This window comes from Anomalospiza imberbis, chromosome 1, assembly GCF_031753505.1.
Source record: "Anomalospiza imberbis isolate Cuckoo-Finch-1a 21T00152 chromosome 1, ASM3175350v1, whole genome shotgun sequence".
NCBI lineage: Eukaryota > Metazoa > Chordata > Aves > Passeriformes > Viduidae > Anomalospiza > Anomalospiza imberbis.
The window spans coordinates 142,576,400-143,728,118 of record NC_089681.1 but is presented as its reverse complement, the minus strand read 5'-3'; the positions used below and the strand labels follow the sequence as shown (position 1 = coordinate 143,728,118).

Genomic DNA, 1,151,719 nt, shown 5'->3' with positions numbered 1-1,151,719 from the left:
CATCATCTTATATAAAAGACCCACAGAATAAATGCCAATGGTATTGGAGCCAGGCTGTTAGGAACAGTTAAGCCTTCACTGGATTTGTGATGAAGAGAGAAATGCTGTCACCAGAGCAAACCCGCTTTACTAGGGAGACCAGATGGCCCAATCAAAGAGGAAGAGCAGGAACAACCAGAGATTCAGCCAGCAGGCCAAGCCTGAGGTGAGGATTAGTTCCTGAGCTACCTGGGAAATTACTCACCCGCTGTCAAGAAACAGCAATTCAAGCATTTCCAACTTTATCTACAGACATATTAAACATTGGAAGATTGTAAGGAAAATTAACTGTGTTTTTGTATCTTATAGAAATTGAGATTTAGAAGACCTGAAGCTTCCACTCCTACGTGAGCAATATGTGTTCTTTTTAATTTACTGAATTTGAAGTAAACCTAAGGAGGAGATATAGTACATAATTTGTCTCATACTGTGGACTGTCAAGTTCTTTCTTCCAGTTCTAGCAGATGGATCATCAGAAACAACATACACATTTATATTTGCTGAAAAGGCAGGGGAGGGGTGGAAATAGCTTCGATCCTTTCTTGGGCAGAAGTTACTGCTCAGCTCTGAGGTATCTACATAACAAAGGAAGGTCAGAGTAGCCACCACAGCAAAATCTATTTATACCAAAGGAAATTCAGTCTAAAGTAGGCAGCTCTGATGCATGTATTGATCTGATGGGAGTACAAAAGTAGTAATGTGAAGCATACTAGATATAAAACTACTGAAACAACTCTGTGGTACTTTAGACCAGAGAGTGGTTAAAAGACTTCTAGGTGTTTCTCATCCATATCCCAGACAAAATGAGCCAGTGCTGAAGGGGCTGCCCTCAGCCATTCTTAGGACCAACTCAGTAACCCTAAGGGACCTGGTGTAAGCTGTACATGATTTAGGTGTAAATAGAAAACTTTCTCACACTGGTAATGTACAGATACACACACAGAAAAGCAGTAATAAAACCCAGACTTCTTTTAAACTTACATTTGGTGATCCCTAATCCCTCAACATAAAAATTGAGAAGATTTATGAGATTTTGCTCATTTCATGGCTTTTTAGCATAGTTTTAATGCAATTTTTCAGCTCCAGGATGACCCAGTAAGTAACTGGAACCCTGAATGACCAAGGAGGGTTTTATGTGCACAGGGTTACCTCTGAGATTTTCCAGAAAAAAAAAATGTTGGGATATTCAAGCTAATAAAATTCATTAAAATTGTCAAAGATGGAAGTTTCTAAATTTGGAACTGTTTCTCTAGGAAGGTTCCCTCAGAATCTGCCAATGGATTTTAAAGCACTCTTTAACGGTAAATGCAAAATTGGCACCATGCCATTAAATCTAAATTTATCTCACAGCATTTGAGTAGGTGATACCTTCTTTTCAAATCATCCTTCAGCCAAATGAAGCTCGGACTAAACAGAAAATAGGAAGTTATTCTTCCAGTTAGTATGACTACTTATATACTTATCTTCAAGATATTATCAAAGAATTGATTGGATTGAAGCCCAAAACCCACTTTAATATGGTTCCAAGAATGACCACTGACTTTTAAGAGAATTTGGGTACACACACACCACGGTTTACATCCAGCATTGTGACTCAAAAGCCAATTATGGAAGAGAAAAAGAAAGATTCAAAAGTTAAAATATCTTGATCATGGTATAAAAGAAACATAATGCTATCATAATTATATACATTAAGTTTATGTTTTAGGTGATTTTTTTCAGTGTCTTATACGTGGTACGCTAAAGCATAGCAAGAATTGCATTATAACTTTAGAAATCCATCTCAATCAGTCTTGGATATGGATTCAGCTTAAAATATTGCTAACTTATACTTTCTGTTTCTTTGTTTGTTTGTTTGTTTTTTAAGGAGGGTTTTTTTTGGTTCCAAATACTTCCAGCCTGTATTTTAATTGCATCAACCCAGTAACAATAACTCCCCAGCTAAATGCTGTATTATAGCACAAATATATATTTTTTAACTTTTTGAAACAGCCAAGGGAAAGAATTTTAAATCGAAAATTACACTGTCGGCATGAAAAAAGAGGATATAAACTAGTTTAGTAGAGACTTACATAGGTATGTGCTGGACTTTATATATATATATATATATATATAGTCATAAATGTATTGATGAATACATACTCCCCCAAAAAGAAGAAAAAAGCACAATCAAAGTATTACCATTTTGAACAAGCTTTTAAAATTAACATTTTAGTAAAAATCTATACTATTTCTAATTTAAAGTTGGTTCACTTGTAAAAAATTAGGTGAGATTGCTTTCAATTACAAGGAACTGGATTTAGTAATGAATAAAACCTCTTCGAATCCTTAAGTTTCCTTCACTGATGGGAGCCTAGAGTCAGAAAACCTGCAGAGTTTATTATGGTCAGAGGCATAAACTCTGCAGGAGTTCAGTGCTGTCAGGTAAAGGAAGCATAAGTCACATCATGAAGCTAGAACAGTTTCTCTTCCATATCTAGGCAGCATGAAGTGACTGAAAGCTCATTTTGCCTCCATTCACCCTTAATGGGTTTTTCATGTCCCATTGGGAGCATCCAAAGCACTCCTCAAATCAAAACAAAGCAAAACTCACACCACATTGCAGCTTCAACTTGATTAGGAATAAAATTAAAGGTAATATTCAAGGATACGCAGCTGCATCTGCAAGCCAAAGTTCACCTGCTGTGTAGATATGAATGAGGCCAGGGTCATCTGTTCCATGCTGTGTGCCCATGGCTGTTTGGGCTGATTCTTCAAATAGGTATTTATTGGTAAAATTCTGGAACTGTTGTCTGGGTCAATGTTGTTACAGAAGAACCAAAGAACTAAATCCACTTAAAAAAAAAAAAAAAAGTGTCTCTTTCATCAGTCTATATCTGGTTTTAGCCCAGAAATTAGTGTTAGACTCAATCAGCCTCTGAAAAGGGTTCAGCTAGAGTGGATGGATGAAAAGAGTGAAAATTCATTACTTCTCCTTATGGTGTGCTCAATATTTAATTCCTGCTAATCACAATTCTCCTCAAAATCTCCTTTTCAGTCAGTTAAAAAGATTTACTCTAAGTAAATTTACCCTTTGAAGATTTTTCTTAACCGTGAACTCTTTTTTTTTCCTTTCATCCCTGAATTGTTTCCAGACTTTTAACCTTCTTATTAAAATGCAGACACAAGAACTGAAAGCAGTATTCTAGGCTCAGTTTCAGCAATTCTATGAAGAGATGTAAAATCACCTTATTTTATGCTCTTTGTTACAGACCATTTAATCATTACAGAGGAAAACAGCGCACAGATCCAGAGGTGAAAAACATGATTACTTCCCAGAAGTAAATGGAATGTGCAGTTGCAGACACTTGTATCTACTCCTGTCTTCCTGCTGTCAGAGGCCTGACTGTAGGTAAAAGGCTGCCCTGTGGATTTGATTGCCATGTCCACTTACTTCCTTACAGAGTAAAGCCAATTCTAGGGACATTTTAATCCAAATGCTATAGCAATCATTTCCTTTACATACAAAATAGTGGTTACCTCTGAACTTCACTCATACCAACCAGCAGCAATCTGTAATTTCTATTCTGAATCACTGCCCTGCAGATACAGCCCTGTAAAAAGGACCTCAGCCCCTTGTTCCTGGTGCATTCATGGGCTTTTGACTGAATTCAAGCCTCTTTTGTTTTCTGCTTCCCAAATATTTCAGATTGCTCTGTATGATTAGCTCATCTTTGTAATTTACCACTCCTATTTCCAGTATTTGCCAGCATTTTTGTGCTATCTGCCAGTAGCATTAGCAGTGATTTGTTGACCAGAATAAATACATCCTTTAAAAAATGTCATTGCCATCTCTGTGGGATTTTTTTCAGTTCTTCTTACTTTTTTTCCTCATCTTTGGAAAGTTCCTGATGTACTAAGTATATAAAATAATTATCTTCCTGGTTGCAAGTGTTATGTTTGCCCATATGTAATAGGAGTTTGCCAAGATCACGGGTTGGTTCCATGGCAACACCATAAAGGGATTAAAACTTATCCGACAGTGAAGTCAATATTATTTCTGTTAGCAAATAATCATTAGAAGCTTTAATGCTGTTTTACCACTGGCTGAAAAGTAGCACCAAATGTGTCTCTGAAACCCAAGTGTCACAAACAATTCTTCTGTTCTTCCAGGAGAGATGTTCTCTTCACTCTGTGCTTTCTCTTCAGCCGCTGTTTAGTTCCCAGTCTTGAAGTGCCCACGTGGTCCCATTTTAGATGAGCCCAGGCCCTGCTGCCCTTTGGTTCGTTGTGTACATGGCACCACGTTACATCTACACAGAGCACGGGCTGCAGCGTCTGCCCCTGGGCTTTCTCCACAAGCTTTGCTGATCACTCACCTTGTTACTTACAGTGTTTCTCTGTCCTTTCAGAATATTCTCCTTTGATTTGTGGGTCAGTCAACAGCTTGCATTAGATATCTGAGTCTGCCAATCTGCTATTGATTCTAAAAGATGTGATCATGCATTAGCTGTATTATAAATGACGAAATTGCAAATATCCACCCATATGATCAGTTCCTGACTACTTAACGTGGCTGTAATCATCGTCCTTTAAAAAAAATTAAATCATTAATCTGCTGGGCCATCTGTGCTTACTCTGAACTATCCTCAAGCTATTTTTTTGTTAGTTAGATAGTTTTGAGAAATGGAATTTTACCATTTTTGGAGAAAAGAGGTTGCACTGTGAAGTCCCTAAACAATAATAAAAAACCATTTGGTATTAGTTAAATAACTTTTTTTTCTCTAAATTCAGCATCTGACTCATCATGACTAAGATGCTTGTACTGTTAAATACCACATGGAAGACATTTCAAAAATCTATCCAGTATTAACTACAACCGTTTTTCAGTCTGGGTGACAAAAATCACATCGTATAAATTTAGTTTTTGAAAGTAAGCCATGCACCTTTTATGAAGGACTTTTATCCAAAATGCTAGAAATTTTAAAGGAAATTAATCATCTTAATTTCTTAAATTAATAGGTACAAGATTTATTCTTAAATCATGGATACTCCTTTCTAATTAAATTCAAATGTGTTTAATGCATCTCAGGAGTGTTAAGATAATAAGTAGTCCTTTTCTGGAACTTAACATCCTCGATCCCTGTCAATAATTATATTGGGTGACTAATAAAATATGATGCCAGGCATTTTTTAAATCTTTATCTTCCTCCTCTGTCTCATTAGCAAAATGAATAGGTTTGCTCCACAGGCTCCACCTAATCTGAAGAATTCAATGTTGTTCAAGGACACAGCAAATAAATTTCAGCAGGTATTCCTTCGTGCAACAGTCATATATAAAATGCACTTTTACAGCATCTGCCAGTTGCTCATTGCTGTATAAGATTATTGCCATTGTAAAAGCCACCAAAGGCTGGACAACCAAAAAGGTCTGTCAGGTGTGATCTCCTTACTAGGAGAATTTTATGCAGTTATCCCATCAAAGACTATACTCCTCATAGAGCTCCAGTGTCCAGTAATTGATCCACAGAAGACATGGTACCCATCCATTCCACCAGTGGCCTATCAGAAAATGCTGACATCAAGAGATCAAGTTATTTTATAACATAAGACAATACTTATTTTCAGAAACTGGACTTAGATCTAAGCAGGCCTTTTAAGAAAAATCATGCCATTAATGTGAAATTAGCTAATTTGTTCTTGAGAGTTTAATTTCCTTTCTCAAGTAGACATTACATTACAGTAATTACACCTGCAAGTAAGAAAAAAAATGGCAGGATCCTCAGTCCCTGGGATGATATATAGTCCTCTGGCCCTCATATAAAAGCAAAAGCCATCTCTAGTCACTTGGGTATATCTCAGTATTTGAATGGAGGACTCCAGAGATTTCATTTCACTTGACGGTAGGAGGGCAGAACAAGGAATAGGTTGTGATTCATCCAACTCTTTGAAATATTTTCATCTTTCTAATTTTAGGTCCTGTATGCCATACATTGAACTCAAATGATACCCACCCTACCAGTGATTGCAGCTGCAGAGATGCTGCATGCTGATACTCCATCTCTGCCTATGCTACAAGGCACTTATGTGATATTTGACTGCATTTTACATGTGGTGTGTCACCCAGAATCCCAGAATCTTTTGAGTTGAAAGGCACTCATAAGGATTGTCAAGCCCAACTCCCTGCTCCTTGCAGGACCACCTGGAACTAAACCATGTGACTAAGAGCAATGTGCAGATATTCTCTGAACTCCAACAAACTTAGTGCCATGACTACTTCTCTGGGAAGCCTGTTCCAGTGACCAGCCACACTGTCAGTGGAGAACCTTTTTTTGTACTGAAGTCCAGTCTGAACTTCCCCTGACACAGCCTCATTCCATTCCATAAGGCATCCCTTTGAAAATCACTATCACACTGTGCCCCTTGATTTTTTTCCCCATTTTACTGAGTTGTAGTCCTTGGCCTGGGCAAGAGGAAAGGTCAATCTACACAACATACAGAAAAGCATTTAGCTGTCCTACAAAATCTCTGAATCCAAGGTTTGTCTAAAGACTACTGTCCACATACTTCATCTTACTCTGTAATTACCTTACCTAAATTGCAGGGGTAGTACAAAGTCAACAAAGTTTCATAGAATGTATTCATACTGTTTTACATCATGTGTATTGATACCTCAAAGCTTACTTGCTTTTACAGAAACAATATTTTTGGCACTGTTTTTAATTTGCCAATAGCTAAACATAAATTAAAAGAGTACGTTAGAAGTCACTATAAGGCACATGGAAAAACCTGAATACAAAAGAGTCACTTCATCCTGAATATTAAAAGCAACAAACCATGGGAAATAACTCTGCAGTTTGTAGTCACTGGTAAAGCATTGCAGAGGAAGTAGTTTTCATTGCAGTACCATTAATGCTGCATAGCATATGACAGCTTTGCTATTTATGCAGTCATGTCTGTTTCTGTAGCCTGACAGCCCATCTCCCTACCCCACACTCTGTCCTGTCATCACTGGGGGTATCCAAGTGCCAGTACTCTGTGCATATGCTAACCTGACATCATCCCTACCTTTAAATCCTAGCCTGCAGCACCCTTTGGTCCATTTAGAGTCACATGCCCCAAAATTAGCATAATTAGAATATACTTTCAGACCTATTTGCTGTCTCATTGTGTATTAACACCTGGATATTGTCAACAAAGTAAGAAAACAACCCAACTCTAAGTGATAGTTAGTCTGGAATGCATTCAGTCTGCTAGCAAACCTGTTAGGGAATTAATTATTGAACATTGCTCTTGTCCTAAATAACACTATGGGCTATAACCTACAGTCGGATTTTTTTTTTTTTTTTTTTTGTAGTGACAGAGATAGCATGCCAGTGAGCTCATCATTTTTTCCAGGCTCATCCCACAGGCCACAGTAAAACACCAGCAGCACCCTGGTGAGATGAAATTCCAGCCCTGCTCCTTGCCTTGCTCTGTCTTGCTGCCCCACCATGACTCCCATATGTAACACCACCACCACGCAGCAGGATCTGCTGATGCATCCCTTCATATTTTCTCGATGGACCTTGAGTCATTCCAGGCTTGAGGGAACATTAGCTTTCTTGTCAACAGCTCTGCAGGAAGTCTCAGATTCCTTCTCTGTGGCCTAGAGCACCTTATAGAATATCTGAATCAAAAACTGTTTTGTCTATTCAAGTTCTAAAATTTTCACATAATTTGGCACTTGTGAATGAATCCTGCAGTAGACACTGTACAACTCCAAGTTCCCTACATCTAATTGATTTTTATATTACTGCAAGCTAATAATCTCCAGAGAGCCTCTGAAAAACCGAAGTGAGGATTTCATTTGAGCACTTTGTAAAAGTACTCAAGCAAGGACCTGTTGGGCTGTAGTGCTGATCCTGTCCAGCTCTGTTCTTGTTCCGTTTATTCCCACTACCCCTCAGTAGCACTGGCACAGCCATACATGGCTGATCAGACTTGGGGAAAACAACTGAGCAAAAATAAATTTAACCAGAATAAATTCTCTGAGCCAGTTCATTCTACATTCACACAACAGAAGGAGTGCTCTAAACTGAGCACAGAGAGCTACTCCAACCATCACTGTTGCAAGGAGAAATGCTTGGGAACTACAATGTACATGTAAAACAATCACAAATATGTTTTTCTGTTTGGCCAATGTCATTTGTAGTACTGATAGTAATAGAAAATGTGAGCAACTATATTGTCCTTTTGCTTCATAATCACAATCCTCATAAAGGATTTATGAGTCCAGATATAACTACAGACCAATAATTTTCAGACAGTTCTTCCTGCCCTGGGCTATGGAATAACACATACGTATGCAGAATGCCAGCAGGACAAGTTTATTGCACTTTTTAAGAGTTTGTTCAAAGATTCACTCATGCAGTAGATTTTAAAGTGTACATTTTCACATAATTAAATGAATTTATATATTGTATGCATACTTACACATAGTGTGGGTCTGTGTATTTATGTGTCTATGTGTGGTGGTCTTTATTTTAAAATTCTTTATTTTTATTTAAAATTCTCCAAAATATAATATACTCTTCTATAGTACTAAAATCAGCTTGTACATAAAAGATCATTGGGTAGTGTCCTCTTGAGAATTTCTTTACAAGAGCCAAATTACATAATTTGTATGCTGACTTAACATCAAGAAAGGTATGGGTATGAGCTTTTTTATTTTTTTACAAATCATGGTCTAGTGACTTTTCTGAAAATGGTATTTTTGCCTTTACAATGAAGCAGCAGCTCACATTATTCTTTCATGTGAGTTTGTGTGAGTATATATATGAAAGAAAAATGTAGTTTAATAACTGTTGGGGGCCTCTTTATTTTATGATTTTGTTATGCAGTGCCTCTTTAGTTTATGATTTTGTTATGCAGTGCCTCTTCAGCTTATCATTTTATTCTGCAGTTTATATTTTATTTCCTTGAGAAGAGCATTGACATTGGTGCCCCAAGTAAGTTCTTTATTTTAAAATTGACAAAATATTTAAATGGCTGCTTAATATAACATAAGAACGAATAAGCTAAAGTGTTATAAACAGAAAAAAATATTATAGACAAATCTGAAATATACACAAACTAAAGCATTATCTTTGTTCTCTTCCCGTGTTATATGCATCACTGCATGCACAAAGTCATGTAGCTCAAATCAATGTCTTCACTTAAACTATGCTCTGGAAGAAAAAAAGGGAGTTTTGATATATAGAAATATAATAATAATTCCACAATGTGACCTATAGTTTTTACTGACATAAATTAATGGATGGCATGCAGATGCCAAGATTAAACAGAGTAATAACAAAACATTAGTAAGCACTTTTAGTGTAATTAAATTTTTGATGTATTACAATTTTTAGTGCGTAATTATTTTTGAAGGAACTGGAGAGTAATACTGGATCACACCCTTATTCAATCTAGTTACTAAAGAATAAAGTGTGGTGATACTTTTAAATTCTATTGCAGAATAATGGTGTATTGTCCATCACAGATAATGATGGCAAGGTTTTTCTCATCTGATAATCACTCATAGTGATTACCTAATAAAAGGACAATCCTTGGTACTGCAAGAACCTCTGGTCAGTGCAGAATGTAAGCAAGCACTAAGATGTGCTATATAAAGCATCTCAGCTTGCAAGTGACCTTGAATCTGCTTCCTTATTGCTGGAGGTTGGGATTGTTCCATGGCTATGTTCCCAGTCTGCATCAAGAGGCTGCTGATAACATCAATCTTATACACGAGTCTCTAAAACTATTTTTGATGTTGGCCTTGAACAAGTCTAATAATTTCACTTAATCACCTCTGTTTCTACACAAAAACTGGAATCTAGGCTGACTTCTAATTTTTTATTCTTATGAAATCCAGCCACAGGTTTTCTGTCTGCCATCAAATATCTAGAATCATAATTAGCTAAAATATGTCAGATGCCCTGTGACTCCCAGCCATCTTTACGGTATAGAAGTTCACTTTCAGCTAAGAGTAGAATAAATTCTGTTTGACTGAGAGGTCAGTCCTTGGGAAGAAAAATGGGAAGTGTGTTCATTCACATATTCAAACATGCAAATTGAATGCATCCAATTTGCATTATTTGTCTCCTAATGAGAATGACCTTTCCTGCTGATGGGAAAAAGCAATTGAAATTAGACATGTGAAAGGTATGGAAAATACCAAATTCCAATCTTTAAGAAAACAGGTCAGTTGCTTGATCCTGTGAGTTAAAAAACAGTCAATGTCATATTGAACCCCAACTCCCGACGCTTTTTCATCTTTAGGTTCAGTATCTGAATTTTGCTACTCAGATGTATCTCTAATAACACTTCTTGCCTAGCACAACTTCCTTGTCACCATCCTTTATGAAGAACATCTAAACAGTTCTCCCACCACTAATGCAGCTCAGGTTAATATCACAACATCTTTATAATTAATTTGGATAACAAAATATGAAGCTGTAAAATTCAAAGATCAAGTCACCTGCCCAAGGCTACAGAGAGGATGTTACTACATGAGGACTGAAACTCAGTTACCTCTGGTCTTTGGTCCTGTGTAGATCAAGTTTCTTTCAATACCCAAGCTGAAACAGAAAGAAGCCATGATTAATTTACCAAGAAAAGGAACATTAAGATCACATAGCTGGTGTTGTTCTCCTTCTGTGAATGCCAGAGAAGAAAACAAGTTCTGTGTATGGGCAGCTCACCCATAGACAGATATCACCATCACTACTAGTGCCATGCATTAATATGCATTAACTCTCTCCTCTACTAGGAAAAAAAAGGAAATATATATATATGGTCAACTTGCTAGTAATGCTTCTCTTCCTTTCAAGCTTCCTCTTTCATCGACAGAGTTCAAAACCAGGCAAAAGTATCACCACAAAGGTAACAGGTCTTAGAACTGGAACCACTCATGTGCAGGATTCAGGATTACTTAAAGAGCTCAGAATTCAAACCAACACCTTGACATGCCTTAAACACAAGGGCACAGTTATTTATTCTTGTTTTGTTGTTTCTTCTTCATTAGGGGGCCACAGGAGTCCCACATCAGGGATGAGGGACCCAATTGTGAGGATTTATTTAAACACTTAATGAAAATATCACACCTGCAGTTAAGAATTTACAGCTGCAATTATAAGATGAAGAATAAAACTGTCTCTTCAGTTGATTTCTGTAATCATAAAATTCTAAATTATATTACATGTGCCTCAATTTAAATGTGTGTTTTCCCATGATTACTTAGAGGAATAGAATGCAGTAAGTTTAACACTGCCATTCTGAAAGTGCATCCAGACAAATGTATGTTGTCCTAAAAATAGATTTCTTACCTTTGCCACCAGTAAACAAGGAGGAAATTTACACTGAGGAAACAAAAATTCAAGCTGTACAGACTCAGCCAGCTCCCTAGGCACACACATACATTTGTGTAGGCTTTATTCTCAACATTAACTTACTTGTTAGTGTGCTTTGCTTTTTAGAAAATTATTAAGGAGAGCAAAGAAGACAAACCCTTTCATGACAATGTAATTACACAAAAAAAGGTTTTTGTAGTTGTTCCTTTTTTCACCTGTGTTTCAAAACCTGGTTCAGATTGGGCAACAGAAGGGCCAGCTGTAGCTGTAGAATTCTTCCTTAAAGCAGCATGGGAAATAACTCTGACACAGTGATTTCTGTCATCTGCTAATAGTGTAGTTTCATAACTGATTATGAGTGGTCTTGCTCTGTGCTGCTACTAGAAGAAGCTCTCTTCCCTTTCCCACAGCTAGCTACCTCTTTGTGTAGCCGAATCACAAAATTAAGCCAGTCCAATTTAAAAACTTTTTAGTTTCATTCTGATCAAATCTTGAATTTGGTGCATTATGCTGTGACTCCGGGTGTTAACAAGGGGAAATTAATTACCTGGACAAATTCGTGGCAGATTGAGGTCGACCTAAAGTAGCTGTGAAATTGCAGGTTTGAAAGATGGCAATCACTTGAAAGGGGAAGTCATCAAGTGAAGGAGTAGATTAGGGCGGTATCTAGTTTTACATACTGCCAGACACAAACTGTGTAAACACGAGGTTACTTAAGGTCATGTGAGTATGGTTTTGTTTTGCTGCCATGACCTTTGCATGAGTCACCTAATGAGGTATCTGCAAGGCCATTGCCTGCAGCCAAGCCGGTCATGGAAGGCAGCCTTTTCACCTCGGGCTAAGGGAGTCTAAGGCACTGATCATCTTGTCCTGATGCAGAAGCCTAAGATGAATTAGATGAGGGGTTTTTGTTTCCAAAAGTCCTTATTTCACTCCATTTGACTATAAACAGAGAGCAAGGAGACTGGCTTAGCTGTAGGTGTCTGTCTAAACTGAGGGAGAAGATCTCCTTGTGTGTCAGGCTTAGATCAGTGTGGCTCTTTCAGAGTACTTTGAGAGAAGGGTCTGTAACTAGAGATGTGGCAAGCACAGTCCACTGCTGCACCCTGCTTATGGTCATGTAAATAGAGCTCCTGATCAAGAACTGTACCTTAAATCAATACTGTATTATACAGAATAGCATCATGCTTCACAAGAACTGGGATTAAAATATAGAATGGCAGCCAAAATGTATGAATTGATATTGTTTCAGTACAAGGTTGCTGACACCCTGGAAAGACCTCCAAATGCTTCATTGTATTTGGCTCAGACACACATCATATTTTGCATGTTTAGCAAAGCCTCGGGAAAAATGCAGTAAGACTTTTGTTAATAGCTAGGAGCACCTCACTGAGCTGAAAAGGCTGCTGGAGATTGTCTCTGGAAATGATCACCTTACACCACATACCAGAGACAGGGGATGAGAGCAGGAGAACTGCACACTGCTACTGCTGCCACTGCTTCTGTGTCAGTGGCACAGCACGTGCTCTTGTCACTGTCTTCACTCTTACAAGTAAATAAACAAACAAACAGATAAAAGGTGACTTTAACAAAGTAACAGTCTCTGTTAAGTTTAGGGAATTTGTTGAATTCAAGCCTTCCCAGGTGTTTATTCTGGAGTGTCACTCTAAGTGTTCTTTTTCTAAAGTTGCTTTGTCAGAATTAAAGAAATAGCTAATAAAGAATGATCTTCAGGGAACAGAATTCCAACTGGGATGCCAAAGCTAAATAATTAACAACATAGGAGAAAGAACAGAGGGAAAAGGATCCCTTGGTATGTATGTACAGGTTTTTAATGAAAATTGCCTTCTAAATGACAATAGAAGTGTTCATTAGATAAGGCTGGTGTTTAGCACTAAGTCTCCCACAGGGACAATTCTTGGCACAGAAGCTTTGATTATATAAATTTTGTGTGAAAAATGCAAAGTGCCATAATGCGGGACTTTGATCAGTGGTGCTATTCTGATTTACAATTGTTTTTTTTTTTTTTTTTTTTTAACTATGTTGGGCACAAACCACTAATTTTAAAGCACATTTTAGTTGAAATTTACCTCTTCCTTTTAATAGCAAGAAAGTAATCTGATTGCATTTTTTCAGTCATCCTTGTGCAACATATTAGATAATCTCCTTATAGTTTAAAAGTAAAAATGCTAATGGATTGGGGAAATGGGTTTCTGCTTTCATTCAGCATATCTGTCTTTTTTATGCTTGTCTTTTGGATCATTTATCTAAATAATAACCTTTAGTACCCACTCCTTCCTTCCAATGAACTAAAATATATTAATGATTAAAATCAGCGAGTATGTGTCTTTTCCCTACTTGAGTTTTGCCAGCTGAGGTTTCCACTTTCATCTTCTGCTTTTTTGGAGGGGAGGGGGAAAGCTACAGACATCCTCATGTGAAATACTCATGGTTACTTTCTAATTTGTCTCAATCAAACGGCCTAAATGAGCTCAAATTAACGGTAGATCTCTTTTAAGGAGTATCACCAGCGAGCACTGACTCAAATGACATTGATTTCAGGGACTAAAAGAGAGAAATCACATGAAAAACTCAGCAAACAGCTTTCAGTCAGCAAATCTGTTGGGGCAGCCCCAGAGAAGAGGCAGGAATTACAACACCTCAAGGGGAGGTGCTGTGAGTGGAACTTCCTCAGCCAACAAACCTGGAGATACAGAAGGATACACTTGTGTGGCTTTAGTCTCAGAATGATGGAAGGAATTTCATTTTGTACAAAGGCAGCAGAGGGAAGATAAATGATCAGCCCAAGGTTGGGTACAAAGATGATGGACATGTGGGAGAAAGTGCCAGAACAGATATTTTTCCAGACTCTTTGTGTAGTCAGTTTTCAGCATGCCTGGCTAAACTGTCTACCAAGACTGCAGGAATTGCTTAGCACATACACCCTGTGAAAAAAAAAAAAAATCAAAAAACCAAAAAGCCCCAAAACAAACAAACCCTCAACAAACCAACAACCAAAAAACCCCAACCAAGATTCTGAGCAACAAGGATGTATCTTTAAAGCACTACAGAAACCACTTTCTTCACCTACCAATACCTTCTGCAATAGATGGGACTGAAACACATCTGAAGAACCAGCAACTTTGTACTGCCTTGAGACTCTGGAAAATGTTTTCCAGAAGAAAAGTATCCTCCTACAGACAATCTTTCCCAGCAGACCAAATTTCAGTTCTGCTGATCCCAGTGGTGACTATATGACATGGGGAGAGGCAGGAGATATGTGCTAGATACTCATAGCAGAGTCACTTGCACTGTTTGGGGGCTCTCAGTGCTGAGAATAAATTCATTCTGGCAAGAAGCTTTTATTCTGTAGAGTCAGAAAAGGCTTTGATTTAAAGCCATGTGCTTACATTACTCAGGTTGTTTTCTCCATTGATGAGAACAAAGAGCTACCCTTATGAGCTCAGTCTAAAAGTCTTTCTGGTGCTGCTTTGATATTTTCAAAGTGTGGTGATAAATATTCTCAATAGCTGCAAATTACAAAAGAACCAGAATCTACCTATGTGCATTATGTAGTCACTAAGGCACATTTTCATGGCATGTGGGAGGTGATCAGGAGACAATAGCAGACAGGCAGCTGAAGGAACTGTATTCTGCTCCTTCTGCTGAGGGCTGGGAAATAATAATCCATTAATATAAAGTAATAGGAAAGGAAACCTGTTAACAAAGATTATCTCAGCAGGAAGGAACAATTCTAAATGCAGTTACATTTCCAGTGAATCATGCCATTATGCTCAATTTCATTGCACATGTGAAGCCTGCCCTCGTGGCTTGTTCTCTGATGTGGGATCACTGTCAAAACAAAGAACAATTACAAAACGTTCCCTCAACTCCAAATTCCTGTTTGGTAAGTGATGCTCACATGATGCAGAGATCTAAAAGCGAAATTTGTGAAACGGAAACTGGATTTCCTCACTTTTCTGGTATTTAGACAACACTGGAATGCTGGAAGAGTCCTTGGCAGGAGTTTCTAATTTATTCACATTTTAGACCTTAAGAAGACTGTATTTACCAGGTACTCAATGCTAAATTGGTAAATGTAAAATAATAAACCGCAATATTCCGGGATAGGACCTGAAATATTTGTTGCAATGTATTTCTTTTGATATGGCATCGTTAGATTTGAATGTTGGATTAGTCTATTAAGCAGATTAGTATTTCTTTAAATATTACATTTTCTTGACTATGATATTTATATTTTGCCTGAAATACTGTTTTAATTTTTTGAAAGTATTTTTACTTCAAAACAGGTAATAATAGATCGATCCATATATTTTGCAAAAGTAACATGCCTATTTTGACCCAAATTTGGGATTATGGGGTTTAGGAAAATACATGCTCTTCACATTTTGCTTTTGACATGAATTATTGAAGAAGGCAAATAATGGAATTTTCTCTCTTTGAAGACACATGAAATTTCCCATTATTGGAAAGCTCTCTTTCCCTGACTAACAAATTACATTATTAGACACAAGGAAGATGCAAATCTTAGGGTTCTAAAAGCACCTAATATTTTCTCAAATTACACTCAGCTGTATTTATCTTGCATTCTGGCATGCTGCTGGATTACTGTTATCAATAAATCTATAAATAGGATGCAAAATGCATGTGAGCTGTCTGTGCATGAATAAAGAGTGGCCTGGCAATAAATTACAACATAATATATAGTTTAAAATGTAGCAAAAGGAATGCCTTGACAAATCAATGCAACATATTTTGTCAGTGAGGATGAAAGATTCATTATGCATCAGCCTTGAGAAAGCTGAATTTCTGAGGCATGGGTCACCTAGGACATATGATGTAATCAGAGAATATGGAAACATGCATGGAAAGACAAAAATAATCTTCTGAGTAATAAAGCCATATTAAATTGTCAGGTAAAATGTAAGTCCTGTGCAGTACTTCATTGTCCAAAAGAGGTCAGGAGTACCACGACAAGCAAAATGAAAGCTGACTTCCTCTGGATTTGGCCCCCACAGCAGCTTCAAAACCAACTCTTTTTCTGAAACTGGGTCTTGTGTGCTGGCTTTCATTTGTGTTTTTCTCATGTCTGCTAATGTCTAGGCTCATCTTGAGGCTCTTTGTACCGCCAAGAAATTCTTTCCTCTGCCCGCTTTTCAATGAAACTTGGGAAAAATCAGTTTTGGGGAACTCTAGTCATCTGCCAGACATGAATGGCACACACCCAGCAGGCTCCATAAGCCTGGAGCACAGCAGAGACTAAAAATAAGACTGACCAATTGGCTTTCCTACTGACAGCAGCAAACTGCCATGGGACATTTAATTTCCCCTGATTACATGGATGACAGACAAGCTGTCACCAACTGTGCAGAGCCAGGAGGATGCATTCCTGTTGCAGGGACACAGGCCCCAGCAGTGGCATTACCTTGTCCTGAACGCTGGTGAGGGTGGAAATGCCCCAAGAGAAGTTGGCATCAGTCACAGAATGCCAGAATGGGTCAGGCTGGAAGGGTCAATGGGTCATCTGGGCCAACCTCCCTGCTCAAGCAGGGTTATCCCAGAGCACACAGCACAGGATTGCATCCAGATGCTTCTTGCAGTAAGGGAGACTCCTCTCTCGGCAATGTCTTCCAGTGCATGGTCACCCACACAACAGCTCTTCATCATGTTCAGATGGAACTTCTGTGCATCAGTTCCTGCCCATTGCCTCCTGTGCTATTGCTTGGTACCGCTGAGAAGAGCCTGGTTCCATCCTCTTGGCACCCTCCCATAGACATTTATTATTAATGAGGTCCCCTCTGAGTCGTCTCTTTTAGAGGCTGAACAGGCCCTGCTCCCTCAGCCTTTTCTCATAAGAGAGATGCTCCAGTCCCTTAATCCTCTTTGTACCCCGCACTGGACTTGCTCCAGGAGCTCCATGTCTCTCTTGTCCTGAGGAGCCCAGAACTGCACACAGCAATCCAGATGTGCCTCACAAGAGCTGAGTAGAGAGGCAGCACCACCTCCGTGACCTGCTGACAATGCTGTTCCCAATGCATTCCAGGATCCCATTGATTTCTTGGCCACAAGGAAACACTGGTGACTCATGAGCAGCTTGTCATCCATCAGCACCCCCAAGTTCCTCTATAGAAGACCATGGACATGGATGTTTGCTCTGGCACACGCAGGAAGAGACACCTGAGCTTGGCAGTGTTGGGTGGGTCTTAAAATGTGGGTCTTGGCAGGTGGAGGGGTGGCCAGGGCCTGGTGTCCCTCAGCTCCTCAAGAGGCATCAGCAAGAGCCTCGTGCCCCATGGCAGCCTTGTGACCACAGCCAGGGCTGTGACGGACAAATTGCTCCAGTCCCTGGTGTAAGACAGACAAGCCTTGCATTTCCTTTCTGGAGCATGTTTAAAAACGGGCAACAAAGCCGGTAAAGGGTCTGTAGCATAAATCCTATAAGCAGTGGCTGAGGGGGCTGGGGTTTTTAGCCTGGAGAAAAGGAGGGTTAGGAGTGACCTTATCACTCGCTACAAGCACCTGAAAGGAGGGTGTAGCCAGGTGGGGATCAGTTTCTACTCCCAAATAACAAGTGATAGGACAAGGGGACACAGCCTCAAACTGCACCAGAGGATGTTCAGGTTGGAGATTAGGAAAAATTTCCTCACAGAAAGGGTGACTGGAATGGACTGGCCAGGGACGTTGTGGAGTCCCGGCACCTGAAGGTGTTTTCTTAAGCATTGTACTTAATGCCACGGTCTAGATGCCATGATGGTGTTCGGTCATAGGCTGGACTCCATGATCTCAGAGGTCTTTTTCAACCTAATTTATTCTATGATTCTTAAATACATTCGCACAAACGAGGGCATCTCTACCGACCGAGCCTTCGGCGCGGCACGCCAGGGCCCCGTCCCCTCAGAGCTGCTGCCGCCCGCGCCCAGCAGGGGGCGCTGTGCCCGCCATGGCGGCCGCGCGCCGGAAGCGGCAGCCCGGCCCCTCTCCAAGATGGCGGCGCCCAGGCGCGGTGTGGCTGCGGGCCGGGTGAAGCGGGGGGCGGCCGCCCGCGCCCGCCGCGGCGGGAAGCTGGACCGGCTGCGGCAGGCGGTGCAGGACTACGTGCAGGCGGCCGGTGGCCAGCCGCCGCTGGCCCTGCTCAAAGACTCGGAGAGGCACAACCGCAGGAGCCGCCGGGACGCCAGGAAGGAGAAGCGCAGACTAAAGCGGAGCCGCCGCCGCCGACTCCAACGCGGGGAGCTGGTGGAGGTTCCCACCGCCCCGGCCAAGCCTCCGCCAGCCAAGCCCGCTCCAGCGAAGCCGGCCCCGGCCAAACCCGCTTCGGCCAAGCCCACTGCGGCCAAGCCGGCCCAGGCCAAGCCGGCTCCTGCCGCCCGCCCCGGAGCCCCGGCTTCGCCCGTCGCTGGGAAGCAGCGGCCCAGGCCGGTGTCGGCACCGGCATCGACAGCCCTTGAGGGCCCCTCCGCTGCCGCAGCCACCTCGGCGCGGAAACGGGCCCTGCTGGAAGCCAACGAGGAGGAGGAGAAGGAGATCCGGCGGCTGGAGCGGCAGCTGGGGCTCGGGAAGCGGCGCAAGAAGCAGGAGGGGCCCGCGGGCGAGCGGCTGCCGCAGAGCTTCCTGCGGGACGGGCTGGGATACGTGCTGGGAGCGCTGGGCACACGGGCCGGGCTCAGCCAGCTCTGCGAGAGCAGCGACGAGGAGGAGCGGGAGGAGACCGAGCCGGGGCCGCGGGAGCGCCCGCCGGGGAACGAGGAGGATGGCGAGGACGAGGAGGATGGCGAGGACGAGGAGGATGCTGAGGACGAGGAGGCTCAGGAAGACGCCTCAGACCATTCCGAGGCGGGTGACGTGGAAGGACTTGGGGAGAGCGAGAGCTCGGCCCCTGAGGACGGCGGGGTGCCAGAGGCCAGCGAGCCCTCGGGCGAGGAGGAGGAGGAGGAGGCAGAGGTAGGATGTTCCCCTCAGCTAGCACAGATCTGCTTCCCAAAGCACATCCCACAGCCTGAACATAAAGCAGAGTTGCATCGCCGCTGTTAAGCCCAGGTGTTTGCTGTCCTGTCGGGCCACGTGGAGTGTTGTCCTGGTTCAAAACAGCCGGGCCCAGCGACAGTGTTGACTTGAGGGGTCCGCCAGGTCCTGGAGACACTTGTTAGCCTGCCCGAGTCAGGCTGGTGGCAGATAATACCCTACAGCACAACACACGTTACAGCTGTGTGTGAAATCTGCAAATAAAAGGAGCTGCCCTGGCACTCGAGTGTAAGAATATGATCAAGCCCTTCTGCAAAGAGAGCTTGTGTTGAAATCAGCAGCGGTTGCACACTGAAATGTTACTTTCTGAATGATCTTAGAGGTTCTGCCAGTATTAGGTCTTGTTGAATGGGTAGAGAAGAGGAGGTCACACAGGTCATTTAGCCTTCATGGGCCTAAATGAAACTTGAATAAAACCAAGGCATAAGATGACAGGTTTTAATGACCATAAGTGAAAGAAAGTTAGGGAAGAGGGGCTTTGACGTCGTCAAGTTTGTCATAAATGGTAATTTTTTGCCTGCTTCTTTTCTTCATGTTGTTCCTTTGGTGTTGATTATTAGATGGTAAGATATATCCTTAACTAAAAGTTTGTCACTTTAGTCTTAAATAGAAATGTATATTTGTGTTCAAGTGTTTCAGATACTGGTCTCATCTGATACCTTGTTTTCTTGTTTTCCTCCTAAGAGTGATAATCACAGTGCTACCAAGTATATTCCTCCTCAAATAAGGAAAGCACGGGACACACTAGATGACAAGAAAAGAGAAGAATTGGGAAGACTGAAGAAAATGGTGAATGGCCTCATTAATAGGTAGCGTAATGAGGAAAGTCATTAATCATTTTGGATCAATGTGACAATGCTCATCATTCAAGCCCAGGTGGCAAGGATGTGACTTTTCTCTTCACAAACTGATTTTAAGTTGGCAATCATGCCTGCTATTGTTAAGAATAATTATCTTCATTGGTGTAAATTCTTCAAAGTTAGTCATTATAGATGTTGAAAAATCTAGAAAATAAATTTAAGATTGGGCTGGATTTCACACAGCAGTTCCCTGCAACTGCTAGGTATAATTCAGTAAGTGTCAGTTGGTGTGTGCTTATTAAAAAAAAAAAAAAAAACTCAGAATAAAACAGGTTTTGGTTTGTTTGGAGTTTTTTTTAAATAAATTAAATTTCTCCAACGCTACAGCTGAGGAGGAGCAACCCTTCCTTGGTTAAAGTACTGCAGAATAGAAAAAGTAATTAACATTTGTTTCAATTTTAGAGTATTTTTAAAATCAGAAATCTATTGGCAGTTTTCATCTGTTTCTTGTAAAACCTAGACTAGACTTTGTTCAGTCATTTGAAATTTGATATACCATATATATTAAAGTATGAATTATTTTCATACTTAACGTCTTCACAAACTCTGATATGGCACAGTTAAAACCGCTAAAACCAGTCTGTTTTTGTAATAAATCTGTTCAGTGTGACAGTAAGCAGATTGACAGTGCTTTGTAAATGCTGTTGCTGACATGTTTTTACATGTAATTTTTTTAAACTACACTAGAACTAAATGTACTATACATTTTTAGTTTAGTAAACACAGAAAAATGCAAAAGGTTCCTTCCAGTCATCTTCAATCTTTTCTTCTTAAGTCAGACTAGTTTCTCTAAAAAGATTAGTTGTTTGTTGGGTGAACTCAAAATTGTGGAAGCATGTAAGGAGAAGAAAGAGTGAACACTGGATTTTGTTTCTCCATAGGTTGAGTGAACCAAATTTGTCCTCCATCAGTGGACAGATGGAAGAGCTCTACATGGCCAACAGCAGGAAGGACATGAATGACACTCTGACAGACATTCTCATGAATGCCTGTGTTACTGCAGTTGCCATGCCTGCAAGACTCATGATGGAGCACGTCCTTCTGGTCAGCATCCTTCATCACAATGTAGGAATTGAGGTAATTCTTGTGCTGGGGACAAATTTTGTGTAATAATGCGTATTGTAGAACGTTTTTCTTGACCTTTTGTTTGAACTACCTTGTCAGTTTTAACAATGTGGCACTGACAAGCACCTTTAGTTGAGTTTCATCAGTATTTTGTGACTTCCACAAGTGAAAAGGTCTAAGCATTCTTCTGTCTGTCTTTCTGCATTAGTTCTTAGGACACAGGATTTGCAAGGCTTCCGTAAGTGAAAGGGTCTAAGTCCGTTGCTTTGTCTGATTTTATCTCCTCCATGAGTTACCACTAGTCAGTTATAAACCCATCATTTTTTTATCACAATCTTTCTGCAAGCAGTAATCAAAAGTTTCTAAACTTCAGCTTCTCCCTTTAGTTACACTAATCCATTTCTGTTCTCATGGATACATTAGGGTATTGTTTTTGGACTATGTATATCCAGATAAGAAAAGTGTTGCAACTACAGGAATCCTTTTAAAATGGTGGATAAACTTCTTTTCTAAGCAAATCAGGCAAATCTTCAGTGGAATTAAGTAGTTATAACACGGAATATTAAAAACTTCAAAAAGCATATCAGTTTTTGGAGGGGATTTTGTTTTGTGTTTTTAAGCCTGATGAATGAGGTAAAGTCCTCTTGCCCAAGCTGATGCTGAAGCTCCTGATGTCAAAGGGAATATTTTAACTAATTTCAGTGAAATGTCTGTCAGGAAACAAAGTTGTTTCAGCAGTGTGTTCCTATTAGATGACTCTTTTTTCTTCCCCCCACATCTCAATGTATTAATGCCAGTTTTTCAGTTTGTTATACTGTGGCCTGAATGCTGGCTCTGAAACCATATTAAATATCAGATGGATGCAATTAAAGCAGCTTTCTCCCTGTGGCCTTGGCATTAAACTTTTATTTTGTCACTCTTTGCTGCTTGAAAAGCAGTTCTGACTGCAAATGCAATGTTTCTGTAAAATAAATGTACAATATGCATTACATGAAGTGTGACAGTACAGCTGCACAGAAGATTAGGTTGAGCAATGCAGAAGTTGCCCTGTGTTTATAAATTTGTGCAGCCATTGGGTAGTTAACACCTAAGCTGGGTCAAGGCTTGTCACGCAGGTCAGTACTGCTGCCAGGACTCCTGGTTTTCTTAAGGTCAGCTGATTTTAACACAGTAATAATGGGTGAAGGCCTTCCTTAGCAGCAATGTATTCATTACTTCCGTGTGTTTTAGGGCCTATAGGCTTTCTAATCCCAGCCTTTAGCATCACTTCTCTCTTCAGAAATAAATCTATTCCAAATTTCTTTTCCCAGCTACACCGCTGACAAACATCTAAAAATTATCCCCACTTCAAAAGCAGCTTCACCTTATGCTCAGCAACTGTGAAAACTTGGTATTTTGGGGATTTTTTCACAATATTATTTTTAATCCTTCTGCTAAGGATTTTGTTCTGGAATGCCAAACTCAGGAATGTGTTTGCTTTTTGACATGCAGCTTTTCCTGGATGAATGACTAGCAGTAACAGCATGTGAGTCTGACAGCTGGAAAGATGCTAATATGTGTCCATGAATATTATGTAAATAAATGCTGATGTATGTATATGGTAGGTTCATAATACTTGTTTGTCTTGCACAGGCTTTTAAAGGCACCTGGATGTGAAATATGAAGTGTAAATAACGTAGACTTCTACAAAAATGTCACACCACTTAAATATTTGTGTATGTAAATGTAGGACATCGCTATTGGTTGAAAGGAGCAACAGTATTTCTTTAAAATTAATAGTGGCAGTGACCCAAAAATGAGTTTTACAGATGTCTGTAAAATCTACTTAGAGTTAACTGCTGGGTTTTTTTTGTTTTTTTTTTTCCCTTAATGGAATTGTTGCCAGGTCGGTGCTCACTTTTTGGAAGCTGTGGTGAAGAAATTTGATGAACTCTGTAAAAGTGATGCTGAAGGGAAGGAATGTGAAAATCTGCTTGCCTTGGTTGCTCATCTGTATAACTTCCATGTGGTTCATTGCCTGCTGATCTTTGATATTCTGAAAAAGCTTGTTAGCACTTTCACTGAAAAAGAGATTGAGCTGATTTTGTTTCTTCTGAAAAATGTGGGCTTTTCCTTAAGAAAAGATGATGCACTGGCTTTGAAAGAACTGATCACTGAAGCCCAGAGGAAAGCAAGCACAGCAGAGAAGAAATTCCAGGATCAGACAAGGGTATGTGTTTGTTCTAAAGATTTTATATTCTCAACAGCATGTAATAAGTACTTGGATACAAAGTTTAATTTACAGAAATGTTTTCTGCTACATTCTCTTCAGGTTCTAAATTGCCATTAGTGTGACATTCAGTTATTTACATTATTCTTGTCTGTCTTTCTGCATTACTTCTTAGAACACAAACACCAAAATGCTTAGGATGGGTGAGACAGGACTGGTTTTTGTCTTATGCAATGGACAGTTTTTCTGTTTCATGATACCTTGTACACTTCAAAAAATGGTCAGGTGATGGTTTAGAAGATGAAGCTTGTACACAAATTAATGTAATAGGGATAAAAGTAAACATGTTGTATTTAAATGTTGGTGTATATTGGCAGCTGAGCTGCTTATTCTCACAGAATAGTAATTTCAAAGTATACTCTTCTACTTTAGTTAATAAACCCACAGCTTAGAATTTACAGAACTATTTCTTTTCCCAATAGGTTCGATTTATGCTGGAGACTATGCTGGCACTTAGGAACAATGACATGCGTAAGATTCCTGGCTATGATCCTGAACCAGTTGAAAGACTCCGCAAATTGCAGAGAGCACTGGTGAGAACTCTCTTGGCTGGTGTGGCCTTGTTATTCTTAACCCAGGAGTAATTATTTGTATTGGATTTTAGCTTTCTTGGGGATTTTTTGTTGGTGTGGGGTTTTTTTTGGGGTTTTTTTTTGTGTGTGTTTGTTTGTTTGTTTTTGACAGAATGGGCAGTTTGTCTAGAACAGCCCAGTATAAAAGGGATGAGAGTAATTTATCAGTGCAGGATGTGCATAACAGGTTAAGAGGCCAGGAAAAAACAAGCTAGGTAACCGAGTTCTGTAGGATTTCCTCTCTTAAATTTTTGCAGTCCTTCTGATATTCTTATAGACTCTGTTGTTGAAAATTCTTACTTTGTTCAGAGTTTAAAATTTTAGTTATTTGAGCTGTACAATGCAGAAGGCAGTTTGTTGTGTCATTTTATGTAGTCACAGGTGTTCAAAAGGAATATAATGACCAGATTGTAGGATGCTGCAATGTCAGCATCCTCTGAATTCTAATCAAACTTTGTGATTGGAAAATGTCTACTTTTTAGATTAGTATCTCTTTTTTCAAATAAAAAACCCAAGAGCTTCTACATGTAGATTTATGCAACTTTATACATTTAAAAAATTACAGCATATGGGAAACTTGTACATTCTTTTCAGGTTGCTGATTGAAACAAAGGTTAGGGAGGAAACATGGGAAGATCTTTATGAAGAGATTAATTTATATGTTTAAAGCTTTTGTTTAAAAATAATTTAAAGTAATTAAAATATTTGTTGTTGTAAAAAGAGAGAATAAAGTTTCAAATAAAAGCTTTTGTGTTGGTTTTTATTTTTGTTTCCTTATTCAAGGTTCACAGCAGTGGTTCAGGAAAAGACACCCAGCTGCGCGTGTCCCTGGAGTCCCTCCTCAGTGCTGACCAGGTCGGTCGCTGGTGGATCGTGGGGTCATCCTGGAGTGGAGCACCAATGATCAGTGATACAAAAAGCCAGGCTCAGCAAAAGCTGCATGTAGGAAAGGTAAATCCAAAAGATAAGTCTAAGTGTTTGTGATCTCTTGAAGATTTTTTGTCTGTGTCAGTAAGTTCATTTCAGAGCCCACCAAAAAAAACTTCACGCGCTCTTGTAAGAGGAAGCTTTTGGACTGTAAATTCTGCTCTCCGGGTTTTTAAAACATTGTACTCATGTGCCTCATAAGAGCTGTTACTACAAATATGGTATAGCTTGTTTTTTCTTATCCTGTGGAATTGCTAAGGTGAAAGAAGAGACTTGATTCAACAGTGGATTTACTAGTAGGAATTCCGACAGGTTATGGTGTCTGTCTGTGGCATATATCTAAGCTGATTCCAAAAGTAATGTGATGAGATGGTCATGGTGAATTACTTATGTTAAAAAAGCACGTCTTAAAATTAATTGGCATAATTAAAGTAGATTAAAATGTGTTTCTGTAGTTGAAAAGGCTCCTGATGATGGCTGCGCCTCTGGACAAAAGCTCAGGACCTTTGGACTGGTGATTCATAGTTTACTGGAGAGCTTCACTGATGGTGTTATTTAAGTCTGTACAGAAATAGCTTTTTTTAAGGCAAACAGAAATAAAATAGCATATAACTTTATTTTCAGGTGAGTTCAAAAATAATGGAGCTTGCTCGTAAGCTGAGAATGAACACTGATATCAGGAGAAGTATTTTTTGTGTCTTGATGACGAGTGAGGACTTCATGGATGCCTTTGAAAAACTTCTGAAGTAAGTACAGCCTAGTACAGAAATCAGCCCAGAACTAAAAGTAGGTTGAAAATGCAGCATTTCTGGTCTGGGCTTAAGAACATTCAGATGATAACGCAATTAAAAGAAGTGCATAGCTAGGGATCCACATAGGATAAAAGGGTAGGAGAAGGAACCAGAACCCTGGTGTAAGGATTAATGGGGGCAGGCAGAACTGACTGGTGGTCAGAGGAAAGGAATAGCCCCTGTTGTTGTCACTTCTAGCTGTAACTGTGATTTGCAGCATCTTTTCATGTAAGGAGCCTGTGTCTTTTTGCATTGGAGCTGTGTATCCCAGTAGAGTGGATGGAAGGCTGCTTCAGGCTTGTTTCCTTACAGAGGTAGACCAGAAGCCCTTGCAGAACATCTTGTGGGTTTTTTACTGGATTGCTGTGATTTCTGTACTACTGCCACCACTTTGACTTCTTGCCACTTTGTTAAGCCATCTCTGCCCATACTTGCGTGACCTGGTAGTGTTCTAGCACCTTCTTTGCTTTGGGTTTGCTTCACATGAAGACTAGTTCACTTACCCCTTGACAAGCAACTCTTCAAAAGAAGGAGTGATCAGAGAAGAGCTCAAACTAAGCCATTCCTTGTGTTTATCAGAATATCATTTGTAAGTCTGTAGAAACTGGGAGGGGAGAGATCAGGTCTGAACTTTCCTGTCTCAGCCGTGTAACTCAAGGGTATTGTCTTACCAGGATGGCATGCAATTATTTAATTTGCTTACCCAACCAAAACAGACTTTGTAATAAAGTCAACTAATATTTGATTAAATGCCACTTTTGCAAAACACGGCTTGGACTAGAGACTGTGATGGAGTCATTCCAATATCTTAATATGGCCTGTTCAATTAAAAGAAATTAGCTGCTGCTGCAGCTCTTGCCAAGACCTGGCAGCTCAATTTGCAAATTGGACTTGACTCTCATCTGTACTATTTAAGCTAGTACACAAAGCTGAATACATAGAGGCTTGGCAGAAAATCTCTCTGCAGGCTGCCTGGTGTGTGTTGGTGCTGGTGTTTATACAGCAAACTCAAAGAGAGGAATTCTTAAATCTGCCTACATCTGGCAGAGTATAATGGAAAGTACACATAATTGTCAGTGAAGGAATTAGCTTCAGTGTGAACTGAAGTGTTCCAGAGTGTATGGGAATTTGTATTTGTATGTTTGATGTCTCATGGGGAAGAGCACATAAAGAAATATTTTAACTACTCTTGTTGATTCATCTGCTGCTAGTTCTGTGGCAGAGTTGAGGTGTGGTTAAAGGATGATTTAAACTATTTGAAATCCAGGCTGCTATAGTTTTTCTAGTCCCTTTCCTCCTTACTGCAGATGAAAGTATTAGTTTGAAGCCAGAACAACTCCCTGAAGTGGCTCAGTGATTGCAGAAGTGTCAGTGAAGAGAGAGGGCTGGGAACATCACTGGTGACAAAGAGGAGAGAGTGAGACTGGATGCTCTTCATCAGCCTAAAGGCCACACCTTCAAAACCACAGTTTCACTCAGGAGAGAGAATGAATGCTACTTAAGTTTGATGGAGAGGCAATTTTTGAAGTTATTTTGTAGACATAAAGAATTTGAGAAACTTCACATCTCAGAAAATACTGAGCCACTCATGAAAGGCTCAGCTATCCTACTGGATTGAGATGTGTAATTCAGGATAACTTTGTGTCAGCAAGTTTTTCCTTACGAAATGATTCTCAATTTCTTGCTAAATACTCACTACCAAAGTGAGTGTATATACTAATATAATTTGAAGTGACTTAGAAGGGGATTTAAGAGTTGCTGGTTTTGATCTGAAGTCAGTGATAGTCTTGGGCTTCAGCTGATGGTAACTAACCTACTTGGAGGCAAGCTTCTGCTGGTGACAAATAACCTACTTCAGAGGCAGGTATCCCATTTACAGCAGGATCAAGATATACAAGTCCATGGGAATACTGTAACTCATGTATAATTGAGTCAGTGAGGTGGTTTCACATTCTTTATCAAGAAATATCAGGCTTATGAAATCTACACAGGTTTATGATGACACTCAGGAGTGAAAGACAGTCCAGACTCTTAGATTTTAGGTGTTTAGGAGTTCTAGTTCTGTGAAGAAGTGAAGGTAAGAAGAAAATTGAATATCCAAGTGTTGTCACTTGGTTACAACTCTGGCAACATGAGTATTTCCTAAATAAGCAAATCATGACAGGAGTGATGATGAACGAGTAAAAGGACAGTGTGCCAAACTAGTGATTGCGGTGTAACTTCCCAAGTCATCTATTAAATGCAAATCTGATGCCTGAAAACCTGTATACTTGTAAAAAAACCCTTTTGTTGCTCTGAAATCAGATGGAACTTGGCTGATGGGAGAGCAGGTGGGTTTTGACACACACACAGCACTTCCAGTACAGACCCCTTTTGGAAGAGCAGACTTCTAAATTTTTACTGCTTGTTAGCCTAGAAATCATCCCAGATTTTCCTACTGTAAAACTTTAAATTCTAGGGAGTTTGGGCTCAACACAGAGTTTTCTCAGTTAATCTGGGGTGTTTGTGGTCACATGCAATGCAGATATCTGGAGGTGTGTATAAAGGAAGGATATTGGCATCAAGTAATGACCAACTACCCTACAGACAGTAAGGCAAGTTCCAGTGGAGTCAAACCTGGTTGAAAGTACTCTTGAGTTGTACTAATGCCCTGTGAAATTTGAACTTGAAGCAATGAGAAGAATTTTGTTTCCTATTTTTCAGATTGTAATGTGGTGTATTTTTCATTTTAATTGGTTTTAATGTTGCCAAGCATTTGGCAGCATTAGGAAGTTAAATCATATTATTCACAGACCAGGTGCATTGTGAGTTAGTCACCATTCCATGCCAGAGTGTCTCAGCCCTCTTTTACACTGGTCAGCTGTTGGAGTGGAAAGGCTGCTCAGTCCTTGGCCTTCATACTGAGGCAGCCAACATAAGATGGATAGATACATAGAGGGTATTTTCTCCAGGCTTTTTTTTAAGGTGCTTTGTAATCCCTGACTGTATCCCCTTAGGTTACTATAAAAAAAAATTAATTTCATGTATCATGTAGCATGGATTTAATCCAGAGATTTAAAAATTCATATCACCAAGTAGGAAAAACATTTAATTATATTTTCTTATCCCTACTAAGTAACACAGAAGTGAAGGACCCTGGAAATGTTTCTCCAAATAGGCTTGCACTGATGCAAAGGCTGGTTTTCCTCCCATGACCATGAGTATAAACATGAGATTATCACAATGGGACCCTACAGTTCTTGTTTCACTATTTAGCCTTCGTTTCACTGTTTAACCCTTGTAGTGGTATCTGTGGGTGCAGTGCTACTGCTGGTACCTCTGTGCCCTCTCTTCTGTTCATGGAGAGCTGCAAACATGGAGTGGGATACCTTTCCTTTCCTGGGCAATGATAATACTTTTATCATTCCACTTCTGTTTCTTGAGGCTTACTTTTGCATCTCCTCCTTTAACACCCAGAGTGCTTCAGCATTTCCACAGAGCCATACCAGGATACTTGTTTAGCCAGCACACTTAAAGGTTGGAGTCCATTAGGAGTTTTAAAGACTTCATAGGTATTTTGTGACAAGTAAAATTTAATATGATGTTTGGAGAGGTTTTAAAGTATTACTCTCAGATGTTGACTGTAGCTCTTACTTTGTGTCAGCAAGTTTTTCCTTACAAAATTATTCTCAATTTCTTGCAAAATTTTAGGCTTGGCTTGAAAGATCAGCAGGAGAGAGAAATAGTTCATGTCATCCTTTACTGCTGCTTACAGGAGAAGACATTCAACCCATTCTATGCATTTTTGGCTAACAAGTTTTGTGGATATGAAAGAAGATTCCAGGTAAAGACAAATCTGTTGCTTCATTTTTTGCTTCATGTTTTGTGTCATGACTGTGGTTAGGAAGGCAGTTACTGCATACCTGAGAATGGATGCATGCCTGTTAGGATCTTGATCCCAAGGAAAAATTCTGCTGCTATGGCTAAGCATTCAGTTAGGCATACTCATGGTCAGATCTGAATAGGAAATGAAATGCTGAATGTTTTCTTAGTTCTGTTTTATGCATTTTAAAATAATTGGAACAGTCTGATCAAGCATTTCTGTTAATTAAAGGAGAGCTTATAAAGAATACAAGGTCAAAAGGTTTGTTATGTTGTTGCTCAATTAAACAGCCACTTGATTTGTAGGATTATTTTTTTCCCTTTGACTCTTAGGTGACATTTCAGTTTAGTATTTGGGACAAAATCAGAGACTTAGAAAACCTGTCAGCTGCTGCCATCTCCAACTTGGTTTCACTGCTGGCTCACTTAATAAGGACAAAATCACTGCCACTTTCAGTTCTCAAGGTTGGTGTGTTTTCTTTTCAAATCCTTCTGTGTTTTTCCTGCATTTGCTAGTTCTATGGAAGGCATATTTTCTCTGTTACTTTTCTGGCATTTTAGGTGATTATGCTAAGACAAACTTGTTTTTAAATTACCAAATTGTTCCAATTGATTATGGTAATGCTGTCATCTGGGGAAGGGAACCTGTGGTGACCCAGACATAGAGAAAGTCTACATTTCTTTATCTAGAGCAGTTGTGAGATTATTTCCTTTAGAGTATCCAGAGTTGGAACTGAGGCCCCTTCATTAGCAGCTTTGCCAGTGGTTTTTGTGCTATGGTTTTTAGCTGATGTTATTAGACAAGAAAGTGCTGAGTAGATTTCTTGGATTTCAGAATGGGTAGTCCATAGAATTCTATTAGAAGAGTAACTGGAATGTATTAAACAGGCAATTAAATGGATTGTCCCAGGTACTTAAAAAGTATTTATGTAATTGAGAAAGGACATCTGGTATTCTGGTACCCGTAGACTTCTATTCCTTAGAAGGTTCTTTGCTTTCATTATTGATTGGCTTTTGGAGGCAGCCTTCTCAGGTAATTATTCTGTGCTCAACTCAAGGCTCAGTATATTCAGAGGCCAGTTGATGTGCTAAAAGTTCTTCATTTAGGAGAGAAGACCAGCTGTTTGAAATACTTGAATTAATCTAACTCTCCCTGTCTGTCTGCCAGGTAATTGAATTTAGTGAACTGGACAAACCCAAAGTCCGTTTCTTACGGCAGGTATTAAGCACGCTGTTAACCAAAGCAGATGAGGAAGAAATTACTGACATTTTTATAAGGTAAGTGATCACTGGCATCTCCAGAGAACCCTTGTTGAGTAGTAATTAAGAAGATAAGAAGTTTGCCTATTTTGTTTGGAATTACACTGTGCCTTTTCCACACATCAGCCCTCCATCCCTTAAAATGTGAGCTCTTCCTGGCTGAGTGGGGCCAGTGTGTCATATGTGTGTTGGTACAGGCTCTGATAGAGATGCAACTGTGTTATACAAAATAAGGCTTCCAGATATTCAGTGTATCGTTTTGGTCATAGGATTTTCATGAGCAGAGCTCTGTAATTCCCTGTTTCCCTTATTGCTGTACCACCTGTGTGAAGTGGAATTCACTCTCTGAGCTGTCATTGCTAGGATGTATCTTAAGAAGGAAAACGAAAGTGATACTAAAGAGGCAGATGTTTGGGGTATTTTTAATGGGTTTTTTATCAATGTTCTCTGAAAACCTTATTTTTGATAAGAGACAGGATTGCCTGGAGAGGCTGGGGCATTTCCATCCTTAGAGATGCTTAGGACTTGAGTGGATAAGTCTTGCAATGTCACATAAAGTTTGAAAAAATTAGGTGGTGATGTTTCAGCTGCCATGCAGCAACACAAGGAAGCTTGAAGATGGTGTTTGCTTTGTTCTTTGCTGTAATGTAATTGTTTACATAAAGCAAGCCTTAGGCTGCAATATTCCATTTTATTGTTGAGGCCAGTTGTATGTTGAGTGTTTGGGCTGTTTGCCAAACCAAGGTAGACTTGGTGATTTGAAGGCTTCTTCAGTAAAACCTCTTTTATAGGTTGGATTTTTTCCTACAGCTCTGTTTGAAGAAGATGATAAAATTAAGAAACTTCTGAAACAGGAGAAGACTAAATGATATTTTTGATCTGTATCTTTACAGGATATCTGACAACCCCAAACTGGGAATGCTGCGGGAAGGCTTGAAACTCTTCCTTACCCACTTCTTACTGAAACATGCCCAAGCCCAAAAGAGTGCTGAAGAAGCTGACTTGTTAAAAGAGAGAGTGGAACTAGCAACCAAGGCTTTAGAGGCAAAAGAACCCAAATTGAAGCTATAGTTATGTTTTTTCTAATAAAACATGCAGAAAAACCAATCTGGGGTCTTTCAGACCTAAGGAGGAGAGCTGTGTTACTTTAAAGGATCCATTTTTTTTAATGTAAACAGTTGCTTCACTCTATGTGCTAGTTAGAGGTTTAATTGAAGGGGATACAAGGCCTTTTTGAAGAAAGAGAAAATGTAGTTTTGTCATGTCCCTTTTTGGGACAAGTGCTTCATGTTGATGGTTGGTATCTGGAGGAGAGGGTGAATTTCTCTTCTGTGATACTTTGTCAGCAGTGGCGTTCTGCATTGGATATTCTAGCCTTTCATTTAAAGTAATAAAAGAAACAGCCTTAACTAAAGGCTTTTAATAAGGAACCGTGGTACTCACCTGAAGAAAGGGGCCACTAGATGGCACAAGCACTGGTGAGTCGGCTGGGGAAGAAATCGACTTTTTTCTTAAAGCGTTGGAAGTTATTTGCTAATTCTGTGAATTGATTCCCTGACTGTGGGTCAGGAAAAGATCTTCAGTTGGATTCAAAGCTGTAGCAAAGCAACTTGAAGATCTGTCTTTGCCCAATTATATAGGGTTTAGAGATCACAGCATAATTTTATGGCTTTTTTAGCCTGTTTTTCACAGCTTTAGAAATGGAGTTGCCAAATCACTTGTGTTAATCAGATTTTTCTAGACATAAACAATATCATCAATATGAGTCTTAAGAAGAGAATGCCTCCCTTAAGAGTTTGCTCAGATTTTTCATTTGGATGCTTAAAGAAAAAAATAGGCACATGTCTTTCTGTAACACTCTGTAAATGGTTTTTTTCTTTTGTCACCTTACCACTACGCATTAAACTGCCATTTTTCTAAATGCTTAGGTGTTTGTGTTAGCTTTACTCTGGCTGGCCTGCAAGGAAGGGAATGACCTTAAATTGGGTGGTGAAGGGAAGTGCTTTCTTGTCTGAATGTGCATCTGTGATCTACCCGTGTTGGAATTGTCAGCCCTGTTTCTGTAGCCAGACTTGCCTCTGATGTCCAATGGGCCATTTACTTATGGTGCCTCCCAATTTGCCTTTGATACCAATTGATCTGTCCCTGTTGGGGAATATTATTTTTTAATCAAATTGTTAAATGTAGTATATTCTGCTTACTCAGATCTACTCTTTCCAAGTGGAGAAGTGCTTCCCCCCACAACCAGGGAGCTGGTTTTTTTCACCTTTCCTCTGAGAGGATAGGGCAAGCTTTAGGGGAAAAGGTATCCTGGGAGCAGAGACCCATTTTCAAAATCCTGTGTTACACTAGCAAAGTTACAACCGAAGAGGTTTTTATCAAAATAATAAAGCAGTATGCTTTTTTTCAGCCTGTTTTTTTTCAGCCTGTTTCAAAACACTGGCAGCCTTTAAGTGTACAAACCCTAAAAATTAATTGTGATAAAATTAATTACAATGTTTCCTAGAATTCATACCAATTAACAAAGTGTGGGCAGCAGCAGAATTGATGCTATTTTGGTGTTTACAGAAGTCACAACTTTAGGGAGTGTGTGTAAACATGTCCCCTTACAACCAACCATGCCAAACCTTATACTTAAGGTTTGGAGTATGGTCTCAGGAGAAAATCTGTGCAAGCCCCTAGAAATAGCTGCTGTAGAGCACATGGGACTCTGTGAGTAAAAATTGTTCCCCCTACACTGCAGCAGCCACTTAATTGCCCTTTTTGCAGGAGTTTAGGTAGACCCAGCATGTCAACATGTTGGTGGTTTAATAACACACAAATGGAAGCACATTGCTCTGGCAGGGAGGTGGAGTAAATTGTTCTGCTGGAGATAAATTTTGAATTTATCAAATTTTGAATTTACCTAATTCAAATTGAATTTATCAAATTTTGAATTTACCAGAGGTGCCAGGCTGCCTGTCCCTGCCTGGTGTGAGGGCTTTGCTTGGTGATGGGAGCTGACCTGCTTTGCTGCTGTACCAGCACTGCCAAGTGTTTTATGGGTGGGAGCAGTCACTTGCTGCAGCTGCCTGAGGTGGTGCAATGCAGGTGTTGCTGTGCAATTAGAGGAGATGGTTTTAACCTTACAGTCAAGAATTACAATTGCTTTTTTTTTTTTCCCCACACTGAGACTTGCATGAATGATTTCTCCCAAAGAGCTCATATGCTTTGTTCAAAATTAGTGTTATCAGAGCCATTATTTCTGAAGAAAACAAATTTTACCTGCCTGGGATTTTGCATTCAGCAGATCTATGTATACATAATTTAAAAAAAAAAATAAACAAACCACTTTTCAAGGAAAGCAGCAGAAATATACTGCCAGCCCACAGTGCTGTAGTCACATCAACGCTGGGTTTTGTGGGTGATTCTGCACAAGTCCCATCCTCTCACTGTGATTCAATGAGGGAATAACTGTCTGACAGAAATTTGACAATTCCAAGATATATGTGAATTCCTGCATCTTGAATCTTGTCATATTTAAAAACTTTTTCCGTGGTCCTACTGGCCAGACTGCCACAGCTTGACAGAGGTGGAAGGCCTGGCAGACTCTGCTCTTGATGTACATAAGCACCTGCAAGCTGTTGCTTCAGTGGTTGTTACATTCCAAGGATATAAAGCACGTGTGAAAAGGAAAGCAGAGAGGATTTTGTACTTACTTCTATGTGTATTTATATTAAAATATATATGCATAATGTATTTTAGAGGTGTTCTACATGTATGCTTCCGTGTCTAAACATATATTATACAAAATGTATAATTTTTTGCATGTATCATACTTCTAACCCTGGAGAAAAAAAAATGGCCCAGCAGAGTTGGCCCTGCCGGAGTCTCTCCTCCTTCTAGCAGGGCTGTAAGGTCTCTGTAAGAGCAGCAAGACCAAATGCTGGCAGTTGCCTTCCTGCAGGACTGCACACTAAGCCCTGCCTGCCAGCAGAGGCTGCTGGGGAAGTTACACCTGGCTGGGACACATTTTGCTTTGTCTGCACAGAATAACTGTTCAATAACATACACAAAATACAGCCCATTGAGGTTTCCTCCTGTTGAGTATTAGTCCAGCAGCCCACGTCAAACTCCTGTGAGAAATGGTCCCTGATCATTCCAGTCATGGAGATGCCACTTAAAATGTCCCAAATTCTTCCATGCAACAGGTTTGGGAGAGCTGCTATTTAATGAGAAGAAAAGGGTTTTGGATTGGTCAAAATACAATATGCTGGAAAGCCAAGCAGCTACAGTTGCAACACTAATCCTTACTCCCAGCAGACCAGTGGAAAACACGGTGAGATTTGCTTTAGACGCATTTAACAAAAAGCCGGATGTTTGATTTTTTAGCTGTGTGGCAGAAAATTTCAATTCCCCCTTTAAACAGCACGACCCACTCACAGCTATTACGGCAGCTTTGAATTTTGTTTTCTTTTAAGCTGGACAGCAATGTTTTAAACTTTCTCTGTTTTCTGTATCAAAATTAACAGGGCAGTGAAGTCTGGTTTTTAGCTTTGGCCGGAGTGTTCCGCTGATAAATCACACACAAGTCCTTTTGGCAGGGTTTTAACACCACGCCTGAACGAGCCAAGTATCTGCAGGGCTTTTTTTCACTTGACATTTTTCCATTGACCTGCACGCCGGGGATGAGGGGCTGATGTCAGTCGTGCTCCCAAGGTGCAGACGCAGCGGGGCTGCTGCTAGCGAAGGTGTGCAACCCAATAATACTGTGCTCAGAGCACATCTGGGATCGCTTCATTCCCATTGTTCTGCGGGTGAACTTTGCACATGAAAAGCCACAGCCCGGCAGCAGCAGCCGGTGCACGACAGTGATTTCAGCTTAATAAACATTGAGTCGCAACTCTAATGCTCCCATTTTTGTTGCACTGATCGTAATTGCAGCTTAGTGCCCAGCTACATCCCTGTGTGCGAGTCAATATGTGATTTTTTCCTGCAGTTGATAAAGCAATTTTGTTTTCAGGAGACAATTTGATCCGTAGGGTCACTTTTAAAAGGCTGAGTGTACGTTTTACCCAGGACTTTTTGTGTTGGACTGATTTCAGGGATTGTAGGTAGAGATATGACTCTTTTACTATATGACACTTTTTGTGATTTCATCTCCTGGAGGAACTTTCCTTCACCCTCCAGTAAAGCATAGTTTGAGGCTTGCAGGCATGGACAACAAAGCTGCCTGTATGAAACAGCTGTGCTATCCCCAAATTCTGGTTTGACCTGTAGCCTTGCTTTAAAGCTAATTACAGTAGCCTTCCCCTAATTTAGATGCATGCACAATTCCAAACTGGATACCACGTGGTTTCCCTAATAGCACTTTAAGGAAATGAATGAGCATCTATCAAGGATAAGCTTAGGAAGAGCCAGCTGGCACCAAAAATTCCTTAAAACTTGTGTCCTAGGACAAAACTGTTAACACACCAAAGCCAGCTCACCTTGTGTGAATTGAGTGGAATTCATTTCAAAGTGAATTAAAAGTGTCTGAGTCATGTAACTAGAATGAGAGGTACAGAGCAAAATTAAAACAGAGACCATTTTTGAATTGTTCCTTAATAGTCTTTTATCAGTTACACTGAAATGGTTGTTTCATTTTCATAAGTGAAAGATTTCCAAGCGTTAGACATTTTTCATTAAAAATTCCATTATGGACCTTTTATGGTTCAGATGATAAGAGTACCCTCAAATCTCTCCTGGGTGCAACAGGCCCTCATGGCTCTGGTGTGGAATAGCAGGGAATATTGTTGGAGGCATTGAAGTTCACTGGAGAGCAGCCATTGGTTACGGTCAGGGGACAGAACAATATGCTTTTCTAATATAGAGACAATAACCCAAGAGATGCTTGGTGTCACCTTCAAGAAAAATAAGTCACCTTGGTTGCATTTTCTAGGCTTTCATCTTCAAAAAATTATCTTTCCTCCTCAGCCAAAGCCTTAGATTCTGAGTGGAACTTTTTTTTTTCCTTACTGTGTAGTTCAAATCACCCTTAAAATATTGGCTAGATGGTATTTACTTTCCAAATTTCCCTACCTAAATAATTTGAAACTGTGTGTTGGTCCCTTGGGGATATTTATTACGCCAGGGATTATGCAGGTACTGTGTGTCAGGGATGAGCAAGCAGTGCAGAAAGGCAGGGACAGCACCTGAGAATCCTGAACTGTGCCTGTGATGATAAAAGCTGTGGAGGGAGGCTCTAGGGAGCTCTTCACCAGCACTTCAGAGCTTGAGCAGAAGGCAATAGATCAACTCGAAAGCTGCTGTGAGTTTTGAAACAGTTCAAATCTCTTATCTCTGGTCTGAAATCTGTGTGAGAATCAGATCTAGAAAGACCCTAGACCCATCCATGCTTCTGGGCTGCCCAGTTCTTGTGAAGCCTCACACTGGGTTTGTGAGTTTAAGGAGCCTTCAGACTGCTAAGAACTGGAGGACAAACCTTTATTCCTGGCCAGGTTTTTGACACCCTCAGAGAAGCTGTTTCACACTTTCCCCGAAATGGCCTCCTCCAGGGAGGAGCCAGGGCTGCCCAGGGCTGGTGTGGAGCTGTCAGAGGCACAGGAGTAACAGGTTTTGCAGAAGAGCACATTTATGACTTTTCAACATTATCCCATGTTCATCTGCTACCAAAATCTACCCTCCAATCCAACCTGTAGATGTCCTAATCAGTCCTAGAGATGAAGGTTTGGAGGAATAAAGGAGTGGGGGGTTCAGGTATCTTGCCATCCATAGCTGATGAAAGAGATTTCTTCCTCCCACCCCAAAGCCAGAGGAACCCATGAGGTTTTGGGTTACTGCAGGAGTGGCACATTCCAGAGGCATAGACAGGGCATCTCACCTCTGCTAAAACCTCCACCATGGGCTTTCCATCACCTGGAACCTGCCTTACACTGAGTGGAATCTGAGCACGGAATGGAGAGTGAAAATGTGGATACAATTCACAGGTTTTATTACAGCAAACCACACACTTAGATAGCTGCTATTCCATCTCCTCCGCTGTCACTTATTGATGTTTCCAAGACACACAAATAGGCAAAACAAGGTGTGCAGACCAGCCATTTCCTGAGCTGGAGGCTCAAGAAAGCTTGCACACATTGTCTAAGGAAGTTACCTGCAGAACAGAGCTGAGTGCCCTGATGCTCTGAGCAGATCACTGCCTCACATCACCCAAATCTGCTTCTCCCGGCACCCCCAGCTCACCCTCACAATACCATGTGAAATGCTATTAAACAGCTTAAAAATCCTCAGGCTGTGGTGAACGAGGCCCTTCAGAAAAGCCCGGGAGGAATGAAGGGAGAGAAGAGATCCCTGGAGGAGGGTGAGAGCTGCAGCAGGAGCTGGGAGGGGAGAAGGAGGCAGCACAGACAGCAGGAACCACTGGCTGATTCTGCTGAAGTGTCATCTTAATTATCCCTGGCAAAAGAACAGTGATTAACATCGATGACTGTGGACAACCTTTATGTAATTACTCATTAACATTTCTAAAATTGCACCTAGCTGCTACAGCAATACATGCTTTATAGATCTATCATTTTGAAGTCCAGAAAGAATCATTAGATGGTCTAGGCAGGCCCCAGCACTCTGCCAGCCACTATTACACTGCAGAAATCAGCACCAGCGGCGGCTGGGCGGCTTCTGCTTGGCTTCCACATCCTTTCCAGAAAGGCCATCCAGGGATACCAAGCAATGGACAATCTGCCCCATCCCTTGAGATGTTCTAAATTGAGATCACTCCCCTGCCCCAGCCTTACATCGAAATCCATGCTGGCTGCTCTTTTCATTATTATTATTTATGGAAATGGTACCCACAGCCAGGCAGAGCTGGATGGGGACAGGAATTCTCTGTCCCCATCCCCTCTGTGTGGGAAGAGAGGAGGCAGCTGAGTCAGGAACTTCTGCATTGTGCATCCATACTCCCTCTTCACACAGGAGTCCCACCTGCCAAAAGGTGCCACTGGCCAAGAACATTAACAGAAGTCCTATGAATAATAATTTAAAATAGTGGATTAATTAGAGGAAATTGTGATCTTGCAAATACCCTGCAGGTAGTAAAATGGAGCTAAGCCTTGCAGCTAGAAAATCCAGTGCAAGCCACTGCCTCTGCCGAGTTTTACTAGAGGAAAACAGCGTTGTTCTTTACTCATTTTAGAGACCAGTGCCAGTTAGACGAACTCAGCAAAATGTGGGGTTTTTTCTCCAAAAGGAAGAGGAAAATTAGATTTTATAGTAGCTTGTGATCAGAGAAAAACCACTCTGATTTCCTACGTGTTGCAGGTGATCCCATTTCCATACAGACACTTCCATTTCCACCTAGGACTTAGTTAAATTAAAGTTCTTCTGTCCTCAGAGTGGGAAGAAGACAGTAAATACCTCCTGGATCCACTGCCCTTGTAGAAAATTGTTTGAAAGAGACATTACACAACCCTCAAGGCAAGAAAAATGAAGCAAAAAGTCACAGATGAAACAAAACCACCTCTTCTTAATGTGGGACAACCTCAATCCACCGTTGCTGTGGTTCTGGTTGCATGAGTATTGGTGAAAAATAAAAAATCTGTGTCACAGTTGCTGAGTGATTCTCAGAGTAATGTGCAGTTGGTACTTAACCCTGGCCAGACCAGACCTGACCATTTCTGGGGGGCAGAAAGATTGTAATATGGTCACTACACAACGCCCAAGGGAGACTAAGGAGCTCGGGAGCTTCATCCCTTCCCCTGTTTGTCCTGTGTGCTGCTCCTGGGATTCAAACAGCCGACCAAGAAGCTCCCTGCACCCACAGGAACGATGCTTGGCTCAGGAATTATCAAGTTATCTTCCTGCTTTCACAGCTGAAGCACGGTGTGCTTATCTCGGCGCCCACAGCGCTCGAGGGGAAATCTGGGAAAGGAAGAAGGGCATCTACGATAAAATTCACAGTCCTGGGGCATCTCTGGTGTCATCTGGAAAGCCTTGGTGTAGCTCCCCGGCAGAGGAATCAGAGCTGTGACAGGAGCCAGGCGGGAAGGGTCCACGGGAGCAGCAGGCACACAGTGTCAGCCCTCCCACGCGTGTCAGGCACCAAGAGAGGGAGTGTGAGAGGAGGAGGAAGAACCGCTAGAGAAATCACTGAGAAATAGAACATTCATGCCTTAGTTTTGGATGGACCTAACAGTCTGGACTCCCGAAATAATCAATATAGTCTTTCTGCTAGCGGAGTATTCCATTCGCAGCAGTTTCACGGAGCGTTTGAGGGAGATTATATATTTATGGTTTCCCATTTGAAAGACTTTTAGCAGGTTTACCTCGAACATATGGATCCTGTTTTGGTTCTTTTGTTTTAGCACTTAATGCTTGTGAAATTGCCAGTTAATGACATCCATGCCTAAATCATGTTGCTTTTTAAAGTAAAATGTCTACCAAAGGTCCGTGTTCATACTTACCACTTCTCAAGTACAGCAATGAAAATTTTAAGAGGTTTGTTACCCATTGCGTCTGGGGAGGGAACCGACCGAATAATGAAATTACCAACAGGAGTTTAGATTAAAGCCCTGCCTGTGCTGGGGCTTGAGGCAACGCAAGCCCACCAACACCAGCGGGGCACCCGGGGCTGGGTGTTGGGGCCGCCTGGGATGGGGGGCAGGGAGGCCCCGCGCTCGCAGGAAGGTCGCTGTGGGGGGAGGTAGGCTGGGAGCAGGCGGCTCCTGGGGCAGGGGGAGGCTGCCGGGGGATGAGGCCGGACGCGGGGACACCCCGGAGCTGGTGCGGGGGGAGCCTGCGGGCTCAGCCAGAGAGCGAGTCCGCTCCGCCCCAGCCGCCGGCTGGGCTGGCTTGTGCCGGAGAACGGGGCCCCTTCGACACCTCCCGGCTGGGTCCCCCCGGCCGAGCCTTCCCCGCCCGGGGCGCTCCGGGCGCGGGCGCGGAGCCTCCCCGGGCCGGGCGCGCCGGGAGCGCGGAGCGTGGCGCACACGTTACCGGCTCCGCTAATCACCCCGAGCCTTTGATTGCCCTGCACGTGGGGACGAGCCTCCGCACTTCAAAAGAGCGTGGGAAATCCTGATTAAAAGGCTTTTCTCCCCCGTTGGGACCGACACCTTCTTTGAAGCCTTTCCAAGCGACAGTGCAAACGCACCCAAGCGCCAAAGGACCGTATCTATATTTTAAGTGACTTTAATTTCTCTTCCCCCCCCTCTTTCTCTCTCTCTCCCCCTCCTTTCCTTTCAGTTTTGGAAACACCTGGTAAGTTGTAAAATGATTTACGAAGTGAAAGTGTTAAATGAGGCCACCAGCTGTAAGACTGACAGAGCTTTATGAGTTTTATTAGGTGCCCTATTATGGAAAATAAACTTTAATCCGTCCATAAAAACAGAATCTGAAAAACATATTTGCCCTTTTAGTCTGGAACACTGAAAGTATTCTTGTGAGACGCTGGGCTTTAAAGAGATTAATTTTATTGAGACAGACACAATACACCGGTAGGACTTTGATACCGAGTCCGTGAATAGCTGCCTGTACCCGCAAGGCTGGTTTCCGTGGGGCTGAGACGAGCTTGGACACACACCTCGTGGACATATAGGATATTTCTGGCCCGGTGCGGCACGTCTGCCAGCTTAATTAGTGGGTGTTTAATTGGAAATGAACGATTGAGGGAGGATCTTTATTGTTTGGGGCAGGGGGGGTGATCTCAGGTAGAATTATTATTATTATTATTATTATTATTATTATTATTATTATTATTTTGTTGTTTTATTGGTGTTGTTATAAAAACTATGCATTATATTTAACTTATTGATTTTTTTGAGATAAAAGGTGCCGTCCAGACTGATATGTTTCAGACGTTTTAAAATCTAAGCAAGAGGTAAATCCTGCTGACAGTAACTCGGGCGTGTGGCCGGGATTAGGGTGGAGGAGTCACCGCGGCCCTACGCGGGTTTTGCGCGCTCCTGCCCGGCCGTTCACCCACGAAGATGCAGCCTCAGCCAGCGGCGTGAAAAACCACAGAGATACTAATGCCTTTATTTTTCTATCGCCTTGAAGTCTCCAGAGCCTGTGACCAAAAGAAAATCGTTCAGAAATTTAAATCAGAGCCTCCGATGCGATCATTTCCTTGCAAGGGGTTAGGTATCGGTCAAGCCCGAATCGAGATTATCCTGATCAAGTTTTTTGACAAATGGCATCTGTTCAGATTTTTGCTATATGGTGATTTTTGGCGTGCCGCCCCGGGGCACGGGGTGTGCGGGACCCGTGAGCTGGTAACTACCCGCGTTATACCTGGATGCCTCCTGCAGCCGAGCCACCTGAAGCTCTCCGTGAGGGATAACACTTTTCCTTGGTCAATCTCATCCCATAATCTCACGCATCCGCCAGCCTGTGCTTCACTGGGCGGACTTTTACAGAAACCGCTAAGAGGGGCCACGCTGTGGCCTCACAGGACAGGTTAAGGCGATTTTGTAGGAACTATCTTCATTAAAATCATTATTGTTTTATTTTTAAAGTGCAAGGGAGTGGGAGAGCTCTGTGTTTCAGAGCTCCTCACTCTCATCCTCCGGGGCTAGGAGGGGGAGCGGCGCCCCACGAGCGGCAGGATGCGGGAGCCGGGTCCTTCCGCCCCCCTGCGCGGCCCTACGCGGGAGCGGAGCCGCCCCGTAATTCATTCAAAGGGATGAATTGCCAGACGTGGCCCTGAGCTGGTGGGGATGAGCCAGTGATTATATTTAAATTCTCTATAATTGATTTGGGGAAGAGCCGCGGTGACAGGGATTAATTGATCTGCAAATTTATTGGCGAGATAAATCGCGCAGTTATTGAAAACCCTGCGCTCCACCGCCGCGGGGCGGGGAGCCGGGGGTCCCGTCCTCGGTACCGGGGAGGGCACGGGAGGGCCTTGCTCCTTCGGAAGTCGAGTCGCCCCTAGAAAACAGCGCTGCTCCCACTCCTTTCCTAGGCCCCAGCCCCTTGGGAGGGGATACCGCCGCCAGTCCCCGAGCTCCCAAAAGCATCGCACGGCCAGGAGCGCCGCCGCCGCCCCAAAACCCTCCTGGGACCCGCAGCGCTGTTGCCGGGGTAGCTCGCCCCTGTACTGAGGTGCTCCTCTCGGGAATATCCTCTCAATACAGTCATTACACGGCAGTTGTGGCACTGGACTAAATTCGGATTAGGAAGCGGTCCCCGACTCCCTCCAGAGCGCTTTGGCACCTCCCAAAGTACCGGGATGCCGTGGCCCGGGAGCGGCGAGCATCCTCCCCTCACACAGCGCTCGTACACCTCCAGTAAAAAAACTCCGTTTATTTTCCCCCCATCGCACGGGTGGGAGGACCTGGGGAATAATTTAGCATGCATAAGTAGAGGTAATTTTTTTTTTATAAATACAATATACAAAAATAAAGACAGTATTGAGATTTCCAGCAGTTTTAACGTTAATGTCATCATAAACAGATTTCCCGATATATAGTAAGAACAAAACATTTCCAATACTCAGCGAAAGGAACGCGCTTCCAGGGGGCAGGGATGGGAGGTGGGGGAGCTCAAGTTTTGTCTGGTTTTTCAGTCAATAATAACACTGTATTCACGATAAATCCTCTTCCCCGCCCGGCATGGGGAGGATCCTCTTCTCCATCCCTCTCCAAGCAGGGAGAAATCAAAACAAGGGGAGAGCGGGACAGGTGCCAACCAGGAGCGGCGGGACACCCCGGCGGGACGGCTGGAGGAGCTGGACGCGCGGGGGGCTCACTGGGGCTGCGCCGGGGCTCCGTGCCGGCCCCGCGGCTGCGTGTCCTCCTCGTCCGCCTCGGAACAGTCGGAGGAGTGGTACGGGCAGCATCTGCCGGCCGCCGCCGCCGCCTCCTCTTCCTCCTCCTCCTCTTCCTCGTCTTCAGGTTCGCTGTCGGGCAGCTCCCGCATCCTCCTGCCGGCGCTCTTCTCCGGAGCGGGCAGCAGCAGGTCCTCATCCCCCTTGTCCTCGCCGCCGCCCCCCTTCGGCTTCTCGGCCTCCTGCGCCGCCTGCTCCTTCGCCTTCTTGCTGCGCTTCCACTTCATGCGCCGGTTCTGGAACCAGATCTTCACCTGGGGAGACGGGACACAAACACATCCCCTCATCCAGCGCCCGCCAGGGCAGCCACGCCCGCCCAGCCCTCGCGGGGCCGGGGGCACTCACCTGTGTCTCGGTCAGCATGAGCGACGTGGCCACCTCGAAGCGCTTGGGCCGGGAGAGGTACTTGTTGAGCTTGAACTGGTGCTCCAGCTCCAGCAGCTGCTGGCTGGTGAAGGCCGTGCGGGGTCGGCGGCACTTTCCCAGGAGGTTGGACTGCGCCTGGGCTGGGAAAGGAGAAGGGGGAGCGCGGAGGTGAGCGCGGAGCCGCCCTGCCGCGGCCGCGCAGCCCCCGGGAGTGCGCTGGGAAGCAGGAAAGGCTCAGCGTGTGAGACTGGAGCAAGGCTGGACCATTTTCCACCGGAGCGCGGACCGAGGCGGGGATCGCCTCCAGGCCCTCTGACTCCGGGGTTTCTCGGCTTCCGCCGTGTCAAGAGATCGCCCACAGGGACCAAAAAAAAAAAAAAAATTAAATGAAATCTTTTAAATAAAGGAAAATATGTCTATTGATTTCCCAAGAGGCTAACAAACGCGAGACAATAAACCGAAGCCAGGGATCGCGGCGAAGGGGCACGGGGCTCTCCGGGGAGCGGCAATTTGCTCCATTTAATGTTTTAGTTAAACATGCCGCACTCCCTGCCCGCCCATATCCGTTTAATTAGCGGGATTGCCGGCCGGAACCAGGACCGGGACCGAGCCTGGGGTCCGCTCCGCGCCCTGCGAGTGTCGGCTGCCCCTCGGAGACTAAATCATCAGCGAGGACTAGAAAACTGTATTGGAAACGGGGAAAAAAAAAAAAAAAAAAAAAAAAAAAAAAAAAAAAAGAAAAAGAAAAAGCGTGTTTTCCACATTGAAAAATAATCAAAACTAAGGATTTATTAGAGAGGGGAAAAAATACCAAAACAAACAAACAAAAAAAAAAATTTCAGTCACAAGAAAGCGGGAACTGAGCCTCTTTAATGGCCCGGACACCTCTGGGCATGAGACCTGGCAGCGCTACTGCCCATTTCTCAAATTATTTAGATACTTTGGCTTATTAGGTTTAGAAAAATAAAAGAAATCTAGGAACGGGCAGCTTCTGCTCCCCGGCCACGGTCGGAGACAGCTCGCTAAAGCGGCGGAAAGAATAGGACAGTGTCCGCTCCCGGCCGCAGTGCCCGGGAGATTTTCTCACCGTGGTGCGATTTTCCGAGACTCGTTTTGCTTGGTTATTTATTCCCCTCTGCCCCTTGTTTGAGAGGCAGGACTCTAACAGCTTTCCTAATTATTTTTTCTTCTTGAATGTTCCAGTCTAAACAATCCCAATCCGAGAGAAAACAATGGACTTTTTTGTCTGCGAATGTGTGTGCCGAGTAGGAGAAGGGGGGGGGAAAAATCGCAATTCTTTTCCTGGCATGATTTTCGTAAAACTACACCTCCGGTATTGTTAAACCGGCCATTCCCACCGAGAGCTCACACCTCCGAAAAGGATCTTTTGCTTAAACCAGATGCACGCAAGTTCCCCATCGCCGCGAGGCCTAGAGCTCTGCTTTGCTGGGACTGCGGGGTTGCCTGGCTCCATCCAGCACTCCCAGCCTTTCCTGGGCCCAAACCTAATCCCTTCCGACTGTACTTCTTTCCTATTCGTTATCTCCAGGGGATGCAGAACCCCAGGTTTTTGGCCGATCCCAGATTCTCCCTACGTCCCTTTGCCTAGGAGGAGACTTGACATCATTATTATATGTCCGTTTCCGATAAAGGAGAAATAAAATTAAGAACGGTGAGTGAATGATGCAACCTTTCACCTCGCTTTTGGGGGATTACATTGAGACTGGTGTTTTAGGGACACCATGAGGACCCCTGGCCCCTGACCAACTCCCACCTCCCCTCCCCGGTGGCTTCTACCCACCGGAACGGCGGTAAAGGGCATTTGCAAAGGCAGGGAGCAATTTGTCACCTTCCCGTTTAACCTGCCGTGAGAGGCCAGGCTCTCCGGGGCTCCTCAAGGGCAGGGAATGGCGATGTGACCGCACACCCCCGTTTCCCACTCCTTTCTTCTAACATAAATTTTGCAAAAAATAAAGCGTCTCTTCCAGTTTAAGTCTGCAGCTTGTTTAGGCGGGGCAGGAGGAGGCTTCTGCCCTCTCGGAAGGAGGCAGCTCCCGGTAGGCCCGTGCAGCGGCACAGGGGCTGGCGGGGACGCGGCTGCGGTGAGGAGGGAAGCAAATACTCACAGTTGAAGTCGGGCATCTTGGGCAAGATCATGCCCGCGGTGGAGGCCCGCAGCCACTGGTCCAGCTGGAAGGTGCCGGCGCTGAGCTTGATGGGGTCGGCGGCGGGGTGGGAGGGGTGCGCTCCCTGCACCTGCGAGTAGGGGTAGGAGAGCGCCGGGTGCTGCCCGCCCAGCGCCGAGTACCCGTACACCGGGTGCCCGTAGAGGGCCGCCTGCGCCGGCATGCCCGGCCCGCCGGGCGCCGCGGGGTGCAGTCCCAGGGCCATGCCGGCCGCCGAGGCGTGGTGGTGCGGGTGCGAGCCTGTGCCCGCCCCGGGCAGGAAGCCGGGCTTGGGGACCAGGGCGCAGTGGGCGGCCAGGAGGCGCGGCGGAGAGGGGCTGTCGGTACGCAGGCAGTCGGCGGGGCCGCCGGAGGGGTGCTCGGAGGAGGATGAAGAGGAGGACGAGGAAGAGGAGGACGAGGACGGAGGGCTGCCGCTCCCACTGCTGCTACTACCGCTGCCGCCCAGCGAGGTGACCAGGGCCAGCGGCGCGCTCTGCCCCGCCGCCGCCTTAGGGGGGTCGACAGCCAGCAGCGCGTCGATGCGGAAATTTTTGGATTTTTCCATGGGAGCGCCGGCGGGAGGCGGCTGGGGACCGCGCGGCTGCCCCGGGCCGGCCGCGTCTCCCGGCGGCGGCGGGCGGCAGTGCGGCCGCGCTCCGCGGCGCGCCCCTTCAAGGGCCGCAGGCGGCTCCCATTGGCCCCGCGCCGCTGCGGCCTCGCTCGCCATTGGCCGCGCCGCCCGGCCGTCACCGCCGAGCGCCCGCCCCCTCCGCGCGCCCCGCGCTGCGGGCGGCGGCGCCGGGGGACACCCGGGACACCCATGGGGGACACCCGGGATACCCACGGGGGACACCCGGGACACCCATGGGGGACACCCGGGACACCCAAAGGGGACAGCCGGGACAGCCATGGGGGACACCCGGGACAGCCATGGGGGACACCCGGGACACCCATGGGGGACAGCCGGGACACCCATAGGGGACAGCTCGAGACACCCATGGGGGACAACCCGGGACACCCATGGGGGACACCCGGGACACCCATGGGGGACACCCGGGACACCCATGGGGGACAGCCGGGATACCCATGGGGGACACCCGGGACACCCAAAGGGGACACCCGGGACAGCCATGGGGGACAGCCGGGACACCCATGGGGGACAGCCCGGGACACCCATGGGGGACAGCCGGGACACCCATGGGGGACACCCGGGACACCCATGGGGGACACCCGGGACAGCCATGGGGGACACCCGGGACACCCAAAGGGGACAGCCCGGGACACCCAAAGGGGACAGCCGGGACACCCATGGGGGACAGCCCGGGACACCCATGGGGGACAGCCCGGGACACCCATTAGGGGACACCCGGGACACCCATGGGGGACACCCGGGACACCCAAAGGGGACACCCGGGACAGCCATGGGGGACACCCGGGACACCCAAAGGGGACACCCGGGACACCCATGGGGGACAGCCGGGACACCCATGGGGGACAGCCGGGACACCCATGGGGGACAGCCGGGACAGCCAAAGGGGACACCCGGGACACCCATGGGGGACAGCCCGGGACACCCATGGGGGACAGCCGGGACACCCAAAGGGGACACCCGGGACACCCATGGGGGACAGCCGGGATACCCACGGGGGACACCCGGGACACCCATGGGGGACACCCGGGACACCCAAAGGGGACAGCCCGGGACACCCATGGGGGACAGCCCGGGACACCCATGGGGGACACCCGGGACACCCATAGGGGACACCCGGGACACCCATGGGGGACAGCCCGGGACACCCAAAGGGGACACCCGGGACACCCATGGGGGACAGCCCGGGACACCCACGGGGGACAGCCCGGGACACCCATGGGGGACAGCCGGGACAGCCATGGGGGACACCCGGGACACCCATGGGGGACAGCTGGAGACACCCATAGGGGACAGCCCGGGACACCCATGGGGGACAGCTGGAGACACCCATGGGGGACACCCGGGACACCCATGGGGGACACCCGGGACACCCATTAGGGGACACCCGGGACACCCAAAGGGGACAGCCCGGGACAGCCATGGGGGACAGCCGGGACAGCCAAAGGGGACACCCGGGACACCCATGGGGGACAGCCCGGGACACCCATGGGGGACAGCCGGGACACCCAAAGGGGACACCCGGGACACCCATGGGGGACAGCCGGGATACCCACGGGGGACACCCGGGACACCCATGGGGGACAGCCCGGGACACCCATGGGGGACACCCGGGACACCCAAAGGGGACACCCGGGACAGCCATGGGGGACAGCCGGGACACCCATAGGGGACAGCCCGGCACACCCATGGGGGACACCCGGGACACCCAAAGGGGACAGCCCGGGACACCCATGGGGGACAGCCCGGGACACCCATGGGGGACACCCGGGACACCCATAGGGGACACCCGGGACACCCATGGGGGACAGCCCGGGACACCCAAAGGGGACACCCGGGACACCCATGGGGGACAGCCCGGGACACCCACGGGGGACAGCCCGGGACACCCACGGGGGACAGCCGGGACAGCCATGGGGGACACCCGGGACACCCATGGGGGACAGCTGGAGACACCCATAGGGGACAGCCCGGGACACCCATGGGGGACAGCTGGAGACACCCATGGGGGACAGCCCGGGATACCCACGGGGGACAGCCGGGACACCCATGGGGGACACCCGGGACACCCATGGGGGACAGCCGGGACACCCATAGGGGACACCCGGGACACCCATGGGGGACAGCCCGGGACAGCCATGGAGGACAGCGCGGGACACCCATGGGGGACAGCTGGAGACACCCATGGGGGACAGCCCGGGACACCCATAGGGGACAGCCCGGGACACCCATGGGGGACAGCTGGAGACACCCATAGGGGACAGCCGGGACACCCATTGGGGACAGCCGGGACACCCACGGGGGATCGGCTGCTCCCCGCGGAGAGAACTCTCCCAGCCACGGCAGTGCGCGGCTCTCCGCCGGCCGCGCTGGCTCCGCCGTGTGTCCAATGACAGTTTTCCACCATTCCTGCACCCGGCAAATATTTGCCGTAAACGCGCCGCCGGCCGCTTTTTAACGAGTCGGAAAGAATAAACACCTGTGGGTCAGGGAGTCACCCTGCCACCAAATCCCGGGTCTGTCAACAGCCTTATTGCACCTGCTTATCTGAGGCAAACAGCCGCGGACAGAAAAGGGAAAGAGCGGGGCGAGGGGTCTCTCCTTACCAGGGTCCCGCTTCCCCGGGGGGGCCCGGCCGTGTGAGCGAAAGGTCAGGCTGCGGCACGAAGCACTGCCAAGACAAACATGATCTCCTTTCAAAAGTTCTCCCCCGTGGAGAAGGGTCTCGGCTGTGGGAAATGCCCAAATCGCGGCTCCATCACCGTGAGCCCCCCGGGAGGGGCCGCTCCGCACTCCTGGGGCGGCGGGACTGTGCCCCAAGGGCGGCCGGGGCCACCACAACAAGAGTGCGCTGTCCCTCCCGGCCCCTGCCCCTGGGGTGGGAAAAGTAACAGCAATGAAAAGAGAAGGGGAAAAGAAAGGGAGAAAGGGAAAAAATGGAGAAAAAAACTGAGTCCAACACAACCAACAAAATATCTGACAACTTTGGCCCTGTCTCCTTGCCACTTCCCCGTGGGAGGGAGGCCCGGAGCACCTCTCACACGTGCACACATACAGACAACGAACCCTCTGCTCAGTGCCCTCGTATTCCCCTTTTCCCCTGCACTTTTCCCCCACCTTGACCTCACTAGAGCCTCCGGACACACACGCACGACAGACACACAGACACAAGCAGGACAGGCATATGGACACTATTGGTCTGGCACGATGCACACGCGTGGCACAGCAGCGCCACACGCACACACACAGCACCCGCACACGGGCCCCGGGGAGCAGATGCTCCCAAACAGCCGCTGCCGCCCGGGAAACCCCAAAACGCAGCGAGCACAGCCCGCACCCGCCGCGGGGGCTGGAGTCGAGCCTCGCAGCTGCACAAGACCCCAGTGCTCCCCGCTCCCTGGGATGAAGAGAGGGACACCAAATCGCAGGATCGTTTTAATGAGCCGCTTCGGTTTTGTCCGGGCGCCGAGGGGCTGAGGAGGCTCCAGGAATGGACCCGGGATCGCGGCCGTCGCCCCTGGCATCCCCACCGGCCCCACGTTTCCCATTGACCGTCACTTTGGCCCCACGCACGGGCAGCCCCAGAGCAGCGAGTGGCCGGACCAGGGGCTTGTCCCTGTGACAGATTCCGGAGGAGGAGGGGGGTGATGGACCCGCACCCGCCTCCTTCCCTGCGTCCCGGCCCCGGCAGGCATGAGGGCCATCCCTCTCCCAAGTGTGGTGTCCAGTCCGCTGGACACGGGGACGCGGCTGTCACCGGCCGGGAGCCCGGGCAGAGCCGGTGCCGGTTCCCGATGCCCGGGTCGGGGACACCGGGGCTGCGCGGGCCCGTGGCGGCTGCGGATTGTGCCGCACGCAGGGACACTGCTTTGGGTACAGCGTGCGGCCCCTCCTCGGGGCAGTTTTGGGGACGAGGGACCGAGCTGCAGGGGAAGCCATCCGGTGTCAGCAGGGAGCCACGGACACAGGGCTGCGCTCGGGGCCCCCGTGGGGACGCGTGCCCGCCGCCGGAGGGATGCGCGGCTGGCAGCGGCCCGCGGCGGAGGGTGGGCGGTGCCGTGAACGCTTCTCCAGGCGGCGATGGGGCAGAAGGCGAGGCCGGCTGGTGGGGGACGAGGACCCCGACCCCGGTCCATCACCGCCCCGGGGGCGGGCTCAGGCCGGCCGCCCCGTCTGGACATCCCGCGCCTCCGGCCCGGGTGTCGCATCTTTTGGCTGATGGATATTTAGTGCTTGGAGAAGGATTTCGATTTTCAGACTTTTTTTTTTCTTTTTTTTTTTTTTTTTTTAAGGGTACAATTTTTAAAAAATCCTTTCCTTTCCTTTCCTTTCCTTTCCTTTCCTTTCCTTTCCTTTCCTTTCCTTTCCTTTCCTTTCCTTTCCTTTCCTTTCCTTTCCTTTCCTTTCCTTTCCTTTCCTTTCCTTTCCTTTCCTTTCCTTTCCTTTCCTTTCCTTTCCTTTCCTTTCCTTTCCTTTCCTTTCCTTTCCTTTCCTTTCCTTATTGTTTTTTTTCCTTTTTTGTTGCAATTTTTAAAGCCTTTTTTTCCTTCCCCCGCACCGTTCCGTTCCGGGTGTTTGTCCCCACAGGTGCCGCAGGGCATCCGGGCCTGCTGAACTCCCCGCGGCTCCCGCACCTGTGTTGATCCAGTATATTGCCCGGGAGCCAACAATGCGCGGTTATCTCGGCGGAGATAGCGCAAGGAGCGCACTCCCCCGACACCTCCGGGTGGTCCCTTTCAGCAGAGCCCCGCTGCCCGGCCGGGGCAAACAGATGCCTATCTCGCCTTTTGAAAAGCCGGGGCGGTGCACGCAGGGGGGCGGCGTGGGGCTCTGGGGTAAATCCCGGTGGGAACAGCGGAGCGCCCCGAGCCCTGCGATGGGGGTGTCTCTCATTTTTCCGAATTAACTCCCCCGCTATCCCCAAAGCCGCTACAAACCGCAGGCGCGGGCCAGCGTTATTGCCAAAAACACATATTACACTGCGACATTCTGTAAATGAGATAATGATACATAAACCTCCCTGATAAATGTGACATCGTCGGGATGTCTCCTCTAAATTAGCCTCTTGCATTGACTGCTAATAATGGTGAGTTTATGAAAGCAATTTCAGTGCAAAAAGCACAGGGTCTTCTCGGTCTAATCAGCTGCCTCTCCTAATGGATGAGGGGGTCAGGCGGAGAATTATTGACACTCTGCTGCCCTTAACCTGTTTCCCAATAAAGCTGATTAGTTTTTGTCAATTCATCAGCTAACCACTCTCGCCGGGACTGCATCAAAGCCTTATTTGCTCAGGGGAAATCAACAAGTCACAGATCAGATCCATTACGGAGCGGCCCCGGCTGCCGGCGCCTCCCGCGCCGGGGCCGCTCCTGGGCCGGGGGCTGCCCCAGGCCGTTCTGAGGGGGAAATGAGCCCCTCCGGGTGCTTGGGCTGGGACGAACAGCCTCAGGCACTTGGAAAATGCCTCTGCGTTATCAAACTTTTTCCTTTCCTCCGGCAAAGAGGTTGGGGGTGCCGGGAGGGCTCCGGGCAGGTCCCAAAGGCGGCTGGGTCTCCACCAGCATCTTGCCCCTCCTGGAGTCTCGGGGGGCGACCGCCTCCGCCGGTTCCTCCCGGGGAAAGGGCATTTCATGCACTCCAAGATCCCCGAGCTGCAGAGAGGGGCCGGTCTGCCAAAACCCTGCCTTCACCTCAGACCCCATCTCTGAACAAAAAGCTGGCTATGACTTAGGAGGCCAGGATGCCTTTTCTAGATGTTTTTTGGTTGTTTTCTTTTTCTTCTTTCCTACAAGCCATTTTCCAAAATTTTGCCTGGATTGCTTTAGACTTGCTCTTCAGATAATGTGAAACAAAAATTTAAAATTTATTCCTGCTACCGCTGCAATTCCCGCAGTCGGGGTTTGTCCGGAATAATGGACGTTGGACAGTTTTTGTTCATCCACAGGAAAACAACAAAAAGCCCACCCAGAGTGTGCTGCCCCTTTAAGCCCGACCGACAGCCTCTCAGTCCACCCCCCTTCAATTTAATTTCATTAAAACAGAGCATGAATATTTCTATTAAACCTAAAATGAAATATGAAGCCATTTAGACTCTGCCTGCACCAATCACCCAGATTTATGACTTTTATTCATCACATCAAGAGCTGGGAAAAATGAATTTTCTTCACCCAGGAAGGAAATAAAAACCCTGCCTTGGTCATTTCCAGAAAGCTGTTAATTTGCCCGTGTGGTAATTACTTTCACAATTAACTAAAATACAAATCAACCTGACAAATTGGGTTAGTTTATATATTAATTAGCCAGTTTAAATTTATTCATTATAAAAAGACAATTTAAGAGGACCTCGGGTGTCTGTTTTATCGCAATAAATTATTGTTAGGAAATGGGGGCTAATAAAACATCACCGCATCTGAGGGCACCGCGCGGGGCTTCCGCGGGCCGGGGCGCGGCTCTGCGCGGGGGCGGCGATGGGAGCGGCGGCCGGAGGAGCGGGAGAGGGGCCGGGGCCGTTCCCCGCCTCCAGCTGCGCTGATTTAACACTCCGTCGATAGGATCATTCGATGCCTTTTAGCTTGTGATCTTTATAAATGTCCCGCTATTAAATTAGAAAATGATTCTCTCCTCGTTTAATTGTATTCTTTCGTTTCTTATTTCCAATTAATTAGTCCTATCGACGTTGCAATATTTTAAGTGACTGGAGTCCGTTTACAGTTTAAAATATATGGGTCAGCGCGTGCAATTTTAGACTAGGCAGAACTATATAATGTGGGTTTTAACTACTCTTCTCTCATACGTCTTAAACATCTGGCTAAACGCATCACTGGGAAACACCGCGCGTATTTTGCGCGCTGGGGAGCGGCCGCCCCGCGCTCCCTTCCGCGCTCCGCACGTGGCCGCGGTGGCTGCGCGCAGCGCGACGCTCTGAAAATCGCTTGCGCTGTTCCTTCCGCCGTCGCTGCGGGCAAACAGGGCTGTCTAGGGGGAAAGCTGAGGGCTTGCTTTGTTTTGCTTTGTTTTCCAGCGCAGTTCCGGGGGCTGCAAAACGCGCTTGGGGCTGCCCCCGTCCCCGCTCCTCTGGCAGCCTCCGCAGTGCCGGCAGCTGAGGGGCTGTGCAGGGACACCTGCCTGCCCTGCTGCCTGGCCCGTGTAGGAGCCGGGGCTGGGAGCTAAAGAGGGAATTAAATACGTATCAAATGTAAGTAATGGGGTGGTAAATAACCAGCCCTCTCCTGGCTGGGGTGACCTGCAGGGCCCTCCCCCAAAGCACTGCCCAAGGGGTGGGCTGGGGTTGGAGGGGGATGTGTGTGTGTCCCTCCTGTGGCAGAAGCAGCTGGGGGGGGGCTGGTGAATTTTCACCTTCTGCTCCCCTCTCCTGTGCAGGAAAAACCCCTGGAGCTGCCCTAAAACACAGGTTGGGCAACATGGATGATCTTGTTTAAGTCCTTCCCAGGTCATCCTACCGCAGGTGCAGCCCCTCCTCCCTGAACAGCCACAGACTCGATGCGGTCCCACCTTCTCCATGAGCTGGGTTGGCTCTGTCCCCGTGCTGTGGCACTTGAGGGGAGCCCATGGAGGCACCTGAATATATACAAGGCCAACAGAGCAGCCCCCCAGGAGCAGGGTGGGTGCCGGGAGTGGTCTGCCAGAAACGCCTGTGTGGGCAGGTGAGCATGGCTATGACAGGGCTGTGACAATGTAGGACTGTGGAGGACACGCTTTGTTTCCTGCTCCCTTGTCCCCCTGGGGCTCCCCCTTAGTGCACATGGACATGAACATCCCTGGTCTCCTACTGCTACATCCCTCAGCTGATGCCTCCTCCCTGGTCCAGCCCATCCCTTGCTACCCTCCAGCACCTGAGGGCCACTGTGGGGCTGACACAGGCGTCTGAGTGTCAGACACCTGCACACAGTGACTGGGACATCCTGCGCCTTCCTGGCTGGTGCTTCACTGGTTTCTGCTTGAACACCACCACAGAGGTTGTCTCCCACCCACATCTGGGCTGATGCCAGACCTCTCCATGATCGCTTGGGCAAAGAAAAGCTGTGCAGAGTCCCTCCTGCAGCAGGCAGAGCTGTACTTGGCTGTCACTGGTGTCCCTGCGCTCTCCAAACGGGAATGTGGCAGGGTCCATAGAACTTGGAGGCTGCCTTCAGCTTCCATATTTAGGTGGTTCCCATCTCCGTCTCCAGCCCTGCCTTCATGGGACCCTCTCTCCAAGCAGGCAAAGCCTCTTGTAATTATTTTAGAGGAATTTGGAGAAATAAGAGATCCATGTGGATGGAGAGTGAGACACCTGCCACCTCTCCAGGATACACATGAAGCCTCTCTTCACCTCCAAGCTACTCAGCTCTGGGACTCTTTGGGCATCCAGCGTGCATGTCAGAGGAACATAAATGCCAGGAAGGATAAAAGATGAATCATAAGGGTAGATTAATAATGTGGCAAATACTATTGTTTCCTGGCCAGGGCTCCAAAGGTCCCTCCTATCCATGGTGGGCTCAAAAAAGCACCGAATGTGGTAAAACCTAAACGTGAGCTGCTCTCACTATTGATGGCACCAAATGTCATTGTAGTAACATCAATCACAGCGAGTTCCTCCTGTGATTCAGGAGATTGTAATATGTGATTCCATGAGACTCTCATTGTGATTTAGAATTGATTAATATCCGTTCATAAAATGGTATAAAACTTACTTCTCTTCCATTGGAGAGCCCCAAACCGCATCCCAGCCAATAATTCAAAACCTTGTTAATGTAACTGCTAATTTCAGAGGGTGATGAGGATGGTTATGGTGTACATGGGCTTGTGCTGAGGGGTCTGCAGTAGGGGCAGGAAGAGGTTAGAAGAATAATTTCCAAAGCAGAAAATTGCTGTCCGGTTTAAATTATTTTAGGTGTTACATGGTCATTCTGCTGTGCCTTCAGATTCACATCAGAGCTCCTGAGGATTTAACCAGCACTTTGAAATGCCTGACTCTAAATGCTGAAAAAAATAAAATTATTTTGGTGATAAGCCCCACAGTATTTTTACCTGTGGCTTCTTGATTTCTGCATAGAATTTGGCCACCTTCCACTCCCAGTGAACTGGCTGCTCTGGAGATATTCATAGATACTGTTTGCTTTCACTGTTTTTTCTGGAGGTAGGAGGCTCTGCTTGGCACAGGGCCTAGTACAAAATAGCTCATGCCTTTTATTTCCTTTTCTCTTCTCTTTTTAAAGACACATACCAGGGATTGCAATGTGCATGCATAATGGTATGTGAGCCAGGAATCATTCTCTTGCAAAAAAAAAAAAAAAAAAAAAAAAAATCACATTAGTGGAGTGAGAAGCAGACTGAGTGCCTAGCAAAATGTTTAGAGAATTAAAAAAAAAAAAAAGGCTGAAAATTGACATCTGGATGAAAAACAATATGTAATAGGAAGTTGAAATCTTGGTGCTTTAATAGAAATAATTTTAATAGACAACAGAGAATTCACAGGATTACTTGATGGGAAATATATTGAAAATACAATTTTTTTCTTTGCAAAATGTATGCAATAATTGCAGTTTTGGTTTAATAATAAATGTAACTTCAAATAATCATTTGATTCAAACCTCTGCTTTTCTAATGGCATTCAGAATTATTAATATCTGTCTAGCCAGCTAAAGAGGTTTTTAAGAGAGTATGCTGTGTGTTCTGCAATTAGAGTAGCCATCTGCCCTTTATTAAAACTCCATTAACCTTTACATTAAAATACATTTAAAATGCAGACACACTGAGAATATCAGACACAAATAAAATAGATAAATCTAAGTGGTTTCTTAGTGGCTTATTTGTGCAGAACCTGTCAACTTGTTGTGACACCTAAAATTTTCTGGGGACAGATAACAACCTAGAATAAATTTTTCCATGTTAAGGACAGGAAATAATTACAAGGAGGTAATGGAATTAAAAACATCTCTGATGAAATTTTCTATAGCGTGATCTTGTTTATAGAAGGCTAGAAAATGGTTTGAAGTTCATACTATTAACTTCAGAATAAAATGCTTCATTTTAAGAGCAGAATTAAATTGTTTTTCTTCTACAGCTGATTACACTGCAGTAATTTTTGTGGTAGAATGACTGATGCAAACAAAAAGATTGACAATTTTCTGAAAATATTCATATGTATTGTCAATATAAAGTCCAACAGATGCTGCACTGTTCATTGAGCCTCATACTGGTGACTCTCTTAGGAGTGAGAACGGTGCTGTATTTCCTTGTCTGAATTATTATTGCCGTTAGCAGAGCTGCTGACTTTATCTGGAAATAAATATTCCTAAAATACCCTTTCTAAGACCCGTTTTTACTTGCTCCCGCTTACACACATTTGATCAGAGTGGACTGAAACTCCCGAATAGCTGAAATATCTGCCTGCATTTTTTTTTTTTTTTTAACAAAAATGGCTCAGCCATTTCGAAGACCCAGGTTAAGAAATAATCTCGTTTTTCCAGCCGCTTTAAAGTCTCCCGGTGAGGGTGTCCGCACAGCCGCTGAGCCCTGATTTACAGCCGCGGCTGGCCGGGATCAGCCCCCGGCACAGGGCGCACCTCCGGTCGCTGATCCACAAACCCAGCCTTTGGCCAAGTCATAAAACTTTCCAAAGCGGCTCCTCCGTGAGCCGCACATCCTGCTTAGCTGCATCTCCCGGGGGCTGCCCTCGCTCCTGGCCGGGGTCTGAGCAGGATTTCCCGCCCTGTCGCTGGTTTCTCTGCCTCCCGTGGGCTGCAGCAGCCGGTGCGAGCGGACTGAGCGGGGACAGCGGGAGCCGGTCAGGGATGCTCCCGAGCCCGGCGGGTACCGCACCTGCGGGGCTGGCAGGAAATTCAGAGCTGAGGGGACCCCAGAGACAGAGATGCTGGAGCTGGGGGGACCCCAGAGACAGAGATGCTGGAGCTGGGGGGACCCCAGAGACTGAGATGCTGGAGCTGGGGGGACCCCAGAGACTGAGATGCTGGAGCTGGGGGGACCCCAGAGACAGAGATGCTGGAGCTGGGGGGAGGGACGGGGTGCTGGGAGGTGGGGAGGGACAGGAGGGGCGGCAGGGCAGTGAGAGGCAGCGCCTGCGGGGCAGCAGGCAAAGAGGAGGAGGTCAGCCGTGGTCAGCGATGGTCAGCAGTGGTCAGTGATGGTCAGTAGTGGTCAGTGATGGTCGGAAGTGGTCAGCGATGGTCAGTAGTGGTCAGTGATGGTCAGCAGTGGTCAGTGATGGTCGGAAGTGGTCAGTGATGGTCAGCGATGGTCAGTAGTGGTCAGTGATGGTCGGAAGTGGTCAGTGATGGTCAGTAGTGGTCAGTGGTGGTCAGTGATGGTCGGAAGTGGTCAGCGATGGTCAGTAGTGGTCAGTGATGGTCGGAAGTGATCAGCGATGGTCAGTAGTGGTCAGTGATGGTCGGAAGTGGTCAGTGATGGTCAGTAGTGGTCAGTGGTGGTCAGTGATGGTCGGAAGTGGTCAGCGATGGTCAGTAGTGGTCAGTGATGGTCGGAAGTGATCAGCGATGGTCAGTAGTGGTCAGAGATGGTCAGTGATGGTCAGTGATGGTCGGAAGTGGTCAGTGATGGTCAGTAGTGGTCAGTAGTGGTCAGTGATGGTCGGAAGTGGTCAGCGATGGTCAGTAGTGGTCAGTGATGGCCAGCAGTGGTCAGTGATGGTCAGCGGTGGTCGGTGATGGTCAGTAGTAGCCAGTGATGGTCGGAAGTGGTCAGTGGTGGTCGGCAGTGGTCAGTGATGGTCAGTGATGGTCAGTGATGGTCGGAAGTGGTCAGGAATGATCAGCGATGGTCAGCAGTGGTCAGTGATGGTCAGCAGTGGTCAGTGATGGTCAGTGGTGGTCGGTGATGGTCAGTAGTAGTCAGTGATGGTCAGTAGTGGTCAGTGATGGTCAATAGTGGTCAGTGATGGTCGGAAGTGGTCAGGGATGGTCGGAAGTGGTCAGGGATGGTCAGCGGTGGTCGGTGATGGTCAGTAGTAGTCAGTGATGGTCAGCAGTGGTCAGTGATGGTCAGAAGTGGTCAGTGATGGTCAGCGATGGTCAGTAGTGGTCAGTGATGGTCAGTAGTGGTCAGTGGTGGTCAGCGATGGTCAGCAGTGGTCATTGATGGTCGGAAGTGGTCAGTGATGGTCAGCGATGGTCAGTGGTGGTCAGCGATGGTCAGCAGTGGTCAGTGATGGTCGGAAGTGGTCAGTGATGGTCAGTAGTGGTCAGTGATGGTTGGAAGTGGTCAGGGATGGTCAGCGGTGGTCGGTGATGGTCAGTAGTAGTCAGTGATGGTCAGCAGTGGTCAGTGATGGTCGGCAGTGGTCAGTGATGGTCAGCGATGGTCAGTAGTGGTCAGTGATGGTCGGAAGTGGTCAGTGATGGTCAGCGATGGTCAGTAGTGGTCAGTGATGGTCGGAAGTGGTCAGTGATGGTCAGTAGTGGTCAGTGGTGGTCAGTGATGGTCGGAAGTGGTCAGCGATGGTCAGTAGTGGTCAGTGATGGTCGGAAGTGATCAGCGATGGTCAGTAGTGGTCAGTGATGGTCAGCAGTGGTCAGTGATGGTCGGAAGTGGTCAGTGATGGTCAGCGATGGTCAGTAGTGGTCAGTGATGGTCGGAAGTGGTCAGTGATGGTCAGTAGTGGTCAGTGGTGGTCAGTGATGGTCGGAAGTGGTCAGCGATGGTCAGTAGTGGTCAGTGATGGTCGGAAGTGATCAGCGATGGTCAGTAGTGGTCAGTGATGGTCAGCAGTGGTCAGTGATGGTCGGAAGTGGTCAGTGATGGTCAGTGATGGTCAGTAGTGGTCAGTGATGGTCGGAAGTGGTCAGTGATGGTCAGTAGTGGTCAGTGGTGGTCAGTGATGGTCGGAAGTGGTCAGCGATGGTCAGTAGTGGTCAGTGATGGTCGGAAGTGATCAGCGATGGTCAGTAGTGGTCAGTGATGGTCAGTGATGGTCACTGATGGTCGGAAGTGGTCAGGGATGGTCAGTGATGGTCAGTGATGGCCAGCAGTGGTCGGTGATGGTCAGTAGTAGTCAGTGATGGTCGGAAGTGGTCATTGGTGGTCGGCAGTGGTCAGTGATGGTCAGCAGTGGTCAGTGATGGTCAGTGATGGTCATTGATGATCAGTGGTGGTCAGTGGTGGTCAGTGATGGTCGGCAGTGGTAATTGATGGTCAGTGGTGGTCAGTGATGCTTGGCAGTGGTCAGTGGTGGTCAGTGATGGTCAGTGGTGGTCGGCAGTGGTCATTGATGGTCAGTGGTGGTCAGTGATGGTCAGTGGTGGTCGGCAGTGGTCAGTGGTGGTCAGTGATGGTCAGTGGTGGTCGGCAGTGGTCATTGATGGTCAGTGGTGGTCAGTGATGGTCAGAAGTGGTCAGTGGTGGTCGGCAGTGGTCATTGATGGTCAGTGGTGGTCATTGGTGGTCGGCAGTGGTCAGTGATGGTCAGTAGTGGTCAGTGGTGGTCAGTGGTGGTCAGCAGTGGTCAGTGATGGTCAGTAGTGGTCAGTGGTGGTCAGTGATGGTCAGCAGTGGTCAGTGATGGTCAATGATGGTCAGCAATGGTCACTGATGATCAGTAGTGGTCAGTGGTGGTCAGCAATGGTCAGTGGTGGTCAGTGATGGTCAGTGGTGGTCGGCAGTGGTCATTGATGGTCAGTGGTGGTCAGTGATAATTGGCAGTGGTCAGTGGTGGTTAGCAATGGTCATTGATGGTGAGTGATGGTCAGTGGTGGTCAGCAATGGTCATTGATGGTCAGTGATGGTCAGTGGTGGTCGGCAGTGGTCAGTGGTGGTCAGTGATGGTCAGTGGTGGTCAGTGCTCTCCTCAATCAGCTGCTGCTGCTGTGCTCCGCGGCCGCCCACAGAGGAGTGAATTCCTGACGTCCTGGGATTAAATAGACTCATTTTCACTGCAGAACCAACTTTGCAAAAAATTTGACGTGGCAAACCATTTAAATCCACACTGTAAGAAAATGTTTTTACTTGGCTTGACAGAGTATCCTCAAAGCTCCATTTTCTCAGAAAGCTGTACAACACTTGCAGTTTATTTTTATTCAGAATAAACACAAATATCAAAATTACAGAGTTTCCCAAAAACCACAAATGCTGCTTCCTTGAAGGCTCTGGTCGCAGTGATCCTTGGGTATCAGATGGTACAATTTAAGTTCAGATCCCAGTAATGCCCTTCTGATGACAGAACAGTTGATGAATTAAATAATATATTTCCATGGACTATCATGCTACTTTTGTGATGGTACTTTCAATAGCAGAATCCACATCTCTGTAGATTGAAGGATCATCTTGGAAAAAAAAGCTCAGCTTTCAAACAGGTTTGTAGTTTTTTTAGCTGGGTTTATATATGATCTTTATATTGACAGTAGTTTTTGATTAATATAGTATATAACATTCCTTAATGCATCAGTTGAATTAATTATGCAGAAACATTTGGCCACCTGGACGTACTATTGATGAAATGACATTTTATTGACAAAATAACAATTTAATACTGAGCTCTCCTAAAGCTCTCTGCTGAATAGATTATTTCAGCTAGTAGAAGAGGGGCTGTGGGCAACTTGGAAGGTCCTTTTGTTTCCCCCAGAGTTTCTCAGTGGCTGTGAGTAACTCAGGTTGCTATCGGAAGTTAGTACTAGGCTGCTTTGTGTCCTCAACCCTGGGCAACCTGGTCTAGTGGGTGGAATCCCTGTCAATGGCTGATCTTTAAGGTTCCTTCCAACCCAAACCATTCCATCATTCTGTGATTCCATGACTGACAATGGGTAATACACAGAGGAGTGGTTTCATCCACAGCTTCTGCTGGCTGAGCTCAATGTAGTTTTCAAAAAGGTACCTGTGGGTCATGGCTCCAGCATCCCCTTTTGGCAGGGGCCCTGCTCTGGCTTTTTTTGACAGTTCAAATTATATTGGTAAATGAGTGGAACTGAGGCCAGGTGACAAACATGGCTATTAAAAATTAAAAAGAGCTGTCTCCACCTGCAAAGAGCCCAGGTTCGTTGCCCTACCCACATGTGAAAGAGTGGAGTGCTCAAAACTTCCCCTTCTCACCACTCTGTGCACAGTATCATCTTGCTTTGTGGTCTCAAAAAAACATTGTTTAGCTTTTGCCAGACTGTAAAAACAAACTGCACTTCTAAATGATAGATTTAAACTGGGATTTTCAAAAAGCTTATGAGTGACTTTGGAACAGGCGTCCTATGAAATTGCTGGGGTCTTCCATCATTTGGGCACCTTTAAAAAATCATATTCTTTATCAGGACCTTAGTTTAACTTTCTTAAAAAATTGGAGTGTAGAGGTGGTCCTGATGATGGAGAATAATATTGACTTTCTGTAGCTGATAGCAGAGATGTGAGTGGGCTGGGAGTTTTCCAACCAGATGTTTTTCTCTTGGAAAATGCTGATTTATTAAAACTGAAACTTTTCATGGGAACATATCAGTACTGATTAAATTTTGTTGAGAGAGATTGCTAGGGCCTGAGCCAGAATCTCTGACTGTAACAAAAAATGAAATCTTTGAATGGGGAATGGCCAGCAGGTCAGGGCAGCCATCTGGAGCCTGTCTGGGTCAGGTAGAGGAGCTGAAGGGCTGTGAGTCTCTCACATAACTGACAAACCCCTTGGGCTATTCCTTACTCCAAGGATCATCTACTGGTTTGTCATAAAGCAAACTTAAAAACCTCTCCAGCTTGTTGCTATATGCAACAGGAAGAGTATTTCTTGCCTAGGTTGTCGTGAGAATTAAATGCTTGCAGTGTCTTTGAAAATCTGAGCTATCAGATTATTGCTATTGCATTATTAATACTCATATAGAGAGGAAAGTGCACTGCAGGGTACAATCATCAGGAACACTTTGAAGAGGATGGGTGAACGTCAAGTCCAAAGACTCAATGCTCTGGAAGCAAATTACTGGTAACTGCATTATGGTGAGTTAATATCAGTAAATGTTATTAGCGTGAGGGTTTCCTCCCATGTCAAAATGATGTTAATACAATATTAGTGATGCAGGTCTTTGGTGTCAACATAAGAATATCAAATGCAAGTGGAGGAAAATTGTATTGGATTGTGGAGATGATGGCAAATCAATGACACAGAAAATCTATGGAGAGCAGTTCACAGTGACACAAGAAAGCAGTGTCTGCATAAATCAGTGCAGGCCAATGGACACTGAAAAGAAATTTCCAAGCAAGATTAAGTGGACATAGTTATCACGTCAGGACTACATGAAATAAGTGCTGCAAAATGAGGATACTGTGATGCTGACATTTAGACCAACCAATGCCAGCAGAAACTGCTCTCATGAAAAGAAACACACAAGGCTCCTCCAGTACAAACTCTGACAGCAGCAGGAGCAGCTACTGGGCTCTATCAGGCCTGGGAGCTCCTGTGGTGGATCAATCCCTGCAGCATTTGGTGCTGAGCAAACACAGACCTGCACAACCCCTCCTGGCTCAGCAAGCTGCCACAGATGGGGACAGCAGACATCTGTAATGGGGACATGGCAAGGACAGTCCAAAAGACAACACAGGCAACGTGGGGGCAGTGGCCTCTGCCTTGCTGAATTTTCTGTGTGCAAAGGAGAGAGGTGAAGGATGATGCTCTGGGGACTCATGGGGTTACAGAGAAGAAGGAGAGGGGGCTGGAGAACTGGAGTGGGAGTTGGCAAGCTGATGCTGATGGGAAAGAAAAGCTGATGTTGGAGTCCCCCAACACCTTTTCTAACTAGGTGTGTGTTTAAGAAGGTAATCAATATGTTTAAGGGAGATGAGTTGATATGTCCCATCACCTTACCTCCCTGCAGTGTGACATTTGGGGAATATCCTTGACTGTGTCCTGATCCGCCTGTCCATCCAACACCGCAGCCCAGCTGAGTCGCTCTGTCACACATCCACTCAGACCAGCCTTAAGCCCAGAAGGGCATCACAAAATGTGGAACTGGGTGACAGAACTCACAAATATTTGTGAGGCAGCTCTCACCCGGCTCAGGTACTGCAGGCACCTACCCTGGGAAGGAATTTGGGCAGGAATAAACCCTGCTCCAAACACTGCACTTGTGTAAACACCTCCTCGACGTCGCAGGCTCAGCCCAGCCCGTGCATGGTCCCGTCTCCCAGCAGGTTCCCTGTGTATCTTGGACTCAAGGTGTTCTCTGCTCTGGGTGGAAGTGAGTCTGCATTTTCCACATTTAGTGCACATTTACTGTACATTTACTGTACATTTATTGCACATTTATTGCACATTTGTTTAGTTGAGGCCCAGTGAACTGGGTCTCGGGGAATTCAGTGGGAATTTTGCCACCAGTTTGACAGCAAATAGGACCAGGCCGTGTGTCTGCAGAGCAGTGTAAGTGTCCTAATGTGCTTAAAGTGTTTATAAAATTACTTAAGTCAGGCACATATTTCAGTCCAGCCCATTAGCCTTTCACATGTGTTTGTGCAGAGCACAGTGCCCAGGCAGACTGGCGGCTTGTAAATGTTAAATCAGCATAAATATCACAGCCTCCACCAGGCCCGTTCATGTGGCAACTCACAGCATGATTAACATAATGCAGGGAAAGAAAATATTGACATTTTATAAATCTGTATCTCCGTAATGCTGCATGAAAAGTGGTATCTGCGATACTAATGGACACCTAATTAATGTTATTACAATACTTATAGCTCACTGAGAAGCTGATGAGAATAAAAGAGATAAGATTAAAAGAGAGAAGAGTAGCAGTAATTTCAGTGACATTTCTGGCAGCAAGCTCTGGTGCAGTTCTTGTTTCAACTCCTGCTGCAGTCACTGCTGGCATTTATGGCTCTGTAGCTTCAGGGCCTGCTCCTGCAAGGGTGCTGGGTGGTAAAGGGGAACAGAGGGTGCTGAGCAAGAAAAGTCAGATTTGGGAATGAATCAGAGAGATTTTGTTGCTGGTGACATTAGTGGCTGATGCTCAGAGCTGTCTTGACAAAGCAGAGGGAGGAGAGGAGCTCAATGACAGTGATTGTGGCAGCAATGCTACAGGGAAATGCTCAAGGAGGAAAACACAGAGTCTCCTCCTGCCATGGTCTCTTGCAAATGTGAGGTTCACAAGGTTTTGTGGGGTCCAGTTAAGTTTCTGTTTTCTTGTCTAGTTAAGTTTCATAGCTGGCTTCCCAGACCTTGCCATTAGCCAGCAAATTTGGTTCAATCACAGTGGTGACAAGCAGGTATTGGCTCAGCCTTGTGCTGATCTGGGTGAGGAGCTGCTGAGCAGCATCTGAAGAAGCATTCCTATAACTTGGAATTGTGTTACTCCCTGCCATCCTCAGGGGCTGAGCAGGGGCATCTTGGTGGGTCAGGAAGGCTCCAGCTGTGTCAGCCTGGGCTCCAGGCAGACAGGGAGGAGCTGGGCCTGGCATACCCCATCCACAGCAGGAATACTGGGGACCTATCAGCATCACAGGACATTGTGGTGGGGTGGATGGGAAAATGAAAAAACAACATTGAAAGCCACCCTTGGGCTGAAAGACTGGCAGTGGTCAGAAAATGAAAGCTCAGGATGATGCTTTTTGTTGCTCTGCTTTTTAAAAGTGTTAAAGTTTTATTTTATAGTTCTTTTGAAAGTTTTAAAGTTATTTTAAAAGTTTTCCATGCCCTCTGATGTTTACATATTTCTACTGGAGTTCACACTCACTGTTCATGTAAATAATGATTGTTTTGCATTCTTCTTTGTGGGAGGAGAGAATTGATGGACTGTTGGTTTGCCCAGTGTGGTTGGAGAGGTGGCAATTTCATCCTCCAATCCACTGTCACTTTTGGAACTCTATGTATTGCGAGGTCAGAAATAAAATTGGCTCTTTTTCTCTTTTGAACTTACCAAGCTTCTGTGTACTCATTTTGTGTCTGATAGCGACAGCTTTTCTCTAACAGAGCTGCAGCATTTGTAGTTACATTGATTTGTCTCTGGGACATACAGACTTGCCTTTTTTTCTCTGCTGTTTGAAGGATGCGAGTATTTCCTGGAAGTGTAGCAGGTACATTGATATTGACTGTATTCCAAAGAGGGTCTCCATCCTCCAGCCTCTGGAGGTCTAGGGCACTGGTTGAAATGCTGACCTTGCTGGAAAGCTCAGTCCTCCTGCGGCGAGGCTCTCTCTGCATTTTCCTGCCTGCACACACCAGCCAGAGTGCCACTGTCAAAAAGGACTCTGCCAGGCTATTGCAGGGGAATACAAATAACACACAGCAATGCAAGAACTGCCTTGTGCCATTAAAGGCAAATCCTCATGTGAAATTACTGTGTGCACCAGGAACTCTTAGTACCTAATGACTGGTGTGTGATTTGCAGATACCTGCAGACACTAATCCTCCACTGCTTGCTTGTCTCCACCTCCAGGGGTGTTGATTCTGCTTCCACCACATTCGAGCAATTAGTTTTAGTGGCTAGGACATCATTTGTATGTTGAATAGCCCAAACTCTTTAATACAAGGCTGTTTGCTCCCAGAGGGGTTTAGAATTTTCCTAAAAGATGGCAAAGAGCCACTATGCTATCTTGAATCACAGTCTAGTTCCAGAACAATCAACTCTAAGTTGTTTAAGAAGGCTGGGTACATTAAAGTGGCTGTAAATCAGCATAATGAAAACAACAGTACATACAGAAATTCATTACATATCTGATATGCTGGGGTGTTATTTTTTTATTTGGTTCATTTTGCTTTATTATTGTTTTGCAGCATAAAATTAAGCTGATGGATGTGAAGTTACAAACGGCTTCCACCTCTCTCACAGTAAACAGAAAGCATTAAATAAATAAATAAATAAATAAATAAAAACCCACCTAAATGTTTTATTATAATAAAGTTACTTGAGGCCAAGAGTTCAATAAGGAGAATTTATAAACATATCATTTCAGATCTTGGAAGGATTTCAACATAATTTGCTTGTGGTATGGTTAAGTGAGGTGAAATCCATCTACAAGTCTCTCTGGAGTAATAAATATATGGAAGTGTCTTTTTATATTTGCTGTGAATTTACTGTAGCACAAAAATGCCCTAGACTATCCAAATCAAATATGCATGACTTTTGGGCAAGGAAGAAGTTCTTGATGCACTCTATTCTTATATAAGTTAGATTCTATTTCTCCACAAACACAAACCTTGCTCTCTCTTAACTATTTTGACTCCAGTGGTGCTGCTCAGAGGGTAAGGCTCTGAAGAACCAGCCCCAGGGCCCCAGCTTTCAGCAATATTTTTGAATATGTTGTCATCTAAGCTGACAGTGTAAATAAATTATAATAATTGAGACTTCATTTTATGTCCATTTGTAAATGAACATAGATTTTTCAATTTATCTAAGTAATTAACCTTTATCAGCACTGCTGGCTGTAATGCAATGACCATTTCATACACAAACAGCCACAGGTATTTTGGGCTTGGTAACCAAGCTACTTCTGAGCAAGTTCTCTGTTGTGCAGGTGGTAGGTATGGCTGAAGAGTCACCTACGGCACAACTCCCCATCACTGTTGGCAGCTGCCTCTGCAGGACAGTGAGAGATGGGGCTGCTGAAGGGAACAGCTCTCCTAGAGGAGGACAGTTTCTCACTTAGTGGCACTGCTGAGATTTTCACCTTTGCTGCCATTCACCACTGGAATTGAATAAACCTTTATTTAACTAAACACAGGACTTTTAAACCTTGCATAAGGAGTAGGAAAAAAAAAAAAAGGATGGCCATTCAAAGCTTCTGGTGAAATTTTATCTAGGGGAGCTGTTAGTCAGTAGAGGTTATATATCCCTAGTCCCACTCCAACAGAAATACTGCCTCCTGTCCAAATATCTGGTTTTAGGCTCATTTCCTCATTGTTCACTCCAAACAAATTTCCTCACTTGGTACAGAGAGCCAATGCCTCTTCAGTCCTGCAATGTCATCTCTTTCTGTCCCACCCATATGAAAAAAGGTCAAGAAAGGTAGTAATTACCAAGGCCAGCCCTTTTAGATGTTTCTTAAAACTTTCGAAGTTCTGTAGTCAGAACTTCTGTAGGTGGCTCCTGGGAATGGGACCTGCTTGCAGACGTCCAGGCTGGGAGCAAAACCACCCCACTTTTCATCTGCAGTTTTGCCATGATCTGGAGGCTTACCCAGCAGTTCAGATAGTTTGTCTTTGAAAAGGTTATTGATTTGTTGCTTGTATGATCTTTCAGATTCAACAAACCCTTCTGTTCTGATTTAAATATAAAAAAAGTTTGAAAAAAGTTTAAATAATACTAAAGAGTAGATCTAGTCTTTATACATTCAGAGCCCTCCAGTACCAACACTGAACCATAGAGGAAACACAATTACATAGCATCAAATAAACATATTTCTGGGAGTTACACTTTTGTTGAATGAAACCAAAGCCTTAAGAATAAACCTTCTACAGCAGGTATACAGTAAAGCTGGAACTGAAGGTGATGGACAGATCCAAACTTTGATCCTGGACTGGGCTGTATAAGGAAGGTCAGTTCTCCTGCATGAGCAGCCTGTAAAGCATGAAGAGATATATCCAGAAGCAGGAGGGGCTTGAAGTCTAATGCAGTAAAATATTTTTTAGTAGATCTGGCTAACAGAAGTTCAATCAGAGATTATGTAGGTATTTTTGATCACACCCTGGGGGCTGAATCAAGGGCTTCTCAAGGACTTTGACAATCCTATTTTCTAAGATCTGAGAGCAGTTCCAGGCTGAACTGCTAAAAATCTGCTATGTAATATAATTGATTTTAAAATGAGCTATGAGTTATTCTGGCCAATCCAAGAGAGAGAAAATGTCCCTTCTGTCCTCCTGGCTTACAAATCATTAGCTAGATAATAAAACACAGATCATGACAGAATTGCTTTTCCCTCTGTTTTGGAAACGAATGACTTTAAAACATTGGCAATCTCCTCTTGCCTACGAACTCCCAAACCCATGTTTAAGCACATCAGGTTCTTTCCATTGTGCGAGGCAAGGTAAGCATTTAAATGTTTTTTTGGTTTTGGCAAGCAGGGAAAGAGAATAATCAAACCCTCCTATTATTAAACTCTTGAGAAAGCAAGCAACACAGTCAGCAAAAAGTTGCAGTGAAAAGGAGCCACTCCTGAAGAGGAGAAGCTGTGGCAGAAGAGGATCACTGAACTTACTCTGGGACCACAGGGATCAAGAAGATGGCTCTGCGCCAAACCCTTAAAAAGTGAAGAAGGTCTGATGTCCCATCAGGCCGACAAGTGGGAAGGGTGGAAAGAAAAAGAAGGGAAGGTTGGCAATGGCTGAAAGTATGCATGAGAGAAAAAAACTGCAAAAGCTTTGAAATCAAATCCCTGGAGAAGGATGGTTGCACAGCCCTGTTTACCAAGTCCAAAGGATGAAGTGAAAAAACTCCAGTTTGATGTGATTAACAGTGGAAGTTGCTGTTTCAATTAAGAAGAGGAACCAGAGTACCTTTTTCTGGACCTCTGATCTCAACAACCTAAACTTTTAATTTTCTCTTCAGGGACAGGATGGTGTGTGGCTTGTGTCTGTGGAGGAAGTGTGTTTTCTGCCCTTCTTCTGAGTCACCACACGATGGTCAGCTATTGCCAGTGGGATACCTCCTTTTCTTTACCAAAACTGGCCTTTCCTGAGAATCATTACATTTGTCTTGCTCAAGGTTTCATCTTGTCTATCTATCAGCCATGTGGCACATGTCAGAGAGACTAAATACTTCATGAAAAATCACTATACAATTTGTGAACATGAGCTGAAACAGCTGACCTAACTATGTAGTGACAGCTCCCAGGTAAATTCTGAATGATCTTGCAAAAGAGTAAAACAGAAAGTTAAATTTATTCAGCAAAAGACTGCCTACAAATCCTTTATGCTCTGCAGAAATACCCTCTGTAAGCACAGTGGATGTTACCTGTGACTGTGGCAGGCCAATCTCATGGCTGCTCTTTGTCTCACTTGCCTTATCTTGAATCAACAGCAACTTCATGATTTGAAGTGACTTGAATTAACTTTCCTATATTTCAACGGGTTTGGATGGAATCCCATGAATTTAACATGCCTGATGGTCCTCATGCTATCTCAGGTGACATTGCTATTGCTTTACCAGTGATTTATACCCAGCAGTTGCCTCAGATATGAGCAACAAGTCTCCTCCACAGCCCTTATTAACCAAACCTGGCAGCTGCCAGAAGTTACTTGGGTGAGAGACCTGGACCCTTTCCCCTTGTGGCAGGTGAGTCCTGAAATCAATCTTTTTTGTTCCTCTTTCTGGCCAAAAACTCCAACCAGAAGTGAGGAAACATTTTCTTTTAAACTGATGTGTTTCTGTAAAAGACTGCCCTAACTGGAAAGGATTTAATTGAAAAGTTCCTGTTCGGTTCTGGTGCATCCTGACACCAAACTCAGCAAGAACTGGGGCATGCACAGACCCAAACCAGAAGGTTACAAACTGGTGCAGTCCTAATCATTATAATAAATTCCCTTATGTATTATATCAGTTGAGCTAGACAGTTAAATTGACTTAACTGAGCAAAAGCAACAACACAACCTGTGCAAGAGTCAGGGGTTGTTCTTTTGTTCTGCTCACACTGCCTGGGGTAAAGCAGCCCTTTCGTCTTCCTGTCAGTGTCAGAAATTAATATAAAGTGAAGACATATGGATTCATTCTCCTCCCAGCTATTGTCAAGCAACCTGGGAGCAATTCAGCTAAAATCAGTTGTTATGGTCTAAAGGTCAAAAGCTCAGGATTTTTATAAAATTTGGTCTGACAAAGAAAGTATTTCTTTTGTCCCTGGCTGCTTCTGATTTGCTGGGTTGTCTCTGTGGTGCCTACTCCAGTATCAATTAATGGGTTTCTCTCCAGACATTTTCTCCATAAATTTCAGAATATCCCTACTGGTTTATGTTTTTAATGTGAGCTGGATGTTTGGTGGCTGGGAAAAAAGTCTCTGCTGCAGAAGAACGGTGGACAATTGTAATGGGAACATAAAATGTCCAGCTTGTGATTAAGGAAGTACCCGTGTTCAACACTGGGAAATATCTGACTCTCACTGAGTTTTAATAAAAATCAGGCAGTCAAAAATGGTGACATCTGTATGTGATCAGCGACTCCCATATCCCTGATGAAGTCAAGTCCATGACCATTCTCTAGTGGGGAAATGGGGGTAACCATTGGACTTGGAAGTGAGTGCATTTGTGGATCATTAAATTTGTGGAGAGGAGGGGTGACTGCTGCTTCTGAAGAGAAGTTATTCAAACCCTCCTGCACGAAGGACTTGATTTAAAGCCCAGTGAGCTGGACTGGGAATGTTTCTGTAGACTTCCCTGGACTTGGCCCAGAGCTCAGAGCAAGCAGGATGTGCCCTTTCTTGGGCTCTGTTTCTGAAGTGCCCACACATGGAAACTTCTTGGCACAAAACTAGAATGGGCCTTTCCAAATACTACCTGAGCCTTTGGCTTACTCCAGGCCCTGTGCTCATCATGGGCACGCTTGCACAGCAGCCTTCTGCTGACTTTGGGGGGAAAGTGGGAGAGGTGGAGGAGTGACCTCGATGAATGCTCCCAGTGTGAGCACCAGCCTTTGCTCCCCACGTTTCACCTGGAGATCCATTTACCTGCTGTTACAGCTGTGTATGAACAGGGACACTCCTCCATGCTGCTTCCCCTGACCTGGTGAAGTTCTCAGAGGGTTTCTGGAAAAGCTGTTGACTTTTGGTAGCTTTTGACTGAGAGGAAATGTTTGCACTGGCCAAGGCTTGTTCTTGTTTGTTCAAAACTTAACCCAGGACTCCCTGCAGTGGAGAGAGCAAGTTTGCTCCGTGCCTCAGTGTTGGCCTGGCCATTTAGCTAGGAAGAGTAAAAAATGTTACAGCCCACCTGGCCAGCATCTGCCCAGGGAGGTGATGGAGTCACCATCCCTGGATGTGTTTAAAAAAAGACTGGATGTGGCGCTTGGTGCCATGATCTATTTGAGGTGTTAGAACATGGGTTGGACTCGATGATCTTAAAGGTCTCTTCCAACCTAGAAAATTCTGTGAATTCTGTGAATCTACCCCAGGCTTGATTCTGTGAGAATTCACTAAAGAAAGCTACTAAGCCCAAGCCCAAGTGGATAGAAATACCTTCTAATGCTCTCAGACGTGGTATTTATTTCAGGATACAGGTCTTTACTTCAGGATACAGATACAGTGTACTCCTGGGGACACCTTTCTGTGGGGTCTGGTTCAGTCCTGACATTTGGATGCCAAAAATGAAACCCACGAGGCTTGCCCTTACCCTTCCACTGTGATTTAGAGAAGTCAGGTGAACCTTATTTCAACCTTGTTCTTGGGTTCTAAGTGGTTGTTTCATTTAGGACATTTGACTAAAAGCCCTTTTCGTGGAACCAGCTCCTGCAGGAAAGATGCCAGCAATTAATGAAAGATGATAAAATAATAAAAGAAGTAATACATTAATTATATTATCCTTGCACATTTGGGCAGTCTTTTTCATTATATCCTCTTTATGGATATCCTCCAGCAACAATTGAAGAGCTTCTTTATTGCTGTTCTGTGACTGTTTTGGTTTCTGGACATTAACAGGTTATTTAAATGCAAAAGTTCTCTTTTGCTCATCCATTTCCTACAGGAAGATTTGATTCAAATAGCAAAACAACCCTGCAACATGTTGCATTTATACAATTTCGGTGTGTGTAGGAATACTCATATCAAAAGGAATTTGGATCTTTGACTTTCTTCTTTTTCTCTCACCTTCCTGCAACATGAAGAGATGCAAATATTCCTTACATGCAGGTGTATACTCTTCTGGCTGAGTAGCACAGTACTGTGTAGCCCCATTGTTTTGACTACTGAGACAGGATTTTCTGGCCATAGAAACCAGAGTGGGCCCAGCAGCCCACAGGGCAGTGATTTCTCAGCACCTTGGAAACTGCAACCTCTATCCCTCCTGGGCGAGGTGGGAATCACGCTGGCACTTATGGGCAGATTCCTCTCACACAAATTCCAAGGCCCACTAACTCCTTGGTGCTATTTCTTCTAACACCAACACAATGGTTTGGAGGCACCATTCAAGGCTTGACTCTGCTTTTGTACAGAACAGAAATAGCTCTCCAGGCAATTCTGACTGCTGGCATGAAAACAGCATCTGGTGGAAATGGCTGGTTTTGGAGCCCAGATTTAACAGGCAGGCTGGATTATTTAGAACCAAGAAAGGTAGGTTTGGCCAAACCCAAGGAGAAAACTGAAGGGGGATTGCCTAATCTTGAATGAATGTTATTCATTCATTCTACTTCCCCCAAATGCCTTCTGACTGCTTAAGAAAGGCCACAGCAGAACCAGGTCTGGGAAGAGGGGAAGAGGTGACTCCTAGGCTGCCTATGGACCACAGCTCTGTTTGCTGCAGAGTATGTTTGTGTCCTACACAACAATCAAATGTTGCATCTGATTTTTCATTCTGCAATAACCCTGTGGATACAGAGGTTGGTGAAAACTGCAAAGGTTCTAAATGTTATTTTTATTCAGCCTATTTTTACCCACCTGCACTTCTTCCAAAGGACTTCTTGCTCCAGATCCATATATAGATATTTAAATTCTTAACTATCAAACAGTGGAAAAAGAATGTCAATGAATTGTCAATTCTTTATGTTGAGTAATTGATTAATTGGCACACCTATATCTAAATCAGCAGCAATAAATTCTATCATTTTTAATCTTGACCTAAAAGTACTAAACCACTCCTAATTGCCACTGAAAAATGGCAATTCTTGTTGCTGCTGAAAAATGACTGATTAAACTGCATTCATATCATGATCTTTGTTGCTTCTGAAAAGTCTAATTGAAGTCACATCAGTGACTCAGTGCCAAGAAAGGAAAGGACCTTGCTTTTGCTTTCTCTCGGGAATTATTTGAATGGGAAAACCTGCTATTTCCCCCTGTCTGTACTGGACACTGGCCTCTGATTTTAATTATTGTTTTGATGCTATTTATTGTCTGCGTTGAGTTCCAAGGTGCTGGGTGTTTCACAAACCCAAGACAAGACAGATCTAAGCCCGAGAGCTGAAGAAGAATATGGAGAAGTAGGTAAGCACAAAATCATGATGAAGCACCACAACAAATACCAGTTCCAGAGTATGAGAACTTTCACAAAGTTTTCACCAGTCATCAGAGCAAACTGGAGTTTGTGAGGAGACACCTAATTTTATTTTGCAATTTATGCAAATATTTTCTAGTAATTCACCATCACAAAGACCCTAGAAGTCAGCTTTAGCCTGACCTTTGTATACATTCCTAGGAAAAGGGATAGAGCCCAAAATCCCAGTGTTATGGTGAATCATAAATCCTGGGGGCCACAGGCAGCTGGGATTAATGAACAGTTGAGTGGCCCAAGGATTAGGATGAGCATGTCCAGGTTTCCTTTGTTCTCCTGCCTTCTCCACACTGAACACAGCTCAGCTTGACTGGCTAATCCAGCCCTCTTGTACTATCATCATGTACAAACAGGATTGGAGAAGTGGTACTTTAACCTTGTGAAAAACGGAGTTTTCTGACAAAGAAGCAGAACAGACCAGGCCTTCTTTGAAGCTGAGGAAGCTGAGGATGTTTTCTGACAGACAAAATACCTCCACCCTTCCTGTGTGAGTTATGCAAACTGCTGAGAGACTTGAGTGGCAGCTTCAAGTTGTAAAACCCTAAAAAAAAACCCCAACCAACAACCCTAAAAAGAAGTAAAAATAATAAAGGACTCAAATCCTGCTGGATTAAGCTGAGGCCCAACTTCTAAACTTTTGGGAACTAAGTCAGCATAAAACCCATCTAACAAAGTTACAATGCTTTCCATCCCAGGCTCTTGGATTCTTGTTCTGGTTTATTCATTATCAGCCCAAGTTCTGTAGCTGCAGCTTTATTATCATTCTAATTCCACATATAGTTTGCAGGTGAAAAATTTTTGAAACTGTACCAGATGTGATCTGAAAGAAACAGAAAAAAGAAGCCCAGACCACCATAATTCTGGTGAATTTAGATTTTGCAAACTTTTAGCCTGCTTATTGCATTTGACAGCGTTACATTGTAAGGGGCTCTATGGCCTCAAATAGAGAGTCTCCAAACCTGAGAAGCCTTGTTTTATTACAAAATTGATTAAAGGAATCCAAAACAACTAGAAAAACACCAAACTAACCAAGACCCAGCATGAGCAACATGAAGATTCCTTTTGCCTCCTTATTACAGCTTCCCATGATCCCAAGGACAGCACAGGGAGCAGCTGAGTTCTGCAGGATTTCTGTAGGTCCTGGCAAGGCAGAATGAAATAGGAGAGGATGGCCACAGCTCTTGGCATGGGTTTCTCTCACCAAATTCAGGGCAAATGCCTGTGGGTGCAGATTAGCCATAGGTGTTTTTAAATACAGGGGAGTGAGAACACAGGGGATGGGGACCTGAAAGACGGGGGGATGCTCATCTCATGGACATCTGAGGTCTGAAAGGACAGAACACCTCCTTCCCATGCTGGGGAAAGCCCCACATTTTGCTGCTTCATGGTGTGGGTACTGAGTGGAACGCAAGTGCAGTGGTGCAGTGTAATTCTGCTCCTGGGGGTCAGCACCAGAGTGGCAGAGGGCTCTGGGTGAATGCTGACATTCACTGCTGGTTTTTGATGTTTTTGAATCAGTGAGGAATACAGTTAAAGCTTTTAAAAAGTATTTTAGGTGTTGGGGTTTTCTTAGGAGCGGGTCTTGGGGTGTTTCTCCTCTGCCATCTTCGGTTAATTTGCAGGGAATTTCCCAGCTACAGCACTAGCAAATGGTGGGCAGTGACTGAGTGAATGGGGCAATGAGCTCAAGAGGAAATAGGGCTGTGAAGCCAGCCAATTTAATCTCCTCCATGTAAAATCTTGTAGATGAGAAGGAAACTCCAGCTGATGGCCATCTTTCATCAGACGTTTCTCTCATTAGAAGTTTCCTCTATGAGGATTAGAAAGCATAAAAGTATGGAGTATTAATCACAACTGATTTGATTGTTAAAATGACCTCTATAATTTCTTTAGAGTTTTCTCTGCTTCCAGAACATCCAATTACTCCATCTTGTGCTTTAAAAGCAACATGAAAATTACTCTTAGGAACAGTTAAAGAGCACTGAGAGAATTTGTCTTGTTTCTTTAATAAAAGGTTCCTTCTACTTCATTATTGCCTCAAAATTAGCAGAGATCGTTGGTCATTTCTGGTTTTCCTAGATGGGGCTGGGTAATTTGGAAGGTGTGTGCTGTGATTTCTCTGATCACAGGTGCCAGGGTGGGAGTGATCTGTCTCCAAAGGAGAGAGTTGATGTCTCATACACCAAGCACCTGAAACTGCAATGGAACAACAGTGGAAACCAAACCCACCAAGGGTCCCTGGAGCCATCTGGCAGATCATCTCCACGGCTGCCAGCCTCTTGCCTCTGGGGATGTCCTCACTCACCAGCTGCAAGGCACCATGGATTGCTGACCCAGCCAGGAGCTGGCTAAAGTAGTCTGAAAAAAATAAATAATAGCATACCCTAAAAAATTTTCTTAAAAAAAAAAAGCAAGTTCAGTTTAAAAGAGAAAATCTCAGGAAATCTTTGTGTAAAGGGATAATTCCTTAACTGGAAGAAGCCACGGTGGGACTTAGTGAATTTTTGGCACCAGCCCCTCTGCGCCATGGAGTGATTGTTCATGGAAAGGAGTGGGATTGCTGGTGGATTTCCTTGGGTTTATTTCAATGGTCCATTGAAATAAATATTTCAAATCCATTTCTCATGGTGCTTTTGCCTTCAAACCTGTGGCTGAGCACCTTCACCATGGCCCTGGAGCTGCTATATGAGGTTGCTGTGTTGAAGTAGCAATGATGGGTTCAAATCCCTGCGGGAGGATCCTCCCCATGGAAATGGAGGAAGATGTTCCTCTGAGTCACTCAGAAAGATCTCTTGAAAGACCTTGCATGGCTTAAAAGGTCTAACAAAACCCATGAATTGTTGAGAGCTTCTTATGGCTAGAAAATGATCATCCTTGCTTGATTTGAATTTCAAGTTTTCTCCAGTGCCGTGGGAGCTGTAATTTTGAAACCTGGGAATCACACAGAGCCACTTGCTCTAGGACAGGGCAGGGAGACAGAAAAAGGGCAAGTCTGGGGCTCAGACTGCAGTGATGGGCTGTAGCAGAGGGGCTTCTTTGGCTAAGAGTTTAAAACTCAGTGAAATGCTGAATCACTCAACTGGCAAAGCTCAAGTTACTCCTCTGATAAAATCTGTTATCTCTGCTGTTCTCTGTGTGGATTGTCGTGGAAGAATACAGTTCTTAGCTTATTCTTCACAAGTAACGAATACAAAACCAATTTTGTGATGCAGTATTTGCCATGAAAAAACTTTATTACCAACTAATTTTGAAAGTAATTTTTAGCAGATACATTTTGGGAAAACTGTTATATGGCAAGCTCTGGAATGTGAAACTGTGGTGACTCTATGAAAGCCAAAATGTACACATTAGTAAACCTTAAAATAGTCCTTGTCCTAGACTTTAGAATAATCTACAAATGGATCATTTTTCAACCTACAGAGCTCAGAAACTACCTTTAGACAAATCCAAAGAAGAATTTTATTTGCCAATAAAATTTTCCAGAGGAGATGTTTCAAAAATGGTTAGAACATAATGTAATGGCTTTATCTAACATTTTCATCTAATGGTTTTAGTTTCTTATGACTAAGAGTTTGGGACAGTGACATCTTATTATTCATGTATTAGAAAACAATTTCATTCCTATTTTAAAAACAAATGTCCATATAAACTCAAGTGCTGGGCTGCCTTTTAAATATTTGTCATCAAGTCCATTAATCCTCCAAACCCTGAGTCCATTTGTGATTAATCTGTCACATTAGACAGCATCCTTTCTAAAACAGTAATCAGTGGAACATTAAGTGCAAACACCCACATGATGACCTGCAGATTGCAGAGGCAAGGCCCAAAAAGATATTAGTGAATGAATTTTCAGTCTTTCTCCAAATTTATAAGATTTTTAAACTGCCAAAATTTAAAAATAGCATACTGCCAATGCCATGAACATAATTAAAAAGGAACAATAAATCCATGGAATTGGAGATGCTACATTAGCAGATTCACACAACTGGAATGTGCCTTCAGTCTTTGTTTTGCTACAGGACAGTAGCCAGATTTCACAGCAGTAAATCCCTGAAATGCATTTTTGTACCTTTAACAGTCCTTTTCATATGGATGCTTCAGTGCAGGGTAAACATGTACAAACCCTCTTTAAAAAAAAAAATTATATACAAAATCATCTGATAATAAAAAGAAAAATAATGAAACCCTCAGAAGAAAATTTTGATTTTCTTATATTATACAAGCTGCTAGACAAATGCATTTGTAAATTTTCAGCAAACTTATTGTAGTTAACTGCAGCTTTCTGTAGCACAAAAATAACTAAATTCCTGTTTTAAGGGCATCTCTCAATTCAACTGTCAATGGAGAAACATCTTGGTGGTTTCACATTAAATGCTGCCTCCAAAACTCCATTTGTAATCTTGTCATAGAAATCAATTGTACAAGACAAATAATATGAAAATCTTTGATTTTTTTTTTTAGCACAAGAAGAATATTAACTGTAAAGGAATGAAATTTGAATAGCTAAATGAATGAATCCAGTTTTAATGTTAAATATTGAAGATGAATATTGTACTTTTGGATGATGAAAAATTGCACCATTTGTTAGCTATGGTCTGATACTAGGAGGGGTCAATGTTCATAACAGCTATGAATTAATTTTATCTTAATACTGTCATCTCTACAGAGGCAACAGAATTTATTTTTCTGTAGGGTTGTTTTTTTTTTTTTAGTTAGCTTCACTTGAGTTATTCTGTGAACTAACATTCAAATTATGTCCATATTGTTCTGCATTTACTCATTTCTCCAGCAAAGATGAGTTTTGTATTTCACGGCACTCGTAAAAGTTGATATGTTGAGCAACTTCATTCCTAGGGAACAATGAAGTAGTTTGGACTCCTAGAGGATTTGTAAGGCCTTGGCTGAACAGAGCTGGTCTGGGCTCACGTTACCTTGTGACTGTGTAAGAACTGAGGGTGGACTGGGCTACTTTGGCCTCTTTACCCCAGTGGCCTAATCCAATTGAGTTCAAGACATTATCCCTCTAAATTAAAAGTTTCTCTGTGTGGATTTGATTATGACTAGAAACTACGTTTCAATGATGACATCACCTAGCTTTGCTGTAAATACCAGCCACCTGACTATTTTCTTTTAATTCCAAAAGTATTTGTCACTTGGTTGCCTGGACATGAATAATCAGAGCTTTTTTGAAGCTTTTTTAAAATTGAAAAACAATGAAACACCAATTTCAGGAAGCCTCTAGATGATCTACCACCCTCAAAATAACTTCAATTCTTGACAGTTCTCCCTCTTGCCTTGTTTTTCCTCACCTATCACTTTGTATGTTTTTACTTTTTGTTTCCATATTGCAGCATCTGATCCTGCACATCGTAGCAGTGCTGGCCATTGTGAGCATTTCCTGATCAACCTTTGCTACAGTGATCTGCTCATCATATTTCATTATGAAATGCCAGGTAAAATACATTATATAGGCATTGTAGGCAGGAGACTTGCAAGGTTAATGCAAGTACAGAAATAATTGCTCCTTGAATGTAATTATACTTTCTTTGCATTCACTCAGCTATTTTCTTTTCCTAGAGACCAGGGTTATGCAATGGAAGGTGTTACTTTCCATCAGGCCTTGTTATTGGACTTCTTGAGATTAATGTTCTTAAAATCAAAAGACAATCTATAGAAGATGTTATGTCTTGGAAAATTGTTGCCAGAGATTCAGTAGATTAGATATTAGATATTTAGTAAATTAGTAATCAGCAGTGACACATTGCTGTAGCGTATCAAGCACAGCATAAGACTGCTCTGCAAAACTGCCATTTGAGCAGGCACAGTCTGAAACTAAGTAAGAGTTTCCTTGAGTTCAAAAGTTAAACATATCCATAAAATTTGGTTCCCTTGTCAGTTTTGCGTACTAGATAGATAGTGTACAGTGCAGGGCCAACAAATCAATATCAAAGGCTGTATAATTTTTTGCATCCCAGGGTGTTTTGTTTGCTTCTGTGGCTCCTGAGGGCAGGAGATTTACCTAGGAATTATGGCAGTTTGGTGCAGTCAGGAAGAAAAATCATCATGGCAGTTTCTAGAAATAACTTAATTACAGCTAACAAGTAGCTAATATTCAAGATCTCATTATTCTATCTCTATAGTCAGGTAAGTAAATATCTGAACTTTATCTGTTGTGTAGTACCTGGTGACTTCCAACCATGTTAAACACACCATGTCATTGTGACTTAAGAATAAATCAAGTGGAGGAAAGGGATTTTGCTGGCTGCCAAATAAAGAACAATAAATAGCATACACACCTGAAAATTATTAACACCAATTCTAAGCAATAAGGAGATCAGATGCACGGCCCAGTCTCCTTTTGAAACAAATTCGTGACCTTCTATTCACTGAAAGTTAACTTTCAAATATACTTTTCCCAGGAAGCCTTCCAACAGCAATCTACCCTGGAAACAAACCCAATTTAAAAAAACTTCACACAAACAAATGAAAATGGCAAGAGCAGTACAGGAATTGACTGCACTTAACCTGTATATTTTTACTTTTTTTTTCCAAATTTTCCCTCCTGTTTAGGCTTTACGCAACTTTGGATGATGAGGAAAAAACTCAAGGCCAAGTTGTCTGACATAATCTGTCTGCTTTGCAACATTGCATTTTCCTTAAGATTACTGTAATCAGAGTTTAGTGAAGAAAAACTTCAGTGGAGCAGAAATTGTCTAAGCTGAGGAGTCACCAGAGATGCTCTCTAGTGCCTGTCCAGCCTGGGGCCTGCCTTGTACAATTTTTCTTTCAATGACCCTGACACACACATCAGGAATTTGCCAAAAGTAAAAAGCTGAGAGGCACAGTTGATACTGAAAGGGATCTGAATATCCAGGACAAAGAAACTACTGAATAACCAAAAGTGCTGGAATCAAAAACTGGCTCCAAATTTCATTGTGCTAAAGTGTTCTGCTTTAGGGGAGCCATCAGAGGGACTGATGCTGTAAATTGAGCTCACCAGCTGAGAATGTCTGAGGAGAAGGAAGATCAGGATGTACCAGTGTTATGCAGAAATGAGAAAAGTGAATGGAAATGCATTCACAGAAGTACTTCAAAGAGCACAAGGAGAGTTTCAATTTGACAAGGGAGACCTGCTCTGCAATTTGCCACCCAGCTCTGGCCAGATATCCTGACAAAAAGTGTGAAGGGTTAATGAGATGATGCTGGGAGTGCAGAGCTGATCTTACAACAAGACACAGTGGCTCCTAACAGAGGCCTGAACAAGCCTGGTTTTGACCACCTGTCAAACTGATCCTGCTCTCTAAATCAGTAGAAAACTCTTTGTATTCTCTGATGGGTTATTTTATTGATCTAATCACCTATTTTACTTATACTGATTTAATCACCTACACTGAATAGTCAGACAAGAGCCAGAACCAGTTGCACAGGAAATATACACATGGATAGGAGAGAGAAGAGGAGGAAGAGGAGGAGGAGGAGGAGGAGAAGAAAATCAGGGATCATCTTTCATCATCATCTTTCAATAGCAAGAAGCTGATAGATTGACTCAGCCTGATCCTGGCAACGTCACCTTGCTCAGCCTAGAAAAACTCGACAGGGCAGAAAGGAGATTTTGTCTACCAACATTCAACCAGACAAGACAGAAGCCAGTGCTGTTGCAAGTATAAATGGACATAAAATGGCCATGAATAGAGCTGGGCTGCAAGTTAGAAGAGTGGTTTTAGGCTCCATACCAGCCAGATTCTGCAGTTTCCATTGGGATTAGTCAGGAAAATGGGAAAGAAATAAACACTGAGGGACACCCAGTTAACACTCAAGTAAAAAACTTAGAACAGATGGAATTACTTTTTCACTATCAGAGCACTTATAAGCAGCAACAGGATTCTGCTGTTGGAGGATTTTATAGAGGCCACAAGGATAAATGGGCTCAAACAGGGAATGGCCAAACTCTTGAAGGGGAAACACATCAGTCTCTGCTTCAAGTAGTCTAAGTGTTCTTAGGATGGAGCTCCATAAATTTGTGCAAAGGATTATATGTAAGGAATGTGAGGTAGCAGGGGACCAGAGTGCATGGTGCAGGATGCCTTTACAAGTCCTGATCCAAAGTGTATGGATCACTGCAGAGGAAAATGAACCAAATTCCATGTGCTGTATTTCACAAGAGACCAAATGAGCATTCTTATCTGGCCAAAATATTTCCTTGCTTAAGACTAGGGTATTGGATAGTGCAAAACAAACACAGCTTGTAGGCAAGTTTTCCATTTCTCAGTTAAAAATATTTCACTTTTATTCTCCAACATCCATCACTTTGCTGTTATTGATTTCAAATGCTGTAGAGACTAATTGGTAAGCATAGAAAATTGAAGTGATAAAAGTGAGTATTTAATTAACAGAAAATCCAGTTGTGTAGATCTTATATCCATTATTTTATTCAAATAATTTAATTTTCATATTACAGGTTTGTGTTCCAGAGATGCATAGTACATAAGATCTAGCAAGTGGTTGGACCTCTGTGGTTACAGAGTTCCACAAAATGCCTCTATTGCCAAACCAAAATATTCAAAAATTGTGAATGAGATCCCAATAACCAGGACACATTCTTAAAAATGCATTTCAAAAGGAATCAAGAAAATTCTGATTAATACATTAAAGTCAATGACAAACCTTTTGTAAAGTCAATGATGAAATCCATATGGGATTAGTTTTAATTGCCTTTTGTTTTTTATGAGCCTTCTGGACTCACCTACTTGCCATTTCCAGTCTCAGTAATCAAAAAATTAATTTTTCTCCTTAACTGTCTGATGGAGTTTTCCCATAGTCTAATAAGTCCAGGAGTTGAGGCAGTAAGAGAAGGATAAGTTATCATAAGGTTTGTGCTCCAATTAAGTGTCTCCAGTCAATTGGAGAGCAAATTTTTCTTGTAAACTTATCCTGCAGAAAAGAGTAGTGTCTCACAGGGAGATTTGATGAATTGGACAGGAGTGCCCCGGAATTAAGGGCTGGGAGCGTGGTCCAGACAACTCCGAGAAGGTGGAAGGACCAAGCTTGGAGGGAGAGTGGGGTGCAGCTGAGCTGTCCTTGCCATTGTGCCTCAGGGGAGAGGTGGGTGGAAGCAATGATGTCTGCTCTTGGGACTGTCCACCTCCTTCCTTGCTGCTGCCACCTTTTCTGCCCTGCAGAGGCAGGAGCTGCTGGTCCTGTTCTGCAGATGGCACAGGCAGGGGTGCAGTGGGAGCAGAGCTGTCAGCTTGTGACTTCATCTGTGCCTGGTGTCACCCCAGATTATTGGGCTGCATGTGGGATGGAAGGAAGCAGAGGATTACCCTTGGAAATATATAAAGCCACTTATGTTCAGTTCAAGCTTGACACCTCAAACAACGGCAGTGGATTGATGAAATTTACAGAATATGGATTTATCTCATGCTCATGGTCACTGACTTTATCTTTTAGATTTGACTGACTTCATTCCAGGGAGCTGCTTCATACAGGAATGGTGACAGTGGAGCAGTGAAGATCTCTCTTGAGGCTGGAAAAAACCCATGGAAAATAGCTGAAGTATCTGCTTGGAAGATAAGAGCTTAGCCTAAGAAGGGAAAAAAACCTCAAATCTGCAAATCTGAAGAAACAAGAATGACGGGAGGTGGCCAAGAGGGACAGAAACATTTTAAACTAAAAATAAACCTCAATTCTGAAACTTAAATATATAAAGCTGTCGGTTAAAAAATAGTACCAGATTACATCTATACAGAGCCAAATAATTAATAACTTTTAATAGCCCTAATAAATTTGGATTTCATCAAAATCTTGTTGCATACCATTGACTGTTTCAAGCAAGGACTATGAGTTCTTAAGGGAAACCAGCACCTGTGTTAAAATGTACAGTGCTGACATCTTTCCCAGGTACATCAATTATAATTAAAGTGTAATAAGGATGCCAGGATGGACTTCTCAGGCACTTTCATGCTGGAGCCCTAGCATTTAAAATTAAATCCATTAATTGTAACTACTGTACATTTGTGATCTCTCAGATAGCGTACAAACTAATTCATTGCTTTTGCAGCCATGCCAGTCTTTGTTAATTAAGGTTTGTGATTTATTTAATTTGAGCAGGGATGTATCAGAGTGCCCCAAACTAGACTGATAAAAGTTCATTAGTTTGTACTGTTTAAGACAATTTGGAATCTGATAATGAAAAATGTTTCTAGGCGCCTGACAAAAATTGATTAGCAAAATGGTCTCTAATTGTTTAAAGGAAAGCTCCATATTTTCTTCAACCCACCCTTCTGAAAGTTCGTATGTTAAGAAGCTCTTCTCACTCTGAAGTGGCTCTGAAATACATTTGAAGATAAAAGGCTAATTTTAAATTATTGTTGGCATTGCTTAGGGGAGGAGGGAGCCACTGTGCTGTCATCCTCTGGATGGCCTTATTTCTTCCTTCTCTTTCCTTACACAGCAGCCAACACCACAGTCCCTGAGTGAGAGTCAAATATTAACAAAAGTGTTCCTCCAAAAAAGTATTAAAGTAGGAGTTTCTCTGCTTTGCAAATGTGAGAGAGGGCTGAAGAGTGTGGGACTGATATGACTAAGTTGTGGCTTAGAGGAGACACCCTCTAAGCCACACTTTGTCATCAGAAAGATCTCAGCAACAGAGCAATAATCCTGACCACAGACTGGTGGGTCTCATTGTGAGGTTGGCACTGGAAGAGTCACAACAGTGGTCCCAAAAGGAACCCAGAGCAACCAGATGAGATGCAAACAACCACACACAGTTCACTCGGTGAACTGAGACACAGAGTCAGAGAAGAGCGGAGGCTGGAAGGGACCTGTAGACAAAGCAGGACAACAGATTGCTCAGCACACTGTGCAGCGTAGGTTCAAATGTCCCCAAGGATGGAGGTTTCACAGGGTAGTTCTCTGGGTCCCATCCAGGGTGTTTCACCACCACCAGCATGAGAAGTTTCTTCCTAATATCCAGCTGAAAAGAATCTAATTTCCCTTGTTGGAACTTGTGTCCATTGCAACTTGTGTCCTCAAGACGAGTTTGGCTCCACCTTCATTACACAAGGCTGAACAAACCAAATCCTTACAGACTCTCTTTGCATCACACATTCCAGTCCCTCATCGTGCTGTTGGTCCTCTGATGATTTCCTCCAGTGTTCCAAAATCTTTCTTGCCCTGAGGAGCCCAGAATTGCATGGAGCTCTCCAGATGCACTCTCAGAGAGAAGAGAGTGCAAAGACTGCAGAGAGAAGTTCCATCAAGCTGCTGGCTATGCTCTACAATACAACCTGCTACACAGCTGGTTTTCTTTGCTACAAGGGCACATTGGCACATCTTCTGCTTCTTGCCTAGCTGGAGCCCAGCCCCTTCTGTGCACCGTTGTTTTCCAGCTGGCTTACTTGTTATGATTATACAGAAGGTTAGTGGAAGTGCTCAGAGTTTAAACTACAGCTCCCAAGTCCTGTGGCACCTTCATCTCTTCCTAGTGGCACTTTGAAAATCCAAATTTACTGCAAGAGATCAAAAGAAAAATGTCATTTTTATGTCTTTTTCTAGAGTAGATGTTAACTACAGTCTTCAGAATTGGTAAAATGGGAATTATTCAGCAGTCTCTGACACTTTTCACAACATCTTTCTGTGACATTAATAATAATCCTGAATAATTTTATTGCTCATTTGTCATTTAGGTCTTAAAATCTGTTTAGAAGAGTCTCAGCATCATTGCTCCAACTTTAAGGATAAAGGATAATTTTTTTTTTTTTTTTTTACTGGCTTGTTTTCAGTCGCATGGAAAGTGAACTGGCTCCAGCTATCTTTAGCCTTGCACATGGCAAGTGCCCAATCTCATAATGAACTTTCAGTCAATCAGCACATCCAGTGACCTGAACCCCTTGTAAGGGAGGAGTTTAAAAGTGGAAGGAAGCGACTCCCTGTGTGGAGAAGTCTAGATGAAGAGGAAATGAAACAGAGTGAAAATTCAACAAGGTAAAAATTTATTTAGATTTAAGTGAAATGTGCTGCTTTGAGCTTACTAGCATAAGTAAAATATGTTGTTTAGTCTAGTAACTCTGTAACACTAGTAAAACTACCCTAGCTAAAGAGAAAGAATGTGAATTTCCAAGCTGAAGAGATAGGAGAAGCTCCTCGAACCTTAAAGCAAACAAGGCAAAGTAACCCAGGAGTTCTTTCTCTACTTTCTAATAAAAAACTAGCTACAAGTGTAACTAGCTGTAAGTGTAACACAAAATCAGTAGAATGAATAAGCATGAACCTATTGGAAAACACTATGCATATGTAAACTAGTAAAAAAGGGTAAAAAGAGATCAGGAGTTCTCAAGGGCATGCATGTCCTTTGAAGGGGAACGATCCCCACATGCATCCAATGCTGTAATAAACATACCGTCCCTACAAATCTTTATAAGAATTGTAGAATTTTTGATGCCAATTTTATGAATTGTAGAATTTTAGATGCCAATTTTTTAGAAATTTAGATGCCAATTGTAGAATTTTAGACGCCAAATATTTAGACAGCTAAAATTAGATTATGCTGATGTCACCTATAAAGAAATGTAAGAGTAGGTAGGAGTAAAATTCAGGAACTTTATTCTAAGGCAGCATAAACTGTCTTTACTCCTACTGAATTCTGTGCACCTGTGATCATTTTTATCAGTGGCAAACCTGAATGAATGGATCTGAGCCATGCAAAATCTAAACTCAGAGAAGAACCTATACCACTCATATAGGACTAAGCTAAAACACCCATGCAGAAAATTAATCTGAACAACTTGAATGATACACACATGTAAATCAGAACAATTGTTCAGGATCCCATGGCTAGCTGTAGTAAATTCTCCAGAGTAAATTTAAATATCAGAATACTGTTGTTTTCCCTTAGTTATCGAAACTGATTTCTGTGCCTTTTTTTTTCCTTTCTTGTAATTATTTTCCACCAGATCATAATTTGTGTCCCTTAAATACTTCTTGAACAAGTCTTCAGAACATGAATTTACGGGCTGCTTATAATTTCAAGCTGCTTCCAGATGAAGGCCAGTTCCATCTCATAAAAAGTTGTTAGGGAAAATTTACTTTCTGAGTGGACATGGTATTAACAGGTGTTTTCATTTTTTTTTTCACTGTTACAGGAGCCCAGGCCTTGTGCAACAAACAACCCATCTGAATGTTCATCCTTAATGAACAGAAGTTGGGGTGTACTAGGATCTTCCTCAGACATTCAAGACTGTTAACATTTGTAATTATGAGTAATTTGTTATGAAGGATCTCTTTAAATTATTTTGTGAATTCCTGCATGAAAACTCATCCATAAATCCTTGTATCAATACATGCACATGTCAGTATGCATGTGTGTATGTGCTTTTTTGGATCACAGGGAAGCTCAGGTGACCTAATTTAAAGAAATAATCTGGTCTGTATTTTCTCAAGCCACATGAAAGATTCGACTTCGACAAGGTTCTTGTTTACATGGGCACCAAGGGAGGGTGAAAATACTCCAACCAATTTAAATAGGAAATTAAATGGGACATGTTTTAACAACAGCTAGATGTGTACTCGCCCATAGCATATGTTTCCCTCAAGATAAAATCAACATGTTGGAATGGCTTGGAATGTCAGTTTTTATAATGCTTATGTTTAGGGAAAGTTTCCAGGTCTATCAAAGGTGAGCTAAAGATAGTAAGGTAAATATGAAGTTATGTTTGTGTTCACTTGAGGGTAATTATTCTTTAAAATTGGACTTTCAATGACATGTAAGAATCCTGAATGCTCCCTTCCTGTTAAAATAAATACTTTGGGTTATAGGCAGACTTGAAAAAGATGATCCTCATCTTTACTATTTAGCTGAACATCTTTGCAGCAATACCATTTAAATTAAATATGTTTATATTTTTAAACCCTAGAAAACAAAACAGAATTTATGGTTAACTAACACTTGCCAAATAACATCATAATGTCTTACAACTATAGCTCTAAAACTATAAAAAGCTTGTACCTCCAGTGCTCCTCAGAAGACTGGATTCTGAAAATAAATGATCTTGCTTCATCAGAAGCTGTGAATGAAGTGTAGGCACCTCTAGGGGGTAAATTTTGTGACATAGCTATTATAAAGGAGCTGAGACTACAGGCTAATAAATTTTTCATCTTAGTAACTGTGGATATAAGGTTCCTCATTTCTTCAGCTCAACATGCCTTTAGAGGAGTAAGGTGTCAATACTGAGAAAGGAACCACTTGTTTGACTTTTTTACATCCTTAAGAGCAGGGACAGCAGGCAACCAATTGATATTTGTAGATTTTTAATGGAAACCCCCAAAATCTCACTGAACCAAGCCAACAAAACATGGAATGATGGCCCTAGACTGGAATCCAAATGCATCACTGTAGTTTGCTGATGTGATTAGCTCTGTAGTACAGGATGGAGCCTGTCCATTTTTCAAATCTGGGCCAAAGCCTTGAACAGTTGTTTTGGTAATGTAGATGGGCCTTTAGGTCTTAATAGTTCCTACAATTACTGCTGAATCTGGCCTTGGCTCAGGAATAAACTCCTTGTATTGAAAAGATTTACTATCCTAACTATATCTGTATCTCAATTTAATGAAAATGTTAAGGATAATTTGATGGTCTCTTGCCAGTGTAATTTTAAATAAAATGTCTTCATTCCTTGGCAGTGTCTATTGGCACTCAGGTTTAACTAAAGGAAGTGCTTAAGTGAAGTGCTTTTTACATTACAGTCTTGCCAGTATCTTCTCTGATAGAATAGATTTAATTTTCAGTATTTTACCCAGAGTAAATAAATTGAAAAAAAAAATACCTCCCACCGTCAATCCATATGGCAGCAAACCTTACTAAAAGCATTACTAAAAATCAGATATTGGCCTATCGCATTTGGACTAATCTCAAACCTCATCTCTTGTAAATTAAAGCATTTCTAACTTATTTACTATTCATTTTTTATGCACTCTTGTAAAAAATCTTTCTGTACCTTGGAAAATAATATAGCACATAATGAGGCACTGTCAGTGCATCTTAGATTTTCATGTGACTTCATCAAGTCAGCAAAAAAGTTTAAGACACTTTATTATAATTGCATAGGGAACAGAAACTAATGGTGGGGTGGTGGCAATTTGGCCATCATACCCTACAGAACTGAGCAATTGCCAAATACAGTTTTGATTGTTTACCCTGTCTAAATCAGGAATGTGTGTACAGAATGAGGCCAGAAGGACAATGCATCAGAACTTAAATTGTTTGGGGATAGTCTGAGAATAGAAAAAAGATTGTAGATATAAAACAGTGCTCATGAAAAGGGTAAAACATGAGTAATATTTATTTTCCATCTAAGATTTAAGTGTCATTGATTTGTTTTAATATGCAGAAAGAGTATTTACAAAAATAAAAAAATCTCCCTGGCAGAGGCAGAGTGTGCTGCTACTTACATTAAGGTACCAGGAGCCCATAACTTTAAAAGTTTGTAAGCCACCTCTGTAATGTTATCCTTGGCACCCGACCCAACAACTCAACATCTTTGTCACTGTTGGGAAGGAATAATTTTTCTTGTTATTATTGCTACCCACCAAATCTTCAATCCTCTTTTTCTTCTGCTCGACAAGAGACATTCAGAAGTCGACAAGAGACTTTTAGAAGATGGCTTTGCTCTGAACCACTCACAGAGAAAAAGGAAGATCTTATGACAGCCATATGGGTACCACAGATTTTTCCTGTCCCTTGGCGCCTAGAAGCAGACCCTGGAGACACCCTATAGATAAGTTTCTCTGTAATGTGGATTGAAACACAATTTACCCATGTTTTCTACAACTGTGACTACCTTTGTGTTGCTGTTTTAATTTCTCTGGTGTGCATTTACAAGAAAAAGATGGTATTTGCACACTCTTGGGAAACTTGATTTCAGGAAGTGAAGAAAATGTTGAGGAATGACATCTTTTTAATAGACTACATCTGACAAACAACTGGACCGAGCCATCTGTACCTGGGAGCATGTGTGCAGAGGCAAAAAGGTACAATCACAGGGCAGAGAACTGTGACTAGGAGAACACAAAAAATCTTGTGGAATGTGCAGTAAAGAGATGAGAGAGAGGGGAAAGATTGCAGCAGGTGAGGCAGATGGGTTAGCACAACACACATACAAGAGCAATATTCCTACATCCTTGAGTATGTGTTTGACAGGGCCCTGGATTGCCCTGAACAGCCACATCTGGGGTCCCCACTCACTCACCCCGCTGCTCATCGGTCCATCTAGGCTCAGGTGGACCTGTCTCCAGCCCTTCCTCCTGGATGGACCTTGGACTACATCATAGAAGTGTCTGGCCTCTCAGGACTCATCCACTCACCCTGCCTGGGGCTGAATCCTGTATCACCACTGCCAGGCTCTGCCCTCTCTCTCTGGATCCTGTGGAATTATGTCCTGACCTGGGAGGGCCTGTGCTGGGGGCATCCACTTTGCTTCCTTCATGGAACAACGTGTTCTTGCTGCTCCCTGAGAATATTAAACCAGTCACAGCCTTGAGGGGCATATGCAAATCATAGAACGACAGAATGGCTTGGGTTGGAAGGGGCCTTATAGACCACCCAGTTCCAATCCCCCTGCCATGGACAGGGACACCTCCCACCAGGCCAAGTTGCTCAGAGTCCCCATCCAAGCTGTCCCTGAATACTTCCAGGGATGGGGCATCCACAACTTCTTGGGCAATGTGTTGCAGTGCCTCACTGTAGGCACACAGTTTGTGGTAATTGGGAGTGGGGCTGGGCCCAGCCTCATCCCCAGTGGGCACAGCTGTGAGAAGCAGGTGAGCAGCACTGACAGCAATGAGCCATGGAGCGCCCATGGAGTGCCCTGACCAACCACCAAAGGGAGCAGAGGGCACACAGGTGCAATGCATCAACATGAGGGGTAGAAAAGGTTGGGCTAAAGAGCAAGAAGGGCAGATGCTTGCAGCTTTCTGATGTGGTATGATGTTACCCTGTATGGGTTGAAGCTTTCTGAGATTGTATGGTGACACTCTGTGTGTGTCATGGATGTCTCAACTGTGACATGTGCTGTGACATCTCACCACCCTCAATAGAAAGACTTTTTTTCCTAGTATCTAATCTGAGCCTACTCTTTTTTTGGTTTAAAGTCATTCCCCTTTGTCCTGTCACTACATTCTATGGTAAAAACTTTCTTTCCACCTTTCTTGCAGTCTCCTTTCAGGTACTGGAATGCCACAATGAGGTTGCTCTACAGTGTTCTCTTCTCCAGGCTGAACAGCCCCAATTCTCCCAACCTTTCCTCATAGGAGAGGTAGTCCATCCCTCTAATCTTCTTGGTGGTCTCCTCTGGACTCAATTCAACAGGCTGATGCCCTTTCTGTGCTGGGGATGCCAGAAATCACCAAGACTTCTCAGGCACTCATCAGCTGGGCCTGTGTCATTTACCAACCGCTTCTGCAGAAGTTAACAGCCAGGGTCAGCAGATGATCTTGTGTCCTTCTGACACTGAAGCTGGAACACGTCAAATGTGTATCAGTGAAAACCTTACTTCATAGAAACTCTGCGCTCTGTAGTTTCATGTTTCTTTTGCTTCTTACCTAAGGGGAGATTGCATCCCTAATCTGTCTTTGCTACTGATGAAGATGGCACAAACTCATGACCTAAAAGATTTCTTCCATGCTAATGAAAATTAATTAACTGCTAGAGGCACCTAGACTAGTCCTTTTTTGTATGAGACTTATAAAGTTTATCAAGGCCAAAATAAAATTGAAAAGAATCTTGTCATGTTCGGAAAAAACTTACTATCACTTCAATACAGAGTGGTGGGATATTTCATCAGCAATGCAATGTGTTGAAACTATGCACAGACATTTGACATGGTATTTCACAATATCCTAAACCCCATCTGCATTTGTAAACAGTATTTAGGGAGGCCAGGCTTGCTTATACTGAGACGATGTTATCTGGGGAAATGCCAGGCTAATGCTTACTCTTGCTAAGCACCCATTCCCTTATGAGAAACCTGAAATTTTAAAACTTAGACTCTTCTGAATCCTCCAAATCCAATGAAATCTGAACAAATATTTCATTTGCCAGTCAGCTTGACAACAATTAAAGAGCATTGTGCTCTTGGTATGAACAGCTGCAAAGCACATACATCCTCTCCCGACGTGGGTGCTTGCCATTTGTTTGTTGTGATATGCCGATGTGAGAATTCACGAGCTAGAGCTGGTGAAATCAGATTTCCACTGAAGGGAATGAAAGCTGGATTTGGGCACCTATATTTATTTACTACCTTGAGTTGCAGACTGAGTAACTGCTTTTCGTTACTGTTGTTTGCGCTGTATCTGGAGGGATGCAGTCACCACGCTGGAAAAAATGGAGAATGGGCTAAGAAATGTAAAGCAGCCTCAGGTGTAGTTTCACTGCTTGGGTCTGCTGCTTTTACAGTACAGCCTTTTTCTTTTTCCACTCCTCATCAGCTGCAGTCCCATTCCTGAGCCCGCCTCTATCATGGGCTTTCCCAAGTGTGTTTTCGTGGCTGCACAGAAGCCTGGCTCGGTGTGTTCAGTCTTCACCCCGATCACGAAGCCTTTGCAATGGGGTCATGTCCATCTCTTCCTGGAGAAGAGGAGGCTCAGGAATGACCTTATTCCCCCTAAACTCCCTGAAAGGAAGGTGTAGCCAGGTAGGGGTCAGGCTCTTCTCCAAGCACAGGACTCAGCTGACACCAGGGGATGCTCGGGTTGGACATAGGAGGGATTTTCCCCAGAAAAGGCTGACTAAACATCGGAATGGGCTGCCCAGGGAGGTGGAGTCACCGTCTCTGGAGTTAAGAACTGGATCCGGCACTTAGCTGATGGAGGTGTTTGGTGAAAAGTTTGACTCTATGATCTCAGAGGTGTTTTACAACCTTATTTATTCAGTGATATGCTTTGCTACTAAAAGTACAAATTATATACATATATACGTGTGTGTGTAACAAGTGTGTTCCCATAGCCAAATGACGCTGAGGAGGGCAGCCCCATGCCAAAGCGCGGCTGGACCCTCAGCTCGGTTCTCGCCCTCAGCGCGGCCCGTGCGGGCAGGATGCGGGACACAGCGCAGGCCAGCCCCAGCCGGGCCGGCACAGCGGCAGGCAGCTCCCGCGGAGCCCGGAGCAGGGAAGTTTCCCGTGGAGCACCCTCAGCCGGGACAGGCCGGGGGCGGGGCGGCGGGCGCGGCCGTGTGTCGGGAGCGCGCCCGGCGGGCGGCGGGCGGCCGCCATCTTCTCTGCGCGGCCGGCGGGAGCGCTCCCTCTGCCCCCTCCTCCGCTCCCTCCTCCTCCTTCTCCCTCCTCCCACTACGCTCCGCCGTCGCCGCCGGTCAGGAACGGGGCGACCGGGATAGCGAAGGCCGCAGGGAAGGCGGGGGACGGGGGAGCAGCCCCGCGGGGGCGGGCGGGCCGCGGGGCGCCAGCCCGGGGGGTTCGCGCGGCCCCGCCGCTCGCCCTGCCGGCCGGCCGGGCCCCGCTCCCCATGGGATAAGCTGTAAACATGTTCAGCTTTGAAGGGGATTTCAAAACAAGGCCCAAGGTGTCCCTCGGAGGAGCGAGCAGGAAGGTAAGGAGCGGCGCCCGGCCGTGCCCGTGTGTGTGTCGGTTCTGTCGCCCCCCGCCCTGTTATCGGTGCTTTTACTGTCGGGCCTTCGGAAATGGGAGCAGCGATGACTAAGGTTTAATAGAGGAGAAAAACCCTCCCCTCCTGATGGATGATGTGTTTATCTCTGATCTCCCTGCCTCACTGTTATTATTATTTTTTGTATAATCAGGCCACACCATCCCAGGCTTGTAGTGTAGTAAGAATTGTGGGAAGCGAGGAAATGTCTCCTTGGCTCGTCCCCCCGCAGGCGATCGATCGATCCCGGGTGTCGTGGCCGGTGGCACCTCCCCAGCAGTCGCTCTCCAGGTCTTCCAGGGGGAAAGGACTGGGAGTCCTCCTGTCATTTCTCTCCAGTGGGAATGTCTGGCGTGGACCTGCCTCGCGGCGGGGATGTGGGACACACACCGCCTCGCACAGCCCGAACTGCCCGGGGAGGTTCATCCACGTGAGCCGGGGCCGCCGGGTTGGTCTCTGTCAAGTTTAGGTTCAGCCAATTTGTCGTGCGCAGGGTTAGTAGCAGTTAATTGTCAGCTCTACCAGACTGTTTGATCTCCTCAAACAGTGTTTATTGATGGGAAAGAAGCAGAATGATTTATTCAGATCTTGCTGATTGGCCTGGGTAAGCAAATGTTTAGTCGAGCACTGAAGGGCACAGGACTTCGGAAGAACGACAGAAAGGACAAAGTGTTTTTAGAAGTGGCCTGGTCTGTAGGGGTCACTTTAATTCCCCTTTAAGTCTCCCCGTTGTCATTGGAGATGACTGTGTGGGAAGCTAACGACTGTTTCCATTCATATTTTTGAATTTTAATTGGGTAAAAAAAAAAGTCCTAAGTTTTTATTACTGTGCACTAAAAGCAAGTTTGATTCTTGGAAACTTTTGAGAGGTTTGGCAGTACAGTGAGGAAATGAGGAAAAATACTGCAATATGTGATAGTAAAATCACAGTGAGGTTTGCATTTTGGCATAATAAAAGAGATTACAAGAGATTGTGTACAGAACTGTATTTAGATTATGCAGCTTTTCCTCTGATTCATCTTCTGTTTATCTTAAGACACGTCTGTTCATTAGGCCATGTAAACTGGCATTACATGAGTCAAAATGCCATAAATACTCTGCAGCTTAAGTCGGAGCTGGCAGAACATGCCCTGGTCCTCAGCTGTACACTTCAGGTACTTTGTAACTTTTGACCCTGACTTGCTCATAGTGTTTCTTGCTGAACATGTTGCCTCCTACAGAAGTAAACAACTGCCATAACATCTTCTTTTACACTTAGCAATTAATGAAAATCTATCAGAATTATGTCTATTTTAATTATATGGGACATATTTATTAATGTTATGCAGGCATAAATTTCCAAGGGCAAATATTAGCATGTAGAGGACGGGAAACTGAAATTGATGCATAACCTTCACTGTGTGCAGTAGAGGTTGTGGTTCATGACGAGATTGATACTGACTGGTGCACAGATTTCATGATTCTACATCAGTTCACCGAAGTGCTTGTGCTGCATCAGTGCAAATCGCACGCAGCTTTGGGCATCGTGGTTACATAGACATCCTGGAGTGTCCTTGAAAGAGCTGCTGATTTTCAGAAGCTGTGTACAGTACTAACGAAAGAATTTATTTAAGCAGTACTAAAAATTACTTCTAAATGCAGTTTAGCTGAACATCTGTGAAAATGTACTACAACAGAGATTGCTGTGGGAAGTGTTTGTGGGTTCCATGTGATGCCTTAAGATTTTAGCTTTTGTATTTTTCAAATCCTACATTGCATTAGTGCATAGCTCTAAACTCCATATAAAGTGTAGTTAACTGTCTTCACATTTTGGTTAGACAAAACAATCCCTCGGGGCCTGTTACCCAAGGACACCCTACAGCCTCAGGCCCCAAAAAGTATAAACAAAAATGATTTGGGGGGAAGCAAACTGGGGGTATAGGACTTCATTACCTAAAGCTGTAATTGGAGGATTAACCCCCTGATATGTAAATAGACCAAACTTATATCTGTCTGAAAAACTCATGACCATTGTCTATTTTGGATGTAGCCCCTTGGGGAGGTTTCATCTGCTCTTAATGTACCTGAAGGCCCTTCATTACATATATCTGCTTTTATCTTTTAACTTTGTCTGGTCTCTGTTTCTAGGTAAGCCTGAATTAGGCATCATGTGAATTTCTCATTTCACATCATAGGCTCTTTGGGATCATGTTTCTCATACATATAAGCTTCATTTTTACAGAGAGCTGAATTGTGAATTATTTCCTTCCAGATTTTGGTACACATACAAAAAAAAAAAACACCCTCATTTTTTTGACAAATGCCCTTGCCCTCCCAAATGGTGTATAACTTTGGAAGGATCAACACTGTTCCTCTGCCATGCTTTTGGCAGCTAGTTGCATACTTAGTGCTGCCTATTGTGATTCCTTTGGTGGAAGAAGGCACCATTCCGAAACACTGGGGCCATGCAGGCTGTTTAATGCTAAGAATAACACTGTACCCAGTGTAGGGAAGTTTCCCAAACGTGGTTGCACCACTGCAGAGCAATGACAAAACCTCCTGTTTGAGGAGCCAGTCAGTGCTAAAGGTGCCAGTGGGGCCTGATGTGAATACAACTACACCGAAATAGTGATCAGCAACACTATTAGAAGTGTGGTTTTGCTGATGGAACTGCAGCTGCAAACAATGACTGTGTTGGTCACACTCACATGTGCTGACACCTGTCTGGCACTGCCATGTGTGTCTGTAGTGTTTCCTTAGGCCTCACAGGGGCTGACTTCAGTAAGTTCTATCAGTAGGAGCACAATGACAGAAGAAAAATTGTGGACTTGAATAATTGTGGCAGTAAGGTACTGAATCTAGTGTGCCTTCTCATGACTAGCTTGTATGGCATTTTTGAATTACAAAACCAGAGAGCTTTGGGTCTGTTTTTGAGCTGTTTGCATCTTATATTCGTGTGTGTTCTGGTCTGAATTGTGCATGCTCTTGAGAGGCACTTCAGTCCACCCATATCAAGCATCACTTGTTTTTGTTCTAGTCACAGGCTGCAAATTAATGTTCTCAAACTTACTACCTCAGTGGCTGATCCTTTTAGAATATTACTGTAGCATTATAATAATACATTGTACAGAAGTGCAAAAATGTAGGTGGTATTGTCAGTGCTTGAACTTTTCCTTCCATACCTACTTTCAAGAATCTGCTGATTCATCTGAACTTTGTGCCCTGTTGTATGTGTTTGAAGGTGTAGATACAGGATGTTATCATTATTTACAACGTGATAAACTTATTTTGGAGGGTTTTATTTATTTATTTTTATTTTTGGGGTAGTTTATCTTCACCTTTAAAACATGGTTCTTTGCTTTATGAGGCTCTTCAAAAGAAATTTTCAAATTTAATTTAATTGTAACTAGCAAACCATATTTGTGCTTCTTAGGTAAAGTAGCCTCCAAAAATGAGTGCTGTTATTGGAGTTCAATATGGGAACATCTTGAATTACTCATGGACATTTTGCAGAGGGCAGTAATTGCTGCCTGGAAGGCTGCAGAGAGTCTGGGGTGTGTTAGGCAGGAAATGCAGAGCTGTGCATGAAGAGTTGACTTGGGATGCAGCTCAGATTGGCCTCACCCAACCCAGCTGTGAGGGGACTGGAGCAGATGGTGCCTTCACCTGGCTGCTTCCCCGTGTCCCGTGCAGTGAGCACATTTCTGCTAGGTGGAGTGTCACCAGGCCTTTTGGGGACAGCTGTCAGCTTTCACTGATTTTAGCATGAGGTTGAATGCAGCGCAAAATTGGTTTAACCATGGCAGCCTGACTTGGGACAGTCAGGCCTAGTGTTACTTCATTCATTTCAGTAATAATAAGAAAAATTTGAGGTAGCAATGCTTTAGTGCATCCATGCAAGGGATCCCCAGACCAATGCTGAGATGTACAAGGGGCTCTGTAGCTCCTCACTCTTTGATTACTTTGTGAAATGTATCAATGACACCGTGGAAGTCCAACAGGAAAAATGGGTAAAAGAGTATTAAGTCAAATGTATCGTACGGTATCACTTGAGCTATCTAAACTGTGCTTTTACAAATCCCAAGACTGTTTAAAATAGAGTATTTTTAAATTATAATGCATTATGAGATGATTTAAAAAACCTTCCTTTTTAGCATTTGTAATACAGATGAGTTAGCAGGGTCATGAAAGTGAAAGTGAAAACAAGTTCCTTGAGTTTGGGGTTCTTTTTGATCTTTGGCTTTTTTGTGGAAGACACAGAAGCTTACTAATGAGCAAATATTGATGACTCCATCTGTATTTTAAAAGTCTTAGTAATTTCTTTTAATATGGACACTTTACTAATCAGAGATATTCAATTTATAAAGTCTGTTTATATTTTAATTTAATAGTTTCTGATTTGTTTTCTTAAATTAGTAGCATGACATTAAGCATTAGATTCTTGTTTATATTTCCCTCTCCTTTCAGCTGAAGTGCAGAGGTAGAACTCCAGAAGCACCTTGTTTGCCCTTTGTTGTCTGTAGTCTGCACATGAGAGAACTTCTTGTGGAATTAAAATTAAAATTTTACAAACAGTAGGCTGTAAAATTGCCAGTGCATGGAGCGATCTGCCCATGTTGGGATTGATTGTTGTGGTAGATGCCTGTAGGATGTAAGCATTGATGGGACAGTTAAAAACCAGTTTTATTTCTCTCTTACTGATGGATTGAGGAAAATAGTTAATAATTCTAGGAAGGAATCTTTTCTATTTTATTATAACTTATTTAACTCTGCACCATGCCACAATGGAAGTGAAATGATGGTAAGGATTTATAGTATGGGAATTCTAGATTACAGTTACAAATTGAATATTTATTTTTTAATGGAAAGAATTGCAGTGCTTGGCTCCCCTTAAGACCTTTGTCCTGTCGGGCACATGGCGTAGCTCTTTGTGGAGCTACACACCTCACTCTGAGTCAGCTTGAATCTTGCAGTGTCACAGCCTAAGTCTTGAAATACTCTTGGAAATTCAGATCTGTGGTGTGGAAGTATGAGGAGACCATTATGTTGTAAAATAATGACTGCCTGTCAGTAGGAAACTACACAGTTAATGCATCCCCGATTCTTAGGCATTTTTTCTCTCTGTAACAAATGAAATTCTCCTCATTTGAAAGCAAGCTACAAAAGATGGAGTTTTACTTAGCTGACAGCAGTAATTACGCTGTTATTTTCAGTTATGTGCTGTTTTTTCAGATTCAAATCAAAATTTTCTGCTTTTATAAATACATTTTCCTCCCTTGTTCCTGAGAAAATGATGAGTCACAGAGTGGTTTGGTTGGAAGGGACCTTAAAGATTACCCAGTTCCAACCCCCTTGCCTTGGGCAGGGACACATTCCACTAGAAATCACTCACTTACAGCTCTGTGGACACTATATATCTTAAAAATCATAAGAGGGACAAACTGAGCGTAAATGTAAAAGCAGCTTTCTTGCATTCCAGTTGGCCTCTAGAGTCTCCAATCAAATTCTGGTTCCCCCATGTGTGGTTTTGTGGGTACCGCGTGATGGAAGAGGTTCCAGATGCTCCCTACATCCCAGGGTAAATTTCAGCTAAAATGCTGAGGTGTTTTCTGGCAAGCACTGTGACATGGACTTCAGTGAGGCCAGGCTTTGCGGGGCCAAATGCCTCTCCTGGGTATAGTTCAAACTCCCTTCTTCTGCAAGATTGTCTGCTCTACGTATAAACGTATCTGATTATTTACATCGTTATTAAGAAGAATCACAAACTGGTTAAAAGCAGAGTATTTCAGGCTGCTGAACATACTCAGACATGTTCAGTGGAATTTAAATTGTTGAGGTGCAGTTCAAGGCATTGTTGTAAGCCTTTTAAAATGCAAATTTCTTTTACTATTCAGATTAAAAAACCCACTTGGAGTTCATCTTGTCTAAAATAATGTCAGGAGATAGAAACATTTTTGAGAAGGTGGGGGATATTTCCCAGTGGCCACATTTATTCTGTAAAAATAAATGTTAAAAAATTTTCCATTTATTTGCTGGAGTTACTGAATACTTGTGTTGAAAGGAATTTTATTCTATAAATTGCTTAGGTCACTTCATTTGTTTTGGGAGTTGTTACTGATTTTTATGTGGTTCAAGTTAAATTCAGCTGTAAAGTCATGTTCCTCATTTTAGGGAAAGAAAAAAAGATTCAAGTTCCTGGATTTTGTAGATGAAAACCACACAAGTTTTTATAACTGTCCACAAAAATTAAAAAGGTCAAGTGTTTGTTTTTTAAAGAAAATTTCATAAAAAGTCATGCCTTGTACTTTGCACGACCCCTTGTAATGTGAAATACGAAGCATTCTCAGCTACTAACCAAAATAAACCCTCTTCATTTATAAAGAAGCATCAAACATTTATTAATAATACTAAATTTTTGTTTCAGTGTGTTATTAATTAAAAAAAATCTGTTTAGCTAGTACCTGAAAATAATTCTTCAGTTTAATCTTTGCATCTGGGAATATTTAAGTTTTAAATTTATTTGCTAAAATACAGCAAGTAAATAGCTGTCCAAGAGTGTTCAATTTCAGATTTTACGAGTCAGCAAATATTAGAAGCATTGAAGAGGATTTAATTATATATACATTTTGTTTTTCTGAACCTGGATTTTGAGCCAAGAGGGCTGAAAGTTTATTTCTCTCAAGACAAAGTGTTCAAATGCAGAAGGAAAAGAGTAATAGTTTCTATATTTGTGTAACTTATTCAGTCTTTGGCTAGGATGCGTGAAAGCTAGGAGTTCTGCAAACATACTTCTGCAACCAAAAAGTGTATTTCAGCAAAACAAGGGTAAGAAAACATCTTTAATTCAATGTTCTTTTTTCGTTATGGGTTGAACTGCAGGTTGTGAAGCACTGACGTTGACATCATTCCACTGTCAGGTGTGGTGGCTGTTCCCAGCTGCTGCCTTAGAGCAGTTCTGCCACCAGGAACTTCGCTGTGATGAATAGCACAGGACATGGAAGTATACTTTATCTCCATGTACAAATGAACGTTTCAAATGTTACTCAGCATTTCTTTGGTGGCAGTCACACATTTTCCTTTCTGTGTACTTTCCTCCATCTGCTTCTCTGTTTTCACCTCTTCCTTCCTGTCTTACCCTCGGAGTCATTTTTGTAATGTCACTCTGTTTTGCTGTCACATACACGGAAACATTTCTTGTTTCTTTGTGCCGTGCCCCACAGAAAACTTCTGAATTGGGGTTTTTCATGGTGCTGCAGCTCACATGCTAGAGCAGGAGGTTGTTTGTCTTTTCTGTGTTGGAGAAAGCATCAGGCAGGACAGGGACAGCCAGATATGTCCTACATTGCGTGGAAACTCACGGACGGTGTATTCCCTGTTCTGCACTTGGGAGGGCAAGCCCTGAAGGAAAAAGACCACATCATAAAAAGTCAGGACACTGTGATTCAGGGAATGGCTTTTCACTCCTTTTAAGTTAGGGGTGACAGAGTCAGGACAAGCTCATGCTTCGTTCAGCCTACCTTGAAAGAAAGACTCAGCACCTGATGTGTGCCTGTCTGGCAGGTGAAGAAAGGTGATGGCATGAGCAGCCCAGGGTCAGGGCAGGGTGGGGAGTAGGAGCGAGCCAGCTGTGATCTTTGGGAGTTCCTGTGGGGCCATGCCCTGCTCTGAGGAGCTCTGGCTGTGGGCAGCAGGAGAGCTGCTGAGCTGCGGCTGGCTCTGGCTGGGAGTTGTCAAACGGGAGTCTGGCTGGGAGTTGTCAAACGGGAGTCACTGTTGTCGTTCACAGCCAGCCGCAGAGCAGCAGCTGCTGAGTTCAGCTCCTTTTCACAGTGCTGGCTGTCAAGGGCCACTTCAGGGAGGATTTCAGAGGTGACTGCAGTTACCTCTCTTTAAGAAATGGTTTTGATAGAATGCCCTTTGTATTGGAAGAAGATTATTTCATGCTTCTTTTCATCTCTTTCCTATTGCAGGTTTATTTTCTTTTGCACATGCATGGTTACTTTTTAATTTCTGAAGAGACAATGTATTCCATCTTGGTTTAATAACTCTTTAAGGGGATATATTTTTCTTTAATTTAATTTAAATGTGTTCTTTAGTCATAGTTATGATCTGTGTATATTTTGTGAACATGAGTAACAGTATTATTTTACCCATAGTAATTCCTTAAAGGTGGGATGTACTTATACCTGAATATTTTATTGTTTTAGGACAGTTATTTTAATTTATACTCTAACAATTTGGCATTTTTCTTTGCAAGTACTCAAAGTCAGTATGTGGCTGACTGAAAACTTAACTTTTGATAGTTTAAGAGTGGATTGGATTAAAGGCTGATTGCTACAAAGAGACTCAGTTCTTCATCAGTGAAAAGCTGGTGTTACACTAAGGATATACTGCCCTTTTCTATCTCCCTCCCTCTTCAAATGATTTAAGTTTGTTTCTGATAAACCTTCTGGCCACTTATTTTCCTTTATTTACAAATAATTTGTATTTTCTGTCTTTGCTTGTGTTTTTTCATTCCATTCTCTTCTCTATTGACATGTAGCATTTTATTTTCCTGTATTTTGTTCTGCTTTTTGTTTCAATTTTCTCTGAAGTATAAGGAGAAATTACAAAACATTGTTTCTAAGCAGAAATGCACTTTACATGGTGCTTTATGCAGCACATTCATTTCTAAACTGAGACATGTCACCAACTTCTTTAATGCATCAGGTATCAGCTGTTGAAAAAGTCCTGAAACTTTAAGCTATTTGTTGGTTATTAGTTTAGTATCTTGTTTTGTCTTTGTGTGTGCCTTTCTGTACTGCTTGAGTGGAGATACATCATCCTTATGTATGGATTTCCTTATGTTTGTTTGTCCTGTGTTTAACACATGGAGCAAACCCTGTCTTTAGAGGGCAATAGCTGTAGTTAGTGGTGTCTTTGGCCATAAGAACTGTCTTTAGAGGAAAGATGGTTAACCTTCTTGTGGGCTTTTTTTTTTTCACTCTCTTGGTGGTCTGCTAGAGTATTTTCTATCCCAAAGAAACCGAGGGAATCGTGACTTTCCTTCCTCTGTATCTTCAAAAAGAAGTGCTGAAGACTTGTGTTCTCATTCTTGTATCTGCTGATAGACACTGAAAGTATTCCAGCATAGTTGTTTCAGCTATACTTAAATATTTTATAAACATTTGTTTGCCAACTTCAAATTGATTTTTCTGTATTAAAATACAGTACATTTTCAACTTGAGTGTTTTTTAATTTCTTCTCTAGGCTAATATGGGCATACAGAGAAAAACGAAGCTGTCATTTGTGTCATAGTGTCAAAAAATGAAAATCGTTTTCTTAAATTTGCTGTGTGTTTTAGACTGGATTTGGGAAGGTGCCAGGGTGCTTTCATCTCCTGTTGTCTGCAGTGGAAACTGAATACTGTACACCAAAATTGAGTTATTTTGTATATTTCCTTGGAAATGACCCAGAACCATCCAGTAAGAGACTCTTGCAAATAAAGCTTTGTTTATATATTGTAATCAGCGAGTACTTGTGTAAGATCGTGGTTTAAAAGCGAATGCATGTTTTTTCTGTTGTAATAATATTGGGTTTTGAGGCCTCATGAATACTTTAGTATTCTTGTCTTTTTCCCTGTTGGTGAGATCACTGTCCTGAAAGTTTTGATGTGTAGCCTTAATATGGGTGAAGAGTTCAAAATTTAAAAAGAAAAAATTCCTGCCATTTATGCTGTGTATCTCTTGACATCTTTTCTGGACAAGCTTTGAGAAAAAGGATAAGCAAATACAAGAGCTTCATGGTTTTTTATAAGTTAGACAAAAGCAAGGGGCTTTGGAACAGGATGTGATTGCTCTGAATGTGCCACAGCTTGCTGTGTGCACCTGGGCCGGGGATTTATGTACCCTCCAGGCAAGGAAAACACTCAGACTTCTGCTATGATCTGGTGGGACTGGGACCTTATTGTGCTCCAGCTCTGCCATTTGTAAATGAGATATGTTTGCCAGGGTAACTGGGATGCTGAGAGCACAAATATGGACAGGGATCAGTACAGTTTGCTGCTCTTTGCTGGTCCCTTTTCATAGGGACATAACTTCTCTCCATCTCTGTTCTTCTGGGAGGGCTGCATGCCATGTATTTGTGAGTTCAGAAAATGATTAACACCTACTTTACCCTGTGTTTTATGTGCTATGCATTTTGAGCAATCCCTGAAGTCTGCATTAAATATCCTGAACACAGTTGAAGTGGGTTTGAATGAAAATGCAGTAGTATCTTTATTTGTGTCTTACAGGAAGAAAAGGCTTCTCTCCTTCATCGCACTCAGGAAGAAAGGAGAAAACGAGAGGTAAAGTAGCTAGTAAGCGTTGGCCTGCCCGCTGGATTTCCCTTTGGTGTTACATTTACAGTGCAAAGTACTTCTGCTGCAGTCATATTTAGTTCAGCAATGTTTTCTTTCAATTTGCAAGTTCTGTATAGTCCTAAAGTATGCTTTAATTGGCAAAAGAATTTGAGTGCTTTAAGCTGTTCCTCAGAAGTGTTTTTCATCTCAAAAGAAGATAAGCATGCACTGGGTGCATAGGGAAACTTCTCTTTTATTTTGGTGTTTATTTGATCTAGTCTTCTTTTGAGAAAAGGATTTGGCTAGTGAATTAAGAATTTTATCTTATTATTGCCTTATTTATGTAATCTATTACTATGGGTTAGTCTCAGCAAACTTTCTTCTGCTCCTGGATCTGCTATGGTTTCTTGGCTGACCTTTAGTACTTCACTTCTCCAGTGTGTACCTATGTTCTGTGAAGGTAAAATCAGAACAATGATTCTTGAATAAGCTCAAGTGCTTTGAAATCACCTGCTGATGAAGGACCAGTGAGTAGCTGAGTTGTGATGCTTTAAGAAACCTTAATACTGGTTTATGATGAGAGCTTACTGCTCTGGAAAATTCAGGCTGGAATAATGCAAAGGAGGAATAGGTACTGAAATGAAGAACCCAAAATTTAGTAGTATGGAATTTGAGTCAGTATGTTAATTTGTAATTTTCCCCCTACCCCTCACATATAAGTAAAAAAAAAAAAAAAAATGGTGTTAAATACTGATTAAAAAATGTAACTATGCAGGTTTCATGCTCATGAAGAAAACAGTTCCTTGGCTCTTAAAGGTGTGTTTGACCCATGCTAGATTAAGCTCAAGTTCTGCAGCTTCTGTGGACAGTTAGTGCTTTTTTTTTCTCTCCAACATGGGTGTGTAGTTATGGACTAAGTTCGAGTAGGAAAGTAATAGGATTTCACCCATTAGTTCAGAATTCCATGCCATGAATCAGCTTTATGGTCAATAAGTTCTTAGTAACATATGAAAAAATTCTTCTTTGTGGTCCATAAACCCATTCAGTTGCTTGTCTGTGTTCTTTGCAAAGTTTGTGCAGAGCCACACACTCATCCCAGTGCAGGTACACGTGTGCACACAGTGATTTGCTGTGGCATGGAGCACATTTTCACAAAATGAATGACTCCTCTGAGAATAAAATCAGCTATGGCTTTTAAAAACTGCCTGTAGCAGAATCTTAGCAGTGACCTCAGACTTAAAACCTTTGCAGTTAAGAGTCTCTAATTGACAATTATATGTCCTGAGATAAAACCAGTATCTAGAGAGGAAGAGAAGGTATCTGTGTTTTAGTTGTGCCTTAACATTATGGTTATGAAGAGACACTGTCAATATTTTGGAGAGAGAAACACCCTTTAGCCTATCAAAATTTTGATTTTGGTCCATGATTTAGAGGCAGTCTTCAAGAATCTGCTTATTCAGATAAGTTGCTTAAAGAACCAGGGTTATCCAAGAAAAATAAAATTGGCTTTGAATAGCAATTTTGTCTGGTGTTCTCTCTGGTCAGTTCAGGTAGTGCTTTTAAATTGGATGTGTCTTCATAGAACAATAAATTGGAAATCAAGGTTTTGGGACTTGAAAGTTGATGTGAACTTTCCAAAAGTATTTTAATGAAATTTATGAAAACATTTTGATGTTTTATTTTGTCTGGTGACCCTCAGAATTATAGGTTCAATATAGTTTAAGGATTGATCAGGTTAAAATTTCTCTTTTTAAAGCAGGCTTCTTGATCCTTGTACTTTTCCTTCAGCCACTGCTTTGTAGCTCTAGGTTCATGAGCAACTCTTTATTTTCCCTCCTTTTATTCCTTAAGAAACCATATGGACATTGTTAGAAATATAATTACAGTAGCCACTTCCCATAGATATTTATTGTAATGGCAATATGCCCAGGGTGTTGTCAGGGAACCCTCCAAGAGCTCTTTCCATAGCATCTCAAGCAAACTGGCTTTCAGTTCCTTAGAGCCATTGTAAAGGGTTGATTTTTGCTACTCTTTCCACTTTCTGAGGAAGATGTCATAAAAGGATTCATTAGGTATGTCTGGTTTGGAAAAGAGACTAAGAATTTTTATTCATTTATATATTTTGCTTCTGGGCCACAATGAGCTTTAAGCCTCATTTTCCTTTTGACAGAGGTACTATCTCCAAATAACTGATTTTTTTTATTGTTTTCCCCACATCTAAACTGTGCCAGCATCATAATGCTTTTATATTATTTGAGTGAAAGCAAATAAGTGGGTTGTCAGTGTTTGCTGCTTTATGCAGAAAGAGGAATGATGTAAGTGAATTTGATGAATCCTTCAACATTTTTCAACATAGTATTAAGTCTTTGTCTAATAAAATGCATTAACAATAAAGTGATGCAAAGTAATAAAATATTTATGTTGATTTCTGTAGTATTACATACATACTGAGTATTGAAGATTATTTTGCAATATTTAATGGTAAATTTGCTTTTAAAAACATAAAAAGCATTCTCATTGATTTATGTCTATTAGGTACAAACATTAAAATAATTTATTTGACTAATGTTTACTGCTTAATTTTCATTAAATGGCCATATTGAATACAAATTTATTTGATAAAATAGTAGAAATTAGAGTCAGTCCTATGGTGTTGATTTCAGTTTTCTTGCTTTGTTTTACAGGAAGAAAGGCGGAGGCTGAAAAATGCAATAATAATCCAGTCATTTGTTAGAGGGTACAGAGACAGAAAACATCAGGTCAGTACCTGATTATTTAATTAGAAATATGCTAAATAGTTTTGCTGAAAATGAGACTTTCTTGTAATAAATAATGTCACTGAAAAATCGTTTTGAGTACTGGAGAAAGCGGAAGTTCTTTTTTCACTCTTGGCATTTTCGTTTCACACTCAATATTTTAGTAAACAGATATATATTCTGCGAAGCATGGGTGTGACTGGACCTGAGTGGGATCCTGCAATGGTTTTTTAGTTGAAAAATTGGATAAAAAGCATTAAGTAGTAACAACTTTCACACACCAGTGGAGCTTTTATTTCTTTTTTTTACAGTATTGAGAAGGTGGTAGTTTGAGTCAAAAAGTTGTTCTAAGTTGCTGTTGCATAGATTCTCCTAAGAAAGAGTTTGTTTAAATTCAATAATTTGAGTAAACTGGACTAAAGTGTTTGATGTGATAATGCTTGATAAGCAACAGATTTGTTGCAACTGTAGTTTCTGAATTACAGAATGGAGTTACGACTTCAACTATGCTATTGTGTGTATGTTTTGATCTCTGAACAAATATGTGTTGTATCTGTTTTACTGCTTTGCAACCTCACTGGATGGGAAACTGAAATTTTGGTCTGTTTTAAATCATAACCGTTACTGACGTATTGATGCGTGTTTTGTTTTTAAGTACTCTATCCAAAGAAGTGAATTTGATCGTTGTGCTAATTTGGCTCAGTCTGGAGGAACCTTTTCCACTGCTAATGGAGCGAATTTGACTCTTCTGGTTCGCCAGTTACTCTTTTTCTATAGACAGAATGAGGATTCAAAGCGTTTGGTGAGTACTGGTACATACTTTGATCTGTAGTACTTGCACTTCATGCACTTTTAAAGTAGTGTTTCGCTTCAAAGTGCACTTTTCACTGCACTCTGCTGTTTTTCATTTAGTCACAATAACTTAAAATTAGATTTTACAAGTGCACGTGCCCACACATACATAATATGTAAAATGAAGCCTTGAAAAATCCTATGTATATTATTCACAGAAAGTTTTTAAAAATACTATACTTATATTAGGATTTTAATTTTTAGACAGTATTTCTGTCCCCATGGTCATTCCCAAGGTGTTTGGGTGGTATTTTTTAGCCCCATGGTCATTCCCAAGGTGTTTGGGTGGTATTTTTTAGCCCCATGGTCATTCCCAAGGTGTTTGGGTGGTATTTTTTAGTCCCATGGTCATTCCCAAGGTGTTTGGGTGGTATTTTTTAGCCCCATGGTCATTCCCAAGGTGTTTGGGTGGTACTTTTTAGCCCCATGGTCATTCCCAAGGTGTTTGGGTGGTATTTTTTAGCCCCATGGTCATTCCCAAGGTGTTTGGGTGGTATTTTTTTTCTCACTGTTCAGTATTGCTGGCATATCAATTGCAAAGTCACTGCCAACTTCCCAAATACATGAGAGAGTGTGATTCATAGTGGCTGTTAATAATGGACAGTGAAGAATTATGGCTTGTTAAAAACAAAAAATTACCAGATGGTGTAACTCAGTCTTAACTTTGAAAGTTTAGTACTTAATGGTCGTGGAGTTTATAATGAATAACATTGTTTTTTCTCAACTGAACATGATTCAGTCTGAGTTTGTGTTTTGTAAGTCTTCCAAAGGTATCCATAACAGCATTGAAATATTACTGTCTGAGTTGTCATAGATGATGGAACTTGTCATTATAAACTGCAAACTTGGGCATATCTTGTTGCAGGTATGGATGTGTCAGAATTTAATTAAACAGAGTTCTCAGTTTGTTAAGCAATTGGATGGTCCAGACAGACTTACTTGCTTATTCCAAATAAAAAGACTGTTGGGGCTGTGTTGCAGGTAATTTCCTTTTTTCTTCGTGTTACTATGTAAAAAGTGTTCAGAAATTATGCTGGGCACTTTTTTGTTTCTTTTTGTAGCAAGTGAAGTATTAAATGTACATTAATTTTATGTAGAGGACTGTTTATATTATATATGTGTCGGCCATGGTATAGGATACCTGTTCCCATGTAGAACAGTCAAATGTTCTTAAGTTCTGTTGACTTTCAAGTTCAACATGTGCTTAAGGGAAGCTCTCCTAGGATGGGCCTGAGTATGTTCTTACATGTTTTTGTATAGTGATATCATTGACAGTATTTGTGGAAACCAGGTTTGCTTGGGAACTGATAGTGTTTAGATGTTATTATCTGAAGTAGACCAAGGATATGCTTTGGACAGATGTTGTTTCAAAACTAATATAACTGAATGTGGCTTTCCTCACACTTTATTTTGAACTGAAGGCACATTGAGCAGTTACATTTTTGGCTTCAGCATTAAATTTATTATTTGTAGTGGGAGGGTCACAGGAAGGTAAATCTGTTAAGGTGACTTGAATATCTGACAGCTGTTGTTATTCTATTATTAGAAAACAATATATTCTTATCAATAATAGGGACTAGTTACACTCTGCAGAGCTTTAAAATACTTGTTTTTTAGAAAATTGTTTCCTTTAAGTTACTAAAGCTTGTGTTCTTTTAAGTGTGGAGAGGATGTATGATAAACAGTGACACCAGATTCTAAAGAAGACTTGGGTGGTGGGCTTTGAAGTCCATGTGCAGTGGGACACAGATGTGGTGTCACTGCATGGAATTGTACATTTTCACTACAGTGGAAATTGTGTTTTTGTAAATGCAGCTCTTAATATGGATGGGGAAGAAAGCACATTGTTAGGACAAGTCAGTCCATATACATCTCACACTAAAAAATACTTTGAATTCTAAACAGGCTCTTCATCATCATAAGTTCTGTGGTTACTGGTAGCTGTTACATAAGCAACTTGTTAAAAGGGTGGGAATGGTTCTATTTTTAATATTTGAGTCTGTAATCAAAGACATATTGTGTTAGTTATGCACATGATGTTTCCTAACGCCTGTTCCCAGCTCGTGTTGCTCTGGGGCTTTCATGGCTTCATTTGTAATATGGTTAGTGGTACATGTTGGTAAAACATGTATTATTCTTTGCTTCTCTTCCAGTTTATGCAGTAGACCTCCAAATTTTCAAATCACTCAGAGCAAGAATTTAGTAGGATTTAAAGGTAGAATGCCATATTCGTAGATACCCTAAAATCAGGAGTTACTATTATAAAGATGCCATCAAAAAGATGTAGCTAAACCACTGAGAGCACCTGGAAACCAGGTAGATAGAAATAAGTTACTTTAAGGTGAATGTGTGGTGAAATATGAGAAATCTCTTGTTAAATAATTTTAATTTCATTTATAGGCTACTGCAAAATTGCAATGATGACAGTCTGAATGTTGCACTTCCTATGAGAATGCTTGAGGTATTTTCATCTGAGAATACGTATTTGCCTGTTTTACAAGATGTCAGCTATGTGACATCATTAATTGAACAAATTTTGCACTACATGGTTCAAAAAGGTGAGTAGCTAGTAACCAGAAGTTCTGGGAAATAATCAAAAATTGAACACCTGAAGCCCATATTGTTTAATCAAATTTTTGTCTTTACCACAGACAAGATGAATAAAGTGCTGCATACACTAACCTATGCATTCGGTGGATATTGTCTTTGTAATGAGGTCATGGCTTGAGAAATTGCTGCTTGATTTCTTTGGAAATTCTCTTTATAAGTTGAATATTCTACTAAGTTATTTATATAGAACTGCAGCACAGCTTTTGGGAGTAGGTGGATACTGCCTAACAAAAGTTTTATTCCAGTAGATGTTTAACACTCTCATGTGGACACACACACTGTGGCAGATCTAAGCTTCAGTTGTGTAAAAGTTGGTCATCTTATTGCAGTACTGTTCTCTGTAAATGTTAATATTCATTATTATTCTAAATTGGTATTAGCTTTTCATCCTGCCAGCACTCAGACACCTTAGCAGAGATGGTAGCCTGGCTTTTATTTCTCTCCTACCATCATCAGCAAAACTGTTTGCTAAACTGCAGTCAGTGACACCTGTGCAAACATACCAAAAGTTAATGAATTGGATAGTTAGCACCAAAATGGTGTTTAGTTGCAAAGAAACTTTATTACTCTGGGAATGTCCAAAATAAATATATTATTTGGCCTTCTTGATATGGTGGCTTGAGTTTGCAAAACTTGTGGATCATGAGGAAAGACAAAAACATTTTGAAATAAATCTCTTGGATTCAGCCTCTCTGGTGTAAAATGCAGAAAGAGCATCTTCCAATCATTGGTTATTGGAATATTTCTGTATAATATTTACAGTATATTCAGTGGACTTGACTACCTAATCCTGTTACTAAGGACTGTATGTTGAAGTCAATATGAGGAAAAAATTTACTCTTAATGTAGCACATTTATTTTACTTGCCTTGGCATAACAAAAACTTTGTTTGTCACATTGGTTTTTATATAATAAATATACATGAATTTATTTTCAGTATAATAGTCTGTCCTCACAACTGATTACATGAAAGTTTGAGATTATAGAATCATAAATTTTTTACTAAAATTTATCTTTCTGATTACTTATAATGAAAAAATAAAGAAGTGGTTTTGTGCAACTGCAGATGTTCTGTCTCCTATTAAGTTTTGATGCTGAACTTGTAAAGAATCTGTTACCAGTTTTCATTAGTGTATGTTTTTGGATATAATTTGCCTTCCATGTGTGTCTGGTCAGCATTTCTAAGTCATTTCTTTATGAGGACTTCCACTGTGACATGTTTGGTGGTCCCTGAGAAGGGTTCTTAGACTGGACTCTCAGTGATGTGACACTGTTTATGCATTTACAGTGTTCCTGTAATTGTGGAACTTGTGTCTTAGTTTGGGAGTTCATTGAGCATGAAGGAAGTTGGTTTAACAAGAATGAAGTCATGTGGTTCCGTTTGTACTTCAGTGAGACAAAAATAAATTACTCTCTATACATGTCTTTATGGCATGGTGATAATGCATTTTATTACTGTCTGAGAGAGCCCTGCTCTGGAAATAGTGATTGTATTCTTCAGCTTGCTAAGGCAAGGTGGTCACAGAATTGGGACATTCTGCCAGCAGGCCTCTTGCCTGTATGATGCAGTCGTGTTTTGGAATAGAGTAGAAAATTCTTCATTTCTGGAAGAGTGAAAGGACAACACGACTAGAGTCACTCAAAGGAGAAGAGAACATCTTTGTCATAAATCATTATTTTAAAAATCAAAGTATTCACTTAATCAGCAAGAGCTGATTGATCTTTCAAAATCAAACTGACTCTGAATATGGTTACCTTTGAATGATTTTATAATGTGATGTTTCCAAAGAGATTGCTGATATAGCCTGTTAATTATGTGAATGTGGCTTGGGCTATTGTAAAATGTCTTCCTAAGTCAAGCTTCATGTAATGAATTAGAAGGTATTTTTCAACTTAATTTATATTGTTTAATATAGAAAATAAGAAAAATAATGCTGTGTTTAAAAGTGATTTTTTTTACTTGCAGGCTACTACAGGTCGCTTTATTTGTTAATTAACAATAAGCTTCCCTCGAGTATTGAGTATTCTGATGTTTCTCGTGTTCCTATTGCAAAAATACTTCTGGAGAATGTTCTGAAGCCATTGCACTTTACATATAGCTCCTGCCCAGAAGGTGCAAGGTAAATAAAGATAATATGAAACATTTGTGTACTCATTTGCTACAGACAGAAGTTTGTTGTTGTCTAGTGTCCAGCCATTCTTTCAGTGCAGTTTGTTGATTTATTTGTATAGTAATGATTTTTTGGTAACACTGTACATCACTGAAACAATGTAGTTTCAGGTGTTTTTAAGAAAAAGGCAATAAAATGCTGAATGCTGCAATAAACAGAGCACAGAGAATAGCAAGTATCAGTACACAGGAATGAGGGTGTGGAAAATTTAGATGAGAGCAGAGATGCAGCTAAGGGTAGATGAAAAGAATTTTAGAGTTCAAAAGAACTTTGTGACAGATGAGCTGAGGTTTATGGAGAGAAATTACTAAGGCAGCTTACAAGCAGAAAGAGTCAGGTAAGTAGATAGAGGGAAGATGAATTCAGGTTGTATCACATGCAGTAGTGTTTTTGTTACAATAGGATTTTGTGTAAAAGGGGTTTTTTAGATGTATTTTTTTCTTCAGTATTATAAAAAATGTATTTTATTTCAGAATAGTTTTCTTCCAGTTCATGAAAAGTTTAAAGGATAAGATTGCATGTAAGATCATTAGGAAGAGGATTTAGTATAAGAAGTTAATTTTTGAGAAATCTGATGTCCTAGGATGGAATTAATGGAGCACATCTTTGCAGTCCCCTTGATGGATGTGTTCATATTTGTAAAATGATCTATTATTCCATTGGTATAGTTGTGGGAAATTTTGCCTGTATTTTCTATAGCAACAATTTTTCTTCCTTTCAGGCAGCAGATTTTTGCAGCCTTCACAGAGGAGTTTCTGGCAGCACCTTTTACAGATCAGATATTCCATTTCATCATTCCAGCGCTTGCTGATGTGCAGACCATTTTCCCTTACGAACTCTTTCTGAATGCACTATTATTAGCAGAAAGTGGATGTTCAAGAAGAAGTGATCAAGCCCCATGGCTTTTCTACTTTGTGTTAACAGTTGGAGAAACATATTTGGGTGAGCAAGCTGAGTGGACAATTCATTGGTTTCTTCATTTTGGAATTAATATGTTACATATTTCTTCATCATGGTTCGTTGCCAAGTAAAAAGGACAATTTGTGGATAAAAGTGTTGGAGAGATCTGTTCTGTTACCTCTTCTTACCCTTTTCATTATAAAAATGCACTAATTTGGTAAGATTTGGTATAACTTGTTTTGGTCAGGTATTTCTGGTAAAATATTTTTTATAGCACATTATGATCTCACTGATGACGTTTTGTTTCTATGTATGTACTCTAGGATCCCTTTCAGAGGAAGGACTTCTTGTGTATTTGAGGGTACTCCAGACTTTTCTCTCTCAGCTGCCTGTGTCTGCTGCTGGTACAAACTGTCAAGATGCAAACAGTGATTCTGAAGATGAGGATGAAGAGATCAGTAAAATGACAGCTACACCGGTAAGCAGTGCAGAATTCCTGGGAATGGATTTGTGCTGCAGCAGCAGCAAAGATAGGCAAAAACATGATCACTCTAAGTCCAGTATTTTTCTATAGGTGTAGAAGGGAGCCTGTTTGCTTCTTAAAAATTGATGACTGTTCCCTGCAAGCAAATGGAGCTGATTGTTTACATTAAAGCAAACTCCCTACTATAATAATAATCTGAAACTGTAGATAACATGTCTGTGAAAGTGCAAAGCTTTTATTTAAAAAAAAAAGGCTTAATATTGCCTTCTTACATTTGTATTTTACAGAGATTTTCTTACTCTCTGTATTCTTTAGGTCCACAATGATGCTGAGATATCATGAAACAGACTGATACTCCAGCTTAGTGTTTTCATTTTTTTTTTCTCACAGAAATAACTGGTCTTTATCCTGTAGAACAGATCAGTATATGCCCACTAACTCAAAAGCCCTCAAAGGGAAACCAACACCTGCTTTCTGTAATAGTACATTGAGACACTGTTATACATAGAACTTCTTCACTACAGTTTAAACTTATAAATAGAATAAATCTGTGCTGACTTTAGCATTCTACTACTCATATAAAAGCTTTGAATAACCAAAGTTGGACAGATGTAAATTCAGCAGTTTCTAACTGGCCTTTATGTAATCTTTCAGAAGACACAGCCATTCACAGGACATAGTGTGCATGCTTTCCTTCTAGAAAGTGAGAAATTTCACCATGTTTAAAGTCCATTAAAAAAAAAAAAAACTTAGGAAGAACCATGCTGCCAGGGAGTACTTGCAGCCTTTTACTTGAGTGTTTTTAGATGCTGCATGTTACTGTCACACCAACATCTTTACCAGTGTAGTGTGAATAAAATACTTTCTTTGCCAGGCACACACACTGTGTGCAATGTAAATATTGGCAGATTCTACTTGTGGCTTAGAGATTGGTGATACTTAGGAGGTGATTAGGTCAAAACAAAGCAGTAATTTCTGTTCACAGATAATTTACACTAATTCATATATTAGTAAATTAGAAAAATATACTCTGAGTAGGCTTTATATAAATAATATTATTTATTGCAATATGGTTTTTCGTGTGTTTCTCCTGTGATTTTTTTTAACGTATTCTGTATTTTCATGCATGCCTGTCTTACCATTGAAAAAAAAAAAGGTGAGTGGGTGGGGAACTCCTCTTTCTTAAAAAAATTTATAACTGGTTAACTTGTGTCCTTCAATGAGCCTGACAGCTTTGCTCAGCTGGGGGCAAGATAAAGACAGGAAATTAGGAAAAGGTTGAGGTGGACTCAGTTGCATGCCAAGAGAAAGCATTCCTCTTCACACACTGCTGGTACTGACCACCCTGAATTTTGTTGTAATTTTTTAACCCAAGAATTGTGAATGTGAAAATACTACTTATAAAGGAATTTAGAGTCAACATCCATTTCTGGGTTTCATGTCCAACGCTGACTGATGTCAGCAGAGAAGAGATGATTCTTCACATGTTTCATGCCAGTTAGAGATTTTGCCTAATTGTATGCAAGTGTTACAGAGCATACTTACAGTAAAGGCAGTATTTCCACTGACCTCAGTGAAGAATGGATGCCAAAGCTCAACACTTAACCTGCCTGGGGCTTTAAGTTGGCTCTTGGATCTAATATTTTAAAAACTGGGATATACATATGTGCTTCTGTTTTATTTATTGGACAAGAAAACTTCATTCTAGTTAAATTTGGAAGAAGTATTTTTTAATTGAAAAGGGGATATCATTAAAAAGAATTAAGAGTAAACTTTCCTTGGATATGTTTGTAGGGTGATGGGAGAATATCAGTCCAGTACATAACTGAGGAGTGCCTCAAGAAATTGGACACAAAGCAGCAGACAAACACTCTACTGAACATGGTTTGGAGAGATTCAGCCAGTGAAGAGGTCTTTACCCTGATGGCATCAATTTGCCACACACTAATGGTACAACACCGAATGATGGTGCCAAAAGTCAGGCAAGTAGAAATAATAGTCATCTTGAGCTGTAGCATATCTAAAATTAGTTTTCTTAGATAGACTTGTTTTAAATTCCTTGTGGAGTTTTTATGTGTTTTCTTTTACAACTAGCTGAAATAAAGTAGAATTTCAGAATTTAAACAGTAATTCCAGGCAAACCAAAGAGTGGATTGTTTCTTACTTTTCTTGCTATTCACTATGCCCTCTCAAGATTCTTCTGAGCAATTTATCTGTTCCCTTGCTCCTACACAGTGTGAGTATCATTCTAGTAGATATTGGACTACCTTGTTTTTAAAACATTCAGTGCTCTGAATTCCCCAGTCTCTCTGGCTAGCTGAGCACTGAAACCAATTAGTTCACACCCTTCTTTAATATATGCCAAAATCTATTGCTACAAATCAAAATAATTCCTAACTATTGAAAATCGCTGTTGTTTTGGGAGGGTTTGGCACCTGAGAGGAAAATAAAGGACATGTTCTTTTGTTCAGTATTCTTTTACAAAGATTGCAAACCACAAATGTCAGAACAATGGAAGATTTTTGACCTTTTTATTATCAGACTGAGACCCATAAGTATTAACACTGTTCTGGTGCATGTAGTTTTGAGTACCTATGTAGTTGCTGGTAGTAAAGTAAGTATTCAGGGAATGTTGTAAAAATAATTCAAACTGCATTGTAAACAGTGATACAGAAAACTAATTAGGTGCTATCTTAGCCCAATGGTGTTTATAGGTGCTAGAGGAAGTAAGATGTCAGTGAAACTGTGATTGCTCGATTAGGGTAATTAGTTCTTTGTAGACTAATTGCATTAGAGCAGGATGTGAGACCTGAAGATCATAGCAGCAGTTGAATTAGTGTGCCAGCTTTATTGTTGCAAGTAGTACATTGCCTTGGATAGTAATTACTGAGCTTAAATGCATCACTGCTTTGACTGGAGGCTTGCTGGTGAACGGTGTGGAAAAGGGTGTTTAATGAATAAAGAAGTCACCAAAATTTAATTGTATGAGTATGGCATCTATTTCCTCTGAGAGGCTCTGTTGGGTCTTGGCAATTATTTGTGATAACAAGCTATTTACACATTGGATAAATTCAGGAGTTATGAAAGTTCTACTCAGCATCTTCTAGTAGAAAATAATTTACAAATCGTGACTTTTGAATAGCTGAATTTTAGAAATGAGTAGTAGATACTAAGATTTCTGTCAGTAATACCAGTGCAATTACTTTTGTGGTCAAAATGAACTTAAATTACACAGATATTGGGTAAATTAAAGTAAACATTTAATTACTAGTTCTGACTTAGAAGTCAGCTGTAAGTGCTGAGTTTGCCAGGGATCATCATTTCAGCAACTGTCAGTCTTTTGTCCTATTCTCAGTGCATTTTAGACCTGGCCTAGTTTACCAAGCAGCTATTCTAAACATAATTTTTGAGTGTTTTTTGAAGGACAGATGATGCTTATTTGTGGAATTTAAAAAGATAATTAAAAGACATTTTGTCATTAAGTTTCACTTTTTTAATTTGTCTGGTGATTTTTTTAAATGTCCAAATAATTTTATCAAGTTTAATGATAGTCTTTTGAAAGATGCTACACTTACTTTGAAAATTTAAATTACTTAATATCCAGAGTGAAGTATATCTACTTAATAAAACCATACAGAAATAGTTATGCAAAAATAATTTATCTCAAATTATTTTTAGTCTATGCTAAGAGCTTAATAATGCTCTTTTATTTTGTGTTTGAAATCATACTGGGTTGAATGGTTTAAAATAGGAGTTGTTAAAAAGACTTAGTTTATTTAATAGCATATGCATCTGTGATATAATGATAAAAACAGAAGCTTCAAATCTGAAAAATGGGATGATAAATACAGTAATGATTGAAAATAATTATTCAATAACAAGAAGATTGGGCTAAGATCAACACAGGCTTTAGAAGGGAGCAAGTAACAAATATCTCAGTATTGTTTTAATAGTTCTGAGGTTTTTTCCCTTCTTGGACAATGATGAGAATTTCAGAATATAGACTTGTGTCACTCTGTTAAAGCTGAATGCTTTTTTTTTTTTTGAGGCTTCTCAGTACTTTTATAGTTTGGCTGATAATGGTGATACTGTGTGGTGTTAGGAACATTGGTTTTGCTGAATCAACTCAGTATTTTCCTTGGTTTTGTAACAGAGACCAAGACCTTAACAAGATGCCCACAAGTATAATGTAGTTTTGAAAGGAGAAAGCCTGTAAAGTTATTTTCTGATGCTCTAGACAGGGTGGTGGGATCCAGAGGTGGATAGCTGAAAAAACACATTGTTTTGGGTTAGTTATTAGGAATTTTGATGAACTCTGAAATAATTCTGGAAATAGACAATCAAGCCAAATTAAAGAAGGTCACAATACAAGGAAAAATGTAAAATGTAAAACAAAAAACCTATAGCCTGTGTTCAGAAGGCTGGATTAGAGGGGTAAAATCAAATCCTGATTGTAAAGGAGCCATTGGGAGTTCTGCTTGTTTTCAAAAAGGATGTGGCTTTAATCTTTTCACTATGAAGTTGTTACATATTATTGGATACACTAAAAAAAAAGAAAACTTGTGTCTTGGACTGTAGTTCTTACAGAGAGACTTGTGAGACTTTTTCATCAAACTGATGCTTTAAATAAGTATATTCTGTTTCTGTAAGGTATTTTGGGGTGTAATTAGCCTTCATCTTTATTTCAGCTGAGTGCTAAATGGTGGTGGAAGCTGTGCTGGTGCTGGGACGTCAGTGGCTGTCAGTATCTGGCCGGTGCCCCAAGTTTGTTCCCCTTGGGTTAACAGCTCCACAGTCCCTGTTCTCACTGCTGCTTAATGACTGAAACTGCTCATCTTGGCCTGTGGTTCAGCATTTTTTGGCAAATGCCGCTCTGGTGTGATCTGAGCAGCATGTCTTCATATGTGTGCTAAGCTACCCAGGCTTTACTTGGGGCTGTTGGGGTCATTCCTTGGGCAGTGTTCTGACACTGCTGTGTTTTTCCTAAAGCCAAAATCATTGCATATGCAGTTTTAATCTTCTTTTTTTAAGCATTGCTTTATGTTCGTGGTCCAATACAAACAGAGGTAGAATGATAAAGCAGCCTAAAGATCAGGACAGTTTATTTACCAGTGACTGTACTGCTGTCTCATACCTGTGACACCTCACAGTGCTGCGGTGACAGAATCTGCTGCCCCAGCAGCAGTGACCTGTCGCAGGCTGTATGAGCTCCTCTCATTCTGCTGTATTCTCTTCATTAACTTAAATGGTCTCAGTGGGAAACTGAGCCCAATTTATGACCTAGACTGAAAATCTTGCCTTTAACTAATTAACTTGTAGTGGTGCCTCAGCTAAATTAAGCTTAATGGGTCATTTAATCTGTCCCACTGCACAGGAGGAATTTGACACTTTTTTTAAACCAGAGGTGCCCAAAATGTTAATCTGGCAAGTAGACATAAATCATGTGGCCTTTGTGGACAATTAGATACCTAGAGAGAGAAACAAGGTTCTAAATAAATGATCGTTTTGTACTTACTTTTGGGAACAGATAATTTAATTTGGTATGATTAAAATTGATACTTAACAGGAATCACGGAAGTGAATTTAACTCTGTCACAGCCTGAGGTTGAGGCATTGTGTGTTTTTCCACTTGAAAAAAGTTTATCTGTTCTGGTAGCAGAGAAATGTTTCTTTCTTCCAGATGACTGTGCTAAATCTTAATATTGGACTCTACAGAAAAATCTATTAATGAATCCATTATATAAAACATGTATAATGATCTCATAATAAAGAACTTGGTGGCATTCGATGAGATTTTCAAGAAAATGCAAAACCTCCGGACATGAAGAATTTAAATTTTAGCTGTTTGGGTTTTTTAGACCGATGCAAATATTGAAAATGAAACCCCTGAGTCAGATTTTACAGGTTTACATAAAAGTCAAAATGTCTGTAATCTTTTTTATTTCTAGTTCTTTTTTTGTTGGGTTTTTTTTTTTCTTTAAAGGAAAAAATGGTCAAGACTGTATGGACACCCAAGCTTTATATTAGCTGATCTCTAAACTTTGTGGATTCATAAGGCTTTTTCCTCAGGATGTATAGGCCATCGCTATACTCTTCTGCAGTTTATCAGGAATTTTTGCACTGTGTCATTTTAATGTAGCTCTGCCTGCAAAGGCTGTTTTTAAACAGATGAACATCTTTTATCTGCCAAGGAAAAAGATCAAATAAGGTAGATTTAGACGTGTTTTGATTCTCCAAGGATTTTTTTTTTACTTAGTTGTTTTTTGTTTTTCACACTTTTTTTTTTGTCAGTGTGAAACCAAAAATTCTGAAACTTTATTACAGCTGATTTTGTGTAGCTAAATGCATTTTGTGGTAGGTTTCTTTTTTGTATTTTTTTGGTCACAGTTGTGATTTTCAACTTTGAATGCCAATTTTTGTACTTGGAGTGGGAAGGTAGCTGGTTTTTTCTGCCATCTTTACTTTTGCAATGGGTTAAATTTCAGGTGAATCTAGCGATGCAAATCTCTTTTAACACGTGGCCCAATTCACCATTCTGTGTTCAGTTTGCTGTTCTGTGTTTGTTTTCTGGGCACAGCACAGAAACTTTAGAATGGAAGCTTTAGAACAGATGAATTCATTTGCTTCATATTTACAGTTATTTCATGTTAATGAAACAGGCTGTTGGTGCCATCTTCTACCTAATGTGCATTTTTGTACTTAACCAGATTTTCAGGAAAGGGAAGTGTGAAAGTTGAATTAATTCAGCATTTCTGGAAGTGAGCCATGAAACAGAGCAGTTGATACAATTGACTGCCTGAATCACGGATATGGAATAAAAATGGCTAAAACTTAGGCAAAGGTTATTATTGTAAGCTCTTAAGGTTTGTCCTTTTTTCCCCTTCATTACTGCTGAATATTGCTAGAATGAAAAAATGAATTACATTATGATAGGTTCATTGTCCATAATGTTTGTTCATTTCTGCTCAAACTGTTACATAATTTCCAGGGATGATTGTGAAATTAACAAGTTTTTCCTTGGAAGCTGCACGAGACCTGAAGACAAGGTGCAAAATTACTTTTCATTTTAAATATGAGGCTGGAAACTGAAGGTCACTGAGGAAATTTCTCATTTTGGAAACTAAGCCATCTGAGCTATCATTCAGATATTTAAACATTAAAATACAAATCCTTATTCTAAATTAGCTAGGTATGATAAGGTTGTCCTTACATGTTAATGCATAATTTTCACCAAATGTCAAAATAATGTGACTTTAGAAGGGAATAGAATTCTCATGTATCAAATTCAGGTTGAATTCTTTCAAAAAAACCACATAGTTAAAGTAGAATTTAATGTAACAGCAAAGCTTATCTTAAACTGGCATTATTTACAGTTGCTTCAGATTTGACTTGGACTTGGTAATGTTCCCAATGTGCAATTTCTTTGAAATAAGTGAAGCTCCCAACTCTTTTTAAACATAGTGATCTGTGCATTTAAAATTCAAAGAGGCACACTGCAAACTCAAGGCTGCTTGTTTCGTTTCCCATTTTTCTGCATGGCCCTAGTCTATTTCCAAAACTCCCCTACCTGTGAAATGATCCTGTGTGCTCAGTGAGGAGTTCTGCCTGGCTCATGCTGCTTTATCCCAGCACGGATCCTGTGTGTGCAGGTGCCTCTGGGGGATGCAGGTGAGCTGGGAGCCCGAGGAAGGGACCGGCTGTGGGCTCAGCATTGAGGCTGTGCTGGTGGGAAGGCAGCAGGAGGAGCAGCCAGCCAGGACTCAGGAGCGTTTGTGAGAGGCTGTGTAGGTCTTCTTGTGTGGGAGTTAAACCATTCTCCAATGTTTTCAAGCCTTTCTTGATATTTTACTTTTTTCTTTAATGAAATGTGTGCTTCTTTTCCTTTTGCCATCTGGTAAAATTTAATTTCCACGTGGTCCACAATAAATACTTAGTTTTCTGGCAGCGGGTAGTCTCCCCTCCCTGCTCCCATTTCCCAGCCTCCTATCTCTTCTATGCCTGGTCACAGAGAATTTTGATGTTGCAAAATTATTGGGCACTGAGAGATATTATCCCAGTATTTGTTTAACTTACTTCCTAATAGGAATTAGGAGACCTAGGAAAGTAGCATCTAGAAAAATTAACTGAGTAATGTTCTTTGATACCTGAAAAAATGACTGTTTAGTCAGTGAAGTCCGGTTTGGTTCCTAGAAGACATTGTTCCAAATGATTTTGTCTCATATGTTGTTTCCTACAAGGGGAAGAAAATATGCTAGGGATGATTTTTAGTTTCCAGAAGCCTTTTATTTCTCATTTCTACAAAAGGTTTTTGATACTGTAATCATGTCTGAAGTAATGTGGTTAAAGTCAGTCCTGTGTATAACTGGCTTGTGAAATTACACATTTACTTTTACAAAATAGTAAGAAATTTTCAAACAATAAACAATTTTCAGTCTGCAGATGGGTTAGTGTACATATAGCAGTCCTGACACTGTTCCATTGATGTTCTATTTCTCTCTGCCAAGCTGAATATATAAGTAAAATTGCTATAGTTCTGACATAAATTAAGGTATTTTAATCTACCTTTTGCAAAAATTTACTATGTTTGTTGCTATCGTAGGAACCACAGAAGTGACCTGTTAACTAGTTTGGTGTTATTTTCTATATTAGAATTTAAAAGGTACCAGATAATCATTCAGTGTTATGTTATTTTTATTAATATATGTTGAATTCAGCGAAAGACTGGAAATGTGGGTTTATATTGTATGTTTTGTTGCTGAGATAATCAAAGCTGTTATTTATATTGTATGGTTTGTTGCCGGGATGAGGAAAGTTGTTTTCTTTGGTATAAGGTTGTATATGCTTGGTTGTCAGTTTTTGGGGCTTTCACCACATTTGATCAGAATGGGACCTTTCATGTGGAAAAAGTTAATTTAAATTGTTAATTTCTGAGAAATTCTTGACTTGAAAAGTTCTCATAGAAACATTGTGTTTTGTGAATTTTGAGTATTTTGGAAGACCCAATTAATTTAACTTCTTCTTGCAGGCTTCTTTATAGTTTAGCCTTTAATGCCAGATTCCTGAGGCATCTTTGGTATTTGATATCTTCAATGACTACACGGATGATTACAGGGTATGTATTGTACCATTTGGAACTGATTCTTTGTTAAAATAGAACTGATGTCTTGTTAAAATAAAGCATATCTAGTGGAAATGGAATGGGACAGCTAGAGGTATGGTTACTTAACTCCTGTGATTTCACGAAACTGAGCAAAATCTTGGAAACTGGAGAGGATACAAAAAATACTTATTTAAAATGACTTTAATACTTTGTAGTTCTTACAAGCATCAGTGTAACAAACACTGAAGCCCCGGGTGGGTTTCAAGTGCCAAGTGTGTGGGTGTTATCTCGCGTGCTCTGACTAGTCCAGAAATAGATGGTAGCAGAAGCATCTTAGGAGCTGAGGCACTGGACCTACAGATGTGTTCAGTGCTGGCATGCAGAGAATTATTCTCTTTGCTTTGTGTCTCCAAAGTATCTGCAGTCTGTATTAGTTAATGCCCAAGTTAATTTGTCATGGGGACGCTGAGGTACCAGTGACAAGAACTTGTGAAGAGTAACCTTATTTTCCAACAATTGGAAATAATAGTTCTTTAACTGAAAACACCATTGTTATATTGCTGTTGGAGCTACTACCACATTGTTTAACTAGAAAGCTGAAGGTATTACTGTCATAGAGTATTTTATTAATCCTCTCTTTTACACTGCATTTTGTATTTTAAGGTCTATGGTGCCACTCCTTCAAGTGATTTCAAGAGGCTCTCCAATGTCTTTAGAGGACTCTAGCCGAATTATCCCTCTCTTCTACCTTTTCAGTTCTTTGTTTAGTCACTCACTTATTTCTATTCATGATAATGAATTCTTTGGTGACCCAATAGAAGGTGAGTTTCAAGCATACTAAATAGCAGTGCTTTGTAAAATGTTTTTGTGTGAGGCTGGAGAGCTCCCTGGGCAATGATTTGCTGACATCTGGGAGGAAGGATCTTCTGGCCTGGCTTGCTGATGGTCCCCTGAGCACTCAGCTGTCAGCTGGCTCTTTTATGGTGATTGCACTTAGAAAAAAGAGAGAAAAATTAATGGTCTGCACCTTGGGAACCCTAGCTTTACACAAGGTCTGATATGGAAGTTCTTAATCATGATAATTTTTAATGAGTTAGTGAAGAGAGCAAACTTCTACTGAACCTGCAGTTTAATGTATAAATTTAACATAGCAGGAATCACAAAAGAGATCAGGGGGATATTGTAATTAAAATAATTGTGATTACACACAATCCCAGGATTTGATCTCATTTCTAAATGTTTACTCATTCTTTTTTTGGGTGATGTTTCTTTTCTCTAGATTACTTGTGTGAATATTAAAGTTGAATTAAATAATTAGGGTTTTTAAAAGTAATTTAAGGAAACTTAAGCTTGTGTTTCATATAGTTGTAGGTCAAAGACAATCATCAATGATGCCTTTTACTCTAGAAGAGCTTGTAATACTCTCCCGCTGCCTTCGAGATGCATGTCTAGGAATCATAAAGTTGGCTTACCCAGAAACAAAACCAGAGGTTCGTGAGGAATATATTGCAGCATTTCGAAGTGTTGGAGTAACAAAAAACACAGAAATGCAGCAATGTATACAGACAGAACAGAAAAGGTGGATTCAGTTATTCAAGGTAAATTGTGTTAATTTTCAGAACATAGCTGAATAAAATTTTCATGATTCTGCTGAAGATATGAAATTAGATATTTTTCCCCTCTAATTTTATTGCTGTTGCAACAAGGAATATGGATTTGGGAAGATTGCTGTTTGGCATATATGCTAAACTTCAAGTAACTAAATTCTGATAACTGTAACAAATTTTTTTTTTCCTTCTGTCAACTCTTAGTTTTCTTGTTTGTCTTGTTTATAAAACAATTACTGTGTAAAATGTGGGGTTTAACTTGGACTCCCATTAACCAAGGTGCTTAAGCATGTTGTCATAACTTTGTATAGATGTGAAGTTCTAACAAAATCTAATGATTACTCAGGTACTTCTGTATTAGAGACTTCACTGTACTGGAACCATGCTGTATTGATTTTTTTGGTATTCTCCTAAAACCTGTTGGTATTCCTCATTTTGGGTTTGCTGGGATACTAAAGGGAAGGTGAATCTGGCTTAGCAATTTAATGTGTGTTCTTTCTGGGTATCTACCAGTGTTTTTCTGCTGGTTTTATGCGTGGCATCCTAGCTAAGATAGGAGTTAAGAGAAGCTGAAAATAGCAGAAAAAAAAAGCCTCTGATATAACTGTTGCTGAAAAAAAGGAGTGCTTGACTTGTCATGAAAATTCTGCAGCAAACACATCTAGTCAGCTAAAATTGCTCATTAAAGAAGTGGGAGCAGAAGAAATGCATTTTCCAAATTGAATGCTAGATTTACAGTCTGTTTAATACTGGCGACCTCTCGCACACTAATGTTCAGTTCGAGTCATCAGCTGTCCCTTCAGGTCTTTTATCACTGCTTTTGTCAAGCTATCTATTTAATTGAAAGAAGTTAATTGAATGAAAATGATCAACTAAGCTTGTATTAATATTGCTAATGGAACTTTCTTCTTGGCCATGTTTGGAGAAAGATGTCATGCTAGACTTTAGGAAAGGCCCATTAAGGCTTGCACTTAACCTGATGGGCTAATTAAGGAATGCTTATTCATTCTACAAGTCTAAGGTAGCCTCTATCCAGCCTATTCTGCCTGATTTTACAACACATTTCACTTATGAGCATAAGCATTAATAGCAGTGAGAGTAACTGATAATGTTTTGATTGCGTTGAATACAGTCCTAATGCACCACTGAACCTGTAATTTGCACAGATTGATCTAATATATGTTTTCACAATGTAATTTAATTACTTGTCTTTAAATTGCCAAATAAACTTTTGATTTAAAGGTCACTAATGAAACCCCCAATATGTCATTTTTTCTGAGAAAGATGTCAGACCGGGGGTATTTTTATGCATGCAGTTCGTATCATGCCGCCTCCTTTTCGTTTGCTTTAGTTTGTTGTGCTTAATCAATCTTTGTGTAAGTTGGTGTATTTCAGGTAAATTTGATCATATTTTGCTGTCATTCACTCTAAGTTCAGAGTTACTTTGTCCCACTTTGGCAGTCTGAAATGAAACTTGTAGTGGAACTGTCAAAACTGGGTGTCAAAACTCTTACTATGTTCAGGAGCCAGGGTTGTCTTCCATCAGCTGAATTGGAAATATAAGTCTTGAGGGTATCTGGAAGGCTCCAGTTCTACCCCAAAAAGAAGATAATAGCAAAGCTTTCCTTGTTTACTTCTTCAGAAGCATATTTGTTGTTACAGATAAAATTTGAATGTGGCTAAAGTTAATGTCATCAAGAAGACTCCTGTGTATAGCACTGAGACTTTCCTGACAGCAGCTTCAAAATTGCTTCTGCCAGTAAGCAGGCAGCAGTACCTTCTTCCAAATCATTAAAACGAAGCTAAAGTAGTTAGTTATGAATTCAAGTAGAAAATGCTTTTTCTTTCTTTTGCACTATGTCAAATATATCTATCAAATATATGGGATTTATCTTTGCTAAAGCTTTTGCAAGATGGTGGTGGAAAAAAGGCACAGTACTCCGTTATCATCTGTGCTTTTAATTTCTCTTTTTGCTTTTAACTCCTCACTTCTTTTGTGTATTTCCCATGTCTCTGGTGTCTAATGAAATACATATGTGTATATATGAAGTGAATGAAATTATACATATATATAAACACACACATACATACATGCAAATACAGGCTTTACTTCTGCAAGGTAATGGTAGATCTGGAAACAGGGAGGCTGCTAACAATGATGTGCATATTTGCTAACAGATTGGAGGTCTTTGGTAAGATGTACATGTGCAAATGTCTTCATTCAACAGAATCCCCCATTTTTGGCTTGGTAGAATGATGAATAGTATAGTCAACTGTTACAGATTCCACAGAAAATCTGAAGTTATGAGGATATGAAAAGGGATTTTGTTAAACAAAATAATTATTTCACTATCTTGAGTTAATCCTGTGAAATCAAGTTTCTAATTTTGCTGAATTTTAGTTTTAAGTATTGCTTGCACTGGACAGTTTATTGGAAAGAAACCTCCATTTTAATGTTTTTTTTATTGTGGTACATCTTCCCTTTCCATGGAATACATACTTAGGAAAATTTTACAAAGGAATACTGAGTTGGGGTGGCAGCTGGGTTAGTGTTCTCAGTACCCATACATTCTGCAGGAAAAACTGCAGTTTCACCTAATCTGATTCAGCTTCCTTTAAGGTTTCTTGCTTGTAAAATATTGTATTTTCATGGTCTTCATGTAGATAGTCTTTTCTGATTTAATTTTCATTTTTAAAAATGTTTGCCTCACTTACAGTGGTAATGGGACCAGAGAGCTTCAGTGATTCATGTATAAGGGAAATTTTATAAGGAAAAGGTGATGAAAATTCCCATGTAATCAGACAGTTCACTTAATAGCATTCTTTGTTCTGTCTTGAATAAAGACATTACCTTAAAAACTGGATGTTAAAAGCTCTTTTGTTTAACATCTAGACACAGAATCCTTTAGAAGGCCCGTTGAACTTTGTTACTGTTGACACCGGTCTATTAAGACTGTCTTTTAGCAAGATTATTTCAGAAGAGTGTACACTTTTTTTCTTACTCATTTTTCAGGTGCTGTACTTTGAAGTTGCCAAACAGATGGCTGTTCATTGTAGCAGTGATAATGTCTTTTTAGCCTAGTAATTTACTATTGTATTGATTACACTTAATTATGTTTTATGTACTGGTGGGTGAACTTGATTCAGCTTTGGACAGAAGGCATGCAGCGGAGTATGGCAGTTCTGCTTGAGGTGGAGAATTTGTTAGCTTGGTTTCTCTACTCACTTTTATTTTTGTTTTTCTGTATTGGAAGAAACTGCCAGGAAAAACACTAAAATTGCAAAGATACCCTAGTGACCCTGATAACAATTTTTCTCAGCCTCTCAGTTTTGCTAGGAAGTTAAAAGAACATTATATACATACCTAATATACATTGTGTGTATACTTGATTTGGTGTAATTTATTTAAATAAGTAGTTTAATGTTGATAATGATTTGTTTGGGTTTCCTTGAACTGGCATGCAGCAATTTAGGTGTACAGTACTACTAAATCCTATGTAGTCCTGGTTCCTAGATTTTGAATTGAGACTTTCATAAGCCAGGGTTTTTGATGTCTTGCAAGTGAACCATGGTTACTTAATTTCATTCTAAGGTATTTAAGTCTAACAGCAAGTTTTTGTGAGCTAAAAATAAGTGGCAATTTTATATGTAACTGATTTTTTAAAAGCAAGCTTTTTCTTTGTGAATTATGTAATTTCATTCACAGTGCTAAATGTATTCTGAATGTGTGTGTTTCTGACACCTAGGTCATCACAAACTTAGTGAAAATGTTGAAATCCAGGGATACAAGGAGAAATTTCTGTCCACCAAATCACTGGCTCTCAGAACAAGAAAACATTAAAGCAGATAAGGTAAGAGTCATATCCTTTCCCACAAAGCCTTACAGGTGCCAAATTTTCAGTGGTGAAGTGTTTGATTCCTGACAGTATTAGTGATGTTGATGTTGCACAGATTATATGGTTTAAAACCTGAAATAATATTGCTTTTCTCTAATGTAAGTCTGGCATCTGTTAAGAAATTTGTATGTTAAAGCACATTTCCAATCCATAAAGGGGAACTTGCCCTACAGTGTAAGAGTGTAAACCATTGGCATTTATAGCAGAGGAAAATGGGAAACCTGGTAGCATTTAGTTGCATCTTCTCATAGTAAAACTCCTAAATAAAGTAATTGCTGTATAGTAGGGAAAATTCTTTTCCAAAATAAAAGAAAATTAAGCAACATTTTCTGTACTTACCTCACCTAGAAATGACTTTATTTTTCTAAGGGCTTTTGAAAAAAATGACATTGATCTCAAAAAGTGTGCATGTGTGTGCAAAAGAAAAAGCTGATACCTGCTAGATTCCTTTGGACTAGATTCCTTTGAATCATGACACATGCTAAATACAAAATAAACAGAATATTTGACATCTCAAAATTCAAAGTCGGCTTCTCTAGTGTCCTAAATACTAGAACTGAATGTAACATTGTGTGGTATTTTTAAATACAGGGGATTTATATTTTACTGTTGTTAATTGTGCATCTCTCCTGCAAGGCAGAGTGTAAGGATCAGCAGAAATGAAGATGTTGAGGTGTTCAGACACTCCTGCATGTGACAACTCTGTGTGTTTAGTATGCAGCAGTAAATTGTAATGTGTAATTAGATCCTGTTTAACTGTGAAATCCTGTTAATTTGTGAGGTCACCCAGCTGTATGTGCCATCAGCCAGACATGTCTGGAGAGTCAGGAGGATGGGGAGAATAGGACCACTGCAGTCTACTTTGGATGGTAAGACACTGTCCATGCAATTTCAGCTGTGCTAAGTCAAAATAAGAGATTGCCTTATGCAAAGAAATCTGTCTTTTCTAGAACTCAGTTGAGTATTTTGTAGTAAAATCTTGCTAACCAAAAGCAAGACAGTCTTTCATAATTTTGGTTAAGATATTTTTAAAAATTGTGTTATTGTATGCATGTGTGTATATCTTTATAATATGTCATGTTATTTAATTTAATAATTTCTTTGCCCAAGCTTCCGCTGGCATTGATGAGGGGAAATGATGAGGTGGAGAAATGATGTGTTATTAAAATAATGTATTAATATGTATAAAAGGCAGTTGCATAGAACAGAAAATTAATACAGTTGCAGAAGATGTAAAGCATTGAGATTTTGCTTTTACTGTATAATATAAAGAAACCTTTTTGTTATGTATTAAACTGTAACAAACTGGCTTTGCATGGTAAATATTAGTTCCTGTTTATAAATACTGTGTCTAATTAGATAAGGCAGAAATGTAAACCTCTGAATTACTCAAAATATCAGGATTTTATGGAACTTGCAGAGAAAGATTAGAGAGTGGGACAAACTTAGCAGTCAGGGTAAATTTACACTAGATTGTTCCAATGTGCTTTCTCATGTAGACAGTCTGTTTCTTCCAGCTCTTCATACCTTTTCAGCTTCACTATTCTAGAATTTTACCCCTCTGTGAACAGGTAAAAGAATCATTAAATCACTGGCACTTGTGCAGAATTAATAATGAATTTTAAATGGAGCCTTTAAGTAGCAAAATGATTAATCTACAGGAGACCTTACTCTCTTTCAAGATGATGCAATCTGCTTGAGTTAGTTTAGCCAGATCCAGTAGATCATGGAGAGGCTGTAGCCTTTGAATGCTGCTGTAGGGTTGTACAGAATTAAGAGCTTTGGCCAGGGTTGAAACCTAAAGACTTCTAGTGATAATTTTTATTTGAGTAGCCATGATGGTAAAAACTTGTTTTGATTACCTTATTAGTGTAGTTGCCAGATAATAACTAGTTGGCTCAGTTCAAGTACTGCTGAGAATTATTGATTATATATTTTTCCAGTTTAGTTTCTTTCTTTGGAAGTCACCACTTCTCCACATCAGCAATCCTTGTTTCTTTCTCTGACCTACATGATTCTCCACAGCTGTTTATACTGTCTGGATGTTCTCCACTGCCAAACCTATTCCACATTTATCACTTCCACATTCTCCTGCTCTCCTTGCCCTCACACGTACACTACCTTGAGCTCTCTGCCAGGTCTTTCTTCCCCAAATGGCCCTAGTTCCCTCCATTTCATGCTTCTCCTGGTGTGGGGAGTTGGGGGATAAGGAGTGCCTGTGCTGTGCTGGTGTGAGCAGCTGTGTGTCCTCCTTTTCCTGGCTGGCTCCAGGTGAGCTGGCACACTGAGCACTGCTCTTCTGGCTGTGCCTGTATTCAGGCTAAAGGAATTTCTCCTCTCTGGCCCATTGAAAATTTTCACAGCACTTGGTATTTTTGAATCTCCTATTCTCTGTCAAAGTTGAAGTTCAGCTGATGAACTCAAGAGGTGTGTTGGAGGCGAGATGGTGAGGAAAGATGGCACAGTGTGTTCATGTAAATGTGATTTTCATACGCAGTCAGGCTAAAAAGAAAGTGCAGTCAACATGAATGTGTGAAAACAAGCAGGTAACCATGTGCACATGACTTGTTTAATCCCTCTTGACTCCATATGGGTTAAAGCCAATTAGCATGAAAGTACTGCTGAATCACATATGGTCATGTTTATTTGTGCTTTTTCATTTACTTAAATGGCAGACTTGTGAGTTCTAAATGCCCTCTGTATTGATGACTCCATCCCATATTTCTCTTTAAAGAAAGAAGCTGTGATGGAGAAATGCAGATAAAATTGACTAATTGACTGAAATAATTGAACTGTCGAAGTCATGTAGTAGTTTACCTTTGCTGTACATGCACTTTTCATTTTAAATGATTTTAACTGTTAGCTTAATAGGCTTCATACATTGACTTTAATTAAAAATGTTTACTAAGTAAACTAAAGGTAATCACAAATCAGCATTTTATTAGAAATTCCAAAGGCTTGCAATGTTGAAACCTGCTCCCAATAAGTATATATCAAGATTAGTGATGTTTAGGGTCATATCCTATTAAATTGGTCTTAAAATATCCCTACTTAAAGTGCTTTGAGGATTTAAAATACAAACAAAAAAAGAACATTGAAGTGTTCCGTCCAGAAGATTGGAGAAGATGCTTGTCACCATGGGTAGAAGCCAAAGAAAAAACCTTGAAACTGTAAACAAAAACTTGCAGGCAGGGTAGTGACATGAAGCATTTACTTATTTGGTAATACACTCTATGTGTCTAGACTCTGGAGTCTTTTTTCAGAGGTGGTTATTAAACATGAAAATGAAACAACCAAGGAGCTGTGGGTGTTGTTACCTCTGTAGACTGAAGTCAGGTGGACCTTTGGCCACAGTGGCTTGTCAGTGAGCAATACTGACTGCACTGAATTAATTTACAGTCAGATATGTACTCACCGACTGAGTTTCCTCCCATAAAGTTAGAGCAGGATTGTCATTTCTACTATGCGTCACCAAAAGTTGAGTTGGTTCCTAAAAATGCCCTGTGAGTTCAAAGGAGCTGCGCAGTATTTTGGGAAATGCATGAATGAGATTCTCTTATGTGGCTACTTGAATTCTTGTCCAAGATTTTTGTCTTAAATACATTATACAGGTTCTTGATGCTGTTTTCATTGTTTCTTCAGTCACTGGGATTTAATGTGGTCGCTGTGACTTTGCTGTTAGGAGAGAAAACTCATTTAAATAAATGTTATCTTTCTGTTAGTTTCCTTAGATTGGTTTAATTCTTAAGGTTTTTACCTAAAATGACTTGACTGAAACTAGATGATGTAACTGAAAGCACAATAAGTATAAGCTATTCTGAGCATCAGAATAGGAATATTGTATATTTCTGCAATGAAAATTCTAAATCATCACAGTTGCTAATTTTCTTATATCATGCATTTTTCCTAATTCCTAATCTAAAATGTCAATAAGAAGATTTTTTTTCTGAATAAAATAGAGGTACAGAAATGCATGTTTTTATATGCATTTTGATTTGTGTGTTTTCACTTCTTATATTTTAGTTTGCCTGTAGCAGATAATGTTTAAAGAAAGTTAAGGCTTTGAGTGAGTATGTAGTAAATAAACTGTTTTAATGTATGTATTTTATACAAAGTAGATTGAGTCACTTGATACAAAATAAATTGTTTTTAAAAATGTTCTTTTGAAAATTTTTAAAATTATTATTTCTATTTTAAGTGGGTTTGGAACCAGCACCTCTTTCTGTATCTGAAGAACGACAGCTTGCAATTCTGACAGAGCTCCCTTTTGTAGTTCCTTTTGAAGAAAGAGTAAAGGTACCTAATTTCTAATTTAATACGCAATTGGTGTTTTTAGTTTTTTGTTTTGAGCAAGTGTAAAAAGAGCAATTAGTGAAGTAGAAACTGGATGGATTCTCTACAGAAGGATATGACAGTCTGCACTGGTTTTCTGCAGTACTCATGCAGCAACTGAACATGTGAAGTTACTGACTTCTTTCTTACCTTCCAGCTTATGTTGCCCTTAATAATATTTGCATTAAAGTTAGGAACATTTATTCTGACAGCTGAGAGCAGTTTGCAGTCCCGGCAGAGATGGCTCTACATGATTGCACTCTTGTGCTGGCACAGCACCGGCCAGTTGTGTGTTGTACCAGAGTGCAGGGTCACAGCTGGAGACTCGGGAGCACTGGGTGGGTTTGCTCCAATGAGGTTATGGATCTCCATTTTAGGAAATTAACACCTAGAGATTAAGTTCCTGCGTTCATAGCTGAGTAGCTGAACTTTAATAGAGTGTACAGCTTAAAGCTTGCAAGATTCTTATACTTGATTGATTGGATTTGCTTTTGAATGTTTTTGAGATTTTATATGTGTAATTGTTAGTTCTATTACCTATTTCAGTTTGCATCATAAATATTCTAAAAGCTTTTTTTTCTGTTAAGCACATTTTTTTAAAAACTGGTTTTGTTTTCAACAATATCAATTATTTAAAAATTGCTCCCTAAATTGTCTTGGAAATGTTATGTTTCAAGACACCATCAAGGGAATGAAGAGTAATTCCAGAGGGAAAGTCAGTCTTTTTTTGTCAAAACAGACAGAGGCAGCTTTGGTAGAAAATGTGTGTTTTTTTCTCAGGCTTTTGTGAAACAATTGTTCCAAGAAAACATCTTATTACTTTATGGCAATCCCTCACTAGGATTACAGGGAAATGATAGGAAATGATAGGAACTGATCTCAAGCAAGGATCTCTATGTCATGACTTAGTCACTGCCTTCCAACCTGTGGACTTCTTAAAGCTGTGTTGAGATGCATACATACTATGTTTTTGGAATTCATAAAGCCTTTTTTGGTGCAATTGGAATTCATAGAACCTTGTGTACTTTTATCACAAAAACTGAAGTAACAATGGCATGAGAGCTTGGAGTTAAGAATAAAGCTGCAACTGATAGTTCTGTAGTTCAAAGAGGAGATCCTGCTACACTGTGTTTTGGAAGAAATGTGTACAGTCCTTTTTGTATAATAGTGGGAGTCAGCATTCCTTGGAGTCTCCCACTGCCTCTACAGAGCAAGTTGCAATAAGGGAAGAAAACACCATGACCATAATAAGGGTTGTTTTTCCTTTTGGTCAGTCGCTGTTTATTGCTCTGTAATTTAATATGGTAAGCTCAGTGCTGCTTGTGTGGGGTTGTTCATATGCGCTTTCATTTTCTGACTTCTTCATGCCATTTTTACCTTGACTTACCAGATAACAGATACTTTAACTAGCAATTGCAGAGTCCAGTTCCATGGTAAGCTCTTCAGCTTTCTGGCCCCAGGGAATGTTTTCCCCTTCAGCCTTAAGGCACATTGGGGTGCACCTTTCAGTCTGTGGGAGGTAATGAATCCAATTTATAGCAGTGCCTTGCTTCTCACCTCCTTTGGCCATAGTTTGGTCAGCTTGCCTGTGGTGTGTGCTTCAGTCAGCCTTGCTTGTTTTTCTCTATTTGTCTGAAGTCATTGCAAATGCTTCAGTTGTGCATCAGAGTTCACATTTTCAGGACTAACATACCCATGAACACTGGGTTATGTAGGGAGTCAGTACCAAAAAGTTTTGCTATGAGATGTAATGTCAGGTGATTTTTTCCATCTGGAGTTGGGTAACAATAATTAATAAACTGTATCTAGGCCTGCTTCAGGAAGGAGAGTGGTGGTGAGCATATTCTCATGCTCTGTACATAAAAAAGGTGCCTGTGACTACATGTCCTGATGGTATAAAACTGTAGAAAATTTAGGCCAGAAGGGACCTCTGGAGGTACTCTAGTCCACATCTTTCCTCACACAAGAATAACTTCAGACTTGGGTCAGCATGCACAAGGACTTGTCCAGATGAGTTTTGACTGTCTCCAGAAATGGAGATTTCACAAACTCTTATGTAGCCTTTTCCAATACCTAATCACTCCCATGATGAACTTTTTTATTTGTGTCCATCCCTTGTTTCTCTTTCTGCAGCTTAGGACTATTTTCGCTTGTTTTCCTGCTGTATACCTTAGGAAAGATTCCTGCTTTGTCTGTACTGTAATCTTCCTGGTTGGAAAGTATCTTCTCCACTAGCAACAGTTGCACATAAAAACAGTAGATTTGAGACCTTACTCTGTTTGCTGTGGTCAGATTTCCTCTTTCATGGTAAATTTGTTGTTCTTAAAAAACCCTGCAGGACTCTTACTTAATCTTTTTCATTAAAAAATGGTCTGACTTACTACTGGGAGATTATATCCCTTGGAAAATGTGCAAGACTATTTATTGAATATGAGAATGATGGCAAGAGAGAATATACTAAACTTACACTCTCTGGATAGAGGGAATATTACTATACATTAGGCAACCCCCTCCCAAGCTATCTTGGCATAGAAACACAGTGAGCTGCAGTTACTCTTCAGGGGAACAGGTTCCTGTTGTGAAGACTTGAAAATGGACAGTGTGAAGTTCAATTTGTACTTCACCTGGCATAATTATTTTGAATTTTTATGATGCTCTGGTTCTTTTTTTTTAATATGGCAGTAATATCCATGATTTTAATCTGAATTATTTATTCACTGCTTATACAAGGGGAAGTAATACCTATTTTCTTATTACTGGGAATTTTCCTGACCATTGGAAACAGCAACAAAAAATTATTTACCAGTATTGAGAATAACCTCTGTGTGTGTAAAATACTCATGGGACATTTTTCATTTATTTTTGAATATTTTGCATTTCAGAACTCTGAAAGTTAGGGAGAGGAAACTGGAAGCACTGGCACAATGTCTGTGGATGTGCTTCTTTATGTAGAAAGAACTGAGGATGTTATCTTAGCACAGAAAAGTTCTTTGCATTTCTGTCCCCCTCCTCCCCTTCCATGGGTCATGGCTCTGTATTAAGTTTCTGCAGCTCAATGAGAGAGAAGACAACTTGAAAGTGAGTGCCAGAGGCAGCTCAAAGGATAGTAACAGTAGTGAATAACCATCTCTCATTGAATATTTAGATCTGCACAATGACATGATTGCTCTTTTCACTCATTTAAACAGATTTTTCAAAGACTGATCTATGCTGATAAACAAGAAGTTCAAGGAGACGGGCCATTTTTGGATGGAATTAATGTCACTATCAGAAGAAATTATATTTATGAAGATGCTTATGATAAACTTTCTCCTGAGAATGGTAGGTTAGCAGTTAAGTTATCAGCTTGTTACAACACTTTATTGTTCTTACCATGGAGTTCCATATTTGCTTATTTGACTGGTATGCTGTAGGTATATCAGCTCTGAGATGTGAAAGTTCTTAAAAGTTAAATTTCCTTGTTTTTACAGAAGTAATTGTCGCTCATATTATTTCTGATTATTGCAGTCTAAATGATCTCTTACCACTTATTTTTGGTGCTTTTCTTTCCATTTTCTTGTCCAAATAATTGTAATTAGTATATTTTTCTGTGTAATTAATTAGATATTATCTGCTTTAGTAATCTTGGCCAAGAAATACTTATGGACTGAAGAGGATTTGCTTGATTGAATGTGTCTTATAGTATTGCAGGGCTCCTTTTGATAATGGGATGTAGTACTGTAAATTTTACTACATTAAATTAAATCACATATTCATGTGAATCTGTGTGATCTTGCACGCACAGTATTTTGTATAAATACAATTTTCAAGTTATTCCTAGGTCTCAATATTTGTTGGATATTTTTTCTTTCCCTACCTATGGTATTATCCACTTCTTTTTTATTTTTGTTGACTCTTAAGACAGTATCTTTTCTACAAATTGAGTGTTTCACAAACTGAATATTCCAAAATTCAAGCTAGTAATAAGAGTTTTGCTACTGTTTACTAGGTCAAATTTTATTCTAGCATGTATGGTTTGTGTGTATAGTTACATGTGTTTTTAGCCATACAAAACTGAAGCAGACAATTACATTTGAGTTTGTCCCTCTCCTTTCCCTGCAGAACCTGACCTAAAAAAGCGCATTCGTGTTCACTTGCTTAATGCACACGGTCTTGATGAAGCTGGTATTGATGGTGGTGGAATTTTCAGAGAATTTCTGAATGAACTCCTCAAATCAGGATTTAACCCTAACCAGGGTTTTTTTAAGACCACCAATGAGGGACTGCTTTACCCTAACCCTGCTGCACAGATGCTCGTTGGAGACTCATACGCCCGACATTACTACTTCCTTGGGAGAATGCTTGGAAAGGTAAAAGCAGCATTCTGTAATGCAAAGCTATAGCAGTGCTGAAATTCTTCAGTAATGTTTTTTCTAATTAGGAGGAGTGGATGGGAAAAAACAAAGATTTTCCCAGACTTGAGAGACAGTAACTTTCACATACTGGGTATGAACATTACTACTAAATTTCTGGTTGATTTTAATAAATTATATACTCGGGGGGTACAGGAAATTCATGTTATCCTTGATTTTCATTCTGGAGCTTTTAGGAATATGACTGCAATTTACATTTCCATCATTTGGAATATATGAAATGAATGTTTTAAACAGTTACTAGTTGTATGAGGTATACAATTTGTGGTAGCATTTAAAATTTGCCATCAGCATTTACCATACTTAAGAGGCACATGCAAACTACTTTCCACATATTCTGTTTGGGATTTTGTACATTTTGCATATTTCTTGAGTTTTAGTGCTTGATAATTCGGTGATATGAATGTTCAAAGGCTAATAGATGCTTGTTGAACTAGATGAAAAATGAAGGGAGAGGAACAAAGACAGAAACCATTACAAACATTAATTACATTCAATTTTCTTTTATGGTCAGGTTTAATACAGAGGCTATTTCATTCTAAGCACTTGAAATAATAATTTTTATAAAGCTAATAATTGTGAAACAAAATTTGGAATACAAATTCCATTTCAGAAAAAAGTATTAACTGCTACTTAGCTGTCTAATACTGAAGGTATTTAAGATGTAAAAGTCCCATTTAACTGCCTGCAGTATTTTGGAGGCTAAAATCCTACTGCTGCCTTGCAGTGAGGTTTGATGTGCAGTTGGATGTCTGTGTAGTGTAGCTGGAAGCAGTTTCAAGGGACATTGTTGGCAAACAGTGAATTGTTGAATCAGTGCTGTGCTTGGGAGTTGCCAGTCAACTGATTTAGATCAAACTGCCTCTTTGTCAGCAAATACCCTGCTAATGCATCCCAGCTACTGCCATATCCAAATTTCTAAAGAATGGAAATTACAAATTGGCCATTTCAATAAATAATCTTGGAGTGATATTCCCACTCCTGTTGGGAGATGGATTCAGTACTAATACAACAGCTGGTAATTATGTCTGATACTATATATCCAAGCTTCATTTTCTTTCTGCATGTATAGATTTTTGGAGTGGGAAAGCAAACACTTGTGGTATTGTTAAGGGGGTTACTTCACCACAAAAATGTTTTATGTATATCTAGGAAGGGCTCAACTGTCAGGGAAAGCTTGAAACATTAAAAAAAAAAAAAGATTGTAATTTTGAGTCTTCATTTTTCTGTATCAAAACAACGCATTGCCTTCTGTAATTGAATTTCAGATATTAGCATAGAGACAGAAGTTGCAAAATATGTTTAATCTCACAGAGTGCTACAAGTAGAGTTTTTTGTTTTTTAAAATCAGAGAATCTATTATTTAGCATTTTGAAAGCATAAATTGTTTTTGTATTTGCAGTATGTGTAGATAAGGTAAGAATTGACAGTGCTACTTAATTACCTTTGCCCAGGTGCACAGACACCTTTTAGTAGTGTATTTAGAGACTTGATGAATTCAACAGAAAGATAAGGCACAACCATACTATTCAAAACCTGCCAGTATTGTGATCTTGGCTAGGTTATTGAATACCCACTCATCCATTTTCAAAAATGTGTCCATTTTATGCTTTGCACAGTGTTATTTGTGAGCAATAGTGAATTATTAAAAGCCCCTTTGCAAACAAAGTAGATATAATGCAACGGAAGCAATCAGGCATCCACAGCAATTTCTTATTTGTGGAAATAAGTATGTAAAGAGTGCTGCCACCAAGAACTCTCACGTAAGAAGCTTCAATGTTATCAGAAAACAAATACATTAAAATATAATAATTTATAGAAATTCTCTGTCTCTTGGTAACCACTTCATACTAATATCCAAATGCATTTAACTTTCAGCACCATAAAGTTACACCTAATTCAGTTTTTCTTCTCATCAGGAAGTTTCTAACAGCTTGGCATCTTCTTTGTTAATTGGTCAGTTCAGAAGCAGAAACATCTGAAAATATATAACATATACTGAAAACTGATACATTTGAAAATGTAAATAATTTTAATCCTGAATAAATTACTGACTTTTGCGTATCTTTCTAGGTAATGAAGAAATTAAAATCTATGTACAAAATGCATAGCTTGTTCATGCAGCTTTTGTAGTCACTGAATGATCAAAAGGTCTTGTAGAAATAATACTGTGTGATCATGTAATTGCATATGTTGTTTGAAATCATCCTTAAAAAAAAAACAGAAATGAGTTTGCTTAAACAGCAGCTACTCAAACACTTCCAAAGTTTACATTTCTCAACTGTCAGTGACTTTACTCTGAAATGTAAATATTACCTTAACACTGGTGCCTTTTAAGCCTTTTCCTTTCTCTTCCTTAAAGCTCAGCTTGCCGTGCACACCTTTGGTAAGAGTCTCCTACAGCCAGAGGGGTTAGAGACTTGAACCTCTCAGTGTTGCCCACTGGAAGCACAGCTGGCACTCCCCGAGCCCCAGGATTTGCTGAAGAGCCAAGGGTGTCCTGGGCTGTCAGGAATGTTCAGGCAGAGGAGTTCTAACCCCAAACCCTCTTTGTTTTCCTCTGCAAAGTAAAGTCTTCTTATCCCAAGTGGTGTCCCAGAAGGATGGGTGTGATCCTTTTGCTCTCTTGGTAGTTTTGGGCTGTGGGCAGGCTCCTGGTTTGGTTCCACTTCCTTTCCAAGTGCAGTAGTTGTTGTTCTGGCTGCACTAAAAATCTCTCCACGTGCAGACTCTGCTCCTGCACCTTTGGGTTGTAGTGGAACTGGCTCAGGAGAACACAAAAAGTGCTTTTTTGACAGGCTGCCAGGAAGCAACAAAGCAAGGAAATTTGGAAGCAACACCTGAGAATATTAAATGAGGGTTTTCTCCATGCTGCTTCTTGAGTGGTCTGCTGCAAACCTGAAAAGGGGGAAACACTGGTTAACCATTCCAGCAGAAACAGTGTCTAGGTAGAAGAACAGTGACAGACAATTAAAATCTGACCTTCGCCATGTTCTTACCTAAGCCCAGTCTAGTATAGAACATACTTCTCCATTTCCAGTTTACATTTGCATTTTTTTTCAATGATGTTACTGTGACAGATGTTGTTGAAAAGGACATTATTTACATTTGGAATTCTTTGACATCAAGCTGCTAATTCTTAGGATAATTTACTTAAATTTCATGAAGTATCAGCATTAGTTTAAGAATATGGCAGGAAATCCATAGATAGATTAGTATGATAATTTTTATGGTTTCCTCTTCTTCCCTTTTGACATAAACCTGCTGGTTCTTGCATTTATTTTGTTTTGCAGTGACTGTCTTTGCATGTTAAGCAGAATGACTCTGACAGTAGAGATTTTTGTATAATACACTCAGTGTCTTTGAATTTACTGAATTCTACCACCTCTCTCATTCCAGAATATTAAATAACATTTGTGAGTCACACATTCATGTTGCTGAAGAACATCTATTTTTGCAACATAATATTAAGTCCCCTTTTCTAAACAATAGAATATGCAGTCCTTGGGAGACACTAAGGTTTTCTGAAAAGATTTAGATTTGTTTTGCCAAGACCCAACTTCTGCCTTAAATGATTGGGAAAGCAATATGGAGAACAAAATGTCTTTTGAGTTGTTTTTGAACTGAGTCCTTCCTTTGTGGAGCCAAGTAAAGAACTTTTATAGAAGAAGCAGCAAGGATTGAGAAAAACGAACATCTTCATTTTAAATTTTAGCATTATTTTGATGGTGGATACAATCTAGGTTTTGTTCCTTGAACATTAATATTTAATGGTATAGAGGAGGTCAGTAATTTGTATGGACTTGTGGATATTATATTGATGAAATATTTTTATTTTCCTATGAGTTTTTGTAGTTTACTGATTTAAGATCTAACAGACTGGTCTTTGCACACATCTAAATGTTATTAAATATATATAATTGGAAAAAACAATTACAAAATAAGTCCTTAGGCAAAATGAAGCTTTTGAAGAGTAATAGTAGATCAAATACAGATTTTATTAGACTACAAGTAAATGTGGGGCCTAATTATTGATTAGATTTTTTTTCTGTGTATTGGAGAGTGTGCCTTATAGTTACTGTTATGGTGACTTTGAGTATTGTGCCTGTCTGGAAGGTACAATTCTGAGATGAGCAGTGTCTGTAGAATCCATTCTGCAGAAAAACTAAAGTAGTTCTTAATCATTCTCAGGCCTTATCTAGGAAGTATTGATTCAGGGGAGTCTTTCCACAGCAAGATCTGCATCAGATCCTAAACTCTTAAATTATAAATAAGCTGCATGGATGGAGTTAAAACATTCAAGGAAATGTTTCTAATAACATATTTGAGTGCCATTCGTGCACCAAAAGCTTGTGGAAAGAAAGCAAAGCAAGCAAACTGTACAGTGAGAGCTGACTTCCATGTACTCGATTGTTGGGTAGGATGGTGTGTCAAGCATTGCACTGCCACTCTCACTGTTGGAGAGTGGTGCTTTTTTCCTTCTGATTTTTAGGCTGCCCTTTCCCTTTTCTTGTTGTTCACTTAATTAGACCCACTTTGGCTTGATTTAAGTCAGTACACCCTTAATTAGTTTGTGCTGCAGCCCCAGTTGGTACTACTAGTACCTGGAATGGTAGGTATGGGATTGGTGATATTGATGCAAAGAGGAGGTAATTGGTATAAACTCTTGGGTTTATTAATTTCAATTACCTCTCACATGATTTTGTAGATTCAGCATTTTGCTTAAGAGCAAATTAACTGATGGTCATTTGTCTCAGAAAATCCTGAATCATCTGATATGGAATCAAAACAGGAATTGACCATGGGAAGTAGCATGGTCCTTTAATGATAAACTTGCAGTGCAGAAGCACAATCCTAAGACAGCAGAACTGATACCTTGTGGAAGTTACTTCATGATTTATGAATTCAGATGTAAACCAATTTGAATCTATTTTCTGACATAGTTCTTCAGCTTGACAAATCCTTTGTGTACTGGTGCATTTAACAAAACCAATTATCTTTTGATTACAAATAGCTATGTTAGTAGTAACCGTGTAAATATATGTCTAGTGCTAAAAGACTACTGAAATGGGGTATTTTAGCTCTAAATCTTTAGGGAGGAAAAGTGTTCATTGATGGATTGTGATATTTATTGGGTCATAATGTATTTAAATTTTCTTTAATGCATATGTTAGTGATTGTTTACCGTGATAAAGTGCATAGAGGTCTCTGCAAGGAGTTCTGCATTGAAAGAATTACCTCATGTCAGTGGTCACTCCTCAATTAAAAGTTCCATTAGCAGATGATTCCTGCTTCTGGTTTGTGTACTGATTGCATTTTATTGCCTCTAAATCAGGTTCCTAGACAGGGAATAAATAAACAGAGTGTGTGGTAATGGTATCCTGATCTTTTTTCACAGTTGGGAACACCTACATCCATTTCAATCAATTAGGTTTGGAATATTTACTGAAATCCTTACATTGGTTTGAACTTTAAAAATTACTAGTTTCACTGCTATTAAAATACAGATTTATCTTAGGAGCATATCCAGAGGTTAGTTATATAGTATTAAATGTTTCAGGATGTCAAAAGATTAAACTTAAATAAGGAGAAGTTTTCCTTTTATCTTCAAGTTCTTCCTAAATTATGTTTAAATTTGAGACAAGAAAAATCTATTAAGCCTTTACTGGAACTTCAGTAATGAATGATAACTATCAGTTATCCAGTGCATCCACAGGTATCCATAGTGCTTTCCTCTCTCATCCCTCAAAACCCCCCAAATGACATTGATAGCAATTTAAATCCATATTTATGGCATAAATTACAGAGATAACTGTTCCTGTTAAATGAGAAAGAAAGTATCAAGCTGATGAGATGGTAGTTTTCTGCACGTGCTGGCATTTCTGAAGCCCTCTGTTTCAGTAATAAACATTAATGTAATTACAGACATCCTAAATTCCTAGAATAAAAATACTAGCATGACTTTCCATTTTTAAATTAAAAATTAACTCAAGGTCATTACAGTTGATATGATCCAATGAAGTCTTTGGGAATGGATCCTTACATTTTCCTGGTCCTGTGTTCAGGAGTTAGGTCTGTGCTGCCACACCCCTGCCATCCATTTCAGGGATTTGCAGCACCTGTGACAGGCAGATCCTTTACACCTGAGTCTTGCCACCTCAAATCTCTGAAACTTCTATAAACTTGTACTTACTGACCTTCAGATTCACACTGAGTGGGAAATCTGAAGTAAAACCAATTTACAAAAGGCTTTCTCTAAAAAAACAATAACAATAATTTAAAAATTCAATTATGTTGACACTGCTGCAAGGGCTATTACGGCTCGCAGAAGCCTAATTACAGGCATCAAGCTGTGGAATTTTGGACTCCTGTTCTTTTAAAAGACAGAGCAAAGGCAAGCTACGAATTTTCACAGTAATACAGGGAAGATAATGCACCAGAATTTCCATTTCTATGGTGATACAAATGCATCTAGACATCTGCTACTGCTCAGAGGCTTGGAAACAGTGGCTTATAGCTCCAAGGTAACAGGACACATTGCATTGAGACACACACCTGAGAGAAATAATTTTATTTTGCTGTATTGGCTTTAAAATAATATCATTTGGGTATTGCTCACTTTTAAGCACATTATTAAGCATATCTTTAAGACGTTATTTTGTCTAGAGATTACTAAATGTTAGATCTAAAAATGCTTCAAAATATGAGTACATGTTGATTTTAATTTAACGTAAATTTTTAGTTTAATCTTTTTCATTAGGGTTGAAAAGTCTCTGCTGCCCCCAAAAGCTTTGTGAGTGTGATGAAATATTTCTAGGATATAAATAATACTGTAGAAGGAAGTTCTAATGGTTTTGCTATTTTTCGTTCATTTTTATTAATGGTTCTGTACAGCTTTGAAGATCTATTGCACTCTGTAAGTGCTAAGTATTATTTAATAGTAACTGTTTAAAATTACTGAAATAGAAGGGGCTATGGTCTTGAGGACTGATTATGGAAATAACTGAATTTAAGTCCAGTCATTTACTGCCTTATCCCAAAAGCTGTGCATCTTTCTAGGGATATGATTTTAGCATTGTTTATGCTTTAAAATACAGTTCAGGGTTGTGAAGGATTAATGGAAAGTAGAAGCAGTGCCTGATTATTTTTCTTAAGAAAGGTTTTTGTTGAAGTAATAAATGAGAATTAGTTTTAGACCTGAAAGTGTAAGTAAAGGCACTAAAGCTGCCTTACAGGGAGGGAGGTTTAATTAGTTCATCTGTGAATTTGTTTATGCAATTTGTTGAACCTTATTCAGCATTTTCAAGTGCTCGTGTAACCTCTACTGTTTATTGCTAATCTGGCTGAAATGACTCCAACAGCTTACATTTTGTCCAAATCTAAAACATGGTGTGAAACCGTCTCTTTCTGAAGAGCAGTTTCCCAATCTTGGGGTCATACCTGAACAATACCTTGTGTGATTATGGAGTACTTAAATTGTATCATGATAGTTACCATCTGGAGTCCCTGTCAGGCAGTATTGTTATTTTGTTGAAAGAAGAAAAGTCCTCCTTGTCCAGAGAACTGTCATCCTTCTCTTTTTGCCACTGGGTACAGCTGTCCCTCAGCCCAGATCCTTCTTCCATAATACATTACAGATACTGATTGCATGCCTGTATTCTGAAGGGTGCTTGCTTTAAAGAACTGTTTCTTGTTCCTCCACGTCACAGATGTGTAGTGAGTGCATTCAGTATATTTGTGTCCGACGATCATATTTTTCATCACTTCAAATGCCCACATTGTGATCTGTGTCACTGAACTGAGTAAAGGCCAATCCCTGTAGCAATCAATTACTGTGGAACTACGCAGTAACACAGGTAGCTGAGATTATTTAAAAGAGGAACGACGGCCTTCAGGCTGCAGGTGAAGTGAAAACTACTAACCACAGTAGGCTTTCTGTTACTTTGGTGGTTTTTAATATTCTAGTGTGTTCTGCAGGCATTCTTACAAAGGGGGAGATAGGTGGATGAAGTTCCTTTGACTGAATACTACTTTTTCCATAGTAAAGTAATTGCTCTTGGCCTTTTAACCAGAAAAAAAACCCTTATTTTAACCATCTCTTCAGAAAATAGAAAAGGCTTGACATAATTAGAACACTGGGTTGGAGAATACTAAAAATAATTCGGGTTTTTTGTTTAGTCATTTCAGAAGGTTTTAAATTACTTTTTTTTGATATCTAGAGATGTCAGCTTTTAACTAAAGAGCATTCCTAATCTACATGAGTTTGAAAGAGTGCTGGGAAATCCAGGCTGGCCTTTTCAGCAGACATTACCTTTTAGCTACTTGGGAATGTGTCACCCTGTGAGCATGACAGTGCTTGTGGGATTGCCTGTGATGTGAACATCACTGTCTCTGCTTCAGACCAGCCTCTTACCCCAAGCTTGTACCTGCAAATTGCCCTTCTGTCCAGCTGGAGTGTTAATATCCCAGCCTTTCAGGGAGGCAGAGCTCTCTAGGATGAGTTGAGGTTGTTGGTGTTGACCCCCAGTTCTGAATGTTAGAAGCTGCAATTCTGATGCCATCCATGGCCACCAATTGCTCCTTTCAGGACTTCCCATCTGGACTCTTTGCCTTCCATAGGCCTGCTGCAGGCTATGGGCTGCAGGGTGGAGACAATGGGGTTAGGGGCTCAGATGGGAAAGCTGGGAATGGGAACTGTCAGAGCTCATCATAGAAAAGCATTGGGGATTACTGCAGAATGAAAGGAGACTTGGGAGAGGGTGAGAGTACTTGAAGTTTGAGAAGACATTAGTTTTTAAAATGTGCATTGGTTAAACTTGCTGCTTTGAGCTCCTGGAACAGTGTAGGAACAGGAAGCTCTGATTTTGCAAACAGAAGTAGACATCTCTGTCCCAGAGCAGGCCAGTTTCTGCCATCAGTGCTGTTGCTCATTGGCTGTGAGAGGAAGAAAGAGGACAAGTTCTGTGTGGAGAGCATGACCATATATTGTATTAAAGGACTGTCTAGGTATACTCTAATGATGCAGCTTCACACTGCAGCTGATTAATTTGGCAGCTGCTTTCCTCTGGTAGAGGTGGTCACCATTCCCTTGCCTGTTGCTGATGCTGGGCTTCTGCCTCCTTGACGCTGATGTTTGCAGAAAGCCAGTTCAGAGAGTTCAGACAGGCAAGAAACTAAGCTTAAAACAGGGTAACTTAGAGCTTCCCAAGGCAGTTCAGCATGGAAAAACAAGGAAGGAGGGGAGTCTCCCTCTTGGCTCTTAGATTAGCTTTAGTAAGAAAAAATCCCCATCAGGGTGGGCTTCCATGGGCAGCTGGCAGGTGGAACGTTGTGCTCCTGGTAAAACCAAATTGTCCTGCAATTCCTACCCCATTTCAGCCATGGCTGTGAGCTGGATCTTACTCTTAATTTAGAAGAAGCTTCAATGTCCATGCTGTGGCCACCAACACACACCCACTCTGCAAACTCCAAATCCAGCAGCCCAAAAAAAGCACAGCACAAATAATCTGCAACTTTTGAACCTTACTCAGGTTGTAATGACCCTGTAGCCTCTACTGTACAGCTGCTCTGCTTGCAAACAAACCCAGGGGAATCAGCAGCTGATGCTTTTGTTGCCCTGGCAGCAATGTGTGGAATCACATTTTTTAACAACAGCAGGTACTTTGATCAGTTGATGCTGACTGAGAAACAGAAAAGTTAGATGGAATCCAGAAAATAAGGTTTCAGTTTATTTACTCATATTGTACACAGCACTTCTTAGTATCTCTGCACAGTGCTGGGGCTGTAATGGTGGCCTTCACCTCTTTGAACCAAAACCAAAGTTCATCTTGACTTTATTCACCAGAGTTTTAGTGCATTTTTATTGAACTTTATTAGGATAGCTTGACTTTCAAACTAATTGAAACACTACTGTTTGTCTTCTTTCCAAAAATACTTTATTTTGAATATTGCAATCACTTAGCTAAGAGAGGGTGTAATTAAAGTTATTCTCAAGTTGCACAATTTAGTTTATTTAAAAATGCTTTATATAGTTTTTAGATGAAGTTATAAATGTTCACTTTGGAACTACCTGAAGATTAATAGTGATGCATTTGAAATGCATTATTTTTTTATTGATTCTTAATGTAGTAAATTACTGAAGTTATTTGGCAGCAAACAGAAATAGCCAGTGATGTTGTTCACATTTATTTTCCTGATAGCATCACAATTTGCATTAATTGCATTGCAGCTGCACTCACTTATATTAAAAAGCTTCTACCATAATTAATCCTTTTTATTTCAAATCATTTTGGCACAATTTCTAGCAATAAACACTCATAAAAGACAGACACTTGAAAAATAACATACAAGTTTCTTCAATATACCTATTGCTGTTTTTTCCCTGACAAGGAATTATTGATAGGCTTCTAGGATCAAGTGTTGCAAGTGGTGAAGACTTAAGACCAGTTTGAAAAATGCTAAGTGGATTATTTTGCATAAAAAATAGACAGGTTTTGAATTTGTGTAATTAACCTGTGTTTAGAAAATACCTTGATTTATGTCTACATTTGTATTTCAGTTGCATACATTATGGAAATTTAATTTATAATCCATTTAGCTGATGTGATCATAGTTTTTAGTGCTATCATTTATTAGTCCTTGTATATTGAATGCTCTAAAGGCTTAAACCTGCCTTGTGTAAAAAATTACACCTCTGCATTTACATTTTATGAGTCACAGATGGAATTCCATTTTAAATTCGGGTAGCTTTGATATATTTAAGGAATTACAATAGCTTTATTGTTACTAATGCAGGAACAGCAAACACTGACCTTACACATTGCAAATTAATGATTTATCCCTCTAGTTTGCTTTTAAAGTCAGCTATACAAATGAGGATTTTGACTTCTACACCTTGAATAAATCATATGGCTCTAAATATAATGCACCCTTTGGCTTTGAACTCGTTATTCTCAGGTTTTTTTTGCAAGGTCTAACTCACCTCATAGAAAAATGTTCTTTCAAAAGTTTAAGGAATTGTGTATATTTTTCTTAAAGTCTTTGTTGGAATATAATTGAGTGATTAGAGCTGCATCTATTAATCTTTTTTCAGTTTTTTTTCCCCTCAGTGGGATTCCTTTTCTAAGTTTGCAGCAGATTATGGAGGAATTAAGTAACACCAAAACTCTGCTCTTGGAGAGTTAAAATGGAGCAAACAATGATATTACAATGATGTTATTTTGGTGATGCCTTGTCTGATCAGCCTGGCAGGGATATTAATGTTCTGTAAAGATTTGGTTGTCATTGGTAGAGATGCTGATATAGCAAACAGAGTGGACAGTGAGAAAGGCAGCATGTGCCAGGAATGGGTCTTTTTAAAGCAAGGTCCTTTATTCAGAATAGCTCTGAAGGCTACACCTCTCATTCTTCTGTGAGCTACCATAAGTACTTTTTTCTTCCAAACAAGCAGATGTTACTGACTTAATAAAAAACAATGCAAAGATTCTTTGCATTACATGGAAATGTGCCCATACAGTAGATGAACCTAGAATGGTGCTGCTGGAGTTTGAAAAGTCTTGGGGATAATTTGAGGTTGCAGTCAAAAGATTTGAGTTAGGTACGTGTTCGGTTCATTAATTTTTGACATCTGTAACAGGGTCAGGCACAGAAAGGATTGGACCTGTGTCGCAGCCAGAACTGGTAAACTCTTGGCTTGGGAACGAGGACGTTTTGACTGTGGAATTCACCAAACATGCAGCCATGAATCTCTGTAACATGCACCAGATAGTTTTTATTAGTTTAAAATGCACTGGGTTTACAGAGTTATTTTAAGGGGATGAGGGGGATGACAGTTCTGCATGTAGTGATTGATGTGGATGGAATAAATACTGAGTGTGCTAATGGTGCTAATGGAAGTAGAGGTGTAAACTTATTTTGTAAGACATTCTTGATGCAGTTTTGTTGTCCTTTAGCAAACCTTCCTTTTCCTGAACATAATGCAATTTGGATTAGGAGTAATGACAGATAAACAATGACCTTGCATTTTAAAACACAACATAATTAATTTGTGAAATTTGGGACCTTGCTATTTCACAAAAATATTCACATTTGAAATTTTGGATGAATATTCTTAAATTTATGCAATATTTGAGCTATTTCCATGCCAGAAGAACCTACTCAGGCTCCAAATTAAGACAGAATTACTCAAAAGTTGAGAAATAGACAATAACCTTCTGAATTCCTGCATGTACTACAATAAAATCTAATGTGTTTTAATTGCTTTATTTTTCAGGCTCTTTATGAAAATATGCTGGTGGAGCTGCCATTTGCTAGTTTTTTCCTCTCAAAATTATTAGGGACAAGTGCTGATGTTGACATTCATCACTTAGCTTCACTAGACCCAGAAATGTACAAAAATTTGCTTTTTCTAAAGAGCTATGAAGGGGATGTGGAAGAACTTGGACTAAACTTCACCGTGGTCAATAATGACCTTGGGGAAGCGCAGGTAAGAATGGCTTTGAGTTTTTTTTTCTTTAAGCTATGACTGATGAATCTTTACTATCCCTACTTACTATTTTTTAAATTTAAATGGGATGGGAAGCAACTGTTAAAGGTGCTGTGAGGCATCAGTTGGGATTCTGACTCAATATTTGGAGTAGAGAATAACTAACTGTGTTATTGTTTTGATGATTACTTAAAAGTCTGGTCTTCTAAGGAGTAAACTGCAGTGATTGTTTTCTAACAGTCATACATATAAAGTTCTGTTGCCTGAGAATGTTTCTTGAACAAAAATTTGTTGTATTTTCAATTGAGCTTGTAATAATAGCAAAATTTAGATGATGTGTAAACTACAGAAGTACTGCCTGGTTTTAGAATTACAGTTAGCAGTCACAGAGGTTTTAAATAATACTGATAGTAAAGACCCTTTATTGTGAGATAAGCATTGTCTTCTATATCTGTAATTTTCAAAGTAAGAGAGCCTGAAGTTTGACCAGCCTCAATTTTTTTTTCACCCCTGCCCTTATTTTTTAAGGGTTGAGATACCAGATTAGTCAGAGGGGATAAATGGTGTTCAGTGCTTCTGAAAAACAGTCCTTAAGTCTAAGTTTTTAATGCAGTTGCACAATATAATTTGATTACAGCTTTTATTTGCTCTGTTGTGTCTACTAAAGATCACTCATAGTAGAAAATAAACATCACTAGAGCTCTAAAAGCCTGCCTTAGTGTGCTAATGCAGGTAACCTCCTAGGTAATGTCTTTTGTCATGCTTCCTCTTTCAATTTTGAGGATTTAAAATGGAGGATTTCAAACTTACACTTGATTATGGCATATAATTGGATGAAAAAAGTAGACCTGACCACATTGTGATGAGCAGCAATATCTGAATTCAGCCTCCTGTTAGGCAGAAACAGAGACTCCAGGAGGGGGTGAGCAGTGCTCTGGGTTTGCTGCTCAGGGGGGCCAGGTCTGTGCACATCTCCAGAGCAGCAGCACCACTGAGATGCAGTAACCTGTCCTGGAAATTGGGAACTTGAATTCTCTGAGGCTGCTTAAGTCATGGCAAGTTTGCTGGCCAAGACTTGTGCTTGAACAGTGCTGGGCTTGGATTTTATCTTACTCTTCTGTCATCAGTTTTCTGTCATTTTGGAAGATCCTAAAATCTGGATTGGATTAAGTTTTAAAATAGTACCCTCAGGTTTGGGATTCCTAAAGCACACTACTGGGGAGAGGCAACAGTTGCTGATATAAGTAACGTTTGATATTAAACATGTGCCATATGTCATTTTCCTCCCTGGATTATACTCCCTATATGAAAATATCTGACCTGCACTGTCTTCAGAAAAACACTCAAAAACTTGAGATAAAGATGTGATACAGATCACATCTTAGCACAAAACTTTTCCAAAAGCACATTCTTGGAGTGCCTGTACCACGTGCTGGTACTGAACTGAGGTCTGTAGCACCCAGAGGTTGGGTTCTAGGGAGCAAAGCACACCAAGTGGCAGTTTCCAGTATTACCCGGCATTTTTAACAGTGGGGGGGAAAGTCTGAATTCTAAAACTATTTCTTCAATTCTGCTTCAAGTAATAGCTTTGTTGGTCACAGCTAACACAAATCCAATTTACTATCTAAAATGTGGGTTATGGCTGCTATTCTCAAGACTTCTGATTTGTAGTTGTTTGGCATAACTTTAAAAGGAAGATTTAATCTATTAGTGAGTTGCTGACTAACAAGATGAAATGTAAGTTAAAATAAATATTCTGATGCTGGTTTGCTGTTTTTATACTTGAAGAGAGGACATTTTACCCACAAAGTATCTGCCATTTTTATGAGGCTCACTGCCTGTTAGGTGTAGTTCAACAGAACCCATTGGTTCTTGTCACTGTCTTCTGCCTTTCAGTGCAACAAGTCTCTTTTTATACTTCATTTCATTACCTTAATAAACCTCATATGGATAAATACATTTTATCTGCTATCTGACTTGTAACCATTGCATACTAATTGATTGTGCCAAGGTAAGGCTAATTCACTTTGAGAAAAGAGCTTAATTTGCACTCCTTATGTTGAATGTACATTATTGTAGTTTTCAGCTAAACAACCACTTTAGTGTTTAATAAATTAGTGCCCAATAAATGCATCATAAATCTATCATTGTAAATAGCTCTGCTCATGACAGTGTCCATCCACCAACTGTGCCACAGAAGCATTATCTGCAATGAAAGACACATTCAAAAGGGGCTCTATTGCCTCTGTCAGTAGTAGAAGGTGGAAATTCTATTATCAGTGTATTGATTCCAATCCTGTAATGTGCTTTTAGACCCCATTAAACTATTGTCAAAGTGCATTCACCAGAAGTTGAAAAAGGTACTTAATAATTTGCACATTAGACCTGCTAATTAGGGGAGCTATGCCATCAACCTTATCTTCCAACCCCAAATAGCTTTTGATAAAGATCTATCTAATGCAGTGATACCAGCCTGCATTTCAGCTGTTGGGTCTCCTGCAGAAAATGGTGGCCAGTAGCAAAGTCTCAGAGGAGGTCAGCCTGTGGTTACAGGTCTGTATATTGATTTAGTTTTTCCTTTTATCTTGCAGATGAGATGGTTATGAAATGTCTGTAAGAATAAGGTTAGCAAATTCAGGAAAATACCTTCTCTTCTCAGACCTTCCTCCCTCCCCTTCTCTCAGTGAGGAAGGCAAGTTTTGTGGCTGTCCAGGGCAAGAGGGAGATGTATATACTCATTCCTCTTCCTTCAGAAATGTTGGATGCTGTACTCCAGAAACTCTGCTTGAGAGTATCAGTCTCAAACACTGATACTCGAGAGTACCTGGATCACAAATTGAGTGTGATCAGAAGAGTCCATAAATAAAGTGTAAAAGCACAAATCCACAGAGAAGCACTATGATATATATGGCAGCAGTTTCTGTGAAATCCATAACATACAGAACTTGGTTTTGGGACACCTTGTGCTTTTTAAACAGGTGTGATTGCCATTGCTGTCACTGAAAATATGCTGACTCACCAAAGGGGACTTCTTTGCTTTTACATTTCTTTGGGGGAGAATTTTGGAGCCTTAAAAAGAGTTTTGAAAGCTTCTGTCTCGACAACTTCTTTACTAGGATATAGTGGCTTAGCTGGATGATTTTAGAGGTTTTTCAGCAGCAAAGTACTTAAGCTGAGGCTGAGCCCTCTCAGGCAGACTCATAACACTAACAGAAAATGCATTCTTAGGCATTCATATGCAGTCTTTTACCTGGAACTCCTGCATGAACCTCTGGAAGGCAGATGACAGGGAAAGGGGAAAAAAAACTTGACTGACTTCTGTAGGGGTCAGAAACTGAACAGGGGGCTGAAACTGTAGGGGTGATGTGAACAAAAGTGATCAGAGCCCAAGAGAGAATATAAAAGATTCTCATCTTGTAGGAGTTCTTGAATATCTATAAGAGCTGTATGAAATTGCACTGGAGGTTCTGTGATTCTGTGAAGAGATAACGTGTCTTATGTCTTCATATGAGAGTTTTCTGTCCCCTTCTGATATTTCCCCTTCATTATGAAGATGCACTTTGTGAGTAGGGAATCAAATTTGTCTGAACAATCTGAATGCTTACCTAAATATATCTATGGTTTGATCGCCTTTAGTACATGCGATTTTGATTACAAACCAAGTTGAAATGCTTTTTGTTTGTTTGTTTAAACTTAGATCTGCAGAATAGAAAGATGACACAGGGCTGTAGTATCCTCGTGTGGCCGTCCCGGGTAACCTGGGTTATTGTCGTGCTCCATCTAGTGGCCAAGACCGGAGGGATAAAATAAAAATGAAGCTGAGAAAGTGTTTATGATCTATTAAGTAGTGCTGTGGCCTTTTTGAAAAGGAACTCTTCAACAATCGTTCCTGACTTTTAGAATTAAGTGGGAATTCTACAATAGTTACTTTAATGCCATGAAAACACTGAGTGCATCTAACTTTACTTTAGTTTTATGCTTACCAAGTGTTTCTGTTTTACATTCTTCTTAGTCATTTTGGCATAATATATTTGTTATTTGTGATCTGTTATTCCTTTTGTTTTGGTCTTGGATGATATTTTGACACAACAGTGGTAAAATTAACCTCACACTGACAACTCTGAAAATGGATAATTTAGTCTCTGGAAGACCCCAGGAAATGCACTTAACTGTACCTGTACTGGAGGCAATGCAGGGCTCTGGAGAGGAAGGGGAGCTACAGAAATGTTGCTGGATCAGAAATCAATATTTGCTACTTAAAAATACAAAAATGAAAGGAATAATAGGATTAAAAAATACCAACAAAACAACTTTGTCCTGTTTTATAAAAATAGCGGTCAGAAAGAGTGCAACATCTTTTTTTTTCCTTTGTTTTGAAGGAAGAACTTTACGGGGAGAGAATAGCTTTTTATTATAGAATGAATGCAGCTTTCCTGACATCCCTACAGCACTGTGGAGCCAGTGCTATTACAATGCAAATGTAAATTAATCTGTGTCCTGATTTCTGTTTGCTGGCCTGCAGGAAAGGTCAGACATTTTACTTCACCTAGTGCTGGGATGAATCTTAAAATACAGAAGTTTTCTAGAACACCCTGCCAGTAGTTCCCTTTGGCTATTTTAGGAAGGAGGTCAGTTCAAGCATCTTTTAGTGTAAATACTGAGTTCCCAGAAATTGTTGTATGCACATAGAATGATATCTATTAGTGTATTGTTGGTGTCCATAAGAGATGCTTGATGAGTTAGGTGATACAAATACACTTGAATGTACTTTACTATGGCCTAATTCAGTGTGTCCATACCTCAGAGAGAAGGATTGTATTAAATGGTGTCAAAAACCCAAGGGATTCTGCAGTTCTGCAAAACAAGTAAAGAAGGTTTGTAAGTGGGCATTTAGTGAAGTATTAGGTAATATTGAGGTCACAACACTGATCTGTTCATGTGGAATATCACTGGTTGCTCTGATCGTGTAAAGCTAAAGAGGACAAGAATTTAAGAAGTGAGAGAAAGCTTTCTGGTCTTGTTAGGCTTTGTAAAAGGTATTTTATAGGAGGAAATTAAATGAACTGTCTTTAGTTCCATGTAAGAGTCTCTGGGAAGATTAATGAAGTTGCTGCCCTGAAGTTACATCATGGATATATTTGAGGAGGAAGGAAAGAGCTGATTAAGCTCTTCAGCACTGAAATAAGGACAGTGGGTATGAAGAAACTTTACCCACTGGATTTGAAGTGAAAATTAGAATGTTTCTTGTCAATAATTGGATTAATCTGATGATTAACTTTCCAGCAACAGTAGTAAAATTACTACAGTGGATGAAACACAGCTCAGCAGTGCAGGGGCCCCTTCTCATCACCTGTTTGCACTATGGGATGGAACATGTCCCACACTTCTATTAATACTCCATGTGGACTTTACCAGTAAAAATGCCCTCACCCTCAGGCCAGCCAGTGGCCCCAGGCACTGGCCTGTACCCTCTGGAAATGGTCCCTGGCTGTGTCCCAGGCCAGCTGCTGCGATGGGTGGATCCCAGAGAGAGCCCTCCTGGCTCTTGTGTCCCTGGTTCTTGTCAAAGAGAACAAGATAATGTGTACAGGCTGTGAAATGGTGTCACCTGCACTGGCACTTCCCTTTTGCTTAACTCTTGCAGGAGTAGGGTTTAAACATTATCAGTACCTGCACCCAGGCATGGTGGAGTGTTGATGAGTTTTTTTACTGTAGGAAATAAAAAAAGCGAGAAGCTTGCAGCTGAAGGATTAAAGTGGGAAGTAAGACATATTTTTAACACCTATTGTAATTCAGGTTGTGGTAGCTTATCAAAGAAAGTGGTAGATACACCATCACAGGATTGCCCGTCTCTAAAAATGTGCTCTAACTCATCTGTGGATTTATGGAGTTACATACAGGAATCTCTGGACAGAACCCTCTGGCCTGTGTTACCTGGGAGGTCAGAATTCACAGATCTTAATGGTTCCTTTTGCCTTAAAGAGCTATGAATCAAGAAAAAATCTGAATGCTTAAAATCACGGTGCATTTTTAATCATATCATTTTGCACATTTTGCTTAGGACAATAACAGCTCACAGTATTGGGTAGCATGTTAGAAAAGAAGCTACTAGTGTTTAATTCTCTATACTCTAAAGATGTTGTCATTACCACATATTGAAGTGCACTGTTGGTTTAAATGAAGAAATTGCTGACTCCAGAGTGTAGAAAAAAACCAACAGTGTTTGGAAAAGTTCAGAAGGTGATGGTATTTCAACTTTTTAGGTTTTTTTAAGTTCTTAAGTACTCTAATAATACCTTCCAATTGGGCTGCTGCTTAATAAAATTAACCTTATGTAGTAAAGAGTAGACTATATGAAGGCCTATAGCGTTCTAATAACAACCATCTTGGAACCTGGTTTATATCTTAATGCAAGTACAGTATCTTTAGTTTTGGGGTTTTTCTTTAAAAATTCTCCCATACTGAGGTACATTGGTGTACTTGAAGGACAAAACTTGAGCTTCCCAGTAGAGAAACACTTAGGCTTGATTTGTTTGGGTTTTTTTACTTTCATTGAATATACTGAGTATGTATAACAGGACATTTTCCACAGCATGAATTGTGAATGCTGAACATCTGGAAAATCAGGTTTTTGTCAGACTTTGAATTTTGACTCAGCGGACATTGCTTTTACCACAATGTGACCCTGCAGAATTCACCAGCAGCAGTTAGGGAAGAGCCCAGCCAGTCAAGCACAGCTTGCCTAATCCAGCTTTCTGATGATAAACCATGGGGGGGGCTGTGTGATGAGCTGCATTGGCAGCTGCAGGTCTGGGTGCACAGAATATGCTCTTACACATAACCAGAAAAAACACCTACCTTTGCAGCTCCTCACAATCTTCTGTCTTCCTTTGAGGTGAATATTCCCGGGTGTGTTCTAGCCAACTTCAAACAGATACATCACTGACTAGAATGTTCTGCAGCCCCATTTCACAGTTAGAGCACAGAGGTGCAGTTGGCCAGGTGATGAGAATGGCTGTGTTTGTAGGTGGTTGAGCTGAAGCCGGGTGGAAAGGACATTCCCGTCACCAGCGCCAACCGGATCGCGTACATCCATCTGGTGGCAGACTACAGGCTGAACAAACAGATCCGCCAGCACTGCCTGGCCTTCCGCCAGGGGCTGGCCAACGTGGTGAACCTCGAGTGGCTTCGGATGTTTGACCAGCAGGAAATACAGGTACTTCTGCCTGAAGCTGCACAAAGCAATTGCTCTAAACAGAAATAATTGCTGATTTCTGCCTGTAATGTAATGGTCTAATTTCCTTTGCTGTTAGGTTCTGACTTCTGGTGCACAAGTTCCTATCAGTTTGGATGACCTTAAATCTTTCACAAACTATTCAGGTAAGCATATATTGCTTAAGTAAAAAAATCTATTATGGCTAACTTGGGAATAAGTGAACTTGCTTTTTATCCTACCTTTTTAGAAAAAGTTGCAGGTCATTCTTGTTACCTTTGGCCAAACTCAGAAAATTGGCTAAAATTACAACCCAATTTTATAAATGGTGGGAAGTTGAGATACACGGTTTATTTTTTTCACATGCTTAAATGCAAGTTTATAGCCAGATAATTTGCAGATGTTTCTTTTCTAAATTAAAATTAGACTGTATCTGATTGATCTGAAAATAAGATTGCAAATTACTTTGGGATAGTAGTTTCTACTACATCATTTAGATACTTACCATTTTTCAGACAGTCTGAAGAGAGATATCATATATTTTCCTTGTGAGAAATGCAAGGTATCATACTTCATTTTTCCCCTGCATTTATTGTGAATGTAATCAAAAAGTAGCTACCAAATAATCAGTTCCCATCTGGGCTTACCTCATGGTAAGTGGATTCATTCCATAACATCCTGGGTCTTGCAGATTTTGCACACTCTTGGAGTGAAAGGCAATAATCTGAAGTTAGTAGCCAAATGCTAAACTAAATAAAATTAATTTAAATTAGGCTTCAGTGAAGAAAATTGCATTTGAGAAGCTGAGGGATATAGTAGCCATAGGTAAGCAGTGAAATTTTGGTGATGACAGATATGTAGGTACTGGAAGTTAGCAATACAAGCCTGATGGCTATAATACTTTCCCCAAACCTTCAAGATTGATGCTAGGTTTTCTGTAGAATTTATTTCTTACATAAAACTATTCTAGCTGTAAATAATTACAATCTCTTTGCAGGTGGCTACACAGCAGACCATCCTGTAATTAAAATATTTTGGCGGGTTGTAGAAAGCTTCACTGATGAAGAGAAACGCAAACTCCTCAAATTTGTGACGAGCTGTTCTCGACCACCTCTTTTGGGGTTTAAGGTATGTCCTCTGACTTCCTGGCAAGCTTTTAGAAATGCTGCAAATGTTGGTCCAAGTTTTTCTTGTCTAGGAATCTACAATTTGAGAATACTCATCCATGACTACAGAAACAGCTTCAATGTTTGCATTTGCATGTCTAATAAGTACAGTTTTAAAATATGTAATGAAGTGTTCTGTTGTTTTCTGTTTTAACTGCAAAATTTGATAAGCCTCTGAATCACTGATTAGAGCACTTGCTACATGTGATGGAAGACCTCTGCTGCCATTTCATGTGCAGAAGGAGAGTTGCTACCAATTTCAAGAAACAGGTTGAGTTAAACCTAGTGTCTTCTGAGTCAGGCAAAAGAGAATTTAGGATATAAAAAGCAATTATTAAATTTGATCTTCTTAAATTAACCATTTGAAACAGAACACATATTTTCTTTTCTTCTAATTCCCATTTATTTGCTTGTAGCTCACAGCTCATTACCCTTAGCAGCAAACTACTTAGCTGCAGTCTCCAGATTGCTTTTTATGGTGGAGCTTAAGTATGAAAATTTGCTGTATTACTGATAAAACTAAAGAGAGACCAAGGCAAGGTGAAGACATTTTGAAACTAAATTCTGGGGTTGTTCTACCCATGAATTTAAGTGGACTACAAAATTTTGGCTAAGAACCAGCCATCACATCATTTCCTCTAAAACGTGGGTACATTCAGTGCTGTGTGGTTGTGTTACCATGGGGATGGGCAACATCCTCCATCTTCAGTATCTGTAGTCTATAGCTCAGCTGCACTCCTTTTATAGACATCTAGGATTGGAGCTGGATTGCCGACTTTCAGTTGGTAATTGGTCTGACTGTTCCATGTGTCAGCTTCAGAATGAAATGAGTCGTGTCTCAGACTCCCCAAAACATGCTAAGCACATCCCCTTTAACAGTAAAGAGTGTCCATAGATATGGATATGGAGACAATGGACATGGCTGTTGAATCACATGAATCCTGTCTCAGGTATTTGTCTATTGATTTACATGATTCCTTATTCAAATGTCTGCAGGCCTTTCTCCTAAACCCCCCACATCCATGCAAATATCACTGTACAGTACTGTAGCAATAAATAGGATTTTATAGGACAGCAGGAAGAGCAATTGGAAAACTCCAGGATGAGACCAAGATAGAGCAGTGCATATCAGTCGCATTAGGAAGGGAGAATTGGGAAACAACTGGGAAACCAAGTTAGCAGAAGTTCCCATTTGTTGTCATCCTCTTTAATTACAAGGGGAGAGGAGGAAATGCAGATGTAGGTACCCAGCTTTGAGGTATCCGGTGTGACATTTGAAGAGATGGAGGAAGTGAATCAAAAGTCTAAAAATATTAAGGCTGACAGTGACACACTTGAAAGAAGCTAAATGTGGAAAGCTGCAGTTTGTGTGTTCATCTGGGAGATGGTCCACAAACTGCCTGTAACAGGCATGGCTAGGAAAAAATGGAAGCAAATTAGTCCCCAGATTTTCAGCATGAAAGCAGTAAGTTAAAAGATGAATTCACTGTACAAGGGGCTTGCATGCTCAGCCACATGCAGCAGTGTTGGCAGAGGAAAGCAGCTGAGAGGGCGTTCGAGCCGCTCTGCTGGGCAGCTCAGAGCGGGACCTCAGCCGTGGTGGCTGCAGCAGGACCTGTAAACAGGGGTTTACCTCCAAACCAGGGGCTTGCCAGCAAGTGTCTGTCAGAAAAGGCAGTGGGTGACTGGTATTATCAGCAGGAATGTCTTGGTAGCCCATAGCACTGCATTGTTTGGAGCTTGGAAGGTGCAGGAGTGCTGAGTATTACCAGCCAAGTAAGCATGAGAACGTGTTTATGTTGATGGGAGACATGAACACAAACAGTCTTCAAAATCTGTTTGCACTTTCAGTGTGTGGGCTGTATTTTTCTGACAGAAACACAATTTTTGGTTCTCACTCTGAAGTTTTCTGTGTATTTCTGGTTCTCACTCTGAAGTTTTCTGTGTATGCATTATATTGTGGGACCAGTATGTTTTCTTTAAGTTCGTGCATGTTGATTTAAGATTAGGAAACACCTTGATGGTCGTAGCTTATAGATAACATTGTCTAGCTTTGATAATTTAAAAATTTTCAACTTTCATTGCCAGAGTCAGGTTCAGAATAACATTTACTAAAGCTAATTAAAGTTTAATAAGTTTAATAAATGTGATTGTTACAGACCAAAAAAAAAAAAATCATTAAAGTGCGGTTGAAAATTGTTAAGTTCCAATCAGGTCACATAATAAATTGATGATACTTTTCCCTTCCAAACTATTGCAGTTTCCCGCTGTACAGTATTTAATTATGCAACAAATGGTGCCCTTGCCGTGACATTTCAATTTAGAACTCCATTTTTCCATTTTTAAAGTTAGAGTCGGGGAATTCAATTAGCATTTTGAAAGGAACACTAAAAATGCAACATTTTAGCCATGAAATACTTTTAAGGCCTCCATTTGAACAATAATTTAGCTTAGAATCTCATTGACCTTTTGCCTTTGAAGCTGGAATTTTTTTCCAGTTTCTAAAATCAGAAACTTTTTACCTCAGGCAAGCTTTTGATAAAATGAATACTGTCTTGCCAGCAAAAGCAGTGATTTGGATGTAACAAATAAATATATTTTTCACTGTACTACTTTTTGGAAGAAGAGAAATGGGATATTATTAGAACAATTAAATACTACATACAAAATGTCTTTAAAGTGTGTTCAGATCAGTACTTAATGCATCAGAAGAATAGTCAGGGTTTGACAAGTTTTTATCATTACAGACTCACTATGCACGTTGATATTATGTTTGTGTAGCATTGTGAATTTGTACCATAGACTGTATGAACAATAACAAATCATTGTATTTTCCTTAGAATCACATAAATTGCTTTGTGTATTCCAAATTAGTGGATCTTGTTGGGACAAGGCAGAGGGAGACACTACATAATTCAGGAGTGGTTTTGATGGTATGAGGAATGAAAGAAATGCCATTTGAGTGTCATTGTGACAGGTTTTCATCTAGTGATTTACCTTGCAGAGATGTGTGCCAGCTGCTAGAGGGTAGGTTTTGCCTTGTATACCTTTTTTTGATATGTGTTTGTTTTTTGTCTTGGTTGCATCTTCAGGAGTTATATCCTGCATTTTGCATTCACAACGGAGGATCTGATTTAGACAGGCTGCCTACTGCCAGTACCTGCATGAACTTGCTGAAGCTTCCCGAGTTTTATGATGAGAACCTGATGCGAAGCAAGCTCCTCTATGCCATTGAATGTGCTGCTGGATTTGAACTCAGCTGAGTCCAACCCATGCTTATCCGGATGATCTGCAGAAGAACGAACCAGTGCCTACTCTATAAGCAGCACCCATACCCAAGCAGTTTTAAGGGAATTCTGTCTACATTTCTGCAGCTCTTGTGTCTTACCAAATGCCCTCAAATAGGTTTCATTTCTAAACATGATTTCTTAGTTAGCTTCCATTACTGAATATTGCATTGACACTGCTTTATGACTCAAAACGGTGAATGCTGTGTGCAGCGTGGCTGATTTCTGTGTTTATGTGAAGAAAGAGCACATTTAAAGAACAGTGACATCTCAGTGAAATTAACCAAAGATGAAGCTTTGGCTTTGTGCTGTTCAAACATAAATTATTTTGCAAACTGGCAATAAAGTTGTGTACTGTGCAGTGCATTGGGATGAGACAGGGCTAACATCCTGTAATTAATCTTTTAGAAGGAAGGCAAACAGATGTTTGCAGATATCCCAGAACTGAGAGGATGAAAATGCTCATTTCTGACAGCCTAACATCTTAACTTATATTGTAGTTGTTTACAAATCATAGAGAGATGGGCAATCCCCAACCATATGAAATTCAACCAGGGCAAGTGCTGGGTTCTGCACCTGGGACAGAGCAGCCCTGGCTGTGAGGACAGACTGGGGAATGAGAGGCTGGAGAGCAGCTGTGGAAAGGGACCTGGGGGTCCTGGTTGATGGCAAGTTGGACACGAGCCAGCAGCGCTCTGGCAGCCAGGAGGGCCAGCCCTGTCCTGGGGGCATCAGCGTGGCCAGCTGGGCAAGGGAGGGGATTGTCCCCTCTGCTGTGCACTGGGGCAGCCTCACCTTGAGTGCTGGGGACAGTTTTTGGTGCCACAATATAAAGAAGACATTGAGCCACTAGAGAGCATCCAGAGGAGGCCATGAGGATGGGGAAGGGCCTGGAGGGGAAGCCATGTGAGGAGTGGCTGAGATCACTTGGTCTTTTCAGCCTGGAGGAGACTGAGGGGAGACCTCACTGCAGTTACAACTCCTCGTGAGGGGAAGAGGAGAGGCAGGCACTTATCTCTGCTCTGTGGTGACAGGGATGAGACCTGAGGAAACAGCATGGAACTGGACTGGGGAAGGTTCAGGTTGGGTATCATGAAATGGTTTCTCACCCAGAGGGTGGATGGGCACTGAACAGGCTCCCCAGGGCAGTGGTCACAGCCCCAAGTCTGCCGGAGTTCAAGAAGCATTTGAACAATGCTCTCAGACACTTGTGACTCTTGGGGTGTCCTGTGCAGGACCAGGAGTTGGACTGGATGATCCTGATCAACCCCTTCCAACTCAGCATAGTCCATGGTTCTGTGATAGTTGTTGCAGAACTGATTTTTTATACTGCCTTCCCTCAAGATGATAGACACTGAGATAAAATGGGTGTAATATTTCATTTGTGCTTTCTGAAACACTTTGAAGAAAATGGATTTGCAGTATTTTAAGTTCAACCTTTGCTGCATCATTATCACTTGGACACTGTTCTGAATGGATGTGACTTTTCCAGGTTTTCTCTGTCCTGTTTCTGTCTTTTGTGCCTGTACAGGTTTGTTGATTGGTTGGTTGGTTTTAAATGAATCAGTCTCCTATTGCATACAGTACATATAGAAATCACCACTTTGGAAAAATATACATGTAATAATTATTAAAGTTATTTGAACCAAAGTTATCAGGCTTTATCTTTTATATTTGAAGCCTGTGGTGTTCACATTCCTTTACCCTATCATTTCTTTCCATCTTAAATGCCATATGTGTGCCGTAGACACTAAACAGATTAACTTTTTTTGTGATTAAACAGCTTTTATATCCATTTCCCTGCAGTATTTCTGCTGAGAAAAGTAAGTGGGAATATGCTGCTTAATATAATTTGATATCTGGGTAAAAAATTGCTCTCATATGGAAGGAGCTGATCCTCCAATAGTAGGCACATTGTAGGGTTTCGTATGCAAACTCCAGTGAGTTTAGAAAAGGAATGATAGTTCAGACTGTAAGATTCATCAGTCCATCCCTGTAAACTTCACTTTTATATTTTAAATCATCAAAAATTACAATCAAATTTGTATTCATCTCTTATGCAAAAAAATATTTTGCTGTTACTGGAAACTCTGCTGGATTTCCTATTTAATAAGCAGTAACCAGCAATATCCTTTTAAATGTGGGGAAACTGAGTGGTTTTAAGATGTTTACTAGTAACCATATAAAAATGTATAATTTCTTAATTTGGGTAATAAATGAAGTGTTAAAATACTATTTGTAGTCTTGATGTACAGAAATAAAATTATTGGTTTTCTTTTTGGTTTTGCTTTAGGCTTTTTATTTATGTTAAATGTTACATGTTCAACCTATTCTTTATCCCAAATTCTTTTCTTGTATATTTTTCTACATAAATTATGAAACTTGTAAAGAAGTTGAAGAGATCAGTAATAGTGAAACTGCCTCCTCCTAATTGAAAACCTGAACACTTCTTTTAGATAGCATTATTTATTTTAGAACCTAATGCTTTAAATATTTTGAAATTATTTTTCAATTCCATTATTTTGCTACATTGAGTAGTGTTGTATCTGTATTTTGTAAAATTAAATTAAATTTTTCTATTAAATATTTGTATTTTGAAGATTGTGTTGGAGTCATGCCAAGTACTGGTGACTGGTACTGTCCACTTTGTGCTTTTGAAAAGGAGCCAGTGCCCACTATTGCTGTCTGTGGCCAGGAGAGCAGAGGGTGCCACAGGGAGGGTAGGCTGGGAGAAGTGTGACTTGCACAGAGCTGTAATTGCAGCAATCACAGAGCTGCAGAAACCTTCAGGAGAGAACTTGAGTTTGCTGGCAGTACTCAGATGTTTTATTTCTTCGTTCTGCAGCACTCAGTGATGTTTGTGTATCCTGTACCTGAAGTGTGACACTGGCACAGGCAGGGCATCAGAGCAGCTGTATTTCACTCTGCACAGGCTGCAGGTCTGTGCAGCTTCACCACCTTCAGAATCCAGGCTGCAGTCAGAGGAGAGTGGGGCTTTCCTTTGGCAACCAGTGCTTCCAGCTCTGCCAGTGTTTTCAGACAGGCAGGATGAAGCACGAGTTCCTGCTTTTCAGTGATCTGGTGCTGGATATTTTGAGGAACAGGAGATAAAGGTGTGAGAGGTAACAGTAATGTCTTGAGGAGCAGGGGGGTCGAAATGATCTCTTGTAGCAACAATTGTTTCTATATGAAACTGGATTTTCTGGTTTTTAAAAGAAGAGCAAACTGTCCCCCGGTGGTGATGCTCCCAGGTCTTAGGCAGAGGCAGGAGCACTCTGCATGCAAGCAACCTGAAACTTTATTGTAGATTTAATCATCAGAATTATAGCAGTAATAATTATGAGATTGGGGTTGGTTTCTGTACAAGACAGCCCTTCCATAAAGTAAGTTTCTGTACTACAGTGTTTCTTCCTCCTAGTTCAGTACTTGCTTTTTGAAAATGCAAGCAAATTCTGATTGGTTTTTATTTTCATGTAGGTTTGGGTTTGTAATTTTGTAACCTGTTCTACAAACATTTTTGTCAAGGTCTGTATGATGGAAGAGTTCACAAATTTTTCATCTCTACAAAGTTAAAAGGTGTTAAAAGTGGAATAAAGAAATAAAATTAGCACTTGGGTCTCTTTCTTTCAATGAGAGCTTTTCCAGATGGGAGTTTAGGCCTATTAGGTGGATTGAAAAAAAAATTAAGCACAGCAAACCAAACCAGGAATAATTGACCTTGTCTTTAATCTCTGTTGTCTTCCATCATGGTCCTGAAAGCCAGACTTGTATAAATGTTACAAAATTGATTTCTAGGGAACATTTATAGGAAAGATTTTCCTCCAGTTCCCTGTGTAAACACGGAGCTGACAGAAGTTTGATTTGAATGAGGAGGATATCTTCAGGTATTTTTTGGGGAGGTGCTCCATAAAAATAATAAAACCCGAGCTTCCTGATTCTGTTAGTAGCAATGTTGACTTTTTTTTTTTTTTGGCATCACTTGAGTAATATAGCACAAACATCCTCATTTAATCGTATAAAGGGGTTTGGAATTCAGAGAAAACACTTTTGAGTGCAGTGAGTTCATACATTTCAGTTTCTACTAAAAACTGTTAGTGAAATACCAATGAGACAGCACATACTCTTACCACCACTAAAAAACACTACAGCACAAAAAAAAAATGTTTGTTGGACCTGTAATATTTGCTCATATACATTAATCTGTGTTAATAATGGTTTGTGATGTAAATGCTTGTTACTTTTTTTTCACAATGCTTTTGCTTGTCAGGGAGAGAAGAAATGAACATGGTCTGTAAAACTGATTAGGATATCTATATTTTTATTGACTTCTGCTTTTGTGAATAAAATAATTTGAGTTTTCTTGAAACTCTGCAGAAACACTCTTTCATTTTTTTGCAGTAAATTGGGCATTCTCTTGTTAAAAACTGATGGTACTAAATAGGTTCTTAAAGAATGTAATATTAACTGCTTGTTGGTCTTGAAGGTACTACTGTTGGAACTGGCCACCCAAGGCAGTGATGGAGTCACCATTCACGGAGGAATTTAAATTTCCTGGAGTTGTGTCACTGAGGGACTTGGTTCAGTGGTGGGATGGGCAGTGCTGGATTAATGGCTGGACTCAGTCATCGCTGTTTTCCAGCCTAAACATTCCTATGGTTCTGCTGCTTTGGGACGGTTCATACCCTTCAGCTTTTGATTTCCTGCTCCACCAAGGAAGCTGCAGCTCTGAGGTTTACCTGTGTTTCAGGGTGTCTTTCAAACAATGCACTTGCTCTGATTTGTAAAAACTTGTTCAGAATCTTTGGAAAGAATTAAACTCCATGGATAGAAGTCTGAGAAGCTGTAATTGATAGTGAAGAATGCTACTCTTGAGTAAACACAAAAATTTCTCTTGCAGCTGCTTGTGGAGTTCTAGCACAAGTGGGCTCCTTTAAAGGTGCAATTTAGTTTTATCTCCTTTGATAATTAGACTTATCTGCTTCCCTTTGCTTATTTATTATTTTCATTGCTAGATACACTTTTTGTTCTACTTTAATATTTGTAAAGTTAGTATTGTGCATATTTATTTTTTAATGTTTAGAAATAGCAGCATATATGCTTCAGCTTACCTGCTACTAAAAATGTGGTAGACATAAAACTACAGAAAACTCCTCTTGTAGGGCATTTCCTAATTTGTAACATTAATAAAAACACAAATGCCCATGTATCTGAGCTGTTTTTCAGTATGTATCTGGTAGTCTGGAAAGGGCATTTAAATTTCTCATGTGTGTAGAGAGACAAGAAGTGATCATGACAAGGCAAGAAGTGATCATGAAGTTACAGAAATTGAATCCTGAAAACAGGAGGAATGTCTGGAGATCACCTACTCCAACCCCCAGCTCAAAGCAGGGTCACCTACAGGAGGTTGCAAGACCTTCACCTGTGGAGTTCTGAAGGTCTTCTTGGATGGAGAATCCACAATTTCTCTGGGCAATCTGTTTTCAGTGTGCAATTAACTTCACAATAAAACCTTTTTAATCAGGTTTAAACACATTTCTTGTATTCCAATTTGTGCTCATTGCCTCTTGTAGTGAGGAATCTGAGCCTTCTCCAGGCTGAACATCAGCTCTCTCAGCCTCTCCTCGTATGACACAGCCTCCAAAACCTTAATCATCTTTCTCTGCCTTGTTAGTGACCCCAGCAGCATCTTCAAAATACCTTTTGTGGACTTTGATGTGACTGGGGACTGAGTTGAGTGACAATAAATCTCTTCCTTGTCAGATTCCTGTGGTTGTTAATCAGTGGCACTTATCAGGTAAGATTGGATTTAAGATTTTGTGGCTTTGCTTTTTCAACTTCCAGTGCTGCTTTGACTTCTCAAGGATTTTGCAAATCTCTTATCAATGTAAAATAGCAGACTTGGTAAAAACTGAGTTCTGAATTATTTTCACTAATTTTCATAGATAGGATGCTAAACATTGATATAAAAACCATAGGACTAATGTTAAATCATCTAAATGTATATTTGCTTCTGCCACCAACGGTATCAAACACCCAAGTGCAACCTCTTGTGCAAACTCCTGTATTTTGATTGTCTTCTGAAGGTTGAGTAGCCCAGAATTCAGCAAATCACATCAGACAGTCAAACAGGAGAAACATAGGAATTCTGACTGGCAAAAAATGGGACATAAAGGCAGGCACAGATGTCCTGCAGCTTGATTTCACACTGTCAAGGGATGAGCTCTTTTTGTGTGATGGTTAAATCGTTGCTACATTTAGTGCCAGAGTTGCTTTCCAGTCTGGGACTAAGCTTCCCTGTCCACAGCTCTGCAGAATCATAAATTCTGTGTCCAATGTTGGTTCATGTATTTATAGGAGCAGCATGCTCAAATTTCCTACTATATTTAACATCATTCTTTTCTGCATTCCCAGAGCAGCTGTTTGTTCATTCTGTGTAACATTTAACTGAAAAGTAGTTTTGCATGATTTCAATTTTATTCCTTGTTTATAGTTACACATAGTTCTTGATTGCTGAAGAAAGAAACAGGCATTCACCAGATGGTGTTATTTCAGATCCTCCTGCTACTGCTGCTTGCCCAAATGTTAGACCTGGGAAAAGCATCTTTCCTCAGTTGCTATGTGGTTTTGCTGTATGTTGTCAAACAAACCTCCTGAAGGAATTGTTTCTTTTAGCCCTTGTATCTTTACTTAAGAATTATTTTCATTACAGTCTGTTTTTCTTTTTTTTCCCTCTTCACTTTTCAGGCAAAAAGCAGCAGAGCTCAAAATTCTGCAGAGATATTTTAGGTATAATTATCTGGTAGATCTATCTGGCTATTGATGAAAAATTACATGGAATTAACTAATATTTCACATTGTCACATGGATAAAAAAAGCATATCCCTGATCAAGTTAATGAACATAAATGCTGATCAAGCTGTCCTTGCAAAGAGTAAGCACTTGGCATCAGCTGTGAGATTGTCTGACTGCCCCCAGTAGTTCCTGGGTTGTTGTGTGCAGACCCCAAACAATCAGCAAAATGCATCTGATATTTCAGGAGGAATTGGCAAAAACATCAGCTATGCTGAAGTGGTTTAACCGCTTTCAAAAGCATTCACTTAGCTCAGGTTTTTGCACACCAAGAAGAGTCCAGATAAACTTGCAGCCTCTAGATTACCTAAGACACACTGTACTGATGAAAACTGAGGTTGTGCTCTGCAGGAAAACACTGGAGAATGCAAGGGAAAATGGGTTCTTTTGTGCTTTTAATTCTTCTACTGAAAGTTTTAAACTCTAGGTGTATTGCACACATTTCAAGTCTAATTGTTTCTGATAAACTATCAGGAAAAAGTTAATGCTTATATTTAATTAAGTGGCACTTTCCAGAATTACTTTGCCAGCAGTACTATAATTAGATGATGTGAGAACAGTCTTTGATACATATGCTCATATTCTTTGTTAACACCAAAAATAGAATCTGTAAATCTGTAAATAGAAAAAGGGGATGCATTAAGCAGCAGGGCAGAGCAGCAGGCTGGGAAGGCTACAGCCATTACCACCTCAGGAGGATTAATATTAATGTCTCTCTAATGCAGCATTTTTAAGCATTTCTTGTGTTCTGATGGGCTTTATATAATTGACCTCTATAAATCATAAAAGATGGTTTTAAAAAAGAATCTGGGAACTATGTGAATTGCCAATACCTCCTGGAATGCTGCCACATGATTTCCATCATTAGGTTATAGCTACCAGTTAGGCCTGAATTCATCTCACTTAACTTCAGGCATCTGTGAGGTGGCACTTGGGGAGAAAAGGCAGCCCTGGGACAGAGCTCGGGTGGGCAGTTCCTTCTGTACTGAAACACATCTCCAAAGAGGCTGGGAGGAACTGTGCCCCGGAGGTGCCCTCTCCTCCTCTCTTCACAGTCAATGGGCTCAAACTGGATGTCTGAGACAGCTGAAGTTGGGTGAGGTGACCAGACCTTTCTCTCATGTTCCCAGAGGAGAGCTGACAGTTCTTAAACAATTAAGATTCTTTGACAGCAGCTTTACTCTGACTCAATGACTCAGCACTTGGATATCAGCCTGGATCTCTGATACCAGCTTTAACAGACCCACCAGACCTTCTTTTGTTATTGGAATGTTGATGCTCAGCCAGCAACATCAGATTTAATGTCCCTTAACACAGTACTCCAGGCTTCTGCTGCAAGCAGCAAGCCATAAAAACACAGGACACTTTGACTTCTTACTTTTGCAAATACCTTTGAAGGTGTTCTGAATCTGAAAGCTTTTCAATTTTATTAGTTCTATAAATAGAACTAATTAAAAATGTTAATGAGCCAGTTATGTAATCCTTTTGGATTTCAGTAAAACGTTCAATACTGTCTCTCCCATGATGCTTCTGGACAAAATGTCCAGCACACAGCTGGATAAACACATCATGGGATGGGTGAGCAATCGGCTCACGGGTCAGCACAAAGGGTTACAGTGGATGGGGTTACAGCAGGCTGGTGTCCTGTCCCTAGTGGGGTTCCACAGGGCCTCAGCCCTGTGCTCTTCAACGTCCTCATGGATGCATGGCTTGGATACTAACTAAGTTTGCCAAGAACACTACATTGGGAGGAGTTGCTGACTCCCTTGAGGGAAGAGAGGCCCTGCAGAGACCCACACAAATCAGAGGGCTGGGCAACCACCAACCATACGAAGCTCAACCAGGGCAATCCTGGATGTGTGTGCTTCAGCATCCCCTGCAGTACCTCTTCTGGTGGGCTTTGCCACGTGCTATTTGAATTGAAATCACCTGCCTTTCCCTGTAACAGAGAACAGAAAATTAAATATCATGTGCACAATACGAGCAAATGTTTAAAAAGTAAATAATTCTTGTTATTGTTCAGTATTAGAGATAATCTGAGCTATCAGTGATCATAAGTTAAAAAAAAAGAGGTGCCCTAATAAATGATATTTGTAATTGATGGCTCTGTAAACTGCCCCTTCTGAGAAGTCGTGGGAAATGTCTTCACATCTTCTTCAAAGACAAGCATAAACCAACTAAAAAATATTTTTGATTTTTAAAAAAATAATTCTTTTATTTTGTTTTAATCTATAACTTTGTTAGGAAACATTTATTAACATTCTCAGTGTTTTGCTGTAGAAAATGCCAAACTGCCCCGCCCTCAGCTATGAGCACTTTACGTTCTCATACCTTCTTTTCTCCAAATGCAAAATTGGTCTCTAAGCCTTCCCAAATATTATTCCTATATCTGAAGGATGCTAAAGCAGGGCTGTGCTGTTTAGAGTCAGAACAGCGTTAGAAAATTGCTGGGCAGATTAATGTAATGATAACAATTGTGTTAAAGAAGCCGTGGTCCTGGTTGCACCGATGCAGGCAGTGTTTTGATTCCAGCCCTCTAGTTCCATATGGAATCATGCTTCTCTGCCATGTTCTGTTTGCTTGGCTAAACAGGAAGTTTTATGGTCGGCATCCATCATACTTTAACTGTAAATATAAAATCTGCTCTTTAAATTATTAAAGCAAAGAAACTTCCTCATGCAACTTTTTTCTTGTTCACTGCAGCTCAGGTTTTAGGACTCTTGACTTTTTTTCTCCCCTGTAATTGTTAACGAAAGGTTGGGGGAAAACCATTATTTCAAGAACAAGAAATGTTTAAAGGATTAAATCAAAATTTTGTATGGTCTCCTCCCCCACCTCACAGTACTGACCTGCCTTTGCATTTGCCAGGCTGTGAATCCTCAGAGGTCTGAACCTCACCCATTAGCAAGAGCCACCTTTGGCTCTTGCTACTAATCCTAACCTACTAATCCTTTGGGTTTTTTCTTTCCAAGTGGACCAACAACTTGGACTTCACAGCTACTTGCTGATGAGAAACTAATAATGGAGTGAGGTGTCTCTCTGCTCCAATTTTGAAGAATTGTTTCTATGACCACACCTTAGCATCAACTATCAACAATGTTTCTTTTGAAGCTTGCATTTCCCCAAAGCATAAGCCTTTATTTAGGGTTGTCCTACTACTTGTCCTGCTGATTTGTTTTAAGTTTTCCTCTGCCTTATTCCAAGCTGACTTTTGTCTTTTTGAACTGACCCCACTCCCACACAAACACTTCCTAAAGAATGAGTAGCCTTTTAATTGACTTTATTTGGGAAGCATACATTTTAGGCATGGAAACTCTCTAACTTCACTTTGGTGATCTATAAATTAATGCCTCCACTTTTTAAATAAGGGGCAAGAAATATAATTTTACAGCAATTTAAAGCATGGATGAAGTCCACATTTTAAAAATAGAATAATAACTTTGCTGCCCTATACTTTGCTTTCAGCCATGGCACTCAGAAAACCACATACTTGAATATAACACAAAGGATGCTCCCACACATTCACCCAGTGCAGGGCTGTGTTCAGGTGCTACATGCATGGAGAGGAATCTGACCTCAAAGAAATTGTGTGCCGGAGTTACAACTTTTGAGACTATAACTTTAACACACAAGGGGGAAAAATTTTTGATATCTCACCTTGAGCACCCAAGCTCATCTATTCAAAGAATGTTTCTTAAAATTATTGTTTTTTCACCTTTTCCTACAACACCACACCCAGGCATCACTTTTTGCACTTCCCCTCACAGAATCCCAGAATGGGTCAGGCTGGAAGGGTCTATCTGGTCCAACCTCCCGGCTCAAGCAGGGTCACCGCAGAGCACACGGCACAGGATTGTGTGCAGATGGTTCTGGAATATCCAGTGAGGGAGACTCCACAGCTCCTCTGGGCAGTCTGTTCCAGGGCACGGTCACCTGCACGGTAAAGGAGTTCTTCCTCGTGTCCAGTGGAGCTTCCTGCACCTCTGCCCGCTGCCTCATCTCCTGTTGCTGGGCGCCACCGAGCAGAGCCTGGTCCATGCTCTTGGCACCCCCAGTTTTTGCGAGTAAAGAGACAAAAGGGGAAGAATTTTTGTCATCTCACTTCTAGCAGCCAAACTCAGCTATTCAAATAATGTTTCTTAACATTATTCTTTTTCTTTTTTCTTTCCCCTCGGCTGCACACCTGGGCATCGCTCCACCAAATCACATCATCAGTTAGGTTGCAAAAAACCTCTGAGAGTCCAGCCTATGACTGAACACCATCATGCCCACTGGAGACACTGTGATTCTGTGCAGCAGGGAGCAGACATGGCTCTTGGAAACATTTTGTGCGTGTTAAAGCAGCGCGGTGCACGGCCACACACTGACCCTGCCTGGAGCCTGGACCCAGGGCCTGGAGCCCTGCCCTCAGGGAGCCCCGCCCCTGCCCTCAGGGAGCCCCGCCCCCGCCCTCAGGGAGCCCCGCCCTCGCCCTCAGGGAGCCCCGCCCCCGCCCTCAGGGAGCCCCGCCCCCGCCCTCAGGGAGCCCCGCCCCCGCCCTCAGGGAGCCCCGCCCCCGCCCTCAGGGAGCCCCGCCCCCGCCGCAGGAGCCCCGCCCCCGCCCGCAGGAGCCCCGCCCCCACAACCCCAAACCCCGCCCCGCGGCCGGCCCCGCCCCCGGCCCGGCGCAGCACCGCCGGCCGCCGGCAGGGGGCGCTCCCCGCTCACACGGGACACCCGGCGGGGCCGTTCGAGAAACTTCCGGAAGCGGCGGGGCGGAAGTGACGGCGCGCGCTGGCGGCGCTTCCTGTTGGCGGCCGCTGCCGTTTGTCCCGGCGGGAGCGGCGGGAGGGGAGCGGCGGCCGCGCTGAGGAGGAGCCACCGGCGGTGAGTGCGGGGCGGACGGGCCCGGGGCTGCCCGGCCGCGGCCGTGCGGGAGGCAGGGGCAGCGGGGAGCGGGCGCTTGGCCGGGCCGCGGTGCTCGGCAGCGGCGTCCCCGGTAGCGGGGCCTCGCGGCGCGGCCGGCGCAGGCCCCGCAGTGGTGGATCGGCGCCGGGCGCCGCGGGGCTCTGCCTGGCCTTGGCGGGGATCGCAGGGGGCTCGGGGAGGGAGCGGCTGCCCAGGGCTCTCCCCGGCACTCGGAGCGGGACAAATCCCGGGACGTTCGGTCCCAGCCCGCACTGCCGCGCGTTCCCGCAAGGCAGAAAAAAAATCCGCATTTCCATTCCTTGCTCACAGTGCTGTCAGTGCCCAGGGGATGAGGGCGAGCCTCGTTTCGTTAAACAGACCTTGTCCTTGAAGCGCTTTTTGTCGCAGGGTACTGCCTCGGCGGCTTGGGGCGTTATTGTGTGCTCCTTTCTCAACAAGTCCCTCCCTGGAAGGAGACGGCAGTGAGCTGCGGGCCGCGCTCTTTGGCCGTGCCTGCAGTGCGAGGACCCGAGGATGAGACCCGGGGGGAGATTCAGATTAGATAACGTAAAAAACATTTCACGTTTAGGGTGGTCGGCCATTGGAATAGGTTGCGTAGGGCGGTGTTGGAGTCACCGTCCTTGGGGCTGTTCGGGAGCGCCTGGATGTGGCGCTGGGTGGGTTTGTGGTGAAGGGACACAGGGGCGGTGCTGGGGAGGATGTTTGGCCTGGGTGATCTCAGAGGCATTCTCCATCCCTGATGATCGTAAGCCAAGCGCGCTGTGATTGTCCCCCGAGGGAAGCAGTTTCGTTACCTTCCGCTCAGTGTTGATTTCTCGGGGTACGGGCAGGAGGGAGGTTTGTTGTGGGTGAGGTGGGCAGAGGTCGGGTGTTTTGAGCTCGCTGTTGCCAGGTTCCGAGCCGAGGTGAAAACTGACTCTGCCAGGTAAGGAACAGTGTTTGTCGTCAGTTTTTGTTGCACTTCAGAGGGGACTGTGGGCTGGGTATACGACTCACGTTCCTGTTTGCACCAACACTTTGTGTTGTGTTGCGTTGCTGTCTGAGCTCTGCTTGGCTGCTGAAAACATGTGCTTCGGCCATGCTAACAAAGGTGCTAGAAATAATTCCAAATACTGAACAAATCTGTTCTAAATTGTGGTAATAATAAACTGCTATTTATTTAGACACAGTAACATGAAATCTGCATTTATAATGTGCAAATGGTTAGACTTGTGTCGTTGCCTAGTCAGTGATCAAACCCAAGAGTTTTTAGAGTATAAAGTGTCAAAAAGGGATAAGAACAAGGTGCTGACACAAAGGGAACAACTGGGATGAAGCAAGGCTCTGCCTCTCCGGTCCTGCAGCAGAGGTTGCAGTCACAGCTGCCTGCTGACCTTAATTTTTGTTTACTCTTTGGAGATCCTTGTACTCCAGTTAGGGATTTTATGTTCAGCTGGTGATCAAGAGCCTAGTAGTGAAAATACCATTTAGTTTGATGGATTATGTTGTCAAAGAAGATTTGTTTGGACCAATGAGTAAGTGTATTTACAGATCTTGTCTCTGTGATTACTTTTTTATTGCAAACAACCAGAATTTTAACTATTGCACAACACTGGGCTAACTTTGTACACTCCCCTTGGCTCCTGTGCTGACTTCTCAATGGCGAATAAGAGTGTGTTGAAAATACAAGTTAAATTAGTATTAAATTTTCTTAAATAATCTCTATTGGAGTAGAAATTTAAATTGCTGCTTTTATTGGCAGCACTGTTCAGACTGCAGTGCTCCTAATAATGTAAACTAAATCTGTAAACTGCAGAGTTCGAACTACAGCAGATTCTTACCCAGACAGCTTCTTTCTGGTATTTTCTCTGTCCTTCCCAGATCGATGCCGTTTGCTAATTTATCTTGGCTGGGCTTGGGAAGAAGGCATGCAGGGCTTTACTTCCATGCAACACTGAGGTTTTAGTTAGAGGGCTAATGTGTTTTGGTACTGATTTTTTTAAATAGATAAATAGATTTCTTTACGAACTGTATTCTTTCTTTTATCCATTAGAAGTTTTGGAATGTATGCGGGGAGAGGGAATAACTTACGTTAAATCATCATCATCTTATGTAGGATGTAAGAGTTCCTAACAGTACACGAGAAATAAATACCAGCTTTTTGGTCTGTTCTGCATCTGTGCCGAGCTCGTTGGCGCAGTGAGCTCTGTGAGCTGAGCTTGCGTGGGCCGAGGGCGGCGATTGCGGGGTGCCCGGTCCGGAGCGGTGGCCTGCGATGGACGCGAATGTCGGCGCGGGCCGAGCGCCGGGCGCAGCCGCCCGTGCGAGCCGGGGCCGCTCCGCGCCGCTGCTGCGGAGGAGATGCAGCGCGGCAGAGCCCGAGCGCTGCACTCCAGACTGCTTCTGGAGCGTGGAGGGATGCTTTGAAGGGAAGTCGTTGCTGTAATTTTCGACTTAGCTGTGTGAGGTTTGTGTTAAAGCGTTGTGCTCCTTAAGTAGGAAGTGCTCCATTTCTCTAATAGCATTTGTAAAGAACCTCGTCAGTTGTGTCCTGGAAACATTTCCTGACAAAGCTTTTCCTTTGTCTTATTCAAGCAATGGAAGGATTAGTGAGAAATTATTTAGCTTTGTCAAAACTTGTTGGATCTTGCATATATGATGCTTATTTCTTTTAGGATTTAAAATAAAACTGTAGTTGAGGGTATGAGTAGTTTAAATTATATTTTCTTCTGATTAAAATACATTTGAATGGATGTTAGATTTTCTTTACTTCAGACGTAATGACATCATTCTGCTTTATTTATTTAACTGCTAGGGAAGAAATAATTAATGCATATACATTTCACTACTACAGTTACTAGTTGCACGTTTTATGTTTTCTGTTTGTTCTGAATACTGAAATCCTGCTGGTATTAGTGAGGACTCAGTTCTTAACAAGGATCTTAAAGGCCATAAAGTAAGTCTGAAGCCATTCATAGCTACATTGTAGCCAGTTTTTATTAACACTTTAATTTTTCTGATTAGAATTTTTTTCTGTCTTAAAATGTGGTGTGAATTGGTGACAGCCTATCAACACTCTGAAAAAGATCTTGCTCTTTGCTTTAATTAAGCTTTTTTTTTTTCCTTTTTTTTTCTTTTTCTTTGGCCTAAATAAAGTTATCATGACTAAAAAGCACTTTAGGGGGAATGTGTAGAAACTTTGAACTGTTTTCTTTTCCCTAAAGGATCATCTGATTGCATGTGATTATTTGCCTAAAACTTTCTGGGCCATGTCTTTCAGTTGAGGCTTTCACTATTTTTAATTGCTTAATCATATGCAGATCATATATTTTTTAAAATAAGACATGAATTTTACTTTGTATAAAATAGCCTTTTATGGTTAGCTTTAGGAAAGTGACAGTGTTCCAGATACTTGTGACACAGTTCCAAATTTGGACACCTGAGTTGTTTTGGAAAAGTGCTCCTTTGCTTTAAGGAAAGATCATGAATAAGTCCCCCTTTATCAGAGATCGGATGGATAAAGCAGGAGAGTCTCAGCCAAGGGAGTGAGGGTGGCCTGTTGACTGATCAACATCCTTCCCTGTTTTTTGTTAGTCAGTTTACATTTCTATCACAGATGAAGAGTTTGAATTTCTTCTGTTTCCATTTTTGGTTGGTTCACTCTTTTTTAATGGTTTCTTACTTGTTGCCCTCTATAGGCTTTCCATGTGCCAGGCAGCAATATAGACCAAGTCCTGTAGTTCGTGCCAGAGTTGTGTCTTGCTGCCCTTGGAGAGGAGAAGAGTGGACAGGATTCTTTGTAGCTTCCTGCCTTAAGGGGTGAGGGTGTCTCTTATTTGGCTGTGGTGGAGTTTTATTCTACAATGGAACATGAACTGTGAGGTAAAGCAGTCAGCCCAGCTGCCTTCTCCCTGTGTGAACTGGTATAATAATAACAACTGTATCCAAATCCACTCTGCTGTCTGACATACAAGCAGGATGTTTGCTGTAAACATGAGATTAAACTAAGCTTTTTGGAATGTTCATTTTATTAAATTCATCTCCCGGGGATGCTGAGGGAGTATTAAAATAATGAGCATGAACGTGGCTATTTAAGTACATTTTATTAATTTTAATTATATGGTAAAGGGACATTTTTCCATGAAACAATAAATTTCTGGAACTGTGAAGTTAAACTGCGACAGCTTTTCTAAGCTTAGGTAAGTAAAAGCTAAAAGTATTGAAGTTGTTGATATGCTTTAGTCTGCACTGCACTGTGCATGTATAAGTGGGAGAAAAAAATTAGTGCTGGTGCCTTGTTTAAATGTCTTTGTCAGGTTTATTAATCACAAAACTTACACAGGTTTTCTTGCTCTGTGTTCTTGCACTCATGGGTAACTTTATTTGTTCCTTAGCATTCTTACTCTTAGGAAAATTTTCTGTTAAACTGTGGGAATTTTTGTGTTAGCACAGTGGATTTTTGAGAGTTCAGTCAAAGTGAACTGGGATTCAGAGCGGGGTGTTTATTCCTCCAGAGCTGACAGCAGGATGCAATCCTTTAGTTAAGTCCATGGAAGGCAGGCAGGTGCTGGGACCTGGGTGGCTCTGGGACTTGCAGAGGATGTTGATGAATGCCTGCTCTGTGAACTTTGTGAATCAGGAGTCTGGAACTCCATCCTGCTCTCCAGGTGACTGCTGTAGTCACTAAGCTCGAGCTGTTCTGGCATCTTGGAGGACTCTCTGTGCTGCCCATTGCTTCATGGCCAGAAATAGATAACTTTTTCTGACTAAGCTGACTGCAAAGGTCGCATGCCCCTTGCTGTCTGAATTCCCTCCTGGCTGCTCTAAAGAATTTCTTGTTTGGATGCTTTCCCCCTTTCTGTATTTAGTTAGGGGTGCTGCTTTGTCATCCCTGCTGGTTGTTTGTTGGATTACTTGCTTTTCTCTTGTCTGATCCTATAAAAGTTTGGAGCTCTCTACATATCTGTCTTCTGTAATACTTCTCATGCTTTTTATGTAGCTGGGGACTGTGCTGTAAAGAGCATTTATGAGCCAGGTTTTGGGTAACTGTGGTCGAGCGCTGGGCTGAGCTGTGTGGGGAGAGCCTGAGCCTGGTCATGTGGCCTTGTCACTTGCCTTGAGCCAGTAGTTCAGGGCCACTGCTCCGTAAACCAGAACAAAGCTGCCTACTCCTGTGGTGACTGAGAAATCTATAAAGCTTTGGTTCACTTAAACATTGGCCTGTTTGATTTTCATGCCCCAAAGAAGGAGTTGGAGTAGCTGATAGCACACTGTAAACATAGTGCAGTTCCCAGCTCAGGGAACTACAGATTTTTGTGAGTAAACACGAAGGCCATGAAACATCTTCTTTCAGCTGGTTTATTTTTTTTTTTTTTTTTGGCTTGTCTTCTGAAATTTTGAAGATTTTCTGTGGATGGAGGCAGGAAATCAGCTAATGTGGGCTGGCTTCCTCCTGTATGTAGAAAAAACTCTCAAGTGACTAATTAATGAGCCTTGCTTGTATATTTGGAGAAAAATTATTTGACAGATTGCTTGTTCGGAGAAGATTTTTGTCATGTCATTTTGATTAGGACAGTTGGGTGGTTTCTTGCAGGGAGATATATGGTTTGCATCTTTGAAACATTTAGGCATTTTCACCATGCACATTCCTACTAGCCTTAAAAGTACTGATTTTTTTTTTTTTTTAATTGACTATCTTGTATTTTCATAGTCAATGGCCATCCATATTCTGATTTATTATAAGCTGATGGTGGCTGTATTCTTGAGTGGCTATTTTAAATACTTCTGTCCTGAAAAGATTGCAGATAGACATCTTTTCTATTTGTGAATATTGTTGGATATTTTGGGGGAGAGCAGTTTTGTGGGTGTGTAGTCAGTCACAAAACTGACTTTTTGGTCAGTCTTACAGGCTGTTGAGGGGCTAAATATTAGCTGACATTTTTTTTTCTTAAGCTGGACAAAAGAACCTGCAGATAAATTTTTTTCTTGTAAATATTTTTAAAACATTTTATATCCAAAAAGTTCCTATGATAACTGAAGTTTCAGCAGTACAGTTTGTGCTTTATGATAACTAGCAGATAGAAATAACAGGATATCAGAGATGAATGCTTCCTGTCACCTGACTTTGGTGACACTTTGATTAGGAGAATGAAAATATTCAGAATTTGTTTTCTTTAGAAGGTTTGTGGCTTGTTTTCATTCCAGACTTTATACTAGTGAGCAATAACACTCACTAAAGACAGAATATGCAATCCCCAGACATTTCTTTGAAACAAATAATTTCTCTATCTTGAACAAGTGGCTTTTTAGGGTCAGAGTTATCTGTTAAGAGGTGGTCATGTTTCAGGTGCTTCAGCTTTGTATTTTGTCCCAGCTTCAGGCTTCTGTTGTCTAGGATATACCGTGTTTATGTTGAGTCTGAACTTCACAGCTTTGCAGCATTGCTTTTAAATAAGCAGGAAAGTTTTGAAAAAAATACCGTGTTGAAATCAGTATGACTACCTGTGTGCACAAAGTTCTCTAGGAAAAGATGTGATTTATTTCTTACATCTAAGTTGCTTTTCAACTACATGCATTTTCTAGTTAGAAGCTTGAGTTGTAAGTTTTCCCTCTAAGATAGGTACCAGAATTGAGAGGAGAGCTAATGATACTCTTGTATGTAAGAAAAGGAGAATATGGATTCTCCTTTTATAAGGAGCATTATAGTATATGCTCCTGTCCTGTGGCTTCTTGCTGTTTGCCTACTAGTTTTAGGCTGGTATCTCTTGTTAGGAGGGATTCTGACCTCTGGCCTTAAGCTTGACTCATACTGGATTCCCTCCTTCTGATTTCTTTTAGCAAACTATACGTTCCATATATGCTGTTGTTCATAGGGCTGGCTGTGGGATTTGATAACATACTTAACCATACTGACTTTGCTTCTTGCCTCTGTGTTCACAGAGCTGTTCTAATTGTTGTGTGGGAAACAGCAAAACTAGAGAGGCCAGTTGACAGCAAATATCCTGGGGTATTTTTGGTAATCTGTATGTTTACATATTGAAATCTGCCATTAGTATATTATTATTGGCATTCTTAATTTTAATGCAGGTCCCCCAACTTCCTTTGGTGTTGGTCACAGTATTAACTGTACCCTTATGGTTTTTTTGATGTGGAGATTTCTTCAAAGGGCTGTTTACTTCCTACACTTTAATTTTGTGTTTGTGGGACTGTATGGTTAAGTAGATTGCTAAAACCAGCCAAGTTTTAAACACGTGGGCCCTCCAATACCTTTGCTTCTGTAAGTGGTTTGGAGAGGGGAGGAAGCATGACAGGGTATCTCTTAAACTAGTTCTGCCATTTGAGAAAATGTGTGTGTAACCATAATCCATAATTAAAGTTAATTAAGCTTTAACCTACAGCAGGAACAAATTTTGAAGATGTACCAATTTATTTTAAAAGGAAGTACTTTTTCAGTGTTTATGATCCAGGATGTTGAAAAATTCATGTAAAAGTAGTACAATAAATTAATTTCAGAATATTTCACTAGGCTACATCATACTTAGTTCTTTCAGCATTTATGGGAAAGAAAAGGAAACTGAGACTGCCTGGGCTGAAATGAAAAATGCTGAATGACTTGAGGGAGGAAAGGTTATTTCAATGAATTTTTGTTCTTGATGCATAAGATAAGAAAATGTGACTAATACATTGCTGTATTATGTTCTGAGTGTATTTGGGTGACTTTCCCTGCAACAAGTTGATAACTACTGGAAAAGGTCACTGTTTCCTTGTTCATTAAATTAAAACAAACCAGCAGTGGTGGGATGGAAAGGGGTTTGGAAGTTTTGCCAGAATGGAGATTTTTTTTTTAGTGGTGGAGAGAAAGGCAGCATTGCATGAAGACATGAAACATTCTTGAAACATTTTAGAAAGAAACATTCTTTCATCTTAGTGGTCTTTTCGTTGGAGTAATGGTCAGTGTAACTATTCCTTGTAATCATTCTCTGATGTTGACAAGAAACTGTCAATATTTAAATTTCTTTTTTAACGTCTAGATTTCTCAGGACTCTTGTGGTAGCTATTCTTTTATACTAACAAACAGTAGGTGCCTCTGCACTTGAGTTGGTTGGTTACCTTGCAGTTGGAGCAGTCTTGCCTGGTTTTGTGCTTCTCTTGGTAAACTTAAAGGAGGCTAATGGTATTCAATAGCTTTGGCAACATGCATATGTTTTGTCAAACTCTTGAGTACAAGAAAGGCTTATTGGACTCAATAAGATTGAGTTTTAAGTTTCCAAGACCTGCACAAACATTGCTTTTCTAAAGGGAGCATGTCAGTGGAAGTAACATTCTGAAGAACAGATGGGTCCCTTTGTTTATGCCCATATGTGCTTTAGACATGACAGGTGTCATAGATAACAGGTGAACTTTCACATTCAGAGTTATTAATATCTACATCAAAACTGTAATCCAGATGCCCTTCTTAAAATACTGATTGAATTTACCTTATCACTCTAATCTGTTTCAGGAACTGCTATATATTTATGTGTTTGTGTACTGTGTTTCAGTGAGATTAAAGAACATAAAAATCCAAATTAAAGTAATTGTTTGATCTCTTGACCTAAAGAAAAGCAGTTTCTTTTTTCAGATTTAGAAAATTTGAACTTTGTCTTTCTTTGGTCAGGTTTGATACAAGGGAATTCCAGGCTCCTGCCTGACTTTTATGAAGTAGCAGCACTGGACAAGCTTCATTTACAAGTTGTTGTTATTACAGGACTGGAAAGACTTGGCTGTTGTTACCACGAGAACTCCTGAAACATGGTGGATTATTATGAAGTTCTGGGAGTGCAGAAGCATGCCTCAGCAGAGGATATCAAAAAAGCGTGAGTGTCACTGCTGTGGATGTTACGGATTTTAGGGGACAGATACAACGACATGGTTTTCAAATTCACACTTTGTTGTCTTCCCGTGTTCTTTTGCAAATTCCTGCACATGCTGCTTTATCAACTCAAATGTTTGAACTGTGATCTTGGATGATTGCAAAGCCCATCAGCCTAAGTGCAAGCTTAGCTTTGCACCTCTAAGTAAGAAGTTATGAACACTTTGCCTAAAATGTTTCATTTGAGGATAGGAATTGTGTGCAGGTGTAGCTGTCAAAGAAGGCATTGGTTTTAGGGTGTTCTTAGAGCTTTATCAACTTTAGCGTATGCTCTTGATCCTCCTCTTGATGCCTCCCTTGGTTGGTTGTAGTACTGAATAATTACAGAGCTCTAAGGAGAAGCCCACAGCAGAGGTATTTTGGAATGTTTTGCTTAGGTCTCACAGATGTTGATCATCAGAAATGCACAAGAATAATTTCAGCATAAGTAAGGAACCCCAAACCTACTTTCTAATTTAAAACATATCTGAGTAGGTGGTTCTTTGTGTACATGGAGGTTAGTCCCAATATCTAGGTGCAAGATAAAAAGCACCAGGAATTTCTTATTTTGATCCCTGACAACCTGTTTAACCTGACAACATTGTGTTTATTTGTATAACATGTTCTATTATTTCAGAGTAAAATAGTCTTTGTTTTTCTTCCTCTTAGGTACCGTAAATTGGCACTAAAATGGCACCCTGATAAAAATCCAGACAATAAAGATGAGGCGGAACGGCAATTTAAGCAAGTAGCTGAGGCCTATGAAGTCTTGTCAGATGGTAGGTATTTTAAAAGGGCGCTTGAACTGCCTATTTCTGTTCTGGGGATCTCACTGAAAATGTTGATCTATGGTGCTTTGAAGGGATATTGTAATTTTGGTTCACCATCCAACTTGACTACTTCCTTTTCAAGAGCAAGGAAAGAAAAAGATGCTTGCAGATAAGACACAATAAGCAGAAATTTTGAAACAAAAATTTCAGGATTTTCCTAGATACGTAGCCAAAGTAGAAACTGAAATTCAGTGTCTGCTAGAAATTTCTGTGGAGACTTCTGTGAATTCCAAGATCATTTTTTTTTCTTAGGTAACACTGAGGCCAGTGTTACCATCAGTATAGGGGTATTGTTTTTATCCTCCGAAGTCAGGCTAGACCAACTCTGAAGTATTCACTGTTGGGTCTACAGCTCCTAGTTTTTGTAACAGTGAAGTCTTGACAAAGCCCAAGCATACTGTAAACCTTGCTGAAAGTTTGGATTGTATTTGAGTGAGTTCTGTAAATTCAGTCAACTGTGATACTAAAGATAGTGTTTATTTTGAATTGTTTGAAAGAGGTGTTTAGCCTGACCCATGTAGTGCAGGAATGCAGTTTACAGTTCACCCATGTCTTTTTGCTTGAAGAGTATCACTAACTTTTGCCAATGTTCTGACAAAAGCAGCCTGAATAACAACAAAGTGATTTAAGCTACTTTGATTATTTTCCTCTGTAATTGACTGCAGCTGTCTGTATGCTATTTCTGAAGTGTCCTTGAATTCACCTGAGACAGTGAGCATGGGAAAGCTATATTTAAAGCTCTGGTAGCATCTAGATTACCTCTCAGAGTTCAGCCTGATTTAGTGAGCTGCAGTCTTGTATACCGTGTTTCTTTGCTTGGTTTTGATACTTAATTAACAGGGGAGAAAAAGAACTTAATTTATCATTAGTTCATTGTATACTTGTCTCTTAGAGTACTTTATCCTTCTTAAGCTAATTTTTTTGAGCAGGATAAAAATAGGATACTGGTCTGGTTGTTATACAGATCTCTAAGTTCTTTGGATACAGTACAGTGCTAGAATTTTAGAACAGCTTCTAAAAGTGCTGCCAGTTTTTGGATCTATGCCAAATCCTAAGTTACTGGTGTCTTAACAATCATTTGTACAGCAGGGATACCAGAATCCTGAGCCCAGTGGTTGAGAGGCAGTCAAATGTTCTGCAAACTTAATGAAATTTTCTGACACCATTACAGGCTTGAATGATGACAGATTTTTGGCAGAAGAATAGTTTTGTAAGGGATTACATAAGCAAAAAAATACTGAAATTGGGTGATCATTGAACACGCTTCCCCTGTGGGAAACGTGGTTTCAAAAATGGAACATTTTTCAAGATGAATTTTGGTCTTTGTAAGCCCTCAGGGCACCCTTGCTGTTTCCTGCCCATGACAGTTTATCTACCTTGCTGCTTTCTTCTTCATAATTTGATGGCTAGGTTAACCTCCTTTCTTTAAAAACTGCTGTCTATAAAGGCAGTACAGATAATGTATCAAGCTTTGGGGATTTGTCTCCATGTGAACCTATTGCAAGCTATTTGAGATGATAACCATTATATAAAACTTTAATTCCTGTTAGTCAGAAGTATTTTACTTTCCAGCATCTCTTTGAGGCAACTGCATGTTCTTTTAGTGATGCTGTTTAAATTAAAAAAAAATCTTTCACTGAAGAGATGCCACTGGGAAAAGCATAATAATATTAAGAGAATAAAATCAAATGCCCTGATTGGTTTTTGACTGATACTTCCACAACAGTCCAGGTAAAGTGAGCTGTCTGTCTGCCTCCTTAAGGTCTTCAGATTCCCTTCCCATACCAAAGTGCCATCTGATCTTGTGCAGTAATGTAGAGTTCATTTTTCTCTCCTTTCTCATGAATACTGGCTGGTCTGCAGTGAAATTAATAGTCATTCCATGCCTTCTAAAATAATAGAGCAAGCAGTTTGAGTCACATCCTTCCATGGCATTTTGGAACATCACTTCATTCTCCATTCCATATCCCACAATTAAGCTAGCAGAAGTGGTTATAAGTAATTCTAGGGGTTTTGCAATCACTCAAATAAACACTGGTCTTCCTTTCTCATAACTGCCCCACAATGGGCTTGGTCTTGTGCAAGAAAAGGAAAAGAGGCAATGGTCAAGGTTTCCAAGAGGGAGAGAAGGAAGGGAATGCTTGAGCACTGGAACTGTTCTCCACACAGCCTAATCTTACCTAAGATAAGACCACAGAATCTTACCTAAGATCACAGCTTTATTCAGGCAAGATGTGACCAACTTCACGTTTGGACTTGTGTGGAGGAGCAGCTTGAAGACCAGAGGTCCTTCACAGCCTTAAAGCTTTTCATGGTAGCTGTCCAAAGATGAAATCTGCCATATCCTTCTTAAAGGCAAATTTCCATGTGAAGTTTGTCTTTAAACCAAACTTTTTCTCATACATCAGGACCGGACCTTCTACATCTTTCTGGTCTTAAGTTTAAAGTTCAGTAACTTCTTCCTGAACTAAATTGCTTTGGCAGTTCTTGTTTAAGATGGTCAGCAGTTATATGCTAGAACTTCCTTAAATAAACCATCTTTGAGAAGATGCTTAACTGAGAATGCGTTAAGTGTTTTTATTTTTTCACAAAACCAACAAACCTGTTTACTGACATGATGTACAACTTCTCCTTGTAGCTAAAAAACGTGACATCTATGACAGATACGGAAAAGAAGGCCTAATAAATGGAGGTGGAGGTATGTTGACAACCAGCCGTTTTTTGCATTCTCTATTTTCTGTAGCTTTCTTTTCAAGACAGAAATCTGGAAATGCCTGTACCAGGGCCTAAAATTCAGTCTTTTAAAAATCGAGATTGCAATTGTTTTACAGTTTTTCTAGTTATTATGAAAGGTATTACTGTTATCTGAAAACAGAGAAACTATTGTAAAAAGTAATGAAGTAATGTGTGTACTTAAATGATATCTGAAAGAGAAATGTTGGAAATTGTTTATATTTTTAGATGATTGAAATACCCTATAGGCCTGAACTTTCTTATTAGTAAGAATATGTGAAGGTAACTGAAATTTAACTTTTTTCCTTGTTTTGTTTTGTTTTTTTTTTGCAGGTGGAAATCATCATGATAATCCATTTGATTTTGGATTTACATTCCGCAACCCAGATGATGTCTTCAGGGAGTTTTTTGGTGGAAGGGACCCCTTTTCATTTGACTTCTTTGGTAAGTGATTCCCTGGTTTTAGTTATGTGTGTCTGAAGTGTGGCTAAAACTTTGTTCTTACAAAACAAATGTAGCTAATGCAGTTTTAATAGAAATAGTTCTGAAAATGAGGCAAACAACTGGTATTCTGTATTATATTTGAAATCTTTGTTTCATACCTGTTTCTTGGTCAATTTTATTATACAAGAATAGGTATGGCTTGCCAATTAATGTTTTGTTGGAAGGCCTGGTTTGCCAAACCATAAAGTGATGTCTGCAATGTCTCTTGAAAGTTGAAAGGAAATCATATTCAACAGAAAAAGTGCATACTGGAATTTTCTCTTGAGAATTTGAGCAGGCTAACTTAGTCTGTTGATTTCTCTCTTTTAATCTGTAAATAAATTAAAAAATAAAACTTTGAGAGCTTCTGAACAGGACAGCTTAACTATAACTGTTACACCATAACTCTCAGAGTGAACTTGGGTCCTAGCAGGACTGATTTTCTTCTATCAGAATAGGAGCAGTTGCATACATAATCTAGACACCACGAAATTCATGTCACTTGTTTGCTTGGGGTATAGAGCCTTTAGAGATTCAGTTAAAATAGTTGTTGAGGCCTGAATTCTTCATTTAGGAAGCATTCATTAAAGGAAGCAATATGTGATAAAAGTTGTCAAAGTAATCTATTAGCCCTCATGCTGAAGGTCTTCTGGCTTGTGATGTTGCTTGCTCTAGGAAGCAGGTCTTTTCAGAGGTGCTGGGATTCTTATGCAATCTCTGTGTAAGTTCAACTCAGCAAAATGCTGACCTATAAAGCAGAACAGATCCTGTGTTCAGTGTTTACTGTGAGAAAGTTCCATACTGAAAACTGCAAGAAGTGTACTTGAAAAAACAGGCTTTCTTCCTGTTCAGTATGTAGATACTGATTTAGCTCTGTAATAATGTTTGTAAATGTTTTAATATTTTAAAAAATAATCTATTGTCTTTGGCAGCATTAAGTGGGTAGTTTAGCTCAGATTTTAATTATATCTTTCTCTGGTTTGCTATTTCAGGATCATCAGCTGTTAGATGACTAATGAAGGATTAGAAAGGGGGTTAAAGGGCTAGAGGTTGAATGCAGGAGAATGGTAGTTGATTAATTAGATGAGTAACTAGAAGGAAGAATCTGATAGAAGATAGGCAGCTGAATTGGGCCGTCAGATCCAGTGTGAAATCAGCTGAAAGTAGGAAAGGGAAGATTGGAGGAAACTTCTAGCAAAATACTGATGAGTGGAATGGGCTCTGAACTGGGTAGATGCAACTTCTTCACTGTCTGCAGCAGAATAAGAATTTTAGGAAGTACTAGACAAGGATTTCAATTTAGATAAGTGATCTCAGCACTGGTTAGGACACATCTGGAGTACTGGGTTCACTTCTGGGCTCCATAGTAAAAGAAACAGTTACTGGATAGAGTCCAGTGAAAGGCCGCTAAGATAATTACAGGAGCTTCTCTCGCATGAAGAACAGATGGGGAGAATTGCTGGAATTGTTCAGTATAGAGTTCTCAGTATAAGAGTCTCATCAGTGCATTGGGAAGGGAGTGGAGAGATCAGAGGCAATGACCACAAATGGAAGCACAGGAGTCTCTGCCTGAACTTAAGGTAGCACAACTGTACTGTGAAGGCAACAGTGTTGGAGCAGGTTTTCCAGAGGGGATGTGGAATCTCCATGTTTGGAGATAGCTAGAAGGCATATGGAGTGGTCCTGCAAATCCCATTCCAGTTAATCCTTTTTGAGCAGGGGATTGGACTGGATGAGCTCTAGAGGTCCTTGTCAAACTCAGTTGTTTTGTGATTGTGTGGTAGAAAACCTGGAAAAATCTGAGCAAGATGTTGAGTAGGAAGCTAGTGTGGAGGAGCTGGGAGAGAGTGTTCAGTTCTTTTGTTTATTTTTTCATTGAAGATTTATTAAACAAAATAGTTGGTTCTCAATCAAATACCTTTATAGTAAATTGCATAGGTGAGATGCTACTAGTGGGAGACTGACATGGGCTCTGATTGTGGTTGTATTTACTTCATCAACACTAACAGAAGACTTAACTTGCTGTCTCTGAAAATGTCAGTATTCATGATTAACCTTAAAGCCATGAAGTTTAGTCCTGCTGTTAAATAAATGATAGGCTTAAAGAAAGCTGAGGCCCTGCCTTTTGGGTTCCTTAGAAGGAAGGCTGTACAGCCCAGTGCACAGAGCTATCCAGCTTATCAAATAGAGGTACCACTGCTGCCAGTGTTCCGTGGGATGCTGCAGCTGCAATAGCCCCTCCTATAGAGCCTGTGGTCCATCTTGCCTTGGGGCCCCAGTGGACTTCACAACATACCTCTGCACTAGTGACCTAGAGAGACATTCTCCCCCTGCTTAACACACAGATTTATTTATTTATTCAAAAGCAGGTTATCTACTTCATGTATTGATCGCTGTCTTTGTCAGCTGGAAGATACTAGCACTGAAAGCACAGGCTCTGCTTCTTGCCAAGGTTCTGGCAGTGTCAGCAGTGTTGTGTGCACTCCAGTTACAAAAACTAATCATTCCTAAGCTGCCTCTCTACTTTCTGTGGATAGTTGCAGTGTCAGTGACCAGAGGCCTAAAACCCTCAGTTAAGCTTTGGATTTTGAGCATAAGCTCTTGAAATTTTTCTAGTTGGAAGGTTTGAAAGTGAGCACTTTCTTTTTTTTTCTTCCCACAAGTTTCTGTAAAAAGTATTTGAATTAGTCTTTTGCACATACATGAATATTTCAAGAGAGTACAACATAAAAATATGTGTGCTTTCAGCTGAATGTAGTGCATTTTATAATTCCAAAAGCAAGCAGTAGAATTGAATGTATAGCATGAATATTTGTATTGGTGAACTGCAACCCTTATAGATTCTGCTGTGTTGAAACACTAGTGGAACAGTTCTGTCTTGAATAATAAGAGAATTTATCTTCTAAAAATAAGGAGTTTTCAACTTGTTGATGAGTTTTTTGTGGAATTATTAACTTCTTAAGGAGCTACTCAGCTTATAATTGATATTCTAAGCCACTAATAAGTACTGAAGTCATGTTTTCTAAAACTGTGTACTGGTGGAATCAAAGATGAAATTGAATAAATACTTTAAAACATTTGTACTTTTTATGCAGTTTGAAGTGGCATGTAGTGAGGCCCACAGAATGCAGGTGGGACTCTCTGTATCCTGATTGTCATTGAGTGTGTAAAGAGCAGCATCTATATGCATAATTCCTGTAAATTTATGGATGTGAAGAATTTCTGAAATGGTGCTATGAATTGGGTATGTTCAACTCTGCTGAACTATACTGCACTGCTCTTGCAGTTACAGAAAGTCTTCTTTATAAACAGAGGCATCTTTATTCATCTGTAGAAAAGAGGAGAATGTAGATTTTTAAATGATGAGTCCCTTCAGACTTTTCAAATGAAAACCCATAATACTTTTGGAGACAGCTCTGAACACTTCCAAATTGAGCAAATTTAATGTTATGTGCTGTGTGTTACACTGGAGACAGTCCCAGTTTATTTTCACTGTTTTTTCAGGCAAATTCTTTGTAACTCTAGGGGTGCATGAAGGCAAGGACTTTTTAGAACTTGATCTGATGCTATGACAGATGCTTAACTCTTACTCTGCAATTTGTGGGTTTGCTTTTTGTGGCACATGGTTACAGCAGAGTGTGTATTCCTGGTGAGCTCTCCTAGGGGGAGTTTTTAGCCTCTGACATATGGATGCATGGTGATCCTTGTGGCAGGAAGAAAAGTTGGTGCTTCCTATGCAGCACTACACTATGCATTGCAAAGTACTGCCTTGGTGTAGCAGTGTTTGGTGATCTGCTGTTCAGTCTGTCCCACACACCTCTGGCTCTCTGGCTGTTCTTTGCCATGGGAACTCATTGTTTACTCTTAATGTAGGGATTGGCTTCTCATGTCAGTATACTTAACCTTGTACTTCAGCTATTTCCTACTCCATTTATACATGGTGCTTGCCTTGATTTGGTTTGTGTTCCTTGTTCTGTTTATTTGTATTTTTTACTTGTAAACTTTTCAAGGACCTTTTTTCTTCTGTAATTTAACAGTTCACAGGAGGGAAGGATCCCAGTGTTACCGCTGGTAATGGAAGTGCATTGATGAAAGACTGCTGCTTCAGGCTGAGGAACAGAAATTGATGTGGTTTGGTGTAGGCTGGGCTGTGTTTCTGGGCTGTTAAAGAATTGATTTGGTTTTGGTTTAGAGGCTTTTCAGATTCTCACTTCAAGAGTTAGTTCTGTGTTGGAAGGTGTTATCAGTGAGGAGTTACTGTGGAAGATGGAGTTGGTATAATAAGATCATAACATTACTCAACAGAAACTCATTAAGGAGTTGATTCTTTTTTTTTCTAGACTAGAAGCTGCATATGCACTCTAAACCATCTCAGCTGACTCCAGATGTATCAATGATGCCTGAGTAATTTGTGTATGGGCTAGGAAATACAACTCAGGGCCTACAGCAGACCAGTGTCCTCCAGCAGCTGTGTCTACAAGCTTGACAGGATGGTTTAGGGCATTTCAAACTGCTTCCAGTGCCTGTGTGTGTAGTTTAATGAATCCCATAAGGAACCAGGCTTTTCTCCCTGGCAGAATGTGTTTACTGATGTGACATGATAAATTGCTCCTGGTGGATGCCCCTCTAGACTTGGATGTCCCAAGAGAAGTCTGTTTGTGGGATCTCTTTAAACATTGACTGCAGTCTTGACAGTTTTGCTGTGGTTTCTGAATGTACATTTGGAGATGGTAATATATAAATGTCTTAAATTTTTTTTTTTTAGATTGTGAAGTAGAATTCACAATGTACTTTGATCTAATGCATATAAACCCATAGGGATTCTGTGGAGTTTTCCCTTGAGAATTCTGGTTACCTGGTTTATGTGATATTTCAAAATCTACTCTTGGAAATGAAAGGTAAAATGAAACTTAAAACCTTTGTACAACTAGTTAGATACAAATATTTGTCACAGAGAATGTCAGCTAGCTGGTTATCTGGTATGTAGTTTGGTTCCATCAAAGGTCAGAATTACTTCAGATTGACTACTGTGATATTGATTACATAAAAAGCAGCAGGACTGTTCTGGAAAAGTACAGTGAGTTACTTTTAGTATCCAGGCAAAGGAGTCTTAATCTAAAAAGAGAGAGGAAATTTTATGTGCAGTAATCATTGCAAACACTACGTGATAGGTGTTTTAGGATGTTTTTCCTGAATGGGATGGCTTCATCAAACTGCTTGTCTCAAGGACAGAAAGTTGTCTTAATGTGGCAAAAGATTCACATAAAAATCAGATCATGGTTTTAATTTACATGTTATCCCATTTATGATAATTGATTGTTTAAATGTTCTAATGCAAAATGTATTTGTTAGAAAAATGGGTTATTAAAACTGAAAATGGAGGTGGCTTTCATTTAAAGCTGTCTTGAACAGCAGTGTCTTTTTGCTAATTAATCTTTTTGTTGACGTAAATTTGCTGCTTTTGGTGCAATTAATGAAGTGCTCACAGATTTGCATGTGCATTCATTGCTTTGGTATGAATGTGCAGTTTTATTTCATAACCACCAGTCTTAGATCATAATTATCCACTGAATGGTCCAAATCCCACTATGAATTTTTCAGAAGTAACTTGATAGGTTTGAAGAGGGTTTTTGAAACACAGGAACTGTTTCACCCAGACAGCATTATCAGACAGGAGTAGGTAGTGCTGTGGCTCCATGGCCAAACTAAGACATGGTTGGCCCTGCTGAAAGGAGGAGGCCTTGCTCCAAATTCTCATGTTCCTCTTAAAACTTCAATCTTTATCTAATGTCCCATTAGATAGATTGAGAAACTGTTTGATAGCAGACTAGCCAAAGTTTGTCTTGGGAATTCCAGTCTAGTTGAGGTTGTTAGTCCCCAAGAAAATGTTTTGATTTGGTTTTCTTGGAAAGGTAGCTGGCTAAATTGGTCAGAGCACAAATGCTGAACATCACCTAAGGAGAGCAGGTCATACAGAGGTAATGGAAGTTGCCTCCATTTTGAAGGTGTGCCTGAACATTTGAGCATTCATTTGATAAATATGAAATGCTGATTAGTGTACTCCAGCATCTCTGTAATTACCATATAGATGACATTCAAAGGTGATGTTTTAGGTCTCCTTTTCTAGAAAATAACAAATCTCAAGATCTCTGTGTCATTAGAAGGACTTCCCAATGCTTCTTCTGGTAATTTATTAAATGAGCGTGGCAAATGTCTGGTTGATATAAGTTATGAAAGTGAGCATTACAAAGACCATGCTGAAACATGAGGCACATGAAGCAGCAGTGCTTGCAACAACATCTTAGTGTCTCCCCTTAGTAAGGGACATCAACAGTGTGCTTACTTTGTAAGGAAGAAAATATTTCCATGCAAAAGTGCTTAGAGGTTGCTGTGGCCCCTCCAGTTCTCATGGAATGTTTTTTAGCGCCTGAGTGCTCTCCAGGGCTGTAGTATGAGGTTCTATGTATGTTTACTGCAAATTTGCATATTTGAAACTTTTTTCAGATAGGATACAAGGTAGAAAACACCTACTCCAAGAATTCTGTTGTATTCTGGGTAATGTGTCTGTAGCCCTTTGTGTAAACACATTGTTCAGACCTGCATTTGAGACTATTTTCTGGCAGCATGTATAAAGTCATTACAGAATGCTTTTGATACAAAGAAAGGATGGGGCAGGCAGCCTTTGCTTACTGCAACACTGCAGCAATGCTCAATGCCATTGGGTTTGGCTGTGCCCTTCATGGGGGCTGCACAGCATCCTTTATCCTTTCTCCATTATCCTGTGTTGTGCCAGTGCCACCCTCGTGCATCTGCAGCAGGAGCACTCAGCTCCGGTGCTGTGTTTTGGCAGAGGCAGTGGTGAGGCTCTGGTGGTGTAGAATAAAGGAAACAAGGGTCACTGGTCGGGGAGGTGCTGCAGTGAGTGGGGCCTGAGCAGTGGCCCTGCTTGGACAGGGTAATTCCCTTTGCACGCTGTCCTGAAAAGATTATCAGCATCTCTCACTGTGACAGTACATGCATGGGAGAGCATTTGCTGACAGCTCACCATTTAACTCAACACCTTTGATTTTTGGAGGTGAATGATGGCATTGCAGTGTTCTATTGCAATGTTCTATGGCTGAAAGAATCTTCCTGTGCTGCCTTTGACCCTTGGGCACTTCTGCTGCTGCCTGTCTTGAAACCTGCACAGTTGCTTTTGCAGCCACACTGTGAACTCTAGCAAAGAATTGATGTGGCTGAACTTGATTTCATCTGGTGAGGCTCTTTTCAGCATATCAATTCCTGATCTAGTTCCCCAAGCAACAGCCAGGATACAGTGGTCTTGGCAGAAGTGACTGCTATAGGGAATGTGACACTTGTAGTTTATCATGTATTGTAATTTCAGCTAATGCCTTAGATTGCTATAATGAATTTAGAGTTTTAGCTGCTTTGTGGACTGCTTCAAATTGTGGGGTTTGACTCCTTTCCTCCCTTCCCCTGTTGTATGGTGCTTCCCTGCCCATTTTTTTTCCAATACATGAGTCTCTCTGGTGCTGAAAGAGATTAGCTCAGGGGTGCAACAGAAAGTAACAACTCAGTGTTTTCTTTTGGATCAGTGAATTAGTGCAACTTGTTTGGTTCCATGATCAAAAGGCAGCAAATGAAAACAATCACATCTGTTAAGTAGTGTTCTGCCATAAGCTGAAAGGGAAAAAATCCTGTTTCTGTGTTACAGCTGGGGACTCCTCAGAATGGAGGGATCACGACCTGCCTTATTTTGAGCTGCAGTGTGATATTTATTACAGTAGTTGTTGTTATTTGACCTGTTTAGAGGTGAAATTCTTTTTCTGTGACTACAGAAAAACAAGGTAGTATTCCATGGTCTGCAGGGAGCAGGTTTAATGTTTTACCTTGAGGAACAAGACAGTTGTTGCATTTGCTTTGGCAATGTTTTTTCTAAAGAAAGTAAATTTTCCTCTAAACATTACCTCCAATGCAGTTATTTTTAGACACGTTTGTTAGTGTACAGTCTTCTGTGTTGCTGGGGGTTTTGTGTTCCAATCTCCACCTTAACTTTTTGGCTTTTGTAACTTCAGTTTTGCTGCCTAGTAACAGCAAGAGTCTGGAAGTCCTTCATTTTGCCTGGTGTTTTGATGATGGGCTACCATGAGTCCTTTGCATAAGCATTTGCCTTTTTCTAAAAAGTACCAAAATGTCTGTAATAAGAGGATTCATTAAAAAAACCCAGCACCCTGCATTTGAACTGTTTGGAAAAGGTTATCAGGGATGGAAAGGTTCTGCTAAAATAGATTTACAGAGCTGAAATGTTATTATTTTGCTGAGTGGTGCTATTAATCACCTGATTTAGGGAGTAAAAGCGTAAACAGGGTCTGAGTAGCTGTGAGATTGCTGTATTAATGTGTATTTGGTGGTAGATACAACAAATTATAATTCAGCAGCCTCCTGCTGCCTTCTCTCAATATTTTTGGTATTTTTTTCTTTTGCCTGCTGTATTTGGCTGTCAGAATCATAAAGGAATAGTTTTTTCTGACATGTCCTGCCCCTTTTCCTTTCTCAGGATAATCCATCTTGCTGAGCATTCTGCAGTGCACTGCAGAAGAGTGGTTGCTCTGTCTTACTTGAGAGAATTACGGGAAGAGCACTGGAGAATTGTTCCCAGGGCTGCAGACAGCAGTCACCTGACATTTGAACACCTGCTGATACCAAGTGCTGACCTCTTCCTTTGCTGTGCAGGCTGATAAGGCATGGCCAAGTCTTGGTTAAGCTTTGGTGTGGCAATAATCCACTGAGAAGCTGGGTTGATATCAGGGATCTCTAGGAGAGTCCATGATCTTCCCTTAAATAACTTTGTTTCTGCAGCTGTTGTGCTGGGGAGGAGAGATTCACTTGCAGAATAGGCTGACACACTGTGGGAGATTAAAAACTCGGAGCTTACATGATAGGTTGTTTTGTTTTTATTCAAACTCCAGGTAACGAGAAAATTTGGATTATAAATAGAAAGCTTAACAGTGGGAGTAATACAGTATATAGATCATTTGTACACGTGAGTGAATGACCTTCATAATTAACCTATGAGTCATTCCTGTGAGAATAAATTGGACTACAAAACAATTAACTGCAGTGGTACTTGCTGGTTGATATGCTAGACTGACAAAACTGGCCTATTTTAAAAATGGACATAGTGCTTGTTTTGGAAATTATAATAATTCCCATATTTCCATGCTAAGTGTTGGTTAACTTCTGTAAAGATACTAATAGGGCATCTTTATATTGAGGAAAACTTGCTTTACATGGAAAAAAAAAAGAAGTTACAAAACAAAAAGTGGCCAAGGTAGAAAAAAATCTTACCACTTGCTTGCCAGTGTATGTGAGATAAAAGTTTGGTCCTGTGTTGTTTTACTCAATAACTATGGAGGTTGGGAGAGGGCTAGGGGTATTTTTTAGCAGCTGCCCTTGTTCAGCATAAATACATTGTGATGTTTCACATTTAAGTATTTGCACATAAAACAGATGGTAACTTACATATTTTTATTATCATATTGATTACTTAATGGTGCATAATGCATATTGTATTAACTTGGTGATTTATCATAAATCAGCTTGGCTTTTTGTGGAGGTACCAGAAGTGGAACAAATACTGCATTTATGACCTTCTCTTTGTCACTTGTAGTTCTGAACAGTTAGGCAGTCACAAGTCATCCTTGATTTCATACCTCTATTGCTGCTGTCACCAGGTTCTGCATTTTTCATTAAAAGCTTATTCTGAGTTTTTAATACTGAATCTCTGTGTGAAAAACTTGGTAAAATCATTGGTGTTCTCAATAACACTCATTCTGGGAGAGTGGTGATTGTTGAAGTGAGTAGTTGTAGTTCCTAAACTTTTCTGGTTTTAATGCAGGTATTATTTTTATTGACGTTCTGGTTTATGATTGCAATTTTTTTCTCTTCTTTGTCTTGAGAGAATTAGAAAAAAGCAAATTTCTCATAATTCTAGTAAATAAAGACTGCTTGTATAGGTGCTGGTGTTGTACCCCATGGCCTGACACCTCCCCCATCTTTTTTTTTTTTTTTTCCTTTTTGGAAAGAGACTATTGTCTTCCTGGTGGGGATGGAACAATAGCTGTTCTGAATAACATGACAGTGGAACTTGAATTTGAAAATAACATTTTATCCATGACCCCCTTTCTCTATTTTTGCCCTTTCTCTCCTGCTTAGTACAGACCAAGTGCCTCTGTGGGACACTGTGTGTAAACCTCCATCCTTTGCTACTAAATGTGCATCAGAATACGTGTTTGGAGTATCTAATGTGGCAAGTGCTAAATTAAACACTTGGAACACTTTAGGATTATGAGTCATCAATCCCTGGCTGCTGTTTTTAGATGTCAATAATTAATACAACCTATCTGGAAGTTACTTTTCAGATCATGGTGATGCACAATAAATCTTGAATAGAAATAAGCTGGAAAGTTCAGGTACCTGTATGCAATATTTTCCATTAGGTGTACTAGTTTTTAATGCTAAACAGGTAAAATAAGGAAATCAACTACTTTATATATATATGTAATTATTTTTATGTCCAGAAGCAAGCAGAATTTAGACCAGAAGGAACATAGCAATTACCTTCGAGAGAGTCTTACTTCAGTAGCCTCAAATATTTCAAAGGAAGATTCTTATCTGTTAAGAACAAGTTTGTTTTTTTTTTTTAATAAATAATCCCGAAGTATTAAATACAGAATCACTCAGTAATATTTATCTCTTAAATGTTGTCTTCTGTTTTGTAGAAGACCCTTTTGAGGACTTCTTCGGTGGCAGGCGGGGTCCAAGGGGAAGCAGAAACAGAGGTGGTGGTGGATCATTTTTCTCTGCCTTTGGTGGATTCCCTGCTTTTGGAAGTGGTTTCTCTCCATTTGACACAGGTAAATATCATAACATTTAAGAAAGAATGCAATTTTGGGTCATAAAGGATTGCAGTATAATAAGCTGGCTTCTCCATTCAGGCAGTTCTGTGACTGATTTTTTTTTTTTAATTAACCTGCTGTCTGTAAGGTGTAAATTAAGCTATAGTTAAGAGTATTTGGGCTACCTGAAAGTTCAATTAGAGTGAACAGATCTCTAAGAAGTAGAACTTTCTGTTTTCTTTATTTTGGTGCTATAGTTTCTTCATGGCTTTAGAATTCTTTTGTTCTGTTTGCTTTCAGGGGTGTGATGGCTTTTATTACAGGTCCTGAAAAACATGTGCCTAAACCCCATGGTAGTGCTTAGGGTGCTGGGAATCTGGGCATTGGTTGGGGTGTTACTGATACAGGACTTGTTCTGTCTGCCAGCTCAGGGTGTCCCAACATCTGCACTAAAGCTGATGATCAGATTGATTAGAGTTGCTGGCTTTCCCCTGAGTGCAGAGCATGGATAAAGGTTGAATGCCTTTCAGGGGAGGAGTTGACAAATGGTTTTTGGACAATGCTGTGCATTTGGAACTTGAACTGTGGGTCCATATGCGAGAAATGGATGGGGTTTTATTCTCTGGCTGGTGTTAATGCCATCTAGTCACTGATGCTGTGTGATGAAACCAGCTGAGGGCTTCCTGAAAGTAGGATGTAGTCTGAGCGGATGATAAATTTGGATCCCACAGTTATGCAAAATTACATTTTATTCAAATGCTTTCTTTTTCAATAGGTTTTACTTCGATTGGCTCCCTGGGACATGGAGGCCTTACTTCATCATTCTCCTCTACGTCATTTGGTGGCAGTGGAATGGGAAACTTCAAATCAGTGTCAACCTCAACTAAAATAGTTAATGGCAGAAAAATTACTACAAAGAGGCAAGTGATATAAATATATTTATATGAAACTATATGTAGAGACTTGCATACCTATAGTTACATGCATATAAATATACTGTGTCTTTGCACACACACAGATAGTGATACATGTTTTTATGTTTCACTTCTGTTATTATGTTCATCATATTACTTGGATTTCTCTGAATGCTTAAAAACATTTTGAAATAGTTTTTGGGTTCTCTGTCTCTTCTTGACATTGTTGAGTTACTTAATGCTGTAGCTCTTTTAGGCTTCAGAACCTCCTGTGTAGTGCTGCACCTTTTATTATGGTCCTTGACTGCTGTCTGCCCAGTCAGCTTGAACTTCATGAAAGAAAGTGTGCTTGGTGTCTGCTGATTGTAAAGCTTATAACTGGGAATTGGGAAGAATTTTAGTTTTGCAGATGTTATGAAAGATTTTTCCCTAGCATCTGCTTAGTGTGCTTTCCTAGGCAGTGTTTGAGTGAAGTCTTTCTAGTAATTTTATTCTGTCTGTTAAATGAAAGGAGCAACTGAAGCCTGCTTTGGAGAAAAATGTACCGGTTTGTTGGAAAGTGAATTTTCAAGTCTAGTACACAATGTACTTTCTCTCCATTTCATGCTTGTGATGGGGAAATCATTGCATTTGGGAAACCCAAATCTTTGTTAGCTATAGAATAACCTACATGGAATATTGAAATCAATATAGAAGTACTGAACAAATAGTAAAATGTAATTTCACTACTTAATAGACAATTACAGAAAAGTGAGGGAGGATGAATTGTTTTTGTTTGTTAACTTGGGTCCCATACTTGTAAGTGCAAGGTTCCGTGAACTGTTGTACTGGAGAGCTCCTATCATCTTGACCACTTAATAACAGCCTGGTTATTAAGTGGTGTGGTCATGATATTTTTCTGTGAGTGTATTCAGAAAAATCTGAAAACTCAAAAGCTCTTTAATAATCTCTCTTTTCAATCAGAGGTACTTGAATTTTTTAACATGCATGCTGGTCATAAAGTTGGTGTATAGTAGGTCTACAAATTACTTGCTCTGATCAAATGAAAAGTGGATTTAAGACTGTCTTGTGTACAAAACTGGTTGGATCTAGAATATCATACATTTAACAAACATGTAGGGACTAAATGCAGTGTCAAGATTGTGCAGTTATCTGTCAAAGCGTTTAGGCCTAGATAACTGTGTGTAGTGTGAGCACAACTGTGACAATGTATGGGGTAGCAGCTGTGACTGTGAACTCTACATCCTGGAGGATTCCAACTTCCAGAAGGCAATTTTCTGACTAAGCAGTGGGGAAATGCAGATGGGTACTGGTGACATCTCCGGCGCTGGTAAATACCAAAGCTTGCCAAGTACAGTTGCATTAAGCAGGTGGTGCTCCCTTACAGTTTGTTATCTAAACCCGAGGTCTGGTGTGTGTTTAAAACTGCCTGCAGTGCTCTGAAATGGCTCATGGTGTTTTTGTCCTGCAGGATTTTTGAGAATGGACAAGAGAGAGTAGAAGTTGAAGAAGATGGCCAGTTAAGGTCGCTAACAATAAATGGTAAGGAGCAGCTGCTACGCTTGGATAACAAGTAATTCAACGCACGCATTTAACAGAAATTTTAAGCTCTAACAGCCACCATTTGAGGATTGACAGGAACATTTTTTGAAGATTTCAAACGAATTCAACTTTCTGTATATCCGTACTCAATCTTAAGTAGTATAAGTAGCTCACAGAAGCTCGTATTTGTCATAGACTTTTGAGTTAATCGTTGGGACCACATCAATTGGACCATTTTTTGTCCTTAAAATTGTTGTAAACTTCTGTATGCACTTTTCTTTTCTTATCTGTGATCAAGGTGAACCATGATCCTTCAGTAGTGCTAGGGCGAGATGTACACTAACACTAGCATGAATCTTGCTTTTTCCAATTTGAAATGTGAGCCAATTAGTAGTTCAAGTCTGCTGTGAAGTTAACAGTTCCAGGATAACCTTTTTAATAATTTCAACTTTTTTTTTTTTTTTAATGTTTAGTAGTGAACGATGTTAATACATTTCTGGTAATGCATTTCTGGTTTAAATAAATTAAGGATGTTTTCTAGTTGTGCATGAATGCAGACAACTTTAGTAAGTTTTGACAAATGTTTAAATGTGTAATGTAAGCAAAAGGTAAACAAAAGTGAAGCCAGTGAGCTGAGTCTTTTGTCATTTGCTAAAAAAAATTCAAAATGAATAAATGCTGATGTTTGTGGTGCATTCTTTCATGAATGGCATTTGTAACCTTCCTGTGTCTGTGTGTGATTTGGGCAACTTGGGAAAACGGTGCTTTTTTTTTTTTTTTTTTTCCTTATCATCTTTTTCTTCAGTCTTAAGGATGAGGGCCTTTTTTCTTTGCAGATGTTTTCTTCAGAAAACATGATTTTTAATTTCATTTCTAAATCTGTATTTGAAGCACCTATTTTTAAGAAGCATTCAGAAGCTGACTCTCTAACTCCATCTTTTGCCCTAATATGTAATAATTTTAAGTCTAGGCCTAAAGCAACTCTATTTTAAAAAGTTTTCTAAAGTTGTGCTGAGATTTGCTCTGCAGTAAATATAAATATACATTTGATAAATTTATTTATTTATTTAACATTTAATAATTACAAAAAAACTGAGAATTATGAAATTGTTTTGCTATTTTGAGAATAAATAATTGCTTTGAAGATTTGGACAAAATTATTAGGATTATATCTCACTCTTATTTTTAGTTCTCAGCCAAAAATCAAAAGATGGATTAAAGCCCTTTGTTAAATTAATGGAGTGGAGTAAAGTGTTCATTTGTGGCTAAGACCAGATTTTCAAAGTTTAGTGAAAGATGATTTGGTTTTGGTGTGTCACAGAGAAAGCATGCAGGTAACTAATGGTGTGTGTTAACACCTGCCAGGTTCTGGATAGTTCCATGCATAGATCATGGATCTGCAGTTTTCATCTGTGCACCAGCTTTGAACATCTGGCCTTCACAAAACTCTTCAGAGTGTCTTAGTGGTTTAAAAAAAAAAAAAAAAAAAAAAAGCATGGTGTTTTCAAATGATCACCTAATGCCTTCTTGCTGAACACCATCTGCTTTGTACTAACAAATGTGTTGATTATTAAATACATTGAAAAGATATGCTCTTGTTTTTCATGCAGGAAAACATTTCAACTTAAGCCAAACCAAGCTAACAAACTGTTACAACAGAATTTGTATTTGCAGTAAAGTTAGTATATTGTACTTTTGTCCCTCTACCATTAATGCTAATTTGATAGAATTGAAAAAAAATAACATGTAGAAGAAAAAATAAATATATACTTTGGTTTTGGGACTAAAGCAGTTATATACCTTTTCAAGTTCTTTCCAGAGTTCCTGTCACTTCAGTGTTGTGTTTTTGATGTAGAAGCACAAACTTAGTTTAGAACTAAACAGTGTTTTCTTGTTAATGCTGTTTTTTCCCCTCCCCATGTATGTTACGTCTTGATCCAGATAACTAAACATGAAATTTATTTCAAAATTTGGCTTTGTTGTGATGTCTTGAGTTATTAAAAATGTTAATTTATATTTATAGGATGCAGTGTGCTCCTTTAAATTATGTAAATTGTAAAAACTGCTTTAAAATTGATTAACCAAGTCAAATAAAATTAGGACAATCTGGAGTTGAGTTTGAATGCCTTCCTCTGGATACCCATAAGTTTTATATTAAAGTGCCAAACTTCGCCTTCTATTTTTATTCCAAGTCATGATCTTTAACACTTAAATTACCTTGCTTAGGTTAAGAACACAGGGTGGCAGATCTGCACCCACGTTTATTTTCTTGCCTAGGAAAGTGTGATCCTTCTCACAGTGTTACACACAAACAGGTCACATCAGGGTTCTGTAGTGAAATTTTTTAACAATAATGTGCTCAAGATCCAGTTTTTTGGATAGTCTCTGTTCTGCCTTCAGATCCCTGAAGCTGCTTGTCAGAGCTGGCCAAAATGTAGCATTAAAATGGCAGTGCTGCATTTCCTTGGTAGAAACTGGCAAAACACAGGGAATGACTCAGCAGAAGGCAGAATTTGGCAGTAGATTCCTGCAGGAACGAGATAACCACACACCAGCATTTCCATAGGCTGGTAGTAGAACTGGATATGTGGTCTTGGTCCAAATATATCATTGGACCAGCAATTCCAGTTCCAGGTTTAAAAATCTGGAATAATTCACTTGACCGAAACCTAACAGTCTCCATCTCTTTCAGTGTGTTTTTGAAATAGCGTCACATCCAACTTTTTTTTGATGCAACTTCTTGCATCCAGCTCCTTTTTTAAAACACAAATCCACATTCTATGTTACATTTAGAATTTCTTTGCTGAATTTAGTTGTTTTCTCTTGAAAACCCACTTGTTAGGTTGCTTTGAAAAAAAAATTATGTTGTTCCTTGCTAATACATAATTTGCATGGATGTATGAGACCTGCTTATTACAAGTGATAGATCATCAAGGGCAGCACATTTTTTTAAACTTCAATTTTGGCCAATATAGTACAAAATAATTAATAACGGAAAAAGTTCTTGATAGGAAATGCTAGGTACAGATGTACAGTGGGATGAGGCAGGTTTCAAATCCAGGTTCTGTTGGATTAAAAGTGCCATCTTTTCATACATGAGGGATTAATTTTGAATGTTTAGGGACACCATCCCATTTAAATCAAGCATCCTGGAAAAACCAAGATGGAGTTTTTGAACCTGCTAAGTCATTTAGTCTTTCATGCTCTGCTTCAAAGTTCATTGGTGGATACAAGAACTTTGTAATGCTTTCTCCTGCTGCGACCTCTTTGCAGTCCCTTGTGCATGGCAGTAATCCCAGCAGCACACTAACCCCAGTTTCTCTACAGATTGCATGGCACCTACCCCTTCCACTTGGCTTTACTGAAAGCGTTTGGGATTTTGTGTTGGAATGCTTCACGCTGTAAAATGCTGCACTCCTGCAGTGCTCAGTTCTCAGAAAACCTTCTCTGCTGAGAATCAGAGGGGTTGGTTTGTGGTGTAGGTGACAAAGCTGCTCTGCAGAGAATGTGTACGTAGCATTTGGAAGGTGGATCCTGTATCAACTTGTGATTAATTGATGAGCTGAGTTAGAATGCTGAAAACAAGATTGTAAAAGATTTAAAACCCATCATCTCTAAGCCCAGAGGGTTTGTATCTCTTCTCAGCGTTTGTGTTTGGTTATCCTGTTTCCTTGACTCCTGGAGGTTTGTCTTTTGTATTTAGCAGTGCTGTGTTTCACAGCATCTGTGGGATAGTCCAGTGATAAAGTTAGATTTTAATTTTTATTTTTAGAAATGAGAATTCAGGAACTCATCCTGAATCTGCTTCTGTTCTGTTTGAGCAGTGAGCTTGGTATCTCCTTTGCCTGAGTTTAATCTGTGGTTGTAACAGGATAGTGCTTCTGAAGGTGGTTGTGTTGCAGAATGAATGCTACAGCTGTTTGATGCTTGTGGTCACAGAACCTTTGAAAAGGGCTTAGTACTTAAAATACTTGTTAACCTTTTTGTGGAAGTGTTTCTTAGTATTTTTGGAAAATTTGCCTCTTTGGTTGTGATTTTTGGATGTTATGGTGTTAAGGCTTTTTTTTTTTAGTCATGGTATTCTCATGGGCTAGTGGCAGTATGGATATGAGTAATCTGCCAGTCAGCAGTAACCAAACTTTTACCCTTTTTCAACATAAGAAAGCCTGTTTGCACTGTCTGCTCCCTCAGGGCTTGTTTACTTCAGGATTGAATTGTGACCACAGACTTGCTTTGCCTAGTACTCAACATAGTTTGGGGTTTTCTTGTTACTGTTTGTCTTCAAGTGGCTGTCGTAGGTACAGAACTTACCTTCCACCTGAAATGCTGAAATGGTCCTTATGTTGCACTAGGGCTGGAATGAAGAATGTTGACTTTGTTAGTGTTACAAACTGTACCTTTGAATGTGTAATTCTAGTGGGTTTCCTTACTTGGTTTTGAAAAATATACCTTGGCTAGAGTTGCTTGTTGAGTGGAGTGCACTCCTGAAAGGTTAGAGCTGAAGGTGGTTGGTTTATACTCTGCTATATAGGTCATACATTCACAAAATAATAAACCTTATGTTTGAGATGCTGCTGTTAGATTAAAAAAAAAAAACCCAAAAGAATGAAAATCCTGTGATGATCAGAGCCGTAACCCTGGACGTCTGCATGCTGTGCTGATTTAAACTCATTGAAACTTCTCTGAAAGCTCTGTTGTGGCAGATTCAGCACTGCATTAGGTGTTATCTCACTTACAACAGCTGGTGGAAAGTTAATCAAAACCCCACGTGAGTACTTTATGCTCTGTCATGCTGCTGTGGCCAAAAGATAGGCAGGAGTTTGGAGGTGATAGTGCCCAGGCCTGAAAGATGGTGTGAGGTAGATTGCATTAATGGCCTGACTGCTAATTACCTTCTACATAAAGGAAGTGGAAGACTGAGATGTTGTCGGCTTCAAAATGTTGTGGTGGGGATTGAAGTATGTTTAATTGAGAAGATAAGTAAAAATTTTATCAGAACACTGTTAAATACAATTCTCTTTAGTTTCTCTGGCTTTTATAATAAAGTTAACTTTGCAGCATATTCGAGTTAATTTTAAAGTCAGTAAAAATAGGTAATTTTTGAACCTGACTTAAAACTGACAGTCAAGGATATATATTTTTAGAGGCTTCTGGTAATAACTCTTAAAATTTGGCCTTGGCCTATAGCATATCCATACCTCTGAATCTCAAATGAAGGCTCTTCTAGCTCTTTGCAATGCAACCAACTTCAAGTGAATTTCATAAAAATAGAAAAAACAAAACCCTGTAGCTGCTAGTTCACCAGCAGTGAAAGTAAAGCTGAATCCTTTCATTCACTTTTGAATGTTAGAGAGAGATGAAATAGTAACACCTAGTTTGGAAAAGCTCATGTGAGCTTGCTGGTCTGTTACGTGATAGAACAGATAACATGGTACATTGAGAACGCTTCAGTTCTTCCTGCTTTTTGACTGTTAAAAGTCAAATTTGAAACTTCCTACACTGTTTCTTACTTGTGAATTTATTTGAGTTACCAGAATGAGAGGAATCCAGCCTGGGTGACTGGTCATAGAATTCATGTTCTGGAACACACATTTGTGATGGCCAGAAAAGAGAAGTACTTGGCTGTGTCTGTAACAGAGTTGCTTGAAGGTGTTACTAAACCAGCGGAAAATGCAAAGCAGTAGCTCTGGAATCTTCTGTCTTGGTTCCAGTCACAAGCTTGATTGAATTGTGGTGCAGGAGGGGAGTTTACATCCCAATAATAAAAAAAGTCATAAGGCTGCAGAGGCCTTGAGACATCTGGTAGAGAAGCTGGGCATCCTCATCCATCTTTTGGTTTGCCTCCAGAAATACATGTCAGGTCGGTGTTAATCTTTGCAACCGATATATAGAGAAAGATTAACTTGCTAATTTATCACACATTTGCATAACTGTCACCATAGCCACCTCTGGCAAAGTTTTCTCCTAGACATATAGTTGGAGGCTGCCTTTTACTCTTCACAGAAACTAAATCTGCATTTGTCATCCTGTTGTGATATTTGTCATACTCAGCAATGGAAATACTGTGCTTTGCTTTTGTGAAAGATCATTCTGCAGTATCAGTCACTGTCATTCTCCTTCCAGGGGGAGCTAGACTGTGGATGTTTTAAAATAGTTTTGAACTTTCTGTGAAAGTATTTCTGAAGGAAAATGGAGAAAACTCACATGACCAAGGCTCGGCCTTTCCTGCAGCATTTCTTAGCCAGAGGACTAGGCCTTCTGTCTCCAGGGGACTTTGGCCAGACTTTCTGTAATAACACTGCCTCTTGTCAGAAAGCACTTTGGTGCTTTGAGTTATTTGGACATCTCCTGTTAAGCAGTCACTCAGACACCCCTGAGAGTTACTCTGCTAATCTCATTTCTTACTGCTGGGTACCTATGGAAATATGGTCAGGTCCTTATCACCAAATGTACTGCACTTGGATAATGAAAGGGCATCATTTGTCTGTTCTACACAAAGTGGGAGCTGGGTGTCCAGGAGAGCAGTAGAGAGTTAGAAATTCACTTAGAGCTATTTTGGGTGTATCTGGTACTGCCTGCAAGCAGGAGTAGCGTTCACAAGCCTCCTGCCCTCAGTTTTTGACTGAGCTCCTGAGTAATTGCAAGGAGGTGAAAGATTTTTCTTTTGGGGACATTCACCTTGAGAGTTAGGACAACCACCAAAATGTTTCTTTTATTAAGCATCTCTAGTGCTCCTTCTGTATTTTCTGGGATTGGATGGTGTACCCCTGAGAAGAACAGCAAATCTTGAAGTCCTTGAAACCACTAAGGGAGAAGCAGGAAAACAATGCAGCTTGTTTTGTGCTGTTGACATCCATTTCAAGGACTTTTCTCCTCATTTGGCTTTTGCCTTTCTCATCAGGAAAACATGATCACGAGTTATCACGGTGAATGCAGAAGTGGTGGGTGTTTGTCTGTGTCTCCTCCTCCAGTGAACCCTGCCTGTTCTCTGGCTGCCCAGGCTCAGCACTGCTCTGGAGGCTGTTCCCCTGCCAGCACAAGCAAGGGAGGTGCTTCTGCAGCCTGAGGATGGTGTGCCAAATTCCACTTTGATTCTAAAAAAATGTGTACACCAGTTAGAAAAAACTGTGCATATCAAAGGTCGCCTTGTTTGGAAGAAGAGTATAAATATTTGTATCAGGCTAGACAAATTCAAATGAGAAGATAAACACACATTTTTAACACATGGATGATTAACTGTTGGGAGAAGCTGCCAAGAGGAGTAGTTTCTCTGGCTTTCATGTCTTAAAGACCAGCTTTCTGAAAAATATCTCCTAGTGAGAAGGGAGTGCTTGGGCTTTACAGAGAAGTAGTGGAAGCTCTGGGAGCCTGGGGCACAGAGTGAGAAGCGCCGTGGAGCACAGTTTTTCCTTCCAGCCCTCCTCCACGGGCTGTGTCTTGGCTTCTTCCCTCTTGATGTGTTGACATTGATGCACAGGTCATGTTCCCTTACTGTGGTTTTGAGACTGGGGGATACTTTTGTGATGTGGGGGCCACTTTGTTTCTCGGGAAGTGCTGAGGAAGCAGGGGAGCTGGGAAGAGAGCCAACACCAGGTGCATCTGGGGCAGCCGGATGACTATTGCCCTAAAGCATCCAGTTTGGGATGTGTAGGTGCCAAGAGTTGGCTTCATGTGGGAGAAGACATTCTGGATCTGTTCAGGTAAGTTGCTTTATTGTAATGGATGAATTGGATGTTAAGTGAGGAGGAGGAGGAACCAGGGTGAGGTCTGTGATGACTTTGCCAGGGAGTTAGATCTGGAATTTGCAATACAATGAGCCCTTGTGTATGTCCTGTCTTCTCACCAGCTACTGACTGCACACCTTGAGACAGCCTAATTCCAACTCCTCAGTTGAAGACTAGGATGTCTCTTGTTGATCAATGTAATGATACAGCAAAGATCCACATTTCAGAGTAAACTATGCGTTTTCTTGAGTGTTGGCAATGTTTTAATGATCTAAAGTTTTTTATTTTTAGTGTGTGTTAAATCTCATGTGGCTAGCAATACATGTGTTTTGAATTCTAAGTGGCTATGATGAAAAGAGCTGGCTTTTTGTTAATGGAATCACCTTTGGTATTGTGTTAAATGCCTATGACTGCATTATGTCAGATAAATGGTTCTACAGAATAGCCAGGGAAGTATCCTACAGGACTGTGTGTGAAAAACCTCTCTGAGGATGATTTTTTGAGTTGCATTTGTTAGGTTTATTTCTAAGGAGAACTTGAGGAAAGGCAACTTCCTAGAATTATACTTCATCCGCATTTGGATCATACAAGGAACAAACATAGTTTGTAACAAAACTAAAAGGTAAGCTATTGTGTGGTAAAATCCTGGTATCTCTTGAGGTCCTTCCAAATTTTCTGGGAAAGGTTTCCTGCTTGAAGAGCACTGGAACTCCAGAATGTCATTCTCCAATGGTCAAATGAACCATATTTTGAGATCTAAATATTCAGCCCTGAAAATAGCCTTTGTGCAGTCTCTTTTCTGAGCAAGTAATAAAAAGTGTAAGGCTTTTTTCAGTCACCAGCATGGATAGAGCCAGCTGTAGTGACACAAGGAATCTTGCTAATGGAAAAGCAAACAAGTGTACGTGCTGTACTGCTCTGCCCTTTTCTGGCCTAAAAGGAGGCTTGGACAGAAACATTTCTGTAGTTTGCAAAGTGTGTAGCCAGTGCACACCTTGAATGTTCGTTAGCAGTAAATGGCTTCAAAACAGTTAAAAATTGTTAAAATCAATTGTTTTTAAATGTACCAGAACTGGAACTTGTCAAAGCAAAACAATTGCAATCAATTTTATCTGTATTTCCCAAGGACCTTCAAAGATTTGAGTTGCATTCTGTGTGGAACCTATTCCAGATGTGGAGAATGCAGTTTTGTTTGCTGTACAGCTCAAGTCCCATTGTGTTCGTAGACTAAACACCGTTTTTTGAGAAGCAGGTAGAAAATGACAAGTAGATGATCAGTTTTTACCACTGTTAAGTAAAAAGAAAATGATGTGTACTTTACTATGCATACACATATTTTAGAGGTGTTACATATCAAAGTCAGCTACTCCTATATAGTATCTAAACTGCAGGATCTATTGCAAGGGGGGGGTGTGTCTAAATTTCGAAAGTACTTTTGAAATATTGCTATTGCCCTACTTTTGATCTATATTGGAAGTATTAGCCTGAAAGAATTGGAAGGAAGTCCTTTTGGTTAAAGGTTAAAAGAAAGTAGAGTCATTTGTCCTGAAGCTTTCTCATAGCACTTTTGTAGCCATTAATAATTTATTTATTAATAGCTATAATTCTGTCTCAAAAAGTGTCATAGAACAGAAAGTGACTTTTAAGTGGCTTCTAATGCAGTGACTAATTGAGAAGATGCTTCTTGTAATCACACCTAAAAACAAGAAACTCTACTCAGGGAAATAAAACATTTTTCTGAGAAGACACAGGTGTTCAAACCTCCCTGCTCTTCTTGATCAACCAAATTGAGAACATAAGATGAATTGATTACTCTTACGTGGCTTCCACTCTTCCCTCTCCTCTAGCACTTGCTCTGAGATCACATGTGTGGATTTGCCCTCGAAATGTTTATAGAAGGTGATGACTACATCCCTGGTAACCCTTTTTGTGGAATAAGTCACAAAGCCAAGTGCATGCCCGTGCTGCTCTGTTGCAGGGGAGGTGCTTGTTGCCCTGCACAGAATAGTTTCCAGTAGTGGAAAGTTCTTTTAGGAGAGCTGTTTGTGGGGGGGAGTTTTGCCTTGCGCCTCCCAGCTCCTCCTGGAACCAGAAGCCAGCCCTTGGTGCACGCTGGGCTCTAGATCCAGCTCACTGTTGTGTTTTCTGGGTGTGGTGGCAAAATTACCCAAATTGTCAGTGTCTCTGCTCTTGGCTTTGGGCCTGTGAGTGGCACAGAGCCAAGCTGGCAACTTAGAGTGCAGCTCTCGTGTAGGTTAGCTGATAGATTGTTAACAGAGGTCAAAGCCTCTTGGGTTTGCTATTTTTGTGACAATTCTGGCTAATCTTTTAAAATATAGGTCCTCCAGATTTTCAGTTGAAACTGGGGTAGAGGTGGACACTCAGGTCCTAACTGAACTGTCATCATTGTTTATTTATTGCTGTTACAACAGTGTGGTTTTATTTATTGATTTATCTTCTCAATTGAAGTCAGTGCTTTGAAGGCTTTTGCAAACAGATTCCATCTCCTGGAAGGCAATTTTGCTGCCCTTTTGGCTCCAATTCTGTTCCCAGTCCACTATTCAGTCTTGTCTAAGCAACCTTCTCCTTAGAAAAACAGTTCATGATTCTTTTATTTAGTATTTTTAAATATTACTGTAAAAGGAGATTGTTTCTGTAGAGATACCAGGCTGTATCCAATACCAGCAGTTCAAGCAAGGTCAGAATTTTAATTGGAAAGTGACAAAATGTTCTCAAATGTGCAAAATCTGGGACTATTTCTGTCAGAAACTAACTTGCATGATAACAAATATAGGTGAACATCAGCCTTACCTGTTGTGCATTTGTTCCAGCTTTGCTTTCTCTGTCACAGTGCTGACTGCAGGGCATTTCCAACCCTGCAAAGGGAGCCACACTGGTTCACAAGGCTCAGGAGAAATGCTTTCGTGTAAATTAAGTTTGACACCTTCACACTCAGTAAAACTCTTGGCAAATGTTTCTGGGAAGATTCTGAGTTCAAGGAGGAGGTGGAGTAGCTCTGTTGGATGCTGCACTTTGGGCTGCTACAGAATTGTAGTTACACAGCTCAAACCACAGCAGTTTTGATACTTGTTTTTATAATTTTTCAAATATTTATACCATGATATATTGAGCCCACTGACAAATAGTCACTTAAACATTCTTTCATAAAGTTTTCACTGCCATTACACAATTACAGGAGATGAGGGCACATCTTTATGCTGGGTGATTTTGAGCAGGAGCTGGTTATGGCAACTTCAGGTGTTGTTCAGTTGTGCAGTTTTGGTGGGTGCAGCCCTCCCCAGGTCACATCCACTTCACCAAGAGCCAGTGGGCACTCCAGTGTGCATTCCACCCTTCTGGGATGTGGAGCGCTCCAGCTTTTCCGCCTTCATGGAAAGTTCTTAAGTACTGGTCCCCCTTTTTGCTTTGGCCCCAGAGATTGTGGTTGTTACTGTCCTTGGTGCTTCATCCCATGGATCTCAAGGTGTGTGAGAAGAGGAGAAGGTGGGATGGTGCCACTGCAGCCACACAGGATGGGAGCAGCCCTCGCTGGGGACATGGGCAACGCTGGGGTGACCTTCCTGGGTGCACCAGGAGGTACTAATGGCACTCTTCAAACTCTCCTTCTCTTTCCAAAACTCACAAAGCTCTCTTGGTAAAATCTTGCCTGCTCCCACTGGATCTCTGCAGAAGGAGTGTATAAACTGACGATACTGTTTCCAGGCACAAAAGAGAATTGTAAGTATTGTTAGTGTTGGGTGGTAGTCGTGTTCCTGGTTTGGTGTTTGGGGTTTTTTCAGTTGAGAAAATCTTCATTTCTGTGCTCTCTTAATTGGTTGTTTGCGTCACAAGTTTGAGAAGCATACATGGAATAATTAACTTTTGTCTGTTTAAATACCTACGTGTATATGTGTGCATACATTTGCATTTTAAACATTGTTATTGACAGGATTTGAAAAATTAGTTGTATTTCTAAACTGTGGTGGGTTTTAAGGCATAGATCTTGACTATGGGTGGGAAAGGAAGAATGTTTGGAAACTTTGAGATGGATTGGAGATGCCAAACAACAAATTTGGTGCAGCTTGAGAGTCATGTCTCCTCTAAGGCCAATTGCACAGGTTTCATAATTAAATATAGTATTTAGTCAAAACTACCATTGAATGTCAACTTGAAACACTATTTTTTTTTTTTAATTCAGGCTATGGAACAGCAGCTAACAACTTAATGTTCCTGTCATTGGGAATTGGGTTTTGTGATGAAGGTTCATGAAATACTTTGAAACCTACTGAGCCTCAGAAGAGATGTGCTATTACTGTGAGCATGTGATGCTTTCAGGGCCATTTAAAAGATGATGGTCTCTGGAGCTCTGTAAATCAGGGATGTGTGATCACACTGAAGATGGGATTTGCTAGCTGTAGTCCTAGTATTACAGGGATGGATGGATGAGGAATAAATTGTGTGTTGATGGGGTATAATTGTAGAGGGCAGGTATCTCTTCTTTTTTTGGTATTTAATACATGGAACCCTTAGTGTCAGAGCCACTGTGTCATATTTAAGCCTCAGAGTAGAAGGGGGAGTATTTTTCAAATGATTAACCTGAAAAGATGAGGCCTTGCAAACTGAGCATGGACAGTGCAATATGAAACGTGGAGCTTGCACTTACTGTCTCATGTCTGTGATATTTCAACAGCACTAATAACCATTTGATGAAAGTATAAACTTAGTGCATTTGTGCTTTTGCCAAATTACTATGGAAGTGTTGACAAAACAGCTGGGGAAGTCATTCATCACATTTTTTCTGAAGTCACTCATGAGATTCTTTTCTTTTTAAATTTAACTGCATGGATTTTTCTTCATGGATCTTTTTTTCTTTTACGGTAATCTGGGTTTGCTGTGCATTAAGGTTTCGAAGACTGGTTTAAAGCTGATAATCAATGGAAAAATATGTAACACAGCTGTACAATTTGCAAATTAGGGCTTGCTCAGAACTGTTCTGAAGTTGCTCCTTTAGTGAGGGCCACTAATGGGAATATAAGATGACGTCTTGATACTTCAACTCATTAGTTTTTAAGAGTTATAAAGATCTGCTGCAAAAGTAGAAGAGCACTTTTCCTCTGCTTTTGCTGTTTGAAGAGCTTTTTAATTAGAAGCCAATTTTGCTTGACCTGGTGGTGGAAACTCCTAGAAGGGCTGAAGATAAGAAGCAAAGTTCTGTCTTTGAGGGCAGTGAAGGAGCTGTTTCATCTGGAACTGGGAGGTTCTGGAGAACAGGTGTGAGAGGTGTGAAGGTCCACAGGGCTCTCCTTGGGCACAGGGGTGGAGCAGATACTGGTGGGAGGCACCTCGTGTCTGGGTACATGATAGAGGACCTGGCAGGGCTGCATGTAGCTGCACTGTGGAATTTTTATTTCTTTGTTTTCCTCTAGTAATGAGTATTAAGTTTCATTATAAGGGCTGGTTTCTCTTTTTCTTTTTTTTTTTTTTTTTTTTTTTTTTTTTTTTTTTTTTTTTCTCAGTGGGATTTTGGTTTGCACTTCAAATACAATTTCAAAGTGAAACTTGGGCTGCGAGGCTTCATGGTAGAGATGAAACCCACGGGGATTTCTGTCTGAGGTCGAAATATAGCTGAGATGAAAAAACCCTCTTTGTTTCAGGACAATTTGAGTTGGAAGGGATCTTAAAGTTCAGCCAGTTCTGATCCCCTGCCATGGGCAGGGACACCTTTCCACTAGACCAGGCTGCTCAGAGTTCTGTCCATCTGGCCTTGAACACTTCCAGGGATGAGTGTCCACAGCTTTTCTGGGCAATCTGTGCTAGGGCCTCACCACCCCAAGTAAAGATTTCTTCCAAATATCTAATCTAAACCTGCCCCCTTTCAGCTTTAAAGCCATTCCCCCATGTCCTATTACTATCTGCCCTTGTAAGTATCAAACCAAATCAAATAATTTGACGTCAGTGATACAATTTCTGGAGGAAGAGGAGCCATGTAAGAGACAGAGAGAGGTACAGTGTTCTGAGCTCCATCTCAGCCACGAGTTGTGTGAGGTGTGTTGGAGAAAGAAGCCCCAAGAGCAGAAGCCCCTGGTGCAGGTTGTTAAAGGAGTCTGGTCACCTCAATGTAGTGCTGTGCAATGAGACTTGCAGGAAACTGGGGTAGACCTCTGACATGATCCTGAAGAGTGTAGAAAATATAATCTTTTAAGTAATTGTGATTGCTGTTTAAAAATCAGGTTCACTTGGTTAAGCTCTGAGCTTGAAATCTTGCTAATTTGTATTTATATATATCAAGCTGTGAAGCTCACTCCTCATCCTATGCTTCCTTTCAAAATTCATGCAGAAATGAATAAAAGGCCCCTGCTTGATAAAGTCTTTTAAAATTAATAAAATTCCCTTTGAGCATGCAAATTGGGTCATCTCTCTGCTTGCTGGAAATGTGAGGATTCATCTTACCTCCTGCCATTTGCATTTCCAACATCCCAGATCTTTAAGATGAGAGCAACTGGCATTATCCATAACGATGCCCTGGTGTGCTTCAACAGAAGGAAAATAGCTGCAGAAACCTGGGTGTGCCCAGCCTGTGCCTTCACTCTTGCATCAGAAACAACGTACCATTGAGCTTTAAAAGGTTCTGATGAGGAAGTTTTGGCAGGGAGAAGGTAACTCCAGGCTTTCCCAGCAGCTCCCTCTCTTTAGGCCAGGCTCCAGAGCTCGACCTGGTCCAACAGGAGTGGCTGCAGCCATTGATCCCTGATAGCCACCATGGGGAACAGCATGATCACATTTCCTTTCCAAGCAGCACCATTGTTGGTGTGTGCTGAAAACTCACTTTATTTTACCAGTTTGTTGCAGACTGGGGAATCTCTGTGGTGAAATGTGCCTTGAGTAGCTTGTGATGTGCTGGAAATGCAGGATTCATGTTGGTACACGCTGAGCTGAATGCAGGATATAATGGGGTTCTTGGGTGTGGATGGGGGTGGTAGGTAAAATCCACCTAAAAAAATGAAAAATCAAAAGTTTGAACTTTCTGAGGGAGCTGCTGCAGGGCCGGGAGGGTGAGTGAACCCAGCGTGGGGCTTTTCCCTGCTCTGGTCTTTGCCATGGGGGTACAGCTGGGCAGGAACAGTGTGAGCTGGCACTGGAGCTGATGAATACGAGGGCAAAAATAACAGGAGCAAGTCCATTGCCAGCTTTTAAAGCCAGAAGGGCAGAGGGTTGCTCTGAGCATCGAGCAGAAAGCATTGAGCCCTGCCCTTTCCCGGACACGGGGGGTGCTGCAGCCAGGCCTCTCCCAGGACAGAAATAGCGCTCCATCAGCCTGTCCCTTTTCCCAAATCCCACATCCTTGTTTTTTCCATCACTTCCCAGGACTTTGCCACTACCTCTCCTGCCACTTCTGGATTTTTCTTTCCCCCTTGCATGAAACGTCTGGCTTGCACAGCAGGCGAGACAGTAGTGCTGGTCCTGGCCTGGGAAAGGCCAGCTCAAATCCCCTAATTATAAACTTAACAAGAGTTTTTGGGTTGAGGCAGGGAGACATAACCCACATCTGAGTGCAGTGCCATCGGTGCTGAGAGAGCTGAGCCGTCAGAGCCAGTGCAGGATGTGAGACAGGGAGAGGAGGGGGTGGGACACTGAGAGCAGCTTTCTGCAGGGCATGGACTGGGAGCTTCTGGCATCTTCAGTTTCTACCCAGCTGAGCACTCCAGGCACCGCTTTGGATAAATATTTCCTTGAATTCTGCAGGACAGGAGTCTCAGACAGACACCAGGAAACCCTGAATCACCTTGTGTTCTTTGTAACACCGAGTGCATTTGTTCTGGAAGCAAAATAATTGCCAATAATTGGTGAAAGACACTGATCTGTTGTGAGCTGACTCAAAACCTTGTTGTTTGTCCTGGGCTTTGGCTGATAAACGTCACTGTTGAAATAAACTCCCTTTACAGTTTACAAAAGCGACGGTGCAGATGGGGCAGCTGCTCCAGCATTCCCCGGATAGTTCTGAGTGATTTCAGGCTCTTTCAGCTTTCAAAACTATGTGCATCTTTTTAATCAGAGGATTTTAAAATGGCTGCTTTTTCTTGTAAGCATCACATCAAATAGCAAGAGAGAGATTTTTAAGGGCTGTCACTGTCAAACTCAGAGACGTTTTCCAAAGAGGGCTCGATGCAAATTTTGGTTTCTGTTGAGTCTGACAAACCCAGGAAAGCACAGGCTGAAAGAGGCTTTTATAACTCCTGCTAAACGTCACAGTGTTAGTGTTTCCTGGCATTTAGAAACAAGTTTAAGAACAATTAATCAGAAGAACTTGCTCAACATAGCCTCTAGTAATGGTGAAGGAGTATTTTCTTGGCTGAGCATGTTGTCTACAGTTTCAGGAGAGGTGAGGGTTGTGTGTGTTCACGTGGTTTTGGAAAATACCCTGGGCTGGGTGTTTTATAATGAGCATCCGTCATTTCCAACAGGAATTAAAAACTTGATGATTTGGCAACTGTATGAAAACAACTTTCAAGGTGTGGTCCCCTAAATTAGACAATTTCTGTGTATTAGTAGAGTCACTTGGTCTCCTGCTGTCTTTTCTGTTCTATCTTACATTAGATATGGAGCTTTCATGAGAAGAAACAAAAGATCCAGTTATCTTCAGGCTTTTTTCAGCCCAGGGTAATCCAGGCCTGTAGACAGAATCTCATCTGTTAGATGAGTTCTCAGATTGAACTGGTTCCTGTAAAGCCTAAAATTTCCCAGCAACTGTTGGACTTCATTCTAGGAAGAGCTCTGGTAGTTTCTGCCTAGGTAAATATTAATACCAGAGCTGCTGTAACAATGGAGAAGTTAATTGGTAGAAAAATCTTATCAGCAGGTTACAAAGATCACAGTGCAATTGACTTCAGATAAATGTGTTTCAATGGGGATCTTTTTTTTTCCACTTTTGATTGCTCCTTCCATTGCAGTTCAGCTCTCTACGGCAGCGGCGGATGTAGTTGAGTCATCAGAAACTCCAGCATCCTCTGTAAGCACAGGGTAAATTCCAAACCCTTGTAATAGGAGGGGGGAAAACATTCAAGAAAAGTTCCCCCCAGCTTTCTGCACTCTTTGTGATGTCAGCATGCATCAGGAACAGCTCAGCTGAACCTCAGACTGCCCGAAGCAGCAATAGGATGCCTTGCTCTGAGTTTACGCTGCCCTTTAACTTTAGAGTCTTGAAGTACTAGAAAGACACTTCGCAGGCCATCCTTCAAGGAAGATTTGAGTGGAGGAAGCTTCCTGCAAGCCCACTTTGAATGCCTGGGGGCAGGAGCTCAGCTCGGAGCTGTTGTGTCCTTACACAGCCGGATGTCCCTCACCTGGTTCCAGGTGCATCTCCTGGTGCTGCTTACGGGACCAGGTGTTTGTGGCCTCAGGGAAGTGTTCCTTTGGACTGAGCAAACTGGTGCACCTGCTTTTTATTTGGTAATACAGGGGGAAGCCCCGATTCGAGGTGTATTTCTTTGGCGAGGTGTGTAAGAGCACAGCAGGCAGCAGGCGGGCTGCCGTGCGGGAAGTGAGCTGGTAAATGCAGATCAGCAGCTCCGTCTCCTCAGGATGTTTACCCTGGTTTGTTCGGCATAGTTCTGTCATTACTGCCTTGCCATCAATCACTGCTGACTCCTGCTAGGATTTCAGTTCAATTCCTGGACATACATGGATATTACTTAAAGGTAACACTAAATAATAGCAGTGGCAGCCCGTGCAGGACCTGTCCCAGCTCACCTGCAAGGCTCTGCCGGTGTTTATATTCCTGTGTGTTATCTTCATTTGCCAGGATCGCGCACAGACCCTTTGGTGTGGCTGGTGGCTCCCCTAAGCCCCCACCTAGTCGCAGTGAGCGACAGCCGTGTGAAGTCTCGGCGCGGCAGCGCGGCCCCGCTGGGACATGTCGCGACAGCCGACATTGCCCTCTGCCGGTTCCCTGCAGCCGCAGGGAGCCCCGTTTCCCGCGGCCGTGCAGCTCCTCTTTGCTGTGAGAAGTTGTTTTCCAGCCCTTCTTGCTTGGAGCAGAAGGCAGCTTTCAGCCCTAACACAGCTTCTTAGGATGCTACAGCTCCTGTTTGGTTTTTTCCCTCCCTGGAAGCTGCTGTTCATTTCAGAGAACCTGCTGCAGAACAAAACCAATCTTAATTACTGTTTTTAAATGTTACTGGTAATGGCAAATCCGTAATTTTCAGCACTAACCCTTAGAAATGTAACTTCTCCGAACTGGTTTTGCAAATGAAATAACTGCTAGGTTTTTAATTATTGTTTGCATTAGTAGAATACGATCTTTTGCTCAACACCGTAACCTGGATGCTGATTCCAGCCGTCCTCAACAATTTCCCCCTTCCCTGCCCCAGCTGGGGCGGCTGCACGATGAGCTGGCTGCAGGCCCTGAGCCGGGTTAAAAATAAGCCGGCAAAAAGTTATTTTTAACCTGGGTCAGTCCCTGCCTGGGGTCACGGCACGGCTGCCCAGCTCTCACGTGGGTGTGGAGGCACAGGGAACAGCAAAAAGGCGATGCTGGGGGAACAGAGGGCTGTTTAAAGCCTGACAACTCCTAGAAGGTGCTCCTTGGGTGGATATTCCTGCTCAGAACTCGGGTATTCCACACCCAGCCCCCATCCCCAACACCTGCTGTCTTCCTAGAAGCCATTTCTAGGACAAACATCACTGCTGACAAAGCCCTAGCAGGATTTAAGCACTTTTTGGTGGTGATGTCTTTTGTGGCTGACTTCTTCCAGAGTAAATTCTATTCAAGTTTTCTATTTGCAGTGGTACAGTCTGGCTCTAATGTTTCAAATATGTAGAACAGGAGAGAATAGTTGATGCAAATCACACTTTAGTTTTGCTGTGCCAGGTGTGCTAAAGGTGGATGATCAGAGGAAGATCTGACAGCTCATGCCATGCATAGCACTGCAGTCGATTCAGTATTCAAATCACAGCTGATGTGATGTCACACCATTTAACTAATTTCTGCTCTCCCACAACTCATAAGGGGGGAAAGGTTTGGGCAATTTTTTGGGGGTCTACTTGCTGAACTAAAATTTGCCTTTGCTTTGGCGATATGGAAGACTGAAGGACTCTGTTAGGTGATCAAGATGGATTTAATCCTCTCAACTTCTTTAAGAGAGCTGATAAGAAAGATGGAGACAGACCTTTTAGTAGGGCCTGTAGTGACAGCACAAGGGGTAATGGTTTTAAACTGAAGGAGGCTTCACTTAGATACAATGATGAAATGTTTACAATGAGGGTTGTAGAACACTAGCTCAGGTTGTTCAGGGAGTTGGTAGGTGTCTCATCCCTGGAAACATTCATGGTCAGGTTGGATGGGGCCCTGAGACACCGTGATCTAGTGGAAGATGTCCCTGTTTATTACAGGAGGGTTGGACCAGATGAGCTTTAAAGGCTCCTTCCAGCTGAAGTGTTCTGTGATTGCAAAGGTGTGCTGGTTCCCTGAGCGCAGTACCGAGGAGTTGTGTGAGTGTGCCTGGTTGGGATGTCTCTGTGATGCACAAACACACCCAGAGCCTCAAGGATGGCCTCAGCATGTTTCTCATTTCTGCATCTATTTGCAAATATAAATTTTAAACATACATTAAGCAAGACTTTGCACATGAAAAGGAAATCCATGCACTTTGTGTCTCCATGGGAGAGGAGGGATCCCCTATTTCTGGCACACTGTAATTTGTTAGGAAGTGAACTCTCTTGACTGGTTTTTTTATGTGCAGCTGATGTAAACAGGTCCCATGTGCTTTTTTTCCTTAATATTGGCATTTTATGGGCTTCCCTTCATAGGTAACATCAGCCTGATACCTTCTTCAGTGCTGTTTGTATGATGTGTGAAATCCTGTAGCTTCTTATGGCTAATGAGGGCAATTCTGCATCTGGCCTTTCCTGAGCTTTTCCTTGCCCCCAGCCTCCTGTAGCTGAAGTCCTGGTGCCATCCTGGCAGCCCTCTCCTACTGCAAGAAGAACCATACACCCAGGGTGTTACCCTGGCATGATGCAGGCAGGCAGGGACTACATGCAGAAATCCTTGTCTTGTCATCACTCGAGTTTCTGTGGTGTTTGCTTGTTCCTTTGGAAGTGTGGGGGACTCCAGGGTGCAAAAGCAGGAGCATTGAGGTGGGGGTGGGCATTTGAGCACTTGGGAAGGAGCGTCCTCTGCTAACACCCAAGCACAGCCAAGGGTGGTGCTCAGGAGTCCTCCTCTGCCGCAGGTGCCTCACTGCGCTGTGAAATGACTTTTTAAACACACCTTGCCTCCTTTTCCTCATGCCCTCAGAAGCATCTCCCCGTGTACAATTACAAGGTAAAGACAATGCAGCCCGTTGTGTTTGGAAGTGGTGGTGTGGGGCACACACAAAGTGGGGATTCCTGCTCTGTCCTGTCTTGCGTACGTGGTGCCTTTTTCATCTTCAAAGCATTTTCCAGCCATGAACTAAGAGCACACGCATTAGCTGAGAGCACACACCCCTCCCTGAGCAGCTGATGCCGGGCACATCCCAGGAAAAACTTCCAGAATATGACACACCACTTTTGATGAAAATAAAATGATGCCATATTTCATCAGCTCTATTAGAAGTACTTAAGTAATTGACCTAACGAAACTTTAAAAAGCCTTTAAGAGACAAATGTGGTACACTCCTTTGTTCCAAGTCTTTCCCCCTTGCTCCCCCTTATTTTCCCTGTTGAACATCTTTGTTGACTTTTTGGGATCTGTTTGTTTCCCAATGTGTGGCTTTGCTGAGTTTTGTGTGTGTTATGGTAGCTGATTTCTCTGCTTTGCAGCAGTGGTACTGTTACAGTTTCTGCAGCAAAGGAAATTGTCATCCGCAAAACAGCATGAGTATGACAGGAGTATCTCATCTTTCATACCAGTTTTTGCAAACATTTGGTTTTATTTCCATTGTGTGCATTGGCCTGTGCTGTGTGTGCCTGCCTTGCCTCTGGGCTGTGTATACCTCTCACAGCTTCAACATGATTTCTTGTCTTCAGGTGTTCCATCACACATCTCCACCATCCTTCCAGCTGTGATGTCAAACATCTGGCCCCTCTGAACCCATGCTGGCTTAATGATTGTCCCACCACCTCTGTAGCCAGCTTGGGTATTTATCTCTCCTTTCCCTTTATCTTTTCCTTGAGCAGGACAGTCCAGGTGAGGTGGGACGTGACGACATGCTCTGCACAGGACAGAAATCCTGTCAGCTCCCTCCATGTTCTCAGCTCCCTCCCCCTGCCATGTTCTCAGCTCCCTCCCCCTGCCTTTTGGGGAAAAGGGAACAGTGGCACCTGAGTCATCATATCTAGTGGACTTTTTTGGGTGCAGTGACCGGCCACCGATGGAGCTTTCTGCTCCAGACACTTCCCAATCTGCAGATACACAGGACTGTCCGTGACCAACCACGGCCAAGACATGAGCTTTGTGACCCCTAACACCCAGTCTATTTCTGAGGGCTTTTTTTCAAGGCTAAATTGATGCATTCTGGGTGCAGCTGACCTTTCTTGCGTTTGTTGCTTTTTGCAGGGGAGGCAGACGAAGAAGCCTTTGCCGAGGAGTGCAGACGGAGAGGACAACACGCGTTGCCCTCCCAGCCCACCAACCTCCGCCTGCTGAAGCCTCACAAGTCCGGCACCTCCCCGCGCTTTGCCTGCCATTACAATAGCGATGAGGTGGAAGAACAAGACAGGAGCCGGGTTATGAGCAGCTTCGAGGCCCCTATTTATTTATCAGGTGTGCACAAGCATGTTGGTGAGAAACGTGCAGAGAAGGACCCATCACATAGTCAAAAGCCAAACCCAAAAAGCCAAGCAAGAAGTTGGTGCTGTGTGTTGACTTAATGTTAGTTCCCTGGTAGATAATAAATAGCAGCCTGTTTGCCTTCATCCTGCTTTAGCTCTGATCTTCCATTTAGCCTAGATTCACTAACGCCCTGGGATATTTAAGGATCCAGGGCAAATACTGTTGTGCTGCTGAAGTGCCTGTGCTCTTTGTTGTTAAAAGTGAAGGCATTTTAGAGGTTAACTCATCACAATACTTTGCACATTCATTTACTTAAATTGTGCTTGGCTTCCTCGTCCAAGGAGAAGTTCAGCAAGTTGATGCTATTTCTGGAAGCTGCAGTTTTAGGCAACTAAATCCTAATAGAGGATCTGAGAATATTCAGGCAAATGTGGCAATGTGGCAATTGTCCAGGTTATTTTTGGAAGTAATTAGTCCTTTAATATATTTCCAGTCTGTAATTTTTTGGCAATGTAGTCCAGAGGCTATCTTGGACAATGAAGTCCTCATAACTACTTGATTTAATTGGAACCTGTGGTCAGAGATCATCCAGGACTGTGAGGACAGGTTTTTCTGATATGTGGAAGATGCCTTTCTACTTGGATGCCCAAAACAAGGACCCTTCTCAGTAGTGTGAAATCAGGTGAAGTGCTGGGAAGTGTGAGCCTATGAGGCTTCTCAGGGTAAACACAGCACATGAAAAATATGCACTGTATCCCAAAACAGGTGCTCATATACTCCCAGTGCTATACCAACTTCCAATGTGTTTATGAGCCTTTAAACTTAACAATGTCTTTTGTATGGAAGACCTAAAGATATTATGATAGATGGCACATTGAAAAAATAGAATAATTTAGATTAATGTCTTCCTGATAAGTTGCTGTTTGTGTCTTTAAAGATGACCAAGTTGAATCTTTTCTTTAAAAAAAAAATAGCAAAAATTACAGAGGTCTGAATGTGACCTCTGGGCTGATTTCCTGAAGCCTCCCACACAAGGGCTACAGGTTTGGTGTCCTGTGTCTGTGGCTGGCAAAACAAAACCTTGGCTCTGCCTTTGGACACACAAGGGTCTCTGCAATCACAATATTTTGCAATGGATTCCGAGGAGCAGCTGAGTTTGACATGCACCGTGCAATTTTTGGAGCAATTTTTAAGATTGCTTAGGACTTTCTGCTGTGAATTCATTTATGCTCCAAGACGCACAAGTTTGCAATTAAAATTAATTTCCAGAAGTATTAGTGCAATCACAAAATGCTCTCTTCTGCCAGTAGATTGTGAGTTGCCAAAAAAAAACTCAGGGTGAAAACTTGATTGCAGTAAGACTAAGATTTTACTGTTGCTTTAAATATTTTGCCTGCTGTTCCTCTGATGGACAGGGCTGCTGAAGGACTGGTCGAGTCAGTCATAAAAACCTACGTGAGTGTCTTAATCCCTCCCTGGGGAGTGTGTGCACGAGCCCTGGCCATTCCCCTTCATGGGTGTTCACCTCTGCTGAGTGCCTTGCCCAGCAAGCAGCTTCACCAGCACAGCTCTGTAATTACAGAGACCACTTTACTCGCTTGGCTTCTCATGGATCACTGCCGTGCTTACACGGGCCGGCGTCGGGAGAGAATGGCATCATTTCTGCCTTGCTCCAAAGCCCTCTCAATTCACTGGGAAATAGTTGAGTTCAGTGGCCTCAAACCAGGTGCAGTTCCACCTTGAATCAGATGGTTTTGCTACCACCAGCGTGGGGCTCCTGACAGCGGGACCACGCAGCAGTTTTAGATGTTGTCCCAGTTGGAGCATCTCAAGCAAACCCTCAGTCATTAATGATTCACCTGCAGTGAAGTGGTTTTCTTTTCCCAGCTCTAAGAATGGGACTGTATGAATTTTGATTTGTAAGTCTGTAAGAAATTTAAATGACGGAGAAGGGGATAGGTTTCATCTTGACTATGTGGTGGGAATCCCTCTGGACATGGCATCTCTCTAGTGCCCAAGGAAAGGCTGGCCAACTCCTTTATGCTGGCAATATCCAGAGGTGAGATGAATCCTCTCCTTAGTCAGGACTGGCAGTTATCACAGTGGGTATTTAAGAAAAAAATTGAGAGTTTAATTTAATTCTCCATCTACCACGGACACTTTGTGTTTTAGTAGAAATTGCTCTGGAAACTGTTCTCAGTTTCATAATGGCCTTTTAGAATAAAACTTCACCTCTTGTGCTCTGAAGTTGCTGCATATATCACATAGTTCTCTAGCTCGAAAAAGGAATTTTTGAAATAAGAATTCAGATACTGCAAGTGATGTGCTCCCTGATAGTGTGATACACAGCTGACTGGTGGGATCTGAGCCATGTCAAAGTGGTGTTAATGCCAGCAGAGACCTGGGGATGGCAGCTGTTAATGCCAGAGGTAGTGGTAACTACCCCTTAAAAACTACTGCTTTGGATTTAAGAGTTTTGACCTTTATCCAACAAGAATGATTGAAATGTTTAATTGTTAAAATAGTCAAAAAATATGATACCAATTTCATTATTTGGAAGATAATATTGCAAGGTTTGCTCTTCCTTTTCAAAGAAATAGCTTGCATTAACCTACAGCTCACAACATTAATAATTCATTTTTTGCTGCATTTTCATCTGCTGGAATCTGTGAAGAGGAAACCACTCTAAAAGATCTAGCTTAACTAATCTTGATCCTATCCTGGCATGGTTTCCTCTGCTGGAAAGTTGAGCTGTTTGTAGTTCATTTCATCTTTAATTCAGTCTCCGTTCTTTTTACCAACATGCAGTTTCCTGAATTACACTTTACTAACTAGTAACAGTGATGTGCTTTGTTATCCAAACTAATTACTTTATAATTCCATCACAAACTTCGTTTTGGGCATGTCATGGAAAGAGAAAGGAAAGCAAAGCCACTGATTTTTGTGGAGGTCTAATACATGAGGAATGCTGGAGGTGCGGAGATGGAGTTTGCCCTCCCTTTGCTCCACATCCCCTGGCTGTAACTGTGCTAGTGGGATGGGGTAACAGCTGTACCTGTGTGGGGCAGGGGCTGGGAAGGCTGGCTGGTGGATTTGGAGACTGGCTGGTTGCCCCCAGGCTTAGCCCAGAGCTGCCTTCAAGCGTGGTGTTTTAGCTGCTGGTACGAAATCATCCCGTTACCCATCAAAGACAGCTAGGCTGTGTGTGGGAGGGCACACATGGCTGCACTGCCTTGCAAGCTTTTGCTTGCCATTTGGGAGCAAAACCTTGGAAATCTATTCAATGCTTGTGTTACTCTAAGTAACAGGAGGCAAACAGGTGGTACCTGGCTTGGTTTGTTCTTGTGGCAATTCTAGGCAGAATTGGTAAAGAAAACGACATGGTGAGCAAGCATGAAGGAAGGCTCCTGCAAGTTACTAAAGCTTCTCAGTCCCCTAAAACATAAAAGTTGGGATTACATCACCAGATTGGCCAGTGAAAATGGAGAACTCACCCCTTGGATTTAACAGTGTGGATAATTGAATAGTGGAACAGCATACCTAGACAGGGTGGGATGTTTTGTCACCCCAGGTCTTGACTAAAGTTTCCCTCTCCATGATGCTCCGTGGCACAGGAGGAGGAGCAGGCAGGAGCTGTGGATGAGGAGAGGCAATTAGTAGGTCAGGTTGTGCTGTGTGCTGGGCAGTGGCTCAGGCTGAGGGGAGGGGATGTGAAAGTGTAAAGTTGTAATTGCAAATTGAGTCACACATGGAATTATACTCAAGCTGTGATCCGGTGTGAATTTTTACAATGGCATATGCGAGTGTGGTCAGTCTAAAATAACAGAGAGTGGCTGCAACTCACAAGTAAGCCAGCTGCCTTTGAAATAGCAGTTTATGGTTTTGACTAGAGAAGGATTTCTAAGACCAGAAAATTAGAAAGAGCACTACAGAACCCAGCTTGAAAGTGCCTCACTGCCCTTTTAAAGCTCTGTGGGTGTTGGGGCCATGGCTGCTTCCATGCTTTGAAGGAAGGCCACAATCTTAGCAAAAACTTGGTAGATCTTTGAGAACATTTTCTCTGAGACTTGAGCAGAAAATATGAATCCCTCCCACCCCCAGCCTCAAGGTTTCACTCTGGAAGTGGAAGGAAGCTCCTCCAAAGTCTTCACCTTAGCAGATCTTCTATAAAAATCGTGCCATGGCCTTTATTGCTCACTGATATGGGTCAAGCAGCAGCAATGCTGTGTGTTAATTGTCAGCTGTGACTGAAAGCCTTGTTTCCTTCTGCTGACTCCCACACTCCTCTGTGCTGGCAGAAGGAAGGTGGAGCAGACCCGTGGCCACTCTCTGCATCCTGGTAGAGCAGGCAGATGTCAGGCAGGGCAGGAAAAAGTAGGATACCAGAAATGCACTGGGTAGGAGTGCCTTGCCCAGGACACTTGTGCCTTTGGATCAGCCGCCCGACGTGCACACCTCCCTTGCAGTTGCCACCCAAGAATGTGATGAGTTTCACAGTCAGTGACTGAACAAACTCGTGACTTTGGGAGGTGCAGATAGCAGGGAAGTGGAAAGCCAGAAGGAAAGTCAATCTGGGACACAGCAGAGAAGCTTCCCAGTTTGTTTGGGTCCTTGCTGAGTGATGGTTGAAGGAGTTGCACCTAAGTGTTTCTGGAAGTCGTTTTCAGCCTTCAGCAGCTAAATGAAAGCTGGAATAGCTTCTGAATGTGCTCCTTATGGCTCTTCTAGAAGTAGAAGAGAAGGGGATGACATGGAAAGAGTGATGCTGTTTGTTTTAGACAAGAATCATCCAAGTAGTAAAGCAGGTGTAATTCCAAATGGTGTGGATTCCTGCTTCACCCATCTCAGCTCCTGGCAGCTGACAAAAGCAAGAAATACCAACTTAGGGAGATTTCTATCTGCATTTGAGTGAATCTGTTTTCCAAACGTCACAGCTTGGGGAAGCTCTTGGCAACTTGTTCTCCCTCTGCCCCGTGAGGCATTTCTAGAGTTTGGGTGGCTAAAGATTGCTGCTAAGGGTGGAAATCTGAACAGCCTCCTCCAAGGCCAGCACTGTTTGGCTGAAGTGCAACACTAGGGGAGGTTTCTATGGACACTTTGGGATGCTGGCGACTCGCCAGGACACAGGCACACTGCAGAGTGATCAGTCATGGGGCTGCTGCTTTCTAATTCAGATTTTGTTGTCTCATGACTTTGGGGCTAGTCTTGTAACCAAGGCAGCTTTTAATTAGTGCTGGTTGAAGTATTGGAGTGAAATAGACACCGAAGGGTTACTTCTTTAGTGTGCAATTCTTATTTATGTTAGGAGCTGCTTCACTTGTTTGCATCAGGTTTTTGGCTGTTATCACCCAGCATAGCATCACTGGAGCAACAGACTGGCAAAGTTTGACCTATCCTTTCTTCTTAGGTGGGGGTAGAAAAGGAAATGGCAGACAGTGAAATTATTTATCACAGCAGGCTCAAAACAGAAAAGACCTGGCAGTTGTCTCTTGAGGAATACTCTGTGTTTGTGTGTTATCTCCTACTTTGGGCAATCTCTTTCTGTGTGTCAGTGATAACACTTGAAAGATTTCCACTTTTCAGCCTTATCATACCAGAGGCTGGTAGGAGACCATGTTGTCAAATGCCTAAATATCTTCATACAATAATATTTTGACATTTGAGTTGTTTCGTTTATAAGACAATAAATTATGTGGCATTCACTTCAAGTCATAATTTACATTGACTCAGTATTTTTAAGAAACAGTTGCTAGAATTGCTTTCAAAATCTCAAGCATTTGAAGAAAATGGAAAAAAAATATTATGATATAAAATAGCAGCATCAAATGCTATCATGCCTGGATGTGGAAACCTTTTAGAAATACTGACACTATTTTTAGAATGAAAAATGAAAAAAATTATGAAGCTAATACCTGCTAGGGTTTAATGATCCTTTCCCAAATATCTGTGTTATTGTTTCCTAGTTATTACAAGAGCTAGTTCTCATCAGCTGATATGATGCTGTTTTTCCTTCCAGTAAGGGGAGGAATCCTTTGAATAACACCTCCCAGATGACTGATTCTCAGGAGTAAGCACATCTCTTCTGCCTCCCTTGACCTCTGTGGGAAAGGAGGGAAATGCTTGAGCCTTTCAGGGATGGGTGTCTTACTCAGTGAATTGAATGCAAAAGGATCCTGTTTTTGGTGATGTACAGGTGACCAAGGGGCTGACCTGGAAGGAAACTTCCTGGATGGAGTTCTTAGTGAGGAGATGTTCACACAGTGAACAGGGACAGGAGTTTAGCTCAGGGGGTGACAGAGTGCAGGGAAAACCCAGTGTCATCTGCAATTCTGCTAAGCACCGCCAGTTTCTCGCTTCCTTAAACAAGAAAACTGGTTTCCACTCTAACTGTGTGCAGGTTGATTGCTCATGGCAGAATTTCTAAATAAATATCCTGCCTCTTGACTCAGATAATTACAAAAGATGAAGTCATGCTGTGGGTACAGCACAGGAGCTAGAGTGATAACCTAGAACAGTTTTCTGTTGCTACAAGTGAGTGTATTTCCTCTAAACTTTTGATAATGTCTCAAATGGTTTTAGCCAAAAGACTTACCTCGTGGTTCTCCCCAAGTCTTAAACTTAAACTGAAGAACTTCAGCTGTGCTGTGGGCACATCTCTAACTGTGCTTGGGAGGAGCTCTGGTGAGGAGCAAACTGCAGCCACAGCGTGGCTTTGTTCTCCCCCAGCCTCCCACAACTTCCTTTTCCCATCTTAATATTGCTATTGAGAAACTGATGGAGAACCAGGTGCACTGGTGAAACTGCTTCCTTGGGGCCATCTCTGCCTGTCTGCTGACAGGACAGAGGAAAAAAAGAGATTTCCATACAGGCAGAGTTGTGCCTTTCCACAGAGCCATTCCTCTGACTCCCAGCCCTGCCCCTCAGTGGGATTGCAGGGGCTGCTCTGCTCTGTGCTGGTCCTGGTCACTGGACTGTGCTGATTTCCAGTGACAGAGCACCACTGAGCTGAAAGATCCCTCCAGCTGTCTCAAAACATCACAGAATGATTGTCTGAGGGAAATGTTTACTGGCTCTCAGTTTAGATTTCTGAGTGCACCTGGGTAGATGTGGTGGTTCACACAGTTCACTGCCCGTGCAAGCGTGCCAGCAAGTTGGATTTTACTGCAAGTTTGGAGGAAAAGGTGTGATGCCGAGCAACAATGTTTTACACACATCTCTGTGGGGGTAATAAACCATTGGAATGATGATCACATGGCTGGAAGCTTGTGCCTACTGAACCTGTAGCAAATAATTGTTGCTTGAACTCAATGCTTTCATGCACCATTGGGGCTGCAGTCGAATATAACCTGTGGTGCATAGTTAAGCATGAGCAGGCTGATGACCAGCATATAAAATATATATTGGTAAACACTGAGCACCTTCTTATTTACTCAGGATTCTTGGCATTCCCTAGTCTTGAAATGGAAATGCAAATATCATGGTAACTCTGACTAGCGTGAGCAGGAAATGCCAGTACTTAAATTGCTCCTGCTGCATAAGTCTTATTTATTGCTTCCTTTTTGAAAATTATTCTGGTTTTGCATGTGCTCTAATTTTGAAGCTTTTCCTGAATGGCTTTGAAGTATTTTGAAAGTTCTCCAGACCTTTTAAAACTTCAAAGATTGGTAGTATTTTCTTTCTATCCTATGTAAGGGATAAAGTAGAATTGGGGATATAGTGGAAATGGCAATTTAAAGAAAAAACAAACAACACATTAGGAAGCCAGACCTTTTCTTTAATATTCTTTAAACCATTCAGAGAACATATGCTTTTGCTAGAGAGAAAAGTCTGTGAATGCTGTGAAAAGTGTTTTACAAGCCATGTTTCCTCAGGATACAAAGAAGGCAGCAAGAGGAGGAAGCAGAAGCAGAGAGAGGAACTGAAGAAGAAGAAGTCAACCAAAGCGAGTTACTAAAATGGACTTCTCTGCTATGCCAATACCTTTAAAACAATGACAACAACTTCATGTTACCTTCGAGCACACCTCTTTTTTGTGTATATTTTTTGATTGTTCACACTGCTACCAAGGAAGTGACTCATGTTTAAAACTGTACTAAAATTGCACTATGTTATTCCTTTTAGTTTCACGGAGTGGCTTTCTTGCCCGTTCAGGTTAGGGAATTCAGACGAGGCAGGTCGTGGTTAGACGTGTGTTATGTTTGAAGATTGGAAAGCGTTACAGAATTTCTTACCTCTTCCTTCCCTGGGACTAAGGCGACTCTAGTCTAGTGTTTGTTATTTGTCTTGTAGGATATAAAAGGCAAATGCCTGCTTGCTTGGTCACTGGCATCAAATCAGGCCTGTTGAAAGAAGAGTCCTGTTCACTCATGTTGTTGGGAGTGGGACTGAGACGAGCTCTTATAGGGTAGTTTATGCAGGATTAATAAGTGACTTTTATGGTTGGGTTTTTGGTTTTTTTTTCCCCAGGCTGGGCAGTTCTGTCCCTATTAAAATGTTCCCTCATATTAAATTGTAACTTGAAGTTATATCTTCTGATTTTAAAAAATGTAGTGTAGTGATAGTCTCCTGTAAGCACTCCTACTGATTTCTTTAGGCTTAGTTGGCTCCTGATGAATCATTTAGTGAAATCATTCCTTGTTTTAAAAGTTTATTTTCAGAACCTAGAGACAAATGATCCAAGTGCTACTTTAAAACTGCTCTTTGTTTCTCCTGAGTAGGTTTTAGATAACAAACATTTTCAGCATCCGTTTTAGATTTCATCAACTTGTTTCTGCAAAGAACTTATACCTTTATGTATGTAAGCATTTTGCATCGGTTTTATTGCAAGACTATTTTTTTAGCTTGAAAAGATGTCTTAGATTTAAAAGAAATATATATTTCCTGGCAAGATGACTTCCTTGCTTCCCATACTTGTCTCATGTGCATGACACATTGCTTCTCTTAACCTTTTAGTGTGTACAGAGCCCCTCTGTTGCCTTAAGCATTTACCTGCATGTTTCTTGTCAGTGTGTTGTCTCCTTTTTTTAACCTCCAGGTAAGAGTTAGCAGCTTATGGTTTTGTTTTGTTTCTTTTGTCTTCCTTTTGCCAATATGTTGTTGATGTAACAGCCTTAAACCTGGCAATATTGAAAGTCCACAGTTTCTGGAGAAACTCACTCATCCTAACGTTTCAAAGATGCAGGAATGCACAAAATGGTGTAAGAGAGGAGCTAAACAGAAAAGCCAAGTCTGCATTCTAGCATGGTTTGATGTAACAAATTCTGGTGTCTCTGGTATCTGAATGGTTTAGCTTCAATTACCCAATGTAACCCTCTGCAGGCACCATATAACACACAATAACCATTTGTGAACTCTCTTAGGGTCTGTAAATTACGGTTAAAATCAAATAAGGACTGAGTACCTGTTTTCTGTCACTTAAGTACCACTTTTTTTTTTTTTGTGCAGTGTTACTAATATTTAAAAATAAAGAAAATCTGCCTTTATACTTTGTCCTCTTGCACTGTACTGTAGACTGGCATCAGTTGTCTGGTTCATTTCCATTAAAGTTCAGGCTGTAAGCACAGGGGGGAGAGTCCTCATTCACACAATGCCCACAAGCATTCCAGGTAATTCCTTTTGTTACATCCATGAGCAAGTCAATACAGTCCCTGTGTCAAATGGCTGATACTGGAAAATGAGGGTTCTTTCTGGCTGGAAACATCACTATGAGGAGAGTACACTTCAAGCAGAGCTTGCACATTTGCCATGCAAGGAATATTTGTCCTGGGTAATGCACAACATTGAACTGCATCCTGGTTAGGTTGCTTTCCATATTCTAGGAGAAATTCCCTCTATACATATGTTCAAGCTGTTACTGCTCATTATTTGCTGGGGACATGGTGCATGCTTTGGAAAAGCAGCAGAGGTGGAGGAAGGGAGAGGTGACGCCAGCACAGGGCTGTTCTCCCCAGGGCTGTCCCTGTGCTGTGAGCAGCCTCACGTAATGGGACAGAGTGGCTCCAGATCAGGAATATGCCTTGAAGAATTAGAGCAGACAGGGATTTGGTACATAAATATTTCCTTGACTCAATCCCTGTGTTAGGCTTGATGGAGGCGGGTAGAGCATTAATTAGGAGACCTGCAGGCAGGCTCTAAATTAGTGAGGAAAAGCCTGTCTCAACAAAGGCATCCTTCCCCCACTGGAAGGGCGCTGCTGTGCTTGCAGGTGGCCTCCTACACCCACTGGGAGAAACTCCTGGGAAACGGAGTCCCCAGAGGAGGGAGCCACAGGCGTCATCTCTCCCATAACAACCTAGAATCTGTCCGAGCTTGCCTGGAAGTTAAGAGATGTGGGCCCATGGCCATTGAGCCTTGTTCCTTCTTTCTCAGCCCAATTATTTCTGGATTTTAGCTGAAGGGGAACTGCTCAAGTGTAGCGTGGCTGTAGCACTGTGTTCACATGGCTGTGCTGCTTCCAGGACAGCCTGGAGCTGGTGCTGTGTCTGTAGGAACAGGCACATGGCTCTGTATCCCAGTGCATCCATCTGCCACAGGTGAAGGCTGCATGATGATGTGGGTACTTAAATATGTGTCAGGGTAGGAAAAAATGCAGGTGGGTGTGAGACACCGCAACTGATAACAGATGATGCTGGCCCAAGAATGGCTGTGAATAAATACATTGTGAAAGTTGGGAAATGATTCCTGCCCATCCCACAACACTTCTGTGGAAGAGCTGAGAACAGAAACAGAACTAGCTTAAATAGGGGGCCTGATGTGATGCATAAATTGTATTGCAAAATTATTCTTTATGGAGCAGATACCTGGGCTCCAAGACCCAAAATGTATCCCATAAGAAAATAAATCTACTAGGGTAGATAACAGTTGAGTTAGAAATACACTGAAAGGTATCTCTTAAAAAGACAACACTGGAAAAACCCCAGTTTTGAGATAGAGGGGACACAATTGCAAACAAACACAAGGCTGACAGATAAACGTTCCTGCTTCTCACTTGGAAGCTGCCACTATGAAAATGGTTTAAATTCAGTTGTTTTCCCACACCTTTCAGAGATGTGCACTGTCTACTCTTTGAACCAAGATTTGGCAAGACTTTGACCTGAAATAAATGATCTGAGAGTGTGTAGGTGTTAGAACAATAAAAAAGTATTTTTCAAGTTTTTGCCTCTCTACTCCATGCTGGTGCCACCTTCATGAGCAGCTTGCAGACCTGTACATCCTGCTCCTAGAGGTAACACAAAGCTCTGTTTCCTTCTGTCAGCTTGGCTGCCTTTACAGAGACTTCCCTTTCCCCCAAATTTCAAATTATTTCATGAGCCTTTGTATGTATTTCTTGAAATAACACACTGAAAAGATGATGAGTCAAATATCTAGAAAACGTGTAGTAATCATCAGGTAAGCACTAAGCTGCCTGTTTTCCCAACCACATCCGAAATGTGTGACTTGTACCCGCGTGTTCTTCAGGAGTGTTCTCCACCATGTCCCACCAAACCGGTACCTATCAAGTGGTGGGATTAGCTTGTTACTGTATCAAATGTCATTGTTTTATTCTACCTGTAAAGAATTCTATTAATTTCCATTTTCCCCTTTTGTTTTGTGTGCTAGTTACACAGGATTCCCTGGATGCACAGGTTAGTCCTTCCTGCATTTCAGATCCTGGTTATCTTATACAGTTCTCTTTTATGTCCAAGCTGAGCTCACATTTTAGGGCTCTCTCATGTTTCCTTGCCCAGGGGGCACCTTGCTGCCCTGTAACACACACATTGATGGGAGGGTGGGGGTGGCATATTTGCCCATGATTAGCTACATATAATTCTCTTTTTTCCAAGGGGGAAGCTGGTCTTAAGAGACTTTTTATCACTCTTTGCAATACTTTTCTCATTGCTACCTGTTGCACGAAAAACTCTAGGCAAGGCAACTTTCCTCCCCATTGATGAGAATTAATAGAGGGCACTTACAGCCACATACAGATCTCACTAAATGTTCATATTTGGAGGTATGATCGATTGACCTGCCCTGTGTCAGCACACTTTGTCTCTTCACAAGCTCTTCTAGCCAAAAAGGATTAGGTGGGGTATTAGGAAGTGTCAGATTTGTTATGTACCTTGTTGGTGCCCTCTTAACCACCAGCTGTTAGCTCCTGACAGTGAGTGAAGCACTTACAAAGTGGCTGAGCTGATGTGAGATGACATTTCCAAGCATGGGGTAGGTTCTGCTCTCATCATGACAAGAAGAGACTGACCATGTCATTTGGCATATCTTGAACTACAGTTTCAAGTATCCCAGATTTGAGATAGGCAGGATCCTGCCTCTTCCTGAAGGGCTCAAGTTGTCACTGCAAAATCAGCCCAAAAAGTAAGAAGTGAGTGTGAGATTAAAACACTTGTGCTGATAATGAGTCTGAATGCTTTGATTTCAGGGAAACGCCTCAATATCTGCCTGGAAACGATCACGGATTTTCTAGGATGTCTTCAAGGAGGGAATGGGACCTCACTGTGCTGGCTGGATGTCTGATTGCATCTCTTCAGTGTCTGTTTCCATTGGCACACACATGCACCTTTCTACTGAAACAGCAGATGTAATTTTTTCCATCCCTTGTTTGGGAAGTGCTCATCCTTTGGTCAATGCTGAGCAATTTGCTTGTTCTTTAGGCTGCTGGTGGTTGAAATTTAATGAAGTCTTCTATGGCAGGTGGTTTTTTTTAAACATTATTTCAGTATTAGAGATTGCAGCTGGGAAAATTTCCTTTAACTTAAAAAACAAAACTTACTTCCAGGCTTTTGAGATGAAAACAGAGATGGCAAAATCATGTATCACACCAAAGCTTTTATGCACATACACCCCTTAAATGTAATGGGGTTAAACCTATAAAATATGTGTTTCTGCCTGATTTTTTGAGTTCAGACATGTGGCATTTTTGGACAGTTTAATATGTTTAGATGAGCAGTGCTATTGCATATTGCTAGGTCAGACCAGGAGACGGTTTGCAGCCTCCGTAACAGGCTGCACACTCAGAGCCAAGGAAGGGAGGGAGCACTGAGGAGAGGTTTTGGAGCACTAAAAAAACACTTCCCACAGTACCTGGAAGGGACATTCACACAGGTGGTTGACTTGATCCTGGCAGCAGACACAAGCTACAACCTGCCATACGGTGACAACACGGGTTTCACCGCTGCGGGATGCGAGGGGAGGAGGTTCCTGCACTGGAGCCTTCCCTGGGCTGTGAGTCACGCTTTGTACCCATGAAAAGGATTTGTCAGCTGCCTGGCCCACTGTCCTGTCTTTGATAGTGACTAATGGTGGCTGCCTAGTGGAAAGCACACGAACAGGCTAAGCGTGTTATACCTCACCCAAGTGTTTTCCCAGCTGCGGCTCTTTGGGGGTCAGAGGCTCCTGGATCCAGAAATGGCCTTTTTGTTACCCAGTATTTTTTTCCCATTGACTTGTTAACCTAGAAAGCTGCTCAGTACTCATTGTCCTATGACAAGGCATTCCTCACGTGACTCCACTGGGAAATGAGATATGTGCTGTGTTTTAAAACTCTCTCCTACATCTTCCTTTGGCTTCCTCCCCTCCTCCATCCCAGCATGGGAAGAGACACTGCCCACCACGTCCTCACTCACCTTTTCCATGGCACTCATGACTTTACACTCATGCCAGCCTTTGGTTAACTCTTCTATGGCTCAAGAGGTTCAGCACATTGAGCCATTCCTTGCAGAAAGCATTTCCTACCTTTGATCACCCTCTCAGAATGGGGAAAGATGGTTAAACAGTGGCTCAGCTCCATAAATTGTGCTGACCATCTGGACAAGCATGAGTAGCATGCTATCAGCTTGCTAATACTCCACTGACAGGAAGAGAAGTGGGCCATGCACAGCCTGGGATGCAGGAAGGGCAGACCTGGGGCCTGGCTCTGCTGCCCTCAGTCTCACCAGGCTCTCACAGGCTCTGAGGTGCGAATGTATGAGCTCATGGCAGTGATGGTATCTCCAGAGCGTGGTCCCACACACCTTCCCTCCCCCTCAGCTGAAATCACGTCATGGGACATTCCCTGGCAGCATCTGGGATGTGTTCCTCCTGGCTCAGGCTCTGCTCCTGCCTCCACTCGTTGCTCCTCTAAGCGTTCTCTGTCTGTGCCTCTGCCCGGCTGGCAGCACCCGAGCTGGAGGTCTGTGGCCACTGCCAGGCTGCCTGCTCCCACAGAAAGCTGGCAGTGCCTGAAGGATCCCTGCCAGCCAGGGAGATGGGTCCAGTAACCTTGGGAAGGCACCGAGCTCCTGGAGTGACACATCCCTGCAGGCAGTGCCAGGAGTCCGGGGCGGTGTCACTCCGCGTGTCCCCGATTTCTGCAGCACTGCCCGTGGCAGTGCAACAGCTTTTCCACTGCCAACCCCTTGTTCAATATGCAGAAGATATTTCCCATCTGTAGCAATCTGGGCTGTGAGTTTCCCTGTTCCCATCAGCATCTTTTGTGCAGGGACAGCTGCAGGTAATGTTCACTTACTGGGTTTTTGGGTCATCCACGTCACCTGGGAAATCTTAAATGTCTGGGGAAATAGTTATGAGGAAACGTCAGTGACAGGAACAGCCAGAGAGATGGGAGGGCACAGGACAGCAAAGAGTGATAGCTGAAGTGCAAAGGCGAAACCAGCTCATTGAGCTGAGCCCCCAGAAGGTGTCAGGACCTGTCAAAGCCCAGAGTGTGTCTGGCTCTGCAGTTCTGGGTCAGATCCAGCTCCGCTGTAAACGCGATTTTGCCCAATATGTTTTCACCCTGGGTGCAGACAGAGACTCAGGTGATGGGTGACCCCTGCCTGCTGTGCCTCTGCTCCAGCAGACAGCCCTGCTGGGGTGTTCAGGGAGGAGGTGTTTGGGTGCACCTGAGCCCCTATTTTTCTCAGCAGGATTCAGGTTTGGTGGTGGCATTTTCTTTAATCAGTAAAATTACTTCCCTTGGAACCACAGATTTTTCTATCATGATTTCTTAGGAAAATATTATTCAGCTCATGTAATGCAAGTCTGAGGTTGCATTATGAGATGGATGTGATAGAACACGATGGTAATGAGTCACCTCATATCATGTTTTATTGTGATGTGTCAGCTGAGAAGGGCAGAGAGCTATAGGTGTTTCCACCAGCCCAATTATGAAACAACCACTGGTTCATGCAGGAATTAGTAAATTTTTCCTAGGTTAGTTTAGCAGATAGATTTTGGTCTGTCATTTAACAATGTGGTTTTTTAAGTTGCTAACAATGAGCTGCCTCAGAATCTATTTTCCACCCAGAAAAGTCATCAGTCTCTTGCTACAAAGGGTTATATGTGCTCAGAAACTCCAGTCATCAGGATGAGACTGTCTCTCTTGGCAGAGGGGAGAGGTTCTGAGGTGGCCTTCTGCTGGCACTGACTAGAAGGAGGTGATGATGCCATCACCTGTTGCTGCTGAGAAGTGAGACTATGGAGGTATCATCTGGAAAGCCAGGAGGTTACAGAACAGGCCCCTGTTCTTCTCAGTTTAATCCAGACAGTGACAGAGGCCTGCACATAGGCACAAGTGCTCAAGGTAGGCTTTGTATTTCTGTCCCTGCTGGCTGTGGTGGTCATTCACGAGGACAAAGGACATTCCTTCAGGACGTTGCAGAATGAACGTTGAGTGTGAAGTCATGTCTGTGGGATGTGGACGATGGAAGTGGTGCAAACCAATGGGTCTTGGTCCCTCTCCACCACTGGTCTGGTGAGCCCTTCAGCCAGGTGCTTTGCTTGCAGCCCATGGATTTGCCAAGGCTGCACAAGCAAACAGCCTCTCAGCCGGGCAGCCTGGAAGTATCTGGTCATAGCGGAAAAGCATTTTTTTTGGTAGAAGTTTAGGTAAATATTGAGAATAAGGATGTATATGCTCAGCTTTTCTTGTGCTATTTGTTTTGACTACTAGTGGACTCAGTGGAGGGGCCCTGTAGTTTCCAGCCCCTCATGCAGGGGACAGACTTGGGGTAAGCACAAATGTCTCCTCTCCCACAGCCCTGTGTCTTCTCCTGACCACAGCTCTTCTGCAGTCCCCTCCCTTCAGCCCTGTGTCTTTTTGCAGCAGAAAAAGTCGATTCAGTGAAATGCTCTGGGGCTTTTGCTGTGTCAATAAACAGAGGCCAGGGCAGGACCTTTCCCTTCATTTTTGTACAATGGTTTGAACTGCTCCTCTCTAAGTGTTGGTCTCACACCATTAACCCCTTACAGACCTGGTTTGAGGAGAAGGTTTCCTAGTAGGTCATAAATGCTTCAGAGGAGGCATCCAGGGAGGGAAGCTGAATAATGGAAATGTTAACAGACCTTTCATCACACACCCGATACATCATTACTTAATTTCTTTGCTTTTGTCTCCTGTTTTTATAGTGTTTTTTCCCCCCAGTCAATAGCATTCATCCTATTCAGTGAATGGTCTTGATACTATTTTTATGGCATGAAAATTACTGTTGCTTTGACTGGCTCCTATTACCAGGTGACACTTCTTGGCAGAAAACAATGAATCTTCCTATTATTTGGAAAATAAATGTGATTTATGGGAGCAGCAATTGATAGTGGTCTGTGTTTTGCCATCAGCGTGCTTGCTTTCCTGAAATAAGGCTTTTACCTTTGGAGCGTGAAGGCTGTTTGTCTAGTGCTGCAGAGCAATTATAGATATATTTTTTTAACCTCAGCTTTCATTAAAAATGTTAAAAAATATGATAAGGAAAACATCTGTTATCATTTTAAGGGTTTGGTGCCTATGCAGGAAGCAGTTGTGTAGGTGTGGAGTTAAATGGGCTGGCAGGGAAGGATGTGTTCTGGATGCTGGAGATGGTGGAAGGAGGAGGGGAAAGGGAAAAGCTGACCTGAGACCTGTTGTCACTTCCCTTCACTCATGGTAGAGATGATGGTCAGCACTGAGGATTTATTATTAAAATCCCACAATACTAATAACAAAAAATGGACCAATGTAACTGCAGGGAAGGAGAACCTCTTCCCCTAAGAGCTGTGCAAGACATTAGCCAGAAACGTCTGGGGACAACCGTGAGGCGGTTTCTGTTTTTTCTTTCATTCTTGCTCTTTTTCAGCAATCTTTGCTGCCAGCTGGTTGGCCTTGGTTGTCCTGGGCCAGCTCTCCCCCAGCCAGAACAGAAGTGGGTCCTCTCCTTACTAATGCTGAAAATGTCTTGTGCTTCTTGAAGGACAAATAAATGAAGGTCTCACCTATATGGGAACACTTTTTTTTACCTTTCATACAGCAAATGAACTAAGAAATCCCCTGCATCTCTTTGGATTTTTTAAAATTAAAAATAGCCATGGTGTGGTGGGTTGACCCTGAATGGATGCCAGGCACACACCAAACCACTCTGTCCACTCCCTCCACGACTGGACAGGAGAGAGAAAATATAAGGAAGGGTTTATGAGTTGAGATAAGGACAGGGAGAGATCACACACAGATTAACAGCCAGGCAAAAAAGGCTTGACTTGAGGATGTTAATTGAATTTACCCATCAGAATCAGAGCAGGATAATGAGAAGTAAAATAAATCTTAAAAACACCTGACTTCCTCCCTCTCTTAACGTCCTCTCCTCCCCCACTCCTTCTTCCTGGGCTCTCTCTTCCCCCTGCCAGCTCTCGGGAGCTGGGGAATGGGGTTACAGTCCCTTCATCCACATTGTTTCTGCTGCTGCTGAGGGAGAGAGGTCCTTCCACTTCTCCAGTGTGGGCTCTCTCCCAAGGGAGGCAGTTTTCCACAAACTGCTCCAGCTCTTGGGTCACTTTTCCATGGGGCCAGTCCTTCAGGCACAGCCTGCACCAGTGTGGGTCCCACGAGGTCACAAGTCCTGGCAGGAAGCTGCTCCAGCAGGGGCTTTCCAGGGGTTCTCAGCCTTCTTCCCAGGCATGGGTCTCCTGCTAGAGCCCTGCACTCCGTGAATCCCCGTGGGCTGCAGGGGCCATGCCTCTCCATGGTCTCACCAGGGCTGCAGAGGAACCTCAGCTGTGGTGCCTGGAGCACCTCCAGCCCCTCTCCTTCTGCACTGACCTTGGTATCTGCAGAGTTGTTCTTACATATTCTCAGCCTGCTCTTCTCTGGCCACAATTGCATCTGCCCAATAACTCTTTTTTCTCTTCTAAAACATGTTATCCCAGAGGCATTCCTATGATTCCTAACTGGCCCAGCCTTGGCCAGTGGCACATCCATCCTGGAACCATCTGGCATTGGCTCTGCTGGACACAGGGGAAGCTTCCAGAAGCCTCTTCCAGAAGCCCTCCCTGTAGGGTGGGAATTTTCACCTTATAGGAATCAACAAATCAAGAAGTCAACAAGTTCTGTCCTACAATGCACTGCATAAGGGGCCACATTTTTTTTGCAAAATTATTGGTAAAAAACTATACATCCAAAAAGGTTCACCTGCACATTTGTACAGGAAAGGCAGAACACTGAACATACACCTATTACTGCTGCACAAAGGACCAGTGACACAGGGACCAAATTATTTCCCTACACAGAACTGAGCTGCTCAGAAAAACAGTTAAGATATTTTCATTAAGGTATTTTGACAAAGATGAATGTTCCTGGAGGAAGCAGGTTCATCAGGAAGAGTTGGACCATTAATTTTAAGAAGCCAATTTTCTGCCAGGTAAAGTTGTATTTTGGATCAGTTTTGCTACTCCTTCCTGCCAGCCTGCTGGCTGTGCTTTGGGACCAATTTCTGCTCACGCTGAAGTGAATACCTTAAAGTTGTTTCTTCACAGAAATGAATATTCAAGCACACACATCCACATGTATATGGACCTTAAGCATCTTTTGGGATGTTTTTACCTACTTTTATTAGGCCAAGAAGATGGATACTGTCCCAGCAGCTAGGAAGCTGAAGCAACCTGGAATTGCCTTTATCAATCTTAAAGCAATGGAATCAGGAATTTTCTGAATATCTTTGGGCAGAGTCTTTATTTTTCAGGCCTCTGAGTTTATGTTCAGGCAGTGCCAAACACTGGAGGGATCTAAGCCTGATTTGGAATTCCTCAGTGGAACTCCTTTGTTTTATGGTCAAGAGGAAAATATTATGAATATCTGATCTGCTACATTACGTGGGACCATATAATTTCACTTAATGATGCCTGCATTTAAGTTATGATCTCATGGCAAGCCCAGAGTGTATGTCATAGAGGAACACCCATCCACAACTGGAATACTTATCTCTTTTAAGCATCATCCCATACAGAAGGTACTTCAGTTTACTCAGTGCCTCAAACAGCAGCTTCTTCCATACAACAGGCTGCAGGGTCTTTGCACAGGTAGGAGCATCTCTGGTCAGGACTAAATGCAGGGTTTGTCCTGAGTTAGCTACAAGGAATGAGTTTTAGTGGGGGAAATGGCATAAATACATCTTCCAGGGTAGATATAATTACACAGACTTTGATAAACATAATTACACTGTTGTTAAGGGGATTTTGGTGTATTTTATTTCTTCCACTTGCAAGAGCTGGATAAGAGATAGAGAGCTGTCAAAGGGAGTGCACAGTTTTGTTTCCTTATCTGAAATTAGAGCCCCAGGACACAGCTGTATTCTTACACTTTGAAGATTAATTTAAAATAAATACCATGCTTTTTATATCAGACCCTTGCCTTCTGTCTGGGATTTCTGTCACGTGGATGCGTTTCCTGCAGGTGCAGCTTTTCCCACTTTGCTGCCCCTTTTTGGAGGGGATGTATTTGTGTGTGTACTTGTGTGCTCACCTGGTGCAGAACTCAGCGCTGTGTGTTTTAGCACTGAATTTCTAGTGATAAATACCTTGACTGGAATAATGACATGTGAACTTAAAGAGGTGTTAAACATTAATTATACCAACACAGATTCTGGAATTATTTAAGGCTTCATGCATGTAACATAAAGTATTGCTATGTGCATCATTACCCTGAATCTCACTCTTAAGGAATATTTTATTTTGATCAGAAAACAGAGAAGCCAAGTAACAGAAGTACCATGTTGCAACCTCAGAATCCAGTCATAATTTGATGACATTATCAGGATCTGTCCTCTATAAAAGATCCCCAAAAGGTCTTCCTATTTAAATTAAACCCTGTGGAGTGCACAATGCTTTTCTGAATGGAGCTAACCATTCCTTAATTTAGTCCTGCCAGCTGCTGTGCTATTTGCACTAATGTATGCTGATATTCAGAGAATTAAATCTTGATACATCCTTCCAAGTGCAGTGGGGAAGAAATCCCATCAAGGCACTTTACCCTAAAGCAGCCTTCACCAACTGATTTGTATGGCTCCAAACAAGGAGCACTTTGCTGTGATGAGTGAACTCCAACACCCACAGTAAACCCCCAAATCCTGACACCATTTATGAGCCTATAAGGAGCTTTGCTCCACAAAGTTTAATGCACTCCAGTCAGGTTCCTGACTTCATAAATAAAGCAGAGGTCTGCCTTTCCCCTGGGAAGAAGTTGCTGTGTTCCTGACTCTTGTCAAATGGAAACCAGTACTCAAACAGCTTTTTGGCATCAGCCAAGTGCTTTCTGCTTTGTAAGCTACTACCTCAGCCTCGTTTTTGATACAGCTGAATTTCCCAGCATATTAGCCTGATTTATCAGCTTTGTAAAAAACCAGTATCTCTTGCTTTTGAGTCTTTCTGGTTTTCTGCAATTCTTGAGCATTTGGGGTTGCTAAACTTATTATTCTGGAAGAATAATTTTTTTTTTTTTCTGGAGGAATTTGCCCTTATAGACATGAAAATCAAAGCTGAGGCAACAAGTGGCTTGATGTGTGATACATGGCCACATTACAAAAAGAACTCTGTCCTTTACAAGGTGGGATTTGGCGTTAAGAGACTGGGACCCAGAGGGTTTTCATGCAGTTCCTGACTCTGCTCCTGGTTTCTTGAGCTGTTCTTAGAGTGGTTTCCAGTCAGCCTCTCTGTTCCCCCTGTATATCTCTTACACTTCATTCAGTGGATTTAGCTCATTAATTTTTCAGACCAGGAAACAAAAAATGCTGCTTCACAAGGCAAACAGACAGGGAAACAATGTGGAATAATATACAATAAATAGCCTTGTTTCAGCTTATAAAGATGAAATTAAGCCCTGTAGGGTGTTTCTCCTTAGAGCCAACACTGAGACAGCACATTTCTCCCTGTCCCTGAAATCTAGACACACCAGAGAGGGAGATGGGTGAGGTCTGCTAAGTGCCCTGCTCCACCCTCTGCCTGTGGCTCTCCTTGTATCCCCTCTCATTCTGAGTAATTGTATTTGCAGTGCAAGTATTTGTACAGCCACAGTCACATCTGAGGGCTTTCCCAGAGATAAGGGGCTCTATTTCACTTCCATCCACAGCTATCTGCATTATAATGAAATTAATTTATCCCTTGTTTGTCAAGAGAAAACAAAACTGAACAGCTGAAATGGTATTTGGAGGAGCAGCACATTCCTGCCCTTTGGCATAATTCAGCTGTTCCTGTGCCATGATGTCCACCACTCTGGGATGTGACACAGAGCAGCGCTATAGGAAGACACCATCTTGATTTATAGGAAAATTTCAGCACATCCATTACCAATTAAGTCATTAAACTAATTGGTAGTTTAAAAACCAATTAGTTATTAATCCTTCAGTTATTTATCCTCTGTATTTGTGACCTGACCCTTTTGTAGGCACACACATTTTGGGGGCAAGGGTTAGTGCAGAGGCAAAGTTCCCAGCTGTCTTCTGGCTCTCCCTCAGCTCTGCCCCAGCACACTGGATGTGGGTCCCACTGGAGCGGAACAGACCCTGGGACTCTCTTCTCTGAAGGGTTTAAATATATTTTCCTGCTTATTAGACAAATGTAATGGAACTCTAACTATCCAAGCCAACTAGTGTGGTAAAAAGATGCTGCAAAATCTCAAGAATCCAGAGCAAAAGGAGGAATGTTTAAAAAGACCCTTAAAGCAGCTATCTTTAATGGAATTAGATATCTTAGCTAAATAAATAAGAAGCTATTGCTTGTAAAAAACCCCAAAACCTCAGTGATTTCCCTTGAGGTAAAATCAGTAGAGCAAAAGAAGGAGAAAAAAATGGACTAAAAAAAAAAAATCCCTCACCATAAACCCCAAAGGGACTTGTCAGCTCTACAGCAGAAATTGGAGGGACTACTCAAGCAAGAAGAGGATTAGGCTATCTCCTATCAAAGCACCCAGGGACTGGATTTTTACAGCAACTTAAACAGAAAGTGTTGGAGCTTTTGGTTTGGATTTTTTTTATTATTTCCAGCTGTGGCAAAGACTGGAAGAAAAAAATATACACAATATTACCCCTAAAGTGATGTCTTTCTAGCAGGACCAGTGCCTGTGTCCTCCTTCTAGGTCCACTTTAACAATTTTAAAAGTGCTTTTCTTTGCACAGTGACCAAAGGCAGTGTGAAACATTTACACCTTTGGGTAAATCTCTGAGGACCCATGTCCCATGCTGCTGAACACAAGAGTGAGCTGGCCTGGCTGTGAGAAGGACAGGACACAGCTGGTGACAAAGGGTCCCAGATGCTGCCTGCTGCAGGAGAGCTGGAGGCAGCCACGAATCCTTCCTCCTAATCCTCTCTGACCTGGGCTCCTGATGCCAGCCACACCAGTGTTCAGCTATTTGAATCTGCTCAGGCTGCCACAAACACCAGGCATGGCCCGAGCAGACCCCTCTCACACGGCTCTGCCAGGAGAACACGTTCGGAGCTCGTTGGCTCCGTGCAGGAGCCCCACGCTCGCCGCCCGGGCACCTCCCTGTCCCACAGAGAGCATCGCTGCTTTCACAAGTAGCAGAAATTGGGCAAATCATCACTGCAGTGTGAAGAAATGATTCCTTATTAAAACTCAGCACTTTTTCACTATGCCCTCAAGTCTGAGACTGTGCCTGTGCTCAGGTGTCCTTGAGTCCAAGCACTGAGGGAAGGGCATTGGTTGCAGTACTGCTCGGCAGTCCCGCTTGCTCTGGCACAAGTCCCCTCGTTGCTCCTCTCCTTCTTTACAAGGTGCTTCCAGGGACCATCTCCTCTCGGCTCAGCCCAGCTCCAGCCCTTTCTTCTTCATTTCTGCAGCTGCTCAGGTTGGGCTGGTGGCAGCTTCCAGGGACACAGAGAAGTTGGTGCATCCCTTGTCTTTTTTGTTGTATGGCTTCTGCGGTCATTTGACAATAAACTGTGCTAGGGCTGAGGAACCACCTGCCCATCCTCAGACCTGTGTGTTCAGTGACTGGTCCTTCACCGTCCCTCTGTGATTCAGTTCTTTAATCAGTTTTCCCCCAAAGAGAGAACAGATAGGGTTTTAATTTGTAGTCTACTGGGCTTTCAATTTGCTCTTCTGAAAGTTATTAATTCCAGGACAAACACAATTTTCTCTCTCTTTTTCAGCCCAGATTCTGGTGCTGTTGAGGTAATGTGTCTCTGTCTGTCTAGCTTTATATAACTGTCTCCCTTTCTCTTTCTTTTTTCCTTTTTTTTTTTTTTTAATTTTCTTTGCCACTTTATCAACAGCTGGAGAAAAACCTGTTATCTCTTTCCTACGGGCAGGGCATGAAAGAGATAAAAAAAGTAATTCCAAAGCCAAAGCTCGAAGTCTACCTGCCTAGCCTTCAGCCACCAACCCTCCTCGGCTAAATCTGACAGTGTCCAAAGCCTGGGGCCTCACCAGGCTCTCCTTGGAGATTTCCTTCAACACTCCTACATGTTCTGCATTCAGGGACACATTGCCACCAAGTCTGTGCAGCAACCTGAGCTCCTGCTGGGGGTCACCACCAAGGTGCTCCGTGCCCATTCTCAACTTCAGAGCTGGCCCTGAAAAAGTCATGTGCCCGATTTATGCTCAGGGGATGAAACCTCCTGCTGGGGTGGAGTAGTTGCAAGTTCACCTCCCTCAGCTGCCTGAAGGCTTCAACAGCATTATCTGCTGCTCACAAGGTTCTGCAGCTGTAGGGAGAAGAGTAACTGGGCATACCTCAAACAGCAATTCCAGGATTTCATAAATGTAGGAAAGCTTGACCTTAATATCTGGCATCAGCAGAGTCCTCTCCATAGGAGAGCTTCATATGGAAGTGGTGTTTTTCGCCCCTTCCCCTATAACACTTTGTCAGTTTACCTTATCTTGATGCCATTCCTTAAGGTGTTTGACTTACAACAGTGCTTTTTAGGCATTGGAGTGCTCAAGTTCTGCTTATAAATCTAAGTAACTCATCCAAGTTAAAATAGGAATTTATTTTGAAGCTATCAATCTAATTTGAATTTACATCACTTCATTTTAACCTCAAGACTTCTACAAACAATTGCCTCAGAATATGAATATTATGTTATCAAATAATTTTCAAGGATGCTATTGGTCTAAATAGGGCTGTATTAAGGCAAACTGTATCAAAGAATCCATCGCTCATTGCTCAGTATGTGATTACAATGGATTCCATATCTTTACAGGTTTACATGTTTAGCTCCAGGCATTTTATTATGACTGGCATTAATGATAACCTTTCAAAATAAATATAACTGTATGGTTCCATATTGTTAATAAAGTGATTCTAATGCCTACTCCTCCCAGTTTTCCTGTTTTAAAAATTCTTCTAACTGGGATTTTGCAGACTACTACTGTCATCCTTGAATTATTTCAGATTAATAATTTTGATGCCAGGGAAACATTTTACTGGTAACTCCCTCCCTCCATTGAAAACCCATTCATATTTTAAAATATTAGAAGGAAACCAAGAAATTTGCCAGTTCCCAGCTGTCATTTGCTCATTATAGCCTACTTTTGGAGTGTTGACAGAAGCTCTCACCAGTCTGGCTCTTTCAGCATCATGTATGGCTGGGGACAAGAAATAGGCACATGGAAATGACGGCTGCTGATCTCACTATGAAAATGCTCTTTGACCTTGAACCCTGCCTGGAAACCATAATATTGTTAAGTCTCATGTTGTCTCTTCTCTTTACTTCTAATCTGTGTAGGTTTTATTACTAAATACAGTTTACAGATATCGTAAACTCGGAATAAAATCACGCTGTTAGCAGGACACCCCCAAAGTCTGTCTGCCAGGGGTCTCATGGGAGCTACTTACTCTTTGCACAGCCTCAGAACCTTCCTACTGACCCGGCACAGGAGCAGAACTAATATTAGAAAGCCCTAAACTCACTGTTAGTGTAGAATAATTGTCTTTAAAACCATTAACCTAAATCCCAGTTGAGTTCATTTGGCAAAACTTGAGCCCTTGGAGTAGCACAGATACCATTTTTGTGTGTGTGTGTGATAGTACAGATTCTTGCTTAGGAAGATTTATCTGATATAATGACATAGCTGCATTTAGATCATGTGAAGCAGTATGTGTCATAAACTGCTTGAACACTCATTACACCTGATGAATGAAATAACCCTCCTGGGCTGGAGAGACATGTTGCTGTTACAGATTATGATACATCATATATCACATCTGGTTGTTATTGTTCTACCCAGGTTATTTTATGTGCAAAAGGGATAGCACCAGCAGGAATAAGTCCTGCTTATTTTGGAAGAAACAGATGCTCTGCAAACAGGAGACAGAGCAAAGAGCTGAGAAATTGGGAAATTTGCTGGGAATTGGGAGATCTGCTGGAAATATCTCTGACAATCAGAGGAAGTGCAGGAGGACTTCGCTGTATGGAGAAAGCCTGAAGAATATTATTAGAGATCAGTTATTATATTGTGGGTTGTTTTTTTTTCCCTGAAGTACACCAACTTGTATTCTGATTTTAATTCCATTCATTCTGAGTGCTCATCCTCTGGAAATGTTGCCACAGGTGCTGCTTATCCCTTGCTTGGGTCTCTCAGGTTGGAGTCTGGTACTCGATGGCACTGATATGTGTCTCTTCTTCTGTCCCCAGGGTGCACTAGACTGGGGTCCAGATCTGCATTTCAGGGGTTCTTTAAACTGTCTAAGTCTTGGGCAAAGGTAAATCCTCCTGCAATTGCAGGCCAAGCACTGTTCTCTTTGTGTAATCTGTATAAACTCATATTTTTTTATTAACTGGTAGCACAAATCCTCCAGTTCTCAGATTTACACTTTTGGTTGGCCATGTATCTGTTGGCAGGCAGGGAGCAGCTTCCTTCAGCCAGAGCCAATTCACGATGGAGTCAACGGGTTCTGAGCCAGGCCAGCTGCCCTTGGCTGTGAACTGTAAAATAAATATTTCTCTTAAACACTGAGCATCTTGACTATTCCAAGAATGTCTCAAAAGCCGATCTAGGCTATGTCAGCTCTTCTTCATATGCAAAGGGGAAAAATCCCTTCAGAACTGAGGCATGGGAAGTATGTAACACTGAGATGTGTCATTGTCTAAACTCCGGGCAGGGTGGGATGTTAGGGAAGGTTTCCAGGGAACCAGAAAAACTTTCACAAACTTACTGGCTGACATCCATGGCAAATGTCATTCCAGATATGGCAGAGAATTAAGCAGCTCTAGAGCAAAGTAAAAGCACATCCAAAAATAAAAATCATAGCACTTATATTTTAATGTTGAATGCTAAAGAATCAAGTGCTGTAAAAGTCAGTGAGCGTAGGGAAGAGACTTATAATCCCTGCTAGTATTTAAATTAGTAATTTTCTGTGATTATGATCAAAAACAAGTTAAGTCTTTAGATGCATTCACATGTGTGAATTGTTTCCTGGCTTTCAGAGGGACCAGTCTTTAAGTTACATGCAGTGTGCTTAGCTAAACTGTGGTCAAAATTTCTCTCACCTGGCCAGTGATGGGTCATGCTGTGATGTGAACAGTGTCTCTAGATTAAAGTGTCTGGTTTAAATCTAATAAATAGATAAACAAAGCAAACAAACAAACAAAGGCTGCCTTTCAAAGAAGTCCACCGAGGACTCAAAATCTTCTCACTCAGGCTACATTAAATTTTAGAACTAAACATTGTCCCTTACTGATTCTCCTGTTTTACTTCCATTTGCTCCTTTATCATCTCTCTTTCCAATCCTCTCTGGGGCATCACTGGTTTTGATCCCAGTGTCCTCCCAATGCTGACAACATCTGGATTACTGGGTTCCTAGGGTGGAAAGCACCCACAGACAGCTGTGTCCTTGGAGCTACTGCCTAAGCATCTACAGCAGACAGTGCAGCTCTGGTCAGGGCAATCCATTGATCCACAGGAATATTTCCACAGGAATATTGGAGAGCATCCTGAAGTTCTGACCTGCCTTTGGCCACATGATTCCCCCTCTGGGCTCCAGAGCTCACACTGACAGCGACTGTAACAGGGCCCTACACACAGCCACCCTGGCAGATCCCTTGGATTCTGTCCTAAGCAGGATTTGGATCCTACCTTTGCTGCCCAGACTAAAACCCTGGCACTTCTTTGTCATTGGTCAGTTGCTTTTTGCTCAGTTTTTAATCTTTCCTCACAATGTTTCCTCCTTTCCACATCCTTTCCTAATCATGGCAGGTGATAAGGCTGTTCTGCCTGTCACTGAGGCTCCCAGCCCAGCCATTGTATGAGCTGGGATTTGGCTGAGCTGTGATTACTGAAATCTCAATGCTTCTTCATTTCTGATTTCTCTATCAGCCAACCCTTCCCACCAATGCCCACAGGCAAACCTCTCCTCCAGGCGCCCCATTTTCACACTTAGATCCTTGTACGTTTCTTTCCATTACGTTTGAGAAATTCAATCCCAACCTGCTCCTACCCCTGGGCTACAAAAGGTCATTCTCCAGCCTGGATTGCCTCTCACCTTTCTTTTTCCACAATGACACCTCTTTCTCAGATACTGAACATCAGCCTGTTGCCTTGGCTCTCTGGGCACAGCCTGGCCAGCTCCCAGCCTTCTGCCTCAGCTTCCACTGCCTGTCAAGGCACTTGCTGCCAGGGTGCCATCATTCCTGGTCCACTTTTCCAACAAGGACCTGTATAGTTTCTTCCATCGGCCCTGGGGCTCGGGAGAGACATCTTGCAAACAGCCACAACATGACATCATTATCTGCCTTCAGAGCTCTTATTTTAATTATATTTTGGCATAAGGCTTAAGAAAAAACACCCCACCTTTGATATAGTACATTACAGAAATATTTTATTACACAGAATAAATGTAGTTGTTCGTGATTTCTTTGATTTAGTGTATATTTTTTTATTTTTGATTATAAGCTCCTTGGGGTATGAACAGCATTCAGGAGTTTATCATTAGAGAAAACCAAAACACATCATTAGGATAAATTAAGGAGGGTAGTAACATTTTCATTCAACAGAAGGACAGGCCTAAATTTCCTGTTAGTTGGATATTGTGAACTCCCTTAGGACGCGTGAATGCAGACATCAGTTTGCCTCATTCATTGGCTTTTTTCCTAGGGTAACAGAGCAAGGGGTTAGCTTTAGGAGATATGAGAGCACCTTATTTCAGTCAGCCTTATTTCAGCATAAGACCGCAGCTGCTTCTTCAACGCTGCACTTTTTGGAGAAGCCACTGGAGGGAAACCTCCACTATAAAACCAAACTCAGCTCCAGTACTTCCAGTCCCGTCTCTCCTGCTCCCTCTGGGATGGAAGACTCCAAACACAGTTATTATTTTTCCGGTTGCAGATTACTTCTAGTTTAAAATCAAAGAACTAACATGACATAAAGTTATTGGTTCTATAGACACAGGAGGAAAAGAAAGATGGGGAAAATGTTTGTGTCACTTTGGACCAGAGTTAAAGCTCACAACTTTAACAGCGGGGAAACAAGGTTGGAATTCCTGCTCTGGCGAAGCCCTTCTTGCAGGGCACCTGTGCTGGCACAAGAAAAGAATCCAAAACTGAGGGGGAACAGCCATAGATCGAGTCTGCAGCCACCAGACGCATTTAGGCAACCAAATAATCTCTGATGGCCAGGCTGCTCCTCCTGCTGCTGAGGGTTTTGTGAGTGATAGCCACAGCAAAAGTGAAATTATCTCATTCTGGGTCCCTGGAAGCTGCAGAATTTCCCTTTTCCACACCAGGTCTAATCCTGCTATTGCAATCACAGTTTCTCTAATCTAAATAAAGTAGTATTTATGGCTACCTGCTACTTTTCTAGAAAAAAATAATAGCCACCAAGAAAGTGGTAATCTGGGGAAAATATGCCAAATGTATCTAAAACATATCTTTGTGCAAACATGATTCTATTTTTGTCTGAAACAGAAGGCAGGAAGCATTTATATTCCTGAGTACCTAAATTTATCTTGAAAAGAGTATTTATTGAAGTCACCATAGAAACAGAAATTTGGAAGTATTAGACTTATTCCAGTTGTTGCAATTACTATTTCCTCCACAGCAGGATCTGTTATATTACAAATAATGAACAGTTCAAGATCTGTTATAATCTTATTCTAGATATTTTTGCTATTTAGTCGAAAAACCCCAACTCTTGTGGCATGAAAAACTTCCCTTTCACATCCCTGCTTTAATTCACTGATCAAAAAGAGGAAAAAAATGCTTGAAATATTTACTTGGAAGTAAAGATATAAATAAGAAGTTTGCATGTGCTGTGCATAATTTTTGGACAGTATTTAGGAGTGTTTTTCAGATTTAAAAATGCTGTTTTATTTTCTGATTGATAAGCAAGGTCCATGACTGGGTGTACACAGAACAAAGAATCTGCTCAGCCTGGTGGCTCAGTGGTCACTCCAAGTTGTGTCATCAGCTGGCACAGCTGCTGCTTGCAAAGCCATTTTAAAAATGACCCCATCGCTGGCTTGCAAAGACCATTTTTGTAGCTTGACTTCTTTAACCACAGCATCCCTCAGCTGTGACCCAGCCACGAGCTGCAGCCCACGCTCTGTCCAAGCTCAGGACATTCCCTCTGGTTTTCCAAGGGGATTACGCACCGCACGTTCCTGCTGGATTGCCTCACGCTGACCGCAGCCGACACAAGGAGCTCCATTCCAGAACTACTGATAAAGAAGCATCCCACAAATGCCAAACTCCGAAACAGCTGGTTCTGTGTGCTAAAAAACAGCTTAAACCACGAAAGTACAAGGCAGTCTCTGCTCTCATCCTTACTTTGTACGGCCTTCCACACCAGCTCCTCCCTGCAGTGGCTCCTCCAGAGTTTCACTGTTTCCAAGTATGGATGACACAAATGTCCTGTCATGGAAGCTTCACCTTTTCTCACTGGATGCATTTTCTAAAAGCCACAATGTAATCCTGTATGCACAGGTTATATTTATCACAGCTGGCTTAGGCAGCGACAGAATTAATTAGGAAGTGTCTCAAATGTCAGATCATTAAATGAAATTGTAAAAAGGTAAATTGTAGTCGTCAGCAAGTAGAGATCTCAGAAAATGATCCTTGGAACAAATTGCAATTGCTGTAAAATATTAATTTCTTCTTTACAATAAGGACAGTGTATATGGTTCCACATAAACACTATAACTTTCTAATTTGATGTGAAGGTCAGTATAGAGGTCGTGATGAAGAATTTCTTTTAGTCTCTGAGGAATGACTAAACACTGAACAAATATTTAATTTGCATTTTACATTACTATTGAATAGACTTTTCTTCTTCAAAAAATCCCCGTAGAGCTTATTTCAGTTCCTGTCAAAAATTTACAGGATTAAAATGGAAAAAAACCAGGATATAGAACAGCTAACAGTTGACAAATTATTCAGTTTTCACTATTTTAATAACAAAAAAGGTAATGTAATAGTCAAAATGGGAAAATGCAGCATATTTCTCTCTTTCTATCCTAACATGCAAAATTTTCTAGCCTGAAATCAATATTTAGACTCAGCAGTAGAAATACATTTTAAACAGAGAAACTCTTGCAATATAGTTTTAAAACCATGGAGGTGAGGTCTGTTATTTAATGCTCTGCTTGATTCTGGGGACTAACAGGAGATTTCTGTATCAGGATGCCAATTCTCACCCACATTCCAAGAGGTAGCAAATTAAGACAGAAAACAGCATGTGGGGACAACACATTATATTCCTCCCTTCTCCCTCTTCCCTCCCCAAGTCAATCTGTTTGGACTGTGTCAGCTGTGGTGTCAGAGCAGTGTGTTATGAAAAGGGATGCTTTGAAGGGGCAGTTTATTAAATTTAAACACAGCTCCTGTAAAGCAGGGGTCTGAAATATGGCAGGATTTATTAAAGGGTCTTGTTTCTTCTTGAGATTACCCCCATATCCACAGTTTCTGTGTGGGCACCCATCGGCCTGGCCTCACTGTGTTAAAATCTGTGGCTGTTACACCTCCCACACTGATAACTGATAAGAGGGTCTTGAGACTGGCCACCCTCATGGGAACCCTTCCCTGGAATTTCGACTCAGTTGTATGGCTGCAGGGATGGTCTCTACCCCCTCTCCTCTACAGAACAGTTTGGACAACCTGTTCCTGAACTTAGTGATTGCTTGGAAAGTGAAGCCACTTAAGTGGAAGGCCTCCAATATTTTTTCCCTATAAAACATTTTTGACAGCAATGCTGCTGATCCCAGCCTACAGTCCCAGAAGACTTTGGAGTTCTCAGCAGGAAAGTGAACACAGACACCTGTGTTGCTGACCCTGTCTCCTCTGCACAGTGCTGGAGAGGGGAGCTCTTTCCCATCTCTTTTCCCAGCCCTAAATTCAGTAAGTGAGAGATGAGCATGGTCTGGAGCAGAGATTTGCCTCTCCACATCACTCCCTGGGACTGTGCTGGAGATGGCAAGGGACAAAAGCAGCCAGGGGTGACACTTGCAGATATGGAGCTGGATAACCTTGAAATTCAGGTTTCAACGCTGTCCTTGTGACTCATCTTTGTTAAACTGTGTCAGCACATGGACCCGATGGAGCAAGTCCAGAGGAAGGTGATGAAGATGGTCAGAGGACTGGAGCACTTCTCCCATGGAGACAGGCTGAGATATCTGAGGTTGATCAGTCTGGAGAAAAGAAGGCTCCAGGGAGTCCTCAGAGCACCTTCCAGCTCCTAATGGGGCTGCAAGAGAGCTGGAGAGGGACTTCTGACAAGGACATGAAGTGACAGAACAAGGGGGAACAGCTGCAGATTAAGAGGGTTAAAAAGAGATATTAGGAAGAAATTCTTTACTGTGATGGTGGTGAGGCACTGGCACAACTTGCCCGGGAAAGTTGTGGATTCCCCACCTCTGGAAGTATTCGAGGCTGGGCTGTGTGGGCCCCTGAACATCCTGGTCTGAGTGGAAGGTGGCCCAGCCCATGGCAAGGGCTTCAGAACTAGGTGATCTCCAACACAAACCATTCTATACTACTATGATATTGGTCCCCACAGACTCTTATGGCAGCTTCACCTAAGATATCATCCTCAAACTGCTGTAACAGAGAAAGTGTTCCCACCTAGAACTTGGCCATTCTCTACTGCACCACCGGATCCACAGCACTCAACGAGATGGGCAGAACATGGCAGTCAAAATGTCTGTGTCCCTAAAGGGACCCAAAAGTGACTGACCATCAGTCTCTAATCCTCCACCAGTCTTGCAGAAATGCTTTCATTCAATCTTCCTTGTGTTTTTACCTGGTATCGCATGGACTCCATGCATGCTCCTTCTATTGAAAGCACAAGTTTTGGTCATCTGTTAGGAGGGCATAGTGAATGCTACATGAGTGAGTGCTTGGATTTTTTTCTTTGTGAACTGTTAAAGTTGCTTCTGGAGAACATAAATGCCTTTTCTGACTGTCTCCACTCCTCTGTCTTCATTCTTGATGCTGAGGATATTCAAGAAGTACAGGTCATGTTGCATGAGATGTAGGAAGCTTAATGCACAAATCACAGACCTTCTGTTTCATTCATAAAGAAATAATAGGAGATTTTGTTTTCTCTTAAATAAATCTTTTGATTAAGAGGATGATGACAGGTATTTTTTTAAAAGGAGACAGCAGTAATAATAAAAAGGTCTGTTTGCTCTTTGCTTCCTATTATACAGTGATTTGCCTGAAAGAGATATCAATTATATTTGTATAAGAACATTTTTTTCCATTTTTTTCCTCACTGGTTTTAGCCCTGTGTGTTGCACTGATCAAGGGGAATTGATCTTTGCTGCCACACGGAAATGGGAAAACAAACATGAGCTCAGTGGTTGTATAAGATGTGCTCAAGGGCCATAATTTGAGCCAAGAGGAACACTTTGTGGCTCAGACCATGCAGACAAGTCTATCAAATGTACAACGTGTCATATACAGATTTCTGTTCAGTGGACCTTTCTGTCCCAGCCTCCACATTTATCACTGTCTCCCTGACAGGAGCTCTGCCCTGTTATCCTGACTTGTATGTCATTTATCAGTGTTAAGTACAACAAAAGAGTATCTCTTTAAACCCCCTTTACCCTTTCACATGCTTCTACCCTTGAATAATGATATCTGTCTCTGCAGCCACAAATATTCAATTTCATCCTTTCCTTTATATTTTGTTAGTTGCTAAAAAAAATTATTAAAATGGCATTAATGCACTTTAAAATGAAAATTATTATATTATTGTTGGAGTCATGTGTAAGAGAAGAGATAAAAGCATTTGGGTGCTTTTGCCCCCCTTTTTGGCCTGTCAAGGCAAAAGAGTTTTGTATATATATGTACATAAATAAAAACCCCATCCATAAAGTCAAAATTTGTAATGCCACTTCAGCTCAAATCACACAGCCCCAAGCTCAAAGCTGAATTTTCAGCTGTGGGTATAAATAGCTGTGTCCAAAGGAAAAAGTGTAAATTATGACATAAACACAGGCATTAAAATAACATGAATGGTCTTTGAATATACTTTCTCATATGACTATTGCATTTATTTTATTCAAGAACGAAGAGGAAAGAGGTGAAAATAGGCCACAGAAGCCTTACAAAAGCTACACAAAAAGTGTAGCAACACTGAAAACAGTTGCTAGAAGAGATGTTTTCAAGCAGCATTTCATGGCCATGCCTACTGCCATGTTTTATAACAACAGACTGCCTTTATAGGAAGTTGGTAACATGCTGGGAATCATAAGCTTCACAGAATTTATGTTTAGCTACTGCCTTGCTAGACATTTTATAGAGATGTGTTAGCAACTCTCTATAACAGGTATGGTTCAGGCACAGGTTATTAATTATAGCTTGCAGATTCAATTTATAATCAATAAAAAACCCAAATGAATTGTCAGTTTGAAACTTTGCTTCTCATTTTCTCGTGTGTACATACACATAAATCATCCAGTTCTCACACCTCCTGCTCTATTTCCCAGACCTATTTCCCAGTTCTATTTCTGAAAGGCAAAAAACACCTCATCTTTCATGTTTTTCCCAGCCTCCTCATGCTCCTGCACTGGTTGGATGCATTCCCTGGCTCTCCTCATCACTGTGCTGGATCCTTTCAGACACCACTTCCAGGATGCTGGGACCTGCAGTCTTGGGCACAGCAGTGAAGGAATATCTGCAGGGGGAGAGAGCACTGCATGGCACAGCTCCTGCAAAGTGATGGCACTACTCCAGATCTGGATCTTGAGACAGACATCATTTGTGCAACATGTGTCAAAGCCTCTGTGACAAAGAGGGCTAAGTTGCTGTATGGTGAAAGTACCTGATGCTGAAGGAATGCCTAGGAAAGGATTATTGGATAAAAACAGGACACCTGCTCCTGAAGCTGGTACAACACCAGGAATACAAGGATACATGGAAATGGGGGAGACATTTGGAAGGAAGGGTGTCTCCAGGAGCTCCTGATTCCCAGGTGTGGCAGCTGAAAAGGCTCTTGGGGTGTCTAGGAGATGGAGGCTTGTTGCTATCCCTGAGCAGATTTGTCTTTTGTATTTGTATCCTTGTGACCATTTGCTTTCAATGTGGTAATTAAGAGCTTGGCCATATATCCTGCTAATTGCCTTCTCTTGTTCTGCCATTGGGTTTACCTGATCCCCTGCATACCCTGGTCTTAAATACACTTAGCTGAAAATCACTACATTTCTACTGAGCAGAGGAGGCAGGTTCTGGACCAGGTTTTCAGCTGAGGGCAAAAAAACCCCTAACAGGCTTACAAAAAGGAGCACATAATGGTGTTCGCAGCACTTGTGTGCTGGCATGGCACACTCTGGAGTCTGCTCTGTGTTGATGACTTGCTATCACAAACCAGAAACCTGGAAGCAAGCCTCTCACAGAGGCTGCCAACTGGCACAATACATTTTCCAACTGGCAAGCAAGTCCCAACCCCTGACTGTCCCAGGAGCATCTCTGGAGGGCAGTGAGGCAGTCTCCTTTCTCTGCCTGCTCTGCAAAAACACCACCAAAAAACCCATCCTGGTGTTTGACCATCACATGTTTGCAATGCTTTGGATGAGCTCCTCTCACACAAAGCCTTGCTCAAAGCCACTAAGGCAGCAGTTTTTCCAAAATGGGATAAACTGACCTAACAGCCACCTCCCAGTAGAATCAGCGCCTGCTCCTTTCCCTTTCCCCATCTCTGCTGTCTGCTACACACTATTGTCATTGATCACGTGTTAGGTATGTGGCTCTCTGAATCCCTCTGCAAATGGATGCAGCTCATTCACTCACAAAAACCCAATTTTTTGTTCCCTGGTTACCAAAAAGTTGTAGGAGACTGGACTGACAGGCAGCAGAAGACCATGGGAAGGGATTGAGGAGAATAGAGATGGTGCACAGGAGATAGTGGGAGCCATGTCTTAGTGTAGGAAAAGGACACAGGACTCATGTCTGTTTTTAGGGCAGGAGTGAGCTATTAGATGAGGCCAGAAGATCATGACTCTTACCTTAGCTCTCCTAGGAATTTCACTCCTGGTACAGCTGAAGGCAGCCTTCTCACAACTGCCCTGGGGCTGGTGGCTCACAGCTGCCACACAATCAGCCCATGATCTTTCAGTCATTTCCATTGATGGGTGTTATTTTTTGGGTGTTCCAAATGTATCAGTTAATATTTTGCGCCTTGAATGAATTTTTTCCATTATTTCAGTCTGAAGCACCATGCAATCCTTCCTTGTACCCCATATCAGTTCTCTGTTGGGAACACCTCCCAGCTTTGTGCCATCAACACACATCATCAAATACTCCTGGCATTTGTGCCAACTCAGTGTTTGCATTTAGGGTATGTTTTCAACAAACCCCACGGTACTTCACATACCCTGATGGAGTATGGCTTAACCCCATGTTGTCATTTAGTGAATCCTTGGATGTTAAACACCCTCCTGGCAAGATTGTTATAGCTCCCACTCAAATCACAAGGGGTCTTGGCAGGGATGCGAGTGTGTCAGGCCACTGTGCAGAACAGGCTGGAAAGTTTGGGACCAGTAAGTCTAAGTTTTGAATAAAACAGTTTGAATATGCTAATGTTTTTTAGGGTAAATTTTGTAGCTTTTTATTGATCAATACAATGGAAACCCAACCCCCCCCCACCCCACCCCCCCCCCCCCCCCCCCCGCCCCGTTTAAACAAAATTACAGTGAATTGCTCAAAGGCAAAACAAAATTCTCTGCTCAGCTGTTTGGCTCACATTCATCTCCCTTTACTCCTATACAAGTGACATTTTAATTAACTGTGTCAGGTGGATGTGTAACATCTCTGCTGAAAAGCCTGTATCTGCTCAGCTGTGTGTCACAGTTTCTATACCACCAAGATCTACTAGAGGTCATGCTTTTGTGGCAAGAGTATCCAAATTCTAAACAAATACTTCCTAATACATAATCTGTCTAAGCTTTTCTTCTACTTGCACAAATGTATGGAAAGTAGTGATTTACATACACAATTTTTTTCTAAAAGCAAGCAAAAAAAAATTCTATAGCAGGTTCAAAAATCAGTTCTTTGTGAGTAATACACAGTTTTGCATGGGACTGGCTGGGTAAATGGTAGTGATTTTGTTCCTCGAGTGAGTGCTTTTAGCTATGAATACCTAAGTGTGCAAATGTAAACCGCTGCTTCTGCAAATATATGTGCAGCTCTGAGGTTCACTTTCTGTGAATGTTAATGGACACAGAATTCAATCACATGAATATTCAAAGAAAGTGAACACAAAAGCAGCACAAGGGTGGTTGAAGTGAACAGATGTAAAAACGTAAGCCCAGAATCATGGTTCCCCCCCTCACCAGTGTGAGTGCCTTCAACTTTGAGAGCTTTACAGTATTGATCAGATTCAGAATTTTTCAGGTAAATATAATGCAGTACAAGCCATGATACTCCACAGAGTCTTGTGAGGAACATATCAATTTTGTCAGAAAGTCTGATTTGGATCTGAAGCCTTCCTAGTCAACTGTCAGCTTAGACCTACATGGGAATGCTGTGGTGCAGGAAATACTTCTGCTGGGATGACAAAGAAATGTTCAAAGAAGAGGATCACTAGCTTTATGAGAGTCCCTTGTCAACCAGGAGTGAGGGAAATGATGTTGTGAAATTCTATGAAAGGGAAGGGATGAAGGTGAGCAATATTTTTATTATTTTACAAAATAACAATGTATAGTGGAGTTTAAATTGCAAGTGTGTGACTTTAACATCAGTGAACAGGAGGAAGAAACAAAGGAGGAATGGAAATCTATATATACACTTATACATGGACTTGAACATATATTCTCAATCTATCACCTTTAGATGTGCCCACTTAGCTGCAGCTGTGAGTGGGAACCTCTGAAAGAATCACTGAAGCAGGAGTGGGCATACAAATAGAGTAAAACTCCAGGTGGCTGGAGTGCTGCATTTTGTTATTCAGGAACTTTCCTGGTGCATTTTAATTTTACCCATAAAGAAATCACACAGACGCAATCTACAGGGAAAGAACATTGGAGGCTATGAACGAAACCAGTTGAAATTAAAGAGAGGCAATTCAGACCTTTGGAAAGGCAAGTGGCATTTTCCCAAGCACATTGTGAACACACAGTCAGTGGGAGCTCACCACACATCAGTAATGTGAGTAAATGGCAACTCCTCTGGGGAAACTGAGGGGAAACTGAGGCACGTAGGTGACTGACTGGAACTCTGATTCTGCAAAGCACTCAATATATATCCTTGAAACATGGGCCATCCCCACTGATGTCAAATGTTGTTTTCCTGAACTTGGTAACTGTTTGTCTCAAATCCCTCCTCCTTAAAAGAGGGATGATGTGATGGCTGTGCTCAGAATCATTCTATGGTTAGAAGTATGAATCAATTTAGTTTGGTGAGAAAAAAGTTACACATATGGCTGAAGGCCAGGAGAGGGTCAGAGATGGGCTTGAGACAGAAATATTGTTGAGAACATCAGGCACAACTATCACTGGGGTTTGGTGGCAGTGGGAAGTGAGGAAAAGAAAGAACTCAGACTGGAGGTGACAGATGAAATACAAAAGTATGTCGGAAGCCTCAGGAAGATGCACTGTTGAATCTGTGTTGCTGTTTCAATGGAAATTAAATGTAGCGTGCTTACTTACCATGCAGGGTACACAGGAACCAGCCTAGAGCTTCCTAGATAACCTTGTACTGCATCAGCAAAGTGAGGAATTCTGTGGAAAGGCTCATCTGCCCCCATTCACTGTGGAAGATGGGCAAGACTTGGCAGAGCAGAAACCAGCACATTCCTCTTCAGTATATTTCCTTTTAATCCTCTTCTTAAAAACTAAGAAAAACCTGTGCAGTGATTTGTGCAAGCTCTATGCTCAGAATCTTCATTTCTTTGTGACACCTTCATTTCTGCCACACAGCAACTTGTTTCTTTAATAGCTACAGAGGAATGCAGATTATTTATTTAGCTAATAGGAATGCAGATTATTTATTTAGCTAATAGGAAGGGTTTGGGTTATGTAGTCAATCTAGAAGGTCTTGAAGCCTGTTCTAACAGCTAAACAGCTGACAACAGACCCTCGACCCTCAATAATAAAATCTAAATTAATTTTCAAGAAAATTAAATACTACCTTTCATTATACTATCTTATTGGCACCATGTCAACTACTATTTTACTGATACTCCTCCAGAAAAATGAGATCTGATAAAAATTTGCATTTCAGTTTACATTATTTATCAGAATTTTAGTTTAGACTTCATAAATGTCTCATAATGATAATAACTGCAACTCTGCACAGTTGCATGAAGACCTACCAAAACTGTAGCACACAGCATCACTTATTGTCTGTGTGGCTCCAGCACAGAATAACTCCCTCTCTACTCCACCCAGTGTCAGCACCTCCTGCCTCTACTGGAAATGCCACCAAATGATTTGGAGATGGTATAAACGTGACTGAAATCAATTTAATTAAAGGGATTGTGCACATTGATATATGGGGAGAGTCACTGTCGTAACTTACAGAAAATTGTGGGAAAGGCTGGTGCTGCCTGAGTGCTTTTCCTTTATTCTTCAATGAGATGATCTGGTGAAAAAGCAGAATTTGAGTAGGTTGCAACTCCCCTAACTGGAGTAATTTAGGAAGCAGGCACATAGTCTACACCAGCCACGTGGGGTCCCTCTACATTCAGTGAAGAGGAGAGACACCTTCATCCCTCTTATTGTGGCCTCTCAGAGCTTATGCTGAGGGGCCACTGTGATTTTGGCAGTCCTTCTTCAGGAAGACTTAATTTTCTTGGCTGGGTTTTGCCAAAAATGCTGCCTTAAAAGAAAAAATCTCTTTGAGTGTATTTTTCACAAAACCCCGTGTTCTTTGAAAAATGTCTGATCCTTCACTTTGAACAATATCCAAACTGAAATAAAACCTAAACAATATCTAGTTGCTATTTTTCTTTTTCCATATTCCAATACTCTCTGCCCTCTCTCCATTTTTCCTCTTTATTTTCCTTTGCTTTCCCAATTGAAGGAAAATAGAACAGAAAGCACAGACAGTGTGAGGACGATTAAGCTTATTTAACTAACCTGTTAAAGGCTTTCTAAACATACAGCCAGGGATCTGCTTGGGACTCTCAGGGCAAGTATGGCTTCACCATAGGATATTCTCTGCAGAACTGTATGGGATTAAGTGAACAGGGTTACCTCTTCACTTTCTCCTCAGCCATTAGCCCACAGCAATCTGCTCTCCACACTCTCAGGCTGCTCAGAGTTGAAGGGACATGAGAGAATTTACAGTAATGGCTCATTTCTGCTAGGTCTGTGCCCTGGTAGCAGATAGTTCCCTCTTTCCATCAACCTGGTGGCTCAAAGCAGGTAGGATGCTGCAAGTCAAACAGAGCAGCCGGGTTGATTGATTATTCTGCAAATATTTTGCTTTTTCAAATTTGTTTACATACCAAAATATGGGTTTAGCTGATAAAAGCCAACAGCTCCATCACAGTCCATTACAATCTATCAGGCAAATAATACTCAGTAATTTCCAAATTAGCCCATGGACTACAATACATTCAAGTCATCTTCATAATCTCTCTTGTAAAAAAGGTCCACCGTTATAGGAATTTCCTAAACATGGATTTACCAGACAGATAGCTTGCAATGTAAATGACTTGTGTTTGCATAGGTAGAATGCATATCAAAATGCACACTCAAATGAGAGACCATATTGACTGTCTCTGAGTTGTTATGGTCTATTAGATAAATATTATCTTGGTTCAGGATAGTGGTAGTTTTCTATATGCACAGTTTCCTAATAAGCCATATGGACTCTCAGATAAAATTGTGCTTTCAGATTTCAAAAGTGATATGGCTGAATAACTGTAATGAGTATGAGGAGGCTCCTGTTAACCAATTAATCAGGATGTGTCACGGAATGCCCCCTCCCTGTTTTATGTTAGGATGTGTTACAATACCCACCCAGCAAACATGCACTGCTCAGTATTTTGGCAAAAAAACACATGCCAGGGGCATGGCAGCCAATCCCTGTACAAGAATGTTGGTTGTATTAGTATCCCTGCACTTTTGTGATTCCAGTCATCTTTTTATTATTTTTTATCCCATTCGCACAAATGCACACAGACTTACAACCACTGCTCACCAATATTAACAGAAAGAATCTTCATGGTGTCAAAGAAATGGATTTCCATCACACATTGCTTTTTCTCACTTAATAATAATAATGTACTAAACACATTTTTCATCATCAGTGGCAAAAACTCAGTGGATTTGCATTTCATCTACATGGAATGTGAGCTCCAGGGATCCCTGCATGACCTGTAAAGTGTTCACATGAACTAAATAAGCCTGGGACACAAACCAAGAGAAAAACCATTTGCTGAAGCCAAGTCTGAGCTTTGTAGGTGACCCCCCAAGCAACTTCTCCCTACGTAATGAACACGGGGATTTGTCCAGTGCATTTGTACACTGCACTGATGTGGAAAATTATGTTGTGAATTCTAGTTTATTTCAAGTGACTGTGTTTCTTAGAGTTGACTGTTTTTCTCCTGGCTACACCTTGTGAAAGAGGTCTCTTGTTTCCACACAAAAAAACTGTGACTTCAAGAGGACAAAAAAGGACATTATTTCTGGATAAATCACATTTTGTTCAGCTTTTCCTCATCATTATAGAGTAAATTTTCTCCTGAAGAGCAGCACAAAGATGTGTCTACACAGCATGGTTCAGCATTTTGCAGAGATAACCGAGGCAACCTTAGGGTACCACAGGCCTTATAAATGACATCTGGTGTGCTTGCCGATAACTGTCCCCCAGACTGGGCAGCACATCAGTGCATAAATACCTGATAAAAGATTTTTTAAAGATGTTAAAATGGTCTCCCAGCAGAAAAAGTGCTGCATGGCTGCTGTGCTGGATGCTCCCAGATGGCTGCAGAGGAAGGGTGTCACTTTGGGAAGGGGACAGTCCTGATACAGGCAAGGCCATGAGTGCCATGACATTATTCCTCACAAATGGGTTAAATAACTTTTGGTTTAGACCCTTATTTTACCTGCAGACCTCAGAAGCTAAGGCAGCACACAGCATATTATAAAAGTAATTTTAACAGGTGAGAAATGTAACTTCATTTGGTCCTCTGTTCTACAGTTTCCTTGTTATCTTAATATTATTTAAAAGTAGCTCTGCTTTGAATGACTGAATTTGCTCTCTGAAGCACACTGCTGAAATGTAAACATCATACAACTTTGATTTCCTCTGAATAGAGGACACATGCTGTTCCTGCAAAGAACATACAAGATTGCTTTTAGAAATCAAATGTTAATTATGACTGGGGATTGGAGGACACAATAAGCTTTTGCCCATTTATTGTGGCCACAGATAATTTCCAAGCCTCTACAAAATTGTATTTTGCAGGTCTGTTTGGACTCTTGTATTTTATTAGGAGAGAAGTACTTCCAGCCCCTAGTCCTGGCAGAGGAAGCTGTGGCTGCAGGCACTGTCTAATGCTCTTGCCTACCTTTGCAAAGAGGACATCAGCATCTTGTCTGTGCCCATGTTCACAGTCGTCCTCCCATGAAGGAGTGTTAAGATTTTCAGCTTTAAACAGCTCTGCTGTACTGTAAATGTGCTGTTGAAGCTTTTATAGGCCAAGTTGCACAATGATGTCTGTCTTTCTGTGTACATTAGTCTGTATGTCAAACTTCCAATGTGAAAATAACACTATTGTAAGCCTGAAGCATTAAGAGGTGTCAAAAGAAAACCAACGGCAATCAAAGTTGCTTTATCTTCCAAAAAATTTGACCACGAGCAAATGAAGATACGGCCTGGGTTTCCACTAAAACATGTAACTTACCAAACCGAAGTTCCACACTTGGTAGAAGTTTTGGATTCCCTTTGCTTTTCCAGGCTTTCATAGTTTATCCATCTTATTTTAACAATGAAATAAATAAAGTCGGAAAGAGCTGAGCGTTGACAGTATTTTAAAATTCTGTTTCTGCACCCTGTGTGTCAGTGCACCTTTGGCACTGCCAGACTCTGAAGCCAGCAGAGCACTCTGTGGCCAGCCCTTCTGAAGGCAGCCCTCCCTTCCATTCTCTAAGGAACGCAGCTCTCAGGAGATTTCCAGCACAGCCCAGGCTCTGTTCAAAAGGCTCAGATAGGCTTGAATAAACATCTGACCTTCTCCAGGAAGAAAATGTAAACTTCCCTCCTCTCCCTCCCAAGCTGGGATTCTTTTGACGTTCTTTTCTACTATTTGTCTTTATTTATCAAGCAAAGAAAGTATGTTTGACCCTATATAAGAGCAGAAGATCTTCAAACTTGAAGAAGTTTTCAGCTATAAGGAGACAAGTGAAGAGTTCAAAATTGTGAATAAATATAAAGTTTGTGGGAAGGAATTTTTTCATTTTTTTATACTGGGAAGAGTAAAAAGAGTAAATAAACCCCCAGGTATACATCACATGATGAGCCCCATCCCCAGCTCTGGGTGAGAACTGTGCTTGCAATTATATTGCAGGTTTTGGGGGAAAAGTACAGAAATATGTGGCTTGATCAGCCAGGATTTCATGTTTTTATTTTATCAGAGCACTGCTATTTTCAGTGAATTTTAATGTATGCCATCAAACCCCAAAAGTAACTTAAGCAGATGTCGGTTTTCTTTTTTATTAAATGCATACCTTTTCTCTTGTGTTTTTCACTGAACACTTTATGTCCTCCTCCAAATTGTTCTAGGTTCAGCTCCAAGAGAGTAGTGAGGGAAAATCAGGCCATTTAAAAATAAAATAGATTACTTCTGCACAGCTTTCTTTAATCAAAACCATTATAAGTGAAGGCTCAGAGCCTTGATTACACCTCTTCAGAGGGCACCCCTTGATTTTTGCACGACATCTCTGATTATTTTATTTACTTATTTATTTATTTATCAGCTTTTACTTTCAGCATTGATTTCTAGGTCACTGAGTTGAGGCTTTTTCTTGCTTTAAATGGACTTGCTTGTTTCTCGCTGGCAGGTTATTTTTCTTGCAGGGGCTATGAAGTAAACATGCCTCTTTTTCAGAAGACGACAGAAATTCCTGTGATCACATATTCCTGGAGTTCTTTCTCTTTTGCCTTCCCCTAGCCCCTGTGGTGAGCAAGATTGGACCAAGAGTCATTCCTCCCGACCTCTCCCGAGCCCCTGCAGAGCTAAGGGCCAAAAGGTCATTTTCTCAGGTTCCCTCTGGAGGGAGAATCCAAAGGTCATTCCCTCCCTCCCCAACTTACCCCAAGTGCATCTAAGAGACATTTAAACTCCTTTGAAGAGGGAGGGGAGAGACCGAGTCCATGTGCTTTACCTACTGCCCCTCAACAGCCAGGAGATGTGAACCAGGGCTGTGCATGAAATGTTTATCATAGAATCCCACAACTGTTTAGGTTGGAAAAGACCTTTACACCATCAAGTCCAACCATTTTCCCAGCACTGCAAAGTCCACCACTAGACCATGTCTTTAAGTGTCACATCTACATGTCTTATAAATACCTACAGGGATGATGACTCCAACACATCCCTGGGCAGCCTGTTCCAATGCCTGATAACACTTTTGTTGAAGAAATTTTTTCTAATATTCAATCTAAACCACCCCTGGCACAACTTGAGGCCATTTCCTCTTGTCCTAGCACTTTTTGCTTGGGAGGAGAGACCAACCTCCATCTTGCTACAACCTCTCCTGTTGTAGAAAGCGGTAAGGCCCCCCTCTTCTTCAGGCTGAACACCCCCAGCTGCCCCTCAGAGGATCTTGACGCTCAAACCTACCCTGGCCTGGCCTTGGCTTCTAAGTTTAGCACCGTGAACTTCAGCATGGATGGGCAGAGATTGATCACACAGCTGTGACATGGGCCTAACCATTTCTGCTTCCTTTCCCCCAAATCAGCCTTTTCCTTTTCACAGCATCCAGAATCCTTCTTGTCCTCCGAGATCTGGGTTTCACTTGGAATTAACCAGATGCCATTGGGGAGTTATGTTAAACAGCTCTGAACATCCCCATGTTCCTTGTTCTTGGGAATGGGGCCACAGGGATCATTTTATGAGTCCCCTTAGAAAACAACCCCTGATAGACTCCCACAGCCTCACCCAGAGCTCCTGCTGCTGCTGCCTGCTGCCCTGTCATCCGTGAACCCTGTGGGCCAGTTTTGGATTTCCCAAGACAGAAGTAAATAGTTAAGGCTAGCTCCTCTACAATTCCTGCTCATCCCTTTCACGGAAAAAGTCTCTTCATTGCTTGTTCTTTGAATAATGAAGTAAAAGCGAGCAATTTCTCGTGGTTAAATTCTTTGAGCTGCCTGAGGAAGGAAGGAAGGAAGGAAGAGAAGAGCAACACTTATTTCACAAGGTCTCCTGCAGAAGGGGGGCACCAAGGGTCACTTCCTCTCAATGTGTCCCCTCCGAAGGAGAGCAGTCAGGCTGTGTCAATGCCATGGTCCCTTTGTGGCGGCTAGGCAGCCGGAGGTCATCCTGTGCCCCAGCCCCGCTCTCGCTGGGACGCACACACGCTGCTGAGCCCTGGCTTTCTCTCGCACACGGGGGGCAGGGGAGATTAGTTCTTTTTTCCTCTCTCTGCTTTGTGTAGAGGGAACTCACAAGTCACTACCTGGGCCCCTTTAGGAAAGAGACAATAGCAAAAGGGGAGTCCCTAGGGTTTTTTTTTTTTTTTCTGGGGATTTTCCAGGCTGCTGGGACACAGTAGGATTAGCTGAGCCAAGCTTTAAAATCCATTAAAAGTGAAGTGCTGAAGTACAGGTTTTGAGCCACTTGGAGGTTTTGGTGACACTCTCAGTACAGCTGCAAATCCACAGCAAATCCACTGACCTTTCTCTATATATCAGCCCAAAATTTGGGGAAAACACTTCCATGAAGTACTTTAAGAAAGCAATGATCATGTGAAATACACTGAAAAATTTAGGTTCTATGTTGTCAGACAAGAAACAATAAATAAAATCACCCATCCTACTTGTTATTTGGGGTTTGAATTGTTGCAGGTAGCTCTTTTAGAGCCTGATCTCCATCTTTTGAAATAACTCAGATGTTCTGGCTGAATTTCACGGGCTTTGGGTCAGGCCATGACTGGGATTCTGTCCTTAAAAATTAGTCTCTAGGCAGATCTTTAGGGAACTAATGGGGAATTTAGAGTCAAGAGCTACCCTTTCATAGGTATCTTCTGCTCCTTCAAGTCTTTGGGTCGAATTTTGTTCAGATAGGGGTTGCAGTTCCTCCTAAACTCAATGAGCAAGGTTTTGCTGCCTCCAAAGCAGACCCCAGGGAAATAAGCATGGTTTAGCTGCTTACTTTGGAACAAGAATTTGGACCTAAGATGTAACTAGTAAATACTTTTACCTTGTTAAGGTATCCTACAATTTCAGCCTTCACTATTTTAAATGACACAAACAGGAAACTGCTCAAAAGAGATGTGCAGACTCTCTGTGTACTCCTAAGACAAGAGTAGAGAAAATAATTCTCCACTTGCTGAGTAGAGAAACTAATTCAGCAGCACGAGTCAACATATGCCCAGAACCTCCATGCAAACTCATTGGCAAGATTGAAAACTCCTTTTGAAACACTCCAAGACCATGTACAGGAGATGAAATTGTAGTCAAGGTTTCCTTTCCTCTTTCCCTCTTTCTTTCCCTCTTTCTTTCCCTCTTTCTTTCCCTCTTTCCCTTCCCTTCCCTTCCCTTCCCTTCCCTTCCCTTCCCTTCCCTTCCCTTCCCTTCCCTTCCCTTCCCTTCCCTTCCCTTCCCTTTCCCTTTCCCTTTCCCTTTCCCTTTCCCTTTCCCTTTACCTTTACCTTTTTACCTTTCCCTTTCCCTTTCCCTTTCCCTTTCCCTTTCCCTTTCCCTTGCCTCCCTGCCTTGCCTGCCTTCCTTTCTTAAGGCACCCCTGGCCTTCAGACTGCAGTCTGCACATCAGAGTGAAATAATTCAGGACTTTCCCTTCCAGCTCTTGAGATTACACAGAGTTTCTACAGGAGCAGTAGCACTTAAACGTGGAACAACACAGTTTTTATGGCCTAGGTGAAATATCTCTGATGCTGTGAGGTGTGAGCAGTAAATGGTTACAAAGTGCTTCCAGATCCCTGTCCAAGTGTGCAGTATTGTTACTTACAGCATCTCATCACTGTGGAGCTCAGGACTGATGTTGCTCATCAGTGCATCAGAAAACCCCCTTACAAATGAAGATTTTAGCCTTTGCAGATGAAGTGACAGATTATTCCACACACTGTGTTGCAGTGACATAGGTGGGGGTACTCTGCCAGCACTGAGCCTTCCTCCCCACACACGGAGTCATTCAGGATGTGAGGGGGGACAGGGTCCCCTCTCCTGCACAGACTCACTTGACTCATTCAAGCGTGAGCTCCTATTTCCACCTGTGCCTGTGGATCCATGTCTTTGCCCTGAAGCATTCCACACTTCAAATGGAGCATGTGAAGATTCTTTATGAATTGTGATGGTTTTGTTATTGCCACACAGTGCTGTTTGTTAAAAAGAGTACAATGAATTCCACTCATTGCAGTATCCTTTCCTCCCCTCCCTCCCCAAATGCAAATACAAATCCACTTTAAAAGCAGAGATCTTTTGACTTCTAACAGAAACTTTTATCCACATAAGAGGATAAGAAATTCATTAGCCTCACTTGTGTGATTGTAACAGCTCATTAGAGAGCACTGTGCCTTTCACAGTGAGCATGCCTCCAGTCCTACGTAGAACCTGTCAAAGTTAAGGATAAAGGTATGGGACAATTTCACCATCTTGGAAGGCAATTTCTGATTTTTAACTATGCAGACCACAAGGTTCATTAAATTATTTTAATGAACAGTCACAGGCCTGATGTTCAAATCTTCATTTGTGTCTAATTACAAGCAAAATATGAAATTGGTAAATTGATCGTTCTTGACATGAGGAAAAAATTATGGTCATTAATTATGTTTTCAGACTATTTGTTGTTGGTGTTTTTTTAAGCTAAAATAAATATTTTGATCTCAGGTTTGTCTGCTGCAAAATACTGCTGTTAAAATCCTAACACAGCTTCTCTTCAAACAAGGGGGAAGCTGCCACTTCTGAACAGAAAACATAGTAATTAGTCATACCGATTTGTTGAAAGAAAGAAAAGATAAAGAAGAGTTCTCAGCCATTTATCAGATCAAAAAATTTAGTGATACAGTATTTTTTCATTTGTGGAATCTCAGAAGGCATGGCCTTGAGAAGGCAGGTAGTTTGCAACATTTTATAAAATATATGAGGGGAGATTGGAATGTATTTTTCAATCTTCCCCTGGCAGCCTTCACGGCTTTATTCAATTTATGCATCATCTCTTGAAGTTCAATGCAGGGCACTGGGTCCCAAAATGTACTTTGAAGCATCCATAGCAAATCTTCTGATCTCTGCTCTTACTATCTGAGCAACATATGCATTAGAGTGGAATTTGAGATCAGCTTTTAGGTTGAGGGGTGAAGCACTCACTTAGATAACCCACAGTATCTCAGCTTCAAGTGCAGCGTTCAAGTTTAGATAAATGATTGCTTTTCATTTTCCCTGAAGATAAAAGATACAGTTTTATACTAGGATTTACAGACCTCTCTACCCACATGGACATCAAGCGTTTCTTTAAAAACGTGTGTTAAAACCAAATATTCAAAGGCAACGACTTCCTTATGGCATTCTGAGAAAAATGATACTACTTTACAGAACACAGTGGTTGCAGTAAGGTACCACCGTGTGCCTCCAGTGATCAACCAGCTTTTCTGCCTTCACTGCTCTTATTTAATCCAAACAAAGCTCAATCCCTTTCCTGCCCCTCAGAGAAGGGAAATTACACATTTTTGCGTGTGTAGCACTACTACAGCAAAACTCCACAAAGGAATTGCAATCTGCGAGGCTCAACGCTTTCAGCACTTTTTGTTTCCAGGTACAACTCCTCCTACAGCAAATTTTTGGGTTGTTTCCGTCACTGTTCTGTCACTTGCGTTTTTGCTTTGTTCCCCCGTATGTCATCCGAGAGCAATGAGTGTGTCGTGTGATAACACAAGCCACGGGCTTGGAAGGGCAAAGCCGCAACGCAGTGATTGCTGCTGGAGGGTGCAGTGGAGGGAAAAATAATCTGATTTCTAAGCCGATTCTCTGAAAGTGATGTGTCATTCACGGAGTAGTACAGCACGCTCTCGAGGAGCATTTCTGCTTCACGGAGACCAAATTAAAAAAAAAAATCCTGAAATTCCTAAAAATAAACAAACAAGCAGGTAAATAATCCGCTTCCCAGCGCCCAAAGCCCGCGAGTTTCCCTCGCTTCCACCGTTAAGGCTCGCACGGACACACTCCCCGCGCCACGCAATTCCCGCACAACCCGCCCCCCCCGGTGTGTCGCGCCTCCTGATTGGCCCGGCGGCAGCTGTAAGGCGCTCTCGGATTGGCCGGGCGGCGCGCGCTGTTGCCATGGCTCTGTTGCTAGGGAGGCTCTGCCGTCTCCAGGCCCTGCAGGAAACATGTAATGAATTATGGATGCTTGGTTTGCTCAAAGAGGGCCTGATTTGTAATGCAGATGAGCTGCCAGGCCCCCCCCCTCCCGTCCCCCACCCCCCTTTTCTTCTAGGTTCTTAAAAAAAATAGTTAAAAAAAAAAAATCGGGGGTTGGTGGGGGGGAAATCGGTTTTAAATCAGAATGTGCCGTTTGCGCGTCCCCCGCCGCAGCGGTGGCTCCCGAAGCCGATGGCAATTCTCATGCAAAGGCAGGGCCAGAGGTCACTATCTGTTATTTGTTCAGGAAAAGCTTGTAGGATTTTTCACTGAACTCCATGACCTGCTGGGGTATTATTTTTCCTCCCCTCTTTGGTTCGGAGACAAAATAGGATACAAACACCAGAAGTGGCATTTTCTAACAGCTGCAGAGGAAATTGTCCCCTCGGTGGGTGAGGAACGCAGCAGCCAGGCTGGCTTTTCTTGCCTCCTGAAAGATATCTTTGCCCAGACGTGACCCAAGCCCTTCCATCGGTGTGGTTGAGTAGCTCAGGCCTCTGGAAATGGAGCTGGAAGCCTTTGCCTGTGGAGATGTTCCCTGCGAGTGCCACAGCTGTAACATGCCCGCTTCACTGCCAACAAAACTGGACCTTGTTCCCCACAGATCGCTCCCCAGCTGGAACCCCCCCAGCCCTGCTTGAACAAAGCCTCTGGTGCTTCATACCTGAATACACAGGTTGCTACAGTTAATTTATTTCTCCTAATGTTCTTTGAATAAGAAGTATGGTGGATGTCATGCTACAGAAATGATAATATTTGCCTATACCTTATGAATACTGATGTCAGAAGAGACACCTCTCTGGTGCTCATGCAGAGTTTGGTCTTGGTTGGGGTTTTTTTTCAAACTAGTGACAAATTGTTTCAATCCTTTCTGTGAGAAGCCTCCGTGGACAAATGTGACTTGACAAATTCTTAATTCTAGGAAAAATAATGAACCTGATCCTTGTTTAGAATCAGCTGATTTTAGCCAGACTCAGCTGAGAGTGGGCACCCTTGGCTGTCCAAATATTGACCTCAGCAGACGTCTCTTTGTACCTTGAAGGTTCATCAGTGATGTGAGAGATGAGGTACCCCTGCTCCTCCTCAGAGCCCTGTTTTTCAGAGAATTCCACACTAAACAGTTTACTCAGCAAGGAAATTACTGAGCAATTAGATGAATTTCTATGTATTTTGTATTGTGGAATTTTATGCCTTTTGCACCTCAGATCCCAATTGGTTCATGGTTCTTCCTCTGGGAGAAGTAAATACTTGAGTAAGAGCTCTGAGATGGAGATGAAATGTATCCAACCCTCCTGTGATTCAGAGTAGAGTGATGCCTTGTATCTAGGATTGTTAAACAAAATGTTCTGTTGTGTAAAAACCATTGAGCACTTAAAAAATAAGAAAGTCTGTGAAACACTGCATACAGGAGAAGAAAACACTTATGGTGAGCTCTGGCCATCAGGAAGTCACTAAGAGCTTCAGTTGTAATGGTCCTTATGTTTTATGATTTTCTATTATTAAAATGTTTTCTATTGAAGAACATGATTAAGGCAAAACTCTATTGTCTATCCCACCCATTTTTGAAAGAGATTTAATTAAATTTCATTAAAAAAAAAAAATCCAGGCTATATAATTAGAGAACACATGGTGCTTTAAGCTGAGAAGTGTCTGAGATAAGTTTAGCTGAAAACATGGTATTAAAATTTATATATATGGATGTATTAATTTTGTTGATTTTAATTTTTTTAGTGGCCGTGTTTCCCTGCAACATGCACTAAACCAAAAGATATGTTAGCAGTTTGCACTTGCAGGAAATGTAGACCATGTTTTTTTTTTTATTTGAACCAAATAATTATGGCTTACACTTTTTATTTATTGATCTTCATTTTTGTATATAATACTTTATGTCCAAGGCAGTGGAAGATGATTATTCCCACACCCATACATGCTGGACGTACCATGAGATTTGGGATAGCTTAAATAGTCAGCAGAGAGGCAGCAAATGACTTAAGCACATAAGCAATTTAAACAAATCCATATTTCCAGTGCTAGCATCTCTCCCATGCTTTCTTTTGAGGAATCACAAGAAATTCAACCAGCAGCAGCCAAGCTCTTTCTGTAAGTCTGCTGTCAGGCTGTGGAAAGCTCTTGTAATGATGGCTGCAGCACAGCTTTTGCCTTCATGCATCGGTACAAACTTCACCAAAACACTGCTTGAACCTTCAGAGCAGAGACACTTCAGCTCCAGCAAGCCTTGCATCTTCCCCAGGACATTTTGCAGGCAGCTTCTCGGGAGGAACCTTGCTGAGTTCTCCTGATTAAGATTTTATAATTCCCTTTGCTGTGTTTGTGTGCTGAGGGGCGAAGGAGGGGCTGGAGGCCTTTGGGGTATGGACCTACCAACCTGACTCAAATGGATACAATACATACTGGACAATAGTTCAAGTGTGAGAAGGTCTGGAGTCACCAGCAGGGAGAAAAAAATGATGCAGGAAGCTTTCACAAAAGAAGCAGCTCTTAAAGAAAGAGCTGAATGAGGAAAGGGAACATTTTGGTGCTTGATGAGCAGGAGGTTGGTGTGTGGCCAGGGTGGAGCAGGAGGGAATCTTCAGAAAGCAGGAGCAGCTAGGAGAAACAAAGGAAAAATATTAAACTATATTTTTTTCTTCATTTCTGTGGCATCTGATTGAAAAAAAAAATCAAATCTATTTCAATGGAAAACAACAGTTATATTTCCCCCCAAATTTTAAATGTTATTGTTGTTTTTGTTTCAGTGGAAGTTTCTTTCATTTAGAAACAAAGGGCTTATTTCAATTTGCTTTAAAAAATGCAAACTTTCTAATGCTCCTTTTCTATTAGAACTGTATAAACAAAAAAGCTTTGCATTTTTATCAATAATAGTTTTAAAATAGTGCTTTATTACAATCATATTCTTCACAAAGATCCTTCTGTAATTTACAACATTTCTTTCCTGAAGTAATTTCAACCAGTTTATGCTATCAGTAATCTTCATAGAGTTTACATTAATCCACAAACATTGTATAGTGTGATGAAGTTGATGAGAATCAACAAAGGATAAAGTAGAGTATTGCAGCCCAGATAAAGAAACCCTCTGTTTAATGCCAGCTGCTCAGGAAATGTCAAAAGTAAAGTGAGTTTCAGGTCAAGGGCACTGGGAACAGTCTGTTAGCAAACCCTAAGACAGGCAGCTCTTGTTATTAGTATGAACAAGGATATGGTGAGTTCTTTTTAATCTACCCCTGGGCCTCCTTCTGGCTTCCCAGACATGAATTTGTCCCATTTGGGCTCACCTCTGTGGGATTGCTGGGAGTTTTTCAAAACATACCCTCTTTGCTCTCTCTAATGTTCCCCATCAGGTTCGCTAAAGGCCAGGATTTCAGTGAAAATCCTGCTCCTAGGAGATCTGTGGGCTCACTGCCAGACCTTGAAAGTGAACAAAATTTTGGGCAACTGCTCTTTTTTTCACTTGTCTTGACAGCAAGGATTTTCTTCCCCCCTGTTTTTTTTTTTGTTTTTTTTTTTTTTTTTTTTTTTTTGCCGTGTACCTGTGAGTGTACCTCGTTTATTACCACTTAAGGGAGTTTTACCTCTTGATACAACACTAAGTTGACAGGTGGAACGTCTGGGGAAACAGGACCAAATTGTAGGCAGGGTAATCACTGGATGAACTTCTCTACTGGATGAACCTCTCTATTGGTAGCCCTTTCATGAAGGATGGGGCACTCTTTCCTGTGACTAGGGAGCAGAAGAGCTGGTTTGGGAGAATGAACATGGTATATGCTGATGCTGCTTGACAAAATGTCCCCAGCAAGGTACTGCAAAATGAGAACACTGTTGACAACCACTCTGGAATGAACAGCAAAGCAGCTTGGCTTGATGAATTCAGAGCCATAAGAGGCACTTTGCTGTAGATGTCCCATGGATATGCACCAAAAATACAAGGAATTTTGCATTGATTGTTCAGAATTGTGCAGATTAACAGCACAGTATGTCTCTTTTCTTGCTGATTTCTTTAATATTTTCAAATTTTTAGGGATATTTTAAAATGCATATTTAGTTCTTGAATACTGTGTTTTGGACAGAGGAAAAATCCTAGTACAAAACTCTGCAATGTATTTTGTAACATGTTAACTGTAAACATTCTGTGGGATATGACTTGTGCATCTTTATGATACAGCACTAAGTGAAAAGCTTCTTCAGTACAAAGCATATAAGCTCAGCCAGAGCTTATGATGAGGCCTACTCATTTAGAAATTGCCATAATATGCAAATAGGCTCTCACATTTTATTGTTTGAATAGTGGATATTGGGAGATATAGATTGGGAAGAAACAGATGAGTGACTCAGAGACTGCTGGTGCCATAATACTTTATGGTTATTAGAGCCAGACAGTCTTTCAGATTTGGTTCTGTTTGCAGTGTAATTGTCCTGTCAGAAAGAACAGCCAATATGATGCAATCTACTATGGATCCAAACCTTTCTGTCCACAGTGACAGCATTTATTTCATCATGTTAGATATTTAGAGAGGAGAAATTTACAGCAGATGTAGTGAGCCCAGGCATTGGAGATAAACATTATTTGGCACATAATTCGCTTGATCTATTTTGTTCTGTCTTCCTTAGATTGAGACAAGCCCGTGTCCTGGAAGTAAGTGTGTTGGGATCACAAGGCCAAAATGAGTATTTTGTCAGTGTGTTATGGTGATCCAGGCTCTTCAGGAAACTCACTTTATATCTGCTTCAAAAGATCTCTGTGCAGAGCAGCCAGGGAATCAGACCCAGCCGGTAAGGGTTTATGAAATGCAGGCCTTGTTTGACCAAGCTCATCTCCTCCTATGACAAGGTGAGCTAAGTGGGTGAGAGAAAGGTTGTAGATGTTTACCTGGACTGTAGGAAAGCCTTTGACACCATTTCCCATAGCATTCTCCTCCAGAAAGTGGCTGCTCATGGCTTGAACAGGTGCTCTGTTTACTGGATAAAAACTGGCTGGATGGCCAGGCCCAGAGAGTGGTGGGGAATGGAATTACATCCAGCTGGTGCTCCCCAGGGCTCAGTGCTGGGTTCATTTCTGCTTAATATCTTTATCAGTGATCTAGGTGAGTGGAATGAGTGTGCCCTCAGTCAGTTTGCAGGTGACACCAAGTTGGGTGGGAGTGCTGATGTGCTGGAGGGCAGGAAGAGTCTGAGAGAGGGATCTGGACAGGCTGGACTGATGGACCAAGGCCAGTGGTATGAGGTTCAACAAGGCCAAGTGCTGGGTCCTGCATTTGGGTCACAACAACACCAGGCAGTGCTACAGGCTGGGACTGAGTGGCTGGAAAGTGGCCCAGAAAGGAAAGGACCTGGGGGTGCTGGTTGACAGCAGCTGAATGTGAGCCAGGTGTGCCCAGGTGGCCAAGAAAGCCAAAGGCATCCTGGCCTGTATCAGAAATGGTGTGGCCAGCAGGACCAGGACAGGGATTGTCCCCCTGTACTGGGCACTGGTGAGGCTGCACTTCTAATCCTGGATTCTGTTTTGGGCCTCTAACTACAAGAGGGACATTGAAGTGTTGGAGAGTGTCCAGAGGAGGGCAACAAAGCTGGTGAAGGGTCAGAAGCACAAATATTATGAGTAGTGGCTGAGGGAACCGAGGTTGTTTAGCCTGGATAAAGGAAGCTCAGGGGAGACCTTATCACTCTTTACAACTGCCTGAAAGAAGGGTGTAGCCAGGTGGGGGTCAGTCTGTCCTCCCAAAGAATAAGCAACAAGAGGACACAGCCTCAACTTGCACCAGGGGAGGATTTGACTGGATATTAAGAAAAATGTTTTCTCTTCAAGGGTTGTCAAGCACTGGAACAGGCTGCCCAGGGAAGTGGTGCAATCACCATCCCTAGAGGTATTTAAAAGATGTGGCACTTAAGGACTGGTTCAATGGTGGACTTGGCAGTGTGGGGTTAAGGGTTGGACTCAATGATCTTAAAGGTCTTTTCCAGCCTAAAAGATTCTGTGAAACATCTAATGCCTGATACTCTTTGCTGTCTGCCACACAATCCTCTTTCACACAAAACTTTTTTCACAAGCCTGGAAAGAGCCTTTTTCTGAATGAGTCAGGAACAGTTACTCCAAAGCAACTGGTTACTGGCCTCCCCAACTATTTGAGCAGCAGCTGTTGGTAGGATCATGGCAAGTGGAGCCACAGAATCTGCTTTAACAGCAGCTTGGTAGCTGCTTCAGCTTTCCAAGTCAGCTGGCAGCTGAGTTGTGAAGCTGCAGCCAGCCAGCAGTGAGATGTCTAATACATCTCCAGAAATCACTGTGTATTTGCCATGATTACCATAGTGACACGTCCCACTGTTTTGTCCATGCTCTGTGATCAAACAGAATCAGTCAAGATGTTGCCATTTATCCAAAACTGAAATAAAACACTGAGATAAGAGGAATAACAGCACTTTGGATGTGAATCCCACATGCCATAATTCTACTAGATTACAAACAGCTTCTGTTATGTATGGCCTGGGAAGAAAAGGTACCATGATGGATAGGTTCCTTCTGGAGAAAGGACTATGGTACCAGAATTATGGATGTTTCATAGAGAATAAGTGCCTGTGTTGCAGAGATATTGATATGGTAACAGGTGGTGTGAATAAAAGCAGCACAGATAATTGGAGTATAATAGTTAAAACATTACTCAGCTTATTTGCAAGCAAGAGCTCCAATTTACCTTCAGCAATCCTGTGTAATGCAGTAGGCTGCTGCATTGTGCAGTTTGAGCTTTTCAATCAGGTCTTGAACTCATATCTACTGTCAAAGGTGGCATGTTTGAATATCCCTGTGCATATATAGGAATTTTGTTGGCATTAGTATCAAAACTCATATTGTGATAAAAGAAAACAACATCAATCCTTGAATTCTTAAGAGTAATTCCTTCTAAAATAGGAAAGCACCATAAGATCCTCTAGTTTGATCTCCTGTATAATATGGTCTATTCAGTTTTAGTTGGTACACAAATATTTTCATGGTTTAAATGATGGTTTTAGTTAGATTAAATAATTTAAGTCTTCAGGGGTAGCAGTTGCATGCCACAGGCATAACACAAAAAGAACAAGCTGTAGTGCCTCAGTAATGATGGAGAGTTTATTAAATGGGACATGCCTAATTGATCACAATTAGTAAAAGTAGTGCCTTCTCCCATCTTTTAAATATTTTTTTTTCAATTTGACCTGAGACATTCTCTCCAACTTTTAATCAATGTGGTTCTGTGCATTTAAGCCAGAAATACATACATAGTAAGTATCTAGGAACATTTGTCTCTGTCTGGTTAGAAGCCAGATCTTTGGTGCCTTTTTGTCAGTTACAGCAAGTCTGTAATTTTGAAAGCAAACCCCAACCTTCAAACAGTCAAATAAATAAAAAATCCCAATCTCCAAATGCCCAGTCATCTCCATCTGACCAGCTGAGCATGAGAAGGAGAGGGGGAGGGGATCCTTCGTGCCCAGGCTTGCTCTGAGGTTGTATTGAAAGCACATCTTTAGGAAGGTTTGTGGTATTGCCTTGCAACCTCCAGCCAGTAGTGAGACCCTCACCTTTACTGGTAATCTTTTAGTGTTTAATTACCCTGTCAGCCAGAAAATTACATTTTGTTTCAAGGTTGAATTTGTCTAACTTCCAGCTATTCAGTCTTGTTCAAGCTTTTGTCAACAAGGATTGAAAGCCCTTTATTAGGTGTCTTTTCCACCAGGGAATACCTATATAAACTGATAGAGTCATTCTGACGTTCTGCCTCTAAAAATCACTTCCCAACTCTTGCTTTCCCCACATCTTCCTGCCTGAGATTTCTTCATTCTATGTGCTGGATGGTGAGAAACTGACACTGTCTTCTAATAAGAGATGAGGAAAGATGAAGAAACTATCTAAGAAAGAAAGAGGAGAGGTTCAAAAGGAATTGCTTGGAAGAGGCATTTTCTCTTGATTTCAGCTCATTTCTGCAATCCTGAGAAGCAGTGCTATGTCCTAGACCACACCTGGCATAAACCAGCCAACCTCCAGTGGTGGGGTCAGCTCCTATCTGTGGAGCTGTTGCTCTTTATAGCACTTGAAGATGTAAAAAGTGCTTTACAGAGAAGCACATTAGGTTAAGGAGCACTGGCTAAAGCAGGGATAACCTGTGTGGTGCTCTGCAGAGTCATGGTGAAATCACAGAAAACCCCAACCACTTAATTTAGCAAGTCATGTTAAACACAAAGGAACAGCTACAATTTCACTACCAATTTGCTGTCAAAAAGTCATTTGTCACCCTACCCCTCCAGTTATTAATTGATATAATCAGCATTTACCTTTCACATTATGAAAACATTAAGACAGACCTGCCATTGTAGAACATCACTAGATTAGGACAAAAATGAAATGCAGTCCCCATAACACCAAAATGTTGATCTGTAATATTAGCTATTTATACTGTAATATTCACTATTAATAGCTGACCATGTCTAAGCATGTAGTGTTAAAGGAGAGAGGAATTCAAAATAAGAAGGTTAATGCAGCTCTTCCCCAAGGAGGAGCTGTGATTAGAATTCAACCTTTGCTGGTGGTGTAGTTTTTGTGTGTACCCTACGGGTGTAAGTTCTGCAGCAGTGCTTTGTTTCAAACATCTTCATTTTTCCTCTCAGGATGAAGCAAATGTTTTAAATTACAGCTGTAGCATGGAAAAGAGAATTCAACTGAAGCACAAATATGAGTCATGAAAGTGTTTGTGCCTTATTTTCAGGGTAATCACTAAACACCTGCTAAATTACATTTTAAAAAATTACCCAGTATTTCACAGTGGGTTTTATCGTCTTGTTTATTATTTTCTCTCTTAAGCCCCACTCTCAATCCTTGATCTGCGTGGGAAGATTGTCTCATCCATGCAGAGCTCCCAAAACTCAGCAGAGCTCTGCATGTACTGATGCTCTGCCCAGGCAGGGCTGATTACAGGACAAGGACTGAGTTTTGTGCTACTGGGACAAACCTTGGGGCCTTTAGGCAGAGCCTTGGCACAGCACTGGGTACACCAACACAGCATGAGAGAGGAAATCATTACCCAGAAAAAAATGATAGACTTTTTCTGAAAGCTAGTGCTGCAGAAATAAAAAAGTAACTAAAAGTGACTCATACACATTGATTTTGTCTAAACTTTACTTTCCCACAACTTTAGTGCTGTAAAAGTGCCTCGTGGAGGAGAAGAACGTTGTAGATGGACACTCTCCTCCCTGAGATGTGTAGTGTATACTCAGTTACTGAGCCTCCTGGGAACATTGTGGAGGGCACATGCTCAGTTGTCTGTTTTGCTTTTGGTGTTTTCTTTAGTTGTTTTTCAGTCTGGCACTGAGTGGGCAGACAAGACTCTTGAACAATCTGTAATTGCATCGTGTCACAGTTGATGAGGTTACAAATGAGTAAATATCTAGCTGGTTTTAGAGAGGATATTTTTAACAATACTCACTCTACATCTAATAGAGTGCATCTGTGTCCTCTGTGGGCACTTTGCCTTAGATAATATAAAAGGAGAGCAATGGGGAAAAGAGCAGCATAATTATATCTACATAGTCTTCAGCAGAATCAGTTTCTGCAAATACACACTTGACATTTCAACTGTTTCATACCAGTGCTGCTCCTATTGATGCCAGTGGCATCTCTGCCCTTGAATAGGAAAAGGATTGAATTCTGACTGTTGAATCTCTTATGGCAAGAGAGGTGGAAGTTTCCCAGCATGACCTGATTGCCATAGGGAAAGAGAAAAGTTTTATTAGACCATCGTGTCAGTAATTCTTGACCTGGGGTCATGACTGTGTCTTGACAACTTTCCCTTCTTTTGGATCACAAGGAGAGACCAGCAATCCAATATATTTTCCTGTTGTAACATGGGTCACAGCACAGAATAAAATAGTTCCATTAGCCTGCCTCTGCTGGATTGTTACCTGCTGTGTTTCCACTTCTGCTAGCCAAATGTTGGCATCTCAGTGATACAGAGCAGCCTGCTCTGGACAGTATCACATATCTAAAGTCATATGAAATCATACTGCATTTATACCACTCAGAACTGAGGGAAAAAAAACCTTTTAAAGAGTCAAGGGCCACTTTCACTTTATAATGGCAGTGTAGAAAGATTTGTTTGAAAGACTGTTGGATACTGATGCTTGAGGTTCTTTGGTGAAGCAGTTACTGGACACACTCATGGTCATATTTATTAATTATTTGTTTTCCAGTGGCACCTACTAATGCACATGTCTGGTCCAAACATACAGAGTGACATTGCTTGAAAGCCCATCATTTCCAGCTTTCAGGGCAGATGTAGGAACAACCAGACTGACTTCCATGTAGCAGCATCAGCTCACTTCAGCTATTGCTCTACTTTTGCAACCTGAGGATGAGACTCAGGCTATTGGGAACATCCCCTGCCTCTCAGCTTCAACATTCAAGGTTTTGCAAGTAGATTGACCTTGAGCAAATGACAGACTTCCGTCTGTACATTATGATGAAATAGCAAAACTCCCCTCTATAGAAGGATATTATTCCCTGGTTTATAGTGCAGGAAAAATAACTGTTAAAAATACCTCTAGGAAAATAAGACAAAATTGAGAAAAGGTAATAGTACACTTAATTTACTAAAACCAGGGCGTAACCGCAGACCTATTTTCTAGAGTCACTTGCTGAATTTTTGAAGAGATTACTAATAATTTGTTTTTGTTTTCCTAACCTTGCTCTGTCTCTCTTCTTTTCAGCATCTGACAATAGAACCACCTATGCAGTACAGCCGAAATTATCAGGAAATCAGGGGAGTGGTTAGGTGATCTGCCTCTTGAGCAGCCTGCTAAGAACCATCTTTGGAATGAGAAAATTCAGATGCAGAGTAGGAGAAATCCATCAGTGCTTGCTTGCTTTTTCCCTCCTCTTTTCTCTAGCCAAAGGAGACCAAAGTAATCTCTGTCCCCTGGGCCTGTTGTCCTATGGAAGGATTATCCCTTCCTCCAGCAGGAAGGATTATTTGTGTCTTCTTTTCATCTACCATTTACTCTATTTTCCTTGTCTTGAAGTTTTTCTCTCTATTATTTAAACAGTGTTGCTCTGTTTTTGGCAGTAAGGAGTGCAGGACGCAACAGAGCCAGGCCTGCCTTCATCTAAAAGGCAGAAAGAAAAGAGTCCTTTTCCTTCTGGCTTTAACATACTTTGTGAGATCTCTGGCTAATCCTCACCATTCTCTTTCTCTGCCTCTGCTCTTCCTTTGGGCTGCCCACTAAAAAACTCCTCTTGCTACTCTTCCCCCTGCTTGTGATGTAAAGACCTCTACATCCAAGTAATGAATGCTGTCTCACCTCTTTCTCCTCACTCATATGCCTGCAAGGTGAATGAACGCCCTCACAATGGAAGGAGGAGATAAGAAATTCCCCATGGAAATATCACAGATACTTAAAATAATTTGGAGCAAAAATCCCTGCAGGTTTATTGAAATCTCCCTCAACATACAGAGATTTATTTATCTGCTTTACTGCATTTTGCTTACATCAAGAGCTGGATTGCTCCTCTACAGTCCCCTGGCCAGGCACATAATTGCTACATATTCTTTTGTACTGCTGCCACCACCTCCACCATCGGGCTTTTTTCCCAAACAATTGCCTGTGCAGCCTTGGAGCAATCCATCTCCCTGCTGACACCGGGATAGCAGTGCTATGGTATTAGGGGTCTCCCAGGAGCAGGTGAGTGTCTTGCCTCTTTTCTTGAAAATCAAATGAAGTAAATGCAGTGCATTTCCCTTTCCTTTTCCAGATAATTAGCAAAGATGTTAAATAAAGCCAGGGTATCTCTCTGACAGCTCCAGCCTCTCCTCGATGATATCTTGTTGGCCATCGTTTCCAAGCAGACTCACCAACCTGATGTAGTGTCATTTATCTTTACCTTTTGTTTACAGCCACTCAGCCAGTTGTCACTCTGTGTGACAGTGCCTGTATTCAAGCCAATATGAATTTATTTTTCAAGAAAGACTTTCTGAGAGCAAAGCTTATGCCTCACTATGAATCCAACTAAACTGCATTGCTGGCAAGACCTTTTCCTTCACCATCATCCATTATATTCATGATTAAACAAGTGATAGTGTAACCTGGCCTTTCTTTTTTTTTTTTGTTATTTCCTGCTCAGGGTTTCCTACACATGTTGATACTTATCTTTTCAGCTGAACAGTCATTAAATTCTATTCCTATGCATTTTGGCAATAACAATTTTTAGGCATCCTTTGATTTCCTTCACCTGTCTCCAGCTCCTCAAGTTTGGTTTCCTTCTCAGCTCCATGGACATGGGACTGTCAGACTCCATTGGCTGTAGGCAGCTGGAGACCCCAAGAGTGCCAGGACTAACCGTGGTCCCATGTTTTGTCCTAGGAGAAGGATGCCTGACAAATGTGACATCCGTGTGTGTGAGGCAGGGCATAAATAACTTTTTGTATGTTGCTGTAGTCACAGCAGTGGGTTTTGGTTTTGAGCTCCTTCCTTTTCTTCCCTTCCCTTTGGCCTGGCTGTTCAGTGAAGGTGAGAGAAGAGCTGGATGCAGGGGCAGCATCCCAGGGAGAGCTGGGCCACATCTCTTTGTCCTCCCCTTGCCTGCACTCGTGTGGCAGTGTCCAGGTAGCAGCCTCTTTGCCATGCCCTTGGACAGAGGCAGGAGGATGCACTCACCCACTGGATTTCCTGCATTGCTTCCTTCTGGACAAAGGCAAAGCTGGATGGAGACAAAGTGCAGGGACTTGTTTTCCATGGTGCATTCCAGAAGCAGGTTCAGCAAAAGGGTTTGCTACACTGTAGACAAGTAATGACTCCCCTTCCCCTTTTTACTGTTAATGTATTCATTGCCAAAGTAAATGTTCCATTTCCCAGTACTAATGCAGCTCAAGAACCAAGTGCATGTGTATTCCCTTCCCTAATGTCTCTTACCCCAACAGCACATAATATTTAATTGCACAAACAAGGCTGGGGGACTAAGGACATACCTTAAACTGCTCCCAGTCTGTCTACAACTTCAAAACCAGGAACTATATGCGGCCCAAATGCACAACTGGATGAACTATTTTATGCAAAACTTCTGGTGAAACAAGAAGTTTTCATGATACTAAATATTTACTTGTAAAAAAAAAATGTTATCTCACTGTGAATTTTGCTTTCTAATTTCATAGGAAGTATGCTTCTTTGTAAAACTGTCAGGGTGGTATATTTGATTTATTTAGTTGGAAAGTACATTTTAGCTAGAAATGACATGAAAATTTATTCAAAAAATAAGTTCTAAATTCTTAACATCAGATGAAAAATAAAATGTTTTGGTACATGAAGTGTTTTGTTTTACCTGATATAATGATTTTAAAATATTTTTCTGTTTGCAGATAAGTAACAAAGTAGTTTGAAATGAGACGGTCATTTCAACGTCATTTTTTCAGAACCACTAGAGAGATAAAAAATCAATTATCTGTAAAGCTCAGACCAGAGAATCTAAGTAATGAGAGTTATGTTGAAAGAATCTTGTGGTCTTTAGATGGTAGATGCTGGCCCATATAAATAGTATATATGTGTGTATGTGTGTTTATATTTGCACCTATATGAAAGCATGGGCATATATTTATAAACAAGGGCATTGTGCCACAGGGGTTTACCCTCAGATGTAGTGGCTCCATTTAGCTCATGGAGAGGCATGCAGTCAGCATTATTGTGGATATTATTTCTTTACTGCTTTGGACCCAGGCCAAGACTTAAGCACACGGTTATATATATGAGTATATCGATACTTGCATTGAGCTTTGCGTGAAAGTTTTCCTTAAGTCTTTCCCAAAAATCTCCCATGAATACACAGTGTGGGATTTTTTTAGTCACCCTTTTAATAGTCCCCCAATCCCCACATTGTCTTTTGCTTTGGCAACCATCATGATGTAATACATGTGTGTGCTGGCAGTGGTACATAGGATGCTGCGGGCAGTGGTTACACAGCTCTTGGAGAAGGTGTTCTTGCTGCCATCCCTGGCAACATCAGGATAGATAAATTCAGTTTCATAGAAATCCTTCTATGCTGGGCATGGATCCAGCAACCTGGCGCTGATCCTTCACCCTGAGGCCATATCTCAGTTTTGCCTGCCTCCTGAGTCAGGCTGAGCTGCCTTTGCCTTTATCTGTGGACAGAGTGTATGGAGCGAGAGGTGCAGCAGGAGCAGCACAGCCTGCTCAGCCATGCGCATCGTGAGCGCTCCTGGGGCGCAGGTGCCACCTCGTGCTGTAGGTGAAAGGAAAGGCAGGGAAAACAAGCAGAGCAGCCTTTGGCTGCACAGAGCTGCAGATCAGGTCCCCAGTGCCCTGCTCCCTGCTGATGGACAGCAGCGTGTTGTGGAGGCAGTGTAGCATAGCTTGTTTAATGCTGCATTATGGTAATGAATACTGGGGAGCCATTAACATGGGAATCTCAGATTTCAAATATAACGAACCACACACTTCAATGTTTTCTAGCAATGTCTTCTTTGGAGCTGTAAGCGCATGATTTTTTAAAATCAACTTTCGTCCCAAAGCAAATTTTCTTGGCTAAGTACCTCTTTAATCAATCTATTCACAAATATATATATTTATTTATAATAATATTTTTTAATATTTGCCAGAAACATAATGACACTGTTTTTTTCACCCATGGTATGTTCTTTACCTATTTAATGTTATACAGCCTTTCTAAAACCAAATTAAGCAAAAACATTAGCATCAATCCATTGAATTCAGGTGCTATTAAAATAAAGCAGATGTTTTCAAACACTAGAATACATGGAAAAATATTTCCCTGACTGTCAAATTGCATTTCTTTCCCATTGAAGCTAAGTGGGTTAAATTAAGTGATTAATTAACTATGCATCTGCACAGTTAGGTGGGCATTTTTATTTTGTTTAACTTATATATTTATTTCCAGCTTGGGACAAAAGAACTGTAAGAAGACAGAGGGAAAGCATTCCCCATAGCTCTACTGTAGTGTGGTTTTTACTATCATTTCCATTGGAGCGCTGTTAATTACTTGAGTTTGTAAATCAGGCATAAAAATTTGCACAATGGTGAAATTTCTCAGAGAAGATTTTGCTAAGTTTTATTAACTGTTGTTTTTAGATTAGAAAAGCTGAAACAACATCCAACAATAATAACCACCTTTGTTTCAGGTGTTCTGAGTCTCTCCTTGTTGTGAACTGATTTGGTCCAGTCTGGCATTGGGGTACCATTTCCAAAACCATCTCTGGAGCTGCTGCCTGGACCTTTGCCTGTGCTTTGCATGAGGGCAAGGCAAGTGCTGCTTTGCAGCTGAGGAACTACCCAGATGCCCAAGCCAGTCTGGAGCAAAAGCAGCAATCACAGTTTCAGTTTCTTCAGTTCCCCTTCCAAAGTGCATGTGGAGGTTCATAAACCTCCAGCAAACATTCTGTGGAAGAAAGGCACCCAAGGCTTCTCCACTTGGAATGAAGCTCTTCCTTCCCATTCTTTACACTGCTCCCCAAAACTGCAGTGGATTTCTCACCGAATTTCCTCTTGCATAGAAAAACCAGGAGTGCTTTTTAGTGCTGCCATTCACCAAGCCTCCTTTCCAAGATGGTTTTTACCTCAGTTCTTGCCAGAATCCCGGTCACTGGATGATACAAATGCTGTAAATGGACTAATGTGGGCCCAGCAAGCGCTGGGACTGCTGCTTTGAGCTGAACTTGTGAAAATAATGAGCTGGATTGTCAGAGTCCTTGGTCAGCAAGGCGAGAGAATGAGAACCCTGCTGCTTCCCTGCTCAGTTTGCAACTCCAGCTGCTGGCAGTGGCAACTATTCAACTGAAATTCCCTCCAGTGAGAAAGGTCTTTGGCAAGATGGAAATGTTGAGATTTTTTTTCTCCTCCTCTGTAATTTTTGTGGGTTTTTTGGCATCAGATGCCTTGTGTCTTCATACAAAAGTTCTTTTCTTTTTCTCTTTTCCTTTATTTTAAGCTGACATTTTGATTCTGCCTTAATTAAACCAATTTGGAAGCAGCGTGAGTCTGTTTTGGAATGAATTGCACTGGTACTAGTTTTGTGCAGAGGCATATCTGTTTCAGAATGACTACATCCCTTCTGACAGTCCTCCCACAGCTAGCCTACCTTGCCTTGCTTCAGGCCTGCATCAGGATAGGTTTTTTTACCTGCATGAATCCTACTGCTCCACAAGCATCCTGACCAGATGTCACAGGGCACTTTTCATGACAAGAGAAAACCTTTTTTGCTTTTGCTCCTTTGCTTTTCTGCTTGCCTGACAGCCCTCTTGCTCCTTCCCCCCCCCTCCCCTGTTCCATTAAATTACTGACCTAGTGTGGATGTCATGCCCCAGGATTTCTCAGGGCTTTTTTCTCTCCTAGAAAAAGAGCATGTCCAGTCCTCACTGGATCCGTTCTTTGCTGTGACCTCCCAGAGTCTGGGGCAGAGGATGCAGGAGGAAAGCACTTGTGGGGACAAGGGCCAGCACCCTACTGCATCCAAGGATCATGTGTGGCTTTACTGTGATACAAAGATGCTCTTTTGCTACTCCCTCCACCTAAAGTTGTGCACATGATTTTCTCAGGTTTTTAATAGTTGTAAGTAGTGGTTTTTTAAAAGATAAGTGATTTTTTTTTTCTGTTGCCTTTCAAATGTACCCCCTTCCTGCCCTGCTCATATGATGCTCCTACAGCTTTATACTTTAAACAGCTTTGTTTTATTCCAAGTGTCTAATTTTTGCAGCAATTGGACAAATATCCCACATCTCCCTCATGCCCATGGGCTTTATCTTTCTCTGTCTTGCCTCTTCAGAAAGCACTGTAGACATTGAAGTATTTTTGCTTACCAGATTAAAAAAAACCAACAAAACTGGTTCAGAAAAGCCATGAGTGAACTGCCCATTAGGTTTTTTAAACTATATTTATAGTAGAGGAGGTAAATTGCCAAAATTAAACCATGACAACAGGACAAAAACCCATGGGCATAATAAAGCAGAAATTCCTAGACATCCTCTCTTGTGACTCCACTTCCAAGCCCATGAACTCATTCCCACCAGCTGGGGATGTATTTCTGAGACTGGAAAGCACTTTCATGAGGAATTTTTGGTTATTTTTAGTAAAATCCTTGGAAATTTTAACAATTGAGATTCAAATGGTTTATTATTAAGTCTAGTTATTTTAAGGTGCACTTTTATGATCAAAAACCATATGGGAGATCATTTAAAGAAAGAAAATTAGTGCTCAGTTTCTTGCCTGGTCTGTGGAATAATGGACAGCCTCTTCATGGGGCTGAGCACTGTTGATTCAGTTTTTCCTTTCCTTCCCTCAGCAAGGCCTTTCTGACCACCAGCAATGTGAGCATTGCTCCATTTTCCAGGCTTTATAGAACCTTTTAAAGCAATATCCATTTCTATTCTGCAGCCCAACATTTCTAGAAGTGAAAAGAAATCCGTGGAGGTTAAGAAATAATTACAAATCAACGATTAGAATTACAAATATTTTTACCCTGTGCTGTTGCTTAGTGGGTTGAAAATTGAGCCTACTTGGACGAATTAAATGAAATGTGGGAAGAAGACTATTGGGAAGTCATTAGCTCGTCCCTGTGTCCTGGAAGTCTGGTAAGTCACTGCTAGGAAATTCACAGCACCCCTAAAGCCAAACAAGCAAATACTGGATTCACAGGATGTCTTCCTAGGGCCTGCACAGCTACTTTGAATAAATCCAGCTGTACAGTAAACATGAAAATGCTCTTAAACTGGTGTTAAAAATATCCCTGAATGTGTTAAATAAAAATCTTCTATCAAATGCATTCTTTTAGGAGTGGGACAGAACTGAGTAAGGACATGTCAGGCAGAGCTAGGTAATTTCTGGAATTCTGACTCTGTGATCCCTCTCTTGAAAGAGAGACAACACAAGCAGTTTAATTCCAGGAACGGAAGAAAAGCAAATATTTCTGCTTTGAGCAAGCAAAGAGAAGAGGGAAACTGTGATCATTCCCTGCTTTGCCTGGGCTGCAGGGCAGCTCCAAGCTGTCTCCTGTGCAGGGCAGAGAGTGGAATTAGAGCCAGCATAGTCCAGGGCTACTCACTGCCCTACCAGCTATGTTTAGTGGTGGGTATTTTCAGCAGCAGGATTTTGTCTTGTAATCCACGTCACACAGCACCTGACTGGCAGATGTCTGGGTACACAGGGAGGCTGGGAGGAATCAGCCTCCCTGTGTTTGGTTTTCTGGGAGTGCTGGAGTTTTTTTGGATGTGTCTATTTTGATCATATTGTCTTCATTGCAAAAGTGAATTTCTAACTACACCCACAGTTCTGGGTGAATAAAAAGCCAGACCTCACATAAAACCAATCAATTTTCTAAAGTTGTTGAAATGGCAAGATCTTTAAAAATCTGTCAGTTCATTAATATATAATAAACCTACACAAGCTCGCCCTGAAATAATTTAGCAGATAAGATCTCATTTTGCTGATAACTAAATGAGTTTTAGAACATTCAGGGTATTTTTTAAAAAACTTGTTTACATTTACAATTGCTTGTAACTGCTTATATCCATTTAATGACTAAAAAAGCATGTCCACAATCTGTCCCTGGCTGAATTCCTCTGAATAGTTCACTCGTTCAGAGCAGCATTGGCTTAGCACATTGGTTCAGTGACCAGCGTGATTTTTGAATCAATGTAACACGGGAGAGGGTTTACATTACTGCTGCCACAAAATGTAATCAACTGCCTAGCATACTTGTCTGAAGAATTATTAAAGCATAGAATGCAAAGTGGCAGAAATAGAAGTATAATTCTAGTAAAATCATCAAAGGATGCAACAACTGAGTTAGAAAATGCAGTGACAGATCTAATTAACGAACTAAATTACAAGTCAGTCCAAAAATAATTGTCATTAGAAGTAAAATCACATTTCTGTCTGAAGCGTCTCAGCATGTTTGCCATAGTGATTGCTAAAACTAGAAAGAAACCCACTCTCATTATTTTTTTAATGCAATTATTACACACAAAAATCAGTCATGAAATCGAATATGCCAGTTTAGCAAACGATTCTCAGCTCAGAGCCTTCCCTCTCACACCACAAGGTACAGATTTAGGCTGGGGCTGCTGGCTTACAGCACTTTGTTTTTGTGCTCATGTTGGAGTCAACATTATTTTTGGACTGACTCCTTCCTCCTAAAGACCTCTCTGTATTCTGACTTAAAACTACAGACCATTTAATTTTAATATTGACCTAATTGCACATCTGAATCCATTGGAAGCTGTCTAACAAAACAAAAATACTAATAGGACATGTGCCAACTGCAGTTTAAGTTGGGCTGCTTTTAATATAAGCTGAAGAGCTATTGTATTAAGCTCTAACAATGGCTAATACAGCTGCTGAGCTGATTACTTAAGCAACTTCTGGGTATATTCACGCGTCAAATTTGAATTCCAAGTATTTTGCATACTGTTTCCACCTATATAATTGTCCACTGGCCCTTATCATTATTTATTATGCAAAACTGATTTTTTTTTTGAAGCGTGAAGAATGAAGTAATTTAGTATGCAAACAGTTAAAACTCTCATGTGGATTCTGATTTCGTATGTGTTGATAAATTCACTTACGATGACTGACAGTGTGAGATTTTTTGGGGTCATATCGGTCACTCTTTCCATGACACTGATGAAAATGATAAACTAAATGCCAGAAGTGTCCCTGGCGCATCATAGGATGAAATGTGTAAAATGTCAGTGTCTAGCCTGTGTCTATTAATAACTAAATATGATTGTGTGTAATGAGCAGAGATTTTCATGTTGATTGAAGTATGATTTCTTTTGATCTTCCAGATGTTGCTGCTTAGAAATTCATATTGCTCTTTTGCTGCTAAATGCATAATGACCTTTTAAAACCTTTTAACTGTTAAAACCCCTATTATTTTCAACATAGTCAAGTTTCCATCTTTTTTTTTAATGTTGATTGAAAGTTTCTTTCTCTTCCCATCCTCACCTTCCCTTTTGCTTTCTCTGGTCTCCTCTTCCTCTCTCTTTTTTAAACCCTTCTTTTCCTCTAATACATTTCTCTAGCAAAGTTCCTGACATCACACAGACTCCTGTGCTCAGAGGAGCAGACAGCATAAGAGGGCAGGATCCTGTTGTCACTTGTGTCACTTCTACCCCCTACATGTCCCAGGCTGTTACCCAGCATTGCTGGAAAATTTGTCCTGAGCAAAGATTTCAGGCAAACACCCAGGTCAGCTCGCTTCCGAGGTGGAAAAGGAACAAAGGCAGGTGTCAGAAATGAAGAATCATGTAGCTGACGTTGATAGTGGAGTGATCTGTTCTGAAGAAAGGAATTGTGAAGCATTGTAAGCTTTCTGCATGAATAATGCATTTGAGTCGCTCATTTTTGGGCTTAGTCACACCCTGCCTTCCACATTTGGCCCCTTTATGGTTGCACCTGTGCATGAATGGTGACTGCCTGAGAGCCTGCAAGAATAAAACGAGTCCCTGAGTAAAGGCAGCAGCAGTAGCAGCAGCAGCAGCAGTAGTGTAAACATGTCTGCATTATTCAGCTTTTGTGCCAATCCCACGCTGGCACAAGTCTGTCTCTGGCCTGTGTGACTCAGCCATGTGAATGCAGAGTTGCTTCTGCACCCTGAAGGTGTTTCAGGCGCTTGACTGATTCGGTCAGCAAAGAAAGGAATTTCTACTCCTTGCACTTCTGCCAATATGAATTTAGGATACTTCAAGGGCTCTGAAGTGGCTTCACAGTGCTGAGGTTTCCTCCTCATCACTGCACCACTCTAGCACTGTTCACACCAAAAGGGCCTTGGGACACTACCCAGCCTAAACTCCAGTTTCAAGCAGGGCCAGCACTGGCTTGAGACCTATTTCACCCAACCCATTTCAAGTATTTAGGAGGGGTCTGGAAGGAGAACTGCACCTGGCTTGTTATGTTGGGAATGGTGTATACTTAATGGGTCAAGGGCCAGATCCTCTTTATAGTCTCATTCTGGGCAAATGCAGTGTCTTCGAGCAGGACTCCTCTAAAGTGGCATGAGGATAAATCTACTTGAAACACTTCAACCAATTCACTGTAAAAGGACTGTTCTATCCTAAATTCTTCCAAACCCTCCCTTGGGCCCACTAGGAGTTGGTTCAGCTCTTCTCATTACCTGAATGCTGGCACAGGGCCATGCCTCAGGTATTTTGTGTCTTCTGAAATGGGGAGGTGGCTCATGGATTTATTTAAGCTGTTCTGTAACAGCAGGAAAATGTACTACTTCTGCTTGGGCAGTACATAGGTGGAAGAGACAGGAAAGCAAAGTAAAGCATCTAGCAAAAAAATTCCCATTTCACCACGTTTTTTTTACACCTTGTTCTTAGAAATTTTCAACATAGAAAACAAATTATTTTAGTTTGAATTACAGATTCTGTGGCAAATATGACACACAGAGCCAAACCCAAGAAGATCCTAGACCCTTGGAGGCCCATACCAAGTCTACCATAACAGGTAAAGAGTGTCTGTACCAGATGATTATTTAGTGATTAAAAATGCTGTCTGTCATATGGCATCTTTGCAATGTCATTGTGAAAATAGATGCATCTTTTACCGGTGTCCCTGTGGTTTTGTTTGTCCCTAATGCAATAGTGACAGTCCTGGGGCCCTATTGCTCTCAGCTACCTCTGGTTCCTGTGCAATGTACTGTGTCCTTCATTATATATTCTGGTCCCATCTGGTCTGACAAGCCTTCTCCATCCTCAGAAGCGATTACAAATAATAATGATGACAAAACCCAGAGAATTTTTGCTTTATTTTGAAAATGATTGTTTTGTGTTGCATGGTGGAGCTTGCTGCCTCTCTCTGGGGTCGCCTGGCAACCATTTGCTAGCCTCCTGCCATCAGATCCATATCGAGCAAGGGCATCTGGAAGCTCATTTGGGATGGAAACTGCTCCTTTTCACCATCCCTGCTGGCCTTCTGTGGGCAGAGGTGAGGTTGCTCTGCATGCAGTGGATTCATGACCATCACTCTGATAGAGGCTATTTAAGCATATTGTAGCAGTTTCATTTGAGTGTTGCCAAAATATTAAAAGAAAAGCTGGTGATAATACAGTATCAACCACCAACACTGCATAATTAAGCATACATTATTTGCAGTTAATGTTTGTCTGTTTAATAGAATTAAGGGTAATTAAGAGGAAACAGTGGGGAGATATCTCTGCACAATATAGCAATCTACCAAAGCAAGTGAAACAGGGAAAGCAATGTCTCTGAGTAGGATTGCTTACCCTGTGTGGTGTTTGCTCCTTTGTTTCTTCAATGGGTCACTTATTATATATTACAATTATATATTTGTATATGTACATGCATACATACATGGGTTAAGTGGAAAAGGGACAGCTCATGGCTAGGGCACATTAAGATTTTATAAGGGCATGCTCAAATTTTGAGAGTAGAAGCATTTGCTACGTAGGGCTAAGATGGACATATCCCAGCTCTCTCTCATCTGGCATCCTTTCCTTTGTTTTCACTGAGATGCCCTGTGACTGTTCCTGCCTGATCACATTCCCCACTCTCCGCACCCTGAAGCTAACATCTCTGCAGTGGCTGGAGTAAGTCCAGAGGCTGTTAAACACTGGTTTGGCCACTGGGTTTTGCTACAGGAGTGAAAGTGGATGAATGCCTTGTGCCCATCCATACCTTGGTAAGAGCACCTTCTTCTGACATCCCACCTTGGGGCTAAGCCTCCTCCCCTGGCTATGGTGCTACAGATATAAATCACCTTTCTGTAGCTGGGTAGCCCTTTGCTTTAGGTCTGTTCCTTTAAGCAAAAGCAGTAGGGACAGTGGAAGGAGTGTGGCTAAAGTTGTATTTACTTGAAATATCCAGAGCTCTGAATGTATCACCAGCATGGGCCAGAATGGCCTGGGGAGCATCTGTGCTTCAGCTTTGCTCAACAAAGACAAATAAGTCTCACTCAGTGCTTTGTTCTTATGGAAGTTTCCATATCGGTAGAAATAATTCAATGTATCTTGGTAATTCTGTTAAGGCAGGCTCACCAGTTTCCCCACTTCAGATTCAATAGTAATTGTGTTGATAGTACCTGCAGGTATCTTTGTAAGATAATGCTGTTAATGTCACTACTCCAGAAGCTTTATCAATACATTAATTGGTGCAGGAAAGTTGACAGCCTACCCTTACAAGTGCCTGGCTTTGAGCAACCTGAAACTGAAACGATTATTTGAAATTATTTTCATTTTTGAGGATAGTGCTCTGCAGAGGGACAGCAAGAAGCAGTGTCCTTAAATGGCCAGGTTTGCTGAGTGGGTAACTAATGCAATCACTATTTTTGTTTGTTCCTGTAATGAACACATACCCAAGGGCTTTGGTGAGGATTAGGGTCTCTGTGCTCAGTACCATGTTACAAACAGCTTGCAATCAAATGTGGATTCATATATAAGAAAATGAAGCTACTCCCTTTCAGAAAAATTTAATTCCTTTCCCAACAGGTCAATAAGTGACCTCAGACAGAGGTGGTTGAAAAGAAGAGACAGCTGCCATGGTGTGCAGCAGAGCTTCCTGATGAGGGTCCTATATCTCTAAAAGACTCCAGCAAGATGAGTCCCTGCAGTAACAAAGGGCTTTGGGGGAAAAATATGCTCCAAGATAGGAACTTACATCTCTGTCTTCATTCCTCCAGCAGTGCCTTTGCAGGCAGGCAGAGTTGGTGGTTCCCTGTGGCAGCAGTGGCTAGCAGACTGCCTTGCTTGGACAAGGCATGTGGCAAAGCCCTCCCCAGTCCCTGGTCCTCAGTCCCTGTCTGGCCAGTCTCTATTGCACAGATGCTGGCAGATGCTGGCAGGGACAATGATTACTAATTTGTTTCTTCCTCCTCAGCAACAACTGGAGAAGCAAGTCTAGTTCTCCTTCCCAGGCTTCTCCCCTCCCCCTCTCACCTGCTCTGTTTCCACTCACAAAGTTTTCAGGTAGATAGCTCAGAGACAGCTTAGAAAAGCAATCTTCCCCCAAACTGGTGTCTCACAGCTTTTCCTACTGTCTTCCTTTATTTTTTTTTATTTTTGGTTTTGCAGAATTGAATTTTACCTGTAGTAAGGATCAGCCTTGAGCTGACTTTGCACTCTTAAGCTCTGCTGAGAGCTGATCCTGAATTGCAGATTTTGCCTGGATTTTGCAGAGTTCTCTGTGGTCTAGACCTCCTGACACTGCACAAAAAGCCCTGAAGAGCTACCACAAAGGGGTAATGAGCACTACTGCCTGGAAAGGTGGTAGAGGCCCCATCCCTGGAAATAGGGATGTTGACGGGGCTCTGAGCAACCTGATTAAGTGGAAGATATCCTTTCTTATTCCAAGGGGGTTGGACTAGATGAACTTTAAAGGTCCCTTCTAATCCAAACTATTCTGTGATTCTATGGATCTATGAAAATGGCCTGAATCCAGCTGCTCCAGCTTGCATGCATGGTTGAAATTTTAGGGGCCTGGGCAGAAGAAAAAAGAGATGGATGCAGCTACCTAAATATTTTTAGATTTTTTTTTTAGATTGCAGTCAATGAAAAGGCATAAGCAACAATAAAGACTTCCAGAGCGTGCTCCTGTCTCCCAGATTTGTGATGTGTGAGGAAAGAAGAGGAGACTTACTGGAAATGTTAGTTGTCTTCATGCCTTTGAAGTCTGCTCCATCACCCCTTTCTATAAAGGCAGGATTCTAGTACTGGATGGTGCCATTTGTTATGTTATGAACTACATGGCAGCAGTTAGAGCACTGATTTAAGATGGGAATCATCTAGCCCTCAGCTTTCCCCTGATGCAGGAAAAAATGTTCTCCAATTTCCCCGATCTCCAGCCTTAATTTACTGTATCCTGGATGAGAACAATCGCCAACTCTTCTTTCCAAGCCACACCAGGGTACAGCCAAGCTGTCAAGAGTCACATGTAAGAGACAGCAAGCAGGAGGGAACCATGCATAGTCAGTCATCAGGCATGCACAAGTTTTACCATGGCTTTCTCCTAGTTTTTATCCAGTCACTCTGAACTCCACCAGCAGATCTGCCCCAGCATGGTGCAGCCACAACAGCAACAGGGAAATATCTGCACTACCCTGGTGGTATCAGAAGTCCTGGCTCATATGGAAGCTGAGAGCGGGTGCAGGTGCCTGTTGGTCTATGCTTGGGTTGCTTTAGGATCAGTAGCCTCAACCATGCTGCCTACACCAGCCTCTGCAGCAAAGAGTGTGGGCAAAACTGAGGCTAAATCTGTGTGGATTTAGCTGTCATCGTCCAAATATGAAACTGTTGAAAAGGAGCAGTTTTGACAAACTGGACCAGTGTCTGATATTTGTAAACCAGCATGTGTCTGTGTTCATATTTATTCACACCATTCTTCAATGCTCCAGTTCATAGATTGGTGTGAGGATAGTTCCTTGGAAATTAATAACTGTTAGAGCTTTGTGGCTTGGTGAGTTGTTTACTTCCTTACATCATTAATACTATCCTTGTAGGGAGGAGGAGTGCTGAAAATAATAAACACTCTTTCCTTCATTAACATGCTGAAGGCTGTGGAAGCAAAGGCAAGACATGACTGCTAGTTACTGTGGGGCCTCAAAATACACAGCTGGTGCTGGTGCTTCAGTCCATGCTCAGGTCTTTTCTCCTTGCTGTCATAAAAAAGTGATATAATCACACAAGCCCAAGTTTGCATCTTTTCTGGCATGTTGACTGTTCTGCTGTCTGCCTGTCTATCTGTATATGTATTGTATATATGTCACATAGAAAGTATACTGGATTTTACATATTGGGTGTGGGTATCACTCGTTACAGGAATTCGCCCTGAGCACTGGTCCTTGGCGGGGTGCTGGCTCAGTAGGTGGCACTATTTCCTCAGTACCAAATCTGAGTCCCAGCACCATGTGTGGGAGCCTTAAGGCCCAGTTTACGTCAGTTATCAGGGCTGGTTGCTTCTGTGCAGGACATGAAGCAGCACTTCTGGCCATGGGTGAGAGGGGTCCTGACTTTGGCACTGTAGTCAAAATTAATTTCTGTAGTTTCATTCTGATTCTATAAATCTCTTTTGCAAATTCAGCTGGGTATTGCATGTGTTTTTTACTTTACAGTCTAAAAACTGCTGTCTGGTATTCAATATGTTGTAGTAACTCTCTTAAACTTGTCATTACTAGCTACCTCAGAAATGGCTGCATTTCTACAGTAGAAATGTGTCCCTATACATTCCTCTCCTCATAATGTTGAATCTTAATTAATTGCTGCTTATAAAGTGCTTTCAGATCCCCAGAGAAATAAATAAATGGTATGGAAGTGCAAAGTATTGTTAATTGTTATTTTAGCACTTTAAAAGCATGAACCTGGCCCTGAAAACTAGCCACAAAATAATACACTAATTCCAAATTCTGCATGAGAAAACTCGAGGCCACAAGGGAATTTGAAAGGTTCCTAATTAGGCAAAACTCACAAGGCAGACAAAAACTGGAAGACAAAGGTTAAACAAAAGAGGCAAGAATATATTTCACAGGAATCCAAAACACAAGTAGAGAAATGCAGTGATGGACAGATACTTGGTGTGGACCCGAGGCCAGGTGCAGATGCACAGGGGAGATGCCTGCACATTAGCATACATCACTCTGCTGAACGTGCTGGGCAAACCCAGGCCTGAGGTAGCTCGAGCAACTTCCTTGGAGTGACACCAGGGATTTGCTTGGCCCCTTTTGTTTTGCTGATATCACAAGAGTGGAGATGGGCAATTAGACTGGCACTGATAACTGCCTGCCATGCACTCAGGGGAGAGGGTGATCATTTGTGTGCTGTTGGCTCTGCCCCTTAGGGTCTTTGGATTTGGTGGTTTTTCCACCCATATTATTATCTTTGCTATTTTTAGAAAATCCTGTAGAGAAAGAACAAGTTGTTAAAAATACTATCTTAAAATAGTGAGTAAAGGCTTTGGGGCCAGATTTACAAGGACAGATCAGGATACTAACAGCCACTTTATGCTCTAAATCTAAATGTAAATTTTTAAACTCTTTTCTCTTCCCTTTAATTAAATTTATTCAAACAGGAAATGTTTAATTTCCTAAATATAAAAGTTTCCACTGGTCAGTTTTTCCAGGTGCCATGGCCCTGTGCTTGCACAGATAGACCTTCACCTGCAATTTGATGACTCTGAGGTGCTTGACATCTGTTTCACTGACAAATTTTCTCTCTTTCCCAGAGGATTTACCAAATCCTGAAGCCATCCTTTTCCTCCATATCCTTGCATCTTCTCACAAAACACAGCCAAACACTCCTCCCTGCAACACATGCAAACCACAGCTCTTTGAGTATCCCTGAGACAAAATCCCTGCTTTGTGTGTTTTGGGACATAAACTCACAGCCAGATCTCCCCTCTTTATGGAAACTTTCTGCCACTGGGGTACTGACTGAGATAGGATGTGGCTGTCTTGGTCAATCTAATAGGTTGTTCTTAATGTAATAGAAGCCTTTTCCTTTGCATTTGCAACTCAGTATGTACAGACTAAGGCAGCCAGTGCTGCCTCTCCTCCAGTGCAGGTAAGGATCCAACCCTCAAGGCTGCAGAATCAACTCTTTACAGCTTCTTGTTCCCTGTGCCTTAATGAATATGTATGTTTTTATTGCAGCATGGAATAGCTCAGGTCCCATGAGCACAGCAAGCAGGGAAATGTTTGATTTGTGAGCCTGACATAGGGAGCAGCAGTAGTTGAAATTCAGGTGCCACAGGGATTTCTGTATGGGAGGAGAGCCACGGTATCTATATAATTTAGGTACCAAGGAGGTCTGGAAGATGGCTGGTTTGGAAGTTATCACATAGACCAGCAGTTGGATACCTCCAGCACCCCAGTGAATCAAGCTCCAGGAGCTTCATCACAGTATGCAATCCATATTCACATATTTTCATTATTCAAAAAGGTTTTTACCTTGCCTGGAAATGAAGCACAAAGGGCCTATTTCTGGATGTTGCATGGATATAACCCTTGGCAACTATCACTGAAGTTGATCAGTAAAACAGTGTTTCACTTTTGCTTCTTTGAGAATGGGATTTGTTCCATACCTAACCACATAGTTGTCATCAGACTGATCCATACACCTGCATAAGTGTCCCTTGTTTTACCATTGCCACAGCATTTCCTCTTTAGACATTCACTGCATATCTGAAGGCTCCATAGTTTACTCAAAAAATAAAGAGCTACTCTTTCCTTGCTAGTTTTTTACTGATGTTACTTGTGCTCAGGATGCAAAAGTCAGTGTTCATTTCCCATCCCTGGAAATGTTTCAGGCCATGTTGGATGAAGCTCTGAGCAACCAGGTCTAGTGAAAGGTGCCCCAGCCCACAGCAGGGATTTGGACCTAGATGGTCTTTAAGGTCCTTCCCAAGCCAGACTATCCTTTGATTCTGTGATGAGTCTATGATTTTCTTGACATAGGCATATAAGTATAGCACCCTTGAGCGAATGCCAGAAATACTTTATGAAGAGGTACAGCATCTCTCTTTTGGGCTGATCTTTGCTTAGTACATGTATATTTTTAAGGCTAAATATTCCCAAGAAAAGTTAAAGACCAGAGTCAGTTTTCATTTGTTTTCCCCCAATCAGTCACATCCCAGGTACTTAGAATAAAGTTTTGTGAAGCAGCTCAGCCTTCAGTTCACAGTCTGCAAAAATGTTATGTCCTCCCATACAGATCCTGTGGTCTAACTGCTTCTCTTGCATTTGCTCTGATCTTCGGACCTTGTAGCAGCCAGTCTGTATCACTACAGAGAAAAAAACATTAACAGGAAGAAAAGCAGAAATGGATGTTTAGTGTCCTAACTCTACCTATGTGAGGGACATGGTGGTTGAGCACTGCCAGCAGCAGCAGGGGGATGTGCAGGGATAGGGGCTGTACCCCAGAGAGGTGAGCTGTGAGCTTGCCCTCTCTGCCTGTGAAACTTCCCCCTTAGAGGTGAACAAGTGTCATTCCTCTGCCAGATCCACCTCACAAGCCTTCCAGCACAGCTCCCCATCTAGCATGGATTAATTAGAGCACGTTACCATTACACACACCACACAGCAATCTGGGAGGGAAGTGGGAGAGAATACCTAAGAAGTGATGCTAGCTGTGACAGGAGAAAATGGATTGCTTTTCTTCTGTGTTTCAGCCTAATTATTGTACTGAGAGTCTGGCTTCACTGGTGTCTTAGAGCTTTAGGGCTCAGTGCTGAAAGCAGGATAAGTGCCAGTAGCCAGGGAATGGGGTACTTGGTACAAAACAACAAAAACCTCTTCATGAAGGCAGTGACCTGCAGGACTCTAATTAGCTCTGGTAGCAGCAGGGCCCAGCTGTGATGCTGAGCACAGATCTGAAGCTTGAAGAGACTGGCCAGCCACAAGCAGGCTCCATAGCTGTGCCAGAAAAGAAGGGAACAGAGGAAAATTCTGCCACAGTGACATGAAAGAATGCTCAGAAGGTGTCTTGGGCTCCTGTGCCAGCTGGCTCAATGGCTCAGAGCCTGCATATAAAGACCACTTTCTGGGAAATGGAAAGACATCTATGTTTAATATTAGAGCTTGTGACTCATTTTCTCTATTTGCTACCCCAACTGCATAACCAAACAGAGTCTCCAATCTTCCTTCCTATGACCTTCAATCATCTGTTGGAAAGACACGTCACTCGGATGAAATGGAGAGAATTTATTCAGAAATTTCTCTAGGCAAGATGAAGCAACCTCTGTGCTGCATTTGTCCATCTTTCCTTGAGCACCAAAGATGAGGTGGGTCACACAAAAGGCAGGTTTTTCCATCAGTCTGATCTCACAGTACAGTCTCCATATTTTGTTGAATGCAGGAAGCCCATAACCTTATCCTTGTTCTGTTTTCACAGATCTGTGCCTCTTTTCATCATATTCCTCCAGGCAATTCCGTGTCTATTTTGTATTTAACCTCATAGTTTTGATTTGCATAGCAGGTTGCCTATTCCTTTGCGTTTGCACATTTCTTTTGTTTAAGAAAGAATCCCATCCTAATCCCTTGAATTTGCCCATGATTCTGCCATTAATCCCTCAAAAGGAAAAAAAAAAAGGTGCAAAATATACAAAATCTCTCAGAGCCCAGAGAAAAGAGTATCCCAAAGACCATCAGTGTTAAATACTGTTGTTTACCCATACACTCCAAATGCATTAATAGGTTAGAAAATGGAGATGAGTCTAGGTTAAACAGACAGCTTTGTCACTTTGCAGGCCTTTAGACTTACAAGATAAATAAGACAATTCAAGCATGCCTTTACCACTCAACTTACTCCTCCTTATGTTCTTACAAAAGCTTATGCAATTGTGTACTGATGTAAAAGGCACTTTCCTGCCTGTGATTATTTATGCAATCAATAAGAAAAAAATCGTGATGAACTAGACTCTGTGGGTCAGCCTCTGATCATTCTAATTTCAATGTTGGAGGAATGAAAAATGTCACAGGCAGCCAGTATCCTGGAAAAGAGAAGATCTCTGGGGTCGCTGACAGCGGACTGGCAGTGAGATGTCACAGTAGACTTTGCTGGTTATTTGCTGTCTTTCTGTGAATCATCTGTTCTTTTGCTCCTTGATCACAGGCTTAGGCTCCCCTGCATGCAAGGCAGATGCCTCATTTGTGGGTACCAACAGGAGTCATGTCTAAGATGAATGTTGAGCTGCTCAGATCTGTTAAAACTGAGAAACTTCTGGGCACAGCTGAAAATACAACATGAATTGCCTCAGGAGCACTGGTGTTCAAGGCTGTGATGCCTGCAGATGTTTAGGTGCCCCTTGATTTCATGAAGAGATGGGGAGAAATCAGTGGTTTGATGTCTGGCTGATAGCTGGCAGTGAACAGAGCGCTGGACTCTCATGAAATCCTATCTATGCTTTTGTGTCTGGTTTGGGCTCCAGCTGAAGAAGGATAGGAAGAAACTGCAGCAGGTGTAATGGAGGACTACCAAAATAGCACGAGGTTGGGATCTCATGGCTCACAAGAAGAGGCTCACAAGAGAGTTGAGTCTGTCCTGCCTTTTTGGAGACAAGGGTAAGGGACACACTTGTAAGTAAAACCACTTGATGGCCAGCTACAAAGACAGAAGACCCAAACCCTTGCTAGTTCCAAGCACTATAAGAAGGGCTGGGACCACAAAATGAGATTTGGGGTTTCTGTCTGAACATTAAGAAAATATTTCAGCAAGAGGCACAGCAGTGGAAGAGCTCACCAGAAATGTTGTTCAACCTCCATATTTTGGAGTTTGCACATCTCAGCTGCAAAAAGCCACAGGCTGGTCCCTTGTGGATTGAGTAGAATGATGGAGACTAGAGATCTCCAGATGTCCATTTCAACCAGCATTTCTGTGATTCTGTGATCTAGAAAGTTTTTAGCATATTTTGTAGTTGAAAAGCCGTTCCAGACTCCTCAAGTGAGACTAAATCAGAGCAGAAGACTAGAACACAAAGAACGGAGAGCAAAAGTTTTGCTCTAAAAACCAATGCACCAGAAAATTGAAGGAATTGTATCCATATGCTATTGTAATCTGAGGAGCTTTGTGTTTGCCATTACATTGAATGGGCTGACTGTGAGTTTCTCATCACGATGTGAAGAGTTAGGGATAACTTCAGAAGGAGCCTGCTGGAAGGAAATTCTGCTTGCTGGAGTGGTGAAAAGCTGCCTCTCAGCTGACAGCAGAACAAAGTCTTTCTATGCTCTAAAATTATTCTCACACAGACCAAGGAGCGAGTGTCTGTGTATGTGGCCCCTTCTATCTCTTAAGAGTGGTTGTGTCAAGAATAAAATGAATTTTGGAATAAAATGTTGAGGAGAGAGAAGGAAATACCTCGGGGAGAGAAGTTAGCATTCATTTTACTGTTACTGTATTTTGGAGCAAGCAATACAGAATTCTTAGTCTTGCAGATGTGGTGATAGCCCCCAGTTTAGTCTGCAACAAAGTCTGCTGTCCACACACACATACACACACACACACACACACACACACACACATCTGCATCTTTCAAATACCCTCGAGCACCACTCACCACATACTTCCTATGTGATTAACACATTCCTGTTGAGTGGGCAAAAGTAGCATTTCCAGGTTTTGCTGTACTCCAAGTCTTTGACTGTCTGGGCTGGCAGCTGCACGGGGAGCACAGAGTGCACTCCATGTCACCTAATCTCATGTGTCAAACTGAGGAAGGAAATTGCAGCTATGGCAGGCACACAGCGGTGTGCATGAGTATGAAACCTAAAAAAGAAATAAACTTGTAGATCTCCATGGGTCTATTTAAATACAATATTTTATTCCACTCTGTGTAGCTTTTTATACAGTTCTCATCACCATAGCAACAGAGGTCCAGCTCTTCAAATGGAATTTAGGTATCCTTCAGCACCCAAATCTGTCAGCTGGGTGCTATTGCAGACACAAAATATTATTAAGCTTCCACACGCTTCTGCGTTTATTCAAAGTTCCTGGATACAGGTGCTGCCCATAGCTGAGAATAAACTAAGTGGTTCAGCCCAAGCTGAAACAAGACTTAAAGATCCCCAAATGCCGAATTTCCTCACTTCACTATCCAGTACCTTTGAAACTCCGGGAAGATGATTAAATGAGCTGTGGTTCACCCAGTGGACAGCCGAGGGACAAATATGGCCCTGTATTCATTTTTACCTCTGCCAGTCTTGCCACCCTGGCAGGCCCCTCCAGCTTGCTGGTTAAAGAACTGATATGTGACAGGCGGGTTCAAATTTTGCTCTGAATCATTTGATGCAGAGAAATATGACTCCTCTCCCAAACCCTACTTTAACCCTACTGCCAAGCTCTCCCTGTTTGAATGAACATGCTCAAGCAAAAAAATTTCCTCTGCAGAATACCTTCCCCTCAGGGGAATGGTTCAAATTTTGCCTCAAATGAAGCAAAACCAGGGAACTGAGCTGGAGAGTCCTGCAGTGCAAGATTAACAATCATCTGTCATGGTTTGGCTCCATTATCTTTTTGTAAAGGGAGATATGTACGCAGGGGGATTTTTAAAATATACATATTTCTGTGCATATAAATTGTCCCTCCTTGCATTCTTCTACTTGGATGAATAGTGTGTGTGTCCTTAGCAGCATTGCACAGACTTTGCATGCATAAATATTGTTGTGTACATTTTTTATTCCCCCTCTCTAAATAGCTCAATATATGTGGAATGCAGTGACGTTTCTGTTCAGGCAGTGTGCAAGGAAGGCTGTGTGTGGACGTGCCCTGTGTGATGGGGGAAGGGGATCTCCTTGACACAACACTTATTAGTATCATCAATCACTGGGGATGCCATTTCCAAATTCCCTTTCCCTTACCTAATTTGCTAAACCTAATTCTTTATCACACTAAAAAACCCAGCATGAGAAGTGGAAGTGATAATAAGAGATGGCTTGCTCTACTGTACCAAGGCCACGTCAGCCTGGCACCTTCTAGAGGGATTTCCCATTTTCTCTCTCTTTCCATGTAGAGTGCTCTGTATGTGTTCAGCCCAGAGCAATTAGAAGCCCATTGCATCCCTGTTTTACTGTGGCTTTATTTACTTCTGGCTCCTCAGTGAGCTCTTTAGTTGCTGGAGTTCCTAAGTCAAGCATTTTGCTTGATTTGTCTGCTGGTGCTTTCTTGGCTTATTTTGCTAATGCATCCAGTTCAGGACACCTCCAGAATGCACTTCATTAATCTCAACAACCTAAGGCTATACATTTTTTTTTTCCAAGTCTGGCACTAAATTAGCCAAAGACCTTTATCAAAAACTTGCCTTATTGAATTTGCCAGTCCTGTCCTACTTGTGCAAATAATTGCATGCCTGTAAAACTTAGAGAAAAACAGCAAGCCATGTATGGAATCTAAACTACTGACTCAAAACTCCCATCCCTGCCATGGACAGTGCCAGGATCTCATCCTATATGGTCTGTCACATTCCGTACGCAAGTCCTCTTCCTGTCAATGCATTTAACAAACCAGAAATCATTGATTTCCCTGGGTTTGTTCACAGGATTGTCCTACACACAGACTCCTAATGGAATTAATAGATCTGCATCCCGCCCACATAGATTATAGCACTGGATTTGGGCTCAATTATTTATGGACGTGACTTTGTTTCACCAGCAGACCTTAAAAATACACAGCATCTTCTCTCAGGTGTTATAAAGAGGATGCCAGAGAAAGAGGACAGAAACATATGAAAACTGTAATAGTAAGGCAGGTCAGAAACCTTAGGAGGAGATGACCTTCAAAATTTCATGCACATTAAGGGAAAAAAAAACCCAAACAAGCTCTGTTTTTCATAAAGCAGGGAAGGTGCATCCAGTGTGTAAAGCTTTTAACACCAGCATAGAATCAGTGAAGCCTGACTCTTACATTTGATGAGAAATGAGTAAGACTCAGAATACAAAGTTGTCACCAATTAGCAGCATCTCAACTAAACGTGTGAATATTTTTAGAAAACTGAAAGGATTCGAGACATTTTTAAACAAAGAAGGGTTTTAATCAGATGAAGAGATGGATATTATGAGGGATGCTTTACAAAAATCCTTTGGGAATTTGGTTGCTTAGTGCCAGGAGGAATGGTAGTTAACTCTTTTTTTTGGTTTTTTTTTTTTTTGGTCTTTTTTTTTTCACTTTGAAAATCTGTAATTCCCCCAGTGACTACACAGTCCCTTGAGCTAGACCACTGGGACTCCCTGTTCAGATGCTGTCATGATGACATCAGTCTTGGTGGGAGCACAGGAAATATCATTGTGGATCAAGGCACACGAGGCTGAAGATTCACCAAAACCAGAGTGTTTATATGAGTCCAGTAAAACTGACCACATTGGGAAGGTCCTACTCAAAAGCTGAAAAATGACCACTTCAGGCTGAGAGCAGTCAGGATTTACTAGAAATTTGGGAGAGAATGTTTCTGACATGGAAGCTGCCAACACAGGAGATGTGCAATGGGTGGTCTACTTTGCTACCCGAATTTGTGGTGCTGCACCTCACTCACCCTGAGTGCCTTCCAGGCAGTCAGGCATCAAAAGCTTTGTTACTTGAATGCCCCAGGGGCAGCAACAAGAATTCCAAACATGAACTCTGCTATTTGCCCAGGGGTTCTGAGACCCCCAAAACTGCTGTTCCTTTACAAAGAAGGTACCTGTTTGCTAAGCTTCCTCACTGAAAGCCATGTTCAAACAGCAACAGCTGAAAAAAAGAAAAGGCTTAAACAAGGTATTTGAAATTGCAAAAGCTCTTCCGAGCAGGGATTGACTACTACACTTACCCAATGCTCTGCACTCAGTTCTTGGTTAGCTTTTAGGCAGCTCTGTAAAATTTATTCTCCAAGGAAAATATAAACTCTTTAAAGGCCAGAAAATTTCAGTATTTCTGTGTGAGAAGTATCTAACATAAGAAAAACCTCTGCTTGCTACAACCCAGATATTTATGGTAAATGTGCTCTGATCTTGTGATTTCACAACAAAAGGGATTCATGCCACTGCCAAATGTCCAAGGAAAGGCACCATAAATCTCCTTGTGTCCCACTGAATACCCATTAAAAAACCCACCAGATTAAGTCTTTTTTTCTAAGCTGTAAGTACCTAATGGTAATGCCTTTTAACATAGGGAGGCTACAAGGAATGCAGCAAAACTTTGGCACTAAAACCAGTTTCTACTCAATGGCTATTTGCCTCCCTAGAACTACAACTCCTCCCTACAGTAAATGATCCAATATTCAGATTGTCTGAGGAGTATGGGTATTGTTTTAGCCTTTTTTAGAAGAGCTAAAGAATAAAATATTTAAATAAATTTTAAGTGTAAAATTATATGTGATTAGAGAGAGGTAGTAAACCTCAATTCCTGCATATTTTGTGAAGGCTGGGAGAAGTTTTTTTTGCATCAAATCTGCTATAAGAAAACATTTAAAAACATTTCACTAAGTAATGTGGGCATATCTGCCAGAGGCAAAGTTGCAAACCCTATATAGATGGTGAATTTGAGAGCTATTTATCTTAGCTAGACCAGAACAACCAACTGCAAAGACGGACAAAGCTCTTGCCCTCAATGGCTGGGTTTCCACTCCTCCAAGGCACATGGAATTTAGCCAGGTCTCTGTGTTTTTTTCAGTCTGTAGAATATTAAAGATGTGAAACTGTTGCAAAGATAAAACTTTCTTGCATACTGTGAAACTAAACAATATTATATTCCATGACATAGAAATTTTTTGGCAGTTAAGTATCTTACTATTCACATTTGGCCTTCGTCAATCGCTGTAGTCCTGTAAGAACATTTAATATTGTGCCTGGTAAATTTTCTCAACAAGTCTGGAAGATTTGTTGTATTTAGATCAATACCACAGCCATTTGGTTGGCATGTACTAAGAAAAATATTACTTTTTCAAATCCACCAAGTCATGTACTGAGGTGTCATTCAAGCTAGGAAGGTTATGAAGGCAGTTGTCTCAGTCTTCCTGCTGCTCAAATGGCTGTGCAATAATTTTGGCCCAGGAGCCAGCTGTGGGCTTATTTAAAATATCAGCAACTTTCACCTTGGTGTAAGGTTTAGTGAAACTCATTGTTTTTAATTTGCAGCTTTGAGAAGTGTAACCATCTATGTTTTATAGATTTTTCTTTTCCTGTGAGGAAACTCATCAACTTTGATGTCTGTAACTATTGATTCTCTGCATTAAGGGATTGGTAAAACAGATTAACCACAATAGCGTGTTAATTAAGACCATGTTTCAGCTTTCCAAAATTACTCTTTTTTTGCTGAAAGCTGATGAATTGACTGGCATTAGAGACCATCCAGCCCAAGGAGCCAGAAGGTACAGATCACAGGGGAAATCATGCACATACCCAAGAGAAGGTTTGGAGAGAGTGCAATCCCATTTCCACAATGTCCTGTGTGGGTCTGTTGCAGCCAGATCTGTAGTGAAGCTAACAGGATACTCTGCATATGCACAGCCTGTCAGATCTTCAGCCAGGTTGAGACAGGATTTGCCATGCATGAAAATTCTAGGATGAGGGGTCAAGACTAGAAACAGGACCTTGTCCCACAGAAGGATATTCTGCCACACAAAGGCAGTCTATCAGGCCAAGAACCTCTTCAGGTTTTCTGTGTTACCTTTAACTAAAGCCATATTTTGCCTCCTTCTATCATTAACTTTCATGCCTCTTGTGCAGTTAGGCTTTACTCTGGAGAAAGCTTGCGGTGGGTTTGTGCCTGGTCCAGAGGGTGCTAACCTGAGCTGGGACATCATCATGGTAAATACTGGGTAAATACTTCTGCTCTGCTCTTGTGAGATTCCCCCTGGAGTGTTGTGTCCAGTTTGGGGGTCCCCAGCCTTGGAAAGACATGGACCTGTTGGAGTGAGTCCAGATGAGGCCACAAAAATGATCAGAGAGTTGGAGCACCTCTCCTACCAAAGACAGGCTGAGAGAGCTGGGGTTGTTCAGCCTGGAGAAGAGAAAGCTTCAGGAGGACTTTAGGTCTCCTTTCAGTAACTAAAGGGGCATATAAGAAAGATGAGGACAGGTGTTTATCAGGGTCTGCAGTGACAGGACAAGAGGTAATGATTTTAAAAAACAAGGGTGGATTTAGATTTGATATGAAGAAGAATTTTTCATGGTAAGTGTGGAGAAACATTGGCACAGGTTGCTCATAGATGTGGTACATGCCCCATGCCTGGAAACATGAAAGGTCAGGTTGTACAGGCTTTCAGAGCTACCTGATCTAGTTGAAGTTATCCCTGCTTACTGCAGAGGGGATGGGCTTTTAAAGGCTCTTTCCAACCCAGACTGTTCGGCAAGCCAATGATTCTGATGCAGGCTGGTAGTAAGTGCTGCTATTCATTCAAGTTTCACTTGCATTGAAGTGTTAGTTCTGCAAATGCCCAGTGCTCTTCTGATGTATTCAGCCAGAGAATATGATGAGAGTTTGCTTTTTATGCAATGATGTGGATTGCTTTTTAAGCTATTCTATCTGGGAGCAAAAAAAATTGAATCAATGTCCAAGGGGTGTCTCTGGTGGTAGATCAGGCTGGTCCGATCCTCTGCCAGACAGTACCATGTGGGCAGAGAGTCACCTCCAGCAGCAAAACCCCCTCTCCATTTCTTCCCCACCCTCATTACCTAGTGCAAGGATATCCAGCAGACTCTTGCCCCTCTTAACATCATGCAAGCTGGAATGTTTTTTGTCCAAAAAAAATATTGTTAGCACAGCACTTCAAGGTCATGTATCTTGCTGTACCCAGTTAATTTCATTTTCATGTGGATATGTAAAAAAAATTGAGGAACATGAGCTGTACAGCTTTTGAATATTGTTTAAAAATACATCTTTCCTGGGTAGATGGGAGAATGCTAAATATGTGTATCTTTTAGAAAAAGCCTCGATTTTATTATTGCTATGATTTCCCACTTTCACTATTTTCTGGAAGGAACAGAGTTATTTTGTTCAGATATTATTTTAGCTGGTTCTATCCATTTTCCTTCCCCCCTCCCCAGAAAGCTTTCTTTTAATAACTGTTGTTTTTTCTTTGCAACTGCTGGGAAGAGGAGTCCAATAAACCCCTCCTTAGGTTCCTTCCAGAAATAAAATAAAAAACCCATCTTGGCTGTCATTCAGGCCTGCCTTTTCATTAATTCTATTTCAATGTATTTTATGTGACCGTGTGCCTGCCTTTGCAACAGCAAGGAATCTCAGTGGGATGGAGCAGCTTAATCGATCAGCAATCCTGGTCACCCAGAAAGAGTGTTAATTGGCCTCAGTACTTGAAGCATGTGACACTGCCTGACCTAATCATCAGAACTGGAGAAGTCAATAAATTAGAAGAGAAATGCAGATGGATAAAATAAAGAGCCAGCTCTATACAACACGCTGTGAACATCGTTCCTGAATGGTGCTATATGGAAAGGCCAAATTAAGCATTTTCTGGATAAGGCCCAGGAGAGCTAAGAGCAAGAATAATTTCATGTTTTCAGAGTTTCACCTTTTAGTCTTCCATCACGTACACTTGATATGTCTCAGCAATTTGTCTGAAATCTCCTAACTGAACCTGTGAAAATTATTCATTCTCCCACTCTAATAACCAGCGGGGTAGCTTGCCTTGCTCCTGCCCTCCCTGGGGATGGACTGAGGCTGGCCAAGCCAATATGACCTGGTCAGGGACATGCCCAGGCTCACCTCCCTCTGAGAGAGGAGCAGTGTTCCCACAAAATTTGATGTCTGGGTTAAACACTGCAGGTGAGATCTCAGCTCCCTCTGCCACCATGGGAGCTTTGTCACAGGGTCCAGCATTTAACTACTGATGAGCAAATAACTTCAGGCTGCTAATTTAGACCCATGAAGAAGCTGGTGGGAACACCTCCCACAGAACAGCCAGTGAAGGAGAGTGGATTGCCCTTGGAGATAGGGCAATCCACTGTCAGGGCAGTGTCCTGTCAGCCTTATTAAAAGTGCTCCCTTCCCTGTGCTGCAGGTGGAGGACTTTCCTCCCTGGAGCCAGCAGGGATGACTTTCCAAGGAAGTAGCATCTGCAAGCCCAGGCTGTCCCAGTAAACATGGAAAGCACTGCCCTAGTGACTGAAGCATGTGGGATGTCAGCCCAGGCAGAAGCTGGTGGGACAGAAGAGTTCAGAGTCCCAAACCTGCCTTCTTATGTGGAATGGCTGTGTAGGGATAGAACCCTTAACCACCCTTCTGTGGGACTAGGCAGTGTCAGGATTGGATGTGGAATAATAAAGCCCTTTGTCCTGCCTGCTCCAAAGGCAGTGAGTACTGTAGTGTGACCCAAACCTTCTCTTAAATATTCAGAAAAATAAGGAAATCAATATAAATGCCCAGTAAATGTGTCTGTCAGGCAATGAGTTAAAGGGAGGATGGTGTAAGGTGTATCACTGTGCTGGTTTTGTCTGGGATAGAGTTAATTTTCTTCACAGTTTCTAGTATGAGGCTGTGTTTTGGATTTATGCTGAAAACAGCTTTGATAATGCAGCGATGCTTTTGTCATTGCTGAGCAGGGCCAAACACAGAGCCAAGGCCTTTTCTGCTTCTCATATCACCCTGCCAGCAAAGGTGGCTGGAGGTGCACAAGATACTGGAAGGAAACACAGCCAGGCCTGCTGACCCCAGCTGGGCCAGGGGGTATCCCACACCATATGGCATCATGCTCAGTACATAAAGAGGGGGAAGAGGAGGGAGTGGAGAACGTTTGGAGTGATGGTGTTTTTCTTCCCAAGTCACTGCTATGTGTGATGGAGCCCTGCTTTCCTGGGAATGGCTGAACACCTACCACACCCATGGGAAATGGTAAATGAATTCTTTGATTTGCTTTGCACATGGTGTGGCTTTTGCTTTTCCAATTAAAATAGCTTTATCTTAACCCATGACTTTTCCAGCTTTTGCCCTTCTATCAGATTTTCAGTTTCCTACCAGTTAGAACCACCTTGTGTTGGTGGAATCACTGGAGGGGGCTGGTGGGAGAGGCACTGCTGACAGCTGGGTGTGGGGATGCCAGCAGATCCAGAATAACTCCCAGATCCCAGCACAGCCAATGTCATAGCAAAGGGTTGGATCTCCTACACCAAAAATTACATCTGTCCAACCATGAATAAGTGAACATGTGTCTGGTAGGAGTGCTGTGATGCTATTTTATCCAGCACAAATGTCTGGAGGGACATTTATCCATCTGTTGGCTGTCCTGTGCTCTTATTTATTCTCTTTCTTTTTTTTTTTTCTGCTGTTGTTTATTTATGTCTAGATCTGTGAGAGATATATCTCTCTCTAAAACAGCTCCAGAGATAGTTGCACAGATAAACATCTGTTGCAAGGCATGGTCCATAGAGAGAAAATACTGTGTTAGCAAAGAAACCAACACAAAATTGCAGCCAAAAGTCATAGGCACAGTCCTATTTGTTGCAACTGGTCAACAGAATGCATTTCCAAAAGTAAACAGAGCTTAGGAAAAAAATATCAGAGAGAAAGTTAGCAAGGCACTACAAACTCATTTGGTTGCCCTTCAAGTGCCAGAAGATGTTCAGAGACAGCAGAGCTTCTGATTTTAAGTCAAATATGAAAGTAGGTTGGATTATTGCAACCTGGTAGACATGAAAGAACTTAAGGAATAGGAGCAATAAAGTCTCCAGACCAGCCTGGTGAAAAGTGCAAACCTGTCCTGTTCCCTGTGTCCATAGCTCACTTTTTCTCAGAGCCAACAAAAAAATATCTGTAGCATATCCTTTTGCTGCTGGCCTTTCAGTGGGGCAGACAGGATTTTTAAATAACAAGAATAAAGCTTTCCATTTGTATTTTAATAAGGAAACATTTCTTTTTATCAGATTACCAGGCCTGTCATGATTCACCTCTGAGCCCTTTGCTTGGCTAATGAATTTATGCTCCTCTCTCTAGGGGAAAAAGACCTTGTCATTTACAAAATGATGCCACTGTCAGCAAATCTCATGCTGAGGTGAGGCAGGGGAAGAAATCCCTGCTCAGCTTCCTTGGTGCTGGTCTCTCCTTCCTCCTGTGTTTGGTGCTGTAAGAGGGCAGACCATTGTTCAGCTCTTCTGCTCAAGGACTGCTGTCTGGTCTCAGAGCCTTTGGGGTCAGGAGAGACCACAGTGTGCATGGAAAGCCTCACACCTTTATCCCTTCCCAGACCAGGAGCTGCTTATTCTGTTACTGCACAAAAGCTCCTTCATTGACTCAACTTGGGCATGAAGTGAGTGGAACTCCCCTATCCTTCACCACAAGGTTGAATAAGAGTGAAATTTTGGCTGAAACATGGTGAAAAGAAGGCTGGACTGTGGGCCAGGAGGTGATTCTGCTTCTCTGGCATGGGCACAGTACTAACCCATATGGCAACAAAATCCCCCAGATGGCTTCAAACTTTGCTGAAGACAGTTTGCCTTCCATCCCCATCTATTCCTGAGCCACTTCACAGCATGCCAGGGCAGCTTCTCCATTCTGGTTCAGGATCCCAGAGTTGCTGCCTACCACCTTCACTCTCATTGTGGGTAACTGGTGACTTTAACTGTGAAGATGGCTGAAGAGCAAACCTGTGTCTCAGTACAAGGGGCAGACCTACGTCCCGCAACACTATCTGGCATTGGTTTTATAGTCTCTAGCTAAAAGACAAAAACAGATGTATTTTTTTCCCCCTACTTCAAAGTGCCAGTTATTCATGATCTGCACACAAATGTGGCCTATGCAGGGGCAATCCTCACTCTCAGCTTTGTGCTGCAGTCCTCCTGGCACACCAGAGAGGATTTGTGGGAGCTGGGTCTAGCAGCTGCCTGTTGGCATTCCCATGAGATGCAGCGTCCCTGCTCAGAGCTCTGAACACGCTGGGGAATGGCAGCTTTCAGAGGACACCTAAAGCCCATGGCCAGGTGGGAGTCCTTCCAGATCTCATGATGCTTTCCTTCTGCAAGGAAGGCTATTCAGTAATGGCCTGTCTGCCTAATGCCCAGCCTGTATTTTCCACTGGGAATAGTATTTTTCTGCTCTTAGCCCACAGATAATTCTGGGCTAAGTAATTTACCACTGTTTCTTTCTCTCTGCTGATTTGGAAGAAAGCTGAAAGGATTATCTGGGACTACTACTTAATTTTTAGTTGTTTGGATTAGAGGAAGAAAATCCCATCTTCTACACCTACATTACTTAATGAAGGGTAGGGGAGCAGATGGTATGGGGAGAGGAAAGTGTGTAAGTAAATACTGATTAGAGGGTTTAGAAAAATATCTGTTAGTTGTACACTGCTGTGCTCTCACCTCTTGTCTCCTGGAAGGTCTAACCTGCCAGTGTATTCCCTGACCCTGGATTTGGGCAGGAGAAGTTTACCAAGTTTATTCTTATTCTTTCTTTCCTTCTTGCCCAACCCTCTATATCTCACTGTGCATTAAAGGGAAACTCAGACAAGTAATTAAATTACATTTCCCTGACTTAAAATACTTAATAATATTAAATGAGCTTTCACAGAAGCCAAAAGTAAAAGCTATAATAGCATTTTCAGCCAGCATTAAATTGTTAATTAATTGACATACATTAGAAATAGTGTAACTCGTGCAGCATCAGCCATCTTTTCTGAAGAAACATTTAAAATGGGATGGTCTTAGTGACTCACATTGGTCAGCTGCAGCTAGACTTGTATATATAGTTACAGGAGTCTGCTTTAGGAGGGAGGACCAGCATTGGTTATGTATGGCAGGGCTGCTTGTGTCTGCCATTTACATAAGTCCTGCTTTTACAAGACTGGAAATCACCAGAGAGAATTGAAAAAGCTTTTTCAAGCCAGCATTCTGCTAAAAAAAAAGAACTTTTGTGGACATTTATGTGGTTCTGTGCACATTAGATGTTGTGTTGGCAATTTACAGAAAAGAAAGTTAGATGCAGAAAAAGAAGGTCTGTGAAGATCTTCCCGGATAAATACCTACAACACTGACAAAAAATGTGTTCTTTTTTTTTTTTTTACTGAGAAGAACAAGATTATGAGAGACTGGAACTTGCTCAGCAACGAGATGACAGCTCTGGCTGATCACTACAAAGATGTCCATCCATTCCATTCCTTGGTGATGATACAGGAACCTCTGCTGTAAGCTCTCTGCTGCAGAGCAAGCACCCACATCTTTCCTGCAAGATTCTATTCTTGTGCCTCACATCCTCATGTCAGAGGGGAACCAGCCTACAAAGTACATCCATCTCCATCTGGCCTCTTGGCCATGGAGGATACAGGAGGTGGAAGTTGAGCAGGGCAGGAATTTGGCACAACTGAGAATCCAACAAGGGTCTGGTTCAACAAACCGAGCCATAAGAAAATCTTCCAGAACAAAATACCTGGATGTCCGTAAGCCAGTAGTGCATCAAGAAATGTTTTATTTCCCAAGTCAGCTTATTAGCTTATCAAGTTGTTATAGTGTCTTTATTCTCTGAACTGCAGAGAAAAAAATAAAGGTAATTTAACTTAACAAACCCAATCAAAGTGTTTCTTCAAAAAGCTCAGCATTTAGTGCTGTAACTGTAAGGAAAGCCAAATCCTACCTAACTGCTTAGGAACACTGTTTGGCTTGGTTGCCTGTCTTGAGGGTCTTTGTAATGGAAATATATGGCATGGGCAGAAAGGTAATTAATTTCAGATTAACCCTAACAGATCCCAGCTTGTTACTCCAGCTTCTATATTACCATATTTAAATAAAATATATGAAAATACCATGTCTTCTTAGAATGAAGAGTAGAAGAGATGAGAAAGTCAATGCTAAAGACCTTCTGTTCTGCAAGGAACACCTCACTGAGTGAGGTCACTTACCCAGCCCCTTCAACTATGCACAGCTAGACACACCAGATGTTAAATCAATCTCCCTTTTCAAAAAGCAATGTGTATTCCTGCTTATGGAAATAATGTTTAAAGAATCAAAAGGTTTTTCTGGAAAAAGTGGAAGTTTGTTTTTCCCCTTCAGCCACTTACCAGAGCTCTGTTTTCCTTTCAGCCTTGGCAATGCTTTTGTCAGGATCACAAAGCTGTGGGTCCACTTTGGCCTCTGCTCAATAGCTCAGGTGTAGCATCAGGAACACCTCAAGAACTGCTCTTGCAGATGCTCTCTATTGTAATATCCACCTTCAGGAACAAACATTTCTAACTTGGACAATACAAATTAAACCTGTTGGAAAACAGAGCAGACTTCCTGCAAGAAGGAAATGGATGCCACATTTAGAAACAAGGGCTAATGGAACACTGCTGTACACTAGGTTTTATTTTATGTGAACTCATGCTTTTGGCTTTTTTCCCTTCCTTGCCCTCTTGTGTTGGAAAGCAACACAAGCCTCTGGTCCCACACAATGCTGTCACTGGCTGTAAGGTACACAAAGCCTTTTAGTGCTACCCAGCACAAGGGCAGCTCTCCACCTGTGCCCAGCTGTGGTCATTGCAGCACCTTGTGCCCGGGCCTGGCACACACTCAGGTAATGCTGCTGAAGTCACAGCCCTGCCTTGAATCCAGTTCTGACAGCAAAATTAGGGTTTTCAGAAGCTGCTGCCTCTTTTGGACTGGTGGGTCATCTCGGAAACTGCTGTCCTGTCAAATTCCCTCCCATACCTTAAATTTTGGTAGAAGATACAGAATCCAGCTACTAGACACATGATGTGGGACTCAGATCCCTGAATATAAGCATCCAACATCATTTGAGGCACTTCAGGAGATTTCAGCCACCAGCACAGGGCTGGCAAACAAGCCACAAGACCTCAGCTTCAGCCATTTGGCAGGAGTGCTGCAGGCTGGGCAGGGGACCCACAGCATCTGCAGCAACATCAACCACTCACCAGCAAGCACTGAATCCCACCCAGAGGGTGGGATTCAGCTCACGGATTAAGAATTTATTTATAAATCCTTCCATGTGTGCTGCTTGCCTGAATGCGCTCTACAGTGACAACCTTGGTGGTGGAGCCTAGAGAGGGATTTGTCTGCACGAGGCATCTCCTTTTGGGGGAGCTGGTTGGCAATCAATCAGCATCAAGGGAAATTTTAGCGAGATCTTCAAAAGATATTTTTCATAAAGAGGGCCCAGAGGAGTCTGCATCTCTGGAGATACTCAAAATGTGCCTGGGAATGACCCTGAGCTATGTGCTCCAAGTGCTGTGTTGAGTGGGGGTTGCACTAGCTGAGCTCCACAGCTCCATTTTTAGCCCATCCAGTAGCTCTCCACTGACTCCAAAAGGATACCAAAGCTATTTTATTGTGTCCTACTCTGTAAGCTGCATCCACACCCCTGTGTCTAGATCCTGCATAACTGATGGTGTAAAGAGGAGGAAGAAGCAACAAGGCTTTTTCAGGGTCAAGTTGAGTTGTAAAAGCCTCCTAAGAGACTGTGAAAAAATCAGTGAGTTTGATGATGTGTGTGATTATTTTGTATTTAGCTTTCCTAAAAGCATTTGGCAAAAGCTGTCTCATGAAAGCTTCTTACAGAAACTGAGTTGTCATTGCATCAGGGGGAAGTTTTTTGTGGGCTAATAAAGGATTAAAAGTTAAGAAACGTGTTTTGAAGAAAGGGAAAATTTTTGTAGTGATGGTGATTCCCCACTTTAAACAATAGGAAAAAGGAAGAGGTGATACTGAGGTGGCAGAGTGTGAATGACACACATTCTATTACCTATCATTATAAAAACAAAAGTAGCTGTGAAGTGTCATGGAGAGACCTTGTGATGCTGTAGGACTGTGAGGATGGCAGATGAAATTACTGGAGATAAAGTAGTTCATATCATTAAATACTTCTTAACAATAAAGATATAAAGACGACCTGAAGAAAAGCATTTGGTACTGCTGTGAATGAGTGTCTGTGAGCAGAACCTCAATGGTCAGCAGTGGAGAAGGGAAACAACGTTAGATATTGCAAAGAAGAGGAAAATATTTAAAATATCTAAAACCATCACTGTGATACTGGACCAGAGCCTGGCCCCTGTGTACCTCGGAGTGTAGTACAAACAGAATTGGACAAGTTAAGGTGAAGGGTAGCAAAGGTGATCAAAGGCACAGGACATCTTCTGTAAGAGGGGACATGAGTCATCCCTATGGAACAGGAGAAATGAAGGAGCAATAGGATAAAGATGTCTATAAATTCAAGGCCTATAAAATCAGAAATAATTTATCTTTTTCTTACAAGTGATCCAATGCAGTTTTGAGGGAATAGGATTACAATATAGAAATGAGATGCTTTTGTGCTTAGCACATAGTAAAATTTTGATGTTCCCTGTTTCAGGGCAGGAGGTGAATAGGATGAATCGCCTCATGGTGAAGTGGAAGCCAAACCAGGTAATTCCCACTCTAAAAATGCTCTGTTTTCCTTTATTGACCACAGAGGAAGCTTATGATGAGTGGGTGGTTTGTGGAAGTCCATGAAAAGCTGCTCAGAGGCTGGTTAAGATGAATCCCACCTGTACTATATGCTGGAAATGATGGGAGCAACACTTTCCTGTATCTTGGAGAAGTGTGACCAAAGCTACTGCAGGAAAAACCTGGGGCAGTGCAGTACATCAGCCAAATAGCCCAAACCTTACAAAGTCTGACTTCCCAGACTGGTCATCCACATTGAGTCTTTTATCTGTATTGCTGATTTACCTTCATGTAGGGGGCTAACTGGTGCACTCTCAAGGGAGAAATTAATTTTTGACCTAAGAAGAATTTCCCCAAGGACTCAGCTGTTTCAAGCACACATAAACCCAGCCTACCTGCTACCCCTCCCTGTGGCTGTGCAGTTCTTTGCTCAGCATCCAAAACCAGGCATATCAGTACTTGTATTTAGCACTGAGTGCACCTGTGCAGTGTGAGGCCAGAGCAGAACTGCCTGCACGACTGAATGATGCACAACTGGTGGCTTTGGTTTCCCCTAGAAGATCCACAATGCTCCAGTATTTACACAGTTAAACACATTTCTCTTTTTTGTCCTCCATCTGATGTTACCAGAGTTTTCAGAAAGCTGTCTTGGAGATGAAAGACCTCCTAAATTACACCAACAAGAAAATAGGTGTAATGATGCATACATTTTGCTTCCAAGATGAAAGTCACCTTCTTACACTGAGAAAGGCACAGATATTAAAACATGCAACTACATAAACAAGGTTAAAGAATGTAAAATGTTATTATTCTGATGGGAAAAATGCGAGCTGGACCAGGACCACTTTAGGTTTCTGTTTACATTTTTCTAGTGATTTCCAGGTAAGTGGAAAACATATTTTAAGTCTTCTTCAAAACACAACTGAAATTTCACCACATAACACAGGACCCTGAAAACTGCCATGCCAGGGCTGTCTAAGCCCAAACACTGGTCTGACAGCTAACAGTAAGTATTTAATGGGAAGATCCAAAACCTTCATATAATGGACAGTGCTCATGGGAAAATGACTTCCTATACCCCAGGAAAAAGACCCTTTATTGAATGCTGTGTTTGTGTGGTAACCTTATACTCTATTTCTCTTATTTAATATAACAGTGAGAAGTTTCTATTACCTGTTCAAATACTCCTATGAAATTCTACTATTTTAAAACTATAAATCCTTGGCCATTTTGTGATGGTGTGATCCACCAGCCTTCCCAAAAACATTTTTCTGCCTTTAATTTTCCTGAAAGCAGATTCCATTTAATCTGTTTGTTAACTTGTGCACTCTGTGGCACAGGCTCTAGGTGATCTTTTTCCACTTCCTGGCAGTACAAGGAGGATCCCTGGAACTTGGTGATTCTTTTGCCTGCTTCACTTTTGGCCTGAACACAGGAATCTGGCTCAATCAAAATCCTGTAAGGTGCAGTATTAAGGGCCACACACCTGAGCCAGAGCTGGCTGAAATCTCTTTTCAGAGCAGATGAAATGTGCATATCCAAGCCATCTGCAGGGAATTTGTGCCCCTCCCTGTGGACCTCCTCTTCCCACCTTGGATAGTCAGACCCCACCCCTCCAGCAAGAGACATCGGCACCGCTCCCACCCCCCAAATAAAAGCAAAGCACCAGCTGTTAATGCTGTATTCACAATACCATACTCCACAGACAACGTGACTTTATTCACAAATATGATTTTTACAGAGGTAGAACAAAATACTTTGTATAATTTTTTTTTTTTTAAACTATATACATATAAAGAATATAATAGAATGACGAGAAAGAAAAGGTTGTAAACAAAACAATATTATGCCATCAAATACAGTACAAACAGCATGCATGAACAGCTTCAAATGAAATCTTGCTGGTGTAACTATTTTTTTTTCTCATGTGGTAAATGAAAAGTAGTAAAGAGTCATGCTCTAATTGGATTGAGTATGCCACAGCTCTGCAATTTTGTTTTAATTTTGTTTTCTTTTACAATAAACCAACAGGATCACTTTCTTTTCAGTGTGGTGGGGAATGCTTTTGTAATGCCCAATGTAATATTAACAGAAAAATATAATAATAAAATCTACAAAGTGTACTCTCATTAAAAAGCAAAACCATAGAAACTGTACAGTTTTAAAAAGCGAATTATCTCAAATGCTTCTTAAGAGAATTTTCTAAAGAAAGAATAAAATATGCAGAATAAAAATGAGGAGAGCTATTGTTCTGTAACAAAGCTAATCAAATACTTGTTTTCTGTTCCAATAAACAGTTTTTTTTAATTAATGACTATTCTGGAAATTATGAAGTGGGCCAGGTTTTATTAATGTTCCACTTGACTAATAAAGCATGAACTCCTTACAGGTACTATAGCTGTCATTCCCCTGGGAATGGATGGGGATTGGTTCTGCATGCATGCTGGAGACAGGGACAAGGTTTAGTCATGGGTGTAGATTCTAAAAATATTTTGAAATGTGTTAAACATTTAGTAGCTTCTATAAAAATAATCTGGCTTGTTTTGCTACTGGATTGAGATTTGGATTTGTGATTTTCTGCTGAAATTCATTCCTGACCAAGGACTTCCACTGGGATGAGAGTTACCTGGGCTGCAGTGGGTCCCATGACAGTGGCCAACAGCAATGGTTACAGGTCACACCTGAACTCCTGAAGCCAACAGCAAACCCCACACTGCTGTTCAGCCCTGTGCCTCAGGCTGAACCTCAAGGATCTGGGATCTGGGGAATGGTGCTGTCCTGCCTCTCCATTCCTCTGAGTCCCAGCCCACATCATGGCAAGGGCAAAGGCTGGAGAGAGCAACTGTGCTTTTACTCCTGCGAAGCATCGACTCTGGTGACAACCACCTTTCAGTCCCTCCTATCTGGGGACACTGACTGCACCAGCAGGGGTCTGGTCAGGTCCCTGCCCTGCTCAGGGACAGCAGCTGTGTGTGCTGCCTGTGGGAAAACAGGGATTTCTGCCTCTGAGCAGTGAGGAGCAGTGGGGTTAAACTGCCCTCCTGCAGGTCACCCCCTAAAATGTCATTTAAAGGTTCAAGCACACAAACAGAACCTGTACACTCGGTTTGTCAAGAATGTGAGCATGTCCAATATTAAACACATGCTGTTTGTGGCCACGTCAGGCACCAGCCCCAGCTTCAATGGCAATGAGTTTACTAAAGATCAGCAGAAAATTGAACAGAGAAGGATGGTGGGTCTCATTTGACTTTGAGCTCTCAGGTGATCCCAGTGTTCAGGCAGAAGCTCAACTCAACCTGACAGTGAACATGGGGTGCATCCCATGTCTAGTGCAAGTGATGGGGGGTTGGCCTGAATAACATCCTTCACCAGATCACAAGGATTAAGTTAACTGCAGTGAAAATAAATTCCTGCCCTGCATGGCAAATCCATCTCTGTGGCTTCATCCATGGCTTTGGCATCTTCCTGGGAAATGGATAGTCAGATCCCTCTAGATTGCCCTGGTGCAACTGAAACCTGCGTTTCACTAATTGACCCTGCAGCAGATTATCACCCCCAGAAGCAGGGCATCAATTGAGAGGAGTGAAAATTGTGCTATGCACAGATGAAATATTCTGTGTGGTTGTTTATAGTCAACAGAATAAGCCTTGCACCTCTTTGTGGAAGAACTGTACAAAACATGGCTGAAATAACAGGATTGTCGATGACAGTCAGTGGGAGATACTGTAACCCTCTGAGTAAGACTGCATCTTTCTGTTGTGTAAACTGCCCTACAAGGATGAATAAAACAATACATTCCTGCCCCATTAGCCTTGGGGAAGATTAATGCCCTCTAATCTATGCTAAATAAACTCTGAAGCATCAAGTCCCACACTCAGCTGCTTGTGAATTAATAGGGATCGCCCTGAAATTGCTATTATGAAATGCAAATATTTGCAAAAGAACAATTAAAAAATATTCCTGAAGTGCAACGAAAGGCTTGTCAGTCACATTTGTGGTATGCACAGGGACAGTAAGGAGGCAAACACTAATGAATCCCAGGGCAGAAATCTGTGGTAAAACCCCATTAGCCCATTGGCAGTGGGTGATGGCCCAGCATCTAACACTGGAAAATCATTCCACCCAGTAATCAGAGTGCTTGACTTAGGATGCCCCAGTTTTGATTCTTTGGACAGTTTTTTTGCATACACCTGTATTTTCAGAAAGCTGCAGTACATGGCTCACAGTAAATCTACTTCAAACACTTGCTGATACAGCTCAAACTGATCTCATCTGCCCTGATCTGAAATTTTGTGTTAGCTAAAGTAATAAAAGAATCCTGGTAAACCTAAATTATCAAATGAAAAAGGCAATTTTCTCATTTATACTCCATTAGTTTCTTTAGTTATTGCTAGGAAAGCTCTAAAATGCTTAGGCCATAAAATAAACATGTGGCTTAATGTACAGTATGTGTACTTAAGAGGATGATGGCATCTGCAGTAACTGCTCTGCACTGCTGTAGTAATGGGATGCACAAATTTAGCAACAGCATATATCAAGTAAAGCATACAAAAATGTATGGCAAAAAGTAACAAGCCTTCTGCTTTTTTTTTTTTTAAGGAACTCTTTAATTGCTAAAAAGAAGAAATCACCAATATCCACACCTACAACACAAAATTGCAACATGGTTGATTTTGATTGATGCTCATCACCTCTGTGCCAGCAAAACTGTTATTTTTAACATTTCACTGATTAGAAGTTTATGAAAGCTCCCCAAATTAAATTCAATGATGTATTTTCTAGTGCTGAAGTTAAGCAATTAGCCTAATACGGTTTCAAGCACACAATACTAATAAGATTTTGGGAAAAAAAGCACCCCAGATTCTTACGTCACGGAGATGTAGGATAGCAGATGAAAAAGCATCCAAGTATTCACTTTTGAAAATGAAATTAATAACCTAGATCTCTTAGGTACCTTCAGTAATTTTACTCTCAGGCCTTTCATTCAAACATATGAAAGTACTTTCTGTCAATAATGTAAATTCCTTTAGAAGAGTGCCACAACTAAACCTGTGAAATCACAGAAGCAAGATTGCATATCCAAACCATTTACAGACATATTTTAGCATTACTTTGCAACAGTAGGCATTAGGCTTTTGAGAACACACGAATCTCTGAAATTCAATCTTTGTGCTGCTTTACCCCTTCATGCTCAGTTCAAATAGGTGTCCTGCAGAACAAGGAGTGAGCAAAGCCTCTGCAGAGAGCTGCAACAAATGCCTGGATCAGACAAACTCGATGAGAGTCATAAAATGCAGATTGGAAATTTCTTCTTCAGCCAGGCTTTTACAGAAATACACTTTCCTGGCTAAAAAGGTTGGCACAGCGGAGCTTTACAGAGGGAAATGCAAAGATATAAAGGGGAGAATCCCATTTTCTTCCTCAGTAATCCCATAAAACCAACAATCTCTTTCCATAACAGCTCCAGACAATTACCTGACTGCTGACAGGACCTTTCCCATCACCTGAGGGGAGCCTATGCTCTCCTTTTCTGTGCTGTCAGTGCCAGGTACATGGTCAGAGTTGTGCTCATTTTCCCCTGGCTTCCCATTAATGTGACCAACATGTTTTCTCCCCAGTTGCAACAACCATGCAAGCCTCTTTTACTCAGAGTTCAGATTTTCTTCCTCACATGGCACAAAGCTGAAAAGTAAACAACAGTTAAGAAAATATTTGCTTGCCGAAGCCTGGCATGAGATGGTGCAAGCTCACCTTGCCAGAGTCTGGACCTGTGTTTGCTCACACCCACAGCACTGTTTCATGCTTCAGCTTGGCACTGTATGGAAACAATCACCATCCTCTTCAGGCCCTCATTCTTATTCAGCCTTTGAGAAGTTACAAAATACAACAGAACACTGTTTTCTGAGACTATATTGACTGCACTAATTACCCACAATATTGTATATTTGCTATTAAGAACATGAATGTGTGCTTTCAAAGTGTGACATTCAGGGCTTCAAGGATGTAGGAGGAATTAGATGGATTGTTCTGTCACTTAATCCGAGGCTTTGATGTACTTTTAAAAATTTGTTTAAAACCCAAAAAAACCAGAATACACATTTTAACTGTTGAACTTTTACCAGCTAAAGCAGTTTGTAAGGACCCTATCACTATGTGGTTACAACAGAAGATACACAGTTAAGGTCAGGTCACATTTCCAACAACATTCACAGGGACTGAGGATGAGGAAAACGAGGGATGGATTCTGCAGGAACCTTCAGGAGACTGAGCTGCTCACTGGGGAAGGGCCTTGAGTATTGCATTCACTTCCTCTGCCACCGCTGTCAAAGCAAACTCAAACTGCTCCTGCGGAGAGAACAAATGCACACCCTGAATAATAAAACAAAACACTTCCCAGAAAGCTTGGTGCTCTATTCCACAGATGAACATCCTCAAGACATTGTTAAAAATATGAATATGGAGGATGAACTGTACACTGCAGTGGAAAGGAACAAAATGTTCTTGGAGTATTGATGTCATATAACATGTTTGACAGAATCTCGAAGCTGGAGTCATTTTAATGGAGAAAAATGTTAGTAGCAGAACCCAAGCTATTGGGACACGATGATATATTGCCATTGCATGGTCAGAAGGGTTTGGGAGTAGCTGATCACCAGCCATTTCCTCCTGACACAGAGATGGGAACTCTACATTATTGAAATATGAAGTGAGTGGCTGTAAAGCAGAGACTTTGGCTTTTCTCAGGACTGTTTCTAGTTGAAAGAATCTAAAATAAATATCTCCTCTCCTGATATCTATTATATTGAACAATATCTGGTTTTTGGCTTACCTGTCATTGATATTTTTAAACATCTCTTTTTAATGTCCTTTCCACACTCACAAATTACTCAATTTTGTTAAGGCCACTCCTATATAAGAAATACTTGGGAAGGGTTTTCTCTGCTATTAATTTACTGTAACTTCAACACCAAAATGATTTACCAGCTTCTGTCCTGGGTTGGCAGAGGTGTGAAGGACACAGCCATGAATGGCTACTTCTTCTAAGTGCTACCCTAACACACTCCTGAACTGTGTAGTCCTACAGAAGGACAAAGCAGTTTTAAATCCTCAAGGTTAACAGGTGTTGTATTTTCCAAGCAAGTAATTTTTTCTCAGTAATTTAGCTTACTGAAATAATTGACAGGGTGATTTGGAGTTTGAGACTTTCTAGTGGAAAGTTTTATCAAAATATAGGCAAATCAAATACACCAGATAAGGACTGTGGAGAAATTCCTGGGTTTTCTGGAAGTACTCCAGAGGTTTAAGCCAGCTGGGGTCAAGAGCTGTTGAGGAATCGACTCTGAGGATGCAGGTTTGAGATGCACCCTGCAAAGCAGCCCAAGATCACTGCTGGGATACTTTCTGTGTCTCCCATTAGAAAACTGGAGATCTGTACCTCTGGCCTCTCAGTTGGTGCTGCCAGGGGCTGTGTGGGATGGTTACAGAACATACAGAATATCGCCACCCCCAAAAGTGATCACTGAACCAATAACATTAATTTTCCATAGTGTTTCATTTTACTGCAGAAAGGTTCAGGAAGGATGAAAGAACAAACTATAGATGTACAACTCATAGTTCAGAAAGGCAGCTGACTCTTAATTCCTGCAATCCAGTGCCAGTCTTCTCTGCCTTGTCTTACCCAACTGCAGTCAGCTCCCATGTGGAGATGCTTCAGAGAAGCAATGATGGGCACAGTGTCAGAGCAGAAAAAGCAGAATAAAACAGAATAATTTCTCAGCGACACTGCCATTCAAGAATTTTGCTGTCTGCTTGGTGCTGTCAAAGTGGTATCCATGTACACTTGCTGGACTGCGGCCAACAGCTTTTAATCAGACATCAATTCACCCTAAAGAGTAGGACTCATCCTCAGTAGGCACTGAAAATGGTGTGCATGACTGCCCAAGGCTCCCTGCACTGTCTAAGGTCTCTGCAATTAAAGGAAACTCTGGGAATGCTGGGGCATCCAGGAGCATCAATTGTATTTTAACTGGAGCACAATAAGTGTGTGAGAGAAGCTGGAGAGCATCAGGGTCAAAGAGGGCATATATGGGACATTTTGGGGCAGAACCAAACTGGGTTCTTGTACCAGCTCAAAAAGCCTGAGGAAGAGTGTCTGCCTGGCCCAGGGACTGAGCAACAGCAGTGTGACCTTAATTACTGAGACAAAACAATTTACAGGGTATAATCTGCACAGCCAGAGCTCAGAACTGACTGCAAAGGGACAGGAGAGCAGACATGAGATGTGTGGAAACATGGCCTGTCAGGGATGGCCAGCTGAGCTCTTCCCCCTCCATCCTTCTGCATAACACACCCAGGTGAAAGGCAGGGAGTGCAGCTTCCACTGATGTGCATCACCACCCTCCCAGGAAAAGCCTTCCCACACCTTCCACACTTTTCCATGAGGACAACTGCAGTTAGAGCAAATTAATGTCAGTAATTTTTAAAGGAGCTCGGTTTCTTGTTTTGTACAGCTACACTGCCAATTCACATATTCTATTTGTGTGTACAAGACTGCCTGGAGATGAATTTTAACATCAACCTTTCCTAGAAAACAGAGCTGGACAGGCATTCTGTGGTCTCAGTTCACCTATAATGCAGAGGTGACAAGAATATACTTAATAAAAAGTAACTATGGCTATATTTCATTAAGTCTACAGATAAAAATTCCCAGGGAAACAAAGTGAGTCCACATAGCATATATAACAGAGTAAGGAATCTATCTACTATTATAGATTGTGAGAGGATATAGGAGAAAAGAAAAAAAACAAATACATCTTTTTCCTATCACAGAGAATACACTTTTTCCTTCCTTACTTTTTCCTCTCATATGTGACATATCAATTCTATTTTACAATTCCCCTGCAAAAAAAAAAAAAAAAAAAAAAAAAAAAAAAAAAAAAAAAAAATCCAACAAACCCACAAACCCTCTATTATGCATCTCAGAAATGCAGAATGCCATTATGATAATTACATTACAATTTATTACATACAGTGCTTCTGAATTAAAGATCCCTTCCAGAAGACAAAATTCTGAAAACAAATCTTTCCCATGCCTATTGGAAAGGAGGAGCGCTGCCTGCTGGAAACAAAATAACATTGCTGAAGGAAGTTGGTGTTTATTTTGCCTAGGGATATTCTGTAATTGGCATTTCTAACCTGACTTTTAATCCATCGTTTTAAATTACTCCTAGAGTCTAATATTCCTCATTTGTATTCAGCTGGGAAAGCACAGGGGTTTGTTTAAATCCATCAGAAAAATTCTCTGGGGATCATGCATTGCTAGCATGTAACCAGATATTTATAATTTGCAAGACATTAGCTTGAATAAGTGATTTGGGTGGTTTTGAGAAAATGACAATGATGGAAGAAGGAGCAAGAGGAGAGATAAGCAATATCCCAAGAAAATTTTTCATTCTGGATGAAAACACAGGATACATTTGTTTTCTGGAGCTCTTCCAGACAAATGTTTGGAGGGAAAAACCATGTCTTGAGGGAGATTTTCATGGAACTCAGGTAACTATTGCTGAGCTGAGTAGGAGAAGCTGTTCACATAACCTCATTCTTTGGTTCTGGAGCGATGTTTTTTCTTCTGTTGAAGGCAATAAGCCATAATTTCTCTGCCCTGAAAAGGAAACTATAATCTGAGCTCTATGTTGCCACAGAGCTGCTACATATTTTGAATGCATTTGCAGAGTAGGCCAGGATTTGCATTTTACCTCAGAGTAAATATATATGACATTGGATACTGTGTGCTACTTGCCTTTTGTTCCACTTGGAATAATCAAAGCAGAAGAAAGACTTGTGCAATTTTATGTCTTCCTTGCAGATAAAGATTACTTAGTTTTGACTGGCTCATCTTTATTTTTCATGCACTTACTTAATTGGTAAATAATAATTAACATTCCCCAAGCTGTTCTTCAGCAGTACTTTCCCCTAGTTGTAGTGGGAAATAACATGATTGGGAAGAGATTCAGGAAAAATTATGAACCAATGATTCCTGCAACACACATTTATTTCACCTTTGTCCCTCAGCAATTTCAACTCCCTAAATACTGCAGAATTTCCTATCAGTTCCAGCCTGGCCAAGACACAGTGCTGTCACATTGCTCTTGTTACTCAGTTTGGGACTATAAGTATCATTTGATATTTTATAAGGCCATAAACAGATTTATTTCACCTTCGTACCATGAAAGAGTTTTTTATTGTCATATTTGCAGCTCTTAACTTGCGGCACATATCCCACAATATCATTCCATACATCACTGGGATTGTTAATAACAGAAAGTTTCATTTCTAATTTAAGGGACTAGAATTGCACCATCAGCTACTATGTTTAAAAGTTTTACATTGTGGAAAAATGTCAAAACTATTACAACTGACAGGAATTTGAGAGTAAGGCATTCATCTCACCAAAGTGTAAAAATATAGTTGCCATGTTACATCCATAAAGGCTGATGGAAGCTCCTCCATTCAAAGATACTAAAAATTACTTGATTCCCTGCAAAGTTTTATTTCCTTTAATTCAAAACTTCTGAGTTCTTTTTTTCAGAAAAGAATATCAAATGCAGCAGTTACATTCTCTTTAATGAGTAGAAGCTTTAAAAAAAAAAATTACATGCACAGTTAAGCAGAGATATTCTAAGAAAATAATCTATAGTTCAGGATGAAAGCAAGAAAATTCTTTCAAATGCACATTTTCTTTAGCAGGCTATAGATTGTTGTCTTGACTGCCCTTCATATATGGTAATCAAGATAGATGCTGGAGATGTTACAAGAAAGAACAGTAAACACCAAAGAAAGTAACCTAGATAAATCCTCAGCATAAATAAACCTCAGTTGGTAGGGAGCCAAACAGAGTAATCAGCAAGCGACCTGCGTTAAATTAGGTCATACCCTTTCTCTTCTGTCATGAAAACAACTACTGTGAAAGACCTTTAATGTATTTAAAATCCCAGTGGATTTATTGACAGTACCTTTGTCTGGACCATGCCTGGTCTCTGGTCCCTCAAGTGCTCCAGGGTAGCAGCAATATCAATCTCTTTAGCACCTGCAACAAACCACAAATTGGGCTGAGTTCAGAGCACAAGATAATCCATGCTGCATCTGTCAATCTCTTGCTATTGGGTTCCCTTTGGGCTAACAGTCCAATTGAAAATTATTACATCCATCTCTCAGCAGACTTGGCAGGCAGCTGCAATTTTTGTCTTCATATAGAAAAATAAGAGGTTGGGGCACCTTTTACTAACATTAATTCAAAAGAAGCCAGAGAAAAACAAATTCTTAAAAATGTCTCTGCACCAGAGCAGAATATATTCTGTGGAACCTGAGGGTCTGTCATGTCGATGCCACTGAGTGTCCCCTTTGTCACTTCCAAAAGTATGCACTGAATTAAGGGCCTGAACCACACAATGATTAATGCTGTAAAAACAAGATTTAGGTGACCTTTTGCCACCTGCAGCTGGCATCCAGAACACCTGTCTGTGGCTTCCTAGTTCAGGACCTTGCTGTGTGGTCACTGTTTCACCTGGCCAGTCTGTGACATTTCCTTTAGGTTCCACTCCAGGTGTCTGCACACAGCTGCCCTGTAGCCATTGGTAGCACCAGGGCACGTGAAACAGGCACAGACAGCCTGGCTGGGGCTGGCTCCCTGCCCCATGCACACAGAGGAGCTTTCTTTCAATACATGAACTATGGAGATCAAAGCATGTCCTTGAGCCTCTTCCCTTTCTTATAATCCACAAAGATTAGAGAACTGAAGGGGACAGGGAGATGCTGATTTCCTCCTCAATTTCCTCCAGTGACTGATATTTTAAGATCACCCTCCTCATTTTCCTTAAGTGCCTAATCTGATGTTTTATGAAGGGACTGAGGAGGAATCAGGATTCTGGTCCTTCCTGTATGAGCTTCAAGAATAAAAGCCTGTCTGGAAAGCCTTTGAGGTGAAAAGTTCACATGCAGAATTTGGTTTTCTTGAATCTGCTCCCTTCTGCATCTTGCAAGAACATCTCATGGACCAAAGCACCAGGCAGATGGGCAGAGGGTCACCCTAATGCAACTGTAACCACCCCATCCCTGCTCCACTATGCCCTACTGCCCTGGCTGGCTGTTCATTCTCCTAGGGCTGATGTGGGCCCATAGCTACAGGAGCTTGGAAACGTGTTGACCTTAGGTCTCTCCTTTTTTGTATATTCACTTTTGTCACTGGATGGTTTATCAAGGGCAGGGATTGGGCACAATTTTGGAATCTGCTCTATTTTAAGGGATACTCTATTTTAAGGGTGTGCTCTGAAGAAGACTTGTCAACTGCTTCCTGCTGCCTGCTCCTACAAATTTCCTGAGCCACCCTCTGCCAATTTGGGACTTCCTTCTGGAGGCATTTAAATATCCCCAAATATTCACAGGGGTCTCATTGCCAACTTGTGGGCCATGCACATAGAGCATTGCTGCTGCAATGTAACTTGTACGCATCTAGAACACAAACTTGTTGAATTCCCAGAACTGGATTTGGAGAATTGGACCCAACACTTACCACTCTTCCTACAACTCGTGTAATTTAAGGGCTTGTCTACCTATATCAATGCAAACATCATGCACCTCCTCATTTACCCAACTCAGCTTTATAGCTCAGGATCATCTTTTAAAAAATTCAGAAAAGCAATGAATAGTGAATGATTTCATTTGGTCTCCTTGATAAAATATATGAAATTATATTTTAAAATAGTATCAACTCTACAAGAATAATTGATTTGGAATATGTTCTTCAAATAAATGAAGATATGTTCTTCAGCTGTATCAGAAATGGAATGAATTCTTTCAGTAAATATAATAGTGACAACTTAGAAACAGCATCTTACAGACAGTTTTGCTAATTACCATGGGTTGGAGCATTGCATGCCTTTTGTTCCCCACACCTCCCCAGGATTTACAGGAATGAGCTTTGAACAAAAATAGATGGTTTTATTTTAAAATTAAACCCCCCCCCCAAATCTCCTTACAACAGAGCAAAGCAATACTTACATACACTGTAAAGTCTAATAACAGTGACAGTAATTATACCTTAAATCTGTTGCAGGTTTTGCAGTGTCAATTCATCTGGAAAGCATCACTAAAGGTACCCTCTTCACAAACCCTAACAGTGGTGTGACACAGTAGCTCTCTTCAGTGTTCACTCTCACACATACATGTGCAATTACGTGGGATTTTCCTGTTCCACCACAGCTGTGGATGGAAGCAGAGCTATGTGAGTACTGCACATACTTTACAGCCTCACTTGTAGCCTCATTTGATTATCAGGAAACAAAATGTTCCAGCAGCATCTTGGTTCAAAGTAAGAGGAATTCTCCTTTCAGAAATTAAGATATGAGAAATATTTAAGACACTGCTATCCATGGATAAGGCTAACCACAGTTCTGAGCTTCCCAGGTGCCAGCTGCAAGGATGAACCCAGAGATCCTCCCACTGCAGCTGGCAGGCTCAAGTACCCATGACTGTAACATGTATGTCCCCCCACCACTGAGGGATGATCTTTATTTGAAAATACTCTACCCTCAGGACAAAAAGAGAAAAGGTTTATGACAAGACATGGTTACACTCTTTAATGGCCAGACAGGCTTCTGAGTCTACCTTTGAAAGAGTTAATTCCTCCATTTCTGTGATGCAGACTGCAGCATTTACTAGGGAACTGATGTTTGCTTTTTTATCATCATTAAGGGAATGACATGACTAAATAGTATGAACAACACTTGATTAAAAAATCCTGATTTAGCAAAACACCAAAGAATATGCATGCACCGGAACATAAGAACAGTCCTAGTGGACTGGTGTGCTTAATGGGAAGCTTGTCCTGAAGTGTTTTGTCAGTAAAGTCCCTAAAACATCAGTTTTTACTCACTAGTGTCCCCAGCCCATGTGTTGTGATCAGCAGGTCACCCAAAAGCATTTCAGATGTCCTCAGCCATAGGTAATTTTAAGGAAAAGCAGAGCAAATTAAGTGTCTTGTTGAGATGCCATTGCATTAGAGACAATCCAAAGCAGAGACAGGGATTGGTTTGCTACACCATTTTTTCCACCTCTGAATGCCTTGGATACTACGGTGATGGGAAATACGTAAGTGCCTGGAGAGACCGATCAATGAAACTTAGTGCTGCAAAGATAGGACAGTGTTTCAGAAGAAAAACATCTTGGAACAAGAAAATTCACAGGACAGGAGATGAAATCAATGGCATAGGAAAAAGCCAGCATGACTCGTTCTCTCTCTACATGAGTAAGCCTCTCTTCCTCCTCTGCATCTACATGTTCTGCATCTATTCCCTTATTGTGACTAAAACAAATGTGTTTAAATATATATTGCTTGTCCTCTACTAAATCTCATTTTGTGATGAGGGCTTTTTTCTATTCAAGCTTAGAATACTCTGCTGCTGGATTATGTAAATTCAGCTCACTGCAACTGGCGTGTGCAATAGTCTGTAAAAAGTTTTCTGGTGACAGACACAGACAAAGAAAGAGATTTTCAAGGCACAAAGGGAGGTCTGAACCCAACCTGCTTTCACAGGTGAGAAGAGCTTAGTGTTTAAGTGCAGCATGAACTTTCAACTCTCTTTGGAATTATTTTGCTGAAATCTGACACAAATTCAACACTTTCTTTGCCATGCTGAGGCTTTCTCTTTAATCTGGGAGTGTGACAATTGGCATTACATTCTACAGTGCCCAATAACAATTTATTTATGCTTTTGAGCCAACTCAGGAGACAAAAATACAGCATATGCTACATGACATTGGGAGAGAGGGATATTGCATCTAAGGACATTAGGGTCAAGTCATGCTCTTGCTGGGATGGCTGCACAATATCCACACTGCTAAGGCATTTGAAACATTGCTCATCTGGAAAACCCACACAAACTAAATTTGATGCAGTGGTTTAGAGTAAGAACTAGAAGAGCTTGAACCACTGATTCCAAGGATATCCAATTATTGGAAGTGTTTTGCTTAGGCTTCTAAACTATTAAGTTCAATAATAGATACAGATGTCCATTTATTGTCATACCACAAATAATCTAAAGGAAGGTTTAAAAATACTAGGCTGGAGAGTAAGTGACATTTGGAAAGGAAAACAAATCATTTCAAAAATACAGTATTTTCTGTCTTTTCTTCCCACCAATATATATGTGTCTGCTACTGGTTTCAGAAGCTAAAGAGAAGGATAAAAGAAGAAGCATTTATACAATAAAGAACTGTCTTTTTACCTTTTGACTGTATTTTACTTTGCAGGGAATAAATTTGGGTTGTGTTTGAGACAGGCTTTTTCACAATGGATTCCATCGCTTGTTTTAAATGAACATAACAATGTAACTTAGTGTGAGACTGAGCTAATATTGTACCAGCAATATTGTGAAAAATGACTGTGCAATGTACTATTTCTTTAAACAGAACATACATTTGCAGTAATTTGCTGTGAGCCAGATACTGCCAGCCTTCCCCTGCCCCTAGCAGCTCAGTGAGCTGGCTGAGTAAATACCTCTGAAAGCACTTCCACACCAGTGCAAGCCAGATTTTAACTTCAGTAATTAACTATCATCTTCCGAAAGGCTTGAAGCATTCACAGTGAGTGCACAACAACCCACATCAGGAACATTAACTGGATAAACTAAAAGAAAACAGGAGAAGATGCAAGCTGAATGATATTTTGCCCCCAAGGAGAGAAGATGTTTCTGAAGTTTAGGGTCATATCCTTTGCAACCCTTTCTCTCCCCGCAGGCATGAATGCTGGATGCACGCTGGCACTTAACAGCTGGTGCTCCTGATTAGCAGATCTCAAGGGGTTAAAGTGTTTGCCCTTAGACAGTTGTGTAAGTGGAGGATCCAGCATGTCATAAAAACATGGGTAAATTCCCCTTTTCTCCTGCAATAAATAATGACCCAGCCTAATTCTGCTGCAGTAGGCTCCACGAGGTGACCAGCAGCTCACAATATTTAAAACCACCGTGAATTACCTAATGTTAGTTTTATGACTATAATAATGAAAGCTTCCCTCTCTTCTCATTCCCCTAGACATGGCAGGGGTCCTATTTTGCTAAGCACAAGATACATGAGAAACACTCTGTGGAGGATGGTCCCTTCACATTGTAGCAGTACTGCTGTCACTATGATGGCACAGGAATATGACAATGTTTGTCAAGAGGAGTAGCATCTTTAAATGTATCAGCTGGGAAGAAAAAATGAAGGCGTATCATCAAAAAGTTTTTTTCAGGTTCAGCAAACTACAGAGTTTGTGCATCTGAAAATGCGCTGGGTTGGGTTTTTTTCAGTTATAAGAACAATCATCATTGTTACATAAATGCATGAGAAGTTTTAGCTTAATTAAGGTAATCTTTGGGATTTTTATGTAATAGGCTTCAACATACACTGAAAGCAAAGTCAAATCTTCTATTTTATTCAGTATTCATGAAAAGTACAGTGTAGATTCTGTGAGACTGATAGAATTTTATATTAAAGCTCTGTCTTAAAAGGAATATTTTAGATTCTAGATGCTCTGAATTTCCTGTGTATTTATAAAAATGAAATGATGCTTAAATACTTCATCAAAGCAGTTATTTGTGGGGGGTTTCCTTTTAAATAGCCCAAAGTGAAGAATTTTCTTTGTGAATGTTTCACAAATACATTTTGCTCATAAATATTAAATTAAAAAGGATTTTTTAGTTGGGAAAAGCTTCCAGATATACCTCAAAAAGATATGATTATAACTCTGCAGAATGGCTATAAATTTGTTACTGTGAGTCCTAAAGGATGGCTTGGTCATTAGGGGGCTATGTTTAGACAGATTTCAGTTCTCTTCCAGACTGAGAATTTGACTTCCTGCTAAATGATTTAGCCACTTGGGCTAAATCATTAAATTCACCCTATGTTTCACACCATCATTTCTAAAATGAACCATTTTTTCCCTACCTAATGAGTTGTTGTGAAAGCAAATCCATTAATGACTATAAGGTACTTGGACACTAGAGAGGTGAAGACCTAGATAGATCCTCTTTTTCTTTTTTTCAATACCCTTTGCACCTTTCTCAGCTCTCTTTCTATTCTCCTTGACCACCAAGTGATCACAATTCTGAATATATGAGGTAGGAATCATGCTGAGCAGTTGTAAAGGGGATGTTCTTAGCACCTTTACCGTTTCTCCTTATGGAAATGATGATGATCAGTGTGGGAATAAGCATTTATCCCAACAGAAATAATGGAGTACTAAGAGCAATACTAAAATGACCTGTCAAATGCCTTTCTTTTTGTAGCAGAAAGTATTCAGCTTCATTCTAGTCAGATATTACCTGCCTAATGCATCTTTTTATATTTATTATATTGTATAGATTTTGAATTAGGCCTTGAAGGGCAAAGGGACTTGATAGCTAAGATTAAAAACTAGCTTGTTAAAATATTGAAGGAACAGTCCCTACCACACTTCTTTACGCTGTTGTTGCTAGAAGCTGAAAAAGAACCAATTAGTGTTTGCAGGATGCTGCTGATCAGCAGCCTTTAGCCTCGGACCCTGCATGGCTCAGTCTTCCCAGGCAGCCGGGAGTGCTGCGGATGGTACACTTGTAATAATGTGAAACAGCAAAAATACACTTGAGAAAGAAAATGAGGGGGAACAATACAGTGCCAGCGAGGACACTAAGCTGTCTCATCACAGTGTGCCTGTGTTTAGGCAGAATACAAGTGTTTGTCATGTTTGGGTGATGGCCGCATGACTCATGTCTAAAAGTGGCACGTTGCGGTCAGAGCAAACGCGCGCACAGCGGCTTTACGCTGCCTTTCTTCCCTCCCCATCTGAAGACTGACAAAGAGGCTTTCTTTGGTACTGCATTTTCTGGCCCTCTTCTGCATTCAGCTTTGCCACAGCAAGGGGATTGTGAACTATGGAGACCAGAGGACACACAGTAAATAGATCCAGGTCTGTCAGGAGCCTAACACACAAACATACCCATCTACACTTCTGTCTGCCATAGTGTATAGAGACACAAGTGGGCTCTCTGGGGAGTTAGGAGGGTAAATCAGCACTCATGGACTGTTATACTGTCACAGCCACGCTGTTTCCAATGTCTAATGTAGCTGGACATAGCACAGATATGCTGTAGATTTGCAAATCTCCTAAAGCCCTACATGCCTCCAGCTTCCCACTGAGAGCTTCTAAAGGAAGGCTCATGTAGCTGCCCCAGCAAGTGTTTGCCCCATTGAGTACTTAATGTTGCAGCAAAACATTTAATCACACCATATGAGGGGCAAACTCAATCTGATTAAAGAGAAAAGGGTCATAACTAGGGGGAGTGTAACACCACTTCTTCACTGACCATTAGTTTTAATAGCAAACCGATAATATTTACTAACTAGCTTAGTCTCAAAGGCCCAACCTCATCTCATCTACTCCAGCCATCCTTGAAGTTGGATTTGGAGTTAGTCATCTCCTCTCTCAACAGCTAAGAAAGAGAGGGTAAGCTCTGATGGGCAATTCATTTGCCTGAGAATTATCCTCCAGAGATGTATATCGTTCTCCTTGATGACTGAGGAGACCCAGACAACTAGGTTAGGTGAGATTCTTAACACTAAATGTTTTATGTGCCTAAAGTTAGCTGGAATGAAGCTGGGCTGAAAAGAGCTGAGTTTCTGCTCTTCACTTCTGGCCTCACAAATGCTAGAATCTGCTAAAGCTTATGGTGTTTGAGATCTGTTCTTTGTGTCTGTAGCCTTCCCTATTTCCCTTACCTACACATTTGGTGATTTTGAGGGAAATGACAGAAGAAAGGCAGCATGGAACCACAATGAAAAGATAAACCAGCAGTACAGTGTAGTGAAGGCCATGGAAGTGAAAAATGTGTCCTATGAGCAACTGCTGTTTGTGTAGTGGTCTGCTGCAAAGAAACAAGAGTATTTTCTTCCTTCAACTTGCCCACTAAATAAAAAACACTTTTAAGTATTAGAGATAAAAAAGGGGCCTGACCATCAGCTAGAAACTACAAAAATAAAAGCAATTTTCATTTGTAGTTATCTACATGCCTACTGCTGTAGTTCTGCTCTTGGCCAGGAGGATCATTTGATGCTTTTCATGGAAAGAGAAAAGCGTCAGCAAAATCCTAGTGAGGGGTACACTTTTAAAGATAACAAAGAAGATTAATGTATTCAGGTTGGCATTTTCATTATAAGCTTATTCACTCTTTGAGGTTAACCAAATCTGTATGCATGTGTGTGTAGTTAGGAATGGACCCAGCCTATGCCTGAGTCAGTGAACTGTCTGTAATTTCAGACAAAATACATAAGTGCTTCTATGCACCTAACAACCTAAATTAAAATTTCATTACCTTTATTAAAAAGAAAACCAAACAAAAACAACTTCAACAAAAGTACCCAATGGGCAAAGCAAACATGTAAGTGGAGAAGGGAGTGCTTAAAGTAATAAAAGTGAAGTAATTAAAATTATTGTGGCAGTCATGCACACGCAGAGTATACATTACATATATGCATTACATAATGTGTTACTGTTTACACATTTTGTATTAATACTTGAAGACTGCATGTAATAAATGTACAAAAGTGTAATGGCTTTGTCAGTACACAATCCAAAGGAAGGTGACACTGAAGATGGAAGACATAGGCACAATCTAATATTCTAAAAAATTATCCAGGAAAGTAATGCTTCTAAATTTTACACTGATTTTAACAGCCTTGCAGGGATAGAAATTCATTGCTGACATGTCAGTTTTTAAGTTAATATCCTTTGTCAATGCCGAAAAAAACATGCAGAAACCACTCATTGTAAGTGAATGCAAATGGGTGCTAATTTGAGGACCAATCCTTCCTCACTTCCAGTGTGTGTGAGAATTGTCACATCACATTCTATACACGATAGGAATTGTTTCTCTTTTACAATTAGATTTCCTCCACTCTCCCCAGAAGTTAAAAGTAAAATGAATATGCCTAAATTACTACATAAGAACTGCTATAGAAATGGATGCTAATGAGTTTTATTCCATACAGGGTAAAATATCCTATAATCACCTATTGTCGCTGTAGAAAATACCAATTCAACTTACATGTGCATGTGCAGACACACACACATACACAAAGCACATATAGAGCAAGTATTGTGAATGTGCTGTTACTCCCTGCTAATAGATGTTCCCCAGGATCAGCTCCCATGGAGTTTTACACAATTTACTGCTTTTAGTATCTCTTCCAGAAACTCTTGGTACATTACCTGGCAGCTGATCTCCATTTGATGAATCAAACACGAACAAAGTTAAGATGCTTATTGCAAAAGTAAAATTTATGAAAACATGTCTCACTTGGCCTTACAAAAATCTTGAAGTCCCCTTTGGAAAATATGCATTTTCTTTCCAGGAGACACAGAAGTAGCTCGCCTACATAAATCTATTAAATTGTAAGAACTACATTTTACATTAATTTCATTCTACATTGCATGTAGGTGGTAAAGCTCTCACAAGACAGTACGTGGAGTGACCTGAATAAAAGATGCAACTGTTATGGATGCAATCTTTAAACTCTTTAAACAGAGTTTATCCTTAACAGTGACTAAACTGGTCCAGCTATAGAAATTGTTGAATAGTTTTAGCTACACTTTAGCTAAACTTTAGCTAAACTTTACTTTAGCTAGCACACTTTAGCTACCAAATTGTACCCTTTACAGCCAGAAGGCCACCACTGGTCAAATGAACACTCCTCTGCTACATGAGATTAGCTACCAAAAAAGAAATGGTTTTACTCTCTATATAAACTTCCTTTTCCAAACATGTGCCCAGCTGCTTTCAAAGCTGCAGCACAGCACTTCTATGACCCAGCTTTTTCACTTGTCCATATCCTAACCTACCCATGGTGGGAAAAACGCTGCACAAATTCCTTATCTGCTTGTCTCCTCCTTAGTTTCAGTCAATGACCTCTTGTTTTCAAATTAGTCACTATCTCAAGCTGCTTACTGACATCAATACATTTCTTTCAGGGTCTTCCAGTACTCTATGGGTACCTCCCTTTGTGCTCCCTCTCCCAAGGAATAGCCCATGCCTGATCAGTCTTTCTTCACAATTTATTTGCCCTTAACCCTGGATAATTAGGATTTCTTTCTACCATACTTTCCTACTCCCAAGTTGTTTCCAATAGAATCCTAAGAATAGCAAATAACTGAAGAAATATGGCTCTTTTAGGTTAATTCCCGACCACTAAATTATGTAGATATATATATACATAAAAGCTAAAGAAATTGTATCAATAACATGTTTGCTTTTTGCTTGAAATCTTTATATTCTGTAAAGGAAACCACCTAAAAATGCACCTAAAATGCAGACCATACAACATACAGTGGGAAACATCAACCAAGAATACCTTCCCCATGGTCACTAATTCATTTCAGAACAGAAGCTTGTAGAACATGCTACATTTTTATCTTCCTTTCATGAGCTATTAATCAATGACTCCATACAGCCAATAACATGCGAAAAGCTTTAAAGCATCAGATGCCCAAATGTGTTTTTCAAAGGAAATAAACACTACTTTAAACAGCTTTTTCTAAATAGTAAGACTTTGCCGAGCACCTGAGGCTGGACCGTGAAAAACTATCCTATACATTCCCTATACACTTGTGCATGTAGCTGGGGGCCCAGCTCTCATAGTGATTAATTATCTGCTGGGAAAGACTGCAAGAACGAGCACTATTTGCCTAATTGTGTTTCCAGGGTAACTCATTACATAAAAGTTACAATATATAAATGCAGCTCATTGGAAAAACCAGCCTTATAACATACGATATGTTTACATGGACACGAGCAACTTCCTCTGGAAATTGAAACAGCAGCATCTCAGATTTACAGGGTTGGCACTACTGCTGCTGAGAACTGAGGCAGTCTTGTGGACGGCACAACAGTAAACAAAACAAACCCCAATTTTTTGGCTCTGCATTTTTCCTTCTGTGTTCCTAGAGATAATAATCTGTCTCACCCAAATCTCAGAGGCCAGCAATGTAATTAATTCAAATTTAGACCCTGAAAACAATTCTATTTTTAAGTCCTGAATTTTTCTGCTGTAATTTTTTTCCCAGAACACCACCTATTTCTAATCCTACTTTTTGACCCTCTATTATTACCTAAAAAAAAAGGGGAAAAGAAATCTCCTATTTACACTATATATTGTCTCAACCTCTGAAGGAAAGCAGTATGTTAAATTTTGTTTTCATGGGAGAAGATTGATCCTGGACTAAGGAAATATTCCCTCCTTCACCAAAAGCATGTCAGAAACAGTCAGCTCTAGATTTATATCAGAACAACAGAACAATAGAATTTTCTCAGACTTTGCATAAGGACTCAAAAATAAGCAGATTGAATCAATTTTAACATGAGTATGGGCAAGCATTTCTTTTCATAAAATCCTTTCAGAGAGGAGCTAACCCCACAACTTCATTATGATTGTTAAATCCAAACAGCAGATAAGCAAAACCTCAGCAAGGGTTCAGATTAGCCCAAATCATTTGATCGCGATGAGTCAGAAGGCGAATTAAGGAATCTTTTGTTTTGCCTTAAAATGTCACGTATAAACTGCATCTGCTCAGGAGCTGACTCACAAGACCCTCAAACAATAGGGTAGCAGGGGCAAGGAAAGGACTTGGGGAGATAACCTCCACAGCCAGCCCTGGCCAGAGTGTGTGCGCTCATCAATTATAATCCAAGCTTTTGAATGCAAGAGAATAAACCGTTGGTTCGGCTTTGCTAAATCGAATCTTTTTTGCTGGGTTTTAGAATTTGGAAATCAATACTTTAAAAGGATTTTAAAATTCATATTCGCCTTCCTTTTGACTCATCTTGCTTCAGCTAGTTCAAACACAAGAAAATGGATGGTCAGCAAACCCTAAGCAGCTGCTGGCTGGATGAATATCTAAAAATCAAACTATTATCCACACTATCCAACCCTCACAGTTCAGAAAAATGAAAGTGGGAAGACTTTTTTTTTTTTTTTTTTTTTTTGGTGCAAGAAACACTCAATAAAAATGTCTTGCAATATATCACACTTTTAGTCACTACAATCAGCCTGCAGGAAAGACATGAAATGAGAAAATTCTCAACTTTTCTCTAGATCCCACAAAATGAAAAAAAATCTGATCAGCTCATCATTACTGTGAGTTTGGTGTGAGGAAGAAATATCAAGTAGACTAAATCTAAATCATCTTATCTTCCCTAGTAACAAAGGATAAAACTTGTAAATACATCAGGAACATTGAAATTCTCAGCAGAAATCAGCCTCAGGGAAACAGTCCCTATGAAAAATCCAGCAAGCATTGTTATCTACAAAAACAACCCATTGTCATTTTTTGTATTTATTTAAATAATGAAAATACACATGGGTTGAACTAAATCACTTCTCAGCTTCTAACTCAAAACTAAAGCTTGTCCTAAGATGGCTGTCACTGAAATGAGAGGTGATTTGGTGACTGTCTTAAAACTTTAACACCCATGTACAAATAGTTATCATAGTTAAATAGGTACCACAGTTGAAAAAGGTTAAATAGTATTAAAATATGTTACTGTAAGGCCAGATTCAACACTGTTTCATTTTTCTTATTGCCTTGATGGACATAGGATCAAAGTCTCTGCATATCACAGAATCACAGAACACCAGGTTGGAATGGGACCTCAAGGATCAACATGTCTAAACTTTCTAGGCAACAGCATATGAAGCTAAAATGGAAGAAAAAAATATTATCGTAATAAACGACATGACAAATAGCTACATTTATTATTGGAACAATGAAACAAAAGTATCTACTTTGCATTGTAACTTCCAGCTGACATGACACAGGAATGACAGCACTGGACAGACACTGGTGCTCTCTGCCATCTGAGATGTTCCAGTATCTCAGATTATTTCATGTGGATGTTAGGAATAAGTACACAGATGCAGTCATTGCATTTACTGCACCGAAGACAGTGAAATTCATTAAGAACCTCCCCCAACAGCAAATCTGTCCCAGTGCCCCTGTGAGCTCCTGCACATTCTTCCACCAGCTCAATTCACCTCTCAAGTACACCCTGGGAGCATTTCTGCCCTCGTTACCAACTTTTACTGTCCTGCAAGTGCCCTGAGCTGAATTTAAATTTTAAAATTTTCATTCCTCAAAATTCCCTTCCTCAAAGGAGTTGGGGCCGTCAAATTGATGTGGCAGATGTCAAACACAAAATCCTCCCCAACTTGGTTTCTTTTCCCCTGCTTTAGCTTTTAGGAACAGGTCCCTTGATGGTTTTCAGCATCTAAAATAATATGAGGGTTGGCAACAACAGGGTAGTAGAAGATATGAATTTATAACGCGTTTAATAGACTAAGTGTTAGCACTAATTCAATGAGCGGTAGAAGAAATTGTAAATGACAAAGGCATTTACAGTTAACTGCTCAAGAGAATGCAGGGAAGTAAATCATTACATGAAAAAGGAGCTCCTTTGCCCAACCTATTAAAGACCCCACTAAAGAGCCAAGGTATTTATTGATTGCTTTCTACTTTCCCACTGCTGAAACTAAGTACTCCTCTATTTACTTTGATTTAAAAATGCATTATTGTCTACTTTCTATTAAACCAGACCATGGAACAAGAATCTCAAATTATTCTAAGTTTATTCTTAAAAGTCCGTGGTGGATTTTTTTTTTTTGGTTGGAGGTTTTTTTTTGGTTTTTTTTTTTTTTTTTTTTTTTTTTGAAAGACTGAAGGCCTTAATCCTTAAAAGCCTTTTTGAAAGAAGGGTTCCTCGATGCTGGCCCTGCAGCTGGGCCCAGATTGAAAGTGCACTTACATTTTTATGTTCAGCGCTGAAGGACTCTGAAGTTAGCCCTCGCACTGCACATAAAAGCTTTGGAAAGGGCATTCTTTGCCACTCGTGCAATTCATTCTCTAAGAAAAGGAAATGGAAAGAAAGATTTCATGTCCAGGGCTTCAGGCCTTTGATCATTTGATGAACATTGGATCCTCAACCTGGGCCTCCAGCTTCTCAGGCCAGACAAAGAGGGCCCCGGCCGCACAGGCTGGGCCGCGGCTCCCGCCCGAACAAAACCTTTGGCGGCCGCACAGTGTGACAGCCTGGGAAAGGCCCACCTCAGCAGGGCTGAGATGCCCGCTCTGCCCTTTGATCTTTCATTTAAACTCCAGCCAAAGCACCAGGTCAGGGGATTTCGCGTCGCACACCCCCATGGGCAGAGGGGAGCAGGTCAAGAACAAAATGGGGGTGACCGATCTCCAAAAAGCCCTGTGACGCCTTTCTCTGGCCAGTTTCACATGACTTGTCTGGCATTGTGCAGCACTAAGCCCACACTTAAAATGGAATTTGACATTACATGGTACAATAGAGTCAATAAATGGCATTCTTCAGTGCTTTTACAACAAAGTCAACCCTCCCTTAAGTGGCTGAAAGCCTCGAGCTAGAAAATACTCCTCATTTACTTCTATATGCCAATAAATTGCATATACTTTAAATCTAGTTTTCATTATGGCTTCTCGCTGCTGATAGCCGAAATGAGTGAACAAACGCTTAACGAAGGTCCACATTAATTTTACGATGTACCATTGCTTCTATTTTTAAAGTCTAGGTTTTCACGTGGCAAGTAACAAGCATTGGAAATATCTCCATATTCCTTCGCAGAGCAAAAACCTATTTTCCAACGAGCATGAAAAACTAATCTCATCCCACTGAAAAATTTATTTTCAGTACAGCGCAAAGGAGAAGGCAAACATACAACTTCTTTTAGCATCAGTGGCAAGTTCCACATGATGCTTGCGGGCAGAAAATTCAGTCCATGTTTGATGAGACATGTTAACAAAATCTGGAGAGAAAAAAAAGAAAAGCTAAAATCTTCTTTCTAAAGGGACCAGATACCACCATGTCCCAGAGGACTAGAATATTCAGGATGCAACAGCAGATGACTGCAAAGCATGGAGAGTATTTTTAAACTACATATAAAAATATGTCTGCATTAGAAGATATTAAACACTGTAAAGTGATTAGAATTCAAAGAACTAAATATTGTTTCTCTCTATAAATTAGTATGTTTTTACAAATAATCAATTTTCATTAAATACATGTGTGCCCATAATGCCAGATGTGGCTTAAGAACTCAGGTTAAGAATCAATAAAGGCAAATTTCTTTTTTATTATTTGGTCAGGTTTACAGGCTCACTCTCACCCTCCTTCCTTCTGAAGACAGTATCAGCATTAAAAATTTGGTCAGTTCTAACAAAGATTGCTTCCGAGTATCTCAAGTACTTCCCACCATGAACAATTTACCAACCAAGAAAAAAAAAAAGGAATGGTCCCAGTCTCTAGAGAATCTATAGATTGTTCATTTTAACAAACAAGTTTATGTTTAGTTGACAGATTATTTCCCATGTCATAAAATTGCATATCACAGATGAGACTTCTAAGAAACAGAAAATTTAAATACATTGTTCAATATCGGACAGATAGTGCCAGAACTGGCAATGGAGATTTATTTTCAGTCCTCTGTCCTGTTCCTTTTTCCTTGTGAGAAACAAATCTGTGCCAGACACGAGGCCCTGTCTGACACCACACTTCTACATGCGTTGGTGGCAATGGGCAGATCCAAAAAGGGAAATAATCACATCTGACTGTCATGGTGGGGCAGGTAACACCCACGTGGGCAACAGCCGCGAAACAGCCCGGGACCTAGCTCCTGTAGCCGCTAAATTAGGGTTGTACAGCCCCAAGGCATCTCTTGTACAAACTGTAATAACTATTTTAAATGATAAATTTAAAAATTCAAATACTTCTCAACAGCACAAACACACCTCTCATTCATAAAGCATTTGCGTTTGGTATGAAAATAAAACTATAGAACATTCAGGAAAGAGTACAATTTGCCTCTCATTTATTCTCAGATTTTCTGTGAATATTGCTCCCCCACTGTTGTCATGGCAACACAAGCACATACTTCAGTACTGAGGAAGTAACAAGCCTTTTGATTCTCACCTTTGGCCATTTTATTGAGAACCATGTCAATTAGAATGTAGGTTCCACTTCTTCCCGCACCATCGCTGCCAACAGAAAAGGAAAAAGAAAAAATAAAGCCTATCAGTGTGCATCTAGACCAAACATGAAGGTACCTGCCCTTAATGTTACAGTGTTACACATGGTGGGAGAGGAGAGAATGAGGGGTTAAAGGAGGCTACTGAGAGAGGAGAGAAAGCTTGCACTGAATAAACACAAGCTGGTTGTGGAAGATTAACTACTACCCTGCATGGGTAACAGGGCTTTGTTTTGATTTTTTAAGTTTATGCAAGAGAAACATTTTAAACATCAGTGGAAAACCCTAAACCAGGATACCATTTCTATTAAAAAAGTGTACATATAAGTGACCTTACAGTCACTTATATATGAGATGAAGAACTCAGAGTAAATTTGACTAGAACATTATCCAGAACAGTTAAAAATGCTTCAGATTGCATTTGAACACAATGATCAGAGGGAATGCAGAGATCTGCTCAAGAACTAATATTTAATTACTGAAGACTGCAATTTTCTTCACTATATATGAGTGGTTTGTTTTTTGCACTGTATCTTTCCCTATAATTGTTCCCTAGTAACAATGACCAGAAAGAAATATTATCATGTCATTTTAAGAAATAGCTTTAACTTTTGTGTCTCCATAGCCCTTCCTCAGAGATGTGAGACCAAGCCTCAGGAGGGGGAAAGCTCCCTAATCTGAATGCAGCTTGTGTCCCTTTCAGAGAGCAACGGGTAATTGCCAGCGTGATGCTCTTTTAGAGCTGCTGTTAGCAAACATAATTAAGACTTTAAGTAAAAGCTTTTTTTCTTTCCCTCCCCAAAATTTTTACAAAGGTGCATGTGTGACCCATTAGGCTGGTATGTAGTTTTATTAATTAAGCCATTATTTTTATTGATAGCTCAATTTGTATAAAAGAATTAATGAAAGAAAAAAAAATAGAACAGCATGACGCACATTATTGCATTCTGTTTACAGTCAGGCTATGAAACTTAATTTCTGTAGACAGAGATTTTTTTTCTTTCAGTTACTAGATCACTGTTTAGAGAAAAGGAGCTAGTGGTAATATTTTTTTTTCTCTGTCTATGAAGGGAACAAAGACACAATCTTATTAGTTAAGCTGAATAATGAGAGACAAGACAGCAATCAGACCCAGTAAAAACAAAAACTCCTGAGCTCATGGTAGATATTTCCATCCATCACAGTAAGGAAATAGCAAGAAACATGAAGGCTCTTCATTGTGCATCAAATCATTCCTTTCTCATGTTTCCTGAAGGCAATGCAGACAAACCCCCTCTGGAGCATTCAGCTCCTTGCATCCTCACTCGGCTGAGCCACACGTGAGAAACACGTCCCCTCCCTCCTCACTCCCATCCAAAGTGAAGTGCCACATGGCAAACATCCTGCCTCTTAGCAGGGCTCTTTTCTGTCTTCATTATCTATAAGGATATTTTTGATAAATAAGTCAGAACCCCCAGTGGCAAAACCCAGTATTAATGTTATTAGGGTAAACTTTTCCTCTGAACTGCCTGACAGCTTTAGTGTGCATCCATCACATTGTCAGGCCTAAAAATACTCTGTGCTTAAAGAACTACTCAATCTCTGGGCAGGTTTCCACTCCCTGACATTGTCCTCTTCTTACCCTGATCACTAAAAACAAGTAAAGAAGAAATTAAACATAATTGAGTGTTAATAAAATAAAGCAGACTAAACTGGGAGGGCATGCAAAGAACATCTGTAATTTTGAAGGAGATGTATGAAATTGAAGTGCTACTTATACTAGAAAGCGTGGCCATACGTTGTTATGTCATGGCTCAACATCTACAAAGTCATATTGAACAATAATTTCATGATGAAAACAGGTCCTAAGTATTAAACAGCATTAAAACTCAATTGAATTATACTTAAAACTTTTAGCCTACCTCACTGTTTAGTGATTAATGTAAAGCTTTAATTTGCCCACTTTGTTTATATCTATGTTAAATTCTTGCACATACAGATCTCTCTAAAGCTATTTTAGAAATTGTACTTGCCTGCAATGAACAACTACTGGACAAGAGCGACCCCTGTAGCACTTGTTTACTTTTCTGAAATAAAACAGACACAAGAAATTAATTAAGCATATTATATACTGTTTCTGTTGCCAACTGCCAAAAATAAGCAATAAGAAAATACAAATATTACTGTCTTTGAATGAATACTCAGGTTGATAGTTTCCTAATATAACAAGCAGCTAGGTAGATAATCTTTAAAGTTTGATTCTGGTTTGCTGCCCAAAAATCCCAGAAAACATTCCATAATTACTGTTGTCCTGGCAAAACAAATGAGCTATTTTCTCAAATGGTTCATTTCATAGCTCCAAAACTAAGATTATCTTGAGATGCCTTGATTTTGAGGTAAACACTGAGTTCATGAGCTTGCTCAAGGAAATATCAAAGGTCATCAAACTGAATAAAAAATTAAAAAAGACTATTCCACTACACCTTGTACAATGTGTGCTGATCTGTAGCACCGCTTCTTCCCAGAAAGGCAAATGCCAAATCTCCTGAAACACTTCTTAAAAATTCTAAAATGTAATCTTATCATAGTAAAAATAACTAAACCCATCAGTAAACTTTGGTTCTCTTGCAAAAGTGTTATATATTTAATATTTACACATTTTTGTCTTCAGCAGCTTCCTGATTAAACATTTTCAGTGGCAAGAGAATATATATGAAATCAATCAATAAAAGTACAGCCACAGAACAGGTCAGCTGATGTGTAAACTCTATGAAGGAATTAACTAGTGCTGAAGCAAACCAAGATACTCAGTCTAAGAATAGAGCCCACAAAATTGGTTTAAATCTATTTAAATTGCCTTAAAAACACCAAAATCCCAAGCCTTCTCTTTAGCTCTAGGATATATTTTGCATGTCAAGAACATCGCAGGCCAGAAACCCATAAAATATGCACACATATGTTAACAAGGCAAGATGAATAAAGGCTAAAATAGGAAAGCATTGCTTCAAGAAATCAAAACATTTCATTCAAATTATTTGATGAGATGTTTGAGTTTACTGGAGCTAGAAGGTCTCCTATAAAATTATTTCATAGGGCAGCTTCCAAGGGGTGCTCTAATAGTGTAAGTGTGCTCCCCAGCTCAGTGTAAGTGTTACACAGGATCCTGATAACTAAACTAAAGGGAGCTGCCGAAATTTGACAACAGTGGTGTGATGTTATTATGAATTTTAAAGCATAACTAACCTACTGAATCATTTAGTTCTTGGCTGTTCATCTATTCACTAACATCTGTGCTGTGAAAACATGCACATATCTTTAAACACTGCTTACAGTACAGCCTGAAGATGCCTAAACTTCTGACAGGGTGTTGGGATACCTGGAACTCAATCCAAACGGGCTGTGGAGGTATTGGTGATATCCCATGAAACCATGTTTTCACATTCTTATTTTTGTTACTTAAGATTCTAACCAAACTTGAGAACAATATCAAGTTCTTGTTGGGATTCCCTTTAGACATTTGAATTCAGGGACTTTTCACAATTCTTACTCTTTTGCTTACTTATGTAAATCATACTTGCATAGACATTCTGTCTCTATTTATATTCCCAGGATGTAAGTAATTAGTGCAGTAGAACAATGTTCTTATTAAATGAGTGGTAAGTCATTGAGAAGCACATGACCTTAGAAGTTAAATGGACCATTTATATCTCCATAAATATATCTATATGCAGGCAGTACCAAACAAAACTTCAATGACTTGGGCTACAGCAGAGTTTTCACATGAATGAACCATTCAATTCCTGATGGTCGTATCTTGAGGATCAGCTCCTTCTATATGATATAAAGCCTGGGTTGGTGTTTTTTTTTTTTTTTTTTTTTTTTTTTTTTTTTTTTTTTTTTTTAAATTGTACAGTAAATCATATTTGAAATGACTGTACCAACATCTGATACAGTCAGCCTGCATTCCCCAACTTGCAGCTGGTCACTGTCCCCCCCACCCCCATCAAGTGCATTAGTAAAGAGCTGTTTTTCCATTTCAAGTATGAAATAAAAGCTAACCACTACAGAGGGGTATTTACCGTTTCTCTTTCTGCTTGTGTGGTTCCTTTTGTTCCTTGCGTGGCACCACTAATATGATATTTGCATGTTGTGACTAGCCATCTACCAAAGTCCTAATATCATTTCAATGACAAACTCCATCTAAATCTATCCGACCTCTCAGTAAATCAGACAGCCAGAGACACATGTTAGGGAAAGACACCTTATGTTTGTCAGTTTTATTGAAGGCGTTTCAAACATTCTCATTATCACACATTTCAGAAAACACATTAAAACAAAGGATTTCAATCCAGCTGGTTCATAGCTTTGTCTATATATAGCTTATGAAAATATTTAGAAGTGCAGCAACATCTCATTTCATTCTTAGCTCTGGCTAATGAGAGTGAGCTGAAAATTCATCAGTAAGCAAAGTTCTTGAATGTTGAAGAAAATATATATTATATATATATATATACATATACAGGAAGAATTAACTTAGAAAGAATGATTAGTAATACAAACCAACCCTTGGCTCATTGAGTGAAAAAGAAATCATCATGCAAACCATCAGCAAGCAAAGGTCAGAGGTCGTTAGAGGCTCAGAAAAGGGGTTTCCCACATTGTCCCTGCAGCAGAGTCACAGTTTCCAATGATCACTTTTGTGACTATGCAACTGGGCTCATATTACTAGCTGCAACATCACAAAAATGACACTGGCAACCGCTAATTAGCTGGCAAAATAAGAATTTGTCCATTTTTAAAGTGAGCAGTGTTAGTAAATGCCATTGCACACAGCGAGAAGTGATAGCATAATAGATATATATTTTAAGCAAAGCCCTCACATGTGATGCTAATTATCTTTTAGCTTAGCAGTCCCTCTTTAAAGTGTAAATGTGCTCCCTCTGGGCTTAAGAAATATTTAATGACACATATCAGTGCATGACTAACAAGCTAGTCCAGAGCAATAATGATTGGTCTATTGTTCAAAATGAAATTAGGACTCCAGAAGCATTTAAAACTGACCAGTGGTTTCCGTAGTAGCCTCACCTCTCAGGGACTGTCTTTTGTACAGATTTGTAAAGTATATAGAATAATCTCTTTTTGGCAATTTATTCCTACATTATGAAAGTATGATAGATTATTCAGCGAGGTTTAATATATCTGCTAGATGCAAAATCATCTAAATCACTGTCTGATACAGAGTAAGAGAAATGTAAGCTTTCAGTTTTCAAAGAGACTTGCAAAATTTACTTCAATAAAAATGTTTAGGTCCATATTTCCACAGACTCTGGGCAAGGTAATTTTGGGAATCCAATTTTTCTTGGTGATGAATTATAAAAAATAGAGGGTTGGTTATGTATATGCTTAATTTCATATATGTATGTGAATATATAAATATACACACATATCCATATATATATACAAACACACTGAATGCACATAAAAACATAGATAAGATTAAAAGAAATGAGAGCAGCCCCTTCCTAGCACTACCCTACTAAGAGTATGGTAGCACTGTCAGACATTTTTCTGGGGCTTTATGACTCAGCTGTTGTAATCCAGCAGAGTCTGTACTTTCAATAGAAAGCTTCAGGTGCAAAACATGTATTGTGTAAATGAATTCCAAATACATTATTTTAGCAATAGTGCATTAGTTTTTTTGTCATTAAAAAATAATGAAAAAGAAAAAACAACCCGAAGATCAGATGACCAAGAAAACTGAGATTCATAGACCAGCTATTGTGCATGCCAAAATTCCTTTTCAGGCAGAATTTTACTATGCATTCAGTACTATGAGTTCATTGTACAAAATCTGCACGTAGCAAATGATTACAGTACCCTACACTGGACTGTGAATACATGTGAAATGAACACTCAGAATTCAATTAAATCTTAACAGGTTCATTCCCATACTGGCTTAAAATACAAAGAATGGCAGCTCCGCTACTTTTCTCATCTAGTTATCATTTTTCTTTTTCAAAGTATTGCACAACACTTCTTCCACACGGCTATTTAACCCTTACACAATGTCACTCTAAGAGGCGCTTTCCTGGCGGCGTGAACTGTGACTTACTGTAGATCTAATCCTGCAGCTCACGCAGGGACCTCAATCCTTACTGAAACAAGTCAGAGGCGAGGTGCTCTGAACTTCAGATGTCCTGGCTGTACAGGCTCATTTATGCTCTAGTTAGAATTGCTTGCAGATTTCCCACAACTTTGAAAAGAGCAAAGCCGGACGCTGCACCAGCTCTGTGCTGCAGCCTCACACAGCTTAATGGAACCGAGTCACAATTCTCACTACAAAAATTCACTACAGGCAACTTCCTCGGTGCCACAAGCGAAGGGAAATCAACCTACAAAAATCATATTAAAGTTGAACCCAGAGAAGAAAACCTTGAAAATTCAATTACAATTTCAACTCCATCCTATGGCTGTGCTTCCTTGCTCCACTACTGCTTTTGTGTTGTGACTCTGTAGTATATCCTTACATCCTCACCTAGCCATAGCTCCAAGTGACTCAGAGCAGCTGCACTCCATTACCTGACCTGCACCGTGTGAGATGTCTCTCTGCTTTGAAAAGCCTTGCAATACGTACAAGAATACTGAGTAGATGAAGGGTGGCATTTAGCCCTAAATTTTTAAGGGTAGAATTTTGCCAACAGACAACTGTGCAACCAGCTCCTGCTGGCTGTATGCCAGCTCCTCCCCTTGGGTGCAGATGCACAACTTCGACTGGCATCAGTCAGAGCTCCCAGCACTCCTTGAAAGAAACAAGTTTGGATCTTTTGAGTGCTGAGCCCCGTATAATCACTTTGGGGGATTGTAGATAATATTGTAGAGCAGAGAGAACAGCACGCGATCCCACAGGCCGCTGGCGGATGGAGCACCAACTCCCCAAACCTCCTGGAGATTCTTTTCATTAGTCATAAGCGCGTCGCTGTGGATTAGCTGGTACACGCTAACACCTACACGTGATGCACTGGGCACGGTTTGCAATCAAATGAAGATTATTTCGCTCCAGTATTTATCATGCATGGCTTTAATTTTCAAATTAAAATTTAGATAGACACAGCAAACATGAGAGAAGGTGGATGGTGGTGAGGACTTTCACAGCTTTTGCCTTTGTATATTTGTATTTTAAAGCTACACTGACTTTCTTTAAAGTTCCAAAGGGTACGCTTTGTCAACATTTTCATCTGCTTTCTCAAGCTTCCACCTTCCTGCAGCCAAAGGTCTGCAGACCTCGCTGTTGGATCCTTATGAGCAAATGGTACCATGGGAATGACACTATCGCCATACGACTCCATTGTGATTCCTATTTTAAAGCTCACACTTCCTAATTTACTTGTGAGAGTCCTGATATAAGGATCTTGGGGGAGCCACATGAAAAGCCTGGATGGAAGATATGGATAAATACTAGAAAAACAAAGAAATACAGAACCACTGGGATTATACAAAGGGAGGAAAGGTATTGATCTCTAAATGTGAAATGAATATGTCTTAAACCCAGGCAACATCTCTGTGTGAGGCAACGCTAAACGTCAACCTACTGACGATATTTCTCTTGGTTTAGCATTGTGGCATTACAGGCTGACGACCCCACTTTCAACCCAAAAATCTTTAAAGGAAAAAAAAAAAGCACTAGCTCCTCAGACCCGTATGGTCTTAGAAGAAGCGCCATACTTTGTGCTTTACCTGCGGAAATCCAGAAGGGATCTGGTGGAAGCAGGAGCCCTCTGATCGTTCCAGCTGAGGAAGTGGAACTGGGTCACTGTGCGGGTCTCGTTGGTCTGCAGGTTCTTCAGGTAGAAGCTCCTCACGAGGAAATCCTCGCACCAGATGTGCTCAGAGACAAGATTTACCTGCACCCACAGGAAGGAACAAACGGAGATCAGCAATTCTGGTTGCAAGTCACGTCTCCAGGATTGCAGGTGTAAGATTTCTGGGATGAAGGAATGGCATGAAAATTTTATTTTTATTAGCAAATTGGCCAGTATGGAGGGGAAAAAAAATTCATTTAGCAATCAATGTAGCTGTCAGAAAGGGGTTAGCTGCCATTGCTCTTGCATTGAAAACATAAGAAAAATCTTGACCATTTTAATGCAAAAGGAAAATTCACTGAATTAAATCTTTACAACATTATGTGAATACAAAAGATATTTTGTATAGAAAATGTGTTAGACTGGCAGCTTCTTTCTTTTCAGAAGTGCCCACAAATGAATGCACAAATGCCCAGCCCACTCTCAGGGGTCTTAAAAATCTGAGTTGAATTCACATGAGAAGTAAAACTACAGTTCATTTTGCTATGAAGATAAATAAGCATTAAAAAATGCATTAAAATTGCAAAGCTCATCTTTTCAGAAAATGATTTTATTCCCATTTTAGTTTAAATAACAGTATTTCTTCACAATTTCTCCACATTTCTTCGTATTTGGCATTGTGGTATTATTTTCTTCCTCTACACAGCTGGACCACTGGAAAAATCTGACAGTCGTTGTCAATGTTGCATTGCAACATAACTCGTGATATGGTATTTTGGGCTAGAAATGCAAAGCAGAAAATAAAAATATATATTTGTTGTTGTGACTGAGGCAAGAGATAAAAATAGATAGGATTAATTATTACAGCAATATAGAGGTTTTTCTACAAAGATTTACATATGGCTATCCTAAGGCAAAATCCATTAGTTCTAAAAATACTGTTTTCCTATAAAACACAAATACACGCTTTCATATATCAACCACTTGCAAAACCATTCAAAATGCAAACATTATTGTCCTTTTTAATATTGCGATATTTCACCCATTATTTACTATACTTTATTCGGTGGAAACCACCTTGCTGTTAAAGCTGCACTCCAATTTTTTTGCAAATGCAGAGCTACCCGAAGGCACACCAAGCGCATTTCAGAGTCCGCAGCTCGACCTCCGGGTTAGAGCATCTCCAGCATCCTTCTGCCCCGTCTGGAATCAGCCCCTGCACTTACTGTCACGTTTGCAACCAGAAATTTTGTGCAGGTACCTCGTAGATGTGGTAGAGGTTTGACCCTTCGTCTGGCCAATAGTGGTAGCACTGTTTGACTCCGTTTTCCACGAGGGGTGTCAGCATGACAATAACGACACAGCCGTTCTCCCAGACCATCTGCAGACAAAGAAAGACACCGTGGCCACATTGTGACTGCCTAATTACTGCGTGACATGTATAATTACTGCACTCAGACACACAATCAAAATTTATTCCATTCACAGGAAATTTATTTCATTTTCATTAGACACTTTTACTCTGCAGCTGCTTTCAGATCCCTGAATAAACTGGCACCATATTTTGCAGGCGTCCATGAAATATTAAAGAATTTCCTGCGATTTCAATTCAGGTCATCCCCAAAATCTCTCCTGGCTCCCGGTACCATGTTCAACTGCTTTTCTGTCAAACTTTTAGATCCACTAAAGGAACACTGAATGGTGCTTGCAGAACACCCATCTATTTAAGATTTGATATTTAACACTGAAGCAAGCACAGACCTGCTAAAGTCACATGTACTGAAACCTGTTTGTGTTCTCAACCCCATGTCTTTTTTCAGTTTGCCAAGTAGCAAAAGCCATTAAAGTGCTGCATTGCTGAAACGATCATAAAAGTTGCATCTGAACAACAGTAATGAAGAAAAGGCAGAGAAAATTCAAAGCAAATCTGTTTTTCTGGGAACATTTTGGATGGAGAAGTCATCTCTCCAAATACACATTTATAAAAGATTCGTTGCAAATGTGCATTACTTTCTTTTTCCTTCTTTCTTTCCTTCCAGCTTTCCTTTGTCTTCTTTCTTCCTTTGTCCATTTTTTAAAAATTTCCTTTTTATTTTCCTTTCTCTTTCCCTCTTTTCTACTTTATTTTTCTTTTTTTTCTCCCCTCCTCCTTTCTCTTTTCTAGTTCTGTTTTCCCCCTTTCTCCCCCTTTTTATTTTTTTCCTGAAGGTTGAATGAAAGTCCAGCTCGTGCTGCAGACAGTGCACTCACAGAGCACAGGTACAGCAGAAACAGAGGAAAACAGAGTATATTCCTGCCAGCATGATCACTTAATAATTTAGACCAGCCACAGAGGAGGATACAAGAATCAAGAACATCCTCAACTAAAGGATTTCTGGATTTCTCTCACAAACAGCAAACAAGCAGAGATGCTCTGGTCTGGCATATCTCTGTTCCAAACACAGCCCATGACTGAACAAAAAGGCTTCTATGAATTAATACCAAGCAGCATAATCACTAAAAACTGTTATTATTATGCTGTACATTGATGTTATATTTGCATACAACTTTCATTGTCTTTTTGCTAGCATATAAAATTACTAAATGAAGAGTAAACCGCTCTTTTTGTGAAGGGTTATGTTTATTTCACAGAAATATTTATAAGCAACTGTATTGACATGTAAATTTTGTCAACAAAAAAGGCCTTTGTCTAAACTGTGCAAAGATGAGATGATACATTCAATTCAAGGATTATTTTTTAAATTACATATCAAATAAAAAGGTTTCCCATTCATGGATAATGATGTTGTCTTCTCTTTTAAGAATAGCTTGCATATAGAGAAACAAATAATGTTTTTCTTCCCTTATTTCATTTTGCAACATAATTAAAACTACTTTTAAAACAGGCTTAGAATTATTTAGAGAAATGAATCTAGGGTTTACACAGAATAGGGTTATTTATCATTTTGAAAAGAAGTGGGGTAAAAAATTACAGTGGAATTTAAGAATAATATTTTAATGTTTACCCCTTAAAAAAGGTTTTTAAAATAAAAATGTCTGTAATTTCCTCATCCTCATGTTTAAACCTCACAATGCCACAACACCATTTAAACATACTTTAAAATTATAGGAACTTTACAGATAGATGTATATTTACCATTTGTATCTTTTTTGTACTGCATTTGTTTCAGGCCACAGCTGAAAACCTTCTTTATGTGTAAGGAAGATGATACAGATTTCTTTCATTCTAAAATAGTTTCACCTTTTTCAGCCAGCAATCAGACTGAAGATAAGAATTCAAAACATGCATCTTACTTTAAAACTAGCCCCACTAAATCAGTACGTTCATCACATAACGATTTAATGTGCCTCTAGAAGGTATAGAAGCTCATTGAAGCCATTACGAAAATGAGGAGAAACACAGTTTTTATGAGTGTAATAAAAATACAATGATCTAGACCATAAACTAATCATCGAGCACTCTGCTTGTGCCACCCAAGTGTAACATTATAAAAGCCCACTCATTTAGAGAGGAATCCTTACAGTTTGGCAACCCTGCTCATTGGTTCAAAGACAGAGCATTTCATTAGCGAGGGGCTGTCTGCATCTCTGAAGATTTCATTAAGCATAAATCCAAATGAAAGTTAATTTAAACAAACAATTTCAAAGTTACTCTGGGGTATAATATTTCTTTTAGGTCATTGTGTGAAAAGTAGAAGTCAAATCTACTAAATCAAGAAGGCAATACAATCTAGTGTCTTCATTCCTGTTACAAGCAACTGTCCCTGCATCTCCTGTTCTTACCATTGAGATGGGATTTTCACTAAGGCTCATCACCTGTGACTGGAGGACTACAGCATTTTCATTGTTTCCTTGCTAATTGAAATATTAGAACATCAGCTTGGTATCTATTACCATGTATTTCCAAATAACTTGGGAGCAGGATGAGTCAAAGGCAGTTCAGAGTTTTACACTGTCATCTGTTTACCTCCCCATCTTTAAGTAATTGATGGAGTTTTCAGAAGCTGCATCGCCCAGCACTTCACACTTGGCTGTGCTCAGTGTCCAGACACACTCATAAACTACAAAGTGGCCCCAAGAATGTGTCTTGGTAAAGAAAGAACAGGTAGCCCAGACCTGGTCTGCACAATCCCAGCACAGCCTCTGAAAAAGCACCTGTGGTTATCAAGGAGACATTTCAGCTGGCCTTGGAGAATGGAGGAAGAAGTTCAACTGCAAATATGCAGTAAGTCACATATTTCTGAACTTTGTATGCTTGCACAGTGTGATAGAAGAATAAAGAGGCCATCAGGTCCTCAGGGCGGAGGCTTTTCTTTTTATGTAAAGCTCAGCAAAATTAAGCTTTAGACTCTAAGTTTCTACAAAACCTAAATATATATATATATATATATATATATATATATCTCATATAATACACACATGTATATATTTGCAATATATAATACTAATTTTATTTTTTTTTGAATCACTTAGCACAGGCAGGCTCATGTTTGTAATTCATGGTAATACTTTCAGCAGGAGAAGAAATGTTGAATGGAGTCCTGTGAAAGCCTGAATTCTGTACAGGAGTTCACTGTAGAGCCTGCAGTGCATTCTTTGCTGAAAAGGAAGGACACTGCATGATTTTGTATGACATGTCCACCTTCAGTCTGTAGGCTTAGAGAGTAACATGCTAATGATCTTTAATGAGGTTCTGCTGTATGCATCATTCTCAGAACACTTCTTGGACAAGAATAACACCATCCTGTTCCATTTGCTGCAAATTAAAGGCTGAATCCTGCAACCCAAAGATGAGCAGAGCATTTGTGATCCTCAGAATTCTCTGTTGATGAAATCTACCAAGTGTAAAGACCTCATGCTGTGGTTATCCAGCATTGCCAGCTCCATATAAAGGGCTTCCACATTGGGATGAATTATATTTAGTAAGAATTACTTGAAAAGGAGCACAGAATTGGTTTTTCATGTAATGAGAAAAACAAAGTCACAAATAGCAGAACCAGTGTTACAACAATGCCATAAATCTGATAAAACATCAGTTTTTGATAGTTTATAATTTAAAATGTTCTTGTTTACTAGCTTGCAAATAAAATGGTTAATATGAACCCCTTTTATTTTTCAGACACTTCATCACTTTGAAGCTTCTTTTTATAATAAATGATTCTTCTCAAACTCCTTTTTCAGCCATTTCTGTCATTTTTTTTGATGGGAAAATTACAAGATATGAACTCTGCCCAGACACTCTTCACTTAATGGAGACTAGTGGAGAAGTTTCTAAAATGTAATGATTTAAAAGTAGAAAATAGATGGGATAATCAGTTAAATCCAGCCAGTTCACTAAATATAACCTGCAAATCACACCAGCTGCTCTCTGGGAGAGACCTCAAGCAAACTACAGAATTTACTTTTTCAGTCTTTTAGGCTTCCCATACAATTGGTTTTTAACTGGTAAATACAAAGACTTGGAAAAGCAGATGAACCAGCAAAGAGAACCCAAATAATTTCTGATAGTCAAAACTCAATATGAACAAACAGGACTCCTAAAAAACAACACAAGGTGCTAACCCTTGCTGCATCAGATAACATTTATCACATTACACATTGTGAAAATAATTAACTCAACTGTGATGTCTTTCAAGCTTAACAAAAAATGAGGATCTTTTAACTGAAGGAAAAAATTGGGTTGAATTTAGATTTTTGTTACCAGCTAGAGCTTCACAATGCATGCCAGTCAGAAAGTCATACAAACTTTTTTTTGTGAAATATTTTGCTTGTAAATGACATAATTTTAATATGAAATGGGTCGAATCTGACAAGGTGAGAACTGCCATATGCAAAATCACAATGGTGCCTGAAAGTTAAGCAAATCTGTAGATTGAAAGGTTAACGGTCAACAATCTGTATTTCATTTAAAAAGTACCTGACTGCAGCTGGAAAAATGCCTTCAGACAGGACCATATATAAATACACAGTTGTATTGTGTCCCTTTCTGTTGTAGCAACACTTACTTGGAAGTCATAGGGAAAGGCAAATTCAAGATGACTGTATGTGTTGCAATAATTTATCTTTCTGCTTTCTCATACAGACATAAACTGCTCTTATTCTTCTCAGTAGACTCCTAACAAGCCTTATTATTAAATAATTTAAATATGAGCTCTGTTTAGAGCTGCACTGCTGACAAAACCACATTAAGGAGCAAAAGTCCACTAAAATAATTAAAAATTAGCTTTTCCTTTAGTATTGAAAATGTGGAAACTAAACAATAAAGGGCTACAATTTTAAGGGACCATTTCTAAGTACCTTCTCCAACCAGAGCCATAATTAGAGGGAGCATGGTAAAAGCAGACTCCTTCACTGAACGCTTATGGAATTTCTAATGCTATATTTGTTTCTCATGGCTTGACAAGTTACTAGAGCTCTAGGGGCTACTGTTCTGTGCCTATGTCTCCCTTGCTGTTTTTCCTTTATTAAATTAAAATATGCATATTTTACACATTGAATTACTTTCTGTTGGTTTTCATCTGCTCTTCTTTCTGAAGGTGAGAACTAATTAGACATGCAGGAAGTCCCATTCCAGGCAAAGAAAATAAAACTTGGGAATCACAACTGCTTGAAAGCCCGGTGTGTGCACAGAACAAAATGCAGAAGAATAATTTAGTCTGCAAATTAATTTCAGCACTCAAAAAATGTGCTGAACTGGGAGCACAGAAACCAGCATTTAGAGCAGACAAGGGTTTGGTACAGTTGTTCCTACTCAGCCCATGGGCTTAGAACACTGATTTTGCTGGAAGACTCATTCAGCAGTGGGGACATGGTCTCCTGCTACTGGGATTTGTCCTTGGAGACTACTGATGACTAATCCTTTTTACAGAGGAAACAGTCAACTGACAGTATTTTGTATTTCTTTTGCTGAATTCCAAAACTGGAAGAGAGAAGCAAATGCTGCTGATTAGACATGCAAAGATTTATCAAGTCCTCAAGACTGTGATTCAGGAATCAGTTCTCAATATGCCATTGTGATCTGAGAGGAAACCATCAGTCAATTTTTCGGACTGATGCTGATAATTTACTCCTGAACAGGGGTAGAGAAATGTAAAAATAGTTTTAGATTAAGAAATGCAGGACTGGGGCAACAAAAAGCAAATGGCAGTTGAACTGCCTAGCTCCTATTAGAGCTGTGGACTTTTGGGACTTCTGTAATTTACATTTAACAGTCTGGCAATAAAAGTAAAAAATAATCAAGGGAACAGAGATGAGGTTTCCCCAGTCACTGTAGTCACAACAATGCAAACCTCCACTCCAGTGAGGTCTCTCTTTGTTTGTCAGCAAGAGACAGGGAGCATTAACAAGAAGGCTGAAAGGCATTTCCACTTTCAAGACTATTTCATGTACTGACAAGTAGTGGAGGCAAGACTGATTAAGGAAAAGCATGGGTTTGACCCAGAATGTGTAGGATGATGAAGCTTTCCCTTGCTTCCTAGAGGAGCCCCCCAACAACAAAGGGGCAGCGCTTGAAGTCTTCCTTCCACCTCCTGTCTGACTTGGTGATGCTCATGAGTGGTGTCTGCTCTGTAATTCTTGCCAGGCTGAAGCACTGGGAGATCTATTTAGCCTGGGCTACAGATCTGTTTAGGCAAAACCAAAGGAGTTTTCTGGTCTAAACTAGTGGAGTGTGTCCACTACAAATGTGGACTGTATTTAACTTACTCTCATGACTAACTGCTATAGGTGCACTACCTTACCCAGCATTTGCAAAATGAGGAAAATCATATTTCTCTCACCCTGCTGCAGAACTTCAATAATGTTCAGATAATGATTAGTTATGTTCTTCATGGAGGGAGGACATCACAGGAGCACAACAAATCCTTACAGAAGTATATATATCACATATTATTTCATTTTCCAAGGCAACTAAAGCATGGCAGGAAGTGCTTGTTCCCTCCCCCTATTTCACTTAATGTGGTAAAATAAAAAAACGTGAAAATGCACTTCCCTCCAAAAAGAAGGAGGGGAAAGAAGGGCAAATGTGGGTAGATTTATGAAAGAAAGACATTATATGGAGTATTTTTCAGAGAGAAAATTTATCGCCTCCTACAGAAATGTAGGAGATGACGAACCTCAGCAGACATGCAATTTATAAAACCAGCATAATTAAGAACAATTTTTCAGTGAAAGGACAGTTGGTTCTAAGTATCCTAACTCTTAGAAATAGTTTCTTGCATATTATCATCCCTTGCTTCTTAGAATACTTTGCAAGTTAAGACATGTACTTCATGTCAAATATTTTGTGGAATTATAACCCAGCACATACTGAAAATAATAAAATTTTATGCCTCCAGAATTATTCACAACATGGAACTCCTGCTGCGAAAACTTGTTATAGATCAGAAATGTTCTACATCCTCTTTCTTTTGAATTATGTTCAAAGAGATGTTGAATTTTAATAGTGCTATGTGAAAGAGCTGAGTGAAATCTCACTGAAGCTGCTGGACAAAATCATCACCTTTCATTCAAGATAACTGTAAGAAACAAGCAAACTCTTTTATGAAGACTGATAACTGAAATTACAGAAGTTATCATCAAAACCAAGAGAAAAGTGAAGCATATGGACCTGTGAGTTTCTCTAGAAACTGATATGCTTAATGCAGAGAGAGAGCATTAATCAAGGCAAGATGATTAATCCTGATAAGAAGCATAAATGTGTAAAAGGAATAAAGAAACCACCAGCACAGCTCGACAAACTAGCATTGTGATCCTGGTAGAAGAAAAGCTGAAAGAGAGGTTGGGGGTAAAACACTGGGTGAATGAGATTTGGAAAATAGAAGTTATTGACTGTTATTTGATTCTGTCTTTGTTCAAGGAAATAAAACTCTGTTATTTCTTTGTAAATAAAATGGAACTCTATCAAAGCAAAACCCTGTCCTGAGGATGAATTTTCTTTCCAGCTGAGAAGAAAACAACCCACAGACCTGACAAATTGTTTAACCACTCAGGTAAAAATGGATTAATACCATGTGAGGACAGTCATCCAGTTTTCGAGAAAGGGAATAGTGAGGTGGAATTCCCACTGAACAAGAATAGAATCAATGAAAGATGTATTTCTCAGAAATAGTAATTGGTAAAAGATGAAAACAAGACCAGATAAAATTAAAAGAAGACTTAAATCAGCTGGAGGCTTTTTCAAAATTAATTAAAGTAGTGGCTGGAAAATTTCCAGAGTGGTCCAAGAGATGACAAGCGGGTAGAGATGAAATCTCTGCTTGAGCCGCAAACACAGAGCATCCAGACAGATTAAGAAGCCCTGTGGCAAAACAGATCAATGAGATGACTGACAACACAACTCCTGCAGGCTAGAAAGTCTTCAAAGGAAGAGGTAAGCCAGGAAAGTTGGAGCTAACTTGGCACTTGCTAACTTAGAGAAGCTATGCCAAGAATCTAAGGATCTGGAGAAGTAAACCAGAGGGACACAGATAACCATGAAGACTTTTTGCCGTTAGAAGTCAGTGTAAGATTACTGCCTTTTTTATCATTATTTTTCTTACAGTATATACAAATTCTAACACCATTTGCAAATAACCAATATCCAGGCATCTGGACCATCTCCAGCTCAAACATTGTGCCTTTGAAAGAAAAACTTTAATCAAGCTGATCTTTCAAGTCAACTTGGAAACCCAAACAAATAGAAAGTTTTACAGAAAATTCTGAGACTAATGGCCAACTCTAGTGGCTCAAATTAAATGGTACTGCAGAATGATACCTGCTCTTCTTCACCCTACCAAAAAGACATAATCTTCCAAGAAGTGGTCACTAGTGAGATAAATGGACTGGTGCCTCTTCAATCCTATAGTTGTACTAGGCCTGGATCACTCAGATTCACACAGAATCACTGGGTTGGAAGAGATCTTTAAGATCATCAAGTCCAACCCAGCCTTAACACCTCAACCATGGCACCGAGGGCCACATCCAGTCTTTTTTTCAAAACATCCAGGGATGGTGACTCCACCACCTCCCTGGGCAGGCTATTCCAGTACTTTATCACTCTTTCTGTAAAAAATATTTTCCTAATATCCAAGCTATATTTCTCTTGGTGCAGCTTAAGACCTCACCTGTACTAAGAATGCTAAACTAGATGAGCCTAGGCCAAACACCATCAATGTTGTATGAAAAAGCTCTGCCTAGTTTGAGAAAGGAAAGGCACTGAGCTAATTATGATCTTTGTTTGGATCTGGGCAACTTGAATACAGTAAATGGGAATTTGTTTGCTAAGTGTCTAACAGCACTTGCACTAAAATACTGGGCACTGGATCAACATAACAGGTTTTAGAGGGGCCTGCCAGTAAAACTAGAAAAAAAGATTGCCCAAAACTAAATTATCTGTTTGTTAAAACCTACAAAGTATTGTGACATTCCACAAATCCATTCATAGCAGGCCAGACTACTAGCTGCTGTAGAGGTAGTCACTGACTGGTGGGAGAATATAATGCAAGCTTGAGAGAAAGCTGGTTTAGAAACTATATCTGGAATAAGAGCACGAAATGCAGACAGTCAGAACAGATCAGAAGCAGTTTGAATTTCATTGTGGATATCAGCTGTGTTGTGAATGCCAAGAAAGTTGCCTTACACTTTCAAGTAAAACAAATGTTCTGTAGACAAGAGTTTTCTAGAAGTCAGCTTGAAGAGCCTACAGGAGTGGAAACAATTAACCGGTTCTTGCTGGGGCAACCTTTCAGCCAAGACACAACGGAGTGGCTGATGCCCACTGTGCACCCTGACTGCTGGGAATCTCAGCAGCCAAATCTCTGCAAAAATAGGAATCAATACATCCAGTAAATATTGCCATGGAAGGTGATGTCGAGCTCCAAGAGTTTCTGTTGGACTTGCTAAAGCATGACATTGTGCATTTAGACAAGGAACAGCAGAATAGTCCCAGATCCCTCTGGAGTTAGTTGCTCTTCTCCCTATCAGAAAACTGCTTCACTGAGCACAAAAAGGGAAAACAGAAATGCAACTCCGCAACAGCTGGCATTAAGTCGAGGAGGGAGAGGGAGGAGAACCACTGAGAAGATGTATCAGGAATGAATAATTGAATCATTAAACAATCCCTTGTGGCAGCATCATGGAAGAACCATAAACAACAGAAAACTGTATCCAAGTAAATATCAACTGATTGTGCCCTGACAGGAGTTAAGACTATTTTCCATAGCAAGTTCAGCTTTCCTATGCTTTACATTAAAATAGGCACAATTAGGTGAAAATAGAAATTAACTTTTCTCCTGCAACTGGGCATAAACTGCAACATATTCAAGCCACGGCTTTTGATTTGTACACTGTATCTTCTTCATTTCCATGGTCGTGGATGCAGTGATCTGCAAGGAGCTCATCTCTCTTGGCCTGTTTGCTACATCTGGTTGATACCCTGGGCTGTGTAAAAGGTCTGGGACAAGAACTGGCACATTGAATTGTGACAGGCAGGACGTTTACGAAAAGTGGGTCATAGACCAAACCAGGACATTGGCATAGGTAGGTTGTTATGTTGAAGTGACAGACATCATCAAAATAGATGTCAAAAAACACCTTTTCTATGGAACCTAACAGAAGAAATAGTAAAAGAGCATCACATCAGAAATGCACACAACCGCACTCAAACCAAAGCTGAACAACAGCTCCCAAACGGCTTTTGAGGAAACGTTTACAGCAAATCTGGTGGGGAGCTGGAGTGAACTTTCACTGATGGATTACTGGAAGAGAAATAGCAAAAAGAGCAGAAGGAAAGTGAAGACTCTTCCACACAAAATAGCATGAGGAAAGAAAGTAAAGAAAGAGATCTTTTAAGTATGAAGTGGAATGAAGAAGATTGCGCCACAGAACAAAGTTGTAGTCTTTGTGACTGTGCCAACAGGGTGCCTAACTTTTCAAACTGCTGTGGGAGAAGAATGAAAGATATCCTTCATACTATGCTTGTATGATTAATTCTGATTTCTGCAATGCTTACTTAAAGTGGGCTTTTTAAATGCCATATTTAAAAACAGGAACATATATTCTTCAACATGCAAAGGGGCATTTACAGGTCAAAGTACACACAAAGTAGATGTACAAATATGAAAAAAGAAACAATTAAAAACATGGGCCATAGAAATCATAAAATGTCATTAAAGAATAGCTCACGTACTATTTGATTTTGCATGTGTAACTTAACAAATACATTTTCAAGTATCATGCCTGTTAGAAGAAATTCATTTACCAAGCAAAAAAGATCAGTCTTCTCAATTCTTGCTAATTAACAAAGAGTGAAGACAAAAATCACAAGCTACTTGAAAATTCAAGCCAGACCAAAAGCTCACCTGACTTCAAGCAGAAAGCATTTGCTCTGCCCTTCTAGAAAACAGTCTCAAAATATCTTGGACTGAGCACTTAAATATCCACACACCCAAAATTCAACAACTTTTTTGAAAATGTCCCAATTACTCATCAGAAAAATCGTGACATGAAAAGAGTCTTCAATAGGGATCAGTTAATAATTTCTAAGGATAGGTCAAGTGATGCAGATGAAGAGATGATTTCAACAGATGCAAGCTCCTAAAATACAATGGCACTTCTAAAATTGTCACACAGACATTCTCTTATCTTCAAAACAAAAACTTCTAAATTCATAATCCAAAACAAAAAATAAAAGCATATGTTCATGTTGATAATAAGCCCCAGCTGGCCTCCTCCCCAGGCAGCTTCTGTAAACTTTCAGACACAGTTCTGTACTTCCAAAGGAATATGTAACACTTGTATCCATTACACACATCTACCCTGGCAATGTGTGCTGGTCCAAAACTGAGAGCTGCACCAGCACTAAACACCTGCATGCAAAGTAAGCTCCTAATTGTGCATCAATAACTACTCCATTTAGCCCCAGTCCTGCAAAGAATTCTGCCCCGACTCAAATTTATGCAGCTGGGTCGTAACTGCCTGTGGCAGGGGAAATGCATAAAGATTTAAGCATATTGGAGAACTAGGACATGTGTGGAATAGATTTCAAAGGAAAATTCATGGCACTTGGTGTTTGGTCCTTTCTGATGGAGAATGGAGAATGACAGTGAATTCTGGCTACACTCTCCAGGCCCTCTGAAAATCACTGAATCCTTGGCAGTAATTAAGTTACAGAGACCAGGCACTAAAATATGAATACTTTGCCCTGAGATTCTCAGTATAATTTTCAGATAACTATTCCTTAGCAGGGCTTGTTTTACACATAAATGGCTTGAATATCCATGTACTAGATTTTAAATATTTTGAAATTAAGGTTATTCCACTTACAGTGACTCAAGCACAACATACTTTTGCAGAAATTACATTTCAAGAAGTACAGGAAAAACTTGTGACATAAATTCAGCTTTCAAAAAGATGTTTAACTTACCTGCCAGAAGTCAGCAACAGTAGCAGGGAGAGGGCCCTGGGTGGCAATATATGCAGGGTTTCGGGGGTCATGGTCCATCTGGAATAAGGAAGAAGAAGACAAACTGGATTTATTTAAAGGAAATCCCTTGTAGTGTTAGAGACAGAAAGTATGTGAGGGCAGAACAAGGGACTTCCTAAAGGACTGTCATATCCCTCCACCCTTTATTGGCAAGTAAACTGTTTTATTTCTATTTGTAAGCTCAGAGGAGAAGTTTTCCCCCAAGAGACTGAAGACACCAGATGAATATCAGCACACGTGATGAGCAATGTCCCATGTCCTCAATATGCAGAGAAAGATCATTTATGGTGGCTGACAAAGGCATTTATTTGAGATCAGTACTCGTGGTTTCATAGCAACCTAGGAGCATTTTGAAACATTTTTCTACACTGAATGTTAAGAATGCTCCACACATCTAAATATGTTCTCCATTTCCACCATGCCAGTCAAGGGCACATGTAACTAAAAAACAGCAAAAATGGGGAACAAATTCAGTTTCTGGCTTTTTCTGGTTAGCTGATTTATCTAAATGCATGGATTTGGCCTCAATGGAGGAAGTTCTGCTTAAAGACCTTAATTATTACGTTTAATTCAAGGAGCAGAAAATTCACTGAGCAGAAAAAATAAAGAATCTAAGAAACAAAGCCATCAAGAGTAAATAGGATTAGTGTGTTACAATGAATGTTTTTGAACTGATGGGTGGTTTTCTTGGTTCTAAATCTTAGGACCCATTCTGCTGAAAAAGAAGATCTGCTGATAGGATTAAAAAACAAACAAACTCATTCTAACCCTGAACTGAGCAGGACAAAACATTGAACATAAAGAAAAGAGACCCATTTCAGCTCTGAGATGTGTGGGTGTGACTCAGTGACACTGAAGTCGATAAAAGTTAACTCACAGCCATGTAGCTGTAGGCAGAATTTGTCTCAATACACAATTCTATAAGTAAAGATCTGAATAAGAATGAATGTGAGTCACATTTGCATTAACAGGCATCTCCTGAATTTATTCATAGCCTATCAAAATTTTCAGTGATGGTACATGTCAGCGTAAAAAAGGCACCTCATAATTATGTGCAACATAAAAGAGGGAAGAACCATAAAAGAACAGATGTAAGTTATTCTAACAGAACAACAATATGATGAATGCTGCAAAAAGGAAGAGAACACTTTTATGTTTCTAATTTTCTGATGTATAATTAAGCTGGACTTAATATTAAAATTCTCCATGACAACACAACACAGGTAAAAGTCACTGAATCCATTTAGACTAAAAGCTTACTTCTGCTTCATCTCCCATAGTAACAAAAAAACCTTGACCAGGATGTCTGTAATACCATCATTTTATTCCAAGTTTCATTGGGATGCTTCTCTTATCAGCAAATAAATCTTCCCAACAAGCAACTGCTCACAAGAAATGTCAACCTTGCTTTCTTTGCCTTTTGACAAAAGCAATTCTAATAGCAGGACATTTACTACTGTGGGTATTTTGAGACCAGTGAAAACTAGCTTTCTCCAGAAATTAGTATTAACAAAAAAGCCCTTAGGAAAAATTTCAAAACGGCCAACTTTTTTTTCTGTTGTGCTTGGCTTTTTTTTGAAAGAATTGAGACACTGGACTAAACACAGCTGAAAACAACAATAAATGTGATCAAGCAAAGTCAAGCTTAAAAGCAGGGGGGGAATTTTATTCTCCATTACAGTTGAAATGATTTGTTGTTGTTTTGTTTTGAATCCCAAAGATCTACAAGATTTAAATTTGTGGTGAAATGATTTCCTATGCTGGAACTAAAAAATCTTAACTTAGAAAAACTGATCTACACCAAGGAGGATATGCTACTACCAGAGGAAATTGTTGTGAGCTGCATCCACTCAAAAATGATGTCACTTCTCCACAGGCTAGAACTTGGCTTGGAAATGTAACCAACAGTAAATACACCAAACTTTAGAAAAAATAAAATTTACTTTGAATTCTTCCTAAATGTTTTTTTATTTTTAAATGTAGACATGCCAGAAAACAAAGGCAGAAGAAATCAAGGATGATGCAAATAGTGCTGTCATGGAGGAAATATGTCTCAACATTCAGCTGATAAATCAGGAATAGGCCAATCTTGGCATTTCAGCATTAATCAACCTCTGTCACTAAGGTGCTGTTGGAACGTGGCAAACATTACAATAAGCACAGTGGTAAAGTATATCAGCAGTTTAACAATAATTCAAAAGACAATTACAATTATTATATTCCAAGCACATTGTGTTGCACAAAAAACAATTATGAGCAGAAACTCTTCCTGCTTGGAGCAAATAGAAAATGGCAGAAAATGCTATCACACTATTAAATGATCTTTAACTGAACAAAAGTAAGAGCAAAGTTTACACTAATTAAATGAAATTCCTGGTTTCATCAATTTTGTATTACATGCGCTGTTTAAAAGACCGTGGATTTCAAGAAAAGTGTGAAAAATCCCTAGTCTGGTCACATTCAATTTAATATGAGTAGGTGATGGCAAGGTTCTTGAATGTTTTTGCCTTTTTCTTTTTTATTCTCTCAAGGTCAGCAAGAACACCAAGGGCATCTTAATCTATCAAAGTTAACAGAAGTTTGAATAAAGAAATAAAGTCAGTAATGGGTTTTAAACTAACTAATCAAGGATCAAGTAAAAAGCTTTTTTTTTAATGTCAGTAGTCATTTTCTTCTTTCAAGGATCCCTCAGATTTCTCACTTCATGAAAATAAAATAGAAAATGTATTCTCCAGAGAAGAATGGAGAACTCCAGACTCCATACAATCAAGTATTAAAACAAAAATTGATTGTTTGCTAACATTTTACATCAGAACAACCTTCAGAAATCACCCTAATAATAATTTTCAAAAAGAACATGATTTTTCCCTCTATTTCCCCATCAAAGCACCAAGTTCACAAGGCTTACATCAGAATGGGATTGAACAGCCATTGTTGGAAAGAAAAACCTACAATTATTACAACTGTTCCACTATGGTGGAATTCTCATTTTTTGCTGCAGTTCAGCATAGGCAAGTCTGGTGATAATGTTTCAATCTATTTTTCCATGATTTTATATTAGGGTCAAGGGTTACTATAACTGGCCATGCAATTGATTGTACTGATTTTCATCACTACCAGTATCAAAAGCAAATGAAAAGAAAAATGAGGAGCACTGAGATTTCTTCTTGGAAAAGAAAAACTAGAAAAAACTTTAGTGGCACAACTTGTGTTTTCCTGCAGGGCTTTGTAGTATAAGCTGGCTTACAGTACCCTAAAGTAGGAAAATATATGAAGAACATTATCACAACTGGTTGCATCTTGTTAATATCAGACCAGGATTCCACCTTTGCTTTACTGCAGAATAAAAGCTGGTTCTTCCCTCAAGGGTTCTATTATCCAGCTGCCTTGTTTTAAGACTTTGCAAGAATGCCCTGAAGAATGCTGAATTTTGTTGAGCTTTTGATAGAGATTGTGCTGCTGCATGATTTCACTGATAATGCTGATGAAATACAGAAAAATCAATACATTGTGGGAGTAAATCATCGGGAGTGGTACATGTAGATTCTTGTTAAACAGTCTTGTAAAACTGCAAACTGAAGTAAAAGTGTCAATAGGCATCAATGACCATTTTGAAATTTTATGTAAATGATAATACTGATGAATTCCTTTCCTTTACCTTCCCTTTCAGCTTGTCAGATCTTGAATTCCATAGGGTGAGATGTGGTCTCAGTCCCACCATATTTACCTTCCTCTAAAGCCTTTGAGTCCATCTGAAATATTTCTGAATCATGAGATCAGAATGAAATCCAGTGTAGACCAAATATAACAGAAAGGAAGTTGAAATCTGATTAACACCTTAAAAATTTGTATGGATTCAAGCTTCTGTGTGGTTTCCAGACTTAATGTGTTTACAACACCAAGAAAATCTACTTCCATGCATATATTTATTACGCAAAGTATAGACAGTCTTTAAAGAAGAAGTATATTTGTTTTTGCAAAAGAAAGCATATCCAGCAAATGCAGATGAACTTTGTAATCATTCAACTCAGCATTAAAATTAAAAAGGTAGACTAGTCCTCATCTTCATGTTTGAATTAAAATTTAAAACAATTTTTTAAATCCTTCCTTTAAAGCCCCTAATGGAATGAAAGAAGCAAATCTGGTTGCCTATGCCATTATGAATTTCAGAGTCTATTCTTGCTGATGAAATTTGTATGCTGTATTTGAACAAACTGTCATGCTAATGACATTCCTCAGTCTGGTGTCTTCAATAATAAGCAAACTGAGTTTTTAAACGTAGTTGATGGGATTTTTCTCTCTCAGACACCCTATGAGGAAAAACAGAATTTCCCATTTACTTTCATGACCTCTGATTTAAAAGCAAAGATTGCACATTATTTACTACTGGATGATTTTCCTGAAATTTAATGAGGACTAAGTACAAATATGACAGAAGTAATTATCACAGTTTTATTCTGCACAGTCAGGGTCTCCTTGTGCTGTAATTGCAAGCCTTTCATTCAGCTGCCTATACCAGAGTTATTACCATAGTATTTTATGTTATTTCAGAGAGGATGGAAACAGATTTCTACCTCACTTTTATCCTGCAAATTTATCCTAAGGACTCATTTTGCCTGGCCTCATGCTACAGCTAAATAAAAGACATATGGGAAGAACTTGGACTAAATCTTTCCAGATTCTCTTCACCCATTCCCAGCTGCTCTGAGGCCACCAATATAACCTCATTTTCACATCCTGCTGTGAAGCATTGAGGTATTGAGGGGGGGCAGCATTTTTTAAAAGGAAGAAACATGTGGGCAGGTGGCCAACTCATTGTCTAGCATGGGGATTTTTTTACCGTGTGCTGCTACACTCATTTAGACTTCAGTGAAGGTTGAGTGAGCCCCAGCTGGAGACTGGACCACTCACCCAGAATCTGGAGATACCCAGCAACATGTACAGGACTGGCAGCCTCCCTCCATGAAGCTCAAATAGAATTACTTTATTTTACACTCTTCCTGCACCAGACAGCTCCCACACACAGGGAGGAAAAAGCCTCTTCCAGTTCATCCCATACTGATCCCCTGCTATCAATGCCCATCTCACAACAGTGCTCACTCCTCACCCAGGCACTGCAAGCAGCAAATGCACCAGGAGCATCACTGTATTGACAGGATAGTTACTGAGGTTATTTAAGTTGAAACAGTCTGAAGGAAAGAAACGGCAGGATTTTTGCAAGAGTGAGTGGAAGCAGTTGTACTGATACTCCACATCCGCTGTGTGCTTTCACGGACACTAACTAAACGTGCGCCTGCTACCAGGAAAGATCTCAAGTAAACAGCAGTAGCAATAGCACATATGTCCAACTTAGGCTTCACTAACTGTATAAACATGGTAAATATTGCAGAATCAAGTGCCCAGTTCAGTATTGCAGTAGGCATTTGAAGTGGGGAGAATAGAGACTGAGTATCTCTGCCACTTCTATATTCGACCTTATTATATAAAAACTACATCACATTAATAAATATGTTTACACTAATCTGAGGACATTTAATTTGGCTTGAAATTCAGCAGTTTGCAGGGAATCCTTCCAGACCATGGGCTTGCAAAGCAGGGATTTCGTCCTATCAGCCCCACACTGCATCACCTCCAGGAAACACATTTTGATCTATTGCTTTCAAAATAGCAAAATGACTACTGGCTAAATCGAGCAAACTCATGTACCTAACAGGAGCATCTCTCTCCTTGGAATAACAGGTCTACACAACTGTCAGCTGTGGCATTCTCTTCTCACAGTAGGGTCTCTATCCTACCATTAAGAAGAGGAACTTGAAATTTTTTCTTGGCAGTTTTTCTTGGCTATGCAAGTTACTGGGCACTAATCCCAATCTAATAAAACACTTGTGAACCCACTTATTTCTGGGCATAGAGGTATTTCTGTAAGAGATACAAAGACAGCCATAAGAATTTTTAGTTCATCAGTGTGACTTCTTGTATTGAACAGAACTCTTGAGTCTGGGAAAAAAACAAAAAAAGAAATATGTTCTAACCCCACAGAAAGACCCTTATCAAGAGCTGGATGGAAAGGCACATTTACAGCCCTTTGTAAAAACACAAGAGTTAAAGCTGTGGGAGCAGGGACCCTATGCTTGCATGAGCTTTGGGAATCCTGATAAAGCAAACCTCTTCCCAGTTTTGTCAGTGGGATATCCTAGTCCTGTTTCTTCACTTACAACACTACTTAATCTAATACTTTACTCTTAAGTGTAATTAAAGAAACAGTTACACCATAATCCAAAACTACAATTACAACAGACACATACACACATGCAAGAATTTACCCCCTTCTCCAGCCAAAATGGTGTACTAAAAGTAGTTAAACTGTGTCTACACAGACTTTTGGGCAGGTTGCAGTAGTCCAGTAAAAACCCAGAGTTGTACTGCTGTCAACACTGAACCCCACTTAGCACTGTCTACAGATGCTGTAATTCCACTTTGATACCACGTTGTTGCCATGTGAATTACAACCAAGCTCGTACAAGAATACAATATCTCACTTCCAGTTATCACCTCCCACTCCTGTCCTTCCCACAAAACCTCTCAGTTTCTACTATCAGATGAAGGCTTGACCAAACATAACTCCCCAGCTGGGTCCTGAAGACACAAGCAGAGCACTGAAGCCCTGGAGCTGGACCTCTGTGTATGATTTTACAAGCAGGGTGCACATTCCTTGGAACATGACCTGTGATTCCCTGATCCTGGTGCCAGACAAAGCTTGGTCTAGTCAAGAGACATACCTAAAAGCAGTCTAAAAACTCTAATCTGTGCCTATCTACCCTTGTCCTCTGAAATGGAAACTGGCAATCCCTCAACATGCAGGTGCTTTGGTTTCCCCTCTACCCTAAGCCAATGACAAAAACATCCCAAAGGTGTTTTTGGGCTTCTGTGTGTTTTTTAACTCTTTGAATAAAGCACTTTTATGTGTTGAAGAAATGAAGCTTTGAACTCTGCTGAAACAAAGATCAGGGAACACTTTTTATGTAGCTGCTGGGGTTTTTTTAAGAAAAAAAGTATTATCAACAACATTGGAAGGAAGCAGCCTGTAATTTCATGCTGTTGCAAATTGTCAGCTGCCTTGCCCACACAAAGTCATTTAACTGGGGGAGCGATACTCCCTAGGAAAATGAGCCCATAATGGCAAATACAGCCCACTGCAATGAGATCTTATTCTCCATCCTAAGCTCTTTCTCACAGTTGCCCTATAATAACTTTTTGGTGCCTAATTAATGTGCATAAGAACTGTGAGAAAAAGTGACTGCAATACCAGCAGTTCCACAAGGTCAAAGACACAGTGTCTTTTTCCCCCTTCACTGGGATATCCTGACACTTCCATTGGGATGCTATGACAGGGCAATGCCACTGGCATTACTGTACCTGTTTAGTGTCTGCAAACAGAGACCTTTTCTCCCTATCACCTTTTATGGACAAGAAAAGGATTCATATTCAGCTCACACAGTCATGGGAAACGGCAGCTGGGCAGCACTGGAGTATCTGGACACAAAAATTGGACTGACCTACTTTGCAGTTGGAACGAATACTCAGGGGCTAGGGGATCCTGTTCTTGCTTTCAAAACAGCAAGCTCAGAGAAGAACCAGGAGAGCTACAGAACCACCAGACTGTGCATCACTAGGTCAACAGAATAAGAAAGGTAAGAGGAAATGTCACTTCCTAATGCAGAAAAAGCTCAGAAGCCTGTGGAGCTCAGCTCTCCATGCCTACAGAAAACATTCCTCCTACTGTAGCTAGTAGGACAATGCAAAAAAGAACAAGCTATTTTTACCTCTCAGGAGAAGGAAAAGCTCCGCTAAGTAAAACATTGAATTTTATAATCTGTAAATTAATAATATCTAATATGAAGTACAGAAAAACTGACAGTATTACAAGGTAGAACGAGGGTTATCTAGTGACTTTTTCTTAGAAAATAAACTTCAAGGATTGCATGCATATATATTTCTCTTCAATTTGAAAGGACAGGCTGAAGCGCCAGCGTTGTGAGGTGTTTACAACCTGAGATTAGCAGTGAGGTGCCTGGAGTGACCCTATTTTGACAACAAGGAATGGTAAGGATCAACTATTTGGAATACTTCTCATAGGTTACCATACTTACAATTGCACTGGCATTGATGTAGTCTGAATTGTTGTGGCTACTTTCACCTTTCAGACATATCCTGGAATGGTCGTCTGCAAAGGAAAAAAAGGAGAAGAAAGTTTCTATACCAGTTTCTAACATTTTATGATAGACAATTCAAAGTCTGATTAATGTGCTTTTCAAGACAGGAAAATATCAGAAAGGATATTTCCTTCTGACTCCCAGCCTAGCCATAGGGTTGATACAGCCACAGCATCGCAGCCTGACTCAGGAATGAAACAATGGGATATTGCAGAGGCTTGGTATCAAAAAGCCTGTCTTCGTGAGATGGACTGTGATCTGCTACAACCTCTCACAGGAAAAACGAGAATCTCTTCTGTTCAGGGAGATTAAGATTTAAACTAGGCAAATCACTAAACCCCCCCCCAGTAATATAACAAACATTCCTGTGCTTGCAGGGTCATGGAAGAGGGAAGCTGATGGGACTATGTCCACCTGGCTCCTCTAAAATAGGAACAGCAGGGACATGGAAGTACAGCTGAGAGCTGGACAGTAAGTTAATCTGTCCTGGTCAAAGACCAGTGCTGTGTGGTGTTCCACTAGTGACATGGGGAGACAATATGACTTGGAGATGATCACGGGAGAGAGAAAATGCCAACAATTTCACTTTAAGTACAACTGGAGCACACATGGACATCTTACACTTCAGACACCAGTAAAGAAAACAGCAGTTCTGGACATAGGAGACTCACTCCTGTTGTTTGCCCATCTAGTCCTTTTTTTAAATATAATTATTTATACATCAGAACACGTATAATGGGTGGGTTTTATTTGTCTGTACTCAGACAGAGACAATGCAGATATCTGCATCTCTTCCAATCATCCAGACTCACTTTCTGTTATGAAAAAAAGAAATGTTTCTATGTGATGAATCATTTAATTCTGATTTAGCTGTCACAAACAGGCCAAATTTTGTTCACGAAATGCCATTTCTTTCCACTGACTGAAGAAAGAAAGCCCAGACCACACCCAGATAATTTTAGAGATGTCTAAGTCTACATATGAATCCCAAACAACTTGTACCTGATATATAACCAGCACAATTTATACTTCTCAGGAAACCTATCCTGTATATGGTAGAAAGAGGTTGTGGAGCTGCCCTTTCTGTAGCCCCTTCTAGCTGAACATAGATACTGGTGTTTTGAGAGGATCGAGGATCTTTCCACTGATTTTTCAAACCGACAAAAAGAAGAGCACATTGTCTAGTGGCCTGAGACACCACTCAACACCAGGATTCCAAGTTGGCTGTTAAGTACCAATCATTATTTTAATAATGAGGAATAATAAATGAATTAACAAACATTCCAAGGACCATACAGGAAGGTAAAGACAGAGAGTTTGGGCTCTGCTTAGCTTTATTCAACAGTAATGCCATGGCAGCTCAGTAGATGAGCAAGACAAAGGGATGTTTGTAAGACTGTTGTTTATAGTCACTCAATCTCACCCAACAGTGTCAGCAATCTTCTCCTGGAATAAGATTAGTGAGGAACAAGTCGTGTCAAATAACTGAAGAGATATTCTTTACTATTCACATAAAATTTCTTTCCCTGCTGAGGTTTGAGGATGAAGAAGACAAGACAGGGAACATGCTCATGAACATTATTCATTTCCATCCCACTTGGCACCACTGCACAAAAAAATCCAAAATATAAATAAGAACTTTTGACACCTGAGATCTTGGGCTACCCAATTTTTTTTATAGGAGGCTTTGCAAGGAGCAATGTCATAGAGTGCTTGAAGAATTGCAGCTCTGAAACCTTCTGGCTTTGCAGGAGGCACACTGTTACATGCAGTAAATGTGGTGTCCCACATACCTTAAGCTAAGCAAGCACTCAGGATAAGCCCTGTTCATTGAATAGCAAAAGTGTTTGAACTAATCACCAAAGGAAACGTGTGAAATGTTTTCAGAGGATGAAGGAGAGAGAGCAGACAGTGATTCATCAGTACTTAGCAAACAGATGTCAGGGTGACTCTCCAGTAAGAGTCAGGTGTGAGATCAGTAACTTACGGATTTTTTTTTTCAAAACATAGAGTTTTCTCCAGACCCTCTGATTTAGTGTGCCATGTCATTATCTTGCAGTCTTGGAGGGTTTATCAAAGGGCGAGACATGCTAAGGCTTTGGTAGTGAAAAGGTGGTGAAACTTTGTGTTTACTCTTAGAAAAAGGTAGTGTACAAAAAAGGTTATACATGTTTTTCGGCATATTTCAAGAGTTTGCACCCACGTGTGCTTCCGTTGCAGCATCAAACATTCATATTGGCAATGAACAGATTGTGCTTGTCTATGCCTCTTTATCACCTCAAAGCTTCTAGGAACTAGCATAATAGCTCTTCTGAAACAGGCAGGGGAAGAAGAAAAGAAAAAAAAAAAACCAAAATAATACCATGGACACCAGATTGTTATGTTAACAATGAGTAACTATGGGGAAAGTGCTGAATGTACAGCATTTTTTTTTTTTGCAAACTGCATATTGATTATGTGAGAAGCAGGAAAAGCAGGAAATACAAGTAAGGAAGGTATGTCAGAAAAGGAAGATACATAAGATCAATCTAAATAATGAGAAAGAAGGATGAATGAAGAAATAGGAGAGGAGAGGGGTGATAATAAGGAAGTGAGAGAAAAGACAAATGCTGTTACTAGCTTCTGCAATCTGGCCAAGCTACAACTCCTCATCATTTTAAGTATCTACAATAGCTGCTGCTGAATGCTGAGCTGCTTTGCATTTGCTATTGCTCCAGCCAAGCAACAACTGAAAGAAAAGCAAAATGTATAGATGGATACATGTGGCAGACAGAGGCTTCCTAAATAAGAAGGTTAATATTAACCTGTAGCTCCAGAGAAACACAGCACAATGCTGGATTTCATATACTTGTAAAATATAAATCATAAAATATAGAGGATAGAGCATCAAGGACATGATATAAGCAAACACACATGAGTTTGCAGTATATAAATCTTTATTTATAGACTGAAAAGGCTATGTTTTGGTGTCTACACATAAATATCTTCATGTGAGGTGGTTAATGGAGCTTGATTTAGGTGGTTAAACATGAACATGGAGTGTTTGAGAAACTGTAGGGTAGATGAGACATTGAACAAGGAAAACAGATAGGACACAAGACTCCAAGACTTTTACCCTATTAGACCAGCATCTGAAGCTCACACAGGATACACAGTGGCATCCTAAAGCTCTTCATTTCACTATAAACCAAATACCAACTGTGGCCACTGCACAGCTCTCCTGATGTCACTGCACTGACTGGAGCAGGGGCTTTGACACCAGGCTCACATGGAGGCAGCTACATGGAGACACTCATATTCAGGCGTCCTGATCTACAGTCTCACAGACTCATGCCCAGAAAACTTGGTTTCAATGCCTCAGGGTAGATTTCTACTGATATTTGAGGGTCCTAAAGACACTTGGGCTAGCAGTCAGGAGGGTCACAAGTCTCCCACTGGGCTGGTATTATACCTACCAGTTCTGCCTGGGTACCTGAGTACTTTAGGCATCTCAAACAACACTGGATTCCTGTGCTTAAATGACTTAGTCAAGCATAAAATGTCATTACTATCTGAATAATAATTATTATTGACCAATACTACAGTAGTATGTCATCTCAATCTTTTACTTTTCTCTCCGTGGCCCTGCAACTTAACGAAGATAATTTTTGTTGTTAGATGGAGATTGGATGTTTGTAAAAGTAAGACTCACATTTTCCCTCTGTCTTTTGTTTCCTTTTAATCAGATACTTCTGAAGGAATAGAACCAATAAAAATAAGGTTATAAAAAAAGGAATACGGGCAAATTTAGGTTCTCTGAATCCAGGCATAACAGAAGAAGGCAATCAACCTGGCACATCCTGCCTGGATCATAATTTTCTTCCTTTTAGATTTAGACTGATTTTTGTGGGGTTTTTTTTTCATACAAAGCACTACACAAGACTCCACTGAATTAAGAAAGTGAAGAACTACTGAGAAATGAAAGTGGTACAGCCTGAAGATTGTGAAGAATCATAATCTGCTGATTATCATTATTTTGCCTATAGATGATCTGCAGAAAATAGAACTTTTCTTTGCTCTGAACTGCTCAAGTTCATTCATTTCAGAGCACTATTTGCACATGCATCCATAACATGGATAATGCACACAACCCTCTGCTCAGGTGTTCCCATCTCTGGTGCACAACCCCAGGCTGTGCTCTTAAGGCAAACAAGACAGATCTGGGTGCATGTTCTGCCCCTAAATGCTTTGCTCTCCTTTAGAGGAAAGGCAAAGCACAAAGATAAGCAGGTTGCTTAAATATATACCGCGACCCATGGACATGACTGTGGTGGACAGTTTTGGATAGAGGTTCACTGCAAAAAGTTGTTTGCCAAATGTTTAAAATACCTGTATATATTCATGGTGTACATGAATAAAAACATACAGCATTGACTCTGTTGAGATGGGTTTGTTTTTCAGAGATGCAAAAAGAGAAAAAAAAATTGGAAAGCATTTTTGAGCTGCTCATCTATTCATAAACAAAATAGGCATCACTAAATTATAGCACTAAATATAAACACCATGTGCCCTAAATTACAGCAATCTGCTTCTTGATTGGATAAAAGGATACAGTTTTGTTAATCTAGAAGGTCCAGGTAACTTGAATTGTTAGCATTTTTTAAACTAGTAATTAGTTAAGTGCAGGGTCAAGGTGTTCTGCTATCAAGTATTTTAAAAGCTGTTTGTATAGAAAATAGAAAAGTTAGGTACAAGAGTAAGCTATGATAAAAAATTGTGATAATAATTAGATCAGTTATATAATCAGTAAAAAAAATATTACTTCAAGACTGGTTCAGAAAGAAAAACACAAAGTAAATACAACATATTAAAGCTTCTTTGAAGCCTTTCTAAGAGGAAATCTTCTGTGTGAATTGGCAATCTTGTTCTACCTTGTCAAGGTGATTATGAATATGAAAGGGGTAAGGAAACACTAAAAAGTCATTACTCTGTGAGAATACACTGAATGTAGCATAACAGCTCTGTAGAATATCAAAAGCTTATCAGGTTTGCTTCTTCATCCATGGTGAACCAAATCTATGGTTTTTTTGCTATAGTTTTAATATTTAGCACACTTTAAAAAATAGTGGGCACACTGGACCTTCTCATCTCAGTCTAATCTTAGAGTCTAAAATAACCATCACCTTATCAAAATTTAATATTTTTTAAACTCTATGCCATACTTTCCACCCATCAACAAAGTAGTAAGCAGTTCAAACATACATAACATGACAGCTGTTTACCAGTGCACAGCAACTTCAGAAAGTGAAGGCAGATAATTTTGTGCAATTCAGTCAAAAAGGAAAATTCTCAGTGCATAAATATTTGTAATAGAATTTTCCACATTAAAGAAACAAAGCAAATGTATAATTTTATCCTTTTAAATGTATTAAAATAGTTACAGTTAAAACTTCAGAAAAATTGCAGTCACCCTATCCATGTCTAAATACCTTCACTTCACCAAATCACCTTCAGGCAGCACTGATTCAGTCTAGACCCAGATATGGGAAAAACAGGCATAACAACATGCCATGGAAGAAGCAATGGCAGAGAAAAAAAGGCTGCTCAGTGCTGGCTGATACACCCAGAGGTACAATATGATGCAAAGAGACAGACTACCTGTCATCATCCTGGAGTGCATCTAAAAGACAGGTACACGCGGCATTCAGGGATGTGGTTTAGTGGTGACCTGGCAGTGCTGGGTTAACCACTGAACACGATGATCTCAGTCATCTTTCCCAACCCAAATGATTCTATGACACCCAAGTTAAAAATCTCTGCTTTTTAGCACTGTCACAGCCATGATACTTCTGGATTCAGAGGTAGAAAGGTCTAGTCTGAAGGTTTCTATCTTATAGCTCATTGTATCATGAAGACACAGTTTCTACATCAGTCAAACAACCAGCACCAATTTCTGGCAACATCTGTAGCTCCCATGCTGTGTCTGTGGCAGCAACCAAAACCAGTCTAGATTAGTTTATGAGCAGGAACTTGAAATATCTTAAGATGGTCTGACTGTAAGTCCATATTGATAGAAGACTTTAAGCAGGAAGATTAACTTGGATCAATACATATTTTCATGGAAAATTTTCACTGCCAATCTTGTCAGTTAAGTGCTGTTTTTTTTTCAGGATGTAAAAGGGCACAGAAGGCCTGCCCTACTTTAACTTTCATGGTGAATTCTTTAGAACTTCTCAACAAGCCTGATCCCCAAACACATGGAAGTCAGCAAACTGCTGCTGTCACCCCAAAAGGCTTTTGACAAGCACCAAATTTACTCAGGAGAATTAATACTGCTAAATTGCTGTAATCCTCTCCTGAGTAGAAAAGTATTGCAGAAAGAACCACTACATACACAAAAGAGACAAACTCTGCTGAAGCAAATATGCAGGGACCGATGGGCTCAGTTAAATTACCATGTCCTTCCAGAGACTCTTCACTCTAAATCTGGCTATGACATTTACTTAAAGTGTTACCTGTCATTTCCCCATTTCTAAAGGAGGAATACTACTTACTTAAGACTCTCAGGGAAAATTAATGTTTTCAGGGCACCTTAAAAATTAAACCAGCTATTTATGTTTGCCAAGCCATCCAGCTGGATTGTGGGCATGCTGACTGAAAGCATTTTGGTTGCTGTGGACTGTGCATATATTCTCAGTTTCATTTTTGTTTCATTGGTTGCTTAATGAAATATGTTTCCATACATTACCAATGTAATCTATGAGATATATATATGTTTGCACAGCAAAAATATATTACGTTTATTTCAAGCTCAAAAGATGGCTGCTTACAGGAAAGATCAGATTCTAGGAATATAAACATCAGTTCCTTTTTTTAATGATTATTTTTATTTTTGTGTGTTTAGAGAAGCCTTGCAGAGAGAAGCCAGTTTGCAAACTTATCCACTGAAGCCTAAAGGGGCTCCTTCAGTACAGCTGAGTATCTGATAAACAGATTATCTAGCTCTGCCTATAGACTGCTGGTATTACTGCTGGATGGACAAGAGACCAGCTTGTCTTGGTTAGAAGAAGAAACTTCTACTGAATAGCTACGGATGCCACTCTTGTACAGGCAGTATATTCCAGCACTGACAATCACTCTGGCTATGGAATTTGGTGAGACAGCACAGCTGCAGCAGCAGTGTTATGTGGCACAGTTGTGCATTTTTGTAACTATATGTGACTCACAAGGAGATAAACAGGTTCTGATAAGACAACAGGACATGCACCCAGCCCACAGATGTAGCCACAGCTTTCCAGTACACACAGAAACCACTCCACTCCACCTGCCTTCTGCAACTTTCACACCCCTGTGCAAAGAACACTGGGGAGTGTACCAAGAACTTAGAATGGCATGATCAAAGGGAAGTGTACGTACATGGCACCACAGCCCGGGAGCGGTTCTTCTGGGCATTCTCCTCCTGCTGTGCCACGCTGCTGTCGTTGGGCTCAGCCTGGTATGCACACAGAGCTTCCCACTCCTTCTCCAGACGATTCTTGTTTTTCAGGTGATCTTCCATGTAGGACTGGAATTAAAAGAGTACTACATTAAGCAATAACTTAGCTAGGCTGAAAGCTAAGTTTAAAGGATATTTCTCAAAGCATGGGAATCCTGAGCTTTGGGGAAAAAAGAGGCTCAGTTTTAAGGTTCATTTATTTACTTAATGGAGTTAACTCCAAGCTTATTTGTGCTATAAAAAATGAGAAAGACAAAATGTACCATTGCTAACAGAGAGGAAATTTATGAAACATCTAGTCGCTGAGCTTTAGGAGGAAATTATTTCTTCTTCAGTACTCAGAAAACATAAGCCCAAACGTCTCTTTCATCAGGCAATGCAAAAAAAAAACAAAGTTCCATTGACAAAAATTACTACAAACAACTTCTGTCAAAACAAAGAATTTTATAACCAAAGTTCACGCATATATGCATGTCACAACAGTGATAGAAATGTCAAAACAGAATTTAAAAATTGCTAGGCTGAACTGTTGTGGCTTAAGCACTGGGTCATTCAAACTCATCTTGCAGATGAACAGGCACAGAGAGGGCCTTGAACTGAAGAGATGTTGTTAATTAATATTAATATATGTTGTTATAGATTGTACATTACATTCAGTTAATAGTATTGGGAAAAGCATCACCAAAGAAACCTGTCTGTGGCGGGAATGATGGGCCATCCAAGTATCTTGGTGCTGGTCTTCATCTTTCGCAGATGTCCCAAGGCTAGAGCTCCAGTCCAGCAGTGGATAGGAATTCAGCACCAAAGATTTGAGAAAAGTGAACCAAAACCCTTTTCCTTCACCCCATGGATCAGAAGATAATCCAAGTATGTGAGGGGAGGAGAGCAGAAAGGAGAAAGAGTGGGGAAACCCAGAAATCTTCCCTGCCCTTTAGCATGAAAATTAAGAAAGTGATCACCTGGTACTTTAAGCCTACTTATACAGACTCATTATCTTGCAGAGCCTGCCATCTTCTACAACAAGCAAGAGAACCCTCTCACATTACACCTGTTCTTATTTGCAAATTAAACTCAATAATGCCTTTACTAGGTAGGTTGAAATTAACATTCCTAAACAGATTTAAAAAGGACAGACTTTTCAAGAGACAGGCTCAGGGCCGGGGTCAGTAGCAGAGCTTCTGGCCCAAACATCAGTCACAGTGGTTACTGCTGGAACCTTCACTAATACAGCCCAATCTGTAGCAAACCTTGTCTAGAAAAAGCTCCCAGAAAGGATTCACTGCCAAGTATAAAAAGCACTTTAATTGCTTAGAAAACCCTTTCCATAGACAATCTCTGTGACGTCAAATTGCTCTTCCCAAATGTGCTTTAAAGAAGAAAGGCACTCGTGCCCTGTCTACAGGTTTAACAGAAGGTGTAAAAAGCTTGCAGCTTGTCCTCTGCCAAACAGGAGCTCTGCAAATCTGTTGTGCCACTGTGCTTTCCACCTGGCAGGGCAGGATACAGCTCCTTGTTGCAGCTAAAACAGTTTTTTGATGACAAAAGAGCCCCTGACACACAGCTTTGTTTGGTGCAATGTTTGTTGGGCTGTCTTTACACAAGGGTTGGTAAATCAAACCTGGTACTGAAAAACCAATTCAAGAAGCGACGCTTCCAGAAGGGATGTCTTTAAGGACACAGAAAGATATTGCATTAGAAGAAAGGTTTCTAAAGGAGGTAGAAAATAGTGGTGGCCTAGATACAATCAAAACACCTACTGTGTGATTGCTTCTTTTCTATAATGAAGGAAGAAGCATTGCAGTGGACAGAGCTGTGACCTGACAGACGAGGAGCTGGGAGAGCGGCGTGGCCCTGGTGTGTGTCAGGGTGTAGGTCTGGTAACACATTCCCAACATTAGCTTGCAAGTTAACAGGAGGAAACCATCCTCTAGTAGTTTGTTTATCCTTGTCAAAAGGCTGTTGCTACCAGGGAAAGGAGGGAGGCTACAGATCCTACTCTTTTCTTCTAGCAAATCTGTGTCTGGATATGTATACTGAAATCATAGGAAATTAAAAAAAAAAAAAAAAAAAAAGATAATCCCCCCAGAGCAGAGATTTGCTGTTATACGAGAATTTTTATGAGGCAAACGGAAAAAATAGCAAAATCTTACAATACCACCCAGCCAAGACTGCTGGCTTCAGAGCAGCTGTTTAGCATGCAGCAGAGATCAGGCAGTCAAGGACCAGCTTGTAGCATCTTCCCATTTTAAACCACAGTTTTATAATCTGATTCATTTTGACATGCCCATCACCAATGTCCCACAGACTTCAGGGACATTTTATGCAGATAGACAGATCTGCCAACACAGAATCTCTCCAAAATATTGGTAGGTCCACAAAGCTGTAGGAAAAGGACCATGAACATTTGATTCCTGAGGCAGGACTGAATGTAGTAAGGAGCTTTCTGTTGACTCCAGCTTGTCTCTCTGATGATTTCAAGGATTGTATTTTAAAAATAAATTTAATTTTCTTTTTAAATTATCAAATCTGACACAGTTAAGGTAAAGTTTACCATTAAGGTAAATTGACTGCTTTATTGCACATGAACTTTTAAATAACTCAATGTTCTTTAAAAGTTATTACTTTTATCTTCATTTTTCAGGTAATCTTGAGTGTAAAGATACATGAATTTTCAAATGAAAACACACTGAAACCCTCACTTTAACCAAACATTTTTTGTGTGGTTTCAATTCCTGCATCACATGGATCAGGTTCACAGGGCACTTCCCGACAGACCTTGAGGAGGTGTTTGACTATTTGAATGGACCCATGGAAGGCTCTGCCCAATATGAACATCTGCTTTACACACATTTTTAAAAGCCACTGAGAAAGAAGCTTGCTTTAAAACATTCAGGAGCCAGACAATTCCCTCACAGTTAAGTAATCTTTCATTTACAGTCCTTCAGACTATGCTCATCCCCACTTTGCTAAACAGAAGCTTAGTGATTTTGAAACACTCTCTTGGGAGCTGCTGGATGTACATTAAATTGAGTGGAACTTCTGATATTTTAGAGATTGTATGTCTACTCAAATCCACTCCTTAATTAGGATGTTTTGATGAGACATTCTGCAGTGTTTGCCTAGTGCAAAAGAAATCCATTACCAACATGTCAAACACACACATGATTGTCCTTGTCCCAGAGCAGCAGGTAAAATAAACAGAGGTTGTCACCACTGTTATTGCAATGCTCCTCAAGCCTGCTGAAAAAAGCAGAGGTCAAGCCTCACCAATATGGGCACAACAAGAAAAGTCCTGTAATCCCATGTATATGCTATTATTTAAACAAACACCACCTGCTTGCACAGATCTTCTGATGCACCTTAAATTCCATTAACCTTACTTTTCCCTCCCCAGGGCCTCACCTGCAAGGACAATTGGCAACCCAGTCCCTACTTTCTCTTGTTTAGACAGAGGAGATAATCTTGCTACCAAACATGCTGTGGGGATAAGGAGGATGTGCTGATGTAATGAGGACAGAGTGGATGTATTATAAAATCCATTATTACTGTGTGAGACCTGCCACTTGCAAGGCAAAAGGGAAGCTTTCAGCAAGAGGATGAAAAGCTGTCCCAGGGACAATGAATGGGCTGAAGAGACACTGCCAGTGGCACATATTAAGACAGATTCCATGTGCCTGAACACAGGCACAGAGACAGAGCACAGTGACCCAGCTTGGCTTTGGTAGAACATGGCTTTGTTAGAGTTTCTGTGTGCTCAGCTGATGTTGTGATATGGTGTTAAACTACTTTGGTTTTCTTTATTTTTTTCTTTACTCTTTTATCAAGAGGAATGTCCAACATATGCTCTGTGACTAAATAAGGTTAAAAATGTAACTATTAAATTCTAATTGACTGATCAATCTTTAAATCATAGAATCACAGAATCATTTAGGTTGGAAAAGCCTCTCAGATCATCAAGTCCAACTGGTAACCCAGCACTTCCAAGTCCACCACTAAGCCATTTTCCTCAGTACCACATCTATATGTTTTGTAAATACCTCCAGAGACAGTGGTGACCCCACCACTGCCCTGGGCAGTCTGTTCCAGTGCTTGACAGCCCTTTTGGTGAAGAAATTTTCCCTAATAACCAATCTAAACCTTCCCTGGCACAACTTGAGGCCATTTTCTCTTCTCGTATCACTTTTTACTTGGGTGAAGAGACACAATACTTTCTTGAGACAGTATTGCTTGCATCTGTCAAGATATTTGTTTTAAAAATGCCTATTTTATTAGCTGATGTTCAGTTGCCACAATTATTTTTGACAACATACTTCCAATACAGTACTTGAGTAGAAACCCTTTTCTTGACTGAGGATGCACCTTTCAGTGAAAATATGTGCAGCTCTCAAATTGACAGACCTTGACAGGTCTAATCAAATTTCAAATGTCAGCTGAAGATGTGGATGTGAAATTATCTTAATCCTTGTGAATGGTGACTGTTCAAACCCACACTGTTCACCCAACAGTGTGGGAACCACTGCTTTCAAACTACTGCTGCTTTTCCCAGAGATGCAGAGGGCCAGGGAGTGCTGTCATGCTTCCCAGGGTTCCTTAGAAGGAGGAGAGGAAATTCTAGAGGAGAGAATTTGTCTTAGCTATTATATAGAAAATTGTGCAGGAAAAGACTATACTTGGAAAAAAAATGTTTTGTATTCTCGCCAGTTAATTTAAACAATGTGGTTTTTTTGCCTTTGTTCCTTCTAACTCATGGGTTGCATCGTTCTGGCCCAGGATGCCCCAGAATTCTTGCTACTCTGAACTTTTTGTTCTTTAGTACACATTGCATTGACTACATGTAAGAGGAATTCTCTTCTGCATAAATCCAATTTGCTTTCAACACCACATATGGTTTTGTCCTTCCATTTTCTGGCTTAATACCTTATCATTAGTGGCTTCACAGTAAATTTCTCTGTTTCCACTCATATTACTCACAATGTTATAGAATTCAGAGACAGAAACAGCCTATCTGATTACTTGCTTCCAGCTCTTCAAATAATGTCATTTCTTGTACTTCACTAGAATCCTTCTAACATTTGGCTGTTCTGTATCTAAAGCAGAAGCCTAAAACACAGTTCATTACTACTTCTTGGGTCTCCAAATGTTCTGAACTATACATTGTATACCTGGAAATATACAAATATTTTTAAAAAGAAACACTAGTTCTCATCTGAGATATTTTTTTCATAGGGATGTCAACAAAATTGCTTTTCTATTTCAAACTTAATTTGCTACTTATTTTCAGCAAGCCATGTATTTCAACTTTAGCCTGTTTGCTCAGAATATTGCTGTTCTCCATAATTTCTGCTTGTATATATTCCAGTGTCTTCACAGATCATGTATTAATGGATCTATGCAAATTATAGATATGGCTTCTTGTGACTCTTTTCTTCAAAGATAATTTCTTTGTTGTATGTGTTTTCAGGTTTAACACTTTCAATTTTTTGAATTAATCCTCTGTCATCATATCTGTGCAGAACTTTAGACTGTGATGAAAGTCATTGTCACTTCCACTGATTTCCACATCATTATTTAAAAAGTTAAATATAATTGGATCTAAGAGCAATTCCTGTACTCTGCCAGACACTCCTAGACATGACTTTTGATCATTACTTTTTGCATATCAACCTTTTGCCTCATTTCAATCCATATAATTGTCCTCTAAAAAATTGGCATTAATTTTTCAATTAACTATTCATGAGAAAGTGTCATGACTTTATTAAAAGTATGTATAACATCTGTTGTTTTCACTTCATCTACTGGGTTTTGTAGTTTTACTTAAATAAAAAGCAATCAGGTTTGTCCAGACAAGATTTGTTCTTTAGAAAATTATGCATATTCTTACTCATTGTTCAGCTATCCAATGGAAAGGGTAAAGGAGATTAGCAAACACACAAAGGAAAGACTCCAGCCTTCCCCATCCTCTTAAATGACACCCTTACATTTATTTTCCTTTTATGCCCTTGGAAAATCTCTCTCTAGATAATCAGCAACTCCTTTTTTAATATGTGCTCCATTATTTTCTAGGGCTGAAGTCTAGACTCGGGGAATAGCAACAGAAAAGTTAATTTCTCTTCTCTGTTCCTGCTCCCCACTCTAGTTTGTAAAAAAATAATTTTTACAAAATTATCAGTTTATTCTTCTATTTTGGTGCACACAAACTTTTCTAGAACTGATCAAAGAAAGCCCGCTGAGATCAGTGTCACTATTGCAACTCTGAGCCATATTCAGATCCTGCAGAGCACCGCAACGTTTTTCCTATACTTTTTAAGCATTTCTCACTTCCCAGCACAGTTTCATAGCAACACTGAAGTTGCTTTAGGGTCTCGCTTGCAGAAGATCAGTCTTTTTCCCTCAGCTGCCCTGGTGGCCTTGCACAGACAAAAGGCTGGGAGTTCATCACAGGTTTCCATGAAGAAACTTTCGGTGGTGCTGCAACACGGGAGCAGAGCCAAACTATGCCCGTGCTTTCCTACTTTTCTTCCTAGCAAAGCAGACCTTAAATAAATACAGTATGCACCATCTAAACCAATTTCAGTCTTTCCATCAACTAGCATGTTAAGAAAAGAATTTTTTGCCAATAATTAGTTGTTCCATGGGAGTCCCACAGTTGTTTCTGGTGCTCGAATCCAACCAACCCCCAATAATGCAGAGCCTGTAACTGGTACTAAGACCAGCTCCATCTCTGAAGCATCAATCCATAAATATCAGGAATACCAGCTTTAATCTTAAATCTCAAGTTCTCAATATTAACTGCAAAGAAGTGTGACTTTATGGGGGTAGTTATATTTGGCTTATATAGACATATAAAATAAAAATTCTGTTGTGGCAGCTCATTGTCAGTATCTCACAGAACTTGTATCTGGAAGAAATCTCAGTAAATTACCATCTGGCTCTAAAGTCTCACATGCTCTCAATCCCAGGGAGTGTTCTGCATCCCTACTTTACTGGAACCAGGATTTCATCACCTGATTAGTCAGTCATTTCAGGCTGAAGGCTCCTTTCTCTTTTCTAACTTGTCCTGTGCCATCTCAGATCTCCTGCTTACAGTAACCACAAATGAAAAAATATGGGAAATAAAAACTTGGGAATTTGTATTTTCTGTTTGCAAAGGACACTGAGAAATTATTTTTCCTCCTCTATTTGCAGCCATATTACTACCATGATGTGTTTTGATCTAATAGTTCTCATATTTCTCAGGACATGATTAGACCAGTGAAAAAAATAGTTTTGAAGCTTTTCTGTTAGGTACTGAAAAATAATACGGAGCTCTACTTGTAATTTGGCATGAAACACTACTAATATCATACATAATATGGTAGGTGATGAAGGAAAACTTGAAAAAAAAAGCCAGAGGGAGGCAATTCACTGACAAAGCAACTATTCAGTGTGGTTGAGAATAATATCACTAGATTTCTTCAAATAGGTTGTATTATTCAGAAATAATTTAACTTCCATGGTGATACCAGCCAACGATAAAAATGACATTCCATAGTTTCGGTTTCATATTTTTAGATGTAAAGCTCATTGTAGCCACCTAAGCATGCACACAGGGAGCAGTTGTGCTTTCAGCATGCCATCTTAAATAAAGTTAAATTATTTTCCCTGGTTTGCTAGAGAAGTGTCACCTCTGCACAAGAAGTGTAAGGCATTATCTACCAGACTGGACCAGTGTGCAACTTTGGCAAGAAAGGCTGTAATTCACAAGCATGTTAGATGGCAATTGATGTTCTGTTTGCCTAAATTAACACACCCTTGATGCAGCGTACATCACCATCTCTCCCTCTCCTAATGCTCTGATAATAGAGTTTTGTAACTTGTAAAAGGATTACTTCAATCCAATCAGCAGGTGCTGGGATCAGTGTGTGTCACACAAACACTTGCTAATCCCTTTTCTTACAGCTCCCAGCTGCCAAAGGTGTTCAATGAAATCCCAGTGAAATGGATGGATACAACTTGGTCTGGACTGACACAGGTTGTCATCTCTGGAGGAAATCTTGGAAAATACATGTGCTGCTAAGAATTGCTTCAACTGGAATGGTAGAGGCAGGTATACTTTTAAAAAGAAATGCAGCTATGAAGTGAAACATTTAAAAATGGAATGCTCAATTATGAAATATTTACTCTACCTGGCTCTCTAAATATAGCAGAAGATAAAGAAATTCACTCTACAAGGAATCCCTTCTTAAGGAATATCAGCTACTTAATGGTGTCTTCTAGGTCTTAAAATACAACCACCCTCATCTCCTCCTCCTTATCCCCTTTCTTGAAATCTAAATTATGCCTCTGAAGTTTCACCTCTGCAATTACTTTGCTTTAAATAAACCTCAACAAAAAAGAGAAGATGATTGCCATAAAAGGAATATAATTTGCTCCCTTACAATCCCTGTATTTCTATAGCTCCTTCTTGTCCAACTGTCTGAAAGTGCTCACATTACTTCTGCAGGGGAGGCTAGTATCACTGCTGCTTCACAGATGGGAAATGAAAGGGCAGAAACATTGAAATGAATTTCCCAGGGTCACAGAATATGCTCCTAAGCCACTAATTTTTGCAGGAATATTCTTGACAGCTGTTTTTTACTCCATGATCATGTTTATAGACATGACTAAAAGTCAGGACACCTTAATGAATCCATATCGGAGAACATTTTTGTAATTACAAGTAAACCAAATGTTCTGACTGTGATGGAATTAGTACAGATTTTGGGCTGGGGATCTTGTTTAGAAGTACATGGTTTTAGTGTCTGGTGAGTAGATAAATTTATGCACATGCTGAATGCTGTTTATGCAAAGACATGCCAAGGTAAATAATATATATGTTAAAGATTAATCATCCAAAAGCAGTTTCTAAAATTTCTGTACTTCTTATAGTAGATTTCACTATAAAAATCTTAAATAATAAATAGCCTTCACAAAAAAGAACAATATTACTTAAAAAAATTAAGGTCTAAACCTCTTAGCCAAATACTGCTATTTCACAGCATGGGATATGTTGTGACATTTCTTAAAACCAAAAATAAATCCAAAACAAGAAAAACTCAGCCCAAACCTCCCCATTAAAGACAGCTCTGCAGTACAGGAACTGGCACCAAGAAGAGTGTCAGCTGAATTCATCAACTGAGACATTTTGGGAAGCATTTCTGGTAGCTTTGTTAAAATGTAAAAGCACAAGCATGTAAAAACTAGCTGGAAAACTGAACAAAAATATACAAATCAAGTCCTTTGACTCTTTGTGATAAATATTGACACCCAACACCATTCTCACAGAAAACTGCTATTTTCTTCTTACACATTAAATCAATTTTTCAGATCATCCCTTCTCACTTCATTTTTTACTAATATTTTAACACCATACCACAATCCAAGACATATTTGTGATTCCTTTATACGTCTGTTGTGTGTCTGAAATGAAAACTTTAAAAATATATTACTGCACACTAATTACCTGGCTGAAAACACAAAACCAAATTCCCTGGCTTCTGCTCATAGCCCTGCTAACTCAATTAAGCATCTAAATTTGGGTTCCCTGTTGGATACTGTATTTTCAGATTTAAATTTTAATGAATTACAGTCTGTGTTTCTTTTCAGAGCACTTGTACAGTCATCTTCCTTTACTATCTATATAAAAATTACTAAGAGATAAATAAAGAATTCTGAAAACATCATGCTTAAAAATAATCCTCTCTTCAAGCGTGGTCAAGTTCTACAGAGATAATGAGACCAGTAAAACCCAGGCAACCATGACCAAGTATATCCAAGTGATACAGAACATGATGTGATTTATAGATAGTCTGGAAAAATATCACTGTGTTAGACACTTGCCATCTTGAGGGCAGACAGGAAAATATTTCTTTTACATACATAATATCCCTGCTAAAGCAAAGGGATAAGTACTTACTTACTGCTACTCAAAAGTGCTTCACCAGGAAAAAAAAAAAACTCATAAAGGAAAACCCCTCTGCTTTTCAGTGTGGGTTTGGTTTTTTTTTTTTTTTTGGGTGGTGGGGCAAGGTAAGATATTGAACTGAGAGAGTTTGTATCTAAACACACACAGAGGTTGTAGAAAGCTGAGAACGTGCAATATGAAATCCAAGAATTCTTGCAATTCATGCTATACCCACAGCCTAGAGGCAGGCTATGCATATAAGCACAAGTGACCATCAGGTTACCTGAGAGAAAAAGCAGGGAAAGAACAGACTGAATCATCAGCCTTTTCCTTAGAAATCTCCTGTAACAGAGACCAGACACTTAGAACTCCACAAACATCTTCAATGATCACATCCTTGCACTCAGGACCATTTTGGAACCATGTCCACTACCTAGAAAGTTCCATGTTTGCACACAGAGAAGCAACACAATTAGTGAACTGCCAGTCCCATGGATGCAGAGCAAACTCAGTGCAATAGCAAAAACAAAGAGCTTGACTATAAAAGACAGCTCAGAAAGCAGGTTGCATGAAATACTGGTTGGACTTGATATTGGAGGTCCCTTCCAACCTAAACGATTTTACAATTTTATGACAGTAGGAAATGAAGAAACTCTTTTTTCAAAGAAGCCCTTTCAGGACTTAAAAGAGACAGCTGTGGGAGAAGACATTTCTGCCCTACCCCCTCCATGTTACACTCACAGCCACGTTGAAACAACACGGGGTAGGAGAATAAGCAATGCTGACTGTGAGCAAGATGCAGCTGGCATCTACCCAGATCCCAAATCTGGAGGAAGTGTCCCATTTTCCAGGTAACCTTTTATCTGTGCACCATGGGATTTTCAGCTGATGCTGGCCTAGCTCAGTGATTCTCAAATATTTTTCTCATGAAAGCATTCAAAAGGGATTGTGAAGTGATGGTAGAAAAGCTTTAGAAGTGCATGAGCTGAAGACATCCTGCCTGCTCCTGGGACTCTTGGGTTTCCATGGAAGCCAGTAAAGAATAACACTTTAAAGAAGTTTGAGGAACACTGGTCTAATCCATGGATGAAAATATTTGAAGTGAAAGAGGGCAAAATAAGAACAAGGGAAAAACAATGCGAAAGAGGACAGAAGAAGAAGCCAAGAATAGACTGTAGAGGTCAACAAAGAAGTGAAATGATGAAAGAAGACACTATACTACAAAGGAAGAAAGTCAGAAAAACAAAAACCAGAAGACAGCTAAATGCTATGGGAAGAAGCAAATTTTGGTCATAACTGATAACTCAACATTTCCTTGCATGCTGTTTCTTTTCCTTGGAACCCTTCCCTTCAACTTCTGAACAAGGAGAATACATTGAGGGGGTGACAGCAGTAGTTTTGAGTAGACAGTAGAAGTACAGATGACTGTTAAACAGAAAGAAAAAGAACCTAAAATTTGGTGCATGTGCATGATTGCTAAGGATTTAGCAGATTGGGCATATATTCTTGAAGAAAACTGTTATCAATTCAGAAGAGACTCAAAAATGTGTGGAAGGCATCCTTTTCCACCATAGATTTATTTACTATAGACTGCACACCCTCAGTTTGGTTTTCACAAGCTTTTTCAATATGTATTTAATATCTTTCTGTCAGCTCTCCAAATATGGGATATTTTGCTCTTAGATAATGAGGTGAAAACTAAAATGGCAGAATAAATCTGACAAACCCAAGTCCAGAATTCCTTTATACTTTCATGCCTTAAGAAAGAGTAATGAGTGACTTTAAAGGGCAAAATTATTATCTTTCAATACAATTCTTTTTCTGTTAAAGGCAATAGGATGAGTTGTGAGAGCTCAGCACAGGGACACCAGGGAATGGGAGTCTACTCCTGGCTCTGTTTCCAACCTTAAGGTTTGTCTTGGTCTTGGATGCTTCCCGGTCTGTGCCTGAGTTTCCTGGACTAAAAAGGCAGGATAATGATAGCAACCTTTAAAAAGAGCTTTGAATCTACTGATCAAAGTAGTAAATAAGCATTAGCTTATTATTATTTTGGTTACTAGAGTGAGTTGAAAGGATCTTGGTGACTTTAATCAAAATTTCTTTTATCAGGCCCCAGAATCCTACCTGAAGGACAAAGTTTCTCAAAATTCAGTTATGAGACACACATATGCTAAGTCAAATGCTGGTGGATACCCTCAGCTACCACAGAGTTTTCTTGGTACAAGAGAACTTCAAATGAAACAAAAGCCATTTATGGACTTTCATAAGAAGTAGTGTATTAGGCACCATTAGTACATTTACTACAGCAATTAGACACTATCATTATGTTTTCAATCAAATTGGTCCAATGCAAACAAAGACACCAAAAGGTGAAAGGAGGCAAAGCAAAATGAAGAAAGCACTTTTCTCAGGCAGACATTACACACATACACACCTAAGAAGCAGCAGGACACCCCTCTGCTGTGAGCCAGCACTATCCTGAGCATCTTAGCTTGCTGTGTTTAATAAACCCAACCCTTCCAGGTGCCTCTCCAGCAGCAGATAAAGCAGTAGATAAACAGCTGCATCAGAAATATTCCTGCATTTAGAAAAGCTTTGGGTTTGGATTCTGCATTAGCTTCATCCTTGAAAAATTCCATCTTTTAAGTCCACCACAGCCTACCACACTGGCATGGTGACTGTCTCTTATTGCCATGCTCTACACAGTTTGTTATGATTCCTACAGGTTAAAAAGCACCCTTGATGCCTTTGGCCGAACACATAATTACAATACATATAAAACATGATTTTGTGATGAAAGGGCTTCTCTGGTATCATTACTGCATGCTATTTACCAACTGCTGTGTTTAAGCTAAAACTCCTTTGGCACTGTCTGATGAATGAAGTGAATGACACTTCAGGACGTGTCCTGCTGCAACAATACTCCCTCTGCAAGACTGCTCCAAGGAACATTGTAGGACTTCTGATAAAAGGTTAGTTCTGCAACCTGCAGGTTTTGGGGGGAGCCCAGTGAAGTTCCACATGCTCCACACAGAGGTAAAGCTTGGAGTAATCTCATGGTAGAGCAGATACATGAGGGTTTGTTGTGTTGATGGTACTTTACACACAGTCCATCTACTCATGCAAATAATGTCTTAAAGCATTGAAATGATCTCTATCTATTCTACTGGTAAAATTTGTCACTGGCAAAGACATGTGACATCTTTTCCATTAGCTTTTCTCTGTAATGTGACACAGGCAGATTAAAAGGGTTCTTTAACATACATCTCCTCCAGTACTGATGTGGCTGAGACCACTGCAAATTAAATTTTATAAATTATCACTGCTGTGCTTTTCACCATTTATGTCAGTATATATCTGCAATTTCCTCATCCCAAGGAACACAAGCAGCCTTGTCAGCTTCATTTAAACAGTGCTGTAAGAGACAAAAATTGCAAATATTGCAAGGAAAAGTTTTAAAATTTAAAATGCTAACTGGTTTTCCATTAACACAGAAAAGTTGTATATATTGCATCTCTGCTCCTAAATGTTTATCTATACCTATAGAGGATGCCACTGCTGTTCATGGGATTTGTACGCAAGCATGCATGTGGGAATAAAGCACCCACCACTGAACAGTCATCTCGAGGCACATGATACTAAAACCAATATACAAACCCTAAAAATATACCAGTATTTAAAGGCATAAGAAGGCCTAAATAAACATGAAGTAACACTGTGTCATAAATATAACACCAAGATCTCGGGCCTGATTCTGACTGGGCTCCCACCCGCTAATCACTCATCTGCAGACACAGCCGTGGGTGCAATTTCAGCTCTCAGATTTTCCTGCTGTAGCTTTTCTCCCCTTGTTATCTCAGTAGACATCTTCACTTTGGTGAGATGGATATTGAACTACCATCCCGCTACACATTCCAGGAATATGCACACAGCAAGCAGCTCGGCATCAGCTCACACATGAACAGCCTTAGCTCCCATAAAATATTCATTCATTTAAAAAATATTTGCACCCTGCTGTCAAACTTAGACAAATTCATACTGAGCCTCAGAAAATAGCTGTTTTAATGGTAAATGATGTTCCAGAAACCTCTTTCAGGCTAAACACTCTCGTCAAAATTATTTTAATAAGAAAGATTAACAATTTCAACATTAGCTGCTAATCCCCTTTCATTTGAAACTGTGCTGATAAAATTCTTTGCTTGTCATTCAAATAGTAAGTAATAATTATAGATTTGGGGCCTCCATCTCTTGCTTCATTAATAGTAAATTGCATGGAAGTCTGAAGCATAAAGTCAGCTTTGATACATCTCAAAATGCAATTTCCATAGCTTTCCTTAGCTATGTACAATTAATTACAGAGTTAATAAGGGGAATATGTTAATGAAAGGCAAATTATTCACTCAGACCACCTGGTCTTATCAAATTTCTTTAATATGCTTCTTTCTTTCTGTGAATTTGCATGACAGCAAGAACACAAATCATGGTGTGCATTGCTAGACCTTTAGTATTTTTATTTGCAACCAGCTAAAGTCCACTTAAATTAAATACAGAAAGAATGAAAGAAGTAGTCAGTAGTAAATAACTGACTGCATTTGTTTTCTCAAGTTCAGTACCTTCATAATTTTAAAATAAAATTGCTTAAACAGCTTTATAATTACCAGACTCTTTTCAATGCTGAAGTACAAATATAATGCATCCAAAAAGGAGACATTGTAATCTTTTATTTTCCTTAAAGAAATGTGCTGCATGTGCACATATTTAATAAAAGATGTACAGAAATGTGCTTCAATTCACTGCGGTCTGACAGCTACTAGAGCTTAGTTGCTATGTGCAGTGGAGTTTTTGGATGTTCATGGGGATATTTTAGTTGGTACAAACAGCCCAGTCAGAAGGTGGCAAACCTTCACATAAATCATCTTAAAAATAACACAGTTGTGATACATAGAGAAATATTTTTTAAAGATGGGTCAAATCCAGAAACCAACCATCTTCAACAAACCTCGATGGATTTACTACTGACCAGACAGAGGACAAAAACATTTGAGGACCTGGACATCAGCCCTCATAATCATTCCAGAAAGAAAAAGGCCAGAGAATAATTCCTAGAGCATCGGCAGGCTGTGTTTGGAGGAGGTGATGCTTGTGGGCAGTTTATCACTACTCCCTTCTATTCTTAGTTCAGTGCAAAGGTCCAACATACAGCCAGCAACAAGAGGCAGCTCATAATTCTCCCTTGCTATGAATAGGGTTTTCTTGGCCAGCTTGGCAACCTAAAGCAGCATTAGCTCATGAGTTTAGGAGAAGAGGATAAAGGAGACATGACAGCATTGAGGGAGAGCTGCCAACTAAAGAAAAAGTAAGGTATTACTCTGGTCTGAAACAAAAGGACAGTTACATAAAGGAGACAAACTCAGTAAAATTATGTCTTTTATAAAGACATACTGGGGTAGGGATGTCATTTTTGAGGGTGGAATATTTTACCTGGTTTTGACCAAAAAGTAAAACAGTCCTCTTTAATTGAACAGCAAATACAATGTCATCCACTTCCAAGCAAACTTCACAGATTATTTTAATGTTTATCTCCTTATTTAAAAATGTTTCCACAGCTGCGTCGTGGGTGCATATGCAAAATTTGATCATCACAGGAGCATTTTGTCTGTGTCCTACACATCAAATTTTCCAAATACCACCCAAATTCTGTTACCTTACTCAGAAAACACTGCCAAATTATGGTCTAATCCCAGAAGGAGTTGCAGAAAGCAAAGTACAAGTTTTTCATCTTGCCCTGCAGAACTTTGTTGAATCCGACTTTGTTGAATCGCTGGAGGGATTGAACTGTCTTCATTACAAATAACCAGAACATGTTCGATAATTTTTGCTGGCATGGCCCACACAAAAACAAAGGGCTCTCCAAAATATCGATGGGTGTTCCCCTAAACTGCAACTGGCACAGCAGTGCAAAAACACAGTGCCAATATTATGTCTCTTTGGAAGTATCATGAAGCAAGTCCTGGCTTCACCCTGAACTCTTACACATTTTGAGGAGCTCTGAAGCTGCAGTCCCATTTACCACACGTCATTTGATCTTAGCAGTGTGCCATGTCTAGCAACCCATGTGAGCAATTTCTTTACCCCACAGTGAGACAAAACTCACCACCTGCTCATATCTGAAACTCTGCCACCAGACCAGAAATACTCTGTAACATATATTATCATCTTGGGTTTCCTGCCTGAGAAGTCTTCCTGAATTGCCCTCTTTCTAGTATCCTTCTAAACAGCCATTTCCACCTGCTAAATCCAAAACATGATTAACTGCTGTATCTGCTACAATGAGTTATCAAGGATTTAATGCATGATGTGAGCATACACAATAGGAAAAATACAGCAAGAGCACTTCATCACTGAGCATGCATTTGAAGCCAAAAGACAAGATCTCTCGGATAAATATTCATCTCCAGGAGACTCTACGTTTCATGAGACTCTCAGAAGCAGCTGAGTATCCAGTAACATTCCTTGTCTTCAACCTGAAGTATCAAAACTCAGATAATTTTCATTAAATCCTCATCTATTGCTACTTGCTACAGCTGATACTTGTCTTGCCTTGACATTACCTGGATGTCCTCTAGAAATGCAAGAAAGCTGGGTGAAACAGAAAAAAGTCCAGACAGCCACCAAGATTTGTGTCAGACGAGAAAATGATCCTTTCTTTTTACTTGGTGCACACAGTTGCATAACCTAGTTTTGTGTCACATATTTCTCCCAATGTAACACTTTTAAAATTAGTAATCTAGAATATTAAGAGAAATGTTTTCTTCATCTTTCTACTAAAAGCCTTAGGGACTGATGTAAGTTGGATAAAAGCATTCAACCAAAGCAGCTTAAACAAAGCTGGAATAAACACTTTACAGTCAAATGACAGAGTAAGATGTAGTCACAGAAATTTGGTGAGTTATTCCTAATCATGAATGCATTAGGGGAAAACAACTGGCATGGAAGAATTTAGGGAGAAAAAAGGTTTTGAAATCAATTTCATACCATGTTCAAGAGGAATGTTTTTCTTGATTTAATACTGACTTTGCAATTGTCATTATTTCCTAAGGCCCATTCAAAAAATTAATATAGAAAATGGGGAGCAACTTATTATGAAATAAATAAAATGGAAGAATCAAAGGGTAACGTGTTCATGAATATTTTTTCTGAGTTTTATTGATGTAATCTATGTAGTACATACATCCATTTATTAGATTTATGAATCTATTAGTAGAGCTGTTTCCATATGCCACAAGATTTTTTTCACTTTTCTTTGCTGCTTTTCTTTGCTCCTGTATCTCAAGTCCCAGCTTTAAACAAACACAGGCAAATGTTTCGAAACAACTTAAACATTTAAGGAGGGAAAAAAAGATGTAAAATGAAGGGATAAACACTACTTCATCAGCAGAAGATCTTTCAGGAGGCAGCCAGCTCTGCTTGTCCCTAAAAGCATGACAACTCAGGGAGAGATGGGTAAAGATTTTCCCATCCACAGTGTTTATGTCTTTTTGGGATATTGGCTATCCTGTCACTGAGTAACACAATTTATAGCAGCCCTTTCCCTTGTGACTCCTCCTGTCCAACTGTTCATGATGAAATGGCCTTTAGGGCCAAAGCTTTCTTGGGACTTAATTTTGTGAGACTTCTACAACTATTTATACTGGCACAGCTGAAAGATAAGTTGGGATTTAGAGCCACTTAGCACATGTGTAAGGAGTTTATGCTTTTAGCTAAACTTTGCCACTGACTTTTTTCCCTTCCCATGTGAGGGAGGATTTTTTCTTCATTTTCTCAGTCACAAGCTCTTTTTAAACAGGGTATTTATATTCTTGAGATGCATGAAGAGGTAGTAATGTTGGTAGAAGGAGACAGTGGGAAAAAGAAAAAAATATTAGAATACATTTAATAATCAAACAAATGATTGTGACAAAGACCTAGTTTTCCATACCTGCACTCCTCACCTTTGTCTCTGCCAGCATTAATCACCTCTGCAGCATCTGTGTCCCCAGGCAGTGCATTGCGCTCATGCCCTGCTTTGCTCAGGAGATGCTGATGTGTATATGGATTAAGGTCAAGGTGGAAAGTACACCTGCTTCTAGCTCAGTGCTATTTGTCCTTACATGCTGGAGCTTCTCTCTTCATTTAGAGAAGTGTGTTTAGATGCCTTTCGCTCCCAGTTTTATTGCAGCTTTAGGGATAAAATGAAGGAATTTCAGCAAGATGTAATACAGGATCTAGCAAATACCTTTTCTTGTTGCAATGTGTCTTCAGACACTCAGTTCTACACACTTCCATATTCAATTAAAAAAACCCCTATAGCTGCTACCCCACAGAACTCATTTAAAAAAGAATTCACTTCAAAAAATGAGAGTGAGGGGGAAATTGCTAAGAAACCATCAAAAAGTTACTATTCAGAGAGCACAGGATAGCATCAGCATCATCAAAAACCCCCAGGTTCAATCTTGGAAACTATTCTCTCCCTGTTACCCTTCCCAGTCCTACAGCAATCCTGCCAGTGATTCAGCATCAAAAGTAAAGTGAATGAAAATTCAGCCCCTGGGGTTTGCCCATTTTACCAGGCCCCCACCCCATGTCCCCAGACAAGGTTGTGTCACCTTCTGAGACACAATCGGTCCCAGGACTTTGACAAGAAGTTCTCATATGAGGCATCCTTCACTTCTCTGTGGTGAGTGTCCTCCTGGTTTTATAGGCATATTGCCAAAGACAAGGGGATTACACAGGCTGATATCTGTTAGATAAAAGGCCATAGATTTCAGGCTCTAGTTCATCTGTTCCCATCTCCTCATTCAGCCCAAGCATGAAACTTCCTTTTCCTTCTGAAAAGTACATCATCACAAACAATTACATATTATTATTATTTCCAATACATAAAGCAGTTTCACATCCTCTGGGAGAAGACAGCTAAGACTTCAGTTTGCAAAAATACTGAAAAAGACCTTTTGTAAATTCACACTTTCTGAAATTCTAATTTATGTATAATGCTCCAATTTTTGCACATCTGCCTTTACAAGGGAGAAACCTGCAAAACAGAAAATCTTGCAAAACACAGAAAATCACTTCTGCTTCTGCAAATACCATCTTTTATATGCTATTCAGATAACAACCTCGTAATGTTATCACCAAAAGCATACATTCTCTTCTTGCAGTACTCTTCTTCATTTAAAACCTCATAAAATATTATAATTATTTAGACCAAAAAAAGTGTGGTAATACATGAAGCAGATGTAGGTTCCAATCCACCTTGGTGCTGAGCTTGTGCTACAGCACCAACAAAAGAGACTCCTTCATGTAAGCTGCAAACATCAATTGGATTGTGCAGGCACCAAGGCGGCATCTCAAGAGAAATCCACTCCCTGTCTAATTCTCTGGAGACCTTCAGAGCCACATACTCACTTCATCATCTAGAGGGGGAATTTAAGGACTCAACTCAACACCAACACTTCATTAAATGTCTAAAATATAGGAACCCAAGTTAGGGAGACTAAATCTCTCCTGACCACTTTTAAACCCCCTCTGGTTTTCTTGCTGGACTGCAAATGGAATTGTTGCCCTTTATCAGAACTTCTCTTGTCAGCTGCAATATAGACATACGCATGAGAATAAAGTGGGTGGAAATTTAAGTTCCTATTCTTTCCCTTGTTGTGACCTTCTGAACGATGCTTTCTTGCAAAACCAGTGATGACCAAAATGAGGGCACACATCCTGAGTTGTTGCTCCTGCTAAAACCAGCCAGTCAGTGCCACAAACACGACTGCATTAAACATGCTCCTCTAATTACACTTTCCAAAGTGCTTGGATTTTTTAGAAAGACAGAATCAAAATGTGCCATATGCGCCACCCTCCTGTTAGAAATGTGATGAAAAAGACAGTGAAAAGGAAAAAAAAAAAAAAAAAAAACTCTGAATGTTGTTATCGCTGTCCTTCTGGGCCTCCTGAGCCCTCCCTGCTTCCTCCTGCCAACAGCTCAAACCACCTCGCGCTGCTGGCAGCAGTGCAGAGGCATTGCCTTGCTGCACAGGGAAGGGGCAGAAATGCAGGATTTTTCCCTTTGAAGGCTGATTTCAGTCTAAGTGATGACACTGCCCCACAGCCACAGGGTTTGGAAGATTCCTGGTTTCTGCACACTTCGAGCACGATAAACAAGGGGATTAACAAGGGGAAAGTCCTCCAAGAAAACAGTACCTGTGGCCAACCCAAGTTCCAACAAACCCTAAGCTGAGATGACTTAGATACGACTGCAGGTATGACTGATAGCATTCTCCAGCAAATTAAACAGCTTTACAGAAATATTTCTGACCAATGCTACCTCTGAATAAGATTACATGGAGTCATTCAGCAGTCACACACTTCTAAGCTATTTTCATTAAAATTTTATTCTGCTTATGAATCAAAATAAATTATTTCCTGCTACCACTTTACACAGTAATCCATTGTTTTATTTTCTCTAGGGAGATGCTGGCACCTATGAGCAACCAGGACTGAGGAGCCTTAGCTCAGCTAACTACCCCTTCACTGCACATTGTGGAGCTCAAAAACACATTTACAGACTTCTAAGTGCATTTACCCTGCAAAGCAGAGGGTATCTGCCATTCTTACTAGGCCCCTTGCTAGTATTTCTCATGGCTTTTTTGGGCACTGAGATATTTTTCAAAGGAAATAGCTATAAAATTTAAAAGGAAGAGCATTGTGGCAGAGGGAAATGAGAACTGAAAAATGTCTTGTATTGAACGGTATAAAAGTTGCAAAGTGTCTTCTCAGTCCCTCCACTTTTATCTGCAAGGCAAAGGGAGGAAGAGTTCACCTCTGGTGAGCTGCTTCTGTTGCTGAGGTCCAGCAAGCCACAGCATCCCCAGAAGGAGAGAAATTCAGGTAAATAAGGTATTACAGAGATGTGCATTTATTTTCGAGCAGAACATAAACTGGGTCAGCTCTCTGGTTTCATTGTGACCCACAGTGACACAAAACATGAGCATTTCTGATCAAGCCCAATCATCTGCTTCTGTGCTGTAGCTGAGAGATGCTGATCCTTCCATGTAAACCTAACCCTGCTCTGCCTTTGGCAAATCTTGTATTTATGGTTTAACTGCTTCCTTAAGTAAACATCCCACTGCCTGCCTGACCCTCCTATTAGGCTTGCCCTGATAGCAAAGCTAAATGCATATTTTGATGCTAACACATATTTTCTCCCTAATTGTATCATCTGAGTCCATTAAGAACAATTTTCCCCCATCCTGTATGTCACAGCACATAGGCAGACTCCCCTGAATCACTGATTTTTGTTTGTTCAGGTTAGACTTAACAAATTACTGGTTTTACTCTCTCTGTACAGCTTGCACTCTCAAAACCCTACAGCATTTCTTTACCCTCCTTTGAACCCTCCCCATCTAAGATGTAACATCTGCTGTTAGATAGTTAACACATGTATTATTTCATCCAGGGTTAAACAGGATTGACTGACTTATGAACACTGAACACCATAACAATGATCTTGACCAATCTGACTATTATTTAAAGTTTATTTACTGCCATATGAAGACAATTCTTTCTTGCAATTTTGCAGAAATTTGCAGATCCAAAATAAGTGCTTCCCATATGCAACTTTCTCTCCTTTAAGCATGATTTTGAGATTATATTTTTATATTTCCCAATAATATCACTGAAAACAATTTTGCTCAATTTGAAGTAGTTGAAACTGTTTGCAAATGTTAAATTACTATTTCCACCTACATAGGAAATCTTGCTCTTATTTCCATACAAACATATTGCCTAGATATTTTTGAACCTTTTTTGCCTCAGAATCTGTATATATTTTGAGATTGGGCAACTGGAAATGTTTGGGGTTCTCAATCCTCCCCCCTGCCAGCCCCCGAGTATTTTACTTAACTATGAAAGGAAATCAAGTGAATTTTAATTATGGTTAGGCAAAAGCGGAACAGTCAAAACTGTAACAAATGGTTTTCTGTCATGAGAACACCCCTTTCAAACTGCACTTGTCTACCAGATATTAACATAATAATTAATTAATTACTTTTGGAGAGTGATGGCAGTGATGTATTTACTCAGGATGATAAAGTCTAAGGAAGCATCTGGTTTAAAATCCTACCCTGCTTTTGCTCAGTTTTATAGCTGACTCAATCAAGGCTGAAGGAGGTCAGTAACTTGGCTGAGGTCAAATTAGGTTTTTGGGTATTGCCTGCCTTCATTCCTTTCTCCACTATGGGAGGTTGGCTTGTAAGAACTTGAAAAATACCTCAGAAGATAGTACCTTCAAATTTAAGTCCAGAAAAAGAAAGAAGTTTAAAAATTATGACCCAGAAGTATGACATGATGGAGAGAAGTTTCCAAAAACATGGCAAACTATCAACTGGAAAGGATGCTTACTTTAGGTAAAAACAGAAGTCAAATATACAAGCAACATAACACAAGATTTGGTCAAGTTTTTCACCACAACCTAACTTCTACTCAGCTAATGTCAATGCACTCTAGAGAGAGTAAATATTTAAAGAAAGATGAAAATAATGCACGAAAAAAGGAGGATTACTCTACAGCTCTCCCAGCAGGACAGAAACAAGCTCCACCAATCCTAACCACTGGACTCTGACTCTTACGCACAGAAAACTCTTCATGTGTCCATCTTCTTCAGTGATACTGGTCTCAAGCTGTGCTTGGAAGTAACCCAAGATTTCCAACACAGACTCCATCAATGGAATATATTTGGATCATTTCAAACATGAGAAATCCAACTTGGAAGAAATTTATCCAAGGACAAAAAAAAAAAAAAATTCCAGGCAAGGCTCAAAATTCAGATCCCTTTTCTAAGGGTGACAGAAACAAATTGCTCCATATCACTAATCTTCTGTTGCCTTCTCAGCTCAGATACCTCCACACACTGGAGACACATGAGAAAAAGCAGTGAGCTGATCAGAAATTTGGCAGCTTTCTTCAGTTGTCCAAGCTGAGCTAAACATAAATTAATAGGACAAGAGGACACCACAGGACTTTTTTTCTTAAAAGCAAGCATTCAAGCAATTCATACGTTCACATTAAAAGAATGTTCCCAAGAGAAGAAAAATAAAGATATAATGAAAAAAAAAAAAAAGGAAATAAAAATGCCTGTTTTAATTATGCAAAGCTAAGATTACCAATGAAGCTCAGGAATATTTTTCACCTGTGAAAACACATCTTCCCTATCTTTTAAAGCTCTCTCTTTCCAAAAGCTGAGCAGGTGCCTAAAATTCTGTCGCAATTTCTCGTGCCACGAAGACACAAGTGCCTTACCAGGATCATGTGACCGGTGGAGATGTCCATGTTGGATGGGACCGGCTCCTCACACCAGGACGAGGTGCTGCTCCGGGCTGAGGGGCTGGGGATGGGCCCATCACTGAACTGGGAGGAAACGCTGTTGATTCGGGACGAGTGCTCCGGGCGATCAGAGGTTTTCACTGCCATGCGCTGCCGGCATAGCTCCTAGAGAGACAGAGAGAGAGAGAGGAGGAAACAACCTACAGTTAAGAGTAATTACAGGATAGAGTCGACTAAAGACATATGATTTACAATATGTTTCCAGGGCTGGAAGTGTTTTCCCCCTCACTGCAGCAATTTTTGGGCGGCTGTCTGTTCCATTAAGCACAGCTACAAAGGGATGCTCAATGAAATTACTACACGATGACTACCCTAACCTTTCAAAAGTGCAATTATGGCTGCACGCACATCTCCATATAGATAACCAAAAATCATATTTTGGAGCTTGACTCCTCTAGCAGATATATATTTTTTTTCTCCCCCTAATATCGCCCCACATTCTGCAAAGCCACTTTTGAACCACACAACCTCCTGAAGTTAATGGGGTTGCACAGGAGTAATTGAGAGCACTGCTTGGCCCTGGGATATGCAAACTCAGCAAGCTCAAGGCAACTGAATTGATGTGCTCTCCAATGTAAATCCTCGTTGATAGATGCCTCATTTCTCTTCATTAAAATAGCAAACTTGCAACACTTCCTCCCTGATGTGGGGCAGAGAGGATGAAGAATGACATTAACGAAGAATAAAAGCAGAAATCTGTCATTGTAGTGTTTAAGCAGCTTTGGCGAATAAAGAAAATTCAAGCTATCACACACACTAATGCAAGTCATGTTGAAACACCAAAATAGATAGCACTGGGAATACGTATTTTCAGTTGCTCTCATGCATAGAATTCGTGAAAATATACAGAATTCTGGTTAGGTAACAGAAAATCCTGCTGGTGAAACCAGCTCCTGATAGTATAAAATTCTGATTCTAACAAGATGAGCAGACCCACAGCTGCACTGTCATGTTGTAAAGCTGTTAGAATCAGCTGTAGTGGTGAGACCACAGTCATTGTAATAAAATGATCATTTTTTTTAACATATGACTATTGTCCATGAGGGGTCCTTGGCTGCGTGGCAAGTCTATAGGACGTGGCCATATTGCACACACAGTGTGGGAACAAATTTATCTCAGATTACTCATTCTGCACAGACAAGTACTAAGAGCTCAATCTTTTGCCTCAGGCTAACAAAATAATACAGGCTGAAAAATTCATACCATTGCAATGCCATGGCTTCTGTTTTCTTATTCATTGATAATTTAGTTGCAGCCCAAGTGCCATTAGTAGGATGATCTGAAAACCATTATTTATCAACTGCAGTAAAACCTTTTCACACAGGAACTCGAAATATAACTTAAGACTATGTTTGGAGCTTTTTTTAACCTTGAAAACTCTAGGACACTGAAGGGGGATCCTAATCTATGCAGCAGCAAGCATTCAAACAAATTCCCTGAAACCATTGTATAGAGCCTCCTCCTGTCACCACATGACAATGATTAAAGACCCCTTCAAATATTCTTTTCTACCAAAACTTCTGTCTTATTTGCCATTACAGATGCTTATGTGGACTTCTACTATTTGATGGTATTTAATACTGTATGTATACACATAGATACATACATGTATGTATGCATGTACAAATTAAGATACATTGAGATGAAATTTGCATAATTTATAAACAGGATATATTTCACTGTCTATTACAAAAACACAGTCAACAGAAGCTTGGGAAGCAGAGATTACTAATTCTATATGGTGTCAGTTGTTGGAATAACTGTGCAGAAAACTGTCACAAGTGAAACTGCTACCTGACTCCATCCCTGCATTTTTGTATGTTTATTGATTTTGTCTAGGCCATGAAAGAGTTTTTCTAATTTTTACCAAAAGTAGGGGTTTTCTACAGTTGAGTAGTATGTATTGTTAATTGGTACCTTTGCACCTTCCTACTAAACTTAACATAAAAAATATTAGAAAAATAAATTAAACTCAAAAGTATGTTGAATTGAGTCATATATATTGCTGTTAGATAGGTCAGTTAAACTATCAGTATTAAACCCAAGATTTTTAATAAAGGAAAAGATGTCATTGTAGCTCTTATTTTTAAACGTAGGAACAAAGAAAAACCCTCTTTTTCTCCTTTTCTCTCGAGGATCACACTTTATAAGAAAGAACAGCAATAGTCCTCAATGCCTATTACTAACCTCAGAATGACCCTGCAGTAGTGTAATTTCAAATCCCTGCTTTTAGCAGATTTTAGGAAAAAGTATAACAGAGTAGAAGCTTTTTAGACAGAAAAATAAATCTACAAAAAACCAAAAAGCTGCTCAGATGTTTAGACATCAGCCATTCCTAGAGGGAATGGTTTATTGGACTAAGCAAAAATATAATAAGTAAAGGTATAAAACTAGGAAGTCTATCACATAACTGCTAGAAGGATGTGTCTTCTGGCTAGCATGCCGTGTGGTGTTGATATGAATTTATTATAATCTAATAGACATCCTGCCACTTGACTCACTCCAACTCTGTGCTAACAATAGCATTTGTACTCAAACAGGATCTTTGTTTTTAAGTTGATCTGTTCCTGCTGTTCGTATCCTGCCTCAAGTCATAATCCTCTGCTTTTACAAGTGGTTGCTGTGGAAAGGATTATAGACCTCTGTTAACAAAAAAGAACTGAGATCAAGTGATCTCTAAGAAATTAATGTACCATTTTTACATGAATTATAATGACAAAAGAAACAATATTATAGACAATTGATTCTGGAACAGATTAACCTCTAACCAAATGATCTTTTTGGACATAAAGTATTTAATATGTTACTAAGAAATGTTGATTTAAAAATAACATGTTCATGGTCCTCATGGAAGAAGGTGAAGTTGAGAATCATAACAAATTTAAATACATTTTTAAAAAATGTACCTTATCTCAAATATTAACATATTTCTTTCCTGACATATAAAGAACCAAAACAATAATTCCCAGAACTGCTTTTACTGTCAAAAACTTCAAACAAAGCAACCACATCACTGCACTCTGCCGTAAAAAATGTTTAATGTAAACAGGAAGGTCAAATCATAGCTGAAGCAAAAACACATCTGAATTTCTTGATTGGAGTTTTAAATCTCCATGACAATGAGTCTTCCCCTGCCTGTAAACAGAAGATTTTGGGTTGAATTTATTTCCAGATCAGACTGACAGCCCTCGACAGCTCTACCTTCCCCCTTTCCCAGCTAGCCCAACCCTGGTTGAGGAACCTGCCCCATCCCCACACACACATCAGAAGCTACAGCTTCTGCTTCTCCAAAGCCACCTCTCTGCTAGCCCAACCATTCCAGCTCCCACTTGGGCTCCTAGCCTGGCACTGCAGGGATAACATGTTCAAGACCACCACATGTAAAAGCTTTGATGCATGGGGTGTTTTGGGGAGCCATATGGGATCCTCCAGGACATACGGACAAGGGATGTCCAGCTCAAAGCAGGGAAGTGTCTTTATGTGGAATTTGGTCTTGAGATGGGTCATCAGTGCTCCCTTCCTACAGAAGGCATTGGGAGCAGTGGGGTCTCAGAGTGTGGGGTGTTTCACACCATCCCATGGCACTTACTGACCTGGCATCTCTTTACAAATGCACAGAGCCCTGAATGGTTCAGACCCTCATAAACACAATATCTATTACCTGTGCACTTCTCTGCATGCTCAGGTATGCTCTGCCTTCCTCTCCAAAATCTTTACTCTCACAAGCATTTTGCAAATCAGCCATTTACCAAACCACAACTAGAATTCAAACTTGACTAAAACGTCAAAGCTTCATACTGTGAGAATGATATGAATTGTATTTCTGCATTGTCTCAGCCATTAAAAATATTTTCTAAGAATGAATTCAATTTACTGCTGCATTTCTATATTTAGCAGAGTGGCTGAAGCTATTTCTGCCATGCTGCGACTCAGTAATGTCTAGCCATTGTTTGTGTATAGTTTGAGTGCCATTCTTCATTTAAAAACATCATTTACACCTAAAAAAGCAACCATAATGCATACAGTGAAAGATGAAGAAACGATCCTCCTGACCTTCAGGCTATGATCTAATGGATGGGTTGGACATAAACATTTATTTAAAAGGTAATTTGAAGTTTATGACATTATTTCCCATCACATGGGAATTGCTATCATACTGAGGCACTTACTCTGTTTTTTATTTCCCAACATTTATTATCAAACTTATATGGCGGTCACATGCAGTATATAATGGAGAAGTAATATCGCTGTATGACAAAAACTGCCATAAGCAAGATAAATATTCTGTAAATAATGTCGAGTTAAATGAGTCCAAAGTACTGCACCATGATCATCTGCAGTGAGCTTTTTATTTGACACACAATTGATAACCTTAAACAAACCATAAATAGTATTCCTGGAAACCCCTCAATCCTCTTCACAATGAGGTTCTAAAATATTCCTAATACTTGGCTGTCCACACAGAGACAGGGAGAAGCATGAAGTGCAACTATTTCCTCAGGTACAACAAATAGATTTTCAAATCCTTACACTCTACTCAGGAATGAACCACTCTGCAGCATAAATGTAGCTTATCTACATTTAAAGGAGGGCATTAAGAGACTTGCTGCACCTCCTGGACAAAATTGAGAGAGAGTCTTGCCACCGTATTTTGTTAGGTGGGTCTCTGAGCCTGAAAAGGTATGAAACTCTCCTCTCAAATAAGGAGGCATCAAGTCTGTTCAGAAATGAAGCCCACAGATACCTGTCCAGGCTGCTTTGGAGATATGATTTGCTTACCAGCAGAAGTATTAGGCCCTGTCACCAGCCAGTGACAGGAGCTGCATCTTCTGCCACGTGGCTTTGTGACGCACAGCAGCCACTGGTGTCACAGAAGGGCAAGGCAGCAAAAGAGAACTCAGAGAAATTTTTATCTGTCATCTGCTGGAAAATCCACTTAAGGAAATTGGAAAATCCATTGAAGCTACACAGTTTACTGAAACGTTTGATTTTAGAGAGAAATATATGTATATGCCCTGGTAAGGATTATGTCTATAGGTAACCATAGAACTAAAACCAGATGTTGCTGAGGCTAATGGGCAGTATTGAATCTTTTCCCTTGCTTTATTGGCAAAAATGGAATCTGAGAACCTCAGGTGACACAGTACAGGCAGGAGAGCTGACTGGAGCCTCCCAGTTAAGACACGGCCAATGTTCACCTCATCTCTGCAGTCATTTTACATGAGCCATTCCACCTCAAAGCTGCCTCCAGAGAGGATGTTGCAAATACTTTATGCAAATCCTCTAAGCAATACCTTCAGGTATTCCAAGTCCAGCCAGTGATGAATGGATCATTCTCTTCTAGCTGGTACCAGGAACATGATACATGTTCAGTCCAAAGCAAACAAAAATATCTTCGTATCTAAAGCACTGCTCTTTTTTCCCAGCCACTTTCACCTCAGATCTGACTAACTGGAGATCTGGGATCTGAGGGAAATGTCAAATTTTCAGTTTATTTAGAAAAAGAAATATAATTTCATTATGATATATTAACAAAAATAATCTATTTTGTAACTGATCCCAAAATTTGCACAAAACCAAAAATTAAGTCCAGGAAATAGGCATTTCCACACTTTAAAGAACTTTTTGTTTAGCAAATTAAAATGGAAACCACTTGAGTTAGTCCAGAAATAAGTGTGGCAAAATTATTCTAGAATTAGCAAAATATAAGAGAGAATAAAGCTTTCCATGGATAATTATTAAGAAAATGCAGAGACACTAAACAAAAAAATTACTGTTTATTGAAAGTGATAGCTGAGTGTACACCAAGCCTTTACAACCTGACCTGCCTAATATTCTAGCAATCAAGAAACAAATCTGCCTAAGCAGGCCTGATCACAAGAGCACTGTGTTAATTTTATATGTGTGAAACGAACATATTTCGCAGAAATTTTAAATTAAAACGCTGACACTTAATTCTAAATGACTCAAGACTATACCTTTTAATAAAATGCATAATGAAGATTAAGAATATATGTAATCTATACACTAGGTATGGAGGAATAAGACCTTTAAAATACCTTTTTTTTTCCCTCAGCTTTAATGCATTTAATTCAACAGAAGTCTCATTCCCTTTTCAGGAGGTATTATTCACAGGATGAGCTGATGTCTGCACGTACAGCCTGGATTTCAGTGTTCTGCAGTGGATGCAGTCATAAGACAATGAGATTTAAAACATGAAAAAATAAGCTCTTTTTTTAAACAAATGGATCTAGGACTATAAACATCATTATTCTCTAACTAAATTTGCTTAGTGTTTGCTTCACCACTACAGGGTGAAACTAAAGTCATTTGCCTGCCTTTGTTTGGCTTTTGCATACTTGATAAGCTTTCAGGTGTTATAAATTTAACTTTAACTTATTTACTGTATTTGTAGCTTTGGGGATAATTGCAGCTTTATTGCCATTTATTTTTGAGTACTTGAAACATACTTTCAAGCTTTAGCTTCATTTTAACATACTTTTTGTCCAGCAATAAAAGAGCTGTTTACTTATATGGAATATTTGCATGTATATTTTCTATCCTTCTCAGAAAAGGCAACTATATCTGATATCTGTGTCCCTTCAGAAAAGGGATAAAGGCATATGTTGGAAAAATGATTGAGAGTAATATTTTGAAAGACACGGTATCAAATGTATCATTACACATCCATACTTTAGACAATTTGTTTTTATCTAGACTTGTATGTGATAGATCTTGGGAGGAACAGAAACAAAAAAAAAAAAGAAAGAAAGAAAAAAAGAAGAAAGCAAAAGAAATTTCTTTGATTGTCAATGCAGCCTTCATGTGTCCAGTTCAGTTCACTATCTGCCCTCTTGTACCACACTCTGTATATCTGAATATAACTCTGAACCTTGGGACAGGGGGGGATTACTTTGCTTGATTCTTAAATGATCGAAAACCCAGGGATGCTGTTTCTTTTTGAGGGCATCACAGCCATATACAGCCTTGAGAATCATTCTCCTAACAAAACCTCAGTTTTGATTGTGGCTTGTGAAATTTAAAATTTCAATTATTTTAGCACTGCAGGTGTTTCCTGGTGATGACTCATCAATTACGACTCCCCTTTCCTCATGTATACAAAGAAAGTTGAGGCCATGAAGAAAGGGAAAGGCAAAGAAAACATGGATAACTTTAAACAAAAAATGACTTTTCCTTTTTTTTTTTTTTTAATGTCTCTAATTTCTTTGTTTTATTCCCCCTCTTTAAATTCAAACATTTACACAGTCCTGTCCTACCAAATAGAATGAAAAGCCATCGTGGTCTTGTACACATCTCCAGGTGTCCAGCAGATGTGAAAACTGCACAGAAACAAAGGTGCTGTCTGTGCAATACAGCTTGAGAAAATAGTTTTCCTTTCATTCTTTCAGCAACCTCTCATCAATGATGAAGCAATCTGAATAGTCCAGAAGCTCCTGGAGGAGGCAGATATCTCCTACATGGCTCACACTGCCAAGGCAGACATGACAGCAGAGGTCTAATGATATTTCTCTGAAATAATGATAATATTGCCCTGCAATCCATGCCAGGAAAGCACAGGTATCTTTGGGGATATACTGCTTTCCAGAGGGTCAGTAAAATTTGAAGACCATGTTTAGGTTACTTAGCTGGGGAATATTTTCCTATACAAAAGCACAAAAGATCCCTGACTGGGACTGCATGAGTATGACAATTTAGAGCCTTTATTTCTAAAAGTTTTATGAAACAGATGCTGACTAAACAGGACTCCAGCACCCTGGTCTTCACAAACAGGAGATACACAAAGAAAGGCTGTGATTCTTTAGACTGATTTGGAAGAGTATCTTCCTTGCATGATGACATCATGGTGGCTTCCCTAAGAATTGAAAGGGACCACCTGGATGACTCCAAGGAAATCAGTGTCTGTTTTGAATAGGATATATCTGCAAACTATGTACCTGAAGTCACCTGAGATCTACAGGTGTAAAAGCACCCATTTTTTCTTCTCAGGTTGTTCCTGACAATGTCAGAGTTTTACTGGCCTTGCAGTTCAGACAACTGGAACTGGAAGTGATGGTATATCACATTGACCTACCTGCCACAAAAGTGGTTTCAACCAGTGCTGGTTTCCAAATTGCATTTCCCACATTGCAGCTGTGCCTGCATATAATTTACAAGTATATGAATACATGGCAAGTATGAAGCTGGAAGAGGAAAGATTTCTTAAAAGAATAACCAGAGAGATAAAAAAACAACAACTTCACCTTTGCCATGCTTCGTTCATCTTAGCTAACTCTAATACAAGCTCATGAGGGCACAGCTGCTCCTTAATATGAATTGGCACAGAAAATTCCCCACTAGCACAGCAAGAGCCACACAGCACAGTATGGGTTACAAATAAACCATAGAAACAATTGAATTAACCTGAAAGGCCATGCAGAACCACGTGTAAATCCATCATGTATTCTGACTTTGTCTAACCCACCCAAAGCCTGACCAGCTTCCAGCAGATGCCCGTGCTCTTAAAGATAACTGCCACAAATGTTTCCTTTTTCACTCCCAGCATTTATAGTTGCCTGGGGCCCAAAGTGGGCAAAAAATGCAGTCCCAAGACAGCTGTAGTTTCTCAAGAAAGCTATACATTAAGGCTGTATAGTCCACTATTTTATTGCCCTGCAGGACTGAAAATGGAAGATCATTTCTGCAAGAAATAAGAATTCCCAGCAGCCAGCAGGACTCAGTGAGCACTTCCAGCCTGGACAGAAACAAAATAACCACTAGTTTATGTCTAAAAATGTTACTCTGCCCCACTACAATGATTAGTATTTCTTCTCCCTAAATCTGTGTAACTGCATTCATGGTAACAGAGTTTCTAAAAGCAGTCAGAAAAATGGGAAAAGAAATCATAAAACTTCGAAAAATCCCAAATACTTTCTTTTTTTCTCCACAGAAGGCAGACATACACCAGAGGTGATGCAAGGATAAAGGAAGTATTTACCAAAGATGGCCATCATGACAATTTTTTTTAAAAACATCATCTATCATGACAGTTAAAATTGCCAGTCATTACCCACTCCTGATTTGAAAACTAGACTCACTACTTTTTCACCCACTCTCCACTGAAAAAAATTAAATCCCTCATTAGCTCTGCTGGGAAGACCAAATGCAAATTTAGTGCACAAGTGTTAAGAAAGGATCTATAAAGAACAAAGTTGCTACTAAGTCACAGTACGTTATTAAGAGCCAAGTCTTTGATAATACAGAGAAACCCTATTAAACTATGGGAAAAAATAGTATGTATTAATTTCCTTGTGTCTCTGAGTACAGACATTCTTTCTATCACACATCACAAAAGTCTTCAAGGATTAAAAAATGGTCAATATTTCTACACTTTCACTGTACTGGTGTCATAGGAGATACTGGACAAACTAACAGGGATTTAATACTTGGTACTGATGGTCAGAGATAAAAGACCTCATATTTTGGAGAGGACAGCAACAGCAGCAAAAATGCACATTTTTTTCTTGGGCTCTCCCATGCCTCTCTGTACAGCTGTGTACAGCTGGATCAGGGTTATGCCCTGAGAGTGCCTGGCCAGAAGAGACCTGCAGCCCTCTCCACTGTCCCTGACCTGTCCCATGGCACCAGTTCCACTAAATACCCAGCAGCAGCGGCAGCAAGGGGTTAATGTGTGTGTTTGCATTCAAATAAAAGGACTTCCTTGGCCATTACTGAGGTTCCTGCATTTTCTTTTCCCAACCCATGCAAGCACAGGGGGTCACTACTCTTCCTTGGACCTCTCCACCAAGCACCAGTTTTGTCTGCAAGATGCACCATGGGAACAGCACAGGAGGACAAGTTCAAAGTAGGCCCATTTCTTAAATGGTCACACTCATATTTGGATTATTTTAAGAACTGAGGCATGAAGCTACAGGCATTTTCTAAAACATTACTAATAATGTTTTATTAGTATCTTTTATCCCAGAATATTTTTTCTCATGTGGCTCCTTTGGTTTTTGAGATTCCTGCTAACAACCTGTGCATCAACAACATTCTGCAGAAAGTTTTGCTTGTTGCAGTTGTATTCTGCTGATAGCTTTTCTTCTATTTCGTCTAGTCTTTTATTTCACATACTTAATGTAACTGAAAATATTTGTCCTGGTGGCCAAAGACAGAATAAAAGTTTCACTCTTACTTCAGTTTCTCATTTTATATGTATTTTTTTCTATACTACTTGTTAGTGTTTTAGAAGAAATAATCTGCCTTTTCAATCTCTCTTCATATGAATTTTCCATGTCCTTAATCATTCTTGTCACCTTTTCCTTGCTCCCTCCATTTCTGCATTGTCCCTTTGGCGATGGAGTGACCAGCACTCACAGAAGCCCTGAACACTGATTTATACTTAATTAACTTCTAAAGCCCTCAAAGAAGTGAACAGAATTCTTAGTTAACAATGCCTGCAGAGAAATTGGGTTAACTCAGACCTCCAAAAAGAAGATGAAATTCGGAACAGCTTGCTAGGCAACCCTTATGTATGTTTTAACTCCACACCCAAGTGCTTTCCAGTGAGGTTAACTAGGAAATGCAGTTCTTTATTTTGTTCTTGGGGGTCACAATACACAGAATTTACATGCTGAAATTCCCATGTTACTATACATACTGTTACCACACAGTACAGAGGGGGGTGTATGACATAATTTCCTTATATAAGATAAATTTATATGTGTACATTGTTTTGTTCCCAAAAATACATTCAGCTTCATCATATTTCTCCTTCTATTCGATGTAAATAGCCAGCCACTGGCAGCTTGTGCTGTGAGCCACTGCAGCAAAACCTTTCCAGCAAATCACTCCATTTGAGGCATTTTTCTTTCTCAGAAAGCCAGAATGAACTCCATTTGAGAAGCTGAAAAAAGTAAAATTCAAGTTTCTTTTCCCCGCACTGTCAGAAAGGCACCAAGGTAGCGAATTTTAGCTTTTCACCTTTCCCTCATTCTTTTCTTACTAGTGGGGAAGATCAGTATATGTCTCCAACATGGGAAGATTCTCCCCAACACACTTCTGAAGACCAGGGGGATGTTGAGAGCAGCAGTACCAGAGAATGGGTGGTGTTGGTCCTTAGGGCTCTAGTGCAACCCACTTCAAAGCAGGCACCTCTGCTGCTGTCAGTGGGACCAAGGAAAAGCCTTCCAACCTGCATGGAATGCATGGCTCCCCAAGCCAGGCGACACTTGATGAGAGGAGAAAGAGTGATTTCAATCAGCCAAGCTAAGCATGTAATCCCAATACCAAAAGTGAGCTTTATCAGGATAATGTTGAGCTGTTCTCACTTTGGAGAGTAAGATCAGCCCTTTCTGAGATCTCCTGAGAGGCTGTCACAACATGGATCTGCAAAACAACAGCCACCCTATGTAAAAGGAAAAAGCTGGAATCATCAAGAAGCCTGCAACAATGTCAGCTAAACAGGAAAACAGAAAAATAAAAACTGCACTGAAATTCAACAGGGTTTTATCTGTATGAAAGATTTTTTTTTTTTTTTTTTAATTATTGCCCTGGATAAAATCTGTGCTTGTTCAGAATTAAGTCATCCCAAACAACCATCAATAAAACATCACTCGTTTGTCTTTAGTAAAAAGTACAGAAACTGGTCAACAGAGCTAGAGAAAACTTCATGGATTTTCTCCTTTGGATAAGCCACTTCCACTAAATTTGATTTTCTCCTATTCAAAAGCTATTGTCTCTCATCCTCCAAATTAATTTTGTTTCTTTGAGGGATTTGACTTTTAGGAACATCCTTTTACAGTCTCCCTTCTTCAGTCTTGGCTTGGTTGTTTGCTAAGAATACAAGTGATGAAAACTGAAAGCTGCAAACCTGAACTGGAATGAGAAAAGCTGCAGGAATGCCTCAACTGAATTAAAGTACTGGGGAAACAGTGATAGCTTAGAACATGTCACAGAAAAAAAAAAAAAAAAAAAGAAACACAGAACAAAGAAGGGAGATGAGCTACCTCAGTCCTTTATCATGCCTTGCTGGTGTGCATTAGATCACTCAGATTGTCTTTTACATTTCTTTAAACCACTAGAAAAAATTTAGATCTCTGTTGTGCACAAAATTACAAGACAATAAAAATATCTTGGATAGAAGGCCCCCATCCCTGGAGCTGGAGCTTTTTTTCTGTTGAGAGAAAGGAAATTTGGCCTCTTGTCCAGCCAATACAAATCACATCCTCGATGTCTGACTTGCTGTAGCTCAGCACACAGGCCTTCCATGGATCTCCTTGCCCTCACATGTCACACACACTCACGAGGCTGTTTGGGATGACACCTCTCACTTGTGCCTTTATGACTGGAGCATCACGGCCCTAGGAGAGTTCCAGCCTGCTCTACCCAAACTTGTCTTATATCACAATAGAACAAGCAAAACTATTAGTCCATTCTGAATATTCCACTTGGCAACATCCCTACAAGAGTCCCTGCAGGGCTACAGGCAGAGGAAAGTGGAGGATTTGAGACTGACTTTTGTCCATCTGTCCCACAAAGCAGCCAAATCTGTAAGGCCTTGCCAGGGTAAAACCTCAGGTGGCTGAGGTCAGCCTCAAACCCTTCCCAAAGGCAAAGGACAAACACAGTGCAGGAGGGACAAAGACTCTTGGAGGAAGGATGCTGCTGGTTTGGGCAGGACACAGCCCTGCTCTGCCCACAGGGCCAAGCACAGCACAGCTTCCCCGCACACGCGGAGAAGGAGAAAGAAGTGATACAGCATTCCCCATTCCCTTCGACTGCCCACCCTGGGCACTGGTGTGCAGGAGGAACAGATGGACCAAGAAGAAAGCAGTAGGATGAATGCTTTTATATACCTTACAGACTTCAGAGAATAAACTGCAACCTGTTCCTGCTCACAGGCAACATGGTCCTACAAGAACCTACAAGCATCATCTACCACAGTTCCTTATGTACACAAAATTATTTCTACTCCCTTTCAGAGGCCCTGGTATAAGATTTATCCTGAAAAAAAAAAAAAAACCCCAAAACCCCAAGACTTTCCAGTTAAAAACTTTAAAAAATGATTTTTTTTCCTTCCAGTGCAGCACTCTGGAGGAATATGAAAGGATCAGCAAGCCAGATTGCAGTGTTAGCTGAGCATTCAGAGAACATACAATAGAAGAATGTGTCAAATCTGAAACGTGATAACAGAGATGCTGCAGAAGAAAAAGGAAAATACTAAAACAGAAAAAAGGGTAGAAGTGTGTAGGAAAGACAGGCCTGATTATCCTCTACATAACATGGGAAAAAAAAAAAGGCATTGAAGACAGTATAGTTATTCCAGAAAGAAATCAGGACACTTGAGATGATGTACGGCCTGGGACTGCAAATCAAATACTCTCCAGCCCATTAGGCAAGGCTGTGGTTATCTTTGGCTTCTTTATAACGTACAGGCTCTGGGACATAATCAATTTACCAGGGGGAGACAATCCATTGTACTTATCCAGAACCAGCCCACGCTCAGCTGGCAAACAGCCTGTGGCACCACAGGCATGGGTGAAAAGAGCTCAGAAGCAGAATGCTCAGGAGCTGGATCCTTGGGAGCAAGAGCCTGGACCTTGGTGGCCCATGAAAGGAAGTTAGGGCAGATAAAGCAACAGGAATTCTCACCCTCTAAACTCACATGGCTACAGCCAAATTAATAATAAAACTGCCTGTTGAGTGAATTTATTTATTTTTCTTTGTTTGTGCTTGCTCTGCTAAGAAACTGGGGAAAGTTGGGCTGCCTGACCTGAAATAGTGCCAGGACCATTTAAAATATTTACTGGTTTAATTTACCAGGCGAGATGCAGCCTGCAAGTCCAGAGCACCTCCAGCACATTTTCTAAGAAATGCCTGTTTGGGTAAGAACTCTGGATTTCCCAGTAATTAAAATGAGTCACTAACTTAATTTTGCCTCCTACTATTTTTACTTAGCATTTTCTCACATCCTAGATACACAAAAATTATACTGCGACACACCTGGGGCATGTTTGTCGTCATTTCACTAAACACCAAGCTCAAACATTGTACTTTTGAAAAATAAACAACACTGCCTAAGAGGAGAGGGTCAGCATCACCTTCTCTTTGCCACTTTTCTTGCAGAAAAATGGGACAACTACTGGAAAAAGGTAGTTTTAAAATGAAAATGTAGACCTGCATGGCACCTTCTCATCCAAGCACTCCAGGACTTGCATATATGTTCATTTTCCTTCCACCCCTGCAACACCTTTCTCTCACCTGCTCGCTCTAATATAAGGAGTATTTTACTCCCAGGTGTTGCTGCACTGCCACTGCTGCAGCAGCCCGGGGTCTGGGCTGTGAAGGTGAAACCTCCTCTGGTAAGGGCTAGTCCATTCCTCCAGCACTGAGTAATTCACAGAAGTGATTCGTGTAGACAGGAAAAGGCTGGATGAGAGCCATCGGTAATAAGCCCAGCAAGTCCCTTTCCCATGGCCTGCGTGGTTCCCCCAGGGATGCCCCTCGGCTGGGCTGGGTGTGCTGGAGCAGAGGGGCAGAGCAGGGACAGGAGGTGACAGGAGAGCCCTGCTGAGGCACACAGCACAGGCTCCAATAAAGACTTCCAGAAGTACCCTCTGAAATCTCTGCCATCAAGCTCCAGCCCTGAAGATGGGCATTTCTCATTGAGTACTACTTTGAAGTTGATTTTAAATGCTGTGTTAACAAATACACCCCTATTTATTTGTATCCTGATTTATTGACCAAGCAAGTTTGATAATTTTTTGCTGATTTATAAATTCATACAGCATTTTGGAATGCTATTTTGAACACTGCTACCATTTAATTCACTTTTATGGCTACCACAGGAAACAAGGTTGGTGAAAAGCAGAGTCCACTGCACCACAGGAATTGAGGATAGCTCTGAACACTAATCAGATAAAAAATTGACTAGAAGTTAAAGCCAGATTTGTACACATCCTGTTTTGCTTCATTCTGCTTTGACTTGTCTGACTTCAAGGAAGTGTTTAAACATAAGGCAAACTCTTCTTCTAATCACCTTGAAACACTCCCCTCTTCTTCTACTCTCCCAGAATTGCTATGTGTGACTACTGTGAATTCTGTGTAGTCACACATATTTTGTACACTGTGAAAACTGTCTCACCTTAAAGTACAGTGGTTTATGTAACTACTGTACGTACAAAGTATCTGCAGGTTCCTGAGAATTTATTCTGAGACAAAATGCTAATCAAAGAGAGACAAAATTGTTCACATAATACACAATAAGCAGACTTAAATGGACAAGAACAACTCTTCTAATTCATATACCACACCATGTATGCTTTATCACAAACAATTACAGCTTGTCCTGTAGCTTTACATAGTCATGAGATAATCTCTTTTTGCCTCTTTAAATAAGGACACAGGAAAAGAAAAGATTAAAAATGCATTATGCCCTTTGTTTTCCCAGAAGAGAGCACAAGCAAGCCCTTCACAGCATTCTGCCTTAAGGCAAAATTTTCATCTATCCAAAATCCTTACAAAATGTATTCCCGCTGAAATGTTTACTAAATACTTATGTACTGAATAACCTCATCCTCAGTGATATCTTTTGTGCTTAAGTGTAGGAGGGTCCTTTAAAATTAAGTTTTATAAAGGCAGAAGGTAACACTTTATGGCACACATTATCCCCAGTTTACCAGCTTCCCTTGGTACTAAGGGTGATGTTAATAGGAATATTACTGAGAACTTGATAAATAAGAACAGCAAAATTTTCCTTTCCCCCTCCCCCCGCTTTCACTTAGTCCACAAAATTTCTAAGGAGTTGACATACCAGTATTACTATAACATTAAGGACTAATATTATAATAACAAGTTTGCTTTTGAAATTCAGTCTAGAGTGCAAAATATTAAGCCCTATTAGAGGTAATAAGCTATCTGTATTTAAACACACAACCCATGCATGATGGTTAAGTAGAGGGTTTGTTTCCAGCAGATTCTTTCAGTTGGAGCCTTTAAAAATATTTGCAGCAAAATATTTATTGTAATTGTTGCAAATAGTGTGTTCTTAACATCTCCAATAAAAAATACCAGCAGGATCAAATCAGTAAGAGCACAGAGAAGTTCTTAGGGGCTTTGAATCCAGCAGGATCATGTAATTAATAAGACTGTATTTGACAAAGGAATATATAATTTATACATAATACAATACATGTAATAATGTAGAATTTAACATATAATTTACAATTATATGCCTGCCAAATCAAGTTAATTGGACAAGTTTTTAAAACAGTTGATGATGTAATCCATCTGCATGTAACCTTGAATACTTCAGGCAGTTTAAGAAAGAACTTCATTGTAAACTGTTTGGTCTTTTCCTCCTCACTTCTCAAAGGGAGTTCTTTTGGCTGAGGTGAAGGAAAATTAAAAAGAATGTTATTGACATAAAATATTAAAGGCAAGCTTGCTGAAGCCAGCTTCAGAGCATTTTAACTTTTGCCTTTTAATTCCATTATGGGCAAGGTTTTGCTGTGCATTGTCAGTGATGCAGAAGACCATGCTCACAGGAAAGTTCTGCAATGCAAAGTATAAAATATGCTGATGATTTAACATGCACACCCCAGCATTCCCCACACAGGGGTCAAAAGCCAGGGTTCAGCTGGGCTCACAAATACATCACCCTGAATCAAACAGAGCATCCCTAAATCGTAGCAGTCACTACCGCACACTCATTACATTAATAAATTGCTCACTAATGGGAGCAGTGACAAGTGAGATGTGCACTTAGTGGCCCTGTTGGCTGCCTGCTCCTGATGCCTGAATGCCCGTTTTTCTCTGGGTTATGTTCTAAAGTCTTCAGAGTGCATGAAGAAAATCTGCTCAGTGTTGTGAAATAAATCAAAGAGTGTCTGCAGAAAATTCCTAAAACGCTTTCACCCTAATCTCCTGGACCAGAGAGTGGGCTTGCAGAATGCTAAACTTGCTTTTCAAAGAAGATCAAAGCAATGCCAGCAACAATTAAAAGCAGGGGTGCAGGTGCGCGCATGCGCGGGGGCTCCGCGGAGGCACCAAGAGCCTCTTTTTAGTCATCCCTGAATGCTAACGCTCACTTATCTAATCATTACACGTGTGGTTTGAAAGCACAGGAGATGTGTTTGTGAGAGACACAAAAACTGCCCGCCTTTTTGCATAAAACGTAACATTTTATGAGACACGCTGTTTCCATTAATTTTGAAAAGCTCCTCAGCTACTGCCTAATTAAACCAGCCTGTAATTTTGTTGTTTAGTGATTCAAAGATAAATGAAGTTTCAATTGTGCATCTATCCTTCCTCCTGTTACTTAGTCTTTCAACAGGGTTTCCCTACTTCAACACTTTGAGGGCCAGCTGCTTGCCTCACCCCAACACCTGAATAATCAGGTTTGGCAGCTTATCCTGCACTGCAGCAATTCAGTTTGCCTTCTTCAACTTTCATCCAGTACTGGTTGTCCTGCCTTCTTCACTCAGTTACACAAGGAATACTTGTGTTAGTAGCTAAGTGTAAGGAGTCCTCGTGCCTGAGGGAGGGTGATGCTACATGACAAGTGCTACGCCTCCAGTATGGGGGGAGACCTAGCAGCCAACCTGCTATTTTTCCCTGATAATATGGTTTGTCTGTTTTCCCCTTCTCAAGATGGCATTTCACTGCACAAACCAGAAAGGGAAGGAAAAAAAACCCCAAGCCCCGCCAAAAAACAGCCATGGGAAAAAACTTGTCCAAGTTCACAGGATAAGGAAGGAGTAAAACCCTGAATGAACTTTCCTGGCTGAACTGGGTTAGGATGAAAAATGCTTCTACTAAATGCTGAAAATTTAGGTCAGTCTTGTTTATGTGAAGATATAAACAACTGACATTTTGAGAAGCATGTGAATCGAAGTGATATTCTGTGCTCCCTCTGAATCACATTGGGCCACCAGGCCTTTTAATACCAACCAAATTCTCCTCCTTCAAATAAAAAAATAAATCTGAATTGTCATGTCAGCTGTAAGCAGCAACACACTGGAGTATCATGCTTCAAAGCCAAGTGGCAGCAGCCCCTAAAACATTTCATATTTTTAAAAAACATTGAGTTAACTGAGTGGCTACTTGGGAAACATAGAAGAGAACCAAGTAGGTACTGTTTTGAAAGCTGCCTGCCTCTTTCCTACCCCCATATTAATACAGGTTACATTATTCCCCTACAAGTATCAAGAGAAGATGAGGAAAAAGATAGCAGATGCCCTTCTGAGACTTAATTGATGTTATCCAAAACATGCATCACACCAGATATCCATTACACTTAACACAGCTCAACGTAAGGTGATTCTGACAATGTGAATAGGGCTCAATCCTATTTCTCTTCAAATCCATGTGAATAGTTTATTATATTCAGACCCAGCCACAGTGATTCATTTTGATAAAATGCTACTTAGCAGCATCAAAACTGCCTGAGCATTCTGTCTGCCTATACTAGGGCTTCCTACTGCTGCCATTGAAACAAATGGCAAAATTCCCATTTACTTCCATGGGTGGAGAGCCATGCTCTTAGAAACCTTTGTTTTTAAGGAAAAACATTTTTCCTCCCACTCATGACTGCAGTTCTCCTGAAAACCCAATGGAACTGTTTAAGAAGTCAGGTGGTCAGGAGCAGGCCCAGAGGTCAGGAACAAAGAATATTAATACAGTCTTGCTATTGAAAAACTGAACAGCAACCTCGAAGCATTGTTGTTGTTTTCAAAACAGAAAATTACATTCTCAGATCTAAATATGAAGATTTTAATATATATATAAATCTGTGAAGAAAAAAGGAAGTACATATTTCATTTAATGTCTGGATTACAGATTCTTATTAAACAAACCGAGCTCATTATAAAATCAATATCAACCACTACACTCCCAGGAGAAATGGCAAAAAAGGTCACTCCAAGAAATTCAAACAATTTTCCTGCTGGAAGGGCACGATTTTAATTACAGATACTATTAATTAGAGCTGTCCTGTTAATTATCAGAAATTCAGTTTCAAGTGTGGTTTTGGAACCTGGAGGGCTTTTCAAAAAAATTAAGAATTCCTGTATTCACAATTAACGGAAGAAAAAGCCTACCTATTGCTTCTGTGTTTTAAATAAGCCAATAGCTAGTCACCTATTAAAATCAAACAAAAATATTTATGGCCAGAGTCTCATTGGCCAACACAACTGATAAACTGTTGTTTTATTCACACTTTATCCCAGAGGACACTTTTTTTTTTTTCCCTACAGGAAATGCTCTTGCTCTCACTTTGTCTTGCTTTGGAAGTCATTAAAGGCAAAGATGTAATTTAATTTCTTTTTTAAAGTAAACATTTCTTTAAAAGTGAAAACTGAAACCATTCCTGAAGATACTAATTGTTACAGTAACATTCATATTTATTATTCTGTACTTAATTCTCTCTAGACCTAGCCTGTGGAGATATACTTATACACTACATCTTTAGCATCTAAGAGATACAGACAGGCCCAAACTTTGTGAGGAAATATGAGTTTATTCCCATAATACTCTCAGCTGCCAATTTGAATCTATCTCAGCTCCAGGATACAGAAAGTACAGAATGTCTGATCCTAAGCAGAACAAGAAAGTAAAATAAAACTTGACAAAAAAGAGCCGTTAGCGAGGCCCTATGGGTGCACAGCAGACAGAGATACTACAGAGACAATGTTTACACATTCTCAGATTCTTTTTCCTGGTCACACTCCAAATATTTTTGGATAGCAGACCAGGGCTGTCTGGTATATGACCATAACACATGCACTACCACACCAATAGCACATCAAGAAATACGTGCCATATGATCTGAAACAAACTTCAGGAAGATGCAGTGTCTCTCCACCCAACACTTTTGAAACTGAAAGAGAAAGCTCGAGGTTTCTGATTTATTTCTGAGAAGCTGAGTGCAGTCCTTCAGCATTACTGGGTACACATCTGCTATCATTGTTCTCCTAGAACCAGTCCTGGTTTACCTCCCATCTATCAGCATTAGATTTCATTTTATCTGAATAATGGCAGAAGGTGGCAACAGATCAGGTCAAAGGCTCTTTTCATATCAGACCCTGAAGAAGTCAATTACTCAAAAAGAGAGACATCTTCAGATAACCGTGCAATCCATTCCTCATAAATGCTAAAGATTTTTCGTTATTAATAGTGGCAGGAGTGACAGATTATGGATATTAATGTTATTTTTCGGAGGATTTCAATGGCAAGGGCTGGTATTTTTTTTTCTTTCTTTTTTTTTAATGTTTCTAATTAGGCACAAATTTACAGCAGCTACCGGAATAGCCAAGATTAATACCCAGTAGTAAAAAGCTGCTTCACCGAATCCGCGGGACTGTGAATGGAACGGGGGCGGGGGGGAAGCGTCGGAAACAAACCCACCCCCGCGACTCCCAACGCGAGAAGGGCCCCCGGGGGTCTGCCGGGCAGCGGGGCAGGGCCGGAGGAGAGCTTGGTCCTTACCTGGTAAGCAGTGGGCGCATCGGAGCCGGCGTCAGCCCCCAGGGCCGAGAGCTTCTCCTTCAGGCGGTGGTGGGCGCGGTGGCGGAGGCAGTAGGCGACCCCCGACGCCGCCAGGACCCCGGCGATGCAGGCGAGGGAGAGGAGGGTGAGGAGGAGGAATTTCGCGGACTGCGCCTCTTCCCCGCGCTGCGCGAGCGGCGGGACGCTGCTTTTCTGCAGGGAAGGAGAGAGAGGCAGCGCCTGAGTTGCGCGGTCACGGAGCAGCGCGGAGGGGAGATCCCGTCGGGGGGAACACCCGGCAGCCCTAACTTTCGGCCGGGGAGGGCGGCAAACAGAGGGGCAGGGACAGGGCTGCTGCCGTGCCCCGCTCCGTGCCCTCCCCTCCGCCGGCTCTCGCTTTACCGAGAGGCGGGGGCGGACCCGCTGGATGCGCGCAAGCACCGCGGAGCGCCCCGCGGCTCCGCGCCCCGCTCGCACCGCATCGAGGGCCAGGGGCTGCGAGGGGCGCAGCAAGGGAAAATCCGGTACTGTTTGTTTCTCAGTGAAAAATAAAACACAAGAGAGAAAAAAAAAAAAAAAAAAAAAAAAAAAAAAGTAGGTGGCGATCCTTCCTTTTGTCTGTTGTAGAGGGAAGCGGCTTAAAAAAAACCCCGATAGTTCCAAACTCCTCCAGATTACTATTATTTTTGCAGCAATAGGAGAGAATCCTTCTAGTGCATTTCACTTGTCTCCATGTGCTAAAAAGTTGTACAATAATTTCCCCTCATTAGCTTCATTATAACCTATATTAGCAACAATTAAAAACGCAACATGAAAATGAAAAGACCAGGCGCGCAAATTGCAGCAAGACTCATTTGGCCTGCATTCCCCCTTTCACAATTACCAGGGAAATGAATTGAAAAGCACGCCCCTGCCTCAGTCCTGGTTGCTACAAGACGAGAACAATTAGCAAACTCCTTTCCACCACCTAATTTCGCGTGGTAACAAAATGGATTTTTCCCCATGAATGCCTAGCCGGCCTATTCATTATCTCTCCTCTATTAGTAATTTTCTGCTCCGTATTCAGCTAGCCAGCTCTTAATTTCCTCCTGTCTTGCAGTGTACACAGTGGCTCTTATGTCAGGCCCGGTCCATTTTTATCTTGTAATCATAAAGGCCACCAAAGCAATTATCGCTGGTCTTGACTGTAAAAGCTTGTCATTAATTAGCCTCCTTGCCTTCAGTGCTGCGGATTAGCCGGGGCTGAGGCTGAGTTAATGGAAATGCAGGTTCAGTCAGACTCCCGGATTTTCTTGCCTGGATGCGCCGCGCGGAGGAGGATCGCCGGTCCGTGCGCCCCGGCGGGGCGGCGGGGGGCGGGCACAGGGCTCGCCGCGGCCACCGGCCATGTGCCGTCCGCGCAGCCACCGCCGCGCCCGCCGCCTCCACTCCCCTGCACGGCAGCCGGCCCCTCCTCCAAATCCCAACAGCCACCAGGAGGAGGGGGCTGCACCCCCACCCCACCCCGCCCCGGCCGCGGGGGGATCCGGGGCCGCCTCCTCGCCACCGCCCCCGCCGGGCAGCTGCCCCGGCTGCCCCGGGGGGAGCGCGCCCTCGGCCCGCACCGGGCGGGGGACACCGGGAGGGGCAGCACCGACGGCAGCCGCCGCGGACTCGCTGCTCCCGCCGCCTCGGCCCCGGGGGGGTAAAGGGCTGCTGCGCTCTGCCGTTAGCATCTCCCTGAAAGGCCCCGTCCCCCCGGGGCCAAGGGTCGCAATCTGCATCTCAATAGGCGGCTCCCGCCGAAGTGCCGGCGCCCCCGCGCCGAGCGCTGCGCCCCGGGACGTTACTCCTCGTCGCCGCGGTGTTTGGCCCCCATCAGTCAGGCAGGGACAAGCCCCGCAGCCCCGGACTCCCCCGCGGGCCAGCCCCGCGCATCGGGCGGCTCGGGCCGCCTCGGTCCCCGGCTGGGCTCAGGGGCACCGACGGGAGGAAAGAGGCTGGCGAGCAGTTTCGGACGCTGCTCCTGAGCCTTACTTCTCTGCTATCTCTACCACGGTTTTAAAAGATTTTTTTTTTTTTCCTCCGGATGCCGTGTGGCAGAGCCGCACCAAGCACACGGGGAAAGGGCTGTGCGAGAGAAACGATGACAATGATGGGAGCAAAGTGCTGTCAAAAGCTCCGAGTAAACATGCAGAAGAGAAAGGGCGGCAGGCTCTTTATCCCACTGGAGTTAGAGCTATTTTAGATGTTGCTTCCAACTTCGCCAGGCAGTTTTCCCCGCAAAGCCGGGGATGCCATCCCCGGAGATGGCTGCCCTTGACAAAGGAATTGCTCGAAGAGCCACCCCCTTACATACTCTCAGCGTACAGCTGCACTCGGCAGCCTGAAGCACGGGGAAGAGTTAGAAACCTTCCGTGGGGCGCTGGACATTGCTTACACCTCGGCAAGCGTCTGCCCGGGGGGAGTCTGTGTAGCCCTGTCCCTCGTGATAGGCTTCGGACAGGCGAGGGCTCGCAAAGCCCCTGCACGTCCAGGGGGAGCGGCGCCCACGCCTGCCCCGACCCCCGTGCCCTGGGAGGAGATGGAGGCCCCGCGGCGGGAGGGCAGGGGCGAAGGGCCAAGGGGCCCGGCCGCTCCCCGCTGCCCGGCGGCGCCCGCCGCGTTGGACCCGCCGAAGGGGAAGGGAGAGGGGCTCTGCCGCGGAGCCGCCGGCCCTTCTTCCACTCCTCTCCTCCCTCCCGCTTCACGGGGAGCAGCTCCAGAGCCGCTGCCGTCGGGGCCCGGATGACTCCGCTCTCCCCTCCCTGCCTGCGGCGGGCTGGTGCTTCGGCCACCTCGGCCAGCCCCCACGCCGCCCCCGGGAGGGACCAGCGGCTGATGCCCCCTGCCCCGTCCCGCAAGAACCGCCTGGTGCGGCAGACGGCAAAGTCCCATCGCCCGCCTCCGGCTCCGACTCTGGGCCGCGCATCAGCGGCGTCCCTGGGCCCCGGGCTGGGGACACCCGGGACCGCAGAGGGTAACCCGGCCCGGTTCCCCAAGTACGTCCCATCAGGACACAGCCCCCACTGTCCCCAAGGCAGCTGGAGGAGCCCGCTGCCCTTTCATCCTGCTCGATGCCCGACCAAACATCACATTATGAAACGGGTAAAAATTAACGCGACGTGTTAGTTACCAGCTCCCTCCATCCTCCCACCTCTCCCCCCAGCCGTCCCCGATGCCTCTAACCAGGAGCACAGATTTCCCCACCTCGCCTAACCCCCTGATTCTTCCCTGCAATAAGGCCCCAGCCTGAAACGGAGCCCAGGGTTAATTAGAGGCGTCCTGTCAGCCTTGACTTGAAATTGAAAGAAAAGTGTTTAAATATTTATGAATTTGACATTTACAGTCGGATGTCTTTTAAAGCAGAACACCTCTCCCTGTGCTGGTTGGGGCTGCCGTGGTGCGTGTGCCATGGTGCGTGTGCCTGGGGTGGAAGGGGAACAATAGCTATTGCATAACAAGAAAAACAAATTACCTCCCCACCCAAGGCTTAACAAATAAATAGACCACATAAATTACACGCAATTAAATATTAAACTCAGCTACATGTAAGTATGCATTTTTTAAACTTCACATAACAGAATATATTGACATTCCTCTGAATGATTTTCTCCTTCGAAAAGTGTGGAGTATCAATGAAGTCCCAATGAAGGAAAACAACTAATTCCTAAATGAATGGCTTAGAAAGTGAATCTGAATGAAGAGGCTTTGGAGGTGTTCATCCAGCCTTTACTTGCTTTGAAACAGCCCGACCTAGCTTAAATGCTAGAAAGCAAAGAACAACAGCACACCTAACACACAGTGTTTACTTGAAGTACACTGTTTCTGTGTGGGTCTGTGGGTTTTTTAAGAGGAAAGAAAATTCTTAGGGTCTGATCTCATGTAGGCTTTCCTGGTCCCTCGACAGAACCCATTTTATATACACCCAAAAGTGAGTCATTAACTAGAGCAGCCATAACACTGGAGTCACAAATCACTGCTCTAATCAAAGAGCAGCGTCCCGTTCCGTGGTGTCATCCCATGATGCAGCAGAACAGTCGACATTTCAAACGAATCCCAGGCAAATGTCAGTAAATATTTAATGTACGCTTTCATGTAAATAAGCTCTCACACCTATGCTGGAAGTGTTGGAGAAAGTCTTTGTAAGAGCAGAGAGGAGCTCCCCATGCAGTGATGTGGAAGCTCACCATCCAGATGCCTCAGCAGAATTACACTTCATTATTTACTTTGGGACACAGGGCATGATTCTGGTCCTTGCAAAACTCTAACTGAAGTTGAGGTTTTGTTTTGCTTCATAAATTGAAAAAGATTTAAACCCCAATTTGCCAGTTACTGCACCTGACCACTCTTCCAGTTAGCAATGGAAAAATCACTACAACTAATTTTTAAACAACTCAACATTATCATTTTTTTGCAATTTCTGTATGCTTCATTTTTTACATTTATATTACACAGTTTTGTTTCTGAACAATAATAAAAAATTGAAGATTTCTTAGTAAATACGGGCAAAAAGAGGAACTTCAGAATATGATTTGTTTCAAAATATTAGAACGTTAAGAAACTCAAGAGGTGCTATTTTTAATTTGGAATTCACTATAGAATCTAATAAATGAGAGAAGTGAGGCGGAAATAATCATGTATTAATTCTGTGCATTACAAAATCTTTTCAGAAGCTATTATCAGAGCAAGAGGCATTGTGGTTTGGATTCAGGGTGGGAGAAATCCTTTGTGCAACTGAAAGCTATTGTTCCTCTGTGCAGATGAAATTGTACTTGCAAATATGCCATTCAAGGAGGGAAAAAAGTACCTAGGCAGAAAAAAAGAATTCTACAAGAAAATCATTAGTCTTAAAATTAAACTTCTCTAAAATAAGTTTGGGTTCATTGTTTGTTTTCTAAGGAATATCCTGTGTTAACAGTTGCAGCCACTGACATTACATGAAAATATAAAGGATATGTGTATTATTTCCTTATATAGAAATCATGAAGAAAGGGATGTGTGTGGGTGTGTATATACATAATGTGTGTGTGTTCATATGTATATAGACACACACATCCGTGTATGTCTGCTCCTTTATATCAATCTAAACTTAAGTTCACTTCTAGTAATCTCCCTCTCCCAGAGGTTATCTGAGACATAGGTTGATACACTCCGCTGGTTAAGTTTTGATAGGTTACTAGAAAACCAGAGAAACACTTTACGTCAGGAGGAGGCTGGCTACCATAACCTGGCCCCAGGAAAGCTACAGAGAAGATTTTTTTACCTTTCATAAAGTATGAAAACAAAACAGAAGGGAAAGCAGCATCTCCCCCAGTTTTAGTTGCCTGTGCCTACTCCCCTACTGTGCTCCCAGTCAGGTTAGGCTGGGGCAGCAGGGCCTGGGGATGTTCACCTTTTGAGCCTGTAACACCCCTTGCATTCAGCACTGCACTCCCAAGCTATTTGGCCCAGGCTACTTGCTGGTGTTTTAAATATTATCTTTAGAGTTACTGAGAGATTTCTAGGGCTGCTACCTTCTGACTCCCTGTTCACACCCCCTCCTTCCCTCCCCAGAAAGCTCACCTGATGCCAGGATCACTTTCAGCAAATGTCAGTTCATCACCTGAAACGAGGTCAATTTAATGCTTTTACTCGTGAGGATGAAATCGGATGGTAAGGTACTTTTTGCTTCTTTTAGGGGTCGGAAAGATTAGACAAATTGACAAACACAAAAGGCAGATGGATTTCTGGGAACTGCAGCTTATTCAAATCACTGAGAAAGGTCACTGCAAAAGCCACAGATCCATTCATCTGTAGGGGTACAATGATCTTTCCACAACCTTCAACACCACAAAGCACTCTGGAGCGTCTCTATACCTTTTAGTAGGATTAATACCATGAACAATGACTGAATACAATCAAGAATTCACTGAGTTCAAAGATCCCTTGATCAATGGTAGATATTTTCTTCTGGCTTCCTAAAGGCAAACAGAAGTGAAGTTTCTGGTTAGAGTTACAAGAAATTAGAGGTATTATTCTGAATCCCACTACAAGGTGATACTGAAATGCCAGAATGTCCAAGCACCCCGAAGAAGTTTGTGGCATGGTGATAAGGAATAAGGTTGTGAAAGAGGAAATTCAATGAGCTTCAAGATTTTCACGAGCATCTGGGTATTTTTTTAAGTCAGCAGTTAGGTAAAGAGTAAAGCACAAAAGCCTACAGCATCACTGAGACCGTGTAGGGATAACACACAACTCAGGAAACCGGACAGCCACATCCATGCCTGTGGAAGAGGTAGGTGAGTCGGAGATGGAGGAGCGTTGCCCATCCTGTCCGAGGCCGCACAGTGCACCTGTGAGGTGGCAGCAAGAAGAGGAGGGCGCGGAGACGGTGTAGAAACCACGGTGAAGAAACTTCGATCCCCGTCTCTAAGGACTCGGGGTCAGATAGGGCAAAGCAGCAGACTGGGTGCTTCAAGAAGCAGGTTTTCCTCCTCAGCCCAGGCTTTGTTAGCCGGAGTAAAACCGTGAAAGAGAGGGACTCGGCAGGTCTAAGTCACAGAGTGTCAGAGCCCGAGTCAAGAGGACGGTCAGCGATAGCCAAGCTTAATCAAATGTCTTCAGCTAGCAAGGGGAACACGAGCCGCAGCGCCAGCGCTGATCTAATGCTGATGCTGAAGGCACATAATTCAGGGATTAGATAAGGCGCCCTTACAGCTGAGTGCCAGCAAACGAGCCAGCTCTCGGTTATGCTGGCAAGCGCCGGCGGATCCGTCGGCGGAGCAGCCGCCCCGTCTCGCAGGGAGCCGGGCCCCGTCCCTCGGCCGTCCCCGCCCGGGGACGGGGCTCCGCGGCCGCACGCCCGCACCCACCGCGGGGTCCCGTCCTCGGGCCCCGAGCCGGGAACACGTCCTCGCCCCGCCGTGCCCGCTGCCCCCTCCGCCCCGCGCCTGTTCGACGGCCCCGCGCCGGCGGCATCCCCGGGGCTGCGCTCGGCCGGGGGCGCGCAGGGCTTTGGCGGCCGCGCGGAGGCGAAGCGAGCCCTCTGTCCGCCCGCGCTGCTCCGCCGAGACCCGGCCCGGCCCCGGCCGGCGGCGGACGGCGGCAGCGGCTGCCCCATCCCGGCCGCCCCCGCACCCCACGCCGCGCACAAGGCTCTCCCGAGTCCCGGCCGCCTCGAGAGACGCGGGCGCTCCCCCCACCCCGTCCTCCGCCGCATGTACCTGCAGCCGGCGTGCCGGGACGGGCCCCTCTCTGCGAGGGGTCGGCGCAGCTCGGCGGGCTCTAGCAATCCTCCTCCGGTGCCAAAACTTCCCCCTCTCACACCCCGCCCCTCCTCAGCGCAGACAAAGGCGGCGGGCAGCACAATCGCCCCTCGCCGCCCGCAGCCGCCTCCCGGCGCGGTGCGGCAGGGGCAGGCGGCGGCCCCGGGCGGCCCGGTGGTCCCCGCGGGGCGCGGGCGGAGGATGCCGGCGCGCCCCGGCGCTGCCCTCCTTATATCGGGCGGCTCGCAGCCCCTGCCGGCTGCCGCACATGGCCCATCCACCGGTTGCTATAGCGATGCCTCCCCTCCACATGTTGCTGGCAGCAATTGGCTAAGGAGGTCTGGGCTGTGCAGAAACCCTTCGCCGGAGTGCGACGATGAATGGACACGGGCTGTGTCACTCATTTGGAAAAGCTGTTTGGGGTTTCTGTTGTGGATGTGCGGGGTTTTTTGTGTTTTTTTTTTTTTTTTTTCCTTTTGGTTGATTTTTTACAAGCACCCTCCCCCATATTTTTCTTTTTATTTTCCTTTTTTAAAAATTATTTTCTTGGTGTCTCTCTTGCAAGATGGAAGTGGGGGATAGAACAATGACAGAAAGCAAAAAAATAAAATCAAACAAGGACAGCAAGGAAAAGCTACAAATCATTTGCATCACAATACGGCAAAGGAGCCCACAACGCTTCTTCCTAAAAAGACTTTCCTAAAAAAAAAAAAAAAAAAAAAAAAATCCACACTTTGCCAAGCAAAGAAGATCCAAACTTTCTCCCCTCTCGTCCTCGTTCTCCAAATGACACACGAAATTAGGAAGGAGGAGTGTGTTCCGACCAGGCCCGGGACAGTAACGAAGTCCAGTTCGATAACTAGCGACAGGCACTGCTCGGAGCCGGCGCGGCCGAGCGGGGCCGTGCCGTGCCCGGCACTGCGCGCCCGTAACTCCCAGTCAGAGCCACGCTCCCGCGCAGGGGCCCGGGGCAGCACCGACCCTTGTAACGAGACGGACCCTGCAGTCTTCCCCAGCTCCTCAAATTCCCGCATGCCGCTGGCAAACACGCTGCGCACCCCATCCCCCGCCTCCACCCCAGCATCTGCCCACGAAGTGCCCGGCTGCGGGAGCGGGACAGGAGCGGGCGGGGAGCGGCAGGGGGACTGCCGGGCGCGGGTGGCAGGTCCCTTCGATCTCCCTTCCCCCGCCGAAGGACAGCCCTCCCGCTTCCCTGTCCCCATTGTTTCCCGCTGTCACTGCGGCTGGGGATGGCAGACAGGGCAGAGCCTGCTCTCCTCTGTCCGTGGAGGCGGGCAGTCCTTTCCCTTTCCCCTTCCTCTTTGCTTTCCCCTTTCCCTTCCCCTTCTCCTCCCCAGCCGTCCCGCCCCTACGCCGCCGCGGCCGCTGTGCCCCGGCCTGCCCCGGCCCGAGCGGCGGCGGCTGCTCCCGGGCAGAGCTGTCCTGAGCCGGGCAGCTGCACACACCTCCCTCGGCAGGGACCCAACCCCGCCCGCCCCTTCCCCAGCCGCGGAGCGACCCCCGCGGTGGGACGGTGCGGAGGAGGCGGTGCGAGGCACGGCACGGCACGGCACGGCACGGCACGGCACGGCACGGCACGGCCACCCTTACCCCACTCCCCTGCTGTCCCTGCAGCCGTTTGTGGCTCGGCCACTGCCGCTTGCCCGGCCCCGGCGGGCTTTGCCTTCCCGGCTGGAACGAGCTGCCCTGGCTCGTCGCGGCTGTCCCGGGCACACCGCATTAGCGCCGTGTAGCAATTCCTGTGCCCCCTTTTCCTCTCGACAGTATTCATCCTTCCAGCACCCCTCGGTAGCCAGCACCTGGGTAAGGGACACGCACCCGTGCGGGGTGCCAAGGAAGGGCGAGGGCCGCCTGAGTTCTCAGAGCATCCCCGCCTCGTCTCAGAGCGACACTTCACTTAAACTTGCAGGACAGCACAGAAATGTCATCACCATCCCCTGTACAGGATCGTTCTGCCGTGTCCAGAACGTGCAGAGTGGCTTTGCCATGGGCTCACCCCCACTAACACCCTCACACCCAGCCTTCCCATTCCAGGGCAAGGAAGATGCTCTTTACATCACCCCGTTTCTGAAAAGGTTTCCAGGCAGGAGAGGTACTCCTCACCTGGTTTCTGCTCATGCAAAATCCTTCACATTCCCACAGATTAACGAAAATTTGGCTTCTCCAAACATTTCCTCAGCCACGTTTGTAGTGCTTGGTCTGAAAGCATTGCTCTGTCAGTCTGTCATCCTGAGAGGACCCTCTCTGTCTGATATTCTCCTGCCCCCGGAAGAGCCAGAGCACACATAATCTGCTCACTAACCTGCATTGCTTAAGTTGAAAGATAAATGAACCCGCCAAGTGATTTCATTAAAAGGACACGTGTGTTTGCATATTGACCCTTCCAATGAACTGTCTGAAACTGATAAATACTTCCATTAGTTTTGTAGTTTGTATTTAGTATTTAAAAATATATTCATTAACATTTCCTGGAAAAATATTGGATCTTTTCAGAACTGTCAGGTGCTCAATGGGTTGAACATGAATTTGACTGGCCAAGTGTCAAGAGACAGCAAAATACTAGTTAAAACACATATTTTTTTAACAGTAAGATTTTGAAGAATTTGTGGTGAAATTTAAAAAAAAACTGCTCACGTTTATGTAATTTTCATTACTTTTATCCCATTCTAAATATGACCTTTGAAGCAATGATAGATACTTGTGAGGCTTATGTCACAGGGAGAAATTATTTAAACATAGATTGCTTAATGTGTTATTCATTAAAAATATAGAAGGTGTTGAGAGATAGAAGAAATAATTTTCAATTGTTGACTCATTTTAAATTTAAAATCTGTTTTAAAAGTATCTATAGAACTGTTGGTCACATATCAGTGAATTGATTTACTGATAAATTTTCTCATATGATTTAATTAATTAAAAAATGGGAAAACAAAAAAAACTGTCATCAGCAGCATATGATTATAAAATTTCTAGAAAGTTTCATGTCTTTTTCTCAGAAAAAAAAGTTGACATTGAAAGTATAAATGACTTTGAGACAGTTTCTTTGGGTTTAGCGCATCTAAAAATACCGGTATTTTGAAGATTCACATTAACATTCATCCAAATTCAAGAGCTGTGTTTGAACTATGCCTAAACTCAAAATATTCTAAATCTTGCAATTTCAGTGAGAATGATGCTGAAACGTATTCCCATTTTGCACAGAACAAAACTCTTGCCTGAGAACCACCAATGTTTGTCAGGACTCCCAAAAAATCTGTTCTTCATAACTGGGCACTGAAAACCACACTGACCATTTTCCTTGATTTCTGATTGCAGATCTGTCTGCACTTCTAAGTTTAGCCACTTCATTCTGCAAATGCATGCACAATGCACAGCATGAAATAGATTTTCATTCTTTTAAAGCATGTATGATAAAGCTAAAACACCATTTAATCTCATTTGTTGTTTTGTTTATAAGTTATCCTTTGGAGCTTTGCTCATTAAATACAGATCCAAACATGTTGTGGACGATTTTCCATAGATTTTCTGTTTATGTGGATATTGAAATCAAAGTTGAATTTCCTTCATTCTGATGAACAAAACATTTTTTCCAAATATTAACTTCCTATACCACATGCATTTAAATTACTTTAACTTTAGGAGTGCATGTATTAAGAAAGAGGCAGAACTGCCATGTCTTGAAAACACCACACCCTTCTTATAAATAAAACCAACACCTGGGACCATAATTTAAAAGTAGAGTTAGCAGAATTTTAACTACTATACTCCATCGAGTTTTATGTCTTATCTTCTCATGCTCATCTGTGAAGATCAACAACAGACACCTTCTACTACTAAATTCTAGAGCTCTTAGCTTTATTAAGAAAATTATTTCATTCTGGCTAAGATTTGAATCTAATTAATCTGTCTTGCAGTTTAAAAATGATAACTAAATTCAAGCTGCATACTATTCTTCAGAGACAGCTTAAAATATTAATTAAGTAAAGAGTGCATTTTTCATTTATTTTAATTACATTAATACAGTTTCAATAAATAAAATAGTTCTGTGCTTCATCAAAACAAACTCGGATGCAAATTTTCCTATTGATTAGTTCTCTGTTCACACTGGCTCTCTTGACTGTTTATTTTTAAATAGGAAAGATATGCAGAAATGTTTGGGGGTTCCCATTAGTGAAGTGAGGTCCAACAGTCTGAAAAGTTCAGTTCAGTCTTCCAGGAGGCTGATGTAGCCCTGTAAAAGTGGCATCCTGATAAAGTATTGCTCATAAAGGTAATTAGTGAGAAAAAACTGTATGCATTTATAGACATTTTTAAACAAATAAAGATTTTATTGTATTACATTTTTCCTGGTAACTTAAAAAGCCCCAAAGCTGTTAGATCTCTCTGATCCACTAACAAAATATTACAAGACCAGTGGATAAATCCAATTTTTAATATTCAATTTAATTAAAGCTGATGTGTTCTAGATTTGCAGGTGCACCTCTTTCTTGAGATAAAGAACAGGACAAGGCAGAGGAGTCTTGTTAGTAGCTACATCAAAAAATAAGTGTAATTCTACCGAATTCCGTAATAATTCTATCATTCAAATATTTGAGCAGCAGCATCAGCTGAAGGAAAACTAAATATTGAAGACAAAGTTTCAAAATGCCTTAGGAGTCACAGCAGGTGTTTTGAAACCTGTCCTTTTTACAGAACATTTTGAGTGTTTTTGTAGGACCCAATCCTGCACCCTTCATTTTAAGAAATCAAATACAAATCAACAGAACCAATCAGAATAGCACCTGGAACACAGTAGCAAATGTTTTCAGAGTGAGGCTTTATGTAAATTGGTATTTCACAAAAAAAAAAAAAAAAAAAAGCAATTTTGAAACTTTAATTCCATTGTGATTAGGTTTATATTCACAGAATATAGATAAAAATATTAATCTGCTTTAACATGAGACGAAATACTATTATTATGAAAGCCTGGTTAAGAAGCTTCTATAAAAATGCCAACTTAAAACATGTTTAATGGCAAAACATGATGAGAAATGCATGATTTTACAGTGATCTTGTTATAACAAAATGTGGCTATCATTGAAATGCTGGTCTCCTTTTATGCATCAGTTCTGTATGTGCCAAGAATTCAGAGAACTGTGAGGTATCAGTTTTCTCCACTGTAACATCAGCAGATTAGTTTGTTAAAGTGCTGTGGAAAGGGTGTTTGTTTCTTCTTTCCTGAGATGAAAACAAACTAGTACAGTTTAACTATGAAAAAGTATTTCCAGAATAGTAGCTAGTGCTGCAAATCTGAAGGAGAACTGAAATCAGATGTGTTTTTTCTGCCTTTGACACAGATATTGCTCTTTCTATCTTATCTCCTAATACTGGTAGCCTCAGGACAAACATAGATTACGTTAGAAAATTGTCCTTCATTATATTGATCGAAATTCACTTCCCACCTACCTCAGTCTGATGTTAGAACATTTTTTGTTAGCTTTAAATTGTTTTCATTATGAATTTAAATTAATAAATTGTTTTTATAAATAGTTTAAAGTTCTGAAGCAGATGGTTTACAAAGTTTTTATGTGCTTCATACAGTCCCACTGAGTTTCTTTTGGTACTGACCTTCCAATTCTGACTGCAGAGAACCATCTCTGTGGAATATTCAACAATGCCTTCTATGAAGATGGATGGAGACAGCATTTAAACTGGTACACAAAGTTTTGAGAAAAATTAGAATTGCAGAGCACTGTCTGGCCAACTGAAGTTCATGTACTGGTAGAACTCTATTTTTGATTTCTAGTTGCTGCTACCATTGGTTTAGGGTACCTGATAAAAGCCTTGATTTTATGTTGTGACACACAGAAACAGTAGAAGTCTGAGCAGCATTAGAAATATCACCAGGAATACTGGTCCTGGAGCCGGGCTTCAATGGATAATTTGGCAAAGAGGGCAGACACCCAGTAAAATCCTAAATGTACTTTCACTGTATCTAATAAAGACACCACCTCCACTCACACCCCGCTTCTCTATTTCAGAAAGCAATTTACCAGGGTTTTCCTCTTTTTCTCCTCCTACTGAAGAAATGACAAAATGTCCCTTCTTCGTTGGAAGCAGGCCCTTAGCCAATAAAGCAAGTGGGCACTATGTCTGTGGCATTTGTAATATAACTAGAATCCTGAAAATACTAACACTTACCAAAAAGAGAGAGAAGATCCTGACACTTATAGGAAGGAGGATAGAGACTACATAACTTTCAGAAAGTCCCTTTCTACTCTGAGTCATACAAGCATTTGAGAACATCGAAAAATTTTGCCTTTTCTGGCTGCAGAAAAAAAGGTGACAGCATCAGTTTATGCAACCACAATCTATAAAACCTAGATAAACAATCATGTGTGATAGCATGCTAATGATAGTGTGCTAGCATGCATGTGTCACATAATCATTTTAAAAATATGTGCTTTAAATATGTAGCTTCAGATTACATATGAAATCAGAAAGGTTGTTGTAAAAGCACCTATCCTGTGTTTTCCTCTTAATGAGGCATGCACATACACTCCCAGCAGAGCTTTTCAATTGATTTCAAAACAGAGTTCAAATTCCAAATTCCAGTTAAACCAGTAAGACTTTAGGATTGCTGCTTTACTGACACAGGCATGTCAATCCCCAGCAGATGTAGGTATGGTCCATGGGTTTTTACCTGGACTCAAACATTTGGTGCTTGAAGTGATTATCATGAAGTCTCCTTTTTTTCAGTGGAAGAAGAAGAACAATTGTGCAATTTATATGAACAGAAGCTTTCATCTTCGGCTGTGGTCTTACAAGTGACACCAAGAGTGGCTACATCACTGTAATCCCATAACTTTGTCAGAGTTTCAGAAGGGCTAAGAGTGGAGGGGTCATGTCAAAGCTTGAGAAGACGTGCACCGACAAGCCTCTCATGCAACGCTAATTGCAGAGGGAAAGCCAGAATTTCTGAGAAGATGTTCTGTTTATCACTTTTTTTTGGTGACTGGCTCAGTCCTTTGAAAGAAAGACCTTCTTGCCTCTTCCCTCCCTTCAATCAGTCTGTGTATGATAACTTTGTTCAAAAAGTTTTTCCAATAAATTTTAAAGATTTCTCTTAATTCAATATCAAAGTTTAAATTGTCAGTAATACTTATGATGCAGCCCATTCAGACACAGAGCTCAGGAAAATTTAGGGGTTTAGCATCCAAAACTATGTACAGAATCTAGTTTTCCACAATTAATTAGACAGTCTCCAACACAGCTGCTTCTAAGTTTTAGGAATTACATTTTGTTGTAAAATCAAAGAAATTGATGGAATTAATTTGTTTATGTAAAATTTTATGTACTTATGGAAAATTTTCATCTGGAAGTTCTTCTAGCCTCACTCTGGTCCTGGCCTTAGAGCTCCCAAAGGCACCATGGAGATCTCAGTATAGATTTTAAATATACCCAGGAAAGAGTTACAAGCTTGGTGGCTGGATCAATTGTTTGGTGCATGAAAGTGTAACTCTCCCAGAGGCACCTCAGAGGCCAGGAAATGTGTGCCACAACCAAAACTTGCATTTTTTCCTACTACCTAGCCCTGCTTGTAGGAAAAAAGCATTGTAGGTTCTGACTTCACAGGGTAAAAGGAAACTATGCCTGAAAGTATTGCACTGTTTTAAAACATGCACCTACAGGAAGTCTTAAGAGTTGTAGCTTAATTATTAATTAATAAAATTAATTAAAAATTCTACTGTTCAGCTCTTCAAGGAAATTGAGAATATACTTTTGAGGAAAGGGTGTTTGAAGATAGTCTTTAAGGATTTCATGTTCCTATGTCATTATCGCTAATTCTGGTTTTAATAGTTTTGTTTCTCTAGCTACATAAAGCTTTGGGATTGATTATCCTGTCTTCACTAAGCTTCACTGGCACTTCTGGGGATTTCTTGGCTGTAACTCCACTATCTATGTTCCCCAAAACATGCCTTTCACCCTGCCCCCTTGCCTCCAAAACCCCAAGTCAAGTCCATGAACCACAGAAAGTTCTTTAGGCCCCCAGCTGAGGGCTTAAGTGAGGTGCAACCCCTGCCTTGGTCCCCTGCTGGTCTGAAAGGCCTTATAACAAATGTAATTTCTTCTCTTTTATGTTCAATATTTTAGTTACTCTACTGTTGATAACAATTAAAAATCAAATGAAAAAATGTCATCCCCTTAGAAAAGTTACCATAGAAACAACACCAGAGAATTCCCTTTAAAAATGTCAAGATTTCCCTCACATTTAAATACAGACTCCCAGGCATTACTCATGCCCCATTAAAAATTGCAACACATCCAGTGAGTCATTAGTTTAAAAATACATCTACAAACATACACTCTTTTAGGATAGAGATGTTTTTGTCTCAATAAATGTATATCATGACATGACCCAACTTTTGATTTTATCTTTTCTACCTTACATCCCCAGAGAAAACTTGAACACTGTCGTCTCTTGTTCAAACACCTGACTGAGTAAGGAGAGAACAAAAATGAAGAGTGACAAAACACATAGAACATAAGCAATGCCAGCAAAAGCTACTTGGGAAGGAAGAATAACTTTGAAAACATATTTACATGGTAGTAGACAAGATGAATGGAAAGAAAATTGTCTGAAATGAGACACAGTGCAGACAGAAAGAATTTTAATGTTGGATCTTAAAGTAAGAAAATTTTAAATTGAAAAATGTCCTAATTTAATGTAATCCAGGCCATGCCACTGGGCTTTATAACTTAATTTTCATTTCTTTGTACCAATCTGTAGCATAACATTAATCTCACATATGATGCTGCTCCATCCTCCTTCCATGGCATAGCTGGCAAACTCTGACATACTCTGGCAGAGCAGAAGAAGGTCCTTCTGCATTAGACACTTTGATCATATGGAAGCAGAAGAAAATAAGCTGTAGTCAAAGTGGAAGGTACTTCACAAGTAATAATAATGTAAATTTAAAGAAAATTCAGAGCTGGTCACAAAGCAAGCTGATAAATAGTTTATTCAAAAACTCTTGCATATTTAGAGGAGATAATAATATAAAGGCATTGTGCCTTCCCTTTGCATTACTGGGTCTGCTGTAGATAAACAGCATGGCTGAATGGAACCAGATTAATGATAATAATGACAGTTTTCTCATTTTCTTTGTAGTAGAGCCAACCTGAAAATGAGGAAAAACAACAAAATTGAACTATTTTTTTGTTCTTCAGGCTCTTATAAAAATGTTCCATTTCTTTTTCTTAATGCAGGGAGTCTTAGAAATTTGCTTCTGAATTTTTAGCAGTAAAAGTCCTCCTATTTCTGCTTAGCACTATTTCCTCCTTTCTTTTTTACCTCTTTCTCTATTTTTTCCTCCCTTACTAAAAGAGAGAAAAAAAACACATCTGAGGACAGATACAAGGAAAACAATAAACCCAGTTTAAAAAAAGCACCAAACAAAACTATTTTTCTTTCTTTCAATATTTAGCTTCCACTGAGCACATAGATTTGCCAAAAATGCTGCAAACATTTTCCACATTAATAAAGAGAATTTTTGAAATACATTATTTTATTGGGTTTTTTTTTTTTTTTTTTTTTTTTTTTTTTTTTTTTTTTTTACACAGAATCACAACATGGGGATGGTTGGAAGGAACCAATAGAGGTCATTTAGTCCAACCTCCTGCTCAGGCAGATTATGCTACAGCAATTGCTCAGGATTATGTTCAGACAGCTTTTGAATATCTCCACAGAAGGAGACTCTACAACCTCTCTGGGCAACCTCTTTCCCTGCTCAGCCACCCTCACAGTAAAGTTCTTCCTCATGTTCAGGGGGAACTTGCCACTGCCCACTTACTGATTTCTATAATCAGCACACTCTGATTGTTAAAGTATAGTTTTAGGTTTTCTGCTATCAGAATTGGGTTTTGTGTTCCCACTTCAGCTGTATGATATGGAAAAAGAGAATGAACCCAAGGAATTAACTGAGATTATGTGAAGGTGAAAAGCAGTATCTTATCAGGACAGATGTATGTAGAAGACACCATCAGAGAAACATATTCTGGAAGTGATCCCACTCTTTAAATTAACTTAAAGATTTTGATTATAAATTTCCTGCCACTCGGAAAGATAAATGTAGTATTTTCATCCTAAAACCAGGAAGGGCAGGGCATAGTACAGCTGTAACTGAGGTATCCTTGGTATCTTGCTTCTGATTTAATTTATTACTATTTCTAAAATGAAAGAACAGGTTTTGGAAATATTTAGATATCATTTATATACTTGGATATAATTTTGCACCAGCACTATTCTCAAGAAGGGTTATATTCTGAATTTTACCCCAAATTGTAGCCCAGCCATGCTGATAACAGGCTTTGCTCATTAGGCATTAGCAAGAGGCAGAAATTTGCCACTGCCAGCACGGACTGAAGGGAAAGGTTTAGTTATGAAACACAAGCATATTGTGGCAGGTTTTCAGCTGGAAGTTGATTTCAAATCTTTGGTAATTATGCTTCTATTCAGTGCCACAGAAGGAGTTTCACATAGCAATAGATCTGTTTGTTTCAAAACGCAGTTGTTCAACATTGTCTGGAACAGCAAAACACAGTTTTTGGTTTATAGACTCAGTGCCATAACATTCTGGGGTGCCTATGAGAGCTGGACTTTGTATCTGGATATCAAAGGTAGGTGATTAACGTGCTGAAGCTGCCCTGGCAGAGAGCTCCCCACTGACCACACACCTGAGCATAGGCTATTTTTACATGAAGTGAGAAATTTGCTAAAGGGAGGTGCTAGTTTCTTCAGTAGCCCTCTTCACCTTGTTTCTTCAGCAGGATGTATTTAATTTCTCCATTGTGAGAGTTTCTCTGTGTTTACCTCATCATTCATCTGCCTTTAGATAGGAACAAATACGAAATGGGATTAATTCAAAGCTTCAGCCTTGAAGCCCCTTTTGCATGGTCCTGTACCTCTGCCATGTATGAGTAACAAACCTTGCCCTAAAACCATGACAAAAATCTCTATGCCACTTCTGTCTCCTCTCTGAGAGACAAATCTCTGGAGCTGTAACAGTTTACACTGGGGAAGCTCTGTCCTCATCTATTTTTATTCACACGTATGAATCACACTTCCATGCACCACAGCTAGAAATAAAACAGTAGTCCACCTCAAAGCTTTAAATTACTTAGGGCTTAATTAAGAGGATGATAGAACAGATATGAAATTTAAGATGCAGTCAAGTGGGTAAATTAATGTAGATACAAGCTCATGTGTCTGCTGTGTACCTTAATCTGGTAGTTTCACACAGAACAAATTTCCTACCCGTTTTTTCCCCCTAGACATAACACGGTGTAACAACCATGATTACCATTACATGACAATTACACAATTTTGAAATTGCAGGGTTTGGAAACATGGCTATCATATGTATGGCAAAGAAAAAATGGTATCTTTCTGTATCAGTTTATCTCATCCATGAATGAGTGTTGGATCTTGGCCCACCCCAGTTGCTTTGCGACGCTGCAGTTTTCAACCAGCTGCAGGGCTGGGGTAGGCAGGTCCTCGAGGATCCCCTTGCATCAGAGAGGCAGAAGAGTGGCTGTGTATTGATTCCTGCCAGCCTTTATAGAAAAGCCACTCCCTCAGGATAGGAACATGACATGAGGGCCTTAAAACAAGAACATCAAGCTTCTTTGTAGAGATCCCCATTCTCACTTTGAGTGGTCCCTCAAAATGGGAAATGTCAAGCAGAAGACCAGAAGGCTCCTGTCTTATCCATGAATCCTACATACTCTTCATGAGTTTGAGCATTCATCCACATGGAAACAAGAGGTGGAATAAGATTGCAAATGACTTCTCATCCCAACCACTTCATTTGGCTCTTCTTTCAATGGGACTCCATATTACAATTGGGTTTTTTTACAAGAAATTTCCCCACTGCACTTGGTTACTTGCAATAAATGCAGAGCCGGGCTAAAATACAGAATATTACCCGGTTACCTTGGTAGGACTTTGGTTCTGTCAAAGCTTTACTCTGAAGCCCAGGTTACTTCAGCTGATGGAGCAGTAGAGGGGAGATGCTTAGGAACAAGCTCGGACTCTTTGCTCTACCAGACAAGTTCTAGTAGAACATCAGACCAGTTTCTAATTTCTCTTGGCATTCCAACTCACCACTTATGTCTTTGAAACAACCTCTCCATACCACTTTAGATTTCAAAAGGCAGTTCATCTGCCTGAAGGAAAATGAGCAGAAAACCTAAAAAACAGATCATCAAGGTCATTATTTATTTTTAAGCTGCTATCCTTCTGTAAGTTTCCTACAGAGCCCTGACTTTTGCTTTTTGTTGTGCAGAACAGAATTTAAAGACTATGAAGGCTCTGTTGCTTTATACCCTATTACAACACTGAATTAAGAGATCCAAAAGTTAGCCTTTAGCCCTGGTTTTGTATGCTAAGATGTGCTAAGAAGGGGAAGAGAACTTCCGAAGAGTATATTAACAAAATACGGTTTTGATTGCAATTTTGTTAAGACATTTATCAAAATGGGTGTTAAACAAAGTAAACTCTATTTGGCCAGAGAGCTGGACCTCATTGTAATCAAGAGCTAGAAAACAAGAATGTTATAAATTGCTTCTCAGTGGCTAAGAAAGAGAGTAAATCCAAAGGGCTTTTTAAAGAAGAAGAAATCAAACAACTGTATTATCTCACAGTTATGGTGTATGGTTCAGAGCTCCAATTACAAATCATAATTCACCTGAAGGGCGAATACAGGCTGAGCTACTGCATCTCTCAGGTTCATGCTGAGGAAACCTGGACTGCCAGCCTTGGTCCATCAGCGGCTGTGGTTGCATCAGCAGGTCACTGCTAATTGCAGGGCTGCAGTGATGCTGCAGAGCTGGGTGCATTCCTTCCTTCCCGCTCCCTCATGGTGTTTCCTTGGGGGAGGGCTCCTCAGGCACTGGAGCTGTGCCCTTTTTCAGGAGAGAGAGGAGGTAGCTGGGAACAGACGTGATGCTGCTCGGAGGGAGAGGAGTCACGACTTCCAGGAGCGCGCACAGCCGGGATCAGCAGGGCGCTGAGCAGCAGGGCAGGAGGCAGGGGCTGCAGCTCCAGCCCAGCCCTGCTCCAGCACATCGAGGCACTTAGAGCAGAGAAACAAAGCTCTGTTCCTCTAAAAGCTGCTCTCAGCTCACGCTCAGACCCAGAAGTGACTTTTGTCACATGCTGAGACTCATGCATGGGAAAGCTGTGTAAGGGTGGAGTGGGGAGAGCTCGTGCTGGAGCACGTCTTTGGTCTCTCACTCAGGGACGAGTGCTGGAGCCCATCACCACCTCTGAGCAGAAACACGGCATGGCCACCACGGGGCAAACTGGCCAGCCAGGCTCACTCGCAGAGACCTGATGTGGATAACACAAATAATTGCAGATGCAGTAAAAAAGTTGATATTTTCTTATACATGCACAGATTCAGACTGGATGCTGTGCTCTTGACTTTCCCAAAGGCACTGGGCTGCCCTTAGCAGGCACTGACTGTGTGTGACCACTGGAGAAAGCAAACACAAATGCTACAAGACCTTCATGGTCACAGAGATGCGTATAACTGAGGGAGGGAGAAGGGAGGGCAGCTGCACTACAGTTTTGGATGTAGGCTCCTAAATCCTGCACTGAATTCAGCCCCCAGTTTCAGGGGCAGCTGCATTATGCATTTTCCTCAGAGTGTCAGCTCTCAGGCTTCTCAGAGTAGGGACATTCATCATCTACTGAACTGCTGGATTATTTATCATTGAGAAAAATCAAGGACTCTTAGTTATACATTAATTTAAAATATTAATATCAATCTATTTGTCAGTAAAACTCTCTAAATGGTTATGAAATATGTGTGGTGCAAACAGCTTTTACTTAGAGGAACACCAAACCATTCCTTAAGATCTCTTTTGTTGGAATTCAGCTTTAAACCCTGTGACTAAGATGTGCTATGTTTTTAACACCTCTCCAGTGGCTTGCTACTTCTCTTTATTAAAAAGGATCCCAGCTGAGAATTTTTTCTTGCTGTAGATCACTATTGCCCCTCACAGCAGAAAATGTGTGCTCACACTAATTTCTATAGAGCAGATTATTATTATTTTATTGTGATGATCAGAACTGAACAACTTGTCCTGGCAGAATGATTTATGCACCTCATTTCAATAAGAATAGGCCTCCATCTGATTTTAAAGAAAAGATGGGATTTTTTTTAACAACTCTAGTTAAAGAGGATTACAGAGACCTCTGGAAAAATAAAAGATGCAAACATTTTATTTATTTCCTTACATGTGCCTAATAATATTGTCAGCACAACAACAATAGGTTTATTTTAAAGCCAAGAGGTTGATATCATAGGCTTTTATTGGTAGGTATAGGCTAAAGCTGGGGGGCATTTAGGCAGATAGGAGGTGAATAGTGGATTTTATGGGCTGATTGGGACTCTAGAAGGAGTAATCAAGATGCCTGCCTGGGGTCAGGGCAAGGTACCTTCATGGAGAGCCCTGTTCATCCTCTTGTGGCCTGGCCACACAAGGAAAATCACACTGGCATAAACCCATCACACAGCTGGACCAATAAATCCACACCTGGAGTTGGTACCAGTGCACCTACTCCAGATGGGAGGGGGGAAATCAACACCTTTCTTAAGTACAGAGTTTATCAGTCCTTTCTGAATCCTCCAAGGTGCTTATCCACAAATTAAAATATTTAATTTCATACATTATCCTCTCCTTTTCAATCTTAAGTATTTTGTTGGCACACAGTGAGTCAGAGAGAGATGAAAGGATGAATGGGAAGAGTCTGACTTCCATCTTCAGATTCAAGCCAGATCTCATCAGAGCAGCATAAAAAGCCCTCCAGAGCTAGCAATGTCAGCAAAGTGCTTTTTTCTACAGATTTCCATATGTTTTTGGACCTTGGGAAAGTAAAGTGATAAGTGGGGCATTGAGTTTAGTTTAGTTTTCTTCCCATGTCTGCCCATGACACTTGGTATAATCTTTCTTGTTATTACATTTATCAGTTCCTCAGTTTTCTTATTTGTAAAATGGACATGGCAGAACTTCAATCCCTCACAAGGTTGTTGCAGACTTCAAGTCATTAAAATTTATAAGATGCAGTCAAGCTTTTAGCCAAAAGTTACCATATAAATGGTGAAGATTGTAACAGAAGAGAAAAAAAAATCACATATGCACGTTTTCTTGTGCTACCATAGCCATTTTCTACATTTTTCTCTGTGGTCCAAGCAGAAAAGTTATAGGTGGGTATTGGAAAGTGGCATATCCTTTTTGAAGAAAGTGTAACTCCCCTTTGAGTCCACCAAAGAGAGCTGCCTCTGGACTGCATGGATTTCTAGCAAACACAAGTAACATGAACTCACTGAATGTAAGGTCAGATCTCCAAGCTTACTGCAAGACTTTTATAGGATACTACCAACAAAAATTTGAGAACAGGAACAGGCACAGAAAAAATAAAATTAAATTAAGCAAGATGTGCAAGTATTTTCCAAGTACTTTTACCCTGGATGAGCAATAAGCAAGAGGGACACAATGCAGTTAATTTAAATATCACAGCTGATAGACAGATGTTCAGACAGATTCCTGTAACAAATGCCACAAAGCAGGAATAAACAAAGGTGTCTTTGTGAAATATAACAAAACCAAAACACTAAGAGACAAAATTTTTTTTTTTTTGGTGGGAGGTGTTTGTTTTGTGTCTGAGGATTCTAACAGATCTTCAGGATGGCTGAATGGTTCCTTGTGTCATTGCAGTGCCAACTCTGCAATTTCATAATCTTCTTCACATCTTATAATATGTCAGGGATATGCAAAGTCAACTCCACCCAAAAGATGAAAAATCTAAAGTTTAATGAGATGGCTGCTAAGGGATGGTTAGTTTCATTAAAAAACGACAAAAAGAACCGTCTGTTTCAATGCAGTCCTGGGGAGAAAGAAAAAAATAGAGATAATAATGGTTTGGCAATTCCCAAACATATGAATATCTGAACATTGGATTTGTTACCTGCGGGTGGGTCAGAGGGATGAACTGCTTGGTCTAGCTAGGAAAACCTGGTACCTAATGACTCTTACATTCCAGGACCATGACAAAAAAACCCAGCCCCAAAACAGAGACATCAGATACAATGAGTAGCAAATTTAAGTTGGGATCAGAACTCTCAGGCTCTATTTCAAGCTCTTGACTTCTCCTGGGAATGCAATTTAACCTCCCAATGAAAGATTTTCATAAGCACCCAAGGGATTCAGAAGTGCAACTCTCATTAATTTTTATTAGACTTGTGGAACCCTCACCCCTTGGGTACTTTGAAAATCTCCCTCCCTGTGTTTTTTAGTTGACTCCCCAGTTAAATAGGCATAATAATTACAACTGATCAACCTGTTTAAATAATACAGTTTTAATATCACTATTATTTTCATAGGTTATACTCAGCACTGAAATAAATGCATCATAATAAATAATGCAGAACTTTAACATCTGTTCTGGTTAGTAAATAATTCACAAGTCAATAATTAATTTTCTAGCTGTTCATTTATAATTCATAAATATTTTCCAAATATTCAGAGTCTGAACATTTTTATCTGAACTATTATACAAACTTTTCCTTTTAATTATTACATACTCACAATTTGTGCCATTTAGTTGGGCATTTAATTAACAAAGTATTATATTCCTTATCCTGACTGAATGAGTAAAATTTTTCAGAGGTTGGAAAGAAAGTCACTGTCAACACCAAATCATGAATATTCACTTAGCATGACTTTTCAGTGCCCACAAAAGCTCACAATGCTTTGAGGACTCACCAGCATTTTCATGAACAGAATGATTTATGGAGTCATCTTGGTGCAGTTACCCATGTAATGTACACTTGTACTATGAGACTTCATCAGCCAACTCTCTTACTTCCAGTTGTTCCATTAGCCAGTTCTCCAGTTTACTCCCAGTGCTTACCTACTTCAACTATTTAACATCTGCATGCTAATTTGGAGCTTGAGGATCAAAATTTAGTTTGGAAATTTTTTTATACAGTAACAGTTTTTACAGGGAAATAAAAACCCTTTAAAACATCCATTTAATAATTTCCCAAGAACTTAAATGCCTTTTATATCCTTTCACATTGGGAAATGGGACAAAAGCACCTCTGGCATATCAGACTGTGACTGTTTTAACCAAAAAAAAATGGACCCCAAAGCACAATTAATGCTTTTTATTCTGCAAAACATGCAGCACTAAATATTGCAGATTATCATTACCATCAGTGTGCATTTGCAATGGAGCTTAGCAGCAAAAGTTCTGAAAGATTGAGATTATCCAAACTGAGGCACCTTCCCTGGCTGGTTAAACTGGGGAACTAGTTTCTGTAGGCTACTTGGGCTATGGACAAGAACGAGTCTGCCCTGGCTGTGGGCTAAAGTGTTTTGAGGACACATATCTTGTTCTTTCTCCAGTGCCTCCACGCAGGGCCAGAGCAACTTTGCTCTTTGATCACTTCATGGAGAAATGGAGCTCTTAACTGCTGCCTGAAGAAGGCCTTGTTGTTTCAAAAGCAGAACAAATAAATATTCTCTTGTTACTTTTCCCCTTGAAAGGGATCTCTGCATTCACCAAATGGTCCTGATTAGGCTGCTGAAATATTCTAGAATCAAAATTGACAGTTTTTGTCTGGTTCTCTAGAGGATGCAAACTATGAAACTATTTCACATCTAGATTTAAATGCTTGCTCAGAATAACATTCTGCAGGGAGCTTGTGCCTGTGTGGGTGCATGGATAAAGGTACAGGGGTTAAAAATGTGTCTGGAAGACAGGCTCAGGGCACAGCCTTCTGTCTGCAACCCCAGTGGCTGCACTTCTTTCACTAATTAGACCTTGATCAGACTAATCATGTATGCAGTCCTACTGAATGCAATGGGACTACTGCTGGGGACAAAAGTAAAAAGCAAGTTTAAGTGCTGCAGGTGGTTAGATCATCAATAACCAGAGCCAGAACCTTTCATATAGCAACTCAAGTAGGGAGAAGCTATCTTCTACCCAGCATTTCCATACCTATTGCTTCACCAGAACCATTAGGATTGTTATACAGTGAATATTCCTGAAACAGCAAAGTATCATTATAATGGATTTTTTGTTAAGAGTTCATAGCATCCATAAGCCTATTCACACAGCAATATGCAGCCACAAAGCTTTGAAGAGTGAGGTTTAGAGAGTGGAAAAGTAGCACAAAGGTAATTCAATAAGATGTTGGTCTCACAAACAGTATCAAAAGACTAACTTTTACATAGATTGTGACATTTACTTTTAAAGCTAATAAGATTTTTTTTTCTTATTCATATTATTTTCATTAGGCAGCTACACTTGTTATGGATTTTTCCCACTCGGGCACAGATGAATGAGACAAAAAGCCACATATTTAAAACATTAATATAATGGCCTGACACCCAGTAAATAAAGCTTCGTTGATTATCCATTTGCTTTAAGTCTCTCTTTTGTTAAGCCACCAGTTTGTAGGTCATCTCTGCCATTTAATCCAAAGTAGCTGTAGCAGGTACTGGCCCTTGAACATAAGCATCACCTACAGATGTAGGAAGCAGATAGCAGGTGTGCTCATTGTGCTCTGCCAGGAAGATCTTTGCAGCTTTTAAAAGGGATTTGGTGACGCCCAGGATAGGGTCTACATTGTCGTCCATGTTAAAATGAATTTTGAAATAACAAAAATGCTCAGGGAGATGCCACTATAAAGGCTGTCAAAGGCACTGCCACAGTTTCCTACCTTATCTTGTTTTAGCCACATGTATAGTTGTTTAGCAAGGGACACATATGGATCAGGGGGGTGGAGTTCCTCTCCTATAAGGAAAGCCTGAGAGAGTTGGGATTTTTAGCATGGAGAATAGAAAGCCTTGGGAAGATCTTACTTCAGTACTTAAAGGAGGCATTTAAAAAAGATGAAAAAAGTTCTAATAAAAGGAAAAGGGGTAACAGTTTTAAATTAAAAAAGGATAGATTTAGATACAATATAAGAAAGAAATTCTTTACGATGAGGTTGATGAGACACTGGAATGGGTTGCCCAGAGAAGCTGTGGATTCCCTATGCCTGGAAATGTTCAAGGTCAGGTTGGATGGGGCTTTGAGCAACCTGATCTAGTGGAAGGTGCCCCCTCTATACCTGCCCATGGCTGGAGGTTTGGAACTAGGTAATCTTTAAGGTGCCTTCCAACTCAAATCAGTCCATGAATATATGATTTTATGATGTTGGCCCCTTATAGCCTAAGAATCATTTAATTACTCCATGTACAATGGAACAACTTCAACAGGAAAGCTTGAAAGAAAGCATCGGAGAACATGCTGGTGAGTTACAAACTTCCAGGAGATCAGACATGTCAGTATATTTCTCAAAGCATGGAAATTGAATCTGGTTGTCCCATGTCCTTGGTGATCTACAAGTCAGAAGATAAGGCACTGTCCATGGACAGTGTCTCCAGCTACTATTGATTTCTTTTTTTTTAAATCTGTCTGGTGGATAAAAATCTACATGTGGAATAACCTCCATGGTTTTAATTCCCATCTTGATCTCCTGATTTTTTTGTCTTTCCTTTAATATACGTGACTTAACCCTCTTTGGCTTCCTTAGGCAGTTCCTGGTCAGTTTTATGGTTTATCTACTGGATCTGCAAACCCTATGCACTGAATAAATAACCTGCATGGTGAATTTCTCACATATAGGCCTGGTTAATAACTAGTTGTCATTACAGAGAGTTTTTTAAACTAATCTCATAAAGTTACTTTCAGAAATGGTGCTTTTGAATTGTGTTGCCATTATTCTGACCACACTGCTGAGAAATTAAAGCTGCTTTATATCTAAAGGAATAATCTAAGTCACAAAGAGGTAATTTAGTCCAGCACCTAAAGTATCAGGAGTTTTGTGAAGAATTGATAGATCCTGAAAGTAGGCAAACTTTGTCAGAGAAGCCCATTTCAGGCAAAAGTATAGGCAGGCTCATTGGGAGTAAAGGAATCCATGGCAGTTTGCCCAACCTTCTCCTCTTGATTCTCAAATAATGTGTGGTTTGAAGTGATAGCAAGTCAACATCTCATTATATGCTGGGCCCTCCTCTCACAAGTCACATCAGCATGTAGATTCCTAAAGTGCTGATTCTCAAAGGTGCAGCAGACTTGTCCAAGCTGTTCTGAGCATCAAGATGCATTTTATATAACATGGTATTGGAAATAACTTCACCCAAAATGTCAAGTTTATCCTAAGTATATTTGATGACAAGAGTTCCTAATAAATTGTAAGACTATAGAAGCCTAAGGAAAAGGAAGCTTTGTAAGTCCTTTGTTGCAAAGGGACTAGCTTTTAAAATTTTTTATTTTCTGAAGTTATGACATTTTGCCTTTGGATGATTTTCTTGGCAAATACTGTAGACCAGTGTCAGAAGGGGAGGAGAAATAGAACGACTGCACGATGCTTTCTATTATATGCATCACACAGTGCCTTTTGGTTCAGTAGACATAAACAGCTTTAAATTTCAAGGCTAATTCAAATTGGATTTTAGAAATACAAAGTCTTAAAATATTTGTACCAAACTAAGGGATTATACTCTTATCTCATCCTTAGAAAAGCTTTTGAAAAATATATGGTATCTCAGATTTTAAATTGTGTCTTCAAAACCCTCTTGTCTGTAGCTGTGTCATCTGCTTGGTTGCCTATTGTCAAAAGGTAAAATGTTGTATAGAGAAAAGGATTTGCATAAATTGCTATCACCTGCTGGCCATCCAGGTTAATGAAAGGCGGTGAGAAAAATAAGGCAGGAAGCCTTTGAGCCTAATCTTTCTTGACTGTTTCTGTGCCAAAACAGATGAGCAAAATATTACTGTGGTGTTCTTCTTAACCTTCATATACAACCTGGGCCTAGCCTTTCCTATTGCTATCACTGAAATCTTTATCTCCACCTACTGAAATCAGTTATCAGAGGGTGGAGGACCCTTTTGATTGCACAGATGCTTTTAGCCTTGTGTTCCCCACAGGCACCAGAAAAGATGTAGTACAGAAAACTGTGGGAACAAGCTGTACCAAGAGAAAATTCCCCTTAGTGGCTTGAGCAGAGCATAGACAGCAATTGAACAGTCAGGCCAGAAACAACAATATGAAGAAAAAGCACATTAGAAATGCTTGTATTCCTAAATGAATTGAACACTTGGTAAAGATGGGTTAAAAGGGCAACCTATAGCACCCTGCAGCTACGTAAGGGTTAATGAAAGAGGCGGCAAAGCCAAACTCTGCAGCAGTGGTAGATGACATATGAGGACAGCGGTCCCCAGCTATGGCCTGCGAGATCAGGACAGACCAAAAGAGGCTGTGGAATTTCCACCCTTGGTGTTTTCAAGATTTAGGAGGACCAAACCAGGACTGACCTGAGAATGCACTGGCAGCAGCTGCAGTTTGAACTCGAGTTTGGCCTAGAGTCTTAAGCCCACATGTCCCTTCCAATCACCATTTCTGTGACCCCAAATAATGTTAAGTGAAAGTTAACATGGTGAATATAAGTATTTACACAAAAGATAATAAAAAGTATAACTATTGTGAAAGCAGTAATTTTGTTCCAAGGGATAAAGAATGGTTCTGACAAATTATTACAGCATAAGGAATTTTACCAGTTAGGTTAAATGAATTGATTTTTGTGGTGTCTGTTCTTTCCTGTTTAGACAATTCTCAAGAAACTACCATTAATATTTGTGGGGATTTTATATTTACATCAGAAGAGCAGATAACAAAATAATAGACTACACTCAGCTACAGGTAAGTATCATTTCAAATGGTGTCTCCACACAGCATTCTATTATCTAACATAGTTTGCCACGTATGACTTTCCAAAGTACACTCTTTTGGGGGTGCAGCAGAAGAAAAGGAGAGTTGGCTTATTGCTGAGGGTTTTTAAACAGTAGGTGAGATTGACCAAAGCGCAGCCTGGAAATCTGATAGAAAATGTAACTGCACATGTATCATGCTATTCTGGTTTATGTGCTACGACAAATACATTACCACATATATTGAAACACATTTAACTAAGAATGATTATAGTAGTGAAGCCCTGGATTATGCCCTGTAAAATAATCTATACATGGAAAAGCTGTTTGAGGTACATCTGCATAATTGTTCATGGGCAGATCAACTGTGCTGTGCTGGGACTGCTGCTCAGTTTGTGTCAGCTGCACCCAGCTCACTGCACAGGCTGTGCAATGCAATACTTGGATTTCTTTCAGGGAAATCTCTGCTTGATCTGCAGGAGACTTACCTGGGTATATGAACGAGTACAAAAAGCAGTGCAAGGGATGCCCACAGAAGGTTAATCCATTCTTAGAAGTTGCTAAATAACAGTACTTGGAGCTCAGGATCACCCATTACTTGACAGCTTATCCCAAAAACTTTGACATGTGATTTTTTTTTTGGCTGAAAACTGCTATTTCTTGGTAGTCTGTTTGGGCAGTACTGGTTGAGGGGGGAAAGAGAAAGCCCTCAGTTGATTTAGATCGGCAGAGAATCTGACTTGTCTCACAATTGTGAAGTTTGAATTCACATCTCTGTAAAAGCTCCCTAGTCACAAGAAAATGCAGTGGCTTCTGGACTGGTATTTGCTAATATACCAAATGTTACTCACTCTGGCTACAATAGCATTATCTCTTTAGAATGCAGAAAAATTCATTAGAAGGCAGGCGAAGTAAATTTGATTTTGTGAAGCTATGATGTGAATGCTGCAGTATTACATACAGAATGGAGCACACTTATGTTTTGCATATCCTAAGTATGTAATTTCTGTTTGCTGGAGGTTCTTTTCTGTCTGCCAGGGATTTTTCCTCCACCTTTTTAAAGAAATAATCAAGCAAGTCAACCAGCATACAGGTAAATAAACATGTACCAGCAACTGGATTAAGGTCAAAAACATAACCAATGTTCTGTAAATATCCAAGATTAAAAAATGTATTTTTATTATTTCTGTTAGAAATGTCTCCAATATTTGAATGCTGTGACATTTGGACAATAATAATCTTTTGGCTCTCACTGACATGTACATTTTTGTCAGCAAATACTGTGATACATGGTTTTCAGATTCAAAATAAAGTTTTAGCAAACCTTTATGTAAATTAAGAAATAGACCAAAGCCAAAGGGTCTACATTTGGTTCATGGCTGCCATTCTAGTCTTAGTGAGTAATGATGTATGAAATAGAATATTAGCTAAAGCTCATTTGATGTAAACAAAATGGCTATTTCAAAAGCATTTAAAACACTATAAAAGACACCAATTCACGTAAAACATAATGAACATGCAATTCCTTGTAGTGAAAAACATATTTTACAGGACTTTGGCAGACAGTGTGTGTGTAACTGAAATAAAAATCAATATAATTTGTTGTATAACTTAGACATAGCTTTATCCTCTTCTACTCAAATTAATATATGGGTTAGCAATTTATATGCCAAGTCTCAGTTCTCAGGGATTAGAAACAGCTGAGATATACTGCAACACGGAGCTTTATGATGTGAAAATGCTGACAGACTCAAATAAAACAGCACTGCTGCTACGGCAGGTTGGAAACCTGATCTGTGAACTATTGCTGGATGGGTGTAAATGCCTGAATCTCCAGCTTCAGTCTAAAGGGTTCATGTTTGCCCAGAGGATGTTGCCTAGCCTATACCTCTTTGTTTACAACACTCTTCAAAGTGATACTGTACAGTAAGCGAGCTTCAAATCGGCTGCTTGTGGAAATATGCTGGAGTGAATCACCAGCACAAGGCTTGCATGACAGCTGAGCCTGCTTAACACCTTAAAGAAGGGATTACCAGATGTATTTTCTCAAGCACTGTGAGTGAACCTCCTTCCCTCTCCTATCCTTCTGTCTCTGGGTTTGCAGCACTGTGGTCCCTGCCCTGCTCTGATACCCCAGTGCCCAGCACACCTGGTCACTGCAACCAGCTTTCCAATTCAAAAGCATGCCAATGTAAAAAGACATTCTTTCTAAATTTTTTTTTTTTTTTTTTTTTTTTTTTTGCTGTGGCCTTACCCTGAAGCTGAAATGCCTAGATTATGCAGAAGCTCACAGCTAGACCTCTGGCTAATCCCTCTGGATGAGGGGATGTTGTGGCTTTCACCCTGTAAAGCTTTTTGTCAAAGTTATTTTAGAGTGCAGCATGTCCCTCTCACTGAGGAGCTCTTCTCACGACTCCTGGCCACCCTGGACAGTTACAAGGGATAACTCAGCCTCAGTCACTGCATTTGATCCCCACTGAGATCATTATGTTTACTGGTTCCTCAGGACATGGCTAAACAGGGCTCATAGTGCCCTGGGAGTATAAAGATGCTTCTTTCAAGGCACATCTCTGCTCTGCTTTCTACAATACTTCTCCAAAGTACAAAAAAAGTAGCAAAATAAAAATAAAATAGCAGGAAGTAGGCTCTGAATGCTGTACTGAGCACGAAATTCCTCGAGGTGTGAGGTAATTGCAGCACCTAGCTGTCATGGTAACCTAGCTGTCATGGCACGACTGCAATTAATACAATTTAAAGTGCACTATATGTGGAAGATGGTTGGTACAATCTCCACGAGCCCATTTGTTTATAGCCACTGCAGCCTTCCTGCCTATCCTAGCTGAAAACTTTCCTGATGCATCTCGGCCGGGCACCGGATTTCCTTCAGGGATTTCAAACCTTGGAGCAAAGCTGCTGCCAGCTGTTCATAAACAGAATGACACTAAATTTCTCTGCCCTGAGGAATAGGACCCAACACGTAGAATTTGAAGAACCAAGCCTTTGGTTTCCTGTAACGTGTGCTCTTGAATACCAGGAACTAATCTAATACTGCCTAAACCTCCTTTCAGCTCGGCAGCCACCCCATCAGCATGGCTCTCTAGCCAATGTCATGCTGCCCTGGCACTGTGAAAATCAGTGAAGGTTAAAATCACACACATGAAGGCATTGTGTTGATCTGCACTGCCACTAATTTAAACCATTTGGGGAGGCTAAAAAAGCAACCCAATTATTTTCTATTTGCAATTCTAGTGTAGGGCTAATACACAGAGCAATACCTAGTATATAAGGAAATGTAAACCTGTCAGTTTGCTGCTAAGTGACCCAGCTTATACAGAAGTAATTAGAAAGTTATTAAACCAGAGTCCCTTTAGCCATGGCTTCAACTGAACAGCTCTGCTACTAATACTATCCATTAAATTGCATCCATTTATAGCTGGAGCACTATCACTTTTTAATAGCACTACTCCTAACAATCAGCTAGCATATGCTGCTTTAAGCATTAATCCTAGCATGCCATCGACTACTTATAAACACAATATACGTTCAAATTAAAAGAACTGCAGTAGCACTAGCCTTGCAGGTTGTGATTAAGAGGTACTCCATCTCTTTGAGGTGTGCAGGTGCCAAGAGCCAGACCTGATCTCTCCTGAGCAGAGCAGAAGAGACCAGAGGGGCTACATCATGCCCCTGGCTGTGGAAGCTCACCTAGGGTGATGGCCCACCTGAGCACAGGACCGTGCTGTGTCACCTGCAAGTGACCTTGCCAGCCTGGTGGTACCACTGAGGCCTTTCTATGATACCTTCACACCTCCTTTATAGAGTCTGTGACCAACAGAAGGCAAAGTTTAGCAGAAATCAGACAGGTAAGACTTACATCAAGGTGCAGCTGATTTATTTTCTGGGAGAATTTTTGCCCCATACCCATCCTTTCTCAGAATAGCCCATGAGATCAGAGAAGAACCTGATTCCAAGTGCTGGTTAAACATGGGGATTTGTGGCATGCAATCAGATACCAGGTCTCCTCTGTCTAGTCCTTGAGAAAGGTTGAATTGTATCCCCAGGAAAGATGTTCTTATTCCACTGAGCCCTCTGGACATTTCTGAAGTCCACATTTCTACACAGGTCTGTACAAGAGTTCATTAGATTCACAGAAAAAAAATCTTCAAAATAGGTTCAATTGGAATGCAAATAAAGGCCTGTGGCAAGACGACAAATTTCCTCTTTTTGAGATGACCTTTTCTATTTCCATCCATACTGAGTGATCTTATTAGCATGAGACACAGTATAATTTCAGTTGCAGCCCTTTTTGAAATCAGGTATTTTCCGAACTCCCTGCTCTATCAGTGGGAAAGTACATTTACTAGAGATTGAATCTAGAAGCATCCAGGCTTCTGAGGTTGTACTGCGTGAAATAGTTTAATTAGGTAATGGTACATCAGTATTTTTAGGAGAACTTTAATTTATTACATGGAAGTGATCATAAAAGTTGAATGAGTTCTGAAAATAACTTGTTCTTTTCTGAGACTATTCAAAAACCTCATCTTTATTTTTGGATTTAAAATCTGTCTTAATTTTAAACTGTATGGATACAGTGTACTTAGAACATATATAATTAGAAAGGAGAAGTCTAGATTGCTCTAGATCAGGAGCAGTAAAATTTTCCTTAAGCCTGGTAGAAGAACCGAGTGTGGTTTAGCATTGGAGAAAAAAAATATTTCTTTATCATAAACTGACTTGCTTCTCAAATTCTTTCAGGTATAATCTTCTGTCAGCTGGGTCTGCTGGATCTAACCTCAGTTCTATAGATATCAAGACTAACAGAAATGGAGGAATTCTCACCATTTAATAGCCTCTATGCAGTCTTTCCTCTCCATCTTCTCTTCTGCATAGGATGTGATATTGAACTCTAAGCCCAAAGGTTGCATCAAGGGGCAGTGCCTACAGGTCCAATGCACTGACAGTCCCGCACTTCCCATGCAGCTGTGGGGGACTTTCACTTCCCTGGAGAGTGTAGGAACTGTGTTTCTGATCATGCAGCTTTGTATATGGATTCCATCAGAAAGCTTCCTCATTTTGAACGAGGCATCTTTACAATGAAAGCGTTCAGCTGCTATGCTGCAAAAGTATGAAACACAAAGGGGCAAATAGAGAGCCTGGGTTTTGAGCATTTCTAAGAAAGAGCATGAGTTCCAGCAGGTAAAGCTACCTTGCATTGGACAGTGGAAGATCCTAGAAGTAAAAAATCAAAGACATTATGTGGTGCTAAAATACTAATAACTGCACAGGAACCATAGGTTTTGAAGTACTAAGAAATGTATGTGCACTTCTCCATCAGAAACGTGGGTACTGAAAATATAAATGTGGAAAGAATCAGTACACACAAACCTCAGCATAATGGAATAGGCTGTCTTTAACAGTGGAGAGGAGCAATCCTTAATCACAGGTGAACAATCTTAATTGCCCTGATCTGTGAAATAGCAGAAAACTACAGCATAGAGCACAATATGGCGTGGTTTTAGATAAACTGCACAAAATTCTTCCACTGTTGACTCACCAGTACATGCTCTAGATGAGGCATGTATTACAAAAGAAAATTTCACTAGGAAAAAAGTCTCTTCTTCAATTTCTATTTGTTGAACAGTGATTGTATGATTGAACAGAAGATGCTACATTTCTTGCTGAATTAGATGTTTTATGGTTCCTCATTATAGCAGTTGACTACATATATCTGTATGTTTTACAAGTAAAGGGCACAAAGGGTCCTATCCAAGGAGAACTCCTGAGCCTGCATATTACCCCATTATAATCCATATAACCAGCTCTGACCCAGTGTGGCAGCTTGCTGATATATTGCAGTAACAACTACATATACACATTGTAACACAGTCCAGGCTATTACCAATAAAAGTCAGTTATTTGGCCTCTGACATTTATACAAGCCATGAATATCCAGGAATAAGAAAGCTAGATCCTGCTTTCCCCTACTTCTTGTCTTCCTAATGATGCAGTTTTTTTCAAACTTGTTAACAACCCCGTGTCCAAGAGCTGTTCAACTCTATGCAGTCATTGTGCACATTTCCATTTGCCTAAAATGCAAAACTCATACTGAAGCTCTTTTACAAAGATTTTTCCTCTGCGCTTTTGACACCTCAGTTATATTCTCTCTACATTGTAAAATGAAAAATCTTAGATGCTCTGACAAATAGTCCAGTTTTGATGTTTGCATTGTGATGAGCTTCCCTCCCAGGAATCATTTATAGTATAAAGCAAAAGCTGGTAGATCAGACCAAATTTTTTTATATATATAGTGCAGCTAAACCATTTCAAAATAAAAAAATAAATGTAAAACAAAAATAAGTTTTCTTAAATTTTGCAAAGTAGAAACACAAGACTTAAAAAAAAACCTAAATGTCCTCCATACCAGTCACACTTGGACATATTCTGTTTTACACTGACTTCAGCCACTGTAAACATCTTCTACCAGGAATCTATGAAAATTTAAAAACTTTGCTCATCCTTGGAACAGGAGCTCCTAGATGCACTTGGTTTAATATCTTTACTAAAACATCCTAAGTCACTTGGTTCAGATAAAACCTGTGTAAACTGAGAGAAGCATCATGCCATACTCAAACTATCCAATCCCAGCAGTCTGATCTCAGCACCAAAACTCACTCAAATGTACCTGATTTCTGATTTGAAGAGCTGGTGGGACCACACAACTCATTTAATTTTAGACATGGGGTAATGAACACTTGGAGAATTATGCCTATTTTAACAATTAAATACAAGCCTTGCTGCCCAACCTGATTGCCACAGTTACAAATGTGGGCTTTTAGCTGTAAATCCCACTGACCAGGCCTGAAAAAGACGCAGCCCTAAAGTTAAAACTGCACTCCAGATCAATGGGGGCTTGACTTAGGCCCAAAGACGGTGTGTAAGGACCGTGAGCAACAAGCCAGCTGGGTTCTTGTACAGACCAGCTGGGGCTGACCCATCTGTCCAGGTGGCCACTCTACCAAGTCAGGTAGGGTGCATGTCACCCAAGGACAATCCTAAGACAAACACACATCTATGTGACAACCACCCTAAGAATTGTGTCCTGCTTTGAAACCTGAAAAGGCCTTGACTGCCAGCTTCAGACCCTAAGATGTTTTTCCTGCAATGCCAGCAATTTGGTCCCAGGCTCCCTCCCATCTTGCTGATATCTGAACTACTTACCTCATACCACACTTCTGCCTTTTGTCTTTCAGGACTTCTCCATTTCTGGGTCTTGTTTGTCAAAATTTGTCTTTCACTCTGATTCAGCAGAGTTTAACCAACAGGCATGACCACCTGTGTCCCAGTCAACACAAACTGAATCAGACAATAGCTTGATTTCCACCAAGTTTGAGACTCCTGACTGCTGTAAATGTATAATAAAAGAAACTTGTTTAGACTGGGAGAATCTACAGTCCACTCTGGACATTATTTTTTTAATTGAATGTAACATTATGAATTTTGGGAATGGCGTATCTACTCTCCTCCACAATATCAAGGGGAATGTTGGAGGTGAGTTGAAGGGAGAAAAAATGTATTGAAGGCTATTAAACACAAAGAAACCATCTCTGATGCAGGAAGTCTCTGGACCACAAATCACCAGAAGATGAGAAAATACATCAGCAAAATGTCGCTGGCCCTATTCCATCCTGCTGTTGCCTGCAGCTAGACACAGACTTCCTTGGTCCAAGAAAGATGTTTTATGTGCCCAGGTAGCCAGGGGGTAAATCATCATCAATATAATCAACTGCATTTTTTGCTAGAGTGGGGTTGGGGTGTGTGTGGGAGAAGAATTTGGGAGGGCTGAAGGTGGGACTCCACCATCTGCTTCATAAAACCACTGCTTCAGGTACCTGGCCTGAATGCCAAAGGCACTATCTCAGTATGGGTGTCTCCCCATGAAGTTTAAGGTAATGCCTTTCCAAATGAGTGCCTCCTAGCCAGAGAGAAGATGGTGGTGCTGGGAAGAGGTGGTAACACCAAGCACTCTGTCAGAGGGAAGGCAACAGGTGATCTACAGAGTCCACTGAATTAACTGAAGGGGGGGAGAAAAGGAGACAAACAGCACCCCCATCCCTGCCAACAGAATACATGTCTTTTGTCAGAGGCACCACAGAGCAAAGAAAGTCCCAGGCACAAAGGGAAAGCTCAACTTTTAAGGCCTCAGTTAGCAGAGAAGACCTGAAAGAACTGAGCTGGGCCATGGGTTTGGATGGCAGATGTCCCAACAGAGAGGAGCCTCCTGATAGAGGTTATATGCTGGGTATAAATCCCTACTCTCAAGAGATATCACTCCTTGAAGCCCCCCTAACAGGGGGTGCAGAGTTAAATAACATGTGGAAATTTGCTAAAAGGCTAAAGAAGATCACTCAATTTCTGAACAACCTGCAAAATACAGGGCCAGACCGTGCACTGCTAGAGCAGTGGAGCCTGTTTCAGCTTTTCACAAAGGAGGACAGGATCAGTCAGCATTTGCGCTGGGGTAGCACAATCCCTGAGCCCTAACGCTGTTGTTTCAGAAAGCAGATGTGTTTCTTGTATGCTTTGCTCCTCATCTCAGACCCCTAGGGCTGAGGAAAGGAGGGTGCCACCAGCCCCAGAGACGTGGGCAGGAGGTGCGTGAGGCAGGTGTGGAGACACCACAGCGCGGGCGGCTGACACGTACCATAGCCCCGGGCTGCCTGGGGATAACCTGAGCATCTGGCAAGTCTATCTGCTGCAATGTTCTACACCATTTGTCCAAGATATTCTCTCTCCCTCTGTGCAACTCTGTGCAGTGACCTGGTGGGCCCCCAGGAAGAGTCCAGCTCCAATGCAATTAGCACGAACATCAGAAAACGTCTCCCTGCCGCACAACTCCATACAGCCAGGGCACAGCTTGAACATGTTTATTCTGTGCAAAGCTTATGAAGAATTTGCATTAGAAAACAGAGAGACAAATGGAAATTTTGGCTTTCACTGCTGTTTTTAAAGGAAATGCCACCCAAAGAGCTATTTACCTATTATCTAGATTCTGTTGTTGATAGTGTTAGCTTTGCAATATGAATTTTAAAAATTTATTTAAAGCAATATTAGGAAATGCATTTTACACCATATAATTATATTAATAAAGAAATTTGTTTGATGTTAAATATTTATTCTTCTCTCCCTGTAATCATACTTTTGATGCTGCATACATTTAAAATGAAAAAAATGCAATTTCAAATGTCTTCAACCTAGTTTTGTGATTGTTTGTCAGTCACAATCTATTAAACCTTTTAGGTTCTGAGTGGAGGGTTTGGGTTTTGGTGTTTTTTTTTCCTGGTGTTTTGTTTGATTTTTTAATGGTCTCTTTCACTTTGTTTGGCACAGTGAAAAAAGTAATTTGGGTTTAGCATGTAGAATTTAACTAAACTTTATTTATTTTATTGTCAAAAGTAATTAAGTACCTTGAGCATTTAGTGGTCTTTAAAGCATAATCCCATTAAGATTAATAATGAATTGCATCTGAGAAAGACTATGTCCCTTAATGCTTATGTCTATTGCAAGGTGCATAAATCACTCAATTTAACAGCAAAGACAAATGTGCTGAAGAGCTGTAGTTGCACTGGTTTATTTGATGCTGGGAGGGACTAATTTGGTTTTTGTTTGTTTGTTTTGTTTTTGTGTAGTAGTGACTCCTGACCATTGAAAACAATGAGGTGCACCAGGCCCAGCATCTCCAGCCGGGCAGAGGAGGGGATTGTCCCGCTCTGCTCTGGGCTGGGGCGGCCTCACCTCGAGTGCTGGGGCAGTTTTGGGCACCTCATCATGTGACAGCTATAAAGGTGTTTGAAATCACCCAAAGGAGAGCCATGAAGGTGCTGAAGGGTCTATAGGGGAAGCCGTGTGAGGAGTAGCTGAGATGTCTTGGCTTGTTCAGCCTGGAGAAGAGGGGACTGAGAGGAGACCGCACTGTAGTCTTCAGCTTCCTCATGAGGAGAAGCAGAGGGGCAGGCACTGATTTCTTCTCTGTGATGAACAGTAACAGAATCTGAGGGAATGGCCTGAAGTTGTGTCAGGGGAGATTTAGGTCAGATACTAGAAAAGGATTTTCACCCAGAGGGTGGTTGGGCACTGGAACAGGCTCCCCAGGGCAGTGGTCACAGCACCAAGGCTGACAGAGCTCAAGGAGCATTTGGAGAATACTCTCGGGCACACAGTGTGACTCTGGGGTTGTCATGTGTAGGGCCAGGAGTTGGACTGGGTGATCCTTGTTGGTTCTTTCCAACTGAGGAAATTCTGTGTCTCTATGATTTGCACAAAGCCATTCCCAGAGATGACCAGCTCCCTCAAATAATCACTATCCACGTCCATGACTGCAAACTTCACTGGAAGAGTTTTACCACTACCATTTCCCAGCAGGTCTTGGTCATGGTATGCATAGAGAGCTTGAAGCAGCCAAGATGGGCTGAAGAACTAAAAGACGAAAAGCGTGCAGCAGCCCTAGTTCTAATTTGGCTCAATAAACTGTGCTCCTAAGCAACCCATGGGGTCTTTCACAGACACCAGCATTCAGGATACCAACTTCAAATGTCAATCAGAGGTGCTGCAGTGCCCCAGAGGAGAGAGATTTTGCTTCTTTGCCAGGAATAGCAGAATGTTTTGTGACAAGCAATAGCTATGAAGTAAAAGGTAGATCAATATTAAGTGTGATTTGGCTCTTCTAAGGGCAAGAGGAAGGACTGTGGAAGGACCCAAGGACTGACATAGACTCTGCAAAGGAAAGCCCTAAGTTATGGCTCACACTAGCCTGAGGAAGAAGGCATTTCCTTTTGGCATCCTTTCAGGTCCTTGTAGCAGGTACCTGGTGGGACAGCTCTCCATTGCCACTCAGGGAGGATAAATATCACTGCCAGGACACTAGGCAGTAGCTCCTCCTGTGCCCTGGCATTACATTTGTGTCAGTCACCTAAGTCTTCATCCTGTTTAATACATAAGGCTAAAGAGATCACATTATGCACTGGTACAACCACAAAATCAGTGCTGCTTTGCCCAGCAAATAATGGCATATGTCACTTCTGATTACAATTGGTTCAAGGGGGCAACAAACCTCACAGTGTGTGCAGACTGCAAAGCACCTATTAAAATTACACTTTTATGTTGTAATTGCTCACTAAAAAAGATGCATCGATTTCTTTCCCTCACCTCTGAGAAGCAATTGCACAGACCTATTCAGAAGAATGCACATAATATACTTGAAAAACTAAGCGTGAAAAATCAGTTTAGATTTCACTGAGTGTGAATTTGGGGAGAAAAATTATCCCTCCACCTTCTCACTACTAATGCAGTAGGGTTTATTTTTGAATGAAGGCAATATGAGCTTAAATTAAATGTCAAATATAATTTAACATTAAAGCATGAAGTGGCTGAGCATGTGCGTGTCAAAGCTAGCAGCTCTTCTGAGTGGTTAATTGCCATCTACAAAATAATAACCTATAAAAAGATCTCTCATTTTCAGTAGTGAGGCTTAAATTTACTGTACTGGAATAATTCTAACAAAATAGAGCTTAGAAGCCTTTTTAGTCACCCATGCCACATGAAGACACACAATGACAAATAAAAACATCTGCAATCTGGCTGCCTACTTCTCCTGGAGATGTCTAGACTCCTTTTATAATCAGCAATGAGAAATAGACACTTCTAGGCTGTAGTTCATCTTGTCCTAAACTAGATATCTAAAATAGTCCAGAAGAATCACATCTGAAAAATGCCCATTTCTCTCCACTGACTGTAAAGGGAGCCAGAAGTTATTAATTCAGAGGTAGAAAGCTACAAGGCAATACGTAGTTTTGATTATTTTCTGCCAACACGATCAACTGACCAATTCTGCAATTACATTTTTTTTCCCCTGACAGCTGATAGGTAACTACTATTAGTGTTAGAAAGTGACTATTTTATGCAACATGCTGCCCACTTTAGAAAGTAGTGAAATCCTTGCCAAAAGAAACTCCCAGTCTGAGACTTTAGCTTTGGGGCAGAACTCCAGAAAGACATTACAGCAGCCAAAACAGCTAAAACTGAGCAAAACATTCCCAAGGGACATAACCTTCCATGCAGTTGCTCAATTCTAGCTACACAAAAAGTCCCATGGGGCAGATATAGACAACTTCTTAAATGAAGCGTTGGCTACCAGTGGGCAGAGTTCTGTGTTCTGTTGTACAGTGGACTGGCTGGAAACCACCACTAAACCAGCTGAATTCCACTTCAAGGAAGGGGCAGTTCCATTAGGGGAGACAAAACAGAGGACAACACATGTTTTTTTATATTGGTACACTTCTTTCTCAAGGTTAAGTTATGAACTAAATTTTCCTTTTTAATTTTTTTTTTTTGTTTGGTGGTATTCCTAAATAGGTAAAAGTAAATAATATAGAAAATTCTGAATCAAATGCATTAGGAACAGCTAGACAAAATCCTGATGTGTGAAGTTAACAGCAAAGCTGTCACTGACTTCAATTGATTCACAACTTCAATCCTTCAGTGTTTAGAACAATTAAAAATCTAAGACTTTTTCCAGAATGTGAAATAACAATGCATCATTATAATATCTCTATGCAACTATATCTGCAAGAAGAAAGAGGAAGAAATTTGAGATAAGGAAAACAATAAATTATTTTCTGTAAAGACATTATCACTGGGGTCAATGTACTCATTGAAAGCAATAAACTATAATTTTCATCATGATATCTTGTTTGTTTCCAAAGTGTTATATCCACCAATACAGAAGTTTTGATATAAAAGTTGACAAGGGTCATGCAAGTTACATGATGGAGAGTGTTGGGAAGTTAAATTAACTTGAAACCTGAACACTAAATACACCTTAAATAGCAAGAATTACTATATAATCATAAAACATCGAGTTAGGCTTCTAAATGCTAGACATAAGGAGTGAGTCATATGGATGAAAGAAATGGAGGGTAAGCAGGAATCACAGGGGAACAAGTGCAGAATTCTTGTCCAAAACTTTCTACCAAAACAGGCGCCTCTACGTGCTACCACACTGCCTTTTTACTTCATGATTAAAAACTTTGAAATCTAAGCAAGGCCTAATTCTCACTGAAAATTACTGTGTTTGCTCTCCAGTGTCCAAAGTCAGCGCAGACAGCAGGCAGGAGCCCAACACGGGACAAGGCCAAGGCAGCTCGTGCCCTGGTGCCACAGCCACACTCTGCACAGCCACTGCCAAATGTGCAAATCTGCAGGAGGCTTTTACACAGCAGCACGAGCCTCGGGCACGGTGCTGACATCCTGCACTGCTGCCAGCTTGGCCACTGCTCGCCGTCTCCGTGGGCAGTCGGGTGCCAGCCATGAGCTCCTCCTGCCCGCTGGGTCTGGGCTCAGGGGCTGCCACATTGGCAGCGGCACCTGGGTGTCGCCCTGATTTTTTAAGACTTTCTAAAGCCTTCTGAGTTTACATTCTTCTAGCAAACTTTCTCACACACTTTCTGTAAATAACTTATTGTTTTTACATTCCTTCATAGAGGCAGAGAAATTTGATAGACCAGTAGTTTGTCCAGTGTCGTTGGAGAGGCGGCACTTTCACCCTCCAATCCACTGTCACCTTTGGAAAACTATAAATGCTGGAGTCAGAAAATAAACTTGCCTTTTTTACCTTCACAATAGCAGCGGCTCGCATCGTGCTTTCTCATGTCCTATAGTGACACCTGGGCACCGTCAGGGCGGTCCTGAGCCACCCCACCTGCAGCAGGGGGGCACAGGCCTTGGTCTGCCCAAGCAACAGGGGCTGTGCACATCTGGGGAGGCACAGCAGCCATGGCGGGGAGCCCTCATCCCTGTGTTTGCTGGATCATCCCTGTGATCGCTGGCTGATAAAGACACTGAGGCCAGAGCGCTATTTCCAGCCCTGGCACAGTGTGCACAGGACAATCCTCCTCTGCTGCCATGCCTCCCTTCGACATCCCATGAACAAGCACGGGGTTATTTCATGCTCCCAGCTACGGTCTAAGTTGGTGTGGGCCTGGAGGGGAAGCCATATGAAGAGTGGCCTGGAGGAGTCTGAAGGGAATCACAGAATCACAAGGTTGGAAGAGACCTTCAAGATCATCGAGTCCAACCCATTCCCTGACACCTCAAATAAACCATGGCACCGAGTGCCACATCCAGTCTTTTTTTAAACACATCCAGGGATGGTGATTCTACCACCTCCCTGGGCAGACCATTCCAGTACTTTATCATTCTTTCCATGAAAAAATTTTTCCTAATATCCAACCTATATTTCCCTTGGTGCAGCTTGAGACTGTTACCTGTCATTCTGGCAGTTGCTGCCTGGAGAAAGAGACCAACCCCACCTGACTACTACTGCAGTTCCAACTTCCTTGTGAGGATAAGAGGAGGGAAAAACACTGATCTCTGTGGTGGCCAGTGACGGGACCCAAGCCTGAAGTTGCATTGGGGGAGGTTTAGGTTGGATATTAGAAAAAAGCTCTAGAACCAGAGAGTGTCTGGACTGTGGAGCAGGCTCCCCAGGAAGTGGTCACAGCACCAAGGCTGACAGAGCTCAGTGAGCATTTGGACAGTGCTCTCAGGCACATGGTGTGACTCTTGGGGAGGGTCCTGAGCAGGGCCAGGAGTTGGACTCGATGATTCTTGTGAGTCCATTCCAACTCAGTTTATTGTGTGATTCTCTGTATTCATGATTTCCAGTTTGATGACTGCTAGGAGCTTGCTGATATGGCTCCTCCTCCACATGTAGCTTGTGTCCAGCTGTTTACAACCTCAGTGCCTTTCCTGCTGTGTGACTTCTGCCAGCTCTCTGCTGTATGGGCTCACAAAGAAACATGGGACTATCTGCCCTGGTAATAGGCACAGGTGCACACCACTGAAAGCAGAAGGCTATGATAATCACATCTTCCTCATTTCAGAGGTATCCTGTACTTTGATACCTTTTGCCAGCTCAAGACAGGAAAAAACAAAGAAAGACTGGCACCTTACTGGGTATAAAAGACACCAATTCAGTTTACTAAAAAAGATAGTGTAACATCCAGAGGATGTTTTACTCTGTGGAGTGACTTGCATTGACCTTGCATTCAAGAGGGACTAGAACGTCCCTGTACAGTGACTCAAGGATTACATGGTGAGAACACAGACTGGGTCAGAAGAAAGGGCCTGTGTGGAAACAATAGTAGTAAAACTTGGGCAGGGCAAATGTTACTTAACCTGGCACAAGGTCTGCTGACAGCAGTCCCACCAGGAATATTATCTGTTTAACTGTTAGTAATTTGGAACTGGTGCAGTGTGATGTTGAGTAATCACTGATTTATATCATCTGGTGGCTCCTTTTTAGCTTTGGTTCTCAGGCTACTCTACAGACCTAGAGATCTCTACACCTGCTACCTGAAGGCTGGTAAGCTGCTCTCATCAATGCCATGATGCTTCATTAACATACTTCACCAGCTACTCTGTCTTCTGTATACCTGAGGTCATCATGAATATTTTAAAATAAGTAAATACTTTGTCTGGCAAGGGAGGATCTGAATACCTTTACTGGTCATCATATTAAAAATCTACCTGCAGTATTTGGTGTATGGTCTCCCAGTTTTACGCAAGTTAAACTCCATCATAAATAATTAAGAACTTTGAAACCTCAAGATTTGCTGATTTAACAGAAAAGATATGTTGTAGCAGATGAACTTCCAGAAATTTTGCTGAGGTGGTTTAGATGTTACTGCTCTCAGTTATTTTTCCCATCTTTCTGCCAAAGTTACTGCCCCTGGACAGAAGGACAAGCTAAAACCTGGGCCTGTATCTCAGACAGCCCCTTTAAACTGCTGAGATATCAGTCTGCAAAGGGACATCCTTGAAGTACAGGTGTCCGGTCTTTTTCTGTTGACCTTGACAGAGTTTAAATAAACATCACCATCAAAAGCCTTAATAACAAAATATATAACCCCAAAAATATATAAAAACTACCTCAGTTTTCTCTCCCACTTGTTCTTAATGAATTCAAGTCACAGCCTTGTATCTCTACAACTGTCCTGTCTCCGCTAGCTGCTAATTTTAGCAAGGGTACTCCATTATAGGGCAAGATGAAAAGCAAGTTATGAAAGGATGTGAGGCATAGCTTTCCTAAACATTTTATATTTTTAAGTTTCTCACCCAGCTCCCAAATACCTTTTCTAATTCTCTCACAATTCTAGCACACAGAATGGAAACACAAATTGCCAAACAGATGCAGCTATTTGTAAGAAAAAGCCAAAACCTTCTGTCCTCTCTCAATGATCTCTGACTTTCAGAATCTTGCCTTAACATTCATCAAATATTCCTTTTGTCTGCTGTCATCCCTCTTAAATACATAAAGAGCTCATTCATGAATGTATAAACTTTTGTCAGTCTCTAAAGTAAATGGAGTTTTCTTTTAAAATGCTTTAAATCAAACTCACTCAGTTCATGGTGCTCTGTACTGTTATTCTGCTTTCTTCAGAGACTGTCTGCTTTTGATCCTTTATTCCTGACTTCTCCCTAGCACTGATTTCTCTGTCAATTTGGGAGCTGTGCCCTGTATTAATGTTTAGGCAGAGTATTTTGATGTTTTTCCTGTCTCACTTTAAAAAAAAATTCTCTCCTAAAATTGGTGCTGATAAAGGTTAAAGATACTCAAGGAAAATATAATTGAGACTTTTGTTCTTCCCCTCCATCAGCACCCCATTTTATGAAGAAATAATCAAGTAAATGTTGAAGGAGCAGAGATTCCATTCGAGATGCATCAACCTCTGCACCTGCACAGGTAACAAACTTTGGTTCATTCCACTACAAGTATTAGGGCCCAAACTCACAAAAGACCAAAGACCACAGTCCAGAAAAATGTTTCTCTTCAGGAAGCAGTACTCAGTTTCTAAATTTCCTACTTGAACCTATTGCATGCTGAGGGAATTATGATCTTGCATGGCTAAGCCATTTCTGTCATTCTGTGCAAGGATTCCACCACTTTGGATTCAAGAGTCAGGCCATCTCTTCCCAAAAATCATTCAATATTCTTTGGACATTGCTTTGTGTAATACCTTTCTCTAATGGTTAAAACCTCTCTATTCTTCTAGTGACAAGACTGGCAACAAAGCAGCAGACACTGAATCAACTTTAAGACAGAACAGCTGAAAGAGCAGAGAAATCTTTCTTTGGTGTATGTGTGTATATATATACACACACATTTATTTTTGTATAAACTTTTGTATTACACTCACTTGCAGAGATAGAGACGTCTCTGTTAAGAAGCAATGGAGAACTCTGAGATAGAGTAATTGGAAACGTGTCCTTCTGCAGCTCCTATTCACTGCTGGTGTTCAGCAATAAAAAGAGAATTGCAACCATGAATCACAAACACTACTGTGCTGTCTTAATACTGCCTTTCAAGAACTGAAAAGACAAATACCACTTAGTCAAGGAGAAACCCTCATATATCTGATACACCTCCAAATGCTCAGTGATTAATCTTTTTTCTTAAAACCAAACAAAACAAAACAAACAGTGATTGAACAAAAAAATCCCACATCCGACAATCTAGATTTCTAAAGCTTTGATGGAATGAGGCCACTGGTGAGCAACAGTAGAACTTTACATAGAAAAAAAACCCAAACACTTTACTAAAGCTATCAAAAGAGCTATTCTTTTAGGTAGTTTTGGGGTAAATAAAACAACACTTACTCCTTTAAGTGATTTGTTTGCATTAAATGATTCATTTGCATTTATTTGTCTAATCCCAGAGAGGTTATTGTGCTGCAACATACTCACACATTCAATTGGGCTATTCTTTAAAGCCAAGTGGTGTGGCTTCTAAAGTGGGAGTGTGGATGCTGGATTGCAGCAGAGTTGGAATCCACTACATAAATTGAAAGAGTTTGCTGTTCTTTATTGTCCATATCACGCTTGCTTGTTGAAAGAACATCAACTTTCAGCAGTGGGAAGTGGGTGGCCTGGGAAGCAGGAGGGATTCCTGTGGTGCCATGTGACCCTTTGGGAATCCCTGTGAGATGTGCTTGCAAAAGCTCTGGTGGCTGCCTCTATTCTCACTTTTTGAACAGCTTCCATAAGCCTCTTCAGGATTATGGTCTCATAGCGCTTAACTGGAAACCAGTGAGAGATTTTATTGCAGATCCTTCCACAATGTCATGAACAGCCCTCATGCGTCAAGGTAGGATGGGAAGGCTTTGGTTAGGCTGGCTGCCACTACCACTTTGGCCTACATGCTCTTGCTTCTTCTCTTGCCCCATCTCTGGCCCTCATCTGGATCAGGAAGCTGAACTAAGAATCTATAAAAGAGTATGAAATCAGCAGATTTTTGTCCATTTAGCATCCTGGATGGGGTCAGCATGGTTGATGACAGGTTTAATATAGGAAGGAAAAAGGATGCAGATAGCTGGGATAGGTTAGAAGAAACTTTTTACAATTGTTTAACTATATTCTTAAAACATACCATCAGTCAGTCAGTCTGTCTGTCTGTCTATCTATCCATCCATCCATTCTCCCCCATGTGGCAGGATTTAGGAGCTGTGGTTGAAAGAGACACTTACGTAAGTGCTAATGCAATCTGAATAAATGGTGGTATTTAGGCAGGGGCAATGTGGGGGTGACACAGCCATTACATAATGTAATTGGAGATTTATCCACCAAAGCTTTACACTTGGAGTGGGACAAACTGGGTGTCCCAGAAACCAGCAGTTAAACAAACACTGAATTTGTAAACCCATTCAGAATTTGTAAAAAGTATTGTTGTTTTATTACTGTTATTTATCTTGATCGCGTTTGTTCTGCTTAGAAGAAATAAAACACAGGCGCTCTTTGCCTTAATTGCTGGGTCTATTCTTTAGTAAACAATGAAAAGTGATTAGAGATGTTTTTTGGCATGCACAGTCCAAAACCACCTAGTGAGAGTTCAAAGAACAAAGCAAATGCTTACTGAAAGAAATTACTCAGCTAACTAAACTTGTATGTCTTCGAGTCAGACATTTTTTCGGCATCTTTACCCCATTTATCAATGCACAATTACTGTCACTATTGTGTTGTGTCATTAGGCGTAAGGTTACAAGTGCCAGTCAGAATAAAAAAATTGCAGTAATGTTGGCATAATTTTTCATTATCATCTTCATTAACCACAGCTAGTGGGAGTAAGAGTTTATCCTTGCTGTTGTCATTGTCATGACAACGCTTCCAAAGCTTGTCTGCCGAGAGTTCACCAGATACAAAAAACTGAATGTCCTCATTATTCCACTTCTCACACTCTCACCCATGCCAAGGGTGATCTGAGATGCACAGGGCCCTTGATTTATCCCCTGTGATTTCTCTTGACAGCCTGGTATGGTGTCTCAGCTTAAGGCAATCGGTCTGATTTCACAGTTTAATTACTGCTAATCTGAAGGAGCGTGGCCAATGCTAATGAGCCAGCAGCAATCAAAGCAGTAATGGCTAAACTCACCCTGTTTCATTCTTCTCCTTTTTTTTTTTATTTTTTATTTTTATTAAAAAGACCCTTGTCCAGAAATAAGCAAGTAATTTCTCCTTTTCTGCACAACTGCAGTGAAAGAGCAGATGAGCTTCACATATAATTTGGTGTTATTTCAGAAGCAAACCATAAGATTCCTTTATATTTTGCACTTAAACCTCTGCTTAATGTTAGTTTCCAAACAGCTTTGAGTCAAGAAAAGGATCAATAATTAGAAAAGACTCATTAGCAGATCACTAGCTCAACTGCAGAACAATAATGCTGGCACACTGGGCCCAAATTTCGGATGGAGGTCTCCTTGATTTTTGCAGCTGGGCATCACTGAATTATGCAGCGAATAAAAATATCTATAATGGTGCTGCAGAAGAGAACCTATAGTACCCAGAAAGGGAGTTATTGTAATTACAAAACTGGATAACAATCTACCCTGCAAAATGACCTGTGCCTTCAGTTAGCACCATCTCATAGCAGCAACTTGCACATTCTCTCTTTTCTTGATCTTCTCTCCTACTGCTGAAACAGATGAAGAAAAGCATGGAAAAAAATCTTTAGAACTGATTTTTGTCAATTATGCCAGTCAAATACCTGGAATAACTATAGGAAAATAAAAACAATTGGGTGGGCCTTGCATCTGCTTTTCCATACATCCTGCAGCTGTGTTAGAATTTTCTTCTGAAAGTTTCCTTGTTTTTTTTTCTGCCTTGGTAGAAATTAAATTTAAAATATTTACCAAACTTCACTGTGATGATTTGATTAACATACAAAACCTTTTTTAACATACAAAACATACAAAACCAGTGTAAATCCAGGCTACTTCAGCCACCTTCATGCAGATATTCCATGTTTACTCTGGTGAGCTGTATGTGGCTTATTTGGAATGGAATTCTTACTCTTTGGAATGAAGAAAAGCTGTGTTTCGGCACTACTATGTGTGATACATGGTATATAAATAGAAGGTTAGGCAATCTTTTGCCTGTTAAATGACATAGGAGGAAGATGTATAGAGAAATCCTCCATAAAGAAAAGGGTTTAGAGCGAAATTTGAAGACTGCGAACTGCTTGTCTCAAGCTTATCTGTCATTACTTGAAATTTGGTGTTCCTCAGTTAACCTGAGGGAAAATAGTTTTTCATAATTTTGTGGCACCTAGGAATACCTGACCAGTGCACAAAATCACATCTTCTTTGCAGGAAAAGATGTTTAATAAAACAGTAAATATTAGGATGTATGATTTGCTTTTTACAGCAGCATCATTTAAATGTGTAATATAGCAAGACAGTGGCCCTTAGTAAGATTAAGTCTATTATAAATCATTTAATCTCATCCATTCATTAAAAAGCTGTTCCATCCATGATTGTTTCACATTCACACTGTTGTATTCAAAAATACAAAAGTCCAGATTGTAATGCTACAGAGATCTGTTATTTTGCACTATTTTAAAAAATATATAACTTCTTTTTTCCCTTTTTTTTATTGTCTCAGTACAAGGAAAATAATGCAATGGGTACTCACAAAATATGGCTATTTCCATGAGATAGATGAGAGAAAGAGAGTGTCACAAGAGGGGAACATCATTCTAATAATATTTTGTACTTCATCATAGCACTGTCAGAAGATGCCAATGGAGACTCTAAGTCATTTTAAAGAACCACTTCATTTACAGGGAAGGAGTTCACTCCTAATTAAGTTGGAAAGCCTCCAGGGCTTTCTTCAGCTTTTGCAATTCTGATTTCCTTGGAGAACTCTTGGTAAATCTAAGAGATCCAGAGATTTCAGTGTGATTAAGACCCTATAGACACAGACATTAAAATGGCAGTAGTCAAACTATGCCATAAATCTTACACTTAAAAAAACCCCAAAAAACCAAACAACCTGTTGACAACAGCTCAGGTAAACAGAACTAGAAGTCTGTTGGAATGACAATAATACAGGATAGTTATGGGGAACAAATGGTAAAAAGGAAAAGAAGGAAAAAAATCTGGGTCCAAATCACTTGTCTTCCTTAGTACAGCTCCTCCTTGACACTCATCTGTCTTAGATGGCTGAGGAACTGGGAAACCTTGACATAAACTTAAAAAAAAAAAAAAAAGCTAAAAAGCTAGGAGCAAAATTCAAACTGTGTATGAAGGAGTTACAATTCTCTTATCTTCTCACTTGGAATGGTTCTATAAGGCAAGAATTTAATCTGGTGCCACCAAACTGATGTTGTATAGCTACATGAAAGATCTGAAGCCCTGTAAATAAAACTAACATTTCCATATAAGGCTAAATTCTCTGGTTTGGTTCACTGAGAAACTCCCCAAATCTATCAGTACAACAAGCAGAAGAGAAGAAAGGTGGCACAGTAATAATAATAATAATAATTCACATCTCCAAGATGAGAATCAAATAACCTGATTTCCACTTACACCCCTATTACCTCATTCTGAACTAAACTGTTTATGTCTAACATAGCAGTGGACTGTCCATATATACCCACTCTGACACAGAAGGCAAGGAAATATGCATTCTTATTTGTAGTTTGTCCTTTTTTATTGAATATCCTTCAGAAGGTCTAGGTTGATAAGAAGTTGTCAGTCAAGAGTAAGTAGCAAACACAGAGACTTGGGCAAAATTGAGGCCTTGTAAATTTGGGTCAAAGAGAGCAAGCTGCACTGAAAAGAAGTAATTTTATGTCATTCTGAATAATGGAAAGTACCACAGCCATTGAATTATCCTTCTCTTCCCATAAATGGGAATTACTAGCAGAAGTGGAAAGCCTTTTTGTTACAAAAGCGATAGAAGCATCAAGTTAGAGATGTCATTAACAAATGTAGGGTATTTTAGTGAAGAGTGGTGTGATGGAGCCTGTGACAAAGGAAACACAATGATGAGAAAAGACTTCTAAAAAATGATGCAGGGACACATTAATCACATGGAGGCAATGAAAACCAAAGAACAGACTGTCAAGAAATCTCAGCTGATTTCTTTCTGGGTGTGGTGAATTAGGAGGTCATCTGTTTCAGTCAGCTGTGGACTGGCATCCTGGTACTCTCCCCCAGAAAGGAACTGCTCAGATAATAATCTACCATAGAGGCCAGACCCAGAGCTGCTGAGACTGCATTTCTTGCACAGATAGAACTGCTCAATACAATAAAGCCACTGCCTTCTATTATTCTAAAATAATGTTATTGCTGAGGTTTTTTCATTGCAAGACAGGAGTGAGACTGCAGTATCAGGTCACTGCTGTGAAAAAGAAGGGACCTGAGTAATCACACAGAAGAGCCAGGAGAGGGACATTTGAAGTGAACACAAAGGGAGAAAATGAAAATGAATAAAATTGGAGTGATCTTCAAACAGAAACAAACGTCAGAGGCAAAGGAAAATAAAAGAAAGCAAACTTGGTTTGTTTAGCCACCAAGACTAATTCCCCTTCCTGTTAGAAAAGACCTTCATAGATCAAAGTATTAGAGTGCTCTGAATTTCACTTGGGCTACCAGTGATATCCTGATTAGATTTGTATTTAAACAGAATTCTCATACATTTCAATTATCAGAATCATTGGCGCCAAGTGCTCTTTCAAGTTAGACCTAAATTATCCATTCTCTAACATAAAGTGAAAAGGCATCCAATATTGATACCAAACATTGCTCTGCAGAGCCATATATACTTTTAGCAGTCATGAGCCTAAAGAGAAGTGTTCTGTATTCATACAGTTCCACTGGCAAATTTAACACTTGCTACAGCAAGCAAAAGCAAGCTCATTCTTGGCTTTTGATTTCTTTAATATCTGAAGGCTAGGCTTTCATCCTAGTCTTCAAAATCGTTCTTTGGAATAATTCCTTCTGTGTGCCCAAAATGATAAAAGAAAATAATTAAGATATACTACAAAAAGTACTGGTTTTCATCTATTTGGGCTAGGCACCTTCTAAAAACAAGTGCCCTCAATGGTGTGCCACTTGAGGAGTAAAACCAGAGGTACCCCCAACCAGGGCTCTCTTTAAACAATGATGTGTGAACTAGGGAGTTGCACATTTCCACATTCCTAGCAGTGAACAGGAATCTAATATCTATTGATACAGCCCTGAAAGATAAACATGTTCATTGCTACTGACAAACACCATAAAGCCACCCAAACACAACAAAGAGAAATGAAAGGTATCTCCATAACAGGTCTGGGCACCAATGGGAATTGTAGCTGTTACTTAAAAGCACATGGACATATATAAGGTGAGGACATTTTTCATTTAAAACTCATCAGACTATGAATTTTGTAAATATGTGCTATTCTGATTTAACACCTACATTTTGACTCTAGGATTTTAAAATCACAAAGACTTTTTTGGTTTTTTGCAAGGTGGTAGCATATTGTCTCAGCTTGTACTTGCTGTTGTTCAGTACACCCTAGGGGTCATGCTGTTACTATGTCTTACACTGTCTGTAAAATTACGAAGAGCGTGCAGGATAATAGGGAGAATTCATCAACACAGTTTTTCAGCAAATAATCTTCCAGATTATACCAGAATTTTACTGTTCAAAGATGATTCTGAATCACAATATAGTGAGAAAAATTTCATCAGTGCTTGATGCTATTGTGGACCTTTGAGTGCATTGTGGCTGCTCCCATCCTCCCTACTCTGCTGAAAGCTGAAAGCAGACTCTTTGCACTCACTGTGTTTTCTCCCAAATCCCTTCCAAAGTATCTGCACAAGATCCAACTTCTGCTCCCAGACACTTTCTTTATTATAGCAATTTTCTCTAGAGGATGATACTGCCCACCTCATCTGCAAGACACAGTAGAAAGTAAAGATGCTTTAAAATGTCATCCAGATATATCCTTCTCACACATCTCCTGCTCAGCATCATCTGTAAGTTCCAGTTTTTGTGTGGGACCACATACAGTTACCTGGGACAGAGATCAGCTATTTCCCCATCTTTCAAGATGTACCTTTGAAATGCTAATAATAATAATGCACTATAATAACAATTAAATACCAAAGACTACTTGCAACTTTTCCCTTATCCTGATGAAGTTACAAGTGAAACAAATCTACAATATATTACTAACACCACACCACCAACATATCTGAATTATAGTTCTCTCTTGTTTGACAGTTTAAATAATTTTAGAAAAACGTTAGGTGAAATGTTAGGTGCACACCTGCTGTTTCCACTGAATACCTTGTCTGGAAGATAGGATAACCCTAACCACAATTCACAGTTCTCTTGCACAGAAAAATAAACAGAAATTATAGTGTGAATTTATCAGTCAGCTTCAGGTTTTATTTCAAGTAGGTAAAATGTATGGGCTGGAAAATTTAGATATAATTCACATGTGCAGTGTGTCCTCTTGGGATCCTATAGGGTATAACTGTCCTTTACAGTTCAACCTCACCAGGTAAAATTCCAGAGTCAAAACCTCACTTTGCTTCTCATCAGTGAGAAGGAAGAACATCAAAGGACCTTCCATTGCTAGAGAGAAACAAGGTCATCATCATTATCAGTGACAACAGCTCTAAATGGATGTACAAAACTTTCGCAGAGTTGGAAATGTGGCACAAGGAAGCTCAGATGCAAATTGTTTTGTATTATCCAAAGCCTCTGTGCACAGCATTTTTCCTTTTTAACCCTTCTGTACCAAACAGCAGCTCTTTAAAAGGATGCCAGCAGCCTCCCTGCCATTTCTGTGGCAATATTTAGTATTCACAGAGTCATGTTTCGAGGCGTCAGTAGCTGCAGCTGTCCTCATTTGTGTGGTCCCAAAAACAAGGTTTGAATAAGACTTCTACTTCTATGGCCTGGTGAGTCTGTCAGCCTGCAGCCCCAACGTTTAGCAGATGGCCATGTTTAGCCAGTGAGCCACAGAAATCTCAAAGAGCAGGAACCATCTCTACTTACACCATTTAGAAGGCACTGAAGCACAATTCTAAGAAGGGGTTCCAGGGTATTTATGTATTTATAAAGAGGGGGGGAAAATCATTCTTAATTCTAAACTGTTTAATCATTTCAGTTGAAATGATGAGTTAAGTCAGGCCATTCTACCTGCCCCTATTATTTAGTTGTCTCACAAGACAGCCAGTGTCATCCTCTACAATAATCTCTGTAGGACAGAAAGAAAAACCAAACACACACCTTCCATTTAAAATTACTTTTAGTATGTTGTATGAGTCATCTTTGTCAATATAACCCAGAGGATAATGAACACCTTCAGAAAAGCTAACTCAGGTTACTCTTTCCATCACCATTAAGCATATCTAGAATTCTTTAAGTCATGTCCTGTAATTTTTAAAATGTTGTTAAGCTTTGAACCCATGTTCCTCAAATAAGAAGAGATCTGATTTTTCTTATGTATGTTATTTGTGAACACAAAAAAGAAATACGTGCATGAGCAATCTTTAGGCCGCCTGTTTGGTATCTTCATTTGATTCAGTATATAGCAACACATATGTTTAGACCTGGCTTAGTTGCTACCAAGGAATTATTTTTGTATTGTTTTGTATTTGCTTTTTCCCAGCTATACTAAAACAACACCAGTGGATGGTAACAGGCAGTGTCATAAACATTTTATACTTTATGTATAAAATACAATATATTAATATTCTCTACTTGTCTCCTTTAAAATCTTCTTTAGCAGTAAAAGAGGCAATATCATCCTAGCTGGACATCAACTCATTAGAGCAATGAAGGCAGTCTGCTTCTCTGTTGTTTTAGACCATCTTGTGACTCAGACAGTCTCATCTTGTTGGTTTACACTTAATTTGCCTCATTATCATTTCAAGCATAAAAAGAGGATAACTTCTTTGCTACATAAATAGAGACTCTGGACATAACAAAACACTCCCCACAGACAAAAAAAAAAAAAAAAAAAAAACCCAAAAAAAAAAACCAAACAAACACCAAAAAAACCCCCCACAAACTCCTGGTTAAGATGCTTTTAGTCTGTCTTTGCCTGTGAAAACCACCACACAAAAAAATTCCAGACCACACTGTAAGGATATTTCTCATTTCTTCTTTGTCTTAGGCCAAAGGCACCTGGGCTACTGAACAAATAAATTGTCCCTCACCGATGACCAATTTTAGAGTTGTACCTCTTCGTGGCTGTTACTTGAGCCAGTTTAACTGCTTTTTAGCTCTAGCCTGAGGATATGCCTGTTCCTGCCTCCAGTCCTCCTCCAAGAATCCTCAGCTTAACATAAAGAAAGGGAGTGTGATGGACCAAAAAAAGAAAAAAAGTCCCCAAAACAACTGTCTGGGAAGCGAGAAAGATGGGGACAGAAAGAACAAGTTTGTGTTTCTTGAGGTACCACACACTGAAAGTAGAGTGGGATGGGAACTTCTTCCCTTCAGAAAGATGGGTAAGGTACTAAAATAATAGTAATACCATTTTCCTGGCTTGAGCCAGGCTGGTCCATTCTCATGAAAGAAAGCATGTAAAATATCCAGACAATTTAAGATATCTGAAAAAAGGATTCTTTTACTAATCTGTCCTCATTTAGCCCAAATCTTCCAGATGATATTCCCCTAACATAAACTTCTAGTTTCCATTAGTTAAAGATTTTGTGTTTTCTGAGCTGGAAGTTGTAAGCAGACCATTGTATTTATCAACCTTTGCTGCATCTTTCTGTCTTGAATTTGCCCAATCTTTTCTTAAAGCTCTTTAAACACGTGGTATCCAAAACATTCTGTATCGATGAAATCCTCAAATTATTTTACATTAGGCATTAAAAGCGCTTTCCTGCTGCCTAGCAATGTCATGGTGCCCCTGCTTCTTATTCTGTGGTAGCAGGGGATGATCAACTCCTTCCTAAATCCTCCAGATCATGTATAATTTTGTACATGCCTTTACATCTTTGCTGTTCACACCATTATGCACATCATGAGACTTCTTTTTCCACAGGATGAAGAGATTTGGTGCATTCAGTCTCTACCTGTACAGAAACTGCTCAATTCCCCTATTCAGGTTGGCACCTTCTCTGCAGCTCTTCCAGTTCTGTCACATCCAGCTGGAGACAGGGTAACAAAAGCTGCACATAGCTTATGAAGCACAGGAACATCACAGGTTAGAGCTGGAAGGTATTTTCTTCTCTGTTCTGTTCCTTTTCCAGTAACTCCTTTTTGTCTGATGAAGTTGCATTTTTACGAGCTTCTGGGCTGCGTGCCAGCATGATGTGAGATGACTTGATGTTTTTAGCATTACTCTTCTAAACTGACTTCTCAGCAGTCATGTGTCCTGTGGGATAGCTTCCCAGGAAAGAAATGAATTGGCCATGACTAAAGTGTCACTGCTACCTGTGTACCAGCCACCTCTGCTGCAGATACCATCCCAAAGCAAGTGTTGCTGCTCTGGAAAGGTCCCTGTGGGAGAAGGCAGGTCCACACCATGGCTGAGCAGCTGCATTAGACACCACAGTATTCTAATGTAATTAGAAAACAGCTGGGAAGGAACAGTCAATTGTTTTTTGGCAGTCACGGCCAATTTTGCACCAATGCAAATGATGAAACAAATCCTGCAAGTTTACAGTATCTGCTGAGAGCATAATGGCAGAAGCCATGCTAATGATTTTAAATCTTGTTTATGCCAATTTGGCTGATGGACTAGTCCCCTGTCCCCAAGAAGCCTCCAGTGTGAAGGAATTCCCACACACTGCACTGTAACACCTATTGGGCAGGGAGAGGAGAGCCAATCAGTAGGGTATGGAAATCAGGCAGCCACCTTTCAGCCACAGACTAAACACAGTGCATTCTTCCTTTTTGGAGCAAAACCCATGCTGTTGACTGTTGCATTACCCAGCCCCAGCAAATAAACGTAAAATTTTCAAGAGAGAATAACACAAAGTACCCCATTACTACCAGGCTGCTCCTCCCTGATTATCCAACCCAGTCCACTCACTATAAAGTAATGCATCAGAAATCATCATGCAGGAGAAGAATATTATTCCTTTAAACATATTACTCATATCAGCTCTTTTGAAAAATATTTAGTTCTCTTAAGGCTATCAAATACAGCCTGTAAACTATCATCTGCTCTTAAAATGTGTGCAACTTTACTATCTCAGTGATGATGATAATCTCTAGGGCCACATCCTCTTGCTGAGGCCCCCCCATATGATCTTTTGAAATTATTACATGTGTCAGCTGGGATTGAAAATGCCTCATAGGAGGATAACTGCTAAAAATATATTTTTGTGTTTGTAGCAGTTCCTGTTAACATGAACAAATGGAAAACACTTAGCAATGTTTGCATAAGTGCAAACTTTGAGATAAAGATGTTAGAAACAACATTTCAAAATGGCCCTTTTCCCTTCTTGTTCTGGCCCAAAAATAGCTGCCAGTAAGTCTTGAGATGGCAGTACTTTTGGCCAGATAGTCAATAATTTTAACAGAAGTAGCATGGGACAGAAATGCCATCCAAAAATGGATTCATGTTTAATCTGGTAATCTGATCCCATATGGCACTTTAAAGAGTGGGAGGAATTAGTGTTTGCTGCTTAAAGAAATTACCCAGAAAATGACTGCTGAAGACAGACCAAATAGTACCTCATCAGCATTCAGTGTGAAAAAAGCAAACAACACAGGAACAAGAGAAGTTAAAAGGTGAGCCAGCAAAGAAAGCCAAAATTTGTTCCTGCATGGCTGGGAAAGGGATAACAATCAGATGATAAAGGCAATCTCACAAAGTACTGGATATAAATAAAGAGGAATTAGAATATATTGCACAGGAGGGTAGAAGACAGTTTAAAAGCCAAAGATAACAATAAGGCAAGCTCCATCCTTAAATGCCCATTCACCTTCTCTGCAGTTCTGAGGTGTTAAGAATGCAGAGTTTCGTCCCATAGTTATTCCTAATCATCCTAATAAGAGAAGTAAAGGTCTGGGGCACAAGGATCATAATGACAAACTTGGTTCTGACACTTAACTGGGCTTTACATCACAGTTTCATTTCATTTCTGGGAGGCAAAACAGGCCGGTGTAGCTCTTTCTGCCTTTGTCCCTCAGTCCTGCAGATGTTTGTCTGTGTGACCTTGTGATGAACTACATCAAGAAACTGAACTTACAACTAATCCTGTTAAAGAACTACAAGAAAGGACTGAGTATAGTTTTAATATAGCTGAGGTCAACCAGTTCATCTATAGCCCTGCAAAAAGTGGCAATGGCACAAGTGAGGAGCCACCCCTGGAGTGAACAGTTGGAGCTAAATGGAATAAACAGATGGAGTTGAAGAGGAGAAAAGCAGGAACAGCTCACGCTGCCTTTGATGCCAAGAGCGACGTCCGCAGAAACACAGCCTCAGAGCTCCCAGTTTGTGCTGTCTCTGGAAGTGTGTTCATATCTGCATAAACACAGTAAATACAGCCTTTGTGCTAAAAAAGAATTGTAATGGCCAGAGAATAAAAATAGCTGAGGGATGAAATGTGATGAACATCCAAAACACTTCAGATTCGGGCAGGCAGAACTATAATGTCATGATGCCTTTTCTGTTCTTCGCTATCAGGAGGCTCAGCTAGCCCGACCGAGGTTTGCCATGTTGGCAAACCTCCTTTCATGACATCGACCTTTCACTTAGCCCACCCCCAAAAATCCTACAAGATATGAGGAGCCCTTCTCTTTTACTGAAATTAAGGAAACTGAAAGGCACCAAAACAATGCTTAGTGAAATTGCAGACAAACCAGCACATGGTTTGTGGCTTGCAAATGTATTGAGTGTTTCTATAACTTGACACAGCCATGTAGCATAGGTTAAAAACCAAAGAAAAGCTATTTTCACCCTTCACACCTCTCTGGAAAAGAAAGCATTTAGCAGAACAAAACGGCTCTTGTAAAATGAAATAAGATGCGACTGTTCCCATATGGGGATTACACAAAATACACCCCTAAAGAATTATTCTGTTGCTTACTTCTGGGGCAAGAGTACAGGATTTATCTGTAAAACCAGCTCAGACCAGGGCAGTGCAGTGGCTAATGAAACCCATGCCAATATGTGTCCAAATCCTTTCCTCTGTGTCACCAGTTCAAGCACACCAATTTGTGACAGAGCTCTGAAATGAAAAATCACAGCCCAGTGCACAGAGATAATATAGACAATAACTAAGCTTTTGCTGCGTGCTTATGCACACATGCAACACCCAGCATTCAGCTCAGGCAGAGCTTGGCTGGCTCGCCAAAGCCAAAAGCCCTGATATAAAGAGTGCAAATTGGGGGGGAGAAAAAAAATAAATCTCTTATGTGCAAGCTATAAATAAAAAAACTCGTGATACTTTTCAACTTTTATCCTGTGGTTCTGAACAGACACAGGCTCTGGGTTCTGCCCCAATGTCCAATACCAGGATTAGTACTATGGTATTACATACTTAATGGATATAATTATATATATATATATATATATATATATATATATATATATATATATATATATATATATATTCTTGTTAGAGAATATATTCTTTATGTATTTTCTCTCTTTTCTCTTTATTTTATAGAAATAATTTGCAGAATTAAACATTTTTTTGTTTTGTTTAGGTGGCAGATGAGGCAGAGGGAGGACAACATCCCTTTTTCTCTAAAAAAATTACAAATTATTGAGTGAGATTCTCTAAAATTAAATATAACATAAGTGCCATAGCAATTTAACTGTCCTCACTTAATCACCCAGCTTTTCATAGCCCATGGCTAGTCTGGGTGTCAGAGCAGCAGCTATCAGCAGCACATTTTAGAAACTTCTTTGATGAATGAAAAAAAAGAACCCTACCACATTTATGAGAACAGTATTTACTCACCAAGGGGGTAAATCAATACAGGTGTCTGTGCATGTTTGGCCTGGCCTGCCCCTTCATACAATTTTTTATCTGTGAGATGCAAAGCTGCAACAGACTCTCAGGGTCCCTTTCACTAAGGACTGGCCACTTCTGGCAGCACCCCTACTCTCATACCACACCACATTTACATGATTTTACATGGATCTAGACTAAGGCAGATTATAGATTATTTCCAGGCTGGATAGAGCCAGGCTAGAGGCCTTCCCTAATTAAAAGCACCCAGGTATCACCAGGGACCTCTTCCAGGCTGTACTTGATTTCCTTTCTTCCATTTCCCCTTTCCCTTCTCTAAAGGCCTTGTTTAACTCTTTGCAGAAAAATGGCAATAGGTGAACTGAGCTGACATAAAAGCAATTTCCCTACACTCACATTCTTTGTGCTCAGTTCAGCCAAGATTTCCTTATTTCACCCAAGAGGAAGGCAAAGAACATGTTCCTAAACCCAGCATTTTATTTGCCCAGCAGTCTGTTGGGTTGTGCCACTATTAGAACGTCCAGCACAGTGTTCAATTTCCATCAGCTTTTGCAACAAAGTGTTTATTGACAGGTCAGAAAGGAAAAATGGCTGATTGAATAAACCAGAGCAACTGTAACCATAATCCTTTGCTAAACACACATGAGAAGCGTCCTTCACATTCTGCAGTGTGATTAAGAATGTCAACAAATTTTGGTTTTTATTTCAGGATTTGTCTAAAATAAGGATGATATCCTGCCTTTTTTTGACTGCAATATTATTTTTTTATGGTCTTTAGATTGTGTCCCTTGTTTGTGTTGTTTCCTGTTCAGAAGTTCAAGTTCTAATGACTTTCTGTGTGTCAAATAGAAATACCACCACTTTGCACCCCTGAAAGGAATCACATTAAGAAATCAAAAGGTTGAACTCTATTATCTGGAAAGACCAAGTTCTCCTTGTATGTCTGCAAGTTGACTGCTTTTATGCAAGTTCACATTATCACTTAACATGAAAAGCACAGGCTAGAGATGGGACAGGAGATGTGCAAGATGTGTCATGAAAAAGTTGGAATTAATGGATGGGTCTCATCAATCTCATCTTGTATTTGTGATGAAGACAGTGCAAAGTGAATATACACCTTTAATAAGAAAGAGAATGCCAAAAACCTGACAGTTATAAATCCAAGGTCAACTGTAGCCTTCAAGGAGTTTTCTTAAGCAGTAGTGATGGATTCCCAAATTGCTGGAAATTTTGCATAAACCAGCCTGACACTATATTGCCACATGTTCCACAGCATAAGAATTTCAAGGCTTTCAGCACATAGATCTGAAGGAGATTATAGAACCTTAGCCTCATTCTCTGCAGCCATGTTAGTGAAGCCATGAAGAGGTTCACAAAAACAAGGGGTTCACAAAACAAGGAATGTTAAATTTTGCCAAAAAATGGCCATCATTTTCTTTTATAAACAACAGCTTAGTCTAAGCCAAAGCCCACAAAACTCTTGACAATATTACCAATGACTTTCAGAGAAAACCCATAGTGTCCTTTTCATCTTGGAGGCCATGTAAGCATCCCACACCTTCATACACTGGTGAAGTTCAGCAGCTTTCAGGCTAGTATACAGCAAATTTAACAATTTAGAGCAAACCTACACATTTCTTTAAAAGCATATGCAAAGTCTACTCTAAAACAGCATTTCCAGGGTTATTTTAGGTGGGTACAATATAATCACTTTCACAGTTTAACAGCATATGTTTTGCCTTCAATCTCTATATAGTCCCTCTGAGAACATAACCTTACATAACTCTTTTTAAAAAATTATTATTTTAAAGATAATCCCTGAAAAAGCTTTACATTGTTCTCCCACAGCTCTCTTAGTGAATCCCAAAGTCTCTAAAATCCATGTAAAGTCTCCAGCTTTCAGGGAATGACACAGCAGTTCAGAAGTAGTTTTCCAGAACAGAAACCTTCAGGCTGCTGCTCTTTGCTTCAGTTCCTGAAACTTCTTCCCAGTTTCATCTTCCTCCCCAAATCAGCCATCATTATCTCTACACTGTTAACACTGCAGCTCATTAGTTGCAGTAGTGGGCAACCTAGCTCTGTATTTTTATCCTTCCACTGGTTTTCCATTATTCTTTGCCCATCATCCAAGTATGTTTGTTCATTTCTAGCTCTTCTTCAGGAGTTCATTCATGCCAAATCAGAGGACAGATGTTAGATACCAGAGCAGACAGGCACACAGATGTATTTATAAGTAGGATTCCTCCCAATTTCATTTATGAGAAACTATTCTTCCCAGCATATATTGGGAAGTAAACCAGGAAAGCAAAAATACAAATACTAATTGTGCAGGATTACCAGAACAGAGCATTTACACTTGTACTGTGGCTCATACTGGCATCAGTTATAAAACAGCACATCCAGAACAGAACTGCAGCATGTGTCATGGACTTATTTCTAGCCACAGATTCCAAATTTTAAATCTAGTCTGAAAGATAATTTCCATGGGCAACCCATCTCCTGCTCAAAGGAGCACAACTTTTGGTGCAGTGTCTTTTCAGGGGACCTGATCCTTTGCTGTCTTGCCTTGATATTGATACTTTTGCACAAAAGGTATAATGTGCTACACTTCCTGCTGTAGCACTCACTCCACTCTCCTCTCCTGCTGAGCAGGTGAAAATGAACAAAGAAGCTGCAAGGCTGCAGCACTATAAATCCTTACACTTGCATTTCCAAATTGTTTCTATCAGAAACATAGCATTTAAAAGTTCTAGCAGAGGGTATTTTTAAAGACAAAGAAATTAAAATTTTCTGTCAGCATTTCAAGAATTCCAAGGGTCCTGCATAATTTTAATACTACTTTACATTTGATGAAATTCTGAAAATAACAGTTACGCCTTTGAAAAAACCCAATATTATTAGCTTTAATAAAGTTTTTAAAACATTTCCTTTCTTGGAAATATATTTTAGAGTTTTGGTTGAAGGAATAAAAAGTACCCTTTCCTAGTTTGACTTCTCTCTTGGATGAATTTGATCATCATTCCACCCACTGTGTCCCCTTTGCTTCTCCTTGAAGCTCCTAAATGAGCTCTGGAGTGATCATGGGAAGGGGCTTACCAGGTAATGGCAGCCAGGGGCAGCAGGGGGGGCTCACACATAGGGTTACTTTGCTGGCCTTGCATATTTTCATCTTCATTTTCACTCTTTAGTGATGGTAATGGCAGAAGACAGAATTTCCATAAGCAGTATTAAACTTTGGAACCTAAATTTTCTGATAATTTTCCTTGGAATTTCTGTACATGAATGCTTTTGATGATAATTTATATCTATTTCTTACATTGAGACATTCATCAGTAAATCTCAAAGCACTTTAGAAAGGAGATCAATGTCATTATCATCATTTTGAAATTAGCTTACCAAGAGATTATTATTTCTGGTACAACGTGATTGCTGTATAAAAGCAGTATGAGTGCAATGGCATTTGCCTTTGTGCCATAATCTTAAGACTGCTATCTAAAGATTTCTTCAGCCAAATCAGAATAAGACTGCCTTAGTCTTTTCTTCTATCTTGAAAAAAAAACCAAAAAAACTCACAAAAACAACAAAGGAAGGATTGAAAGAAATATGAGCCTTTTGACTAAAGGAAGAAATACAAGTTAACATTACTATATAGTTTACTTAAATCCAGACATATAATTCCAAAAAAACTGACAGACATCAAAAAGGAAAGCTTTGCTGCTTGAAGGCTTGCTGAGCCCTGTCCTTCACAGAAAGGGCTTCACTGATATATTGTGGGAAAACTGGCCCAATCTTGAATAACACTGTGCTTTCTTTCACTAAACAGAGAAAATCCAGAGGCCTTCAGAGAATTTCATGCTAAAATGCCATATAGAAAAGTGTTTGCTCTTTGCCATTCTGCTGCAATGCATCCACGACAGGGCTTAAATGTTACCCTCACAGTGCAATGCAAAACTCAGGCAAGCCCCAGGACCTCCTTGCAAGAGAGGGAAGAGGAAAGGAATACAAATAAGTAACAGCAGCCAAAGCATCTTTGAGCAGTTTGTTCTTTTATGAACACCCTTAATACAGCAAAGATCTACACTGAAGTGTTGCATATTTTTTGCAATAAATGCATGAGAGAAAAATTTAGTTAAAGAAAAACCTATAATGGTTAGTCAGAAATCAGTTTTTTTGCACTGCCAAAAGAAAAAAATGTGGACAAATGTGTGCTTTGAAATGAAGAAATATGTATTGTAAATAAAAATAAAAGGTGTGGGATTTAATAACTTGACTGTTTCTACCATTCAAGCATCAGCCTCAAAACAAAAAGCACACAGAGCAAGAGGAAGTTCTGTAACTTTTTCAATATTCTTCATTAGACTCCATCATTCACAGCCCCCAGAGTGAACTGCATCATCAAATCAATTGCACCAAAGCCTCCTCTGATTTATGAAAGGCCTCACCATGGAGTTTTCATACTGTAGTTATTTAAGTACTGAAAAGTCTTACCTGTAGATCCTCAAGTAATTACACACTGAGAAAGCTCTGACAAAGCAGGCTTTCAGCAAAGGGAGGCCACTGTAGGGACAAAAGCCTTTTTACAGCTGAAATCAGGCATGTATTACAGGTTTGTGTTTTTATAGGGCTGCATTAAGAGCTGAGCCCCAAGACTAGCACAAAATGAGAGCAAAGGGACTTTTCCAGTGATAAATCTGAAGAGATATAAAGGCATTTCCAGGACCATCACTATGATAAAATCCAGGTAAAGGTTTTTCCTTTACATCTCTCTGTTTAAATAATCATTTGGTGACCACACATACATATGCATATAGTAGGTCCTACAAACATCATCTTTCTACAGTTCAGTTTGGATTTTTATTTTTAATGTTCTCATCACCTTTATTTCCCACCCCCCTCCAGCACAGTCAAGAAGAACAGCCAAGTTTCTGCTTACAGCAGTAGGATCTGCTGCACTCCTGCTTATGGGATTTGGGCAGTGGACTTCCAGGGGAGGTTCCCAGCCTCCACACTTGTGGACCACTGTGTCATAATGGTCTGGGTAAAAAGAATGCTCGTCCCTTTTCTCTGAAACCTGTCCTCCAAACACAGCAGAAATGGAGCTTTACCCACTCTGCAATAGAGTAAAAACAGCATCAGCATCCTTGTTTTCACCAGTGGAAACAATTTTCCCCCTTTCCTTCCCCCTGTCCAAAGTCTCTCTGAAAAATGAGTTGGATAAGTGAATCAGGTCTCATCCCTTCAGAGAATGGAAAAAGACCATGTTTATATGCTTAATCCCCTTTTTAAAAATTTATACGCAGTTCATAAGCATCAACACATGCTTACGCTCATTTTTAGGAGGGTGGGCAAACAGAAATTTGCAGGATCTTTGCACCAAACTCAAACAAACATAACCCCTCTGGTCAGCTTCAATCAATTCAGGTGGCAGCTGTACACTCACTGATATTTTGGAAAAATTGCTGTATTTTGTGACTCCCAAAGAAAACTACACCCTCTCAACAGCAACAACTAAATCAACCTACTCTGCTCCAGAGTTACATGAAAAATAGTTATGCAGCATCAAGCTATATAGAAATATTTCCTTAAATCTCTACCAAAATGCAAATGTAATTTTAATACAGAAGAGTGAGCTATTGCATCTCTGTGATGCACCTCATGTGAGCACAGTCACAAGGCACTATGAAGGCACTGGTTTAGTTCTTACCTCTGCTGCTTATACACAATGATATATTACTAAAATTACCATTTCATTGATACCCCAAGACCTACAGTTACTTATAGGTGTCCTATTGTTTACAATTATTCCAAGTAATTAAATACCACAGACTGTGTGATTCAAAGATGTATCTTTGGCTAAAATCTACCAAAACAAAGCCCCTCAGCTGCTGCATCCTAACCATTATCAAATAAAATCTTAACCTAAGCCCCATTTGCTTAGAAAGCACATTATGGGGAGATTAGGAGGAAGAAGAGATATTCAACAGGAAAAAAGCTAAAAAGATCTAAAGCTGCCTGCAGGTGGGCTTAATAAGATATCCTTGAGTTTTAGCCTGCATCAAGGCTAAGAACTAGCATGCAGGCATGATTTGAGTTAGAACACTTTTATTTTAAAATATCTTTTGAATAAAACATTTTGAATGAGATTTTTTAGTCAAAAGTTAGAGAAAGACAGAATTAATGTTGCTGTCCTGAAGAAAACCCCTTCTTGCAAAATCCATTTTAAAATGAATTTGCACTGTACTTGTGCTTATACAGACCGCTGTCTTCTGCTGGGTCACCTGGCAGATGCTCTGAATGTTTATGAACATATTGTCCTTTGGAAGCTGAAACCTCATGTAGTCTTAAGATAGGATTTTCAAAAGATAGAATCCCTAACTCCATTTAGGATCTTTCCCATAAACCCTAATCCTAACTGCTTGATGGGGCTTTTCCCTGGATACCCTATCTTTACTATTTTTAAAATATAAAGGCAGCAGAGCTGAGGTTTGGACTCATGTAATAGATCTCAGGATAAAAATGCAGCATCTGGTCACTGAGATTTTCTCTCAGAAATGACTGATTTGTCATTGATCAATGTGCAATTTATCTTGGGGAAATCAAAGTGACACAGGATTTTCCAACAGGTGTGACTCACTCATCACTTCCTCCCAGTGAATTTTCAGTGGCAAAATCATCATCAGGTTTGGCACTGGGTGTATTGGCTTTCCTGCAGCTGCTATTCCTGCGGTGTTAATGACCTGTGCTTGTGTTGTATCACTCCGAATGGCTGTGCCACGAGGCTCCCTGTGGCCCGTGGGATGCTGTAGCTCTCCAGCAGCACATCTATTACCTGATGTCAGACAGCACTGTCTCCAAGAGCAGCAGCATCCATCAGCAGCCACGAGCTAGGGAAGAAAGCAGCTATTTCCAAATCTTTTTGATATGATGTGCAATGCACTCAAGCAAACCTCCCTTCATCTCCCCTGGGATATATTATAAATATTATGAATTTGTATTATTAATACTGTATGAGTGTTGGAATATTTACTGTAAGTGTGGGGCCTTAACATTTGTACAACTCAAGGGTGTCTAGGGAATCTCTCACTAAGTGCTGATATGCAACTGCTTCTAGATAAGTGTAAATATCACAGGACAAGATTTCATAACAGTTTAAGACAGAAAGTAAAAAAATGTCGTATTATCCTGCAGGGCTGGTGCTGGAAAGCATGCAGCTGTATGACAGGCAGCTGAGGGTGAATTTTGACAGGGTATTAGGCAGCCAGTGTAGCAAAAGTGTAATAAGATCGTTAACGAACAAGAGATCAATAGCCTTTTAATTTCTCCACCTGAAATACTGTAAAATGCTCTCTCTAACATGAGGTTTTCAGGGAAGGATGTCAACTACTCACTAATCAAAGCTACTTTCTGCAGCAGTGCTGCGCCTCACAAGCCACCCTTTAAGAAAGTGTTCCTGATTTACTTGTGAATCAAATTGCTCTCACAGTCCAATGTGGGATCATGGTAATAGGAGAAAGCAACAAGGCAGGACACCTACTGATACATTATTTTTCTATTTTATTTGCAGGAACCATGTTAAAGCCAATTAAATTTCACAGAACTGAGATCAGTTGCTCTCTTTTGGAGATTCCTGTGAAGGCTTAAAGTTAAAATGAAGACTCTCTCACAGAAACCATTAATTATAGTTGTTCTTAATAAAGAGGGAGCACAAATGCAACCAGAATTTGAAACTAGTGCTGCTGACTTGACAGGTCTGCTTATAAAGTTTTGTTTGCAAAGTCTATTCTCAAAACTGACCTTAATAGTGCAGTAACATCAAAGCTGCTCATCACAAGCAAGACTATTTTCTGATTTCCAGTGCACATAAATGTACAACATTCTTAGTTAACTAGAAATTTCTGTCAAAACTTAGTATTTCATATTTCCAGCTACCAGGACCAGGAAATGGCCTTTGAAATGCATTTTTCTCTTTTTGATGCAAAGCACAGACTATTCTGCTGGACCTTTCATAATTACTTGTGAAACAGGTATATTCTCAATTGTTTGTAGTTTAAAGTGTTCAAGAAAACTAAACTAGAAGAGACAAAGTTGCCCCTAAATTCCTAAATATACAGTTCATTCTTTTGGAAATAACAACTTGTTTGGTTTTATTTAGAATTAAACACCCCCCCTTTAGTCAAATTTCCCCCTCTGTGCCCCCTCCTCCCCAAAATGAAAAATTGCATTTTCCAATTTTTTGAATGGCATTCTTGAGAAAACGTGATCAGCTGTTGCTCCAGGAAAGAGCAGCCATACTTGTCAAACTGCAAGTGTTTCATGGCTCACTCAAAATGATGCTCAGGAGAAAGAAAAGCCAGACTATGCCAATATATTATCACCAAGTTGCCTGCAACGGCTGCAAAATTCTTTCTGACCTCAGCATGCTCCAGTTTTTCTGCTTTTGGGAGCTCCTACCCACCTTCTCACACATGCCAAGTCATCACTTCAAACAAACTCTCCTATAGTTTCAAAAATCAGTCTAAAAGACCCTCTCATTTTAAAAACTGTGCAGGAATTTGCTTCTATCACCACCACAGTCTCCCTCTCTTCCCCTGTTTATTTCCCAGTTTGTTCTGATAATTTTTCATCACTGGGCATATTTCTGCTCTGTGACACAAGTTCTATAGTCTTACACTGGAGTATTTCAACCCAAACCTAACTGCCACATCAGCCTCCTCTCTGGATTTCAGCCACTTAGACCTACCCCACTCTGCTTTGCCTTGGTTTCCCATCTCTTGCCTCTGCAGACTTTTTGCGTTTTTCATTTATATTTATGTGTGTGTATATATATGCATAGAAAAATAAATATATATAGATATCTAAAATAAATATACATAGATATCTTAAATAGTCTGATTTTTTTTTTCTTGTGGAAAAAAGCATTCATACCATCAGAAGAGCTCAGAACAAGATTCTGATGCAACTCCCAATTCAAACACGTCAGTGGTGGTGAGTAGAGGTGTAGTGTCCCCTTTCTGCTCTGTCATAATCTTATTTCCCCTACACAAAGGGTTCACACTGTAGTAGTCTGAAAGTACCATGCAGTAGTATGAGCTCCCCAACTGCCACCTTCTGGAAGAACATGTGCCACAAACTGCTTTAAAATTGGTTTCTATTTATTCATACATTTGGCACTTTAAAGCTGTGATATATAATTTAATACAAAAATATAAAATCAATACTGATTTAGTTCCAACTATAAAGCAAGTTGAGCACAGATCAATTTTCATAACATGCTTATAATCATTTAAACACCAACTGATGCCTGATAAAAAAAGCGGAGAAGCATTTTGCTGGCTGCTGATTTATGGGAATAGATGAATTATGAATTCTGTGAGATAAGGACTCTGCATTCAGTAAAACAGAGCCTGCACCCTAAAATCCTCTTCCTCCCCAACACTGCTCTGTTATGGTCACTGTACTGTGGCAAGCACATTTCTCTCTCTCTCAGGATTTTTATAAAGGTGCACAGAGAGAAGTGAAAGAGAAAACAATTTCTATTTCTGCTCCTTGTTTTTCTCTTGTAGAATGTGTTTAGAAAATTGATTACCTAGAGCGAATACCTAGTTAGATCACGGTGGATTGTTTGGGCCTAATGGCCAATCAGATCTACCTGTGTCTAAACTCTAGCAAACAAAGTCACAAGTCGTAAACTAGTTAGATATGATAGAGAAAGTAGCATGTAGGTTTTAGTATCCTCTTTTATACAGTATATGATTATATCATAACATAATAAAGAAATCATTCAACCTTCTGAAAAAAGTCAGACATCATCATTCTTCCCATTAAGTTCACCAATATCTACAACACTGTACAAGGAGCACTGGACTAGGACTTCTCAAAGAACTATTATACTCCAGCATTTCATGCAGGATTAGCAATTTTCAGTCCCAGAAGCTTCCACAGAGCTGTGGACCTGAACTTACATAATCCCAAAAAGGCTTGAGTAGGTGGGCCATACAAACTTTACTTTTTAGGGCTGCCAGGGACCATATGGGTCAGCCTCTGCAAGCACTGCCAAGACTCGGTGACTCTAGGCCTTGCACTGTTGAGTATGAATCAATAAAATGGAGACAACTGGGCTGCTTTCTGGGCAAAGGGACCCATTTTCATGGGGTTCTCAGTCAGTTCCTGTAAAAGAAATAATCTGACTACCAACTGAAATGCATACCATTACACTTGAGAAGCCTTGTGAGGTGTTAAATTCAGTCAGCCCTGGTGGGGACCACCTCATTCTCAAACACATCATCAACCTCTAACTTGCTGTATCTGCTGCTGTTACAACAGTCCTGGGCTTCTGTGACACCCCTGTGCCCTTTTGGGCTGGAGCCCTCCTCCAGCTGACCTGGGACATGGAACCAGAATCAAATCCACAAGGGAATATATGAAGGAAGCTGCCCATCACCTCTCACTGCAAAAGACAGATGGTTGCACCTCTGAGCTAGGCAGCTTAGAGTTAAGATTCACCCTGAAGGTGAACGTGATGGATACCTGGGCAGCCAGAGCCTTGTGAGGAAAGGGACCACCTGCTCACCAAGATGAGCAGAGACAGCAAAAGGTTCCAATTCTTCAAGGCTGATTTCTACGACAGCACAAAATACTAACCCCCAATGCAGTAACTACTCACCATGTAGTGAACACTCAGCAATGGTAAGACTAAGATTTTTGCAAAGGGTGACTTTCAGGGCCCTACTGAGTCAACCCAGCCCTGACACACAGCTCTGGATACATGGGCAAATCTCTATAGCTCTCTATAGTTTGCAGCAGGCAGGTCTTCTCCTCTTCCCAAGCATCTCTCCTTCTCTGCCCTTGCAGCAGATCTCTGTTTGCAGCCCCTGACACCTGAGATCTGGTGTCCTGATTTCTGCTACTGGAAAGGGAAACAGCCTTTTTGGAGAGATCAGAGCCAAGATGAAGACCTCCAACTTGTCGTTCATCTTTTTGGTAAAGCATACACCACAACACAGCCTGCAAACAAATAAACCAGCTAATTGTAGCTTTGCCAGAGTGAGGCAAATTTCACATCCCTTCTTCAGCAGTGTTTCATTTTGAGCTAATATAATAAAGGATTAGTTGCTAGAGGAGTTGCTATTCAGTTTTGGGTAAACTTGGATAAGTGACAGCTAACTGAAGTCTACAGCTGCCTCAGACATTATTCTATACAATTAATCAGATATCCTGATAAAGAGTCTTCTATTTCAGACCAAACTGAGAAGCTCAGATCAGGGAAAGGCAAGATTTTGCATAAGTCTTTGCTGGAAAGCAATATCCTTCCATAAAGAGGTGTAAGCTGTGTGGAATGGAGCAGCCCACGATCCTCTTCTCCCACTGGTTCCTGAAGCTTTAAGTGTGGCTCCCTATATTTTAATTTAAAAATTGGAAAAGCTCCCAATACCCTCAAATCCATGATATTCCTCTTTCCCTAGTAAACTGTGCTTTGATTTACTCTGGGGACAGAAACACGATCAAGAGTAGCAATCATTTCCCTATTACATTTTTTATTTTGATGTTATTTCAGATTAAAATCAGGAACATCTTCTTTAAACCAAGAATTTCAATAAAGAGATGTCACTGCTGCAGTGATGTCTAGTGACATAGATATTTCTTTACACTGAGTTGTATTTATAGACCAAAAATTATTATCTCACTAATGCATAACTGGCCTAAAGAGGCAGCTCAGCAAAATATTTTGTTAGTGCTGACAATTTACAAGTTCCTCATATTAACACATGAAGTCATGTGGGATTGTGTGAAAGCATTTTTAGGGTCTATTCTGCTTATCTGCATAATAAAACTCAATTTTATACATTTCATATAATCTAAAAGATGTCAAAGTCCCTCACAAATTAAACTAATATTCCAGCTGGAGAGACAAAAACTAATTCCATACTGAAAGTCAGCATTGGTTTAACAACACAAACCACTAAATAGGAAATCATCTTGTACTCGCATACCTGCTTCTGCAAAACATAATAAACCCTTAATGAATGGAAAAAGATGAGTTTGTTGGAGTGCAAGGGAAGCAATTAAGATAGTCCATTTAAAATATGAAATAAATTGACACATCAATGCTGGTGAAAATAAAACACTTCAGTCATTGATGACTTACCAGAATCGACATCCCCCTCTAAGAGTCATATTTTCCCAACTTTGATGGGAAACAGATGAAACTTTGACCTTTTGTGGGATTTATTCTCCCACTGATACCGGGGGTATCCCAACACAAAGCCTGTAATGAGTCACACTTGGAGGAAGGAGGCAGCCCCACAAACCTTTCCAAAGTGGAGGCAGCTGGGGGCAGAGCAGGTGGATTGCAGCAAAGCCTTGGCAGGCAGAGGGATGTGAGTTATTTTGATCAAAATGGGAATTGTCCTTTCCTGGTTTACAAACAAAGGACAATCCAGGACCTAGATTGGTATCTGAGACCTTGTTCCTCATGGTCTGCAGGACACATGTTCCCAGACCCAGAGTTTTCAGTTCAAGTCATGCTTGCTCCATCCTTTTGGAACAATTTCTGAACTACGTAATTCTTTTCTCTAAATTTGAAAAGACCTGCAGTCTTTGTTGAGAGTACATTTAGAATGTGGTGTTTTTTTGAATAGAAGCATCAATCTCCCAGAGGGTGACTATTTGTAAAGCAAGCCAGATAATTCTTGGTAACACTTGCATATATTAAACATTTTCATCCTTCAATAGTTATTAATAAATACATTTTGTTCTTTGTTGACTTTGCTCTTTTCAATTACACTCAATAATATTAAATTCTGGATTTTTTAAAATGTTTCTTGCCCTTTTGCAAAATTAAAATTTTGGAAAAGAAAGAAAAAGCCAACTCTCAAAACTTTGTTTTAAATGTATTAAATCCATACCAATCATATGGAGAGCATTTGATTAATGCCATAATCATTCTCAGAATGTCTGTGTTTCACTTAAAGTGCACCACACAGAATTTAAACATTTAAATGCAGAGCAAATATTGTCATATAATTTCATTTCCTAAGCATCAGTGTGACATTTTTCACCTCTAAATAATACAAATGAATCCAGGAACAATCTGCTTATAAATAAGCATGAACCTCTGGAAGCCCTGAATGATGAGTTACCACTACAGGCAGTGGATGTGTTTTCATTCACAGCACTAGGGGCCTGACCCAGACCCTTGATGAGTATTGTAATTCCCTGTGTACACAAAACAAAACAGAAGATGAGTTAGTGACTGGAATCAAGTTCTGTGTCATAGGTTGTCTTAGGAAATGGCATTTTTCAGTTCCTCCTCTCTTTGGGTGTTCAAGCCATACCTCTCTTTCCTTGTTCCTTTTATCTCCCTCTTGAATTGTATTTCAGAATCAGAATTTTTTTGCTCAGTCTATTTGAAAAAGAGTTGTCTCACAGCTCCAGTTGTTTCCCACAGCTACAAATCCACATTTGACCTTCACACTGCATTTCAGTACAGCATTGCTTCATTTTTCACACATAATCTGATTTCATTATACAGGTCAGAATTACTCATAATGAAAAGTTGAACTAATAACAACGGGCACAATTGATGCCTCTTGTCTCCTCATTAAAGCACAAGACTTTAGTTTATGATAGATGGAACCATAACCAAACATACATGCATAGGTACCACCAAAGATTTAATGTATTTTCCTTTTTTTTTTCTTTTTTTTTTTCCTTTTGTATTCTAATTTTCTGAATAGAAAGTAATCAAGTTGGTTTATTTAGTTTTATTTAGATTGGAAATACTTTCATTTATCTGTTTGTGTAAGATGTTCTGCTCCCAATACAACAGCAGCAGCACATTTTTTAATGCACAGCTCTGCATGAAAACAGAACACAAATCCCCAGCTCTCCACCCACTGTGCAGTGGAATCTGTGGGTGACAAAGTGCAGTCAGAAAAGCACATTTGCAGCCTGTAACAAAACAAATGTTATGATGGAGAAGAGAGGAAAAAAGGAAGCAATTTTTAGAAAAGGTTTAAACCATCATTTACCCTAGCAGGAGGATGTGACTGACTTGCCACTTTAAGGCTTTATTGATTAATAAGATTTGAGGATACAATATAGTAAGAAAAGTTTCCTTCCTTTTTTTAAATAAAAATAACTTCAAAAGATGGTACACAGCTATTCAAAGTTGCTCATATTTGCTTTGGGATTGAAATGAAGCCTTTGAGCACCAGGAATCCATTCCAGAGGGAATGAATGATGTATTTTGATTTTTAGACTTGCTATTGTACTTTTAACACATCTTTTGGCAACAATTCAAGTTCTTATTAGTTTAAGTTGGAATGACTTGCTTATCTGTGGTTGAACAGACCAAAGCTGAGGAGCCAGTGTTCCTATATGCTACTGTGGAAAATGGGATGCTTACTGTTTTGAAAATACAAAACAAGGCTCCAGACCTGCAGCTGACTCCAAGCCTGAAGCCAGCATAGACTGCAGTCAGTCCCATGATCAGAGGTTATGTATTATTTAAAAGCTATGGGTTTTTTATTAACCTGAAAAGAAAAAAGAATTGTAAGTGTGTGTAAATTGTAAATTATTTTCACATTAAACCCCTGATCTTTTTTGTCAGTGTACATCTTTGTCTGAGAGAAGGCTTGACTGGCAAATCTAAGACCTCAGTCTCTAACAAATAGCTCTACAAGAAAAAAAATTAATAGGTATAGAAGAAAAATGGGTAGTTAAATTTTATACCAGCTGAAGAAACAAGTATTTTCACAAATGGATTTAGGAAAAGCAAATTCTAATGTGACTTCTATTGCCCAGGCTAAGATAGAGACTTGCCCTGATGGAAAGCTGAAGCCAGAGAAATCTAAGACCAAAAGAGTTTTCATTTCTTCCAGCTATATTCTGTTTCACTTATTATTTCATTTATGTCATGTACTAGAAAGGACTCCCTTCCCCCCCACCACAACACTTTCATTAAAAGAGAAATAAAAAAACCCAACCCAACAACAGTAATTCAAAGTTCAGACAAAAAAAAAGAAAGGATGCCAGGTATCAAGAATGAAAGAATTTGTTTCCTTCTTTCCCTCTTAAAATATCCTAGTTAAGAGTTCAAAGCATTTTTTTTTCCTTATAGGCTAAGCTGGAATAAAATGCCATGCCCAAGATTTGAAGTACAATTTTGAAAATACACGTAGAATTCTAATTAGCAACAGCAGGAGAGACTGCATACCTAAGAAAAATATAGTTTTCCTTCAGAGTCACTAGCCTTTGCAATTCTCATTCTTTAAAGAATGTGGATCAGAATTGAAACCACAATAACTTAGCTTCATTTTTCACCCATTAAATGTAAAGACACTGACTTAGACCTAATTGTTTTCATCAAGGATGCAGCCACATGCAGCTGCATCCTTGTCATGTGGTCACAAGCAGGCCACTAACATAGGTGGGAAGTGAACAAAATCCTGTGCCCCAAAATAGAGCATTGCACTCACTAGGCTGGACAGCATTCCCATTTGTAAGCAGACCCTTACAAATGGGAATATTGGGAATGCAGTGATGTTTCCAGTGTTGCATAAGAAATGGAGAGCAACCAAGGTATCTTAAAAATTTGAAGATTTTCCCTGCATTGAAATGAAAATGGAAGAAATAACAAAAAAACTGTCAAAGAATAACTAGTGATGTACAGATTTTTTTTATATTAAACTGAGATGGCATAAACCCATCATGATGGCTGTCTCTCTGCTATATCATTTTCACTTACCAAACCTGATCACTCTATACAGAAGTTGATATTTTCTCTCTGACATTTAAAATAGTCCAGTCTCTTACTAAGGGTCTATACCAATTTTTAAATCATAATACTTCCAAGTGCCACAGGAAAGGGGCACATTCTAAATGTAGGAATTTCTTAAGTGATGATCTGTGGTACTAAGGTTGTTTGCTGCACTATGGACTTTACAAGGGCCATTATTTGTAAAAGCCCCCCATGGACAGCATTCAAATTTCAGCTATTGATCAGTATTGAGTCCTTGGGGAAACATAATAAACAGCAGAGTTAAATAGAAGTTTTTAAGAGCCTGGGATTTGGGTTATGCCCTAATTATGAAGTTTGAATTTGTTTCTGTGTCTGGCTGTGAAAACAAAGCCCCATGCAGGCTATACTATTACAATCCCCACCAGCAGCAGAATGAGCAATCTGCACATTTGCTGTGACTCTGTGAGTGTTGTATCACTTCATAAAGATGCCTGTCATTTCTAAAAACATACAGGAGCATCCTACAAGAAACCTCCACCACTCTAATTCAGATTTTTTTCTCTTCTGGAATGTACTAGAGCCTCACATATTCCAGTACACAGACATGCTCTGGGTGACAACATGCATTCAAGAATGGTTACTGTTTGCATCCCCAGCTTGGGGGTCAGTGATTCAAAACCACTTATAGATTCATAAAAGAACTGTTTGCACTTTAAATGCTGGTAAGCAGCCCAGTATGAAGGACTGCTCTTAAAGATTTTCATAACTTCTCTCATATGTAGGGTTTGTTTTACTCCTTTGGATATTTTGGCTGTTGTGCTATTATTAGCTTTCTGTTAACACATGAAGCAAATTGCTGTTTTGCATTAAAGCAACCAAATTTGGCTATTTGAATGCTAAAATGACCAGCAGTTTCTGTTTATTTCATAGCTGATTAGAAATCTGCCTTTTGCACCAAAGCAGTATTTACAGGGTATTCATGTAGCAGACACACAGTGTAATCTTCTTTCTCTGCAGCTGACAGCACACAGAGATGTTCAATGTAAAACTCAATGATGTACAAAGAATTTGACTGCTATGAGATAACTGGTCCTTTTCTTAACCCTCTCCTGATGGATTATGGGAGGCAGACAAAATAGGGATCTGCTACCAGGCTGATAAGTCATTTCTGTTCTCTAAAATAGGAAAGCAGGGCCATATTAAAGGTGAAACCATTTATAAATATACTCCTGTGGAGAAGGAGATGGACAAAAGGTTGTATGTGATGTTTGAGTACCTATTAAAAGAAGCAGGAACACAAAAACTGAGCAGATCAAAATATGCCTGTTTGCATATGCCTGTTAATTCTGAGACAAACTTTTGAAGAATAGTAGCCAACATATTCCAGCCTGAGTAACAGAACTGGGCTAAGTTCACAGCAAAGCACTTAAATAAATCACTTGATTTTCAGAGGATATTTGAAACTCAAATACAAAATATAATTGCCTACCTTTAGGCATAAAATAATGAAACTGCTGACAAAATTACAAACTCTCAGCAGCCATGAGTTCAAGGAAGGTCAAAGATTGAAACCAAACATTCACACACAGGTGATGATTATTTTTGCTTCCCCTCCCCCCTCCATGTTTCTATACAATGTAATATGTGATCCAAACGTTTACAAATGCATAATATTGTCTTAAGCACAGTCATAGCTGACACTTAGTGAATCTGATGGAAAAGTTCACTGTAACTGGCTACTGCCCCTGACTTTAAACCTTCTTTTGTTGAAGGTTGTCACAATAATATAAATTTTCTCCTTTAGGTAAATTTGCAACACGGGCATGTGTTCTTCTCTCTAGGATTTAAGGGTGTTAATGAGATGGTATCTCTCCAGAAAGTTTTATATATGTATTTACACTCATGATATACACTCACAAGCACATGTACATGGGACACTTCTGATATATTTTATAATATTTTACCTTGAAATTGTCCTTGTTTAAAAACATTTTATCCTCTGAAAAAGCCTTTGTGATGTTTATTTCAGCACAATAAACCAATGATGTAATAGGAAGTTGATTTTGGGATGCTCTGTTTGGAGGCCCACCTCTAGCAGTTATAGCCAATTTTTCATTAATTTGTTTTCTACAGTTTTACAGAGGAATGGAGATACTGAAAGTGCCATAACAACCACAGAAACTAGAACAGGCCCTCTTTCCAAGTGAAAATGTAATACAATTATTTATCAACACAATTTTTTTATAAGAATACTTTAAAAAAAGTTATGTTGGTATGTATTGTTATTCTGCATTTCTCTTAAGTTAAACAGTTAATCTCCTTACTGCTCTGTCCAGGATGGTAGAATTGAGAGAGAGACCTTGAAAATCTTATTTTTCAATGTAAATCTTATTTTAAAAAGTCAGAAAAAATTCTCTGCCTTGATTTTTTCATAGAAGCCTGTTCTGACAAAACCTTTATATTTTAGATCTAACACTTTTTCTTAGGTGCTCTGATTAAAAAAGACAAACTTCCTCAACACATTTTCTTCTCCACAGGAGCCAGGGTTTGTTGCGGTTTCAAACTTCACTTGAAGCATCAGACATCAAACCTTTGCCCTAGAAATTACAGGCTGCACAGACAGTTTCTGAAGGACGTGCAGGAATTTTATTTGCATGTTTTTTCTGTTTCTAGTACTTTGCCTTTACTACAGCCACTGTGCAGAGAATGTGCAAACATAAATAAAGGGAGCTGGAGTGATTAAGATCTAAGGGGATATTTATTGGATATTTAAATCCATTCAGTTTATTAATTAAAATAACTCTGGTGACAGCCACCCCAAATTTCCTTTTAAATGCTTTAGGTAGTCCCTTTCAATTCTGATTCCTGAATTCTTAATATCAGCTACATCTGTAAGATAACTTGCATGAGAGTTGGAAGAGACAGAATTCTTTCTGCCAGTTGGATCATGGGGTAAACAATCCATGAAACTCTTCCTTGTGCCTTCTATCAGGAAGGATATTCCTCATGGACTGACTCATCTGTTGGAGAGACAAAAAGGCAGTTTTGGTTGTTACTTGCTGCCCAAAAGCCAGGTAGGTTCTTAGAAGCAGCAGGTTTGGGAGTCAGTCATGCCTTCTGTTGTCCACACTGACTGACATGCTACACACGCAGGAGAAATGTTTTAAATATTAAGATTACAGTGACAAGTGCTCAAAAATTAGGAAACACCAAAATCCATCCAGCTCATAAATATGTATTTTGCTCCTCTCATTAATTACATGATCACAGACCCCTTTTTCACAAAGTCCTCAGCTGGTGCTTTCTGAATGAGCAACTGCTGAATATTTTATCTTCACTGTGTAGTTTTTGCACTAAGCCTTGAGGGTAAAGTGAGAGAAGGTAACCTGCATTATCCATGAAGTCAAAATACTTGAGGAAATGACTGCTGTGAAGTAACTGAGCATGCTTTTGGTTTGCTCAGTTGGGGTAACTCTTCTGTAACCTACCCAATTAATTGCATTCTTGGAAAGTATCAGCTGGCCCCAAAAGGGGTTTCCTGGGACTGATACTGTGCCCCATGCTGTTCAACATCTTCCTAAGCAAACTGGTTGATGGGACTGAAAGCACCAATTTTGCTGGTGACACAAGCCCAGGTGGTGAGATGAACATGGCAGAAGGGTGACCCACCTTACAGACAGCCCTGGACAGTGCTGGGGAGTGGGTCAGGGAGAGCAACATGAAGTTTAACAAAGGCAAGTGCAAAGTCTTGCCCTTGGGGTGACGTAACTGATGAGCCCAGCACACACCAGGCTCTGGTCTGGGGAGCAGCCTTGCTGAAGGGGGCTGGAGATCCTGGTGGGTCACACCCCAGCCAGGAGTCAGCAGGGCTCCCCTGCAGCAACAAAGGTAAAGCAGATCTGAGCTGCATCCCCAGGACAATACTGACAGAGACAAGAGCTGTGATCATCCCACTCTGCTCAGTGCTTGACAGGCTGCACCTGGAGCACAGCCCAGCCCTGGTCACCACAATTCAAGAAAGACACAGATAGACTGGAGACAGCCCAGAGGAGGGCCACAAAGGTGATCAAAGGGCTGGAGCACCTGCCCTAATGGAAAGATTTAAGGATATTTCTTTTGTCCCTGGAAAAGAGAAGGCTCAGGGAGCACCCTGTCACAGTATTCCAGCACTTACGGGGCAGAAAGAAAGAGGAGGGAGTCTTTCTGTTCACAAGGGGCCACATGGAGAAGGCAAATGACAATGGGTACAAGTTCCAGGGGAAAGGTTTCATGTCAATATAAGAAAGAAATTGTTTACAGTAAGAGCAATCATTAACTGGAACAATCTCCCCAGGGATATGGTGGAGTCTCCATCACCGGAGGTTTTCACTATGTGGTTGGACAAGAGGCCAGATAATCTCATCTGGCCATCTCATCTCTCCATTTCCCATGGAAGGAGAGACCGGATGATCTTTCCAGGTCCTTTCCAATCTGGGCATTTTAGGCAATTGCAATGGTAGACTGTGCTGCCATTTCTCCCTATGCATTAAATGTCTTGAAAATTTTGCTTATAGTTATTACCGAGAATTAAATCCAAGTGATAAAGACAGAGGCCTATATAGAGGCAGGTAAATTAAATTAGTTTGGAGGAAAAGAGTAATTAATGAATTTATTTTAATCTGAAATGCTAAGACTTTTCAAATGAAAACATATTGCTATTCAATGTTCAATGAACACAGAAAGGAGTTTTTATGGGGAGAGATAATTGTATAAAATAATTCAAAAGCAAAAAATAAAAAAGCTTAAAACTAGTAAATACAGATTGCCAGTTTTTGAAGACTTAGAGCTGTCTTTATGAAGACAAAAGTGTTATCTATATGTAATTGAGATTATTACTGCTGAACTATGCATAAGATAGTGATTACAACAATGCTTCACTGGCCTGGTTAGCTGGGGTGAAATACTACTCCCATTATAGTTGCTAGAAAGTTATAGGTTTCACTTCAGCATTACTGAATTTCTAAAGAAAATTTAGGAGTAGGGTGACTCACATGGTGTTCAGGCTTGATTTGCAGAGAAGATGCCATTAGTGAGAAAGAAGATAGAGCCCTAAATTGCTTTAACTCTTTTCAGTACTTGATTCTTCACTACATGACACACAAACCAGCAGAACTGAGCTCGAAACAGTCTTTCTGCCTGGTGAAAAATTAAGGGGTTTCAAAAACCAAATTGTATTCATTAACTCAAACACAATAATCTGCATTTTGCCCTACAGCAAATTTTAATAAATTATGTGAATCACAGTAAGCACATAATTCAAATAAGGGACAGTGATTCACCACTGTTTTGGCAATTTTTGAGTTATAGATTAGAATTATTAAAAAATTTCAGAAAAAAGAATCATGCAGTTATGAAAATATATCCAAGTGTGCATCTCAAAATTCCAAAGCTTATTTTTTAAAAAAAGCCTGAATTAAAAAAATTCTTCGAAATTGTCTTCCATTAGAAAACTTTTAAAACCATTCTCTAAAACAATTTAAAACAAAATGTTTGACTAGTCCCGTGAAGTATACTACACATGCTGCATAAACCTAAGTATTAATTCCACATTTTTTTAACTAAGCTTGTAAAGTAACATTCTGACTGTTTTATAACTGCATTTATTTTATTTTTTATTATCATTTGGTTTGGGTAAAACATCCAGAAATTTCTGGCTGGGACCTCAAGTCACTTCCCAACATTCCATGCTGCCGTGCACTTGTTCCACGGTAAATGTCCATATCCATGTCCTGCCTTCCTGGCAAACTGGAAGTCATCTGAACAACACCTGACTGTGCATCACTCCAACAAAAATCTTAGTTACCAGCAGAAGCACTTCTTGCAATAAGATCTGGTGGTTTCCTAATCTGCCACGAGCCTTCCCAGGGCTCAATTCTCAGCTTCCCAGTGATTGTTTCTCAGGACTTGTGGTAAAATTAAGTTGAGCAGATCTTAAAGAATAACTTCTGTTGGTCACATCACTGAAGTGGTAAGATCTTCATTCTGCATGTAGCTCTGTTATGGGCCAATTGAAGCACAAGGAAATACATCCAGTTTGGGAAAACTATTGAAATGCAGAGAAATTGTTCTCCCAGCATGAATAAATGTTAGCAGATTTTGGCTAATCTGAGTTTTCATTAATGAGGGTTAGCAGATTTAGGGTGTATTGTAACTCACAATTTTAGACATTGCACTATTTATTGCCAGTCTCTTTCTTCTTATTTTTAATTGCAAGGTTAGAGTTAAGGTAATGAACAAGAGCATTTGCATACCAAGGACAATGGTGGGGACTTCCCTTGTTGCTGTGCCCCTGCAGCCTCCAGCTAATCTCCTGCCAGCACCAGCCACCAAGACAATGCCACCTCCCTCTCTCACACAAACACTTCACAACCTGTTGATATTCAACAGAGGAATTAGAACAGACCTTTTCCATTTGCAGCTGTAAATCAGTGTGAGGGAAGCAATTAGAAGTGCCCTAAAGTCTGATTTAGTTAAGACCATAGGAATTACCCAAGAGACAAAAAAAATCATCTTGATTAGCACAGATCTGTTCCAGCAGAGACCTCCATCAAGCATGGATTCATCACTGCCTTTAGCAAGAGGACTTGCAAACACACTGTAGAGTGTCCAATATAGATGACTGCTTTTGTTTGCAAATAATCCTGAATGCAAGATCTGAAGTGTGCTAGCCCAGCACACACAACCTCCCCCAAAACAACAGAAATAACTATGTACTGTAGCATTGCAGCTTTGGATGCAGTTTCAGCTTAATTAATAATCAACCCTTACACTTTGGAGGGCCACCTCTCAGCGCTGTCACACATTTCCTTCAGCACGCTTGCTTGCTTTTGGAGAAATAGCTGCAAGATTGACAAGTGCATGAAACAAAATTACTCCCCTCAAACCAGAAAAAAGATGTCCTCTCAAGGTCATGCTCAGACAAATGGCATGAGCTGTGTGCTAAATCTCCAGCAATTTACCTGGGCTCGGGTAAGCAAAATCTTTCAGTATCCTGTGAAGCTGTAATGCCAACTCCTCCCCCTCTTCCTCCTCTGTCTCCCATATCAAATTCATTGTGAAGTTTCAAGGGGGAAACGTACTCACAAAGGTTATTCCAAAGCTCAAATCTAAATGCATTTTTAAACACTGCTGAACTCACTGCAGATGCCACACACTAAACAAAGAGCTGCAGAAGGCCCACAATAATACACTAATTCCATTGCTAGAAGAAAGGCAGAAGACTTCAATCAATCTCAAAATTAACTTTGCATTTAAAAATGTAACAGCCTCTGCACTGCATAGAGTGTCAATTCTTTTATCATGATTACTTGTTATGTGTCAAACCATTTAGTCTCACCTCCTATTGTGCTGTGATTGAGTTCATGACAGCAAACATACTGGCCATAAAAACAATGGAAGCTTGAATGCTGTCTGAAATATTTGTTTCATCGAAGCTGAATAATCAAATGCACATTAGGATTTTTTGTCAACAACTTTAATTTAGTTCTGTTTAATTGATTGCCTATGCCTTACCCATTTTTTTCTCCATAAAGGAGGCCTGTAGAACAAACAAGACGCAAGATAGCTAGCTAAAGCTCATATTCTGTAAGTAAAGAAATGGCTGAGAGCACTTTTATGTATTTGTTTCACAAATCTTCCTATTTCCTTCTAGTATCCCTTTTGTCCATTTAAAGCTTCTGTATCAAGCTGGTGGATTCAAACTTTATGACCTGGATGCCTAAAACATTTTTGGTGAGCTACAAACCATTACTTGGATTGCTTGTAACATCTATAAACTTGTTTCCTTAAGACATATTTTGGTGGTCCAAAGTCTGAAAACGTCTGGACTTGCTGGAGCTTACTACTCAGTGAGTGTGCAGGATGTGTGGGATGGGCAAATGCTCCCCTCAAAGGAGCTGGAGTAAAAATGGAGGCAAAGTTCCCCTCATCTCCTGTGCTAATGAGCACTGATGAGCCTGGTAGAGAGGATGTCAAAGCCTGAGGTCACTGTGCTGCCTGGGGACACAGCTTGTGAGCATCTTGGTGCTTCTGACATCTGCTATAGGACTGTCCCGGTCCCACTCCATACCTCTGTGAGTGCAGAAGGTGTAAAAGCCCATAACAGACAGAGAGGAAAGTTTATAAGTAAAGTGGCCAAGGAGGGAAATAAAACATCTTCCTGCACACTCAACCTTGTTATTGGTCTTCTGATAATTACTGTTGGCCATAGCAGCAGTAGACATGAGATCTTATGAACTAAAGTTATCTTGGGCTTATTTATTAGTTCTACTCTTTTAAGCCATTTGTTTTTAAGATGTGGAAAGTTCTGAAATTCATATTGCAACCTTTTCATCAAATTCCTTTACTTGAAATCTTGTGTGAAAATCATTAAAGTTTTGATTTCTCTAACAACTAAAGAAAGGCCGTGTCCTGTAGCATACTTTTTGTCAAATTCCGGATTGATAAAAAATGTTTTACTCCTTTGAAGTTAGGTGCAAATCTTACCTTCCCTGTTTATTGCAAAGACATTTTCACCTAGAGAACGAAAATGATACTTTAGCCTTGTGGTCCCAGTGTGAAAATTTGAATACAATCCCACAACTAGATGAAGAAATATGCCAAGGTGAATATGTATGGAGAGAAAAAAAAAAAAAAGGAGAATGGCTGTTTTGGCTGTGGTTAAAAGCAGAAAACAGCGGGCAACACAATGATGGAAGACATGCATTGTTGTTCACTATGAATTTCACAGATCATTTTCTCTGCTTCACAACCTTTAAGTGCTAGTCCACTTTTTAACCTGCTCCTTAGATCTGAGAGCACTGCAGATCTGCCCACAATACTACTTTATTAACTGCAGATAATGAGGTATGTAGCACTTCAAATAACAATACATCAGTCAGCAGAACAGGGAGCCAAATGCTTGGCTTGGTTTGGCTTGCTGTTTACCTTTGCTCCAGCAATTATAGTGGCTTGAGGCTGAGGCTGGAAAAATAAGAGAGATGGTGTCAATTATCTTCTTTTTGATTTTTTCCCCAAAGAAAACTTTTGTAAGAAAGAAAGGTAATGTTATTTTAAAATTGAATTCATGTTGCTTATTTATTCTTTGTTGTGAGTACCTTTTTGTCCTACAGGCAAAGCCAGCTAAGTCAACCACTGCCAGAGATAATCAAAGGACTTGGGTTCTTCTGCCCACTTTGACCATGGCACAGCACTGATCATCCAGAAGGGGAAAATTTAGTATGTGACTCCTGCTGAGGTGAAGGTTGGAGGACACTGTTTCTACTGTGTCAGATTTGTTCCTCACATCTCAGCAGCAAGGGCTTCATCCTCTCTCTCCATCCCTCTGCCACACTCGGCCTGTGCCCTGGACTCTGGATTAACAAAATTAAATTTTTTATTAAAAAAAAAGACTTTAAAACATTTTGACTAAATGGTGGTTCCATTTTCTATGTATTAACCTCTGATGGATAGGATGGAAGGAATTAGACCATCTAATGTTCCCAGTTAGAAAATCAGGCCCCTAAATTGCAGTGAGAGAGTAAAAAGTGAGAAATATTGGGAAGATAAGTTTAAGAATAGAGAACAACTACATCGAGCATTTTCCCCTTCAAAAAATTATAATGAAAAAAAAATTTATGTGTTTACTGTCTCATTTTTGAAAATAGATATTAAGTTAAATCAAAACTGTCCCCACTCATATTGTCCAAAACTGAAATACTCACAAAACAGCCATTCCAAAAATAAATTATCAATTGTATACAGATATTTCTAAGGTCATAGAAACAATGTAAACAAATAACTGTCCTTCAGATCATGCCATATTCCTGATGAAGACCAAGAATATGGTCAGCAAAAAGAAAAAGACAATTAGTTCTTTGAGATTGTATTTATTTTTGTGACAATAATGTTTTCTGTCCATCTACATTTATAAATATTTTAGACCAAATTCAGAAATTATATAGATGAGGGGATTATTTTAATACCTTCACAATTTTGTTACAAGATACCTTAAATTGCCTCACTGAAGGAAATTATTTCCCATTTTCTAAAGGGAAAATTAAAAAAAAAACATCACCCCACCCAGCCTTTGGTAATTTTTCTCTGTTTTTGTCCACATTTTCTGTCTTATTCACAAAACCCATGATTAGTGAGAAAAGAATCCTCCGTTTTGCTATGATTTTCCATTCAGAAACCATGGCATAATCTGAACTGTGTTTGCTTTATAAGCACATACTGATGAGTGAAAATGGTTCCAAGACTAGGACTGCTTCAGGGGGAAAACTGAGGATAAGCTAGAAATAATCATTATATTATTGGGATTAGTTACAGAACCAGAGAGCTGTTTGCCCACAAGTAAGACAAGCTGATACTCCCTCACAGAGGGGCTGGAAAGGGACAGTGGATCCCTGTAGTGATGTGGGATGCTGGTGTCCTCCTCATATGAAAGTACCAATGCCTGAGTCACTGATCCCCTTTATGATTACAGGACAGGTCTTTCAACATCCTGGATGCAAAATCCCACCATTAGAAGGGCAGAACCTCCCTCTTCAGGAAATTTCAACTCCTAGCTCTGCAAATCTGGTCTCAGAGGTCAGACATGCACATGGTCAGCTGTAATTACCCACCAGTGCAAGAGTGCTGGGATTCCCTCCTTACTCCTTCTGTTGCACCCATGTCTTGATATCAGAAACACTTCAATAAAAGATGTCCCAATGTCAAAACCACACCGGTTACAAAAAACTGTGGTTCAAAAGCCCAATCTAATGTGCCAGGCTCTCAGTGGTTCTACAAGTAGCACACTTTATAAACCTGTCTGAGAGGCCAGAGAATGTCTGAGAGCTGTCTATTTGCCATCATCTTCATATTAATCTAATACTTATTCAGTGGTCACTAGCTGAGATTGACAGTTCTGTGACAGAGGTGTAGTCGTTTTAGATTCCAAATCAATTTAAACAGCAACCACAAAAAGACTGTCTGGAAATGACATGAGGAATGACTTGTAGCATCAAAGTTTGAGGCTAAAAAAAGTTATTTTCTGCCTGTATTGAAATGGAAAATCTTGTATTGATATGGAAAATTCCTCTTGAGCACCTAAAAGCAGCTAGGGAGGAACAATAACTACAGATTGCAAACACCAAGGTCAATGGCAAATGAAACATATGGTAAAAAGGGACAGTTATGGTCTCCTTTAGAGGAACACTGAGCTTGGCCTCATTTCCATTGAATTGACTATTGTGTTTTGAATTGAGACTAGGGAATTGCAGCTATCTTTTTTGGCCTTCAAACCTCCTCTGTTTCAGTTCCACAGTTGGAGCTCAAATCCAGAGATCAAGCTCCTGGCTCAAAAAAGGATGCCACAGAGCAAGAAGGGAGATAGCCAGACACCTACCTGACACTAGCAACCCTTCCCAGCCAAGAACTGGCAAAATAATGTCTCTTGAAAAAGAAGGGAAGTCAAGGAGATTTGGGACTTCAAAGATGTTTTGTGATTAAATATGTGGGAAACAAATTTTGCATGGAGCGTTGTCCCAGTTAACTTCAAGACTATGAGACCTGAGGGCAAGGTATTTCCAAATATGTGTATAAATTAAATTTAAATAGTTATCTGATTTTCAGTTTCTAGATAGCTGTAATTCTCATCCAATAAGTATTGCTGGCTAACTGCTGCCGATTTACTGAAGGTTTCTAAATTGAAACAGGTGAATTTGAAAAATACTTGCCTAAGCACTTAGCTAAATTTGGACTCACAAACTTATGTCCATAGGAAGGAGTATTCATTGCAAGTTAATAATGATAAAAGGAAGGGCTAAGACCTGGTTTCCTCCAATACATGCATTATTGTGCTGTGCTGCATCAAACCAGCTGTCGGTGACATTTCCAATAAGCTGCTGCAAAACTGAAACTAATTATGGAGACAGAAAATACTGACTGAGAAAAAGGACAGGTAAGAAAGAAAACACCAAGGTAAACTTCTCAAAAAATCTCTTTTGCATCATCAAGACCTTTCTTGAAAAGCTCCATCTCTGCTCTTTATATACATAGAAAATTAGCATATCATTTGATAATGACCTATCAAAACCTATGCTTTGATTACAAGCAGCTGCTTTTGATTACAATCAATGAATCACTAATTTGTGCTCAACCACATAACAGTTGGACTCCATCTATTATTCATCTTGAAGTGGAGATCCTATTTAGAACTGGATTCCGAATTTGACTAGAGCTTTTTACCCCCTTGGCTATTAATAATTTTGTTTTGAAGATAGGTCTCTAAGGTTTCATGATGGCCTCTGTGATGATTAAACTCTGGAATAATCTGCTCAGCTGTTGCCCAGATCTATATACCTTTCTCCCTGACTATGTGTGGAATGGGCTGACTTAAGTTTTCTAACAATCACATAATACTCTTTTGAATTTCAAAATCTTTGGCTTTTATTACCAATATGACTGAGCTATATTCACAAGGGACTGATATGGTATTTATTGTCAGTGGTTGTATAACATGAGATCTGTAGATCTCTGGCTTTCTTTACAATGAATATATATATATATATATGACATGATGAAAAGGCATACAAATGTCACATGGCTTCTCAGTTTGAGATATTTTGCCTGAAGTCATGGGATATAATCCACCTTTGTCATTATATTCTGTGTGCACAAACAACCACATTCTTCAGATAATTCCAAAACTTTCAAGCTCCCAGATGTCATGTTCAACAGCTTTGATTATATTATTGCTAGCTCAAGATAAGGAACAGTATGTTTTTTTTCTTAGATTACTGATGATATTGTTCATAAGAGTGTGTGAATGACTTCTACTGTGGAAAAAAACCTGTCTGGTCTGAGCTGCTTCCAGACTAAAACTGTCCGGCCCACAAATCTGTGTGACTTCACCAACCAACACAAAGTGACACCTCATTTGATAAATGAATGATGATTAGACTCAAAATGAAACTAACCCTCAATGTGTGCTGGTTTTCTATCAAAATCAAAATAAAAATAATTCACCATCAAGCAAGTCAATTAATTTATAAGCCCAGAATGTCAAAAAATGCCCTATCATTCTGTTTGGGTGGTGGGACTGATAGATGGATGCCTGTAATTTAAAAGGCTCTATTCTAAAAACTGTTAAACATGTTCAATCTTTGCAGAAACACTTCATAAAGCAGCTCATACCTCCGAGCCTGAGTACTGTCCTTAGTCTAAATCTGAAGGCAACTCAGGATTTGGGCTCAGCCTTGAAGAGCATCACCAGTGCTTGGTGGGGGTGAACACAACCTTGCTTCCCAGTCATGGGTTCTCTTACTCCTCAGACCCCTTATGAAATGTAGCAGAAACTGTGACCCTGAAATGCAACTGAGAAACCAGATCCAAGTACCCTGTAAACTGTAAACCTGAGGAAGGAAAATAATATCTTGCTTATAGTGGGAGAGTATGGAGAAAATATCAATTTTTACAAGACAGTCTGCTTGGAAAACAATATTCTTTCTTAGATTTACTCTTAAATTCTTGGAAAACAATATTCTTTCTTAGATTTACTCTTCAATTGCACTCTACTTCTGAGTGTGAGATTAACCATGCACAAGAAAAGGCCGAGTAAAAGTGAGATACCTTTTCAGTTCAAAATGATGGGTATGAGTAGTTGCAAGCGTAAAGTGGCACCCACAAAACCAAAGATGCAATTTAAAAATCCCACCTCAAGCTTGACAAACACAGGCTCCCAGAGACCCCAGTGTAGCCCATGTCTCTGATGAGTGCTTCCTGCTCCTCCAGCCTCTGCCCATTGACTTCAACATGAATCATGCCTCGTGATTTTTTAAATAGTCAACAGAATGCTGCAATCTGTAACTCTTGCCCATGTTAATAAGTACTTAATCATCTCAACAGGATCTGGATACACATTGGGACTGCTCCTGAGAATAAATTACTTCCCATTGAACATAAGGACTCAGGCCCATTTTTATTTACACATTGTATGTGAGATTCACAAAAAGCCTGTGAAAATTCAGCCCGAGGTCTCATTGCAAGAGTTGCTGGGAGCTAAGTGCCTCTGAATAGCTGGCACGTAGCAACAAACAGCTGACAATCAGTCAATCCATGAGACAAATTTTGCCCTCAGATGTATGTTGCTTCCACTGAAGTCAGCAAGCTACACATACTTCACCAGGGAATTTGATCATAAAAGAGATGCTAAAGCAGACTGGCATTTTAGAGTTCATTTTTAAGCAAGGTGCTTTGTTAGAAAAGTTGCCATGTAACTAAATGTTTAACCACAACCAGATAGATTTCAAATGTCAGAGACGAATAAGTCTTTGCAAGCCTTTTTGCTTCTCAGGGAAAGCTACACAACTCATTAGGTCTTTTACAAACCAACAAACAAACAAAAGAAAAAGAAAAAGAAAAGAAATTACTGCCTGTTCAAGAAAAACCTCTGTGAAAGAGAATGGCTGAGTGGAGCTATACAGCAATTCAGCTACAATGGCCAGTAGCTTCAAACAACACAAAGCCTTCATAAATGTCATATTTCCATTACTGGTAAACTGAAATGTTTGCAATAGACTTGTTTCTATTAAGACTCAAGATCACCATATGCTCTAATTTCTGTTAAAATGCAGTTTATAATTTCTGAAATCTTTCAATTTATAAACACATCCACAGCCCAGGGCAGAGGTAGGTACACAGTGGCAGCACACACTGAAATTACTATCAGCAAAACAAATCAGGAGGGAAAAAATCCTCGCCAAAGTGACAGAGTTTTGGTGCTCAATGCCCTCTGTGTGGGACCAGACCCCAGGCAAAACCACAGCCTCTGCTTTGTAAGATATCCCCTAGAAAGCCAAGCTGAACCTCTGTGGCTCATTGCACAGATCTAGGCTGAAGGAAATCAAGTTAATGACATCTTTGTGTTGAGCACAAAATGCTCTTCTAAATGTTTTCTGGTTTAGCTGAATTTGCCTGAATGCAAGTGGAAATCATCTTGAGACCATGTAAAACTGAACTCAAGCATTCTTGAGTGGCTCATGCTGTTTCAAACATATAAAATAAATAAGATATAAAATCTTGGTTGGATTATAAAGGTACTTTCCTATGGAGACAAAACATAAGGTGAACAAAATTTTCACTCATGTGAGAGAAGCATGAATTATCATTATTTGCTATATATATATATATATATATATATATATATATGTACTCACTGCTAGAAAATACATATATACTAAATCCATATACTCAATAGTGTATATATATATATATATATGTATATATATATACACACACTCAATCCTAGAAAATTGCTAACACTATCAGACAAGAAGGATCAAGTGAATTCACTTAAAACCATGTTCCTTTCTGGTTTACAGGGGCACTAAATAGCTCTGGTAGGTTGCAGTGTGGAGTTCTGCTATCAAATGATGCAATACAGAAAACATTTGTGTAAGAAATGTACTTCATTATCAGGATTTTGGACTTTGGTGAATCATATCCTAAATTTCTAGAAGATGGGTGTTGGTGAGATGTGGATCTCTCTTGAAATTTATTTTTGTTCATTTAAAATTCAGTTTCCTTAAATGAAAGGCAGGCACAGAAATATCTACACACAAGATCCATGTGCTCTTTCCTTCAAAGTTTATTTTTTTCTCCTAGTCTTCAGTAGCATAAGCAAAGAACTTAAAGACAGTGAAGAAATAACAAAATAATGTAATTAAAAATTCAGTAATTGCTAAGTCCTGAGTGCTGCTTTAAAACATGAGTGAGGTGTTATTTTAATGCATCTATTAATGAAAGAAGTCCTATAAGTTGGATGAATATGATATGCAGCACAGAAAGAGATATTTTTCTAGCAGTAGCAATTATCTTGGGTGAGATTTAAAAAACGCTGGTGAAATATATGTGGCTTGACTTTCACATGAGAGGTAATTGCACCTTCTCTAAAGTTCACTGTGATTCCTGGTGTTCAGGTGCTTTCCTCTGAAAATTGACTTCATCAAACTAACAATATGAAAGACAGAACCTTTTATTTAATAGCTTTCCTTTAACTATCATTTTGTCATCTTAGTATAATCTTTGGTAACATGTCTGACCAATCTGCCATGGGAATAAGAAATTGTGAATTGGGAGAGGCTACTGAGAGCTGTAAATAAGTTTCAGAACCTACAGGCATCTCCATAGGATATTCCGCAGTCTGCTGTATGCCAAGAGACTTCATCCATTTGTTTCCCTTATATCTTCACTTCTATTTAGAGCTTCCTTCTGAAGCTGAAGATCTAGGAGTAAACCAAGCTGTGCATATCATCAGATATTTCATAAGAATGGAAAAGAGGACAGGATAAAGGCTGTGTATGACAAACGGCATAAAAGCACAAAGCAAAAGGGCAGGTACCTTCAGAAAACAGAATTATTCCCAGAGAAGCACTTTCCTGCACCCTAATGAACATTAGTCTTCCTTCCATCCTGCAGCCCAGTGCTGGCTGGTTTTCATGATGGTGTATTTCTGGAGGCTTCTGAAGGAGATGCAGTGCCATCGTACAACTATGGCACCATTCTGATCTTAAAAACCCCCAAAACTATTGTTCCCTGATATCCAGCTGGGTTGGACTGATTGTGAGTGTAAAGGATATAAATTAAAGTTCAATTTTTAAATTCTAAACCTGCAATTATCTGAAAAGTTGGACAGCAGGTACCATCAAAATGGACAGATATAAACTCTTCAGCAGTATAACTGTCAACATTCACTGCCTCCTGCCCAGGCAGCAAAGTGAGCAAAAAGTGTAGCTTCATGGGCAAAAAACTGGTTGTGTCCTTAATTTTCCAAAGTTTAAACCTACAGAGAAACACAGTCACCATTTTGTTTCACCTTTTTGGAAGCATAGATTAGAGATAGCCTTTCAAATCCAACTAGGGTAAAAGTTTAATTAACATAATGTCAACATTTCACATTGCCTTTCCTTTAAAAAATAAGATGCACCAACTAGGAATCTTGAATAACTTGACAGATATAATTTTTTTTAATAATCAGCTTGTATTCTGATACTTTAATTGGTCTCATAATCATCTCCCTTTTATTATAGTTTTCTTTAACTGAGGGAAAGGAATAGCAGAAGGCATGGGTTTTGAGAGAAAAACAAACTGCAGAGACTAAACTTCGGTCTATGTATTCCACCTGTGATGCCAAAACAAGCTATCAGATTACTGCATAAAAGGAACTAAAGGCATGACCTATACATTATTTTCGCTCATGGTTTCCACTGTTCTGTTGGTTTTTATTGCAAGACTTAATTAAAATTAATAGCAAGTCAGACTGGCTTCAGATTGTTTGGAAGCACTACAGAACAATTGGATTGTATCTCCACCTACTGTTAGTACTCAGCTTGAGAGGGGTGTAACTATGGCATTTAAAGCACAGGCACAAATGATGCTCTGGGATACAAGCTGGGCAGGTCATGAGCAAGAAAGCAGCAGACAGAAATAATGGAGAAAGTTGAGTTTTGGCTAAACCCCATATTTAATTATCACTGTAAAGGGGTTGCAACTGGGAGCTTTGAAATTCTGTCTGTTTCCTTTCTTCTGTCAAAATCTGGTGCATTCATGCAAAAGGAGCAAACAACCTTTCCTCTTATTTCCATACATTACTTTGGAGATTTTCTCCTTTGTATCTACGGCAAAGTTTCTTGTGAAGCCAGGGCTCACAGAAGCACCAGCATACTTTGAAGTGCATAGTTTAAACACACTTCAGAAAAGGTTTCTCAGGAGCAACCTTGTATTTTACATTCATGAAAAACTTTCCTCTGAGATTATGCATATTTCACTGCAGATGCTACCTAAGAATGTGTGGACTACATCTTGCCATCCCTAAATATCCTTTTTTTCCCCTTGGCCTAAAGCAGCCCAAGGGCATTTGATAAATTCACTGCAACAACTGCCTCCTAGATACCATCCTGCCAAGCTCTGAATTAGGCATTTTGGGGTAAGAAAAAGGGTTCACAGCTACTACATCACTGGACCTGCCCAGCCTGGCCAGTAGAAAAAGGGTTCACAGCTACTACATCACTGGACCTGCCCAGCCTGGCCAGTAGAAGATGGGTATGACTTCAGCCTTCCTCATTCATGGCCTCACTTGCACAGAGGCACTTAGCTGCATTCAGGGCTCAGGTAGCTAAACCAATTCTTCAGGGGAGCAAGGGAGGTCTGGTCTTCTCCAAGGGCAAGATGATAGCTCCTTTTCATCCATTAGCTCAGTGTTTGAAGCCTCTGACCATATGATGTGGGCCCCTGCCTTGATCAAACATTTCCCCCTCACCTCAGGGATCCCTCCCACCAGACAGATGAAGCCTCCAGAGCTGGAGCATCTCATGGAAGCTTCTCTTGGTCCATTCTGATGGAACCCTTCCACTTTGTATGGCCCAATTAAATATTCATTGGGCCAGAGAGTAGTGAGCACCCCACTGTAGCTCAGTAGTTTTGTCAGCCCCTGGGGACAGAGTCCCATCTCTGCTCACACAGATGCTGAAGTATTTTCTATGATGAATTTCCCAAAACAGACACGGTCAGGTCAATGCACACCCGGGGGGGCCAAGCACATGGGTCAAGTGCTGTGATGGGGAAGGGAATCTGAGCTCTGCATCCTGGATATGGGGTGAAGGTTGAATCAATTTGTATGCCCAAGGAATGAGGGGTTTTTTCAGATTTACCTGCTGCTCTCACTTGGACCAAGGAATCCTGAGAAGCTTTTCTTTAATTACTGGACTAAGTTTGGAAAATAAAGCACTCAGTGTCAGGAAAAGCCAGGATTATGGTTGCCTCATCAGATCTATCTTGCCATCTACATGTATTTTGAAATGGTGTTTTATAAGTTCACCTCTTTGCTCAGGGCACAGTATTTTTTGCACCTTTGTTTGCATTTGGCCATTGGCCTTACTTACCTGATATTACACAACACCCTCTGTGATGACAGATGTCAGCTCTGAGGATAGATTAATAATTTTCAATACTTTCATTTCATTCTTTGGTACTCATTTCCCCAGTATACAAACACTACACAATTTTAATGAATTTCATATCCTGCTAGTACATGTGGGTATTATTCCCTCTGTACAAAGTGGATTTGAAGCACAGAGAGATTTATGTCAAAAGGTTCTCATTAATTTTGGGTACAGTCTGAGCTGTCTCTATATTTTTTAGTATTTCATATATTCACATACACTCTTCAGTTCATACATTTGTTGTGTCAGTGGTCACCAAAATCTTGGGTCAAGCCCTATATGGAAGGTCTTGTACATCTAAAAAATGAGAAAGAATTGACAAAACTGGTGTAAGAAAATTGCCCATTGTCATAAAAGTCTCTCTGGTGAATACAAAATTAATTTTGCTGTTTTAACCAAGAGACTATCCTCTCTCATTCATTCTACACTTTCTGACTTACTTAACAAAGGAGGTGGGGGACTCTTAATCATTTGCTTTACTGCAAAGTCCTAGTTCACTGACAGACCTGACTCTTCCTGCATATGAATGAAGCATGATTCTGTAATTAAACACGCTAGCTTAACAGACATGGAAAAATGAGACAAATTAAGGATGTACAAAAAATGTAAGTCAGGCATTAAATTTTGAGGGCTTAACTTTGCCTTTTTTTTTCCAAAGAAAACATTATTTTTGGAATAAAAAAATTATATCCACAAGATTTTGATTCTGATAAAGAAGTACTTTCCTCTTTGTAGTTTAAGTTTTTGCCTTCGTACAGACTCCAATATAGCTTGTCACTTGACTTAATATCCATCATCCAGAGCTATGTCATTTAGGCTACTGAAATCAAGTACAGAATCGAAGAATCATGGATTCCTTTAGGTTGGAAAATACTTCTAAGGTCATTGAGATCACTGCCAAATCCAATACTAAAAGGTGTCTGAGTTCCACTTCTACACATCTTTTAAATACCTCCAGAGATGGTGACTTCAGCACTTCCCTGAGGAGGGTCACTGTGTTATCATCGGTTCCACATCTCTCTGCTGTTGCAGGGAATCTCTCAAACAAAAACCAGTGACGTCAGAACTCACTGTGAGGGAAGGTACTCTACATAATGTCTTCCAAATCTGAACCCATCTTTTTCCCAGACCCTTGGTTCTTCGCCTACCCAGTCCCAGTATGAAAGTTTCTCTCCATGGTAGTCTTGGTTGTGTCTTTCCCGGCCAATTCTCCTGCAGACCAAGGCATGTATTACTCCTGGTGGCCTTGATACATGTCTTGTTGCAAGATATCATCCCTGACACCTTTCCAAAACCTTCTTGACTGCTGTGTCCTTGGGAATTGCTGATGCAACAGGGAGGCTAAGGTCTCCTCTAATAACCAGGTCTGTATTACAGAAACTTCCTTTATTTATTTAGAAAATATTTCTTCTCTTTCTCACCCTGATCATGCAGGATCATGGTCCACAAGCTCTCCACAAGCTTTTTGTCTACCCTGACCAATGATGTTATGTATTGCCTGGTGAATTCAGATGCTAAAATGCCAGAAACTTCTTCAGGGCATGTGCAAACCACAGATATACACAGATTTATAACTACTTTGGAAAGGATTTCCTGGATTTCCATAAAAAAAGGGCAAAAGATAAATCCTTGTCACATGGCTTCCCCTACACATCAGCATCAAACAAAGGTAAAAGGGATGAATCACTGGGACAGTTAAAAGAAAAAAAAGCACCATAACTTTTGCATACTGACTTAGGTTCAGTTTTCAACACTGCAATTTCAGAAATGACTGAGTTGTTTTTGTTGTAATTTTCCTAAGAAAATTCAGCCAGAAGCAGAGAGTATCTTAGGTACTTTCAAATTATTAAAGTTTGCAGCTGAAATTTCTAACAAGAAGTGCCAAAAAACTTTAATGGTTGGTAGTTTTGTCCAAGGTATAAGCTATAAACAAAATAACTAAGAAAGAAATTTCAATATGCTTGTATGTAGCATCTTTTCCCCATATCCTGAAAGTTCACATGAATGGAGACAGTCTGTACCTCCATCAAAAGTGCCTTTTATCTTCCAGAGAAAACACACAGCATACAAATGTATCATCTGTTCTGCTTCCAAAAGCAAAAAAACTTAAAAAAACAGATTAAAAAAAAAAAAAAGAGCAAATACTCAGTAGAATTGCACAGTTTTGAGCTCATGTGCTCCACTGTTTCAGATTCAAGTGAATTAATTTAGCAATTACAGTTGTTATAATTTTCCATTAAGCTCTCAGGACTGGTGGGGACAGCCAGCTTAAAGGCAGACTTGTGAATGTCTAAAAGCCAACCTGTACTTTTGTCAGTCCCAAAATTAAAAAGAAAACTTCATGAATTTTATGGGGCCCACATATAAGCCTGGTCTTGAGTATAAATATCATAATGGATTTAGGATTTTCATTCAAAATGAGTGCACACCTTGCTTTTTATTTATTGGTTATGCTTCCTGGGTTATATCTTTTAAATTAAGTCTGTGATTAACTTTGATGTGTCTATCAAAACTAGATCATAGGCTTACTCATCCAATACTGCTGGGAAGTTGAAATATTTTAATGACAATCTAGAAATGAGAAAAACATTAAAGCAAAAAACAAATTACTAAGGCTCCAAGAAGGTAACATTACATTAAAGCCAGCTTCTGAGATGTCCATGTACAACTCAAACATGCATCCAAAGACAGAGATGAACTTTAAACTTCAGTGTTGCTACTGAGTCTGTCAGTTATTGGCTATCATTGGTATAATGAAAAAAAATGTGAATTGAATGACTAATAGTCCAAAAATTTGCTACAGTATTACTAGATCACTAGAGTATTAGTCGATTATGAAGGTATAACCCAACTGTCACATCACTTGCATTTTCAGATCTTATCCAAGCAACAGTATATAACTTTAAATAATTTTTGTGAGAAAATCAAACAAGTTGAATGGATCCACTGAAGTGTCCTGGAACATGTATTGCTGATTGACTGCAGCAGAAAATGAACTATCCTCACAAAGAATTATTTTAATAGTCCCAGGAGTCAGTTTTATCTGCATTTCCTTAAAAGAAAACTGAAAAAGCTAGTGCTAGTAGGAAAATGTGTTTTGTGTCTCAAAATTGATGCAAAGATGATTATATAATTATTATTTAACAGGTTTTGTTTTGTTTTTAATTTCTACTGTAGCTTTAAATTTGAGCATTTGGTATCTCCCAATGTGCGAGGCAGGACTTCCTCCTCCCGCAGCCTTCTGCTCCAAAGCTGATTCAGAGTTATATGCTGGAGCCAGGAATCTGCAGGAAATACAAGTCCTTAAGAAAATTAGCCTTGTTCTCAGAAAAAAAGTTCTGACTTAAAAGAGCCCCTCCCCTGATATTGTAATTGTAATTTCAAATGTGTATGGGATATCTTTTTTTATGTTTTCCACTGATTGTGCTGATAGTGCAAGATAAAGAAAAATGTTGTGTTATTGCAAACAACTATAATTTTGATGCATATAATTCATTTTTAATAAGGACAACCTATTAAAATTTCCCCACATATTTCCCCTTAGAAATGCATTTAAAAGAGCCTGCAATAAACTACATTCTACAAAGCAAGGCTATTTATAGGCAAAAAACTGAAACCCAAGTATGCTGGTTTCAAAGAAATTGCTTAAGGAGGTGCATACTAAAAAGCTGAGCTTGTTTGTGCACAAAAGCTCAAACAAAGAGTTTTACTGGTAATTCAGAATCTTGGTGTGCATGTAGGTGGGCTAAAAAATAGCAAGTATACAGTATTTCCATATCAAACAAATTTTTATATCAAAGATTGCTCCTGCAAAATGTAAAAAAGCAACAACTTTCCCTATAAATAGAAATCCTGTCTTCAGAAACAAGTTTTCAGGATAATTTTACTGGAAAAGAAGGTAGGGGACAAAGGATCTCAAATGAGATGTCCAGCCAGAGCAGCTTAGTGTGGCATTTCAGTCCTGCCCTTCTGAAAGCTGTCTCTGTGTTTTCCAAATCTGAATCCCCCTGTATTCCTCTCCAGAGTACCTGATGAGGACTGTATTTCTCCTGTTCACAGCTTCCACAGAGGATGTAGAATACATTGCTTTATGCCATGCAATGATGTCCTTCCACTCTGACTGATAACATCAATAAACTCTCTTTACAGACACTTGAACAATCAGGGGGTTTAGGTTTGGATGTTAACACAGACAGAAATCAGGTGTTGCTGTACATCTATCTACCTTTAGGTCCTGCACATCCAGCCCCCTGCTCCTCAGCACTGGTTAGGATTTCATCCTCTGATGAGTGTGAAAAATGGCAGAAATCCATCGAGGAAAACCAGCCCTTTTCAGCAAATCTATGCAGCCTGGGCTGGGATGACTTCCTCAGTGGTCCATTCCTTGCAGCAAACGAACATTGCAGCAGAGAGAAGAAGAACATTGCAAGAGTAAGGAAGGTGTCTATTTTACCCCTTCTCACGGTTGAAGAAATGAGAAATGTCATATTGGCATTCTAGTTCTGACATCCCCTTATAACAACAGCATAAGATACTGCAGGATTGCCTGCTCTCTGAGTCCTGTTTCCAGTGCCTGGACTTGGCCCCCTGCATGCCATGCTTGTTTGCAATTAATGGACAGGAGGGCCAGCCAGCAAAAAAAAAGGACATCAAGTTCCTTGGATGCTTCAAGGAAGAGAAATTGATGAGACATCCATTGTGGCCTTCAGCATCCATTTAAATTGGGATGATATCAAGAATAACAGAATAACAGAAATGTAGGAGTGAAAGAATGATGACTCATATGGGTTAAACTCAACTTCTTAAAAATATATACTTGACATATTTGGCCTGTAGCCTGCTGTGCATTTTTACATTGTGTTTTCACAAATAAGAGGATTTTTTTGGGTTGATCAGAGGCAGTTGTACTTTTTGAAATGGCTTATACTGTATCTGTACTTTACACTACACTAATGGACATCTCTGATGCAGCAATCCTAATCCATTTGGGCTGCTATGGATAGCTACATTTCTGTAAACTGGAGATAGTTTTGTTCCCAATTTAAGCATGGATTTGAATGAACATTAGTGATGGGCAAACTGAAATTCTAGAGCTGCAGTTCAGTTTGAAAAGGACTAACATATTTGTTTATCCAAACTTCCTGGCTTTACACATTGTGCAATTGCAAATGACCTCAGGAAGAGAAAAGCCCCTGGTGACACTTTCAGCAATTCATGCATTTGGGAAAAACTAAACCCACAGATGAAAGAAGTGCAAGAGGATGATATAGTTCAAATGACTGTTCTATTAAAGTTTTGGGCTACACCAGTCTGCCCAAACTGGAATTGTTACTGGTTCATTTACTCATACTTCAGTATTTTCATGCTGCTTGGCTGTACTTTCTAGTTTCAAGGGTGTGCTGTATTGCTCTGAAAGCACCTTCTCAGATATACCAACAAAACTTCTGAAACTCATAGCATTCTCTGAGGGCAATAAGTAATTTTCTCAGCACTAAACACTTTCAGCACAGCACTGTTATAACAGAATCATAGAATATTCTGAGTTGGAAGGGATCCACAAGGATCATTGAATCCAACTCTTGGCCCTGCACAGGACACCCCAAGAGTCACATCATGTGCCTGAGACTGTTGTCCAAAGGCTCCTTGAACTCTGTCAGGCTGGTGCTGTGACTACTTCTCTGGGGAGTCTGTTCCAGTGCCCAACCACTCTCTGGGTGAAAAAATTTTTCCTAATATCCAACCTAAACCTGCCCTGACACAACTTCAGGCCATTCCCTCAGGCCCTGTCACTGTCACCACAGAGCAGAGACCAGTGTCTGCTCCTCTTTCCCTCACAAGGATTTGTACCTGCAAATATACATAACAATAAAATGATATATAAAATCATAACTAGTATAGGGCTATATAAATATACACTATTCAATATATATTTATTGTATTGATTGGTTTGTTTATTGGGTTTTGGTGTTTTTACAATTTTTATTTGGAGATGTTCCATGATACCGAGGAACATATCTCCATGCAGTGCTGTAAATTTTTAAGAGGGGTCAGCATTTGAACCTATAATACTTGATTAGAATCTTGACATGTTATAAATAAAGTAGATCTATTGACTTCTAAACTCCTTGCTCTAGGAATGGAGGCAAGAGTTCTTCTCAGAGTGCCAGAAGAGAAGGAAGGCTAGCCTGTAGGCACTGTCTTCCTACAGAGAAAGCATGTATATGTCATGGACTCAGCCTTCAGAAAGACAAATGACAATTTGGACACTTGTGGAAAGAAGAAATAGAATTAAAAAAAAGAAAAAAAGAGGGAATTTCTAAACGTCTTTTGGGAAAAATATTGGGTGTGTTTTCAAGAGAATCCTTTTTTCCTTGTCACCAATAAAAACTTTATACAAGAACAAGCCTAAATTATGGGTTTTTCCCCCCTCTGTCTTTACTTCAAATATCTCAAAATTTTTCTTGCTTCAAAAACAGCAGTCAAGTAACTTTTGTCAAAGAGAAAGAACCACAAATCTCTATGCTGCTAATTCTTGTTTTTCAAGTTAGGTACAACATTTGGTCCTATCTCAGTGCCTCCTGTGTGTATCACTTTTTTATGAATGGCTAAAAGCAGAAGTGTACAATTAAAAAAAAAAAAAAAAAACAAACCAGCAATTAGAATGAAATATTTATGCTTTGATTATTGAGTTTGACACAGCCTGGAAAGCAGACATGTGACATAAATACACATTTGTCTTTTTGGGTAATGGAAAGTATTTCAAACAATTTATACTGATTATTAAATAGAAAACATGAGTGCAATAGATAGATTTATGCCTAAAAAAACTTCTAAAGACATCAAAGCTAACTGCACCTGGTTAGTGAAGTACTGAAGGTACTATCAGTTGTAACCAAGGTGATTGCAACCTCTGGACATTTCAACTCTGTTCCTGACCTTGTCAGGCAACAATCAGTGCCCTGGAGTCCTCTGCTTTCTGGCCTGGCAGAATTGGCTGCTATCTTCTGTATTATACAATACAAAGTGGGACCAAACGAGATAGATTTAAAACATCTTTTAAAAACAAAAACCATGACAGAAAAATAAAGGTTAATCAGAAAATCAGATTTTTTTTCCTATAATGTATTAAAAATTTGCGTTTTTCATAGAGCTGGAGGTGCCCTTGTTATTACAGGAACACCTTCAACTTTGCACATTTCTAAATGCTGACTTGATGTCCACAGGGTACTTGTAGAACAGCATATGGTGCACTCTGGACAATTTTCCTCCCTGCTAGAGAACCACAGTACAGTTCTGGCAAGCAAGCATTTTAAGGATCAACAGAAAAGTTGGGAGTTTATTTTCTGTGTTGGTCCAATTAGAGTTACCCTGCAACTCCCAACGTCTTTCTATTCTCTCACCTGCCATAGCTGTCAGGAATTTGGAAGTGTGTACTCATTTAAATCGATACCAGATTGCCTTATAACCACTCACACAATATGCTCTAGACTGTATTATTCTCTTCAAAAAGGTCTATGAGTCAGTTCCCTGTTTCCTTTACATAAGGGCCTTTCTCAATTAAATTCCGTTTAGGCATCTTGTCTGGTGTGGATTATTAAATGAAATTGCTTTCACACTACAAAGATTATGAAGAAGATGTATAAGAATCCCACACATATATTTGATAAACCAAGCACACACGTACATACAGAGAAAGAAACAGAAACCAAAATGAACATTTGACCATGTATGCACAATATAGAGAGTAATATCCATTTTTAGTATCTGCTTTTGTATTTCTGTGGCTTGTACAACATTCACATCTTTAAATCCCCCAAAGCACCTCCAGGATCTTCACCTAATGTGTCTAGGCATTAGCATATTGCCACTGCAGCTGACAGAAGCCCTGTTTGCTGAAAGTCAGATGTGTTGAATGAAATGAAAGTCAAAAACTTGAGACTTCTCAGCATCTGAAGGATGCAGGCTACAAGATAATTGGGATGCAATTAAACTGGATTTGGAAATTCAGCTCTATTCAAACTTGTACTCCCACTGATCTATTTTTTTTTTCCTGAGTCTTAGAGAGCCTCATGCCTGTGTATCTGGTTTATGGTGTATGGGAGGCTACACAGACCCAGAGAACTCTATACAAGAAATTAGACTAATATAATCGAAGACCAGCTGGCAATACATGTTGGGCAAAAAAGGAAGATGTGACAACTTCAGCTAAACCAACAGACAGAATCACTTGATTTGGTCTCTGCACATCTTTAAAATCATGCTCTGTGAACATTGTTATGACAGGGAAAAACAAGATTTTTTTTCCCCTGTAAAATTAAATGTCACTCTTGATAGCATAATATCTGAAACATCATCCTTCCAAGTCCATAGCAATACTTTACACAGAAAATTAAACTCTCTCTCTGTTTATTGAGTGGATAATGCTGTCTTCGAATGTGTGAGAACCCCTGCTAGGTGAGAAATTAAAAAAGAAGCACTATAAAGTCTAATGGTATGTATGAAATACAAAAAAGAGAGAAAAAGGTAACTTAATTGGTAATCAGAAGAAATCATAAAACTAATCATGCAATTAATGTCTTAAAAAGCTGGCATATGAGGTGTGTATAATTACCAGAAAACAATGCAGCGATGGTTTCAAGGATTAATGAATTAATGATTGTTGGGGGAGGAGGATTTGGTCTGCAATTTTAGATGTTAGCTTTAAATCCATGCTTAAACTATTACTTTACTTTGTTTACAGGAAATACCCTCACCATACAGACATAGAGCATTTATCTCTGAAATTAGTATTTTTTCAACATTACATTAGAAACATTTTCCTCGAGAGAGATGCAGATGTGTTCCCTTTTCCTTGATATAGCTCCCCATCCTCCCCTCTTGTTCATGAAAATTGAGGACTCTTGGCAAGGAGAAGAGTTTGGGCAGCACAAAATGACACAAAGCCTAGAGAAATTCACCAATTGCAGGTGCCAGAATAAATTAAAAAAATATCTTGACATATATAAATATTTTAATTTTCTCTTTAAAATGTAAAGTGCTACACCACATATTATCAATTGTCCTTTGTTTTGTACACACATTAAAAATAAATTTGTGTTCTGGTGCTGATTGCTAATTTACTGATGATCTTATATATCAAGATGTTAATTTGTTGATAAAATGAGGTGATAGAAAATTACAAATGATTTAAGACTGCTGTACATCAAAACATAAGCATTCCTTTGATTTGGTTGCCAACTACAAAGATTTCAAACCATGGTACATAAACATTGGTCTTTGTTCCTTTTTTTTCCCTTGTCATGTGGTTCAAATGTGTGCATCTGCTGCTAGACGTGATAGCAATGCATGACGGATGGAGGGATGGATGAAAGGATTCCTTTTTTTATGACAACAGAGTCCCAGAATTCAAAAACCTTCAAGGAGGGGCTGAGAGGGTGGTCCAGAAAAGAGGATGCTGGCTTAGGACTGAGATCCCAGATACCAAATGCATCCCTGACTTGGCTCCCCATTTGTAATTGAAGGATACATATTACTGCCCTACCTTCTTCAACTCTTATAAAAGTAAATGCTTTCAAGGCTGCCAGGTAGATGGATGCTATAAAAAGAGCAGAAAGGTGAGTAGTACAGGTAGAAGCTTTAAAAGTTGTACAGCTAATAAGGTAGAGATTTTTAAACTAAAAAATGGGTGAATCCTTGTAAAACACGCCACTGTTAGAAATGTAAGCCCTTTCTATGAGACGTTTGGCAGAGGCTGGGTTCCCACGATGTCTGTGGTGCTCCAGGACTTGAACTGCTCCTGGGTAGTTCAGGTCTCAGCTCAGCTCCTCTCTCCACCTCCAGATAATGCTCTCAGTTGGGGAAAGGAGGAAAGGAAGGAAAAAGAACAAGACAGAACAAAGCAAAGAGGATACAGAAATGAGGCTGAGGAGATATCAAGCAGATTCTCAAGTCTGTTGCTGCCTTACCACATGGGTTATGGACACTCACAGTTCATTTCTCTGTTCCAGCTCCCAGCTGTAGCAGTGGCTATGATACCTGGCTAAAGCAGGGACTAATAATAAAAAGGTGAGCTGGACAGGGACAAACGCAGATCCAAACCAATATGGTTAATCTGACGTTCTCCCTTTATTGTTTACAGACAGTAGTTTTTATACACTTCCAGATAGTTTACAATCGTGAGCACACTCTCATTGGCAAGCAAACATTGTTTGTTCCTGTCTTAAGGTGGCTAAAGTGTCACACTGCAGACCTATACTAATTCACACCTAGATAGCTCAGTACACTGTGTTATACCTTAACATAATTTCTGACTGCGCCACAAACTTATTCTTAACTGCGCCACAGGCTCCAAGGCCTCACCAGTGCCCACATCTGAGGCTTAGGCTGGGGTAGCTCAACCTTCACTCTAAACATATAGATCACGCACATCCAGATCGTGACCTCTTTCTCTCAGAAATTCTTCTACACCTGCCTGTACCCCAGAAGGGCTCCATCACCCCTCCTTTAATGGCTGGAGCAGTCACTCAGTGGCAGTGATGGGGCTTTGAGACAAACAGAATAAATATCACAGGTGAAAAATGTGTTTGCACATGTGGTGTCTGTGTGTTGAAGGACTGAGGTACAGCTGGGCAACAACAGCCACTTCCTGTGAACAGTCACCTACATCAAATAATCTCTGAAATCCTTAAATCCAGACTGATCCAGCCACTGCTTGATGCAGCCTCACTCTCATGTGTCTGCAGGAAGGCATCAGAAGGAATAGGATCATCACGTCTAGGTGTTGAGGCCCCAGGGCTGTCAGCTGCCCCAGAAAGGATCAAAATTTTTTTCAAAAGAAGTGTGATTCTGTTTTCAGTGCATTTTTTTACTTCAGTGAGTTTGGGACTGGTTTTGATGCAAGCTAGAGAGTCTTACAGAAGTTTTGGTATTTCTAGATCGCTAATTTTCTATTTCGCTGTTGCTGAAGCTCTGTGATCCCCTGTGTGTGACACTGACTGCCTTGTCATCCCAGTGAAGTTAGTGGCACAAGGCTGCTGGGAGGACTGGACAGGATCTTATTTTGGTTTGGCAGAGCGATGACTTCACTAAACCTAACTACTGAGAGCAAACATATGCCTTTGTCTGAGTTTGCATAGAGCTGGACTTCTGCTGTCCTTTGAAATCACAGTCTGTGTTGTGTAAATAAGATTTATTGTTGCTCTTTCTGCTAGACACAGACAAAGGAGATATTTGGAGACAAAAAAAAGACATAGTCTTTTTCATAGTCTAAATCATATACATCATCATCAGTTTTCTCTTTTGCATTCTGCAAGATAAGCCTTGTCTTTTCTATTTTTGTACCAATAATATAAACACTGATCTACAATAATAGGATCTGATCAACAAGAGAAGCTATTATTTTCTTAATAGCCAAAGAACACCTAAGATGTGGATTTCTGAGTCTTTAAAAACATAGGAGTGATCTAACCAAGTTAGACCAAAAATGCACATATTGAACACTCTTCTTGTGGCAGCAACCACAGGTGGGTGCTTGGAGAAGAGTAAGAACATGTGGAGAAGCAAATCAGGACACTTGCACTTGCACTGGCACTGGCCATGTGATGATTCTCTCTCTGTCTCCACTCTGTAACACGGTGCAATTTAATTTGGAGACTTCAGGATCTTGAGCTCTTCTGTGGATACCACCTGATCTGAAACATGGTCCAACATCCTGTGATGTGAACGTCTCTATTCCTGCATCTAAGCAGAGAGAAGAGGAAGGGTATTCCTGAATCTCACACTCTAGAGGCATTACATTTAAACTGTCCTCATGTACTGAAGTTTTGGAATCTCTTGACAAGTCAGAACCATCCTAACTCTTTCCAAGTTAAGATGTTAAGAGACTTAAGTTCTAATGCATTCGCCTTTATCTTGCCTAATAAAATGTCCAGGAAAAGCTGAATATTTTACTGATGGAAATCTGGTTGCTATGCTTTATCAAGAGGAGCTTGACTTCAATATTTAACACCCGAGCATAATTGTGCATTTCCTTGAGATTAGAAAGCAGGACAAGGAAAGGCTGAACCAACAAATCAATGGCTCCTGCAGTTCTGCAGTCTGTCTCCTTATCCATATTATCCTGCAATATGACACAAAGGTATTCAAGAAATTTGACAGAGTTCTGCTCTGCTCTGACAATCCATAAAGTAAAAAAAATTAACTCCTTCATCATGATGAATTTCCCTTGACAAATATCCAACATCAGGAAATTTCTACTTGTAGCACAAAAAGAAAAATTTTTCAGTACAAGTCTTTTCTAGGCATCAAAGCCATTGACAACACTCAGAAATAATCAGAATGATTAATTTTCCCTTCCGTAAAAAGTTATTAAGTCTCAAAATTTCTAACTGTATATTTTATAATCATAAATGTTAGCACTTCATCTCAATGGAACTTAAAAAAATCCAGATCAACTTAAATAAAATTATCCTTAAAAGTTAAACATGAAAATACATGTTTTGATTAATATGACTAAGTAATGCATGAGTTAGAAAAATAGATTACTGGAATTTCTACCCTAAACACTCAGTTTACTGTGTAAAAAATTTATGCTGTAATGTTCCAAAAATGAAGCCTCATTTTTAAAATTGCCTGATATTTTGGATTTCATCTGATTCAAACTGTAGCTTTGAGTACTCACTAGCTTTGAAAATCAAATGACAGTGACACATACTAAACACTGAGCCCTAAATCTAAATAATTCAAAATTAAAAAGTACTTCTGAAACTCTAGTAAGAGCCTTGATAAGAAGTGAAATAAAGTTTTCAGCACAGTGCAGAAAAATTCCTGAGTCTTCGAACTAGAAATATTCAGTCATGTCCACAAGACTACTCTTACCCCCAGTCATGATCTGCTTTAGTTTATGCTAATTTCTTTCACCCAGACTGTTCTTTAAACCTGTCTTACTGATTGGTTTTTTTTACAAAGCAATTCAGCATGATTTAATCTTACATGACACACAGACAGTGACTTAATAATTAATATGCCAAGTAAAGCAGGTAAACTAAATCACCTCTTAAATTAAGAAACCAGATCCTTTCTATTAGAGCATAAACATAATTTAAAACATTGATCTTAATAACTCATGCACTATTAAGGAAAAAGCAGGTGGCTTAGCATTGCTAATGCTGAATTGATATTACAGAAAAATATCAGAATCTTAGGTTGGTGTATTATGTACTTGAGTTGCTTTCTAGCTGTACCATCACCATTTAAATCATGAAATTAGATTCCTATTCATGAGACACACTCTTCTGAATTTTAACATGCATATTATAATTATTTTTAGAAATTAAGGGATAATGTTTATTCCTGGTGGATACTATTTATTTTACATTATTATTAAAATAGCATTTTTTTAAACATTAACTACCAAACTGCAGGACGCAGGGCAGGTATCTCCCTGATAATCAGTAAACAAACATGCTCTTTCCATTAGCAGGTTGGGTGAAAACAGAGGTTGAGCTGGAGTCAGTGCACACTGAGTGCCCCAGCCTTAGAAGTTCAGTAAGGGTCACTGATGAGACTTCAGGCAGTTTTGTTCAGCTCTGTTTTGCAATGGCCATTTAAAGTCTGAATTTTGATTTTTTTTTTTTTTTAATATTTACAGACCTGCACCATAAAGCTCCTGTGCACAGTTTACAGCTGCTCAGCATCTCTTCCAGGCAGAAACAGAGAAGTTTGTCTCCTGCCTGCTCCCCAGACCAAATTCACCCCTAGTTTCTGCAGAGTAACATCATACATCCGACACTGAGAGCCAGCAGCTTCCACTCTGATATATTCAAAGCGCTGAAAATAGGGACACGCTGTCTCCTGCTGCACTATGTGCCAATTTTGCAGTGGTTTTTTGCACTTTGATGGTGAAGATGTAGCATTTAAATACATATTGCAGAGCAAGGCTGAAAGCAGATGCCTAAATGGTGGTCTATAGAATCCACTGTCACATATTCATAAATTCTGAAGGCAAATTTGTCACAATGGCCACTTACTCATAGAATTTTCCTAATTACCCCTTGTATATTTTCAACCTTTGGATATTCATTCATCTTGCCCCTAGTCAAACAAAACCTTTGTTAAAATACTGGCAGTATTTGCATCTAGATCTCTTTCTCACATTGGGCAAATTTAAACGATGGATTTAGTTACACAACAACAGAATGAAAATATCAGGGAAAATAAATGCCACGGGAGGAAAAATCTTTACACTGTGACCTGCAAAACATGATTATTCATTTAGATAAGTGTAGTTTAAAATGCCTTACTGTAAGATCTGCATGGACCCTGTAAGAAATAAACTCCAGATGTGGATGCAAACTCAGTCATCTTTCATGTCAACAGAAATACCAGTTCAGGCCAAAGTTTACTCTTTTAGATTAAAAATAAGAAGAAAGAAAAAGTAAAAGCTGTACAAGCAAGGATGTGCCCAGAAGGAATTCTCTAGTTGATAAGTTAATGGTATGGTCCAGGGCTGTATTCTGACTCATTGTCACCTGTGCCAAAATGATGTGGTTTTACTACTGTAAGAGTTTCATTAAACATCCTTGTTGATACTGAGGGCTGACAGAAATTGTTATGAATTTAACACTAGGATGGAGGCAAGAGTTAGAGATCTCACAGATAATTTAACTTGTGACAAGTCCTTTCACAGGGAATACAATTTTCAAAAGGAGACCACAAAGAGTTCATGAGTGCATGTGAAGCATAGGTGTCAGGGGCAGGTGCTGCTCACACCTGCCAGACAAGCATTTGTGTCAGAGCACACAACACAGACTTCAGATAAACCACTTGCTATTTAGATGACATTTGTATCTAGAGCAGTTCGGGTTTTGGAGGGATTTGGATATACAGGCTCTATTAAAATTATACACTTAGGTGCTGTAAAACAGGTGTGTAAAAGAAGGGAATGAAACCTGCTGTTACCAATGGATGCAGAGGCTCTCCATTCAAAGCTTTTGTTGAGTGTGAAATGTGGCAATAAAAGAGGATCAAACATGCAGTAAAATACTCTTCTGGGAGCTAAAAAACCCTTAGTGCAATCAGTGTTAAATAATTTGCTCACATCAAATTGAGAAACAATATGACCAGTGCCAGACGAGCTGTGCATGTGACATTGTCACTTAACAAACAAGAGAGTGCTCCTCCAGCACACGGCCCAGGGCTGTGTGCACTGTCCTGAGGATGACAGGGAGGCTCCACTCAAAATGTCATTAGTAACTCCAAATCTGCCTGCTAGGATTTGAACAGCACTTATTTGAAAAGAATAACCAAGGATATTTGAACATGGGAATGAGAGACAGGAGACTTTGGTCCCAGTTTTGGTCTTATTAGCTTAATTTAACAAATAATTTCCCATATCTTTATGCTGCTGCTTGAAAGCTGTTTTTGATGAAACCAGAAGCAAAACACCTCCCTCTACTTTCAAGCAGGGCTCACATACCCCACAGTCAGTTAAAAAGCTAATGAGGCAGGGATGTAGCAACAGCTCCTTCCACTAGACTGATCAACCACTATACAAATGAGCATGGTGCTTCTTTAAGAGAGCCAAACATGCTGAAATGATCCTTCAGTCAATTTTCAGCTATATTTGCCCCTCAAAACAGAAAGAAAGAGATGAATGATTTAAAGTTGCTGTAGTGCTGACTGAGAGAAAGAGCCAGACACATGAAAAATGCTATTTTTGTGGAGAACGGCAGCTGCCATGGTGTAGCACCGCTTTGTGGTCTGGGGCTGCTGCTTAATAAATGACAGCACAAATCCTGCTGCAATCCTTTAGGAAAACTTCTGCAAGACAAAACCTCCTGTGTACATGCAGTGATAACCACACATTAGAGAATGAAGCATAAATGGATTGTAGGGCAAAAGCCATCTGTTGTACCTGCAGTTTATATTTAGTATTGTATGATAAAATACCTCCAAAGTCACATGAATCATTGTGATATTTTAACCCAACCTCTACCATCTCTATTCAGAAACTGTAGCAGCTATCTTTAAAAGGGTCCTTCCCAACAATAACAAAATCTGACCCTATTATTGAGATCAAAGTTTAAAATTACTAGATACTAGGTAATGGAAATTATTGTTCTGTTACAATTAATAAAAATTCAACCCTTGCACCAATAAAACACTTTAAATTTTACTAAGTTATAAAAGGATTGGGTTTTAGCTTACACTAACATACGAATAGGAATTTGGTTATGGGATGCAGATATATGTAGTCCATGGAATGGGATTAACAATAGGAGCATGAAATTTATAATAAACTTGCAATATATTTTTGTCTTCAGTTCCCAGTAGAAATAAATTTATTTTTTACATTTATGTCTTTGTGAATTCTCATAGACCTTATAACAATTAGTTGCAGATTTAAGTCCCATTAAAAGAGACAAACAGAACAAAGCTCTGTCTGCTCTTCCCTGTGCTTGTAAGAATAACTTGCATAGGTCTGTCAAATACCAACTGCAATTTGTTGGAGCTTTAAGAAAGCCCTGAACCTGAAGCAAGGTATATGAAACCTTGTCTGTGCTTTTAAGCCTAGCAAAAGCTATGTGGTGGGTGTTTGGAACTCAGACTAAGGTCAAGGAGTCCGCGCCAACAAAATCCCTGGGGGATCTTTGAAGAGACCACGGCAATGTCATGGGCAGCTACACCACTGCTTCCAAAGGGGATGGTTCTTCTTAGTAGGACATTGGCAAGCAAGGTTGTGCTCTTCCTTTTGGGATAGCTGCCAAGTGATGTTTGTGACATGGAATTAGACCAAGGAAGTGAACCCAAGGACTATAGGAAAGCTCCTTAATTTTCCTTGTCTTTTTCATATATGCAAGAACAAATGCATATATGCATTCTACTATTGGTGCTTTGTCTTCCATCCTAGTGATTCTAATGTATTTATTTGAGACCTAATCAAAGCATTTCCTCCATTTTTTCCTCAGCATTTTCAATCACAACTGTTGTAGGCAGATGGTCCCGAGCTCCTTCAGAGCTGGAAGCAGGAACAGGGGAATAAACTCTGTCACTGACTGTGTCCAGAACATTTCTAGTAAATTCTAAATGTTTCTCCAGGACCAAACAAGACTACACACTTATGCAAAGCCCCTGGTTATCCATAGAAGGAAAACAGCTGCAGGGAACTTTAAGTTTGTTTGTTAAGCTAGTTCAACCAGCCAGTCCACAAGGTATGGAGAAAGCCATGAAAATCATGGCATTCCTCACCCTGCCCAGGCCTGGCAGGACAGGGAAAGAAGGTTCTATGTGATTATGGGTGATTGCCACCCCAAAGACATCTGTGGCAGATACATTAATTACATGCAGAGCATTTGATGCATGGCTTTGAGCAGGTGAAGGAAGACAAAGAGAAATCATTATTTATCATGTGCCAGATGGCAGGAATGCCAGAACCAGGATGGTTCTCCTAGGGACACACCAATATCACCATCAGTCAACAAAAGACTAAGAGGATAGAAAACAAATCCTTGGAAAAGGCATGAGACCAGATTGCATAAACAAGTTAGTAACACCCAAGGGATGACATTTCCTTTCAGCTAAGGGGGTAATTCCTGCCTTTTCCTTCTGCCTTCAAAAATTTATCCTCATTTTCTAATGATGGAGCTCAAAGTGCCAGTACAGAAAGGAAATCTGATACAGTGTTGGCAACCACCCCGTTTTGAGCAGGAGATGAGACACGTTGGATCTGAGGTCCCTTCAGACAATGTTTTCAAGACTTTGTTTTTGCTTCTCCAGATGCTTGTAGAAGCAAACAGGCGTTGAAATATGACAGCAATATGAAGAAATTTCACCATAAAAAAGAGAAACAACCTTGCAGTCCACATGGATGGGCATTATAGTCATGGTCATTTGGGCCACAGGAAAAAAAAAAAAACTTACTGAAAAAAAAAAGAAAAAATGGCATGGTTTTAGTAGAAAGTTAAAAGGTCAAAAAAAACCAGTAAAAAAAGTACCCCAAGAAAAAAATACCATGTGAAGGGCTGTACCAAAACACTCAAGAACTGCTAAAGGATTGAGTAAAGTGTGTGTGGCAGTCAAGTCACACTTATACCATGTTGTAATATCTGAAATAGTGGGTCATGAATGCACCCCATGATACTGCTGCATTTGTGAGATCTTTTCTCTTGCCCAGTCCTACTATGACATGCGAGATGCAAACAGTCCGTTCATCATACAAATTGCAGATAAAATTTAAATTATGAAAAAGTTCAAGAAAATTCCACAGATGTCTTTTTGGCACTTCATAATTTTCCCTTGGCAATGTACTTAAGTTGTAAAAATCATCTGAAAGACATAAAATATGATGGGGAAGGTGGAGGAAAGGAAGCACTTGCTGCTAACTCTATACGGGCAAGATAAATGCCAGTCATAATCTGACCCGATATTAATTTCTGTATGAGAAGGGGTTTTCAAAAGAAATCAAATGCTAAATACTTCTATGTAATTGTAAAGAAAGTAACCTGAGAAGTCATGGGCTATTAACTAATCACTATACTTCAACTAACAGCAGCATACAGTTGCTAGGTAACCCCTGATAAGATGTGTGCATTGGCTGGCTGAGAATTGCTGGAGAAAAGTCATTCCCTCTGCCAGCAACACCACCACCCAAACCATCACTGAGTCAAACTGATTACAAAGGAGTTTCTGTTTTGACTGATTTTATAGGAGATAAATGGTGACTACGTTGTGTTTAGACAGACGAAATCTGCACGCTGGTTGATAAAATCTAAGAAAATGCAATCAATGAAGTGCATTTGTTGCTTTTTCAATGGGTTCATTTACCCTTGACATCATAATACTGCATGCTGCGATCCAGATGATTTATTTTTATATATTGCATTACATTTCAAAAGATGTAAAGAGTCAGATGACTGGAAGCTGACTCTGAAAATCAATGAGGAACAGATACCTACTGGCATAAATGAGCAGTGCTCCCTTTCTACAATTTTTTTACACTTTTTACTCTATTTCACACTATCACATTTATGTGTTTGCTAGAAACCTGAAATTCAATTCCATTTGAGCATTTTTTTTCTTTATTTTCATTCACCAAGTTAATATTAAATAAAAATGAACACTAAGTCAATTCAGTAAATAGCTTTTGAGGAAATATTATACTGACTTGTTCTGAATAGAATAGAAATGAAAACAAGTCTAAAATCAAAACAGAGAAGACATCCCCAATGTCAAGAACTACATGGAAACTACTGGCAGAAAGGAATAGGTTTAATTTTTTTTAATCCAACTGCTTAGCATTCAATGTAGTATGCATAAACTGCAAACTATTTTGGCAAAAAGACTTGATGACTTCTAACAATGACCTATAATGCTTTCCTTGCCCTGGAAAATCATGCACTCTCAAGTAAATTATTTCAAAGCAATAAAGATCAATTCAAAGGTATTTCATCCTTCTAAACTTCTGAATTTTACATTGTGGAAGAGTTGTCTCCCTCTTCTGGAGGGATGGAGGAAGCACTGGAAAGAAAGAACAAAAATAAGAGATGACAACGTTATTATCTTTTTCTTCTGAGTTAGCTTTGAGATTCAAGGACACACCAGGGGTTTCTAAATGAACAGAAGAGAACCACAGTTGTTTGCATACACTTCAAGTGGCATCACTATTTTTGTATCCCCATCACACACCTCCTGTGCTGGCATCAGCTAGGACTCTTTCCATGGCACACATTGCTCACAGCTTGATGCAACAAACTGCCCGACAACTACATTGAGAAACAGCTTGTTTGGTTTTTCTAATTTGGAAAACAAAGGCGCACTGCAAGCTGCGCTGACTGGGAAGTCATACATCTTTAACACAAAGTAAAAAGGAAAAGAAAAGAAGGAAATATCCTTTGGAAACCACAAACACCTTCCTCTTCCCTTGCAAAGTGTCCTGTCAGCATGGCCAACCCCATACCACTTCTCAACATCAGCCAAAAAGAATGAACTCTTTATTCTCTTTGTGTTCAAAAGTTAATATTAGGGAACTTGCCAGTAAAGAGAGGGTTTCAAGCTACTAGAAAAGACTCTTGATCAGCTGTGAAACTAATGCAGATTACAGACTATTCACTGTTTAAGCCAGCAGTTGTCAGAGGGTTTCCCTGGAAGGTAAATCACCCACTGGGCCATCAATGCATGTGTACATGAAGTATAGGACAGAACTAAAGAGCTCTCATATGGACTCTTAGAAATGCACAAGGGTTGGGAGACCAGCTGGACTCTGAGATCTGACTGCTCAAGCTCAGTGTGCTCTGTGGGCACAGCCTCAGTGTTCTGCCAAAGAGAGCCACAAATGGCTGACATGGAGTTCGGTGGACATTATTTACACCATTTGCATCTTCAGCCAACACTGAAGACTGTGATAGCCTAGTTTACCTAGTTATTTATATGACAGAGTCATTTTGACACCTGAGATGTAACAGAGACCTCTTCAGTCTTAGCTTTTAAACTGAATTCCATTTAACTATGCAGCCCCAGCTTTTGACTTTCCCTTTAATCAGCGATGTGAAATAAAAGGCAATTCCAATCATAGCTGGACTCTGCTGATTATAGAGCTCAGCTGACTACACTCCTATCACAGATGATTCAGTTAAGTGTCTGTACAGCTAAGTTTGGGGTGGATAATGTCACTTTTCTAATCAATGAGCTCATATCTCACTGGAGGGTAAGGGTGCAAGAAACTGTGAGCCAGTCTTTCAATGCCCTGGGAACAGCCAGAGCCAGTCTTATGGGCTGAGATCTGGAAACCATGGATCTGCCACTGCCCACTCCTTCAGTGTTCCATGAAACAAGAGCTGAGGTAAAGTTTCTGTAAATGAGCAGGACTGCACCCAAGAAATAACTTGCATGTACCATTTACCTTCTCAGGAGATGATCCAGCAAACCCCTGAGCATCTGCTAATCTGTCAGGTATTTAGCGTGAGGGAATGCAGCCCAGTGGCTCCCTGTACCTGCTACATCATGGTAATTAATAATAAGCACATAAGAGACCTGGAATGAAGCAAGGAAAGGACCTTCCTCTGAAAGATGTACATCCTGAATGGGCTGAGCAGGAATACTAAATTCAAACCCTGCAACTAAGCCATTTCACTACAGAGGAGGAGTTCTGTGGTTCCTGTTCTCCTGAGCCAGAAAAGCCACAGTTTACACAATTTTTCATTCTGCTCTTCTGACTTGTGGTTTGATGGCAGATGTTTTAGACTACATTTTAAATTAAAGGCAGGCGCCAATACAATATAGTGTTGTGACACACAGATATATTAAAAATGGCTTCCTTCTCCTGTTTCTTTGGGTTATTTGCATTCTTAATCAGACACAGATTTTGGCTGAGAATCTGGGAGTCCTCACGACGAAGCAGAAAATTCAGCAGAAATTTAATTGCTCAAAATGCATCAAGTTGCCATATTTTGTTTATTTCCTGAGATTCAATTACTAAAATCACCAGTCTGCAACTCCAAATTGCATGACAACTGTTGAACTTACAGTCTCACAAGGATAATCACCCCAGAGCACAACAACATACCCATTGCTCCACTACCATCAATTAATATAAGCTACCAGTAATTAGAAAGGGCAGAATAAACTCCACACTTCCTCTATTCCCTGACTGGTATAATGAGGATGCCATTCTATTGTCTCCTGGGTGGGATCTTTTGGCACCTCTGTTGATATCATTTTTTCCAAGGCACATTGAGTACAAACATGGTTTCACTTCACAAAATGTCTCAGTGCCCTCACCAGTCTGTTCATCCTTGTCAAATCAGGATTTCACACATTGTTTTCTGCACAGTCCCTAATCTTAACAAAAGTTTCATTTCCCCAGCCCATTGCCACCGGCTATTAGTCTGGCACAAAACTCAAGCTCAAAATGAAAAAGATAAAACAGAGAAAAGACAACAGACACAGGCACTATTGCTCTGTTTTGTCTTGTCACACCTAACAAAATATGGTTAATAGCACTGTTGTGTTATTGGTGAGCCAGAGGGACAACCAGGTGTGTCTCGTCATGTCCTGTGAACATTACCTATTCCTGAAATATTCTGTATCTGCTCATTAGCGTTTCCAAAGTTCAACATGTCAATAGACAGAGGAACATTTCATTGTCTAATGGATAAAAACCAGCAATAACAACATGGTATTAGCCACTGTGGATGTTACTGACCAGCAGGGTCATAAACAACACCTGGATCTACTCCAAGCTCTGACTGTTAAAACCAAAATAGGAAAATATTAAAATGGCAGTTTAAAATTTTCACACATTAATAATATATTCTGGCATCCTGATATGATCTTATCTATCTGACAGACTTTTAGCATTTTTGCCTACTTGGTACCAGCAAAGTAGAGAAATTGAACTTGTTTAGAAAGAAGACACAATTATTTTTATTTTATGTATTTATTATATATTTAAAGATGTAATGAAACACAATCAATATGTCAAAAATTATCTGCAGATTCTGGCTTATCTAAGTGAAAAACTCTCTTCTCTGGTTTAGAGAAGAATGATTTTCTTTCAGCATTCAAATTTGCATGCCAATATATTTTGCATATAATTTACATAACATAGAGTATCACAACCACTTTGCCTTTTATTGTGAAATCCAAGATCAGCTCCTAGCATTTCATAGCTAGGATTATTAAAACATTTTGTTAAGTCAAGTCTGAAGATAAGCTTCCATCCTGATGCTTCTGGAATTGCACACAAATGGGCAGGAAAGGTGAGAGGTTCTGACACTGGATAGGACTTTGGGTCCTAAAAATTTCTCATGGGCTTGTTTTTAAATCTGTGTAGTTTCATTTAAAATCTTTACAGCTTGTATACTTAATTTCAAAATGAGAAAGGTGATAATTATTATTCCCTTTCTTTCCTAATCTTGTCTTTTTTGGTGATTATCTTAATCACTCAAAGACACAGCTTTTCTGTCACTTTATGTGTGGGCAGGTACCCAGTGAGATCCCAATCCTATCTAGAAAGCATTACTGTAATGCTCCTGTTAATCAAAACTACTCAGCCTTTTTTCAATTAAATGATTTATGCAAAGAAATATCAATTTGCTGCAGAATTTTTTTTCAATAGGTCCACATAAGTTTTAGGGAAACTTTGAATATGGAATTTCGTTTCATGTCAAAAGTATGATTTTTTATTAATGTTCAGTTGACAGAAAGCTTTACCACCATCTACAGTTTAGTGTCAAAGCACTCCTATGGGAAACCAAAGTCCAAGCCTTCACCCATCTGACTCAGAACAAGAATCTTGACATAAACCAGGAGCTATGTTGAACAAATACCTGTCCCAGGGTCTCATAAGCTATCTGGAATATTAAAATAGCTAAAAAAGGAGAATAAATTCCAGGAGGCTAATGCTCAGTGTAGTTAATGAGGTTCAGCCCACAGAGAAGAGCCATGCAGAAAATCAGTGTCCCTGCTTCTGCATGAGGGCCTACACCTCTCCTCAAATCTGGGTCTCTGTTGTGTTTCTGTCATGAAAAAAATTCATCCAAATGGGAAAGCAGCAATGTTCCACAATATCAACAAGCTCTGCAGCACACAGAACTGTCTCCAGCTGAGCACTGCCAAATGTGCATGTGGTACTTTTGTGGGGAAGATCAGAGTACACATCCAGAAGCTGCCTGTGACACTTCAGTAGCGTGCAGTAGCAGCTCCCTGCATGAAGGTGACTGGAAATGGGACCCAGGATCACGGCTGAGGTCCATGAAGCACCTGAAGCCTCTCTCTTACCTGTGGTAAGGACCTGAGGATATTACTTACACAGCCACCTTAAAAAGTTAAATTTGGCTGCATAGTGGTGTGAGTACTCATATGATGTTGGATATATTGCTTACAGGTAGCACAACACTGCTTATCTCCAGATACTGCTTTGAGATGTATTATGCCTTAATATATTATCTGTGGCTGAAATATTTAAGACCAGGCTGGATGAGGCTTTCAGCCACCTAGTGCAAGGTGTCCCTGTCCATGGCAGGAGGGTTAGAACTGGATGATCTGTAAGATTCCTTCCAACCCAAACCATTCTATGATTCCCTGATTCAATGATTGATGCTTCTCTAATCCACGTAAGAAGGTGAAGTGAATAAAGGGTTTGCTTCAAATGATGCTGCCTAACCTCAATGCAAGCTGCTGCTGTTCTGCTGCAGAAACTGATAAATTTCAGAGTCAATTCAGTGTCTTAGGAAAAGGCAAAGAAAAAAAAGGCAGCTCTCTAAGAACCACTCTGATCAAATGGGAGAGAATTAAGACGGGTCAAGACTCCCAGGTGTGCATCTTGCTGGAGCAGGTAGCACTAGAAGAATGGATGACTCTCTCTTTTTGGAACAAGTAATGGAATTCCCAGAAAATATCTAACTACTTTGCATTATCTGGCACCTGCACACCAGACACCTGTACAGCTGAACACCCATCTGCTATATATGCTACATGCATTTCCTTTCTCTTTTTTTAGCTTGGCAAAGGAGTTGATTAGGAAGATAAGGTCTCTGAAAAACATTTTGGACAAAGATGCCAGCACAGATTGTACAGTTAAAGACATCAGGTCTGCCAATACATGCACACCACACTCTGCAGGCTGCTTATACTTGCCTCACAATAATTTATTGCACAAATTACTGGAATTCTGAAACAAGCCATATCTCCATATTCCTATTTAGTATAGAGTTCATAAAGAAAGGGTGCAGTCCCTGGAACAAGCAATATTTGTATTCTATTCTCTTTTCTTGGTCAGCAGGAATATCCTTTCTTCCAGAGCAGGCACTGCCTATCTTTCTGCTCTCTCCTGCTACAGCCAGTTTAGCTGAATGTTGCTGATATATTTTTTGCTCAGTTCCAAATCTTAAAAAATATGCTTTTTTATGGCAATTTCTCCAGAAATCCAATAAACTAAGCACAGGCATTTTGAGTTTTAAGAGGACTGAGTCACACATTCCTGGTGTGTGCACAACAACCAGGAGCTGAATGGAACATCCCTGGATGTGTTTAAAAAAAGATTGGTTGTGGCACTCGGTGCCATGGTTTAGTTGAGGTGTTGAGGCTGGGTTGGACTCGATGATCTCTCCCAACCTACTGATTCTGTGAATTCTGAGTGTGTGAACAGTTCAGTAGCACCCACAGGCCTGTCAGGTAAATGTCAGAAAACACAAGACCCTTCCACAAAGGATGTCCTTCTTCATACACACACATATATATGTGTGTACGTGTATATATGTGTATATGTATGGGGTTATTTGTAGGATCAGGACCTTAATGATGTGTCTAATTTTTTTAAAAATTTCATGAAACCCCTGAGAAGCACAATGAAGAACAAGGTACTGTGTACAACTACTGAGTATAATAATAATAATAATAATAATAACAACAACAATAGCAGCAATAATAGTAATAGTAACAGTAAATAGTAAAGTATTTCAAGGCAAATACTTCTCTTAGGACAAACCAGATTTTCATGCTCGTAAACACAAAAAGAAGTATGAAGAAATATTTTAAACTGAGTATTTCAACATGCAAGTATATTAGTTGTACAAATTACTTGATACAGAAAACATACTAGTCTCACCTTTGGATAAACTTTAATACTTTTTTCCACATTTTTTTTATGTGTTGTCCAGTCAGTAACTGCCTGACTATTCTGTTCAGTGCACAGCACACAAAATAGAAGTTACCTCTTCAGGCTGTGCATGTGCACACACTGATACAGAGATACACACACAAAATCCTAAAGCAGCAAACTGCACTTATCTTCTTCCCATTTTTATATCATACATATTTCATTAAGCTTCATGCAGAGTGTCTTCTGATTTATGGTAATTGTCAACAAAAGCAAAAAATGCCGACAATTTTAACCCTGCAGTATTGAGGATTTAACTGGGATAAAACTAAAATGTTTAGGAGAGAAAAAACCCCCACAACATCCTAAGCCACTGGGAGCTTGACCCTTGAGATGTTGTCAATTTTTTATTTAATTTTATTGTGTTTGTCGTCTGTAGAAGCAGATGCCAGCAGCAACATCTGATGTACCGGACACCTCCAGTGTTATCCCAGCATGCTCATGGCCTGGAGGACTTGGAGTAAGACTAATTTCCATATCAAACCCAATTTAGATGAAACATCTTGGTTAAAAAAAAAAAAAAAAAAAAAAAAAAAAAAAAAAAAGAAGAAGGAAAAAAAAGCCAGCGCATCAATAGCCCCTTGATTAGATTTTCATCTCCTGAGCAGACAAATATGAATATTTATTACCATGAATGCAGATTTCCCTCTTTCCATTGCTCTGATCTTGAATATTACCCACTGCTAATTTTTATGAAAATTTGGGCAACATAATGTTTTCACATAAACTGACAGTTCTTGAGATAATCCCATTATTGTTTGGTGGGAAATGACAGTTTCCGCTTATTCATGTGTTAACGAGGGATTAAATATTGTTTTTCATCACCATAATCTAAGACGGACTGGAAATTAAAATTCAAACATTGTGCATTAGCAGAGCTTTGAGGACCAGAATTTGTTTGCATTCACTTAGTAAAGATCTGTAAATTAACAGTTCAACAATCAAGTGAAATCCATGTCATAAAACCAGCATTGACATTTGTAAAATGAAGCCATTGCTCTACCTGCTAAAGAACCAGACAGACAAATAATTTGCACAATGCCACCCCTTTGTGAGAGCAGAGTGCACAGTGAGCTGCTGTCAGCCACAGTGGTCCCTGGGCATTCCTGGACTAGGTCACTTTTCTGTGGCACAGAATCACATCCCTTTGCCCTGTCACAGGTGCACTCACGCTCTTGCTCTGCTCAGATCATGCTGAGAAGTCCCTCCCTGACAATCTCTCCACGGCACTAAAAGCAACCACACTGAGCCCAGAGCTGTTCCAGGCACGTGTGTGCTCACAGCCTCCCCAGGTCTTGCTGTGCAGTACAGACACACATTTAATTCTTCACTGAAATGGGTGTTTTGCTGGAGCTGCACCGTTCCAGTTGTCTCCTTATCTATCTGTTATCTCCTTGGCGCTTGTGCCTAATGCCCAGTAATGCAAATCAGAGACACCTACATGTTCCAAAGTGAAAGCAGAGACCTGCTGGGGACATGCTGCAGTTCAGGAGTCACTTCATTGTTGTTTCTACAGAAACTTTGAGTTAGTAATTCAGTGAGTTCTTATTACAAAAAAACTCCCCACCATTTCCCTTTGAAATCAGTCAAAGTACACACAAAACTATGCTTAGTCAAAGCAACTCCAACATTTTTCTTAACTAGATCTTAAAACTATCTCATCAGGGTAAATTTGCTGATTAATGCAAAAAAGAAACAAAACCATGCTCCAACAAACTAATTTAATAGGAATCGTCATGTTTAAATTCAGAAACTTCCTAAAAGTTTTCTGACAAAAATTTTGCTTTAATATGTATAACAGATAAAGCCTTGCATTCTGAAGGAGTTTGAAGTGATGGACACTACAGCCATGTTGCCTTTGAGGGTGGAAACTTAGTGACGTACAAGTGCAAAGCAGTTCTGAGAAGGATGAATAAGAATGTTCTATCAAGCCTTCCCAGAAAGCAAAGATCTTAAGCTTTACTGAAGTACTTAAAGCTTAGTACTAAAAACCCTACAATAAATGACACAATTCTTTTAACCCACAGCTGAAGTTTTGATTCTATTATTCTTTAATTTTAACATGCCTTTACACCCATGCTCCAAAGGTGACCACACTGAAACTGCCTGCTGTGAATGGTCCCTGGCCAGGATCTTGCTTTGATGGAGAAGCAAACAGCCCAAGAGTCCTAACTGGCACAGGACACAATGTGAGTGACTGACAACAACCTGACAGTACAGACAAATGTGGGACCACGACAGGCTCTGGGTCCTGTTCCTGTTCATTTTACCAGCTCTGGGCCCCTGATGTCAAAGATTCCTATAGGAAAGTTGGATGTCTCAAGAGTTTGAATCTTAGAACCCTTATTCTCCTATGATTACAGACCCAGAACAGAGGTCCTGACAGGTTTCTTTCCATGTTGACCTATGTGGGAACATTTCCTGCCCAGGGTCTGCTAAAGAGAGGGCTGAGAGACTGGGATCTGCCACTTCTTCCACTCCTTAAATAGTTAAATATGTGTTTGAGATTGCTTGAAATCCACGTGTTCCTGCCAGGATCAAGCTCCTATCTGTGGAGATGGAGCAATCTCCCTTCTTTACAATTTCTGACCATCTCTATCCCTCAAACTTCAGACACTTTAAAAGAATTTAATCTGCAGCCTCCCCAGCTGACCCATTACACCAGCCAAGATTTTGTTTTCCTTTGAGTCATAATAACCCAGCTGCTGGTAGAAGGAGGTTGCTGAATTTCATGAATCAGTAAGATACCTAGTACAAACAATCATGTTCTCCTATTTAAAGATTCTTTATTAATATATTGAGTGCAGGCTGCCAAATCACAGTTAAGGTGAATAATAACATTGATTCTTAAACAGAATTACCCTGCAGTATGCTCTATGTAGGCAGTGCTAGTATCTAAATCTCTTATCTCTGCAGATTTATAATGGTTTGTAAGGGAAACTCAGCTTTAAAAACAATGGCGTGACACAGCCTAAACCCAAGATAAATCCTTAAAACAAACACATGCTATGTTGTAACCAGCACAATGTTAAAAAAGACAAAAAAAGGAACAGCACTGGTAGGATGCATAAGTTCCTGAAGCCACAAGGCAAACCATATCTTGTTTCATTTTACATGATACTGAATAAAAATTGAATTGCTGTAGTTGCCATGGCAACTGCCACATCACTTGGCATTTCTGCTCCTTTAAATCACACAGTGCTACTGTAAAGGAACTCATGAACCAATGTGACACTTGAATACTTGTGCTTTATATACTGTTTCAGGAGGAAAACATAAATCAGTATAGACTGATAGTTGTCCCTGAAAATCGGGTTTGCTGTATTTTTCTTTACATTATAATCTCCTCATTTCCTTGTCGTGTTCTTTAAAAATTTGTAAAGAAGATGGAGGGCGTTGTCACAATCAGAGCACAAGAAAAGAAATTACTACTGACACATGATTTCCAAACTGAAGCTGTGACCTGTCATTCAGATGTCAAAATACCTCTGCTATGCAATATTCAAATCAAATACAGGGGATAAACATTGGAACTTTGCCCCTCCACAACCAGAGACGGTGTGATATGTGACAGAAGACAGTCTCAGGAGCATCCAGGCATCTCTTTAACTCTAAACTTAGCAGCAGCTTAAAAGGAATGTCTAACTATATACTTAAAGCTGAGCATATTCTAAATGTTTGTAGATTTGGGGCCATGACTTATATTGTCTGCATATAACATGCAGTAGCAGAAGATAGTTGACAAAATAATGTGGTAAAATGATACACATATTTCTGCTGCATATTTTTTGTTTTTAAACATTTAACACTTTTATTAACACTCTGGATGCAATTTACTTGAAAAGCAGCCCTCTAGTGGGCTATGTACTGTAATGAATAGTTAATAAATAGCATTAACATTATATCTAAATATTAGCTAGAATGCATTTTTCAAAAGCATACAAGGTCTTAAATAAATGAGCCACAGATCTTCATCATTCTCTTTGGAGAAATTTAATGTTCTGTTTAGCTTTATTCCTAAAATTTCTTGAAGTATTACTTCTAAATGCTACTGTGTGACTAACTTCTGATTAGCATAACTTTACTATTCATGTGTACTTACAAACTGTAATAGTGAGACATTATTCACTGTTAGTAAAATTTCACATAAGTAGTATATTTCTAGTAGAATTCTATGTAAAATGCAATCTATTGTTTTTTAAAGGTTACACAGCTTTAGAATCTGTAATTTGTGCGTGTGGGATAAGGTAAGTCTTTCTCATTATGCCTTCACCAAGAATATTTCAAGGATTGTACTCCTAAAAGCTTTTTGTTTATTGGCATTTCTCTTATTTCTATATATAAATTTGCATGCCTTAAGGCAAAGAACCCCTTTGTGACCTGATCCATGCCTCATCCACAACAATGCATGTGGCTCCAAACACTGCCCCTCCTGGAAATGTTTATCTGCTTACCAACACAGCCGCAGTGATCAGCAAAAGCCAACAGCAAGAGCTGTCTGTGGGAACTCCAATCTCACATAACAGGAAAAAAAACCAACAACAACAACTTGTTGATCTCTAAGTCATGGGGTTTGTAAGAAAAAATGCTGAAGGCAGGCATGGGGGGAAAGCCCTCCCTGGTGTCCTCTTGTCTAAGAACGCTTCCCCTGCAGTGCAGAGGTGTCTGCCCTCACATGTGCCTGTGCCTGGCTTCTGCCTGGTAAAAGAAGGGTGGGTTTCAGTGGAAGTGGAAAAACTTAGCTGTGTCTTGGGCTAAAACTTGAGTATTTGTACATGCACAGCTGCTGTTCATACACCATGGTCAGTCTCAGACCTACCTCATCTAAGTGATCTTGGGTACAGCATCCCTTCCAATCCTGGGTACCCCTGGGCAGTACCTGCTCCAGGTCAGGAGCATTTGGCTTGCCAAGATGTCACTGTAACAGAGACAGCTGGAGTAGATCCCAGGCTGATTTGGTCTTTATAAGCCAAAAGCCAGCACTTAGCACTTTGCCTAGTAGTCAAAGATCAGAAAAAGGTTTATACCTTATTCTTCAACAATTGAATGATTTGTCAAGTTCTGCACTTCAATTTTTTTATGGATTTCCAATCCAATATCATTCTAGGTAAAATATGGATATAGGGACAATAGGAACAAAAGCTGGAAACATTAAGGAAGGTAAGAAGCTAGAAACCTGATTCCTGCCTCTGAAGCCTGTACATCACTGGAAAGTCTGTCTTATCATGTCCTCTAGCTTCACTAGAATTTTTAAACACAGATTTCTTTATTGTAGTAACATCACTTTATGCAACATCAACATAATTTTGCACCTATCAAAATATCTATAAATTAAAATATCCTGAAACATGTCAAAATATCACTGCTCTATTTTAGGACATCTAGAGGTATAGTGAAACATTCATTTTGCATATATTTTGGGTTATTTCCATTTGCTTTAGAAAACTGTTCTAATTTTTATGTCTACCATATGAGAGCCATGATTCAAAGCTTACAAGTGAAGTTGTGATTCCGATGATTAGTTTCTTCTGTGCATTCTTACTGGGAAATTGAAAGAGGTAATTTAATATAACTTATTGTTAAGTGGGTGCTGTTTTGTCAGTTCAAGACAGGAACAGTGCCATTCCCTTGGTTTGTTTCAGGCCTCATTTATTGATTATTCAACTCACAGATTCTTATACCCCAAAACTGGATTACACTTTCTTGAGCCACTGGAGAGCCTGACTTGTTATTCTGAAACTGTGGTTGAAAACAAATTGCAGCCAAAAGCTGAATAAACATTTATCCATGTCACAGTAATTTTGGTCACAGCCAACCTGAGCATGGAATTGAACTTAAAAATACTGTGTTCCTGTCATAATTCAATGGTGCTTATGTAGGAGAGATAGAAGTAGTTAAGTTCCTAAAGGATGCTGAAGGGATACCTGACATGGTGACCCCTGTGCGGGGCTGTGGTTCATGGTGTCTGCTGAGCTCCCTTGGGCTGGAGAGAAACTCCTGGGAACAAATCCAGTTGCAATAATGTTGGTGTGGGATGGGGCTTCTGCTGCTGCTGCTTCCTGAACTCAGGAGGAGTCAGGTGGAGCTGTGCAGCTGCTAAGGAGGCTTTCCCTTCATGTGAGACAAAATGTTAACCCCAAGATCTTGCAGGAAGGCTCAGCCATTCAAAGCAACAAGTTCAACTCAAGTAGTGGTTCACATCAAGTTGGGGCAGAGGAGAACACAGTTATGGGTCCTGCTTACAAGCTTTTGAGCTCTTCAGTTTTTTACCCTTATTGTGTCTTTCATGGTATTATGCAAATAGACATCTAAACAACACAACTCATCCATTCATACCCTCATAGACACAGCTGAACAGCTGAAGATGACCTCAGGACTTCAGAGATTTATTTCATGTGTAGGAGATCAAAAGAAAATACCTCAAAGCCTCATTGTATCTGAATAAACAAGAAGGTGGGAAATGCTCATGAAGGATTTGTCTGGCACAAACATGAATGACAATGAGACCAACAAATCTCACATGGATACTGTAGAGGAGTTCTACTGGTTTTTTACTTTTAGTTTTTTCCAGCTCCTGTTATAGGTGCTGGAAAACTGCAAATAAAAAAGAAACATCTTGACAAATATAATTCCAGAGATGGTCAGTACTACAGCAATGCACAGATTGTCAAGATTATAACCTCAGCACTGGTTTTCTCTACCACAGAGTTATTCTGGTTTTCTGGTATAATCACCTTCTTGCAAAGATAAGTGTCAAAATAATTCTCATTTTAAGAGTGATATGCATCATATCAAACTCTAATCTAAGTCTCTGGATCCTTGTACTGTTGAATATTCTGTTAAAAATGTTCAATGTTGAGGTGGATGGACAGTAAAAATACTGGTAAAATCTGTTCTATAATGGCCTGAAAGAAGCTCTGCTTGCCCAGAGTCCAGACAGTGCTTTGCATTTTATCATTCACACCTTCCCATGAAATGTAAAGAACTTTTAAGTCAACATCCTGAAACACGAGCCGCTTCTGAAGTCCCAGCTTAGGAACTCATTTTTAATCCAGCTAAAGCAGAGCCTACCTACACTGACACAACACAGGCCTAGCTGAGAGAATCACAAGCTGTGGAAATCTTTTACATGACATAAAGATGATGAACTGGATTGCAGCTGTGGCAGACTCCAGACTCATGTTGTTAATGACTATATAGCACATGTTTATGCAGTGGTATAAAAGCAATTCATCAGCCCTCCCTGGACTTGACTGAATGGCTCAGTAAGCTTGGTGTGAATTTCATAGTCTGTTGTTGCTTTTGAAATGTTTTTTCTTGAGATAGGGGAAAGAAAGTGATAGATTGAGGAGCTCTGAGAAGCATTTCTCATCTCCACAGTGGAAGAGATAGTTTCCTTCCAGCACAGCCAAGACCTGGGAAGTCACTAGTGTCCACACATTCCTTACAGAGACACAAATCCTGTTATCATAGATCAACACCTAAAACAGATTCCACTGTCCAGAACCACACATGAATTACTGCTGAGCTGAGGAGAGTTCCTGCATTTGTCTGGACAGTGTCTCCATTTGCCCCTACCATCTGGGCTATGTTCTCTTGAGGTATTTCAGATATGAAAATTGTCTTGTAATATCAATCCTTTTTATTTTACAGGCCTGCATATGAAGATTATATATCCATTAACTTTGTCATGCATCTCACCTGCTGTCCAAACAAAAAGGTCATTTCTCATTCTGTACTGAAGTTTTTCTAAGTACTTTTGATTAGAGCATCTTGACTTTGATTTATTGTCACCATTATATATAAATCCATTCCTAATTCCAGTGTGAAGTAAAAGGAATCCTTATTCAACAAGAAGCTCTTTCATTATCTTTAAATGCATACTCTCTATAGTTTCAATAATAATTATTCACCAGGGTGAATAAAACACAAACTGCAAAACTGGATTACCATAGTTAAATTTAACCTGAAATAGCCTGAATCTGACACTGTATCAACAGAAAAAAAAAGCTTGGTTACAGCACTCCTCTATTTTTTGTTCATGTGAGACCACAAAAATGTATTCATTATGTACACAGTCATATCTGATAAGACTTAGGAAAGGGAATGTACACAGCTGGGAGAATTCACATCTAACAAAATACATAAGCAGCTGAATAAATGTTCTATCACCTTACTTGGTCCAAACCACTTGGTTCTTTCTCTGCTGATCACCCTATTTTGGATATAACCTGAATTGTATTTAGGCCAAAATGTCTGCTTTGCTTGGGTTAACCAGTTTTCACTTTTTGCCTTCTAATAATACATATTTGATAGAGTGTAAAGCACAAAATTCTGTCAAAGTCTTCATTAATCCAAGTTGTGTCAGTGTTTTTTTATAAAAAAGTTACAACAGCCTAAATATATGGAAGGTGAATTCTACAGTGATTTTTTTCTAAACCAAACACAAGAATCAGGCTGGTGAGGTCTCTGGCCTAAGAACTCTTCAATTTTTCATGCTCTGTTAGCTGGTCTTAGAATCTAGGAAGTCCTTAAAGTTATAGCTCCAGCACATTCCTTGACTACCATGGTTACAGCAATCCTATTGCTACAATGGGGATTAATTATACATTTAGCAGGTGAAAACTTCCTGCATTCCAACTATCCAGAAGGGAATTTTTCCTCCATTGACCACATATAACACAAAAACTGATTTAACAGTCAGCATCTGAAGTGGGCTTTCATTCTCCAGCAGACTGGAATCCATTCAATGACTGGAATTGGACAAAATATGTGGAGGTATTTTATTAGCATGGATGAGTCCCATTGGGTAAAATTATACTGAGTGACTTCCAGAGCCTGTACCCCAGTCCTGGTTCTCCTGCTATTAAACAGAAACCAGGGGCTGCAGACAGCACAACCACAAACTTCAGCCTGGCCTGAAGTCAGGACACAGCCTGAGGTGCACAGCCACACCCCAGGAGGCACTTCCCAGTTTCTAAGGTTATGCACCCATAAGAAACATTCCTAGATAAATCAGTTAAGGAGAGATGATGCCTTTCATCTTCTGATGATTTCACCTATCTTTGTTTCCAAGTTCCAATCCTTTCAGCTTTGGCCCTCAGCATCACAGCAGGTCTCAGTGTTATCACCTCTTCAAGACTGAATCTTTCAGTAATGTGAATGAAGCTGCACGGTGAACCTCACAAATCTCATCAAGTGAAGTTCTTAGGCATGAAGTGATAAAAATCAGAAATATAAACCCCAAAAATTGGTAAAGAAAGAAAACAACCTATTTCTTCTGTATATTAGTAGTAATATAGTTAGTAATTCATTATTTTTAATACTGAGAATAATGCAATCATGAGAAAAAGATATTTGCCTAGCCTTGTGAGCATTCACCACTAGCAAAATTACTTAAATGAAAAGGAAAAAAAAGAGATAACTGTGTACACAAAATTAGCACGAGAATTAGCAATCAACTGTAGTTCATACAAGGTTCTTAGCAGATAGCATCATGTTTATTAATAAATGATGAACTGCTTAGTGGAGTTTTTACTTAGTGATATCACTATAATAACAGACACATGTTTCATTTATGCTTCAAGTTACATCCAAAATAAGCGACATTCAGATGTCAGATTCTCTCTAATATCTAAAGATTCTTTACCCCAAATCTTAACTTCCACTGTTCTAGATGAGATAGCACTCCATCAAAACCAAGGGGAATAATATGACAACTTCAGTTGATGTGCTCATCTTTGGGGATTTTTTTCCTGTGATACAACAAAGCAAAAACTGCATTTCTTAAAGCTGGCTGCACTTTTCTCATAAGGATGGTATTTTTTTTCTCTGTGGGATACAGTATTTGTGCAGCAGATTGTATTTTGACAGATGCAACTGTATCATAAAAAGGCCCTTAGCACCATGAGACTGGTAGCTCACATACATTCATGAGCTCCAGAATTTCTTTAAAAAATCCCAATAAAGAAAATATTTTTGAGACTGTAAGATGCCTGAAAGCCACTTACCTCCCCCACACCAGTCTGCAGAATTTTCAGTCCAGTTGTTTTTTCAAGCTTCTCTTTGTTTATAGCTGTAAGGAAAAATTAAGATTGAGAGAGTTAAAGAAAGCTGGAATATGTATGATTTCACAGCATTTCCCACCAACCTTCTTTCCTTCATCAATAAATTCACAACAGTTCCTACCTATTCCATCTATGGAATATCTTTCCCTGAGAGCAACTCTGCCAGTCAGTTTTTTGAATGCATATTTATGCTATTAATTGCTCATTATTATGTGAAAAAGAAAGCCAAGCTAATTCTATTTTCTACAGTATTACACACATTTAACACAGATACACGATTTGTTTAGAAAGTTCTTTTCTGAAGATACTTCCCACTTGCTTGCATTGAAGAGCTGAGCAGTAATTTACCATAAGAACAGCACTGACACTGTGTAGGACTTTTCACAACAGATACAGACTCTTATCTCACAGGTAAAATAAGGAGTTTATTTCACACCACCAGGATGCAATGCACTTTTTTTTTTAATTTAGTTTTTTCTCTTTAGCATCTATGTCACTAAAAGCATTAAAAACTAAAATAAAGCAACCCAACATAAAGCAGTTAAATAAAAGGTAATAATCACCAAGACTACGATTATACTTGCAACCCAAACCCGCTCAAGGCATGGGCTTGAGCACTGCTGTACACCTGCCCATTCTCTTAAACCTGTGTTCTGGTATGGGTTTTGCTGTGACTGTTAGCAGCCTCAAAAAACAGTGCTCAACCAGTTCTGGGAACAGCACAAGGATGAGATTATTCCTAGCTGGGTGTATGGGTACTGCCATCCCATTCTGCATGGGAAGATTTTAACCTTCCAGATGCAAACTTTGTCAGTTGGACTTGTGGCCAAAACCCAGGCACCTGGCTTGATTTATTTATGAGTAGCAATGAAGTCTTGCAGCCTTGTTAACCTCTCCTTCCTTTAGCTGCCTGGGATCCAAGTGAGTCATCTGGGTTCTCTCTGCTGTCTTTAGAAAGGGATGCACATTTAATGTGGTGAGTCATCCCACACATCTTGCACATATCTGCAGGCACCTACCTCTTCTTTGATTATGAACAAAATTTGATAGATGCAGCTTCTGAATTTTGGTTGCCTAAAGCAAACCTTCCAATCAGAAAGGTCAAGAAGTGCTAGGAGCATGCTGCACACTGTAAATTTACATGAAAATACTTCAGGGAATTAATTTTTTTTCATTTGTGAAAAATTTCCCTTAATTGTTGCTATTTGAAACATTTAAAACAGCTCAGATTTCAGGAGACATTTCTTGAAGATTATTCTGAACTGATACTTTATTGAGTTTGTCCAAAGTGCAACACAAATGACTCACATTTATTCCAGAGGTAAGTCAGATCATTAGGCTCCATCTCACCACTTATGGAAATATTTTTGTCAGAGTTTTTACATGCAAAGACTCAGGAAGTTAAACCTCTTGCAATTCTAACACAGAAAAACTTTTCTGACTGCCTTCTGCAAGGGGTGAAGTTTGCTCCCAATTCAAAGAAGAAAGCTCTGTACACATTTTAGACCCAGACACTTTTATTTTTGTATCCTTTTAATATGCTGATTAAGCAGAGAGGAACATGGAGTCTCAAGCTAAGAAAGTTTAAATGCATGTTTTGCTGAATGGCAACCTACAACCTACATGCAATACTCACATACTTAACACCTGAGGCATGATTTATACATTCACAAACATATTTATTCTACCCAGAGCCAAAGGGACCATATGAAGGCAAGTTGAGTGAAATATGAAATTTGAGACCACATTTTGCAGTTTTGTATATCTTGTGTGGTATGAATTTCCAAAAAAAAAGAGTAAATCTTGGAAAAGATATGCCATGCTACCACACTGACCACCTCACACCCAGAAAACATATTAAAGGCAGATTTCTACCAAGTGCAAAAATAGATTTATAAAATGAGAACATTCCATAGCCTCCTTCGAAGAAACTGAATGGTCCAACAAAGGATTCTTTGGCAGCTTAGGATAAAGAAAACTGCACAGCAGAGTGGCTGCAAAATAAATGGCTATAAGTAAACAACAAAGCTTAAATCCCACTGTGTAATTTCTTACCACATGAACAGTTAATAGAAAGTATTGGCTCTGCTGAATCGCTGAATTTTATAATTACTATTACAGATTTGACCTCCTTTTCATAGGTTTCCTGCAGACATTAATTATTGAAGCTTTGATATTAAAAAACAACAACAAAAAAGGTTTATTTAATACCCCTGCTTTCCCCCTTGAAACACAAAGGACAGGTCTGACAGCCCTGCTAACACAAACCCTGCCAAAATTAGGAGGCATGAAGGCACGAGGTGTTATTGATTAAATCATAACCGGAAAATGGTCAAGCCCAGGCTCTGTCAGATGTGGAGAGAGACACGGCCGACAGTCTCCGGCGTGCTCACTCCAGGCGTGTGCAGCAGAGAATTTTAGCTAACCTTGAACTCCACAAGCTGCCCAGCAAGGTCAAGAAATTCTGTCAGAAATGGTGCTGAAGCTGAAGCAGTACCCACGTATCAAGCAGCTGCTTCAAGCTGTGGAATGGTGAATACAACCACTTAACCTTTTCTATGCAGGACAATAATGGAGAATTTGAAACAAGAAGACAAAGTCAATATAGATAGATGGAAGAAGTGGTGGGAAAATGTATTCAGATATTAAGAACAAGCTACTAATTCTCTGAAAATTGGCCCAAATTTTTGAAAGTATTTTAGTGTACTAACTGCTAGCTCTTATGCAAATACCAGTGTACAGCAGCTGATGTTTCAGTTGTAAATTTTATGAAAATAGAAATTACAGTTCTGGGTAACATGGTATATTGAAAATTTAATCAAGGTTATTTTTTTATGGTCACAGTTTAAAGTCCTATAATACTAATGGAGAACTGACAAACTCGTAATAAGAACTGCTATTCAAAATTTAAAAAAAAGAAAAAAAATACCCAAACAAAATCCCCCTCAAACCAGTTAGCAACATAAAAATCCATTTTTTTAATCTTCCATTAAAACAAAAACGGCTTCCAAACCCACAAAAACGGAGGCCTTTAAATTAAATTCACTAGATGAAGGATATGCAAATTACCTGAAGAAGCGAAGCCCTATAATGTTCTCAAAATTCTGCAATAGCCTATTTAATTAGTATTTTAATTTATCAGAATAATTCTTTGCACTTGACAATTTATGCAGTATTCCATATAATTAAGCACGTAGCTACAGTGGAATAATTTTGCCTACTCTCTGTATACCAGTTATTTTAACCTGAAAGAATCTGTGGAAGTCTCTTCTGTGATCTAAATTACAATGGGGACAACTTAATGGCTTTGCTCTATTAGAGAGCATGATGAGGGTGTTACTGAGTGTTTCAGGGTAGGGATTGTCACTGCTCAGTCTTCACTAACCTGAGGGAGGTCTGCTGTGTTTTCTGAGGGCAAACATTTATTTCCTTTAGCAAAGTTATCTGTCAGTGGCACAGTCAGGAATTGGAGTGCGTAGGTTTGGCAGGTTCAACCTCAGAGTCCATCAGTTATTAGAAGGAGCAAGTTATGGAGGGCTCTGAGCACAGCTCCAGTCTTATTACTGCACTTCTGGAAGGAGGTTTTCTATCAAGCAGGCTGCCAAGCACAGCTGCACCCTCAGCTGACTCATGGGAGCACACACTGGCTTGGGGGGAGAAAGGGAACCAGGGAAAGGGTTTCAGCAGGAAGCCTCCCCAGCTTGGCTCCCGGGCTGCTGCAGGATTTACCTGCCCCAAAGAAGAAACCACCCTTAAATACGAAAAATGTTTCTGGGAAGATGGCATCACTCACAAGGAAAACTTGATTTTTGGTTTTATTTGACTTTGAGTGTGAATTGTATTTGATTGAATGTAGGGAAAAAGTACCTATGGGCATAGGATTCCCCTGACCTCTATTACCTGCCCAGTTTATAATGAGCCAATTCATGCTCTAGACTCACTACCTATATTGACTGGACCTCCAGTCAATAAATTGAGGGCAACTAATTCAGATTTAGGCTGCCAGATGAATTCTACAACCACTCTTTTCTTCCCATCATCTTGCTGCAAAGCTCTTTTCAAAGAGCCACATTTAGAAGAATTTCATTTATTTTCTTCTCTTACGATAGGAAAGGGAAAAGGAGAAAGGCAATTCCAGAGAGATAGTGCCTATTACAGATTTTAGCTTTTTAACAAGTATCTCTAAGACAAGCAAATGTTTCATTTATTTACCTCAAGTTGGACTTTTCTATCTCCTCCCCTACAAGGAACCCTTGAATATTTGGAAAGCTTCTTCATAGCATGGTTCAGAGAGAGTGCCTTTGTCTTTGGCATGGCTACACACTGTGCTGTGGAAGCACATTTCTCTCTCTCAGGATTTTTCATAGAGGTGCACAGAGAGAAAGAAAGAGAAAACAATTTCTATTTATGTTCCTTGTTTTTCCCATGTGGAATGTGTTTGCCGAATTGTTTGCCTGGGGTGATTGCTTGATTGGATTCTGGTGAGGATTGTTTGAGCCTGATGGCCAATCCAACCCACCTGTGGCTGGACTCTCGTGAACAGGGTCACGAGTTGTTAGTAGTTAGATTTGGTAGTTAGAAAAGTAGGTATGTAGTTTTAGTATCTTCCTTTATATAGTATATTAATGTATTATAGTATAGTTATAATAAAGAAATCATTCAGCCTCCTGAACTGGAGTTGGACATCATCATTTCTTCCCATTGGGTTCGCCTGCATTTTCCAATACTGTGCCATGCATGTACACAGCAAATCAAAAGCACAAGATGGAATAATCAAAATGCATCAGCTCAGAACAAGAATGACCAACTCAAGTGACCAGAAAAAGTGAGAAGAAAGGTGCCTGTACTAAATTTTATAATGCAATTAGTGAGAAATAAGTACACAAGCTGCAGGCAGAAGGTATTTTGTCCTCCAGTCTTTACAGGGTGATGGCACAAGATAGCTGCTTCATGTGTAATTTCTATTTAACTGGCAGCCAGGCCTGGAATAGAAATGGTTGCAGAAAAGTCAAAGCCACATTGCTGTGCTAGCAACAACCTGCTAAATACTATGTCATATTCAATTTTCAAGTCATTTTTCAAGTGATTTTAATTAGATATTGTTTCAATCTCATGTGCATTAATTTAATTTCTGATATCAACATTTCAGCTTTCAATCTGTTCAGATGCAGTACCTTGCTGCCTGGAGTAATTTAAAATATTGTTTGCATCTCCAGCAATTTTGAGAGCACACATCCTTTACAACCTGCTGTAGCCAACAAAACCAGCAGATGGAAATTCAGACCATGCTCACCACTCCCTGTTCACCTTTGCATTGTCACAGATTTTGGTATGAAGCAGCTAAATCTCTAGGCTCACAATCAAGGAATTTTCCATCTCTTTTTGTATTTAATTTTATATAAAAAATACACACAAAAGCCCTTTGTCAGGGAAATAGCAACACTGCATGTTTCCCTAAGAGGGAAATTGGGCTATACTTGAATAGCTGTCAAGAGCTGTATATTTTTTAAACTTATTCACTGAAACAATGTCACTTTTCCCACTGTAAACCATCTACCTCTTACATCCATGCTCAGGTAATATTCAAGGATAGAGTAGCAATGATTTTATACAGCAGGACCTCAGGTACCTATGTCTTTGCATAGATTAGGGAAGCATTTTAACACATTCTTTCTGCACGACTGCTTGTATTGACTTATTTCTGCTTCTTCAATAAATAACTGCTCAATTGTATGTCTTCCTTTAACTTTCCTTTAAAATGAGCACACTGCAATTCTGGAATTATCTAAAATCTGGTATTTAAATTGTAGTAAAGGAGTTTGGGATGTATGAAATGGCATTTTTTTATTTCTCTGGAGTTTTTTTTGCTTTGTGATGGGATCCATCTCTACAAACTTTGCTGTCTCAACTAAGAAATCAGTCAAATTCCCTGCCTTGTCAAGAGAAGTAAATAGATATCACCAGAGATTTACTTATCCCATCTTGAGATTGCTATAGTTTATATATATATATATGTACCTCCAAAATACTTCAGCAGTAAAACATTTCAACAGACAATGCCATGGCTACAGAGAGAGATTTTTAAGGTGTGGTGTAAGGATGATTCTGTTTCTGAAATATGAACAAACCCAGTTTATATGAATTAGAACTGTAGAAATGAAAAACTTTCATCTATCCTAAATATTTCTTTTTGGCAGAACTTCAGGAACCTATTATCAAAAATATTCTCTTAAATAAAGAGATTGGTGTCCATCAAAATAAGAGTTTTGAGTAATAACAAAAATAACCATGCTCTGGATAGGTATCTTGTGTTATATGTTATATATATGCATAGATGTGTGTATATATGTATATATATATATAGTTATATGTTGTATATGCTCTAGAAACACAAAATATATTTCAATGAATGCTTAACAGTGACAATTTTTAACACTACTGGCCATTTTAACAGTGACAATTCAATGCTGCACATTACTTGACAGAGTGCAATGCATGTATGTGTAACAACTCGCTTGCATACTTAAAACACTTATCCATTATTTATAGCAAAAGTTGTACCAATTCAGCCAGTGTTAGCAGAAAATGAAAAAAAGAAGTGTCATTCCACTTTTCACATCAAAATTTGTTCACATAAATATTCCTTGACAAGTTTCAGCTCTGAACAGAAAATTCAGATGAAACAACCTGCAGGGTGCTGAGCTGAAATTGGAGCAGAGCAGGTTCGGGTAGACCAAGGTGTGACTACCAGTGCAGTGCTTCTCTGCAGAGTTATTTCTGGGTGATTGCGAATGTCTGGATCAACTATTAATCGTCCTCTTTAAAGTCCCCCTTAGCTCAATGTCAAAGTTCACCATCATGAGTCCAACCTTAACATTTGAAAACCAGAAAGCAAGATTCACGGTCTCAGGGAATGGGCAGACAAGAAAAACCACCTGGGCCTTTCTTAGCCCTTCCCATGCAGAGCTCTCCTGGCTTCCTCACATTCACCACTCTGTGAAAAACAACAGTCCATAAGACAAGCTTAAGGCTACAGCTTTTTTCCTTTTAAGTAGAAATTTTTTTTGGAATAACAATATAAAGGAACAGGTTTTCTGCCATGTTTTATTTATAGTCAAGAATTCAACAGATTGCTTTAATTTTCTTGGACTGAAAATACTACCCAAAAAAACAGATAATAGCAGTAACTCAGCTTCTCAAGAGTAGCTAATATTCTAGTTTTGTATCTGCTTTTTCCTTCTATTTGAATAATCTCTCTTTCCATACAACTAATTTTGATCTCTCAGGATATCCATTCCATCTCCTCTTTGTGATTAATTATTTTTAAATAAGCAGAAAGAACCACTGAAGTCATCCAGAGGTTGATCTTTATGGTTGTAGCCTTGTAGAAATTCAGGAAAGCCTGTTATCTGGAACTTAACTGACCTTCTGTGGTTTCTTTAGAATAGATGATGTGTTACTGGGCCAAAGGAAAGGACTAAACCATCTCTCCAGAAGTCTACAAGATACTTTTTCTAGAGTTTCCATTATTTCTTAACACAAAAGAAATGGACAGACTCAGGAAAATAAATCCAAGAATAGTTGTTGCAGCTTTAAAGAAGCAATCCACACCTCCCTAGGGTATCCCTGGAAAGTACACTGACCCGCTTTCATATTATAATACATAATATTTTAAAACATTCATATTAGCATCTAATTATTAATCCTCATCTTTGTTATGCTCCACTTTTTTATCATTGTTCTGCTTTTTTTGAGTCTTAGCCTGAAACAGGAAGAAATGTATGACTTATTCTTACACATTTGAAATTTGTCAAAATCTTTGGATGGACACGATGGTGTATCTGTGCTGGTTTATGAAAAATTTAACGGACACTACCACTAATTCTCAGCATGCCAAATGTTATTTTTAATAAATACACATTCAAGAACTGTCATTTTTTTCCCAGTCATTTCCTCAGTTAATAAAACAGCACCCTGTAGGTTCATTTATTTAATGATCCAAAACACAACTTCGAAACACGTTATTTGTTATTCATCTACGACTACACTTAATGTCATCCTCGTGGCACAAATGTAACAAGACTCAGTCATAAAAACATTAGCAATATTTCAACTGACTGGCTCACTAAATCATGAATAGCACAGCTAATGCACAAGGTCATTCACTAACAAAATCTATTTGCTGTGCCTCAGAATAAAATGTAAATATTTATTACCAAGGATGCCACCAGTAACAAGAGTCACAATAAAGCTTTCAGATGAGAGTGAATAGGGACCATGTTAACTTGCTCATTGTTTCTCAGAACAGTTTTTCATAATTCTGCTTTCATGCAAATTCTGAAAACTACTACCTTTAAAAGGAATTCTTGAAAATCAGCAAGAATGGAAAAACCCTTATATTTCAGAATTACAGGCCAAATATTTTTTGAAGAATATAAACTTTAATAATTTCATAAAAATCCATTATTTTTATCCTTGGGTGGGTGAAGTGCAAAATAAGGAAGATAAATGCTTGCCTACAGAGATAACTGTGTCCTAAATACATTTACAGGATTTGAATGTGCCTGTGTCTGCAGGTATGCACATTTGATGGGAATGAGGAGAAGCATATAACAGGAGACATCTGAGTGTGTGAAGGATGGCTGCTTTGCAGTACTCAAAACATTATGATTATTACAACCTCCGCCACATTGCTGTTCATGGCCAGAATCACTGTGCCAAAGGCACTGTGCAAACATGCTACTAAAAGGTGGTTCCTGTGCAAAAGAGCTTCTATCTACCAAATGACTGGAGACAGTAATTGGTGGCAGAGGGGTAGAGATAACAAGGAATGGATATTAGGCAAGAGAACAGCAGAATGCCAAAGCTGCCTCCATCCACACAACGCTCTTTCTCTTATTTTTTGGCATGGGAAGTGATGTGTTCAGCTAAGCCTTATAAATCCTTTACAAGCTGCAGCACTTTCACTGTTTCACTGTTAGGGGCAGAAGAGACTTATTGGCAGGGTTTAAAATAAGGAGAAATGGCAGGAAAGGACACTCTGATCAGCTCTCCCAGAAGTGCTGGAAGCAAAGGCAAAGCTTTCCCATTCTCTAAATGGTGTGATGGAGAGGTCTCTCCTTTGTGGTAGGTTTAACCCAGTGCTCACTGGAATGAGTTTCTGCTGGCACCATCCCTCCTGTAACAATGCTATGGAAACATTTTTTAGGACATTCCTTCTAAGTGTAGAAAAGGCTACCTGGGCTGTGCCACTCCCCATGGTGCCAGTTCCATCTGAGCAGGTTAAAAATCTGATTATAAACCTCTCATTGGGCAAAATGCCGTTCTGTGTCCCAGACCTCTGTGCACTTTGTGTGAGAATCCTACACCCCAAGAGCAAAGCATTTTGTCACGCCGTGTTTTTAAAAAGAAATCATAAGCAACTGCAGAAACATTCAAACTAAAGAAGACATGTGAATTGACAGTGAGAGGCTGTGGACTAATGTTGTGAATCAGGAGTCTGCCCCGCTAAAACTGTTCACTGTCCATCAAAATGCCAGCTACACAGTCCTATCAGTAGCCCCTTATCCTTTTTATTTTCAAAATGTGCATCATTAGCAAAAAATCTGCTATTTAAACTAGTTGAGCCTACTTGGTAAATTTTGGGTGACAAGATTTAGAGAGTGACCTCAGGAGCAGTTCCACCAGCCAACACAGGACAGCAGTAACCTCTCTCAAGGGTATGATAACCCCTTTCATTGGCACTGGTACATTCAGAAGGAGACATTGGCCCACAGCCTTTATGAGACTGTCAGACTTGTATGAATTATGCAATTTAACACATAGGAATCATAACTGCATACAATTTTCGAGAAATGTAAATGAAATGCCTATCTGCTTTATGTGTACATGGGCACAGGTCACTGTTTTAGTGCCAGTAATTTCAAGCAATTTCTGCATGCTATTTTTGGAAAAAAAAAATTAGCACAATAGCATTCTTATGGGGTGAAAATCTATAGGAGAGTTAAAAGCTCAGTGAAACATTTTCTGACTTCTGTCTGACTGCTGTGTTTGTCAGGCAGACACTGTCCTACCAAGACAGGCTGTAAAGTACTCCTAAGACTGTGAATAAAGCCATGCTTTCTCCTCCCTGACACTGTGGCCACAGCACAGGTTTGTTTCCAGGGTTTCCCCTTCATGGAAATATATGGAAACTAGCCTTAAAAGAAATATTTGCTACTGAAAAAGAAAGGTGCCTATTGCAAGAGCAGTATAGATAATGACTTCCTTGGGAAATAATTTTGTGAGAAAGTGGTTTGCATATTTCCTGATCCTTTTGCTTTTGTAGAGTGCTGGACCCATGACTGATTTCTAAAGGAGAGCATGCAGTTGTGATGGTATTTTAAAATTCCTTTATAAATCTATATCATCTATATCTATATCTATATCCCTATAGATCCATATTACATACCAGAGCCCTGTGCTTTATAAATACCTACAATAATCTACACATACACACATAACATGCATGTCTCCATATAAGATGCAAACATATAGCTTATTCCACACTCTACTCTTCAAAAGGGAATACAGAACTGTAGTATAAACATAAATTAAGTATGAGGTATACATCTCCACCCATCAAGATTAATGTATATTATTATCCCTTGACCCCTTCTTAATGTTCCATTTTACCACGTTTCTAAAATATTTATACCATACAGGGTGTTAAATTATAGCAATTAAGACCATAGTATGGTTTTATTAATATTTCATCAGGAATGTTTCATAATTTGAATTTCCTTGGTGCCCTTCTGTTGCTTTGCTGAACACAGGGAATGAAGGGCATTTCTGTCTTGTTCTTCATCTTTGCAGAACTTTACCAGCTTTTGCTTTATTTAGCCACATGCGGAGTTTGCAGCTACTGCCTTTTTACCTGATGACTGATTCATGTAACAGTTTCAGGTTTCTTATGGCTAGTTCTATGTCTCCAACAAAATAAAGACATCAGCAAACCAGAGATGGTCCAGAGAAGGGCCGATAAAGGGACTGAAACATGAATTCAAGGAGAGGCTCAGCCAGGGGTTTGTCCAGCAAAGTCTTCACAGAAGTCTAAATGGTAATTTAACTGCTGCTGGCTGATGCTTGGGCAGGATTATAATAAAGATGGAGCCAGAATTTTGCAGAGACTCACATCAAAAGGACTCGAGGCAAATTGCTACAAAGGAAATTCTGATTGGACAGAAAGAAAAAATTATTTTCTTAGTAAGTGATGACTAAGCACTGGGACAGGCTGCCACAAGAAGCTGTAGAATTCATTGATATTTTCACAATTCAAGTGGAGCAGGGCCTCAAGAACATAAATTTTAAATTTGGCACAGCTTTAGACTGGTTGTTGGACCCAATGACCTCCAGAGGTCCCTTCTGACTCCATTTTTTTCTGATTATAAATATATGCATATAAAAACCATTAAATACAATGATCTTCACAAGAAACTATTATTTTATCCCAACATTTCTGAAGTACTGACAAACCCTTCCTTGAAATAGGTACTACATGTTTTTGTGAGGAAAGGCTGTTGTTCTCAAAAGTACCATCATTTGTCAGACCTGGAATCAGCAAAGCAGTTTTATTTTTGGATCAGTTTGTTCTTATGCAGCCAACCACTTTAAGACATGTTCAGCTTATGAATCACAACCCAAAAGCACTGGAGTAAAGAAGAGAAAGTGAAAAATTTGGGAAAATTCAAAACCAACTAACATTTGGAGCATGCAAATCTTCATGGTCATCACAACAGGGCTGAATTAAGTTATGAGAGCAAAACTGGAGAAACTGCAAGGATTAAAAATTGGAACATTATGTGAATAGTGAAAAAAATAAAAGATTTTTAGAGAAAAGAAAGGTCTCTTCTTGAAGCAGTGTGATGTCACTGCATAAAAGGCAGGTGGTTAAAGGACACGGTGAGTTTTATCTCAGCCAAATCATGAGGCAAACAGACACCAAGGGAGAGGAGAAAGAGAGAGGGAGCCATGGAAACACAGAGGGATGGGGGCAAGGAAAAAACTACTCAGGTCTTCAGATTAGGTTTGGCTATTACCTACACTTTCCAATCTGTAATTCAAAGGCAGTTTCCAAATGTAGTTTTAGATATCTGAAAATTAGGCATTTAGTTAAAGTTACTTTGCTACTTCCCTTATAGCTGCTAGAGAGAGGCACTCCCAGAGAGTGCTTCATCCTCTCTGAGGAAGACATAATTCACATACACGTACAATGTCACCATCCATTTGACATGCAGCCATGACACCCCAAAAGCAGTTGGGGGTTGATGCAAAGACTCCAGGAACTGACTTTCATGATACAGAAGAAGGTAGGTGATCTTTCAAGGAAGAGGGATATAAAACTAATGGGTAGAAAATCAACATGGGAAGAAGGGGAAATCTCTCCTAACCACAGGCTGAGTCACCCAGACTACAGCAAAAAACTCTTAACATTTTAGAGTCTTGTTTTCCTATGATTCTGAAAGTGCAATTTCAAATGCAAAAGTAATTTTGGACTTTCTCCTAAAAAAAATAAACCAAACCAGTATTTTTTTCTCCATTCATATATTTTTTAAATTTTATACGGTCCAGAATATAGCATAGTAGTGAGTAATACTAACATAGAGTGATAAAATTGACCTAGAAAAATTCAAAGTGAGAGAATAGAAGACTTAAAATGACAGCTGTAAAACATTTCAATAATTTTAAAATATCAAGAATGGTTTTTACTAAGTACAGACTACAGCATCTTATTTTTGTTTTCTGAATGATTAAAGTGCTTTTTTGTACTGCAATTATGTTACAAAATATTTTAATATATGAATTCTTTCATTCAGTACTTGCACCCTGTTTTGAAACTAATTGAATGTTAAAGTTTTTTGTATTTCTACTGTGGGTGAAAAAAAAAAAAAAAAGCAGAATTACGTGAACTACAAGATTCAATTTTGATTGATAAGATGTACAAAAAACTTCCTATCCCATAAAATTTGCTGAACAAAGTTGACAAATCATCAGTTGGAACAAGTACCTCCAGGGTTATGCTGGAAGGATTTGGTTGATGTGGGAATTCATATAAATGGGGGCCCCAGCAAAAGAGCAATCTCTATATTACATTGTCACACTGCAGGAAGGCTTGATGCTCCTTCAGGTAACAGTGTGCCAAATATAAAAAACGAGCAATTTCAAGCAATTAGTTGCACCAAAGGTTGAATGAGAAGCTGAATGTCCTGCTGCCTTACAAGTGGGGATAGGAAGGAGAAAGGAGGGTTGTTTTTCACTTGTACAATGGTTGAGGAGATGAAGGCAAGATAATTTACAGGTTGTTCCATCTCTTTTTGATGGCTAACTTAATTAGATGTTCTGTAATTTTGTATCTGGATAATTCCTTGGGTCAAGTTAGAAACGCAAATCCTAAAAAAACCTCATCTTTAATGGATAAAAACACCAAGGTCCTGTAAATACAGATTAATGTAGGATGGAATTATACGCAAGGTGTATGTGTTTTGTGTGTATGATGTATGGTGCTGCAATAGGACTTGCATATATTTGAATATTCATTAGATCTTCAATATCTTGGGAAAAAAATGCAATAAAGGCACAAAGAGAAACAGAGATAACAGGGAGAAGATGCATCTCTTTCATTTCCCTAATTTCACAGTGTATAATGATCTACCCATCTATTTTCTTATTTAAAAAATATCAACAAGATGTTTGGTATTATAAATTACATTAAATAATAGACATTAATAATGCATTATACTCTTGAATCAATTACATTCTTTAAATTAAATCCAAATATATTAATACTTAAATAATAATTAATATAAAATTAACTTTTAAATATAGCACTGTATTACTTGGTGGGAATTATATTAGTAGTTAGAATACTTTAAGGACATAAGCCTATCTAAATCAAATTACAGGCACTGCTGACAATTCATTAAAAGGAATTAGAATATACCATCTATTAGATAACTGCAACATATAATTCCATTATTATATTCATCATAGTATGGCATCTACCTCATTCTTTTAAACTGCCACACTATTACTTGTGCAATTTTACTATGTTCGATGCCACACTTTAAAATTATTTCAACAGCAGTAGTGCTAAAGGAAAACAGCAATTTTATAGAGCCTAATACATCTGAAGGGGAAAGCACTCACAGTATCTAAATATGTTTTCTATGCACAGTTTGAACTGCAGTTGTTCAAAGTGAAGCCTTGCCTTTGGTGTGGAACATGAAGTACTTGGGAGAGAAGAGCAGAGCAGCATCAAAGGAGGCCCCACCATCTGATGGCACAGAATGCATGTATTGACTTCAGATTTTGAAAGGCTTCCTTTACCTTGAATAGTTCACAGATCCAATGAAAGTCTGAACAGACCCCAGTGAATTTAAATGTTGCTCTAACTAAAATGTAGTATTTGAGAAGGACATACAAGTTATTCTATTATTAGGCTTGTTATCAGCGAGCATGGTAGTAATTCAGAGACAAATATATGACACATTAGGCTTTTGGACCAGAGAGATTACAAAAACTACAAATATTACTTGTGTTTACAATTGTCAGTACTCTGTGAAGAAGAAGCCAAGCTGCCTTTTATAAGGTAGGCAGAGGTTTCTTTTTTAACAACAATTAAGTTAAAATAGTTAAATAGCCTATTTTTCTGACAAGTTTATATTATACAACATGTTTTCAGCCTTCAAAAAGTCACAAAGAAATTAAAGTGACTTTTGGATTTGACTTTGGCATTAGGTCTTTTTCACACTTACAGCTTTTAATTTCATATACTGTTTTGTTTAATTAATTAGTATTGAATTTCAAAAGGACCATGATTATGATTTTTTTAGTTGTAGCAGAATCAAGAGATTCTTGTCATATTCAAGATGCTGATCCCATATTAAACCTGGGTGCTAGATAATACCACAAGTGAAGATGCTCCCTGTAAGGGAGGGAACATTGCACATATGTTAAACTAATTTTTTTTTGAGAACCAGGGAAACTGCTTTTATGAAAAGTGAAAACAAAATAAGTAGGTAACTGTCTTTTACTTCCATTATTAGGTTTTGTTTCAAATTTGATTTAAAGTACCTGTTTCTAATGGGAAAGAATACCTGTTCTGTGGGAAGAACACAATTCTTCCCACTGCTCATGTAATCAGCATCAAGCTCCCTGGCACAGTCTGGAGCACATACTTGGGGGAACCTAAGATGTTGCTAATAAAAGTTGCAGCTGGTATTCCTCTCACAGAAATTACAACTCTAGAGCAGAATCTGTGTTTGTGTCTGGGCTGCCAAGGTGGAATGCTGCATCTTGGCACGCTCTGCCCTGCCTGGGCCTGGCAGTGACAAGGGACAGCTGGACACATGCCCCAGTCTGTTGAGCTGCCATGGCAATGATAGCCCTTGGCAAAATGAACGAGTAGGAGCCATACATAACATTTCCCATTTTGCAGCCAAAGCTATCAGAGCATGTCTGCCTCAGTCCCGTAGCTGAAGCCATCCCTGTGCATCCCTGCATCTCAACACAGCCCAATTAATCTCAATTTATTAAGAATTCAACTCTGAAAAAAAGCATATTTTCCCTACTGAGCTTGCATTTTTTTTTCCTGTTTTGCAGTTTTATTTGAGCACTCATGAACTAAGCACAGTGTTGGTTACTTGGCTGATGATAGCAAAGGTGTCTGAACAATTTTTTGGCTCTAGTCATAGTATGAAACAGTCATAGTATAAAATATATAAATATGAATTCATATAAAATGCTTTTGCAAGTTGTCTCCAACATCTTGATCTTATGGCTTTGTCAGACTTAATTTGAAGAACAGTTTTCTGTGCATAACTCTTAGGCCATAATTTAGAAGTTCACCCAAGGCTGAAACTTGGAGTGAGCTTGTAACCACCCCACTGATTTCACTGCCATGCTCCATATAGGTGCTGTCAAGGGGGAACCATATCTTGTTGATTTTATAGGGTCACACTTTCATGGGCAGTTGGTTCAACTCTCCCAAAATATAACTGCTGTGCATCAATTTCAGCTAGACATAAAAGTCATATCAAGCTGCTTCTGCATTGTGACTGGAAAGAGATTGCATAATATAGACACATCCCCTTTATACAATAATACCTGCAACAGTAAAAGCCTTTTTTCTTCTATATAAGACAGGAAAGTTGTGAAAGAGTGAGATAAAAATGATTTGTGTAAGTCACCAAAAAGTCTACTGCCCAAACCAGAACCCCTCAGTGTCCTGTCAGCTGTGAAAAAATATAATATTTCTAAAAATACTCATAGTTTAACACATCCACTCCAGCACAGAACCTGTAATCAAACACTACCAGGGGTGCAGGATAAAAATAAATAAGTGAAAATAAAATGAAATTATAGAGCTAAAGAAATCACCTGGGCTAAATATTTTTTCTCATTTTTACCCTCAGCCTTTTTCTAAAGAAAGGTAAGGAAATTTTCTGTGGGAAAAAGAGAAACCACCATTGGGAAAACAGCAGCAATCAGTGCACAATAAAATAACAGATTAAGTGAAAGATGCTTTATTATAAATACATCTAACAATTCATTGTACTTGATACTTTGGCCCATTTAAAAATGAGCTGATAAAGCAACATTATTTCTTAGACTGATAACCAGCTTATTGGATTTCAGAGGGGTCAGAGGCTACCTTGTTTATTTAGCTGAAGTAGTCTTTTAGCTCTCTGATCTCCTCAGTCTGTCGTTATTATTAGTCTTCCCTGAGTTCTGCTTTTCAAATGCCTTGTCTCCAGCTCACTTTGCATTTCCTATTCAGCAATTTAACCCTACAGACAGTTTATAAAACAAGATAAAAATCCATAAATTAGGCATCCAAGGGTGCCTGTGCCCTATATCTTTGTCAAGGATGATCACAATCAAATGCTTGTTTCTCGAGACAGCCTGTCAGCAAGCACAATTACAGGTTTTCAACTTGCCCTGCCATAGCACAAGGCAGGAGTCTTGTGTAGGGAAATAGCTTCATATCATTCTTCAACTGTCTCTTTTCTGTCTCTTTTCTTATTTCTACTTATTTTCTTTACAGATTGTCATTAATTCTTCTTTGAGAAACCAAGACTTTATTAACTATGCAATATATTTATTTATATTCTTATGTGGGCACAGTTATCTCAGAGACAGTGTTAAAAAATGGATTTTTAACCCAGGCAGTTTGGCAGCTCTGCCATGTCACCACAACAGTGAGGGGAGGCCAATGAGAGGCACAGGTCCGAGATGCCACAGCTAAACTGTGAGCATCACCCCCAGCAGGGCAAACCCTTTGAAACACTGACTTCCTCAAGATCCTTTATTTCTAGAGCTGAAGGGAAAATCCTCCCACCATGTGTAGAGCAGAAATTTTGCCATAGACTTCACTGAAATCCTAATTGTGTAAAGGTTTTTTTCTTTTTTCATTATTTTACAGTTGAGGAAGATATGCTAAGGACTGAGACTGTGACTTAAAAGTATGACTCCTGGCCCGTGGACAGTAGGAATAGTGTATTCAGAAACATCTTTCCTGTGAGTAGTGGCAATTTTTGGATTAATGCCATGGACTACTTATTATCTGAAACAGCACCTTTTACAACAAGCTCCAAATTGTGCTCTGTTGAGCAAGGAAAGATGATAATGATGTATTAAAAGCCTGTACACCTGCAATGGTTTTGGAACTCCCTGGTTTAGTGCTCTGACTGAAACTGTGCACCCAGTTGTTTGCCCCCCCCTTTCCCTTCTCTCTGCCCCCTGCAGTGGGATGTGGAGGAGAATTGGAGGCACAAAAGGTAAAGATCATGGGTTGAGTAAGGACAATTTACTGGAAACAGCAATAAGAAAAGAAAAAACAAACAGCAACAGCATGTGTACAAAAATTAACCTTGTCCTGGCCAGAACCAGGACAACACCACATGTCATTATGATGAAGTTTAGTGTCAGGATAGAAAATCTTTAGATTTCCGAGAGAAAGTGGATGCATATTTAAAGTTTCATCCTGAAGTGAGCCTTAGTACATTGCTGTAAGGAAAAACAGGATGATGCAGAATTAGTTTAGTGTCTTTTCCTCTTAAATTCCTCTAGGAACCATGATATATTAGGAAATTCTGCCATGGTCTGAGGGCTTCCCTATGCCTCAGAGCCTCCTCCAGGATGGTTCTGTTTTGGAGCTCCACATCACATCACATCATACTTTGCTCCTCTCCCTGCTGCGTCTGTCTCATCACCCTCATCCTAATATGGTCCCCAAGGAACACTCACTGGCCAGGCTTGAAAGTCTCCCATCAGAGTCACCATGCCAAGAATCTCTAGGTACATCTGCATATTTAAGACACCTTAACTTCTCTCTCTGCATGCAGCAAAGAACTCAATATTAAAATAAGACTCCCACCTTAATTTTCTATTTCTTTCCTAGAGGAAGCAGATCTGTTATCCTAAATATGAGCAAACATCTAGACAGCCAGGCACAGCACTGACACAGTGGTACATCTCAGCCACTAATTCCAATGCTGTCTCCTGGCTGCCACATTTTCTGCTTTTCTAGCAAATATTGCTACTTGCACAAATGTTATTCCACTCATAACAGGCCTCCAGGCAGATTACAAACAATTAATTAGTTCCCTTTGATTCCAACAATTCAGGCAGCTTTTCACCTTTGTACTGATACACTCATTGAGACTGAAATGTCTGAACTTAAATTCATGGAAGCTACAGGAGATCACGTCAAAAGTATTGTTTAGGTTAAAATAGATAACAGCCACTCTTTTCTGGTTATCCACAGAGCTTGTCATTTCCTTGCAGAAGACAGTGAGGTTGGTCAGACATGGTTAGCCCATGATTAATTCATGCTATCTAGTCCCAGTCATCATCCTGTCCTTCATGTGCCCAGTAATAGCTTCCACTCCATAATTTTCTCAGGGTTCAAAGTGAGGCTGACCAGCCTCTGATTCCTGGAGTGTTCCTTCTTGCTTTTTCTGAATATGTGTGCAACACTGGCTTTTCTGCAGCCTTAAACCCCAGTTTTCACAATTTTCAAAGAATATAGAGTGACATCAGCCACCTTTTTGAGCATCATTGTATGCATCTGTCCTGACCCATGGACTTTCCTGTGTCAAGATTTCATAAGAGCTCTTTGACTCAACTGTCTTCTACTATTGCAGATTGCAGTTTCTCTCCTTAAAAACTCTGTCTGCATGTATTGACTTGGGAGACCTTATTTTTGCTGCAGGTTACAATGATGATACTGAGCAGTTCTGTCTATTCTGCATTTGCGTATTTGTACCACCTGCCCCATTCAGAAGCAGGCCTTTTTTCTTTTTTCTTTTTCTTTTTCGTTTTTTCTTTTTCTCTTTTTTTTTTTTTTTCTTTTCTGTTATTTTTAACACAGTGGTAGAAGCTCTGCTTGTTAGCACATCCTTCCTGTATAGACCCTTTTTGCTCTGGAACTCATTCCTTACTTCCTAATCCAGTTTCCTGGTACATCTCATTTTCCAGAGTACCAGGAAAGATAATTCTTGAGCTTTCTGTCTTAGATACCTGCCAGCCCTCCTGAGCTGTTTTTTTCTTTAGAGTTCCCTCTCACAGGATCTTGTCTACCAGTCCTGAGAAGCCAAAGCCTGACCTTCTGAATTTTAGGGCCTGGTACACATTTTCCTCATTGCCCTCAGTCTTGAGCTCCCTTTTTTCTAGGTCACTAATTAGATTAAGTTTAATACAATTACATATGTTGAGATGAGTGCAGAAATATGACTTATCACATTCTATATGGATTTTTACTTTTACTTCTTGATTCACATCGTGTTTGGACTGGATTCTGGGAACCTGTGCCTAGGAAGGACCATGAGGTTTAGACATGAGGTTCTCCATGTAACTTATTTACATTGTACAAAGGTACAGGTCTGAGATAGCCTCCTTAAAAACACCCTGCTTGTGAACATATTCCTTAACTCTGACTGCACTCCCTCTTTGGTCCAATTTTCAGTGTTTGGGCTCGTTCATTGCAGTAGTCCACACCTGGGCACCACACCGTGTCATTTACAGTTTCTGCAAGGTATTTGCCTTCAAATTATACCAGCTGCACAGCTATAAATTAATTAGAGGTGAGGCAGGAGAGGATCAAATCAATGAAACACAATGCTATCACAACTGGTGGTGTCTACATTTCAGAAAGCCTGTTTTTTCCTGGTGAGGCTGAATCTCTTCAGAACTGCTCACTGTTTCACTGCTTTAGTGATTTTCCTTCTTGCCTTTCTAAAGAGCTTTAAATAAATTTCTGTAGTTCACCATAGTTGGGTTACCATGGACTTTATTCTCCCTAACTTAAAGTTATCCCTTGTGAGGATTTTAAGATTTTTAAGTTCAGTATCCTCTAAATTAATCCAGGCAAATAACCCAAAGAAAGCCAAGGCAACAATGTTTGGGGTCTCAGACCTCTTCTGGTCTTAAAGCATTGTATAATCTCACAGCATTTCAAAGTCTTCAAACAAGTATTCAATCCAACTGAAAAATCACTTGGTTTTCAGGAACCAAAGCTCTAGGGTTTTTCATCTCAACTCTTTAAATCCTTAATCTTAAAGGCTTTAGATGTGGCAACTCCTTCTCTTTTGATGGACCTTATTACTGGAACATGCAAGGTCAGAATCTAAGATGACTTTTTCTCATTTTGATTAACTTTATCTGCTTATTTATTTATTACAATTACTTATGGTTTTTTTGGTTCTGAGGACATCAAGGAAGTGCAGAAGTGTTACTCTTTTGGTCTTTCATTACATGAAGCTTGCCAAGAGTTCATTAAAGCATTTCAAATAAATAAATGTATCATTACAGTTATCAGCATGTGACCCTTGATGTTCTAGCAGTTGCTGCAGCCTTTTCATCAGATGGGAATAAATACTTTGAGAACTGTTGTATAAGGAGCTGCTCAAAAAAGACAGATAAATGACCTTTAAGACAAGCTAAGTGGTTTTTTGGTTATTTTCTAATTAAAAAATTAAAACCTGTAAAATAAACAGTAAGGAATTCCAATCTCCTGAATGTAAAGCACTGAAGAAGGAAAATATACGGACTCCTCCCTATGGATCAAGCAGGAATTGTCCCATGTTGATCTTCTGCTTTGACTTTATAAACACCAATCCCCTTCAGAGTTTGCTTCCCTCCCACAGTGCTGCTGATTAATGGATCTGTTCCTGACTGAATGAGCCAGAAGGGGAAGAAGCAAAAGGCAATGTCAAGCTGCCAATGAAGGACCATGAGGTTGGTTTGGGAAAGGAGAACCTTTGCTAGTGATCTGAAAGATACAAGTAAGTATGAAGAGGAATTATCCAAAGAAGTCTACAGAGATTTCTGTACAGTCTTGGGGTGGAATTCAGATCAGAAGCTTTAAGTTCAAGAAAAAAAAAAAGTTCCTAAAGGTGAGATCTATCGGATTGTGGAATAGTCTCCTGCTAAAAGCAGTGAGAGCAGAATGGTTTGAGTTACATCATTCAAATGCTTCACATGGTATATTTACACTGTCAACAGAAAGCATTTCCATTAAAAAAAAATTGCTGCTACATATGTGTGTCAAGCACTCTACACTTAGAAAAGCAAAAGACAATATTCACTTTTTCACTTCTTCTACGTTTCTTGTTATTCTTTGGTTACTATTGGGAACACTTCTATTGCTTTTTGTATGTTTATTTGTTTTGTTTTGTTTTTATGCAGGTGGCAGACAGAAGAATTGGAAAATGCAAAGTGTTCATAATATGGAGTTTCAGACGTGGTCTTTTCATCCTTCAGAGAGTAAAGATCAGAATGAAATTGTCTTCAGCAATTTGAAATTTTTATTTTTTCCTGAATGGAAGAACATATGAAGTGCTGAGGTGTAATTTGGTGCAGAATATGCACTGCTACATTGCCAGGAATATATTTCTCAAGTACTTTTTCTCCTCTTATGGCAGATAGAAGGACACTAATGACAACAGAAATTACACCTGCCATAGGAGACTGACAATGGTTCTTGCCCTGACACAGCCATTTGTCTACACTGGTATTTCAAATACTCCCTATGTTGCACTAACCACAGGACATTTCATAAACGCCATTTTTACTCACCAAAAAGATACACATATGGAAACACAGACATTTAACATTGTTGCATACCAATGCCTAGACTTTAGCAGCATTATTCCCAAGGGAAAAATGACTATGTGTATGTATAAAAACACACTTAATATAAAATTGGACTGAAAATCAACAGGCCCTTCAAAGCATGCATCTGTTTGAGCAGGGATGTATCAGTCCCAGTATACAGCTTCAGGACAGCTGAGGCCTTTGGTGAACCAGAAGTGTTCCAGAGAAACCAAGAACAGAAAACCAAGTGTAATTCAGCTCCCTCTGCCAGCCGGGCTCCCAGGCCTGCTGTGGCTGCTCAAGGGCCTCGGCAGCACTTTGGTGGTACCTGGTAGCCCAGATGATTTCTCACAGCAAACTTGGCAGCAGAGATATATCTTTTAACAGGCAATATTTTGTAGCCAAACCACTTAACCTGGCAGTTTGCCTGGACTAATTAGTCCTGCAGAGAAGATGGGCAAACCAGTTCACAATACCATAATGCAACCAGCCTGCTCCTTGAACCTGAGCTGGCTATGAAATGCTACCTGAGGCTTCTGTTCAGGGTGCAGCAATCATGGGATATTGCTTAGGGATGAATCCAAAGTCTTCAGTCCACAGATGAGGAGACAAATTAAATGAGCTAATGGGAATGCACAAAAAGAAATAAGAAACTAATTTTATTTTCTTGTGTTTAGTTTCTCAAAAATATCATTCTCTTTAAGTGCATCCTCCTGACAGGACAACCATATTTTCAAAGGGTTATATAAAGGCAAAGTAGTGCAAGAAGTTCTATGAATACATATCACGGTCATGTAAATGATTTATCCCAGAAAATCACTAGAGCTATTAAAAAAATATCCACAGGTCATATATTTTCAGGTACATGAATCTTGCCTTAGCACCATTGCTAGCTTTTCTTGGTTTGTAATGCGGCATTTTTTAAAAATTCACACAGAAAGCTGGGCAGCAAATGGAGAAAAATATTGTAGAAATTGAATAAAAATCAGAAATCTCTTTTAGCTAATTCACTTTCTACAAATGGAATTCAGTTGTACTATAAGAGAATAGGCTGGGCATAAATGATTTTGAAGTCACAGCGAAGTCAATGATGAGCACAGAACAGAAAAGATATCACTTTAAAGTTGAAAAATACAGTTAGTACCATAAATACTAACTCTAGTTCTAAAACCATAGAAGGAAAGAGGCACTAAAAGCGTACTTCTAGGACATTAACTTCGCCTTATAAAATGCAAGCATCCTATGTGATACTGCTGGGAGAGAAACATGGAATTGGAGATGGCTGTAAATGGTAAATTTGTCTTGCTCCAATCTTATGCTAAATTATCCCAGCAATTCTTTGCTTTCCTTCTCCATTTGCCATAATAACTATTTATTCCCTCAAAAAATGCTGGAACTTGTAAGATTCTTTGGTTTAACTTAATGTTTGATTCATAGTCATAGAAAATATCTACTTAGAATGCTGGGTCACTCAGCAATTTGTAAGAACAAGGTAACTTAGCACATGACAAAATTATTATTTCTTATTGGTTATTTTGGTATCTGTTCATTATTTTAAAAATCCAACTACTCTGGTAATTTGTCCACGTTTTTATTTGTATGGATGAAACATATCTTGCACAGATCGTCTAACATTTCCTAAATGGTTTCATGCTTTTACTGCTGCTACTCCAACTCAAAATGCAACAATTTGCTTGGAACAGTATTTAATCTGTGCACAGTCTTTAATTCTTTGCTTCAAAGAATGTTCTTGTATCAGAAGATAAATCCTATGGCTCTCTAAAGGATTCCCCAGAAACAAAGCTTTATACCTCAAACAACAAGGTCTCATAGTAGCACTTCCCTTGCTAGCACTAGCACGCACGCACACTCAGGAGTACCAATGTGTTGCACTCTCCAAACACAGAAGATGGAAATGACAAGAAATCTTTGGCATATCAGAGATTAGGGCTTTTCATGGATCTCCTTTGACTCAAACTTTTGCATGAGTTATGTTTGGGACTAACCTGGCCCTGAGCAGAAGAAGTGTGGCATGGCAGAAAGAGAAACCTCACAGTGATCAAGGCAAGCACATTTATGTCCTGATTGCAAGTTTCTTGCCAAGGAGTGGGACATGAAGAGACCACATGTGAAAACTGGCCCTAACTAATAATTATGGTTGACATTTTAAATTTAGTTGTTTTCTACTGTTTCATTCCTTTCTTAGAAAAAAGATACTGCCACCACCATCTATGTCTACTGCACTTGGATCCAACATCCTGTTGTGCCAAGTTATGCAATGACAAAAAGAACCAAACCTCTAACTTTAAAAGCTGAATCATGAATTCATAATAAACCACAGTTCAAAAGATGGATGTTCAAGCCCACACTTTATCATCTGTGTAAAGACATATGTAGATCTAAAAGGAAAAGCTCTGAAATATCCTGGATACCTATCAGAAAAGAAAACAAACAGAGGTATCTAACTCTCTGTACAGACTACAAGGGTATATAAAGTGACTAACTCTGACTTACATGTTTAACTTTTGATGTGTAGATTAGGGCAGATAAATGTGCTCCATACTGTGAAAGAAAAAAGTGATTTAGAAGAATGGAGCAGAGTATAATCAAATATATGCATCATTATTTTTTATTACTATATAAGAAGAATTATAAACACCATCTATATTCATCTCTCTCCAACCTGCCCACTGGTAAGTGATTTATGTTGACACATATTATGAGACAAGATCTGTAAAAGAAGGCAACAGCCTTAATTCAATAGGTCATATAGTCCGGGGTTTTGCAGCTACAAGAGTGGGCCCAAGTATTTTCATCATTAAAATTCTTCCTCCTCTCACATCCCTAAGGATCAGAACTGTAGGACTATTACAACACAGAGACGATGTATGATAGCAGAAAAATCATTTGAAGAAGAAAATACTAGCTAGCAGGTCAGTTCTAGGAGACCCAAATCTCAAGTTAGCCAAAGAAAAGAGTTATTTTTGTTAAAAAATAGAAAATTATAAAATCAGAGTCATTACAAAATAACAGGTAAGGATAAACACTGATTATACAACCTTGTGAGAATGATTTGCATTCTAGCACATGCACACAGTAAATTAGAGATTGGGGTGCTATCAAACACATACTCCTAAGAGGAATCATTGCATTTGCTGGTTCTCATCAAGTATTCAATCAGTGCAGAGTTCAAATCAAGCCAAGTCTTGACACAAAAATATATTGTTAGTCTATTACCGAAACGGCTCAAGCGAAGGTTGACCTTCTGGGAGTTGCACCTCCAGACATCATGGCAATCTCAGCTGGAATCGGAGTTAACCAGACAAATCATAACATCCACTCTGAATAGTCATGCACCACTTCCCTATCTCTGCAATCAGCAGAGCAATCCCTTCTGTATTCCTTCCTACGGGACACATGAAAAAAATGCACTTCTGCATGCCCTTGTAACAACCTGCATTTGTTAGAACTACAGAGTCCAATAAGCTTCAGTGCAGATGAAAAAGCCAATAAAAATACTGATTAAAGAGAAAGAAATGGCTTTGCCAGTAAAGCACACAGGAGAACCAGCACTTCAGTCCTTGTGTGCTGATTGCCACATGTCTGATAGAATCGTACTTCATCATTGGCTTCTTTATTGTAAAAACATAGAGAAAGGATAAGAGAAAACAGCTGGGACTTTGATAAGAAATCTAATATGTAAGAAAAATTGGAGCACATAATCAAAAATAGTGACATCCAGAAAAAACTCTCTGAACCTGCTTTAAAGGGGAAGGTACTGGGTTGTGGGGATTTTGGCTCCCAGAGTAAACTGAAAAGAAGAGGATAAATTAATCTGCTTTAGAACAGAAAGATGTTTGTGAAAAATGGAGATGACAATGAAAAGGTCCTTCAGCATTTCCTGGAGAAGGAGTGTGTTAGGTTTGCGAGGCCAGGTTTTGGTGGAGGGGGGCTACAGGGGAGCTACAGGCTTCTTGAGAACCTGATGGAAGATTCCTCCACGTCCAGCAGGGTCAATCCCAGCCAGCTGCAGGATGGACACACCACTGGAAAAGCCTGGACCAATCAGAAATTATGGTAATACCTCTATGCTAACATATTTAAGAGGAAAAAAAATTAATTACTGCATAGATGTAATTGCAGCCAAAGAAGAGCAGAGTGAGAACATGTGAGAGAAACAATTCTTCCAAGGTCACTGAAGAAGGAGGGGCAGGAGGTGCTTCAGGTACCAGAGCTGAGGTTCCTCTGCAGCTCGTGGTGCCAAACATGGTAAGGCAGCTGTGCCCCTGCAGCCCATGGAGGTCACTGGGGATGCAGAGATCCACCTGCAGCCCATGGAGGAGACCATGCAGAGGAGTCTGTGACCCTGTGGGAGGCCTGTGTGGGAGCAGGGTCTTGGCAGGGACCTGCAGACCCATGGAGAGAGGAGCCCATCCTGGCTTTAATAGTAAGACTTGTGACCCTGTGGAGGACACATGCTGAAGCAGGCTGTGCCTGAAGAACTGCACCCCATGGAAGAGTGACCCACGTTGGAGCAGTTCATGGAGAGCTGTCTCCTGCAGGAGGCACCCACACGGGAGTAGCAGCAGAATTGACTTGTGATGAACTGGCTGTAACCCCCATTCCCCATCTTCTGAGGGTTGGCGTGGGGAATGGGGAGCCCAGGGAGGAGGGAGGGGTGTAGAAAATGTGTTTGAAAGATTTATTTTACTTCTCATTATTCCACTCTGATTTTGTTAGAAATAAATTAAATTAATATCCCCAAGCTGAGTCAGTTTTGCCTGTGGTGGTATGTGGTGAGTGACCTCTCCCAGTCCTCATCTCAACCCACGAACCCTTTGTTGTATTACCTCTTCCCTGTCCAGGTGCAGAGGGGAGTGATAGAGCAGCTTTGGTCAGTGCCTGGCCAAGTCAGGAACCTGGAAGAGCAGACCAGTGATGGGGTGGGAATCGCTTACAGGGACCAGAAGCAGCAGTGGTGGCTGTGCTCTGCTGGCTGTTGGTGGCCCATGGGACACTTCCACCACCAACACCTGGCTTCCATGTACTTGTTTTTCAGTGACTTGCACTAGTGCTGCTGAAGAACAGCACTTTCTGCACTCTCCAATGGGTTTCAGAATTTTATGCTTCATCCCCCTACCTCACATCCCAGAGATGACATCCCCCCAGAGAACACAAAAGCAGATAAATGTGAAAAAAGTTACTGCATGAGGTTTGAGAGAAGAGTTTTTTCCACTAGTGTTAAGTTAAAAGAGGTTCCAGGTGAGAGGAAGCCAGCTGTGGCTGCCAGGATAAAAAGGCAGCTATTTGAACCTAATTTGATATTTTAATTCCAGCAACCTAAAAAGCTTTCACTTAACTAAAGGCCAAGTGATTCTCAGCAGAGGAAAATTAAAAAAAAAAATCTGTACAGAGAGAAGGACGCTTTTTAGTCCCTCTAAAGTGAAATGCTGTGAACCATACAATTCCAATTTCAACCTCCCACTTAAGTATTCATGTGGATATCCTTTGCACTGCAGTGGGAGTAAAGGCACTCCCAAAGTCACAGTAATACAGCTCCTTTTCATGGCAATATACTTCAAAGGAATTGGTTTACAGATCTACTTACAGGTGCTTAGGATCAATTTGAAAATGTGTGAGGCATTAAGGCTCATCTGACCTCACAGATTAAACATGATAATGTCATTTCTTACAATAACTTGCAAAATCTTCCCATGGATGCTCTCGTCCCCATAAATCTTGGGGTTAGCTAACTGAAGAGTGAATAGGAACTTCTGTTGGCCAGTGTCTCTGTAGCATATTTGATCATCAGGGGTCTGCAAAGTCTTTCAAAAAACCATTATAACAACTGCCAGCAATGCAAAAGAGAGAACAAATATGGAAAACTGAACTGAGGAAGCACTGTTTTGTTTTTGGCTTTTTTTTTTTAATTTTATGCCATCAGATCTATTAAAAATATATATTTGTGATATATATATCATGTGAGAATGAGGTTGGGAAAGATGGACAGAATAGGAAAGAAAGGTTCAGAATTGGCAAGGTTATAGTATTATGTTCTATAGTTTATGACATTTCTTACAGGTAAGTAGAAGGTAAAAATATTTACACAATCTAGAATTTAAAATATTTAAAATATTCACTTTAACAGTATGAAAAGTATTACTCTAACTTTATTAGTCCTCTTGAAACATGTTTTTAGGCATATGAAGAAGAAGGTCATGGCTAAGTCAAGAGGAATTCACCAAAATTATAACATGCCTCACCAGCCTCACTGCCTTCTACAATAAAATTAATGGATTTGTGTATGTGTTTCTTACTTTTAAGTGCATCATCACCAATAAAGTGAATACACTTAGAAATAATAGGTATCTTCAAATTGTTGGGCATGATTTACCTTCAGATTTCAGCATGTGTGAGATATTGTAGCAAGAAGCTCTGCTTCAGGGCACCCAAGTAGCAATCCAAAACTTTGATACATGTCACCAGGATGATGCTATTGCACAAAAGTACATTTTGTTCTGAAACACAAAACCCTGTTTATATTTTTCCTTTCATGAACACTAGGGAACATTAAGGAACTCTGATGGTTGGACTGGATGATCCTGAAAATCTCTTCCAAAATCGATGAGTCTATGATTCATGATTCTATGAATGTGAGTGCCTCTACCCTCCACTTAAGGCAGGCCCTCCTTTTCCCTGGGCTGTGCAAAACTTTAGGTATTGCCTCATCACTCTCCAAAATGTGATTTTGGATTGTATGAAACATATTATTCAATCATTTATAGCCCTCCAGAATTGTCATTTCATCCTAGACAAGGCATTAGTCATATATATGAGCCTATTGAGTTAGTCACCTCTTGGCTTGGCTGTTTTGATTTCCTGGGTCTGAAACAGAACGTGAACATACAACACTGCTCTTTGAGAATGAGAAAGGTATTCAATCACACATCAGCTTCTAAGATAGTATTTTAAATACAGAGTATTTATAGGATAAAAAAAAGCAGTAATTGAAGGAGTAGAATGGAATCACCAAGAAATGCTGATTATTTTGCACTGTGAGGGTGAAGCAAAGCATCCACCATTTAAACACCTTTGTCTTCTGCAGAGCAATATAGTGCAGGAGTCCTGACAGAAACACAAATATATAATTTACATAAATGTTAATTTACCCAGTGTAGATGCTATTATTTTTTAGAGATATACAAGATAAAACAAATTAAGAAAAACAGTTTTTATTCTACATTTGTCAAAATTCCTCACTATTATTGTAACACATGCTGACCTTGTAAAGACTAAAAGCTGTAAAGAGCAGCTTTGCTGAAGTAACAAGAGCTACAATATTGTGAAAATTAACTGAATGGAAGGTAAAAAAATAGTCTTAAACTACCAGCATGAGAATATACTCTTCTTGGTGATAAGGAAAATAAATTTTAAAGGAACAAATAACTCTGACTTCCTGTCACTATTAATGAAATTTCATTTACCTTTTCTATTTAGCAGCTATCAGTCTTCATATATCAAATTTAATTTTGCAGTTATATATTATTTTTCAGTTGTATCAAGAAATTAACCTCATGGATTGTAAAGCCAGATGGGACCACTGTGAGCATCTAATCTGACCTGATAAACCAAAGAACATTTTTCTTGATTAAAGTTCAAGCTGAGCGTGTGTATGCGCACATATACATATATATGCATATTTTTTAAATTGAGTGTCTGCAATTATAACAACTCCAGTCCTAATCTAAACCTAAGTCTGCTTAAACCACTGGATTATGGATAAGAGCTTTAAGGCTGACACTTCCAAAAAATATTTTCTTTTTCTTCTTTTTGGTTATTTGATTGCCAGATTGGAAAGACGGTGTCACTTGCCTTTTAGCATTCAACAAATGTATTTCATTGTGGGAAAATAATCAACGTTTTAAAATTAAAATTCATCGTTACCTTTTACTTACAGCACCTGAATAATTGTTAAAAACAACTAATTACCTGCATACCAGAAAGCACATTTAATTAGCTGCTCATAAACAGAATACATTTCGAAAGCCCTCCAGGGGGATAGGTGCAGAAATTCCATTAACCAAAGTTGTGCGTGAATTTGAGCACTTCGAAAATATACTCTGGAGACCACTTTTATGCATATTAGTTTTTCTCTTCAAAGTACTTTCCCCTCTTCCATGTGTGCATGAATGAGAAGTTCTGTCCACCTACAGGGGTATGGGGTTTTATGAATGAAGGAACAGTGGGGTTTTTGCCTTTTGTAACTGAGGGAAACAAAACCGATGTCGAGGGTCTTTTCTTTTACAGACTCAGGGAAGAGTTATGGAAATTACATCAATAGAAAATGGGAAATTTATATGCAAGAAATGAGTTTCATTCAGAGAGGGACAGAGTTGGCAGTCACTGGGTGTCTGGCTTTGCCAGGCAGCCGTGTCATGGAGCATGAGTCATTCAGAACCTTCTCTTCAGTTTTGCTATAATATTAAGACAATAGCAGGATAGTGGAAAAACATCAGCCCCCTCTTGCCCTAACAATATTGCAGCCACTGGAAGCCACACACAGACACACACCCCTGCACCATCTCTCACATGCATTCACTCCATCCAATTTTCTCTTCTTTCCAGCCCAAAATGAAGCTGCAGCCAACTTATTGAAGCTAACAAATGCATGGTCTCTTTCTCTTTTAAAAGGAACAAGTTATCTGGGTTCCCTCTTGATGAGGTAATGTCAATCCTTTTCTAACTTATTTCTTTACTGCAGAAATTGTCACCTTCAAAATTAATGGTCCTTTCCAGAGAAGAGTGCCTATCGCAAAGCATTTATCTGATTGAGCTGGCAACATTTTCCCCAAGTACCATCCTCCATCAGGAAACACTTTTTCATTGAAATTGAAAGTTTTACATGAACATGTTCATTTTTATAGCATTTAACAAAAAAATTTTAATACTTCAAATAAAACTGGAACACAGCTTTCTTACTTGATTTTGTTGTGATGGTACAGTCTTCTTCTATTTCTATTTGCACTTGTTTTAGAATTTAACTTCTAAATAATGCAATATTGTTTCCTATAATTCAGTATTATATTCTAATGTTCTGAGATTGCCAGGCTGAACTGTTTTGACATTGCTGAAATGGAAGTTCTAGTAACAGTTATATAGATGTCTAGAAATATGTTTACCTCAAAGTTTCTTCTTGGTTTTTCAGTTGCAGTGGTTTTATTCAGTGTTAAAATATTGATATTTCACTGAAGAAGGAATTTATTTTTTGATCAACTGTCTAATAACTATGTAAGTAGGTAAGTGCATGCAGACAGTTTAATACATAGTGGGTTTTTTTTTTCTCCTCTCTCTTGGCACAGGGAATTCAACATCTTCTGAAATACATACAACACATGGAAAACTTTCATATACACATGTTCAAATTGGAATTACCTGAAGGCTACACGCATTACTGGTTTTCTTACTTAAAGAAGAATTTCAAAATTAATTTATTTGTACTGGTTGTAGCAAATTGTTTAAAGCTATATGTTTGCATTTTTGTTTGCATCTCTGTATATGTATTCATACTCATCCAAACCCTTATAGCTAGGAGTTTTCATTATACATTTATTTACTTTAGTAAATATTTCCCTCACAGTTTTATACATTATGTAATGATTTGTGAACTGTGATGACTTAGGAAAAAATTAGGCAAATCCCATGTAGAAAGTCTTGCAGTTTGACTCTCTAAATGATATTTCAGAAGCTGAAGCCAAATTTCTTCCAGTATTATTGATTTGCTGGAGCCAAAGCAGCTGCACCTACAGGATCACGTAGGTAGTTTGTCTCTTGTGATTTCTGCATTAATGTGCAATTTTATGGTAGTCTTAGACACTGCTTATATTGCAATAACAGTGTCAAATAGCCTAATCATAATGTGATTGATTCCCTGGTCAGAAGAGGTGAAAAAGATGTCGTGTAGGCAAGATGATGAACGGATGAGACCTCACCATGTGCCTGGAAATACTAAATCCCTCAGCAGACTCCTGTTTTATCCTAGGTAGCAAATGGTGATAACATTTGGAGAAAGCAGCACATTTAAGATGTGATTTTGCCAAGTTTCAGACACCCACTGATGGTGCTGTGGCCCAGTCTCCCAGTTGGTACAATGTAAACAGAGACAGCTCTGTCGCCTCCTTTACTTTGACTGCAACATTAAGCTCTACACATATGAACCCAAACCTTCTCATCCTTCAGAAGAGATATTTGTGTTTCTATCTTTATTGTGCCAAAATTCATGTTCCTTATCCTTAGGAATAAAAAAAAAAAAAAAAAAAAAAAAAAAGATAGGGGAAAAAAGAAGGAAAAAAGGAAAGAAAAAAGAAAAAAAGAAAGAAAAAAGAAAAAACCTAAAAAATAGAAAAAAAATAAAAAAAGAAAAAAGAAAGGATAGGTCAGCCCAAATATGTCTCTGACTATGAATTTTAAAAGTCATCTTAGATAAATCTGGTGAGCATTTACAGTCTCTAAACTGAGTAGAAATTTGATTTGAAAAGCTTTACTGTTTCTTTTGTATAAAATACAAAATACTGTAGAACACAGAAAAAATGTTTCTTGATATTTTTGAGCATATATAGTAAGGAATAATGAGCTTTTCTTTTGTATTTTTAGAAGGGCTTTGAAATTATGAAAATAATTTCTACTATCTAGTATTTCTTATGATAGCATTAGTCATGATGAAATCATTTACAGCAAACAAGGAGTTCCTTGTGAATACCTTCATGGTATTTCCATCATTTCCACAGTATTTCAGCATTAAGTGACTAAAGTATCAGAATTTTTAGCATCAGCTGAGAGAGTACATTAAGACACATGGATTAAAAAAAAAAGAAAAAAGTGTTTCATCATTATAAGAAAGCCTATGGTAAAACAGCAAGGCTTTTCTTGCCTCAGGCAACAATAGCTACTAGTTTAACTCAATGGTCAGAGAACTCCCTGGAGAAACAAAAAGCCTTAATTCTATTGCTGGCACTAACTTTCCCTTTGTTAGTGGCACATGTACAAAATTATTTTTAAAATAACACCACCTGTATTAAACACTCACTCCAAGATGACTTATAAAAACAATGTTCCATATGTGCAAATGAGATTTTGGCAAGCACAAAATTATATGCAGAAATTACATTTGGGCATGGAAAAGACTCTTTTCACTAACCCAGATAGATATTTAATTTCTATGGGATAAATTGCATGCTACCTATTCACTAACATAATTTTCCCGCTGATGATTGACATTTAGATATCAAAGAGGAAAAAAGATAGCATAACATTAGATTGCACATCTCGGAGGAGTAAAAGGCATTCATTAGACTAGGTATGCCAGCAAATGGCATGCTAAAGTCTTGACAAAAATCATGTCAAAAGTCATGTCAATCTTTTTTTTTTTGCTACTTCAAAAGCACATCTGTCTGTGGATGACAATCACTCATTCTGGCACCTGAAATATAACAAATAATATCCACACTCGAAAAAATGAAAGCTGGAATCGATGTGTGATACCCGGCATTGCTGACCGGTATTCAGGGACATGAAAATGCAAATAGAGAGGGTTTGCTATTCCCATGGGAAGGTGTGCAGCTCAGGGGAAGCGTGGAAAGAAGGAAACCATAGCAAAGGAGCTCAGGCCTTCACAGGCTGTTTAAATCCCCAGAAGGGCTGTGATGCACAAACAGCAGCAAAGCCCTGGAGCAGGGGGCAATTGGCACCCCTTCCTCCGCAAGGCATCTTCAGCCTGTTCAGAAATTGTGTATCTTAGCTCTAGAGAGAAGCCCAGCCAGTGCCTGGAGCTGAAAGGAAGATGGTGTCTCCAATGAAACACAATATTTGTGTAAGTGTTAACACAGAGGGGAAAATGAGGAATAACTTTTTAGACTTTTTTACATGGATAGAAAAAAAAAAAATCAGACCTCCTAGTGGGAGAAAGCCAGGACCTGCACTGAAAAAATAAAAAGGGAGCTGCATTGCAGAGTAACTGGACAAAAATTGTTTTCTTCCACCAGACTAAACTATTCAGAGGAGATGCACTGCATATGAGAATGTGTACCCTGCATTTGTGTCTAGTTTTGCTTCCCTTGAAAAGAATAATGCTAACAATATAACAATAACAAAATAAAGGTAGGAGGAAGATTTGCATTATCTGTGTTTATTAACCTAAACTATAATGCTTCTCTTAAATATTAAATACCTTTCTATGATTAGATATACATTGTGAAAGGCTAAAGAAATAGATGGTGGATTTTTTTAAAAGAATATTTCTCTACGAGACAATGAGAAAAGCAACATAGCTCCTTTAATCCTGTAATCTCTCTGGTAGCAATCAGCTTGGGGTACATTTCAGTTTGTTCACTTGTCATCTACATTAAGAGTCCTTCAATGAGCTTTTCTTTTAAAGTAAATACAGAATGACACGTTTATAATTAGATCTCCCCGACCATTCCTTTCTAGGTTTGAAGGATATGAGGTGTGGACATGTCATGCAGACCCTGCTCCTGATCAGTGTGCTAAGGAGCTTAGACTTTCACCGTTGATTAGTGAATTGTAAAACAACCAACAAAATACACCATGGGTGCTGTTGGTTCAGATATTGTAACCTCAGTTATTCTCTGCATTCAGGAACAGTCAGACACTGAAGAAATGGTTTGAACCACACTGAAAAATAAAAGGACTTCAAACCATTCCTGAATTTCAAGTAAAGATCATTCAATCATTTAAGAACATAAGCCCATGTGAACATAGCAGCAAGTAAACACCCTGTTTGTGTTGAGCCTAAGAGCAATAAATATGTTTTAAGATTATTAGGAATGCAGTATAGTATTATAGGTTAGTGTTTGTAATTCCTCTTGATATTCAAATAATTTCTTTAGCTTCCTGGCCATTCAAATTGTCCATAATATTATTTCTTACTAAGGCACAAAATGAGATTGCCTTGTTTCTTCCCTCTAGTTCAAATTAGTTTTTAATCATTCATGTTTTTGGTATCCATGAGAAAATTTTTCAACATATGTATAATTTTCTTTCTACTAATAGCTTAATGAAGCTAAATTTTCATTAGCTCTTCAAAATAAAAGCTGTGTTCCAAAACAGGGATCTATGTTTGCATGATTTCTTTATATATATATATATATATATATATATATATATCATATATATATATATATATGATAAAGAGTATTTATTTTACAGCCTTAGAAGAAGAACCAGAGAAAATTACCCCACATATGTTCCTTGGCTGTATTCACTGATTAGAGGAAAATACAAGAATCACTCTTCAGTACTTCAGCTGTGCAACACTAACTTTACTAATGGAAGACCACTTTGGGGATTTAGAGAATCAGCAATGTTCCTGAGCTTTCTGATTTTTAACATGACTATTCAGCACAAACGTGGACCTCCTGGAGCCCCAACTCTTTTACTTCCATCATGATTGTAATGTTAAAACAGATATTTGCCACTGTTCTAATCTCCCTCACTGTACCAGAAAAACAGTAGATAACTTCCCACCTTTTTCTTCACAAAGTAAAGACTTCCATCCCAATTTTCTACAGTTAATAAGTCTCCCTTGCCTGTTTTATTTTGTTCTGCTGTGTATACTTCATCACATTTTTAGGTTAAGTGAATCACTTTACCAAATCCCCACTCAGTATCACCTAGCATTTAAACATCTATGTTCTGTTTGTGCCTCAAACTGACTATTTACTACCTCTTTTCGATCAAACCTCTTTTCAAACAATAATACTCTTGCAAATTCTAAGAACTCTAATCCTTCTGTTCGTGTAACTATGGGTACTCCAACAGTACTAAATAAAACATGGCCAATGCCTGAACTTTAGCTTTGAGGCACTACTTAATCTTCACACTGGGCCATGCACTTGACCATCTCCTCCTTTTGGCCACTGCACTTCACTGTGACCATAAGATAGAATTATTTAATACTTGTAGGGCAGGTTTTGAGATATGTGGGAAAAGGGACTGTGTTGTAGCTCACCAGAGCTTTAGCTGAAACATCTTAGTTGGCACCAATTCTCTCTCACACTAACCAGGCCCTGGAAAGAACGATTACACCATCATTATGTAGATTGGATGTCATCTAATGTTTGGGGTTCTGAGAATGCTGCAGTCCAGTCACTGGTTGCAACACATATTGTCAAATATTCTTAATCTAGCATTATGCTGCAAAATTAATTTCAAGCAAGTAAATTTTACCACAATGAGATATTTTACTTCTAGTTCATAAGGAGCAAGAGAAAATTGTTCACCTGTCTTGTGTAGTATTGATTTCCCTGGGCATTATAAGTACACAGTTCCTTAAAAGAGAAGGATTTTTTAAGATGTGGATCTAAATATGGATTTGGAGCTTGATTTCAGACATTTAGCTTTACAATAGGGAGACTAAAATTCTTGGAATATTACAAAAGTTAAAAACAGTAAGAACCATTGTCAGGAAAGTTGTAAGGGATATAACATGACATATAGAAAAAAAATACAATCAGGCAAACAGGAAAGAAAAGATCAAGAATTATAATTGTGTAATGGAACAAAGAAGTCTGTAGAGATACTTAAAGAAAAGAGTGAAATGGTCAAATCACAAGCTACAAAAATAAACCTAACAGATACACTTGGTAAACATTGGAGTTATGGAGTTAGGTCTGAGAGAAGATGCAAAGTGAATATGTTTGGGAGTTAGTAAAACTTCTACACAGACTATAGACAAAAAAAAAAAGAACAGGGGAAAATAAAGGAAAATAGCATCCAAGTCTATGGGGAAGATGTTGTCATCAGCAGAATGCCTTAGCTAGCAACACATCAATTCCCTGGAAGTTACAGGCCACCGTCCAAGAGAAGAGGTTCACTACATTTTAATTTTGCTGTTCAGTTTTTAACTCAACTCTGGGGTACAATCTGCATAAATTAAATACAATAACTGAGCCAGAAGATTCCGAGCAAATACTGAGGAGTCATTCCATGGGAAAAGTATGTTTAATAGTTCAAGTGAAATCTAAGACTGCATCACTTGTCAGCAGGACACAATATGATTACACCAGGCTTGGCTCTGTGTTAGCAAATCTGATAGTTCTTTCCAAACCAAAGCAGTAAGCGATGTCATAATACAAGAATCAGAAAATAGAAAAGGAAAGAGTCCAGTGACAACACATGACACGTAAAAAAAAAGCAGTTTTCTCTTCTATGTCTCATTAATAGTAAAAACAATAATAAATTTCAAAGGACACTGATTTTCTAAATTAATGGAATTACAGATGAGAAAACATTGGATTTTATTTTACCTTCATCCCATTTAATATGAGATCAGAACATCTCATACTGTTATAGCTCCATTGATTTCAATTAATTTAACTTTCTGGCTAACTATAAATCAGAGACCAGAATCAGGACCAATTATCTTCAATGAGCACAAGTATTGCAAGGAGCCAGCAAAACTCTCAGGATTACTTGCAAGGAAAGAGCTCTCAATCTAGGGAATATTTCATGTGTCTCAGTGGAAGTCACCAAGCAGTCAATGTAATCTTTGCATGGATTTTTATATGACCATGTACTAGGGAAAAAAAAACCACCTTAATTGAGCTAATTTAGAAATGTTCTCTCTGATCAATGTATTGATTTAGTTATAATTTGATTCTTAGCCTCGTGATCATCTTTATGTAGCTCTGTAAGTGTATTGTGAATTTGAAATGGACACAAACATGTAATGAAATCCATTAACTAATAAAACAGTGATCAGTCAATTCATGAGAAATGGTGCAGATTTTTAAGATGAATGGCTAGCTTTACACAAACATTGCATAATCTGTTGCTACAGCATTGTCTTGTTTAATAATGAGAGAATGATGATGTTTTAAAGGACATGAATTTTATATTTATCACTACTTTTGGAGGAAAATAAAGTAGCAGGGGATTCCTTTCAAAGCCACAAGGAGAGCTGAATTTGTTCTTTTGTACTGAACTCTATGCATTCAACAAAATGCTCTATTTCTACATATATATTCACACTTCACTGGACCTTTAATTAAAAAAGTGTTGTTTTGAAGCACTGATTTTGTATTTTGACCCACTCATGATTGCTTACGTGCCTATGAGTCTGGTTCCAAATCTTAAAGCCTGGTCTGCACCAGACAATATCTTTGTAAGATGTGCCACGGAAATCCTGTTCTTAGAATCAATAAAGTTACTCAACTAATATTTAAAGGATGAAAACTAATGAATACCTTGTGGATGTATTCTCATCTCTTACATCACTGTAATTCAAATCCCTCACAGTCTCTGGAATGAATCCAATTTAAATTATATAATTAATATTGCTGTCCTGATTTAAATTAGATGATATTGCTGTCCTGCTGTCCTGATCAGTGTTCCTGATTTATTTCTGCATGGTGGACAACCAAACTATGTCCTGAGAATGTCACAGTGACTGCAGATCTGGTACTAGTTCTCTAGTTCTTTCCTCTCTTGGGCAATTTACAAACAACCAGTTTTCTATGACACACCAAAAGCAGAAATACCTTCCTTTTGTATCTTTTTTTTTAAATAAACTTAATATGTATTGTAACAACCACTGGAATTCACTCTAATTAGAGAATTTTGACCTTCCTGCACTGTTTTCCAAAATCTTAGTTCAGCTAGAGCGGGAGGCAAAGATTATCATTCAGCCTCATCTTTCCAACTCTTATTATTTCCTTGCTGGCATGTGTTTGCCTATTGTCAGTTAGAATCTCCATTTATAAAGAAAAGTTAAACAATTCAAGCAAGCCCATAAACTTTTTTTTTCCTTTTTCCTAGGGACCAAAGTGGCAGCTTTCTCATTACATATCAATTTACAGCTCAAAATCAGGAAGAGATCAATGCAAACCATCTGCACCTTGCAAGTTTTAGCATATCTCCTTTTCGTCACTCTGAGTAAAACAGAGGAAGTTATGCAGAGCATGTGGTCTGCTTTCACAAATAATTTCTATGGAAAACAGCAGTCAGACAGTAATACAGGCCCAAGGTGACCTCATTACTGAAATTTGTTCTAGTTGTCATTAGACATATCACACTGTGTCACTCAAATCGGGAAAGGAATAAGAGATACTGACACGCAGCACCAGTGATTAGAGATGAAAAATACTGTTACGCCATAAGAATCCCTTAGTGGAAAAGAAATATGTACAGTGCTTAAGATTCATTCACCCCCCTGATCTGTCACTGCTACCTTCATGGCTTTATTCTTTTTCTACTTGTTAGTTCTCCTTCACAAGGGACAACACCTTTTCTTGAAGGATATTTCAGAGGCCAATGTTCACTGGCTGGCAATCTTGCATAAAATATTGCTGAGTTTTTGGTAGTAACACCCTCCTTTTGTGTAAGGTTATATGCTGAAGTTGCAGCAGGACAACTTGGACAGCTCCTTTTTGAGTTCATCAGTGCAGACTCTTGTCCCTGGCTTACTGCAGTCATGGCCTCACTCCTCACAGTTGCAAGCTCTGGTTAGATCAGGCTAAGTCTTGCCATGATCCTCTGTAAATTGAAAAGCTACAAGGAATCATACCTGTGACTCAGAAGATGATACCTCCCTTGCCAGAAGCCAAGTATGGTTGGCAAAGACCCTACTGCTCCTACACAATTCTGATATTTCCAGCTTTCCCACCTGGTGACCAAAGATCTTGGTCAGTCTGGCTTTTGGGTCCTCCTGCCCAAAGGATGCACCTCCACCCTGGAGAAATATTCTACTGTTGTGAGTCCCCACAGAGACAACATCCCTTGGGAGTTTCAGGACACACCTCCTGAAGCACAATAGTTTGAATGAGATTAGTGCCACATGCTAAAGTTTAGTGAATCAGAGGAAAAAAAAAATTCACCTCAGTTACTCAGTTTTAAAAGTTTGATCTTCCATGGCCCAAATATATATTTAATTATTTTGTATCATGCTTCCCATTTCTGTCCTGTTAAATTAGTAATTTCTTTCCAATGCACTTTGCACTTTGTTAAATCTATAGTGAAGAAGAATGCTGAGCCTGAGTCAGCTATTTCCTTACAGAAATTAAAATATTTGCTTCTTCATTCTCTCTTGAAAATATTTATTTTGTCATTCAGACATCTTCTTCAGGTGCATGTTTTCTGGAAACAAATGGAAGCATGGTTAACCCCTTCTCTCTGAAGTCCAACATTTTAATCACTGTTTAATCACAACTGTTTCATCACTTAAAACTGAAGACAGTTTTAATCACTGTCTTCTCAAGGACCACAACTAGAGTTTTAGTCAAATGTAAATACAATCTCTCTTAAGCTTGTCATACTGTAGAATCTGACATAATACAATATTGTCATATTCCCCTTTCACTAAAACTCCTTTCAGTGCTAACAGTACTTACTGCAGAGTGTGGAAATATGTAATTGCAATCAATCACAATGTTGATAAGTTCATTTTTTTCTCAACATGTATACTTTTTACCCATATACTTTGAGATTGTTGCCTACTACATTTATTAGTCCTTTCTGGAATAGTGGCAGTCCTATTCTACTATTAACTTTACCTGTAAAAGAAATAGGGCAACCTAAAAATGAGAAGTCCAGCCTGTGACAGCTCATCATACATTATAAACCAGCCTCGGCACATCTGTGGGTAAATTGTCTCTTGTGAACTGTTCTACAGCTGTTAGGGTTCATGTTGTTCCCTTATAAACCAGAAATAGGAATTTTTATTACCTCTGGCCATAATTTAAATTACATGAGCCCAACTCCATGATGTAGATTAGTGTACTGTCATGCAGTTCAGCTTTTATTTTGGCACACAACAATGCAGCTCTCACATGAACTCTACTGTCAGTGGACATCTGATAGGAACAGAAAGGATAAACACACACATAGAGAATTAAAAATGCTAGAACAAAACCTTAGGTCTATAAAGAATTATTACTGTACTTGCACTGATTCTCATAGGTTATATTCTTGGCAGCTTTACATCACCAGAGTGAATGGTTTGAGCACTTCGCTCGTACTCAACAAACACTCTAAAGGTCAGTGCTGTCACCCTTTCACTAAACATCACCAAAAATAGCTACATAGCTGTTCCAGGAGCTCTTACTTTATTTATTAAATAAAATTTGAGCTATAAGGTTTTTTCCAGGCCTTACATTGCAAAAAATGAACCCAGGGTTTTTGACAATGATTAAAAGTTAGTATTTTCGAGTAATCTGTCCAAATAAAAAATGTATTCCACTACAATATTTTAAAAAATAAATTTACTTTTCAAATTTAAAATACATCACATCAGAACTAAGAATTGCTTTTCTTGTTATAAAAAATGTCACACACTCTCCCTCCTCCCTACATATATTTCTTTAACTAGAAAACGGGGTATTTTAAGAAATATAGAGAGGTTGCAAAATAAAAAATTACACACTCCAAAATGAAGAGTTAGAAGAGGGAAAAAGAAGCAAATAATCTCATAAATTCCAGCAAGAAGCTGAAGTTGTCCCTGGCTATATTTAACCAGAAACTTGTACTTTTACAATAAGTTGCAAGCAGAAACATTCATTTGGGACATTATACTTAATGAAAGAAATACATAAGTTATGATCTAAATTTTTATCGAAAAAGTCACGGTCATTTATTCTTCTGTTAAGCCCTACACTTCGATATACCCTAGAGTGAGCTGCAGTTTATAAATTGCCAGGATGCAAAAGAACATGAATGTTACTCTAAGCCTGTTCCAGCAACTTGCTTTAGAAAGTGATAAACATTATGGCTAATTAACAACCTAATGGAATGCTGAGAATGAAGGTCTTGCTTCTCTGTGCACTTCTGGGCTTGCCTTTAATTGGTAAGAAATTTCCAGGGCTATAAACAGAACATGACATCTAAGCAACACTCAAAATTTACTTCTGGCTTTTCATCTCAAATAAAAATAACAATTATCATTAGCTTTCTGATTAATTTTCATAAATCATCATGGCTTGAATAGAGAGTTGCTCAAACCCAAGATTTAGATGAAGGATTTTTGCATGTCTCCTCTTTGATTTTATTCAGTTTGTCATTGTAGGAAACAGTATCTAAATAAATAATTAATATTTAATTTTGATTGCAGCACAAAATGTATCATACAATCATGGTATCATATCAAGAGCTGTGATGGTTAAGATGTGGACCTATATTCAGAAGCTGTCAGAAGTCTCCTTTCCTGCTATGCCCCAGATTGAACCACATAACCTTGAGCTAACAGCTCGGTATCTCTGCCTGAAAGAAGCATTTCCATCCTTAGTCTCTAGACATTGCAAGGTCAAGAAAAGTGCTGGTGGTGGCATCAAGCCTGCATTTGCATGGAGCACTAGACAGCCCAGCATACTACTAATTTTACTAAACCGTTCCTTACTCTCACCCTCACTATGAATAATGAATTCATTCAAAAACTTAGTCCATGAGAAATGCCTCCCACAGTTTTTTTAATCTTTCAAGATATGACCCACAAGAAAAATAAGCCATGATTACTTTTAGGAGTGAATAAACAGGAATATAGCTCCAACCAATCAAAGGAATTCTTCCAAGGTTTGAAAATAAAACACCATTTTCATTTTGGTTTGGCGGTTTTTGTTGGACTTGTTTGTTTCTTTTTTTCCCCCACAAAGAGGAACACAACTAGCTATTCCAGATGTGAGCTTCCCCAATACTTGTTTATTAAGTTTGAGGCCTTGCTCCAGCAATTAAAACCTCTGGGACCGTATGCAAACCAGAACATTTGCATTTGGCCTTGAGCAATATACCTCCTGCACGACAGTGTGCTCCCCACAGTTTTGAACAAGCTGACAGACTAAAGTAACCAAACCACCAGAGAGCCAAGGACTGGAACCTGCAATAATCCAATGGGAAGGGTTACAGGCTTTATAAATAATAACATGGTAAACTAGCACGAAGCCTGTGAAAGAATCTGGCTCTGAGGTGACCATTACTGTAAAGCTGGAAAGCTTTTGCCATGGATACCAGCCAGCCAAAGGTAGGATCTTTAAAACGGGGCACGACTCATTATTTTGAAGCTGATGAATATGATCTCCGTGATTGACCTTTCAGGGGCCAGATTCTGATCTTGAGGGAATAGGCTGAGTGTTATCAACAGCATGGGCTCATGGATATCTAATGATAACATGCCCCCATGACCTGTCTGGCCAGCTGCTCTTGTACTTTACACAGTCTCTTGAAATTAAAGTACAATTAAATATTGTTAGAAAAAAACCTAAATAATTTCTAAACAAAGTATCTTGCATCACCCTGTGCAGAATCATAGCAATAGTTTTAATTTAAATACAAAGTAGGCAAAACTGTAGTTATTGTATCTTGATATTGAATCTGTAGTTATTGTAATTTCTATTTATTTTCATGTTAGAAAAATTGTTTAATTTTCTTTTCTTTCTTTCAGTCTTTGGACCTCAAATGGATAAACTCTACTCCTAGATAAGATTATTTTTTCCTGAAAAATCAATCAGAACATCATCTTCCTCTTTTCACAGAATCTTCAAAATAGGACTTGAGTGGACACAAGTGCTGGGGGCTGTGCCAACAGCTTATTCTCATATCCATGTAAACTACATCTCTGGGGGACAGAATTAATTTCTATGCAAACTATTCATTTTCCTCATGATTCACCAAGAGTTTTATGGTACATATCCTAAAGTGAAATTAAAAAAAGAGAAGAGAAGAGAAGAGAAGAGAAGAGAAGAGAAGAGAAGAGAAGAGAAGAGAAGAGAAGAGAAGAGGAAAGAAAAGAAAAGAAAAGAAAAGAAAAGAAAAGAAAAGAAAAGAAAAGAAAAGAAAAGAAAAGAAAAGAAAAGAAAAGAAAAGAAAAGAAAAGAAAAGAAAAGAAAAGAAAAGAAAAGAAAAGAAAAGAAAAGAAAAGAAGAAAAGAAAAGAAAAGAAGAAAAAGAAAAGAAAAGAAAAGAAAAGAAAAGAAAAGAAAAGAAAAGAAAAGAAAAGAAAAGAAAAGAAAAGAAAAGAAAAGAAAAGAAAAGAAAAGAAAAGAAAGAAAAGAAAAGAAAAAAAGAAAAGAAAGAAAAGAAAAGAGAAAAGAACCAAATAAAAAAAATTGCACCAGAATAAATCCATAAAAGAGGTTTGAAGCCATGATATTTTTTAAATTATACAATAAATTTTTGCTTATTTTCTAAAAATTATATAATTGGATTACAAACAAAGAAACGGGTGTCAAAAGCAGAAATCAAGATCAATTTGGCTTCAATCTCTGAGCATAAATCAGAAGAAACTCTGTTTAAAAAAGCCAGTAAGGTTATTAAGAGTTACTAGAAAATGCAAAAGAAATCCTCTTTGCATGTGAGCGGCAGCTGCAGTAGTCAAATGGAGAAACCTGGCTAAGTTTGAGGGAAAATGTGCACTATGCAAACAAGCCATAGCTTCTTTTGCACTCTGACGTGCACTAATAGCTAACAAATGAGAGGCTCTTTCAAATGAGCTGGTCCTGCACGGCTGAATTACGATAGGCAAATGGGATAGGAATGAATTAAAGAGCAATGCTCCCTGTCACAATATGCCTTTGCAAAAGCTACTTCCCTTCAGAAGTTATCGGCACCTGCCAAAGCCACAGGGATTACCCTTCCAGGATATAACAGGAGAGGAAATTTTGGCTCCTGACCAAGAAGCCAGAAACTGAAAAATGTCTTAACAAGTGAAGTGAGAAAGCTAAGCAAAAATTCTTTTAGGAAAGTAATAGATTTATCCCTGCCCAACCCTGACTCCTCATTGACATTTAGCCTCTGCACTGCAGCATTAGAACTGCTCACAGAGGACTAAAGAAAATGGCAAACAAATCCAGGCCTAACAGGGTATGCTTCATCAGCCAGCCATGGTTCACTGAGAACCAGCAAATGCAAAGGGAAATTTACTCACCAGTGTACTCTGCCCCACTGTCAGTGTACATGCCACGTGGCCCAGAAAGCCAAGAGCCAAAGCCCAGAAGGAAACCCCATGCCATGGGGAGTACAGGCTTGCAGTGGGATGCAGATTGCACCTGGAACTGCTGCCTTGAGTTGAACAAAATACCCTGGCACAGCCTGGGACATGTGTCCAAGGATAGCTCTGATTTGCTGGTCAAGAAACAGAGACCTTGGCTCCCTTTGGCAAGAATAATAGTGGGAATCCCCATCTGGTTACCCAATTCCATTTACACTCCTCTATGTTCCAGCCTCCTGAAGGTCCTGAGCAACCTCAAAGCTCTTCAGCTCCATTCAGTGCTCTTCCTAGTGTCCAAATATGGTTATTACTTGTAATGTCTAGATAGGGCACTCTTTGTACCCTCTCTCTCTTCACCAGCTCTCTTAATTTGCTCACAAATAAATATACACATCCACAGAAAAATATTCTGTTCTGAAGTGTATGATGGTAAAAAAAACATTGAATAAGGGGCAGAACAGGCGCAGGACGAAGGGACAAATGTATACAAAAAGAGAGAAAGAGAGCCTAGACATATAAGAATTGATGGGTCTGCTCTGTATATATACCAAGGTCCTCCCTAGACATGTATTTGATGGTAGAGATTTAGTACTTTATGGGGTTTTTTGTGAAAATAAGGTGAACTTTGTTTTTACTCCAGTGATTGATTCTCATAAAAGTTAAGTAGCCACCTATGAATAATGTTTACTTTAAGACCTCAGGTGCTAGTTGTCTCTACTATAAAGATGAAGATATAAATTCTGATCATCTAAGCTCAAGGTCAGTGTTCATCACAGCAGAAATTCTGTTTTACTATTTCTTTTCAAAGTCTTGGAAATCATAACTGAATAACCCATTCAAATTCACATACTCAAGAGGTGGGAAATGCCAGATTAAAACTGTTTATGGAACTCAGTTTGGACCTCTTGAACATACAGACTACTTTTCCATGGCATAGCTGCAGTGCTTTTTGTGTGCACTGTGCATGGTATTCTGAGAATTTGTATTTGGGGAATGAATCAGGTTTATCTAGTGAATGAGGCTTTCATTTCTCTCTGCCTCATTTGTTTCAGGAACTGGAAGGTATATAATGAACCAACAAGGGACTACAGAATGGGAAAATAAGATTTAATGGTTAAGGCAGCTGCCACTGAAGAAGTGAATTCCATTTCTGGATCTGTGACAGAGCTCCTATGTGATGTTGGACTTCACATTTCCCAGAGATGACCATTAATTTGATGTTCCTCATTTTCTGGTCTTTATACAAGGCAACTGAGCTGAGCTTTCAAACACTTATAGCTGCAATTGATGTAGATTAAAACTGTATTCACATACACATAAAGACTGATTAAAATTATACAGACAATGAAAGAAATGCTATTTAGAAATTAGCTGATACGCTGTTAACTATTTTCCTCTTCCACCTGTAGGGATAGCAAACCCATGAACGGCCAGGGTATTATGCAGGTAATTTCATTACTGTCTGTGAAGCATTCAGGTATGATAGCTGTGAGAACAATGAAGTAACCAATAATTTTATATTCAGTGAAGGTTTTGAATGATGTGGTGTGAGGAAAGCCCCGGGGCCACATCCTACATGAAGAGGATGGTAAGAAACACAAGCTAACTGCTGATGAAGCAGGGTCATGTGGAAACAAAAGGTATTAATTTTTAAAAGTATGTCAGAGTTCCTGCACTCCAAGGGGCCAAGCTCAGTTTCACAAGAGCAACCTTAGGCCTGCTAGCATGTAGTTTCTGCATGGACCTGATTTTGTTCTTTTCATGTAGATATAGAGATGTGTTGTTTAATATATCATAGGTTTCATGTGAGAAGAGAAGAATCCAGGCACCTGCCCCCTCTCCCATTCTAACCTAGGCCACAGATAAATGGCAGCTTGAATCTAAATCCATATCTCAAAGAGGTGTAGAAGAGGTGACAAATGTGATAAAGATGAATGTCTTAGATTTGGCAATGAACATTGACATGGCTTGAAATGAGCATGCAGATGGATGTGGCCCCACTGTCTGAAAAGGCTGCATCCAAACTAGTCCTCAGAAACAGGCATGACTACAAAAAGAGATGTTCCAGCAGGGAGAGAACAAACATTTGTTATCTGGACAGGACCCACTGACTCAGCCCTTTCACTCAGGAAGAGCACTCAGGCTGAGCAGCATTGCCCGAGGCCACCAGTGGACATTCCCTGCTCAGTTCACGACCCAGAGGATGTTAAACCTTAGCTGGTTCATGGGCTGGGCAGGCTGAGGTGTGCCCTGGTGCTTGGCTTTTACCTCATTGCTCATCTGAGCTGGGCAACTCCACCACTGTGTCTGCCCAGTCTGGGACAGGACATGTGGCCAGGTGACCCTGAGGTGTGACCTGGCTCACTTCTGTACATGCACTGAGGCTGTGCTTGTACACACTGAAAACACGGGGAGAATTGTTCTTTCCTATTAATACAAACAGATTCTGCTGGAGGAAGGAAAGAACTGGAGATGCTTTGGCAATTCACTAAAACTTGGAGTTATGAAAAGGAAATCACAGTGCAGGGAAGTCCTATATTGTTACCACCTTGCCTATTACATGAAAGGCATGAAAGAAATGAATATTGTGACAGGGTCATGACTTTGCTTATAAAACCTGCATATTAAGTGGTGGAAAAGATTACTGCCAAATGCCTTGTTTTACTGTTCACTCTCTCTTGCAGTCTCCTATTTTCTGATACTTGCTATAGCTGACACTCACTTTGCCAAAATATATTACAGGCCACATGGACGATCATATATCAGCAAATAATGGAATCAAGTTAAAATGCAAGTTTTTATAATGAGCTGAGCCAGCCCATTTCAGCATTATGTTCAGGTATTACACTGGGAGAGAAGATAGGCTTTAAGGTACACTTTAAATTTGATTGCCTGAGAGAAAAAAAATATGCAACTTCAGAATTTTACAACAACATGCCTGCTTTTTAAAGCTTAAAGCAGTTTCATTCATGAGGCTTATAATTTGTCAAAGTATTTTCACTAGATTTGCATGCAAATTATGAAATACAAAACCAATTTAGTACAGCAAAGAAAATGATTTCAATCACTGAGGGAAATAAAAGTAACTTTTACTTAGAGCATGAGAAGAAAAGAAAAGCAAACAAGAGATTAAAAGTATTGTCTCTTGATGAATTCCATTGTTTGGCCTAGAGAAGATTATCCAGAAGAGTAAAAAATATTTAAGCATCTATTCATAAATATTATCAACCCTAAATCCACATTCTGAATAAATTAAACATTCCTAATCTTTCATATTTTCATTCTATGCTTTCCTGATCAGAGCAGACTAGAAGTTATGACCTGGACCTTAGGGCAAAGCAGGGGTGAAATTTCCCCTGTCCAAACTCCAGATGGCATAAATTTTCATGGACTCATTGAAGTAATTTCAGTTCTGGTAGTTTCCACTTTGTTAAGATTCAGCTCCATATTAATTACCTCTATAAAGTAGTTTATGAATGCTTATTTTCGATCTCACCAAACCAATGGATATAAGTTTAAAAAGCAGTGAGTAAATGCAGCCATGACACTCATAGATTACCAGGAAGCCATTACAATACAGCAATACTGACGGGGGAAAAAAGTGTTTAGCAGATCTATATCTGGTCACCAGTATCCAAGCCAATGAAGCCCTTTGGTGTTCATGCCTCAATCAGAACAGCGTTTCTATACCGAGGCTGTAGGAGAACACACTGAGGTGATCAGTGTAACATTCCACTGAAATCCTTCACCCAAGCATGTATCTCCACATGCAATGTAAGTTTCTCACCTGGTATCTTATTGGTATTACAAAGAAAACACAATTCCCACTTTAGATCTTAGAATCATGGAATAACCTGAGTTGGAGGCGACCCACAAGGATCATCAAGTCCAACTCCTGGCCCTGTACGTGACACCCCAAAAATCCCACCATGTGCCTGAGAGCACTGTCCAAATGCTTCTTGAACTCTTGTCAGGCACCTCCTGTCTTAGAGCCCTAGTGAGATAATTTGGAAACAAGTATTTTTAGATATTCAATAGGATCTTTCCTAAAGGAACTACATAGGTAAAAATATTTTGATACATAAAAACTTAAAAGAGCCTTGTGTCTCATTGCCATTTGAGTATCAGGAAGTCAGAAGAACATGGGCTATTTTTGCTAATTTGGCTGATCACCTTGCAAGCAATGAATGATCCATGAACAAGAGGTATAATTCCTCTGCTATTCCAAACTAGCTATTTTTCAACTGACAGTCAGATCCAGATAAATAGATTTCTTTGATTCTTGATATTATTTCATTAAAAAAAAAAAAAAAAAAAAAAAAAAAGGCTGAGGATAGAACAAACCAATTTCAAGTTCCTGGAAAGAGTATAAACATATTCAGAAATAAATTTCTAATACCTGGGTTGGGTTTTTTTTTCTTTCAATAGACCAAAAAGACCCCTTTTCCTTTATTAAATTCTTTTTCATTTTCTATTACCTGTTTGTGACTACAGTCCCCAATGAGAATTATGATTAAATTCTGGTATTTGTCATAGGAATATAAAAAACTCAAGATTTATTTCCACAATACTGTCAGGATTCTTCCTGATGCACCTTATACAGTAGAAGAGGAATGATGCTAATGCTGCTGTTGCTGATGATAATTTGGCAAATGTCTTAAAAAAACAAGATCACAACAAGAAAATTTTAAGAAGATGAGAAATTAAAAGAATTAGAGGGCAATCTGAGAAAACGATACAATTACATATGGCAGTAAATACAGAGCAAGAGCAACTTCAATGCAAATTAATAGTTTTGTATGGATCCAACTCAAATACAGTGAAGCAAAAAACATTGTCTTCTACCACAAAATGCAATGGGGACCAGGAATAGGATGTGATGCAGGAAAGACCCACATTTATTCTGTGCTGAATTTATTCTGAAAAGGAGAGAGCATTTCCATACAACTCCAGAGAGCCACCAGAGTGGTGCACAGATGTTTATGTGGCACATAAATGTGTCACAGCACTGCAGAACCCTGATCTCTGTGCACCATTGCAACATGAGCTGGTTCCACAGAATTATTTACTCTTGGGGAGTAAGGAGGAGAAATTATGCTTCCCCCATATGTAAGAAGGCAGAAGAACCTCACACCTACCTCTGACTTTGATTTTACCTACAGCAAGGCAAAGAACATTTGGGAAGCTTCCATTCCAGTCAACAAGCTAGGAGGTGGTATTTGCAAAAATTAAATGCAACATTCCAGCATATGCACATCAGTCTTAAGAAAGACATACTGTGACCCACTCCTTTAGGCAGCACCTTGTGAAATGATGCAGAGGCACTTGCAGACACAGCAAACCATCACCCCATCTTTCACCAAAGCAATTTCTTAAGATATCCTTCCCAGAATAGTTCTATCATCTGATAAATGTCTGGAGTGATAAATAGAAAGTCCTGATGTGCAAGTGTCCAAGCCCCTTAACACAAACTGTCACATTGTTTTGGGTCCACGTGAAGAGAAAACACTGCACTGGGGACATTTGACTTCATTTGATAGAGCCATGATATTCACCAGTTCACAAGGATACCTTCATGTCTAGGGTGGGAAACTCATAAAATTGTTTCAGAAAACAGCAATCATACATTCAGGCTACAACTTAGACCTAAAAACCTGGGGTAGGAGCAACCTGCACTACCTACTTTGAAGTCTACACCAAGCCTCTGTATAACTCTGCTTTCCAGAAGCAGAGTGGGGAAATTCTTTGTTGTTTGTTTGTCTGCCAACTTCTTGTCTTTCTTTTCTGGTTAAGACACAAAAGCTCCTGAATTCAAGGACTATCATCATCCCATAAACCTGTAGCTCTCAGCCCCACCATGCTGCAGTCTTGGACTGCTGGCATACAAAAAGCAGTGTTTTGTATTGAAGTGGAGGGGCAGACATCATCACGAGAATCTCAATATGCATGAAGTCCTACAACACAAACAAACATAGTTATTTCATGCATGAATTAAACCTGCATGACAATAAGGAAGCTCAGTTTTCACTGCTTTTAATACTAATGCTGATACTCAGTGCAAAATTTATGGCAGCTCTCCTTTTTCATGGGAAGTCCACATTGGAATATTTAGCAGCAATTCATAATGTCATGTTATGGTGTGGATGTATTGAAATATTTCTAAATTCTCATTTTTGCAAAGTGGAATTGAAGGGAGAATATTTTTATCCACAGTTTTGCAGCAACTTTTGTGTACTTTTCATAATTAATAAATTATTATTTATTAATAATAATTAATAAACAAATAAAATAATAAATAATTATATTAATAACTAATAAATAAGGGAACCAAACTGTTCACAAATATGGCTATACTTTCCTGAGATGTATTAGGCCAAGCCATTTTTCTACAGTTTAAAAGGTGAAATATTAGGAAAAAAATAGCAATTCCTACTATGGAACTTTAATATAACTGCAGAGTGATTTAATTTGCAATTTATCTTAAATGTGCAGTAACTTCTAGAACTACAAAATTAATACCAAGGTGAGCAGTTTACTTCCCTCTAAGTAGAAACTGAAAATAGATTTATTCAGGTAAGGAGATGCTGAAGTGGGACTTGAGTGGTATAACTTAAAGAAAACCATAAAATGTTGCCAGAAATAACAGACAAATGTCCCTGAAGTTAATGCCTCAGGAAAGTACTAATGAAGAGTACATCTATGGAAGTGCCATTTTTCATACAAGATATAAAATCTTCTGATCATTGTGTAGACATGAATGACCCTGGGTATTTTTTGCTAATGCTGGAGACCTTGGCCCCTGAATTTGTGCTGAACTAATTTGATTTAATTGCATTCTGCACATCTAATTCCTCACGCAAACTTCTACACTATTCTGGAGTTCTAACTTTTTCTTCCCAAGTACCTGTTACCCTCCACTCTAAGATTTTTTTTGAAATTCTCTTCCTGTATTTCTGGGTTTGATTAATAATATTTCCTATATTTTGGTGGAAGGAGGGGAAGGGTTATTTTGAAACAACAGTTTTTCAAAATGTAAGATTTCGAGAAAAGAACTGTGAGACTATCAAATAACTACAAACAGAATACAAAATACTCATAACACAATATGTGTGCAAGGATTTTTCATTCAAATTTGTTTAACATTCTCTTTTTGTGTTGGCTGTTTCTTAAAAAGTAAACGGTACCATCTGTATAGACCATCTGAAATGAAGTGACCCTGAACAGGAAAATGATCAGAATGAACCCACAGATAATCCACAGCACTTTGTTAAACCCAAGGATAGCTAATTTACTTCCAGAAAATATGGACAGCAATTATTTCCAGAAAACTTTAATGAAAAACAAAAATTGAGAAGAATTATTTTAATTTTGTAAGCATTACTTTCCACAGGAATTTGTTTTTTGGCATAGTTTTCACCAGTTCCAAAATATAAAGAAACGAGTCATCAGGGCTGGTTCTGAAACCAGCATCTGTTTTCCTACTCCTGTCAAAACCATTTACCTTTATTTAGTGTGAAGTTTGGCTTCTACATGAGCAGAGCTTCTGATACAGGGTATCAGTACACGCCTGTGAGAATTGTGTGTGCTGCTCAGCATCTCTGCTGAACCGCCTGTCCAGTCCCACATATGCTGCTGCTTCCACATATGCTACCGACAGCAGCAAATAACAATCAAAGAGTGCAGATGAAGAATAATTATGTTTAAGGAACAAGGCAAGAGACTGAAGAAAATCAGAACACATCAGGATGTCCTTGAGGAGATATTGGCTTCCCAACCTTGCTTTCGTGCCTGCTTGGTCCTCAACAGCTCCATCCCCACCTACCCTCTTCCAGCATCCTGCCTTTGGGCACTGGCCCCAGCAGCAGTGGAGGCACGATGGAAATCGCTGGTACAACTCGACATCCTCATTTGCTCCAAGTGCTCAGCTGCTGCTGCAAGACCAGCCCGTACTCTTCTGGAGCCTGTCTCCCCCGCAGGGAAGTCAGGATAACTCGATTTGCTGCTGTCAAGGAAAGGGGTGCCAAGCCAAGAGATCTGCTTCTGCTGAGCCCTTGGCACTGAAATCAAGCCTGTGGTTCTGTCATGCCCTTTTTGCTGCTTGGATTCATGAGGAACTGCTTCCTCTCCCTGCACAGCTAAACTGTACCACCGTGGGAGGCTTGAACTGTGTTTTTAAACAGGCTCCCTGCTGTTCTGTGTCACATTCTTTCTTCTTCTCTTTCCACAGCAATTTCATATATATTACATTCTAAAACAGAGGGCAAACTCCAGAAACGAGCATCCTGCACACAATTTTCCAACGTTCATGGCCAATATGCTGCATTCTGCTGTGAATTTCATGACAAGGAATTCAGAAACTATTAATATTGCATTTGATCCTTCCTCCTTTTTCCCTTGTACCCACTGATGCTTGTCTATTCACAGTATGTGAAACAAAGGGGGGGGGGGGAGAATCTTCAAATTCCAAAATCTTCCTACTTACTCATTTTTACATAAATTAGATTAACCCTGACTTCTTGAAAATGCTGACTTCAAGAAAAAAAAAATAAAATTTGAGGATATAACTGACAGCACTAAAATGGAAACACCAATTAATATATTTAGTCATGTCCAAGGGTTGATCTAATGAAGAATTCAGGTTATTTATGTTACATTCCCATTTTCACTTTTCAGTCATTTGAGTAATGTAAAATAAATGATGTGTTAGATTACCTTATTGGCTTGCATTCTCTTATAGTGAAGTGTTCTGAAAGAAGCACTAATGATAATCATTAAAGCTAGGAAAAAGTTAAAATTCAAAGGAATCTCTCTGTCTTTGAGTCCCTCATTCTTTGCCAAATGCACACATACCTTTATACATATATATATATATGTATGTATAAAAAATCAGAGGCAGTGAAATAAAGAATGTCTTTGATTTCATTTCAAGAAAAATGTCAAATGCAGAGATACATCCACTATCCTTTCCTAGATATCAAAGCTATTTTCAACAGAAGGGTCTCTGCTAAGCCAAAAATATAGTCTGTTTCCATACTGCAGATGAAGTCTGCAAAAGCTCAGAGGAAAGAGAGGGAAAAAAAATCAGTTTTCATGGCCGTGTACCAATTTCTACAGGATGAAAGATGAAAGCAGTTTTGGTTGAATCAGTAGCTATCTTTTAATTAGAAGAAGCATTTCCAAAAGTGTCTAGTTGTCTCTAGGAACACAAGTCTCAGTCACTGACTTCAATTTTGCTACAAAAATTATACTATGACTTAGTGACATCTTTCAAAAAAATGGATCGATTTTTCTTTCATAAAAAATGCAAGAAAACCTGACTTTCAAGTCATTTGGCCTTTTATTATAATATATTACATCCCATGCACTGTCTTGATGACATTTACTGTTTCCTATGCAGGATCCCACAGTATGTATGAGTTGTCCGAAGTTCAAAGAGGGCAATCATTAAAATTTGACATTTATGTCAATGTGTGCACAGGGAGTTTACCTTTTCATTAGCTGCATATACATTTTTTTTTTTCCTGGTGGAAAAAGCTGACTATGAAGTCATGAAAGACTTGGAGTGATTTTGTGTGATCCCAGTTGAGACTAATGGGTAATTCTTTATGATCACAGCTGAGATTACTGGGTAAAGGAATTGATTAAGGATAGGTTTTTTTTGTTGTTATTTGCTGAGTTGTCAGGAGGTGTTGAGTCATGCTGTGAGAAGTTCGAGTGCTGAATCTTCTGCTGTCATATACAGAAATGTCACGTTATATTACACAGCATGCTGAACTAAGTAAAAAAAAAAATCTTTGTACATCATATGGTAGTTTGGTAAACAAAAACGATCAACTTCACAAATCTGGTTCCCCATCCAATTGTATCTTATTTTTCATGCCTGATAGCCTCAGATTTCTTCAGTGCACACGTCGCAACATTAGTCTTTCTCCAGATGAACAGACTCATTTAAATACCGTAAGGATAGGACTGTTGACAGCCAAACTGTAATAGGTCATTATTTTGGTGCAGAAGTGTTTATCAAACCTTGATAACAAATTTCATCTCTTGCATCTTTTCCATGTTTAAACAGGGTACAACAGTCCAGCAAACTTATGCCTCTCAACTTATCCCAAAATATTTTTTTGTAATTGCATTGTGAACTTACTAAGACAGAAAGATGATGTGATAGCCAGAACCAGCTTACAGACTCAAGGGAGTTTTATGCCTGGTCATGGCATGAAGTCAACATGAAGAGGAATGAATGAATTTTTGTGCTGAATTTTAATTTTAACCAGTTTAGCTGTGTTGCAGTGCAGCCAAAATCCCATGCATGTGGGTCTTGGCTGACATACAGCCATGGTCCTGAATACTTGGGAGAGAAAAGGAGAGCCACTCCAAGGAATCAAACTGCCTCTGAAAAAAAAGCAAGCTACCCACTTCCCTTCCAAAGCCTGGCTTGAAGGAAAGGAAGGACAGATGAGGACAAGGCCATCAACATTCCACTTACAAACTCTTCCTGAAGGGTTCCAGAAGAAGAGGCAGTGAGACCATCATCCAGCAATATCAAGCCAAAATTTTGGCTTTACTTCTTATTTGCTCTCACTATGATCTTGTTGTTCTTTAATCCTGTGATTAAAAGACAAGCTAGACTCTCCAGGCCTTTAGGAGAAGTTTGCAAAAATTATCTCTACACTCAGTGGAGGCAGTGAGCATTAAACTCTTGTGGTATTTTCTCAGCACTGCAGGTACCACCAGCTATCTCATATTCTGTTAAAAGCAAGACCACACCATGCAAGAAGTGGCCACACATTTATGAGGAGTAGGACAGTCAGAAGTCTCAGCACTTGTTCTTCAGGAGCCTGCATTTAGTAGCTCTTATTCAGGCTCATTTAAGTTGAATTTGCATTAGAGAAGTGGACCTAAAGATCTTTGCAGACAACATGAGAAGGAAAAGCCTACTCAGGTCAAGATAAAGTGGAAATTCCTACCTTCTAAAATCTTCAAAAAAAAGATTTTCACCAATTACATCTGTACAAGTATCTTCTAGATCTCCATTCTGAAGTATATTTGCTAATCATTTGGGTGCTTAGTTAAAACAAAAAAGAAATCCTTTTTTTTCTCTTCATTTTTATTGATCTATTTTACCTTGGGAATGAGAGGCCTTTGATAAGACTATTTCATTCCTCAGTGCAATGTCATTAAGGTATAAATTGGGCCAGCTCATCACACCTTTATGTGTTTTCCCATCTGTCTCTTTACCAATTTACAATGTAATGTTAGTTATGATATTTACCTAAAGACTTCTATTGCATCTTTGTTGAAGTAAATATTCTGAAAGTTCTTTTATAAATTATTTCTGTAAATATTTTAAAATCTGCTCAAAACAGGGAGGAGTTTTAAAAGGCTTGTGGCTGCAGGGAAAGGTTTTGCTTTGTTCAGCTTCCCACTGCCCTTTTTACTAACCAGCCTGCAGCTTCTAATGCGCTGCTGACAGCCACCTTTCAGATTTCTATATGTCTTGTAAAGACAATTACTGAATTTACCCAATGAGCCAGACTAGGAACAGCCTAATAGGTGTGTGAAAGGCTAACAAGCTGGAAGCCTTTGAGGTGGTGTCAGTGTCTCACATCCCTTGATGTCAGTGAGTTGATAAAATTGTTACTAGTTCAAGAAGGCACGCACCCATGGTTTCTCCTTTCAGTCATTCCCTTCAACCAAGGCTAGATAGTTAAGGTTTTGTATCTCAGATGTGGGAAGTGGGCTGAAATGCCAGAATTCACTCCTCAGGAACTTCACAAACAAGTGAGTTTGTGTTACAAAGAGGACTGAGCTGTTAACGGGGAGAAACCGTCTAATTTCCAACTCACCTATTTATTATTATTATTTTTAATAAAGGGAATGCCATCTTAACCCTCTTTCTACCCATAACCTGAGCAGGATGTTAATGAAAAGATAAGGCTTCTTTAAAGATTATTCTTTCTTAGAAGCACCAAGCACAATGCAGCTGTTACTGTGTCACATATGGTCTGATAAATCCCACTCCTCTTCAGCACAGGAAACTGCTCAAGCATGGGGAAAAAGTTCAGAATTTAACTTTTCAGAACTGACAGCCTCCTAGCACTGAGTGGAGTCAGCCATCCTCATTTCCCACCAAGCTGAACCATACCTGGGCTGAATGGGATGATTTCAGCTACAGGTAGCGCTCGGTATGAGCCCAAACAGCAGAACTCACCCACAGCTCCCACCAGTAATCATTACAGCAGTAGTAATAAACTCACCAACTTTTATGTTCATAAAACCATGTGTGTACCCATTATCACAAAAGAAATAATGCAGTAATGAATATCACCACCACTACAAGCCATTAAGAGTTCAGGAGAACAGAGCACTACAGTGTAGTAATCTAGGACAGCATGTAGAGATTAAACAGTTGAGTCTAAAAGTATCATTTGCATAGAGGCTGCCTACTGAAATTGAGTGTAAACAAAGATACCAGTCCTGGCGTCTGTATAGAAAACCACTTGCACTGTGTAAAGGCCTGGGCTCAGACAGATGCAGAGCAAAGAGTGCCACCTACAGAACTGCTGGGAGCAGTCACTTCAATGTGTTAGGTCCCCTTTCCACTTGCAGACCATCTATGATGAAGTTTAGTTAGCAGGTCTGGGAAGATTAAGTCCAAGCTGCAATGCTCTCACAGCCAACAAATTAAACGAAAAGTGAAGCAACATAAAAGCAAAGCTGCTAAACAAAAGAGAGGTTTGAAACATTTTCTAATACTGCAGCTATAAGAAATCATGTTACCAGCTCAGAACAAGCCTGCTTTGAATGTACGCTTCCCACGTGCTTGAGATCCTAATATGGCTAATTTAATACTTGCACAGAATCCATAATACACAAGAAAACCTCAGAAATGCTGCCATTTTGCTTTCATAAGGGTGCCCACGATGAAAAGAAGCACAGAAATTAAAATCTGTGCATTTCTTCCTACTTTGCTGCCATCAGTCGAAGTCCAGGAACGTGCTGCTCGCTGGGGTTAATGGGATGGCAGCTTTTTTGGTAACTAGGGGCTAGTTGGCAGCTCAGAAACAGATGGCAGGTTAAATAGTCTCAGCTGGAAGGAATTTTTTGCTTTGGCCTTTTCCACCTCCCTTTAGACTAACGTGTGACCATATTGTGACAGGAAGATTTTAGGTGGTGGTCAAAAAGTACAACAGACATCCCTTACCCACATGCAAATATTTCCCTATCCAGCCTATAAACTGCTGTCATGCATTTAATGATGATCACACAGTTGACTATAATAATATGGCTGGACTGTGAACTCCCATTTCTATAAGGAAATATGCTTGTTCTGGGGCTGTTAGTACTCAGGTATTGGGTGTACAATAAAAAATTAAAGGAGGCTGCTGTGGAAGTTGAGAGAGTAAAAACATTTTTTTCCTTTCACACCTGATATTTGTAAAAAGTTTTAAAACCCTTGAGTTTTGTGTGTAAGATGGCTTGCATATCCTGAAAAAGCAGACTGTTTGGGGATGAACCTGGTCAGTCTGCTCAGCTCCTCTGTGTCAGCCAAGGTTTGAGCAATAACGTATTGCGAGAGCCAATGCAGTAATTATACAATCTGATGTCTGCATGCTACCAAAATAAACTCATAGCTAATGATGGCAGTGGTACCATCATTTAGCAGGTTGAAGAAGTGTGCCATATTTAATGCTTTCTTACAAGATTGCCCTCCTAATCTGAAAGAGATTTAAGACACAGAAATGTGCAGCTTCTCCTTTCTGCTGTTTTCCTGGTCAAATTGGGCCTCTCTGCTCTATCCCTCAAATAAACAGAAAAGCTGCTTTCACAGCTCATCTACAGATACGAAATTACTTTCACGGTGGCTGAGTGCTCTCTGCTATCCAAATTTCTCACAAAAAACATTGCTTTCATTTTCTTGTGCTACTGAGCTGAACAAAGATAAAAGAAGTCAAATAAAGATTATTGATTTATTGTTATCATTTCTCGTCCCTTCTCCTCCTTAGGAGCATCATTGTGTATTTTATACCAACATATGCAGCAGCAGCAGCAATGCCACAAACGAGTCAGCTTTGTGACTCTTTGCAAGCTTGAGTTATCAGCAGCCACCTGTGCCATACGCTGTACTGAGGAATTAGTGATTTGGAAAATTATCCAATCCATACTATCAAATCAAGGGAAAGATCTCTTGTTTGCAATTACTCCCTCAGAGCTTGCTGCTGCTCCTTCCTGCACTTGATAAAATTCAGGTAGTGGAACCACAGCACTGGACCTTTACAGCGACAGTTCACTGGGTTTTATAAGTATATTCTCAATGCCAAAAAAGATGATAGAATTATTACCAGAGGATAATTATATTGATTTTTTTTCCTCTCAGGTTGAAGGTAGGTTGTATAACTGGGAACTTACAGTTAAATTCCCATTCCTACCATGCATACAGCCCAAAAGCAAGGGACATTTGAAATCCAGTGTTACAGAAGCTAACACCCTCTGCCAAGGCAATAACTACAAAATAGCAGATTTCTCACATCTCCTGTAGAGATGAGGCAACTTCTCCAGAACCAGAATGGGAGCAGACATGAAGCCTTACAGATGCCTTTTCAAAAGAGCTATTAACATGAATCCATTAAATATTTCTATGAAGGGCAGTAAAATTAGGCCCAGTCCCCAGCTCAAATTTCTTTTTCTTTTCTTTTTAGATGCGGAAACTTGAAAAAGCCCTTGGAATAGCTGATGGGTCAGCATCTAAAATCTGTACAATTCAAAAGAAACCCAACCAACCAAAAAAAAAAAAAAGCTGCAAAATTATCACAAGACCTTGAGAGAACTCCAACCAGTAAAAGGTACCAGTCGTACTCCATGAATGCAGAATAACTATCAGCATCTTGGAAACAACTGGATGAACTTGTTTTCAGAACAGAGTTTACATTGCTGTAACTAAGTACACAACTTATCCTGCAGGATGTCTTTTATGACAGATTGAGAACAGAAACAGGCTAACACAGTTCCCTGGTTAGGACAGACACCTCGGGCTGTGGTAAAACATGACCTTTATAGATATCTAGCAAAAAAAGCATTTAAGAAACAGATATAACATCATGACCTTTTTAGATACATAGCATAAAACATCTAAGGGAAAGTCCTGCCCCTCTTCCCTTCTGCCACTGAAGCCATGGACACAGCAGGAGCTGCCCAAGGGCCAATGGTGGCACTGGGAGCTGCAGGTTTTCCTGAACCCTGAGTTGACAGTAATGGTGGCACTAATTACGCTGAACTTTGCCACCTATGTGCCTGTTATTCTGGCTCTCCTTACAGTTGCTGGAGGGCAGGCAGGCGGCTCCAGAAGTGGGGTTTTAAATAAATATCTCAGGCAGAATACAGGAATTCTAAAACATACTTTATGAATTCTTCTCTGGGGACACTTCCATTACTTTGACTACAAAGGGACTGCTAATTACTAATGAGAGTTCACTTGGATGAATGGCACCTCAAGGGATGACACTTATACACCCTCTGGGGTGACAAGGGACTGCTTCTGTGGCTCCAGCACACAGAAAAGATCACATTTTAGTGGAACTAGTGCAGGGTACAGGATTTCCTCTATCAAACCAAAGCCAAGGCTTAACACTATTGCACTGCACTTTTGCTTCTTAATGGAAAATTATCTTTTAAAACTGGAATTACTTCTCTGCCAGACTCTTGTTTTTCTCACATGAAAATAAACCAACATAAAAAAGCAAAGAGTTGTTTTCATTAAGACTGAGCAATTGAAGATGTAGCACTACTAATGACAGTGTTTTGCTGCTCCTACAGTCCTACCACAGTCGCTCCCATTCCAAATACAGTCTGTAGGGTATTTTGAGCAAAAACTGTTCACTAATGCAATTCAAAGGAGAAATTTTGGAGAAATGATAGCCCAAAGGCTAATCAGAACTGGAAAAACAGAAACTAAATAAAATCACCAGTAAGGAACCAAGTACATTGAAGAAATCAGGAAGAAAATAATCATTTTGTAATGGCAAGATGAAAGACGCCAGTAAAGTCAGATGGAAGTTAATTAAACTCTGGGAACAAAGTGTAGAGCCCCAATGGAAGTCAAGAGCCATGGCCAACACTTTAAAAGAGGAAAATCTGAGAGTCTAAAACTATTTTTGAGTGAAAACCAAATAAGAGATACTCAGAGGACACTGGAATTAGGAGAATGAGAACAATTTGCTGAAGACTATCACAGGTTAATGAAGCAGTTAAGGAAGAGAAAGGTCCACATGAGAAGGCAAATGATCCTTTGCTCAGTGAAACAGGAGACCCTTGCTCCTTTCCACTAATTAAGAACAAATTCTATCAAAAGAGAGGTGCCAGGAATTCTGGAACAAATGTGAAGCTTCTGAAAAAGCATCTAAAAGTCATCTGAAGTGTATACAATACACTCTCTGTGCTTCTCTGATGTGTGCAGCACAGTGCAGCTGTATTTAAAATCAGCGCAGAGATACAGAATCACTCGAGGGGATTACTGACCAGTGAATGTAAATGACAGCTCAAATCAGAAAAACAAAACACTTGGAAGATGATGATAATAAAGGGGCTAATCAGTGCTGGTTTTCTGAAGAAACACAGTATCTTTTCTCAACACTGTATCTCTATGTATTATTTTCTAGAAAAGCCATCTTAAATGCCCCCAAACCACCATTTCCACTCCCCTCACATATATTGTAATGTCCTTAGCAACAATTGTACCACTGTAATTGTTGCAGAACCTCAATTAGATTGAGTACAATAAACTTCCTTAAAAATTATATTTATATTTAATAACAAAGACTGTATAGCCCAGCTCCCATAATGTTTACTATGGTGGAGGCAGCAATAGGGGCACAACAGAAAAAACAAGATCTTCAAGTTTATTTTAGTTTCGATGAAAACATGTCTTAGAATTACAATCTTAGAAGCCTTGTGATATGTTGATAAAATAATGAAGAAAGAAAAACCTTTTGATAAACCTTATTTGGATTGCCAAAATTATTTTTCAAGGTCTATTATAATGGATGATTATAGGTAAGAAACTAGAAAGTAAAGAGGAAAATGCTGCCCCCAGAGAACAAATGACCAGAGGAGAAAAAAAGCCAAAAGATACGATTAAATGGTGCATTTTTATCATGGTGAAAGGCTAATGACAGGCCATCCTGTGGTTACTTTCTAGGTCACTGGCTATTTAATAGATTCATTAATAATCTAGGAAGGGATGGTGTGTATGCAGGCAGAAAAACAGGCACAATGTAATTTTTCAGGTAATCACAACAGAGAGGGCTGAGAATTGAGTTCAAGGATTTGCCAGAATATAGGTTTGCCTTTTTTGACAATTTTGTCTTAAGTTATCACCAACTAATGCAGTATTAAAACCATAGGCCTGCTCCATATAGAATACAACAGTTTTATCATCACTTTATTCTTTATGAGATAGATGTTATTTTTATTTTACCAGATAAGTTCACAAGTTACACATATTTTTTATTTCCTTTTCTGGTTTTTTCTTTTAGAAAATCTCCCAGAAAAGAATGTGGAGTTTAGCAGTAAGACTAGGAAAATATCAAGAGACTCCAGAAATCAAGTGTAATTCAATAATGTAAATTCATCACTGCTGAGCTTAGATTTATTTTTTATATACCAATACTCCTCATCTGCCCTATCCTTCACTCAATGGAAGGGAAAGAACATAATATATTTTTTAAATTAATTTTTATTCTTTCAGAAAATAAAAAACAATAATCCTATTTTTAATTAAATTAAACACAAAAATGAAGCTTGCTTAATATCACTTAGAAGTTGATTTTGTAAAGAAATATTCACACAAAATTATTTTTACAATACAAGATTTGAGAGATTCGCCATCATTCCATTTTGTACGAATGCACAGGTACTAAAGTATACCTAATTTCTTTGTCCCTCACAGCCCTAAGAAGAGAAAAATTGTCAAGGTCTTGAAATCTGCACAGCAGCCGTACCCTGTATACAAGTGTGGAATCATAAGACTGCTTCTTAAGGTCAGTGCAGCTTATGGTAATGAATATGGAAAGGTTACTATTGTTGTCTTTTGTTGATTTCTCCTCAAAAAATGCAAAGAACAAAAAGGTCACTAAGCAATGTTTCTAAGCTACTTTGGAATTTACTAATCTATCACTGAAGAAAATAAAAAAAAAGGGTTAATAAAATATACTCTAGACACAGAAAAGCAGATTAGAAGTGGCATTTAACTGTGAAACCGTCTTTAGACCGAGAAAAAATAACCCCAAAATCAGAAAGGAAAGCTACTTTCAGACTTTGATCACTAAATAAATATTTACAAACTGAATAAAGCTTTTTAAAGTACAAGGCTGGAGCCCCATAACACGTCATTGAGGAATACATCTGTGACAGTGGAGCTGACATCTCTCACTGTAATGAGTGCTAGATGCAACAGTTCTATGAAACGTGTACTTGTCCAGACCAGTGACAGAAATTACTATGCTTGAGTTTTGCAGCCAAGCCTATACTGGATGTGATTGAAAAAGCCAACAGGGTGACAGTGCAGTGGTGAGAAGAGACCCCAGCATGATGTACTGAATTACCAAATTGTGAGATATCCAGCAGGGATTCAAACCTGCATTTTTGAGCTTGGATAGAGAAGTGTTTGAATTAGGGGAGCTTAGAGGAGAAGCCCTGTCAAAGGCAGTCTGGATTGGCAAAGGGATAAAGGAACCAGGACTGCAAAATGTGTCCAAAGGAACTGCTCAGTCTTGGGTCTAGGCCGGGGAAACTTAGATGCAAATTTAAAACAACACCTCTGTCCTCTGACATGCATTGGTTTTAAACAAATTATAAACGGGTTTCAAGTCATGTTTTGGTTGCCACCAGTGCCTCGAAGTGGAAGGTTTGCAAGGCAGATCCACTGTGGAAACCCCTGGTGATGACTAGGAGCTGTAGGGTCAGGAGATTACCTGAGAAAGGGATAAACTTGTAATTCAATCTCAATACACAGAGGTAGGGATAGAGAAGCAGAAGTGCACCCTGAGATGTACATCTGAAACAACAGGAATAAAAGGTAATTTTTTTTCTAAGAAAAATTAGTAAGAAATTAATGGTGTTTCTATATGGTTATTCCAATATATCTGTCAACAGGATACATACATCATAGATTCTGAATTATTGTACATATTTTTATTTCTGTGGTTTTCATGTGTTGTGTGGCCCTTTAGCTTGGCAGTAACTTGTCTAAAGTGTTTGTGCAGCGTGATGACAGAGTGGAAGAAGCAGCATAATCTTGACATTTTGGCATTACTCTTCATCTATCTTGCCTTTTGTGGAGGTTACTATATTATTTCAAATGCCAAATGTTCAGAACAATATAGATAAGCCAAATTCTATGAATTTTAATGGGAATATTTTATACTTCAAATTCAAAATAGGCTTCTTGTTTGAGAGGAGGATCAGCTTTGAAGGTAACTGTGCAAACAGCGACATCGTCACAATGAGCTGTTTGGTAGAGTAAGTTTTGAATGAACAAGAACATGCAAGAAGTATTTTCATGAAACAGCCCTTTCACTGAAAGGGGATAGGTTAATCTATTTTAGAAATTCAGAAGTCACAAAGCAATGGATGTTTCCTATGTAGTGGATTGAGCTGCTGGACTTATGTGATCATTTGTTTGTACTTTTGTAAAAATAGAGATTACGGAATTAAGGGACATAATTACACATGTTGCAGAGAAAATAAACACAACTAATTTATCTGTTTTCTATTACAGAGAATGACATCTTTAACAAAGGGAAACTAAAAAAGAATTTTAAAACTGTAAGGCCATTTGCTCATGCTGAGCATATTCTTTTGTGTGGGCACATATATAGGCAAAGGTTTGAGTCTGAATTTGCTTCTCAAGCCAATTTTATGTTGAAACCACACATGACGTTATGTTCAAATGGAATGCAGAGAGAAGAAAAGAATTTCAGATTTTGACTGCATTTTCATTTCAGTATATATGTCAAATGCTTTGCCTTCTTTAAATAAAGGTCATGAAAACACAGAGATTTTCTTTTTATCCTAAGAGATTCTGTAAAACAAGGAAGATGTGGGTGGAATGATTTGGAAATTAATTCCTTTTGAAATTCTCTACTGCAGTCAATTCAGGACTGATGTCCTGAAAAGGCGGTTTAACTCTCGGAAAATTAAGCACACAATTAAGAATGAGATTTTGGAGAAAGTTAGCTCTGCATATCCTTAAGTAGTATGCAAAAATATGGAAATTATTTATTGAATAATTCACAAGGCATTGTTTTTGGCAAAATAAAAGGTATCTTAAAAATGTTTTGATAAGTTAGTAGAGGACAAATGTGTAAGAACACAGCTGAAGGTCAGCCACATTTTGAAAACAAATTCTTTTCATTTTAACTTCTTCATGTCTCTGAAATTACAAGAGGTCATCTCACTTTTTCCTGAAACAAACATAAGGTTGATACCTGTGGTTGTAGTTACTCCAAGGGTGCTGTAATGATTGGCTATCTCAGCCTTGCACAGAAAGGCAGAACAGCCACGCATTAGCTGGGCAAAATCAGTAAAGCACTGCAAAACTGATGATGGTAATGACTCAGCAGTGATTCACTACCACAGCAGCCATCAAGGTAACAAGGAATGAACAAACTACTCCAGTACTCCTGAATGTCACAATGTCTTTTCACTCAATATGGGTAAAACAAAATTTAAAAAAAAAAAAAAAGTTGTTTTGGGTTTTCCCCCAAAAAAGCTCCACAGTGCATAAAATATAGAAAAACACTTGAACCTCTTTTACAGATTTTTTTTTTGTCTCTATAGGTAAACTGGATTGAGAGCTTATATAGAAAGGTTTAACTAAAGAGTAACTAATGAGATTTCTAGAAATAATTTTCCCCAGACAAAGTGAATAACAAATCAAACAGATGACTCAATTTCAATGATAGCTAACATAAACAAAAAAACTGTTCAAATTCTTTCCACAATTTAAGTAGGAGAGGCAATTTCCAGAACAGACTATTCAAATGGACTAGAAACAGATTTTTTTCTTTCCCTTCCCAGATATTAGAGAATCTAGAAAAAACTGAACTACTGGAAGAGTGAAATCAGTTGTATCAACAAGTACATGCTCAAGAATAAGAATACATGAGAAATTTGACGCATATTCTTCCACAGAAATGTTTCTTTATTTTTTACATCAGATACTAAAAAAGAAAAAAAAAGGACTCTGAATTTTGAAAAATTCCACTTTTTTTCTCATCAGCATGAAAACTAAAAATGCTTGGAATGCTTTGTGAAAGTGACCTTAATAAAATCTTTTATATCAAATGAAAGAGTTAATTATGTTTTCATTCTGTTCAAATGTATTAGTTTTCTATAAAAACACAAGACTGGAACTTTCAGTGCATCTTGATGCAAGTATCCTTGTATTTGAAAAATGGTTCAACTGTGGTCTGTTCAATTAACATCAGCAGAAATATTTACAGCAATAGAGACAAGGTACACGTATATTTTAGAATCAGATATGTAGGAAAGATGTTTTTTACTGAAACATAATATACACCTTTGCAAACTGTAAAAAGCAGTAGTACTCACATATATCCTTTTCTCATTCAGGGGACAAAACTCAGCTTTCCATTTCTGCTCCCTTATGGCTTTTAAAGTGCAAATACATTTCCTGTAACCATGCTTTTCAAGCAGAAAACAGCCAATGGATTTGTTTTTTTAAAAAGGAGCTTTTTCAGAGCCAACCCTAACTGAAAGAAATGGGACAATTTAGAACTTTGTTCTTCTGCACTGAAGATTTGCAATTGACTTCACTTGCATTGGGATTGGGGCTCTAAAGGAGATGTAGAAATTAGCTTTGAACAGCTTACTAAGTAAGTAGCCCTAACCACACTCCTTACTGAGATACAAAGCTGATCATTAATAACTTGGTAATTTAGGGGAAAAAATCAGGGTTCTCAAGCACCTTTCAGAAGCAGACTGGAGGACTGCATTCAAAGAATAATGACAGAAATGAAAGAATAAAATTGCAACCGTCTTTCTTCCGCTTAAAAAAAATAAAAAAAGAAAATCAATTTCTGGATAAGCCCAGGGTCTTGGATACTCTTCACACAGCAGAACAGAAAGTACTGTCATTATTTTTTTAAACGTATATGAAGATAAATACCTAATCAGTGAAAAAGAAGCACATGATGGTGATTTGAAGATTTTTGGTTTTGTGAACATAAGTCAGTTCTTGTAAAGAAATTCAGCAAAACTTCAAAGAGATAAAAAACCCCAAACCAGTCTAGCCTTTACTATACACATTTTTCTATCTCATCAAGAGAAGAATCAAACTCCTGCATGAAAATACCTGTTTTGTTCCAATAACAGATAGCAGCTCCATTCCTGAAGCCCTCTCACAAACAAACAGTTCGGAATTGCTTCCATGGCTAAGTTAGCTCACGGCTCTGCTCTACTGGAGCAGCTGCAGCCAGCAGCTCAAATCAAATTCATAAAATGCAGGGACTGATATTTTCAAAAGAAAATAACAGCTAATATAGATGAAAATAAAAGAAGGCTTGATATTAATCTCCAAGTTATTTAATTTTTAAAGATCAAAGCTTGGAATGGGGAGAGGGTCAAGGCTAGAAATGAAGCATTCTCAGGATAAGGAAATTTGATGCCATGCTCAACAACCACATTTTGGCAAAGACGAGTAGGAGAGCAATGACCAGGAGGGATGGAAAGCTCCTTTCTGAAAATGATTAAAAAGAAATCTTTGCAATACCTCTGTTTGAAGATCTGACATAAATATGACTGCAGCTCAGCTAAAGAAACACCTGATATTCTAGCACAGAGACCAGTTCTATCCCTTTTTCCCAAGTAGCCCCGTGGGAGAGGTGCAGCAGGAGCCTGGTGTCTGCAGGACCATAGGTTCAGGCTGGTGTTGCATGGTGAGATTTGCAGATGTCAAGACCTCATCACTAGGAAGGTTTGCAGGTCTGTGGCATTTCCACTGTCCTAAGCTCTGACAGATGAGATCACAATAACAGAGACATAGCCCCAGTATGCTAATTATCTTATTTCTTCATTAGTGACTGGGATCAAAACTTTGGAATCAAAGATTTTAAAGTGAGAAAATCAAACTTCAAACATCCTGATAGGCAAAACAATTCCGGTAATTCCCTCATTTAATAGCAGTTATCTTTGAGCTTCTTCTATAAATTTTCCTCTGCTTCAAGAACTTTCCTTCTTTCTTTTTGGTGGTCTTCACCATTTACTCATTGAATGGTCTTCACCATTCACTCACATCCACTTGCTCATTGAATGTAGGTGGATGTAGGTAGCTTAATCACTTCTGAATTTTTTATATTTCTTGCCTGTTTTCATCTGCTATGTCCCTTAAATTTCCTTTTAATTTGTGTCTTAAATCCTCTGATGTTGCTCTGTTGGATCTCTCTACCTTTGGAGCCTCCATCAGCCCCTTGGGAAGTCTGGGATCGGCCTGCAGGTCACTCACAGAAAAGGGGAAGTATGGCTGGTCAAAAAGCAAAAACCTCCAGGGCAGGCAATAGCCCAGGGCAGCAGCCAGCCCATCTCCTGTATCTCCAGCTCTCCCACAAGCTCCATGCCATGCACCCCCATCCAGGAGGGAAGAGATGCACACCTTGACAATGCTTCTCCAGCACCTTCCCATTCACCTCAAAGCTGAGGATTTTTACTAGGTTAATGCTTAATTCCTAAAGGTCAAAATTATACCTGGTGGAGGTTGAGCTGAACAATGGGAACAAGGCCGAGGTGTCATTCGGGCTGCAGGATTTGAAACCAAACCCACAATCCTTCTCTGTATGACAGCTCCTCTATTAATTGGCTATCGTACAGCACCCATGCATGCAGTGCTGGTAATTAAGGCAGAGTCAACACCCCCAGATTTAAAGAAAGATTGCTTGGTTAATTAGGATACAATTTGTTTTTGTATGCTTCTAGAAATTACTCCAATAATAAGTTTGTGTACTATTACTACAAAATTAAAAACTGTCAGCAAAGCTGCTATAATTAATGTCTCTGACTTAAAGGCATAACTCTTGAATTTTGAGAATTACCTTTTCTATTAGTAAGAGAAAAACAATTGCTTAGGTTCAAAATATTGAGTTTAAATGTCTGTTTATCAGGAAGATGAATACTACATTTCTCCCTATTCTCCCAGGATAACACATCCTATTAAATTTATCTTTTTCTAACTTTTTTTTTTTTTTTAGAATCACTGCTATTTTGAAGTAACCCATTATTAGAGACAAAAAAGTGACAAATTCCCTCAGCTCAGCAATACAAGAATTTCCAGCTTAAAAACCTCACCCTAAAAACTTTACATCCTGTATCTGACACACAGTATCTGCTACCAAAGCTGTGTATCTAAGCACTGCAAATTGTCATTTTTGGGGCAATGCATAGCAGGGAACAACAATAACAAAGGGGAAAAAAAACCCCAACCCACCTGACAGCAGTATAAGCTACAATAACAGAGTTTAGGATGTAATCACTTAGCTGCTGTCTCTGACCACAGTGGTAGAATACTACTTTCCAGCTGAGTTTAGGCTCTGAAGGTCATTAGAGATGTGTACCAATAAACATACACTCTGCTATCAGATTAGCAGACAAAACAGTTTCCATGGCAACCCTTGGGCCAGAGAGCTTGCCTGCATTCAGCATTCATTTAAAATATTTTTTTTTCCTCCCTCAGTCTCCTTGGAGTCAGTCCTGTGAAACACAAGTGCTTGCAAGCTCTCTAATCTGCGGCTGCCTTTGAAAACCCATCCAACGGGTGTTGAAGCTGAGCCAATTAACAGGACGAGAATTGGGTGAATTGCAGAGAATCTGGCAAGGCTGTGTTTACCAATTAGGGTTTTTTTTTATGATGCAAATGTTGCACACCATGCAGCAGGAATAAAAGCCAGCTATGCTGAATATGAAACTGTTAATTGCATTTTTCAGAGACACGGCTACAAGGTGAAACTAATCATACAAATGATAACTGGGTTTTACCACCTACAGTGCTTTGGTATTGCACTTGCACTAATCTGTATTAAAATAGCCCATAAATTTTTACAGCAAAAGAAAAAGCAGGCCTTAGTATACCCTCCTGAATTTTGGGGGACATAAGGAATCAGGGAAATTAGATACAGGTAACAAGGAAAGCAAACAAATCATTGCTAAAAAAAAATAGCAACTTTTTTTTTTCTTATTTTTAAGAAAATATGCCTTTGTTACAAAACAAAGAGAAGTATAATCTAATCAGCTCAAATGAAAATCCTCCTGGTAAAAAAGACTGGAAAAGATGTCAATGAATACGAAGATTTCTGACGGAATCAATCCAACAGAAAATTTGGGATGAGAACGGAAAATGCTTGAATCAAAAGTCCAGAAGAAAAATGGATAGAGTATATTTAAGGAAAGGTTTATTAGATACTTTAAAAACAGCAGGGAAGTTCAATAAATAAGACCCCAGACTGCTGACAGGATTTGGAGAAATTCTAGTCTGAGTAGGGACTTATGAAGAGGACATCGTGTTTAACTGGCCCAAGTTTAAATAAAATAATTCAGTATAGGAAAGGGCAGGCAAATGAATTTTTTCATCTAGACTTCCTCATAACTTAAGCCTTATTTCTCCAAGGGTAAAACCCACCCCAGTTATGGGAGTCCTCAATGTGAAATACTTAGAAAAAGTAGTTAAATTAAATCCTTTAATAAAATTTTTGATGAAACAATGAAATTTGATTTTATCCTCAAGTATTTCTCAGTATGGATAAATAAAGCAAATAATTTTTCTACCATTTTCTCCAGTAAATGAGATGCTGAAGTTTTATCATTAGATAAAATTATGAGATTACATTTCTGATATGCAGATGGTGAATATTTAGACAGCAAACCTTGCCATTAATAACACAAAACCACTAACAATGCTATTACCACTACCTCATCTAATTGGAAGTACAAGGAACTTCGAGCACATTTGGCTAATTTTTTTCCTGTGACAACTTAAATTAAACAGTGATGAGAAATAAAACAAAGTCCTAACGACATCTGAATATGCTCAGTTGTCTTCAGGTAGGATAAAAACCACAATAATTTTGGCATCCAGATTCCCACAATGCTCTAGAAAATTTAATCAGTTCTTCACTGAATCCTTATGAGAAAAATAAAAATAATTATGATCTTTCTCATTACTTAGATAATTTCTGTCAGTCACAGAAAGTCAGAGACACAAAACCTGCTGTCTTCAATTAGGTTGTCATAAAAGTATCTCTATGCCTGTACCTTTGTCTCTTAGAACACAAAGCATGCAGCACAGCAAACATTTGGAGAGCACAAATATTTGCTAAACTAATGTATTTTGTGGTCAGCAATCACGTGTACATGACACTTAGACAGAAAAGAAAAGCATCAGGCAGAGAGGGTTTTCAAATGTTGCATTTGAAGAAGAGGATCAAAGTAAACACTGCAAAGAATAACCACAACTAGAGTAATACACCAGACAACTTCAATTGAAAGTGGCATGGCTTAAAGTAAGATAATAGGGTTGAATAATGCAAATGACCATATCCCATGTGGGTTTGCACAAGAGATCCTAAAACCACAGAAAATTAGGAAAAAAGGCATTGAAGAGGAGATTCTTGAAGAGATTTTCCTAAAAGAATAGAGAAAATGAGGACAGCTGGGAACCTTGAATGCACAGCAGGATGAGGGGCAAGGGAATGATTTGCTCTGTAATAAGAACTGAGGGAAACAGTGACAATTGTAGAAAGTGCATGAAGAAAACTAGCCAGGAATGAATGGCCCATGTGTTTCTGAGCTGCACTGGCAATCAATCATCTGTTTTCCAGCAAAAGACAAAATAGAAATTTGAATCGCAACTGCTGCCAGGGTGTGCTTAGCCCACATCAGTCCAGCATTAAGACAGCAAGAGAAACTCCATCAGACATGATAAAATGGTTATTAGAAGGGACATGTTTTCATGAGCTCCAGAAGACAGATGGGTCATGTCAGAAACAAACTGCATCTAAATGACGTGCTTCTCTCCATGCCTTTGTGTATTTATTTACCTGAGCTTCTCATATTCGTGGGTTGATTCACAGGATGCTAAAGACATCCAATACCACTGGTATATACACATCTGGTAGCTGAACATCTGAATTCTCTTCAGAAGTTGCTTCTAACCAGGAATTTACTGCAGGTTTGCTCACTTCCACTGTCCATAATGTTAAATGACATGGATTTGTAAAATCTATTTTGCAAGAATTTAGAGGCTATTCAAATGTGGCCAGAAATCATTTTGATTTCAATTGTTGCAATGCATAAATTCAAAGACCTTGGATTTTGGGATTAAAGTGAAAGAGAAAAAAAAAAATAAAGTAATTGAGATAATGATCAAAGGATAACAAAACACAATTGTTACTGAGGATTATAAAGTGCTGAAAAATCTGACTGATTATCTCTGCAAACAAGCTATCAGATTGCTGGAAATTGTTGGAAGTGTGGAGGCTATTAGGAAAAAAAAAGATAGCTTTGCTATGAATGACAAAATTAGGATCTGCCTTGTATATAGCTGAAGTTGTAGATAGATGAGCAATATATCCTCTGATTCCTGAGAAAGAAACATTACTTTAAAATTACTGCATGAACAGCAGTTCGGTTTCACAGTATGAGGAAACTCAAATTTTTTGAATAAATCTTCCTGGCCACAGAAGGCAACTGTGAAGATTAGGAGCAAGAGCAAATATTTCAAGTTATGGTTTTAGAGATATAATAAGTGAGATGTAGGACAATTCCCAAAGCTTAATTGACCAGTTGGGAATACTTAATATGCTCAGGTTAATAAACTCAAGGAAACGATTTAGGACGGAAGATCTCAGAGACTAAAATTGTAATCTTTCAAAAGGATCTTTTTTTGAAGCATGACTTTTGTTCAGGTAATTTGCTTTGTTTTTTTTTTTTTATTATTATTATTTTTGCAAATAGGAAAATTCTGCTTTTCACATTTAAAATCCTGCCTTTTAAAGCTATAATGCAGAAATAAACAGTTGCTACCACATTCAGAATACATGTGCTCAAAAAATGTCTTCCTTGAAGACTGTTTGATATTACAAAGACAATAGAAGAGGGAAAAGGTGTGAATGAAACATGGAAGTCACTAAAATGGTAACTGGACCAAGTTTTGTCATATTGTTGCCTACCCTTGAACATACTTGGCTCATCCACCTACATGGGGATATACTGCTCCTAATTCTTGCTATGAGTTAGTGGGACTTTTAATATAAAGGATTCAAAACCAGAAAATAATTCACATTAGTGACCTGAATTAGGAAGAGATGTTCAGCCTCCTGAAGAAGTCTGAGAAAGGTGTGGCGACAACAACATCTATGACATGGATAAATCAAATAACAGTAACATTTTCTATTGGTGGAATTCTTATGCTTCCTCATGTTGCTCCAGGTTTGCAATCCCATGTTAATGAAGTAGGTATATACACAACAGATAAACATTCTGAGCATACTGGGAATCTGATTTTTTTATTATTTTCTTCTCAATATTGCTACTTCTAAGATGTGATATCACAGATAATAATCTTTACTATGTTAACAGGGAACTTCTCCAAGCTGGCATCATACAGAAATGTTTTCTCTCTCCCAGGCACCATGGCGACTACAGCACTAAAAATAAGCACTGTCTAAAGAGAGATGAATGAAAATCTGAGCGTGGTACCCTGCCAGCCACAGCCAATAAAACCACTGAAATTTGGCTTAAAATTATGTGGAAAGAATACTCACTGTCATTTTTTCAAAAAACATCTGATATGCAAGTATCACAGAGCTGGAGCCACAGCAGTGTGAGTCAGGAGTATCCTACCTGTCCTTCAACCAACTGGGACAGTTTCCACAGACTTCTACACACACAGGACATAACTGTGCTTGACTCACAGCCCAAATGCTGTGGTAGCCCTAGGGGTTGTAGTATCCTAAGGTTACAAGGTTTAGCACAATATAATCATGATAAACCTGGTGAGTAAAAAACCTAGACACACCTCTGGCCCAAGGTGAACCCCATTGCTGTGACACATCTGCTTCTCCTGAATTCCTATTGACTTGAAGAAAAATTTGCATTTTCTGAATGAGAATGTTATGTCCAATGTGTGTTGGAGGAATTAATCTGATTAATTGCATAACTCCAAACAACTACTGGATATCAAGTTGGAAAGAAAAGCTGAAGACTGCATATCTTGAGAAACATTTTAACCAGGAGGTATTTGTATTTTTAATCTGACCATGTTACTGTGTGTTTACTACTTGTTTCTTTGAAAAGTTTTCATAATCCAAATGTGAAAAGGAACAGTTCTTCCTCTGTGGATCACTGAGACTCCAAAGAGAGTAAACTCAAAGTCCAGGATAAGTCTAAATAGTATAATTTACATCAAAAGCAGCAAAGTATTTCTTAAATTTACAAAAAATTGTCTATACCAATGTGAGGTAATAGAGGAAAATGAAGCCCTGGTTTACCCTTGCAAGGTTTCCACAAGTAGAGTTTACCACACTCACCCCCAGTGGATAGAATACCTTTATTTCTCTCACAAAATAGAAAAAAAAATCCCTTCTGGGTTAAAAGTAAATGAAAAGAAGGGATGCAAGAACATCCTTTAGTCTGTGTTCCTAGACCTTGCTTAACATTATGCCTTTCATTCCTCCAAATGATATGGTTGCCATGTCAAAAGCAAGCCTGAAGCACAATACCTGAAGACCATGACATTTATCAAGAGTCTGACAGGCAGAAACTTTTGAGAGTGACATGATTTCACATCCTAGGTATACAAAACTCTACACAAAGTGATGCAGTGCTAACTTGCAATTTTGGAGTGATTGAGGGGACAGGGGCAGCCAGTTCAGACCTCCCTGTGAATGTGAAGATTTAGGAGCAAACCAACTCTGAGCAGGAGAGGACAAACCAAGTGAGTGACCTGAGGGTCACTACAGGGATCTGCCAGCACATGTGACAAGCCTGGTGATTTGGTTGTGTGGACTTACTGTGAACAGATTAATTCATTGAGTTGAGACCATCAGGTGAGATGAAAAAGATAAAATAAAGCAGGCTTTACAATAGGGAATATAGGTAAACTCAGTAATCAAGTCGGAAATATGCTTATTAGAGGTGTTGGTACTGAAGAATTAAATTTGCATTGAAAAGCTTTGCCTAATTTTAAAATCTATAGATACTTTATTTTATAATATATTCAGTTAAAATACATTGGTTAAATATAATTGTAACTATTGAACCCGCACATAACTTAGATAACTTCATGTAACACCTTTTAGACTTAGCAAAATGTATGACATATAAATAAGAATTTTTTATAGCAGATTTCTCTAGTTAGAAATCTGTCATGTTAATTACACAAATAAACAGGTCTTCATTTTAGTCTTCTCAAAACTACCAATGAAAAGAACGAAAGAATGGAAACGTATGAAGTTCAAATAGCAAACTGAAAGCAAACATAGAAACTAAAAAGAAAGCCAAAAGGGCAAACAATTCCCTTTGACCATTCTCTTTCCTTTTTCTAATTATTTTTAAAAATATCTTCTCAAATAACAGCAGAGTGAACAGTCATGATTGCTGGAGTGGTTGCTCAAAAGTTGCAAAAGTATATTCCAGCAACGGTCATGAGATTTTGAAAGTAAAAACAAGAAGAGATGTACGGTACATTTCATGTATTGATTGACCTTTGTGTGTGACAGAAAAGTAGCTTCACTTTGTGAGCACAAATTACAAGAAGAAAGTTTAAGGCAACACTTCTACCTTTGTACTCACAGACCTCAATTTTCTTTTCAAGACTATAATAAAGTCCAACTTGCAGTTCCGCTACCCTAGTGTAAGCACAAATTGGCTGAAGTTCGACATTTCCTAGAGCTTCCCACATTTTGGGAAGAAATGTGTACTGGCAAAAGTGTTATCACCTCCCACATGTTCCACTACATCCCAGCCCGGGTAGAAGTGGGGATCACAGCCCTCCTCATGGAAATAAGAGCAGAAGAAAATTGTATCCAGGGCACTGGAGCTGCACACTGACTGTGGCCAAGGTTGAAAGATGAAACTCGCCCTCTTCAAGACATAGAAGAGGATACTTTCTGAACAGGCAGGGCAGGTTTTTGAAATCTGGATCACAGAAAACAAGTTGTTCTAATTCACAAGTTTGTAGTTGGAACATGAGGTTATGTACAAAAAACATGTCCTCTAAAAGTAGAGAAATACAGGATCAGAGAATCTTAGGATGGTTGGGTTGGAAGGGGCCTTAAACACCATCTAGTACCATGGGCAGGGAAACCTCCAATGAGTCCAGGTTGCCCAAAGCCCCATCCAGCCTGGCTATGAACACTTCCAGAGATGGGGCATCCACAGCTTCTGTGGGCAGCCTGTGCCAGGGCCTCGCCACTCGTAACAGGTGAGTGGTTCTTTAAGGAATACTCTGAGACTTAATAGCTACTTGTTCAGCCACATCAGGATGTCTTAAAAAGGAAGCAGACCTATTTCACCTTTTACAAAGCTTCTACCCAGAAACATTTCCCCCCCCCAATAATATAACTATTGTATTTTGCCAGAGAGAACATTTTCAGGCTCATTCTGTCCCCACACATTTTCAGCCCTGGCTCAAACAAGCATAACCACGTATCAGCTAGGAAATCCTCATCAATTCTTGAATTTCAGACAGAGGTAATAATGTTATTGCATCATCTTGGAAGACATGTCACTAGTCATTACATTTTATTTCCCTGTTTTCATTTCTAGTACTGCATACAATAATTCAAATTTCCCCATATTTCCAGGAACGCAGTCAGGTAAAGGAATGGATCTGTAACTACACTTTTAATGATTGGCTCAAAATCAAATTGTTGCTGTAGATATGGATACTTCCTCAATATATTGCTAAAAAGGGAGGGGAGGGGAAAAAAGCAAACCAAAGCCTGGGACTAAAATAATTCCAGAAATCAAGTCCACTTTTTTCTAGAAGGGATGCTGTATGTTGTGAAAAAAAAAAAACACCTTTATATAGTAACAAAGGTAAAGACCAGAAAGAAATGTAAATAAATAGAAAAGCATATATTACCAAAGTTAGGCTTTATGGATTAGTGAAACAGAAACCCCCCTACGGATCCAGAATAAAAATTTCCTTTCCGTTTATTTTCTGTTGTATAGGTTACTTTTCCATTTCAGTGACTTCTGTAACAGAGGCAATTGGTTGTTATTGACCATTTGTATGGGGTTTCATTGGCAGTAGCATTTTCAGGGAAAAAGCGCCTTTCCAAAAGATCCTATGTTGCTTTAAAGCATGTAAGAGTTTCAGTATGCCAAATGCAGGTCGTGCTGTGAGCCATCACAGCAGTACACAGATATTGATTTAGATAGAGACTAGAGAGCTGGAGAAGATAGAAAGGGCACAGTGTGCTTTCTGATGTGTATGCATTATTTAGCTTTCATAGTTTCATCTGAAGTTAGTGCCTATTTAGATAAAATTATAGAATCGGTATCATTGCGTTCAATACAGGTACATCAAATTACCTCTGAACCAAAGAGATACAAATGATATGACTTATTTCTCCTTGGAGCTACTACAAAAATGGCTTTTAGTGATGATCCATTTTTTTTTTCAGCTTGAAAAATATATCTGGAAAAAGTACCATGTTGTGACAAACAAAGAAAAATAGCATCTTACCTGCTTGGTTCCCAGAGAGTTACACTAGAGAAATCTACCATGCAAATTCCACTGATTCTAATACTTATGAATGTCAAGTGATTGACTTGACACAACTAATTGGGAAATTCTCCAATACTAAAATATGCTATTTTTCACAGAGTAAAGAAGACAAAGGCAAAAGAATGCAAGGAAGATTTATTCCACTAACAAAAGTAAAAAAGAATGAAGACGTCACAAGAGATCACAACATTTACATTTGTAGCTTGGATTAAAGTCCCAATATTTTATTTTTACTTCCATACTCTCTTAATATGTCTTAAACTGGGACAGAAAAATAGTAGACTCAAATCACCATAAATCATACTTTTGGGGGGGCCGTATCATGTACTTGAAAATGAAATTACAATAATTTTTGCAACATTTTCCACATGCAGAAATAACCACGAGAAAACGCTGAGACACACATATGCCACTGAGAAATATTTTTAAAAGAGTTTTCTGGTTAGAGTTTCGTATTTTGCAATTCTTTCCAAACTTGTGTACTGTAACAGGGCCATGTGGAAATGACTGACAAATTCTAAAGTTTCAGAAGATGGCCTTCATCCTTATATTCATCTGTTCATTCTGATCCTGACCTGCCAGCCATTTGCACAGGAACATACTAATTAGCAGTATCAGCATCAAAAGGATTATTGTGTGAATAAGCACTTGCAGACCAAACTGAAACATGCACAGCCTCTGATAACAAGCTGACCAAGAAATATATTCACAAGGAAACACTTATCTGACTTAGCAGTGCAGAAAAACCAACTTCCAGTCAAACACACACAAGCAGAGGATTCTTGCACAGCAGCCTCTGAGAGCTGAAACCTTCTAACAAAACAATGAGCCATTTTCTAATAAACAAATTAAATGTTTCCTGTTGTATTTTTCTACCAAAACATTAGATACTTACTTGATATTAAAAAATACCTTATGCTTCACTTGACAAGTGAGTTCATCTTTTAAGGAAAAATAACCCAACTACACCTGTCAAAAGCATCATCACCAACTCTACTACACATATATATTTATTAGAGGTTAAAAACCCCAACACACTAATTCCACCAAAAATTTATGCAATGACAGGTAATTTTTTCACGGACAATGATTTATTTGTAAACGTCATAACAATAGGCATTACTACGATTTTCTGAATTAAAAAAAACAATTACATATGGCCTAAAGATAAGCTTAATTCAATCAAAAAAGAAAAGTTTCCAGTTATAATTAATACTGGTCATTATCTTTTATAATGTAGATGATACCTCAGAAGCACAATATCGTTCTGGGCACACTTGAAGTTTTATCTCTAAAGTTACTATTCTATATTTACTAGAGGTGGTTCTGACACGGAAGTGCACAAATAGACAGAAAGATTACATTTTGCTGTGGAATTACATGCCAAAATGTTGCTGTAGTGGCTTCTTTTTTATTTTCCATTGCTTAATTTAAAAATCCCTTGAAGATTTGGCTAATTAATGAATTGATATCAAGCAAAACTTCAACATGGCATTTAAAATATGAAAGAACCAGTATTTTATGATTTAAATGTGGGTTAAATCCCATTTTGTCTGAAAGGATACCACCAAACAAACCTCCTGTGTGCTAGACACAAATAACCCCACACCGGATCGTAACAAAAATTTATCGGGAGAATATTTCTGATGGCAAGACAAAGTTCTGAATGTAGTGCTCTAAGTAAAAACTAAGGAGATGGACAAGTCAGGAGTGGAAAACACTCCTTCCCATCTTTAGACCTTGGAGAAACAACTACAATTATGATGCTGCAGTTCAGCAGCATCATTATTTGGGGCACAGGTCCTGCTGGTCTTTTCTGCACACTTTTCCTGCTGAAAACATCACAAGGACAGCTGCTTTCACAGGATTTTTCAGGGAGTCTCAGGAGATCTTCTTGTTATGTTACCACAGTACTTTGAATGACAGTCAGACAGCAAAAACAACAAGAACAAGATCCAAAGAGAGGAAAGAGTGAGGATAGGGACTGTAAAGAGGCAGGGAAGTATAAAGAAAGATAAGGAAAAATAGATTATGAAAAGGGAAGGATCATAAAATATCAGCAAAAAGAGGGAGCCGGGGAACCAGAAAACTAGACAAAAATAAAAATTAAGTGAAAAGGTTTACAGTAAAGATGTTTTTAGGGAAAAGGAAAAGGAAAAAGAAAAAGAAAAGGAAAAGGAAAAGGAAAAGGAAAAGGAAAAGGAAAAGGAAAAGGAAAAGGAAAAGGAAAAGGAAAAGGAAGAAAAGGAAGAAAAGGAAAAGGAGGAAAAGGAAAAGGAGGAAAAGGAGGAAAAGGAAAAGGAAAAGGAAAAGGAAAAGGAAAAGGAAAAGGAAAAGGAAAAGGAAAAGGAAAAGGAAAAGAAGGAAAAGAAGGAAAAGGAAAAGGAAAAGGAAAAAGAAAAGGAAGAAAAGGAAGAAAAGGAAAAGGAGGAAAAGGAAAAGGAGGAAAAGGAGGAAAAGGAAAAGGAAAAGGAAAAGGAAAAGGAAAAGGAAAAGGAAAAGGAAAAGGAAAAGGAAAAGGAAAAGGAAAAGGAAAAGGAAAAGGAAAAGGAAAAGGAAAAGAAGGAAAAGAAGGAAAAGGAAAAGGAAAAGGAAAAGGAAAAAGGAAAAGGAAAAGGAAAAGAGGAAAAGGAAAAGAAAAGGAAAAGGAAAAGGAAAAGGAAAAGGAAAAGGAAAAGGAAAAGGAAAAGGAAAAGAAGGAAAAGGAAAAGAAGAAAAGAAAAGGAAAAGAAGGAAAAGGAAAAGAAGGAAAAATGAAAAGGAAAAGGAAAAGAAGGAAAAGGAAAAGAAGGAAAAGGAAAGGAAAAGGAAAAGGAAAAGGAAAAGGAAAAGGAAAAGGAAAAGAAAAGGAAAAGGAAAAGGAAAAGGAAAAGGAAAAGGAAAAGGAAAAGGAAAAGGAAAAGGAAAAGGAAAAGGAAAAGGAAAAGGAAAAGGAAAAAGGAAAAGGAAAAGGAAAAGGAAGAAAAGGAAAAGTCTTAACATAGAAGAATTAAAATGGATGGTTTGAGTAAGGCCTGACTGCAACTTGCAGTAAGAGGCAAGAGATGAACAGAAACCAGGTGCTGTGTAACTAGGAAGACAGACTGACAAATTGTGAGTAAATGGCATTTACAAGCAAATCCAGCTTAGAACACATGTGTTATTTTATTTTCCATTAGTAATAGAAACATGTGTTGAGTCTTTAGTATCCATTTATAAATTCACTAAAACCTTGCAGAAAAGGTAGGACTAATAAGAGCTTGCCTGACACAAGTCTGGCAAACAATTGATTTTCTGAATTCACATGTTGTATTTTTGGTATGTGTTTCTTCCCTTCTTTGCAATAATGTTGACATCAAGCTAAAAATCACTCTCTGCATGCACAGTACAAACACAAGAATTCAAGATGCAAAAGTGTTTGCTTTTTTTTCACAACTAAAAACATTCATGTTATATAAATTATGCCCATGGGAGCCTGTTTCTCCAATGAGGGTGCATTTAAAATTTGATTCTCTTCCTTTCCAGGCACTGGGGAATCTGGCATTTACGTGTGCAGTGACCATAATGGTGGATATTCAGATAGGAGAGGGAAGAGATGAGTCATGATTTGAAAAGAGGACTTAAAAAGGAATTAAAGGTAGCAGCAATCATTGTGTGCTTTAAGCCTGAACCGAGGGCCAGGATGTCAAAAGGAAATGCTTTCATTAGCTTTAGTGCCCTCTGACTCAAGTTCTTTTACATTCTAGAGGGCAGGAAGGATTATGTTTTGGAAGGATGTGAGATTGAAATCATACACAGGCATTAAAATGCCTCTTTTCTCTGCCTCAAGTGCAGCACAGTAACAATTGTGTGATGGGGGCTGAAATAAGATTGGCAGCTCACAGTCATGAGAGCACAATCGCATTCATATCACTTACAGAGTTGAAAAACATTATGTTTTTCCTCAGGTTACTTCGCTACTTATTTCCCCCATTCTTTTCATTTTTAGGGATTAAGCACAGAGAAAAAAAAAAAAACAAACTAAAATTCCTAGTATTGTGATCTTTCTATAAAACAATCACTCCATGTAGACTCTTACAGTTAGGTAAATGTTAACTACAAGGCAGTAGATTGACTAATTGGCAAAATGACATTTCCTCAATATTACAGTCTTCCTTTTCCCCTCAATATTGCAGAAGAAATAAATGATTTTAATAGATAAAACTTCTCAAGTCTCCATAGACAAAAACATCTTAATAAGATGCAAAATGTTATACTTCTTCTAGTCTTCCTGTCTTCTCTTTCTCTCAATGTCCAAATCCCCAGAATATATGTGAAAAAAATTAGTGACAGCATGAACAAAATAGTATGACTACAAGTATGCAGATTTGTAACTTTCACACTTTTTTTCTCATGTAGTTTTCTAGAATTAGCTTTCTAAAGAAAAAAAAAAAGGAGACACATTAAAATTTCTAAATCTCTCTTTTCCATCTTAAAATATTAAAATATTGCTAGTACATGAACTGAGAGGGTTATGTCTATTTTTACTTTAGAGAACATAGATAAAAGGCTGGCAAAACATCTTTTTTTTTTTTCTGGACTGCTTCACATGCACATACACCCCTTTCCAGTGTTGTATTAATCTCAACTGGAGGTGACTACTCATTTGTAAAAGAAAAGAGGTTAAGAGGCACTAAATAAAGATGACAGATAGCTTCATAAAATAATTTAAATTACTCTGAAAAAGAACTGGGTAGAAAACAAAGATGACGCTGTTTACAGTAACAATATTTAAAATGTATTAATTAAACCCAGAGCAGAACTACAAAAGAGAGAGGTGCTTTGAAGATGGAAAGCTCTGAATGCCACAGAAAGCTTTGAAGTTTCTCAGTTTCCTTTGTTTCTCACTCATAATACATGAGGACACTCTGCAGTAGCTAAGCTTTAACTTTCAAGGGACCTTTTTCTGTTTGTTCCACCATTAATGAGAAAAAAAAAAGAATCATACCCTGCTCTTGCTCTTCATCTTTAGAATTCATGGCAGAGCAATCCACTGCTGCCATGAGAGTTTTTGGTTCCTGTTTGGGAAGGCTGATTTAATCTGCTGAAGGTTACACTGCCATCAGTTGTGCCAAATCTGTGCCAGCCTTTAGCACAAATTAATCAAAGCAGTCACTTAATATAACTTCCATTGCACAGCAGAGGCAAAGGCAGCAGAGCCACAGCCTCAAAGCCTTAAAACCAAATCTAAAAGTTTTAGTTTCATATTCTACTCCTCGATTTTCTCTCTGTTCCTCTCCAAAATGTTTTCTCTGACAGTCATTTTAGTAGAAAGTTAGATTAATAGTAGGACAAATTTTCTACTGCTACCTTACTCATGAATGAGGATGTACAAATCAAGGGAAAAGTTTGAGGAGCTTTTCACTTGGTTTTCCTGGAAGCTGTCCTTGAGTTGAGTATTTGAATATATTGAATCAAAAGGATAATTCACACACATCTATAGGTTTCTTGACCTTCCAAAAGGAAAAAAATAACTTAATTTCTTGCTTGTGATTCCTGCAGCAACAGAGGTGATTCCCCTTCGCCTTCCTCCATCACACTTTATAGATGTAGGTACAGCAGTTCCACTATGTACATTACGCGCATTATCTCCTGAGATAGCATGATCACATTGTCATGCAAACATGCAAATCAGCCCTTCTAGTTGCCATGGTTTTAAATTGAAACCCTGGATCCTTTTATCATGGCCCAGCATAACTTACTGTAAAAAAAAGGCAGCAAGGCAGCATCTACAGGCCCATCCTGCATTACACCAGAGGAATTCAGACAGCTCTAACCCACCTACTATTTAGAGGACTAAATCCTAGGTATATTTTTTAAATTCCTCTAGAACTTCTGATGCTGCATCTGGGTCCTGTTAATTAAAGCATTTTTACATAAACTGGCTCACATTGCCTCTAATTTAAAACTAAATGAAAGGAATGAACGTCAGGTTCCCAGCCACAACACAATACCACTGGGAATGTGCAGCCTTCCAGTTTTAGCACTCATAAAATACTGCATTAATGTGGTCAGAGCAGATTTACGTTAAAAAGGAAATTTTAAAAAAAGCTTTACAAGTCTATTCATTGACTGCTTTTACAAAGGCTTAGCAATGAAATACCACAGAAGAGGTGAAGTCCAAGGAGGGGCACCACAAAATTCTGAGTCGCTCTGCTTGAATTGCTCCTGTAACACCCATGTATCAGCCAGAAACAGCACTCTGAGGTTCACTGCTTTGACTTGTGCCAGCCCTGTATGAATGGCTGGAGAGATGTGAACACATCCACTGGAAACAATATGAAGACCTCAAACTTTCCGGTATAAAACTACCTAACAGCTGCTAAAAGTTTTGGGTGTCTATTAGCAAAAAATAGGTTCAAAAAAAGAAAGTAAGTGCTGTCTCACATCTCAACAACCTGCATTTCACTGCTGGACAACTCATTATTGATTAATCAGATTAACTCATTCATCTAACTTGTGGTCTGTTTATGAGAAGGTTAAATTTCCAAAGACCTCTGCAAGAGAATGAAGAGAAAGAACCTCCTACACAGGGTGAGTCAGAGCTGCATCTTAACTTAGATGCTCTGAATTGTCCTCTGGGGAATCTTCCCTCAGCCTGAGATCTGTATAAGGCGATTGTGCTTCTAATTTAACCATATGAACTATTAGGCCTGAATTATGGGGTCATAAACACCTTCCCAAAAGCTCACTAATACCTGTCTAGACAGGAACCAACATGCAGAATCAGCCAACAGAGAAATAAAATATGAAGGCCAGGTCAGACAAGACAATCCTGCTTGTGGTAAGTTTCAAGAATGAAACCTGAGAGCTCTGGTTGTCCCCTTCTCAGAATAAGGGAGCCTGGGCTGGATCCTCTGCATTAGTGAGGGTGGAGGAGCTGTTGTTACTCACATGGATGTGAATGTGGAGGGATGGTGCCTTCTCCTGCTGCCTGTCCCAGAGCAATGTTTTCTACAGGTCTGTGCCTCAAACTCCTGAAGTTGTTGTTTGCTTGTTGTAAACTCCTAGGAGTTGTTGTTTGCTTGTATTTCACCCAAGATAAGAAAAAATAATATCAGCCAGGTGAAAGTCAATAAACCCCAAACGTTCTAAGAATAAAAACAGAAAGTAAACTAAGAGTTAAAGTATTTGCTACACGACCATACTTACTGCTATCTTCTCTCCCCAAAATTAATATTTATTGCACTTAATTAAACTCTCTTTTACATCCATGTATACTCCAAGCCTGAATACTAAATATTATTAATAACTATGGCTAGTACATTGACTCATGCAAACACAAGTCACACATCTCTAGAGTCTAGAAAGGTGATCAGTTTTCATGATGGGATGTCCCAGGACACGAGCTCTGGCACTCCAGATTTTATGGAGGTTTCCTGTGTGTTTGTGACTTTTTTCAATAAGTTAAAATGGAGTGTAACCTCACACCACCTTGAAGCCTCTGTAGCTTATCTACAGTAGGTTTAAGGTAACATTTCCACTGCCCGTGGCACCCTCATGTCAGTGCCAGAGAATGTTTGTTGCTGTTGTTATTTTGTGATTTTTAGAGAAATGTGATCTTTCTGTTCACCACTAAGACCACAGAGCACAGTCCAGAAGTGAGTATTCCACCAATTATTTCAAGACAAACCATTTGCTTCCAGTGTAAGAAGGCCTCCAGTGGTCTTTCTATACTTTTCAAATTAGGAATTAAAATTATGAAAAAATGCTAGAAAAAATACTTTTCTACCCATAATCTCTTATTCACAGGTAGCTATATGCCTCAAACAAGACTTCTGACACTTTTAAAACAACCTATATCAAGTGCTATTCTTAACAAAATCTATAACATAACATAATCTATAGCTCAGAAAGCCATAAATCTATTACAAATGTAATTATTATTTTAAAATAAAATTGAAGCAATTAATATTCATGGCTGTGAAATCACCCCAGTTACACCGTGGGGCTTTTTATTAGTCCCTTTGACTAGTATCCAGCTGCTTTCAGTTGTCATCTCTCTCTTAACACCTTGGTTGATAGTCAAATTAAACTAAGCACTTCATGGGGCCCCAAAGAAATTCTGATTTATGGAGGCTGGGCCTGGTGCACTCAAGAAGCCTCACCATCCTTTTAAAGAAGAGTTAATGAATTTTTCACACCCAGGAAACACACATGTAAAACCCATATATCCAAATACTAATTTATTCTACTTATACTTCAACATATGATACTTTCCCTGGGAAAAAAAAAAAAAAAAAAAGAAAAAAAAAAAGAAAAAAAGAAAAAAAAAAAGGTAGCATATGACATAAGTAGGAAAAGCAGCATAATTTTAATGTCTATTTTTGTACTAGTCCCCTATGACAAATGTTCTGCCCCATCTGCCAGCATAAACTGAAAGGCTCCAAATTCCCTTCCTCTCCATTTCTCACTGATGTTTATCCTCCTATGTGTTCTCTGCACCTACTCTTTCTCTGCAAATTGTGCTGGTCCGATGATTTGGAAATATGTAACTGCCTTGTGGCTACTTTGTTTGAAGTAGCTTTGACATTCACATCTCTGTAACATCTTAGTCTTTGAAATCAATGGAGGAAAAAATACCCTAAAGGAGACTTTATTACCACTGTTACTTCATTGATTTCAGATAAATTCAAGTAGAAATAAATCTGGACCAAGCATCCAAGACAGCATTATTCTGTTAGGAGCACTTAAGAATACACTAATTAGTCCAAATTGCTATTATGGTATCAAGCTGCAAATGCAAACATCCCTTAAATACAGAGACCCAAATGCAGTAATACAGTGCTAAAAAGCCAAAAGCAGGAAAAATACAGTAAGTCCGCCACCTGTTAAAGCACCTCATGTCATAAATAATTTGCTTAAAACCCCATCCCCAACAGTGACTAATCCTAAACACCGAGGCAAGCCTATGCAGAAACGAGGCCTTGCAGAAATAATTTCCAGAACAGTGCTGCAAAACAACTTAGGAAGTTTCTAAGTCAGAGGTGGTGTTTTTCCTTTTGTCAATTGATGTCTTTTTTTTACACTAACTTGTGCATCAGGGTTTTTTAATCAACATAAACTATAGTGTTAAAAAAAATGGCAAGGTCTTTGCTTGATAGTGCACTGTTTGCAAAGCCCCTTCTTTCTGCTTGTTATCAGCTTGGTTTCACACAGTTATCAATGAGGATGCTGTATATACAAACTTAGGACTGTTTACTATAGAAAACATAACAAAACTGATGGTCCTTGGTTCCTGTTCTGAAGACAGAAGAAATATTCAAACCCTACACAATGACTCCATGCCAGTCATGATTTCACAAGCCTCTAGCATATCTTTCCATCAGTCATATCACTTTTAGCAGGCTCCTACTCTATTAAATCTTTCCCTGCACACCAGATGCTCCATACCTTTGATCTTGCTTGTCACGCCTCTCTATATCTCTGCCCATAATAATATACTTTTTGGAAGGGAGTGGAAAAGAGCTTCATGCATTTAGGAACTCAGGCACAGCATGGTTTTGTATGATCTGTTCTCTTTTTTCCTCTCTTTCCCTCCCTAACAACGAATTTGCTTTTGTTGCTGCTATTGAGCACTGAACTGGTATTTTCATAGAACTATACATTAAAAGCAGAAATGCCATTCCCAAGTACTTATAGTTAGCTCACCGTCCATCACTGTGTTAGCAAAGTTAGAACTGAGGGTTTCTTCACCCCCAAGTATCCTATAATATTTATAGAAATTGAATTTCACTGGCTAATTTAGTGTCCAGTCACTCATATGTCCTTCTCCAATGTTAAACAGTCAGCCCTTGTCTTGAATGTCTTGAATATCTTGACTATCTCAACATCCTCCCCAAGTTATTCTGTCCTTTTCACAGATCACTTATGAATCTTGAAGAGCACAAACCTCTGTGGAATTCAGCCGGGCGACACCTCTGCATTGTGAAAAGGGAACATTCATTCTTACCCTCATCTGCCTCTCTTTTTACTGACTATTTATCCATGTGAAGACCTCCCTATTGTCCCTGAGCAACTTAGCTGCTTTGTTGAGAGATATTGCTGAAAGCCTTTGGAATTCCATGGGACCCATTATCAATAGTATCTGCCTCTAACACACAATTGTTACTGAATTCAAAGGCCTGAAGCTGGGAGGCAGGACTTTCCTTTATAAAAGTTGAGCCATTCCTAATGTGCCATACACACCCACGTGTCCACTGATTTAGTATTTGGAATAATTTATACACATTTATAAAAATACAGCTATTTGGTTCAGTGATTTGTCATTTCTGTCAATCTTCTCTGTGACCTTTTCCACAAACTATTGTTGTATTTACTGTGTTCCAGTCTGTACCAATGGGGCTTCCCCATGTCACCCACTGACTCAGATATTTCATTCTGGAGAGTTTGAATTATTTTGAGTAACTATAATCTGGCAAAGATGACCTACTATTCTCAATTTTGTCTATTTGTTCCATAGATTCTATTTTCATTGTATGGGGAGTTTCCCATAAAGAAAGATTCGTTCTTAAAAACCTTGATAAAAAATAAAATATAAGCATAGCCTTATCAGTTTTTTTTTCATTTACGGTGTCTTTTTTTTAGAGCTACTTTTCAAAACTGTTGATCCTGTGGAATCTGTGAGAAGCTTCCTGTCCCCAGTGAGTTTGAAAATTATTTACTATTGGTTTCTAAGAATCTGCAAGTTGCTTGACTGATCTTTTTCATCTACTTTTCTACATTTTTATACTTCATTTGTTATTACCATCCTTTCTAATTTTTCTCTTGAACATACCTCAGATTTCTTGACATATCTTCAAGTAACTTCCTTTTCCATTCTGTTTCACCATGTTGTCTGGATTTTGGTCTTCTTGAAGTATTTTTACTACATAGTAAGAATTTTGCTGGAATTCCTAATATGATTTCTTTAAGTAATCTCTGTAGAGCTGGAATCCATCTAATATTTTTTGCAGCTACTTTTGTATATTTTTTAGCTATATTAATATATATATTATTTCCCCTTAAAGGGTTTTCCATTTCTGAAATGAAGCACAGGAATAGTAGATTTTTTTTTCTTTTTTCATTTGATGGCATGTTGAATCTGAGTAAAACATGGTTTCTCTTACAGAGCAGTTCATTGAGAGAAACATTATCAGTCAAGTCTTTTACCAGTGCTCAGGATCAAGTTGAATTGCCCACAGATTCCTCGACTGCCTACTTCCATCAAACATTCATTAAGGGGGTCAAAAAACAAAGATGTGGCAATTACTCCAGAGAGGACAGAGTATTTATAATCTCATTCAGCACATCATTGCATCCATTGTAATTCTATCCTATTCCCCCTACTATCTTTCTTATTTTATTGCTTGTTTATGTATTTTGAATTTTTATTTTTATTCTGTCTCCTATATTCATTTTCATATGTAGAATGGCATTTCAGTCATAATTCACTGACATGGCTTTTCATGATGTGCTAATCTGATTTGATTATGAGCTTCCTTTAATGTAAAAAAGTGAAATTAGAACTTCACAAAACTCAACAAGGGTTTAATTGTCCTTTGCGCATTTGGTGTCCCAGAGTCTTAGAAAAATGGAGTTCTTTTCACCAGATCAGGCTGCTCAGGGCCCCATCCAGATTGGCCTGGCACACTTCCAGACAAGGGGCATCCACAGCTTCTCCAAGCAGCCTGTGCTAGGGTCTCATCAACCACACAGTAAAGAATTTCTCCCTGCTATTTAATCTAAAACTGCCCTCTCTCAGCTTAAAACCCTTGTTCTATCACCATCTGCTTGTATAAAAACTTCCTCATTTTAATTACCTCCCTTAAGGCTGCAGTGAGGTGTCCCCAAAACCTTCTCTTCTCCAAGCTGAACAACCCCAGCTCTCTCAACCCATCTCCCTGGGAGAGGTGCTCCAGCCCTCTGATCACGCCAATCAATGATCAATGCCATTTATCTAGACACAATCCACCAATAAAAACATTTAAAATACTATTTACAGTTCAGAAAACTATAGGGTGATACGTAGAGATTTTAATGAGATTGCAGTCAGGCAACAAATATGCAGAGGCTGAAGCAGGGGTGTTTAATACAAAGAAGCCTGAGCAATTTTGTGCTATTACCATGCTGTGGAAATCTCAGTAAGATCCACATGGTAAAATATATTTTCCATACATTATAGATGCATACACAATGTGCAATTTTCCATAACTTGAGTATCCTCACTTTTCAAGGGAAAAAAATGAACACATGTTCTGGCTTTACCTATGTTGAAGGAGATCCAGACTGTTCACCCCAAAATATTAAATTGTGCTGCAAACCTTCCCCGTACTTCATGGCATGCAGAGGAGGTGCTCACCTTCCTGCCACCTCAGAAGGCTGACACACACACTGCTGTGAGAAAAGGAATGTAACTATTTACTAACCTTGTTCAGAGATGGTGAGGAATAGGAAATAAAAGCCAATTACTGGTGGATATTAAGCATCTGGGCAGCCAGAGGTGTGTTTTTCATCACCCCATGTTACAGTTTCTGCTTCAGATCTTCTCTCCTGTATGGACTGCACAGCTCTTTGCAATCTTATTAAGGTTCAGAAAACTTTCTGTGCTAGGCCTTCTGTTATTTTTCCCACTCAAAAGAAGATATAGGGGACTTTTCTAAGGCCACACAAATGACACTGGTTAAATTAAAGGTGTTTGTAACAAACTGATTGAGTTTAATATGTGGAAGACTGTGAAACCACCAAACATTTACTGTCTTCTCAGCTTCTCTGTCCTCAGCCAAAAAAGCAAAGGAAGCTACTGTAAACAAAATAATAGCGTCTACAGCAAAATCCACATCTTAACTAGGTAACTTCAAAAAGACTTCATCTTAATTATTTAAGCCAATTAATGCCTTATTTTATATTTCAAATAGTTTTTTACTTTCCTGACACATGTATTGGTAAAGAGTAAATTAAGGCAACAACAAGAAAATGAAAATTATCTATGATCAGCACAGCATTATAGTGTTATTACCAGAAAGCATTGGAGTTCTCCAAACCAAAAAAGCACAAATGTACCAACTCTCTTCCTCCTTCTATCTTAGTAGTATATGAGGAAAAGCTCTTCCTAATACTCCTCTAATTATAATTAGGGTCATTAATACAAAGGCTATATATGTATTCACCTGAACTGTTCATATATTACAGTCTAATCCAACATATGCATAAATAAATTACTCACAATATGAATGTAAGACAGAATGTGGGAGGAACTAGAAGTAAATTCAAATAGTTGGTAGTTAGGACACCCAGCAGTAAAGAAAAAGCATTCCTTTCTCCAAGAGTCTCTATATATTGTTATGCTCCATCATCACTGAGAGGTACAAAACCAATACACACAACAATCAAATTTCTGATTTTTTTCCTTTTCCACTTTGACAGCCCCAAGCCCCAGACCAGCATCTGGCTGTGTCAGGCTGGGCATCTCTGGAGCCAGTACTGCTCAGCTTCCAGATGTGTGGGGCAGGTTTTACAGCAAGGACAGAAAAGATGCTTTTCTTCCCCTTTTTCCCCTGTAAATACCCAGTAGTCTGCTCTCCAGAGTCAGCTTCAAAGCTGGGAAACTGGGGTTTCCCATCTCCCCAAGGTGTGATATCTGTAGACTCTTGAGGAATGCAATTTTTGGGGAAGAATCATTATGGTTTTTTTTCCTTCTGTTTATTTTCAGAAAGAGCTCAAGATTCTCAGTTCTCAGGATTCTCAGTAAAACTTATTTCAGCTCTATCCAGGTAGCTAAACTCTACTGAGGTAAGAAAACGGGGATAACCTATTTATCCATTTTCTCCTGCTGGCTAGCACTGGTGGCTTCCAGTCCATTATTTAAAAGTTTTGCATCATTTTCACTGCTTCCCCTCCCTTGGACTGAATTCAGGTAAAATGCTTCCTTTTCCTTCCAAGGTAAATCCCTTAACTTGGTGATCCTGTGGCCTTACCTATGTCTGTAATTGTCTGGGGTTTGTGCAATCAAATCTAAGTAAAATATTGGAAATTAAGATTATTTTCAGTAAAGGCCAGAAATGAGTAGTTGAACCAGTCTGGGAATCTAAGTGTGCTAAACTTATGTTGTGTTATGCCAGAAATTACGTAGGTACAGTGATCCACAAGAGAGAAATTAGAATGAGTCTGAAGACTAGATCCAGGGATACATTAAAAAAAAAAAAAAACTGATAAAAGACTATAAGCTTTAAAACTTTAATTACCAGGGAAATTCAGGTACATAAATAGAAGAGAAATGGAAGGGTACTGTAAGCTCATACATGCAGATATGTAGTAGCTAGTTTACACTGGCAGGCTTTTTTTTGCCTGAAAGTGAACCACTGGCACCTAAAAAAGTCAGAGCTGCTTATAAAAATATATATTGAAAAAAACTATATTCAAAATGCTTGAGCAAATCCCTAGGGCAGACAGAGCTGAAGTCTAAATGTCAGTGCTCTTTTGGAGACAAGATCAACCTATAACCTTATCAGAACACAAATTATGTCAGTGAACAACATCCAAAACCTGCAGAGGCATTTGAGAGATTTTTGGCATTCTAATTTATGAATCTCAGTTGCTGTTTTCTAACTTTCAGGCTGCTCAGAAAAAGACAGTTTTTTCTTTAGTTATTTTTTTTTTTAATTGGTTGCAAAAGTCCTGGAAATCTACCACTTTTATCCTTGTGCATTTTGATGATGCATATTACTGATTAGGAAGTGTCTCAGCTGGTAATAAGTTCCCTTCATAATTTTTTTTTCCAATGTTGTTTTTATGCAATTCATACAGGAATCCAATTAGCATATCATTGTGACTGATTAAATATGCCTCATGTAAATTTACATGTCAAAATACATACTGTACTTAAACAAACAGACAAGGATGCCAGTCTTCTGTAAACAGCTTTGCATTCATAAGCTAACTCAGAAACACAAAAGCTTATATTTAATTCTCAATGACTACCTGAATAGAGTGAAAGGAAGATAGAAAGGTAATGTTACTCATGCATGAAGTGAGAGAATGAATATAGACATTTGTTTCTCTTTGTCTCTGAAGAAAACTATTGACAAGAGATTCCCCATCTGCATATGAGGCTGTCACGTCAGATTAGCTCATCAGGTAATGGAAATTTGGCCTCTGATCCAGAAAAGGTCCCTGTGCACTAAGAATCAAGACTGTTTCAAAGAGATTGTATTATCTTAGACAGCAGGATAAAATTAATATGGGAATGACTTCTACTGGAGGAAATTTTTTGTTAAACATGCTAATGTTTATTATGCAGAGCATCCACTTCTCATAAGTGATCTTTCTTGACATTTATTCATTACTTGTTGACCTTCCTTGCAACTGAAAAACAAACAAGTAAGTGGACCCCCTCTGAAGCATGGAGCCAAGACCCTAAAGATGCATTAATGCTAGCACAGATTATGAAACAGTAGAAGAAACTACACTGTTGTCAGACAGATCAAAATGATCCCCCAAAAGAGGAAAAAAATTATTGGGGTCAATCAGTAAGGACTGGGCTCGCAAGTGTATGTTGTAGCTACTGTCCTTAACCAGCAAAGAGAAGAATTCAGTTTCAACTATTTTTTTAATGATTACTTCACTAATTTACATTAAATATACAACAAAAGGAAGGACTTGGAGATGACTCATCAGACTGCTACAGTGCAGTGTTCCCTTTGCTCTCCTGCACTCCAGGTCAGTGAATGTTCAATTATTCCATGTAAAGCCTAACAGCTTCTAGAGGAAAGGCTGAGAATCTTCTCCCAGAACTTTACTAGCATAGTGATTAAAGGTTCAGACTTGCTAAGGCACAGAAAAATAGAGAATTCATATATTCATCCTGACCAAGTGAATTTCTGATAACAGACTGAGACTTCATCCATAGAAATGAATCAGGAAGAGCTGATTATATAGATTTGCACATGGTTTGTAGTACAGGCCAGAGGGAATAAACACACCAGGAAGAGTATCAATTAGTTGTAGAGCAAAGACTAGATATATTCAACAAACAATTCAAGCTGAAGTTGTGTTTTAGATGTGTTTTCAATTGAAAGCAGATTAGGGTACCACTGAGCATGGCAGGAGAAAAAAAAAAAGCCACCTTAGCCCTGACTTTAATGATGTCTCACATGTAAATAAAATGTGGCTAATTTGATCCATATAATGTCCTTCTGATTTCACACAAAACAGAAGAAGAAAAGAACAAAACATAGCATGGAGATATTTTCTGCACAGCAATGGTGTGTCTCTGCCAGAGAGATAATCTATCCAACTGCATGTGCTTATTACTCCATCTTATGTGTATTGTAGCACAGAGAGATGAACTCCATAAATCACTTCAGAGTCTGAAATAAGAAATGTAAGTGAGAGGCACTTCAAAATAAATGTAGGATGTTGAAATAGTGAAATAAAAGAAATATCTGGACAATGAAATAACATCTTGATACTGAAATTACAAAAAGCACAGGTCTCATATAGTATAAAATAACTGATAAGTGCCTGTGGTTGTTATTGATTCCATATACTGTTTCTGTTACTTCATTTAATATATATTAAAAAATTAGAACAGATTTATGCATTTTTCAGTATCTAAAATCAGCAATTTAGAATGTTTCTTTGACAGATTTACTATTGACAGAATTAAATTCAGTTTATTTTTAACCCAAATGTGAAAAATGTTTTTAACAAATTTCAATCTGCATCACAAGCTTCAGTCTATAGTAATAGGAATCTGAATTGTGAATGTACTAAAATAAGTTGAAAACAGGAATTTGTCGATTAGCTCTAACTGCTGTCAAAAGGATAACATTATAACATTAATAGAAATAAGTGACATAAAATTTTCAGATATGGCAAGAAGAAAACTGTACTTTACTAGATTCAAATCAACTACCTATCCATTTATTTTATCTTTGCTGGAAATGTGGTACAGATGCTTAAAAAAAGTACAAACCATTGTTGCTGGAAAACAACAGGAAAAAAATCCCCCAAAGAAAACTTTTTGCTTCTTTTACCTTCCTAAAATTTAAGGATACCACTTTATGACACTTTATAACTATTTAACATCAAACAACTATCAATGTTTTAATTATTGACAGAAAGCCCTAAATGAGCTCTTATTTAGACAATTATTTTCATTCCTTAAGCCTTGTTTAAGACTAACTTGCAGTCTCAAATGTGTCTCTCACAGTTTGTGAAGGAAAGCCAAGGATGACCTACACTTAATAAACACAGTCAGCTTTTTTAATGCTTAAAACTGAGAAACATTAAAGTGCCAGGGCATCAGATTCAGAGGAGGGTATGGGTGGAATTCAGTTCTCCAATTGAGACATCTAAACCTAAGTGTCTGCAGAGACATGCTGACATATCAGTTGGTTGCGTAAGCTCCCAATGTAGTTAATAAAAGGCAGAAAAATGGTGGCATAGATCAGTAAATATGCTTAACAAAAAGAGATTTTGCTTTTGTTTATTGAGAGGAAAATTCCACTATTACCCATATATGCTGTGAAAAAGAAGCATACATAAACAACTCTCTAGAGGGGTTTTCTCTTTCACAGCAGTGTGCAATTGCATATCATGTGGATAAAAAATATGTCATTTCAGTTTATCTGCAATCATGATTTACCTTACTGTATGTAAAAGAGAAATTTAAAAAAAAAAAAACAGTTTCACTGGAGAAAAAAATCTTTCACATGTTAATAAAGCTGTATAAGTTGTGTAAGTTTTAACACTCAGTGCTGTAAGTCTGTGTACTTTTCAGAGAATGTATAAATTTTTCAGCTGGTGACTTTGAGACTCTATTTGCCTGTAATAGGGAGATGATTCAGTCACAGTTCAACCAATAATGCATGTAATATTGTCTCTATTAAAGCTGAGAAAAATCACAAGAAAATACCAAAAAATTGAAAATCACATTGAATAAAAGTGACAAATATCACATCTGTGATTTAGTAGCATATGGCTTTTTCCTTATTTTTTAAAGGCAATGACATTTAAAGCTGCTAATTAAGATATGTCCAAAACGCCATTCCTTGAAATTTTTATACACAACACAACTAAAATTGAAATTGTTCTTAAAATAATGAAAAATATTGTTTAATAACACAGTAGATATATTAGGAAGTGGCACAAATAAAAAGATGTTGCAAATTCGATGAGGCTAATGGTCTAAGTTTAACAGCTGATAGAATTACATTCACTGAAATATTTATTCTCTTCAAGTAGAACATCACTTTCCCTCACTCTCCAAATTTAATGTTGCTGTGTTTTTTGTTTTTTTAACAAAGCACAAACCAGAAGGTCTCACAGAAGGTCTGCTAACATCCAAATGTCTCCCTAACAGAGGCTGAGCTTCACACTCCTCCAACAGGTTTGTAATGATGTAAGAATGGTTTTCCTTGGCAGCCTGCTTTGTGCCCAAATTTTCTTCAATATCCAGGAAAGGGGATAGACAAACCAAAGCTTCTCCTAAAAGATGGGAATGCTATGGCATGATAACGAGCAGAGACTCAAATTACAGCTGAGTTAATCCCTGAAGGGATCTCCTTGCCTCTATTGCTATAAATATTGTCAGGAAATAACAAAGTAAGGATTATTTATCTTTTGAAATCACAAAAGCCTTTGCCAAGAATCAGGAGCAAGTTGAGAGGAAAATTTTAGAATGTATGCATTTTGGATTTCAAGTTTCACTGTTGTGTTTTGCTGTTCTTGTCAGCAATTTAGACATTTAAAGAGACATTTAAAGACAATTTAGAGATTTGCTTATACATATGCAGTTTGTTCAGCAAACAGCATTATTTATCTATATTGGATAATTTTGTAGAATCAGATGCTCCTAGAAGAACACTCAGAGATGCTCCAGGCCACAATAATGCAAAGCACTTCTGCAGAGGTGGAAGGAAAACAGGCTGGGGGAGAAAGGTAAGAATAAGTGGCAGTTAATAATAAAACCAAGGTAGCCTTTAAATAAATCAATTTAAATAGCAGTTCCAACCTACCAGAAAACATTTTTCAAAAAGACCTGCTGTTCCCACACATTGATGTGCAAACTGGTGACATTACTTCTATCACAAACTTCACTTGCCAAAAAAATGCAGCCTGATTGGAGAGGAGTCAAAGGCAACGACTGCTGGAGAACTGAAACTGCTACAGTCATTTCTGTGAGAGGGTTATTAAGTGCCCTACTTATTTTTTTTAAAGTGAATGGAGTTTGCTCTTAGTAGAAGCTAGATGTGCACTGAAGTAGAATAAACCATTTGAAAATTACTTTTAAAAGCCACTGGCAACAAAATATTACCCTTTGCCCTTTTCCCCCACTTATTTATTCTGTTGACTAAATACAGCAGCACATGCCCTTTGAGGTGACCCAAGCGCCTAAGATATCAGTATGGGGTGGCCAGAGGTGACTGAGGGCCATGAGAAAACACCACTTTTCTGAAAGAGCTTCTTGCAGCCAAAGTATTGCTCAGTGCCCAAAATGCTACCAGACCATGCTGGGTTTAGTGAGGTACAACCCATCCTCTTTGCATATTGCTTTGGAAATACATTGCTCCAAAAAATGCTGCCCTTCCCTTAGCAAAAGATGTCCATGGCCATATTAATTCAGAAATGCGCTCCAGGGGTGCTTGAAAGAGATCTGAGGGATTTGCTTTCACTGGGAGATGTTGTTTAGTCCGAAATCTAAGCAAGACTCCTGTTGTAGTTAATGGAGAACAACAGGATCCTCGGGGGGATGGTACGCACTTGACCTGTCTTAGACACCAATCATAAGTGTGATAGACATGTATGAGATAGATGAGATAGTGGAGTTCCAGATGAGACAGGCATCTCTCATGGGATGAGATGTATTAGCCTCTGGAAGCACTTATTACACTGCACTGATTGTAACAGGAGCCAAGGTTGACTGGCTTATACTTAAAGCAGCTAAAACGAAAGACACCTGAGTTGGAGGAGACAAAATCCACTCTTACATTTAAATCTGATTACAAAGAATTGAGTTAGCTGACACAATACTGACCATGACTGATTGGGTCCGTGCTCAGAAGGACAACTCCAATTCAACACTGAGCTGCAAGGTAGCCACTGTAATTAGTTGGCATGATGCTAAACACACTTGTTTTTTTCCAAGGCATTCAGTCAACTCAATTTTAACATGAGCAGAATCATTCAGCAGTGAAAGGATGCAGTCTCAGAAATATGGGACAGTTATGAATGATCCACCTGAGGTATTTATGAAAAAAAAAAAATAAAATTCTATCCTGAACACTTCAAAATATATAGCGGCAATGAAGGGAAAATATTAACTCCCATTTTAAAATAGGAAATTACATATGTTCTGATGAACCTATGAATTAGTTTGAAATAAAAATTAGAATTCTGCATTGCTAAACTGAAACCTTTTTTTAAAAAGTAGAAGTGTATGAATGAAAAAAATCAACACATTCTGCTAAGGTACACTGACAATATTTGAAAGTGTTTTCTTTAAAATAAAATGTGAAATTAGCCTGTATACTGTCATAAGTTGAGTGAAGCTATCTTAATTTAAACCACCAAAATTTATGTTGCCATAAGGACAGACAAGGGAGTTTATGCATGTATTGAAACTTTTAAATTCCAGTACCACTTACACATATGAAGACATTTATGTAAAATAGCAGGCATATAATTATAAAGAGAAACAAGTGACAGCAATAATGCATGAATGGTATTTTATGTTTTGCTAAAGATGACTAATGAACTGAATTTCTATGGAAATATAGGGTGCCTGACATTCTCATACCTAACCAATGAGTTCATAATGATTACTGCTATTACAATGAATACAAAATTAATGAATAATAAATTAAATCCTTACACTAAATTGATATTAGGAGCCTCTTTAAGTCATTTTTTGTAACAGTCAAGTCACAATCCATAATAACCTTCTGAGAATAACAAGTTATGGATTTAATTACAGATAAAAAGAAATATCTTCTATTAAAATGTGGGAAATTAAGCCTTAAAAAATTAAAAATAGAGTAGATTTTGGAAAGTAGCAAAGAATGTTCATAAACTAAAATAATAATATTAATGAAAAAGGAAATTAGAATGTCATGTTTTTACATGTAATGTTTTCAAAAGAAATATGCCAGGGTTAGGATAAATGATAAACTAGCCAAGCATACTTATGAAAATTTGTAAAGGTTTATGACATATAAATTTAAAGGAACTCTCTCATTTCTATATACAAATACCTTATCAGAAGAATTTAGCTAACAATCAAAATAAGTGTCATGTCTAAATGTGGTAATCACCACTCGGGATTCAACAGAAATCAAAAACATTGAAGGGAATTTTTGTTCTTACAATCTCTCCAGAAATCTTCTGGAGAAAAGAAAATTGTCAGCTCCACAGATATATAGCATTTCTAAAGTTTAAAGACTCTTGGAAATGAAAGATGGAAGTTATTTTAAGGGACACGACCTTCCTCTGTGTCCTACCACATTTAGTGCTAGAGGTTCTGTATGACTATATTTCATTAATCTGGACATCTTTCAGAATTAAAAAGAATTATTTCACCATAAATCATAAATGTTTTGATTTATCATGATAAATACCAGCCTCTTAAAAGTGATTCTGACAAAGTCACTGGGGTATTTTGGGCTTCCTGTTACACTGCTGGAGACCTGTGACTTCCACCTCCCTTGGCACAAAAGCAGAACCCATCTGAACATTTTGGAACATGTTCAAGAACTGTTTAAGATCTTCACAAACAGAAGATGCACTCAAGTGCATTTCCATCAGGTACAACAGTTCCTGAACAGAATGCTGAAGAGTGAAAATTACTCCTATAACTGAAGTTTCAGACGTGAAAAAAAGAATTAAAGAAAGAATTGTCTCAACACAGAGAAAGACAGAGTACATTTTAAATCTGTAAAAAGTGATTTTGCCCTGGAGTTGGTTTCTGTATGAGTGGCTGTATCTGGTTCCTTTAGCCATGTATCATATCTCCAGCAGTGCTCAGAAGGAAGAGTATGGAAATCAAATACAACTGGTTTCACTTTTTTCAAAAAATGTCTACATTGACTTCTAGGAATTCTCTCTTTAAGGTGATTAAGGTGTCAAAAGAATGCAGAGTATCTTTAAATAAAAAGGGTATGAATGTGCTAACTTTATCACGTGTAAGCATCAACAAAGAGCGTCTCTCCCACATAAGTGCCTGGGCAAGGGTAGGGCTTGACCAGCAATAGATTTCATGTCCTGCAGGGATCCTGCAGGGATCTACCCCAAACTCAGCTTTACCTCTTATGATACCACTATTCATTAAACCAGTAACAGTGGCTTAATGAACAAGTGTGACTTGCAAGATTTTATCCAGAACAGGGACAAGGAGCATGAAGGATGCTCATCAGTAGCATTACTAGATGCACACTAAAAGCCACATTGATGCCTATTCCTAAGGGTGTCAGAACTTGAACTTGAAGGTATCCATGTGATAGTGAAAACATGCTGCGACTGTTTGCTGTGTTACTGACCATTCTGTCGTGATAGCTTCCATTTCTACTTTTTCTCAGTGAAGAAATCTGAGATGCAAACATCTTTTGGAATGAGGATTCTTAGATACTTACTGTCTTCTGTCTAAAGCAAAGATTTTTTTAACTGTATGGCAATATTCCACTAAGTTTGTTTAAAACTCTTAAGGGCAAGTTATAATTCATTTTGGTACATACGCCTCTACACATAAATATCTGCCAACTGTAACATTTATGGTTGTTAGCTGCATAACAGATATCAGTTAATAATGGATATCAGTTTAACAGTTTAACCAAATTAGAACTCTCAAACTCTCTGATGCTCCTTACCTTCCACAGCAAGAAACCATTATTAAGTGGATGCACTTATTCAGACTGGCAAAGAGTAACAGAGAAGCAGAAGAAACATGTAGAAAAATATGTAATAAATATCCAAACACAGCCTCATCCCCACTCTAATAACCAGAGCAGACAATCAGCTTCTTTGTCCAAACTGTCACTGAGGCAAACATCTAGCCAAACCTGCTTTTCTAGCCTTACCACATCTCCCAAGTTCCAGCTCTTTTTTGTCCCCACTACTGATTTCAGATATTTAGTTATTATATGAGAGTTATTCTATTTTCTTGCTGCCAACAGGAAAAAGAGCCTTGGATAGAATGGGAGGAAAAGAACAAAAAAGCAAAATAGCAGGAGGACTGAGAAAACCATTGCAAATATTTGGAGCCCTCCATGTTTACATCAGAAAACCTGAGAGGGGCATCTGATTCTTCAACATAAAGTTAAAAAGATATTAACTTAGCAACAAAAATAGTTATTAACATATTTTACTAAACCTTATAGAAAGCAGAGAATTTGGAGCTGCCAAGTGAAAACAGCTTACTTGCCTAAAATGTCACTTAACTTTGAAACATAAAAGGTTCTGTATCAGGTGGATTTCTCAATCTGAAACACATTAAAAATAATGTTAAAATACTCTTAATTTAATATAAAATAATGTAATAACCTCTCTGACTTCCCAGTTCTCAAGTGGAAATAATTTCCTTTGAAAATCCATTTTACAGCCAAGGGTAGTAACTAGAGCCAGTGTGGTTGATTTTAGCTGCACATTTCCCATTAATGCTAATTTGAGATCCACAGCTATATTGCTGCACATGGGGGCAGGATATACCCTCAAGTTGTTAAATGAATGAAGAGAATGCATACATGGTGATTCCCATGAACAGGAAAAATGCCAAAGAAAGAAATATCACAAAGAATAATATAATACACAAGTAATATAATACACAAAATCCATTCAAAGAAGGAAGGATGGGGAGGGAAAAATAGGAAGCATTTTCTGATCTCTTTCCAAAATCTGTTATGTTGTGGGTTCCCTGCAATGACATAACAGTTGAAAAGGGTTTATCTCCTATAAAACCTCAATCATGAAATCCAGAAGAAAAAATGAATCTTTTTCTCAATTAAAGTCTATGTTTCAGATTAACCTACTGTTCTTTAGACCTAGATTTAAAGATTTATCTCTTTTTGCTCTGGATTATATGCAAAGATTATATGTAAAGGCAAAAACTGTCAGAAGAATATTTTCCTCAGTGTTGCAGCCCCATGACTCTTGCCTGGTAACAGTTCAACAGTTTGTGTGGTAGAGCTGATCAAGGTTAAAAACTACTCAGCAAACCACCAGTGTTTTGATTGCTACTAATGAAGTTCTGCTCCAGCTCCAACTGCAACCACTAAAATATTGCAACCTTCTCTCATTAGGTTTAAGTCTAAGATTTGGCCATCAAATCCTTACTTCCATTTCCACAGTACACACCAATCAGTCCCAAACCATTACCTTTTGATGGTCTGCATTCTTTCTCCAGGTACAGTAAGAATTTCATGGTCACCAAATACCTATATTGGGTATTTTAATTCATGAAGCAAAATCAGAGGGAACAAACACTCAATTGTGTGTGAAATCACTGCAGACCTGAGGGGCTGTCTGGAGTTCAGGAGCATAGCTGAACACCTTGAACTCCTCTGATACCTTCCCTGTTTCTGTCTTGTATATATTATATGTATATATATATTTAGACACACATTCACACATAGAGACACTTTCAGTAGCACAAAGAACACCATGATAAGCAAGAACAATAATTTTTAGTTTAGTCTGATAAAGACATGAATATAACACCACGAAAAGACAAGCAACATTATAAAATAAATGGCACATTAAAATCTTCATTGTTTTCATAATTGTATTAATACAATTATTTGTTTGGAGTTTTTTTTCTTTCATATTTTCTCATACCTTGCTAAAGTACTTTAGCAGTTTAAAAGCCCTCTCAATTAAACAAATCCACTCACAGAGTAGTGCTGGATGAAATGAAAATGCCCACAAGAAAAATAGGAATATTTTTCATCCATCGAATTTTTGCATTTGAAATTTCTAGCAATTGTTTTTTACTTCCAGCACCTTTATTAAGTTCAATAAGTGCATCCTTTTCCTTTCCCTTTCCTCTTTCCTCTTTTTATTTTTATTAATATTTTTCAATGTAAATTAATAGTATTATCATTATTTATTCCTGTGTACATGTATAGCCAAATACACACATTCATAATAAACAGGTCTGATGATTATATATAATACATTTACATATAATACATACTGTGTGTATATATATATAATTCCACATATACATATATACACATAGAAATATACATTTACTCTGTACCACAGATTTCCCATATTTCTCCAATTTTATATTGGATGTTTACTCCTAAGCACCCATTTAGTTAAATTTTGTGAACTCTGATAAATTAAATTACTCTGTATTAATAGTTCACTTATGCTCAGTGCAAAACTACAGTGAAAACTGGTTTCCACAACTTCTAATTACAAACATTAGCTACCTAGGACTTCTCCAGCTGAGCAGATTAGCATAGATCTTCTCTGCTGACAGCTTTGACCTTCACTCCAGCAAACACTTGTCAAAATGCCAAAAGTAATTACCTGGCTGTTTAGGAAGGAGTAATGGGGTGTAGCTACCTACCTTTTCTTGTTACTGATCTAAAATGTCTATAAAACTTTGCCAAGAGGCACCCTCTGGATTTTGGCATATACATTTTTTTCTCATCTGTCTTTTTTTTGTCTTTTTTTTTTTTTCAACAGACTATCAAATATTTGCTATATGATCTCCTGCCAGCCAATCCCATCACAATTCTGGGGGACAGTCTAAATAACCCACTAGATGGGTCTTTCAACAAAAACCATTTTATGACTGCTGTCATCCTGATTTTGTTTCACTGATGCAAGCAAGAAAAAATATATTTAAAAGCAGCAGAAGCAGCACAGAGACAAATGATCATAATTATGCTATGGTGATGGTACTGTCTAACCTCTGAATTATCTTATACATTATAGCTTAATTTTTTTTTTATAAAAATGCTTTTACTGTTCATATTTCAGATTTACAATTAAGAAAACTGAGCTGCAGAGAATTTACAGGTACTACTTGAAAAATCTATGGCTGGATTAAATCTAGAGATGTATTCTGACTTCAGCCAACATAAATTCATACAATTTCTCTTAATCTGGAAAGTTCAAATTTATGGAAAGTATCTTTTAAACATAACAGAGAGATATAACATTTTCCTGAGGACTAGGTAATTCTAGAAAGATTTAAGTATTTTCAGATTATTACAGTGGTCAATTATCTTTAAATCCTGAAAACAATTTTGTCAGACTATGGGAGACATCATCCTCAAATAAGAGCAAGACGAAATGTGAAAAATTTGACTCAATCTTATCTGGTATGTCAGAATGGATATGTGAAGTTCAGGAAAGCTCAAGGTGGGGGTAAAACCCCTTTCTTTGGCCATAGATAGTCCAGAAAACAAACAATTCATGCAAATCAAGTCCCTAGCCTGGTAGTCCCAACATTCCCTAACAACTGTGCACAGTATCAGGCAGGAGCAGCAGCTGCTGAAGGAGCCTTCAGTCCACAGGAGAAAGACTGCTTAAAATGAAGGCAATGTTAACACACAGGTCTGAACACTGCTGACAAGTGTGCCCTTGTGAGCACTGCCAAAAAACTTCTCTTATCTTCAAAAACTCCCCCAAAGCTCTCAAATAATTCCTCGTCCCACTATCAAGAGCTCATTACTTTCAGATACATCCCTCCACAAACTATCAGCAGTAGAAGGTCATGCAAGTGCCTATTTTCACGACAGATGATATGTGAGTCCCCTGGACCTTCTAACGAAGCCTTTTTCAGCCAGAAACCCCCCACCTGCCCCTTCATCCAGGGTCACATTTGTGCCTCCTTCCCAAGATGTCAACCTGTAAATTGTGTTTTACCAAGAGTACAAATTGCTCCCAGGTTCAGGGCAGCTGTCCTTACACACTGCTACCAAAACACCATAGTTCTGGAGAGGGGCCTTTTCATGTTATTACTTTTCTCCAGGTAAAAGGGACAACAACCTGATTCTAATATTAATATATTGATTCTCTGTTTTTTCTCTTATGCTTTAAATAGCAACTATTTTTCATAGACTCCTGAAGTAGCACTGCTCTCACTCACAATTTTTATTGTTTGGCTGATATGAAAGCTACCAGCTAAAATCACAAGACTGCTAATCATTCAATTTCATATATTAAAAATAGGATATTTAGTTACATCAGATAAAGTCTATTTTCCTGTTTGTACCAACTGAAATAAAACACTATCTGTTCCACATTATCCCTGTTCCACATGGTGCCTAGCATTTATTTGCATGCACAGTTTAAAATTGTTCGGTTAATCTTGTTGTTCCACATTTTGAGAAGTTATAATCAATCTCTCTAATAGGGGGAAAAAAGGGTACTGACTGTTCTTTTCAAGGTAAAAATGAGGTTACAATGCTATCTGACCTAAATCAGAGTTTCTTCAATTCCCTTCTTTATGCTTACCTAGAAAGTAACATAATCATCAAAAAAAATTACATAGCCAAATTATTTTTTATATAAAAGCTGCCTGGTATATACTTGCATTACCAGATTTCTTCTAACTGTTGCATTCCTAAATAATTTGTTTTAATATGCTTGGGATGTGCTGTAAACAGAGATAGCATCTTAAGTATACTGCACAAAAATGCATAAAACTTTATTAAAGGACTATAACATTTAGAGATGTCTGGAATTGTATTTATTATTGCTGTATATGTCATCTTGCATATATATTTCAGTTTTCCTGGAAAATGTGCTGCTGCTCATAAAAATGTGAAATAGAAGCAATTTGGCTAAATTATGTGGTGAAATACAATATTAAGCAATTGTCTTGTGGTTGGAGATTTTTGCTTGCTTTAAGTCAGAAATAAAATTAGTTCTCCAGTATTTTAGTGTGGGGATTTTTTGATGCTATGTCCACAGCGGGACCCCCAGGACTGCTGCTATACAAAAAATACAAGTGTTTTGTTTCAGTCACATATTCTCTGTGCAATGGATTTTAGAGCAGCTATTTGCTGATTTGCACCAACTGAAAACTTTCCTACATATAAAATTTACGGATCGGTTTCAAATATCTGTGCATGGAAATCTCTAGCAAGTATAAATGGAAAAAGACTTTCCACTACCATAGTCAAAAACGTATTGGGAGATTTCTTTGGCTTGAAAAACAAAATACCTTGCATTCCAGCTGCAGGGCAGTTTCATCCTGGATTATCAGCTCTGTAGGTGTGAAGAAGCCAGCTGCAGGAATTTTGTTATTTAATAGTATCACACATGGTAATATTTAACAAAATTCAAAATTTTGTATTTTTACTTGATCTTAAATTAATTTTGAATTCTTAAAGAGCTTTAAATATGTTAGCAAAGGACAATGTGTATAAAGGAGACTTATGTAGAAGAAATCAGGATTTGCACCAGAAGATGTTAAGAGATCTATCAATAGAAAAAAAAAAAAAAATGGAGTATGTTACCAAGCAGAAATTACAGGAAGAAGCTTTCCAGTGTACTAAATTCTACCACCCTGACTTCCACCAATCTCCCCAGATTTACATGCAGGATCTATGTATGGCAGCTCTATCATCAACAATGTCTTGGTGATTCTGTGGACAATAGTGATGATTTCTCTCTCAAACTTTTAGCCACCTATGATAAATGTCACTTCAGATAATCTATCTTTTCTCTTTGAATGTAGAGGCAATCTAGGCAACTATTTTTGAATAAATGCCTAACATTTAGACAGCTGCAACAGATTTAGATGAATTCTACCCTCACTATCTAAATGCATTTAGATATATTACCAGAGGGCTCTTTAAAAAAAATCAGTTAAAAAATCTCTATTAACCTCTAAACCACAACAAAAATTACTTAAATAGAAGACTTCTTTTTACCAGTCTCCATAAGCCTGGTTATAGATTTCAGAAAAAAAAACACCTAACAGAAATACATGGGTTTCAATCTAAGCTTCCATTCTATTTCCATTGAACTTCTGTTGGTCAGGTATTAATTATTGTATTCCACAATATTCTAAGATCTATTCTACACCAATGGTTTGTTTCTCCTTATTTTAGTTTAATTGACAAATTTCTACTATTAATGGGTGTAAATAAGAGGCATGAGAATAAAACAGTATAAGCTATCTTTGCTTTAAATTAAAGACTATTAACTACATAATGCCAATTAGCTCTTCTTGTTTTACTCCCCAGTTCTACAAAATTATTAAGTATCTTTACAATTCCCAATAAGTAGCTGGATTTAAGGGTTTATGCTGGAATAGATTATATGACTTTATAAGTTGAACAGAAGGAAGTTCTGCAATTTTCTATTAAAACAGAAAGTGGTTTTAAAGACAAGAAATATTTATCTCTAAAATTAGATACCGCACAGTTATTCTTAGAGGAGAGGGGTGTATGTTCAAATGAATTCTACCCTTATTAATCACAGCAATGAATACCATAATTAGAAGGAAGTCCATGGAGAAGAGTCATAACCGAAGGTACTCGTTATTCTTCAGGATTGAGACACATTTTCTGAATGGTAGCACTTCTCACTTGTTCTATTTTTCACCAGAAGAACAAGGTGGGAAAGAATACCATCTTGAAAACTCATTAATCATTGTATCAGAAATTTGGTACTGCAGGAGACAGTTCAGTTTCTGAATAATCTTCAAAACCATAATGACATCCTTTATTCAACAACGGATGGATTTGAGAAAAATAATTCACATAGATTTGATGATACAGTAGGTGAAAGGAAATTGATCCACTACAGAGGACTCAGGAGGTGAAAAAGGACAATGTGAACTCGAGGTTTGAGGAGAGGAAATCAGGATTTATACCAAAAGACTTAGGAACAGAAAAAGACCTATCAAATCTTCATGTTTCACATTATAGAACAAAGAATTGTAATCCTACTTAAGCCAGGGACATGGCAAGTGAAGTTCAGATGAACCTCACAGCCTCCTGGCTACGTTCTTCAAAGTTTCTGACACAGAAGCTGGCAATTCTCTTCAAACATGAAGTTCTAATTATTCACAGACAGATTCTTTGTTACCATCTCAGAGAGCAAGACAACTTATTGCATGGTCTACAGAAATCTAGATAGAGAGAAGGAATTCACCTGAAGACTTTCAGCTTGTTCTATTTACTTTATCACAGCTGAATTATGATCTGACAGTGACTGACCAATGAATACTTTCAAAACAACCATCACTGCTCACAGCTGTGGGGTAGAAAAAGGAGCCAAGACACTCTGCCAGCATGGACATGTTGGTGCCTGAAGCAAGAGTTCATCTTGCTGGGACTTCTCACAAGACTTGCAAAGCTTATTCCCAGAATCAACAAGCAAACCAAGGCTGGCTATAGTGATTTTGCTTTTTGAAACTGAAGTTTCCTCCTTTTTATGACACAGAATTCAGATCTCCTGCACTGACAGCCACCATGAAAAACAAGGTGGATATTATTAGCAAACCAGCACAAAAAATTACTGTCAAATTTCATGATGTCAGCAAGAGAAGCAGTACATTGGAGGCAGAATAAGGCATAGATACTTTCTTCACCAACTGGATGCAGGCTCACAAAGACTCAGCCACTTAGTCATCCTAATTAAGAGCAGAACTATGATATCTTGGACCACTCCAAACCAATCAAACACCAGCAGCTGAAAACAACACACAGGGTAAGTTAACTCTAAGGGGTTTGAAGTATTTGTTTAACTCAAAAGGACTGTTTAATGGTAAAAGCTAAGGATGGTGTTTTGTCTGTTTAGAGCTGCCAGCTTCAACAAAAATATTTATACTCAATGTCAAAAAGTTCTACTGCATACTATTTGTCATGGATATTTCAGCTCAGCTGGAACATGACCAAAATTTGTAGATGTTAAATCTCAAAATCTGTAAGATCACAGATTTAATCATTTGCAGTCATTTAAAGCTGATGAGAAATTCTATATGTTTTTAAATCTATTCCAATAACTTTGAGGTAGTGTCTTTATTCAAATTAACTTGTCATATTGCATAATACAGTAAAATTTGAATAACAATACATCATGTTTTGCATTTTTATGTTTCAGTAGAATTAATTTTGTGATGTTTTATTTTCAGAATTAAATCATTCACAGAGAAATGATTTTTAGACAAAAAGTTCATGATTCAGCAACCTACTCTGTAAGTCATGATAATAGTCCCCTTCAGACCATGTGCAGTTTGAAAATGTGAATTTCACCAACAGGGCAACAGAAAACTTAAAAAAAGCCAAAAAAAAAAAAAAAGAGAGAAAGAAAAAAGCTAACCACAAAAATCATCCAAATCAATGGTTTCATTAAAAGTTATGGAAACTAAAAAAAAAAAAAAGAAGAAGAAAACTTTTCTTTATGTTCCTATATATGCATTAAATAAATCAAAATATCTGACTTTCCATACTGGTGTGTATCACAAGCTATCTTAGGCACAAGAACCTGCACACAAGACCTGTTAATTCCCTAATATCTGGTTATGCACAGCCTTTCAATGTGCTGTCTGTCCCCATCACTACCTTGCCTACACTATGCCCACAGCTCTTTGTTTTTCAGTCTGCCCCTGAACACCTAAAATGTTGCACTTCAACACAACACAGCACAGAAAGAAATGGAATCATGACTCTAACACTAAAAGGCATTTCAGCAGTGCTGAGCACCTGTGCCCAAAACTCTCCTACATCTCTTTTCCCTGTGTTCAGAATATATATGACCATTACAGGCACCCAATGCCAAAATTCTTTGCTTGGAAACTTCAGAAGTTTCCACTTTTCTAATTATCACTGTCCTTGCCTAAACAGTATGATTCTGGACTACATATAAAGTAATTTCATTCCTCATTTCTATATCAAATATATTACAATTTTATATAGAGTTATTCTACTGATAATTGTTCTTTGCTAGGTTTCTCCTGACATTTAAACTGAAGAGAAAAGAAATATACATTTGTTTGTCTAAATGATGACGTGCCAATTGTAATTACTCCTACAGCAGGTAACTTATGTCTTGAGAAAGTTTATTACTTCAAAACATTGAGATTAAATTACATTGCACCACCAAACTTGACTTATTAAATGGAAATAGGCCAGAGGACAGCAACTTGATGAAAGATGTACTCTATCATTTGAATGTCAAAGTGTGTAAAGCTGGCAAAATGTTGGGTGTCCTGCTCTAGAACAAATAAAGGTGTTGTTAATATGAGAAAACAAGCTATTCACAACTTTAAATTACTCTGTTGTCAGCTTCCCCATATAATTATATAGCCCTAGAAACCAAAAAAAAAAAAAAACAAAAAACAACCAAAAGTAATCAAAACATTTACACAGAATTGGAACTGTAAATTACTGGGGAAAAAAAGTTTTATCAGCAAGAATGTCTCTAAAGGATTTTAGAGAGCTTATTTTGCCTCAAAACAGGTCATGTGCTTATTCTTCACCAAAAAGAATAAACCTCAAACTCCAAGACAAAAGGGGCAACCATTTTTATTATCATACTTCCATATATCTGTTTTTTAGTGGATATTTTAAGTCATTCACCTCCCTGCATAGTTGCTAAATAGTCCCATGTCTTCTCTAACCTGCATATTTTTCAAACTCCACAGAAGAAGATGGAAAACTTTAAATATAGTTCCCTATATTTAAACCTTAAATAGTGCAAGGAAAATATGAAGTGTATCCATTTTGGTTACAAAAATATATGCTACATGAGTAATAAGACCAAACTGCTGCACAGAAACTGTTCTTGTGGCTATCAGTGAGACTTGGATGTACATAACACCTGCACAAAAAGATTCCTTTTTGCAAATCTGAATAATTTACATTCCTATACTTATTATAGCATCTGATTACCTCAATTTCCAAATTCTTTTCATTTCTAAGGATGTGACAGACTGTGAAATTCTTCTTTCCATTTGGTCTCTTCATTTCTGTAAACAAGATCTGCTTTCCAAGCTCCTGGAAGGATGTCAAGTTACCTAACAGCAGTACAGCATGGAATTATGCATTTACCTGTGCTTACCTTGGAAGTATACATTGATTTATTCTTCTTTGGCTTCCCTTGGTAAACTGAGTACTTGGAATGCTTTTCTTTAAGATATTGTTGACTTTAAAATTTTATAATTACAGCTAGAGCCTGAAAAAACTTCTTATGTAAGTATATATTGCTGTTGATTTTTTCAGATAATTTATTTTTGGCTTAGAGATCTGGAAGTAAGACATTTGCTTAAAATAAATGAACTGATTAGTGAGTACATTGACAAGCACTGCAACTTCATAAGTTAGAAAGGAAAAATAAGACACTTTTAAAATTTAAAACATTTGAGGGATGGATAGAATTGTGAGCTCTTTATTTTTTATGTAAAGGACAAATACAAGGTTTAGTTATGACAATACTATGGCCACACTGAAATACCAAGAGGAGCTTATGTAAAACTCCTAAAAACCTCTTTCTGCAGCCATCAAATCCTGAAAGTTTTAATTCACTAAACAAACGGAAGTAAAAAAATGCTTGGGATATGAATGTAATAAAGAGTAGGAAAATTACTGCATAAAATATGAATTTAAATTGGTGAATATGCAGAAATACTTAGAATCATAGAACATTATGGTTGGAGAAGACCTCCAAGACCATCAAGTCCAACCTCAACCAAATACCACCATGCCCACTGAACCATATCCCAAAGGGCCACATCTGTTTGGTTTTGTACACTTCCAGGGATGGTGACTCCAGCCTGTTCCAGTGCTTAACCACCCTTTCAGTGACATTTTTCCTAATATCCAACCTGAACCTCCTTTGGGACATCTTGAGGTTATTTCCCCTTGTCCTGTTGCTGGTTGCCTGAGAGGAGACTGACCTCCACCTGGCTACAGCCTCCTTTGAGGCAGTTGTAGGGAGTGATAAGGTCTCCACTGAGCCTCCTTTTCTCCAGCTCTCTCAGCCATTCCTCACAGGGTTTATGTTCCAGATCTTTCACCACTTTGTTGCCCTTTCTCTGGGGTGGCATTATTTTGTCCCCAGAAACTCCCCAAGAAAAATACTCTTGGTATTTTTCAGCAGCATTTAAGTTAAGGAAGTTGAAAACAACTACTTTGATTCCAGTGGTAAGAAAAACCAGAATGTTATATCTTGAGTTTTGCTGAAATAAACCAGTCACAGCATTTTTACTTTTCAGAGCAGTTTGTTAGGAACAGGCCAAGGAACATCAGGAACCTCCTGGACTTGACAATATTTCCACAGCCTTGCTACATTTCAGTGGATGTGTATTCCATTCATTTCCTTATGTGTAAACTTTTGAATACATGTAAGCTTCATTATCCACAGCTGGAAAAACTATAAACTGCATTCTGAATTATTTTAAACCTGCCTTCTGCTAGTTTCATCTGTTCCTGCAATTATACAGTCTTGTCCATATTCACTGTACAACTCTAGAGCTGACAGACCTTTTACCTACCATAGTATTTTTCTTTTTTTTCAAAATAAAGTTCCCTTTCTTACTGCACCACTGGTTATATGGAAGATATTCCATACTTACAGTCATGACTTCTGCCTTTCCCTGGATCTTTCCATTTCAACCAGAATTTCAAATCTATCTGAGGTATGAGAAGCAGTACTATGTGTGGTATTTAAATACAGGCAAATGACATATTTATGAAAGAATAAATGATAGTATTCTGTTTTCTATTCCATTCCAAATAATTCTTAAAACCACTTTTCCTTGTTCAACTGATAATGGAGACTGAACTGTCATTTTCATCAAATTACCTATTACTACACTAAGTACATTACTATGTAGACCTTGTATGCAAAGCTATTTTTTCTCCATTGAAATTTTTACTGTAATTTACAATTAAATTCATCTGCCATTTTGAGTCCATTCACTCAGCTTTACACATTTCTAAGATCAACTTTCACCTTCAATACTGTGAATAATTCAGTATTAGCAGGATTTCTCACCAACCTGCTCCCTCTCTTTTCTAATTCACTCATAACTATGTTCAATGTTACAGTCCAAGCAGAGATCCTTCCACCTTTTTTTTTCACTATCTTAGCCTTTTAGAAAACTAATACTTTTTTCCTAATCTCTGTTTCTTGCCTCCCAACCAATTAGTGATTCACCATTTTTCTGTTCCATATTCCACATCCTAAGAAATTATTGTTTTTCCTTAGAAACTTCTGGGAAGACCTTGTCAAAAGCCTCTGGCAATCCAGGCAGGCTCTACCATTAGCATCATATTTGTTGACCCTTCCAGAGAGATTCAACAAGTTTACAAGACAGGGAAGATCATTGTAATAAAAAAGCCTTACTAATGTTTCCCAGGAAACAAATCATACCCATTAATGAGTCACATAATTCAGTGTTTATTGTAGATTTGGAGTTCTGACAACACACATCTAGAGTTTTTTGACCCTTGCTACTCTTTAATCACCAGTTAACAAGACTCTTCTCCAATGCAAAGGGTTCTGCAAAGGAAAGTTCTGGTCTAGGAGCTACCCCAGTTCTTTTTGTAACTAAATCCATCCATAGTGAAGCAAAAGGAGAAGTTAATGAACAGACTGGAACTCCTAGTGTTTATTTTCATGAACTTTTCTGGTTTCTGTTTTCAAGCAATATTGCAACTCATTTACTTCTGATTTTTAAAGCCTATCAATTGAGTAATTTGGAATCAAATCAGTCATCAATTCAGATAATTTGCAAAAATTGTTTTTTTCCGTCAACAACTCCATAATACAGTTAATAGCCAAGCTGAAAAGGAGCCAATAGGAGTCCTTAGAACAGTGGTACTTACTCAGAAGCATCTTAATTATAGAAATGCAGACTTTACTTCCAAGATTAACTTGTCATTGAAATAGTTGAAACAGCACAACAAAAAAGCCATATTTCTACCATTTTTTGTTCCAGAAATTAAGGCTAAGGTGTAATAACATTTTTGTTCCCTGAGAAAAAGTAACAGAAAAGTGATCATCTTTTACAAATGAATAATGTGCTTTTATATTTTTTACAACACTGAAGAGTTTTTCACCACACTGGAACTTGATGACAAGCCTCTATTTAATTTTCTTGACAAACAAGGTAGTCTCAAACAGTTTTAATGGACTCAAAGATGTTAAACTTCTATTTTTCATGTGCCACTCACCTCTCAACTCTCTCCCACTTTAAATGTCTGTCTTTGGGAAAACAGGATGTGTCTGTGTTGTTTGCAGTGGTACTGACTGCTAAACAGACATGTGGGTGGTCACAGTTTGGGAAAGGAGGACAAGGACTTACCTGCTTCTTTGGCAACATCTGCAGTTGAAATATTTTGGAGGTTTGAGTGCACTCGGAAGGTCACAGCTGGTCCCAGCACGCTGAAAGAAGTTATTAAAAAATGTAAGATTCGTAATCAAGAGACATGGCATAATATCCCTTATCAAAAATAGGTTTTTAAAGAGAACCTATTAAGACACCATTTAGCCCTCTTCCTTTTGCTTCATTAGCTACATTTGCATACATTTTTATACCTCTTGTGGCTTCCTGTGTGTATTTTGTGCCCGTCTGAAAGAATTCCAATGACATTAACTAAACTTCAGAACACTTCTGTAAATACTATTCTTATTATGAAGATGGCAAAATGGAGGCGCTGAAATTGTTATTCAGTCAAGTACAGCATAGATCATCACTGGAATTCAGCATCCAAAGAAGATTACATGTGTTTTCACATTTTATATTCCCAATATCAACAAAATTTTAGTTCCTGTTGTCACAACTGTAAGTCAGAGGGACAATATTAAAAACCCAGAATATTTATCTTAATCATATTCTGCAAGAATTTGGGTGGAGAACAGATTCTGGATATATCTGGTCCAACAGCTGCTTTTGACCAGAAAAATACCACAAAGTATTCATCTTTTGACAACAGAGGGGATCACAATTTTTGAGAGGAAATTATTTGACTCTGTGAAGACCTTTCTTTGTGTAGTCTGATGGTCCTTTATGGCACTAAAATCTATAAGATGTTTACAGAGGAAGGTACTGATTAGATATAGAATGGCATTGTACTCAGGATTTCACCACAAAATATCACTGTGTAATTTTAAAGAAAAATAAATCTGTATTAGTAATGTTGCATTCATTCTCCATCCATCCCAATAAACATCCTACATGTACATCTGATGAAAGGAAAGAAATTTCAGGTGTGATGTCCTTATAACTATACTTAAATACTTATCTAAAAAACACATAAGAAAAATACACATAAAAATATAGTGAATGTATTATTGAAGAAAAATTTCTGGGGAACAACAGACCATATGAATTATCATGCAAGAATTTACAGAGGAAAAGAGAATAGGGTCTGAAGAAAAATAAAAATTGGCACTATTTTATAAAGGTTTACTTACATAATATGTATTATGCAAGTTCCTAAGATTTTTTAAACTCATATTATCAGTGAAAAGAATTATATTTATACTATGAAGAGCAACCCTGCTTAGAAGGTCAAGTGCATGGGCTAGAACTGTACATGTAACAGCTTTTGACTTCCTATGGCCATGGCTTAGGAGAGAATGAAATCTGAAAAATTACTGCAAAAAAGAAATAACTTGAAAAATATTTTGTTTCAGGACTTGAAATGAAGTATTAAATTATTCTTTTAGTAACATGTTCATCTCTTACAATCATAGAATGGACTGCACTTAATGAAGTGTGCTTAATTGCATCACATATATCCTAGACAGAAATACCTTTAAACTTTTTCCATTTCACACAGAAAAAAACATTTTCTTAACTATAAGACTTCATTTTGAGGTTATAAAGGGAATCAGAGTAAGAATAAGAATAAGAAATATCCTTTCATCTTTTACTAGGCAAAGCATGCACTGCATACATTTTATTCTGGAGTTAACAATCATTTTTCTTGAAGTACTCTTGGAGGGAGGGGAGAAAACGAAAACAGACTTTATTGTTAAAGGACTCTCTAAAAGCCTGGTCACTAATGGCCAAAAAACACTTCTAATAATGCCAGGCAAGTATAGAACATTTGTCAACATCATATTAATATTATGGATTAAAGTACTCACCAATTGCAAGTACTTTTTATGTGAGATAATGGCTTCACAAAAATCCAGAATGTTCACTAACCCTGAGATAATCAACCATAAAATGCACCTGTTTCAGGACACCAAACACTGACACTAACTAATCTTGAACTGTCCTTCTTTCTGTGTTGCCACCCTGAGAGAAATGCTGATTCCTCTCAGGTGCTCAGATATTTACAGTGCCATTAGGAGTCTGCTTTAAATAAAAGCAGCATCACCCCAGTATGCAGCTCTTGCATGACCAAGATAGGAGGGAAAGAAAAACCAATTTCAGATATTCCCCCCAAATCTTCACTGCATGGTCCATTATAGCTGAGAACCTAGAACCAACACAAAATTTCAACCACAATGCAGTTACACTTCAGCTCTATCAGCAAAGATAAAAAGTTTCCTGCCCTCCTTCCCTTACCTGAATGCTTTACTTTTACCTTCCAGCCACTCCCCACTCCCTCCCACTTGTCCTGCCCTGCCCCTCTCCCGGCAGCCTTGCACTTCCTGGCATCAGTAAAATCACATAGATTAAAACTGGATCATTTCAGTGACCCAGGCCAGGCACTGAGAGACAAGGATTTCCAAGCAGTGAAGCCTGCCAGCAGCCATCCCACTATTTTCTACTGACTCCACCTGGATAATCCAGGAACACGGGAAGATCTGAGCGATGCCCACATCAGTGTTGCCATAAGTACTGTCATTTCTCCTCACTGCTCAGGGAAAACAAGAACAAATAAGGAAAGGAAGCAAGGAAAAAATTCCTTTTGCAAGTTGGATGATACTGAGTTAAGACCATCCTTTTGCAGGAAAGAATAAATCTCGGAATCATTTAAAACACCCACTCATATGTTGCTCTGTGGGACATTGTTTTCCTCTACTGTAACAATGAATTATTGTATATTAGAAATCACCTGAGCACCACATCAGCCTGGCTTCACTAGGAATATTTGCAAAACATAGAAAACAAAGCAGCTTTTGTCACAACTTTTTGCACATTGGCATTCTGTTTATTTAAAAGCAAACAAAAGACCTTGAGATTACTTGGTCAAAATTGCATTTCTGCTTGATGTTTTGGGAACTGACTGCTTCAGGAGCTCATAAAATGAGATTTTTCTCATGGGGGATCCTGGCAAAAGCACTCAATAAATAAACATTTCAATAACAAAAGATGCTCTTTAGGGAATTCCTCACTGTTCATTATGTGTTGGATGAGAACATTTAAACAAAACCAGTAATTATTTGACTGCAAAATATTTTTAAAAGACTTTTTAACAAGAGGTCAACCAGCCTGAAAAAAGGTTTCAAGATGTATAAAATGCAACTCTAAAAGGAAATTTGAGTTGGGTAGATGAGACTGCTTTCCTGTGTCAGACCCTCTGAAACCTGGCTAACATTAATGACAATTGTCTTCAAACTGCTCTAAATACAGGGGGGCTCACTGAGGTGCACACATTTGTTTAGAAGCTGATGAATTGCAAGCAAACCATTCCCACAGTGAAGGGAAGTGCTGGGGGAGCAGAGACATCACTCCTGCTGTACCTTACCCTAACCAGCACTTACACAGCTGGGCAGGAGAAAACAGTCACATAGAAACCACATTGACCAGGCTGAAACCTCACCCACATCTGACATCTGCTGCAACTGAGGTTAAAAATGTTAGACAGTATTTTTTGTCTATCCCTGCCCTGAGCTGCATGCTACTACAATAACCCCCAGGTAAATTTGTAGTCATTTTTTTCTGGCACAAATGAACTTAAACTCACTTAAGTAAGTGAAGATTGTGAATTTTAGAAGGCATCTGGACTATACAATGTAATTGCACTTATCACTTTTTCCTTATACTTTCTTAATTTTTTTTTAATAAAGGTAAGCAGTTCTGGCTTCAAGGGTAATAAATAGAGACTTCTCCCTACACAAAATGTAATGTCTGTTGCAATGACCTGCTAAATTTATTATTTGAACTTTACCAACTAATTACCCTCCCCATTGGCTGTCACAACTTTTGCCTTTTTTTTTTTCACTTACAATAATGTTGCCTTCAGTCATAATAAGGGTTTTTTTTTAACAAAGACATTCTAAGCATATTGCAAATTGTCATCCTTATGTGCTTTTGTCTTTTATTCTGTTTACTAGAGATGAAATAATTACAGTGTTTATACCAAAATGACTTGAAGGTTGATTGCTGATTTAATAATATCCCCTCCCCTTGGGTTTATATTTCCCATCTGAAGGTGGGAGGGTGCACAGCACACACAGAAACAAAGAATATTCTTTGTATAAAATAGAAGTATTTCTTTTGTTAATTGTTTTACAACTAACAGCATTCTTCTTATATTTTCCCTGTCAACAAATGAATGATCTGAATAAACAGAGCTGGAGCGTGATCAATATGGCAAGGTCCATATCACTTTCAAGCCGTAGGTTATAATTACATTTATGAATGACAGGATTTAAATCTCCATAAATGATGTACCAAGCTTTGCACGCCTGCTCCTCTCCCTCGTGTGCGCGTCCTTCAGCATTACAGGATCACACCGCGCGTTCGCTGGGAGACGCAGTCACAGTCTATCATACCCCCTAGTGGAAAAGGATTTGAGAAACAAGTGCCAACATGGGGCTGTGGACTCTTGAAGATGAGACATAGAGCTGATGCCAGATGGAAATGATTTGAGGTGGCATCTCATTTTTAAGATACAGGCAGAGTGCAATTTCTCAAGACTGAAGGAAGATGAGGAGATAAGGATTGGCTATTTCCAACATGAAACATTCTCTTAATGACCCTATTTAATAAAACAGGGCTTGCCTTAATAAAGCTTAGATTTGAAATTAAAGTCACTACTTGTCTATATGTTCATTTCAAAATCCTTTAATCTCTGGAGGTTAAGAAAAGCAATTAGTAACGCTCCAGAGGACTATGCAAAGCAAATTTTATAGCAGTGAAGGTAATTGTCTCAGGAAACGTTTGGTGGGCTTGAACTAATGACTTGCAATGTGTACACATTTCAATGCCTTCTGTGTTTAGGAATTTGAAGCTTATGTCCATTGTTTATATTGCACTGAAGTCTCCTTTTCACCTTCTCAATTTTGGAAAAATTAAGATGCTCATGTTGCTGTAAATGTTTTATATATTATATTTAGAGGTATATAAACATAGTTATGTCAAATCAAATCAATGGGGAGAAGCACATAATTAGCAGAGGCATTTTTATATGACAGTATGCTTCTACAACATGATTTACAGAGAAAAGCAAAGGCAGAAAATTTCAGCTGGACATTGACACATAATACATGAATGGATTAAAAGATGTACACTGGCTGTTTTGTTCTCCTTCTGATACTCAGTGTTTGACCAACGTTTTTGACCAGAACTGTTGACCAGAATTTATTTTGTGAAGCATTGCATCATACTGTATTTAAATTACAGAAGCAGGTACCTGACTGAGTTTCAAAGAATCAGGAAAGCTTGCAAAGGATGTATTGTGCTGACCTGCTACAAAATAACATCCCTGAACTATTGAGTAGAGAATTATTGATCATCACTCAGACTTAATACTAAAAAGACACACATCTCTCACTCTTTAATATCTTTACTGTTCAAAGATTTGCTTCACTTTGCACCTGGACTGCAGAAATATCAATGTGGAGCTGTATGTATTCTCACATTCCTATTGACAGGTATGTATGCACAGCCAGTGATCAATTAAAAAATCTTTTTCTGTTTCAGCAAAATGAGCCCTTCTCAGTAAACTATCAACATGCTCCCTAAAGTGCAGAATGATGCACAGTATTCCACAACACCCTGCAATAAAGCAAGTAATATATTATTTATTAATATTTATATCATTCATATACACTAAGCATGAACAGTTTGCACCATTCTCTGAAGTGTTCTTGCACTAAACACAGCATAGAGAGAGAAAGTTAAAGACTTGTTGTACTGGCATTCCACTTGGTGTCTGACAGTGACCAGGTACTAAAGATGGAAAAGCAAAATCCCTGCTAAGGGAGAGACACTAACTGCAGTGCTCACCAGGTAGTGGCTGATTTCCTATCACCACTTGAATTTCATTAGAGGGGTTTTCACCAGGCAGCTGGGAGGCAGAACAGGTAGACCACAAAGATTAGAAAGATTGACAGCTTCAGAGCAATCACATCTCGCAAATGCAGCTACATGGAAACAAAACTTAGGTCTGGATTTGATGGTTGCGGCCCAGACTTACTTCTGCATGTTACATTCTTCATAAATCAGGTAAGGCCTTGGGCACCTTGTCGTGCCCTCTTCTCTCCCCCTTACATGATAAGCACTGAGGAGTGACGGCACAGAGCAGCATTTCAGCAGCAGAGAAGAGGCCGCGACAAGGTGCTCAAATAATGCAATGCCTGACACACTACTGGCATTAGAGTAATTTCCAGACTAAAGTCACAGGAAAGGGATGACTGGTCCAGAAAGGGACACTTTCCAAAAACAGCAGTCCATGTCTGGTGGGTCTCTGATACTGATACTAAAAGATAGAGCTTTAATTATTTTACATTAATCATTAATTTTGTATTAATCATTTAATCTATATGCATCAAAATTGTGCTAAGTACACTGATCCTAATTTACATTGCAAAAGATGATGAAAGAGTATTTTAAAGATTTTACAACTTGCTTCATCTGAGGTGAAGATTATTTTGCTAAGCCTACAATTTAAATGATTTTAAAAAGAGACAACGCTTAATTTAGAGATTGATGCTACACTCAGTTTGCCCTATTTTTATTCTTCACAAAGTGCAACTTTTGATGATTACTCAATATCTATGAATAATTTGCAGAGTTTTAAAATAATTTTTCTATTAATCTGTCACAAGCCATGAAACTTGACATTTTCACCACACTGAGTACATGAAAGTTGCCAGCTTTGCCTGCCATGCAAATAAGGTTCTTAATTACAGTATTTAAAAGAACAAACCATACAAGTGCTATAATTTCTTATGGCAAAAAAACCCAACCTGTTTGGACCCTGCGAGGGTGGAAAAATGGTCTCAAAAAGCTTCTTAAATGTACAGTGTTTTTTCTTGTACTCCCCAAGGTTTAAGCTAAAGGATAAAATTTATGTTGTAAAAAAGAAAAAAAAAAGGCATTCTATTTATATTTCCATTCTCCTTGTTTATACTTTGTATCTACAAACAGCAAACATTTTTCATTTTCACCCAGTAAGCCTTCAATGCATTTTACTGGCCTCAGCCCTACTCACCCTCTACACAGCTGTGTTGTTAATGGAACTGGCTGAAAGCACATAGAAAATTTGTCTGCTGGGATGACAGTCACCTTTTGCTCTGCTTGCACAAATGACTTTCAAACCTTAATGAGGAGCATGACTCACATGTTAGGGTTGTTACAGAGGTACAGGTTCAGAATATTCAGAGCTTTGATAGCATCCATGTAGGACACAAATTTCTTGCATCAGTATCAGGCAGCACAACCAAAGACAAAAAAAAACTCCCAAACTTTGCTACAGTCTTAGTTCAAAAGGCTACCAAATTCTGAGTGCTACAACCAGAGCTCTCCTGCTTGTCCTCATAAGGACTTGCTGGCTTCTCCTTTAGCTCTGGGAACATCAATGAGAAGATTTGTTCTCGAGGCTCCCCTGCCAGCTGTGAGGTAGAGATATTTCCTTGGCAAAGGAGGCGCTGCAAGTGCAATTTATTTGGCTTCTTCAGTTACACCTACAGATGCATGTTTGCTCTGTCTTTATGGCTCTTAAGGAATACAAATCCTTCCACAGGCAGGCTGTAATTCAACTTATTGACCTGTTTATGCAATATTTACTGGCTAGGCTGTAACAAAACTGCAAAAGAATTCTTTATCTTTTTCGGCTGGTTCAGCAGGTCTGTAATGCTCGTGCAATCCAACCATCCAGGTCACAAAATGAGAGAAAAAAATGTGTGTTTGTACTTCTAGGAGAATCAGGCAGCCAAGGGCAGGAGGATCAAGATAGACCTAGACATAAAATACTTTTTATATTTCTTCTAAGAGGTTATTCTTTTAAACAAATCCCTACATGAAAATCTTTTTTTCATTTCTAATATTAGTAATTCTATTTGTGGATGAAGCTGTAGTTCAAGAGTGAGAATCACAGTTCTCTGTTTCTATTCTCATATCTGTCATCAAGTCCTGTACCATTTTAAGGAAAATGAAGCAAACTGCCTTGGGTTTCAATCTACCCATCTGCAGAATGGAAATTATTACCTGTTAATAATATGTGAAGTGTTATATAAATCAAATGCACTGGCACACACTCAATGACTTGCTTGAAAGAAAGGAGTATAACCTGCCTACCCTATAATGTTATGAACTTTGATTTTATTAAAAAAGGAATATGATGGCATTCTCAGTCACACAGAGAGATGAGTAGTAGAGAAATATGAAGTTAAAAAAGGTTAGACTTCAGAAGTTCACATATTTGTAAAAATCTTCTCTTGAGCAGGAACCTAGGAGTTCATGGAAATATATCAGTAATAGTGGATTCATTCTGCTTTTGATTACAAAGGTGCAAATCCTCTGTTTTAATGAGATGAAATGTTGTAATGGAAAGCCAAGCACCATACATATTATTTTTAAGAATCTCCTTGGATTTTTACGGTCTTTCTCTTTTGTAACCTAGAATTCAAAAAATGCTGGAGGCCAAAATCCTTCCTGTTACTTTAATGATTTTTATATTATTCTAGGAGGAAAGTTATAGTGGAGAAGGCAAAATTATCTTGGTTATATGCACATTCATTTAAGAAAAGAACACAAAATGTATTGTACCTCAGGGGGAAAAACCACAAGACTAATGTAATGCTAAGGTTGTGGAATAATTCATTTTTAAGTAAGGAAATGCATAGTTTAATTTTTCACCTTTTTTTTCCTTATCATCATTCCTCTAAAAAGTGATGAATCTCTATATTATAAATTAGTTGTCAAATAAGACAATATGTACCAGAAAACACAATGTAATTTCTTATAAATGCCTGCATGCAATGAGTTATAGCGATACACTTTTCACATAATTTGTTTCCCAGACTCATTAAATCTGTGGGAGAAGTCAACTTTGAATAAAAGGGGTTCCATTATTTCTGAGCTATGCTTTTATAACACTTTAAACAAGATTATGTCAAATAACCACAGTTATTTTTTTGCTATTTAAAATCATAGAGCAGATGACAAATACTGCTCAACTTTCTTGAAAGGTCTCTTTTTATTGAGACTAAGCATGGTACAATTCAAATTGAAATAAAAATCTTGTTTAATTTCTGGACAATAAATGGAGTGGAAATTAAAAAAAAATCTATTTATATTTAATTTACAGCATCTTAAGGAGAGCAGGATGAGTTATAGAACATTCCTCTCAGTAAATCTAAATGACATAGACAACAGAATCCAGAATCTGCCAATCTGGAAAAAAAACTTTGCAAGAATATTAATCCACAGATGTTCAACATACAACACAAGAAAAGATTAATCACACCAAATCAAGAAGAATGGAATCGTGGAGAATCTGCACAATGGAGAATCCAACAAGACCCTGTGCTACCTGTCCTACCACTGCTCAGTGGTTAAATAATCCTCCCTCACACTGTCCTGCCTATCAATAATTTCCTGAGTTGTTCACATTTAGAGCATGTAAACACCACATGTCATAACCCATCAGCACAATGGAGTGAAAATGCCAAGTATTGTTCCAGTGTTTAGGTTCTGGATGACTGAATATGATTAACTGCTTGATTGAATTTTTCAGGTGTTATAAAAGTACCATGACAAACAATGAACAAAACCTACAGTGCATGATTAGGACACTACAGCCAATGCACATGTTTATAATAGGTGTGGCTGGGAGATCCACTCACCACTCTGCCTGCCCAACACTTCCAATTTGAAAGTGTTTTAAGCTTCTCCAAACTTTCACCACTTGGTTTGATTTTCAGATACCTTCCTCAGTTCAAGTTCCTTTCACTGGGATGGTTGGCTGGCTTTTCAAATTGTATTTTTTCCAGCCCAGCCGTTCCAGCTCTTCCTAAGAGCAGGGATAATGATAGGCAGGGTTTGATTGTGTAAGGCCTGTTCTTGGAAAAGGAGGTGCAAAATGTCTCTAGCCCCAGTACTTGGAAACAAGAGATTTGAAGTACAAAAAGAATGTGCTTGTAACTGTCTTCATGATAAACCTTCCAAATTCAAGCTTTTTTAAAAATCACTGTTTACACAAAACTGTTAAAAAAAACATGATTAACACTATGGACATGCTACTGTATAACAGGAAAAATCTATCATCAAACACAAAAATGCAGCCTTTCTTTTCAAAGTGTTTTTTTCAGTAGATCCTTGAAATCCAAAGATGAATGGTGGTCAAGTAGTAGAGAAGACCAATATTTTCAGGGGCCTTAATTTCATTTTTATAAGACTTCAGGAGGTATGTTGTAAATGAAGTATGGAATAACAAAGATTTAAAGGTCCTGCTGTTACTTTAAATTCTGCTGGAATCATTCACTTCAGACTCAGACTCGGCCTCAGTTCATTTGAAGGAAAATAATTTCTTGATTTTATTTATTTCTTTATTTATTTATTTATGTTAAAGGTCAAATACCATTGTCTGAATGGAGAGCTGATTCCTGGGACTGTTGGATGCTCAGGGAATGGAATGCTCAGCAGATTGGAGCCAATGGGATCTCTGTCTCAGTCAGGGTAAGTTCGTTTCAAGAGGAGGCTGAGTAAGCCATGCAGTGAGACATCACGCTGGACACCTCATAGTGGTAAAAGCTTTGACAGTAATCTTTTCATGCATAACTCCAGCTCTGGATGGTCCTAATAAAACCCCATAGCTCATATGAGTTAAATATATCAATTCATGTTTGCCAAGCATTTTGATAGCGTAGTGAAGAGCACTCTAGGGAAAAAAAATCCAAACCAAAACAGAAGGAAATGGGGTTTCTGACCTCAAAGCAGAATCTGAATAAAGTGCAATAAATAAAACCTGAAGTCACCCACTGAACAATGAAAATAAAATGAAACATTGAAGAGCTACTCATTAACTGAGGATTTATTTTCTGCTCATGAAATAAAACAGTTGGCTGTAGAAAAGTATATAGATGTGATTCAATACTTCAGAAGTCTATCATAATTAGTGTTATTCAAAAGATTGGCCATCTGAACAAAACAAAACAAGAAAATGGCTTGAGTTCAGTCCAAAGTAATTTTTTTGTTTATTCCCATCACCTAAATAAGTCAAGCTTAGTTAAATTTTGAAGCTAGTTATTACTTTGAATTTATAGTATTTTCTTTTCAAAATGTGAAATCACATTGCTATGTCTGCTGCAAAATTTGAAAGATATTTTTCAGCTGAAGTCTTCATATGGTTTTCTTGTATACCTTCAGTTAACCTGAATTTTTTGTTTTTCATATAATAAACTATTTAAGTAAACACTGAATTCACCTGTAGTCCCAGTGTGGGTAGGGAGCACTGTGAGGGGAAAGCTGAACAACCAGCCTGAATCCTGAGTATTGGAGATTTAGACTTTGAAAGATGAGGGATTTGGTCTTTTAACTTAAGTTTTGGATGCACAATATAAATGCATCAATTCATGATAGGGGAATAGTGGTTAAATGTAATGGCTTTGCAATCCAGGACATTATATTAGATAATCAGAAACAGCCTTTTCAACTTTAAAAAAATCTATTTATGTTAGCATTTCAAATTTAGCCTAAGTGTCCTGCTCACTCTTAACATTATATATATAAATTATATGGTTATATAGTGAATTGTTACACTTCAAAACAACAGCAGCAGATTAAGATTAATGTAGTTTTATGGAATGAATAAACAATACTCTGCTAGAGGTTTTCTGCTAAAAAATTACTTTTGAAAATAGAAATGTTGGTTAAGTTAGCACATCTCCTGAAAGTTCAGTTCTTTGAGTACTGAGTTTTGGTATATTAGAAAGCAAAAATGAGGAAACTGCCATTAAGATAAATGGGTGGAGGAAGCTAAAGTGGAACAAAATGGGGAAAAAAGAGACACCTAGAGCAAAAGATCTTCAATGGCAATTGGGAAAATCATATCAGTCTAGAGAGAATGTAATATTCAGTTGAAAATCTCACTCTTAACTGGAGGCTGAGAATGGTAGGATATAAGACCTGAAATACTATGAAATCAAAATAATCTGTTTTCTTTCCATACAAAGGTAGTCACCTAAGGTCAGAGCTGATACTTCCCCTTTACAATGTTGGCAGGAAATACTCCAAATGTGAGAACATAAAATACAAATTCAAAAATTATTTGTATTCTCATCAGAAACCAGTTAAGTCATTTATGCTCTAATCAATGACTTTGACTTAATTCTGTGTCCTTTCCTCTACTTTCAAAGTTGAGCTTGGAGATTTTGGTATTTTTATTATATTTGGATGCTTCGATAAAGTCTCATGTTGTGAATAACTCAATTACATGAAGAAGGCCAATGTTGCAGATTGCAAAATCATATTTTTTAAAAGAAAATAGATATAAACCCTCCTAAACATAAGTACCCATCTGACTTCAATCCCTGCTACCAGTCCAACAATCAATCACCAGGGGCATTGGACACCCATAATTAGATTATAAAATCATAACTATAGTAATTTTACGTCTGCTTGCATAATTACATCAGCATGCTAATATCCTTTTAATGGTCTCTAATGATGTAATAAGAAATAATGGAATTTATTTGACAGCTACATAACCATTAACAAAACATATTAAGCATAACTATTACTTCCATAAAGATTCAGGCTGTATCCAAAAGTGACAACTAACATGTTGGATCTTATTTTCAACATTGAAATATTTCTAATTATGAATTCCCTAAATCTATTCCCACTCATCTGCTTCACAGGGCGAGCAAAGTTTATGTCAATGTGAACTGGACAACAAATCAGCTGTAGACATGGACTGAATGCTCTGGAAGGCAAGCCTGGGGATATCCTGTGAACTGAAGTCTATCCTTAAAGTTGTCGGACAGAAATTTCATCTTCTGTGAAAGACAGAAGATAAAATAAGCTGATTACTAGCAAGCACCAGCTAATCAAGAGCTAACACAGGGTGTTGGATTCCTATCCATGGCAAAAGCAATTGTTCACTTACCTAACTCCAAAGTACAGGGAAAAACTAAAAATATAGGGAAGAGTGAAGGATACTTGCAGACAAAACTAACCAAAAGCAGTAATTTACTAGTGGAGCATTTCCTTAAAATTTTCTCTGTTTGGTTTTCTTTTGTTTTTGTGGGTTTTTTTGTGGTTTTTTATTGTTCGTTTGTTTGTTTTGTTTTTTCATGGGAAAGGACTGTAAACTGGTAACTGAGAATTTAAAGAACTTTAAAGGAACTCATCACTTACCCTCTCTCCTCAGTTCTTGCACTATTCCTATTTGATGTGATGACTTTTTCTATACTCTCAAATTAACCCTGCGATTCTCATTAATGTCATTAATGAGATGTTTGCAATGATCTCTGAAATGTTTGCAATGATCTAAAAAATCCAAGTCTACACTGTTACTTTCTAACCACTGGGAATTCTTGGACAGAAAAGAGAGAATTGAGAATTCCAGGGCAAGCAAATACTCAGGTCAGAGTTAAAGTAGGCTAGTATGACAAATTCTCACCCCTTTCATAACTCCTCTTTCCCCAGGCTGACTGATAGTTTTTTCTACGTAACTTCCCATTTTTACAAAAAAAATGAATCTTTAAGAAAAAGGATACTTTTAGCCACCAGTGAAATAAAATAAATCACCCATGATGCCTTATCCCAAGTAAGAAGCATATTTCCTCATATGTCAGTGGTGACTACAACATGACATCAGGTTTTTCCTGGAACCTCTCTCCATGAAGCCACAGAGAAGCTAACCAGAGTATTCAAATTGATACTGTTTTCCTCTGATAGTGGAGCAATGGCAAGAAAATAAATCCAAAAAGTGGATTTTGCTTTTTTTGGCAAGGCCTTTGTCTAAAGCTTCTACTACTCCTTTATCTACTGGTCAGCTCCACCTTCCTTTAGTACTTTATGGGTTTAACTTAAGCCAAAGCATCTCATTCTCTTGAACAAAGAAAATTTACTATGGATGAATTCTTCACTAATTTGAGATTTAGGATAACCCTTCACAGACTTACACATTTTTAAAAAGGCAAAGACTGATAAAAACATTGTATGGCTAGAAAGAATGCTCAGTCCTGTTTGGACTTCCTGTAATTCATACCACACTTTTAAGGTACTGACCATACAAATATTTTCAGTACAGTCATGTGACTGCATATTAATAGATGCAAAATAAGCAGCTAATTCTGCACATTGAAAGAAGGTCAATCACAGCTGGCTGTACCACTGGAAGGATATTTTTCATTAGAGAACAAGTCTACAGCCTATCAACTGCAATGTGTTGTGATTTATCAAATGATAAAAAATAACCAAAAGGCTTTATATTAAAAATTAGAAAGGTAGATGAAAGTGCTCTTGTACTGTAAATAAATGAAGTTAATGAAGCTGAACCCACTGATTCAGCAAAGAAATTGTTCCATGAGATTTCTCCTTTAAATGTGCAATAGACGTTATCTGCTAGTTTTCAAAGTCAAGGGTACAAATTCTCTTTACAAGAAAGATAATAGAATTTCATTTTTTTCCAATTTAAAAACTCGTTATTCATAAAAAAAGTATTTCATGAAATACAACCAAAAGAAATTAATCAAAACAAACAAAATATGGGAATATTTTTCCTTCTCAATAACTAAAGCCAATGTGCCTGTTATTTTGCAGGTTTCTGAACAGATTTTCTCACCAGTAGTCAATTTCTCCATACAAATCCAGTTATAGAAGGAGTAAATTTTTTTTCATTTACAATCAAGAACAAACACTTCCACTAAAGACAAAACATCATCAGACTATGATTAAAAAAAAAAGTATTAAACAATTAATTCCATTCTGTAAATGAAGATCAAACAGTAGCTGATGGCAGCACAGGTGAGGCTGAGAAAGATGCTGCACTTCAGCAATCCAACTCATGGGCCAAGGCGAGTAGTCCCAAACCTTCTGAAACACAGGCAGGAGCAGGATGCTACCCAGACATCAGTTATTTCCTGGTGCCCAAGATGTGGCTTCACAAAACCCTCCCACAGATGACCCTTCTTTCCAATTACCTTTACATCAAACTCCTTCTGTTTTATGCAGAGAGGATGAAGTTTTGTGAAGTACCTGTTTCTATCAAAATGCCTTCAGAAAATCCTCAGTCTAAAACTCTTCACTAGACATGGCAGATCATAATCTCCTAGTTCATGAGATTAACATGCAGAGCATTCATCAGTATGAATCACAGGAGGAAAACCAGTGCTCAGAATAGCTGAACTCCCTGTGACTTGTTAAATAAGCAGCTGACCAAAAAGCACGACCTAGTGTGCCTTGTGCCAGACTCAAAGTCGGCACTCAAGTTTTTATCCATCTCTGAAGTCTTTTTTTCCCCTGGCAATGCTGGGTAAAATGACCCTTCAGAAGACTTTCCTTACCTAGAAACTTTTAAATAAAGTGGTAATATTTTTATGGCATTTGGAACAGATTATTTTTCCCTATGAAAGAAGAAAAAAAATTCATTCTTTATAATTTTCTCCAAATAATTTGTTCCTATGTGTAGGGAATGTTACAAATATCATCAATGTTCTTTTTTTCCCTCTTGCCTGCTCTCCTTAATTTTGACAGTAAGGAGCAGATATTTTCTTGTAAGACAAACTATTCAAAAATAATGAGACATCCAATAAAATAAAAAAGGAGAAAATCCCATGTACATACTTGACATCATCGAAGACACTCATCTGCAGCTTCAGGAGATCTGCCACTTCCTTTATTAACTCCAAGCCCTTTTCCACACTCAGGGGGCTGTTGAAAGGGAGCAAGAAAACAGAGCATTAAAAAAATGGAACTCATCAATACTTGAGAGGCTAAAGGTCCCAGAAGAGTTATCACCTTGGCCTCTTTGAGTCTGAAAGCCACCACTAACTGTATTCCTGTCACATAGTGATCGTGATATCAAGGGAATTGGGATCAGGTGCTTCTTCAGGCATGATGAATCACCTGAATTTTCCAGCAATAAGACAAACAATAAGGTGCAAATGGAATTGTTAGGAAGTGTAATGGGCCCATGATGCAGCAACCAGTTCATCTCAGTCCTCAATAAAAAATGTAATAAAGTAAAAGGACAGAAAGAAAGAAAAGAATTGACGAGACAAGGAGGGAAACAAACAATGAAAGTCAAATTGCAGGCTCAATATCAAATGGACAAGTGAAAAGCATATTTTTAAATTCATTAGATTTTAAAATGAATCTTTGCCCAGTGAAAGGATACAAAATTATTATGGATTTGAAAGTAAACAATGGAGCAAGACACACAGTCCAGAGGACACTGATTAGATACATAGGATTTAGTTTAGTGTGCGCATACACTGCTGACAGAGACCCCTTCAAATCTTTTTAACCTTTGTCAATGCCACATTTACATTTTTTTAATTTAGCAAACAGGTTGCAATCAAGCCTACCACAATATGACTGCTATCATTTTAAAAAGCACTCATCCAGATGCAAAATTTATATTTGCAAAAATTTCAGGTTATTAGAGCTGATACAACTCTAAAGATGTATTAAGAACAATCCATCCCTAATATACAGATCCTACCTTGCTTAGTTGTTCAGTACTGTGGAACCAAATAAAAAAGTATTAAGAAAGAAAAAAGATGCAGAAATTATATAACAGTGTCCAGTGAAAACAACAGAGACAACATTCTCTGTCTAAATTGTGATCATAGATTTATACTCAACATTGTTAAAGCCCCAAAGACCATAAAATTACACCTTACAAGCACATCTAACTTATGCCACGGTAAAGCAGAAACAACTTTGCTGAGATTAACCCACAGGAAAAAAGGTTCTGTATTTGTTCCTTCAAGGATTTATAATAAGTAGGAGAAGAAGGTGTCAAAAAAGCATGTAGTATTAGACACAATATTTTCAACTGGACTAAGGAAAAATTTTTTTTTTCAAAAATTTTTTCAAAGGTCACTATTTCTACCTCAGAACTGAAGCTTTTTTATCTAAGTTTACATCATGGTAATTCATTGCCACTATTTTATTTATTGTCTACAACGAACACTGGGGGTTTGGGTTTTGTTTTTGGTTGGTTTTCTTTTTTGGTTGTGGATTTTTTTTCCCTGGTTTCTGCATGCACTGCCCTAAGGGCACCTCTATTTAAATAATGGGATATCTCATATGGATCTTGGTTAGGATGGAATTGCTCAGCCTCCCTTCATGCTACTAGCCCAAAATGCTCAAGAGACCTCCTGTCACACAACCAGAGGTACCCCCTCAAGGCACCCGATAAATATAGAGATTTTCTAGATTTATAAGACAGAAATGTTCTTGTGTGAAAGTAACAAAAGAATCTGATTGATTGTGTAAGGGGAAAAAAATGTACAATAGATTATTCATAAAACTGTTATATTTCGAGGACTGACAGTGGATAGAAATGTGATTATTCTCATCAGTATGAAAGCAAATTGTCATACTTACTCTGGGGTTTATGTGTTAATTAAATCTTTTCTCCCAAAGAGGTTGGCTTAAATTTTACAGAAATGATTGGTGTCAGCAAGTGGGCTTTTACTGTAAGAGCAAGTCTGATGCAGGCAAAGGCTGCTGTGTCCATTGGTGCTGCTCTTTAACCAAAGGAGCCTCACTTGCAAACTCAACATCCTATTTCCAGCTTACCCCTCCCTACTCCCCTGAAAAAGCATTCCCCAGATTCAAAACCAAGATATGCTGCAGCAGCAGTAAATGGGGGGTGTAATCAGAGCATTTAAATGCTACAAACCAGTAATAATGCTGGAGGGGAAATGGGTAAGAAAATGGTGCAGGAAGGCCATTGTTTTGCAAGCCTGAGCATCTAAGAGCAGTCTTAGTCGCTCTCATGCAATATCAAACACAAAGGTTTACAAACTCAGATGCAGTTTGACAGGCTAAGAAATTATCATTCATAATAGCTCAGGAAAGCTGCAGGATGAGCATTCTATGGTACCAGTACTATTGCTGATCCCACAGTCACATCTGAGAATTCCCATTAAGAATGATTACAATCACGATGTTTTCCAATGCAACTTTTCCAACTTCCCAGCTCTGATACAATCTAGTACTGTTTATTACAATTCTATGATAGCTGTGTTGGAGGACAGTAGTCGATTCAAAACCTTTCTCTAAAAATGCCAGGCCATGATTTTCCATGCTCAATTAATGCTTTGCTTTTCTTTAGTGTTTCATTTTTGCTCATTGTTGCATGGTTTGTATGGTGATTGCCTTTAACTTTGTTTACAAGGAGAGAATCGCATTATTTCCACCAGCAGAGTGCTAACCAAACTGACCTACCTTGCAACAGCTCTGTTCACCAACATCAGCCATCTGATTTCAGGCTTTCACAAGGACAATCTTTCAAACATCACCTGTTCTCCCACCCATAGCCTTCCCACTCATCCTCAGTGCAAGTACGCAATACTTGTAGAACAGATGATATTTGTGATCTTTCACATACTATGCTTAGTTTTCAGCCTGCTCAATTCAGTTTCTGTATTAGGAAGTAGAGTTTTTCTTAGAAATATGTTTTGTCTCTTGACTGTGAGGGTTCAATATCTATGGAATTAATTGAACAGGAAGTGTTAAGACAAACCAAGAAAGAAAGACAAAAAATAAGTGTTGAGATAAGCCACAAATAGTGAGACACTCTAGAATGAAGTTGTAACAGTAGAAAGAAGGCTCTTTAGACAACCCTGACAACTGAAATATTTCATCAAGGCCAAAGACTTGGAGAAAAAATGTGGGTAGGGTTCACACTGCTTTGTCTGGTCTGTCAAGATGGTCACTGCAGTTCCTGGTGGGGATCTGGGAACTCCTTTGCTGCTGGGCCTTGCTGGCACTCCAAGCAGTACAGCACAGAGGGAGTCCTTGGGCTGTGGCCCCTCACATTCCAGGGCCAAGACAGCTCCAACTCAATGTATTTTTTTTCCAGGAGTGTGTGATAAGGCATTTCAGTACACCAGTAACAGTGAATCCTTAAGAGAGAAACCACAATTTAGATAGGCCTCGGAGATACAAAGCATGAGCTGGTAAAAAAAACAAAAGCAGAAAAAGGACCTCTCATGGATGCTATTTACATTTTCCAAGTTCTCTTGAGGCTGGCCGACCCCTTCTATGTCCAGGAAAATGAATGGTTTCTGCATTGATGGTCATTGGAACAGGCTCCCATCTCACAGCACTTTCAGCAGAGTTCAAGAAGTGTTTGGACAATATTCTTGGGCACATAATGGGATTTTTGGGGTGTCTTGTGTAGGGGCAGGAATTGGACTTCAGTGATCCTCATGGGTCCCTTCCCACTCAGGATATCCTATGATTCTATGATTTCATTTTACCACTGCTTTTTTTTATTGCCTTGAAGGTTTCTGATCACCTTTGGGCTAGATTTTGGCCTCAGGAAGAGTCAACTGCTGGATGGCAAAGCATCTTTTTGCAGATGATATAGATGTTGCCAGCTTGAGACAGTGTTTACTTCAGGTTTCCTACCTTTGCTCTCATTCCATTTGCTGTAGATTTCTCTTTTGCACCTTCTTTCAAGGTAACTAATAACCGCAGCTAAAAGAAAATGTGATAAATCTCACTGTTTAAAATAATTCTTTTGAGGTCCTTTTTAGGTTTTCATCTCCAGTTCTCTTGGAAGATGAAAAGAGAGTCAGAAAGTATATAAAATTCATGTATAATGTACTTCCTTCCATTGCTTTATCTTCTAATACCATCTCTATCTGTGAGTGCTACACTAATTGTTATTTTTTTAGTTGATAGATTCAGACCCTGCTGCATCAGTAGCAGAACTCTGTCTCACTCAGATGCCAATCTCTATCTCATATTATTGGTAGAATAACTTTGACACACTAATGACAATGAATAAATAAGTGGAGAATGAAATAGAAATATTTCCTTTGAGGTTTATAAAGATACATAGATTGATAGATATAGTTTCAAAGTCTTTCAGAGTCTCATCTGCAAAATATTTCACTATTGCTTTTGTTTTATCTCACTTTTCAGGACAGGGCTCTTGCACTATTATACCTCCTGGAGAATATGGCTTATATCTCTGCTAAAAATAGCCAATATTATGTGGTAGTACTGCATTATCCCTTCAGATAAAATGACTCCCCAGCTCAGTTCAAGACTCTGATGTTATGATTTAATGTCATGACATAGTCATGAAAACTTCTGTATCCCATGAAATCATGTCAAAAATAAATCATCCAATTCAGATCTACTTGGTTGACCTAAAATAATCCTGAGCCAATCAGCTCCCTATAAGTTCATCAGGAGTTTTGTCTAACACACACAAAAAAAACCCAACCAAAAAACAAAAAAGCCCCAAAAAACCAAACTAAAGCAAACAAAACAAACAGCCAAATCAAAAAAGGCAGAATCTAGCCTATAAAGCTATTTTATTTAGAGATGAATCTGAAATGAAAGCACAGGAATAAATATCTCATAAATTTAATGTGAGCTGTTGAGCACTTCTGAAAATTAGTGCAATCCATTTAAAGGCTCAAGAGTGGATTTGGAAGCCCAACTTTATGTAATTGTCAAAGTGTTTCCACAGAGTGTACTGGACATTGAATACCAGAAAATTAGATTGTCTGGTGAAAATAAGATTTTGTATCTTCCAGTGTCTAGGTCCCTCCCAGTGAGTAAGCTCAAAACAGAAATATTTTAAGGAACAATCCACTTACAGAGGTAATTTAAATAAAAGAGCACTGAATTATAATCTTCCCCTGCTATTGACTATTAAGATTTAACTTTTCGATTTACAAGAAAAATGCAGTGATGAGAAGTAATTTTAAAATCTGCTCCCAGGAACTTGGCACAACTTAACATCCCATTAAGTGAGTTTCTCCTTAATTCCAGATATAAAATGTATAGTAATGCTAGCTTTTTTTTGGGTTTTTTTTTTTGTTTTGTTTTTTTGGGTTTTTTTTTGTCTTTTGTCTGTCTAAACAATCCCACTGTCTTCAGTGGTTTTATACATAAATGAGAGAATACCTGTAGCTAAACAAGTAACTAATGAGGAACAGAATATGTCTTCATCTAGGAGAGGTCTATCAAGTTACCCCAGTCAAGACATCTTCTTATCTGCAAATCCACTGTCCATAAAATGAAGGCAATTGCACCAACTTTCCTTGTCAGCTGCCTGGTATTGTTATATAAAAGACAATAATGTTATTATTTGACTTGCATCCGTTCTGGATCTAACAGCAGAAGCTCTATTGGCTCTATACACCACTCCCCACTAAATATGAAGGAGATGTAGTAGCAAATACCATGCCACTTGAAAATTAACTTAAAAACTTCACTTATTCCCCTACCAAAAATTTTGTTCCAAACTATGTTAGCACAGGGCCTCTGACTGGTTTTAGAGCACATCTTGCTGATTTTAGAGCATATTTGGAGCACCCTGATCCCAGTGAAATTAACTTCTGCCTCACTGGTGAGTTAGAAGTCTTGCTAAAGGCCTGCTGTGGGCAAAGAGAGTAGGAGACCAGTCTTATGGACCAGACTTGCTTCATGAGTGGCCAGTTAGGCCACTTTAACAGAAAAGTAGAGCTGAATATTGGATGCTGATCTCAGAACCAGTTCAGCTTCATGCTCCAATTCTCTGAACAATGTTACAAATGGATTCCACGTTTTCAAGAAATTCCCAAGATTAAGTACAAATCTGATGAGTGAGAACAAACATTTTGAATAATGGCCTATTTTTGACCTGGACCTAATGATTTATGCATTCAAGGCTCAAAGTTTCACCTTCTGGTTAAAGAACAAAAAGGAAACATGTAAATGAAGGCACAGGAGGAGTTCTGTGGGGACACCAGCAGCATGGCCAGCTCTGCATGCTGAGAGAAATGGAGCTCAAACTCTAATATGAGCCAGTGGGCAATGTCAAAGGGAACAAGAGGAAAAACAGAAGTAAACAATGATGAAAACTATATGTCCTGTATTTCCCAACACGCCTGTCAAAACAATCCCATAAATTGAACCATTTTGGTAGCAAGAAATCTGATGCAGTTATACAGATGGCTTGATTGCTGGCGTTTGCCAAGCCTGCTCTCAGCCCAAGGAGAACAACATGCAGCTCAGTGTTATGCTGAGGTTATGTCAGTCTCACAAGCAGTTGTTCTCACTTGCTTTTCCTCCTCCCAATTGCCATTGGAAACCCACTTACTGAACTCTGAAATGCTCCCTTAGTGCCGTCATTCGAATTATGTATTGTCTTTACCAGACTGTACCTAGTGCCCTTCCAATACTCTGTTTAGCAATTTAATGCAGCACTATGATGGACATCCAGTCAGCCCTGTCAGATTAATTCAATTGAATCATTTTCTGCAAAAATGAAGAATAATACACAGTACAGAAATGGGCCTGACACTGGGAATTGCACTCTTTAAACCTAAATGTCAGTCTAATCCCCAGTAAAATCTCAAGCAAGGTAGGGTTCAATCCACCCAAAATTTGCTTAGATCAGAACACAGACAATGATGGCCAGTTAGCCCATTTTCCAGAGAGATGAGCACTACAATAAAATTGCAAGGCATTTCTTTTTAGACTCAAAGTTGCCTGAATGCTTAACTACAGTATCCTCCCAGCAATAAGTGTATTTTCTGGGCAAGTAAATGCCACTCACACCCAGCCCCTTTTGCTGTCCAAACTCAAGCACAGTGGCATGGACACTCCGTTTATGTCCCGTGAAGAATCTTCAAAAGTTTGGCTACACCTGAGCTCAGCTTGAATAGTATTTAATACACATCTAAATCAGAGAATGAAGCAGAGCTTGAAACCAGCATGTAGGACTTTTGGGGAGGAGATATTTTATTCAGACTTATGCTGACTTTAAAACCACTTTCAATGCTCACATGCTCAAAAAACTAAGTTTGGACCAGCAGTCTTCCTTACTCCTGAGTGCTGCAAGTTAAGAGTCAGGTCCTCTTCTGTGCATTTTATCTTTCTCTGTTGCTTCTAGGCCTGAAGACAAACCACTGGGCCATCAAGAGGATGATTGACAGTGTTATCTCTCATTTCTGGTAGATAAAGCACTCTTCCAGCATGTGGGAGTTAAAACTGCTCAGACCAATTTCAGTAAGGTCTCTTCCATCTCCTGCTTCACTTTCCAAGTCCCACAGCAACAAGCAGAAGACAGACAGAAGATCCTAGACACAGTGCCTGTCAGCAGAGCAGCACTAGGCATGCTGGATCCCTGAACATCCTACTTGTTTGGCATGTCTCAGTGAAACAGGGAGATATTTTGCAGTCTGGGCTGTCTTCCGGAGTCTTCAAAGGTCACTTTTAATCAGTGGAGGAAAGAAGGTGTCTAACCTCCCTGTTTGGGTATGTCTTCACCTGTCTCTCAAGAAGCTCCATGATGTGAAATGAAGTGGATGACATCCTTGGGAAATATGTGCAGCATCGAGCAGTTTGGTACCTAAATGAGGCACTGGCTTTCACTCTAAATCCTGAAATAACCACATTTCAGCTTTACACCTAGAAATGTGCCTTAAAGGGAAAAGATATTAAACACACGGGGAACAAGACACATATCCAAAGCTCTTGAAAACAGAATCTGAATGGATGAAATCTGTCGAAGAATTTAATTTCAGTAATCAACTTTTATTAAACAATGGGAGCTACACACAGATTATGCCCTGCAGGCCAAAGTGTTGGGTTAGAATTGTAAGATTCTTTCTCATTTGGTTCTTTATCCCACAGATTCACTTGTTAGCAAAAATAAGTCTACCAGAAGACCTGCCTGCATGGGTTCACCAAAGATCCATGGCTTCCTGTGGTGGTACTTTACTGTAGGAGCTAATCTGAGTTTTGATCTGAAAAACAATTTTGTTGGTCCTGCCTACCACTATATTTATTTTGAGTGTTTATATTTAAAATTTTTTAACAGTCATTCTCTTTGTGGACATAAATAGGAACTTTTTTTACATTTCAGACTTTTTTTTACTACTGATCTGAGAACTGGGAGTAATTTTTACTCAGTAAAATTACTGAGAGTAATTTTTTTTCCCTCCAGACATTTTAGATACTGATTTTTAAGAAAGATGAATTTCAAAGTTTAAAATAATTATTTAAGGAAGTTCCACCTGGCCATTTCTCAGTAATATCTTTGTTTTTATTGAAATCAAATCAGCTTCCTGTCATTGACAGAGCAACAGTCTATAATGGTATCACTTTCTTAATACGCAGCACAGTCTCCTTAGTACTTAAGACAATAAAGCTAAACCTAAAAAAAGAAAAATCAAAGTTCAGAAATATGAGTCTGGAATACCATATGGAATGCATTAGAGAGTCAAATAAGGAGTCTGTCTTTAGGATGAATAATGCTGAGGACCAGTTTTCTCTGGCTGCTAACACCATTTGGCAGCAGTATGGACTTTGACTGGTGCAGGCAAAATCCCTGCTGGTGGGAAGCTGGGAGGGACAGCCTGGCCAGCTTCAGCCAAGCTGCCATCCTTCCTCCATGCCTGGAAAATGTCTGTCACAGGGCTAAGGCAGAGTGATGAGACTCTGAGGTGTGTGGAGTATTTCAGAGCTTCTGTAAAATGACATACAGGTGTGCTAGGAACTGTTTGCTTATTACTTGCTCTAATGAACACAGAATATGAAATTCAGTAGAGGAGGAGTGTTGAACAGGTAACTTCTGCATTTTTAACCATCCACCTTCGTGGGCCAGTCAGGCTTGGTTTCTTTCCCATCCTATCTCCCTTCTCAGTGCACTGTTTGGAAAGGAAAAGCAGAGGAGCCAGAATGCCAGGACCTGGGCACTGCCTGCCCATGGGCAAGGGGCTGGTGCACACCAGCCATGATTGCTTTGCGTGCTAAAAGCAGCCAAGAGAAAAGGATAAAGAGCAGGAAAGCAATTTCCAGTTCCTGCTGCTGGGATCAAGGAGTGAGACAAGCCATGCTGAAGGAAACACATTCCCTGCAGTACATGCTAACCCCAGACCCTGAGTCAGTTCTCAGCAGCAGCCACCAGCGCAGGACTGGAGGTTATTTTAGACCACCTCGGACATGCTACTGCCTGATTTTCTAAAACTAGCACTAAATACATGATAGCCCAAAAGTACGTGCTAGGAAATAAAGTGCAAGATAATTCTGGAAAAATTCTGAGGGAGGGCAAGAGAAGTGGTCAGCTGGGATCTGCCTCTGTAAGGACCACCTAAGAATCCGTCTATCCTGGGAAAAACAGTGCTTTGACAAACAATAAGCTTTAGTTTCTAATGAACATTAGTTCTTTAGTTTTCTTTTTTTTTTTCTTTTTTTTTTTTTTTTTTTTGGCTCGGGCACTGTTGTATTTACACCACTAATAATCAAGAAAGAAAGATGGAAAGACATTAAGAGAGTTATTCAGTAACAGTTTTCAAAAAATAGTATTTCCTCAGTTCCCTGAGGGAGAACGTAAATGATGAAAGGGTGTTTATGAAATTGCCATTATTCAGGCACTTGCCCAAAACCCAGTCAAAAAGTAGCAAAACACAGATATTCTATCCCAGGAGTACTAGGAACACCCGACCAAATAAATGAAAATATTATACATGAAAAACTCAGTCTAACTGAATCATTCTCTGACTCCAGAGGGCAGGAATGGTGCCATGTTTTCCTTACATGATCCTCATGAAACACATGAACCTTGTGTTTAAAAACAGTATCAGTCAAGCACTTTCCATGTGTCACCTGTGCAAGAACATGTGACAGATATTAGGCCAAGAACAGACAGATATTAGAAGTGAATTCCTCTTGCCTTATACCCTGCAGCAAGAGGATTCCTTCTGAAAATAAATAAGATTATGGTTATAATTCTACAAAAAATTAGTTAATGTGATTATGTATCTGCTTAGCAATTAGAAAAATCTCTCTTTAAAAAAAAAAAAATCTCCTCCTGAACTCTTGACCTCAGTGATACATATTACACTAGTTTGTGTTTTAAAAATGTTGGGAAATGGGCCACTGACTTAAGGATTTGCATGCTTTCTTTTAAATTTTCAAGTCTCAAAATATGTGCCACCATATGAAGAGCAGGATTCATGTATATAGATATAAAAAAAATCTTTTCTTCAAATTTTTACAGCCTCAGAGCACAGACTATGAGGAGTTTAAAGAATAACTTTGCTTTTTCTTTCTTTTTCCCCCCCAAAGTATTATTTTTGTTAATGTCTATTATTCTGTCACACTTATTCCAGCTGAATCTCATCCACCATTGTACTCCTTAATCCCTCAATGTATTTAAATCCATCTGGAATTTTTCTAAATCCTCCACAGTTCTTCCTAACAGAGACAATTTGCCGATGGGGTACCACTAATCTCTGTACACGCTGAGGAGCAGCAGTTCATGACAAATCTTTCTCTTCCATCTCATAACCAGCTCTTAATCCACTCTGCCCCTTGCTCTGTGACTCACTCTCCTTAAAGTCAGTGTGAAGAGCATCCCATTTATGTCCTGTTGATTTGAAGGGTAGGTACAACTTGTGCTTTTGCTGTGACACAGCTTTTCTCCCAGGAGATTCTGATGTATCTCAGCAGAAGGTGCTGCAGACCTGAGGGTCTTCCATGTGTGGCGCTGCCAGGAAGGAGAAGAGAGGGTCCCTGGCACTGCCTCCTGGAGGCCCAAGCTCAGTGGCCCTCACATACAAATAGCCAGGACTTAAATTTTGTAGATTTAAATAGCAGCTCATCATCAATGTGGCCTCAGAGTCTGTGATCACAGCACTTCTCCATCTCAGAGAAGCTGTAAATAACACTAGGGAAACTTTTATTTTAAGGACACAATTTAATTATTTTGTATTTCCTTGGTTTTTTTTCTTTTTTTTCTCTTTTTTTTTCCTCTGCTAAGATTAGTAAATATTTTAACAACCAAAATAATGGGAAACTCAGCTACTGATGTATGAAATAGATTGATGTGAAACTCCTTGTGTGCAAATTTCAGTAATAACTGAGGCATGAGAGGGCTGCTGATGGTACAGCAACAAAAAAATACAGCTTTATCAAGGTCTCATTAAAGATTTTCACTCCCCTCTTCCCACTGACTCCTGTCTCCTGGGAATTGGCTTCATGGCACTTCTTAGTACACCAACACCTCTGTTCTCTGATGTGAAAGGTCATTTACCAAGCCTGGATATTGCCAACTTCTGAGCCACACACCTCACAATCCAAAGGAAGGATGTCACATTTGCCTGAGGAGGGAATAAATGGAGAAGGGTGTCCTCTATTCCTGCCCCAAGGATGGAGCAAGTGCTTCTGCCACCTCAGGTAGCACACAGCCTGCTGGAAAAGACAGGGCAACACAGTGACATGACTCTGCCATTCCCATCAGGCTGGCAACCACCAGTATAAAGCTATCAAATCCAGCCTTCCCCAGCTCCTACTCCTCCTCTTCTAGACACAAAGGAAGTCTCAGTCATCACAAGAACAATGCATATTATCCATACAATGGAGAAGAAAGGGAGACCTTAGAGGGGTTTGCTGGAGGTCATAGAGGAGGAAAGTGCCATGGCAAGGACTACTGGGAACATTTTTAATACCAATTTTATAGCATTGCCATTAAATTCTTTCTAAGCCTACCAAGCCTAAAAAAAAAAAAATCTAGAAACTGAAATTGTATTTATTTCTCTTGTCTGGAAGTGCCCTGACAGTAACTAATCTGATAAACTATAATAAAAGTCCTGGCCACTGATGCTTTAAAGTCCATGGTGTTAGAACAGCCTGCCTTGTCTGTCCGAGTTTTTTGTCCATGTTCCAGTGTAACTTCATACATCTTGAAGCATACATCTCCAATAAAGCCTTTGGGAAGGAATGCATTTCACGGAGTTATTTTGGTTTGAACACAGTCTTTGTCTTACATTAAGTTAAATAATGATTAATTTTGTAAATGGTTCACATTTATCCAGAATTCATGAGAGCAACAAAATAACTTTGAAGCACAGAGCTATTCACTGGATTGTTTGAGAGCTGCCTGACTTCACAGCACTGTTATTGTAATCATTTTAAGGGCACTGCAATTTTATTGCATTGGGCTGTACTTTGGTTTTTTCATGCTTGTTTCCTCAAAGGCTATATTAGCCATAAAACCTTTTTAAGCTTACTTCTGTTTTGACAGCTCAGCAAATTCCCACTTTCTGTAATTTTTTCCCTCTTTTCCCACCATCAGTAAGTGTGAATCTAAACCTCTTAATACAGACAGATTCAAGTCCAGACCAATTTGTAACACAAATGACACTTGCTAAAAATCAATGGCAGTGGTCGGGCTATGAAGGTCAGAGGAGATAACAGCATCCTGGAAACAGGAGAGTGAGAGAGAAGTTGAGAAGGACCAACTCTCTGGAGTTATAATCAAAGTGTGACACTGTGCCAGCCTGTGCTTGCATTACTTCAAACATTCAGTACCTCCAGCTGTGTTAATAGTAACAAATTCATACAGATGCTTTGTTGCCTGCAGAAGCACAGAAATAATGGCAATAATCTGTGCCATGATTGTGTTGCCCTCCCTTCTGAGGCTGAAATGGACCCCACCAAAGTACTCCCTAATGCATTTTAAGCTGAATGCTGGAAACAGCTACAGGGTTTACTTGTCATGCACCCTGAATCTCTGAGGCAAAAAAGCCTTGAAAATGCAAACCTGCTCTTTCATACCAAATTGTTTTTTCATACAAGTAATTAGTAAATGTGATTGAGGACAAATGATGATACACCTTTCAATGCACTTCTGATTTTTCATTCTTTCCCTTCCTTCCTTCCTATCTTCTATCTTCCTTCAAGGCAGCATAAAGCCCAGACCAATTTATAATGCAAAATGACAAAGAATATCCAACAATACAGTGTTCAAAAAAAGGAGTCGAAGAAACACAAATACTAGTTCATAAAGGGACTAAAGTACCTCCCCTATGATGACAGGCTGAGGAGGTTGGGGTTGTTCAGCCTGGAGAATGAAAGGTTGTATAGGGACCTCAAAGCAGCCTTCCAAAGTCTGAAGGGGGCCTACAGGGAAATCTGAGGGGGTTGTTCATCAGGAAGTCTTGTGACAGGACGAGGGGGAATGGCTTCAAACTAAAAGAGAATAGGTTTAGGTTATATGTTAGGAGGAGATTCTTTACTGAGACTCTGGCACAGGTTGCCCAGAGAACTTCTGTTCAAATTGATTCAATGATTTTCTATTTATGAAATTACTTCATTCTAATTTTTAGTGGTTGAGCATTTACATTTTATACACATAATGTGAGTTAAGAAATTAAAAATAAGGCATAAAAATTAAATGATGGCATTTTTACATCTGAGCTTCCCAGGACTGGGCAGAACAGCACTGATGAAAAAGCACTGTCAGATAATAGACTGCAGTATGATTCAGTATGCTGCATTCCCAGGAATCCTGATCTTTGGCTTTCTTCTTCTCACTCATTTCAAAAGTTTAAAATTCATTACTGTTTCCTAATGACCTGAATGGTAATTACCCTAAAAGCACTGTGATATCCTAGAAGAACTGACCATATGTTATTGTGAGATATTGCAGTATCTCAGGGTTTTAACAACTCCCACTGTTTATAAAAACAAAGCACAGCCCCATCCTTAGTTTGGGCATATTTCATGTGCAGTTCTGTAGCCTGCAGTCAGCAGAGTGACCTGAACCTGCTCACTGAGAGGTGATGGAGCTGGACCTGAACCAGCTGCTCTTCCAAAGACGTGGCATGGAAGACTCAAACATAGGATGCTAAAGGAGCACAGAGGCACAGAAGAGGAATGAGCCTGGAGATGTCTGGCCTGGGAAACCAGGCCAGCAGCCACTCCTGTTCAGCTAAGTGGAGTAATACAGATCAGAGAGAGCTCTTGTGGTGCAACCGAGGACCCCAGGCACACTCCCAAAATTGCCCACTGCATCAGGGCCAGAGTGAATGCTTGCCTTTAGTCGTTAATGCAGTGGATTGGATGGTCACCAGCCACATTAGAAAATTAGAAAAATTAGAGAATTAGAAAATTTTCTGTGTTCCTCAAGAGGTAAAAATGTAGAGCTGGTCCCAAAAGAAATGAGAGGAAAACATGTGTGAAAGCAAAGCCCTTCGAGGAGGGAAAGATGGACACTGGGAAGGACTCTTCTCTTGTAAAATTATCTACATCAGCAGGTTGAGAATCACGTTCTGTCACAATATATTTCAACAGATTTGAAAGCACAAAAGCTAAGGGCAGCTGAAGTAGAACAGATTATCATATCTCTGTGCATATAACAGATAATAAAAATATACAAAGCTGAACACATGCATTAAAAAAAGGCAGTATTTATTGCTCTCTGTGACAAAGCCAGATTAACTACAGCTTCTCTGTTATTTTCTGTGGATGAATAGGAAGCATAAAGCATCATTTTCCTATGGGAATATATAATATCAAAATTGAGGCAATGAAGCAGTAATATGGGGGATATGATCTCTGTCACTTTCTAAGAATCACAAGAAAACTGGAGAATTATAGACAGAAAAAAGATTTCATGTCTAAAAAACTCTAGGGACCATGAATAATTATGCATGAAGAGTTGGCAATGGAAAATTCTAGAATTATGTCTCTCTACAGGTTTTGGTGCTGAGACAAAGACCAAATTGTGCCTACTGGATAATTTCACAGGAAAGGATTTTCCATGTGTACTATTCAGATAGAGGGTCAAGCTATGTTGTCAGAAGCAAAACCTTTGGCTTTAAAATCAATTATGGACACTTAGGGAACTTATTTATACAAGGGAAGAGTTATATAAGGGAAGTAAAAAATCAGAGATAAAAATTTTACATTTAACTTTTTTCTAATGTTAGCAGTGCTGTTCTTTGGTGATTTTAACAGACTTCAGCAGCAATAGATTTTCTGGTTTATGTGTGTTTATCATTTCTCTTGATTTTTAAAGCTAGCTGTAGAAATTAAGTGAAGAATATGAACAAATCTCTTTCTCTTAATAAAGTGCATTTGTAAGTAGAATGATGATTTCGAAAAGGACAGTGAGATATACAGAGAAGGTCAAATCAGTGTTTCTTTTTGAATAGATTTATTAAAAGACAAGAATATTCTGTTATGTTTTTCTGAAAAGAGCTGAAAAGCCTCATGGCATATAAATGTTCAGCTTCTAAGAAATATCAAGATCTAGTAATTGAGAATGATATCAGCCCTGTTTTATTGATGTAGATAGTGTGATTAATTTTTCCTATTTATTCTAAATTTAATTTTTAAATGCAATTAAAATGTTTCCACCTGGTAGAGGAAAAATAATGAAGATCATAAAAATACAATTATTTAATGATATGCCTAGGAAAACAGAAAACTTGAGGAATAAACCAAGACTTCTTCACAACCCAGCTTCAGGGTCCTAACCTGAATGCCATCCTGAGGAAAGTAATCATTATATGCAAAGCAGTATCATTTATCACATTTGTAAAGGTGGAGAAATAATATCAAGCATTTGTGATTAACCCAACCCTTCAGCACATTAAATGGGTCAGACTAATCATATTCCATAGCAACTTTATACTATGAACACAAGCCCCATTTCTTCCCAGCACCTGAGCAGAATTGCAGCTACCTCCAAATGAAATGCAGAGCCCTGCATGCAGCATCCAACTCGGTTAACGTGGTGGGAACAGATTTACAACCTATACAATCTTACACAGTCAGTCTGCAATTGGGAGCTAACATATGACAAAACATGAACTATCCTGGAAATGCGTAACACAGCAATGCCAGAAGTTGGCTCACAAGCTAAGAGAGCTGCCATGAGCTGTCTGTGATCTAGTCTTTGTATGAAAAACTTCAAGCAGCAGCCCTCTGATAAAATCACAAAACAGGACAGGATGCTCTGCATTAGGTGTCCAAGCATGGCTTCAGACAAGCATGACTTGATTTTGAAGCTTGAAGGACTCTGTGATAAGCAGTGGAAAGAGACGAACTTTCAAACTAGGATTTTTCTTAGTGCATTTAAGTCTAGCTACTCAATCTCATATTTGAGAAATTGCACGCCAGCTTGGCTATTTAAACTGTTGAGCACGCAGCACCTTACATTTAGATTTACTGGAGGTGGTAAGAACTACATTTTCTGGAAAGTCAGGCTTTGGGTTTCCTCATGAGACACTCAGGAGACTAAACACTGTGTAAATGTTTTGATTGTGCGATCCAGGCCCTCATTTTAGAGCAAATACTGCCAAAAAAATGGGAGAATTGGCATGCTTAAAAAAAAAAAAAAAAAAAGTTTCCCAAATGTGAAGAACTAGAATTTCAGAAAATAAAAATAATCCAAAGGCAAGACTTCTCTGACTAGAGAGTTCACTCTGATGCATCCCAACTATAACAGAGGTACTTTATGGCAAAAGTAGAACACAAATGAAAATAAAGTCCCATAGATTACTTTTAAAAATAAGATTACTTTAGAATTTTAGAGTTAAATTTAATAAAACACTTCAAAGCAATCACACTGAGAAAGAAAAAAATCTTACATAAATACTCCAGCAGTAGAATAGTAATTTTTTGAAAGAGAAGAGAGTAAACAAAGTAAATCACCAATTTTATTGGTTTATCAGAATAATGAAGTACTGAAACAGCACAGTGGAGGATTTGCTGGACAATTTTCTACACTGAAAGTGTCAATTCATTCCAAAGCTTAGCCCTGATGGATAATATGGATTGGTATGGATTGCAGTGCTGCAACCATCTGAAAGGTCACTTGACAAACACAGCAGGAGTGACCCACTGTCCTTGCCATTGACAATCAGACTGCCATTTTGACAAGTCTTTAAAGTATCACAAATCTTTACTTCAAGTATTAGATGGAAATGTTTATCTTAGGTTTGTGGCACATTTAAATGCTGGCATCTTCCTAGCCTGTCATGGAGTTCAGCGCAGCAGCGCTAATACCTCCTTGGATCATGCTTGCAAAACCTCAGAAGCTAACAGGGAATGGGTCTCCCCACAAATGTCAGCTGTAGCACTGAGCAGAATCATAGGGTCATAGAATTATTTAGGTTGGAAAAGACTTCTAAGACCATCGAGTCCAACTGTTAACCCAGCCCTACCAAGTCCACCACTAAATCGTGTTCCTAAGTGACACATGTACATGCCTTTTAAATACCTCCAGCCATGCTGACTTCCCAGGGCAGCCTGTTTCAAAGCTTGACAACCCTTTCTGTGAAGTTTTTCCTAACGTGCATTTTGAACATCCCCTCGTGCAAGTTGAGGCTTTTCTCTCTGCAAAGCCTTCCTGCCCTCCAGAACATCAACACTCCCTCCTAAATTGGTTTCCACCTGAAAACTGCCTGAGGACACACTTGATCCCTTCATCCAGATCATCAACAAAGATATTAAACAGAACTGCCTTCAGTACTGAGCCCTGTGGAACACACTGGTCTGCCCAGAGTTACAACCATGGATGTAACTCCATTTCTCACCACTCTCTGTGTCCGGCCAGCCAGCCAGTTAAAAACCATTAAAAATGGTAAAGGTAAATTATCTTTGTGTATATGGGCTCCTCTAGAACCAAGAATCTTTGGACAAAATACCTTCTTCAGCAAGTTTCACTGAATAATAACAGACATAATTCAGGGAAAAGCCATCAGTGGGAGACTAGCTAGGAAGAAAACCAGGTAAGATGATACAGTGAAGAATCTCCAGCTTGTGAACACTGAAATTCAGAACATCTCCCATTTCAAAGAGCTCTGGCAGTTCTAAACTTTACTGCATTTATGAGCCAAACAAGTCTGGATAGTCAAAGGAGATGGTGTCATTATAATAGTCTTTGGAATAAATGAGTCTTCCAGATTGATATGAGTTAAAAGAGAATTTCAATGCAACACAATACAGTAAAACCAGGAATCCTCCACAATCCTATTGCCTTCAATACCATCAATAAGTTCACGACAGTCAAAAGAATCAATACAGACTAAAGAAATTTCTGCCTCAGTTTCTCTATGGCGCTGGACAGTGATTTGTAAGCTCATTCTAGAAATTCTCAATTTCTCACAGAAGAGGAGTCAGGATTGCTAATCAAATATAGTATTGTTCTACAGAGGGGAAAAGGATGTAAAAGTGCCTACATGGTTCTAAAATCCCAGATCCTGTAATGAACTGTGTATCATTAGGGGGCTAAAGTTGTCTTTTTGAAAGTATAGTATTAAATGTCAAATTCATTAGTGGCATGACCTGAAAGCATTAGGTCTTTCTTTCCAAACTAGTTGCATATGTGATGTTTGGATTCCTATATGTGTTATTTTCAGATCAAAACGAAGAAAATACTGTGCTGTATTATTGTGTGTCATTTTCTGAAAGAATGACTCAGGCATTGATATTTAGACCACTTTCAAGTCAAATATTTAAAGCTCTCATCCTAACCATAAGCACACTTACTGACATATTGGAAGGTCACTAGAACATGAGAAGATAGAGAGAGGTCTAAACAAAAGACCTACAAATTTAATGTCTTCTGCAAGGGAGGAAAGGCAACTGTAAGAAAACGGAACTGTTTGCTTGTATTTTCATCAAAGTACTGAACAGGTTCCAAACAGTTTCAGATGTATTAAAAATCAGGCCTGTGGCATTTTCCTCTTGTACATTCACATTTCACTAGGTGCAATGACTTTATCTTTTCCCCAGTTAAAAATGCCATTCAAATTGGCTGTTGTACTTACTCTTTCACTGTCACAATATAGCCATATTCTTCCTCCTGAGAAGATTTCACTTCAAGTTGTAAGCCTTGTCCTGTGTTTTTCTGAGGCTTTCCATAGGAGTTTCCTTCCTGCATTAAAGCATTCTTAATCCAGTAGCTGGTCTGGCTGGGGTCTCTGGAGTCAGATTCACTGTTCTTTGCAGTTGTCAGCTCCCTTGAGAAAGTCTCACTTTTTACATTTTCCACACCAGCATTTATTTCTTCTGAGGAAGAAGGGTCAGTTTCTTCAGATTTCTTAGTTTCTGTCTTTGCAGGTTCTTCAGGAATAAGGTCTTTATGAATATTTTCAGCTAAAGCATTCTCATTCAAGAATCTAATTAGTTTTGCAGTGCTCTCCTGTATTAAAAGAATAATATTATTTTTAAAACTAAACAGAGGAAGGTTAGGCTCACCAAACCTGGATATAATTTTTTCAAACTCATAGTGATATGGTAGAATCTACTCATACAACTGTTGCATGGTCATTTTCTTAATTTCTATAAGCTGCTAGACTATGTTAAGAACTTGCTGTTTATTCAGTAATAATAAAAGAGCATTAAATTATGCCACTATATTTTTTTCAAGTAGTTTCCATGTGTCTGTGTGTCTAAGTATTGACAGAAATGAAACTTTGTTATCACATAAGTTAATGAAAAGGAGAAAACATAGAAATGTCCATCAATATTCCTGGGCTGGGCCTGGAAACTTTCATACCTCTTGGGTCTCACAAGTTATAACACCAGAAAAGGAAAACAGATATTATCTGACCAATTGTTTCCCTTCTTCATCTCTAGAAATGGTGACAAATTGTATGTGAGTGATCCAATAATCTAAACATACGATCACAGAAAACCAAAATCTGTCTAATAAATCAACAATAAGCAAATGAACCAAAGTCAAAACAGGTGCCTGGAAAAATTCATTAGTTAGTTTCATTACAGAACTTTATTGCAGCCAAGCATTTGGGAGGAAATGATGGCTACTGGGCACTTTGTGCTCTGTGTCACAATAAATTCTATTGAAACATTCCCTACTAAAACTGTCACTAAGAAATTTATACATGGGATCCACTGTAAGTCTGTTGTGACTACAGCACTTCATTCCTTGATGATTTTCATGTGGGTGTTTAAAGCTCCTGCTGCTCTATGTCTGTTTTCCTTGTTTGGTAGAAGGACCAAAGAGATTTTACTGTGAACACAAGAGGATTTGCCCATTTATGAGTCTTGCAGTATTAGCTTTTGATAGAGTATATAGTAGGAGAAGTTTCACACAGTTTTAAAAAAATATTTCTTTGAAATTTTTACACTCCAAGAAATGGAGAAAAAGAAAGATGAATATACCTCAAAAATGGCTAAATATTGGACAGAGTCCATAGGATATGATTCAAAGCTCAGAAGGAATATTGTAAAAGTAATCTGGATTAAAATGCTAATTTTGATGTTACTAGCTAGGGTACGAGATGTAATGCCTAGAGCTTTTGAAATACCTGATGTTGCCCAGAACTAAGAGCCAAAGGACAGGGAGAAAAAGCATTTTCAAGAACATCTCAATGCTCAAAATCTACTGATTTGAGGAAAAGCCTGAATTCGTCTGAACTTTGTGAATCTGTTATAAATTCTATAAATTCTATAAAGTCTGTTTCAAAATTAGAGAAAGGGGGAAAAAAGACTTGATTTTGATTTTTGAAAATAAAAACCCATTTTGGTTAAGCATTTAAATAAAGCATTTAAATGAGCATTAAATAAATGCTCATTTCATATTTCAATGGATTAAAACAACATGTGTGTTATTGAATCATAGCCACACAAAACTTAGAACAAGTCTTATATTTCAGAAGTGTGAGTTTGTCTTTCGCTGCACACAGATATTCTGAGATAGAACATTGTTTTTATTAAAATACTGGTACTCTACCTCTTTATCACTTCTCACACTGGCTTCATGCACTCCATTGTCTGTAGGATATGAAAAGCACAAATATATAGTTATGAAGGGCAAACATCATATACAAAACAAAGACTTCTCATAGGGTGCTTTTTAGCAGTGGTCTTTTTATGTAATTTAAACACTGAGACATCAAAGCTGAAAGGGCAGAGTAAGGAGCACTGTATAATTTGTTATTGTTATTCTAACCCCACTTTGATAGCAAATTAATGTGAGATCAATAGACAGAATACTTCAAGAGCCAATGTAATAGTGTTATTTTGCTAATTAAGTGTCAAATCATCATATCAGTTTACCAATATCTGAGAGAAAAAAAAAAAAAACAGAATTAAATGTCTCTAGCTTGCTGAATAGACATTTATGGAAAAGGAAAAGGAAATATATATTTCCCTTATACCTGTTTTGGTAGAAGAAAATGAAATATTTCAAAATATATCATTCACCAAAATAATGTTACAGTTTAACTACAGTGATAATATTCAGTCAGATCCTTAACTTCAGTCAAATGACATTAGCTTTTTGCTTTATGGACTGAATGGCCTTCATCTTTCTCAGCATGATTCAAGATAAATCCTCAAGTTTGCTCCTTTTAATCTACAACAGAATCTGGCAATCAGAATAACCAGAATATCCCTAGCTAGTAAGGATTTCAGTACATCACCATGAAAACAGTTAAAATCATTTCTTATGACTTACAGAACACATTTCTGGCATACTAGATATTATAACATTCCTAAAATAGAAAAAGGATGAGCAGTAACTTATGTTCTACTGTGGTATTCACTCATTAATGGCAATTACTGTGGCTCCTGAACCTGCATCACCAGGAAAATATGTGTGCAGACAGAAACAAATAACCATAATAACTCTTCTTATTCCCTAAGAGGGAAATGGAATGACTGGGTTTGTACCTGTAACTTGTCACAGATTTTCTTCTGCAAGTAGCTGTGGCATGTTAACAAATTATTATCTGTAAAACATATCTTTTTCTCTGCATATTTTGAAATACATCTTGTAATATAAAAATTTCTATTATAATTTTGCTTAAACATCTCATTTTCAAGAATAGGAAATTAGACCACACGGCATAAAGCAATTCTTATTTCAATATAATTGGGTGTGTAGATTTATCTTGTTTGTGAAGCTTGAAGACCAAGTGCTCATAAACAGATTTTTTTTTTTTTAATTAAGAACCTGCTGTAAAAAGAACAAAAAAAATCTAAAAAATTCCACAGCCATTCGGGAAATACAGTAACTTTCCTTCACACCTTCTTTAAAACTGATTTTTAGAAGTCTAGCGCTAAGGTGCAGCAATAGAGGAAAATCAGGGGAGCTGTCTTTTGCTGTACTTAACTTCTAAAATAAATACCTGGTATATTAACACTGTTTTCCATTAACCCAGTCTGAAGCTCTCCCCTTCCTTGAGCATCTCCTTTCTTCATTTGTGCTTCTGTTTTGTCTTCTTTAGTTTTTCCAGCATTTTTTTCTGTTTCTTCCTGAATGTCAACACTTTGGATTGCAGAGGCAATGGTATCAGCGATTTCATCCAGTTCTGTTGAGCTGAGATTCTCCACATTCACTTGGTGTTTCTCTAGGTCCTTCAATACATTTTTAATCAGTGTCTCTGGATCAGAAAACAACATAAGCACATTTAGCTGTATACATGAAACACGTGTGCTTTTATCTTTAATTTTTTCCCAAAAATATTAGATAGCTTTCCCCTCATGGAGTGTATCTGATTTTTAAAGGAAGGTGCACTCATTCATGCTACATTTCTTACAGAAAACACAGTATTCTTAATGGATGTTAAAGTTTTTGGTGAGGTGAATCTGTGCCAGGACAGGGGATGTATGCTATTACAACCCAGCAAGTTCTCCTAGAGAGAGGGCATGAAATAATCACTTTTTCCTTACAAGAAAAACATTCTTTCCTAGTCTAAATTGACTCAAAATACTGAAGGCAAGTATTAAAGTAGCCTAATTTCTTTTTTTTTTTTTTTAGCTGCAAAACAGTACAAACAACATTACTGTTTCCTAGAGATCAGTTTCCTTTGGTAAGATAAGTAGCTATACAGAGTTCTGGGAAAACTCTTTCCTTCATAAGATAAGTAGCTATACAGAGTTCTGGGAAAAAATGAGTCAGATATTTTGTCTTTCAATCAAAAAGCTCCTCATCAGTTAGAAGGGGATATAAATACATGCCCATTATATACATGGACATGTAAAGGACAAAATTTCTAAATTGTATTAATTTCTCTTGGAACATATATATTTTTTCAACTATATATTTACCTATATAGATATAGATATAGATGATATAGAGATGTATAGAACTTATTTTGGTTTGCCAGCTATGAATGTTTCACCAGTCACACTGAAAAAAAAAACCCAACAAAACCAAACAGCAAAACACCTTTGATGTGATAAAAGTTTTGAAGATAAGGAAATTCAAGGACAATGGATATTAGAGGTGAGTCAGAAGATGGAGCATCACATCCCCCCAGGGAAGGCACTTCTCTGACTGCATACATTGCATCTCCACTATCAGTATGTAGAGCTCTGCAAAACTCAGCCTAACATCCCATGGAGTATGAAACACTAAATGTAGTGCTTACTGTAGCACACCAAAACCATTTCCAATCATGCCTCTGTTCTGCTTATTCATGTTGATAAGAAATTTAACATATTTATGCATATGCATGCAAGCAAGAAAACTCTTTCACATAGTATTGTGTAGGAAGAGAAAAATAAGGGCAGCTTTTAAATCTCTGTTGAATGTATGAATTTTCATATAAGCAGTTTGAAGGTGCCATCCAACCTTTTTTCTCAATAGTAACACTATCCATATTAAGCCCAGTGGTTGGACATCATCATCTGTGAGCAAGACTTTGGGATCATGCTGTCAGCTTTCAGGCTCACATAAAAGTGAATTTAAAAGTAGGGAAACAGGGAAAAACAATGTCATAAGAAGGGCTAAAAATAAGGATTTTTCTTTTTACTCACAACAAAGGAAGAAGAAGTACCTAGAGACTAGAAAAGAAGTTAAAGTAGCTAACAGACTTCTGCTTCAGGGAAGAGGCAGTGGAACACCTGTGATTTTGCGGGGAGACAAGCATCAAGGACTATTTTTCTTTGGGAATAAGAGGCCAAGACCTTGGACACATCTGTCATTTTTTGGACCCCTCAGTTTTAACTGAAAAGCTCACCATCAGCATCTCACCATCAGACTCCCAATTCCATCTCAAAGCAAAGACTAATTTCCCCTGACCTGACCCAAAATTCACCAAACAAAATAATGCCATTCCCCCGTAACTAATTAGTCCATAAAAAGCAAAAGAGCTTAAACAGCTTAAATATTAGATTTACTGTGAGTCTGAGAGGGTGTCGACATATGGGGAAAATATTTCTTTTATGTACTTTCTTTTCCAGGTAAAAAGGAAATATCTTTCCAATAATCCACCATGATGTTATTACAAAAATCTACTTATTTAATTATAAAACTCAGTAATATAAGATACAAGCTAATCTTGTAAAATGCGAACATTTAAAATTTCCTTTAAAAAGCATAGTTACAAGCACACTTAATTGTGATTATCAATATAAAAAGATGGGTTATATCTGTGATGTTACTTCAAACTGACAGCTGACAAATATTTTGGTACCATACTGGAATAGCAGAGAGCTTTGTACAGGAAAGCAAGTGCTCAGAAATGTGAATCAAAGATGTAAACTCAATCTGTGCCAAACTCTCTGGACCAAGATATGTGGCGGCAGCAAAATTAACACTGAAGTTTGATGGAAGCTTAGCAACACTTCAGAGAAAACACTGAAAAGTTTCCTTTATTTTATTGTATCCATCCCCTGTTATTAATTTAATAATACAGTAAAACCATAGTGACCAATGCTTTAGTTTAGGGAGGCAATCCACAACAGCAAATTAAACTGCAACAAAATTTTTCAATACACTTGAACAACCTGAGTTCAAGACACTTTTTCAAGAAGCACAAGAGCTACCTGGCAGAGAGGTGGAGATGTTACACAGAGCAGCAATGCAGAAAACTAAGCTGTAGGAAGAAAATAGCACTGTTGCATTACCACAGGAGCCTTGTGTCTGCCTAGGTATAATTTCCGATCTTATCTTTTATAGAACTATTGGAAAATATCTTGACAGAAAAGCCTAAATAATTGAAGCAGAGCTAATAAATTCAGCAATGAAAAGACAGAATGTATGTCAGATCCAAATCAAAACGAAAACTTTACAAATAAAACATCATTTGAAGACAAATCTTAAAAGAGAATTATATTTCAGAACATATATATAATTAAAAGAGTTATATTAATATAACACAACTAGATTTTTGTTTATTTCATTTGATTCAAAGCCAGCTGTCAAGACCAACTACTGAGCTACTCAACAGCATGCAGGCAATGTAGCCTTGTCATTTCCATTCCATTTTTTCCAAACTAACTTTTTCTCTTTACTTATATTCTTCACCCAGTTGTATCTCTCCAGTCCATCTTCAAACTCATCTTTAATATCCATTGTCAATAAAAAGCAGTCTTAATCTCAAACAAATGGGAATGGGAGAACAGGGCAAGGAATAGCACAAAAAGAAAATAGTCTCAGGCCCTATCCCAGATAATACTGACAGGCTCAGTGGAGGTTCTTCTGGCTCACTAAAACATCAATATTATAATATTATATATTATATATTATATATATATATATATATATATATATATATATATAATAGATATATTATATGTATATATATTATATATATATAATAATATAATAATATTATAGTATATTATTATAATTAGTATATAGTATATATATACTATATATAGTATATATTTTTATATAATATTATAATATTATAAAATATTATAATATAATATATAGTATTAATATATAATATAATAATCATATATAATATATAATTATATATTGCAAACTATTTTAATAATATAATTATAATATAACAATATAAAATAATATATATAATGTATACAATAATATATAACTATATTATTATAATATAATAGTATATATTATTATATGTTGTAATATATTTTTATAATATATACTATTATATAATACTGGCATTCCTGCCCTGGTCATTGCCACCCGGGCACAGTTCATCAAACAGACTCCTAAATGCTGCATTGACATGAGTAAAACTTTGGCATTATATCTACTTTTACTGAACAACTACAATGTGACTTAGAATATGAGGGACCAAAGGCAATAACCAAAGCCAGTAAGTATGAGGAACATCTTGGTTTTAGTACCCCAGGAGGGACAGTCACCAAAGTGTCTGTAACAGCCTGGTGAAATGCAGGTCTTCATAAAGACTCTAGCTAACTTCACGTGGCTACTGATATGTTATTAATCCTTGTCCATGGTAAATATGGATATTTACACTTCTTGTTATGGCACTTGTCCATGTTTGCAATAATTTGTAAATTACTGGATAACATTGATAAACAGATAAATATCATTGCATCTGTTTACAAACACCTTTGGGTAATATGATATATTTATTAAAATCAGAAAATATTGTTGGAGAAAGACCAAAAAGCAGATGGATACTGCAATGGCACTTAAGCAGCACATGGACTTGAACATGCATTCACCTGTGCACAGTTTTATAGTCTCCCACTGACTCCCTTCTAAGTAGACTCAGCAATGCTCAGTCATGTTTCACAGGGCTTGCAAACTGCAAACCAGATTTCTCCCTTAGCTCCAGCTTTCCAACTGATGAATGCAAACTGCCTTTTACAGTTACCCTGGAACCATAATGGCAGTAAAACATGTATGTCCTAGAAGATTTAATTTTTAATATAAGCTCCACCAGTAGAATTCCCTAGTAGGAACAATAGCATCTTATGCAGGGAAAACAGCTTTTTATTGTATAGCATATAAATGATGCCTCATATTCTGCTGGCACAAGAGTCAAAGCCAGCTTGCCTGACAACCACATGTTATGGGAGCAGTGACTTTGTTAGAAATTCCACAGTGTGGTCTGTCTTCTTCAACCCCATCACCCTACTGACCACAGGTTAGCTGCCTCAGCAGCTGAGCACCATATGGAATGGCGATCCCAGCTTTGCCAGACAGAGGATGTATAAAAAAAGTATTTGTGTTTCACAAACATGGAAGTTTGCTATTTTTTTAAGACATCTGAATTACTAATTCTGTGACCTTTTCAAAGGAACAGAGAGACGTATTCTGTAATATTTAACACATAAAAAAATCAGTAGACTAGAACAAACCACACAAAACTGAGCCAAATTCTAAATACGGCTGGTGCAGAGGAGAGATTAACAATTCCAGTGTTGCACAGTGACTACAAAGGCAGTGCCCACGCACATCATGCTACTCCTAGTGGTAACAACTTCTAAATCTGATAGAAAAATAACTCCACATTTTCTCCTTTTGTATTTCTCCCTCAGGGTGCCTTATTAGAGAATTTACCTGCCACTTTTTTGTAGCAATTCTCAGTACTAATCTGCTCAGTACCTTCTGGATTGTTCTCCCAGTCCAGTGCCTTTGTCTAATCCTCTATCAGATGGATCAGAGAACTTAGCACCCCATCCTTCCAGATTTTTACAGTTCTGTAGTTCACAGAGTGCAAGAGAAAAACAACCCACAAGCTGACAGTAATCCATAAACACAAGAGAGATTGGAGAAAGGTTAAAAGCAGAAAGAGGTTGTGTGGTCAGTCTGGGAAATCTGAATCTAAACCACTTTCATTCCAATGAACATTTGGACAGTATTTTAAGCAATGAATATGCCAGGGTCTGTCCTCACCACATCTTGTGAGATTATTAAGTGGCCCAAAAATACAAAGGAAACTGTAATATTTCCTACTCAAACAATTCATAATGCCTTGTCTATGCAACATTTAATAGCAAATGCAATGGCAGAAGTTCCTATAGGGCATATTATGTATGAGAAGCCAAAGTAGTACAACCCAATGAATTGTGAAACATGCTATTCTCTGTAAGTGTTAAGCATTTTTTTCCCAGTTGGCTCCTACCAGGAAAGGTGAAGTGGAACAGCTGGAGGATAATGAAACCAGCATGTGCCTAGTTTGTTTTGAGTCTAGCAACAAAATTGTCTAACCTGTGCAAGAGACTTACAGTGCCACCTGGATTTGATTTTACATTATAGTTCATTCCTTGAAACCTATTATCTCTGGGCACCATACCAAGAATGCTTTCACTTCTGAGCATCCTTTAAACTGCAAGCATTATCTTTCCTCTGCTGAAACTGACATTTCTCTGTGTGTGTGTTCTGGTTTTGGAGGATATTTTAAAAAAAAAATCAAACACTACACTTTATGGATGATAAAGAGGGATTCAAAGGAACCCTCTTACATAATCACCAAAACTCATTGGGGTAGTGGTGACTACAGTGTAACAGATACAAGTGCTTGACAAGGGCTGGGGACCAACTCTTTCATTTTTCAGGCGTTCTGAACCACTGGAATAACATCGATAGATAGATTAGTTTAAAGAAACAACAAAATGAATTGTAAAGTCTACATGATCCCCAAGACCCATCTTATAAAGCAGCGCTTTCAGTGCAGCACAGCATGGGGATGTTACCCTCCATTTTAATTTAAATATTTGTTGAACTATCACATACAGAAAAAAACTGCAATCCAATAATTGTTAAACAGCATTATCAAACAAAAGATGAAAATCCAGGAAATAGGTTCTTTTTTACAGAATGTCCAGACAAAACTAGATGCAACCCCACCTTCTTGTTCACCTATCCATGGAACTGACAGACTCCTCCCTTCTCTGTGTTCTGCACCAGAATTCATCTCACTGTTAATTTCTGTGCTTAAGTTTGAATTTTACCCATGGTCCTTGAATTTCCAGTTAAATAAAGAGATGTGGAACAAAACCAGGCATTTCTGTATTATCTATATATATAGTGTGGGATGAATGCATAAAACCAGATTTGATATCAAAGATATACCCATAATTATGCATTGTTTGTAAAATGCATTGAAAATGTAATAAATTACATAAATGCTATGTCTTACTAAGTGCCATATATTTCTGCACACATATGGAAGGTGGGCTGAAGAATGTGGGTAGATGTTTGCAGGGAAAGAGTAGCTGGAATGGGGAACATTATTACTGTGTTGTGGCAGATATAAATATGCCAATACTAGGAGATATATCAAATGTCTAATTTTATTTTCTTTTTCTCAAAAATGTTCAGTAAACGAGAGGGAAACTTTAGGTAAGCAACAATAAGTAAATATCAACGTTACCATCCACAATGCTCAGAGGGTCCTTTGGATCATGCTGGGAAGCAGATTTGTGGCTCAGCATCTCAAGGGTTGGCCTCTGCACTCCAGGCCCAGCTCTCTGCTGGAACAGCTTCCGCACTTGGAAATCTTCCGCTTTCCCTTTGGCAAAAGTTCCGTCGAAAGGACTGACCTGTGTAGAGTACAATCTCCCAGCACGAGCCTGAGAGCCTTTAGTCCTGCTGTGAGGGCTGTTCTCACTGCTCTGTGCAGACAGGTTCTGGGTGATGTAGGAGTGCAGCGTGGCCATCAGGCTCTTCTGGTCCCTTCCCGGCTCCGGCGACAGCTTGTCCGGCTGGCGCTGGCGGAGGCTCCTGCCACGGGGACTCTCAGGGAATTCCTGCTGGGATTTGGATGCAGGGACCAAAGCAGGTGATGGCTCCTTGGGGTTCTGCCTTGTGTAGTACCTCAGAGGGTCATTGTAGATGAAGCTCTAGAGAGAGCAGAAGGTGGACAAAAGGAAAGGGGTCAGAATTGCTTTGTAATTATTGTGCCGGGATCTGAGCAGAACCCTTAGTGCTTTACCAGCCAGGAAAATAGTAACTGGAGCTTGTCATGCAAATGTAAACTGCAAAACTCAAACTGTTAAATGTGCTTCAAAGAGGCACTACTATTCAATGTACAAAAATCCAGTTTATCAAATTATTAAAAAGCAAGAGCAAGAGATTAGAGAGAGAATAACATAACTCAGTGTTAACTACGTGTGAACTATTTTTATTCAGACAGAGAAAGAATATTTAATAAATCTACTTTGCCTTTGGTTTTTACTTAACCTGTAAGAATAACTATTTTTCAGTTTACCAAAAATTAGCATGTCAAATTAAAAATGTCATTTTTAAAGGAACACCAAGTAAGTAAACCAATTTTTTGCACGTATTAAGTACTTTGTTCTATTTTAAATGAAATATTTTTCCACTAAATTAAATCTCAAATATATCATTTGACACTGGGAAAAAATATAAACAACGTTTAGATTTTTTTTAATTAAATTATTATTTTCAGGAAAAACACCACAGCAAATTAAACAACAATGTTAAAGACATGTCAATCAAGCTCAAACCACATTTTTACTGAAAAAGTGCTGGGGAATAAAAAGTGGAAAGGTGGGCTTGCAGTACAGTTTGCTATTTTCAGCTTCTCTTCTCATGGATACTATCACTTAATCCTAGAGACATTTTTGCTATGATCACAACCTGAAGGCAGGCCTTTTCATTTTTTAGCAAACCAGTTCCATCCTCCTAAATAATTTTCAAAAATCATTTTTCTTCAGTTCTTGCTAAATGCACCTTTGACCTAACAGGTTTACTTATATCCAGAATAATTCTTATTAGAGTCTTTGTTTATGATTCCCTGAGGACATTTGCTGAGGTTACATCCCATCCTGTATGTGTGCTGCAGGATGGGTCCTGCTTCTCAGCTGTGCTCTCTTGGTTAAACTGTCACACAAACTCCATCACAATGTGGCAACCTTAGGACAGGAACTATGTCAGCTCTCACTGCTATAAATTATTGTGACTCACTGGTGTCCCTGTGCACTGATGACACAATGATTTAGGACAGAGGCAGCTGCAAAATACAGAGGGAATGAAGACACTATACACTCCAGAGGAGGGCAATTAGAGGGATTCAGACAGAAAAATCATTATTTTTGTATTTGCTAATGTACTTTGTAAAAACAAAATAAGCAAGATTGATAAACTCCTCCAGAGATGAAGAATTAGTTTTAGATTTTATCTAGATCCTAATTTCTGGACAATAATTTGCTTTCCATCTGAACAATTTTATTTCTTCTGATGACAGCCAGTGGATTTTATATGTTAATACATGTTCATACCCTTTTCTTTCCAAGAGGGTTTTCTTCCCCTTAAGAAATGACTGAAGAGGTTCATTCCCTGGTTCTATATCATGATTTAAACAGAATTATGGTATAGGCAATTTTATTACAGAGACAAAAGGCACTTTGGCCACTTTGGCTTGTGACCTACCAATGCAAGGCTTTGGATTTCTGCAGTTGGTCTTTAACATAGAAATGTGCTTTGTGAAAGCCAAGAAATTGGGCTGCAGTGAAGCAGTGTCAAAAAATACAGAGCTAGAGATCAAGCAGCTTTGTGTATGAAACATTTCAGTGTCCCCTGGGAACTGTATCAAACAGCAGCAGTGCAGCTCTGGTTCAGTGCTCCAGCTGCAGGGTAGGCATTGCTCTGATCAGCTCCAAGGGGGAGCCAGTTGTCAAAATGCAAGTGAACACGGTTTACATGCTTAACAGCAAAGCCTAAATATGAAAAACTTCCAGCCAGATGCATTTATCTCCCTATTTGAACGGGTCTTTGCCTGGGGTAATTAACTCTCTAATGATACTCACTCCAGAGTGAGGAGGAGCTGCAGAGGATGACACAAAGCAGCCCAGGACACCCTGAGCAGCTCACTGAGAATTCACATAAGCTGCCATCTGCCTTCCCCACTCCTGTTCTCTCTGCCTTGCAGCCTTCCAGAGGACCTCCTGGGCTCAAGGGAAGGAAGAACATGAAGCTGGGAAAGGGAGAAATGCAACAGGGGGAGGAGGACATTCCCTATTCAGCCATGGAAAAACAAGAAATTGCTCAATCCAGCTTGGGAACTGCACCCCAGTTTGGATCAAAGCCCCATATACAGCTCTCTCTTTTGCCTCTTAAGCTTTACTCGTAAGTGTTAGAGGGGAAGAAACTGCTGGACACACGAACCATGTGAAAGATTAGGGTTAGGAGATGTGGGCTGGCTTTTGACAAGCTATTTAACAAGTCCAAGTACCCTTTAGCATTAACAGATCAGTGATTTACTGTTCTTGCAGACAAGGAGCACATCAACAGAGAAAAGACCACCAACCCACCAAGTGATCATGCATAAATTGGATAAAAGTGTGTGCCAGTCCTGGGCTCAGAGCTGCACCTCTGTCAGGAAGGGGCAGCCTCTCAGCAGCTTGACAGGTCACACTTTGGGCAGTAAAGGATGAAATATTAGAAGTTCTAATTAAAGCAGAGATAGCTCAGCTTCACTGATAGCTCAGCTGTCTTCACTGAGATAGCAGCCCTTCTGATGTAGTTTACTCTGACTTTAATTAAAGGGGTCTCACAGCTGTATGGCAATCTCCCACCTGCAGGAGCAAAAAATCCCCTTTCCTTGCTGCTCCCATCTCAAACAAAACACCAGAAGTACATGTGACATGCAAGATGAAATCCTAGTAAAATTGCAGCAGAAATAAATACAATCCTAAACTATGGGTTTGCCTAAGTGGTATGGAAAAAAACCCACTAATTTTTACAGAAAAATATATAACAAAAATATCACTAATATGTAATTTAGAATCCAGAGACAATTTACATCTCAAGTTATTAATAACAATTGCAGAGCACTGTGATTATCTTATTTGAAGTGGGTTTTGCAAAACCCACTCCTGAACATGGACATTGCTAGTTTGATTAATGTCAAAGTTAAATGGCATAATCCATGGTTAGGGAAACACAGAGCTGGAAATTTTTGAAAGAAAATACATTTCTGGATTGATTACACAGGACTCATATGAAGTACTGCCAGTAATAGAACAAAAAACTCCACCCCAAACAAACATTAAGTGAAATGTACAGGAATAAAGAGTGCAATAGTTACCATATAGATGGTTTATACTGAGAAGGGTTGAAATACAAGCCCTGGTTACTATGAGGAACATTTCATTTTTTAATAGGTAAAATATTGTTCAATTATCTCATGTCACTGATACAAAGCCTTTGAAAAGTATTCTGAATTGATAAACCACTCAGTTTAAAAAAAAAATCTTATTTCTCCATCTGCACAGGATTACCCTCTCCTTCACCACCTTTCAAATAAGCTATCTCAATAATTCACACATTACAAAAAATCCACACACACTAATCTTTCTGAAGATGGAATTGTTAGGGCAATGTCTTCCATGGTTTAGGTATGTAACTGACATTTTCTGCATGAAAATTCACAGAAGGGCACATTAAATTACACTCTGCAGACACACTATGCAAAAGTCTATGAACAACATGTTTTATTAAAAAAATACAAATTAAAAGAGTGGTGCAGGATTAGATACATAAAACATAATGCTTTTCAATTTATCCACTAAAGGGTACATTGACTTGAATGTTTTGCCCATGTGAAGAATGGAATCAAATTTATAACTAAATACTTCCTTTCTTGCACATACATTTGCTAAATCTAGAAGGCATATAGAGCTAACAAAAATCCTTTTGACACACATAATGAAGAAATCTTATGCCCTCAATTTAATTTATGTTTTTCTGTTTGATGCATTTTCAGATATTAACCCATGTTTGCTACCACTTAAATTTGGCTGAAGCATGATTCCACCTACAACTCTTAATTTACTGCCCATTTGACATATTGACATTATGGTCTCTGAAATTAGAAGATAAAACCACAACACTGGAAGGCCCATCTTTATTGGGGGATAAAATAACATTATACAAAGACTACCAGAAACAAAATTACCTCGTACCTTAACTCACTCTGTGGAGTGAAAGAAGTTTAGTTTTTTGTACCAGACACCGTCTAGATGCTCTGTGACTCACACAGACTTGCCTCATGCAAACTCACCACATGGGAGACACCTGTAGTCACGTGAACCCCCAAAATAAACACCAGCACAAGGGGCACTGCCTGATTGCTGAATCAAAGGGTAGCCTGGGAATTCATACTGCTCAATTTACCTTTCAATTGACAGAAATCCACCCAACAGTGAAACCTGAGTGCCAAACGGGTGTTGTGGAGTGGATGACAGCATGAAAGTCCCTGGGGTAGGGCTGAGCAAGCAGCACAGCTCTGTCCCCAGAGCATCACAGCTAAAGCAGCAAGTCCTGAGACAACAAAGCCTTAATTCCTTCAGCTGGTGAGCTGCTGTGGCCACACAGTGCTGTCCTGTCAGGATATCTCAGCAGGCTTCCAGCCAGGTTCAAGCTGAAAGGGGGAAACCCTTCACAAGCTCTGCGTGCTGTAGACATGACTGACCTTACATACTCTGCACCAAATTCAGTGGTAGCTTTCTCTGAAAATAATAACTACAGCCAATGAGCATTTTCAATTGTTTGAGTAATGATGAAGCAAAGGCCTTTTCTACCAGCTGCTAATGACCTTCTCACTAACTATAATATCATACCATGCACAAACCAACCCCAAGAATTTGCAAAACTAATTCAGAATCCAGAAAGTGGAAAAGAGGCCAAATCAGGGCTTCCTGCAGTGATGGGACAGCATCAGGCCATGGCCTTTCCACAGATTCACAGGCCTTTCCACAGATTCACAGGTTTAAGGCAACAGGCAACACTACAATCATCTCACCTGACCTACTATTTCACTGATAATTTTCTGTAACTACCTTCTATCTTCTTTCTGAAAAATACAGTAGCTTTGAAACCATTTAAGAACTACATCAGAGAAGGTGGCAGGGATTGTTAATTAACATTCTGTAGTTTGGAGTGTCAAAAACTTGATCAAGCAAAAGGAGCCTTCAGAGTCTGCTTTGATCTAAACTATTCATGACTTTATTTCCTAATCCTTGTTGTGAAACCACAGTGTGACAGGACCATCCAGGCTCTGACTCTGCAGCATTCAATAATCTCTACTGCTGTAATTTCAGTTAATTTCAGAGATTTGGCTTCCACTCTTAAACAAAAAACATGCAAAAAAAAAAAAAGGCAAAAAAAAAAAAAAAAAAGAAGAAAAGAAAGGACAATATGCTGGCTTCTTTCTGTATAAGTTACTATTTAACAAAATCACTTTTAAGTCTCAGATGTTTCCAGCCATTCTTGTTCTCCTTTGGAACGATCATATCCACTTGCCTACCCTTCAACTACCTACAATACACTCTCCTTCCTGGATAATTTTTAGTGTCAGTTGATGTTACTTACTGTCTTTAGTTTTCATAACTAACTGCTGTTTTTTTCTCTTTCCTTCTGACACATCTCCATCCTATGGGTCAAAACAACATTTCCCTTGGTGTAGAGTAGTTCTGGGTGGTCCTTCCTCAGCATTCATGGTTGGCTCATCATAAACAACAAAGGTCAGTTTTACACACTGGGATACATGGCTTGTCTCTACACATAAAGGATAAAACACCTGGAAAAAATGAAGGGTGGATGACCTCCAATAACCTGATCAATGGCAAGGGCCCCTGCCCTGGCTCCATCCAGGGCCATCACAGTGAGCCATCAGCCATCATGTCTGGACATGCCACCCACCAGGTGAGTGCCACCCACCAGGCGAGTTCCACCCACCAGATGGTTGATGGGAAAAGCTCTCTGGATCACCCTGCAGACTGAAAAGGGTTAACATTTGCAGGGTTGTGGGACTCCTTAAGAGATGCATCCTTCTGGGTGCTATCTTGCCATTGTCCGAGACACACGATGGGATGTTTATGAAAAAGGAATTGTCTGGAATGGCAGCATGTAAGCAGGCTGACCAATAGACCTGTCTGACCATGTCTCGTGTCTGTCCCGTCTTCTCAACAAACTCCATTTCTAACGACTCACCTGGGTGGGAAGCTCTCTTCTGTACCTTGTGTCCTGTGGTGCCTCCTGGCAGTACCTGCTCCACTTGGCCACTGCCTGGACATGGGGACACAAGACTTGAGGCATCTTTACCTCTGCCAGGCCACTGCATTCAGCAGCTCCCTGACACCACCAGCAGGAAGCAAGGAGTGACAGTCAACCCACAGTGATGGTAGAAACTGTGCAGCCTGGAGATCAGTGCTGATGGATCCACCAGAGTTTATCAGCTTCCCTTTCCTGACAACATTTTGCTCATATGCCAATAAGTCTGTTACTTAAAGTTTCAGTGAATGATGTTTAAGCACTTTTCTGTAGGCATATGCTGGTATATTGAGCTATCTCATTATCTAAAGAGGATTTTCATAGAAACATGATGATCTTCATCTGCCAAAAGTTAAGCACATTAACATCAATTCAATATATTTATAACTCCAACATGTGAATCTAGAAAATACTTTTATCCTAAGAAATGCAAGTGAATAGAGATCTGCAGGATTGATGACCACAACATTACTTTACAGCCCCATTGAAAGCAACCTTCCATTTGCTGGACAACTTCTTGAGGTCAGCTGAGGTCTTTCCTATACTAAAAATAAAGAAATTGTTGTTCCACTGTCCTGAAATGTCTACACCAACATACTCACACAGAGGTAGATAAAGTAAGTTTAAATTTCTGTGAGCTCTACCCTCTGATGTGATAACAGAAAAATAAAAATGGACATTAAAAATTTGTATCAGCTCCATCATCTTCTATTTACGGATTGCAATGTTCTGAAGTACAGGGAGTAAATATTTGCAAGAGAAACAGCAAACTTGCAAGAAAAATTACAGAAACAAACTCCGAACACATGGTATTTGAAAAAAAAATTGTTGATTTTGAAGGGAAGGGTCTGAAAAATAATTAAATATTATTATCCAGTGAGTATTTGAGATTTTAAAAATATCAATCTATGTTTCATCTGGGAATTACTAGAAATTAATTAACTGCCCTTTTAAATAAGACTCCAGACTTGACACAGATCACTTATAATAACATTTCTATGGCACTTGTATCTCCTAATAATTGAAAAAATAATTAAGCCTTTTGAGATACCTGTGTGATAAGGGAAATGGTGGTGTTTCTACGTTAGATGTTGGAACTCTGTCAGTATATCCTGCACAAACTGATGGGTTGTAGGTAAAAGTACTGGTTAGATCTAATCTATCTGGAGCATGATACTAGCACCAGAATGCTGCCTTGCTAAATTATTAGTTCAAAAAATAAATCACAAGTCACATTAGATCACCAGACTGTGTATTTATGCCACACACAATATGATTGCAATTTTACTAGGCTTTGTTTTGTATCCATGATTCTATTTGAGCTTTAAATGTGTGGGTACCAGTCCTTCCAGAAGAAAAACTGCAATTTACACCAGACTCCTGCAGAATGGCCAAGAGGATGAAAATGACAGCGTCTCATTCATTAAAGTAAAACAGATGGATCACAACTTGAAAACTCTCTTTTTCCCTCCATTGATCATGGATTGAATTTAGGCTGATGTGCACCAATACAGACATCATTATATGGTCAAATGATTTCTGCTCTAGTGCTTATGGAGGTTTGTTTGTTGGGTTGGTTTGGTTTGTTTTTGGATTTTGTGGGGTTTCTCATTGGTTAGTTTGGGTTTTTTTGTGTGTTTGTTCGCTTGTTTTAGGAGGATTTATTGTTTCTATTTTGTTATAAAGAGCCATGAAGATGAGAATGATCTGAAAGATGTAATACTTTTATGGGATTTGAGGCTTAGCTTTTAGTTTATGCTTTATCAAAAAATTATTGCATGACCTAAGAAAATCTGTCTAATCCATCTGTGAAGTAGGGGCATTAACTCTTCCCTACTTTGTAATGGCTGCAGGTAAATGAATACCCCAATGCTTGGGAAATGTTCAGATATCACTGCATAAGTATGCCAATAGAGAGGCAATTCTGTAGCTTCAAGGAGACATTCCTTTATCAATTATTCTAGAAAGATTTTAATGAAAGCGTTCAAGCACAGCTGAATTATATTTTTATACATAATCTCTTATATATGAAATATTAAATTTTACCTTTATACAAACAGAGTTTAAATATATACACTGCAAGAAGTTTTTTTTTACTTTTTGTCAAAATTCTGATGAACTTCATTCAGTCCTGTATTTAAATCAGTGTTAGATAAATAAAGGTGTTGCTTTTTTGAATTAAAGCTCAAGGTTAAGATGTGCAATGACTAAGTAATTTCTTACTAGTTAATCACAGTAATTATTATTTGCAGATAAGCTCAAAGTACATCTTTGAGCACTCATGCACTCACATTTTCTAAAATAAATAATAATTCTTTTAAATAATTATCACATATCTTAGTTCTTTTGGTGATCAATTACAAAGATTCAAACAATTGATTTTTTTAGGCCAGCAAATATATGAATTTTTAGTTTATATAATTTATATGTTTTTTACTTGCAGCTTCCCCTCTTTCAGCACAATTGCACTGCTGAGCCACAACTCTCTGGCACTAATCCATCCCTTTACCTGTTTTTTTTTTTTTGTTTTGGTTTGGTTTTTTTTTCCCAGTAATCTTTACTTTAAAATTTATAAGAATACCTAAGATGTGGAGATTTCTATATTCACAATAACTACAGAAGAAGTCTGCCATGAAAATAAATGTAACTAAAACACAAAGAAACAGTAACAACAGAAAATTCATTAAATTCCCTAATGTATCTGATAGAATGTTCTCTTTCCACCCATCCTACCCACAAGGGCCTGAATGGCACACTGGGCTGACAAAGCCCTCAGCAGCAGGTAGGTCCAACCCCATCGGAAGCCCTCAGAGGTCAGGTCAGGGGGAAGGAGAAAAAGCAATTCCATGAATCTTCAAGCCACAAAACCCAAACCATAGGACAGAGATTCCTGCAACCAGAAATACAGCCACAGCACAAGTGTGATGGCAACTTCCTAATTCCTACAGCCTGTCCAGCAGGAAGTAAATTTGGGTCAGGTTTCAAATAAGTTCTCTTTCTGTGAGAAGTAAAAAATTTTCTCGGTCAGATGAAAGCAGCACAATTGAAATCTCCCGTAACTCTTCAAGCAGGCATACACACCAGCAGCAAAGGCAGCAAGTTGTCCTTTACAGCCTCCGAGCTTTAGCAATATCAGCCACGTGCTGTCTTCCTAATCCAACAAAACCCTGAGCCTCAGTTTCTGTAGGAATATCAACAGTGCAGTGGGTTTTTCAAGGGTTTGGCTGTTTTGATATGAGAGGGGTTTATTCCAGCTGGAGTGGAGAAGGGCAGGGCAATTCACACATGATTTGAAGCCTCTGCATTTCTCACCTCTGCAGCTAAGATAAACCAACTCTCCTTAAAATATGTGCCTGGCTATTTGTAATTTTCCATAGTGCATCCAGGTTTGGTAGAAAGGAATCACAAAGACTGACAACTCAGCATTTTGTGAATGGTAAAACTTACATAAAGCACTTTCATAAAGCTTGTGTGGGGAAGAGCATGAAAACCAAACACAAAATCCCACTAGCTAATGCTTAAGTAACAAATGCCACCAAGCGCCCATTTCCTGAACAACTCTTTTCAGCTGAACTAAAGTGAAATGTTCTTTACAACTGTAACCCTCAGGGAACAGACACACCAAACTTCTGATTTGCTATTTATTTACTCAGCCAGCAGAGTCTCTATCAGCTGGCTGGATTACAGCCTGCAGTAGATACTGCCTGTATACTGAGAAATAATTCTAAGTTAGTGATGAACTTCAAGTGCTTCAAAAATCACCCGAAGAAGCTCTTGCAGTAAATGGTAGACGCCATAGGAATTTTGTCAATCACATGATTTAAGTTTACTGGTGTTATTTCTGTCACTGTTGTATCAAGCCTCAAGCTGACAGTTGTTTGAGCAAGGGAAATAGGAAAAGAGCTACCTGCTTTAAGTTTTGTGATGCTTTATTTTACAACTTTCTGCATAACTCTGTGTGTGATGTCTATTCAGTAATTTTGAAGCTCTGTCGTTTTATTCTGATAATACAAGTGGAAGACAGCAGGGCAAACTGAAAGTTTGTAAAATATAATCATGTGAATATACAAAATAACACTTTCAGAGTATAAGGAATATTTAAAAACCTCTTTATCTTTTATCTTCCTTTGTTTTACATTAGGCCAGAGACCTCTGATGTCAGGCTTGGATCCTGAATCCACACAGGAAGTCTGTCAAGAAGCACTAAATTTCTGCAAGATTCAGCGACGTAAGGTATCAAAGCAACCAGAGTAGTGTTGTATCTCCTACTCCCCAGCAGCAGGAATGAAGTGACAGAGGTAAATATATACTTGAAAGAAAAATATTTTTGAGAAGGGCAAAGCCTAAAAGCTGCAGTTCTAAGTAGGGTAAAGTACCTCTGTCTTGTGCTTATTTTAATTAGAAAAGGACAAGAAAGTTTAAAAGATCAGGTCTTGCTACAATTGTTTAATATGGGTTTGTAATCTATATATTAAGCACAAAAATAAGGTACCAATATTTTGTTGATGCTTGCAATTAAAGTGCACAAGGTAGCTATCTCCAATTTCAAGTGGTACAACCATATTAGAGGTAGCTCATTCTTTTCTGCCTTCTCTTTTCAAATTTTTAAATTTTACGAGGTTTTTTCTGCTTCTTGGAGCAGCAAAAATTCTGTTTTTGTCTCTTGTTTAAAATGCTATTTCACTAACAAAACAATGAATCAAGATAAAAATAATATGTCCCTCTTGCTTTTCCAAGAAAAGCAGTTGCATTTTATTTGCCGAGGATAGGGAAACATCTCCAGGATCATTTAAAATTCATGGCTGATCATTAGTTTTTTAAAATATTTTTTCTTTTTCCTTCTTTTTTTTGACTTTCAATTATAGGTAACACATCTGACTCAAAATCAGTTGTTTCAAAATGCTCCTTAGTAAATAGAAGTGTACAGTTTGCTCCTATACGTGCTTCATTTCCAGATTTTCTCCTCTTTATCCCACTCCCCCAGGCTTCAGAGTACCCATCTCCATGGCAACACTCGATAAGGTTGGTGGGTGGTGTTATCACAGCAGGCTTCCCCACAGAAGGTCTCAGCCATATGGATTATTTATGAACTTGCATGACAACACCAGACCCACTGAAATACTTCTTGAGCAAGTTTTTGTTGAAAGCCAGCGATACAAAACAGAGCATCCTCACTGCAGCCAGCACCCAGGAGGAGAGTGGAGGAAAAGCAGCACCAAGTTGGTTCCTGATCCCTCCTCAGAGCTGCCTTGCCACTGCCTGAAAGCTCCTCTTGCCCCAGATGAGATTTATGTGCCATAAATCACAAGTAATGTATATAAGTCAGTCAGAAGCTGGGAAGTTGTGCTTCTGACAAGAATAACAACCATGACTAAATGGTTGCTACAACTGGTGCTGTTGCCAGGAGTTGTTGTTGCAGATTTGGTGTCTCTGAGTTAGTCCCTGAATTAAACTAAAGCAGTTTGGCTTTGACACTATAGTTTCTTCACCTGATGCTTTTCCTAAAACTAGTATATTTTTTGGCAAATTTTGCATTTGTCCTGTATGCTTTGAAATAGCACAGACAATTTCTTGTAAAGGACTGCTGCAACAGCAGCCTCGTTCTTTAAAATCAAAGAGTGCACAATTTGCTTTTTGAGCAAAAGATACAGGGCCATAAGGGCCTGTTGTATGGAACCCCTTCATCCAATAAATTTAACAAATTTAACAAGTTGCATCTTAGAGTGAGACAGATTTTCACTAGGAAGGGGAAAAATGCATTAGTTCTCAAACAGGCATGTTTGTAGTTTTTGACATAGTCAATACTCAATGGTTGTGATTTATCTTCCCAGCTATCTGTACATTTATAATGTACACATATGAACCTTAACTGGTCACAGTAGGCTTTCCTTATGATCAATAATAAGTAGGAAATGTTGAGGCATAATTTGTCCAACCCATTATTAAAATCTGCTCAAAGATTATATTAATTGTACCGTAAGCAGCATAAACACCAGCAGGAATTCACACGGTAGTTCAGCCAGGTTTTTGGAGAGTAGCTCAGATGCAGAGTTTCAGATCAGCCAGTCAAGATGTTACCAGCTTTATCCCACTCCTCCTTGTTCATCACATGCAATCCATCCCTAATTAGGGTAAAATGCTCTAGATTTGATGAGCTGGAGCATTTACAATGCTGAAGGTGATTAATTTTGAGAAAACTTAGTGCACTTATGATAATCAATTGGAGGACACAGTAAAAAACAATGTCTGGTCTTCAGACAGAGGGGAAATTTCAAAAATGAGAACTCAGAGAAAAAGGAAGCCAAAATCACAGAAGGAAAGAACCCCATTAAAAATGCTACCTTGACAGAAGCTTTGTCACTTGTCTTCCACGGATACAAATTCTTAGATGCAGACTGGGAGAGAATTCTGAGATATTTAAGGTATTGCTGAAGAGACTTGGCCAAGTTCACATTATTTTCCACATCATAATTTCTTTCATTATCTTCATTCCATCCCAAAGTCCTGCACAGCAAAAGCAAGGAAAAGAAAGTTACCAGCCTGTCCAATGTACAAAGTGGCCAACTAAAAAGGCACTGCAAGCCACTGTAGTTCAATACATAACAGGAAAGTTACTCAAAAGCTTAGCAACCACAAAAGTATAGAAAATTCAATGTTTCAGCAAAAGCAGTCAAAAAATCTTACACTATTAACAATTTATTTCATGAATCAAAGTTAATCATTCTAGAGTAAAGTAAATAAAATGCCACATCAAGGCAAAGCCATATGCAAAAACAAAGAAAATGCCTGTAAAAAGAAAATGCACATGATTAAATTGCACCCCAAAGAAATATGAGACGGTTCTAAGATTTAAAAAAACTTGCTGGGTGATGATGAGATTCAATGCCAATTTGGCCCTGCACCAATGTAGAGAATAGAAGAAAGAGTACTCGATATGCAGAAATAATGGATCTAGTAAACACCAGTGAAAGGCTTGAAAAGGGAATAATGAGATGGAACAAGTATCTCTTCTGATCTTCTAATGTGCCTGAGATTCACAGAATAGTGGTGTTTCCTGAGTGGTTTAGACAGATTTTGGTGACATTTGCAAAGAAAAGCTAGAAATGCGATTAAATGATGGCAGTGTGGAGGTGTTTATATGGGATTCAGAGTGCTGTGTGCAATGAATCTGAATTATTACCAGCTGTCCTCATCTATCTCAACAACACATAAATGGTGATGATAATTTAAATGTCAGCATCGGTAACTATTTCATTCCTTGTGCTTGAAAGCAGAGATAAAGTTCCCAGCCCTCTTCCTTCCCTGTGCGTGAAGCTGTTTGAGGGAAATCACCTTTTGGTATCACCATTTCCTACTCACATGCCCACACATTTCTCCAGTGAAGAAGAATTCCAGGTGGAAGAGCTTTACAGCTCAGTGAATGAATTTGACATTCAACATCTCTGTGCCACTGTAAATAAAATTTTATTCTACCAGCCCACACCTTGGCACTAATGTAAAGGCACAGCCTGAGAGAGCACCATCATATCATTTTCCAAAGCTGGGGTTTAATTATATTACTTTAATCAAAAATTAACAGACTTCCTTCCATGCTCACAGTTGTACCAAATGTGTGTCCCTACTAATTTAATACTAATAGATGTAATTAATAATCTAATTTACTGTGGTGGCACTGCAACCAACAGTGCTTACAGGTTTGCTCACTTTGAAACACCAGAAAAATCCTCCATTCCTCCCCTGTGTATAACAGCAGGTTCCCATCAGGGACACAAGCTCCAGGAGAAAGAAGGGTTACTGCATAGAGCACTATAGCAAACCTGATATAATTTACCATCAGTCTTGCTTCCTTCTCATGCTGTTTGCATTTTTTTTCTTATTCCAGAGCTCTTAGTTCTGCCTTCAGATGGAGCGTGGACAGGCAGGTAACAATATCCACCTTCTTTCCAGCTTAAAGCCAGACCAAATCTATTCTGCAGTTTCAGAAAAACCTGGGCACTGTGCTTTCTGCTTCAGTAGAGATGAACTAATCCAAACAGGCTCTCTTCATAGGGAGGATCCCAGTTGCCAACACTCACCTTTCATTCATTGATCAATTCCAACACCTATCTTCTGCTTTCTTCACTAATTTTAAAAGGAAGGGAAAATGACAAAAAAAAAAAAAAAAAGACCAAATTCTGCCCCAAGGATTTCCACTGGAGCTAATGGGAACTGAATGCACAGACAAATGACAGTATTTAGGTTGGCCTTTCAAACCATTATTTACAATATATAGTCACTGTCACTGGTCTTAGAAGTAAAATCTGGGATCTAAGATTTCTCATTTTTCATATGGAGACAATAATTGTACTCATATTTACATTCCACATTAGATGTAATATTTTATGCTATAAACATTTAAACAATTAAAATGTAAAATAATACAAAGCTTCGTGTTTCATTTGATGACAACTTTAATAAAGTACTATGAATACATTTGAAAGATTAAAAAAAGAATTTGTAATTCACCACTGTATCACCTTGTTAACTCAGGAATGCATTAACTGACCAATTATAGGACCTAAATTAAAATATTTATTTTAAATATGACAAAGTAATACTGGAAAATGGATAAAAGACAAATATATAAAAGCTCTTGGAAGTATTTTCCGTTTTAATTTGCTCTGAAAGATGACTTTGCATACAATGAACTTAGGAGTATAAAGACAATACTACATATAATTATTTATCTACAGAAATAATTATGTATTTCCTACAAAATCTAGAATTTTAGAAGCTTTATTGTGGAAATACCTAAATCACTGCACCACTGCTATTTCTGGAATGTTCCCAATTAATAGAAACCACACATTTTAGAATAAATTTCTCCCTTTTAAGTGCTGAGAGTATCTTATTACTGACTTAATGAAGGTTTTATTACAGAAATAATACTATACCCCATTTCATACATTGAAGTTTGCTGGAAACGTTTGTGGTTTTGCCTAATTGCACCAATGAACACAACTGACATTTATTCCCTCTGTGCAGAATGGACTTTTTTCCTTTATCTTGAGCCCTCTTTCAAGAGAGGGTTTTTTGAAATTTAATAAGGACCCAGGAAATACCATGTACACTCCAGTTAGCCAACAAAGAAAGAACTTTCATCTTGAAATCAAACTCCCAGTTTCAGCATTTTTTTTTTGAGATGAAATCCATGTCTTCTGTTTCATCAGATTTCATATGCACTAATTTAGCCTAAGTCAATTTACCTTTCAAGTGTCTGAGTCTATTTTCTTGCTCTCACTAGCTCTGTGGGGATTAATGACTCATTAGTATGACTTCATATTGTCTTATTACACACGTTACCCTTAATAAAAGGTCTTCCTGACATAATGTTTCTTTGATAATTAGATACCTACTCTAAGTTGCTTTTTAAATTATTTAATTATTATCTGATAAGATTTTAGCAAGCACACTGAGCACACTGAGCATATAGCACACTTGATCAGAATCTACAAGACACCAGATTTCCTACTGTTCTCTGACCTACAAAACACGTTGCAAATGGACAACTAGAAAAATCAATTAATGCTTTAAACTGTTGGCACATAAGATAATGCTTTCAGAAGCACAGCTTGGTGACTGCAGAAAATCTATCCACAATAGGAACTGCTTTATGTGAACACATTTGAAATTCTGATGTTCTTGAAGTATCAATATACAAAATCTTGCAGATTTTTTTTTTCTAACACATAGTTATAGTTAAAAATGTAAAACATATCACTTGTTAAAAATGGGAATTCCTAAAAGTGAGCATTTGTTTTCAATCTAAATCTTAAATAATTTTTTATGTCTTCTTTTTTTTTTTGATACAACTACAAATCTGGAACACTGCGGAATATGGTCTTGATATCATGGAAATCTGGCCTATTTTGTTTTACTCTCATGAATAGAAATTTTAGGTACTCTCTTAAAAAAAAATCCCCAGAAGATATTGAAGATCATTTCTGATACCATCTACTGAGAGTAATCCATTCAATACTGGCATTTGGTGTATCTAAGCAGTGAAAACATGTTTATGGATTCAACCACATGTTGTTATCACCTTTATGGTAATCTTTAGATCACTATCTTCTTTAGACGTTAAGTTTCTACCTTACTGCACTTCTGAAATGGTGCTGTGATTTTCAGAAATGCTTTTGAATCAGCAAACATGTGAAATACAGGGTCAAAGTCTCTGAATTAAATCAAAACAAAGTGAGTCAAACACAGTTGAAGACACTGGGAAGTATCAATTATCCAGCATTTTATTTCCAGAAGAAAGCAATCTAGAAAACATACTGCAGTACATGAAAATCTGAGTTCCAACATTCAATATTTTGCCCATCAAGGCTAGATGCTCAAATGCATACCATTATGATGTTGGGTTTTTTTTTTTATCAAAAAGCCCTTTCTTTCAATTTCACTACTTTTGAGAATATATTTCTTAAAATCACGTAAGAGAAAGAAAAATTTGTCATATTTAATTGTTCCTAAAATTTCATTCTAGGGTTTGTGTGGTTGGGTTGCACTTAAAATCCTGTAGGACAGACCAGACCAGGTGAAAGAGTCTATTTATATGTGCAACTCCATACGAAGATGATAGAATTGCAGGTTCTACAACCATATCACTCTACAGAATTACTGATGTGTCTTGCAACCAATTACAGGAAAGTCACCCCTCAATACCTTTCAAGCCATGTCCCAACACTACCACTAGGAATCTATGGACTTCAAATCAATTATATGCATGTTTTGGAAGAATTTGACTTTGAAAATATAATTAGTCACTCAGAATGTCTTTCAATGCGCAGTCCAGAATAAAATATCTCCTCTAGTTAAGCTACTGTAAGTTTGTCTTTTTGAGCTAGTCATAGGTAGGGATGGCTGAACTGACAGTAGAGAGTGCATAAATTGAATGCAAGGCCTGATGTTTTGAATTCTGACACCTTAATTAACAATAGAAAATGTAGTTCCTTAACTTGATGATAAACAGAAGAACAAGGTCCTGGGTTTTAATTCATTCTGGCCCCTGAGCACTGGTGGATGCCTTTATCGTATAGATAGTGGCTTTTGTGATTTTTTAAAATTCTGCTTCTGAGCCAACCTCTTTCTTATCATTTGCAAACCTTTCCAAAATCCAAACAAAACCACTACAGAAGACTTACCTTCCTGTGTCAGATCCTTCAGATGCAAATACATCAGGGCGCCTGCTGTGGATTTTGTGAATGGTTGAGAGCTCCTGCCCAATAACATGCTGTGTGTAATCGTCTCGCCAGGTAAAACCTGATAAATAATGAAACAAACAAACAAAAACAGAATGAAAAAGAATTGCTATTTAACAACTTGTAAGTCTGGCAAAAATGTGTCCTATATAAACAATATTAAAAAAAAAAAAAAGAAAAAAGAAGCCTCACTCAGTTGGAACCCATGAGTGAACTACAAATTCTTCTCTTCTGTATGAAATTCTGTTAATGAAACTTTGCTAATGAAACTTGCTTGCAATAGAAGGAAGACAGTAAATCATGCAAGGACATTTTGAAAGCCTTTGGTCTTAGCAGAATCTTAACTAGTTGCAAACCAGTTTTAATAGATAGAAAAGGATTATTTTGGACAGCTATGGAAATTATCCCACTAGTTGGTGTCTGTTGAAAGGTTGCTTCATGTCCTCCGCATTCCCAGCACAATGCCTCCTTTCTGTTTTCCCCATGAAACGTAAAGGTTTCCAACACTGAGGAGCTAGTACTGCAAGTTTTAGTGTAACAGAGGTGGAAGTCAATTTAAGCTATATTTAAATGTTACAACAAAGAACTTTTCAACAAGGGGAGAGTGCAACTATTTAGGCAAATTACAGTGACTACTCCTTAAGTACAACACACTTCCAATCTCTCAGTAATTATACTTGAAATAATGATATAATCCCAAACATAATTGTTACCTGATTTGTAACATGTTGCAAATTTTTTTTACTTTGTTATCTGATTTTTACATGTTACATTAACACTTTAGATCACAGAATTTGCCGATGCAATTCTCTGTAAATATCTAATAGCTAAGTATCACACAACTGAAGAGAATTTCTGCTGCTATACCCTGTGCAGCCAAACACTACAGATCTCTCAATGACTATTGATAGAAGTTCCGGATATGGTTATCCTGGTAATATCTTTCTGTAAGAAACCACCTAAAGAAAAATCCTCTCTAGCACCAGATGTAGGCTGTCAGATGTGGTTGTTAGAAGCAGGAAGGGAAGGTGCTAGAATCTGAAAGAGGATTTCTGGTTCAGTCCCTATTCTGTGTACAAATGATAAACTTCATCACCATCTGGAGTCAACATGAGGTTTTTTGGTGAAGGCAGACCCTTAGGATGAAGATAAAGCATCCTCAACCTCAGCAGAGATCAGAACTCACTACCACCACCTCACTACCTGGAATGGGTGTTTTATCCATTGGGCTCTTCAGATTTTTCCACTGCATTGAAGCAGAATTATTTACTCATTTACTAAATTCTAGAATTAAAAAGGAAGCCTAAATAGGACATTTCTCCATTCTGCCCAAGGAGACAATTCTGAGCATGCAGAAACAAAAATTACTTTAATATTTATCAAATTTTAATCCTAGAGAGGTTACACTTTTGTAAGTTCAGTATATATTTAGACAGGGCTAGGAAGCATTAAAACTATGCTGTTGTCTTGGATTTAGACAAGATTTGTGGGGGGGGTGAGAAAGGTCCCATTTGGCCAAGATTTAGGTGGACTGCATGCCAAACTTTTTTTTTCATTAATGAAAGTAATAATAATAATAAAAAATCTGAACCAATGTAAGCATGCATGAAGGCTTTAACAAACAAAAAAGCTTTCTAACATTCCATTTGTGATCCTTCTTTCTCCTTTCCTTAAATAAAAATGTTACTCAAGTTTATTGAGGAAACATTTCACCTGAAGCCATATTAGATGTTAATGGCTACAGTAAATGACTCCAGACACTTGGGAGGGGAAAGAATATCTGTCTCTATCTAATCTGGTTTTATTTCTGATTCATCCTTTTCAAATGCAAATATCACCTTTTCAAAGATGCCATGTAAGAAGATGGATTCAAATAGTTTCAAAAATCTCAATCTAAGGCTGCTCAGTACATGTTTTTTACTGTGATGTAGTGTAATTAAAATGATTTTTAAAACAAAGTTGACATATATTCCATACCTATTTATACATGTATATATATGTTCTACTTCTCTCTTGTCTAGCACTACACACTTATGTTTGTTTTATAATCTTATGAAGGAGAAAAAACCAAGATACCTTTCAATTTTAGGAGAATGTGCAACATAGAAATTCAGCTAGAATACATGTATAGTAAAATCATTAGCAAAGCCTTAGAACTATGAATTCATGAACCATGAGTCCAAATTACTACAGTTTTACTCTCTAAGCCAACACTAACCCTATTAAATGCTAAAGGATACACAATAAATAGCAAACGTTGAAGAAAAATGCATTTAATTATTCTGAAGAACATTTTTCAAATTAAAGTAAGAAGAGGTCATCCATGGTACCTGCATACAGATAAGAAATTAATCTCTGAATCCTGAGAAATACAGAGCTTTGTGCCTACAAACCCCCATGTTTTCAGTAAAAGAGCATATGAAACCATTGTGATGCCTGTTCTCACTCTTCAAGAGAATGGTATGTCTGTTGTTATCTTCAATGTATTTTTTTTTCTACTGCTGCACTATTTTAACATCTTTTCCTAATGCATTTCAAACCAGTAAAGATGGACTATCATCCTTAATGCTGTAAAAAATGTAACTATGGCACTAAAAAAGAGTAAATAGATGAAAGAAAAACAGACTACTTGTTACAGAGCTAGAAAGAACTGGAGTTAAGGTAATATGCCCTCTCAGCTGTATCTCCAGCACTTGTAACTCAAGTGTTAGGACAAGACATGGATGAAAACCACAAATTTTAACTAATTCAAAAATCCCCTTGCCAGTAATTTAATATTGCTGCCTCTTATGCAACGATCTCAGGAACTGCAGCTTGCCTAAAGTTAACCTCATGCCAATCATTTTCCAGCATTGTTTCAGTTTCCAAAAAATATCTCCCACACACTGAGCGGAATAAAACAGCACATTCAAGAGCCATAATGCCACGCTGACAGCTGCAATCAGAATTAAGGCTGAGAAGGAGCATATGACGCCGTGTGGCGATTTCCTGTTCCCTTTGTCCGTGCCGTCACAGCTCGCGCCAGTCCCGGCCTGGCCACCCAATTATTGCGATTTGTGTCCAGCGGCTGAGCAGGATCACAGCAGAGCCCTTGTGCGCGCATTACTTCCATGTCACCGGCGGGGAGCGGCGCGGGGGACGCCCAGCCCCGATTATCCATCCCCCCCGCGGTTGCAAGGCCCAGGCCCTGCTCTCCCAGCCCAAATTCCCACAGAGGGACAATGTCAAGGGAAGAGAAGGGGTCTGGCGGACACCGAAACGACGCAAACACTGTGACAACAGCAGCAGACACAAAGTTGAAGATCATTGACAGTAGTGAGACCCCACGAGAAACAGCCATCAGTACAGGTTTTCCCTACATTCCCTACACCATTTTCATTGGTGTCAGCCCAATGCTTAATTTTTTTAAATTTAATTGGAACTCCATAACTTAAATATAGGTGAAAAAGGAATCCCAGTATAAAGACAGTGAAGACAAGACATTAATACCTGCATCAAACCCAACTGGAAGGTCAAATCTAATGGAGGTCACCTGGATATAACATAGTCTTTCATATCATCAGGTATCTCCCAGGGTCTTTTATTTCCACATCACAGTCTTCTATTATTATTATTATTACCCCAACTACAAAAATAATAAAATTGTTTAGGTCCCCATTATATTCAACACTTAGCAATGGCTGTGTCAACAGAGAGTACTCTTCTAAGAATTATTAACTGAAATCAAATCAAAAGCAAGCAGTTTAAATAGTGAAGAAAACGATTCATCACAGTGGTGAAGATGTTAGCTTCTGTCTACAAAATTAAAATAAAAATTACTTTCAAATTCAACATAAAATGTCACTTAACCGGCTTAATTGCCTTTGCTGCGATTGCAGTTATAGAGAATTATTGAAAAATACTCAAAATTCAAGTATGTATTTCCTTCTCCCAGCTGATCAATTTTTCTAAGCAATTGCATTTTTTTGTGTGGTTTAGACTCTGTTTTCCATCTTAGAGAAACTTGATGTCTCTCCAAATATACCTGACCATATCTTTAATGCATGTAAATTATAACAGCAGCTTTTGAAAACATTTATCTGCTACTTCTCTGTTTAAATTTATTCTAGTTCAGACTTACTCACACAAATGAATTTCCCTCCCTCTGAAAGCCTAAGCAAGAAAAACAAAAGCTTTTTAATGGTTTGAAGAAGTCCTGGTATAAATCAGAAAAGCTCAATATAAGTCCTTTAAAGAAACAACAGTTCTTACTGCCCAGAGATTTGGCTGTGCAAATCTTCCTGCTGCTGCTCCCAACCCTTTTCCCAGCCAGCATGGCTGAGGCTGAATAGGGTTCTGCAGGAAAGTCCAGCAGAACCTTTGTCTGACTCCTGCAGTTCTTGTACCAATCGAAATCTAAAATTATTAGTTCTGAATCAATATATTATCAACAAAGTTATTTTTATATACCAAATTCATTGAAAATTACAGGAGAATATTCTAAATTTGCAGAAAGCTCTATGCTAAAACTTGATCCTACTCTGTCAGGAAAATGCACTATATAAAGGCCCAAAACCTCCAGAATTATTCAGAATTAAATACAGAATATGCACTATTTTGGAGTTGTGACATTATTTTTTTCTCCAGTTTTTGGTAATGTTAGGCATTTTGTCCCTATATGGTAGATTATTTTTTTTTTCTCTGAGCTACCTTCAACTGTTACTTCATTTCAGCCAGGAAACTCTCAGCTGTAGAGCTCAGAGACTTTCATCCCCCATGCCATGTGTTGCAAATTGTTAATGCCTACTTTAGCTGTCAGAACGTCCGCAGAATTGGGAATGATTTGCTTTCTTCCCTATTTTCACAACAGACAGGTCAGAGTAATGTATAGACATGCCTTTCTGCAGGCTGCCTTTCCACATTCTCCAGAGGACCTGCTCTGTTCTCATTCCAGACCTCCCTTTTCAGAGCTCAAGGACGTATCCAATAATGTCCACATACTTCAGCTCTGGCTAAGTCAAAATTGCAGATTTAATGCTGAGGTTGCTGTGTACAACAAAATTAAGTCTTTCAGTTGCTATTGCTCTATTTCCTACCTAAGATTGCAGCCAAAAGACAAAATCCTGGTGTTTTCTCTTAAAATAAAACTTCACCCAAAAGCAATTTTCTAATACAACTTGAAATTACAAGTTAATGGCAAAAATAGAAATAGAGAAGCTAAACCCAGCTCTTATATGACAACCTTTTAATTTCCCCATTTCTTTGTATTGGAATATTCATTTTTAGTGAAAATTTCTACTAAGATGTTATCTACAAAATTGGAAGGAATTCTGCCAAAACACTTTGTATTGCACTTCCAGAAAACTTACTTTATCTGAATTTTTTCGCTCTGGTCTAACTTTGTGTTTGCCTTCTAGATGACAAGAAAATCTGGTTCAGAATTTATTTGAAGAAATGACTGGGGTTTATAAGCAGTTATCACCACTCTTGTCCATCTCAGCTGAAAGTCCTCTCCTGAAATTCCTCCTAAGCTTTTTTTGTTGTTTAATTCCCTTTTCCACTGCCAGGTACCAGGTTTACATTGGTGACTTTTTGGCCTTCTTTTGGAGTTTCTAATGAGACCTTTCTAATATGGAAGAATTTCATTTGCTGCACTCAGCAGCAATTCTCTCACAGGCAAAGAGCTTCTGTTTGAATGAACAGATGAAAGGGCTGCCTAAGGATTACAGCTTCAATTTTTCATATATTGTTTTATTACACATAAAAGTGATAATCTCCATAGAACTAAATTACAACCATGATCTGCTTACAGTCCTGATTTTAATTTACTCTAAGCAGCTATCCCGGAAGGTAGAGGGAAGGCTTTTCTCTTCAGTTTTTGAAATTTTTCTATTATTTGAAAAAGCCAAATGAGTGCTTCATTTGCCAAGGAGATTATAAAATGCTCTCACAGGACTCAGCATGTAATGTTTCCATACCTTTATTTCAGCTCTTGCAGACAGCTACAAATAATTTGGTTTCTTCAAGAGAAAGTTTCTAATTGTTACATAAGACTTTTCTGCCACTGGAGCTGATAGTAGTAAAAGGCTAATATGATAACGCAAAATATATCTCCACACTTCCACACAGAGCAGGTTACTTTCCAAAGACTACAACAGAATAGATACATGATTCCCAAATCCTTGAGATGAATACCATGCTATTCACCATGTCATATAAACCTTCCCACAAACTATTGACCCTCAACTCAAAAGCATATCATTCCATTCACAGAAATGCTTTCTAGGAAGGGAGGTTATCTTGCATTGTTACAACTTTACGTTAATGTTCAACTTTTATTTAACTCATGGCCAATCCCACCTTTGACTTGAATATCTTTCTGCCCTGTCTGAGCTGTGACATACTCATTAAAAAAACAATCAACTCTAATACATGGTGAGAAATGGTGCATTTCCTTCTGCTCCAGGACTATGCAGACACATTTCCTCTGTGCTGTCAGCCCAAGGAGTTTAATGAACATGAGGAAATATTCACATGCACTCAGAATAGTGACACTAAAATAAAGATGAGACTACTTTGCTTGTTTCAGCGAGCTTTGAACCCAGATGCAGTAGCTGGCACTCACACCAAGAAGCATGTAACTATTCCAAATTTAACACTAAAAAGGTCTGATATTAGTTTCACGCTGCAAAACGACTCTTTAATATATTAATCCTCTGCAATCTCCTTTGAGAGTAAGAAGTTATTATCTTTTTTTTCCTGTCAAAATTACTTTCATTTTTCTGTTCCTTTCTCTTTCTTTTTCTATCTTATTATTTCCTTCCAAGATGTCTTACACCACTCTACACTTTCATTTGAACTCAAAGTTTTTCTCAAACTCAGGATCTCCAAGTTTGCATAAATTGGTTGTAATGCTAGACTGTATAATGCTAAGAATGGAGATTTTGTCCAAACAGTAGTTATTAATACATTTAAAATCAGCAGGTTTCCCTTCTCATTTTATTTCATCCAATTCATTTCATGCTATCAGTAGGATGACAGCCTTATTGTCACAAAAAATATAGTTCCTGGGAAAGGATTTTTGAAGTGTCTTCAGTCTGGGAATTAAAACATCACCTGTAACAAGGCAGAATTGGTTGAAAATGTGCCGACACTTGAATCAGTACAGAAAATTAAGTGGATATACAGGTTACACTTACTCTGGCAAATTCATCTCAGACCTACAGTTCTTCATGTATTTTTAAATGCTTATGAGCAGAACTGTTCTTTCAGCTCCACATAGTGGTTCTCACCCCCATTTTATGTAACTGTTGGACTCTCTTCGATGTTTGTGAAAAATCAATTTTCAGCTGTCAGAGCAGAGCTCTCGGCTGCGCGTGCAAAGCCAATCCCAGGGGTGTCACCCCAGGCTGGACAGCGAGGGCTGCAGCTGCCAGGGCACCTCCACCTTTGGTTCTGAACAAAATTCCCTCTGACCAAAGTGCAGACAATGCACCAGCAGCACAGAGGGAGGGTTACAATGAGCCAGAGCAAAGGCTTCTCCAGGACACTCCCAGGCTATCCCACCAGGAAATTCAATATTCCTGAAACCCTTGCCCTGGGAAGGGCCTTAGGTCTGCTACTCATCACACTCTGTGCTGCATTATGACAAGTACAAATTAAAGCAGGTAAAAGGTAGTTTGTTTATACTAAGGGACTGGAAGAAACTCTACACACTGTTTGTGCAGAACCATATCTTCTATTTTCCACTTTTAAACCATTTCTCTGAGACATTCCTCCGATGCATTTGCAGTCTCTTTCTGCAGCAATAACAATAACAATAATTGTTATTGTTGCTATTATTGTTAATAAAAGCCCAGCAGTTGCAGAAAAGAGGGTTCCTGTAGGAACCTTGTAAGGATCTTGGTGGCTGAAAGCTCAGAGTTTTCCAGGGAACTGAGCTAGCCAAGTCAGTTGCCTGCAGCAAAGATGAACAATCTGCAGGTCATGCTGTTCCCCAAAATCTGATTAGAGCTCCTCAGATTCCATTTTGAATTCACCCCATGTAGAGAAAATACACACACTGAATTTGTGCAACCCTGAAAGGCATTTTCAGCTGGAGAAATAGTCAAATTATTTTCTTTTTTATTTTCTTGTGCACATAAAATTTTGGGGTATTGACCCTCCAACCAGCTGCAGTGAAGGGTGCAACTACTGTACACTGAATGACAGATAAGTTTTTAATAAAAGCTTTTTTAGTCTTTGCATCTCAGAGCTCTGATTTACAACTCAATTCCAATTAAAAAATTACTGTACCACTTGTAAGCCAAGGTACATTGTCTGCCCATATATTAAGCTGGTGTCTATGGGTAAAAATTCTATCATTTGGTTATTTTAGCCAACAATGAAAAGGATTTCATGAGGGAATCTCTGACTAACGTGATTTCCAACATGGTGTTCTTTTTCCCTCCCTTCTTTCATGCAGTTAATACCTCAGAAAGCTTTAATAACATTTTTAGACAATTCACATAGTGCTGATTCATGGATTCCCCCTGATGCTTTGTCAGCTGCACACACTATTGTTTCTTTACTGCTTTCTGGGGTTGATCTCTCTGAACACTTAAAATACGCCATGATAAAGCTGTGACTCAGTTTTACCACAGTATACCACAATGCTACTAGAAAAGGGTTTTTTTTAATCTCTAAATTAGTTTTTGAAAAAGACTGTCAATGAATTAAAATATTTGCACTAGAAGAACTGGAACAAGCTCATCAGATATGAGCTTAAAACCCCTAAAATCTAAGTCTTTATGAGGACAGTTTCTGTTGGCATCTATTCATAACACATCACTTCATTCAAAAAGCTTCATCAGTTTTTTGTTCATAACTTTAAAGAGCAAGTAGGTTTAAATGTAATTTACTGGAACCTCTGACACTGACAAAATGCCTCCAAAAGAGAAACAGTGACACAGCAGTGAAATAAAACATACAGAGGGACATGAAATTCCTACCAGTCCTGGGAGAAATTTTATCTTTGTGGGATCTATGCTCAGCTAAAATCCAAATATTCTAAAATAAAATCTCCGCTAATTTCATGCCTCTAGGGTCTAACACTAATGACACAGACCTGCTATTCCCTGTGTGCTCACTATGAACTCAGAGAACTTTCTCTGGGCACAAGCCATGGTCTGAGGTGTAAGCTGGACCTGCAGGCTGAGCCCCAGAGTGGGGACCCCCAGGAGGAGTGACCAGAAGCACTCGTGCCTTCTCTTGGATCGGTCCTTCCACTTGTACTGCAACACCAGCTGCATGGCTCATTTCTCTATCTGCATCACAGATAGAACAAAACACCATTTCAGGGGTTAAAGTGGTACTGCATTTCATGAGACATCTGAATACTGTAGAACTGGGCAGGCATAAACAAGGAACAGTGGTAAAACAAGGAGCAACTGCAATGTGGCATGAACTAAGTGGCAGGTACTTGGATTTTTTCTTAACTTCGGTGTATTTTTACTATTTAAGGACCAGTAACTAATATCAGGGAATTTAATATATTTTCAGAAACGCCATTTATTCTAGAAATTCACTCATTTACAGTTCTGAGTGCTGTAAAAAGCAGCAAACCTGCTTTTAAGCAACACTGAAGTGAAGCAGCAATGATGTTAGAGCATTACAAAAACACTGGTGATGTAGCTCTTATGTCTCACTGTTAGTATTGTTACAGAGGATGCCTTCTGATCAGTGGCTCCCAGCTTTAAGAAATAATGATATATTTCCAGATAATCAACTGCTACCTATTACCATACTTTTGATGTGGCGGAACAGTCATGTGCCTTATTTTCCACGTCCTCAGGGTATCCTGGTTAAATGTCACATGCATTTTTCTCCCATGTTAAGAAAACAAAACCAGCATATTAATTCTTTTTAAGGGAGGCACAAAATGCAGTAAGAATGGAACATTGATTATTCTATTCATCTATAAACTACTCCAATAGACATATAAATAATACTGGAAAATGTAATGTAGCTTTAATTAACAGCAGTGCTCCCCCCATGTTATAAAAGTCTTGATAGATGAAACATGCAGCAATCAATCTGATTGCTCTGAGAGCAGTTTAAGCTAATTCACAACAAAAGACAAAGTTATAAAGCCAGATTATCACAAAATTTTTGCAAGTATTTTGTTATTTAAATTAGGATCTATGTGTCACTGACAAGGTTTCTTAGTAGAGAAATCATAAGCAACCCTCACAGTAAATGTAAACAAGAGCTGAAGTGTCCAAGAGTTCCATACACTCCTCCATGGCTGTTCCAAATATCAGAATAAAATAACAAAGAACTGCCCTCTTCTAACTCCAAAATGCATGTGGTTCAGTTGTCCAAATCTGAAGTTTAGTAAAGCAATCTACCTATAAAATGTTTGCTATCATGGCACCAAAAGGCACAAATCTTAGAAAGGAAAGAGCAATGAGTGAATTTCACATAGTGTTTCCAAATAGAAAAAATTACTTTATCTAGAGAAACAAACAGTTAATTTTTATACTTCCAGACTATTTGTTTAAAGGGGGAAACTAGGATTAACTTGTCTTATTTACTATGACAAATAGAAGAGAAACACAGGACATTGCAAATTAGATGATTTATTGCTAATTTGTTATTCCTCACCATTTATTTCTATGTCTATATATAAAGATAAACTGTATTTATAGATATTAATTTACATGCATTATATGATATTAAAGAAAATATTTCCTTCTCTCAATTACTTCTCAGCCAAATGCCAAAGGTTCAAACATACGAACTGAACGTCTGTCTTGACAGCCAGATAGGACTGAGCTTTTGTATTTTACATTATATTTAGAGGAGAGTTAGGTTTGGTTCATTTTGCTCTATGCAGTCCTTAAATCTACAACATTTTTAGAAGCCAAATATATCCAATGCTACTCAGAAAGATAGTTTTTGATCAACCTGTTTGCTTGAAAGTACATTGGCATTGGTCAAGATTTCCAAGATTACAGCAAAAGATACTCTTATTCACATTGATATGTCAGAAAAAAAGACAATCTTTTTCACAACTATTTTCTATTTAGTAAAAAAATCTGTTTAGCTGACTGTGATGTTAATATAATTTGTGGATGTAATGTTTTGGCTTGCGGTTTATTTTTATTTTTCTGTGATCCCCATTACACTGCGGCTAAATAAGATTGTACAACCATACCAGAAAACAGCTGTGCAGGTACCACCGCTGCAAGACATGATGCACTCCCCAGGTATCTCTGCTCCTAGAGCTCCTCTCCTGCACACTCAGATGTCACCTGGGATTGTCCCAGCAGTACCTGGCACAGAAGCAGGGCCATTTATTCCCAAGGCTCTCCCAGAGACTGAGCAGGTTATGCTGTGTGGATAAGCACGCTCCATAAGACCTTTATCTCCATCAGTACAGAAGTTTAGCTGGAAGTGTTGCCCAGAGCAGGTCCTGCCCTGGTTTTGGTGTAGCCTTGGATGAATGGGTGCAAGGAAGCACTCCTTTATGGGAACTTGTGCAGATATTGTACTGAAAAGGTAAACTAGACCCTTTCTCACACTCCCCACATTATGGCCTTACACTGATAACAGGAATAGGAAGCAGAAAGTATTTTTTTTTATTATTATTCCTGTTGTCATTCACATTAATGCTATATCAACAGGTCTGGTAGTCCAAATCATGATCATAATGGTTGTAAATCCTGTTTACTTTTAGTGCAAGCTCTTCAAACAACCTTGAAGAATGAAAGGCATTTTTCATAAAACATAAGTCAGGTGCAGGAAAGAACAGCTTCCTGTCAGGTGTTTAGGATTCAGTTATCCCTAGCCATTAAAAAAAAATCACCCTCACATACATAGCCTGATATAACCCTTCTCCTACCATACGTTGCATCATTATTGTTGGCCAGGGAAAGTTTCCCTGACATAGTTTTTACAATCCCACAATTAATTTGTCTTCATTTCTTTGTGTCCTTAATAACACTATGTAGGCAACAGATTTCAAGCCTTTCCAAGTGGAATGAAGCAGAAGTGAGCTCACATCCCTAATAAATTGTTTATTGAATATTTATTTTTACTTGGATGACACAGCGCTTGTGAATCTGCTGGTGGTAAAGCCCATGCTTATATGCTACAGCACAACATTTATTGAAGCAGATATTCCTGCCAAATCTATATTGCATTTATAAATCTTCAAAACAAGCTGGTAAATGTCACTTCTTCTTAAATACTTGGCAGAATCAATGACAAGTGATGCTGCCTTTGCCCTTGAAGAATTCATGTGTTTGGATCCGAGTCCAAATTCTAAAAACCTGTTCAGAAACACACACAACATAAATGCACGTGCAATGCACAAGAGGCACTGAGGAAAAGAATAAGTTACTTTAAATACAAAAGTTTAAGACAAACAGGAAAGCTTGTCTATGGCTTTTTAAGACTTTCATTGTAAGCTCTGTGAAATACACTCCTTAAAGCCCATTACCTTCTTTCCATTCTGCATTGGAATACTTTGCAGTGGTCATCCATACACTACCCAAAAGCAATCAGCTCATTTTGATGTGGCTTTAGTACCTCATTAGACACCTCTTGAAATAAGTATATATAAAATAAAAATCCAAATATAGACTTATAATATCTAATTCTAAAAAAACCAATAGATGCTATCCTGGCATAACATCAGGCAAATGCTATGTGCTGCATATTTGTGTTTCCTAAGTATGTATCCTTCATTTTCTGAATGATAATTCTTTTTTTTTAACTATATCTCCAACTTCCAAGAGAAACAAAATGCAAAAACTGAGCAATACAGTAAAAAAATGCTCTATGTCCTCTAACTTCTTGCTTGCTGCCAGTGAATTGTGGAACAGTCTGCTCAGTGTCAGTGGGATGCCCAACTCCAAAGACTGGAGCTGCTCTGTTAGCAGCACAGTCCAGATTTACTGTCATGCCTGACATGGCACAACCCAAATGCTTTTCCAAGGAAAGCACTGCAGCGTCCTCGTTTTCCATCTGGTTTTGTAACAGCAAAGGTTTAAAAGGGTATGGGGTAGTCTAGTCAGGGCTCTGAATTATACAGCAAACAGTATTCTTCAAGAGCATGTCAGCTGGCTTAGGCTAATGACATGTTTCTGTGGCAGAGCTGCAACTATATCATCTTTTTTGCCCACGGTGGATTTCTCAGAGTTAGGGGAATTTCCCTGAGGAGAAATGCTGTCAGCACAGGGCAAGGAAAGAGACCAGATAAAGAGAATCCATGGAGATCCAGCAGAGAAAAGTCGCTCTCCTTCAGAGTTATAATCCCCACAGCACCTTATACCCTCCAGCCACATAGATTCTCCCTCCTTTCATGAGAATATTTTCTTCTGGGGAGAAACTGGATATGTGATTCTCTTGACTTGACCCACAGCTATCTTCAGGGCACCTCTTCACTAGCCAGAACCAGTATCTCTTTTCTCTTTAGCAAAACCTACATTTGTTGAATGTGTTAATTAAACAGAAAATAATTGGCAGAGCTTGTCATAGAAGTGACACTGCAATGACACATGAGGTCTTGGGGCAATATTAATTGATAAAATACAAAGTGAAATGGAAAAAAAAGATTGGCTCAAATCAAGACTTTCTGTTTATTGGTAGAAGCTGGAAAACTGGCTTTGAAATGGGAGTAGTTCAATAGGAAACAAAAACCCCACAGCCTGGATAGTGATGATGAGCCAAAATGACTTCTCAAGCACTCATCCAGGAAAATGAAGGACAAAAAAAAAATTATGAGTTATTTTTCTACTTTTCATTTCCAAGTTAAACAAAGCACATTCCCCCCCAAAAATCCACCCCCTGCCAAAAAAAAAAAAAAAAAGGATAAATAACATGTCAGCAATTTTACCCTATTCAGTAACATCCCTGGGGATGGTATGTTGTAGTAGGTATAAAAGGTTTCTTGGGCTACATGAGACTTTAGAAAGTGTGATTATTACATTAATGCATTGTTTTACTCTAAATAATAGATAAACCCATTGCTTTTACAATTTCAACTTGCATTTGATGTCTGCACACAGTGATTTGTAAAGCTTATAAAAAATGCTTAAGCACACACCACTTCTTTTTCTCTAGTTCCTGTATGCTTTGTTAAATAGTTGTCTTAATGCAACAACAGCAGGATGTTTTGGATCTTAACAGGAGAGATGGATTACACGGCAGCCACTAAATATTGGCAAAAGCATCACACATTGTACAAAGTTTTCAAATGTGTAATGCAAAGAGTCTTTCATTTCACCCACCACCCCTGAAGATATCTCAACTGATAAAAAGAAATATTCCAGCTCCCTCTTTGAAAATTACTGAAAGCCAGGTGTCAAGATGCTGGAAAGCTGCCCTTTCATCAGCTCTCTTTGGCTATGTGACTGAAGTGAGAACCTGTTGGAAGAAGGAAATGATTCTAAGTTCCTTCCCAGTCTGTGGCATTGACTCTGTACAACTGTGACTGACAGCCTCGATTTGGAATAATTTGGGGAAATATTTAATGGTTTCCTAAGTACAATGAATTAAAGGGTTAGAATAAAATGGGAGGGAACCTGTTCATGGTATGGACTGCAATGAAATCTAAATCTGAAACAATTTCTTTCATTCTTATTACATAAGAATGTGTTTACTGATCTCATATTCTTCACAGTGCTTCCTGTATGTCCCTAAAAAACGTTTAGGGTTGTATGACAGCAGTGAAGTGTGACAGGCTCCTAATCTGCAAAACAACTGAAAAATTATATTTTTTACAGAGGCAATCCCACATTTGCCTGCTCCCTGATTTAGAGTTTCCATCTGGGCAGCTGGCAGTCATTCCCTACAGCTCAGGCTACCTCGAAACTTAGCACAGAGGCTTTGGGCAAACTCTGAGTTAGATACTCAATAAGGGAAGATTTTTCTCTCTAAAATGACTTCCATTTTCAGATATTTTAATCAAATGAACAGCACTTTCATTTCCATTATTCCAAAAGAGAAATGTAGAAAACCACTTGAAAGCTGAAATTAACATCAAAAGTTTGTTGTGTCCTAAATCTCTAGATACAATTTGAAATAGACAGGTTTTGTCCATTCATTTCTATCCTTTCTTCATCTAGAAACAGATTTTATTAGGAGAGTTGGAAAAATGAAACCAAGAAATCTGTGTAATGAAGAGAAAAAGCCCTTATTTCTTAAAACATTCTTTCATTAGAGGCATTCTCTGAACATCACTGTTCTCTGCCTTACACACAAAAAAAATGGAAATGCAGTTGCCTTTTCCTCTTCCTGCTTCTGCTACCATGTTGTTAATTCCAACTACAAAGCCACTGACCCTTGAAATTATTTTCACATGCCTGGAAAACACATGTGGCTTTTCCTTACCTTTATGTTTTTAGAATTGCTCCTTCAAAATTTAGTATGCCCCCTAGAAAATACTGATTCACACAGGTGAATTAACAAATATCAAAATTTGGCCTTTGTTTTAGCCTTATAGACTTAAAACCCCTAATGATGGAATTGTGAGTTCAGCTTGCATTATTCCTCACTAGAAACATAAAACCAGATTCAGCACATGTAACACTGCTGCAGCTTAAGCACAGCAAGATACACCCTGAACTTGCAAATCCCTTCTTCTTATTTGTACAAGCCAGGCTATGAAAACAGACACCTCTAATGAATTCACTGAGAAATCCTCAGTAGAAGTAGCAACAGCAGACTTAGAGCTATAATATTTAAAGCAACTGCAAAATTGTGCTTTCATCAGGGAAGGAACAAAAGCTTTGTTAGTTTTGAAGCTTACATTTATATTCAGCATAATAATTCAAAGTATCATTTCCTGCCACTATTAGGACACAGAGGTCAAATATGTTAAGTAAAAAAAAGATTACATTCACAAGCTATACAAAAGAGAAAATAGGCTCAAATTGTATGAAGTGCAGTGACATTATTTAAATGTCTTTGTTAATCAGGGTCCTGACATAAGAGATGGTGCTGAGAAGAATTTGCTCTTCAGACTCTTCTCAGCATGGGTCAAATCTGCTTAATATTCCAAACGCTGAGTCTAGCTGAACTGCGTTACCCCTTTATGATCTCTCATCTATTTTTTTTTCTCCTTTGAATTCAAGATGCACTGGTATTTTCAGTTTTCATCACTGCTAAAGGGCAGGCAAGTTATAGTATAAACAGTGAAGTTCCTTTCATGCCTTGTTTATAATGATTTATACATTATATAGCTGTTAGACCTGCAGAAATTTTTGTAGCAATTCAGAACACACATAAAAAAAAGTTTGGGAATGGGAATGTTTACCTTCAACCTCATGTATTTTTTTTCAGTTGCTCAATGAGAGACAAGGAATTTTGTCAGAATAATGTGAATCTGCTGATTCACACATAAGAAAATAAGAGTAATCCAGTTTCCATCCTATAGAGCCACAAGAGCATGGAGTCCATGCAAAGCAAACAAGTGGGACCCACAGAGCACTTAAGGTACAGATGCTGCTGTTTAATTATCTACACCAACATTCCCCTTGAAGTACACCCATGAGGGCTGTGAAGGATGTTTCAGGTGGTCAATTATCACTCTTACATGGAAGAATAGAAAATAAATTACAAGACCAAAGTCAAGCAAGTGGCACATCTTAGCCAGTAAACTGGTCTCCCCATTCACCAGCACTGTTTGTGGGGAGCAAAAAAGGATTCCTTAAAATAAAAGATAGCTCTGGTCCTCTGTTGGCTCCATACAGAAGAGGATGTGCTCTGCAATCACAGGAACAAGACCTTGTGCTCTTCTATCATTCCTTCTTCCCTCAGCCATCCACAAGCTTTATCCCTGCCAGCTGCTTTCCCATCACCCAGTCTTGCTACCTGAGGGCTCTGGAGGCTTTTGTTGTTTCCCTGCCAAAACACTCAATCCATAAAAGACTTTCTCCCATTTCAAACAAGACATACAGTGCACTAAGGGGACATGAAAGAGCAGCTGGCCAGTTTATTTTGATTTATTGGAAACATTATAGGATTGCCCAAAGGCCTTGGTCAGAGTCCAGTTGTGCTCAGAGCTGTTGCAGCCTGTCTGCAGCAGTGCAAAGCAGGAAGACAGATGAGGTTGCTCGAGACAAGACAAGACCCAGCCCACTGAGGACAACTCTTCTCACAGTGGGGATTTAGGAAGGACATATTACTATAAAGACCAACTGCACAGCAGCTGAAGATTTTGATAGCCTGACCTAACTGCAAGATTTGAGAAAGCGCAATGACGCAAATCAGACTGTCTGATACGACTCTTTCAGGTGCTCAGATAAATGAACTAAGTTTTCACAATACTGACCAATATTTGTTAAAAGCTGGTTTCCAAAATATTCCTGCTCAGAATCAAAACCAATTCAATACTAACTACTCACTGACCAGAATGCCACATCCCGTATTTACACCTAATGGTTATTTTTTTAAATTGCAAAGAGAGCGAAGAATTCCACTTCAGCTTTGAGACAAGTTTCACCAAACCAGTGTAGGTCACAAGGGTCTCCACCCATGATGCAAAAAGTTGGTGGCATATTGATCAGGTGGCTTGGGTTAGATAACAGAAAATTTTCCATGTTTTCAATAGGTTTAATACATATATTTCAGTATTTCTTGCTGTAGACATAAGCCCCAGTGAGAGTTTAGGGGCTATAATTAGAGCTTTGCAAGTTAAAAGGAGACACAAAAAGTGTTGGAAAGGCTGAATATGTTTTAATACCTTCTTCCATGACCAACACGGGTGGCAACAGCCAGCTGCTGTAGCTGAGACACTTCTGGGAAGAAGGGTGCCCAACACGATCTATATACAACATAATATAAATGCGCTGTGTTTTATTAGAGATCAGATACTTGTGCTTCATTTATTTGAAAAGGCCTCAGAAGAATAAAGTAAAATAAGGAGAAGGGGGAGATAACAGGAGGAAGGATTTTGAAATAGAAAGAGGGAAAAGAGGTTTAAACAGATTTCTTTCTCTCCTTACAATTTTCTTCATGGTGGTTTTACCTTTTTCAGGACCAGCTTCAGACAGGGAGTATTTAAGTATCAAAAAAGAACTCTTCACTTCAGAGAAGCAGTTTCCCTAAATGTAATGTTGACAGGCACTGTACAGCTACGGTGTGTATTTGGGAAGACATAATAAATACGATCTGAAAAGGTCACATCTCACACAGGCACCTTTGACGACTCATGCAGACTCTCAAAATACAGCTCAGAAGTAGTCACAGTAACACATTCCTTCCCTCCAGCGTTCACAGTAAGTAGGGTTTCAAAGCCACTTAAATTTCCTATTAAAAAATCTCAGTTCAGGAATATACCCCACTTTGATTCAACACATTCCTATAAAGGCAGTTATGCTCCTATATTCCATGCAGCAGTCCATGTTCAATATGGAATTATTTCTTTCCATAGCAAAAAATAAAAATTACCATTTTCAAAGGAAGAAACAAATAGGCAGCAATATATTTATGCCATCTTACTCCTTCTTGCTCATACCCTTCTGCTATTAAATACTTAAGAGATTAATGACACTTCAAATTATAGAAAAATAATAGAAGACTGCAGTGATTTAAATAAAAATCATGTCCGACTTGATTTCTCTTCTTTTCTCAGCTATTGGGATTGAAGGGGTTAATTTATTTCCTGAGACACAAGACCTTAGATAAGCTTGCTGGTTATGTAGGCATGTCTGGGTTGCTAGGAGTTTAAACTATCAGCTTGCAAATGGAGCTATTTCAGATCCCAGGTGATCCAAAGAATAGGTCTCCTCCTGCACTAAACGATGCAGGGATTAGGTGGGGGAAAAAATTGTATGTGATCCTGTAATCAGACAATACACTGTAACACATAAGCAGAAAGATGCTGCATTAAGGCAGTGTAGCATGTGCCAGAATTACATTTGTCTACCTTCTTAATGCTTGATTTGCAGTCTCAGGAGGTTTTTATAATATTATTTTTAATATTCACAACTATTGTGTATAACACACAGGAAATATGATACAGAACTGGGTAATAATGACACCTCTGGTGTGCTGCTCCTGATTGTCAACTGCCCCAGCATTTTTCTTATTCGGACATGGATATTCCAGTGGTTAATAATATAATATCTTCTGTATATCAGCTCACTCATGCATATGACCACTTGATTGCCTCACATACACTGTTTAACCTAATTATCATGAACACTGATGTCTCAAGAATTTTCTGTGCCTCCAAGATCTGCACTGTGGCAAACAGGCATTACTCCCTAAGCAATTTCTGAGCTTGGTCACAACACAGTAAACCCGTGCCACTTGGCTAAGCCAGATGCATCCTTGATAAACACTGCTGAACCACTGCCAGCAATGTTCTGTGCCCTATGATAAGTTTGCATCAAAGCAAAGCTAAAACATCTATAGAATAAGAATAGCAGGAGCTTTGGGGAAAAGGGAATTGGTGCTGTGGGATTTTTCTAATAATTTATACAAGAATGAGAAATACCACAAACTACTTAGCAAGGGTGGGGGGGAATGTAGGCTTGAGTTTAGCTGACAATGAAAGTAATCAGAACCTGCCACACAGTATATAAAACATGTGCAAACATATAGTTGACTTTAATTTATTGGTGATAAAGCTCCCACTGAATTAAAGTGGAGTTCAGGGTGCTAGCACCCCAGTAAATCAGAAGCTTCACGCGCGTGCAATTGCAGTCCCGGGCTGCTTGCTCCAAAGGAAATCACTTTCATCACAGCAGCTCGAGGAGAGAAGCCCATGACCAGAATGCTTTTCTTATCTTCTGAATCTGGGACTCTGTGTAAACTATTTCTACAGGAAATAAATCTGTAAATGTGGCATCAATTATTACAGTTTCAATTAAGGTATTGAATGGCAGGAGATGCCACGTGTAACAGAAATGACTAATTTGAAAAGGGAATAATGTACATTTTTTAGATAAAGCTGAAGTAATTTTTTTTTAAATAATTTACCCAGGATATTTATTCTCTTTTCAACAAAGAAGATGACCGTATCCACACATGATAAAAATCTTCTCTCCTCCTCTTCTAGACAAAGGTAGAGACACAAGGCTGGTTTTCATATTCATCAGTTATTATTTTTGCTACATCCCCAGCTCTTGCCAAAAGCCTCAGACTTCCCCTTTTCCTTGAAAATCAATGTAAAAATCCTTAATGTGTGATTCTGAACTGAGAAACCACACAGAGATTGACAATATACGTGTGCTTGCACAAGTGTTTAGATCACCAGAAATTAATAGCTTGTGTACAATTATGCTAAAACGTCTTCATGTTTGCCCATATGATACATGATTGTTGGGTTTTATATAAATCAAAACAACAAACTATCTGATTTGTAATGTTCTGGGTTAGTACAAGAGTTTGAGGGAAAAAGCAGTGATGGCAAAATTAATTAATTCGCAGGAATTACACAGGGGCTGATCCAGTTTCCACTGAATGCAGTACAACTACTCCATGTGCTATATGCACTCCATTTAACTCACCTCCACGAATCACCAGCAAAGTGGTTGGCAATGCAGGGCACTCTTTACAAATGAGTAGTCGAAGTGACCGTGCTGCTAATAACACAGTGTCCCACATTTATATAGTGCCTGCCACCCCCAAGGATGCTGGAATACCTATCCCTGGCATAAGGAGTAAAAGTCTCACAAAGAGGGCTGTCCACTCACATCCCTAGCACTGACTTTGGTCCAGGACAGCAGACCATTTCTCTCAAAAACCTGCATGCATGAAATTTTCCACTCAGACAAAAAGGGGATCTCTCTGGTCTCTCAAGACATGAAAGAGCAGCCCACATTTAACTTCATACAGCTCAGATTCCTCTCATGCCCAAGTCTTTTTCCTGCCTATATTTCTCTGCTTTAACTTTTCTTTCCCTCCAGTCAACTGTGAACATATATATGAAGATTTTTGGGAAGCACCTTCAACTCGATTCACTTCAGCTGAATCTTCAAATGCTCAGCCTCTTTGACTATCAGGCCATAAATATGAAAGAAGTAAATATCTGTGCCCTGCAAACTCTCCCCTTCTCTCTTTGTGGCAGTGCTGCTCATGGCTCCCCCAGGGACTGATTTATTCACAAGACTGGCATTTTAAATTCAACAATATGTGATTTATTTCATAGTCCTCAAAGATAACAAATACTCAGTTTTAAAATACTGAATCATTCATTTAACTTAGTATGCCTGAAAAATATCATTTTTATGGAAAGCAATAAATTGTAATTGCAAGTAATAAAAACGTTAAGTCAGGAGAATGCCTGGACGTGCCACAGAGAAAATACCTCATTCTGTAAGTGAATGTCTTTAATTAATGATGATTTCTAACTGTAACACATTATTTACAGAATTAACACTTTTTGTATCTCTCTGTTAACTCAAATTTTAAAAGTTATTTCAGCTGTGAATGATAGTACTCATTTCTCTGAGTCCAGCCCTCCAGGAGCAGCAGGAAGCACTGAGAGGCTCTGGCTGCCAGAGCCCCTGCACTGAGCATTTTCAAGTGGGCACACAGCTGCCTGTCTGGACTCATGCAGAGGTTCACGTTCAGACCTTGGACTGTGAGGTGATGTAGGGACTCCTGAACACCACAGAGTAAGAAAAACGTGTCTATTGAAGTGGCAGCTGAAAATGCACCAGTGTAATCCAGCTCAGTATCCTGCAGATGCTGCAGTGCCCATTACTGGCCAGTTCACCTGGATGAAGATGCAGTGTTGGACATGTGCTGGAGCACTGGCCTTGTTCTGAGGACACAGGCACCTTTCCAGGACAATAAAAGCCTTTCCAAATTCGCCCAAGTGGTCTTATTCAAAGGCCATATCCTGCTTAAGAGACCAGCAAAGCTCCAGTTGTAGGGAGTAAGTGGTTCACACTGGTTGTTGCCACACTGCCTGTACAAAACAATAAAGTATCATATTTACCAATACTGGTGGCTGCTAGTCTGGTGTTATGATTTATTAATGTGAGATTCAAAACCACAACCTAAGCAGTCTCAAAATTTACTAGTGATGATATTCTGTCAATGTAAAATAATCCTTTGCACTGTTTATTTCCTATGTTTGGCAATAATGATACTGCCTCATTTAAAAAAATAGCATATTGACTTTCATTTTTAATTAAGTATTATTCTGTGATTACAGCTACTTTTGTTTTTTATTTGTTTCTACTTTCCCATTTGAATTTATCTGGATTCAGCTTCCAGCCTACTTCAGCCAAATCTTGTCTTTCTCTACTAGATTATAGAGGTAACCAATATTTTCAACACATTAAGGCCCTTCTGAGCTGTAAACAAATTGTCTCTCTTTCCTTGAGAAGAGCAGAACAGATGGAGCTCTAAATTCCTCACTAGAAGCATTCTCTCAAAATTATTTTTCTTGCCCATATTTTTTTTACCTTCTTCAATTTGTCAACGTAATTTAAACAAATGTGGACAAAAAACTAGAAAGATATTCCAGTAGTTGCCTATCACAACATATATAGACAAAATCAGTGTTTTAATCTGTGTATCCATGACCCACAGTAGCCTTCTTTGCCCCAGCTCGCACAGAAAGCCCCAGTGAGCTGCTGGCCTTGTTTGACATCTTTCTCAACAGAGCAGATATCCTCATTGCAACTCCAGTCTCCATTCTCCTTATTTTTTGTTTGTTTTTGTTTTTGAATGGCCCCAGTTGGCAACAATTCTAAATTCTCTGGTAGAATTCTCACTTATTATTCACCGTTCCAATAGTCTATCAGTCATCTGGAAGTTTCCTTACTGGCAGCTAGAATATGTATGTCTCCAACTTATTGACAAAATTGTGGATGAGAATTGAGCCAGCATCTATCCCTAGGGAATTTCACTACAACAATCTTACTTAGGTCTCATTATTATTTTGGGAGTGGAATGCATAGTTCTATCCAAATAAAGAGTAAAAAAATCGAAAAAATATTTTTTAAAATATACAAAGCTTGTCTTTTCAAGGCATGGTGAACGAGCTTAATTATGTAGAAATGTAAAGGCTGTGTATGAAAATACAATTTGAGAATCAATAACTTTCCTCAAAATCAAGCAGTTTTCAGCAAAAATCTTGTCTTTTCCACAATTTAATGTGCATAAGAACACAAAATAATTCTGCACCAAAAAAAGTATATGTTTATACTCATTGGGACCACAAATACAAGAATCAGCAAAGTATTTCAATTAACTGCAATACATATGGTAGGCATAGTAGATGAAAACACATTAATGCTCCATAATACTGACATTTTATTCAACATGGGCTCTGTCAAGGATATAAATCCTTTCTGCCTGTCTCTGGGGTCCCCAGGCCCAAAATAGCATAAGATTAACTTTCATAAGAGACCTCTTATTTTGAGGAGGAGAAAAAGAGGGAAAAAATGCTGTGTCACTGTGACAGAAGAAATCTCAAAGCAGATACAAATTCTTAACAGGAAAAGAAGTCAAAATATTTACTATTTTTCAGAGTACTAGAACTGCAGGATTCAGGAAAGCACTAAAACATGAAGCCCATTCATTCCTCTGGATGCAGCAAATACAATTTAGAGCAATACTAAAACATTTATTGGAGAGAAAAGCTTCTAAGGGGTATTCATGTTACTCTCCTGACTCCTCACTTCCTCCTCCTTTGCTCTCTGCTAACCTAGAGAGGTGGCCAAGACAGCACATCTCTGGGTGAAATTTGTAGAATAATCAGTAAGATGCCACAAAGCTGAATATTTGATGCTGGCTTATTATTCCCATTGTGCTTCTGCAGGTTGAGTCTCCCTTCCCCCAGCCTGCTCTCTTCCCTCTCTTCCCCCTCCAGAGGCACAAACAATTTTAGCTCAAAAGCTGCATTACCTCTCATTTTATGAAATTTCTGCAAGGAATAACCTTTAACCCATACTTTGCCTCCTCCCCTTCCCTGCCAAAAGCTTTATTCATTCAATCCTTTTTCAACCTCAATTACTTCCCATTTAACAAATGGTTGGTGTAGCAGTGAAGCACTACAGTAAGAACAAAGGTTGGTGCTCCATTGCAATCTCTTCAGGGTAGAATTAAAGGCAAATTCTCTATCAGAGAAAGCCACCTCTCCTCGATTTTTCTGTCAGCACATTATTATTATACAGCTTGTCTCTGAAAAGAAGGCTCTCAGGGTGTCATGAACTCCCAGAGAATTTCTAGTCTACAATGCCTTTCAGTAAAAAAGAGAATGCTCCAGAGAGAAAATAACCTTTGTGTAAGGAAAGGTTTGTTCTGCAATATTGTCTGAGCATTGGCTTTACAGGGGAAGAAATGAGTCTTTGCATTTGCATTACCAGAGCGTCGGAACTGCTCCATAGGAATATGAGTGTGCACAGCCTGAGCTGTGCTGCTCCCTTCCCTCTGTCTGCGGGATGGGGAGGCTTGAGCAGGGCTATGCAGCACATGCAACCCCTCCTATTGGTACATGTCCACAGCAGAACACACACAGCTGAATTCGGAACACAGGAATCCTATTCACTTCAAATGGTATTCCTTAATTACACATAAATATGCCATGTCACTTATATCTCTTTCCTGATCTCATTTGAAGGATAAGGAATGAACATATTCCTATTCCTTGTCCCTCATTCCTAAATTATTCTCCTATTTTTTTTTTCCCCTGATTCTAAATACTTTAAATGCAGGCATAAATTCCTGCCTCTTGCAAGTATGTCTACAGCAGCAGTTTATGCTGTCAACAGGACAGCAGTATCCTCATGGAGGTAAATTAGTGATACTCCAAAAGAATCCTAAGGTGTCTTGTCTAGAAAAAATAAAGACAACTTATGGCAAGTATCATTCATACAAATATTCACAGCACAGACAGAAGTGAGAGATATTTTTAAAAAACAGAGGAAATCAGGAGACAGATTCCAAGCTGTGCAAATTGTCCAATGTCCTTTGAAATAAAAGGAACTCCAGTAATTAATTTCAGCTAAAGATCTGCCCCTGAGAAATAAAAAGCACCTCTCAACCTGCTCAGAACCTACTTTCCTGAGTTATTTTAATTATACAAAAATTTAGGAGGGTTATTATTTTTATTTCATATAACTTAATGTGTTCCAGTGGTCAATTTAAAGAATTTTGGTTTTCTATTTTGTTTTAAAGTGAAGAGTTTTCTTGACCAAAATAAGAACAAGAATGTTGAAAGGTAAAGTAAGGTGAAATGATTAATAGAATAAATGACTTATAAATACATAGGAAAAAGTAAACAACAGAAAAAGAAAATTAAATTTGCAGTATTCAGGTTCAAGCTCAACAAGAAGTGTGATCAAAATGTATCCTCCCTTGAGAGTTACAGATTACTGAAGACAGTGGCACTTCATATGCTTTTCTTAATACTGTTTACAAATTACATCCTTCTGGGAGTTGTATAAAAAAAAAATTATACTTCAAAGGCATGCAAGTGGGTTATTAGCTAAAGTTAATGGCCACCATCCCCACATATCTGAAAGATTCTTTTTTCCCCATGAAAGAAAAATAAGCCAAAGAAAAATGGTATCATGCTTGATGTTCTGCAAACATTTTAATAATACATAAGGCTGAGTTAGAAAGGAAAACAACTCAAAACCAAATCAATAAAGTCTGCAAAACTAAAAAATTTAAATTTAGCCTCCAGTTACTCTATGTCAGTGTTTACTGCATGTCGTACAGGCTACTTCACGTACCTGGGTGCCTAGGATATTCTTAGTGCTGCAAATCCTTTAGATGTATCCCAAATGCTGAGATAAGGCTATTTAAATCTCTGGAATAATAAACAATTAAAAAAGCCCCACTACTGCTGTCATTCAGTGATACTTTAAAAATAGCACAGCTAAGCAGGTGGCGAGTAGTGATTACTGCACTAGCTGTCACTGACGACTGCAGATTGTGCACACAGCACATCTAGACCAAGATATCCAGTTATTTTTGTTACTCATCTTCTCCCTTCCTACTCATCAACTTTACCTAAATGTGTTTTTCAGCTTTAACATGCTGAGTTTTAAACTGTAGCCTCCTCAAGGCAGGGATTATCACACTAAACTTGGCTGCTAACCCTAGGACAGGTCTTAGACTGTAAACTAAACTTTCAGCCTATGACACTGGTAATCACTCCATGGCATCTTCAGAGACAGATTGACTCATAAGGGTAAACACAGCAGCAAAGAGTTAAGCATTTTCATTTCTGAAGATCTCTTGACAGTCATAAGCGCTGAAAAAACAAGGAAACTGGATTTGGTATGCAGTGAAAGAGCAACCTGCAGGTTGTAAAATTTTAAGTTAATCGTTTGTTAAATTACCATTTATTTTTAAAATTATTTCAAGTTTGAGTGGGATGAAAGATAAAGATAGACATAAATTAAGTACACTGCAGTTACATGCAGCACTTCACAGTTCATTTCCAGAATATTTTGGGTCTTGTACTCTGTGGCTCTTTTTTATAAATGGTTCATATACTTGGCCAGCTCATCATGACAGTACTTCTCCACTATGAGGCAGGAGAAATCATAAAAGGCTTTTAAAAAGAAAGAAAAAGAAAAAAAAGAAAAGAAAAAAAAAAAGGAGAAAAAAAGGTTTTCAAAACCATTGTCAAAATGAGGGTCCAGAAATCAATTTGTAATTATCTGCCAACACATATCTAAAGGCTTTTCTGTGATAAGGGTGGTAATACATAGGGCTGTAATGTGAATTATTTCAAAGAATAAAAGACTGATTGTCTTCATGACCTATATAGCTTTTAGTGAGCTTTAAAACAAAATTACATTTTATACTTCTCATGAATGGTTTTCTCCCTCCTCTTTCTCCCTTTAAAAATGCAGGGGTTTTGTCCCATCTAGGAGGCTTTCAGCTTTAAATAGGACTTGGCTTCTTCCAATGTTGATATATTTCGTTCCACTGAAAGTGAAGGCTCTGGATTTGCAAAAGAGCTGAATCTTCCACTGCACAAAGGCAATCCTTTCCAGTGTTTTAAAAGCAAATTAGAAACCATATGATCATGTTATTTTTACACAGATGCTCAGGGCTAAAAATCATTTTTCTTTCCTAGAAAACTTTTAGCACGAAAATATAATAAAATAAATATCTCACAAGGTGCAAAACCATCAGGAAATAGCTCCTTTTAGGTAAAAAACAAAAGGTCAAATGAATATGAGGGAAAAAAAATACAGGGCTGAGTATTGGCAACAAATTGAAGAAAAAGACAAAGTGCAACATTTTCAGAGTGTGAGGTTCATATTCAGATCACTGTCCTTAACCACCTCTGCTCCTGGGCCCTGCTGTCACAGGGTGATTCCAGCTGCAGGAGACTCCAGGGCTGGCTTTGGATCAGTAGCACTCAATGGGCAGTGCAGTCCTGCAGATCCAAACCCTGAGAAACTCTGCATGCATCACCAGTTGCAACCTTCTCATGCACAGTTGCCCCCACATGGTTTTACTTGTGCCTACTGCCTGCTTGGAAACTGCTTTCCAGAAAGTTTCCATGGTAGTTTCAGTGATTCGTTACATTAAGAATATCAAACATTTCATACAATGCATTTTGTAGAGAGTATACCTCTAGTAAATAAAATAATTTAATTTTTTGAAAGAATGTTTGGTTTTGTTCCATTGGCTTATCCAGAGATGCAAAAATTAAATTATTACACTAGTGTATCAGTCTGAATTTTTTTTTAATCTCGGGCAATAAGAACTCCCTGGGGTGAATACCTGTATCCTACTCTTATTAACAATAAGTCAGATTCTTTACTCAAGTACCTGCTGTTGTGTATGTTGGGATTCCTTTGCACTAACAGCTAAGTTCTATTTTGAAAATGCGATTAATTTCTTTACTGATCTACAGTTCTTAAAATTGTGCCAAAATTCATAATTGTGGATTTTTAACAACTATTCCTAACCAAATTAAAAAAAAACCCAAAACATCCATTGCCTGTTTGGTTATTTTTTCTGCTATAGACCAACTTTGTATAGCAACTAGCAGGAAATATTACAGAACCTTCTCTGCTTTGACTTCAGGCAAGGAGCTCAGACAAAGAATTCTCTCCTTTTACATAGTTTTAATCTTTAGGAAAGGGTTTTCTAATCTATTAAGATGAGAGCTTGTCATTACTATATCTACTGATTCTTCCAGAGAGGATTTTTTACAATATGATTCCTGTTCCATTTTGTAATCCCTTCCTGCCTGTAACACAGCACATAATTTGTGCATTGACCCTCTATCTTCACACGCTGCCTCGAATTTTAAGGCCATATTCAGAAGCCCTGCATGAGGCATTTTAAATAATAAATAAAAACCACAGTGCTAAGGCATCCCTGCCAACTTTTCTGCAATTGGCAGGCACTGCTCATTTAATAACTTTACTTTTCACTAGAGAGTAAACCTGTCCCCATAAGCCATATGTCTTTTTCCAACATTTTTTCCACTTGAACCTAAATTCTAAAGGGACAGTAAAGTACATAATGTTACACCAACTTGCTGATATATTTTCTAATGCTGCGAGCAAGGTTATCCAGTCTTTTCTCAAGCTCCAGACAGTTTCTATTGGGTCAAAAAGGTGGAAAGAAAGCAAGGAGGAGATGAAAACTGCGTGTTTCCTTCTTATTTCCTACCCTAGTGAATTAATGTTGGGTTAAAAACATAATAAAAGCACAGACTGGACAGTTCATTTAATCTGATGGAAAACTACCCAAAAGACTTTGACCATTGCTCTTCTGTGTTATGACTCTTCAGGAAATGTTATCTCCTGAACACAAACAGGGGCATCTCAGAGGCTTTTCTAAGCCACACCACAGAGAAGGGAAGATGTATATAATCAGCTGGCACAAACATAAGGACACAGAATTACCTTCAGCACTTTATGCCTCTCCCTGTCGTTCAATCTGACCATGGCATCTGGTCTGTGAACCAGCCAAATGTGGCTGAAGAGGAGAGACAAGTTCACAAAACTTCTCAAACAAACTTTGGAAACACAGAAGGAAAACTCACTGCACTGTTAATCAACTCTTATCTTTTAGGGAGAAAAAATGCAAATGTAACATCATTAAAAAAAATGAAAACTTTTAATGAAAACAAGAATTACTCATGCTGTTCCACAGAGGATAGAAGATCTCTCTTTGGATTCCACTCTAATCTACTTTCAGGGTAATTGTTAAAATGTTTGAAATATCTTATCTCTCCCTCCTCCCTGTTTATATTCTCAACTTCTTTAACACACAGATTGCTTTTAATTTGGTTGCTTGGGATGTCAGTTCTGTATAAGGCTCTCATTTAAATTCCAGTTATATGAGCATTTCTCAAGAAATAACCTTCTGTTCCTTTTTCTTTCCAAAGTCTTCAGACCAAAATGCCCACCCCAGTTCTCATGTCAGAGGAAATTTTATTGTCTTCTCCTCATCCCATCTTGTAGGTTCCTTCCCAGAGATGTGCAAAGGAGTGGGTGCTGTTCTCAGACCCCAGTCCTCTGCTCATGGCATGATTCTGTTCAGAGGAGCCATCTGGCTGCAAACCATGGTGTAAGATCCTGGTTTACTTCTCCATATTCCTGATTCTCAATGACATTTCTGTGCTAAGTAGTTCAGATTTTCTCTTGATAAGTAGTGTTTATCCTGCAGAGTGAATCATATGGCCTTTATGTAATTATCAAGAATGTACACAGTAAACTTCATATACTATAAGGATTTATCACTATGAAATCTACTGTCCAGTCTTGTTCACTTCAGTTACTGTCCTGAAGTTTTCACCTTCTGTGCCTTTCAATAGTCCTGAATTACTGCATTATTTTTATGACTGCCTTGAACCAGAGATCAGGGGAACTGAAACTTTCATGTCCCAGCAAGAGATCACTGAAAGTTTCTCAACTTATGAACAACTTCCTCTAAGCAGTCACCCCAGTGCATAGAAGAAACAATAATGGCAGTGTAAACTACCTGAAAACATTTCTTCTTTTCTCTGGCTGTATCTACCTCAGTAAGAAATGATCCCAACACTACAGAACAGAAGAATGTGTTCGGTCTGACAATGTAGCTTGTAGTTTGGGGTCAAAGCTTTTTTGGCTTTCTTTTCCTTCAAGGAGATGCTGGGCAGCATGTGGTAACTCAGCATGTTTGTCACTAACTTCTCACCTCCAACTCTCCAGCTCATAGCAAGATGAGAGCTGAAGAACACTAAGGAAGATTCTATCACCTGGATCATGGAGCAGGACCCAGTGTTCAAGCCCTCTGTAAACAAAAAAAACCTTCTGAGTGCTGGCACTAGGTTCAGTTTCTCTTGTCTTTTTTCAGACCCTGAAGTACTGATTGATAAAAGGGCTACAATGAAGTTCATTCAGAAATGAAACTTTGAATGACGACAGAAGAAAACTGCTGATAATGATGAGAGAAGCTGTAATAATTACCAATTGACTGAGTATTGCTCAAGTATGCAGCAATACTTGAAGAATCTGCTCATACCAAGGAGGATTTTTAAACTATCCAACCTCTGATGCACACTCAGAGGACAAAGCAACTCACATAAATTATAAACTCACAGTGATTCAACCCATCATAATCCTAATTTTTTCCACTGAACAATTTCAAAGCAGTGTTTCTCACCAAGTCCCATTCAAAGGCAGGAAGTTTTACCCTCCTATGTTTTCATTACTATTGACCCAATCCCAGTCATCCCCTCTGTAACTGTCTCTCTCAGCAATCCAGCCTGGTCCTCCACTGCACCGAAGTCACATTAGCACACATTAGCTGAGAGGAGTTCCAAGATCAGGTCACTCTGTGCTAAGATGGTTCCCAGAATCCTTAGAAAGGAGAGAATAGCAAATACCTTTACTCAAGTGTAGTCTCACTTTTAGCCTTCATCCCCTTTCCCTTCCACACTAAAACAGGTGTCTTTATGTATGTATCATTGTCAGCATCACCTAATGATTATTTAAAGCTTTATATTCTTCCTCCAACAATCCTAATAACATGTTTTGACAACTTGAACTCCATGACAATTATCCTTCAGGGAATCAAGAGAACATCCTATCATCAGCTAGGAACATAACCTTGCAGAAGTACAAAACCAGGATTGCCATCAGTGTTGGGGTTTTTTATGAAACATCTGACTGAGATCTCACAGAGGCACTAGCAGGAGGGACGCTGCTGCTCACTGAACAAGTGCTGGTGACCTGCTCAGTGTGTCTGACAGCACCACTGAGTATCTGGGTTTTGGAACATCACTATTATGATGCCTATCATGAGTTGTTATAGAGTCTTCTTAGATTCAGTCAGTGGGGGAGAAACAATCTCTCATTATGTATTTGTATCATGTTTGGCACAAGGGGGTCCCATCTTCATGCTGAAATTAACACTATTTACATCAGCACATAAACCACTGACAGAAAAGAGGCTACTGCTTCCTTCATCATCTAGTAAACACACTTTTTTTTTTTTTGGCAAGGTTATAATTATCTTAGCTTCTCCATCTCAGTATGAAAATGTATCAGACTGGTAAGAATCACTATAAAACAATAGCTGATTTTTCAATTATTTTCATTCTAAGTATCTTAGATTCTGAAATCACTCTCTGGAATCACCGTTGCTTCAATGGGGATTATGAATTCTTTTTACTGGTGAAAAACATCACCATAAGATCATAGAATGGTTTGGTCTGGAAAGGACCTTAAACATCATCTAGTTCCAATCCCCTGTTGTAAGCAGGGACACATTCCTCTAGACCAGGCTGCCCAAAGCCCCATCCAACCTGGCCTTGAACACTGCCAGAGATGAGGCTAAAGTGCTAAATTGCACGGAGATATCTAAAATTTGTCACAGGAAGACATTCCTCCTGCTAAAAGACAGCTGAGAGGAACCACAGTGGTTCACAGCAGCGATGTTACTGCTGTCAGATACTGACACGTAATTCAGATTATGCAACCAGCCCCTGGGACATGGGCCACACTCAGGTCACTGAAAATTTAACTGCACTGCATCAAATTTACCAGAAAATCACAAGGGCAATCACCAGATGATCACTGGCCATTACTAGAGCATGATCATTCTTTCTAATGACATCCCCAAGCCATACAGGATGTTACCTGTTTTGGTCAATTGCCAGACAAAATAGTTTAACCAATATTAATGCAATTTAGAGTTTAATGCTCCCTCACCCAAATGCTTTCTCTCTCCACTCCAACAATCAACAATCTCTTCTTTCCATCTCATTTGAAGCAGTGATTTTCTATCAGAGAGGTATACACACCTGGGGTGATTCCTCAGCTCTACTGAAGGATATTTCAGCTTTAGGTCTGTAAGATGCCTAATGAGACAATTCCATGTACTGAGAAAAAAAATGGTGGAAAAGCAAAGCACAGAGCTTTACTGGACTGCTGTTGGTTTTGAACAGGTAGCAGTGACTACTCAAAAGGAAGCATGATTTGAATGTTGTATTAGCTTAGAGGTTTACAGAGACAGAGGTTCTGTTTAGAAAATATTCTGGAAAATACCTGACAGCAACCTGCTTTCTTACTCTTTCACCTAGGAAGAAAAGCTGTACAAGAAGTCCTGGGAGCTCCAGCCTGTCAGCTGAAAGACAGGAAATCCTGACAATTCTTCAATTTACAGGAGCTCCAAGGAGTTCAACTCCAAGGAGTTCCAAGTAGATGGTGTTTCTCAAGCCTCTGAGAGTTCTAAAATAATGACTTATATGCAATTTATTTCAGAATCATCAAAGCTTCCCCCCAAGCATCAATCCATGTCCCCCAAGACCATGTCTTTGAGATGTGAGGATTTCTCACAGATGAAAATTCCCAATATTTGATTAGTTCTACTCTAAATCCATTGTCCTGCAATTTGCTCTGGCTCAATACTGCTACAATGACATTACTGATTTCATTTATTCCAAGTTAGGATAAACATTAATTCCAAGTTAGGCACATTTTTCCACATTACTCAAAATTTAAGAAAACAGACAACATAATGGAATCATAACTTCCTTTCCAGTGCATCTCACTGTACATGCACAAGTTACTGAAATATGGCAGTTGCACAATATGTTGGAGGGAAAACACTTTCAAAGATGATTTTAAACAATGACCAATGTAAAGCTTAAACCTCTATCAGACACTCACATTTCGGATTTCTTCCCATTGCCCTCAAAAATTTGTCTGATTTTAACAAGTCAGCAGGAAACAGAACCACATACACTCATTTTTCTTAGAAAATAATTTCCATTCCCAGCTTTTACCCTATCCCTATTTCACAGAATGTCAATTCCTTTTGGAACAATGTTTTCTAGGTTTGGGGTTCTAAGATTACTCCTTTTTCTTTATTAAAAAGACTCTCAGTACCCTAATTGACATTTCAAGAGAAAGCCAAAATCCCACCATTACTTTTATATGCACACTTCGCTCATTGAAACAGCACTAGAAATGAAAGAACGAGGTCTGAAAATAGAAAATAAGCCAGAAAATGATCCATCATGCTATCTTGTACTGAAAGCAATTTGGTTTTAGATTTGATCTTGCTAGTAATTCTTTGGGAAAAAAAAAAAAAAAAAACAAAAAAAAAAAAACAAAAAAAAAACCTGGCATTGAGCAGTTCTTTCATCTAACAATGCATCATCTTGCAGAAAAGTCTGTGGAATGTTTCAAAGAACTTGTTTAGATATATGTACTTTATTGCCATGCCCGTGAGAGAAGACAGCTTTCTTCCCTGACACAGATTTCTATAATTCAGTTTCAGACACAGCAGCTCCCTCTGCAAAATGACAAGCAGTTTCTGCTGGGAGTTGATGTCTGCTCGGACTGGAGTTATCCTGTCCCTTTCAGAAACAAGCTCTTGCTCAGCCCCAGTCGTCTTAATCACCCATTACTTTTCAGGTGAGGAAATAAATGTCCAGTTCTGAATTAAGACTGTAAAATGGTAAAACTTTATATGTGTTCATGCAGTTAAAAACATTATTATGCAAGCATATGAACATGACATCCATGCTTGCAAGCATATGAATATGACATCCATGCTGGCAGTGCCTGATTGTGAGGTTTTACAGCTGATGTAATGTCACGGTGCTGTGGTCCTTCCCCTCCCCTTCCTTTCCTACTTAAGCAATAGCCCCCAGTGGCAGCCATTCTGCCTGCATCTGGCTTGAGCTGGACTCTGGGAAGACAGAAAAAACCAAAATAGCTGAATGCCAAACATCTTACTTGACAGCTGAGGGCTAGTTGAGTAGGCGCCAGCTGAAATATGTCCAGAATGAGAATATGACTATAAATCAATCATCTTATTCCACAAACAGGGACAGCCCAGGGCCCACTGAGCCCTGCACAGCAGTGGTCTCCATGCCAGGATTTGCCCTTGAGTAGGGACCCCTCTGAAGGCTGCACACTGAAACTGAGAGAATGCTTATCACACCAGGCACTCAGTAAGTGAATTGGAAATAAGAGTGCTGAGACTTTGGAGTCTTAGCTAAGTGATATAAAGGGTTAATGTGCACATATAATCATTTAGAATAAACCATTAAGCAAGCCTGTGACTAAGTCTTGAACCAGAAAGCAGTTCAGAGCACAAGGGGGTTCTTTATAAGCCCCCTACTCAGTGGTAGGGTCTTCGTGGCAGTTTTGTCTGACCCTGTCCTCTATGCAGTAAATAATCCAGTGTGCCTTGCCATTGAATCTTGTTAAACCACTGTACCATTTACTATCAAACTTGGTTAAATCGCTGGTTTATATCAATAAACATTATGCTACTTGTCCTGCAAGTGAAGTGTGTCACTGCATCTGTGACAATGTTCATTTGTTACTCTTTTTGTGAGGCCAATCATTTTCCCACAATACATTTTTTTCCTTAAAATGTATTTATAAATAACTGTGGAGAAATAATGTATATTGGACAATCATTTATCTGAGACTACTTTGACAAAATTCACTTGTGTCCCTTAAGGCAGATTAGATAAACTACCATTTAGTGGTATTGATGATGGATGCAGTAAACAGTTTTAGGCCTGGGAATATAATCTATGACTCCTAGAGGATGTTAGTGTAGCAAGGAGCTCATTTGCACCATTTATACAGCACTAACTATCAGTCTATGCCATGCAAATGGGAGGAAAAGGTTGTGTTTTGGGATGCAGAGCACTCTTTGAAAAGTAAAAGGGCTGTGACTCTAACCACAGCCTCTCCCTGGTGAGCACTTCCCAATCACCATGGGCAGGGCAAAGGCTTGGATCAATTAGATAGCAATAACATTATAATTCTTGGTGACATAGACAGAACACTTATCACTGGCAAGACTTCTTTTTCACTACTGTTAAAAAAAAAAAAAAAAAGAAAAGAAAACAAAAACTCATCTTTATCTTTTCCTCTCAGTTTAATTTCTCCTAAGTCTACTAGGCAAAATTCCTGCTTGTGTTCAGGGTGAGACAAGACTAATTTCCCCCTCATTTCCCATTTAAAGGCCATCCATGGGGAAGCACCCAATGATAGCCCAATTATTTATAGCTGGAATGGCAAAAAAGTTGTTTTAGAGGGCATCTAAACCTTGAATTACCTACTCACTAGAGATAAAAGACAAAGATTGTACACTTCAACCAAAGCACTGATTCACTAACTTCGAAAAAAGAGTGTATTCAGCTGTTCATCATTCAGTCCTGGGCTTGTTCATGCACCAGCTTCTCTACCAAAACCAGATGCAAAGATTTAGGTAGGGAGGTTTTTATAACTTGGACAGTCCATATGGAACTGGACAACAAATTTTAAAGCCTACAAAACTGCTAGTAAATAAAAGGCAAATAAATCTCTTGTGTGTAAACTCACTATCACACTAAACAAAAAAAAACTTCCTCACAGAAGTACCAGACAAAATGAGCATATGGTGCATTTGAAGACACTGGTCTGGGTTCATTGTATGCAGACTAAATTTTATCATAAGAGGTTAGATTCCCATGGTAAATTAGCCATAAACTCAAAATATTTCCTCTGTGAAAAGAGAAGAAAACCAGCAAACTAGATAAGGCTTTCACATTGTAAGGTAGTTTAGAACAGGAAGTCAATACATGTAGGCTGTATTTAGAAATCTATTTAAGCAATAATACTCAACCCACTCTACTTCTAATGATCGATACGATGAAATCACTAGAAGTTAGCAAAGCTCCAGGAAAGAGAAAAAAAATGATAAGCAAAAAGCTGATAACCTGAAAATCAGACAGAAATTTAAGGTAAAGACAAAGCATTTTTGACACAGAGAGAGTTTAAAAGTGACCATAAATAGCATATGTACTCAATAAATGCACTGCCACAAAGAGATACTTAAGCTGGCACTGTCAAAGCTATATTGTGTGCAAAACAAAGCACTGCAGAACTTAGCTGGGCTAATTAACCCAGGAACAGCACTATGCTGACACAGTTATACTGAATCCCATCCAATCCCATATATTGTTCAGTGGATAACCAGGATGCAAAGACATAAAAGCATACTCTACTTCTCTAACAAAGACAAACCATCTTGGACATTTTAACTAATTATTTTAACATTACAATTTCTACCTGGATTCACTCACTTGAAGTGGCTGAAAGATGAACCTGGTGACCTGCTAATAAAATATTGGTGTACTCCTCTCTGTGGTAGTAAAGGGAAGAAAAATCAGGTATGAGATGGAAGAGGAGAATAGAGACTCCATTTAGAGTGCTCTGAGCTCATCCCATCAGCCTTGCAGCCTTATTGCAATCACAGTGAGATTTCATACAGCTGCCTGCTGCTTCTCACCTTGTTCTTCCAAATCTTGTGCAGGTGAGCCTGCCAATTAAACTTAAACCGAGATTAGGTGAAGGGGATCAGGTGCATTGCAGCTCTCATTTTATCATATTTCCCTTTCCTAGTTAAAAGCAGAGTATGGCAAGCTCTTCCCTTTACATATCTCTGTTCTGCCAGTACCAGACTTGGACTTGTTTCTTCTCAAAGAACAAAGCCTTTGCTAGAACTGCAACAGGATTCAGTTACAAAAGCAACCAATGAGGCCTTGGCAAGAAGCTTTGTTCATTAACTCCAATAACAATTATACATTTGTAGAGCTCCATGATTTCCTCTTTGCTTGCAGCAACCATGTTAGTGCCCTAGGTCCCAAATCCCTGGGCCCCACCTAAAACCAAGATTGTACAATGCAGCATCTCTCCTTAGAGAAAACCTGTCTTGACAGGTTTTATTCTTTGTTTGAGATTTTGTTTCTGTAACAGAATATTAAAGGACTTTAAAAGCAAAATTCATGTTTGTACCATTCTGTAACAACCATGGCCATAGTATTAATTTAATTTCTAAAAAATATTCTATATTAAATATAAAAATTCACAGTTTAATTTAAAAATTTTATAGACATGGTTTCCCCCCCAGATTTTCCATACAGGAGCTTTTACAGACTTTAGCATGGATAAGTTTCTTTCAGAGCAGCACAATGCTCTTTACCACTTCCCCTTGGCAATGACAGGTCATTTTGAACACTTGCCCATCCCTGCCTGGATCTGATGCTCTTGACACCAGACACACGCATTTTAACAGAATTTCTAAAAGGGCTGTCTGAAAGACAGGTAACCTGACAGTAAAAAAAAAATGTTACTAAAAATCTTTCACAGTACTTTTCACATGAAAATCTGTTGTGTAGTCACATCGAAGCTATGCATACTGTTAGAGCTTCAGTAAAAAATGAAAAACAGAAGAGATAAAAAAAAGAAAAATCACTTATGGGGGAAGTTTACAGAAGCCTGGGGGATAATATAACATTTATCTAAGAAAGCAATCACATTCTTTGGTATTGAATATGTTATTGTACATAATGTAAAATAGTTTTCAGTGAAAATATTTTGAAATAACAAATACGCTATTTGGTTTCACTTTAGATATATTTTAGGGTTTCAAAAATGAAAGGAATAAAGCAATTTCTATGGATAATGTGGGAATGAAAAATAAGCCGTTAGCTGGACCTTCAAAATATTACTAAATCAAATAGTATTAAGCATAAAATAATTTTTATTACTGTTACCAACAACTTTTAGTATGAAAGCACTGGAAAATTATAGCATGCTTTTTTTCTTCAGCTGAGATTAATATGTTGCCCTCTGAGGGCTGGAATACAGTGCTTGTCTGATAGCATAAAACAAACCTGAACAGCTGATAAGGGCAACAATTAAATAAATATAATGGATTTTATACGGGTGTGGGAGGAATTTGGTAAAGAAAATCGTCCAAATTAAGTGTGTGTCAGTCACTGAAATTTATGTGCTGCTTCTTGCAAAAGGTGTCTATCATCTTTAAAATCCAGAAGGGATCAAGGCATTATACTGTGCAGTGGCATCTGTGTCTGAAACAGCACATTCCTGTTTAGAGCCATGCTGGATTATGGATTTAATGTTAAATAGACTCAGAAAGAAGAAAAAAGATAAAACGAAACAGCAGCAAGACAAGTGCTTTGTATATCATCTTCAGTTTATCACTGGTGGTCTCCATTCAAGAGTTGACTGAACTCAGCCTCAATAATTAACTCTTGCATTTTGATTCGTCTGACCTACTCAGAATTATATCAAAACTCCAACCCACCAGAATAATTATATTTCCTTTTCCAAATTGAAAAAAAATATGCAGAGCCATTGAATCTCTTCCTATCAGTACAGGTGATTTTTAATATTCCATACCATTTGGGGATTTCTCATTTCCCCCCCTTTATGAAATCACGACACATTTTGGTTTTGACATATTGCTCAATACCTAACGAGAATCTCACCAGAAAATAAATCCATAGTTGTTTTCATGACAGCAAATTACATGCCATAGTGTGACATTTAAATGTTGAATTTTAATAGCTTGTCAGCAGAAGTGAAATGCATTTAAAAAAATTAATATGTGAGAGAACAATGTGTCTGTCTATGAAATAATTCTGTTCATAGTAGACATGAGTGGTAAATACAGTGTCAAATGCATTCTATTTCTCAAAGAACATCTTCATTAAGTGAGAAAGGAGCTGTATGAATAGGGGTTAAATTTGCCTCTCTGCTGCAGTGACACAGGTCGGGAAACTCCTACCAATACCCATTTCCAGGAGTCTCCACGTGCAGGATCATTTTAGCAGAGGCAGTGAAGGTGAACTGGGCAGCTCTGCCCAGCTGTGGCTGCCACAGTGCCCCCCTCAGTTGTGACTGCCACACACTTGTTGCCTCTCTTTTTCCTTGGACTGAAAGAAATGGTTGGCCAAACGTATTCTAATCACATTTAGTCACATGCAACCGTTTCCCCTTTGCTATTTATTTTAAATATTTCCATCACTAAATTTTTCACTTGCTACCAATAAACACTCGTGTTATGGAAAATCTTGATATTTAACTTAAAAACAGCAGTAAGAAGAATTCCATTTTCATCCTGCATTTACAATTATATACATTTTGATTCCATTTCAGTTCTCTTGCTTACATATAAGGTCCTTTAGAGTCTTTGGATTACTTAATAATGGTCTATAAAGGAGCTGTGACAGGTGGCACGGCCATCTTCACAGGTTGGTATATACCCTGAATTTAAGGAAACTCTGACAACATTGTGAAAAATCAGCTCCTTGATAACATGTGGTTATCTGAGAAAACAAACTTAACTGCTGAGAAATGGAAATTTGTATACATTGGACAAAATAACCTATAGCTATACTTTGCTGGGAAAAAATTTAATTATCTTCTTTTTGGGGGAAATAAATGGAAAGCTTAGCGATGCATAACTACGGGCACAGAAAGGCTGTTGCTAGTCCTAAATATTGAAACATCTGATTGCCCCTACTAAAAAACTCTGAGCAATGCTGGCCTGTTTATCCAAAACCAAACAAGGAACAGATTTGACACCAGACAATGAGAATGGCTAAAGAAATAGAAAAAAGCTGAAGCCTTTATTCCTTAAGGTTCATATCCCACCTCCATGGAAATACCAACTCTCTCTAAGTAACCTCTGCTGCTTTCTCATGCAGTTCTGTCTCATTCTCCCTAAGTCACCACAGGTCCTACACCTTTATTTGCACTTCTCCTTCTTCTAAAATGTTGTTTATCTTTCAGATGCTCCCTTGCATCTTGTGGCTGGTTTCAAAATATCTGTATCACCCAGCCAAACACATCAAGGAAACCCTCAGTAGGAGTATTCACTTGGGAGCTCTCCTTGAGCCAGTGTATACCAAATGTATACACTGAAGGTATTTCAGACCTTGGCTTTTTGTCAAAATTCAAAACTTAATGAACCACTGATCTGAATGAATGCAATGGGCAGGCAATGGTCATCCTTGTAATGATATGTTAAAAAAAAAAAAAAAAAAAAAAAAAAAAAAAAAAAAAAACAGCAAAGTCACATCAGGTAAACAAATAATTGAGAGGAATTCACTGATACCTGACTCGATGATTCTGGTAGGAGACTAACATAGGGTATTTGTTTGAGTAAATACGAAGGTATTCAAGGTTCTATCAAAGAGGAACAACAGATTTCCTTTGCAAAATAGGAGACACCTGCCCTACAGCACTTTTGCAGAGCCAGTAGCCAGAGGAGGGGAAAATGCCCAAAATTATAGAATCTACAGAACCTGCAAAGTCTCCTTCACATATCTTATCCTGACACTGTCGGAAGTGAGACACAGGCTTAGATAAAACAACAAGGAATAGGAGTTTTCCCTCCTCCCTGGACAATCAAAGTACACAGATTTAGGTGAACCAGTGCATTTATCGGATCAATTTGCAACTTGCATTTTTATTCCATGTCCAGAATTCCATGTAAAGAAAGTTGTTGGTTTTTTTTTTTTTCCTAACACTTAAACAGAGACATTCCTTCTTCCCCAGAAAGATTCATATGACTTCTGCCAGACTGTCAACATTAGAGGCTAAAACCTCACCCACAAAACAATCAGTGCAGGGGAAATAGGAATGCACAGTTCCTTCAATGCCTTGACAGTATGTCCCCACCTAGGGGCACATCACTCCAACTCCTGTGCCTGTTCCCCTTCCCTATTTATTTTAGAAGAAAGGCTGACAGGTCAGAAGCTTGTCTTTTTTATCAAGTATCTCAGCTTCTACAATAATCATATTATCCTTTTCTCCAAAGCATACTTCACTCAAAGAGATCTTAACTTCCTTCATACTGCCCAAATTATATAACAATAAGGAAATCCAGATCACCTGCAGTAAAATCTTAGCCTGTTAACCCAGAAATAAAAGAGTTGCATTCATACCTAACATCACTAACACATTTGTTCTTCTGATAGATGTTGATACTCACAATATATCATATATATTGTGATATATATAATAATAACAATTTCTTTTGAGTTAGTTTCAAAGTGTATTTTTAAAGGAGACAAGGACCAATCTGTTTTATTCTTTAACTTTTATATTTTCTATATATGGGTAATACACTGAAGTGTTTTACTCAGGCTATATAACTCTGTCTCCCTTTAGGTCTATTGGTGTCACTTGCACTGTTGGCATTGAAAAGCCAGTTAAAAATAAAGGTGGCACTAAAATCATCTCCATTGCATGGCAGTGAAATTAAATGTCTTTAATCAGTCAAGCTTCTTTAGAACAGATGAAATGAGATTTAAATTAGATTTAGGATTTGCAATTAAAAATATTTTGGTCTGTCAATCAAGCCTCAGCCAATTAGTTAGCAACATATATATTTTATTTCTAGAAAACATGTGCAAACATGTTTCAAAACCAAGCAAATCAAAACTCTCTATACTGCCAGTTTTCTAACTGAAAAGACTTTTAAAATTATTCTGAATATCCTTACACTGAATTTTCATAAATACTCAGGCTGGAGACTGTGTTACACAAGTCACAATGTACCCAAGTCCCTGGAAAAGTCTGGTATTTTAAGAGTACAACCATCGAGCAGGACTGTTGAAAGCAACACTGTCTAATTAAGCAGCAGCAATCTGACAGAAATGTCTTCACTATGGCTTCAGCCTGCAACGTTGCGAGAAGCTCACGTGGAATGGTAACATAAATACAGGCAGCTCCACAGCAAGGATGAAGGGTTGTCAATACAGTGACATTAGCATGCACTTTTGATTTTCTCCAACTAAACACTTAGTTTAATAAATTGAAACCATTTTACTGCTCTAAGTGGTAATATCAAGATATCGGATGAAAGAAATCCATAGCAGAATGGTAATGAGGCTGCAGTATTGAATTTCCACCATTAAAATCCCCAGATAAGTTCTCTGTTTTCTGGAGTTTTGATGGAAGAAAAAAATCAGCCAGAAACCCCAGGTATAACCTACTGATTTCCTATCACCAATCACTTGGAAAGTACAGAAGTGATTGAACTGAGAAAAATGCCTTTGTATGTAACAGACTTGAGGTATCTAAAATTCTTGCCTAAAGCTGTATGTTCAAGTCTTGACAGAATGAATTGTGCATGCAAAGACATACCACCCTCTCCTCATCCCTGTAGGGCTCCTGCCATAGCAAAATTACTGTCCATATGCTGACCCACATTGTTCCAGAGTTTCCAAGTGCTGCACTGATCCTCTTTAGGGTCTGGCTGTTGTCTCTGAAGTTGTAGGTTCTCCAGAATCTGCCTGTACTGAGCCTATTCTACAGCAAACAACACAAATCTGCCAGAGGAGCTTCTAACACTATGACAATACTGCAGAGTTTGGTTAAAAATAATTAAAATTCTATTATTTGGAATGAATTACTTTAATTTTTTACTCACCACTTTTGATTAAAAAAGAAAGAAATAAAAATAATCTGCCTAATTGAAACCAAAAAAACCTGCTTTGCTTTTCACAACTGTGTTCGCCACAGTAATCAAAGACCTATAAAAATATAGATGCCAAATAAGTAATTATAACCTTATACTTCAAGATGAAAAGGACAAGAAAAAGCTGTTCTTAGGACCAACCCAACCTCAATTTAAATCAGTAAGCCTGCATCCCATGCTACCTTCTTGAATTCAGAAGTCTTACATTTGATGGCCAGCAGCTTTTTTCTATAATTTTTTTCCCACTGTTTTTTCTACATTGTTTTTTAAACAGTCTTTCCTTTATTCTTCCTTTTTATATTTAACACAGAAAATGTTTTTTTTTTTTCATGCAGGAGTAGAAAATACCCTTCCTGTAACAATCAATACAATTATCCTGTGATCCTACACTTTGGTATTTACATTTTTCTCCAGAATTAATTCAAGTAAATTTTGTTGCCGTATCAACAGCTCTTACATCAAAGTGGAAGAAAGAGACCTTACTTATTTATTTTCAAATCAGATCTTGTTCCCCAGTGGTGAAAGTGAAGAACAGAGTAGGATCTTCATCACATTTTGGAAGGTGTTTTGACCTGCATGTTATTGCCAATGCTGTGAGTGTCAGTGCACAGAGGACAAAAATAGCAGCAATATCTTTTTATTGATACTATATTCACTTTATCCCCCAATGTTAAATTTGCAGCTCTCCCTAGGGAACTGATATCGCATTCACATCCCCAGCATTCCAGCTGTATGAGGACCCCTCTAGAGCCAATATCAATCACACCATATGTTGGCCTGAAAAGCAGATAGTGCAGACAGGTCACCTTACCCTCTGCCCTGGACAATTAGAGTTTAATTATGAACACAGGCTCCACCTCCTTTGTTTTCAGTTGTGGGACAGCACAAAAGAGGTTATAAACATTCAGAAATTATCACTTTTACCTATTCTGCTTTCCCCTCACCCCCTCACCCCTCCCCACAGTTCTTCTGATACTGATTCTTTCAGCAGTACAGAGAGATTTTAGTTCTGTCCTGAAGCTGTATCTCCTCTAGCTTTTGATCCAACAGCAGTGCCCATCTCCGAGAAAGCACTAGGTCACTTGTAAATGCCTTTTTAAAGTCAATTCTGTTTTATAATGCCCAAGGCAAACAGCTATCAAAGCAGCTTTCTGTACCTCTGTCCCATTATGCTAAAACCAGCTTGGTGAGAATGGAAGGCTTAGACTTCACATAATCTCAGCAAGCACACAGCAAAAAAAAGATGAACTCAAAGAACACTAAAGGGTTCAGATCCCTGTGTCACTACTGATTTCCTGTAAAATGTCAGCTAATCACCAAGGTCCGTGACCAAAAACATATTTAAGCATCTTATGTAGGTAGAAGACTTGCTACAGAAATCAACAGAAATATAAATATTTACATATCTCTGCAAGCCTGACCCTTTAGCCCTTCCATGTCCCATCTGCGAAATGAGGATAACATTAATTCTTTATCTACCAGAGATAGAGAACACGAATACTGAAAATTAAAAGGTGCTTAGATTTTACTGTAACATGAAAAAGAAAAAAAAAACCAAAAAACAAAAAACCCAACCAAACAAAAAACATTTTAAACGGTGGAAAATCTTAAAACTGGGGAAGAGCTGGGATAAATATGCTCAATGATCTGTTAGCCTTCAGTGCAAACTTCCTTAATACAAAGGAAAGATTCTAACTTCACTTGTGCTTTTATCTTGTTGCTGCTTTTCTGGAATATGCTGCCCTGATTCCTCCACAGAGGCTGGCAGTATATGATACAGCAGATGCTGAACCTTTTAAGTCTTTGACAGTTATTTTTTTTTTCATAAATTGTAACATTAAGTCCAAACACTCTGCTTCATGCTTATGCTGCCTCATTTAGATGAATCTGCTTCTTCAACAGGAACATAGAAGCAAAATAGTCAAACTAATTCAGTTCTGCATTATTTGCCTGGCAATATGTTTTTATGAGATCCTGGAACATTTTAGACATCTCTGTGAATAAGGGAGAGAGACCCTTAGCACTCCTCAGCACAAAGAGTCTCCCATCCAGATGTGCCTGCTCTGCTATGGACAGCATCAAATGAATTGGTGCCACCTTCTCTATCACTTCTCCAAGCAGAAGGGAGGCACAGCACACCCCCAACTAATTTTGCTCATATGTGGGCTCTTCTTCAAAAATTCATTGGGCAAAAAACTGAGGAAAGCACTTTGAGAAGAGCACTAGTTACCAATTTATGTTTACCACAGGGAGCCAGCCTTATAGAGAGTGAGTGGGCAACCAAAAAAAGTTTCTTAAAAAGGCCTCTTGTCCAAAATAACACCCCTTAGAAATGACCACAAAGAGAATTCAGGTAAGGGAGACACAGTTAGCCCAGATCCTGCTAAACCATTGTGGGACAGCATCTGGAGTATGCTGGCATGCTTTTTCTGACAGGTTCACAACACTGCTTTTCTGCTACCAAATGCTTCCAAAAAATTCATCTTAAACATCAGCCTTGTCACTGATTTAACAAAGAAAAAAAATATATAAAACTAAAAACAATCTCATTTTTTGATCTAGTAAAAAATACTTTTTTTTTCCTAGAGTAATGAAAACTCACTACAGAACATTAAAAATGAAGCTCAATCCCAGAGACAGCAATGGAAAATAGGGCCAACAGCAGTGTTTCAATGCAGCCAGAATTTGATACTAATTAACAGCAATGTAAGAAATTAAAGGGTAAATGGACCTATTAGATTATCTACTAAGTATACTGTTCATAAAGAAACAGCTTTTCTAACATTCAAATGATGTATCATATGGCACAGTCACTCTGAATCCCAAAGATGCCCATCCTTAGAGGCTGCAGAGTTTCTTAGTGAAAAATAAGCCAAGACACAGATTTCAAGGCAGATGGAATGCAGCTTCCAGGAACTTAGCTTGCAAAAGATTATGGGGCAAATAATTGGGTCCTTTCCACAGCTGGATCACAGTTAATCTTGGGCTGCCAAAACAGGATTTGGAACGGGTCCACGGCAGATTCCATTTTGATCTTAACTTTCCTGTACTTTTCCACGTCACCATCATCATTTCAGTGAAACCAGTTCATCTGTTTCCCTGCCCAATCCAGAAGGTGCTGGTGTTTTTCCTTTTCCATTAAAAGCACAAACACATGATGTATGAAAAATTCATCATGAGAATCAGCAGTGATACAGCCAAAAGAAAGGATCCAGAAGATACAGTGGTTATAGCCATATGATATCCCAAAAAGTGATGCTGGGACAGTGGCCCAATGGTCTATTACAGTGAAAACCTAAAGCAAGTCTCCTATGAAACATGCTCCTACTGTGCATATCACCACTTACAAACTTGTGAGAAACCAGTTCATTTAATTTATTAAGAAAACCAATCTTTACTCCTGATAGGCATAAGAAACCCCACATTAGGATAAAAATACTAGATCCGGGTTTCATTTGCATCATACTGCTGTAATTACAATTAAGGAGAAAGTGTCCTCTGGTGTAGAAGGTGGAGGAGTAGCTCTCCCTGGGCTCTGGTACCAGTGCAGATTGTCCTTGGAAATGCAGAACTCTTTCCAGGCTGTCATTCTACTTTAGAATATTTTAGGCTCCTTTGAGGGGTGCCAAGAGGTTGTTCACAATGAACTCTGGGAGCCCTGGCCAAAAAGAGGAAACTGTTAACTAATTTAGAAGTTATTTTAATGGAAAACAGACTTTTTTTTTTTCATTAAATGTGCCGTATCATTTTCTCAAGAACCTATATGAATAATAAGGGAATTTTCCTTGAGAAAAGACAGTATTCCAAAAAAATGTCACTAATATTCAGAGTGAATTTTGAAGACTGACTGTCACTGCTCTATGAAACACTTTTAAGGGAACCCTGTGCTGACAAGATGTAATTATTGCTCATCTTTCCTCCTGTTTCATCACATCATGGCTTCTTTACTTTAATGGCAGCTTTTAGTTGTTTCTATATATTACAAGCAGTTTTTCCTTAGTACAATACAAGAATTGTGAAGTCCCTAAAAAAATCTGAGTTTCAGAAGTGATACAAGGAAAAATCTTATTCTATACTTGCTCAGTGTCTTACACTTCTGAAATCTACCACAAAGCACCTGATACCAGTCACTGTCCGAGGAGGATGCTCAGCTGGATTAATCACCTGCGTGAGCTAACACTGCCCTTCATCATTTACCAGCCCAGAGCAATGGGTTTTTACACTCCTCCTGACTTGTTAGCTGGCTAAACCAGACAATTGCTTCTGGACCTTTTATTTCAGTCTGCAGAAATATGTTAGCAGACCTAATGGCTAACAGGGAAGGGCAGGACAAATGTTAATATTTGTTTACATGTTTACATTTGTTTACAAAATCCTAATGGTGTTTTGTTGCCATGGGGTAACGTCAATAAAAGCTTATTTCAGACTCATCTGCACCAAAAAGAAGCCAGCTACATGATGGGACTGTGCTTTTTACATCTTCCAGGTATCATCTGACAATGTCGTTTCCCAGCTTTGCCAAGACATAAAAACAAGTTGGATTCTGTTCTGAACCCAAACAGAAGGGAAGCCAAACAGAAATTAGTCACTCGAGGAAATCAAAGACTCCCTTTGAAGAACCCCACTGCAGGTCAAGTTCACAATGCTCAATATTAGAAATGCTGGATGCAATGATGGACAATTGAAGGAAATGGCCAAAGGTTCAAAGACCCTTCATCTTTAACTTGTAAACAATGCAAATAGATAGAGAAGTTAATCAAAAGGATTACTGAGGTTAAGATTTTAATTTTCACAGTCTTAAAGCTACAACTTGCCAGCTAATTCCTGGTACAAAGAGCCACATAACCTTAACTGGTGTTGTGTGAGACCCATCCTGATGGACTGAACACATGCAGCTCTCTCACTGTGTGTGGCCCAGCTACAGCAAACCCACTGATCAAATGAAGCTTCCTCCCAACATACAGCAGCCTACAAACATACAGACACTCTGCAATGATTGACTTTTTATTGCCTAAGTAACTCAATAAAACAAAGCTGAGCAATTCTGCAGCCTGGGAATGAAGGATGTACTGTAATTTGATCTAAAGTTCCTTAAATCTCATATTTATAGGAGCTGCAGTAGGCATTTCATAAGTTGTAAAGAATGTAAATATCACTTGTGCAACAACAGATGATGTTTAATATAAGAACTAAATCTAGAAATACTGAACTTAAATCCATTAATCAGTACCCTAGCAAAGCAGGTAAGGAGACTGATTGTTGATTATTCTCTATATATCTGTGATTCAACTCCAGATGAGTAATTTTTCCCTCAAAAATAGACATAGACACCTGATGAAACCTACACAAATTGAAAGAGAACATGTAAAATATAAGGTTCATTATTCAGAGTACAGAGTAACCCAGCAAGTACCACTAGGAAGGAAATGCTAAGTCCACACTACAATTCATAACAGGGATAATAGCCTGAGGATATTTTTTCTCCATCTCAGAACTGGTGACACTACTCTCAGGACTCCTACATTTCGTTTAAATTCTGCTTTGTGTGATTCAAAGGCCTGCAGTGACAAAATCAATACGCATGCTCCACCTGCTGCTTGCTCTTCATTGCACCACTGAAGTTTGAGCATCTATGCAGAGTGATGGATGTTTTGGAAACTCCTATAAAAAGTTATAAAAAAAAAGTTACACCAGGTTTCTGATATCATACCTGATTTTCATATCTGAAATTACCTGTAAAAGCACCTTACCAACTTACCTAAGTGCATTTTCATAGCACACAGAGTCAGCTAGCCAGACCTTTTAGGACATACATTTGGGAAATTATGTAAGCAAGAGAAAATTTTGAAAGGGAAATTATTAAAAAAAAAAAACCTGTAAAAAATGATTAAATAACACCTGTGCAAAATAGATTTCTGCCTTGTTCTTGATGGAAACAGTCTCTACACCACTAGTCATTGGAAGTGTAATAGCAAAAAGCCATATTGACTTAATAATACTCTGCTTTCCAGAAAAAAATATTGTCACACTTCTTCAAGAAGTTACATATTAAATGAAGAGCTTGTTGACCTATTGTTTGACCATCCAGAAAGGAAACCAAGAGACTCAATTCTGGCCCTTCAAACCCTCAAGCCCTAGGTGGTCATAGTGTTGCCAAACTCAGTTGGGAGCAGGCAGTTCACTCAATCCTTCCAATGTCCTAGCACAGATCCTCCTAAAAATAAGGACTTTTTTTCAGGCATATTTTGATTCCAGCATCCTCAACTTAAACTTCTGAGTATTTTTCTCCTATTTTTCTTGAATCCTTGAAAAAAAAAATTAAAATAAAGAGGAACATCTTAAAATACTCCTGTATGACAAAAGTAGAAAATCAATGTCGTTTCCTCCTTAGCATCACCCACCTTCAGCTGCATCTTGCTCAGTGAAACAGCAGGGAGGTGAAAGCATCTAAAATGGTAGGTTTTATTATAAAAATTGATGCTTTCCATAGCCTTAGCAAAGAATGACTAACAGAGATAGGTGCTATATTTTTAAATTATTGAAACAGTACTAAAAAAAGACATTCCAGACCCACTTAAAAAGAGAGGGAAAATACTGCAGTTTAACTATTTCAACAGATCTGTTTCTACAGCATTTATGTGACAATTATAAAGATAAAATAACTTTTTCTCCCTACAAAAATATTATTACACAACATAGTCGCTAAAATATGAAAGACATGCAAACAGGTATCTTGTCCCTAGTTCAAAAAAAAGTGGTGAATTACAAAAATAAGTGAAATCATAGGATCACAAGAATGTTCTCAAGGCTAAAAGCAGAATTTCTTCCAGTGAAGATGAGTTCATATCATCAGTTGTCAGGCAAGGACCTGTACTATGATCTGTCCAACTGAAGTTCAAGAAAAAAACCAGGATCTACTCTAGCATAAGTTGAACAAAGTTCATGCCAAAATAACACAGCAGGATTAGAAATTGCCTGAGCCCCTGCTATTCAACAAAGGTCAGAATTTGAGCGCTGATTAGTTTATGCTGCTACATGGATAAGTGATGAGTGCCCAGAGGATTCCAGAAAAATAATTAAAATGTTGCGAGAGCAAGGGCCAGAGCAAACTGCAGGAAAGCTGAGAGTTTCTTTCTTTTTCAGTGACCCTGGCACTGGGAATCTGAAATTATTTCTCAGGTTCTGTTCAGTCTGAAGAGAACTACTGAAGCTTCACCCAGAAGCTACTTATCCTTGAAGTACAAGGGAATTCCTCTAAACACCTCTCCACAGGGCCTGGAATACAGCTGAACTTAAATGCTGCACTCAGTGAGACACAAAGGACCAAATTTAGGTGACTAAATGAAAGACAGAGGTAATCAGCCAGGGACTCTCCAGTCCATGGACAGCTAAAGTAATATTGTCAGTGAAATCAAAGATATGATTCACTTCATCCTACGATTTTCTGAATTCACACCCTTTAGGCACCCTAAAAATGCCTGTTTCTCTACTGCTCATAAAGAGCCTAAGGAGAGAGAGGCTGCAGAGGCCCATGCGTGTGAGCTGGGTCTGTCCACCCCACGGGAGCTCACAGTGTGGGCTCAGCAGCTGCAGGGTCAAGCCAAGGGGGCAAAGTGCTTCAAGAACCATCTTGAAAGTCACTCTCATTAAGAATGGGATGAGATGTGCCAGGGAAAATGGAAAGGGACGTGATGGGAGGAGTGGGATGGGAGGTGAAGAGGTGGAAGATTAACAGTTTTGTAAATCTACAACCCCTTAGCTATTTATATTGAATCAAGCTGGCCCCCATAGAGCAAATGTAAGCCTGCTTTCAACAAAGCTGCTAAGAGCAATTGAAATAACATCTCCAGCCATTTAACATCAGCTGGAATTACCAGAATGTGGATCACCTGTCTACACATTAAGCAAGCTGGCTTAAGGAACAAGATCTACTTCCTTAACTGGAAACAGTAGGCTTTGTGCTACAGCTTTCTGTGACACTTAGCTGCTGGCCTAAGTACAAGACACGAATATCATGTCTTCCCAAAGTTCAGAGGAAAACAATTAGTCACAAGGAACCTGGGATGAGGGGAAGGATTACAGAAGAAAAGTAAAGACGAGGCCAACAAAGAGAAGGGCAAAGTCATGTGCAAGAAACAGCAAAGAGATATCTGCACAGCTCCTTCAGTCACCATAACCTGGTGGGAAAAATAGAGTGGATTGTACAGTGAACCACCAGCCTTAGAACCAATGTTTGCATGTTGACATATTTTTATATATTAATTTTCACACTGAAGTAATGTCTTTAAGACACCCCAGAACAATGCCAGTAATGCTTTATTGTCAGTGGTAGGCTGAGTCTTCAAATAGATTTCTAGCATGATGCAGGAAGGAAATCTGTTGGTTCCTAAAGGAGATAAATGCAGTAGTGAAGATGAAACAATAAAATTATTCAGGAATATTTCAGCAGAACAGGTAAGTGACCAATTTCATCTAAAATCTTATAAAAACATGAAGTGGTATTGCTTATATACTAAGTGCTAAAGTTGAGCACTTAATTAGACTGTCAAATCTGGGAGGACCAGAAGCAGATTAAACTTTGGATACTTATACACAGTGATCAGACACTGCAGAGCAAAGGAAAGATTAGATGATCATATCTAATCTAAGTTTTAATTAAAATTTAAAAGCAGACAGGTTTTGCACTGCCCACAAGGGAGAAAAAGCAGAGTTACGACAAGATGGGTTCAAGAGTATTTTTCTCATTTCTGAATCAGGTTTGGTATTCACTTTTTCTAAGGTTATTCTTAGCTAAAAGAAAATTCTCTCAGTTTAAGTAACTACCACTGAGGACCACATTCCATTTTCATTTATTGACTGGTGGAATTACCTCACAGGTTAATAAGGTAGTTGGAAGTTTTCTATATTGATGAACATTTTAATTTTAAACTTAAATTTAGTGTCTTGATTTCTGAGCAATGACCACCCTCTACTCAAGCCTGCAGGCAATGTCAGAACAACATTCACTTCAATGGAAGAAAAGGGAAGAATATTGTATCATTGTCTCTCCCACATATATACAAAAATGTTTATGCCCAGTCTTGCTGTTTTCAATGAAGATTGTAGATGAAGTCAGAGACATCATAACCCAAAACATAAAATAATTTGTTTTCCTTCCTATGTAGGGCTGATTGACTTATTTATTATGGTTTAATTAGGCAGAGAGTTTAACTCTTCTTCTATTTAGAAATTGTTTGAAATTGATTTCTAACTTCTGTAAAGGTATTTACTACCCATAAATATTTTATGGAGGGTTAAGGTGAATTTTTTAATCTCTATTTTTTTTTCTAGAAAGGAGCAGCCTGGTCTTAGTCACATAGAACTGACCTTACCAAATACTTTCAGTGCATGATGATACTCATTACATTTAGGATGCATAGAGAGCTTTTTCTGAAATTAATTAACCTATTAATTTTAGGTTAGAAATGTATGGGTGACAAATATCAAATATATTTGAACACTCTAAATATAATCATTTAAAGAGCAATTGTCCAAACCTTTAGAACTTGTCCTTTACACTGCAGATCAAATGGGAAGCCTGGAATTTCATAGAGAACAGACCTTTATGATGGAGAGTTGTAAAGAGAAAAGGTATGTGAGTGAACAAAATAACTGACCTTTCGACCATATAGAATTTTGAATTAGGTTTTGCAGTATTGGCTGGTATTAAATCCTTCCAACATCCTGAATGTGACTATAAGCTGGATGCCTGCTAAAACCTAGTAACTATAAAAACAATGAAAAGCTCAATGTTTAACACTATAATGAGTGTCATTAACTATAAAATTATCAGAAGTGAACACAGTTCAGTTAGAATTTACCTGAAAGGACTTGAAATTAACCAGCAATTTGAAAAAGCTGAGCTGGAATGCTGACGTCTTTCATTTCATTACTCTCTCTACTGAAGGAGGGATGAAGGGACACCTAAACACTCAATACAGCATTCTAGGAATGTATCAAAGAACTAGAGGATGCTCAGGCAGGAATTTTAGCTCTTCAAAAGAGCCATATAAAAATGAAAGGAACAAAAAAGTTAAGTTTCTGAAACATCACAGACTCGGGAGCCTTACACTTTCTCTCCCAGTCAGAGGTTTTACATTGTTGAGTAACTCACAGATAAAATAAGGAAAAGAAAATCAATTATCTTACCATGTTAAAGAAATGGGAGAATACAGCATGTGAGGAAAACCTCACAAACCTCAAAGTGGGGTAAAGAACAAAATGTAGTTTAATAGCTAAATGCATGACATATGCTAAGTCAAGCAGGAAGAACATTCAATGCCTTCCTAAAAGACTGGAAATTATTTAGCAAAAAATGTAGTGTATGTCTATGAAATGTTTAATTAGAAACCAGACAACAATAGGAATAAATACTAAAAATTGGGGGAAACTCCTTTTTTGCCAGTTAAAGGCTGGGAGAAGCTGTAAAAGAAAAACTGAGCAATGGAATACTGGAGGGATTCTACAATTTTATTATCATTAACTGCTTTGTCTGTGTATAGGCAAAACAAAACTGAAGGGGAAGACTGAAATGTAGTTAGTACATGTTAAGAATCAGCATGAAAAAAAGCAAATGTAGAATTTAAAAAGAAATTTAACATTACTCAGCCTTTTCAGGAAACTGCTGTCTGCCACAGCCATAAGGTAAAGAATGAAAACACCTTAAGTGGAAAATAAAAAGCCACCAACATATTTTATGTATATATATATATATATATATATATATATATATATACACATATATATATATTTTTTTTTTACAGAGAAGGGGAAAAAATAACTTATGTGGGAATTCACACGTTGCTAAAACAAAGTAAAGCTTCAATCTTATCATGATTGTGCAAGGAACAAAATCTACCCACTGAAGTTTTATATTGATAAATTAAATAATGATTGTGATAAATAAGACTAAAAGTTTTGGAATTCAGAGTACCTATTAAAAAACTAAAAAAAAAAAGTCAAACACTGGATATCATTAAGAGCTGATATCTTAAAAGAACATGAGGCAATGTAGATAGAGAGTAGAACTTCAGATAAGGATATGCAAAGAATACAGAAACAAAGGAAAATATTCCCTAGTAATAAACAAGTAAATAAAAAAGCATTGGTAGTGCAATTATAAAAAACCAGTCTTATGCTAAATATGTAAATAGGCTATAATTACAGATTAATGGTAGAAAATGGCATAATTAGTCTGGATATGCTATATTGTTATTCACAGTTTACATAAGTGGTGTTATTAGAGAATACAGCACCTAAAGAAGAAATCTCATGCTTGAATTGAGACTTGCTGACATTCCAAGTGTGGGAACAACTGATAATGAACTGCAATTTGATTGATACATTTTCAAGAGTGTTTTAAAAAATATATTATGCACCTATATCGCTTCAAGCCTGGTGTTTGTCCAGCCCAGTGGTCCTGTGGAGGAGGTTAATTTTTTTAAACTAAAAGAGTAAGAATGAAGTTCAGAGCTCCCTGTGTCATTATTAACAGGGGAACATATTCATGAACATCCCAAATACAAAGACTTTCAGTAGTTGAGCTATTGCTCAATACAGTGCTGAGAACCATCCAGAGGATGCCTGTTGAGATTGCTCAGGGAGGTCCAAAAGGAAAAGAAGATGCATCTGCAGCTTCTTCCACAGAAGGAAGAAACAAAGACAGTCAGAACAAATTGCAAAAGAGCCAGCACAGACATGGAAAAGACAAAAAACATTAATGCAAAGGTTAAAATCCATGAGGTGCCATCAGCAACCTCAGATATTTGCATTATATTATCACCAATTTCTAAGTTCCCTTTGGAAGAAGATCTGTAAAGTTACCTGGCCACAAAGAATTTGATATAATTGCCACTGCTAGTTGATAGAAACATGACCTTTTCTGCTTTGTACCAAGCATATTAGTTAATGTATTAGTTTATCAAAAGCCCAAGTAAAAGCTCTGGTTGGTCATTCTTTTTAAACAAGAGAATGTGGTGCTATCACAATAACATATAGGTCTTCCAAAAAAGAAAAAATCCAATTATGCAAAATCAAAAAGCTTTACACAATGATGTTGAGGATGCAAATAGAACACTATGTACATTGCAAAAAGCTTTCCTCTGTAATTTTTAATTTATTTCCCAGAATAGATGGAATCTGTTTCACTCCTATAATAATTTTCATAATTCCAATGCATTCTTCATAAATACCAATTTATTGAAAAGATAATTTTTCACATTTATATTATATTGTATCTGACAAGTCAGTGCCATGTCAGATTATGCCTGGTAAGCAGAACAGCCATACAAAGAACCAAACAGGAAAAAAAAAACAGTTTTTTTTTTGGTTCTGTGCTGTGTAACACATGGGTGTTCAAAACAGGATCTGCTGCTCTGTAAAGAAATCTTCTTGCTTTTTCTGAAACTCATTCTTTTCTGAACTTCCATTTATGTCTTTGAAGACCAGAAAATGTCAGTGGTGCTTCAGCACTTAACAAAGGCAGGAATTTTTTGCAACCTTTTCAGCAGGTTTTTGCCCATTGAGCCAAAAAGTTAAGGCAGTGTGACAGCGATACCAGGAAAAGGTAAATATGTCCAGTCCCAGCTGAGTTCCTCTGGTGGAGCTCATCATGGGAGTTATGCTTCAATTCCTGGCTTCAGCAGCCACCTAGCAGAAGAATTTGCTCCATAGACAGATGTCTGGAGCAGGCTGATGCCCAGGAAATTATATGTAAACACACTGCTCTCTGCCAAAGAAGAGTTTGCCTTCATTTATATCAATATTTCAATTTAAAGAAAAACCTACTTTCACCTACATCCCAGTATTTCAGGTTTCTGTATTCCTCCATAATGATGTGATAATCACCTCACAAATATGTGCAAGAACTGCGCCATTCCTTTTAAGTTTATTTCAAAACTGAGCTTATAGAGACTTACTTTCATCTCTTTCCTTTCTTGGAGTAAAAAATTATACTTTTTCTTGAAAAATAGTCCTGACTGAAAAAAATATTTAGCAACCCTTTTGTAATTCACAAGCTATATGTGACAGGTCACATTCATTTCAATTTTCAAGTTAACTGATTGTAAATCATTTCCATTTTTTAAACAAAATGCTCAAAGAGTATAAAATTATTTCTAGCAAAGTTATATTAATCACCTCACACAACTGGTTAAAATTAATTTAAGAGAGACAATTTTTTCTCCCTGTCAAGGGCTTCCTGCATTGCAAAGAAAGTAAACAAGAGGGAAAAATACTATTTTTTTCAAATAGTCTGTAAATATGTTGCCTATTTCCACAGTCCATGAATCTCTCCAGAATTTCTTGCTGACTTATGCTGCATGAATTTAAAAGCACATCCTACTCTTTTTGATTCTTGCAATATTACTTTTGATATCTGAATATCTTAAGCAGGACTTTCTTCATAACAGAGTGAAATAAACTGCTTTCTTTTAAACTATCATTTTGAACAAGATGTTATTGCAAAAATTAAGTGGCAGCAAGCATACTGAGGAATTATTTTTACTGAGGAATGACTCCAGCTCACATAAAAATTAAAAAAGAATATATATATGAATATATATGATCTGTTTTTCAGTCACTCTACACATTTCCTGCAGAAAAGCAAAAATAGAGGTAATTCAGTTACATTTTGAGTAAAACAAAAGCTGAAATACTGATTATTAGTCTAACTTACTTTGTTTCCAAAACATAGCAACTTTTCAAGCTGTGCTAGAAAGAGCGTCCACAGAGCATGGAGCAAACACAAAACCACAACTTCCAGCTCAGGAGAAGCACACAAACCACGGACACGGCGCTGAGAAAGTACGAGTGTGCAAAATAATTCTCTGGGCTTGGAATCTCGTTCCTTTTTTGTCCCTAAACATGCAGTGCCCTCTCTCAGAGGCAGAATCCCAAGTCAGATGGGCATTTGTTGTGACCATGAGCAAGTCTTCTTGTTCTGAAGTTTTTAAGGAAGTGTGTCCTTCAGCCTCCACCTCTGAGCTCCTCCCTCAGGGAATGCCCATTGCTGTGGCAGCTGCACACTCAGAGTTAGTACCACGTTAGCATTCCTAACCCCTGGTACTATTTCTAATCCCATGAAACACACATAAATGCCTCTTGGAGCATGCAAGTTGAAAAATATTACTGTTCTTATTTATTATTGCTTATGGTGGTATTTCAAGTACTATTTATGCTTCATGTTTGAGTTATAATGTCCCATGCTTAGCTCTCCTATCTCATCTTTTCATGGCTCGGATTTACAGGTCAATGATCAATGTGGAACTGTTTCCACAACCTTGGTAAGAATCTTATTTTAGTGAATACTTTGCCCTTACAATATAAATATGACTATTGTAGGGACAAGAAAAAAACCAAAACAAATTTAGTAAATTTAATGCACTTAGGTAAAAAAAAAAAAAAAAGGAAAAAGTATTTTCTGCATTTTAGCTGAAACCAGGAAATACACACATGATTTATCATTCTTATATACTCCCAAAAGTACCTTCTTCCAAGCTGGACAAGAGGATGCACAAAACAATCCGCAGGAATTAGTATCTCCCTTTCCTTCAGGCTTTACTCATTCACCCCTCTACACTGATACTTCCTTCTCTTCCCTTCTCAAATGATTCAGACCCATCTACATGGCATATTTTTGACTGTCCTGTTTATCAGACAATGAAAAATTTTTCAATTCCTCATGAATTATTGTGGATTATGATATAAAGTACCATCAGCTTCAGAAAGTGATTTGTCATGTTTCAGCAACAGTGAGAAGGGTTTTTGCCATATAGACAGTCTCATTTATAAACTGAACCTTCAGAAAATCTTCATGAGGGTTTGAAGGACTCAAGGACAGTGTGAGTGAAAATGGCATGAGCAAGGGTATTTGAATGCTAACAGATCATTTCTTTGTAGGGAACTGTCTAATATTCCAAGACATTCATTTCTTCCATCAATCTACCCAGTCGATAGTGTAGACAAAGATCAACTCAATGTGTAAAGAAGACATAAAATCTGTACCATTATCAAACCTGAATTCAATATTAGTCAAAGTCCTTTATTAAATAGATTATCATCAGGTGTGTCACTCATCTAAGCCTCTGTCTTATTCTTTCCCATTGTAGTAAACATTTCGAGTTGGCAGAGCCACAAATTCTATTTGCTATTCATATCACATTGTCCTTTGTTTTATACATCTCACCACACGTTCTTCCATTTGGGCCATAATTCAAACATAGGCACCACTCACTTACAACAAACCAGTAAGGAAGGATGAAAAAGAATGTACATTTTACAAGGTTTTCTATGGCTTTTTTTAAAAAATCCTATGAAAATAGTTGTCAAAAGACTATTTTCAGGGTTGGGGATGAAAAGGAAGATCTTAGTAATTCTGCAAGAATCCATCAAGAAGGAAATGAAATAGACAAATCATGCCACATTAGAAAATTAAATAAATAAGAACCTAGAAGACAACTCAAGTTAATTACCTCCAGAATATTTCATCCTTAACTGTATATACATCTAATAAAAATAGAAAGGATTCAACATAGGCATTACTAAAATTTTACTAATCAAAAGGCCAACTGTACAGTCTTTCAAGGGAACATTGTCCTGCTGTTTACAGAAAGTAGAGAATAGATGCTGTCCTCTTTCTTTTCCAGGGAAGGTAGGCACCACCAAATTCAGCTAGACAGAAGTCTTTTGGAGATGACAAGAATGGGGTATCACACAAATAAAGGAAATAAGGCCTCTGAAAAAATTAATCCCTTTCTGGTGGTTGCCTGAAATATTTGTGCAGTCTTGACAATGTTTTGTCTATCTTTACTGCAGAAATGGTTATCCCATTTTGCACACCATGTGCAGAAGAACAGCATTAACTGTCAGAGTGACCATCACAGCCAGAAAACATGACCTGAGGGCTGGATGTTTTACATCTGATAGCACCAGTAAGCAGCAGAGTCCTGTCTGAGCAACCTTATGTCAGTAATCCATCAATTTGATAGTATTGATTGTACTGCTTCCAGATTTCTGTCCCCACTAGACAAAATTTGCAAGATACTAAGAGTAAAAAGAAAAAGTGATTTTATCACATCAATGATTTGAGCAAGAGCTTTCCAGCATTCTCTTATGTTTCACAGATATATTAAGGATTCCCTTCATTGGGATACCTAGAGACCACAAAAACAGCTTGCAAAAGTTTTTTATCAGTTCAAATTCACACACTTGTGTATGCACCTCTGAATGTCACTCACAAAAGCACAAGTCCTTTATTTCCATCATGGTTTCAATCTGTGTTTTCCTTGTCATTTTCTTGCTATAAAAACCTATGAGACAAGACCAAATTTCAATGTTCAAGTTTTCTTAAAAGAAGCATACTACAGTTTCCTGCAACAAAATTGTTAAATGCAGGGAGGGTGGAGGTGTGGATAACAAAAGTCCTAGGAAGGGTGGGTTTATTAATCAGAGGAGCACTTAGAAGGGGAGGCCACGTTTCCATTGAACTAACCAAAATCTTATGGGAAGCAGGGAGATGGAGGCAGGTGAGCATCCTTTGAGATGGCCTGGGATATCCCATCCCCCTCTGAATGTTCCCTTCAAAAGGACATCAGTCTCCTGCAGGTCTCTGACCTCAGACATCCTCATAGGAGCAGCTTTACATAGGACACCTGACCTATATTCAGGTGATGTAAATGACTGCTGCCTGTCCATGTGTGCATGATCACTTTAGGTATTTATTTAGGTGACCTAATGAGATTAATGTGTCCTCTCCTCCTTCCTCACTATATTCAAGCAGAGCCCAGACACAACTTTTTTTCACTCACAGTGTTGCCCTGACAACAGAGTATTTTCATAATGTTGCTTGCATTACTTAGCCTTTAGAAAATGACAAGTGAAAGAGCCACAAGTACTATTCACATGTAACTGTTAATCAGGCGGGAGCTACTACAATCAAGTTTTGCTGAGTTTGTCTCGTTTGGATGGGCTGCTGGACAGCAAATAAATCCCTGGAAAATTTTTAAATGCTTTAAATGAGCGTCCCAGCTAGAAGTCCAGTCCCTAAACAGGGTCCCAAACTTCTGAAAAACCAAGTTTTTCTCATAATTAAACTAGCATCATGCTAATACAACATTACTACTTTGTCATCATGATTGTGACTGGAAAATATTTAGGTACAAACACTCACACAGATGATGCAAGTGCAAAGCTAAACATTCCAACAATATTCTTGGAACAATTTGGATTTTAAAAAATATCTTGGTCCAGTGACTGTCTACAGGAGATGTTTATTTCATGTATTAGTATCTGAAAGGTTTGTTCCCCTTACTGGCTTTCACTTTATTCAAGTTTTGATTTGTTAGTTCAAGTTATGCCATTCAAAAGCTAGAAAATCCTTTCTGGCTTTGGAAAGAGCAGAGAGATTAACATTGGAAAGGTGAACAAAAATTAAAAGAAACAGACCAGCTGCAGCTGGTAATGAAATCAGAGCAGTTTTTTATCTGAATTTATTAAAAAGTTCAGAACTGTTCTCAGCTAACTGGAAGTTTTGTGTCTTCTGACCATGCACCCTAAAATATGCTGTGGTGCAGAAGGCAAACTTTTTTTCTTTCCTGCTGATTTATTTATGTGACATCAGCATTCATGGATGCCAACATTTTTTAATACAGTGTCAGTCAGAGACGTGTGCTACACAGGGAGGAAACACCCCTCCTGGAATTGCTTCCCCAGGTCCTCCTGGCAGATTCAGTGAATCCAAGGCTTTTACTTTTATAAAGCCTGCACCAGCAGGGCTGAAATACAAATATGTTCCAAAACTTCTGGAGACATCAGCTCAGAGGGAGCACACATAACTGTAACCCCCAGTGCGTCGAGCCCCACTCCAGAGTTTTGACTGTACCTCTGTGTGAGAGCTGCTCCAGGATGATCCTCAGGTGCTGCAGAACAGGGGCTGAAATGTCATATTTATAGATGTCTATTGCTGGCACTTGCTGACATCTCCCAAATATTCCATCTGCAGGAAAAAGAAAAAAGAAAAGGAAAAATACACATTTTGTTTTCTGAGAGGAAGAACGGCGTGATGAGATGCGCATTTCCAATGTATCCTAATTATACACTGAAGGAACCTTTTAAAAGACACTTTAAAAAGCTATCAAAGGGCCACTGAAGTCATGGGACAGAATATTTTCTATTAAGACAAATAAATACTGGAAAGAATATTATTTGGAGGAATATCCTATTGTATGAGATAGGCATACAGTTTATTTTATGAAGTATTTTCAGACTTCTGCTTCCCAAATCTTTAGATGTAAGACTTCTTTACTGACAATTCAGTGAGAGAAAACCTTAGTGTTCAATGCCTACTATGATGTGGATGAAAAGTGCAGCATCTAGAAATATAAATATTAATTTTCAGAAACTATGTGGATTTGCTGAAATATTTTTAATGTGGGAGCTGTGTGTTAGGCATTGGTAAATGAGAACTGAATCCATAATGGCTAGTAAAGGCTCAATTCAAGAAGTACCCTCTAATGAATGCAATAAAAGAAAGCTCCTCACAGAACAATGAGATATTAATGTGGCCTAATTTATTTAGCTCCATCCCATTTGTCTGAAATGACAGACTCTCCTCATCGATGTCTTTTCAAATCACACCTTCGAATTAATTTAGGTTCTTATTAGTCTTTATTTAGAGAATTGTTCATTTTGAGGCAAGCTTCCTGTGTGTGTGTGGGAGGAACAGGGAGTTCAAACATTCAAATTACCTTTCTCCCTTTCATACAAAAGCCTAATTCAGAGTCTAGGTGCTTCACATACAATCTGACCATCTGCAATTCTGGGTCTCGGAGAAAGAAAGTGGTTTCATTTATTGTTCAAAATAGTTCTCTTCTATATAGTGATCCAAAGGAAGCAATTTAAATGCAACAAGTTTAATTAGCAAAATATTCTACTGCAATCCTAGTTTTAACACACTAATTACTTCTGCTCTGATACTACATCTATGCTCCAAAAGGAGAACTGCATCAGATGAGCAGAAAATAAGGGTAAGCATTAATTTGCAAATGTCCATTACTTTCTGTGCTACTTTACAGAGCTAAAAGACTACAAATGGGAACTACTGGCCCAGCTGTTCACTAAACACAAATAATGGCATAAAAGAAAATAAACCAAACCAGGATGCAAAAAAGGGCATTATTAGCCCTCACTGTTAAACACAAATACCTCATTGAAATTAGCCAACTTTTTCTTTCTTCTCTTTTCCAATCCTCCTGTCACTTACAACTGCCAAATTAAGTTAATTCAAATTAAAACCCTACATCTGAATCTAATTTTGCTATTGGAAACTAGGTTTAATTTGGAAACCACATAGACAGATAGGGTTTGGTTTTCTGACATGTAATGTGAAAAGCAGCCTAACAGCAGATTAAAATATTCATCTCTGTTTAAAAACCTGCTGCAGTTGAAAATAAGCAGAGTATATAAATATCAGTCAACTTGTAAATGGATGGATAACAGGAATAAGGTTTTGATTCAGAAAGGAACAGAAGAACATCTCAGTGTTTAGGAACAAGATTGTTCAAAATGAAACATAACCTGAAACAGCCAGCTCTATTTTGGAATACCACCATTACTGGCTACAAACAATTAGGATAAAATCTATGTTTACATAAACAGCTAATATTCCATGCATTTTTTAGAGATAATGTACCTTAAAAATAATTCTAATCTTATTTAGAGTCCAGAAAAGCATACATATTTAGGAAAAATGAAAGATTTTTGTATTAAGTATAATTTAAGGATATCTCCATGGATGCAAAAGCTAATTCACTCACAAACTCTAAAAGAGACCAAACCACTTTCCTAAACTCAGAGTTTTCAGAAACCTTCAGCCTACTTCCTTTGAATAGAACAAAACCCATTTAAATTCTAAAATTAACAATTAGCACATGAGCCTGAGCTGCATTATACAATCTATCCAAAAACACTGGGACTGCTTAGGGAGAAACTGCAAGTTACTTTGGCTTTTGTACTTGAAATATGGGCATAATAAGCTTTGGAGGGGCTGCAACCACAAATAGTGCTCGGCTCTGCTAAATGCAGCACAAGGAGAGAGGAGCAAGAGCAGAATGCCCCAAGGAGGGGCTGGCAAATACCAGCTCTAAAATACAGAGGATCTTTGTGCCGGGGATTACAGTTGGACTGGAGTCGTGCAAATAACGCATTTCATCGTTCAGCTGCTTTTTCTAAAAAGTAGGAATTTTCACAGATTTTTCTGTTTGCTTGGGGCTTTCATTTTTTGGTTGGAGTTGGTTTGTTTGGTTTTTGGTGTGTTTTGACTTTTGAAATTTTATTTTTTTAATTAATAAGGTTTCTGTGTCAAGATATACCACCTAAAAATTAAATTGAGGTTGGGCATTCAATTTTCAGGGCGTCTTTTAAATAAACTTGCTTTCAATTACACAGATTGCAGGGGAAGAAAAGGCAAGGGAGAGAGCCATTTTACCAAGAAAAGTTGTCAAAAGTGCCCCTCTTTTACTTTCAAGAAATCTAAATGGTAGCTTTGGGGTCGGAAATGGCTTAGGTCCAGCACAGAGCTCATTTTTACTTGAAAAACAGATTAAATTAAATTACATCTAATATTTAAAATGTCCAGCTTGGTCTGCCATGAACTATCCCAGTCACTGTGGGATTTACAGAAAGTACATGGTGCATCTTTCTGGACCCTGCTGTGCAACCAGCTGGCCTCAAACAGTGGGAGAAATGTCCAAAGCTGGGCATAAAGCAAAAAAGAAAGTGGAAAAGCACCCAGATTTTACAGAAGCTGTATCAGGGCAGAGGAAGTTCAAAGAGTGAGTGATGTTTTAATAACACCATGCTCTGTGTGCCTGTAGCTGCTGAGAGTGTGCTCATACTGAACTTCCACTGAAGCTGTGTCAGGACAGGGAACGGAACACACAAAGGACATTGCACTCTACACAAGCCCAGAACGAGGGAAGGGTGACACTGAGCAATAGGGACACGTGTTTGCTATTAAGGTGCTATCATTTGCTGTCAGCAAAAGTAGAAGTTTCCATAATAATATCTTAATAGTTAGACCTGGAAAAATCTGCATTAACAGCATGCTCATGTTGGCTCTTAGAGAGCTGCTAGATTTGTTTTCAAAGAGAATAAACCAGAAGAATAATACACCCATATACCCAATGAAACAGTGAAACACTTCTTTATCCATTTGGGTCTTTTGCCGATAGGCTTAATACTTGAGAAGAAACACAAACATAAAATTTTACAAGCTTTTTTTTAAAATCTTGAATTTTGACAAATAATTACATACTAAAGAGTTAGATGCTAAGATTAAAGGACACAAATTTACTATAACTCAGGTGCCCAATAAGATCTCAAATAGTGTCAGATGTCTTTTATTGAAGATAACTTCCTGGAGCATGGTATACATATTTACTCTGAATATTTATCAACTTCTAGTGAAAAAATTACAACTGATAGATTAAATCATGAGCAAGTAAAAACACAGGTTCTGGAAGGCTGATCATTGAGAGAGGTTTAAAAGGAAATGGAAAACACCCATCATTATTCATTATTATTGCCCATTTGTCATGAATTAGTGCAAATATAGGACTACCATTATCTACTAAGGAAGTACCATGTTACATTCATGACTGACATCCAGGTACTGAATTATGTAAAAAGAGACCACAAAAACCTATAAGTTTTGAAGAGTTGATTGCACCAGTTTGTTCACTTTGTAAAGGAGATGAGAATCAAGTGCTTAAAAGGTACTTAAAAAATCTTTGGAAGCTTGTGCTGAGTGTCAACCTTCACCTTGAAGGCAACACTATTTATTGGGCAGCTGATACATGAAGTTCTATTTAGGCAGTCATTCCTCATAAAAAACAAAAAAAACAAAAAAAAAAAAAAAAACCACAAAAAAAACCCAACCAACCAAAAAAAAAAAAAAGTAAAAAGCTGTCCTTGGCAAGAGAAACATATCCCATCCTGGAACCACTACGTATAACTAATCTGGTGACTGAAACTAAGATGTATCCAAGACATGGCACAGTTTTAAATAATACCAGCAAAAAATTCAAAGGTCTGAAGACTGGTAGAGATACTGGAGTTTGTCTGCAGGCAGCTGAAAGCTTGATATACGCAAATTAAAAGATTGTGCTGTGCAGTAATTAATTATTTAGATCTGCATGCAGTGAAACTTTCACATGGCACTGATAAGTGACCTTTGCAAAGGAGCCTTCAAGCAGATGCTTTGAAGCACCTGGTTCTTCTGCTCTTCAAATTCCTGCAGGAGCCAGAAAGGAGCAGCTCTCCAGACAGTGTCAGTAGCCACACTTCAGCTTCCTTGCACTAATTACCTGACAATTGTTAACAAACTGAAGTAAAGCTCTGAATAAAATTCAAGTTTTGTCCCATACTGCAGTCATTGTGCTTTGTTCCTGTAAGGAAGAAAGTCCACAGACCCAGTGGTGTGTGTCAAATGGCAACTTCTGCCACCTTTGCTTGCATCATTTGTGCCCTTGCAGTTAACGAGAGAACCTACTATAATGTTTTCAATGGGCATCATTCTCCAGCAACTTAACCTTCTGTGAGAAAGGAATCCTTTCTTCTCGCTGAATATGGACATCACTTCACACTCCTTCCCCTAGCTAGTAGTTTAAGGTGCTATAAGGCCCAGGACTAATAAAAAGGTCAGTGTTATAACCCACAGTAAGAGTCTGAATTGCCTGCTGGAGAGATTAAATCCTTTTCCAATGGGAAGCATAATATTTGCATCTCAAAAGTCTCAAGATACTGAACTTCAAGGTCACAGATGTTAAATGTTTAGGAAGTATGAAGGAGATTGTTACAGTATTTTATTCTTCTCTCCCTGCTGTTTCCCATAGTATGGAGTTCATTTTCGAAATCCCTTTTCAAAAATTAAAAAGGAAAAAATTAAATGTTACTGTTCCTTGAAGAGGACATTAAATTGTGTGCCAGGAGGCTTATTTCAAAGATATAGTCCACAATTCTACATTCAACATTTACAAGTAAAGTCTTCAGCAAACAGCATATTTTTAATATTTCATCTATTAATTTTTTTTCATAACTTATATCTCTATTTTTATATTCACTTTGCAAGTAAAGCAGAGATAATACAGACAGAGAAGCAGTGGCTTCTACAGCGTCATTTCTCATACAATGTTTTGGAAACGTGAGTCCAGCGCTTCCAACAGCAAATCCTGCAGTGGCTGAGCAGAAAAGATGCTGTTTGCAATCAGGGAGAGAGCAGCCTTCCCAGGGGCAACCTTCCCCTGCTCAACTTTTAAAACCTTTTTGTCATTTTATTTTGCTTATCTCCCTAGTCCCTGGTTGTTTTCCTCAGTGGCCCTGGGCTGTTCCCGTTTCGGAGCAGTAATAGTGGCATCTAGTGGACAGGGATCAGCCCTGGAGCACACGCTGCTCACCTCCTGAATTCCCTGCCTCCAGATCCTCCTGGCTTCACCCCAGTACAGAACCAAGCACTTCCAGCCACCCTCCACCCACGCTGTCCTTCCCTACCCTAATGGCTGACAGGCAGGTGGAAGACTTTAAGGCAGCTATTTAACATTAAAGGCTACCATATTTGTTTCTAGAAATAAAGCATAATAAAGACAAGTAAGGAATGTGTATTGAAATTGTTTAACAAGAGTACGTGGTGGCATTCTGCTCTTGCTACTGTGTAAGGCACAAAACATGCAATAAAAGTAAACCCTCAACTTCAAGGAAAACACAGCATATTTTTGTAGATTTATTTTGCAAATATAATATAAACACCATAAAATGCAAAAACGATACAGATGGACACTCTAAACATGAATTTTTTTATCCAACAAAAAAATTGCCATGTAGTGGATAACTAAGAGTCTAGTAAATCCTCTCTTCCTCAGCTACTGAATAAACTGCTGCCTGGAAGGCAAAGGTAACTTTAAAAAAATTCTGCTGAAACCCAGATCACCAAACAGTCCTACAAAAGAACTCTAACAAGATTTGATGCCTCTTCTCACCTCTCTGAACCCAGATATTTAAGGAAAAAGGTGGATAGCTGGTCTACTTTGAAAAATTCCCCAAACCTAAAACCCCCAAATATTTCTGCTGATGGAAAGAATGGGGTAGGATGTTAGTGATTATGAAAGTGCTCATATTAAAAGATAAAAGCTAACATTAACAGCAGCATTAGTTAGCTGTTGTGCAAATACTCTGATAGGCCTGGGATTTGCCAAGCTCCAAATCATTCTGAAGCATAAATAGTTCCTCTGAGCATTATGGTCCCCTTGTCTCAAGGAGTAATTCTGACTGCAAGTTCTGGAGGACTCAGTCCACCCTTATTAAAAAAAAATAAATAAAATATATATATATATATATATAATCTTCAACAGAAGAGAAATACAATTTCAGTAACTATTTCTGTGTTAACCTGCTAGTTTAAGTGCTGGATTGTACAGTCCTAAAACATTATGCACACTTAGAGATTTTTTAAGTTACAACAGAAATATGTAAATTTTAGAGAAAGTAACTAAAAATTCCTCAGTACAGCAAAAAGAGGGAAGGAAAGGCCTGTGAAAAACTGAGTTACAGGCTAACAAAGCAAGAGGAGAGCAAGCCTGCCATGAAGAAAGTGCTGCCTGCTTCCAAAAAGCCCCTAAGTTATTCAGCTAAAAGAATGAGAGGTCCAGATTTCAATGCCTACTTTATGTGATTCAGAGCACAGAAATGAAGCTTAACAGGTCATACTTAGGCCTTGCAATTGAAATAATGGCCATGCCTTGGGAGGAGAGGGCAGGAGGGACTTTAAGGAAAGGAAAAAGTAGAGATGAAAAGAAAGCAAGTCTTAACATTTTGCTGCTAGAGCTAATGTTCAAGCTGAATAATGCTTCAATAAGTTGGTACTTCTTAGAGAACCAAACTTGAGCTTTCCACAGCTTAGGTAACTATATGGCAGAAAAGTTATGTTTTGGCTCTGTGATGAGGATAATAAAGGATCAGAAAACGGTGACTGAATCTTCCACATCCAGATAATCACTACAGTCTGTAACCCACGGAACCATCTGCCTCTAATTTTGATCTGAGGCAAATCCAGAAAGCCTTTGAGGAAAAAGCCCAATAACTTCCAATTTTAATGTGTTGAGAGGGCTTTTCTTAGCAAAGATATGCCTTCAGTATTAGCTGTGATGCTTCTAAGAAAAAAGAGCTTGCAATCAAAATCCTCTGTGCAGCAACTCCCTTTCTGGTCGATACTGGTAGTAAAGAGAAAAGGGAGGAAAGATTTAAACATATAAATCCTCCTCCAAGAGGAAAAATACTTTAAATTCAAGTATAAATCAAGTATTAGTAGGCTTACAATAAAGCTATCTTTTCCTTTAACATGTTTAGCCACTGGACTGCAAGATTAACATGTAGGTTTACCATACATTGCTATTTCAATACTGAGAAATCTAAGCCATGTGCCCTCCCCTATTTAGAAAAAGCCTTTTTTCCTAGAAAAAAAGACAGAATTCTGCATCAAATTCTGACCACATCATTATCAGAAAGATATGAATGAACTAGAGAAGTTCAGAGAAAAATGAAAGAAAGGAAGCAGTCACATAGAGCCTTAAGCATTGAACTACCTGATTCTTTACAAGAAACACTAAACGTTTATGCAACCTGGTTGATTAATTATTTATGACATTATTGGGAGAAATTGAATGAAAAGACAAAAAATGAACATTCTGAATCAGAACAAGTTTCAAGCAGGGAGAAACTATTCTGGAGCTGTTCAGCTCCCTCCTGGAAAAGTAATGGAGCTCCTATTGCTTGCACTGTTTAAAATTAAGCCAGAGCAACAAGGAATGGTGAAAACAGAAAAAATCTTTTTTTTTTTTTTTTTTTACACAATATGCATTTATGAACAGAGGTTACTGGAGGGGACTAAGAATTTATTTATGGAATCAATGAGATGCAAATATACTAATGCTTATTTATGTACACTAATTTTCCAAGTATCACTGAGATGTACTTCAGTCACTTCAAGGATCCCCATTGCATTTTCGGTTGGTGCCAAGAACCACTTTGGTGCTGGCAATGTCTTCACTGTGTGATCAGACTGTAGCTGCTCTTGCATCTGTATTCCCAAGGCAAAAATAACTCTGCAAGGAAACATGCTCAGCAAAATGTATTTCTGCATTAATTTTAATTTTGTATTAAAAACAAAGTAGTGAAAGTTTTAACTTGTCCTAAGTGCCAAGAGCTTGTATTTTAAGAGTTAATTATTATGTGTTTGCAGGAGACTCTGTTCTCAAGAAAACATGACTAATGACCATTCCATTCATATCCGCCAGCTGCAGTGTCTAATAGAGCAAACTTGGTTTATTTCTGTCCTTTGCCAAACTAGAAGCTTTCTAGATCTTTGCAGGACAATATTTATTGAGACAGCAGATTGCTTTTGTAAGCTGAGTTACTGAATTTATTCCTAAATGGAACTGACTTCAAACGTGCATGGAATTATAGTAATAAAGATCTCCATCTTTTTCCCTAGCTACAAAATATTTTTAAAATTATGGAAAATTATGTTATGTGAGCCTGAAAACATCAGCAGAAAAATTAAATGTGATCCAGAGGGGAGGGGAAATCCTTATAAACAAGGATAACTTCAGAGCGCTGCACCCTGGGGCCTGATTACAACTGTTTGGAGCTATCTCAGAAATCTCTACACCTTGCTCAGGTCTGAACTACACCTACAGAAGCCACAGAACATCAAGCTTAGGCTTGGGCACTGGAACAGCCAAGCACCTCATTCAAACTTTGACATCAGGATGCCAACAATTTCAACTCAGCAGTTTGAAGAATATGAAAAATCTGACAGTTTTCAAGAATATTGTGTTTTGAAATAGATAAATATGATGCTATATACCTCAGACCACCTATCAGAAGCTGCATCCAGAAAAGTTATTTCTGTTACAACTAATGTGAGGTCCTGACACAGCTTTTCCCCAACTGTGTGACAGACCCAGAGCACTGCCTGCAGCTTTGCTGGTGGCAACAGGTGAAGTGCAGCACATGTTACAGTGCTCCTTGCCTGAGTCAAACCCCAGTGTTCAGCCTGAGACAAATGTGAGGGCAAAACAAAGAAGGTTGGGGGATATATGGAACACAACAGCAATAAGTGGGAACAAGGAGGTGACATCATTCAATGTGCAGCACTGCACAGTACTGGTAGAGTCAGTATGGAAATGCAGAGTTCTGGAGTCCAGATCTGTAGATGAATGATAAATTTTGGAAAGGGCATTGAGAGAGGCAAAGGAGATTATTTATGGGCTGGAAAATGCCCTATGGTGAAATGCCTTTCCAGCACAGAAGTCCCCAGCACAGCAGATGATCTTTTGTCTCTCTAAGTGAGCCCACAGACAGATGGAACGATCCAGGAATGGGGATCAGGAACAGGGCTGGGAGCAGTTTCAGAAACATTTGTTCTCCTCAGTTTTGTGTGCTACTGTTCAAAGTAACTTTTAATACCAGCAATATCTGAAATTATGATAAGAAGGGATCTGAAAAGCAAGACTTCTTTTGCTTTTACAATGTGTACAGTATATTACAATATATGTGATATGTGCAACCCCAAATTGCTTCCTATTTTACTCACAGAATACATACAACTCACATAAAATGCCTAACATTTGTGCATACTTATAAGTTGTAATGGGCTTTTTAAAATACTGTATACAATTAAAACCCATTTTTTACCTGGACTTTGGGGGCTGGATTTAAGCTGCTCACATCCTTAGAATATCCTGTAACTGGAGTGGTTAAGTACAGAAATTGTACACTCAGCATATATACTTAAAAGTAGATAGAATAAATAAAAATAATTTTGAACAAAATATTCATGGTACAAAAGGATGAAAAAAAACTTTCATCAAAGATACAAAATAAAAAACTTGAAAGCCAGGACTTTAGAATCAGCAAAATAACCCACTGAAATGATATTTTACTAGTGAGTATCAAACTGTATCTTTCTAAATGTCTTCCTGATATTATATTGATTCCTGATACTATATGAGGTGCCAGATTCTTGACTGGCATAACAAAACCACACAGAAAATATTAACACTGTTTGTTGTTGCTTCCTCTATTCCAGCAGAATGTTCTTCCAGCAGAAGCCATCACTGGTTTTTAGGATGTTTTGATAGATCTAAGAGAAAGGGGTTGCAATCCCACCTGAAGGAAAATGCCTCTACCCAAAATTTACTATTCTGAAGCTTGTGTTGCATTTACAACAATCACACACATTTAAACAATACTGCTGAACTTACAACATTTATTAGATGGATAACTATTCACCCAGATCTCTGCGCACAAATGATTTTTCTTAAGCATGTCAACTCCAGAGTTTCATTCTTTTGCCAGTGCTTTGCCATTCCCCAGTTACCCAACAACCAGCCCAGCCTGTGCTCCTGTTCTGGCCAACAGAAAGGTTTGCAAAGGGCCAGCGGATCCAGGGTGGTGGTGTGGGCATCACCAGAAACCTCCCCAAGGTCAGAAACACAAACAGAATTGCAGACTCACTGACGAAAGCAAAGGGATAAGCCAATATTTTTTTAAATGGGAAAGGAAACAGAAATGCAAATCTTGCGGAAGGAAAAAGTCACCAGCTTCTATCCCTAGTCATATTTCAGCACTGATTTTCCAGTCAGCAACAATGCTTCTGTCATTAAATGTAATGTGGTTATACTGAAAGCAGAAAAATTCCAAGCCATGTACAGACAGAACAGATTTAGATGTATCCAGATGTTTTTGTTTAATATACAATAGCATTCCCTCTAAAGACATCAACCAAAATAGTAATTTTTTATTTTTTAATCCAACTTCTGCATGCCTAGTAGCTGCAGTAATTTTACTTTGTAGCTCATGTATTCTTTCAATGTCACTGAGAACAGCAGCAAGAGAAAACTGTTACTAATAATTGCTACTACCTTCAGTGCTTATGAACGTTCAGTGCACCAACAGGACATCCCATTTCTTTCACATCTGGAGCACCACCCTTTCAAATAAAAATGTTCATCCCTAAGCCAAGGAACTACCGTCCGTAAAACAACCTGCAAAATTTTAATAAATTCAAGATTTTAACGTCAGCACCCGAAGTGTTTTGCACAAATTTCATTTGCCGCAAAGTTCATATTCTGCCCAAACCACTGACTGCTGTCATATTTGGTGCAACTTGTTATGGGTGGAAAGATAAGCAGCAGGGCAGCAAAAAGAGGAGGTTTATCTCTGGCAGCTAATCTCCTCAATCAACAGCACTCAGCTCTGCTTAACAGCCGTTGCCAAGGAACGGGGACCAGCTTTTCTTATCGGCTTCATAATGTTTCATTGACTATTCAGACTAGAATAGAAAGCTGTGACACTCAGGGTTATAAGCAGCACAAAATGAAAATGGCATATTATGTGGTATGAAGAAGAGAAGTCTTTTAGCCCTCACCTTATCTGGACAGCGACTGTTATTTGGAAAAAAAAATCATCTATCATTTTCTGCTCTGCTTATTTTAATATCACAGAACAAACAGAAAAAATATACCTACATAAATAAGATTACTTTTTTAACATTGTTGGCAGGTCCTCAGCAATTCACTGACATCACTGATACATCTTATACAGTAAGACAGGGGTTGTGTAGATCCCCTATTACATTACTGAAAAGCTAGTGTTGGCTGCTTATTCTAAAGCTATTGCAGCAACTTCAGTGCTTTGAGGGACTTCTTCTCATAGGAGCAGGGATGTTCCTCAAACCTTGACAACCATGACCACAATAAGAAAATCCATGCAAAACCAACAACATTTCTTTTAGAGTATCACTGCTCTTCTCTCCTCTCTTCATTTCTGCACAGATTTTGATTTGCAGGCTTAATATTGATACTCTTCATGTACTTGAGCAGGAATAAAAAGGCATCTTATTCTGATTATGAATTTTTAGTATAATAACCTTTCCTGAGTATCTTGTTAGTAAAATTTAAATCTGGGGCCATCCAGATTCATGATGAATTGCAACTGTCTTTGTATTTGCATCTTATAATCAGCAAATACAGAATTACATCATTATCCACCACTGGTAAAAGTGGTAAATAAGTAAAAGAAGATACTTAGACACATTGACTGCATCAGAATGAATCACCTAATGAAGTACATCCAAAATTAGAAAATAAATGTGTTTACCTTTTTTCTATCTCAATGAATGACTAACCATCCTCAAGGCTACATATCCAGTAGGCTATGACAGATATTTATAGATGTCCAGAAACTGAAAGAAATTTCCTGTAACACATTTTACAGTCATGCAATTCTCTACTTTTCACACAAAGTTTAGGTATGGACTTAAGACAAATATTCATAAGCATTTGAGGCTGCAAGTACCTCTGAAGGATATCAAGTTACCCAGTCTCTTTCTGTACAGCTCCAATGCACCCAGTTACTATTCAAGATATGCCTACATCTCCATTTATTGCAAGCCTCCCAGGGGCTACTGGGAACATTTTTATGTTTAAACATAACTACTTGCTTAAGCAGTTATCTTTACTGAAGACTCAAACCAGCACAGCTCTCTTGCTTTTTCACAGTTTTAGGAAAAAATGCAAAAAAAAATACAAGCATTTGCAAAATGCTTCTAGGATCATACCACACCCTTCAGGAAATGTTCAAGCTCTGCTGTAACACAGAGCCTGTGGAATGAAGATGTACTGAGGTAGAAACACTTTTTTTGGCACTGAAGCCTCCTCTGCAGATGTGATTTCAAAGTACTGCCCGTGCCTGGGTTGAAGTGTTTTGTGTGGTTATGGTACAGTGGGATGGGACTCTGGGCTGGGATAGATTACTTCATTTCACAAAAGCATATTTGTTGTCCTTTCAGAGACAAATAACTTCTGGAATATCCTCCCAAAGCTCACCACACTCTTACTAGCAAACCTGCAGTTTTATCTAGACAATGTCCTTAGATTATCTGGTGCAGGCTTATCAACTTCTCTACTTCATTTCCTCCCATGTTTTATTATTAATGAGAACAGACAATTTTGAAATAAGAAAAAGTATTCTTTCTAATAACAAACAAAGGCAGCATTTCTTTTTATGAAAAGTAAATGGCCTGATTTTTATGAAGTGTTTTTAAGTCTGACACATCTTACCAAACCTTGCATACGAGATTGGACAAGTAATTTAGGGGTGTGTTTGTGACAGATTTACTCCAAAGATACCAAAGAAGCACATGCTGTAGGTGATTTGGCTAAATGAAAATCTAAGTCAATAAATTGACGAGATAAATGCCTTGATACAAATAGAAGCATGAGGCAGAGATGACTGGATTAACCATAACAAAAGAACAAACTCAAAGAAAATTCAAGGATTCAGCCTTAGCTGAGGTGCTTCTATCACTTTGCGTCCAGTTTGGCTTTTCAGCTAATCAACACCAAGAGAAGGTGTTACACCTATTTCAACTTCCTTGACTACAATCATAAAGAGAAGATTCAAGTAGAGAGGTACTGCATTTTCTTCTATCAGACAAATAAGAAAAATTATAAACTTGAATCTATTGCTTGATCATTAATTGAATATCTTTGAAATTACTACTGTTTAAATAATTTGGTTTTATTTATGTTTTTTTTTTTTTTTTGTGTGAAAACACCAAAATATATTTCCAAATATTTTCACTTCAAAACACTTCCATGAAGATATATAAGCCATAGAAAAAAAACTGGGCACATTGTTAATTTTGATTCTTCAGACTTTTGCTTTTTGCACTGAGGCAGGAAGTGACTGTGAAGATCTTGGTCATGGAGAGCTGACAAGCTTCACTGGAAGCAAATGATGGTACAGACTGAAAGAAGCAGGATGTGTTTCAACTCTTCAGCTCAGAAGCAAATGCAGCCTAAGAGAGCAGAGGCCTCTTCAGCCATGACCACACAGTGCAACAGGAAAGCTCTGCAGGTGATTGCAAGACTCAAGTTTCAAGTCCCACCAAGAAGGGGACCCATCCTGGGGCCAAGTGCTATCATGTAAGGATGGATACATCTGGAAGTTGCTTTTTAAAATATTACTACCAGAAAAACAACTAATTCTCTGGCAGTTCATAAAGAGCATCTTATCTCAAAAATCCATTTAAATATCTTTGAATAATGTATAATTGTTTCCTTACTCCTGTGCCATATCAGTAGTGACATTCCATTTGATCGTTCACATAAGGATCCCTAAGGGCCAGGTCTTAAAAGCTGAGCACAGACACTTAAGGAGCAAAGGAATAAAAATATCAGATAAGCACAGACATGGAGACTCACAATTTTGTGTTTGCATAAAATCAGTCTCACAGACTGTGTCACAGGCAAGAAAATACTAACTGCAAATGCAGATATGGGAAGCATTTCCACATTCTACCCATGGAAGATGGGTAGACCAAAACCAGATTTGCTATTGTTTTGACTTCTATCTGGTAGAGATTCTGTTCCAAAACTGTGATTTTAAAATCCCTGTTGTGCTGTTTCTGTCCCTTCATGGATTTGGTATCTGAAGTAGAAAAAAGCAGGAAGGAATTGGCTGTAGAGAAACTAATAGTACTAAAGAGAGAGTGGAATAAAACGTTTTGCAAAATAACTTGGAAAAAAAATTACTTCATCTCAAGTGTAAAATATTATACTCAAACCCAACAGTAATTACAGAGATATACAGTTTTCACACAGATCCATCATTAGACATCATTCAAGCAGAAGCATTAGAAGTGCCCTCTTTTTACCCACAGGCAACTCCTTGTGCTAAGCTGCCTCCCTACATTTAAGGAATTGATTTTAACAGCACTCTGGGTTTGTGTTTCTTTTTTTTCTTTTTTCTTTTTTTTTTTTTTTTTTTCTGTGTAAGAAGGCTTCAGAATAATTTCTACAAAACCAACAAGGATCATCTTTAATTACTGCATTGCAACCATGGCTATTTAAAAACCCAGTCTCAGCAATGTAGATGACAAACATTAATGAGCAGTAATGCACACATGGTATTGTAAATGAAAGGATAATGAAAGCAATTTATTTGAAAATTAAAATATGATTAAGAATGGCAGTCTGTACTAGGACCCAGATGCCAACAGAAAACAACCAATGTGCAAGCAGACTGTCATTAATTCAGGAACCATATGAAATTGCTTTCATTTCTTTGACAATTTTTAATATAAAGTATCTTAACTAATAGGCAGCATATACCCTGAAAGCCACAAGACCTATGGAGATTTTTAGAAGAAATTAAGAACAGCACAGGGAAAGTCTCCAAGAGGAGACTCTCCAAGAGAGAAAGAGAGGGGGATACATTTCAAAGCAATTTCTGATTTTAGGAAGGATGAATTACACTCTGCATAAGTGCCTCTCTACATTGGCTGTGGAGAGCCTGTCAGTTCTTAGCTCACACTCAGCAGAGAGCCTGAAGTGAGGTCAGGTGAACCTGGAGCAGATGTCCCAGGCAGGTGCTCACATCAGCACCTGAACAGGAACAGGACAGGGGTAAGCCCAAAAAGCAGGTGCACTGACTTAGCCAAATGCATGCAGAGAAGTCTAGAAGCAATTTGACCACAATACCTTTCTCCTTCACATGGGTTAAAAAGCCTTTCTGAGATTATGGATGTATGTTCAGGATCTAAACTGGTTCCATCTGTACAGTGTGGAATGCTAGTTCAAGTGTCCATTGCTTCAAGGACCTCTGAACTTTTCTTCAAATCCAAGTATAAAATACATTGAAATCATGAATTATTATTCCGTATTAAAGTGAAAATGCTCTTTTCTTTTTTGAAGTATGTGCCTACTCCAAGTTGACACTGACACAACAGCAAACCACACTCAGAAAACTGCTATTAAGTTGTCACATATACTCATATTTAAGCATTTATGTTTGAAAATTTCAACCAAAATAACTTCCTCAGACACAATATGTCAGATGTGCTTGAGCTCTATGACCAAGGTCACTGTATGTCTCCAAGAACTACAAATACATCAGGATTCATGGGAAAACTCATTCAGAATGGTTTCTCTATTACAAAAAGTCTGATTAAAGACAAGCTGGAGCTCTGCTGAACAAAGCCAGATGACTGCTCCTTGAGGGTACTGAGCCCTGGTTTTATTCCAGATGCAGCAGGTCAGCTATGGAACATTTATCAGTCCAATTACAGAAATTAAACATAGTTCTTAGCTGTTCTCAAGATCAAGCTCCTGCTAAGACACACCTTCTGTTACAAAAAATCCACTTCATAAATGTAATAACCTGACACAGCACAACCAGATGCTCAAAACAGACAATTATACCTGGAGTGCTCTGTGCAGTCCTGGGCCCCACAACTTAAGAAAGATGTGAAGGTCCTTGAATGCATCCAAAGGAGGGAAACAAGCTGGTGAAAGGGCTGGAAGGTGTTTCTTATGAGGAGCAGGGAAGGGCTTTGAGTCACCCAAAAGGGTGACCTTGTTGCTCTCTACATCTTCCTGACGAGGGGGATTGGAAAGGGATGTGCTGAGTTTGTTTTCCTGGGATCCAGGGATGGGATGCATGGGAATGGTTCAAAACTGCACCAGGGATAGTTAGAGTGGACATTAGGAATAATTTCTTTGCTGAGAGGGTGGCAAAGCACTGGAACAGGCTCCCTAGAGAGATGGTTGATGCTCCAGGCCTGTCAGTGTTTAAGAGGCATCTGGACAATGCCCTTAACAACTTTTTTGGTTTTACTTCTGATCAGCCCTGAAGGGGTTAGGGAGTTGGACTGGATGATCTTTGTAGGTCCCTTCCAACTGAAAGATCCTATTCTAAGCTCCACAGCAGAACAGAATACTCTGCTAGTTTGAACAGCATCTTGTATATCTACTGAAATGTTTGTACAGTGTTCACAAGATATGTAGAGTATGGAAAATCAAGGTCATCAGTCAATAGCATCTTTCATTATCCTCTTTCTTGAATAAGCTTATATTTTGTGTACAGAAGTCATTTCTTTCCCTAACAAAAGACACCCCAGAAAAAAAAAAAATTCATCAATATGGCTCCCAAGAAATGCTATTTTCCACTCTCTCTAAGGTATGATGAGAACATCTTATGACCAGTAAACACAAATTCTCTTTCAAGGATGTAGTCTATTAAACACTGCAGACTGATTCCATCCACTTTTGTCCTGGATGTTACATAATGTATGTATTTATTATAACTGCAGAAGTAAATATTTAATTATCTAAAACAAAACTGGCAAGATTATAGGGTTAAGAGCGGTATCCCCACTGAGCTGCACTGGTATCTTCTCACGACTAACAGCACAGAAAAGACAAAGAAAACAGTTTTATCTGCAGAACTCCTTGCATTAACAAAAGGCCAGAATAGATTTTCCCCCACACCTCTTTTTTTCCTTCTTTCTCTACTATTGCATTGCCTTAAATATTACTAAATTTTACAAAGATTCCTAGAATTTTCAGCTTCTAATTATTTCTTTTCTGTCAGTCAAGCAAATCATATCTTCTTAAAAACTGCTTCGATCTCTGTTCGAACAATGCCACTTTTGGGTAGGTGACAAGGGCTAATCATCAATGAAAAAATATAAATAGAACCAATGGCTGCTTAAAACTATATTTTAATCCTTAGGAAATCCACTGGGATATTAACAAAAGATGGTTTTGTCTGCAAAAAGGCATTAACATAACCATTTATAAAACTAATAGGAAAGCGAGCAGTGCTCCAGTAATAATGAAAGTACACTGCAGAATAACATTATGGAAATAGGATACCAAATTGAAGAATTGACCTTGGGGCCCTGGCTTATCCTGGATGAAGATGACTTGTGAAATGAAAATTTGGCTGTAATTTGCTCTTGCTTTCCCTAAAAGGTTGAAGGCATTTCTATTTCAAATGAATAAAATGACTGTTAATTTTCTAGCATTAAGCAGGATATTCTTAAATATAGATATTTAAGGGGTTTGAAATATATTTTCAAGTCTTATTCTTAGAAAACTTGAACTGGTTTTCTTTGATTTCTACCATAGTCGATTTCTAACAGCTAATTTTTAAATCACTTCAGGGAGAAATGTGTGCTACAGCTGAATCAGTTGGATGCACTAAAGTATCAAGTGTTTATTCTTAACAGGACACATTGGTCTGAGCATTTGATACTATAAGTGAACATTAAATACAGAACATGAGGATATTCCTTCAAATAATCATATCACTTTTAAATAATGGTAAAAAATTATAATCTGTTATAGAAGACAACAGCAGCTAAAAATATGAGCTTGATAGCTTTATTTAACATAAGACATTAAATTTTAGGCACTCCATTTCAGGGAATGGGAAAATTCAGTCTCAATATGGTGGCTGAAGCCAGAACTGAAATAATTCAAAACAAAGCAGAAGTTATGGGAGGATAATACCATATGCAAAGTCAAAAAATTGCATAAACTTTGCAAATTTACCTTCTAGGTAGCAGGCATATATCAAATACCACCAAGAATCACAAAGGAGAGGAGCATGTGCTGTAAGATCCACAAGTCTTAAAATGTGCCTTTTACATCTGTAATTTTAATTACTGGTATCATTGTAGTGCCTAGCATCCTCAATAATTGTTCAGGGAACATGTTTAAAATACAAATACACAACAACAAAAAACTACCATCTCTATATATTGACATATAACTGTATGTGTATGTCTCTCTCTCTCTCTATATATATATAGACATATAACATACATTTATAACATAAATATGTAATTTACATATTACATACCCATATAAAATAAAATAACAATCTAAAATACTCTCCCCCAAGGAGTATTTATGGCGTACAGACACAGATACATGAAATAAGAGCTTGGCAATGCCAGGCAGAATGGCAAGTAACACTAAACACAGTCCAGTTCCCAGAGCATGCTTTGTATGCTCCACAGAGGAGCATTTCAAGAAGGAATCTGAAGGCTATCTTTAAGTCAGCTCATGAATGGTTACAAACAGCATCTGTCAAACATGGTGGGTATGAGGGGGAAGGGCAAAGGTGCTTATTTGAAAATGAATACAAAGAGAAATCCTGAAGTAACTGGTAAAACAGAAAAAGGAATTAAAACTTCTATTACTTATTTTAAGAAATAAATCTAATACATTCAGAGTCTGTATTCAATATAAGAAACCATTCTCAAATTACACTTCTAAACACAAAAAAATTTAAATTGTTATTATTTTACCAAATCTCAAATTAAAATAAAAAATTATCAAATTAGCAATCTCTTACAAGATCTTGCTATTCAGTATTATTTTCATTTGTTCACTAAAGTGGAATTAAGCGCAAACAGTGAAAACCTTTCAGAAAACCATAGTTTCTAGGACAATAGTATTCAGTAGCAGCTTACCAAACTCTCTTAAAAATATTTTTTTTCTTGTTTCATTCCACACTAGATTAATATTTGATCTACTGCTTTGCACCAAAGATAACTGGATAGCTCATGGGCTACAGCGTTTCAAGGCACACCTGTAGGAGTCAGTGCACATTTGGTTGGCTTTGCTTGGAGAAGGGTCACTCTGTGCTGCTCAGATGTAGGGCTACACAGCGAGTCCCAGGCATTTCTGTAGCCCCTATGGCCATGTATTTTAGCAAGACATCATAAACAAGAGTGGATATTGATTCTCTCCTGAATGTTTTCCTTGAAACATGTAAGCCTCTCACAAGTACCTGACAGCATTAACAGAAGCACAATTTTGTGTAACAGGCAGCTTAGCAACTAAGTTCAAAGGCAATTGTAGGATAAGAAAAGTGAAAGAAATTTCCTCTGTGTTGCATATAATACATTTCCTCTGATATAAATATACCAAGCTTCACCTTCTCACTGTTTTGTTCCAAGTTCCTATCTGAAAGGAGGCTCCAGATGTCTTGGAAGAATTTTCTAAGTCTGGCTCTGAAACTCCTCATGAGTCATTCGTTCTCATGCTAATGCTGGCCTTAAACAGACCTTTTATCCCCCTGGTCCTTTATCAACCACAGACTGACAGATTTCAGCTACATCACCCTCCATCTCCTGCCTATCTGGGATAATCTCTCAAGGTGTAGTGTGCAAGGCTAACTAGGATGCCCTCCTCCAGTTTCCTCATTGATTAGAAACTTCACTCTCTAACCTTATCAATAGCCTTTGTTTTCCCATCCTCCAGCTTCAAGTGAATTTTCTTCAATACATTTAAAAGAAAATGTCCATATGGGTATTACAGGGGACATTTTGTTAATGTTATGCACATTGTTACTTGTTTCTCTCTTCCTCTATGTCCCAGATAGATGCATTCTAAAATTGTTCACAGTCTTTCATAGTAAGATTTTAGTAAATAAATGAAAATTATATACAAGCCCCTCTCCTCCACCATTTCCAACTGGGAATGTTCTAATAATAGTCAAATTTTTAGTCCCTGGCTGTATCAACTTTCATTCTGTACTAATTATATGATTTTATCATTCACTTCTCACAGGTGCACATTCTTTTCATTGCAATATTCTTATTTTTTTTATCAAGAAAGAAGCACTCTTTCCAGACAATACTATCTTAATATTTGCCCTAAAGTCTGTAGTAAAAATAAAAGGAAAGATCTTTTAGAAAATCATTTCTTCAGAAATGCTTTTACAAAGCTCAGTCCAAGTACTTCTCTCATTAATACTTCCCATTGACATATTCTATTAAGACATTGTATTCACTTTACACACTTCCTTCAATAGACTTTGTACTCTGAAATTTAAATAAAAGTTTCTTATATAGATCAACCAATGCTCTGCTGACTTCTTTTCGATGCCATTGCCTCCATTTCCTGTCTAGAAATTTAGCTCTCCAAAAATAAGAGGACAAAGCAAAGCAAAGCTTTTCAGGTCATTGGTATGATTCATCTTGGGTAAATTTATATTATTGTCTTCCCCTTTAGCTCAGATCCGATTCCCCAGCCTTTGTTTGCCTTCCAACATAAGCACTACTAACTCCGCTCCACCTGTGCTGCTGTGTTTACATCACCTGCTGCCAGAACCACCATCCTGCAAAGTGGAATGGACATTATACAGCATCAAGTCCTTTAAATGGGTTTTCCTTTAGTTGGAGTAATTTCTGGTTTTGCCAGTGTTTAGTCATCCCAGTTAATTTCAATCATATTAAAAAAAAAAAAACAAAAAACACAACAACCAAAAAACATTAATAGAGCCATAGTATTGTTTCCTTTGAAAACCTTCATTGGCATGAAAGCACTTCAGCTGGCAAATCTGTTGCTGTCTTATCACCTGGAATATTAACTGGCAGTTGTAGGAACTGTAGCATTGTATATCTCCTGATCTCCTGTGCACTTACAAGGCCTTGTTTGCAATAACTACTCCCAGATGGATATTTTATTGACATGTGGTCCACACAACCTCAGCCATTAACTAGACAACAGAATGAATATATATGTATATGTGTGTATATATATATAAAAGAGTAAATACATCTTTATTCTGATAATACATTTCTTGACTAGTATTTAGAGGATTAAACAGGAAAGCACTGAGAGAAGAATGAGAAGAGGTCTGATATGCTACCAATGGTGTCTTTCAGCAGATTTCACATGCTAGAAGAGAAGCCTAATACATAGATGCCCTGAGGCGATTTTGTGCTTCAAACAGAGGCTCTTTCTTACTCAATCAGCAGAAACCTCTCAGTCTTTTCCAAAATACAGCAACTGAGCTGATGGCAAGAGGAGCTCTCAGCTCTGCACACTCACGAGTTGACATCTTCTTTCCAATACTTGCACACCTATTAGTTTTTCAGGGAACCGCTACAGCAAAGGATACTACAATAGTGAAGATGATTTCTGAGCCTCTCCTATATGGCTGCACTTAGCAATATGTTAGTAATTTCTTTAGAAAATAGATGTAACTATTACAAAACAAGGGTGTGCTTGTAGAGAGATATAAATACAGGTATTTCTCATATCAGTTTATGTAATTCACTACCAGATAATGGTATTATGTCAAAGAGTTCTTAAAGAAACACTTCAGTTTTGATTCATGAAATTACAGAACATGCAAATTCCTAAATAGGATTAAAGTATATGAAGTCGATCTATCATGTTTCATGATAAAGACCAGCAATGTGGTTAGGAAGAAATTTCTGCACCGAAATTAGCATGTGGACTGACAATTGTATTTGTTGAACCTCAAAGTGCTCCCATTTTATTCTATCAGGACAAGAATTGTTAAAGATAAAAGAATACATCCATTTTTTGCTGGCTTGCAAGTTCAAAGACAACAAATAAAGAAAAAAAATCCTGCAGTTTGTTAAAAGTCTGAGATATAGAATATTTCCTTTCTACTTCAATGTAATAGCATTTTTATTACTAGACTTAAGCTGGAAGTCTAACTAAAACAAAAAAAAAAAAAAAAAAGAAAAACAGAACTGACAAAAATAAATGACAAAAAGCTCTCCCTCTCTTCAGTGTTCAGAAAAGTGAATTAACATATTTATTGAATTACATTGGCAATGAAGACAGCAATATATTGAAATTCATTGATTTTTTTTTCTTGACTTAAAAGCAACACAGATGCTTATTACAAAACAGCGGTTCCTCTTCTCATTTTTATCAACCCTTTTTTAACAGCCACTGACATTGACAGTTTCAAGCTTAATTGTACATTCAGCATGTACTGTTAATGACATTAGATAAATGGATCACATCAGAATGCAGTCTCGTCAAAAGAGACCACGTGCCAATCTTACAAATTTAAAATCAAACAAGCTACTCTGTAGACCCTGACTCTTCAAGTTGTTTATCAACTGAGTACTAGAGAATATTTTGAATGTCATTATACATCAAAAGATGAAAGATGTGCCTACCACAGCCCATGTTCCATTTATACAATGAAATTTAATTACATGTTATAACCATGCTGTCTTAGAACTACAGTAATTAAAGGGGTACAGTACATTGGTGTTTTATTCATTGTAAGCCCTTATTTTCAGAGGGCTTAACTCAGCCATGCAAATTTACTCCCTTATCAAAGGGAGGAGTCTGTCACAAACAGCAATGCTTGCTGCAACTGTGCTAAAACAGTTGAAACTTATTTGCAGCATCATTCAGGATGTTGTGAGAGTGAGCCTTAAAAATATTTTTTTTCCATTGCAATGTATAAGGCCTCAGAATAATACCTGTATTAAATACCAGTTTGTGTTGAGATGAAAGTTTGGTTTGTAGACATGTCTAATCAAATCTCTGAGCAAAATACTCTCAAGCCTTATGCAAAATGTTTCTGCAAGCCCATTATAAGCACAAGCAGTGAACTTCCCAACCAGTCTGGATGAAAAAAATCTATGTCCTCAAGCAGCAGGACGTTTGGGTAAAATTTTCACCTGTATAGGCAGTTGCAAATTACAATCCTCTGCATCCACATGGGCATCCGAGCAGGATGGGGTGGCTGAGTGGAGGCAGCTTAATTGGCTGGCCGTGCTCCACAGGAGCAGTGGAGACTGCCTTGGAGAGGTGCCAAATTAACACATCTCACAGATTTCCCAGTCCTCATTCACTGCTCTATAAAACCAGCCCTGCCACCACAAGTCTCCCAGACACCCCAGATTATGCAGGCTGCCTCCGTGTACGTGCGGTAGCACGGAATAGCCGGATCCATCTTCCATGGTGTGTGCAGATACACCATGAAATAAGCACTGTGCTTCCTTCCCAAACTCCCTGTTTGTGGTCTCATTTCTTGAATTTCCAGTGAAAATGAAACAAATTCATAATATCAATGCCCCACAAAGTATTCAAGACTCACTTTACCTTCATTAGCCAAATCTAATATTTCACCTGTTCCTAATGCAAAGATACGTGAAACGTGTGGGTGAGAAGCTTTCAGGGAATCTAATCTCACCAGGTTTATTGCTTCCACTCAAGTTATGTAGTGTGTGGGGCATTTCTTTGTGTATGTTGGGCAAATGCTTCTTTCTCCAAACATACATACAAAATATAGAAGCACAAAGCATCAATAAAAATCCCTTTATCCTCAATCCACTGAAGGAGGCATATGATTTCCAATAAGCAGTCATCCAGTGTAACAAAATCCTGTGACAACCAACAAAAGGGGCAATTTAAGGATGGAGCATTGCCTTGCTTCTGCAGATCTAAGACTTATTTTAAGCTTTTTTTTTTGTGTGCGATCAAATCAGCATCAACCCAATTATGCCTAAGATCTATCTTCTTGTTAGATGGCAGGGTCAGTCACAAATGAGCAGCCTCTTGCAATTTTCCATCAAATCAGCTCTGTAATTTGAGAGCTAATGCAGACATCTCATGAAAACAAATCATCAGAGAGTGTCGGTTCTCCCCCTCCTTCCCAAAATGAAGCGTTCGGAGGGATTTGGGTTTCTCTTTAAAAGCCAATTCTCATCTCTGTGAAAGCCAAGGCAATCTATAGTAAACAAAAGTCAGTAGTCATTTTTAGACTTCCATGAATATTTCAAACCTCTGTGCACATCTTCTGCAAAAGCCTTCTCACTTTGTTCAGTAAAAGACAGAGTATCAAATTTAAGTAAAAAATATACCCTGGAAGTAAAGGTATTTTGCAAGGAAAAAAAATTTTGCATGAAACTGCAAAATGCAAATCTGTTGTCATAAACTTATTTGCTGAGAGCTCAACACCATTTAAATAAAAACAGAAAAAAAACTCCAAACCTTTCTATTAAGTGTGCCTCATAATCCATAAATACTGAAAATCTTCAGAAAACCGTTTTTTCTAATGAGGGGAGGACAATGCTGTGCATTATGAACTGCAGACAAACCCAAATTTAAGCTGTTCCAGTCACCCAACCTCTGACTTCTTTCTGACAACCTAAGCCACTGACTCTAAACTGCCAAGGTAAAACAGTAGGATGATAAGGAAGACCCCTAAATTATTCAAAGTGGTTTCTGGGCTTCAAAAGACTCCTTCACTTTGTTCCTTTATATGTCTACAGCTATTTAAGTTTGCCTGTGGCTGTGACACAGACAGCATTGTGCCTGTGATGTTGAAAGAGAGGAGCGATCCTGTAAGTTTGGGCAGACACTTCTCTGCCAGAGCACAGGTAGGAAGAGATGGCCACTTTGGCAGGTGCTGGGATACAAGGATTGTGACTCTAAAGAAGTTATTCCCTTCTGTCTGCTTTTTTATTTCCAGTTTCTCACACACAACAGCACTTCTATGTATTCCAGACAGAGCTTGCTAATCTCTAAGGATCAAAAAGTAAGGTGGGATCATAGAATTGTTTAAGTTGGAAAAAAACCTCTCAGATCATTGAGCTCATCCAGTAACCCAGCACTGCCAAGCCCAAGGCCTCCCCTGTACTGAGAACAGGGGGACCATCACTGCCCTGATCCTGCTGGCCACACCATTTCTGATACAGGCCAGGATGACTTTCTTGACCACCTGGCTCACGTTCAGCTGCTGTCAACCAGCACTCCCAGGTCCTTCCACTTTCCAGCCACTCTGTTCCCAGCCTGTAGCACTGCCTGGGGTTGTTGTGATGCAAGTGCAAGGCTCAGCCCTGGGGAACACACTTGTGAGCGGCCACCAGCTGGATGTAACACCATTCCCCACCGCTCTCTTGCCCTGGCCATCCAGCCAGTTTTTATCCAGCAAAGACTACACCCCAGAGCAGTCAGCTTCTGCTGGAGAATGCTGTGGGAAACTGCCAAAGGCTTTACTGAAGTCTGGGTAGACACATCTACAGCCTTTCCCTCATCCACTAAATGGGTCACACTGTCATAGAAGGACATCAGGTTGGTCAAGCAGGACCTGAACCAGACTCTTCTGAGCTGCTTGCCCTTTCTCCCAAAGGTCATAAATGCCCCCTTTTGTTCAGCCAGACTGGTCTTTCTTACCACCAGCAAAGATTATCTTATGGCACATTGGGATGGCCCACTCCTGCAACTTTAGGAGTTCCTTCCTGAACCCCTTCACATTTTGTGACAGTCTTCCAAGGGACACTGTCAGCTCCTCTCACAAACAGGATGAAGCCAGCCCTCTGGAAGTCCAAAAGGCAGCCATTCTGCTGACCCCCTCCTTACTTTTCTGAGAATCAAAACCTAATCAGTGCTATTAACATGTGCTTTGACTGCCTAATAGCATATAGACAGCACTTCCAAAGGGGGGCTGAGGCTTCTAAGGAGGGGGAAAAAAGAAGATATTGGAGTCAACATCCTGCCCTAATTCACAGGTCTACTGCTGGTCGAGCCCACAAGTGTTATGCTGCTTTTTTGTGCTTCTCTGATGTCAGCAGCCCCATTCTTAACAGCAGAACAATAGGCTGACACTGAGCTTAGGCAGGTTTCTAGCGCGTTGCCTCTTGGATAAAGACATCTTTTTATTCTCATATCTGCAGAAAAGGAAATATCCTTCTAAGGCCTGCCAGCTGCTGGCAAAAGGCTCCAGAGCATACAGCCTTTCATACAGTCTCCCACTGAAGTCAATAGGATCACTCACATGAATGCAAAGTTGCTAAACCAGGCACTCCAGAGGAATTGAAAAGCCATCTGCTAATTAATTTAAAAATCTATTTTCACAAGATATTGAATATACTTTATGCGCTTCTCTGTGTGCTCCTCGGATTTAGCTCCCAAAATGCAGAAAAGGACCAGGACCTGAAAACTGACAGTCAGGGTGAGGACTGGGGCCTCATACCAAGAAAGAAAAATGTTAATGCAGAAGCTCATAAAAACTTTATTCACCAGCTAACCACTCACAATGCAATGCCACCAGGGTAGTCTAGTTTAATAAGAAGTTTCCAGTTTGACCCTAAATTCATTATGTGCACAGTATTGCTGACATAGGGATAGCAAAAGTGGAATGGCAGCACTGTGAAGAATTTTGATGCCATTGCACTTGGAAAGATCTTGGAAAATCTACCATGACTCAAGGTCAAATCACAAGTACAGTCAAGCAAAGGTTATGGTCCCTTGCAAAGCAACACACACACTCCCCTGAATTACCATCTATTTCCAATTTCCATATCTAAAAAAAAAAAAAAAAAAAGGCAAGGGGCAACAAGAAAAAAACCACCACAGCCCTCTGGAGGATAAGCATTTTATTTTCTTCCAGAGAGTCCTTTAAAGCTGTTTTTCAACAGTGGTCTGGCTCTGTCTCTGCTTCCACTAGCAGTAACATCAGTGAGCTAAGACTTAAAAGAAGTGAAGGTTGCTTTCTCAGATAAAAGGGATTTTCTAATGCCTGGCCTTCTGGATGTTTCTTGTGTAGTTGTTTGGCATTCAGAAATACTGCCTGGTTATTTCTATTCCAGAAATCTTTTATACTTTAGCAAAGATACTGCCATGCTCCACACACTCACTGGATCCTATATGCTCTCCCTATAACACTGTGATATATTGAGAATAAAAATATTTCTCTGCAAGCCTTATAAGCAGGCTTAACTTTTCCAACACATCTGCCACAGTAGATACCTTAGATAGGTATTGCTGTGATATGATATTGTCTATACAAAAACCCATGTATTGCATAATAACATATCTAGAGATACTATGTACCTTCACCATGATGCAGGCTAACACTCAAATGACATCAGTTTTGGAAATATCAGTTCAGCATCAGCAACTACTAGCTATATGTAAAAATCAAAAACTTTTAAAAATCAGCTTCTTGGTGGGCCTGCTGAGCTGGACACTGCAGATATCCACCATCCAAAGGAGATTTTGACATATATAGATGAAAGATGTCAGACCTTCATGTTGTTTATTTTTAAACATAGATTTGAGGTCCTTTCAAAGATTTTAAATGTTCTGAGTCTGTGAATGTAAAAAGTATAGTAACTAAATATTAATCATTAACTTCTAATAACTTTAATGCCCACAATAGTGAGATCTTTAGTAATATTTTGCAACACACATTTTTCTGAGTTTGTGGTGTTACACATAGGTTAGCAACATCCATTTGTGATGGTCTTTCTGTCTGCATCACAGAATTACTCAGTAGCAGCCAAAAGAGGACAAATCACCCAGGTGAAGATGTAGCTGTGGTGCAATTTCCATCATGACTTTATTCATGTGAAATAGGGGCAGGAGGAGAAAAAAAGCAGCAGGAGTTGATATAGCATTTACAGCCAGGACTGTGCCTGTGCCTGCATTAAAAGTCATGTCTCTATTTCTAGTGCCCTGGATCAAAGCAGATACTGTCTGACTTGCCATTTATTTATTCACACTGGGTTTCAATCTCCAAGGTGCAGCAGGAGCAGAGTACTGGAGGGTTGTTTAATGTGGGAGCTGACAAGGCTGCCAGGGGAAAAAAAAAGTTTCTTATTCAGTAACTAAATCAGTAAGAAGTGTGCTTAAAATTACTCCAAACACACTTCCTTCTCTTAGGTATTTTCATTCCATGTCAGACATCTGACTTTTCTTCTTACACCCTAAATCTTTGAATCAGATTGTGCTGATAAAATCCTGCAATTCTGCAAAGGCCCTTTAAAACCAACAAAGCATCACAGAGATTCCTTCTTGCAAGGGCTGAGCCAAGGCTTTCAATGAGGCCCTGACTAATTCCAAATTGGTGAGCAGCAAACCGTAACTAAGGGCTGACAATAAGGAATATTGCTACGTGGGGCAGGAAATGCCAAGGTCCTGCCACAAAATCCATTTATTGTACACCTCTCACATCAAGAGCTGCACCTCAGGAAGACACCACTTTGACTGCATACTGCAAACCACCGAGTAATTGCCATTAAAACAACCTGTGCATTTCATTACACCAATGTATGAGTTCTCCGCACACAAAGATGTAGAATGAGAAATTATCTGTATTGTCCAAATGACAAAGGTACAGGACTGAGGCCTTTTGATATTATGTTTGAAATGGGGAGAAATAGTCTCATGAAAATTCAAAATTTCTCACCTAATAAAATGCAGAGTAAATTATTCTTTTCTTGCATGTTCTTTTTCTATCTTCTAGGAGATGATGAGAGCAAATCTCTAAATATAATAGTCATATATAGGATCTAGAATATGCTCAAGTTATAGGGTAAAGAAATCCAAAATAGCAGCAATTACATGCACTACAAAAATATATTTTCAGTTGTTCTGAAAGCACCTTAGAGAAAATTTGCAAAGATATGCACTTTATAGCCTATAATGACAACTGAAAGAAAAATAACATTAATCTAGGAAAAAACCCAACCCTGCCATTGTCAGAGCCATGATAGAACTGTAATTCGAGCAAGTTAGGATGAAGATATAATATAAAGCAAAGCACTAATATTATTTGCTTTTTTCTCAGATCCTTTTTTCTTCTCAGTGGCTTATGCCACTACAGTTGCAATATCAGTTATTTTCCAATCTTCTGCAAATGGAGAAGGGGGAAGGGAAAATAAAACATCTCTTATTCACTCATGTTTGGATTTTCAATATTTTTTTTTCCCTTGATAGCTTCTCCTTTGAGCAGTAGCAGTGTCAATTCCCCAAGGGCAGAATTCAGGTCTCGGAAATATGTACACAGCATACAAATCTTCCCTAATGCTCTTCCTAATAGTTTGTTAAACTCTGAGAAATGTTATCTATGGAAATACATATATGCATTTCATAAGCCCAAAGCCAGGTACTGATGCCATCTGCATTGAGCTATAACAACCATTTATTTGCTTTATAGAAAATGCTCATCATTTATACAAATAACCAAGTTTGAATGGCTCCTGCCAAGATGAATACAGCATCTGTCAACACACAGATTTCTCTGTGCAGTCCCCAGGAACTGTCTTCCAAGTCTATATGGAAGAGTTCACAGGCTGCAACTTTGTGAAATGTTTCAGAAATTACTGGGCAGGCCTGACTTCAAACTTCCAGCTTTCTACCAAGCTGAAGAAAGCCCTTTTTGTACAGCTATCCACCAGCCTGCTTCATGCCTGAATCTATTCCCAGTGTCACTGAAGGGCAGTTCTGCTTCCATAAACTGTGAAGCTCTGAATCATTTTGCCTATTAGGATAAAAGCTTGTGCTGAATTCATGGTGTGTGGTATCAGAAAAGAGTAGTCACCACAGTCACAGTGGTCAAAAACCACCCCAAACCAGAAAGAACTTCTAAGTACTCCTGATTACAGATTAATCTGTTGATGTACAAGCAATAGATTGAGGTCATGAAATTTAACACAGCAGACTTTTACATAATATATACCACTGTTACACTGTACAGGGTGAAGATGATTTACTGGGCAGACTGCTATTAAATCAAGTCTGAAGGTTTGCTGTAACAAAAGCACCTTGCTGACAAGAATTGCACCTGCATGTATTGTTCTCAATTTTCAAAATCACCCACAGATAGCTACCTTGAGCAAAAATGCAAACATTAAGCAAAATGACAGCACCTACGTTGGTACAATTCTGGCTTACCTCTGAGTAATATTTCAGCTCTAAACATTTTGTTCTATAAAACTGTCTCAACAACCATCCCAAGGCCTGAATATCTTTTTTTTTTTCTCCACATATACTTCTAACAAGCATTGAACTCTGCTTCTTCTTCTAAACCTTGCCCTTCTAGTTTATTAGTTTAGTTTGAAGTCACAGCCTGAAGATGAGCAACATGAGTCTTTTATCAACCAAATATTATTCTGGTATTTTCTGAGAGAGGTTTTACAAAGTTGAAACACTTTACTGAAATTATTTAATGAGTATCATTTATCACTAGCCATAAATTTAGAATTTCCATATTCTCATCCTTTACAAGTCATTAGCTAGAGATAGCAACACACACATGTCAATGCCTTTAGCTTTGCTCACCTGCAGGAACAGTCCTTATGAACTATATCTCTAAAGCATTTTCTTACTGTAGAATGGAATTCATTTTCAAGGCACTCATTTAGAGCCAGCACTGACAAATATAATGAAGCAGTTCTCTCTTCAATGCTGTCTCAGAGGGATCTCTGAATCCCACCTCACTGCAGAAACAAAGTCCACAGCATGAATTAGTGTTACGCAGCTGAAACACAAAGCACAATGCCACTAACAGCAGTAAAAGTTCAAAATAGCCATTAATTCTGTAATTGTGAGCCTGGGTATCTGAAAATAGCATATATACTCAGATAGCAAATGGTTTTTGAATGCCCTCCTCATTCTTTGGCCTTTACACATAACCTTGACTGAAAAAACACTTCTTAATTTTATTAACATATAATATGCAAACTAGATACAGTGCTAGATACCATGGGTGTGTGCAAAGTCTATCACCAGTTACTAAAAATACCTATAAGATAATTTTTTTTTTTTTTAATTAGCCACTTTCAGGCAAAGCACAGGCAGTGACTGCCAGAGCTATGGCTTAGACTGACATGGCAGAAAGTGATTATGGCTATAAGCACAAAGTGAGCAGAATAGCACATTCCCAGATGTGCTTTCCAAGTGTAAGAGGCACTTGAACTTTTCATGGAAGTTTGGTTGAAGCCCAAGATAAAAAATGCTAAAATACTACAAAAGATTACTATACTACTGTTGATTAAAGATCAAAATTTATAAACAAAAATAAAGACTACTGTTATTTTATTTTGGGTTTATGAAAAATAGCCACACTGAAGGAGTTACTGGAGCCAGCCACACATCCCATAACAACAGGATCAGTTGAGGAACAAAGCCTATGTTGCTGTCAAAACATGCTAGCCTGAGCCATCATGCTAAAAAACACACGATCTAAACTGATGTGCTAATTGAAGCAGGCATTCATATACTTTCTAGATATATTATCTGCCTTTACCTTAATTTTACATACAGTGCTGTCACATGAAAAAATTGGCCAAGTCACATAGTTTAAATGAAATCAGAGTTGAAGCAGCTTATTGATTTATTAATGGGACGTAATTAACTGGCAATCAGTGAGCTATACATTCAGGATCAATATCAACAAAAGAACAGATAAACCACAAAACCAGGCACATACCAAACAATAGCAAATGCTCACAGTTTTCTAAACAGTCTTCTACTGCTAGACCCCCAAAATTTCCAATGCCCTCGGGCACATTCACAATTCCCTGCACACACACAGCCCACTCACAGGCAGTGTACAAGGATCTCCCTCTTTTGGGGTACAGATTCCTATTCACAGGTACCTCCTTCAGGAGATGTGGGGGCTCCAGCTCAGCACAAACCTGTCCTGCGTTCTTCAGCTGCATAATTTGCAGGCAGGGAACACAACCTTCCAGAGCCAGGTGGGAATGCCCAGGGCATGTCCCAGCAGTGCCAGATACCCACAGTCTCCAGCAGGGAGGAAGCACCATGCAGGACAGCACAGGGGCAGCCTCCAGCAGTGCAAACACCCTTTTGATGCTGCTCTCTTCCCACTTCTGTCTCTCTGCTATAGCAGGTTGTCACGCTTCTTTTACACTTCTTTTCAAGCTACCCCTCTTTGTTTGTTTGTTTTGAAGCTCCCAAAAGTCTCTAGGTAACTCCCTAGTTACCGTTTCAACCAGCTAATATTCCTTTTTAAGCAAACTGTTCTTTTTAATTTCTGCTTTAGCACTACCAAGCTCTGGGCAAACATCCTCTGAAGCAGTTTTGGGTGTTCCATTCACACAAGCTGTTTACTCTAGCATTCTTCTTTGCAGTTCTGCAGGCCATGTTACTAAGAGAAGGAGGCACGGTGACTGATTCCATCTTACCAATAGGTGATTATAATTAACAAAACTATTTTTGCTGGGCATAGAACAGGAGCTGTGATAATTAAGACAGAGTTTCATGGTTGAGTTCAGCCAGACTGCAGCAATGTTTATGGCTAGGCCTCTTAGCCCTCAAAAACAAATAAGTAGGAATTAATATGAGAGCAGCCTTGAGGAGAAGGATGTGGGTGGATGAGAAGCTCAGCATGATCTGGCCATGTGCACTCACAGCCCAGAAAGCCAAATGTGTGCTGGGCTTCATCAACAGCAGCCACGGGCAGCAGGGGAGGAAAGGGATTCTGCCCCTCCGCTCTGGTTTCATGAGACCCCCACCTCCAGTGCTGGGTCCAGATCAGGGGCCTCCAACATAAGAAAACCATGGAACTGTTGGAGCGAGTCCAGAGGCCACAAAGATGATCAGAGGGTTGGAGCACCTCTCCTATGGAGCCAGGTTGAGGGGACTTGAGTTGTTAGACAACAATGGGCTGGATATTTTGCAAAGCCATATAGTGAAAGAACAAGGGAAATGGCTTCAAAGTGGCAGAGGGCAGCTTTAGATTAGATGTTAGGAAGAAATTCCGTATTGTGAGGGTGGTGAGGCACTTGAGCAGGTTGCCCAGAGAAGTAGTGGATGCCCCAGCACTGGCAGTGTTCAAGGCCAGGTTGGATGGGGCTTGGAAAATGATCTTTAAGGTCTCTTCCACCCTATTGTATGATTTAATTCACAATTTCAAGTGATGTTTCTGTGGAAACTCCCTCTCATGTAACATACCCACAACCCTCAGGGATCAAAAAAAAAAAAAAATTATTTGTACATACTCAGTATTGACAGTTTCAGGCTTATTCTCCTAGTACCCATTTCCCAATTGGTGACATACCACTTTTCCCTATTTAGTAAACTAATTAATCACGTTGAGAAACGTAAATAGTACTGTAGTGATTGCCACTGCAACATGGGACAGTTAAATAATAATTAGGGACTTAGCACAGGGGATGGATATGCTGTGCGGCATTCACAGGCTGATGAAAATAAAAATAAATATAGCTATGAAATACAGGTACTATTTATTGAGCACAGAGAGGTACCTTCAGACACTTAAATTCAAATAGCTGCTTCAATGTGGACTTGCATAAGCAGAGATCTGGTACCATGCATGAGTACTTTTGGGGACTTTGTCCACTGATTCTCAGCCTCTTCCAAATATGAAGCCACAGGTCAGAAAACTACAATTCTCTCTCCCACTTATGCCCAAAATAAGTCAATTCAGAATGTTAGATAATAAATATCACTTGTGACATCATCCTAAAGGGTAAGAAGCGATTTATATTTATATGAATAGACATGGAGGACAAATATGACCTATGGGAATATGTTAAATGTCTTCATGTGAAAACCAGAACTCTAATATTAACAGAAAAATTGTCTCTCTGAAAGATATCTTCTTGCATCCCAACCAATATCAATATACACATCTGCTAACATTTGTGTTGAGTAACTAGACTCACACACCTGATCATCTTTCAAAAGGGCAAATGCCTTGGTTTCATCAACGATATACAAATACTTGAAAGGAAAAAAAATGTACTTAATATTATAGATCTACTAAACAGGTTTGGAAGCCAACAATATAAAAATTCAATTTCTAAAATTCTCTGTGGTTTTGAAACAAAGAAATATCATTGTTGTTACCTATTTAAATAGACTTTGCAGCTTTATTCATGTTGGCAGGGAAATGGATTCGGACTGTGGCGTATGCCTGGTAAGTAAACATCTCTGAGGAAGAAAGCAGGTCACCATGCCTAAAGTAGATTTGGGAACTGTTTAACTACGTTTCTTCTCAATATTCATTACAGCAAAGCACCCAGGGCATCTATTTGACTTTACATTGTTTATTGCAATTTCCTCTCCTGAGAGCTTTAGACCTTGACAACTGAAGTCACAGCCCCAGCCCTCAAACCCAATCCCTCACAAAAGAGCAGTGTCCACATTCGATGTGGCTGTGGGATCCCAGTGAGCCCCACAATCCTCAGTCCTGAAATGCTGCTGGCTTTTGGTCTTGACACTCAGCAGTCACAGCAGCACAGCAGACAGAAATCTCTTTGATAGAGACTGACTTTTCAGTGAGTTTAATAAAGAAATACTTCTGCTCATCCCAAACTATATCATGTGACGTGACTGACTTTCATGACATTGTATATGGGTTTGACATAGAATAATTTTGGTAATTCTAAATTTTATACTTTCATCAATAGAGTATTCAGTTGCTTTTTTTTTTCTTTTCTCTATTTTGTTTCGGTTTTTTTTTAATGAGTTTGACCTTAATTATCAGAATAAAGCTCTGTAAATTGGGAGACTTCTCTGATGAATAATAATTCTCCTAAATTCAAAGCCCTCTTAATTAAAGGCATGGTAGCTAGGAAAAAAAAGGTGTTAGTATTGTAACTCAACAGAAACAAATCAAAACACTACTGGAACTCTTCTTTTTTCCTGTATATTCTTCATCTCACTCAGGAAGGATTAACTATATTGTTAGTGAATGAACCACTTCACTTTCCACCAGGTAATGTTAGGCAACTGTTAATTTCCAATAATTGAATAATTTCATAACTAAAAACAAAAAAGTGTACAGAGTTTTGTAATTGCTTTTTCCCCAGACCAGAGAGGGCAAGAAAAAGGAATAGTAAGACTAACAGAACAAAAAAGTAAAGAGGAAGAAATGGTAGACACTGTAAGATTATTATGCACAAAAGAAATTAAATACTTCCAACAAGAAGCAGCACTTCTCATCACACCAGCATAACTAGGTGGAAAAAGGCCAACTCAGGAATCTCAAAAAGGGTCAAAAATATAGATTTCAGTGATCTAAAAACTTTTCTAAGGTTGGAAAGAAAATTAAAATAGTAAGAGAAACGTTCTGAGAGCAAGTTTTGTACTTTGACCTTGGCTTTTCTAGCTCATGAAGTTACATCATGCTTTTGGCTTTACTGATAGTAAACTGATGTCATAGCACTCAGATTTTATTCCCCTGCACATACCTGAAAATAACCCTGCATTTTCTGCAGTCATAGATATGAATGATCACCTGAATTAATTCTCCTGATGCCCTCTGGCTGGTCTTTAAATTGTTTTTTGGAGAATGTATTCAAACTGGGGGTTTCTAAGCTATTAATGGTTTCATGGAGCAGCTGGGATGGCTCATCTTGTGTTTCTTCAGCCACTCAGGGCAGACAAAATGGGGAAGGCAACCCCATGCAGCCTTTTACTGGCAGAGCATTTCCACAGAGGGAAGATAGAGGAAATATGAGGAGAACGGGGCAGGATATGCTCCTAAAACCCTAAATCTATATTAAGATTCAGGAGAAAAATCAGGATGCTGTAACTCATTCCTTTACAGACACAACAAAATATTCAGGAAAAATCCTAGTTTTTTGAAAACAAATACATCTGTACAGCCATGGAATTCCATGATTAAGTATTCCCTAAGAATTGAGCATACACCTAAATACTGATGCTGAATATTTAATAAATTTCCATTATTTTTTCTTCCATTCTTGTCTCTCCCAAATAAAATACTATACTCGGTGTAACTTTATTTCACATAATGTCATAAAAACACTCTAGTTTAAGGCCACAAGCACAAAATCTACTTTCTCTCCTGCAGAATTTAAATTTGCCATTCCACAACTTAAATTCAAGCAGGGACATATCTTCAGGCAGATATGAAGGCATCAGTAGTGGAACAACATATTTTTTGAATCATAAACAGAATTTTTTGACTTGTCAAAAAATTAGAAGGACTTTGGCACAAAAGCACTATATTTTATATTCAAAATGCAGTCATTAATTCCACACAAAGCCAACAGCTCACTAGTGATACAGTTCTCTCTAAATTTTCTTCAAAGTCTTCATGGTAAGAAAATAAGCTGGTTTCATTCAGTAGCTGCAAACATTTCTACACAACGACACAGTGTTAGTCAAACTGACAACAACTGACTCATATACTCAAGTATGGCTAGCAGCTTGTGACACCTGCTATTCACAGAAGAGAACAAAACCCAAACCAACAATCCACTGATCATGTCTGCCTGGGATGCTTTATTTCCAAACATGTCTAAGCTTTACAGGTAAAAAGAATCTCCAGAGAGAGAGAGAAAAAAAAAACAAAAAAAAAGAAAAGAAAAAAAAAAAAAGAAATAAAACCCCCAAGTTTGCATATTTGTTGTGAATATGTATATGAAATACCATTAGCAGAAAGAAGGAAACTGATTCTTGTTGAAATTTAACCAGCCAACAATTCTGCTAAAGATTTTCTCTCCTGCATTGCATTTCTTATGTGCTTTACAAGGAGCAAAGTTTGGAATGGCAAAGGTATCCTTGTGATCTACACATATAGAAGAAGCTATAGGAAAAATATTGACTTCAAAAGAACTGGCTGCAGCAGAATATTAGTGAATTCACTGCCAAGATAACGTCAAACCTAACTTGCATTAAAAGTGCCTACAGCTTTTGGTCTAAATTTCAGACATGTAAGTTCATTAGAAAATGATTTATAATGCTTTCTTCATACCTTGTCAGTTCAATTAATTCCTTGGCTGAAAAATGGAGAACACCAGACTGTGGAACTTTTTAAATTTTTTAAGATATTAAGTAATATGACAGGTCACAAACTTGAGTTGACTTATGAGATATTCCTTCATCCCACCATTAGACCACTCTTCTGGTTATGTATTTTATTAAATTATCTGGTTTTATATCAATGCATTACATATATTATTTATTAAATTATTCCTGTAGAACAAATCAATATACAACTGAAGTATTCCTGCAAGAAACTTTGCTAGTTTTCTTCCATTTCTTTAGCTGAAGCTTAAGACTAAATACCGAAGCTACTGAGGATCTGAAAGACTGACTTGGATTATCATTTGGAATTTTATTACTAAAAATATTGGAGCTGGCACTGACTGACATGAAGAACAGGCTTTCTCCATATGATTACTCTTCTGGGTTAACTCCTTATTTACAAACATTTCCTGTGTAAAAATAAGATTAATCATTAACTTGGTTCAAAACCAAAGGGTAAGAGTCAAAAGATGTGGCTAGTAGTTTTTTTTTCTAGCTTTCTGTAGTTTTGTTACTACATCCAGAACAGAACACACTGATAATATTTAGCAAGATGCAAGTTCTGGTAAACTGCTTTCCTTCAGCTGGCTGGGATACCAACATTCCATTAATTTGACACTTTTCCTTTGAGTCTGCTCTAAAAGCAAAAGGCACAAGTGAAATGGGAAAAGACGAAGGCTATGTAAGGGGAGCTCAAATTATAGTAATCAATTCCAGCTCCCAAATTCGTACGTGATCTTTTAAGTAGAGCTTTCATTCTAGGGCTAACCTCAGAGCTGTATCGAATTCAGTCTTGGCTTGATCCACGTATCCACAATGCACATCCACATTCAGCTCATCCCCACTGCAGTTCTGCCCCAGCTGGCCAATATGCAAAGGATTCCATGTATTACACCAAGACTACTGGCACCAGCTACATAACTCAGTCAGCTAGTGCAAATCTTGTCTCATCTGCACTACAATTCCAATTTTCCCCATCAATTCAGTTAACTACTTCCACCTTAAAATAGTCTAGAAACTGTGTTTCTCCGAGCTGAATTTTAGCTTTTCGCCAAGAATTAAGATCTTTTGCAGACCTGGATATTAGCAGAAGCATCCCTTTGGGAGGGGGCTGCTCTAGGGCTGGACACAAGGAGCAGGTGGCAGTAACACACCCATTCCCTCCCTGGGTATGGAATTGTGTGTGTAAGGATAACCCATGGGGCTTTGGTGAAGAATAGCCTGAAAGTTTTGGAGAATGACCACAAATGCCCAGTGTCTGCAGTGGATTAAGAACTTTTGTGCAATCCAAGGGGCCCATAATTATTTGTATGAGGAGCCTGTCCCTGCTTCTTGGTGACAGAATTACAGATAAGCACAATCATGCCATCCATCATAATTTACAATAATTTGTTTTTATATTTTTATCTGTAACTTGCTTACCTCAGATTTCTACAACTCAGTAGATTCTTGTTTAAGTAGACAATCTTTTGCAGAGCTTTCACTGGGATAAATTTATTCTCCCAATTCAGTGATGCACACCCACAGCACTCCCAGATACTGTCCTCACTGAGTTCTCAAGGAAGCCCAGCACCAAACCTTTCATCATCTGGTAGGTTACCAAAACTATTTGCAACATAACATTTCTAATGAGGTGCTGGAAGATACAGTGGGGACACAGTTACTTATATATTCACTACATGTTGTGTGCTGCAATCTAATCCATTTACCAGCCCTGAGAACACTGACCTGCATCACCCCAGCAACATTAAATGTTAAATTTTAAAAAGCCTTCCAACTCAATATAGAGGTTTTCAGACTTGGACAATGGACATGCTGGGGCACTCAGTGAATGCAGGTCCATATTAACCTTGCAATGCTGTTGCAGAGATACCTTGGATCAATTTGGTTGCTTTTATTTAAAAAGTAAATCTGTTTTTTCCACAGCAAAGGTTTCAGTAAAGCCATAATCTTCAGTTCTGTATTCTACTTAGAAATATTGGCAGGGTTGTTTTGTTTCTGTTACAAGTTAAGGCATCAACAACACTCGAAACAGCCAAAATGCTATGACAAAAATGTCTGAAGTCTTTGAAACAGATCAAAAGTACGGTGATTTGTTTGATCTAATTTGCTTTAAAAGTGAATATTGAAATATTTAGTATGCTTAGCTCTCACATAAGAAAATTACTGTGCTATTTCACTCTTTCCTCTCTCTTTAGCTTTTTTTTTTTCCTGCAAAAACATTGCTTCTAGATCTAAATATGGTAATCAACAGGAAGAAATAAAATTAGAATTGTGCAGCTATATTCCATTCCACAGTAGTTGAATTCACTTAACCTCATGATCAAGATGTACAGTACGTCTCACTATTTGCTCTCATGTTTGTAGGAAATTAATATTCTAGCAAGGTGCACTCAGTGTGTGACTGAATTCACAAATTATGTTATCAACAATAAAATAAATAAATCATGTTTCATACTAAGACATCATGGCTATTTTTAAGATGAAAATTATCCTTGAAAACAGACATAAAGCATAATCAAGTAGACCAAGAAAAGAATGAAAGAAAATCTCAGAAGGGTTTGAGTATTTGACATAAAAGACATATGAAGCAACTTTGCATGTAGGGGAAAAAAACCCACTTGAATAAGAATTGAGAAAAATACTGAACAGGAGAAATACTTTTGTGCTTCTCTTTTTTTTCCTTTTGGTGATCTCAGTGAAACCAGTAAGAATTTATACAAATATGCACTGGAAGAGCGAAAACAAAATACACAATAAATGTAATAGGAGAAACCCAAAGATTTCAAGTATACTCACTATGTGATAAGGATAAGGTGATAAGGTATAAGACTGTAATTTATACTGATATTTTATAAAATTCTGTCAACAGTAAAGCATGAATTACAGTGGAGAACACTGAATCAATTTTTCTTACCAATATGTAAACATTCTCATAAACCACAAGAAATCATACCATTCATTTTTCATACTAGATATTGGAGCACTACTATACTACTATATTCTTTAAAAAACTTTGGCACAGTGTAAACCCCTTCAGTACTTTTACGTCAGCCATGGAAGATGCATTCACAGTGAGATTCCATTTTATTGCCTAAAATTTAGTTTATAAAATTCTTCTCAGTCACTAGTGGGGCTTGGCAGGGCTCCATTTTAGGGCCACTGCTCTTCAACGTCTTCATAAACAATTTGGATGCAGAACTTGAAGGTATATGTAACAAAGAATCAGTCCCCCATGTCAGACACTTCCATGGCAAGGTACTGTCACAAACTTTTCTTAGTGACCTTAACAGCCCTCCTCACATAATACCCACATTCAACACAAGACAAACTTCTGCTCAGTGTGTGTGCAAAAGGTGATATTTTTTACAGATGTCAAAAAAAAGTCCCTCAGTTCTCTTAGGGCTGGGACCAGTAGCAATGTCATTTCCACACTGATGGGAGACAAGGACTGAACTGGCCCAGTGAAATCAGCACTTCAGTGGAAATGACAAGTGTTATGATATTGTCCATCAATTGGATTCAGAGCCTGGCACAGGTTTGGAAAAGTATTACCTTCCTCCCCACCCTCCTGAAATAATCTAGCTGGCATTACTCCCAGAGTCAATTATCCAAGTGGGAATTGCTGGACAGCTTGCTGGGAAGCTGAGAACCCACAGCCTGGACAATGCCCAGCACCTAAGCTGGTGTCCTGCCTGTGCTGTTCCCTGTTCAGGAAGAGTTTGGCCTTAGGGCAGAGCAGCATTCCAACACCAAATGTTTCCCTTTGTCTGAATAAAGCTTTAGAAATTAATTCACAAAGCAAATATCTGGGGAATACTTGGGTCATCCCATCTCTCAGGGCACTTCATTTTACAGGCTTTGGGATTAGTTTTAAATATTTTAGAAAAACGTTTCAGCAACAGCAGGAAAAAATACAAAATCCAAGTTGAAGCTAAATCATCCTCGACAATCAGCCTTTTGAAACAGAAGCACAAATTAATCCAATAATCAATAGGCACTGGAGCAGGTATTTTTCTACAAGTCTCTGCCAGAAAGTTGTGGAGAACAGGAGGACTCTACAGGACTAAAAACTGGGACGAATGATGAAAGACAGGCTGCACTCAGACTAAGTCATCAACAATGCCTTTCAACTTGGCACAAGAAAAATTAGTGGAAATTTCCTAATTGGCTAAACCACATCTGTCTAACATTTTGACAGAATTAAAAAGAAGTCTGTTGCTGTCACTGTGGCATGTTAATAGATATTAGATAACTTGCATGATTATAAGACAGTCATTTTTATATACATTTCTATGAGAAGTAGCATTTTCAAAAGTCTAAAGCTCTAAGACCCTGAATGACACAGCTCTTTCCTGAGTGAATCATAAATAATGGCTCCACAGATTTATTTCACCAGGAAGTTCCTAGTGTGCTGGGATGTCAGAATAGTACCCCACAGATATAAATAAATATTCCTGCATATGATAAAAAACAAACAAAAAAGGTCTTTCTGGACCCTTATTTTCCCCTTCAAATGCATATTTACTCAGTGCAATGCAACATCATGTCAGAGCCAAGCTCAGCCAAACCAGTACATTTATACAGCACCATGCAGGGATATTAGCTGAGGTCTCGGAGAGAATATAACCTCGTTAGAGCAACATTGTGCATGGGCTAATTAGGCCTGCCTCTCAAGCAAAGATAATTATTCCCAGTACAGCACCATAGTGATACCACTCTGCTGCTTCTGGGTTCTGGAGCTCGATTTTTCAGCAGTAGCTTAGGGATCAACACCCCACACTGTATTCAAAATTATAAACAAAATCATGAGAAATGGATGTATCCTTCTGAGATAGCAGCATGATGCACTGCACTGTGTCAATTAATCTATCAAGGACATCAAAATGAAGGATTATCATGTTTGTGCACCGAGATCTTCACTTATGTAGGAAATTCCAGCACTAGACCAATAACTGTAGCACAGGGAAAAGTCGGGAACAAATATCCCAGGACTGGAGTCCAGAGTGGACACAATCATCTCATCAGTCACGTGCCACACTCGGTAGGCCCTAAGAAACAAACAAAAATTGGCTAAAGAGAAGCTTCAAACTTCTGTTCTTTTTGGAAGACCAGCTTTGAATAAAAGCTAGTGCAAAACAAAAGGTTTCTTATTCTGCTGGCCAGGCAGGTCTCAAACTCGAACTGCAAACAGGGCTCCTGTGCTGTGGTGAAGCACTGAGCACAGTTAACCTGAGCAACCTCACCACAGATTTCAAGGCTTAGGAGAGTTCACCTTTGCTGCTTCAGATGCTAAAGCTGAGAGCAAATCTGTGTTAGCATGAGACCTCACAGAGCCCAAACAAAAAAAAAAAAAAACCCAAAAAAAAAAAAAAACCCACAAAAAACTAAGAGAGCTGGGACCAGAGCCAGCTGCCCTGGAAACACGCCAGGTCCCACATCTGGATGCAGTTGCAGATGGGACTTTGTGCATCAGGTGGGCTCAACAGAGAACAGAGCGATCTGCACCAAACAGGGATGTAGGGACCATGTGATACACTGTATAAAAGGAAATCCCAGGCTTTTACATAAAATACACATTGAGGAGTCAGCACAATTTTTGTGCCTAAGTTGGAAGCTTTGTATTTGTTCAGCGAAGAAGTTTTCTTTATACCTTAATTCAGCTATCTTCTTATGAAAAACAGAATCTTTGAAATCTAAAGGCAAGGTGAGGTCTGTCACATCACCACAGAACTGCATACATGTTGTTCTCACACATTTCTAAGCGGGCTCAGGAACAAGAATGAAGACTTAAACTCCTCCAGGATTTGAGCCCTGTGTTGCTGACACACACTTCTGTGATAAGACAGAACTGCCAAGAGCCTGCTGTAAAGACAGTGGTTTTATTCAGCAAATCTAGTGCACAAAAGAAACTCTAATAGGAAATGTGAAATAATAGAAATGTGATGCCAGTATCAAGATTTGAAAGTACAAGTAATATCTTCGAATGAAATTGAAAAAAAAGAAAAAAAAAAAAAAAAGGAAAGGAAACAGAGCTGAAAATCCAGCTTGGTCTCTAGCATTCCAGTAGAATTAAACAATCAGTTTTGATGAGGGGAGCACAGGGACAAGGCAGAAAAGCACCATCAATTTAAAGTCAATTTACCTTTGTGGTTATTGGGCTGTTAATGAACACCTCTAATAGCATAAGCAAAGAGTTCATTTGGGGTTTTTATTTAATACCTGCTTTTTATAAAAGATAGTAGGCAGAAATTTGAAATTTTGGCCAATACATAATAAGTCACAAAATACCAGGATTCATTTGGTCCCACCCCCTCTTTCTATTCTACCTGTTCATTGTAAATCTTTTTTATCTTTTATTTTTGTTTTACCCATCAATAGAAGACCATGTATCACATTGCCCACATCTCCCATGGCACAGTTTAGCCCCCTACCAATGCCCAACACAGCATTTCAACTCCAGCAGAAGAGTAGCAAATGCCATTAAGACCAGTAGGGATTGGGCTATTGCAAATTAACACACACAGAGGCATGAAATACAGAAAGTGCATAAAACCTTAGACATTAGATTTAGGGAACAGAAAGAGGAGAAAATTTGTTTGAAAATACTTAAATCATACATTTTCAAATCGCAGCCTATAGAAAGGTAAATACTGATAACAGAATATTTAAATTTTAATGTGCGTATTTATTTTCCACCACATTTTCAGCAATGTTGATATCTATTCTGTATCAGTCAACAAAATGCAAGAGTTTAGTAACTCAAAGCTTATCCCATCCAACCTCTGCACTTATATCCTGTTTAACCTGCTAGTGCCTGATTGTTCCTGATAAAAAGATATCCTATAGCTTGCTAGAGCTGGTGATGTGCCAAGTACTCAGTGACACAGTGACAAATTGCCTTCTGTATTCCTGACAAAATACTCCCTCTGCTGTACAATGCACACTGTTACATAAAGCCCAATGCACAGCTATACATATTTAAACTATGGGTATAGACAGGATTCATAAACCAGAGAAACAATTTACTCTTCCAGAATGGTCTTGCTGAAAATAGAAATAACATTTGTATCCATAGAAATGGAAATTTATTTGTGGCTTAGCAAACAAACAGGAAGAATATATCACAGTATTAAACTATATGGGTGCCTGGGCCATAAAGACTGTAACATCCCTAAGTTACTTAATTTTCTAGTGAATGTCAGAAAATAAAAGGTCAGATGTCCTGTTAAGACATACATAAGTCAAAATATAAATATTTAATATATGGAATGCAGAATGAAGGAATTAATTCAGCCACAGCTTTGTTCTGCTTTCCTTGTATTTTACTGCTTATATTATATATCCAGAATTTGCCTTGATTGAAAACTGCTCTGTGTCTACAGTTATAAAAGAGTAAGGAGGCCAATAAGACTGGAAAGCTTAACAATTCTTATGGGCTGGAACAAACCTTTTGAGATAAATTTTCCATTTAGAAATGATGACTTGGAAAATCCAAAGCTTTCAGGACACTTCACCTGGAACAAACTGAATCAGCTGTGTCAAGGGCACCCCAGTGAAGACCTGCTTGTGTCATGTAAAGCCCAGCCTACAGAACTCCTGGAGTGGCATCCACATGCCATCCATGTCATGGAGTCTCTGTGCCAAAAAGCATGGAATGACCTCTCCAAGATTATATCTCAATTCTGTTTGAATATTTAACAGACACAATCTCTCCCTCAGGGGCTGAACATTTCTAGGAGAGCACCACAGGACATACATAGCCACCGAATAAAACATCATTACCCATAATCAGAGGTATAATTTTCAGCTTTTAAATAAGTTAAAATTAGTTTTTAAGGGTAGAGATTAGGGTTTTTTTGCATTCAGATAGTCCAGTAATCTCTTTCAGTTTATAATAGTAGTGCCTGACACAAACACTTTCTCTCTGCTCCAGGTTTTACCACTTGTACAATTTCAACTTCTAGAAAGGTGTTTAAGAAAACAGCAATTGGGGAACAAAATCATCTACATCTCATGTTTTCACTGTGTGTGTCTTGGGCTTATTCCACAGAGGTGCTAAGAAATTTAAGTTCTGAGATCTATCTTAAGGCATATTGTCATCAAAAATTCAAATTTTTATCTGTCATGAAGACAACTTACAGAAATTAACCATTCCAGAGTAGAAAGATTAATAAACTCCAATAAAAAGAATGCTGGCTTATCTGGGAATATAAAACCAAAGAGAATTTCTTCACAGAAATTCCATTTATAGGATCCTTTTAAAGTAAAAGCTAAAGAGAAAATACTTTTAAGTGTATTAAGTAGAACTCAATTGCATGAGGTTTTTTAAAATTTAACATTAATAGTTAATATGACTTTTTTTTTATTTCAGAAATGCATCAAGTATATTGAATTATACAAAGACTCAGAAGAAATTCACTTCACATTTTCCCCCCAGGAAGCACAATAATCATTTTCTCATGAACAAGAAACAATTGCAGCTAGCTGCAGTGTGTGCTAAATTGCATATACAAGGGAGAAAAAAATCTATATGGTTGATACCACGTTTGAGTACTTGTGTCACATGGACATACACCAGGAAAAACAGCTCCATTCAAAAGAAGGACCAGGCTGTGATTCATTACAGCAGCACTCTGTGGTCCATGTTTAAGCACGACGACAGGCCCTTTGCAGTGTATCAGGATTGCCACGGGATGGCAGAAAGAACATCTGATAATTCACTGCTTTTGTGAATTCCCAAGATGCTGCTGAAAACCTGTAACCAGCTGAATCCTCTGCTGCACATGTTCTGCTGCACTGCACAAGGGCCCGTTCCACGCAGGGTCTCACCAGCAGCAGCTCACGCAACAGTGTGAAAAGCCTGAGACACTGTAAAAATTATCAGCGCTACTCATTTCCATCTCATAATCACTTCAGAGCTACAAAAACCTAGTTGCAGTTTATACCTCGTTATGAAAGTGGAATCAGCTGCATTTTCACACCTTATCAGTTGGTTGGTGTCAAGTGGGATATCCCCTTGTGCCAGTCCTGCAGCAAAATTACCCTGTGATGCACTCTGAGCACACAGTCCCACTGATGGAAAGCTCTGTCAGGTAAATCTTCAGGCCTCCTGTTCAAGGGATGTGTTGTGTGTACACAGCACAAAGGAAAAGCAGGATGCTGTGGAGAACAAACCACCAGCATGCTCACATCTGAGTGCTCCTTGGCCTCAGGCAGAAAGTCATCTCAGGGGGTATTTTATTTTTCCTTTTCAAGCAGTTTACTACCACTAACAGGTATTTAAGAGATGTAGAGCAACTTGGAGACTGTCACTTGATAAGAGCCTGAATTAAGGGGACATGTGCCCTAAAAGAAGAGCTGGCTTGCACGGGACATCCTTGTTCCCATAGTTTGTATGTTCCCCCTGTGCTCACAAAATTAGCAACAGCCTCAGGATGAGCAGAAGTGGCTCTTTACCCTGCTCTTTTCTTACAGCACTGGAGCCTCCAGGATGCTGCCATATCACCATCCACAGCAACCTGATGCTCTACAGGGAAAGTTTGGGGGGAAAAAAAAAAACCTGTGGGAAACTTCTAAAGCTCAGGAAAAGGAACCACAACTTTGTTTGTTTTTTTTTTTTTTAAGCAGGGATTATTGGATCATACTTTTATCTTTCCACTGTAGCAAGCCAAGGAAAGAAAATTTTCATCACATACCCCGTGGGAGATTTTAGCCAGAGTTTTTCCCCCTTCAGAAAGTAATATTACGAAATTTCATCTCAGTGCTTTTGATCCTCACTGAAATTATGAAGGGATTTGTTTTTTAGGCTGGATGGATAAAGTTTGTTGTAACAACAGTTGAGACTCACTTCTTTCCTGCTGCATCAAGTAATAGCCTGAATTTCATTTAATTTCTATCTTTTCCCCTTGTTCTCTACCTACAAAATCAAAGACTTTTCACATTTAAATTGCTATATCTCTTTCCTTCTGAAAGAAAGAGACAAGGAAGTAACTGATACTGCAGACAAGATCTCTGCTTTGGCTGAGAAGAAAACTGCTGCTTGCTGAAAGAAAGAAATTATATTAGTTTCAGAATACTGATAAGAACAAAGAATAGCTTTTTCCCTGCGTTTCGGACCAGGATTCAGCAGTTTCAGTCAAAGGAACAATTCTTCCATTTTAGCTAATCCAAGGGAATTAGTTCTGTTTCTACTGCTGAACTTGAGAAAAATGTTAACCATAGCCCCACTACAGTCCTTCCTGCAGTATTTGAAGTGTAACTTATTTCCAGTTGTTTTGCAACAGACTTGCTAATTATGTTCAGCTGGTTTTAAAAATATTTTTCCCCAGCAGAAAATCCATTTCTGGATTTAAGCAAATGGAATTAATGAAAGCCTCTGGAGCAGCTTTTATTTTTCCAGACTACTTATTTCCTCTTTCTTCTTCCTGGGAAAGTACAGCACTCTGCTTTAATAAGGCACTGACTTAAGCAATGTGAAGCAACCCAAGGACGGTCTGAAATTAATTCCAGTGTTATCCATCCCCTCCCCTGACATCTGAAGATGACACCTCGTGGCAGGTTCTCCTTTAGCAATGTCTTTTAAGAGTGATACATTATTGCAATTTCCTTCCATTTTCTGGGACTGCCAGCATAACAGCAAGCCTCGGGGCTTTTTGGGTTTGCTGATACTTTTGATGATGACAGATACACACCTTTAACACTTATGGTAATATCAGACAGTGTGGTTGAAAAGTACCCAATTTTAACCTGTTCTGCAATTCTGTGTAGAACTGTGACCTCATTTTAGGCTGCGCCACTGGAAAAGCTACTGATATTTTCATCATTGCAAGCCCTGGTTTTGTTACCTAACTAGGCTTGAAACTTGCTACATTTGGTCAAACAAACACATCCTGGATTCCAGCTGGCCCTTTGGGATCTGCAGTGACATGCAGACCTTTGAGGGTGCAGCCATTTCTAGAACACAAACTGCGTGGGATATTCATTTCTCCCTCTTCCTTTTTTTTTTTTTTTTTTCTTTTTTCTCCAATAAAAGAGAGTGCATTTCACTTGACATTTTCAGAAAATTCTTTCTTGATTTGCTAGATCAGGGAAGTACACAAATGGGCACTGCAAATTGCTTTTTCCTTCTTTCCTTCAGCAAATCTTTGAAATTGCACAGATTGCCCTAAAAGCAGCAGTAGAGTCTATACACTGGCTCTGGAAATAGTATCTTTGCTAACTGCTTTTTAATCATGTTTTATTCATAATTCAGTGATGGTTTAGATTTGCATTTGAGCAGTCTCACGTGCTTCCTAATGGTTTCACAATTGAAACATCTTGCTTTTCTGTTACCTGCCATTAATTGCTTCAAGGGGGTTTAATTTATTTAGTGACTATGAAGACAGCCTATAAAATTAAATAAGTTTTCATGTTCAGCCCAACATAAATTTGTGCTAAAAATAAACATGAAAGGAAAATCATTTCAACAATACATCATACACTGGAGCAGCTCTCTTAAAATAATAACTGTATCGTGAGCATGGATGAATCAAGAACAGTTGTAACACCTCTCCACTGAGCATGTCACATTACGCTTTCTTTTTCCCCTCACACATGACTCAAGAATAATTCAGTCCTTACATCATGACAGGTGGGGAAAAGTATCACTCTGAAGTGAATTTGCAAATACCACTTTGAGTTTCATTTCAGAACAATAGGTGGTAGATATTTCAGCGAGGTTCTGCTTAACTCACTCTGTCAAGAGACTGGGACTGACGTAAAGAAGCACAAGGCAAATCAGTGCTGATGCCTGAAAAATACCCAAAACCTTCCTGTTCCCATCAGCTCTCAAAACTCTTGCTCTATTTTTTTGTCTGTATGAGACACTGAAAACTTTCCTAAGCACTTTCTGTGATGCTAGCACATTTCAGAATTTAACTCACTTCATGCTGTAAATTAATGATTATGCTCAGCTCCTTTATCACCAAAAGGCAGTAGACACAAATCTGCTGGATTCTTACTTTTGAGGCCTCTTTATGAGTCCCCCCCGACCCTCAAAGCTCTGAAATATCCTAATTTAACAATCTACCAGTAAATATTAGATAACCTTTGCATTTGCTCATTCAACTTTTCACACAAGAAAATATCCCAGAAGACAAACTAAGCCAAGCCAAACTAAAGCTAGAAGCATGTCTAAAACAATAAAATAGAATAAAATAGACCCATCTTAATGAAAGTTGAATTTTCACTTTTCATTTTAAAATTTTTGAAGACAATTTCATGAAGCAAGTTGGAAGAGGTACTCCAAAACCATGTTTTTTAATATCAAATTCTGCATACCTCACACTTCAACTATCTCTAAATAAGAACTTTACAAGAAAAATACTGGTAGTGATCTTACATAAATCTACAAGAGAATGATCTTTCAATATTAAATCCAACAGTCTGCTGCAAAGTTCTTCGTATCAGTTGTCTTTTCAATGCCCAGAAATGGGTTTCGGAATAAACATCCTTCAAAGATTATTGGGATCACATTGTTTTAAGCAAACAAATTACTATATATGAGTTTATCCACTGTCTACTCATACTAGTACATACTACTGCATTTACCCCCACTGTGTTCACAATTTAATACCCATTTTCATGACTAGAGGTTGAGAGAGAGAAATCATGGTAATGGAAATTTTGATTTCAGAACACAAGATGGCAGCCTCCAAAAGGGAATAGGAAGTCATCCCAAATCACTCCAATTATTATGCACCACAGTGAAGGCAAGGGTCCAAGCTTTATCATCCCCTTCATGGGCATTCATCTCTGAAATCATTATGAAAAGCCAGGAAGTAAATATGAAGCTAATATATACTCATCAAGAGAAATGCATATTAAAAGTACCTTATGGGAAATATTTTGCACATTCCCATCTATGACTTCTCAAAAGGTTTTTCTTCCAAAGGCAAAAAATGTATATTAGTATTCCGCAAGCAAAACCGGCAGGTAAAATTTACTAGTACATATGTGTAAGATCACCAAGAATGAATCCCAGATTTGCCATGTAAAAAAATAATTCAATAAAAGCTTCTTCCCATAAGCAGTCCAATTCTATATGTGCATGACTGTATCATGATTTACAGAGAAGCAGCTAAAAGCCAGATTTCAGTTACAAAGCTGGATAAAACTAATCCCCAATAAACTTCATTGACACTGCTGATTAGCTGAGACTGTGCTAAGTATGCTATAAACTGAAACAGTTTACTTTCCTCCTTAAGCAACATGCAAAATATTTGCATGCAAACTCCATGGATGGGCTTCATCTTCTGTAACTTCTACTTAGCAAAGTCAGACAAGTTCTTCCAGACCCTCATGTACCAGAAAAGAAGATTAAATTGCAGGTGTTACAAGGAAACATGATGGAAAGAGAACCTAAAAAGCTTTTTTTTTTGCCTTGTTAAACTTCCATCTAGCTTATTTGCACAGTTCTGGCTCAGTCACAGGTTGTATATATGATCTCACAAAAAAGTACAAGTAACTATTAATGCTGATCCATTTGAATTCTTATCACAGTAATAATAATGACTTAATTATGTCCTAATAAGTCAAAATATCTTTAAAATACATATATGACTAAGTCATAGCATAATTATAATATAAAAACTACTCAGCTGTTTCTCATCTTCTTAAGCAATGCATATTCCAAATCTAACAAATCTATATAGCACAAAATTAATTACCCTAATGGCTAATTAATAAATACACACCTTCCACATCAAATACAAGTGACATTTTCCCATTCTTTCGTAACCAAAGCTTTTACTCTCTCCTTTCTTTCCAGATGCAAAGTCCTTTCCTTCAAAATCAACCACTAAATCCTCATCCAAAGGCACCTATTGCTATCCACTGCCTGAAGGAGAAACCTAGAGCTGTTTAGGCTAAATACCTAAGTCTCTGAGTTGCTAAAACTATGTGAAATTATCCCTTATTCAAAGCTGGAGCATCCAATGGATAGGTCCTGTGGTGACAATAGAGAACACCAATGTCAGTGACAAGAAAATTAGATTTAGTATACTTAAGACATCAGCTTAGAACACACAAGGAAACAATTAGAACAACAACAGGAACCCTACAAGAACCACTTTATCTGGAACATTTCTATACTTCCCCCACAAGCCACTTAACACCTCAAATGAATTGCAATGTAGAAGACCAAAGTGACGGGAAACTTTCTCCTGAAGTTTAAAGAAAATTTAAAGCTCGAGGCTGGGATACAGGAGCAGTGTGTGGGCAGGCAAAGCCTCTGCAAGAGCAAGGTCTGCCTTGCTGCAGGGAAGCTTGTCACTAATGTGACAGATGGCAGAGCACAGCACACACTCGTGTTCTGGCACACTGCAGGCACTGCCTATCATTTGGTTGCACCTGTGTCTTTCTCTACTCAAAGATTAAAGTCCTGGGAAGCTGAACATATTTTGCTTCCATTTTTTGTCTCTTCCACACAGTTCCGCTGGCTCTCGATTCTCCGAGGTCTCCACCCGGGCCAGCTGGCAGCTCAGGGAAAATAGGATGTACATTCAGAGCTTGTGAGAGCAGACAGCCCAGCACCCACCTCCAGGCAGATGCAAAAACCCCTAATCCATTCCTATAGGCTGTGTCTCACCAGAAATCTATTTACATACTCATTGTCTCAAGCTTTGGACATTATCCTAGTGCCTCCTCTTGATACCCCATGATGTAGCTTAAACCACAAGATTTTGTTCTCACTATAGGGAGACCCTTTTTCCTCTCTATCAGGCTTTTCTTTTTTGTATCACTGATTCTTTCACTGGTATTTCTTCACATCATTTCTTCATTGCTCAAGCAGATCCCTTCCAGCACCAAAACAGCATTACCCCAGAATACCTCCCTAAAGTGCTGACTGAAATGAAAGTATTATCTCCCATACATTCACCACAACATTCTCTGCTAAACATACCTTTGGGATGATTAATATTTGTGCAAAAGGATGACAGGACTGACTCCCGCACAGTTAGCAATGCATTTTACATCCCAGAGTGTTCCCTCCTCCTTAGTTAATCTTGCCTCTTCCTTTGGGCTATTTCTCCAAATACGTTCTAAGTTATTTTGAATTTCAAGTGTCTCCTTTCATATGTTGACAGGCCCACCTGTACCTCACCAGCAGATTCCATAAGCACATCCTGAGGTGCATCATGCAAATCATTGCAAAATGTTGAAAAGCACCAGGTAAGCATCTCCAACCACGCAGAAGCTGCTGGCCAGCAACTGCCCCCAGGAAGACATTTGCTCAAGTCACAGCATGAAAGGACTCAGTGCCAGCAAAACCAGGGGATCCTGCTGCCCATGGGGTGTCCAAAAGTCACAGGTCCCCTCCTGGAGTGGTTTTGCTGCACCAGGCTGATGATGCATGCAGCACATTAAGGACTTCCACGCAGTATCTGTACAGCTTCCTTTTGAGAATCTAAGTCTCAAAAACCTCTAACTCATGACTTAATCATGCTTAATGTGCATGCTTAGCCCAGTCAAAGGACAAAATTAGGTCATATGAAATCCTTTTGCATTTTGGTTTCTCTGTTTTTTTGGGTTTTTTTGGTTTTTGTTTTTTTTTTTGGGGGGGTGGGGACAAATCCATCTTCTCTGTTTGTTACTATCCTACCTTTTTTTTTCCTTTTCTTTTTTTCTTTAATCAGGTAGAGTCTTATAAGCAGACAGATGAAGTATACATAATTAAGCTTTTTCCCAGAAATTAAGGAGTTTTTTTTCTGGAACCTTTCTATGACTTCTCAAAAATTGCTGCTCTAAGACTGTACTGAATAAATTTCACTGCAAAGCACCTGGAAATAAAGTGAAGCAATCTTAAATTATCTCACATAAATAGTTTCTGGCTTTTGCTGCTACCCAGTTCCAGCAGTGTTGTTACTTCTCTGCTGCTTGCATCAACTCTGCAGAGCTAATAATTTCTGCAGACATAGTATTGAAGGAGGGACAGCAAAACATTTTTGTCTTCGCAATAAACTTTCATTTTTATTTCTACACTGGGTAGCCAAACAACTTTGCATTAGTCCATGCAGCAATGTATGAAATAAGATATGTATGAGGTTTGATCTCATTTTTTCTCAACTATTCACAATTTTATTGCATTGAAAGGTTTTATTTATTTGTTTAGCTTTGCTTTTATTCCTAATGAGAAAGAGTACCCATAAATGGGTTGGAAAAATAATAGATGGAAAAGCTCTGGATGATCTGCCAGAATCTCAGGTCTCTGCTACTGCAGAGGCTGCACAGGCTGTTCACAACAGAAGATAAAGGTTAAAGTGAAATCAGATTGCAGTACAAACCTGCACAAGGAAAACAGGCAGAAACAGCAGCTGAAGACAGTGTTGTGGGAAGCAGCTCAGCTATGATTGTGGGAAACAATCAATAACCCTGAGAAGGAGGAATACTGTTGAAAAATATAACAGTACAAACAACAACAACAAAGCACCTCAGGAGCTGAGGAGTGCAGCAGTGACTGTCAATATTAGCTTGGTTTTGAAAGCACCTCTGCTTTTGCTCTGTTTTGGAGGATATTGTCAGCACTGATTTTAAAAATGCTGACAATATGTCAGCATGATTAAAAAAAAATATCCGAAGAAACCAACTCTTCTGCTCTCCTTTTCTACCAAGTGGTCATATAATGGTTTAGATATTTCAGAGTTTTGTAAGCATTTCAGTAACAGATGATGGTGTTAGTAGAGAACTGCCACCTTCATTGCTTTTCTGTCCAGGAAATTCCTTCGATTTCGTACTAGGAAACTTATTTCAGACAAAACCTAAGTTCAGATGAGATTTCCACAAGAAATTTCATATTGTAAGTTTGGATGGGGTTTCCATAAGAAATTTCACATTTCAAACACAATCTTTGGCACAAAGACTTAGAAAAAATGGAAGAAGGAAGGTGTATTTACAGTACTGTTTTATTTCACAAGACATATGTTTTTGCAGCAAATCTCTGCTTCACCCTCACTGAACACACTTGGGTTTCCACAGAGGAGTGTACACACTCATGTTTTTCTTGGAAATAAGAACTAGTAGCTTTCAAGTCCTGGCACTGGACTAGAGGTGTTCCAAGGGAAAGTAGCTCCCGAGATCTGCGCAAGCCTGGATGTCAGGTTTGCAAATCAAGTGTTTTCCTTGGTAGGTCTGCTCCAATTGCACCACATTATGTGCAAACATAAATACAGCCAGAATCTTGCTGAGAAACATTTTGTCTTCCCTTCAAAATCTATAATCACATTTACACAGTCTCTTTCTCTTTCCTTTGCAAGAAAACATTCTGTCATACCAAATGTTCCCACACTATAGATATTTACTTGTTCTGTGAGTTTTCTCTCCAGAATGGTAAAGTTCCTTCCTAATTAGGATCTCCTCACATCAAATACTTTCTTCCTTAGATTCAACCATACTTTCTGTCTCCCTCTTGTGGGAGAAGGACTGAAGTTATACAGGAGAGTGCAGGACAATATTTGAACCTAATGGCCCTTTTCACACTGCAGTAATCCTGTTCACATTTCAGCAAGCTATCAGCAGCGTGAGCACCAAGCTGTAACACACACAGCTCTGTCCCACAGCATGCCCCAGGCTAAGGTCAAGGCACAGGTAGGATAAATGGAAGAAGAGCCCAGCAGGACTGTTACAAACACACTGGTTGCACGACAGTCACTCCAGCCCGCACAGACGTATCCTCAGGGGCTGTGGCATGGACCAGATGGCTTTCCATTCACATTTCCTGCTGTTCTCATCACATGGCTATCCTTAGAAGGATTTATTGCTGAGTAACAAATGCACCTATTTTCCCGAATAAACTCCCAAACAAGCATGTTTTAATATTCCTGCTGAACACAGCCCTACATTACAAATGCAAGGCTTTGGTCTTTGCAAAGAAACAGAGAGCAAGAGGTGAAAGTGAGAATAACAAGGTATTAGAGATGCTAAGAGATTTCCTTCCATCAGTGCAAACCGTGGATGACAACAGGCATAGAACTACTCTTGACCTACTTTTGTCAGAAAATAAGAATGGAATTCTGTCACTTTACTGTACAGAGATGAGGTGCTGGAACAAACACGCAGGATGAGAAGCAATAAGGCATAAGCCTGGTAACATCATCATCAGAACCAGGATTCAAAAAGATAATTATGCCTGAGGTGTCACAAGCAGGCATGACAGGGTGAGAGAGACAGCAGGTGATATTTTGACTTTGCTGAAATCGGTAGGATTTATGCATCAATCTGATTCAAGGTGTTGTGCTACAGCATTTCCACAGAGTAAATCTCATAGACTAAAATGTATTGTTTGCTATTTTTATGACAGATCACCCACCCAGCTTAGTATGGGAGACTTAAATACTTTGTATTATAAAGCTTCCATGCTAGTATTCAAAAGCTTATTTTGCAAATAAATTGAGGTCAAGACCCTACAAACCATAAAATGTTGTACATGCTGAAACCTGAATATCATAGCATCTCCTATGTCAGACATATGCCTTGTAAAGTGAATTACAAATATTTTCAGAAATTACACATCTGCTCTAAAAATGTCAGATCTTGCTGACACTAGGAAAAGCACAGGAAGAGTTATGGGAGCAATATGCCACAGATGAAAATTCTCCAATGAGTATGTTTTGATTAATGCTGCTGCATTCACTAATGAATGACAGGCAAGGTCACAAGTAATTTCAGTAGTCCTGTATACTACAACTTCTGCATAAAGCAAGTCCCATACATTCCAGGAGCTTTTCCCTGAGATTTACTAAAATACTTCAGAAACCAATAGGATCTATAAAGCTGTGGAATTTACCTCAGATATCTGGTTATATAAAGTCATAAGAAATCTTGCCTCATATTTTCATATGAAAGATCAAGAAATCTTCAAAGTCTCAAAGTTATTAAACACATTTTTCTTTCTACAGCACATTGTCTCACTTGCACAATCTTAAGAGCTAAAATGGAATGTTCAGCTTTAAACCAATGAAGCAAAAGTCTGAGGACAGGGACTAGCTGGCAAAGCTGGATCATTATGTTACTCTGCCTACCGAGACAAGCTTAATTAAAATGTGCCTGCAAAAACTCTCTATTACCTTTTATTTGAAAAGTAAATTATAAAACACCAGAAATCCATAAGTTACTTGTACTTTCCTGCCACTCAGACAAACCCCATTTACACAAGACTTAACTCTGGATATTAGGTGAGACGAGCAGTGAGGAGTTTTTAGTTTATCTGCATTTCATAAGGTTAAATCCCCATAAGGGAATACCAATTTCTTACTGTAGCTTTAGCAAGCCCACAACAGCATGCTTAACTATTTGAACTCCGTACACATTCTTCACTCTCATGCTAAAATTCACCTCAATTCATTAACAGCCAAGAATGATTTCTGTCACATCAGCTCTGAACCACTCCAGCTTGTTTGTAACAGATGTTATTACCAGTAAAGAACAGCTCTACCTCCAAACTGTCCTCTCCCAGCAGTCAGCATGAAACACACAATGAATAAATATTATCTCTTCAGCCAACAGTTTTATTTACCACTATTCTAAGCAGCTTAAGAATGCCAAAAGATGCTTACTTTTCAGACATATTCAATGCCACCTGATTTTTTTGGGGTCTATATCAGCTGCAACTCCTGCTTTTAACCTCAACCACTCCTATTTGCACAGCTAAACAGAAACAGACTGCTGCAGAGGAGGGAAGAAGGAAATAATACATTTTATGCATTTAGTACCTGGCCATCTGGTACCTCAGAATTGTGTTCAACTTCAAAACAACAAGAAAATAAAATGAGGGAGCCAAAAGAGGCTTTGCTGAAGCAAAAATGCATTTATTTATATAAACAGCAATTGGCAGCTGATGCAGAGGATACATAAATCCAGTTGCTAATGCACAGGGTTGTATGAATAGAAATGCCATAGGTAAGCAGTAGCAAAGGAAATTAGAATGAAGTCTCTGTCCATGCCATCCCTATTTAAATTATTCCCCCCCACAATTTTCTCTTCTGTGTGTAACTGGAAGAAGAGCAAGAAAACAGAACCCTTAAGGTGCTTCCCTTCACCTAGGGAAGAAAACAGAAGAAATGCAGTAATGTTGAACAGCTTCAGTGTCATCAACATTTGGTGGATGTCTCAGGAGAAACAGAGAGAGTAGGTGAAATTTCTCACTAGAAGACTACATGACTGCAGGAGTGAAGAGAGAGGGAGTCATTCTACTTTGACCAAAAGCCATAAGTCAGGCACAGATAAATAGGTTTATCTGTAGAGAAAGGTGGTGATTGCATCACAGAAAGAACTCAGATTGGAGAAGGCCCTTTACAGCTTTCAGCAAACTCCTGAACTTCTCTGAAGCTCTCTATTTTTTGCTCCCTGAAGGATGCATGGGAGAAAAATGCATCAAGCTGTGTTTGACATGAAGCCACAAGTTTCCTGATAGCTGCAAGGGAGCTATAATTATCTAATTTCCCTATATTAATGATTTTTAAATGAATTTAATTAATTACTTTTAAATTTGAATTTTTTTCAGCTCTCATCTGCACTTGTCCACAAGTGAAGTTCTGTGATTCTTGCCACACACACACAAAAAAAAAAAATAAACCCCGAAAACAAAACAAAAAAGAAAAAAACAAACACAAAAAAACCAAAACACATAGTAAAAAAAAAAAAAAAAAAAAAAAAAAACAGATGTCAAAATGGCAGAAACAGAGTGGTGATACTACACCTGGTTGGGGCAAAAATTATGAAGGAGAACAGGGTGATTCTGGAGATAAAGGTGAAATCTGTATAATGTAATCTAGATTAGATACTGGTTTTAATAAAAGAATTACTATTTTTATGAGAGTTCACCCAGATTAGGAAGCTGTTTGAAATTTACCATTTTTACCAGATATGCCAAAATATTTTGCTGCTCTCAAACCCAAGTCCTGTAATATTTCAAGATGAGAATCTCAGTTTTTACTGTGAAGTAAGTTCATACCTTACTCAGCTGTTCAGAAATTGTATGGAAAATGAAAATGCTCAGAGGAAGGCAAAGCTTCAGCACACAACCTTTTGTACCACAAAAATTTTATTAAAAGACAAAAAGTATTTATTAAAATTTTATTCAAATTGCCTTAGTGTTTAACTCTTGAAGTTTATTGCAAATGGTAAAACTTTACTAGATATAATGATATTACAGTGTTCAAGTAACACCATTAGACTGCAAAACAGGTACTAACTTTTGCCAATTCTGAGTGTAAAACAAAGCTAAATAAACACTGTCCTTGCAGTTTGTTTGCACTTTGTAGGCATACACAATTCTCTAGGCATATATTTGTATGTATACCTACACTGCCAAACAGCATTTTATAGGTTTCTAATGCTTTATAATCAATTACACCAAAAAAAGGAAAAAAGTCAAGAACAGTAAGTACAACGTAAAAGAGAACTACCAAATGCTTGCTGGAAGCAGAATGCAGCAGGACACTTTGGGCTGGTTGTTTATATAAAAACATGTGACAGCAATAGAGAAATACACTCAGCAGCTTCTGGGAGAAAAGGGCTTTTCAAGACCTGTCATAGAAGCTATGGGTGCAAAAGATGGCAAAATGGCAAAGGTCCTGATTTCTTCTTAAGAGAAATCCAGTGAAGCCTGGATTCTGGAAAGTCTCGTTTCACTGTGCCTAGAGAAGTGGTGGGTAGATAAATCACAAGGTCTTCAAAATAAACCACTTCAGAAGCCAAGTCAGTAAGTAGGAATATAAAAATAGCAAGAACACGATGGCACAAAAATCAGAAAGATGGAAGTGTAGCATGTAACAAAGGAACAGATAAAAAGAACATGCTATAAAGACACAGAAATAGTATGAAAACAGTCATGAAACAGATGGTTCAATCCTTCCCAGTTTCTCTTTCTCTGGTTGCTAGATCACCTAGAGTTCCCTCAGAAAAGAGTCCATATATAACAGTAGTGAAAAGTGACAAGACGTAATGGTTCTAAACTAAAAGAGGGTAGATTTGGACAAGGTGTAAGATAGAATTTTTTTACAAGAAGTGTGGTGAAACACTGGCACAGGTTGCCCAGAGAGGCGGTGGATGCCCCATCCATAGAAAAATTCAAGGTCAGGTTGGATGGGGCTCTGAGCAATCTCATCTGGTTGAAAATGTCTCTGCTTATAGCAGAGGGCTTGGACAAGACAAGTTCTGAAGGTCCCTTCCAGTCCAAACCATTACATGATGAAAATTACCCATGTAGACTTTGAAAATATTTGCACAATTTTCTGGGTAGGAAAAATGGAAAAAAAAAAAAAAAATCCTGCACTTAGTTCAAAAATAAGAGCCATCAGAGTTATACCACAGGAAAAATACATGGATTGTTTTTAAATGATTATGCAATGCATGGATTTCTCTGGGACCTTTTTTATAAAAGTAAGTGCATTGAATATAAGAACTGCACATTAGTCAGGAAAATTACAAATAGATGACCAACAGAAAACACTCAAACTGCTTCAGCTTCATTTTTCATTAGAAAGAAACCTGTAATCAGGCAATTAATTACTATGCACTAAGAAAAAGAAGAAAATGAAAGCTAAAATGAATTAAATGAGCATTTAACCATATTCTACATTTTCAAATCACAGGCCTGATGAAATTAATTTTTAGAAAGCCCACTAAAGGAAATTTAGAGCACTTAATACTTAAGAGGACTTGTGGGAAAGAAGTGTAGCTCAAGGAGGTTGGAAAAAGCAAATTAAAATACTTCTCTTCAGAATCAGAGAAAATTGAAAGTTCTGGGAAATATAAACTACTCTGTTTAAGCTGAAGTCTCAGAAAAACACTGGAGCAAATAAAAAGCACCCAGAAGACAGGACAAGTTACATAAGTAACTTGAATTTTTAAATAACAGAGAGCTGAATCAAGTTGATTTTCTCCATGGCAGATGAAAGTCCTTGTGCAAAGGAACAAGTCAGTAGATGTCTTATTTTCACCTTAGCAGGGCTTTTGGTACCATCTCACATGACACTCTCATTAGCAAGCCTAAATGAATCCTCTAAAATTGGCAAAACTATTTTGAAAAACATATTTAGACCTAGCAATGGATAAATGTCAAAACAGGATGGCAGAAAGGGCAGTATCAAGGCAGACTGTGAGGTGGGTCTGCCCTGGGTCTAGTAGTACTTATTGAGTAATTTCATTAATCATTTAGATGATGGAACCTAGTGAATGCTTATCGAATGTGACATTTCTCTGTACACAACACAGGGCCTGCGGCTTCTTTCAAGCCCCTAGAAAACAAGATTAGGATCAAAATAATATTTTCAAATTGGAAAAATGGCATAATATAAAGGATATGATTCAGTAGGGAAAAATTTGAGATGCTATGCCTGTACCTAGGTAGTAATAATCAGCTGTGCAAGATACAAAATAGTCATCTTGAATCCTCCTGATGAGAAATTTAGGAATTTTAATAGACTACCTACATGAAACATCATTATCACACCTTTGCAAAGCATAAAGTTTAGTAAAATAGTTTGTCTTAAAAGAGACATTGTTACGAGTCCTAATGTATTAAAATTTTCAAAATATTTAGAAATCCTCAGACGGAAAATCAAATGCAAGTTTATAATAATTCTGCATATTTTTGTGAAAGACTTTTTTCTTCCACAACACAAAAATATCAGGTTCATGTGAGGCAGAGACTCATATAATTATGTAAAACTATCAGTCAGGGATGAATCATCACCAAAACAAGGTCTGACAATCTCTTTTCACAAGTAGATGGAGGAACTGCTAGTAGCCATCTGGAAGCAGCAATTTCAGATGCTCACTTGATAACTCAAATCAAGTACAAGACTCACTTTCCCACCTTTGGGGCAGCAATGCCATCCTCAGATCCATATTACCACCAGAGCATGAGCATACTTGCTTATCACAAGAAATGCTTCCAGTTGGATAGCTGTAGCTTCAAAACCTTGAGCAATACTCAAGAGATCAAAGATTTAAATAACCTGCCTCATAACAAATAAAGCAGAGTGGATCCCTCCTGTTGTTACAATTATGCTTATAAACACATATCTATGGCTTCCATGAAATACCCCTTACCTGATTTATTGTCTCTGCAGTGAATTTTTATTCTGTAAAGTACTTAGTTGTTACAAATTTCAGATACCTGTGAATTAACAGTTTGGTTTTTACTTAGACCAAGTGGAATGGCAAAAGTGGCAAAACCAGTCCTCCTCGTATCTTTAGTTTCTACAGCCAGTGTACTCTTTCAGCTGCTCATGTATAAGATTACAACTTCCAGGATTCTTTAAGAGAGAAAGGCTTTTGCAGAGAAAATATTTAGTCCTGAGGAGAAAAGTTGACAAAATCTTTATAAAGATGTGCTTTTATTAAAAAATGTGCTACATTTTTTATCACACCAAAATAACACATGCAAGCTTATGCCCAGAGCTTTAAAAACTCCTTTTGATTATTTAATGATCATACATATACACTACTTCTCTAAACCTGTTCCAGTTCCTGGTTTTTGCTGAGTTTTTATCCCACACACATATATTAGTACACACAGAGCAACCTGAAGCAAAGGCAAATGATGGATGAGCTGCGAGGCCACGTTGATTCCCTCTGCTGTAGTGCAAGTCAGGAGTGAAATACAGCATCCTTATTAGAGATGCTGTCCATTAACTTCTCCTTGCTCTACAAGTCCTTAGTTATAGCATATTAGCAGGGTATGCCTGAGTGAGCACTGCTCTAATTTGAAACTGAAACAATGCTTGCATCCCACTGTGAGAAATATTAATTAACATCTTTCTTCTGTTTTCCCTGAACTCTCCTCCTGACATTTCCAGGTAAAGTTAAATAAAAATGTATGTCAATATGCAAAAGCTTGGCTATTGGCAAATGTGTCATGTAGTTGAAGTACTGAATGTTGAATGTCATTTAAAATCGTTTCCCTTTGGAAACTGAGTGTGTTTATCTATAATATATCATGTTATGGTCTTTGTTAATAACAGTGATCATAGCAGGCAGTCTTTGCACATTGGACAAATTGATAATGTCACAAAAGATATAAGCTTCCTTAAGTAAGCTCTTAAGTAAGGTAAGAACTCATTTGGCCATTTATTGATAAATCAGCTAAGTCCAAAAAAGGAATACATAATTAAAGAGTTGCAAATTGAGGTAGTCCATTACTGTTCTGATGACAACCGGATTAAGCAAAGTCTGACTGTGAGATGCAAAATTCAAATTATGTCAAATTAAATGTTTTCTAGAAGTGTCTCATATTTGAGAGAATACATAAATTGGTCTTGAAGTTGTTCTTTTTTATTAATTTTCTTTTTTTTTTCAGTTACCTGGATAAAAGATCTCAAAAATGCAAAAAGGCCGTACTGAAACACCTTTTAAAAATAGTTTTTACATCAGAAGTATTATTTTCCTATGTAGCATATAAAAAAATATTAGCATATCAATCAACAGTAGCAGCCACTTCTGGCTTCTTTTTTTTCTGCTGTCTGAAAACCAAGCCAGTAGGTTGCTTTAATGGAGCACCCTTCTTAGAAAACAGGTTCTTTGTAATATATTATCTAGTTAAAAATATGGGGGGAGTGCCAAAAAAATAGGTTCTGATCACCTTTAACAAGAGGAACTCAATTTGTAATTTAACTTACCCCCATGTAACTTAATATAACTTGGCAATATATTTTCAATTAACATGTAAGTACATTAAGTTCATGTAAAATTCAAAGAGCAAGAAAGTGAATTAATACATAAATATAGTTCAAAATCTGGGAGACATTCCCATGGCATGCAGAAACAGAGCCTTGTGTGCCACCTGCTATTGAGCACATATTCAATTTCTTATTATAATTGAGTAAACTAAGAGATTTCCCTCATTTCTTGTGTACGACACCTGCAAAAGGATGCAAATGTATTACAGCCAGTGACACACATGGCTTGTCACTCCCAGCTGCAGGGTGCCACACAACCAGCTCCAGTGCTGGCTGAGATGGTGACAACGTCACCAAAGTGGAGGTGGTCAGCAGCCACTGATCTCCCATTACCAGGTGAACATCGCACAAGACTGCTTACACTCAGCTTCTTAAGGGGCAAAGGATCACCTGCAAGCCCTGAGATTCAAGAGCTGGTCCTACCTGGATCCAGGCACACCCCCAGCTTTTGTGGCTTCACCTGTCTTCACAAGTCCCAGCTGTAAGATTGTGGCTTTGGGTCCAGCAGCTTCAAAGAAGCCACATGCTCAGGTGGCTTACGAGCCAAACAATTATCAGCTACAGCAAATGAAAGAAGAAATGCAATGCCTAAATATTGACTGGAGGCAATGTTTTAAAAACATGAGGTGGCAGAGGTTTCTGAGCAGATCCTGGTGCAGTGCCAACCAAGTTTGAATGGAACAGCTTCAGCAAGAGTTCAGGTTTTTCTCATTGTCAGGGCTATTTCTGCTTTACTTCTCTGTTCCAGAAGCAAGATAATTCTTATGTTTATGTGGCAGAGAAGCAGATTCTCTAGAAGACAAGTGAAAGAGCTCACATTTCTTCTGCTTGGACTTAACCCAGAAAATTTGCAGGACTTCTAGGGAAGTGGCCGCAGGGATTCATGTAACACAGTTTCTTAGGTGTTTTGGTGGATGACCACTGATAATTTACAAAGTACTGTGAAAAAACAAACTAACTAAAATTAAAGTCACACCTTAAAATAAAAAGTAGACCTCATCCACTTAAATCAATAAAACAAGAACTTAAGGGAGTCTGACATTCTATTAATTAGTGCTGGTAGGACAAAGGGAAATGTTTTATAACGTAGCATCCTTTGAACCATGGCAACAGTACTTGTTATATGTAGATAAATAGTATTTTATAGGCTTTGAAAAAGGGTATGAGAATGTAGTTGAAGGAAGGAAAATATTGAAAACAAACAGAAACTTTGGTTAGTGTTGTGGTAAACACCAATGGAGAGTCATGCCAGCAAGTTCTACAGATAATTGCTGCAGTATTTAAGGTTAAATCCAGCCACTTTCAGAATATAAAATGATTCAAGCTATTCAGAAATATCAAACAGCTTTCCACAAAATACTTCAGTATTTGCACAACAAATTTTCAACAAACCCACTTACGAGTAGGTGCAATTCCCACTATAATGATGTCCATGTATTTATTATAAAGCCCAATGACTCATAAACAAATGTGCTACTAGGTGTCTTAATTGCTGCCCTTTAACTAAAACTAAGAAAAGACTTTTGAATCATATATACACATTCACCAAAACCCAAATCAGTCTGCTATGCAATCACAAAATGAGGCACTGCTCTACTCAGGAATTTCAACATGCTATGTGGAACACAGCTCCATTCACCATCCTCAAATGTCCTCAACTTATTCACTTGAAAAATAACCTGGGAACGAGTCAAAAATGAAACTCATTATATTTCTTTTTCCAGCTTTACATAGATGTAAAGAACATCACCTGCTGCACTGTATACCTGTGTGTGAGGCAGGACAAAAAATAGCAGGAAAAAAATCAGTTGTGTTTATGTTAAAACATAAAATGCACTGCAAAAGATATTGATAACTTCAGCATAAAAGCCCAGAACCACACAGTCCAAGCCATTCATTCTTACACAGACCATTTACTTTTTTAATTCTTCCAATCTGCATTTAGTACAAAAAGCAGTATTAAAAAATCAAACAAATTACTTTATTTACAATATTCTCATCACAGATCTGAAATCATGCCCTCCAGTCCAAATCTGTGATATAAAAGCAAACCTTATGAAAGTCTACAGAATGCTTAATATCCAAAAATACCACAGTGACTTGCAATGTACCAGCAATGCCCAAGCCAGTCACATCCCATGGACATGCTCAGAAAAAGGCATCAAACTCCTTTTCTGTATCTTCTCAGGGCAGGAATTGCAGCATGCCCCAGTGGGCATAACCAGACAAGTAAAACCACAACATACATTTTTACACAGATGCAGCAAAAGTATCACCCTCATTTATCTGAAGACTAAGAGTGCTGTGCAAATCCCCAGTATGAAGTCATTGGGAGCCAGAGTGCAACTGAAAATCCACCCCATGCCCAGAAAAGATCAGCAAAGCTCTGTGGTTTTTTGCTTTGAAAAAAATAATGATCCCCACTACCATCATTCTTGGTGGCAAACTGGGAAGGCCTCTGAGCAAGGCAGGAGTCCAGTTCACTAAGTGTGCTGGGAGCACCAGCTGGACCCAAATGCACAGAGGGAGGGCATTCTCAGTATCTTTCTTAAAAGCAGCTCTTGTCTGGTAGGAACTTTGAGGAAGTTACACTTAGGCATATATATATATATTTTTTTTTTTAATAAATATATTTTCATATATGTAGAGAGAGAGAAACTGCTGACTAGCACTTGTACTCAGGAAATAAGAAATCTGTGTTCTTCAGTCTGAAGGTGGTTCACTCCCTGATCTGCCATATCACAGGACAGTCCCAGGCTATTAGATTTTAAGAGAGTTTGGGACACCTCTCCTTTATGCTGAAGCCATGTCAATGAATAGAAAAGCTGCATAGAGCCAGAAAGAGAGTAAAAGGAAAAGTATGGCTCTTGCACCCTAATAGGATATTCAGCTGGAGAGAATGCAATTATAATTTCCAGCTTCTTCCCCCAGGACTGTTAATGTATTGTACATTGAGTAGCTATTCAGTGAAAATCTGACACAATCTTGGGAACAGGACTCAATCACAGCATAACCACAAGGGTACAATCCTGATCCCTTGTCTTCTTTTTGCAGCCCTGAAAATCTTCTCTTTTCTATACAATGGCTTTAGCAACAGGCAAAGTCTGGCTTTGCTCCGTGCAGTCCAGAGCTTAGCAATTATTGTGCTGCCCCTAGAAGTTAATAAGATCTTAGGCTGTACTTGTGGGTGGGTGTTCCTGCTGACACTTTTTAAACTGCTGGCATGTCTAATCAACCATGGTTTGAGAGGGGAAAGGTGCAAGGCAACAGCTCCCAGTGCCAGCAAAAGCCTGGCCTCCCTGTTTGCTCATGGTGCCAGACTCCGTGGCCAAGGTTACACTGAGTTTTGCTGTTCACTTGCCCAACAAAACTGGTACTTGCTTTACCTAATTGGAGCAAGTTTCCTTCACAGGGGGTAGGTTTTCCATTTCCCTTTCAGACAATCAAAGGAAGGAGACAGGAGTTATCCTGGGGAGTGCTGACTGCATTAGGCACTTTGTACCTGCCAGAACTTTTGTTTTGCCTGCCAGTACCAGGAACTGGCCATTATCCAAGACAGCATGGATGGGATTCACAAGGTTAAAAACCGGTCTCAACAGCAGACCCAGTCATCCTATCCACTATATTTGCAGAGCTTCAGTCAAGGGAGCAATTTATCTTCTCTTACTGAAAAGATCTAAAGCATGTTAGATCAGCTATCACCTAAAACCTGCCTGTTTTACTCTCAACTATACAGCAACATCTGGGTAACCAGCTCAGGGGTTGACATCCAAACTGCAAATATCTAAGGTTAAGGCTGATTAATCCCCTTCCACATGAATCTTTCTCTGATTTCATCCTTTCTCCTCCTGTATGCTGACATGAAATACTGACCACAATCCTTTTTTGGGCCAAAGCAAAAGACAAGCCAAGCCATGAAATACACTGGTTATTTCGTAGCACTAGGGTAGATTTCAGCTTCAATACACACTTGATCAAATCTTACAAACTTATAGGTTCTCTTCCAGTATCTCACTCCCTACTCAGCTCTCACTAATTTAAATAGCAAATTGAAGTAACTCTCATCATCAGAAAGTCCAAGTACTCATCACAAAATTGCAGTTCAGCCAGAAACTTCAATCTGTATGGTGTGCCCAAAGGAAAAAAGAGAGCACAGTTCACCCATTAGATCTAATGAAAAATTTCAAAAGCCCATCACTAGTTTTGCAAAGGAAATTGAACATACATACCTACTTTCTTAACTGTTAAAGATGTTTTTCAAACTGGAATGTCAGACTGCAACTTGCCTATACCATCAATGTCCTGGAATAACATCCTCATCAGTGGCAATTTCTTTTCAACAAATTATAATTGAATGGTCTAGGCTAGAAGTGGCTATCACACATAACCCAGACTTTTTAACATGGTAAGAAAGCAGAAGTAAACATATAAATTATTCTGAGACAAAACTTTTGCAGAAAAGATTAATTAAGAAACCTGACTAGAATGCCTCCAAAAGGGAGGCACTAGACTTGGCCAGGAAAAAAATGTTCACTCCAAAGAAAGCAGTGAACAGAGGATTAATTTATTAAGTGACCCAGGACTGAAATCTCCTGGTCTTTCCCAAATACTCAGGGTATTTTAATGAAAATCCTCCCCCATCCTCATTATCGTAAAGTGCAGCCCTGCTGTTAATGGCAAGGCTATGATTAATGCAACAGCTCTGCTCTAGGAATTGGGTTATTTAGATCTGAGGTGGTCAGATCTATGAGGGCCATGTTAAAAATGACAGTGATTGCTCAAAGCCGTGTCACCCATAGTAGTATGCAGCTCAGAAACAGGTCAGAAACAGTGCAGAACATGATTTATCTTGTTCCAAAACTATATTCCAAAAGTCCTTTAGTGCAGTTAGAGAAACCTTTATTCCTGAATTGCAGTCTGTGTGCTCCTAGGCACTGATATAGCAAGTGACCCAAACTGCTCCTTTGCTTTGTAAAAATTGAACAGCCAGAGTTCAGGCCAGAAGAGATGATTTGGCCATTTAACCAAACTGCTCACGCCTCTCAGACTCCAGCTTCACTCCTCTCTTCTTATCAACTGCCCAAATTTGCAGAAAATACACATTCACCTCAAATATATTAAAAAAAAAAAAAAGACAAACCAATGAGGCTTATTTGAAGACAAATTATAAATAATCTATTCTCAGTCTTTGTTCACCAGTTCATATTTAGACTCCTCTTTCTTTGAAGAACTACTAATGTGTGGTATCTGCTGAGCATTAAAATACTATCACACAACAGTCATGCATTCCCACAATATTATTTGAAAAAATGAACTGAATTTTATGTACTTTATTGTTTTCTCTAGCTTAAAATAATTTCAGCTACTCTTGTCTGCCTCCATTCCAATTTTTGACAGCAATTTAAAATGTTGGCATGACAGTTTTATGCAGCATCCTCATAGCAGCCTTATCATTAGACTTGATGAAAGCTAAATCAAAGCCAAACCCCAAGTGCCCAAGTTACTCTCTACTCTCACACCATGAATTATGTTAACCTCTTTTTGTCATAATGCCAGAGGAAAACCTGTATCAAGCTCTTTGCAACCTGTATCCATCACTGAGGACCAGCCCGGGAGACTGTGCTCACCTGCTTTGCAGCGTGCCCCTTCCCCTTTGAGAAGCACCTCTTTCCATTTGGGTGCTTGGAAGCACAAAACCAGCCATGCCCTCATCATTACCTAGGTCACTCACAATTATTTGGTTTTAGGAAAATAATTATATTTTTTTCCTCATCATTTTCTGAACCCTACAATAAAATCCAGTTCAGGACTACTTTGACATTGGCCAGCTCTAGCTCAGAACAAGGCCAATCCAACCGAGTCATAGTCCTACTATTTTTTCCCTAGCTCCTTCTTCAAAATATTTTTGTGGTATAATTTAGAGAAGCAGATATCTGTTAAATGAACTTATATCATGGTTAGATTTTTTACCCCCAACAGTTATACTGGATTCATGTCCCTAAAGCTCTTTGGGAATTTTTATTCCATCAATAATAATAACAGTGAGATTACAGTGACATTACAGGTGAGTTTTCTTCACTAGAGATCTTGGAAGGCAAGAGAGCACAGAAGATGAAAAGATAATTAAATTCTGCGTAACTCAAAAAATACATTTTCTTTAATTAATAGATTTAAATAATATAATTGATATTTTAATTTAAGTTAATTTAATTAACATTTTTTAAAGTATTAAAAGTATTAAAGAAGCAGAATTTAAGAAAAATCAACAAAAGCTTCATAGACCCACATCTTGGATAAACAATTGTATTCTCAAAGTATACTAGATTATTGCTGCTTAGCCTTGTTTATGCTTTCCACATCCCCAGAATCCCTGCTTGTCTCCTTTTGTTTCCTATGTCCATTGGAAGGAGGCAAGGAAGCTCCTTTCCCTTCTGCCTGTGTTGCATTTACTGCATGACTGAAGCTGTACAAGCAGTAAAAACACAGAAGCATGCAAGATGTGAATATGTTGATTGTTCATTTATATAAACACACACCATACCCTCAAATCACATGTTTACAATTGCTTACTGTTGAATTTTTTAAAAAACTAAACAAAAAACCACAAATCCCCAAGTCCAGCTCTGTGTTCACTGCAATCTCCGTTGCATTTACAGATCCAGTTAGCTTCCTAATTTGCTTTCTGAGAACTTAAACTACTGCTTAACTAAAATTTAGGTGCCAATTTCATTGCAGATGTTCAGCTTGCTGCTTGGTTAAAGGATTTGCAGTTACATTCTGCAGATTTGTTCTTAACTGTCAGCTCTACTATCAATAAAGCAGAACTAAGTTCTGGCTCAGTGTCATCCCTGTCTTCTCGAGTTATGCATGAACCTGAGTTTTTGTCTGTTTGGGAAGAAGAGCAGCTGCAATATAGGAGCTTAATTTCTTGAAAATGAAAGAAAAATTAAGACGTTAAAGAGATTTTTTTTTCTTTAATTTGAGCTTCTATACATTAATAAAAAAAATTAATTTTTATATAAACTTTATGTGTTTATGTGTGTATTTGTTTGGGGAGTTTTAGTTGTTTGGGTTGTGTTTTGTGGTTTTGTTTTTTTTTTTTTTTTTTTTTTGCTTGCAGCACCTGGTCATTCAATATGCAAACCTTGCTAAATTTAATTATGATACTCTACACCTGCACTTTTGTTGCCAGAAGGTATTCCTCCCTGAAAATAAAAATAAAAAAGGAGAGAAAGCTGACCCTGCAGAAGGTTTGTGCTTTAGCATGGCTGCCCCTTGCATTACCAGCAAGATTTTTTTTCATTTATTAAATTTTTACAGGCTTAATTTCAGAAAAAATCAAGTAATTCCAAAGAAGACTGATGATAACCAGTTTGTAAACAATTGTAAAGATTTAAATTTCATTTTTGGCACTATAATGAAGCAATCCAGAGCCTACCAAATGTATCAGGAGGCTTTGATACAGTTGGCATTCCCTGGGTACCTGGGTTTTGGCTTTTTCATTACATCATTGTACTGGGGCTTAACAACCTTTAACATTAAGACTACTGGTTTATAGAAAAGTGATGAGTCCTGTCCAGCCTTTAGGGGACAGAAACAATCCACCCTACATATGACATGCACCAATCCCAGCTAGAGTTCTGGGTAGCAGTGAGATCTGCAAATGCCTGGACAGAGATTGATTTATCTTTTCATTCCCAGAATGAGGCACCCAGCTGAACCCAACCCTAAGTAGCCTGAATCCTCTTTGAAAAGCTTTCCCTAAATTCTCTTCAAAATTCAAATGAAACCATAAAGTCCAGTTTAAAAATATATATTTGCCTATTGCAATGCTACTGAAATTTTATTGAAGCTTGGCCAAAGTTTCAGGCCTATTTCAATGCCCAAATTCTGATCCACAGGAGTTCCAATTATGCCCTAGACTTTACACCTTTACAAGCCTTATTCACTGCAAGAGCTGCATCCTCCTACACCACACACCTAGCAGTGAGTCAAGCACACCAAAATGCTTATGTAATTTAATTACACCCTTGGATAATCTCTTTAAAAGCAGGTTGCACTTTTAGAGACTGGAAGCCACGTAAAGCCTTCAGAGAAGTGCCACGAGTCCAACACTCATTGCACAGACAGCACACATTGGTTCTGTCTTCTGCTAGGACCAAGCTGACTGTGAGGTGAAGAATTTCAAAAGAATTTCAGTTATCACCCATTTTGCATACTTAACTCCAAATTTAAACAACAACAAAATCTATTTCTAGCAAATATTAAACCTCCACATATTCTCAAAGTAGAGAAAGTTTAATACAGTACCTTGTTTGTAAACAAAAACTCAACTCTTGCATAGAAGTTCCAGTTTATTTTTCTGCAAACTGTTTCCATTATAGAAAAAGGCTCCTCTTTTGGGGAATCACTAGATTTTTTTAATAGTACAACTATGTATTCTGTAATGATATATTAAAAGGACTCATTTACTCTGTGAAGAATGCAGTCCAGCCAAAATAAGTAATTCTTACAGACAATGGTGAGCTTTTCCATGTTCCCAACTGTTTTAGGTTGCTGACTCAAACACATTAAATAAAAGATAGTAAAGACTTAATTTATTGCTCAAGTCTCTCTGAATTACCTCCTCTGAAAAAAAAAAGAAAAAAAAAATCAAAACAGAATTAACTTGATTTTGACCTTCTATTCATTTATACTGTTTAGTTTCTAATGTGGAAAAATTGAGCATTTCAAACCCCACACTTCCCGTAGCAGCACATGAACCGCAACGCAGATGACAAGTTCATTAAACTCCGTTATTTCAAGCGAGGTTGCAGAAGAGGAGGAGCAGAGGCCATGGCTCAGACCTCTGCAGTGAGAGCCAGCCTGAAATGCCCACAAAGCATGGAAAAATAACTCTAGTTCGGAGCTGAGCTGATAAGGAGGCTGCTCGGCCCCACAGGTAAGGCAAGACTGCAGGCAGCAAACACAGGGTTTGTTCCCTGCTCCCCAAAAAGCCTGTTGAGGATGCCTGTCACCTTCCCTCACATAATTCTGCAGGCATGGTCCTTATCCACCAGGCAAACTTACAGAATCCCAAAGGACCCTAAAACCAGAGAAGAAAGGTCTGACCCAAGCAGATGCTCATAGCTGGGGAGGAAGATGAGACAGGAGTCACCCCAGCTGTGAATTGCACCCTAAAATTCACCTCTAAGGGAGCAGCTTATGGCAAGTACGACAACGACACCATGTAGCTGCACAGGATCCAGTTTCAAACCTGTATGGTCACCTTCATTTTGCTAGAAAATAAATTAAAGCAAAAGTTTTTGTGTGTTGCCGACATAATTTAGTGTGCTCACTTTGCAAAGGTAAAAGCAAATTTAAAGGTAAGTCTGAAATTAGTGAATGTAGCACAGTATTCACAGAATTCTGGCAAAGTGCTTAATTTTGTGACATTTCTTTCACAGAAGACTTTCCCCCTCAGACTGCGCTGTGCATGGTTTCCTTAGATCAATTTTGGTGCTATTTACAAAGTAAAATGGACAGGGAATTAATAATTTACACGCTTATGTTGAAATCATTACTCTAGCTTTCCTGTTGAGAAAGAAAGCACAAAACAAAAAAAAAAAAGATGAACACCTGAATTTGCCACAAAAATAGCTGCATGTTTGGCACAATTGATTTTCTTATTTTAAATTAAGATGAATGGTCTCAGATGGATTGATCCAAGATTTTTTTTTTCATTTCCGGTATTTACCAACTTCAAAAAGGTACATTATGCATGCTAAAAATACAACCCTCCTCCTCACTTCTGCTCTACAGTTTTCTTCTTCATATGCAATACAATAATCCCATGCATGAGAACTTGGAAGGTGGAAACAACCCCTGGTAGGCATTTACATTTTGTTCAAGTGTCTTCATAACAGAGCAAGCCTTGCACATTAAAGCATTTACCATACAGAAGGTAACATGACTGCTGCTGCTCTTCAAAGTATCTCTCAAACACAAAATTGCACCTAAAGATTCTACATGCTATGTCAAGCACTGAAAAAAAAATAATAAAACTTATATATGTTATACTCCTTAAGCCAGTGCTTTGTACCTATGTGTTATGAAACAGTATTTTACCCCCTAAAACTATTTCCTCATTCATAGTGTTTTCCCCATTCATCTCGATGTAGCTGTAGAGGGTGTGGACTGGTTTCTTGCTGAATAAACACTTTTGTGAATTCAAAAGCAGTATTTCCTTGTGGATTTCCATTATAGGATCTAAGACAGAGTGCAAGCTACAGCCATAAATGAACATGTATAAGCAGGGGTTGCAATTGCAATAGCCTTAGCAGTAAATACTCTCCTGTGTGGTTTGAGTTGGGTCTCTAATGGCCATTACACACTCCATTTCTGCTGATTCACATGACACATACCTGGTATAACTTCGTGTTGACACACACCTGAACAAGTTTTTGATAAACATGCCTGCAACTGCAGAACATAACACCAACTGCAGAAACCTGTCCCATTTCACACTTGTGCTAATATGAATTAAACTCCTCATTTCTATATTTTGTTTGTACTCTCCTACCACCTGACTGCTAGTTAGAGAGTGGCATTTTGATCTCCGGAATTTTACACTGCCAACAAAAAACACCAACTTGAATCCTCACCTCAAAACCTGAAAACCCAGTTACCACATCAGGGCATCAAGAAGAACAAAGTTCCCCACTCTCCCCCCTGGCTTTCCCAAACACAGTTGAATAAAGACAAAAGGAAAGCAGAGGTAAAAAATGACAAGTCCAAAATGACCTGCAACCTTTCTGAATCCACTCCTCCTTTGGCACTTGTGGCTGATGGGGTGTTAATTAACAGCCTCCTCACATCAGTACAAATCAGTCAGAGCTCACTGTCAGTTTTCCAACTCTTTTGGCAAGGCAGTTCCTTGCCTGGAAGCCTTCTGCAGGATATGCTGCTCCTGAGGAAAGGTGCTGCACAGCCACCACACCTGGGCTGCTCTCCAGTCAGCTCAGCCAGAGATGCTCACAGAGAGCTCATCGTGCCCAAGCCTCTCAGCCTAAGGTTTACTTTTCAGTTTCCCTGCCTTTCTCTGGCACAGGTGCAAAATGTTTTCCATACCATCTGCTCATCCATGATATAAACAGGGTCAGCAAAATGTTACATCAAAGTAATTTACACCTATTGGTGCTGAATTCTCAATAAGTAACACATCAGTACTAAGATAAAGCTATCTACAGCCTTCCTAAGGTGGACAGGCCTTTCTGAGAGCTCCCCTTGCTGCACAGGTAACTGCTACCCACACAAAATAAAAAGACTTACCAGGTACCATTTGCTCCAGCTGCCTTTGAACACTTAAGGGCAGTTACACTGCTCTTATGCTGTGACAATCCTAATTTTAAGAACTCAGCTCCACAGCTATTATAAATACAGATTAACCCAGTGGGAAGAAATGATGATGCCTGACTCCAGTTCAGAAGGCCGAATGATTTCTATATTATAACCATATTATAATACATTAATATACTGTATAAAGGAAGATACTAAAACTACAAACCTACTTGTCTAACTACCATATCTGACTCACAACTCATGACCCTCTCTCTCAAGTCCAGACACAGGTGGACTGGATTGGCCATCAGGCTCAATCCTCACCAGAATCCAATCAAGCAATCACCCCAGGTAAAAAATTATCCAAATACATTCCACATGGGAAAAACAAGGAGCAGAAATAGAAACTGTTTTCTCTTTCCTTTGTTCTCCTCTATGAAAAATCCTGAAAGAAAGAAGAATGTGCCTGTGACACACAGCCTTCTAATAGGTTGCTTTTCTATTGAAAACAAAACTAAAACACAAGCCAAAAAAAAAAAAAAAAAAAAAACCACACCACAAAACCCTACCCTCCCCCCAAACAACAGAAGTCAAGTCTTTCTTAAATAACTGAACCAAGATGGGTTGTGGGGAGAGGTGGCTGGTTTGTTGTGGTTTTAAAACTTGAGTTTCAAATTTCCCTTTCCTTGTGCACTTTCCTTTCAGGATTTATCACAATGGCCCAGACTATGAATTCTGCCATTGAATCAGCCCTACCCATGACACCCTTCAATGACATTCACAGGGCATATTTGGATCCTGAGCTGTGGCTCCTGTGTTCTCCAGTCTTGCACTTGCTTCTGAGGGATTCCTGCCTCAGCAGGGTACAAGAGGCAGAGGCTGATGAGGAGCCAAGAGACAGAGCTGCATTAATGCAGAAAGTAAAAGGTCAGTACTCAAGGAAGGACTAATGAAAGGGAACAGGGGGAGAGAACAGTTCATTCTGGGGAAGAACATACTGTTTGCTATTTTAAATTTCATGTGAAGAATTTTCTCTTAAAATAAATTATTGGAGTTTTTTTCAAGACAACAGTACTGCTACACAAATTCCTTTTCAGTAGAAAGTAGTCCTCTTATAATGAAAAACTATGAAATAAAACCCCATTAAATAATTATAATGCGAAACATCACATTTGCTGAAGCATTTCATTTCCCCTCTACTACTACCCAGAAAAATATCAAAAACTGTAAAATCATTGATATATTTCATCAGTCTCCCCTACTTTTATTTGCAACTATTTCTCATATAAAATAGCAAATAAGACATACACTTTTGGTCATATAAGGCTTTATTCTGCCTATTACTAAGGATGAGTAGCTACTTAAAATACAGTTTGCATATATTTGTAACACCTTGAAAAGTGCTGACAGACCCTTAACAACAACAGGTCCCCTAAGCACCTCTCATATAAATTCACCTGTTTCATAAGAATGTCCTCTAATAAGCAGGTCAGAGAACTGCAAAGCAAACAGGGCAGCTCTGCTGCTGCTCCCCAGACAATACTCTCATCTCATACAAGATAACCATTATACCATATACATGATTATTAGAAAATAAGTCATTTTAGATGTACATTTTCTGGATACTGAACACTGATGCATTTTCTCCTTTAGAAATCAATTAATTTGTGAAAGCCATACTCTTGGATGTGAGCACTGCACCTACCTGGGCTCTCTGAAAACAGGTCCTTAATTCTGCATCTGTGATTATTACAGCAGAATAAACCTCTGTGTGTATGGGAGAGGGAAAGAAGGGTCAGAATTGTCCCCCAAAAGGTACAGAAATATTGACTGACTATCAACAAGGTAAAGTTGTGGTCCAAATTATGCTCTCAAAGTACCTTTAGCAAAAGTCTTTTTGATGGTTTTCAGTTTGGAGTCAGAAAAAAAAATATATGAAAAATATCATCTCTGCTCTGTTCTTAACATGGCTACAATGGCCTCGTGCTGTGGGCACATCTCCAGCCACAGGAGGATTTCCCAAAGCCACACCACCAGCCTGGAAGGATCACCTGCAGCTGGGAGATGCCACCTGCAGCAGCACAGCAACAGGCACAACCCAGAGGAACTTCACTAGCCAGTTCCATGCCTCCATGACCCCCAACACAAATTCTGGCTCACCTGGCAATCATACTCCTGTAGCCAGAGATGGGCTGCAAATCTGGGTCAGAAGAGGGAAAGGACATTCCCCAGAGCAAAAATGGGACTTGTGCTCCTGCTCATGGATTTTCTGATCATCTGGATCATCATGGGGTGTGGAGCTGTGTGAAGGGCGGGACATACTCTTTAAATTGGGTTTAAATCCCAGTATCACCTTAGCTCTGTGCTCAGGGGTTTCTGAGGTCAGTACACAGGACTCCACAACAACAGACCTCTGGCTGACCACTTCAGATTGGCACAGAGATGACAGGCAAACTACATATGGACACGTTAGCCTGCCTCTGGCCAAGCAGAAGACACAATCCAGCTTAATAATCAATCCTAGTCCACCTTTTTTTCAAAGATAACCAAAGTCTGAAAGCTTGAGGTACTCCTGGGATGAAAGCAAGAGGTACACACCAATGACCAGAGAGGTTTTCACAAGGTGTGTCAAGCCCAACAGGCAACCCTCTTCATCCTAATGCCCACTGGACTGCACAGCCCACACAGGACACGACCCTTGCAGGGTACAAGGTAAAAAGGTGACCCCACATCCTGCCTGCTAGCATCAGCCACAGACACCGAGATGGACAATCCAGCCACAACAGTCAGGGAACAGAGAAACACAAGTGCTGCTTTCACAGCAGCAATATTTCTGACCAGAGAAGGGGAAAACTAAAGAGCAGAGACTCATGAGAGCAGCCAGGCAGCCTGCTTTTGCTCACGAAGATGCAAATGAAGAAGATCCAGGGAGGATGAAGAAGGAGGTTGGAGAGAGTAGCCAGGAGTCTCAAACAAAGCTTTTTGAGCATCCTGGCCACAACAGCACAAAAAAAAAAGTGGATTTGAAAGAACCATATCTGCTGAGGCAATGACCAAGACCACAATATCTTGCCCAGGTAACAACTTCTTTTAAATATATGAGTTTTCAAAAGCTGTATTAACTATATCACAGACATGGATAACACAAACATAACAGTAACTTCTCTTTTGTGTAGTCATAGAACATCTCAATGCCAACTGTCTTTGACATTTGGATATCACATTTGTCTGTGTTTATTTTGCTTACAAGTACACAAACATTATTGTAATACCGATAGCATGAAACACATCAAAAAATAATAAAAATCACATTTCAACAAGTTATTTCTAAGACATTAAAAAACTTATAAATTTTTCCTGATGTACCAGTGACCTTAAACCTTACAAAGAGAATGCAAATACTTTTGAATAAACAAAGTATCAGTCACTGTTCCCCCTTGCAGCTGATGCTGAATCATTCTAAACAGCAAAGATTTGCACAGTTGCAGGTGTCCACACAAATACTGTAAAACTTTGCCATCTTGACTTGCCTTTCTAATACTGGTGATTTTGTTCTTTCTTTTCTTTGTTATCTGCCAGTTCTGTCAAATTATCTGAATATTCTGCAGCTATGAAATTCTTTGCTACCTATACTGCCTATTACTAAAACCAAACCTGCATCCATCAGATTTTCACAGCCCATTATGTCATTACACCTTGCTATTGCACACCAATTTCACCCATTCACTTCCATTCTCTGACAACTAATTTTAATGGGAAAGGTACATGGCTGAATATATGATAGATTAACCAGCATTTCTAGCTCTCAAGGTAATCTTAAGCAGTAAAATTTCTTTGAATTTCCTATCTATCACACATAATGCCACTACCTCTGCTAATACACTTACATCACAGAATGAAAACAGAATGCACATCAAGTACTAGAAATTCAGCACTAAAAGATACTTTTGAAGCCATACTATTATTATATATAATGATATAATTATATTATATTATTATTGTTGCTCAAGCTGACCTTAAAGCAAGCATTTTTAAGAGAGTAAAACTTTTTGGAATAGTGAATTCACCTTTGCAACTTTCTTTCTTACAGTTCCACATTGTCTGCCACTGAAATAATGATGGACATGCCAAGAAGGCCATTAGGCAGTTCTGGAGTAGAACTTGGCATCTGGCTGTATCCATTCTTCCAGGATTTCCCACAGTATCAATGGAGCTGCCTTTATGGCACCCATCCACCACTCCACATTGGCACCAGCCCCTGACAGAATACATTGCTGCTTAAGTAATGGGGTTTTTCTGCAGACTCACAGGTTATGTTGCTCCTTTTTTTGCTTCTCTTTGCAGTAATTTCTGTCCTGACCCTGACACTGTGGGGCTGTCACTCTCCTGCTCCCAGCTGTACCCTGCTTGTACCCTTCAGCCTAACCTAGCAACCTAACACAGCCATCAAGCAAAGAGATGCTGATGGGATTGAGAGGTTACCTTATTCATCCAGTTGCTGTTAAACCACTTGCCAAAGGCAATAAGAACAGACTAAACCTGTCTAAACAGGAGTGGTGATTGACAGAGGCAGACAGAAAATGAACCCACTGTGCCTGCTACTGCCCAGCACTGGTAACAAGCAAACTCTCAACTCCCATAAATCAGGTAAAAGTCATTAAAAACAAACAACCACATCAGCACATTGTCACACTATGACACAAAATAACTCACATAAGCAGGCTAGATGTAAAAGGAAAGAAAAAGAACCAAAAAAAAGCAAACTTTATTTTCTGACTCCATTATATATACAATAGCAAATGTGACAGTGGATTGGAGGGTGAAACTGCCACCTCTCCAACCACACTGGTCAAGTCAACAGTCCATCAATTCCCTCCACCCACAAAGAAGAATGCAAAACAATCATTATTTACGTGAACATGCGTGAGACAATTCAGTTGAAATATGTAAATATCAGAAGGCATAAGAAATTTTTAGAAGAACTTTAAAACTCTCAAAATAACAGGGCAACAGCTCATCACATATGTTTTCCTTTTCTGACTGACTAGGAAAACAAACAAGCAAAAAAACCAAACTGACCTCCCACAACACCTACAGAACCAAAGGGATGTCCATACAAGTGCTGGAGGTTACAGCTTTTTCTGACATGTTCTTGCATAAGCTCTCACTTTAGACAAAATTTTAATTTGCTATTTTTTCATACTTCTTATTCTCTCAGAATAAGACTTCAAAAAGATACAAAGTATTCAGGAAAATAAACTTTCTTCTCATTATTGAGAAGAACTATTATTTCTCTTTTATTATTTTGCAGTCTTCTGGCACTGAAGCTCATTCACTTCTCCCAAGACTTTTGGCTCTTTCCTTACACAAGCACCCTTGATCTAAATGAGCAAACGGGGGCTTATGGAATAAAATTAGGGACCAACTCTATAAATTATTTTTTTCCCAAGTGCCTTGTACTTTTCTCACACAAAATGCAAGTTTCCTATTTTAAAATTACACATCATTTTCATCAATATCATTTTCGTCTTGTAAAAAGATGAAAATAAAATAATTGGTATATTTTAAAAGTATAATCAATTATGGATTGATTTAAACATAAGAGTTAAAGACTGTTTACAGAAAAAAGTATGTAGATCTTATTTCTGAATATATACAAAAATCCTCATTGGGTTTAATTTTTTTACAGTTTTTTTCTTGAAAATTGCTGGTGATAGTTGCACCAAACTGTTTATCTTTCAGATCCATATAAGCTTTTAGAAATGCCTAAGCTACTAATATACCCTGACTCAGAAGTCAAGACCTAACACAGGAAGATGTGTGGAGGGCTCCTCTGAACTCAAGGAGCAAATATCTGAAATTACTATTAGTTTGGGTTAGCAATTAACCCTGCAGATTTGGGGATGGAAGCAGAGTATAAGGGAGTGTCGTTGCAAACAGTGTCCAAAATTTCCCTGTAGAGATCTGATATGCTAAATGATTTCTGTGCTTTTGACCCACCTGGCTGCTGCAGAAGACAGCAGGTAGATTTACCTGAGAACCCAACAGAAACAGCTTCTTTATGCCTGTCTTGATGAAGCAAAAATAAAAGTTACTTACACCCCCCTGCTCCACCATCAGGCTTTCTCCATAGGTGCCCTTTTCACATCTTCTGAGGTTCCTTTCAGTGCTCCAGAGTGCCTCAGCTATGGAGGCAAAACTAAATTTGACTATTGGTGACACTCTGGGAAGGAAGGGTGAGCGTGCACATGGGAAGGAGGCTTGGAGGAAGCCAAGGTTTCCCCAGCCTTTTACAACCTTTGGGATTCCCTCATCTCTTCCTCCATCCTGTGCATGCCTCCAGGCTTCCTCCACAATCATAAAGAACCTCTTTTCCCCCATTCAGGATATTTTCAGCATCCCCACACTTCATTTGTAAAATTAATTGTCTTCTCTTTCCTCCAGTAGCAAGTGCTGCTCACAGAGAGGATCCCAGGCTCTGGCAAGGAGAAAAGGTGTCAGGACACAGTCAGAGTGTGCTCTGATAAGGCAAGGACACCACGGGCAGATGCAGAACAGGGCTGAGGAGCTCTGGGGGACAGAGCTCACTGTGACCCAGGTGAAAGAAGAGCAAACCACAACTTCTGTTGCCCCATCCCCAGTGCCAATTCTGCTGCAAGGACAACTGAAGTCAGAAAATCTCATCACCCCCTCCTCAGCCTTGAGAGAATGAGCTGCATTCCTCAGTTGAGTCTAAAGTTGATTCAGATATTGTCAACAGCAAAAGATGAAATTTTGAGTTGTTTAAGTCTCACTCAGATTCTTTTCCACCTTCCATAAAAACATCCACTAATCAGTATGTCCAGAGTTGCTTCAAGTGCAGCAGTGCAAGATGGGGGGAGAGTCAGCTCTGGGCACACAAAGCTCAGACCTGTGCAGAGCACAGACCCAGCCCTGCCAGACAGCACGGCTCATGGGCACAAGCAGTAAACAAGCAGAAATAAATCAGTCTGTTCCCCCATAAAATTGCTGCCACTTGAGTTGCAGCATTTCACACACTGATACTGTAGATAATTCGGTTTCATCTTGATTACGACCTGTATTAACACCCAAAGTAATAAAATCCTTCACATTCTCATTTTACTGAAGCCAAAGGACAAACCTTCTGCAGTGACATATGGCTCTGCTCCTCTGCAAGTATGTTAGACTGCTTACAAAATCTCCTTGTCTAGCAAAGGATAATGCATTTTAAAACAAATTACCTGCATTAATTTGTTTTCCACCAAGAAAACCTCATATATCATCATAATCGTCTATCTATACAGATATATGAGTTTCTCACATTGTTTGCACCTTTTTTCTCCTTTAATGGGGTGATTTTGGACTATGTCATTGATTATATAGCTGTAACATGCAATTTTTTCCAGCACAAGAGTCAGCTTGGGGCTCTCAGACTGCAGAGCAATTCCTGCATCATTCAAACAACATTAAGAACAGTCATGGGAACATGAATTGAGATGAGACCAAGTTTTGCAGAACTTTGAAAACAAGAGGTATTTCATAGATGATTACTTAAGAATGACTTTCAATCTCAGGGGATTTGGTATTTTATAGAGCTTTTTTTTTTTTTTTTAATCCAAAAGCTTTCTCTTTAGTGTGTATATTGATACACTGTTGCATAAACTTTGGGATATTCACTTTGATTAAAGACTCTCCTGCTCTTTTCCAGGCTGCACAATTCCTCTCCATAACCCTGTAAAATGACCAGCTGCTATGGGGAGAGCAGCAATTATTCTAGATCTCTGTTCTAGGAGCAAGAGCTGGCACTTCCACCTCTGTGAGCAGACAGAGACACAAAACCATGGTCCCCAATTTCCTGCAGGAGATCTCTATAAAGGGCTCCTTGGAAGATTTCTTTGTGGCCAGGGACCAAATTTTATTTTTGTGATGAGAAAGTACTTCTCTGCTTGAAGAGGCAGGTTCAGATTAAAAAAAAAAAAAAAAATAGGCAAGAAAAGGTGAGAATAAAACTATGTATGCCTCCACTTGATTTTCCATCTAAAAACTATACTTCTGGAATTAGCCAATTTCAGATGAAGAAAATTCTCTTCTTTCACTGTTTTTAATAAAAAATCTTCTACCTCTACCAAGGACTTTTAAACAGCAAACAGGATGTGAACTGCATGACATAAAGGAGTGGATTTTGTTTAGCAGATGCTTAATGTCATTGTCATGGTTCCTAAGAAAGCAGCTTGCAGTGGCACTGAAATTTGCAATTACTGCAGCTTAATTAACAAATGCCCATTTCCAATCTACATCTACTATGGAGACATTCAAGTCAAAAAAAGGGAAATATTTATTCCTGTACTACTGTACATCAATTAAATGCATGATGAAAACCCCTTAGCCCTAGAATTTTGAACTATCATTTCCTTTGGTCTATGATGAACTAATGAAGTAGTTCTCCCCATAACTGGGCAGAAATTATAAGGTATTATTTGAGCCAGCTGATCTGCATAATTTGTGGGAATCTTGTCTAAGCAAAGCAGGAAGGAACCACAACATTAACTTCACAAGCCATCGCAGCCCTGTGAAACCATGTCATGTTTTAACCCAGCCAGAACTTAAGCACCAAAGAGCTGCTTTTCACTGGCCCCCCAGCAAGATGGAGGGGAAAAGAATCAGTAGGGTAAAAGCAAGAAAACTCCTGGGTTGAGATAAGAACATCTAAATATAATTGAAATAAAACAACATCTATAATACAGTTGAAATAAAATAATAAATTGCAATGAAAAGAAAAAGAACAAAACCAAGATAATTAAACCCAAGAAAGAGAAATTATGCGAATGGAAACACTCTCCCACCACCAACCAACTGATGTCCAGCCAGTCCCTGAGCAGCAGCTCCCAGGTTATGACACCCTGGGGTGCGAGACATGCCTGTGGCCAGCTGGGGCCAGCCCTGCCAGCTGGGTCCCCTCCCACACTCCAGAGGTCTCCCAGACCCTTTTGCTCCCCAGACTCCTCCCTGTGGGGTCATATGAGGAGCAGAAGAGGCCTCGATACAGTGCAAGCCCTGCTCACCAGCACTGAGAACATCCCTGAGTTACCAACTCTGACTCCAGTACAGATCCATAATAGCCCCTCCCGGCTACTGGGATGAAATTTAACTCCAGCCCAGCCCAAGCCAACACAGTATGGCCTCTTCAGAATACAGGAATTAGTTAATGTGTTGGTGAAGAGATGCTTGGGGATAGAAAAAGAATTCTTTCTGTTAGACTGATTCTTCCCACAGATTTTTGAGATGAAATAGCATTTTTTAAGCTCTTTCTTACCTTCTAAAATATGCCATTAACCTCTATGCCAGTCATAACTTATTTTCAATTACCATGCCAACAAAATACATTGAGACGAGTAAATCTTTTTTGGCATCATATGTGAAGGGTAATATTTCACAGAACAACAAAGTAATTTTAATCAATGCTCTTATTTCTGGGAGGGGAGCAACCAAAATTTTGGGACTAGTATAGATCTCTTGAGATGTTTGAAATAAAGCCCAGAAAGAAAGCCTGACTTCTAATTGGGAACGCAGTGGATCCAGAGACACGGAATGGGCACTAACTGCCTGATTACCATTTTAGTGAACATGCATTCATAGTTTGTACTGCAACATGAAGCACATCCATCAACCCTTTGCCACTAAGAAAAGCAGTGGTGAAAGAGGGATCCTTTTCTGCCCAAACTTGTTTCAGAGCTCTCCATTTCTTCAGTTATAATAATTTATGCCTCAAATGTTTGGGTGGGAAGCTCTAACTGCAGGAGCAGAAAGACAACGGAGAAATCTTAGTATTAGACAACTTCAAACACTTGTAACAAAAACACTGGGTGAAAATTTGACAGCTAAAGTTAGATTTACCATAGCAAAACTGAAATTAATAAAAAAGAATTTGAGATATGGAATAGGACTGGTATTTCTTAACTGTATATTGATCCATTTTTGTCCAACTAGTATTCACAGAAATTTTAAGAAAGGAAAAAATAAATGAATGAGTTTAAAAGTCAAATATTTTTAAAACAATCATTCACCAAACACATCAATCAAAATTACAGGTAAAAATTGAGAGGAAACTTTTCTAACAGGTACTGTCAGTCAAAGAACAGTTTCTTCCATTAAATTACTCAGCATAAGCCATCATCAAAATTCTGCTAATATGAAGGCAAGCTGTCAGCAGAGTAGGAAGTCTTAATTGTTGTAGAAATCTAGTAAATCTACACATCTCTAACTTGGAAGTGAAACAACATCCTAGAAAGAGAGATTAAATTAGAAGACTAACGGGAGACATAATTTGGAAAGTTTTGGGGGTTTTTAAAGTCACAGTAAACACGAAGCAGTCAAGTTTGCTACTTAAAGCTTGAAAATAATTAAAATTTAAAAACAAAGTACTACCACTTTGAAAACCACTCCACCTCCACAGAAAACAAATCGATTTAATTTTGGAAATACAAAAGCCATTTAAACTGCTTCCACTGTGACTGGGTATTGCAGATTGCTTTCTTTAAGTGTTCAATAAACTATGAAACTATTAGCAGTCTTGCCATCCAAAAATCCATTCATCAAATTGTCTCCCAATACCTTTCCTATCTTAACCTCACAGAAACAGAGATGCAGCAGCATAACGTGGAATACAGAGAGAGGAATACAGGACAAAGACAAAAATATGAAGGAAGATCTCAGTTGTTTACAACTCCCCTCAATTTATTTTTCCCCACCAGTACATTATAGTTTCTGGCTGGGTAATACACCTCTTTCTCATCTACCATAGAGTTTATGTTAGAGAAAACATCAATAGCAGCTCAATAACAGACAGAGAGAACCAAAAATAGGCATTTTTGCCATTGAAAAAATTGCACAGTGTGCAGCTGTGCGCAATCATACCTGTCCTGTTACTTCCAGGAAAAAAAAACTATGATACAACCTTATCTCTGGAAGACTCAGTGAGATAATGCAGTTACAAGTCCAAATACAATCTCAAGAGACTTAACCTTAAATAGAATAAATTAGGTATACATTTTAAACCTTATCATAGTATTGCAAATTCATTACTAACACAAATGTTTAGTGCATTACATTAAAAGCATTTTCCATTGTACCTTGAAGAGTTACGAGTCCAAACATGAAATGTTGTAGTCCCTTACTCAGCCTCAACATCCTCTGGTTACCAGCCTTAAATCACACTGATTCTACTACAGGGCACCAGAGGAACATGCTGACACAGCAGCAAAAGCTACCAAATATTCTCAACTTGTGCAGAGTAGCAGCCAAAGCTATTTCAGTAAAGACCAAATTACAATAAATAGTTTGGGACCATAAAATATATTTATTGTTCTGTCTACCTCTAGAGCAACTTTTGTTGCTGTTGCCATGGGGTTGGAGGGCACGAAGGAAAAATCTGTTTAAATTAAAGGCTTGGAATGTCATATAATGCAGGATGACTTTTCATTAACAGGTCTTTACCTGTTAATCAACAGCACCATAATTGGTTCACTTTCAGATTGTTCTAGTTTATTAAATGAGGACATATAACAATAAAAGCCTCTCACAGTTCTTTATTACAAAGCATTTGTTCTAAGCACTAGAATAAAGAAAGGATATATTTTCTTGTTCACTTTGGAAGAATCAATCCAAATCAAGGACTCTGATAGTAGGTACACAACCTGGGAAAAAAACTTCTACATTATTTATTTTAAAATACTTTTTTTATAAGCAAATGTTCAACCTCTTGAGTTCTTTAGAACATCTATTCAAAACAATCATGGTAATTAAAAGGTATTATTATATATTCTACATTTATGGTTTTCATGTGCATATAAACTTGCATCTCCTTTAGAATATTATAAAGTAACACCATCCTCTTTGGCTTCTTACTTGACAAAATGGATGTCAATAATTACTGCATATATTTTTCACACACAAGCTGTCTTGAGACTATTTCATGCAGACTCATCACTTTTGCTCTGCTGCAGTGGATACACTTTCATGTGATCCGTGTAGTAAGTTTTCTACTCATTTCTCCTATAGTCTCTGAGAAGCTGTTTACCCAGGACCACAACATCATCCCCATAAAAACCAAAAGTATTTTTTCCTATTATGTTTACTGCCTAAAGGCAGATTGAGAGTCAAAAGACTATTTGTGCTTGTCAAATGGTACGAAGTCAGAAACAAAATGATGTTCACTAAATTATTAGTGCAATGCAACAGCAGTCAGGTGATGCAGAGTTTGTGCAGCAAACAGGGGAAAGAATTTTAAAATAACATTTGTAGAAAAAAAGACAGAAAAATAGGGAAAAAATGGCATCTTCTGCACAGAAAAACTTGTAGCCGTGAAGAACCATCCAAAAGAATGTTATTCAGAATATACTTAAGAAATCTACAGCTTTGCCTCCTACACACTCAAGAAAATGCAGACTGAATAGTCATTCATTGATGTCCTTGCAAAATTGGGACATTTTGAAAATATATTTGATTTGTGACCTCTTGTCTTCAGCTTATGTACTATAAGACAGGATTACTGAAGCTTTCAAAAAGAAAGACACAAGGAGCATGAATATTTTAAGCACCATTTTCCCAAGCAGGGGATGGGTTCAAAGTTTTCTAGTCTGTCTCCTTTTAGGCATTCCTATCAATGCCTCAGTTAATTACCACAGTACCTCAGTAATTAATCTGATTGACCTAACTTACCACTGCTACACGGAGACAACAGTCACTCATATTTAGGGGGAGAAAGGCAAACACCAGTTTCCCTTCTGACAGAGGATAGATGAAGCCCAAAATAAGCAAGTAGTTGTTGAAGCGCTTCATTTTTGGAATGGCATATTTTTAATCAATTGGAATGCTAAGCAGAAGGTATCCTTTAACATCAGGAGAAAAGGTCCCGTCTCGCTCAAATCTGGGACTGCCCAATAATCACAATATGGTTGTGTAGCCATCACTGCCAACTCATTTCACATCTCTTCTCTTTTGACAACTTTTATTATACCCTTTTGTTCATAAAAAAATTATGCTTTTTCTTTGTTGGTGGGCTTTTGGTTTGTTTTTTTCTTAGTAAATGTGAACAGTTAAAGAAAAATCTGCCCATTATTCTATTTTTTCAAGAGCTGTAAGCAAACATCTTAATCACCATGAAGTGAACCACACTCGTGAATGTCCCTTGACACGAGAAGAGGACAAACTATGATGGATTTAGAGCAGAGGCACGCTGCTGCAGTGTCAGTCCAAACCAGGATTCATTTGCTTTCCACCTCATTGCCAGAACATTATCCCTTGGTGTTCTCTTCTTCTCTCCAGACCACACTGTCCTTTTCAGGCTCTCGTGTTTCATCATTCATCAGGCTCAAACCTTACTGAGAATCCCTAATGCCTTTATCAAAGAGGCTGTACTTTTCCATGACCTCTCAAAAGTTAATTTTTTTTTTTTTTTTAGTGTAATACAATAGTGAAATAGGGAACATCTCTGAATATGCCCAATGAATGTGCTATGTAGCTTACCCAAAAGGTGTCAACAAAAAGCTCCACCACACACTGATAAAATATATGGTCAAAACAATATCTCTAATACACAAACATATATTCATGGAACATTTAGCATGCTAGTTTAACATACATGCTCAGAGTTACCCTAAATTGTATATATAATGCCTACATGTCCAAAAAAAAAAAAAAAAAACAGCAGAGAAATAAGATTTGGTTGTATTTTTTAAGCTAACACATCTTGTAAGGCTGAAGACTTCATATCACCTCAAATATTGCAGGGAGAAAGACTGAATCTAAAAAAATAAAAGGCAACTCCAAAAACTTCAGAATTTTAATCCTACTTAATATCAAATCATTACATTAGATTTTAGAGATTCATCCATCTTATCACCACAAATGCATAATTTTGAATCGAAAGATACCAGATAACTATGGTTATTCTCCAGTGATGTCCACCAGACACACCTCATATCCCCCCAGTCTGCAGAGGGGAAGGTGGAAAATGACCCAAAATCACTCAAAACCACACTGGTTAAACCATTTTCTTACAATGCTTGCCCTGGTTCTGTGAAAGCCAAGAAAATTCATTACCACAAGTTACAAGACTAAGAACTAAAGCTTCCTTGTGACAGCACAGCAGAATTCTTGCCTGAGCTCTGAGCAAAAGCAGGTCTGTCCACATGAAATAACACTGTGCAGCACTCAGCAGCTCCAAAACATATTTACTAGCACAGGACATGGGAATATAAAGGATTACCCATGGCTGGTGGGAGATTTATGGCTGCCTCTCACAGCTGGTGCTGAGCAGCACACTGCCAGTGATGTCTCAGCAATGCTTTTCTGCCCTGCAGGAGCTGCACCCTGAGATTCTCTACAAAAAGAACCCCCCACAAAGAAGCTTTTACAGGCAGCTGAGGCAGTGGATAACCACAGCTGCATTACCATGCTAAATATCTTTTCCTAAGATCACTTGATCAATTTGATCACTGCTCCAGTTCTAAAGCAAGTTGTGCTGGGCATTTCTATCCCACCATCACACAGGCAGCTGTTCTAACACCACACTGAGACAAAGACAAGACACAAATACAGTTTGGAAGATAAATGGGGCTTTTTGCAATGAGGAAAAAAAATCTCACCACACTGTTTCAAAGTAAAGGAGATGAAGTCATCACTGCACTGACTTTTAACCTTAAGACTTAAATGTTAATTTTTCACCTCCAGTACCTCAAATAGCTCAGGGGATGTGAGAGCTAACACACAGAACACAGGCTAATGGGAAACTGGAGTCTTCCTCCCAAACTAACTCCATTTCATGTAGTTCCTCCTATTTTAGAACTGTCACACAACCTAATGAAGAACAAGTGTGGGGAACTAAAAAAAAAAAAATTTCAATCCTGGTGTTTATTTCCACAGACTTGTTTCAAAAGGTGTGAGCATTTCCTTAAAAATTATAAAATATTCCTAATAACTGAGACACCATCCTGATATCCACAGATTCTCAGGAATATTTAGGTGTTAACTCACCCTTGATTCCAGTTGAATGGGCTGTGTAAATACTTCTAAGGATGTGGATTTTCAGAATACCATTATACAATGGCAGATTTTAAGCTTTACTCTTTGAGTACCACACAAGATTGTGACTTCTTCTGACATTACTTATTCAAAGCATATTTTAAAAACTTAAGTGTCAGACAAAAAAAAGTCCCATTATTTCGTTGAACTGGTACAGAAGAACCACTGGAAATGAATCCTAATATTTAAATAATTGGTCAGATTTTTACAACAACAAAACATCCATGTGCAAACATCCACACACACTCATGTATTTCAGAATTCAGGTAAGAAATTACATCAGGTGGTATTTGAACTTCAGTTATCTGTGAAGAATCCCCACATCCTGGTAAAGCACATAAATTTTCTACAAACAATACAGCAAGTGCATGCAGAGGTACCAGTGTTATTCCTCAGAAGTCTGAATTTAGTTATAACAAGCACTGATGGTCACTGAAAGGGCTCAGACAGCTTAGGCCCAGATTTATAGTGTCATTTGACAAAAATTCAACAGCTTTTGGAGAGCAGCGCCTTGCCAACGCAGATGTTGCTGCAGACATCTGTTAGCTCAACAATGCCGAGGAGCATCTCCCTCTGCAATCCCACCCTACCAGGCAATGGTCTGGAAAACCTCAAAGCAGAACACATTAAGTTCAAGAAACCATTTCAGGGATCCTGACTTCTCTCCCTTATCATCTCTAGCACATGTTTACCATTTATGGCTCATCACCAGCACACGCAATCACTTATATTCCAAATGTTCAAGGAGCTCTGTGGCTGAGGAAGAAAATGCATTAATATTCTGAACTACCTGCAGAAATCCGGGCTTGGAAAGGTTCATGATTTTGTACTGCAATGCCTGGGTGCCTCTGACACACCGTGCTAACCTAAGTCCCTCCTAACAAGTGCAGCTTGCATACATAAAGCAATATTGATTCAGCTGTGAGCGCTGTTTGCCCAGCCTTTCAGCAGCGCAGCTTCTCCAAACACTGCTGCAGACATCAGAGCGTGTCTTCCGAGGAGAAGGGTGCTGTTTGTCAGCCAGGCTTGGCTTAATGATGCACTCTGTGCCAACAACTGCATTTAATTAACTTTCCTTGCTTGGCCTCACAGAGTTGTTTTCTACTATCTGATCTTGTCTGCATGAACCCCATTCTGATGGCACACAGGAAGGAGGCTTGCAGCCACAGCCTCTTTCATAAATAAAACTGCCCTGACTTATAAAGTTGATAGGGGCAAAGATATCATGGTATCCATGCCCGCATAAAGCACAGCACAAAACTGCTTTCTGAAGCAAAATATCTGGAGATTAAAGCTAAAGGAAAGAATGCCACCCTTCTAAATGAGCAGTTTAAACAGTTTAACAGAGAGGACATAGGCCAATAAGGGATGGTTATTTTGAAATTAACACTTTTATCTGTACCACATGGTGTCTTTCCCAGTGGCACTGCTAGAATTCAATAGCACGGTTTCATGAGAAAGAATAAGAACTTGTCTTTGTTTTGCTGTTTACAGGAGCCAGTTTGTTTAAACCTTCCAACAAGGAAGATAAACAAGCTGATGTTTTACATGAACTGCTTTATCTGTCACTTAAAATGCAAAACAAAACATGACATATTCCTGCTTATCCAGCTGTACTAAATTTAGTATATAAATACAAGGGCTGTTCAAGGGTAAGCAAAGGATTTGAGTCTTAGAGATCCTCTAAAAACTCCTTCTTGATGCTTTTTTCTTTCCTTTTCATACAAACATTCTAGGCAGAGCTGTTAAGGAAAAAAAACACTCTCAGGCAAATTCTTGCTTGAACTTCTAACCCAGACAGCAAAGTGTATGTGAAGGTGTGAAAGCCATATCCCTCTTTACCCACAACTGTGTCACTACACTTACCATCACTGCAAATACTATTCTTCATATTATTACTTTCCTTCTATATATCTTCTTTAATCAAGATGTTATTTGTTTCCTGTTGTATCTGCATTTATTGGTGGGGGGGCAAGCATTTCCAAGCTTTTAGGATGCCAGGTTACTTTCTATCAGAGTCTGCAGCTCACAGGTATATTCACCTTTCACATCAAGTCTTTTTAGCTGCAGGCTTTCAAGCTTCAAGAATTTTAGATGGGTGAAAATGTCAGTTCCTCCAAATATAAGAAAGAAGTAATGATGTACCAGAAGATAAATAAATGACACTTAAGTCACTTTATCTCCCTAAGTTCTGGCTTTGCAAAGGAAAAGTCCAGGAAAACTAACTCAGTCTTTTTGCCTGGCTCATCCTTAGGTCATTAAAATTAACATGAAAAAATATGTTCCTTTTTAACCACTTGATGAGTCAGTGCAGCTCAGAAAACTGATAAAAGGTTTGTGGAAATAAATTAATATTGCATGAATGCTGCTGGAGCTATTAAACAAGCATAAGCAAGAACCCATCACTGAAGCCAAAAGAGACCTTTATACGATGAGGGAAAGTGGCAGAAAAGTCAACAATCATTATTACAGCAGGTCCCTTGCCCTGCAAAAATAGCAGGTGACCTCAGCAGATGTAAGCAGCCCTTATCTCTGATAAAAACAGCTATGCTGCTTATCTCAGTTCCTACAATTCTATTACATTGCTTTTAACAATACAAAACCCATTCTTTGAACACCATTTTTTTTTTCTTAATGGAAAGGAAAATTTATCAAAATCTTTCAGTAAAAATCTCGCTTCAGAAGAAATGAGAAGGGAAGAAGGGGGGGGGTGTTTAAGCTATGAAATAGCTCAGTTATTGGTGTTTTGGTTATGCTTGCACAAGTCTGATGCACAAAATACACTTGAAATCTACCTGCTGGAGGCAGAGAAAAAATATCAGAATTATCAGCCTTCCTGCAGGAGTAAGAAGCAGATCTGCAGACCACAGATGCTCCCAAAAAGCAGCTGCTGTTTCTTACCCACTTTCACACTGTACTTCAGAAATGCCCACTTGTGTGACAAGAAAGGAGGCAAAACTTTTCAAAGCAAGCTCCACTTCTGAGCACAGTGACCTCCACAGACTTCATTTCCTGAGCTCTCAACCCCTCAAAACTTAATATATCAGAATTTCTGAAAAATTTCAGAGATACAGGTGAATCAGGAGCACTTTGGGCAGGAAAATTGTGAAGGATTGCTCAGAAGCAAGAGGCCCACTTCCTTTCTGCTACATATAAAAAAATTCTGATAGTTTTTTAGTATTTCAGTGTACAATCTCCCAAAGATCCTGTTTCTTTTCTCAAGAATTGTTTATCTTCACTTGCATCAAGGACAGCATTTAAAATACACTCTAGGTAACATTTGCTCAGTGGGGGAAAAAAAGAAAGAAACATTTTACAGTTACCTTAAACTCTTTGACAGAATCCCTGCAAGTATTTTTTAAAACAAGATCAGACATTAGAAAATATTGATCAACCGTCTTATTCATTACTGACATTTCTTTAAGTTAGTTATGCCAAAATATGAGTAGTTCTACACAAAAGGTCCATTCAAATTCAAAGATACAACTTCCATAATTTAAATTTGCATGCTAATGAATGTCATATGGAGATTTTCCAAACTGCGTCTTGATTTAAGAAAACAAGTAGAGCAAGAAGTTAGGAAGTTACATTTTTAGGAACAGCAAAGTCGTCAGTAGAGAGATCCCTTAAAGTACAGAAATTGCTATTATCTGTTGCATAAATTCCCCATTATGCATTGTCTGCTGCATATAACAGTTACCTATGATTAAACCTGAATAAACCTGATTAAATCTGCCTGCACTGAGGAAGACTCCAGCCTAAGCACTGGAAAATATTGACAGTCAGCAAAATTCAACCTGTAAAAATCTGTCACTGCCCTTCCTGGTGTCCATCATGGCAATTGTCGGTATAAAAATCTTATAAATTTGCATTTGTCTGATGTTAAACAGTACTGGAAATTTAATCTCATTTAATCTTAAATGTTCATTAGCTAAACCTTATTAATATCTTAATTTATTAATAGACCCATATTATTGTTTCTGTGTTTGATGGAAAACAAAACTACTTCTTCACAATATGAAGTCACAAACAAAAATTTCATATACAATACCTAACTTAAAAAATTAACCCCCCTTATTACAGATCTACATATTGCCATATATTTCCATGTCAAAAGACATTATTAAAACTACTCCCTTCCTCCTTTCATCACATACACATATATTTTATAACAGTTATTGTTTCAAAGATCTCTCTCAAAACATCCTCTGTCCTTCATTGGGAATCAAATAATTTCATATAGCACATTTCCAATCTTAAACTATCATTAGAAAACATCTTTTGTCCTATTCCATTAGCCTCATTCATATGTTGTGTTGGCTTTTTTGACTTACTGAAAATAAATTATGCAGGACAGCACAAGAAAGCTGTTTCTGCATAATTCAAGTAAAATCACAGAAAAAGGAAGCAGTATAATCAACAACTGCAGTGTTCCTTTGAGACTTACTTTCTTATTATTAAAAATAATCTTTTGAAGAAGAGGAGCCTGATACTCAACATCATCCTCTAAAAAGAGGAACAAACTGAAGGTAACAAAACAGTTATTTCCACCCATATTAAGACAAATTAAATGTTAGCATATTTCAGAGTGTTTAGTTGAATTAAAATAGATTTCACATAAAAGTAAATGGTTTTGCTCAGGGTTAAGAGAGTATTTATTTATTATTTTTAAATCTATTAAATTTTTTCCTAACTGCTGACCAGAATAGTCATACCTGGTCCTTTTCCTTTTCCCCTCCTTCTCACTCACACATGTGTTTGGTTTACTGAATCAAACATGTAGCAATTACAGAGTTGAGGACAGACCAACCAGCAAACAAAACATGGAGGACTTACCATTTACACAGACTTCAAAAGACTTGCAAAGATCATCCTCAAACAGGCAGCCTAAAAACACAAAAGAAAAGTAAAAATTAATACAGGCTTCAAACTGTGGATAATTAGTGCATATTGAAGACCTGTTAAATGCTCTGAAAAAGTCAGACATTTGGTTTGCCTTGGGAGTTCAAACTGGGCAGTAGAGGAAGCGCAGAATGGGTCTGATTAGACAGCACATCTTACTAACTGGTTATGTCCAGAGTAACCTTTAAAGTTTTCCCTCCTCTCATTTCTCTACTGAAGGTTCAGTTTTTCCATGCATGTGTCTCTCATTTAGTAATTTGAGGGATTTAGTAATTAAGAGAATTTATGTTCCCTTAATTTTGAGCACATTATTATACCACAGCACAGCAATGCTGCAATACACTACAAGAATATACACACCAAGAAACCAAGAGCATCCTGACAATCCTGCTACTGCAGTGAGACAAGCCTATAAATCAGCCTATCGATTGCTCAGATTAAGCTTGGATTTAGTAACTGCAACCACTGACCAGCCCTAAGACTTCAGGAGTGCTAACTCCTTGGAGAAAGGCTTCCAAATCAAGCCATCCCTACCAACATCCTAATGTGGCAGCAGCTCTCTGGCCACAGAGAGAAACAGAAAGCTTTCCCAGGCATTGTCCTGGGGAAGGCTGTGAGAACATCAGAGAAAAGAATGAGAAACCATTCTTATCTTCCCTTGCTGCACCTGGTATTGTGAACATGTGGAATGTGTTATGGAGATTTGTTTAACAAAGGGTGGTTTCTTAATTAGCCAGTGGTGATGGTGTTTTAATTAAAGGAACAATCAAGTCTACCTGTAGTAAATTAGGCTATTAAAAAAAGCAATGTATTTCTTAATAAAGAAATCATCAGCTTTCTGTAAATGCATGGAGTCTATATCAATTATTACCCGGCCAGGGTCCCACCTGTGTTGACACCCTAATACCTCACAGACAGCTGACAAATCAGTATAGGTCCATGAAAAAATCCTTGGAATTTTTTGATTTAAAATAGGAAGTCTGATCACAAAGTTGCTGCTTGATGAGCCCCTACTGCACAAGCTCCACTCTTCACCCTAGAAGCTTCATCCAGGCTGGCAATCCTGCTCTTTCATGGATACACATCTTCACGGATAAAGTATTATGTTCCCTTGGTGTCACCCAACCAGGTATTGAGACAATAGTGATTATTGCTTTTGCTCAGCCAAAATGAGTCCCTGCTGATAGTTGTGAAGGCAGCAGGGAAGTGGGCGAGATGTGCCTCTGCTCTGGTCCCTCCACACTGGGGCACAGGGACAGGCTCAAAGGCACTGTGAAATATCCTGCTACTGTTAAGGGCACTCACTTTGTTTACCCAACCAGCAGTTTCTTTATTTTCTGACAAAGCTAAAGAGCTAGGACTGGAGCAAATCTGAGGAATGAAGCTGTATGTTGGACACAAACACTGCCCTTAAAAGAACACATTTTCACAATTAAGACTTTTCATTTTCCTGGAAAATATCTTGTTTATAAATGGCCACATGAAATTATGATATTCAACAATATTGATTTTTTCCACACTTTGCATCAAGAAACCAGCCAGGAACTACTACACCAGATCCAAACAAATGAGCAAATCCTCTCTCTCCAACCATGCCTATCTCATCGAAAGCACAGACTACAGCACCTCTATTCACCAGGCAGACCAGTGGATTATGTCCTGTAGATTTCCTTAGAAAAAGAACTGAACAGCTGAGAACTCCCTGACCATTAATTACCTGGCTCCTAATCCAGTTAAAATAAAAGTTTGGGTGAAATAGAGTGACTTAGGAATTTCTGAAAAGCCTTTCAGCAGATAACTGTATTAGCACCTCACTAAGCCTGAACTGATATGCTGTGTGTCTCAGCAGGATTCAGCAGCACATGCTAGGTCTGAGCTAGGCCAGCCCAGCTATGTGAATCCAAGACATGTTGGAGAACCAACAGAGTCCTTCACAGCCATCCCACACCTGGCCTGCAAAGACCACATACACAACCTTACGCAGATTTACAACATGCACAGGAATAAAAGAGTTCTCTCATCCTTTTACCCATGCCCCAGCAAACTGGTACCATTTACCCAGTAAATTTGGTACCTTTTGAAAGGGAAGTTTCAGACCAGGAAAGCTTCTTCACACAGAGTATGGCAGAAAGGCATGTGCCCACAGAGTACACAAAGTGTGGTTTGTAACATATTCTTGAGATGTGGATGATTTTGCTCCAGACAGGTCTGCTGTAAGAACCATTTGACCTGGAACAGTGTCTGGAAACTCACTGAAGATACCTGACTGCAGCACTGCTACTGACACGGCCAAGCAGGAGGATGCCTGAACTGCACGTTGCACCAATATACACTAGATTTGGAAATGTATACTTCAGTGTGCCTGTTTCCAGAAATCTGAAGGTAACTCTTCTAAAAAAAAGGTTTTATGGCTAGGAAAAATCAGTATTCCTTTTTTTCCTCAGAGAATAAAAAAGAATTAAAACCAGAAACCTGAAATATCTGTGTCCAGCCAAATGCTGCTGCATTTGTCCTGTGATGGACGGAAGACGGGCAGTTTTGTAGTTATTTCCCATTCTGCAGTGCTGTGGATCCAAAAGGTGTCAGAAGAGAAGCTGCAGCCAGGAATATTTCTAGTGGAGTGGCACATTAAAACAGTGACAGGTTCACCTGACTCTACTGATTTGAAGCACCTGGGAGCTGGGATTACAACCACCTGCTGTCTGTAGCCACCTGCCAGAGATAGGCCATCCTGTAATAACACACTGATATTCTCAGAAGCAGAAAAATACAGATACAAAAAGAACCTGCTTAGGTACAAAGAAATCAACAGTCATGCTACTTCTTTTCAGAACTCTGATTTTACTTTATTGACTAATAAGTTTTCCATGAAAAGCACGAAAGAAAACTGGCATTATTGTGTTTTAGTTTCTCTTTTAATAACTGTTGTTTATTTGATGCTCACTGCAGCAAGGAATCTGATGCAATCAGACTTGTAAACCAATGTCTTGGAGAGAAAATTAATGAAGTCAATGCATAGTAAACTACATCCATGTAGGATTACTCTAAAATAGACAAGGACCTCCAAAATGCCTTGAAAAATGTTTTGTTTCAAATTATTTATTGCTAGAGTTGATTTTTATGCATATTTCACCCAACCAATCCATATGCTAATTTAGCTACTAATTTATCTCCTGCTATTTGCTGAAACACTAAGTGTCATATTTCATTTTAAATATCATCTACCCACTATTAGGAATGGTGGTAATAAGTCAACTCTGAAGAGTGAAGTGGTATCACCTCCAAAATATATTAAATTCAGTTCATGCCTTATGGGAACAAAATTACATTGGATTTTCTGTCAAAAAAATCTCCCAGTACACATAAACTGTTGATACATTACTTTCAAACACCAAATCTAAAGCCCCAATCTCACTTCACATAGCAGCCCTGAAAGAACAAAGTCCCCACATAATTATCCAGCATACCTTGCCTTGCCAAATGTAGAATTTAAAGACTTTTCTTACCAAACTTTCATTGAAATTAAACTCTTTATTAACACTTGCATGGTCTCCACATCTCAGTAGTGACAAATCAGGTTAACATACTGTATATAATGTACACTACAGTATATTTACATGGTGCATTATTTTGTGGCATTATTAAATAGCCACAAAAAGAGATTCCATAGGGCCTTGCAAATTCTTCTGCCTCGCCTCCCCTTCCTCCCCTTCTATATCTCCAGTGCTGTTTCTCAGAACAGCAGCAAAACATAATCACAAAATACTGCTGCAAGTACAGGACCTAAAAGTTTATGGGTTTTTTTTCAACTTATTCTTCTCATGAGACACTAATAAAACTATTTCCTTCTCTTTATCATACAGCAGTTTTGCTTTCCTAAAGAAAAAAATAGGAAAGTTTAAATTGCACTGGAATATATTGTTTGTTTTGACTTATACAAGGAGCCTCTGAAGGTTAGGACAGTCAAGGCAGCAGATGAAGTCACTTGAACTTCATCTAAAAAAACCGAAAAATTCTCTTATCAGGAAAATATTTTTTTTAAATTGACACTGACTGATGATTCAAATAGATTATGTTATGTTAATTTCTCTGTCCTTATGAGTTAACCAACTCATTATGAACCCAAACTAAACATCTCTCCCAAGAATGCCATAAATCCTGTAAGCATTTTTCTAAATTAAAAGTAGGTCATAGACCCTCCTGTTTATCAAAAATTGTCTTATAATCATCAAAACAAAAACCCAAACAACAGGCAAAACCAGCTACATTTCTTCCGAAACTGGAAAAATACAAGCCTTTTAAATCTTTTGAGTTATTGAGGGCTCCCTACCTTTTCCTTTCACTCCCTTACTACAACTTTCATAGAAGCACTTAATGTCTCCTCACATTTGCAGACCTTACAAACCCCTGCCATCACAACATTTTAGCCACTATATGTTCCCTTAATCAAAATATGCCAACAATCTTTAACATTTTAATAGTCCAGAACGAAAATACACCCCACATTTACCTGTTTATTTCACATTTGGCTGCAAGATAAGGTCAGGAGACCTTGCAGGGTGAGCTCATCACTGCTGGTGAGGGTAAGAAACAAGGAAACACCTGAGTAGGTCAATGCCTCCTTGGGTCTTTAGCCCCAGCTGTGGAAGACTCTAAACTGTGAATCACATGTTTATTTTCCTCTTTTAGGATTAATAGATATGGTCCAATAATTACATTTTAGAAGTGCTCAACCCACACAACTGGGATAGCTTTAACAAAAAAAAAAAAAAAACGAGATGAGGCCCAGCAATAATGAATGATAATCTGAACACATTGGTAGGAAAAATGAAACAAGGTTTCTTGCAGAAAAATGATGGGGGAAGTAATCTGTTTGAGAGAGAAATATTCTGCTCACTATTAGAGGTGAGCAATAAATTTGCTCAGTCTGCTAAAGCTGTGATCTATTCAACACATCCTCATCTGTCTGCCATACATGTGTGCTTAACAAGTCTAGAATTACCCAAAATTGCAAGAATGTCTGGGGAAAATGTACTTAAAGCTGATCACAGGCTTTAAGCAAATTTCATCCCAGTTTCCTAAACCCTGGGGTTACATAGGTATGTGCACATGAAATGTAAGTATATACTCATTACTCAAAACTTACCAATTGCCTGTGAAAAATCAACTGATTGACTGCCTTCCTTGCTTTAGTTTCATTTTAGCATTCACTGTGATAAAAACACAGGATGGCCCTACCTTTTAAATTTTTATTTTTATTCCTTTTCTCCCTTTCTCATTTTTATGTTCCAAACTCCTCCATTCTCTTCCTGAGAAATCTTTCTTTTTTAACTCCTACAAAACACTGTCCCACCACCAGAACACAGCTGCCCTCCCAAACACATGCATACCATTCCCAGGCACCGCTCCTCCCACCCAGTGCCTGTGACATTCACATTTTCTGGACAGAGAGACATAATTCTGTCTTTCAGGAGAAGCACAGAGAGAAGAAAACAATCTTTATCTCTGCTCCTTTGTTTTCCCCATGTGGAATGTGGTGTGGAGATTGTTTACCTGCAGTGATTGCTGGGTTGGATTCTGGTGAAGGTTGTTTGGGTTCAGTGATCAATTGGATCCAGCTGTGGCTCGGACTCTCAGCACAGAGTCACGAGTTTGTTAGTTAGGTAAGTAAGAAGAAAATATGTAGAATAGTATAATATCTCTTCAAATACTATATTAATGTAATATAGTATAGTTTTAATAAAGCTATCCTTCAGCCTTCTGATCTGGAGCCAGACATCATCATTTCTTCCCTGCATCTGGAATTCGCCACATTTTTACTATACAGTGCCCTCTCCTTTCACTCCTGCAGGTGAGCAGCAGGATCACTGTCAGGACACTGTCACCTGATCAGTACTGATTGCTGGCAATTTCTGGCAGTCCAGTCCACCATGCCCTCCACTTCCCTTCCAACACATTCAGCCATTCCCCATCCGCCTCCCTTCCAGTGTGTGACTGAGAGAGAGCTGAGGCAGGAGGTAAAAGAAGGGCAGAATTTGCTGTGTCTTGCTATCTCAATTCAGAGCTTTTCCAAGCAGGCGTAGGTTTGGTTACATTCTGGTGTCTCCTCAGGTTCTCAGGATATCCAGAATGTTCTACACTGGAAAAGATATTTTACCAAGCCCTTGAAACCTGTGGTGGTTTATCAACAACAGCTCGGATAGTAATAAAGTGTTGAAAGAACAGTAAATCAATGTGGTCAAGAAAAATATTAGAGTGGCACATAATACTAAAGGGAGTCTTTCTCCCAAGAGGGAAAGTGAGAAAAACATTTGTCACCATAAAATACACTGAGCTTTGATCTTCTTTCTGCACTCCACCTTTTATGTTTTTTGAGTGTAATGTGTGCCTGATGTTTTTGTAATACTGCAAACTCTTGAGAGAAGGGTTTTTTCCTTTCTTTTTAAATTATGTGCATGTACAAAGATTCATACAAAGGAGCACTTATCCCTGGTGAAGAATCCAGGCTTTACTCTAATCCAAATTAACAGTCATAAAGATGACAAAAGAAATCCCTGCAGTGGTTAACTGCAGGACTGTGCAATCTTTTACATGAAAAGTTTCCAAAGTAAAGTAAGGAAAGATTTCCCATAAGTGTTACCATATGGTGCTAACACTTCCTCATCTCAGATTTACCCCTTCTTTCAATCATTTTTCATACACACTGATTTGTATATTGAAATATTCCTCTAGCCAGAATAATTCATCACAGAATAGAGTTTTCATTCATTTAGGAAAAATTTCAGTACTAAACTTAGAGCCAAGATTTGCCCCTGAAGCCTCAATGGCATTACATAGCAGTACTTCAGCTAACTCCTTTATATCACTTGCCCTTCAACATGTATGGATTGGTGCATGAAATAGGCAAAATAGTACAGAAATGCTATGGTGTTTATTATTATTATTTCTCACTATGTAAATCATTACTTTGTCCTTTCTGCAGTTAGAGGAAAAAAAATAGATCTTTAACTTTGCACGTAAGTAGTCTGAGCATGTTCATCACTAAAGAAAGGAATTGCTTTGTGGTGAGAATACTATTAGCTTATCTGATTACTTATGCCATGATTGCAATGATGTAGGGCTTTTCTTCTGGGGAGCACTGAGAAAAGGTCACCACTAAGAATAATTGAAGATGTGAGCAGTAATAACAGGTCATGAAGAGACACTGAAAGTCCATCACTAAGAAAGCTTTAGAATAGCGTTTGCATTTGCCCAGCACTCAGAGAGTGGCTCATTCACCATTTGATGAGCCATTTTGTCATTTTTTCACAGTAAGCATTAAAAGAACTTGAATTATCTCCTCTGAAAAATTACAATTCTCTCACTGCTACATTGTCTAACTCTATTTCTTTGGCAAGACCGCCATTCACTCAAAGGAAAATGGGGAGCACAGATATAATCTGCCAAACAAGAAGCTCCACTAATACTTAATTATACTGAACACTAACATGCTCTCTATTTATATTGTAAAAAAAGGAGATGAATCCATTATTGTAGAATAAATAGAAGATAATTTTAAAACATCGCAAATATTACCTCTTAGGATCATGACTGAAATCTTTTACCTTTAGTTGTGGCAGAAGGGGTCAAATGTGATTTACTCGAGTAACACAGCTCCAAACAAAAGATTTTTGCCATTTGGGTGTCCCATATTGAGGAAAAAATAGCACCTTTACAATACAAAATGTAGGATCTGTTCCTTCAAAATTAAAAATTGGTAATTGGAGTACTCACAAACTGTAGACAAAATGTCATAAAGGTCAGAGCAGGCATTCAGTAACTGCAATTAAACACCTTCTGGTCACCAGTTGCTAAAATTGAATTAATTTCTGGGCAGGAACTAAAATCACCCAACGCCCACTGAAATCCCAACTGCAGCTAAGTAAAACTTTCTTTTGTGCCTGGCAGAGATTCTGAAAGCTGAACACCACTGAATCTAAATTCCACTTCACTGTTTAAATACATTAACAAGCAGCCTGATTTTTTTACCTGCCATTGCCTGTACAATATCCTTGCCCACAAAATCTGTTGGCAGCAAAACCTTCTGGTATCATTCATCGCCAAAAGATATAACACTGAAGCTTACATCCAGCAGAGTATGACATTACCAGCACTGCCTTCCTCAACATCATTGCACACAAGCCAGCAGGCATTGCACTGCAGAGGCCTCTGTGATATTTATTCTGTGAAAGAACTGCTGCCATCATTATATCTATCAACCTCATTTTGCCCATCACTAACTGCCAGTCTATTCCAGCATACTTGTTTTACAAAATTGCAGTACAGGAGTGAATTCTGAATCCTAATTATAACATAATTCTAGATGTCTTCCACAGTGAGGGTTAAGACAAGCTGGGTCAAAGAAGTAATGAACCTATTAGCTAAAGGAAACAGGAACTCTGTCTGGGGGTTATGTGCTTTGGAAGATAACTCTTTCAGGTAAAATATCCAAAACACTTACATGGTTAAGGAACTTATGTCCTGTTCTCTGAAACTACTCAGTCTTCAAGAGCCGGATTCATGTTTTTTTTTAATGGTTCTTTAAAGTTGTGTCTTCTGTTTTGGGAAGACTCCCATTATTTCCATAATCAAAGGAAGGAAAAGAGACATGTTTCTCATTTGCCTCTAACAAGTGCCAAAATTTTCTTTTCATTATTTGGCAGACATTCTTAATGAGTATCTTCTTGGTGCTTAAAAAAACATAACCAGAATTTACAGCAATTCTCATACACTTATATTGCCTCTAAAACTAAGCAATTACCCAAAATTTGGGGGTAATATTCCTTTCCCAACAATATATTAAGCAGATTTCAAAGGCAGAAACCATTTTTTGCAGAGGACCTCTCTGCTATTATTGGCTTTTATGTTCCGTTTTACTCAGAAAACAGTACAGCATCTTTCAACCAATGATGCCTGTACAAAGAGCTGCAGTGTGACCAAGTGCCTATCACATAGGATCCCCTCTATTTTCCTTCCTCAGACTTTTTTAAAAATCCCTCTCCTTTTTTGCTTCATCTCTACTTCACTGTTAATTTGATCTGGGTTACAATTTTTGGGTTAAAATTACGATGTGGATTTGGTGAAAACAACTTGGAAGGCAAAAAGAAACACCTAACTCCAAGAAGTCTGAAGTGCAAGGGGCTAGTTCAGAGTCATTTATTGCAGGGAAATAATTCTAATCTGGACAACAGCACCCATGGATGTGGGAGCTACACTTATAGAAGAGCTCCAAAAAAGGAAGGCAGGACCCAACCACTAGTCTAAATCTGTCTATTTCTCTGTATCCATACGGAGGTCTGATAGGTGTAGAAAACAGTAAAAATTGCTGTTTGGAAAAACAGCTTCATGCCTTTATCATGCGTTTCTGAATCACATTATAATGTTAATTTAGAGTGTTGAAATCACCTGTGTTCCTCTAATGGAAGAGACACTATTTTATACACTAGGTAATTTCTTTAATAAAGAGTTTAAACAGTCCAGAGTAATCCACATTAATTATTCATGTACTGGAGAAACATAATGAAAGTCAATGAAGAAAGTCATAGTTTCTTGGAGTTCTGGAGGGAAAAATAATAATATTAGGTAAAATTCAATGGACTGTGACATCAAGATTTATCTCTACAATTTGCTCTGGGAATTTGAATTGCGAATGAAGCGGCAGCATCCTGTAGGATGGGACAGAGTTATGGGAAACAGGTCACACAAGGATATTGGTAGCACATCAAAGTTAACAGTTCTTACGAAGATGCCCAAAACTCTCTTTCCATAGGGGGAAAAAAAATCAGAAATCATAAAAGTGTTTATCTACTAGATATTTTTTTAAAGCTACCAAGAGCTCAGCTGTCCCTATCAATACAAATTATCTCTTGACAAACAATCCATGTGCAGCACCTTGTGGCTTTGTGAAAGTCCTGTTGGGCTGTAGTGTTTGTAACCACCTACATGGGCATCACGATGACAAGGGACAGAATTAGGACAATGCTTTGCTATGCTGATAAAGAATTCAATCTATTCTGTAGTGAGTCAAAGCTCATTGCAGACAGATGTTTAAATTTATCACAGAATAAAATGATCTGCTTCTACTTACTTTTGTGAAATTACACCTATTTGAAAGAACTGAGAGTGAATGGTCTTGATTTTGACCAGTAATGGAGCTCTAATTACTCCTGACTCACCCTGATGTTTCTGAGGCTGGCAGTAGAGCCAGCTGTCCTAGAATACATCCTGCTGTTGTGTCTGTGAAGCAGCTCTGCCTACTCTGTGAGACCACTGAGATGTTTTTTTCCCTAGGCTAGTTGTTGAGAGGCAGCCACAATAATGACACACATCAGAGATGTAGTTAAGAAAAAGCCCAATGATTAAAGCAATTTGGGGAGGAAGCCAAGGAAATTAGAGATGATTCTGAAATATGACAAATAGTGTGCATGCTGAGTAGCACCAGAATTCATCTTCTGTTTCCTTCCTAAAAAGTACACAAAAGACTATTTTTCTCTGTCTGGAATAAAAGGAAAAAAGATCATTAGAAGACTAAACCTCTCAGATTCTAGAAGTTCATCTTCTGCACTCCTGTAACCACCAAAAAGAAACTGCACTTAACCAAATCCATTTATGAAGGAAAAAAAAAAATCTGAAGGCTGGATGCTGTCAGGAATTTACATAGGTGCTTTACCCATTAAGAGTAGACAAAAGCCTTTGCTACACTGTAGCCATAGAGACACCAGCTCTCATTAACTTAGCCTCCAACACCTGTTGGTTTTGATGGAATTGAAATATCCAAGCAGGGAATTAGGGTCCAAATGCCTATTTTTTTTTTCTCTTTAAGTTTTTTTGTCTTTTCTGGTTTTCCTTTGTAAAAAAACAAAGGAAAAAGGTGGGGGAAAAGGAAAATTTATTTCGGTATTACAGACTTCTCTGTGTTCATTCCCTATCCTCTCCTGGATATTCTTTGCTACTGAGAGTTACCGGGTAGGAGGCACATAATGGAAAAGAGAAAGGAATGGGGATTTTCACATCACTATTCACCAGTCAGGAACTTCCTCCCAGCTTCCTCCACTGCTCCACCAAGCTGCTCTGAACTCCAGAGCTGGTTTTGTCTGCTGAATCCAGCCTCTCCCTAGTAACAATAATTAGCCTAGAGCATACACAATGAAAAAAGAATGGGACCTATTAATTCATAAAGGAATTACCAACATTTACTTCAGAGGGGTTTTGTTCTGTTTTGTTTTGTTCTGGTTTTCTTTTTTTTTCCCTGTATGGAAATTTAGAGAATCAAGGGGCTTGAGGAAACTTAGAAAATTGGAAAAAGTGAAAGGTACAAATTCAGAAGAAAATACTGGAGGAAGAACAGAGGTAATAGTGAACACTTCACTGTGCAACATCTGAAGAAAAATCTACAAGAAAAGAGGAAATGGGAGAAAATAAGAGGGTCTGAGAAAGGAAGTGCGGGAGAATAATGTCCACAAACATTTCTGTAATGCATGATGTGTTAAAAGTGATAAAAAGTCCAAGGTGCAGAGTTAAGAACAGCCCTGAATTTCCTTGCTAGCATCTTATACTGACTTTACAGGACACTGTCTTGGGATTTCTGAGAATTTAGAAGAAGGGGACTGTCTCATTTCTTGGAGGCATTTTGAGAACAGAAGTTGTTTTATAATAATCCCATTGATAGTTTTGCAAGTTGATTCCAAAGATTCATTAATTAAACACTTGATTTTATTTTTTCCTCCAAAAAATTCTTGATGTTAATATTTCATGAAGTTCCACACATGAGTCTTCAGTCTGCAGTTGACCAGCATTTGCATAATTCTCTGAGACATGATATTCAGCAAGGTTTAGAATCAGTCTGGCACCTCATATGGGAGCCCTCTTAAAAATTCTTAAATTATTCTAATGAACCAGTATTATTCAAAAAAATATTTTTTTTCCTTCAGGATTTGAACTTCATCCAAAACATTAAAACATAATGTTTAAAACTATACTTGGAGACTTTCTATTTGATGAATATATTACAAATCTCATTTTATGTTGTTTCTGAATCCAATACTCTACAGAAAGCAAGTAACAATGTGTATGCAACGCTTTCTACATCAATGCAGTGTTTACAAAAAAATCCTATTTATAAGACCTTAAAAAAACACACACCAAAAAAAGCAACAAATAAATCACCCTAAAAATCCAAAGTTTTTTGACCTTTATTCTCTATTCTACAACCTATATATCATGCAACAGAAATAAAGCCAAAAGAATATTAAAATTATGCCCAGATGAGTAATTTTTTTTTCTCTGCAACCTCATTTGAGTACTCTTTTACATGGGACTGTGACAAGAATGCCTGAAAGATCTGAAATTGTTTCATTAATGGTATGTCAAAAAAAGCAAAGTGTGATGTGCTATTACACACTACTCTGTACAAGGAAACAATACTCAGCTACTTCATTTAGCTTTCTTAAAAATAAAACTTAACTATCAGATTCACATCAAGCACTGGCCTGTTTTGAGAAGGTGGCTTCAGTGTCCTGCACGGAGTTGGAGAGTATCTGTTAAAGGACAAGAACAAGAACCTCTGTATCTACAGTTCTCTTCCTTTTGTACAAATTCCTGGAACACTTTTTACAGAGGGGTACATGGTGGGGGAAATGGTGCTCTTGGAATATGAGCTGTTGAAAAACATGTATTCACAGACTCTTGGCAATAATTTGGTTTAGGAGAGACTCAGGATTTTTAAAGCTAGAACGTTTTGGCCATCAATTCAACTTGCCTTTAGCTATTCATGTGATGGCAGAACAACAAAATCAAAAAACCTTTTGTGCCATTTCTTGAGTAATTGCCACAACAATTTTTAGCAATTTTACATAACTAAAAATATTAAGTTAACATGTAGGTTCAATGAAAAAACAGTCCTCAAGTGGCCCAAGTCTGCTGGAGTCTTACATCAGAGCAACCCAGCTATTCAACTTCCCAGTTTAAACAAAATATGACAACAAGGAGCAACTGTGAGGAAGGGGGAGAGAGCTGCTCATGGCTGACAGGATGTGGACATGCCTGTATCCTCCCCACCTCTCAGAAAATCCTCACTTTCCTTACACTCAGCAGCTCTGCCCATTGACATCTGATGATGTAATAACACACAATTTACGTCATTTTGGTTAAAGGTAGAACACATATAAAAGATAATTACTGCTCAGTTAGTGCTGCTTTTAGTTGTAAAACTCTAATTCTGTAATGGATATGAAAGTGTCCACAAGCTTTCAAGTGACAGCTGGGATACTGGAAACTTTTATCACTCCAGACCTTCCAAGCCTTTACCTGCATTGTTGGTAAAACCTTCTCTAAGGATGCAATTCCCTTGTTGTCATTTTTTGACAACACTATGATGTTATTCTAACCCATTCTCTGTCTCCACCACACCTGCCTAAGCCCAGACCCTACAGTTGCCAGAAGGTCCTTATGGGCAGGACAGTGCCCTTAGGCCATGGATTATCCCACCAGCCCCTACTTTCCCAGATGTGTGAACACCTTTATTGCTGCTACTGATAGTCTAGTTTAGAACCACAGAATGCTACAGCCAGCCTCAGAAAAGATTACACAGTCTTTTTTCCTCTCACAATCCACATAGCTCACTTCACAACATTTGTCTCCCAGGTGGATAACTGATTCTTTACCCTGAAGAATTTAAAAAGAAACATTTAAAAAAGCAACTGAAATATGTCACACAGAAAAACCTACGAGTTCATTACTTCATAGAAGCTTTTTTAATATAATTTTTACTAAAATATCCTAAGAGATTTAGGGTGACTCACAAATGCCTAAAAATATGGAAGCTATTTTCCTGCTGTGTTCTTTCTTTCCTTTATGATGAAGGGAAGCTAAAAGTACTTTGCTTTTGTTTCTTGTTATTTTTTTTTCTTGGTTTCTCCCTCCCTTTTCTGTGAGAATTATAAAGTACATTATGTTTTCCCTTGCAAAGCTCCTGAGCGTGCAGCGCCTGCCCCAGCGGGAGGCACAGCACACAAAAGCACGAAGCACACAGCTGCAATTACACACCAAAGAGGATTGCTGATCTCACTAACTGCTGCACCTCTGTTCTCCCACCTTCACTCAGTGCCAAGCACTCTGCAAAATCAGTGTCAGTTTGTCTTTGCAAACTACAGGTATATATATATATATATGTATTATACCTGCATGGATACAAATATATCAAGCATGTCTATAGGATATATGTATTAAAATATATATTCATTATTATTATTATTATTATTGCAATAAAATGGGGTTGGAATTTGTTGTCAAAACATTTTCTTCTACTGCTGAGATACCACAGACTGAGATACCCACACAGCACAGAGAGACCTGGTAGGAGACTCAGTCCTTTCTGGAGTGTCAGGGACATCAGCCAGAATACCCACAGCACCTGAAACAACTCAAGGTGCCCTTTTGTCAGGCAACTGAACCCAGACTTCTTTTCTAAAATAATCTAAGTGAGCCATGATATAAATTTTCTCTGTTTTTTCAATTTGTCTTGCAGGTTTCTCATAGTGATCTTACAGTTACCTGAGACGAGACCTCTCTACTGCGTTCCTTAAGATGCCAGAAAACCAAAAGTCTACCTCTTCAAAACTGGTAATTTTGTCAAGATTCATTTGAATATTTTTGAAGAATACAGATTCAGGCAATACAAGGACTCAAGAGGAAGGAAGAACTAAAAAAGGAGGCCCTGTACATTGCACTGAACTGCTTCATGAGGTTTCAAGGTTTGCTGAATGTCTCTGCCTGATACAAGTTCTGTGGGCATTGTAACCTTGGCTTGCCTGCTCCTCTGTGCCTCGTTGTCCAGTCTTGCAGGTGGTCATATTTCCACAATATAGAGTGGAACAGTCACCAGGGGAGTATCTTGTTCCTGGTATAGGCACTGACAGGCCTTCACTGATTTTTGAAATAAGAAGTTTGCTTCCTAAATGTTCAGGACAGGAACAGGAATTAAAGCAGTCTGGGAAAATGCTTCTGCTGCATTATAGAAGCTGCTGCTGCTGTTCCTCAGCTAAATTAGGAATATAAAAGTGAATTAACCTTCCTTTCTACTTGAAAATGGAGAATTATGCTTCCCCTTCCCTATATTTTACTCTAGTCACACAGAATGCCCTCTGTTATTAAATAAGCAACTCTGTGAATCAGAAATAATTCCAAGCTGGAAAGCACACAGTTCATCCTGGAAGTGTGATGGTAGAGATGGGGGCCTAGGACAAGAGAGAGTAGCCCCACATGGGCTTTTAAAGGAGAAGGTAGAAAACAGCTATCTAACTTTGTATTATATTTTTAGGATCCATTCCTAAAAATACTTGACATTATTGGCATATTGTTAGATATTAAAAAAAAAATCTAAAATGTGAAGGTTTTCCATGAAGACCTAAGGCTCAGAGATGCAGTCACCACGGCAGGTCACTGGCATATATTGAAAGATAAGTTGGTGGGATAGAAACAAAACTAATGGGTTTATTTTTAAATACAAGCATTTCATAATTAATATTCAGCAAGACAGCTGCAGCCTAAAAATCATCCTGTATACAGAAAAGAATGGTTTCAAATAATCATTGCACGCATGAAAAAATCCAGAACATTCCTCACAGGTTTACCTCTAACCTAGGCATTTAAGATTATATTTTTCTGTTATGTGTGACATCTATACCTAAACAGTATTTAAATTCAATTTAGAAAAATAAAAAAATGACACATCAGGAAGTAAGAAAGATTCTTGATTCCAGAAATAATCATCTGCCACTTGAAAATTATCGTCTGTGGGAGTAAGATGATGATTTTGAAACCTTAGCTTGGGGGTTTTTCTTCTTTCAACTCAATGAGAAGGTAGAATCTCATTCTGTACTTGTGCAGTCAATATTAGAACCAAAATTATTTTAGTGGTGTTCGCCCTATCTATGCTGGTCTCTTAAAGAACAGGAGAACTAAAGAAATTAACATTTCAATCTTCCTTGAATCACTACTTAATCATTGTAAAACCATGGGGTAATAAACCAGTCTGTGGAGAAAACTGTTATCAAGCACACACACAATCACACATACACACACAGAAAGGGAAAAGTAATGAAACTGCAAAATTCAAGCAGGACAGCACCCCCCCCCTCAAATAAGGTTGGATGGCTTCATAGTTGTGTATGAAAAGGCACTGATGTTCAATATTTCTCCCATCTATGAAGTTATTTTAACTGTATACAGAGCAATGAAATTCAGCCACCTTAAAATTAATGGCAAATTCCTACTTGTTGCAAGTACCATTGGAACCAATAATGTTATTTTGCAGATTTATACTGCTGATACTACTGATCAAAACATGAAATTTCCTTGTTGGCTACACTGAATAGGTATGAACAGCATATTTTTAGACCATCATCTATGCTGGTAGCAATTAGGCTTAAAAAATGACAAAGATCTCATTCACAGAAAATTTCCAGACATTTCTCTTTTCAAATTATAAACTTGGGTATCACTTAGTGAATTATTCATTCTGCACTTTCTGTGTAACACAGAAAGTAGGCATGAAACTGGGGATTCTATTTATCTAAAGCCATCTTAGTTCAGAAGGTTAATTTTCATTTCAACAAATGAGAGATTCATTCTCTATTTCTGTGCCCCACTGCATCTGAATCCCTGAATGATCCCTATAGAAAAAGTGTAAAGGAGCAAAACTGTAAGGCTATTTCAAGTCTATTTCAAGTACTGTAGGAGTCTGACAGTATTTCATTTTTCAGCATGTGCTAAAACACTGTGGGATGACTTTTAGCTTCTGCAGCTTCATGCAGATAAATATGGCTAGATAGGATCTGGATGTTTCCTGCAGTCAGAGAGATGTAAGCACAGCACCAGCAGGTTCCCTTCTGCAGTGAGCTCCTAATAGAGAACAGCCATGCAGGAGCCCTCCATAACCAGTCACAGCAGCTGGAATCCAAGCACAAAGAAACAGAGAGCACATCCAAGCTCGTTTGCCCTGTTCACAAAGAAAGGCTATGCAGGAGCTGAATTATACTTTACTACAGCAGCCTAGTTCACTTGAGGCTGATACCTCAAACACTGGTGGATCACTAAGTTATAATGACTAACTGAAGAGGTCTCATTTTTAAAAGAAATGGTTCAAAGCCAGAAGAAATAATGAGAAAGGGGAAAAAAAATGCTGTTATGTGACCCAGTTCAAGCTTAACTCTGTATATGCTATATCTGCACAGTGAACTTTTTTGGTCCCATTTTATTTCCTGTTCTCCTGTTCTGTTGGAGGCAGTGCTGTCAACCATTTCCAGCTGAGACCTTTTCAATTCTGATACTCCAAGGGCTCTTTTATATCTCCTCAGCTCAGCAGAAGGAAGCACAGGCAACAGAAGATAAAATGTTTTTCTTCCCCTTTTATGACTGTTGCCATTCAGTCAGCTGAGGTGGCACTGATGGCACAATAAAACCACCACCATGAAACTTAACTGGTCCCACAGTAGTGTGCAAATTTTAAGAACATCAGGCTGGCCATTTGCAACAGTGGAGTTCTGTCTGGACCTGGATTCTGGCTATGAAAGTGGCCATCAGCAGATGTTCAGGGAGAGGGCATCAGAAGACTGCTCCAGTGGGAGGCAAGACACTGTTTAGAAATGTAGAGTTAGAGGTTGTGTCTGGACTGTGGTGTCTGAAAAGCATCAATTCACCCCCAGGGCTCATTTATTCCTTTGGTTTTCATGAGACTCTTCAAAGCCCTAGTGACAGGCAGGTAAAAAAATATTATCTGCCTTTAACAGGCAGAAGAAAATGTGTTATATAATGTGTGCCAGATGTTGTGAAAACTAAGCAATTAAAAGTCCTAGCAGTGGTCCATGTGCCACTTGTGTATCTCATTTTACCTTAAAGATCTTACAGTCTAGCCAGATGGCATAAAATACTCCAACAGAACAGAAAATTGTCTAGCCTGACTCTTGGAAAAGTTTTTTGTTTTGGTTTGGTTTTTTTGTTTTGTTGGTTTTTTTGTTTTTGTTTTTGTTTTTTTTTTTTTTTTTTTTTGTAATACAGCAGTACTGACAGCTTTTTTCTCCTATTTTAATGCATTAGGCCTTCTGGTTCCCAATACAACCCTATTAGATCAAAATGCTTCCCTGTTCTTCTCTTACTTTCTCTGTACATTTCCTTTCCACCATAAAACAGACAATTTTTTAAGCCATGAGCAGAAGATGAACTGTTTTACACACTAGAAAGCACGGCCATCTTCACTACACTCCCAATTACTTCATCAGTAAAATGAATTTATTATTTTCTTATTGTCCAGTCATAAGTTCTGAGGTATAAAAGAGCCAAATACTAGAATTTTGGCTAGGCTGGAAATCAGGCTTCAGTGTATTTATCTTTCTAAATTTGAACAGCAAATTTTACTTTCAGTTATTTCAAAGGCAGACTTCTGGGATCTAAATGCCAAGGAGATTTAGGTAGGGTAGGGTATTTTGTGCTCAAATGAGGAAAGTAATGCAAACATGTATAGGTTATATCCAACCAGCAGCATTTTTCATGCTTATGATTTTTTTCTTACTTTATGCACAAAGAATATTTTCAAGTTGAGTATGTTAAAAAAAAAAAAACCCACAAAGTTTTACTTTTCTTTGAATGATTGTAAAATTTCTGGCTTTTCCTTTCCAGTGAGCAAACATAACATACTTCTAATTTAAGAATATGAAAGAACTTGCCAGCTCAGTTTTTCCAAGCAGATGATCTTTTTGAAAGGACAAAACTTTCAGTTAAAGCTCTAGAAATTAAACTTCTGGAAATGTACTAGCATGTGATAAAACAGACTAACACACCATTTTACTCCCCACATGACTTGTGTCATCAGCTCTCCCATAAAAGTGCTCACTTTACAGCCAGTATAGTATAACTTCTAATGTTTATAAGATAAAGTATAACTTCTAGTGTTTATAATTGTGCACTACAGGTCTATCACTTTGTGGAAAGACAATTTATCCTTGATATTTATCCTTGATATAAGAGCACAGAGCACCAAACTGTAGCAGTACTCATGAAAAATGTCAAGGGGTATGAGGGTTGCCTGAAGTTGCTTGTATTCAGCTTTCCATGTGAGAATATCAACCATAATTAAACTTCATTGCAAGAATAATTACAACTTACATACAAATTGAGGAAAAAAAAATAACTATCTGAAGGTGTATTTCCAGCTAAGCAATAAAATAATGACTGGCATCTTCATTACACCTATGATTATTGTATAGATTTCAGAATTTCAAAAATTTCAAACTCAAGCAAAACTAAATTCAGTTAAACAAGGACACAAGACTCCCACTTTGAAAAGGGATAAAAGATATTTGTCACATGCTCTTCACAACACTCTCAACAGCCTCCCTCAGCAGAAGCCTCTCATCCATGGCAAAAAAAAAAAATAACTGTAGATAACATTTAAACTGATTAACAAGCTTGTGCCTTCTGTTTTGCTCAAAAGAAGTTTCCATTCTGCAGAGGATGACTTAAAAATTATACATCAGTTCCTTCATCTTGTGAGCAGTCGTGGCCATTCTGTCACCTGATTAGAATCACATTTGAGAGCCTTGGATAAAAGGCATAACATCTTATTATCAGCAAATGTCTCCTGCTTGAACTCCACCTATTTTTAGCCACTTGTGCTATTAATCAGCAGCATGGATCCCCACCAGGGTAACGAGCCCAAGCTCCTGACACTGGCCAAAGAAGAAATGGAACAGAAAGCACAGCATGAGCAAAGTGAAGGTGACAGCCATAACACAGGAAACAAAACAGACCAAGAGAGAACCCTGCTCTACGGAATAAGCGGGACTCAAACCCTTCACATTTACCTTCCCTGTAATAACTGTGCACAAGAGACCAGAAACAAAGCAGTAAAGTTTGTACAAAAATAAAAATTAGCCAATCCAAAAAGAGTAGTCTGGAGGAGTGCTAAATCAAAGCAGGAGTATTATTCACTGCTTTGGGAGAACGGATAAGCACCCAGGAATTTGAAACCAAGAATCAAATTGCCAGTCTGTAAGAAGCCTAAGTACTACAGCAGATTTTTATGATTTTTAAGAAACTCTTAAAAGTTACTTTGCTTTTATTTCTTAGTGAGTGAAAAAAATATTCATAACTCATTTTACTATCAGGTAAAAAACTTCATTGAAGATCTTGTCTGCATTTTGCAGCTCTGCTACCTCCAGACTTTCCTGCACGCTGGATGCATTTCATGGCACACCTCACCTGTGCAAACTGAGATAAACACACAACAGGAAAATGGAAGATTTTAACCTGACCTCTTATTTCTAGTAATTCTTTTCCTCATTAATACACAACCAAAATGCAAGCAATTTTGTACTGGTATTGCTTGCACCTTATAATTTTCCTCATGAACTTCTAAAATAAAAATTAAAAGAGATTTTCATTGCCTTGTACGGTTTGCTCCTAACCAGTACTCACAGTCAATATATTGCTTGAATGAAACAAAGCCACATGCTAAGAATAGCAGAAACAGAACACTGAGGATGATAAATAATACACATAGTATGAGTACAAGTCAGGAAGAGCCCTCCCATAGGCTTCTGTCTTGAACTGAATTTACACTATACATTTCCCAGTCATCCTGACATGAAAGGAGATTTCTGAAAGAAAAAAATTGCAGTGTAAACTTTTTTGTAAACAACATGTTTAAAGCTCATCTTGATTAAAATAATCCATATAATTTTCTAGTGTGCAAGAAATTAGGTACCATAGATTCAACTACTTTTTCATGCCAAAGAAAAAATTACTATATAAATAAATAAAGAGATAAGTTCTCTGCTCTGCCAGAGAAAGAAATGCCTAATGAATCCAAGGCTATTTAAAATTTACACCCTAAGTAAAACTTCACCAGCCACCCTAGCAAGTTCTTAAATTACCAGGTGGCAATGCTCTGGCTGCACACATCTTTCATCTAGAAAAAAAAGTATGTAGGGGCATGTTTGCCATGTGTCATTTAACACCACCATCATAATTTGTTAGGAATGTCTTTATGGGCTCTTTGTGTACTGGAATTCTGAAAAATTACCCCAACTTCTGCATTCTTTTAGCATGTACCTGTGCTGTTCCCAAATCCCAAGCTGGGCAGTAATATCTGCATTTGATTAGAACAGTTTTTATCCATAAGAAGGAGGGTCAGCATCTGAGAGAGATAACAGGATATCCAAGACTGAGATGCCTCCCGGGTCCATGGCTACTGTATCACTGAGCACCAACCTGGGAAAGCCAGAGAGGTAAATTGCGCTGAATTTTCAGGTAACTGCAATAGCTTCAGTTCTCCTCCTGTTCTCACAGCCTGGCTGAAGTCAGCACTGGATCGAAGACCAGATGGCTAATCCCAAAGCCAGAAAAGATTAAGTAAATGTTGTGAAAAACATGGTATAATTTCCATTAATGTGTAGAAATTCCAATACAGAGAAGGACACACTAACAGTGAGCTCCTTCCTAGCATGTCTCAGAGAATATAGATATATATATATTAATTATACATTAGCATTTCTGTAAATTTAATTTCCAGGTATTTATAAAATCAAACTTCTAAAAGCTAGAGTGGTAGATGTGACCATATAATCGTAAATAAAGTCTTACTCACTGAAGAGATGTCAAGCGAGAGAGAGAGCTGTGGGAAAATGGGCTTAAAGTACATAATTAAAAACTATCCCAGTGTATGAGTCGAAGGGAGCAATTTAAAAAGAGGTGTTTTCCGTCCTTAAGTGCCAAAGGCTGCCTCGAAAGATTTGGTCCATATCACAAAGGAGGCTAATGTTGTCCTGTGCCCCACTTGAGGAGTCTTTTAAAGCAGTGATTCAGGGGTGATCCTTCCCCCTCCTCAGCACTGGTGAGACCACACCAGGACTGCTGCACATGGTCAGAGCCCAGGGAAAGGCCACAGGGATGATTAAGGGACTGGAGAATGTCTCCTGTGAGGAAAACTGAGACAGCTGAGACTGGTACACCTGGAGAAGGCTTGGGGGAGATCTTATGCATGAATATCTGAAGGGAGAGTGCAAAGATGGAGCCAGGCTCTTCTCAACGGTGCCCAGTGATGGACCAGAGGTAAAGGGGACAAACTGAAACACAGGAGGCTCCCCCTGAACATCAGGAGACACTTCCACCATAAGGACAGCAGCACCAGCACAGCTGGACAAGAGAGACTGGGGCATCTCCTCTGTCAGAGGTACTCAAAAGCCAACTGGACACAATCCTGGGCTTGAGGAGGCCCTGCCTGAGCCTCTGGGTTGGACTTGAGGACCTCCAGAGCTCCCTGCCAACCTCAACCATACTGTGAAGAAAAGGCTAAGTCAGCAGTTAAGATGAACTCAAAGAACATCACTTTACTTCTGAGTGCCCACACAGAGTGTGGGTGTTTAACAAATGTGGCACAACAAATCCTCTTTATATTCACACTTTTAATAATTCAGGTTATCTTGTTTATGTAGGCACATGCAGAAAAACCCCTAAGCAGCAATATTTTCATATCTGGGGGATGTGTTTTCTTTATTTTTTTTTTTTTAAGGAAAAGAAATCAAATTATCTGCAACTGCTGCAGATCCTGTGCATCAGCAGCTGAAGAGGCCCTTACCACTTAATCTATAGGACTTTACCCTTTGCTAAGAGCAGTAGAAGACTGAGAGCCTGGCACTGCTTCAAGCTAACCTTGAGCTGGGAATTAATTTTTAAGAGTCCCTTCTTTCCTCTCATTGTTCTTTAATAAATTTCAAGCTTTACTTCTTCAAGGATTGTTACTGCAAAGCTGGTGTGCAGTTACACTAGGGTGGTTCATTGTGTTATTCCATATTGGAGATAACAGTGCAAAGAACACTTCCTGAACAAAACATCTGTGTAAAAGTTTAATTAGATTTCTAACTCCATCAGAATAATTATTCTACAAATTGGGGGAGCAGAGCAGTTCTGTACTTTCGTTTTAAAAATAACAAATAGTGCATGACTGCATGCATTCCTTAAAAACAGTTTCTACCTGAAGCTGTAAGTTACAAGAATTTAACTAAAGCAAAATGAAAGCCATGTGCCAGCTGGTGCAAGGCATCATCATCAAAGACATTAAACAGGTAAATGTTGCAACAAGAATAAAACAAAATCACAATAAATGCTCCTTATTTGCTAATCTATTTTGTTTAGAATGGGTATATATGTCAGTAAAATACCATTATTTATAAATAACTTTCCCATTGAAAGCAATTCTTCAGCCTTTCTTTATATCAATTAATATAAATTTTCCTAACTTTCAGTAATGAGAAGGCAGATGTACATAACTAAAAGCCTGTCTCTATTTCAATTTTAAGACTGTTCAAGGAGAAGGGACATCACACTTAGGGGGATTCCAAGTTGTCAGCAGTGCCTTTTTTCACAGCTAGGTCCTTGCCAAGCCATTTAAAGACAAGCTTGCTATTTTGCACATCACTAACACCCACCCATCCTTCACATTTCCCTCCACTGCTGCCCTTTTGTATTATACATCAAAGCACAGACCTCTTAAGTAGCATGATGGAAAAAAAAAAGAGAGACACTAATGTTACTTACATTCCATCACACCGTTACTCCTTGCTTTTACTTGTCATTCCCTTTGAATCCCCTATTGATGTGACACATTGGGACGTGGATGTATTACAGATGCAGCATGATTCATCAGGAGTACATGGCTCCACTTGCAGCATAAAAATGTTTTTAGGAGGTTCACTGACTCCGTGTTTCTCACTAGGAGGTCATTTTAACAATTGTTTTCTTGGCTTTCCCAGGCCACTTTCCCTGCATCCCTGCTCTGCAGTCAAGGACTGTGTTCTTAAAGAGCTGTGGGCAGTGGGCTGAAGTAAGGCATCCAGGATTGTCCCCTTCATTCTGCCTTCAAATACCCTGGGCTGGAATGGACACACAAGAATCACAGAAGTCCAGTTCCTGGCCCCATGAATCACACTGTGTGCCTGAGAGCATTGTCCAAATAACTGAAACCAACCTTCTGGGTGGGAGAAACCAGAGCAACCTAACCAGGATAACACAGCAAAGAGAGATAAAAGAACAGAGGGCAAAATAAAATAATCCTAATCGTTTGAGACAATAATAATACATAATTAAAGATTTTAAAAACACACTGTTGGCAGAAAATATTCAGAGCTGGCGGAAATTGTGACTAGATCTGATGATCTCCTGAACTCCTGACACCTGACAAGTTAATAGAGTCATTTGTGCCCCTTTACCAGCTCCAGGTACTTTCATTTTCTAAGAAAAAAATACCTGTCCTGGATCAAATCTTTCTATGACACAAGAATATAATATCTCCTTCATGATGAGTAGCCTTGAGGAGCTTATACTGTGGCTCTGTCTCAGGAAAAAAGAGGATATAATTATCTGTAGAGATAGGGAGAAGGAAAAAAAACCACTGGAAAATAACAACTTCATGAGCATTTAGTACTGGCATGGTCACAGGCCTGAGTGTTCATTCCTGCCTCTTTCTCCTCTGGCTTGCTTTAGGTGGGTTTAGTTCTCCCAGCCTGCAGAGGACAGGGCAGCACGCGGACAGCACAGGAGCAGAACTGCTCAGGAGAAGGCAGATCCATCAGGCAGCTTTTTCAGCAGCAGGGGAGCTTTGTGCTACCTTAAAGTGTGCATGAAACTGCACTGTTAATACTTGTTTTGCCAGAACTGAAGAGTGCTATTTTGTTCTGTAGGTTTATTTCCTATAAAACCTTGGAATTCCACAGTATGAATACTCAGATGTACTATTCCAAGTACCTGACTGCAGGTTGTGGCCAAACTAAAACTGAAGCCAGCTGTATTCCTTGCAAATTACCATCTCCACTGAAAGCCCTGTGCCTTCCTGCTGCTTTGCAATTCCACTACTCTCTGTAGTTTTGTCAAGTTTGCTACTGCATATAAAGAACATAGGCTTTCATGTTAAAGGAAACGTATATACTCAGTAATGTTCTATGAACTTTGCTGTTTCAAATAACTGAGGACAAATCTGGCTTCCAGTTTCCTTAAAAAAATTGTCAAACACTCCCTGCAAACCCCTCAAACAGTAACTTGTCAAAAGTTTCACAATTTAAAACTTTTTGAGAGACAAAAATCTTTTAAGCTACACTACACCGGCAAAAAATCACAGTTATCCAAGGAGGCTTTGGGACAAAGCAGAAGATAGAGAAGTGTCCTTGGCACTACAAGGACATGCAGTGCCAAAACAAGGAGGAATGATTTCAAACTGAATGGGCAGGTTTAGATTAGATATTACAAAGGAATTCTTCACTGTGAGGGTGGTGAGACACAGGATCAGGTTGCCCAGAGGAGCTGTGGATGCCCCATCCCTGGAAGTGTTCAAAGCCAGGCTGGATGAGGCTTTGAGCAAGCTGGACAAGTTAAAGATGTTTCTCCCCATAGCAGGGGGTGGGAACTACATGATCCTTAAGGTCCCCTCCAATACAAACCATTCCACGACTCTAGCACAATAACCAGTGCAGCCAACTCATCAAACTTAATAGCTAGCAATGAAATGCAACATAACATAAAATAACACAATATTAGTTTCCAACAATAAGTTTCCACTGCTCAAAATTATGGAAGAAATCTGTAAAACGTGATTTAGATTACATTACAAAATTGATGCCGACTTAGGAAGCATCTCATAATATTTCCAATTTTTGCAATACTGAGTCTATAATATGCAATCCTATTTAAATATTTTAAGATTTTACCTCATTTTATTTCTGTTTTTATTAGAATGAAATTTCTAAATTCCTAACATATCAGAGCATGTCTCTATCGCATTTCTGTTTGAAATTTATGATTAAAAAATATTATTAAAATTTATCATTAAAAAAGTAGGTTATAATGTAAAGAATGTATTTGAATGGCATTCTAAAATGTAAAAACTAGAAGTTGTATGAGCAATGGGAAAAGTAACTGGACACTGAATAACTACAGCAACATAAAAAGAATTCAATATTAGAGGGACAAGCATTGAATGAAATGGAATGATAGAATTAATTACAGCCTAGGCCTCAGTTTTTACTAAAATGCTAAATCAAATTTTAAAATCATCCCACAGTTTCTGTCAAAATTAAACACTACTCCAATTTTAGAAACCTAAGTAAACAAGTGAGAGTGGCAGTATTAGCATATTTATAAACCTCAAAAATTCCAGGGTGCAGACAGATGAAATTACTTTTTGTCCCCTCTGATTCACCTCAGTACGAGTCTGGAGCAGTTTGCTTTAAAAGCTGTTCAGTAACCAAATGTGACAATCCCAAACTGCAAGATGAATGATAGCTGCTTCCTGCAGGAGGTCAGTGGTTTAACTCGTCCCTGTATTTCCATTAAATTCAACAACTAAATGCCACACATCCCAGGGACAGATCTAAAGGGAAGAGAAACATGTCACCTGATTTGAGATACAGCCAAACAAAAGACAGAGATGGCTTCAAGCTGTGATTCTGAGAGATACTAAACAGCACTGTGTCATAATACCTTTAGTAAGTGATGGTACAAGACACAGAAAGTATGTTCAGAGAATGAAGAATACATTTTTCTCCTGGGATGCTTGTAAATATTTAAAGTTGGGGAAAAGACAGAGTAATTTATTGGTGATTGTCAGAGGAACAGAGGAAGAAATTTTCTCACCAGTAAATCACTGCTCTTCCTGCCAAGAAGTAATCAGTTATTCCACACTACTACATCTCTGCTGCTCTTACTTGTCACTGTGATGTATCTCCACTTTGAAAAAAAGTTTCTAAATACAAAATTTATAATACTTTGTAATTAGTGCAGTTTATTCCTTAAGCTCTCATGCAGAGTTACTATTGTAGCTTAGTGGAAAAAAATATAATTGGCCAAATTTGATCCCAACATACTTTATGCAGAATGCAGATCAAAGCTGTCACTGGCCCTATGATGATGAAAGGGAACAGTGCAAACCACAAAACTGAATCCTTTGGGATGGAGCAGGTAAGGAGGACTGAGAGCATCTGGCACCCTAAGCTTCATCCAGAGCTCGAAATGAGAGGTGAGAAATCCCAGATGACCTCACTTCAGAAGCAAGTGGTATATGTCATCTTACTTAAAACTTCTGTTTTCAAAGCTGGCAGCTCTGCTCCAGGCTATATGCAAAAATGAAAGCAAAAAAAAATTAAAAGAAAAAAAAAAAAAGACCAAAAAAAACCCCAAAAACAAAACAAACCATGAATTAAACCTAACATATCATCATGAAAAGAGAAGTAAAATATCCTGGCAAAGCAATCAAAAAGAAAGAACTTACATTTTTGTTCTAAAACTCTTCTAGATTTTTTTACATTTTTAAGTAGAAAAATAAAGTTAAAATCGAGGTTCACTTAATATTAATGAAAATTTATTATTCATGTGAATAAATCTAATCATAAGCATGGCAAAACAAAAGAATTATCATATTCAAAGGAAAATTTCCCTTCAAGATGACAGAATTTCTTTACAGTTAAAACCCCAGCTTTTTCAAGTTCAAACTTTTGCCAGGGCTATATTCCAACTCACTTCCATTCAAAAGCCTCACAGATTATATGAGCCTTTTTTACCTCCACCATTTTGTTTGTACCACAGTTTTCCAACCTACATCAATTAATATAATTTTACTCAAATAGTATATACCTACTGTTTCTTACTTTTTGCAGTTATCAGGAAATTTGGAGATTTAGCACTACACTAGTTCAGGGCAGAGCATCATCTCATTAATTTAGAATTTAATTTTTCTAAGTATGTCCCATTCATCGCTCTTTAGTTACCATTAATATCTATGTGTAATCTCATGAAAAACTGATCTTTTGTTATTACTATAATGCAGCAATTAAAAAAATCATAGACTAACGTGCTCAATTCGTATAAATGGTCTTAAAAATTCTTCCTAGTGTTGAAATGAGTTTAAATTTTCCACTTGTCTTGATGCCTATGAAATTGGATTTGGGTAAAACTGCCCTCCAAGCTCAGGCAGTTAATCAATGTCCTCTGCCCCACAGCACTATTTATTTTAGAGCTGATTTACTTAAACATTATAAACAAGCTAATAAAGAAGCTGCATTGCAGGAGTTTTCATGGGAATCACATCTGTTTCCTATTGATTTAGAAAACTTTCATTACCCTTGATTTTCTTCACCTCAGAAAAGGTAGAATTACAAAATATTTCTCATTATCAGTAAAGTCCAAAAGGTAAAATTACCGCTATTGTGAAAAACTGCTTTTATTAACATGTTTCTTACGAAGTTTATTTTTAGTTCAAACTAAGATTAGAATAACAAAATTTAGGATGTAAATGGTATTTGCCAACACAGAGGTTAGATGAACAGAAATTCACCTCTCCTTTTAGAATTATTACTAGGGAACAAAATCTTAGACTTATGCCACTAGGTTCTGAAAAAACATATTGTGGACAAATAGGTAAATCCAGAAAAAAAAAAAAACAGTGAAAGATTCAGCTTGTTTTCCAGCTGGAGGAGGGAGTGTATAAAACAGAAGGATTAAAAATTCCTACATAGCATGGAAAACATAAACATGAAGAGCAAAGTTCACCATTGTGTCAACACACAAGAACAGTTTTTTAAAGAAGCACTCATAACATTCTAGAAATCAATACGCAAGACTGTGATATAATTTTTGATTTAGCACCTTCTGAGCTGAAAATTTCTGAAGGCTGGAAAAGTAAACTAAAGAAATGTGAATATGTGCTTGGCCTATTCTTTTTTTCTCTTTTAGGTAAATGCTCTTTTAGGCCACCAATGCTACAGGTAAATGCAAAATGCAAGAGAGAATGTATGGGTTGTGTGGGTCCTGCTCTTATCAGGTTCACTGGTAAGCACTGATGTTCCACAGCTAAAAATAGGACCAAAGTTAAACTGAAGAAAATATAAGCCAAAAATAGCTATAGGAGTTCCATGGGATATTCAATTCCAAGTCCTATTTCTACAGAGCACATGGATCTAGATGATCAGCTGCCTATAGATCTTGTAGTGAAGGGATTTGTATTGTAATTAGAAGAAATATTCAATAGGGTAACCAAGGTATGCTAGAGATCATTCTAAACCCTTTGCTTAAAATCCAAGTGTTGCAGAAGTTTCTTGTGATGAATTTGACAAAAAAAAATGCATAATCTCAAAAAGAATGGAGCAGCTGTGATGGGTGACCAGCAGACACAGTAGTCACAGAAATCCACAGCTATCCAGCTCACTCTAAGTGAACTCCTCACATCTGATCAGCTGAAAAGGCCTCTGGCCTTGACAGACCATATTGACTATAATGGGACTATAATGACTATAAGGTAATTAATTAATTATAGGCACCTACATGGACTCATCTAAACATGGGTGTAACAATCTGAAGCTGAAAACAGCCACACTTAATTCAAATGTGCCTTGACTATTCACATTTAAGTAATGCATATTATGATGCTTTTATGACTTTATTATCTTCCAGCCAGACTTGAATTGCTGACCCCATTTAGCTTTCCAGATAATAGCTGTTTGACAATTTGCCAAAACCAAAATCATGTGTACAGATTGTTCTTTGCTGAATTGATTGATTCAGGACTTATTTTCAAGATCATGTCTGCCCCATTTGCAGATGTTCTGTTCTCCTTAATAAGGACAGGAAAACTGACAAGACTTGTTAGAAAATTCATATCACTTCTCTTCTGTTATTCCAGTCTGCAGCTTGTCTGAAAACTTGCTGCTTCTATTTTTTTTTTTTTTTTTTTTTTTTTTTTTTTTTTTGTCAGAACCAATAAATCCTACACTTCATCCAATTTTTATTTTCAGATAGGATTTTCAAAGAGACCTAAGGGATTCTCAGGTCTTATTAGAAGTCCTTGAGAACTGGGCTTTTAGCTTTTTGAAACTTCTTATCTTGCTCCTCCTGTAAGCTTTCCCATTCTGCAGCCCTGACTCAACACAGGCAGAAGGTATTCACTGACACAAAGCAAGGTTTAAAGGATGGGTTTTACGTCAAGGAGCTACTTACCTGACCACAACCAAAGCTGGTGCCTGTACCATTGCAATCTTGCTATCAAGTCTTATGATTCCTCAATACATAACTTCAAATATCAAGATAACTCTGGGATGCTGCTACCTGTCCTTTCAGGCTGCTCCTAAAAATAAATGAAATGGGCCAGCAACAATTCTCTGACCCTGGTATTTATCAGCACAGCATGGCTCACATGCATTTGGATGATTTTTCTCACTCTATCTCCTTTTTCTCCAAAATAAAAGAGCTGCATCCTGCCTCCCTGGATCCTTGGCCCATAACAGATCCCCAGACTTTGCCTGGGCATTGTCTGCAAATGTGCTTATTTAACACTCCAAACTGCACCATGGACATGACCATGCTGGCAGTTCAGGAGTTTGGATGATCTTATATCTGTGCTCAGGCCCAAAGAAGTTTATCCAGGATTAGTTTATTAACAAAGACATAACCTCATTCTCCTAGAGGATGATCCAGTTTAGGTGACAGTTAGATTATTTTTTTGCCTGGAACTGTAAGGAGAAGTAGACTTCTTGATGGGTGTATTCCACTGAAGTTTGTTTTTTTTTTTTTTTTTTTAATAAAGCAATTGTATTCTTCCCTGGGGAAGTAGCTTTCTCTGTCCTTTCTTAGCCTGAAGACGTAATGACATTATCTGAAAATGGATAAATCACTCAGAAATTACTTATTCGTCTCTTCAGTGTGATGGGCTCTCTCTGCCAAGGGTTGGCAGTGTGAGTTCCACAAAACAGCTTTAATAAACCACTTAACAAAAACATTTTGAGAGATGTCTGTTTCATTCACCATCACAGTATAAGTGTCAAAGTTAAAAGGTGAAGGCTTGCAGTCTCAACATGGAAGTTTAACAACAACTGAGACAGATGCCAAATCCAGATGAGAGAGAGTTGAGAGTGCTGCATCATTTCAGGTCCCAATTGCTGATGTGGATTTCCATTCTTAAGAACCCCATTTCTATCAGGTGCTTAACTTCCTGTTCCTTGTTTGGAAAACTCTGCTGCCTAAACCAAAATTGCTTAGCCAAACACTTAATTTATATGCATGTCTGGAACAGGTGGTCCTAACAGTGACCAAATTCTTTGGATCTGGACCTCAACATTTTTGCTGTCTTTTCTTGCCTAATCCAGATATTACTTTCCACTTTTCCTGTGCTATTGTCATTCTCAACCTCTTCTTATTTCTCTGGTTTTAGTTCTCTCATTTTGAAACCATCAATCATTCTTTAAACAATATGCTGTGTTAATCCACATCCTTCCTCTCCCCTCTTCTGCAACTTTTCTGGGAGAAGGTGTTCCTTGTCTCAGGTCTCTTATCTGTCTCTCCTGCCATACATTTAAAAAAAATAATTCGGTTGCCTTATTATATTCTAATTTTATCCTTCACTTAATCTTCTTCTAGATGTCCAAATCATATATTTTATATCTGAGTTCTTCCTTATGCAAACCATCATTTTACTGTGATGTCCTCAGGGCTCTGAGTTCTCTGCCCTCCTAGAAGCAGCTCAAGGCCAGTTCACTGCTTTCAGCTGTTATGAAAAAAAAAGCTGGAAATGGGGACTCCCCACTCCATCTCTTGGGAGCTGCTGTTAAGCTGAGACTGTGTCCCCTGGTCTGAACTGCACTGCAGCTCCTCTGCCACCACATCAGTGCCTTGGCATGTCCCCTATTGATCCAGACCCTGATCCAGACCTTCAGATTTAATGTCTCAGTCTGATCTCAGGCTTTCTCATCATCATGGGCTTGCTGTGGCCCAGAGTCTCAGCTAGACCCGGGTGGGGTCATCAGTCTGTCCTGCTTGCCTTGCTCGGGTGTGGTGGGACTGGCTCCCTGTCCATGAGGCTCCTGCCTGTGCCAGCCGTGCTCCATCCTCAGCTGCCCAGGGGGCAGATTGCCTCTGCTGTTCCTGGCAGATTCTTCTGCGCCATGCTTCACTCAGACTTTTACTTCTGCTGAAATAGCACTTGGCTTCTACTGTGTGAGAGATAAATACATAAAAAAGCTCTTGCTTCTTTCATTAGTCTTGATTTAAATACTTTATTTAGATAGTGTGCATTGATGACAGAAGGATTGGTTTTTCTCTTTAAGTAATCCTTCGGGAAATATGGAGATTATTCCCTTTTTAATAGGCATCTCCCCTGACTCTAGCAATTTCCTTTTTAGCACTTTCTAGTGCTTTCCTTCTTTCACATGCCTTTCCTAAAGTGGCTTTCCTCCTCAAAGTTACAGCTTCTATTCTTAAATCAAATACATGGCTTTCCAGTCTTTCTATACTATCTTTGTTACTACTTCCTTGCTTACTGGTATTGACTCCCTGGAGAGAAATAGTTGAACACCAACATAAACTTGAAAAGCCTAGTTTTCTTCAGTTGTCACCTGTATTTGCAACTACTTAAAAGTTACTTTGTATGCACCTACACCTTATAATTCGAATGTGAAGATGTACTGTAAGACCTGGTCTTGCTAGGAACTCTTCAGTTATTTAATATTGTTATACATACTTTTCTATTGCTTGGTTTTTACATTTTTTTCATATTTTTACCCTTTTGATTCTATTTTAACAACTTCTATTCCCTTTAATATCCATACAAAAAACTATATTTTCACCAACTTACTTTGTTGCAAAAGCTATTTCGGTGTCACACCCTCCTATTGCTCTTATCTAATTTTTAATTTAAAAAATGAAACATCAGATTACAGACTCATAGAATCACAGAATGGTTTGGGTTGGATGGGACCTTAAAGATCATCTAGTTGCAATCTCCCTGCCATGGGCAGGGAAACCTTGAACTAGACCAGGTTGCTCAAAGCCCCATCCAATCTGACTTTGAAAACTTCCAGGGATGGAGTATCCACAGCTTCTCTGGGAAACTTGTGCCAGTGCCTCTCCACCCTCACAGTAAGTAATTTCTTCCTAGTATCTAATCTAAACCTGACCCCCTCCATCTTAAGACCATTCCCCCTTGCCCTATCACTCCATACCCTTGAAAAAGTCCCTGTCCAGCTCTGTAGTAGCCCCTTTAGGTACTGGAAGGTGCTATAAAGTGACACCAGAGCCTTCTCCAGTCTGAACAGCCTGTCTCCACAGCAGAGGTGCTCCAGCCCCCTGAGCATCTTTTTTGGCTCCTCTGGACTCATTCCAGCAGGTCTTTATGTTGGGGGCCCCAGAGGTGGGTGCAATATTCCAGGTGGGGTCTCACCAGAGCAGAGCAGAGCAGAGGGGCAGAATCCCCTCCTTCACCTGCTGCCCATGGTGCTTTGGGTGCAGCCCTGGATGTGGTTGGGAATCGGGTACCAGCATCTTGCTGTTTACTCCACCTGAAAGCATCAATGGTTCTCTAAAGGCTCTCCTGTTCTTTCATGTCCAGGAACACATTATTCTCCTTCATAAGTTTATTATGGAGAATGCAGGATACTTATGCAAAACATGAGACTAAATTAGAAAGTACATGTGATTTTAGGTTTTTTAAAACAAGTTCTTTGTTTCGCAACACAAAGGTTGCACAAAAAAAGACTGTGTTAATTGGGCCCTTGGAAGACATCTTTATTAAGAACATTTACTGTCAATGATTCAATCTTTTTATGAAAGAATTGATACTGTCATAATCTGCATTTGTGTAAAACCCTTTGCTCTGAGTCATTCAGTTGATGGCTACTTTCCAAAATGCTGAAATTACTCACCACAAATCTACTGCAGTGACAAGAAATGTAAGTTTAGAATAATGGATTTAAGAAGCCTATATTCCATTTTGGCTCATAATCTGTATTACCATAAAAGAGACATTAAATATATATGTGCAGTACAGCAAGCTCCCAAAACTCATCAATAGGGTGACAAATTACATGAGAAATTTAAGGTTTTGAGTTTCAGAAGTCAGTTGGGACCCAGTTTAGAAAACATTAGTCTTATGGTCACAGAAAGAAATCTGTGATCATAAGAAAATCTTTAACACCAGAATGGTTATTACATTCCAAGGAGATGTAATTTGAAAGCCTTCATCTACTTTTCAGAGCAATGAATAAACCTGGTGAAAAATTTGAGGTTTTCTTCATGAGCAAAAGTAACAGATGCAGTACCTTCTTTCCACTTTCTACCCTTCTTCTGCCTCCTTATTCTGATATTCCAACCTTCTACCACGTTCTGCATATTAAATACAGGCCAAAGAAAGGCAAAGGAGGATAGTCCTTAATAAAACCCAACAGGTTTCCTCACCTTCCTGTGCTCCAAACAGGGATTATATATTGTTTTCTGAGTACAAGGAGGGGAGAAGGAACTGGGAGAAATTTTGACAGTCCAGCAACAAAACTTTGAGGGTCTCATGAGCAGAGCAGCCCTGGGGGAGTGGAACAGGGTTACTGTTAATATTCTTATTGCTTTTGGTGTTCAGAATGCAGTTGGGCATCAGTAGGCAGGACTCTTGAGTTTACTTAATTCTGTCAATAATTCACAGCAAAACACAGAGAAATGTTCATCATGAGAATTAGTGGCCTCACCACAATGATGAATCAGCCTCTCAAATGTTTTAATATGTACTGACACAGGGGTGGTGGGGGCTGGGGGGAAGCACAGAGAGTGGAAAAACAAAAGAATAAGTATTTTTTTTTCTCAAGAGTGAAGAAAGCTATAAAAGCTAGTGGCAAAATATTAATATTTTTAATAAGCCTTAAATAAGTAGCCACCCACCTGCAAATCATTTGGTGAGAATCATGAAGAGAGCCATGGCTCTGGCTGCAACTTCACAGTGTTTTGTTTTATTAACATAATGGTAAATGCATATTCCTGGCAACATAAGTGGTGAAATGTATTCTGAATCAGAACAGTACTGCCAATCTGACCAGTATAATTAGTATTATGGCCTATTTTTACTGTATTTGGGCAGTAAGAAAAGTAGAAACTTATTATAATGCTAGACTCTCCATTCTAGAAAGAGATTGAAATTTCCTAGCTGTCCTGGGAAGAGTAGGCTCTTCTGCCTATATTGGGGGTTTTTTGACACTTTGGTGAAGTTTTCATGGAAACAGTCCATTTCAATCCACATATGCCAATAACAATGAAACATCTGGAATGACATTGTTCTTAGTCAAAGATTATGAGAAAATCAGGAAAAAAACATAAGAAGATTTTAAAACAGGGGTTTGGCATTTTTTTTATTTTAAAAAGCAATTTCTATCATTTCAAGTCATTAATAGTCTCTCACTATACACTGAAGAACCTGTCTACACTGCAGAAATAAGACAAATATAGACTCATTACTCTTTTCTGGCCTTTGGAGGACTTATGCATTTGAGAAGTTTTTTAATATAGGCTTACAAGCACTGTCATAAATTATTCAGAGTTTGATTTTATATTGGATTTGTTCCACAATGCAGTGATCAATCTGGGCTACTTTCAGAAATGAGAATGGAACTTTCTGTGAAATACAGAAGTTAATAAATCCTGTTTTATTGTCTATAGTGTGTCACTGTGGGTTAGACAATGGGTCAGACATTTGGTTTATTAGTGCAGATTCTGTGTTTTGCCACATAATCAAGAACTAGTTTCTCAGTTCACTTCTAGTTTTTCACTTAATGAGATAGAGAAGAGACCTTTCATGAGTGTTGGCTTTTCTAGAACTCCACTGGCTTGCAGGTTTTGCACAAGATTTCATCTTTAGCAGATAATTACCATTAACACTTTCTGCAGTATTGCTCTCCTGTTCTCACTGTAGTCATAGAAAGGCACTTCATTTGACACCTACTTCACTTCCACAGCTATTTTAATATCAAAAACGGTGCTAATTTTCACTGGATTAGAAATAGTCTATTTTGCTCAGGAGATAGCTTGCCTACAGAGCAGTATGGTCAAAGAAAATAAATTACTATGCCTTCCAGCTAAAGATAGATGGCCTCTCATGAATCTGAAGGAAATGTGTCAGTAATACATTACTGCTAAAATAAGCAACACATAGGCAAAAATACTCCTTATCAACTTTGATGAGATGTGACAAAATACATCAACATTTCTCTTCTTAAATACTTGTAGATTTTCCTATATGTTTTCTTATATTGTCATAATCTTAATCTTTTTTAGTAGATTATTATCAATCTTTCTAATTTCCCTCTATCCTCTCACTCCTCCTCTTACTGTTGGCAATCTGGGCTTGCCCTCTCTCATGATTTCCTTATCGATCCTTTCAAAACTTGCTTTACTTAACGTTGATTATAGCATTCTCAAAAATACATTCAGAAGTCTATAGAATAGAATAGAATAGAATAGAATATTTCTGTTAGTAGGGACCAACAAAAATCATCTAATCCAACCAAATGCCACACAGAAAGTTGCCAGTTAACCTTCTAAAATCTCAAAATATGAGATTAAATCACAGTCAATATCCACATTAACAACTGCAAGTAAAAACTTCTTCTTCCCTTCACTGTAAATTAAATTTTAAATGGCAATAGAGCAACATAAGAGAACTATATTCTCTTCAGATTCAGGAAGAAATACAGCCCATCTGAATGAGGAAGCTGCACATCTGGATGGGTATGACATGGAAGTGGCTGGATTTAGCAGCAGGTATAGATTCCTTCATCCCTTCAAGTAACTTGTACCTGATAGTGGTGACAAAATCCTGAACAGAAAAACAGATGTAATATCATCAAAACAATAGAATGAAAGCATGAAGAAAACAAGTAAAGATGTTAAAAATAATAAAGCTGGATAAAACCGAATGAAACTCTAAACCAGTCCAGTTTTACTCGGGAGATGTGGATCATTTCACCTATGTTGAACCATGTAGAAGTTAGATGAGCAGTATATGATCTCCCTGTGGTACACAAGCACTTCAGAGAAATATTCATCGAGGCAAGCAGCAACAAAATTGTGTTTATGAGCTGCCTTCCATCCAGCATTCACACAAAATCATTTTGTACAAATCATCTCCATGACTTGTGCAACTTTACAGCATATAAACCTATGAATCTTATCTTTTCCTCAAGGTTTACAAGCATCCCAGGATGCCTGGAAAAGGTATGAGATTCCCAAGATTTTCATAAGAGTTTTGCAGTTGTTTGGTTTTTGTTTTTTGAAGTGGAAAATTACTGACAAAACCTCCAGCCACTCATGCTTGATTATGGATAGAACATTTACCTGCATTATCCTCAAATCCTATTTACCTTGAACTATAAGAAAAATGCTGACAAAGCTGGGATATGTCTGTGGTATATTTCTCTTTTAGGTATATTTGTAATTGATTTTTATACAGCCATGCAAACGTATTTCAAAGCTTCCACCTGATTTTGAAGTGTAAAGATACAGATGTGGGCCAATCCTCTGCTGTTTATTCCAAAAGGAATCAGACCCCCTCAGAAAAAAAGAACCTCTCACAAGAAGACTGCTGTACTTCTATCAGATGCTCTGGCCTTTTGCTCAAGTCCTGGTATGTAAGATAAGCTTTTCATTAATGCTCCAATTTTCCAGAAAGCTTCCTTATACTCCTGAGCCAACAGGACTCTGGTCTTCTGCCTTGGATATCATCCAAAGTATTAACAATGATTGCTGAAATTTGCTTAATGCCTCAGTAAATAAACGAGTTTTATGTTCTACCTCCCATGGCTCTCGGCCATTGCCTGTGTTCCCAGACACTGCTGCAGCAATGGGCCAGCAGTAGGATTTAGCTGCCACCTTGGAAGAAATGGATCTGTGAATCTCTCTTCAGAAAAACAGTTCATCGGGCTGTCCTCACTTGCATGGCAGTCTTAATACTGGTTTTACTCTGGGGTTTCACTGTGAACTCTCTATTTCCATAGCAAAACAGATTACATTAATTCTAATAAATGATTTTATTATCTTCTGTTCTCTTACTAAGCCATATATTAACTCCATGAGTTAATATAAATTAACTCATGAACAGCATTTTTTCATATTAGCAGTAGTGGGTAAGAAAGACAAACTGTTTAGGATTCCAAAGGAGAACCACAGGATGATTTATTCACACTGATTAAATTAAACCCTGAATCTTGAGTATCTTTTATAATTAACTATGTGATTTATCCACACTGGTCTATTGGGTTGGTTTTACTGCATTCATTTTTTTCACTTTTATACACTTTAGGTCTAACACAATATGTACATTTCAACAGATCAGACAAGCCTAATGGCTCTTTTTAGTTTAGCTTTTCTTTTTCACTTTAAATTGTGTGGTTTTCCTCAGTTGCTATGTGATGTTTGAAAATCAATTCATTAAAATGCACACTTTTCTCATGCAACTGCTGCTTCATAATCGAGTGGACACGTTTGAAGGGCTTTTTCAGCTGAACAGTGCTGTGCTTCCCCAGCAAAGAAGCCAGAAATGGTTTCCAGCTTGGAATCACAGACACGTCACGTCTGTCAATGTTGATCTTTTCAACTCACTGCTAATAAAGCCTGAAACAAAAAAAATATGTAAAGATAAGAGATGGAAAATCCTACATCTGTGGAAAAATAAATCTTTTCTATCTGCCCAGCCAGATCTGCATCTTCATTACTACTGCATCACTGAGAACAGACATTAAATCATAAACTGGCTCTAGTAAGATGCTCAGCACTTTCTGTCCAATGATAAATGCAATTTCCCAGTAATTTTAGAAAGGGTGGGAATTGTGAGAGTACTAAGATCTAGCTGGATGAGGAGAAATAGAGAAGGCTGAAGCAGAGACAGTAGTCTTGCTATTTTTAATATAATCACTAAAGACATATTTTTCATTAAAATCCCCAATAAGGAGGGACATTTAACTCTCTTACATTCCTTAGAGAACCAGTCCAATCTTACTGTTCTCCTAATCCATTTTACAGGTAATAAAGGAAGACTGACAAATCCCCTATTACAGAGATTATAAACAGTCAGTCTGCTACATATTTGCTGTGGAATAGCAACAAAGACAGCTCCTGAGATCATTCAACATCTGCCAACTAGTTAAAACTAAATCACAGGAGACTTTCTGGGTATTTTAGCCTTTCAAGTGGGAATCTAAATTCTATACAAAGAAGTCTGTCTCACATTTCTTTTGTATTAGGTCTCACACCTCAACAAGCTGTATTTTGCACTTCTTTTCTATTCTTAAAAGAAAAAATCAACACATAAAGCTGTATCAAAATCTAAATATTTCCTTCCTTAAGCAAGAGAGAATGGATAGTCCAAACTGCCAGTTCTATCTTTCTACGTTTTATTAGTGTCCCTCACTCCAAGATGAAAGGAAATATTTGAATTAAGAGTATGTTTCCTGTAGGAAGAGGAAGACAGAGGAAACCGCATTGTACATGGCCACTTGCAATTTTATACAAATCAGAACAATTGACAAGCACACACTGCCTGAACAAAGAAATGCAGCAGAAATAAAATATAGCCTGCTGTTGACACTTATTACAACACTTTCAGATGGTCAGAAACACCATGTTCAGCCCTCAGCCAGTAAGGTGTTTCTGGCTACATGTGTCATCTCTTACAAATCACTAATTCAGATTGCCACATATTAAATTCTTTCAGTATATGTTCATGAATCAGTCAACCTGATATAACTGCTCCAGCCAGGCTCTGTACATCTATTTGTCTCCTTCATATGTGTCTCCTCCTGAGCTGCTTACACTTGGAAAATTGACATTTGTTGGAGCCAGGGATGGTAAATCACTATTAACATTGCAGCTAAGCATGACTGTGGATTTGTAAGAGTGGTAAAATCTTGCTTGGAAGTTAAATGAGCACTATTTCTTGGGGAAAAATATATTACTTTCATACAATTAAATCCTTGCTCTATATTAAATCTATTATAAACCAAATATACTTACTTAGTCTTGGACATCACGCTCAAATTGATATATCCACATTACCAGCTCATCAAAGAATTGCATGGATCTGCAGAAGGTGGAAGCCACCTAAAACAACCCCTTATAGAGTTACTCCCTTTATCATAACAGCTTTGGGAAAAAAAAAAAAAAAAAAAAAAAAAACAAAAAAAAAAAAAAAAAAAAAACTAGAGCCTCAGACATTTACTATTCCAGCTGTAAAATAAATAGATACAGAGTTTTCATCTAAGTATAAAAATCTCATTCAGCGTTTTTTCTTACTGTCCTAGAGATCAGCCAGTGGAGCTCAATGTCTCTGTTAATCTTCTCTTTCTTCATCCTGTTCTGCAGGTAGGTTTCTCCTCATTACATAAACTCAACAATAGTCTGTGAAAAATTGTATTTGACAGCTCATTCCAATCTGTGCCTCTAGGACTGCATAAAGCAGCAATTCTCAAACTTTTTGGAAATGCAGCCCTCCTTTGGTAGCCTGTCTTGGGTATGATAGCTCCCCTCCTTGACAGCTCCTTAGTTTAACCTAATATGCAGCCTGATCCAGGAGTGCCAGATTTCATAATTGTTAGCTAAGGAGAGGATCCTCCAAGACTGAAGGGTGAGAAGAGGCTGTAATTACTAGCTATAGGTTTTTTCCATTTCCCATGGAGTTGTTAACTATCAGCAATTAAAAATGGGTACTGCTACTACTGTTAAAAAATGGAAATATCTGCTTCTAGTAATGATAGCTGCTTGTAGTTCTCTTTCCTGGAAAAAAAAAAACGAGCTGCTCCTGTCTTACATGAGTAGTACTCCTGTGCCATACTCCTAGAATCTCATCATAGTGCCGCGTGGCAGAATTGCTGCCTGAATGAATGGAATGGATTTATTCCTCAATTTTAAAGTAAAAAAAAATAAAAACCAAAAACAAACTAACAATCTCTGCCTCGTTTTTAAATACTAGATCTAGCTAATTGTTTCACTGAAGATTGATTCACCAAAGATATTCTTTCATGCCAATCTTGTTTCCATGAGACCAGGTCTAGTTCAGTAGTTTCAGAACATTGCAAAGAGTCCTGATAGAGAAATCACAATGTGGTTGGTGTTTTCTGCTATGCTGCACCTTAGCAGTGAGGTCTACCAATAAAACGTGAGGATTTTGAGAAAAAAAGTCCTTGCAGCCTCATTGAGACAAACGACCTGCACCCCAGTTCACTGACAGCCCAAAGCACCCAAACCACCAGCAGTTCCACTGGTTAACCCCTGGTTGGTTCATGCAGACCACAGGAACAGATTCAAGAGGACCAGCTCAGCTTTGAGTATCTTTAGACCTCAGAATGCAATAGATCAGCTGAAGAGTCTGGTGAGAGAAGCAGAAAGCACCATCTTTACCATCTTTACTCTTTTGGAAATTATGCCTAAAGCCTCTTGATAGTCCAGCTCTTAATTTCTTTTTGTTCTTACTTTTAAAATATTTGCATTTTTTTTCCTCAAAGTGCATCTAACAAAGCAGGTTTAAAAATCAATTTGATTTCAGGGTGACATAAATTTGTCACAATTCAGTCCCCAACAATTTATGTTGTTCTGGCCACACTTCCTTTTACCATGCTTCAGCTAAAGCAATTTTATAACTCAAATTTATGGATTCTACTCGAACAGTGTCCCACCCTCACATTTTACTTTGTATCTCCAGTGATCTCATGTTCTAACTAAAGTGATATAACTTTCAATCATGTTAAGTCACTCAAATTTTGACTACCAGAAGTTGAAATGTCTCCTCTAGAAATAAGTGACACCTCTGTCAAGAACATAGGCTTTCCATCACAGGTAGTTGCACCACAAGGGTCATTCTATTCTGGAAGTAGGTGAACAAATCTTGTAAGAATTTGGATTTAATTGACTAGTGTTAGCTAAACCAATAGACATGTAAAGTTTTCAAATGTCCATAATTATGTAGATAGAACCACAGATAAGTGCTTTAACATTTAGGTTTTCCATAATTAATATTTTTTAAAAATTTCTCTCTTTTCCTACACCAAACTGCTCTCCATAATGTTTTAAGCCTTCATTTGGTGAGCTCTGAGAGTGCACTGCATCACAGCAAAAATTTCAGTAAAACTACCCCATGATTCTGAGGGGAAATCTCCCAACTCCTGAATCATCTCACTCCTAGCAAGGCAATTCCCTCACTCTTTTAAGTAACTCAGATTCAGAACCAACACACATTGCCAGTGAATCTGGATTCATATGCCTGTGCTGCACCAAGTACTCTGAGATGTGTGATAATTTCTAAAACATAAGACTCTCTAAAAGGCATGCAGTCATTCCTAAATATTGGTATTTCTAATGTTGCTGGGAAAAAATAATAAAATAAATATTATAGACTAAAGAATCGGTCTTACTAGGTGAAATAAAAAATCTCCCCCATGAAGCAACCAGCAAGTTGTCTGACCAAGAGTAGCAGAGGTAGGTCAGCATTTGGGTGACATGGGGCCATCACCAAGAGCTGTTCTCTGTGTCACCAGCCACACAACAGCATTCTCTGCAGCTCCAGTCACGCACCCACAGATAGCAGCAACGTGGTGATCACTGAATATATTCTCTCTTTGCTGCCTTCACTGTCCAAACATTTTCTGGCTCTCTTTTGTTTCATGTCTTTTGGCAAAGAAGCTGTGACACTTTTGCACCATGAGCTCACTCCAGCTGGAGCTGCCCATACATTAAGACTGGGTCTATAAGGTCAAGCCTTTCTTTAGGACAATGTGCTAGCACAGCACACTATTTGGAAGGACCTCCTAACTATGACACTTATCTCTAATAATTTTGAAAGGACAGAAATATTTCAGTAGCTTCATTATTTCAACAGCTATAACATAAAAATTTCAATAGCTAGGAAAAATATGTGCAAGAATATGAAATAAAAGAAATGTCTGCTGCTTCAAAATAGCTGTTCTTGTCTGACTTTTTAACACATACCTGCTGTATCTTTTGGCATAAGAAAATCATACTGTTATTTTTTTTTTCACAAAGAAAGCCAGCAATTTATCTCCTTATAGACATTTTAAGTTACACAAATTTCTACACCATAAAATGGAAGCAAAATACAGTGAAATTGTTTTATATCTCCAGTTTTATTATCCAAGCCACAATTGCTCCTGCTCTCAACAAGAAAAGTTTAAGTTTAGTGCTGCTGAAAAGTGTGCAATCTAGTTTTGCAAAACACAACATGAGCTGAGTGTCAATCAGACCACAGCTCCTAATGACTCACATTCTATTTGTCTCTAGAACAACTGTATTTTCAAGGAGAATGTTTTTAATAACACACTTTATTTTTTTTCTAGGTATGCTTTTGTTATTACATATAAGATTCTATTTCAAATGAGCTAAGGCAGGTGATCCTTTCATGCTTCTGTGGTCATGGCCTTTTATTTTTTTTTTGCTATTAATGTATTGTCTACCAGTTATTTTTCATGTAAATTGTGTGAAACTTAATGCCAACAGCAGGAGGTGAGTCATTAGGAGTCATTTTTAAAAATAAGAATATTTTATTGTCTAATCATAAAAAAAAAATCAGAGGACAAAGTACTGTCTGGAAAACTTTCTGTTCATTTCTGAAAGATGACTGTATGTCAGCCTCTTCTTACTCCCTAAAAATCTCTGCAGCAGTTGAGCAGTTGCAGAATGTGAGCAGATAGAAGCTCAGATACATTTCTCCCCATGCAATATGGGGAACACCTGCTGCCTTCTTTCTCTTTGATGGAGAGTTTGGCAGTGAGTAAGAAGACTGAAGCTCTACATGAGCCAGTGATACAGTGCCCTTTGGGGCATGATCCTGTACTGACCTGAAGTCACAGGACTCATTCTCTCATTCTCTTTCTTCAGTGAGGAACACTGCAGAAAAAGCTGAAGAAGGCATAGAAAGCTGCACTGCAGCAAAATACCAGGCCAAAACCAGTAACAACCCCTTTTCCATCAAAAGAATAAAAATTCATACAGTGCTTTGGGGTCAAAAGCTATTATTGCTACATTTTAAATTCAGATTAGTCAGATTTTTCCCTGTGTAACTTCCTTCCTAGTTACTATAAAATCAGCTGGGCTGGTTTGGACTGTGACCTCAAACACTGCAGAGGGAACTTAACAGGAAAGTGCAGAAGAATCCAGAGGTAGCTCTGATGCTTTGTAATGCTGGTGGTAAATTGCAACCACAACTCTGAAGAAGAATTCAGTGTGGAGGTGTCTGTAATGCAGTGAGTATCTAAGGACAGTGAGCACTGCTGAACCAGAACATGAAAACATGAGAACTCTGGGCTTCATTTGATATTAATAATATATGCATGTATATACACACACATCTGTGGAAAATTGCCACTCGTTGAGGATTTCACTATCCCAAAATGTATCAGCTTAGACTGAGCACTACAAGTGACATGTGATAGGGGGCTACAAGGTGATGCTCATTCATTCTGATTTTCAACATAAAACAACTAGATGCTCTCACTTGAGTACTATCTCGATAGGAAATAACTCAGACTAGTTTTGTTCTGTTGAAACTCCACTAGAAATGCCATGACATTACTAGGACAGAACAAAAATAAAAGACTTAGTAACCTCATAAAGTTCTGGTGGAGCTGAAAACCACTGTTCTCAAGGGCAAAGTTGTCCTTGGAAAAATGAACTCTTTTCCAAGACTTGCCCAGCTGAAAAGCAAGAACTAGAAAAATGTCTTATGGCAGTTTATGTATCAGGGATTTGATTTTGTTCCTTGAGTACTTCAGTGTTTCACAAGCAAGCCTTCAAAATCAATTTTAAAATAGTACAAAAGGTAAAAAAATATTTTCCACTTTGCTTTCGTTATTATATAAAAGGACCTCCATCCTTTCCTGCTGCAGTTGGTACAAAAATAATAAGAAACATTTAGCTATGTTTTCTTATATGACTACAAGCCATAAATGACAAAAGGATGAATACTAAATTACTATCCACACCAACTTCTAGAGTCAACCCATTACAAAATGCATTCAATAAAACAACACTTTGCAATCATCTGAGATTTTAACTCAAGCTGGTAAGCATTTTTGACTTTGTATGCTGATAAGATGGGCAAGATTTTCTTAGACCTTATCATTTAACATCATTAAAAATTTCTTTCTTTTAATAATAAAACCACCATAAAATCATTTTACTCCAGAATTAGTAGATGCCACCATTCACACTGTATGAACAGTAGAGCAACAGTGAGGAAGAAAGAAATCTCTACAGCATACATTTCACAGTAATGCACTCTGTCATAAGAGAGTGATTGATAGATTTCAAGGTCAGAAAAGACCATGGTGAGCACATTCTACATGGAAAACATCAGAGAATGTCATTACCACCATCAGGTGGTCACTGCAATTAGTCCACAATTTCTGTTTGAATTAAAGCATTGTATGCCCCATTTGAATAATTTTGATGGCTTATCATCCCAGTGATTGAAAACCCCTCATCTTTTAGCAATAATTTATTCAGTTTCAGGTTAAATTTTCCACCACTTATTATGACTTTTTTCTTGACAAATTTAGTGACTTTTTGCTTTACCAGAACTACAAAGCTGTCAAGTAAACTCCCCAAAGTCTTCTCAGTCCAAATCTCCATGTTTTAAAATCAACTTTTTGTGCAAGTAGAAATTTTATTACACTGGACATTATAAATACATTTTGGGTCATAGAATCACAGAATAAGTGAATGGTTTGGGTGAGAAGGGACCTCAAATATCACCCACTTTCAACCTCCTTGCTGTGGGCAGGGACACTTTTCCCTAAATCAGCTTGTTCAAAGCCCTATCCAGCCTGGCCTTGAACACTTCCAGGGATGGGACATCTACAACTTCTCTGGACAATTTGGTCCTTGTCTCACCATCCTGATAGTAAAGATTTTTTTCCTAATATCTAATCTCAGATTACTCTTCTTCATCTTAAGGCCATTCCTCCTTCTGCTGTCACTACATGACCTTATAAAAAGTCCCTCTCCAGCTTCCTTACAGGCCCTGCTTCAGGTACTGGAAGGCCACTATAAAGTCACCCCAAATCTGAACACTTCCAACTTTCTCAGGCTTTCCTCACAGGAGAGCTGTTCCAGCCCTCTGATGATCTTTCTGGTTCTCTGGACTCCCTCCAACAGTTCCATGTCCTTCTTATTCTGGGCACCCCAGAGTTGGATGCAATATTCCAGGTGGGGTCTCACTAGAGAGGAGTTGAGGGACAGAATCCCCTCCCTGCCCTGCGGCCCACAGGGCTTTGGATGCAGCCCAGGACACGTTTGGGTTTCTGGGCTGTGAGTGCCCATGGCTGGGTCACGTCCAGCCTCTCACCCACCAGCACCCCCAAATCCTAATGGGCAGGGCTGCGCTCAATCTGCTCATCCCACAGCCTGTGTTGATAACAGGGGTTGTCCTGACCCAGGTGCAGCACCTTGCCCTTGATCTTATTAAACCTCAAGAGATTCCCGTGGGCCACTTCTCGAGCTTGTCTAAGTCCCTCTGATTGGATCCCATCCCTCAGGCAGTCAAGCACACCACTCAGCTTGGTGCCATCTGTAAACGTGCTGAGGGTGCGTGCAGTCTGTCTGTGGCATTGGTGAAGACATCAAATAACACTGGCCCAGTAGAGACCCCTGAGGGCACCGCTTGTCACTGATCTCAATCAGGATCTCAACCACTGACCACTACCCTCTGGACAGTCCACACATCACTGGAGAGAGAGATCTTCTCTCCAGTTTAGAGAGAAGGGTGTTGTGAGGGACTGTGTCAAAGGCTTTGTGCAAGTCCAGATGAATGACATCTGCAGCCCTTCCCTTGCCCACTGATGGAGTCACCCCATCATTGAAGGCCACTAGATTGGTCAGGTGGGACTTGCCCTTGGCAAAGCCATGGTGGTTATGTCAAATCACCTCCCTGTCCCCCATGTGCCTTAGCACATCTGCTAGGAGGATCTGTTCCATGATCTTCCCAGGCACAGGTTGAGAGTTCCCCTTTTTAGTCTTTTTTAACATGGGTGCAACATTTCCCTTTTTCCAGTCACCTGGGACTTCACCTGACTGCCATGACTTCAAATATAACAGAGAGTGGCTTAGCAACTACATCACCCAAATCCCTCAGGACTCTGGGATGCATCTCATCAGGTCCCATCAACTTACGTATATTCCGACTCCCTAGGTGGCCATGAACTTGGTCTTAACAAGTGGGAAGCACTTTGCTTCCCCAGTCATAATCAAAAGTATAATTTCAATAAAAATACAAGTAATATTAGCAGCAAATTGTTTACTTACTGCAGATGAGGGAAATATCCAAATACCAACAGAAAGAAAAACTATTTTCATTTTAATTTACCTAAGCCACCAACTGACTCAACAACCCACAAACTGACTCATTCAGATATAAGTTTTCTCCAGATCTCTCAATCATTTTGCATAAAATGTTAACTTCAGAAAAGATAAGTTTTCTCAAATGTCAATAAAATTATTACCATCTTTAAATGTGAGCTTCATGGTATTTTTATAAAGAACTTCTTGTCATTTTGTGGTTTTAGATTGCTGTCATATCCAACTGTTTTCCAGTGCATTGATATGTGCAATTGACATGACTAATATGTAACTTTATGAAGTTTTCTCTCTATTGCTCTCCTTCTATGTGAATTTCTCAGTCTTGCCCATTCACTTCCAGTGGTATTCTTACACACAAGATTTGAGCTTGATCTGTAGGAAACCACTGTTCTAAACAGAATCCAACTCACCTCTGCCTGCGCTGCTGAATTCACCCAGTGCCTTTTTTCCAGATTAGCAACCCTTTACTAAAGAAGGGTAACTTTAAACCACAGAGTATTATCCCACTGAAATCCAGATGAGGGGCAGTGAAAGGATGTAAAATCCAGCTTTAGTCGTCATCTACCAGCATGAGACATGGTATTATAGCCAGCTGGACATGGAAGACAGGAATTCTTATAAATAATGTGTGAGATCATCATGGATATAACAATTCTTGAACTTCAAAGACATTCAATTCTTAGTATTTTTTAACCTTCAAGAGAAGGAATACCTGTGTAAAACTGAGTATTCCCTCCAGAATGTTGTAGTTTCTCTCTAGTACTGTATTTTACTTTTACAAACTGCACCATTCTGAGCACATTTTATGCAGTAAGTTCTTATTTGGAAAATAAAATCAATACATTCACGGATTGCTTCTGCAGCTGGCAATGGTATTGCACATGTTTCTCTTATGTAATGAATAGGGACACTAAATTTAACAGTTAGTGACACAGTATAATCTCCTACCTATGTATTTTTAAAAATTTCTTAGGATCATGAAGTACAAAGAGAAGGACACTTCCTCATTAGCTATTCAATATGGCTACAGAGCAGAAACAAAATCACCTTGTAGAAACTTGCTTTCCATAAATAAAAAGTTTGTATACAGAAATCAAGCTCTGCAGAAAACTTGATTACAGAAAAATGTTAATGAGTATGACAAAAAGTAAGTTCAAGGAAAGTGTGGATCTAATGTTTTTACATCACTGTGTTCATTTAGGAATTTTTAAAATTAGCAAATTAAATAGCTCATTTACATTGCACCAAGACCAGAGCTGCCACTATAGTTTGCTACTTGGCATGCAAGCATTATCCACAATTTCAGCTCATAAAAACCAGAGAAATGTCATGATTTGCCTAATGTCACATAGCAGGAAACAGGAATCAAACCCTGTTGTATGGCCACTTGACATTCAAAGCCCTTCATAATCTGCTTCCTAATATTTCTCTCTTCTCCCATTACCCCCACCGCTCCAGTCGAACAACTTGAGTCCTCCAACTCATTTTATTTGCTGTTGCCTTCCTGTTAATACATTTGGAGTTCCATTTCTGAACCAAGTTATAGCTTCTCCTCTATTCATTAATGGTCATCCTAAAACCCAGTCCCTCAGGACTATCGTGGACCAGCACAGAAGATGTCCCTGTGTGTGACCAGTTCTCAATCTCTCCTTACCCATATCCACAGACTTTCAGCCCCTCAGACCTGGTGCAGGTGGGTTTTCAGCCCACAGTGGCTACAATATTGCTCTTTCTTCAATGAGTTAAATATTTTTCTTCTTACTACAGTTCAGAAAAGGATTCACTGTCAAATTAAGTTAATGTCATCATCTTTACATTACTATTAATTTATGCAACCTTTAAATCCTTGCATTAATTATACATCCTACCTAATTTATCAACCCCTTCAGGCTAGAAGTGCATCTTTTCATAGAGCTTTAAAATTTCCAACATGTTAGGTAGCAACATAAAATAAATAAGCACTATATAGTTCACTATAGATATTTGGAAAAAATTAAGTATTTCTATATACAAAGCAGTCTACATCACATTTCAGACAGGTTTATTTTCTAATAAGCACAGATGAAAGAAAAATCCCTAAAACATATCTAAACTTTTTACAGTAACCCAAGATAAGTTAGTATTGGAGAAAAAAAAATTATGCTGAACATGAACAAAGCATGATAAAGTAAATAATCATCAAAAATTATGAAACTTGTTATACTGTAGAAGAAGAAGGAAGAAATGTATTTGCAGCTAAGTGTGTCTGTGCTGGTGCGTTTGCATGATTATATACAATGGCTAAAAAATTTTTGAGCTTAGAAACAAACTGGAATTTAACTGCATCTTTTCAGTTTAAAGTTAGTGATTGCTTATTTCTTATTATATTTTCATTGCTTATTTCAAACTAAGAATTTATTTACAAACAAGAAGATTGCTTTTAAAAAAATGTCAAAAAAATTGGCTTTTCGAAAACATCATTTAATCCCAAGTCATATGATACTCCATTACTGTAGAGGCAAAACCTGCTTCAAGAGAAGGAAGAGAGTGCTATCCTTCTACAGAGCTCCTGTTACTGTGGTTCTCTTAGTTTTAAAAACTTTGCATGAGAATGTATTTACCTTCTATGGGATATGTTTTAGGTGTAAAAAAGGCACCACTGAAGATTACAAACTTTAGCACTACAAAGTACTGTTAAGACAGAGGATTTGGAAACTCCCGCTTGAAGTTAAGATGCAGACCTGAAGTTTAAAAAATTCATGGAGATACTTCAGAAAGTTTGGATGGGAGCTCATAGTCCTCTACATTTCTCTAATACAGCTTTTGCTCACACCTTGGTGCTTCTGCAGTTGAAGGAAATGTAGCCAGTTTGCCAAATGTTCCTGTTCATCTCGTCCTGACGCAACACGTAAAATAGGTCAGCTCAAACATGTCCCATGAGCACCTCTTCCCCTTCAGTGACTATAAATGGGACAGTGACTGACTCAGCTGCAGAGATCTGATGTAAGATGAATCCCACACCACACAACTAACAATCCAGCAAGCTTTCTCAAAAGAAAAAAGTTGAAATGTTTCTTATGAAAAGCAATTAAGGAAAAAAAAAAAAAAACAAAAAACAACAGACTTTTAAATATCTAATCTAACACAGTCTTATTTCTGTGAGAGTACTAAATTGCTGGAGTTGAAAAGGAATTTGGTGCATGTTGCTATTTCTCATGAGGTTTGTCAATAGGTGTAGCTTCCAGTCTGTCTGGGATTAGAAAATAATTGAAAAAGTGTGCAGAACCCATTTTGCTGCAATTCTCATTAGAGGACAGATATCTACACATTTTGAGATATTTTGTAAAAGCTGGAGCTTTAGAAAGCATGTAAAAACACACCTTTTTACTTTTTTTTTTCTTGTGAAATCAGCATATTCTTTGAAGACAGTTGAGAAACAGGATTTCTTTTCCTGGTATTAAAAAAAACCAAACCAGGTGGCAGACAACTCAAGAAGCAGAAGTAAAAAAACTCCACTATTTTCATGAAAATTTCACTCACATTCTGCTCTTGTGTAAGAAAAATTAAAAGATTGCTTTATTTTGGGTTGTTTGGGTTTTTTTAACAAAACCAATTGACTTCACTGAACATTCTGATCCTTATATTAACCAAGGCTGATGGAGACTGTCAACAGAGCTTTCAAAGAATAATGTAGTTTTCAGAAAACTGAGGTTCTACAAGATAGTTCTAATGAAAAAATAATAGAATCAAAATATTTAATTTTAGGTAAACTTTACACTACAATGCATCTGAGCCAAATATGAATGGTGGGACCTTAGATAAAAGAAAGAAGTTGGATGGGACTCTGAGCAACCTGATATGGTTAAAGATGTCCCTGCTCATTGCAGGGGGATGGACCAGGTGACCTTTAAAAGGTCTCTTTCAGCCCAAGCCATTCTGTGATTCTATTCTGATTTTGTGACTTTTGGGTCACAAATGCCCCTTCCAGAGCGTGGCCTCCTGGATCAGGTGAGCAGGGGAGCCTGGCCCTGTGACAACATTGGGTTCTCCTGCCCATTGTGGACACACAAGATCTGAGGATAAAACTTCTAGGATGAGGACTGGCAAATCCTTCACTCTGCCCTTAGGCTGACAAACCTTTCAGCTCAGGCTGAAAAAGTTCAGTGTTAACATAAAACCCCCCAAATTTTAAAATATTTCAGTATTTTACCTTCTGCTAAAATAATATTTTAAAGTGGTTTATTCCATTAATACACTTTAATTTTCTATTTTATTTTTGCCCTGAGATGGAGCAAAAACAAATGTTAAAATATGAGAGGCTCCTATAAAGAAAAAATTCAACATGTTGAGCAGATAAAATTAAAATCTCTCCAAGGAATACTTTCTGCTGCAATCAATGAATGAAAGCAAAAAACCACAAAACTACCCAGGCAGAACCATCCCAAAATATAATGTATTTCCTTGCTCTGTTGCGTCATGTAAAACATAACTTTAGTATCTGTACTACACTGAAGAGTTTTAATCTAATGGTCACACAAAACCAGTGGCTCAAGAAGTTAAATACAGCAGCTCTACACAGCCACACTGCACTTGGGAGCAATTTGAGATCCCTTGCTCTTCAAGTAAAAACTCACAATCACTGCTCCAATAACCTATACACAACAGCCAGAGATTTAGAGGAACTGCCATTTTATGTCACTGTAGTAATTTTTGAGGAAGAGTCAAATGTTTCCTGCAATATTTTAATTCTAAAGAAAGTGATAAACACATTTCTATAAGCTTGTTTTAGAACAAACCTGTTCTGACAGCTGGAAGATTCAAGGAACTGTTCTGTTTTAAACTGCATATTCAAATAACTAGAAGTGCTATTAAAAGAAACAAATTTTAATTTTTTAAAAAACCTTTCACCTTCCTCCTTTAAAGAAGCCTTCAAAAGTCATGCTTCTTTAAACTCCATGAATTCAAGGTTACAAAATAGGAACAGATCTTCTTGAGTGTGAAGTGCCTTTCTCATTAATATCATCATCCTTGGTTTGCTTGTCTCCACACTTATTTTTTAAGACTTTGTTCATTTGTGAAAGTAAACCAAGGCAATAGAAAAAAATTGGTTCAGCTGTGGTTATAATATCCACCAATTTGATATAAGATCATGATAATTCAGCAGGCTTACTGTACCCCTTTTTACTTTATTCAATTACCTATTTTCTGAGTGCCCTATTGAACTATTTCCTCCTAAAATTCAGAACACTTCTTGCAATTATATCTTCCCTCTCACACAGATCTTATGCACAAAGATGCACTGTTATTATTTCACACCCAAGAAGTAAAACAAATCCTTGTTCTGTTCCTTCCCATCACCTAGAGCACAGAAATTAGCTGAAGGCCACATTGAAATCCCGCTTGCACACTCCAAAGCCCATGTTTTCACCAGCTCTCACGCGCCGGTGAGTCCAGAACTGCCACCCAGTCCGAAAGCAGAGGCAGAAGGATCAGGGGAGGCCTGGCTTAGCTGGGTAGAATGATCCAGCTCAGCAGACCATAATAGTCTGTGTGTTCTGCCTTGATGTGACACTTTTCTATTCTCACTTTCTTACACACTTTCTTTCTCTATTCACACTTTCTTACCTGGACTGACACCCCAGTTACGATGCAAACACAGGGCTTTTCCTCTCACCCAAGCTAGTTACATACTTTCCATAGCTGCAGGAACCCAGTGGGGCACCAGAATAGAGAGACTTCTGGGCAGAACACAGTCACAAAAAACTCATTTAACTACTGTGTTTTCTGCCCACACTTAGCACTGCATTAGCAGCTCAGTAGCAAAAATCCATGGAATTTTGTTTCTCATGAAATATTTCTTATTCAGGGCCTGATGAGCAAATACCAGCATAAATTTTGATTCACGATTACTGTGAATATATCTATTTCTTTTTCTTCTAAAGGAAAGGTTCTGAATTCCTGCACCTGGAATCTTCGTCCACATCAGATTTGTTCTATCATTCTTCAGAACACCCTCAGCACTGCAGCCTCCTGGCCCCATCAGTCTGTAAGGGAACCCAAGCATTATTCAGGGCTGCTATTTGTGCTTACTCAGTTTGCTCTTGTCAAAAGGGGCGAACAATACCAAGAACCAAATCAGATTAAACCAAAATCATTCTCTGACAGAAACCAGTAGCATTTGCTGAGGGAAAGAAGGCAAGAATGGGGCAATAGATCATAACATGCACATGGGTGTGACCTTCCCAGCTGCCAGCCATCCATCACTGTGGAATATCCTCTGATCTGCCAGGCCTCACACCAGCCTGGAGAGCTGATCCACCAACAGAGGGTTCCTCAGCAGACCCATGAAAAAACAGGAATCATCACTTTATTAATATTTTAAAGCCTCATATAATGGAATGGCAACATATTACTGTAGGTAAGATTATTTTTTTAATCACTATCTGAAATCATCCTTTTTTGTCTTTGCACCACTTGACTATTTTTTGGTAATTCATCCAACAAATACCATATGTGACTTTGAAAAAAAATCATACTGTGAAATTTGGAAGATACAGTCAAGAAGGACACTAAAGCTTTTTGTCAAATCTGAAAAATATTACTTTCCTGTTGCTACAGTAACATCTTCCTAACAAGCCCTTTAAATTTAAACACTGTCTTAAGAGACTTCTAGGTCAAGTTAAAAAGCACAGTCAAGCTCCTCAGAGGAATCCAGTTCATATTCAGCATGGGTAAGGATGGAATGGAAAAGGTGAACTAAAGTTTTTCTCTATTTCCATAATGACTTCTCACTTGCTGTGGTCTGTCCTACTTTCTTTCCTCTTAGCCACCCAGTAGTCTCTCTTGTGAGGAGAGAATTCTCAATGGTCTCTAAGGAAAAATCCCTAATAAGTTTTTATCCTAGAGCAACTTATCATCTTCATTAAAAAAAAAAAAAAAGAAAAAAAAGCTTACATTTGCAAAAAGATATATTTGCAGAAATAAGTTTTCACCTCCTGAGATGAAACCAAGAATAAAAAGCTATTTCTAATTTGTCACTTATGGAGAATAACTAAACACAGATAATATATTAACTGAGAAATTGCAGAGTGAATTCAAAATTAATTCATGAGGCACCTGGAGATTCTGACAGGAATTTATATTTATTTTTTTCTGTAACTATGCAATTATCTCACTGGTCTGTAAGGTAAGGTCCAGAGCTCAAGTCATTCTTCTGGGGAAGCATTGGCAACATGCATACTGAGGATCATCTTTGGAAAAGGAGGAATAACCTCTTTCATTTTTCATGCAGTTGTAAAGCATCAGTTAGTGGATTTTTGGCAGGAATCTGATTTCAGATAAGTATTAATTTCATTTGCATCTTCCCAAATGTAGGTCTTACAGTCCTTCTTGGATGTCAGCAGACATCCTATTCTTTGGAGAAGAATGAAAACCAAATCTTCTAGCTCATCTAGACTTGTGCCATATCAAATTTTAAAAAGTTAAATACACAAAGTCTTTTTATTGCACAAGGCACTACAAACAGCAGATTCAAGGCAATTTTAGGAATTTCTGTCTAGTCTCATTTTAGAAGCCTTATTATGACTATCTTACTTGGAAATGCAATGAATTCTTTGAGTAACCTTGAACATGTATGCAAGTGACAGCACTATGAAGTTGGAATTGCAAGTTTTTCTAGTGTGTAAAATTTTGATGTCATCGAAGTGCTCAATTACCAACTAAATGAGTGAAATAAAGGTCCAGATTCTACAAAAATTCAAAGAACAAAATTGCTGTGACCTGTATTTTTCCATGCTGAAAGCATAAAGGGTGAACACTCATGTTTACTAAGTGACAACATTATTTACTTATCGTTGGGCACATGCCTAACTCTTTGCATTGGCAATCAGTACCAAAATTAAACAGACAGACTTAATCACAGCTTTCAGGTAATAAACTATAACAGAAATAGCTCTTCTTTGATTTATGAAGAAAAAAATATCATCATAATAACTGACATATTATTCACAAATGAAATGTGACTAAAAATAAATTATGAATAAATATAATGTAAAATACTGTAGTAGGAAGAAGTGGTAAGAAACTACTGAAATTAATCTATTTCCAACAGAGCTGCCATTTCAACTTTTATTTACAAAAACTAGGAAAAAGAGCTGTTGCACACTGACTCCAACATAACAGATAATATTAGAGTACTCTGACCCCAACTTAATAATGTGTGTTCAGGAAGAGCTGTATTGGCAGTGTGTAAATGGTTTGGGAGATTGTTTTGGTTTTGGTTTTGGTTTTTTTTCCTCAAAGTAGTGTTTAGTTGATATCTGTACAACTGGGAAGGACTTTCCAAAAGTTCCCTGGCAATGACGAAGCTGGTCAAACAGAGTTCTGTTAGCACAGCTGACAGGGCCTGAAGGGCTGGAAGGTGGGGAGAAATCCCAGGTATGAATGAGCCTTCTTCCAAGAGAAACCACAGCAGAAAGGCAGGTTCTTCTTGAAAAATCAGTATGCATTTTGGGGGATGAGACTTGACCAAAAATAATCTGTCCCTGGGAAATGTAATTAAGCATTCTGATAATTACTTTACTCTGACAGTCTGGTAAAGATTACAGGTTATGGAATGTTATGTGATCTTTCTTTGCACCTACTCTTTTGTACCATAGTTGTTTTCCTGAACTCTGCATAGAGTAGAATACTTGCTTTTCATTTGAACATGAACATTGTCTAGGCTTGGGGAGTGACTTAGGTGTGGCCAGCTAAGGGACCACTGCCCTCTATTTCCCAGAGTGACATTCCCATACAAGGTAACACTCACACCCCATTCTATGGGATCAGGGGTGTAAAATGGAGCTCCACCAAAACACCAAAGCCCATAATCTGGCAAGAAGGATTCCCCACACTGAGAAGAATTAAACAGAGTATCTTTGACAAATAGAAGGAAAACAGGAGAGCTCCTGAGCCAAGACTGTCTTCCAGACTACAACAGAGACAATGGAAAACTGACTCAAAAGAAAATGTCCAAATATTTATTTGTTAATGCTTTGTCTTAAATAGAGCTAATCATATCTATAAAATCAGGCAAAACCTGTTTAAATATTTGGTGTCTTAAGTCCCCTTAAATCCAGGAACCTTGGACTAATACTAGTGGCATCAAAAGGAACTGAACCTGCAACCCCTCTAACTTACACCAAACACAGAAACAAAGTCAGGAAAACTGGTGAAATTACTCGTTAAAGGTTGTATTTTACATGCCTCTCATGATAGCAGAGTCTCCTTGTGCAGGGATGAACTTTCATCTGAAAGCAAGTTGATTTTATTCTAATTCCAGATGGACAAAAAGAAAGACACTGAATGACAAGAGTGTTAGGTGGCCAAACATATGTAACATAAATTCAGATTCTGGCAGTTTCATAAAGACTTAGGTGATTCTCATCCCCTTTTATTGCACAAATATTTAATTTAGTCTCTCTGGCATGAGCCTCCCTAAACTGCAATAGAAAGAAGCACAACCACACTCCTTTTACAACCTGTGTAGCCGCCCCATCAGTGGGTAGCTGATCCTTTCAGAGCTCTTCCCTACCTGCTAAACTGTGAAAATAGTTCCATAATCTGAAGAGAATAACATATTGTTCTAGAATTCTCTCAAGTAATTCTTCGATTAGGAAAGTTTGACAGCTGGGTGTGATCAGTTCCTTCACTGAAGCTGAATCAGATTCTCCATCAAAACTGTGTGTTCCACTTTCTGAAACAGCAGCCATTTGACAGCTGTTTATTCTCAAGCCTGTGTGTTGTGTCCATTTCCTTCTCCCTGCTCAATTATTTACTTTCAGATTACAAACTCATTAGAGCAGGTGTTACTCAGAGAAACCAACGTAAATGGACATAAAATAACCCGCCCTCCTCCCTACATCTTTGTCAGGCAGCATAAAACCCAGCACGTATATAGTACTAAAATAATCTTCCCATTCTGCTTTTCTAATGTCACTTGATTATAGCTTTATAAATTTTATATTGTCTGAAAGTGTGAGTGGTTGCTTCCAAAGAACATGATTGTTTTATTTTTCTGCAGCTCTTACAATGGATAGCATCAGTTAACTTTGGGTTTTCCTTCAAAATTTCAGTTTTAATTCTTGTCACATTTATTCTGAATATACAATTTTTATTGCTGCTTTTTGTCCTTGGAATCTATCCCCTGCATCTAACATATGTTGGTAAACTGTAATTATGAGCTGACCTAGTTAACTAAAATAAATTTCCAGGTAGGTAGTACTAACAAGAATATTTTAACAACTTTAAAATTGAGTTAAGACAAATTTGCAGAACTTGACCCCAGTTTTCAAGAGGAATAAAAAAAAAAGGATCAAAATAAAACAAAAACAGCCAAACTGATATTTCTTAAATACAGACCAAACAAAAATCAAAATTTAATGAATACTCTGCACTGAAAAATATTTGGGGTGGAGTTATTTTTGTCAACTGTGTCACTACCTCCAAGGTGACCTACCTAAATGCCTGATGATATTTAGCTTGGTATCTTGTTTTCATTAATATTCAGCTATCTCCAAACAGATTCATTCCCAAATTTCCCTTCCCCTTCTTTTTTCTTCCTTTAGGATGTTAAAGAACTGGGATAGTCACCAGTGAGTACAGCCATCTCCAACAAATGGAAGGATTTGCATCATCCACAGATTAATGCCATGAAGATAAGAGCCAGTGTTTAGCTGAGGAGCTGGGCTGGGAAGTGTGGCCAGGTCTCAGAAGAGGCTTGGTGGGAGATTCTGCTAGTTTGAGTAAGGCATTGACTGACTGCATACTGAGACGACTGAGCTTTGCTGAAATCTAGAACAGCAAGGAAGATTTCTTGAGTAATAGCTCACTGAAGGTATTTGATAGTTAACATCTATCACATCAGATATCAAATAAAGCTGAAACATAAGTATTTTATACATAAAATATTCCACATTACAAATTAAAATTATAACAAACCATTTTTCCAAGAGAAATAAACAATAATGTATACATTCTTAAAAGAAATAGAATAGACATTCACATTATTTGATGGTGATTTATCCACATTAATCAAGGCCTATAATTGATGCTATTTTTTAAATTCAGCACTAAAATGCAAATACAATGTAATGTCTGACTTATAAATCTACTCCCTTAGAGGGGCCAGGCTAATAGGAGACTATCTTTTACACAGACACAAGTCAAGATTTCATGCCTTTGAGACCTTAAGAGAAATAGTGGCATAAACTATTCCTACCCTCAAAACCCATGTCCCTGTTGCCATGTCATGAAACCAGCACTGGCTGGTTTCATGCTTCAGCATGGCTGTGGTTTCAGTCCTTTTTTTTTTTTATTTCATCCAAACCAATACCCTTTACAAAAGCAAGATCAACAGTCACCGTCAGGAATAACATAAAATTTTATTACTGACATTCTGTACTGAAAAGCTGCAGACTGGTAGCAGTTGAAAAAAACACAGACAATTGCTTAACACACAAACTCTTCCTCAGGCCAGAAGATGAGGCATGACCTTCCAGGTGAAGTAAAGTTGTTGCCTGAAACAACTGCTCTGAGCTTAACTGAATTGTATCAACCAAGCAAAAAGTTGTAGAGAAAAGACAACTCCTGCTCTTGGTGCAGAGCAGAATAGTAAGAAGATAAGAGGTTACAATATCTTTACCCCTTCTGGGGCAGCAACACACAGACAGGTAATCATATCCTGCAGAATAATGTGAGCAGAAGATTTCTGTGCACCAGAAATTCAAAACACCTCATTCAGCATCCACGACTGATTTTCATAAGGTACCTTGTAGAATATGTTGAGGTTCAAACTTGAGAGATCAAAGATTATTTGGGGAAGAGGGATTAAATAGGGGGGCTTACATGTATCTGGATATTTCCTGAGGTTTGTTGAACTTGTTAGGTTCATTGCAATACATAGTGTGTGTTTGGTCCCTGCTGCATTGTTTTCTACGAGGACATCTGGAAGTATGTGACATTTTGGGAGACACAACTATCCCTGCACATTACACATTACCTTGTTCTTGCTGGCTGTGATTTCAAGCTTATGTAACCATCATTGCATGCTGCTAAGCTATGACTGAAAGAAGAGACCTTACACCCACTACAACCAGCTGTACTTCCCATAAAACTTCGCGTTACTCATTTTACATGTAAAAACAGCTTGTTTAATCAATATGTTACTTGGAAGCAAAATAGATAGCGTTGTAAGCACTAATTCTCTGTCCCGAGAGACTGTTTATCAACAAACTGTTTGGTTTGGTTTGGTATTTAAGTACCATTTGCTGAAACAAACTATAGGGGGAAAAAACACAGTAAGATGTGGTCATTTACTAACCTACTTCTCAAGAAATTCCTTCTCAAAAAGAATAAAATCTATAAAGTTAAGTTCCTCTAATCTTCAGAAATAAAACTCCCTAACTGTTGGATGAGTACAGCTGTTCTGAATGGCAAACTCTTACTGGGAATGCAGGAATGTATTGACACTGTGGAATGGTTGAGGTAGATATAGAACCATTCCACCACCTCACAAATAAAGGCCCTAAAACTCACATAAGAAAGCTCATTAATGTATGCACACATTAACATCCATTCCCTTCATGTTCTCCCTTGACTGTCCATAGCTCATGTCTTCATGGTCCCCTTCCTTCAGCCCTCTAATACCAGGCACCCCTGCCTTTTTCTCTGTCTTGTCTGCAGAGCTCCTGCACATTTACCTGCTTTTTTCCCTTTGCTTGCTCATTCTGTTATGCCCATTTCTCATCTCTGTCATTTGGAGGTCCCCTTCACTTGTTTGCAACCACCAGAGGCTGATTTTTTCAGAGAAATTTCTTTCAAGTATTACAGTTATCCATCAGCCACCTCACCTCAGTCCCTTATGTGACAAACCTGCTTGACTACTCACAGAACCTCCCTAAACAGCTCACTGGCAAGACCCATAGATCTCAGAAAGGTTTTGAAGAAATGTAGCTGGTGAGCCTCAAGCAACCTAACTTCAGTTTAAGCTATTTCATTAGTCTCACCTAGTGGGGAAAGACAGGTGAATCACTCTCCAAATGTGTTTAGCTCACCCCAAGTTTAACCTGAGCATCTGATTTTTGAAGAGCTGAAGTGCAGTACCTACCATGTAGATATTTACAGATACTTGCCCTAGCCTGGGAAATGTATTTAAGATAATACTAAGTGGAAAGCAATAGCTGCACTCAGGGAGACATTTATCTGACCTGTGTTAGATATGTACAGTTGGGTAAAATTAATTGAAATTTATAAACTAGAAATAGGTTAGAAGGAGCCTAGAGTGATTAGCTCAATTAATTACATTTAGTTAGATGATTCCCAGCCCTTACATGAAGAGAAATAAAGCCTTTCTATTCCCAGAGTGGTTTCTCATAGTGTATGTGCATTTCTCTACTCCACTTTTTGCCACAGCTTTGGTCTGAAAGAATGAGCTAATAGTTTTATTTTGCAAATCTCTTATCCTTCTATTCACCTTCCTTCATTTTCTCATGCCTCATACTGATACACTGAACATCTCAGGTTTGCTGCTGCAATTGACTGCTTCTTCCAAGAGAAAAGGTAACTCCATTTAATCTTAAATTTACATCTTTACAAAGCATATATAACTCACTAATCTCCATTTCTGATCTCCTATTCTAAAGATTTAATTTCTTATTCTGTCCTTTAAACATCCACATTCCAACATGCTTCTCTCTATTCCTTGGCTTCTCTTCTGCTTGCATCCCTTCTTCATCTGCATCTTCACCTGCTTACTCCTCATTTGCAAATATAAAACTGTTTGACCAACAACAATATTACTCACAGCCTTCCTAGATTATTAATATTGACCATGCTGAGCCCAACCAAATACACATCCAGCTCAGCACTTCTGTGATGGAAGCTAGCAGTGAACTTTGCCTCTTGGAGACTTTCCATCCTTTGCCAAAATTATGACCAAAACCAAATCAATCTTTCCTCCAGTTACTGAATTCCCTCCCAAATCTGCCTGTGCTCCCTAAACACCAACACAGGTTTTACCAAGACAGTAGATACACTGATTTTGTAAGAACAGCTGCAGAGATTTTAGCTAAATTTTAGGCTACATTGTCAGTGGGATGAGACCAAAATATGTATCATTCTCAGGCAGCTGGAATATACACTGCCTTTTGACTTGCACAAGTCTCCTTACAGATTTGGACACATATGAATGATGGTAACCACCTACAACTGAGCTCATGCTCTTATGCTCTCTTTCCAGGCCGTGGAATTCTGACTGACACAGGGGACCTCAGCTCCTCTTCTCAATGAGCTCAGCACCCCTGGGGACTGCAGCTGCACTTTCCTCTCCGTGGCAGTCGCAGCACAGTGCTGTCTATAACCCACACTGCTCACAGTCACAAAGTACACAGGCCACTGCCTGTCTGTCAGCAGTGTGTCAACATGGCCTGCCCTGGGCTGTGTCAGCAGAGCTGCCCAAATGTTCCGGGATGTAAGCACCAGGAGGAAGGCAATTCCCCCCAGAAGGCTGACTGACGCCATGGCACTATGGTGGTGTGCTGCGGTGAGGTTAAGAAGGGCTGGGGCACACTCAGGTAGGAAGCAGAGACAAGATTGTCTTGCCAAAAACGTCTCTGTTTTCTCTTAGTCAGTAAGACAAACAAGAATACAAAAAAAAAAAAAAAAAAAACAAAAAAAACTCCCAGGAAATCCCATCCTATGAGCAACCTTAAGAGCAACTGCTTCCTTTGACTGATAGAGAAATAATTCACTTCCTGTCCACTTGCAACTTTGAACACAAACAAGTTACAGTAAAAAAGCTATTGTAGAACAGTCATGGCATGATGCCAATAATATTAATCCATGTTCTTACCTGTAATTCAGTGGAACTGACAGATAGACATGCTTTGATATCAGTCTACCTTAAAGCTGCTTTTTAATGTAATTGATAACTTAAGAAACATTTCTAGGATATGTAAAAATATTTTTGATGAAGGGAAGAATCCAGTTTCCTACACTGAATCCTTCATGTTCTGAGCACACACCCTTGTCTTAGTTAAATCATTTTGCTGTTACTTTTGTTTTCTACTATTATATCATGAATTACACTCCACCATCAATAATTACATCAAATAAAGACATTATTAAAAAAAACAGAGTGCCTATGAGAAGTTCCAAATGAATGTAACTGGAAAGTCAGGCATTTTTTTTTTTGTACTGAACAGATGGTAAAACTCTAATTCCCCTACTTTCTCAGCCAGTCTGCTGCAAGCCCCAAACCAGAACTTTGGTCCAAATGCTACTGAAGTCAATGGGAAGCTTGACATTGACTTCAGTGAGCTTCAGCTCAATTGCTGCAAGAAGTAAAACTTCTGTCCTCATGGACCTTCAAAGCAGTGAACAGTGATGGCTGAGAACAACAGCTATGGTAGTTTTGTTAAGGTAACATCCATCCAACGAGAACTAAACCAAGATACATGTTTCTAATTCTTTGCCATTCCTCATGACATCCATAGATGAAAGTTCTCTGTCACTGACTCCTTTGGACAGTGTTCGAAACACTGAATGAAATGCAAAAAATCTAAATAAATAATTTTTTCATCTGTCCTACTCTTTATTTCACTCTCTTGCAATTTAAGAATCAACACTGGAGAAATGCTTTTGACCAATAGTAACTGAAGTCCCTGCTGTTGTAGTTTCTTAATTCCAATCAACTTTAGCCACTTGCAACTCCTGAACCACCTCTAAAATATTTTTTCAGTGGTTAAATATGCACACAGTACTTTGTGAAAGTACTAAACTTAACATGCAACATTTTTAAGTCTTTGAGTAAAGTTTTTATTCCCAATGAAATTTAAATCCTAGAGAAATGTAAGACACTGTCTTTGCTCACTGTATGTGTCAGGAAGTCACAACTAAAGGTTTAGGAGTACGTTTCATATTTATAAGCTGAAATGTGACTTGTCTTTTTGTTAGCAAGTTAAAAACTAAATTCACACTCATTTGACAGACAAAAATTTTGCCTGTGGTTAGTTAATACAACTCTGAAGGAACTTTTACACAGTGTATGGAACAAATTTACGTAGAGTGTGGAACAAATGCTTCTGGAAATTTCCACAGCATATCAATGTACTCATTTAAGAGGAAAAATGCATACTGAAAAATGGGATTGCACACAGCACAAAAGATCAAATTATATTGCAAAATCATATTCGCTGAAGGTTATAAGCATCATTTTACACATTAAAGGTCTATGTGAAGGCACTGCAGCAAGCACATTTACTCTTTTCTGAAACATATGAGGACAACTTCTGCTATTAGGTACCAGGGGTTTAGTGCTAATAAAAGAATGGGATTAAGAATGTTCACAGCTTACTTTGTTATCGAGTTCTCTATCGCACCCAGCCTATCTAAAATGAAAATAAAGTACCACTGCAACTTTCTGAATCTATTAGTCTATTTAAAAGGCTGTACAATGAAAATATTTCAGTAGTTGGAGCTGCAGTTTTTATTGAAGGTACTGCTTAGTGTTATGACCATCAACACAAGAATGGAATAACCCAAACCTTTGGAATTGAGCAAACATGATCAGGATGCATTTTTCCACAGATGATTACCTTGTAAAACACTCAAAAAGAAGTTCCATAATCTTAAATTAACTGTGTCTTATAAATGAATAAAGATTTATTTAGAATATTAAACTCCTACCTCATTGTTTCATTAAAGACTAATGAATACTACTATGTACTCAGTTGGTTTTTTTTCTGTGAAAAAGAGAAGAATCTCTCTCCTGGCCTAGACGTAGGCAAGAAAAAGAAAGAGGAAAAAGACTTTACTTTTCCTTATTTGTTCACATTTAAAATGCTACTATAAATCATCACAGAATGATGAATGATGAAAGGTAAATGTCAAGAAATGGAAGAATATGTGCTTCTGTTGGTAATTGCACCTTAACAAAACACCTCACCACAGGAAGAATCTACAAAGCTTCATGAATTATAGAGGCAGAAGAAGTAGGAGTCCCAATTGTGTATCTCAGTTAACTCCAACTTTAAATCTTATAATTTCTTAAACAAGTTTGTAATTATGTTGCAAAATAAAGTCAACATTTAAAGACGCTCACTATACTGGAAAGCGCAGACAAAAGTTGACCATAAAAAAGAGGGAAAGAATGAAATTAGATTAATCCATTCCATGAAATGGTAAAGGTCATGAACTTCTGCTTCTCAAACAACTTTTAGGAAGAGTTCCTGAAATAATGGGGGGGAAAAAACACAGTAAAAATATGTTTCTATAATTACTTCGCTTCTAAGGCAGTTTTCAGCACACATTCTAGAGGTCTCATAATGCATCTATCTTTCTTCATTTTCATTAAAGAAGATGGGACTGCGCACAAGAGAAACCAAATTAGTATCTTTCACCTATAACTACAAATAATCCCAAAACTCAGATATCTTGTACAATTACAGTTATGTCCCCTGCTTGCATCTAAAAATTGTATTCAAAAATTGAACAGGATCTACAATAATAAATAGTTTCAACTCAAGATTAATGAGATCTGAAACACTGGTCAATAAAAGAAATAAAGGAACTCTAATGGAAGAGACAGGCTAAAACTGTTTCACTTTGAGCAATGCAAACATTGTCCTGCATCTTGTCAAACACAATCAATCCCTTCCCATCTTTCACAGAGATCCCTGACATCTCAGTGAGGTCCCTATCCCAGCAAGAAATAGGGAGGCTCAGTTTGTCTTGCTGCCGTTGAAATGCCGCCAAATTATACCTCCAGAGCAGCAGATTCACAGTGTAAAATCAAGGCTGCTCTTCCCCCAGTCCCTTCCATGCAAGGACAGCCTCAGCTGGCAGGCAGGGATCCCTGCCGAGGCAGGAGCACAGGGAAGCTGGAGGGAAGTAACAAACACACACATTGTTTCTGTGTTTCAGCTGCAACAAACTGAAAAAACACTCTGTGACCCAAACTGATTTGCAGTTTTTGTATAGGGGGAGAGAATCGAAATCTGACTATTTGAAAGCACAGTGCAGGCTTTGCATTATTAGAGGTAAAAATTACAGCTATTACTTGCAATAGTTTTATGCAAGCTTTCTCTTCAGCAGATTAGGAGAAACAGTCTATATCTATAGCAACCAGGAGAGAGGAGAGATGGATAAATCCAGTCCTAGCCATTTCTCCTTAAAATCTTGCATCACTACCTTCACTATAGCAAGCATAATAGTTCATTTTTATTGCCACTTGGCTGAAGCCTCATTATAAACATGGTCAGCTGATTTTAATTCCTTCTAAATAAACAGAATGTACATGAGGAAAACTGCAGCAATATTCCTCTGGAAGGCTTTTTTTTTTGTTTGTTTGTTTCTTAAAGGAATTTAATTTTTTTGTCTTAGAAAAAGATTTCTTAGGGATAGTTTGTTTAGCTTTCACTCTGATCTCCATAACCATCCTAGGTAGATATTAAAATGTGAAAAAATACAAAATTCTCCTAGTCATGACATTCTTGACTTAAAGTGAGCTTTGGGAAGATACTGTAAGATGACTATTTTAATAGATATTAATATTAATAGACAATTCAGGTGAGCATACAGTGCTGAAGGTCTCAATGCAAGGAAAGAACTGCCAAGGAGAGTGTCACAGGAGAATTGCATCGATTCGAAACAGATAGAGTTTGTTTTCAGGGTCCCTTCATGCCGGTGTGGGTCACTTCCCAGGTGGGGATGTTTAGTGCAGATGGTACCTTCTAAATGAAGAAGAGGTCGGTCAACAATGTCTCAACAGAAAGCGGCTGTTTAATGGCCCACACCGGGGATTTTCTGACAGCTCTGAAAGAGCCTTAACCCGCAGCCAGTGCTGACTTCCACCTCCAGCAGCACGAGCTGGAGGGGGGACTCCAGCAGAGGCTGCATCTGGGGGATTGTGGCCCGGAGATTTCCTGTCTCCTTGAAATATACGGGCAGTTCAGTGAGCTGAATCCAGCAAACCGGGAGAAGGGTTAAATATGTGCAGGCTGGAAGCATTTTCGGGGACTCGCCACCGGCGAACCTCGATTTTAGGGGCCCCGTGAGCCCTGGCGGAAGTTTGCAGCATGCGGGGACAGCGGGTGAGAGCCGCCCGCAGAGGGGTCCCCCGAGACGGGACACGCCGCGGGGGCAGGGGCTGGGGCGGAGCGGCGGGGGCAGGGGTGCGAGGGGCCGGGAGCGGGTCCTGACAGACCAGGGACGGGCACGGGCAGCGGGAGGCGGTGCGGAGGCACCGGCGGACGGGGCCGCTTATCCGGAGCCGGTGGAGAGGGACGGGCGGACGGGGCCGCTTATCCGGAGCCGGTGGAGAGGGACGGGCGGACGGGGCCGCTTATCCGGAGCCGGTGGACAGGGACGGCCGGACGGGGCCGCTTATCCGGAGCCGGTGGACAGGGACGGCCGGACGGGGCCGCTTATCCGGAGCCGGTGGACAGGGACGGGCCCCTCCGCGGCCGCCGTGCGGGCGCGGCCGCGGGGCCCTGCCGAGCTGCCTGCGGGGAAGCTGCCGGGCAGCAGCGCGGGGTGCGCTCCCCCCAGCCCCGCGCCCCCCGGCCCCGGCCCCACTCACCGATCCGCGCCTCGGCGGCGGCCCCCGCGGACGGCGGCTGGATGCGCGGGGCGGCGGCGAGCACCTGCGGCGGCGGCAGCAGCAGCAGCAGCAGCGGAAGGACGGAGCCGAGCGTCCCCATCATGCCTGGCCCATCGCATGCCCCGCTCCCCTGCCCGCCGCCGCCAGCCCTCACTCCATGCCGCCCGCCCGCCCTGTGCCTCCCGCGGCCGCTCCCCGGCTCCGGCAGCCGCAGCAGATTCAACACCCAGGACAGCGACCAGCGCCGCCCGCCCCCGGCCCCGCCCCGGCCCGCCCGGCAGCCGTGAAGGGGGGAGCGCTCCCCGCCGCCCGCTCCGCCCTGCCCGCCCCGCCGGGACCGCGGGGAAGCGGCTCCCCCGGGCAAGGGCAGCGCTGGGGCTCCCCCGGGCAAGGGCAGCGCTGGGGCTCCCCCGGGCAAGGGCAGCCCTGCGGCTCCCCTGGCCACCTCGCCCTCACCGGCCCTGGCGGAGACCGGGATCCTGCCCGTCTCCGCCGGCAGCCCCCGTAAAGATGGCTGGGCATGGGAAGGGAGTGGATGTGCTTGTTTCACACACCTGTACGGGGAGACAATGGAGCCGTACAGGGGCAATGGCCATGAACTGAAACACAAGAAGTTTCGCCTCAACAAGAGGGAGAACTTCTTTACGTTGAGGGTGTCAGAGCACTGGAACAGGCTGCCCACGGAGGTCATGGAGTCTCCTCTCTGGCGGCATTCCAAACCCTACAGGACACGTTCCTGTGTCACCTGCTCCGGGTGACTCTGCTTTGGCAGGGAGGTTGGACAAGGTGATCTCCAGATGTTCCTTCCAACCCTAAAAATTCTGGGATTCTGTGAAACCAGTCCACCCTATCAAAGTTTTGTCCTCAAACATGTGCCAGCTGAGTGGATCCTCCCTGTGGTCTCCTCAGCAGCTGTTTGTGTATCAAGGCTTTCTCCACAGAAAATTACTGCCTATTCCAAAGGATTTAAAGAGCCTTCAGGTAAACACCTCTGTGAGTTCGCCTGGGAGACATACACATGTGTGACATGTTCATCCTCCCCCTCCTGTCCTCAAATCACTCTGCAAGTGGGAGCATCAGTCCAGGCTGCGAGGAGGGATGGGGAGTCTCAAGCTCATGGAGTCCCTCCTGGTTCACAGGCTCTCCTTTTCTCACAAATTCACTGTAGCAATACTCAGCCTTTAACGGAGCAGTCACAGCCACCAAGGTGACACAGCACAGGTGCCATGTCCCCATTCAGGGGGATGTGTTTTTGGCCAGGACAGCCAGCTCCATGCCATACCTTATGATGTTGGTCCCAGCCTCCTCTGTCACTCACCTAAACATCTACTTTATTCCTCTCTGAAGTTCAAGATTCCCATGACCTTCTTCATCCTTCAGGTAAACAGCTCTAACTATACCTGACATGCTTCATCTCTGGTTTTAACCAGACTGAGACATGCTCAAGGTATTTAAAAAGAGTAAAACTTTTAGTACATGAAGTGCCTTTGCCATAGAGCAGAAAAGCAAATAACAAAAGTCCACAGAAGAGACTAACCCTGGAAGAGCAGAGACCTTCCTCCCTGCTCACTCCCAAGGCTTGGGGCAGGGGCCTGGGTGGGAGCTCATGGAGAGAACAAGGGGCACTTACAGACAGCTGCTGACAACTCTTGCCCTCTCAGTTTTGCTCTGTGGGAAAACCATGAACCTCTGTGCTGGAAAAAAAAAAAACCTCATTGCTTCTAGAATTGGTGCAAAGTCCTTTCCTTTGTGGTTAAGGTTGGTGACTCAGATGCAAAAAAGGGCAATACTTGATTCAGAAAACAGAAATTTCAAAAAAATGCATTGATACTGGATGGTCTTTTCAAACATTTCTGCTCTTGAGGTCTGTTACATGACTTTTTATGTCTTGCAGGACAGTGGTTTCACTGACCCAAAATCCTTTACCTCAGAAAAATCAATTTCGACGACACTGAGAGAAATCTGAGTGCTAAAAAAAGAGAAACAAAAAAGGAGGGAAAAGAATTCTGTGGAAAGGACAAGATGAGAAATGAAAGTGCTGAAACATAAATTAGTATATTCTCATGGGTTATGCAAACCATCTGGCTTTAAAAGCTAGTAGTGGGAACAAGGAAAAAGGTCATCAGAATTAGCAGAGAACTGCAAAACAACTGAAGGTAAGAAAGCAGCAAATGGCAGGCACAGCGAGAGAACAAGCTGTACGTCAAAATACAAAATAGCAGTGATATTACTGGGAATCGGTGCAGCTCTGCAAGGAATGATTTGCATAGTTCCTGTGAATTTATGATCAAATACTATGCAGATTTTAAGAGGAAATTAAAATTCTCATAGCCACTTCGTGCAGAGGATTAGCAAAATAACGACATTTGTTCAAAAGCATTTGAAGCAATGTGAAAAATCAGGACAAGAAAGGGCATTCATCGAGGACAGAAAGAAATCCTAGAATATACTAATCCAGTAAAAACAGGAGTCAGGTGTCAAGGAAAGAGTAAAGAGTCAATCAGTAGGTGAATTAGGCATTTGGAGATAACTCAAGTAGCAATTCTCAGGACTGGGAAGTGCAAGGCATTCCCAGCTTGGCTGTATTTTACAGTTTTGTAGTAGACTTCACCTAACAAAGATACACAGATCTGTCTTAAAGCCCCAGGAGCAGACAGAATGAAGTAGTGTCTATTAGGTATAATGAATTTTGTTAATGAAGTGTAAAAACTGCAAGGCTTGAGTCCATGTGCAAAATAGATGAAAAAGAGTATCACAGTGTAAATAACGTGTCACATGCATCTTCCTTGCTGGTTCACAGTCATTTTATCAAGACAATTATCAGTGCCAAGGCTTTCAATAGTTCATATAATAAATTAAGCATCCATGTTTAGGTCTACCAACCTTGTGAGGTTGTTATAATTGTGGTTTTTCTTATCATGTTTTCAATAAGTTTCTGAACTGTGGAAAAAGAAATCCTAAAGTGTGCGAGTCATTTGTGAAAATTTCTAGAAAGACTAGAGAAATTACTCCATTCCTGAAGTCAGGGATGTTGTGGGGCTCAAACAGAACTGTAGGACTTGGTAGTTTTGTAAGAACTGTATCAGCAAATTATTTCTGTAAGGGCATATTTAAATCTTTTTGGTAAGGGATTCTAAAGATATTGAATGGTAGGGTAGAATATCAGCTCTCCCTTGCTAGTGTGTCTGGAGGTGAGTGTGAGGCTTCATGAAAGAATGGCATTGGGAATTACAGAACTGAAAAATTCAGCCCAGTGAAAATCCAGTCCAACAAATTGAGGTTTAGCATGTCCTTAATTGCTGGAGCGAAGTCTTTCTATGATGCCCATTTAGATGTGAAAAACATGCTAGGCAAAGTAAAAGGAGAGCTGGATAATCTATATGATTTTATGCATGTGAGAGATTTACATCCTTATCCATGGCAACCACAGCTGAGCAGGAGTTTTTCAAGGGAACACTTTTCTGTTTGAAAATGCTGTGTTGTCTGACTAAGGTTTTTCATGAGAAATATACTTGTTTTAATCAAAAAATCCACTAGTGAGGGCTAGGAAAAGAGATCCAGAAGGGACCAGAAATGATCCCAGGATGGCTAATTAGCCCAGTAGCCAGGACACCTGTGTGGCCTGGTATTTTAAAGGGTCAAATTTTTGCTCTGGTTGATTCAAAGATATGAACTAACCACTGGATATTTAGGTGAGCCTCTCTCAATTTCACTGTGCCATTCAAGATTATATTAAAAGCAAATGTCCATGCTAGAAAAGACCTTTTAGGTAGTAGTTTATCATGGGAGAGGCAAGAAGATCATTGTAGGATTTTTTTTGTTGATTTATTACTGTTTAGAATGAAATATTAGGAGTAGTTAATTAATCAGCTGGAAATTGAGTTAGTGGTAGAAATTTTTAGAGATGTAAGAACAAAAAGTGCCAAAATTACAAAAAGTAGACATTGATTGGGTGTAAAAGACAAACACAGGATTCAGTCAGAGTAGAATATTGCCAGAGAATAAGTTAGGCATAAAGAAACACAAAGGGAAAATACTCTTAATACTTATCAATTTGTAAATAATTGTGATATTAATAGAAATACAAGAATTTAAATAATACAGGATAGTTAGAGGCTAAGTATTAGAACTTACCTCACAAAGGTAACATCTGAGTTTTACTGTGTACTTAGTTACTGAGGTTGTCTTTGAAAGCCTTTGCAGGTCTATTTTCTAATTTCAAGCAGGAATTATATTTATATGCATAGGTACACCTGTGTGATTGTAGAAATTGTATATTTTTACTGGATGGAAGTGCATGTTTCATCCAAGGATCCTGGAGCTATTTGTCCGTTTATCCAAGTATAAAGAAGAGCCTGAACAAAAGGTCAGTTCCAGCTATGCTAAATACACTCTACCTGCACAAACAAACAAGCCCTTAGAGAAAAAAAAAAAAAAATAAAATTACCTTCTTCATTTTCTTTCTTCCTCTCATCCCCCTGTCCCCTCCACCCCCCCCTCCCCAAATCAAGACTTCTGAGCACATTAATTGCAGATCATTTGTCCTGCTAATGGGCCCAAAGTCCACAGGGAACAATACCTATCAGGCAGTTTATCTCTCAGATTCAGTAACCTAGATATCTTGGTAGAGCTTTAATATGTATTGGGGGTTAAGGGTGAAAGAAGAGAGAAAGAGATAGAGAGGCTTGTGCTGTATCTGTGCTCAGAAAAGACAGAATTTGTACTGCTTCGTTATTTCCATGTTCTGGCTTGAGAGGAGGTAGGTAAAATATTCAAAGCCTGTAGATGTATCTACAGACACTGAGGGAGATTTTGAAGTCTCTGATGCACGTGTGACATTCACCACACCTTTCTGAGGGCAGAAAGAGCAGCAGTGACCCTCCTGCACCTTGTGTGTCATTTGAGGACTTCTTTCACAAGACTGTGAAAAATGAGGCCACAAAACCCATCTCCAGAGCCACATCTTGGGGTGCCATGGTTACAGGAGGAGCAGCACCAATTGCCACTTTGCAGGTTGTTGGTGTGAGCAGTCATAAACTCTGCACTGGCAGCTGACATGCACCGGGCACTCTTCAGGGTGATCTTGCAGAGACACTCAAACAGTGACTGCAGAACTGTTCACACGTTCATATCCTGGCATATTTTAGTTACATTTGGTCACTACTGTTGATGAAAAGTTTAAAGTCACAAGATTTATATTCAAAATATGTGAAGGGGGGTATTGCAACTGTATTGCAGAGACTGTTATAGCCCTTGGTATTAAAAAAAACAAGAAAGTTTAATAGAAATTTTGTACTATGCACTTAACCAATAACTACTTTTACTCATGTGTGTTGAAAAAGTACAGGTGTGGTTATACAGCTTTGTGTATTTGATCCTTTCAGTAAAAGAAAATGTATAACTTATTCCATGTACATATTTTTATAAATATAGAATTTAAATAGTGAATACTTTAAAGCAATTAAGAAGGAAAGACTTTACTTTGCAGTAGTTATAAACAATATGTCTAAAAAACCATCCAGTGCCTAAGACAATAAGAGTGTTTAAAGCATGAGAAACTCTACAGAAGCCTGGATTACTGAGACCTAAAGACCACTCTCTCCTTAACAGTATAAATACTCACTTAAATCTCTAAAGTTTGGTGGTTGTATTCTGAATTCAGGGACAAAGTTTTAGGACAAAGAAATAGAAAGCTCCTAAAGGGAACAGTCTTTAATTGGTGTGAAAATGTATAGTCCAAGGCCATATCAGCAGTGATTGTGGTCTTTTTCAATTGTTGAATAATTAATAGTGTAATTAAAAGTATTTGAGAGGATTTTAGCATTTGATACAGAAATTACCGATTTTCAGTATTTTTTATTTAATGTCTATAAAACTAGCAGAGCCTTTGAAATGTTTTAATGAATTCTTACTGAATACAGTTTAGCATGAAAATAAATATTTGCAGGGTCTAGAAAATATCAGACTGCTTGATGGAAGATAGTGCTATGATTAACTTTATGAATATCATAGCAATTCTGTTATATCTAAGAATGATGTTGTCTGGCTGTTCACAGCTATTTTAAAGCTTTTTTTCTTGTTTCCAATACTGTATTAGAAAATGCCTTTGCTCTGGTGCACACTAAAAGTTTTACTCTAGATATTTCAGCATCACTGAGGAACAGGAGTTCAATACAGAGCCAGAAGGAGAAATTCTAGAGAACTGTACAAGTGCATGCCTGATGAAGTTTAAAAAGTAAAAAAAAAAAAAAAAAAAAACACAAAAAACAAAAAAGTAGGTTGATTTTAGTTATGACTGCTAAGATATGAGCCCATCTTTTATTCCCTGTGCTGTAACTGAATGATAATGGTTTTTTATGTGTTTCTGGAAATGAGCCTAAAGTCAGATGTACAAGGCCTAAGAGATGAAATGTAGCTAGAGAAAATTACCAGTGAGAATAGCAGGAGATGTGACTTACACTAACTGAAGACCTAAACATCTTTGTATATGAGTGCTCAGGGCTGACTTCCAAGGCTGTAAGAAGCCTTGGTAACAGACCAGTCACTTCAGTGTGCATGTGTGAGGAAAATTTCCATAATCTCTCCTGCTGGTTTGCTAGGGATGCTGGAGAGAGCAGCTTCTGTTAATGTAGGCATTTGCAGGTCTGGATTGAACCCAAATTCATTTAAGACTCATCTAAAATTCTAGCTGACTTGTTCAAATACCACTGATGGTGATACCTACAGAAAAAAGGTTGCTGAAGCTGCTGGTGAGAAGTTGTTGGAAGAGAAGGCAAAAGTGGAGTGAAGTAACAATGTGTGGATGTCCAGAACCTGTGAAGAACAGACCCCTGGTGTCTCGAGGCAGGGCTACGGTAACTGATGAATCCAACTCTGAGGCCATTCTGACAGCTTTATATTGGTGTCAAGCTATAAAAGGGAATTTGGGCTTCCCCAAGAGAGGGATGGCCTCTGTGAGAGCAAGCACAGGTGACTGAGGTGCTCTGGAGCTGGTCCCTTTTCACTGAGAAAGGCTGTATTTCCTGCTAATACCCACTGTCACCTCGGTCCAGCACAGGCTGAACTGGGACTTGCCAATTTTGTAGTCTCTGGAGACAGATTTTAAAACAAAACCACATGAATCTCTGCTGATTTTCATGGGCATTTAGAGGCCTCAGCACAGCTTAAAAAATTGCTGTCTGAGCACACTATGATGGGATATCCAAGTGAGAGGATTAGACATTGTGATGTTTTTTGATAATAAGTTCTTGTTTTTCAAAACCTTCTTGAAACCCTTAGGTGTGCAATGAATAATTAGATTTGGTTGCCATTGATCAAAATTGATTTGAAATGTCAATAGGGAGACAATTTTTTAAATTAATTCGGTTCTTTTAATGGGAGGGAGTTTAAAAATTCTTTTTTCATCCAGCTTTGCTAATTTGTAAAAGTTGATACATGGTGAATGGATTTTACAAGTAACTAATCCCCTGGGATACCCACTCCTCTTGTACTCAATTAAAGGATGAATGAGATTACTGCACTTTGTCATTCTGAAAGAATTGGCCTGTAGTTGATTGAAGCTGATTATGGGTCCCCCACTTGCTGTACCTGACTCAGAACCTGCAGCCTGGTTCCAGTGCTGAGCACCCACAGCTGGAGATGGGTGCCAAGAGGCAACAAGTGTTATAATCTGGCAAACAAGGAAGAAAATCCACGGAAAATTTTTACTTTAGTGTCACTGTGCATTTTTAAGATAATGATAAGTAAACCTACAGGGAGCTGGAAAGAGACATGAATCACTGTGAAATTCTGGGACTGCTGTGAGTAGTGCCATAGTAATGCCATTGCAGGAGCTGGGTACGCACAGCAGGCAGCAGCCTCAGTGTGGAGCTGCGTGCTGAACCATGAGGGGATAGAAGCACTGACCATTTGCTGTGTCATCAACAGCCAGGGGTTTGCATGATCCATAGGGCAGGTACGGGGAACAGTTCGTGTGGAATGAGTAACTTCTCTTAATGTGACTGAAGATGTGTCACTTGACACATAATCACAGGAGAGATTTAAGCTGTGTACGTCTTCACTTGACTTTTGAGTGCCTGACTTTTCAGCTCTAATAACACTCTTAAACCATGTCTTTATGGGTTTCAAAGAATCGTGGAATCTTTAAGGTTGGAAAAGACCTCCAAGATCATTGAATCCAACTGTCAAACCAGCAACCCTGTGTTTGCCACAAAACCATGTCCCCAAGTGACACGTCCACACATCTTTTGAACACTTTCAGAGATGGTGATTTCATCCCTTCCCTGGGCAGCCTATTCTAATGCTTAACCACCCTTTCAGTGGAGAAAGTGATCCTAATATCCAATCTAAACCTCACCTGGCACAGCTTGAGGCCATTCCTCTCATCTTGAAAACATACCAGGGAGGATCTGGTTTCACAAAACACAAAGAGCAGATTCTTGCATTTTTCATCCTCTTGCTGTGCTGGTGAAAGGAAGTGTGGGACAGCAAATTGTCAAGAAGTTACCTGTGCTCCCCTCCATTATTTTCTCCAGCGTCTCTGCCTCACTTTAGCTGCCTGTTACTAGAGACAATCTGCCTTGGGGGTAAGCTCATCCTCAATGTTCTATCCAGGAACCACAGTCCTGCTTACTGTAAAACACAGAAGCAAACCTGGTGGTTGCCCAGAGGTTAGAATATATGCCATAGCTCCTGTGTGTCTATAAGCTTCAGGATATTTTCCTCCTGGTACACTGTAAAAGAAATGTAGAATTGACCGATATGGTAGACAGCAACCTAGAATGGAGCAGGAGCAACTGAGCTCAGATCCTTTTCACTGCAGTTTTATAACAATGCTTATTGTCACAGGTTATTTTGAATAGCTAAAAATGAATAAAAAACAAAATAAGCACATAATTTCTAGTTAAAAAAATAGGAAGTCTTGCTGAAAGCATTCTGATATCTCAGAGTTCAAGACTGCTTGGGCCTATGATGCATTTCTTTTAAAGGAAGGTCATTTTTTGAGAATATGCTGTGATCTGAAAAAAAAAGATAGGGAAAGTTCATGGTAATGACAGCTGGGGAGAGGAACATTGTTTAGACTACATTGAAATTACATTATGTGTCTCTGCAAGTACAAGATTATGTTGAGAACAGTCATGGTTTTGCAGAAAGTATTAAAAGTTGAATAATAGAAAAGAAAAGGCTCTTTTTCTGTTCTGAATCACTACTTTAAAAGCCCTCCTGTTGCTCCCTGTTGTAGTTCAGAGTGTTCCAATGGAGCATCAAAAACCAAACAAAAATACCTACTTGCTTCTCTAGGGAATCTCCCTCCTAGGCTGGGCATTTCTCACGAACTTTTCTGCTCTGTGTGAGAGTTTCTACTGTGCACAACGAAGAGGTACACAAACAGATGAACAAGAGAACAAGGTGTGTGATGGATACTTAATATTCTATCATTTCATCTCCTAGGCTGCCAATGAAAAAAGGAAAATCATAGTGAAAAAATGGTAAAGGCACAAAATTCTACTGGCAAGAATTACATTAAACACAATTAGAAAAAATACCAAGACAAAAATAAACTTGTAACTGGCATTTTCTTTCATTAGCAGATGAATAAAATTAGAGATAAAAGAGCTGTCCTAAACTGGAACTGCAACAGGAAGCTTGAGAGCCAAGAGAACAAAGATGGTCTTCACAAATAGGTTTATGAAAAAAAAAAAATTGCTTCTCTCTCACTATAATTAAAAAAAAAGAAACTAAAAAACCCCAACCAACAAAAAAAAAATGGTTCCATGTATTTTTTTCCACAGTCAGTTTATTTCCAGAGTCAAAAGCATCACACCTGTTCAGATGTGCTAATTGCCCAGGAGAGTCTCATCAGATAGCACAGAGTGCTTTCTAATATTAGATCACCCTGGAACAGGCCTGCTTTTAAGCATTCAATCAATGCATCATGATCCACTGATAAATTAAAATCTGCAGGCTAGGTTCCCTGATCTCTATGTGCTACTCAGGCAGTTTAAGGCTCTGTGATGTCAACTGGGAAGATAAGAATCCCCCAGAGGCTGGCTGACCTGTGATGGATGGCTTAGGAACCAAAGTTTGCTGTCAATTCCAGTGTAGATCAAATCAGGGAACAAGGAGGCTGTAATCAGGTCCTTGAGCTTTTTCTTGCATCAAACAGTTCTCAATTTCATGGCACGTAGACTGGTTTTGTATTCTTTTGGAGCCCTAGCATAACATTAACTTTTAAAATTCTGACAATAGGAGACAAAATAGGAGACACAAAAGGAAAAAAAATCTGATCTGGAATATGGTAAACCCACCTTTGACTTCTTTCATTTAAAAATCAGATTCTTGGGACATAGAGGGCACCATGCAGTGTCCATCTCAGACATTTTTGCTACAGTCTTTGAGTATGAATATAGGTTGTTGTGGTCATTGCACATTTCCCAGCAGCTATTGTACATAAGGCAAACTCATCTGCTGTGCCCAGTGACCAGCTCAGGCACTGGCAAACAAGTGTTTTACACATCGTGGGGGGAGAGACCCATGGAAACCACCGTCCTGCAGACCAAGAGAGCAGCCCATGAGAGGGAAACGGGACAGAAGAGAAAGGCAACAATTCTTGTCAGGAAGTATGAGCCCCTTTAATAAAGGACCACTTTTAAATACAGAACAAGCCTTAGAACTTCTCTTTGTGCAGAACTGAGAAAATACTGAGAGTAAAAGCCTTTTCATTATCCTGTGTATTGGTAGTGTCCAGCATGGAGGACGGTGGAAGAAAGGACACAGTTTTTGGCAGTGTGATCAGTAAAAGGAGCCTATCCTGTCAAAGGAGCTTTTCCTTCAATGCAGGACAGTCATACTGCATCTGTATTTTTCCTTTAGAGGCTGTTCTGAGAAAATAAAGTTGCAAACATCTATTTTTAATAACCATGACAAGATTTCAGAAAGGCCTGTGCATGAAGCCTGAATTTCTCACTAAGAAGCTTGTGCTCAGGTACAATTTTAGGCAATGGGTAAGTAAGGATGTCAACAGTAGGAAACAACGACAAAAAAACCAAAAGCCAAATCAATATTCTTTATTCAGATGGAAGCTGAGCTAACACAAACAGTTTATCTAAATGTTTAATAATTACCCCAGAAGGCAGGAAGCACACATCATTGCACATTGCAGAGAACTCTGAAGGAGGCTGGGCTGGCTCTATCCTCTATGTCCTTTGATGTGGGCATGGGGTCACACAGGATTCAGGTACCTCTCCAGCAAGAACTGCTAAAATGTACCTGCTTAAAATGTAAGGCTTTACAGCAGAGCATCTGCTACTGCAGCATAATAAAAATGTATTAACCCAAGACAAAGATTTATTGTAGGTGTAGTAAGATGGGTAAGGAACCAACTGAACGGAAGAAGGAACTAAATTAGCTGAAAAGTAATTACTAATGATGTTTTGGAACAGCATCTTATTTAATATTTTCATTAATGACAGCACAAAAATTAAGCATGAACTAATAAAGTTTGAACATATATTTGAAACTGGGACAAGTTGACAGAGTATAAAACAATATACTAGAATTCTACATAGGAAGAATCTAGAAAATTGTCATCTTAAGTAATGTAAGCACCATGAAATAAACAACTGTTACATCATGTGTTTGAGAACCAAGTTCTAAGAAAAAGGTGGTCCACTGGTTAAAAAGAACGACAGAAGAGAAAAAGATTGGTAACAGCTTCTGCTTACTAGAGTTATGAGCAGTAACAAAGTAAAAGAAACAGAACTCCTACTGCCACACTGTTTTCAAACAGTGGTGACAGATACAACAGAGAGTGAAATTTACGGAGTGCCACAGCAAATAATTTTTTGCAACTTTGCTAGAACCATTATATGTAACTGGAGAGATAAAGAACTCTGATTAGAGAAGACCCAGAACACATCTATGCTGAACACCCTAACCAAGTGAAAACACCCCCAGTGACTGCTGAGTAAATGAAAGCCAAAGCTACAGCACTGCTGGAAGCCTGGGGCTCTTGCCTCAGGTCATGCTCAGACAAGCAGCCACACAGAGTGCAAGACCAAGAATTCTTATCCAGAGCAGATTAGGCAAGATCTGTGCCTATTTGCAAGGGCTTAATGAACCTGAAGAACTGCTGGCCTCCAGTGGAAAGTTCTGCAGCTGTGGCTGAAAGCTGCCCTTGGCCAGCTGCTTGTCCAGGTGCCAGTGCTAAGCCATGCTGTTCTCTCACACATGGGCAGCTGCCACAACGGGGGCTCCTGGCACAGGCACAGCTGGACTCTGCAATGGTCCTGGTCTGCAAGACACTGGAGCAGATCAGCGAAGAATATGGGAAGTTCACTGCTGTGTGTCATGGTTTCACATCACAGTCATTATCAGGAGTGTCCGTCACCAGGCATCCTTCAGGTAAGGTGAAAGATTTTGTCAGAATTAGTCTGATTTCCTTCTGAAAGTCAAATGACCTCAGAACACTTGAGAGCAGCCCATGGGAGCTTAGATATAAAGCAAGTTGCAGCTCTCATGAAGTAAACAGGTGCAAGGTGGATTTTTTTTAACTTCCCTGGCTATTCTGAAGGTTTGTGTGCTTGGACCCATACCTGAAGACATTTATTTGCTAAGGAAGAAGCTTGAGAATTTCTCCTGGTTTTCCTTAGCTCACAAGTTGAAGCTGTGATAGGTGGCAGATGCAGGGCTTTGCTTCCCTTCCAGACAACAAAGCAAATGAACATTGTCATTATAAAAAGGGCCCAAGTCCTTACAAACAGTGTTGATTACTGAAAGTAGTTTAAAGTTCTTGCTTTCTTCAGTCTCATTGATCCTGAATGCATACGCACAAAGGGAAGAGCTCCTGACATGGCCCTCACAGGTACAACAGAACGTTTCTTCCTGCGGGCGGTCTTCATCACCAGCACCTGCCAGTGCCCAAAGGAGTGTCATAGACTTGTTTTCTTGCTCATTTTCCATGCAATTTTATTAATCAAAGTCAAGTTCAACTTCTTCAAAAAGCTGAACAGATCTCAAAGATTAAGGCAAGTTTTCAAACATACCCAAAGAACAGAACCTCTTCCCCAACAGCACTTTTGATTAAGAAGATGAAACAAATCTGTTTTACAGGTTTACAAAAGATAACGGCTTAAGAAATGTCCTATTTATTTGTCTCTTCCAAACAGGAAAATGTAGATTTAAATTTTTGCAAGATTAAGGTTTGCAATGAGAATAGCAAATGAAACATAGAACTCCTCCAATATTCTTGTGAAATTTGCCATAAAGGCCTAAGGAGAAAACCCTGACAGACTTTAATGTGCTTGCTACAGACCTTGACTCAGGGAATGCCAACACCTTTATTTGTGTTGCAGAAAGCCAATGATTTTTCATGGCAGAGCAGTTTAGTAGAGCTGGACTAGAAATTGAGCTGAAATACATTCTCCAGCTGCAGGACTAACAGAAAATTATTTCAACTCTCTTAAGAATCACTTGAGTACCAGCCATCAGGAAGACAAAGGTTTATCTTTAAATATTTTACCCTACCTAGCAGTATCACCTCCGAGTTCTTTAAAGGAAATCTACATATTTCTTAAGTTGATGTAATAGCCTTTATTTCCTTCCTAGCTGACAGGGCTATTGCATCTGTACCATGAATTCCAGGAAAAAACCAAAACTATACACTGAGGAAAAACAAGGCAGTAAAATTGGATTATTTTCTAATCTAATGATATGAGCAAATACTGAGAGAATGAGAAGCAGAAAAAAGAAACTTATTTACATATTCATTGAGTAATTTGTATAATCAGAAGATTTAAAAGGTCATTACCAGAACACCTGCCTGTTAACAGATGTAGAAGAATGAAGGCCAAAGAACACTGTTTTTATAAAGATGCTGATAGATAAACAGTTGGCAGATTTGCAGCTACCTGCTGGTGCAGCATTAGTTCCTTTGGTCAGGCCACTGTTGTGGATGAGGCAAATCTGGAACTCATGAATCCATGCACACACTGACTATCCTGTTGCAAAGCCTGCCAGTTTATTAAGAACTGATTGCTTTTAAATATCAACATTCCAGGTAAAACAGGTTTTATCCAGTAAGGAAATTTTATGTATCAACCTAGGTATGGGTCTGATGTTTGCACTGACAGCAGATATTGAAAAAACCTTACAGTCTCTTACCATAGAAAGAAAACCAGCAGAGTTGATGCTTGTTTAGACAGACAGGAGGTACAGCTTTGCACAAATCTTCATCAAGAATGAAGAGCCTGTCTTAATTTGGCCAGATTGGTTAACTTCAGTGTCAGTGCCACTCAGTAACACTGGAGATTCAATAGCCATTGGCACAGGCCCACCCTGAGAATTATGTCACTTAATTGTAGATAGCCAAGAGCTTCATGTGCAGGCCTCCAGGTCTAAGCTGGAGGGTGTGACTTTGGTCTGTGGCTGAATCATTTTCTGGAGATTCCTATTCAATCTCCTAAACCAGACAAAGCTAAAGCATCAGGAACTGCGGTTCTGGCTGAGATGAATGCCTTCACCGTAGCTGGTATAGGGCTGTATTTCAGATTTGTGCTGGAGATAGTGCTGATAACACAGGGATGTTTTAGCTACTGCTTACACAGCATCATGGCCTCTCTGCTTCTCACCCCACCCCTAAGGAGGCTGGGAGTGCACCAGGAATGTGGAGAGGACACAGCTGGGATAGGGGACACCAAGTGACCAAAGGGATGTCTCACACCATCTGGCACCATGATCAGCAATAAACTGGGGGGGAGGTTGTGGGGAGGGCACTGCCCAGGGACTGGCTGGGTGGTTTTATTTCCCTTTATTTTTATCTCTTTTCTTCACAATTTGTAACCATTCTGGGTTCATCTTGGGTGTAGCCCTGGCTGAGCACTTGTACTGCCCAAGGTGTACCCATTGAGGCCTTTTAATAAATGTCTACTTTATTCCTTTAACAATGTCTAGTCTCTATTCTAGGTCAGCCTTCACAAGGCATCATGGGGAAAACATCTGTTTGCATGAAGTAAATAAAATAAGTGTCTTAGGTGCCTGCATAATCTGCATCGTTAGTACTAACTGATCAAACTAGCTATAATTTTTAAAAATAGCTAAATACAAAACAATTTATATATTACTCAAACCTATGTTTAATAGTTAAGACATTTCCCCGCAGTGTACTGGGCACTGAATCACCTGAATATTCAAGTTATGAGGAAGCTCAGGGGAGAATCTGGTCCAATCCCCAGCTCAGCAGGGTTAACTCCAAAGCTGTAACACCATGGAAGGTCAGAGCCCTCTCTCCTTGTCATCCAAGTTCTGCACATCTCCAAGGATGGGTATTCCACAGGCTTTCTGAGCAACCTCTTCCGGTTCCATTTCCCTCTCATAATGATAGTTTTTCATGTCCAACAAGAAATTTTCTTGCTCAAGTTGTTTCTGCAGCCTCACATTCTCCTTCATTCATCTCTGGGGAAAGTCTTTCCTTTATCCTCCTGCAGGCAGGTGCAGGCAGCAGGAAGCTGCCCTCATGCAGGTGCCTGTGTGGGTGGTGCAGGATTTGTCCCATCAGCTCCAGGTCTTTGCTGAACATCAGGAGATGCCCCTTGGTGTCAGCTATGGCTCCCAGCTGCTGTCATCTGCCATCAGTCCGAGGTTGCTGCTCACCCTGTCACCAACCTGCCCCGGCAGCAGGGCCTGCCCTCAGCAGTGCCAATCTCACTCCTTAGCAGATTATTCCTCCACTCTGATGGTCCAGCCAGTTTTCCACTCATCTTCCAAGTCTACCCATCCATCCCATCTCTCTCCAGTTTGGCTGTAAGGATACTGTGTAAGACTGTGTAAAAGTCTTTGCCAAGGATAGGAAACAGGACATGCTGTGCTGTCTCTTCTTCTACAAAAGGGAGGGAAGTCAGGTTCATTGGGCAGAGTTTGCCACTGGTAAAGCCATGGTGGCTATTCTCAATCATTTTGACTCTCACATATTTCAAAATAAGATTCATTTCCATAACCCCTAGGAATATGCTCCAGTCCTCCCAGGAACTGAGGTTACATGCAACTTCAGTCTCAAGAGTATCTATGATACAATTATTATTTGTTTTACAAAAACAAAGATACAAAAATACTGATTTTACACTCCCCCCAAGAAGACATTTGTATACAGAACAACCCCTTTGCAGCTGTTGAAAAATCTTTACTATTACATAATGTCTGTACACACTTTTATACATTTTGCTCGCTTTAAATGTACAGAATAACAGAAAACAATCTTAAGCAATTCACAAGTTTACAAGTTAAGTTTTTTACAAAGCAATACATCTCTCAATTTTCACGACAAAAGCTTCTGCGTGGTCAAGGATTCAAAAACTCATCCAAAATTTTCAGAGATGATTCATACAGGAATCTGAAATGCCATAAAACAATGCATAACAGAATTAGAAATGCTAAATGCCAAATCAATCCTCCACTATTTGATTCTCTATTTGGAGTACAGCTACCACATTATTTCTTTGACCAGTTAGTCCATATTAGTTTATTAAAATGCCTTTACAAATTATTTTTGAAATAGCTGGATTCTTTTTCTTTCAACTTTTCCATTTTTCTCCTGATCATCTCTGTCTTTAGAATAACAAAGAGCGAACCAGTTTAAATTAATATGTCAATTCAAGCACACTTTCTAATATTTCATCATCTAGTTAAAGAACCCACTCGTTTTCTGCACCGCATTGTTACTCTACTGTTCAAACAAAACATTGTTCAAACAAAACATTGAAATCCTTTACAGGTAATTCATTCTAAGACCACTTTTCATTCTTTTACTTTCCTGATTTCTTCCTCACTCTTCAGCCCTTATAATTTTTCTTCTCACCCATGACAACTTTTTTCCAAGCCTGAGCTTTCGATGTTTTCCTTATTAGCAGCTGCCTCCTCGAGCTGCCTTCACACGCCTCTCAGTCCCGCTCTGACTCTGATCTCTAATCTCACACTCCTCTCTGCAGTGCCACAGCCTTTAAGCCAGGATGAAACTCCAGTGTCAACTAAAGGTAGTGTTACAAGGTACTACAGAATCAGGATAATTAGTTAAGTTCTGTGAGTTAAGGCACAATGCTGCTTTGTAGAAATTTTATTTCCCTACAGTTTAAGGCTAAAAACCCAATGGATTTGTAATGTGGGACCATTGGCACGTTGGCCAAAAGCCATCACTTGGGATAACTCTGCTCCTCTCCAATGGACAAGATTAAGTCAGTTTTACCAAGTACCTTTCTAGGGAACTTAAAGATGGGAGGCAGAGAAATCTTACCCAGAGTTATACACCAAAACAATTCAAGAGCCATAATTTACAGATGCAATGAGAGCGCATTAAGAATTTGGGAACTAGCTAAATGATAATACTAAAAAAAAATATTTCAGCACAGCCATTAACTAAATTTAAATTCTAATATTCATATATCAAAATGCTAAATAAAGTAAATACACAGTATTAAGTAAAAGTTATTATCCTATAGCACATTAGGTTTTACAGAATGTGAGAAATTTTTCTCTAGCCTCCAAACGACTGCTTTGACAGCTTTATCTGCATTTTTTGTTAGGCATAAATATTTGCATTTTATAAACTAATATGTATGCCATTACTCTTGAGGAAATTCTCTCAGTACACAGTATGTTGCCCAGAATTTTTAAATGCGCTGAACAGCATTTTTAAAATACAGACCCACAGGACTATCTGAAACCACTAGCTCAGCTGAAGAGGCAGAAGTAAATTGCAGTGAAAAGTTTTGCTTCTGAATTAGTGCACCAATTCCTTGTATAAGGGCAGCACCTTAATTACCACACCAGACAGCTTTTTTACTTTTTTCTTTCATTGCTAATATGTAAGAGATTACTCCTAAGTCTGAAGTTAAGATGCTGGCACAGAATGCCAGTTCTCTTGGGAAATTAAAGAATGTCACCATTTCCTGGTACACCTGGGTAGTGAATAAAATAATCCCTCAAGGAGTTATTAGGAGATAATGCATTCAGAAGCAAAAAATAGTAATATTATTAAGAATGAGTTAAAACCCAGTATTTTACCCAGCAGCAGCACAGTAATGTGTGTTAGAGGACTGCCTTCAAATTAATGACCAGAGATCTAGCTTGCAGCATACCACAACTAAAATTTGGTGTTTGGTAAGCAGAGTGTAGGATGATAAAATAGTTTACAAACAATAGGGCATGCTTTAGACCATGTGTCATCACATTTTAGTTACATTAGCACACAAGCAGCAGAGCACTACAAATGGCACATCAGAAGCCACCAGAGGCCCGGCCCAGTCTGACGTTCTGTCTTGGCGTGAGACTGCAAACACACTTCAATTCATCGTGCAAAACCTGATCACTGCAGAACTTCCTCCAAACCTCTTTCCAGCATCAATTATTTTACTCCTCTGGAGGGAAAAATTCCCCAGCATAACTGTACAAATATGAAATCCCCCCTAATTCAGCAAAGCTCTATGATAGCTTCTGAATTTTATCATGGTGTGCAATTTCAATTCACAGAAAAAAATCTTTCCATTATCATATTCATATCCCTAACCCCTGAATTTTGTCTGCAACTGCCTTCTGGGTTGGCATTATACACAGGTAGCCACTCATATATCACGAAATTAAAACACTGTGTAGCATCTTATACTCTTCATCTGTGCCAACATGCAGGTTGATTTGTCCCAGTTCACTGGGCAGAGACAATCATATAGATTCATAAAGCAATTATCTGTGTTCTCACTGAAATTTATAGTCACTAGTGCTCTCAAGTGGCAGCAATTATTCACTTTAATGTGCCTATTTATTTAATCATGTTAAGATTCACTTTAATTTCACAGCTTTTTCTACTGTCTTGATTAGAAGAAGTGCAAACTGAAACACAATACCCTGCTGGTCTCCTTATTTTCCAGATAATTATTATTATTATTATTATTGTTAAAAATATTTTAGTAGGACACTTGGCAACCCATTATAAAGTAATTTCATGGGGAAAAGAATGGGGTTTTGTTTATTTGTGTTTGATTTTGTTTCTAAGCTAGCTCCTGACGAAAGGACATTTTGTTCACAGCTAAGCAACTCTCCAGCTTTCCTGCAGGCCTCTTCCAGGTACTGGGAGGGACCCAGAGCAGCATCCTCTGGATGGAGGCACAGCTCAGCCACCAATGTCTATGTCAAGTCACTAAAATGCCAGGGAACAATGTGCCTGGCACATCCTCAGGCCAAGGATCCATAAGAAGAGCACAGCGGGGATGTGTGCTCAGGCTAGGAGAGCTGTGCAAGAAACTGTTGAGTAAATGAAGCTCCTATACAATGAGGTTCTGATACAATGGGCTTTTTGGCTTGTTTGGGAGTCTCTGGTTTGGTTTCTTTATTTTAAAGTCTGTCTATTCTACATCCATTGTTTGATTCAATGTTAAGGATCACTAGTTTGAAGAATGAAAGACTGCAAGGGCTTCTGCATGTTCAGACCTCTGTGGTGCATTGCAAACTTTCTCAGTAATTCTGGATTAATACCCATAACCCCAGTCTGGTTTCTTCACATTCTGTATTTGTGCTTATAACATCTCCTTTGCACACGTTTTTATTCCATGGGCAGTTCAATAACTAGGCAGAAATCAGATGCTCACAAATTTTAAGACTTAAGCAAGTTTGAGACACTAAAGGCTAAAGTATTCATCATGATTCTCTCGACAGGCCTGAGATAACTGATTGCAAATACAATGCAGCCAATCACTTGCAAAAAACTTTTCACAAAAGATACACAAGATATGACACTTGAAATCCCCCCTCAACAAAAAGAGCAAAATATAACCACCTGTGGAAAGGTCTCAAAGACATTGTTATATTCAGTTAAATTTTTACTGCCTGCATAGATTTGGATTCCTATGCCTAATGCCAAAGTGGGAGAAAAATCTTCTAGTAATAAGAAATAGCAACTGGACTATTTGCTTTGCTCGGTCCCTGATGCAAACAGACCTGGATTTCAGAAATGAATTCTGCAATATACAGGATCAAGTGATAACACATTCAAATTAAATGAAAAAAGCCCGAAGGTAAGTATGTAAAGATTGCAATCACAGCAGATATAAGGGCAGGAAATTAAATACTGTGCTGGGCTCAATACCTCCCACTTTCCCCCCCAGTATTTTAAAACTTGCCATCAATCACTCAGAACACTCTAACAGTGTTATGTAAGTACAGAAGAGAGCCAATTATTGCAGAGAAGGGATAGGAGCACTCAGTGCTCCTTTCCTACAGCACACCCACCTTTCAGTGCTGCTGGATTCTCCTGTGGCAGCATCCTTGCATGTTATTAGCTTCCTCTGAATGGCAGGTGCAATATCCTTCAGAAGTGAAGTTTTGTATTTACCTATTTGAAATGAGCCGAAATGTTGGACAAAAGTAATCATTTACTAAAAAACAACCCCACCCTTCCATATTTTCAGAGAATAACTTTAAACATAAAAGACTGCTTAATGGAAGATTAGATATTAAATTGGATTTTTCACTGTCCTGGATTAATTACTGTGTATTTCAATGTAGCACATAAAAAGAAAGATGGAAAGAGTACAAAAATGTTTTAACTGACCTTTAATTATAATCACAATGCAGACAGTAGCAGTTAGACTAAAAATCCCTTCAATTTCTTCAGAGAGAATGCACTCCATTAATTCATTTAAAATTGACCTAAGGAAAAAAAAAATGTTATAAACCACATTTCTTTCAAAACAGAACTGAACAGAACATGTTTGTAATTATGCTAGTTTGCCACCACAGCTTCCAAGATACCATGCAGGACAAAGCAGTGTGACTGGGTAACTGAAAACTATGTGCTGCCTCTGGATCTGAGAATATCAAAGCATGGTAAATTGCTTGGGAAGAAAATAAAGTCTGCAAACAGAAAAAGTGGCTGTTAAGAGAAGTGAAGAGTTTGTGGTATATTTTTGGAAAGTCAATCCATGAAAAAACTACTGGTTCTACTGGAATTTAATCCACAGAATTTGTACTGAAATTTCTAACTCAAATTTCTACTAAAGTTTGAAAAAATATATTCTATGACTCTATTGGTTTGCTAGTACCTACTCAGGCTTAATTAACATTTTGACCTTAAAGGTGTTTCTCATAAACATTAAAATAGATTTTTTTTTTCCAATTACAACCCAGTGACGATAATTTATAACTAAACAATGCTCTGAAACACTTCCAGCAACATCTTAGTTACTGAAACTATGGACAGAATAACAGAACCATGAGAGCAGCTCCTTGTAAAATACTAAGTCAATATGTATCTTAAGAGATTTTGTGACTTCTAGCAAGAGATGAAAGTATTACCAGCAAACTCTAGTGGTGTTTTGGGATTTATGTCAAGGTAAGAAAAATGAAATTAGAGTCTCAGATGGGGTCCAGCAACCAAACTAAACTGCAGTAGGGAATAAGTCAATACCACAGAATGGAAACTAACTGGTCATTAGTGGTAAAAAACCCAAATTTAACTCAGAAGCATTCTCAAAACCAGAGAAAAATAAAAGAACAAGAGGGATAAAACAGGAGGTGGAAGAGATCCATAATCCTGATACTCCTCAGAGCACAAAGCAAAATGCTCTGTGAAGAACTAAAGGGAAAAGTGAGAGCAGAATTTTACAGAAACCTTCCCTAACAGATTTCAAAAAAGCTGTAGCCATACTATTATCTGTTATGAAAACTGAACATCATACATTGCCAGTTCTGACTTCAATTGTTCTTCAGGCTTTTATTGTGCTAAGATACCAAAATGAAATATGCAGTTAAGAACCAATTCAGTAAAAACATTTTGCAGAAATTCAAATATTGCTTCTAAGAGCTGAGAAAGATGAAAAATCTTTAGCTTCAGAAATAAGCATTATGAAGTTGCTCATGCATTGCTTCAGTTTCTTTGTACCATTGTGGACTAATGTGACCAAGCCCTGATCCTATTTCACCTTGCTGTTAAATTGCTAATGGACAGTACTGGGATCAGAGTCCTGACTTCACTTTTATCATGGTTTGGGTCACTAAGCACACTCTTAACCTCCATGAAGGAACACTGGAATTTCATTAACCTGTAACAAGACTCACTGAAGCTGCCTTTCTCCACCTCCCTCTGAGAAAGTGTCACATGAGCCTGCAGGCAAAGATAAAATAAAACAGAACAATAAGCTATTTGAAAATACATATAAGGTTCAGAGGTAAGGAATTGGTTCCTATACAGATAGTTCCCTAATAAAATGAAGGATACTCGCACAATTGGACAGATATTGCCAAGCCTCCTAGTATTATCACTGCTAGGGAGATTGAAATTCAGTGCTAGAGACTGACTGGTTAGCGCTGAAAATAAGAGATGCTGGAGAACTCAGAGCAAGATGACTCTGAGCTCACAGAGCAGAGCCTCCCGTCAGATTTCACAACTTCAAAGGCTTTCTTGTTGACATAAAGATTTCTGAAATACCGAACCATTCACTACTGAACTCTGATTATGGCCTATCAATACAGATTTATAAAAGAGCCTTAAAAGTAGTCTCAGTTCTGAGACACCAGTAGAACCAGATGGAAATTATCTCTAAATCTTTGCCCCAAAAAGATAAATACCAGAAGATACATTTTTTCCTAAGTACTCAGAAACAATTTGGCTCAAACTTGCAGTTTTCTCCACCAAGAATGGACAAGATTCACCTAGATTACTACAAGGAAAAGTTTCAGAAGAATTAACTGATTTTCTTCATCTCTTTTGAAAAGAGATGTGTAAAATAATTGTTTCACTAGAAGAGAGCACCTTGAGCTGCTGCCTCATGGAAGAGCAAGATTTGGATTAGTTGGACTATTGCTGGAGTCTCTGGAGTCTTTTTTTTTGCAAGTTCAACTAAAATTAGAGAAGGACTGAGAAGAAAAAAAACACCTCATGACAGCAAAGACAGGGATATTCAGTGTCTGTCAGATGAAGAAGTTAAGAAGAGGAATTAGCTGCGGTAAGTCAGGGAGAGCAATAGGACTTCTAAGGCCCTCTATAATTTAAAGCAAGTCTAGTGTGTATAGTCATGTTAGGAAAAATTGAAATTCGAAATGAAATTCAGTTGTGACAATTTTAAAAGATATTTAGGTCCTCCACTAAACACAGCAAATACCCTCCCCCCTCCAGTTTAAGTATTAGAAGATAAATAACATAAGCTCACTTTTGGAGGCTTTTAGCACTCAGATACTTTCTATTTTGATGATGTGACTTTAATACAGCCATAGGTACATGTCACCTTGTTGGAGATGTTCAAGCAAAGGATTAATTCTATTTCTGTCAGATATTTTCTCTCATCTTAATATCTCTGTGTTGAGGGGACTCAGCTTTATAAGTATCTTATGAAAGAAGCAAGCCAAGATATATGATTAAAAAACTCATCATGATTAACAGTCTTGTAAATAAGAAGCACTCTTGGTTAAAAAAATGGACTCAACCCCAGCAATCAATACCTACAGGGCAATATGTCAATAAAAAGGGGTTATTAAATAGTCCAGATAAATTTAGAAAGCAACTAGTTCTTCAAAATAATTTTAATTTAGAAATTGAAATTTTGTTGACATCATTTTTATACTAGCAAAAACCTTGGAAAAATTAATATAGAAACATTTACCTGACAACATTAACTGACTTCATAATTACAGCCATTAAACTGCTTGAAAGAGGGGGAAGGTCTGAAATAGTCTTTGGCATAATCAAGTCTCTTTCACTGGAAGCCTAAAGAAGAAAAAAGACAACAACCATCGTAGCTCAAGAAAGATATGTAAGCAGAATACTGTATTTCAATAATTACACTAACCAGGACCTATCCTTAAACAATTGGAATATTCACAATTATTCTTTGAATAGCTTTAATCTAACTGTGTTGTGTCCAAATAAACAAAACTAATTTAAGTTAGAAAGACTGAAACTAAACCACATAAACAGTATTTGTACCAAGGCAAATATTCTCTGCAGTTGCTTTCATCAGAAGTTTCATTAAACTACACTGGTGGTCACTCTTTATAAAGGCACAGCCTATTAAACACAAATGAGTCCCCTCTGTGGCTCCAAGTTGAAGCGTGCATCCATGATTTCTAAATGTAACTTCAGTGACAGTGGTTTTCTGGATACCTGCTCTTTTTGGTATAAAGCTCTGAATAGACAACAAATATTTAGTTAGAACTGAATTTTGATGTACAACAACCCAGGGACAGGGAAAACCCCAGCTCAGATGAGTGACTGGAATGAACACTCAATCTATGAGTATGAATCTCCAGTATATTCAAGCCCAGAAATGTTTACTCTGCATCATCTGTAAAGGGCACCTGTCACCTCACAGCCTCTCAGCTGATACATCAACATCTGCAGGCAAACAGCTGGGTCTCCTTCAGTGCCTCCTGTAACAGAACCTTGGAAGCAGCTCTGTGGTTCCTTCTGGCAACTGTTTCTTGCTCTGTTTCTGACACATGCAGAACCCACAGCCTAAGTACAGCCTCTACTGTTCCTTTTTAGTTCTCAAAGCTTCCAATCTTACTAATCATATCTGCTCCTAACACTACCTGCATTAGAAAAATGGGGTGGGAATGTTGCCCTTCTCCTTCAAGGACAGTTGTGGTTCCTGAGACTTTCAGAACATGAAATAATCTCTATCTACACATTCTTTTCAGCATTACAGACTTCTTTACTTTCCAAAGCAACACAGATCAGATATTTGGAAATCCTCTGCACAAAAACCAAAGGAACCAAAAAAAGGATGCAGCAGATGAAATGTCTCTGTATGGAAGCAGAGAATACACAAGTGATCAGTGCCAAGCAGGGCATCAGCCTGCTTTGAAACAGGACTACAGAACCTTCTGGGACCATTCCAAGAATAGGGAATGGGAATCTGTCACACATCATTGGCTCACTTCTGAAATTCCCTAATGCTGGGTGGGATGAAGTGAGGTAGGTTTAGAACAAGCCCATGTCCTCCTCCTTCCCCTGAGCTCTAATTGCTGAACACAACATTGCATGGTGTGGCACAAGCCTTTGACCAGTTTGGGTCCATGGTCTCAGCTGTGTTCCCTCTCAGCCTCTTGCCCACCAACAGCATTACTTTATTTTAGAGTGAAGGAACCAGGGAAACATTGACACTCTGCAAAGCACTCTCAGCAACAGCCAAAACAAACTGGTGTGTCCTCAACAATGTCTTGGCCACAAATGCCAACCACAGCAGCACAGGGACTGCAAAGAGGAAATCTGACTCCTTCCCAGCCAGACCCAGTACAAAAGCAGTGAGGGAATATTCCAGAACCCACATTTTTAATCCCCAACACTGCCTAACTGCTAAGTTCTCCTGTCAGAGGCAGATACTGAAACAGGTATCAGGACAAGTCTGTTCCTTCACAGCTGTAGTCAGAAATCTGAGAGACGAACTCTAATATGAAATTATAGCAAATAAAATTTCCTGTTTGCTCCATACCAACACACACAAAATCCTCATCTGCAGTACAAAGATCCATTTTTCTGAATAAAGCTCTGTCGTTCCAACATAACATTTAAAAAGCAAAAAGGCATTAAATAGAAAAGAGAAAATCAGGATTAACTTTACCTTCTGTAGCACACAATTTATCTCTGCTACTATTGCAGCCAGGAGAGTGGAGAGTACACCCTGGTGAACTGCTGGGAATGAGGAATGCCAGCACTGCAGTGCATGGATGAATTCTCCAAGAGGCATCTGAATAGAATGAATCAACTGAAACCAAAAAGAAAAACACATCTGTTTTTTCAGACTGCTTGAGTATAACTGAAATATACCAGCAAGCCTCTCTGTGAAGTGCAGACCACACATTGAAAGCTCTGGAGGTATTCTAGTCACTTGGGATCAGAGGGGGAATCAGCAAAACCTGGGAAGTCTACTAATAAATTTGAGAAACAAAGCAGTGGTTCTTACAAAAAAGAACTGAATGTTTTTCACAAGTCCTGAAAAGTAGATCATCAAATTTCTCAGAGTTTCATTACTACTCATTTCATTACTATTTAGTATCTGCTTTAGTAGACAGGAAGTCTACTTTCCTGTGAAGATGTGAAATTTTCAAGAATTTTAGAACATCACACATATTTTGAAGTTGGTATCATTCAGGCTAAAAGAAATAAATAAAAAAGAAAATTTCTCCTCCCTCCAAGATTATAGTATATGTAACAAATCCTTTGCTCTGAATTGAGGAAGTTCATCTAATTGCAGATAAGATTAACAACCTAGAAGTACCAGCATGGTCCAGGATCACTGGCAACAGAATGCATTTGTTCTGCAATTTACTGGTTCTTCTGTCATGATGAGACCAAAATGGACAAAAAAAAATTGGTAGCAAGAAAACTTAGAAAATTTAACTGAAAATTTAATCACATGTGTACTCAAACAGTTGGTAATAGCGAGGTAACAACCTCCAAGTGTCTAAGTATACCCCTTTGCATAAAAATTATGGATTCATCTACACATTAGCAATTACACAGCATTTTGAACTGTAATATGATACCTGAATTCCTTCTTCCTGTTCTTTCTTAAGTCTGTGTGCCACACATTCTAAAATTTTCTGAAAGACATTCTGTAGAGTGTGGAAAAGATTTGTCACTTCCTCTGTCTCAGTATTCTGATTTAAAGAAGCTTCAATAATTTCTTTTAGAGCACACAGCAACACTGGAGCACAAAAGCCACCTCTCTCTAGAGAAAGACATAAATACCATAATATAAAAGTTGTAATATTCATCAGGTACAAGCTTAGAATGAAACTCAGTTAGATACAACAAACAGTGATAGTTTACAAGTGTAGACAATACATTTAGTTTCTGAGCACCCTTGGCTGAAATTTTCATACAGTCCAATTAAAATAAGTATGAATCCAGTGCTCCCTCCAACTCTTACAAGTAAGGGATTAACTAACTTGCTAATAAAAGAAAAGCCAGCAAAGTATAAATGCAGATGTTGCTATTAGTACAAAACAGGGTACCTGTTTGCATAATCTGAAGAGCCATTTCTAAAAGGTGTGATTGAAACGTGACATTTCCCAGGCCCACCATTATGACATCTTTACACACTGTCAGGTAGGCCTAGAAGAGAGGTGCAAAATTATAGGAAACTCAAACTTTACATAAAGTAACCATTCAGTAAAACTGAAAGTAATAAAACCACGAACTCTAGGCCAAGGTGTGAACTGAGAGCTGGTCTACCTAACTGGAGTTACTCAGGTCACACCTGTTGAAAAGCACCAATTCCAATCAGTCCTTCAAATGCTTCAATTGCCCTTTCCCAACAGTAAATAGTTTCCCAAAAGGCAGTAAATCCTCACTTTTTTTACTCAGGCTCAGATCAAAGGCATCGATACTTATCATTTACTGAGGCAAAATATGACATCTCTACCTGCCTTTAATAGCAAAATTAAAACCAGCAGACAAAAGAGCTTTTCCTTACAGACACACTGGTTGCTACATACTAAATAGATTATGAGATGGAAGTATAGACAGAGTGAGAACTTTTAATCAGTCTGTGTATATATGAGCTGGGTTTTTCAAAGACACTGACTGGGAGCAAAATTAGCCAAATCTTTCCTATCACCAAAATCTGGTAAAACCTCAGTGCTAAAATCCACCTTGGGTTAAATGAAATGTCAGAGGAATGCAACAGAAAACAATTCTGAACTAGCTAAAACCTCTCCCACATTGTATCATCAAATGCTTTCTTTGAAGGGCAAATCAAGATCAGGGGTAAGGGACACTAAGTGATGACACAAATGCCAGCGCGGTTTGTCTGCAAATTGCTACACGTACAGCTTTTCAAATTGAAAGCAGCTTGATTTATATTATAAGAATCCTCTAACCTGGAAAATTAATTCAGAAACATCGCTGTGTTTTGAAATACCATCCTCTTGACCACTTGCTAGTATAAAAGGTGCAACTTGACTTTCTATCCAAGCACCTGTCTCCTTCAGAAGAGAAAGGTGATCTTCTCCTTCTTCAGAAAACTGAAAAAAAAAAAAAAACCAAAGGGAAGTTTACCAATTGTCTCTTCAGTTGTTTTGGAACTTCCTTGTACTGTCAACTGTAACTCCAGCTTATTTTGGAAAACTATAATCATACCTTGTGCTGAAAATGAATAGTCAATCTGCAAAAGAGGCTGAAGGCTCTTAGGCTAGTTGCTTGATTCCAGCCACCAGAATCTGTTCCCTTCAGAATTGAGCCAAGAACCCTCTGAAATATCAAGGTTTACATTATATTTTTCAGAAAAACCTGTCAAATATTTCTTTACTCAACAGCTTTAAACAAAAGGTTAAAAGAAAACCCCAAACCCATAAAAACAGCAAAGCACCAACCCCAAATAAGCAACAAGCATACTTTAATTACTTCTGTTTTTCAATGCCATAACTGATTTTCAGACTACTCCTTATTCACATATTCTAAAAGTCAGGTCCCTTAAAAACACTCAAAACTAGATCACAAAAATTTTGAGACACCTAAAACTGAGAAGCTGGTTAAAATCTGCCATCTATAAACAATTCATAATAGTATGGCTAAAGCTGTTTGTTCTGTAAACAACTTGAACTACTTTACTTCAAGTTTAGAGTATTGGAAATACAAATCAAAAGGAAAATCTTTTTAGAAAAAAATCTTTTTACAAAGGGAGAGGGGATCATGAACCTAATTTATTTGTTCTTGCAGGCATTTTAGTTTGACTCAGGCAACATATGATGTTAAGCACTGATTTTATAAGCACTGTTTATGATAAGGAGAAAACTACCTTTGCAGCACCGAGGATTTTCAAAAGCTTCTTCAGTTTATTTTTAGGAACAGAAAGGAGGCAATCACAATTGACAGGATGAGTCAATAAATACTCAATGTAATCAATTGCTAAGTCTGGCTTTGATTCATGTGTTACATGGATACGTACTCGGCGCCCAGATGTTTTAGTATTCTGAATTGGAAGAAAGCACAAAACCAGTACAACTCTGTTAGTAACTGACTTTAGAACTGATTTCAAAGCAGAATAATACAGCATTAAAAAGTCTTACTCTATTTTAAAAAAGCATGATGCCTTAAAGCAGTCTGGCAATTCCTATATTCCCTGTCACATGCATATGCACACCTTTGTTGGGGTGAGTGAGTCAGACAGCCAGTCGCAGGCTAATTCCATAACATGCCCCACTTGACCCCAGTGGCACAGGCAGTCAATCAGGATAGAGTATTTGCTTTGGTCAGCTCCACTGTCAATATTTCTGAGTCTGGAAACCACACCACAGCTTAAAAGAAAATAGACAGACAAAGAGATGCATTACCTTCACACTCATAAGTGCAGAAAACATTTAGTGTAATACAAAAAAAGGATTCACCAATGACTTAGACAGACTTGAACATCACAAATTTTACTGACTTATCACAGTTTTAGTGTCTTAATTTACCCAAATGGGCATTTAATATTTCGGATTGTGAAAAATGAACTAATACAGCCAAGAAGAAACTTCTTGTCATTTGCATTTTGGATTTCCAAACAGTACCTGAATGTAGGAATAGCAGCAGGGGGCATAAAGGATGCCAGAATAATCAGTGGAGCCATGCACCGCTCATCCTAGGATAAAAGAATTACACTGTATGATGTAAAGGTACACATATGCAAGCAAAGCTAAAGACAGTACTGAAAAACTCTGATTACATTTCCTCAAATTAAGGATTTCCCTTTTCTCCTACAAATGGAGCTGAAAGAAGCTCAAAACAATATGTGGCTTGCAATCTGAAATGTCTGATTCCTGTTTTTGGAGGTCAATTACCAATTATCATATCCTTCACTTTCTGACAAACTGCCAGAATAACTACCATGTATAGTCATGGCTCCATTAGGTTAATACTCATTGCAAAAGAAATAGCAGCTCCACATCACTTTTTTTTCCACCAGAGACTAAGGTTTAATCGCACAAACATGACACCATCTAACTCCTCTCAATCAGTGCCTTAAATTCATTCACAAGACAAACTTATTAAAAGGACTCTAAAGAAAAGGGTTCTTATATAAGGACGGTAATGTTTAACATGACATAATACATGGTCTAGGCCACAACATAATCTCACTCAGGTTATACAGAAACCAATCTATGTTAAGAACTCTTTAAAAATGGTTTATCTCTATGTCCAAGCTTCATGGAAACAGCCAAATGTAATTACTATCTACTTAGCCATTCCAAGATCTAAAACCTTGTTTAAAAGCTCATATTTTTAAAAGAACTTTTAAAATATATTTGTAGCTTTTTCAGGAAAGAGACAGGCTGCTTCGATGCTTTTAGGAACTAAGCCTCTGATGACAGGTCCTTTTAGATCCAAGCTGTATATTCACTATATAAGAATATAAAAATCAAAGCAGTTGCTTGCTAAAGCTGGATATCTTCTCTGTTCACCAGACTCTTTCCGAAAGGATACTACATCCTCTACCAAAAAAGATCTGGAATGTCTTTGACAACTTCCAAATGCTTTCAGGGTATAGTGCACCTGTGTATCTGTGCTGCAGAATAATACGTAGCAATGAGCTGCTTTTCACTCCCTGATTACCTAAAGCAACGTTGCAGTTGCAGGAACAGCCACTATATTTCAGGATACTACAGCACAAAAGCAATCAACTAAGAAAAAGATATCCAGTACGTAATCCTTCCAAATTCACTGTGGGTGCAGCAGCCACTATTGGCCACTCTCAGGATGGCACCGTCCTCAAGAATAACACTAAAAGAATTAGAGCAAGGAGACGGACAATTTCAAAATGACTGATTTTAATTAACTGCCTATATCGAACGAAAGCAATAAATAAATGCATCAGATCATTAGAGCGTAGATTCCAATTAGCAGAAACCTCAGAATCACAATGGTTTGGGTTCGAAGGGACCTTAGATATCATCTTGCTCCAACCACCCTGCCATGGGCAGGGACACCTTCCATTTAGCCAGGTTGTTCCAAACTCTATCCAACCTGGCCTTGAACACTGCCAGGGATGGGGCATTCACAGCTTCTCTGGACAACCTGTGCCAGTGCCTCACCACCCTCACAAAAAATAATTTCTTCTTATATTTGATCTAAACCTACTTTCTTTTGAGTTTGAATCCATTCCCCCTTGTCCTGTCATTGCACTCCCTTGTAAAAAGTCCCTCTCTGTCTTTCTTGCAGGCTCCCTTCAAGTACTGGAAGGCTGCAAATAGGTCACCCTAAAGCCTTCTCTTTTCCAGGCTTAATCCCAATTCTTTTAGCTTTTCCATTTAGGAGAGGTGCTCCATCCCTCTCATCATCTTGATGGCCATCCTTTGGACTCACTCCAGCAGGTCAGCAGGACATGTTTGGCTTTCTGAGCTGCGAGTGCACTCTGCAGCTCATATTCAGTGAAAAAAGAGCCTCAGCTGCTTCAGTTGCAGCTGAATCATAAGCAGTGGTTCTGGTGGAAGAGTCTGGGGGGCAGTGGGTAAGAAATGCATGTGGACTCTAATGTACACTGAGTATTTGTTCTGCAATGGCACATTTGTATTTACTGGTTTCCTAAAGTTCTAAAACATTCAAAAGAATAAAACCCTAGGAAAACCTTACAAGGAGAGCAATTTAATGCATACGTATTTTTGAGCTGACTCTTTAGATAATGGTTCATCAGTCAGACACTGCAGTTGAAGAACAGTTTATTCCCATTTGCGAGATTCCAAGAAAATTGCTGCTGTCTATGGCTTATAGCAACAACGAAAAATAATACTTAATGCCATAAAAATAGATAAAAGACATAAAACATGAAAGCATCTGAAGAAAATACTGAGAACATACAGGAAAATACAGGAAAATCTAGGCTTTCTTTACCTGAAATACTTTAAAATATTCAGGAAGTACAGAAGAAAACTTCCTGATAGCATAATCTTTGGCATCTTCATTGTGATCTAGTGCTTTGCGGATGCTTCTCCAGAGTATTACAGTGATCTCCAACAAACTTGCCATACTGGCCACATCATTTACTGACAACACATTATCCAACACCTGAAATACAAACATTTAGAGGATATTACCCATTATATTTTCAAATGGAAATTTAAGTTAAAATAAGGCTTTAAAGACACTAGAAAAAGTCCTTCTAGACCCTTTACAAAAGCACTGTGGCTGCTGTAGAACAGGAACTCCACAATTCAATCTTAATCTCTCTTAACTTCACATATCTTGCAATGGTAATTTTTAAAATAATTTAACTGCAAAACCAAACCAATTTATAATCAGCACTGGAATTAGGCAACTATTAATTTAAATTTGCTTCATATTCATTCTATCTTATTCTAGCTATTTGACCAGATTTCTGCTACTGCAGGACATGAAAACCCAATAACAGCAGTTCTCCCCTTCCAATTCCAGAGATGCCCAAGGGCATTCCTTTAGACTTTCTGTTATATTCTGTCTCACATTAAGCATCACTGAAAAGAAGTTACCAGAATTTAGAATAGAGTGGACTTTCTTACACTGCTGTTCTCCTTTTCACTTCCATCTTCATCGTCATCCCCACTATCATTAAGACTCTCTTTCATTGCTTTCTGGATGCAGGCATTCAAGCAACGCCGAATAGTGAGCATCAATTTAGCTACATTTAAATAGAGTAAGAATAAATCAGACATTTACTATTTGCTAAGAATGTTGGTAATAAGTGCTTCTAATTACAATGCTAGAAAGTCAGTATTAAAAAGTAGGCAACAGAACAAGAAACAGCTAGGAAAAAAATGGAGAAAAATTCCTTGTAAAGGAAATGGAAAAAACGTGAATATGTTTTATATCCTCAAGTATGAAGAAGAAATTACAACATTATCATCAGGCTCTGTAATTTTATTGTTAAAACAGTATACTAAAAAAAACTCTAAACCACCACCTTATCAAATCAGAATCAGAGGAAGCTCCCACAACTCCTACATCTAATCTGGCATAGCTGTTAATTTAATGACCCACATTCAAGAACACGCTCCCTCTTGATGTCAATGCTCATTCCCATGTCAATTCCCATTCTTTGGCAAAGACGTCATAGCCCAACCACTGCACTCCTGAATGAGGAGCTAGAAAAAGTGAAAGGGTTATGCCACTCTGGTGGAAGTACAACAAGCTGATTTCATAATAGTGATTTCATAACCTTATCAAGATGATCATTGAGAGGCAATGGTTTGGGCATTTTACCCAAGTCACTCCAAGCTGATTACGTGAGTTTTAACGGAACTCCCCTGAAACAAAATTTTCTTGATTTTACTTGTTTCAATAGGACTTTTCTAAAAAGCTGTAATATTCTGGGCAGTAGATGCTCTCTTCACTGAAACTTTCAGAAGCTTTCTGAAGGAGGACTTTTTAGATTTTCTCTGAGCAACTTGAAAATACTGATCCACAAATCCCAGATACCCAGATTATCAGATGTAAACTTTTTTTCAGTTTCTATATAATCTTTCACATGAAAATATCAAATCACTTAAGGCATCAGGGTATTTGCTACCCTATTTTTACATGGGAAATAGGTATCAACTGAGATCATTTTAAGGCACATGTAGGGAGAAAGGGGAACAGAAGGACCAGGTACTACCATGGGCTGGAATGTACAGTACAGCATCTAAGAACAGAGATTAAAAGCTCTGGTCTCCTGATTGTTGAAAAAGCTGATGACTCTGCCTGCTGTGCTTACTGTTGGTGACATGAATTTCCAAAACTACGAACTAATATTATACTGAACTCCCAAAAAAACTAGCAACAATGTACCACTGTTAAAGAAATAATTTAAAAAAAGCATTTACATAGCATGGCATCAGTAATTCCAAAAGCTCAGAAGATTTTGTGCTTTACCTATATTGGTGGGGGCAGTGAATTCATAGGCGTATTGATAGAACTTCCTGGCTGCTGCTGGATTCATCTGGATCAGAGTGACACAGCGCTCACACCACACATCCTCGGGCTGGGCACTGGGGAAGAAGGAGCTCAGCAGGAGATTCACGATGCGCCGTGACACCGGCCGAGAGTCGGCTTCAAGGCGAGACAGGAGATGCTCCATGGGAGAGATATTCCAGAACTTTGTGAAGTGAGAAAAAGATATTCAAAGGAGTTAAACAAAAATAGAGGGAAAACCCATCACCTTCATTAAGTGATTTCCATGTCAATAGTCTAATCAAATATAAAGAACATCAACCTGGAAAAACATGAGCATTTTTTATTTTTAAACCAACGTGTACTGGAGGTCAAATTCTGCTGCAATAATGTTAATTTGCTGTGCTGATGTTTTAAATCTCCTGATATCTCTGACTCACTGCTAGAACTGTGGTTCAAGTAATTCCAGTTCAATACACCTGCAATACCAATGCAATTCCATGGATACAGGGAAGAACTATTTACTCTACAAGGATATCATCATAAAATACAATTTTTGTCACTATGTGTCATGTTTCATATTCTCCTCACAGGACAAAGTAGTACCAAACTACCTACAAGAATTGTGTACACCTTAAATACCTGTATGGATCAACACCCTTTACAAAACCATCCCGAACCTTACATTACTAAATATTGAATGCATCCTATTCTTAGCAGAGCTCTAGTTTACTTGTAACACAGAAATCAAATGCTATGAAATTCAGAAAGACTACACAGCTGTTTTCCAGCTGTAACACTACATTTGTTGTTTTTGTGAGAAGATTCTGAATTAATTATGCTGGAAAATTTCAAATTAAAACAAAACAAGAAGTATTTTTCAATGCCAAGGAACCTATTTTATTCTTGAGTAGAAATATTTGCATCAGATAATTACCCTGTGAATTCAAGCTATGGACATCCCTACTAAAAGTGTCACAAAAAATAAGTTTAAAGTGATCCCAGGACTTACCAGAGATACACATTATAGTTTTTAAATCAATAGGGAGTTACTGAAAAACATCTAACACTTACTAGGATTTTTTTTCTTTATGTAAACCTCCTCTTTCCTTCCCCTAAAAAATCCCTGACATGGAGAATTGTCTTTTTTCTCTGTCTTTAATGGCAGCAAATTCACAAAGTGACCTCAGCTGCTTCTTTTATGGCTTCCCTTCTACACCCTTCACCACCTTCAGAGCCCTCCTCTGTATGCTTTCTTAGAGTTTTATGTCTTTATTAGGCCTAGCAAGAGACAAAACCATTGCTAAATTAAAATATAAAATTGAGACTAAGAAACTATTAACATTAGAGAGTGGAATAAGAGCTCAAAGATGATATAATGCCTGTAGCTGGACAGTATTGCCCTAAATAAGAGTCCACAGCAAAACACAAAATACATTAAAAATCCCTATAAAAAGACACTAAAATCCAAAGGATGTGCCTACAAAACAGAAACAGACATTATAAAAATAGGAGAATCAAAGCAAAAAGGCTACTGTGTCAAGGTGTTAGGTATTTAGAAGAGTTGGGCAGCTGAGGGAAGAGTGGCTGTAACCCACTGCTCTCCCCAGCCCATTCAGAGAGAACAAGGGCCCTCAGAGCACTCAGAATACCACAGATATTAAGAGTTTACCAGAGCAAAGCAGGTTATTTCATTTTTAGGAACACTACAGCAGTCTCAAAATGTACTGTACTTTTTTAAAATAAATGCCTTGATTTTGTCTCCTTGCTACTTAATCCAAGTGTCATTATCCTACCTTAGCAGCTTTGGTAGCCTTCACTTTGAGCAGCATTTCCACAAAAGCCACTCGCACCTTCTCAGAATTGTCATGAAGACTCTGTTTGGTTGCAGGCAGGAGCTGTTCCAGGAGTGGGTGACTTAGTTTGTTGTCCAAAATTATTGGTAGGCACTAAAATAAAAAAACCAAATCCAGAAAGAGTAGAGCTGAAAAATCCATAGCTAAAAATTGTTGAGGAGGACCATGACACTTCTCATGTTAAATACAGCATGGGCAGACACTCTGCATGCTTATTTTTCTTGTAATATTCTTTGGTATAACCTGCTTTGATTACTTCAAATTTACAGTGAACAGTGTTCAGTGAACTCACTTCAGCTGAATCAGCTTCAGAGCTACACTAAGACCATGGTCTTGCCCTCTGCCTGAGGACACACCAGCTCTCTAAAATATGCTGATTTCAAATTAAAAATACATGTTTCTTCCCAATTAATTTTTAAATCAGCACTTTCTGCTTATCCAGGATAGCTCCACCACGAAGCAGCAGTGCAGCAAGTGAGGATTAACAGGATGACAGCTTCAATTTAAGGCTGAACTGACACAGACATAAAATTTTCAAGTGAAAATGCTGCTTAGGGAGTTCATTTTTCTGTCCAAGCTATCAGTTACTTCTCACATGCCAGAAAGATCTAGAGGAACTATTTCTAACATAGTGAGCAATGCACAGGAGGAGGCATCACCAGACAAACTGTGGAATTATATCCATCCAAACCTCAGACACACAAAGTGGGATACGAAATCCTTATTATGCATGTCTTGGGATGCCTTCAAACCAGTGATGTAAGAACTCCTGGAACTACATATAGTTTCAAGTCTAAGCATCATTTCTAATAGCTAAAAAAAACTAATTATTGGGTCGAAACAGTGTGTACAACTGCAACTGAAAAACCTTAAGAGTCAGAAAGCCAGTAAGTTACTATTTTAAGACATTTGTGTTTTCCAAACATGTAGCTTTTATGAAATGTGCACAATCTCCATCTATTAGGAATTCCATTGCCTAGGACATTTTTAAGAACAAGTAATTTCCTTGATTTAAAGTGGCCTATAAAAGAAACCTGTACATCAAGTAAAATAGAAAAATGACAATCATGATAAAAAACATTTACTTTAAAAACAGAACATCGAACATCAGCAGATGTTACATCACATGCCAGATCTCCAGTTATCTTTTTTAAAAGATCAGCAATAATTGTTGCAGGAATAATCTCCCAATATTTGGATACGATCTGAGTAACTCCAAGTATCCCTGTAGAGCGGACAACTGGATGAGGATCTTCTAAGAGACTCTAAAGCAAACAGAAAAATAATACTGTGAGCATATGGATTATTATGACTCTACTGCTGTTTGACCTGAGCCTATCATAAACAAAATGCATTCCATTACCTTTTAATCATTATGAAAACTGTCACACAATAAAAGAACTGTAATATTAATAGTCCCTCAAGGCATTTTACTATGAAGAAAACAAGGACATTTGTATCAGAAGCAAAATTAAGATAACTATGGGCCAACTTTTCTCATTGGACTTTTGATTTTATTTTTTTTTAATAAATGAAGTCTTGCATTTGTGCCTTAATTAAGAATATTTGGACTTCTATTTATATGAGTATACACTGATCACTGTTCCTATGGAACAACATAACTTTGAAATTCATTAAATTATCTGATGTCTACTCAGGAATCCCCCAACATTTTCTTCATGAAAATACTATTTCCATTCTCACCCATCTGGACTGGTAAGGAGATTTTTAGGTTCTCTCCATTATACCTAATTTCAGAAGTATTTAGTAATACAGTACTGAACTTTCATTGAGTACTTCCATAGTAACTGTGAAGCTCTCCCCCACAATCCTAGGTTAAGTAATGATCAAGATCATTACTCAGGCATTTAATCTTTCAAAGGCATCTCTCATTCACAGATTAATGACTAACAAACCAAAACAGTTCCTTTTTAGAGTTTAATGTGCTGTATAGCATCTGAAGAAAACATACTATGAAATTTAAAATATTCGTTTATTTTTATATTTTCTGTGCCACAGACCTCTATTTCCCTACAATTATCCAGAAATTCCATAAATTTTAATTGCATCAACAGGTTTTTTCCGAGTTAGTTCTGACAAAAGTTTCATTTTTAACATTTTACTTTCATTAAAACTTACAAAAAGTTCTTCAAACTGTTTCTGAATTTCACTGTCCATCTCATCAGCAGTAAAACTGGGATCACGAACAGGAAAAGCATCAACAAACAAAAATGCTGCATTTGCTCGAACTTCTGAGTTTCTGGCCTGTTAAAATGGAGGAAAAGATTTTTTTTTCCAAAAGGACCAACTGTTAATATCCAAAGGTGTATCCTGCCAGATACTGTTTTCCAAACATTTACACAAGTGTTTCTAATTAAGTAGATGGAAGAGATGAATTTTTAAATAGATGGAAGAACTTAAAGTCACATATGAGTTTCAATGCTTTAGCTAATATTTCTGCCCATTCAGTAAAACCTGAGTTACTGTTACAATCAGCTTTCAAAGCACATCAGCTTCAATGACCCTGAGGAATCACAGTCAGAGCCCTTCTGCTTTCTGTAATGCTGAATAAATTAAAAGCAGTTGGGATTTCTCTTGGTGGCCTTAAAGCTCCTCTTCAGGACAGAAGACTCTTGAATTCAATCAGACTGGATTAATTAACTTCCTTGTCAAGAGAGAGGTGATTTAATTGAAAAGCTCAAGCCTATTTCTTCAAGAAAATAGTATTTAGTAACTAAGTACCAGAAAGCTCGGAGCGTAACTTATCCAGCACAATCATATTCAGTTCTGCATCTCTGCACATAAGTATTAGGACCATGTTCTGAGCTCCAGGCAGCTCATCAAAAATCTATGGGAAGCCTCACAACATTTTACCATATTTAACCATTTTCAGTGTTCTCCACTAAATATTTTACTAGTTGTAGAGCCACAAATGCAGAAAAGGAAAAAGGAAAAGGTGCATATTTAGACAGTTGTTCAGTGAAAGATAATTGATCCTGTGGACTCTTAAAGGACAGAAAAAGAGAGCAGGCAATGAAACCATGAAGAAATTCAAGGCATCTCAAGGAGAAAGCTGAAATCTAACCACCTAACTACATTTTATTTATCAAAGATAGCAATGTAGCGATTAAGAGCCTCTACTGACTTCTCTTGGAAAGAAGACTTGGAAGGAAGAATTTGGTCCAGATTTTGGGTCCAATAAAAAAAATAAAGTCTCTCAATATTACAAGCAAAGCAGACCTAATTTTAGCAGCAAGACAGAACAGTTCAGGGAAACTCTTGACTATGCTAATAATTTAATTTTCTTCATCCCTTGTCATAAAGCACATTGAGCTCAAAGGCAGGGAAAAGAAACATGGCAATAACCATGCAATATTTAGACTTCTATAAACTAATGACAAATAAAACCAGAAAAACACAAAAGAAATGAGCAACAATTACTTCATTTACAATCTGTTTTGGGTTTCTCTTCTTGACCAATATGGTGGACTAGGACCATAACATTCCTAATTCTTCAAGTCAACAGAATGACTAGGAATTTTAAATTGAATACTACAAAAGCAAATAAAGCACATACATACATTCTTCAGTTAGGGACTTGTGTTTTTCTCTATTTATTATGGATAATGCAAACAGTTTAAAGGTGAAAAGATCGTAATTCTTAATTGTATCCTATAAGTTGTAGAAAATTCTTTAACTCTGAGCTTGTCTATATTTAAGAATTAACACATAACAAGATAATATGTGAATTCAGGGTGAAATAGCTCTTCTGCACTAACATTGCATGTGAAAATTAATTCAAATGTGGTTTTGTGCAATAACCTAGACCTTGTCTACCATAGCCATTCCAGAAAGTTAATTTCCATAAACTTTTTAAGTGCATTACACTGAATTCCATTAAGCTCACTTTTAATTCTGAACTTAGTACCCACAGTTCAAATTCCTGCCTTTAATTAACTGGAATTCATCCCAAATGTATTTGCATATTCAGGCTTGTACAATGTCTTCACAGAGGTAGAACCTAAGAGTTTAAATTCATGGCCTGTTTTAATCCACACTGATTTTTCCATGCCAGAGCCTGCAGTAATTTAAATAACTAATATTTCTTTACCATTATGCTTCTACTATTCTGAGAAACTTTCAGAATCTTTTGAGACAATATTTTAATTTTTTCTTCAGTTCATTTTCACAGCTTTCTTTTAAATTTTAACTGGTCTTACAGGTTCTGAAATTAACTTCAAATAATCTACAACACTGCATCCCCAGAGCATGTTAGTTTAAACGTGTGGGATGTTAAAAAAAATTTAAAAGACAACTAAACACTTTAAAGCAGTCACTTCCTTCAACAGCTTGAATTCCTGGAGGAGTGGTTCTTGACTTTTTCAGCTTGATAAGAAATAGCTTAATCATTACTTACACTAAATAATTGAGTTTTTAAATCCACATATCTTCTCATACTAACAACCAATCACTGCACATCTCTTTTATGATTGTATGACACCTGGTTTTCATAATAAGAACATGAAAAAAGATGAAGATACATATGGGCTTATAAAAACTTAAGAGTTGCATAAAGGCTTTTATAAAAGATGTGCTGGTAAAAGCCCCAGCAGAAGCTTGTGCAATCCAAATATGCAATCTCACTTTAAAGATTTCTGAGATGAAATCAAACAGTTTCAGCATCAACAGTTCTGGAATTCATTGTATTCTTACAACTGAAGTATTTTTGCTCTCTGCAAGGAGGAGGAGTAAAGAGGTCTTGTGTGTCCTTTCTGTTTCATAAACAGTGTTCTAGAACAGAATTTGTTCTTCACTATATTAAATTAGGGATTTGACTAAAATAGGAGCATCAAAATGGTTATCTAAAATTAAACTGACATTTCAAGCTTTGGAGTAGAATCCATAACAGTAAGAACATTTATAAGCTTCCCTTCTTATTCTGTATCTTATACTACTGGTGATTCTGAGTCACAGCAACAGTTCAAAAAGCTAAATATTTCATGCAGTACTATATGATTTGTTCTAGCAATGGAACCATTAGTGATGTGAAAATTATGAATAGCAGCTGTTAAAAATTTCAACCATTTCTGGAATTTTCCCATTGTCTTGCTGCAAATCAATTTTGCCCTACACGACACACCTTCTGTTATATTTCTCCAAATAAATGTATGCAGATTTCATAAGGTTTGACAGAATCTTCCTCCAAAAAGTAGCCTAGTCTCACATTTGAGTCCTGGGCTTTGGCAAGTGACTATGACTCTCCACTGACAGGCAGCAATTCCCTTGAGAATGGAATACTGTATTTTGTTAACTTACCAAAAATCAGTTAAAATTCCTATTCTTTTTAGAGACAGAAATGTAGAAATTAAAGGAAGCCATGCTTTGTAGCTATCATTCTCTGGCACTAGGACATGAATGTTTCATCCAGAAGGTTCCTTTTTTATATAAATTCTAAAAGGATGGGACCCAACATTTAATCTAAGACCAAACAAGATACTGGGCTAGCAATGACTCTTTTCATATTCCCACCTTTACCACAGGGCTCTGCTGAAACCAAACCTCTCTCAACTCCTTCCTGTAACTCATAAAATCTATTGCAAACAACTTTTGAAGTTAATAGTAAATACTTTCAACTTTGAGAATTTCAAATACCTTTCTCATGTCTAGAGAAGATCCTTATGACCAACCAGTAAATGAAATTGCAAATGTTTGCCAGAAATTAACTTGGCTGTTTGTGTATCTCTCACAAACAGGGGTTTCATAACTTCAGACAAAATAAAAGCTGTCACCAAAGAAGGAAGCTTGGCTCCTCTTAAATCACAGAGTGTAACTGAGTAGACAAACTGCAGTGGGTCCCCTTTAGTCCATGCATGCACTCCACAGAAGGACATACACACACCATGAAAGAACTACAAGTGAGAAATTTCGCTCTGGTGCACATTCATACCATTAATATCTGTCCATACAATCCAACTAGAATAAAATATTTCCTAAATTAATGTTCTAATAAATTCATTGAGCTGTATTCTAAGGCTAGTAATTAATCAACAGGTGAGACTAAACCATCCTCTGAACATTGCTGGCTTTGATCAATAAAACACTGACAATTCCCTAAAGATCTTGGAAAAAATAATACAAGGTTACACAGAATTTTCAGATTGAGAAGAATACCAACTGCAATCCTGGAAAGCACTCTAGGTACCTGTAAACAAAAGTGTATTTTACAAGTAAATTATATTAACAAATTAGAACATTATTGTGCATGCTATGCCTAATTACAACTTGCAGTTGCTCAGCTACATCGGTGATGTTAAATACTCATTTTGGTTTTTGTGGCCATTTCATTTTAAAAGCAAATAATAAAAGCAGAAGATGTGGAAGGGACCCAAAATTTAATAGCTGGAGAAACACAGTTGTATTTCTGAAAAGGATAATTACCTTTAGTGCTCTCCAGAGGATGGGCTGATACAATCTATAGAGCATTTCTTCAACTCCTTGACGGACTTTACTTTGTTTATGAAAATAACTCAGCATCTAAGAAAAAACAAATAAAAGAGCCCCCAAAGCCATTTTAACATTCTACATTCAGGAAGTGGTAAGAGGCTGTTACATTTCATAATTATATAAGACCAGAGTTTTCATGCTATGAAAAAGATAAAAAATGAAACATATTGACCTTCTACCTTATTAAGAAGTCTCAAAAATAGTAAAATTAAAATCATCTAATAAATATAATATTTTAAAACTTTACAGAGTCAATAAGTTTATCTAAAGATCTACAACTAAGAAAAAAACATGGCTAGAGAAGTTCACAGAAACACCTCATTTTTGTTACTGTAAAAAATTATTTTTAAAGTAACTAGCAGAAATACTTTGAAATCATGAAATTATAAACTACAGATAAATAAGTTTTTTCTCTGTTAAGAGCAAAGGAACTTATCTGATAAGCAGAGTTATCCAAATATACATGTACAAACCTAATACATTTTTAAAGCATTGATGAAAAGCAAGTATCAGCACTCTTTGGGACTCAAACCAGTGCTTAATTAGCTAAAATCCTGTTATTTTCTGTATCTGAATTATACAGAACAAAAAGAGGAAGTTGAAGACCAGAGCAGAGTATAAGAAAGGACATAGTGTAACTTGATATGAAGAATTCCTTCACTTTGAAACACTGAGGAGTTTGAGCTGTGTTCTAAGGTTGGTAATTAATCAGAAAGTGAGACGAGATCATCCTCTGAACATTTCTGGCCTTGATCAATACAGCTCTGATAATTCCCTGAAGATCTTGGAAAACAGAATACAAGATTACACAAAATTTGAAAACAAGCTGACCCTCTAGTGGTCAGTTAAAATTTATTCCAAGACCTACTCCTCTTGCAGCCCAAAGACATATTTTTTCACTGTCCTCTTTCAAGATCATAAGCCCCAGAGTCTGCAAAACATGAAATGCCCTGTCAAAAGCCTGTTCCATTGATCAGGAATCACAGGACAAGGAAATCCTATAGCTACGAGAAAACAAAACAGAACAAACCCCCTAAAAAAACCAACCCCAAAAGATCCGAACCAAAACAAGCAAAAACCCCGCTACAGTATTGTACACCGGTATGTCGAGCTCTATATTGCACACAATATACACTCTAGATTCTGGGTATTTGGGAGAAAGCATGGGAGGGGAAGGGGCATTGATCAAATACAAATGTCTTAAAATGCCTTGTGCACACCTCATTCTGCTTCAAATGTTCTGCTCATGACTGAATGCCACAGACAGACAACTAGAATCCAAGCTTGTCCCTCTAAACACATATAAATCCCCTAAATGTAATAAAAAGAAAAAAGCCCAGTTTCATTTCAGACCTGTCTACTAAGTTTGCCTCAAGAAGGTTATGACTTTTCATCCCTGTGATCATCTATGGAAAGGTCATTTCTACAGGTAAAGAAAGCTTAGACAACAGACTACAAAAATCTATTTCTGGCACTCTGGAAAATCCCCTTCTACTTTTGAGCAGCAAAGACAAATCTGGTGCAAAACTATAAGCAGGTTCCTCCTAAAATTTGTTCTAACATTATTTCTCAGAATATACTATTTTTTAAGTATTTGTGTTGGGTTGGCCCTAGTCACCAGCTAAGAATCCACAGCCATGTACACACTCCTTGCTCAGTGGGTAGGAAAAAGAATTGGAAGAGAAAAGCAAGTTCATGGGTCAAGATCAGGACAGTTTAATAAATGAAGCAAAGAGGACCAAAAAAATCCCCAAAGGAGTTATGCAAATGCAACCACTCACCACCTACCACAAGCAGAGCAATACTCAGCCAGCCTCCCAGCAATGACTGCCTCCCTCAAACCCACTTTCCCTCAGTTTGCAGAGGGAATGATGGCTGTATGGCATGCAATATGCTTCCGGTCAATTTGGGTCAGCCGTCTCTGCTGTGACCTTCCAACTTCTTGCTCATGCCCAGCCCACTCCCAAGGGAAAATGTGGGGAGGAGAAAGTCTTGAGACCACACAGGCACTGCTCAGCAGCAGCCAGAACACTGCTGTGCCACCAGCACACCACAAACACAGCCCCACACAGGCTGCTATGAAGGAAAGTATCTCCATTCCAGCCACACCTGGTATGGTATTTTAGTATGAAATGGAAATTTTCCACTTTACAGCAACTGACCTCATTTTGATGCTACTAGCTCATGTCATGCTTTCCTGGAACTTACCTCTCTAACTTTAGAATGAACAGGAGAACTTCTGGGAAGATGAATTCCATGATGCATGAAATCCTGAATGCAGTTGTATTCAAGTACCTACGGTAAAACACACACATGCTCCTGTTAACACAATAAAACAATACTAAGTACTGTAGCTGTTCAGCAACTACATTTTTGCCTAAAACAAACAACTGAAAATAGTATCTACTGTTATTTCTTACTTGGCTTCTGCTTTGCCCAAAATTTTCCATGCTGGGGGCCTTAGTCTGCCTCAACTGATTTTCAAAATTTCAGAATATACAATTAATCCAATTGTCAGAAGCTAAAAGCAGGGTAAGAGCATTTTGGTATCTGAAATTTTGCTCTAGCATTATTGTGATCTGTAATTATGCCTTTAATAATTTCCATGGAAATCCACAGAAACTAGAAAAATACTTGAGCTATCAACTATATATAAATACTGAATAAAAGCTTCAGTAATTCAGCTAACAGTTATGTTTATGAAAAACGTGTATATGCATATTTGTGTGAACCAATATTTCAGCAGCAGAATTAAAAGTGTTTAACTGCAGCCAAGCTGATCTCAGTGAGAAAACATTCAAAGCATGACATACAGTTACTCCTTGACATTGCTGAAGAGGCCCTTTCCTTAGGGAAATAATTCTTTAAGGCTTGTTTAAGGAACCTCACTGTGGTGGAAAGTTATGAATCTTTCCCACCTTGAAATTCAAAACTATCCAAATGAAATTTCAAGCATAGTGTTACCTCTGTGAATTCTCCTGACACCTTCTTCCACGCCCTGAAGTAAACTTCTGAAATGTATTCCACCAAGAATCTGCATTAACATATAGGAAACACTATCAAGAAAGCATGCTAACCATATCTATGTACAATTCATAAAGGTGAAACAGTCAGTTTTGTATAAGAACCAATATTGTTCTTAATTCTGTGCATCAAATTGGTTTTTAGAAGAAATTATCTTGATTTCAAGTCTACACCCATAACTACCAAGCTGACTCTTAATTAATGAACCCAAGGACTGTTACATGATACTTCAAATATCTCTTATGGTGGGAAGAGTCAAAAAATTCAGAGATACTTGACCAGTTATGTCATGAAGAATGTCTTAAATTCTTTATAGACATGTATAGGAATATATTATTCTTCATGAACGCATTAGAAAGCCTCTGATTTTAATACACAGAATAACTTCAGCAATATTTCACTGAATAATCAGAGAAAAAAAAATCCATATTTTTCATCCATCAGCCAAGTTCTCAGGCTATGATTTATCCTGCAAGTCACTTCTTATTAGAATGCTTTATACAGAAACCTAGCAAATTAAGTTAGAGATTGCTCATAGGAAAAATAGAAACCCCCTACAAAAGGAGAAATGGACCTGAACCCTCACACAAGCACTGCAAATAATGCAGTCTAATTTCTATCCAAAGTCATTTGCTTTAGCTAATGGCAAATAAACATTTACTGCTCCTACAACTGTACACCCAGGCACGTCACAGCTACTACCACATGAAGTTGCTGAAACAATATAGCAGCAATATTCAGAAGATTTGTGGGTTTCTGGATACTGATATATTTTTTCAATACACTAGGTATTTTTAGAGTGAGATAAACAAGATTTCAGACAAGCTCTTACTAATTAAGTACTCTAACTGGGATGCATACCTTGGAAAGAACTGTAATTGATTTTTAACAGTTCCATGTATCATTTTAATGAAGTTTGCATTCCAGCTGAACAAAAAACTTAAGAATCTTCTTCCCTGTGGGGAGGGGAAAAGAGGAAAAATCAAACAGAACTCAAAGCTCAGAAGAATACCCAATTTAAGAGCTACCTCAAAAATCAGTAAATATGAAGGAAATCACATCTTTAATTTTAAAATGCAGAGGTGAAATGGAAAAAAACTATTTAAGATTCTTAATTATTAAACAGAATTCAAGCACTAGTTTTATTCATACTGTAGAAAAAAACACAGAACAAATGAACATGTGGATCACATATCTGCCTCCACTCTTTCAAAGTCCTTTCTGTTTTGGTGTGCCTTCAAGCAGCAGTCCAGAATGACAGCAGACTGTGCAATCAGCACCCTCATCAAGGCTGGATCAGCTAGCTCAGCCAAGTGCAGTATCATCCTGGCACGGCACTGGAATGACGGTGAAGGCACAAAAAACACCACAACTCTACCAGCACTGGACACAGAAGTATTTTTAACAAAGCCACAGAGAACAGCTGGGCCACTGAGGAAATTAAATGTTCTGATCAGCAAGGATCTTTCCTTCAGCCTTTCCTCTTGCCACATGAAAGGTAATGTTGCGAACCTCCTGGAGCTGCTTTCATTCATGAAAACAGAAACTATTTTTCCCAAATTAGTTTTCTTCCATTTTAACAAGTCAGGAATAATGATGACAAATCTGATGTGCAATAGAATTTTGTAACAAAAGGCAGTGGAAGGCTGTGGATGAAGGAAATCAGCCAATGCTCTTCCAGAATCAGCAAGATCTGTCCAAGGAACTGGAGCTTTATACAGTATATGTACAGGCAGCTTCACTCTGCCTTGTCTTACAGGTGAGGGTAAGACTTCAAAACGTCAGATCACACATAAGGGTGAGTCAGCCAGTTATAAGAATCTTTTGTATCTCTCAGCTTTCTAGCTAAAAATGAATTAGAAATATTAATAAAGGAAGTGCAGTAGTAAAGAGCACATTGGCAGAAGTGCAAAAGGGTCACTGAATAAACAGCAGAGGTTCGGAGGCACTTCCACTGAGAGCTTGACCACGGATTGTGTTCACACCTAAGACCAAACAGAGAAAAGAGAATGCCAGACACACTTGGAGTTAGAATCTTACAGAGTAGGGGAGGGAGATGGAAGCACATAGTCAGAAACTGCACTGTAGTGCAATTATAGCTGAAATGCCTTTGGGTGAAGAAGTAACTCAGAAGCTCATAAAAATCAAGACCTAAAGGCTAAATACAATGTCAAGGTTTTTGGCTTCAAGTCTGATGGAATCCTTTCTGATGTCAATGAAAGTTGTCTATCTCCAGCTCTGGTGGCCTAATATAGACATAGAGGAGTCCCACTTGGCATGTCACACATCAACATCCCTGACAAAATAAACGGTCAAGGGAGTTTTGACCTACACTTCTTCCCTCAACAAAGCAAGGATGAGGACAAACTCAAACTCATCTCATCTGCTACAACCCCAGCAGCAGGATAGATGATAAAAAGCCAAAAAATAGCTTTCAACCAATTCTTTTTAGCCTTAGGTTTTAAAAGATTGAGCCTGCTCCTGAAAATGATAAGTGCCTCTAGCTTAATCTACTGCTTGTGATTAATGGATCTGAAATAATTATTGGTAACAACATTCTCATTATTGTGAGAGATAACTTGGTGATAGGTGAATCTGTCATCTGTGAACTTGTCATCTTTGGGACAAATGCAGTATCAGAGTGTTGAGTGTCTGGTACTGCTGTGCTTGTGGACACAGAGCACGTGACTTGGTTCAGCACATACAGAGAAGGTGAGCAAGGAAAGAGGACAACAGACCCACCTCTAAAACACAGTAACATGCTCTGCAGCTGTTTGACTGGAAACCCCATCTGAACAAGAACGCTTTCATAAATCACAGAGAGATAAATTCAGAGGATCACTCCATTAATGCAGCCTGATGATAAGCCTCTGAGAAATATTACTACTGTGTGTGGAACAGCACAGCCTGGGAAGGCAGGAACACTTAACTCCCTGATCTTGCAATGAGGTATAAATGTGCAGTTCTCTATCAGTTTGATCTGATTTAGAACAGATACACTGCATTCCTGACTCTTCCCTTCCTTCAGTCTTGCATATGATGAACCATTCAAGACAGTTAAGCTGTCTGAAAAATAATCTTACTAGGAGAAAACAGCTACCTCCTTCAATCAAGCCATGACACTGCTGTTTGAACATTACACTGTGAAAAGGAAAAGAGGAATGCTAGTCCATGGCAACACAGGGTCATTGCAACCTGGAGTTATAGCAGCTTAAGCTACTATGGTGCTGCGCTCTGGGATATGTACTCTAAAAATGTGAGGATTACTTTTCTTAGGAACTGTAGAACAAGTCTGCAGGCATTAAAGGCAGTATTAGGCCTGATATACAGAAGCTCACTCTCAACTCAAAGCAATTCATACACCACATTGACACATGGTATTACTACAAGCATTTTAGAAGCAATACAGGATGCAAAAAAAAGGTCCAGCGGAGATACTGGGGAGTGTTGGTAGGTTTCTTGTTGCTACAAGAAATGTATCATTAGTGAAATGAGCCAGGAAGGGAAATTAGAGAACATACATGAGGTGTGTTACCACTGCAACTGAACTTCCACAGCACGCAAATCCCAAACACAAGGACTTGCAACTGAAGTACAATGGCCTCACAGCAACAGGAAAGTGCTTTGAACACTCTGAATCTCCTGTCTGCAGAGCTAGGAAAATCCAAGTCGGTTACCATTCTGGATAACTACTGAAAGTTCATATAGTGAAGTTGGATTTCTGCTCACAAATCTCAGACATGTGAATTTGGATGTTTAAGTCCCTGAAATGTTAATTGTCTGAAGAGTGATTTATGTGATCAGCTGTTTAGTTACTGTTTTATGGCGCTGAACTGTTCTGTTGACTCTGCTGACTGGGGTTAATATGGCACACCCTAAACACAGAGCAATTTTACATGCCCATATGGTTTTCCTGAAGGCAGGGATCTATGACAGTGTTTTACCTGCCAGCCCCACATGGATGTCTGAGGCAACTTAGGTCATTTAATGTAGCATGGGTCATTCACTAAAGCAATCAAATCCTTCCCAGGACCTGTACTGATTATGCTCCTGCACAGATGTCTAAATTTATTTCAGACACCTAATTTAACTGAACCCTGTCCTGGGATCTTTCCAGAATGGATTATGGTTCTCCTTTTATTTTGAACTGTTAGCCTCCAGGATGTAAAGTGACTTGTGTATTGGGCTGGCATGGCAAGGTTTTGGTGGTGCAGGCCTGTAGAGGTGGTTTCTGTGCCAGAAGCTTTCCCTGTGTCGATAGAGCCAATGCCAGTGGGCTCCAAGGCAGACCCACCACTGGCCAAGGCTGAGCCCTTTGGCTACAGCTGGGAAGCTGGGAGCTGCTGCTTTCATTCAGTCCTTCCAGGCAGAAAGCGAAGAATCCAGAATTTAGGATTTAAACCACTAATGATCAGACAAAGCAGAGAGTGCAGTAAGGTGCTCTCTGTATCTACCCAGAAAGAGACTGGCCTATGAAAATGCAAAGGTGACAAAATGTCAAGAACCAGAAATCCCCGGGAGAGCGAAGAGAAAAATCTTGTGCAGGGAAGCGAAATGTGCAAAGCCTGGCCAAATCTGCACATTCTTGTGGAGCAAAGTGGATGAGTTTTAATGAGCCAGGAAAAATATTCATTACTGAGTCTGATTACCACTGCTTTTTATCCCCATATTTAAAAAAACACCCACAACAAACCCACAACTTTTATACTCTTTCACTCAAAGATTCAAGGGGCAAACTTCCTTTAGAAAAGCTGTGTAGTAATTAACACGTTATACTAAAAGTCTCACACGATATGGAAGAAAAAAAGAACTACAAGAATTTGCTTCTGAAGCCTAGATAGCAGTCGTATTTTACACATATAATTACCAATTATTTACTGTGCCTATATGGAGATGAAAAAATAATACAGTGGATTCAAATATTAGAGAATAAAAAACATACAGAATCAAATATAGCTAATGCATTTTAAGTACTGTGACAAAGAACACACACAAGCACACACTTTTTCCAGATGACAAAAAATGGCTTAAAATGAAATACACCAAGGACACTCTGGTAAAGTTTAATTGTAAACTCTGTCAATAAAGCCTTTCCCGTCTTTCCTCTTTCCACCCACATGTTCTCTCTTTCCATTCCTACCTCTCATATTGCCTTGGTACATCATAGTTCTAGTCAAGACTAAAACAGCTTAAAATATCATATGTAAGTAACAAAAACCCCACCAACTTCATGGCAGGCATCCAAACATTTGGATGTTGGATCCAAACTCTATCAAACATTTCACCTAATTCCTTTGCTGTCTCCATTTTTAAAATGACATATCCTTATACTGCCACGATCATGCAGCAATCTCAGGGCTCATTTTATGACAGAAGTTTATATATTCCACAGGAAAGGGAATATATCTATTTTACACATGCAGGGAAGAGTCAGAACTTCAGAGACAAGGTCTGGTGGTCTGGTCACCTAACCAGAAAAAAGACTTGGACACCACAATTCTGGTGCACAGGCACAATCAAAAAACAACAAAACAGCAACTGTTCACTGAGAGAAATCTATGTAGTTAAATAAAGTAATTCTCATTTTTCCGTAAAGTTGGGTTCTTTTTATGCTACTTTTAAAACAGAATATGGCAACACAATCTTCTAGATGGAGTCATTTAGAAGGAAAATTATTTTGCTACAGTTACTTGTCTTGAATAAAACAGAAACTGCTATGAAAGAGAAGAATTACACCAGGGAATGATTTTAAGTATTGAGGGAAATGCACTGGAATCAAAGCACTCGATTCTTATTGCCTCAGGATAAAAGAACTGGACTGAAGATTTAGACATAAACTTTCACACTTTAGTCTTCAACAGAAACAAGTTTTCCAAATGAAACAGAGTATCACCATTTATAGCTTGGAGTCAAAGCTGATTTGTCTCATGTTGCTATCTACTGTACCATAAAAAAAGACAAACTGCAAAACTATTAAAAGGAACCAAACCTCACTGGCACAAAACCACAGTAAGATAAAAGCTGGCTTACCTCTTCTTTCTTAATGTGTTTTACACTCATAAAACACTGAAGCAACAAGTCCTTGACTTCATTACTCTCATCTGAATCATAATCAAAACAAAGTAATGTCTGATGTAGATTCCATACATGAACTATATCTGCACCCTGACAGGAAAGAAGAAGCTCACATTAGAGTGGAGTAGCTTTGCTTTAATGCAAAAAGCTTTGTTTTAATGCAAAGCAGCACAGAAAGGTTTTTAAATAATGAACTTGAAATGCATTGTTACAGATTGAAAAATTATGAATATTCATTTCATCACATTACTGGGAAAAATATTTGTAACTGCAGAAATTCTGACTTCCAACAAATGAAGACATGCTCAAGTACAGAAAATTGCCATTCTGTGCAAAATATGTTAAAACACATCATTGCACTTATTGAACTTCATACAATACATGCAGTTAACAGGGAAAAACAGGGGAAAGACATAAGGATACATCCATTGGGTTAGTGCAAAAGTGTATCACAATACTCCAAGTAGCTCACACATTTTGAAAAATGAAAGAAAAATTATCTGTAGAAAGATAAAAATCAAGAGAAAATGAAGCTTCCCACAAAAGCTGTTTCTCTGCTTAGCTGAACGCAGTACTTAAAATCTGAGCTGACAAAGTTAATTGCAATAAAAACCCTGGTCATTGGACTGGACAAAAGAGCAAAAAGATGAAAAGGTATGCAAAAAAAAAAAAAAAAATTAAATCCAGCTCACTTGTGAAACTGATGCCAAAAACCTTTAAAGTTTGTTCTAGAGAAGGCAGTGCTTTATTGGAGGAATTATCTTTCTTGAAGTATTCAACAATACCCTGAAAGTAAACACAGGCTCAGCCTACCTTAGCAGCTTTATTCAGGCTTTTTCTCAGCAGAATGACAAGCAGAGTCTTCCCCAGCTGCTCCTTCCCCTCCAGTCCCTTCTCCCACCACATTTCACACACACGTTGGATGGCATCCTGTAGGATTTTTTCAGATGCAGATAATGCAGGAAGAATACCTACAAGAGTAATGAAATAATTCTTTACTGCAATGAACCAAGTCATTCCTGTAAAACAGTAGTCTGTTAGCACACTAACTACACCTCATGGTGTCAGCTACTTCCTGCCACATTTACACACTTTCATGGCTTATGCTCACTGCAGTATTTAGGCAACTCCAAGGTTTGGCTCAACTTTTTGGATCAATGACAATGGAATATTGAGTTTCCCTTAAAAGTAATATAAATCACAGGATAATCAAAGTTACCTTCCACTGGGTGAACAGCTGGGAGAAAGAAAACTATTTACAATCCAACTTCGAAATCGTACAGCTGACTTTTAGGTAAACACTGCCTTAATTTTGTCTCATAAATATGAACTCAAACCAGTACCAACTTTTCAACTGTGAATACTGTTTCACAGGCCAGCTGGATTTCAGTCAGATCAAACAGCCTCTGTAAAATGCTGCATTCTGTACAGAGAAGCACTCACCATTTAGTATAAAAACACATTCTACAAGAGCTTTGTAGTTTACGTTTTCATCCACTGCAGGTATGGAAGCAGTAACGACAGCTGCTACTCCTTGGATCACTGCTACAGTCTGTTTCTGAAAGAAAGCAATGCTGAGAAACACTTTGCAGCTTGTTTTGGACTCAGAAAATAATTCAAACAAGAAATGAACCTTAGCAACAGAGAGCAAAGCTGAATTGTTATTATGTTTCCATTTTGAAGAAGGAGTATACTGGCACCCCAAAACCTATCAAATAAGAGGCAAAAGAATAGATTTTTAAAGTACATATTTCCAAAAAGTTTGAAAAGGGTTTTCAGCTCCAGCTAGTAGATAACTTTGTGACTATACATGTGCATCCATTCCTGCACTAAAACCCTCACCTGCAACAGACCCACTCAAACACACATGCATTTCAGAGCTGAAAAGGCCCTAAGTAGCCGGGTCTTGTGTAGCTCAGGGATGTGTACATCTGCTGACTTTCACTCCAAGTGTGATTCTACAGGCCTCTGAACACATGACTGATTTTTCTACAAGCCTCTAGGTTTCTCTAATGATTTCCCCACTCCATTTATTTTCTTCTCCCAAAATTAAATAACCGTTTCCACCAGTATTCTCAAGGCTACACAGACTAGAGCACAGAAGGCAGTACCTAAGGGTCTGAGTCAGAAAAATTCTATGTATTCTAAATTTGTGGAAGAGGCAGTCAAATCTAGACTTCATGATGTTCATGAAATAAAATGACATCACAAAACAGGTAGTTAATTTCTTATACTATATGCCAGGTACTTAAACTTAACATCTACAATATTATCATTTGTTTACTAACATAAGACATAGAAAAAGCCCATTCAACTCTAACTAAGAAAACTAAGTCACATCTTAATTAAAATTATCAGTAGATCTAGTCTTTTAGAGCATAGACCAATCATAAGTTCAGCTCAACTCGAGCATAAATTAACTCATTTAAAAAAATGGGCAGGAAGGTGATATTTGGAACTGGTTTTATTTGATAACCCTTGCATGTTTTCAGATGTTATGGAAATACTCCATTTTATTTCCCAAAAAACACAAAACACTCATCATATTTTCATTTTACAAGATTCTTACCATTTCTGGAACTCTGTCAACTTCCATGTCATTATCACAGTTACCATCTCCAGTCCTGGGCCATGTTTCCACAGGGTTCTCCATCAAGCTCTCTGTCAATAGCTGTGTCAGTCTCTGCCATAGCACTTCTTTTTGCTTTCTTGACAATTCTTCAAGTAGCTCATTCAAGTCAAAATGATCAAATGTGTTTTTCTATAAATCATCAGAAGATACCACACAATCTCACATCAGCAAAGTGGCTTATACTTCATCATCCTATTTTCTACATTTAATCTGTGTTTTTATATTAATGATTAACTTCTATTCCTCTGCAGTTATAGAGATAAAATACCTTCTAGAAGCTGTATTTTTTCAAAATAGCGTAAGAAATTCCTGCTAGTTAACTCTTTATCATGAAGCAAGAGTGCTGCTTTTAAGACAGAAGTCCTTAGCCCTTGATAACAATTAAGACAATTCCATGCTCTAAGATGCTCAAACCTGCACAGAATTTAACTCCCTGTTTGTCTTTGCTCTCTTAAATATAGACTGATGATTGCTGTTGAAAGGAAATCCTTAGGCAAGGACTGGAACTGTAGCAGTCAGTAGAGCCACAAGGACAGCACTAATTTGGGATATGATCTGCACACATCAGAACTCTGCACCCTGCACTGTCTTAAAGCCCCACATCAAACCCAGCTCCTGACCCCACACCTCCTGCTGACAGGGAAGCCACCATCAGTCTCCAGTAGAGACTGCACCACGAGGCTGATTTGAACTATTTCCTAGTAAGAACTCTGCTAGAAGAATTTACCTTAGAGACGCGAGGAGTCTGTTAGCATCAAAGAAGGGTAGGCAACCTGCTAGGATAGGGAATGTGCAGAGAGAAGGTAAGAAGGAAGACCAGGCCCAGTCAAGAGAAAGAACAGATATTTTCTGAGATGTGATTTGCAATATGGAAGTGAAGGTTTATTGGGTCAAAAACACTTCAGAGGAAAGAGGGAGAATGTCCATGATCTTGAAATATATTTTTAGTTTGCAGATACACCACAAGGCATCAAAAAGAGAAAAGTCAAAGGTAAAAACTGAAAAGAATGAAAGAAGCAGCAGTAAGTATCAGAAAGTTCCAAGAAGGGTATGAGAAGAAAGATCCTGTTACATATTCGTAAGAGAATTTCTCTTCTATTCTACAGCTGAAAACAAATACAATAAACCAAAGGCCTCACAGGGAGTTCTGCAGCCCTGTGCTTCAAACAAACCCAAAAGACAGGATATTAAGATTGTACCATTTTGAACAGAAAGAATGAACTCATAATAAGATCAGAGCTTTTAGATTTTTCTTTGGGATGATATGAGACAGAATTATTCCAAAATCTATGAGGAGAAAGGATGACAGTGAATGATAATCATATCTGTGATTCCTATTTTTCTGTCTAAGAAATTATGTATTTTCTTGATTTAGACTGGGAGTTATTGGAAAAAACCAACAGCACCTGCTGAAGATCTCAATGAAGAGCACCACAATATGACATTTTTAAAATATTATAAGGAAAAAAATGAAAAGCCCATGAGAAACCTTGAAGGAAAATTAGCAAAGCCCTGGAAACTTAGAAGACACAGATAAATCTGAATATTTAGAGTGTGGAAAAGAAAAATTCAAGGGGGAAGTAAAAAGGGGATTGGGGCATGTGTAGAAAACAGACACTGAAAGAAGAAGTGATGCTAAAAACTGAACTTTGAAGAGAGTTTAAAAGGCAAATTCTAAGGCTAGAGCACCAACTAAGTAGCAAATATAATACAAAAACTAAGGGAAGCAGTGAAGCTTTAGCGATGATTTATTTAACCACAACCTCCTCCAGAAAAGCAATCAAGGATTTTTCAAGGGAGATCCAAAAAGGAGGAGCCTCATATTAAGACAAGACATGGTCACACATTCTCCATTGCTGCAGGTTTCAAAAGGAAATTAATAAAATAATTGGAGTAGCTTGGACAGTCAAAAAGTCATGTGAATATTTGTGTTCCCTTATGCTACAAATGCACGAAGACGATTTTAATCAATATACCCATTTTAGCTGGTGATATAAAATTTCCAGAGATATTGGCAACAGCTGAAAACTGTTGCAAGAAAACTCCTGTGAATTAGTGGTGAAAAACAAAAGGATGAAAAAAAACCCAACCATTTTTAATCCAAATAGCCCATGGCACATTAAAATAAATTACTGATTGCAGATGGCAGAATCAATACAACCAAATCAATTGAAAAGGAAACACTGCAAGTTAATACTAAAGTGAATAGTTTTTTGTTAAAGTGTTTAGATTTAGGGAAAATGGGAAGGAGACTTTAATCAGAGGCAGTCTGGTAATAAAGTTGTCATCCATACAGGACCACAAATGAAAGGAATAGCAAATTTCTTGGGGAAAGATTCAAGGATGTTTGGGAGACAAACTCTGTTAGCTTATTACACAGAACACGACTATGGGTTTAATACAGTTGCTGCATTAAATCAGTTCATGCCTCTGTGCACACAGAGGTCAACTGATCCACTTCATCCTGGCACAGGTACTACCAGGAAAATACCCATTAGAAAGCTCAAGAAATAACTTGACAATACCATTTATGGCAGCAAGCAAAAGATGTTAAGAAGAGCTCAGCTGTATCTTAACACCAGACAGATCGAAGGTGATAGAAAACCCCTCAATGCAAATTATTATTTCTCATTATTATGCAATATATACACAACATGAGAATGAGCTTTTAATACTAGATTTCAGGGGATTTGTTTTGTTGTTCCTCCCTGTTCTCTCCACACTTCCTTTCAAGAGAGTAATCTACCCCTTTTCTAAAGCATTCAGTGATAGAAAGAACAATTCAAGTAAAATTAAACATGGACCAAAGAACAAGTGGACAGCCCAAACAATCAAACAGATGAAGAAATACTAGTGAAACACAATTACACACATTTGTACATTAACTCTCATTCATCATATACCAATAAACTCTTTCATGGGGTGGAATTTAACAGTATAATACTTCAGCAACACAAAATTAGTATTTGTTTAGAATTACACAAATACTAATAATTTATTTTTTTAAATGGTATGCGGAACAACCAACTATCAAAAAGTTAGTTGGTTTATAAACATTCATATTTCAGATTCCACAACTTTTTCAGCCTATGTTCCTTCAAGTGCCATTTGAACTTATTTTCTACAGCAATTATTCCCACACATCTGCAAATACCAGACAAATAGTTTCTCTCCCTTTGTCACATGATTTCTGCACCTGTAAGAGACTTATGACTCCAGAAGTGATAAATGTATACACTGGCTCACTTACAGGATTCTGAGTGTAGAGCAGGAAGTCTTCAATTGACTCTTTAGACACAACTTGCAAAAATGCTTCGTGTTTCATCCTGGAATTGGTTTTCCCTACTTTATAACCAAAGCATTACATTAGAGAAGGTACTGTATACCAAAACAAGATTCTTTTGGTCTGTTGTAATAATCTATCAGTTATACACATAGCATTCATATATATATATAGATATAGATATAGATATAGATATAGATATATAGATATATTTTACAGTCGTTATACATGCACTACGTAGTTAAAATAGCTTTCCCCTCCAACATATTTTAATTATCTGAATCAGAATTTAGATTCACAACATCACTAGGCTGCAGGGCTTGTTTTTAGTAAATAAGTCTTAAAGCAGAATAAATTGCTAATGGATACTTTGATTTTTAAAAAGCACAATGCATTCTTCAGCACATAACCGCTATTTAAGCTGGTTATCATTCCCAACAACACTATTTATTTGTATCGGAAGCACTGAGGAGTAGTAAAATGGTCTATTTTCTCGACTATCAAGAGAAAACCATGGGAAAAGGACAAGGCCACCAAGAGCTTTATTAGCTCACGTAAACATTCCCTCCACCCTAGGTGTCTCCTGACGTGCTTTTCCAGGTGGGAAAGTGACTTACACAGCACTTAGTGTGTGTGAAGCCACAGCACAGAACGGGGCGGGGGCCGTTCCTGGGCCCCGTCCCGAGTCACCCGGCGGCTCCGCCAGGCCGCGGCAGAGCAGGCAGCGGGAAGCCGGACGTGCCGCTTACCTCGGGCTCCCTCAGAGCGGCCGAACCCTCACGGATCCGCGGGACGCGCTTCCGACACCGCGGCGCCGCCTCAGCCGAGCGGAACGAAGCCGGCGGACACGCGCATAGAAGAGCCCGAGGCGCACGGCAGCACCGCCAGAGGAGACACCGGCCCCGGGAGCTGCTCGGAGGGGACAGCGGGGGACACTCCTCCACTCCGGGACAGCGGGGGACACTCCGCTCCGGGACAGCGGGGGACGGGACACTCCGGGACAGCGGGGGACGGGACACTCCGGGACGCCCCCGCCCGCTCCCTCCCTCCCTCCCTCACCCGCCCCCTCCCTCCCTCACCCGCCACTTTTCGAATGCTCCCGCGGCCGACGTTGAGCGCGCGCCGCGGAACTCCCGTCTCGTCTCGCGAGAGCTCGGCCGCCGCCGCCGCCGCCCTTTCCCGCGCGCGGCACCGCTGAGGGCGGGGCGGGGGAAGGGGCGCCCTGGAAACTCTCTCGGGACAGGGCATCGTGTTCAAAAGGCAGGGAGCCACAGGGTCAGCCGGGCTGGAAAAGGCTTCTGAGGTCACCGAGTCCAACCTGTGACCCAACATCACCAGGTCAACTAGACCATGGCACTGAGTGCCACGTCCAGTCTTTCCTAGACACCTTCAGGGAGGGCGCCTCCGCCACCTCCCTGCGCAGCCCATTCCAGTCACCCTCTGTGTAAAGAAATTCCTCCTAATGCTCCACCTGAAGCTCGTCTGGCGCAGCTTGAGGCTGGGTCCTGTTGTCCTGTCGCTGGCTACTTGGGAGAAGAGCCCGACCCCCACCTGGCTACGGCCTCCTTTCAGAGCTCCCCCCTTCCCCAGGCGCTGCTGCTGGGGTTTGTGCCCCAGCCCTTTCCCCGGCTCCATGGCCGAGCAGCGCCCGCGCCGGCCCCGGCAGCGCCCCGCGGGACGAGGGCTGCTCCCGGCAGCTTGGGCCGCGCTCAAAGGCTCCTTCCCCCGCTGCTTTCTCACACAGGCTGGCTGCAGACACGGTAGCATCCGTCACTTACCCAGAGGCAGCTGCCATGGTTCAAACCCACCGCCCCGCTCACTTCGCTTTCTGTACCTGCCTGCACAGTGTCAGTGCTTCCAAATGGGCGTAAGACATCCTCAGTTAAACTCATGTTCATGCTTAAGAAACAGTATTCCTTCTTCCCTGGATCTCTGGCAACGTGGACATAACTGCTTTTACAGAACATCATGCATATGATTATACTGGTGGCTTTTTTCTCAATAATGTTGTTGTTGCTATTGCTGACAGCTCTGCTTTTCCCCACAGTCCTGGTGAACAGTAGTAGTACTTTGCACTGTTCATCCAAAAGCAATCAAGAGTTAAACAGCCTATATGCCAGAATGTACAGGAGAGGATGTAAACCAGATGATATTTAGATTTTGATAATGTTATAAACGCCAATCACTTGTTTCAAAAATTTAGAAAGTTTAATAAAAATAAAATAGTTATAAAAAAATAATACAAATGTAGTAATAAAGGTTACACAATTAGAGTTAGGACAATTAATGAGACAATAACAGCAAAGAGTTACAGCCCGGGCTGGGTACCCCTCCCTGGACAAAAGTAAGCCAGGAAAAGGGGGGACCCTGTTAAAAGAAATTTTACTCCTTAAAAAGGGTAATCTGTTGCATATACAAAACACTTTATGAATATGCATATATTTTATTTAAAACAAGAAATCCATCTGGTACGTGTCAAAAATTTTCTATAATCACCAGGTGCCTTCCAATCTAAGTCCAGCTTGAAAAAGTTCGTTTCCGTTGATAAGGAAAACCATAAACTCCTCTCCTTTGGAAAATTTATGGGTTTCCGTAATTGTTATCTCTGTGCAAAGAATTTTTTTATTATCTTCTCCTTTTCTTGAGCTAATTAAAAGAATACACACATAATTTCTATTTTAACTGCTAAAGCTTACAAAACTACATTTACTATATTATTAAAATGTTAATACAACATAACTTTCCAACCTAGCATAATACATATAGTAAATATCTGCGTAGAGCCATATAATATGCATTTTTCACAGATAACTAAGGATTTTTTTAATATATCAGGAAATTATATCTTCTGTTTCTTCTTTGCAGTGTTTGGAAATAGAGTTAGATTTTGAATTCTGTAATATTCCCCAATCCACTTGTTTGAGCTCTTCTGCAAACCAAAAGCAGTCAGTGTCTTGTTAAGGGCTTAGTTTGTATCTTTCCATTTGGCATTTTCAGTAGCATTTCTCAGTGTTGGCTTTTCAGAAGAGAGAGATCCATAATTGAAATAATTTACTTCCAGTCTGTAGAAGCAGTACAGCATTTGCTGCTGTACTGTGCAAACAAACAGAAAACCAACTATAATTTCCACAGAAGTTATCATATCTGGTATGACTTTTCAGGTCTGTAATTTTAAAATATATTATGTAATTCAGATTCTATTTCTTATTACATGTAAAAATTCGCTCCTTTAAAAGTAGCATTTACATATTCTGCTGTTTAAATTTTTAACATAGACTCTTCCTTAATGATCCTGCCTTTCACAGTTTTAGTTTACATTAAAAATTAAGATTTTTTGCATTTTCTGCCACATTTTTTTGACAACAGAAGCTGGCTTGTTTCACATCCTGTGGACCTGACTTTATATCCCAAGTTACATATTCAGCTAAGTGCAAGGAGCCTGTGAAACAGTTTGCTTGGAATAAGTTGCATGGGCAATCGGCATACCTGTAGAATTGTAAAAAAAAAAAAAAAAAGTATAACACCTGACATTTACACATTATGCTAATGTATGCCTATATTAAAAAATTTCTGCATATACTAAAAATCTTTGCCATTTTAGATCCAAACTGATGGATTTATTTATCATGACTCATATAGGCTGAATATTTCATTAATACCTTGATTTGTCTTTTAATTAGATGCTACCTTAGTCATCTGGTTGCTGTTTATTTAGTTGTGCACATATCATTTTAGCAAACAAACTAAAACATATTTTAGTTTTTAATTTCTGTTGCATAGCAACCACAGAATGGTTTGTTCATAGTATTGAAACTAAAAGTTGACACAGATAACAACAGGCTGAATAACACCAAGTGATTCATTTTAATGGGCCATATAGAGAAACCAGAGAGACAGAATAATGTTTTCTAGGTTTTTTTCAAGAACTGTGCATGAACTGCAAGCCAGTAATAAACCTACAACTCTATTTTCAGTTTCTCTAATATTCTCCCTTTCAAGAGTACCAAATTACATGCCTCTCTTTGACATATCTGTTCATCTGTTCAAAATCATCTATACCCTGTGATAATAATCTCATATTTATTATCATTTTCCTGTCAAGTTAAGGCAAAAATGAAAAATGGGCCTTTCGCACATGGTTGCTGAGCAACAGCAAATAAAGATTTGCTTTTGTGCTACTGCTTCATGAACCAGTCTTTATTCTTGTTGGTGGCCTGCGTTAGAGATCTCAGTTACAGATGGCTCACACCAGAATATCGTTGTTTGGACTAGAGCAAGCATTCCATTTCAACCTATAAGAGTCAACAATATAAATAAAGAATAAACTAGTACTTCCCTGAACGTCAGACGCTTTCTTGACAATATTTTCTTATATTTACAATGTTATTTTGTAGATAATATTTTCTTATGAGATTATTTCACACGTTATCTACTACCATGTTGGAGTTGTTAACTTCTATTTCTTTTTCTTTGAATATGTAATAAAATTTGTTGTAGTTAATACAGTATGAACAAAATCTGCTCATCCTCTGAGGCAGACTGTTAATAATTTACATGCATGCATTTCCCTTGATTTTTTTTTTTTTGATCTTTACATACTTTGATAAATAATCCGAACAGCATGGGAGAGAGATGAAGTTTCACACTATTCCACTTCTCCAGATCTCTCCTTGCCTGAAGGTAATCCTGCCAATCATGCCATCCTTTATTCAGAGGCAACTGTCACTTCTCAATGCTGGTGTGATTAGACCGTGAAAAGGCTTATTTCCCTTAAATTATTAATATTAACATGAATCAATTTTAGAGTTTAAGAGATTAAGTAGAAAAAAAAAATCACTGCAGTAGAAAAAAAAACTTATCCTTGTTAACTCACACCAAAATAAGGAAACAAAATGCGCCGCGGGAATGCAAAAGCTGCTCGGGAGAGCCACTCCCTGGAGCCGCTGCCGAAGTCCTGAACTGCCGCCCCGCGGGAGCTCCCCGCTACTGCCGGGCTCTGCGAGGAGCCACACCCAGCTCCGTTGAAGCTGGGAAAACACAGCAACTTCATTCTCGTTGCTTTGTTATGATGCTTTGTGACAAAATACTTAGTTTTTATATCTCGAAGAGGACTGGAGCATGGAGACGGGCTGAGAGAGCTGGGGGTGTTCAGCCCGGAGACCTGAAGCCTCCGGGGAAACTTTAGAGCACCTTTCAGTGCCTAAAAGGTTTACGAGCAACGAGAGGGAATTTTTGTAACAGCATGGAGAGACAAGACACGGGGGAATGGCTTTAAACTGACAGAGGGCAGGTTTAGATTAAATACCGGTAAGAAATTCTTTATTGTGAGGGTGGTGAGGCACTGGCACAGGTTGTCTGGAGAAGCTGTGGATGCCCCAGCCCTGGCAGCGTTCAAGGCGAAGTTGGCTGGGGCTCTGAGCAACCTCGTCTAGTGGAAAGCATCCCTGCCCATGGCAAGGGTGTTGGAAATTGATGATGCTTAGAGTCTATTCCAACCCAAACCATTCTACTGGTCCTATAATTATTATTTACTGTATTATTACGCCCTTTCTGTTATCACTTTTTCCTTATAAACAGTGTTATAAGTCACTGTAATTTTTCTCTGCTCACTATTAGTAACATGAAAATGGAAAGATTTCTGAAATGTTATGAGATACTCACAAAAAGAAATTACAATAACAGTATTTGCATAGCTGAATCCATCCCACTGTAAAAAAAAAGGAAGTGGAATTTTTCATTACAACTACAGCAAACATTTTCTAGTATAAAATCATTGTCATCTTTCAGAATACTATGTATCATTGAGTAAATTTATAATAGTAGTTTGTCAGTTAATTTGTTTCAGATATAAAACACTCCAGTTACAAATTCTATGTCTGTATTATTTTAACCCTATTAATTACATTCTGATAGAGATTTAATGCTCTTATAAGTGTCCTGTCTCCTTGCAGCTCTCATTCTATTTTAGTCTTTAAGAGAAAAATTGCTTCTAGGGTACAAAATCACTGTTATTATTAATTTCACAAGTGCTCTTAGAGGATTCATTGTGATAGACATGCATCATTTAGATATGACACCATCTCTGTTCCATCTGTCTAGTACAAAACATGAAAATACAGTAAAAATATCAGAATGGTCATGATTTGCTCATCCGTATTAGTTTATACTTATATAAACACACACAAACACGAAACAAGACTGCTTTAAGTTGCTTGGACATTATAAGCATTCACTTGTCTCTGACATCTTTGTCAGCAGGGGTGTTCCCCATGTCCTTGATCCAGATCAGGCACCTGACCAGAGCCCACTGGGGTTTTTACAGGCTGCATGTCCTGCTGCCTTCATGCAGAACTGACAAGGTGTAGTATCAGCCTGGGGGAAAATGTGGAGCCAGGCACCCATGAGGGCTTCCATATCCACTAACTTTAGACATACTTGTCATTTATTCCTGTTCTGGGCATCAAACAAGACCTGTGTTTTAGCAAACTTTCTTATCATGTCCTTAAATAAAGGAAAATTTATTCTTAATTTATTTTTTTCTAGTAGAATTGTATCTGTCTTCCCTTTACTTCCATGTTGATTGTACTGCTCCATGATGGATTTCATTGTTAGCTATCCTGAGTTTCTAGCCACGTACTGAATCAACTGTAAATTCTTAAAGCACAGTGATGTTTCAAATGTGCTGGCCATTTTCCATGTCCTGAACTGTAATTTCATTTCTGCCTGCTTCTGATTAATTTCAACTTTTTGCACTTAATCTCATTAAAGTTGTGTCAGCAACTCAAGGGAGTTCTAGAATCAAATCTAATTTGGTATCTAAGGCATGAAACACCTATAACAAATTGCTGACAGAAGCATGCAGAATTTCTGGTGAACTGAGAACCTTAATCTTCCAAAGTTCTATGTTTCTTCACATCAAGGACCATTTTTAAAATTTCCCTGTGCCTCATGACTAAATACCTCTACAAAACCATTTTGGCAAATTAAATCCCCCATTATGGAACTCAATTCTTTTAGGATGTCTGGTGCATCAGAGGAAAAGGGGAGAGCAGAGCACTGTGAGGACCATACTCACTGCTTTTAAGCCAGGGTGATTTGAGGCTGCACTTCCAAACATGCCTCTCATCCAGACCACCTCCTTATTGTACAAGAAAGTGCACAGGCAGCAAAAAGGGATTCTGAGAATAGGGTCTGCACTACCATCTAGTGGAATATAACAGTACCTTCAGGAATAAACACTGGGCACTGATGACTATATATGGGAAAACTTTTAAGGTCTCAATGTGAAAAGCAAGATAAGCAAAACTGTTTTCATAAAAAAATTAGAAATGAAGCATTTTTTATGTCTCAAATAATATGAACTTGAAAAAGCATATTGAATAAAAAATATGGCATAGAAAAAAGTTGCCTAAAACTAAGATTGAAACTTGTCAGAAAGCCAATCTTAGTATTTTAAACTTTTGATTCCAACTTATTTTACATGCAAATTAATTAATGAATACCAAATAAAACAAAGAACCAGCATTGCTACCAATACCATTCATGAGTCATGAATATCCATTTCCATTAACCCATTTTTACCCTTTATTTCATTGTCATCCCCATGGATCAATGACAGGTCCAGAGACATTCCACGTCCTTTGTTTGGATGCTGTTGTCAATTCATCAAATGTATCCAGTGGAACTCTGAGCTGCAAGTTACAACAGAGCATCCAATCAGTGGCTATCATAGTTACTTGAGCTCAGAGAATTTCACGATTCATGCAAAACTAGATAAACTTTCCTATAAATTGTAGGTGGAAAACATTGCAACACAGTAACTTCAGCTTAACCCAAGAGACAGCAACAACAATCATGCAAAATACATCAGGGATTTCAGCCTATCAGTTTAAGTCTGCATGAAACTCTTGCAAAATATTCTGTATTAAATTATTAATCATTGTGACATGCTTAGTAAGCTCTAGTTGTCAGAGTCTCAGAGTTTGTAGGATAACATACTAGCTTGCAAATTCAACTAGAATAAAAGAACAAAAAAACTCGTTTGAAATTTCATGCAGGAAACAGCCTCTGTTAAATGTATGCACCCTTTCTGGGTTTGGGGATCTTGTCCCAGTTCTTGAGTAAAATTACTGACCTTCATTCAGTACATACAATTACCATTTTGATGGCATTATCTACGTTACAACTCAAGTTCTATGCACAGTTGGATGTATTTTTAATTCCTATCAAATTTTTACATCCTCATTCAGCAAAGCTTGCAGCTCCTACCTGTGTGACTCCTTGTGCCTGCCCAGCTGGAGTAGCTACATGCCCATCCCTGAGAGCTTGGGCTCAGGAAGAAGAATGCCCAGGAAGTTCTACAGCACAGGCCAGGAGTACACAGAGCTGCAGCACATTTACTGAGTTTACCTTAATGTTTAAAAAAACATACTTGAGAGACATAGAACTGAGGTTGGAAGGGACCTCAGCATGTCATCTAGTGCAACATCCTGCAGAAAGGAGCTACTTTGCTTGAACAATTAATAAATAAAATTGATCATCTATTAGATCCTTACCGCACAGCTGATGAGTGAAGTTACAGGACACAGCTGGGTGCAGGGACATCACTTCTTCTGTCAATTCTCGCATAGAGGCTGAGGTGCTTGGTGCCCAGCTCTGAGGGTTGGGTTACCAAGTCCTGCAGGAATGGCCCACGTGTCTCCAGGCCACAAACCCCCCTGGGCTGGAACCAGCCCTTCCACTGCCTGGGTGTGAAAGGCTGGAATCTTGCCTAGCTTTGGGCTGTCCTTGGACATGTTCCTGTATGGATCTTAAATGCAAGAATGATCACTGTTAAGCCTCAATTCCCTTGCTATGAAGTTTACAGCTACTGAGGACTCAAAGGTTAACATGAAAGACAGGTTGGCTTCACTTTGGTGGTGTCTGAAGAAACAGAGATGCAGGAGCCTGCTCAAATTGGATTCCACTGTAGATGACTGGCATGCAGCAATATTCCCTGCAGACAGTGAGAACAGAGAGTATCACCTCTATCACATGAATACAGATTAGAGAACTTTCCTCCCAGAGCTGCCCTCTACTCTGGCAGCTAAATTTACTGCATAACACTGAAAGAAATACAAGTGGATTTTTGCATTTCTCATAAAACGTATTTCAGAAGGTGCCTGAGAATATTGTTGAGAGCCTGACTGCCTTAGAAATCAGTTGGAAAGCATACAACAGTCGAACACTTTAGAATATAAAAAGCCACCATTTGGAATTAAATAACCTGACTGCTTCAGCAGCCAGCTACAACCACAAATGGGTCCAGGACAATCTGCAGTTTTGGTTCTTTCTACCAAAGGTGCCATCCAACATTCAGAGTTTGTTTGGGGGAGAATATAAACAATTACATTGATTAAAAGAGGTACTTCATAGGAAACAAATTTTGTATTCAGCTCTTAGCTGAGAAAATACTGAAAATAGCCACATTAGTAACTTTTTTGGCAAACACTGCTCCTAGGTGGAGGCTGGATAAACTAAAAGCCCAAACCAGTTTAAGCAGTACAGCAATTACTAAGAAGAATCCTGGGCTGGGGTGAGCCCATCAAATTAATACCAAAGCCATTTGCAGGAGTGTCTTGCAGTTATTTCTGCTCTCTAGTAAGATCTGTGAATACACAGGCAGTGCTGATCCAGGTACCACCTGTCTCGCAGGACTGAATGGAAGGTTTGATCTTGACCCAAGTCAGGAAAATGCTGACACCTGATCAGTACTGGCCCTGCCAGGGAGTGTGCAATCCAGAACCACCTTGCCATGAGGGAAATGTGGAGACACCCATGCTTTTCCTAGGTTTTAGCTGCCTTCCCATTGATTAGCAGGCACTTTTTATTCTGCTAAAAAAGGGACGCATCTCCTTCTAAGGAAAAAAAAACTCAAACCGAAGTGGAACAATTTTATAGTTAGTAACATTAAAGATTATCCAGTGGGACCCATTCTAAATGGGATAGTGACTGGTTGATGAAGTTTTGCAGCTTTTATTTATGGCTGATGAAAACTGACTGAATATTATGAATTCAGACAAGGTGTAGCTGTTTATGGGAAGAGGTATCAATTAATTACAGAATTATAACTAATTATAAATTAATGTTTAATGCAAAGAGCATAATTTCTATGTCAGTTTTTCTGGAATGGCTAGAGGATAAAACATCCTTTTCTTATTTATGCAGTACATCATTATATTTTCCATCAATATTTGCCTCACCAAGCCAATGAAAGAATAGGAAAGAATGCCACGGGTAGAAATCTGCTGAATGTGAACATAAGGCAATTTAATACAGTTCTAGGTCCTTTTGAAAGCATAATTAAAGACCATTAATTAATAAGTGCTAGAATTATGACCATTTGTTCAATTGATCAATTTAAGATAAAAATAAAATTTAGACACTGAAGTTGAACAAAGGACCTACTAATTCTTATGTGTGAATCTGTTCCAGAACAACAAGCACAGAAATCCCCATGAAGTGTCCTGCACTTCTCACTCCACTTTCTCTCATATAAGACCCAAAAATCTGCCTACAGACCGTACAGCAAGGTTACAAGATCTGGATACAGGACTATTTTAAAAATTCACTTCATTGTATTACCAATCAGAACAGGGATGTGCAAGAGAGGAGAAGGGGGGGTGTGTGTGTGTAGAGGAAAGCAACACACCAACTTCCATACGAACCATTTATTGAATAAATACATGCATCATAATGTAGAATTACATGAGCAGAAAAGGCAATCTGTACAAAATTGATTACCCTTTGTTCTCATTTTAACTCTCACCATTTGCTGCAGCTCTGATAAAGGATTCAAGACAGAAAATTAAAACTCTTTTAGTCCACCTCCAAGTGATATGCATGCTGATTTGAGTTCGAGTTATACCACTGCTATAGTTAAGAAGCTGGTTTTCTTGTCAGTGAAGCAGAGTGATTCTAAAAACAGTTTCAATAGTACAGAACATGTGTTGGTACATACAGGTAACAAAGCTTATTTTTTAACCATTTCTTAAACATCTTCATATGTTCATATTTTAAGGCACAGGATAAACAAGAACTATGTGAAAAGCTATCAGCTGACATTGAATAAATGACTTGATATTGAGGTGCAATTTTTGCCCAGAGGCAAAACTGTCCTTCCTACTTCCATATAAATGGAACAAGTAGAATTTGGTAATACAAAAGTTGCATCCACTATCCAAAGAATCCATCTCATCTAGGCACTCACAGTCTGATCCAAATTCATTCAGGAGAATGTTTCTGAAGATCTGGCATCCAGAACTGATTATAGACTATGGGAATTCTAGTTGCTGAATTGCAATGACAGTTCAATCTCTTCATTTCAGATTCCTAAATAGAAAATGGGATCTGTAAGAACCAATCCCTAATTTTAGGTAGTGAGCTATTTTGAAAATCTGCCCTATATTCTTTCTTCAGTTACTCACTTTGTGCTATCCTTTCACAATTGCCTGAACACAGCATTATTTTCCACTTGGAAACTTTAGAAGACAGAAATTCTTTTTTGTTCAAGCGCAGTTTTCTGTCCCCAGACTTCACTTAAGACTTGGAACACTGAATCAGTTTAACACCCTATTTGTTGGCTGCAGATCAAACCCTGTGCAGTCGCTGGCCAAGATGTAGAGCAAAAATCCTTCCACCTCAGACTGAACAAAGGCAAAAGACAATTATGTTGAACTGCCACTCTTAGACCTGATTTATTCAGATTAGCATTTGGTTTCTGCATTTTCATTGCATTAAGAATAATTCTGTGTTTCCATTCTTAACATCTTAATGGAGAACTAGCAAAGAAAATAAGTATTTCATAATATATTTTACATTAATAGATGAGTGAATATATGGCTACTCATACATTCCAATATACAGTGATGCCTTCAAATGGAAATGTTTCCTTACAAAGAATCTCTATTGCCTAGCCCAGTAACAGCAGTTAAAGCACAATTTACAATGTAAGATTGTTTGATAAAATTGTTGTGTATAAAACGTGGCAATGAGAAGGCCATCACTGTATAGAGGTGTACGGTGCAGGTCACACATATCCATAACAAATGTTCATGTTAAATTGAATTTAGATAAACTTAAATTTTTAGACTTGAAAAGACAAAAAGCTACATCTATGGTAGGCACTTTGGTACATCTAGTAATGTAGGCAAATTCTACATCTAGAGTTAAGGTTCTGTCAGTTTTCTTACAATAAAGCTAATTTCAGGAGTTTATCATTCTGCACTAAAATTCTTTCTTGGCTGAGATACCGTTCTATAATCTTAGCTAAATAATATACTTTGTCTAATTGCATACTTCTCCAAGGATGAGGACACTGGCTTTGCAAAAGCCAAGCTGTTCTCTTGGATTCTTAATGCACATTTTTCTAACAGTCTGAAAAAACTTACCAGAAAAAGAAAAATCAGTTCTGAATACAAAAAAAAATAGTCCCATAATTCATAAAATTAGAGTTATGAGCTCAGCTGTTGGGGCTGCTACTCTCCCTTCAGATCCTGCCTGCCTGGATCAGTCTGTGCTGATGGTGTCTCCGCTGCCTCCTGCCCAGCCCACGGCAATCCTTCAGGAGAAGGACAGCATTGCTCAGAAACCTGCCTGGACCACTGATGTGCATTTGTTCATGCACCAAACATACCAAGCAGCAAGGAAGCAACTGTCAAAGACAGTCAATTTCATCTCAGTTCCCCACTTTCTTACCTACTGGTGTTCATTTGAGGATTACAGAAGGTATCACACAACATACTATTTTAGCACAGTACTGTATAATAAAAATAACATATGTCTTGTACATATGCCTACTATATGAACTTAACTTGCAAGCTGATTTGTCTACTTATAAATCAGTGAAACATGGTGGTAAGGACAGTTTAAAGTGGTTAGACATCTTCTTTATAATATGGAAAAATCCATGTCCTCATACCTTCAAAAGATCACGTCTAGTACTCCAGAGTACAGGAATAAATAACAAAATCCAACCGAACCTGTATAATAAAACTGTACTGTTTGTTATGTTTATGCCATTAAATGAAAACTCAGATTTAGAAACTGTTATTTGTGGACCTCATCCTCTATTTATACAATATTTATAGAATTCTCATTTTTATTTATAATATTCTATAGCATGATTTCCCAATAATACATTTATATATAAATATTAAAATGTTAATGTTTTATACATTTTAAGCTAGCCCCACTGGGCCAGAAACACAATAAAGTAAAAATGTTTTTCTGCAGTTTCTTTTTGCAGAGTATCACAAAATGATTAAGACCATTGTGCTGCAAAGACAAAAGAGATTCATCTGAAGAAATGAACATGCATTTAGAAGAAAATATCTGTATCCTTTATCTAACTTTCTTCTGAATTCAAACCAGCATGAAAGAATTATAAAAAAATAGTATATATTTACATGGTACAGTATACCTTGGTGAGATATAAAACAAGGCAGGAAAACAGCAGAACATGTTCTTTTCACTTTCTAATAGGTACAGCCATCATAAAGAGCAATTTAAACACAAAAGGTTACTTTACTGTACTATTGCACATTACAGTAACACATAGAACTGTTTAGCAAAATAAAATATAAAGTTTAACAATGAGGAAGGCTATGTCTACATAAAATGACCAACTGTTATAAAATTATTGGGGATGTGTCTAAGAACTAAATCAGTAAAGCTATAAAAATAACATTGGTACATCTCTGAAAACAACGCGTTAAAAATATATAAAGGTTGGCAAAATTATGCATGAGGAGGTCCTGGTGTCCATGGGCCTAACTTGCACCATGTGGTTTTGTACCATCTTCTGTCAAATCATACCTGAAAAAGAAAAAAACAAAGGATTGGTTTTTACATTTAGCATGTATTGTTAAAATTATTATTACCACAGTAGTTGTAAATATGTAGTATTATTATTAATAAAGGAAATGTTATACTTACCACTGGGTCCAGCCTTTAGCAAGTTCTTCAGGTGCCAGAGGTATTAATAACTGTGGAAAGTTAAATTACCAGTCAATGCACTGTGTGTGCCTATCATTCTGTTTCTATTAAAGATCAAATCTGACAATCCTGTAAACTACAGTGTAAGCAATGCCATTGGTAAATGATGTATTTTATATCCTTGTCATCACAGCTCTCTGCTATCTGCCTAAAGTTTCAAGTTCCTGATTTTGACCTTAAAATCCACACCCTTCAGTGGTAGAGTCCCAGAGCACGTCACAGCAAGGCAGTGGCAATCGGCAGATGTGTTCCTACTAACAGCCTTCCAGATGAACAGGAAAATTGAGGACACTGTTCACCATGAACTGACCATGATTCTGTGTCTCTCATCTTCTTCACAGAACTCAAATATGGCAATTTGAAAGGGTGTAGGAATTTACTATTCCTTTTCCATGCTCCCAATCACGTGTGTAGCAAATCGGGTGATTTACTGTGTGCCTATAGAACACTGAAGTTACAAACACAACAGCTGGTGTTGGCATTGGGAATGTCTCCAGTAGCAGCTCTTTCTCAAGGATTTTACAAACTGGGAATTTAATTACTTGTGTGTTTCCCTAACTACTCGTTTGTCTTTCCAGTTTTATCTGAACATTTTCTGCAATATTGCCTGGTTTCTACTGGTTCTTTCCTTTCTCTGACAGCATGATTAGTAAGCCTGACAAGCACATTTCTTTTGTTACTGTGAACTTACCACTCTCTAGAGGAGATTACTGCCTCATCTTTCTAAGTCTGGCTCTGCAGTTTGTTCCTTCCCTTACTGAAGCCTGACATCTAAGGCACCTATAATATTTGAAAGCTTCATACCTGAATAAGGCTTCATTCAACACTAACTCGTATGTCAGGAGGGTTTTTGATTTATATAATAAGCTGCATTAACAGAATTTGCTTATTGTCAACTTACTTTGCCAAGCAGCCCTTTATCTTTGGACAAGAATCCACCACTGTTCTTCACTGCTACATCTAGTGTTCTTCTCTGTACTTCAGGCAGGGAAACACTGAAATCAAACCTGACAGGCAAAGAGATGCTTTAGAGGGAATTCTGTACCAGAGGTCCAAGTTAGTTCCTACAGCTAAACTGCCACTCCCATCAAAACCAAACCATCTCCCTCCCCAAATTAAAAAATGAGGTCTGAGACAAATGAAGAAAAAAATTCCAATGTTTTGCCTAATTTTTTTTCTTGAAAACTGTGATCAGTATCAACATCAAATGTTTGAGACTTCTGTTACCTTTGGCCTCTAGAGGTCACTGGTAAAACCAAACAAACACATGAACAAGACAAAAGGAGGCAAAAGTCAAGCACTGACTAGAGAAAAGAGACTGTGGAATCCTACTGTACTGACAGCTCAGTATTAACATTTTCCAAAAGGAGAAGATTGGTCAGTCTTATTGATCCTTGGTACTTGATCATCAGAGCTCCTTTTCTTTCCTGGCTGGCTAAAGAAAACTATCAAAGATAGCTCTTTGCTAGAGCTGTAACTTAGACAAAGTCAAGACAAGGTTATACCACAACTTACATGTATTTGTCACTACAGTTCTTAAACAGCTTTATTGCTTTGCAATACATTTTCCTTGGAAAGGCACAGTGAAAAAAATCAATTACCTGGAAATAACAGAAGAGAGCTGCACTACCAAGAAAATCTGCTGGAGCCTCTAGCTAATGATTTACAGATTTGCCTTGGACAGAAGGGACTGAATTGGTGTTTTCCCTGAGTTCATTTGCTGTCAGTAGAGAAAGGTCTTTATTGAAAAGTGATGGGTGGCAGAGTAAGGGGCATACATGTGAGGGAAACTACTATCAAAAAGATGAGTGCAAGGATAAGGATTTTTATGCAATATAATATTGCACAAGATGGTACAACTTCCAACATATGGGCCAGGATATAATCTACAAGGAAATTTCCTGACTCCCTGGATGCTGAGAAGTACCACCAAGTGACTGAGCAATGTGACCATGCACAGGTACTGGCTGGCAGCATCAGCCAGGCACTCAGCCAGCCAAGCTTTCTGGCAGGAAGGGAGATCAGCAGCACTGGCCAGCTAACGGCACTCATGTTCTCACCACCTGCCAGGAGAGCAATTCCTGCAGCTGAGCTACCAGCATGGAACTGGTGTAGGAAGGCAGGAAAGACAGAAGTGGCTGCTAACAGCAAGAAGGGCTGTAGTGATAACAGGGAATAGAAGGAGAGAAGAACTATTACAGCAGAAGAGAAAGGTATGATCAAGTCTAATGGTGACAACCAGGAACTTCCAAGCACAGAAATCTTGATTTGACAGCTTTGTAATTACATGATACAAAACTACTGCACATAGTTTAGAACCTACATTTGATCAAACACTGGGTTTAATGTCTTCTTTGATACATGTGTTTTTCTTCTTCCTGATCGTCTCTTATCAGGCAATAAGTACATTCGCACATAGGGATCGGATCCTTCTTCAGAAAACGCTATTAGATTTCTGTGGAAGTGAATAACAAGGAAAAACACTTAGAAAATCAACAAGACATTGATGAATATAAGTGTCTACACTACCATCACATAATTTAGTACATGAAGCAGTTCCCCTGCACAAAATATGACGTGGAGTGACTTGTACAAGAGCAGATGACCAGTAAGCAGAGAGCAGAGGTGGAAATGCAATGTTTCCTAAACTCTAATTTGAAGTTTAGATATGGCTTTTTAGAAATCACATGTTTTGGTCATTCTGTAAAAAATTCAGTCTCTTAGAAACAGTTTTCAGATATTGCTGATAAAAATCTAAATGCAATTTTAATTTAAAATCTGACAGAGACAAATATAAACAGACAAATATAAAATCAGATCAAAATCTTCCGCAAAGTTTTTACTGATTCTGAGCATAGCTCTGTATATTTTTGTATTCATGCATGTGTTATTTTTAAATTAACAAATATTAACCAATCCACTTAAGAGTAAGTCAGGATATGGCAAACTTTATAAAGAAATATGCCCAGATATGAAATAGTGTATTGTATGCTCACCTGCAGGAATGCACCACCACAATCAGTTTGTTTCTTTGTGAACTATGACGAATTGTTAGCTGAATCTGTCCTAATGGAGACTGCCCCAGAGTTGTTCCACTGCAGGAAAAAGCAGAATATGCTTAGTTTTTAAAATGCACATTAGAAGTAAGACTTAACTGAGCAGTTTTTCCAGAAATCATGTATTATCCATTTAACTTGTCTAGACCAATGTGAAAGAAGAGAACATATGTAAGTGTGTGAGCATATCCTCATCAGATTCTTGTACTTCAGTTCCTTGGCCAACAACTCTGCTCTTCAAAATAGGGCAGGTTTTCTTGTCATTATGAATATGGGACTTTACTCATTACAAGTAAAGAACTTGCTTGCCCTAAAATAAACATGAAAGCAGCATCTAGGAAATTGGAAAGAATAATAGTGCTAACTGCAATGAAAACCTCAGGCATGGGCTGCTCTTACCTAAGGCCAGAAGCCAATTAGAAGACCAGCTCATTCTTTTCTAAATTCTGTTATCATAGAAATGTAGATATTCTTGGGATTAAAAGAGTGATAATTGAAATCCACTTCCTATTGTAAAAGCTCAGTATAAACACAACCATTTTACTTTTCTATAGTTTATATCGCCATGAAAACAAGATTAAAATAAATTTACACTTACAGGTCATGTTTAAATAAAAAGCAAGCACCATGCTTAAGAACTTGTGTTTTACAGAATGGCCAGCATATGCAGTTCCTCATCTCCATGAAATCCTCATTTTAGTTTGTGTGAACTGACTAAGTATTTTCCATATCACACAGGACAGTATGTGCCATATTTGCCATTTCTCAGTCACCCGAAGATGATATCTTCAAGGGAGAAGAGTGCCTGTTTTGTGAATATCTACTACAAAGTGATTGACCCATTAACATTCCTAAGTAATTCACTTTAAAAAAAATAAAATGAAGATTTAATTTCAGTATTTTCTTAGTTAAAATTAAAAAAAAAATATCAAAGCACCTACAAACATGTGGTGTGCAATAAAGGACCTCATGACCACTCTTACCAAATGACAAAGTATGACATTTGTGCATTACATAAGGAGTAGTATTTCAATCTTTATCACAATTAACAAACTCTAACTCATTTTGGACCAGGAGAGAGCCTGACAAAGACAAAACAAGTTATCATGTGACTGTGAAGATAAATGGGGGTCTGGAGAACATAAGCAGGTGGTGTATTTTTCCAAATTGAAAATAGAGCCAACAGCAAACTCAACTGCAGCCCTTCCACTACTTAAAGCAGACATTTTAGAGAAGACCAAGTCAGAATCCTCATGGCTGTACACAGTAAAATAACAAGAGGCCATAGTCAAGCTGCAGCAAAATAAATTTCAATAGAAATAAGGAAGAATGTTTTAGAAGTGGAGTGGTTAAGCACTGGAGTTGTTGAACAAGTTATGGCATCTCAATCCTTGGAGATAACCAAAAGTTGTTTGGACAAGGCCCAAGAAACCTGATCTAACTTTGAAGAGGGATTTGCTATGAGCAGATGGATGATCAACCAGAGATTCCATCCAACCTCTATGACTCAGTTGATTCTATGAACTCTGACAGAGAAAAAGATGAACTGGTTCAATCCCTTGCAAATAAAAAAATAAAATCTTTCTACTTAGATTCACAGAGAATCTCAGTGAATAGAGAATGAATAGTTTCCAGTCTCCTATTCAGAGCAGGATGACTGCTCAGCTGTCTGTACCTGGTAAGTACAGCTGCCCACTGAGGCAAGTAAAAAAAAATTTAAGAAAGCATGTCTGCAGCAATCTTCAGTGACTGCATAGTAACTGACTACCCATTTAACATTCTTTATAGTCTAATATCCCTCTGAGTTATTTAAAAAGACCAACCATTTCCAGCTTAATTGGCTTAATTAATGCTAATAGGATTCAGTGGAGAAACAGGCAACTACTGCCATGAAACTACAAAGTGCAGCTATGAGAAGAAGTGGGACTTTATCTAGCAGACGATCACAATGGCAAGGAACTTCTAATTGCAGCTTCTGTCTGAGATACCAGGAAGAAGCAAAAAATCCCAATGACTGAACAGTAAAGAACATTTCTGAAAGGTGAACTAAGCACTCCTGCTTTGGTGACAGGCTTTGTGAACCAGCTGGGATGTGCTGCAGAAGCCATCAGTGCAGGCCGTACTTCTCGAGCTGCCGGAGCCTCTGGCGCAGCTCCTGCGTGGCGATGGGCAGGGAGATGTCCGAGGCGATGCTGGGCGTGGGCTCCTTCACCGACAGGTGGCTGGGGGAGTAGGAGAAGTTGGAGGCGTGGAGACTGGAGGAGCTGCGGCTCAGATCTGTTGGCCACTGTGGGCTGGCATTGGGAGGCTGACTTTTATCACCTGTGTCAGTCTTTTTATCACTGTCAGTCACTGGGGATGCTGGAACAGGCTTGTTGGGATCAGATGTTGGCGAGACAGGAACCTGAGGCTTAAAAGATGATTTTCTTGCTTCTTTGGAAAGAGACGGCCTTTTTACTTGGGCTGAGTGTTGATGATCTGGAGATCTTGCCTGCTTTTCAAGAGAAAGGACCTGGATACAGGAAAATACACATAATGTTACTATTTTGCAGTATAAGAAGCAGAGACAAATTACAATACTGCTTGGTGACAAGTTGTAAAGCTAAGACACTAAAGCAAGACCAAAACCATTCACAATTGTCAACTCTACAATATGAAATGCTTTACATGACAAAACACATCTCCACCTTCTTCATGGCAACTGCAGTAACTATAAAACAATGTGAAATTCTCCATTCATTAAGAATTATTCTCCTTATTATTCCCTTCCATATTCTACACACTTCTGGTGTAAATGCTATTCACTTTGCAGTTCTAGCCATCTGGAAAGATATTCTGCAATTTTTTCTTCCACTCTCTTGAAATTTAATTTTACATCACAATTTTTTCTCATTAATTGTTCTTACTTACTCTTTTATATGTTGCTTTAATTTATTAATGACACATAATCAACAAAGTGCTTTAGGAAGAAAAATAACAGAAGTGTGACAGTGTTTGCAAATAGATATAGTACCTTATTAAACCAAGTAATTTAGATGGAGGAAAAAGACAAACCAACTTTCAGGTATGCAAGTTTTGTTTTCAAAACTCCAACATGCTTGAAAGCTGGTTTGAATTTTTCCAGTACTATGCAGGTACTTCCTTTCCTTATACACTTTATTTTTTAAAACCATCAAAACCTCACCTCCATTTCTAGATAGAGGATTTTTCACTGATCTGTAGCCTACTAGGTTCAAAAGAGATTTGAAGGAATTCAGATTCCAAACATGATTTCCAAACCTAAAACCACAGGGGATCTCAGTTTTAATTAATGCAGGTGACTATTATTTAATTTTGAGCATTGTACAGTTTTCAAATGGAATATATTTCAGTTAGAGGCTATCTCTGTGTACTGATAGCTCTGCACAACCAAGGACACTTGGCAGCTGACATCAAAGGAAATGTACTTCTTCAAAAGCTGGCAGACCAGGAGTCACCACAGCCCTAAATATGCTTTCAGATGTTTACAATGGGAAAGGTTTTAGAGTACCCTGAGTGCAATCTTCATGTTTATAGTGCTGTTGGGACCAGAGTTGCTCAGGTGGAATCGCTGATGCATAGTTAAATCTTCACTCTCTAGCAACTGGCTTAGAGGCAGCTTGAAGTTCCCCAAAGAACACTGGTGTTGTTCATCCCTCACCTGAAGGAACACAGAAATTGTTTCTTTGTATCATCTGCTTTGTAAGAATTCAAAGAAAGAAATTACATTTTTATTTTAAAAAATACAAACAATATTGAGAGTAGTTTTTTCTTAAACCATGTTTCTCTGATTTTAAGATTACTTTACATTGAAGGAGGAAAAAACAAATATACTCAAAGCCTCGTTTCTTCAACCTTACCTTCTATAGCACAAGTAAGACAGAAAAGTAACCTCTACATCTACCAGACTTGTGAGCAAAATAACTACACGGTTTCCAAACTGTCTGTGTGAAAATGAATTCCCACAGCTATTAGAGGTAGAGTGACTAAGACAGTGCTCATTTACACTTCATTCTCTTAGAGATATGTAAAGGGCATGTCAACAGTGTAAAGGGATACAGTATTTGGATAAAGTGAATACTTCCTTGGTATGAGAGAGGAAAGATTCCTAGTTCCAAACTGGTATACCAAATTTACTTTTGGATTTTTTTTAATTAGAAAAGGCAACCACTAACTATATTATTCATGTGAGAGCCTGGTTATAGTCTTTCTTCCTTTTAGTAGTAAATCAAAATAAACATTTCATTGCCTGGTCTAAAAAAATACTTTAAGTATAATTTTAATCATGTTCACATTATATTTAGTCTCATTTCATAACAGCCTTTAATGTGTGACTTTTACTACTGCAACATCTTAGGAAAGAAAGGTGTCTAAAGAGAATGAGACACATACCTCAACTTCAAGATCTTGTCTTTTGGGATTGTGTACAAAGAAAGTAAAGTTTTCCTCCCATACTGGTTCATTGGTCTTGTATCTAATCTGAAGTTAAGAAAAAAGGAAGCACAAAAATTATCAAACAGTTTGTCTGATATAGTTGGTGTCAAGAGATGAGCACATTTTTCATCTTGGTGTTTTATTTGGTGTGTGCAGAGAAGGGCAGCAAGGCTTGGGAAGGGTCTAGCAAACAAGTCTGATGGGGAACAGCTGGGGTTGTTTAGTCTGGAGGAGGCTCAGGGGGAACCTCACTGCTCTCTACAACTCCCTGACAGGAAGCTGCCTGAAAGGAGGCTGTGGCCAGGTGGGGGTCAGCCTCTTCTCCCAGGCAACCAGTGACAGGGCAAGAGGACACAGTCTTAAACTGCACCAGACCAAGTTTAGGCCAGACATTAGAAAAAAATTCTTCACAGAAATAGTGACTGGGCACTGGATTGTGCTGCCCAGGGAGGTGGTGGAGCCACCATCTCCGGAGGTGTTTTAAGAAAAGACTGGATGTGGCCCTTTGTGCCATGGTTTAGTTGATAAGGTGGTTTTAAGTCATAGGTTGCAATCCTTGGCTTCTTGTTGCCAATTTCAGTTCTGGTGGCAACTTAGTGTGTGTATATGCTCCATGCTTTGGTAGCCAAATGCCAAGCTCGCAGACCCACCAAATATGTGAAGACAAAGCCAAGTCTAAAGGCTAGGAACTTACCTTGCTCTCCTGTGCCTTGTGTCCAACTGACAGCAAAACAAGTGGGTTGGGATTGCTGTTTATTTTCTTTCCTGACTGGTAAAGAAAAAAATGAAAACTTTGCCTTCAGAATAGAGCAAAACCTCTCCCCTCTGCAACTTAAATGTTTGCATCTTAAAAATACAAATCATATGCATTCTACTACATGCTTTTCTATTATTCTCAGTATTTTATTCAGCCGGCTGGAATGGCAGACTGGCGAGTAGCTAGTGAACACATCAGCATGAAGGCATCCAACTACCTGAACATGCTGAAGCAAAATGCTGCTAATAAGCAGGAGTTTTACACTCATTTCCATTTTCTTTAAATGAAACTGATAAGATGCAAATTCTTATCTTTTAATGAGCATTACAATCCCCAAAGCTAATGAAGCACAGTTAAATCTGCAAAATGAATATTGCATGCAGATGGAAGATAAGAAAGCACAAACTCAGGAACTTCATATACAGTGCTGTAGAACTATTAAATTGGATGTGGTATCCAACACTGATGTTCCCTACTTTTCACTTTGGGGGAGAAAGAATATGCACTACAATGTATGTGAGGGATATTTCTACAGTTTACCAAATACTCTTTATTAGAGAAGCAACCATCTGCCATATCTGAGCCTTGCTCACCAGCTGTATAGCATTACATCAAACTGTGAAAACAAACATCAGTTTAGAAACAAATTATATATGCAAAGGAACATCCCAACTATATGTTTCTTTCACGAATTTCAATTTAATCTAACAAAAATTCAATTCAGAAAGAAAATTTAGACATGAAAGTTAATCATCTCAAGCAGGTGTTAATGCAGTTTAAAAAGCCTAGAAAATGTAGGATACATGGTTTGAGTTCTACCCTGTAGGAAAATCAGGTATATCAACAGAAAGTTAGTTAAAATCTTCTTAATGCATGTAAGGTCACAATTACACCCAAGTGATTCAAATATTTGATATTTTTAAATTAAGAAAGTGCATCATTTAGATATATTTTTTAATCTGGACATCATACTTTCACTAATAATTCTCAACTTTAATGTCACATACTGCTTAGAACCATATTTTCCTTTAGAAATAAAGCTGTTAAGAAAGCACTCCTTTCTTGGATGAATGCTGCCTTTTTTTTTTTTTTTTTGTGATTTCTAATTAAAAAAAATATTTAGCTCTCAAATAAATCCGAATACAAAGGTTTACAGAACAGAAAGAAAGCCATATTACACTGCAACTGATGGTGTTTTAAAATGGTAGGTGACATTATCTTCATTTTTAATTTGTCCACAAAATGGTGCCTGAAACTTTCTTCATAAAATGATGAAACTACAGGAGTTGACCAAAGACCCTGTCACTTATGCTGATATGTAAATAGGAGTAATTTTAATTCAAATTCAGCAGGTAGCAATGTGCACACACATATACTGTACCTCTAACATCAGGTATTGACAGACTTGTTGTTCACAGCCTATTAAAGTCTGTCCCTTGGTCAAGTTCCTCCAGCTGAGCATCAGCCCTTTCCAAGTCTGCCTACCAAAAAGCTGGCCTAAATTTCTTTAGCAGTCATATAAAGGTATAAAACCTACTAAAAACATCTAGTAGGAACAAGATGATTCCAAACCAATCATTCAGAGCTGAGTGATAAGGTATCACTCAGTATGTGAAAGATGTCTTAGCTTTCATGTCAGCTTCATCCTTTAGTTACTACTACAAATTAGTTCTCAGCACTTCTCCGCAGTCTTCTCAAGCAGCCTGTACTCCACTAATCTGAGCTAGAGTTCAAATTACCACAGACCACAGTATTTTAACAACATCCTGACACTGGCTTCTTGAAATCAAATTCAAGTGAAAGAGAATTACACTAACTATGTATGTGGCAATAGAAACCCCATCCAGTGTTGGAAGCGGAGTGTTGCAGGCATTCGTGCATTTCCAATTACTTTTGTGACCTTAAATGGACAACTATATTAATGTTACCTTCAGGGCTTTCTGAACAGCAGCCTTCTTCAAGCCATCAGGGTTAAATTCTAATGGATTATTCTTTTAAGTCAGGAGAGAATGAACATAGGAAGGGTTAATAAGACATGCAATGAAGCAATTTCACTAGGTTAATTAATTATGATATGACAACATAGGACAAAGCAGGGGAAAAAAAATCAACCTAAAAAAAACCCCAAAAATCACAACATCTTTCAAACAAAACAAAACAATGAAGGACCACCAGAACAACAAAAAAGTCTGACAAATTTTTTTCCCTCTTCTCCTCTGGATATTTGTATTCTGCTTTAAAACTAATATACCCAATTTCCGTCTGCTTGTATTTCTCTGCTCATTTTTTTTTTACCCTAATAGAGATAATTCACAAAATATTTTTATTTAATGCCTGGTGCCCTATGAACTGTCTTCTGAATGATCCTTTTTAGAATTTGAGCATATTTTCACAACCCAGAAGCTTCTCTGATGATAAGATGATAATTGTGCAAAGGAGTCCTTTATGGGAGAAATTACAACACCTAATTGATAGGGATTTATATCATTTTAAAAGTCAAAGTTCTTTAGAGCCTCTTCAGAAAAGTGATGCAAACACTGCATGCTAACTAGAATGAAGGTCTGCTACTTTACTCAGTTGAATGAAGACATATACTAAAATAGAAATACACTACAAATAGGAATTTAAACTGGCTAAGCAGGACAAAACCTCTGACTGCTTTCCATTAAATATGGAAATTTTAGAATTTTATTTTAAGATTAATATATTGTTCTTTAAGTGACAATAATGTCTAGAAAAATTTGCATTCAATTCATAAGAAATAATTTCAGAAAATAAGATTTGGAAATAAAACAGACTTCAAATTAGTGTACTTATGGCTGGCTTTTTCTTTAGGGACACATTTTTGTTTCAAGGAATAGTTCTTTTTTAGAAGCTGTAGATTGTGACAATAAAAAAATTGCATAGTGGCCTTTTAAAATATTCTGGTTTATGAACAGGAACTGGTATTAATGCTTTGCCAAAAGAAATGCCTTTCTGAAATTAAAATCTAAGTGAACAAAATTTGAAGATATTTAACTTTTATGCAGAAATATTATTTTGCAGTTTCTTTTGGGATGTCATACACTCCAGTTGGTCAAAATATTCCAAAGATTCCTGGCATCTCGCTTGAAAATTTCTATTTCAGAATGAACATACAATATCCAGGACAAAATCACAGAATATTTTGAGTTGGAAGCAACCCACAAGGAACATCAAGTCCAACTCTTAAACTTGAGAGAACCAGAAATAAGGTTTGACTACTTTTGTGGGGTATTTTTCTTGAACATTATACTTCTTAAAATAAAATCACAGAATTGTCCAGAGTTATTTTTCTGATACGTTAGGAACTTAGCATTGTACTTACAGAACTTCAAAGATGGAGACTGCAGACTATCCCTAGTGGAAACTAATTGAGACTAACTATTCCTCATTGAAACTAATTTTTGCTGGAGATTGAAAGCATTCGTTGCTGGAGTTTAAGCACTGTTCCCTGTTTTCTGACAAAGACAAAAGTGTCACTTTGCAGCAATTGTGGATTCCCCATCCCTGGAAATGTTCAAGGCCAGGTTGAATGGGGCTTTTGAGGAACCTGATCTAGTGCAAAGTGTCCCTGCCCATGGCAGAGGGGTTGGAAGGAGATGAACTTTAAGGTCCCTTCCAACCCAAACCCTTCTGTGGTTCCATGATCTATTTCCTAAGGCTGAAGTCCCTTTCTCTGCTAGCCATGGTTACAGTCTCTCATCATCAGTGCTGTACTCCAGACCTCACATTGCTACAGCCAAGATCAGGGCCTTGGTAATGGCTAAGTAGAACAAAAGGATTAGGCCATGCTTCTCACAGGCTGCATTCCTCTTTCCTACACAGAGCACAGTGTTTTCTTTCATGACAATATGACACAGAATGACTACAAATCTCCTTCTGTAGAAAGATCTCTTTTCAAATCTCCTTCTGTTTGCATCCCACATTTATAAGGATGCAATGACTGCGCTCTGCAGAGAAGTACCTGATTTTTTCAGGTGGCATCTACAATTCACCAAAATTATTTTGAATCTTAAACTGCCACTCAACTTCTGGACTTTCTTCCTTCCCATTTGCACCTGTATATTCAATACAAATCTTTCCCCTCCTACATTATTATTTCAAGGAATTTTAGAAGTCAAAATCAAACCTATGTGATCATACATAAGGGCAGGCAACCACTGACTCCTGGATATTGAGCATATCTCAATTCCTCTGGAATCATAGCATGGATAGGCCAAGAGGGATATCAGCTGGGGCAAACATATTTAAGCCAGTCCTCAGGTTTCAAGGGAAGAAGCTGCAGGTCCATGAAGATGGTGGCTGAAAGGCTGGGAGGAAGGAGACTCAGAGGAGAAAAGGGGATACTCAATATAAAAAGGGAAGGTCTTGCTTTGGGTGGCAAAATCGTCTTGGTATAGTTCTGAGTGTCTCTGCAGTAACAGGAAAAGAGGATGGGTTATCCAAGAAATGCACTGAAAATGATACAGTGGAATTCTCTTAACAGCCAGTGACATTTGCAGTAAACCCTAATAACAAACCCATAAATTACAAAAGTAACAAACTGGTTTGTTATTCAGCCAGCTCCTGATTCAATATGCTTTGGAGAATGACTCATTACTTCTTTTGACTCACTAAGTGTTGCTTGGGGTATCTCTGAGTGCATCCTCACCAGATAACCAGAAGACAGTTACTACCTTTATGAGCTCCTTTAAAATATGGATAATTTATATATTACACAGGCACCAAAACGGTTATGAACTATTTTATTATCATAAAACTCATGTCATTTTTAGAAATTTAACACAATTCTTACACCTTAACTTCAGCTAAATCAGATTTAGAAGGGTGAATGTCTTGGTGTCACAAACCTAGGTCTGCAGCAGTCAATAAACTATCCAAAAAGGAACAGAGATCACTCAGAATTTTCCTCTCCCCATAGGAAGTGAGCTCCCTTTTTAACACTTCCCCAGTAACTCATGTTCCACGTTAGAGACTGAGCTTGCAGGTGTGAATGTTTGTGTAACAGCCCATGTTTAAGGATGTCCTGGGAACAAGTTCTAGGGCTGCTGGAGCTGTTTTTATCCCTGGGCCACTACAGAACTCTCCTCTCCCCTGGCCTTCAGCCACAGCCCTCCTCCTCTTGCAGCAAGATCAGCACCCAGGACACTGCAGAGCCAGGCAGCTCCCAGTGCTGCAGGAGGGAATCCAGACCCAGCTTTCTTTGAACAGCTGCTGCTCCACTCTGTCTCACAAATCAATTCAGGGATTTGGAAGGTTTTGTCTGATTTCTAAATAAATGCTCTATACAGACAACCTGTCTAAACACAAAGATCCTAAGATCCATAAAAATCATCCTTAATCCAGCATTTTGATTTTTTTTTTTAATAATTATTACTTTAAAGATATATCTGGTATTTGTGTAACTAAAAGAAACAGCAACTCCTTTACAGTTTTACTACCAAGATGATGGAACTGTAGGTTATAAATTGGCTTTCTCATTCATGAATTTTTAACAAGATTATAGAATGGTTATGACTTTTTAGATACTTTAAAATTAACCTCTACAGAGAAACTAACAGAAAGGATTTTGCTGGGCTTTGGAAAGGTGTTTTAAAATCAAGGATTATGATGTAGCTGGCCAGTTACAAGTTTATCTGCACAATCTCCAAAGACAAACCAGTCTCTCTCTGCCAAAAGATACATATTCTGAACAGATTCTCAGTCTTTTTGAAGATACCAAGGCTGTACTTCCAGATTTAAGTGTAAGATACTCAGAGGCTCACCAGTTTTTAACAGTTTTGTAACATTAAATTAAAGCAAAAAATATTACTTGGTAGTTCACACTAGTCTGGATTCTCCCAACTACAGACTAATTTCCAGAACAGAAAAGGAGCTTGGAAATTTGCAAAACAAGGAGCATCATGGAGTGAGATAGAATTTACAAGGGAATTTATAGTCTGGGAAGCACAAAGAACTGCGCCCATTTTTAAAACAACTCGAACCAGTGTGGAGAGGTTGCAAGTTCTTACAAACATTGAGTGTGTCACCTTTTGAAGGAACTATTGGTTGCAATATTTATTATTTTAATTTATTTACAATAAAAGCCAACAATTTACCAGCACACAGTGTGCTAGTACAGTATTCATTTTATTTCTCAATGAATCAGCAATTTAAGTTAAATGTAAAGAGCTTTTACAACAAACTTATCTTGGGTTTTTATCATAAAAGGTTAATTACTTACCCAATGATATGCTGATCAATGAAATTTAAGTAGCCTTTAAAATGCAATAAAAATAGCACAAAAAACAATGCACACTTGTTGAAACCATGCAGGAAAACAAATTGCATGCTCTCATTCCACTAGAGTGAGTGGCTTTAGTAGCACTAATCCACACTCTGGCAGAGAAAAGGTACAATACAAACAATACCAGAGAACTCACAAATAGTGCTCTATAGAGTGAGGTAGTGTTTTCACAAAAGACTAGTCCCGATGCTCTCCTCTCTTTTAAGTATCCACACCCAAAGTTTCCCTCGTAGATACTCTTAGGAAGATGGAAATGGAAGGAGAAAGCAGAGTGATGGGATTGTGGCAGAATGAATGCATAAGCAGCTTTACTACACAGAAAAGTTAAGGAAAATAGTCAAAGGATTCCAGAGAAAACAGCAGGTAACAAAAAGCAAATATTTTTCATTACAAATAGTTTCATCCATTAAATGACTTTCTGTAGCACAGCAAGGTGGAATGCTTTTTGAATTTTATTTTTTTATTAATTACTCAAATATATTAACCCACTTTCCAGGCCCACTCTTTGTAGTTCAGATTTATATGGCTGATCCAACTAATGTTTACTAACTTAGACACCAGTCTTCTACACCATTTCTATTTCTTTTCCAGATCAATCATCCCAGTGTGCCAGAAACTCACAACTATGATGCAAAATGCCTGTGTTGTGGTAACTCAACACTATAACTCAAACAAAACAAGGCTGAAGGCATGACCTAAAATGTACCAGTGATAAGCATTCACTTAAGGCAATTTTCAAGGTAATAAAAGGTAATTATTCATGTAGAAAACATTTCACTCTAACATTAAAGTGGTGCACAAAAGTCTTCAAACTATTAATATGAGTCAGTGTAATTTTAAGCATTCTCTTTGAATTCTCTCTTCTCCATAAATACAAGCAATCCAAGAGATTAATTTGCTATTTCTCTACATAACCCCTACCACTGAACTTGAGCAAAACATGAGAAACCAACAAATGTCATGTTTAGTCTTGTAAATGTTGCTCCATATTAGAATCCTATGGCCACAAAAAAAGCTCTATTTACTACAATTAACTGCAGTTCATGTAGAAGCTCCATGACATTGTCTTTCTGGAATGTACAGGAACCTTTTCAGTTCTCCTGCATTAAAAAAGTATTCCCATGGCATTTCCCCCCTATTTGACATAACTGTGAAGCCTTTCAGTCTCTGGTTTTGGAAAATTTGATTTAACACAATATCGTATTATTTTTTGTACTAAAGTTGTACATGGAATTTGCAATTGTTCCATGTTACTTTCTATTATATTCTTTACAACACTGAAAAGAAAATTACTTGAAGTTAAATATTGAGTCATTTGTTGCAACTGCTTTTCTGGGCTGGTAGAGGAGGAAAAACGTAAGAGGATTAAACAGGTCCCACACTATGACCATCATTCTCAGCCCACCCAGGCAATTCTTTACTGTAGACAGAATATCAGATGCAGCAATAGGAAATTCAGGGTGCTGTTCCCAAATTTCCTAACTGTTCTGCTTTGTGCAAAGAACTCCCCCTTTCTATGCCTAGAGTTTAAAGACCTACTGATTAAATGAACCGAAATTAAAATACTGTCTGCAAAAATAGGCAGAACTTGAGACCTGCAACCTCATCTTCCCAAAAGAGGGAGACAATGCTAAAGAATGCTTGTTTAAAACAAAAAAATTAATTTATGACAGAGCCTTGGAGTATTTGCTGGACAATGTAACATAGAGAATCAGAGCTATGTGGAAAAGACTAGAACTGGTGTATGAGAGAACTTTACACCATTTATTTTAAGTAAGAGGCTTTAGTGTGTTTTACCAAACATTAACTTTGTAGCTATTTCAGTAAAATTCAGTAGTTGAACAAGAAGATACATAAATTGGTTCAACTGAATCTAGTACACAAAACAGATGGCAGACAGACTTTTTTGATCTGCCGCAGTTCTCTGAAACTGATGCTAAGCACACCGTATTTCTATTCTGTTCCTGCTTACTCTATACTGTAGTAATTCTATTTTTTTTCTGCTAAGTTACAGTTTTTGCCTGAATTCAATATACAGTGAGGTTAAAAAGGAAACGTGATGATCTATTCCAAATGAGTCTTCTTAGCTTTTAAACTAGCCTAGAAATACTACTTCTACCTCTGCTCTATACACCCTGGAACAGACATGAAATCACTAGTCAGTCATGTAAATTGCTTGGGCTACTAAGGTTTCATTTGTTACCACTCTGATTTAACTTAATTTTAACTTAAATTTCAGCAGACAAATCTGCAAAATGCATGCAAAAAATCCAAAGCTTGAAAACTGTATTCTCTGATTAATATTTTAGTCATCACTTCCAGAACTTCTCATCTAATAGCAATGCTGAAAACCAGCAAACTCAGTTAAGTTTCACATATCTCTTTATGGTAGGGTTAACTTTATTACTGCTATCAATTACAACCAGGAACAGTACTTTACTATCCTGAAATAAATTCCAAAACAAGTTATTTCACAGTCCAATAGGATAAATCCATAGAGAGAGAGAACATGATTTATTTCTATGTTTTGCACAAGCAAATAACCCACCCTGCAAAAAGCAATCTGATAGAAATCTTGTACAAGTATTCTGACACTGTAACATCAACTGCACAGTACTGATTTCATGGTGAGAACTTCAGTACCTTCAAATCTCCAGCAATACCCTAAGCCAAAGCAAGCAATTTTACCTGAACTTAAGGAAGTGGGTTTTTTCCCAGTTAGTTCCTTAAAATTCCTCATGCTAATCCCATACCATTTATGGAAAACATAACGTAATAAAAACATGCAGCCTTTCAAGTCCAGGAAAGGAGCATTCCTTAAAGAACCACACTGATTAAAGAATAATGCTTTATTAAATATATAGCTAAATACTATGCTACTAAAAAAGTGGACCTTACATTACACGTCTTGAAAGGAGAGGAATTATAGAGAAGATGGCACAATGTGTGTTAGTAAAGCAGTGTGTCACACTACCAAGCAAGACATGCTGGAGTACCCAAGAGACTCTGTGACAAAAGGGTATCTATGAGAACATAACTTACAGGCAGATTTCTTGCTGAGTCCAAATACAGAATAAGCAATGCAGATGAAAGCCCATCATTAGCTTGGTCTTTATCAGCTCTAATGCTTGTTAGCACCTAAAACAAAAACATACTGTAAGCCTTTCTGGAAACCAAGTACTACTAATTCTGTCCCATTTCAGGAAAAAAAAAAAAAAAAAACACAAAAAAAAAAAAAAAAAAAAAAAAAAAAAAAAAAAAAACACACAAAAAACCCACCAAAAAAACAGAAACAAAAAAAACCATCTCCCAAAAAGCAAAATTCACAAATTCAGAGCCTCAAGCATAAAAAGTAAGTTTTCAAGACTCATAGAGACATTTCAAAACCATTTGCTTCCTACTTATTTTTTTTAGATTGGACAGATTGTAGTATCATATCCAGCTTTATCTCCCAGACTAATGAAATGTTAGCAGACATTCTCAAACAGTAACACTAAGAGAAAAGAAGAGAACCACAAAAGCATTTGAAAATCTCATTTAAACAATTGACAGTTATGACTGGTTTAGGATTTCTAAAGACAGAGAGCTTAGACTCAAGCTACAGGTTTCTCCAAATTCACAGCAGCTAGAAAACTGGTTACATACTTAACAAATAAACAAAAAAGTCACAACAAAATCACCCCAAAACAATTAAGATTGGAATGAAAGTAATGTGTTCCTTTAATACCTTGTCTAGATTGTCAGCAGTTGGCATCAATGTGAGCCATTCCAGTTTTAAATGCAACTTTCCTTTGGACACTTCATCCAAAGTAAACCACTGAAAATAAAGCAAAGTAATGTGAAATAATCTGGCAAACAAATATATGATTGCAATTGGTTCTTCAGGACATTTAGGAAGCACTAACGTCTGCTAAGAATCTCTCAGGGGTGAAGGCCACATAACCTGAAAGATCTGATCCATTAAAATGTCATATTTTTTGTATTACAAGTATAAAGTATTACATAAAGTAATTACAACACAGAATGATAAAACCACCCAGACAAATCTCTACATTATATGATAAAAGCATATTTAAAATACCAAGAAAATTCTTAAAGTTCTGTAAAGATGTTCTGGGAAAACAAGCCCTGCACAATGTTCCTATATAATCTCTCTTACATATAGGACAAAAATTAGTCTGCCCAGCAATTAACTATTCTCTTGCAAAAAAACCTTCTCACCAAATATCTAAGTTACTATTTTTTGCATTTGCATAGGAGTAACCTTAAAACTCCAAAACCAACAAAGAATGCAATTATTTTTCAGATTTCACCAGTTTCGATATCTTTTAAACCACTGTACTGATCATCAGGACATCTGTTTCTACAGCATTAGGGTTATTTGTGCACATACAGGAACTATGCCCAGGAAAAAAATAATCCAAGAACAGCTACATGTACAACATATGGGCCTCGTTAAACCAAAACTTACTGAACTTGATTACCTCATCTAGAAGACGTTCCTTTTCAACTTCAATTAAATCAATCATCAAACTAGAAAAATGGAGAAAAAGAAGTAGTATTTTAGCCAAGAAACAAAATATCTAGCACAGAACTCAAGCACCACCCTGTGCTTGCTGAGTATCCAGCACTGAGATCAAAAGAGCAGAAATACTATTCTTTTAGCAGCTAAGAAAAGAAGGAGCAGGGAATGAAATGGCTGAGCAAAGATGAGTGCAGGATTTCAGAGAAATGCCTACACTAGAGGCCATTTTGTAACCACGAGGGCAACTGGCACAAAATAACTCACATACACATGACCCAACTCTCAAAACAGAGCACATCCAAAGACCCACTGGAAATAGCACCTGGACATATGCTATGACCAAATTCATGCTTTGGCAGTGTCTGGGAGAGTTCTAGTTCACACAAGCTAAAAATGTAGCAGGGAATGAATCTGATAAAAATTAAGCAGAGCAGACATCTGCATGGCAGCCCATGAACATGTGTCTGGCTTTTTATTTTATTACTACTGATGTACACATTATCTCACTTCCTCCCACCATCACTTCAGTATAAGATCAGGGAAGTGCAAAGAGAAAGAAGCCTGTTCCTACTTCCTACTTCTTTATTTTAATGAGAAGTAGGTATTGCTGCTCCTGTTAAGAGAGAAGGAGCTGGAAAGGCAAGGGAGCTGTACTCTGTATGGAAAGCAACAATGGGAAGTTCCAAAACTCTGCAAGAAAAAGAGGTGACAAATTACTGGAGAAAGAAGCTGGCTAAACTCCTGAAATGTTTATGAGTAAACACCTATGGCCTATGAAGTCAGAGTGAGTCATGTTTGTAGAAACATTACAGTACTTTTTTTTTTAATCAAATAGTTAAGATCAGCTCTTAAGAGGAAAAACAAAACTCGAGACAGTCATTTAGAAGTTATGAAGATGAAGAAGATACAAAGTTATAAAACTATATTAACTTTGCCTGAAGAAAGAATTAAGACAGTGCTAGCTCACAAACATTAAAGAAGCTAGGGCACAATTCTGGGTACCCACAATATTCATCTGTTTTTTCAGAAAAGATGTAAACATATAGATGTGTATATATACACCCAAGCACATTTGTATATAAATGCCTTTATATACATGAAGTAGTTAGGGTATTACTTACTACCAAGATAATTGATTTAGAAATACAATTAGATAGCAGAACAACTGCAATAAAATAAAAATAATAATTGAAGAAAAATTACAATATTTAATCTCTTTCCAATACCTACAAACATATTCTCCATAACATTTACCTTCCCAGGAAGTCATCTTTATCTGGATCTTCATCAAAGAGCTCAATCTCTAGTTCCTGTCCTGGATGCTCATACACTAAGGCCTGGAAGTTCAGTGAGAGGGCATTATCAGTAAAACTGACCAGCTTGGTTAAATGGCATAACAACAGTAAAACACTGAGCTGCAGCACCTTTGTACAATAAAATACATTAGTAAGCAAATGCTTTAAAAAATTGCAATTTAATGAGTAGAGCAATTTTAAGAGCTTTTCAGATAAAATTTGTCAGTGTTGGCTCTAAAAGCACAGACTACTTTTTCAGAATTACTGATGCTTAGTCTAGACAAAAAATATAAATAAATACATAAAGGAAGAACTTCTGATTTATTACAGAATTTTGGGCTTCTAGAGGGATACACCAAGAAGCTCCTTAAGGACATCCCCAAAACAACCTCTTTAACAAAAGAAAGAGGATATTGCCTCTTTTGTTTTTTTCTGTAAAGAAGAACATACAACCACCTATTTTTATTGGTTATACCTCATAAACTTCATTCCATTTTGGATTGAGATTTTCTTTGATGACCTTGCTTTGGAAAATTTGGTTGCCCACACGGATGATTCCATAAGGATCTGACTTTCCTTTGACAATCCCTTTTAGGTAAGTATCTTTCCCCTCTAGGTCCTGAGCTTCAATAAAGTGTATCCTTAGAACACCCTGAAAAAGGAAAAGATGAGTTTGTATAGTAATCTGAAAGCTTCCATGTCATCAAAATTTACACAAAGATGTTTTATAACTTTCATTGCCATTTCATTAACATGAAACTTATTTTGAACATACTGTAAATAGAAAATATCAGTGATGATCCACACACTCAACAGACCTAGCACTCAAGAGACTCCTGGAAAGAAAAACTGTCATTAGCCATCAGAAACATGCCAGTTACATCAAGAAATACCAAGTTTCTTAAAGTGAGTAGCAAAAAATAGCAACAACTGTTTAGTGAAGCATAGTAATAGCAATTTTCCATGATAATATAAAACACATGCTACTTTTTTTTAATCTATACAGTTAAACTAGATTCTAGCAATCTAGTGATTGTAAAAGCAATATGTTTAAGATTCCAACAAGAAAGAATAAATAAATAAATAAATAAATAAATATTTCATGGTGTTCTTTTGAAATACTAACTTCACATAAATTGTTTATGAATTAAATCAGTTATTATCAGTGATTGAATTCACAGCAACTTGTACCAGTGCAGCAACTGTATTTCAAAAGTCCTCCAGATTGCCTTGAACAGTTACTTGAGAAGAAACTAAATGCCCAACTATTACTGTTAACAGAAAGCTGCTTACCTTTGGTATAGGAAACCGCAGCTGAGCGATCTGCACTTCACTGACGAGGGGCACTGTAATTCTGTTTGGAAGGACCAAGTAGTTGGATATGATATCCAATATTATTGTATCTGATAAGCCACTGTTGGAGAAAAGAATCCTCAGTTACTTCAAAAAAATATTCCTTTTGCTGCTTAACAACCTAAATGGAGAACATATTTGCCTTTCTGGGAGAGCAGAAGACACATCTGGTTTGTAAACTTAAAATAAAGGATTCTTGCCCAAATGGCCACCAGGTGGAAGCAGCTGACACTGAACAGCAGAAACCACAGGGATGAATATAAAGTTCCCATTTCCTTGCCACAGCCAAATTTCTCCCTCACCCTTGCCTTTTAAAACCAGCCTGGGTAAAACATAAGTGCTCTTGCCTCTAATGCATATAACCAAGCAGATGGTAACTGTTTAATTACTTTTGTACTTCAATAACGATTTATCTGTCCTTGCAAGTTTGGCTACCCATTCCTGTATTGTTATGAAACCACTTGTCCTCTTGAGCTGGGAGGACCATAACTTAAACCACAGACAGACAGAATACAAGCTCATGGCTGAGTAAAACGTAGCCTAGGGAAGCAAAACTGGTTTTGTTCAGTGAAAAGGGAGTGGCAGTGCAACCACACTGGTAATCACTGAATCACATCAAACCCAACCCCACACTCCTCCAAACACAGAGAACAATTTCCTAAGCTACAAGGTCACCCAGCTCAGGTCTGAGCTGACAACAAATCATTGTCAGACCAACAGCACTGGTTCCACACACTTCTACACAGGCAGAAGGCAGAACATGGAACACAAGTGCCCAGGACATCCCAGGAGGATCTACAAAGATTCAGAGAGGTCACTACAAGAACACTCGACATTCTCTGAACTGCAGAGGTACATTCTCACTAAAGCTGGTGGAGCTGTGGTTTCTCCTCCTAAATACACTCCATGATTCCCTTTTTACAGTCTTTGTGAAATCAATATGCAGATGATGTTTGATTATTTTGAACATTTTTTGGATGAAGTGCTTGTGTGTGAGCCTTGTGGAGTTTTCTAAGACTGAGTCTGAAGCTGGGAATAGCTCTGACCCAGGAGCTAGCATATAAAAACACAAAAGCTGCAGTGAAACATGATATGTGTTACAGTTTCATTTGGAAAGAAAATATAGTGGGGAGCAATTATTATGCTAGAGACGGGCAACAGAACAAACCCATTAAATGCAATCTGGCCCACCAGAAATGCACAGTGATGTTCCTGCCAGAGATTTGCAACCTGAACAGCCTGCAACCCCTTGGCTGCCCACTTCCACTAAATCCAGGTAACTACAATACATGATGGAACATGGCTGACTTTGTAATGGTACTCAGAGCAACAGGAACAGAAGGAGCTCAAGGCTGCATCAAAATCAATGGACACGTCTGTGCAGGCTTCTGGTTAGAAAGAAGGAACAGTGGCTAATATTAAGGTACTGCTCAGAGGAAAAAAATTCTCTCTGCTTCTGAGTTAATTCACATGTGCCCTTAAAGAGTCTTCCTTCCCCTCCCCTTCATGCAGAGCTTTTCCAATCACATTTACAGAGGTTGTCATTCTCTGTGAACCCTAGAAATTCAGTTTCAGTAAATCTTAAATCTTAAGACAAATACTACAAGATAATCATGTTATCTGAAGAGTAGCTTCACTTAGCTATCATTTTAACATATTACTTTTCAAACTTTCAAGTTTCATTATGCCAAACATCTAGCTTTCAGTTTATGTATGCTCAACTCTGAAATGTGCCAAGAAAATAGAAATCATTATTTTGTTAAGAGGTGACAAAAAACTGAAGATAAACATCTCAACCAGTCTTAATATTAAAAAGAAAAGAAAAACCAAACCCAAGCTGAAGTGATGGTAACTACACAAGCAACAATCACACTTTTCAAAATACAAGCCTAATGACAAAACTCTCGTATAGAGATCAGGTAAGCTTTTTTGTTCCTGCTTTTGTTAGCGTCCCTACTTGGCAAAGAAGAGAAAGCTCTGCCTTTATGCTCAGTCCCTTAAGAACAGATAACTAATGGAGAAAATCAACTGACAGAAAGCAAAGGAGCCATGCAAGGAAAGCAATGGTATCAGAGCTGCCTTGAAAGAAAGGCTGCCCTGATCTTCTCTAGTTCTTCCTTAAGATCACAGACTTTATGTGATCACAGGCATAAATAAACCTACTCTGGACCAGAAAAAGATTCAGAGACTGACTAATGTTCAAATAAAGCTACAGTAAATCTCCTTAAATAAGAGAAAGAAACACAGCCCAAGCACTGGGAGGACTCACAATCCTTTATGCCAGAACCAAACCCCAACTCTGGTTCCAGAGGTCAGTCTCATAATTTTATCCCAACATTACTACTTGAATTTCACAAAAACACCTGAGATAAATGAGGCAGCATTAATGAAGTTTCACCAAGTTTTACACAGAGAAACTGGACTCCTAGAAGGTAGCAGATACTCTAAATTTAAATATAGGGATCTGAAAAAGAAGACTGAAGAATGTATGCAACTAACTAATGAATTAAATTAATTCTATAACAACACTATGCTTTCAAGATGTTTAAATCTCATCTAGTATTAGCCAGCTGGGGTGCTCTTGGATGCAAAGTATTCTTCATGAATACAAGGCAAAAATGAAAATCTTTTGCATTTTTTTGTTATCTAAAGTAAGTGGTCTGATCTATAGACAAAACAGAGACAAAACACTGCAAGCAACACAGAAAGATGCATTAATATAAACCCTTATGTTGATGCATCATTAAAAACAGCTTCCTAAGATCATAAAACTTTAGTCAATGATTCTACATAGAATTATTTTTTCAGTTCAAAAAATGAAAGAAGTGTGCAATGTTTAATATAGTTTATTAAACTGTCTTCAAAAGCTCAATTTCATTGCAGAAAAATAATTGTTAGTTGCCCACTCTTTTGTATTGCTCTCTACTTAGCTCTACTTAATTTTTATCAGCTGTATATTTTTCCTATACTATCTTTATTCATACTGCAGAGACAGCACATTTCTGACTGCACTGAGTGTTTTCACTGCATCTCAAGCAGCCCCAACATCTTCCCATCATCCACATCCCCTCCTGAAAGCACCTGAGTATTCTCACAGCCTGGCTCCTGCTCACAGGAGATTTTAATTCCACCTCTCCACAAGCTATACTAATGATGGAATATGAATTAACTTGTGTGTCCTTCTCCTTGTGGAGTCATATAGGAAAAGCAATGAAAAAATTGTTAACAGCTGACAGGGAAGCTTCCAGCAGCTAATGCTGAAATTCAATTAGCAGAAGACATTTGCAAACAGTACAAATAAGCACTTTAGTGTGCAGCCAACAGCCACAGGACTATAAAGGTACCTGTGGTGGCAGCAATCTCTTGTTCATCATTGTTTATAACAACTACAATATGTCAAGTTGTCAGACCAAAATACACAACTTATCTATACAGATAAGAAAAACAAATACAGCACTAAAGAAACCTCTTGGCAAGGCAGAGCATGAGTCACTCCAGTTACAGTTACTATAGAAACTATACCACGTCTAGATGGCATTGGTTTGTGCATATGTGGCCAAGTTTGGTTGCTCTGGAAACCATAAACTTGAGATATTTAGTGAGACTTTGTTTACATCTGAGGTTTTGTGTTTGCAGTCAGGCAAATATGTAGCAGGATGTGAGTCTCAGGAGACTATTAAAGTTAAGTACTAAATGTAAATTTAGTCATATCAAAAAGGGGAATTATTACTCAGGAGCTGTATTTTGGAAGCCATTTTCTCTCACTCATCAAGAAAACCTCTTTGCTCAGAGACAGTCTTAAGCAGGCTTGATACATGAGCAATTCTTGGAGCTATTAACCTACTTAATGCAAGTTCTAATTTCAAACTGTTCAGCTGGGATTCCATGCAATGGCTTCACGTGTCTAAGGAAAGCAAAATCCACTTCAGTCATGCAATTTATTACTAGGGGATTAATTTAATACCTAAATTCAAACTCCTGTTTTGAAACAATAAAAAATAATTGTGAAGTCAGCCAACTCTTGAGAGTATGGGATCTAACAAAAGGGGTAGTCACCAAATCCAAGTGTGTATCAGATCCGCCATTATCTCCTTTGCCGTTGTCTCCATATTAAAAAGCCCCTGGGTAACTATTAAAACCTGATAAATATGAATATATTAATGGATTTAACTTTATCAGGTTTATAATGATTGAAAGCAGCCTGATTTGCACCTCTATTGATGCTTTTTAATTTGGGATTTTATCATGTGGTATTAGGAAAAGCACTGAATAAGCTAAGCTATTTTATAGCTATATACAGTCAATGCTTTTGCTACTCCACTTGATCTTTACATAATAATCTGAAAGCTTTAAAAGTTGACAATATTAGAAAAAGTTTAAAGTAGACAATTAGTAGAAAATACTTATTTAAAAGTAGACAATATTAGAAACTGTATTTCATTTGAATAATCTTAAGGTATTTCTAACAACCTTTACACAAGCAAGGAGAGATGGACTGGCATACAAAGCCAAGAACCAAGATGTCATGAACCCACTGGCATGAAAGGAAGGCTCTGTGTCTTCCTGCTGTCATAGGAGATGGCAGATAGGAAATTCACAAGATTCTGGAAAGGCTGAGAACACTAAAGGAAGTACATTACAAATTTTATTTTCAAAGTATTTTTAACAAGACCTACTAGAAATACTTTGGCATACTTGGACTTGTGGTGAAATCACTACTTTCTGCAAATTGAGCAATTTCATATAATTCTATATTAAGAGTTAACTGCTCAGAGTCATCTAACCTAGAAATTACTCAATTGATGGTCTTGAGATTTTCTGGGCTTTACTGGGGTGCAGATATAGCAAACAGTGTTTTAGGTATACTCACTTCAGTCCTGGAACATCCAGAAGATTGGTCAGTCCAGTCCAGTTAATTTCCAAAAGCTGTAAATTGCAGAGAAAAGGAAGGGGGCGGGAGGGAGAGGGAAGGACAGGAAAAAGAAAAAGAAAAAAAAAAGGAAAAAGAAAAAAAAAAAAAAGAAGCAGCTTAGAATTTGTAACACTGAAATAATAAACACAATAGTTATAGATTTTGATCCATGGAGAATTAAGCAGTTTCCAGGATTTTCTTAAACAAACAAACAAAATAACCCTCTTCCATTCTTAAGAATTTTTAGACACATTTTTTAAAAGTTATAAAAAGTTTCACTATTCTCTTATCCACTCTTCCACCATTCATATAAACATACATCCCCCAATACCCCAATATACACAAATACACAGGATCTACTCTGTACAACACATATAGAAAAATGAAATGTGGTCCTGTTTTCTGGAGAAATACTTGGGGAGTCACCATAGACCTGTTAGAAATGAACACTCATTAAGATGAATTTGCAAATTATAATAAACTGACAAAAAATCCAACATGAGACCAGGAAAATAAGAGATCTAGAAGACAGAGGCAACAGAAAGAATGAAGAATTGGGATTAAGAAGGTGGCAGGAAGATGTGATAACAGCTTGCAAACATAAGAGGCTGTTTTCAAGGCACAAGTGCATTCTATCACTGATAAAGAAAAAGGTATCAACAGGATTAAGTATCAAAGTGAGAAAAATCCTCAGAAATAATTAAAAGGGATAACTCATTGCTAGGTCATGCATACTTTCTTCACTGAAAATCTTTGCAGAAGATGCTGTACAAAGGTACCTATTCTGTTTCAAGATTGCTGGCATTAAAAACTAATATAAAACATCCTTTTTGATCCTATAATATTCTAATTCTAGATAACAAAACCAACAGACCTGAATTCCCTTAGTTCTCTCTTCATTGAATGATTTCAATTAACTTCACAGAAGTTAACAGAGTACTTAAGCAAGAAATAAATCCAAACCCATCCAGTTACCACAGTGTTTCCAAATCCAACTCACCTAATCTAACTGCATGAGAAAAGGATTTTGATATTCCTCAGTTAAGAAACTAATTGTGGTGGTTCAGCTAAATGCTAAAACAAAACAGCAAACCTCTACAAGAACAAATGTTGTATATTTTCACAAACTGACAAGAATCATCATCCTACCTTCACTTTCTTTTTTAAGAATAGCACATACCATTCTTTTACAAAGGATCTATTTATCGTTTAATTAGTGATTTCCTTTGCAAATACTTCCAGTAAAGATAACACATAATAGATTAACTCATATAAGGAGCACTGTTATTTAATATACTTTTATAATAGTGAAAATATTTCAACAATGTTACCTATGAACAATATTACCAGGCCTAACTGTAACAAATAATTAAGCAGGGACAAAGAAAATCATTATCCTTTCAATGAAAAAATTAAGATGCAATAACCAGATATTCCAGAACAAAAGGCAACACACATCATGGGACCTACTGCAAGAACCTACATGAGCACCATGCCCTTGCCACAAACAGGGCTCAGGCTATTCTGGACATCATGAAGATGATTAAGGGACTGGAGCAGGTATCATGAGAGATGCCCAATACCTTCATTATTTTTGTGGCCCTTCACTGGACTTATTTCAGCATGTCCCTGTCTCTGTTATATTGGGGAACCCCACACTACGCTCCAGATGTGCCTCACCAGTGCTGTGGAGAATGGAAAAATCTCCCTCAACCAGCTGGCAACACTTCTCCTACTGCAGCCCAGGATGCTGTTGTCTTTCTTTGCTGTAAGTGCACATTTCTGACTTCTCTTCCCCTTTCTGTCCAACTGAACAGCCTGCATCTTCTTCAGCAAAGCTGCTTTCAAGACAGTCAGCCCCTAGCCTGACATGGGAGACAGGGTTATTCCTCTCTAAGCACAAGACTTTACATTTCCATTTGTTGAACTTCATGAAATTTCTGTTGGCACATTTCTCCAGCTTGTCAAGGTCCCTCTAAATAGCAATACAACTATCAGGTGTATCAAGCACTTCTTCCAGTTTTAAGCAAGCCAACTTGCTGAGAGCACACTCTGTCCCACCATCCAGGACAGCCATGAATTTGTGCTGGCCCCAGGTTTTACCCCGGGGTAAATCACTACTGATGGTCCTGCAGCCAAACTTCATGTTGCTGACCACAACTCACTGAGCCTGAAGAGTTTAGCCACTTTTCAACCAAGCTGTCCATTTATCTACTCTGTACTTAGCAGTTTACCTACGAGGATGTAGCAGAAGGCTGTGTCAAAAACTTTACTGAAGTCAAGGTCAGCTGTATCCATTGTTCTTCTCTCATCCACCAAGCCAAACTTCTGATCACAGAGTTTTGGCTTGGCTTCCAGGATTTCCTGTTCATGACTCTCTCCTGGCTACTCCAAATCACTTTCTTGTCTCTTCAACCTTGCCAGCAGGAGGGAGTTCATCACCTGAGCCCCTGTGCCCTTGAATTGTCTCCAGAGCCACACTGCAGTCACCTTTCATGCTTTCCAGATCTCCCCTGGAAGTGGTGTTGATCCCCACAGGGAAGAGCAGCAGTGGGTAATGGTCTGAGGGCCAGACAAGCTGTAACAGTTGACAACAGGCTGAACCTGAGGTCCAGGCAAGCACAAACCTCAAGAGAGAACAAGTCAGGATGGCACATGGGGCCAGGAGTCTCTCAGAAGTGACCACCTCACCCTTTCTCCTGGTGCTTCAGTGCAGTTCAGGCTCTGCTGGCTTGGATGCTCCCAGGCCCTCCTCTGCTACACTGGCCCCAACGCTGTTCCACAGCTGCAAATCTGCAGATGGGGTAGGAGTCATCTTCCTTGGGGCAGAAAATTTCCATCTTTCCCCATCATTGAGTAATTCCCCCCAGTAGTTTCTCCAGAAAGTCAGAGATCCTGTTTCAGACATCCCCTCTCTACAGAGAGTCAGGCTATATGAGGGAAACTAAACTCAGATGAAGCCATCTACCTGATCATTTACATTTGTTATGGATGAAGCCAGACTATAAGAATCTACAGTGAAAAGATTCTCCAGTAGTTCTGCAGAGATTGCTAACTTTCTTGGCTGCTTCCTTCTTTAGGTGAAAGCACAAAGCCATCACTGGCTGCAGGACCACTTTGTATTCAATGTCTTTTTTAAAGTACCTCATTTACAACTAGTTTTGTCCACTTTCTATTAGAGTACTAGCAGGATTATTTTAGTGAGAAAAGGTTAATGCTTGTCTATTTATGGAATACTAGCATGGCTAAGGAAGTAATACCTTACAGAAGAGAATAAGGTCTTAGCTACAACCCATACTGTATATAGAACAGTCTTTTTTTTTTTTTTTGAGGTGCTGTAATTTTTTTTGTCTACACGATTATCAATTTAAAGCTATGAAGTTTTTAATTTCCAAATGTAAAAAACATCTTGTTGAAAATAATTTGTTGCAAAATGGGTTATTTTACATTGGTATGTAAGCTTTATTAGTACAGTTCTACAGAAGCAAACTATGAGCTAGAACACAGAACATTTTCATTTAGGAAAACTAAGATAATTTCAGTACATTCCACTTTGAAAATTAATTGTGCAAATTTTTAGTATATTTCCTCAAATCTCCTCCTCATCTTAAATCTGAAAAAAAAAGTTAAGAAATAAATAATTGAACCAGGATGAAAAGTCCAACAGTGTGAATAATTTCAGTTTTATATTGTTTCCTCAATCATGCAAACCCACAGATGTTTAAGTAATATAGCAAACAAGTAGCATTGTAGTAGCTGATAAGTCTAACCACAAATTGAGTATTCAGACTAATCACAAGTTCTAATCACAAGTTTTGACTGTACATTATGAGATGCTTTAAAAATCTATGCAGTCTAGCTTCTAGAAGAAGTAATTTTATACTGTTTTAAGACAAAGAACCCAGTTTATTATATGATTTATTTTTTCTTTATTCCTAGGCAAAATAGAAGCAAATGGACACCATAAATACCTTCCAAAAGTGGTCCCTATCCTGAGGTGCTCATACCTGTATTAACAGTTCTACATAATGATGTTTTCAGATTAAATAGCAAATGAAAAAAGATTTGCATTTCCTTTTGTTTTCATATTTTGTTCAGTGTACTGAATACAGCAATTAACACAGTAAGTCCTCTGCTGTCTCCTAAACAGACTTCACTGAACAAATGCATTGAGCAACACAATGCATGTTGAAATTCAACATTGAGAAACATATCCTGCACTGCACTGAAACGTTTATCACAGTGGTTTCTGTATTAACTGCCACAGCCCAAAAGAAAACCAAGAACAACTGAAGAGATGCCACTGAGAAGTGACATTTGCATTAATGTGACTAAAAAGCATTTCAAAAGGTTGCAACATGGCCTATGAAACAACACAGGGCCTATGGTACAACCTCACTGTCAACAATTTGATTATTACACACCTCTCCTAAAAAACAAGCCTACCCATTAATTTCATCATCAGTCCTTAAAGCATGAAACATGAAAAAACAATGACACAAAAACCTGAGATGTTTGCTGCTAAGAGTGGTCATTGAGACAAGAAATACATATAATATCAGAAATTCTCTTCATCCACCTAATGTACAGGAATAAAGATAAAGACCAATTTCAGAAATGTTACTTCCACTTGAAGCTGAAGCTCAGAAATTAAAAAACATTACTACAGCTAAGAACTTTACAGGATTATTAAAAAACTTTGCAAATAAATCTTAAGTCATGAAATGTTTTGGAAGGAATATGAGCCTTCAAACTCCTGGCATAATCAAGCTTTCACTGTTTGGGCTCTGAAGGTAAATTCCCCTGTCAGATAAAGTTTGTTGCATTCACCCACCCCAGAGCTTCCTTCCCAGTTCTACCAGAAGCACCCAGCAGTAACACTCACTCTAATCTTAGTCTACAGGTATTAGGGAGAAATATTTGTGTTGTTTTCTCCTCTTCTGGTTTTTTTAGTGTTCTATCTCCCCCTGTCTTCACCCCACTTTCCCTTCCAACGAAGTTGTTTCCAGTCTGCACTTGGTTTCCAAACATAATCAGACCAGCAATAGATATATTGTTTGCAACTTAAGAAGAGTTTTCCAAAAGGCTAGTCAGAAAAAAAAAAACCTTATACCTGCAAAAGTATAGAAATAACAGTGACAGCAGACACACTCACAGCAGAATGAGAAGAAAGGAGGCAAAGAATTTCTTGATAAGCAGGAGGGAGACCCCAGCCACAGTCCAGCAAAATAACAAGGGGTTTTCATTCCGTATTTTGGGCACTACCATGCCATGACTTGCTGGAGAAGAACAGGATCCCCTAACATGTGATTCTGACAGAAGTTACAGCAATGTTGCCATCATAACTAACTGAAAAGTCCCATGGAGAAAAAGGAAGCAAGCAAGGGACTCCCAGTTGATGAATCTTTTATAAAGCACCAAACCTAAAAACTTTCCATATTTAAAAAATAGCTTAACAATATGATTTCCTCCTCTGTCACCATTTTAAGCAATGCATAATTCTCTTAGTTTAGCTAAATTCAGAGAATGCCAGCTGGTTCTCGGCAGCGAAACTAACAGAAAAAAATTCCAGAACACTGGAAAAACTGCGTGCAGAATTTGTAACGAAATGAAATTCTGCCAGAAGCCAGAAACGATGGTGTCTTTCCACAACACACTGCAACTGAGAGAGGTGATGTACCTTGCAGACTCTACCAACCAGCTCACTGGACAAAGGCAGGATTCCAGACACCAGTTACATTTTCCAATGAAGTAGTCTGTGTGTCTTGTTACTCAAACCTCTTACAATTTTTCCTCTGCTCAGAGAAGTGAAAACAAATTTTGTTATCTGCCTGAAAGCCAAAGAAATTCACATCTTACCAAAGCTCTATACTGAGAACTAATGCAACACATGCTTTGGAAGAGGTTAAATATCAGATTAAAAAATAAACAAATAAACTTCAGCCAATAAGAAAAGATAGGCTAAAAACTAATGAGCATCTCTATACATATTGGGTATAGAAGACCCTAGAAACCTTTACAAAGGGAAAAATACGTGCTGGAATGTAGAATACACAGGGCCATAAATAAAGTTCACAGAAGTACAAAAAGCAGCCTCTGAACACTGCCAACCTTGTGGCTTAATTTGGCTGCCATGAACAATACTAATTCTCAGAAGAGAAGCCACAGCATATTTTAAAATGCTGATTAACAACTTCCTGCTAAACAAGTTATGGAAGTGTAAGACTTCTGCAGGAAAACTTAAGCTCTCCTACAGGCCAGGAGGATACAATTCCATAGGATAAGGTGTGATTCTTCCCAGGATTACAAGGATTACAAGGAGGGGACTTAACATGCCCTCCCTCTACTGTTACTCATGAATGGCCATACAGAGACCTGGTACAATCTGTTTGTTAGTAGAGCAAAGCCCATCACCACCTACAATACTGAAGTGCTGGCATTGTTGTAATAATTTAATATGTAACATTACCCAGTGTATCTCCCAGGAAATACACAATAAACTCCATCTCTCAAACAACACTACAGCGAGTAGGTGCTGTAGTATTCCCACTGGTTGCTATAGGAAACTCAGCATATCTCTGCACAGAAATGGTGTTTAAAAGTTTTTCAGTTGTAACTCTCTGAAGATTTCAGTGAGACAACTGCTAAAGAGGTAAGATGTATACTTCAGGGGGTAGAAAACACAGCAGGCAAGTGAGCTGAAGTGACCAGAAGCAGGATCATAGTTGACTTTGCACAAATCCAGTGCACCTGCTGTTCTCTAGTGTCAGCTACTCACAGCTTCATTCAAGACAATTCCCTCCACCTCCTCCACTCCTTCCTACCCTTCTACCAGACTGCATTTTGGTTCACACCCTCACACCAGTCTTGACACTGTTCTGAGTTTAGTGAGCTGGCAACTAAATTACATCTAGCACAGGAAACTGGGCATTTCTTATGGTGTTTAATATCGTGCCAGCTCACATCCCTTAGCCAGCTTCCTCCAGCAGCAGAAGTTTCAAAGCTGGTGTAAGAGAGACAACAGCATTGAATGAAAAGAGAAATGGGAAAAAAAGAATAAGGTAGTGTGGAAACATCAACTGTGATGGCCCTTAAAACATCCCATAAGCTACCAAAATCTAAAATCACTGAGAAAAAATGTAAGTTGTAGCAAATTTTGAGTAGCAGTGCAAATCAATCACTTCATAAACAACAAGACTAATTCTTAACAAATATTATTCTAACAGTAGCTGTGCATCAGCATTTATCCAGGTATTCCACAAACCTGGCAGTCCCTGAATGCCTGTTCTGGAGGCATTCTATACATTCTACATAACCACTTTGTTTATTTCCAGCCATTTCACTGGGACTCATGGCTGCAAGCTCTCAAACAAGACTAATTCTTAACAAATATTATTCTAACAGTAGCTGTGCATCAGCATTTATCCAGGTATTCCACAAACCTGGCAGTCCCTGAATGCCTGTTCTGGAGGCATTCTATACATTCTACATAACCACTTTGTTTATTTCCAGCCATTTCACTGGGACTCATTATGGCTGCAAGCTCTCCTTTTTGAGTCTAATTTTCATCAGGACTTGTAATTTTGAAAGTCCCATCCAGCCAGTTTTCCTAAGGCAGACAATAGTAAATGAAATTAAACTGATATAAAAATTAATCAAAACTACAGAAGAGAACCAATCTGTGAAGTGAGTTGAAGGAGAGTAGTACTCAAGTCAGCAAGTGGAAGGCAAAACTGTGAATCTGAAAATGAGAGCTTTGGAAGAGCTGCCCATTTTTCCTGGAAGACATCCTGTTTTCCAGCCATTGTTCTTTTTGGAACACTAGTATTTTTATGTGTTTGTCTTATTTGGGAGGGTTTTGGCTTTTATTAAGAGAAAACAGTTGGGTTATGACACACCCTCAATTCTGAGTGTGCCACTGAACAAGCTTTTGAAAATTACCCATTTACAGTACAACTATAAGCCATATAAACTTCTATAACTGAACAACAAACCAAAATAACTATGCACTGATTCATGCTAAAAGTAAAATGATAACTAAAACTTTGAGAACCAACCATCTGGTAAATATACATAACATTAATATAGTGAGAAGTATGCAAAGAACCTCACAAATCCTGACTGTTAATCCAGGGCCACCTTCTCTTTAGCACTGACACTCAGAGATTTAAAAGACTACTTCAAACATTAGAATGCACATATTTCCCTCCTTTGAAATGTCCTACATATTTGGACTTATAAAATAAGCTGATGAAACTTTTAGCATCTTCTTCACAATAACAAAAACAAAATACAATATATAGAAAGTTTTATAAGATGTAGGAACTCTTGAATAATCAAAAACTTTATGTATTACTCAGAAATATGAGACTGGTAAACTCATGGGCCATGTTGCCTTATATAGTCATTAAGTCCAGCAAACAGATGATACAGAGCAAGAGGAATTGTTGCCAGTTACTTTAGACTGGAAAATATGAGAACAAAATCTAATGCCAGCTGCCAGCTAATTCCTCTTCTCTTCTAACAAAAATATTTAAGAAAAGATTTCTTTGGCTGCAGCCATTTGCTCTCTAGTAAGAGAACAGAATTTGGTTCTGGCTATAATAAGCTTTATTTTACATTTTTCTACAGAAGTTAGAAAAATAAACACTGAGAAAACACACTGCGGTGGAGAGAGAAGTCTGTTTGGAAAAAGCTGAACAGCCATGGGTAACTGTCAAAGTTATGGGCTACCTTAGATTATTTTTGTACCATCCACCCTTAGGTTTGCTTGGACCTTGACCACTACCTTAGTTTTTAAATGAAACGAGGGTGAAAAACACTTTTTACATTTTTGTAACTGAAGACTTTTGAGGAGGGCTTGACTTTTTAGTCCAAGCTGATACTCTTCTCTATCTCCCATCCTTTTTTGTCCCACTAATAAAGTGTCAGGGGTAGGACAAAAGACAAAATTACTATGGACAAATTATTTCCCAAAGTTCACAAACTGACTCCAGCTGAGGGGTGTTTCACTTGATATGTTTTCAGTTTCTTCTCTCAGGTGCAAGTTGTCCTAGTTAAGCACTCTGCAGATGTATCACACTTAGAAAAGAGTGGGCACAGGTGCCAGAGTTAAAATCTACTGGAGAAGGTTCTGGGAGTACCAGAAGTGGAAGGTTTGGATACCTCCTACCAGAGCGGGATGCTGGGATGCAGAGAAGTGCCAGGAACTGCTTCTAAGGATTCCTGCTGCTGCTCTCTCCCTCCTACCACTGCCAGCTTTCCCACCTCTCCCCCAGAAGGCACCAAACAGAAGCATCTGCAGGAGGTACCCCAGGGCAATCCAGACATACTGGGTCAGGTCATGGCTCCAGCACAGAGTGTGTCAGAATGGCTTCTGCAGAAGGACTGTACAAAACAGAACTGAGACAGACAACACAAACAACGTAGCTACACTTTTCTCCCTGCTCCTCTAAACCAGAATGTTTGCATTTAACTTGTTTATTGGATGGTCTCTGCAATGATCTGGGGACTGTACTGAGCATGGAAGTGGCTTGGCAGAGGATTGAATAGCAAAACAGTATCAGAGAGTATGCTAACAATTACACAGCGCAAAGCAGCATAAGACAGCATTCAATCTTTTTCAGGGCCATGCTTACTTTGTCAGGATAAACATGAAGATTAACAGCCGTCCTACACTCACGGCTCCGCCAGAGATTAACAATGAGGTGAAACTTAAGCAGACATCTCCTAGTGTTTAGGCTCACTTCAAAGAAATCTGTGGAAATTCAAATTTGGTTCATCCCAATGTACTTAACTATTTCCAAATAAGAGCACCGATGTTTTATCAGTTTTGCATGAACTAATTCACTTTAACAAAAACAATGACTAAATCAGGTACAAAATATTTTCAAATTCTTGCATATTTTACTAAGATTTAAGTCTCCTTTCCTTCTACCCAAGCACACATAGTTTCTCTAGACAGAGGAAACAAGCCACGTAAATACACAAGTGATGGAAGTTTTTTCTAAGCCATACATAAATACATAAAACCAAACCTATCTTTTCAACATGATCGCAAAAATGTATCACGGGACATTTGTTCAAAAGAACTGTATCACAAGAATGTTATTTCTTTGAAGAAAGTAACATCATGCCTCCTAAAGCTGTTAAGAATTCACTCTTACCCCCCAAGCCTAGATCAACTTTTCAGGCTTTCAGACTGCTGATGAAACCAAGATGATCACTTTGTGATGCTTCAAAGTGTCTAAACCCATGCACTTGTAAATCGTGACCTGCCAGTCTGAAACTGCTAAACCTTGACATAGTAAGTTTTAATGTTTAGTTAGAACATATTCAAGGAAAGCTTCCAATGGAAAATATACTTTCAAGTAAGAGATGGAAACAATTAATTTCTTTAAAGAAGTCTATGGAGCATAAGAATTTCCACATTGTTCACATTTTCTCTTATGGATACTTATCAAAAGCAGCACCAAACTTCAAATTGCTAAAACTGCCTCACACACACATACAAAACATCAAAGAATTTTCCACCAGCCAAGTGCAATGTGTATTGTGTCATCCTTTTTACTTTTATAAAAAGGGATTTGTTGAAGTGCTGTGCCTAAAACTGAAAGCATTTGAGGGCTGTCCTCTTGTTTACACATGCCAGTTTGGCTGTATCATTTTTATACCAGTCAGACCTTGTTGGCTCACCTTTGTTTCACTATTATTCCTACCCAAACACGCACTTTGGCCTAGTGCATTTCCCAGCTGAATTCTGTGAACCTTCTCTCAGCTTTCCACTTTTGCTGCTATCATGATCATTTTGAATTCCAATTCCATCCCACTATGTACTTCATCCAGCCCCATGCTTGGGTCACTGGTAAATGTAATGGAAATTGCCCACTTGCTACCTAGGACAAAACCTTACAGTAGGTGGGTAATTTCCCATTCTAATTTTAATTTGTGCTAACACCAGCATTGGTTTTCTTAACAATCTTGCACAGATTTTGTGAAATTTTAAGTTAGATCTACGGAATATCAAGAGACCGGCAACAAAAGCTTTTTTACAACCAATCTAGATGGTATGTATAGATCTTTCCTTACCCAGAGGACTTGTAAGAAAAGTCTGACAGCTTTCACAAGACATGCTTCCAAATTCCAAGGTAATTATTATCCATCTTGGTTCCTGCTACATTCATAACATTTTTCCAGTGCTTATCTGTCAAAGTTCAACCAAACATTTCCCAAACTGTTTCCTTTTGCTGCTTAATTCTTGCTTCATCGTTTTCTAACTACCATCATCAGCACTCTAAAAAAGTTTGAAAGGGAGATAAGTGCTTACAGGTTTCCTAAGGAAAAAAAGGGATAGTGCTCCAATTAGGGGCATGTCTCCAATTAGTGGTTCCAGGATAACCCTCATGGTGCCATGGATCTGTGAAAGAGGGAAAAAAAAATTTACTTTAGTCAAGTTTTAAATAAAATTTATTTGCTGGCAATGCTCACACATCTAATTCCTTAAATTCTTGCTTATGGAAGAATTGTATATATATATATATAAATAAATTCTTTCTTTATAAATCATCCAAACCCAAAAAAATTCATACAAGCACTTAAAAGTTGTACTTAGAAATTCATTACATTCATCTGTATCATGCAGTGTCATGTTGGTGGCAATTTTTTAAAAGTGTGAAGTGGATTATTTCTACAGCTCCACAAAAGCAAATGTGACACAAGAAGCACAGTGGCATCCACAGGTACCAGAGCAAAAGCAGGTAAATGCTTACAGGTGTGTCAAGACACATGCAAAAGAGCTAATTCTGTTCCTTAGGGAGAGATCTGTTACCAAAGTTCAGGAAATCTCAGAAATATCAGAAGGCAAATCAACTAACAGTAATTCTAAATAACAGAGTAACTAAAGAGTAATTCTATCTGATGCTTACATATTACATGAAATAAAGTTTTAAGCTCCATGGTGCCTTTATAAACTGATACATCACTTGAACACAACACATCACATTGGCTTGATGTGAAATCATCTCCAGCTTTTCCTGTAGTAAATGTTACATATTTGTTCTACATCTTAAAGGATTTTTTTTCTTATGTTAAGTCATGCTACTAAATTCTAATACAGTATCAATAATATTCAAATGAGAAAAAAAAGCTAGAAAACTACACAATTGCTGTTGCTTTCTTATAGATTATTTCATCAGAAAATAGTTATTTAGTGATATGAAAATCAAAAGAAAAAAAATTGAATTTCACCTGTATGCTTTTCACACCAGCTCTGCAGAAGTATCTCTTGATCTCCAAATCAATTTCACAGTTTCCAACAAAACTAAACCAAAAAAGAAAGGATACATTTCACTTTTATGAACTAAACTGCAATAAACTGTTAGTTCTGTTTTGCAGTGTCATGACAATGTATTTTGTCTCCCCAAAATACACAAAAATATGTATGCACAAAAAATGCATGTTGAAATATTAGAACATAAAACAATGTCCGTTTGCTAAAACACCCCCTTCAAAACATTGCTGTGATCAAAATCAAACTAATACCTAGGTTTGCTACCATCTCCAGATGGATGCATAATAGGAAAGAAGCAAGAGGCCCTGCTTTTAGGAAATAATGGACACAGAATTCATACTCCATTTCAGGAAAGCTCTCCAGAGATCTCATTGATTGTAAATGTACCCAAATCCACTCTCAGCTAACGTAATCATGAGAAGTACTAGACAGAGATGGTAGTTATGCTAAAAATGAAACTTGTCTGAAATATTCATAGACTTGCAAAGCCAGTCATATTTAAAATTTCAATAAGCAGGGCATGCTGAGCTGAATGATCTTCTAAGCAAGTTCTAAGCCAAAAACAGTTGAGCCTTTTCTGAAGGGAGAGAAGGCAGGAAGCAAATTAGAGAACATATTAAAAACTATGCATATTTTCCCCTGAACAGTTCTTGCATCCCATTTTTGGGATTCAAGTTCAAGTGATTGAAATTTTCCAGATGCTGCCCTGTATTTCAGATTTGCTGAAGCTGGTAAAAAGAAGTCCCAACTATTTAGCCCATGCTACAAGGCTACAAGATTATTCACACACAACTCAGGCTTGGATTTTTAGCTGCTTTCCCTGAAGCTTCATCCAGGTCAAGCATGTACCAGCAGAGCTTAGCAACCTTTTTTTTTTTTTTTTTCCAAGAGCTGGTACTGCTGTGAGACACATTGGTTCTGAAAACAAACTAATTTTGAGACTCAACAAGGAACTCAGGAAGAAAGCTTGAGACTCTGATTTAGCATGGAATTAGTCAATGATTCTACAGAATGAGAGCTAAAAGCAAAACCCAACAGTTGAATATCATGCTCCAGGTAGGGAGAGATGAGCTGGTCTAGGACACTCTCTGAAAAGATAGAGGCTGTATCAGAAGCACAAATGAAATTTGAAGAGCTTTCTGAACAGACTGCCCAGGTAAAGGAAATGGAAGAAGGAGCCAAGTGGGATGGAGATGAGCCAGATAAAAGCCAGACACTGCTGAAAAGGAGGGGGAAATTGTTTCCTCTGCAGGGCATCCTATTCCAGATTCTGCAGCAGAGCCCAACGTTTTGCACATTTGTTCCTCAGACCTGGTCTGTACAGTGAAACACTGTTAGCTGTGTTTGGGAGTATGAAGTAATCTTATTACAAAAATGTTTGGGGAATTGTGAACAAATGGAATTGCTCTCTTCATTGGCTATTCTAGGCTCAAGTCAATATAGAATAATTACTCTTACAGTAAGAGCAGAACAGCAGGATTGCTGTTGCCTTCCCCTGAGCCTGAGGGGCACAAAGTACTACCAAAATAAAAAACAAGGTGAGAGCTGCTGCATTCCACATATCCATTATCCAAATCATCTATATCCTCCTCTGCTCTGTGGGTGGTGGTGGTGCTGCTGCCTTTGGGATTTCAACAAATGCAAATCTTATCAATCCCTTAAACAGAAATAAACAATACTACCAAGACTTTGCTGTAAACATCCATCACTGGAATTTATTTTCCACTATTCAGAAGATAATACTATGAAAAATGCTTTTTGTTTTATGGCCAGTTTGGGGAACTGGAAGGCAACAACATGATGGGGTCTATGTCAAAGGAAGGTGACAGTTGCTTTCCTCGGAAAGAATGTAGTGTGACTGTACAGTTAAAAATAGGTATATAACTTTTAATACACAATTTAAAACTATGTAATTTCTATTTTTAACCTATCTAACTATATATAGAGATAGTAGAGATATATATATAGAAATACACTCCCACATATATATATATATAAATAATTGCATAACAACATGACAGAGAGAAGCAAGGTCAATTAAAACCTGCAACTGAAACCTCAATCCCAGCACTCTGCAGCATCAGAACTATTTGTGTTATGAAGACTGGGAAGCAATATGCTTGTTTGAAAATCCATAACAACATGATGACAAACTGAAGTAAAAATAGTAACAAACTCCATTTGAGGGGACTAAGTCAACAACATTTAACTTTATTATAAAGCTAAATATGGTTTTATCCCCTAAGATATTTGGCTGGGTCCATTAACAGTCGATGCCTACACAATTCCACTGTAATACACCATATAACTTGAAAGCTCATATAGTAAGCAAATTCTACACATTCAGATCATAATATCCCAGAAATATTTATGATCCCTTTAAGGTACAGAACACTGAGATAGATCACAGTTTAATGAGGACACTCTTGTAAGAATATTAACAGAAGCTGTACTGAATCAAAAGACATGTACAATGTACAATGTACTGCACGTGGTCATTGCAGCCCATGGAAGATACCCAGAAGAAAAAATAAAAAGGTTATGGCAAATGTATTTCCTCTATTACAGTGATATGTGGTTCTGTACACTGGACTATCTTAATTGTTTTTAGAAACTCTTTAGGCCCTATTTTTACAACTGTCTTCTGCCAATATAATGTAGTGAATCTCCCCATTCAAGTATTCCACGTTTGAAAAAATCTGCCATGTCTTTCAATCTGCAGCCTAAAACTCTTTTCAGTGCATCAATTTTTTTGTGTCATGAGAAGCTGAAAAACTGAGGCTATTTACAACTACTTCTTCAATCTCTCAGTCTTCTTTGCTATCTTTGCTACAGTTCACATTTAAATTGACTGAGTTTATCTTGTTTTCTGTTGATCCATAATCTTTACCCAAGTATTTACTACATTCACGCACTTTAGCAAATGTAAGATTTCATTAACAATGTCTCTAGATTTTATCTTCATTTGCTCAAGTGGTTGAAATTTTTCCCTTGCCTATATTTTTCATCAAGAACTAGACTTTTAAACTGTAATGAGTTTTGATAATTTTTTTAAACATAAACTCCACAGTAAGAGAAGGGCAAAGCATTCCCTTCACAAATATGGTCCTCAAACTGAACCTTTAAATACATTCTCCAGTGAGTGCTTTGTGGATTAGCTATTCAAGCTACTTAGAGTGAGATTCTTAATTGGACTCTGAGTGATGCACAAAGCCTGTTCTGAAGAGTTCTGAAAAATACTCTGAAGCAATGATCATAATGCACTCAGCATCCTTGTAGAAACAACAGAAAATAAACCAAAACACACTCCTTTTGCAATTAAAATTAAAAGCAGACCAAAAAAAAATTCAAGGATGATGTAAAAAATACTCTAGAGACACATGGAAACTACTTAAATGCACTATGGAAGGTCCAAAGAAAATGCACACACCCCACCACAAATAACTGACAACAGAAAGGGCTAAAAGAAGCCACAATAGTGGAATTGTAGGATAAAAGGGGATTCTTAAGAGAATTAATGTACTTTAAACTGAAAAAAATATAAATAAAATCTTTCCTTCCTTCCCTCACCACACACCCCACAGGGCTTGGCTTCCTACAACTATTCTTATAAATTTTTAGAGAGATTGTTTGAAAGGTCCTTCTCAAATGTGTTTAGAGAACAAAGGGTTTATAGAAAGCTCCTAACTTTAAACTTAGAAATAAATTAAAGTTATAAGAAACTAATTTAACTGGAGATTAAAATCTACAGGGATAAATACTCCTAAGGATGGACTTTTCTCCAGCAGAGAGACAGCTCTTTATAATCTTGCAAAACTGCAATATAAGACATAATTTAGGGCTCATATCTGTATTTAACTCTGTATCTAAATGCATCAAGAGGTACTTATTCTTCCTGTTATGACTGAGGTAATCTCAGTGATAAGACTCTCAGAGGATATATAAATCAAACTATTAAAAAGCAAACAACAACATCAAACAGTAACAGCTGGTACAGGGGGTTGGGGGGCTTTCAGTCTTAAACTTGCATACTAAAAGCCTTTGAAAAAGAGCCGAAACTTTCTGAAGGAGGTGCCAAGGACAAGTCTTAAATATGAAACAGGACTTCCTCTGATGATGGTTTTGTCTAAGCCTTAATTTCTACAAGCTCTGATAGTCACTCTAGAGCTCTCGTTTCCATTTTCCTCCTGGAAGCCTGTGCCACCTGCATTAGGGACAGGCTGTTGGGCTCATCAGGCCCCCAACTGACCCAGCTCTATTACTGTTATTTAAACCACTTCAAGGAATTAATTTTAGCCTTTTAGACTGGATTCTATTGCACCTGTCTACCACTTCTCTAAGTAGGTTGCAAGGTAATACAATGAGACATATGGGTAAAGATTTCCTTCAGGTCTATGTTAACAAGACATTATTCCTGAAACTTTTGTACAAACCTACTGGCCTTTTTACTTTTATCTACTTCATGAGGATGAGGAGAAATTAAAAAAAAAATACTAGATTTACTCCGTCTTCCTGTGATTAGTTCTGCCTTAAAGGGAAGAAGTAGTCTTGGAACAGAAACAGCTTCTCAAAAACAATTTCTATGGACTATTTGGTCAGACAATATTGTTTTCCTGAGGGCTTATCTCTGAAGAGGTGAGGCTGCTCTCCCAGCTGCTGTCAGAAGTGGCAATAAAGAGAAAACTGAAGGAAGTTGCTCTATTAGGGCTGACACATTCATCCAGTGAAATAAGCTCTCAAGAGCCAATCCTGCTGTATTTTGTCCAGCACCACCCATCCCTGATTTGGACAGCTGTCTTTTTCCTACAGAAATAACAAGATTAAATTCACTACAGACTGGGCTCTGCTCACAGATGTAGCCCCCACCTGCTCTGGAACCCAGGGAAGGAGACAGCAGCCTTTTATCACTCTGGGGCCTGCCCAGCTCTGCCAAAGCAGCAAAGGCTACAGCATAGCTGTACAAACAACTCAAATTTAAGAATAACAAATAATTCAAATTTAAGAATAACCAAGTTCAAATTTTGGAAGTGCCTCTGAAGCTGAGATGCCTGATGACCCTCCCGGCTACCGCCAGGGAAGCAGTGAGGAACACAGAAGGCTGCTCCTTGCTGGACTGTCAGTGACTGACAAATTTGGCCTTTCCATAATCCACAAGCAGGCAAAAGTAGCCATGGTAACACAGACCTGTGATGGTCAACTATAAAAACATTGCTGGGTTCACTGACTGAACTTTCAAAAAACTCTGCAACTGCAGGTTGTGTTGAGAATGACTTGGGTAAATGTAGGATAGACCTACTGAGCAATCTGTATAAAAGGAGCCATAATGAAATAGCAAAGAAAGCTGAAGCAATGGAGCACAGTCATTCTGGCATTTTACAATACACAGATTTACTCTGGTAAAGTAAGCACTATTTCTTCTGTAGCTATCATTATTTTTTCCTAATACTATGTTTATAAAATAATCTAAGTAACTGAAAAAAGCAAAAAACCAAAAAAATCTTACATCTTAAATTTCAGACTACATTTAATTGCAAAGTATTAATACATTAAGGGAAAAAGTCAAAGATAGTGCTTTATCTTTGGAAAGTATTTTTTTAATTAACAAACATTACTTTAATGATGAAACCACAGAGAGTTGATATTCCATTTCCCTCACATAAATGCTACTTACAGCATGCAGTTTCTTCCTCCTTTCATACACAATTAGAACTAACTATATTTGTATGATGAAGCAATTCTTCTTTCAGGCCAACATAACTGCCAAATCAAACAATATGCAAATTATAAAGAATGGACCCCATTGTAATATAGTAATAAAGTTTACCTGATTTGAAGGTCCAAAATGATCTGCCTTTTGTCCACATTTTCAGTGTACACTTTTACACCATTTATTCTCAGAGGCTGAAACAATGAAGCAAGTAAAAGTTGGATTCTTCTACAGAAGTATATTAAACTCTTAACTTTGAATTAAAGGTGAACATAGGCATATCCATGCCTGAAGTTAAGAACCTACTATAAACATTAAAAGGTGTGAAGTAAGGCTATCAATTTAGTTCAAATTCTTATTTCAAGGGTAAAAATTACCTTGCTGGGATCCAATTAACCACAATCCTTCCAGAATTACCCTGGGTATGGACCACTAACTTCAAGATTTACAAAACATTTAATAATCGAGCTTTCCCTCTACCCTGCATAAACATCTAATTTCTCTGTAGAGGTGTATGTCTAACACTCCCAAAGCAATCTTCACTGTGTAACTACAACAACAAGCTAAATTTAGTTCACAAAAAAGACAGTTGCCTTAAGTGGAATTTAGCGAGAATAGATGGAAAAAAATCCATAATTCCCATAAAAAGTTGTGTCAACCACTCTGTGCTATCTCTCTAATCATTGTGTTCATGCTCTCCCCTCTCTCCCTCACAAAGAATTAACACATATCCATCACATACTCAAGCCCCAAACATCCATCAAACACTAGGCAGCAGAGGATGACTAACAACCTCACTTTTGAGTTTTTCCTTTCTTGAAAAGTTTTCATATTTCTGTTTACACCTTTTTGATAATTTCTGTAAAATCAAAATCTCACTGCTGTGTTGGGGCTGTGCAGCTCAATCAACTCAATCAAGGCTGCAATATGAAGTAAGAATAGCTCTTTGTCATGTCCAAGGTTACTCAGTTCAGCTGCAGAACCATACAGAGGTCTGGGAGCTAAAACCTACTTAAAATTAGTACATCTTTAAAGGAATGCTACAGTCTGCAATACAAATGTATCTAGGGCAGGACAGAGGCCCTGCGTAAAAGGTTTTACAATTTAAAAAAATAATAAACCCAATACACAAAAAGTGCAGTAAAGCATAATGAACTATAACCTACATGAAATAGAGTCACAAAGAGAGGGAAAACAATTCCCCTCTATCACACCTGAAAAGTAATTTCAGGTTTCCTAACATTTGAGGGTGTGTGGGGGTGTTGATTTTTAAATCCTTATTTGAAATTCAATTTATGACAAGCAATAGAAACACAAAAGACAACTTCAAACAAAAGCTGTTAAACTGCATCTCAAAGCAGTAAAGTTCTGGTTAATACAGGGAAGATTAAGATTAAGATTAAGATTGAACCTGCTGCAAGCAGAGGGGATCATTCTCAGCTTGCATTGGTCAAACCGGCTCTCCTGCAGGCATGAGACCCCTTCTTTCATGGCATGGAACAGAAAACAAACATCTGTATGCCCCTTTATACTGTGTTTTGTGCAGTCCTTGAAAAGCCAAGCCAGCAGCCTTGTCATTGACTCCACACAACATGATTAGAAGTGCATCTGTGACAAGAAAACTGCACTTGGACCATCTGGCAAAAGGATAATGGGTTCTGCTCACTTAATGTAAAGCACTGCATGAACAATATTAAAATCACATTGCTGTGAGCTCTTCATGTGACCAGGCATTACTACACTGAGCCGTCTCCAAATTCTCAGTCAAGTTTCTGAAGCATAGATCCCAGGAAATGCAAAATAGCCTCTGCTAAAAAACCCACACATTTTTATTTTAATGCTACAACACAATCAGAATCAGGCTTACGACCAAGTGTCACAGAGAAATATTTCTGTGCAGATTTGAACAGGCTACATGAAAAGGTTGTGTGAAACATGGTCTCTTAAAAAAAAAACCTCACCAGACACTGACCTGATGACCAATATCAATCTTTGTAAAACTGAAGGTACTGAGGTGGTTGTTTGCTCCTCTTACTGCTGGTTCTATGGTTTCTCGGAAGAGTTTCTCAATGAACTGACAAATAAAAGGCCACATCTGTTTTACAGTCTAAGGAGAAAAAACAATCTTCATGGAAGTACAGTTCTTAAATACATGAACAAGTTATAAATGTAAAAAAATCAGAAGTTCACTGCATCTGAATTTTCTATCTGAAAATTCTATATTGCTTTTTTTTCTTACTGTTTTCCAATTAACTCATGTTCTTCTATGCTCTTTGAATGAAAGATATTTTTTAAAAAGTAAGCTACATAGATTTATATCTTAGATTATCACACACACAAATCAAAACTGTAAATTTCATTTATTTTTAGATTGTAGGTCAGGAACCTACAGTAACTGGAAAGTATCCCAGACAAGTAGAAAATTAAAGATTGTGTTTACAGCTGCTATGACTTCTACGCAATTATAGCTGTCATTATTGTAATGCTACTTTAAATCATTCATAAAACTCACAATTTCAGGACCATGAAACTAAATTTAATCTTTCTTGTGACTAACTGGATCAACAACCAGAGACTTCAAGTGTATAAAGCATAAAGTTAAAACTACTCTGGTCTCAGATTCTTGCCTCACCTTTTATTTTAATCTCAGCCTTCCCTCCTGCCCCTTCCCATTTGGGAGCAATGTTTCTTCTTACCTTGTTGAGCCATTCTGCTCTCTCTGTATCTGGAAAATGCACCTAAAAAACCAAAACAAACACAAAATAAAAAATTAATACAAATACAAAGCACTTTTTAGTTAATTGTGTCCAGTCATTTATAATACTAGAAAGCTTAGGGATTTCCCTAGACAGTGGACAATATATTGAGTAGTCAACACTCCTGACAAGAAAATTAAAATACAAGTAAATTAAAATACAAACTCATTTCTGAACTACATAAATATATGCTTGGACTTGTTTCTAGTAGTAGCAGCTGAAATAAAGTAATGCTGTAACACCATGGACAAACCACAGCCAACCCAGCTTGTGTCAACCAATATTAAAATGACACACACAACTGCCAGAGTCCCCACTGCACTCCTGCTTCCTTTCATTCATGCCAATCTTTTTCAATGTCAGTAAATCACGGCTATGAATATTTAACCAGTGAAGCTGAAGCTCAGGAATATGGATTTAAGTTCAGCCAAGAGCCCCTTGAAAGACATTTCTAGTGATTTCTTTTCTCGAACTGCAGAAACCAGTCAGAGACAGCATGACGGTTTATACACAGGGCAGAAAGTACCCGTGGCAATAGGAAAACCTCAATTAAATGCTGGAAGAACAGACACAGTCTTCCAGACACAGGAGAGCACAGTTAGTAGCTTTACCTTTTACAAACACACATACATGCAGAAAACCCAATCAAAAATCCCCTCCAAACAAAAATAAAGCCCTGAAGAAGCAGAGCTAACAAGAACTTCCTTAGAAACTCACAGGCTGTAAAACAAGATGCAGATCACACTTCCCAAAAACAAAGACCCTTTGAACACACTAAAAAACCATGACCTACATATGGTGACTTTTGTGAAGCAGTGTCTCTACTTAACCAAATTGCCAAGTCTTAATCTCTTCATAGAATGCACCACTGGCTTCAACAGCAGCTATATTTATTATGCATATCCCAGATATGAACAGTCAGTGAAAGACCTACTCTTTAAACTGTATTTCCAACAAGATGAATTTGAAAGCAAGCCCCATTAATGATTTTTTCAGTTTTTATTCACTTCTTGCATTAACAATCAGCACTAACACACTCTTCATAAACTCAATCTACCCTCAGAGCAATCCTTAATTTCATCTAAATCCCCAAACTTTTGCTATATAGTTTTTGCTATGCTGCCCCTCATCAGCATAATCAACAGTGTCAGAGGTATCTATCCAGTCTGTTTCTTTTTCAACAATCTCAAGTCAATAACAAAGGTAAGCCCCATGTTTCTACAGATACTTGAAGAATTACAAATGCTGCTGCCTTCCACAGCCAAGAAAGGCTCTCAGCATCTTTATCAAGTATATAACATATCTCTCAAAAGCTTTACAAGTGGTGCTGAAGCGTCCAGTGATCTGTTTGACTGAGAAAAAACATTCAACACCATTTATTTTACTAAAGTTAAAAGAACAGAATTATTAATAACAGATGGAACAATTTGGGAGCCATGTTATTTTATTAACTTAGAATTAATTTTCTAGAAAAATATGGTGGGTAGAATGTCAGAACTCTATACTTAAGAGGGTTGGGGATGGTGTCCGCTTTTTGAAAACAAAAAACACTTAAATTTGTTTTTTACTTTTGCAACACAAGTACTTGCAAGTATGTACATGAAGTTACAGCTGAACAGAGTTTACACTCAGTTTTTGTCTTGCAGGGTTCTCTTGCTCCCAATGGTAAAAAAGTTAAAGGAACTGAGAGAATGAACACTCTTAATCCCAACACTAATAAATAACATCTTGATCTTTCCTTTAAAATATTTGCCTTCTGAATCTGCAAACACAAAAAATGCCAATTCTCAGTAATGACTTGTGCATGATGTTGGATCAACACGTTTCATTCTGATTTAGGTTCATCACTGAACACCAGTGATGGTCAGTTTCACAGGGTGAGAGCTGCTGAGCCGTTCCACATAGGGGACACCAACATAATCCAAGAGGAAATGGTCAGCAACCTGCTACACCACTTAGACAAGCAGAAGTCTCTGTGGCTGGAAGGGATCCACCCAATGGTACTGGGGCAGCTGGCAGAAGTGCTCACAGAGCCACTTCTCCATCATTTACCAGCTGTCCTGACTAACTGGGGAGGTCTCAGGTGACTGGAGGTCAGCAAATATAACCCCGTCCATAAGGGCCTGGGGAACGACAGGCCTGTCACTCTGACCTTGGTCCAGCAAAGGTCATGGAGCTGATCTCCTGTTATGACAGCACGACTTACTGAGTGGATGAGGGAAAGGCTGTCAATGTGTTGACCCGGGCTTCGGTGAAGCCTCTGACGTGTTTTCCCACAGCACCCTCCTGCAGAAACTGGCTGCTCATGGCTTGGACCAGTGTACAGTCAGCTGGGTAAAAAACTGGCTGGATGGCCAGGCCCAGGGAGAGTGGGGAGAATGGAGTTACATCCACGGTTGTAACTCTGGCCAGTCACAAGCATGTTCCACAGGGCTCAGTGCTGGGGACACTCCTGTTTATTGCCATCTGTATGAAGGGATCAATGGCACCCTCAGTCAATTTGCAGGTGACACCAAGTTGGGTGGGAGTGCTGATGTGCTGGAGGGCAGGAAGAGTCTGCAGAGGGATCTGGACAGGCTGGACTGATGAACCAAGGCCAGTGGTATGAGGTTCAACAAGGCCAAGTGCTGGGTCCTGCATTTGGGTCACAACAACACCAGGCAGTGCTACAGGCTGGGACTGAGTGGCTGGAAAGGAAAAGACCTGGGGGTGCTGACTGACAGCAGCTGAACATGAGCCAGGTGTGCCCAGGTGGCCAAGAAAGCCAAAGGCATCCTGGCCTGTATCAGAAATGGTGTGGCCAGCAGGACCAGGACAGTGATTTTGCTCAGGTACTGGGCACTGGTGAGGCTGCACCTGGAATCCTGCATTCAGTTTTGGGCTTCTCAGTACAAGAAGGACATTGAGGTGCTGGAGCGTGTTCAAAGAAGGGCAGTGGAGCTGAAAAAGGGTCTGATAGACAAGGCTTAGCTGGAGCACTTGATGAAGCAGCTGGGGTTGTTTAGCCTGGAGAAAAGGAAACTCGGGTAATTGCTCCCTACAATTACCCAAAAGGAGGTTGTAGCCAGATGAGAGTCGCTCTCTTCTACCATGTGGAAAAGAGGGTAAGAGGAAATAGCCTCAAGTTGCACCAGGGAGGTTTAGAATGCATATAAGAAAAAAATTTTCATGGAAAGAGTTGTAAAGCATTGGAACAAGCTGCCTAAGGAAGTGGTAGAGTCACCAGTGCTGGAATTGCAGCTGTGGCATTTAGGGTCATAGTTTAGTGGTAGATCTGGCAGTGTCAGATTAATAGTTGGACTTGATGATCTCATAGGTCTTTTCCTAAATTCTATGATTCTACAGGAATTGCAATGAACAGCAACAAAATAAAATAAATAGAAACAACAAATTAAACACTCAGATAAAGAAAGGGAAAGAAAATTCATGGAAATACCAAAAGCAAACCTGTCTGCTGTGAGTAATGCAAGATATAACAGTTGTCATGTTCACAATACATTTTTAGTCTTCTGCACAAGTATCCAGTTGACATTCAACAGAAAAGACACACTAGACTTGAGAGAGGCTTCCCACTCTAAATATAACCTCAGCCCAGATGAAATTCACCTTCCTCCAAAGGGTGATCCAACTTCGCAGATTCAGAGTATAAACTTCTGAAGGCACAGGCCACATTCCCTGCACCATGCACACCTCTGTGGAATGAGGAAAAGAGGAAGCATCTCTCTTGTACCTATCAAGCACTCTTCACATTCAGTCCCAAATTATGCAGAAACACTCGAGATAGGCTGGGAAACAAACACAACGCCACTCAAATCTACCCATATATGCTAATTTATTAATATTTTATTTTATCTGCTGTACAGTCTTTACTAAGACCTTGCTTAACAGGACATTACTCTTAATTTTTCCAGAGATTTAATAATTACTTGTCCTTTGGTGTGCCACACCTATCATGCTCCTACAGTTACAGGAGTTGGCACTAAGCCTGCTCCTCAATTATGTAAGCCTAGTTTACTCCTGCAGTTAGTAATAGGCAACAAATAGTACAGTATGTTCTATTCCTGTTTCTCATCCCTTTTCCATTCTTGCTTTTCTGCTTGCTCACTCAAATTTTAATGTAGTTTGGTGCCTATTCTGACACTCAAAACAGGGAGCAGAGAACGTTTTATTTTCAAGAGTCTGAAATTTTCAGTCAAGCCAACCTTGAATCAAAAGCTGGGCTTTGCTTAATCTTTAGATACTCCAAACCCAGGTTGTCTGAACACAAAGAATAAAATATTTATCCATCTACTAATCCCATATATTTTCAGCCTGCTATATGAGACTGCAATACTAGTGGAAAAATTATTTTTTGCTTTAAGAGTTTTTGACTTCAAATACAATCCTATGCATAGACAACAGGAGAAAGCCTGAGGGAGAGAAGTTGGTACACTGGATCAGGACTGAGACAAGAACATTGAAGCAACTGCACAAACATTTTTATGGCCAGAAGCAAGAATCAGACTAACTGATGTGCAAGATCTGTTATTTCTCATATAAAAATCTATTGACAAGCATGACAGAAAGTGACAGAAGTCAAGATTTCAGCTAAGACAGTTAACAAGTAAAAGCATTTTCCTCTTGGCTTGTTAGTAAATTACTCATGCAGGTTTGGCAAGTAGTGTCATTTCAAGCACTCGGTGTAGCAATTCATTATTCAAAGTAAAGTAGAACAAGAGAGAACTGTTGCAAGAAATGCCCCAACAACCATGTTCAACACCAAAAACATAACACGTTCCAGGAAAGTTGTATTATTAAACGTTATCTTGCAAACTACTTGAAGTGCTCAAAAGATGCATTTCTGCACATTAAAAAGACACTATCTGGCTTTCTCACACAACTGCTTGTGCCTAGCTCTAAACAACGTTCACATTTACTTTCTATTTCTGATCCTGCACTTCAAAAACTCAATTCAGAACATAGTATTTTTTGTAATGATCAGTAAAATACCAGAAAGAGCCCAAGGAATGTTCTGTCCTGGAAGACAATAAAAGAAAAAAGGGACAAAAGAAAACCATTTACAATAACAGTAACAACAGTAGAAAAATTTCTTACCCACAACTATTTTGTTTTTCAAACTCTCTACATACACTCTTCATACTGGCTAAATTGACTCAGTTTTCTGGCCAGACTATCATCTGCATCTTTCCAAGGAAACAAGACTAGACATAGAATAATAACTATTACACCCAAATGCCATGGACTAAGGATTGACGGGAAATCTTGAAAAGTCAAATAGCAATCAGAAAATAACATGAAATGAGGTTCAAAGTGCAAATAAAAACATTAATGCCTTAAATATAATTTTTCATTCAAATAAAGGAAGTTTCACTTATCTACATAAATGTTACTAAAAGCAAGCATTGACAAGAAATTCAGAAGGAAAGACATGACAACACCCTTCTGTAAGTAATGTTTAATTGCTCTCAACACAAGTCACAGGTACTAATAATCTAATTTAAAATATAAATTGCATAATAGCCATTAGTAGTCACAGATCCCCCGAAGGTAAAACATTTGTCTTTTAAATTATCTTTGAAAGCTTTCTGCATCCTTAAAGGTATTTATTAAACAACCCTAGATAAATTTAACATTTATTTAATGATTAACACATAGGCCCTAAATATTTTCTACATAACTCAAACAAAAAACTGAGCATCTACACTGAAAGTACAAACTACAGGTATTAATCAGAGCATTCCAAAAACTGAAAACTTAATTTGCTACAAACAAACCACTTTTCATGAACTGTATATTACAACAATGGAAGAAACAGAAGCAATAAAAGCAGATTAGATTAAAAAAAAAAAACAAAACAAACAAACAAAAAAAAACCCCACAACAACAAATAAAAAGCCCCAAAGAAAACCTTCTAAAATTTTGGCATTCTTCCAATTTACATTCAAAGATTAAAGGTAAGAATTCCAATGCTCTCAGACACATGGGGTGATTCTTGGGGTGCCCTCCATAGGGCCAGCAGTTGGACTCACAATCCTGATGAGTCACTTCCACACACTGTAGAATATTCTACATTAAAAATAATGTACTATCATAGCTATGTTTAACAGACACTTACCTGAGTCAGCGTTACTTAAGCTTAGTTCCTTCCATTTGCACTGATTATTTGTTGCCCCAGATGCAAATCTTAAAGAAACTATACCAGTCACTTTAAGATCACACAATATAATCAAGTTTCTTGATATAGTTACAATGCAGCAAAATATTCTTGAGCGCTTTTCCAGCTATTTCACAGACATCTCTTCTATTAGATACTGATCCCTTCTGCTTATTTTGGAGAGCTAAAATTACATATAAAAATCCTCTACTCAACCAAAAGTGCATTTGTCTAGTTTACATGTAAAAATGTATAAGGGTATCACAGTAGGTTTTCATAGTCTCTTCATGCATAACCAGTGGATAGGGAGACTATACCACAGAAGGAAATTCAGGACAGAAGCCCAAATTAGGTGCTCTAAAACCTTCTGAATGTACAGCATAAGCAGTTATTTAACCATTAAGCCTAAAGCCAGTGGCGTGGCAAAAACCCAAAACACACTAAAATTAAATTTTCCTTTGAATTACAGCTGACAGTTTGTCTAAACTCACTGCACTTGAAACTCAAAAAGGCCAGAGAAAGTTACTACAAGAAGAAGCCCAGCATGGATAGAATAAATCGGGTCATATAGTGATATTCAAGCTCAATTTAACATCTATTCACTCCGGTGCTTTCCAGCTGGTAAAGCAGGCTGGCCTAAGGACATTTTAGGTAAAACAGAGCTGAGCAGGGCTAATAGCTTAATCCCATGTACTCCAGCCTGCAATCCCCTCTCAGTCTCTGAAGCAACAAGGAGCAGCAATAGGCGAACCGCGTGCTCCTTTCCACGGAGGAACTGACCCAAAGTCTTCTGGCACTTGACACAGGCTGAAGAGGCTTCTCCTCCAACGCTGGCTGAAGGGAGGACCCCTCCTTTCTGACAGGAGCTGAAGAAGGGGGGCTGTCAGGGAAAGCACAGCAGCCAGGCTCTGTCACTTCAGTAATTCACCTCTGGGGTTAACCAAGCAATTTCCCCAACTTCCATCAATACCAGAAATACTCTGGCTCTCTCCTCTTCTGAATAACAAGAAAATCCCACAAAATATTTACTGTTGCAGAACTGCAGGACTCAGTATTTCTGAAAGAAAAGGTTAAATGCTAATAGTGAGGGTTCCTTTGAAATCCTGCAGCCCTTGTTACTAAACTAACAGTCAACTGCTATTTCCATTACTTCTGGTAATCTGACTCAGTTTCTGTTTAGCATGCCTTGGGATGGATTTTGGGTTTGCAGTTTTAAATATATTAAAATGATTAGCCTTTGCACAGCAAAACTCATGCTCAGGACTACAAATGCGGTGTGTTTGCAGCATGAGAACTAAGCCAGGACTCTTGAAACAGTTTCCCTAAGAATCATTACAGATGAGCTGCATGTGCCACATCTTCCAACAGAAACATCTGGAAGGTCCAGAAGCAAACTGAATATAGAAAATCAGTTTTGTCAAACACACTATTTATGTCCATAGGATACTTCACAGAATACCAGTTAGAAAGACCATATAAATCAGCATCAACTAACCTAGAAGTGTTACAAAATAAGCAGTACAGGTTTTGACAATAATTTCCCATAAACAAACAAACAAAAAAGTGTTTTAAAAAAATCAGACCTCAGAGAATTAAGGGTAGAGGAAAAAATAAAACTATTCCCCTCCACACAGAGGAAGATACAGAGATAAAGGAGGTGGTGAAGGGCCCTAAAATTTTTGCCATGCCTCTATGATCATGATAAAACCACACAATAAAATGGAAATACTGGAAAAAGTGGAAACATACTTAAATGAAGGAAACAGCTGTAATATCAAGCAAGGTTAAGAACTGTATTTATTTATAAACTGGAACATAAGCCATTTAAGTGCTTGGACAACACATTGGAAAACAAAATAAACCTTTATAAAAGAAGCAATTAAATGCCCTTTGAGTCAGATTTGCACCTGTAAGATAAGAGTGGCTTTAGAAACACATACTTGGTACCCCACCAAATGTTCCCAAAACACTCTTCCAGCACAAACACTGTCATCCCACGTGAGCTGCCCCTATCAGTTCAAGTCCTGCGAGGTGCCACAACAAATTACAGACAGCTGTTCAGCACGAGTTTTCCAGGGTGATCTCTGTATTCCCCCCTATGCTGAGCTATCTGCTTCAGTCATTGTGAGCATTAGGGTGAAAAGTCATTTCTTCAGCAACACAGCAATTAAAGACAAAACAAGCTGGTGCTTGGAGAAATTGAAACAAACAGCTTTTCAACACCTCCAGGGTTCAATGCTAACACAGGAAAGCTACTACAATAGAATTCATACACCTCAAGTAATAAAACTGACATTCTTTATAAGGTACAGAAATTTTAATTTCCTTACAACCTTCCTTGTTACCTCTGTTCCTCACTCCTTTCAGCAGTTCATATACACACAACATTTCAGCATCCTGGTATGGCCGGAAGGACATTATTTCTTAATATATATTCATAAGTATATACGAATATATATATATACATACACCATATATATAAGTATATATATAGACCATATCTGGGGCAAGGAAAACAACTAGCAGCACATAGTCTGTGTCTTGTAAAGTCAGGCAAAACTAGCATAAACCAGATGTTCCCAAAACGTTGCCAAGAGCCACCATTGCCCATACACACAGCCTTTGGATCTCACTAGAGCCCAAACTCCATGGAGGGATTCCAGATCCAACCTGCCTGCTGTGCTAAAATTAAAGCATGCCATTAATTCAAACTATAAAATGCCTTTTTTATATTTTTACCAATAACCATAAATGTATCTATATTTCTCATTTAAATAATAAAAACACATTACTTTGCTAAGACTATTTTTTAAAATATATTATTTATGAAATACATATACAGGACTGTAATTAAGAGAGTTGTCCCTTTGTTTCCTTCTCATTGCAGAATTCATTGGAACAGCATTTAGAAAATCAACAATACTCCAATTTTTGCTAGCAGCCCATCAAAAGCCTGATCAGCTTATAGTTTTGGCAGCTGAGGATTCAGAATGCATCCTTATGCAGCCCTGCAACACCACCAGAATATTCTCACCTGGATATTCTCCCCGGTTTCTATGCAAACTATGTCTTTGGCAATGCAAAATAATGCTGTATTTGAAAAAGATAAACCCTGCCTAAAAAGAGGCTCCAGAGCTCTGATATGACTGAAAAAGCAGCCCAGAACTAAGTCCTGCAATTCAGAAGTGAAGGATGCTGAGCCCTTCCAAAGCACAGCAGTTTCATTTTTTTCATGCACATCTTTCACTTCAACATCTATTAAATATGCTTCACTCACAGTGGCAGTGTGACTTGTCAAAAGCTGCATTACTTTTCAGCAATTTAACTCACCAATACCAAAACTAGATAAAATTTGCCTAAGTGCTGCTATTTTTGCAGAGATGGAGCAAGCATGCCACAATAGAACGTTACCCAGAGACCTCCTACTTAGCAGCAGCTTGCTCTAACAAAATCCTCCGGGATAGGCATTATAAGCAGCTGCTCTGGAAGAATGACAGAACAGTAGTCTGCTAGTAAGGGAACTGGAAAATCCTGCTTCTAGCCTGACACTCAGCCTCTGCAGCCCCAACTAGAGGAAACAGGTTCAGCCTAGAAATTAAAAACCAATCATCATTAACTTCCAGAAGCATCCATGCTTAATCACCTCACAAACAACATGAAACAAAAATCCCTTTCTCCACCAGAAAAGGTTAGAGTTTCCTTCCAAACACGTGGAAGTACACTGGCATGGTTTTCTCTGGTATCTGGGTACAGAATCAACCCTAAACACGGCACAGGATGTCTGCCAGAGGGAACCACATGGATTTACCTTGCTCAGCTGCTACCTCTTTCTGAACAGAAAGCTTGAAGCTTTTAGTCCACTAGCACAGATTCATCTTCTAGCACAGCTTAATTTCAGAATTATCTTCAAGTTCTCATATATTAGTAACATATATCATAAATCAGGCTTCAATGTAGAGATGACATCAACTCTGTAGCCAAACTGCTTTATTTTCACTGCAGTTTAATATCTTGTAATTTTTCCTGGATTGCCATGTTCACATTTCTCTTTCACTTTCCATCTCAAAAAGGACAAAGGCAAGTTTTCAGTGCTTAGTTTGGAGTGAGAAAGAACATTAAAAAAAAAAGTAGAAGGCATATGGGGGCATTTGGTTGCAGGAACCTTTTAATGGTTTCCACTTCTGAGGGATTGACATCCAGAACCTCTGACAGAAGACTGATAACCTGACACAGGATGAGACATTTTTCACACCTGTTGAGCACATCTTAAAGTGAGGAAACATAAGAATTTAGGTTTAACATTTTGACTGTTTACTATTGACATTTACAATAGTGTTTTTTTCTACACCACTTCCCCATTCAGAAGACCAGAACCCATGAACTCTAAGGACAACAGGATGCCCTTCTCCAATCTCACCTCTACAGGCATTTACAGCAGTAACAATTGTATTTTATAAATGCTGATGTCCAACAGAGGGCCAGGACAAGCACAGTTAAAAAAAAAAAAAAAAAAAAAAGAATTGGTAGCATGAGACTCTATACAAGTATCAAAAACTGGATTTATACGGATCAAAGTCTTGCTCTCGAACCATGTTACAGAGAAGTACTGCAACCATGTTTTAAAAAATGAAACACTTAATGTTTCATAAACCTGCATTAGCACATCACCAAATTCCCACAATCATTGCAATTACTGAAAGCAAAGACCCAGATTTTAAATGTTTAAACTGCTAAAAGGCATAGGATGAACCATAGCTCTCAGGGCTCACCAAATTTTACCACTTAAAAAGTCTTGCACAGTACTCTTTTTTGACATTATTGACTTTACCCTTTTATTCCCAGGAGTAATTTAATTTGTTCTTCTCCTTCTACAAATAAAGTCTTAATACCTTGAAATTCCAGCTTTTGGTTTTTAAAATAAAATTATAAAAGCGTTAGCATGATATTTTCAATTTGTCACATTTCAAAAACATTACCTCTTTTTTACTTTCAAGTCTCTATAACAAATTCCTTTTCAGTTCCCTTGAGAATCCTGACATGTTCCCACCCCACTGCATGCCAGAGTGTCTTATTCTCTTGACAGTCAACAGAAGACAAATTTTCCTCTCTGGACTGCTAAACATTAGCTTCCAAAACAGCTTATACAACCAGTGTCACAGCACAACTTACTATTCTTTGAACTGTCTGTAGCTGTGAAAAGAAGTGCTGGGCTCTGCACCAAATGGTCAGCCACCCTTGGTGCTGGTATCTGCAATAAAACATTGAAGGTTTCTTCACCTTTTACTCCACTGACCCGCTGCCCGATTCCCTAACCCTGCGGTCAGCTCTGGTCCAGAGACTGAGCTTCCCGCAGCAGGGAGAGCTCATTCCTTTAGCACTCACTAGATTGCACAGTTCAGCTCTCTAAGGGAACCATGCAGGTGTTCTGTAAGAGCGAAAATGGGCATCAGAAAAGGCAAGTGAGCTTTCAGAAAAGGCAAGTGTTAAGAAGCAGTGATCACCTTCTACCAGACTCCTCTCCTCAGGCAGATTAAATCTTTTTCCCTGTCTTTAGCCTGAAACATCTCCATGTACTGAAGCCCAACCTTCTGTTCCTTCTAATGTCATCTATAATTCACAATACATTTGAAACAAATCTATGTGAACTATGACAAGTATAATTCACTTTGTATTGGTTAGGAATGAGCAAACTGCAAATTTGTATTTGAAAATACAAAAGAGCAAAATGGAGAACTTGGGTTTTTATTTTTTTTGGTGGTATCCAAAAAATGCAGCATTATGACATAAAAATACAAGCTAGGTTAACCTGTATCCTAAGAAGTCAAACAAGTCTGTAGAATACACTCAGTAGTTAAAACTTAATGCTTGTTTTGACTGACTCTGACCCAACACCAGCAAAGGTGCTTAACTTCTAAATAATGCACGGCATCCAGTACTATCCAGCCAGAGCTTATTCTTAATATTAAAACATTTTTGAAATATAATCAGAAATCATGCAGGATACAACAGGCATTTTAAAATCCCTGTTTTATTTCTAGTCCAAACACTAAAAACCCACTACGTTAAAATCCAGAGAGTATAAAGAATGCAGACCAACAGTCTGGGAGTTTTGTGGAACTTTTAAATAATCAGTGATTAGCCCTCTTTGAAACTATAAAACTCTGCTGACAAAGTACCAGAAAGCAGAGCATTCTAATAAAATGAAAGCAAGAAGAGCCACAGTGTTTAAATCAGGTCTCAGTTAATGCAGTGACAAACAGTGGGGAGGAAAGCCCCAGTTAACCTGACAGCACCAGGTATCAGATGACAAGCTTACATGCGTAACTCCTTCTGGTTCTTTCATTCAAGGATTTAACCAAATTCTTATACCAGGTTCATATACAAAGCTCAGTATTTCTACTAATTAGGTAGATGCTAAAATTTTTAAGGTTTATAAGATTTGTTCTCCCTTCTCTCTAGAACAGTTCTGGCCCCCTCAATGGGCTGTGTATCAACACCCCTATATAGTGTGTATAGCACTGTTCTGTAACAGAACAGTGTTATTTTTTAGAAAAAGATATGCAAAGTATGTCATACATTTCACTGGCAACACATTACATAGCAATTTCTGCACTAAGCAAGATCAAAGGTCCAGCTAACAAAGCAATCAGAAGTGATGTCTAAGGAAAAATCAAACCTAAAACAGTACTATGGAATTACCCTTCCCTGAATGCCCTCTCTGTTTCTGCAAAGGATAGCTGTAACCCTTGGCAGCTGCTGGCATCCTGCAGCACCCCTTCTATCTTGAGGCATGCTTAGCCCCTACCAAAGAAAACAAGCAAAAAAACCCCACAAGCAATTCCATTCCTTCAGGTAAGTTTACTTAAAACAAAAATGATGCTCCAGAGTTTTAGTGCAGCCCTTAACCTCCTACAGGATCTTACTGAAAATGCAAGACCAACAAAACACGTAATTGGAAAATACTCTGACCACCAAATTCCAATCCCCTGCAATTGCAGGACTCATTATCCTATTCTTCTTTATAAACTCCACCTTAAAATCATGGAGCTTGCTACTGTTCCTCAGTACAGAGCAGGAAGGGCAGCTCTGGTGTGTTTTGGTAGGCTGGGTTGCTAAGGAAAGACACTGAAAGCACTCCCTGCTAAATCAAGTTTCTAAACTTAGGAATGCTGCATCATATGTCTGAGCTACAAGGTGGAATCAAAACCCAGACTGCCTCCCCAGCTAAATTAACTATTATTCTTATCCTTAAATATCAGCCTTACTATTTTGAATCCACATGTTAACAAAAGGTACTTCACAGGAAAAAAAGTCCTCAAAAATAACAGAAAGTAATGTTCAACATAAACAAAAATCCCCACCCAGTAATATCACCTTGTTTTGAAACAGAAAAAGTATTTTCATTATTTATTGAAAGGATTTTACAAACACACAAAGATTTTTAAATTTGTACCCACAGCCTTTAATTCTTGTATTCACACAAATCACGTTTGGACAGCCTATCTTCCAGCTGGAGTGTCTATCCCATGACTGAGCTTAGCACCTCTTATCCAAGAAGCTATTTTAGAAAAAGCAGAGTAAGTGTACTTAAATCAAATCTGCAGAAGGACAGGCCGCTACTGAAACTGCATCCTCTGAGGAAAATTCACGTGCTTATGTTACTGGGCTGGCACATACAGCATATGCACTGTAGAACATCCAGCAAGTTGCGAATCTCCTGGGCCTGCAATGTCTCTCTAGAACAGCACAATAATTTTCATCAGAAAGTGAATTTAATACCATAGTACACCATCCACAGCACTAGGAGGTTTATGTTCATCCCCAGATGGACACTGCCTGGCAGACACATCACAGTCTGCAATACATTGAAATCCACACTTAGCAAAAAGGAAGATCAAGCCCTTCAAGTGGAACTGCAGCAAATGAGTAAATGAACACCCAAGGCTAGCCTGTAAAGTTTTTCAACAACACAGTATTACATGTTTTAATATTATAGTTAAAACACACCTGGATATTTGACAGTCCTGTTGATCCTGTGTACACAGCAACATTTGTTCAGTCACTTGCCCCACCACATAAGTTTTTACAACTCAACAAAGCCATGGGAGGAAAAGATATACTGCTAATTTGTAGGAAATCTGGAGTTTAAAACCATCATTTCATCTTCTGGGGAAAAAAAAAAGGAAAAATAGTGATGAGGTTTCAAGATGTTGATGTCTGTTAAGACATCAGTAGTAAATACAAAAATACAAGACACTAAACAGAAATTAAAAATCCAGTCAGTTGGCAATGCTCCTGTTCACCCTACCAAAATTCCTCCAGGCCCTGCTTCCAGGAAACATCTCCTAAGATTCCAGCTTCCTGCAGACACAGACTTTCTCTCATGTCACGACTGCAAACCATCACTGATAGTGTCTTTTGACATAGCTGTCTTGCAATACTTTGCATCAAAACATTCTTCAGACTGTTAAAAAGTTTTTCCATCTTAAAAAAGCAAGCAAAGTAAGTGTTCATAAATTCTAAAAAATGTAAATCCTCTTTCTAAATTAAGCTCTTTTAAAAACAATACTGGAAACTAAAGAATCTGCTTTGTCCCATGTTTTGGGAAGTTTAGCATTTGGCCATATATGCTTTAAATGATACTCCATTTCAATTTCTGTGCTTCTAATGTAAATTAATTTATTTTATTTGCATATGTTTGGAGAGAGAGTTCCTGTGGTTTTTTGAGAGAATATACTCTAGTTTTCACAGAAGCAGTTACAAAACCAGCCCTTCAGTGGAAGCACAGACTGTGGACAAACTCCTATCTTGAGTCTATACCTAAGATTTTCAATAATGCCATCAGTTCACCTCTAGAATGGCAAATCAAGTGTGCAGTGCTGACCTGAATGACACAACCTTGCTTCTGTACACAGCCACTGCTTATGTTCAGCACCACTTGCATGAAGATGTTTCACCCACACCTGAAACCAGCCCTTACATAAAGGCAGCCTTTGCCCTTCAAACAAACAATGGGTAGCAAGCAGCTGAGTGACTTAGATTCAATATCTTCTTGGCCTAGGAGGAGGAATGTTCCAGTGTTAGAATCGTTGGGTGTTTGGCAGACAGGATGGAGAGGTGGTAAGAGTGAAAAAAGAAGAATTGGCTACATTATCCCTCTTATAAATGCAACACAGAACAGTCACCTCTCCTATTACTGATTATCATCAATGCTGAAGATAAGCCAAGCATTTGGGGATCTCTTGTATATTCTTTACCCCTAGCTCAACTCTGACAAACACACTATGTTCTTTCACTTTGCTATTTAGCAGCAAAAATAGCCATCATAAATCAATACCATTTTAATTAATGACAGCAGCGGGCCATGTCATGTTATAGATATACTGCCTATAATTAATCATGACATTACACATCTAAGAGTCTTTTAAGACAGAGCAGTTTATAACTGATACTTAAACTCACAACTTCTGTATTTTAATCTGCATCTTCTGTCCCACTTTGTGTATCTGTACAGCCCATAGCTGGAACTGTGATAATCAGATCATACCCACTAGATCTTGGTTGTAGTTTAAGACAAATGAAAGATAAAAAAAACTTTTTACATCTCAGCAACCCTTTTACTTACATATGGTTTTAGAGCAATTTAAATTATTTCCAGTTTTTCATATTCAAATATTGTTAATCAGTAGGCAATTGCAACTGATGAAATTACTTTTCTCTAATTCTCAAAATTCTGTCTTTTATATATCCAAAAATAAACAAGTCACTCTACACCTGCTTTATCATCAATAAAAGAGAAATAAAGGCCTCTGGAGAGAACTATCTGACATCTTGAAGATTTCCTTATTGTCAAATACAGTCCTCTGGAGATGTGTTTACTGACCACAAAGATAAAATCCAACTAATTTGTACCTATATGTTTAAATTTAAGTTCAGCAGATTCTAACTGAACTTAAGTTGAGCAGAACTAGCTGAACTAGCTCTAAGGAGAAACCAAACACCTAGTGCTTAAAACCCAACTTAGTAGTAATTCTGTAAATGAAATTTCTGTTGATTCTAAGACAACTGCCTGAATTGCCAACAACCACCTATTAAGTCAGTTGTCTAAAAACTAGCTCCAAGAAATCTTGCCCATGGTTATGCCAATTTATTTGACTGCTCCTAAGTAGAGCCTTCCTTAAGCTGAATTTCTCTTGGAGAAGTCAATCTTTGTGCCCATGCAGGCAAAAATATGTGCAGCCAAGTCACTGTCAGCTCTGAAACTCTCAGCAGATTTTACAACAGATGCTAGTAATCTTTTTAGAAGTTCTACCACGGAATATTTACTACATGTATTAATTAAAACCTAACAGTTGTGGACCAAATTATTCCTTGATAAATTTAAGCATATAAAAAGTAGCAGCATAGTTAGGACCTCATTATTGTAGGTTCTATTATACAGAGGAAAGGGACCTCCTGCAAAGAGCTCTGTTCACCCCTTCCCATTCATCAAAGGCAGGTTCCAGGGAGAGACCTTCATCTCTGGAATGAGGTGTCCAAGCATGGTACTTAAATTTCAGCTTTTTTACAGGAAATGTGACTCTGTGTGCTAACTGGCAACAGATTCTCTTACAGGTTTTACTGTTTATTGTGCTGTTCCAGGCCTGAATCCCAGCCCTGTACAGCTACCAGATATTTTCAGCAGTCTTAGATCTGTACTCAGCTTTTAATCACATGTAATAACTTTCTTGCAAAAGACATCACTTGAGTTAGAAGAATGCAGTGATGACAGTTAAAATGAAATCAACCCCCTTGAGTAAAATGCCACAGTTATTTTCAGAGATCTGCATAAATAGCAGCCAATTTGCAACTATATCTTCCCAGCTCAAAAAAGTATTTTCAAGAATTTGATAAAGTCTTTTCCATGTACAACTAGGCTCTGAAGAAAAAAAAAAAAGTATTTTATTTCTTTTCAAGATCAAAGGATGCTGAAGTCAAGTCCACCACCCTTGTTGCCATACATGATCTGCCTTATCTGATACAGTCCTGACCGCTCAACGTATTTGAGAAATCATTACAACATGAATACTCAGCTGCCAAACTTCTCATTTTTTAAAATACATTAAAGAGGTCTCTTTTAACTGAACAGTTTAAGATTGTATTGGTGTGTGTGTCAAGATTTTCAGAGCAGGCGGAGGGTCAGGGCCACAGGAGTGGCTACTGTGGGAAGTTGCCAGAAGCTTTCCCTGTAGAGTTATTTCCCTATTTCCCTCCCAACAGAGCCAATGCCAGCCAGCTCCAAGATGGACCTGCTGCTGGACAAGACGGATCCCAGCAGTAACCCTGTCACCCTGTTCTTTTAAAAGTTCTAAAGTTCTTTTAAAAGTTTTCATGCCTTCTGATGTTTACATAATTCTACTGGGGTTTCTCACGCACTGTTCACGTAAATAATGATTGTTTTACATTCTTCTTTGTGGGAAGAGGGAATTGATGAACTATAGGTTTGACCAGTATAGTTGGAGAGGTGGCAATTTGATCCTCCAATCCACTGTCACTTTTGGAATTCTATATAGTGCGAGGCCAGAAATAAAATTCGCTCTTTTTATTCTTTTGAATCTTAGAGTGAGTGCGTGAGTTATTTCGTGTCGTAGCGTGACATCGTGGCAGCACCTCAGGGATAACTTACTTCAGAAGAAAAAAAAAATTATTACACAAAATTAATTCTGTCCAGGGAAAAGTGAGAACATGAGAGAAACAACTCTGCAGACACCAAGGTCAGTGAAGAAGGAGGGGAAGAGATGCTCCAGGTGCCAGAGCTGAGATTCCCCTGCAGTCCAAAGAGGAGGAGGTAGTGAATCAGGAACAAAGTGAAGCTCAGGAAGGAGGGAGGGGTAGGGGGAAGGTGTTTCTAGTATTTCTTTTACTTTTCATTATCCTACTCTGATTTGACTGCTAAAAATCTCCGTTGATTTCTCCAATTTGAGACTGTTTTGCCCATGTTGGTAACTGGTGAATGATGTCTCCCCTGTGCTCATCTCAACCCTCAAACTTTTCCATTGCACTTTTCTCCCTGTCCAGCAGAGGAGGGGAGTGACAGAACAACCTTGGTGGGCATTTGACATCCAGCTAGGGTCAACCACAACAACTGAAATTAACTTGTAAACTATGTTAGGAAATACATTTGTTTCAATTGCCACAAGCTCATATAGTAACTTTCTTTTAAAATAGTGACATGTCAAATCCCTTGTCATTGACTAACCTGGACTGCTTCGAGTCAAGAGTTTTTTCTATTTTACCTACTCAGTGGGAGATCACAACGTAAGAGCTTTACTTATACATCGCCTTCTCCACTGGAACATGACAGACAGGACATGTTATTCCCATGTGGCTGACAATGCAAACAACCACAGTAGCAGAAAGCAGAGCTGGAGTTCGTAACTTTGCTGGAAAAAAAAACTAGAACAAATGAAAACCCTCCAGACAACTGGGGTTAACAAAAAGAAAAACCATTTCCCCAAGCACTGCAAGTCACCAGCAAGAAAGCAAAAGACCTTGTAAGTTCTTACATGTTAAAACTAAACTAGAATCTTATGTGCTACATGGGAATCAAGAATCAGAACTTTACAGTAAAGGAAATTCCAGAGTGATTTGTCAGACCTTAAAATCCATTAATTTTAGGAACACCGATGAACAAATCTTCTCTCTCTGGCAAGTGAATACATTCTACTGCTCTCCAATAAACTGAACCTACAGTTTAGCAGCTTGCTCCCTGAGGACAGAGATGTGAATCAATCTTATTTCAGTCAAGGATAAATGCTTTAAAGCTGCAATCACTTCCATCCCTTTAGCAGAGTTCACTTCAAGCACAAATACCTTCACTTACACTAAAAATAGCTCTATAAAATATCTGCTAAATATTCTACATCCCAAATATCAAACTCGCTCAAAGTGAATGAAGATGAAAGTTTAGGTGTCTCCCACCAGAGCCAATACAGACTCCTTCCAGTAGCCCTTCAAGTCTTCCTACTGCCCATTTCCCTTGGTAAATGTTTTAACATCATCTAAAATTACCCATTAGTCCTCGATGGTCCTGTCTGCACTCATTCTGCTGAACTTCAGAACTGCCACCTACAATCATCTGCCACACCTGCAGAACACCACTGTGCAGACCCTCTCCCCAAACCCAACAGAGGTTCAAGCACTTTGTCAGACTTCCTCACTGGCTGTGCCAGAAAACCAAAGAGTTCAGCATAAAGGTAGCAGGCAGACCGGTAAAAACTTGTGTGCACTGGAAGCGAATCACAGAACACTGAAATATTGTTTAAAAGAACATTTTTGTAATTCCTCATCTCTCAAATAGCAAACTTAAAGTACACAATCTTATATGAAAACTTTATTTGTAAACTAAGCAACCTCCAAATCAGATCTACTGTCAGGCTGTCACTATGGTTCTGTGTGTAATGGACTGCCTTAATGAACTAACACGAAAAAAATTCATTAGAGTTTTTCTTTTGGTAAATCAAAAGTAACAAAATGAACAAATCGGTAACACTTTGGTTATTCACTTTAATACAGGAAAGATGGGACACAAGGGAAAGAAATGTCAACTATAGTTGCAAAACCTTCAAAACACAAAGGAGCTGAAAAAAAATTGTTGGCAAATGTTTTCTGTTATTAGACATCTATGTTAAGACCTGAAAACAACACAAGCATATATTATATGCAGCTTCTTATAAAGCTTTATACATAGCCAAATGTACCAGAAAATTAATTCCCATTATAAACACTTACATGAACATGACAGAAATAAGTGATTTTATCAAATGAACATGGACAGTTTACGCACACTCACATCAACACTGTCCTCATACCTAGCACACCCTTAAGAGAATAAAGAAACCCAAACACTTTCAAAAGCCCAAATATCTTCCCTAAAATATAAACCAATATAAAGATTAGTATGAACAAATAGAGAAAAGAAATTACTACAATTTAATCCACTATATCAATCTCTATTGAATATTCTTTTAACACATACAAGTCAGATGACTGAGCACTGGTTTTCTGTTCCCCCCATGAAACACTCTCTTATCATTTCCTGGCTGCCATTTGATATTTAACTGGCAGAGGGTGGGTGGGTGGAAAAGCATTTTTTCTATTTCAAGTATTTTAGGAGAAAGTCATTGAGTGAGGAACACCACATTTTAGGATACAAATTTAGTCTGCATCATAAAATTTATTACTAGACTAAGGCAACTTCCTAGCCACACACAAGAGATAATTTAGCATTCTAGTTCAACAATTAGCAAGATGAATCAACAGCCTGGGGGAGGAGGGAAGACTTGCCTCAAAACAAACTACAATTTTTCAAAATTCTGGACCAGCAAGCTTACTGCATTAGGAAATTCTAACAAATGAAGGGAAGACATTTCCTCATTTGAATCATTTGTACCATTATATTCATTACATTACCAGTCAGCTTGAAACATGTAGAGAGCTCGAACATGCTAAATACCAAAGAGTCCTGTGAGTTTGCCCTGTAAGTGTGCACAAAAACTCACAGCTCAGAGCATCTCTTCTCATACTCTTCCCTGCAGAACAAAAACAAACCACAGGAGTTCTTGCCGAGCTTTTGGATATGAAGCTGCAAATTTATTCACTAGTCTATAGAGTATGCTATGAAGAAGGGTATCTGAGAAAGCACAGACACATGGGTTTTTTTCTATCAAGCTATGCAGATCTGAAATAAGGCATGAAGAACCACATAGTACAAAGAAGCAGTAATAATGCTTAAATATAAAGCAAGCTGTGAGTTCTCTGAGCTGTGAAGTTCCATTTCAGCTCTCCCCACAAAGTTTTCCTCCACACAATTAATTTGTTTTTAGTAAGCTATTTTTAAAAAGATCACCTACAAACATTAAGAGCAGAATTGTGGATCATAACACTGCATAATTAATTCAAATCTGAGCAGGTAAGGTTTTACAGCTACCTTCATGCTTCAGCATGTCCTGTGTTTACTTTTAAAAATTAGACAGGAAGGCACTGCATTCTTAGATGTTCACCTTCTTCCCATCTTCCCACTAATGACTGACAATGACAGAATACAACAAAATGGATTGTCAATACAGTTAATTTTACATTCTGTGTTGCATCTTTCAAAATTTTCTCAGAGGAAACTATTTCAGTCTGCTTGGATAATTCACTGAGCCAGTATCTAACTAAAGGAATGCAAACAAAGTTATGAAAACAATAGTGTAGTCTGTACTAGACTCCAACTGACGTTTTCACATAAACAGATGCCAAAAGTTACGCAATTTACACTGCAAATATAAGTTTCTCAGGTAAAAGTGCTGCAACTGAACTAATGTAAACTCGACCATGCTGCTATACGATAAGGACAGCCAAATGACAATGCAATTCTTGTCTGTCATATGACAGTTATTTTCAGCCAAGTAAAACTAGTTTGGTGTTTCCAGTATAGTAACAACTTCATAGTACATAAATCCAGGCTGCTTCAGCTGAGAACCATTAGTCCTGTTTCAGATTTTCAGGTCTTAAGGAAAATTCTGTGGTCACATCAGGGTGTAGCAGACAAAACTTTGTGCAATGACTCATTATATGGGAATGCTGGTCTTACAAAGGTTATTTACATAACAGGAGTTCATCTGAAAAATAGTGTGTTTTAACATTTGCTGCACACAACTTTTAATACTGTCTACTTAGCTGACAGGCATCTGTATGCTTTAAAAGGTGTCACTACATTCAACAAAACACCTTTCTAAAGATAGCCCCTTTTTAATTTTTTTTCTTGCTAGTACACTTAATATTTAAGCAAATACTTGTACTTGATGCAGAAAATATTTCTTATCATTGTAAGCCATAACTGGAGACTGAAAGCTAATTTAAATGACAGCTTAAAACAAAAAGGAAAATTATAGAATAATTCAGGTAAGAAGAAACTTCTGGAATTGATCCAATCTAATCATGCACTAAAAACACGGTCAACTTTTAAGCTGAATCAAAATACTGAGTTTATACGCCTGATAATTAGATAAATGTTTAAAAATGCTATAAATGTTATAAAAGAAGTTAGATACACAAATTGACATTATAAACAGATCCCATTCAAACTCTGCTTTCCCACAAAGATACCTCAGCAGCATTATTTTCTACCCTTTCCCTAAGAACAGCCTCTTTGTGCAGGCCAGTGCTCCATCTCACTTTAAACCTGAGCACAGGCTTCCGCCACTTCCCTTCTGTAGGCACTAGCACTTTTGTGGTCTCATAGTAAACTCATGAAACTCATCCAGCTGAACACCACACTTGGCAGAAAACTCAGAATTAGTTGGCCAAGTAAATTCTAATGTTGGCACAAGGTGGCACTGGGAAAGTGCAGTTGGATGCAGAACATCCTTTTTGTCAGGAGTGCACATTTACTTCATTTTGAAACTGCAGAATCAGTCCCTTTACTAACCTCCCTTATCCTCTCTGCCACAAGCATGAATGCAGGAATGCAGAGCAGAGACTACAAATAAAATATAAATTATCCTAAATAAGGACCAAGTAGAATAAAGCTTTAATATTCTCGCTGCTGCTCTAACTTTTAACTGTAGCACAGGAAGCACACAGAAAGAACAAAACCAAACCAACCACCCAAAAAAAACCCCGTGCCATTTAAAATGAAAGGAAAATAAAACTCCATCAATGTAACAAAGACTAAAAGACTGGTACATGAAGCTTGGTAAAGCTGTTGGGAATAAAACATTAGAAGTAGGCTGGGGATGGGGATCAAATGATGCACAAGAAGGCTTAGGAACACATCTTTTCCTCCCTCTCCCAGGCACCCTACTAATGGGATTCAAGAAGAGATGGGACACAGCTTTTTACCTGAACCCTGACATTAGGATGGAATGATAAGGCCTCTATAAAGGAACAAGGGATCAAAAAGTATCTTGTAAAGCTGAGGTAAATGGAACAGACTTCCCAAGGCCAGTATGCTGGTTTAACACAGGCCCCTGAAGCCAGGAAATGACCCCTAAATCTTGAACCTCACTTTTGTAATGAGGTTTTTACAAAGCAAGTTAAATCTGAATTAATTCCACTCAATGGAGTAGAAGCCTACTATCAGATATACTCCTAGCTGATGGGGCAAGCTTGTACAACCCCTCTTTCCACTCCTGATGATCCATTACTGCCAGCTCAGAAACAGAGAGAACATGGCATATGCCAGAAAAAAACCACATAAATCTGGCAACTGGGTTTCACCATTTCACACACTTACAGCAAATTCTTGGTTTAATTCCTCCCTCTTGTTTCTTATCAAACATTTTCTTTCTCAACTTCACAGAACTCTCTCCTCATTCAAATGAAAAAAGTTTTACCCAGAACCAAAGTGCCATGTGATCTAAAAGCTATACAAATGATAAAGTGTCAGATTTCTCTAAACAGTTCAGTTTCAGAATTTACTGAATTCAAACAGTTGTTTCAAATAAAAACACTCTCCCCCTATTCTTATCAAAACACTGTTTCCCCAGTGTTAGTCACATTTCATTCTATGTTGAACACACCAACTCCGTATATCCTTTATTTTCATTAAGTGTTCACAAACAGCAGCGAAGATAAGGATTTAATTTTCTTCTTTGAAGTTGCACAGTATTTACCTTGAATGTGCAAAAGCAGCCCTACACATCTTACGTTTGAAATTCTGCTGCCCTTTCAAGCTTGGCACATAACCCTTAGAAGCTGGCCCCTGCTAGGCCACAGGAAAGCTCCAAAGGTGCTGGTGGGGTGTCCATTCTCCACTTCCTTAGAAAAGGGAAATATCAGATTTAATTTATACTGTCCAAGAGTAGAGAAAAGCAAAGACAAAGATAAGCTACCACAGGTCAAACAACCCTATCTAAACTAGCAATGTCTCATACAAAATCTATCATTTCTGTAGTACATCCAGAAGAATCATATTCTTTTACTGATTTCCTTTTATCTACGTATCAGAACATACCAAATCAGTGGTATAGATTAATTCTAATCATTAACTTTTGCTTTCTCAACCTTATATACAGTTATAAGACTCTGAAAACTCATTTCAGACACTACAGAGGATATTTAGGCATTTGTGTTCTTTTAAAACTTGCTATTATTTTAAAGAAAGTTTTTTAAAAATAAACAGATTCAGTATGGGTATATGGCCAGCAAAGCTCAAAGGAAACTATGCCAAAGACAATTTCAGCAACTATAGAATTAGTAATGAATTGATAAATGGGAGATAAATAATTTGGTTTATATTAAAGTTTAAGTCAAAGAAATTTATCTTACCAGAAACAACATGCCCCCCCTTCTTTCATTTTGAAGAAAAAGAACAGGACACCAAAGAATTGTTTTGAACACTTCAAATGTATAAAACAGGCTTTCATTACTATAAACTGCAATGAAAATGTTTTGACAATGATCCTGATTCAACTTTATTTCCCAGAAAGCTCTCATGTTAAAAAAATAAATAAATTAAAAAATCTTAGATGGCATACCCCACTACACTATAATATGCCAACAATCTCAAAAAGCAGTTGTAATTTAAAGTGAGAAGAATCTTGTAGAAGTAGAAAAGGTTGACTGTTATCCTAGATTTCTTTTTCTCCCACAAAACCTCAGTCTCTACAGACAAGATCTTTCTGACTCCTGCATTCTCAAATATGATTTAAGATGGACCAGTCCTTATATGCAAAGGCACTGAGGCACAGAAACAACACTAGCAGACTAAAATGCAAAATAAAAAAATAGCAAATGAGCAAACAAAAAACTAAAGAGACCTGTACACATCTTCCTTAGTTATTCAGACAAACTGCATATTTAAATAGCATTTACAGTAGTCCCAAAACTCAGTAGAAATTTCTACATAATAATAATTTGTTAGATGAAAAAATAATGTATTATAAGTACATATTTAGAAAGCCTGTGTCACCTACAAAGAGTTCAAGAAGTGTACTAATACTTTCAGCCTGATGTTTTTCTTTAGTAGTTTGATATCACATTCATAAACATCAGCTCAGCATGGGGGTTTCTACCATAAAGACTTTGGAAGGGGATCTTTATATATGAATCACATAGTGAGGCTCACCACATTATGATGTGAGACAAGGTGTTTTGGGACAGACTTTGTCTCAGCATAGCTTTAACACACTCAACTTGACAACTCTGAGAAACAGGGAGATAGGATCAACTGTCTAATATCTCTTTTTCCCCCATTTTTTCTCCATTCCCAAACCCATCATTTACATTTCTCATAACCATGGGGTACTCTTAGGATGTCACTCGGGTTACCTAAATTTCAAGAAGTAATACTGAAACAAACTGAACTTCTTCCTTTAAGAAGAAAGCCCAACCACAAAAACACACACAACCCGCAATACACAGATGTGCATATTCATATACTATGAATCAGCTAGAACAGAATGCTGTTTAAAATGAAAAATAATCAGGCAGAAGAAGGACAAAGAGTTCAGTTGTGAAGTACTCACAAGTTACCTCTCTATTCTTACTCACAGCTCTTCACCCTTTCCAGACGCAGGCTGGCAGCCCAGAGCAAGGGTCACCTGCAGTACTCACCACCCAAACTGATGAGATCCTGCTTAACACTAAGTTACTGTACATGGGAGTCGTTTTCCTTATAAATCACCCCTTGGTAATTCCATCTAACATGCTCAACTAAGCTGGAGAACAGATCAGAAGAATGTGTCACAATGTCTCAGTGTCCTCAAATTTCATATGCTGTAGAAAATTCCTCCTACAGTTCCCACAGCTGCAGCAGTAACAGCAGCAACCAAAGGTATAAGGAGAAGAGGAACATCTTTTTCTTCTACAGCAAATAACATACATTGTACTGCAGAAGTCCACATGTTTATCAGGTTTACTGAGTACGTAACATCCATCAGCAGGGATTCTTTGGAGATTCCTGTCCTGAACCATCCATCTAAGATCTAGATGGCAAGTTTGATCCTGTATCATCAAGAAATCTTCATATCAACTACACACAAAAGCCTTTAACCTTCTCTGCAAACATCACTCAGTACAGGTGTGATCCTGCAATTAGAGCTACCAAACCACTTTTCTTCCACAAACACTGGCTCTGCCTTTCCAACACCAGTAAAAACCAAAGTCTTTGTTGTTCTAACTGTATCATTAGACATTATCTCCTTCCTCTAGGTGTAGCAGTGGTACAGCAGTTCAGTGGTGACCCACAATACTCACAACCTGCAAAAACTTTACAATAGTACTCCAAGAAAGTTTAATTTAAAAGGTGATGACACCTATTTAGATTTAGGCAGGCTTTTTCCTTTTTTTAAGTAGATGAGAAAATGAAACGAGAAAAAATCGAAGAACATAAAAATCACTCCAAACTAGAGCTGAAACTTAAGCAAGTGTGTAGGACCCAAAATGGCACAGCAGACTTGTAATTAATGTTCTAGCAGGCCACTACTTTTACTACAATCACATACAGTATTTCAGGTTCTGTATAATTCATACTTAGGATTACAAAAAATTGTCTAAATCTGTTTTCAGAATAAATTCTGTTTAAAATGCTAAGATTTGTTCCTATTTTGGTCACCTGCTGATTGTTGACAGACTGCACATAGATACAGCTCCTGGTACCAGGCCAAATTTACATTTAATTTGGGGAAAACAAATCCAGCATGGCTTTTTATCTGTATATTGAACAAAACAGGAGCCAAAGTTTCACTAATCCAAAACATGTTGAACGTGATATGTTGGCATGTTATGAAAGTGGCACTAAGCAACAAGAACCACTGCTAAAATGGAAAAATTAGATTAACTTTTTTGGCTGATCTGAGAAAGAACAAAGTAAACTTGTTATTATTAGATTACGAAATTTCATTACCATTTTAAAATAAAAGGCAACATGATACCTGTCCTTTAAAAACTTAAGAGTCCTAGTTTCCTACCTTTCCTCCTCTATGTAGTGATACTTAAACTGCCACTTTCCTTAGATACATGTTTGTGTCTAAATTACATTCATTCCAGCTCTAAAATACATCTGGTGCACAAAAATGCTGCAAATAAAGGGGAAATGTCTTTCTCTAAAGACTTTTTCATGTCTTAAAATGTCTCTATTTAAAGACAACTTTGATCTCCAGCTCTTTCTCATTGTAAGCTCTGCTGCCTAGTTCTAAATTATTTGCAAAAGCACCCACCTCTGCTCCCTCCTACCCCATATAATCCATGACACCTTTCAAACATGCAGCACGGTTATAACTACATGTTAGCAAGTCTATGAGTACAGATCTTAACTTTTTTTAAGACAGTAAATGTGGTATTTTTCAGTGCATACTTAATTCTGTGTTGACATTTTAAGTAATGTAACTTGTATTCATGTTGAATTAATTCATTTTGCATGCACAGTACAGAATATTCCTGATATATAACCACCTGCTCAGGGAAGAAGTAAATCTAATTTAGGAAACTAATAATTAACATTACAAACTCTATCTAGTGTGGTGGCCCAACTGTACAGTTTTCAAACTGCAACTGAGCACAGTGCCAGCAGAAAAACATTCTCTTGCAATAATCACTTTCTTAAAAATAAATAACTCAATGCAGTATTACTGGATACATTGTATGAGCCACTAAAGCAACAGACAATACCAAGGTGTGTGGGGAAAGGGAATCACACCTAACACACAAAGCTAAAGCTCTTCTCCAATTAAGGGCACAGGAAGATGCCACATATCAAATAAATCTTTGAGATACCAGATACCTTTAGTTGAAAAATTGTTTATTACACCTCAGTATAAGTCCCAGAACAGTACAAAGGTTCCTGTATTTAAAACACAGCACTGTCCTACTCAAGCAATTTAGAATTTATTCCCATAACAGAAACCAAGGGAAAACACTTCAGTTCGGAGTTCACACTGACATGGGTAAAGCTGATCCCTATTAGAGATGTCAGGTTCCATCCAGTAGCTGCTATTTCAAATATGACTGAAATTCACAAACCTCCAGGAAAATACACATAATACAGAAGGAAGAAAAACAGCATTTTTTTAAGATGCATTATGGAAGCACCATAAGACTCATATAAACCTTAAGGACTACGACAGCAGACACTGAAGGCCACTTTTGATTTAAGCAGGTCTTCAGTTCTCAGAAGTCTTCTGATTTATAGGTTACTACTTTTATTTGAAAGAAGGATGTTTCCAGAACATAGCAAATACATCAGCAAAAAGAAAAGAACCAAGACCTTTAAAATTTATGAACATGGATAAAGAAGGAAGAAAAAATGGTAAAAAAAAAAAAATCTACAGCCAAAAAAAAAAAATCTACATCCATTTGCCAACTGGTGTCTGAGAGGGTCACACTTTTGGGACAACCTGCATATTGATCAGTTGCTTTCTCACTATGCCATAGGATATATGCAGGTGCTTGCAGCCAGCACTCAACTTTTTTTTGCCTCTGACTTCAATCAGGAGGCCCCTTTCCAAATCTTTAGTTATTTGGACAACTCCACGCAGAAATTAATTGCCATTTTATCAAAGGTAACGAATTGCAACTTAAAATAAAACTTACGCACAGCACTAAGCTTGAATATCTACAGCTTAGTTACCAGCAGATTGTTACTATATACAAGCCTCCACTACAAATCTAGCTTCAATTAATTCATTTTAAATGCAGCATCAGAACATGTCCATTATATTGCCATGTGATTACAGGAAAAACCAAACACAACACACAGGTAACGTAACGTAAGAGCTATTATTTGACACTCACATCTCTGCTTCAAGAGGTAAAACCATTTAATCTCTCCTGTAAACTGCACTTATTTTTATCACAGTCTTCCGCCAGAACTTTGGCAAAAGATATGATGGAAGAGGAGTAAAAGATTCCAGTCTCACACCTACCCACTCTATTCTCTCCTATAACTCCCTTAGCAGAGCTGGAACAGGTCACAGGTATTGCATGATCACATGAAAACAGCTGTTTGGACTCCTATCATCTCAATACTGCTGGATGCACAGTCACTGCAGAGTCCCTAGGAGAGATGTGGGTGACTGTAGGTCAGGAGCAGAGAGCAGTCAATAAAGGAATCCCTCGGAACTTTGGGTATGGGCACTAAGAGAGCAGCAAGCTCTGCACAGAGCATCACGGGGGCACAGCAGGGCACAGCAGGGCACAGGCAGGCCCGCATGCAACTGGCACTGGCAGCTGCATCAAAAACATTCATCCTCCGAAGGAGAAATTACAGACAAAAGGTATTCAACTTTGAAGCTGGATTTAAGCTAAAAAAAAAAAAAAAAAAAAAAAAAAAAAAAAGTAACGTTAGTTCTGAAGACCTTGTAGAAAGCCTAAAACTTTCAAAGAAAGATTTGGAGAAAGCCTTTAAAAAACCCACCATATCAATGCACAAATAAAGCCACCACGGCCCTTGTACCTTAGTCCTCATGTCACAGCCCTGAAACCACTCAGAAACACCACCTCACTTCTGGTTCATCCCCCGTTTGGCAACACTCTACTGAGAGATCTAACAGCATTAAGCGCCCGATTCTATTTCCCTCTCATCCCAACTTTGCAAGGAACGGCCCAAGCCGCGACATCCGCGTTCTGCGGAGACCGCGCTGGAACCAAGCCGTGCGCGTCACTGGCACCTGAGGGGAAGGAAACCCAAACCCTGCAGCAAAGTTTATTTCTGCGAGCGGAACCCCGGCCACGGCAGGCTCAGGTTGTCACCGCCGTCAGCGCCGCGGGAGCACCGGAGCGGGCGGCGGGGACATGGACAGGCCACCCCGGCGGAAGGAGAACAGCGGGGAAGGGACACTGCCCGCCCGCTCCCGCCGCTGCACCGTCTCGGAAGGGGCTGGCGAACTGGGACAAGCAGCCATGGGGCGCGGGAGATGCACTGCCCTCACCCCTCCCGCCAGGCCGGCTCTGGGGCTCCGGCCTGTGGCGCAGCCCCGCGTGCCGGGGCGGGGGAGCGCGGCGGGGCTGGTGCCACTCGGGTCCCGGGGAGGTAACAGGCCCCGGCCCGCCGGGCGCGGGTGCTCGCGGCAGCGCCGAAGGGTGTTGGCCACTCACCCACGCAGGCAGATCCGCGGAGGAGACGCTGAGCCGCACCGCCTCCTCCTCGTCCTCCAGGAAGGCGAGCGCCCGGCCCAGGCGGGAGCTCTTGCCGCCGCGGTGCCTGCGGATCCAGAAGAGCCCGCACAGGGCGATAAGCACCCAGCTGAAGCTCAGCCCCAGGTAGCCCAGCACATACACGGGGAAGATCAGCACGAAGCTCCTCGCAAACTGCGACACCAATCCCGTCACGTCCACGCTCAGCAGCGGTGGAGGCGACTCCGGCACGGGGTCCGCAGCCGCCGCGTTCTCCGCGGCGGACCCCGCGCCGGGGGGCTGCTTAGCGGCTGCCCCGCTCATGCTACTGCAGCGGCGGCTCCTACTGCTGCTGCCGCTCCTCCCGCTGCTCCTCCTCCTGGGGCGCTGGCTGCGAGCGGGCAGGGGGCAGGGCGGCGGCGGCGCCTCCTCGCATCCCGCGCCCGGCCCCGCTCACCGCGCCGCCGCTTCCGGGCTCGGCTGGCCCAGCTCCGGCCGCCGCTGCCGCCGGGAGGAGGCGGCTCGGCCCCGACCGCCGCTATTGGCGCCCGGCGGCCGCACGAACGCCTCTGCTCGCCGCCTCCCCCGCCCCGGGCAGCCTCTTCCCCTCCCTCCGCCGCTCGCTCATCCCTCCCTCGCAGGCCTGCCCGGGAAGCGCGGGTTCGCGCTGCCGCCGGACCCGCGGCCGCTCGGGGCCATCGCCGCGCGGCCTCCGGGAGGGAGGGAAGAGGAGCGCGGCTCTGGGGGCCGCCGCCAGGAAAGGGCTCTTGGTGGGTGGCAGGAGCGGAACGAGCGTGCCAAGGCGTGTGTGCGCTTCCTCGCGGGCGAACCACACCGTCTCCCCTTCTCTTCAGTCACTTGGGCGGCTGGGCGGTTTCTACCTGTTACGCCCTTCGTGCCTCGCTTTATTCCCTGTTGATGGGTATTAGTAAAGGAGAGACTGATCAACGCCTCAGAGCAGCCAGACGCTGGCCACTCCGCGCCTTAGTTACAACAGGTGTTTCCTGAAGTTTTGCTCACACATCCTCACATAAAGCTGCCTCCTCTGTCATCTTGTTAACACACACGAGTACCGAGGGTGGCACCCACTGTCTTGGGATTTGTTAAATCGAAAAAGCTGGTTTTATAACAGGCTCGTGTCGTTTATCCCTTTAAGACCTGGTTCTCACATCATTCCTCCTATCGTTTCTTTACCTTTTCAAGTGACTTTAATGCAGCCACGAGTTTCCTAAGAGGCAGCTGTTGCTTGTCCTTAGTTATCAGGTCCTAATCAGTTTGCTGGTACACACAGATTAAACTCAGCATTTACCAGGAATTTGTGTGGGTTTTTTTATTTGTTTTGGGTGGGTTTTTTGGGGATTTTTTTGTTTGTTTGGTTGGGGTTTTCTTGGTTTTAAACAGCTAACCTTTCACTTAGTGGGAAAAAGGATCCTTTCTCCTCTCTTCAAATGCCAATTTTCACAAAATGTGTAGGACTTTGAGACTTGATATTTGCAGGCAATAAAGAGGGGAGAATTGCTTTAGCCAATAGGCTGAAAAGTTCTGAAAACACACACAAGTGGACAAATAGGAAAGCTATATAAGCTTCATTTGCTTAGGAAGTGAAAGTAACCTCATCTCAATTATCCAGAGAAAGGGAAAGTCAAAAAGGCAATGGCATCAAAGGAAAAGTTGTTTGTTTAGTATGGCACAGCAGATTTGGAATAAGAATCCATGTTTTGACAACTGAATGTGGTATTCTGTTTTCTCATCTTTCCAAAATCCCACCATGCCTGCCATCAGACTCAGTGGACCACTCTAAGCTAAATTCTGGCCACAGACTCCTGCTCTTCTTTACTTCTTTACCACTGACACTCTGTGTTCCCCATCTGTGTGTTTAGATTACTCAGGATGAATATTCAGAACAACAAATGATACAAAAAGATGGATCACCACCTAGTTGTAAATCACTGACTTTGTTACAAGTTTTGAAATTATAATTTACCTTGGGTCTTCTGGAGAACTCAAAACGCCTACAGGCTGTGACTGAAGGTACTGAATGAAGAGCACCATAAGACCCTAGGAAAGCTTGTGACTTCAAACTGAGGGTAGCAAGTATGATGCTGCGAACCCTTTGGACACCAATTAACTACAGTAAATCTGAGGAATTTTTTTGCATTTATTGAATTCCTCTTCCAACTACTCTGCTTATAATGTGACTTTAATGTCACTCACTCTTGAGTTTCAGCAACACCTAGTACAAATGGCTACATTGTATGTTGTGTCCATTACAACCAACACTATTAATACTCTCTCATTTTTCTCATGTCTTTTGTTCTCAGCCTTGGAGTCCATTGTCCATTTTATTTCCCTATCCGGCCTCACGGTGTGTGAGTCAGAATACAACTTTACCATAAGTTAAAATGGAAATTCAAAATGAGGGGGGAAAAAGTGATTGAATTAATGTGATATTTGGCAAGTAACACTTTACCGTAAGGTACATATTATTCTGCTCTTATGTATGTCCAGCAGGTATTTTGAAAATGAGCTGGATATAGAACTTAGAGAAGTTCCCCACGCAGTCAAATTTAATACAATGGAAAAACACAACAGGAAATAAAAACTAATTTTGTAGTAGCATTTAGGATGACAAACGTAATATAATTGTAGACCAGGCAGCCTAGTACTGATCCTGCACAGAGTAATTCATGAATCAATGTGGAAGTTTGATTAATTAGAATAAAAGTACGTGATTATGTGCCAATCAAATACGAAAAGAGAAGTAAGATCTTGTAGCATGAATTTGATAACGTTTATCTGTAACATCAAGAGGAAGTTCTGATAAAGAGTTTACCACTGACTTCTCAGAACTTTTGTAGATAACTGACTTGGGCTCACACAATATTTTGATGAAGAAACTGGGTGGTATGAAATTAGCATAGCCATTGTTGTAATAGAGACAAAGGAATCTTGTTAAAATCAAGATATAAAGTCTGCTGCTAGGGGATAAATTAGGATTAGTTACTCCATTATAAAATTTTAAATAAAATGTTCTTGATAAACACTAGTTATTTGTTTATTCTAATCCTTTGGTGCAGATAAAGAGTTTAATAATTTGCTCAAGAATCTTGGAAATGTAAATTCACATAATTCCTGATCCAATATTTTAAAATGTGAAAATAAGAAAAAAGGTAACATTTCAAAATGTGTTGTTTAAAAAGGTAATCCTTTGTGCATCAGGAACTCCTGAAGATAATCATTTATGGCCCAGAGATTTCTCTGGCTTCTTCTTAAGCATCCTCTAATCAATTGTATCAGCTACACAGCTGATTATATTTATTTCATTTAGATAACATTTATTCTTTCCACATCCTGCCTTTTTTAAGCCTGTTGCATTATTAGAATTTTAATTAATACTATTTGTTAGCAACATCCCTTTATACCCATTCTTAGCCATATGTGTTTGTTTCTCCTTTTTGCTCTTTCAAATGCTACATCTTTCATTGCAAAGTAGTTTCATCCTATGTTTACCTTTATATTGCATCACCATCAGATTGCCATGATGATTTGTTTTCCAGTAAATACCAGCACTACTCTCCCAAATAACTTCCTGAAAGGTCTTGTTTGTACATCATTTTTTGACCGTGAGAAAAATTGGGAAAATTCAGTTTATGTGGTAAAAAAGAAAACCTAATTTTCCCAACTTCTTTGGAGTCCACACAAGAAAACATGTTTTGGAAGCAATTTTAATTGTTACTTCATTACCATTTTCAGTAACAGGTTATTTCCCTGAAGGACAGTATGTGGTATTACACCTAATTTTACCAAACAGCTTTATTTCAGTCTAATGGTTCTTTCTAGACTTTTTTGCTACTGAGGATAAATATTTATTGAATAGATATCTGAGAATTTTGCTGAGGAACATAATTCTTAAAAAAATTGAATTAATAATGAAAATATAATTTACATGAAATTGTATCCTAGTAGATTCTCATGATGGAATACTCTCTACTTCTGTGTTTGATTTTATGCACCTCTCTCAACCTGCTCTAGGTTATATAGCGTAGACCAAAAATATTTTTTGCCTGCTTCAAATTATCTAATATATAGCACAAAGAAGAGCCAAAAGACTCTAACATATCTGAGCTTCTGTTGTTTGGAGAAAAACTATGTATGTCTGATCCCTGCTATCAGCCAGGCTGGCTTCAGTTTCACTGAATGCATAAATTGTACTTTCATGACAAGATCCTCAAATATTTATTGTTCCTGAAGACAGAAATACTTTCCACAGAGATGTGTTTCTTAACAAGTTTTCACAATAGTTATAGTCTCCTTTTTCCCCCCATTGGATTCTTACAAGTTCAAAACATAAGACAAAAACTTTACTGCAGAGATCCACATTTTTCCTGTTTCTATTTATGAACTTGGAGGACTAACAAAAACATTTTGACACTTTGCAGATCATTTATGCATGTCTGCTGATAGAAATATTTAAATTTTCTTCTCATCTTCAAAAGGCCTGAGCAAAAAGTGGTTAAAAAGGGGGAGGTGGGGGGGGGAGCCCCACAAAGCCTAGATCCTAAAAAGTTCATTTCTTCATACAAAAAAAAAGTGGTTTTTTTCCTAACAATAGAAGAGTCTTGATTTTTAAGCCTGGTAGAAAGTTGCCATGTTGTCCTGTTGTCCCTCTGAGGGGTAATATTTCCAGTAACTTTTTCGTCTCATTCCACAGAGGTGAAGAAAAATGCAATGTTGCTTCACAGGCTTAGGGGAACATTGGAAGATAAAAACAAACAAACAAACAAACAAGTTTATTACTACAGCACATAAAAAGCTGTGCTATTTTATCTTCCTGTTTTTCGGATAACAGTGAAGGTGGGGAAGTAGATATATATACCAAGCCAGACAAGAGAAAAACATGTAAATGCTAAAATTGTAATAAAATTCTCAGGGCTACCAAACAAAACATTTACAACACTTTTCTTGGAAAGAAAATCTAGGGCATCCTCTTATGCTGGCTTTACACAACAGATTTGTGTCATTTTATTGCCTGCATTCACTTGAGTCTAACACACATTTTAGAAAAGCATTCAAACTACTGGTGTATTCATTTTCTCCACTATATTGGTGACACATTGTAGTTTATTTTAATACATGATGGATACATTTAAGCATGCACAAATTTTAGTATTGTTATTCCAAAGGTGCTATTCTACCTTGTATTCTCATGCAGCTAATAAACTTCAGTTTGATCCCTAGATTTAAGGTTTGAAAAGTTCTTTCCAAACCCTCTAATGGCACTTTCCCACATCTATATTTTTTCTCCTCTTAGAGATGCCTGACTAGTATACTATCATAGGGCTAAGAAGATAAGCTATTAGCAGCCAAACATGGTATTTGAAACTGGTATTTTTAACTGTTTTTTTTTCAGTAAATACATACAGATGCATGTTCTAAAGAGTAGACAAGAGAAACAGAACTTGAAAAAAAAAGCTGCGTCTTCTGTCCAGTTTTTGGCATTGCTGTCATATTTGCTTATTTAGTTATATGTATTTGCTATATTGTTGTTAAAAATAAAATCCAGTTAAAAGATTATTTTGTCCGTCAGTCTCTATACATAGGAGAGCATTTCTGTAGAGGTCCCTTCCTAAGCAGATGCCCAGTTCCATGTGTTTATACACTCTCACCACTATGGCTAAAGAGCTCTTTGAGTTAATCCAAGATGGCTTTTATGCGCATTTTTATTTGTTCAGGGAAGAAAATATAAAATCATAGAATTATAGGAAAGTTTGGGTTGGAAGGGACCTTTAAGATCATCTAGTTCCATGGGCAGAGACATCTTCCCCTAGTCCAGGTGGCTCAGAGCTCCATCCAATCTGTCCCTGAATACTGCCAGGGATGGGGCATCCACAGCTTCTTTGGGCAACCTGTTCCTGTGACTCACCACCCTCACTGTAATGAATTTTTTCCCAATATCTCATCTAAACTTTCTTTTAGTTTGCATGCTTTGTCCTGTCCCCACACAACCTTGTAAAAAGTCCCTCTCCAGTTTTCTCGCAGGCTCCCCTCAGGTATTGGAAGGCCACAATAAGGTTACCCCAAAGCCTTCTCTTCTCCCGCATGAACAATTCCAATTCTCCCAGCCTTCCCTTGTAGGAGAGGTGCTCCATCCCTCTTATCATCTTGGTGGCCTCCTTTGGACTCGCTACAAGAGGTCCATGTCTTTCTTCTCCTGGGCACCCCAGAGCTGGATGCAATATTCCAGGTGGGGTCTCACTAGAGAGGAGTTGAGGGACAGAATCCCCTCCCTGCCCTGAGGCCCACGGGGCTTTGGATGCAGCCCAGGACACGTTTGGGTTTCTGGGCTGTGAGTGCCCATGGCTGGGTCACGTCCAGCCTCTCACCCACCAGCACCCCCAAATCCTAATGGGCAGGGCTGCTCTCAATCTGCTCATCCCACAGCCTGGATTGAAATCGGGGGTTTCCCCAAACCAGGTACCTATAGATTATTATTGTTCTGCCAAAACCAGGTAAGTAATCCATTAGAAGGCTTATAAATATTTCAGTATCCATAGATGTTTATACTTAGTGGATACAATTTAGCCCTTAAAAGTCATACTTACATTTAATAGTGTGTTTGGGATTTGGTTTTTTGTATTTTTTTTGGTTGGATTTTTGTGTGTGTGGTTTTTTGTGTGATTTTGTTTTTTCCAAGAAAATACCAAGATGGGGATTTTTTGCTTATAATTGTATGCTTGATTTACTTTTCTGCTACATGATAAAGGAAAATATTTCACAGTTTGGACAAGTGGAAACTTTCACAGCATTCTTAATTTATTCTGGAAATATGAATACGAGGCAAGGTATCATGGGCTTGTATATACGTGTCAACTGACTAAGGCCAAATATAAGGGGTTAAATTTTATCTCTGAAGTCAGCCACAAACTCCCATTGAACTATGGCAAGAATGTTTCTCAAATGCAAAAATGCCTCTTCCTTTGCTTCCCCCCATCCGGCCCCCAGTAGTCAGTTTTCTACAATCATCAATATTAGCAGTAGCATTTACATATTCACTTTTTTTTTTTACACTCTGAAAATAGAGAACAAAGTTAAAAGAACCCAGAGGAATTTTCACTTGGTCTTTTAAATTGCACGTGTTAACGGGTTGTAAATATTTGCTGTGAAATGGCACACACCTTTCCTGCAGGCAACCATCGAGCTCATTCCTTGTGAGTTTGGTGAGCTGTCCCTTGTGCTTTGTTGCAGAAATCAGCTCTGGTACTTGTCACTGGGGGAAGATTATTAGCATTTCAATTTATTTATACAACTGTTCTTCATACCTACCTCTGCCCAGCATCTGGATAAGTGGCAGATTAAGCATAGCACCCTTTTACAGTTTTTTTTTTTTTTTTCCCTGCAGAAATTGTGCACAACTTTATTAAAAGTGAGGGATGGTTTCACAATACACTTCACCTAGAAGAAGTCAGAGCTGCAGAGGAGAACAGTGCTTGAGGACTCGGGGGATGTGTGCCCCGTCCCCAGCTCACAGGGTCTGAGCCCTCACCTGCGGAAACCCAGCTGGGCACCAGCTCAGGATCACAGAATGGGCCAGGCTGGAAGGGACCACAGTGGTCTTTCCATCACAAGTCATTAACTCGCCTCTTTTCAGCAAAGAGGTGATTGATGTACTACAGTTACTGAAATTAGAATATGACCAGTGGGTCGTCTGGTCCAACCTCCCTGCTCAAGCAGGGTCACCGCAGAGCACACGGCACAGGATTGTGTTCAGATGGTTCTGGAATATCCAGTGAGGGAGACGCCACAGCTCCTCTGGGCAGTCTGTTCCAGTGCACGGTCACCTGCACGGTAAAGGGGTTCTTCCTCACGTTCAGGTGGAGCTTCCTGCACCTCTGCCCGCTGCCTCATCTCCTGTTGCTGGGCGCCACCGAGCAGAGCCTGGTCCATCCTTTTGGCACCCTCCCATAGATATCTATACATATTTACGAGGTCCCTTGTCACTTGTCTCTCCTCGAGGCCGAACAGAGCCAGCTCCCTCAGCCTTTTCTCGAAGGAGAGATGCTCCTTCATCTCCTTCGTTGCCCTCCGCTGGACCCGCTCCAGGAGCTCCTTATCTCTCTTGTACTGAGGAGCCCCGGACTGGACGCAGACTCCAGACGTCCCTCGGTAGGGCTGACGAGAGGCGCAGGATCACCTCCCTGTCGTGCTGGAGCCCAGGACTGCCTTGTCCTTGGCCACAGGGACGGCCGGGAGCAGCCCGCCCCGCGGCCCCGCCGCCCCGCAGGCGGCGCCGGCGCATCCATCGCTCGGCGCGCGGCTGCCGGCCCTGGTTGCCGGGGCGGGCCCGCACGCAGCGCCCGATCCCGGCCCGCGGCGGCGGACGCGGCCTCCCGGCCCCATGGAGGGGGACAAGGTGAGGGGCAGCGGCCGGGAGAGCGCGGCAGGGGCGGGGGACAGCGCCGCAGTCTCGTCTGCTGCCCCCGAGAACCCCCGCGGCTCCGCTGGGGCCGGCCGGGTCGCTTTGTTTGGTCGGCACGGCGGTGGATCCCCCCCGCAAGAGCCGTAGCGAGGAAATCCTTACCCCGAGGCAGCGGGGGAGGCTGTACCAGCCGCGCACCCTCCTGCAGAAGGGGATGGCTGGTTACGGAAATACCCGTTGTTCCACGTTCTAGATAAAAGTGTGTTTAATTATTGATGCCTCTGCAGCCGCTAATTGCCGGGCTTTAGTTCTTCGGGAACACACGTAACTTCTGCATTAAGGTGTTAAATTACTGAACGTTTGTAGAACTCCGGAATAAAGGAAACAAGCCCACATGCGCGTGCTAGCATCAGTTACCGTGTGACGGTATCACTTGCAAAAGTAGACGTGCCAAAGCAGTGAGCTGGGATGGAAAAGTGACACTTTGATGTGAAATATCTCAGGTGTGTCGCTGTGAGAGTGCCAAAGAGCCAGAGGCAGGAACAGCCGCACTGAGTGAGGAGCCCTCCTTTTGCTGCTTCTGTCAGCCGTGCTCTTACCTGTTTGAGGGCTCTCAAATTGGCAACTCATACTGGAAATAAGAAAAAGAAATGTTTGCATGCTAAAAACAAGCCATTTAAGCCGTTTTTCTCTGGCTTAAAAGTTAAAGACAGATTTTTGTCTTACTGTTCTTCTGTGTCTTATTCTTTAGAATCAATTTTAACTGAGTTCTTAAATTAGTTAAAAACAGTATGTTCTGAAAACCTCTTATCTTTCTAGTTGTGAGTGAAGAAACCCCTGTTGGTCTCTTTCAAAGTTTATCTAAAGTAACAAGGTTTTTTTTTTCCACTGACTATCTTTAGATTAAAGGACAGATTCTTAATTGGTAAAAACGTTCATAGATTTTTTTGAGTTCAGTAAATCTGTGGCATTTCATGTGAGCTGAATGCTCTCAGGTGGATGAATTAAGCTAAAGCCCAGTGTCATTTAAGTAACAAATCTTAATCTGGGTTTAAATGAGTGTATAAATACTTCTAAATTAGCAGACAGGTGAGAAAGTTCAATAAGTCCTTTGAAAGTTTTTTTGAAACATTATTGTGTGGACATTTACTTACAGAGGGACGAAGGACTCAACCCTTTATAAAATATCTCATTTTCCCTGTTTGTTTATTATACTTCTGCAAAAGCAGAGATTTAAGTGGAAAATCATCGTACACTAAAGCAGCAGCTCCTGGTTGTGGTGGGGAGGTGAAAATTGCAGACCCCAGAAAACTGACATAGATATTATTGGGTGCCAGAGAACCACCTGTGAATGTGTGCTGTGTGCTTTTTGCCTCAGCTTGAACATAAATCTGAAGCTGCCTCATCTGATGTTGTCTGTTGGTCATGCTCATTTTATGCTACTAACATCATTAGCATTCTTTGTTTGCTGATACATACACAAATATTGTCTAAATCCAAAACATGATTTTAAATAGGCTACTGTTTGAGCATTCTGCTCTCTTCCCATCCATATCCTTCCTTCCAGGAGACTTTCATACAAGTTCTGTTGAGTTTCTTAGGCTTTGTTAAATCTTTACTTAAGAAAATTATCAGCTTTGTTTTTACTTTCTCATCTGACTTTCTGCAGTAGTAAATATTTACATTATTTGTTTTTCCTCCTTTTTTAAGTGTCAGAAGAAAATAAAGCTGAAAGGGCACTTTATGTTTGATACAAATACTGCCTTCTTGGGACTTCTTACTGACTTTAGAAGTTTACCAGTCCACTACAATCTTCTTTAAAGTCCAGGTTTGAAAAGACAAGATCTTTTTCATGTAGAATAATTAAAAAAAAATATATACTGTTAAAATACTGCCTCCATATAATGAATTAACAACAAAAAAAAAATGGGCACCATGTTTATTTTCTGCCACCAATGCAGCTTATCATTACAATATTTATCAGTGATTATTTTGTTAATCTTCAGCAGCTTTTGCCAAATCTAAATTTGAGAATAAGGATAGCCTGATCATGACACTTTGGATATTGTCATCATCCTCCAATGAACTAGTTAAAATATTCAATAGATTAAAATTCCTCCATTCCCTTAGTGATCTCAAACAATAGGAATTTTTATTTAGTCTTTGTAACAGCAGTCAAGTAGCCAAGTGGAGGAGTTCTGCAAATGCAGATAGAAGAAATATAACTTATTTTATTAGAGAGCACTCTAGTGAAACAATCATGTGAACTTTGATTAGTTTCATTATCTTTTTGCTCTTCTTCAGTGCTACATAAAAATATTTCATGTGCAGTCAACTTGGACATGCAGTCTGAGCTTCAGGCCTCTTCCAGGTCCAGGAAGGTGAGATTTACTGAGCTAAATCAAAATATTGTTTGCATGGTCCTTTCAGTGACACTTGCCACACGTACCTTGATCCTTTCCTTAGAAATATGATGCATTGTTAAATGATTTACTTTGTTGCACTACAACATGAGAAATCTCATGCACTCACACTAAGATCAAAAGAGCAAAAGGAAGTAACTTTTATTTCTGACCTCGCAATATATAGAGTTCCAAAAGTGACAGTGGATTGGAGGATGAAATTGCCACCTCTCCAACCACACTGGTCAAACCAACAGTCCATCAATTCTCTCCTCCCACAAAGAAGAATGCAGAACAATCATTATTTACATGAACAGTGACTGTGAACTCCAGTAGAAATATGTAAACATCAGAAGGCATGGAAAACTTATAAAAGAACAGAGTGACATTGCTTCTCTCTGCAAATTGATTACTCAGTCTTTTCTGCATTTTCTATTCTAGAAAAGAAGCAAAGAAGATACTTGGAAAGCAGAAGAACTTAGGAAACATCTAAAGGTGGATTTATTTTATTTCTGCTAGTCTTGATGTTAAGCTGCCTTACAGCACTAGAATTTATTGGTGGTCTAAACATAAAGAGTTGACTCTTTGTTCCAAATTAGGTAAATGGAAATAATGCATTGTTACAGTAATCACACAGCAGTCAATGGGGTGTGATTTGCTGGTCACCCAAATCCACTTTCCTAAAATATGTATTATTGTATTTATTATCACTGTCTATCATGTTTGTTCTGTGTTTTTAAACTGGTTAATTACATTATCCCCTGGTCAAATAGGCATTCAGGCTGCAGTCAGTTACTTCATTGATATTTATATTAGGCTTTTTTATATTTAGGTGTTGTATTTTTAAAAGCTGTTTTCCAATATGTTTGACTGTTATTCAATTTGTTAGGTTTTTTCCAATAAGCACAGACATAAAGTTAGTTTTTACAAAGTAAGCCTAGAACTATATCAGCATTTTAATAGTGTTTGGGAAATTAAATACATATTTAGTAATCCAGCATTTTTTTTTCACATGAATATACTCCTATCAAAATAGATTGCTGAATTATAATGATAGATTTTATATTTTATTTCAGGCATCACTACCAGATAGTCAAAATGAAGACCAAAAACACAGAGAAAAGAAACTGCGGAGGGAGAGGACTGTTCATGACATAGACCCTAACAGACATGAACGCAGAGACAGAGAGAAGAGCAAGGAAACAACAAGAGAGAGAGAGAGGTTTAAATCCAGTGAAAGGGACAGGGATAAAAGGAGAGAGAGAGAAAGGGAAAAAGAACACCAGAGAGAAGATCGAGAGAGACACAAAGATAAGGTTCAAGAGTCATATTTGGAGGAGAAACACAGCATACTAAAACATAAAGACAGGGAGACTGATGGAGAACGAGACAAAAAGCACAAGACATATGAGATAAAGCAAATAGATCCACAAAATTACTTGAAATCATTTGAAGCAAGAGATAGAGAACATCACAGAAGAAGAGAAATCAGGCAGCGTTTGGGTAAGTAACTTAGGGTTATTTGGAAAATATTTGGTATTTGGATAGGAATACCCTGAAAGCATGCCCTGTCTGTGCAGAGAGGATAAAACAGGTAGGTGTTAAGTACCTACTGGCATGTGTATTTTATGGAACGTTTTTTTAACTTAGTTTTATTTTGATGCTTTTAAAAAAATTGATGCTTGTTTCCCTTCCTCTGAAGAGAGGATGGGCGTCACTGTTATTGTTGGTCAGTGCCTAGACACTCTGTCCTGAGTGATCATTCACTTGCAGGGTGATTGCTGAAATCAGTAGCATGTGTCATTACTCTTACCATGACACAAGACAGGAGGGCTTCATAAGGAGAGAAGGAGTAACCAGCTTTGGAGAGAGAATTCCAACAGAATTCCTTTTTAGAAATATTATGTTAGAGAAAAACACATTGCTAAAGTACTATTTTCTACATGCTAGAGTTAATTATGTACAGAGTTGGAATATTATAAAATCTGTTCCCTAATTTATACATCTGTTTTCTAGAGGAGGAGAGACCAAGAACTGAAGAGCGAGAAAAAAGACATAAAGCACAGAAGGTAAAGGAAGTTAGTGAAGTGTTTCCATAACAGAATAAGATAAAATTGTAGAATAAAGAAGAAACTGGATCAGACTGTATTTCCCAAGAAATCCAAGAGATGCATAGATAGTAAGGTGATGACAAGTGTACAAAACAAAAACAAAATATATCTTAGCTACCTGATTTTAAGGACATATTTTATTCTCTTTTTTAAAGTAAGCACGAAATAAAATTTTCATAGCAAAAAAAAGCTTCATTTTTGTCGAGATACATCAAAAGTTTACATCTGCTATTTATGCATTTATTACAAGGGTAATTGATGAGTGTACATCCTACTTCAGACCACCTAGTTGATAAGAATTAATTATTTGTGTGAAGAACATATAATTCAAAGAATTTTCTGTAGCAAAGTGTGCAGTGTCCTAGAAGAAACACCAGAATCTCAAGTGCAGTCATAATTTGAAACCTGTTATCACAGGAAGTAAAAAAAAAATGGCTGGAAGAACCGTGTGACAGAAAGATTAAGTACTTAAAATTCAGTCATTTTAATGGTCAAATATGGATAAGTTTGTGAAGATAGAACAGTCTTGGGGAACTTTTTAACCATTTACTATTATTTTCCTCTTTGCAGGATAATGATTTAAGAAAGAAAATTGAAAAATTTTTAGCCTACAAAGTTGAAGAAGGTGAACGTGTGCACAAGTTAGAGAAACATCGAGAGTTGGAGAAAGAGAGAGAAAGAAAACACAGAGAAAAAAAAGAACATTCTGTTGGGACAGAAAAAGAGAGACTTTCTAAAGAGAAAAGTCATAAACATTATGGAAAGGAAGAGGAAGAAAAACATAAATCAAAGAGATCTAAAGAAAAATCTTCCCATGGAGACAGAGAAGGGCCAGCAGCAGAAGGTGATGAGAGAGTAAAAAGTAGAGAAAAGGAAAGAAAGAAATATGATATAAGGGTAGGTTTTGCTAAAACATTACCTTATCACTTACTTTAATTCTTAGTATATTGTCAACAGGGGAATCATAAAAACGCTAGGATTTTAAGCCAGCATTTTCTGAAATTTGAGGCTAAAGTGGTAGATGAAAACACTATATCTGCATTTAAGTATGCTAATTCAGAATTAATTCCTTCCATAAAAATTGAACAGAAAAATTGCCTTTATGTTACAAACGTCTTTTATTCATAAAGTTCTTTCTTGCTATGACTTTTGAAATTTTTGCAAACACTTCGAAGTGGAGATGTCATAAGGCTTGAGGTCCATTAAGGTTTATTGGCTGCCTTTATAGCAAAAAATATTTTAATAGATTATACTTTCATGTTGTCTATGAAGGGAGCACAGCTATCCAACTCATAAGTAGGCAGGTGAATATAGACCCTTTATATTTGTGGGGTTTGCCTCTATTTCTGAAGCCATAGAGTATCTTTTATGTTTCTAATACAGAGCATGATGTTATATCCTAGAGACTCAATCAATAATTTGCCATTTTTTACTGATTTTGTAACTATTTATTCAACAAGACTGAGAGAAGGAATCTCTAGTAATTTGTAACTCTTAAAATCAAATTAATTTTATGGGACATACATTTGAGATGCTCTAGGGTAGTTTCTTCTGCTGCCTAAAGAGTGAAGATGTACAAGCTTCTGAAATAAAAGTTCAGAAATATATTTTCTAGTGACAATATGAGTAATTTTCAGTGTAGGGGCCCTCCATGAGTGATTCCTAAACTGACTGACTGCAGTGCACAACAAAAGCCTATCAGGAGCTTTCTTAATGTTTGACTTCCTTGGAAATGTACTCGGGTAGCTGTTAGAGAGCACACACACTGATGCTTCTGTCCCAGAGTTATATTTTATTTTCTGTTTCTGGATAGAGACAAAGACCTTTATCTTAAACAACCTACTGAATACATTTCCAAACTTAAGCAAACCTTTATAATAAATAATTTAAGATTCAAGTCCCTCTACTGGGGGTTAAAAGTCCTGAGACTGTTCTTTGTCCCTCCATCCATTTTGTGTGAATTGTAGTGCATACTGTTAAAGTCTCATACTGTAATTTTTTGGAACAGGCTGGCCACAGCCTTCCAAGATCAGCCCTTAGGCCCTGCCAGTTTTTGAGAGCATCTTACAGGCAATGACTGAAATAAAAAATAGTCTGTAATTGAAACAATTAATTAGAACCTTTTTTGCTGTTTGATGAGAGTACTGCTAATACAGGGTCATATACATATTCCCTCCCAGCATTTCTGACTCATGAATATTGTGACTTCTTTCACAGAACAGTGAATACAAAAAGGAGGAGAGGATTCAAGAAGAAATGAGCCATCAGCTTGTAAGGTAAATTCAGAGATTTAAGATAATTATATGGTGTCTACTAAGATTCAGTCACCACCAAACCAATAAGCATAAATCTTTAATCTCACATATCTGGGGATAATGTAATTTTTTTCATAGGCCCAATAGTACAGCAATTACAAAAAAATCTGTGTGTTGCCTCTAAGATGATTCAGGTAAAATATGTATGTATTTGTATTCCTTTAATTATTTTTCTTCATTAGGGTAGCAAGAAATATTTTTCAGTCATATATATTAAGCTGGGCACTTAGTTTTGGAGACAGACATGCTGAACTTGCCACCTGGAAATTCACTGTGTAGTCAAGTGGACACATGTAAGGTTCATGATTAACTACATAGGACTCTATTTTGTTGTTTAGTTTAATTTGAGTATCAATATTTAGTTCCTATCCTAGATGGTATCTAAAACATTATATTTATATATATATAGCAGGTTTGCAGTTGAATATGAAAAGTTCCAGATACCTTCAGTAGGATCAGTTAAATTTTGGGATTATATTTTTAGGTTTTATTACTAGCAAATAAAAATCTTAGAGAATTTACCTATATATTCTAGTACTTAGAATTCTTTAATTCTTGAGCCTTGTGAAATTCTTTCTGAAGGCTCAAGGCTACACAGCTTTCTGAAGTCTAATGCTCTGGGTACATGGTTGGTTGCAATTCTCACTCTTAAACCCTCATTTAGCTTCCTGGCTCCATACAAGTCTGGGTTGTTTGCTTTTGGGGAGACAGGCAGTGAAGTCACTACCAGTGTTGGCTCAGTATTACTAATGTTAGGAATGGACAAACCACTTTGGCTGAAGTGAATTTGTGGAAGTGTGATCCTGTGCAAAACTAAAAAATGAAATGTTTCAGAATACACACATTGGGATGCCACCTGGAGCTGCACTCAGCTGTGGCAGCAGTGCTGAATATTCAGGCAATGTGGCTGAAGCTGTGGCTGCTGGGGCTGTGGCTGAGTCGTTGTTTTTGCATAGCTTGGAAGAACTTAACCATTCCTGAATGCAGGGAAGGCAGTATGGTTTGGTGAGATGTCCTGAAACCCTGATTCAGCTTCAAGCACTGTTAATGTTGAATCACTCCAATTTGTTATGACACGATCCAGCCAAATTTTAATTTTTATTGTTGCCTTTTCCTGTGTTTGTCAGTCCCAACAGCAGTAGATAAAAATACTCACATAAGAAGCAAAATATTCTCTTCTTGAAGTTTGATACTCTCTACTTACTCTCTACGTATGAAATAATCAAATAGATTATTGAGGAGCAAAGCTTGTTGTTGATTTGCTCCTGCTCTCTGACCCTGATTGTATTGTCCCTATAAATAGGACCCCTGAATGAAAAAACAGGTTTGAAATCAGTCTTTGATTTATAGCTTTTAAGCATATTGCACCAACCTGATCTTGATCTCTGGTTTGCTACAGATATTAATACAAGCAATAAATGTGTAGGGCTATGAATTCTTTTTCCTCACTATTTTTTCTTGCGTTTTGATGCAATTATAGGTGTTACATTTGGACAAATTTTCTCAATTCTTTGCTGGTTAATCACTTAGTTGTTTCATTATCCTTTCGCATCATAGAGATCTATAAAAATACTTGTAGAAATATTTTAGTTAAGTGGAAATTTCCAACTGTTCCTTCCTTTTCAGGAAAAAAGCCTTTTTTTTTTTTTTAAAACAAACAAAATTCCCAAAAACCAAAACTGAAACAGAACTGCTTTCTTATGAGTTAACCAATAAAATTGTTGTTCTCTTTTTTAATAGGACTGTAAAAGATAAAGGAAAACTTGTTGAAACAGAGAACATGGACGCAAGACAAGAGGTAAAACTAAGGAAGTGGAAATTATTTTTATATTTTGAAATTATTTATTTTAATATTTTTAAATGGACATGTGCAGACAGAACCAAATTTTCAGCAAGTGTGAAGCTGTATAGATTTGGGTTTATTTGGAACAGTCTGTGCAGATACAGCCTAACTCTACCATAAAAATTTTAAGAAGTTTTGTGATACTTTCAACTCATTGATTCAGCTCATCTTTAAGTGTGAATTTCTGTGGTGAGGACCTAGATTTCATTTGTAGTTTGTGGAGAGAAATAGGCAGTTCAGTCCTCTTATATTTGGATTCCTTTTCTATTATCTTTTCTGTCTTCATTGGCAATAGGAAACCACCCAGGAGGGTGCAATTCCTGCTTAAGACCTGACTCACAGAGAGACTCAGATTCCAAGGGTTTGCATTCTATGCTGTTAATTTTTTTTGTTTATTTGTTGCTCCAAATGCCACAGCCTTCAAGATATTCCAGCATGACTTCCTAATCCTGCTTTGTATTGACAATATATAGATTTTCTCTATAAATTCTTTAAAGTAGGAACCCAGATAACTACTGACAGGTGGAGATTTCTAGTGTGTAAAAACTGTGTGTATACCAGATGCATCTGTGTTATTAATAAAGATGACAGCTCTGTAGGCATTTTCTGAGATGATCATAGGTGATAAAAACTACAAAGTGGCCTAAAAGCTAATAAAGACTCATCTTTGAGTGTGTTACTAAAGAGGTCTGACTAAATGGAATAAGGATTTTTAAAAAAAATCATATGAATTAAACTATATGAATTAGTTACTGCTGAGTACCTGCAACCTTGCAGGCAGAAGAAATCAGAGAAAATTCTCACAACTTAAGTTATACTGGGGGATTCAGTCTGTTAATGCTGTTAATAAAACACTGCAAATGTTGAAACCAGGAAAGTTGCCATAAATAAATGGCATTATTTTAATCAAGTTAATAATCTAGAGAAGGGAAATGTATTTGAAGTTATTGCAGGGATACCATAAATCTTATTCCATGTAAATAAAGTAGAGGATTAGATGTCAGCAAAATTATTTATGTATAAAAATTCCCTTATTCTCCTGTTACATCCGTGGCTCTGCTTTCCTGGTTTCAACATTTACACTATTTTATCAACAGATTGAGTCCCCCAGTATAACTTAGGTGTAGAGATAATTTTTTCTAGTCCTCAAAAGGGTGGGGCAATCTTAAATTGTTGTTAGCACCATCAATTAAATTGTAGGCAACACAGCAGTTTTTATGTCTTTTCCAATAAAAATACTGTTAGAAAAACTGTTGGTCTTCCCAAGATAAGGTTGAGGTCTGTTTTTCTTCCTGTACTATTAGTGTAATTCAGTAATTAGCACTTGATAATATAATTTTCTTTATCTGTATAAATGACATGCTATATTGTTTGCTTGAAAATGTAGAAATATCTGAGAATAGCAACTGTTAATCTATTGTATGCTAAGATTTGGCAGATAAGAGATTTTGGGGGGGAAGATTATTTAATGGTTTCATTTATTTTTCTGATTTAGGAAATGAAAGATACACACATCTCTAATCCAGACACAGGACTTGAGGATTTTTCACTGAATTATGAAGATGACTTTGAAGTAAGTAAAAGTATACAGTTCTCTGTCTGAAGTAATTTCTAAGTATCAAAATAAAGAATAACTTTGTTCACAGAAATAAACAGGATGTTACATGACTTTTAGTTAGTTTTGGTGACAGTGACCTTAATGTGGCTAACAGTAGATAGTGAGTAATTAAAATGTTATGTAGAAACTCTACTGTATATTTAGTTAGTTTTCATCAGAGGTCGGGAGCCAACTTTTGTTTTTTTCAGTTGAAGTGTTCACAAAATGTTTTCTGTGCCTTTGTGGATTTCAATTACTTAAATAACTTTCTGTGAAGAATGTTTAATTATTTAAATAATCAGAGCTAATAATTTCAGATAAAAAATAAAAAGCCTGTTCATTTATCATTGAAAAAATAACATAGGAAAAAGTTATTGACACACAGCGTTCAGTAATTTGTTTCCGTGAATTCCCTATTTTTAGCTCTCTTTTGTCTACTTTAAAGTTGTTAAGATACAAGAGTGTGCAGGATGTGCTTTCATTGTGAGCTGAACTAGAGTCATCTTTGTTCAGTGAGGTAGAATTCATCCCCACTCATGTCAGGAGTGATGATTTCCACTGTTGAGCTGGTCACTGCAGTAGCCCTTTACCATTCAGCGAAGAGAAATAAGCACATTTAAGACTTGTTCATATCATATGCGTGAGGTGATTATTTTAGCATGACATGAATTGTTTTAGTTTGGAGAATTTGTTAAAGGATGACCCTTAGGCATAGACAGGGAGTGTGGCAGTTTAGTAAATGTGAGCCTGCCATTAAAGGACAGCTTGAATTCAAACTGTCAAGTAAACAACTTCATACATCCCTGAAGCATTTATGCCCCTGAACACTCTTATCTTATTTTTTCAAAGAGCACATAATTCACCTAAACTTATAGTATCTACTTCAGGATATTAAATAAAAACTATTTTGGGCACTGTAGAACAACACTGAGATTATCTTATCTTCATTAAAATTACTGCAGAATCAAGAGATGCTGTTTTCTTTCCATCAGTTATTTTAGAATGCCTTTCAATCAGAGGATTTATAGACATCTGTATGAGGTTTTTATTTTGACATTTTATAATTTCTGTAATAGATCTTGGAAAATACATCTATAGTCTCTGTTTACCAAATATTGGAAGTTCTGTTACTTTCAAAGGTCTATGAAGATGATTTTGAAGATGATGAAGACAAAAGTGGTGAAGTAGGAGATGCAGAAGAAAACCTAAGAGATGTTCAATTTTCCAGAACATCAGAAATTGAAGAAATTCAAAGAGCAATTACTGCAGAAAATGATAGGATTTTTACAACATTGCCAAAGAAACTGGAAAATGAAAAAAAGGAAGCAGTCATAGGTATGTGACTAGATACCAGCCTTTTTTTATTAAATGTATGAGTAACACATACAACTTACAAGTCAGCTGGCCACTTTTCTAACAGTCTGCCTAAAGACCAAAATCTGGTTCTCTGGATGAATCATGTAGGTTTGTGGTAAGCACTGTAACGTCCACATTACTAAATGATTCATAGGCATTACTAATCATTTAAATTGTGAAATATAAAAAGTACAGACTGACATTTAATACATCTTATTTTGGGTAAGAGGAGCATATGAGAGTCTGGATTTTGAAAACTTGAGGAGTGCTGGAACAGTCTGGGGCTTCTGCTGGCATTAAATTCCCCTTTTACTTTTAAGCAAAGTTGAAGTAACTGTTCTGGAGAGAAGGCAAGAAAAATATCAATACTACTCAAATATATAGCACTTTATCGCTTTTAAATGCAAGCTCTTTCTGAAATATCTGGCATTCAGTTGATCTGACACCTGTGAGTGCCAGAGCTGCTTATTTAAGTACAGTTGTGGTTCTCCTTTGAGGTCTACACTGAAGTGAACAACCACATAGAATCATTGTGCAAAAGAATATTAAATAGCTTTTTAGTCTGGTTCATAGTACAGTCATGGAAGAATAACATGGAGTTTCTGTAAGTCTTTACAGTATCCGTTAAAGGTCTTTTCCAGCCTGGAAGAGTCTGATTCGGTCAATAGATTTTCAGTTAATGGTCATTGCAGCAGGAACCAGCATACTTTAATGTGAATTTCTTCTTGTAGAAGATTTATGCAATTACTCTTTTTCTAATGAACAATACAAAATTGATAAAGATTTTTCAATTTCAGAATTGTAGCACTTGATGGTTTATTCTTAATTACTCAACACATTCTTTTTTTGATGAACTTCTGTTCTTGTTTGCTTAAAATGGTGATTGAGCAGTCTGGCAATTATTTTTATAAGTTAAAAAGCATTTTACAAGTATTGCCTAAAAAGGCAGTCATCCTTTGAGGAAATGAAGCACCATTAGTCCTGACTGGAAGTTGGATCTTAAGGTCAATTAGCTACAACCTAGCCAGGAAAGGGAGTAAGATAGACGTGACATCAGTTGTTGTAGTTGGTCTGTTAACTGTGGCTTTTCAAGGAAGTTGTCAATGTTTTCCTTATTCATCTAAGGATATTAGTTAAGCCTGTGTTGATGAGGTTCTCCTCTACCTGAGTTCTTACTCAGTTGTAGTGTGCACATGGAGAAGTCTGTGTGAATTTAGTGCAATCTTTAGAATTGATCACAGAGTGTTTTACAGTACACAGGGGAACAAAGCACCTGCTGATGGCAGCAGAAAGAAAGAGACACTTTAAGCATCTTTCAACATTTCTAAAGTCAAAATTACAATGGTCAGTCATTTTGAATTGATTGATAAAGAACCATTGTAAGGACCACATGCTCGCCCATAACTGATGTTAAAATCATTGTACTGAAAATGGTGATAGAGCACTTTGTGTAACATGTGAACCAGGAACTTTTAGTAGCTGTTTTGTAAAAAATCTGCTGTTTTTTAGATTTACTGCTTAACATTTTCATGCACTTTTAAGTGTGAACTATAACACTGTGTTTTTCAATATCACAGAAAGGCAAGATTCTTCTGTCAGAAGCTCTTTTTGTGGAATATTCATGGATTTCCAAATGGCAAACCAAAGACAAAGCAGCCGAAGTATGGCCAGTAAGCAGAAGTAAGTGTATTTTAAATAATCCGTGAAAAATGGCAGCTCACTATGTGAGATGCAGGTTTTTTTTGTTATTTTCATTGAAAATCCATTTTTTCATTATTTTAATTTTAATTGCATTCTTTTCATTGAAATATGTGATACTTAATAAACTTGAGTCTTATGGAATCAAGTATTTTATTAACTAGCAGTAATTAGTTGTTAAGTATATATAATTCACAGGTATTGCTACAAGTCATTTTATAAGAGAAATGTATCTATATATCAGTTTATGTGCATCATTTTATTACAGAACGTGTTGCCAGGATTGTAATTTCTCCATTTAATACTTCAGTCATTTAATTAGATATTGACTTGAAGTACTGAAGAGCAAGCCTTTTAACTACCATTAGGTCTCTGCAGAACTGTAACTTATTGAAATAATCAAGAATATATGGTGCATATAGTTGCCAAAATAGCACATTCCTTTTCAGGGATTACATCAATTGCTGTAAAATCATGGTATTACTGATGTAAAATTGATCTAGATTTGAGATACCTGAGACATCTCTGTATTTTAAAGAAATAAATTGATGCCTGTTTTTTGTGGCACTTGACAGGAGCTCCGGATTTGTCTGAAGCACTGTATATATCTTCAGATTTCTGTTACAATGTATGGATGCATAAAGCAATATAATTAAATGTTATTGTTAGTACCAGATTCCACTGTTTCATGGCTGTACATCAGTGGCTAATTTTCACATAAGGGAGATTTTATTGTCTTAAGTTATTTAATTCACATTGCCTAAAATGATATACTCAAATTTTACACAAGTTCATTGTCTAGGCTTCCTCTCTAGGCTGTAGAGACAGATTAAGAAACTCACAAAGGCATCTCTGGAGAATTGCCTTCTGAAATGTTTGTCAGCCTCTGCTGATTAAGTACCATGACTGATTATGACTATATTTATAACTCTGTGTGCATGCTAACAGCATACACAGCCTGTGAAGATAATGAGCATTTTCATGGGAAGAGGAAGGGGTTGTGGAATTTAATGTTGTGATAATACATTACTGCCAGTAAATAGACTGAAAGCATCCCATAAATAAGTTGTGGCACCTGAGAGTTGTAAATTATAAATACAAGCTTATTAGTTTATTTTAAGGATTTGTCTGCGTGTATCATTAAGATTTGTAACTAGTAAGCAAGTTTCTTGTGTTTGAGTTATATCTCAGCAATCTATGCCCACATTTATGAAGAGATGATACATTAGGAAGCACAAGTTGAAGTAAAATGTGTGTAAGAATATGCAATAGATGTCATCAAGTAGCAAAAAGGAGATGTGAAAATTGTCCTTATGCATAAAGAAAAATTCACTCTAAAATACTGATGAAATTCTAGCTCTTGTTACTCTAGTATTTTTCCTTTTCAAATACCATCTTGCCTCAGCAAGAAGCTGTAACTAGAACATGCATCTGCAAGAGTGTCCTGATATGGAATTGATATAGATCCACAATTATATCTGGTTTGTATTTATGTATCACTTTTAAGTACATGAAAAACCTGCAACTGCAAGAGAGAGAAAGGGAGACTGCAAAAATTATCTAATTATCAAAGACTGTACTACAGCAAGAGCCTGGAATTGACTTGTAAGCAGACATCTTTGTGTAATTCAAGCAGTTCACTCTAGAAATGAAATATCTTAACAGCTTTATGGCATTAAAGTAGATAGATGGTTGGGTGAATTGTGACTGGACTGTCAGTCCTTTCCTGCAGACTGTCAGTCTTTTCCTGCATATGTGTAACAAAGCTAGGACATCATAGATGATCTTTATAAAGCATGTACACATATGAGTGATGTGAGTTAATAAAATGAGTTTAGGAGAATTAGCCACTGTCCTGACTATAGTAGAAAGAGACATTCATCTGTTACCTCACAAAACAGCTTTGGAATACTTAGGCAAGATGATCTGCTGAGCTTTTGATAGTTTGGCTTTAGTAATAAACCATTTGGAGTTTTCCATTTGCAATTAGTATTGCATTTTCAAATATGATCATTATCTCAATGTAACATTAAATGAAAACTCTAAACAGTAGTTTATGTATTTATATTGTTACATTTTTATCTGCTAATTAATTTAGGCCACAATTTCAATTCCCATAGATTAAAGAATTGTTAGATAAAAAATCAGGTTGTCTTTCTTTAGAAATACCAAATATTTGTTCTTAACCATTTTTGTGTTTCTCTCTTGTAATTAATCCTGAAGAAAACGGACTTCAGAGCTTCTCCCACTAATTGACCTGGATTTCTCAGTTAGTTTTTCATTACTGGATTTGCCCCCTGTCAATGAGTATGACATGTACATCAGGAATTTTGGTAAAATGAACACTAAGCAGGTGCGTAACAAACACCTAGTAACGTTTCAATCCTCAAAGGCCGGATTTTCCTTCTGGAAAAGAATCTGCCTTAAAAAATAAAGTAGCTAAAGCTACCAGGACATAAAGTAATAAATGAATCATATTAATCTCTAAGCCTCAATTAATATAAAGCAATGATCTCAAAACTTTTGGCCAGACAGGCAGTTTCCTTTCTGTATTAGAAGATGACTCTCATTTTCCTTCCCCATTTTCTAAAGGGCTTTTCACCTGTCTTTGGCTCAGTGTCCCCAAATATGCTGGGTTTGATGTTTACACACCGTGGAAGGCATTCTGTATTTTTGCAATATTATTTATTTAACACTCTGGTTTGAAATGGGGTAAAATGTGCATGCATGAAATAGTGACAGTGTGTCAGTATGCTCAGATCTGAATTCAAAAACAGAAGAGGCTGAGCTTTAAATTTCAGTTTTAAAATTACTAAGTTCTATTCAGTTATGTACTGTCAGTCTCACCTGTCTCACTCCATATATTGATAATTTAATCTTTCTACTTTAGGCATATGTTCAGTGTAATGAGGACAATCTTGATAGAGACATCCAGACTGAGGAAGTTGAGACACTGGAGAAATGGACACAGCATCCAGGAGAAAGTGCTCTTGTATCTGGAGGTGAAGAACATTTTCATCTTACTCACTCATGGATGAGTGCATGTCATATAAACTTTCTCTTTTGTATCCATTACTCGTGAGAATCTGTAGAGTGGCAGGCTGCATTGATAGCAAGCTGATATAGGCACTCTGAATCCTCATGTGGAAAGTCTGAAAAATAAGTGGCAGAAATAATTTTTCCTTCTGGCTTGATGTTTCTATTGGCAGCAACAACAGATCTTGTCCTTCAACGCTGTTATTTCTACTGAAGATAAGTTGATTCCTGCCACTCTCCTCTTGCTTAAAAATAGAATTGTCTTTACACTTTTCTTAACTGATTATCTTTTGAAGCCTCAGGTTTGTTTTTTTTGTTTTTCTGTTTTTGATAGGTCCCATAAACAGCCAAGATACATCAGTGAATGGAGCACCAACACCTAAAATTGATTCACAACGATTAGCAAATTTTCTCCGATCTGCATGCCAGGTACACTTATATATCTTTAATATCCCTTATGAGCTGTGTGCATAAGTATAGAGTGTGATAAATCACTTAGAGTTCTTGTTCTGACTATTTTAAATGAATTACTTAAATAATACTTGTTATCAAAGAGAATAATCTCTCTGCAAAGAAATGGAATCAGAGCTGTGCAACTTTTATGTCTGTAAAGCTGTATTTGCAAAATTAGAAAATTAACAAGACAGTTGATAAAGTTTTATGAAATTAATCCACATAACTTTAGAAACAATAATAGCAAAGCTGGAAGATAAGATGACCCTTTTATTTCTATAAATGTAATTATTTTTGAAAGGTGATTGCTGTTTTGCTAGAGGAAGATCGAGTTGCAACACAACCCAGGAAACTAAGATCTCGACACACCAATCTGTCTATTAGTGATAGCTGTTTCCAGTTAAATACTAACCAGCCATTCCTGCATGGTAAGGGAACTTTATTCTACACTTTTTAGTGTACAGAGTGATCTTTCTTATGCAAAGTGCCATGTTCTTTGTCATTACTCTGCAAACAGCACATATCTAGGATATACAGATGATGTAAACCCCACTTTCCTTTTAATTGCACTAATCTTGCTGGGACTCTGTGCAGATTGGTTTCACATAGGGAACATCAGAGCATGGTACAAGAAATATATTCCATCTATTCCTACCAGAAATAAAGCCAGCAATTAACATGATGGATGTAATTTCTTGTTCCTGTTATTGAAGGGCCATCCCAAGGGGTGTAATTTTTGTTTGGGCTCTTTATGCTGACAATAGAGCCAAAGTTACAAATAAAGGCAGGTTATTCAACAGGGACACTGTAGCCTGATATATTTGTAAAGCAATTATATCTTCTCCATATAAACAGTAGCTGTTCAGATGAAAAGTGAAAAATAGAGCATCTGTAATTATGTTAGGAAGGCCTATTATAACACAGAACCTTATCTCATCTAACATGAATGTGTTAGATGGAGATAAAACCAAAAAAGCCTGGCCTGTGCTGTTTCCTGTTTGAGACTCAGATTAATTTTCAGTGTATATACTGACATCAGATCAGATTGGCTTGCTTATGCCCAGAATAATTATTCTTTTAATTTCCCAACTCTCTTCCTTTTTGCTTTCTACTTCTACTATTTTGAATTCCTTCTCTGGTCCTTACTTTTTTATTGTATAGCTTCAATAGAAACACGGTGTAAATAGAAATATTCTTCATAATTACATCTTAGTTTATTTGTTGCTATAGCAGCTGAATATGCTTTTTCATCTGCATTGAATATGCTTTTTCATTTATTGCTTTTCTTTCTTGGCTTTTTTTTTTAATGGTTTAGGCCGGAAAATACCCTGCTTGTATGTCTCCCAAGTTCAGAGGCAGACACTACTTTCTGCTCATGGATTACCTGAAAAGGCAGATGTGGGTTTGCTGAGCAGAAAGAGCCTTATATGCGTTTGGAACATCTGGCAGCCCTCCAGTCCTCAGAAAGTTTTAATATGTGATTCAGAGGTATGTTTTAATAACATTGTATATTGTTCCATCAATTACAAGACTTTATTTAAAAGTTTTATTTTTACTTGGGGTCTTTTTTTGTCTTGCTGCAAAATATGCCATCTTCTATCTTCTGAGAAACATATTTGAGCCTAGTGAACAAAGACTCTTCTTGTTCTATTCTGTGCTCCAGAGCCATATTGTAGTGATGGTCATGGTGTTTTGTTGGTTGTTTGATTGTTCAATTTTGACCCTATTTCATGGTTGAAGAGTGAATGGAAGTAAACATCTGGTTCAGATGTTGTTAGGATTTCTCTCTACTCATCATTCCCATACAGTTGAGTCGCCTCTTTCAGCTTTGTGACAGTAGATGCAGATTACACAACAATTGTTTTGAAAAGGGAAGGCCTACTGAAGGTCTTGTATCCTACTTCCCTTTTAAAATAGATTTCCCTTCTGCCATAAACATGTTTTCTGTATTTTCTGTGTTTCCATGCTCACAAACCTATTTCAGGCTCATCAAACCATTGATCTTTATCATAATATCAACCCTGCATGCTTTTACTGTTTTACAGGTGATATGTTGCTGCTTTAGTCCCAGTAAAGCAACGTTAGTTTTTGCTGGAACAGTAGATGGTTCATTGTTGGTGTGGGATCTTCGAGAAGACTCAAGAATGCACCCTTGTATGATGATCACTGAAACTGAGTGGACATTTAGAGTTCCCACATTTTCTACTGGTGAGCATCTGTGCATCCTGGTCAGCCACTTCGTGGAGAGTGAAATGCCACCTAAGTCTTGATGTTTCTGTGATGTTCATGCAAGACATCCTAGAGTGAAGAATAACATACAACAATAGTTTAGTAAATAATTTTATTAGGAGTGTAGGTTTAGGTTAGTTATTAGGAAGGACATTTTTTCCTGTGGGAGGGGTGAGGCACTGACACAGGTTGCCCACAGAAGTTGTAGATGCCCCATCCCTGGAAGTGTTCTAGGCCAGGCTGGATGGGGCTCTGAGCAACCTGGTCCAGCACAAGGTGTCCCTGCCCACAGCTGGGGGTTGGAATGAGGTGGTCTTTAATTTCCCTTCCAGTCCAAACCATGCTGTGATTTTCTGATTTAACTTTGGCTGTTGTGCTATTATTTTTCTAAAACGCCCCACTACACACATTTACAGAATCCTCTTTCTTCACAAGTGTTTCTGATTGCAGCAGCCATGTAAAAGTAAACAATAGTTGGTTGTAGATAGACTTTTAATTTTTTTAGTAGGTTAAAATGCTTGATGTCTTGTGTTGCACACTGGTAGTCAAATGGATGTGTACAGTTTCATGTAGTTGCTTATGTAAGCAGGCAGGTTTAATGCTGGATACTTAGGTAGCTTTAATGCCTTCAGTCTTAAATGAGATTAAGTTCAGTCCACAGGGCAAGTCCAGAAATCATGAGTATCTGACAAAGAACACACATTGAAATTACTCTAAACACACATTAGCCTTAAAATGTTATTAAATAATATTTATTAAATGTAAATACATATTTTCTTCTGGTGAATACTTTGTTTCAGGATTTTTCAGTTTCTACTAAGTGTAATTTTTCCTCAAATTTGTCTTCTTTTATAGTGAACAGTGATTTATTTCTACCCCTGTTGTTTATGGAGCTTGAAATAATTCTTTCCATGCTAACCCCAGAATGGCAGATTTTAATGAAATGTCTGGTACAGTGGCATAAATGGTACATCAGTTATTTGGAAAATGAGAAGTGAATAGAAATATTGAAACACTGATTAATCTAATAGTATTTTGTTAATTTAGCAGTTTGCAGTATTGTATTTGAGAGTTGTGCAGAGTTCATTATTTGCCATTCTTTCTTTGTAATCATCATTCTCCCATCAGCTGAAAAGTGATTAAGATTTTGTTGCTTTTTTTGTGGAAAGTACTATGTTTAACTTTCTTTATCCTCATTTACAGATGGCATTCTAAACTCAGTTAACCACACCTCTCCTATATTGGCAGTGGAACCTGTCTCAACTTCTCTCAACAGTGACCACAGTTATGGGCTCTCAAGCCTGTCTTATCAAGAGGGTATGTAAACTGCTCTTCTAAGCATCAGTACATCTGAGTCTTTCTTTAGTTATCTAGTGAAACAAATATATCATAGCCAAAATCCAGTTTATAATCACAGTCTACCTCTTAAGTTGTTTGTAGTATCAATTGCATGCAATATTCATGTTTGTTTTCTGCTCTCATTTTTATGTAATGTTCATTCAGTGCAGCGTCACAACAGATGTGGTTGTGTGCTTGTTACAAAGTTTTCTTTCTAGACCATATTTCTTTGTTAAAACAAGTTATCACTCAAAAACTGTGTTTGAAAGAGTCTTAGTGCTTCTTTAATGTCCAAAAAATCCCTGTCTGAGTCAGTGGAGCAACTTGCTTATATCTGAAAGCACTTAAAATGTGTGGCTGTAATTGGTGGTATTTCCTGTGCTTTTTGCCTGTTCTTTTTATGACCAACCTTTGCAAAGAAACTGTAATCCTCACATTCTCAAATTCTCAGACAGTGTGCTAGGGAAGACATTATCACTTCCATTGCAGATTTGTACTTTGAAATCCATAGTGGTTTGAAGAAATGTGCTGCCTATTGCAGATTTTACAAGATTCCATCTGTTTCACTTTATATTCCCTTCCAAAGTCCACACAGAATCCAGACATTTTAAAAAAGATGCAGACTGAGATCATCTGCCTTTCTGCTAGGACAGGCTGCACATGCTGGAATAGACCAGACTAGATCTTATAGAACAGACTGAATTGGAAGGGACCTCCAAGGATCATCCAGTCCAACTGCCTGATCAGTTTGGGGCTGACCAAGTTAAAGTGTGTTAAGGGCATTGTGCAAATGCCTCCTCAGCACTGACAGGCTGGGACATGGACCACCTCTCCAGCAAGCCTGCTCCAGTATTTGACCACCCTGTCAGTAAAGAAAATTTCCTGTCCTTTTTTCCCTTTGGTAGAATTAGGGCACTTTCCCTTTTTATGCAGCTGAGAAGATTGTAGACGTTTCAGAGGATGTATTAATGTAGGAAATGTTTCAAATCCTTTGCTGTTCTTCAGGAGGAAGGTCGGTGTATGAATATAAATTGTTGCCATTTCTTCCATAGAAATGTCAGGCCCTCCATTTCAGATAGCTTCAATGGATGAAAATGGAGTCCTCAATATGTGGGTGAGTATGTATGAAAAGAGAGAGTATAATGTGTAATAAAATACTTCAAATACAACATCCCATCTTCAGAATTTCTTAGGAGAATTGCCTCCCTGAAAAGTACAGCAACACTAACTATTCTGTTGGAATTCTCCTTAAAAGTTTTGATCTGACTCCAAAATGTTATCTTTAGTCAAAAGTATTAACAGGTACATGAATTCATGAAAAAAGGCAATCAATTGTTATACTTCATAACAATATGTTAACATATTTGCAGTACTTGATTAATAAGTCCTCAGTCATCTTTCACCCACCTACTTTAATCTTAAAATCACAGTGGTGTCAGAGATGATGCTGAATGTAGGGGAGAAATTAAATTCCTAATTCATATAAAACAAATGTTAAAGAGATAAAAAGTGTAAATCAGAGGATAAGATTTCTTTGCCTAAAATATGATGGTTAGGAAAGCACTAGGTCTGCTGCTCCTAATTACTGTCCTGACAACTCTTCTATCACATGTTTTAAGTGGTTTTTTACCTGATGCAGCTTTGGCCCAGCTGCTGAACCTGTGAATAATAAGGGATAAAAGTATTTCACCTCTGTGTCAGTAATCAAGTTCCTCAAAGCCTTAACAGTAGTTAATTTAGTAACTTTAGTAGCAACAGATTCAGGCCAAATGATCTACCATTTTTATTTCATTTATGGTCCATGTATAGGGGATTTTATTCATGTATAGGAAAGCACAGGAAATGTGTTACAATTCCTTGTTTAGGGTGGGTTTTTTTGTGACTGACTAAACCGACAAGATGCCAACTAGCAATTAAGTGTAGAATGTAGCTTTCCATATTCTGCTTTCCATCAGGGAACATCCAGCAGGCATGTGAAGCTATTTTTAGAATTGCAGGCATTGACAGGGAGTAGAGAATTTACCTGTAATCACTGTAATGTTAGACCTGCCTCTCCAAACAGCCCCTTAGAGTTATTGCTTACTGTTACAACTTTGAAGCCTGGTAAATATTGATTGTTTATTAATGTTAAATACTGACTTTTCAGGTAGTTGTTGAATTGCAGAAAGCGGATCTAGCTGGTTCACAAACTGACTTAGGTGAGTACTGTACTACTGTTAGAGGTAGAACAGAATGCTCCAGTTTTGAGACTATGAAGTTAAAAGAGAGAGGACGAGTCAGTGATGGCAAGAAGTAGTTTAGAAGAAGGCAAAATTACTGAGGAAAATATTCATTCTGAGTAGCTCATATCTGATGTTTGGGGTTATTGGTTAGGTAGGAGAGTGATTTTCACTGCTATCTAAATCTCATCTGCTAATTCTGTATTGGTGTCTGCCATTGGACAGCCACATTTCTTATAATGCCAGAGTAGTTATCTGTTGTCAACAGTTTGTTTTTATTTTTCAAAGAATGTGCAATTCTATGTCTTTGGTCATCCTCTTTGTGCTTTAGTTTTAACCAAACCTGTTACAGTGCTTTTGTTGTTGCCTGTGTCTCCTTTTTGAGAATTGTCCTGAAAGCTCTTTTTTAGATAAGATACTTAATTTAGCATGAGAAAAAATTTCTGTGAAAACACTGAATAACAAAGTCCATTCAGCCCTTTTTGAATTATGTAAAGGGAGAAACTTACATTCTTTGTTCTTTGAACAAATTTACACTTACATGCTTACCTAACTGGAAAAGGCTGTGACTAAAATCCTTTTACATTTGAAAATACATAAATAAACAATGAAGTAATGCCAGAAAAGTAGAATTTTTGATCAGTTTCTATGAGCTCATGTGCAATGTCAGTCTATATTAAGCTGCTAAAGCTGGGTATTATGTCTGTGGAGAGGTACATTTTAAAGCTGTAGTCATGTGTTGACACATTTTAACGGCAAACAGCAGTAAAATTTTTTCCTCTTCAAAAAATTTTTGTCTTTGAAGGATTTGCATTATTTATGTTGTTCTCTGCTAACAAGTAACATAGACCAACTTTGTGGATGTATTATTGCAGTATCTCATACCTATAATGCATTGTTAAAGATCCAAGTAAATGTGGACTTTAACCATTTCTAGAATTGAGTCTTACAGAGAGAAAAATCAATGTGTAACTATGTTTCTATTTCTGTCAAAGATTGTAACTCTTCAGATTTGAATTCTGAAACAAATAGTTCTGAATGATGTAAGATTTTTATATGTCAAAGGCTGTATCTGCAGTAAACGAATTATGAAATATCCTTTTACTTATTACCTTATGATTTAATTTATTGATTGCACTTTTTTAATGCAAAGTGGTTAAATCAGTTCAAATAATATTTTTTTATAATTTTAGGCTTAGTTCCTGGAGGGAAAGTGAAGTTAGTACATAGCTCTACTATGGAATTGAGTAACAGGTAGGAAAACTGGGGCATTTCAATTTTACAAATGTTATCTCACAAAGCTAATTTTTCCTATACTTTACTGTTTGCTGTAAAGTATAATTTACTGTTACATAAGATATATATTTGCTGTTACATAAGATATATTTAATATCATTTTCTGTTTGTGGGTTTTTTCAAATACACATTTCTTCCTAGATCTACTCATAGACATTTTAGGTAAAGAATTTCTGTATATACTTGCACAGCTTTAGGAGACAATTCCCTGTGTTAATGTCATCTTTTGCCTTTGCCATTTTCCTCAGCCTTTTCCCAAAGGATATTAGCCAGAGAATGCCACAGACACTGACTATTAAATTTCTGTCTTCTAATCCAAATCACTTCATTGTTGGAACAAACATTGTGAGTAACATCCTGGAATTCATCTCGTTTTTAGTTTTTTGGTTTGGAAACTGTCTCATTTAGTTGGGATTTTACCAGTAGACTATATAAAATTTATAATTTGAGCCTATAATATTAAAATCTGTTGGCTATTAAAATTTGTTAGCTAGTAAGGATCTTTTAAAGTATCAGCTCATGAATTATTTAACTCTTTCCTGTAATATCAATACTGCAACTTTTTTTGTTGTTTTGTTTAATTAATTTTCTTTATATTGTTCATAGGGTCTGGTAGGTCATGGTACAAGACATGATTTAAAAGTTGTTCCAAAGCTATTCAGGCCCCAGGAGAGCAGACTGAGATCCATAAGCATCACTGCAATTGATTTCTTCCCTTTTGGAAAGCCACTATTTTTGGTATGAAAATGTTTTAATGGAAGTTTCATTTTTTAATTACTTGCTGATGGACTATTTCTAATTTGATGTATTTAATAGATGTGTTAGTAGATTTACCTCACTAATTCATATCTGCCATGAAGGATGACAAAAAAACCATCATAGAATAATAGGATAATTGAGGTTGGAAAAGACCCCCCAAGATCATCAAGTCTAACCCTTGACCTGTCACTGCCAAGTCCACCAGTAAGCCACGTACCTAAACACCACTTCTTATATCTTGCTTAGTTTGTTTTGCTCCAGAAGGTATTTTCTTTTTATCCGTGGTGTAGGTTGGCTGTTCAGATGGAAGTATTAGATTACACCAGGTGACATCAGAGTATCCCCTCATGCAGTGGAATGACAGCACAAAGGGCCAGCCAATTATTGCCCTGCAGTGGGCTTTGACAAGACCTGCTGTGTTCTTTGCCCTGGATGCATCATCCAATATTTACATTTGGGATCTTCTGGAAAATGATTTGTTGCCTGTGGCCAAGCAGACTATCCCATCAGAGAGGTAAGTGCTCTCTTTTTAACAAAATATTCTTGCATGATTTTTTTTTTTTTGCTTGATTTTAAATGGTCATTAGAATTTGCTTTTCTATCTCTTATTTTGTGAACTACTGAAGGTGTGGAAACAAACTAGAGTGAGCTAAATTTTGACTGTCTTCCCTAAGCTGAAGTTAGCCTTGCTGAATATCCCTCTAACTAAAAGTTTTTCTTGTATCCTTGTTAACTGTAGCAACACATTGCTAGTTTATGGAGAAATTACTACAATTTTTAAATTTATTAAATTTTAAATCATTTCAATTTTAAGTTTATTACACTGTACTGGAAAATGTTGTCAAACATTGTTCATTTTTACAAGCTTGAAATAATTTAAAACCAGGATTAGAAATTGATGATGAAATGCATGGGGGAAGATTTGCAAGTTATATTTCTATTAAATGGTTGCAACTGGTAAAAAGCTAAAAAACAGACTGGGGCTTGAGCAGAAAATAAGAATCATTTAGTTAACTGTAGGTAACCTGATAGAAACATGATTGAAAGCACCAATTTCTGTGTATTTTGCCTCAATTAAAAACCACTTCCTTGTTCTTTTGATTTCAGGGTTGTAACTATGACTCTGCTGGGAGAGCCAGAAAAAGCAAATGGATTGTTAGGCATCGTGCTGGCCAAGGAATCTGGGCAGATAGACATTCAGTATGTAAAGAAGAAGTGGGCATTACCTCAGCCTGAGGAATCTGACAAACTGTATTCTATGTTATTGCAGTCTTTTTAGAAACAGGGTTGTACAATTGGTTGCAAAATGTGTAGTTTATTTTTTACTTCAATTAAAAATTTTTTAATGTAATTTGTATATAACTTGTTTATATTTTAAAGACTATCAATACAATATTTCAACTGAAATAATATATTTTATCATAAAAATGACAGAATCAAATTTACCATATATGATGGCTGTGTTTCATTACTGAAAGTACTCTAGATGTACATATATTTTTAAAAAATAGCAAAAATGCATTTCTGTAAATTACACTCTTGTTTCTCCTTATTTCACTCTGAAAGAAATCACAGTAATTCTTTGGCAAACATAAAGTTGTGTTTCTGTACAACCTGAGTGTGAGGAGATTTCCACCTCTTGGCCTCTTAAACATTAATGCTTGGTAAAACTTTCTTGTGTCTACCTAAAGACCATATGCAAGTATTATCAAAACACAAATTACATCACACATATCTGTCTTCTGATTTTGACCCTGAAACTGTGCAAAAGGAATACCTGACTAACTCAGGTTCTGAGATGTGCACTCCTGTTTGGATTGATCTGTGTGAACAATATGCCTGGGAAATTTACTGAAATTCTAAATCTGTTGGGATTTCTGACATAAAACAGGAACTACTTACCTTTCTCATTCTGCAAATAATTTCCAGAGCTCTTGTAGTGAGGAAGAGGATAGCTGTCTAAAATATGATACTAATTTTTGTACATTATTGGTAAGGGTTGGACATGAGTAAAACCTTGATTAAACAAGCTCAAATTTGGTGAAAAAAAGGACAATTGACAATATATTCAGTATTTAGTGAACAGATACATTTAAGGTATGTACCTTCTCCTTCTGAAATAGATTGAAATATTTCTAAGTTGAAATAAATTAATTGCAAACGTTTTTCTATGTAAATTTTCACTTAAGTTGAGAAAACTCAAAGTGGCCACATGATGGTGCCAAGTCACAGCAGTAAAAATGAGTTCTTTATGAAAACAACATCCACCACTTGGGCAGTGAGTCTGTTGTCCATTGCACAAATCCAGAGAGCCTAAAAAACTGCTGGAGAAATTAATGTTTCAGAGACCATTTTTGCAAATCCTAGTTCCTTGATTAGCCATGGACTTTCTTTTATGTCCATAAACACAAGTGACCCTTCTTATCTTCATTGCTGGCAATACATTACAAGTTAAATAAGAATAACTTTAGTAATCCAGATAAAGAAAGAGCAGGTAGTTTTTCCAGTAAGGTATCAGAGCATCTCTGCTGACACACATCAGAAAAAAATCAACCCCAAATCTCTCACTCTTTCCATCCCAAAGTGATACACACACACTCCACCACTCCTTTCTCCCAGATCAATTTTCTGAAAGAAATCCAATATAATTTCATCACTTTCAGGACTTCCCATCCTGAACTTTCTCTACTGTACCCAGTTCTGTACCTGGAACCTGTAAGCAAAGGGTTGGAATTTTTTCTGCCTTGTGCTGTGTGCAGTTGTGGTGGGTTTTTCAATACGCAAAAAGGAAAAAATAGTGTCAGGTTTTTCACAGCAGTACCTGTCACTGCTTTTGAGGAGCTGTTGTTAGGTATACTTGAATTCAAATGTCCAAATATTTTATTATCTTATGCTTGTACTGCCTGGAGAGTCAGTTCCTGCAGTGGGCCTGTGCTTCTTGTCTAAAGGATTTTCCTCTCTTGAACTGGAAACCAGTGTAAGAATATCAGTAATAATACAAGTATCCTGGGCTGAGAGTTTTTCTGTCCTTTTTTGCATGCTCTCAGTGGGTAAGTGCAGATTGTCGGAGTGCAGGCCATGCAGTCTCAGCAGTTGGACATTTGGCTATAACCATTTTGGAGCATACAGCAGCAAAGTGGGAAGTATTGGCAGGCCACAGTACAAGGAAAGCAATTCCAGGCATAAAGATTTAAGAAATTGTTTCAAACAAAGCATTTAATTTTCCATTAGCTACCTCTAATGATTGTCAAGTTATACTGGATTTTATTCATAAGAAGGCAACACATTTAATTAGAAATAAGACTCTTATGAAAGAAAAAAGAAGTTCACTGTATTTTCATATGGATATAATTTTTACTGGTACCTCTGGCATGAGTTCACGTGCACACACATTCAGTTGAATGATGTTTATGTAGGATATAAACATTGCTATCACAAAACATTTCAACCAGACCCAGTAAACATATTTTTTCCCACCTGTGGGCAATTTTGGAATAAATACCCGTAACAGTATGAACTGTAGTTGTAATTAACTGATCCACATAATAGAGAACATTCAATGATATAGAAGTTCACCTATATTAATAACTTCTATAAAATATGATTACTTGATTTTAAACCAACAAATTCTGGCAGCAAGGCAGATAAATTTTAACTTGCAAAAGGCCAGAAAGTTTTGGATAAACTGCTGCTTTTATTTTCCACTTTATGAACATGCTTAAAAGCCTTTTCTATTTGGAACATAAATATTAATACTGTTTTCATTCCATTTTGTCATCTCACAGATGGGAAAATCTCTTTTTCAGTAGCTGAATAGTAAGTTAACCAAGGAACGGAGTTCTTGAATCAGATGGCTGATTTCTTACAACTGTTTAGAAATGCTTCTATTAACCTGTCAGCCTATATTTCCAGCAGAGCTTGGGAGAATAGGAATAGAATGACTCTTCTCTAGTCCCAGAACTTTTATTTTTATTTGTGCTGAAGGGGACCGTCCTACCCAATGCAATTTTGCCTTAATTAAGTGTAGCTGTCATTTAATTAAGTCCTATTGAAGGATATGGGTGCTTCGTAGCCTCCAAAGGAAGGGAATATTCTGCAACCTGGAATATTTTTACCAGAACACATTTAAATTGTAAAAATAGAAGTTTTTTTCTGAGGAGTTGGAAAGTCCATCTAGGTCTGTGTTAGATGTAGAAACTGGCAGGAATAAAGCAAATACTGAAGTGTCATTAAATTGCAGAGACTGTTGGAATAGGCCCACGTAGAATTGACTTAGGATGTAACCAGAGTGTGGCCATCAGTCATGAAATGCAAACCAGCAAAAGTTGTGAAGATACTAGGACAAAGAAATGGCTGATGAGACATATTTTCATTATTAGCTTCTATTATATTCTATTTACAGACAATTGCTTGTTTGTCTGTGTTTCTGAGCCTCCTCAGCTGCGAGGAGGGAGGCAAATAGGAGTCAAATTGTTTGATAGCGTTGATGGGCTCGATTTTCAGCACAAGGAAATCTGTGCTTTTTTCTTCATATTGGTTACTGACACAGTGTCAAATACAGACTCAAAAGCACTAATATTTGCACATAGTTCGAAAAATCTGTATTTTTCATGGATGTAGCTTAAACTTTTTAACACTGTGCCACTAAACTGATGGAATTTCAGCTCCAAATAATTTATATCCTATTATAAATTAAGGCAGCCTAAGGGCTCTGTTTCCCAGTTTTGCACTGGTGCAACCCAATAGAAAATTGCAATGATACCCTATTAAAAGCAGGAGTAAAGCAATAAAGTAATAGCCTGTAGTACCCATTGACATTTAAAACATGATTATTTTTCACCTTTAGTTGAACCCTTGCTTCCCTTGGATTCATTAAATTTTGTGATATATTTGCTGCCCTTTTCTCCTGGATGTCAAGTGGGTTTTACTTTTAGGAGTCTGAAATATAACAGCTCCACTGGAAACTAATCCCATGCACAGGTCAGACAATCTGTTGTTGCTGAATAGGTTCAACACAGTAAATAATAAGCAGGTAGACTATATTATTAGTCTTTTAAGTCAGGCCTTGAAGTGCTACACTGTTCTTAAGAGGTCTTTCTTAGCCAAAAGCTCTGCTCCACCAGCTGGTAATTTCACTGCTGTTCCTCTTTTACATTGTCTTGTGATCAGGCAAAACCATTCAACTTGTCCACCCCACAATTGTTGCACATCAGGGATTTCATAACTTTCCTCAAACTTCAACTGCAATGTTTTCTCTCTGTTATCGAAAAAAGAGAGGCATAACACAATAATTCATTAGGCACATCGTTGAAAAGCCACATTTTTAATCTGCTTGGCATTTCTTGGGGGAGAAAAAATGAGAGCTGGATAAAAAAGTGTTGTTTAGGGAGATAGGGGAATTCTTCCAGAGGCATAAAGAACAATCCATAAGTCCACAATCAGACATTTGCTGTAATTTTGAAATAGCAGAGTCAAACAATGAGCCCTTACAGTGAGTTAAATGAAGTTGTGCATTACCCTGACTGCACTCAGAACTCCAGATTTCTAATGCCATATCTTAAGGGCAAAGAATTAAGAGAAAAATTTAATAAACTTTCCTCATCTAGAATAACTTTTATCAATCATTTGGGAGTCGAGTTCTATTGCACTATTGAAATAAGTGACCAAGAAAAGTCTTTGTCTCACAAAGCTTATATGAGGTAGGTGGAAAAGATTTTTTTTTGATTGCTCCATTTATTTGCAATGGTGATGGAATACTCTTAATGCCCATGCAGTTGAGCCAAAGGACAGGCTGATTAATACCAGAAAAGCGGGATAAAGGAAAAAATGGATATGAAACTGCCCTTGTAACCTTCACTTAGGAAATTAACAATTACTTAGTTTACTTTAGATATCCAGCTATTTTTCACATTATGAGACAATGTCAAAGGGCCTCACTTAAAGATTAAGTCACCCAAAATGATGAAATTCACATTGAGTAGAAGGAAATTCCTTCATTGGTGCTGTGGAATGCAGGACACAGGTTAGGCACTACATTACTGTAGATTCCCTAAATTCCCTGAGGCTTTTGCTTGCTCCATCCTTAGCATTTTGGCAGTTCTGTAAGGTTGATTCATTAAGCAAATTCATTGCTAATTATGTGGGTGTTGCATGGGGTCCAATGGAAAACTACCTATCCACAATCTTCAAAGACATTCAGTGTAGTTTACATTTGTTTAGGTTCTGATTTGCATTCTTTTCATACTTTACAAAGATAAAGTTCTCACATTATACTGCATTTCTTCATATCATTGTCTTCATATCCATGTCTTTAAAACAGAAAAACCCTTAATTTCTTTAATGTCATTACTAATCTCTGAAGTTTAAGGTCTTTCAGAAAAATCTATCCATACATGAAAATAGCTGTATTCATTCAGGTTGATCTTACCCCACCCACAGGGGCCAAGAGCAAATGCTGAAGGAAGAAAGAGTAACAGGGGAAGCAAGAGGAACATGCGCTGACACTTTTCTTCCAAGTATGGTGTGTCTTCCAAGCTTCTGGCAATCTGGAAATCAATTCCTTGGTGGCAGAGGAATTTTCTGACTCAGATGGTAGCAGATCACTGTGCTTAAGAGAAAGGGAGGAATTTTTTCTCCCAGTGATTCATCCAATAGCTTTTAAAAACTATTTTTATTTTGTCCCCAAAATATTTTGTGGCAATATATTCCACCAAATAATTAGACTGTGTAAATAACTACTTCTGTTTCAAGCCTGCTGGCTGATCAGTTCACTAACTACATCCTGCATCTTTTATTATCTGAAAAGGAAATTGTAACCAGGAAATAAGTAGAAATATTGTTATTTTTCATATTATCTCTGTATATTTATCTGCTTTTAAAAATTCTATTCTGATTTTCTCATAGAGAAAATTTTCCAAATTAACCTCTATGTTGAGGTGAATTGCATTTAAACCATGATTTAGGCTCAAATATCTCATTTTCAGCTACAAAGGTGTTTCCTGTTAGTCATGCCTGGGAATACCAGTAAATTGCATCAGACCCTGCTCCAAAGACCCTTGTTTAGATAAGAAAAGTAGATGTGTGTTGAAATTAGCCTCAAGTTAATTATATCAATCAATGGAAGTTTTAAATATTAATGCTACTTGAACAAAATAAATATATATATATTTCTCTGTATCTACATCTTAGACACCTCTGCCCAAGCAGATCTAGCAGAGGAGAAATCAAACTATAATTAAAAAACCAAATCTTGCTCTTGAATGATTTGTAATATCATGTTGAGAGATCAAACAAGTCCCATTTACTTGAAACACTTTGAATCCTTCATCATCCTGTGATGCATGATCACACCATCTCCCATCATTTGCGTTTATTAAAGGGGAAAAAAAACAACCTACACTTGAAGTGCCTAGAAATTGACTTTCAGAACAACAAATGTATGAGCTGAGATCTAGTGAAAGAACTCAGAAGAAGGAGGTGGACCCCAGCCTCAGATAGCTGGGACATTTAGAAATACTGGATTATAGAAAGAATTGCACCCAGACAACTGGAAATACCCATCAGCCTTAAATTTGAATTTATTTTATATTTCATTTATCAATGTATTTTTGTTGTCACTTTGTAATGAGAAATCTGATTGCTCATCCAGCCCAGATGAACCATTGCTGGTGTGCCCTTGCCTTGGGTGTGACCCTAAAGGAGAAGCCCACAAATTACAAACCCCACTGTGCAACAATCCCCAAGGAATCTGCGTGCCCCAGCAAGTGTCTAGGGTGTCCTTAGGCAAAGAAGGTTTGGGAAGGAGTCTCCTCATGGATATACAGCAGTGCTGGCACTGTCTTGAGCAGTGGCATGTGCCTCAACAGTGCCAGGCTTTACTCTGTGGTTCTAAGGCAGGTGCAGTACTTCTCTTGGGATAGACAGAAAAGGCTCGCTGCTCCTGGAACACAAGCTCTCCAGTACTTTCCCATAACTTCATCCCTTTCCGCTTAGATATGTGCAAATTATCAAAGCAGTTTTTGGGTACAGAAGTCCATGTTTGGTAAGATATTTTTAGTTATTCTATCTATTGAAACTCATCCAGAATCTAATCTACTGTACCAGCAATGTAAGACGTGTTGTGAGAAGAGGTCAAGCATTGCATTTCTGCTCAGCTTGTATTTCAGAACCTCATATTAGATTGTGCTGAAGGTTTTGGGGTTTTACAATACCATTATTTATTTGTGCCTATTAAAAATTTCCAAAATAACTGCAACTATTTTATATGCTGTCTCTACTGTCTTTCAAAATTAAGGCTCTTCTAGGGGCTTTGCTCTTGCTGACACCCGACCCAAGGTTATTCATATCCTATCAGAAAAGAATTAATGTATTGGATTTCAAGCACTTTCATATTTTGGCTGAAATAGTTGTCACTTATTATTTTGTCAGTCTGTTGCAACCGTTGCATTCAAGGCATAGCAATACCCAAATAAACATGTTAGTGGGCAAAATCCATCAGAAAGTTTGATGCCTGACTTGAAGAACACTATGGCTCATAAAACTCAGCTATTCTAAAAGAATTATCAGCTTCTGAAATCACTTCAAAGTAATTTTCTGTTCCAAATTAGAGTGCATCTTTGCAGCTTAATCAAGTAATTTAATTTACAGCCACAGTTATTATTTATGGCTTATCATCCATATATTATAAGCAGTTTGCTGCAAACTACATTTGTAATGTTGATAGGTACATTAACATACATAATTTAAATCAATACATTTTAAAAGAACATCCCTAATGGACTAGTTAACAATTACTGTGATGCCTTCAAAATATTGTCAAAAGCACAGAGATTGTCTCACAAGCTGTTTGCATTAGAGCACATCTATCAATTTGCAATAGTAACAATAGCATTGCTACTATTGCTAGTTAAAAAATGCCTCTAACACAGAACAAGATCATTAATAGCAGGAAGGAAAGGAAGGGGAAATATTTTATCTAGGTTTCTTCAAGGATAGGCAGATATATCCAAATATAAAAGGTTGTCCACAGAGAGCTTTAGAGTTCAGTGACATGTGTGTTGACAGATATATAAACTAAAATATTTCAGTGCTGGATCATGCATAAGGACATCATGGAATTGCTATTCTTTGTCTTCCATCTGCCTGATAAACTTCTGACCATCATCTGAATAAAAGTTCTTATGTTTTCAACTCCTAACTGCAGTGGCAGCCCAGCTGCCTTGCAAGCAGCTTCAGGAATGTCACTCACTGTATTTAATGCTCAAACACCATGGAAACAGCTGCCTCAAAAGACTCATCCAGAACAGCACAGCCATCCCTTCTGATTGAATCTATCTTTCCAAGCACCGAGTTCTGAGCCTGTGAAAATAATTAAGCACAGGTGTTTGAGCAATATGAATGTGCTGCTGTAATGGTATTTTTCACACACCTGTGAAAAACAAGTATAAAATAACTAAAAATAGGTAGAAAATAAGCATAAAATTCTACCAGTCTCACTTCCTCTAGTTCTGCAGGAATGCAAGGCCCAAGACAAGGTGGGCACTGACAGATCAGGGCCTATGGGCTTGGCAGGATTCAGCTCTTTGTCTATTTTCTCAGCATATCAGTATTCTGGTATCTATTATTCTCTCATCTGGACAGCAGTTTTCTTTGTTCACTCTCATACTTTTGCCTCCTTGTTTTGTCTTTCATTCCAGCTTTCACTCTGTTGTCCACCTTCTTGCACCAGCACATGGTGTACCACCATGCTGCCTGTCAGGCTGGTCCCAAACCTGTCGGTTGTCTTTCCACAGCATCCTCCAACCACACTCACAGTCAGTCTAAATGAGGCCAACAACCCTCTAAGGTGTAATCTGCCCTCTCTTTCCATACAGCTACAGTGACTACAATCTATCCTCTCACCATTTTGGATCTTATTTCAGTTCCCATTACTTTGACATCAATGGAAATAAGTAAATGAATAATTTAAGTTGTCCAAAGAGATAAAAAGTGTTCATGAGAATTTGGATGAGACAACATTTGTGAGGTAAATCAGAATTTGCCATTCTGATTTGCAAATGGCACATGAAAAATTTATGGTTTTTTCACCTCAATGAAAAGCTGATGTTTCAGCCTGGTGCTGAATTCCATCATGGGCATTCAGTGCTTTTCCATCATCAGCAAATCCAGAATTTTCCAAATATTACTGTGTTAGGGCTCTAAATACCATTTTGCTTTTGCCCTCGGGTTACAGATATTTAACTTTCAGGCATCCAAGCTCACAAGCCTCCACCTATGGAGTGAGAGAGATGTCCCTCCTCAGATTTGCTGATTTAACTGTGCCTCAAGCCTGAAACTTTACCTCTGAGCTAGCAGTGGTGGCAGCCTTTTGCATCTAGGGCATGAAGCAAGGCTTGAGCATGACTTTTGTTGTAAGTTCACAATATATCCTGTTCATTCTCTCCCAAGAAATGCCCAGCAGCACTAAGGCTGGCATGGGCTGCTGCTCTGCCAGGGGAAAGCTCCTGTTGGGATACTTCAGCCTCAGCTGGAAAGGGTAAGTGATAGGTACCCCTGCAAAACACTGCTGTTGCCAGCTCAGGGCTGCAGCCTCAGGAGGTAAATACATTATGGATAGCACACAGATATCTTCAGGAGCAAGGGCTGGTTCCAATAAAGAGCACAGATAAAAAAGCCCTGTCTCTCATCTCTGAGTTTTTCTGTGTTTGCATTATTTCCATTTATAAAATGCTAATAAAGAGTCAAAAGCATTGGAATAGCTGTAAAAAACTGCCACCATCCAATGGCTTATCAGCAGTGCAGCTCTCCTGGAACTTTTTCCACTCAGCTTGCATAGAAGAACCCACTGGTACTCCATCACCCATGCAGACATCTTTGGATGGTGGACCATGCCAGCTTTGGCTGCACATCTGGGCTGCTGCAAAGGATATGAGGTTTTGGGGGACAGTGCCCTTTCCAGAAGGGGATAGAAATACCTGTTGTACTAACTTGACCCCAATTCCATGGCCATCATTTCCTGTGTGACCCTGCAGGATTTTCAGGGACAAGGGACTATCATAGGGATTTAATTTCACATTCCTTTGTCAGTTTTGTTTGGGCTAAGGTGATCACTTCAGCTTTCTATCTGTAAGAAACAGGAAAATCCATCATCAAAGAGCAAATGCACAGTCTTGACCAGGAGATGGACACTTACTGGTAATTGAAGCAGTCAAAGAATACTGATGTGAGCTGATGGAAATAAATATTCTAGTAAGAAACATAAGGAAGAAGTTCAACTGGGGGGAACATGAAACTTATTATGAAAACCTGAGTCCTGACAGGCACTAACTAAACTAAAATCAAAACTGGCACATGGCTATGTGCTTGGATCCAATTAACTACTTGACGTATCAAGAGTCAAGAAAGCCTAATCATCAATCCTTCATTAAAATAGTTTGTGCTTCTATGTCACAGCTAATAAGGTTCCTGGAAAGAAGAATTGTTGGTATGCAGTATGGGGAAACCTGGACTTCTGGGAAAAGTGCTCACCATGGATGGAGGGCAGCATCTCAGGCTCAGCTACTGCTGTGTGAGAAACAGTCTGTGCACAGTGAGGGCCAGGACAAGAAGGGACCTTGGAAGCAGCTCAGAGGGAGCTGAGGAGCAGTTCCCAGGGTCAGGATGAAGAGTTCTGCAGAGGAATGGACACCATCTATTCAAAGCACCAGGCCTGGCTTACCCTGGTACTCATAACCTGCTTTTAACTTCAGCATTGCTAAAGAATGCTTTTATCCCTTATCTGCTCTCACAACACTCCTGTATTTAGCTCCTGGGGCCAGCACTGGTTCAACCATCAGAGAACACACAGGGAAGGACCCTGCATGGAGGAAAACCCCCCTTGGATGGGTGTTTTCCTCCTCCCAGCCTCTGCAGGTGGAGCATAGGGAAGAAGCAGAGTGTTCAGGCAGAGAGGAGCTGCTTCATGGTCTGGTTTTATACATGTGGCTTCCTTCATCTGCAATCCCAGACAGGCAGGATTTGTGCTGCTTTTCTTTCTGATGACAGCTGCTCTTCTTTTGCATTTGCCTACCAAGTAACTGTGATTAAGAACCTTTTGTCACCAAAAATTATGTCATTGTCACAAATAAGTGGAATAATGTATAGCAATTAATTGTGCTGAAACCCACACTCTGAAATGTCTGAAGTAATTAAACGTGTTGTTATAATGAAATTACCTAAAAATATTTTCAATACTATACAAACTTGATCTTGAGGAGGAAGAAAGCTGGTTGACAGTACTCATTAATGTTTATTATGGGATTTTCAAATGCTCGAGAATGGAGGTGTTTCGAGTGGGCGGAGGGGCCAGAATGATGCCTGCTGGCAGAAGAGCCATTCCCTGGGAATGGGTGGATGCCAGCTCCCTGTGGTGCCTCCTGCTTGGATTACTTTGCTTGGATTATTGCCATCTCTTTCTGTTTCAGAAAGAGCACTGAGTGCAGCTCTGGAACAGCCACTGACAACAGAGACAGCAGAACATGTTTGCAATTCAATACTTAAAACAACTATCTTAATGACACTGAGACTGAAAAAGAAGTGATAAATTGGAGAAAGACAGAAAAAAGCATTTTCCTTATGTGTGGGTAAGCAGAAGAGGTGGGCAGGTAAAAGCAGGTGGGAATTTCAAAAGCATTTCAGTGAATTTTGTGCCATTTTAAAGGTGCCACCAACACTTAGAAGATCATGAGAGGTGTGGTTGCCAACAGTAACCTGACAGTGACACTTTCTACTGGACCTGCAGAACTCACTCTTTCTGGTTTCTCCTAGAGTTTCACTTTCAAAGCTTTTAATTAAACTTACTTTTTCACATCAGATGTTGCTGTGTGATGTCTTGGCTGTACCTGTTTCGTGGTGAAAGCTGTCTTGCAGAACTGCAAGTTTGCTAAGAGGAGTTGCAGGGATTGTGGTGTCCACTGACATCAGCAAAACACCAGTGCCCCAAAGCTCAGTGGGAGAAATCATGCATCCCATCCTTCTGCAAAACCAAGTAGTTCTAAAATTTGGGAAAAAAAAAAAAAAACAAAAACAACCAACCAACCAACCAACCAAAAAACCCCACAAACAAACAAACAAATGAAAAAACCAAAAAAAAAAAACCCAAAAAAACCCAAAAAACCCCCAGCAACTGATTTCTGGTGTTACTTAGAACAGTTCTGAGATTTGCTCTCCTTTACCCACATTTTCCCTGCACCAGCCTTTTGTACTCACTTGTCAGAGACTGAGGGGTACAGGACTTTCCTCTGAGCATCACAACCAGATGGGAGAGACGGCATGCCAAGGGGAACCTAATCCCAGAGAGTGGTGCCTATTATATGGGCTGTGCATGAAGATATCACTATAAATAAGGGGGGGGGGGGGAAGAGGGAATGCATGCAAAAGCAGCAATAATCTTAAATAAACTGTAATATTCTAAAATATACACCTGGAGTAGACCCACTGTCAGGTGGAACAAAGCAAAAAGACTTTTGGAGCAATAAATGCTGATCCTATTAAGTCAAGCAAGGAAGGAAGGAGGTATGCTTCAACATCTATTTTAAAGATAGGATCTTCTGTCTCAGAAGGGTGAAATCAGAGTGTCTCCTCCAGAGGCCAGGTTGCATCTGTGAAAGTATGGGCAACATTTTAATAACAAATTAAATTTCTTTTCATTTTTCAATACCCTTCTGGAAACCAAAATGCCAAGACAATACAAAGAAGAATGAGGATGTGTTCCTAAATTGACAAAATGCTACTTAACATCTTCAGAGAGTCTGGAAAGTGGAGCTGATAAGAATCTCTTTAAATGAACCTCGACATAAAGGGAGAAGCTACAGGAAGGACTTTTTCAGTTTTCATACAAACGCAGCAAATCAGGTGCTGGTAAATAGTGTTGAAAAGACCTCTGAAATGCATGGGTACAATCTGAAGTAAATTCCAGATACTTCCATCAGCATCATGGGAGATTTCCAGCTGTGAGATTGTGATTTGGTTTGTTTCTCTGAAACTTCTGCCTGAGGGACAGAGGATGGTGAAGGGCAGGACCTGCCCTGGTGACTGCTCAAGGGGAAGGAGCTCTGGAACTGTGCACAGGAAAGGAGCTCTCTTTTAGAGTGTGTGTGGTGGCTAAAGTCAGCTAACCTGACTTCTCACACCCAAATCCTCCTCAGCTAGGCTAATAATGGCTCCTAATTCAGGTCCATTGAAACTCAGGAATGCTTTTTCCTTTGGGGAAGTGGGGTTAAGTGGAGTGAGTAACCTCTGTTTGCACGTACACAATCTGCTGCCAGCGAGAGTGGCCTTTGCTTGTCTCTGGGAGTTGCACTTGTTGATAGCCTGAAGTCATAAATGCACTTATTTTGCATGTCACCACCACCCCTCTTGGCCATGATAGTGCTGCACCCACCTATCACACAGAGCTGCTGCATGATGCTCTGCTGAGTGCTGAAATTCTTCCCTGGGCAAAAATAACACACAGGTCAGCCCACTTGTTTTCAGCTCACAGCTTTTCACCACCCCGCAGTACAAGCTGTAATGAAGTATCATTTAAATGTCTTTTGACACTTCCTACTAGGAGCACAACATGGTGCCTCTTCTTGTTGCTGGTGTTTGAACTTCTGTAAATTGTCTTCCTCCACAGACGCCCAGGAGCTGGGAACTGTCCCAGATCCTGTGTGCCTGTGGTGGAATAGAATAGCCCAAACACACCAGCAAAGTTCAAGTGGGGTTTTTTTTTTTTTTTTTTTTTTTTTTTTTTTTTTTTTTTTTTTTTTTTTTTTTTTTTCTTTTTTCTTTTTTCTTTTTGTGCTTGGTAACATCACTGATCATTGTTGCAAGTTGAAATATAAAATGAATCTTGAATATCTGTACATAAGTGTTTGTTTTCACAATCAGTGCCTAGCTGGGATTGCTCTGTAAAACCCTTAAATTACTTTTTGAAAGTACAGTGCATTAGTGTATGCAAAAATTGGTTTGGGTAAAAGCAAGGGAGAACTCATTTTTCTCTAGCTCCTTCTGAGTCCTCAGAGCCAAGTTAGCTCCTTTTGACATTAATTTAGGCTAGGATCACCGAACCCTTGGTGAGCTCAGGCTTTGTTGGTTAAGGGTGAATTTCAGAATTCCCTTGAAAGCAAGTATGAGCTGCAGTGCCTGGCTGAATCACTGCTTGGTCTCTATTAAAGAACCAAATCTCAACCAGATCTCTGAGTCTCTTCTAGGTGGCTTTAGGCCCTTTCTCTGCTCAAGAGAGAATAACTGTCTTGTACATTGGTCACCACTCACACACATCCTACTCGCAGAATAGAAACCCCTGAATGATCCAGCCTCCAGTTCTAGCTGCATTTCCCTGCCTGGAGCTCTCTGATCTCTGTC

At 39.1% G+C, this 1,151,719-nt stretch overlaps 8 protein-coding genes and 7 long non-coding RNA genes across 29 annotated transcripts; 8 read left to right on the top strand and 7 right to left on the bottom strand.

The window, feature by feature from the left end:
• Positions 1 to 18,354: 18,354 nt before the first annotated feature.
• NOM1 (nucleolar protein with MIF4G domain 1) lies at positions 18,355 to 32,962 on the top strand. The gene is given in 12 exon segments (XM_068174462.1): positions 18,355 to 18,379; positions 18,382 to 19,355; positions 20,121 to 20,245; positions 21,178 to 21,373; positions 23,247 to 23,570; positions 24,053 to 24,163; positions 24,986 to 25,153; positions 25,754 to 25,875; positions 29,611 to 29,743; positions 30,115 to 30,246; positions 30,950 to 31,059; positions 31,935 to 32,962. Coding segments are annotated over 12 exon segments (2,598 nt in total). The 3' UTR covers positions 32,113 to 32,962.
• A 10,341-nt stretch (positions 32,963 to 43,303) lies between these two features.
• Positions 43,304 to 47,030, bottom strand: MNX1 (motor neuron and pancreas homeobox 1). The gene is made up of 3 exons (XM_068209266.1): positions 46,339 to 47,030; positions 44,192 to 44,352; positions 43,304 to 44,100 (listed from the first exon to the last, which is right to left on the bottom strand). Exons 1-3 carry the CDS (start codon positions 46,943 to 46,945, stop codon positions 43,765 to 43,767), a joined length of 1,104 nt encoding a protein of 367 aa, XP_068065367.1. The 5' UTR covers positions 46,946 to 47,030; the 3' UTR covers positions 43,304 to 43,764.
• Positions 47,031 to 93,404: 46,374 nt separating this feature from the next.
• Positions 93,405 to 163,968, top strand: UBE3C (ubiquitin protein ligase E3C). 3 transcript variants are annotated; one of them, XM_068174485.1, is made up of 23 exons: positions 93,405 to 93,740; positions 104,047 to 104,100; positions 106,779 to 106,853; positions 107,506 to 107,652; positions 108,568 to 108,683; positions 110,103 to 110,260; positions 112,279 to 112,432; positions 113,205 to 113,425; positions 113,707 to 113,861; positions 115,662 to 115,849; positions 122,893 to 122,979; positions 123,631 to 123,788; positions 124,333 to 124,565; positions 128,321 to 128,425; positions 129,252 to 129,339; positions 132,669 to 132,766; positions 135,991 to 136,123; positions 136,904 to 137,151; positions 149,486 to 149,698; positions 156,726 to 156,914; positions 157,012 to 157,078; positions 157,909 to 158,039; positions 159,148 to 159,525. In XM_068174485.1, the coding sequence occupies exons 1-23, from the start codon at positions 93,675 to 93,677 to the stop codon at positions 159,181 to 159,183; spliced, it is 3,120 nt and encodes a 1,039-aa protein (XP_068030586.1). In that variant the 5' UTR covers positions 93,405 to 93,674; the 3' UTR covers positions 159,184 to 159,525. The 3 variants fall into 3 exon arrangements, with proteins under 3 accessions (XP_068030586.1, XP_068030575.1, XP_068030596.1); XM_068174474.1 differs by lacking the exon at positions 159,148 to 159,525 and adding an exon at positions 161,170 to 163,968 and having other exon boundaries at positions 93,406 to 93,740; XM_068174495.1 differs by lacking the exons at positions 93,405 to 93,740; positions 159,148 to 159,525 and adding an exon at positions 161,170 to 163,968 and having other exon boundaries at positions 104,072 to 104,112.
• An 8,987-nt stretch (positions 163,969 to 172,955) lies between these two features.
• DNAJB6 (DnaJ heat shock protein family (Hsp40) member B6) lies at positions 172,956 to 230,349 on the top strand. 3 transcript variants are annotated; one of them, XM_068174434.1, is made up of 9 exons: positions 181,841 to 181,955; positions 182,660 to 182,769; positions 185,459 to 185,518; positions 185,887 to 185,997; positions 196,818 to 196,952; positions 197,710 to 197,854; positions 199,320 to 199,390; positions 220,652 to 220,858; positions 228,739 to 230,349. In XM_068174434.1, exons 1-9 carry the CDS (start codon positions 181,891 to 181,893, stop codon positions 228,819 to 228,821), a joined length of 987 nt encoding a protein of 328 aa, XP_068030535.1. In that variant the 5' UTR covers positions 181,841 to 181,890; the 3' UTR covers positions 228,822 to 230,349. The 3 variants fall into 3 exon arrangements, with proteins under 3 accessions (XP_068030519.1, XP_068030535.1, XP_068030527.1); XM_068174426.1 differs by lacking the exon at positions 228,739 to 230,349 and having other exon boundaries at positions 220,652 to 221,010; XM_068174418.1 differs by lacking the exons at positions 199,320 to 199,390; positions 220,652 to 220,858; positions 228,739 to 230,349 and adding an exon at positions 172,956 to 173,079 and having other exon boundaries at positions 181,847 to 181,955; positions 197,710 to 197,891.
• Positions 230,350 to 284,397: 54,048 nt separating this feature from the next.
• LOC137463333 (uncharacterized) lies at positions 284,398 to 309,591 on the top strand. 4 transcript variants are annotated; one of them, XR_010993893.1, is made up of 5 exons: positions 284,398 to 287,691; positions 291,489 to 291,571; positions 299,696 to 299,854; positions 306,852 to 306,941; positions 308,765 to 309,591. It is a non-coding gene; the product is annotated as an uncharacterized lncRNA (long non-coding RNA). The 4 variants fall into 4 exon arrangements; XR_010993891.1 differs by lacking the exon at positions 308,765 to 309,591 and having other exon boundaries at positions 306,852 to 307,503; XR_010993894.1 differs by lacking the exons at positions 299,696 to 299,854; positions 306,852 to 306,941; positions 308,765 to 309,591 and adding exons at positions 291,951 to 292,051; positions 293,571 to 293,728.
• An 11,886-nt stretch (positions 309,592 to 321,477) lies between these two features.
• PTPRN2 (protein tyrosine phosphatase receptor type N2) lies at positions 321,478 to 954,609 on the bottom strand. 2 transcript variants are annotated; one of them, XM_068174516.1, is made up of 23 exons: positions 954,339 to 954,609; positions 887,441 to 887,491; positions 793,115 to 793,228; positions 732,430 to 732,547; positions 727,588 to 727,750; positions 714,603 to 715,071; positions 707,676 to 707,930; positions 706,277 to 706,317; positions 704,349 to 704,722; positions 685,384 to 685,470; positions 669,766 to 669,845; positions 555,521 to 555,585; positions 424,746 to 424,958; positions 404,178 to 404,366; positions 380,848 to 380,995; positions 373,390 to 373,463; positions 365,180 to 365,257; positions 353,039 to 353,158; positions 351,713 to 351,879; positions 346,012 to 346,065; positions 343,945 to 344,009; positions 327,907 to 327,980; positions 321,478 to 323,239 (listed from the first exon to the last, which is right to left on the bottom strand). In XM_068174516.1, the coding sequence occupies exons 1-23, from the start codon at positions 954,460 to 954,462 to the stop codon at positions 323,168 to 323,170; spliced, it is 3,195 nt and encodes a 1,064-aa protein (XP_068030617.1). In that variant the 5' UTR covers positions 954,463 to 954,609; the 3' UTR covers positions 321,478 to 323,167. The 2 variants fall into 2 exon arrangements, with proteins under 2 accessions (XP_068030617.1, XP_068030609.1); XM_068174508.1 differs by lacking the exon at positions 954,339 to 954,609 and adding an exon at positions 889,979 to 890,232.
• On the bottom strand, positions 333,958 to 339,055 carry LOC137463307 (uncharacterized). Its single transcript, XR_010993878.1, has 2 exons — positions 337,595 to 339,055; positions 333,958 to 337,547 (listed from the first exon to the last, which is right to left on the bottom strand). It is a non-coding gene; the product is annotated as an uncharacterized lncRNA (long non-coding RNA).
• On the top strand, positions 409,068 to 410,488 carry LOC137463382 (uncharacterized). The gene is made up of 2 exons (XR_010993902.1): positions 409,068 to 409,279; positions 410,381 to 410,488. It is a non-coding gene; the product is annotated as an uncharacterized lncRNA (long non-coding RNA).
• LOC137463299 (uncharacterized) lies at positions 913,056 to 942,065 on the bottom strand. The gene is made up of 2 exons (XR_010993875.1): positions 940,948 to 942,065; positions 913,056 to 914,697 (listed from the first exon to the last, which is right to left on the bottom strand). It is a non-coding gene; the product is annotated as an uncharacterized lncRNA (long non-coding RNA).
• Positions 954,610 to 969,216: 14,607 nt separating the features above from the next.
• On the top strand, positions 969,217 to 970,232 carry LOC137463294 (uncharacterized). Its single transcript, XR_010993873.1, has 2 exons — positions 969,217 to 969,548; positions 969,636 to 970,232. It is a non-coding gene; the product is annotated as an uncharacterized lncRNA (long non-coding RNA).
• A 280-nt stretch (positions 970,233 to 970,512) lies between these two features.
• Positions 970,513 to 1,012,485, bottom strand: NCAPG2 (non-SMC condensin II complex subunit G2). 3 transcript variants are annotated; one of them, XM_068174377.1, is made up of 28 exons: positions 1,012,342 to 1,012,485; positions 1,011,560 to 1,011,654; positions 1,008,247 to 1,008,438; positions 1,007,121 to 1,007,235; positions 1,006,491 to 1,006,648; positions 1,005,633 to 1,005,767; positions 1,000,464 to 1,000,558; positions 999,543 to 999,612; positions 998,787 to 998,873; positions 996,513 to 996,608; positions 992,214 to 992,339; positions 991,160 to 991,339; positions 990,015 to 990,167; positions 988,201 to 988,423; positions 986,850 to 986,968; positions 986,206 to 986,379; positions 983,889 to 983,959; positions 983,480 to 983,633; positions 983,135 to 983,308; positions 982,477 to 982,587; positions 982,218 to 982,361; positions 981,351 to 981,450; positions 980,880 to 981,064; positions 979,955 to 980,098; positions 977,996 to 978,099; positions 974,950 to 975,047; positions 974,628 to 974,730; positions 970,513 to 970,743 (listed from the first exon to the last, which is right to left on the bottom strand). In XM_068174377.1, exons 2-28 carry the CDS (start codon positions 1,011,632 to 1,011,634, stop codon positions 970,692 to 970,694), a joined length of 3,438 nt encoding a protein of 1,145 aa, XP_068030478.1. In that variant the 5' UTR covers positions 1,011,635 to 1,011,654; positions 1,012,342 to 1,012,485; the 3' UTR covers positions 970,513 to 970,691. The 3 variants fall into 3 exon arrangements, with proteins under 3 accessions (XP_068030478.1, XP_068030487.1, XP_068030471.1); XM_068174386.1 differs by having other exon boundaries at positions 1,011,560 to 1,011,651; positions 1,012,342 to 1,012,480; XM_068174370.1 differs by lacking the exon at positions 1,012,342 to 1,012,485 and adding an exon at positions 1,012,003 to 1,012,039 and having other exon boundaries at positions 1,011,560 to 1,011,651.
• Positions 1,012,486 to 1,022,286: 9,801 nt separating this feature from the next.
• Positions 1,022,287 to 1,103,723, bottom strand: ESYT2 (extended synaptotagmin 2). Of its 4 annotated transcripts, none has more exons than XM_068174339.1 (24): positions 1,103,250 to 1,103,723; positions 1,072,976 to 1,073,017; positions 1,072,252 to 1,072,386; positions 1,070,397 to 1,070,473; positions 1,064,530 to 1,064,602; positions 1,063,610 to 1,063,699; positions 1,052,242 to 1,052,297; positions 1,047,312 to 1,047,432; positions 1,046,494 to 1,046,670; positions 1,045,978 to 1,046,060; positions 1,044,683 to 1,044,731; positions 1,043,926 to 1,044,015; positions 1,043,241 to 1,043,336; positions 1,040,335 to 1,040,436; positions 1,035,820 to 1,035,882; positions 1,033,829 to 1,033,903; positions 1,033,093 to 1,033,179; positions 1,032,212 to 1,032,361; positions 1,030,806 to 1,031,194; positions 1,028,623 to 1,028,721; positions 1,027,950 to 1,028,081; positions 1,026,528 to 1,026,633; positions 1,025,567 to 1,025,616; positions 1,022,287 to 1,025,446 (listed from the first exon to the last, which is right to left on the bottom strand). In XM_068174339.1, the coding sequence occupies exons 1-24, from the start codon at positions 1,103,589 to 1,103,591 to the stop codon at positions 1,025,401 to 1,025,403; spliced, it is 2,730 nt and encodes a 909-aa protein (XP_068030440.1). In that variant the 5' UTR covers positions 1,103,592 to 1,103,723; the 3' UTR covers positions 1,022,287 to 1,025,400. The 4 variants fall into 4 exon arrangements, with proteins under 4 accessions (XP_068030440.1, XP_068030448.1, XP_068030452.1 ...); XM_068174347.1 differs by lacking the exon at positions 1,103,250 to 1,103,723 and adding an exon at positions 1,082,224 to 1,082,511; XM_068174351.1 differs by lacking the exon at positions 1,040,335 to 1,040,436.
• A 7,802-nt stretch (positions 1,103,724 to 1,111,525) lies between these two features.
• DYNC2I1 (dynein 2 intermediate chain 1) lies at positions 1,111,526 to 1,137,673 on the top strand. 2 transcript variants are annotated; one of them, XM_068174313.1, is made up of 25 exons: positions 1,111,526 to 1,111,677; positions 1,113,988 to 1,114,064; positions 1,114,527 to 1,114,580; positions 1,115,162 to 1,115,588; positions 1,116,102 to 1,116,154; positions 1,116,767 to 1,117,093; positions 1,118,414 to 1,118,472; positions 1,120,252 to 1,120,309; positions 1,121,850 to 1,121,927; positions 1,123,091 to 1,123,286; positions 1,124,885 to 1,124,987; positions 1,127,229 to 1,127,358; positions 1,127,896 to 1,128,007; positions 1,128,376 to 1,128,470; positions 1,128,796 to 1,128,922; positions 1,129,810 to 1,129,982; positions 1,130,540 to 1,130,702; positions 1,131,927 to 1,132,040; positions 1,133,114 to 1,133,175; positions 1,134,208 to 1,134,259; positions 1,135,474 to 1,135,534; positions 1,135,825 to 1,135,921; positions 1,136,183 to 1,136,314; positions 1,136,626 to 1,136,849; positions 1,137,443 to 1,137,673. In XM_068174313.1, the coding sequence occupies exons 2-25, from the start codon at positions 1,114,026 to 1,114,028 to the stop codon at positions 1,137,612 to 1,137,614; spliced, it is 3,108 nt and encodes a 1,035-aa protein (XP_068030414.1). In that variant the 5' UTR covers positions 1,111,526 to 1,111,677; positions 1,113,988 to 1,114,025; the 3' UTR covers positions 1,137,615 to 1,137,673. The 2 variants fall into 2 exon arrangements, with proteins under 2 accessions (XP_068030414.1, XP_068030424.1); XM_068174323.1 differs by lacking the exon at positions 1,113,988 to 1,114,064 and having other exon boundaries at positions 1,111,572 to 1,111,677.
• Positions 1,133,130 to 1,138,287, bottom strand: LOC137463235 (uncharacterized). The gene is made up of 2 exons (XR_010993867.1): positions 1,137,950 to 1,138,287; positions 1,133,130 to 1,133,720 (listed from the first exon to the last, which is right to left on the bottom strand). It is a non-coding gene; the product is annotated as an uncharacterized lncRNA (long non-coding RNA).
• Positions 1,138,288 to 1,144,225: 5,938 nt separating this feature from the next.
• LOC137463216 (uncharacterized) lies at positions 1,144,226 to 1,149,184 on the top strand. Its single transcript, XR_010993860.1, has 2 exons — positions 1,144,226 to 1,144,376; positions 1,148,649 to 1,149,184. It is a non-coding gene; the product is annotated as an uncharacterized lncRNA (long non-coding RNA).
• The last annotated feature ends 2,535 nt before the right edge of the window (positions 1,149,185 to 1,151,719 follow it).

Bases quoted from the DNA above. Each gene is read 5' to 3' on its own strand.
- NCAPG2 (XM_068174370.1), bottom strand. From the start codon at position 1,012,024: ATGATAACCAGCTTAAATAGCG. The intron at 1,006,649-1,007,120 runs GTGAGTGCTTCT...TTACTCTTGTAG, and splicing joins ATGTGTTTTTATACTAAATG to GTATTCTTCCTGCATTATCT. The intron at 1,005,768-1,006,490 runs GTAGGCTGAGCC...CTTTCCTGTCAG, and splicing joins GCCTGAATAAAGCTGCTAAG to GGTGCAGATATAGTTCATGT.
- PTPRN2 (XM_068174508.1), bottom strand. From the start codon at position 890,135: ATGTGCCACTCCACTAGAAATATTCCTGGCTGCAGCTTCTCTTCTGAC. The intron at 380,996-404,177 runs GTAAGGCACTTG...TTTTAATTCCAG, and splicing joins CCACCGGTCACATGATCCTG to TCCTACATGGAAGATCACCT. The intron at 327,981-343,944 runs GTGAGAATCAAA...GGTTTGTTGCAG, and splicing joins TCTCAATAAAATGGCCAAAG to GTGCTAAAGAGATTGATATT.
- UBE3C (XM_068174474.1), top strand. From the start codon at position 93,675: ATGTTCAGCTTTGAAGGGGATTTCAAAACAAGGCCCAAGGTGTCCCTC. The intron at 122,980-123,630 runs GTATGTATTGTA...TTGTATTTTAAG, and splicing joins ACTACACGGATGATTACAGG to GTCTATGGTGCCACTCCTTC. The intron at 149,699-156,725 runs GTAAGAATGGCT...CTGTGTTTGTAG, and splicing joins ATGACCTTGGGGAAGCGCAG to GTGGTTGAGCTGAAGCCGGG.
- ESYT2 (XM_068174339.1), bottom strand. From the start codon at position 1,103,591: ATGAGCGGGGCAGCCGCTAAGCAGCCCCCCGGCGCGGGGTCCGCCGCG. The intron at 1,043,337-1,043,925 runs GTATTAAAGGAA...TTTTTGTTTTAG, and splicing joins CTGCTGACAATCTAGACAAG to GTGCTAACAAGCATTAGAGC. The intron at 1,035,883-1,040,334 runs GTGAGTTCTCTG...CTGACTTAAAAG, and splicing joins CACTCTATAGAGCACTATTT to AATAATCCATTAGAATTTAA.
- DNAJB6 (XM_068174426.1), top strand. From the start codon at position 181,891: ATGGTGGATTATTATGAAGTTCTGGGAGTGCAGAAGCATGCCTCAGCA. The intron at 196,953-197,709 runs GTAAATATCATA...CTTTTTCAATAG, and splicing joins TTTCTCTCCATTTGACACAG to GTTTTACTTCGATTGGCTCC. The intron at 197,855-199,319 runs GCAAGTGATATA...TTTGTCCTGCAG, and splicing joins AGAAAAATTACTACAAAGAG to GATTTTTGAGAATGGACAAG.
- DYNC2I1 (XM_068174313.1), top strand. From the start codon at position 1,114,026: ATGCAGTCTGAGCTTCAGGCCTCTTCCAGGTCCAGGAAG. The intron at 1,115,589-1,116,101 runs GTAAGTAACTTA...TCTGTTTTCTAG, and splicing joins AGAAATCAGGCAGCGTTTGG to AGGAGGAGAGACCAAGAACT. The intron at 1,123,287-1,124,884 runs GTATGTGACTAG...TCAATATCACAG, and splicing joins AAAAAAGGAAGCAGTCATAG to AAAGGCAAGATTCTTCTGTC.
- MNX1 (XM_068209266.1), bottom strand. From the start codon at position 46,945: ATGGAAAAATCCAAAAATTTCCGCATCGACGCGCTGCTGGCTGTCGAC. The intron at 44,353-46,338 runs GTGAGTATTTGC...CTCCTTTCCCAG, and splicing joins CAAGATGCCCGACTTCAACT to CCCAGGCGCAGTCCAACCTC. The intron at 44,101-44,191 runs GTGAGTGCCCCC...CCGTCTCCCCAG, and splicing joins TCATGCTGACCGAGACACAG to GTGAAGATCTGGTTCCAGAA.